The sequence below is a fragment of the Fusarium sambucinum genome, chromosome IV (genome assembly GCF_050947815.1).
Source record: "Fusarium sambucinum isolate potato_lamoka chromosome IV, whole genome shotgun sequence".
Taxonomy (NCBI): Eukaryota; Fungi; Ascomycota; class Sordariomycetes; order Hypocreales; family Nectriaceae; genus Fusarium; species Fusarium sambucinum.
This window is the reverse complement of record NC_139291.1, coordinates 4,047,167-4,988,951: the sequence shown is the minus strand read 5'-3', so window position 1 is coordinate 4,988,951 and position 941,785 is coordinate 4,047,167. Positions and strand designations below refer to the sequence as shown.

The window sequence follows — 941,785 nt, the reverse complement described above, 5'->3', positions numbered from 1 at the left end:
CAATCCAGGTTCCAGGGACGCCTTACCTTGACAACTATTAATTGAGGCGAGGTTTCTCGCCACATGCCTCTTGTTGACAGTTTGGGATACCTGTTCGTAGGCCGGCCTTCTCTCGTCTGATACCGTATTACCGGTTTCAACAGTTGGGTGACCGCGGTTGTGGCCCGTATGCAGGGTATATATCTATTGCATTGCCAGGATCCAGAGCGTCGGAATCACAGCAACAATAGGTTTGGTGTGAGAAAGTGCCGGTGGGGCTGAACCGTATACCGTCAAACCAGCGATGATCCGTTTAGTGAAGGATTCCAGTACAGTTCTCTGACAGAGTTCTGTCTATACTGACACTGTACAAAAGATATGGAAAAGGTTTCCCGAGCTGCTGAGGTGCAATGAGACATTAACAACCAACGACATAACAATCGACAGTGGCAGCACCAGTTAGCGACTTGTGCCAAGAAGTCAAGCGTAATGTTATGTTGTACTCCGTATTTGTGTTAATGTTGCACAAGACACAGCGTCGGAGCTCCGCTCGCTGTCAGAATGACAGGGTTCGGTCAGACTCCAGGCGGGCTGACTCGAACAAGCTTCTTTCTTGTCTGCTTCATTGTTGCTATTACGGTAGTTACTCTCTGATCTGCTCTGATCTGCTCTACCTGTTGTTCATCTTGGATACAGTTACCCGACGTTGCGGACTTTCACGAAATGCCGAGTAGCGCGCGCACGGAAACACACTAAGATAGTTAAGGTCTTGGGCCCGGCACCTCAATGCTTTTGACAGTCCAGTCCTTGTGGCTTTGTCGGTAGCTGAGACAAAGAGTCAGTGTCATTCATCACTTTGTCTCAGAGCGTACACACCTGCGCCACAGATCTCTCTTCGGTACATACATACGGTACCTGACCCAGCTTTACGTATTGTACGTGATTTCGGCCGCCCGACCCCAGACGTTCCAAAACCCTTGTCGCTCGCTTAACATCATCAAAGATGCAGGAAGAGCGGAAATATCTCCCGGGCGAGCCGCATAAGGGTTTCAATGTTTTGAGATGGAAACTAAGCTGGTTGCCATCTCTTTTGCGCTGATCAATTCTATATCATCATAACAGTGCAGCCAACATTGAACCGTCACTCAAGCCTGTTGGAAGATCCAGTGAGTATCACCACCGCAGTAGGTACGATGTAGCCAAGACCCCAGGATAGGTATTCTAACAGTGAGATCATAACCGGGGCCGAGAGCTGGATAACGGTAACCTGCACTCCCCGGCGTCATTCTCGGCCGTGTCAGAGTGATATTGCGTCTTACTAGGCCAGCGAGGCATGTCAAAAGGGCTGTAAATACTATAGGTGCGCCCGCCTGCTTGTCAATGTTTTGCCCCCAGCCGAGGGCCGCTACAACACTGGATTGATATGCATCAACCTCGAATCTCCAGCTTGTCCTTCCTCTTTTTCTTCCCAACGCTAGGCCTAGCCTGCTAGATAATGTCGTGTTTGTAAGTTGAGCGATATGCCGACGAACATTCGCCGAGTCAATGCGCATATCCAAACACGACTGCCAATGACTCAGTCAGCCTTAGGGGAATCAAAATGACCATCAGAGATAGAGAAAAAAGAAGAAAAAAATTGCGGCCCATTTAATAGTGGATTACGTACAGAGGGTCTGGAAGAATGGGCCTTCGTTGTATTAGAACGCCGGTACTTTGTCGCTGATCCAGATCGGGTGAAAGAGCCGGCGCTAGACTTGAATCTGTCGTAAATGATCCAGGATAGAGCATGCTATCACATGTGCGTCTATGCTTGGATTCTTCGTTGGCTTGGTTGTTGAGTAAAGCCTCACTCATGAACGATGACAAGCTAGAAGCCCGTAATCCAGGGTCATAGTTGTTGATCGACAGAGCTTTCAGTTCTAATAAACTCTAAAGATGTATCCGTTCTTCCGTGGTGCTGTTGAAGTTATTGTCACAGCTGTAGACACAGAGGCCCAGCAGGTTGTTGAGCAAAACAAATCAGAGTAACAACTGTGTCTCTGAATTTCAATTCGCATTGCTGATTCGGAACAATCATGTCCAGTGAACAAGTGACTACTGAGCGGCTTAAACCAGGTACGGCAACCTCTGTTTTGAAGGGATAACCGAATCAAGAAAGATTTAAGGCCATCAATCTCCGAACCAGGGATGAGATCACGAGTGACAGCGGGGAAGACGTAAGCGATTTTTGCAATATAACGAGCGCATATCGCTCTTGATGAGCCGCGATCCCTTGTCAAAGCTCGGTATAGCTCCGAACCATGTATAATTGGTCAAAAGAGAGATACACCCAGGAAACGACAAACTGCCATGACTGCTTCCTGGTTGTCAGTGCACCCCCTAGCTGGAATTACCCTCACTTATATTATTAGGCTCAGAGTGCCGAACTGAAGGATCGAAGTACATATGGTATTCACTTTGTCCTCCAATCAAGATTTGAATTGGGTGTCAGCAGTGTCCCTGCTTTTAGACAGTCGTATGAATTGTCTCAATTCGGATAACAATTCGGCAGACCAATACATACAAGGTTATTATCCTCTATGTATAGGATTCCGAGTTTTCTTTTCGAGAAGCCTGGTTGGCGGCAGTTGACTCGTGTGCATGGACCAAAAGTCAACCATGTTGATTGATGTATTCTCTTCAGTGTTTTCTCAATATTGACTACCTACCTAGGTATTCGAAAATAAAAACTGATCTCCTTTAGGGGATGAACTGGCTTGAACGCTAAGTCATAGGATGCTGCTCATCTCACCTTCCTCTCTGAATGACTGTGGGCCAGCCCCTGGAGCCTCCTCTAGCGTAGGATTATGGTCTGATGCTGAGAACTTTGGAGGAATGAGATATGTTTCCGCGGTTTCGGCTGCATGAGTACCTATCCTGTCGGATATCTAGGGTACAGTACCAAGCAACAGCAGAGCCTTAGTTACATACCCACAAGCATGGCATATCTACGAATCTCCGTAAGAAAACCCTGCTCCTGACAGAAAGAGCAATGACCGAATATTATCGGCATACTACCCTGCAGCCACATCCACATCCCAAGAAGTCTATCTTCAGCGCCTTGTGTAACGGCAATGGGGGAAGCGAAGGTTTCGCATCAGCGCCCAGACTCCTGGGATATCGATCTGCTCCAATTTCGACAGAAACAACCCTCAATTTGAAGACCAAAACGGAAATCCGTCTAATATAAACTTAGCCCGTTATTGGTACGTGGGGAGTTTATTATGTCCAACTAAAGATCTAGTAATAACCAATTTGGAAAACGGAGTGACTTTCGCGCGCTTGTGGTTTATTCCGCGGCTGGGCGTGCGTTAATTAATATACATGTACAGCACACCGTTGAATGCCGGCTGTTGTACGACATGTCGAAGCAATGACTCTACCTATAAAATCCTTCTGTTCATCAATGCCGATGATGATGTCGCTTCGAATCATGATCTGCATAGATTTGATGTACTCATCTTGAATACCTTTATAGAATTGGAATTTGATCGTTTCAAGCGTAGCCATGCTTCAAGGACAGATATACCCGGTTGTTTTCAACGGAGTGTTAATTCCGGACTTGGGGCTCTAGTCCCCGAACCGAAGATCGACATTTGCCGTCCGCGGCACATCCGTCTAATTCAGGTCCGCACCATCGAGCAATTGCCGGTTTACCTTTGGGTCTAATCCGTATAAAGTAAGTTCAAGCGAGTTCTATTTAGGCTCTTCAGGGGTCTTAACCATTGCGGTTTTATTGCGCGTTGGTTGCGAAAGATAGCAAGTTTTTCAGCTTGAAGAAAAAAATGCAGAAAGGCCTCAAGGTGCCTATCAGTTGGCTATGATCTCATCACTTGTACCCATAGGCTTTCGCACGTATGCTCTACCGTTGAGATTTCTTTCTGGCGCTGATAGCTCTGGGTTGTGTTTTGATATTGATATATGCAAATCTCCCCTGTATACAGAGTTGTACTTACAACAACATATTGTAATGCATCGAGATGGCGATGCGGAACGCAATGCCGTGTCTGCATATGCTATTTAACGTTTGTATGTATTTTGCGGGTCCACTGCAACCGTATCGCTCTGGTTTATGCAGTAATGTGGCCGTACGAGAGTTTGATTAACTCGGACGAATATCCCTGACTTGATAGGTGCCCCTCAAGAACGACGTGCTGGTGGGGCATTATGGCAGGGAAACAATGAGACCATGTCGTAAAAGACGTGATTAGAGGCTGTGCATACCACAACCGGCTAACATAAGGAAGAACTCGGGTTTCATGACGTGCTTTGGGTTGGCTGGCAGTAATGGACTGAGAACTTGCCTTGTTCCTGATGAGTTGTGGCCTGAAGAGCGTAAGCCGCATCTTACACGGCTCTGTAAGTGTTAGTTAATGGTAATACTTCGCTGGGACATTGAGTTTGGTCTAACTTGTTTCGGCCGAATAACCAGACGAACGTGAAATACGATTGGTGTGGCTGCGAAATGCCGAGTCAAGGCAGGTTCCTTTCGCTCCCGTCGGGACCGAGAGAAAGAAATAACAGCCGGGCTCAACGGTGTGGGGTGCAAAGTCGTTTTGGAGTGTTATTGTGCTCACACCCTTTTCGGTGGCTTGTGGAGGAACCGTTACTAATGAAGCCGCACCCCTCAAACCTAGCGCCCACGTTACTTGGTGTGAGCACTTGGCAGTCATCCCCCTCTAGCGGCAGTTGCCCTTGCAAAGCCGATGGGGCTGGTGGTGTAAGTCGAAAGAGAGTTGTGTCCCTGATCCTTATTACTGACTGGTAGAATTGCTTTGAAACGCACACGACTCAGTTTTAGAATATGGGTATTATGCTCTGGAAGGTTATGGTTGTAAGCGCCTATTATTCTAACGCCAAGCTTCCCAAGCTGGAACATCGTAGCCTCGAGTCAAGGGGATGGTTGATCTTGAACACCGCGTTACGGCATCTGAGCCAAGCCGCTGTCTCATGAATGGGACGGCAGTGGTGAGAGCCAACAGCCAAACAGTTACTCTCAGAAGGACCCTGCAACGCCGAATATTCGCGGGCGACAATGAATTTGACCAGAACGTTGCTGATCTCTCCCACAGACTGCCTCTGCCACCTGCAGCTGAAACGATTCAACCGAACAAGGCCATTCACATTGATACCGAGCGGTCGATGACAAGGTGTCCTCTGGGGACTCGGCCGAGCGAGTGGAGAAAGGGTTAGAGAAAGGAAGCAGGGGTGTTAGTGGTTCTTGCAGATAGCGACCCGGAGATGAAGCTGAATTGGGAAAATGAAGGATTAAAACCCTGTCAGCACCATGTGAGATCCGCGACGTGGTAGTGGATCCGGGGTAGAAGCCTCAGGGAAGCAGGAGGATTTGATTTTTTGATGAGTGATCAGAGTGATCTGACAGCTCGTTCTTGCAGGGTATTCGCCGTAGCCGAGATAGCACTGGGCATGCTTTTCTAGCATAGGTAGGCAGATTACCGAGGCCATATTGTTCCCTGTCACGGCCGTGCTCTCATTGAAGTCTCCAGCGGCCGACGCCAGCGGCCGTCAGGAGGCTGTTCCCTGTCTCGTTAGCATTGTGGACGGTGCGTGACAGTCGGCTTATGGTGTGGATGTTGACGGTTCTTGGCCGCCTGAGGGGTCAACTCAGTCCCAGACAGTTTCTGAAGTTGAATCAGGTCCATGTCTGGTAATTCCTCAGCCTAATGCGTACAGCAGCCAACAGCAGGCATGTGCCGCTTGGGTACTTGAGCTGTGTTTCTAGTTGATGTAATGCATCAAGTCTTGCTGAATTGAATCCACTTCGGTGTGAGGCCAATTCAACTGTACCTGGAGTGCAGTACGGCATTGGCATTGTACTGTAAATAAGTCGTCAATTCCACTCTGGCCGAGCTCCGAATAAATTACCTGTAAAAGTAGAGAAGAAAAAAAGAAATCGCGTTATCTTAATCTGCGGAGTTCGGGAGAGGTTTGCAGGCCGGCATCCGTCCTTCCATAATTAATCTCCGCTTGACGGGAGTTTAATGGTTAACGAGACTGTGCTGTGACACGTGCCCCCGAATGCTCATCATGTCTGTCGGCAGAGCAAATGTCAATGTGGAAGGTACCGAGAAGACTAGCCTTGCTTAGTAGGTACCTGCCATTACCTGTCATTGTGGCTTTCTTCCTAGGTATCAAGAGGGCAACTGCCAATAAACAGACACCCACAGCACCTGCCTATGTACATATTCATCTGTTGATTCTCCTTCGCACCTGCAGATTCTGGGAGGGGGGATGAGTTGGTGGCGTCCACCAAGACTTGAAACCACACACGTTGTATTCATCTCTATCCAAGCCTGTAATGTTTCGGTCATTGTCCAACCATTATCGAGACTGGGCTGGTGAATAGTCTGTGGAGAGCGGATATCGTCTCCTTATTTCCCCAAACACGACTTGTATTTCCGCGGAGGGGTACTATCGGGGTGGAGCGATGCGATCCGTCCTCTCGGGTCCGGCTCGTCATTGCTGACTCATGTTTCCCCTATCTCGTCACCCGTCGTGCTTCGGCGAACAACGTGTTTAGGCCTTTGGGCTAACAACGCGCTATGTAGATCAAAACTCTCATCATTGTCACTACGGCAAGGCTACCGGCAATACCAGAAATCTTTCTTGAAATTTCCGGGTTCACTATACGCTATAGCTATGAGAAAGGACGCCTACCTTTTCCCGAACTTACTCCACCACCGACTGAAATGATGGCGAAACGCGAGGCGTCGGTCAAGAGTTAGCGTCAAAAGATCGTACGACTGCCGCGACATGCCACTCCCTTTTTGGAACAATGTGCCGCACGCAGCCAAGACATCATACCGTGGATCCGGGGACCAACGATCTAGGGTCAGCCATATTTAGTCGGCACTGCGTGAAAAGCAAATCTCCCCCGGCACCTTCTCAATAGGACCACGGTGACATGGTAGTGTACATAGAGGCTCTGCAAGTCCACTAGGTAGGTAGGTGCTACTGTCCGCACAAAGTTTATCGTCCCGCCCTGGAGATCGACGTGAACTGTGATAGCCTTCTAAGGAAAACAAACGTAAATAAGGGGGTGGGCGCAAAATATTCAGCTTTCGAACAAAAACAAAATAGAATATCATACTTTCAGGGCGACCCCATTGAAAAGTTAACTGTTATTTCCCGTATCTAGACGGAATTTAGACCGGGCGTGATCTTCCGCATGCCAAGACATTTTGCTTACTGTATGTCACTGCCAACGGTTAACCAGCATGGGAGACTTTGTCACTAACTAATAAGGCCGTAGGTTATGTCCTGGAGATTCCAACTTTTGCCCACCGTTTTCTAACCTAGTAGTCGAACATGCAGCTCGCCAAATTTGGCAATGTCAAAAGTCAAGAGCCGTAAGGGCACCCCGTATTGCAATGCTTGGCAGTCATATTTCAGCATCATCTCACAATGGATCCCTCGATTGGGTATGCCGAGGGTCTCCGCTGAATGACAACAAACACTCAATTTCGAACCTGTGGCTGGCAAGCTTGGCCCCCCAGCCCTGTGAATCTGGGGCAGTAGATCGTCTGTAGACTAGGAAATTGCACTCTCCAGGACACACGCAGTAGTTATAGATCACCCTGTCACAAAGGATCACTGAAGGATACAGGAGATAACACCGGATTTTGTCTACAAATTAATTATAAACTTCTAATTGACAGACGTATAAGTCCGGTCAAGAACCTTTCGCGTATAGGATGCATATTCTTTGTGCCTTGACTGAGCTAACACCAAGAGTTTCATCAACAGGATAGGCCAAAACGTTGGCAGTCCACTCATATACAGCACCATTGATGAATAACTCTGCATTTGCATGTCCGCTAATATCATTGATTGAACGCTCACTGTGCCACCAACAGTTAGGCTTTTGGGGTCAAGCGACGTTGAGGGGTTGCTGATACCTCTGGTAATTTAGCCTAGTCTGCAGGCACGTCAGTTCGGATGAAGCCACCCGAGTGCAGCGTTTAGATTATCAACGATACCGCCTGTATATTGAGTTGAAGTAGAGTGCGAGAGGTCCATGCGCCGCCGTTTGTTAAGCGAATGCGAGTCGAAGACTGCTCTCAGCTGAGAGTGCCTTGAATAGGTAGAGACAACAGAAGCCATTGCGTCCATGCCTTCTCGCTTGGCGTAGCCAGCCTGGGCGTAAGCGGCAAAAGTGGCATTGAAAACGCCTCTGCCGTCGAGCTTATTAAACTAAGCGTCATGGCCACAGTACTTCCCCTTTCCAAAGATGCCCAGGTCGCAAGCATTTCTACTTTGATAATAGACCCTCGTTCTATTCTTGATAGTGACTACCACATGTCTACTCTGTATCAACCGATCCATTTTAGAATGGGTCCATATGCTGAGAGATTGATGGCCAACTATCTAGCAAGGTCGTATGGACTAGATTATTACCCTGATCTGCATAGCAGATTCTTCGCAGCATCTTCTAACGAGCCTGAGCCCAAAACTTGGGCAAAGGTTTCGCCTGTCAATATCACATATGCCTCTGCCGACATATTTATTGCCTGCCGGCACATGCCTGTTCGAGATGAAGCAGCCATTTGCTGACAGGAGGCATGTTTTCTGTGTGACATGCTCTAACACTTCTGCCGAGAGCGCCACAACATCCCAGTAATTAAAGTCTTTACACAAACGCCACCCAAGTTGGAGGGGCATTCCTCATGATGCCAAGACCAGCGGCCCTTCACTATGGCTGGCAAAGTTCAATACTTTGTCTTATTCGAGAAAGCGTTTTAAGCGTTTAAGCGCGGCTCTTAGCAGTGGCGGCCGCCTGCATGTGTTACCTGGCACATTGTTATTTAATTATTTTCTATCAAGGGAGGAGGAGGACTATCGAAAATTGACATGGTCTTATCTGACGTTGACAATTGCATGATCAAATGTTGATGCTGGTCCCGGTTACCTGACTCCTGCCGTGGAGCCTTTTCTATCGATCATGACAGTGCCCCCGTATTTTTTGAAGATTATCTTGTTTATCGCGCGCGGCTTTCTGGAGCTTTCATCCCACAACCCGTCGGTCGCCTGCCGTAACGCCGGCGCCTGCTATCTAGACTACCTAGAGTATGGATCCTGGGTTATGGGGAGCCATCAGCCGTCAGTCATCCACCCTACATCACTCAGCCACATACACCCCAGATGCCTGGCTTCCACGCCCACCCGGCCCCATCCCCCGGTGCCCGGCAATCCACGCCCCCATCTCATCCCTGAGCCCTGCGAGAGTCCAGAGTTCTGCATAGAGGATCATCATCAAGCACCGGTGCTGCAACGTAGGCTGTACCGGACCGGACTCGACCGTACGGAGCATCACTCTGTAAAGGTACATGCGCACAGGCCCAACAAGAGCCCGTTGGCTTGGCTCCAGCACCATCCTACACTGTACCCGCAATGCCGTTTGGTGTCGATGGCCAGTGGCCTGGGATCGCTCAATATCTGCACTAGTATCCGCAAGTCATACAGCTCATCGTGTCCCATGCAGATAGCAAGGCCAAGAATGTTCCACACGCCACACGTGCGGGTGACGGCACTCTAAAGAGGCGCTGGGACTCGCACTCTGCGAAGCGGGATTGGGGGAACTGGGATTGTTACTGGGACCGGGGATGCACAACTCCGTTGGACGTTCTTTGATCCGTCCTGTTCACAATGAGCCACGCCTATGAGTTATGTTCACGCCCATGCCTCGACAGAGGCGTTTCGGTTGTTGGTGAGGCGGTCCACGACCATCACCAGCCATGGAACAGTCAGTGCATCGTCAAAAAGTCTCCGACGAATTTCATTTGTTTTACTACATTGCTCTTCTTCGAGCTTGCCAGTCTTACTGGCTCTCGGATGGAAATTTTACAAACCCTGCAGACCAGACTTGAGCGTTATTATTATTATATGGTTCTTCTCCGAGGATCATCCCATTGCAGTACCGTACTGTACACAACGACACCCCCCTAACGCACAACCTTCCCGACAGTTTGGGTCATGTTAGGATTGGTACATCCCCTCCTTTCCCCTTCTTGGGCCAGCCTGTTCCTGGTCCTGGTCTATCCGTTTTAGGGTACCGCCGCGTCTTTTACGGTGGCCTGTCTTAGTAGCATTGGCCCAAAAAGAGCCGCGCCGCTGGTGTATGTAATTATTGTATCCGACTCGAGAGGGATAGATAATCGCTGACTCCCCCACCGGCCGTTAGCTGTGGTTTGCCTCAATCGACCTCTTGCTTTGTTCCACAGCAATATTTCTTCAACCTTAGTTATGCTTATTTGCTGCCACTCGAGCCATATCGAGTAGTTCTTTCAATGGGTGTCTTACCTAGCATAGATTCTCGTCCCCGTTTGGTTTTCCCAAATACCCCTCCAGAACTGGAAAGCCCAGGCGCATCATCCTACTGTACTAACTCAAACTCATCCGCGGATCGACCTTGGATCTCGCCTGCGCCTACTTCACCCTCAATGAACAACTATGATAAGTCTCTGACGACAGACCCTGAAGATCAGAAGATGAGTGGAGAGCAGACAAGGCCAAAGTCGGCCACTCAAACTGCTCCTCGGCAACAACAGCTTCCTTCATTAAGCAGTATCTTTGGACCACCAGCCACTGGTCGACCAGCACACTCACCTCTTTCCGAACATAACAACTCTTACTCTACATCAACCCCCCGAGAGCGTACCCATGCACCATCTGGTGACAGGAACCATTCGGTATCTTACTTTCCTCAGACAGTGTCGCCTTCTGTATCACAGCCTCGAAGCACATACGACAACAAGTTCGAAACAGACCGACAGCCACTCCATGCTCTTCCTCGATCTTACTCTGGCTCAGCATCGCCCAGGTATCGTGATGGAGAGCATTCTCGCCGTGAGTCAGTCGTTGAAGGACAGTCTGGCAGATGGCCAGTGCAACAGGAGAACCGAACTGAGTACTCTTTGGGATCTCGAGAAGGATCTTTCAGACCACCCCAGGATCAGTTTCGACTCCAGTTCCCCGACAACAAGGAACGTGTGGTCCCTACTTACAATGGCCAACGGTCACCTCAAGGGTCTTTAATCCCTCCGCCAACACCGAGCACTACGGCGACTGAAGGTCTTCCGTCAAAGGATGGGTTGGGTCCCAAGATCTGGACTGGAACACACTTTCTCCCTCGATTTGTGAGGGCTACCGAAGTGCCTGGAGAGGGGATGTGCTATTTCTACGATGATGGTAGTCACTGTAAAACAGTGATCGACGGAGAAGCAGTAAATGCCCATTGGGGTGTCACTAAGGCTGGCAAGCCCAGGAAGCGACTCGCTATTGCTTGTGTAACCTGCCGCGAAAAGAAGATCAAGTGCGATCCCGACTATCCCCGCTGTGTCCAGTGTGAGAAGTTTGGCAGAATATGCAAATTCAAAAATGCGTAAGTGCTGGTAAACCAGTTTTGATAACAGCTTTGCTCACTCTTTCTAGACCTCGAGGAGGGCACAACACATCTCCCTCAACACCACCAGCGGAGCTCGATGATGGGCCATCGAGACCTACTCAGAGTGAGAACAGCTCGCCAGTATCCCCACGCACCACTCTGCGACCAACTTCGCCTGACACCGGCTCACACAAGAGGCTTCGAGTGGGATACGATAATTATGTTGCTATGGGGGAGCCGGTGCATGCAATTCCTTCTGCTGAACCACCGAGACCTCAAATGCCGATACAGCCCCCAACTATCGAGCTGCCTCGAATCTCTGAAGAAGTCCTTAACCAAGCTTGGCGAACTGATCCCTGCCTGTCTGACCCACAGTCTATCCGTTCAGTCATCTCGCACTTCTTTGTTCATCTTGATAGCACCATGATTGTGCGCTTCATTCCCGAGAATGTTTTTAAGAACTGGGTCATGAACCCGGGACTTCGAAAGTCTCCTGAAGACTTGATGATCCTATACAGCATGCTCGCTGTGGGAGTGGCTCTATCCGGAGGACCCAAGGCCATTGCTTTCGAATACGCGTCCGTTGCTCACTATGCACAAAAGTCGACAACATCCAGCTGCATCCAGCTGGTCCAGACGAGAATTCTGCTCGCCCTTTACTACATCTCCATCTCGCGCTCTGCTGAGGCTAGTGAGATGATCTCTGCAGCTGTCGCGACAGCCGCTTGCCTCAAGCTCCATGTTGAGATTGAGGAGTCAAGGGAAGCCGGTCTCGCAATATTTCCCTTCGGCATGAACAAGGCAGGGTACTGTGAAGCCAGGAGGCGAACTTTCTGGTCTCTTTACATGCTAGAGCGACTTGACGGCCACTTCCCTGAACGCTTTGCCATGATCAATGCTGAAGACATCTATACTCGCTTACCTGTAGACTCTCACAACTTTGAGCGTGAATTGGATGGACACGCCCCGGTCTTCAACCCTTACGTCTCGAGCTTCACGACAGCCCATGATCGTGAGTTGGGCATTTCGGCTTACCTGATTGAGATGGTCCATTTGTGGTCCAGTGATGTGTGCCGGATTTACAGGATGGCTCGCCGTGCCAACTTGGCGGAAACAGACCTGAATGCATCTCAAAGAACTCTGAAACGTATACAAGAATGGCGTAATGGCTTGCCTTCTCGCCTGGCCTTTACCGCATCAAACCTTGAGTCTGCAGCTCTGGCGGGAGAACTCGGCCCTTTCCTGACCATGCATCTCTTATACAACCATGCCATCATCAAACTCAACCGACACACTGCCGCGGCTGGACGTTGTTCACCCCAGACCGCTTCACTTCACATCCAGACATGCTACGAACACGCAACACAGGTTTTGGACATGGCCAAGGCACTTGTGCGACTCCACCGTGGGGGCCAGACCGTCTTGAGCGCTCCGGCACCAGTTCTTGCAATGGTATTGACTGAAGCTGTCGATGTCTTCACCGCGAGCGGCCGTTTATCTCATGTGAACGATATAATTGAGAACGTGCACATGGTTCAGGGTGTCGTTCAGGCCATGTTCGCCATCTGGGACAATGTGCGTAGCGCACAGGAGGTGATTGATGGCCGTATTGGAATGCTGCACCGCATTCGAGACCGTGGCAGTCAACCAGTCAGCCCAGTCGAAGGCTACCGCGTCTTCTACAGTTCTGAGGGACGTGAGGATGAAAAGGTTCTTCGCTGGCAAATCAACAACCCAATGGAGAAGCTGTATCCCAGGGATATGGACACCATCTACTCTACACTTTTTTGATCGACTTTTAGCGAGTTGCATTACATTGCATCGCATGGAATGGCACTGACCATATGACATCTGTTTAAATATTTGAAGGACATTGGGTTGATTTTCATCATTTGCATTCATTGCATCTTTCGGCGCTGCAGGCATGATGATTTGGCATCAGCATCGGAGCATCTGGAGTTACCATAGCATATTTATATGTGGCAGACCGGAAGGACTGTCTTTTGTTTGTTGGGGGCAGCGGTGCATTTATTGTTTTTGTCCTGTTCACATTGTATGACATATCTATATCTATACCTATCTGCACATACTGGGAGGAGTTTCGGCGTTTTGCCTAAGGTCAAGGCCTTGCCTTTGACGGGGCTTAACTTTTTGTGTTCTGAAGCCAGGCAGGCACACGATGATGACCAGCATACGAGGCATCTGGGCCACACCAAAGTCTGTTAAAATATATTGATGCCCTTCAACTTGTAGGGCCTAAAGAGAAGATGAACTGAATTCGAATGATTTGTGATGTACCGTGAATGCTCGTTTACGATTCCAAGTACTTCAGCTTCGTCCATACATTATACCACGTATCTGTTGAAGTCGGCGAGCGATGTTCATGTAGGCTCATACCTTGTCTAGTCTGCGACGCAATGATGATCCCATGACATTTCGCTCTGCTATGCCACAGGCAGACTTGGACTCATTTGACGCTCCCACAAGTTTTTTTTTGGTGGCTAACAGTGCCTCGTTCCGATGCCATTGCATCACTCGTATACATGACTCCTTGTTAAACATGCCACAGACTTGACGACAAATGAGGGAACAAGAGTACGGTATTAGCCATAAGATAAAAAGTTGTAGCCGGTGAGCGTGGCCTGATGGAGGGTCGGTTGAAATGATAGGCTAAGAATGTGGGAGAGCATGGAAGGATTCGCAACCACGCACTCAGTCTGAAGGGAAAGGATTGTTGTTGAAGATTGGTAGGTGGTATGAGTCTTCACAGGTGGAATTTCGTTACTACTTGAGTACATGACCTCTGAATATTCGTGATGCTTGCTTGTTCGATTCTAGGTTTGACCAGAATCTTGACAGGCTCTCTAAACATACCCATCATCCGCTGGCTTCTGTTTGATGCCTAAACGAAGATTGATTCAATCCTTTCTATCGCCAACAAAGAAAGACCCTGTTTTGTTGTATGCAGCTTATTCCACCAAAAAGGGTTCCTACCAATTGGATGTCACCCACCACCAAATTGCTTTGTTTCTCGGCATTTGCCTGCATTTGCCTGCATTTTTATCCTTTTTTCTCTTTTCTTTCCTCAAATAACCTTGCAGAATTTCCATGTACATCATGACTATGCATCTACAGTCTGGATATGGATGGTTACACTGCAGAGACCTTTTTTTAAACACAAACGGCTGGGCAAGGGATTTGAGTTGATGGAGGGGGAGTGTGCTTAGTGTCTCTAGGTAATGATTCTTGGTACTGCAGATAGTCTTATACGCGGATATGCAACTAGCCTGATTAGGTAATACCCTGGAAACAGTCTTTGCCGCAGAAAACGTCAGAGCTTTCGTCTCCTTTGTTTGGACTCTCATGACACTTGAATATCCACCCACAACTTAAGTGAAGTGAAGTGAAGTGCAAGTGAAGTGCAAGTGCAAGTGCAAGTGCAAGCGCAAGTGCAAGTGCAAGTGAGAGAATGGACATGACAACTTGTTGATATGGGTTTTCCCGATAAACCTTCTGCTCATCTTTTGGGCGCTAATGGTAACGTTTCACCCCCTTTCTCTTATATTGTCTATCTCTTCTCCGTCTCTCCGTCTCCGTCCCCGTCCCCGTCCCCGTCCCCATCCCCATCCCCATCTCACTCGTACTCTCACTCTCACCCTCACCCGCACCCTCGTCGTTCCAGCTTTCAGCTTCACCTTCGCCTTCAGGCGTGGCGTCTTGCTCTCGGTAACATCACATCACATCATGCCATACCATGCCACACTATTCACCTACCAACTCGAGGCATATCCCGCGCTGATGCCCAATACTTGTCTGACATGACCAACAACTTAACTAACAAATAAAAACTCAAAGGCCCGGTCCATGCCCTTGCATACTCCGCTTCACCAGGCACCTACATCCTCACCGGTTCAGCGGACCGAACCATCCGCCTCTACAACCCATTTCCCAGCACATCCGCCCCAGGCGAGGACCGCCACAGCATACCTCAGGGTCGCCTCATCCAGAACTACGCTGCACACGGCTATGAGGTCCTGAGCCTTTCAGTTGCGGCTGATAACGAGCGCTTTGTATCGGCTGGCGGCGACCGCAGCGTCTTCCTCTGGGATGTGAGTACAGCTGTCACTACCAAGCGCTTTGGTGGCAACGCTCATGGCCATACTGCTCGGATTAATTGTGTGAGCTTTGCGGGTGAAGGTGATTCCATCATTGTGAGTGGTGGATTTGATACGACTGTCAGGCTGTGGGATACCAAGAGCAACAGCTCCAAGCCTATACAAGTTTTTGACGAGGCGAGCGATGCTATAACTTGCCTTGCGGTTCGAGGACCCGAAGTCATCGCAGGAAGTGTCGATGGTCGCGTTCGCAGCTACGATATTCGCATGGGACAGGCAACTACAGATGTTATCGGTGCATCCGTCACCAGTCTCAGTCTCACACGTGATGGACGTGCTATGCTCGTGGGCAGCCTGGACAACAAGCTGCGCCTCATGGATCGCGACAACGGCTCTTGCCTAAGGGCATACACAGACCCAGCATGGAAGAATGAGGACGTCAAATTGCAAGCGCTGCTGGGCGGTAAGGAGAAGTACGTCATGGTAGGCGATGCCATGGCTGGTGAAGCTACACCCAATGGCCAAGGAAGGATCTGGGCCTGGGATTTATTGACGGGCAAATTAGTTGCCAGGGTGACTGTTCCTTGGGGACCGCAGGGCTTTGAACTTAAGAAGAAAGCTGTTGGTCGCGACGGGAAAGAAAAGACAAGGAGTAACGTTGTCAGCTGCATGACATGGAGAGAGGATGGTTGGGGAGATCAGTTCTGCGTGGGTGGGACATCAGGCGTGGTGACGGTTTACGGAGCGTTGTAAATATCGGTTATACCCATCACTCTGAACAACGTTATGGAGTTGTGTATATAGCTTGATTTATTATTGAAATGAAAGCTACATCATCATCAAGGGCATTTTCAGATTCGTACATAGACAAGATGTTGTCCATCATGAGACTCCGTATAGATTGCTTGAACATTAATCGCTTTCCACCAGCGCCGAAACCGTGACCTAAACTGCCATGATTCAAAATATCGTACCCCTTTTTATGCATCAAATACTGGTTTTCGTACACTATCATGTGTTTGTTCTTCAACCCATACCGACATACTTGAACCAGTTGGGCCGACAATCTTCCCGATGTAACCAGGCTTCACCATCTGTAAGACGACCAGTGACGCAGCCCTTACACTTTGGAGAGTTGGGACAGTTGAAGAAGGGAATATGTTGATATCCAATATCACGAAACCTGGTTTCATTAGTCATGTTTATACCGGGAAATGGCGAGGGACTGACCAGTGAATCTTGCTTTGATCTTCAAACAGACCGAGAGCAATACTATGAACAGGAGCATCACCCCATCGTTCATAAAAGAAGCCACCAGCACGGTCAAGGTGGTTGAAGTAGTCTTCGTAGGTCTTACTCCGCCAGAATTCCATATCTCCAATCTCGAAATTGCTCCAGAAATGGCACGTCGAGTACCCCTGAGCCTTTCTATTCGATTGCGGTCGGCGAATATCATCAGTGACCCAGCCAACAGCACTGTTCTGATGAATGTAGCCTGGGTGCTCGGCGAGAAACTTGACTGTCTCGGGCCATAACGAAGGAAGAGTCTTGGGGTCGTCGTACAGGTTGATTGTGAACCCATATGTCTTGTTGTTGTCGTGCATGTAGCGGAACACATCGTAGTCGACGTCGCAGAAGAAGTGCACATTTGGCTCCACACGCCAGTAGTAGCGGATATCCTTGAGGGCTGGATGCTTGTAGAAGAGACCACTATTCCATCGGCACATTTGGTGGTATGAGAGCTTGCTTGCGTATTGAACGCCGTTTTTCTCCAGAATCTTGGCTGACTCTTCGAATATGTGTTCGTCGATCCAGGAAGGCATTTTCCAATGCTCGTCGGGAATGATTTCTGGCCATGGAATCAGTATATATGTTTTCCTTTCCTGTGGTTAACATCCTACCGTAGTTGATTTTTGCTTTCGTCGCCGCCCTCGTCTTCCGCTTGAATTCTTCCGTAAAAGGCTTGTCGTTGAAAAATGTCCAGGGATAGTTGAACTTGGAGTTCCATGTCCTTTCAAGGTCACGCATCGACGCAACCATGGCATCCACCTCCTCGTTCCTTACAAGGGCCAACAGCGTAGCATCTATACGCTCGGTATTTTTCGCGTCATGAGCATAGTTCGGACTCGTACGGTGCAATGTTCCTTCTGGTTCGTCGGTAGCTACAGGCTCCCCGTGGTTAGCAATGGAACAAACTGACTCTATGCACTTTGCGACTCACGATCTAGCATAGGATCTCGTTCAAAATTGGAGTACCGATCACCGGGACCTGTTAGACCCCATGAAGGAGCAAATATCTGCCACATAAAGAAACACCAGATGATGCATCCACCGGCGATCAACGCCCGGACAGGCCGCGCAACCGTCATGTTTTGAATTCAAGAAAAATACCAGGATCACTGTGAAGCCAAGAAGACGGAAAGTTGGGACTCAATTATCCATGAGATAGGTAGACGAAGATTAACTATATGAGAGGCTAAATGATGCAATTAGCCCTCATACAGCGAATCGTCTCTAAGTTGGAAGAATCGATCGAGTCTTGAGTATGATGAAAGGGGTTTCGAATGATTGAAGTTGATGTCACAGCAGATAGATAAGCCAATCGATAAGAGCTAGCTTTCGCTCCATTGTAGTGGACCTCGAACCTTGCATTGACGCGACGGACGCGCCATCAACCACTGAAACCCCGCCAAATCATCTAATCAAGTCATGATACAACCGCCATTTGGCATGATAATGTGCAAGACATGAGACAAGATCATGGCGTTTGCTGCAAGGTTGGGTTCTCTCACTGGAGAACTCGTTGAAGCGGTGACTGGTTCATCAGCCCAGGTATGATGCATGTAATCCAGCAACTTTAAACCATTCAACTCATGATAACATTCAGACAAACCCTCGATACAAAACCCTGTACAACTTCAGCTTACAAAGACTGAAAGCACATCCATATCTACGAACAAACCAATTCGAGGTCGAGCACCAACTTAACGGTCTAGAAGAGCGATTCCGTGTCAATGGCCGAGAGGCCCTCGCTGATGCCCTCGCCGAACGTCGGGAGCAGCTTCTCGAAAAACCCGACAAATTCCATCCCGAGATACTTTACTTGATACTAGAGCTCTCGGACCAGCCGACCTACTATGCAAAACTAAGTGATCTAGATGCGCTCAGAACAGGACCCAAAGACTCGGAGCTTGAGCTGCGCTGGGAGGATATCGCAAAAGAAGATGGATGGGATGATGATGATGATGAAGCTGCAATATGGAAGACGATCAAATACACCGATAGTTCAGACGATGAGCTGTACCAAGAGGGGTCCAAGAGTGAATCAGACGCTAGCACCGACCCATCAGAAGTACCAGCCCTTGGACGAACAGCCGAAGATCTTATTATCCATCCTGAGGATGCCGAACAGCTCAACGAAATTCGGGAGGCGCAAGAATGGCGGATCGAAAAGCCCACAGATGCATCGGGGCATGCCCGAAAAGTGCCAGTCACAGAGTTCCACATCGTGCGAGAAGCCTTGTTCATGTTACAAGGACTCAATACAACTCTTTTTGGACCCAACGGAGTCGTCGATCCCGCATTTCAAATAGCCCATCTGAAATGGGATACCCATAGAGCCCTCCTTAGCTACTTCTCCGAGGCCGGTCGTCAACTGGCCATCCTACGCAGCTTCGTCGACAAGCCACAGCGTGCTTCACATCTCCAAGTATTCCAGGATACAGTGGCTAAGCGCCTTGCCGAATTCGAAAAGAGAACAACAGCAATAGAGTCACGGCTCGTTGCACCCGAGAACAATGTGGTGGTGAGCTTGCTGTCCGTCAAAGGAGAATTAGCTGCCTCGCTTGAACCGCTGTACTCGCTTTCCAATATTATCGCTCAGGTACAGAATATCCCGAACCAAGGAACCTTTCGGTACCTTGAACTTTTGTTTGACGATGCTAGCATGGCTCAACTATCTGGCAAGCTAGACATTTATGAGTTCCTAGCACGCATTTTCGTTGAATGCTTCAACGTCTACCTTCGGCCCATTCGCTTGTGGATGGAGGAGGGTAAGCTTATCCCCAGCGACAAGATCTTTTTCATTTCAGAAGCACCGAGTCAAGTATCTCCCAGCAAGATTTGGCGTGAACAGTTCAGGCTTCGTCGGACGACTGATGGGAGGCTACATGCTCCTAACTTCCTCCAGCCAGCAGCAGCCAAGATTTTCAATGCTGGCAAGAACATCGTCATTCTCAAACGGCTGGGTCGTTGGGTCTCTTCGGGCTCGGAGTGGGCGGTGCAGGAACCCCCACTCAACTATGAGACTCTTTGTCCCAAGGGATTAGAGCTTGCACCCTTTTCAGAGCTCTTTGGCACTGCGTTTGACGGATGGTTACAGACCAAGTACAATACAACCTCAACTACGTTAAGAAACACTCTCTTTGAAGAATGCGGGCTCTGGTCTGCCCTCGAAGCCATGGAGTGTTTGTACTTCATGTCCGATGGAGCCGCAACAGAAGCCTGGACCAGCAGCCTTTTTGGAAAGCTGGACACGCTAGATACTAACTGGCATAATCGTTATACTCTTACTAGTGTGGCACAAGAAGCATTCACGTCCCTTGTTGATACGACAAGAGTGTCCATATTCGTCAAGCCTACAGGTCTTCGGATACCTGTTCTCGCAGCCCGGGATTCTGTCAAGGTGGCTCTACCAAGCACAAGAGTCAATTATCGGTTGACCTGGCCGATTCGCATGATTGTATCCGAAGATAGCAACGCACAATACGATACCATATTTGTATTACTCTTGCAGCTAAAAAGAGCCTTGCACATCCTACAGAAACGCAAGATTCTCGACAATGACTGGGCTGATAACGAAAACTGGGATGAACGAGCACTCTACTATTCTTTGCGAAACAATCTCCTCTGGTTCTGCACCACGCTTCAGACTTATTTTGCTACACTGGTATTGTCGCCCAATTGTGCTAAGATGAGACAGAACATGCGCGAAGCGCACGATGTAGATGCTATGATATCTGTTCATTCTGCATTTTTGAAACATGTCGTTGACGAGGCATGCCTTGGGAGTAGACTAACTCCCATAAGAGAATGCTTCCTCGACATGCTTGATTTGGCTATCAGACTTGAACAAGCACAAACCGTCAACGTTACAAAAGAGTCAGAACGTATACAACATGTCTCTCGTCTTTCAACTAGGAATCTCTCGCCTACACCCGGAACACCTGGGCTGAAATCGAGATACGTTGTCGATAGTAGCGACGAAGAGGATGAGGCCATGCATGAGTCAAAAACTTTGAAGATGGGGAAACCGTTTATGACTGTACTGAAGGAAATCAAGTCTGACTTTGATAGACATCTGCGGTTTGCATGCGGTGGTTTGCGTAGTGTCGCCAGAGCTACAAGCGACGTGCAATCAGCAAAATGGGACATACTAGCTGAGATGTTGCAGACAGGTTGCCGAGACAAAAACGCAGGGTTTGCTTAAGCATCTCTATTCTGGATATAAACACAATATGATACCCCTTATGAATCAACCGTCCTTTTTACATCCTAATTTGATGTTTGATACCGTATGTGCTGCTTAGTAGAATGGCATGCGATTATTAAAATTCGTTCCTAAGCTTATCGGCAAAGAATTGCATCAGAGGCAGAACCTCATCTCTGTCTATCGGCATGCTCAATTGGCGTCTCTTCCACTGCACCACCTTGACATCGTCAAACTCCTGCTTCACAGCGTCGACAGCGTCTTCGTCCAGCTGGCACACCAGCACGCTTGTGCGGCTCTTGCGACGGTTGGTAACAGTGGACACCATCGATTGTGGCAAAGGGCCACCGAGGGAGATGAGACCTTTGAAGGTCTTATTGCCTGCGGCTGTAGTGTTTTCGCCTTCGGTGACGTCCGTGACACGGGATGTAGTGTCAAGAGCAGCCGCGAGACCAAGGGCAAGCGAGCCACCTTGTCCGAAGCCAAAGAACATGATATCTCTCATCTCCCAGCCACACTTCTCGATGAGAACCTCAGTGATCAACTTCTCCATGACCAACTTGCGCGCCTTCTCGAAACCAGAATCATCAGCGATATCTCCCGTGTTGGGGTCAACTGTGAGATCATCGCCCCAATGGTAGCCAGGGACATCGGTGCCCATCAGCGCAGCAGGGAGGACAGAGGTACCACGGACGGAAATACCGAGGACGCCGGGAAGGTTGAGGTTCTTTGCGAAGCCTGCATAGGGGACATCATGGTCGCCGAGGCCGTGGAAGAGAATGAGGAATGTGGTTGTTGATTCCGGGGGGTCGGGGAAGTGAAGGGTATGAGGGAGGGTGGATGAGAGGGGGGAGAAGTCTTCTTCGGTGGGGACTCGAGGAGACATTTTGTTATGAGTTTTGTGAGAGTGGTGATATGTGGTGGTGTTGGTGTTGAGGTTGTGTTTACGAGGTTGAGAATTGTTGATGATATAAGAGCGGGGCTTAAGTGTTGATTTGGGGAGACGTCACATGGAATTGCTCTGAAACACTCGACAGTGCAGCATGTAAAACAAACAAATGCCTGCTTGGTTCACGCTACCACCAAACACTCTGGGATTGTCTGCACCTAGCAAAGAACCGATTCACGGAGGACGTACAATTCACGGCGCGGGATCGGAAGAAAGTGGGGGCCATCGGAGCCGACTCAATCGACTCAAATCATGTCTTGGAATATCTATATCTAGACCGCTAACATCGAAAATGACAGTATCAAGAAGCACATCGAATGTGGTTCTTTTGTATATACCCAAGCGTATCAAACAAAACCATCAAATCATTTTCGCTGAACCAAATCATCTTTATCTAAACTCCGGGCTTTGACCCGTGACGGGCCGGGCTTCATCTTGGTCCACTCGCCGTCCGGCGTCCAAATACCAGCCTTTGTATAATCCCCGCTTTCACTTCCATCCATGTATGCAAAACGGAAATATTCTGGCAGCTTCAAGCTGCTGTTTCTACTCCAGACAAATTCACGCTTGGCGTCTACATCGCCGAAATATGTGCGGAAACGTTCCACATCGTTGACAAGGATGCTAATGCCGTCGTACAACTGGGCCGGCGGCTCGTTCCAATTGAAAGTGATGTTTGACACAGCGTCGGCCCCAATGCCGAGATGGATTCCCGGAGTTGGAATTGTGGGCAGTCGCGAGCCTTTTTGAGCGTCGCCCTGTAAGGCTGCAGATGTTTGTAGCACTGGATCAAAGCCCCATCGAGCAATACCACTAATGAAAAGACCGACGAGGATTCCTTGGTATAGCAAGGATGGTCGTGTCTGCATGCTCGTGCCGGGGAGAAGCAAGAGAGCAATGATATAATGGTGTATCCGCAGACTGAGCCCTGGAATAGTAAGTGAGATAACAATGGCTCCTACGAAAAGCGCATAGAGCTTGAGGTACTTAATCAGGCGTCCTTCTTGCCTAAAGAACCACACCTGTGAGGTAATAATAGCTGCCAGCAGAATTATAATGATGGCCAGAGCAGCCCTAGCACCTGGCTGTTGGTCCAGATCGTGCTTGTTCAGTCGCTGGATGGGAATGAAACTGAGGGTATAGTTCTCCATACCCCCAACCCAGCAGCCGCCTAGCCACAAGATGGTCTTTTCGATCTGGGCTGTGAGACCACGAAGGGTACGACGGACACCCATCTTGTCGTACATGACCCATGCACAAAACATGGCAGGTAGAAATTTGCCGATCAAGTTGGAGAACAATGCCGCAACTGAGGCATGTGGGGGCGGATCAAGTGCCATGCCAACAGTCCAGAAAATGCCTGTAAATACAGAGAAAAAGAACAAGGCTGGCGAATTGGTGAAGAGAGATAGAACTCCCGTGAAGACGGTCGAGACAGCCAAAAGTTCCCATCGCGAATCGCTAGAGGAGCAAGTTACGTCGGGTGCGAAGCGGAAGGACAGGGGAAAGTATGAGTCGAACCCCACGCTTGAGATTCCATGATGCTTGGAGGCAGTGTATTCTTGATCGCGACCGATCAACTCAACCACACCACAGCCACCGTTCTCGTTGGAAATAACGCCAGCGTGAATAGCAGCCGCACATACGAACGAATCCCCACGATAAACCGGCTCGTCAGATCCGTTGGTTCCAGGACCACCTACGACCATGGGCGCATAGATAACTTCTTGATTCCCAACAGCTCGAGGGTTAAGAACATGGTAGCTCTCGCAGTTAGCTCTGCATCTGAAGGGAAATCCGCTACCGTTGAAAGGACGGCAATCGGTTCCATCCAAACCACATGTGTTGCCTCTACCCCAGTATGAAACGCCGCACCCAATGGTCTGAGGCATGCCCCATCCTTCAATCTCACTCGCGACTGAGTCTCGGCGCTTAACCAGGGCAAAAGTGACAATCCAGATGGACAGATAGAAAAATACAAGCCAAACGCGATGTTTTCGTCTAGGTAGAAAACGCTCGATGAGAAAGATGGGGTATTCTTGTACGATCGGGAAGAATGGCTTTATGCGATACGGCTGGGGACTTGTAGGCCCATGAGACCATTTGGCGATCCAGTTGACGCTTCTTCGAACAGGGTAGGGAACCCATTTCCATCGCTTCCACGAGCTCTCGTCCTGTATGAAGTGTGGGGTTGGAGGGTCGGTATCGTTGACTTCTAAGCGAGAATTGGACTCGAGAGGCGCATCTGGGTGCTCCGTATTATTTCTGTTGTGCTCAGTGTCGCTGTTGCTGTTGCTGCCACTGACGGGCACAACGCTGACGTCTATAGGATCGGAGCCTGCCATTAGAGGTTGAGATTCTTCCTCTTCATGGCTCACCATTATCGGAAGATAAAAGGTGTAAGAGGGGAAAGCGAAGAAGAAGATGTTAGGTAGGTATGTGAGAAAATCAATCAATTGCGTATCGACTTGGCTTTGGTGCCTCGGCGGATTTGCCTTCCCTGGGGGTGCCGGAAGACCCGGTGGAGGAGTGCAGTAAAGTGGAGACGAAGGATGCAAGAACCAACGGACGGAGTGAATGGATTCGTGTTTCGCAAGGATTATTTTGTGTCGCACTTAGAGTTGCTAGATCTTATAATAGGGAAAGGTGATAGGTGATAGAACCAAGACGTATCATGAGTGGGTTATCGTCGGCCATTAGATCTGGTTGCTTATTGCCTTGATACGACACAAGAAGACGCTGGGCTTCCACTGAATGGTTGCAGAATTGATTGGTTGAGCATCAGCCCTGCGGCCCGGAAATGGTTCCCGCCAGAAGTGCCTAGGGACGCTAAGAAGCAGGTACAGTCCTGAACCAATTGCAGGGTATCAGAGACACTTTCATCATGGAACCCAGAGAAACATCACTGCTCTTTGTTACTTACTTATCAAGCAACGAGCACAATAAATTCTTAGAATCTCAAACGAATCAATCATATTGATGGTGTGTACCTATCTATCGAAGAAGGCATCTTTGGTACCTATGTTGGAATGTTTGGCTTACGTTTCGGACTATCATAGAAGACGCCGAGCAACATTAGCTCAATTTGGGACGAGTAATGGAATTCTTGCGACATTTGTATTGGCATCGAGAGGCGATTCGTGTATTGAGGCTAATTATACATGTTTGTAGACTTGGGTTGTAGATAGAAGAGTATTGGCTCCCAGATGGAGAACTTTGGTAGCGAGTGCCATGCCATGAAGAAATACAAGCTGATCACCAGTGATCAGGTCTTGTACTTAGGCAACTCTGAGAGACGAGGTGTTTCCTCTGTATGGGGGACGTCGAAGTCCTTCCCATACTCTGACCTTGGAACCCGATATTTTATCTTATTCGACACCCAAAAAACGGCAAGAAAGAATAACGCTCCGGCTGCATATTTGGCGTACTTTTCTTATTCGGATATTAGCACAGTATATATAGAGAGTTGTTACTACTTACCGCCTTGTTCGTCCAAAAATGGTTCGTTCTTGTTGTGAGGGCCTGGCTGGCGAGGAGAGTTTCCTCCGACACTCCGGATCTGATGCTGCAATGGGGAGACCCGAGAGAGGATCGGCCGTTTTGACGAAAAGCGCGTAAAGGTTACGGTTCCAGATGAATAAAAAGGTGCAACCGGTATTCTAGCGAAAACTCTGGGGGCCTTGGAGATCATTGATGCCATGTTAGAATGGAGTGTCTTGTGGATTTTGTTAATGATGGGAGTGGTGAAGTTGCAGTCGAGTTGAAACAACATGAGAGAGTCATCCTTAAATAAGTTTGCTTCTAAAATGAACAGAGAAAAATAAGGTTACGTGGGAAAAACTTGAGAGTTTTCAAAGCCCCAATCACTTGCATCCTGAAAGGCTGTTGTGATCCGAGTTTGGGCGCACCAGTGGCCTGCACTCCCTATTGTAATGCCACTTGGAAGGACTTGCTGATATACTTCAATACCTATTTACAGCAAGACCCACAAGCTACCTATCTTTTCATTATCACATTTGTATCTGGACAAGTTTCTTTTGATTTGAGGTGGTGGGAACATTAGACTTGATTATTGACCACATAAAGTCTAAGGAAACAGCGTCCAAAAGAGATTCTCGCACATCGAAAGTTACCAGAGCTTAAAAGAACTTCCTTTACTTAAATTATAAAACCACAGGTTCTCTCTCACAATCACATCATATCCTCTCAACTCGGCTCATTACTTCTATCTGCACGCTTTCAACCACTAGCTCACCATGAACTCCTTATCACCTGGACTCTCTCGAGTCGCGCACTCTGTTACACAGTCCATTGCCATATCACAGAGCTCTCGGATTCTGTACCAAACCCGAACCTCTTGTACTTCCCATTCTATACTTCGGGGATTTGGGCGCGCTCCAACGCAACATCCATTACCTCCACCGATCTACCCACATCAGATCCGAACGAAGCATACCACTGAATGGACTCGCCAGTCTATGCCATACAATCTAGATCGCGAGATACAGAGGAACATTTCCGGGTATATGAGCCTCGAAAGAGAATGTCACCAAATAATAAATTACCGTGAGTAGCAGTGTTTTATATGTTAGCTCATGCTGTACTAACACTTTCGCAGCTGGTGAGGCAAACATTCGTGTGCTATGCTATGGGCTGGTTTTCTTTTCAGTCATCGGCATTATAGGACGATTCTTAGGCCTTCTGTCGGATGACTCGGATTCGGAAACTTCAAAAAAGGAAGACATTCCTTTGCCTGGTTTTCTCGGGAAAAGTGTACTGGAAGCGACCGATGCCGTAGCGAAAAACTTGGCAAAAGAGAAAGAAATCAGAGGGGCTCGTCGATATAGAGTCGCCAGAAGTAAAACGTCCAAGCCAAGTCCAAAGACGTCTGTAACGAAGGTCACTTCTTTATCTAGGGACAGTCGATCTTGGGTATTTGAGTTCGAGACGTTGATGTTTTTTTTTACCCTGGAGTGTTATGATCACTCTGGTTGGTAATGGTGCCGACATTGAGAGAGGTGTTTTTGTTTTTAGGACACCATCTAGAAGCATATGAAGTATTGACACAAGGAATTATAATTTTTTTCAGATATACAAAAGCTTTGATCGCTCACATTCTGACCATTATTTGAGTAGTGATGGTCAATGATGGTGGATGGATTGTTCATTGGATAGAGCCTGCAAACAAGCAAGCAAAACTAGATGTGGCTTCATATGAGAAGAGCATTAAGGAAGCAGGCCTCAATAACAGCTATGGAACACCTAAGAAAAATTACCAGTAAGAAATTTGACCTAGTGATCCTGTCTAGTATTGAAGCATCAACGACTTACATCGGCTTATCCTCGGAAAAGACAACACAGTATGGAAGGTGCGCACCCACACGTGCTTCCCACATCCACTAATCCTTGTTGCAAATACTCAAAGGGCTGGTTCATAAACAGCTTCACCGGTTGTATAAGGAGAACTGACGCCTTCTCTTCTAAAGATTTCGTTTCCTACACCAGAAGGCTTTGTATCTCATTATAAGATTGAAGCTATAACTTCTGGCAATTTGCTAGTCGTCATCTTTCCTTACTTCTACGTCGTCTTCTAAACTTTGCCATGTCAAGATGACCCAACCTACATCACAAGAATCGACACTCACGATGTTTGAGCTACTAAAACCCGCTACTGGCGAAACTGGAGTTGCTCGCTTGGGACGTCTGGCTTTTGCTAGTGGGCGTAGAACGATGCAGACGCCAAACTATATCGCTGTTGCATCACGAGGAGTCGTTCCTCATCTCACACCGGACAATGTCACAAAGCACACGACCTTTGATGCATCATACCTAGCGATAGAGGATTGTATGGCATGTAAACTTTGGTATAGTGGAACGTTCTGACTGGATATAGTTCTCGAAAAATCACAACCCCCTGTGCTGCAACTGCCATCCGGGACACCGAGAAATCTTCAAAGCTTCACGGCGTTCCCATCAGATCGAGCCTTGGTCCTCGGACCAAGACGGTTCCCTGCTGTTGTGACACCCGTTGGAAACACTGATCACCACGTCAGCATCTTTACCTCTACCGGATTCCGGAAACTCACAATCCCCGAATTTGCCAAGACTATTGAACTCACTCAACCAGATATCGCCATCCCTCCAGCTGATTTGTTCCATTCAAGCAACACCCCTTCATCTAAACGGCAGATTCGTATGGTTGAGAGAACAGAAGAATGGGTAGACAAGTTCTTCCACATTCTAGACCCTAAGGGACGCCTCAAAGAGATGGGAGTCTCTGTCTTTGCTCCTGTGCTTCCTGTTGAGTACCCTATACAATGGGACTACCTGCGATATCTCGCAGAGGACGTTCGAGACTCCCTCTCCGGTCTCGCTGTGTATGATGTCAACCTTTTGCCTGAACTGGTCAACTACCCCTCCCTCGGAGATCTACCACGACTGTCCTTTGGCCCTGCTAGAAGTCCCCAAGATCTGTTGCGCCAGGTTGCTCTAGGTATCGACGTATGCACGGTACCTTTCACCAACACCGCATCCGATGCAGGTATCGCCTTATCATTCACATTCGCCCCCCCTGAGTCACCCGATTTGCAACCGCTGGGTATCGACATGTGGTCCGAGGAGCACACGACATCCCTGCAGCCTCTAGTGGATGGCTGTCAATGCTACACTTGCACTAAGCACCACCGAGCATTCATCAAGCACTTGCTGAATGCCAAGGAGATGCTGGGTTGGAGCCTTCTCCAAATTCACAACCACGCCGTTCTCAGTGCGTTCTTCGCTGGTATTAGGGCAGCCCTTGGCGAGAGCACCGAGAAGTTTGAGGAAATTCATAAGAATTTCTTGACTGTGTATGAGCCAGAGATCCCCATCGGAACTGGAGAGAGGCCCCGGGCCAGGGGTTACCATTTCAAGAGCATCGCCGGCCAGACTAAGATTAACGAACCTAGCTGGCAATCATTTGATTCGGTCGATGCCAGTCCCCACCCCGAGGCTATTGCAGAACCTCTTGCAGCTGTCGAGGGTACGTTGCCCATCGATGGGGTTGCACCGAGCCCTGAAAAGTGACAGAACTAATGTACCCGGCCTTTCATGTCATGCCAGGTACGGTTCCTGTTAAGAAACCATTCCGACGATCTGGATAGGACCAACTTCGACTGCATGTTGATCAAATGCAGCTTTGGACTGGAACTGGAAAGCCAAATTGAGATCAGTTTCTGGTGTGTATGTCTAGATTTCATTAAATCACTGTGATGTGTGACTGTGTCACTGGGGTTCATCGTTTACGGTATTGCATCTATCACGCGATTCTCGAATTTGTCTTTAACGTTCGGCAGCATATATGAGCAGGGTCATCTGATGCATCATTTTCAATGCTGTGCTTAGGGACATATAGTCGGCACCAAATAAAAGCCAATTCTTTCAGCTTTTCTCTCTCCGAGTGATTCATTCCAAAGATGTTGAAGCTGACTACGATGGTTGAAACTGGGGAAATCCACCGGCCAAGGACTATTGGCAAACTGTTTGCCGACCGGACAATACTGAGCAGAAGGTCTTTCCTGGCAAAAAAAGAAGAAAAAAGGATTTAGACATATCCGCTATGGCAGACAATAAAAGTTATTTGTGGTTGAGATGGCGTATGCCTTCGACGTCAAACAGTCTTTGATAATGGGACTCAAAATCAACTAAAGAAAACGGCCGACAAGCCCCGATTGAGTTGAGCGAAAAAGAAAAGAAAACAAGCTTGACTATAAAGTTGGTCCCAAAAAAAGAAGCTATGATCTAAGCTCTTCTATCTGGAGATCTGTGGAGTTAAGGGAGCAGGGGTTACACAACCAATAGGAAGATTCAATCTGCCCACGAGCGGTATTTGAGCTACTCGTAAAGCCACAGCCGAAGGTCCTTGCCAAGCGGGCAAGCGAGAAGCTGTTGGTGGTCTCGGCTGACTGGGATATTATGAGCCGGTTGGTGTTCATACTCGGTCAACCACTTTGGAAGAGATGCATGCTAGGCATGTAAGCCAAGGATCGGCCATGAACCAGGGATGCTGATGTTGACAATGAATATCATGGATATCATGGCACCTGGGCTGGATGATGAGGTATGATTGACCTGTTTCCACTAGCACCTACGCCATGGGGACAACATCCCCGCTGCCGGCCCATGACAGGCAGAACAAGGTTAGCAAGCATCGGAACTAGTTGCAGGGTCCTTTTGCAGGGAACGGCCCTGGCACGCTTACACACGTGCTATCATCCACCATCATGAGGCGCCCATCGCTTCAGTGATGCAACGGTGTGGATGCACTTTTTTCATCCCAACATGATGGGACAGGCAGCATGTTGCTGTCGATCTAAACCAGCCTTGGACGTTGTCCTTATCGTCCCCAGAACTCAATTGGCTCGATGCAATGCACCGTTAGGCCAAGATCAGTTCATCATCAGTCTCCTCAGCTTGGCCTACTGAGGAAGGCGGATTGTTCATCCATGACATGGTATTGCTTCTCGAAAGAGAGCTTGTCTTCCGAACGGCAACAATTCACGTGGGATTGTCGCACCGAGGTGAGTTATGGTTATAAATAATGCTACCCTCGCCGAAAGTTTAAGTTGTTGAGCTCCCCTCAAGCTGCACCAGCTCGCCTCCTTTACGCCAACTACCAGCTTCCACCTCCCAAATTCTTGGAAACTGAGCAGAGCTTCGTCGCAATGGTCAAGCTCAATGCCATTGCCGCCTTTGCGGCCTCAATTGCCGCTGCCTCGGCGCAGACTTACCAGCGCCTGGGCACATGTCCTACGCTTGGCTGCGTTCTCCCCCCAGACCAGAGTGACTTCCTCCCCGGTCAGCTCTTTGATTTCCGCGTCGAGATTCACGCTCCCGTCAATGGCTCCGAGGCCGCTCACAATGGCAAGCCCGACCAGAAGTTCAAGGTGACCATTGCCAAGGAGGGCGAGAAGCCCAAGGACTTTGCAAAGGCGTTTGGCCTCAAGGAGCCCAAGGTCGAGACGTGGAAGTTTGACTGGTACGAGGACCTCTTTGCCGAGGACCAGGACAAGCCAAGCATTGTCAATGTTGCTTCAAAGATCTACCGCAAGATCTCCCTTTACGAGCCCGGCAAGTACACCGTTACTCTGCAATACTACAACGGCGAGAAGACCACTGCCGAGTGGACTGTTCGTGATCTCCAGCCTAAGCGAAAGGCCAAGAACGTCATCTTCTTCATTGGTGACGGCATGACCACCAACATGGTAAGTTTGCTTGCAAAGAGTAAGACTTGTGGAAGCTGATTGGCGTAATAGATCACCGCTGCTCGTCTCTTGGGACACAAGAGCATCAACGGAAAGTACCAGACTTTGATGAAGCTGGACGAGTTCCCCGTGCTTGGTCACCAAATGACCCACTCGATTGACAGCTACATCACCGACTCTGCCAACTCTGCTTCCGCTCTGTACAGTGGCCACAAGAGCACTGTTAATGCTATGGGGTAAGAAAACTTCTGAAAATGACGAACTCGAGCTAACAAGTGCAGTGTCTATGCCGACTCTTCTCCCGACCCCTTTGACGACCCCAAGGTTGAGACCATTGTCGAGATCTTCAAGCGTATTTGGGTAAGTTTTGATCCCAATCGAGTTTCAATTCATATTCTAACTTTACCAGGGCGGTGCCTGGGGTGCTGTTTCTACCGCTTACCTTGCCGATGCTACCCCCATTGCTCTCACTGGTCACACCCGTCTTCGAGGCCAGTATGGTCCTCTGATCGACCAGGCTCTCAACGGAAACAGCAACTACAGCTGGACCAAGCACGAGGGTCCTGATGTTTTCTTCGGTGGTGGTGCCGAGAACTTCATTGCTGGAAAGGGCTCCTACAAGGGCAAGGACTACTACAAGGAGTTCCAGAAGAAGGGTTACACTGTTTCCCATAACAAGACATCTCTCCTCAAGGCCGACAAGAGCAAGCGTGCTCTCGGTGTCTTCTGCCAGAGCAACCTTCCTGTCTGGCTCGACCGCAATGTCTTCACTGACAACCTTGAGGGTCTCGAGAATGACCCTACTGGCAAGGAGGCTGATGCTACTGACCTGCCCGGTCTTAAGGACATGACCCTCAAGGCCATTGATGTCCTTAGTACTCGTGGTAAGGATAAGGGTTTCTTCCTCATGTCCGAGGCTGCCTCTATCGACAAGCAGATGCACGCTCTCGACTACGATCGTGCCCTTGGTGACCTTCTCGAGCTCGACGACACTGTTCGCGCTACTATTGAGAAGCTCAAGAAGCTTGACATCCTCGATGAGACCCTTGTTATTGTCTCTGCTGATCATGGCCACGGTTTCGAGTAAGTTTCTTACCTGTCAAAGCCCATGATCTTCAAATGCTAACAACTGCAGTGTTTGGGGCTCTGCCGACACCGAGTACCTCTCTGAGCAGGAGGACGACCGTGCCAAGCGTCGTGCCATCGGTACCTACGAGAAGTCTGGCCAGTCTCAGTACACCAAGAAGGCCAAGGGAATTAACTACGGCACCGGCGCCAACTTCCCTACCAACTGGGAGCCTCGTTATGCTATCGCTGGTGGAGTTGGTGCTGCTCCCGACCGCCGCGAGAACTACAAGGTTCACAAGAGCCCCCGTGAGGCCGCCGTCGAGCTTAAGAACGGCGACTATTACGTCAACCCTGAGGACGCTCCCGATGGCTTTGTTATCAACGGCACCATCAGCACTGACAACAGCCAGGGTGTCCATTCGCTGACTGACGTTCCTGTCTACGCTCTTGGTCCTTGCCAAGATACCTTCGGCGGCACATACAGCAACATTGACATCTTTTACAAGATTGCCAACTGCCTTGGTCTTGCTCAAGGCCAGAAGCATGGCTACTAAAAGTCTGATAACCAGTGGATCGTGCATTTATGACGAGATGAACGAGCGATGTACATATAGTAAAAGATAAAGAAGAAAGTTCTGTGTGGCTTAATAAAAAGAAATAATTACGCAACAATAAATCAGCGTGGCTGTATACGCCTCTGTCTTCCATCTTGGCCATAAACGATTGCAATGACTCGGTATTCCACTTGGGACACAATGCTCTAACTCGCGGGCATTCGTCATCCTGTCGTTATTTACGATTTAGATACGTCTGGCTCATTACAACAAGCAGGCCAGATAGTAACGGAGATTTATGATAGTAGAGTTCATTGTGATAATAGTTAGGATGGATGTACCATTCCTATCTATCAGGTTCATGCGCAGTTACAAGCGCATATATGTATTCTTGTGTGTAGTTTTAATCCGAGAATGTCACGGATAGATGATCCTCCAGTCATTCCAGTTGTGATCCCTTGGCGTTCCCCAATGTGTAGCAAAATTCAAAATAATTCCGAACGCCCTTAAGTCGTCAATCGTAAGTTCGTGACCTTTCGTTCCGTTGAACGTGTGCCTCATACATCGAATGCTTTCTGGTAAGATCCTGGGTGAGTTTTTTAATAAAAGATCTGCCTGCCAATGTCGCGAGTGGACATCTAATCCGTCGTCTGAAGGCCGAGCAGATCCATCATACCCATGACGCTGCTCATGTCACAAGTCTCTGAATCCTCGTGACGCTCGGGACGAAGACACTCCCCATTAACCCAGACCGTATTGGTGTCGTATTCGTTCGCGTAGGCTCGAAGCTTCTTGATCTCAGGGCAGTGGAACCCACCAGCAACGATGAGCTGAATGTCACGAAGTTGTTGGCCCATGGCTCCAAGGAGTTCGATGTGACGATTAAACTTCCCTGGTCCTCCAGTTGTCATGACGCCCGTGAAGCCGATTTTGATGAGTTGAGGGATGATATTACTCCAGTCTCCGCCCTCGGCGAAGTGGTCGAAGGCACGATTAAAGACACACCCGAAAGGTTTAGCTATGTTGATGAGATAGCCACATTGATATCGGTCAAGAACGATCTTCTTCTTCAGACCCTCGGTTGTCCCTTCATGATATCGCTTCAGGCATCCAAAGACGAAAGAATCGCCGCGAAGAGGATTCATGACACCTGCCTCCTTGAGATGAAGGATCGAATCGCACATCTCGATGAACTCGTCATTTGAATAGATATAGTCTTGCGATTCGCCGACAAGAAAATGGTCAGGAGCTCCGCGGGGTCGAATGGCACAACTGATTGGGATATGAATATTGTCTCTCAGGTACTCGAGCTCTTCGATCTCAGGGGTGAGACCGCCCACGTAAGAGGAGTCTTTGCGGCAGAGGAGGAGACGCTTTGCACCAAAGTTGGCGGCCTTGATGGCATTGTAAGGGCCGTAAACTGTTACCTCTAGGGGCATGGGTTGGGGGGACTCGGCAAGTTGAGTGGACATCTTTAATGGTCTCAGGCTGGTCATTATGAACGTGAGGGTACTACTAGTTAAAAGAGTTCGTAGTGCTTATGCTTTGCCGCAGTGGAGTTTGCAGAAGATAGATGATTTGGGTAAAAGAATGCGGATGCAGGATTTGAGAGTAGGTACTATATATTCTTCTTATGGTCCGATGATAAGGTCATTGTGATTGATTCTATGAAACACTTATTCACTGCGCGTTACAAGCACTGGCGGTGACTTCCATTGTTGAAGGCATCAATACGGAAGCTGTATTGTTGTTAAATAATAAATTTGTCAAATATCCTAATTGGGTGTTAAAGCCCTTTGGTAGAAGCTAGAATCACTATCCATTTGCTGTTGTCTTTTCTTGGTGTTGAGACCAAAACCAGTTTGTTTGGCTTTGGCCATGGTATCACTTTATTCAGTAACTCTTGAATGGAGACGGTCGAGTATCTCTTTGTCACCGCTGATGCGGATTCGTCATGGCCAGTAGAATGCTTTGCTACTTATTGCCAGGCCAACTAGGTACCTATGTTATTGCGTGAAGATGTTCTTGGAGCTTCTGAAGTTATCCTTCTTGGCCCATGCTTCATTCGGACAATTTCGTATTGTTAGGTAGTTACGGCATGCATGGGTATGGATCTAGGAGGGAAAGTGCATGTACCATGTAGATATATGCATAGCAAGCTGGTGGCAATATATATTTTTATAAGTAATGCTATTCATGGTGGACGTTGAGTACCTTGGGACTACAGAGTGTTATTTTCCATTCCTTCTGATGAGATGTCTTCTTCCCCCTCCAAACCCAATAAATTAATTCAATTAAACACGTCCCTCTCTGTCAAGGATACCCCGCCTAAGAAAATCTCCACTACATTGAATCAACCACCCCCCTGTAAAGAATCACAAAGCTTCCATTTATAGTGGGGGTGGGTTAACACCTGGACCACTAAAGCCACGCGTTTCCGCAATGTTCTTAGGGGACCTGCAGAGGCAAAAAATGAACGTGAAAAAAAAGCAGGGGTCCATCGGCGCGGGGCTTGAAGGCGAACCAATGACATCAGTAGAACCCCACCAAAAAGAAAAAAAATGTTGATTTTCACCGCTGGGGAGGGAGCTTTTACTGCAAACCTAGAGACTGAGAGGCAAGTGCATGGAGCTTTTTGATGGGACGAGATGAGATTTTTTTTTCTCTCTCTTAAAACTGGATTAGGTGCGGGTAGTCCTCTTTAGTTAATCAAGTAAACAAATAAAAAAGCTTTCCTCCTCACCTTCACCGTTCTCCCACCCTTCTCTCTTCCCTCATACAATTTTTCCCTTCTTTTTGTGTACTTTTTCAACTACAAGATACCCCTCTCTCAAGTATTCTCTTGAGATTATATGCGTCCTGAAGCTTTCAGTTCTTCATTCAAAATGTCTGCCGGCGATATGCAAGACGAGCAGCTCAAGGAGGCTCTCATCACCTACGAGAAGCTCCAGGGCATCGAGGATGACTTTGAGGATGTCGAGCTCGAGATCCGTAGGTTACTTTGTTATCACATGGTCCAAAATGGTAGTTGCTAACAAAAAGCAGTCCGTCAGCAGGACAAGCTTACCAAGGACCTCTACGTCCGACGTGCTGAGGTCGTCTCCAAGATCCCCCAGTTCTGGCCCCTCGTCTTCGAGCAGTCCCCTCCCGAGGTTGACGAGTACATCCAGCCCAGCGACTCTGAGCTCCTCCTCAACGCCCTGACCGGCCTCTCCGTTGAGCGCTTCGAGCTCCCTAACGGCGACCCTCGCTCCATTTCCATCAAATGGGAGTTCAAGGAGAACGAATGGTTTGAGGACAAGGTTCTCGAGAAGAAGTTCTACTGGCGTTTCCACAAGGACGGCTGGGCTGGTCTCGTCTCTGAGCCCGTCGACATCAAGTGGAAGCAGGGCAAGGACCTGACCAACGGCATGCTCAGCCTCGCCAAGAAGGTCTACGACGAGGAGAAGGCCGGCCAGAAGCCCGGTGAGACCGAGAACTCCAAGAAGCTTCTTAAGCTCATGGAGGAGACCGGCATGGGAGGTGTCAGCTTCTTCTCCTGGTTCGGTTTCCGTGGCCGCAAAGTCACCCCCGAGGAGTCCGAGGAGGGCCGCAAGATCGACGAGCAGAAGAAGGCCGACCGCAAGGCTGGCAAGATCGAGGACGACGACGATGACATGGACGAGGACGATGAGGATGATGATGAGTACGAGTACGAGATCTTCCCTACTGCCGACGACCTCGCTGTCTTCATCGCTGAGGACCTTTGGCCCGGTGCTATCAAGTACTTCAGTATGTATATCCGTTCTCCAACATTAGACATGTCAGTTCTAACCATCAACAGCCAACGCTCAGGATGCCGATGACATCCCCAGCGACCTCGAGTTCGAGGAGATGGACGAGGATGACTCTGACGACGAGCCCCCTGCTCTGACCAAGGGTAAGTTTGAACCAATTCCTTTTATTGAAGTTTCCGCATACTAATTGATTTACAGCTTAAATTACCTATGCGTTACGGAAGACATGAAGACTACGACAAAACAAGGATACCGGTATAGAAAATTGGGACGGGTCTACCTGATCAGTATAGACAAGATCATTGGTAGTTAAAAAAGTTTAAATGGAAAATTTACCTCATATTGTTGATCTGATAAAAACAAAACGTGCTTGTGAGACACCAAAAATGTCAGCATTAAAAGCGTTATTCTTACTAGTCGGAAAAGTGGGACACAACAGCCTTCAATGATGTCAGTGCACTTGCAAATCCGGGGTAGTAACGAGTAACGACTGAGAGCTTCCTCTTTGTGGCTGTTGCCTTTTTAGTGAACGAGTAAGTTACCTTAGTAGTTCTCAGTCATGCATATAACCACGTCCATTCTCAGAATGATTCCACATCATTACAAACTCGGACTTCCTCAGCGGCCCAAAGCGGCACAACTCTAAAGTGCGAGATCCAAGAGAGTCGAAGTTGCTACTGCAACAGATCCTAGATTTGTCAGCCCATACTTTGTGATATCGTTGCCACTAAAGAACACATAATATCGTTCCTTTTTTTGTTGTCATACAAAAGAAACGGACGTTACTTCATGTCACCTAATTTCTCTTCCTATATAATTCGAGCCATCTCCTCATGTGGGCGCGGACAGCTCGAAAACTCTTTGTGAGACCTACTTCAAGAATTACAAGTCTGGCTAACAGATATTCAACAATGGCTACTTCTTTCCAAATCAAGGTAGAGCCTCGGAACTCAGGGCTGTTGGGGTTGAGAGTTGGCCAAAGTGAGGCCTCAAAAGTGACCGACTTGCTTCAAAAGGATCTTGAGGTACTTCAATTTAATACAGCTACAGTTCTCAGAGGCTAACGCTGTACAGAACCACCATGTATTCTTCAACGAGTCAGGTTTCCACGATCATGTGAATCTCATTGCCAATTCTTTCCATATACCTCACTAACAGCGTTCAGCTTGTGCATCAAATCCTCACCTTATATGGCACCGGCGCAACAACAGACATTATAGCCAAAGCCTATGACGCCAACACGACATATCAACTCAAAGCTATGAAACCAAAGTCTGATGTTATCGACAAACTAGAGCACGACTCAAATTGGTCCGAGTATCTTGGCAAAGGGCGCAACTATGCTACATTCTTTCGCTTCTTCCAGGATGAAATCGAGAGAATTGGTTGGCAAGATACTTTGAAGGAATATCTTTTTAAAGACGACGCGCGAGGTCGTGATATGCAGAGTCGTCTCTTCGCCGGTGTCCTCCATCCGCTGATCCAACTTCTTTATGGATTAGAGTGGGAGCAACCCATGATCATCGCTGCGGCTCTTGCGCAAACTGCTGTTCATCGAGATGATTATCATGAGTTTCTGACTTTGGCGGCTAAGAAAGCCGAAAGTGATAATGCTCCACCAAAGATGAAGACTATCCCCGGACTTTATGAGGATGCTTTAAAGAACGAGACGCTTGTGAAGAGTTCGCACTGGGAGGATTCGAATCGCGTATTCGATGGTGTTCTCGCCAGGGGAAAACAGGAGATGATTGACCTGGCGGCGAGGGTGCGAGTTGATGAGAATGAGTTGGATGAAAGGACAGCAGAGATGGTACATAACGCTGCCTTTGTTGTTGCAGGCGCTGCTTTCCATCCCCCTTACCATCCCAGATTTGACTTTATTCTCATGTAAGTACGCTTCCTGCTCTCAAAGATGCGTCCTAACCCCTGCAGGCATCATACAACATCCACACCATTCTTCCTTACTCTCAACAAACAATCGTGGATTCCAGCGTCTACTAAAGCGCGTTTGCTCGAGAACAAGATCCGTATGGATCTCCTACAATACATCGCTCGCGGCTCACCTGCTCTCCGAGGCGACATGATTCGGGATTATAAACCCAAGGACGGAGATAAGCTGGTGGACAAGCCAGAGGATTTGTTCCCAAGGTTCCACAAGATCGTAGATGATGGACATACTGTCAAGTTGGCGAGGGCGCTTATGCTGGCGCAGCGGGTGACAAAGCTTTATCAAGATAGAGATTGGGTGCGGATCAAGGATGATGAGTGGCTCATGGCAGTTTATGTTCTGATGGATGCCAACGAAGAAGCCGATAGTCAGGAAGGGACAATGTGGGTTAGGTCTGCAGGATTCGAGGAGGCGTGGGAAGAGATTCCCAAGGCAAAGATGTAAAATACCCAAGAGGAAGGAAATTGTATAATAGGTATGCATGGGTATTATCAATCGTATTTTACGGTCTATTCTAAGCCAATCCATTCATCAGATCCCGCATCGGACTCATCTCCATCAACAGCCATGAGCTTGACATCCACATCTTTTCCACTATCCAACGCCTTGACATTCTTCTTTTCGGTCTTGTCCTGCGCTTGGCCCAGCAAATAATCAACCATGTAAACGTTCTCATCAGCAAGCCTCCTGATCTCGTCCCTCATCTTGGCGACAGCTCGTGCGACAACTCTCAACTCAATATCGGCCTTGGCGCGGTTCGCAGAGAGCCAAGCTCCGTGCTTATCGACGATAGCCTTGATCCACACGAGGCAGAACTCGATGTGCGGTGACTCCTCGGTCTGGGCGGCGACGAATCGGAGGAGACGAGAGACGTAGATGGTAGGTAGGTCGGCAACAACAAGGGGAATTTCGTGAGAGGGGATAGCTTGGAAGACGCGCTTGATGAGTCCAGCTTCGTTGAGGCGGAAAGCCATGACCAAAGCCTTTAGGTAGTCTTGATCAGTCTCGAGAACAGCCAGGGTTGAGGCGGGGGTGATTTCCATGTTCAAGTCAAAAGGATCGAACTGGATATCCTGGTCCAGACTGTAAATCAGGAGACCCTCTGTTGAGGCAGCACAGAACGCAGTGCCAGCAGGGGAGAAACCAATTCCAGTCACACGCACCTCCGGTGCCTTCTTTCTCGCTGAAGGATCGCCCCGTTTTGATCCTGGCAGCGTGCTATCCACGCGGTCTTCGCGGTCTGAAGCCTCTTGGTCATCGAGCTCTCCAGCTGGGCCAGCTTCGGTCAGAAGCTTGCTGTTGAGGAATTCCTGAGTACCAGAAAGCGAGAGGTTCACACTGACGGTGAACTTCTTCAGTAGCACCATGGTGGTTACTGAGTACAGACAGATGTACTTGCTGTTACCACCGGCCAACAGGCAACTACCGTCGGTGCTATATCGGATAGTGTTGAAGCTCTTTGTTCCCGCCATGTTTGCTGCTGTTCGACGGTCTGTGAGCTTTCGGCCACCAGAGACATCTCTTCGACCATCAACTCCAGAGGTTTGCTCAGCGTCTGTCACAGACCAGAAGGTCAACTGCCCGTCCAGTGTGGAAATCGCTAATTGAAGCGAGTCTGGTCTAACAGCAATATCAAGAACATCAGCCTGGAGCTGAAGAGGTTCACTCGTTTGTGTTCTGCTGAAGATGGACCAGATACGGGCTGTGCGATCCCAAGAACCACTGATTAAAGAGTTACCGTTGGGTGTGAATGCCAAAGACGAGACTGGGCCTTCATGGCCTGACAACTGGTCAAGGAGCTGGCCGGTCTGAACAGACCAGATGTGAATATCGAAGGAATCGAGGGAACCAGCAGCTACAACTTCACCGCTGGGATCGACTGCCATGCAAGAAAATGACAGTCTTGTAGGTGCGGTAAACGTCCGGAAATTTCGGTACCGGATCAAATCCCAAGCTCGAATAGATCCGTCCAAACTGCTGGTAAAGAGCACATTTCCTTTCTTCGCAAACTCACAAGCAGTCACACCGCTCGTGTGCTCAGTGAAGGTGACGATACAGAAGCCGGACTGAATATCCCAGACCTTGATCTTGCCGTCGTCGGCACAGGTAATAATGCGCTGGCCATCGGGAGAGTAGACAAGGGAGTTCATCGCATCGAAATGGCCTTGTTGCTTAAGGATATAAGACTCAGATTGCCACTCCCACACAAGTAATTGCCCGAGTTTTGATGCGCCGAATGCCAGCCACTCGCCGCTCTTATTAATGGTGACAAAGTCAATATCGTTTTGAGAAATGCTGAGCTTGTGAATCATGTTGAAGTCTGGCATCTCGTACAAGCCGAATAGACCATTGGAGAAACCAGTTACCAGGAGGTTCGTCTCGGGGTGGAAAGCAGCGCATCGCACATGAGCGCTTCCCTGCATGAAGTAGTGTCTTTGCACAATGCGCCATCGCATATCCGAATCGTCATCGTCGTCTTGCATCTTGTCCTCGTCTTCGATACGGTTGATGGGCTTGACATACTGCCAATCGAATACCGCACCATCTTTGCTAACAGTGTAGATGGTCTCCTGATTCTCAGAGAACCAGGCCCCAATGACTGCCTGCTTGTGGCCTGAAAGCACTGTTGGGGTGAAACCCTCCTCGGGGGTCAAGCTCCATATCCGCGCTGTAAGATCCTTGGAAGTTGTGAGAAAAAATCGCGAGTCACCGGACCACTCAATGCTGCTGACGGTATCGAAATGGCCGGTATGGCTGTGGTATCGAACGAAGGGGGCGAATTCTAGCTCGCCCTCGGCAGAAGCATCGGGAGTCGAGGGAACATGCCAGACCTCGATCCTTCGACCGAGTCCAACGGCGAAATGTCGTCCAGAAGGAGAAAATGAGAGCGCTGTGACCGAAGACCGGAAAGAAAAGTGGTAGATGGATATCCTTCGAGGAACATTGGTCAAAATGGCATGGCCATCTTCGTCAATGGAGAGGAGGAGGTTGCCGCGGGGCGTGAGGCCGATACGAGCGATGTTTTTGCGATGAGCGAAAGGCAGGGTGTACGATTTGTTCCTGAAATGATAATTAGTTGTAATTCGAGAGAGGTATTGGTATGGAACTAGGACAAAGCACATACTCTACCAGATTGAACACAGTCACTCTGTTGCCGACTGGCGAGAAAAGATGGGTGCCATCTGGGCTGTAGAGCAGATTGCCCTGGCAGTAAACAGTGCCCAGCAAGTTCGAGAACTATTGTATAATGTCAGCACCTCTCTAATTGACGCACGGTAGTCCGGAATAATCTTTACCTTGAAATCGGTCTTCATTATTATCGACAGATCCTACTCATGATATTTCTAAACGTCGAGTTGCAAAGCTTCGGCCAAAAAATCATCGTTGCGCCTTATCGATAAGAGCCAAATTTTGCGATGGCTCGGGTTCAAGGTTAATCCGAGCCTGTCTAACTGTCGTAGGGAATTATTTGTGGCTGTAGGTGATTGTGGCTGCCGCTAGCCAGTGCTCAGGGATCATCCATTGCTAGGGATAGTGGTTGTTTATTTCGACTGGACCCCTTGGCGCTGCAAGACCCGTTTTGTTTGGCAGGTCATCTCGCTGCCCCGTGTCCACTAGCCACTGTCCACCCACGGACCGTGTCAACGCTAGCCTATCAGAAGCAAGCGTCCCTGGGAATTGCTTTAGGGGGGAAAGGGCAGGAAATTCGTTCCCCTGAAGTGAAGCACGAGCTGTCCTCCCTCTCCACCTTGACCTTTGCACTCGTTCGACCTTCATCGCGATATTGCATTGCAGTTGGTTGTTGACTCTTATTGATTGTCTCCTTTAACGTCGTCTTTATCGTCTTTAATCCTTTTCCACTTCACCGTTTCACCGTTGTACTCGAGTAATCAACCGACAAGATGGCTTCTGCAGCTGCCGAGAACGCTTCACCGATTGGTATTGCCAATCTGCCCAACCAGCGACACAAGATTGTCGCGAAGCGTGGCGCCGGCTTCACTATTATGGTATGTCCCTGGGCAATTACTCTTACTCATGTTGCTTTATGAAGCTGTCTCATGAGCTTCTCCCAGTTTCACGCTGACCGCATCATGTCTAGGTTGCTGGCGAGTCTGGTCTGGGCAAGACCACCTTCATCAACACTCTCTTCTCCACCACCATTAAGAACTACGCCGATCACAAGCGACGCCACCAGAAGCAGGTTGACAAGACCGTCGAGATTGAGATAACCAAGGCTGAGCTTGAGGAGAAGTTCTTCAAGGGTATATAGCTCTACACCGAACATCTCGACCCCCCGCTAACATCCCCTTTCAGTCCGATTGACCGTTATTGATACCCCCGGATTCGGCGACTATGTCAACAACCGCGACTCTTGGATGCCCATCATCGAGTTCCTCGACGACCAGCACGAGTCCTACATGCTTCAGGAGCAGCAGCCCCGCCGTCAGGACAAGATCGACCTCCGTGTCCATGCCTGCCTGTACTTCATCCGTCCTACCGGCCACACCCTCAAGCCTCTTGACATTGAGGTCATGAAGCGCCTCTGTTCGCGCGTTAACTTGATTCCTGTTATCGCCAAGGCTGATACTCTCAGCCCTGCTGATCTGGCCAAGTTCAAGCAGCGAGTGAGTAGCTAGAGATTACATATATTGCTGCAGGCACTAATTCTTCCAGATTGTTTCTGTCATCGAGGCCCAGAACATCAAGATCTACCAGCCCCCAATCGAGGAGGACGACGAGGCCGCTGCCCAGCATGCCCGCAGCCTTATGAACGCCATGCCTTTCGCCGTTATCGGTTCCGAGAAAGATGTCAAGACTGGCGATGGCCGCATCGTCAAGGGTCGCCAATACTCTTGGGGTGTCGCCGAGGTTGAGAACGAGGACCACTGCGACTTCAAGAAGCTCCGCTCCATTCTGATCCGAACACACATGCTCGACCTTATCCACACCACCGAGGAGTTGCATTACGAGGCCTACCGCGCCCAGCAGATGGAGACCCGCAAGTTCGGCGAGGCCCGTCCCCGCAAGCTCGACAACCCCAAGTTCAAGGAGGAGGAGGAGGCCCTCCGAAAGCGATTCACCGAGCAGGTCAAGATCGAGGAGCAGCGCTTCCGACAATGGGAGCAGAAGCTCATTTCCGAGCGCGACCGTCTCAACAAGGATCTCGAGCAAACCCACGCTCAGATCAAGCAGCTCGAGCAGGAGCTGGAGCAGATGCAGGGCAGTGCTGTCCGTAGTCATGGCCGCCGCTAAGCGACGTCAAGTGGACCGTAATGCGTGCATGCATGGCTGCAGTTGGACAGTCATTTCAAATTTCTTTTACCTGGAGCTCCATTTTGGGGTTTGGAGTTGAAAAATGAAAGGTCCGAGAAATACCACAAGAAGAGGACAGTTGGGGGATAAAGAGTCCCCGGGTATACCTGCTCGCTTTACCTGCTGAGGTCGTGAATGAGTTGCACTTTGTGTGACTCGATATCATGGCCACGGCATGCTGTGTAGGAGTTATGATTCCCTCCCCACGGTTTTGTGTTTGTTCTTGGTTGCTGTACCGGCAGCTCACACCTACACGTACGAGACGCCTTCGAAGCGAACAAGACGTATGGAGAAAGCCTTGATAGTCTTGCCCTTTTTTTTTATTACAACCTTTTACTAGAGCCCTTTCCCTCAGCTAGGCACATTTTAGTTCCGATGTAATTTCAATCACAACATTTTATGATACCAGCTTGGATTTTTGATTGTACTTCATCCTTTGTGGTAGAACTTTAATAATGGACACCCAACTATAAACCCGTGCTAATACTATCCCATTGTTTGTACAAATGTTGATCCAGGGAAACAATTACCAAACACCATGCTGCCAATCGACTAATTCGTATTCGAAAGAAAGAAAAGCCCTGTCCATTGACTTCTGGTGACTTCAGACTTTAATACAAGTCCAAACCCACTCTTGTCTTTCCAGCTAGGACATTACCCCGGACTCCAATTGCTATAAGGCATCCATACTGGCTCGAGTTGTCAGTTGTTCGTTCTTGTTTCCAAGTCGCGAAATCTGCAGAAACATATCTGTTCCATAACCCTCAAGACTATGTAAGTCAAGGTTTCCAGCCCAGTACTCAGCGTAGACGCGACTCAAGGGCAGGCCCATGCCGAGTCTCAGATTGGGCGGTCGACTTGTGAGAGATGAAAGAGAGCTTTGATACGGGGGCGCCTTTAAGTCTGCGCGACCAAGCTCCTCTTCTACGTGAAGCTCCTGCATTGTTGCTGCCATTTTGGGAACTTGAGCAAGGTTCTCAAGACGTCTTTGGCTTTGTGGTCCCTTACTGAAAGACCAGAGATGTGGTAGCTCAGCATGGGGAATTCCGCCACCTCGATCACATATCCGTATGATAACATGCTGTTGGTTCTCGCAGATAGTGATCTCGACAGGAGGGGGCTTCACATTGTTTGGATCCGGGTGCATTTTCTGATGACGGTCAATGACGGCTTGAACAGAATTCCGTAGCAGCTCGCCAATTATGTATTCAAGGTGGCTCAGAATGTAAGGGAACGAGGCATCGAGATGACCGTCAACTGTGATGTCAGGAATCTGAACATCTGGACCGTTAGTGGTGCGTGCAAGAGCAGTGATGGCTTTTGAACAACGCTCAACGACATCTTTGGCGTAGCATTTAATAAACACTTCGCCAATGAAGTCTGACTCTGAAAGTTTGGCACCGGGTGAGAAATTGGGCGAATTGTATGTTTCTGTCAGGGAGAGATGCTGCTCAGCAATGACTCGCCTCGAGATACGCTATTTCTTGTTAGCTAATAACAAATTTGCCGAGCATGGGCAACCTACCGATCTCAAAATGGTGTTCATGAATTTGTCAAGCTCGATGGGACTCATTAAACCACCGCACTCCAGGATTCCCATTGCAAGCTGTGGTATTACAGTCAGGTGACTTTTAAGGTTATGGCTGATGAGTTCACACAGCTTGTCGTTTTCCTCCAGCGTCTTGACTTCCTTCACTTTCCGAAATGTATCAAAGGCATGATAATATAAATCATAGACCTCTTTTATATGTTTGTTCGTGGTGACGACGTATGGTAGACGCTGCATGTCTCGAATGCGATGTGCAATACTAGAGGCAGAAGTTAATGTCTGTTTTTGTTGTAAAAGCTGCTCATGGCTTACCGCGTAGGTAATTCGGTGCGAACATAATTGGCAGAGCTGATCAGGCGCGATTCTGTGAGAGATCGGCCAAAGACCATGAGTTGGCGAAGGCTGATAGGGCGAGCTTCTTTTGCGACCCAGCTGAAGCATCATGAGTTAGCTTTTTCCATATTCAAGGGTTCTTAAAGGCAAAAAGGGAAAAAAAACTAAAATGACGTACTCGTCAAGAATAGAAACCGGACGCCATGATGCGTTTGTCGCAGCGCGAAACTGTATATTCGTATACGAAAATCGGGGAGTATTCGTCAAGTAAGCACGCGGATCTATCAATCTACATCGTCTGCTCTGTCGCAGGGCGATGGATGGCATGTCGTCACAGGCGCATGCGAGGGTATACTGTCTCAAATATGTTGTTGCTCGCGTTTTAACTTAATTCGGCTTGTTCGCGTGCTCAAAAGGCTCAGGCTATGTGGTGATGCTGTATGAAAGTGTAATGTGCAAAGATGAGGAGAGCAAAGTAGAAGAAGTCAAGCAAGTAGTATGCATGTGCCGCCTCGGTGGGAAGGAAGCAGCTTTGAGTGACTCGATACTGCTCAGAGACGAAATTGGAGTTTACCCCACATCTTCTGGCGATACCGGCCGGCCCAAAACGGTGGGTTACAGAAAGGAGGAAACACTTCCACTGCATTTATCCCGGTTGCGATTGGTTCCAAGGGTTGATTAACATAGTCGAAGCTGTAGATGGGGCTGTTTTTAGTGTATGACTGCTTATCATGAGCCTTTTCTCCATGATATATAACTGCTTCCAGTTTCTCATCATATGCACCGACCTACATAGGGTAGCTTCATGACTTATGTGGCGCCTACTCTCTTAGCTGGTTGTAGCTTACCATGGATGGCTCCGATACTCAGCTCAGATCCATTGTTATTGATAGAGTTCTAGTTGTGTAATAGCATGCTCCTAGTTTAGTATAATGGTGTTTTACTGGGCCATCATGTTGACGTACACATCCCAAAGATGTTGTCTTTGATGCAACTTGCTATTGGTATCACAAGCATCTTCCAAAGCTACCTGTCTAGTAGGTGCCTATTACCTACTAACCTAGTACCTACTTATACAATGGGCCCTAGGTATCTCTTCAATATCACAGTCCGATAACTTCTTAGATTTCATTTTTTCTTTTTGACGGATCGTGTTTCGCACTTCGTTAGAAACTCTTTCCGCAAAAGTATTTTAAATAAAACAATTGAATCTATTGAAGAGGAACGCATGAGACTCTGCAAAGAATTTTAAGCTTGAGATACTGACAACGTCATTGGCGGGGTGACCTGATGACGCCTGGTGTGGCTGCTTTCCGTTAGGGGGATACTACGTTCAACACCAAGTTTACTCGGCTGTACAAGTACCCGTATAGCAACAGCTGCCAGCTATCGCCTCACGAGTCTCATCAGTCTTAAGTCTCGCACAACTCTCTTGTTCCCGCTTGACGACTGATTACTACTGGCTCTCTCTGCCTGTTGATGCAAGGCGTTGGATCCCTCAACTCACACTCCTTTCCCAGTTTTGCAAATCTATCAAACCTCTCCCCTTTGTTTAGATATCAGACCTGGGAAACGAAAAGTCGAGGGGCTTATTTCAAAGGACTCAAGTTGTGGGTTTCAGCCATTGTCCTTCGCCCTTACTGACATAACCGACCGCTCTGCTCTCTTTTTTCTTTCGCCTAAACCTAGGTGGTCGTCATACCTAGTCTAGCATCCATACCCGGGCAGCATCTGATTGCATCGCATTCACTGCCTTGCGCTCCAGGATATTCTCTTTTGGAGTATATTTCTTTTTGTTTACCTACTCACAACAACAGAACCCTCCCTGCCACCTGTTTTTTTGCGCGACTCGACGCTGTCGAGCTCTAGTTAGCTGAAGCACTGCAATCGTACCCAGGGTGTTTGCTCTGCTCTGCTGCGACTGATTCCACGCTCGCGCATTTGTATCGTGAGAGCTGTCACCTGGACGACTTGCTTCTTTTTTTCCTACTCCAGAATTTAACGAGTCTGCCGTACCGGTAGTAAATTCCTCGCAATGGTGCGTTCCCGCCTGTTCCTGCCCCTTCCCGTTCTGTCTCGTTCCTTCCAGTCCATGCAACCTGCCGTGAGTTGGTAGATGCTCCTCGCACGCTAAGCTGCGTCATCCTTCGCCTTTGGCTCTGTCTTTGGTGTCTGCTGTACAAACCCGAATCGGCATTACTGCATTATACCTCTGGCATAGAAACATCGCGCAAATCTCTTTACCTTGGACATCGAAATCATCATCACCTCCAATAGCATACCATCTTTGCCCCTCTCCATCCGCACTAACCCCAGTCGTTCCGAATACCGACATCATGACCTTCCTTGCAAACCGGTTACCCCATCGTACAAAGCACTTTACTAACATGCACCATGCTCAACAGACTCATGATATCAACTCCCCCAACGACATGGTCATGGACACGGACGATTATATTGGCGTGGCCAACGAGCCTGAGAAGGTCGCTATCATTGACCCCGACAGTTTCGAACAAAGCGAAGGCGACCAGTTGCAAGACCTGCCCTTGGCCACCGACCGTGCGTATTCTTTCCACTATTCCTTCGACTACCTACGATTGTCGCATATCTCTCCTGAAATACACGCGGTCAGGCATTTTTGTATAGGAGACACCCCGGCTAACTGTGCCATGCCTTAGACGAAGCCATGAAAGAGATTTGTCTCCCCCCTCTTATCGACGAACCAAAGATTCTTGGAGACTACGATTACACATGGACTGTTGAGAACTGGCGTAGTTTGAATAAGAAGGAACACGGCCCTGTCTTCCAAGCAGGTGGTTTCCCATGGTTAGTCTGGTTTGACCCTATCGCCCACTCCTTTGCTGACACTGCTATCACTTCCACAGGCGAATTTTGCTCTTCCCGCATGGTAACAATATTGATCAATGCTCTATTTACCTTGAACATGGCTTCGAAGCCGATGAAGTCCCCGACAACTGGAGCTGTTGCGTTCAATTTGCGCTCGTCCTCTGGAACCCAAACGACCCCAGCCTATATATCCATCACACTGCTCATCATCGATTCACCAAAGAAGAAGGCGATTGGGGTTTTACTCGCTTTGTTGAGCACCGCCGCATGTTCAATGTACCCTGGGAAGGGAGCAGTCGACCCCTCTGCGAGAACGACACCGCCAATATTACCGCTTACGTACGCCTCGTCGAGGATGAGACGGGCGTACTGTGGCATAATTTTGCCAACTATGATTCCAAAAAGGAGACAGGATACGTCGGCTTGAAGAACCAAGGTGCAACATGCTATTTGAACTCTTTGATGCAATCGCTTTACTTTACAAACAAGTTCCGAAAGGCAAGGGTTATCTTTGTACCTCTCTTTTTTCGTGTTTTGCTAACTTATGTAGGCCATCTACGAAATTCCCACCGAGACCGATCCAAGCATGCACAATAGTGCTTACACATTGCAACGACTGTTTTATCAACTCCAAACCTCGGATCAGGCAGTTGGAACTACTGAGCTCACAAAGTCTTTCGGCTGGGATACACGACACATCTTTGAACAGCAGGATGTCCAAGAGTTTTCGCGCAAGCTCATGGAAAGAATGGAGGATAAGATGAAGGGAACACCTGCTCAGAACGTCCTACCAGAAATGTTCAGTGGCAAGATCAAGACATACATTTCATGTATCAACGTCGACTACGAATCTAGCCGAATTGAAGATTTCTGGGACATTCAGTTGAACGTCAGCGGAAACAAAAATGTTCTCGAAAGTTTTGAGGACTACATTCAGGTTGAGAAAATGGACGGAGAGAACCAGTACTTTGCTGGTGACCAGTACAAACTTCAAGATGCAAACAAGGGTGTCATTTTCAACAGTTTCCCAGATGTGCTGCATCTCCAACTGAAGCGCTTTGAGTACGACATCCAACGCGATACCATGATGAAGATCAATGATCGATACGAGTTCCCCGAATTTTTCGATGCCGCGCCATATCTGTCCGAGGATGCTGATAAGTCTGTTCCTTGGACGTATCAGCTTCATAGCGTTTTGGTTCACAGTGGTGATCTGAATGCTGGACATTACTATGCCTTCTTGAAGCCCGAGAAGGATGGCTGGTTCTACAAGTACGACGACGACAAGGTCACCAAAGCAACGATGCGCGAAGTTATGGAAGAGAACTTTGGTGGAGAATACCAGACAGCCAACGGCTACCCCCGTGCAACCGTGCAGAAGAAGGCCCCTATCATGCGCCAGAACAGCGCCTACATGCTGGTGTATATCCGTCAGTCGCGACTGGATGATATCCTTTGTCCAGTCACTAAGGACAATATCCCTCTACATCTCAGTAAGCCATGCTGATCAACTTCCATCTAATTATTTGCTGATTGTTACAGGGCAAAAATTCGACGAGGAGACAATTCAACGGGAAGCTCGCAAGAAAGAGGCGCGGGAAGCGCATCTCTACATGTGGGCAAAGGTGATCACTGACTATTCTTTCCAACAATTTGGCGGGACAGATTTGTGCCAATTCGATGCAAACCCTGAATCCGATCCGGCTGCGCCCAAATTTTATCGAGTCCGTCGTGCGATGACTATGGAAGAGTTTGTTGCACAGGTTGCAGCTGATATGAATGAGGATGCGCGAAGAGTGCGACTCTGGCTCATGGTCAACCGACAGAACAAGACGATTCGACCCGACCAACCAATCATGGATCTGCAGCCTACAGTCGACGAGACTTATTCTCGATCTGCCGCACACCGTGATACTAGTTTGCGGGTGTGGGCTGAAGTCGCCGAGGAGGTCAATGCTGATGGCGAGCCTATCTGGCCGTCTTACCAGAGCCAACCCAATGGCGTCATCGTTAAGAACGACACTATTCTCCTCCTTCTGAAGCATTTTGACATTGATGCCCAGACTCTACGTGGTGTTGGCCATGTCTACATTTCGAAGGAGAAGAAGGTTGAAGAACTGCTTCCCATGATCCTTAAGAAGATGGGCTGGGGTGAGAAGTTGCCGGCTGAGGAAAAACTATTGCTTTGGGAGGTGAGGAAATTGATGGTATTGAAATGTTTTGCAGATCTGACCCGCAATAGGAGATCAAACCTACGATGATCGAGCCACTAAAGCCTAAGCAGTCTTTAAAGATTGCAGAGCTTCAAGACGGCGACATCATTTGCTTTCAACGAACCAAGGCTAATGCTGAGAAACGCGCCGGTGACAAGGCTTCACAAGAATCGTGCGTCATTCTATTAATCCAATGGAGGTTGCTGCTAACACCACACTAGAAGCACCACATCTGATCACTTTGAAGATGCGCGCGAATACTACGATTTCCTGGAGCATAGGAAGACGGTGAAGTTCCACCCTCATCCTAACCGATGTGACCCAGCTCAGTACCCCCCATTTGAGCTGGTGCTTAACTCTAAGATAACATACGATGTTTTGTCGGAGCGCGTCGGGGCGTACCTTGATGTGCAGCCTACACACATTCGGTTCTGGACGGTACACACCTCGACAAATAATCCTAAGGCGCCTGTGAGAAGGGGTGCGAACCCAACTCTGCGACAGATCCTCAGCCCCATGGGCTCAACTGCTCTCAATTCTACTCAAAGGAGCGACGCTTTCTACTTTGAGGTGCTTGAGATTAGTCTTACGGAGCTTGACACCAAGAAGAGTATTAAGGTTACTTTGTTGAGTGAGGGTATAACTAAGGAGGTATGTAAGATTTCGAGAAAATCGAGCACTCGAGCTAATAGACACAGGATACGTACGACCTGCTCGTCCCGAAGACTGGAACCATGGATGACTTGGTTGAAGCTTTGATAAAGAAGGCACAAATTTCGGGTGAAGCCGAAAGCGGGAGAATTCGCATCTATGAGACGAGCTCAAACCGTTTCTATCGTGAACCCTCTCGCGACCATCCCGTTATTAACCTGAACGAGTACGCGACAGTCTACGCAGAACGAGTTCCTCAGGACGAGATCAACGCCGACGACAATCAATTCGTCCAAGTTTTCCACTACCAAAACGACGTCAGCCGCGTCCACGGCGTGCCCTTCAAGTTCTTGGTAATTGAGGTGAGACGCTTCGCTACTATACAAGATATATAAGATGTTAACAGGCGAATAGGGCGAGACTTTTGCAGACACCAAGAAGAGACTAGAAAAGCGGACCGGAATCAAAGGCAAGAGCTTCGAAAAGATTAAGATTGCTGTTGTGCGACGATCTAATTACTCGAAGCCGCAATATCTTAATGATGGTTAGTGATACCCGTTGACTTTTTGGTTCAGAAGTGACTAACAATTCCTAGACGATGTGCTGTCAACTTTGGTGCAGGGGGAGGATGATTACCTCGGCCTTGATCACGTAGATAGAACAAAGACACTGAGGAACGGCGTTGGGGACCTATTCCTTCGATAAAAGGTGTTAGCAGAGGAGGACTGTGTCATTCGAAGCATGTAAAGTTTGAAGGCAATGCGTGTCGTCAACGATATGACAGACACGAGTATACAACATTTGCCTATGGTGTGAGGGTGCCAAAAGCACCACACATCAAGAGTTCCAGGCATTGGCGTTATCGTTTGATCGGCGAACGCGTAGTTGTAAAGAGAACAAACGCAGGAATGGACTGCATGAATGTCTGCGCTTGTGTGACTTTTACCTGGTGACCGGAGAATAGGTCGAAAGACGACGAAAGGCAGCACAAACCAAGCAAGATAGTAGACGAATACGGTATAAAGTTTTATTTTTTACTCTTATTTGAGTATTCTATTTGTGCATGTTCCCCCCTGGCTTTAGCATATGTCAACCTACAAAGGGGCTGGAGACGCATGTTTAGTGATATGGGAAGCCAAACAAATCTTAGTTATTATTATTCATATTTGTCTCATGTGACTCAAAAACGTCGCTAGTACTTTTAGATATCCCATCTAAACTACAAACGCTCAATCTTGACGCATCATTCCTCCTTCTTTCGCTGAAATGGCTTCTTGATCATGTCGGCCAGCTTACCCAAAGCGCCAAATATCTTTCCAAAGCCGAAACTCCAGCCCTTGACACGGACTGTGTAGATAAAGAAGTATACGAGCATCCAATTAGATACACAAAATGTAAGGAATATGCCAAAATCTAGTGTATATTAGTATGTGTTCACAAAACGACCAGTCGCATAATGACTTACCTCTCCACTTGTCGCTCGCGCTGATGTTGAGCGAGGCAAGGTAGTCGTTACCAGAAGACATTGGACAATACTCGCAAGAGCTCGTATCACTGGGGTTAAGAAGGTAACCACCGGCAGAGCTTGTAAAAGTTCCTGCGTATTCTTGACAAGTTTGACCTGGCGGTGCATCGAACTTGGCAGTCTCCTCGGATGAACATTCTACAGGGGCGCCATCCAAAGTTGCTGCAAGAATGCCCCCAATCCAGTACGTTGAGGGGTTTGCATAGTACATCCAATATTTCCAGAAGACTGGGAGCGATGCATAAGGGCGGACGACGCCGTTGAAGAGGCCAAACATGACAAAGAAGAACGGCAAGACCTGATGTGTGTTAGTATTCTGATACTATAAAGTAAGAACATGGACAGTACTTACGTTGGAGATGACGGTAAAGCTAGGGGCAAATGCACAAATCCACTGGCCCCAGCTTGTCATGAAAAGGTACATAAGGAGTGTCATCAAGAACACATAACCAGAGACAGAACTCTCGGTCGGCAATCCAGTGGGCCAATACCACAATACAAAGTACAGTACTGCTGAGACGATAGCGGCAGGAATATCCGAAACAATGTTTGCCGTACAGAAGGCAACCCAGCCGTAGATACGAGAAGGATATTCACGGGCTTGCCAGAGCGCCATGTTGGTAAAGAACTTGGGCACAACACCGTTAACGACAGTGGGAGGAACTGTCACAATCAGGAAACATGTGAACATGCGGTTTTGCATGTCCTGCATTGTGTAGCCAAGTTTCCAGAATGTGAAGCCGTTGAAAATGCCAAAGATGACTGCAACAAAGAACTTGCCATAAATGTAAGAAGGATCACGCCAATGTTGTCTGAACATGCGCTTGGTCAACTCAACGGTCTGTAGCCAAGTCGACGCAGCGAATTCAGAGTGTTCCTTCTTATCGGATAGTGTTCCTTCTGTTGCAGAGCTTCGAACTCGCTTGAGACCGTCAATCTCTTCAAGAACCTGCTGAGCTTCCTCACTTTCGGCCCATTCTTGGTTCCAATCAACCTTGGTTCCATCTGGTCGCCTGTGAGGTCGAGCAGCGGTCTCCAGGATGAACTCGGCAACATTCTTGCTGGGAGGGCAGACAGCACCACGATCAGAGAAATACTTGACAACATCCTGTCCATTTTCTCCCATGGGGCCGAAGTAGAACGTGTTACCTCCAGGATTCAGAGCCAGGACCATGTCAAACTGCTGAATAAGGACAGAGCTTGGCTGATGGATAGTGCAAATGATTGCCTGACCAGCTCGGCTCAGCTTTCGAAGGAAGCGCACGATCGAGTAGGCGGATTGAGAATCCAAACCAGAAGTAGGCTCATCAAGAAAGAGAAGAAGTGATGGTTTGGCTGCCAGTTCGACGCCAATCGTCAATCTCTTGCGCTGTTCGACACCAAGACACATGATGACAGCGTCTTGCAAGTCGTTAAGCTCAAGGAGGTCAATGATTTTGTCCACATATGCAAGCTTGTCAGCACGGCTAACTGATGCATCCTGTCGCAAAATGGCAGAGAACTCGATGGCCTCTCTCACAGTTTGAGTCGTGTCATGGAGATCGCCTTGAAGACAGAAACCAGTGTTTCTCTGGAAATCGGCACCAAGAGATCGACCATCTACAAGCATTTCTCCTGTAACAACACCAACATTTGTACGCTGCGAGAGAATGTTGAGAAGCGTCGTCTTTCCGGCGCCTGATGCTCCCATCAGAGCAACCATGATGCCTGGTTTGGCATACCCGCTGACCTTGTTAAGGAGCTTCTTCTCGCCACCAAGATAAGGAACTGTGTACTCAATATCCCGCCATGTGAAGATGGACTCGCTGTCAGTAATTTGCTCAAGGGCCTCTTCTTCGCTGCCCGGGTTGGGATCGGACACAACTCCGGATGAGCCACTGGTGCCATTCCCAATGGCCTTCTCATCATCAGCAGGTGCCTCAGCTTCGCGCGCTTGCTCTTTAGCCCTGCGGCTTTTCTTGAAGATCAGGGCACCGCCGCCGCCTTCAGCAAAGTTAACCACCTCCGTTGCCAATACTGTGACGAGGATGTAGAGAATAGCAAAAGCAATGACAACACCAAAGTTTCGCCACAGATTTGAGCGGCTGTAGTTGTAGGCGGCTTCAAGATAGTCGCTTCCAGAAACAGACCGTGCGTTGACTGATGCACCACTGATAGCGCATCCCTGGTATCCTGGCTCAACTCCTGGACCCTGAGGAACAGTCTGAGACGGAGCACATTCCATATTCCTGTCAGACAGTTCATTGGTCAAGACAGCTTCGAAACTATAGCTAATAGGGTTGATCCAGTATATCCAACCAAACCAGATATAGTCCTTTAGCAGTTGAGTCTTTGGGATAACGTATCCAGTGTAAATGACGAGTAGATTCAGTGAGATTCCAGAGAATCGGACAGCAGTGTCGATTTCAGGGGACAAGCTGGCAAACATGCGGTACATTGCCGTAACCATGATAGTCGTGGTATAGACAAACAGCAAATAGATCCAGAACTTTGACACGTCAACATCAAGTCCGGTCATGAAGTACATGGTGATGCCAAAGATGCAAACCTGAACGCCTATAACAGGGAAGTCAAGTAGGACGCGAGCAAGAGAGACGGCAGATGGGCGATAGAAAGCATAGTCATGATGGCGAGCAACGACAGCACGTCCAGAAACAGCCTTCATAAGTTCAGATAGCTGAAGCCAACCAAGGAAGAGAATGGAAAAGAAAATGGTACCACCGCGGCTGAAAGTGCTTTCGGTGTCCTCTGATTGACCGTAGAAGAGAGATCCAACGATGAGACCGTTCGAGATAATGATAAAAAGCTTGGTCCAGAGTGTTGTGGTGTCACCAAATAGCAGCCAAGCCTCTCTCTTGGTGCATGCAAGAACCTGTCGAGGGAACGAGATTGTATAGGAAGACCTGTCAGAGACATGCTTCGACTTGGCTTCCTGAACGGCGCCCTGAAATCTCTTCGCATCTTCGTAGTTTGACTGGTGAAGAGACTCTTTGTAGGCTGCAACATCGGCCAAGAGCTCCTGGTAGTTTGGCGAGTTTCGGAAAGCCGATTCTAATTCCTCGGGCGTTCGAGGAGCGCGGTTCTCGAGTCCAGGTCGGAAGCGTCGTTCGGTCGGATCGGTGACGGCAGTTAAGAAATCGGCGGTTGTTTGACGTTCAGGACATTCGAATCCGAGGTCGATGAAGTACTGCTTGGCCTTATTGGCAGGTCCAGAGAAGATCTGCCGGCCCTGGTCAATGACCAAAACCTTGTCCATTAGCTCGTAGATGCCTTCGCCAGCCTGATATAAGGTGACAAGAGTGGTCCGATTGCTGATGTCTGTCATAATTCGAAGCGATCGCGCATAATCGAGGGCGGTCGACGCGTCCAATCCTCGGGTAGAGTTATCCCAAGCCATGACGGTAGACTTGGAGGCCAATGTCTCTGCGATAGAGACTCGCTTTCGTTCACCACCAGAAACACCCCGAGTGTATTCATCGCCGACGACAGTGCCTCTTGTGTGGCCAATACCAAACATCTTCATGAGAGCTTCCACAATAACAGGAATGTCGGCCTTCTCCTTGATCTTGGTCTTGTTCATCAGAGCAAAGGCAAGAGTCTTCCAGACGCTTAGAGAAGCGAAATGGATATCATCTTCACCGTTGTAGTTGACCTCGCCTCGGTAGTACTTCTTCTGATCAGTGGCAGAAATGCCACTATAGGATACGTCTCCCTCGACGGCAGCATACGACTCGCGCTTGTTGCTGATGGCCTTGAGGAACGTACTGCAGCCAGCACCAGGCCGTCCCAGGACAAGCATCATCTCACCATCCCTGACACAGCCGGTGAAGTCATTGATGAGTGTCCGGGTCGGAGCTTTTCCAAAACGAAGAGACGGGAAATAGCGAGTGAGTATTTTGTAAAGGTCCGGGCCGAATGTACCGAGAATGGCAGCGGGAACGGTTCGAACGAAAGATGTCGTGCTGCCAACACCTTTGACAGTCAGGTTTTCGTACACAACCCCGACTCGCTTCAGTGATCCGTCCTCCTCGGATCGCTTTTCGAAATGACCTTCTCGCATAAATTGGCCTAGTTCGAAACCTTCGCTCTCCTCGGGACCGGCTTCGACATCGGTTTTCGACTCGTCATCGTCAATATTCTGGCGATGTTTTGAAGGAACTCGAGCAACGTTGCTCGCCCTTCTACTTGCATTTGCTTTGCTGGCGTTTGTTTCTGTAGTTCTTGTTTTATGCAAGCTCATGAGGTTGTGTCTAAGAGACTCGAATTCTTGCATCGCCTCTTGCGCAGTGATATCTTCTTGCCCGCGCTCTCCCCATTTTCCTTCTTGGACAACACCTGTGTCGGAGGAGCTACTGCTTGTAGGGTTGTGATGTCCGCCCTCGACGGTTTGTTGTGAAATAGGTTGCATTGATGATTGGGTGCGACGGAGGCCATCACCGTCTACTGTATTTCCCAACATGTTGACGACGATGGTATGAAGTGAAGAGACAAAGAGGTAGGTATTAATCAGTAGGGAAGTTGAGGTGAATGACGCGCTGCAGAGGCCAATGCCTCGATATTTACTGGCAAAACAATTATCGCTAGAATTGCAGGAACTTATGAAAGGGGAAATACTGTCCAAGATAAGCTTCACCGAGGTTGCAGGGCAGGCAGGAGCGTTGCATGGACTGGTGATTGCTTTGCTTCCCCAACAGCCATGAGGATGTTTGTATTTATAATAACGTCTACTTTAGTTTGCTTTGCAGATGCACTTTTTTTTCCTTCCGTTATCCATGGTGACGTAAATGGTGCCTCCTATACGCTAAGGGGGGAGGAAGGGATCTAGACGAGTAATGGTCAAAATAAGTAGCTGACATTCCCCCCAAAAAGGGTAACAAAGTCAGCTATTCTTTTCTGTCACTTCTCCAGAAGCTTAGTTAATGGGTGGGTTCTAATGCACTCATCCGTGGACCCTCATTGCGTTTCCAGTTGCTGAGAAATGGAGATTAGCTCTTGTTTCCGGACCTCTTGAGACATTGGAAGTGCTAACGTTATGGAGTTTGTGGAGAGTGTTGATTCTGACTCGGATAACAAGATAACGCCCCGTAATTTTTGCTTTCACAGACTCAAGCACTCGTATCTTGCAGTGCCGATGCTCGCTACCCTAACCAGTCGGACATAGCGACCATTCATGCAGCGTAATCTGTCGGGGTTTAGCACATTCACCACCAATTGTTGTACGCCTAAATGTCGGGTTCCTGATTCTACAAGTGTCGCTATTGCCACTCAATCAGCAAGTTGCATATAATAGTGGGTGGGTGCTTACCCCGTGGGAGTCATCGCAATTTGCTTTGAGTTTGCCATTCGGTGAAATGTTGTTGAGAAATTTGTTTCGTATTGGTAAGCCAAACTGAATCAACATTTTCTATTCTGCATATAAGCAAAGAGCCTCCAACGTTATCCGTCACCGGGTAGTCAACGTTGTTTGGAGTTCTTAATAAAGAGTCCCTCCGTCTTTGGAGGGATAAGCAAGCCAAGATACCGCTTATATTGATTACAAAGTCTATGGACATTATTCACATGTTAACTTCTTTCCACGAAATGCTGGTCTTCAAGGGCTATATCGAAAGATTTGGCTACTAGAAGCATAGAAGACCCATCATATCGGGTCGTTCTGTTATTTCATACACCTTACGCTATTCATTCTCATATCCCAAAGCTTCGAGGTTAGCTTGCCTATCAATCAGCCCCCCTAGGTAATTGAAAACACATGAGTGCAACGTTGAATTTAGTTGAATAGTCTCATTTATGCATTCTCATTTCATCATCGTTAACCTACCGAAAACCACATCGACTTGCATCTGAGCTAGGAACACAAGAGACGAAATTAGTAGTTCAGCTTATGCTACTCAGATTAGACTTCTTAGGCTATTTATTTTTGTACCTTAAAGAATGCACCACTTGATTGGCAACACAGAAAAATCCCCATGCGATATTGCTTACCCTATATGATTCGTGCAATTGGGTCAAAGAAAGGATAAAAGGAGAAACATATGAGACGAGAAATTTTTCAAAGACTAGAAGTTGTTCTCTCTCAAGTCTTCTGGTATAAAACTTCTTTCAGTACCAGTGTTATAGTATTATTAACGTACCAACTAAAACGCGAATGATTCATATGCATGCCAGAGCACCAGGGAATGAAAGTGAATTGTGTATTATTCTTCTTCCTAAATACTTGCGTGAATCGTTTCGTACGATGTTAAATAGTGAACTTGCCTACTTTAGAGTTTCGAGAGAATGTTCTTTCATGCTACCCACAGTTGCGTTGAAGAAATTATTCTGGCATGTTACCGGTGATATTTGCAATGACGATTGCTTCCGCATGAGAGAAGGTCACATCGATCCAACTTTATTTTCGATATCGAATAACAACGAGACTTCCGTATGCGTTCATTTGTAGCGCTGGCAGTAAGCACGATAGCGAAGACGGAGAAGATGCATACAACCTCAATGAATCGGCGAGAAGCAGGAAGCTTGGGTTAATGGTAAGGAACAGAGAATGGCCACTCAAGCTCAAGTGGGTTAGAATGTGATTGAATAACTAAACATTCCGCTGTACATGTCCTCCAGCTATCTACTCCTTACCGTTACGACATTTATATCAAGGCTGATCAAGGCTGTGTTGTGCACTGCCAATGATCGACCCAATGGAATGGCGCAGCAGAAACAAGCAATTTCCTCTAGATCTAGAGATTGATAGCCCTCATAGTTTCCTCATCAGTAACACGATCTATTGGGCTTGGATTGTGCAACACTCTGGTTGGTCCCCGAATGGGGAAACGAAGCCAGAAAGAGGAGTTGACAGCCTTACAGGGCACCCTTACCCACGTCATAGCATGCCGCCAACACCGAGCTTGGTGGAGCTAAGACTGCAGCTTTGCCTCAGCGGCACTAAAAGGCTCGAAGGATTCGCCGATCCTTTCCTAAAGCAGTATCAATGCAGCGCTCTCCATCACTCAGTATCATATTGAGTAATATTGAGTATCACAGCTTCAAAGTATATAAGTAGGAGGAATTTCCAGTAATGAAAGCATATCATAGACATCACAACTATCAAGACAACTACCAAGATAACCATCACATCTCAGTCTTTCTTTCATTCAACTACAAACCACTCACAAATACTCCACATCACATCTTACACAATGGGCAACTCAAGTTCAAAATTCAACACCTCTCAGCTGTCAGCTGAAGAGCTTCAAGATATCCCAAACACCATCCGCATGTCATACCAAAACTCATGGAAGAAATATGCCTGCTTCACAAGCATGAACATAAGTCTTGGCCCACCCGACGCTGAGCCCATGTACACGATTAGCTTCACCAAGGGCTTATACGGCGATATCGTCCTTCACAAAGGCCCTACTCCTGAGTCGCCCGCCATCGCGACCTCATCACGAATCAAGCAATACCACGATGACTACCTCATCACGCTGCCTTCTGGAAAAGGTATCCACGAAGAAACTCTGCGCCGACCTAAGGGACTTAAGGGCCGTTTCTGGTTCGGATGCCTCGTCGGCGACGGTCCAGAGCAGCGTATCGAACGCTTCGAATGGCGCCGATCGCGCGGTGCTGAAGTCAAGAGTGTCGGACAGTCCAAATGGGGCGGCTACAAGCTCGTCCGTCTCGGTAGCACTAACACCAAGGAAGAATACTCATCTAGCGAAGAGGATTTCCCAGAGGGTAGCAGCAGCAGCAGCGGCGAGGGCTATACCAGCGACGGAAAGGAGATTGTGGGAGTTTGGGGAAATGCCAGCTGCTGGAAGACCATGTCGGGTGTTGGAGAGTTCCAGTTTCGGGGAAGTGGTGCCACAGGCGAGTTGGGCAACATGTGGGCTTTGATGGCTGTCATGAGCTGCATGTCTATCTGGCAGAAGGTCCAGAGGGATAACGCTACCGCTGGTGCTTCGGCTTCTTCAGCTTCTTCTAGCTCCGCTGCCGCCGCCGCTGCTGTAGCATAAGTGTTTCGATGGGGTGTAGTGTATAGAGTTAGCGACTTTTCTTTGACGGGGTTTGATGATATCCATATTTGTTTACCGTATAGAACTATTTACTTAAGATGATTTAATTCATACACAACCATGGACAATTTTGCCCTCCTGTTAGCTAGTCTAGTCCTTGTATGTGAAAGGACTACCACGCCATTGTAAGGCAAATGCGCATAACTTATATCAGATAACAGGGTGCGGGTAGAAAGCCACGAGCAATGGCAGACAATAAACCCAAAAAGGATTGAAGTACGGATATGTGTTTCTTTAACCACGTTCTCGAAGTATAACGGCAAAAAACATACAACAGCGGGGATTCGCTGGTCGTCACCGACCCAACTACTAATCCGCCGGTTAGTGGCTTGACTATGGGAGAGCGGACGGGATCCCGTATTTTCCACTACCTTTGGTCGTATGTACCAAAGTAATTGCAAAAATGAATTATATAGACAGTCTCGTCTTGCTCCCTCAGCATATGGTTATGACCAGTAGGAGTTTAAAGGATAAGCACTGGTGGTAAGGAGTGCTAAAGCCAGAATAGATTTTCAGCAGTTTCTCGAATATATTTAAAGAGCTTCGCTTATCTTAAAAATAAGCTAGGAGTTTTTTTCGTTTAATCAGTTACGACAGTAGAGAAAGACGTTGGATTCACAACGACGGCGTGGCGTATTTAAGCTTTCAACAACACCGTGGAGAAAACAGTAGAGCACAAAGACAGAGGGGGGAATAAAAGAACTCTGGAAGTTGTAACAAGTGCTTCTGATATCATTCAGTAGCTATAGTCTGCGCCTTAAAACCTGTTGAGTTATATTCTATATTACATCATTTCTTTTCTTATTGTTCAGCTCGAAAAAGCAAAAAAGAGGCGAGTTAAAGCTCACTTACACGCAGAATCCCCTTACGTCATTGGTTCATCGCTTATATGTAGGTCCACTATCGAAACTCTTAACACGACGCGTCCCCTTTCCTACCTGCATTCTAGTTCCTCTCTCAGGTACCAACGGTAAGAACCCAACGGTCGTGATACCTCTAACTTTGTCCAAAATGGCATCCTTTGGGACGGATGTCCCAGCCTTAGGACCACCCTCGGGCCTAGCCGACTTTGATGACAATTCAAGCGTTACCAGTGACTTGAGCACACTCGATTTCAACGATGACTTTCACACTGATCTCCTGGAAATCATCCAGAACATAAAACCTCCCGGGAAATTTGCCTTTGGGGCAGGAATCAAACCCCCTTCTGACTTCAGCATCTCTGTGAATGAAGTTGGTAATGTTGCCCTGCCGCTTGTTGAATCGCAGGCCCGTCAAATCATCACCAAAGCACGCCAGGCCCCCTTTGGCAAAGGGATCGATACTTTTGTCGACACTTCTGTCCGAGACACATGGGAACTTGATCCTTCACAATTCACGATAGGGTCGGCAGAATGGCCTGCCTATCTCGACAGTATAAGCCAGACGGCTGCTCACCAGATGGGAATTAACACACCTATTCGTGCCGAAATTTACAAGATGCTGCTTTACGAGGAGGGTGCCATGTTTAAACAACATACTGAGTGAGTATTCTTTAATATAACAATACCCACTGGCGGTTGACTCATACGGACGCAGTACTGAAAAGATTCCTGGCATGTTTGGTACTCTCGTCATTAGCCTCCCATCTAAGCACAGTGGTGGCGAAGTCGTTTTGAAGCATTGTGGCGAGAAAATGGTTTACAAGTCATCCGAGTATCCCATTTCTTGTGCTGGTTGGTACTCGGACGTATCACATGAAGTCCTTCCGGTTACTTCAGGTTACCGCTGGGTTCTGACTTATAATCTTGCCGTCGATCAATCGCTACCAGCACCATCTGCTGCCCTTAGACAATCTGCATTGCAGCCGCTCCGACACTGCATCAGAAGATGGCTCGCCCAAGACCAAGACTCCCGCCAGAGCCCATACGTGTACCACGTACTGGATCATGAGTACACAGAAGCCAACATATCCTACATAACACTAAAAGGAGCAGACATGACCCGTGTCACGGCCCTTCGGCAAGCGTGTAATGGGCTTCCAGTTGCAATATTTATTGCACTTGTAGAAAAGATGGAGAGTGGCAGTGGTGCCTTTGATCCTTATGATTTACAGTACGGCGAAGATTCCGATGCAGGATACCACTGCATCGACGAAGTCTTTGAATCAGAATTCAGTGTCAAGATCACCAAAGACTTGGGCGACAACGTCGTTTCGGGCAAGATGTGTATTGAAGAGGATCACCTTCTTGAGCCATCCGTCTTTGATGATATAAGTGCCGCCAAGGAAGATTATGAAGGACACACGGGCAATACTGTTCGTCTTGATCCTCACAGCAGATATCTCTGCATATTCTGATCTTGGCTGACTGTAACCTGCAGGGCGCCCAAGCAACCCATTGGTATCATATTGGTGTAAGTCTCGTACTTCATTAGCTGTCATTCAGCATATTTACACGAAGCAGGGTGCAATAATAGTTCCTTACGACTCAATCAGCGACTTCCTCTGCCAGTCCCAGAGTTATTCTGGCGGCCCAATGGAGAAAATACCCCAGACACAAATTAATTGGCTCGCACAGCTCTGTACAAAACCAGATGTTGAGGATTGTTTGCTTGCTACCCTGGTGAATTTCATTGAGTATGCGGTGCCTCATTTAGAAAGTCGAGGAACCCGTTCGACAGACAAATCAATGGTGTCAAATATGCTCAAAGCCGCCTTGCTACACAAGAAGCACATGCTAGTTGAGAATGTTCTCGCGAAGCTTAGTAGTGTCATACCATCTGAGTGGTACAGCTGGCTGAGGGAATGGCTCATCAGGGATGATGGTGAAGCGAAGACTTTGGAGCGGTTCAACATGGTCAAGAGAGGGTATGATATCGCGTTCCGGTGTGTCCCTGGCTAACTTTTTTCGAGATTATCGCTTGCCATGTCGTCGCATGATGGGCCAAGCCACAAACTTGAGGCTCTCAGTAACCTGACTCCTCTTCATAGGGACTTACCTCCTAATGCTCTACCTACTCCTGGGTCTATAATTGACTGGGCTCAACAGATGATTCGCAAGTTTCTCGACGGTCATGGCCTTAGGGATGCTACCGCTAAGGACGGGTTATCTGTTATCAACATGGCAATGTACTTTGAGGATCCCATCATTTTCTTAACTGAGTCGTATGTATTCTATTCTCTTATGTGTGTAACGCAGTTCTCGTTCATCAAGCTAAATCGAATTTCAGGGTGGTACCCGTTTTTGAAAAGCAGACATCAGCACCATCGTTCCGCTTCAAGGTTCTATCTCAACTAGTAGCTGTCACTGCTACCGAAACACTCCCTTCAACAGAATCTATGAACCTCTATAGAACTATGGCCCGCTCGTTCATTGCCTCACAGGATTTTACGTTACTGCGTAACCCAAGAGTCTTGAGTGCGCAAGAAAGGAAGAGGGTGCGTGACCCATGGCAGATGGGCGGAGTGGGCATAGACTTGTGTCGAGTTCGACGTGAGCTGGAAACTGCAATCACGCACGAGACTCTGGTCAAATTCTTCGTATCTCTCTCTAAAATTAGCACGGAGATGGACAACCTTACAGATCAGTTCATGACCAAGCTCATCAAGCAAGCCGACAAAATCCCACCGGTCGAACTCTTTACTATGTGGATACCTTTCTTGCAGTGCAGTATTGAGCACATGGGACAGGGAAGCATGCTACTTACCACACCATTGTATCAAAAATTCTTCTCCGTCCTCGTTTTGGCCATGCTCGAACGATATCTTGGACCCAAACCCTCGAGACCTGTGGATTGGTCTATGGCAGGCTCGAAGTGCCCGTGCAGTGATTGCGAACGCTTGAGCGCATTCCTTACACACCCAACCCAGATGACTGCAAGGTTTCCGATGAACAAGAATCGTCGCTACCATCTCCACAGGAATATTGAAGACGCCGGCGTTGGCTGTACCCACGTAACGGACCGGTCTACAAATCCGAACACAATGGTCGTAACAAAGACATGCCGACCTGAAGATGTTGCAATGCAGAGATGGCAGGAACGGCGGGACGAGTGCGCCGCAGAGTTTGGGAAGTTCAAAGTCGAGTATCTAAAGATACTACTCGGTCCAAACTATGTTAGTATTGAACGACTTGGCCCGGGACCGGACCAGACGACCACGTCACAGCCACCAGTGGTCGGAAAGAAGCGTACAGCTGCTACTGCTCTTGAAATTATTGATTTGACAGAGGATTAATGGAGTCTTGATCTCACTGTAATTTCAGTACACCTAATCAATGTAATCTTTTATAAGGGGAAGTCTCGCTTTGAACACTCGCTGAATATAGTTTTGGAGGCATTGTCAAGGAGTCGAACCAGAATGTGTTAGTTAAAGGGGTATAATACCTTTGAGATATAATAAAAAATACCTATGGAACATCTCTTTTGAACCCATAGTTTGTCTGTTCGGCCACCTTGCATAATTCTTATGCATATAGTAACCAGAACTAAATAAGGGTCATAAGTGTTAACTCGAACCTATCATAGCAGGAAAAGCAAAGAGTAGTGCAGCAGAAGAAGAGAGTTCAAGGTGCGTGTCTCTCTCTTTGAGAAAAAGTTTAGGTTCGAAGAATAGCACTGCGCCACTCGTCTTTGAATTATACGAATATTGAACAGATTACATACACCTCGCTGCAGTGAGTCAATAGGAAGTTAATGCATACACGTGATACATTTCTCCCGTAAGTACGGCAACATGCTCTGCTTTACTTTCTCTCTTCTCACCACTAACGGAGGCTTCCACAATGTCGCTTCGCAGATACTCAAGATCTCATGGCGCGACAGCACTGCCAAACTTTGAAGATTTGCAACACCAAATCCCAACATCGTTCAAACGGAGTCTAGTAGCTCTGGCAAAATCATCGTTTTAAACGGCTTTCCAGGCACAGGCAAATTTACGATTCTCAAACAGCTTCAAAAACACCTCCCTGACGACGGGTCCTCCTGTCTGCTTGATAACCATCTACTCATCGATCCGGTGGCTGCAGTCATTCCCGACCGAAGTGACAGACACCACGAGCTGCGTTGCTTGGTTCGAGCCCCTATCTTTGAGGAGCTGGGTAAACGTGCAAAAGACGGTGACACTATTCTTATGACAGCATGCCTAGCGGCGGATAACCAGAGAGATGATGACTTTCTTCACGAACATCTAGACATTGCTCGCAATAGTGGCGTCCCCATCTACTGGATCAACCTACGCTGCGATCCCGATATTCTTGAGCAGAGACTCTCGACTCCTGATCGTCAGAAGGGCAGCAAGTCAAAATTAACAGACGTGTCCGTTCTGCGTGACATCATTAAGAGCAACCAACTCATTAAGCTTCCCGGCAAAGAAAATAATGATACATGGGTGATTTATCGGGAATTGGATGTGAGCGGTTCCGTGGAATCGTCCGTCGGCTGTCTGAAGGAAATACTTGGCCAGGCGTCTTGAATAGCTCCAACAATTGCCATTTCTCTCCCAAACACCAGGAATCCCAGCACAATCAACCAATATTCAGAACGCCCATCATCAATCTCCTCCGCCGCAATCTCCTCCACCGCCGCCACTATCACCACTGCTACATCCTCCACTGCTGTGATCTCCACTATCATGATGAGAACCGCCTGCACCGTTTTCTACGCCTGACCATCCCCAATGGCCTCCATCCTTATGGCCATGGCCATGGTGAGCCCCAGTGGTTGAAGACCCTCCGTAAAGGTTCCCCAGGAGGCAGGTCCCTCCGTCGTTGGCAGTTTGGGGACTGGTATAAGTAGACCGAGGACGGGTAGACTTGGGTCTGTTTACAGGCCTCTTTTGAAGTTGTTCCACAACATCTGGTATGCTGTTTGGAGTGGATTTGACAGGTGTTGCGGCTGGTTTGGACTTGTCGGTTTCTTCTTGTTTCTTTTTCCGTTGAAAGTTCAAGTACTTTCTGAAGAAGCCTTTTGGAGACATTTTGTGCGTAGGTGATGATGAGAGCATATGTATCACTGTGAGTTTGAATCTAAGGGTTTATATATACATGTGAGAATAAGGTTGCTCTTTTAGCCCTACCTCTTGTGACTCGAAGCTACAAGGCGAGGGAAAAAGCTAGTATTGGACTTTGGTAATCGCGGAAAATCACCAAATATCCATGGCCTGTCTCCCAATGTAGTCGGGCGCTCCTAACCCAGCTGACTCGGCCAGGCCGGGCAGTCTTATGACCTTCGAACATTATAGCTAAATAGGGCAATGGGTTGTTGTTTTAATAGATCACTAGCGTCTAATGTGTTTACTTTCCAGTTTCCACTATCAGAAGACAGGAGGTATACGATAGAAATAGTCCACAAATATCAAGCTTCATTCACAGGGGTATCTATATCGTGTAAGTCAGATTACCTTTTGTCTTCAGAACAAAATCAGCAGAATTACAATGGTTGGACCAAGTTTCGATTGCAGCTGAATGTCTTGCTCCCACTTTATAAGCTGTTTTGACTCAGCCTCCAAATACGAAATGCCCTTTCCGGCCCTCGTCATCGTCACAAAATATGCCTTGCATCGCCCCATGCTAAATAGATGGTAAGCGCTACGTGACTTGAAAATGAGGTAAAATTTCCAGACTGAATATTTCTGACGCATCTCAGCCTCTTATTATTATCCGATCACCTTAGGCTAATTATTCCCCTTTACTGTTTTTTAATTGGACTCGTTCAGCGTTCCCAACCATGTCATATTCGGACACCTTCGTTTTATAGAGCTAGCAAACATAGAGAGCCCATACTCAAGTTCAACGAGAAACAATCATCACTACCTACTTAGGTAGGTATGCAAAACAGCAGCACCCTGCCATTGGCCATTGAGGACTTGAAAACTTCACTTGGTATACCAACCCAAGACCCTTTATATAACTCCAATCCCGATTCGCGTGGGATTTTTCAAACCGACCAAGAAACATGAGATTTGATTGTAGAAGATGGTCATGAGAGGCTGGCATGAAGCAACAGCGCCAGGCTTGCCCGACAATTTGCTGCAGGAGCATGAGAACGGCAACAGAGACACATCTTGCATCAACAAGATCAGGCCGCGTGGCCTAATGGCTAAGGCGCTAGATTTCGGTCCTCAGCAACTGATCCCTCTAGAGATTCCAGGTTCGACTCCTGGCGTGGTCGATGAATACAGCTGGTTTACTTTTTGTCTTTGCCGGTGTAATCTAGTAGTACCTGATATACCCTTTGTTATTATCTATACAAGGATTGGCCTAGCTGCATGATGCAGGGCCTAGTCTACTGTTAGCTCTAGATGTAAATATAATAGAACGGTTGAGTTGGATATTACTTCTCATAGATGCCATTCTATTTGATAAAACAAATATAGACAATTTTACTTTCTAAATCTAAACTTTAGAAGGACATCCACATAGATGCACCTATAACTCGTCATTCACGAACCAACTGACAGCTAGCATCACCAACACCCAGAGCCCAGCCATAGTGTAGTCATGAATGTTACACAGCATCAACAGAAAGCCAACAGACACTCAACGAGCAAAAAGTGTGGTTCCGCCCGGGATTGAACCGGGGACCTTTTCGGTGTGGAACGGGATGCCATAACCATACTAGACCACGAACCGATGCCTTCTTGGTGCTTGATGACAGCTCACTCATTACGTCGGAACAAGTTGCTGAACTATGGAAGTGTGGTGTATTGTTCCTAGTATTCCAATACGGTTATCTATCGATGAGAAGAGCGTCAGCACTAGTGTAATTACCTCTATTGAAGTAATATTTGGTTATCCTGAACCCGTAAGCAACCAGACGCCGCATGCCCCATAACTTAGTACCTCCGCCGTGATGGGCATTCTTTCACCTAGAATGTGTCGGTGATGTCCCAGTTAAAATTGTCCATGTCCTGTGTGTCAAACCCTTCAAACATAGCTGCATCGCCGGAAGGATCCAGATTCCCACCATCAGTGGCAGACCCGAGCCCCATGTCAGACGACACACCTCCCATACTAACATCGAGAGCCAGATTGTCAACCGACATGTTATCGCCCTGAACTCCTGAAGCTGCAGCAGCCATGGCATCCCCGAGAGCAGCAGTATCGTCGGCAAGGTTGAGTGACATGTCCGCTGGCTGAAGCATTCCTTGTGGCTGAGGAATAATCATCTGCGCCTCGACTCGACGGTGCAAGCGTACCACATGCTCAGCCAACACAGGGTCTTCCTTTTGAAGCTTCCTGCAACCTTCGACTTCCACCTTGAGAAGATCACGGAGGGTTCGCTGACGTTGAATTGGCGGAAGCATGTTGCCATTGGCATCAAGCATGCCCGTTACCGGGGTGTCTTTCACGGCGTCTGGCGCGCAAATCAACGACATAGCCACGTCGTAGATAATATTAGCGCTTCCAGCTGCCGTGTGTTGTCTTACTTCCTCCAGGATCACATGCAACAGTCGTCTGGGGCCCAAAATCTTGAGTCCAGCCAGGATTTGCCGATGAGTATAAGAAGTCGGCATACTGTTCATAGCAGGATGTATGCTCCAGTGAACGAGGCCTTGAATGGTGAGCTTGACGGCACTGGAGAGGCCACTCGGAGGTGTAGCCGTCCATGATTCAAGCTCGTTAAGATCTGTGCCCCCTGTTCGGCGTGATAGAGGAATGCTCTCCTTGAGAGTTCTCAGAAGAGGTTCAATGTCTTGGTTCTTAGGATCCCGGCGTTGATATGTTCGCAGAGCATGCTCCAAAGGCTTTGCAATAAGATTCTTCACAGACGAAAGCATTGTGCTTGCTTCCCCAGAAATTGAACTTGGAAGTAGAATAAGCTGTAGGATCTTGATGATGGACTTTTGTTCCTTCTGGTCGATCCATAGGTAATCTGCTAGAAACCGAATTGCTGGGACAAGGGATGGCAGCAAGAAGGTATCCACGAGGTCTATCCGAGTTAGCACATGCCTAATCATCCATGGTTAGAGTACTTACACTCTATTCCTCCCTTGAGGCTTTCATCGTTCAGATAGCCATACGTGTACGCAACCACGATGCTCTGGAAAAGGGGTGCCACTATGAGATAAAATTCCTGTGGCGGACAAGAAGACATCAACTCGTCACCGAGACCACCAGCCTCTGTGTCAAAGAGACCATGGACCCAGCCGTTGATGTGATCATTCTCCCGCTGTGTAAGCTCGTCACCTTGTCGTCCAATATGCCCGCGGCCGATTATCCTAGCTACCCATGAGTCTGGGGCTGTAATGCCAATGTCCACTGCGTTAAGGTTATATCGATACGTAAAGGCGAATACAAGAAGCAAGACTGCTCCAAACTCCTCGTACACAGGCTGATATTCGCCTTGGTCTTCCTCGTATCGCCAGTTGTCGAGTAGCTGACACAAAGGTTCGAGTATGTTTGGCAGTTTCTCAAAAAGGAGGATAACATCCAGTGACTGGGGCTTTGCTGCCAACTGACTACAGAGTAGTTTCAGAGACATTGTCTCTTTGTTGTGGCATGATTGCCGCAGCACCTATGGTCCGTTAGATACTGCCAATATGAGGACTTAAGAATACGTACCTCGACGAGGGCTTGACAAACAGCCCCAACATTGCCATCCGTCTTGTCAAGCTCCCGAACCAAACCCTGGATCTTGTCTATATCAGATAAACAATCCTGCACCAGCTTGTCCTTGGAGTGTTTCTGCAAAGACGGCTCATATGAAAGTGAAATCTCGCCCAGGATTCTCTCAACGTGCTCCCGTTGTACAAGCCCGTGAAGGACACAGGCGGCGCAAAATTCCTCTCTAATACTTTCAGTATAGGGGTTGTTATTCCTAGACTCATCAAACATGAGCGAGGCCGTAGGGAATAGGCTGGTGTCCACATGAGTGAGCGCTTCTGTGATGCAGAATTCAGCCGATGTGCCTGAGAAGCCAGGAGGCAGCAGTTGATATAATAGCAAGGGGAGTTTGTTGATCAGAAATGAGCGCAGGAGGTGGGCGTCCTTCTGTCCCTCATTACGGAACACAGCATTAGCCAGAATGTCGAATGATGCCAGAATTAAATCAATAGCACTTGACTGGATATCTGCTCCGTACTTATTACTCATGTAGGAAAACAGAGCATGATCGTCCAAGATGGGGCGTCCAATAAGCTAGGTCAGTTAGTATATGATATAGCCTAAGAAGTCGACATACTCACCGCAGCATTGAGATAAATATACAAACCTGCTCTCGTATTGCTGACAGAAATCGGTGCTACCACAAAGTTCTCCAGACCAACAGTAGAATCAAGAAGTTCATCCATGGCGGCGTTGGCGACCTGCTTCTTCTTGTCTGCAGGGTCAGAGCTGGTAAGAATTTCAGTGCGGAACAATTCGAGCTTGTCAGCTATCTCCGGCACGAGCTGCAGTGCAGGCAAAAAGCTTGCTAGGCTTGTGGACAGCGCTTTTCGAACATCTACAATTAATCAGTACAATAGGCCGCCAAGGATGGGTATCCGGATGCCATACTTTTCGCAAATGGTTTACCTATAGCGCTGACGAGAATGTTATTCTCGCACAAGCGCAGAAGTAGTGCAACTAGAGCTGCTCGCGATGACTCCATTTCGTCCCTCAGTTGGCCACTGGGGAACTGCTGCTCAAGCATATCAGCAGCGAAGGCGGTTGCGGGCAGGGCAGTGGTGAATAATTCCATGAATTTTGAGATGATCATGGCCACCTCCAAAGCCGTCCTCGAGTCCTGTATCGCTCTGCCCTCGACTACTGATTTAGTAAGTCTGTAGAAGAGAACCTCCTCAGCCCAGTAAGAGCTCTTCCACCGTATGATGTTCTTCTTGGGCTGCGTATCCCCCTTCTCTTCAACCTTCTCTTTGTCATCCCCGTTTTCCTTTTGTTTTTCCTTCTCCTTTACCTTTCCTTCTTCAGAGTTTGATTGCAGGTGTTCTTTTTGCGCTTGTGCGTGTGCGTGGGATGAAGAGTACTTGTACAAAGCCCTTAGTATTGATGGTGTGTCAACATAGCCCAATTTTGTGAGGACTTGGAGATATGGAGGTATTCTGGGGTCGAGGCTACTGTCGTCTGAAGGCTGAGGGCGAAGAAAGAAGTCGGCGACGAGAGTGGGAGGTAGAGGATGTTGATCGTGGACAATCTTGACGTAGGCCTCGAATTTGTCTGTCTCTAGTCGTTCGGAAACACAGCGAGCGACAAATTGGCACCAATACTCAATTGCTGCACGCATAACATCTCCAGCTGCCGCGGGGTTCTCCATAGTGAAGGGGGCTCGGAATCGATCGTCAAGGGGAGGTAGAGGATGGTAGTCGGTGTCGCGAAATGAATCAAGGATGGACAAAGAAGCTCTGAATCGCGTCCATAGAACGATGGCCTTGCAGAGAGGCTTTTTGAAATGCAATTCCGTCTACAAGTGCCTGGAAACACTAATAATGTCCAAAAAAGAGGTCCATTAGATCATAAACTCGTTGTTGAAGCCTGGGCGCATAGAGCTGTCGCGCACCCTAAGTGTATGGGTGGATGCTGGTTCTGGGTAATGCAAGGTGCAATGGTGGGACCTTAATTGGAGTGCGGATTAATTCCGCCGTCGACAAACAAAGGCAGGAGAGGTATTGATAAACTAACATTTTATTTGTCTAAATCTTCAAGTCAAAAATACTACAGAGACTGACTGATATTATATTAGTACATAATCACGCTCCATGTCTAGACATTATTCGTCACCCCAGGCTCGATCCCCTCGAGCAATTCCATCAGCTCCTCCCACACACGTCTATTCAACTTATCGCCTACGTCCCCTTGCATACATTTGGGAGGCTGGTGCTCCTCGCCATTGAACATGAACTTTCCATGTAGATCCTCTCCTGCAAAAGCTCCAGCCAACAACGCCCGAGATCCCATCTCGGGGGTCCGTCCAAGTATCGCTACAAGGGCAGAGAGAAACAGGGAGAACGGGAAAGATATGTGTTTGAAGAGCTGTGTGCAGCATAAGCCTGGGTGTACTGCATTGACGAGGACATGTCCCTTCCCAGAAGCGTCAATTTCTTGGGAGAGTCGAGACATGAACATGGCTTGTAAGAGCTTTGATTTGTTGTAGTGCTCTAGAATGTTGGTTTGAGCATCGAGAGCCTCAAATATGTTTGGCTCACCTATAGGGAGACGACACTAGTTCCTGTCAGTGATGAGCTGTCAGGCGTACTCGTAGTAACGTACATCAAAAGCTGCGTCGGAAGATACAATGACAAGGTGAGGAGCAATATTGAACCTCATCGCTGTTAGCCTTAGGGCAGGCAAGACAAGGAGCGAAAGCAGAGCCGTAGATATTACGTTGACAGCCAACATTGATTCATGGCCTTCAATCATCTCACGACTGAAATCGAGAAGGCCAGCGTTGTTGATGAAGGCATCGACACGCTCCAATTTGTTGACGCGAGAAGCGAATTCCCGAACGCTGTCATACGAAGCGAGATCTAGATGCCAAACTTGAACGACATTTCGCTTCCCAGTCGATACTTCAATGTCCTTCTTGGCTTGCTCGCCCTTTTCAATACTTCGACATGTCAAGATCACCTTGGCGGCTTTAAGTTCTGTAAGATGACGGACTGTTTCAAGGCCAATACCTGGTGAGAACGACATCAGTTCTAAGTAAGAGCGATCTATTGGGTTTAGAGTTACCGCTGTTTGACCCTGTCACAACGAATATTTTGCCTGTGCAGTCTTCTTCCTGTGGTGGTATCGTGATGAATCTGTCACGGATCATGTTTAGAAAGAGCGACATATTGACAGCTTGCTCCCAACCTTGAGCTAAGCGTAATCTCCAATTGGATGGTTAACCCCAGTATATGAGTTCGAAAATCGGTGTGTGAGATTGACTTGTTTACTATAAAGTATTGTCTGACAGGGTAAATAGGGCGTAGCACAACACTAGGCTGAATTACTAAAGCCGCATTGCCATTTCTTCCAAGTAAGCAATGCCTGGACCCAATTTTAACGGCGTGACTTTTAAAATGCAGACTGTGGTGCATTACTATATCTATATATTGGCTCTGACCGAAAACTAAGTGGCACTGATGGATATTGGGAGTTGGATATATGTTTTCAGAAACATGACGTTAAACCAGACTGGCTAGACATTCCTGGTATCCATGGGTTCAAGGAGATTCATGCCTACTGAAGAGCTGTCACATCGAATGACTAGCTTGGGCTGCATCGTAAGAATAAAGGGTTGATTAGCTATTAATGAAATTTATAGTCTATAATATTCGTAAAACACAGGGGAATCTTTACGCAGCCATCCAAGCTTAAGCCAAGCCCTGCAGCCTATTACTTCTCAAAAGTATGCATGATGGTTCTCTTTCCAGCTGCCCACGCCTCAGACTTGTCAGTGCCCAAGGCCCGGCCTTTGGCGAACCAGATCATGATACTAGGCAACTTCCAGGTACCGAACTGGCCTGTCGCTCTGCTTCGACCAAGCGTCACGCCGAACATAGTCTTGTTCGCAGGAACATACTCCGGGACCTCACCGCCTTCGAGATACGTAGGGAGACTTTTGAAGAGGTGTATCGACTGGTTCTCTGCCATTCCGAGCTGTGAGGCCTCGAGGTTGCCTACATCACCGACGACAAAGACGTTCTTGTGTCCTTCAACCTGGAGACGAGTGGTCTGCTTGATGAAGCCATTGTTGTCGAGGAGCGTCTTGGGGACGAACTCAGCGTTGGGAACAATTCCTGTTGCAGGAAGGTAGGCCTGGGCGGTGATTTGCTTGATCGTGCCATCAGAAGAGCGGACTTCGATGACAATGTCTGAGGATCCTGGCGTAGGTGTTGCGCTGATGACCTTTGTGTTTGGCATACTTTTGACTTTGAGGTTCTCGAGTTCCTTGACGATCGACTTGCGGACTGTGTCGGTGGCAGGGGGGGAAAGGGGTAGAGCGCCCGAGTAGATGAATATGACTTCCTTCTTTCCGTGCTGAGAATACTCAAAGCCAAGTTCACCAGCTGTCTCAGAGCCGGTCGTTCCACCACCAGATACAACGATGGTCTTGGCCTTGCTGATCTGGTCCTGCACATCGTGCAACTTGGTCTTGGTATCTTGTGTAGAGCCAGTACCCTTCCAAACCATACCGTCCCGTGTTCGGGAACCAGTAGCAATAATTAGAGTGTGGTAGTTGACCTCTCGGACAGTAGGAGTGTCGTTCAGCTCAACGCTGACGAGGTTAGAAGAAGTATCAAGAGCAACAGCCTTGCCCTGAATCCACTCGAACTTGTCGGAGGGATAGTCTGCGAAAGTAGGCTCAAGGGGAACAAAGGCCTTGTCATCTGGTACTTGGCCGGGGATAACGACACGAGGCATTGCAACGGGCCAGTGGAAGTGGGTGTTGGGAGAGACGACGACAATCTTGAGGTCGTCGCGCTTGAGGACTTGGTTGACCATTGTTTGACGGATGATGGGCATGGCAGCTGGGCCTGCGCCTAGGACCACGATGGTTTTCATGCCAGACATGTTAAGTGGAGTTTTGGATGTATCAATATGAGTATGTATCACTGTCGTTGTAATAATTGAAGATGCAATTGAAGATTCAATTGATTGCTGTGATATTGTTGTAATGTGGGTTGAGTTGAGAGAAGAGATTCTTGACCCAGAGCCGGACCCGACGAGATCTATATACAAAATTCATTTGACCTCCGGATACTTCTTCGGCATATTACAAACTCATCAATCCGTCCATGTCTTGCTGTAGCACAGCAAAGTGCGACTCTGCAATGCAATTTCTCAGCTTGTGCATGTTGGAGTTGTAGGCTGCTTACGAGACAAAATTTAAATTAGCTGCCACGCCGCGCGCGGCATGGTTTTAGCGGCGTCCTATAGATGATAGTTGGTTAAAACTGACCAATTACGCTGCTTGACGCTCTGAGGTTCCCTCTCGCGCGGGTTTCGGAGACTTTTGTTAGGCGGCTCTCTGAGATCCGCTCCGCTATAGTTTGGGGAGTTTGTAATGGCTGGTGTTGATTACATATTGTAAAGAGTTGGTCATGAGCTAGATGCGAAACCGAGAATTGGAAACATGTAGCTTACATTTGATTTATTATCTTTTCTATCCTCGAATACCGACATATCTCCCTTCAAGCTATTTCTGTTACATTTGTAAGTTGTCAAACTGCAGCCGCTTTCACATGCAGCCAAGGTCCGCAATGTTACCCTCTCAACTGCCGGGAGTCTGGACCCTGTATCTGTTTCTAGCTACCTGGCTAGCTCTCAGAAATCAGGTACTGGAAGATCAAAAAACTCTAAACAAGCTTGAAATGCGTAAAAGCAGGGAAAGAACTGGTCTATATGTGGGTAATTGGTTTAAATCATGCTATCTTTTATTTTTAATAACCAAGCTTTACAACAACACGCCCAAGTAATATCAGGAGGTCAAAGTCTTTAACAGCATTCGACTGAGTGAGAGACAGCTGAGCCAAGAAGAGTCATTACCGAGTTGTAGTCAAGTTGGCTTGGGAGCCCACCTCAAGCTGTCGACTTTAATTCAACATGCTTCTGCAAGATAACTGCAATACTTACAAGAACGAATGTGTTGAATATGAACAAAATATTTGTATATGATTAAAATGACACTCCTCTTTAATCAATTTGCTTTATCTCATCTCATAACTTCTTGGCTCACAAAAGCCGGAGTTCTCGGCTATGCTATAGGTTAAGCGATGCGACACCAAATCTCCATTCTTGATACAACCTTTCAACTACCAACTTAGCTTCACATTCCGAACGATAGCAAATTGTTATGATTGGAGTAGAATTACATACACATTGTGCAGGGGGTCTTATTGGTCAGTATCACGTGGTTATTTTTCGTCAACGAAGATATTGTTTCTTACTGGCCACTCAGACTGATTTCAGTCAAGCAACTTGCGAAGTAGTCTTGATCGAAGAAACAGTAGTAACTACAACATCAAACACTTTGCTTGTTAAACTATAAGAGGTTGTATTACTATGAAAAAAACTAACAGAGAAAAAACGATAACAAACAATGTATGGCATCGTCATAAGCTCCTGAATCATGAATTTCAATAATCTTGTCTTCGCACGTTTAAAGCTACACCCCAACACCATCATCAGTTATTGTAGATTAACATGAATGACGACAATGTTCGGATATTCTTAAGTAGCATATCATTAAATTACTCTCATTTATCATCACGCCCAGCTCCAGTCCGTTTCTAGAGACGTTGATGTACGTCAATCTCGATCTGGAACCGTTGCCTTCCATAATGCAGTGTTACCTATATACGGTATTAGATCGCAGTATCTCGATGAAGAATTAGGTGCAAATGCCTAATGGGGAAACCGTTATCGAGATCAAACACAATAAAGATGGAGACGGTGACGCTTACGGTGACGATGGACGGTTGCATGCTAGCATTGCCAGTCCAGTTATCCTGATGGAAAGACACCCGCGGTTTCATCTCAACTGGCGAAGACAACCTCTACGGTAAGAAAATACGTCCGAGTGTAGACCAGTATGTACTCGCAATGACATGATCAGTATCCATTTATTGTCATGAACACATAAAGGAGAAGGTTGAAAAACTGTCAAGTACGAGAGGCCCCTTATGTTGACGGTGTGGCTCAACGTCATATCCCAGAGAGGTGCTGTAATATGATGCAAAAGTTTGCCGCAAGGCAACCCTCCACCGTCACTTGTTACGGTCAGCAAAACCTCCCCTGAGTTGACAGGTCTTATCTGCAATATGGGAATTAGATCATCGCTGATTGTTATTGCGATTGCGTATGCGAGTAAGATCGGTTCAAGCCTTTTTTGCAGACGTGCAGCCTTTTTGATGAGAGAGCCTTATGTCATATCTCCAACGACGTCAAAACAAACATCAGAAGCAAGGATAAAGTTGACAGGATGGGGCTTCAATAGAGGATTCTTTGCAGCAAAGAGGCCCTGTCAAAGACCGGGGAAATGCCAAGCACATACACAGATGGGGCAGAGTCTAGAACGGTTTAAGCCAGACACAGAAGGTCCATGAGCCTCTTTCTGCTGCTGAGGCTATTTCGTAAGTGGCATTGGTGATTTTCGCATAGACAAACCGAGTTGGAAAGATCAGTGTCGTCATCACGTGTCACGACGGCTGATCTGAGAGGCGAGATGCTTCAGTTTTTTGACAAAGATGCATCATGCCTTTTTGAGCATCAGGCCGTCTAGGCGCTGCAAGGGGTTCACTGCTGAGATGGGGAGAATGCCGGCCAAACCTCGAGATCACGGGCCTCTGTTTGGTCGAGACGCTCAAGCTAGAAGCCGTTTTTGCACCACCAGCACTTTTGTGAAGAACAAGCTTGTGGGGCACGGTTGAGGCTCTAAGTAGGTTTGACGTGTGACGGCCGAGGATAGAGTCAGTGTTGGTAGAGGAGTCTGAGGTCTCAGACTGAGAGTCAATAGAGATACAGGATATGTTAGCCTCCCCGTCTAAGAAACTCATGTTCTTGTTTGACCAATGCAATGACGCAGACGGGAATGTCTTGTATGTAGTTACAGTAGCCTTGTGGGTTCAGGATGTGTATCCGTCTGCAAGATGTCCCCCCTACCCATGACGATTTTCCATCCTCCCCTTACCCCTTCTCCTTTTGATGTGCATCAAAAACGGTGGTGAGAGCCCAATGTGAGGCGAGATATGACGGTGTACGGTAGCATCTTGTGTCTGCCTCCTCCCGTCACAGAAACAGAGCAGCCTCCGTTTCCCCCACCCCCAGCAGTGACAGCACCTGTAAAACCCCCCTGAAAAAAGGTGACATCAGCAAACTAAACAGTGGAGATGTTTCTTAGCGTGGCGGATGAAGTGACCTCATTGGCGCTCTCGCTCCTCAACGAAGATCCATAGATGCCGTCATTGGCCCACTTGAATCTCGACTACCATTTCCAAATTCTTACTCGCTGAGCGGCACAGTAACTCACTTTGCCTGCCACAGAATTAGATAATTGGATTATGGTGGGTGAAGGCGTGAGGGTGAGATGGGAACTCGACGTAATTGCCATTCTCCGTTTCTACATGAGATTAGGCAGGCAATTAATCCCGCTTCTGTGGCGTTTATTTTTGTATTTTCTTTATCTCGGGCAAAAATTTAGAGATACACAGCTGTTAACGTCAGGGATGAGTTTTCTGGGGCACATCTGTTGCCATCCTTGAACATTCATTCGGGGTCTTTTTTTACAATGGAGAATCATATATCAAGAGATTCGGTGTAGCAGTCACCGAGGATATGGATGGATATGGGGAAAGTGGGAATAGCTTCGCTGTTCAAACTGTTATCCCAGTGTAGGTCAGTTCGATTCGTTAATAAAGTAGCGAGCATGATCCTGGGTTTTCGCTTTAGACAAGGATGGGAAATTAGTAGCCAAGATTAGAATTTAGGTTCGGGGCCATGGGAATCCTGCAACAATCCCATGGTGTTGGGTGCCCAAAATCCGAGACCTCACATTCAGGCTCGGTCACCATTCCATGAATGGGTCCAGTGATGCGCGCCCACCCGAGAAAGTATATCGGAATTCATCCACGCTGATGCGACATTTGAGCCGCAAGAAAAAAAAACATCTTCAATCAGAGAGATCCAATAAATTCTGAAACTTGTGGCTCTCGATATACGCTAACACTTGTCAACCTCGAGATCTCAGTAAAGATTATGCACTCTAATAAAACTTCGTCGTCAGTTTGGACTAATCCCGCTCCCGCTCTCTGTTTGATCTCTGGGCTAAATTACTAGATCTCGCAGGCGCCAGAATAGCCCAACGACTCAAAAGGCCCGGATGAATGCCACCCCGAGAAAACATAGCGATGATCCCTCCTCATATCGAAACGTCTCTGACAAACCTTGTCCCCTCTTTGTCGAGGTCTCAAGGGTCTATAGGCCGCGTCTTGGCAAATAGGCCCAGAACCTCAACGAACCGTTGTTTCCAAACAGCCGCGTGACCCGCCCCAGAGCTCAGAAAGTAAGCTCCTCGTGGTCCCTTGATCCCTTCCTACAGATCTCATGGCTTCGTAGCTGAAAAAAGTCATTAATCATTCAATGGATTTTTGCGCCATTGGCGGGCGCCCACAGGCAGCTGCGGTAAACTCTGTCATTCATCCTTTCTCGTGAGACTGTCCTGCCGGAAAAAGCTTTCCACTTCTCGTTATTGTCGTAAGAGGATATTATCTTCTCGGACCATACGTGATATAATCAAAACATTGATATGGCTCCGAATGCATCATTGCCCCGTTGTTTGGCTCGAGCTTCAAGACATGAGTTCCAATCGCCCACCTCCAAAGCAAAGAAATGATGCACGAGATGACTTCAATGCCGGGCCGGATCAGCAGGGTCTTTCTTTGTTTGTCTAGAGTCTCCATTCCGCTGCAGTCATCTAAGGTAAGATACTGCGTGCAGGGTTCTATTGATCAACACGAGCAAAGGCACAAATACAGTAAACGGTTGTACTGTAATTATCTCATTGTCGGCGTAGCCTCGCCTCTCACAAGCTCGTTGCTTCAGAGTTGACATACGTAAATTAGTGGTGGCGATGGAGTAGGAAGGACCCTGAAGAACTGGGGGTTGTTTGATTCGAACGAATCAAGAAACTTAGCGTCAGAGGGCAAGGATATACCGACGATCTCTCCGAAGGCTTACATAGTACGTACCGACTGTGTAGCAGTCTCGACTCGTCAAGCTACGCTATATGCAGACGCTAGACGACGACAATCTCTGCCGATCAGTCGCTCATGATGGCATAACATTGGCTTGAACTAGCTGTTGAGTCCCGGTTTTCCTCTTTCTCCTCTGCGTGTCTTCTGGAGGAAAAAGAGGGGAAACTTGTATGACACCCGCACACTGAGAGAGAGGAAGAGGGAGAAAAAAAGAAGGGTCCATCCACGACGACGATGATGTGCTACGGAACCACACACACCCACTCGAGGGAATATCGCACCCCCATTACACAACTAAACACTCCACTCTGACTGCATTTTCAAGGGACCTGGGGGTGGAGGCTAATCCCAAGCTTTGGAGCCTGTACCATGCCCGCTCCGCTCCTCTCCTCTGTCTTCATTCTTTCGAGTGTACGGTTTCTGGTATAATAAGACCCTGAGATCCCCCTTCGAAATCATTTCTCATCATCCAACCCAACAAACAACAATCACAATAACTACTCTTCAACCTCACTTTCAAGCCTTTTCATCTTTAAGCCGGCGTTTCAGCACAAGCCTATCAATCAATTCATCTCTACTCGACTCATCTTAAGAAGTCGATCGCCTTCAATTCAACTCATCCAAACAACTTACACTTACACAACTACACAAACAATACCTTCATCATGCCCGCTCGATCTGACTACGGTTCCGTCTCCATGTCCATGTCTCCTCCTCCCACCAACCTCTCAAGCTACGCTCGCTTCATGCATGACCACACAAAGCGACAGATGGAGGCTTCCGGTGCTAGCCCTTCTCCCTCCAACGCTACTGCTCAGCGCGCCCGTTCATCCATGACCAACGGCAACACCAGCCCCAACTACTCATAAGATCTTATGACATGAGACAAACAAATTCAATAACGACACCACATAATTAGAGACTTCATCATGACTTCTACTATTTTTTGTCGTTCTGCCTTGCTGATGGGGCTTGGAGATGGCATGACATCAAATGCGACGTCAATGGTGGCGAAGCCCATTAACCCAGCCTCCTGTCCTCACACAGCCAAGGCACTCTCATGAAACAACAACATTTACGGAGTGCTGGTGCCTAGAAAAGTTCATTTCTCATATGACTTACGGCCTGATTTTTATCAAGTTCTATTTTCTTTATAAACACGACATGCAAGGCGTTTTTGGTGACGGGATTTTAAAGTTGCGAAAGTAACTTCTGTACTACTAGCGAGAGAAAGATATGGGTACATAAGCATCAGAGGAGGAAACAGGGAATAGCTTTAGCTATAACTACAATAACGATAAATGATATTAACTTCATCTCTTGTTAAAAAAAAAACTCTTTAGTGACTTATGCCTTATGATTAATAAATAGAAATCTAAATAACAATAATAATAATAAACGCTTTTAAGACTTAAGTCTCAAATTATAGTATTAAGAAAAGTTTGAAGTCTTGTGCTATTATAAATGTATTGCGCTGCGATTCTTCAATTATTTATCATCAATATCTATAGATTTGTAAAATGCGTATCGCAATTTTTCCCATTTCGTGTTCTGCCCTGATTATGCCTTCTTTTTCAGTCCCAAAGCTGCCGAATGATCCTTTTTCTTTTTTATAACCCTCTTGAAACTGGGAGCTGGAGCGGGCATTATAGGTTCTGGCGCAGCTAATTCAACAGCCGGGTCGTCCTCAACTATAACCTCCATCTCCATTCGCGCTCGTGCAGCAGCGAAAGCCTTCTTGGCAGCCTCTTCATCTTCCTTCTCCTGTTTTTCCCTTTCCTCATCCTCTGTTCGTACTATGGTGTCCGCAAAATCGACTCCTTCTTTCTCAGAACGATTTATTCGTGCGTTTCGGTGTCGGATCTCGTCCAGCGCATCAGCGGCAGCCATTTCTCTCTGCGCATCCATGTTCTTGGCTTCGAGTTCCTCCATGGCGTTCTTTTCTTCCTCGCCTGCAGCTTCTGCCTCCTCGCGTTCGAGTCGGTTAAGTCGTTGCTCGTCGTCCTCGTTCTCGGTCTCGCGATTGCGCCATGGCTCGTTATTTCGTACAGCCCCAGCAAGCAAAATATAATCATTGTTTTTAGGGTCTGTCCGTAAGATTATCTCCCCAGAACATGCTGGACAACGGAAACTCAGGCGAATTAGCTGGATATTGAGGTACCGCTCTTCTTGACGAATTTCTTTGTTTGCGTTAAATTTTCTTCCGCGGTAAGTGAAGTTTCCGCATCGAGTGCAGCGTATGCTGAATGGAGCCACTGCAAAGGTTAGTTAAATAAATAGTCTATGAGGTTCATGAACTTACTGATTCGAACTTTTTGTGTTTTGGGTCCAGCGTCCTTGTTTCCGCGGCGGCGTGTGAGAGCCGAAGGATCGAAGTCAGGAGGGTAGTACTTCTGCAGGACCTTGCGTTCACTCATGTTAGCTGTGTGGTGTGTCGCGGTAGTTGGAGAAAGTTGTGTTGAGTTGGAGTTACGTCGAGGTTGTCGTTTGGTGTTGAGGCGAGAGCGGAATTAGGCTGGCTTGGAGAGCGGTGAGTTTGAGCAGAAATTCGCGTCTTAGTCAGCACAACTCAGTATCAAAAACTGCTTTGCGCTTTGCTTTGTACTGGTCAATAAATTTGAGGCAGAGGGAGGTATTTATAGTAAAGAGTGTCAAGCACGAGAAAAGATACTTTATGCACAAGCAAAAATTGAAACATTAAATCATCTTTCCGAAGTTAGATCTCATATCCTCTTATCCTATTATCATTTTTATCGCCATTACTGGGAGCATGTGGATACGCGCCGTAAACTTACATCACTGACCTGCATGTAGCCCCATAAAATCTTTGACATCTAGCGGCCCGCGTCTTGAACGTCGAACTTGACCAATTTACACAATACAACCACCACAGCACATCATGGGTAAAGCTGAAGTCGGATCTACGAAATTTGTCGCCAATCGTATGAAGGCCAAGGGTCTTCAGCGGTTGAGATGGTACTGTCAACCATGTGAGAAACAATGCAGAGATGCCAACGGATTCAAGCAGCATACAATGAGCGAAAGTCATGTGCGACAAATGCTTCTCGTTGGCGAAGACCCCAAGAAGTACATTAACGACTACACCAAACAATTCTTGAGTGACTTCCTTTTACTTCTAAGGACAGGTCATGGAGAGAAGCAAGTCCATATCAACCGTTTCTATCAAGAATATATTGCAAATAAGGTCAGTTTTATGCAACCTATCTTTTCTCTGCCGACTTACTAATGAAAAATAGGAGCACATTCATATGAACAGTACAAAGTTCGGCTCGCTTACCGAACTGGCGAAACACCTAGGCCGCGAGGGTGTTTGCCGAGTAGAAGAGACCGAGAAGGGCATACACATATCCTGGATCGACAAATCACCAGAGGCCTTGAGACGACAAGACGCACTGAGACGCAAGGAAGCGCAAGATCAGGGCAACGAGGAGTTGGAGCAGCGCATGATTCGAGAGCAAATCAAACGAGCGCAAGCCGCTGCCAGCACCAACGACGAAGAAAAGGAAGAAGATCCCGAAGCCCGCGAACTGAAACGTCAAGAAGGCGAGAAGATCAAGCTTTCATTCGGAGCGAAGCCAGCCGCTCCTGAAACGAAGGCGTCAGAGAGTCCTGTGCCAGGCACAACCACAACAGAAGCAGATCCCTCAAAGACGGAAGAGACAACTACAGAAAAAGGAAAGGAGCCTGATGCAGCACCAGTGAAGCCAAGCGGGTTTGGAGGCATCTCGATGAAGCTTGCTGGAAAGCCTCAGACCAAGAACGTGTTCGCTCAGGCCAAGAAGAACGCTCTCTCCTTAGGACCTAAGAAACCAGCAAAAATTGAACAGCCTAAGAAGATGAGCGAGGCCGAACGCATAATGAAAGAAGAAATGGAAAAGAAGCGGTCTAGGGACTCTGCCGGTTTCAGTTTTGGCATGGGCTCTAACAAGAAGCAGAAGAACAATTAGAAATGTTCAATTTTATTTTATGGCACGATCACAGATATTGGGACCATCATTATGGCAAACATGCAATGCATAAAGCATAGGAAATTGTTGGGGCGTTACTGGTTTGAATGTCCATCATAGATACCACTACAATACTTTTTAAACGAGAATTCTTGTCCATAATCACTGCTATTCTATTCCCTCAACGCCGGTTTCGCCAGAAATAGTGGAATTCATTGTTGCGCATCGGTCAAACGTCACGTATTTTAAGCATCGTTCTCCGCCTCTGTGCCGTCACGTCTACAAAACCAGCATGTCAGCTCGTTTCAACTTGCCGTATCTAGGTTCAACTTACGGAATGTACTGTATCCTATACTCGTCCTCCAACGTCGATCGAACATCATCAGGTAGTTGTCCCGAGACTTTAATGGCATACATGCCAGGTACGTAGCTATCGAGGCGCTGGTACTTTGCGATCCACGACTTGGTCGGGTTTGCGAGCGTGATAACACCCTCAAAGACCTGGGATGTACAGCTCTCGATCTGGTCCGGGGAATGCTGGAGATGCAGGAACTCCTCACAGTTGGGGCAGCCTTCGTTTTGGAAGCGCTAGATGTCGAGAAAACGTTAGTTCACTGGATTCGTGCGGAGGTTGGCAATGCTAGAAGGCCATACTTGGGAAGTCATGACGATCGAACAGATCATGCATGCGCGCAGGTTTCGCGCCTGACCCGTTGTGACATAATTGGAGGATGACATTTTTGGTGTTTCGTAGAAGGGATCGTCGACAAGTATTAGTAGAGGGGAGAATTGTTGGTCGTGGAGAGTGTTGTTCAAAAGTTCGCGACGGACAAAGGCGGCGATGAAGAGCTGTCATGCACATAAGCGAGGTATGCACCAAGTGCAATATCCACCTTAAACTTCAATCTCTAATTGAAGATGGATCTCAACGCCTACCTACCTAGTCATCAAAAGCCTACTGATTTTATCAAGTCAAAATGACACAAAATCCAATTCAGTCGAGTCAGAAGAACATCTTTCAAGAGAAAGGTCTTGAAAAATCTCATGACATTCTCACCTGCACAATCAAGGAACCGCCCTTCTCATATGCGCACCTAGAGCTTGTCACAAACGCTCCCAGCAACTCATCATCTGTCACTCTTGACGATCTTTCTCTCAAAAGCCACTGCACAGCTGCTCTTCGGCAATTCCTGGGAATCACAGGTGCTGCTATTTCTATCGATGTTCTCAAAGTGGAAAATAACCATGCGTGGGTTCGCATTCCAAGACCAGATCTCGGCTCCTTCGCAGCGGCCATCACAACATGGAGAGGCACAAGCGATAACGGAGAGCAAATGAGCCTTCAATTACGACAATGCTCAGACTGGCTGGGTGCCATGGTCGGAGCAGACGGACAAAACCGACTATGGAACGCCTGAAGAGTGGCATTTGTTATATTCATCATCATTGAACTGGACCTCGTTTTATCATCTAGATGGGGTATAAATGTATGAAAGTACATCGCCCATCGGCCTACTCTTGCAAATGCACCGTTTCCAGACGCCCGGGACCTGAATACACCCTGAAATCGCCGCCAATTTGCTTTCTAGAGGTTCTCCACCGTTTCTACATCAGAGAGGACATGAGAGAGCTTTGCGCATATGCCTGGAATCCGGTTAGCGTTGAGATATGGGTATATATGATTGTGTGGCAACTTACCATGGGCTTAATGTCAGGGTGGGGCACAGCATCGAATTGCTCGTACTGAAGCTTGTAGTCAGGGCCGATGTTGATATAGGCACCCCTATTCTCTGTCGAGTCACAGTATCGAGGAGCAGAGAAGACTGATAGGAATGTTAGCGATAAAGTCGTAATAAGATATCCATATCAACTCACCGGTAATACAGCGACCGTCGTGCTGCACCTCGTAACCATCCATGCGAACCTCGTGACTTCGGATAACAGCCTCGAGACCGTTCTTCTCGCAGAACTTCTTGGTAATGTCAGGACCAAATTGCATACCGACACCACGCTTGCTGGGTCCTCGGCCGTTCTCCTCCTGAGGGTCAGTCCAGAGCATCTCCATCATTAAGCCAGCCTGACCGGGTTGACGCTGGTTGTGTCGGTTCAGTTTTCGGATATCGTCAAGTGTAACCTTATCATCGGAGAAGAGTCCTCCGTGGAGGACTAGGTACTTCTTTCCAATGAGTGTAGCCAGAGCCAGAGCAGAGAAACTCTCAGAGAACAGCTTGAAGACTCGCTCGTTGTACTTGGCCTTGCATTCTCCCTCGAAACCATAGACTCGGTTCATGTCGTCTGTCTCGTGGTTTCCACGGTTCAGGAAGAACTGCTTAGGTCGCAGCCATTTGTATGCATACAAGAGCAGAGCGATCTCAGTTGACCAAGAACCTCGATCCACAAAGTCACCGTTGAAAAGATACCAGTGCTTCTCATCAGGAGTGCCATTACGGCGGAACAACTCCATAAGATCGAAATATTGACCTACAAGGATTAGTTGGTTGTACAAGACACTGGCTGGCACATTTCTTACCGTGCGTGTCACCACAGACAGTAAGCTTGACATCGCTAGGAATTTCCACCTCGACCATTGTAGGCTCATCGTAGACGATCTTCTTAACGGCAAGAACGATTTGATAGACGTATTTCCGGTGGATTTTCTTGCCATTCTTGAAACGCTCGATCATGTCGTCAATGAATTCTTGTGTCATCTCATTACCTAGTCGCACGCCATCATATCCTGGATCAACAGCCATTGAGTCTAAGTCAAGACCAACGGCTGCAGAGGGCTCATCGCCGACCTCGATAGCAGCAAAGAACGCCATCTGTCGGACGATTTTCTTGCAGTCTTCCAACTTGAGCCTGGCATCTTTGTTGTTGGGGTCGAGGGAAACACATGTCTTGAAGTCGTCGATAGCCTCTTTGGGTCGTAGAATCGCAGTCTTGGCTAGACCTCGTCGGTAGTATGCCTGCCCAGGTCAGAATTCGATCTTGGGTTTCCAAATTCTGTAGTTTCGTGGCGAACCTTGACAAGTTTTGGGTTAAGCTCAATAGCTTTCGTAGCGTCAGCGACAGCATAACCGTACGCTTCAGTCTTGATGTGTGCCTAGTCCTAAAGTCAATAGAATGTCCAATAGTAAAATCATGAATCATATTTATGACTTGCCTGAGCTCTGTTGGTGAAAAAGGTAGGCTCCTTGTCGTTCTTTTCGATAGCCTGCGTGTAAAAGTCGACTGCGCCGAGGTAGTCACCAGACTGGAAGGCCTTGTTGCCCTTGTTCTTGAGTTCAACGGCGTCCATTTTGTCAAAATTGAAGGTCGTCGAGTGGGCGTCACAGAAACAGGTCGAAGGTCAAAGGAGGGGGAGGGGTAGTATGGCAGTTTTGCGCCGAGCGCAGTATCAACCACTCAAGTCAGTCGCAAAAAGAGAGGGACTTGGTTTTGAAGTTTGCAGGTCAAGAATAAGCTCGTAGAATGGTGCAGAAGCGAGGCGGGTTCCAAGGCTCGGTTCCACAATGCGAGGAAGTGCAAAGAAGTTTTGGATCGAGGTTGATGGCGGGCGGCTTTTGGTGGAGTTGACTTGGCCCCCGCTGCCGGCGCGTCATGATGGAACCGAATCTGACGGCTCCATCGGGGGCTTAACGGGTGAGGCTCCAGGGCTTTCAGGCATTATGATAGGTTTAGAGCCCCTGTAAGTATTGCCTACCTGGCCCGGGGGTGTAAATCGTCGCGAGGTCGGGTGCCTCTGGAACGCCTAGCGTCTGAGCAAGGCGCCAAAAGACGGGGAATCTTTTATCAATCGCCACCTACTGACCAACAGCCATCCGTGCGGATGCCTTGCAACTAGAGCCTACCTGATTCAGTCATCACATAAAGAATCTCTGTTCTAAGCTTAGTAAAAAGCTTCAATGCTGTTTTAAATACAATTAAATTGAGGCATGTAGTCGGTTACTGCCTATTAACCAACAGGTAGGTACCTGTCGGTCACACGACCACTGTAGCAAATTATCAACTTGTAAGCATAAAGCTCTGAGTGGATATCGGTTAGTTGCATAGCTCGAAACACCTCCACTTGACGGTTCCTGCCTCAGGGTATTAGAAAAATTAACCGCTGGAAGCATAAGAGATGAAAATAGTAAGACACTTTATGTCCCTTAAGGTATAAAAATAAGTAATCTAAAAACTATAGCCTAAGACTTAGGAGGCTAATTTTTCTACTACCTAGTAGTCATCTTAACCCAACTCACTTTCATCAAATACATTTCACAGTCACCTACGTACATACGCCATGGAGTCAGGATCAGGGTCAAACGCGCTGGTGCGGAAGCGGACGGACACTTCTTTGATGCCCCCTCCCCCTCCAGCTAAAAAGATCAAACGACCAAAGAAGGTACTCGATGAGGATACCTACACAGAGACGCTGTCTCAAATTATAGCTCGTGACTTTTTTCCTGGTTTGTTACAGACGGAGACACAACAAGAATATCTCGACGCCTTGGAGTCAAAAGATGCCGCTTGGATATCGAGCGCAGGACGGAGACTCCAGCATGTTATGACACCAGGACGCCAGAACACACCAGTCCCTCCAAGATCAACAAACTCTTTCCGAGACCGCACGCCTTCGACATATGGAGGGGACACACCAGCTTCTGTCATCTCAAATGTTCCAGAGTTTCAGCCACGGCTCAAAACCAACATGAGTTTATCAAAGTTTCAGGAGACTTATACAAGCGAAGACAATGAAAGCTTTTATAAGCTTGTTGACAAGCAGAACCAGAAAAAGGCTGAAAAGTATGCTTGGCTTTGGCGTGGTAACAAATTACCATCAAAACAGATGGTCAAACAGAAGGAGGTTGAGGATCGAATCGGGCAAACACGAAGTCTCATGGACGACGGCTCTAAACGCGATCGTCTTGCCATTAAAGACAAAGACGACCGCCCGGCACGTCCAGACACATGGAATGCCAATCCCAAGAACAACTTGATGTTCAGACCCGATGGCGTTGAGGATATCGCTGTTAGCGTTTCTCAAAAGGCTGAGGAATCTTCAAAGATGGCGCCAAAATCGATTGTTTACGCAAACACGAGAATGCCAGAACCGCGCGTTATAGAACGGCCGTCATCCCCTACCACGTCTGCAATACGAGACGCCATCGTAGGCAGGCCCCGGAAGAGCGATCAAGACTCGAGTGTCAGTGGAGCAGAGACGCCAAGGGTGAATGGATACGCATTTGTTGACGACGAGGATGATGAAAACGAGCCGATGCTCCCTGCACCTATCATCAACCTGGGTCCAGGAGATGACTCGCCAAACCCTTTCCGCTTACAAGAGCAACGCGATAGAGAGACTCTGCACGAGCGCATGGTGGAGCGAATATCGCAATCGAAAAAAGAATCCACGAGGAACGGACTTACAGGGAGGGTAGATAAAACGCCAGTTCCCAAATTCCCGAGTAGCCCTCGTGTATCTGCTGGAGGTCTGACACCAGCAGCGCAGAGGTTGTGGAGCAAAATTGGCACACCTGGACGCGGGTCAAGCGGGAGCTCGTTTGGACAATCTAACAAACCCATGACTCCTAGGGGGTCTCTTTTGAGATCAGTCAAAAGATCCGGCTCGACGTCGGGGTCGGGGTCGGGGTTGAAGTGAAGACGAATATTTGGCATATACCTACTTTACAGCATGGCGTAGGCGTTTTTGTTATTACGGCCCAACGGGAGCGCAGTCGTTTTACAAGACAATTTTACGAAGCGAAGCGCTTTCTTAACTACAAATAGAAAAGTTGCATCTTCTTCAGAATCTCAGTTTATAATTACAGAGCTTTAACCTCCTCTACTAGGTAGCCAAAAAATTGGTCTCCTAAGTCTTAGTGTATAAAAATAAGTAGTCTAAGAACTATAGCCTAAGAGGCATAAAGTGACCTACTAATTTCATCTCTTATGCTTCTAGCGGTCAATTTTTCTGATGCCCTGAGGCTCCTTCTTTTATCTAAGCTCTTGTCTAGTATGGCCAGTCCACGCTCAGGTGACAAGGCCCTTGCTCTAATGACTACTTTTAATATAATACTATACTAAATTTCTTTTTTGGATATAATTTATACCTGGATTTCCGATATGATTTTACGTCCTAGACACCTTCGGCAGTTGATGTGGTTAACCCCCTTAGTTGCATGACCCATCAATTAAGTCATGGACTTTTTTGTCCGAACCTGGGAACCAGTAACCCACCTTGTTAAGCTGGCAGCCAACGCCAGTACGCCAGACACAATTAACCGCCTCCATTCAATGCGCTTCTGGACCTTCGAGGCCGTATTGACTCGATGAGGTTCGTCGACTTCGCCATCGACCTCGTTGCAGTGCTCAATGCCTCTCGTGGCATCGCCGCCAAGCATGTCGCTCTTCGAGGTCGTCAGATCGACACTTACAGCCGGACGTCGAGCGTTGTTGCGGCGTTGAGAGAACGGAATGCTCAGAAAAGCTCACCGACAGCAGACGCTGCACATAGTACTACGAAGCCGAATGATGATACCATCTATGAGCAGACCGCACCGGCTACACGGCAAACAGAACCTATCGTCGAGGCATCGGAAGACAGACAAAATATCCAACCAGAATTTACAAGAACCGACCGAGTTCCTTTTGGCAGTTCAATCTCGAACCTCAGGCCAATCCCACAGCAACGAGTTACGTCAGAGCCAGCCAATGATAATGATTTTGACCTACCACCCGGAGTCGACGTTAATATCTTCCATACGGCACGAGGTTCCAAGGTTTTAGATTCCCTAAGAAAGCAGGGCAGACCTGGTACAGCGCCTGTTAGGCCTGGGGCTGGAGGTCCTGTGGAAGAGCATCCCATGAGAAATTGGCCCCCTCGTCCACCTCCAGAGTTGAGCTTCGAAGCGCAACCCGAGACGCCCCAGGAGCCGATTACGAATCATGTGGAACCTACGGAGCCCGCAAAGCTCGTAGAAAATGAGGCTCATATTGCGCAAGAGAAAATTCAGGAAGAGAAATCCATAGAATCCCCTGCGCCTGAACCAGAAAAGGCCCCTCCGGTTGTTCCTGAAGCTGAGAAAAAGATCGACGAAAACGTCATCAAAGCCGCAAAAGAGATTGCTGGAGATGCAGTAGCACCGTCAGACACTCCACATGCTCTGAGAGAGTCCAGTGTTCCCTCATCGCGCATTAGCCGAATATGGAACTACGGTGGTCTTGCTGCTGGTATGCTGGGAGGAGCCATGACTGAGGGTTTCAGTCGTGCCTTTGGCGGCGGTGGTCAAGGATCTGTTCTCTTGAGCGAAAGGAACATGGAGCGCCTGGTTGCGAAGCTCTCACGCATGCGTGGCGCTGCTCTGAAACTTGGTCAGATGATGAGTTTCCAGGACACCAAGATGCTGCCAGCCCCTATCCAGCAGGTCCTTCAGCGCGTTCAGGATCGTGCTGACTACATGCCGGCTTGGCAGCGTGATCGCGTGCTCGTCGCAAACCTTGGCCCTGAGTGGAGAGAGCTGTTCAGCGAGTTTGAAGAAACGCCTATTGCTGCCGCTTCAATTGGACAGGTGCACAAAGCAGTTTTGAAGAATGGCAAGCGGGTGGCTGTCAAGATTCAGTTTCCTGGCGTTGCCGACTCCATCAATTCGGATCTCGATAACCTGAGCATTCTCCTCACAGCGACCAAGCTTCTCCCCAGGGGTTTATATCTTAATAAGACGATTGATAACGCGCGACTAGAGCTCGGCTGGGAATGTGACTATGAACGCGAGCTTCAATGCGCTCAGCGCTACAAGGAGCTTCTCGGCTCAAGCGAGAAAGACATCTTCGTGGTACCGAACGTATATCCCGAGGCATCGGGCAAGCAAGTTCTTACCATGGACTTTATGGATGGCATCGGCGTGACGCGCATCAAGTCATTTACTCAGGAGCAACGCGACTGGATCGGCACACAGCTTCTCCGACTCTGTCTCCGTGAGATCACCGAGTTTCGTTTCATGCAGACGGACCCTAACTGGACAAACTTCCTCTATAACGCGGACGTCAACAAGCTCGAGCTACTCGACTTTGGAGCTTCTCGCGAGTATCCCGACGAGTTTGTTACCCAATACGTACAGCTTCTTGCTGCAGCCTCTCGCTCTGACAAGGCCGCTGTCAAGGAGTTGTCCGAGAGCCTCGGCTACTTGACTGGCCATGAAAGCCGCACCATGGTTGAGGCACACACAGAGTCTGTTCTCACTCTCGCTGAACCCTTCCTTTCCAATGCACCTGATGTCTACGACTTCAAGGATCAGACTATTACAGAACGTGTAAAAGCACTCATCCCTGTGATGCTTCAAGAGCGACTTGCGCCTCCACCCGAGGAGACGTACAGTTTGCACCGCAAGCTCAGTGGTGCCTTTCTTCTGTGTGCAAAGCTGGGTAGTAAGGTCCCATGCAAGGCGATGTTTGAAGAGGCTCTCGCCAAAGGAGGCTATACTAGGTGAGAAGTGGAGGCATTGTATTAATGTATCATGTAACATATAATCTCATGTAAGACTATTTAGAATTAAAATGGTTGGCGGATGTAGAATAGAGAATACGAATTTCATGAAGACATGGCTTGTGTTATCTTGATTGAATTATATGAGGTTGATGTTCTCGGACAATCGGTATTCGGGTTTGGCAAGATATGGTGGGGCATCAATACTGGTTAGTCACTGTGAGATATTTGTATCATAACTTGGGTATTCAACTGAATTATGTGTGTACTGACTACGCCAAATTGGATCTCGGGATACACCAGATGTGTAATAATTTGATTGTTATTTCAATCTGCATTTACTTGGCCAGCTAAATACCAATGGCACGAAAACCTCAATGTTGATGTATAGGGCGTTGGAGGGCGCTGGTGCCGCTATCGCAAGCTTGTACCCCGCCCGAATACATAAATGGAAGGCCCACCCAGGTCTCTCTACGGGTAGTTACAGTCACCAATTTAAACCTACTACACCAAAGAGCTTCTCTGTCGACAGCATCTTCACTTCAAGATGGCCGACTTAATCACTTTGGCAACATGTTCTCTCAACCAGTGGGTGTTGGATTGGGCGGGAAACCTTGGGAGAATCCGTAAGAGTATCATCTTGGCCAAGGAAGCTGGAGCTACTTTGAGAACAGGCCCTGAGCTTGAGATTACAGGCTATGGATGGTGGGTGTATTAACAATTCTTTATGGAGAGAATAATCTGACAATATCTCAATAGTCTTGACCATTTCCTCGAGGCGGATGTCTATGAACACTCCTTGGAATCACTCCTCGCAATCTTGACTGACACCGAACTCCATGGTATCCTTATTGATGTCGGTCTTCCTCTCATGCACAGGGGTTGTCGATACAACTGCCGTGCTATTATCCTTGACGGAAAGCTTCTTTGTCTTCGACCCAAGATCTACCTTGCCAATGACGGGTGCGTAGTAGTTGCCCCGAAAGAGACACTCACTAACTAACTCGGCTGTATAGAAACTTCAGAGAGAACCGTTTCTTTACTCCTTGGAACAGACCTAGATATGTTGAGCAGTACAACCTTCCTCCTGCTCTGCAAAAACACCAGGGTGTTCGACAAGTTCCTATCGGTGATGTTATTTTGTCTCTCAACGACACAACTGTCGCTGCCGAGACATGTGAGGAGCTTTTTACCCCTCAGGCGCCTCATATCAACATGTATGCCTCCTTTGGAACTTTAATTCCCCTCTAAAGAGAGACGGTGCCGGTTTTCAAGAGCGTTCTAAAGACTAACCATCATCCAGGGCCCTCAATGGCGTCGAGATCTTCACCAACTCATCCGGCTCTCACCACACTTTGAGAAAGCTAAATGAGCGTCTCGCCCTCATCTCTGAAGCAACTCGTAAGAGCGGTGGTGTCTACTTATACGCCAACCAGTCCGGTAATTTATTTCAATTATCTAACACGAACTACCTTATCTCACACTGTCTCAGGTTCCGACGGAGATAGACTTCTCTACGACGGTTCATCGCTCATTATGGTGAACGGCAACATCGTGGCTCAAGGTTCCCAATTCAGCTTGGACGATGTTGAAGTTATCACCGCAACTGTGGACCTCGAAGAAGTTCGTGCCTACCGATTTGCCCCTTCCCGCAACTTTCAGGCTGTCCAAGCACCTGTGTACGAAAGAATCGAGGTCGATTTCAGCCTGGGTGTGGAAGATCTTGATCTCCTCCGGGCCCCAACGCCTCCCAGGCCAGCTAGGTACCATGTTCCAGAGGAAGAAATCGTATGTACTCACCTACTCTATCTGTCTTGGCTTTTTCTAGTAGCAGACAGGTTCTGTATGGGGAGTTTTGCTAATCTTATGTGCTGCTAAGGCCCTTGGTCCTGCTTGCTGGCTTTGGGATTACCGTGAGTTTCCTTTGTTGGTACTTTACAAGGTCAGCAACTAACTGGAAAACAGTGCGACGAAGCAAGGCATCCGGTTACCTTGTGCCCCTTTCTGGAGGTATTGACTCATGCGCAACTGCCACTATTGTCTTCAGCATGTGTCGACTTGTCGTTGCAGCCATCAAGGCAGGTAATGAGGATGTTATTGCTGATGTGAAGCGAATTGCCGTGTACTCAGACAAGTTACCCGAAACTGCTGAAGAGTTCTGTAATCAGATCTTCCACACTGTTTACATGGGTATGGAGAAGCAGAGCAGCAAGGAGACTCGCCAACGTGCTAAGGATCTGTCCGAACGTATTGGAAGCTACCATACTGACATGAACATTGACGATACTTTCCATGCCACCAAGAACCTGCTCACTCAAGGCACTGGATTTGAGCCCAAATTCAAGGTTCATGGAGGATCAGCAACTGAGAACCGTATGTTGATCTGCCTTTTCCCAGCCATAACTAGAAGCTCCATTTTGATTGATACTAATTTAAGGCAGTGGCTTTGCAAAATATCCAAGCCCGTAGCCGTATGGTTATTGCCTATTACTATGCCCAGATGCTTCCCACTGTACGACAACGGCCCGGTGGGGGAAGTCTGCTAGTTCTTGGATCCAGTAACGTTGATGAGTGTCTTCGAGGCTGTAAGTTGTAACTCTTAGGCTTCCATTGCGCCATCGACTGACAACGTGGCTGTCCAGATCTCACCAAGTACGACTGCAGTTCCGCTGATGTGAACCCCATCGGCTCTGTTAGTAAGACAGACTTGAAGAGGTTTATCGCTTGGTCTGCCAAGAGCTTTGATATGCCTATCCTAGAGGAATTTATCCATGCTATTCGTAGGTCAAGCCTTCAATTTTGCTTGATCACGCCATGCTAACAGATTACAGCTACGGCTGAGCTTGAGCCTATTACTGCAGACTACGTTCAGAGTGATGAAGGTAAGTTATGTTTGTCACAGAGATAGTAATCGACTAACAAATGTCTCAGCTGATATGGGTATGACATATGACGAGCTCTCTCGCTTCGGTGTAAGTAAACACAACCATGAGATAAGTTACAACTCAACTGACAATCGTCGAAGCGTCTACGAAAGGAGAGCAAGCTCGGTCCATACGGGATGTTCCTCCGGCTTCTTGAGGAATGGGGTGGTGAGGGCAAGATGGCACCACGAGAAGTTGCCACCAAAGTCAAGAGATTCCACGGATTCCACGTATGTTTCCTTTTGGCCAACGTCCTTGTCACATGAGCTAACAATACTTCTAAGTATATTAACAGACATAAACAAGCAGTGGCAACACCCGCTGTCCATGTTGAAAACTACTCCCCGGATGACCACAGGTTTGATCTTCGACCTCTTGTTTACCCCTCACCATGGAATAGCTGGTCTTTTGAGAAGATTGACAAGAGGGTGGAGGCTATCGAGAAGGCTTTGGAGAAGAAGGATGCGGCTTCGAAGTAAAATATCTTATGTGTCGTAATTGAGAACACGGGGTCATAGTGTGAATTCATGAAGACGTTCGAGACATCAGTAACGCTCGAGCTCTGCGGTTTGGTTCAATTCTCTGAGTAACAACATCAGATGGCAGTGTGGAGCAACCAAAACCGATCTATGCAAAATCTAGTGCTCCTGAACGAAAGGCCATTGGGGCATTCTCGATTCTTTATATTACAGGTGCCCTCCCTGTACGGTGTTCCAAGGAAGAAGCCTAAGTTATCCGATCATAGATCCACAACTGGAGATGATAATTCCTAACAATGCATATACTGTGTCACAGATTGAACTTGTCCTCCAACAAAAGCGTTATCGTTGGATACTACAACGTCTTAGTAGCCTGTTATATCTTATGTATCACAATATCAACGTCTTTCTATCCTAGAACGAGACGAAAATCTGTATGCAAAGATACGAATAATATCAAATTTGAGCATGAATTTAACGTTTCTCATTAATACACATCCATGTTCACCTTCGGTCGGCAGACTTTCGACATATTGACTCAGGGGGTTGTGGGAGTCATCATCAGTCATGCATTCGATGTTGGGTTTGTTCAACAAACTGACATCATCTGAGCCAAACAGTCTACGAACAGAGTTATACAACTGGCACAAGCATAACTTATCCATGCAGGCCTCACATAGCTAGTAACCAGTGCTTGTCTTGCGAAGGTGCTTGCGAGAGATGTTTTGTTATCTTTGTGGTGAGAATCTTGATCTAGATCACCCTCATCTTGAAGGACAGGCGGTACCTGTTTACCAATATTCACACAAACACAATCAATAGAACGATAATATCGTGTGATATTCTGTTAAAAACAGGCAACACTGCTGACCACGCCTACTTCGCTGCGGTTCTGGGAGATTGAATCCAGGGCCAGACTTCGAAAACAGATTGGTTTTGATTGCTGCTTACAACAAATTGTCTCAATCGAATTGAATACAGAACGGTTGCGTTTCTTATTAAATATCTACAAAAGCTTCCCGTAACCCCCTTCAATCGCAGACCTTTTCTTTCACTACTTAATTATACTGATACGTCAGACTACCCTCTTTACACTCCTGACACACAATTCTCTAAGCCCATACGCACCCTTGATCAATATTTTTTCTCCATTGGACTTTCTTGGGAGGTACATCGGCTTCGAGATAATCATCGAGCTCTATTTGTTCACGCTGTTGGGATATCTCAGCCAGGAGTAGAACGCTCATTTTACACTCTCACCAGATTCCAGAGGATGGACAAACTTGTGACTTGAACTAAATCCACTCCAACCAAACAGATTTATATAATCTTCGCAAAGCATACGAAGGCATCCTGGGTTCCTATAGAAAGATACCAGGGTCCGCATGATGATCTTCTTCTACCCGCCGGAGCCGGAGCCATTCGCCATGCCTTCCGGGCTGGCATTATCAGTACACCCAGCTTAACAGATTCGTCTGAGCTATACAGCATCAATTCGGCGTTGATCGACGGGCATGAGGCCACACTAGATGCAAGTCAAAACAACGGAATTCAGCATCATTGAGCAACAGTACCGAAGCGAGGATGTGAGTGACATACCATTTCCACCTTCAGAGCTTTGCTAAACTGAACACAGAACTCGGAACGATCCTGTAGTTGATACCTCCTTTGAGTACCCTAAATAACGAAACCAATTCCTCACTGAGGAAGGGGCGAAAATTTGTGAAAAATGGAAGTGTCTGGGACAATGCCAACGCTGCAAGGAGCTCGGTCTGAATTGCGATTCACAAAAACTCGCTGCTCAAAGGCAGTACGTTTTCAGAAAGAAAGAAAAACACCGAGACGTATGCATAGGCCAGTGTCAGAGGTGTGAAAAGAATAAGATGCTGACGAGCAATGCATCGGTGTTAACGCCATGGACACGATTGACTCTTGTTTCGAGCCCGTCTAAGTTGCATTTGCACACACTACTTTCACATACGACCATACCTATCAGAGAACTCGGGATCCCGTCCGCTCTCCCATAGATAAGCTGATAAGGGGCGAACTAGTAGTTGGGTCGGTGACGACCAGCGAATCCTCGCTGCTGTATGTTTTTATCTTTTTATGCTGTTCTGTTATGTTTACTTGTAGTGCCGAGATACGTCGAGCTTGTATGTACTTGGATGTGGTGCATTGGAAGTACAGAAGACAGGACTTGCGGAGTATTATACCATACCGCCTTGGATATATGAGCTTTCATCAGTAAACACAGTACTTGTATATAGCTGTATCCTTCCGAGGTGCATCAAATTTCTAATGGTAGGCTTGTTAAAGCAACACCATCGTAGACAACATTCCATGCAAAAACTGCATCAAGATTCATTCGCTTTATAACCTCTAAAATGCTAAGTTTACCCTCTCGGCTCTCGGCGCTGCAAAAAGTCGAGTTCCTTCTTCTCCTTACCAGCAACCTTCTTCCTCTTCCTCTCAATCGCCCTGTCAACTTGTCCCTTGCTCATGCCCTCGTACCTGTTCACGAGAAGCTGCTTCTTCTGTTCACTCCTCTTCAGGTAGAACGGGGTCTTGCCCTGCGCTACAAGCTCCTTCTCCTTCTTGCGGTGCTCCTTGAGCAGGCTCTCTTCCTCCTGTCTGCGCAGGTTAGCCTTCTTGCGAGACTCCATGGACTGCAACTGGCGCTTGAGGTTCTCCTTCTCGTCAAAATTCTTGGTCTTTTTGATCTGCGCGCGCAGGTCGGCCATCTCCTTGTCGCGGTACTCGTCCAGGAAGGCGTAGGCTTTGCTGGCCTTTTCTTCGTCGACGCGGCCGACTAAGGGGTCGAATCGCGGATCACGGTATTGGCGTTTATTGTCGGGAAGAATCTCGCGACGACGAGATACGGGCTTTTTAGATGTTTGTTCTTGGGGTGCATGTTTAGATGACCGTTTGGGTTTGGGGTCGTCCTTTGATCTAGTGGGTTTCCTGGGTGCTGGTGTTTCTGTCTTTGGTGTGTCGTCGTCGGTAGGTTTCTTTGTTTTTGACTTGCGCCCTGAGGGGAGTGATTCTTGCGCTTTTGCGAGGGCACCGAACGAGACAGATGAGAGGTTTATCTTGGGTCCTTTTTGCTCAGGCTATATCTGGTCAGAAACAATTGTCAAGCGCAAGAGCAGAAACCTCACCTCAGACTCATCTTCTGAGCCGTCTCCAGATTCTTGATCTTGGTCATCTTCCTCGTCTTCGTCGTCAGAATCTCCTCGAATACCCTCTTCCTCAACCTCATTGTCATCATCATCCTCGCTTGAGGAGTTCTGGCTCTCGGGCTCTTCTTCCCACTCGTCTTCTCTTCTCGGTCGTACTCTTCTTTCGAGTCCTAATGAGGACGACGATTTTCGCTTAATGGCCATATTGTGATGCTGCGTAAAGTGAGATACAACAGTCTTGGACGTGGTTATGATGCGACACTGTGATGCGACGGGAACTTTTTTTTTATCCAAAGCTTCGATAAGCCCCACACATGCTTATCGCCATCAGGGATCTCATAAAAAGGCTACTCAGATACAAAAATAAACGACGAAGAGTGCGCTACATAATCGTATAGACTGACTCGCTAATTTTGTCTCTGCTGCCTCGCAGCCAGGTTTTTCTGATACCCCGTGGAACTAACATACTGAGTCAGTTTATGCCATTTTAGACCAGATCCTTGAAACGTTTATTTTCCTTATGTCAAAGACCACCTAGGCGTCTCCGTCCCCTCCCCATGTTGCGCGCCTTTCGATCTCTGGTGTCGAGAATCTCGCAAGCTGTACAACCACCACCACCTTCGCAACATGCTCCTTTGGTTCACAAAGCTACAACAATGACAGGATACGCACCCTCGGGTGTCCCCAACGCAGCGCCCAAGTCGATGAATATACCTGGTCTCACACTGGCGCAACCAGGCGCTTTCTCGAATGCGCCCAGGGGCCCTCAGAATGGTCAAACAAACTCCCAACAGAAGTATGTTCTGCAATATGCGTTGGCTTCTCCATCAATACTCACAATTGTTTAAAGGGCTCCTAAGGGAATTAAAAGGAAGAGCAAGAGGCATCCCCCCGAGGCGCAAAAACCTCGTTCCCAATCCCCTCCAAAAGTTCCCAGCAAAATTTCTGGAGGCGTCCCAGAACCTACGCATAAATACCTAGCCCAGGCAAAACTCGCCCCAGAACGGCTACCTCAACCACGCCGTATACTTGTCGTCATCGATTTGAACGGCACGCTCCTCCACCGTCCTAATAAGAAGCGTCCGTTCGACTTCACCGAGCGACCCCATGCGAAGGCCTTTCTGGGCTACTGTATCGAGACCTTTCATGTTGCCATTTGGTCCTCAGCCCGTCCCGAAAACGTCGAGAAGATGGTAGAGAAGCTCCTCACACCTGAAGAGCGCGAGCAATGCCTTGTTACTTGGGGGCGTGATTCTTTCAATCTGTCAAAAGAAGACTACATGACAAAAGTCCAAGTCTACAAGCGTCTCACAAAGATATGGACTGATCCAAGAGTTATGGCCGCTCATCCTCGGGCTTCCGAAGGGGGTGTGTGGGATCAGACCAATACAATTCTCGTCGACGACTCGTTCGAGAAGGGCCGCAGCGAACCTTTCAACACCCTCACGCTTCCTGAATTCAGCGGATTGGCTGGAGAGATCCCTAACGTCTTACCTCAGGTGCACGACTACATCAACGAGCTATCCTATCAAGTGGATATCAGTCGCTTTGTACGACAATCACCATTTCAGCTTGATCCGAACTATATCCTGCCGGAAGAACCAACGGACTAAGGAGTTTACCAAAAATCTATAGAGCTTTGCATTCCTGCCAAGAGAGGCATATTCACCTACTCTTGATTTTTCATGGACCAGAGAACTGGTTAAGCGGGCGTTCTCACAGCCCATAAGCTGGGTGTTTTACGAATAAAATGGGAGTACGGATTAGAAGATTTTCTTCATAGATACCCAGTTACACGTCCTTGCAGCAACGTAAATAATCTACTTGTTATTTCGGAGCCTCTTTTTTCCCAATGGTGGCATGGAAATGTCATTGATTTTGCCTATAGTTTGGTCTTTTCAACAAAGTCTAACGACCGAAATCGCGTGACACATTGATAGAAAGGTTTAGTAGCTGGGTTTGTTTGTTCCCCATCTGACTACGCATAAAAAGAGCTGAGTTCTCGTTCACCAAAGGTATTATGCTAGACCAGTAAATGTTGTCATACGCAAGAAATGTCTATGTAACAGACACATTTTGTTCTCTTTTGGACTACCATAGGGAATCTGCCAGCTAGCGGGGCCTTCATGAGGCATAGAATATCATAAACTCATTTACCCTCCCAACCATTTAACCATAATCCATTATCATCATCGCTCTTAGTTTTCTTTTCCTTTTTGTTTTGTTTTGTTTACTTGAAGACCTTACCGTCAGCAAGCTTGTACACCTTGCCGTCGACGGTGATATCCTTCTCCCAGCCCCAGGCATCCTCGACGAACTGTCGGTCCTCAGGCTTGGAGGGGTCGAGCTTGACAAAGTCGTAGCTCTCCCAGTCGGGAGCGACGTCGAAAGCGGGAACGTGCTCCTGGCCTCGGATAACGAAAGCACCCTGGATGACGGAGTCGTTGTTCTCGCCGTAGACGGCAGCACATCCGAAGATGTACTTGCGGGAACCCTCAAGACGGTTGTTGAAGCCACCAATCAGGTTGTTGGACATGAAGGTGAGGGTAAGCTCATCGTTGTACTTGTAGTCAACCTTCCAGATCGACCACTCCTCAAAGTTGAGGTTCTCCCAGAAGTACTTCATGGCCTCGTTGTGGTCCTTGATGTTGGAGTACTGGCGCTTCCACTCATCGAGAGGGAAAGAGGGGCGGCCGAGAGCCTCGAGAGGGTGCTTGGCCTTGGGGGCAGCAGGGGCCTCATCAGCCTCGGGGGCAGCAGCGGGAGCGGCGGCGGGAGCGGCCTCCTTCTTAGCTTCCTTCTTAGCCTCCTTCTTGGCCTCCTTCTTAGGCTGGTCGGCCTTCTTGGGAGGGTTGGTCAGAGTAACGGTGTCGAGGAGGTCAACCTTCTCAGCAACCTCAGAGAAAATGGGCTGGCTGCGGACAGTCTCGAACCATCGGGTGACAGCAGGGTGCTCGGAGCGCCATTGCTTATCAAAGAAGTACTGGAAGCCACGGGTGGCGATGGCAACAGCGAAGAGATCGGCAAGAGTGATACGCTCGCTGACAAGGAAGGTGTTGTGGAGGAGGTACGCCTCGACAACGGCGAAGTTCTTCTCGGTAGCCTTGATGGCATCGTCGACGTTCTTCTTGTTGTAAGGAGACTCGCCCTTGAGGGGGCTGAACCAAGAAATGAGGTTGGGAAGGACCTCAGAGTTGAAGAAGGACATCCACTTCAGAATGGAAGCATAGTCCTGCTTGGTCTTGCCGAGAAGAGTGGTCTTCTCGTTCTGGGAGGTGACTGCATCAGGTTAGCGAAGCTCGCGATAAGCTGACAAGATAAACAAGATGAGTTGTGTTGCGAGGTCAGAAGTTAGACGGTATCCACAAATGAACTCTTGAGAGACATTTCAGACAGGGATAACTGTATAGAATAATGCTAGGTCATCATTCGCAAGGGAGGGAAAACAGAAAAAGTGGTACCACGTAGGCATCACACGCAGCTTCACTTACTGTAGATGGCAATGGCGATGCACTCAGAGAGGGCGAAGCCGTCCTCGCCAACAAAGGCGGGGATCTTGCCAAGGCCGTTGGCCTTGAGGTGCTCAGCGGTAGCGTTGCCCTTCTCGGCCTCGACGATGTTGAGCTCGATGTCGTTCGCCTTAGCCACAGCCTTGATGGCAGTAGAGCGGCAGTTGTTCTGAAAGAACAGACCAGTCAGTAACGACGCTCAGAAAAGCTTTGCAGACGCAAATGCAAAATGCAAATGCAGCATATTCAGATTCAGGGCTCGAGAGTATGTACCTCGCGGGTGAAGAGAGTTCCGAAAGCCATCTTGAATGCTTTGCTAGGCAGCTGAGAACAGGTTGACAAACAAAGAGACGAGTGAAGATGAGGAAGAGAAAAAGAAGGAGGGGAAAGTTTTTTTTAAAGGTGCGATAATTACGAAATTGCTTGCCCCGCGCTGGTGGGGTCCTCCCTTACTGCCCGAGCAACGCGAAATCACAAAAGAGGTGGCTGGGCAAGCTCAAAAGTGGCGGTTGATAAGAGATCTGTGGCTGCGATAAGCTTCCTCACACTCTTTTTCACGTGACCATCATGAGGAGCTAGCCGTTGATGGATCTCGAAATCCCGTGAAGTTTTTCTAGACAGACAGTGAACCTCGTCCGATACGCGATACCGACGGGGCCCTCCTCCGAATTGGTTATCATGTCGACATTTACACAAAGTCTACGGCAACTGCGGTGCCAGGGCAAGACTTTCCGGGCACCATGGCCCCAGCCCGCCAGGCAACATCCATCTTTTCCCCTCGCCGTTCGAACCATTGCTACCGAAACGTCAACACCAATTGTCGAGCCTAAACCCAACGGCCTCGCCTTGTCAACAGATGCCAGTTCCAAATTCACTATACCGTTCCAGGGAGTTGACCATGCCCGTGCTGTTCCGCTCTCGGCCTCGTACTTCTCCCGAGAGCCTCAATTCAATGAGATGTACCTCCGAATCGCTCGCCTTCTCACCAAATATCACGCCCTACCAATTGTACCAACAAGTCATGTTCCTCCAACAGCTTGGGTCAAACTCCAAGAAATGCGCTCAAAGCTTGGTGAACCAGTCAAGGCCTCCCACTACGCCAAGGTGATCCGAGTCGCGAAGCGTCTGAACCAGATTGAGCCCACACTTTTCCCTCAAGAGGTTCGATCTGCTCTTGAAGAGTTTAAGCGTGATATCAACCCGTTCATGAACGTGCCCCATGAGGTCACAATTGATAAGTACGGCCGAGCTGTTGGTGTTGGCAAGCGAAAGGAATCAACTGCTCGTGCGTGGGTTGTAGAGGGAACGGGAGAGGTCTTGATCAATGGTAAAACCTTGAGTCAGGCCTTTGGCCGTGTTCACGACCGTGAAAGTGCGGTTTGGGCTCTACAGGCCACAGAGCGATTGGACAAGTATAATGTCTGGGCATTGGTGGAGGGCGGTGGAACAACCGGCCAGGCCGAAGCCCTTACGTTGGCGGTTGCTAAAGCTCTGATCGTTCACGAGCCAGCACTCAAGACTGCTCTTCGAAAAGGTATGTGTTTGGTTATATCCTTCATAATCAATCATTTCGTAATGACTAACCTTGTGTTCACAGCTGGCTGTATCACAAGAGATCCAAGAACTGTGGAGAGAAAGAAGCACGGCCATGTCAAGGCTCGTAAGATGCCTGCCTGGGTCAAGCGATAAGCAGTTTCTACAAGTAATTGATTTTGCAGAACTTTGGGTCAAGTCTGCAACGGCGGATATGACGATGATGATGAGAAGGATGATGGGTGGGACTCTGCTCCCATTCCTATCCAATATCCATGTACAAACAACACTTTTTGTAGTTTTAGAAATGCTCATGGCATTCCGAGTTGGTGCCAAACACTGTAACCTTGGTTTGTGATTCTCCCGAGTAGCGTCTTGGCTGATATTGAAACACCGACTCTTGGTAACCCTATATAGCCATGTTGGCCGATATATCGCTGCCACGGACTCAAAACCCGATGGCCAATTCACAAGTATCTGCCTGTTTGGGCGTTCGGAAATTCCTAGGTAGCATGGGGCCCTTGATAGGGACGCCGAACTTTTTCCCGCTTTGTTCGTCTCGGTCTATGACGAACTGGAACAACAAACCAGGGATTGAAAACAGTACATTCCAGTATTTCGCTTGCCATGTAAGACATTTTCAGACGTGCTAGAGAAGTTAAACACTTACCGGCCGAACCGGATTGCAGCAAATGCGCTGACAAGCCATTTGAACCCTGTAAAGTGATCCTCTGCGGTAATTAACCAGCCGCTACCGAGTTGATGGCTCCCGTCAACCGGTCGTCCCATCATCAGTGGTCCTGTAACTGGTAATGGAGTCGTTCGATGATGATGGAGCGAATCATTGTACCGTTATGCAGGAATTGACCTGACTACCAACCCCAGACCTTGACTACTACGGTATGTATCGATATTAGATCGGGACGGGGCAGGTAGGTGGGACATGCTCATTACTGTCAACTCGGGACACTGAATAATAATTCATCATCTTTGGCAGAGTAGGCGGTGAAGAGCTTCGCGTCCGTCCGTTCGTACAATGTGATTGCGTCTACACGCCGGTGGTAGCAGCGTCTCCACGAGCGACGTACTATACTCTGATGTGAAGAGGCCGGTGTTTGCGCATTAGGCAATGGACATCAGTGATTCAGTACTTTCATATTATGAATCTCTGTTCTTGCGCAGCTCGATGGCATGAAACAACGGAAAAGCCGATATTAGTTGTATCTCGCGATAATGGTAATTCCGATCAACTGTCATCGCTAGAGTAGATTGTGGTAGAAGCAATGAAGAAGGTTTCTAGAACAGTTTCAGTGGGGTGGCTTGAAGGTGTTTCAGCCCAAACATGCTCTGGAAAAGAAGCGGTTGGTCTAAATTTCTAGATCCAACGGCACAACGGTGTGGCGTAATGGAGACTTTTCTCACCTATAGCAGGTACCTGATGGATGACGGAGGGAACCAACGTTGTCGGTCTAGTTGTCAACATCACGCGCGGAACTACCAAGGACTCAACGTTGAGGCCGTCGCGTCGGTGTCACTTTTGGACCGTGCCAACGCTGGTCCAGCTAAAGTTAGGCTTTGGTAGAGGTAGAGGTATCTTTTGGCAGTGGCTGAGGTGGAGTGTCGAGCATGGACAGACGGCGGTTTGAGGTCGGAAATTTTTAGGGCGGACGTAACCACGAGTGGACACAGATCCCTGCAATTACGACCGACGCCATTGCGGCACGCTGTGCTAGATACATGCGGTGTACGGATATCTCGAATCTTCCCAATCTTGTCCAAGGTGAGGAGAAAATAGAATTCAACGGCCAACGGTTTTTAGACGAGGCTTAGATCGTCTTGATCGTCGTTTTCTTGGTGACTCGATCTAACGAAAATGGGGTGCATATGCGTGTTGATCGAGAGCATAACCGGATTACACCAGCTCATGCACAACATTCATTAGAACGCTCCGCTTGGAGTTGTTGGATGCTATACAAGGCGGACAAGACCACAATCCATGGCATAGCTATTCTCTTTGGCCAATGGCTCAGCTGTGGGCAGGGCAATGATTGGGTATCGGGTCCTGTTCAGCACCTTGGATATCGTCGCCCCCAGTCAGGTTAGAAACAGCGTATCCTGCATAGCTGATGCGCGTTGCCTTTTACAGTGCTAGACGCGTGAAACATGATCCGATATGCGCGTCAGCTAGTGCACTTCAGCAATGACCCTGGTTTTTCGCAGTACCGGTACTTCCTGTGGGGAGATCTTGGTGCCAACCTTGCGGCGGACGGCTTTGTCAGAGCACTTGCAGCCGTTGAAGATGTTGGCCAATTCAGGGTAGCCAGTGATGTTTATGTTGCTGAACTTGAGTTTAATTATCAAGCACGGATAGGAGCTTGACTTGGAACCGAGATATTAACAATGAAATGATATTTTGTTTCTGTATTGAATGGGATATTGGTTTTTGAAACACTGTATATCTCGTAATCCATGACGTTGTGTTGCTAGAGATCAAGTTTTTGAATGTTGTCTTCAAGATTTGCATCGTGGAGTTTTAAAGTAGGTGTGGCGGTGAAAGCAACCTACCCTAACTTTGACTTTTTTTTCTTAATGGATGCCATACACAATAGGTACGTGCTGTAGAATTAGTGTTGAAAATAGCCACTACTAACCTGGAATTGAGCTCGCATTTGTTATTAAATTGATTTGTGTACGTGTGATAACGTTCTCTTCAATGCATTGAGATACTCCCAGATATCATGCATCCATCGACATCGTATTACTACTACCCATACGGCGTTCTGAGCCACTGATATCAAATGTGGCTGCAAGCCTCGCGACTATCTCGGTTGTGCCACAAATGATCATGGTAGTTGAATGACTGATTAGGTCGATCATCTGAACTGTCAGCTAATATAGGTACCTATAACTGTCTATTTCCGTGACAATTCGAATGAATGTGTGAGCATGCTGTTGACCGGTGTCCTGACTCGCACTTGTACTGCGCGTCCATAGCGTACCTACTACCTGGACCGAGAATTTCCTCATAGGGTAGGCATCTCGTTAGGGAATAACCGCCTTGACCAACCGCAGACTCCGTTCTGGCTGTCAACACCGTCCTTTCCTTCTCTCCCCCAACACACGCAAGTCAACCAGGTTCAAGGTCCCACGTACTCCTCGTTGACATGTGTCATCGAATACCCGGCCTAAGCCCGTCGTCTTGTTTACCACCCAAGTTATCAAGTATACACGTTCACCCACTGAGAGATCCCCTCCACTGCCATTGGCTCCATTGCGAGAATCAATCCAACTGACCGCCTGTCCCTGATCACAATACCACCATGAGGGTCCTGTACCTGCGGCTGAACATCCCGAATCACCCATAGAGTGAAGCAAAGAGTGAGCCAAGCTTCAGCATTGTTGCTGGCACGTCCCATACCAATATCGCCCTCTCCGGTTGACACGAGAGCCAGTCTATGTACCTCTAATCTAAGCACAAGCACCAAAACTTCAACAAGGGTGAGCTTCATCATTCATTGGCCAGCGATTATTTTCGGCTTGATTATATGGAACCACCTCCATATGTGGGCTGGGGAGCAACACTATGCCTCGATATGGTTCAGTGTTGCTTTTCCTTTCCTTTCTTTTCCTGCGACTTGAGCCATTGTATCGCATTGCTTTTCCTGTCACCCTCGAGATCCTCCCTAGTCTTTATGCTTCCCAGGCTTAGCCCTGAGTTATTATTGACATGCAAAAACATCATCCACTAGTCTCTCTTGATTGGGAACTGGGAGGGCGGAAATTGAAGAGAACCCGTCATTTGATAATGCTGGTGCATTCGTGAATGCCTTTGCCTATGTCTGGTAATTGTTGCGGACAGTTCCCTGCAGTGCGATTATCTTCGGTACCATCCAACACCACGATCGATAGTAACTCGACTAACAGTGGTAACCTTCCCCATGTTTCACTGGGGGCAGGGCTTGTTTTTGACAAGCGGGTTGCTCAACTTGGCCTTTTGACCATCACATTGGTCATTTCTCACACGATCTCGAGGTAACAGAATGTTCCGCTAACCAACTGACATAATGCGTTTTAGCATCTGATTACTCCGGCTCTACTGCAACTCGACATCTTGCCTTGCACGCATTTATCGCTTTATATGCTACGTGGTAGACTGCAGTATAGCAGTTTTCTTCAAGCACTACTTGCCTATAATAATACAGCCGGAAGACGATAAAAAGCTTTCGATCCAAATATGAATGCTTTGAAAGTCATGGATGAAACTCACGGATCGTGGGGTGCTTGCTCAGTAATGTGCTCTCTAGTCAAAGTTGAGTATGGCGGGTCTTTGTCTCAAGATTTTTTCCCTCGTCTTTTCGGCCGGCAGCCCACTTTACACTTTCGACAAAACATGAACCAAGACTGCACTTAAGCCCTGATCACCCCTTCGGTATTCATGATGGAGGACTGCAGCCCAAGTCCAAGGTTCAGGTTACTCAGAACATTATCTAGAGGGTCAATTGACTGCAAAAACTCAAGGTTCATCACTAGAGTCGGTACTTCTCAGGATGCACAGAAAATCAACATCCATGACAAAAAAAATAACAACACATGTGCAGCCCAAGAAACTGGCTCATCTTGAATCTAATGCATTGATACCCAGCTATTAAAAGAGAAAAGAAAAGAGCAGAATACGATCCCCGGAACAGTCACCAGTGGAAACGGCAGAGAAGACGCTGTTCAGCGCCCAGCACAAGTATAATTGCTGTTGGAGCAGAATGTATACTACATACACACCCTGCAAGCCTATTTGTGGTCCGGTACTTGTTGAAATCACCCATGACGCCCCAGGTTCCGAGGCGCGCCCACTCCACAGCTTTTGGGTTCACCCCATGGCAAGCCACGTCGATGAATGTCTCCCTCTAATTTTCCTGGTGCCTCTTACCAAGGCTTTGGGCCAGGGGTGTTTATTACGTGGTGGATGGAGATAGACAACGCCGATCCTTCTACAATCTCCAGAGCTGTTGCCAGGAGCTTTGCTTGATGCAGGCCAATTCTCTTGCATCTGGACCGCCTTCATGATCTTTTGGGCCACTCAAACTCGTCCTAGACCTTGCCTCACGTCTCTCTCATCCATTTTCTTTTTGGCCAAGCATGTTAAGCACATTCCGTACTCTGTTTTCCATTTATCCAAACCCAATGGCCCAGTTACACATGTATTTACGACTCTCGCCTCATGCCGACATTCTCCAAGGGTCATATAAGATGGACGTCGGGTGCCCTGACGCCATTCACACAGCGTCTTTAGCTGATAGTCTAAAACAATACGCCTCATCTTGCCCTGCCTGCCCTTCACATCTACACCCCCTCCTTCTTCTCATCACAAACCCCCTTCCCAATCCACTTCCATAGTCCACAGTCTCATCAGTCATATAGCCCCTGTCTTTGATGGTGGGCCCTTAGCATATCATAGTGCACATTCAATGAGTGTATGCTTCTTTTGCGAAGACGCTATATAGATCCCTTGGCTATCCATTGTTTGCCATTTATAGGTTTCGTCATTTGCGATTCACATCTATTCCCGCGGCCCACAGTCGATCCTTCGATATCATACTCTGGTCTCCCGGTAGTTATCGCCAATTGCACATTACGCAACGTGACCATAAGCCTGTCACGACACCGACTAGGCGGATTCAAACGCCCGTACCGGCTTAGTGAAAAGCTTTTCCCAAGAGCACCCATTCTGATCCCTCGTCAAGACCCTGTTGCGTGGTATTGGCCCCAGCAGATCGCAGTGGGCTCGAGCTTGTCATGCTCAAGGTCTCTTACATGGGGCCTTCACTAGGATCCTCCTTGTAGACGGCGAGACGACCGTTTGACAACTCATCCGCAATCAGCCCTGGCCCAAAGCCCCAGACCAAACTACTTAGGCCTAACGCCTTGCTCTTCGTCATCTTTTTCGGCATCCATTCTTTACCGGGCATGAACGCGCTAAGCTTTAGCTTACGATTGGGATTTGACTTGATAAACTACATTGCTACCCAGGTCCCCGGCTGAGCCATCAGCTCCCTTGCCTGATCAGTAAACAGCACAGAGCTTTGTTTGAGAATAATAGGCCGGCGGCACCCTGCTTGTAAAGACTTTTGTTCTTTCAACTTGGTTACCATTCCATCTAACTAGCCATCCATTCCCTGCCTCAACACACCCCCGACTATCGATCATCGCGACGACTCCCCGAGTGGGCTTTATCTGTTTAACGACCCCGCGGTGACCCCTCCAGCATCGTCAACAGCTCCATTGTACATCATCTGTTATATATCGAAACAAACACATCAAGCCCAAAGGACTTCCCACCCTTTCTTAGCAACCTAGCCTCTACTACCCAGCAGCTACTTCGGATCATTGAAACTGGCTACCTTACAGTCACCAGTGCTACCGACCACCCATCGGCTGGGAGCGACGGCAGGGTCGTATGCCATCCAAGGTCTTCGGGGCATGGACGACACGAGCCGATTAAGGAGGCAGAATGAGCCACCGGTTCATTCAAACCCCAACCAAAGATATTCGCTTCACGATCCGTCCCAGCAGCGCCGTTCAGTTGCCGGATCCTCAAGCGACAGATATCGCCCTGCATCCCTTGCAACTTCTTCGTCGTCAGGGCGTGGAATGGGAGCCGCGGGTAACTACAGCAGCTACTATTCGGAACCCAGTGCATCTTTCCCTGCAGCAAACATGCCTGGAACAGCAATCGCCTATGGCTCTGAGTATGGTCACGACTCACGCCAGCAGCAAGGTTTCGGCGGCTACGGTACCGCGGCCACAATGATGTACAACGTTGCCCAACCGAACCCGCAAAATCCCGTCTACGATGCGCAGCACTTTAGTTCACGGCAACCTGCAGGTCTGCAGCTGATGACACCTGACGTTGCCTCGACTTACTTTGCGTCGGAAACGGGGAGCGCAGCTGGCCCGAGCCTCCATCAGTCAGCACAGAGCTCAAGCGGATCCGCAAATGTTTATCAACAAAGCAATGCTATGAGCTATGCGAGTAATAATATGTCCAGCGTGAATGCCATGCCACAAGCGACAGCGAGCGCCGATGTTTCCATGACAGAAGACCACGAATACGCAGAAGGCGCTCTCGAAGAAAAATGGGTTAGCTACCAGCGGCAACTAGGGAGCATATTCCAGGACATATCTAATGGATCTCTTGAAAGTGCATCTGAGACATTACTTAGCGTCACTAGTTGGCTTTTGTCTCAAGTCGCCGATCTTGGTATGTACTATCGACAACCCTCCCTAGATTAGGGTGGAGACTTGAAAGAAGAAAGAACTAACCACTGCATATAGGCCTCAATCTTGATGACACCAACCTTCATGCTGATCGTATTCAGCTGTGGAACGACTTCAACCACGCCTGGCTAGGGTTGGGTCAACAGCAGATTGACCTTATGACCTCTTCCCAACAACTTTCAAGATCGCAGAGCCTTGTATCCAAAGCCATGATTAAGAAGATGGGAAACGAATTAATCCGGTTATGTGACGGTATCGAGCGTCACGGTCTGGTAGATTACCAGTATGGAGTGTGGGAAGATCAAATAACAGAAGGTATGAGCACACGCAGCTATGCTGTCGAGCTTGGGCAGGTGTGCTAACATAAATTCATAGTTCTCGAGGACATTTTAGATCTATACGAAGCTTCAGAAGAAGCCAGTGGAAGCAGCAATCGATAAAATGCCCTTTGAAACATATTACCGGGCTTTTTCACAGCAAATCGCCCCAAAGGTTCTCTGAAACTGACGGCTTTCTGAGAAAGGCATCATCACTCGACAACTGCATAGCATTGCCCTCCTGTGTAGTAGCCACAGCAGCAGGACTATTGCATATCAGTTCGACAGAGTGTCAGCCGAGAGAACAAAATGCTGATGAGTTCTTGATCTTGTACCAGGTCTTTGTTGCCTTGTATTACGCAACTATTCTGTTTTCACATCTCGGTATACGAACTATTTTGCTGCGCACGCATCATGCTTACCACCACTTCCATTTGAAGGATGGGAGCCCATTGGGCTGGTTTATGATTTTCATTGACATTACTGCGACGTGCGTTCTGCCAGCACCAACTGGTAGCGTATCAAGGCACGATAACTACGATTACATGGCGGGGTTCACAGGAAAAGAGGGTATGATTGATTCACCACTCTGTGCTATGGAAATGGATACATGGTTGGTCACGAGAAAGAGGACTGGAAGTGGAATAGGCACTATTGGGCGCGTGGTTAATGATTTTCGGGGACAAGGCGTTTTACCTACAGATGGAGTGCAGAAGTCAGGTTTTGGCTGGGCTGGGCAGGATCGGACTGGACTGGATTGGGTTGGGTTGGATTGGTCACTATTTTTTTCTCTTCCATTCTTGTCTTTTATCAGGCTCCAACATAGATTTGGATGCACTGTATTATTACTATTATTACCGCCCCTGCGTTAGAAGGGTCATGGTCATCAGGGTTTGGGTTTGGGTTTAGGAGGTTGATGAAAAGAGTGGACATGGAAGTCCTCGCGGGCTTGCCAGCTGGATGGGAAATACCAGGGGCACATGTTTGACATAGAAGCCATACATAGAAGCAAGTGTACTGTATCATTATTATCATTATTACCGCCGATGAACTCGCCTATCTCCGTGCCTTGAGCATAAATATGGAGGATTTCTGGAGTGCTGTATCCGTACCTGAACTTGGCTTTCCCCCCCGCAATGTAACTTGTTAGCCAAGGTATAGGCTGCCTGACAAAGGCGAAGATGGACAGCAGATCGGCCGGTTGATAGCGACAAGACATGGATTGTACATAGTCTGACCCATGTATGTTGGAGGAGCCTACGGTACCCCTGGTTTGGCCAAGACAGAGGAAAAACAAGGGCATTAATAAGTACAGTACCTGAGTACCAGCATCATCAGCTGCGCCAGGCCAGACCAGGCCAGGGGCAAGGGGGAATTAATTGACGGGAGCTGCCTTCGGGTTATTCCTCATCAAGGGTATTGCTTGCGAACAAAAGCGGGCTTTTCTCTAATCCCCGCGACAAAGCTGAGTAATTAATTATCTTTACCTCAATCCTATAGTGACAACATGAGAAGAAGACAACTCGAGTTAGGCGAATGTTTTAGTATCTGAGCTTTAACCTTGGTATGTGGGTTATCGAAAGATTTATTGACACTTTTATCTAAAGTAGCTTTTATAGCTCGTTTCTTTATTTCTCTAGTTGTTTTCTCTTTATTTTTTAAGTTAGCCTGATTCGTTTGTCGGCTGTCTATACTAACGGGAGTGGCTGGTTGTTGTCGTATATCGAGCGCCAGCAAGTTGACAGGCGAGATACCCAAAACTTGATGATTATAGCGGTCACTCTGTACATGGTAGGCGAACGAAGAGGACACGAATACATCTATGCCTTAAATTCGCCTCGCGTTATGCTTGTGAACAGCACACCGATAGACAGACATTCGGTGACCCTGTCGAGTTCACCGACTGTCCTGTGCGGTGTTCATAAACAAGAGGGCCACATTGGGAGGAGAGATTGGTTGGGACCAGTGGACAAGTCGCAGAATGCATCTATCTCTTGCATGCACGTAGCCATACAGAAATAGTAACTTGCCTTGAGTCTCCGAAACAAAAAGCCTCACAAATGATGGTACATCAAGCCCAATGGGTTTACCGCCTAAGAAGAGGAAAAAGAAATATATATTTACTGCATAACCTCTAACATGCCGAAAGATCGGCGGGCGCCTTGCTAAGCTGAGCTGAACTGCAAGAGAGAGGCGCATTTGCATCTGCATAAGTCTCTTTTTGTTTTTGCTTTGTAAGGGACAAAAGATACGTACCGAAACAGTAACAGAAGCAGAAACAGAAACAGAAACGAGTCCAATTGAGTCGAGTCGGTTGACTTCCCGCAGAGTGGCTTTCATGCAGGTACAAGCGGTCACTGATATCCAATGAATCGCGTGTGGCTTGGGGGTGTGTGATTTTATGAAAATACGCGAGTCAAGTCAGGGATTGGGCCATGTCTTATCCACAGTGGGTAATAGTTACATACGAAAAGACAAACAACATCAGACAAGACCAACAAAGACTCGATCCTCGGGACTTTATGGAATCATGCTCAGTTACATTCGGGAAAATCTAGTGGACCTAACTACGTAGTATACTTTTAGTCCTCGTCTTTGTCTTGAAGAGTTTGATTTCAAAGAGTTGACAAGCATATCCTTGCTTCGAAAAGAGGCGCGGATGTCACACAAGTTTCGGTTCTGGGCTGCAAGAGATGCACGATTGGCAACGGGATTTGGATACTTTGCTGATAGCTTTGTCTTGCATACATTTGAAATTAGACTTTTACGGTGCAGTGTAGTTGCAGAATACATAATGACACATGACTGGCTCGTCAGGTTTGTAGACTAGTATTTGATTGAGTTGAGTCTATAAAAGTGATGTAGCAGAGCTAACAATAGCAATACGTAAACCCAAGGCCGCAAAGCCACATGAATGAGTTCATTACTGACGTGTTTCTTCTTCTTGTAGTAGAGTTTATTAGATTGTAATGATAGTGAACGGACTCTTTACTCTCAGGCTCTCAGACTGTGATTGGTTGTGGCTGTTCAACTTTAGCTGGTTTAGTTGATGAAAAGAGCGAGGCGGGCGCCCTACTTAGCTATAGTTGCTGTATTATAGGCGAGGGTATTCTATTCTATTCTCCCGCTCAGGCTTCATCTTGACGTCCAACCTTTCTTCTTTTTCCATCAGCGTGACCAATTTTAGTCGATCAATTGACGTGGGGACGACACGACACGGACGGCCGCTTCATCCGTATAGAGAAGAGTACCAGTACCAGTACCCCGCCTGAACTACGGAACTACTGCACACTCTTTCTTTTACATTCATTCCTTCACTTGGCCGACGCCTAAACAAATAGAGACAGAAACGAAGCGAAATGAAAAGACTTGTCATGTCGCCCTACCCAATATCAGCCCAATTGATTCTTCCCAATTCTCACGCACTTGCCACAATCATGAATATGTATACTATATGAATTCCAACCAAGATCTGCAGTTCCTTGATGTCCAACGGCTGTGGGAGCCCTATCGTCGATCACGTTGCCACTCGCTGACGCGATCCAATGTGGTGCAGCCAAACGAGGCTGAAACAATTGACGAATAACAACTGATGCTTTTGATACAGCAACTTTCTTAAAACATCAACCATATCATATTTACAAGAATGCTCTCGACAAAAAAACGAGGAATTGAGGCACAGACACACACACGCGTCACATCAGAGCCCAACTACATCGAAGCCTGACTTGTAAACTCCGCCCTTTTGACATTGACCTTGAACAAGTGGTACTTCTGCCCCGAAATCGAGGCTGGGGGCGTGTAGTTCCATCCATCATCCAGACCCGGTTCAACATGTCAACCTTTATGCATCGGGCAGCAACTTGCCGCTGTCATCTGATCTGTCAACGTATCCATTCGAGCCTTGGCCAGGGTCCGGTCCAAATGCTCCCTTGTTAGAACCGAACTCCCAGTACTTGCTTTGTTTCCCAGCCATCACAACCATTCCTTCTGTCCGTGCCATACCTCGGGGCTTTCAGATAGCGGACTCAAGCGTGACCGACATCTCATGTCAATATCAACTCCACACTGCTACGCCTGACCGCTGAATCGTTGGGCATCAGTCCGCCCTCGTCTCCCTCGAGAAGCTGTCCTCGAGACGGACAATCTGAAGCTGGCTGAATCATCGGCAAGCGAAAGCTCCATATCCGCTACCCATGCAATATTCCGACTACATACGCCGTACTGTGCCGCTTACTGTGGATGTCTGGCGTTCCAGCTGAGCGGATGCTAGTAATCAATTGGTGAATCGAGCAGGCTGTTCATGCCTGCAATCCCGCATTTTTGGATCTTCATGACCCTTTCGAGAAGAGCTGAACGGATGGACGTACAATCTCGACATCCACCATCCTGAAAATGGAACCGCAAAGGTGTTGAAGGACATCGCTGAGATCCCTAGCCGATTCCACTGATAATGTCACCTAGTGTAGCGGGCCTATCGTCGCTTACGAGCCCTCTATCAGATCAGATCGGCAAACTACCTACACACCTGTCACGCCGCGCTCCCCCTCACGAATCAAATCCCAGGATTTATCTCCAACCATTCGTCTATCGGCTGTTTAAAGCCCCCCCTAACACAACCGACGACGTCTGTTCGCTGTCCCAAACTGCCGGGGCGCGCAAAATCTACGACACCATGATTCAAATATGACAGGTCGCTTCGACTACCAATACAAGGCGTACCCCCTTCAGTCGCCAGAAACAAAGAAGGGAGGAGGGATGAGAAGACAAAATATAACACCCCTAAGAAAATAACCTAACCTGTTTGAATATGTGAGATGAATCTCATCTGTCCACATCCCTACAGAGATGGGGTTACATCCTGATCGACAAGCGAGGCTAGGTCCTGGCCAACAATCTTGTTGCCTCAGCCTCACCTTCGTGACGCATGACTGCGTGGACTATGCGTGGCAGTGTGCGCTTTGCGCATTCAAAGCCAACCCAGCCTACGAAACATGCAACTGGTGTTTTGTGTAACCTTGACCCAGTTGCCGTGTCTCTCGTTTCTCTTCGCGTGCAGGCAGATGCATGTTAGGACAACCCTTCAGACATTGATTTCCATGTTCCGAATTTGATCGAGTGTGGCATTTTACCGACCCTCTGGAGACTGCCATCCCGGCATTAATTCCTCCCGTGTCATTTGTGGCGTTGTAAGACATGGAAGTCAAAGCCTTTGCTTCTTCCAAGGTTGCCATCACAACCCCTTTGTAGCATACTCAATGCTTTTGAAGCCACGCATATCTGCGAGTGAGACCCGATGGCCATCGGCATGACTGAAAGTTGGAGACAACATGGAAATATCGCTCGATCCAGTACAATAACCTGACCCGGAGCCCGGGGATCGACCGGCATTTCCCGCTCCCGACTTGGTCTCAAATGAGGGCCCTGAATGTCAACACAGTACATGGTGGCCATGGCAGGGTTTTGGTACGACATGCGCCTTGTCTCACTATGGGTAAGGTCCAGTGTGAACATCGTAACCGAGCCCCCTGCAAGTATACATCCCACCTGTTGGGTTACTGTGTTTTCATCTGGTGACATCAACGAGATTGTTGTCAAAAAGCAGGACGTTCATTACAACCAAGAAAGTGTATCCGCCATATATGTGCTATTTTAAAGCTACTGTAGGCCTTTTGCGTTTCGTGGCGGCCATGAGATAAACTAGATTGATGGGATACCCAGAATCTTGGATGGTCTATGGAGTATATAGCCCGCTGGAGCCGATAGAGATGAGTGTGGTATCACATTATCGCAAGCTGTCTGTAAGTGTTAGAAACGTTGGGCTGTAAGCTTCAAGATATAAAAATAAATAGCATAAGAAGTTTGATCTAATTTGCATAAAGTAACCTACCAATTTTGTCTCTTATGCTCCTAGTGGTTAATCCTTTTGATACTCCCGATGACTTGTAAGTCCGGCAGAGGGTCGGTCCTTGTTGATGAGACTGCATATCGGCAAATCGCAACATAGGTATTGTTTTTTCTTTGGGTTGATCTAACTTGAGGACGACAAGCTATTTATGCTTTGTGAGTTTATAAGGGATAGACTCTCTTCGAGGTGCTGATTTATTACAATACAGCACCTACTTTGCCAATGGTCGTACACGATGGTAGATCTAGCACCCTTTATCATGCAGCTAGATAATGGATGATGTTAATGACATGCCACTTTGGACCAGTCACTTAGTAGTTTATGTCCTTCTGCTTTTTGTAAAACAGACTTCTTCCTGACTCGAGTAAAGAAGCAAGCTATAAGCACAATTGTTCGAGATATTGTAAATTTGACAGACATCCGTATAGTCCAAAGCCGATGCTGTTCGGAATGAAACAATGCATAGCTTCACCTGTTGCAACAGTCGGAGGTATGTGATGCCAGACAACAGGTTATCCTTTCGTCCAAGTTCATAACGGATAACATGCACCAGAAAGATATCGGCTAGTCTTGGAAATTAAACAGAATCGGTGAAATGTTGCATTCAGAAGAGTCCCAGTTGTGAAGTCAATACTTACAAGGTTCGAAGGCTTCCAACATGTATGCTTCTCCCTCTAGTGGAGGTCAGCTATAATGACGAGTTTAAAACCACTACTTGGCACTCAAGAACCAGTCTTTGAAAGGAGCTATACATTTGATACACACTAGGCTACCCTGTCAACTGAACTGCAAATGTAGATATGCTGTCTCCAAATGCACAATACAGGCTCAGCAACCGCGGCATCGTGAATTCGATGGAGCGAACTCTATCTCGTACAAACCACAGTAGCTGTTTTCCCATCAGTAGGAAAGTTATGTATGCAACACCTCGTATAACTCCTGCCCAAATAGTAAATATTGGTCTGGATCTGAGCGCCTCTTGACTGGAATTAACTAGATGGTGTTTGGGAATCACGTCAAACACACAGGCCCATTCTGAGCATCGAGATTTCCATCTACTCTACACGTCAAAGTCACCAAGAACTCCATCGATTGTACACCTTAAAGCCACAAGGAACTCTGCCAATCCAACACATTCAAGTCAGGATGCCCGTAAGTACAGCTTAATGCCTAACAGATACAACTATATGTCAATGATATATATATACCATCGCCTACAACCTCACTGTCGGCCCTTTCAGTGGTTCCAGCGGCGGCTTCAGGGGCCGCTGTAGCTACGTAAGTTAATATATAATCTTCTGCCCCCTTTCTATCTTTTACACAAATACAGTACCGTATAATCAAATACAAATGTATATTGATAGTGTGGAAAATATGGCCATAAAGCAATCCAGTGCAGGTGTTTTCTCCGGGGGTGAGCGAAAGAAGAAGAGGATAGAGAAGGAGGAGGAAAGGAAGGATGAAGAGGATACTGCTACCCAACGCAGCAACATCAGCAAAAAACGCAACAAATAAAGCAGCAGCTGGCTGATCTTAAGGTCAGGATGAATAAAAGTGAGGCACGTCTCCCAGCCCCTGCCCCCAAAGAATAAATACGAAATCAAGGAGGTGAAAGACACCGGTTCCTTCAAATTTTTTTTTTACAAGACTACCTACACATACACAATACACGACAAGACATCATCCTTGTCTGAGCATGCACTGATATGGCGAATCTTTATAGTTCGCCATATAGGAATTGAGATAACGGCAAAACCCGAAACCACAGACATATGCTCAAATGCCGTAACAGTAGGCGTCAATTCATGATCGTAATTGTAATTGTGTTTGTAAATTCGCTAGGTGTTCCGATCCCATCGGACTATCCATGCCCACACGCCACCATGAACCTCAAGTCCATAATAATGTTGGACATTTATACCACAATCCCCCACGCATCCTTTGCAAATACTTGCTTAGAACTGGTCTGTCATATGTTGTTAGCTTTGATTGAACGTAGAAAATTCCCGATTTCGTCCGTAATGCATGTGGCATTGTAAACCGGTACAGCTCCAGATAACTTACCAACAGTCATGCTCATGCTAACATCGGTATTTTCCACCATCTTGGTGAACTCCTCAAAGCTTATCTTGCCATCCTTGTCGAGATCGGCCTCCATGATGGTCTTGTCCACGATCTGCTGCAGCTGCTGGTCCTTAAGGTTGCTGCCAACCATCATCTTGAGGACAATAAAAAGCTCTCCGTTGCTAATGTATCCATCGCGGTCAATGTCGTAGACCTTGAAGGCGAATTGGAGCTTCTGCTCCTTGTTTCCCTTGCTGCTGAACGCCGAAAGACCTGTAACGAACTCTTGGAAATCGACGTCACCACCGCCATCTTCATCAAAGATGGCAATCATTCTGAAGGAAGCTGGGTTAGCCTGTTGTAAATATTGGGAGAGGGATGTGGTAGACGGACCGTGTTGCCAGAGGGTTGGAAGAGATCTGAGGAAGACTGAGGAATTCATCGCGCTCGATCGTACCGGAATTGTCCTAGAGGTAAGATTTCGAGTTAGCCGGTTCCTATTCTTGAGTGCATTCTATGCTCCAGCCTTGCGCCACCATCGCCGAGCTTCATCATAAACCCAAAAGTCGGGAAGCTCGCGCACCTTGTCTAGTTTCATGAATCGCTTTCGCAGACGATCAACTTCGTCTCTGTCGACTAGAAACCGCACATCTCAGCATATGATATCACACCAAGACCCCTCCCCCAACCGTGCGTTGAGGTTGGTTCCCAAGGCAGGGTTTCCTCACAGTTGGATCCTTGGACGAGGTTGTCCAAGACTGCGCTGGTGGTGTTGCCCATGTTGGCAACGTGAAGCGAGTTCGAAAGGTAAGAAGGAAACTTTTGATTGGACCGAGATCGGTGCTTTTCGTCGTGGGACGCCGAGAAGATGGAAATAAGTTGTCCAGTTGGGTCGAGTTAATACAAAGTTTGGTTAAGGCTGTATTGCAAGTCTTACTGTCACTGTCACTTTCAGCCGCTAAGTTTGGGTAAGGTTAGTAATTCTAGACCGACCAACCAACCTTAGCATCTTTTGCCTGGGCTGCTCTTCTGCGCAAAGGGGCAGGTGCATAGAGGGGTAATTGACTAGCGGGGCGGGGAGCGAACAGGCCTCCAGGTCGGCTCCTGATGATTTTACGGTAGGCAAGTGTCCATGTGCCGTTTTGATGTTGGCAATAACAATCAGATTGAATCAAGAGGCAAAGACAATAGAGAGAACTTTAAAGGCAAACAACTTCTAGACTTTCGATAATAGAGCTTTTTGCAAATGATTAGACTTTTTAGGAACCACATAAGTACAAAAAAAAAAGCATTCACTTGCACATTAGTCTACCATTTGACCAAGATTCCGTTTTATACGTAGTCGCCTGGCCAGCGACAGACATTCCTGCGGTTCCAGCGCTTGTGTTCACTAAAAGTGTGCGCTGTTAGGCTGCTTTCACAACTGACGAGCGCCCGCTTGGAGAGGCGAACCATGAACCGCCGTATCTTACGGTAGCCCCAACCTGCCCCAAAAATAAGAGGGCAGTGGTCCAAGCGCCCAAAGTACTGCGTAGGCCAACCTACGCTGTAAAGTGACTTTGTCTCGTCTCAGCTGCACACTGTCAGCAAACCCAAATGTCCCGCTCTGCCAGTCAAAGGCCTATTCTCCCTTACCAAAAAACTCCGTGCAGCGAAAAATCTTTGCGCGCCAAAACAAATCCCCAACGTCACCCCATCGAGCCCGACTACGTTGCCATCGAAAAAAAGCTACAACATCACCTTTTACATCGAGTTTGGGCACGATTTCAACTTAATAGACCCCGTTTTATGACTTGATCGCTTTTTTTTGCGGTTTTTCCGCCGCCTAGACGCCCTTCCTCCGACCTCCCTTAACCCCCTGCCAACATGTCATCACGCAAGGTTCGCGTCAAGAAGTTGAATGTCAAAACGACACTTCCAGTCCTCCGCGAAGACCAGATCGATCCCAACGAATACGAAGCCCTTACAACTGATAACCAAATCGCGACAGGTGTCGAGCAGGCCGAGGAAAACGTAAGTGCTTTCTCATTATGCCACCTCTCGTGATATCACGTGTATATTCACGTGATGCAACTTGACTCATCTTTTTATCTGCTTTGATTGGATGGTACTATCATCCAATCAAATGCCACCATGCTCCACCCAAACCTCAATACTTACAATTGCAATAGGAATACCATCTTCAGACTATCCTCAAGGAGGCGGGAACCAGTAATGATCAAGAAATTCCCGTCCCTCCTCCCCAGGAAAGCGACATCAACTATGATGATCTCTATCCTGTTCCTTTCCACAAGCCCTCTTCTTACATTCGCTTCTCACAAACAGTCGAGGAATGCATAACATGCCTCTATGATATGACTACAGAGGACGATGAGTTCCTCAAGCAGTACAACAGTAAACCGCCCGCTACAGGGGCTCTCTCCGAAGATGATTTTGAACACATCATGGAGGTGTTTGAAGACACCGCCGCAGAACAAACCCCATTCGCAGCAGTCGATAATACCGTTGCCGCTTATGATATGATGTTGCCAGGCCTTACTCACCTCAACCAATCGGTTTCGACAGACGTACTCCAGCACGCCAAACCCGTGTACGAGTACTGGAAGTCAAGGCGGCAGGAAGCTGGGAATAAGCCATTGCACCCCAGCCTCAAGTTTGAGACGCACCAGGAGACTGACGACACAGACCCCTTTGTCTGCTTCAGGCGACGCGAGGCTCGCCAAACCCGAAAAACCAGAGCTCGTGACAACAAGATTGCAGAGACCCTCAAGAAGCTGCGCCGCGAACTCGAGGATGGCCGGCAATTGGTTCTTATGGCGTATGAACGTGAAGTGGTGAAACGAGAAGTCATGTCTATGGACCGTGCTATCTTTGAGGAAAGGGCAAGACTCAAAGACATGAAGCTTCGACTGGGGATCAAAGGCGAGGACGAGGATCTCGTCAACCAAAAGGTATGCTTGTCGTGTCCAAACCAGTTCCACTTGGTACTAACTCGCATTGCAGCCTCAAAAACGCAAGCCCGTGGAACCTCCCGTTGTGCGACAACCGACTGGTGCCCATTTGCGGCAACCTGTGCGGTCTGATGGTAGAACTCTTGATGCTGACCTTGTCCTACTCTCCGAAAAGTTGGCAGAGAAGGAGACTGAATTGCGACTCGATATAGAAATGAAGGTTCAGAACCACCGAAAGTGGAACCAGAACCATATTGACCTCACTCGAGAGCCACTGTCGCCAGTCAAGGAACAGGGCACAGAAGTCAAGTTCCGACAAGCTAAGACGCAGTATTTGATGACGCCTCCGGCGTCCACATCTTCGGAGATGGAAGTAGATGAGATTGCGCCTGACGCCATGCAGCTGGATAAACGCGAACCACCTGTGTTCCAGTTCACCGCTGGGTCAGGCGAACAGTCGAAGGGTAGCCAGCCAGCCTTCCGTCGCCGTATCGGTCGCTTGAATCGATTGTGGATTGACCGACGAGGCATGGTGACGCCACCACGGGAACTTGGTGATGATAGGTCGGATCGGTGGAAGTATGACTCTGACTCTGACGATGATGAACCGCCTGTGTACGAAGTGGATCCATTCGACACCCGAGCACTCAAGTTCAGAGCGACAATTCCGCTGAATCCTTACATGTTCAGAGGACGTCCAGCAGTTCCCCCAGAAGCTGTAGCAGCAGCGCAAGCACAGGCTGGCAATCGAGCACTACCATCGCCAGCAGTAGCAGCAGCGCATGCGCATGCTCAAGCACACGCTCAAGCAGCAGCACAAGCGCACCTGGCGGCGCAGGCCCAAGCCAAGGCCCAAGCGGTAGCACAACAACAGGCCCAAGCGGCCCAAGCTGTGCCATGAGCGGAGGGCGCGGAGAAGGATTGTATGAATATGGCGGTTGTTTGTTTTATACCCATTACTTGAAGAACAGAGCGGCGGACCGCTGGGCAAAGTCGACAAACCCCGGCGGTCATCAAATTCGCCGTGTATTATTTAGTCGTTGACGAGGGCATTGCAAGGAGTTTCGGAGCGGGTGGTCGGTTCTCGGGCTTGAACATGGGATAGCCTATTTGATGGCCCGGATCGAGAAAAATGAAAAAATAAGAACGGTATCATGACGACCGCAACAAGAACAGTTCCATAATGATCATCTTTTGAGACGTGTTCGTTCGTGACTGTAGTAAAAGAAGTTGTAGTGAGAGCGTGAGATGGTCATGTGGGTGCCATGCTGTAGGCTGAGGGGAAGCTAGGGTCGGGATATGATGTGCCGGCTCAGCGAAGACGAGTTCTTGGTGCTGGCAAAATAACGACAATCTGGCAAGTAGAAGAACGTAGATACATGGTTGTAGTAGGCTGTGCGTAGAACGAACTGAAGCTGAAGAGTCAGATTGCGAGGTTGTAAAAGGTGGTCAAGCTTGGCCAGGAACCTGGCTGATATCGTATCAACAAGGGTCTTGCAGCTGTGTAAGAAAGGAGGACACGGATAACAAGAATCACAGCGTGTATCGCAGAAACGAGATTTGTAAAATATATCTTCTAGAAGTGATATTGGAAGGCATAGAGTAGACAGGGAAAAGATCCTGGGCGCAGAATGAGAGTGATGGAGGAGGCTTTGAAGTGGAGGGTGGGCTGCGGGTGAAGGAAAAGTGGCCGGCGAACCGGACGTTGTGGATTTACACGAACTTGATTAGTAGCCACAGCAGTCTTTCCTGACAGGTTGTGGCTAGTGGGCCTCGGAAAACACAGAAAAAACCTCGATCTTTTTATTTATTTTCTGCATGATGGTTTTATATAGCTTGTAATTACAGCCGCTTCAGATATAGTACTGATAACCTCAAGAACGTACACCTATCAGTGACAGACCAGCTCGAGCGGAATGTATATACATTGCTTTCTAGTGATAAAGAATGTCTTGTGTCTTTATTCACAACCAATTCTAAAGATCTACCGTCATATATCTTTTTGTTCTTTTTTACCAACCATTCACGGTTTAGTTAGGACCCTGAAGATTGTAAAAAAGAAAAACGGAACCTTCCGCCCCCTCCAGGCACTTCCACTTTGATCCAAGGCAAATGTGGCTGGTGATGGCATGACGCCTGTCGAACTTGACTGTCTAAGCGAGGCGAGGGGTTTGTAACTGCTGCCCTTTTCAAACGACGAGAAAGAGGATCTGCCCCTCTATCGATTAGAGAGTCTTATCACATTCTTGACATCACTAACAAAAGATCAGATAGATATTCAAGTAGCATTTTAAAGATATCAAGTATAGTTCTTATTCAATTATTTTTTTATCTTTCTGATTTATGACAAAGCTATATGCATATGCAACTCACCTGTGCAGGTAGACCCTCATCAACGTCAACACCATCATCTCGACAACCCCCACCTTTTCATCCTCCCATCTTCAACTTCACTGCCACGCCGCATCACATCAAAAATGGCATTCACAAACAAATCCTCATATATCGCCCTCGGCTGCGAAGGCTCAGCCAACAAGCTCGGCATAGGCGTCATCCTCCACACACCAACCGAAACCAAGATTCTCTCCAACCTCCGCGACACATTCGTCTCCCCTCCAGGCACAGGATTCCTCCCCAAAGACACAGCCGCGCACCATCGCGCACACTTCGTCCGTCTCGCCCGCGAAGCCCTCGCCGAGGCGAAAATTACGCCCGCAGATGTCGACTGTATCTGTTACACAAAAGGACCCGGCATGGGTGCCCCGTTGAATTCGGTCGCTGTGGCCGCCAGAGCGTTAAGTCTGCTCTGGGATAGACCACTTGTAGGTGTGAATCACTGCGTGGGACACATTGAGATGGGAAGATATATCACCGGCGCAGAGAACCCAGTTGTGCTGTATGTTTCGGGTGGTAACTCGCAGGTTATTGCGTATGCGGAGCAGCGATACAGGATATTTGGCGAGACGCTGGATATAGCTGTTGGAAATTGTCTCGATCGATTTGCTCGTACGCTCGAGATCAGCAACGACCCTGCGCCAGGTTACAATATTGAACAGCTGGCCAAGAAGGGAAGCAAACTATTGGATATTCCTTACGCGGTCAAGGGCATGGACTGCTCGTTCTCCGGCATTCTAGCGTCTGCTGATGCCCTCGCTGCGCAGATGAAAGCTGGCGCAGACTTCACACCCGAAGACCTGTGCTTTTCACTACAAGAAACAGTATTTGCCATGTTGGTGGAGATCACAGAACGAGCTATGGCGCACGTTGGGTCCTCACAAGTTCTTATTGTTGGAGGCGTTGGTTGCAACGAGAGATTGCAGGAGATGATGGGACACATGGCGCGAGAGCGAGGAGGATCCGTATATGCGACTGACGAGAGATTTTGTATTGATAACGGTATCATGATTGCGCATGCTGGGTTATTGGCATATGAGACGGGATTCAGGACGTCATTGGAAGAGAGTACTTGCACGCAGAGATTTAGGACCGACGAGGTATTCATCAAATGGAGAGATTGATTCCCCCAATAACAAAATTATGATGGCTATTTTCTTGAATGTATTTGCAGGAATTGAGTTGTGAAATACCTCATATCCGCTCTATCGTGGTGGAGTATATTTGACATACCTCTTGGCGGCATTCCCGTCAGTCGTCTGATGTCCAGCTACAAGCTTAAGCCAAAACAACGTCCCAGCTTATCTAGAGCCTATTCCCTCATATATACTTCATACGCAGTAATCGTTCCAACATCATATCGTAGCTTTGCTGTCAGCATGTTTGAGCATGCAGTAGTCCGAAGCTTATGCATCCGTTCGATGCCCTCTAACATATGCTTCATTCATCCTCACTTAACTTTCGTCGGAAGCAGTGGGTTTGTAGACGATCGTGGTTACATACTAAACGATGTAAGCATCACTCTTTTTGTACTAATCATAATTAAACATACCTTATCCCTATATCGAGTAGTAGCAGAAACAGCAAGAATATTGTTCTTAATGCTACTAGTGGCAAGATGGTTCAGTATCGTGTGATTTGGCATGTTGAGAACACTGTTGTCGTCCTTCATAAGAGTCGCTGCGTTTAGTATCGGCTTGCTTAGGAAGCCTGGCAAAGCAGGGGGATTCGGTAGTCTCTCGATTGCATTAACTGCGTATTGGTACGCTTGCGAATCCTCAGCCTGGTCAAAGTCGACAAGGTATTTCGGAATTTGACTACGATACGCTTCTGGAGGGGGCACAGGCTTGCCCTTCGGTTGGGGCGGTGGCTTCGAACCTCCAGGGACTCCCCCCTGAGCTTGCTCAATCGCCTGAGCAGCAGCAGCAGCCTGAACTTCGGCGTGCGAAGCGGCCGGGGGTGCAGGAACCTTGTGGGCATCATCGGGGCTGACTTCGATGTAGTTGACGAGGTTGTTGCCAAAGTCTACAGTGGTGGGTAGATCAGGAGATGTCTGCATAATACCATCCACCAAAAAGCGGACATGATGAGTGCCTGGCAGAACATAAACTGTCGTTGAGAAACAGCCTGGGCGACCCTCGCTAGATGATACGTTAGCGACCGCATTTTGTAAACACATTCCTCACAAATCCTGAATCGCATGAGGGACGATCTTGTACAACGATGGCCCGAGACCACAAAGCAGCCACGGAAACACAGACGGCGCAGTGATCGCCTCATGTCTCAGAGAAGTCAATAAATAGCATCATGACACTTACATGGGATGCAACCGTTGCTTACGATTCCATTGAAAAATGGTTCCAGTCACATAAATCTTGTCGCCCCCACTAAGCCATTCCAGCTTGGTCTGGACAACAGGTCTAGTCTTGTCGACCCGCAACTCCTCACCGTCCTCTTCATCTACTGTCGTAGCGCTGAGGGCAGAACTCTTGCGGGTGATTCCGTCCAAAGAGTCGATGGGCTCGACATCAGCCTCTTGATCATTCTCTGGTGCTAGAATTGGAGATCCTGGTGTATGTACTTCCTCGTCGATAGGAAGAGGAAGACGAGGGGGTCGAGTCAGGTACATGTCTGTAATACTGCTGTTTGGGATCAACCCAGAGTCGTGGACGTGGGCGGATTGATGTGATCGTAGAGAAGAGGACTCCATAGGGACGTCGAGGGGCTTGGTCGGTTCGTCGCGATGGTGCAATTTGGATTCGGGCGTTGCAGCACCTTGTTTCTCGGCGATGGCCTTAGCATCAGAGGAAGAAGCAGTCTTGTGCACCGCGGTAAAGTTGCTGTGTGGGGAGCCGCTAAGAGAAGACACCGCCGTAGGAGGCAAACTCTTTGGCCGATTGATCACCGTTGAGCCCTGGGCCTGGGCCATAGAAGGCTCCGGCGGCGCGGCAGAGCGATGCGTGTGCCCGGTAATGATATTGCGGGCATCCTTGCGCAGATGATGGCGGGGAGATTCGTGGCCATGAAGATGACCGTGGGCCGAACCCGGAGCTGAAGTAGTCGGCGTGGTCGGTTTGGAGGACGAAGACGTGTTGTTACCCATATTTGCGACCTCCTGTCCCCTCAAAGGGATATCCTTTGTCTCTTGAAAGCGTTGGCGATCGTGGGGTTGTGTCTAAATTTTGTAACCGCGGTTGGGGAAATGTTCGGTTTGTCGATATCTTATCGGTACAATGACACAAGCATCAAGCCTGAATTGAATGACGCAGCAAAGTTGGCGACTAACGAAATGATTTGTTGGGAAATTCTGTACGTTGCGCGCCCAGCGCCAATTGGGCGTTTGTGTCAAGAAAAGAGGTGGACGAGCAGGAAACGGCCTGACCTGACACGGCAGGGTTGGTGTGTAAGAATCCGGGGGTGACAAGACGGGTCTTTTGTGTAGCGTGATGTGAGGATAAATGAATCAGATTTCGGATTTCTAATGCAAAGAAGGGTGTACGAATTTCGCTGTCCAAAAATAAGAATGTATTGTCTCGCTGTATGGTGATAATGCGATGAATAGCAAGAGAAAAAGATGTTGTTTATGCTGTTTTGTGGTATGTTCTGAGGCGTTTATTTCAATCCGTCGTCGCCAGTTTGTTCGTCGTCGGTCGCGGGGGTGGAGATGGAGGGAGATTGATGAAATGGAGGAAGGGAAAAGGAAGAGAACGGGTGGGATGTTTGAGTCGTGGTGGGGAGTCTGATAAGTGACGATTCAGAGGTACTTTGATCTACTCGCAGTGTTGCCCATCAACAAAGTCACTCAACAGCTCTCATTAACATGAGCTCCCATGCCCATGAGGTCTCCACTCAATCTCGATAGACATGAGCTCTCATCCACAACAGCTCAAGGGAGCTCCAGGGGAGGTCGATCTAGCCTCTACTCCATACATTATCTATAATCATAGATATTCTACACCTAGACAACATATTAAGCTTAGGTGTTTCCTGCCATCAGTATTGAACCTTTGACAACTCCTTCCTCTCTCAACACTGTATTTCATCGTCAACCTTGGCTTATGATGTAATTCTCCCTGTCTAGACAACACAACCTCACTCATTTCATACCAAACAACACAGCTTCTCACCACCGGCTCCAATATGCCCGATCACGCACTCCCGACCTCCATAGTCGTGGCAGCGACACATGCTGAACAAGCTTCACCGACAATCTCTCCGTTCATTCTCGCTTTTGATATCACTGTTGCTGTCTTCACCTGGATCTTCTCATTCGACTGGTCCGCTCTCTTCCTACGCATCTTTGCTATCGTTAGCTTTCCCTTTCGTCTTATTCTGTTTCCATTATCTTTAGTTGCCAATGTCCTTCTTACTGTTTTTGCTCCTGCTATATACTTGTTTTCTTATATGGTAGCTGGAGCGCGTTCTGTTTGGGCATTTTTGGCTGGCTTAGAGGTATGTTAACCAACCACAACTAGGTAGACATGGGATAACAAGCTAACATCCTGTAGCCATTGTACACATTTGTAAGACTATTCAGCTCTCCAAATATCTCTTCCTACCCTAATTTGATTTTAGTTTGGTGCAGCTGCTGGCGTTGGCATCATGGCCGGTGTCGCCATAGCCCTCTTCTCATCAATCATCACATCCTACCTTGGAATGCAGAATGACGACCTCGGTCCAAAGCGATCAGCTTCGAAGGAAAGCCTCCTCGAAACAAGCAGTCGGAGAGACTCGCTGTCCTCAGACACGGATCTTGGGTGGCAATGGCTAGACTCATCCAGCTCGAGACGCCGGCCAACTAGTGGTTTACTGTCACAGACGATTCACGAGGAGGACGATGACTCAGAGTATTGATCGTATATGAACGCTATGGTACACCAAAATAAAGCCACGAGCTTCCTGACCTAGGGATAATTTCATATCTCGTGTTTCTTAAAATCAAAGGGTTAAAGTGTGAGGACCTTTTGTGTACATCCCTGATGCGTCGCTTCACCCAAACGCCAGATATATGGCTGGCCTTGTCAAATATGTTCTCTCTCCTTATTTCATTCCGTTGCGCCGTCCGTGTTCCTGCTATGCCCGAAACGACAATGATTAGAATCCTGCCCGTTCCTCTATGAAACTCCATAAGGCAGTCTCGGTCGCCGCTGGGGTCCAGGCGTTTGTCGTCGCCCTTGATCCATGAGTCGTATGTATCCGTTAACATCTGCCGTTATGACCGTTGTCGATTGATTCTATCTCCGATACCCGTTGTGATCGGGCCTGTCTCGGTCTCTTGATCGGTCGTGCCTTGGTGATCTGCTACGGCTCACGGTGCCACGGTCCCTATCAAAACGACGATCCTCTCTGCTATTGCGGCGTCGACGGTCATCCCTGGGCGGCGGGCGATCATCTCGTGGCGGTGGGCGATCGTCCCTTCGCCGGCCTGGATCATCTCGGTTGTATGCGGGGATGTAAGTGTCGACGTCTGGTGCCCTTGGTCCAGGTGGCCCTCTAGGGCGAGGAGGCCCTCGCTCTCGAAAGTCCGCATCATCGTTATTGGGAGGTGGCCGTGGAGGCAATCCAGCACCTCGCTCTCGTTGCCAAGCAGGGCGACGATCGTCGGGTCCATTACGATACCTACCTCCGTTCACGCCGTTGCGGCCATTTCCATAAGGCTCATTGCTATTGAAGCCTGCTGTAGCGCCGTTGGCGTCGGGGCCAACGCCCACAGTTCCGCCCTTGGGGGCAGGAGGTAGAGCGGCCTTGCGATCGTGGAACTTTCTACGGTCCAACTCGTGACTCTCTTCGTAGGTGGGGATCTCATGAGGTTCAAGTGGCAGAGGCTGCATCTTGAACCATGGGTGTTGCAAAGCATCAACTGCATTGATTCGTGTCCGCCAATCAAGTCTGAGAAGTTCTTTAAGTAACGAGACTGCTCCCGAGCCGTACCTGAAGGCGATGTTAGTGATAGGGCATGACTTGATGTTTGATACGACTTACTGTTTGAAGCGGTTGTCGAGGTTCCCTGTTCGTAGCCGAGGAGTCAAGTGCTCGGCACCAGGCAGTGATTTCCATCGGGGCATGTTCTCTTCGTTGGGAGAGCCCATGAGGTCCCAGATGATATCGAGTTGTGCGGCATCGCTCTCACCCGCCAAGATGGGCTTTCCATGTAGCATTTCGCCAAAAACGCAGCTGTACCAGTCGTTAGTATCAACAAAGTATCAAAGCCGTCGGGCGGTACTCACCCTACTCCCCATACGTCAATAGCGGGGGTGTATTGCCGCAGTTGTAGCAAAAGCTCAGGTGGTCGGTACCATCTAGTGACAACTAGGCCGGTGTAATCTCGTTTACCTTCGCCCATGTGAACTCCAGACTGTGGCGTCTTTCCGTCGTAGTGTCGGGCAAGACCAAAATCAGCAATTTGCAGGATACCCTTGTTGTTGATCAGCAAATTGGCCGCCTTCATATCGCGGTGCAAGATGCGACTATCATGTAGGTATCGAAGACCCTCGAGGAGCTGCAACATGTAGCATTTGATCTGGGGCTCCTTGAACTGGACTGACGGGTTGTCGAGGAGGCCGGACAGATCGTGGTCCATGTAGGGAGTAGCCATGTATACGATAGGCTTTTTGCGCTTATCGGCTGAAGGGGTGGTCAGTCTGGAATGATGAGGTGCAGTCAAAACTGCTTACTTTGTCTGGTAGGGTGCTCGATAGCCATATCCTCTAGTCTGAGAATATTCTTGTGTGACAAAAGCTTGAGAAGCTTGATCTCGCGGAGGGCGGTAATAGGGAACTTGTCTTTGTCAGTGTGGCTATCTCGGTGGGGTGGTACAGGTACATACACCATCCTTCTCATGATGCATGATGATCTTCTTCAAAGCGACGAGGGCGCCAGTTCTGCGCAGTCGGGCACGATGAACCTCACTAGGAAAGGGTTAGTACAAACGATCGAGTTTTATTATTGTTGTAGTCATCGAAGTATGCCGCGATGGTGAAATCGTACCCAAAGGTTCCCTCTCCCAACTTGCCCAACAGCTCATAGTCGGAAATGCGCGAGCAGCCCTTGAAACTCGACCGTGGCCTCAAATGATTCAGGGCAAAAGTTCGAGGCGAAGTGCCATCAGGGGTTGTTTCTGATAGTTTCTCCATCTCGTCGAGTCGAGGTTGCGCGATGTTGAATTTGATGTCGGCTCGAGAGGTTGACGAAGGATGCGCGCGTCAAAGAGAGTGAGGCGAGGAGGCTTGCTATAGGATTCGCATCGCTTTTTAATCATGGATCATGGGTGAAAAATGGAAGAAACTTGGACGTTTTAGGATTAATAAATAGTAAAGAGTTGAACAATTGGCGCTGATAGAGGATCAATAGGGAGAGAGGGTGTTTTTTTTTTGCAGTAGGGATGTTTGTCGCCCCGTTGATTGATCCTATTGTCAATGCACTGCACCGACAATAAGGCCAAGGCGAGCGAGCTGGAGAGTTTAGAGAGGCGCATCAAGGCGGTGAGTGAAGACACACGGCAGAATAGTTGAAAGAGGACTAGCTTTTGCAGATAATGGGCAGGCATTCCAAGAATACGTATCTGCAAACCCTTGCGCATCTGGATCCATCCTGTCCATCATTTAATACAGGTTTAGCTGATCGCCATTATCAAGATTATCTCTCCTTTTTAGCGATTCTCTTGCAGTAGGGGACCGTTTGCGATCGTGTTGTTGGTACGTCACATGTAGTCACTGAGTAATTCTAGCATTCTATCAGTGTACATCAGTACATACTACCTCGAAGATTTGGGTATTGAACCAAAGACAATCAAGTGTTTGATTAGACTCGACCTGACGTAGCTATTAATGTTTGCAAGTGTTCGCATCTGTACCGTAAATGCATGCATCCCCCGTAATCGGAGGCATTGAGGGCAACCTACGGCAACAAGTTGACAGGCCAAGATTAGTAGACAAACAGCCCGAATGAATCCACTTTGTTCTAGGCTTTTGCCATGGAAAACCGTCTTGCCAGGCCTGCCTTGCCCACAGCCCAAAGTACGCACGTCCATTCAATCAGTAATTACCTATTAGTATCAGAATTCATTCTCCCCCACGTCTTTGGAGATTGTTTCTCTGGGGTAAAGAATAAGAGGTCCATACAGTTTATATTCAACTGCATCAGCTTCAGTATATATACTGAATAGTGTTCATAAGTCACGTAATAATTAAATATATCCATTTTCCATCCGAATCATCTCATTCACCGTCTTGTCGAAATTCGTCTGGTCACCTGCCAGTCCCAATCTCAAAACACCATGAACGAAAACGACTTGCAATAAACTGATCACCAACACAGCATTTGAATAAGTAGCCTTTTAAGCAACCAAGCCCTTGCAAGCAAATCCTGTACTGCCTTGTTTTCCCACACCGATCGATGCTTCGTTTTCCTTCTCTTATTGTTTTTTTAGCCTATTGCAGATTTGGCAATGTACACCATCTCTAACTCGCCAGTCCCCGCGAGATATCGAGTTTCTGTTACCCCTTCATAACCTCCAACGGATCCACTTGATGGTCTTCGTTCGTCTTTGTCCACAAGGTTTTTTTGCTTTAAATAAATCACCCGGACGTTGCGCGTGCCATAGATAAAATTTCTCTCTCCTCTTATCCTCAATTAAATATTGTCTCTCGTCAACGCTTGATTGATCTTTTGTGAATTGATATCAGAAAGTCCTGATCGACATAGACGCCATTATCTCGTCTTCCGCTCTTATCTAACTTGATCGATACAACAGATACACTCTCACCGTGTTACTTTCAGTCAATTAGCAGACTCCGAAGTCTGAATCTTCCCAGACTCTTTTACTATACACATACACATACTCTCAAAATGAGCAGAGCAGGCTCACCCGGCGTACCCGTCAAGGTGGTCCCCGAGACCAGCTACCCAGAGTCTCGGGTCTTGATTATCGGCACTGGAGGAACAATTTGTATGCAACAAGGCCCCGACGGTCTTCAGCCAACCGACAACTTTTTAGAGAATGCCATGGCCCCTCGCCCATCATTCAATGACTTCTCTAATCCAGGTAATTCTGACTATACCCTCACTCACTTACTCCACATTCTCACATCTCATAGGCACCCTGCCTGCCATTCGTGACGGAGCAAAGATTCAAATTGACAGTCTTCGCACTCCAGCCACAGCTTACAACCGCCATGTTCGCTATGGTATTATTGAGTTCAGCCCTCTGCTCGACTCGAGCTCCATCTCCGCCCATGACTGGGACGCCATGGCTTCCTGTGTTGAAGAGAACTACCACTTATTCGACGGCTTTGTAATTCTCCACGGAACAGACTCTCTCGCTTACACGGCATCTGCCCTCTCTTTCATGATGGAGAGTCTTGGAAAACCCGTCATTCTTACCGGCTCTCAGGCGCCCATCTTTGCTCTCCAATCCGATGGTGTCGATAACCTCTTGGGCTCGCTCATTATCGCAGGAACTTTCACCATTCCCGAAGTCTGCCTCTTCTTCCACCACCGTCTTTACCGCGGTAACCGCAGCGCAAAGGTCTCCGCGACAGAATTCGAGGCTTTCGCCAGTCCTAACAGCGAGCCTCTCGCCAAGGTGAACGGTCTCGGCATCAGTGTCAATTGGCCTCTCGTCCTTCGCCCTACCTCTATCGCGAAATTCCATGTTACAAAGGGTCTTGACACTACCCACGTTGCCTGCTTGCGTGTCTTCCCCGGTATCAAGCCTGAGATGATTGACGCTGTTCTTCACCTGCCTGATATTCGGGGTCTCATTCTGGAGACATTTGGAATGGGCAACATCCCTGGTGGTTCTGATGGCCCTCTTACACAAATTATTAAGGCCGCTGTTGAGCGAGGCATCGTCGTCGTGAATGTCAGCCAGTGTGTCAACGGCTTTGTCTCGCCCGTGTACGCACCTGGAACCGTCCTCGGTCGCGCAGGCGTCATTTTTGGTCTTGATCTTACTGCCGAGGCAGCCCTCACCAAAGTATCATACCTTCTCGCCCAGCCAAACCTATCAACCAAGGAGATCCAGGAGAAACTCTCCCGATCGCTGCGCGGTGAGATGACAGAGATTGCCCACCAGAGCTTCTCACACCCCGCGGGCTCACTTGACTTTGCCGCATCCCACCTCACGGCAAGCGAGAGAGCATTCTCGGCACTTGGCTACGCGATCGAGAACGGCGAACTCAAGGTTGTCAAGGAGCTTCTGCAGGGTGAAGGCGCGCAGTTGCTCAAGCAATCGGATTATGCGGGGAACACTGCCGCGCATCTTGCGGCGGTGGCTGGAAACACCGAAATCCTCCTGGAGCTGCTACAGCAGGGCGCGAGTGTACACGAACGTAACAAGGCTAACCTCTCGCCACTGTATGTCGCAGTCAAGTCAGGCCAGGAGCCTTGTGCACAGCTTCTGCGCATCGCGGGTGCGCACTTGGCGGTGGAAGAGAGGGAGACGATGCCTGGTTATGTGACACCCAAGTATAGTCACTTTGGCAAGCATGAATTGTGATTACATCAGACCATGTTTTCTCTTCTTTTTTCCTGGTTTGTCAGTTGCGGATCGCTTGTTTGGAACTTTTGGTTATGGTAAAAAGGGGGAACGATATAAGCGAAGTTTGGCCTACAATTATGATCATTTGATGAGTATTGTTATACTCGCGGCGCTTTGGACTCAAAATTATTGAATTGAGGACTGAATATAGATGATATATTGACCTACGAATTCTCTAGTGCAATAGTATATCCTGATATAAAGAACCAACACAACGGCACAAGTCATCTCTGTCCGCCAAGTTTAGATGAACTGACGTTGAATTTCTCTGACTAACAAGTACAAGGCCTCATAGGCTCTCGCCCAAAAGGTTCCCACTCGAAACGGACTTCAACCTCTGACAGGGCAATTGATCATCACGGGGTTGGACGACCGCCAAGTTAAATATAGCTTCTCCGCGGAATCCCTATAAAAAGAGTGCACCCATCGCTGAATTTTCAATGGTATGAGTCGAGGAGAAGGAGACATTCGGGGAGTCAGAAAAATATGACGACTCGTCGTGGGTCGAAAGTTGAGCCGAACTGCCGATTGCGCGACGTCACATAACGAGACTATTTCTTACAATGTTTGTTTAAATAAGGTTGATTGCGCTTCCTGGAGCAACGAAGGCGCAATAACACCATACCGTTAGAGGCAACGGGTTCAGAACTCTTCTCAATTCCTTCCTTTCTTCCTCGACATGACTCTCTCGATAACCCCAGAAAACCTAGCAGATCTAGACTCCAGCGAGGTCACATATTCAGGCTCCGATACATTACCACAAGAGGCTCCTACAAATCTACAAGAAATCAAACACGATAAATATGGCAAGAATCGACGAGGATGGAGGAGAATTGTTGTCAACTTTGGGCCTTCATGGTTCACTGTGACCATGGGCACTGGCATCACGTCTATTTTGCTGCATAACCTACCTTATCAAGGACAATGGTTATTCTACATATCTGTTATAATATTCTGTCTGAATATTACCCTTTTTGTCTTGTTCAGTTGTATATCTGTCGTGAGATATACCTATTTTAAAGGGACATGGTCTTCAACGTTGCGACACCCCGGCCAGGCTGTTTTCCTTGGCAAGTGTTTGCTATGTTCAATTGACGAGATATTAAACTAACAATTGATTAGGAACAATTCCTGTTGGACTCGCGACTATAATCAACATGATCGTCTTTGTATGTGTCCCGGCCTGGGGTGATAACGCAGCACACCTTGCCTGGGCTCTTTGGTGGATAGACATTGTAATGGCTATGTCCTGCAGCCTTTACATACCTCATTGCATCATGCGCACTGAGGGTGTAAGTTAAGATCTTCAGTATTTCCCGTATTAGTTCTGATTACTGACACTGTGACAACTTAGATTGCACTCGAACAAGCCAATCCCACATGGCTTTTCCCTATCATTGCTGACATTGTCGCGTCTGGCTCCGGGGCTATAGTGGCCAATGTTCTTCCCAACGATCAGCATGCGATATGGACTGTTGTAACTAGCTATGTTCTCTGGGGAACGAGTGTACCTATGGCAGTTCTTATCCTGGCCATGTACTACAATCGACTCATGATACACGATGTCCTTCCAAGCCAGGCTGCTGTAACATCTTTCATCGCCATCGGACCTCTTGGCCAAGGCGCAGCAGCCATTCAACTCCTGGGCAAAGTCGCTTTAAAAATCTTTGAAAGGAACGATTTCATTCCCATGGCGCCCATCGCAGGACAATTCTTTTATCTTAGTGGCATCCTCACAGCCCTCATAATGTGGGGGTTCGCCATTTCATGGTTATTCTTCGCCCTCGCCACCATTGTCAGACGCGAATTGAAGTTCAGTATTTCTTGGTGGGCGTTTACTTTCCCTCTTGGGGTCTTTACTGTTTCAACCACCACTTTGGCACAAGAGCTTCCTTCGCAATTTTTCAAGGTTCTTGGAACCATATTTTCGGTCGTTGAGACTTTGCTATGGATCATGGTGGCTTGTATGACTACCAGGGCGACTTTGACCGGTGAACTGTTTCAGCCGCCTCCGGTTGAGGCGTGGGAGAAAAAAATGAAGGAAACTGAGAAGGTTGAAAAGGTTGAAGATTCTCCTGCTTAGACGCAAGGTTGTACACACGAGTACATATTCTTAATTCCCTGTGATATATTTATTTACATCTACTATGGTAATCTTATCAACCTAACACTTCTCGTTTTATTGTCCTTGTATGTTCAAATACTAGGCGGTTGAATATTAACTTGAGTTCAATAAGGATAACAGATACCGACCCGGAGCGGGGCCGAATAATACGGGAGACAGAGCAGGGGAGACTCCGGAGATGTCCCACATTTCCCGTTGGTCATTTGGGAATGAACAGTCAAACTGTCATTGCATTAGAGCCTCAAAAGTAACAACAAATTGAGCAACTGGCTACTAATCATTAAACATGATTCAGTCGAAGTATCACAGCTTTGAGTCCCCGGCAAACACTTCCCCTCTCCAATTGATTTAAGCTTCCCTTAGCTCTCCCATTATAGAGTGACAAAGTCCCCTAATCCAAGCTCCAGCTCCAGCTCCAGCTCCAGGGCCATTCCCCGCTGAAATCTTCACTGAGCTTAGCTCGGTTGGCACTAAAGAAGCAATTCGAATCTCGGCCTAAGAATTGCTCCACAGTCGCCATAGCTAGGTAGTATCCCTGTTCCATGCATGTCTCTGTCGCCTCCCATATCCGGTCCTTATCCTTATGCTGAGGCCAGATTGTCACACCCACAGCTGGAACCTGATTTCCCCATATTCCGTCATCTCCACCAGCTTCTCTTTTTCCCTCTTCTCTTCCTTCCATCCCCCATCTCCTCGTCTGCTCTCTCTATAGGTTATATCCAACATGTTCTTCAAGGCTTCTCTCCTTGCCCTCGCGGCATCTCACATCTTTGGCGCCGTCGCCCAGGTACGTGTCGCGCGACAGCTCCAATCGCACCAGAAAAGAAAGAAAAGACTAACAATCTTCCCTCATCCAGGACGCCCCTGATGCCAATGCCGCCCCCAAGGCTCCCCTTAAGGCCGAGATCAAGACTACTTTCCCCGAAACCGACATTCTCGGCGTAAAGCTCGTCAACGGTCGCCCTACCAAGGCTGTCATTGAGGTCACCAACCAGGACGCCAACCCCATCCAGGTTTCCTTCATCTCGGGCTCTCTGAACACTCTTAAGGACCTTCCCGAGGACAGCCCTCGTTACGCTAGCATCGTCCGCAACTTGACGGCCGTCCAGTACAACATTGAGGTCCCCGCTGGCGAGAAGAAGGAGCTTCCCTTCTCTTTTGCTCAGGACATGCAGCCTCAGGAGGTTCGCATCGAGCTCCAGGCTCTCGTTTCTGACTCCAACGGTGCCCTCCACGAGGTCTTGGTCCACAATGGCTCTGCCTCCATTGTTGAGGCCCCCACCAGCTTCCTTGACCCTCAGATGTATGATTCCTTTTCCTCCCATGTCCCAAGAGCAAGCTAACAACACCTTCAGCATCTTCCTCTACCTCTTCCTCTCTGCTGCTTTCGCCGGCACTCTCTACTTCGTCTACAAGACCTGGATCGAGGCCCTCTTCCCTCAGGCTAAGCGCCCCCGCACCAACAAGAAGGCCAAGAAGACCGTCGATGTTGCCGAGCCCCTCTCCGGTTCCGAGGCCGTCCCCATTGCCGACGTCTCTGGCAAGGACTACGACGAGAGCTGGATTCCTGACCACCACATCAACCGCCCTGTTGCCCGACGTGTCAAGTCTGGCGCCAGCGCCAAGGTCAAGCGAGTTGACTAAAGAGATGGAACATCTTCTTTCCACCCACCGCGTTATAATGCGCGTGTATTGTGTAGCGAAGCCATGTATCAAGTTTCATGGACAGGAGACGCATTTACCTAGGTACCTAGACTGGGGACGGTGGTATCATCAGGGACGATCCAATGCGTCAAAAAGACCAGGGTATAGGCTAAAAGCATTTGTTGTATATTACATGTACTACAAGGAACATCAAATAAATGATAATGATGTTTTTCAATGTTTGATGACAAGCCTTTTAACTGATGGTTATCAATTCATATGGTACTTTGTGCAATGCCTGCAGCACCTGGAGAGTGTGTCTTCAAAATTAGGTAATTCACATCAGCATAATGGGATAGTTGTTAGATTACAAATGATATAAATCTTCCTCTACCTTGACAGTCATGTATATAACCTCTCTGAACTCATCATGTACATCTAAGCCCTATTTAAATACACGTTCATCAAATTTGTGTCTAGTTGGCAGTACTATTCCTTCCATCAGCTGCCTCTGCTGCCAGATACCCCATGACGGCCTTTTCCTGTGCCCTGGTATCCCTCTCAGGTCCATCGCTCTTTCGAGCGACATGCCCAAACAGGCACTCCCACAGATCATCCTCCTCTACATTCTCACCAGCTGTTTTGTCCTTGCTCATCAGGCGTGCAAGAGAGGCTTGCTCGAGCTCGAGCGTGTTAGCCGCCTCGATGTTCGCATCGAGTAGCTCTGGAGTTGACTCCTTCGATTTTCCCTTATTGATACGGCCCATATGTTCCATTCGCCTTTGTACCGAGAGGTTGTAAATTGACTCCTCAACTGTGCCGGATACCAGATAAAGCCACACAGTTGTCTCGTGCATCTGACCAATACGGTCTACACGTGCGATAGCTTGGAGCTCAAGGGCGGTATTAAGGAGGGGTTCACAGAGAAAGACATGACTTGCGTTAACGAGGTTGAGGCCACTGGAGTGCGCTCTAGCATGGAGGAGAAAGCACTCAACCGAAGCATCTTCTTTGAAACGTTTGATGCCACCCGAATTGTCGATGGACGTGTGCCCAATCCCGAATCGGGCGAAAGCATTCTGCAAAATGCCCAGAAATCCCTTGTACTGTGAGAAAACGATTGACTTTGCTCCGGGGTCTGATTCTCTTAGCCACATTAGATGCTTGACAAGGGTGTCAACCTTTGTAGTAAACGAAGGTCCGTCCAACTCAATATTCTGGATCTCGGCGAGCTTATCCGCGTTGAACTCTGAGTAAATCCCTGTCTTTTTTTTAAGTATATTTTGCTTTTGTTGCGGGCTGCTCTCGGTGCTGTCATGTACTTCGTCTGGATTGTCGCCATGTATTTTAAGCTGCTGGGGGTTGATGATGATGTCGTGTAAATTAGAAGACTTCAGCTTCTTTTTACACACAGGGCAGTTATGGTGCGATTTAAACCATAGCATCATGCATTCTTTGCAGAACTGATGACCACATACGGTAAGGACACCGATTGTGAATGAGGTCTGACAGATAACACACATCCGTGGCTCGTTAGACTTGTTTCCTGCTTCCTTGAGATGCAGAACTAACAGGGAAGTTAGCTAGTCAAATGGGAACGAGGGGCTTGTAAATCACTTACGGTATCTGTGTTTGGCTTCTGCTGCAGAAAGCTTCTGGTGAAAGTTATCCTCGGTCTCCTTCATCTTCTTCTCAATTGCATCGGTAACAGGAGGGCCCTCGTAAGGGAGAACGCTGTCGGAAACAACTTGCAACTGGCGATAGTACTCTAAGCGTAGGTTCATAATGGTCTTGAAGTTGTCAACCTCTGCTTCAAGAGCCAGCTTGCTTTGTGCATTCATGATTTCCTGTGTCGCTCTGAGCTGTCGATCTACAATTCTGCCCTCCATGATACCTCGTGTTGTATCTTTTGAGAGTTTTGAAGTCAAGGCCCGAAATTCGCCGATAACCTTTCTCATTGATGTTGAGTTCGGTTTCGTCTGGTCTCGTAATATCATTAGATTAATCAGTTTCTCTGGAGCTGGTCCGTTGCCGCTTTCTGCCAGTTTCAGCGATGTCTTTGTTTCGTGTTTGATCAGCTCATTCGTCTGTCCCGTCAGAGCATCCTGTCGATCAGCAATGACGGCTCCAAGAGTTTGAACATATACCATAAGCTCGTCTTGAATCTTAGCTGACTCGCCATATTCTTCGCCAGTTGTTTCAGCGTCGCCTTCTTCATCAACCAGGGGTTTCAGGAGTAGCCCAACAATATGTTCCCTCAACTCGTCGATCAGATTGGCTTGGTCATTCAATTCGCCGTACAGTGTCTCCAAGTCATCAAGGATGCGACCACTCTCGATGCCCCGTTCATCGCTGACTGTGAGGTCTGGGATCTCGACAAAAGATTGCTCGGATGCCTTTTGTGCTAGCTTGGCCATCGAACGAGTTGCTTTGCGGTGGGATTCGCGTAGAATTTCTCTACGGATGACTTTCGCTTCTTCGTATCCATCATCCTCGAACTTCTTCATCTGATGAAAACGTTCGGAATCCGGCTCAACCATTTCAGGGTTCTCTCGAATTTGAAAGTATGCATTCGCACAGAAAAAGACAGCTTTGTGTTCCATCTCCAATGCAGATCGAAGACGTCGTCGGCTTTCGTTTAACTGTCCCTTACCCTCAACTTCAACATCGTCATCATCGGTCTCTATACCTAGGTCATCGGCGTTGGCAACTGCATAACCTCCACCTCTCCGGTCTCTTAGCAATATCTCAAGCTCTGTTCGCGCATCAGAAACGAGCTTTCGAGTCTTGTCGCGAACTGATTTCCAAATCTCCAAAGCCTCTTGTACTCGTGGGCTATTTTCGTGCAGCTGGCCCCGTGTGAGTCGACTTGACAAATAAGCCCTTTCATCCGTTCGAATAGCGCTTTCGCTCTGTTCGAGCATTGCATCCAAGACCTCATCAATAGTTCTCATCGGCCGGTTCTTGTTATTACCGAGTGTTCGACGGTTATAGCTTCCAACTTCAGGGTGCAATGCAGTTTGTCTTAACCGCACCAGCCAAGTTCTCATGCTAGCTGTATGATCATCCGGATCCCAATCTTCCACAAGCGGTGCTCCGTCGAGGCTCAATGCGCAAGCTTCTGCCATATCCCGGTAAAGTGACTGATAGTGTTGCTCTTCGACAGCTGTGAACGGCATACTGATAACATACCGTTTTTGAGGAGGGATAACCAGCTCGTCTCTGACCATTGACTTCGTGTGTCGGAGAGTGACCTTGTTGAATAAACGCTGGAAACCAGACTTGTTCCAATGTAGTAGATGGTTCCAGGCGCTGTTCATCGAGCAGTATGGCTCATACTGCAAGAAAAGCAGTAAGCCTTGAAGGTCTTGAACACTGTTCTTCACAGGAGTACCGGTGATACCCCAAGCGTTGACTCTAGGGATAACACGAGCCACTTTGGCCGCCTGGCTGTAGCCATTTTCAATCATCTGTGCTTCATCTAGGCAAATACGCCACCATGAAATCTGGGTAAGGGGAGATATCGGTCGCTGGTACACTCGGGCATGTCGACGCGAGCGTTCCGAGGGCGCAGTTGTATAGTGAAGCTCGGAAGAAAGTACTGAGTAGGTAGTGATGACTACATCGTGACCAGCAAGCTCGTTAACAACATGCTCTTCGTCTTCGTCTGCGATACTCTTCCGGCCTTCATAAACCTCGACGCTCAAGCCAGGAGCATGGCGACTAATCTCAGATGCCCACTGATCTCTAAGTGATGGGGGTGTCACAATCAGCGTAGCTCCAGTTGGCGTGAGTTTGGCTTGGGCCTCATCGATGCTCTGTGTCAGGGGCCTTGATCTTGCATGAAGCATGATTAAGCCGAGAACCTCCAGGGTTTTGCCTAGTCCCATCTCTTCGGCCAGAATGCCGCCTTTGATCGAGGCTTCCGCTTCCCGAAATAGCGCCAGGTCTCTTGTGACGGTGTGAAGTGTTTCACTCAAGTAGTATTCTTGCCCATTCAGATCTGCAAATTTCTCGAAGTCGTATACGTTCTCTCGATCGCTGGCTGTGTATGGGACAATGCCGCCGCTTGCTTCGGACCACTGCACGCCTTCGCGCTGTAACAACCATTGTAACGACCTTTTTTGATACGGGAATAATATTGACTCCATGGCACTGATTTGAATAGTTTCCGCTACTTTATCATCCTTTGGAGGGACAAAAGCAGCATCATAAAAGTCCATGAGGGACCATCCTGGTTGATACGATGGACTAGCTGAGGGAGAGCCGCGTAATATGAAGTTGATGAGTTTCTGACTTTCCGTGCGATCCGTGGTTGATCTTTGGTGTGAGTGAAGTGACGGAGAATCGTTCCAGTAAAAGTTGTAGCAAAATGACAATTTAACCCGCTTTCCCTGCCATTCAAGTTTCATGTCGACTGTAGTCCATATTTCGTTAGGCCGAGATGGTCGATTAGAGTCTTGGGATAGGTGGTTCAGATTTTTTACATGGTTGTCTGATTCTAATCTTCGGAGACCGATGGTTGCGCGGAAAGGGTCAACTGGGCAGTCTTTAGATGAAGAAAAGAACAGCCGGCTGTCACGCAAAGAAACTCTCATAAGCTTCTCAACCTCCTTGCAGGAAACAGATGTTTGGGAAGACGCTGTGCATTGTCGGGTTACAGTGAAATTGGCCTTTGCGACCAAAAGAGAGGTATCTAGCTTGCGCCGCTTAGTAGGCGGCTCGGGGGTTTGCGCTGAAGGTTCATTCTCAGAGTTCGCAATCTTTACCAAGCGTTCCACAAGAGATTCTGGTATTAAATCTGTCGATCGAAGTGAGCAAGCGTGTTCAAGAACATAAATGAAGAAGAAAGAAGGATTCACAACTTGGCTATGATAACCCATAGATAGGTGTTTGAACATTTAAACAGAAATTTGATAAAAACAATATTAAAAAAAAAGGTTCCAACAATAAAAGTAAACTTATCCGTGGTTACAAAATAATACTTCGATAGTCGAGAGAAAGTATGCATGTATAAGAAGAACTCACCATCGATTCCAACATGTAAGTGAACGCCAGGTTGTGGGACAGGACGCCTGGCTGTTTGCTTTGCTCGAGCCATCACTAGAGTTTTTTGTTCCTGTCATTGACCTTCAAAGGGCTCTGGATGGAAAAGTAACACCGCCTTCAAATCTGGTGGTGTTTTTGATGGCAACTCCGGTTTGATGAAGTTGTAGAAAGGACAAAGAAGGTAGAGCAATGAAGGTCCTCGAGGGTGGAAGCCTAGCGCGTTCCCACACAGAGCCAATTGGAAACCTTGTTTGAGCGCGCCACACCTCAATGTGGCACTGTCAGCCACTTGCTGACATAAGGAGATACCTTGTCAAATTTCGAGATCAACGTTCATCGGCTTGTGAGACTTTGACGTTTACTCTGGAGAGGCGCTGAACTGGTTGCCATTCAACCCATTGGACACTGTGAGTTCGATCTTCATGTCCGGTTCGTTCTCAGTCTACGAATTCTAATATCATGTGTCTAGCAAAATGAAGGGCGAACGACTCAGGTCAACATTTGGCTTGCTTCTGCAGAGCGGCAGCGCCTTTTCAAGGACAGGACAAATCCGACAACTTCACAAGACACGTCCTGCGCACCCGATCCCTAAGCCAGTGCCATTCGTCCCCGATGTGCCGACTTTCCTCACCCTTATCGGCCGCGGCCTCAACAAATACGCCAACAAGTTCCCCTCATGGAACGCTCTCTTCTCCCTCACCTCGCCGGAACTCAAGGAGCTGGGCATCGAACCACCAAGAAACCGCCGCTACCTTCTACACTGGATGCAGAAATATAGAAAGGGCTCCCTGGGACCTGGTGGGGACTTCCAACATGTGAAGAACGGAGAAGCTGTTCTGAGGATTGCGACACCACCTCCACAGACCTTGAAAGACACGAAATGGGTTGTTAACGTGCCCCACGATATCGACCCTGCGGAGGGTGAAGCTGCCGAAACTTCTCCCAAGAAGAGAAAGAAGCCCGCAGCGCAGGCTGGGTCACAACTAGTGCGGCCAAACGGATACAAGGTCGTGGGCGCCCAGACGATCGCTGGGCCTTATGCCAAGCCTTTGCCTGGCGCTTCAGGAGTCGTTGTCAAGGTCACGGAGGGGATGTGGGAGGACCGCCAGGGTCGCAAGATTGACGGTGGTGAGCGCAGAAGGGCCGAGACCCGGTTCAAGAAGAGGTCTGCGGAGCGAAGAGCTGAGCGTGAAGCTGAGATGTTGGCCAAGATGTAATAGTTGCACAACGGCCAAAAGATACGGCATGTACATTTACTACTGTAGTTTTAGCAGATATGACTGGGGCTTATGGACAGCTGAGCAAAAGCATGTTTTACTCAAACATCGCTCTTGGGTTATCTGATGTCGTGAAACGAAACTTGACCAAGATGCAATGATATATGATATTATGTTCCTAAAACTACGTGCTACTGATGCCTCGTCTTGAAAAGACAACTCAGATACCGTATTGTGGCATCCATGCTGGAAAGGCTACCTCTCCCTGACATTCATTATGCTTTTGGTGCTACCATTGTGAACTAATGGATTTCAAATGCATGCCTGACCCTTATGACTCAGTATCCCCAGTATCCCAAACTTGCAGCCGAAAGTTATTCTGTCACGTTTTTAATTTATACATCGACTCGGTAGGAAAACGGGGCCATGAGTTCGTGGTTGTTGCTGTCACTGGTTATGAAACTGTACATTAGCCTTACCCTATACCCAGCCAGATGTTTTAAATCTACCGAATTACGATATATCAACGTTCATCTAGAGGTAGTTCATTAGTTGTGAATTTCACATTAGACAATTTTCTTTCTCTGTTCTCCCATCATGCATCTGTTCACATTTTCCACCCAATTGATCAGTTGACGAATCACTAGTGGTGGCCCCCAACCTATGGCCTTAGAGTTTCAGCCATCGAGGAACCTTTGTTTGGCATACCGAACATGGCGGATGAGGGCAAATAGAAAGCTCTGGCCCTCCAGTGTCAAGTTAAGGTGAAGTTTAACACGATGCAATATTGCAGAGGCTGCCTAAATTTGGCTTACAACAAGGTTGTATCACCAGAAGATGGACGTCGATCATCTGATATCACCGATACAACGTATGAACAAACCAAGACGAGCTGAAAGTCACTCATTTGATTGATAATCAACCCTGAATAAACCGACGTTTCCTGGGAGTTTTCTAGCGACGGCAGATCGCCATATTGCACTGGTCACGCACGCCCTTGGAGGGACATGCATGTACCTGGGCTACAGTACAGTCACCTTGTCATTTCCCACTGTACAGTATGACTCTTTTTTATGCTTGAGAGACTGAATATCTTTGTTTCATGTTAGTGACGCAGTGCATTGAACCCTCCACAGAGGTATGTCATTGAAGGATGCCGTGCGAATGCGAACTTGTAATGGTTGTTACTCCGGTAGGGCTGGAAAGTGACAGTGTCGGTGCTCGGCTCGGACTAGGAAGATAGGTTCAAACTTGACATCATCTAAATGACTGCCTAGCAATAATAATAGCGACGTGTCCTTATATCTTGTCTAATTATGCATGGATAAGACAGGTCATGATGTGGAAGCCTCAAGGCAGCGAGTTAGACTACGCAAGGCAACCCTTTCAGGAACTCCCCGATAATTCTAACGGCCGCATTGTGAAGCATTTTATTAGACGGTGTGCAAAATACTGATAATGTACAGTGTCTGCAGGTCCAGGAATGATCTTAGCTAATAAACGTGTCCAAATCCTCGGGACAGAGACCGTTCCTAATAACGTTTTAGTTGTACCGTGGTTCCTAAGTTAACGCGATGACTCTTAGAGACCCCTGTCCTTCTCGTCTATGTACCCTAGCACGCAAGATCCGGGAATTTCGGATCGACAGTGACATAATTACAAGGATTCAGTGAAACGAGTTCCCTAAATATTTAGTATTGGAATTGAGTTTTGAACTCACGAATTCACAAAATCAGAATTGGGTCACAAGGTAATTAAATCAACATGCCTCAAGTTAGTTATACTTGTTTGTACCGTATAAGCCATAGCATCCCATGCCCTCAATTGAGAAGGGCCCGTTCTCTAGCGCATTCATATCATTCAGTTCCCTCGTGGCAGGAAACTAAACTAGGCTCTGCGCTCCTCGTCTGTTTCCTCCGTCCCTGTCGTATATCTCGCTCTCGGCCCATGATACCCGTTTACTTCACTATTTCAGGGCGAGTGGCTTGGCAACGCGGCTTTTCTCATCACTAGTCACCCGGTACCAGAGTTGACAGCCAAGGTTGGTGGTGAATCCTGCATGACAGGGCATGGCAGGTTGCGAATGCAAAAGACAAGGGACCTTGCAGAGGATGCGCGTGCAGAAGATACATACGTATTCTCTTTCATTAAACAGCTCTTTGGCGCAGATGTTGTACGTGGGCACATACGTACTGTGCTTCCCAATTCGTCTTACTTGAATTAGCTGGACCCCAGACTATAGGTAGTCTAGGGAAGGCCAGGGAACGTTTGTAACTCAGGTACTGCAGGTGAGTGATTACAAGGTTTCTCGAGTATGACTCCTACGCCGTCATGGGTCTAAACATGTGCATGTATGTACATGACCTGACGTACAGCAGATAAACCAGCTCCACGACTCTTAGACTGTGATAGTATACGCATACGTATTCTGTGCACCACGGGACCTCATGGCCTCAGTCACCAAGGAGGATTTCGGATCTGATATCGTTTGCCAAACAACTTTTCTGTCACATCCTATACCCCCACACGCCCCTTTGCTCGCATCCTATTCGATACCCAACACCATCCTAGGCTTAGACTTTCTCGGGTGCTATACTCTAAGCATAAGTTGCTCCCCCTGTGGAGTGTTCCAGGGCTGATGTGAATCCTCCTTGTTAGTCAAGCGACTGCTACAGTCTAACCTATGAGACCAAGTGTAGACTTGCATCCACCAATGGCCAAATTTCCCATACGCATTTGCCTTGTGCCCTACTCGTAATCTCCATACGTCAATTCCGCCTACCTAACTCCGCCGTTCATCTTGACCCTCCATTACCTCACACCCAATTCTCGAGAAACAGTCAAGCCTCACCCCCGGTCCTGGCCGATTCCCCCGTCCCGCTGTCGCATGGGTCATAGTTACTGGGCTCCTAAGGTACAGCCTATAACTGTCCAGGGTGTGTTTTTCTAGGCTTCTTAAAAATGTTGTTGCCTTATAGATACATGTATGTGGCCTTGCCCTTAGTTTCAACTTTTGTTCATGTCCTATTGTAAGAGCCTCAAGTTGAATCGACTACAAGACAAGGCATAATCCTTTTACTTGATCATTGTTTATTATCATATCCCCATGATCCAAGAATTAGGTGTGTCCTGTATCAGCACTATTTGGACCACATCCTCTCTTGACAACACCAATCTCTTTAAACAACAACTCTAATTCATACATCAAAATTCTGTATCCTAGATGCTATCCTGTCACTGGCATCAACAGTACGATCTCTGGTTCCTGAACATTTCTCCTATATGAAGTTCTTGGAGTAGATGTCCGCGTCGGAGCAATCGCTATCAGACCTACAAACACCAGAAATTCACATCCAGAGTCCTTCACCTGAGGTTACAAATCAAGAGACTTCGACAAAGAAAAAGTCAAGCCACAAACACTCCTATTCTTCAAAGCTTGCAACACCACATCAGACAAGGTCAATTCCTTCGACTGCCAAGAACAAGGAAAAGGTGTCTTCAGCGAAGCATTCGCAACCCCCTGAAAAGAGCAAGATGGGTGGAAGCTCACGACACAGCTCGCATGGCCCTCATAGCTCACATAGCGCTCATAACGCACACAAGGGCAGCTCATCATCACATTCTTCTAAAAAGTCAAAGTCGACCCCAATAGATGATCTCGACTGGTCAGAAATCACAGATCCTGAAGAAAGACGAAGAGTCCAGAACCGAATCGCTCAGCGCAAATTCCGTAAGATTTCTGAAAGTATATGAGTATTCAAGACGCTAACAGAACTGTCTAGGAGAAAAGGCACGAGAAAACAAGGAGAGAACAGAACGAGATTCTCGAAACCAGGAATATGCTGGTAACAGCTATCGGATTCCTTCTGCCAATGACTTCAGCTCCTACTCGGAACCCTCAGGTCTTCCGTGGGGCAGTATGAACATTGGTCCCTTTGTAGGGAGAAGCCAAGAGGCTGAGAGTCGACACAGCAGCAGTAGGAGAGGAACACTCAGCGCAGACGATAGCTTTGCGACAGCTACATACGGGGCTTCACCGTCCTACAACGCGCAATGGACGCAACAAGCTTATGGCGAGAGCAATGGAGGAGATGAGATGTACTATGACGATTACTATATGTACAACCCGAGCCCAGAGCAATAAACTGGGATAAAACTACTGTAAGGCCATTCCCTGTTTCTTCAAAACGCCACCTAACAATGTGTACAGCGAACCAACTAACATACAAAGATTGATGTCTCACGATTAATGCTATTATACGAAATACTATACACACTCTTCTCCGGAGCTTCATTCGAAACACCCCGCTCTTTTATACACTTTCGGTGTTTTTTGGGACGGAATTCTATTATTGGAAGCGGCTGAGACTTGAGACGACTTAATACAAGACGGCCAGGGATGGCCATACAAGTCGAGGAATTAAACTTAATACTAAGATAAAAGGATTCACCTTCTCTCCTTCCTTTTATTTTTTCATTTATAGATCTTGTTGTAAAATACTGTTACTTATTGTACTTTGATACTGGAGTTGGGGACGGGGATGAAAGGAGGGTAAACTCCACACAATCAGACAAACACTTGATTCATTGACCTAATTATACCTCCAGTACTTATATGCAAGTTATCTTGTTATTTTCTCGGTAAACTTATGAATTGAAGGATACTATCTCACAAGAAGTGCATTGGTGAATAAGAACAAGCTGTCGAAAAGCTAAAAGCCATTCAACCAGGCTCATCACTGCCCGAGTCCCACCGCCATCTATATACGAGTTCCTTCCACTTAAATTGACTCACTCAAAAGATTTTTTTTGGCTCTCGAAGAAGTGCCTAGATATCTTGGTACCTACTATTCTTAAAACATGGAATTTTGGAATATGTATGGGCAGAAACTGACAGGCCCTCAGGGTACCAGAAAGGTTAGCCACCAGCATCATAAGAGACGAAATTAGCAGGTCAGTTTATGCTACTTAGACCATAGTTCTCAGACAACTTATTTTTGTACCGTAAGACTTAGGTGGCTAACTTTTCTGCAACCCACCAGCAGGCTAACAAGCTAACAGGATCAGGATGTTTGGCGTACTTATAGGTAAACCAGCGATTGCCTAATTGGGAAACCAGTGGTTCCTGCCTCCACCCATGCTTATATCCCTGTCACTTTCCCTACCGCCCGGCAGAAAAAGTGATTCTGACAGGAAAGCGCATTCCTTGAAGCTATCGTCAATTTCTTTGCGCCATTCATCATAACAAGACTTCACGATACATTGTGCCTTGCGGGAATCCTGTGAATAAAAGCTTCGCATCTGATTTTTTCAAATTCTCCGACACGCATCTTCTAAACTCTCAAGTCAGCATCATGGCGTCGCGCAACGACCCCGAGGCGAAGGCTCACAAGGGTATGTTGACTTGCCGTTTGAAACTTGCTCCTATCACACTTCTATCTGCCCACCGAATGTCTCAACCCGTATCTAACTTATGTGTCAATCAGCCAAGACCTTGAAGCCCAGAAAGGACAAGGCAGCCATGCTGGAGAAGCGTAAGGCCAAGCGAGCTGCCAAGGCAGAGAAGCGCGCTGAAAAGGCCAAAAAGGCCAAGGTTAATGCTGAGGCTAAGAAGGTCGTTGGTGGTAACCCTCGAAAGGAAAAGTACAGTGCAAAGAAGAAGGTTGTGAGTGATGAAAAGAGGAAGGCGAAGCTCAAGACTCGCGCCGAAAAGCTACAGAAGAAGGCAGACACCTTGTTCAACGAGGCAAAGAAGGCTGCTGCCCAGTACCAGGCTTTGCTCGATGCCGAGGTAAGGTAGTCCTTTGAAACTTACTGGCCTACATGCTGACAGCTCCATATAGAAAAACGCGACTGAGTCCAAGCCTGAACAGGATAGTGACAACGACGATTCCGATTCCGATTCCGACACTTCTTCGTCTGATGCTTCAGAGGCTTCTGACGCCTCCGAGGACAAGGGTGGTGTTCCTGTGAATCAGGAGCCCAACGAAGTTCCTCAAGACATCCCTGCCGACGAGATCGTTATGAAGCATCGTCGATTGAGTAACGCTGGTTCCGAGCGAAGCCGCGTCTCCGTCGCTGATGTTCCTTTGGAAGCAGAGGAGCCGAAGAGCTCCAAGAAGGATAAAAAGAACAAGAAGGAAAAGAAGGTGAGTGTTGTCGAGCCTGAGGAAGCCAAGGAGGAGGCCAACAAGTCTACATCCGAGCATGAGGAACCTGAGGTTTCGGACAAGAAGGCTAAGAAGGCCGAGAAGAAGCGCAAGCGAGAGGCCGAAGCCAAGGCCAAGGCAGAGAAGGGATCTGAAGAACCCACTGCTCAATCTGAGCAGTGGCAGGTTGATGGTCTCGAAGGCGGTTCTGCTCGACAGGCCAAGTTCCTACGACTCTTGGGAGGTAAGAAGGCGGGTGGTGCCGCCCCCGCGGCTCACAGTTCTGCCTCCAAGGGCGCATCTGATTCTACCAAGGCCGAAGCCGATATCCAAAAGCAATTCGAGGCTGGCATGAAGATGAAGAATGAGGCTGGAAGTAAGCGCCGCGGTCTTGGTGCTTAATTCTTTGAGGACTTGGAACTAGTCTAAGCTTGAGAGCGAAGCTCAAGACTTCAACAAACTCCCTTATACCAAGGGCTGGTATTTTGATCGCATGATTCATGGCATGGCGTCGGGTAGACAAAAAGGCAAAGAAAGAAACCCCTTGTTTTAATCTTCGAAAAGAAATTGATTTATATTAAATCCAGTTTGCGCCTATTCTCCTCAAGTCAAGTTCCATTTGATATCAAGACAGCTGCTCCAACAGTGAAATACAGTAAAGGCCCTGCCCCCTTTTGAGCTCCTTTGGATTGTGGACTGGTGACCCACGCTTGTATATAGACCGCACGGCGCCAAGGCCGTCAACACCTCTTATATCTCCAAAGAATTACAATGCCACCGCTTGATTGGGGTATTTGTGTTGTTTTTTTTTTGTTTTTTTTTGCGTTTTATAGTACGGAGAGGTTGCATCGAAGAATAGGTTTAACCGAAGAATCGGGAGAGACCCTCGAAGACAAGACCGCCGAAGATGACGAAGCCGAGGACACCTAAAGAATATTATTAATACGTTAAGCTTTATAACAAAGCTTTGTTAGCTCGAATACTTACTGAGCCAGAACATAGAGATGGGTGACTTCTGGACCTTCTCAACCCTCTTCTTGACTTGTTGCTCGGCCTTGCCCATCTTGTTCTCATTGCCCTTGGCAAAGGCCTCGTTGCGTCGTCGTTGCTGGGGAGTTTGCGCCTGCGAACAAAATATTATATTAGCTCCTTCTCCATCATGAGATCGACACTGTCGAGTCAGGGTCCCGCGAGTTAGCGACGTACCATTGTGTCTGAAGGGTTGAAGTGTTGACGATTGAAGGAATCGAAAAGACAGAAGTACAAAGATTGAGTGTATAGGAGTGAATAAGTCGCAGAAAATGAATTACTTCGGATATGGAAATTGCGCGTGTTCAAGTTCAAGTACTAGTTCGGAGATCGACTAGGGGACAGATTTCAGAGGCCCTGTAAGTTAAATGGGTTGCTAACAATTTTGGGGACATGTGTTCCTTTCCCCTTATTACGGGACGCGAGGTGGAAACTGGAGTGTCTCATTCCCCCACCGGCCCCGCCCCCACTCAACGCAACTCACGCCACAGCTTAAATGTGGCTGTGCTTCTGCGAATGAAGCTTATCGATTGCTTTGCGATTATTCAATGTTCAATTCACTGCGCATCAACAACATGATTTCCACGGCATTGACAAGGCTACGGCCTGCGATTGCGCCAAAGATCGCTTATAACAAGGGTCTCTATATCGTTAGCAGAAGAACGTACGCGAGCAAAAGTCAACCCAGCCCAACAGTACGCATACCAGTTCATACACTTGGAGCTTGTATTGACAACGTTGTAGTCTCAGTTCTATCGCACATTCACACGACCGATCGCAAAGACACTTCTCATCGCTGTTTTCACGTACCAGCTTGCTTATTGGTCATGGGTGAAGCTTGAGACAGACGAGGTCCGCGCCGAACGAGATGGTTCGTCTTAAAGGATGCTTGCGACAACAGGCCGGCTGACCTTTCTCTTGTAGCGACGATCGAGAAATTGGAAACAACGATCAAGGAGTACGATGCTGCAACAAAGGCAAACAAGGCTTAGACCCCGTGCTATGGTGAATGTGGTTGAATCATCAGATGATAAACGAATGATTTCCATGTATGGCTGTTCTTTGCAGTATCGATATACCAAATCGTTGAATAGAATTACAAAAGCCTATCTAAAACGACCTCATCTTACATATAACACTAACAAAGTCTATAAACCTCGAGAAAGGTACCTCCGAAATTGGTCAACCATAACATACCAATTCATCGCGGTACTTTCGCCAAGGGTTCAAGTTAACGCCATCTTAAACTCCAAGCATACCCAAGAAGCACATCTCTCACAGCAACCACATCATCAATGACACCGCACTGAGCATAAAAGTATCAGGACGAACAACCAACGCTGCGCTGATCTTTGTTCTTGCCTCGCCCGGGTAGTTGCATGTGATACTGGAAGTATCGGAATTCCGTTCTCCATAGCTTACGCTAAAACTTGGGAATCCAGGTTGCGGGCAGGTGAACCCCATGGCCGAGGGACAGGATTGGACAACGTCGTAGCAAATGTCTTCACATGGTAATAATTCCTTGTAAGGGCCGGGCTTGACCGTTTCGTCGATCCAGGCGTTACGCGAAGAGTTGTTTGCAGATGACCTGAGTCCTTTGCGGAAATTATCAGGGAGCGTGGTCCCGTTGGGGAAAGCTTGGAAAGCGTTGCGGACGACGCTGAACCTGCTACCGCCCATAACATCTTCACAGCGAGGGATGCTAACAGTGCAGAGCCAACGCTTGTAGGCTTCGCGGCACTGATCACAACTCCGCACAAGCGAGTAGCTGGACTCAGGGGGTGTTTCGCAGGGCATCTGCATCATAACCTTTTCAAAGTTGGCATACATCTTTCTGGCGTAGTCATCGTAGTGCTTTGCCAGGGCCGTGTTGTTGAACTTCTTGTCATTGCCTGGGACAGCATATTGTGTCTCATTACAAAAGTCAAGGTTAGTGACCATCTTGCAATTCGAACCTGGTAGAGTCAGTTTCATATAAGGAAACAAAATGATAGTTTTAACTTACTGGATGATGTTTGAAATGAGGTGGCCCGGTAGACTGTACCCCCACCACCTGTTGTTTCGGCCCTCTTGCTGTTCCCTTCTGGCATCTTGACAAGGATGCCCGAGTATGAGGAACTGTGATTAAGACCTGCAATCAAGAATTGCTGCTTAGGTAGTCGGCCTGGTCCTCGTGTTGTAACACCGGTGGTAACGAGATCATTGTGTCGCCCCGTCTTATTGCCATTTGCCCAAATTTCGGCGCTCCGTGCAAGGCCACAAGCTGAGTGTCGCAGGCCGTCAATGGATCTCAGTTTTTCGTCGCCAACGAATAGTTGGTAAGGGGGCGGCCTCTTCATGATTTGCTGGGTCTCACTTGAATCCTCAGTCAGATTGCTAGTGACAAGAAGTGCCGATGTTGAGTCGAAATCCATCAGTAGTAGCCGAGCGGTACCGTTCTGAGCGTCATAGTTATGATAGTACTCGTCAAAAGATATCGCGATCTGATATTCCCAGTCCCCGTCGTGCTTTTTTGTGATGTTAGGAGCAGCGACACTAATGTATATGGCGTCGGTAGCATTAACAGTAACCATGGCCGCGCCCTCATCGAATGGTATCCTTTGCAGGTCAGAGTTTGTCTTGTTGTAGTTAGATGAGTCTGGGCACTTGATCTTGCTAGAGGTTGAAGTGTAAAGACTGAGTTGTGGTGCTGTTTCAGGATTGTTGTCCTTATCCTTGGATTTCAAGCCTGGCCTCGAACAGGTATTTACAGATATGTAGACCGTTTTAGACTCGGCTCGACGAGGATTTTGATGGCCAGAATCGTCCTCGATGCTCCTCGGTTCATGGGCATCGTCATCCCTCTTATCCTTGCCGAACAATGTCTTCTTATCCACGACGTAGCAAACAGTTGCGCCGGGACTCAATTTTCGACTATCCGGGCCGTTGTTGGTCAAAAGTGACTGTTCTTCTGTCGCACGACCGACTATACTACGATCGAATACGCCGAAGTCAGGTTCGTATATGAGATTGGATGCATCGCTTCGCTCGAGAAGTGCTTCGGTGTCGAATATAGAGTCGTGCAACAGCTCTGATGCATCGGCATTTCCAAAAGCGCAGAGTAATAGACTCAGCGCTAGGGTAAGTATGTACGTTGTTCTTGATATCGGTAGTCGTGGTATGGATGCATTGGGTATCATGATGGTCGGCGTTCCCTCCAGGGGCCTTCGCCTTTTTGCTGAGTATGGCTTCAGTCTAGCGACGCGCGCAATCAGGAAACGAGTGTTCTTTTTCGTAGCATGAGGCTTGGTATCAGATGCAAAAGACCATTGTGAGATCTCCCGAAGTTGTATCTTGAGGAGAGTTCGTCTTGCTCGACAAAAGACGATTGGACAAGAATTAAAGATCGAAGTGGACGATTCAGCCCACGATGAGAATGGATGTTACTGCTGACATCGGCAATCACTAATTTGATACAGCTAGGGGAAGTGAGGCGCAGTCATCCATCCAGGACGCCAGGGTTGCTGTACCGCCACAAACGGTTCAGCGGTGCGGATAGTGGCTAGAGGTACCAAAATAAAATTGGCGTTCGAAAGTTGGGGTAAAAAAATAAAGAAGCTAAGAAATTGATTCTAAGTATGGTAAACTGACCTGTTAATTTCGTCACTATCCTATACTCCTAGTGGCCAATTTTTTTGATACGCTGAGGAATGGCGGGATTTTTTTGAGTCTGGGCGAACCCACGAACGGTTACAAAACGCTTGGGCCATGCTAAAAATAAGACCTTCCACGGACTAGCAACTTGAGCGCTACGTCAAGGTCACGCCAGATCGGATGAGATCGTCAGCCGTACAAGCTTGAGGTTGAACTACCAGTAAAAGATTAACGATTAGTGACCTACTGCACCACACATGGAGATATGTGCAAAAAGTCACGGTTTCAATAATTGGGCACGCGACAATCATAGATGGGCTGATGTCTGATAAATTAGGGGACCATTCTTCAGCGTTGTAGATCACAAAGTGAGGCGATGTGGGGTAAGCAAAAAACGACATAATCGCGAAACGTGTTCTCATGACGTTCAAAAGAGAGCGTCTTCAGTATAGTTCTAGTCAATATCTTTGGCATTCATTCGTCAGTCAAACAGGGCCATGACAAGAGTCACCCCTTCGCGTTCAAACAGCTGCAGCTGCCCAGTGCGTCTCTCTAGCTTGTATAGTTCCCAATCCTGATGTTGATCCTTCTCATCCGTTCACCTCCAAATCGAGCAGCATTATTTTGAAAGCTACTCTATTCCCAAAAGGCAACAATTTTCCGTTCATGTATAACCGAAAGTACTTGGTCCGGGTCACGCAGTGTACGCGAGATTTGGATTAGCGACCAAGCTACACAGCGGTGACCGTTTACTCGGTCTTGTCGAGGCCGTCAGCCTTGGCACGGAGACCTGAGGCGGTAGAGCCGGACTGCTGGAAGTATCGGCCGAGGGTAGGGACCAGGAAAGATCGGAAAATGAGCTCAGCACCCCTATCCAAGTCAGTTTTTGATCAAAATGCTACGTAGAGCGGGGCAGGTGCAGACCCGCATTAGAACTTACCGGAAGGCAGGGAGAGAGAGCCAGAGGAGGAAGATGAACTTGAAGACAAAGTAAAAGGGGAACCAGTAGACGACCTGGACGAAGCTCTCAATAACGGTAAAGAGAGCGAAAACGACCCAATACTAGACAGGTAGTTAGCAACCATGCTGCCACGTAGAACCCGGCGAATCTCGGGATCCGCTCCGGCGGTTAGGGAAAGAAGGCCACGTACAGTCAACCACTGAGTATCATCCTCCTTGTTGTGGGTGAAAAGAGCACCCAGCGAGTAGTAGCTGGGAATGACGAAACCAGCAAAGTTGGTGAGAAGCTGACCGCCGAGGTTGAAGATGATGAGGAAGAAGTAAAGAGCTCCGACACCAATGACGGCGTAGGCCTTGGGAACACCAGCCTGCTTCTCAAGGTTGTTGAGGGCGGGGTACTTGGAGAGCTGGATAACGACAGTTGTCAGCATTTGATCTGGATCAAGTGTTGCGCAATTTGTGTCGACTACGAAGGTGAAATCGCAGCGTTGTCAAGAACTTACCTCACGGTCGAGCTGACCAAGGTATTGTTGGGCCTTATCTTGAGCAGACATTGTTGATAATAATGTATCAATACAATAAGCAGATGTCGAAAAGTTGATTGATGGATGGTAGGAAGAAGGTAGGCAGAGTTGTAAAAAAAAAAGACGTTGGAGGGGTTGGTGTGAAATAGCTGACTTAGCGTCCAATACGTAAGAGGAGCACAGTTGGTTAAATGGAAGAAGTAGACTAATAGAGAGGCAGCCCTGAGCACCTTTTATCACTGCACTAGCTCCAGCTGAGATGGGGGGGAAGATAATGGAAAGCAGGAGCTATCTAGGTAGGTTGTTAGGTACCTTAGGTAGCCCATCTAGTGGGTAACAAAAAAGAGGGTTTCCTCAGTCTTATGATACAAAAATAAGTGGTCTAAGGATCATAATCTACGTGGCATAAACTGATCTGCTAATTTCGTCTCCTATTCTTCAAGCAGCCAACGTTTCTGATGCTGCCCGCCCGTGTAGCGAACCGAAGCGGGAACAAAATTGACGCGGAGTCAGTTGAACGCAACAGTGTGTCAGTGGCTTGTGACCCTGTAGACTCGGGGATTTTTTGTGAGATGCTAAAGTTGATCAGCAAGATGCTTTAGGGTGGGTGATGAACTGCATGTGATGCAGTAATCAATACTAAGATATGGAATTTTATTCCAATGATACTATGAATCTATCATAATGGACTTATAGCTCTCTTTCATGTCGTTCTATACAGTCCTGTAGGTTTGGTGGTCTCTCTGATTGATTGACTGACCGAAAAAGTCAGCTCATACTCGTCATATGTATGACGCAAGGTTCGTCGGTACTTTGTTATATGGCGCTAACACACACCATCACATGTATCTACACTAGCAAGAAAAACAAATAAAAACAATTACATCATTTCTAGATAGATTGAACCGAAGATACCGCTAAAAGGGGGCAATGAGGAGGTGCATACCCGTACGTAGCAAGTTCCCGGCAAACTCTCAAGTCGCTATTTGATGATTTTGATTTCAAAGTATGATGGCTTTTTCGGCGTGGTAAAAAAGGCGAAATGCCGTCTGTCACAACGTTTCTCATTAGTCAAAGCGGAATGCACCCGGGATATTGCATACAGTGTTTGTGTTATGTGTTTCTTATGTGAAGAGGACTGTGACTGTGATTGATCTCGTGAGCGTATCATATACTCGACCCGGCTGGTCTTATACAACAGCATGTGCTTTCTTGACATCTCACATCTCCCCAGACAACTGAACCGCTGTCAAATACATTTGTCTTGGCTGAATCAGTTCTGGCCCATCGCCATTCACGCTGCAATGCACAATAAACATTTGTTCAGGGCAACCGTCATGTCCTTCATAGCTGAGGAGACATCCAATTCTTGCAACGAGTACCTCTTGACCGGGAGTAGACTAGCAGTTCCAAGCCTTAAAGACACAGATCGAGACACGATCGTACAGAACAGGACGCGCAGCCAGTCAATGCTCGTATACCGTGATAGCAGGAATTTCGGCTAATTTACGGTCTCGAAATGAGCAACAGACATCCAATCCGATGAAGCTCTCGTGAGACACGCCAATAGAACGTGTGGATAGCATCCACTGTGATTATCTAATACAACAGCGGACTTCTATAGGCCCGTCAGCACAGACTCCATTTCTCGTTGACCTCGCAACGACAACACAGGCACAACAACGGCTCCAGCAAAGACACACTGCTACCTTCAGCACCGCGCCAGAGATAGCCCGCGCAGCCCCTTGCGCGGTATTATTGTGACTTGTTCTCATCAAATCAGCAATTGCTACATTTTTTATTTGTTTCGCGAGTCTGTGGCTGCGGTTTTCTCCCTCGAGTTTCATTGTTGTTGAAGCGGCGCATCCGAACCCCAGCCAATGTTTGTTGTTTAGTAGCCCACAAATTCCTCTCGACTCAACCCAAATCAACATTGTCCCCGTCTCTCATCTAAGTACCTAATAGTACCTACCTACCTATGGAGCAGGGTAAGTCAACTTTCTCCCTGTTTTTCCTTCGTCCCTCCGACCTCCGAAGTCACAAACTTAATCTTCGACATCCCAATCACGACGCGATAACACTCGGTCTTGACAAAACATAAAGCTTTCTTGCTTTCCAAACCCTGATCAAAACCTTACTGCCCCATTCATCTCTGCCTCTTGCTTCGCGATTGTTAACAAAATTTGCGTTCCTCAGTGGACAATATTTCAGCTGCTGGGCAAACCCAAGCTCTATCAGCTCGTTCCTCCGCCCGGCCAGCTAGACGTCCTCTGTCCCAAGCCTCAACAGCATCGCTTAACAGCCTCGAACCGTCAGGCTTTGCCGACACGTCGGACATGTACTCTGGACAATGGTTGCCCGGCGATCATGCCCATATACACGCGCATCCCCATGGCCATGTTAAAGACCTGAGCGGCACTCAGATGTCAACAGACGATATGCTGCTACAGGCTGCGACACACATGCAAGGTAGTCAAGATTTCCCAATGGATGCTTCCATGAGTGCTCCGATGGGTCATCACTTGCAATACCAACAAAGGCATCCTCCGCAAAGACACCCCCTTCCAGCCGAACAGTACAGCAACAACGCCAGTTTCACTGAAGGTGAAAGCCAATTGATGGAACGCGATGAAAACGACGACGGCGATTCCCGAATGGTTATGGGCGGAGCCCCTAAAAACACGTCAGGTCGATCGAGCGCCAACAACGAGCTTGAAATGAGGCAACTGTACAAGACCAACATGCACCGTGGGCTTGACGATGTGGCAAAGGAATTGCACGGTAATGATAGAGGTCCCAATTCGGAGCGAACGCGACAAGTTTTTGCCATGCTTTGGTATATCCTCTATACATCGCAATACGGTTGGACACGTGCTGACTGACCATGCTAGGATTAACTCGGTCTGTAGTGCCGGTAAAGGATCTGTCCCAAGAGGACGTGTGTACGCCAATTACGCATCGAAGTGTGCCAACGAAAGGATAACTGTACTTAATCCTGCCAGCTTTGGCAAGCTTGTTCGCGTTTTGTTCCCTGGTCTCAAGACAAGACGGCTAGGCGTTCGCGGAGAATCCAAATACCACTATGTCAACTTCACACTACATGAGGAATCACCAGAGACACATGAAGTTTCAGCTCAGATAGCTCACCCTCAGACTGAAGCTAGAAGCCTCACCCCAAACTTCAAGTATGTTGCTACCCCGTCTGATACCGTGTACTTCTGCTGAACAAAAACTAGCCAACTCCCCGCACCACCGAATATTAGTCTGAGTCAGGGGACACTTCCTTCACCTCACATCGGTACCGACGCGAAGCTCGATACAAACTCACGCCAATTCACTTCTCGATCCCATAGCTTATACAATGAGCATGAAGTTAGAAACTTGGAAAGTCTCAACTCTACGACAAAGACTCAAATCGAACACGCCTTCCCTCCCGTTAACGAAGAAGCTTTCGCACTGGCCGACCCTCTTCCTCTCCCATCCATCGATCGGTTCCTCCCTCAAGGAACTGATCCCGATGCTGCCAAATCTCTGTCGGCATTGTACCGGTCTCACTGCACATCACTCGTAGAATGTATAAGGTACTGCAAGGAGAAAAACTTCTTCCACCTGTACACCTCCTTCCAAGGAACACTGACAACACCTGTTCAAAAATTGTTTGCGAACCCAGCCTTGGCGCCTTGGGTTGAGGAATGTGATTTTGTCCTCTATCAACGCATGATGAGGATAGTATCGAGTCTCACACTCCAGGTTGTGCCGAAGCCTGTCTTAGATACCTTCAGGACCATTTCAGACAGACTTGTCACCCACATCCGGGAGTCGTTCCAAGGTCAGCCTCAGCATGTAATGCGAGCCAAAGAAGCCCCCGCGACACTTTTTGCTGGACTCCTTGACCGTGCACTCAGGGTAAACTTAACGGCTCACGCGGCCGCAAATATGCTTTCTTCCCAAGAAAATCGCAATCAGATGTTCTCGGATTGGGTTGTCATGATACGAGTGCGAAAGATTGCCGAGTGCGTACCCACTCGAGGCATGGACGACGTGGTACAACTTCTCCTTCGCGATATTCGATCACTTTTGGAAAATCCCGTGGTACCTTGGGAAATAGAAACCGTCACGGTCTACGGAGAAATTAGCCCCGGCAACAGTCGCACAGCGGACGACGACAATACAAGCGCGCCAGGTCAAAATGTTCTTGAGAGCTGGGTTGCGTTTCTCAGAGGCTTGCCTCAGAGGTTCCCTTACGCTTCGGCTACGGACATCGTGTGGTGTGTCGAGCGTCTTGGTACAGCAGTGATGCGAGACATCACGCTTGGCGGAGGAAAGAGCTTCGGTTCGTGGTGGGTGACAAAGACATGGCTAGACGAGATGTCATACTTTTTGGTGGAGACGGGAGGGTTCATGAAGCAGAGGAGTAGCCGCACCACGGGTACTAACACAACCATCCCTCCTCCACAGTCAGCGAAAGATACAAGCCGACAAACGTCTCGATACAGCAGCGGTAGCGACGAACTCAACCTAAACAATGCGTCTCAGAACCAAGGAGAACGGGCACCGTTCCCCCCCGCCTCGAACAAAGTGAGCCAAAACTCGATGAGCATGAGTGGTGGCGACATGCACGACGACAGTGGTATTGGGATCAGAACGCCCGAGGAAGAATTCAACTTGGACAAGTTCGACTACACAGGTGCAGAAAACCAGGAGCATGACATGTTGACAGGATCGGAGTTTGCCACAGGTGGACTATGAGTGTTGGGACACAGGGCCAGCAGGATGGCATGTGTTGTCGAGCTTGTACGGAGACTGGCGTTCCGGAGCTGGGATGATTTATACCCTTTGGTGATTTAATGGTGCCCAGCTGTTCTGTTCCGCCAAGGTCTTATTCTCGAATCAGAGACGATGGGATGACGGGACGAAGACATGATGATGGGTCTAGGGGACGATGTGCGACTGGTCGAGTTCCATTCTATTGGAAAGACAGGCCTGGGAGAAGTGCTTGGATTGATTGTCAGATTTTTAATGCTTGGGATTTGGAGTCGCAGCATAACAACTACTGGGTATTGGCGTTCAGGTGAACCGACGAATTCTAGGATTGGTTGGACAAGAAAGGACAGGGCTGACTGTTCGATTATGGTGTATGCTACTATTATTACGAAGAATCTTGAGTAATTGATCAATTCAACAATGGTTGTTTCGACACGGGATGCGTCATTCATGCAATCTCATTTTATAGTTGTCGAGCCGAAGTTTTGACTTTGATTGGTTGATCAGTGTTACTGGTGCTCTAACACGATCAGGAGAACAGGATGAGGGATAGAAGCCTCTTGATTATAGCCCTTCAACTTGCTATACATCCGCACTTTGCACTTCTAAGTTCCTGGAATATCAATTGAGTAGGTCGGTGATGGAAAGTTTCCTGGTCTTAGTATACTATAAGCTTGTAGAGACTGCAGGGACAGCTCGAGTTATAATGTGGGGGTGTACTACTAGCGCAGTGGGGTCAACTAACGGATGGAGTCGACAAACCCACCAAGGAAAAAGAGCCAGGCCAAAGCCGAAGACGGACCATGGAACCAAGGCCGAGTCATACAGAGGAAGAAAAATATACGGCAGTAGCTTGCTTACCCTTGTGAGTGAGCTGTTATTCGGGGCTTATGCCGGACATTTGTTTCTGATGACTGTGTACTGTACAGTGGCATGAAGGAGCAAGATGTCAACATGCTGTTGTATATAAGGATACTCTCTCGTCATCAATGAGTTTTCTTCTGAGCTTGTGATTATCGATATACTGTAAAGAGTGTCGAAGAGAAAACCACCAGGAATTGATATTGCTGGACGCATTCAAATATTTCGACACCTTGGCTCCGTTCCCGGACGGCTATATTCATATCCAGCTTTCGACATTGGATGCTATAACCTCGAAGAATTCGCCCAAACTGGTTCAGTGCATCTCTCTCTTCTGTTTCAACAAGTCTTCTCCAATTTGTTAAAGGATCTTATCCCAGACGTACAAACAAAACAAAAAGATTGAGAATACTACACCAGCTAGCTTTGTGTTTTATCAACTTATACAACCCAATTCGACTGCTCAGTCTACCCAGTGGGTTCGTTCTCGTTTGAAAAGTACGGAGGTGACTCGGCGCTTGTCCGTGGGTACTTCAACTCACTGACTGTGCTGTAGGTACAGACAGCACTGGCACCTTAACTTATTAGTGCCTCACTCAATTGAGAAACTTTTTTTCCCCTCGCTCGCTCTGTTACTCAGCCAGAAAAAAACGAACTCCACCACAAACCAACCGTTCAGTTCACCATCAGCAGTAACCAACGTAACAGCCATTGAACCGGATCCACGTTGAGAGACTTGTTTCCCCAAGTTCCTTTGTTTTATCCTTATATAATACTACACAGCAGTCATGGGAAGCCTCGCGTACAATAATTCGCCGGACCTTGGTTGGGTCGTCCAGAAATTCGGTGGTACCAGTGTGGGCAAGTTCCCGGACAAGGTTTGTTATTCCCTCCCCCGTTGATACAGACTTATGTTTATTCACCGTACTAACAAATATGGTCTAGATTGCAAAAGACATCGTCAGGTATGAAACAACCTCGTGAATTATGAGAATTGGAGAAGAGGAATGGATGATTGCGGGGAGATGATTCAGAATTGCCATGTCTGACTTTGCCAATAGAGCCACCTTGTCTCAGAACAGAGTCATCGTAGTATGCTCTGCGAGAAGTACGGGTAAGAAAGCAGAGGGTACCACCAGCCGGTAAGTCTTAATAGTATTCTCCTTCACACAACAACAGTGAGATTTGGTTAAAGACTGATCATAAATTAGCCTGCTGGCCGTCTATGGCAAGCTGAGAGGTGTCGGTGCTGCTATATGCTCTGATGAGGAGCAGCAGAACGAACTGGTTGAGCAAGCACGCGGATTGATGCTCGACATTTGCAACGACCATGTATTTGCCGCTGAATCATTCATCAAGGATCAATCTCTCCGTGAGACGCTCATCCAGACCGTCAAGGACGAGTGTCAGGAGCTGGTTGAGTATATCGTGGCCGCCAAGCGATTCAACCTCGAGATCAACTCAAGAGCAAAGGACCGTGTTATCAGCTTCGGTGAGAAGTTGAGTTGTCGATTCATGGCGGCTCTTTTGCAGGATGTGGTAAGTACTCGATTTTGAGTTAGTGCTGCGCGAATTTCCAAACCCCCTGGAACATATGCATCTTCACAATTTAACGATTGTGGCGAGAGCTTTTACTTCTTGTCTTTGCTTTATGACGTCGGCATGTTTGTTCCCTTGGAGAAAGAGATTTTGGGAATTCATGCACTTGCGCACTGTTCAAATACTAACACTTAACTCAGGGAGTCGAGTCTGAATACGTCGATCTCTGCGATGCATTCCACTATGATGCCACAGACCGTCTCGACGACAAGTTCTACAGTACAGCCTCCGAGGCTTTCACCCGCAAGATTTCTGCTTGTGGGAACCGCGTCCCAGTAGTCACTGGATTCTTTGGCAATGTGCCTGGCAGTCTCATTGATGGCGACATTGGTCGTGGATATACCGATCTTTGCGCAGCTCTTCTCTCTGTAGGTGTCAAGGCCGAGGAGTTGCAAGTCTGGAAGGAAGTCGACGGTATCTTCTCGGCCGATCCCTCAAAGGTTCCCACAGCGCGCCTCCTTTCATCCATCACTCCCTCGGAAGCAGCTGAGTTGACTTTCTACGGCTCAGAAGTCATCCATCATCTTACCATGGATCAAGTTATCCGCGCCGAGCCTCCTATCCCTATTCGTATCAAGAATGTTAAGAACCCACGGGGCAACGGCACCATTGTTGTTCCTGATCGCATGCGCTCTGCTAGCCATCAGCTTACACGCGATTCTCCTACTCCCAAGGCTGAGGCAGAACACCGAAAGCCCAAGCGTCCTACCGCCGTTACAATCAAGGACCATATCAGTGTCATCAACGTGCACTCAAATAAGCGATCGATCTCTCACGGCTTCTTCGCTCGTGTTTTCTCCATTCTCAACCATTACTCCATCTCGGTCGATCTCATCTCTACCTCTGAGGTGCATGTTTCCATGGCTATTCACGCGAGCAGCCAGCAGGTCGAGGCCTTTGGCAATGCGGCCGCGGAGCTTGCTGATTGCGGTGATGTAAGTATACTCACCGACATGGCAATTCTAAGTTTAGTTGGTGCCGAGATGAAGAACATGGTTGGTATTGCAGGACGCATGTTCTCTACTCTTGGTGAGCACAACGTCAACCTCGAGATGATCTCACAAGGTATGTATCTACTCAACAATGTATATTCCAAAACGACCTGCTAATTTGGCTCAACAGGTGCTAGCGAGATCAACATCTCTTGTGTGATTAGTGCACGAGATGCTACTCGCGCTATGAACGTGTTGCATACCCATCTTTTCACTTTTCTCGAGTAAATGTTAAACAAGGCGTGTAGAAAAGTTGGCATCTGCATGGGAGTTGTTACTATACCGTGCCTTTTGGAGCGGTTATTGGTTGTCACATTCTGTAGGCGTTGCTGGAGTTTTGCTGGTAGGAAAGGCATAAAATAGATAGTTGTACAGGTAGGGATAGCATCAACGGATGATACATGGTATTTCAACATTGAATAATTTTGGAGATGTTGCAATATGATGTATTGGGCAACAATAAACAAAGACAACAGTAGGAAATAATCTACTGCACCGTTGTTTGCGTAAAGAGGGTGGGAAAAGAGCCTGACGATACAGGGTAGGCCCATGGGTCTTGTTAGCGGAGGTTTCAGAGGTTCCGTTCTAGTTGCCCATTCTATTTGAATGTCGACAGTACCTACTCCAGTGCTGTTGATGCGGGGCATTTCCAGATTGCGATACCCCTGCCAGAGCCAGAAACACGGACCGAGCTGCAGCTTCTCTTGGTACATATAACATCACCCAACTTGAACCTGGCAAATTATCTCCCAAATAACTCATTACTTCGGGTCCTTGCAGCCCGATTCATCAATCCAAGCAAACAAACGGCGGGGACGACTCCTCACAAGCGACTCTTAAGCTCGATTGGTTGTCCAATGTCGGTGTCGCTTTATACGCTGAGCCCGGCTGCCACATGCTAGACTACATCTGGATGAATGGATTGAATGCCGGCTCATGACATTGAACAAAACGCGACCAACAAGAAACGACTACGAGGAGAAAAGCGCCAGGGAGACGTGATTGACGGCGTCACGCATCAGACGACACGAAGCTGCAGCACATACACCTCTCTCAATCATGTACAGGTCCAAAACGGGTGCTGCCAACCGGGGCAGCATCCTCAGCACTCTCAAAGCGACTGAGATGCTTGATACAAAAGCCAGTCTTCCTGCGGGTACGGAAAGCACCGTTACGATGAAAGCAAGTTCCTGCGACTGACATGATGGACAGAGATCTTGGTGGCTATTCTCGACTACCTCCCTGTCGCCGATCAAATGCGCTTTGCCCGAGTATCACACCGCATGCGAGATATGGTATACGACGACACACGATGGGTTTCTAGATTAAAGAGCATGGACTGTTGGGACGAAGTCGAGGCCCGACGTCGATTCGAAGAGGCGGTGCGACGGAGACGAGAATCTGTCAACATTGCGGCCAAGCAGGCAAAGGGAATCGCAGTCCCTGCGCAACCCACTGGAACAACACTGTTTGATGCGTCATTAGAAGAGGCCAAGAATCGTGCCGTGGCTGATATTCGTGATGGGTTCGAGACAATGGCGGTGGGGGCTTCATCCGACCCCACTGAAGACCCGGCGGCATATTTGGATGTCTTTAAGCAAGTGCGAAGTATTCGAGGCGGCGCAAGGCATGAGTATGGTAAGATTTATGGTGCATTGGCACCTTTCTACTTTGACCTTGCGCGGGCCAAGTCTCATGCCGACCCTATCATCTTCCAGGCCTTTCGCGACCCAGAGAAACAAGCGCAAATGCTTGCCAATCTCAAGAGGTTTTCTCATAGCGATTGGTCTCCTGGATGCCATGAGCGAGAGGAGAAACTTTCAAGCATGATGGGTATCTTCGAAAGTGCCGTCCTTCGAGAGTTTGAGCAAGGTTACGAATTCTGGGACGTGGATGGTCGAATGCGTCGCTATGCACATGTCCTGCATACCCTTGACGGTGCAACAGGGGGCGTAGATCTCTTCATCCATAAGCATCCTATTTTCAACGATAACGAAGTATTGGTGGTAAACTCTATGGACTGTCTTAACCAGGCAACGGAAGAGGAAAGCATCGTACTCGAACCCTCACGGCTGTTCTTCGAGATGATACTTGCCAAGGTCAACGAGCAGGCTTCAGTCATGGAACGCATCTTTCCCGAACCTGCAAACGTTTTTTGGAGCTTTGTAGAAAAGGTGAGGGAGGATGTTATTATGGAATACGCGACACCGTTATTCGATGAAGCCCATGAGCGGAGCATGGCAGCCTATCTCAAGGCCATGTCTGGCGTCTTCGAGCAGACATTGCTCTTCTTCCAATCCCTCACACCTCCTGAGGGATCAAAACGAGACGTCAAAGAGATGGCCAAGGAGTTCTCATTGCGCGTCTTCGAACCTCACCTCGACCTATATCTTCAAGCTGAGTTGGACTTTTTCACAAACCATGCTGAGACGGAAGTCGCAAGTTGGGAGAAGAAACTCTCTGAACAGGATTCGACTATTGAGTCCTTTTACATGTCAAACATCAACCGCTCGGCTGATAAGAAGGACTTTTTAAGTTCTTTCAAGAAAGTTGTCATGATGCCTGTTACTGTCCTCCCCAGCTTCCCTAAGGGTTCCCCTTTTGCAACAAACAAACCTTCCACGGCAAAGCCAGCACTGCCGGCTTCTAAAGAGTTAAACGGTGCTGGGGCGCTAAGCCCTCAACCCTCACGCCCCGAGACCCCTAGCTTAGGACTCGAAGGTCGAGGAAGCCCCTTGCCTGCTCAGGCGCCTACAGATGAGCTCGCAGCCAAGGCAGCCATCATGGCGTCGAAGCTTGAGGGCATCAAGTCACTGTTCAGCATCGAAGTGGCACTCAATTTGGTGCACGCTGCCAAAACCAGTCTTGGGCGTGCTTCAGTCTTTATTAGTCTTGGTGGACAAGCTGGAGGAGAAGCTCGAGAGCAATGCGCGACCATTTTCGTAGTGTTGCTCCGTATTCTAGGACAAAAACACGTCAAGACGGGTTTTGACATGGCCGTTGACCACCTGTCGCATTATAATCCAAGAGAGGTTAGCGACCATAACAAGGCGGGTGTGGCACCTCTCGTTACTTTTATAGAGCTCGTCAATGTAGGAGACCTGATCTCACAGATGATTGACGTTTTCTACGAGCAGCAGCTCGCAACCCCCAAGATTGCTGACCGCAACGACTTCTTGGATCCAGCAGGCCTGGCCAAGAAGAAGTTCGAGCAAATGCTCGACGAGAGTGTCGCTGCTGGCTTGAATAAGGGCATTGATGTCCTGATGGACGAGGTCGAATACCTCCAGGGCACAACTCAGCCGCCCACAGACTATAACCCGATTGACCCCTCCGCCCCATCATCGTCCTCTGCATTTGGATCTGGCTTTGGCGTTGGTTCTAGCACTGTCGAGAAACCAGCTGCGCCCGCTGCAGAGCCTGATATCGGTCCTACAGCCACAGCCAAACGTATCGTTGAGCTGGTATCATCTCACACGAAAATGCTGGTCGGTACGACGGATAAGTCCATGCTTGATGTGTTTAACGGCGAGGTCGGCTTGCGCCTCTTTACAGCCATCTGCAAACATCTGAAGCGTCAACGCATCAGTACCGAGGGCGCAATCACCCTCATTGCCGATATGAATGTCTATTATGAGTACATCAGAACTCTGCGCAACGCCGATCTGCTCGCTTACTTTGCCGCCCTGCGCGAGTTGAGCCAAATTTTCCTCATCGATCCTCGGCACGCACGCGAGATGGCCACTGTCATTGCGGATGGTGACCGTTTCGGCGGAGTGTTTCGTGCCGAGGAGGTCTACGAGTATGCGCAGAGAAGAGCGGATTGGTACCAGGTTAGAAAGAGCGTTGAGAGAGCCATGTATGGGCTTGAGTGTGTACTCATGTAAGAGTTGAAGTATATATTGTTTGCCTGGATATATTTACGAGGATAAAACTGTCGAAATTATGAAGATATGTCAGGGATAAAGCGTTTGGTTGGGATAGGATATCCATAGTCTTAAATTTATGAGTATGAACTGATCTGACTTGAAGTGTCTAATAATTTTTCTCATTTTGCATCACGATAACTGTACTGTTTTACTAGATGTGGCATATTGCTCTCCATCTACTTGTGCAAAACCAAACGCCAAAGAATGCCCAAAAAGTTCATGCCATATGCTCTTGCACCACCCATTATATCCATGCCAAATCTACCTGTATCTAGTTCATACCGCCAAAGTCAAGCTTGCGAGCAACCTTGGACCCTCTATCATCATCAATCACGCCTGGACGTCGCTTGAGATCAGCACCCATCTTGTCATCAGCTCCTGCCCCGCCTTTTCGAGGAAGGTCTTGCTTGCGTGTGGGCTTTGGCTCGGAGTGCCACCAGGGGTGCTCGAGCATACCGCGGGCGGTGATGCGCTTCTTGGGGTCAAGGATGAGTGTCTTCATGAGCAAGTCCACACCGTCAGAGCCGACCGTGCCGAAGCGCATCTCGTACCAGTCCTTGCCGCGCACAGGGTGTTGGCCGGGGACAGCATAACCAGAAAGCTTAGTGACACCAGGCCAATTATCGTCTGTTGGGGTGCCAACGAGCTCGCAGACGAGACGGACTTGGTCGAGGTCTGTATTGCCAGGAAGATAAGGAGCGCGCATGATAAGCTCGGCAAAGACGGTGCCGACGGACCAGACATCAACAGCGCCGCTGTAGTGCTTTGCGTCAAAGAGAAGCTCTGGAGGTCGGTACCACCGTGTGATAACGCGCGAGGACATGAGCTGGTGGGGATCGGCGAAGCTGCGCGCAAGACCAAAATCAGCAAGCTTGACCTCGCCGTCATCCGCGATCAACAAGTTGTTTGGCTTGATATCGCGATGGAGTACAAAGTTTTCGTGGCAGAACCAGACAGCTCTAGTGAGCATGCCCATCCAAGTCTTGATATCGGCAGCACCATAGCGGACGGATTCGGTATCGCGGATGAGCATTTCCAGGTCGCCTCGAGGCAGGTATTCGAGAACGAGGTTGAGGTTCTGGTCCTTGGAAGAGAAGACGGACAGGAGGGAGATGATGTTTGGATGGGAGAGCTCCTGAAGGTGTTTTAATTCACGGACGGCGTCGGGAGCCATGCCTTCGTCGTATTCTTTCTGGACCTTGATCTTCTTAATGGCGACGAGGGTGGTGGGTTTTGAGCGGAGGTGGCCCAGAAAGACAACAGCGTAGGTACCTTCACCTAGCTTCTTGCCTGAATGCTGTTAGAGTCAAGTTTCACAAAGCTGCCAAATATCCTATACCCTTTACATATTTGCGCTTCTCTTCGTCGTTCATCTGCTCAGCAAGATCGAGTGTGGTGGGAATGCTTGTTGGTGCAGGCGCAGAAGTAACAGGAGGCATGGGCGTTCCATTGGAAGAAGAGGTTTGCGAAGTAACGTTTTTAAGAGGCGAAGAGATGGCACGCCCAAGGGTTTGCGTCTGAGCGGCTTCGGCCGTATGTGTTAAGACTGGTGAAACCGCCATGTTGGATGAGGAACAAAGAACCAATCGAGAAGTTGGTGTGATGAGCTGGAATAGCCAGCTGCCGTACTGTAGGGAGACCCTTTCGAGGGTACCGATTGTGGGGCAGTCCTAAACGGTTGATTTGGTGGCTGCGCGTTGATGTGCACTAAATGTGAAGGTAATTCAATGTTTGACGTTGGTGTTGTTGAGTTGAGTTGAAGTTTAACTTCGATAGTAGGTACTAAGAGCTGAACCCAGGCTTATCGTTATCGGGAATTCGAGATCGGAATATCGGAGTTCGAATTGCCGACTCAGGTACGTACCTCAGCTCGACTTACACGTTCAACCTCAAGTCTACATCTTGTTCCTTGTCACCTCACCAACGTTGAAATCGCGAAAACGTGGGACTCGAGTCGCGTTCAGCTTCAAAATCCCATTCTGGCCCAGAGACCATTATGCCTAGCAACAGGTGGCGATATGCCACAGCCTCTTCGGCCTCTCTTCAAAGTTTATACTCATGTTATTGATAAAGCAAAGTTGCTCTCCACGAATTACGATAAGGGGATCCTGGGCATATGATCTGGCGTTTGTGCCTCGATACTTCTATGATGCTTCTCGGGCGCCTTTTTGATCATTAATACCTCAAAAAAGCCTCGACATGGAGGCGCCGTGAGGGGAATACTCAAAGGAGACCCTTAGAAGGTCCGTTGTTATAGAAACTCGAACCATGAAGTAATTCATACTTTGATATAGATGGACTTGTGCTCAAAAGGACACGTTGTAATCGATGGCACCACCGGGACTTTGTTCAAAGCACCAGGCCATCGCCTTCGCAAAGGCTGATCAAGGACCAAGTTCCGACCATTGAGGCTTCATGGGCATATGTCGATGATTCTTTGATGACAGCCCAGATGCACGGTTGATTGGAAGAGGAGACGATTACAGAGAAGATGAGTTTATTTAAGATTGCATTTGGGCCTTCATCTTGGTTTAATTCAAATCATCAGCATCATTCTTCATTTGATAGACCCTAATCACACATTCTTTGCATTAATTTGTTGTTCCCAAAGTCTTTTTTCGATGAGACTTTCACTCCCTTTCGTTGCGCTTTGCGCAATTCCTGCTGCTGTTGGCATTGCCATCCCTGACAGCTCAAAGGAGATTGGCAAAAGCGACTACGACAAACACCACGAGTACAAGCACCACGGAGAGCATTACCATGGAGTGCACAAGTACCATCATGGGGATCACAAGCATAAGCACAAGCATCTCCATCCCCATGAACACGTCCACCACGTCCACCATAAGCATCCTATCAAGCCTTGCCATATTCTTACCAAGGAAAGGGTTTGCAAGGACTTCCATGAACTCACCGACGAGGTTGAGAAGGTGATCCACGTTGCCCAGACCAAGGATTGCGGCAATGATGAATCTTGCTGGAGTGTACGTTCAGAGAATAGCTTGTATCAAGTGTTTGGCAATCCTAACATGTGAAATATAGGGAGTCGTCTATCACATCTACAAGCTCGAGCACCGTCTTGATGTATATGACAAGGAGATTGATTACACTACACTCAAGAAGTGTTTCGGCTGCGGCCAGGAGTCTTATATCATTGACTGCTACCTTGGCGTACGGTTTTATTCTCGACTGTTGAGAAGATTATGCTAATGGCTTGATAGTATGCCGACGCCCTGATCCGCCTTCTCAAGGTACTCAAGCACAAGACCAAGCATCTTGAGGGTGAGGTTGATCGTCCCGTCCTTACTTCTATCAACAGTCTTCGATCTGCCAACTACGTAAGTGATCTTTGCTTGGTCTTTGTTTTCATTTGCGCTTACACACTTGTTAGGCCCTGACTTATGAGGTTGGTCGCCGCATCAGCTGCAAGAAGACGCTCAAGATCATCATGGAGAAGCAGGGTGCCAACGACGGCAGCACCAAAGGCAGCGTCCAGCAAGCCTTTAGCAAGTTCATCTATACTCCTCTGATCACCGGCGAGGACTTTGAGAACAAGGGTTCCTACGGCGACCCTCGAGAGGAGAATTCGGGGAAGGAGTATAACAAGGAAGTCAAGGTCTTAAAGCACCACCACGAGCATCATCACGGTCACCATCACGGTCACAAGCACGGTCATGGTCATCTTCATGCTCACGAACATGGACACAAGCACGGCCACGTGTACCACAAGTACAAGCATGACGAGTACAAGGAATACGAGTATAAGCACGATGATGGCTACAAGCACGACAACAAGGACAAGAACGACGAGTACAAGCATGATTAGTCTCACTATAACCATCTTTCTGTTCGTAGCCGAGATTGGCAATTCGTGGACAAGGACAATTACTCACTAACAATCACTACGTCGATAACCCTTATGATGCCTATCGTAACCTACAGAGGGAGAAGGAGTGGAGAGAGAGAAGATAGGGAGAAGGAGAGGAAGAAGAAGAATGCAACGGATCGGGAGTGGTTTCGTCGAGAGCTATTGAAGGAGTATGCTTGGGACAGGGGATACGCACCAGAACCACCAAAGTGGCATTCACCACACCGCAGCCCTTACAACTACTACAACGGCAATCGTCGCTGGGAATATGGTTTTGAGGAGAAGGAGGAGGCTTGAAATTGATTCATAATGCTGTTGTAACTAGGTACTTACTTGTGCGGTTTGACTCTTACAGTAACTTGGCACTGGAGAGTTCAAGTCAAGGTTTTACTGTTTAAATGTTACAAGTTTATTATGATTGATATTGACTCAAGAGGCCCCTGTAACGTGCTGTTCATGATTCGTGCAGGCATTAGTTATGTATAGTGATTAGAAATAAGAGCTGAAAGGGGTGTAGGGAGACTCCACTTGTCGACGTCGTTGGCTAAGGCTTATTTTGGGCTGTGACGATGTCTCATGATGTAACTGTCAAGTGATGTCATTTTTTCTCTCTATTTTCTCTTTCTCTGCCGTTCTCGCTCTCTCTGACTGTCACTACCGACAGAGAGGACTTAACTAGACTCAAGCATCTAGTCTCAATGGAGAATTTATAATCATCTCATGTTCTTTTCTTCTGCGCCACAAGATCTGTAATAAGTAGTTATTAATTCAATTCACTGCCGCGTCACCCCTGTCACGCCGCGCCAATGCCAAGTAACACCATTAACAAGTCATCAAAACCACAGCCATTCTTGGCTTTTTCGTGACTACGCATGATGGCAAGGCTGAGGAAGGGTTTCCGGACTTATATCCCGGAGATTGGAAGAGGGAATCATCCGCGGACCACTCCGAGGACCCGAGATCTCTCAGTTATGTCACTACTATCCTCTCAGCCTCTCTGCAGTGGAGTTTTATGTATGACGATCATATAACTAGGGACTAAAACATCTAGTGCTGAAGCAAGGGGAGGGGAAAAAGCTTGGAATTAACAAGGGGACGTCCCCGAGTTGCGTAACAGGGACCCATAACATTGCCAAGTATTATAACACCATTAATACCCTTGCACGTACATTTATTTATTTCTTTTTTTTTATAATATTTCATTCCTCCTCTTTTATTCTTTGTTTCACTTCATTTTGGCTAGAAGTCGGTTGCTGTATATACGGGACTTGATTGACCATCACTTGCCCGTCCAGCCAACTTTCATCAAAACACCAAGAATTACATCACCACAACACACAACAACACAACACAACATATACTCGAAATGGCTGTGAAAGGCGTCTTTTCGTACTGGGTATGCTGAAACTACACTTCCCTCCAGACGAATATCTCTAACAAGAACAGTGGTTTCCAGTACTCTCAGGCCTAGTCTGGTGTGGGATGCTTCTGGGTCTCCTACTGGAATGGCAAATTAATCAACATGGTCGTCGCTATCCTACGCAGTCTCTCCACTCCGACGTCGCATACATTTCAAACGTCGGCGCTGACCGTCTGTGGCCGCTCTTCATCGCTGGATGCGTCCTCACTTCCATTTTCCTCGACGCCGCTTTTCTTTCCGAGCGATGGCTGCGACACAGGGGTCGTCTTGCGCCCAACACGACGCTTATGGAGAAGATCCTTACCTGGCTCTCGATCGCTTTTGCTGCAGTCGGTACTGTCGGGCTCATCTGCTTGTCCATCTTCCGCACTGGCAAATACACTAGGCTGCACCATACCTTTTTGGCTCTCTTTATTGGAGGTTACCTGATCTCTGCTGTCTTTATCTGCTGGGAGTATCAGCGTCTCGGAATTAGTAAGTCCAGCGTCTATCTGTCTTAACCTGGTGAAACAAGTCGCTGACCAGTCGACTCAAAAGACTACCGGGAGCATCGCGTCCTTCGCATCTCTTTCTGGGTGAAGCTCACCTTCATCTTGGTCGAAGTCGCTCTTATCATCGCCTTTGGTGTTACCAGCCGCATCAAGCAGCGAAATGCCGCCGCCATCCTTGAATGGGTCATTTCATTCATCTTCACCTTCTACGCCATCTCCTTCGTTATCGACCTGTACCCTGCTATCCGTACCAAGCCCCGTCACGCCAGGCACCAGAAGTACGTACCTTCTGCCGTTGTCGATTCCAGCAACCCAAGCTACGAAGGATCGCGCAGCAACGTTAACGACAGGCGGGACGTTGAGATGGCCCAGAATGCTCCTCCTCCCAGAGACTTCTAATTGAAGTTGCTACCCAAGAAATCGCACCAAAATCAGCGATCGCATGTCAAACTTGATGTTTGGGCAGCACTCAAGCTCACCTAAATTTGACCACTACATACACTACTTCTCATGTTATATGGACTTATGCCGGAATGATTCCCCCTTTTGCATGGCGTTTGGATTGGAAATTGGAATTGGCTTGCATCATTAGAAAGAGAGACTTGCATAATGTTTCTATTAGTTTTGCTTAGACAAGAATTAACAACATGTATCAACATTTTCATAAAAACTATTCATTTCACTTGTGCGAGACCTGGTAGATGTCCCAGTGGGTAGCAGAAAAGCTGGGCTCCTGAGGTATGGTACAAAAATCAGTATTGCAAGAAGTGTGGTCTAAGTAGTATAGACTGACTTGCTAATTTCATCTCTTATCTCGCATCTTTTACCAACCGTACACTCTCTTGCGGAAGCTTCGGCCTCAACGACATGAATATGACAACAATTTTGATGTATTTCACGATGAAATGCGTCATAGTTGGAACATCAACGAATAAAACAACTCCTTCAACTCAAGATGTCAAATACAATCCTTACTTGTAGTACAATATATTACCGTTAGTAGCGGCCAATTGTGAACCGTAACGCTTTGCTATTAACCGTTCCAACGTTCAAAGAAACAGGAATCCAGGGAACCCGATTTTTACGCCCAAACACTATCCTATCAACTTGCCCAACCCAATTCATTATCCGTAACTTTGTCTTGGCGTATTGTCTGCTCAATTATCCAAGTTCTCTCTAAACCTGGAATCTCTTGAGGGACTGTGACTTTGTCGTGCAACAGGGTCCTTAATCGCTGGGGGAGGAGTAATGGCAGGAACTTGTTCGTCATCATCTGAGTCACTACTTACAGGACTCACACCACGTGAATCATGTAGTATGTCACGGTCGCTCGACCTCGACTCGCCATTTGTGCCACGGCCGGCAAGTGCAACGTCTCGCATGCTTGTTGCCCGGTTGTCGAGACTTGTGGCACTGTGGTTGGTGTCGGGGTCTCTCAGAGCGGCGCCACCGACGAAGCTTCCTCTCTTATCGCCTTGGCTTTCGCGATCCTTCTCTCCGAGAGACTTGCCTCGCGAGAAGCGATTCTTGATCCACCCTTTGACCTTGGATGTCGGTGATGTCGCGTCACTGGGCTTTCTTCGGCCCCGCTCGGTGCTGCCCGTTTCTGTGTCAATAGCTGCTTGTGCATCCTCTTCAGTCGAACCAGGCGCGGCTGCTGTAATAGAGGACGAGGCGGCATCCTCACTTCGAGTGCTTTCGCCGTCGTCAATAGCTTCCTCGCCAGAAACCGCTGTGTCACCTTTAGCCTTTAGCTTCTCTTCCTTGGCCTGGCGCCTCTCCTCCGCTCTGGCAGCCTTCTCCTCAGCCTTCTTTGCCTTATGTTCCTGCTTTTCTTGATCTGTTCGATACGTTAGCAAAAATCATGAATGCTCACTTTAACAAACATACCCTTGAGCTTCTTGTTGATTTCTCTGACCTCGCGCTCACGCGCCTTTTGCTTCTCCTGTTCAGCTTTCCTAGCTTCCTCTTCCATCTTGAGCGTGGCAAGGCGCTCTCGCTCAATTTCGGCCTTCTCATTGATGTTATCCAAAATGGGCTGCATCCTCTTGGCTGCAATAGCGTCTACATCATGAGGATCCATGAACTTTCCACCTCCGATGTTAATTTTGCCCTTGTTCTCATTGCGAGCTTCGTGGCTAGCATTCGCCATCCGATGAGCCTTGACCTCCCACTCACTCATTAAAGCAGGATTCACTTGACCAGTCTCATTATACACCTTCTCATCCATACCCTGTAGTCGAGCCGTGACGTTGCGCTGCGCTGCAGCTAGCAGCGCGTTACGGTCATCTTGACGCTTCTTTTGGTCGACCTCTGTGAGCTTGTTAGAGAAAAGTGACATTTGTTGCCGGATTTTTTCGGACTGTTGACGGTCGTTGATGTCGCCGTCACTAGAAGATCGACGGCGCAGCTTTGTCAACGTGAACCGCCGCTTTGGAGATGCCGAGTCATTTCCATAGTAAGATTGAAAGTCTCGGTTTTTCTGGTGTTCCTGTTCCAGTTTGGCCAATCGTTCTTGGGCTTGCTTGTATGCAGCATCTTGGAGATTGACATATGGCTTCGGCTGTGCTATATCGGAGTCTCGTCCTTGATTTTCCTTAGCCTCGTCAATTATCTTTTGCTGCGAGAGGTACATCTTTCGAGCCATTGCAACCGCCGATGCATGAAGCTGCTCGTTATTCTGTCGTTCATCCACCTCTGGCTTAACCGGAGGGTTCGACGTGAACATGTTGCGAGTCATGGTAGTGACCGGCACAGCACCTGCGTTATCGGTTGCTGGCTTGGACTTCATGCTTGCCCTATGCGCAAGGGTAGCTCCGCTAAGAGCATCGGGTCGTCTATTGGGCTGTGGGGACGATGTGGCAACGCTGCCTGGAGCTGAAGGTGTAGATTTAGCTCGTCGTCTTGTAGTCGACATGGCTCCTTTCGCTGCAGCAAGAGACTTTTGCCCTTGCAGTGAAGTGTCGGGTGACGCTAGATTGGCCTGTCGCATAGAGTTTGTTCGGTTCGCGTTGAATGCTTGAGTAGCAGCCGAATTTCCCCATCCTTCATGGGCTTTCTGTTGGCTTGATGCTCGATTCAACGCAGCTGTAGCAGAACCCACGGCTTGAGTAGCAGCAGAACTTCCCCAACCTTCATGTGTCTTTTGATGGCTTGGTGTGTGGTTTAGTGCAGCGTTGGCTGAGCCAACAGCTAGAAGTGCGGCTTTGTGGCCGTCGGAGTTGGATGCTGGTTCCCATGATGGTGCCATCTTATAATTCTTTGCCAAAGCGGCAGCTGCGGATGCGGATGACGTCTTGTCGGGTTTCCAGAGTTCGATAGGCTTTTGATTAGACCATCCAAGAGAAGCGGCAGCACTCGCAGCAGCACCGTCGGGACGAAGGCCAGCAGATGGATAACTAGGAAGATCTCGGGGATCTGCGTATTTGAGACGACCCGAGTTGTTGGCTCCTATGTAGCATATAAGTGTCAGAATGTGTTAGGCCACGCCGCAGGTGGATGACGAGTGTCAGCCATAAGGGACTTGGGTACATACCTGGAGCCGCTGCCGGCTGCGAATGGATCATGGTTGGCTGCTGGGATGTGGTGGGCATTGTAGTGCGACTCAAAAGAGTGCTTGCTCAGCTACTCGTATTGGAGCAACGAGTGGATGCTGCACTGATGATCGCGATGCGCCCAGCGCGTGGGGAAGAGAGTCTTTGCAGGGCCGCGAGGCCTTGTGGCAGAGTTTTGGGATGTGTTTCCAAGGATCTTGGCCGATTTGATGTCGTTTGGTGTTTAATTGACTGTTGTATCTGTCTTATACATGGGTGTGCCGGATGTTCGTCTTGAGGTGGGAATTGCTTGACTTGTGGACCTGGTTGTCTTTTTACAGGGAATAATGATAAAGGGTACGAGGACTTAGTATAAAATACTTTGGTATTTGGTGGTGATGAATATGTATATCGGATGGTTGATTTCAAGTCGAAGCAGCGTGGAAGAGTTGGAGAAATAGAGCTAGACAGAGGAATACGGGTAAAAGCAAGATTTATTCAATTTACAAACATAAACGATGATGCTGTGAGACCCTCGTGGCGCTGGCGTTGGAGTCCTCACTCTAATGGCGTTGGCCCCGAGACGGTGCTTTCCTTCCTTTCCTTCAAAGGCAAGCATACCTACGTCAGGGTCACTTCCGTAGCTCTTTCCCTTCCCGGCCCTGCGATACGCTACCCCAGATAGTGCTAGTTATGACGTCACATCGACCTTGGCGATGATCTCAGGTGTCGGCGCTAGTTGTTAGCTTCGCACAGTGACAAAGCTATTCGTTCTTCGGCTTTGGGTGTAGGTGATGGAATCTGTTTGTCACGATGAGAAACAGTCTCGACAGTACTCGTCTATAATCTCTTCAGCTCCGCCAGGTTTCTAAATGTCTCAACATGGAGACATGTATCATCAGACAATACACATGGCTATTGTAGTACTATCAATCCGCACTGTACCAGAGTAGCCTATCATTTTTTTAGTCTCGTCTATTCATGGGAGACATCTTTCTTCATTGGCACTATTTTGACATCAACTAAATTAAGACATTGAACTACAGACCTTGGATACGAAGAGGCCCTAAACGGAAAAGGATTCAAAAAAAAAAAAGAGGCGTCTTATCCCCTTCAACCTCAATTGGATTGCAGAAGAGACCAAAGTCCTGTGCCTGAAACCTTGGTCCTCTCTCACCTGAGAACTAACGGTGCGTCTTGTCTTTCATTTGTCTTGGTTTCGGAATGGCTCCTCGGTGCTTTCGGTAGTGATATTGAGATCGTCGCTGTTTTTCGCTCTTTTAGTTTGTTTTAGCCCTCCTCTAGTGGTTGATTTGAGCCCTCCGATCTCTTGCGGTGCTTTTCGCTCCATTGATCGACTTGCAAAAACCCTGGTTTCAAGTCCGTGTTACACACTAACTATTCTCCCGTCCCTTTCTTTCTCTTCATTCGCACAGCCCAGAAAGCCACGACACGATTACTTGACTCCCCAGACCCTTAGATCAACCGTACTGATAGTCTTGGGAGAACAGGTTTCTTGGCATTACCATGACTTCTCACGCTGGTCTACAGAATGTCCTGAATTTTCGTGATGTCGGTAAGACGGTCAATGACTTCTTGGGTACAAGGTAACACACATTGACATCCCCGATATATTGCAAAAACTGACTCACACATGTCAGACGAATTCGTGAGGGCTTGGTCTACCGTTCAGCAAGACCAGGTATGGATGGACAGCACCTTTATGGACATATGCAGCATGCTAAGAACCTCTGAGATGATGCCACCCTTCTAGACAGACAACTCATCAGGGATGGTCTTGGCGTCAAGACAGTCATTGACCTAAGAACCAAGTAAGACCTTCAGGTTATACACATCACGATTGTATACTGACACGTGCAGAACTGAACACCTCAACCAAGCCAAGAGGCGCAAAGAGCAATCCAGTATTCCTGCACTCGTCAAGTCTAATGAAGCCCTTGCTGAGCCACTCCAAATCTCTGGTCTGAACTATCGAGACGTCAAGATCACAGGCCGCCCGTTCGAGCTGTTTCTTCTGAGTCAGTTATCATGGTGGGATTTTTTGTAAGCTATCAAGAAGCAATCACTTGTAGTACAGAAACACTGACCCCTTCCTACAGTCGCGTTGTTTTTCTCTTTCTATGTGGCTATCGTACTGAAGCCATAAATATCATCGGAGAGAAAGTTATGATCCCACGTGGGCTTATAGGGCTGGGTTTAGATACGCTCGACCAGTCCACCAAGGAGGTCCACGAGGCCTTGTCTCTCTATGCTGACCCATCAGCTCTCCCTTCCATTGTTCATTGCACCCAAGGCAAAGACCGAACAGGTAAGGGGAAGCGGTCTTTTCGTTTTGCACCGGGATTAACTTTTGCCTAGGCCTCATCTGTGCTTTGGTGCTCATGATCCTGGACGTGCCTATCTCCGCCATCGAGTACGACTATGGTCTCAGCGATGAGGCACTTGTTCCCGAGAGAGAACAGCGTCTTATTGAGATTCGAGAAATTGGCTTGACGGATGAATGGCTTCACACCGCTGATGATATGATTGTTGGCCTTCAAAAACACCTTGACGACAAGTATGGTGGGCTCAATGCGTACCTAGATGGCATCGGATTTGGTTCTGATGATCGAGCCAAGCTACGGGATGTCTTGCTTTACTGAGACCAAGGTTCAGTGCAGGGGACGTCATCACATGAGGGGGAATTGGATGTTCATCTCAGGGTGTTGTCTTCTATTTCTTTCTAAATCGACCCTGTAACCAGCATCTATACATCTTGAGCTTTGAGGCTCTGTTGACGAGCAATCGTCGATCAACAGCAAGGTTCTCCACCTCGAATCGGGATGATTCTTCTGTCTTAATTTCCTCTGCGTCTGTGCTTTGAACAGTATCAGTCTTTTCAGGGGTATCGCTGCCACCTTCTAGGGCTGCTGGGGTCTCGTCATTGGCATTCTTGCCTGTCCAGATATCCGAAAGTTGATCCTTGTCAAAGAAGTAGACACGGGTGCCATCGCCTCGAATGTAAAAGTTTTCATCCAGATATCGACCCTTGCGGAACCGAACCTGGGCCAGGTCTCCTCTTCCATAATCTCGGAAGCAGACCAGGCCACCGGGCTTGAGAACTCGGTAAACGTTATCAACGGCCTTGACCCATTGATCAGGCGACAATGCAGAGAAGATGAAAATAAGTACGGCGACATCTACGGAACCTTCTTCGAGTCCAGGTGGTAGGCTATCACTAGCGACGTCCCATACGTCAGCCTGGATGAAGTCGGTATTGTACGCTTCATTCTTGCGAATGACCTCTACGGCAGTCTTTGAGTAGTCGCAGGCATGGATCTTCAGTTGCGGGTTCTTATTCTCGGCCAAGACTGGGAAAGCCGTGTTACCAGCTCCTGCGCCAATCTCCAAGACGAGCTTGGGACCAGCATCCTCCTTGGTTACCTCGGCTAGAACAGGAAATTCCTGCTGAAGCCATTTGCGATTCTTGAAGAAATTGGCGGCATTGTTCTTGTAAAATAAATTCCACCATCTAGCGGGGTCCTGACTAAATTTTCCTGAGTTTTCATGTTAGCGACTCTTCATGTTTTGAGTTTGCAGAATTGAAAAAGAGTGTATTAGGTGTGAGTCAGATGGGAGCGAAAGAATAAGAAGGAATAGTTTGTCTTCAGTAGTATCAGATGAACTATGCATTGGTGTTGTATCATCAGGAAGCACCTGGAGTAAAAAAGATCGATGTGAAAGCTTGGGTGGTGACTTACTCTTCTCAAAGTCCGAGACAGGGTTTTGGCGCTGTTTGGCATATTGCTGCTCCGCATACTCCTTGTATGCATCGTCAGTCTCAACGTGATCCCAGGCATTGAACTCGAAAACATCGTCTGCTTCGCTCAGATACCGGCTACCAAACTGGAAGGGATCACTCCGCTTCAAGTTATTGGTGGGATCATGCGATCGGTGAGGCGGCATCTCATTAGCCTCGGTCTCGGGGGCGACGGCTTCGATGACGGCCTCGGCGACCGGATCCTTGACGTTCAACGCGGTCATTTCCTGAACAGGAGCAGGAATAGACTCGGGTGTCGGGCTCGCAACGGCCTCACCACTTAGCGTTGAAGACGCCATCTTGGACTTGCTATGTCCTTGAAGCATGCACTCGCAGGCGCAAGTAGTGTGCTTGTCACAGCACTTGTATTTGGCACTGTCGAAGTGAGGATGAAGGATGCTCGAAAATCAAGAAAAATTTCTGTGGAAAGATGGATTTTGTCTTCAAATATTTGATGTGGGACTTTGGCGTAGCCAATGAAAGAGCGCGCCGAGTCTATCGGAATTTATAATATTCCGACCCAGCAGCTCCATGACAGACAGCCAATCACGAGCGACCTGGCCCAGCTGGTGCACGTAGCATTAAGCCTCCTGTGTCCAATTGAGCTGTATCATTGTGAAGTCAATCATCAACCCGAACACTCTCGACGGCCATATTGAAGCGACACAACTCTATAACATCGAAATTCTTACTCACCACATCGACGCGATCAAGTTCATCCCACAACGGCAACATGGCTACTTTGCTCGCCCGACCGCAACCTCAGCTATCGCCAGCTGAAGCTCTCCATCTGGCGCAACAAGCACCCGCCATCCTGAAGAGCAACCCCAAGGCTTTCTCAGCATCGCCTCTTGTATCCCTCTTCTCAGCGGCTGAAACCGTGGAACTATGGACAATATATGAGAACCTCATTGTTACATGTCTCCAGACGGGGGACGACGATTCAGCGCATCTGTGCCTGGAAAGATTAATCCTGCGGTTTGGAGACGAGAACGAACGCGTGATGGCACTCAAGGGTCTTATTAAAGAGGCAGAGGCAACAAACAACAATGAACTGCAGACAGTTCTAAAGGAATACGAGGATATCCTGCAACAGGATGGCACAAACATTGTGAGCATATTGTTTTGTGGATACCAAGATGTTGTACTGACAGACACAAGTATATCGCCAAGCGACGAGTAGCCCTTTTGCGATCTATGGGAAAGACGCCTGAGGCGATCTCGTCATTAGTATCGTTGCTCGAGTTCAACCCCACTGACGCTGAAAGCTGGGCAGAGCTCTCGGATCTCTACCTCTCACAAGGCCTGTACTCCCAAGCTATTTATGCCCTAGAAGAGGTCATTGTACTAGCACCTAATGCGTGGAACGTATGTTACTCCCCTTTCCTCATGACCGACTACGGCTGACACTGCTCTATAGTTGCACGCAAAGCTGGGTGAGGTAACGTTGATGGCAGCCAACGAGACAAGCGATGGATCTCCTCAGAAGTATCTTGCAAGCTCAGTGAAGCGGTTCTGCCGAAGTATTGAACTTTGCGAGGACTACCTCCGAGGATATTACGGTCTGAAGAAGGTCACCGACAAAATCTTGACCGAAGCCACCAAGTTCAAGAAGCAGCAACCTGAAGACGACGGATTCTCTCTACCAGACCAAGATACTCTTCAAAAGCTGAACCAGGCGGCTACTCAGAAGTTAGCAGAGATTGTCCGCAGATACGGAGCTCGGGAACCTTTATGGCAGGGGTACAATGCAGATGAGATCGCTGCTGCTCGGGAGTTGCTTGACAAGTCGTCTTCAGAGGTTGTCCGGTGATCGATCATGTAAGCAAGGGCTTAGACCCAATGATATGGCTAGGATGCTGCATTGCAGATGCCGTGACTCCAAAACAGTGTGCACAAGGTGAAGATAAGCACCGCCAGTCTGCCAAGAGGGTTTCTCCCACCGGATGAGGTGCGCGATTAGCTCGCTTCCTAAAAGTCTAAGGCCTGCAAAGGTGGAAGTGGCAGAGCATGCACAACATGGGCTATGGCGGCCTTTCGAGGCCCCTAAAGACTTACAAGTGGAGGCAGCAACGCCGAGTTGGGCATTGCTGGGCATTCAGGACGTGGCGCCATACAAGGACATGCTGGTGGGGTCCACCCAGGTTCCAAACGGAAGATGATCGAGTTTATTCACAGGAGAGATAGGCTGAGTTTGCGGGATTGGGACTACTCAATACTTCTGCTGACTTCGTTGAACGTTTAGGCAGAAATTTACCTATCTTTATCAGCGAGCTTGTTTTCCTCCACACGTGATGTCTATGCGGCGTCAAGTTAGACCAGTATTGGACATCAAGACTACAGCATGATACCTCGGCTGGTTTTGCTGCATCGTGGTGAATAGCATTGGCATCGAGACTCCAAATCAAGAGTGGATTGTCTCCACGTTGAATGCGTAGCATCATGTTTGTTCCCCTGGCGGCTCATGATGGCCGCTTTTTATGGATCACCCACGAACAGCCGAGTCTTGCGGAAGAACCGACATGGTGCAAACGGGGACGATGATCAATACACCCCAGATCTCTCGGTTTTAATTTAGGGATTGCTACTCTGAACTGATTTCGAAGCATGCATCAATGCTAAGAACATGAATCGACCATGGCTGTTTGACCGATATTCAATGGCAGATGATAAAATACAAAGATATAGGGTGTCAAATCAAACTCGAAATGTCGTTAAATCTTGACGTGCCTTCGCCACTGTACACTTGGCCACCTCTGGATGGTGGAGGCTCTGCGGGAAGACGCAAGTGCTGATATTTGATGTCGAATACTCTTAGTTGGGTGGTATCAAGTTGAGGCAAGTATGTGTGAATGTGAGAAGCAGTTTATGGAAGGTCCATGCTACTCCCATTCTGTAATCGTCGGTTAGAGCTTGCACGTGTTATGATTCACTCTAGGTAGAGTGAAGACAACGACTACTGTCTGCAAACGGCTCACTGTTGCAGCGACCTATTTACCTTATTTGGTTGTCTCATGATGAGCTGGCTTTGGGTTCCTACTATCGGGCCTCAACACTGAAGATGGGGCGCAAATCTCTCTTGTCAGCCAGTCGCAGAATGGAGGGCAGCGGGTTAAAGAGGACTGTTGCAGGGCGAGGAGATCACTTCGTTCTGGTTGACGGAAGGAAGAAGGGCAAAAGAAAAACTAAAAATGACAGTAAATGGAGATATAAGGGTTGCAGTTTGCCAGTGCCTCAGGTTTCTTCCTCGTCCTTTCATCTGCCGCGTGTTTGCTTCAATGATTGAGTATCAAGCAGTATCCGGTATCACCGCCTATGAAAATTTAACTGCTCCGGGTAGCGACACCTGCGCCTCGGTCCGTTCCGATTTCTTCGTTTTACATATGATCAAAGACTGAAGGATAATTGGCCAATGCCGTTGCACAGCCTTTGTCGAACAGAACGACACATATTCATCCAAGTCACTCAGGCGGGACAGCAGGCGACCAGCTTGCCGACTTACACTGTTGTCAAAGATTTGGAAGTGTCTGATACCCAACTTAGAAGGCGGCATCAGCTTCAGACGGATACTGCCGACTACTACTCTGGTGTTTAGTTGTCAGTTCCGAAAGCCTCCTCCGGCGCTAACAGACAACGATATCATTCTAGCGGTCAGAGCAACAAAAGTCTATCATTCGACGACAATGAATCAACGGCTTAGCCACATCTCCACTGGAATTCAGTGTCTGCCTCCCCTAGCAACAGAAACGGCAACGCAACTGAATCTGTGCATCTTGACTGGAGGTTGCGTAACGTTGGGCTGCAGCACCGCCATGGATCCTTTCAGCCCAGCTGAAGAGTCAGAGTCAGTCCATCCAAACTGGCAAGTTCTGGCCCTAAACTGAAACGCCTGTTTACTTTTCTTGCCTTTGTTTGGCTGTTGTTTTCGATTTTGCTCGATTTCCTTCTTCCTTCTTCTTTCCAGCCTCTGCTCGTTTGTTGTGCGTGCGACTGGAAAGAAAACTTTTTCTATCGAAAGAAGTCCTTTCGTCTTGTGCCCTACCTTACTACCTGACTGGCCGATTCACTGCCCTACCTTGGTTATTAATCGTGGTTTTTATTTCGTCTGATTACCTATCCGTTGTTGAAACGATTCGTGTAAACAGAAAGTCACTGTTAACTTGCACTCTTCGGGCAACTTTGATTAAACCCACCCCACCACCTTCCCCAAATACCCGCTAAACAAGCTGGTAACTGTCCACTGCCGATTCACACAAAACATACTCTTTATGGGGATGACTTCTTGATATTAAAACGCTTTTATCAGATCTGTCAAGCATCAACATCTCAAGATACTCATATCGAAACGGTATGTAATGAATTCTTAACCGGCGTCTTCTTTCTCTTTCTAGCAATGGTCCCTTTTTCCACATGAACATCCCGTCCATCCCATCCCATCCTGTCTTGTCTTGTCTCGTCTAGGTTGCATCTGGGGGTGGGCTCAACTCCAAAAAAAGATGACCCATGTGATCACGACTGGTTGTGTCAAAACAGCAAGCAAACATGCCCCGGCAGTAGCTTAGCAGAAACAGGAAGCAAGTCAATGACTGCATGACATTCATGACGATGCCCGCTACCCTACGGCATACGCTACGCAATGCAATGCAATGGCAATGGCAATGGCAATGCTGCTAAGGCCTTTCGTACCTCGTTGCGGTCTGGTTCTCTCCCGGCGATGCCACGTCTACGTCCAGTCCAGTACCTACCTATTGTAACATCGCGACCACTCTCACAATAACCCTGGGTCCTTCATAGACGTCGATATCATTGGGCTCTGACGGCTCGCTCGTCTTTTTTTTTTTGGCCCCCACACAGGGTTGGGCAACCGCTTTCACAAAATTTTAACGCCCTAGCACCGACTTACAACAAAGACGAACGTGAACGGACACGGGGGGTAGCGACCTGACAGGCACAAATGGGTACGGGTGAGTTACGGAAGCCTGGGATAAACCGGGAGTTTGGCGAGCCAAGGACTACAACGGCTCCAAAACACAACCACTCAAATTAATGGACCACTGCAATGACTTAGCCCAAGCATCCCGCCAGCTCCAGCCCAACGAGCGCTAGAGCCCTAGCAGCACGCTTGAGCAGGGTCCCATTGACTCCATCAACAGGGCGACGAACCAGGGCTCCCTAGTCCAGCTTAGTCCAGGTCCAGGTCCAGGGCGGCTGACAAGACAAGAACGAGGTTTTGGTGCCCAGCAAATCCAGTTGAGAAACACATGGCTCGGGTTCACGATACAGAAACGTCGTTATTCGACTACTGTGCTGATGCCCACTCCATGCTGTCTTTTCTTTTCTAGGGCCAAGCCAAAGAACACGCACACAGCATGATGCCCAGACTGCTGTGCCAAATGGAGACTTGGGTTCGCAGAAAAAGATTTCTGTGCCGCTATGCTGCTCGGGGCTCATGCAAGGGAGAGATCCTAGCCAGTCAGGATATTGACTTTCATGATTTTCGTCTCAACAATGGTTTCACCTCGTGCCCAATTTTACTAACTTATTGCTGCGTTTAGTCGAAGACATCAGTTTCCTCTAGCCTACAAAGTGAAGTTCACATTGGCATCCTGTGACCACGAAAGTTGGCTCTCTTTTGAAATACTTAGACGGTACGGACACACCCAAAAGTAAGTATGTATATATACACACACCCACAGCTCCGGTTCAACAAGCTTTCACCGTTACGATACAACGGTCGTTCGTCGTTTCAGTTGAATCGCTGCTCGGAAAGTCTCTTGATCGTTCTTGTTACAACCGAAAACAACTGATTCTCCACGCTCAACATTTGGGAATAACGTCTGCATCCATTATCTAACGCCTATTCCAGATATCATCCGGAGTTTTGTCCAGTGACCCATAGGAAAACGATCTGGAACCCCTCACCGCCGATCGATTTCTGCCGCTCCCATCCTACCTTTGCTCGCAGCCGCCGCCTGAATCCACATCACCCCGCCCACACTACTCTGGGCTCTTTGCGCCTGATCCTAACGTGCGCCGTACAGCACTTCTATTTGTTTCGCTACGTTAGATACAACTTTGGTACCCTCCTCCATTAGCAACCATCACTCGATTCTTGTTCTGTCAAGTCCGCACCCAGTTTCACTTCACAAGCAGGCATTTCCCCCGTCTCACTACGCTTCTTTCGTGACCAGCCGACCTCTCGCCTGTCACGCCCTCGTCATCTTTAAGTGGCGCACTCACCAATTCAAATTTGACCCCTCACTCGACGCCTGTCGCGCAAGTCCAGTTCTTCCTCGCCCCTCGTACCAGACCAACGCTTTCCGTTGTGTGTATTTTTTCTGCCTACTGAGGTGCACCGCGGCTACAACAAACCTCGTCCTCCGTCTCCCGCATCGTTCCCTCTGTTGCTTTGGGGGCTGCTCGGCATTGTTTTCTGCCCTGTCAGCTGAACGCTTGCTTGTGTTTGCTGCCCTCTTTCTTTCTTACCTACGTACTTTCAGCGCCTTTGCTCCGGCTGTCTCTTACGGATTGTCGTGGGCAGAGGGCATCCCACCCAAGTATTTGCAATGTGAGTGTCCCTCCCTCCATTACTTACCATCCTTCCCATATCTTCATGCGTCTACGTTCCTCCCCTCCCTCCCCTCTTCACTTTCTCATATCCACCCTTCTTGTTGTCTCAACTGCGCCCCCTTTAGTTTTATTTACTTGTCTCTCTTACACCAACGCTTCGTTCCTTGCGCATTCTGCTCAGTCACTTGGCTTACATTTGTTTTGAACAGGCTCAAACAACGCCCCTCCTCCAGAGCCCCAACCTCAGCCAGTCGTCCTACTGAGACGTCCACTTCTTCACACACTTACAGCGACGACTCTTCTCAAGAAACAGGTAGCCAGGACTATAGTTCTGACGAACTGTACGACGACGAAGACGACTACGACGACGACGACGACGGTCTTGGCCCGTCCGACTCTGCTTCAACTAGCGACCACGATCAGCATTATCGTCATCACGTACCGGCTCAACGTCAGCACCAACTTCCTCCTCACCACCAATACCCACCACAACATCAATTTCCCCCTCACCAGCAGCAACAGCTAGCTCACCATCAACCGCCTTCTCGTCAACCACCGCCTCACCAGTCGCATCAGTTGCAGACTCGTCAACCAGGTCCTCCCCAGGATCTTTACTCACCTGAAGAGGAGCCTAGACAACCTCACCGTCGACAGCGCCGCGATCGTCAGGCGCCGCCCACCGCCAATCTGGAGGATCCTTATGGATATGGCGCGCCCCTTGGCCGTGGTGGATATGGACACCCACAGGCTGCGGCACGCCCCCCTCGTCCAGGCTCAATGTATGGCAGAGGCCAGCAGCCCGGTTACCAGAATCAAATGGCACCTTATATGGGAGGAGGGTACCCTGCGAATGGCCAAATGGTGCCATTCGGCGGTTACGGAGACCCAACCAGCCCCTATGGTGCTCCTGGCTATGGAGGAGAAGGGAGAGGCATGTACGACATGATGCCTTATCAACAACAACCACCACCACAAAACGGTTTCTATGGTGCCGTACAACCTCATCCATACAGCTTGCAGGCTCAAATTGCCGGGATGCAAATACAACATCGGTCGCCGCCACCACCCCCTGCCCCCACTGAGCCACCCGCCAAACCCGCCACGCCAGCTCCTCCCAAGGAGGACCCAGAAAAGATTCGATTGGAAGCCGAGATTGCTGCTTTCAAAGCTATGGAGGAGAAGGTAAAGGCTGCCGAGAAGCAAAAAGAGGCAGAGGCACAAATCCGAAAAGAAGCCGAGGAAGCTTTCCATCGAAGAATGGAAGATATGAGATTGGCTCAGGAGGAGGCCAAGAAAGAAATCGAGAAAGCTAGACTGGAGGCAGAGAAGGCAGCTCGGGAAAGAATGGAGGCTGAACGAAAGGCTGAGGAGAAGCGTGCGCAAGAGCATGCTCGAGCCATGGCAGAGGCTGAAGAGAAGGCACGACTCAGGTTCGAAGCCGAGATGAAGGCCGCTGAAGATAGAAGAAAGGCTGAAGCCGAGGCTCGAATTCAGGCCGAAGAAGACGCCAGGAAAAAGTTTGAAGCTGCTGCAAAGGCGGCCGAAGAACAACGGAAGGCAGAGGCTGAGGCTCGTGCGCAAGCCGAGAAGGATGCCCGTGAAAAGTACGAAGCTGAGATGAAGGCGGCTGCCGAACAGCGCAAGGCAGAGGCTGAAGCCAAAGCTAAGGCTGAAGAGGAAGCTCGCCTAAAGTATGAAGCAGAATTGAAGGCAGCCGAGGAACGTGGTAAGAGGGAAGCTGAAGAGCGAGTCAGAGCCGAACGTGAAGCTCGCTTGAGATTCGAAGCCGAGCTGAGGGCAGCTGAGGAGAGGAGAATTAAAGAGGAGGAAGAGCGTAAACAGGCCGAAGAGCTTGCGCGCGTGCGTTTCGAAAAGGCTTTGCAGGAGGAAGCGGCAGCCAAGGCCGCTGCTGCGCAGAAGGCACAGGAGGAAGCTGAGCGCCTCATGCGAGCTGAGCAACAAGCTAAAGAAGATGCTGCAAAGAAGGCCGCCGAAGAAGCCGAGAAGCTCAAGAAGCTGGAAGAGGACGCCCGCGCAAAGGCAGAAGCGGATACTCTCAAAAGGATCGAAGATGAAAAGAAAAAGGCCGAAGAAGCAGCCGCCGCAGAGGCGGCTGCAAAGAAGGCTGCCGAAGAGCTCAAGGCAAAGATCGAAGAGGAGACCAAGGCCAAGCTCGAGGAAAGCAACAAGACAGCGGAGAAGGCTCCAATTCGGTTCAAAGACGCCGTTGGTCGCAAGTTCAGCTTCCCTTTTCACCTATGCGCCACTTGGCAGGTAAGCAATGCAGATTCTGGTCAACTAAAAAAAACTCTGTTGCTAACGTTCGTCCAGGGTATGGAAGACCTCATCAAGCAAGCTTTTATGCAGGTTGATGTCTTGGGTCCTCACGTCATGGAAGGCCACTACGATCTCATCGCCCCTGATGGCGAGATCATCTTGCCCTCTGTATGGGAAAAGGTGGTTCAGCCTGATTGGTCAATTACCATGACGATGTGGCCGATGGATAAGTTGCCTCAGTTGGGACCAAAGATGCCTGGACCTCATCCTAAGCATCCCCACGCTATCCCTATCCCGCCTGGACGTCCCATGGGTATGGGTGTGCCCCCAGGTATGCGACCACCTGGTATGCCTCCACATGGCCGAATGCCAGGAGGAGGAGTTCCACCAGCTCCGGGATGGCCGCATGGAGACATGCGTCCTGGGCCAGTGCCTGATGTTGTTACCGTCAGCCCTGCGCCCGGCAAGCCAAGCAAGTCCAAGAAGCCATCCAAAGACCACGGTTCAGGCATGGCCGGGTTCTTATTCGGCAAGCCCCAGAAGAAGAGGTAAGTCCCTGGCTTTCCCATGATAAATCACACACAATACTAACATCCACTTTTTAGGTCTAGCAGGAAATGAAGAGCACACTTATGGCTTCATGAGAAGATGAATATGCAATTTTGTTTTGTCTTATTAAAGTTTTTACTTGTTAGCAGATACCTCACCGGCATCGGCTGCCGGCTTGATTTGGAAAACGATTTTTTGTTCTTGTTTTTGTTCTGTTTGTTTTGTTTTTCAAGTTGGAAAAAACGAGAGCGGATTTTTGGTCCTTTCCCAACTCATGATTAGCGTTTCATATCGCAAAGGCGTCGCAAATTGTCCTATATGCATGTGGATCGGAGTATGATGATACGATTCGAAAGGCGATACTATGGAAAGGGAACGAACGATCCAATGTTGGGAACTTGGTATTCTTCTGGCAGAAACAGGGCCGAAGTGATCAAAGTTCGGGTACTGGCGCAAAGATGACGCCTCTCTTTTTTACTTCATGTTTGATTTGAATATGGTGGACCAGCTCGTTGGATAGACACAGCTGTTCTAGACACGCGTTATGTAGAATGATTGGAGTATGCAGAATGTCGTTAACTTTAGAATTTTGACTTTGTTATTGTGATAGGATTGCGATTGCTCAGCTACCATGTCTATGTTTGAGTGAGATGTTATGCATATAAAAATACCTGAATACCGAGGTAGGTAACGGAAGAGGGGGTAGCAACGAAATAGTCTAGAGCTTTCGTTGCGAATTCAACTTTTCAAATGCTCGCTTTTCGAATGCCTCTATCATCATGCTTGCTATTTTGTCGGATACTGCAGCACTTACAGCGCCGTAGAGGGGGTTGGTAAACTGAAAGTCGATGGCGAGATGGACTTCTGTACGTGGTGAAGGTGGTTCAGCAATTGACCTTACGGACCAGCGTGTCACTAAGCTCCGGAAGACGGCTGATGCATCAGGCCCTGTACCTCCCGGGACAGTCTCTCCACTGATGGCTTCAACGGATTGACCTGGTACACAGCGCAGCCGACTGGTGAAAATTTCATCAAATCCTCCCCAGCCAACATGCAGGTCGGCGAGTGTAGGATACCGCTGGGCGGTGGTTGGGTCAGGATCAGACCAGCGAGTTACTCGAGAGCGGGAGCAGTATGGAACAAAAGAAGAGTAGGAGTCGACGTCGGCAATGAGATCGTAAAGAGGTTCAGAAGGATATGGCAGAATGCGGTGGGCAGTCAACCTTTGGGGTTCTGAGGAAGGGAGAGAGATGAAAGAGCGGCGCAGATGTGTTGAGGCGCAACTGAGGTTGGTGATGTTTGATATGGAAGCTAATGGGCGGGGGACAATCGCCCGGCGTGGAAGGAGACAAATAGCCATTGGAAACGGTTATAGTTTTGATTGGATTTTTAATATCGAAATGTCACCGTCCTGTAAAGGCCATGGTCCCGAAGTCAAGAATGAATCGTCGAGACAAGGAGGAAAATAGGTAAAGTAGAAAATCTATGATGGTGTTGAGGCTCTGTTGGTAGCCCCCACCTAACTCAGTATAACTCGCTAGGCTCTTAGGGGATTACACTGCTGTCGAGACTCCCCAGCTCGGGCCGTCCTGGTTGCCGAGTCAAGGGCGGTGGGTGGTCGGTGGTAGGGATTGATTCCGTCATGCTCAAACAGTAAAGGCGCTGCTACTGTACAGATACGTACTCAACACCAACCCATAACATAGCATCTTAGCAGCACGCGATATCCACCCCCTTCGCTGCTGACCAGAGCATCCTCCTCCTACCGACAATACTATATACGAGATGCGCCGCTCGATCGTTCCCTTGCGAAGCTCCTGAGACCACGTCCCTATCACCTAAATACCTTAGCACTTCCTCCTACGGTCGACCCCACGCTCGCGGGGCAGCTTCTCAACATGTAGGCCGAATTGAAGCTGTGAATATCAACATCTTGGACTGGCGCTGACTATGTTGCGCGCAGGTTTGAAAAGTCACTTTACGACCTCATCCGGGGGCTACGGAACCACAAGGGCAATGAGAAGGAGTATATTCAGAAGAGTCTCAAGGAGTGCCGCGCCGAAGTTCGCAGCCAGGATATGGGTACGTTTGATACCTTGGTAGAGCTACATTGATGAGGCTAGTTGCTGACGTTAAGTGGCCAGATCTTAAGGCGACGGCGCTTCTGAAGCTCATCTACTTGGAAATGGTTGGGCATGACATGTCGTGGGCATCGTTTCATGTGCTCGAGGTCATGTCGTCGCCCAAGTACCACCAGAAGCGAGTGGGATATCTGGGAGCTGTCCAGAGTTTTAGGCCCGACACCGAGGTTCTGATGCTGGCTACTAATCTGCTGAAGAAGGTTCGTTGACATCAGATTGTGCTCATCAGCATCAGTTTCGCTAATCATGATTGTTCAGGACCTTGGCACGACGACACCGACAGTTATATCTCTCCCCATTGCGACCCTTCCCCACGTCATTACTCCTTCACTGGCTCTCTCAACACTGCAAGACTTGCTACCACGCCTTAGCCATAGCCACTCGAATATTCGAAAGAAGACGCTGGTGACGCTTTATCGTCTCGCTTTAGTATACCCCGAAGCTCTTAGAGCGGCATGGCCCAAGATCAAGGAGCGGCTCATGGACCCTAATGAGGACCCAAGTGTCACGGCGGCCATCGTCAATGTGGTTTGCGAGCTTGGTTGGCGAAGACCGAATGACTTCCTGCCCTTGGCTCCTCGGCTCTTCGAGCTTTTGGTTGATGGTGGTAATAACTGGATGGCCATCAAACTCATCAAACTCGTACGTGCTTTGCTGTCGTTACTATCTCGCTACTCTACTGACTTCGATAGTTCGCTACTTTAACGCCCTTAGAACCGCGACTTGTAAGGAAACTATTGCCTCCTTTGACCAATATTATTAGAACGACACCCGCTATGTCTCTACTGTACGAGTGTATCAATGGAATCATCCAAGGTGGTATTCTAGGGAACTCTGACGACTCTGGCACTGATGAGATCGCTACACTCTGCGTCAACAAATTGCGAGGCATGATCATGATAGATGGCGACCCCAACCGTGAGTGCAATAGTGCAAATATCGGAACGAGAACTAACCATATCTAGTCAAATATGTTGCTCTCCTAGCGTTCAACAAGATTGTTACGACACATCCTTATCTAGTATCTCAGCAGGAGGATGTGATTCTGGAGTGCATTGACAGTCCCGATATCACGATCCGAATCCAGGCTCTTGACCTAGTACAGGGTATGGTGACTGGTGATAACTTGATGTCCATCGTCAGCCGCCTCATGAAGCAGCTCAAGCTATCTATGCCCGGCCGGGATAAGTCTCAACCAGGGACCCCCCCTAACGATTTCAATGAATCCGAGGATGAGTTCGCAGAGCCGATCCCGAAGCCCAAGACTGAATCGATTCCTTTGCCCGACGACTATCGAATCGACGTCATTGGAAGAATTCTTAGCATGTGCTCAAAGGATAACTACTCAAGTGTTTTGGATTTTGACTGGTACATCGACGTTCTTACACAACTTGTCCGCATGGCACCAGCACCTCGCAAGGTTGACGATGATTCAGGCCCCACGGATAAGGCAAGGGCTAATGTCTCGGAGAAAATTGGCGATGAGCTGCGCAACGTTGCTGTCAAGGTTCGAGTGATGAGGTCGACAGCTGTGAGAGCAGCAGAGATTATCCTTGGCCAGCTCAATACCGATACACCACCAGGATATAGCATTACTTCAGGTGCGCTGAAATCAGTAGCCTGGATAATGGGCGAATACGCCTCACAACTAGCTGTTGCAGACGAAGGTCTGAATGGCTTGTTACAACTTATCCCCCGGACAAATAGCCCTGAAGTTTTAACGACAACTCTGCAGGCCGTCACCAAGGTTTTTGCGACTATAGTTGGAGATGAGAGTGAGCCGTGGACAGCAGAGAGGAAGTCAAGGATATCACTGCTCATGGCACGCATCATCCATGTCTTTGAGCCTTTGGCATTGCACCCTAGTCTTGAGGTTCAAGAGCGAGCGGTCGAGTTCACAGAGCTACTGAAGCTCACGGCTGAGGCTGCTTCGTCTCAACCAGCCTCGACAGATGAAGTTGACCAAGACCCGCCTTTACTTCTGACCCAGGCTATCCCATCCTTGTTCAACGGCTGGGAACTTAACTCGGTGTCCAAGGATGCTCAATTAAACGTTCCAGTGCCGTCAGGACTTGATCTGGATGAACCAATTCATGCAAACTTGGCCAAGTTGCTATCGGAAGCCGACTCCATCACATTAGCCACCGATGAGTCGGACGAATTCGAGACATACTATCACCAAAGGCCCCCGCCTACAAGCATCGAGTCATCTGCGCCAGCCATTAGTAGGATAGCTGAACCCAAAGAGGATTACGTGAGCTCCTATCAACAAGCCGACGAGGAGACTTATCTGGACGCGGATATCGTTGCCCGGAGAAAGGCAGAACGTGTCGAGCGCAACAGAGACGATCCCTTTTATATCCCCAGCAACGAGACTCCCCGCACTTCGACTCCTATCCATAACATCCTCCAGAGCAGTAACGGCCCCGATCTGGACATAGACTCTATACCTATCATGCAATTGGATCTATCCAGAGCCGGGACTCCTGCTGCACAGCCTCCACGACCGGAGCCGAAACCAAGACAAAAGGTTGTTATCGCAGCCGATGAAACCCTCGAAGGCAGTGCAAGTGGAGGTCTCCGATCTTATGACTCGGAGAACAATTCAGACAGCCTTTCCAAGTCCAAGGCGCCCAGAACCAAGATAAAGCAGGGCTTACTCGGTGTGGACTCAAGTGGCATTGGGTCGTTCAGTTTGGAGGGACAACCATCAACTGGCCTGGACTACGAGCAGCAGCAGCGCGAAGATGCCGAGATGCAACGAGCTATGAAGGAAGTTGAACGACTCCGTCTCGAGATGCAGCGCGCAAACGAGCGCATTGACGTAGCGCAGGGTGTTGACGTTGAAGGTACTGTCGTCAAGAAGAAAAAGAAGAAGCCAAAGAAGGACGTCATTACCGAAGGAGCAGAGGGCGAAGAGGCCAAGCTCAAAAAGAAGAAAAAGAAGGCACCTCGTGCTGTGGCCCTAGATGAAGGTGGGGATGATAGTAGTGCTCGCGGCGTCGATTCACCCGCGTCTGGAGGCGATGTGGCTGTGACCAAAAAGAAGAAGAAGAAGAAGGCCCCGCGAGCTGCCGAGATTCAGGATGAGTAGGGAGACCCTGGGAGAGAAATGAGATGGATACAAGCCGGTTAGAAGACCGAACAAGCATTTGATAGCATAAAAGGGACATCCAGACACGAGAAGGAAGAGGGAAAGCAAGCTGAATAATAATAAGCATCAAAGCATTTTGACCTTATTTCACGTACCAAGTCATAATGTATTCGCTAACTGTCTCATACTGTAGAATGTCAAGACGTATTTGAAACAAGTCTCTTAACGAATAGGGAATCGCTGTCATATCATGATACAACATAAATACAAAAATAGACCAGATCCAGAAACCATAGATCAAAGAAAAAAGTACAATGACTGTTCTTTTTTACTCATGTTCCATTAACACATACACATGGGTAGGTCATGTGGCCGAGTCGTTCGACGTTGCCTTAAACCCGACCCTCTCCATTCTATAACTTCAGCCTCGCTATATACCAATTCCCAACTCCGTTCAAGATGAGGGCGTATCTGCGTCCGATTTGACCAACATATTTCCTTTCGATCATGGGCTGTAACTCGGTTCCGTGGCGTACATCTAGTCTTCCATCGGAGCATCCTCGAGTTGCACTCCACGAGTTGAGTCTGAAGGCGGAGTCGATGGAGTCGATGGCACCACAGGAACTCGCTTACCGCCAACAAACTTGGTCGGTGTTCGTCCTGTGCTATCGCGGCTATCACGCTTGTCTGAGTCGGCATCAGATTTGTCCTTCTCTGCCTCGCCGTTCACGGGAGCAGCGCCATCGGGCTCGGGGACCTCAAGACTCTGTCGCTTGATCACTCCACCAAGACTGGTACGGTGTCGGTCAACAGCCGACGCTGCTGTTGGGCTTGCGATGGGGAATCGGGTCTCCGGTCCACCAGTGCTACGATCCCGGCGGTGACCGCGCGGGCCTGGGGCAGGGCTCTTATCACGGCCTCGGCTTGCGCTGGCCTTTTCAAGCAGAGCCCTATTCCGCTCTTCCATGAGGGCCTTACGGTTGCTCTCGTCGGTACTAATGGCTCGAGGTCTGTTGTTGCTACCTACGGAAACTGCGTGGGGGTTCATGGACATGCGCTTGAGGGCGCTGAAGATCGCATCCTTGTGGGCAAACAGGTCTCGTACCAATCGGTACGCATGCTTCTCTTCCATAGTGAGAGAAGTCTCGGTTCGAGGTCGCAAGATGCAAGGTGCCAAGGCACTGGCAAGAGATGCAACATAGGTTTCATCAGCAGAGGTCAGGTCGATAAGACGAGTGAAGTGGTTCATGCAAGCATCAAGCGTTGCAATGTTTGTAAGGCGGAGTTGCGACAAAGTAGACTGGAGAGCAGCGATACGGGAAGACTCGTCAGCATCTGTCGAGGGGGTGGAATAAATAGTTCGGATAATTTCGTAAACATGAGAGGAGACCAGAGAATCTGACACAATGTTAGTCTACTTTACGATTCAAGTTTGTGGAAAGTCTTTCTTACCGGGAAGCTCCAGAAGGTAGATCTTGAGCAGACTAGCAATCGTGGGGATATCAAATTCATCAAAAACATCAGGAGAAACAGGCTTGCCGTCGTTGACCTTGGCACGTAAGCGGTGTGACTGTGACAGCGGGACTTCCAACAGCCACACGCCGCGCCTGGCTTCGTCGCCTTCAAGATCGGGGTAATGGTGATCCAGATAGGTCAAGATAGTTGTGACAATCATGGGCACTCGCTTCTTATCAGCCCTAGCACGAGCCTCGAGATCAATACCAAACGTCTGCTCATCCACCTTGTTGTAGTAGTTCTCGTACACCACGACTTTGGGCACAAAGCTTCCAGTGCGATAATTCTCAAGCAGGTACCGCAGGTCGTTTTGCGGTTGAATGGTCTCTTGAAAGAGCATCATCTGGTCCACAGTAGACTGCAGACTGGGGATGACATTTCCGATAGTGCCTGAAAAGTCGAGGATGACCGTCTTGACGGCCTTAAGGCGGTCAAGCTCACATCGCTCAAGGAACTTGAGATGGAGATGGATCGCCTCCTCAAGCTCGCATCGCAACTCATCAAGCTTACGAACGCCCTCGCGGTACTTCTCGTCAGCTTCACGTGCTTCCCGTTGCATGCGCTGGCTAGGGGTCTCGTTCGGGTGAGAGTTGTTGAGAACTTTCCAGTTGGCCAGGTACTCGCTGACTGTTCCAACAGGAGATTCGGCGCCTTCAGATCCGGTGGAAGCAAGCGAGAAAGTGCGGTTGATAGATTTCTTTTCGGGGACACCAGCCATTGTGAAAGCCTTGGATTGCCATTGGTAGAACATCTTGGAGCTGTTGGCAAATGTGCTGCCCACGTTGCCAATGAGTCGCAGGAAACCGTTGTTGACAAGATCTTGGCCAATGCGCTCGGCATAAGTGACATTGATGTTGCCCATGCTTCGCTGCAGATATTCGACAATATCGGAACCGGAAGAAGTGTTAAGATACGTCCCCAGAATCGGCACCTTGGTCTCGCCCATCTTGATGCTGGAGAGCATTTGGGAAATAATCTTCTTGACTTGTTCGGGCTGGTAAGTGTCGTCGCCAATCTCATAAAGCTCCTCTTCCTCGATCTCCTCTTCCTTGTGCGGCTGGACCTTGATTTCGGGGATGTTCTGGCCAGCTTTGGGGCTGGTTTCGGGATCCTGGAAAGCCAATTTATTTTCCTCCTCGAGATCCTCAACTAGTCGGCACTTGTTGAAGTATACGGATCGGAGCTTCTTGACAGCCTCGGCTTGACGGTCGTGAGCTTTGATTCGGACCTGCAACTCATCCTGGGAATCTTGGATGCGAGCCTCGTGAGAGTCGCACCAGCGGGAGAAAGGATTGACGACTAGATCGCGGATGCTCTGGGCGATGCGACGATGGTTACGAGCAGCATCTTGCATTTCATTTCGCATGCCATCAAATGCCTATAAACTCATTAGCTGGGATACTTGGTCAAAAAGGCGCTGATATCGCATAGCAAATCGGCGGCGCACGCAAAGAGCGCTTTCAGAAGTGAGATATGTCCACGCACCTTACGAACGGTAGCCCCATCATCGCGACTGAAGCCACCAGCGATCTTATCAGCAGCAGGAGCAATATCACCAAGGCGTTGGCCATAAGTATCCTCGGCCTCGGCACGTAGACGTGCGATAGTCAGAACTTGTCTATTCTCATGGACACCTTGTTGCAGCTTGGTGAACAGGACACCTAGTCCTGCAGCATAGTCGCTCGACCAGAAGGAATCAGCAAACCCCGGCATGATGGTCTGCCTTGTCCGGCCCCTTCGATTGATGTGGTGGTTATGCGGTTTCTGTTGTTGTTTTTGCCAGAGCAAGAATCAGAGCCCTAAGCTCTTTCGTTTTTAGCGGTGGGGGAGTTGCGAATGAGTGGTTCGCAATGTGACGGTTGAGGTAAGGGCGGCTGTGACAGTGAATGTCGTCGCGATCGTCGTGTATTTAGGGGGTAATGTCGGTCGAAGGAGGTGGCCGTAGGTGTGGTGTTGTGCAGACAGATGATCGTCGCCGTTTGTCGTATCCGCTGCGTGTCTCTGTCTTGCGTAGGCTAGGTTCGTGAGACGGCTACTGCCGATGCAGGGGCAGTAGAGTTGAGAAGTTGGATATTGTTGTGCGAGAATCAGGGATTCCGAATCGGGGGTAAGCATGAACAGCTGAACTAGACTGCGGCGTATGTATGGACAGGTAGAGAAAAAAATGCACGGTACAGTGCAGTGTTTTTGAGCTTGGTCTTTGGTTCGTCGAACTTTCTGTCCCTTGGCTTGGGCTGACACTGACACCGGCTGGTAAGGACGACAAGCAAGGCTGAATGGGGAGAAACGAGCAGGGCATTGACTGGACCGGAATCTTGCGAACTGGGGTCTGTGTGGGTGAAATTGGGATGATGGCTTGTCTTGTTAGCTTGAAGGTGGCTGGCGCTGGCTCGGGCTTTGGCGCTTGGTTGGCATTGGCATCCGCTGTAAGTATTGGTGGTGGTGACGTCTGGGGGCTAATGAGCAAGGGACTTTTGGTACATATCAACTCCTTTTGCATGCATATCACAGTAGGACGAAGGAATGGTGATAAGAAGTAGAAGACACAGTTGAAGAGCTTGGGTGACAATAGACAGAGTCTTGTGTGATATACCTAGAGTAGGTACTGGATAAGGCAGAATAGGTCATGATCGAATTGACAAGAGTAGGTGGATCTTGTCGCTCTTTCCTCCCTTCCAACAGCCGAGCTTAGCGAATCCACAGTGGACGGTTAGGAAGGAGCGATGGAACGGACAACGTTGAACACGATGATTGAGTCCATGCGGATTTCCGTATGAGTAACCCATTTAACCCATTTGACATGGATGAAAGTCAATGCACAATCTGAGCTTGTTCTCTATCATGTAGTGATTGGTATTGAACTGAATTCTAATAACCAAGTTTCTTTCCCTTGTCATCGCCAATCTCGAACGTCACAAGCCACAGCCAGAGACAGAAACAGACGGAAGCGGTATTTGTGCCAGTTTCAGAGGCCTCTTACTGGGCAGCTTGCCTTTGTTAGTGGATTTTAGACTCTTCCAACCAACTGGGTTATCGACTGCCCTGTACCCCTGAGCTCCCTCGTAAATGGTGGGGACGGGAACCTAATTTTAGAGGCACTGAACGTTTCAGAAAATTATTCCTGGGTTAATTCAGGGGTCTTGGACTATCAATCATCTCCCATGACAATAAGTACGGATACTCCGTTCCTAGGTGGCATTTGAATTTCCAATCGTTGGATACCGCTGTTTTGTTGTATAGATAAACAAAAAGCAAGTTGCCCCCTGAATTTAAATCTTTATGTCAACGAAAGTACCAGATGAGTCCTGCAGCAGGGGCTCGTCTGGATCCATCTCACCTCAGCACTTGTTCGGGGTCTGGTTCTTGGCCCTCAAGCACCCACGACTTTGGTTCATACATAAGAAAAAATGCAATACTGATTAAAGTTGAAACATGCCTCTATAAACCTGCGATTTGTGTTTCTATTGGGCTAAGTTCTTACTACAAATCATCATCGGATAATTCGCCTGGTAGTGGCATATAACCACATCTTTGAAACTCTTCCCGGTACTCATCAAGCAAAACCGAAAAAGGAATTCGATCGTAGCTCCAATCCGGCCTCGGGAACTCTTTGTAAACGAGACCAATCCCTACCTCGGACAGCACATTCTTAATGTAGTGTTCTTCAAATATCTTCTTGGTATCGCATGTTACTTGCTTGAGCTTGGAAAACCGACTCGGATCCCGTCTCTTCACATCTGCAAGACCGACCAGTCCTTTTTGTAGACGTTCAGAAGAGGAGGGAAGGTCAGGTTCCACGAGATAAAGTGACATGATGTTGGGAGGGAGAAATCGTGTGAGTGACACGTCATCAGGCAGCTGTAACTCGAGGCTTTGGGTGTTGTATATTGCGTCAGTATTGATAAACAGTTCCTGTAACGCTGTGAAGCCTTCCAGACTTGGCATTGGCCCAATCTTTGTATCTCGACTCATATGAATCCGGATACGGAGGTCAAGATGAAGCGACTCAAGACTTGCATTATATCTTTCAAGAACCTTGACAGCATCGCAAGCTTGTATCATGAAAGGGGAGTTTTCATCAACGTGGAAGGCGACTATCTCCGAAGCCTCGTATGTAAAGGTTCTCAGTTGACCAGTACAGGAAGAAATCATGGATTTAAGTTGATCGACACTCATTCGAAATCTCCGAAGATGAAGGGACTTGAGACTCGGTATGTCGGGCAGCGATGTCGCATGATAAAAACACAAAGTCTCGAGATCTGGTGAGCGGATGAGGATCTGTGACGAGAGCCATACTGTATAGAAAGCGCCGTTGATCTCCATGGCTTTCAGCGACAGACGAGAGACCCCCAGAGCTTTGAGCGCTTCTATCTGGTCGAATGTCTGATGGATCGAGACATCGAGAGCCAGATGCGGGAGGTCAGGTAACAGGACGATGAGAATGAACAACAACTCAGTCGCCAGAGTATTCATATGCCACTCTATTACCTCTGAAGTGCATCGAGAGTGGGCTTTGCCAAGTATCAGTTCCCGAAGAAAGTCATCGCGGTAAGGCGCCAGGTTCTTTCTTCGGTCCCAAATCTCTGATGGTTGCACTCCTGTGGCTTCAGCAACATGTTTAAATGCCTTTTGCGCGTCTTCAAGCCCAACGTTTGGCGCCTCCAGTGTATGGAAGAAGATCACCGCCTTGGTCGCCGTGACAAGATGAGGCTTTGAAGTGATGGTTCTTATAAAAGAAGCCAATGATGTCTCTACCGAAGGCTGTCGCACAAGACCAGGTTTTGAAGGCGCAATGAGGAACACATGATGGAGTATGTCCTGGCTAAAATCGCGAAAGCGTCTGCTGACAAGACATAGCGCCACAAGCACCTTGCGGTCCTTGCAGTAATTCTCCGCCAAGTCTACGGGGTCTTCGATGAGATAGTCCCTTCTTTTGCCGCAGCAGTGCAGACAAAAGTAGCCGAATATCTGACGAAATAGCTCTGGAGATAGGTCGGTGAATGAGTGACCCATGATGTGGTGAAGTGGGGAGGCGTCTTAGTAGTGTAGGTAGGTGACGGTGTAATTGCCCGAAAGACCCTAGGCTAGGTTGAACAAAGGCTGAGTCAAAGAGTCAAAGAGACTTTTCTTTATCGATTTTGATGAAAGCCAAGATTCTAATTTCAGTCAAAAGAAAACAAACAAGAATGAGATGTAGGAAGGAGAGTCTTTGTTGACATTATGGGCATGCATGGACCACCTGATGCATGTTGGTCGGTTTGAAAGTCTTGGTAGCTGAGCTGATCTGATCTCTTCGGGCGGCTATCATGGAAAATATTCAATATAATTGTGGCCTTGGTAGCTTCTACCCTAGGGAGTCTCATATTTATTGCACTGGAGACATAGTAACACCAGATGCCATCGAGTTCCATATTAACAACTTGGCTCAGCCTTATACTGCACGGGTACCACATAAATCTGATATTTTAACGTTGCAGATCATGATCTACATTGGCAACGTTTCAACAACATCTTCAGCTTCGGATCACCATTACAGCAGAGTAGTACCGACTTTTCTAATAAAGTCCATGTGACGTTAGCGCTGTACGATCCAACATGGTAAAAACAAAAGAGTCATTTATTTCCGGTACCCTCGGCCAAGACAGACAGACGAGTTTCCCTTGAAAGATAGTGCCCTTTGTTGGCGCCCTCTCCCTCTTTGAGAGTCAATAATTGGCCGTCTTTCTTTCAATATTTAGCTTTAGGGACCTGCGTCCCCCACTCTCGACGTGTGCCATGGCGCTAGGGAGTCAAGTTGTGTAAGTGGTTTCTTCGACCCATCGTTCAGATGGGGAACTTAATCTCTTTCCACCACAAAGGGACCGAGCTGAACAAGTTTGATGGATTGTTGGTTTCTAAACGGGGCGTTTATTGTATTCAATCTTGAGGGTTGTGTATCGGTAGTGGTAGTGGTAGTTCAAACTCCCTTTTAAAGGAGCCTGTATCCCCTCAAGGGCAATATCAATTCGTTTCTGCTTTTTGTTGTCAAACAAGTCGTTCATTCTTTATTACTATATAGAGACCCTCCAGTTCACTCTTTCACTGTTGGATATCTCATCATCATCATCCACCTGTTCATTCTATTCACTTCTATTCTATACTTTGCTTCACGTCTACTCTATTCACCATGCCTTCCATCAACACTATCATCACTGCCCTCGTGGCTGGTCTTACCATTGGAGCTCAAGCTGGCCCTTGTAGGCCTCATCTTCCTTCAAGCTCTGTTGTTCAGTCTCAGGTGACCACTGCCGCATATGCTCAACATACCGCTGAGACTTCTATCGTATACTCTGATGCTGCGAGCAAGTTTGAAACCGATGCTTCGCTTTCTACCTCAGCATACGCTCAACCTACCACCGAGGCTTCTATCGCATACTCCAGTGTTGTGAGCGAGTCTGAGACAGAGGCTTCTCTTTCTACTACTGCTGTACAAGCTACCAGCTCTGAAAAGACCAAGGCCATACCTGTCACCGCTGATGACGAGACCACTACAACTGGTTACCCTGCTGTAGAGACTACCTCTGTTGATTCAGATTCTCTATCCACCGAATCTGCCGTCGAATCTACCACTACTGCTCAGGATACCTCATCCTCTCCTCCTTCCACCACGCAAGAGAACAGCTCAACTCTTCTCACCACTACTTCGGCCCCCTCAACTACCTCGCAAGCTGAGGATGTTCCTTCAATCACTGCCGCTCCCACAACTACCTCCGAGCCTACTGCCACAACATCTCAAGCTTCCACCACAACATCCGAGGCCTCCACTTCCAGTTGTGCAAACAAGTCCAACCTCACCTGCGGCAAGACGGGATTCCTTACCAGGAGCGTCAGCAAGCTCCTCGATGTTGTCTACGACCAGGATCTCGAAGAATGCAAGGCTGATTGTGAAGCGAATGATGAGTGCGAGGCCATTGGTATTACTACAAGTGGCCAGTGTGAACTCTACGAAGCCGACATCTCTGACATGGGATTTGAGGGTCGGGATTCCTGGTACTACTCCGTCTATGATGCTTGCTGCTTTGAGGACGAGCAATAAACATATCACCTCTTACTGGTTAATAGGTATATATGGCAACTAGGTACATACTGGCGGGCATAAAAAGCGGCAAGCTCCATGTTGTAAAGGTGTTGCGTCGAGAGAAGGTCTCAAAAGACATTAATTTATAATTCCACAACTTTATTTCAATATATACTATCCATCTAGTTTCTGAGAAACAATTTGTCGACGCACTACGCCCTGAATGCCATCTCTGTGTCATTGCATGTATACAAACTTCTTAAAAGAAATCACCTCAAAGTTATCCTAAAGCCTAAAAGCTTTCGGTAATTTATCATCAATTAATCATAATCATTTCCCGTTTTATTTTATCTTTAGTCTATATTCTTGTTATCTTATGCGGTTGGGTTAGCCTGAGTCTCCTGTACATCCTTGATGGTAAGGTCCTCGGCCTTCTTAGTCACTTCGGCCGCTTCGCCCTTACCGCCCTTGGCGCCAGGGAATCGTGTTCCCAGGTTCTTGACCTTCTTCTCCTTCTTCACAGGCGGGGGATAGGCCTTGAGAGTGACCTCCTGCCACTCTTTTGAGGCTTGGTAATCAGCCTGGATGGGGCTCATCAGGGCAAGGATGCCTTCCGTGACCGCAGCCTTCAGGGTTTGAGGTGTCAGCACATCGTTTCGGTAGTCCTCATGGACCTGCTTGATGTCGCTGTAGACGAGAGGCTCGGCATCCCGTCTCTCGACCTTGAACTCCCGGGTTCCTGTTCTCAAGCCTGAAGCAGGTAGCAGGACATACTCCACAAGTGCTAGGACACCGTTGCCTTCAACCTCCTTGGGGACACACTCGGCCTTGCGAATCTTCTTGGCTACAGCCTCAGAGGAGTCTAGGAGATCAATCTTGCTGTCTAAGATAAAATTGTTAGTGCATGTCGTAATAGACTCATATAATACACATACTCTCATCACTGGAGCTCATCTTGTTACCGTTGAGTCCAGCAACCATGGGGTTCATGAGATGGGCGCGCTGGATTACATATTAGTAACAGACTATAGTCTCAAGATATTGAGGACGCACCTTTCGGTATCCGAGCTTGGGCAACCACTCGGTGGCAGCAGCGAAGAGCTTCCTCTGATCAACACCGCCGAATTGAACGTCGCAGTCGAGGTACTGCTCATCCAATACTTGCAGGAGAGGGTACATGAGACCGCTCAAAGGTGCATTGCCGGTTTGCTTGACAACCTCAGCGCCAGCCTTCTTGGCATCGTGCTCCGAAACGACTGAAGATAGCCTGTACAGGTCCATGACATAGTCGGAGGTCTTCTGGTAAGAGCTACCAAGGACAAAGCGCAGCTGCTCGGTAGAGACCCCGCAGGACTTGAGCATGGACTCAACGACAAACTTGTAGTACTCGGCGCGCTTCTCGACAAGCTCGATAGGTGCCTTCAGGTTGTCGAGGAAGCCATGAATATCGGCGAGGAGGACGGTGACTTCGCATCCGGCAGCTAGGTACTGCGCAATCTTGACAGCGGGGACGAGGTAACCGCAGTGAGGTCGACCGGTAGTCGCAGTGCCTTGGGTACCGATGTTAGCAGTCTGGCTTGGTTGGCGTGGGCGCTGGCGCGCAAGGGAGGATTGAACCTACCCCAGTAGATCTTGGGGTTACGGCCCTCGGCGAGGATGCCCTCGATTATTTCGGGGTTGAGTACCTCCGCAAGGTTCTCCTTAATGAGACTGAGTCTCTCCTCGTTTGAAAGAGCCATGGCGATTGTCCTGAGGATTTTGAGAAAAGAAGGTGTCTAAGGATGAATCATATGAATGCCCCGCGCTACCTACCGTATCTGCCCCTCGGTGGATTGAACCTTACCTAATTGGGAGACTTCATCGTCTAAGTCTTGGGGTACAAAAATAAACAGCCTAAGAAGTCTGGTCTAAATAGCAGAAGCTGCTGACCTACTAATTTCGTTTCTCATGCTTCTAACGGCTAATTTTTCTAATACTCGAAGGGAGACGTAAAAAAGTAGTTATCGTTTTACATTATTGGAGTGTTAATACATGACTTAAGACATCTTAAGCTTCATACAGGTAAGCTTAGGATAAAAAGTAACTAACTTTCCAACACTTGACAGCTCTTCCATAATAGAAGGCGCGTTTCTGTCGTGTTAGTGACCATCAGAGCCTAACTCCCCGCCGGAACTGAGCATACACGTTTTCCGAGGATCGGCGCTATGTGAAAACGGCCTTTGCTCTCCAAACGGTGTGACAAAACGGTAGCTCATGTACGGACTGCACAATATTTGTGCAACGTGGCTGAATATAACCCCTGTTAGATGGAAGGACCTGTGGCGCTGTTCCTGGGCTAGCGTCGACCCGACCTTAACAAACATCTCCAAGTAGGGAAGTCATCAAAGTAACGCTGAGCGTGAGGCCATCCCGTATCACCCGGCAGATGCGAATGAATGCGATGAAGAACTAGACCAATTGAATGATATACGTACTTTCTCTAAATTCGACTCCCATAACCTCGATTTATCTCCAAATACTTTCTTGAAAACCCCCAAGTTAAACCTTAACTGATGGAAGCATACCATATTTGTCAGCCCGAGGTTCCAGGGCGTCAACCTCTCGTCTCATCTCATCCCTGTCACGTCGCTATCTTTACTTCATTCAACATACATACCTACTTACTTAGGTAGCGAACACTACTAACTCACCTTTCTCATCAGTCCTGTTTATTGTATACTTCTCTTTCATTTGCCATATTCACAATGGGGCGGCAGGAACCTCTCCTATCATACAACACCACTCGGCCTTCGAGGTCTAGGGGCTCAAACCGATCAGTCAAGGGAGGACTGCTCTCTCAGCTTCATAACAATTCGTATCATGAGCCTCCATCTTCGCCGAAATTGACACCTCGGAGGGCTATCTTGGCCATCTTTCTTGCCCTCCTGGGACTCAGTCTATTACATCGGCCAGTTAGCAATCGCTACAATGGCGTTCCTCGCTATGGCAATGGTCTCCGATCTCCTGAAGAGCGAGCACGTCATATTCTCACAACCACTCCGCTGATAGGTATGACTTCATCTCTCACTTGACTGCCATTACAGTCGTATTAACGAGGTGCACTTAGACGGTCATGTCGATTTCCCAATAGTGTTGCGCTTCGCATACGGCAACCAAATTTATGATGAGAACTTTACTCAGCCTTTTGAGCAAGGTGAACTTCCTGGGCATGTAGATTTGCATCGCCTTCGTAAGGGCCAGAGTGGCGGCGCGTTCTGGAGTCTCTTCGCCCCTTGCCCATCAAATGACTCTGACTTCTCTGATGAGAATTATGCTTCCAGTTAGTCTCTCCAATTTTCTGTTAATGAAGATTTTTCTTACCAAATCATAGGCGTTCAGTTTACGTTGGACCAAATCGATGTCATGACTAGGCTGCAGGCAGCTTATCCCAGTCATTTCTCCGAGAAGGTCGACAGCTCCAACGCCTTTGAGGCCTTCAAGCAGGGCAAACTGATATCGCCATTCGGCATTGAGGGGCTACACCAGATTGGCAACAAAGCAGCCAACCTTCGCAAGTTCCATGAACTTGGTGTTCGCTATGCTACCCTGACTCATAATTGCCACAACAAGTTCGCTGATGCTGCAGTTTTGGAAAACCCAACTCGCAAGGCTGAGCCTCTGTGGGGAGGTGTTAGTCCTCTTGGTCGCAAGCTCGTTCATGAGATGAACCGCATTGGCATGATTGTCGATCTTTCACATGTCAGGTATGTCGCATCCATCTTACACATATAAATACTCTCTAATACATCTGAACAGTGAGGATACTATGCTGGATGTTCTCGGCGACGGAAAGGACTGGAGCGGCTCTGAAGCCCCCATCATCTTCTCTCACAGCTCAGCCTACAGCGTCTGTCCTCATCCACGAAACGTCAAGGACAATGTCTTACAGCTCGTCAAGGAACGTAACTCTCTTGTCATGGTCAACATTGCTCCTGACTTCATTTCTTGCGTCGACACTGGAAAGGACAATGGCATTCCTGACTTCTACCCTCAAAACTCTACTCTTGCACACGCAGCTCAGCATATCCTCTATATCGGCAACCTCATTGGATATGATCACGTCGGTATTGGTACCGACTTTGACGGCATTCCGTCAGTGCCTAAGGGTCTCGAAGACGTTACCAAGTACCCTGATTTGATCGCAGAATTGCTTCGACAGGGGGTCAGTAATATTGACGCAGCCAAGGTTGTTGGGGGTAATCTGCTGCGAGTATGGAAAGAAGTAGACACTGTTGCAGCTCGGCTACAGGCCAAGGGACAGCTGCCGCTAGAAGATGATCTGCCCAAGATGAAATTCGAGGAGGTAAAACAGGCTTCTGTGGAGGGTGTGTAAAACTTATAGTACCGCGATTAATGACACGGCTCCGGAGTTCGTTTCCATTTGATCGTACACTGTATATACAAGTCTTGTACAACAAGGAGATGGCCAGACTTTCTTGATCTCCTTGGGATATAGCATTTTTATATGCCAGTCTATTGTAATTTTGACATCCATGCCAGTTCTCAGACACAAAGCCAGAAGCCCATTCCTGCAATAATTCGTTTAACCTCGTCGCTCGACCCTGTTGAGCCTGTTGGCAGTTGCTGTCTGCGTCCTTGTTCGCTGACCACGCACTGGCAGACCCATTGCATGTCTTCTACCACGGTATGATCCCATATCCTTTAGTCGTCGAATGTTTTCTTGTACCAAGCGCCTGGCATCCGTTTCGATCGTCATTTGTGATAGCTCGGCTGTGATGGAAGTAACAGTTCTGGGAGCGAGGGATCCGACCTTGGCGAGCTTGTGAATTGAGTGTTTCGCCATAATTCGGGCAGATGTCGTGGGTCCAAGAGCGTAGAAGGACTCAAGGGCTTTCTGTCGGAGGATCGTGTGAGGATATGAAGAGCATTCGGTGGTGGTTGTTAAGGACTTACCTTGACGAGCTTCTGCTCGCCGAAGTTGACGCCAAGAAGGAAAACCTATGCGACGTTAATGATATTTGACCCAGAAAAGAAAAGACTCACGCAAACGTACCATGGTGACGGATTATCGTGGGTATCACAATCGCATGCCTCGATCTCGTTCAAGCGGACCTGACGTGCGATTGGAAAAAGATGGGCAATTCGGTAAAACTCGGGTTAATCTTTTATAATCTCCATGTCTTGGTGGAAGGTATAAGACGGAGAGAGTCCACTGGAACCTAGGTAGTACCTTAGCTCTAGTGGATGGGAGTGGGGTCAATTGGTGAAGTGAGTTCCATGAGACAGAAGACGTCGGACATAAAAGTTGATACACATTTCTATCACCAAGTACCTAGCTGTAGACGGGCATCTTATCATTTTCCGTGAATTCAATCACCAACAAAGAGCAGGGCACCAATGAACGAACTTGCTTCAGCGGTGGCTTTAGCCGCTGAAACATGCTGGAACGCTGGGTGAGCTCTCCACTCCCAGTCCGGTCATGGCGGGGGGGATTATCTGCACGCAGTTTAGGTAGGTCCCCCAATCCATACTGGATTGCGCGGGCCAGTGCAGCTCCCCCCCGGCCCCTGTCAGCGGTCTATGGTATAAGTGTCCCCTCCTCCGAGCTTCGACTTTCCAACCTTTCTTTGTTCCTGCTCTGTATTCTTTGCACCATCATCAATTGGCAGAGACACAGCAATCATGTTCAACCTTCGTCGCCTTTTTGCGTCGGCCCTGTTCCTTGGGCTCGGCCTCCTCTTCCTCGCTCAGACGGCCGAGGCTGCCAAGGGTCCCAAGATCACCCACAAGGTCTATTTCGACATTGAGCAGGGTGACAAGCCTCTCGGCCGCGTCGTCATGGGCCTCTATGGCAAGACTGTCCCCGAGACCACTGAGAACTTCCGCGCTCTGGCCACTGGTGAGAAGGGCTTCGGTTACGAGGGCTCTGCTTTCCACCGCGTCATCAAGAACTTTATGATCCAGGGCGGTGACTTCACCAAGGGTGACGGCACTGGTGGCAAGTCCAGTACGTGATGGCATCATCTTGATCCAATAGTCCAATGGCTAACAATAACTTCAGTCTATGGCGACCGCTTCAAGGATGAGAACTTCAAGCTCAAGCACACCAAGAAGGGTCTTCTCTCCATGGCCAACGCCGGTCGTGACACCAACGGTTCCCAGTTCTTCATCACCACCGTTATCACCTCGTAAGCGAAACCCATATCCAACGAATCAATTCCTATTATAATGCTAACAAACACTGCAGTTGGCTCGATGGCAAGCACGTCGTCTTCGGTGAAGTCCTCGAGGGCTACGAGATTATCGAGAAGATCGAGAACAGCAAGACTGGAGCGGCGGACCGACCCGTCGAGGCTGTCAAGATCGCCAAGAGCGGCGAGCTTGATGTCCCCCCTGAAGGTATTCACGTTGAGCTCTAAAGAGGCAACATTGCACTTGTCCAGTCCGTTCTCGCCACCGTTGATAAACTTCCAAAAAAGGCAGGATTTGCTGATGCGTAGCCTCTGTCCCGTTAGGCCTTGCCGGCACATCTGAGTTCGCTGCTGAAGAGGTTGCTTCCACTGGATGGTCTCCTATGCAGAAGGCTGGCCTCTTCGCCATCTTTGCTGGTGTCCTCTTTGTTGGTCTCCGTAGCGCCCGACAGCACTCTCGATTCTAAGCGACTCGAGACCCGGTCCTATATAAAGAACAAGACAAGACAATACAATACAATACCTGACATTCCAAACTCAAATAATCTTTGATGTCAATCGCCTCGTGTCTATCAATGTGATGAACCAATTCCAATTATACAGTAAACTCTAGCTCTCGTAGTATAACTCTACCACTACAGGACGGACCCCTGTCACGTGGGGCTGGTGGCTCAGCTCCAAGAGGCTCCCCCGCCATAGAAGAAAAAAAAGTTGTGTAAGTACAAGACAACGATAAACAAGGCTTTCCATATCTCATACGGCTCTTACCCATTTACACGATACCACCTGTTACAAGACGACAAAATGAAGGTCCTTAGCCTCAACTTCCTCACCTGCGCCGTCAAGGCCTGCAAGTCTTCTAAGGACTCATTTCCCCTTCACCCCAAGGATGCAGAACTCGTCCAGGACGACATTGAGTTGAACCCTGACATGATCATCAACGTGCTGCCCCGTCTAGACTGGGAGGCTCTTCGCACGACAGCTTCTGAGGTGAGTTTCCAGCTTTGACCCGGATGAAACTTGATTTCTATGTTTGAAACACATTCCTGACATTTTTATGTTACAGCTGGGTTTCCCTCAACTCCCTGAGCAGGCCCCTACCGCAGTTGAGCTCAAGGGTGATGACAAGACTCTCAAAGATCTTCACCATCTTCTCCTCGAGACGCAAATGTCTGAGGGCAGGCTTGTCTGTGGAAGCTGTGGGCATGAGTATGCTGTCAAGGAGGGCATCGCCAACTTCTTGCTGCCCAGCCACTTGGTGTAGAGACGAACAAGTTCTACTCTGGAAAAGTCTTTGGATGCATAACCGCTAGTTGAAGAATCTAGTGTTCATGACTGGAGGTGTCACGACGGAGTTTGGCGTTGAATCTTTATTACAGCTTCGAATCGCATCTAGAAAAGCACTCAATAAACTTGGATCGAGACCCATAAAGTTAGGTCCTCGTCCCTATGATCTGTCTACAATTCATGCTCGCAACGTTGTATGCCGATACTATTCCTCTCATCAAGTCACACCAAAGAAACCCGAACTCCATAATCTGATATACAAGCATCATCCCGCATGGAAGTTTGATACATGAACAGCGCTCATTGATCATGTACAAGTGATTACTGCTTCTTCTGGGCAGCGGGTCCCATGTCCTTCTCGAAGGAGCCGTAGGAGACCTCGAGACTAGCCAGAGCCCGGAGACCAACACCAAGGATAGAGAACAAAACAAGAGCAGTGATGATGGCCATGAAAATACCTTCGGACTGTCAGTACGTCGTGCAAGTCTATAATGAACAAATGGGTGCTTACCAGGAGTGAAGAACTGGTACTTCTCGAACAAGCCACGGGTGTCACGAGTAGCGTTGCCAGCCTTTGAGCCTTCTGAAACGTCGCGCTTCAAGTCCATGTGCAGAGGCTCGATAAATTCGGGCTCGTAAATTGTCGTCTCGGAGCCAGAGACCTTCTTCGATGCAGAGGCGGTCTTGGCCTGGGTGGAAGGGGTGCCAACGAACAGGACAGTGTATGAATCCTTCATCCACTTCTCATTCGACGTCCAATTCTCGGTAGCTTCTGCAAAGTTGTTAATGTTCGGTCTTGTACAGTGAGTTTCTTGGAACCGACCATTGTCCTCTTCCGCCTTAATAAGGGTGAAATGAGGCTCGACCTTCTTTGCCTGCTCATAACACACTGTCTGAATATAATCCTGGATCGCGTCCGCATCGATCGATTCGCCGACAACCTCAGATACAATGAACTTGCCCTGAATTTCCTTGCGCGCAATGGCCTGGTGAAGGTTGGACTTGGCGTTCGTTCGTCGAATGTCGGCAGCGTTGGCGCCTTCCTGAGCAATCAGGACATAGTTATCGGTCGGACATGAAGCCAAAAGGTCCTTGACTTGCTCAAGAGCCTGAGATCGCGTCTGGATTTGGTTGTTGCTGGTCACATCGGAGAACCTGTTATCGTCATCGTTCAGCAGGAAGCTCGAAGTATGGGACACGGGGGCGCGCGTCATACTTGGATGTAGAGAACATGACAAGAGGCCATGAATCGGAGAAAGCGGTGGCTGAACCGCTGAGCGCAAGAGCGCTGGCTAAAATCTGAAGACGCATCACGGATAGTATTTGCTTGATATTGGCCGTTGGATCTGCCTGTCGATACCAGCTTGTAATGATAACAGTAGCATCAAGAGAGCTTATGCAGTAACAACTGCCTTACGTAACCGTCCTGATAGACGCAAGGACCCGGTTTATGCACACCTCGGTGAGCATCCGCTGTGGGGCAACCCTGGGAAACTTTCGCGATGGCGGATTTTCTGTATGCTAAGGAAAAGATGCCAGCCGACAAAATAGTTCATTCGTTGTAAAATTCAAACTAGAATTGCACCAAACATCTCGTCTACACAAGCAACCATGTTCGCCAAGCCAAGACCCAAGAAGAATATTCTTCCTTTACCGCACAAGAAGCGGAAAGCGACATCTGGAGTTGAAGAAGTCAATTTCGATTTCGATGCGCGAGAGGAATATCTAACAGGTTTCCACAAGCGCAAGCAACAGCGTATCAAAAATGCGCAGGAGGAGAATGCAAAGAGAGCTCGTCAGGAGAAACTTGAATTGCGAAAGCAGGTATGTCACGAAGCAAGACGGTTTAATCGGTCACAAAAATTTAATCAACTAACATATATTATCTAGATACGAGAAGACCGAAAGCGCGACGTTGAAGAACACGTACAGACCGTGAACAGATTGCTACGAGAGTCAGAAGCTGCTGGTGCCGTCGAGCAAGAATCGGATGAAGAAGACGAAGAATGGGACGGTTTTGCTGATCAGCCTGAGCTTGACATTGTCGACCACGAAGAAGAGTACATCGACGAGGACCGTTATACAACAGTCAAGGTCGAGTCTGTTTCGGTAACAAGGGACGGATTCGAGAAACCACAGTTCGACAACGAAGACAAGAGCCAGGACCAAAAACAGGAAGAGAAGAAGGATGATACGAAAGAAAAGGCACGACGCGAACCCAAAAAGAAGAAGAAGAAGTTCCGATACGAGTCCAAGTTCGATAGACAGCTCACAGAAAGGAAGCTGAGGGCCAAAAAGGCGGCAAGAAGGTCGGGCTAAATTGGTTGGGGCCCTATGGATTTGGACAACAGAGAGGGATGCAAACAGGCGCACCATTTACAAAAGATACCCTTTAGAAATGAGAAAGGCCAGCTTCAATCAGCTAGTAGAAAAGTAACATGATATACGGAAACTGCTTCATTCGCTCATCTGGCCAACACTCAAAGATCCCTTCAACCAAAGCATCGTGCAGCTGAACGAGTATACTGATGGCTGAGGGACATGCTAATAAACATCTGCATCCGGCGCAAGTGTATAAAGGTCGGAGTTCGATTAGATGTTGCCAATCTCGGCCTGGAGCTCCTCCAACTCCTTCTGAAGAGCGTTGTACTTCTGCGACATCTCCTCGTACTTGGACTCCCACTGGTCACGCTCACTCTCAAGAGCTTGCACCTTGCGCTCAAAGTGTCCAGCCTTGACATCGGTCTGTCGAAGCCTATAGAATCGCGTTGTTAGTCGATATACCGTTTATTGTGCGGAAATTTGATGGTTGTCAAAATGGCGGTAAAGGATCTCGCTAAGGGGGTTGAGCGTACTTCTCGTTGGCCTCACGAAGAGTCTTGTCGGCGTCCTCGGCCTCCTCCTCAAGGAGCTGCAGCCTTCGCTGGAGGGTCTCGTTCTGAGTTCCGTGCTGCTGTCCCTCGTCGGCAGCCTTCTTGAAGTCCTTAACGGTGTTCTCGAGCTTCTCAACCTCACCCTCGAGGAGGTTGTTCTTGTGCTGCAGGGAGGTGATCTCTTGCTCCTTGGACAGGTTCTCCTGCTCGAGAGCCTTGACCTTGGTCTGGAGCTCTTCAACCTTGGAGCTGGCCTCGTCGGCCTCCAGGCGAAGCTGGTTCATTTTCTATCCACCATCACCACGTTAGCATGGGTCGACGATAAGTCTACCCCTCCACAACGGTCCCTTCCTTTTGGGGTTGCATGGCGGGGTAGGTAGCATAAGAGCTGTTTGGTGACTGACCTCCTTGATGCGATCCATTTTGATGAGCGACGAAAGTTTACGTTTTGTTGAAGAAAAAAGCGGAAGGGAAACTGGCGATGGGACAAAGGTCGTGTTGTTCGGATGTAAGATGAGGCGGTTAAGTACCTATCAAGAAAGGGGAGGAGTGATGTTCCTCCACAATTGAACTACGGTGGAGGTCACCGTCGTGTCCAGCCTCATTGGCTTGTGGCGGTCGCTCGTGTGTGGCGCTCGAAGCTCACATGCCGGCACTGTCCAGGGGAAAGCAACCAAAAGGTGGCTGTTGCCCTGCCAGCCAGCACAGGCCGACCAAAACATCCTGGTTCTTGACGTCCGGGTAGATGAGCAGAGGGCCCTTTCATCTTGCACGCGTAATTACCTCTTTGATTAAGTCAAATTCCAATGACGAGAGTAGCATCTGCCTAATCCCACTTACTCAAAGATAACGATATTCTGAATTCTTGATTCGCTTATTGCAGACATCATGTTGGCGGCGCATCGTGACCAAGAGAACTTGGTTCTGAGCCAGCAGGTTCCAACGAAGCAGGGACATAATTCACGGTTTCCAAAGACGCCTTCTCGATTTCCTCAGCGTGATGAGAATGCTGCCGCCTTTACAGGCAAGGGCGGGGTGAAGACCATCAACAAAGGCAATGGAACTCGACAGGCTATGGTCACTCCCATGGGTATTGATGACATCTCGAGAGTCAAGGAGCAGTGGGCTAATACAATTTCACATCACAGGAACCCGTGGTCGAGCTCCTCTAGGCAACAAAACCACCAACGCCAAAGCTAAGAATGGGCAGTTGGGTGGTGTTAAGAACCTTGTTAAGGACATCGAACAGACGCAGCTGAAGCCAACCGCACAGAAACCCAAGCAACAACCGGTGGACCTTGCGCCTCTTGAGATTCGACTTAAAGAAGAGCATAAGACCATTGAACCGCAGGAGGAGGAGCCTGAATACGCCCCGCCAAAGCCAAAGAACCTCGCATATGAATCAGATTGCTTCCCTAAAGATCTGTTGACGCTGGACGGATTAAAGAAGGGCAATCTCCTCAAGGGATACTACCAACACTTTTACAACCCAGTCGACGATGAGGGTGTTTCTCGACAGGATAGAGAGTTCGCAGAGACTTTGAAGAAGGTGGCAGCTAAGGCTGAGGAGAAGAATAAACGAGAGACAGACGCCTTGACTTTCAACATCAACGATTTATCAGACAACGAAGAACAGGTCAAGAAGCCTGCACCTAAGACCAGTCTTCTGGACCCTTCAGGACGTAAGGCCAACGGCATCCGAACCAAGCAGCCATCCAGCTTCTCTTCAAGGCGTGCTGCCTCTGCTTTGTCTATTCACTCGGATACCAGTAGCAACAGCAAGGGTCCTTCAGTGGCTCGAACAACAGGCCCTCGAAGGCCTCTATCTTCCTTGTATCAGGGTAAAAAGCCTGCTGCTCGAAATATCGTCCCCGTGAAGAGATCGCATGCGGAGAGCGCTACTGGCGAGGCTGCGTCACGAACCACTATTGGCTACAACCGTGGCCGGTCAGCATTATCTCTGGTCAGCGCTCAACGTCGTGGAACTGACGCCCGTGAGGTAACACAGCGTCCAGTCAAGCCTTCGGGTACGTTGAGCCCTACCCAGTCAGATCTCACTATTACACCGGCCCGTCTTCGTCAAGCCGTCCAGAAAGACCAAGAGACCAAGCCCCAACCTCAATTCATGTCAATCTTTGATGAGGATGGTGATGATGATGACCTTCCACCACTAAACCAGCCACTCCATATATCCGATGATGAAGATGAGGAGTTTGTGCTCAAATTGGACTTGTGAGCTTTATGTATTGCAGTGTTAAAAACGGTTGGCGTTCGGGAATATTCATCGCAATATTGATTTCGAGTCGATGAGATGGAGTTTTTGAGGATTGGTACAGGATCAAAGAGGCTATGATTTCAAGACTGTATGCTAATCGGATATTTTTAACTATCGAGTATAGCTGCATCCACAACGTCTCGTAGATGAAATAATTTTCTTTGTAACGACTTGTCATCTGACATTTAAGTCTATTTAATATTTTCTTTACCCGCCATGTGCTATAGGTTAGGAGGAATGCCCAAAATGTTTGTTAACAAAGACACTCTGCTGTAGATATTCATTCTATTTAGAGGAATATAGGTAAAAGAGAGGTGTTACGATGGTAACGTCTCTTTAATCTGAACATGTCAAACATCCTGCCTTTGTTGTCTCGTGACAACTGCGAGTTTTGAACAAAGCCCTGCTTTCATGCACGATGACATCGACATGTTTGCCGAGTAAGGCACATTACAGGCGAGTGGTTCTAAACAAAGGGACAAGACATGCACCACATATGTTTTTAATAGAATAACACGTCTTTTGAACACTAGGGTATTTGCAGGCAAAAAGATGAACAAACCTCGAATATATCTTGTCACCCGAACGGATTGGATGGTGGTTGCACTGTCAGTCGTCCTAAGACAAGAACCTTACCTCTTGAGTGGGACGCGTTAATTGGCAACCAACGATACCCCGTCAACCGTGTATTGACACCAAACTTCACTGCCAATCACAGCACTATTTATCCTCCAAGCCACCCAAATTGTGGCTCGTCGCTTCTCTCATTTTTGACTTGGCTTGGCCTTACCGCTAAAAGTTAACGCTATTCATCCCTGAACCAAAAGTCAAACCAAACCAAACTGGACGCCAGATCAATCGTCAACTTCCTTGGTCGTCAGCCATTTTTTCCCTTCTCCCACCAATTCCCCCCCTTCATTACATTCCAACGTTTGGGGATTGTTATCACTTATCGCCTCCACCTTTGTCGCGCGCATCAATACTTTGGCCAAGGCTACTAGTTTCGCTGTCGACGATCCTTTTCTTACTCCTTTACTGCGCCTAGAGTTGGTGAATACCGCCCCTCTGCCACATTCAACCTCACATTCGCTCTGTCGCGTGAAGCCTGTTTCAATACATCAATTCCGCCCACACAGCCGCTACCTCAATCCACATAACACGCCTGAAATCGCCGCCTGGTCAGGATTCTCACTGATCAGTGTGTTTTCGACGCTTCAACGCAAGTATATCATGGTAGGAGTACGGGGGAGGAAGTAGGAAGAGCGCATCGTCACGATGACTCGCCCGCCAGGCGCGAGCTTCGCGGAGTTCTTCCCCACTGCTCCCAAGGTAAAAGCTCAGGCTCAGACTCGCGCAGACCAGGTTAGGGACCGCGATCGCTTTAAAACAGCATCGACGCCAGCCTCTATCAACGGCACTATCGACTCCACAACAGGCACATCTGTGCTAGAAGCCGACGCGAATATCGGCCCCGACGGCATTGTTTCAGCGTCGGATACTATGCCAACACAACCTGACGACACCGAATCCCCATTCACAGATATCCCCAACACCGTCGACTCGGCCAGCTCATATAGTAGCGCCGCTTCATCGATATTCAGCACATCCACCCGCTACGGTGCCGCGGCGACTACAGCTTCGTCCCGTCTTCCCACCTCGAGCCTTACCCCAAGCGCTTTCAAAGACTCTCCCAACTCGGCACCAACCGCCACAAAGCCAGATATGTCTACGTACCAGACCCCCGATCGGGCCGTGAGACAGTCCTCTCGAAACTCACCGACCTCTGGTCCTAATGTCTCGATATCAAACGGACTTCCCTCCAATGAGCGCATTCCGGCTCGAGATCCGTTGCCCTCCGTCAAGGGCCTCAAGTGCACCTATGATCCGCTCCTCGATCGAGTACACAATAAGAGCGTCAGCAAAAGCGCCAAACCAACATATAAAGAGTTCGGTCGAGTACGTATAACTATAAAATCCCTCCCCAGGGGGGGCGTCATCTGTGGTGAACATGGCTAATGAATTGATTAGGAAGATGACGCCCCCCCTAAAGACCCCCGACTGGCCAGGTCGGATGGTCGCCTTGGTTATATCAACACCGACTACTATCTGCCTAAATCACGACTACGAACAGCGCCTGAGAATATCAAGTCCTATCCCTACGACCCCAAGACTTCCATTGGCCCTGGTCCACCCACCCAGATTGTCGTGACAAGATACAATCCGCTTATTCCCTTCAGCAAGGTGACGGCTATCTTTGCCAGTTTCGGTGAGATAGCAGAGAGCAGCAATAAGATGCATCCAGAGACAGGTAGCTATCTTGGGTTTGCGACAATTCGATATCGAGATTCTAAGCGACCTGATCGTCCACCTGTCTCTGCTATCGATGCAGCTCGCCGAGCTGTGCGAGCCCGTGGAATCAAGGTCGACGCTGACATTGTTCATGTAAATTACGATCCTGAAGGTCGCAGGAGCCGGCGGATGTTGGAAGAACATCTCAAGAGGGAGAAGGAAAAATTTGAGAAAATCGAACAGGAAAGACTTGCTCTTGCAGCCAAAGCACCACCGACCGGCCCAAAATCTGGAACAGTCCCAGGATTTACGAGACCTCCCCCAACCGCCCCGAAAGGTCCATCGGCTCAACGACAATCTATACCGCCTGGTATACCACAAATACCTTTGCTTGGCACACAAGTCAAAGCGCTCAACCTAGAACCGTCGAACCTTGCACAAAAACTCGCGAACGATCCATACATTTACGTGACAGGTGATAGCGTCCCAGTCCTACCCAGTATCCTCCCACATATGAAGAAACGACTTAAGAGTTACGGCTTCGAGGAGATTCGCGTCGACAAATCGGGTTATTTTATTGTTTTTCGCAATTCGTTTACTGGCAGCTCCGAAGCTGAACGATGTTTTCGTGCTGTAAATCATACCGAGTTCTTCAATTATGATATGACCATGCAGCTTTGTTTACCTCGTCCTCGTCGAGATGATGCCTCCGGTCGCCGGCGATCTAGTGCGAGCCCCGACCGACAGACACACGCCGAACCACGGTATCGTGACGAAAAGGATAGAAGAAGACGAGAGGAAGAAGCGGATCTTGAAGAGGAGAAAAAGCAGAGAGCTAAGAACTTTGACCCTGTGATCCAGGCGGTGGAGGTTGTCCGACGTGAGATGATGGAACATCTTATCCGACATATCCGCACCAAGGTCGCAGCGCCTGCTCTCTCCGATTTTCTGGATCCTGCCAATCATGCTGCCAAGCGACGGAAGTTGAACATTGAGCATCCCGACGACATACAAGAGATACCCAGTATCGAGGACGGCAATGACAGCTCTCGCGTGGGAACGCCCAACTCTCGCGCTGACCCAATTGAGCGCCGAACTGGTCGCCTCGAACCAAAGGCCCTTCCGAGAATTCGCAAGACCAAGGTTAAGGGCCAGGCGCAAAAGAGTGCCTTCGTTGATCCGTTTGCCAGGAAACGCCCACCTGTTGCCCGAAACGCCTTCCGTTCGCTCCACCACCGCTTGAGAAGCCTCGATAGCGATGCTGAATCCGACGACGACACGGATACCCGTGCACTATTGGCTCGAGAGACAGAGGAGGCCGAATCTCGCCCGCGCAGCCGAATGAGCACCGATGATGAAGCTTCGAAGGACGATTTCGTACCGTGGGAACAAGGTGAGGACGATTCAATGACCGAGGCCAGTTTCGCCATAGCAGACACAGCAAGCTCCAGAAAACGAAAGCTAGTCGCCTCACTTGAATCGGTCTTTAAGCGCCAGAAGAAATCGGACGAGGAACTGTTTGGTGTCAATCTTGAAACACTTGATTCAGAATTTAAGGGGCGTGAAGAATCTGTCGATATCATTCCCGAGCCAGGGACGGGTGACGATGTGGAAAGTAGAGTCTCCCGCTCTGAGACACCGGCCTCGGCCATTGGAAAACCTCTGAAGAAACGGCCTGGAAAGGTGAAAAAGACGAAGAAAACATCGTTTGAAGAACCCGAGACTTCGAAAACCCAACCAGAGACAGAGTCACAGGGCGACGATGGAGTTACAGAACCTTCCAAGGCTGTGCAAGAGAAGGCGGAGAAGTTGCCTATGGAAGAACTGATACCGGAGAAGTTTGACGACAAGCTCTTTGCCACAGAGCCCTTGACACCTGCCCTTAAGTTACCGGACGGCGTTAAGCCCGACTTACCAATATTCCAGGGCTTGATAGTCAGCACCCAAGACATACCTGATCTGGCCAAACTCGCCAGGAGGTTTAATACTAAGGACATAGGGAATGCGGAGTTGTGGTTATGGACTCGCAATCGCATCAGGGAGCTCAACTCTGCAAGACGCACATTGGACTCTCCTGTTACTATTGGAGGATATTATGTGCCCAACCCTACTGGCTGTGCCCGCACGGAGGGTGTCAAGAAGATCCTTAACTCTGAAAAGTCGAAGTACCTCCCTCACCATATCAAGGTGCAGAGGGCAAGACAAGAACGGGAAGCCCGCAACAAGTTGGGTAGGGATGCCGCCGCAGATGCTGCGGATGCCGCCAGAATCGCAGCCGAGAAGCTGGTCGCCAAGGGAAATTCACGAGCGAATCGCGCTACCAACCGTCGCTACGTTGCTGACCTCAACGACCAGAAGAAGACTCTCGGCCAGGACTCTGATGTCTTCAAATTCAACCAGCTCAAGAAGCGCAAGAAGCCCGTCAAGTTTGCTCGTTCGGCTATCCATAACTGGGGTCTATACGCCATGGAGAACATTGCAAAGGACGATATGATTATTGAGTATGTTGGTGAGCAGGTTCGACAGCAGATATCAGAAATCCGTGAGAACCGCTATCTCAAGAGTGGCATTGGAAGCAGCTATCTGTTCCGTATTGACGACAACACCGTCATCGACGCAACCAAGAAGGGTGGCATTGCGCGATTCATCAACCATAGTTGTATGCCCAACTGTACCGCCAAGATTATTAAAGTCGAGGGAAGCAAGCGCATTGTCATCTACGCGTTGCGCGATATTGCCCTGAGTACGTTACCCTCTGCCTTAACTTCGATCCAAGTATATACCACTAACAAATATCACAGACGAAGAGTTGACATACGACTACAAATTTGAGCGTGAAATCGGCAGCACCGACCGCATTCCTTGTCTCTGCGGTACTGCAGCTTGCAAGGGCTTCCTCAACTGATACTATTATAATACAGCATTTTCCTTTATATCTCTCCTCCCTCCTCTTTTCAACTCGAGCATCACCCTGGTACTTTACAACCGTCTTTGGGCATAGTCAGCATTTGTTTCGTAAGAGAAATGAAGAACATGGTTTGGGAACGGTCGTCGTATTTATCATCAAGGCGTTAGGGGAAAGAAAAGAGGTTGTGAAATTTGCGGCTTGGGAGGTTTATTTGGTCAACCCAGAGAATATTCGGGGATGAAGACGCTGGAGCGGGAAGAGAGTGCATCTTCGGCGAGACTCATTAGGTGGTCTAGTTTGACCTATGAAGTCGGCTGAAAATGGCGGCTAGGCTTTTGTTTTTTCTGTTTCGCTGCATAGGATCAAGGAGAAGGCGTGGGCATTTTAGTGAAGGGACGTTCAACCGGCCAGCGCTATACGTCCTTTTGTCTCTTCTGCCTCAAGATCGGTCAGGTGGAGGAATACCTGACAGATGCTCTGTATATATTGAAACAACCTCACACACGGATAGACACGGGCTATAGCTAGGGATTTGACGGCGACACTGGCGCAAGGAATAAAATCTGACAGTGGATGTCGGAAGATTGGTACAAGTGTCCAAACTACTAAGTGAATAGGCAACGCTACGCTGAAGAAGGTCCAAGTGCAAGGGCTGGTTCCCTGCTTCTCCCCTACTAGATTCAACTATTTATCTCTTTCATCCATTTCCAAGATCCAGTCCATATGTTGTTACACCAACTCATATTCGAACCTCTTGCTTTATGTGTCAAAAAAGTCTTGCCATCTTTCATCAACAACATATACCCATTTCCTTCCGAAGTCGTTTGTTGTATCAATCGTGCTCCTTCTTGATCCTCACAAAGCGATCATTAGGGTCGTCCGGAGCTCTCGGACCAAGCATCCAATCTTGCATAGCTAGCCACTCGCTCCAATTTGATTCAGCAGCTTGTATCTCGTCTTCAGTGACATTTTGCAGTGGTCTGAGGAAAGGGACTGTCTGTCCGTCATCCATGTCATACTGGGTCTTGACCCTCAGCCAGGTATCGCTCTTTGCAGCAAACAAGTAATTCCTGCGTTCACTTTCATGTATGCGCCCAATACCTTGTATCCAGTCGTCGCCAAAGAAACCGTGAAGAACAGCAGGCGTATCAAACCCGGTGACTATCAGACGGCGAATGTAGGGAATTAGAGTGATTGAAGAAGCTGCAGGAGCACTCAAGTGAAGATGACCAGACCCAGATGCTCGGGAGGATGACGAAGAAGGCGAAGGACCATTGCGTGTGGGCGTTACGGGTAATGAATTGCCTTTCTGAAAAGGGAGGTGGATGTTCACACAAGCAGCTACAGTTTGGACTGCAGGGCTATACTGAGCATGATCGATAAAATATCGAAGACATGACAGAAACTTAGGATGCCATTCGAATATATCGAACTGTTCTTGTTGAAATGGCTGTACTAATGTATTAGTCTAATACTAAACAAGTTTGGCAGGGTTGATAAGCCAGATTCAGGCCAGGAGATCATCAAGCGGGGTTGATGGGAAAAGACGTACGCTTTGAAATTGAAAAGACATGACGGTTACTCGATAAGTGGTTTAAGTCAATGTACTCGTTGTGCTGCAGATTCCCAAGACCGAGGCCGTTCAACAAGCTTATATCAGAAGTGGCTGCAAAAGATATACGTTAAAAGAAGAGAACGAGTAACTCTCATAACCTGGCTACCTCAGCCCGGCATATGTATCTAGGTAGGTATGGTATGTTGTCAAGCCCCAGTTTCCAGCCCTGACAAGAACTGGAAGTTAGGCTAGGGAAAGGATAAGTCGGATGGCGGGTACCTCAGCTCACTTGGCACCGACCGTTGAGTTGAAACAGCCGCGGCCGGCGACGAGAGGGTCGATGGGGAGCGAGCGTCGAGTTTTGTACAAGCCTGGCCTAGAAGGTACCAGAGATAGTTCCAGCTATGGAATCAATAGGACCAGGGCGAATACAATGGGGCTAACACTATAGTATAGGTGAAGAGTAAACAATGGGTTGCAGTTCTAGGGCTAGTGATTGGTTGAGACAAACAACCGGGTCGAAGTTGAGTGGGTGGTAGATGGAGTTTGGTGTAAGTCAAGCTGTGAAACAGCTGTAGATGTAGCGGAGGACGAGACAGATGAGCACTGTAGTGTAATACGTCAGGATAAACGTAGTTGTAGATCCAAAGTATATATAGTCAGAACAAGCTAGGCATAGAGAGGATCCTGACTCGAGGGGACAGCCTTTAGGTAATCAACAGCGATGTGAGCATCGACGATTGTCTTGCGAACGATAGGTGCTATGTTTTGTATAATTTTGTGACTCGCTGGAACGAGACACTTGAAGGTCGAGAGGTTGGAGTAAGATACTGGAAGTAATGCAAGCAAGAGACGGAATCAGAAGAATGGGAGTTTCGTCCTGACGATATGCAGACAGTCGGGTTTTGTTTGGTGTTGATATCAATGAAACTATAAGTACGGTATACTGAAAGAGGTCAGGTAAAGAAGTTATGGAGGAGCTGGGGTTTAAGCAGGTATCATATATTGGGGGAAGGAAGGCAAGGAAAGAAAGGTGTCTAGGGCGTGCTGATTTGCCTGAAAGAAGCAATAAAGGGGAAGGAAGTCATGAGCCAAGGCTGAGGCGAAAATGCAAGTTGTCAGGTACTCTGGGTAGTGGGTAGAAGGAGGTGAGTTGAGTTGAGGTGATGCAAGGTGAGGTGAAGAAGAAAGGAAGGCGGTACTTTGATTTGTTGCTCCTTCTATAGGTGTTTCCATGAACCCGCCGAACTCAATTTAAAGTCTGTACCCAGTAGTACCTGCCTCCTGCCTCCCTCCACTACCCTGTTCGAGAGGCAGGTACGTAGGTACCTGCCTCAATATCCATATCCGCCTGAAGTTATGTTTCTGTGCAGGTAAAAATTGGATACCGTTCGTCTCTTCTTCCTCTTTCTTGTCCATTTTGTCTGCGCCCAGTCGAGCCGAAACACAACTCCCCGGGGCGTGTAGAATTGAAGGTGACAATAGTGCTAAGAGAGGACCCTGGAGCGTACCCCTGTCATTGTCTCAACTTCCCTAGATGCCCTGCACAGTTAGTATGTACTGACAAACAAGACTACTTCTTAGGTCCTTCGTCAACAACAATATTTAGAATGGAGGGTAACCAAAATACCCGTCATCCATTCATTCAACTCGCCTCGTCTCGCCAATTCGAGAGTGGCACCCGTGCCGTGCCGTACCGTGCAATAACGCATAACCATATATACAATCCAATTCATCGCCATCAAAACCACCGATTCGATACCCTTCCTCTGGGGCAGACCCACGTCCGTTCTACTGGACTAGAGTACCTTAGCTCTACAGTAGTTATGACACTACTGTAGTTAGTATCTATCTACCACATAGGTATGTAAATGTACGGATAATACAAGCCTACAGACTCATCCTCATCTCTTCCAAATCGCGGCACAACCCACAGTCCGAAATTCAGAACATACAGTTAATAGCACAAAGTGCAACCCTTTATTCCCTTCTGGCCATCATTATAAGGAAACTTGTGAAGCCACATATCTCATTCAGTCTACAATTAGAAACCATCCGAGCCAGCCTCGTCCTGTCTGTCACACGCGACACACCTACATACATAGCTCCATCATGTACAAGCTTTCCAAGAACCCATCAAAGCACTCGTCATGCATGCAGTAGCACCGCATCGTATGCATATTTTGGTCTCGGCTGCCGCAGACTTCACCCAGGTCCCAGGTCCTCACATCCTGGTCGATCGTCTCCCGTGCTCGGGAGACTGGCGCCCACTCATGATAGCGCACCCTTGAAAGACCTGTCTTCTGCCAACTGCGTGTCATCAAAAATGTCAATCCTTTCTGTCTTCGACTTAGCCAGATTTGACGGCGTTACCGTTCGGTGCGCTTGAACATCAAAGTTACCCAGTCAGGCCATTAGTCCGTCTTGTTCAGCCTCCATGAACTGCGCTAAAGACAACACAGAGTGAATCCATAACCCACAACAACGGAGGGTTGTGCTAGCCTCGTGGCTCACAACCGAGTAGCGCCTATACTTAACGACCAACCTTTATCATGGCTCAGCAGTTAGTTCTCTTCCTCGAGCATGGTTAGATGCAACTCTACCAAATTCCAAGACATTCGACGGATATTCGGAAAGAAACATATTCGTTATGGGCTTCCCCCCTCAAGCTGAGATGCAACAGGGGTACATTCCTGAATCCGACAACACGGTTGATCAATTGTCATTTTTCAATGTTCTTTTAAGATTATTGTGAACCTATTAACAATGTTCTAGGAACTCGAGCTCCCACCACTCCATTGTACTTCGTTCAGTATGCACCAGTTGGTCTAACAGGAAAGGTTTAGTGGCTTGGCCCGCTTGTGCCGTTCTTAAACAACAGCATTGAACTCTGCATTTCCTATGCTTAAAATGCCCATTATTCACCCTTGCGATCGTGGAATTTACAATTGCTCAAGACAGGTGATGGAAGCAAACACTGACAACAGAGCACAGTAGCACAACGATATAGTATTCAACCATGCAATGAGGTATCACTCCATTGAAAAATCCGTACTCCACAGATGACGGCACGTATATTTCAAAGGAAGTTCTTATTTGGCATGACTGGTATTGAAATTGAAACCAAGCCAGCTGAAAAGACAATTTGCTGGCAACTTGCACAGCCATCGAATTCCAGGATCGCCATGGTGTTAGACACAATGGCAGGCCCACATGATCTCAGCGAGGAACACCCAGTGGATCCAGTTCAGCTCCTCTAGCCATACTGTAGTCACGATTTATTGTCAGGTTTCAGACCTCCGTTGACATTGACGAATTACATGGCAATTAGCTTGATTCATGAATTTGAGAGGCCTCAGACCCAAGAGCCGCAAGACAAACCAATATTAGCATGCTGCAACTGTGGTTCAACTACTCAAAACACGATTCACCTGCCCGTCGATCAAGTACAAGTTGACAAGATCCTGGTTTCTGGGCGGTTCACGCGACAAGGAGATATCCCAAACATAGAGCAGCTTGAGCCCGGGAAAAGAAGATGCATTCGATAAGTTACCCGAAATTATTGATTAGTGATAACGTTCATCAATGTCTGTGCGGAAAATTGAAGATGGGATCTACAGCCATCTGGTAGTCCAATTACCACCCCTTCGGATTTGAACAAAAGAGCATCCCCATTGATGCGCTTTTCAGCTCCATCGGATCTTGGTTCGCAAAAGCAACGATAGCCTTGTCACAACCCAGGACTGTATAAACCATGCTAGTCACAAGTACATAGTCGCCGCTACGATGTATTCCTTGTGTTGGGTCAATATCCTATCAAATCATGTACTTACACCATCTAGGCCACGTACTTGTGATCCACCGGATCTTCACAGCAGCTCACGATACGATTGTTTAATCCACTCGTGCCTTGCTTGCCTGGGCACAATACCAGCTGAAAAGTGGCAGGCAGGGCAGCGTTCCAATGCAACCAGTTGGTATCAGAGCTGCACTGTGAGTAGCTCTTTGGCCAACCTTTTAGCCGACATGCCTAATTGGGTGTGGGAGTCGGATATAATTTGTCAAACTACCGAAAAAAGGGTTTGGCATCCTCCCTTGCATGGTGCCAAGATGACCTGACGGTGTCATTTAAGCAGTTGAAAATGTTGCAGGACCAAGGAGTTCATTGACGGCAAACGACTGTCAACTACACTATGACAAGCCTCTATTGCTACTATTGTAAGAGATCACAAGAAACGATATAGATATGGCATATACCGACAAGAGTTGAGACCCAAACAAGTTTTCTCGCCTTGAAAACGAGTACGTTCTGGCCTCGGTCCATTGGATTGAGGTGAGCACGCTACCATTGCAATGTCATTGTAGCAATTACCCATGGATCAGAATATCGAATAACAGTAATCAACAGTCACCAAGAGCAGCATACCGCGGACGAGATCCTTTCCGAGACTCGCATTTGTTGACTAGCGAGTCAAAGAAGAGAATAGAATAAATAAGGCGGAATAAGGTTTTGGTTCCAGGGCGTCGGAATTTGACAAAAGCATCATGTTTGTGATATCACGACGTGCTGGATCGGGAGCACGCAGGATCTCATGTGCTACCACCCAACAGCACAAGTCGAGGTAATCTAAGACACTCGAGTGTGACACGAACCAATGTGAGATCTCAGCGGAATATAATGACAGAACGGAAACCAATTTGTCCAGCGTAAGGCTGGACTGATTTGTGCTATGTTGGTGGCTGCAGGGATGCTGTTTCTCATAGTGGCTGGCAAACATGACGGTAGATTGGTCTCTGTCGCAGCCAACGCCACAACGGTGACCCTTTTCTGTGTCACAAACGCCTGTTTCTGACCAAGATCTTCTACGACCCTGTTGAGATGATCTGCCACTATCACAATGTCTCAAATCGATATCGGATCCGGGGCCGAAGAATCGCGGACACGCCCAGTGTCTCTTCAAGTTGCGTGAACACCTACCTATTCAAGACGCAGGGCGCGGAAATCCACCGAGGCTCTTCACCCTTGGCATGACGAGATCTCTAGTCGTGCCCCCTTTCCTCGTCGACTCTTGTGAGACGACCAATCTGGTCCTGACTTGCCTCACCTCAAGATAGTCACGCAAGGGTTTTCCTGACTAACACGATGCAACAAGGTAAGTTGATTCAGCCTGCGAAATCGTTGAGTGTGTGACATGGCTTTGGCGAACCACAGTTGGGTCATGCACCGCCTACTCGATCTCCTTCGTGCAGGATCTCGACACGAATCTGGATTTTGTGTGATCCCCTGAGCACATGTTCGTCTTGGCAAAGTTTTCATGTTTCGAAACGCTACACACCACACATGATCGATTGACGGGTATTCAATTGTCGATGGAAATAGGTGTATAGTTCCATGTTAGATACGTAAATACTCGCTCAACCTGCAAGTGCCTTTCCTATCAGCTCCTTGGCACGGTCGCTATGGTTCATCTCGAGAGCCAACTGTCGCCCCTTTTCACCCATCTTGCCCCATGTCTTTTGAAGAATGCCTATCATCTTTGCTTCGTCAAGGTCTGACTTGCTCTCAAAGTCGTCGAACTGGTCATCAAGGAAGACCAGACATGCCGCGTCCTCGAGAACTTGAGTCTCCTCGTCTGCCTTGAGATTCTCCTTGCGAATCAAAGCAGCTACACGAGACCGGGCCTCCTCAGGGATCGGTGGTTGAATCTCTGGAGAAGCCAGGAGCTCTGCAACTTGAGAGGCGGCTTGGGCTTTGAGCTTTACTCGCCAAGTCAAATAGCCTGGGCGAGTCATAGGGTAGCTACTCCGAGGAATCTCCCACCTTTGCAAGTTGCGTAAGTTAATAGCTGGCCACGGGTAGGAATGGAGATAGCTACCTTCGAAAGTGCTGTGCTCGGCAGGCGAGTTGAAGAACAGGACTTGCTTCGGGGCATAGACGGGCGAGCCATTTGGTCATCTTCTGGGCGTACTTGAGCTCATAAGGAATTGTCGTTCCATCAGGACCCTCAGCTGTTCTGGAGTCTTCGGCATGAGCAGCGTCGATAAGCTCAAGGCCGCGGGCATACTCCGCTGGGAGAGTAGGTAGAACATCAGCCATTGTGTATCGTATGCGGTAACTCGAGTTATCCAGTGGTCGGAATGTTGATAGATAATCTTCTCTGAAAAACTGCGAGTCAACAGTGATATAGTAGAGAGTGACGATGAAAGCAATGGCTCGATGCTAAGTCTTGAATTGGTTGTGCGATGAGTCAGCAGGATTGTCAATGGTCCCATTGGGTCTGAACTGAAGTGCAGTTGGAGCTGGATAGACTACCTCCGCGGGCGATTGTAAATATCATGATACAGAGATGATAATAACAACGACTATGAAGATGAATACATGGTAATCAGTTGTGTTCTTTTTGGGTGTTGCACTCGGATTTTGTTATTAGTCCAAGTGTCAGTATTGTTCCGAGTGCCAGTGAACACTTGTGGACGAACATTGTGTGTTGTATTCAGATATTGTTCTATATCACAGTGATATTGTTCATCCTGATGCACGAAAAGCATCAAATAGCCAATGTTAGATTCTTCTACGCACTGATTTAGGCAATAAAAGTCCGCTGCTTCAGTCTAGTTACAGTACAATATATACCACTGTTCGCTCCCTCTAAACTCTTCCTCCCAAACCCAACCAGAACAAACCGTACCCCCCTGACTGTAGACCAAGATTTCTGTCACCTGCACTGGCACTGGCAGTGCCAACATACACGGTTTCCACGCCAGCGGTGCAACTCTGTGAATACTCGAACCCGCCCGCATTTTTGAGCAAACGCTAAGATTGTTTACATTTGACATCTCTCCTCCTCCGCTTTCCTTTCCTTTCCTTTTCCTCCTCCCACAAGCACCTCGTGCAGTTTCCTTGTCCCTTAACCTCCAAGGTTTTCTACATCCAACCTTGAATCGTCTTGCATAGCAGTAACAGAACGTATCTGCATTCCCTCTTCCCTAACTTTCTTCTTCGTCTTGTCTTCCTTTGATCTGATATCGCACATCAGACTAGTGTGGTAGCCTCCATCACTCTTGAGCTTTTGCATCTTGCATCTTGTTTTTGACTCGATAGTCTTTACCGATCCCCCCAAAGTGTAGGTCAGAGCCTCATCAAGGCTGACTGAGAATCAAAGATTAACGCGTCGTTGTAGTATCGACAGAACCATCGTCACCCTCGAGTAACCTCTTCGTCGCGGTCTCGTACTCTTGTCATGGTTACTCCCCTGTCCCCTGACAGTTTCCACCGATCCATCCACAAAGTCATCATGGGTTACAACTCTACTACCTCTGGCTTGGCCCAGGTGCCTGCCAAAGCTCCCGCACCCGCCAACGGCACCTCTACCTCATCAGCTGGCGATGCCTCTTCTGGATACGAGTCCGGCATGTCTTCTTTCGAGAACACATGTAACAAAAACCGTAGCCTGAAGTGCACCAAGGCCTGTTGCAAAGGCAAAGCCAAAGCTAAAGATCGGCGCGTGAAGATCGTAACGTCAAGCGAAGTTGCATCCTCCGAAAATGCAGAGGACGCCAAGTCAGCTGAAGATGAAACCACTGACCTCGACACCGCGGTCAAGTACACCAAACCTTCTATTGAAGACCCTAACTGGTCTATTTCTGAGGACTATCGCCTCCGAGCTATGAAGGAGGCGGGCGAGTCTTGGAAATTTATCACCGATTCTCTTTGCAAATCGAAGAATGATGTTCGAGCTCGCTGGAACATCCTTCAGAGCCAGACCATCGCTTCAAAGGCTGCATCTGAGCCCGAGACCGGCGAAGCTACAACTGAGCCTGAGACCTGTGAAGCTACCACCGAGCCCGAGACTGATGAAGCTACTACTGAGCCTGAAACTGGCGATGCTTCTACCGAATCCGTTCGTGCTGCTGCCAAGGTAGCCAGCGGTGACGAAATCACCTCCGGAGCCAAGACCAGTGACCGTGATGAAGATTCCGAGGAGTCTAGCGAGAATGAGGAGAGTGGAGATACCGACGGCGCTGATGAGCAAGTCCAAAACACCAAAAAACGCTCCAACTCCGTCCCAAACTCAAAGGGCAAGACTCACACCAAGACCATTGTCAACAACAAGTGGCATCGAGGTACTCGCAACCACAAGGTAGCCATCGAGAACAAGTGGGCAAAGGCCCGCGCCAAAGCAAAGGCCAATGACAACGATGAGTCTCCCATGGAGTCAGGCCAGGAAGCCTCTGACGGCTCATCTGAAGTATCCTCACGCCTCGAATATGTCGATCCGGAGAAACGCGAACAAATGAAGTATCTTCATGGCGAGATCTATCAGGAGATGTACCCCGCGGATATTCACCCTCAGCCAGATGCATATCTGAACGAGCGTGATTGTGCCCTGCTTTCAACCATCGATAGCAAGTACAAGCGATCTCGTTGGCTTGAGATGCAAGCTAATTTTTACAATGTCACTGGCCGGATGGTGCCCCTCGAGGCAATTCGAGACAGATGCGAGCGTGCAGAGGCCGAGAAGGAAGCGCGCTCCGAGGCTCGGAAGCTCCAGAGACGCATCGAGAAAGTAGAAAACTGGATGGATGGTCAGCTTAGCCGAGAGTGATCAAATCACACAAGGGATTGAGCAAATCATGCCACGAAAAGGTTTTGTTACATGGGTTTTCTTTGACCGAATTAGAGGGAGTAAGACTCAACTTGTTTCCGAGTCTCGATACGAGACAACTGGGTTTAGTCAAGGAAGTCATTCGACATGTGTCTTCGCTTGTTTTTTTCTTTTGACATTTTGGGGAGGTAAACAAGACGCGGGATGGATAGAGCATGGCTGAATTTCGTTTTGATAACTTAGACAAGGATCAAATCCGATAGGTAGTCACTCGACCATAGAATATTGCGAAACGGGCAGATAGAAATCAATGAACAGGGAAATTTTCCTGTATAATTGTTAAGAAAAGAGCACCATGCTACCTGAGTGATACCGATGATACATCTATTAGGCGCGACCCGGTAAATGCAACAGATTTCTTAACATCAAACTCCCTTCTATTTTTTCCCAGCCGTCAGTCGAATGTAAATTAGACGAGCACAACCATAAAAGTCAGTGTTCTTTATGTAAAAGCAGATGATAAAAGGCCGAATAAAGAGCCCGGTGCATATGCAGACAAGAATCCAAGAACAACAATGGGGTATCAAATAACAGGGCAGAAGTGAAATGACGAAATATGCCCTCAGCCAGTCTTGGCCGAGATGCGACGGATCTGACCAAGACTCGAAGCTGACCGACCAATCTGGGGAAAACTTAAGCATCAGGCGCCAGGCGATATCCTTCTCTGTTCTTGTGTAGATCCACTGATAGATGGCGCCGATGTCCTGTCGACAATGTAGCTTGTGTTGGAGTAAGCCAGACCAAATATGCTATGTTCTTGTCGATATCTAAGATCCCACAAGGAATGGGATTTAACGCGGCACGGTACGGAACGGGCCGCCAGGTATGAGTGTGCCCAGACCCTTCTTAGTGTATTTTGCGATTCGGGAAAAACAGCCTGTTTCTGCTTATTATATGAGTGGGCAACGCCGCCAAGGTCGTTCAAAATCAAACTCCAAGCGCCCACAACTTCTTAGCGTTGCCATCGGTATTACCGCTTTCGCATATGACAATTAAGTTCCATGCAGAAATCGTCGAGCCTCATCATATTGGGTTCTCCATCCCAGGAGGAGATACAGCTCGAGGTATCGGGTTCTGGTTCATAGCTGGGCCCTTGCGGGTGGTGCCACTGGTACCGAGTCCACGCTTCATCATCTTGCCCAGGACAGTGACCAGCTCGCAAGCATCACCAAACATGTCGTCATCCATCCCCTCCGTAGCTTCGTATACTTCGGCGATGGTATCTTTGGCGACTTTTCGACTGCCCTCAGCATCGTGTGCGCATTCATACAGGAATGCAGCATATTCGGTTTTGACTGACAAGCGAAGAGAATGGGATCCCCATAGCATCGAATCAGCTAGCTGCATGGCTTCTTGAAAGTGCTGCTTGGCCTCGGGCAGATAGTCTTTGGCCGGAATGAGGAAGTTTGGCGATAGCGGAATGTTCTCGAAGCCTGGAGGAGGTAGCACAGGGCCTCCTTCTAGGGGGTGAGTTGGTTGAACGGAGGAAGGTCTTGAGTCGGCTTCCATGTCGGCGGCGCGTCCCTTTCCCTTGTCCATGCGCGATGCCAATGCAGCCGTTACATCCGGCGTCTGTCTGCCAAGGTGAGAGACTGAGGGCAGGTTGCCGAAGAGAGCAAAGATATGAGAGAAAGAAGCACGGAGCTTGTAAGCAAGGACCTTGAGTTCGACATAGTTGCCAACCATTGGCAAGACATATTGCTCAAGCATGATCTTGCCTTCTCGGGAGAGCCATATGATTCGTAGTACACGCCGTATCGCGTTGGGCGATGGCTCATAATCAGGTCGACGTTGCTTCTTTGCAGCAACAAGTTGTTCGGCAAGATTCAGAGACAAGCCTAGAATCTTGAAGAGCATATTGGCCAAGAGAGGATTGTCATTCTCGACAGCTTTGGCCAGCTTGCCGAGAAACTTCTGGTCAACCTCAGAGGACGCCATGCAGCCTGACTGTTACTTTCAAGGTAGGGCTGAGATTCAGATGAGCGAGACGCAGTATGATCCACGAGTGAGACTAGGGACTTTGCTTTAGTTTCGATGTGGTTTACCGACTAGGGCAACAGAGGGGCCATGGGAGGGGAAGGAAATGGACTCGCATATGAATGTGAGCACGGGTGACAGGCGTCATAGACCAAAGCAAGACATGCGACGAAGGAGAAGCAGGGAGGTAAGAGATTATGGAGGCAAGTAGAAGGAGGTTGGTTGAACTAACCGTTACTGAGCTCCACAGCTGCAAGCGCAAATTGTTGCAGCAGCTCGCACGATGCAGAATGATGAGAGGCAGCCAGAGTAAACCAGGAACCGTAAGGCGAGGGCCTATCGCTTGGTCTGCAAATGTGCGACTCTACGGGGCCGGCGAGTCAAAGTGAATGCGCGCGCGACAGCTGGCAGACTGTGATTGGATCCGATGCGTGTTGGTGATGGCCGATTCGGATGGTAACGATGAGATGAGATTTGGAAGATCCAGAAGGACGGCGCTGGGACAGGAACGAGTGACGAATGACGGTTGAAAGTTGCAGTACCGAACAAGGAAACTGTTTGCAACCAATTGAGTTATTTCGAGTTCAGAGGCGAGCAACAAACGAAGGCGCATGCGCATGAACGACCAAGAAGCCAGTGGTGATCAACTGCTTCAGCGTGCAACGACGGCGAATAAGACGCAGGTGAAGAAACGCGAAATTGCAATTCTAGTGCCAAGGACCGCAAGACTACAGGCAGAACGCTCAATAGCAAACGAAAGACTAGCAGCAGGAAACAGACGCAATGCTGGCGACACCGAAGAGCATGACGGAGAAACGACAGGATGGCAGGCTCGTCTGAAAGTTGTTATACGGCCGGCCAGTCGCGCGCGCTGTCGAATATGGGACCGGATTGATGCACCTCCAGGTTCAGCGAATGACAAGGGCAGGCGGTGAGCGGAGAGGTCTAACAAGACGGTCAGTGGGCTATCGACTAGGGTTCTCTTCAAGAGCAGGTCTGTGAGATGGCCTACCAAGCTAGACCAGGGGACCCTGAACCCAAATCAGACACCTGGAGCTGACCAGGGTAGGGGATCTAGTCTGATCGGGGGACCTTGTTTGAAGATGGTGATGAGAGATGACTGACGGGTATTTGCAGCGTAAATAGTCGACTGTTTGTTGATTTGTTTAACAACGTAGTCAGTGTTTGGTGACTGGCCCAATTGACTCGATTGTGACGGTTTTTGTTGCGTTGCAGGGGTAAACAGAGCTCACTTGCGCCAAGTCGATTAATTTCAAGATATCGCAGTGCTATTTTTGTCTTTGAAGATTGAAGTCGCCGAAAGAATATTTGCTTAATATCAAATTAGTCGAGTCCAGTCCGTGGTAGCACGACTAAAGATTAATGAGTTCAAGTCTCTTGAGACTACATGAAAAGAAAAGAAAAAAAGAAAAAAAGAATAAGAGATACGCGCCTCACGAGGGTTAATCAACGCGGCACAACGCGAGCACGTTCCGGGAAGCTTGACCTTGATCGTGGGCAAATCTAAAAAGATGAAAAATAATAACACAGACCCAACCAATAAATCAATAGAATAATCGAAATGGGAAAAGGTGCAAAGAGGCGGCGGGGCAGGGATTTCGAGGAGGTTGGGTAATCTAAAGGGTGAGGAAGAAGAAAAGAAGGTCAAAGGGAAAAAGAAATATCAAGCAAGCATGACAACGTCAGGTGGAAATGAGTTGGGCTCTTTCTCATGGAAGCTGAAAGACATGCATAAGAAGTTTTCTTAAACACCTTCTTTCCTCTTGTCTTTTGAACTCGACATTTCCATACCTGGGATATTTCCTAATCAGGTCTTTTCATTGCGAGTTCTCGTTACCTATCCCTAGGTACTTGCGCAACATCCGCTTCATTTAGTATCACTTGCAAGTTATAGCAGTGTCCAAGGCCAACGTCGACATTTGTTAACAAACTTGACTACAATTCACAACGTCCCTACAGTTGAACTGTGTAATGCCTAACGGGCATCAACGGTCAGCCCGATCCAAGGAGTATGCTCGGCGACGAATGAACATGACCCTACAAGATAGACTGGTGCACACGAATAAGTTCAATAGTGAGACAGACACTTTTAGTCAGTCCTTCAAACCAGAGACATCTGGATGGAGACTTTCCCAAGACCAGACCCGCAGATTTTAATTGTCAGCGTCCCATCACTCGTCGAAGCCACCTAGAATGATTTCATGCATATCATTGACAAGCTTTCTACTTTGACAGCTTGCAACTATGAGGTAATGCGACCCTCTCATAACTTGCTTTACTATAGTGTCTATACAACTTTTGTGTCAGGCTTCAATGCAGCACAAAAACTCTTGTGCTTATTGCCCAACATGCAACACAGCCAGATTTCTGACTGCGCACTTTGGAAAAACTGAAAACTCATCCATTCACTGATGACACTAAATTCAACATTAACCATCATCCGATTACTCCAGTTCAAGGTCCTAGTTTGCGATAGTGTCTGATCCGCAGACCCCCAGTCGTCGTTTACCCTGGACTCCCCAGCCTCCTGGATTATCTCTCCCTCAACCATCAACCTCGTATCTTCCATTCAATCATCATCTGTCCAACATCGCGGGTGGCCTCTGTTCATGCGACCTCCCTCTTGAACACGTAGCTTCCACATAATCCAATAGTTCTACCTATTCATACCTCATCCTAGTGTGTCTCCGTTCAGCCCTGAATATTGGGACTTGACTTACACGCAATGTGCCCCATACTATGCTCGCCTGAAGCCCCAGCCTCTTCAGTTTTGGTGGTATCCTACTTCACGTCACTCCTTTACCTCTCTCTTTCTGCCCCGCCCCGACCAGCTTGACCAAGGCAGATGGTCGGACCAGCGGTGAGCTTCTTGGTTGGTTCTTCCAGATTCCCGGGTCACTCTCCATCTTTGGCGCACTAGAGTCTTTGGCATCATTACGTATTGTCATTTTCGTCTCAAGGTCTGTATCCAAATCGGAAGCTGATTTGAAACGAGTATGCCGCGTCTTGATGCTCCTGTGGAAGAATATGAAACCATAGCATGTTAGGACTAAAGTACTCCTTCTGCACCTTCCTAAGTACGTATTGTATGAATGCACATATTGAACAAACGATTCGATTTCCAACCATATATGCTGTGTACGCCGGCCTGTTTCTATACCGATGCCATTCACTCCCTTTAAATGTGCCCCCAGTCGAGAACCCCTGATACAGGTATACAAAAAAAGACACCATTTTGCGCCTCTACCCAAAACCCGTCAAGATGCATCCAGAACCTATATCATTGCATCGAGCTAAACGCCAAACATTCCCAGATAATGACGTTTCCTCGTCCAGTAATTAGCTCCAAGCCCTGGGTCGCACCAATGCCCCTGGCTTTCGACGTCTACTTCCAACGTTCAAGTGCTCGGAATCGTTGTCTGTCGTACTGCTGTCGAAACGTTCGTGCCCACCGACAGTAACCAGTTTCACCACGTTACCAAAACTGAAGGCGATTGACCGCTGGCCCACTCGCACCACAGGGCCGAGATCTGTCACGATCAAATGTCCTGCTCTTTCATCGGCTTGGAATAGTGGCCGTGTCTCGTCAGTTCTCAAGAGGCCACTCTGCGGAGCGCTCCAGATCTCCCAGCGTCCAAAGAGGTCTCGCCCTGGTTCTTTGCGTGGTGATCGGTGCCGAAGACCTTCTGTTTTCCGTCGCCCGTTGGTCTGGGCGTCGAGAGCCCTGTTTGACTTTTGTCGTATGCCCACAACACTACCATCAGACAAAACACTCCATGAGCCAGGGTTTTGTACATTCTTCTTCGTCTCCTTAGTAGATTCCCAGGCACACCATCCGCTACTGGATGGTGTCGCGGAATTTTGGTAATAGATCATGTCGTGATCATCAAGAGGGGCAAATGTCTGCACTACACAATCCCCTGTCTCTGCGCTAGTATAACACAAGGTCAACCAGGCGAGCCCATCGGTTCCTAGCCGTGACGACGAGTGACTAAAGAATGCACTCTGCAAGGAACGCGGCGCCATCCGCTCGGTCAAAAATGTATGTACGAGACTGTAATCTTCCATGTTGACAAGATGAACTCGGATGGCCCCAGCGATCAGGAACAGACCCAATGAAGCGAGAGGAACCACTTGATGAACTTCGTCATGTTCAGTTCCCTCCAGCTCAACACTTTGAGAGTTCCAAGATAGTGTTTCCTTGGTTGCCGCATGAACACAGCCTCGTCGAGATGCGGTAATGATGGCAAGTAATGGAGATGCCTGCTTGCTTCCTATTACAGTCATGGGATCAGTATTGCGGTCAAGATTCAATCGTAGGTGATCCTTACGCTTCCCTATCAAGGGCCGCACGCAGGTCAATGGGCTTCGACATATGCCATAGTCGGCTCCTTCTCCCGCGTCTGGTATGTATTCGGTCAATGTTCCATTGCGACGCACTAGTATTAGCCTAGGAATGTCGCGTCTTGGCTCGGAAGAGCCAAAGAAGAAGGCTTCTGTTTTCTGACCCTCAAGGTTAACAGACATCGAAGGCCCCCAGGTATTCTCTTTGAGATTCCACAGGGCTATTTTGTAACGAGACAATATAGCCAACCATTTTGAGTTGTCATTGATGGTCATGGCTAGAACCGGAAACAAGGCATCCTCGAACTCCTCGCCTTTGGCGATTGTGTAGTGCAGACTGGCAGATTTGGCGTCCCAGACCCGGATTGCACGGTCCAGGCCAACTGAGACAATTCGACCATCAGGCGTAGCTGTCAGCATCGTTATATCAAGGTCATGACCTCCATGGAAAGACTTGACGTCCAATGTAGGATCAGTATCTGAGTGTCGATCATCGTCGTCAGTTTCGTCTTCCCACAAAAGAAAGCTTGTCAATAATCGAAGACCGGCAATGACTACCATAATAATGACGACGAATCGGGTGAGTTGGTGGTTGATAAAGTCGTAAAGTGCTGGGAGTAGAGTTGGTTCCTTGTAGTGAGGCATACGATCGGAGCCCTTCATGACGAATACAACGGGCTCATAGACCCTCGCAACGTAGCTATGGGCTGTAGGTTTGATGATGCTGATAATCTCCTGAGCTGTCTCGTGATCTTGTAATCTCAGCCAGGATTTTGGGCTTCTCGCTTGGTGAATTGAGTCCAGTGATGTTTGTGGCGAGCTGCTATTCTCTAGCGCACCATGACCCTGATATAAGTGCTTAAAAAGGTTGACAATCGCGGCAGCTTCAAAGAAGTGCCACTGGGCGATGAATATAAAGCCAAGCATGATAACAGTGCCTGCTATTCGTGTTGACAGAGTCGCTTTGCCTTGGAGAACGAGCTCCCATGTTCCTCGTGGCTTGAAATCGGATTCTCCACGGTAATGGCGTATTGAAGCTTTTGCAAGCGCATCACTGAGCTCTGTACGTCGGACGTCAACGCTGAGGACGGACAAGAAGAAGGTTGAGAGGTAAAAAAGGTCAAAGCCAATCGCAACGGCTACAAACATGCAGAAAGCTGAAACACCGGGGGATACCCAGCGAGAGAGCAGCAACAGAAGAAAGACATTTTGCAGTGAGCTAGTGATGGCTGTATGAGCAGTCTCTCCAAAAGCCTGACCAATACGGTTGCTTGTCGAGTCTTCGGCGGGAGCAATGATAACGGCGTTGATGAGTCTAAAAATGTTCTCAAGGCTCATGGAGAGGACAACTAATGGATAAGCCGCTCTGGGAATCCGTGACAAATCCAGTCTGAAGATGGCGCAAACGGTGAAGCTGGACATGACGGAGAAAGCGATCTGGGATATAACAGTGATGATGAGACCAAACTTGGACTTGAAAGCCCGCAATTTAGACAAACTCATGAGGAAATAGATGGCGGTCAACCCATATGCGACAGCTAGAATGGCCGTATCTTGACTTGATATAGGACGAAACTGAAATTCGTAGAGTTGGCTCATGGTAGATCGGCCATCGGGTGGGTAGATATCCCATTTGCTGGACACCTTGTCTGGAAGCAATGCGGCTTTTCTCTCCCATTGTTTGCCCACTGGCGAGTCCCGTAGGTAGATCAATGTGATAACAAGAGCATCGGCAGCGACGATACGTCTTTCTTCGAACCTTTTCCCACTGAAAACGATGGAATGTCTAAGGGTGACGTTGACCGAGGTGGACTGAGTCTTTTTGTCGTTGACGGTTGTCAGGATAGCATGATCAGCCAGGATATTCTCCTCCATGCAATCCCAGTACTGTAGTGGTGAGTGAAAGAACCAGGACTGATTGTTCAAACCATTAATGGCATGGAAAGCATCTCGTTGACTTGTTGAAAGATCAGTACCGGATTCAGGTAAAGAGCGAGCAACGTTTCGGGCCCGGATGGGACTGAAGTTCTCAGTGGTCCCTAGTAGCTCATTCTGCAACTCGAGAGCAGAGACGAGTAAATCCTGCTTCAGTGCCTGCATGTAGCTACCGTGAACCCAGATAGAGCGCATCATGACATCTGGGCGGATGGTTGCGCCGTAAGGCAGCGGCTGAGCGACAGTCCAAGCATGGTGTGGTAGGTTGGATGCGCCATTGACGTAGTCACTTGTGAAGAGGTAGGGGATGGGATAGATTAGTATGGTAGCCACGACTACCGAGACAAGGAGAGTCGCGACAACATGGCTGGCAGCATATGATCCATATCGATATAGAGCACGACGGACAGGGTGAGTAGGTGCTAGGACCGGAGCTTCCGTTGTTCTGCGATGGGATGTGAGTTAAGATGGACGACGGGGCGGGGAGCGGAGCGGAGAGCGGGACGGAAGGACGGGGACGGGGACGGGGACGGGGACGGGGATAGGGACGGTATGAGTCGGGCAAATAAGACTGACCCTCGGAGTGGGTACAGGAAGTACCAAATCATGAGGACGGATGGTGAGATTTGAGTCGGTTATTGTTCCATATGCGAATATGTAAGAGCGAAAGTGAAGGGTTGAGTTGGTTGAAGGTGAAGCAAGAGAATGAGCTTAAGCTTTAGAATGTCTTGACTTGACTGGCGTGACATGGGCAAGAATGGCTTTTCGAAATATGGATATTACTGGCAGTGGTTCGACCAAGGCGGGCAGCGCCGCCCGAGAAGAACAGGCGATGCTGAACAGAGCAAGCAAGGTTGAAGTAAGTTCAGGACCTTAGCAGCGACCAGAGCGCGTTGAGGCTCGTGTTAGCGATTACCACAAGCGTATATTGTCGTCAGATCGGATCAGACAGGTTAGACCTGGCCAGATCAGATGCAACTCAGATCAGGTCACGAGACTTTGACCAAGCTGGGCGCTTGAAGTTGGGAGGACAAGGTCAAACCCCCGGAATTGGGACTAACGGTATGGCTTTCAAATGTTGACTCGTACTTTGTACAATGGAAGAGGTAAATACAATACAGACGAGGAAATAATATGTATGAGGCGATGAATGTTGGGGTTGATGAAGGACGTGGAAAAAAGAACCGACGCTACGGAAAGTGGGAAAGAAATGGCATGTAAAACCAGGTAAAACCACCTAAACCCAACCGTGTCTGTACCTACCTAAAATCGAAGCTATGACAACAAGGCGCGATTCTAGTTTACCAAGCAGATGCCCTGGATCTCAAGTCCAAATCCAGGTTAAAGTCAAAGTTTAAAGTCGAAAAATCTGACGGGCTGCCTTGATGTGGGGTTTTGAGGAATTGTACTGCAGTCGAAGAATGAATGCCTCTGGCAAGACAAAAGCAACGAGATCAGACACTCAATTGGGAATTGGTAAAATGAATGTCCCGACAAGTTTGGGTATGGGATGGGACAAGTATTCCGGGAATGGAAAGCAAAAGGGAGATCAGATCAACAAAGCCGCTAAGGGCTGCCTCTTACCGTTTCCATTAGCAGGAGAGGCCCGTGTACGAACGAGAACAAGGTCAAGGTTAACAACATGTTTCTTACTCTTACGTTTTAGGGAGGAGGGAACTCAATTCACCCGTAGAAGTACACAAGTCTCCTGACTTGAACAACATATTACCGAAGATATCACTCGCTGCTGCATATGCATCGGTAGTGGGTGAAAAGATCAGCTTCTTTGGAATGATCAAAAGAAAACATGGCCCAGGAACCTGGCACTGAACCAGGTTTGCAGCGTCTTCCGTCTCCCCCGAGTCCCCCCCCGAAGGGTTAGCTGCAGCTCCACTGTACATCCGTCCCATCTCAGATCGGCTCCCGTCCATCTCACTTCCTCCCAATTTAGCCTGTGATACTTTGTGGTTACACAATATCAATTTGGGCGTCAACCAGTCTTACCTTGCAGTGCAGAGCTCAGTATTGGTCACTCACCAGCTAAACGTTCGCATCCATCTCGAATCTTTTACGAACTGCGTTTGTGACCCCTTGAAGCAAGGAGCTGCACCCGATGCCACCCTTTCGTCCTGTTCTGGAAACCACTTCAAACCCATGTCCTTGCTATCCGTCTAAGCTTCGAAGCTCACAAAAGCAAGTCTTCATCATGAACGCCTCAATTTGTTTCAATCTCACATGTCATTAGCCTACAAATCACTGAAGCACTGACAAAAATGTCTTTCAACTCCTTGTTAGGCCATGCCGTTGCCATGTGGTTCCCATTCCAGATGTTCCAGCTCTTCCAGCCTTGGTCGGCAAGGGTTGAAAGTTGCAAGTACCACTGTGCATGATTAGTTCCCAGCGCAAGACATGGCGTTTATTTATCCAGCCTCAGCAGTCATTGTGTCTTACATCGTAGCTCAGTGCACTACCATCTTGGAGAGCACGCAGTCTGTGGTTCCGTGGCAGCAGCTATTGCTTATTGTTTCATTTTACCAAGTTGTGTGTTTAACACGAAGGAATGGCAAATGCTTTGCTAACTCCTGTCGTAGTTTATTGTACAGAGTAGATTTCTCAAGTTGAAGTTTTCGCAGTGCAAATGGTGTTCGTCAATTGCCATTTTCCAAAGTTGAAGAGAAAGCTAGATCTTCTTAAGCATTGGATCATAGCATGAACAAGGCGCTTCAGAAAGGATAAAATATCTTCAAGATATCTGCAAGACTGGATCTCTTGTTATTCTACATCGTTTTAATTCTAAAACTATGGCGTGAAACAATACGTTGAAACTCCTATTGCAGTATGTCTTTTGTTTCGATGGATAGGCCATTAATCTATGGGGTTTGTATGGTCAATTTTCTGTCCACTCACTATTAGGTATCGCCTCACTCCACTATCAAAACGCCCAATCCCAACTTCACTCAAAATACCGGCACATATTAACTGAGCAAAGCAACTTGCTATGCAACGCCAGATGTCTTGTACAAACCCAGAAAATAGTCTTGAAGACGAGACCTTCTCTGCAGACAAGGCGATCGAGAATCTCATCTCCACCTTCAACGAGCTCAACAGCAACGCAATCGATGAGTTTCACGATGAGCCAAGCCCGCTCGAATTTATGCGATATGTCGCTCGCAACACACCTTTTGTCGTAAGAGGTGGAGCTTCTTCTTGGAAAGCCTGTCGGGAATGGAACTCTGCCTATCTACTCTCTGCCTTGAAGGGTCAATATGTGAACGTTGCTGTCACACCACATGGGTATGTCTTACTATTTCGTGAAACATCGAGATATAATGAAACTGTCGTCACTAACTCGTAATAGTAATGCTGACATGCCTACCGTTCCTCCTGGAGAGGAGTCCCTGGTTTTTGCCAAGCCTCACTACGAGGACCAGCCTTTTGGAGAATTGCTCGAATACGTCGCTCGACAGGAGACTGACCCTGATTTTCCTGCTGACGCTGAAGTCCGATATGCACAAACTCGTAAGTTTACACATTTACTACGATAGCGATGTACTAATTAGTGTCACAGAGAACGACAACCTTCGTGAAGAATACATAAGTCTATTTTCAGATGTTCAGAAAGATGTTCCTTTTGCGAGAATAGCACTCGCCAAAGACCCCGATGCTGTCAACCTGTGGATCGGCAACTCGAAGTCAGTGACAGCTATGCACAAGGACAACTACGAAAACATATACGTCCAAGTATTGGGAAGAAAACACTTCGTTCTGTTGCCTTCACTCTGCCATCCTTGTGTCAATGAGCAGTCTCTCAAACCCGCGACATACAAACGGGGAGAAAATGGCATGCAACTTGAGATGGACTCCAATGCCGAGGCTGTCCCCTTTGCTATCTGGGACCCGGATAGGCCTGAGCAGAACGCTACCAAATTTTCGCATCTTGCTCGGCCTCTACGGGTAACACTGAACCCCGGAGATATGTTATATCTTCCAGCTATGTGGTAAGTCGAGCCTCATTCTTTTGTGTTAATGTTCAACATGTTCACATTTTCAAGGTATCATAAAGTTCTGCAATCATGCGCCGAAGAGGACGAAGGCTTCGTCCTAGCTGTCAATTACTGGTAATAAAAACTCAAGAATCTCTTTTACTTTTCCGTGTGATGCTGATATGAATCCTCCACAGGTACGACTTGGATTTCACAGGCCCCCTATATCCTACATCGACATTTGTTCGCGACGTAAGCCTGAGAAACAATATACAGACTAGACCAACTCCACGCAAAAAATAAAATCAAGATGCAATGTCTATTTCCACGCCCTAACCCGAAACAAGTGATTATTTTTTCTTCTTGGAGATCCTCTTCTGTGCTCGCAGCTCCTTCTTCATACGAGGATCGACAATTCTGTAGCGGCCCTTGACACCCTTGGGACGTCCCTTGATACCACGGTTGAGACCACGAGCCACGACAAGTTTGGCTGCCTGCTTTGTCGGTTTCTTCTTCTGTGCTCTGGCCATAAGTCGCCCAATGCTTTCTGCCTTTTCCTTCTCTGTCATGTTCTCGTCGTTGTTGAGCATGTCGGACTTCTTCTTGAGCTTCTCCAGCTGCTGCGCAGCCTTGAACTTCTTGCGAGCTTTTGCCTCGCGCACCTTCTTGATAGGACGAGCATTAAAGGCTCGCATCTTCTCCTTGATCGCTTGCGCCGCGGCCTTGGAGATGGGCTTCTGAAGCTTGTCGTGTCTTGTTTCATCCTCGACGAACCAGTCCGGTAGGCCATCACGGTCGCGGAAGGCGTACTTGTTGAATCCGTCGTCAATAGCATCATGTGTTGTTTTCTGTCCTGTAGCGAGTTGATGTGCAAGGGTCATGGCCTCTGCAGTGATGATGTCAATGTCAAGTCGACCATCAGCTCTTCGTTGATCCTTGTCCCAATCGTCCTCTTCATCTCGTTTCACAACCTCGAAGCCGTTCTCGTTGTCTTCCATGTCGGAATCAGAGTCAAGAGTGGTCTCCTTGATTTCGGAGGACTTGGCAGTGGGTGTTTCAACCTTGCGAACCTTGGATTGTTGAGCGACAACAGCGGCTGCATCTCGGTTGATCTCTTCATCCGCGCTGTCTTCGGCGGACTCCTCTTCAGGTACAATGCCTGTGATACCTTGGAAGACATCCTGGCTGAAGAAATTTGTCGCCCGCTTGGATAGTCCGTTGGCTCCCTTTGAGGAATCCAGATCGCGAATGAGTCCTTGTGTGGGGGCTGCACCTTCATCGTCGTCATCATCAGAAGAATCTTCTTCTTCAAAATCAGAAGAGTCGTTCTTTTCTTCGGCTTCTTCGCCAGACAGGCCTTCCCACTCATCATCACCGTGCTCCTTCCGGGCTTTCTTTGCTCGGTATTTTGCGTCAATCTCAGACTTGCGCTCCTTGTAATGGTCGTACATAGAATCGAGCTCTCGCTCCAAACGATCCTCTTCAGGATCACTCTCATCATCTGTTTCTCCAGACGAGCCAAGACCACTGTCTACTTGCTTCTGAGGCACCTGAGAAGGGACAATCATCTTGCCGCGATTCAGTCTCCGCATAGCGTCTGTCTTGTCAACTTTCTTGAGCGAGAACATTGCGCCTTCTCCAATGGGGCCGGCTTCTTCCATTCCGATGTCCATAGGGGCCGTCATATTGAGTTGCATGCGCACAATCTCACGTTGTTTGCGTTCGTTCTCTCTTCGCTTTTCTCGCCTTCTTTTGGAGTTTTCTCGGTCCTTCATGTCTTCAAGCTCCTGTTGGATCTTGAGTTCCTCGTCCATTGACTCGACTTCGGCAACTTCCTCAGTTTCCTCAGTGTTGAGAGCCTTCTTTGTTTCGAAGCCAAAAATATCTCGAACTTTCAATCTCCATCTCAGAAGCAGTTTGAAATCCTTTCTTCCCAGCACACGAAGATCAGAGCAGTTGTTTCGGATTTCGTCTGTTGTTTCAGGGAGTTTGTCAAGCGCAGCCAATGCTACATCTCCGTTGCGTGGTTGCTGGAAAGTGAGTTTGTTGTAAGAGCCCAGAACAGCAATGGGATCGGTGGTCTGGATAAACTCGCTGGCAGGCATTTCCTTGAACTGAAGGAAGTCTCCTTCCTCGTAACCATCTCGCTTGCGCTTCTTGACTTCGGGGTTGTAGACCTTGGCCTCGTTGTTGGGTGTTGGGCCAGCGAGTTCGGCAAAGACATATGTGGGATCCAAGAATCGAGGATCCATCTTCTTTGGTGCCTTATATCCACGACAGACGACAAAAATTTCACTTGACACGTTCCTAGAACTGGACGGCTTAGTTGCTTCCACCTTGTTGAAGAGTTGCTTGAAAACCCATAGGAGGGAGTTGTAGTCTTTGGATCTGAAGACTTTTGTTACGAATGTACCGTCCGGTTTCAAAAACTCCGTTGCGAGCTTCAACGACTGTAAAACAAGCCTAGTTACAACAGTTAGCACAAGCATTGGTAACAAAGAAAGAGCCCTACTTACGCATTCTGGTCAAAAGCGTCCTGAGTCCAAGCAGTACCGACATTAGGCGCTCCATCGTGTATGACGGAGTCGCATTTATAGCCCTTTAAGAGGTTTCGTAAGGTTGCCCGACAGTCTTCAGTTGTGATATCAGACTGAAAGGATGTGACTCGAGGAATTGGCTTGATAGGACTCAAATCACAACCAATAATAAGACTGCCTTGGGGCATCACCTCGGCCGCTACTTGAAGCCATGAGCCAGGTGCAGCACATAGATCCAGAAGGACCTTGCTCTTCTCCAAGAAGCCATACTTCTTGTTGAGCTGGATAAGTTTGAAGGCAGCTCGAGCACGATAGCCCTTCTCTTTCGCTAGTCGATACCACTTATCAAGACGTCCTTTCGCTTTCTGTAGGAACCGTTAGCTCTTTGAATCCATACAGTTCTCTGCTGGCTTACTTCTTTGGTGATCGCCATTGTGTCGGCGTTGGCGCAAAGATTTGATGTTGACACGGGAAAGTTGATACTTGAGAACTTCCTCGATATGCGCCCCTCTAGAAATTTTGCGACAGATAAGATAGTCACGTGGCGATAAGCTCAAACGCTAAAAGCTTAGTGGGGTCACTACCTCGCAACCTGGCTGCCTCAGGGTATTAGAAACATTGATCGCTGGAAGCACAAGAGACGAAATTAGTAGGTCACTTTATGCTCCTTAGACAATGGCTCTTAGACTACTTATTTCTATACCCTAAGATTTAGGAGGCTAACTTTTCTTTCACCCACTAGTCAGGGTTGTTGCAATTCGATGATTGGCGGCAGGTGGTCATGAAGCCAACACATCAAGACCCATGGACACAGTTGGATGAAAAGACTATTACAGTTTTACAGTCAAGTCACACTCCGTCTTCCTGTTACTACAGGAATGTAGCTCACTTTGCGTCGACTTTATGATCCACTTCAGCGGCAGAAATCATATCAAGAACTCATGAAAGCTATGATCCCAGCCGGACTAGAATACATGCTGTTTGTTAAGACACCAGCTGTGCATGAAGCTGAAAGATGCCTCTCTCATTCTTATGAAGAGTTTATTCCAGTTATTGAAAGAGGCCTTCGTGGGGGATCTTACGATTATTTGACCAATCGGGCCTGCGATCTAGGTGGGCTATGGAGGTCTCTGACGGAAGCCTTAGCATTGTGTATGTAGGTAGATCCCTTTGACAGGTTTCTGGTTAGGTAGCTGGTAGGTATAGGTGATTTAGGGTAATGTCTTATGGAATCTTAGAGTACCTATCTTAGAGTATTTTAGGTAAATTCCCCTAGTCTTACCTTAAGAGGTTCATTGCTGGACATACCTATGTCAAAGTTGTAAGTGGCCTAATCAGGCTTAGTGTCACATGCCCCGCCTTGTGTCTTGTTCAGGACCTAAAAAGCGGCTCAATATTCATAACCTACATCGAATGCTACTACCATCAACTTGGGCGAGCCGTCGGCCCTTATCATCGGGACCTTAAGCTTACATCACAGAAGACGTAAGGTCAGCATGAGTGGACTACTCGCCGCTGGGTTGCGACCTCTTCCACGCAGGGCTACGGTCCTTCCCGTCAGGCACTTGCATCGTCAATCTACGGGTGGCCTCCTCCAAGCTGATGCTGCGATTCGAGCGACACGAAAACGAATGTGGCAAGGCGGAAACAATGCTTTTCACAATGCCGTCACTACAAGGAATGCCTCCTTTGCTAGATTCTTACCTAAACTTATGGTCAAGTTTCTGAGGGTGCCGGCAATGTTTGGCGGTGTGGCCATCGGTGCTTTTGCCTGGGTTCAATACCAAGCAGCTCGTATGTCACAACTTCAATCCCACACACACAAACATATATCAAACAATGGCTAATTTTAATAGAGGCCGGCACATTCGCGGTGAACCTATTCAACACAACCACAGATACCGTTTCGAGCGCAGCTTCGAGCTTATTTGGCGGTGCCAAGGACATAGCTGATCAAGTAAATCGAGGATGGGAATCTACGAAAGAGAAAGCCGAACTACCAGATTGGGTCAAACAAATCCTAAAACTACAAGAAGATGTTGGTACTGGTGGTTCAGGCGGTTCAGGCGGTGGCGAGCCGAAGCAGAGCAAGGTTGGTGCCGCAGCTGCTGTGGGTGCTACAGCCGCTGCTTATGGCTACGACCAGTCGGACGATGAGGATCCTCGAAATGTCGAACAGGTGGCTAAGGACGACCAGATGATGCTTCTAACCAAGAAGATGATCGAGATTCGAACTATTCTCCAAAAGGTTGGACAGTCTAGCACCTTGACTCTTCCCTCCATTGTGGTTATAGGATCCCAGTCTTCTGGAAAGAGCTCCGTCTTGGAGGCCATCGTTGGTCACGAATTTCTCCCAAAGGGTTCCAACATGGTTACAAGGAGGCCAATTGAGCTGACTCTCGTCAACACGCCATCTGCCAAGGAGGAGTATGGCGAGTTTCCCGATCTTGGACTGAGACATATCACCGACTTTTCATCAATTCAGCGGACTCTGACCGAACTCAACCTTGCCGTCCCCGATAGCCAGTGTGTCTCTGACGACCCAATTCATCTAACCGTCTACTCCCCGAACGTGCCCGACCTGTCACTTATCGATCTTCCCGGATACATTCAGGTTGTAGGACAAAACCAGCCCCTGGAATTGAAGCAGAAAATTTCCGAGCTTTGTGATAAGTACATTCAACCTCCCAATGTCATCCTTGCCATCTCTGCTGCCGACGTAGATTTAGCAAACTCGACTGCTCTCCGCGCGTCTCGCAGGGTTGACCCTAGGGGTGAGCGAACAATCGGTGTGGTTACTAAGATGGACTTGGTCGATCCCGTCCGTGGGGCAAACATCTTGAATGATCAACAATACCCCTTGAGGCTGGGGTATGTGGGTGTGATTTCCAAGGCGCCTCAAAACCAAGGATTATTCAAGATGGGCAACACCAATCGACTTGCCCAAATTAACAAACAAGAGAAGACCTTCTTTGACGCCCACCCCAGGGAATTCGGTCCTGGAGCTGAAGTCAATGTTGGAACCAAGACGCTCCGCAAGAAGCTTATGCATGTCTTGGAGCAGACAATGTCTGGAAGCCTACAAAGCACCAGTGATGCTATTAGACAAGAGCTTGAGGAGGCCACATACGAGTTCAAGGTTCAATATAACGACCGCCCGCTTTCGGCCGAATCCTATCTTGCAGAGAGCTTGGATTCCTTCAAGCACTCTTTCAAGCAGTTTGCCGAGGAGTTTGGACGTCCTCAGATGCACGAGCTTCTGAAGCAGGAACTGGACCAGAAGGTCCTTGACTTGCTCGCGGCCAGGTATTGGAACAAGCCCATCGAAGATCTCTCGCCAGTAAACCCCGACTTGGACAGTCTAGCAGATCTACCCAAAGCTCCTGCCGATTCTCTTTACTGGCACCGACAGTTGGATGCTTCTACATCCGCGCTTACGAAGCTCGGTGTTGGGCGTTTGGCCACCACCGCAGTTGCATCTTCTATACAGGCTCACATCGACTCCCTTATCAGCAATTCCAGCTTCTCCAGTAACCCTACCACCCGTCAGGCTATCTTGGAAGCCGCCTCGAGCATTCTTAGCGATAAGTTTTACAGCACGAGCGACCAAGTGGAAAATTGTATCAAACCCTATAAATTCGAGATCGAATTGGAGAACCAGGAGTGGACTAAGGGACGTGATCACGTCGGTGCTGTGCTTAAGAAGGAGCTCCAGGACTGCGAGAGAGCCTTAAAATCCCTCGAGGATAGTGTTGGTGGAAGACGAAAAATCAAGGATGTCATGACCTACGTCGACAAGGCCCGTAAGGGCGAGGTTGTGGTCGAGGGCGATAACCGTAGCGGCGCCGGTGGCTTCAGCGCTGCTCTTCTGAGCAAGGGTAAGTCCAACACACACATAAAGATGGGTCTCAAACTCAAAAGCGGGCTAACATATATATATACAGGGCGAGAGGCTGTTTTCTTGCGTGACAGAGCCGACATTATCAAGATGCGACTGCTTGCAGTCAAATCCAAGCAGTGTGCTGACCCCAAGAACAAGTACTACTGCCCTGAGGTTTTCCTTGATGCCGCTGCGACGAAGATGGCCTCCACTGCTGTTCTTTTCCTAAACGTGGAGCTCCTCACAGAGTTTTATTATAGCTTTCCTAGGGAGCTGGATCGCCGTCTTGGTCGCCAGCATCTATCTGACGACGAGATCGAGAAATTCGCCAAGGAAGATCCCAAGATCCGTCGGCATCTGGAGGTTATTCGCCGTAAGGAATTGCTTGAGCTAGTTCTCGAGAAAATGGAGAGCCTGCGGCAGCTCGACGGTCGCGAACGAAAAAACGGTAACGCCAGAAGAGACCGTAAGCAAGGTCGTTGGGGCCTATTCTAAGCAGGCCAACGGGACCTGTTCTAAGCAAGGTCGGCGGGGCCTGCTCTAGGCAGCAGGTCTCTTGTTAAAATGAGACACATGATTCTTCACTGGAGTTGAAGGAGTTGTATGATTGTTGGAATTAGATTATCACCACTTTCTTAGTTATGGATAGATAAGCCGGTGAAGAGGCTTGAATAAGAGACGAAATTAGTATGTGAGTTTATGCTACTTAGATCAGGGCTTCTTAGGCTATTTATTTATATATCCTAAAGCTTAGAAAACCTTTATGTTACCCACTAGGGGGTCAAATGATGAAAGAGAATATGTGTAAAAGTACTTTATTCGGTAGTGGCATTTATATATGTGCAAAATTAAAGGTTAACATGTATGCTTCCACTATCCTGCTTCGAAGTGATGTTGTGCTCCTTATGTACTGCCCTCTGTACTCATTTGTAGCGTCACCTCCCATCTAATACTTCCGCCGTGGCCGTATCCTTCACCTAGTCTGTTCTGGATTAAGCCCGAGATACGCTGCCGTAGCTTGCTTATGGACATCTCATCATAACCTTTGACGACGCTTAACTTGAGGTTGGCCATGCAAAGACCATAGTGGACCTGCCAGAATTGCGCATCGTCAATAGCAACGACGCTTGGTTCAGTCTCAATCTCTCGAAGGACGGCACTGACGCCGTTGTTGCCATCACTGCCACCATAGGACATGAGTAGCATAAGGCCCTGTGCGACGGCTAGCCGCATACCAAGGGCAAACATGGCAAAGGCGATAACAGCACAAATAAGACGGTCGAGCCACGTGTAGAGTGAGATAGAGAGGAGTGGAAGAAGAGCAATGACAGCGGAGAATGAGAGCGTGAGGAAGTGGAAGGGGTTTGACAGTACACTTGGCAAAGCAGCAAGGTACGAGACACGCAGAAGTTTGGCAATACGAGCATGGTTTCGGAGACCGTATGCCGAGACTAGGGTGCTCACCATAGCAGCAGCAGACACAAGGTCAATAGAACCATCTGGACTGTCATGGCCGTGTTCATGATGAGCCTCATGGTTGCCAAGAGACTCGAGGAAATGCTTAAGTGTGTGTGACACCAAGTCAAACCCTCCAAAGAGAAGGAAAACGGACATGGCGAATCCAGCAAGGACCTCGGCTCTCTCGAGACCAAAGGGGTGCCGGATACTGCTGCGTCGCCAAACCTCAAAGTTACCAAGGACGTCAACCATGACACAGACAGCAGCACTGCCGGCATCGAAGAAGACAAGATGCGAGAGAGCCGTAGTAGCAAGAGAACCCTCGGAGCGGAAGAAGATATAAGTAGCCACAGTAAGGTGGCACATACTCCAGTAACAGTGAATACGCTGGTCCTTTGTCATGCTTTTCCATGCCTCGCGAGCGGTCGGGATAGGGAGAGAAGCGGGAAGGACTGGTGGGGGTCTCTGTGGTGGTTCTTTGAAGATTTGATGTTGAGACGAGATACTACTGTGCTTGTATCTGTGTCCGCGACGTTGTCCAATGTTCTACGAAAAGATATATCAGCGTATTGTTGGAGACATGTGAAGAAAGGCTACACACCGACTTGACAGGGCCTGCAGAGATCACCTGCGTCTGGAAATTGAAAGGGTTCTTAAATCCAGGGGACGAAGGAGAGTCCGCTGTCTCGTCTTCGGCGTTCATTGTCGGGAGTGATAGAGAGGAAGAGGACGTAGTTGTCGTGGAGGGTATCAGTAGATTCGCTGTCGAATTCTGAGCGACGGCGTTATGGTTGAGTTGGTGATTGATAGCGATAGAGTCGTTATTCCTATCAACACCACCGTCTGCAAAATTTTCGAGGTTCGTTATGTCAAAATCGTCGTCGCTGTCGCCCTGGAAAACCAGACTTGGCGGGCGGAGTTTCTGAGGAGGACAAGCACCTGGATAGTCCGACATGTGCTGCTGCTTTCGGATAACGCGCTTCTTTATTCAGTTAGATCGACAAGCCGATCGATTGATTCCAGGAACCCCGTTTTAGAGACTCGGAAACCGTGACATGGAGGTTCAAGGTTTTGGGCGCAAACTGGTTTCGTCGATAGCGCAAGCCTTGACGAAACGGAAGACAAGATGGAATGCGTAGGTTGACGTCGCGATCGATAACCATTAAGTTGTCCACTGTGGAGGCGGACGGACCGATGGGGTTTTTCAGGGGTACTCCGGAGGATGCAGGGGCTACACAAGCGCCCAAGCCACATCATCCATGTCTGTTCTAGCGGATAGAGTCCCTGGGCCCTTCTTTGTGGCTGACCTCTCTCGACGCCTCAAAGATATCGTCATTAGCTTCATGTCCTCTATCTGGCTTTAGCAGTCCTTGCAACTTCTACTTTTGCGACAGTTCAGATCATACGAAGGCTACGGAAGCCATGCAGCTATTCCCTTTACATCAATAATAATAGTTCGCGGCACATAACTGTGACCGTGAATGATTTTGCTCCCACTACCTACCGAATGCTGGCCCCAACTTCTTGGTTCTTCTCTCGACATTCTGAAAAGCGAATCTAAATAACCACTTTGCTTGGCGCTCCCACTTACAACCTCGCGATGGAGGGCACTTCAGAAAACAAACAGGACAATTTTCCTACACTCTCTTCACCCCGTCGACGAAACTCCTCAAATTCGAGCATCTTGTCCAAGTTCCCCTTTTTGAGGGCATCACCAGAAAAGCGACGTGAACAGACCGAAAATGCGATCGACGACGATGCCCCTGCGACAACCCCTCGGCCTGCTGCCCGACCATCTGCTAGCGTAATACAATATCAACGAACACGAAGACGCCGGGGATCTCTCAGGAAAGCTGCCCTGCTTGGTCGAGGAGCACAACGCGAGCGCAGAGAGAGCAGGTCCCTGGTTATCGACACTTCACATGCTGTTGCATATGGGCTCGATCCTACGGCTGTGCAGACCCAAAGTTCGTCGCCAATAGAATCTCTGGATCTAAATGCGGCACAAGGGGGTGCGCGACGCACGCATGTCGATGGGTTTGCGCCTTTGCCTGGGGGACTCGGCACGGCACCTGTACTTCCTACGAAGGTGGCATCCTTGCATGCCACAGCTCGTTCAACAGCACTAGCAGATCAAGATGGAGCATCTTATACGTCTACAGATGAGGAAGATATGCTCCAGATACCTGGTAGCTCATCAACAATCAGGCAGAGCCTGTCGATATCACCAGGACCAGACTCTTACTTCAACAGTGTAAAATCGACATCATCACAACGCAGACGGCTCACAAACAGAGCAAAATCCCCATTGTCGTTCAGTGGTCTGTCATCCAACACGTTGCCGGCACATGAAGACTGGGACTACGCGGACACGGAATGGTGGGGATGGGTTGTTCTGTGCGTGACATGGTTTGTGTTTGTCGTTGGAATGGGATCTTGTCTTGATCTCTGGAGCTGGGCGTGGGACGTGGGCAAGACTCCATATGCGCCGCCAGAGTTCGAAGATGATGATACTCTGCCAATTGTGGGATACTACCCTGCGTTGATCATTCTCACGGGTGTAATGGCATGGGTATGGGTTGTTGTAGCTTGGGTTGGGATGAAGTACTTCCGGCATGCTAAAATCAGCGGCGACTAGATAATGCGTCGGTTGGATGTTTCTGGCTTTGAGCTAGAATTAAGTTCTGACATCATTCACCCAAACTTGATACTATTAATGATTATTAACGAGGATTTGTTGACATGTTCTTCAACACTGCTTTTGTATTGGCATCAGGGTACCAGAAAAGCTGGCCGCCATAAGCAAAAGAGACGAAATTAGTAGGCCAGTTTATGCTACTTAGATCGTACTTCTTAGGCTATTTATTTTTGTAGTCTAAAGATCAACTTTTCTACTACCCATTAGATTCGGTTGGGATGTTGACAAACTTCATTTCATAATGCAACTCTGTCCTGATCTAGCTAGATCCTCCAAATCAGATGTTCATTGAATGCAGCCTCGGCGATCATTGACTGCTGTTCGCTTCCAATTCGTTGTCAAAGGATGTCTTGTTGGTGCTTACAAAAGTTAAGCGCCGATGCAGCGGCAACGTACGCCATGACAGCCAATCATGTCTGGCTTGATCCTGATCAATATTTAGGACATAGGATCGTGGCAGTCTCAGCGGAGTCTGTGCAAGCCTCTAACGCGGAAATGACGAGGAGGCTCGATAGAAGCGACTCAGCAAAGTTCAGGTCTGCAGTCAAAAAAAAATCACAATTGTGTCTATGGTTATGTTGGCTCTGCGACGAAAAAAAGCCCAAGTTTCTGGTGGGTGGCATTGTTTGTTGGTTGTCCCACCTAGACAAATGAGCGGCGACCTTGGTTCTCTGTCAGCAGACAGATGAAAAGAGGGATATGAGAATTGACACAAAATTCCATCAAGTTGCTGTAAGATATATGAAGCAGTATCTAGCATTAAGGGATATTGATATATAATGTGCTTCCCTTGTCAGAATGCGATCTTCTCGAGGGTCTAGGGTAGGGCAGATATCGGCGATTTTTACGATTGAAATGGTGGAAATTTTCCCGAAAGTATCAATCATTTCCTGATTCAGTTTGGGCGACAAAACCGTTGATTTGCATGAGAGGATCGGCAGTATATCATCCGAATACGTCGTGCCTGGGGAAGTCGAGAACACGCCCTCTGCCTAACCGGTTCTTGGCTCAGCATGATCCTTCATGATAGTTGGTATCTTGATAATGTATTGGGAATTATCAACGTTAATATAGTCGTCCATACCTTTTAATTTTGCAACAGACCGTACTTCTGAAAAATCGATAAAAATATTCGTATACTTTGTGATAGCCGCCAATGGCGATATGATAACACCCAATTACTAACAAATCGATGGAAGTGCGGTACGTGGGGGTTCAAAGCCGAACCGAAATGCTCCAAGCGCAACCGCTTTCAAGGTAATTAGCTTCCTTGGCTGACGGCCCGACGCAAGCTCATCTCGTGGACAAGGTTATAGTCATGGACATGATATGAGATGGCGGTCTCGTGATGGTTTTCCATAGAGAGATGACTCGGAATTTTAGACTAGCTAGTATTTAGCATGTCGATATTTGAATATTGACTCAGAAGAAATGCGGAGAGTGTCTGGCCATTATTTACTTTGCCATGCTACAACGTTGTGTGTTTCACCCGCATACAAAGCAAGCCACCCGCTGCATCAGAAATGGTCATGTTGGTTATTCTATGGGACTCAATCGTCATGCAAGAGCTTATTTGACAAGCTTGGCTCGTTTTAAAGAGTGGTACAATATCATACTGTCGGTCTGGACGGGATAGATGAGATATCGCATCACTGTGCTCGATTGTTTGTCCACACAGGTGTCCGTCAAGGTTATTTATTAATTATGCGTAGTGGGATGGATTCATGCTGTCCACCGATCCTCATATCAGTCATCGGCAGACTTGGCGTCAGCCAAAATAGCGGCCTGCCATGCCATCAATCCTTTGTTCCGTAGCCTGTCTAACTCTGGATCAAAGCTATGATGAACCCCTCAACAAAGAACCATGCCCTGGAGCATTCCCAGAAACCGGAGCCGAGTATTGTTATATTTTAATATTGCTAGGAAGAACAGACAAAAGTGAGCAATAATTGGAAATGGTGTGCAAGGGAGAATGTGCATGCCCCTGTCATCTCCAGCTACGCCTGAAACAATTCCACCAGTGGCCATATGTAATCAAAATCAAAGCTCCCAACCTCACCAAATGGCAATGCCAGCCTGCTGAAATATTAAGCAGGATCCAAGGCATTGCGTATTTCCTTCATTTCAGCTGTCATTTATTAGACCACTTTGAGCGCACGAGCTTCCTCAGCTTGCTTGAGCTTGAGTCACTTTAGTTTAGTTACGTAGGCAGAGGCTCACTCATCAGCTTCGCTTTTATTATAGCCTCGCTGTTGCCGAGCTTCGATTGCGTCTTTATTTTCTTTTTCGCCATCAGTTTCCGTTTTATTTTAGCCATCCATTCATATAATCTCGCATGCGATCCACTACCCATCCTCCTGCAGCAGATTCTAGGCCTTTGTGGTGGAAGAGGCGAATAATAATCACTCAGTACGAGAACGGAAAAATGATTTGGACAAGGGGACTTGACATTTGACCTACGACTCCAAGCTTACATAGCACTTTTAGTATTAGGTAGCTAGCTGTACGCGCTGTAACAGCAAGGCAATGAACCTACGTACGTTAGTAGTGGACATCTTATTTCCCGTCCTTTAAACGTTTTTGTTCCTGCTTTTATAATAAACATCTTCAACGTCCAGCGTATCTTATCAAACTTTGATATTGAGTGATTGATTACTCTGCAAATCAAGCACCGCATGGTATCTCAACTCAACATCATCATTCAAAGCAGCACACAGTACCTTGGCAATCAATACCCTTAATACAGTCAAGTTCCTTGCTGCAGCTCATCAGGTGTGTCGGGTCCCTCCACCGCCACAGACCTCACACCCACAGACCTCCCCCATTTCTCCCACTTCTAGGCCCCAAGACCCGCCAAAGAGAGCATCTCCCCCTGGTGCGCCCGCCTAATTCGGTCTCCCCTACTGTACAGTGCAGAGGGTGCTCTGTAGGTGGGCTACTGGGCTGCCATCGGCCGAATGCCTGGGTTTCGAAAACCCGCCTAAAACCAAACCAGCCCAGCCTCTTCACCTAACCTCACTCACTCCCTCAATCGACTCTCCACTTCACTCCCGTCTTTTCTCCCGTCCGTCTGTCTTGTCTCCCATCTATCTCATCTCATTCATCAACTCAAACTCACCTCCCGTCACCTCTTCAACCGCTCCAAAGCCATCTTCAGCATATCCTCCATTTCACCTTCCTGTTTTTTTCCATTACTGTTGCTGTACAAAACTCTTTGTCCGTATACCTTCGAAATCTTGTCTTTGGCCGTTGGAAACCGTTCCCCTGTCCCAAGGAATCCTGCATCAATCCGCTCCACCGCGTCACGAACCGTAACGATAACCTCAAAACTCTGCCCGACTCGCTCTTCCTTGGCCAGTCCCCCATCGAGGGGTTTGTCCTCATCATCATTCGACTTCGCATCCTTGTGTCATCACGTTGCGAATCTGGCCAGACTCTCTGTAATCAGGCTTCAGGTCGCCACACCACCTCGACAATTTGGGACCCTGAATAATCCCTCCCATACCATAACCCGAAAAACCTCTTCGATCCTTCGCCATCGCCATCAACCGCAATCATGAGGGAAGTCAACTTTAGTATCCCAAACGTCAATAAGGCGTCCGTCGGTATTACTACCGCCCTATATGATCGCCGTGCGCTCGATTGCACCTCGACACTCCCCCTCATCAACTCGCTCAACCATCTCGCCTATCTCACCACATCTTCTGCTCGTATCCGCGACATTCTCACCGTCGATGGAGGTATTGAGCGTCTTGTCTGCATTCTGAAACAAGGCCGTAGTAAGGACATGATGGGAATGTGGAAGTGGAACCTTGCTTTCCAGTGTGTCGTCAATATTGGCGTTCGAGGCACGGAAAACGTCCGCACTCGTGTTGTCGAGGCTGACATGGTTCCTGTCATCGCTACAATCCTCGATAATTATACCAAGGCTGTCGACAAATGCCGCGAGAAGGCCGAAGAAGCCAAACAAAAGCAGAACTACGATAACCATCGTCACCGAGGCCATGAGTACCGCCAAATCCCGAAGCCTTCTTCGTCCAATTCAGCATCGGCCACTGCTTCTGCATCATCTTCTTCATCGGCAGCTGTGGCTACTTCTGCATTTGGCCATCGCTCTAGCTCTCGTGTTGACAACACCGAACAGCGATCGCGCCGTCACGGTCCACCGCCCTCCATCGATGTTTCAGCCTCCTACGCAGGACCATCTACTGCCGCTCCTCAAACCCACCCTCAGCAGCAGTCCCTAGACACTGCTATGGGTGGTTCCCAATGGCCTCAGTCCGCTTCAGAGCGCTCTGCATCATGGGGTTCAACTCGTCACCAGCCCCTGAGAGTGAGAGGACTTGAAGATCGTCACGCCACGACTTCAGCCCCTCGTCAGACCATGCAGCCCCTTGCAACTGCAGTATCGAACACCGATACTGTCGAGGGGTTTGTGAGACCTGTTCGTGATATCGATCGCCTTGCTTCAATGGCCCCATTCGGCTCTACAGATTTGGTTTCCCAACCGACATCGCCAACGACGCCTCTGCCACCCCCTCAGATGCGCTCGCCGACTGTTCGCCCAGCATCCGCCCTTGGCCCATCTGGTCGATCTCGCCGACGCCCATCAATCCGCCACCAGAACTCGACTGCCGATGCCGATGACATTAACGGTGATAGCATGCCCTCAGACGAGTCACCCGAGACAGAGATGACAGGTACCGATAACCTGCAATCAGCTGTTGGTATTCAGGATATTACCATGGAGGACGGCGACACCATGCTTGGTGGTACAGCTCTCGATCTGGCTACGCCAACAGTCTCTGAGACCCATCAGGAAGCCAGCACCTTCAATATCAACCACCGCAGTCCCATGGATGGCAGTCTTACCAACAATAACGCCCCGACACCGGTTCCCGCGATTGGACTCTCACCTAACCGTCCTGCGATGACCACACCTCCACAGCCTCCTCTGGCTGCTACCACCGTCCCTCGATATCTCCTGGACCGCAACTTCGTCCCCAACCCTCAGATGGTTGCCGCTATGCCTCGGGAAGAAGACGTGCTCATGTCTCTGCAGCTTCTCGCATATGTCTCCAAGTACTGTGGGCTTCGGTCTTATTTCCAAAAGAGCCACCTTGTCCCACGCCTCAAGATCGGTAAAGAGCTTGCTGCCATCGATAAGGACATCACTGCCATGGATGAGGAAGAGGATGTTCCTGAGGTTTACGATGAAGATGCCGACGACGAAGAGTATATGCTTCCCAATGATTTCAACCTCTTTCCTCTTGTCGAGAAGTTCACTGTGCGCTATCACAGTACTGATATGCAGTACTGGGCCGGCGTTGTCATGAGAAATCTTTGCCGCAAGGATGACACTCGTGGTGGCATTCGTCAGTGTGCCTACTACCAATGCGGTAAATGGGAAGAGTACACCCGCCAGTTTGCGAAATGCCGCCGATGCCGACGCACCAAATACTGTAGTAAGGAGTGTCAGAAGAGTGCATGGGCTTTCCATCGCCACTGGTGCGTAGCGGCCACCCAGTAAGCTGGTCGCTTGACAACGATTTATACGACAACCAATTCACAACAGCATCTTCTCGGCGAATTCTGCGGCATCAATGCTTGATTCATACACATTCTTCTTTAAGGGTTGCGAATGCATTGCACAGCAAAGCGTGTCATGAGCGCATGGCGTTTCTTCTCGATACCACTGGTTTTGCTTTCTCTTTTCATGGGCGTCTTCGGGCTGGGCATTAACGGTCACTGACTTTTGGGTGCATATCACATGTCATTGCACTTCCAATGTTTCCTTTTCTATATTTTTTTTATCCTCTACCGCACTCCCCACAGCCTTGCAGGTTTTCTTTCTTTTAATTATTTCTTATTGTTGCGACTGGCAATCGCTCAGAGACCCCTCTCCTTTGGATGCAGGCGTTTTTCACAAGGAGCGGCCATATAGCAGACAAAAAACAATGCTCCCTTATGTATATAGATACCTCTGACTGCTGGAGGCTCTCGGATGTCGCTACTTCGGGTGTATGGACATCTGGATATGAATGATGACGGCGGAACAACGATGGAGACCCGCGAAGAAGCTTCGCGACAGACAGATTGAGCACAGTCGACCGCAAAAGTTGGATCAGTGGATACTGATGTGCATATTCAACAGAGTTAGATTGCGGCCTCTTGCTTGGTGATTGGGCCTCGAAAAGGGCATCATCACAACAGGTTTTAGGGCTGCAAGAACTCATATGCAGTTGTGACCAGAATCTGCTACTTAGTCCTTTGGGTATAGACGAAATGACCAAAAAACAATAAAATAAGCAACAGTCCCCTTGGTGAATGTAAAAAATGAAAATAATCTCTATCTAGATGTGCGTGAACCTACTGCGGCAACACGGTTGCGTTTCTTTCGTTCAGGCATAGCAAGCGCATTCACTTTGTAAAAAATTGTATGGAGAACATATTGTGGTGATAGGAAATATAAATATTGACCAAATTGTTTCGATTTACATGCAAGAGGACCCGAAACGCCAGCCCTTGTACTTCATCTCTAGCCTTTTCTTTCAACAGCAATACACCACACAGGTCAACCTCGTCAACAACAGGCATTAACACCGCTCTAGTCACCCCCTCTACCGAGAGCCCATTGACTTTCTTCTCGCCTTGCCAGGCCGCGGCTTTGATACTCTGCCGCCGGCCTTCATCTTCTTGGGGTCGAAACCGCTGAGATCGCCGGAGCTCATGGCGTCGCCTGATTTGGCGTGGCGCTTCTTGCCACCGAAGCCGTACTTCTCGTTCTTCTTGGTTCGCTTGGAATTGCCGGCTCCGGCACCACGGCCAGCGCCTGAGCGAGGGTTGTGGCTCTTCATTTCCTTCTCGACACCGACGTCGAAGATGTCGGCTTCCTTGGTGTCGAGACCAGCACCGCCGGTTTCTGAGCGCTCTGAGAAGGGATGTTAGCAACATGATAAACATGGCTTGATTGCGAAAGTACTTACTTCGCTTGAGGTTCTTGATCTTGTCGAGAGTCTCGCGCTTCTCCTTATGTCGCTCCTGGAGCTTGGCGACTTGAACCTGCTTTCCGAACTTCTTGAGGTCGCGCATCTTGCGAGCCTCCTGGGCAGCCTTCTTGTTGGATGCCTCCTCGACAAGCTTGGCCTTGACCTTCTCCATATGGGCATCCTCCTTGATCATCTCGGCGAAGTAATCCTTGGGGCGAGAGAAGGGGACACCCTCCTGTCGAAGGAGCTTGCGGGCCGCGCGGGTGGCCTCGAGACTCTGGGTGTAGAAGGCGAGCTCGCGCTGGAGATCGTCCTGGACGTCGGGGATAGATTCGGCTGTGGCGCTGCTGGAGACGAGGGACTGGTGTGTCGCGAAGGGAACAGACTTGTCCGTGGGAACAGAAATGCGGTTCAAGGCGGCGAGGAGGGCGGTTGTGTTGTTAATGGTGAGGCGCTGGTGTGGGATAATGTCCTCCTTATCTTCTTCGTCGAGATCCTCAAGGTCGGACATGGGGATATCGTCCGCCTCAGGATCCTCCTCCTCCTCGTCCTCTTCAGCTGCGGCTGCGGCTGCCTTCTCAGCTGCCAACTGTGCAAGCTCGGTCTTCTTGAGTGTATCTCTCTTTGGCTTGCGAACAATCTTCTCCTCAAGCTCGATTGAAGAGTCTGAGTCATCGCTGTCGTTGATACCTTGTAGGTCGTACTGGAGAAATTTGTCAGTGCAAGTTGTGAGTATGTGGTGAGACTAGTACAAACCTGGGGCTCATCGTCCTCCTCCTCATCCTCATCCTCTTCCTCGTCGTCTTCATCCTCAAAATCAGCCTCAATCTGGATTGTCCTCTTCTCCTTCTCCTCCTCCTCGTCTGAGTCCTTGTCGTCGGTTCCACGAGCGGCGGCGTTTCGCTTCGTAGCCTCCTTCTGTTTCTTCTGAAGCTTAAGCTTCTTGAAATCTGTGCCCTTTTCGGCGGCGAGAGCCATCTTTAGCTTGCTTTTTGTGACCATTTTTGCGGCTGTTTTGTTGATGCGACTTTGTAGTGATCTTGTGTCGGCGCAAGCTGCTGGGCAAATGTTACTGGTGCTCATAGGAAAAATCTCCAAATTCTGCCGCGGGACCACTTTCACCGCCTTGACTTTTTTTTAGTGGAGCTAGATTTTTTCGCTCCTTCAGTACCCACTTTGACTTTAGGGAATTACCAAATCGGGCTATCACAACATGAGAGTTCATGAAGACTGAATACAGGTAGACCATACTTCCTTCAATGCGAATTACTCTATTTAATCCATTTTGAAAATTGTCAGTACCAAGGAGCGTCTAGATGCTACAAGTAATTCTGTTATGGTCTCAGGTGATGTCTTTACAACCTAGATATATAGTTCACATATTCACATTCAAGAGCGCAAAAGATTTCAATCCAAAGACTTGTATTCAAGAAAGTTATAAAATCGTCCCCAATCTCCTAATAGGGCGTTCTTCTCTCATACCAACTGGAGTGAGAGTGAACAGCCAGTGTAAAATGGCGTCCTCATGTCGGCGTCCCGTCACTCAGAGCCAGGTAAAAACAAAAGTAAACAAGCCAATGAATCCTCTCCTTGCCATATCATCTCCATCTTCCTCCAATTTGTTGTTTGAAAGCGAACGCTTCGCCATGTGTTGTCGGTAGCTGGTTGTGCGTTGTTGGTTGTCAAGTCGCTCCCAAAAAAGAAAATCCAGAAGTGATCGGGAAAGCAAAACTAAAACTGCTTTACATGACAGTGCAGCTGAGAGGGTAGCCGGGCTTCTGAGCGGGCTGCTTCATGACGCTGCAGCTGAGAGGGTAACCGGGCTTCTGGTCAGCGGCAGTGGGCTTAGCCATGACAGTGCAGCTGAGAGGGTAGCCAGGCTTCTGGGAAGAGGTGGTCTTGGTGGAAGGCATTTTGAAAGTTGGGGTTGAAAGACTTAGAAAAGTCGGAGAGTATTCTGTGTTGAGAATGGTGAAAGAGTGTTGTGAGTGTGTGAAGTGAGTGATTGTTGTGGTTGATGAGATTTAGATTAGAGAGGAAGAAGCCATCATCTTTATACTCGAGCCTGGCCAACTTGCCAGAACCAAGATGCTCTCAATCTTGGCCAGTATAACACGTACCTCTCACCGAGTTGCTGTGTTGGCCGTGAAGCCCATGATCCGTGCAAAACCGCTTAATATTGTTCTCGAGATGGTGTTGCTGTCAGACAAAAGAATACCCGCCGCTAGTGCAGCCACCAACTTGTTGCAAGGCTTCTAGATTGCTTGGCTTGCCTTCTTTTAGATGCAGATAGGCTTTAGAAAATTTTGGGGTTTGGAAATGTACCGAGTTGTGCTGTCATGTGGTACACGGACGTCGAAGCGCTTGGATCGGATATTGATATTTCTTTGTAAATTGCTTAGTATTGTTCTCTCGCTTCATATTGTCTTCAAGCGCATTGCCACAACCTGCTCAGTTCGATTTACTCGAACTACATGTAATTAGGCTTGTGTGACCTCAACGATGCTCCAATTTGCAACCTCGTCGTGTAAATGCTTTTTGAGGAATCATTCATATACGTGCCACATCATGCAGTGTGATCATAACTCAGAGCCGTCAACCAATTACAGCAAAAGAACAATGCCTAAAAGCGACTGAAAGGAAGCCTGAACATGTTGGTTAGCCATGAATTTGTGCCAGGGATAGTAGGTGGCTTGCCATTTGCCCTTCAATGTGATAACGACCCATGGGGAGCCTGCCTCGTCCACCTCCTTGTCCACCGTGGTCGAGAAGCAAATGGCACTCATGATACCATCTCCAAACTTCTCATTGAGGATGGCCTTGTAAGCATAACCATAGTTCTGAACGATCTCGTATAAGCGGTAGATGAGAGGCTCAGTTGGGGGCATAGGTCCAGCCTGGCCACGGTTAGGAAATCCTGTTAGTTGAGCAGCCAACGCCTCCTTGGGAAGGTCAAGGATCTCTGATAGTTTCTCGACATCCTCAGACGAGGCGGTGGCCTGTCCGTAGAACAATGCTGCCACTGCAACTTCGCTCCGGCCCAAATGCTTTGCAATTGCCTCAAAGCTCAAGTCCTTGGCGGCCTTCCCGTCAAAGAGTGTCTTTGAGAAGGCAGGAAGCCTATCAGCGATGGTTGACTGTATTGGATGAGCATGATGCCGGTATACAGTTATGATTAATCAGTCTTACATCCAGAGTAGCGATGCGCCCTTCGTTTGCCATTGTGACGGTTTATTGGAATATGATATGTTGGTTTGTGGATGTAAGGGAGGAGTTTCATTCACTCACGCGCTTGAATGACATCAAGTCATGACGGAGATGCTTCCCATTCTGTTATCAGCTTGCGGGGTCATAGGCTCCATGACGTGTCAATGAGTTGCAGTCGCACTAGGTGAGATCAAGATTGTACTCGGTGATATACCGGAGACTCGGAAATTTGCTTATTTTGTATAGATGTCTGGTGGTTCTTTGAGGTAATCAGGGCATAATGATGGATATTTGGGCTGCGATATCTAGATAGTGTAGTGGGTCGACTACATGGATTGGTGTTGATACGACAACTATAATTCACTCAATCATATACCCTCTCTTGGAGAAAATTTCCCTTGCCTCCCACAGATCGTCCGCGTTGAGAACATCCACGCCCTCGTCAATCAACACTTCTCTGAGCCAATTTCGCACATGAAGTGGCCAATATGGCATACCCCAGTATCGCACTTTGAGACCTCGGCTATGGGCTTGAGAGATTTGATCCCGCAACTTTGCTAGTTGCTCTGGCTTGAGACCTTTTGAGCCAACTTTTCCAATCGACTTTTCGAATGATATGCTCGTGTAGTACGAGTTCAGATCGTTATAAAGACCCTCATCCAGTTGATCAAGCGGTGCATCTAGGAAGATGTCCCGAAAAGGGGTGGCTTCGTTCACCAGACGCAGTTCGGTCTCGCCAGTTCCCACTACTGTGATGGGCCTCGAGACAAACTTGCCGTCATGAACATGACTCAACCATCCCTTTTGGCGAAGGGGCTCAAGTCTTTCGAGCAAAAGCGGCCATGATGTGTTGGGATTTGACTTCAAGTCTACCAGTAACACTACTGTTTGATCAGGTTTGCGACCATATATACCTCGAGGCGGAAGATTAGAATCAGTGTCTAGATTTTGAGATTGTAGTAGCTTTATCAGCGGCTGGATATACATTGATGATAGAGTTCGGTCAGTCGACAGACCGCCTAGGTCATGGCCAACATAGAGCTCACTCTGGACAGCCCAGACATCAGCTTCTATACCGATGCAACCGGCATCTACAGCTGATTGGAAAGGCATGAGTCTCCAATAGTCGTTATGTGAATGGCATGGCGCAGGAAGTATCGAGTTGATTCCTGGACTGGATTTGACTTTATTATCGTTGGTCTGCAATTCTGACACATGAGGCCAAATAAAGGATGTGCTGGCAATGATAAGAGCAAACATGGCGACCATGGAGCTGCTTATAATAAGAATAAATCCATAAGAGAGGGAGAGATTGCGACTGACCTTATGGCTGCTCCTACTATACCAAAGGCAAATATATAGGGGCGAGTCTTGGTCGCTGATCGTGTTATTCCTTTGCTGACCCCGTCGAGGGGCACAGCGTTTGGAGAGGGCATGATTCGAATGGGAATTCCAGTGATAAAAAATGAAGTCTAGGTTGGCCTTGGAAAATGATTTGACTCATGTATCATCAGATGTTGGGCTCATGTTTCGTTCAATGAGTTGTGGAGTGGAAAGTCCGCCCGGAGTAAGTTATTTTGGTACGCCGGGCATGAATAAAAATGAGCCCCACACTCTTGTCCTTTCTAAGAAACCGTTTCATCGTGTAATGTAAGAATAAGCAGGATTTCATGATAGGGAAAACGTGAATCCAGTCTCTAGAAGCCATGTACAAGGTACAATGGCAAGCGAAGGCTCAGTGAAGGTGTTGTTATGCGAAGAAAACACCCATCTTCGATATCTCAATATAGTGGCTTCAAAAGCCGTAGCGCATGAAGTACGGTGGATGTATCGAACTACAGTGTCTGCTAGGCCTGGAAAGGGCCCGTCTTGAAAACTTAGCGGGGCCTTGGTTGTGATAAGCCCTGATAAGAGAATTTTTGGAGCCTTCCCAAAGTTTCCATCTTCGAGTTTGTCTGCAATACTACGATCGCATCAAAATCCATATTGACGCCTAAGGGTTACTATTTTCCTTTCAATTGACAGCTGCGCTACACTCGCTACTTGTATTTGAACTATACATCATGCCTCACAAGCATAAGAGAAAGAGAGGAGACGACGAGTCGGAGTAAGTCAACCTGCTACTCTCTTGCTATATGCACATCTGACTTGTTTCTTTAGGTTCAACCTCCCTCCTTCTCAAAAAGCACGATCTCTACAAGTTGGAAAGAAGAATGCGACAGTGAAGCCTGGAGCAGGAAAGAATTCAAAAACAGCCAAGGACGCTCCCGCAGATGCAAAGGTCAAGAAGAGTAAGAAGGCGCGCAAAGAGAACGACGCTCCACGAGCCTTTAGACGACTCATGTCTGTCGCACAGGGGAAGAAAGTGAGATCCGGACTCGACGATGGAGAAGACGCAAAGTCGACAAAACAGAAACCAGAAGAGCTCAAGATCCGACCAGGCGAAGACCTTAGGGCTTTTGCTCAACGAGTAGATGCATCGCTACCGGTCGCGGGCCTCACCAAAAAGACGACCATCAAAGATGGAAAGGACGAGCAGGGATTCAAAGTCTACCGCACACGAAAGGAGAGAAATATGCACAAGCTTTACGCTCAATGGCGAGAGGAGGAGCGAAAGATCCAGGAGCAGAAGGAGGACGAGGCGGACGAAGCGATTGGACAGGAACTTGACGAGGATCCTACGGGCGCTGCAGCAATTGCTCGAGCAACACTCAACGAAGCGACAGGCAAGAAGGCGCGACGAAAGGGAGCTAAGTTTGACGATCCTTGGGAAGAGTTAAAGAAGAAGAGAGCAGAAGGCAAGATCGCTGTGCACGACCAGGCACAAGCACCACCCGAGCTTAACAAGAACATGTCAAAACAGATCAAGATCAAAGGTGCTACTGCAAATGTCGCCGACATTCCCAAGGCTGCGGGCAGTCTGAAGCGAAGAGAAGAGCTGCAAGAGGCCCGGGCGGATGTTTTGGAGGCGTACAGGAAGATTCGAGAGCACGAGCAGGCCAAGTTGCTGCGGGCAGGTCATTGAGGATACCCAGCATGAGCGAGTTTACGTTTATGGAATTCAGAATTGCATATGAATCATACTACCATCTATGAAGTGGTCACAGTTTATGTGTGGGTATTTATCTTTTGTTTCTGCATGGCGAATAAAGGCCACGATGGCCCTACATGCCGTTTGATAGAGGTTGATTAGAAGAAGGGCATTACTAGTAATTCATATTTTTGATGGGGGGGCTTCGCAAAGTCTAATCGATGCAATGAGACGGTATGTCACGAAACATAGGGCTCTAAGAGCAACCTTATTCTCACACAATACAAAAGCACTGCTCACTACTAGTAATTCATATAACTTCTAAGAATTGTATTGTAACAAAACCCCGAAGAAGTGGGCTGCTGAGCAGGTATTGCTTTTGTATTGTGCTCTAAGAGCTCTACCTTTCTGCACGAATCACGCTATCAAACTTCGAGGACAACCCATGAAATTGTGAGAGAATAAGGTTGTTTCTTGAGCCCTACTTTTTGAAACTCAAAGCTTCAGAGCGAGGGAGCATCAAGTAACAAAACCCCAGTGATAGTGCACAAAAGCTTCATATTTAATGCTCAATTATACGTGATTATGTCATCATGTTTCTGACGTGCATGCGGCTCCTTCTCCCTCCACTCAGCTTACCCCCGCTATCCCCACTTCGCCTGCTTCGTACAGCAACCGAGAAAAATAATATTTAGCATAACTTCCGCTGGGGCTCGTCGGTTCAATTCGCCCCAGACGGCTTTCGTGAAGATTTTTTAAACGCGTCGCTTTCACTCAAGAATGATCCCTACGAAATCGCTGATGAAATGGCGTCAGAGCTCGAAGGCTTGATCGCGAGCCTTTTGGTGCATATCTCATGTTATGGAGAAGAAGGTAAGCTTTTTTTTGGTTCGAAGCAGCTAACCAGCTCCTATTGTAAGAGAACAAGCTACTAACTGGTTTTAAGGGTGTCTCGTACAAGACGTTTTGAAAGCAATTCATCATCCCTCAGATCACACAGAAGCACTACCAAAAGGCAACTCTACTGTACAAGACCGTACTGCTGCTATCATCTGGAGTTGGCTTGCTGCAAGACGGGATATTTCTGTTGGCGCTGATCGCGAGTTCAATCATCTTTCCTTAGATGAAGTTTTAGCGCTTTCATCTTCTGGTGGTGCCCCTGGACAAGATGCAGAGACTTCGGAATCGCAGCCAGAAAACTCGACATCGGCCAGCAATGTTCGTGTGCGCGCTTCCGAAGATACGATGTGGGAATCCCTCACTGGCCATGCCGTTGATTATAAGCGAGTTCCCAAGTCCGAGTGGATGTTACTTTTGGGCATAGCTTCAACAACCACACAGGGAATTCTCCAGGGAGATCTTGGACGCCTGACGGATCAAGACAAACGATCTGTGCCGAAAAGGACGGATTCCCTTCTCAAAAAGGGGTACATCGTCAAGAGAACAACTCTTGTTCGCGGAACTAAAACAAGCAAGATGTGGCTGAAGCTCTTCGCCCCCCCCTTGCCCAAAGACAGTGAAGGCACAGACGAAGTTCGACCAGACATGACACTGACTCGACAAGTACTCGTCGAGGATCTCGAGCCCGTTCCATGGCGCACCCGATGGATTGGCGAGTCTATCGACTACATCGCATTGGCCACCACCATCATGGCTATCGTCAAAGAGTGGGGAGTTCTTCAAATGAAAGACATGAAGTCGAAGCTTGGCGTTCTAGGAATGCGCTGGCAGATGAAGGTGCTGGCAAAAGTCTGCCGTTTTCTTAATCAGAGGGGCGTCATCCAGTACGTCGCCGCGAAGCTAGGCGATAAGGTGTTCAAGGATTGCGTCAAGTATGTCAGGGATCTCAATTCTGAAGATTGGTCGCTGTACCTCTCAACAGGCAAGAGAAAAAGCAAGACCCCTCGAAACCCAGATCTTGATGGTCTTGACGGAAACAAACAGCTCATAGGGCAGGCTTCCAACGTTCCCGAGATATCGAAGGCACCACCGTGGTCTCTGGATAAACCGGTTCCTGTTATAATTGCGGAAATGGCGAAACAACTAGGCGATACTGGGCTTACGAATCCCGATGTCTACGCCTTGACGCTGGGTCCTTCATACAGTCGACACCTCTCCTCAATGACTACTGCACTGTCTGTCCCGGAGTTGCAACCGTCTCATCTAGCTCACTTTCAGATCTATAGCGAGCACACAAGATCTGGAAAAGTAGCATCCTATCGATACTTTGCACCAAACGACCTACCAGACCCTCTCCCGACACCGATGGATACCGCAGATCAGTCGTCAGTTACTGATAGCTACGGTTTCCCGCCTGCTCAGCCCACAGTATTGTCATCTGAAGCTCCACCGACACTGGCTGAACTGTGCAATATGGGTATGGCCCGCCGTACAACTAAAGGTCGTCCTAAAAAGCCAAAGGCTAAAAAAGAAAAGCCTGTGTCTGCTCCAAAGAAAAAGGCAGGCCGGAAACGCCGTGAAGAGATGTCAGAAATCTCCACACAAACTGACGTTGTTGGAGAGGCTAGCAAGCCTCAGGAAGTCTCTGTTCCTCAAGAGATTGTTGTCCCCCAAGAAGCTGTTATGTCTCGAGAAGCTGCCCCAACACAGGCACAAGAAACAACCGCTAAAGAACCAAGAAATCCTCGTCAAGAGATTGCGAAACATGTTGAAGCTACTCAAACAGAAAATGACGGCACAAAACAGCAGAATGCAGCACCCGAGCCAGAAAAGGTCGACGAACTTATGGTGACACTCAAAGTATCCCCAGATGTCCTCAAAGAACCCCCAGAAACACCACAGGCAGCTCTAACAACCCCGATGCGGCCGAGTCGAACTAGGTCGACAAGGTCCTCAGCTAAGAAACCCGAAACAAGAGTCACAGAAACCACTGCCGAAAATGAGGAGTCGCAAACGCAGGAAAGCACCAGCAGTGAGCCGAAAGAAGATTGCTCTAACGAGCAGCTAGTAAGTGGGAGGAAACGGGGCCGTCCAAAGAAGGGCGAAGTAAGAAAAAAGAGACACGAAGAGCAACCCGATGGAAACCCGACTCCTTCAAAATCCTGGGTATGTGAAAAATGTGGGAAGGCATGGAAGAATGATAACGGGCTACTATATCATCTTACCAAATCCCGGACGGCGTGCAATCCATCATTTGAAGAGCCTATCGTAACGCCAGCTCGGCGTGGGAGGAAGAGAGCTGCTTCCGAAATTGAAGTAGAGGAACAGGTTAACGCAACCCCCATCGCGGACAAACCACAAGACGAAGTAGAAGAAGAAGCTGCGGCAGAGGACAACACAGAACTACCCAACGAAGAAGACAATGATCAAGAGAAAGGCTCGGACAAGCACCTGGAAAAGAAACAACAAGATAAAGAATCCAGCCTTGTACGTGAGGATGGACCAACACCGAAACGAGCATCAACGTTGCGCGGCCCTGTTGCTGCTCGACCAACGTGGTCCTCAAGACCAACAGTCAGCTTTAAAGTGCACGCGAACACAGAACTTCATCGACCCCCAGTTACCATGTTCGACTCGCCGAGGCGATCTTCGCTTTTGAACGGTACCAATGGGGCCCTTGTTCAAGGCGAAAATAGCCAACTACGGCCGATTTTAGGGTCTTTAAATCGGTTTAGTTTGCCTGGAGGTTCCCAAAAAACACATGGCCCCAAATCTGAAAGAAATGGATCTCAGCTAGCCACGACTTCTCACCCAGAACAACCCAAGTCTTTGCAGCCTGGGACTAATGAAACACCCGGCAAATCCGGCTGTGTGGCCAAGGCTAAAACACCAACAACTGTTGGCACCCCGCTCTCCAAGGCTGTCACGAACAGCCGTATCTCCCAGATCGTTCAAGGTATTCTGGAGGAGCAACAAGGTGTCTTCCCGGGTGGCAAATCCTTATGGACGGCCATTACTCTTCGATGGACAGAATCCTACTCGGAAGTAGCGCCGCAAATCCGCACATATCAGGCTGCTCTCCGAGAATTGTTGAAGAACAAGAGCGCAGCTGAGCATTGGCTCACTTTTCGCAGCAGAAAGGGTGTGACCGAGAAGTGTCATATCATCGTCCGACCTGGGATTGATCCATTTTCCCCAGAAGCTGATGAGGTAGTGCTAAAGATCAAAGATGCCCACCCAGATCCATATCTTCCCCCTCCATTTGATGCTCAAGTGGACAGCGACTTGCTAAAGCGTGGCCGTCGAGATCTCCCAGAAGAGGTTGAGATGCTCGATGCCCCTGTCTATGTTGCACGAGCTGCTCAGAAGCGGGCCGCCCAGGACGAGTATGACGACGACGGTGATGATTTCCCACCGCCCCAAAAACGAGGTCGAAAACGCAAGAGTACGTTTCTAGAAGGGCGCCCTTCGAAATCGAGGGCATACCAAAACGAAATGGGAGAGCCGATGCGTTATGAACACTTTGAGTCCTCCCAAGGCGCTCCTGAGGCCCTTCGGTTTCTCGACCCTAACACATTCCTGGATGAAAATGATGTTGAGGGATCAGAGCATTACTTCAGCAACAGATTCGGTACTGCCTGGCAACAAGGGCTCTCAGCTCATCCATCTGGCGAGATTGTTTTTGATAAACCGATTATAGTATCTGGCTATGATGGTATTTGGCCGTATATTACCCCTCAGGATTTTGAGATGCAGGGTGCCAGCTACACCTTGAAGGGATGGATGCCCGATAGCAACTGGTTCGCTTGGTCATCAATGATAGTAATGATTGACCGGAAAGCACACTCGCTCAATCGCCAGAGCCTCCAACGTCACGGCAGACTCAGCCAGTATCAGTCATTTGTGGCGCGGACATATATCTGTACTGACCTTGAGCGTGCATGGTCAGATTCTTTCATTCACGCGCCACCTGGAGCGGCAGGTCCTTATAACATTTTTGTCTCATTCTCTACTGAGGCCGGCGGCGAAACTATCGAAACCCTTACAGTTTCCTGGCCTTCAGAATGGCAGCTTACGCCGAAGTCATTCACCGAAAACGTTCCGGACCGTGCTTTGCTCGTGGACGCCTCTGATGAGGATGAGGAAGAGGAAGAGGAAGACGACAGTTTCGAATGGCCAAGGTTCCCCGCGTTTTTACAAAAACCAGGATACAGAATCCCTCGAGCTAACCGTAGAGGCCGAGGTGGTCGACCTCGAGGTTCCGGTAGCCGACTGCGAGCATCTGCTCGACAAACGCCACAGCAACCGAGAGTTAAACGTGTGCGCCTCGTCTCACGACCTTTGACGCCCCTTCCCGATAATACAAACCAACCACCCAGTCAAGTCGATCCCACGCCTTTGATCCGTGGGGAGGAGGCAGAGCGTCTCCTTGCTGCATTGGTTGCCGTACGCGTGTTGCTAGGCGGAGCCGACAAATCCATTGATTGGGGCCTCTTGCTCAAGCTTTTCCCCGATCTTTCTATCAAAAACATGCGCCGATTCTGGGTTGATGCTCGCAGAGATCAGGGTGCATATATCAGGAAGCTTACCAAGGATTTCCAGGATCGATTCATAATTGCTTATTCTAAGAACGAGCTGCCGGAAATCGATTTTGAGGACCCCATGGACTATGACTGGTACAGTTTAATTGACTGGACACTCGAGCTGCCCCGACGAAGAGGCATTGATCTTCCAGTAACGAGGGGTGCCCTAGAAAATGACTTTACCTTTCAGGACGTCACTCCCCATGATGAAGAAGACCCCCGGGAGAAATTCTACAACCCTCAGACATCTGTTTTCGCTCGCTTTGAGGCTGTCGCTACTCCATCTGTTGTTGTTGTCGAAAAGATGCTCAGTGGACCCAGTGTTGAGCACATCGAAATCACTGAAGATGACATTGCCAGGTCTTGGGTACGATCCTTGTGCTGCACAGACGAGAGCCGTTACACGGTTGAGCAGATCAAGCAGAAGTTCTCTACCTTGGCAGGTGGTGACCAAGATAAGATCAACTTATTACTGAAGGAGGCCATCGATGCCCTGACAAAGCAGCGCATCATCTGTAAAAGCAAGCGGCCGCCGCTTTCTGGGAGACCTTTCAGACTCAACGAACAATTTGGGCATGTGCTTTCGAAGCTTGCGCAACGGACCAAATACAAGGACGCTGCTGATTTCAAAACGCAGCTGGATGCCACTTTCCGCCGTGGTGAGGCCTATCGAATCCCTTTTACACTCAATGACGGGTCGGTAATGGCGTTGATAAATCTCAATGCGAGTGAAAGGATCAGACTGGTTCCAGTCAACGTGCCTCACATTCCCTTGGGTTTCAAGCCTGGCCAGTACGAGATGCGCAAGCTGAAGAAATCACTCTATTCCCATGATCTTGAAGCGGTCCCCACGGACTTGTACAAGTATGACGAACAGATCGATGTGCTCCGTAAGAGCGTCTTCGAAGGACCTCCAGCCGCAGGTAAAGACAAAAATAGCGTGCTTCCGCAATGGGTTGACTTCTTTGGACGCCGGGAAGCGGAACGGTGGATGGATGTGCTGGGTGCTTTCTGCTTTGTGTATGCGAACAGAGGTCTTTTGACGATCGAAGGTGTATGCAATGCTCTGAAACCAGTTCTCGAAGAGTTCGAGGCTAAGCTCATCATGGATTGGGGCGTAAAAACAGGCGTGCTCAAGTACTCGGAAGAAGGTCTGGGACTCATGGTAGGGGAGTGGTGGTGGCTGGCTGTCCCTTGGCAATGGGGGCGACAGTTTAAGCACACAGGCTATGACGAGAGTATGGATTAGGACGTACAGTGGTTCCGATGTCTGGATGGACATTAGTGTGGCACGATCTGGAGTCGCATGACTAGATGAGAGCTCGCTACGAGTTCGTTTAATCAAAATATAGTTTATAAACCAAAGGTTTGAAGATTTCTATCCTATTAGAGATAACAAACATCATGATTATGTCCTTGACTCACGTTACAACTTTTTTGGGTTACTCTGAAGAACATAGCCCCCATACATTCTTAGTGTCAGGAGGCGATCTAATATAAACAAGGGGTAAAAATACGGTAGCTCCCAGTCGTTATCATCCTCCTCTGGATAAATTAGGAAATACAAGACTGTAGCGATGACAGAAGCTTACAACGAAGAGAAGAAAGTATGATGTGTTTGAGTGATAGGATATGAATATGTAGACTGGCATTGTACCGTTAACCAACAATGCGGTCTGACGATGAAGCCCTTTCAAACATTACAGTTATCCCTGCTATAAAATACAGGATATTACAAATTCTACTATCCTATGCAAGTGTATCTTAGGTAGGGTTGAAGGTACTTACTTGTAGGCATGTAGAACAGTGGTCGGTCGGTTGTTTACCAGTAATTCCATCTATCTCAGCACTACCATGTATTCCTAAACACCCCCCTTCTCCCCGAAAAACATTATTCAAGTAGCAGAACTAGGTTCTTACAATGCGTGATGTATAAAAACGTTATACATATCGAATATAGATACGGTAAGTTAAAGTTAAACACGGGAGTAACAAGAATAACTGTGAACAAGGACCTCAATTCGAAAGCGGAAGTTTCCCGCCTTACATATAGATACTCGAATACATGTAACAAGATGGCTTGCCCAGGGAAGTGCAGCATCTCTCTAGAATAGATAAATATATTCGCAGGTTATAACAAGTGGTTAGAACAATGATAACAACTAACCCCTTTTATCTGGGGTAAGGAAAGTTCTTATAACTACCCCATCTATAGGTGTGCTTCTTCAAGTGTAACAAAAGCATTTCTCAAGTTGGTTGTGTGAATAAGAATACCTTACCTGGCTATTATATAATGATGTTAAGCCTAATCACTGTGCATTCGGTGCGACTTTCACTGCATCTTGAGGAAAGGAACATTTTCTATATAATCCACTTTATTACTTCTCTCTTTCACATACGACCATACCTACCAGAAAATACGGGATCCCGTCCGCTCTCCCATAGTCAAGCTGGTAAGGGGCGGATTAGTAGTTGGGTCGGTGACGACCAGCGAATCCCCGCTGTTGTATGTTTTTTTTTGGTGTTACCACTACCTAGCTGGGTATACACGATGCACATCCTCCCCTCATAGGCCACCTACTTGAGTCTTAACTCAGGACATTAGTATCGTAAATTAAGGGAGTATCTCTTCTGGTCTTGTGGATAGTCTAAGCCTGCCTATAAGTTCAGTTCCGAGGCAGGTTCTTTATATATACAGTCATGGATCGAAGCGCAATTCAACCACAGAATCTTGACATACCTGATAATTCTGGTACAGGTTATAATAAGTGGCTAAAATAATAATAACAACCTCTTTTATTTAGGACAAGGAAACTGCATTCTTACAACTACCTATCTACAAGTGTATCCTACCTACAGCAGTGCAAGCTCAAACCTTCGTCGCATTCTCATCAGTGCTTCTACTGCGAACACTGCCTTTCTCGTCAACGTGGCCAGTTGCTTTGCGTCTCTTGACGAGAACAAACGCAGCAGCTCCCACGGTGGCAACAACACCAAGAGTCACCATAGCGCCGATGACACCTGCAACAGCATTCGACATACCGCCTCTGTCATCCTCGCCGTCACTCTCATTCCTATTCTCATCATTCTTACCATTAGTACTGTCCTCGTAAGCAGCGCAAAAGTTTTCATCGGATCCGCACTGGGAGCACCAGTCTCCCACATCCGAAATAGCACGCTTCTCAATCTCGGTCACGAATTTCGACCAAGACAGAGAGTCCTCGCCGGTTCCAAAGAGAGGGAATGTTTCCAGCTCGCCGAAAGTGCTGTTACGGAAAAGCCAGCGCACACGGAGGTCCTTCTCTGTGTTTGAAGGGAACTCGTCCGTGTTGTCATTGGTGAAGAGCTCAAATGCCATGGTGGATGCGTAGTCTGGTAGACCATGGAAATCAGGAGACTTGTCGAGAAGTTCTGCGAGACCAAAGAAGGCGAGGAACGTATCATAACTACCAGAAAATAGAGAAAACTTGAGGCTCCCCTTGGAGCTCACAGTCTGGTTCAATTGAGCAAGAATAGCACCAGAAAGCGTCTGTGCACCAATGGCCCGAGCAGAATCGGACTCATTCCAGTTCTGGCCGAGTTCCGCAGAGTCGGCAAGCGAACGAAGCTGCAGGAGATCCTCATCTGACACATTGCGGGCGGGTGAAGTACTGTTGTGAATACGGGCAACGTTGACAAGATCAAAGATGTTGTAGGCATTTTTGTATGTCATGTTCTCTGGCTTGAGGTTGTACACGCCATCGGAGAGGACATCATAGAACTGCTCGTAAAACTGCCTTGTGTCTTGTTCGCGCTGGGCGAATAAATCGCTGTCCATGAAGGCCTTTGAAGCAGTTACATACTTAGGGCAGGCATCATCTCCCTTAATCCAGATAGTATCAGGTGAGTTGTCGTTGATGGTGCGAAGTCGGACGTACTGATAACCATCAAGAGGTGCCTGACTTTCTGAGCCGTTATTTAGGGTTTGGGATGCGATTTCAGGGTCGAGATCAGCAAGAGGAGGGTAGAATCCTTGAAGGAATGCCGTGGCTGTGTTCATGAGAATCCCCTGATCAGGAGCACTCGCGAAGATCTGAGAGGGCTTGTATTCAGTCTCGGAGATACCCAAGATGTGATGTTCCGAATCAGACAAGAGATAACGGTCACGATAGTCGCTTCCGACCTGGTAGTTTTGCTCTGCACCAAGACTGGTGAGGGATTGGGCGCCGTACCATTTGGTAGTTCCTGTTGTGGTGTAAGTGAGGTTGTAGTCAAATCAGAATTGATGAACATACGATCACCATGGCGTGTGAAAACTACCGCACCATGTATGACTTCACCGGCAGCATTGCTGATGAGCAAGCCCCATGGAATGGCAGCGAGTACCTTGGAGTACATATTGAAGTAATGGTCTTTGTATGAGTCAATTGATCATTGTCATGTCAATGTGGCGATGATGCTTCAATTTATGCTTAAACATAAACACTAACTTAGACCCCGCTGAAGGAAAGCGGAGAAGACAAGACAGCCGGTCAGCGCGTTATCGTTACTCAACCCCTCATACCTAACTCTCTTGGAAGCACCGAGGAGATGAATTGGTGCCAAGGCGTAGAAGTGGATGGTGGATGGGACCCTGTCAACGCTGCTCTGCACCTCAAATGGTTTGGTGAGTGGCTTGCAACTTGATGTGGTGTGTGAGAGACAAGGTTGATGGGAAAGGCCGATAGATTGATTTCCTCTGAGTCAGGGTTATAACATGACAGAAAACAAGATAATCGGTCTGGGTATCAGATAGAAGCGCTGGCCGCCGGAAGCACAAGAGACGAAGGTTATAAATCAGTTTATGTTAGAACAGACTTTAGGCTTCTTATTTAGGTAAGACGCTTAGGTTATTTATGTAGACCAGACTCTTAAACTATTTATTTCTTTAGTCTAAAGCTCAGATTCCAACGTTTCTGCTACTCGATGGTCAGAACAACCTCATCTCCTCTCTTTTCCGATTCGAATTGGCTGACTGTCAGGCGAAAGAATTGAATGAGTGGGATGCAGTGTCTTGGAAGGGTATTCCCCAATGCCTCCAATCTCTGTGGTATCAACAGTTAGCTAAGAAGCCTCGAGAAACATCTGGACTTTATCACGTACCCAGTAGCTTTCATTCCCTATAGAACAAGAACTCGTGGGTTTTGTTGAGCAGGGGAAACGACTGGAAAAGGCAGGGTCTCAGCAAGAACCTCCTGGAACTCGGTGTCCGGGGCTATATGCCCGTAGGCTACATAGGTGTTTCAATGGACTTTCATGGCATGCCTTGTCATTGATCGTTTTTTGACTGCGATTCGGCAGTTTTCCAGAGGGCAAGTGTAGAGCAGAGCTTCTGTGAAATCGTGCTCTTCGCCGAGATCATGCTCCAGTGCCTCATCCCATGTTTCGAATCTCTGGTTGCACCATAGTCTTGGACACACAAATTGATGTGTGTGTGACTTTTCGTGAACCCGCCGAATCTGAGGTCTGCTGAAATGCTGCCTGCAGTATTGACAGTCTGGCTGCTTGTCATCGTGCTTATCGGCATAGTGACTTTTCGCCCTCATGTATGCGTTTGACATGCTGTTCAACAGCTCTTAGTGACGTGAACGTGTCAGCACATTGATGCCATTTGTGCTTGATGTTTTTATGAGCCGGGTCGATGTGATACTTGAGGTCTTGTGGGTTGTTGCATTTATTATCACACCCTTCCTCTGGGTATGGATGGCGATAATCAGTCTATTCGTTTACAACCTTGACATGATGTATTAAACTGCCTCTCGATCTCGATACCAAACCACAACCGTTTGATGGGCGTTCGCACGGTGGTTATGTTCAACGTGGTTCTTCAGACTTCCGTTTGCACGGCAGTTGGTTATGCAATCCCCTGATATCGGGCACTCCATCGCTTCTTTCTCTTCAGCATGCACAGAGCTCAAGTGTGCCAATACATCGTTTAACGTGTAAAACGTTTCTTTGCAGCCGGACTCTCCGAAATTCTTTGAATAGTGGCAAAGGAGTTTCCCGTCCTGTCTCATATGGACGGGATCTGATCGGTGTTCTAATATTCGATGTCTTGACGCCTCTTCCTCGGACACAAACGTCTCCGTGCACGTCTCCCTTCCTTTTTCTCTTGAAGGGTCTTTTGAACACCTTAAAATCACATTGTTAGCACGCATGATATTTACCACTGCTCAGTAGGGTTTTACCGTTTGTCTCCATGATTGATAGACACATGGTAGATATTCTCGTATGGATGTAGATATATATATATATATATATAAATTAAAAGTAAAAGAGGGTTTTAAAGAGTAAGGAGAGGATTAAAAGAAGAAAAAGTCATAATTTTAAATTTCACCCGAGGTGCAATAATCCAGTGACTGCATATGCTTTTGCAGAGTTGCCGCCAGCTGCCAGTCACTGACAAGAGCCAGAGATTGACAGTCACTTCTAGCGTCCAGGCCCCTCTTTCTTCTGCCATATGTCATAATTCGAGTTAGTAATGCATAATATCAATAAAATAACAAGAGCAATACGTTCGTTGCCGCCCCTCATGTAGTGCTCGGGGTACTTCACGACGAGCTTTCCCAGTCGTTTGTTAGTCACTGAGGCACACGACAAGACAATCACTGGGTTATATACCATTAACAAATGCAAGCAATCCAATATCAGGTTAAATTCGCCGTACGAATTTTAGGTTTGTCCTACGACAACAATACAATCTGTATATATAAAGTATTGTTGACTACAATCCTGGTGGTGGATTGAGTCAACAATTATAGGCTGATTTCATGCGGGATGCGATGCTCAATTCGACTGGATATCTAATTCGCTCCCTAAGCTTACTGAAACCCGATAAATACACCGTACGCCAATCCGGACGCAAACGCAAACGCTCAGTGCCTACGCATAGGATGTTCACACAGCAAAGATAATCTTGAGCACGAGGGCCACTAGAAGCACAACCAACACAACAATGGCCCGATCTAACCACAATGGAACTCCATCGTCAGACGCCCTTCGTGCTTGTTGAGCCTGTGCTGCAACCGGTGCATGGACCGGTACTTGGGCCGCCGGAGCCGGGAGGGGAATTGTTCGGGTTGGAGTGGGGTTCCGGTTGTCAAATTGCGGTTGAGGGGCCGGAATGTTATCATCAGCAGGGCCAACATCCGGCGCAGTTTGGACAAACCCTTCTGCAAGTTGAGCTGTCTCGGCATCATCATTTGTCTGTTCAGTTTTTTTTTCGCCCTCTTTCTTGGCTCCCATTTCATCCCGCCATCCCATGTTCAGCTCTTTGGGCACTTCAACTTCTTGAGCGCTGGACGATGCTTCCTTTGCTCGCTCTTCGCATTCCTGTATGATTTCACTGTTTGTCTTGCCACATGCCAAACACTTGAATGTTGATGACTCGTTAGCAAGACGCTGGCGCACAGCATCAGTTGTCTCGAGACCACCTAATTGACCGCGGGCGTCTGTTTCCATGAAACTTCGAAGTCTATCCGTACATGTCAGCCTTTGCGACACACCACTGATATCTCAAGGGTCAAACATACGCTACCAGAGCTGTCCTAACTCCCCACGCGGGTTGCCACGTCTCCTCATGGTGGCCACTGATACTCAAGCAAATTTCACGATTGGCCTCGAAACGACCACTTGGAGTCATAAAACGAAAAGAAGGCGGTCGAAGGGGGTAAGTAGGAGGTAGAACTATACGGCCATGGTAGATTCCATTACTGTAAACCGAGTTGGGAGGCCCTCGGAGTGTAAAGTGCCATTCGAAGAGGTCGGACTCGAGAGGCTCGGCTGTGTAATCGGCGGATGGTGAATTAGATATTTCAGCTGCTTCACGAACTATAGGCTTGATCAGCTATGAGGTTCATCACAGAATGGACAGCATCTAATAGATGAAACGGAGTTGTGACACGTACGTATACGTCGAATCGTAGGTGACTTGGAGCTAAACTTTGGAGTCGCCATGGCGAACGTATTCGTCCACTTGAGCTATTGCGCAGTCACTGTTCACTGAGGCGTAGGTTTCTGTGAATGATATTCGTGATGTCTGGAGAGAGGTAGCTCAGAAGAGCATCGCTTGGCGAATGTGGGGGAGCTGTCGAACGGGAGCTAAATACGAAGCAACCACGGGCGCTGATGTAATACCAAAAAGGAGGACTCTCTTCAACAGAATAAAGATAATTGTGCAAAAGGTGTTATAGATAAAATAACAAGAGGCCAGCTTAGTCTAGGTTATTTCCAAAGTCTTGGTGAATGAATGCCAGGTGGTATCTTAACTAACTCGGAGTTGAGTCGAACTCGACCTGGATCGGGAGCCCCACCGATGATGCACGCAAGACTTCCCTATAACACTAAATGCTCTATATGCATATCCATGCACCAAAGCTTACCTAGGTACCTATCGAACGATATATCGGGTTCGCCCAATCATAAGCCATCCTTACCTAAGCAAGTCAATCGCCGAATTGGCTCGGTTCACGACTCCATCAAGACTGACGATTGCCGTTCACCATTCTCGTCGCCTCGTCCACGGCTCTCTCAATTCGGTCTCTACGTATGTCAATTCAGCTATACCGCCGACATCAATCTCGAGCCCACATTAAACATCCGCTAACATCACTACCATCTGCAGTCCGAACCACCGAGCGACATTTCCAACAACTTCATCATGGCTGGTCACGGTCACCATAGCTTTAACGGCCCTCCTAAGCCCCCTGTGGCTCACGTCCCCCGTATCTACCGATTCACCGCGACAGCTCTAGGCGCTGGCATGTGGTTCTTCGTAAGTCGCCCCTGCAGACGGCGATCTTGAGCTTGGATATAAAACATCGAAGCGAGACTTATGATCAATATGGACGAATTGCTAACAGATTATGATGTAGCTCATGTACCGGGCGAAGAAGGATGGTATGTAGCATACAAGCTACCATGCAAAATGTTGGTTCCTTGAGGCGCAATGGCTAACAATCTTCAGGTGCCGTTCTCCTCGGCCTCAAGCACCCTTGGGACCACTAAACGAATACCATCAACGATTACTTCTTTTTCCGCAATAGTTACAACATGGAAGGCGTCGGTCGCCGAACTCAAGGGATACGTGGGCTAGATGCAGTGTATATAGAGCAAAAGAGGCTCTAGAATTGATACGAATCTCCAATTGCGGTTACTATTGTGATCTTCATGATTTCTGGGTATGATCGGGCATTGGTATCGACCGTTATCTGCTTCACACTTCGATGGCGCCCGTTGTGCGATGCAGGGGGTTGTAACTCATCTGCGACCAATGCCTCTGTGCGCTTGAACTTATTTGTCATGATCATGGCTCGGCATGACCCTTTTCTGCAGCTTGCTATGCGTTATGGGGACCAAAACGTCTGCAGTAGTGGCAGAAATACCATATAGATGACGGTACAAGAATCGAAATGGCTTACATACGGTTTGGAGATCTCAGACTTGTGGCTTTCACCATGAAATTCGGATAATTATGCGATGAGGCATACCATACCGTGATTAATCTTTAACGGTATTCATCGCTTGATTTGATGGGGGCGCAGGAAAAAGTATTTCTAATTCAATTTCAGGCATCGGCGTACTATTCAACACTCATTATGCTCTTAATCCTTCCTGGAAAAGCTCATGGTACCTGGCGGCAATAACCATTCTATTCTAGCAATCCCCATTGATGTATTCGCAAACAATCCTTCATTTACAGCTATGCCACATACGTTGCTTTCGACATTTTAGATCCGAGATGCCTCGGCAATCACCTTGTACTCCTTCCGCTTCTTGCCCTTTCCTGTCACTGACTGCTGGATTGACCCAATAAGGCGAGCCAGCTTCAGTGCAAGGAAGTGCTCAAATGCCCAAGCAACAGCAAAATAGGCAGCGCCCAGCGCAATCAGGAACAGCTCATAGTCCCAGCTCATCTCTGTCAACTGCATCAGATCCGTAACCCACTTAGCAGGCGTCAAAATCATGTAAACAGTTATCAAGAGCGCAATGAAGATAGTCGTCGCAAAAGGCCCTATAACAATGTCAGCCTTGCTAATTAACTCAGACGATGGTGATAACTTACAGTTCTGTGTGGTTCTCTGTCGGAACGGGCGTCCGGCATTCATGATGATACCTGACAAGATGTATTCAAAGCAGGAGAACAGGAAAAGAGCAGTGTTTTGGGAGTTCTCAATGCTAGGCTCGTCCTTGTGCACTACTGGAGGAATGTACCAAGACTGTTCCTTGACAGTGACATACGCCACAGCCTGGAAAGCAATACAGATAAGCATAAATCCCAAGAGAGGCGTGAGGACCTTGCGTGACACCAAATCCGCGGTGGGACGCTTGCGGCAGAGTCTAGGTGCCGGCCCTGCCCAACCCATGAAGATGGCAATAGGGAGAATAAGAGCAAGGTCGATAAAGAGGAACTGGAAGTCTCCCAAGTTAGACGCTCGGGCATAAAGAAACGTGACTGATGTGAACTGAATCGCCGAGTACAGACTCATGTACTTGAAGCAACTGAAACTTGTTGTCAAAGCGGCACGACCCTCCCTGATAAATGGTTAGTTTAATCCAGGTTCGAAGCTTGTTCCAACTTACTTGATGACTTCCAATACACAGCGAATGTCGAATACCCTAGAAGTGAACGGAGCTGCGACGGAGGCCTCTGCCTCGGACAGAGAAATTCCGACATCTGCGGCCTTAAGAGCACCGCAATCGTTTGCTCCATCGCCACAGAAGCCACATGTGTAGTCGATACTCTGCAGCTTCTCAACCAACTCATGTTTCTCATCAGGAGACATTCTGGCAAATACCTTGCCATTAATGAGCATCTGAATATCGGTTAGCGACTGGAATGAACAATCAGAGTGCAAATACCAACCCGTTGAAGTGCTTGCGGCGAACCATAGTCGACCATCCATCGGAAAACGTCACCACTGACAGCTAGGGTGTAGTTACGAAGGTTGGCAATATCAAATGGCAGCGAAGCATCTGCCTCTGGGGGTGGTGGTAAAGGCTAATGGGTGTTAGTCTGGTTTGGTTAAGCTTATAGTGTGGCAAAAAGAGCTTACTAGCAAGGTCTTTTCGTTGAGATGATACAGACTGTTGTCGATACTCTCCCATTCGATCCTAGCTTCCGCGTCGCGGAAATCGCCTTTTTCTCCCAGTCAGCACACTTCTACATAAGCAAGTGAGTATATACATACCTTCAGTAAATCGCGGGACGAAGCAATGTGCCTTTCGATCCATAAGACCACACTCTCGTGCAACACTGATGGCTGTCAAGATGTTGTCACCCGTCACCATGACGGCGCCGATGTTGGAAGCCAAAAGTTCTTCCAAAACGGCTGCAGTTGTGGGCTTGAGCTTGTTCTCGAAAACGATAAAACCAACAAAGTCGAGGTCACTTTCGACTTCAGCTCGAGTCATCTTCTGAGCCTTGACCCAGCTAAGCTTCTTGAGATGACGACTAGCAACACCAATGACACGATAACCTTTATGCGTATACCACGAGAGTAGTTCATCGTAATCCTCAGGGACTGTAAAATTTCAATTAGTCAGATGCCATGGCAGTTTTTTGCAGACACTTACAGCTTTCGGGACGGCAGATTTCCTTCATCGCCTCCGGGGCTCCCTTTACAAAGATGTCACCACTCTTTTGGCCAAAAGGACGAACAATCACACTAGCGCGTCGAAGGTTGGAAACAAACTCAAAGGTTTTCTGTACACCGAGCTCAATGGTACCCTATCGGCGTGTCAGTCTTGTTCTCAAAACAGGTATCACGAGCATTTCTCACATTAGGGGGTCGCGCAATAGACGGCGCCAGACTGCCCTGTTCTTCGTCTTCTTCGGAAGTGTTTTGTTTACCCTCCTCGTATGACCAGCGGGTGAATTCAAACATCTTAAGGTCCAGCGGGTCACCGACCAGCTCATCGTCCACAGATCGGAGAGAGTGGCAGGTGGCCATAGTGTGCAGTGCGGCTCGGTAGGTATCCTGTGCGTTCTGTCGCGTGGCTTCAGCCAGAAGCATCTGGGGCTCAGTCACAATCTCGCTGAACTTGTTAGAATCGCGGTCAACAACGCGGACACCAAGAACGTCTAATCCTTCTTCTGTCAATGTTCCTGTCTTGTCGAAACACATGATGTCAATCTTGCCACCAACATTGACTCGCTGGGGACTGATACAGAAGATCTGCTTCTTCTTCAGACGATTCAGAGCAAAATTGGTTCCGATGGTCAGTGTTGCAGGCAAAGCAGGAGGCACAACGATGGTAATCAGATCGAGGGCTCGAACAATGATGAGATGCCATGCAAGGCCGAGTCTGACGAAGTTCACAAGCGAAGCGAGGAAACCAATAGCAGCAACGATGGCCATGACACTGATGTAACGGAACGAATCGCGGTAGAACTTGAACCCGGATGGCTTAGGGAACAGCATGGATCGTACCAGAGAACCTTTTGTGGTATTGAAACCAGTCCGGACAACGAGGGCGAGCGCAACGGCATCGTCCCCTTGGTCCTCCTGGGGCCTTCTGGCGCGGATGATTTTAGTACCACAGAAGAGGAAATGCCGCGCAGTCTCAGGGGTTACAGACGACGCAGCCAAGTCCATATTGCGCAGGGTTTCATCCGTTGCTGGCAGCTTCGAAACAGGAACAGACTCGCCTGTAAGCATGCTTTCGTTGACGATGCAGTCACCAGTGAGTAAAAGACTATCGCTGGGTAGCTGAGTCAAGCTGGGGTCGCTGAGTTCGTAAACGTCTCCAGGAACCAGATCACTTGAGCTGATGAATCGCCAGAAGCCGTTTCGGAGGACTCGTACATCGCATTCGAATCGTGAGATCTCGCGCAATCGCTTCATAGTAGCCCGGGTTTCGATAAGCGTGGCAGCAATACTGCCAACTGACATGAGGAAAATGGCCACTGCATAATAGTAGTAACTGTCCATTGACCAAAGGAACAGACTTGCAATCTGAAAAACGTAGAAAGGATGGAGAACCTCGTCCACCAAGAGCTGGCCGGTTGACTTTTGCTCGATATCGATGAGATTACTGCCAAAGACAACTTCACGAACACCCTTCTCGTCGGTATCCAGTCCAACACGCGTGAGTCCCACATCGGTCCAGTTGGGATCCTTCCAGCCACTGAAGAGCATGAACTTGTCCTTGAGCGGATGGAAGCATAGTCGAATATAACGATAGTCCAGAGTCCGGATGTCGTCAACAATCGGGTCAACGTCCTCATCTAGTGCATCGGAGTAGAGCTTTTCGGGCAAGCCAAAGATTGTCGATAGCGGTCTACCATAGAGCTCAGAGCGAACAGGCATGGTGATGAGCTCTCCCCACTGGTTTTCTATGACAACCCATTCACACTCCCCTAGAGGTGTCGCCTGTCCCAAAAGGCCAACATACCACCGAGGCAACCATCGGAATAGAAGGTATGCGAGGCCGCAAGTAAGGATGCACATCGAGGCATATATCGCGGATCCTATTTTGCTGGTTTTAAAACCTGCAATGACGATTGTGAGATCCTCGTTGACCAGGTAAACCTTTTGGCTGGTACGTCCGTGGCGGCGGAAACTTCCATGAGTAGCCGTACTATCCCGTCGTAAAAGATGTGCATTCACTGAATGGCGAGAGTATACTGAAGAGTGTCGTCGCAGAACATAATCGTCTTCGGAGATGCGGTAGTCGCGTTCCGGAGATTCGTCGTATTCTTCGGTATCGTCCACGCCAAACTCCAAGTCTCCAATATCCGAGACACTTCTTCGGATGTAATCGCCAGCAATGCTTTGTACTGCAACGCTCTCCGCATCGTCATCGTCGGGAAATCCTTGGTTTTCATCATCAAAGTAGGTAAAGCTGGCGGTCGAATCGGCGCGAGGTCTTCGGTGAGAGAAGGCTGATACACTGGTGGGAAGACTTTCGGCGACAGGTCCCGAGAAAAGCTGATTGAGAATTATAATTAGCATTGACTGTTGGATGTAATGCGCATCTATTCAAGCGCATGTTTCATCATTACCTCTTCTTGCGCCATCTCCACATCTTCGAAAATGCTCGATCTGCTCTGGTTAGAGCTCATGCGATAGAGCGAACGGCGCGCATTGCCATTGCCATTGGGATTGGAATTGGATCCACGATGATCACGGCGGTCATGATGGCCATGACCCGGGCCCGTATCCGGGCTTCGACGACCGTCTTCATCCATCAATTAATCTAGGAAAAGAAGTTGGGCATGGTATACGCAAATTCTCAAATTTTGGATAGAATTTTGCGTGCAAGTTGTAAGTCGCGCCCCGATTACGTCGTTGGCTAAGCACTCGTGCCCTGGCCAAGGCTGCAATACGGAGCCCATACCGGTATACCGAGCTAGTCCCGGCAGCAATCATTGGCCTGTACCTGCCTATCTAATCAGGTACCAAAGCGAGGCTGTGATAAGAATCACTTGACTCAATAAGAGACAATGCGTGTCATGGTGTTGGTAGTCTATGCTGTAATTTATGATAATACTATTATCCAAGACTTGGACATGGTTAAGAACAAGCTTGGCATGTCTTATGGGGTGCAAAGCTACTTCATGATCAGAAGCTCCTAGATGTCCGATGTCCTGGTCGGTCAGTCAACAAGTCCCGTCTACTACTAACTTTTAGTTAGATGGGGGACTGGAGTGGACTATGGGGTTGCCAACCACAATTTTATTTATTTATCTTTTTGTTGTCAACAGACAAAGCTGCTGGGCGAATAAGAGGCTGCATTACCTGCCCACTCGGACGATACAAGGGCGCGATTCGTGACGCATCCCTTGACTTTGTTGGTATCGGTCAACCATGAAGCTGCAGCCAATCGTGCAGGGTCCCATCACAGTGCGTACGAGCCGCATTTCATCACATTGAGTGAATGAGTTGAGTTGAGTTGTTGGATATGCTTTATCTTCAACCCTTCCATCCGAGCCAAAGAGGTCGTCCTGCATGCTGTGTCAGGTCTCGGCTGTTGGATCAATGACCTTTTGCGCTTTTGCCCACGGTTGGCTGGGTAGATACAGAGTACCACTACTACCTACTTGAGGCAACAACAACAACACGCAAATCATCAGTAGTTGCATAGTACATATTTATGGGTTCAACCTCGCTTGATTCATGCTCTTTCAATGTAACGCAGTTCCCCGAGATTATGAGCCAGTCTTTTAGGCACCTAGCTACAGACAGTATCAGTTCCGAGTTTCTCCTCGGGCGAGGCCGGGTATCTCCAGTCAACAAAACAGAGTCGTGCAGCGGGCAGTCAAAGACGGGTTTTTTGTTCCTGATTACCAAGAGACGCCACCATTCCAGAGCATCAAACTGAATTAAAAGAGCTAACAGTTGAAAGGCTCTAGGGGCTACAGTGTATACAGTCAGTATCTTGGTTTGCTGGACTACTGTACATGGGGCATCTGGGCATGACCATGGTATGGCCCGACGAGGAATATGCATGACAAGGGGATCCAGAAGTGTTGTGTTCTGGAATCCATCTAGAGTGTGGCGAGTGCTTCTGTGTACTGCAAATGGGCGACTCGGAGAGAATCACGCATGGATGGCAGTGCCACAAATGCACATACTAGGGGGTATCGGAAAGTTTGGTCTTGAGATTCTTGGGGTGTCAAAAATAGAGTGCAGGTAGATAGACTTTTCAAGGCATAAACTAACTTGTTGATTTTGCCTCTTTTTGTCTAATCGGTCCAATCTTTAGATGCAACGACCTACTATGTAGAAACACAAAGTCAATAGACCTCTATGGTGCATTTGTGTGGTAGTGTGTGAACTCACTCGGAGATGCACTGTGCTTCTGTGGCTGGTTCCTCCACTCCCTTTCTGTTGTCTCACTTCTCCGCTCTCCCACAGCGCCTCCACACTCCAAGCTACTAAGGCATCAGAGGATCCTCTCACACAGTCTAGGTTTTTTTTAGGCGATCGACCAGTTGAGCTTGGTGCTTGGTGGGCGGCCCAACAAGTTCAAAAGTCAGAGCGAACGAGAAGTCTTGTTGTTGCTTGCTGGTGCTCGCTGCTAAGGTGGTTACAAGCCCAGGCCCAGTGCCCGAATTTTTTTCAACTTATCGCCCCCCACCAGAATTTAGCAAACGTCAACGGCCACTGCTGCTTTCTCAACTTCCTTTCATCCCTCTCCTCTCAACCTCACCTCTTTCCCCCCCAAAGACGTTTATTCCAAGCGCTTCTTCGCATTCTTTTCATATCAGACACTATGGCCGAGCCTATCCGTGGAAAGCGTGCTCAGGACGCCGTGGCTCCGTAAGTCATTTCTTCACCTTTCGATATCTTTGACCTTTCTTTGCATTGCCCGCCGCTTCACGATCCACGATGCTAACTACCCCACCTTCTATCAGTACGCCTCAGAACACTCCCGCAACCGCGGCTCCTATCTCTTCTCACGCCCAGCAGCCTGGTGTCGCTAGCATCAAGGAGGGTATGTATTTTGATATGGTTCTTTTTTTTTTTTAATAAAAAAAAGACCGATCATGAACCAATCCATAAGTCTTGGAACCGTAATCTAACCCCGCTGTAGAGGATCTTGACCGTGCTGCCGCGGCCTCTGTTTTCGCCCAAAACCCCAAACTTATCCAGATGATTCAGGGTCGCCTCGGCTCCCTCGTGGGCCAATCTTCGGGCTACATCGAGTCCCTTCCCGCCCCTGTCCGCCGACGTGTCGCTGGTCTCAAGGGTATCCAGAAGGACCACTCCAAGCTCGAGGCCGAGTTCCAGGAGGAGGTTCTCCAGCTTGAGAAGAAGTACTTCGCCAAGTTCTCCCCTCTCTACGAGAAGCGTTCCGCCATCGTCAACGGAAAGTCCGAGCCCACTGAGGACGAGATCAAGGCCGGCGAGGAGGACGATGAGCCCGAGACTGAGGATGCCCCCAAGTCTGAGACAAAGTCCGATGTTCCCGACAATGTTTCCGGTATCCCCGAGTTCTGGCTTTCTGCCATGAAGAACCAGATCTCTCTCGCCGAGATGATCACTGACCGTGATGAGGCCGCTCTCAAGCACCTCACTGACATCCGCATGGAGTACCTTGACAAGCCCGGTTTCCGCCTCATCTTCGAGTTCGCACCCAACGACTTCTTCAGCAACACCACCGTCACCAAGACATACTACTACCAGAACGAGAGCGGCTACGGTGGTGACTTCATCTACGACCACGCCGAGGGTGACAAGATTGATTGGTCACCTGGCAAGGACTTGACTGTCCGTGTCGAGAGCAAGAAGCAGCGCAACAAGAGTATGTGATGACTTTCCAAGATGTCTTCTCTCTGTTTTTTGTAGTCGAATGACTAACTTAGGATCCAGACACAAAGCAAACTCGAATTGTCAAGAAGACAGTTCCTACTGAGTCTTTCTTCAACTTCTTCTCACCACCCAAGGCTCCCACCGATGACGATGACGAGGATGCCGAGTCCGACATCGAGGAGCGTCTTGAGCTCGACTACCAGCTCGGTGAGGACATCAAGGAGAAGCTCATTCCCCGTGCCATCGACTGGTTCACCGGTGAGGCTCTGGCTTTCGAGGAGCTCTCTGACGATGACCTCGACGGTGCCGACTTCGACGATGATGATGATGAGGACGAGGATGATTTGAGCGAGGAGAACGACGACGAGGAGGAGTCCGACGACGATGTATGCATGCCTCTCCTTTTTTATTTGAGAACAAAACTAACATTATTACCTAGGATGAGTCCGGCAAGCCTAAGCAGGAAGCTGCCGAGTGCAAACAGAGCTGAGCGAGGCGATAGAGCGCGACGCAACGCACATTTACACTCTCATGACATGATTGGCTTTTATCGGGTTTGAGGATTTTATCTGAGCCACCAGCCTTCCTCGGAAAAAAGGAGAGGCGGTGAACGACGGGAAGAAAAAGGCTACAAAAACGGGAAGCGGTCGAAGCAGGTCGGCGAATCAGCCGGTGCCGTTTTTCAGAACACAAAGGTAGCATCGTCATTTGATAGGCATCGTTTGCACAGACCAGATCTTTGGTTTTGCAGCAAGCTCTGGGACTGGAAACCTTTATTGATAGACACAGCCAGAGGGCAGAAGTCGGCCCGCGATATTATGTTGCCCTCCTTTTTTTGCAGCCTTTTTCTCTAACTTCGTTTTTGGGGTTCTTTGTCTTTGCTGTTCTGTTATAACTACGTTGATTTGATTCCTGGCATGGATGTAAGGTAGTGACTGACGGATAATTTCTTACAAGGGTGTAAGGGGATTCAAGGTGCATAATATATAGAGAATGAGATTTTGTCGTAATGCAATTACTACCGTTGCCATGACACTACTACCACTACTACTTTTGATGCGTGAAGTATCTTTAAATCGCGTGGCTTTGTGTATATTTCGAACTGGTGGCTTGCGTGGAAGGATGTCGTTGGTAACAAGCCGCGAAATGCGGTGAAATGAAAAAATTACAGCCAGAATAACGTGCAAGACATGTGTCAAGTCACCGCCACGTCGTCAGTATGTACACACAAAATCCGGGGATGTTTCAGTACGTCAGTGACACATGTAATAGGTCATCAGATATAGCTTAATTGAAATACCGATTGACCATTCGGCATGATTTGAATTCAATATAATGTGTATAGGGTAAGATCATCTCGACACATTCATAAAACCACCAAAGAATGGTATTGTTCCCAAGCTGAGGATACATAATATCCTGCCATTCACACTAGACCAGACAATCAAATTGTGAAATAAACTTGTCTGAATTCGTGCTGAGGGAACATAGCCTATGTATACAAAGCCAATAGTCTCAGAAACAAGATGCACGTTCAAGTAGTGCCCATCCAACCGCCGCTCAGCTCCGCTGCATCCCGCTGCTGGGCTGCATATGCTCCGACCATGCCGCATATTGATTCCAGCATCGCCGCCAGCGGGACTGCTTGAAGCGGTATAACACAAAACCCAGCGACCGGCCGCCGGTAGACGCAGAAATTGACGCCATTGTGTGACGGCATGGTGGCATTGCCGGTCTCGGTCAATGGCCAAATGAGTAAACAACCATTGTCGCAACTTTTTTTTTTTTAAGTGGTCCCTTTTCAGGGCTGTAATAGTTTTGTTAGCGGCAAAGTCGTCCAAGACGCCGAGTTTGGCTACTGGTTATATGCGGGCTTGCTGTGATTAATTCGCTGGTTTGTTACTCCTAATCCTCGAATGATTGAGATCCATGCCATTGATGGCCGAGAGCGGACTACCGTACGTAAAAAGTTTTGCTCTTTGGCTAGAAAGATGGAAAGGTAGCTTCACAACATGACGGAGCCGCAAGGGTACCCTGATTCCATATTAACCTGTAGATGCCCTCTGATTCGGCGGCAATTGTATAGATGATGGATGAGTCAGGTCCCGGAAGTCGGTAGAGGCCTTTATTGAGCCTGATTATGTAGGCTCTTATGCTGGATTCGGCTCGTCGCGGAGTGTCAGCTTTCGATGGATGCGCTGTGGACCATGGAGTCATCTCATCATAGCTTAAGTAACTTTGGTAGGTTCTTTGTAGATTTTGATCGCATCATAAAACCAATTGACGCCCCCCTCTAAAATCCAAGCCCATTTCCTGCATTTCTTCACACCCGCCGCCATTGAATATAATATAATTGCCTATCTTTGAATAGCTGGCATCTCATTCTCTACCATCTTGTCCATTCACCTCTAAAGCTGCTGTTTACGACCCCTCCACCTTCCTCCAACACCACACCGACCGACCATCACCACATTTCCATCATGACGCCTGCTCCTCAAAACATCGCTGGTGGCCTCTCTGCTGGCTCTCATCGCGAAGTCTCTCACAGCTGGGATCAAAATGCGGCCACCTCACCGCTCGCCTCTTTCCAGTCTCCCCCCAGCCTTGGCGCTGCCCTCCCTAACCGTGGCGCGCCGAAGAACCTGAAGCCCTTCAACACCAAGGACATCAAGATTCTACTTCTTGAGAATGTCAACGTCACTGGACAAGAGATCCTGAAGGCTCAGGGATACCAGGTGGAGGCTCTCAAGACCTCTCTTCCCGAGGACCAGCTCATTGAGAAGATTCGGTATGTTTGCGAAATACCCCGCCATCGTTCGACTTTTTTTCCTGCGAAACGGTGCCCCTCCATCATTGACCTCACGAATGCCCCTCGTTCATGAGCTATACATACCCCGCCACATATGCTAACAAATTAATCTCGACAGCGACGTACAAGTCATTGGTATCCGTTCCAAGACAAAGCTCACCGAGAAGGTCCTCCGTGAGGCCACAAACCTCCTCGTCATCGGTTGCTTCTGTATTGGTACTAACCAGGTCAACCTCGAGTTTGCCGCCAAGAATGGTATCGCCGTCTTCAACTCCCCCTTCGCCAACTCGCGCAGTGTCGCTGAGCTTGTCATTGCCGAGATCATCACCCTTGCCCGTCAACTCGGCGACCGATCCAACGAGATGCACCGTGGTACCTGGAACAAGGTCAGCTCCAAGTGCTGGGAGATTCGAGGCAAGACTCTGGGCATTGTCGGCTACGGTCACATTGGTTCTCAGCTGTCTGTCCTCGCTGAGGCTATGGGTATGAACGTCATCTACTACGACGTTGTTACTCTGATGGCTCTTGGTACCGCCAACCAGGTCCCTACTCTTGAGAAGCTCCTGGGCGAGGCCGACTTCGTCACCCTCCACGTTCCCGATCTTCCCGAGACTCGCAACATGATCTCTACCACTGAGTTTGAGCAGATGAAGACTGGCTCCTACCTTATCAACGCCAGCCGTGGTAGCGTTGTCGATATTCCCGCTCTCATCAAGGCTAGCCGCTCTGGCAAGGTCGCTGGTGCCGCTCTTGATGTCTTCCCCTCCGAGCCCGCCGCCAACGGTGACTACTTCACCAACGACCTCAACGTCTGGGGCGAGGACCTGCGAAGCTTGAAGAACCTTATTCTCACTCCCCACATCGGTGGCAGCACCGAGGAGGCCCAGCGTGCCATCGGTATTGAGGGTAAGTCAATATACGAGGTATCATATGTAACCCAACACTAACATCCACATAGTCAGCGAGGCTTTGGTCCGCTACATCAACCAGGGTATCACTTTGGGTAGTGTCAACATTCCTGAGGTCCAGCTGCGTTCGCTGACTTCGGACGAGCCCGACACCGCTCGTGTAAGTCTATTTCGAAAGCAAGTCGATCATGCATGCTAACTTTGACACCAGGTCATCTTCATTCACCGAAACGTCCCCGGTGTGCTCCGAAAGGTCAACGAGATTCTCGGAGACCACAACGTCGACAAGCAGATTTCCGACAGCAGAGGCGACAACGCCTACCTTATGGCTGATATTAGCAGCATCAAGTATGAGCAAATTAAGGATATCTACGACAGCCTTGAGGGTCTCAGCGGTAAGTCGAACCAAGATACACACCTCCAGAATTGAAATACTGACGGTTTATACAGCTCGCGTCATGACCCGTATCTTGTACTAAGTGACGATGCATGGGCCATTTGGTGACCATGAGGCTCAATCCTTACCCTTGAGCTGGTGAAGAAAAACGCGATGCGACCAACAACGCACAGGACATGACTACGGAGGAACATGAAATAAAGGGGGCGGCCCGTTCGTTTTTTTTATCGGGCCCGGATCCCCAGATACTTTACGCATTGATGCATTACACTACTGGATGAAAATATATGCAGTTCGTAACCATGGCACGACCTCAATGATCGTGCCTGAAGGAGGTTCTGCAGAGAGATGGAATTGTCAGGTACATAAGACCATGCCTGAGCGAGGATCAAAAGGGGGCTGGATTTTGTGGCTGGTGTTTTGAATAATTACTGGTTGAGTTAGTCGGTAACACTGTATGGAGTATTATGGCATGGATGAATTCAACGGACAGAAACAATTGAGCTTCAACACAACTTGAGTTAGAATACCGGAATGGGACCAATCCGGTTCGAATTGGTGGAGGGTCCAGGATGACCTATATCAGTCTGTTGGCTTCTCGAAGTACATATGTAGAGAAGAACAAATTGCGGTTTCTCGGCCCGCTCACGGGGAGGAAGATAAGCATTGATAGGGTTACTGTTGGTGGCTGGCGTAAGCTGGATACTGCCTTGACGTCAAATCATGGCTTGTCTACTAAATGTTGGGGATATGAGCCGCATCCTGCATAGACAGTTGGCCGTGGAATGCTGCTCAGTCGATGTATGGTTGGTAGCCAGCCTTTGTGCTCGGACTGAAGGTTGTGGTACCTGCCGAGAACAATTCGCCGAGCCAGGTACGGATACTATCTGGGAGGCTGGTACTCGGTTAACCAGTTCTTGAACCCTGGAGACTGGTGACTCTCCTTTGATGGACTGGACCCGAGGCTGGTAATATGTATTGGGGTTGTGGTGGGGATCGATTAATCGTCTACTTGGCGTGCTAGGGTTCAACCGTTCCCCAGTATTTTAGAATTGGCATCTCCTTTCTGTAGGAGGAATCTTGCAAATCAGTGTTAGTGGCGTGTTTCAAGCTTTGGGCCCTGCTACCTTGCCGCCTTGCTACCTATAGTAGTACTTGACTGAAAGAACACTGGCAGACTGGTTTCGGGGTTTAGAGAAATTGACTGTAGATACAGAGTACAGCGTAGCATACAAGGCAAAACATACGGATACTCATTCATCAGAGACCTGTTTTTAGATTAAACTTGTGCTCATCTGTTTCTTGTATCCTCGTAATGTGTCCAGTTGGCACACTAGATCGGCTCACATATAATGACTGGTCAATACCAACAATGCGATTCTTGGGCCGTGTAACGCATGCTGCAGTGTTCTTTATGCTGTTTAACCAATGGTTGTTCCATCTAAACTATGTTGATAGCGCTGTTCCTTATTAATCCTGCAAAGACCCGTTTTACTCACCTGAATTCATGCTTGAGCTCCTCTACACTGTAACTATATCGGATGTGAAGCTGTATCAGACAGTGTGACTATGATCTCGGAGTGTTTGATCGCCAATGCCAATTAATAAAGGGGGCTGCGGCAAAGTGCCTTTTCTCATGGTACGTCAGCTCTAGTGAGCCCCGAAAAGAAGCTTCTTTGTCCCCCCCAAATTGATAAAGGTAATTGTAAAATACCCTCGAGCCTTGAGAATGTCGAACCGGTTAGCATAACACAGTGTCGACTCAAAATCGAGAGGATTTGTCGGTCTCGCTTGTCCTCACCCCAGATCGAGCAAGGACAGGACAAGGCCAAAGTTGCGGACGGGTCGGCCCCTCATTGGTTCGCGGGATCATCCAGGTAGAGAGCCTAGAAAGCCCCTAATCGTTACGACGACAGCCAGGAGCATCCAGGAACTGAGGCTGGATGACTGTCGTAGGGTTGGATGTACCTCATGCGGTGAAGCACTGGCAAAAAGTAGGCGTGAATGAACCCCTAGGTACTCGATCGGTCTAACAGTCAGTGCCCCGCCCCCCCTGTTCTCCAACGTGCCCCGTGCGGCTGCAGTCTCCAGTATCCGTCCGGCCCTTTGAATCAAATCCAGGAGAGAGAGAAACGCGTGCTGGCATCACCGCATCCATAACTTTTGACTTTCTTCAAGGTCTCTCGTTTTGCCTTTAACTTTTTCAATCTTGCTCGACCTCTTTGTCGGCGAGTGTTTTTGTCTTGTGTGGAAAGAAAACTATCTTTCTTTCGCCCTTGCCTTGCCTTGCCTTGCCTTGCCTTGCCTTGCCTTGCCTTGTTTTGCCTTTGGGCTACCTTACTACAGGGTCCTTTCCCATCCAATAAATACTTCCAGCTGCTTGGATTACGGGGCACCGGTGTACCGTACCCAAAAGCTCATATCCATCCAGCGACTTGCGCAAAGCATCCAACAGCCATTCGACCGCACACTTCAACGAGCGTGCCGGTTGTTTGCATTGATTAACGCCCCTTTACGTTTATCAGAAGCGACGTTTCCAACGACTATATCCCTCTCCGGCAGGCCGTGTTTCTCTGCACCACTGTTGGCGAATATATGCATCCCACCGCCATTCAGCCCCTTGGTACCAATTACCCCGATACCGCTTCGACATAGTCGCCTTTATCTTTTACCTTAATACACGCCGGCCTTGCGCTCGGTAATACCGCCATCATGGCATCAGCCTACGAGGTTGGCACAAGGGCATGGCAGCCAGACGCTGCTGAAGGTTGGGTGGCTTCAGAGCTCGTCAACAAGACAGTTGATGGCTCCAAGGTCAAGCTGACCTTCCAGCTCGAAAATGGAGATGTGAGTTTACATTGGCTTCCTTTGGTTGTACCAGGTATCTCTTTGCAACATGTATACTGACTGTATCTCCCTGTTAGACCAAAGATATTGAGGTGTCTGCAGAGGCAGTCCAAAGCGGAAGCGACCCTTCTCTGCCACCCTTGATGAACCCGACAATGCTCGAAGCCAGCGACGATCTTACAAATCTGTCCCATCTTAATGAACCTGCTGGTATGTCCCTCGCTGAACCTTGATCCACCAGAAACCAGCATAACTGATGCTGACACCGTCCAGTCCTGCAGGCTATCAAGCTACGATACTTGCAGAAGGAAATTTACACTTACAGTGGTATCGTCCTTATTGCTACGAACCCGTTTGCGCGAGTCGATTCTCTCTATGTACCCGGCATGGTTCAGGTTTATGCTGGAAGACAGCGAGCGACACAAGCGCCCCATTTGTTTGCTATTGCTGAGGAGGCCTTTATGTAAGAGTGCGCTTCCGTCGTCTAGCTTCCTCTACTAACTTGCTCTAGTGACATGATTCGCGACAATAAAAACCAGACCGTTGTCGTTTCCGGAGAGTCTGGTGCTGGTAAAACTGTCAGCGCCAAGTACATCATGCGATACTTTGCCACTAGAGAGTCTCCCGACAACCCTGGCGGGCGATCCAAGCGAGGTTCCGAGTCTATGAGCGAGACAGAAGAGCAGATCCTTGCGACCAACCCTATCATGGAAGCGTTCGGTAACGCTAAGACGACTCGAAACGACAATTCCTCACGATTTGGAAAGTACATTGAGATCATGTTCGACGACGAGACGAATATTATCGGCGCAAAGATTAGAACATACCTTTTGGAGCGTTCTCGATTGGTTTTCCAGCCCCTCAAGGAGCGTAACTACCATATCTTCTACCAGCTCATTGCTGGTGCATCCGACCAGCAGCGAGAGGAGCTTGGTCTTCTACCCATTGAGGAGTTTGAATACTTGAACCAAGGAAACTGCCCGACAATTGATGGTGTCGACGATAAGGCTGAATTTGAGGCAACCCAAAAGTCGCTGTCAACCATTGGTGTGACGAACGAGCAGCAGGCAGACATCTTCAAATTGTTGGCAGGTCTTCTGCACCTTGGAAACGTCAAGATCACTGCCTCGCGCAACGACAGTGTATTGGCTCCCAACGAGCCTTCTTTGGAGAAGGCTTGTGATATTCTTGGTGTTAAGGCTGAAGAGTTCTCAAGATGGATTATCAAGAAGCAACTCATTACTCGTGGCGAAAAGATCACCTCGAATCTGAGTCAAGCACAGGCTATTGTTGTCCGAGATTCCGTCGCCAAGTTCATTTACTCGAGTATGTTCGACTGGCTTGTTGATATTATCAATACGAGTCTGGCTTCTGACGATGTGTTGAGTCGAGTCACATCCTTCATTGGTGTTTTGGATATTTATGGTTTCGAACACTTCGCCAAGAACTCTTTTGAGCAGTTCTGTATTAACTACGCCAACGAGAAGCTGCAGCAAGAGTTTAACCAGCACGTCTTCAAGCTAGAGCAGGAAGAATACCTTCGGGAACAGATTGACTGGACGTTCATTGACTTCTCCGATAACCAGCCCTGTATCGACTTGATCGAGGGTAAGTTAGGTATCCTGTCTCTGCTTGACGAGGAGTCTCGACTTCCCATGGGATCTGATGAGCAGTTTGTCACCAAGCTCCATCACAACTTCACCCCCGACAAGTCCAAGTTTTATAAGAAGCCTAGGTTCGGAAAATCAGCCTTCACTGTTTGCCATTATGCCATCGATGTTACCTACGAGTCCGAGGGCTTCATCGAGAAGAACCGAGATACTGTTCCTGATGAGCACATGGCTGTCTTGCGCGCCTCAAGCAACGAGTTCCTCAAGACTGTTTTGGACGCTGCAACCGCTGTACGAGAGAAGGATGCCGCCTCTTCCAGCTCCAACGCTGTTAAGCCCGCTGCTGGTAGGAAGATCGGCGTGGCTGTCAACAGAAAACCCACACTGGGAGGTATTTTCCGATCATCGCTCATTGAGCTTATGAGCACAATCAACAACACCGATGTTCACTATATCCGATGTATCAAGCCTAACGAGGCTAAGGAGGCTTGGAAGTTCGAGGGACCCATGGTTCTCAGCCAGCTGCGTGCTTGTGGTGTTCTCGAGACTGTCCGTATTAGTTGTGCTGGTTATCCTACTCGTTGGACATATGAAGAGTTTGCTCTTCGTTACTACATGTTGGTGAGGTCTGACGGATGGACTTCAGAGATCCGTGAGATGGCAGATGCTATCCTTAAGAAGGCTCTCGGAACAAGTACCGGTAAGGGCCTGGACAAGTACCAGCTTGGTCTCACCAAGATTTTCTTCCGGGCTGGTATGCTTGCCTTCTTGGAGAATCTACGCACAACCAGGCTCAATGAATGTGCTATCATGATTCAGAAGAACCTTAGAGCCAAGTACTACCGACAACGTTACCTCGAGGCTCGTGAAGCCATTATCCTTACACAGTCTGCAATCAGGTCATGGAAGGCCAGGAAGCAGGCTAACGAGCTCCGCACCGTTAAGGCTGCTATTTCCATCCAACGTGTATGGAGGGGATACAAGCAGCGCAAGTTCTACCTTGAGTTCCGAAGGGATATGGTCTTGTTCGAGTCAATTGCGAAGGGATACCTACGACGAAAGACCATCTTGGAGGAGCGTCTTGGTAATGCTGCTCTCAAGATCCAGCGTTCTTGGCGATCAAGGAGGCAGTTGAAGGAGTGGAGGCAGTACCGTAAGAAGGTCGTCCTTATTCAGAGCCTGTGGCGCGGAAGAAAGGCTCGAAAGGAATATAAGACAATTCGTGAAGAGGCTCGTGACTTGAAGCAGATCTCTTACAAGCTTGAAAACAAGGTTGTTGAGCTGACGCAGTCCCTCGGTTCTATGAAGGAAAGGAACAAGGGTCTTGCGTCTCAGGTTGAGAACTACGAAGGACAGATCAAGTCATGGAAGAAGAGACACAACGACCTTGAGGCACGAACAAAGGAGCTCCAAACGGAGGCTAACCAGGCTGGTATCGCTGTCGCACGACTACAAGCGATGGAGGACGAGATGAAGAAACTTCAAGTCGCCTTCGACGAGTCGACCGCCAACATCAAGAGAATGCAAGAGGAGGAGAGAGAGCTCCGAGAGTCTCTCAGGTTAACCAACACAGAATTGGAGACAGCGAAGAGATCAAGTACTCAACACGAGAAGGACAACATGAGTCTGAGACAGGAGTTGGAGTCTCTCAGAGACGCCCTCGAGCTGGCTCGAAGGAATGCGCCTATCAACGGAGAACTTGCCAACGGGACAACACCTGGAGCCACAGTGCCTTCTGGCCTCATCAATCTTGTCGCCTCAAAGAAGCCTAAGCGTCGCAGCGCAGGCGCAGAACCACGAGAGCTTGATCGTTTCAGCGGCACCTACAACCCCCGACCAGTTTCCATGGCTGTTACTGGCACAGCCCATCGTCAGAACCTTTCTGGTTCGACCTTCCTACCTGGCGTCGATAATATCGAAATGGAACTCGAGACGCTTCTCGCAGACGAGGATGGCCTTAACGAGGAGGTGACAATGGGACTCATCCGAAACCTCAAGATCCCCTCCCCTAGCACTACACCACCTCCTTCAGACAAGGAAGTATTGTTCCCTTCATACCTCATCAACTTGGTCACATCAGAAATGTGGAACAACGGCTTCGTGAAGGAGTCTGAGCGTTTCTTGGCCAACGTGATGCAGTCCATCCAGCAGGAGGTTATGCAGCATGATGGTGACGAGGCTATCAACCCCGGCGCCTTCTGGCTGTCAAACGTGCACGAGATGCTGTCCTTCGTGTTCCTTGCTGAGGATTGGTACGAGGCTCAGAAGTCGGACAACTATGAGTACGACCGACTTTTGGAGATCGTCAAGCACGATCTTGAGAGCTTGGAATTTAACATCTACCACACTTGGATGAAGGTGTTGAAGAAGAAGTTGCAGAAGATGATTATCCCTGCCATCATTGAGTCCCAGTCTCTCCCTGGTTTCGTTACCAACGAAAGCAGCCGATTCTTGGGCAAGCTTCTTCAGTCGAACTCAACCCCCGCTTACAGCATGGACAACCTCCTCAGCCTGCTCAACAGCGTCTTCCGTGCGATGAAGGCCTACTACCTGGAGGACTCCATCATTACGCAGACCATTACTGAACTCCTCAAGTTGGTTGGTGTGACAGCATTCAACGACTTGCTGATGCGAAGAAACTTCCTCTCCTGGAAGCGTGGTCTTCAGATTAACTACAACATCACTCGTATTGAGGAATGGTGCAAGAGCCACGACATGCCCGAGGGCACGCTCCAGCTGGAGCATCTGATGGTAAGTCACCCCGCCAAGTGTTTTAAGATTTGTGCTAACCATTATACAGCAAGCAACCAAGCTTCTTCAACTCAAGAAGGCCACCCTGAATGACATAGAAATCATTCAGGACATTTGCTGGATGTAAGTACTATGAGATGTTTGTTCTATACTTCATACTGACGACTACAGGCTTTCACCAAACCAGATCCAGAAGCTGCTCAACCAATACCTGGTTGCCGATTACGAGCAGCCCATCAACGGCGAGATCATGAAGGCAGTTGCCTCACGTGTAACTGAGAAGAGCGACGTTCTTCTCCTCCAAGCCGTCGATATGGACGACAGCGGCCCTTACGAGATCGCCGAGCCTCGAGTCATTACTGCGCTCGAGACTTATACACCTTCTTGTAAGTTGCTTCTCGGACGAGTCACTTTACATGTAATCTGAAACTAACACCTTCACAGGGCTCCAAACTCCTCGCCTAAAGAGGCTGGCCGAGATTGTCTCAGCACAAGCCATCGCACAGCAGGAGAAGCTGGACTACACAGATGGCGAAGAGTACGAGAACGGCCATCAGCATGAGCTCGAGGGTGTTGATGAGGTGGAAGTAGAGCAGTAAAGAGATAATGAAGCAGGTTTAGTCATTTCGAACGCACATAAGGGATAGAAGCCGCATTTTCAGGGTGTTTGATGTCGAATTTTCTAATGGCGGCGTGTAGTGTAACTGAAAACAGATCTGAGGTCATTCACATTGTATCTGGAAGGCGTCATGTATATAGAGCGGGACCTTGGCTCCCCCTTCTCCGCAAGTCGATGAGGGCGTTTGGGCTCGGCTCTATCTTTGTGAGACGAGATACGGCCGTATTGGAGAGACGATAGTACGAAGCGATATCGTGGTTATTTGTTCACTTACTTTTTGTCTCTATTCTTGTGATTGTTTGACGATGTTGAAAAAAGTTGGCTATGATGCAACTATCGAGACTTTTGGCCCCTTTAGTCGCATGCACGGGTCCGTACCTACAATTTGGAAATACATCTAAATGCTGTCCCGTCAATCTCTGCATCAATAAACGACATAAACAAAAGTTTACCAAAATGACATCTCGAAAATCGCCTAATATCATCATCACAGGCACGCCTGGTGTTGGAAAGACGACTCATTGCGAGAGTCTCGCTGAACAAACTGGCCTGCGTCACCTCTCAGTCAACCAGGTTGTGAAGGATAAGGAGTGCCATGAAGGATGGAGCGATGAGTTCCACAGCTGGATCGTGGATGAAGACAAGGCAAGTTGTTTGTTATTCTACTATTTTGATCAGACTCAGGATTTGTGAGTCACTGTTAAAACACAGACTAACATCATCACAGCTGCTTGATGCTATTGAGGACGATGTCAAGGCTGGTGGATGCATCATTGATTGGCACGCATGTGATCTTTTCCCTCAGAGCTGGATAGATCTAGTTGTGGTTCTACGAGTTGATTCTTCGACGCTCTATGACCGTCTCACAGCAAGGTACGTGGTGATCATCATGAAAGCTCTTTCAGGCTTTGGCTAATCACATTTTTTGCTTACAGAAACTATCCTGATTCCAAGCTTCAAGAGAACCTTGACTCTGAAATCATGGAGGTTCTTCTCCAGGAAGCGCATGAGGCATTCGATCAAGAGATTGTCATAGAGTTGACAAGCAACAATTCAGATGAAATGGACACAAACATTGATCGCATAGTTGCTTGGCTCGACCAATGGAAGAAGGACAACAGCGAATAAGAGGGTTCTTCTAAAAGCAAGTTTGAGGAGAAACAAATTCGCTTCAGGAGTTTATAACTACGTTGAGGCCTGGACTACGGTTACGGTATGGATGGATATGGGTTGGTGAAAATAGATTTTTGATAAAAGCCTAGGGCAGGCTACGTTATGAATTGACATGAATCGTTTAAGAAGGTTCATACCGGACAAGTGCATATTTTATCGCACAGTGGGGTGTGGCCCTTTGTTCAGCTTGGTGACTCTCAGCTTCTATCGCTATCTCTCTTGACTATCGTGCCTTTTCTCTTGTTTGGATCAGCAAAAATTTGTTATATCATTCACCTCCGATTCTAGGCTATTCGACTCTGCTAAAGCACTCAAAAATGGCGGCACACAAAGTCAACTTCATCACCGGCAACGCTAACAAGTTGACCGAGGTCAAGGCCATCCTTGAGCCTGAAATCGAGGTCCTCAGCCAGCCCATTGATCTCGAGGAGATGCAGGGCACGCTTGAGGAGGTCACAGAGTCAAAGTGCCGTAGAGCAGCTGAGTTGGTATGGAAATGTTTATTTTACAGTCACTGGAAAAAAAACCATGGCTAACAACTAGTGTACAGGTAAAAGGCCCAGTACTGGTTGAGGATACTGCCCTATGCTACAATGCCCTCAGTGGTCTTCCCGGAGTCTACATGTAAGATGAACTCGCTATGTAAAAAATCAAAATGTTAATACCCAAATAAGCAAGTGGTTCATGACTTCGATCGGTCACCAGGGCTTGAACAACCTACTGGCTGCTTACACTGATAAGTCCGCTGAAGCCGTCTGCACATTCGGTTACTGCGCTGGACCCGGCGAGAAGGTCATCCTTTTCCAGGGTCGATGTCCCGTATGATATCTCCAAGTTCTTCTACCACGGCTACGCTGACAATTTTCGCAGGGCAAGATTGTGCCTCCCCGAGGACCACCTGCTTTCGGATGGGATGCCGTCTTTGAATACGAGGGTCAAACGTGAGTAGAACACAGCAAAAGATTTTGTTCTCCGCTGACCTTTACAGATTTGCCGAAATGGAAAAGGCGGAGAAAAACAAGATCTCTCATCGAGGTCGCGCGTTGACCAAGCTTCAGGCTTGGTTCAAGGACCAGCAGTAAGCCGATCTTACAATGAACTATGCCACAGAAGCATATCTTGTGAGACTGTACGCCCATAAGTATGAATTATGAGATAAATACAAGGACGAGGCAACTTACTAGAGCACTTCGTATTCATTGTATTTACGGAAGTAGTGCGAACCGCGACGATATGGCTTCACAAGTCCGTCGACGGAAGAGGATTTTAGTCGAACTGTCTTCCCGACGAGGTTTTTGATCTTAGTAGAATCGTGAAAGCTGGGGTCGAATACCAAGAGGTTTGTGTGGCCGTCCATCTGCTTCTCAAACCCGACAATGGTCAAAGAATGTCCTGTTCCAACTACTTAGCACCTCACTTCTTTGCGGACGGCCCTGAACATCTTACCTGGATGCTGAAGATAGATCGGTGGCAGGTTGGTGCAATGAATGCGGTCCTCTACGCTGGTGATGCCTCCTTGAAAGTATCGCTCAATAGCCTCAAAGAGGTACTGCTTGGACTTGCCGCGTTCTGGATCCTTGAATGCTTGAACTGAGCAACTGCTCATGATTAGCTATATTGTAATGCCAGATGGAGTGTAGTTCCGACTCACGGTATCTTTAGGTTGAGGAATACAGCCTGCGCCTGTTATTTGTAAGTCAATCACATCTATAGATGTAGGGATGTGGGATACATACCTCTGGTGTGCCAATATATTTCCGTGTTCCCTTGATACCTCCTGTTTCTGCTCTGCCCTGAGCATTGATACCGTTGTCCCAAGCGTTCTCGATTAAGTCTTGGATCTGGAATATGCTAGGAAAGCTGCTGCCAAAGTGGTTTGAACCTTCGGATTTAGCAGAGATGATGTGGGATGTGAGCATCTGGATGTTTCGATAACCACAGAAACCACCTGGGCTTGTTAGATACCCTGACTCTGAAATTATGCACAGTCATGGACGGTAGAATCTCACCCTCTTGCCTTAGTTTGGAAACATGCTGCACAGCAGATTGGCAGAGGTAGGCATATTGGGTTGAAGGGCTCTGTTCGAGGAGTTGACTTAGAACAGGCAAAACATCTATCGTTCTTGTCAGATGTTGTTCTCAAGCCGCACTGAGGTATACTCACCATTATTAACAATGTGGCCCTCATCGTGCAGGAGATCTATGAGCCATAGCGGCATTTTTTTCTCGTGCGCAAATCTGCCGAGCTCAGATTTCTGCATCAAAGTTAGTTCACTGACGCCAAACCATCTATAACGAATTCACGTACTCCCAGCTGACCAGGCCTTCGACGTCGTTCTCCATTCTTAGACTGAGATGAAGAGCCTCTGTCGGGACTCTTACTTATGCCAGCGTCTTCCCTCTTGGTTTTGTGGCGAGTGCGACTACTGCTGCTGCTACTATCACGGCTGTGGCTCGACCTACTGTTGTTTCCTATGAACAAATCTTTCCATGCCTGGATAGTGCTAGCCTTCTTGTTCTTGCGAGAGCTTCCCCTAGTCGGCGTAGCAGGTTTTCGAGGTACAGCCGGAGCCTGTTCCGCGACAGGCTCACGCGCAGGCTCGGGCTCGGGCTCGGGCGTGGCACCCTGCGCTTCAAGCTCATGGAGCTCCAGGTGGTAAGCTAGCTCATCAGGTTGGAGGATCTCACCGCAACCGTCTTCAGGGCACGTGAAAGGGGCCTCGGTGTGGGTGGAAAGCTGATGTTCACCGTCTGGGTGATGTCTCTCGATATGCTGCTAGTCAAGGGGGATCTGTCTTAGTCTCAACTCCCAAGGAAATCAGCTGTTGGAGGATCGGCGAGGACACACTGAAACAATTTCATTTCCTCCTTGTTCGGGCACAAAGCCACAGAAGGGGCAAGGATCTGACACAGGCATTGAGAGGGCTGACTCTCTTATCCGGTTCGTATGGAGATTGATAGATAAAAAAAAGACTGACTATTTGTGTGAAGGAACGAAAGCAGAAACGGAGAATACAAAAGATAAGATATTCCGTCTACAATTTTAGGAGTGTGCAGTCGTTGTCGCAGTCTTTGTGTGTTCAATGTAAAGAACAAAGAACAAAGAAATGTGCTGTGTTTAGGCTTGGGCTTGAGCGCGGTGAGATGTCAAAGTTGAGGCTGTGAATGGTGGCACACGTACGCACTTTTCTCTGTCTAGGCCTTACAAGGCCTGAATCATTAGTTTCTGTAGACAGGAGAGATGCAAATCGCCCAACAATGACCATTACCGCTGACTTGTCCAGAAACTATTAACTTCCTATAGTACTTACTTACTGTTCCATTAAATTCATCACCGCCAACTGACAAAACCACATGGCTCAACGAGAATCCAACTAGTGCCTAGACTATGTCTAGACAGCTGGTGGTATTGTCCCTGTCCCTCTCGGATGTTACCCTGGGTCAACTAACGCACCTCCGATAGCGGGGCCGTCCGAATAGAGTCAAGAGTATTTTCTGTTTGAATCGTGCATTTCACTTTCACATGATGGACCAATGTTTTTAGTGACGCAGTGCAGACCGCTCGGAGAAGAGAAGACTAACAAGTTCAGAAACAAGGTATCGCAAATTGTTGGGAACCAATTGTCTAGCGAGCTGTCAATCTAACTTGGGCTGACCCGGCCTGACCTAGCCTGGCACCGAGAGGTTGGTGCCTCTAGATTCATTCTAGAAACCATGCCCAGGTACTCTGTACGTATCGGTAGTTGCACATCTTTGCATCCTTGCAAGTACCATTTTGCGCCAAGGTCAACATGTCAGTCAGTCATTCGAGGCTGGTCATGAATCAGTACACACACCATTAATACGAGTCAGACAACAGACACAAAAGAGACTGAGAGAGAGAGAGAGAGAGAGAGAGAGAGAGACAGAGACAGAAAATTTCCAAGAGTGAACCCAAAACCCTGACCCGTTGATTTGAACCATATATACTCTAGTTGCAAAGGCAAGCAAAACGTGAAAGCAAAGCAAAGCAAAGCAAGGATCCAAGCTGTACATAGTACTGTACTGTGCGTGCCACTTGCAACGGAGAATTTAACCAAAAGAGGGTGCTCATTCGCACATGGCATGGCATAGCCCGTGTCCTGTCCGTCCTGTCGTATCCTGTCTGTGTCTGCCCTATCCCCGACCCAAGTCGCCTTGTGCCCCTGTAACCTCGTGGAACGATAAGGTCTCAGTCATTGTCTGGCGCCGGCTGGATTGAACTGAACTGAACTTGATTTGTGGACCGCCCCGCGGCCCCAAATCAAGTTAACCATTGTGATCGTGATGATCTGGCAGAATGTGTGCATCTGGTGAAGCATTTTCGGTCCCTCTTTACATCAGAATGCAGTTGCTCTTGGCTGGTGCCTCGCCGGGGTTCTGCGACTTTTCGATCTGTCCGATCAAGAGCTCGAAGGCCTTGCCAACGTTCTCGTTGTATCGCGCGCTCGCCTCGGTCCAGCCGCATTGTATCTTTTCGGAGAGCTTCTGTCCATCTTCGGGAGTGACCTGTCGTTGCTCGGGTCGCAAATCGCTCTTGTTGCCGACAATGCAGATGGGAACGGAGTCAGTGCCCTAGACGACGAGGATTGTGGTTAGCTTGTTTGGGTACCTTGCTCGCATAAGCGAAAACACTCACCAAGTGGTTAAGAATCTTCTCACGGATGACCTGGACCATTTCGAAAGAGGGCAGTGATGACACTGAGTAGACGAGCATGTAGCCATGAATACCGATGAAATGCTTGGAGTTGAGAATGCTGTACTCGTCCTGGCCTGCTGTATCGACGATTTCGGTCGAGTAGTCCTGTCCCTTGTACTTGATCATTTTGCTGAAAGTGTTCTCGATCGTGGGATAGTAGCTGTCGACAAAGTGGCCATCAACGAATCGTACCGCTAGAGACGACTTGCCTGTTGATTCATCCCGTCAGCGAATTGAACCATGGTAGAAAACATGATTGTGTAAAGCCATCAATGGGCCAAATTACTCACCGACGGAGCGGCTGCCGACAATAGCGACCTTTCTTTGCTTGGGAGAAGGCATGGTGCAACAGCGTCAAGTTGTAGATGAAGGAGGAGTGAAACAAAGTTTAAACTGCTGTCTTGATTGTTAAACGTCGTGTGATGATGCAGACGTTGGGGGCGTACAGAAAGTCAGATCAACAGCGGAGTGACGGGACAAGAAAAAAGAAGACAGGATGAATTAGTAGAAACGAATGCTGTTGATGACGATGTGGAAAGAGAATGCGAGTGTATGATGTTGTAACTTGGTAGAAAGACCTGGAACTTGAGGTGCACGTTAAAGTCGAATGCAACTAACTACAAGTACTACTGGCTGTGCTAATAAATGCCAAACCATGGAAGGCCAAGCCTGAAGAGTGACGGAACTTCCTGAAAGTCATCCATTCCTGATGAGATCCAATCCAATCCAATAGCAGGACACACCCCCACCGGATCTGCTCCCTCCCCTCCAAAGTCGAGCCCCTCCCCCTCCCTTTTACATCATACCTTTTTAGGCGTGACGCCCTCTTCACTGTTACAATGCATAAAATCATAACTACATATGCATTCGGGGAAGCTATAACCGTACATCCGGAGGCACGGGTATAGCTTCCCCGAATTTTGACAAAAGATATCAGCAATAATACTGCAACCCTCCGGGTCTTGTCTAGATAGCGATTTTGATTTCATTTAGACCTTTTTTGTCTAAGAACTGTCCGAGCAGTGGTCCAGCCATATCCTATGATATAAGCTAAAAAAGAATCGTATTCAGAACATAGTCCCCAAGTCCTCATCCCTTATCCCTGTAGTCCATTAATGTCGTTGCCGTCGTTGTTGTAAGTCGTTGACAAGTCCTTCCAGCTCAGTCACCCTGTTATCCACCTCTCTGTACACGTCGATAAACTCTTTTATCGACCCAATAAGGCTCGTAAGCCCTTGGCTTCCTGCCTGCTCTGCAAATCGTTGCCGGGCCGCGTCTACCAGAGACAGATAGCCCAGCAAGATGGAAAGATAGCCAAAAGCCACGCCGAGCTTTGCTACACCTGGCTTCAAGTTTTCTTCTGAAGCAGCCTTGATCATATATGTTAGCTGTACATCCATCAAAACCATTGGGCTGTGTAGTTTTACCTTTTGCACCAGAGCCTGGTTTTGCAAGTATACTGCCACCAGGCCATCCAGTTGCTCACCATCCATATTCTCTCGTGCAGGTGCACATCGTTCTAGTACGTTGATGCCCACGCCAAGTACGAGCAAAAGTCCATCATAAGTTTCTTCCTTTAGGCGTTGGTTGCTCATAGTGTCCATGGCCGCAGTGAATCCAGAGAGGATAGCTTTTGAAAGACTCGACAAGAGAAGCCTATCGCTAAAGGCTGCTGCTCCATGTGTTGTGTTGGACATGTTGATTGACAATTTGAGGGTTGCTGTCTCGACATCGCCAGGTTTCTCTGGCCATTGCTGTAAACTGTTTTCTAGAATGCGAGCCACATGGTGCGTCTGCTGCGCAACCCAGGAGATCTCATTTCCGTCATTCATTGTCAGTCCCGACTGTGATGCCAAAATCGATACCGCAAGAGCCAACGTCGCGTCAGTTCTTGGATTTGCGCTCGCACAGTTTCCAATGATAACATCGAGATCATTTTCAACGTCCTTGACAACCACCGATGAATGCATCGCATCGATTTGTTGACATACAATGTTCAATAATTGCAGCGCAAGCGTTTGTGGCGAGAGCTTCTCAGAGCGCCGCCCATACCAAACGTTCAACTTTGTGAGATTATTTTTCACCTCGTGGAGTGAGTTTCTGGTTGTCTTGGAAAGCCTCATCTTGCCGGCAGCAATCTCGTCAATATCTTCGGGCACCCGCAGAAGTACACTGAGCAGCTCCCCAAGCCCGTCGCTGACGAGCTGCTGTAGTAAGTGGGCTGCAGGGCTGAAGTTGAGAAATGTGACGAGAACAGCTGACAGGGCGAATCCGCTTATAACGTCCTTTTCTTGTCCGATATTGGCGGCGACTTTATCGCGCGTTGCGTGGTCCCGAAATTGGCTGATGAATTCTTTGCGCTGTAGCCTCTGGGAAAGCTCCAACAGCGCGGTCCTCCTTAGGGAAGATGGAGTGCTGCTAGGGGTTCCTATCCGAGCAAGCAGATCCTCCATCTCATCGGCGAAGCGGTTGTTGGCCCCAGCTCGCCGTAGCTCATGCACGCTCTTAATGGCAGGTCGAATCATGTCATCTTCCATATCGTCGTCGTCGTCCATGGCGAAAGGATCAGGGTTGATAGGCTCTGGAGGTGTGGCCAAAAGCGCATCGAGCTCCTCTTCTGTAGTGGCCATTCCGATCCCCTGACTGGGCTCGCTGAGTTTTGAAGACGACTCGCTCAGAATTGACCGTGACTGGCCGTATGTATACTTGACTCGTCGCCCTTTGAGTGCTACTGCAGGGCGATTTCTCTGCCATATTGCGGAATCTTGTGAGTGATTTTGAGAGTTTTGCGATTGCGACTGTGATTGCGACTGTTGAGAAGGTGTTTCAACTTCGGTGCCTGTACCGCTGTTCGAACGTGAGAGAGGCCTGGCTTCCTCTGTTTCCTGGTCCGAATCTTCCGACTCCGTGTCTGCTCGTTGAGCCGCCAAAGCGTCGATCAATCGTGGACGTCGCTTTTTTGGTCTGGGCGGTTCATCGTCGCGATCTTTGAATACAGGTGGCGCAATTTTTGAGCTGACCTCAATCGTTGAAACATCAGATTTGCTTCGTGACAGAGGCCGAGATCGTGCAATCTTGTCTTTTGGGCTCTTTTTTGTGATCGGCGAGCGGCGGGCGGGCGCAGCAGCTTTCCCATCGTTCTCCGAGGTTCCTCCTAATGGCCGTGGCGCCAGCGTAGTCGTAGGATTCGTTTGTTTATGAATGATAGATGACGGTTCCTCGTCGATCGTTTCAGAAAGCGCAGCTTGTGGGCGCTTCCGTTTTCTCGTGTCCGTCGCTTCGCGCGTTTCTGCTTTGCGCTCTTCTCCAGATCTTGTACGGTTCGGTTCATCGAATCGACTATCAGCAGGTGATCGGGTTGATGGATCTGATACGGATCTCGGTAAAGATGGCTTTGATGGCTTTGTGGCAGATTCTGTTGCAGTTGACATAGAGAACGATTCGGCGGTTCGGAGGGGCATCGCGTCGCGCATAAAGCGCCTGCGGGAGGGTTTGCCATACGTCACAATCTTTCGCGGGATGGGCGCTGCTGGTCCATTTCGCGATGTCATAGCGGGCTTGATTTGGAGCGTGTGAGGAGAATGCGAATGAGGTTATGGTTGGATCGTGTCAGGTTATCTGACAAGGCCTATGATAGGTGATAGGACAATGTATGATGACGAAGAAAGGACCTTTGGCAGTACAAGGTCGACGGTTAGCTGCGTGAACCCTCCTTCGGTATTTGGCAACAGGCATGCAGCGTGTTGCTACAGGCGCAAGTACATTGAAAGAGATGAAAATGAGGAGACGTGAATAACACAAGAGGATGAATCGTTATAAATTCAGGGTCTTGTTAGTGATTCACAGCCAGGGAGGTTGCACATTTCCAATGTGGGCAGGTTTAGTGTAACCTCTACCTCTCCATTTAGCGGGTAGAGAGCTCGAGACACCTCCATAACAAAGATGATGCTAAAAGAGAGCTACATCTGAAACGGAATAAATAGAACAACAAAGGTCAATTGGTTGGACTTTGGTTACACAGCAGTATTCGATATATTCCCTCCGAAAAGCAACGGCATTACAACAATTGTTCTTCTTGCTTTATCTCCACTGTTATCAATGTATTTACTAACCTACTTGCTCTACTAACTAACATCAACCCTTGCAAACACTGGCGGTCTCCTCCGATATCCATTGTTCATGCTTGTAGGGTAGGGTCTTCCCCGCTGGCCGATTAACATCCCCGTTTTGCGCATACATACATGCTGCATGTGGCTTCGTTAAAGGGACCTACTGCCTTGGGTAAAGCTACGGATTCTCTTATCCTTGGGGCTTCTTATTGATAGGTAGAAAGCTAAGATCCTCTCTTACACATTCAATCTTGTACTCGACTCTTTCGTATCGGGCCCAACTGCCAGCAACAGCTTTGCTTTGATTCGATTGTGCTCCGCTTGCCCACTCATAAATATTTGATCTGTGCAGCAAACCAAACTTGACCTCCCCCGCCATCAATCAATCAGTCCATCACCAGAACCCTCCCCTCCAAACAACATAACAAACCTTGCAGCTAGCAAACATGGCGGATAAGACCCAAGACCCTCACACAACACCTGTCGGCCCTTCGTACCGTACTCAACAACAGAAGCCCAGTGCTACCGTCTCTGTCGACGTCAACCTAGACAATGTCCATGTTCTGCCCCAGACCCCTCAGCTCATTGCCCTATTGTCGTATGTCCGCTTCCCTAATCGGGTGTCTGCACCTTAAGTTATGTCGTGGAGCTGAGAATGTCCAGGATGATCCGTAGCAAAGAGACGGAGCGAGCAGACTTTATCTTCTACTCCAACCGAATTATTCGTCTGCTTGTCGAGGAAGGTCTTAACCATCTGCCCGTCATTGAGCATACTGTCACTACGCCTATTGGTCGTACCTACAATGGTCTCATGTTCCAGGGCAAGATTTGCGGTGTGTCTATCATGAGAGCTGGTGAGGCTATGGAGCAGGGTCTCCGCGACTGCTGCCGCTCTGTTCGTATCGGAAAGATCTTGATCCAGCGTGACGAGGAGACGGCCCAGCCTAAGCTTTTCTACGATAAGTTGCCCGAGGATATTGCTGACCGATGGGTGCTTCTCTTGGATCCCATGTTTGCTACTGGTATGACAACATCCCGCCTTGTTACACAGGCTGCACGTGTCGCAATCCATTCGTCTAACGCAATCGTACAGGTGGCTCCGCAACCATGGCTGTCCAAGTTCTCAAGGCCCGAGGTGTGCCTGAAGAGCATATTCTGTTCCTCAACTTGATTGCAAGCCCCGAAGGCGTCAAGAACTTTTCTGCCAAGTTCCCTCGCTTGAGGGTCGTAACGGCTTTCATCGATGAGGTTTGTTGCCTTGCCTGCCTGTATCGCTGTAGCCCTTTGACTGACCGATTTTCTCCAGGGCCTCGACGAGAAGAAGTATGGAGATTCATTTCACGTTATGCACATGCTGACCATTCAACAGTTATATCGTTCCTGGACTGGGAGACTTTGGAGACAGATTCTACACCATCTAAGGGCAGAATCATGGCGGCAGCCATGTATCATATCGAGTCGCGAGCGGAAGGAATGGACTTGTCGAGCAAAGGACGTAGCAAATCTTGGTATTGTTACATGGCGCGTAAAAGAAACGTTTAATAATCATCATCTCCGTATTGGTCGTCGTAGTCCTCTTCGACCGCCGTTCGGTTGCCTCGTCCAGATCCTCCTCGAGATGTGCCACCGTAGCCAGGCTCCGCGTTATCTTCCTTGGCGACAGCATCTGGTAAAAAATCAGTCGTTGTTGATGGATTCGTGTGTAGGATGTTGTAGACATACCGGCCGCGTCAACCCATTCACCATAAACATCAACTGCAGCGGATAGATCTGTCGCAATGTTAGTAAAGCGATGCGCCTAGCGTAAGATATATTGGTGGTTGCTGGGTCCGTACAGTTGACTGCGCACTGGAATTTTTGACCGCAAACACGGCAGTCTAGTTGACCGACACCAGCTTTCTTGTCGAGCTTGACCGAGACTGAGTTTTCATGGTTACAGAAGAGGCATGCGAAAGTAGTGGGAAGGGGATCTTTCTGGAATTAGTGTGAGCGCCAAAAGTTCTTTGGGGGAGAATGAGAAAAGGAATATGAAGAATGCGACGAACCTTCTTGGGCCCCATAGGCTTGCTTGAAGACTTGCGCTTGCCCATGATGTGATGTGTATTTCGCGATTCGTGCGCGACTGGAGACGTGACGAAACGAAACGAAGCGATGGATCGGATTTGCTGATGTCGAGCTTTAGGTAACTTGGGACAAGACAGCGCCAGTTCAAGTCGGGTCAGGGATGATAACGTCTTATCTTATCAGTTCAGCGCAATTCACGGTGACTCCTCCATTTGGGTTTGCTTGCTTGCACGTGCTCTCACTTTCGAAAACAACTTTGTTAGTGCACAAGCGCGCGGCAGTTTGGACGGTAGGTGTGTCTATAGGCGATGAGGTGTGTGTAGCGCGGGGAACTAGGCGGGCATTAAGCGGTATCAGGGTGTTGGAAAAGCTGCCCACTTAAGTCCAAGAGACGAAATCAGCAGGTCAGTATACGCCGATGTCAATCGTCCACCAGACTGTTTATTTTTGAATACTTTAATTTGGAGGCCAGCTTTTCTGTCACCCTTTAGAACGGCAAAGGAACCAAGTGCCCCGCCCCCGCCTCCCGGCGACCTCCGGAGGTCAACACTTTGAACGCCGGTTTCCGTGAAGTAAAGTGAAAGGGAAGGAGATAGTAGAGCATATCTCAGATTGCCATACATTAGTAGGTACTTATGTTTGGGGACAGCAGATCCTTTTTGTTCATATTTCAAGCAAACACCAAGTGCATTCTGATACAGTATCAAATTTGACAAGAGTCATGTCATACAAGACGGTGAGAGAGGTCAAACAGTCAACAACACATGTCGTCTTAGGCTTGCATCCGACTCAACAAGGCCTATCATGGTCTTCCTAATCCTAGGTCAGTCTCACTTGGGCACCAGTGCTTTGATGCAGGGGAGTTTCCCTTCTGATATGGCGGGGTAGCGTAGCTCTACTGTTAGTTAGTGGGGACCTATCGAGGTGAGGCTTGAGGACAATTGCTTTGAACCTGCATCCTTCCTTATCATGTGGCCTCTTATCAGCGAATCGTCAACTATCAATTGCCTGTCGAGTTAGATTACACGCGGACACTGTATGCGACTGACTGTGCCTATCATGACTTCTCCTTGTTGGGACAGCTCCCCTCTTCTCTAGCCCGGTTACGGTGTCCCGTTAAACAAAAGTTATGATCTTATAAGGGTCTTTCCCGCTGCCCTGCTGACCTTGGAGGTGACAGATGAGGTTAGGGTAGTACAGCTTGGACGGCATTATCTTGGTATCTACAAATTATGTATTATCTGAAGCTTTTGGAGGTTAGGCATGCTACAGCTCCCCTGCAGATGACGGTTGTTGAAGAGCTCGTGTCACCACGTCTTCCGCCGACCGCTCTTCCTGTTGTTCCGCACTCAAGTTTCCCCTTTATCTTTTCTTGTTCAGCAATAAACTCTCTTCTCTTTTCTTTTTTACATCTGTTTCCTTTCATTCCTGTCTTTTCTCTGCTGTCAGTTGTTCGCAATTGTATGCACTGAACCCCGATTACCCTAGAGACACGTACCCAACACGACACTTATAACAACATTTCCCAAGCCTAAGCCCGTCATCATGGCGGCCAACGATCAGCAATCCGACATGCTGGAAGCGCTGCAAGAGATTCAGCGCACTCAAGCCCTACTCGTGAATGCTGTCGAGTCGCTCTCTGGTAGATCGATCGACGAAGCTACTGGAGATCATGCCAAGAACAACGTTCTCGATATTGGTTCTAGTGAGGATGCCAATGAGGGTGAAACACCTTCAGTAGAGCTTCCTATTGCCTCCGGAGACAAATTGAAAGCTCCCGAGGCCCCTACAGCCGTCCAGCGCCAGCAAGGTTTCACTTCGCGCATCATCTTAACGTGAGGATTTCCTCAACACAAACTTGACTAACACGGCTCGCTCACACAAGGTAACCAGGACTTACCCAAAGCAGATTGGAATTAACCCTTTGCCTATGGACTGGGGTAACTCAGACCCTGTTAAGCGTGGCCCAATCGTAGTTTCAAGGGCTGCTACTACTATTCGACGTCGTAATGGTTCGTTTGTCCGTACCTGTAATGCATGTGTGAGTGCGTGTTACTGACACCCGTAATTTGTGTTTAGCTGTTGGAGGTTCGTTGAACATTCCATTCTACTAACTAGGCCTTTCGTTAACCGTGTTATTTAGCCCAGTAAGTTTCTACGTTACGTTGTTTGGAGCGAAACCATACTAAGCATAATCGCAGTGGTGGTTCTTACTCGATCTACTATGCACTTGCAGTCGCCAGCAAGGAGTTGGACAGCGATCACCGGTTTGTCTTTTGCCCGACTACACGTAAAGACACCACCTTACTAACGATATCACCAATAGACCCGACTTCACCAACACCGAGCCGGCCGCCAACATTGGCCCCTTCCCTCAATGGGGAGACCAAAAGAAGATTGTCGCGATGGACCCTTGGGGACATCTTGCTCCATGGCTGTTCAAGGACACAATTGAGAAGGACAATGGTATGAGCCACGACAACGGGCAAGAAGAGACGTACTGACAGGGCTTCTAGTTGACATTCGACCCACCATTGCCATCACTAAGGCTCATATGAAGGTTGGTGATGGAAGAACTGTTGGATGTCCGGGAAGAATACTGACAGAGTGTGCCAATAGCTGCCAGAACTTGCCGAGAGCGTCAAGGCTGGGCGACTGTGAGTCTAAATTGGAACTCATTGTTTTGCGCCAACAAACTGACAGCCTGTTTATAGGGTGCCCGATGGCAAAGTGTGTCTGAACGATCAGGGTGAATTGGCTGTCACCAAGTTTGCGGTCGAGCCGGTATGTTTTCCAGATGGAAATGGAGCAGAACGAAACTAATTGTCACAATAGGTCTGGTATCTGCCTGGCGTGGCAGAACGATTTGGTATCGGTAAGTGCACAACAGCTATTTGGTTTCGTCTCGTATAGGTGTTGATATCGCATAGATGAGGCCACTCTTCGACGTTCGCTGTTCGAACACACTGGTGGAAGTTACCCAGAGGTAAGTTGAACTTTGTCTTAAGAAAAAACATGTCAACTGACATAGCCAAGCTCATTACTCGTGGAGACATCAAAGTCTTCCTCCCACCTATCGGTACGTCTTGTTCCAGACCATACCAATGTACTGTGCTGACATGATTCTAGGTGGTCTCACCGTGTACTGTTTCGGAGACCCTGCAAAGATGTCGGACGAGTCGGTTCGATTGTCTCTGAGAATTCACGATGAGGTATGTTGCCAGCTTTAGATATTATGGCATGTCCAAGCCCGCTGACTAGCACCTAGTGCAACGGTAGCGACGTATTCGGATCCGATATTTGCACCTGCCGACCGTACCTGATCTTCGGTATTGAGGAGGCCGTTAAAGAGGCACAGAATGGTGGCAGTGGTGTTGTCATCTACTTTAGAAAGGAAGGACGAGCCTTGGGAGAGGTCACCAAGGTAAGTTTGCTGAAAACCGTACTTCACCAAAATGGAGTGGAGCTAACTATGTCGGCAGTATTGTAAGGATAAAATGCGACGTGCATGTTGATCTGGGGAACTAATTCTGGGGCAGTGGTCTACAACGCCCGTAAACGAGGAGCTGATCGCGCATCCGACTACTTCAAGAGAACTGAGAACATTGCTGGTGTCAAAGACATGCGATTCCAGGCTCTCATGCCTGATATCCTGCACTGGCTGGGCATAAAGAAGATTGACAGAATGCTTAGTATGAGCAAGTGAGTGGTTGAGGACCCAACACGTCGAGAAAACAGCCGGCTGACTATATCTTAGTATGAAGCATGATGCGATTGTCGGACAAGGGTAAGCTGATGAATCGGTCGAGTCATTGTCGATGCGAGATTATCTAACATGGTGCACAGAATCCCGATTCACGAGCGAGTCGAGCTCCCTGAAGAGCTTATTCCAGCCGATTCTCGAGTCGAGATTGACGCCAAGATTACAGCAGGTGAGTGAACGGACCCAAAGGTCTACGAGCAAGCAAGGCGGAAACTAACGGAGATTCAAGGCTACTTCACCACTGGTAAACGTATGACAACCGAAGAGCTGCAGGCGGTCCAAGGAAGAATATGGGAAGAGTGAGTGTTCCCATGCCATCTAGAGCAACAGTAGCATAATGACTGACGACTGTGGCAGCTTCGACCATTAAAGGATATCAAATCAAAGCCAAGGCGACCGACCGGATAGATACGGGCGGACAGTTGGACAAAACAGGAGAGACGTGGCGGGGTTGCGTCCGTCAGCTTGTTCCCAAGTTTGCATACTTCTGCAGGTCGGTCTGAGCCGTTTTGCGTGGAAGCATCTTGATTGATCCAAAGCCATACGATGATGCGATGTGATGGTGGCATCTCATCCATGGTGTTGGGGTCGAGTGTCCCGAACGAGGTACCCGGTCAAGATTTGGCGGTGCAGGGCAAATCGGAAGATTGCAGAGACCATTTTTTCGAACCACAACCGTCCTAAGCGTCAGTCTGTAGAGGTTGCGAGATTTGAAGATGGACGTTGCAGTGTAACTTGTAGAGGGTGGAAGTGGAACTCGGGATGGAAGCCTGCGAAACGAGATATTTGTTCCAACAGAGTTAGCACCGAATAAATTTATGGGCCGCGGCACCTTTTTAGTAGCATTGAGAGACCCGTTATTCTTAACCGGTGAGGCGGTCACAGGACACGAAATGGGTGAGCTGTACAAGAAGGACGGAGTCAGAAGGAAATACTTGTGTGTATGTAATTACACCCAACCTGAATGAATTGATTTGCCGACTACAAGGGCTTACCGTCCATGATAAGGCACTCTTGTAAGTGCCTAATCTAAGGCAACCATATCTATGGTCCATGGATGACCCATGGTACTGTATGTGATGTACAGTACACGTGTAAGGCCTGTCTTTTTCGGTCACGGGCATGATCATGTATGACAGCTGGATGAGTATGGAGTACATTAATTAGCAAGAGCATGGACCAAGGGGAACCCAATACACGAGGCGGAGGAGAAAGAGATTGATGATTTATCAAAATAAACAATTAATTAGTTAATTACATCTAGACCAGACAGCCTTGTCTTGCGCTGGCTAAATTGAACTGGCACCGACTGTCAGGTCACAGAGTCTATTATTAACCGTCACTATTACTCTGAGGGAAATACTCCGAAGGTTGGGTTGTCAACCCTGGCCTGTCTTGTCTTGACTGTATGTATGTACAGAATGGCCGATTCATCACAATGACAATAACCACGTCTATCCATGTTGGCATGCGATGCTATGCGGTGCAATGTCAGACTCAGACTGGGGCTGTTGAGTAAATTGGGGATATTAATTGATTAATTGACTGCGTCGGATAATTTACTACGTGGATTGATTGATTGACATGTACATGGTGATCCATCGTGCTTATCAGGTACGAGATGAATGAGGCCTTCTAGCGATATGAATGCAATGTAATGATTTGTCTAGTAAATTGACTGACACCTAAAAAAAAACAAAAAAAACAACTCCATTGTTTCCACTTTGAATTATCATCGCATCACCCACCCATCATGCTGCTTTTGTGTGTGTGTTTTTTGGTCATCTAGCCACTACACCACCAATTTACAGAGCCAATAAACGCTAGAGAGACTTCCTGGCCTAACCGTTAGGTTTGCTGACCATTCCATTTTCCCTCTTTTCTCTCCCTTTTCTCCTCAAAGCAAGGTTTTGACTAGTCGACACTGACATTCGATTGTGCGCGTCCATCGGTGCGATCCAAACAGAAGGATTGCCGGGTTTGTTTTCTTTTCCAAGGAAAAAACCAAAAACAAACATTCAACGTCGCTGCCCTTTAAGCGGTATGCACATTGACGACCTGTTGGGTAGCAATGCGACAGTAGCTTGACCACGATTCCCATAGTATTGCCTTACCGCCAGACGTTTCTGTGACCTCCGCTGGGTCCGAAAGTTAACGAGTGCCTCATCAGGGCGAGTCACCACTGGCTTTACAGGCTTTCTAGCTGCCCCAGACCCCTTTGCCCCCCTGCAAGCCTGGAAACCTGCACCTACGGGAAACCCGCCTGCGGTCCCCGGGGCCCGCGCAAGCCTAAAAAAGGGCCCAGGGGCAGAGAGTCAGAGGCCCAGGATGCTGGACTGGGTGGGGCCCAAGCCATACACCTCGAGACAACGCACCGCATCGCACAGCGCAGAAAGGGCACACGCACACACGTTCACTCAAATGCAGCCATAAGCCGACGACAAGTGGCAATCAGATGCCAACAACTGCAGACACTGGGCAGACATGCTTTTAATACATGATACCTACTCTGCCTGTGGTCACTGTAAACGTAGACGCAGACCTACCCCTGCTTGCTCGGTCCCAAGCCTTGATCAATGATGATTTTACAAGACTTGCGGTACACCACACACGTATGCAAGGCAATGCCACCACCTCACCCCAACCCTTGTCCATTGCCATGCCATGCCCTGCTCGTCTTTACTTTACCTTACTTAGCTTACCCGCTGTGGACTAACCGCAGCCGTGGTAGCTTAGCTCTGGTACCACGAGGAGGTTGATGTGGATGCCTTGATATTGGAGCCGGCCGGACCTTACTTTGGGAATATGTATTGAACCTACTGCCAGCACTTCCGACCCCATCCAAACCCTTTCTCACTTCTATTGTTATTCTTATTCAAATGTGAATTCATCCCTCTTCATTCACGAACCAACTCAATCACTCATCCTCACAATCAACAACTACTACAACCTCCACACAACAGCAACAATGGCCTCTTATACACACAGCCGAAGTGCGGTGAGAGCTCAGCGACGAGACTCGTCATCATCCTCATCTTCACACACAATGTCAAACCGCTCAAGACCACGCCTTCTACGTTCAAGTGCAACTGAGCCTTCAATCACTGTCTCCAATGCCACTGGAAACTCATTTGCTGGTCCCGAGTCGCCACATAGAGCAACTGATCTTCTCAACCGTGTTGCCGTCTATTCTCCGTCTCCCGAGCAAGCCTCCACCCCAGCGGCAATCCCACGCCATGCTGGACCCATGTCTATCTGCCGTGATCACCGCGAGCACTCTCCTTCCAGCAGCCCTGGAAGCCAATCCGCCGTCATGTCCGACTCTCCTTCTGGTATGCCTCATGCTTTGATTTCGGGTCCAACCCAAACTAACATCAATCAAGGTTACTACTTTAGCTTTCCCAGCTTTGAGGAGTGGAACAGGGACAACCAGGACGACATCACCAAGGACAATGATGATTGAGCGGTGACGGAACTAGATGGTGAGGGGATCAACAAGACCTCAAACCGAAAAACGCACACGACAACATCACTCCAACAACATTAATCAACCACCCAACACTGCTAAACTCATAACGAGATAGCATTTACTGGCTTTTCCCTGACGGCTCAAAGAAGAGCCAGCGACAGCGAAAGCCACAAAACCCCCGATGAAAGCAGCAAATGCGTCGCCTACCAACACCATCAACGCCAAACTCTTACTAAGAATTGAGATGAGCTGAGAATGATATTGTGGCGGGCTGAATGCGCTCTGGAACTAGGTTTATTGTTGGGTGGTCTGGATTCACAGCGAAACAGGGCTCCTCGGTAGAAGAGAAGCGACGACGACGCTTGAAGCCAAGCTATACACGATGAATGAGGAATAGCTGCACTACACTCCCCCTCAAAAGGTGGAGTGAAAGGAAGCCAACAAGAGTCTGGGTGAAGCTTAAAAGCCCATTGACTACAAAAAAACAGGACGCTTTAGATCCATCTGGACAAAGCCTACAAAAACAGAAAGAAAAAAAGAAGGAAAAGGAACAAGGAAAACACAAAAAAAAAAGAAAAAAAGAGAATCAGACAAATCGTGTGTATAGCATGGAAACCCACCAACTCATCAGTTCAATCTCATAATCTATATAAATCCTAGTTACCAAGACATAAAAATAGCATATGACATACCCAATCTTGAAAGAATTCTTGCACAATCTGAGAGTGATAAGTGACGACGTAGTAAGCGGCAATTCTTGTTTCCGTGCCATGTCTCACAACATGATAACACACTAAGCATTGATTGAATTCGCATGTCATAATGCATAAGCCGGGCTTCTCTGAAACGCGCTCATAGAGTCAAAAGTGAAAGTGTTTTATGCAATTATTCTCAGGTGGTCTGTGTCAACCATAACGTTCAATACCAAACACTCATCTTGTAGTTAGTCGGCCACATCCGCACGGGCAATGTTTCATGATCCTTTCAACGTCACTCATTAAAGTATGTTCTATCAATGACCATCCACCTTACGATAGTCTCTTTGCCTCGGCCCGCTTCTGTCTGATTGCCGTACTGCTGATCTTGGCTGCGAAATCGTCTGTCTTACTGGCCGCCTCCCCATTAACTTCCTCTGCATCAAGTACATCAATCTCAAACACCTCAAGCGGCTTCCAGCCCTTTTCTGTTCTGCGATCATTGATCGCCTTACCACCGCTGCGAGTCTCGGCAGAGACAACAATTGCATCGGCATCTTCCTCGTGAATAGGTGGGCCGAAGGGATCGCGAAGTACTATACACCGCACCTTGATTCTCCCATCACGAAGAGTAGCGATCGTCTCATCAGGTGTAGACTGTGTCGCAGGCGATGTAGCCGTTGTGTCATACTCGAGTAGCGTAGATAGGAACGACAGAACAGCCTGGGTGCGCTCTGTCCACGGCTGAAGCTCCTCTGCATATTTCTTTTTGGCGAGGAGCTCGTCGCTTGATATACCCACGACAAGTGTGCATGTCTTGTTAGAATCCTTCGGAGGAATGTTGAGAAGAATAGCACTCGTGTGGAGAAGAAGTTTGTGGCCGGGATGAAGATGGTCAAAAGTGCCTCCTAGGCAGACAGTGTTGAAGCCTTTTTGCAGCTCTTCGGTATTGAGTTTTTGCTCTGTTGTCAAGCTGATCCCACCCTCGATAGCGACGAGCTGGTTCTGTGTGAATGTCTGTTTTCTCTCCGCAAGTTGAAGAAATGCGGATAGTAACTCATAACCCTCTTCACAGCTGGGATGATATACCATGTCCCATGATCTAACCTTGGTTGCAAACGCAGCCAAGTCTAACACAGCTGTGCAATTAGCCTCATATTGGCCCTCAAAATTGGGCTCATAGCGTCGTCCCTTCTCATGGTCGATGAGGACAACTCTCACATCCACACTTCCATTTCCAGCGCCTACATCAACGGGAATGTCTTCATTTGCGCAGATGACTGATGTGAGGGTGTAAAGACTGGCGAGGAGAGATTGAGCGGTTGACCATGCGATTTGCTTTGAGTTGGCCGATGGACCCGTGAGAATAGGTAGAGCAACACCAACGACAAGAGTTTGAGGAGAAGACGCCGACTTTAGCTTTTGTAGGACAGATGTTAGAGGGGCGCTGTAGGCAGCGAAGAGAGTGGATGGCGATGAAGGTTGCGGAGGTGAAGGCAGTAGAAGAAGTGAGGGCGCCATGATGAGGTTTGTTTATTCGGAGAATTGAGTTGAACTTGAAATCTGATCTGAGTCGTAACTAGATATCTAAAAGATGCGTTGCATAGTAGCTATTTGCAATAAGCTCGAACTTTACAAGCATCATATCATGAGAACACACGATAAACCAATAGCTGCTGACGTAGATGGGGTACTGTAATGTGGCACATACAACTGTGGCTTTCCATCTGTGGCGCAGTTGCAAAAAAGTTGTTGGAGCTTACCTAGCTCAATAACGCACACATACCCTTTTCGCAAAAAGTATTGGAGACGTGGGCCTTAGGCCACCACATCTGACTTTACTCTTTTCCAAAAAAGGGTCTTGCCCTGCCCCGGTTTTCAGCCCCGGTTTTTTCAGCACACGAAATCAATCGTCGACCTAAGCTGCTCAAAGATTGCAACTATCTCGCCCCTCCACCACTCTTTCACCAGTACCATCTCTCCAACGGTTCACACATAAGCCAGCAAACATGGCGGTTGGAAAGTGAGCATCACCTACCTACGACGAGCAGTAATGAACATAATGGGCTTACGCGATATTTCAGGAACAAGAGACTCTCCAAGGGCAAGAAGGGCCTCAAGAAGAAGACGGTCGACCCCTTCTCCCGAAAGGACTGGTACTCGATCAAGGTTGGTTATCTCGAATTTCGACGCGCAGCGATTCATCATGGCTAACTCGAAATCTTCCAGGCCCCTAACCCTTTCAACGTTCGAGAGTGAGTTGCGACTACGAATCCGATTAAAATTGTCGACTTTTGTGTGGGACATGACGATTAACCAATTTACAGTGTCGGCAAGACCCTCGTGAACCGAACCACCGGTCTCAAGAACGCCAACGACGCTCTTAAGGGCCGTATCCTCGAGGTCTCTCTGGCCGATCTCCAGAAGGACGAGGACCACTCCTTCCGCAAGGTCCGCCTCCGTGTCGACGAGGTCCAGGGCAAGAACTGCTTGACTGCTTTCCACGGTCTCGACTTCACCTCCGACAAGCTCCGATCTCTCGTCCGCAAGTGGCAAACTCTGATTGAGGCCAACGTCACTGTCAAGACTACCGACGACTACCTCATCCGCCTCTTCGCCATTGGTTTCACCAAGCGACGAGGAAACCAGGTCAAGAAGACCACATACGCCGCCTCTTCTCAGATCCGAGCCATCCGACGCAAGATGACCGACATCATCCAGCGTGAGGCTTCAAGCTGCACTCTCACCCAGCTTACCTCCAAGCTCATTCCCGAGGTCATTGGCCGCGAGATTGAGAAGTCCACCCAGGGCATCTACCCTCTCCAGAACGTGAGTAGAGGCTTATGCCCCTTGATATGTCGAATCCTCCATACTAATATACCAATCACAGGTCCACATCCGAAAGGTCAAGCTTCTCAAGGCCCCCAAGTTCGACCTTGGTGCCTTGATGGCTCTGCACGGCGAGTCAGGTACCGACGACCAGGGTCAGAAGGTTGAGCGGGAGTTCAAGGAGCGTGTCCTTGAGGAGGTTTAAAAGGATTATTTTGGCAGGTTGGCGCGGGGTAGGCAATAGGGGCCTCGCGGCGAATAAACTCATCCCTACCAATTTTTTTCGGTCGTCCAAATGGCGTAGCATCACAAAAGGGAGCTCGGGGATTGGTTCATGTTCCTTTGAATGGTAAAAACAAACGTTCAGTTAACAAGCCGAATGATTTATGACATGTGACTCGTTGCGACTTGGGATTTTGTGGTGATTTGGCGCTGGTCGTGAAGGACGTTATGAGATGAGAGCCGTAGAAGAAATCCACCTTGATACCCCCGTTATACAATGCTGACTCGATTCCCACCATGTCGTTGAACTTGCATTCACAAATGGCAATTTGGTATATCTATCTATCTACACACGTTACAGGTAGGGCAAGTCTGCAGAGGCGACGGAAAATATTGTCTAGAACTCGCCTCAATTAGTGGGACATGATCCATGATATCCAGTTCGGTTGCGTCACTCAGGCTTCTGAAGAAACTCAACCACAGCTGTGGAATGTCTGTCAGTATGTGGTTCAAACCTTCTGCACGTCTCGCATGTTACTCACCTTGTCTGAACGCTTCAGGCTGTTCCGAGATGAGCCAGTGACCAGCATCGACATCGACGAGTCGGAACTTGGGGAAGAATTGCCCAATCAGAGGCAGCACATCATCGGGTACATACTTGCTTTGTGTGCCTCGAACGAACAGGGCGGGTTTCTCAAAACGAATCTCGTTGGGGTTCTTGTATGGGAAATCTCCAAGGTTGTCCAACGCCTTGCCAAGGGTGTGAAGAGGGATGCGGAACTTGCGCACCTTCTCACCTTCAGGCAGGTGCATGTTGCCGAGGAGGAACTGTCGGATAGGCAGAGACTCTTCAACCTCGCTGAGGATCTTGTCGGCTTCGGATTGACGTGTGACACCGGCTTCCTGGATCTTCTTCATGGCGCGGACGTACTTGGGGAAATCTCTGCTGAGTGAGACATCCACTGGCGCATTGTCGACGGCAATAATATCAGACACAAGGTCTGGAGAGCGAAGTGCCAAAGTCATGGAAGTTTTGGCTCCCCTGAACCATGTCAGCTCCTTCATCGAACAATATCAAGTGGTGGTGCCTTACATTGAGTGACCGATGAGAGTTGTTTCCTTGAGACCGTGGCCCTTAATGAACTGAGCTACATCCTCAGCCATGGCACTGTAGTCGTGACGAGTGTCATGGGGCGATTCGCCATGGTTTCTGAGATCCTATAAGCTGATTTTAGTTTTCTCTACTCGTTAACCGTTGAGTTTAGTACATACGAGTGCATATACATATCTTCCCAAATCGCGAGCCAGAGCTCTATTTTCTCATCAGTTCATCGGTATACGAATTGGAAGGCCTGACCTACTTGCTGATGGCTCTGTTATTCTTCTTTGATCCAAACAGACCGTGAAGGAAGAGAATGGGTGAGTTCTTCTTGTCTGTCTTTGGTTGGGCAGGCTCATGTAAGTCATATACCAAAGGGCCAATGGACTGAGAGTACAGCCTTGTGCTTGCAGGCACAGCCCGAAGAGCCTGGCGCCCAACCGAGGGGACCGCAGTCGTAACTACTCGTCGCAAAGAAAGCATATTTCTTATCACAGTAGATACTTGAAGACGTTGAGCAAAGCCAATTGTGTAGATCTCAAAATTGCCATTTCGGGTAAGGTCTCGCCGATTCGCATCGTTTTACTGCATACTTGCATATCTAATCTCTAAGCACCATGATGTCACTCCAACTTTTGATCTTCCAAAAGACAAACAATTCTGGTGAACAATTTCAATCGCGTTGAGCAATCTGTTCAGGCAACAAAGAAAAACAAAAGCATATTAAAAATGGATGAAAAGAGACAGAAAGAAACAACCAAGAACGCCAGTAACAAATCTGTCAAGTCAAGCTTGAAAAGTGTACGGAGAAACAACAGACAATGTACAACGGGACAGCTTAACTATCCCAGATGGCTCCAAAAGCCGGAATGCCGCGTGTCTCGAGACCGTACACGACCTTTTTGGTGATTTTTTCGTTTGCTATGATTATCACAGCTTCGGCATCGAAGTTCTTGGCCACGTTATAGCCCATTCGCACAAGATCTGGCCGACCCTGGGCTTTCGTATCCCAGATAATCGCGTCTGGAATCGCATCTCGGACCTGGCCGACAAGCTCTTTGCCGAATGTGCTTTCAGGTCGTGTCGTGGACCAGATCAGCTGCGTGGGACACGTCTGTTTAACTATATGTCCCAGTAGCGGCCCAATCCCGGAGCCTGTGGCGATAACCACGACACGGTTAAAGAGAGTCGAGATACGCATCACCCCACAAGTCGGCACACCACGCACCCAAATCGTACTCGGTGGGTTTTGGATACACGAACGTGTCCAATCGCCAGCATTAGAGACTACCAGCGAATGGCCTTTGGCGTGATGATTGGCCTCTGGGTTGGGGATGGTTGCAAATGAATGCCACTCGAGCAACGGGCGTTGAGAAATGCGTGTGAAACTACCGTTTACGGGAACGGTATAATCAAAATGTAGTCGGACTGCATGATCGGAAAGCACCTCGGCCTCGACGGGAACCTTACGCAAGAAGAACCATGAAGAGGCAATACTCAAAGTTGCCACAATCAAAAGCCAAAAGTCTGGACTTTTGACACAGGCAAGCCCAAGATCTTGGTCTTGAGGTCGAGAATCATTGATAGCAAGAATCGTACGGGCCCAAAACATACCCAGCGACGTCCAACCTGCGAAACGGTGGAAACGCTCAAAGACGTTGTGGTACTGCTTACGAAACGAAGGCCATGCAGTGGCAACCATGGAACACAGAAGTCCGCACAGAATCCACGATACGACCTGTGTCGCCAAGGAAACGGTCGCATGACCTTCGCAGAAACCTGCATTGCAGATTGTCCCACGAACTGTTGAGATGACTAGCCATGCAGTAGCACAAACACCCGCACCGGAGTGTAAACCACCCAGATGATAAATCTTGGCGCAGCGAACCCTGGCCCAGAGTGGTAAACTCTTTGGCACTGAGCAGAATACATTGTACAAGATGTTGATCACCGTCTCCTGTCGTACGAGCACTGCAACTGCGAGGTTGATGGCGGTAATGATACCCAACCATTCGGAATCAAGACGAAGAGCGATCACGCAGATTAATGCTGCCAAATTCAGTAATCCGATCAAACTGAACAGTGTACGATAGACAATGAAGATCCTGCGTCTTAGACCTCTAAGCGGTCGGGCCATTGTCTTATCAGGAATGCCGCGTTCGAGGTCCAACTTGTCTGTAAGAGTTGCCAAGGTGGACATAGAGGGTTGGACCTTGAGTTCAACACGAGGCTCTTGGACCTTCTCACTCTCGCATGCTTGTGTGGTAGTACTCTGCTCAACCAAGGCTAATACCCTGAGCCTGTTCTTGTCGATCTTGCCATTCGGCGTTGAGGGGAGCTCGTTCAGGGGGTGGAGGTGTGTTGGTACAGCATAGTAGGGCTGGTATCGACGCATATGCTTAATCGTCGTGGTTACATCGCAGTTTCGTGGGGTGGTAAATCCATGGATCTCTCCATCGATCAATAGCGCAGCCGCTTGAGACACGCCGGGGGCCGATGCAAGAGATGCGGTTACGCCATCTAGCTCTACACGAAAACCCTTGACGCAGGTTAGACTTGGACAGGAGTATACTTTGGAATTTGGACGTACCTTGACTTTGACTTGGTCGTCAACTCGACCGAGAATGTCGATTGATCCATCAGGTTGCCAACGGCCGAGGTCTCCCGTGTTGTATATTACCGATCTGATTTGTGTGTCAGAATTTGCACCAGGGGGTGCAGGAGGTTACTCACCCGTCTTTGGAAAATGGATCTGGCCTGTATCTCTCTGCTGTCTTGTCATCGAGACCAATATAGCCTCGAGATACTCCAAGCCCGCCAGCCCACATTACACCAACGGTGCCCATAGGTGTCGGCTTACCCTCGCCATCGAGCACATAGACTCTGTTATTCGGAGTCGGTCGACCGATTGATAGTTCCTTTCCAACAGTGTGCTTATGCATGGTGTTGACGATAGTTGTTTCGGTTGGTCCGCAACAGTTCCAATATGTGCCATACTCTGCCCACAAGTCGGCAAGCCTGCAACAGTCAGTAACGAATGGAGCTCATGGATTGAAAGATGAATACCTCTTTGTGGTGGGCTCTCCGGCTGTGGCAACAGTCTTTATTCTGGGAAACTGTGTTGGGTGGTATCTGGAAATGATCGTAGGCGTGCAGATGAGCACATCGATCTATTCTGGAGTAAGTCCCTGTCCGTGATTTAAGTGATTGGAGCACAAACCTGTTGAAGGGTTGACTCCCAATTGGAACCTCGAAGGACCAGTGTGCCTCCGTTACAGAGACAGGCAAAGATCTCCCACGCTGCTATTTCGGGTCAGAATTGGCAGCGAAATGCATCAAAGAAACTTACCCATGTCAAAGCTGATGTTGAGGACCGAGCCAACGCAAGTGCCAACTGCCACGCCTAGATTTCCAGGAGACAAGCACACGAGGTTGGCGACATTCTTGTGAGTGATATCGACTCCTTTTGGGTCCCCTGTTGTTCCTATAATATTGTTAGGAGATTCCACCGGATAACTCAAGCGGGAAATTCACTCACCGGATGTGTATATCACGTAGCAGCCGCTATCTGGTGATGCAAGATCGACGTGTGCGTTCTCTTCAAGGGAGGGAGTTGCTACTTGGTCAATAGGAACCACTGTATGGCCGAGGTAGGATGCAACGCGGTGCTTTGTTGAAGCCAAACAAAGAACTACACCACCCTTTGACTCTTCCAACACGCGACGAATAGTTTCGTCAGGAACAACACCGCCATCGAGGGGAACGTATTGGGCGCCACAGGAAAGGATCGCCAATATGCCGATGACCATGTCACTTCCCCTTTTAGCAACAAGGGGAACTCGCGATTCCGAGCAGACACCTTGAGTAATGAGATGTGCAGCCAAGGTTTGTGCCCTGTTTGCGAGTTCTTGATAAGTCAACTCCTTTGGTGAACCCGTGAGATCGCGGAGAGCTGTGGCGTCTGGATGGTTCTTTGCATGGTGATAAAACGCAGAAGTTACTGTTGAGAATGGAGTATCGATACAATCACCCTGGCCAAGTTCGAGGATAGAGTCGTACAGGATATGATCCTGCGCCAAATTCGCCATATCCATTGTGAAGAGAACCCCCGAAGAGTGAGGAAAAGGTGAGAAAAAGACAATGGGGATTGTTTGAAGTTGACCGTTGGGTTAAACCTGAGATAGCAGGAACAGCTTATATAGTCTTACATGGCGTAACGGCAGTGGCAATCTGCCCTGGGAAAGATGTTTCATCCTGTCTATTGCAATATCGATACTCATTACAACCAGTCTCTTGTCAATTGAGCGTTTTTTTCCCGTCTGGGACTGTCTCGACGGATTGACTACGTTGGGAGATATGAACACTGCCCTGATTTCCCCAGCAACTTCGGCTTGAGTTTACTGCGGATACTAACTTGTCATAATTGCTTCTGCATTCCTCGCACACCCGCCCGGGGGTTCTGGCTATACGGAGCCGGCCCCGGCGTACGGAGAATGTGGACGGAGCACCGCAGCCTCGTCAATCACTAAGGAATGTGACAGCGATGAGACATGATTTCAACCAGGGGGACTCGGGCCAAGGGACCGCTACTAACTATCGACGGATAGATCAGCTTTTCTCTAGGAAGGGCTTCTGGGGTATTTCCTCGATACGACCTTGCAAATCCAATAGGATGGATCTTCTCCAAGGCTTTACTGCACCCTGGAAACCGGAACCCGTCAATCTAAAGTGGCAGTGGACCCTTGTTTGAAACCATCGATTATGACGGGCCTTGTCTTGAAGATCAATCCTCGCCCTGCAATTCAGGGCGTGTGAAGATAACGACACGTACCCACAGCATGTGGCTTCTTGATGGAGCCAAGGGTGTCTCTGATGATTCTGCTACTGACTGACCTCAACTCAATATACTGAATGCGCGTCCTTTTGGATTTTACGAAGAACCTCGTCAGGCCACACTGACTCGCTTATCATTGCCTTCATTGATATTCTGCTCTGTGGCCCAGGCTTGCAGTTGGTCGCCCTTGCTATACGTAACACTTCCTTCATGACAGAAACCGTCCTCATCGCTGCCGGCTCTCAAATATTGGCAATGTATTGTAGGGATTGCCTTGCCTATCCAGGGAGTAGAAAGCATTTTCCAGAGAAATTTCTACTGAGTTGCTTGAAGCCGTTTCTCAAGCCTCGGCTGGCTCAATAGCTTAAAGTCATTATTGTGACAAGATGCAGCCGTTACTTTGAGGATCAGTTGAGTTTAAACCCACGTGTTCTCGACGCCTTCTAACGATTTTCGATACTGAACTAACACGGATCAAAGAGATTGGCGTTACAACACGGGAAACAAGATAACGCCGCCGTATGCAGCGCCCATGGCACGGCATGGCAGTAATTCAGAAGTTTATGTGGGTTCTAGTAGATGGTCCTGCGGTATACTCTCTTTGAGTCTCATGACAAGGATTATATTCAACTGACTGTGATAGTAAGGGGCCAGACTCAAGATGATGGTAAATCCCCACTCAAGGATCAGGTCAGTTTGCAGGAAGTCTTAAACTCAGAACTGCAACCTTGGTGCATCGCCACGTGCTGAGTCTACCCCAGAGATGAATCCTGGTTTCAACCCCAGAGCGGGAGGCCTTCAACGGTTCACGTTTGCCTTGCAAAAGTTCGATTAAGCTCATGTGAACGGTAAATGCATGCGTTCTGTACCGCATGCCTTCAAGACAGACTCCCTCGGCTGGCCACAAAATCTATACTGCGCATACCAATCCCGAACAAAGAAGCTTCGTGTTGCGGGCTGGTCTGCGACATATTCAAGGATGGATGAGTATTGGAGGAGACTATCGATACAGCTGCGTTGCTCGCGGTCCGGAAGGACAATTGCTGTTCGAGGAGGCTATATGCCGAGGTCCGTTGCCATGTTGGTCTTACCTCCCTTCTCTTCACTTTGCTTTGACTTGTTCACGGCTAGTTGCATAGTTAATGATTTGAGCTATGACGACGAATTTGAAAGAATTAGTTCTTGACGTCTTGGAAAAAGCAACAAGTGTTGAAGCATTTCTCCAACAGAACATAGATACTACATTCAAGATTAACAAACTGAATCATACCAAGGATCAACAAGCGCTCTTTGCTTTGCATTTTCTTGGCTAGTCTTTTCACCATATCGATTACTCAACATGATGCATACCAACATATGGCTATCAATTTTCAGTTCCGCGTCGTTCTCAACGGGTTCATACGAACCAAAGTCTAAACAGTGCATCCCTTCTGTTCTCGTTTACCAGACTGTCCTATCGGATAACTGCCCAGTACTCCGTACCAGGTCCAGTGAGACAAAGATCGTGTTGGTGTTTGGCGGACCGTCCTCCGCAGAGCCCTGATGGTGTACAGCAAGGTAGTTGCCAAGCTGATAGGTAGAGCGGCAATAATGTGAAAGTGACTACAGGCCACGCAGAACAGAAAATGGCTCCGAAACCCGTCACTTTTCGGCCTTTCTTTGCCACGCGCCGCGGCTTTCTGGCGTTTAGGAATGGGTAGATCCTGTCTCAGACTCGATACTATCTTTCTAGAAACAGAAGTGATGAATGGAACGCTGTCATCTTGGAAGAAGTGGACTGTACTACGCGTGCGTTCAAAGAAAGAAGCACTAGATGGGACCTTTTTCATCTCTAGAGACATGCTCGATGGGGCACATCAGGTTTGTCCAGGAACTCTTGAGTTGCTGTGAGCTAATCGCTAGTAGATGGTTCGATTTCCCAGCAATATGATATCATTGTCATGACAATGATCAAACTTTCAGGAATGACTCAACATCGAGATGTAGGCTTGCTTTTACCTGTCGAAAGCTGTGGCATGTCGAGTTGTCGTAACCTTGAGGTTTTTGATCTCAGATTTGATATCCACGTTCAGCTCTGCATGGGCTACAAGCATACCTTGGAAGGCACGTAAACTACGCCAAGTAATGGATATTTCCGCACTCAAAGGGTTGAGTGGCTTCTTTTCTCAACCCTCTTTTGGGCAGCTATCCGTCCTCGCACCGCAGCCCACGTTTGTCTTGCCCTGAAGGTCCATCCATCCGTTACGGGGTACATGACGAATTTCACACATGAGTATGAAGATTTCTTTCTGTAGGCAGAACAGGAATAAGAAATATCGACTAGGGAGCTCTGAGTCTCAGTCATGTCCCCACATCCTATTTATGTGGTCTCAGTTGACGACCTGAACTCCGGGACCATTTGATCATTCCTCCGCTCATGATTGATTTCCATTCTCCCTTTCGTCACTTATCAATATGACAGTCGCCCATGTCTTGCCTGTCATATCTGTCACCCAGCCAGTACCACGGTTACGGGTTCATGATTTACGTCGGCACCGCACATACCAGGATTACACACAACAAGGGCGAAGGATCTGCATATGAGCAAGGTACAAATCACCGGGCCTTCTACCGAGGGATGCGACATACCCTGTCAAGTCGACGAGCTATCGAAGCCATGTCAGGCTAGAGGTGTCAGTTGTACCGTACCGATACTGATTCACTGAGTGCAGGATCTGAGACTTTCAAAGCAAGATTTACAGCAAGGATGCACTGTTCAAGGATGCGATCGATGTACGTATGTGAGAGGGTGTAAAAAGCAAATTGTGGCTTGAGATGCTGATTTTAGCCGATCAGTCCAAGCAAAGAAAGAAACTTAAGACACTTCTCAGCTCAGGCAAAATGTGAGACATTCTCACATCTTCTACAGTTGGCAACATTGCATGCACTCGTGAATTGGTACCTGAATGTCTTTCTGCAAGTATGGAACCGGTTATTGGTTTTCCCACAAACATACCAGTTACCCTGCATCACAATATTTGTATTTTTTTTTGAGTTGAAAATGAGGGTGATGGCATGACCTGGAGTATATAAATTCATCAGTTCCCGCGACTGTACTAACATTAGCCGTGGCCCACGTAAAGTAGTCGTAGAAACCGCTCCTGTCCGGTGTGTTCAGATATTCAGCCTCTCTTTTAGATTGTGACAGTTCAACTTACACGTGTTGAAAGTATTGTTTGTTAGTGTGATGCCACTCTATAAAAGAGCGATAATATGTGCTTCTAATCGAAGTCGCATATTTTGTCAGGGAATATCTCTCAATTATAGAATACATATAGGGTATAGATGAAACCAATGCCTGCTTATTATATAATTAAATCACAATCTCAGTTTCCTCATGGCTGCCGCCAGGGTATCTGCCGATTTCCTCGCCATGTCAGACTTCTTACCTAGGATCCACAGTCCCTTTATACAATCTTGCGCTCGACGCATGTTCTCTTGGAAGTCAATGCTGGGGCTTGTTGATGCTGTTGAACCGTAATCTAAATAATCCTTTGCTTCTTGTAAGAAGACCATAGTTGCCTTGGCAAAGGCTCTGATGAGGAGTATAGTCCATGGCTCAGTAAGGATTGTTGCTTCGTTCACTGCATGATGGAAATGCGACATCTGAGGTGTTGCTAAACTGGTAAAATTTTGGCTGGGCGTTGACACCTTGGCCAACTCAGATAGCTCTTTGGCGCTCGATTCACGCATTCTCGTAACCGTTTTGCTGGATAGCCGGGCGTAAGACGCGTTTGCCTCTCCTATCTCGTTCTTGTCTACATACTCGATAAGATCGGCGAGCATGAGGGCGCCGAGGTTCCAGTGAGCTGAGATACAGACGAACCAGCTTTGGAGACGGCCTGGAACCGATTCGTAATCGCGGAGCAGCTCTTTGAAAAAGGCGCCATGTGTCATGTTCCAGTATCGGTACAATGAGGTAGTGTTTGCGATTGTTTCTTCAACTTTGTCCCCATGGCCACCTCTTCTCAGGATATTTTGAAGGTACGAGATATGCCGAAACAGAAGGACCTTGACAGGTGCCGACTTTGTGACAGCCTCAGCAGCTGATTCGTATGAGCAAGGCCAATGTACGGCATGATACATATGCGGTTGCTCCAGACTATCCTGGATGAATAGTGGTACGTTCCATCGCCCATTTGTTGTCGCGTCGAGATCATCATCTGCATCATCATGTTGACTGTCTGCATCGGCCACGACAACTGGACGCTCACTCATGGATGAGGAAACAGTATCCAGCATAACAGCAAGCCAGTACAGCAACCCAACAGTACCACGGTCTTCTGGATTCATCATGGACAAGGCGTCACTGTTTTTGGGGCTTGTAAAAGGCCCGGTGACACCACGTCGTCCTGAATCAAATCGGAACTTGAGAGCGTGCATCTTACGCGCGGCTCTTTCTATAAAGACTGGTAAGCCATCTCGTGAGATGATATCGCCAAGTTCTGTATTCAATGACTTCATATCAACCTCGGGCCGTGGGGTTGATAGCTGGTTAGGGTTTCTGGTCGCGCGGCTAGGTTCATCATCATGAGTCCACGGCTTTTGTGTCAGGCCAAATATCAATTCCGCTGTAGCCACTCGATACGATTCAACATCGGTGACATCTTGCAGTGCTCTTCTGGCCTGCTCCCAGATATTACGCTGAATGTTGCGGTCAAACTCCTCGGTGATGTCGTCAAGTATATCTTCTGGTGTCTCGTCATCAGCCGGAAAGCTTTGCCGTTGACGGCGACTGCCCTGGGCCCACTGCGTAGCAAAGGCCATGATTGCGAGCTGTAGCGCTTTGGCAGAAGCTTGGTTTTCGGAATGAGTTAGTCGAGTAAGTTTGGATGTCGATATCGCATGGTCAAGATTGATCGTGCGACGGTAGATGCGATTTGACCACGAAGACCCCCATTCAGTAGGAGCATAACTGCCACCCGTAATATAACCAGGTGCTCTGTAAGGGCATGTTACTTCAGTCAACCAACAAGAGAGATTGTGCTCGAGTACATCGTGATATATTTGTAGAAGATTGGTGGAAATGAATTGGTTGTTGGAACTTGTCATCATGGTCTGGTCAATTGAAAACGGCGACAGTGAGTTTGTGCGTCGATCCGTCCATGTTGATGATGTGCGTTGACGTTTTATTCTTGTCGACTCATTTCTACTCCAAGTATCGTCGACAGGGGACCGGGAGTCTCTTGTTCCCGGTTGTGATCCAGGCAAGGAGTTGTTATACTGGTTGGGTATTCGCGACCCTTGCATGGTGTATGTAGATACTGGCAAGTGATTCGCTAAGTGACCATGATGGTGGATGGGAAGTGTATCGCCTGGATTGTATATTGCTTGGATCAAAGTTGACGTAGAAGGGGTGGCCGTTACGGAAGAATGTGTTATTGTATGAGGGCCAGGGAACCCAGGCCTTGAGCCCGGCGCATTAGATTGTTGGAAGGTATATGGTGCCGCAGTATCTGTTTGCCCTGACACTGGCAATAAGTTCTTATCATCAAAAGGTTGTGCCGTTTCAGGCCTCTCCCGCTTCACTCGGACATCTGCGCTCTCGCCAAACGTACCTAACGCTTGTTGGGGAGGTGGGGGCGGAGGAGGAGCAGCAGCAACAGCGCTCACGATAGATGCAGTTTGTATCTGCGACCAAGCCCAGTCCATAGTGCACGTCTTGTTTGTTTTTGCGCAGTAGGAGCAAGACTCGTGACTACTTTCAGACGCTGATCCCAAAGAAGAGCCTGCCGTTAGTTGCCATGTACCAAGATGTGAAAAGCGCCCATGTATTGACTTACCGAACCCGTCGCGGTTGCTATTACATGCTGGTGAGCTAGGGCCGAGAAGGGGTGGCGCATCGCATCCTCGCTTCGACTTTCGGCATTGGTCGCAAGCATAATGACTGCGCTTCATGATACCATATGATTGATGGTTTAATGATTGATAGTCGATGTGATTCGTTACTCTTGTTGCGAGACAGGAGTAAGTGTAAAGGTAGAGAGTAGAGAGAGGGCTACTAAAAATCCCAACCTGGTACGACCTATGGATGGAACATTGGAGGGAAGGACCCCACCACGCTACATCCGCTTCCCCGGGGCTACCTAAGAGGGGCTAGAGCTGCAGGGCCTTATTAATGTAAAGCTTCTATTTATCAAGTAGACACTTCTTTGTAAGCTCAATTCGATATCTTGGTACTTGATGCAATGAATTTCAAATTGGTAAGAAAATGGGTATAATACAAAGAAAGGCAGGGTTGGATTCTCCGCTTTCACGCAAGCTTGGTTTGCCTCTCTCCCCTGCGTGTTGCCATTCCACCACTCCTATGTCCTGATATCAGTCTTTCCCTTGATCGCTGCAGAATAGGAAGCGCTCGAGCTACTGCCAAATCATCGTAGGCCATCACACTATCCTTCACTGATCGGCCATTGCACAACTGTTGTGCCAAATCCCATCCATCGCAAAGTGCCAGGTTGGCTCCAAACCCGGCAAACGGGCTAACAGCATGATTGCTGTCACCTATAAACACGACAGGAATGGAATCTATTTCCTCGTGATGGAAAGGCTTTTTGTCATGGGCGTTGATTGCAAAGACAGTCTTTGGATCCGTGTAGTGTACAATCGTCCTGAACGGCTCTTGAAGCTCTTTGCCAAGTTGAAGGCCTGTCTCAATAACTTGTTGCACCATCTCCTCATCGTGTAGGTCTAGTCTCGAGACCTGATCCGCCTCGAGATGACCAACACCCCATACCACGCTCTGTTTGTCGACTGGGGAGAAAAAGCACGACACGCCAGTTCCGGAGAGCATAAAACCCCAATCTTTGTTAATGGGAGCAGGAGGAAGGCCCTCGAATCGAGAGATACCTCCACGCAAGATAGCCCCAGCAAACTCCAGGCCATCTTCGGGTCGCAGGTTTGTCCGTAGCTTGCTATTTGCCCCATCAGCTGCGATGAGAACGTCGCAAGTTTCCTCCGAGACTACTTCGTTTTCGTTGTACCCTCTTGCTACTTGGACGCACACTCTGCCGTCTTCGAGTCGACGGGCTGAAAGGCAGCGGGAGTTCCACTGCACCGAATCGCTTGGTCGCAGGTTGTTATGTAGGACTTGGCGAAGATCTTTCCTTGCTATGCGGACACTAGATGAGGGTAACCCATCGATGGGTTTGTGTCGAAAGCTTGCGTACTCATTCCAGGCCGGTCCCCAAATCTTGAAAGCGCCTTCGTCGTTCAGACCAGAAACAGCATTGTCCAGTATCTCGTCAAGGAGACCTAGTTTCCTGAGGGCGAAGAGGCCACCCGAAGTGTCGTAGCCAGCTAACGATACTGTGTAGCCTTCTCGTTGAGCGCTCACATCAGGAGAATCGCGGTCGTAAAGGATGATGGTCGGCTCTTTCAGTCGAGGATCCCAGAGTTTGCGCAGAGAGATAACGAAGGTTGATCCTGCGACGCCTGCACCAGCGACAAAAATTGTCTTGCCCTCCAGACAGTGTTGTTGATGAGGTTCTGAATCCATGTTTTTGATGTGTGCATTAAGTCGTTGCAGGAAACGAATTTCGTCAGGATCGGCAGACAGACTTAAATACTCGCGACCAACGTCTAACCTCACATGATTTCGACCAGAGAAGCAATTCGTCTGTGACAGTTGAGGAGAGAAAAGTTCTCCTCTAGTGATGGATATTGCTAGACAAAAGTCGTGTAAGTCGAATCTTCGGCAGTGATGCATACACTGATTTCCTTTTTAGTGTATACGGATTGCCTAATCGAGGGTTGACAGGGGGTGGTTCGGCATCTTGAGGTGCTACTTTGTCTCGATATTGAACCACAAGTTAAAAAGCTTAAGTCAGCCGAGGATATGAAACCTGTCCGGCATTTGCCAGCTATTCATGCCCATAATATCTTACGAGGGACTTTGAAAAGATGTATTATTACCGATACCCTCATATCATATGGGGGAAGCGGTCTTTACCACGGTTCAACCCGTTATTCCGTCTCAGGTTACGGATAGCCACATATCAGTCCAAATGAAAGCTTGGACTTGCCTGCTACTGATTTCGACCGAATAGGCATCTCGTATACTACAAGGCCCAGCTGAACCAACAATGGCTTTAATGGCGTTAATGGCTTTACATGATAACTAATCATGGCTGTCTGATTGGTCTTGGTCGTCAAAAAGCTACCTACGTACCTGTTGGACCGTTGGATATACTATTATTGAAGCAATTGACAAACTTCTCTGCACAAATCTAACTAACTATCCAAAAATGCCCCTACATAAAGAAAACAAAATAATAAGAACACTGTATGTGGCTTTGAAAAGTCTCGTGTCTAGGTAGTGATAGTCCTTGTTAATGCTGAATGCAAATTCACACCATCACCCCGCATTAACACCCCCTCCCCTCCATCAAACCTCCAAACCCCACCAAAATATTCATTATTCTTCCAACTTTCCAAAAAGAAAACCTCCATTTCTATTTGCTACCGCCATGGCGTCCGAACTCTCGTCTGCTCCCGTGTTATCAACACCGGACGACCATATTCTCGAGGTCCCTGCCGCTGACTCTATCCCTACCTCGACCCTCTCCGACGATGCCCTTCGTACAACATACGAGATCGTTCGCACAGCCGATGAGATCCGCGCTGGAGGATGGAAGCGAATTGGTTTACAGTTCCCCGACTTTATGCTTGTCGATGCCCCGCGCGTAGTAGAGGCCTTGTCTAAGGAGATCAGCACCCATGATGCCCAAGAGGAGGCCAAACCGGAGAGGAGGATATACGTCCTCGCCGACAGCAGCTACAGCGCCTGCTGCGTCGATGAAATCGCTGCAGAGCACGTCTCGGCAGATGTTGTAGTCCACTACGGTCGAACCTGTCTCAGCCCTACAAGTCATCTTCCTGCGATATATGTCTACACTACTCACAATCTAGATTACGAGGTGACGGTCAACGAAATCAAGAAAGAGTTCAGCGATAATACTGTCAAGTTGGTTATCATGGCCGACTTGACATATCAGAACCATGTTGATAAGGTTGTGTCCCTGCTGAAGGAACAAGGTTATGACGACACCTTCTCTACCGCGGTGACTCGCGACCCTGCCGCTTTGATTCCCAACCGCAAGATCCTTTCAGACGATGCCCATGACGACGAACACTGGAAGGCCTACTCGATCGTCCACATCTCCGATCCGCCCTCGGCGCTCCTACTCGCTCTTTACACACGTTTCGCCTCGCTGCACGTCCTCTCTACACCCTCTCCGGCCCTCGAAAATCCAACAATGCGCACAGCAGGTCTTCTTCGTCGACGATTCGCCAAAGTGCTGTCTCTCGCTTCCGCAGGTGTGATCGGTATTCTGGTCAACACATTATCAGTTGCGAATTACCTGAGTTCCATCAACACCCTCCGCGAGAGGATTGCGCGTGCGGACAAGAAGAGTTACACCATGGTCGTGGGCAAACTTAACCCAGCTAAGCTGGCAAACTTTTCCGAAATTGAGGGCTGGGTTGTTGTGGGATGTTGGGAGAGTGGCTTGATTGAAGATGACGCTGGATACTGGAGACCGGTCATCACACCCTTTGAGCTTGAGGTCGCGCTGATGAGCGAGGAGGAGCGTGTCTGGGGTGGCGAGTGGTGGGGAGGTATCGAGAAACTCGGGCTCAACGACAAGCCTGAGGATGCGACTAAGAAATCCGAGGGTGCTGATGTGGAAGAGGAGGAGGAAGTCGACGATGTCGCTGGTGGTGTCGAAGGAGAAGAGTCTGCACCCCCTGAGTTTGACATGCGCACTGGAAAGTTGATTTCATCAAGTCGTCCCATGCGACTCCCAGTCCGCAAGAATCCCGCTACTTCAGACGCTGCCGAGGCGACCGGCGATGGTCAAGCCAGTTCAGCCCAGCAGAACGATTCCCTCATCAAGCGCAGCGTTGGCGAACTGGCAAGCATCAACGGCGTGGCAAGTCCAGGAGCTGAATTCCTTCGCTCCGGCCGAACGTGGCAAGGCCTGGGTACTGACTTTGATAACGAGGCCAGCACGTTGGTTGAAGAAGGTAGAAGTGGCGTCGCGAGGGGATATCAAGTTGGTGAATCAGGTCGGCATTGAGTACAAAACGAAAACAAAAGTGATACCATTTTTAGCATCATCAGGCGTTGGGATATAGACAAAAGTAGGCGAATATTGAATGGGTCAAGCCACATTTCTTGATAACAGGTTCATGGTTCTTTTCATTTATTTTTCGTCGGCTCGTTTAAAAGTGTAGTCATAGTGCTATATACAATAGAATCATCAACCAGCGCAGCCTCCAGGGCATGAGCTACGGCAACATCATTATCTAGCTCAAAAGTTCTTTTACTTTCATCTTCTGTTATTCTTCTCGAGAGATAAAGACATATTGAATCGTGTTTTGTTCATAAGTCCGTATAGATTCTCGCATAAAATGGAAAATATGTTCTAGGAGATTTCATAATGCATTAAGCCGCTTTCCTTGCGGCATTCGTCAGGATCTCTTGGCAGCTTGTGTCCTTGACGTGTTGATGAGGACTGGGGTCCCTGGCACGCGTCGTGATGCGTTGTATGCAGGCACCCATCCGAGGACAAGGGACAAGCTGGAGAGCTTGCGAAACTACCATCTGGCGGTCATTGGGTTGGGGTATTGTAGTATTTGGGTATGTGTATAAGTGGAGAGGCGGTAGACGCCCAAAAAGGCGGTATCCTCGACGTGTTGTTGTTCTGGTCCGTGCTTGCTGGGACTCGAGTCAAGCGCAGCGGCAGTCATACTTCCAGCTTAGACGTAGACACGGCGAGAGTGAGGGCGGCTACGGCTGCTGTGACGAGAGCCAGAGCGAGAGTGGCTTCGGTGGCTGTGACGGCTGGAGTGGTAAGATCGGCGAGAGTGGCTGCGGTTATAAGCACTCATGTGTCCACCATGCAAGAAAGCGACGACTGATGTGATGGCGAAAAAGATGATGTTCATGATACCAAAGGCCCAGCAAGCTTTGAGCATGGAGCAGGGCTTGTTGTTGACGAGGTCGTAGCTGGGGCCAATGACACGAACATTGCCAGCAGAGACATCCCAATCATCTGAACGGCGGATGCTGACGCAGTCGGTGTTTTGGACGTAGCGGAGGTAGTAAACGGCAGCGATGAAGGCACCGAAGAAGAGGGCATCAACAAAGGCGACAAAGTGGGCGTTTGTCGAGGAGCGGTGGTAGCTGAAGAGGGTGAAGATTGCCCAAGCGAGAGCAAGAACCGAGACGATGAAGAGAATGAGGATAGAGTCGGGTGTCAAGGCATTTTGCTTGACGAATCCATCAACGAACCAGGCGAGCATTCCCATACACGGGATCTAATTGATGAGTTAATTTGGATGTTCGCAAAAGTAGAAATAAATGGTGGTGTTTTGCTTACCAGAGTGATAATCTGAAGAACCCGGAAAAAGACGAAGAACATTGCGAAGAGCATCTTTGCGGTTTATAGCCTTGCGACTCGATAAATGTTGTATGTAGCACAAAGATCGATGCCTGGTTTATGGTGCGCCGGCCAAAGTAATAATGATGGGTGCGCAGTGACTTATAAGAGGGTGAGGATATAAGTGATGCTAGTGTAGTCAGTGACTAAAAATGAGTGATGATGACGAGAGAAAAAAGAAGGGATCAAGAGGTGAGGGAGAAAGAAGCTGAGGGTGTGTGGGAAGAAAGGCCTGGTTTTGTAGCAAAAAAAGAAGAAAAAAAAGGTTCGTTCAAGCTATTCAAAACTTGGTGTCAAGATTTCCTTGGTTTCGACATGACTTGAACAAGTCTTGAACTACTGCAAGATGCAATGCATTTGATTCGAATGAGGTGGTTGGTGCTTGGAAATAGATGGCGCAGGCCACGGGGGAGGTGGGATAACCCTTGTAAAACCACCTGTGCACCCCTGTAGCTTCAGCGTGTTAAGTTAGTGGTTGGGCTCTACTTTTTAGGGCCTTGGGCTCATCTTGTTGGGTTTATGCATGTTCATGTCGTGAAATGTCGACCTTGAAACTGGAGATGAGAGGTTATGCATCGGTTATCGTAATCGTCCATGTAAATTGAATTATATTGTTCTATAGTTTCCCCAAATTCTATTACTGTAAAGTTTTACCTGTTCAACGTTCTTCCTGAACGGTGATGCCGAAATTGGCAACATGACGTCGACTTACACTAGCAATGCAAGCACTTACAGCCAAATCAGCAAACATGTCAGACAACTAATATTAATTGAGGCAATTGAATCACAAATCAAGGCACCTTTTTCTTTTCTATTTAGCCAGAAAGGTCACTCTAAGGCCAAGACCATAATTCTAGACCTTTTGATGCAACGTCACAGGAACTCAAGAGGTTGGTCAGCAAAGTAGCTCACAGACCCTCCAAAAGAGGTAAAAACACCCACAAAACAAGTTGGCTGGGAGTGACAGAGAGAAGACGAAATATCTAAAACGAGACGGTCCCGCTAAATGATTCACCGTTAACTAGACTAGACCCTTGAACAAAACTACCCCTGGCTAAGTAGTCTATTTTCCATCATCTACAACGCTTTCATCGGTGGCTGGTAAATTGATGCAGATGCATGCACAAGCAAGATCCATCTTTACTCAGGAACATGATCCAAACTTGCATAAATGCGGTTCAACTACATGTTTCAGACCTGAAGAATACAGTAGTATTCGCCTATAAATCTTCCCATTTCGGCAGATCCGCATCGCAGCAGCACATCAATGGAGCCTTGTTGGAGATAGTATCCATTATTCTTTAAGCGGTGGCTGGGGGGGTTCGAGTCGAACAAAGATCAACAGGTACCATCGATAACTAGAATTCATCTAGTTTCACTATTACCGTTAAGCTAATTAGTTTTCAGTCATTGGATCAAGTATACAGATAATCCGTCACTACTGGACTCTCATTCTCTCGGTCTCTCCGGTTTCTCTTCTCTCTGAACCCTGGACGAAAACTTCTGTTCATGTCCGTGTCCGTGTCTGTGCTGATAGATCCACTCATCGGCCCCGTGCTCCGACCTCCGACCGCTCCTCCCGTGTTCATCTGTATTGGTAGATCAAGGTCATTAATGATACTCAAATCAACCTCATCGTCGTCATCATCTTCTTCTTTTCTTTCCGTCTCTTCTGTCCAGCAATGAGACCTTTCGTGCGCTCCCTCTCCAATGTTTTCACTCGGCCCCCGTTTCCATGGCGGTAACTTTACTCCCTCGAGCCTTGGACTCAAGTGATATTCGACCTTGTCGCTGTACTGTACTCTCCCATCATCCACAGACACAGAGGCCAGTGATTGAAGAATACCGTATATGAGAATCCAACGACTACGTCGTGCCGTCGCTGGACTCATGTTCTCGATATCATCCATCTTCTCGAATCGCTCGAATGCTTGAACGAGGCTGTTGGGACCGAACCCGCTATCAAACTCGTTTTCGTTGTAGCTTTCTGTGTAAGCGAGTCGTATCCTCTTTTCCAACGCGTTGATGTGATCGGCTCGTTTCTTCGCATCATTTCTTCGAGATGAACTCATCGACTCGGGCAATAAAGGATATGGATGTGGAATATGCGGGAAGCGATATTTCTTGTCAAACTCAATCATCATATCTGCTATCGGCAAATAGTCCGTATCCGATGTAATAGGCCTGTTGGTTTGTTTAGACACCAGCGCCACCATATTCCTTGATCTCAGTTCCAAGACACCCCAGATAATGTCTCGGTCCACCAGGCCATCATACAGCGCACCAAAGTCTTTTTGAAGCTTCATCACCAGTGCCCGAGTCAGCCATCTGTCATTCTCAGCGGTATTGACTGATCGGTTGTCTTGTTGTACCGATGCAGGAGGCCAAGATCCGTACTCGCGCTCGAAATGCTGTAGTAACATGTCCTTCAGTCTACCAATTGCTCTCATCTCTGAAACAGTTTCTGGGGTGAATATGTATATGTCCTGAAACCTGAAGCTAGTGAGACGGTCCTCAGCAGCCTGTACGCGGTCTGACATCTCCTTACTAGCCCTGTCCATCAATTGCCTCGTGCTTGAGGAGATGCGCTTGAAGTCCTTACACTTTTGCACAGCATTGTACATGCCCACGCAGTGCGTGAAGCATTCTCTCCAACCTTCTGCCCATCTGACGTCAGGTTCTTCGGCCCATATCAATAGTGATACTGCCCCTGAAGGGCTGTTTCGAACATCGTCGAGATCGCGGTTGTATATATAGCGTATTATCTGGCTGACATTGTCGTTATTTGGAGGCATATAACTGTCGAGCCGGACGTGAAGGTCGGATAAAGCTTCGTGCAAAGACAAGCCTACAAGCGAAGCGTTTAGTAGCAGTGCAAAGAAGTTGCGCGTAGTGATCTGGTGACGCAGTTGGTCGATACTTTTTGCGTTCTGCGGAGGAGGAAAATGCATCTTATACAAGACTTGTCCTCTCACATCCCCTATACTGGTACGTCCCGATGTAGGAGGTGTTAGTAGACCATCTCGAAGGTCTTGCCCGAGCGTTGCCTCGTAATATTCACCTCTGGGTGAAGGTGGTGGATTTGCCTGTCCTTCGAGTGAACCTTGATTCAGAAGCGAAGTCAAATATCGACTGTTGGTTGCCTCGATGATGTAAGAAGAGATACGCATCGTAGGCAAGCTTTGGCCGTTGCGTCCGAGATAGATCAAAACATCTCCATTGGGATCCCACAGCTCCGGGTCTTTTCGCATTTTGTTCCACTTGGTTATGGGTTTTCCTCCCCCGCACCAACGCTTCATCTGCGGTGCTGATGCAGGTGTCGTCTGAGGTATCGGCGGCAACTTGCCAGTTGGTGGTGGGCCGGCAAGTGGTATATTGCATGAGATCTGGGATCTTGGCGACGGCGAAAGAAGATACTGAGAAGGTGTCGATGAAGATACCGATGGTAAACGTAATTCTGTTGGCGCTGTAGATTGTATATCCCAACCACGGCTCTCAGTAGGACTGAGACCAGGACTAGGGATGATTCTGGGTTGTATAGTCTCGGCACTTGGTCGGCTGGATTCATCATCTTCGTCCAATGGTTCCTCGTCTTTTTCCTTCTTGCGAAAGGTAAACGTCTTTGCTATAGTCTTCCTCACATCGTCGCTTCGTTTGTCAATCATTGATCGCAGTCCGCTCTTCTCAATGGCGCTGTATTCTTCCGGCATGGTAGCTCTCCTTGTTCGTCCATGAACCCAATCCTCTGTTGGCGTAGTAAGTTGGTTGCTCAGATACGCATCCCTATTCCAATCTGGCGCTGTCATTGGGTTTCCTCTTCCCTGCCATTCGCCCCTATTTCCCATTGGCATAGTAGCATGTTGTGGTATTGGTGGAGGATATCGAGGAGACGATGTGAATGGGCTGGTCGGTGGGTACGAAGTGTCAACGTATATGCTTTCACCACTCGAAGACGTAGCGGCTATGGATTGAGCTCTTCCATGCTTGACTGGGTCTTTATTCTTTGCCTGCGTTGTTTTCTTGCGCGCATATGCGCTTCGTGCCGACATGATTTATAGGGTGGATATAGTTGTAAGTGGGTAGCTGTGCAGTGTAAAGAACAACCAGGACAGATAAAAGACAATGGCCCAAATGCTCCTATGATGAATCGAGTGGCGTTGACTGGGCTCATATGTAATAAAAAGGAGTCACTACTGAACTTGATGGTGTGCAGACTCGCAGAAAGCTGCCGCGTGGCAAGCAGTGCAGTTGAAGTAGTATATATGAGCTGCCAGATGACAAGACGACAAGGAGGCGCAGACTAAGAAATGACAGTCAAACTAACGATACGCTCCCCGGAAAATAATCAAGTTGAAGAGCACGAAAGCAGCATTAAACCCGTCGAGGCGAGACTCACGTCCCTCTCTTACAAGGGGACGACCGCAGAGCCGCGGTACAACGCTGCGAACTGACTGATAACGCCCGCAAGTCTTGGAGTTTAGCTAGGGCTGATGTGCTCAGGCTTGTCTAGCGTAAAGGCAGTTTAATGGGGGGCTTTACCTGTCTCGGTATCTGGTATCCGGAGCCAGAATGAAGAGTGGTTGATAAATGCTGTATCTGCTTATGAGTTACAAGTTGTGATGTGAAAAGAAAGGGTTGACATAGACTCATCACAACCACATGCAAACAATTCGAATAAACTACGAAATAAAACAATTCATGCATCCGTGATCTATCATTTAAAAAGCGTTTACAACTCTCATACCGGATTGAATTCCGTGTCGATTCATCATATCCCATAACCTCCTTGGCGTCCGGGCAGGTCTGTGCAACTGATAAGCATCCATGCCAAATAATCCCAGTAAAACTGACCATACGGCTGATAAGAAATATATTAGTAGTTGGAGATAAACCCCAACGCTGTAAGCTCACTCGTCCAGTTCGATCCATGTGCTGCTAAGTAAGCTCTAGGCTCCTTTATTGGGTTTAATTCACCTACTTATAAGAGGAAAGTCACATCGCTTGTACGGGGGAAGTGGTGACAGAGGCGAGCATCATTCTTTGCTTTTTGTATCTTGATTTAGTACTTCCGTCACTCAGCTTGATAAGAAGATAAGCCAACCAAAGTGCCAGTCAGCTCTTTATTAACTAAATCATCAATTAATGTTTATAATGGGTCCGACAAACAGATCCAGGGTCCAGTGTTGATTCACTTTATTTCCCCCGCGTTGACAAGGACCTTTAATTTTTTATTTATCAGATGGCAGATGGTGCACTAAGCCAAATACAATGTCAAACATGTCACAGGACTAATGCGATGAATGTCCTAAAAACTTGGGTACACATAATGATATAATGACGATTTCGACGCATCTAGCTATAGGAAGAATGACGCGAAGCCAAGAAATGGTGGCTTACTTTTCCATCATGACCTGCAACCATTTCAAAGCGTCAGTGCAGGGACATGCACTGATTTAAGGTTGGGTATACTTTCATTGGCTGGAACAATCTTTATGGTGTTGAGCTGTTCTCAGCAATGGAATTCAGCATTTCCGGTAATAAGAATGAATGATGCAACGGGATTGTAGGGTCGCATTATTGTCTGAACCAATATAACATTAATACAACGTATAATACAAAAAACGTAGACCTGTAACGGGCACTTCTGACAGAAGGGTATCTTGCGGCCGTTTCCATGACGCGACATGACATGACAATTAAAAGAAAGTCATCCAATAAAAAAAAACTCCGTCGCCATTTCTTTTCCTCCTCAGCTCGACATCACTTCATTACATCTCCGATGAATTATCTGATTGATTTAGGCACCGTAGTTGTGGCCGGGCTTGGTATCAGCGTGAGCAGTGTGGCCGCGTCCTCGCATGAAAGCAAGAGCCTCCATGATGGTCAAGCCAGTAAAGATGGCCCAGATGAAGTAACCAAATGCGACAGCAGCCTGAGTGGCTTGGCAGCGGGTGTTTCCATGACACTTAGGAACGCCGATGTGAGCAGCAACAGCGGTAGCGCCGGCAAACCAGAAGAGCGAGGTGAGGGCGAGAATACCGAGAGCGACCATGTTGTGGTAGATGCGGGGAGCAAAGAGAGGCGTCAGGGCGAGGTAGAGAAGCATGAGGATGGACCAGACGGAACAGAAGAGCAAGAAGGCGAATGAGGCAGGCGAGTTGCTCCACCAGCCGTCGGTGAAATCAACCACTGAAGATTTGTCAGTATATTGGATACATAGTACGATACCCATGCAGAGCAGAGAGTGTTGGGACTTACTGTAAGCTGTGAGGCCTAACTCGATGATGAGAAAGACAGCCAGAACGGCATGTACAATGGTGATGATTCCCATAGACATGATGATGATATGTGGTGGTGGTTTATGTTGGGTATCAGGTTTTGTCCAAGGTAGGGAAGACAAAAGACAAGAGAGGTCTGGGTGGTTGAGTAGGAATAGAGAGAGAAAAAGGGTCCAGCAGGGGGGAAGATATAGGTAGATATTAAATTTAAATAATTGACGGCAGCTTCGGAAAAGATGATGACAGTGACTTTTTGTCTTGTCTTGTCTTTTCCCTAGAACTAGAACAATGACGGGACAGCGTCAGTCATGTGGCTTAGCCCATCAGGGAACCGCTCTACCCTCCAGTAACAGGTACTACGGAGAATAATCGAGGCCAGTTAATGGGGACTACGTCAGTTATTCGGCAGTCAAGACCTCCAAGACCCAAGCCAAGCGCGAAGCTTTCCCCAAGCGAGGAATAACCCAGTGGTCAAAGCCAATCATGGCGGATCAGTGTCTCGAGATCTGCGCTGACGACGTCCTTGAGTGGCTGACGATTTCCTGCTTTCAGTGCTCCAAGGCGTTTAGAGGGCGTTGCACGAATGACGTGGTCGAGGCCCTAAAACGTCTGATGTTTGGGTGATGAGTGCTGAGTGATGTCATTTTGTGGCTCAACGTATCCAACACAGCCACTTGTATCTCCCGAATACGAACATCAAGCATTCCTTCATACTCTGGGCAAACACTTACAAGCAGGTACAGTACCTACAAGCATTCATCATCATCACAGGACAACAGCTCATAAGAAAAATAAACATATCTTCATGACGTGACGCGACAACTCTACAACATTCTATTAGTAGTCCAGTCTAGTCTAGTCTAGTCCAGCCTTGACTAGCAATCTCGTCGTTTTCTCGGCCCCATCCGAATCACTACCGATCAGTGATCACCACCAGTATTCCTCTGATCTACGCTACTACATTATTCTTGGCTGATGCTATGCCCAGAACTAACTATACTAACCAGGCCTTGGTTCGGCAACTGAAACCCGGATCCTAAGACAATCTTATTCATTCACGCATTCATTGTCTATGCCTACCAAGTTCATCATGTCTCGACAAACAGTCTCAGAAAACCATTACGCAAACCACTCTTGGCCCATTAACTGGACTTGGCTAGACTTGGAGGCCCCAGAGAGACGCCCAGGCATGTTTCGGCCTTGGCAGCTCCGTTTCGAATCGCCAAGTTCATCCGCAAATCATTGGCCCAGCATCATCCTCATCCATCAACCATGTTTGGGGTTTGAGGTCTAACACGAATAACAACAAAAAAAAGTATTCATTATCATTAATCGGCAAAGTTGCCGTCTATTCTAAATATGTCCTCCAATCAAGCCATGTCCTCGACTTTCTTAGGGGGCATGTAGCTTTCTCGGGGTCCGTATACCACTGTCACAGTCGTCGTCTGCACAATCGCCAGCTCCTCATCATCACTGCCGCCCTTGCATGCATCCCATGTTTGAGCCTCCACTGCGGAACTGCCAAACTTCTTAATTGACTCTTGCCTCCGCAATTGTCTGATTGTTTCATCTCTCTCCTCGTCCGGTGTATGTACCGTGACTTCGGTCCTCACTGGTTGCGCCCTAGCAATGGTTTTGAGGTCAAATCCGGAATCTACAGTTGGGCTATCGAGTTTTCCTCTTCTTGATTTCGTACCAACAGTTTCTATCGTCCGGAAGGGGTGTTTTCTCGTCCCTTTACTGCTTTCAATATCGTCAGATGGTCCTCGTTCGCCAATACATCTTGGTGCGACGCGATAAAAAAAGCATCGGAGAGTCGTCAGTGATGCACAGATAATCAGAAGGTTCGCTTCGATGAAACTGTTTCTAGAGTTAGCAACTGCTTTTCCAAGAACCGGAGTACACTTACACCCAGACTATCGCGCCGGAAATAATCCAACTGACGTCGACAGCGCCAAAGATTGGAACTAGGAGTACTAGCCGTATTACTGAAGTCACCAGTGTTCTATGCGAAATTGTCAGCACATATTCTATCATGGTTGTCCTAGCTTTACTTACGCGGAACCGATGGCAAACAGTACAACGAGGCCAGCCTTTTGTCGCCGAGGTATCTGCGAGCGCAGAACCACTGGCAAGGGCATTATCAGGAGGATAAGGTCTGACAAGATTCCAAGACCTGCGGTACAGATATATACCGCCGGTCTGTTCACACATTTCCCCTCAAGCATCATGTGGTCCCAGCTTTTCTCAAACGGAACGCAGCCGAAAAGGATAACGAGCATGATGGCAAGGTTATAGCCTGCAACAAGAAAGATAACGCCGTATACGCTCCACCGCCACCATCGCTGAGGTGAAAGTTTCCGATAAAACAGCGCCAACGTCATCTTGGAGAAGGCGGTGCATACCGCATACAGGATCGGGATGATGAAGGAGAGCTTGAGCATCTGTGTCAGCAAAGTCAAAGAATGTTCAATGAGTGTCCCTTACTAGGTTTCCAGTGTTGAACTTGGCGAGAGGAATCTCCCATGTATGTACACCTGTTATTCCAAGGAAAAATCCCTCTACCCATGGTCAGTATAAGTTGCGAGCTTAAACTCTTGGTGATAACTTACGAAGTGAGATAACTTGCACGCCGATGGAGAAAAACCACCCTATCAAAAGACATGCTGTTTTGTCTCAGCATACGATACAACCCGTGAGAATAGATGAAGTTCTTACCAGTCTCCAACTCCAACTTGCGTAATATCCATATTTTTACGTATAGATATTGGAGAACGAAAAAGAAAGCAACGCCCATGCCCACACTCGAAGCCACGTATGCTTCTATCTCGTGCCGTCTCTGGGGGTGATCAAAGTTGACCACATAGCCCTTTGGGGGCGGTATAGCGACCGGGACGCCATTGACAACTGGCATGACGGCTTCGATGGCCAGCGAGGCAGTCAGGGGTATTTTGTTAGGTCGAAGAAATCACAAATCTTTGGTGGCGTGTTCTTGAAAAGAATGAAGAAATTTTACACGTAAGTATATGTCATATGGCCCGTTTTGGTTGGTGAATAAGTGTCGAGAAAGTAGACGAATCGCTAAGATAAAAGGAATGTACTCTGTGCCTCGATCTCAGATCAGGTTATATAAAAAATAAACAGCGAAATGGTGTATCAAAAAGTATCGACCAGGCGCAAACAATACGCTCAAGAAAGAATAATAGCAGAATAGAAGAATAGAAAAAGAAAGAGAGATACAAGTCAAGTCAGTCAATGACGAAGAAAGGGTGGAAAGTGAAGACACAAGATGCGACATTTAGGCTTCTTTAAACATGAAGGTCAAACCGACACAACCCATTTAACGCTCCGACCAGTTCCTTTCGAAACAACGGCTTTCGTTCGGTCAAACCGTTTACCTTACATTCGCTCCACCAAACCACCCGGAGATTTGTAGACTCGGGCCACCTGGCGATCTGGCATCCTGCTGCAGAAAGCTTGCGGTACTGAATGCCGGTAACTAAACTATGCGTTTAAAACAGGATAACCAGGCGCCTAGGCCGGATCAAAGGAAACAATTAGATAGATCCACATAAGAAGGATTCACGGTTCGGATGGTCTGTCCGGAAGTAGACTTGAGAAACAAACTAAGTCACAAACTATTTTTGATGTGCCTGCCGGAGTCTGGTTGATAGGAGAAGATGCTAGTTACCCCTATAATAGAACATAGCAAATGTCTAGTTGTTATGGCACTGTATAATGATAGTAGAAGTATTCGAAATAGTCACAGTTGAGTGGTCTCATAACAGACTGATGGTATTGACAGTAACATCAGACGATGAGTAAGTTGCTCATTGTTCGACAACTGCCCTACAACAACGCGGCAGGCTAATCAATAGTGCAGGGCTGAAGTTGTGGCGGGGACACCTAAAGCTCAGTTCTTTGTAGTTTCCAACTGTCGTTGTTTCAACTAGAGTCTCCCGTAATGCAATGCAAATCTATCTTGCCTTGCCATTGGCTCAGCTGAACTTCGAATCAAGTTATGGAGTATCGAGTTATGAATATTTGATGCGATTGGTAGATCATTTCAATTTAGCGAGAAGCGCGGACGGGAGTTGTTCATCCTGTGCTGTAGGGATAACATGTTTTAATATCAACACGGAGCGTGCTTCTTCCTTTCTTCGTTGTTTATCCTTAATTCCCCCCTTGCTTTCTCTCTGAGGGGAGTCAAGTAGTTATAAGACTTGTTTGTACTTAATGCATACTATTTTCGGAAAGGAGCTTCTCGTCATCTCGGCTCCGCTGCGAGTTCTAGCTAGCCTTAATCTTCTCCGAAACTCTTTGATGCTCTACGACTCCGCGAAACATCTACCAATTTCACAAACAAGTTTCATGGGGAAGCTATACCAGTACATCCGGATCTGCATGCATAGGTTGATGGAGTAGATGACGAGTTCGATACCTGCACACAATGACAAGTCATCCACAAAGCGAAGGCAGCCAAAAAGCCATTCAACGGTATAGGGTAATATTACTTAAAAGTGATGGAGAAGACCTCAAAAGGAGAGGTCATGGCGTATTGAAAGATTGTAAATACGATTATTGATCTCACAAGCATTGTGCAAAGAAAGGTACAGGTGAGGTTTTGGTAAGGGAACCCAGAGTTGATTCTGATTACGAATTGTTGCGTTGAAATGCTTTTATGTTCCACGTTCTTCACTCAACTAATTTTGGTAAGAATATACATCAATTGACCCCTTGTACTCTTCCAGAACATATAAACGTTGGCGCATGGCCGTTTCTTTACCAAACCGTTGAATGGCGTATTTCCAACGTCGTAACATCAAACCGTCACAGAGGCCAACCCAAACTCAACGCTTTTTCATAAATCCTAAACTTAATTCTTTTACTTCAATCCTACAGCTTGAGACCGAAGCAGTTGGCGTAGTACGTAACTGTCGCACTCCAATCCGAGAAAACTCCAACAACCCCAATCTCACGGAATACGTCCAGCAACTTGAAAACGTCACCGTCGTTGTTCACGATCTTGGCAATGGTCGAGTAATAGTAGTCACCGTTGGTAGCAGCGTTCTTGAGAGGAGGGGATCGCTCCAGGCTCCAGGTGATGATCTTGAGCCCCAGCTCCTTGGCCTTCTTTGCATACGCGCTGGGCACAATCTTGCCACCCTTTCCAGGCTGGACGAGATAAGGCAGAGGAGGGGCGATGTAGCGCACTCCATCCTCGGCGTAGCGAGTAAGGTTGGCCACAGCCGTCTTGAAAGTCTCGGGTGTGTCGCCCGTCTCGTCGAGGTACATAGCCTGACGAGCAAATTCAGGCTCGGCCTCGAGCCAGTACAGGAGGTCATCGTACAAGAAGCTCTGGAGGTAGACGTCGCTTGGCTTGACTCCTGCCTCCCTGTGCTCGTCGATGAGCTGCTGCGCGTACTTCTTTTGCGTATAATCACCATCAAAGGGCATCTTGACCTCGGGTGTCTTGAGCTCGGGAGTATGCTTCAAGCCGAGTCGCTTGACAAGCTGAATGTGCTCCTTGTGGCTCAGGACAGTGCCACATGTAGAGTACAGGTCAGTTCGCCAGTCGGGTGTGCCCTTGAGGAAGTCGGCGGCGTTGGTGGCAGTGGCATTGAAGCCCTCCATCTTGGCGCACAGAGTCTTGTACTCTTTCAAGGTAATGTCGCTGGTGCAGCACTTTGCAGACGCAGGCTTACCATCCTTGGCAGGCTTGAAGGACTGAGTGCACTTCTTGTTGAGCTCGGGGATCGTGACGATGTTGGTCGTGTAGTGAAGATCGCACTGAGAGTGTCGGCAAACCAACTCGCGGTCCTTGGTGAAAGCAACATCGCACTCTAGGATTCCGGCACCCATACGAGCTCCAGCCAGGTTGGACTCGAGAGAATGCTCGGGGATCTGAAGAGTAGCACCACCACGGTGAGCAATTGACCACTCTGAAGACTTCTGGGGCTTTTCGGAGCACGACTGGAGCTTCTTCTTCAAAGAACCTTCGTCCATGTCATTGACGAGGTAGTAAGGCCGGGGGCCGAGCTCAATCTGTTTGATGGGCTTCACAGTCTTGAACAGTTCCTTGTCGCCATAGCTGGGCTTGGGTGCGGCCACGGCAGGGTTCACAACCGCAAGACCAGCAATGAGAGGAGTCGAGAAACGCATAGTGGGCGGGACAGGTTGATCAATTGACACGAGGGAAGCAGGTGCAAGGGGGAAAAGACACCAACAAGACTTGGCAAGAATCAAGGAATAACGACCGCAATTGACTCCAAAAGGCTGGATCAAGGACGAGAGACTTCACAACACCTGGGGGTTCAGCGGGCTTTATGGATGGACGGGCCTCACAACGATCCCCGACTCGATAAGCCTATCTGGGCGAGCTACTAGCATGACGTCTGGGATCCCCAGGAACAAGCTCATTCTAGTAGGTGCAGCTCCAACATGCAGTCGTTTGCCAACTCGTTGGTGTTATTCATCGGACTACGAGCCCCAAATTGAGAAATCACATCGTCGATCACTGCACTTGCAGACTAACCTCTGCATAAGCACGGGGGTTTAGGCGTCGGTGAATGGACAATCCATGCAATACAACCGTCTTGACAAGCACGTGTGGAGGAGATGTGGGTGTCGTTGGAGGTGTAAGCTAAGGATATGGCTTGGTAGCGTTGCACTCGAGGGTTCAGCTAGTTCAAAGCGTGTTTAGTCCAGAGCTTATGATTTGCCGAGCCAAGCTTAATCGAACCCTTGTACATGCCCATGCATGAGGGATTCCTTAACGAACTTAAGAACTTGGTGACGGTGCTGAAATCAATGGTTCAATTGAAAGACTGCATTTCATGCATGTGTTTGCATGGATAACCCAATGCGCCATAATGGTTGCTTTGTTGTTAGAATCAAAGCTCGTCCTTGACTCCATCACCTTCCCGAATCTTGCGAACTTCCTCGGCTGTCGCCAGAAAGTGCTCAAAACCAGGCGCATCTTCTCCGATGCCCCAAGCAAACACGCCTCCAAGTTTGAGTTGCGGCACGATACGCTCGAACTTGGTCTGAATGCTCATCTTCGTGTCAAACGACCACCATCGAAGCTCCTGCTCGTCCCAATAATAGTAACTTCCATCGACATCGTACTTGCCATCAGATCGCGCTCGACTGAACGATTGGGCTAAATCCTTAGGAACCTCGTCGTGCCAGCTGAAGCCACCGGTTTTGCCCAAGTCAGCCCCGGTTTCCGGATCCTCGAGGATGGGAGTCGGGCAGCCGACAGGCTTCGCCGGTTCGCACCTCTCGGTTATATACCATTTGACATAATACCCGAGGCCTAAATTGACGCGGCTAGGCGACGCGCCGCGGTCGATATATCTTTGAACGGCTTCCTGAGAGTTTTCAACACCGCTGTGGTGCATTGTGGCATTGTCTCGGCGGTTCATCATCTCGTAAGACATGATGTTGAGAAAGTCGACCTCTTTCATGATTCTAGGGACTGTTTCGGACGTAAACGCGATCAAATCGGGCTCCTTGCCCGGGACAGCAGCAGACAGGATTTTCTCGGGGCCAAGGGCAGCACGAAGCTCTTGTAGGAGGGAAACAAAAGCCTCGATCTCCCATTTGCGCTCAGAATTAGGGATCTCTTTGTAATCGTCACGATTTCCGCTGTTCTCATTCAGCACATCTTCAGTAGCATTATCAGGCTTGCTCACCCTGGGTATTCCCAGTCAACGTCGATGCCATCAGCCTCTGTCGCTGCTACCATAGCAGCGACTTGGCGTGCCCAACGCTTCCTTGAGAACTCGGTCCCGGCAGCTTCTTCAAAGCCTTGGGTATCACCCCATCCTCCAATAGCTATCATTACCTTGACATGCTGGGGAACGCGGGCGCGGACATCTGAGACTGAGGTAAACATTGGGTACACATCAGGCTGCTTATCCACATTGAAGAAATCGGAACGTATAAAAGCAATGACGAGGTGAGAAGCATCTTCAAATTTTTGTTTGGTTGGAAGGACATCGTGTTGCCTAGAGTACCATGTTGTGGTCAGTGGTTGTCTTCAGTCTTGATACAAAGCATCGACATACCCGGTAAGGTACATGATACAGCGAAATGGCTCCGCGCTGGACACCGCAGTTGCCATTGCTAAAAGAGCAAGAAGCCAAGCGATAGGATTCTTCAAGAAATGCATTTTGAGTTATGCCTTGTTACTTGAATGATGTTGAAGAGTTGACGTTGACAGTTGTTGGATGGAGTGATTAAGTTACGTCTGAGTGCACCTGCATTCATCTACATCTGCATATGCGGGTCAATTGGTAGGCAGGCACAATAACTGCAACGGCCCGCTGCTGCTTTCTAACAACTACCTACCTACTAGGTACTAACCTATAGAGGTACCTAGGTAACCTAGAAAAAAGAACATCCAGAAAGGTATCAAGGTACTACTAATCCTGTTGAATTCAATTACTCGCGAATTAACGTATATTTGATGTCATCTCTTGGACGACTTACCAAGCCATTGCGCCGTCTTTGTATCCATCCTGTCTAGTAACATATACCGAAAGACGCCCCTATTCATAGGTAATCTACACTCTATGGCAGCTAAAACTGCATCAAACGCTAGGCCTCCCAATTGTCTAAACAAGTAACAATGTCTCGTGGTATCGTGTTCGCCTCATGTTCATTATCCAAGTTTTCGAATCAAATAAGCTCCCGGCTCTTAAGAATTTGACCGAGTTCCTTCAACTGCACTGGCTTGGCAAGAAACAAGTCCATTCCGTTAGCATATGCGTCCTCCTGCGCATCTTTCGAGGCGAGACCAGATATGGCCACTATCTGTCTGTGCGGTAGACTTCTCTCCTTCTCAAACAATCGAATTAGTCGTGTTGCCTCGAAACCGTCCATTACTGGCATCGAAATATCCATTAGGACACATTGATACGTCCCCTCCTTGGCTTTGTATGACTCCACAGCTTGCTGCCCGTTGGATGCACAGTCATACACTACGCCTAACTTCTTCATATATGTCTGAAGAATTTTCATATTAATCGCGTTGTCTTCCACTAGGAGGAATCGGGATTCTGGTGGTGTAAGAGCCGGTCGTATGGCTGGCGTTGATGGTAGCGGGGTTTGGGACTCGTCGTCATCCGTTCGTGCCCGTTTCTTCTGTGGTGAAAACTTGGGAGCTAGGTCAAAGTACCCAGCGTTCTTGTTATCAAGTCCATCTTTAGACGAGCCTAGTTCTGCTGGTACGGTTGGTGGCTCATCAAGTGCTGTCGAAACACTGGCACGGTCAGCGGCTGTCGATTGCAGCCTAGTCCAGCGCCTGAAGCAAAGCACAAAGGCTTTTGCCAGTTTCCTTGGCCCTACACTATAGCAACCGCCATGTTAGTAATAAGTAGAGAGTCATGGTAATATATAAACTTACGGGCGAGATATGAAACTGAACAGCCCCCAATTCAACCTGCGACGCGATCTGTGGAAATGGTCGAGCTGGCGAGCAATTGCGGCGCTGCGACACACCACGACTACCGGAGACGAAAGTTCGCCTCGGGGCTGATTCGCCATCAACTCCAGGTGAGACTCGTCGCATAAAATCAGGTCGGGGTAAAAACTTTCGTTTCCTAGGGGGCCGACAACATCCATCTGTAACCAGCTTTGACAAAGCTTCTCCAATAATCTATACTCGTCAAACTCTCCAAAGCCCCATCGTTGACTCTCTGGACCCCCGCGAGGCGACGGAAAGCCATTAATAGAGACGCGTAGACGGGACAGTTCGACAATCTGGGATTTGAATTCGTCGCGCTCAGTAGCTGACTCGGTTGATTCAGGGCTAGCAATTTGTAGCGGAAGCTTCACGGCGACACGGGTTCCTGTGCCTACTTTACTTTGAACGTGTATGGAGCCGCCAAGCGCTCTCACAAATTTTCGCACAAGACTGAGCCCAAGCCCGGCACCTGAAGAGTGGACGTTTTCTTGAGAAAATGGAGAGAATATGCGGTGATTGAGGTAATCTTGTCCAATGCCACTCCCCGTATCCATAATTTCGATGTGGACAACTCTGTCTCTCGGTCTGCCCTGACCTGGGGGGTCTTGGTATGCCTTGACTTTCACGAAACCATGTGTGGTGTACTTGAGAGCGTTGCCACAAAGGTTCAGTATTATTCGCCGTAAAGCACCGGATTCGACGTGAAAGGCCCAGTCTTCAGTCGGATCAATGTCCAAGATCACAAGAACCTTGCTAAGGTCGACTCCATTGCTAGGCCTTTGGTTTTCTCTCTCGCTGCTTTCTGCCAAGTCCATGCCGTCGAGGCGGGTATAGGGACCACGGCTGAGCTCTTCCTCGGAGCTACGATCGCCCAGCAGTGAGACAGATTGTTGCTGATAGGTGTGGCCTGCGTGGATACATTCCACGACTTCTTCCACCAGCATATCAACGTCAAGATTCGAGGATATTCTCATCATACCATCCGTTGGCGAACTCGTCTTGTTAGATTGCGTTCCACGCCTTGGAGCCATGCCGAGACTAAGCGGTTGCTCGTTAGGCATCCTGGCGAAGTTGTTGATCCTCGTCCAATCAAGCAAGTGATTAATCGTGTCCAACAGAGTCCGCCCACAAACGTCAAGTGAGCGTAGCACATCGCCTTGGAAGACATCCAGCGAAGTATCACGCAAAAGCTCCGCACACAGCACAATTCCGTGCAGTGGAGAACGTAGCTCGTGAGATAGCGAGCTGAGCAAAGAGGTGGTAGCGATCGATACAAACGTGCTCTCCATCATTATAACATCAGCCATGATGACCGTGTTGAACGCCGTGAGATAGCTCAGCTCTCCTTGAACTGTGAAGATGCGAGTTGGTGTCATGGTGTAAACAAAGCATCCTGAAAACCATCGCTGACGGTTCGAGTCCCAGAGAGGTACAAAGGCGACGCTGCGTGCCCCTGGAAAAAGATCACGAATAGCCATGCCTTCATTTCTTCGCGAAAATGGATCTCTTGCGCTTCGTGTTTTTTTGTTCCCTCCAGTTGGGTCTTCTTGCAGATCTCGAGCTTTGTAGTCTTGGAAAGCGGCCATTGCGGAGTCCTCGCTGGTTGGGTCACTTGAGGCCATCACCCCTTGACCGTCAAAATTAAAGATCTTACCCTTCGGATATCGGCGGAGTAGCCTCTGGAGTTGTCTTTCAGGGACTAGTTGACTGCGCCCTGCTGGTGCTTCGCCGTTGATACTTGATGACATGGAAGTCGAAAAGCCTAGAATCGGACACGGGGTTCCTTTTGTTGGGGGTTCGCCGGAACCCCTGGGCGATAAGACAGAGACATGGCCTCGACTTGCAGATGAAGAGGATGACGAAGACGCAGAGCGTTCGTGAGTGTGGGACCCACGCCTGACCGAACCTGACCGAACCCTGCCGGCGAAAGTGCCTACACTTGCATCCAAAAACAGAACCCCTTCAACCTCTATCGACTCTCTGATGACATTGGCAGCTCTGGAGAATATATGTTTTAGCTGGCTGTGTCGCGATTCGTCTCCTGAAGCGTCTGAGTAGGTTTGCTTTTCTGTAAGACTAGGGCGATGGGGGCTTGAGGACCTCTTTTCCATTGGACTTTCAAGAATAAACGTGTCTGGTGTTGCCATTGGTTCTGAGCTTCCAACAGATGATGCATGCTCGCGTCGATTCTGTAAATTTTGCTGGGTCTGATTAAGTGCCCCTTCTTCGGTGCCAGCATCAGTGTCGAACGCATAAGTGAAACTCGACTGCCAACCAGACATGGTGGCCTTTCCTTCGACGTAACTTCCCAGGCCACGTACCATACGCTCCCCGGGCTGTCGCCCATCTCCAGATCGCGTTAGTTCCATTTGGCCCAGGATAGATGCTGAGATATCTCGCATAATCTGAATGGATGCTTCATCGAATGAGTCTCGTGGTTTGTTGTCTAAAATGCAGAATACACCAATATTGATCCCCCTAGGTGTTGTAATGGGAACGCCTGCATAGAAGCGGTGCTCAGGCCGTGTTTGATAATACCATGTATGTCGGAATTCTTCACTTGTGGCAAGGTCGCTTACAACTCTGATGGGATAGGCTGGAGACAGTGTGGTTTGCGACATGTCGTCAACCTCCGGGGGGGTCAATACAATGTCACAAACACCGTAACCCCGAGGTATCGAGGTTCCACAAAGCCAAAGACTATCGGGGCCAGTAACTGGGAGGGTGCTGTGAGCTGATATGGGCATTGCTGGAGTAGCCTCTGCGATGACATGCTGGTTCTCGCAATCGAACAAGGATATCATGGCACGAGTGGCACCGAGCCTCAATAAGGCGACTTGTGCCAAAGCTGTCATGGCAGGATCTGAGCATGGTCGTAATGAAGACGGAGGAATGAGGTTTGTAACATCATTGCGCACCGAGTTAGCAACAAGGACCGAGTCGTATCTGAAATCTGGTCAGACGTTACAGGCCACAATGGGTGAATGGTGACGAGAGTGCCCGACAAAGCCAGCGATGCGCACGTACTTGAATGTCTCTCGCTCTCGAGTCGACTCGGACACCTTGCTAGCCGTCATGATGCTTGTACGTGCACATGCACGAAAGGCACATACAAGCCGATGGAAGGTTTTGTCAACGTTTAGTTTGGTTGTGTTCAGAAGAAGGCCGTTGAAAATAGTGGCCTGGCAGAATTCCTCAACTAGACCAGACCAACCTTGGATCGGAAGGACTGGTCTGGGCCAGGGAGCCAGGCTGGGCTACTTAAGGACGAATTATTAGTAGATCGAGTGAGTCCACAGGCTCCCACCCGTATGGATATGTTCCGGAGCTACCTGTTGCCACCCCGCCCTGCCCAGCCTGTGGGAGCCCGGTTGTGTGGCCCTTAAAAAGCATGCTACAGTGCAGTGGAGCTTTCCGTACCTTAGTAGGTAGCAAGGGGATCTACCACGTAAAGGACGGGAGATCGATCGATGGAATTTAACTAAAAACTCCATTCTTACTGCATGGGCATTTTTACTGGGTCAGACAGCGGATTTGTATGGCTGAGAAAAGGCAAAAAATTAAAATCAGAAAGAAGAAGAAAAAAGAAAAAGAAAAAAAGGAATATGTAGAATGTTTGTAAAACATTCTACGGCTAGGTCAATTCTGATTGAGCAAGAGTTTTGTGATGATAGGAACTACCTATCTGATTAGAAATTAAGGCACCTTGGGTCGAGACCACTGCGGATACCTTCCAGCACGATGTTTTGCATAAAATCTCCATGGACATTACACAGTGCATTACGGTGTTATCGATAACGCGCGCACGGATGATATTTCGTCGCGACTTCTTTTTTTCTTCAATGTTACTCTGGCAGTGCTTGGGAAAAAACAGGAATCTAAGCACTTGTATTTTCTTTACCTGACACGTACAAGTTGCTATTGCTTTCCAAGGCCTTTTCAATCAACCTGTCTGGTTGACTTGATTTCCAATTGTTGAATTATATCTATTCCGTCAAACAAACCGTTCGAATACATACGATACCCAGCTTCAAGGCATACATAAAAAAGTCAGGTGCTAGAAAGAAAAGCGACAAAATCCGTAAGTCAATTTATGCTGTCTGCAATAGACTCTTTGTCTATCTGTTTTTGTATCCTAAGCTGAGAGAGGCTAACTTTTCTGCTACTTACCCGTTAGACATCGTCTGTACTTCGCATCAATCAACGCATACAATAAGCCTTCGTCATGTTCGAGAATACTTGTACTTTACCTCTTTCGGCGGATGTTTTCACGACCGCTCTACACCCTTCCGAACCCCTTCTCACGGTTGGCCTCTCAAGCGGCCATGTCGAAACTTTCCGGTTGCCGTCTGGCTCTTCCTCAGACGAAAGCGCTGATGGAGACACCAGCGTATTGAGCGATGGAAAAGGCATGATAGATTCGGTTTGGCGCACTCGACGTCACAAGGGGAGCTGTAGATCTTTGGTCTACGCTATGGACGGCTCAGGTAGGATTTATCGACCTTGATTAATATCTGCTGCAGATGTTTACTGACGCGCTATAGCTGTCTACTCTGCCGGAACCGATTACCTGGTTAAGCACTTCGAGCCCATGACTGGACAGGTCGTTTCCAAGTTTGCCGTCCCGAAACAAAGAGATATGGATGATGCGCCAACTTTACTCCACGTCCTGAATCCCCAGTGCCTTCTTCTAGCGACTGACTCTGGCGCCCTTCACATCTTTGACATTCGAGACGGTACCCCAGACAAGAAGCCTGTCTCATCACACCGTCCTCATTCCGATTATATCTCTTCGGTTACACCTCTGCCGCCGACGCAGATGAGCACTAGTGGATTTCCTAAACAGTTTATCAGCACTGGTGGTACTACCCTGGCTGTAACTGATTTCAGGAGAGGAGTGATGGTCCGTAGCGATGACCAGGAGGACGAGTTGTTGTCTTCGTGCTACATCGCTGGCATGGGCCCCAAGGGACACCGCGAAAATGGTGTCTTCGCGTGCGGCTCAGGTTCTGGAGTGTTGACTTTGTGGGACAAGGGAGCCTGGGATGATCAGCAGGAACGAATCATTGTCGATGGCGATAAGAGGGGTGGTGAGAGCATTGATGCCACGGTCTTGATCCCAGAAGAGATGGGACTTGGAAAGAAAGTCATTTGCGGTCTTGGTGACGGAAACCTACGTGTTGTCGATGTCGTCCGTAGGGAGGTTGACTTTGCGGCCAACCTTCGTCACGATCATATGGAGAGCGTCGTATCACTAGGCTTCGATTCTATGAACCGACTTATCAGTGCCGGTGGAAAGACTGTCAAGCTTTGGGAAGAGCTTTCTGCTCTTCAAGGCGATGGTAGCGACGATGATGATGATGATGACGACGACGTCGACGACGAAGAAGAAGAAGAAGAAGAGGGAGGCAATGGTAAACGACCTGCAGAGAGCGACAGCGACGAAGACAGCGAGGTAGACCAAATCGCAGAGATGAAGCAACGGGCTAAGCGACGCAAGGAGACCCAGAAGTCCAAGCTTGGGCAATGGGGACACCACGGTGTCATAGGGCTTGAAGGCTTGGACTGAACCCAACTTTCTATCTAGATAGTAAGTAGCAAAGAGGATAACCAAGCTATGCGATATAAGAATAAATATCCTTAGAGTATAGTTCAAATAGCCCAAGTCAACTACCAAACTTATTTCGTTTCCTGTACTTCGAGCGGCCAACTTTTCTGATACATACCTTGAGGCCTGTCTCCTAATGTGGTCCAGCCAAAGGTCAAGTGTGCATATTTTGGATGAAAACTACAAGTGTGTCCTAAAGGAGCGGGTTCAATGTTGACAACCTTTCACGTTTATAAATCTGGCTATCTGAATTTTTTTGAAGAAGCCCACCCTAGGAGGTGGACATCCAACGACTCATGTGCAGTTGGTAGTCTTCCGAAACGAAGCACGATCACATAGTGAAATAACCAACAAGAACCCATTCGTGTTTGAGTCGGTAGAGGGTATCGTCCTGGGCGATGCTACACGACCGAGAACGATACCTCATTGAGGCCCAGTGGCCTCATGTTTTGACTCGAGGCCCAGTAGCCCCTTATGATGAGTCTTCTCGAAGCCCAGTGGCTTCGGAATGCAAGTGCACTTTTTCTATCCCAGCGAGGAAGTAAATACCTCGCCAGCCATGACATGGTGACAAGGTTTACAGCTGAACTGGTGACTAGAGAAAGGACTTGAATCAGCATCCTCCCCGGGATTACTCTACAACAGAGAATCCTAGAAGATTCAGCCGTTGGTCGGCGTCTTGCAGAGAAGCGCCCCACGTCCTGTTGCCTTTGTAGAGAAGTGATACAGAGCTCTGTAGGGAGGAGGGCTGAGTGTCGTTCGTTCCCTGTGGTCCCTCAACGCTGGTGGGGTCGTTGGGGTAATCGGCGGCGTGCGTCCGTGTGAATATCGCATAAATCATCATGATCCCTGAAATCGTTATGCGGGAAATGGGATCTGGAAATAGAAAAGGAGGTTAAAGACTCCTCGAAGATTATGACGGTTTAGTGAAGAGAATGGTGAGTATGAAATTGTCGTATATGACAAGCTCCTGGTGGGTTTAAACGCCAGGAATATGGAGATAACTCCAGCACGCATCTTCAGACTTGGGCGATTCATCGGCTCGAGCAAAGTCCTCCATGACTTTCTCATCGCTGGGTGCCGAGAATCTGGTGGGAGAGCTCATGGTGAGGTTGTCGTCGTAAATAATAACGGCAGGAAGTGTCTTGACTTCGCTTGCAAGTTCCCTGGCTTCCTCTTCGGTTACAGAATCACCGGGCCTGGCACCGGCGTGTAGTTCACTTCCGCTGTAGGTCGCGGGGATGCAAATATGAGGAATCCCTTTTCGTAGGCTAACGGCTCGAGCCAGAGTAACAGCAGAGCCACCTCCAATACTAACGACGCAGTCTCTGCTGGAGATACGGGAGGATACGGAAGTGACCCCTGAGCTTAAAAGTCGACTATCGAGGTTCGGAACGATGGCCTGGATTTTGCGAGCGAGATTTGATCGTGAGGGACTTGAGATTATGAGGGGCGATGACAAATGCAATCGAGCCAGCTCAGATGGCAGTCGATGGATGGTACCGGGACCAACAACTATTCGCGGTTTAGAATGACGGTGTGTTCGTCGATGTCGAGATGATCGTGAGCGAGAGCGAGAGCGGTGGGTAGTGCCGGACGGACCCGGACCCTGATTCGGACCCGGATACGGACCGGCGTGGGAACACGGAGGAGACAAGTTGGTAGCTGGCGGCGTCACAAGAGCGGACGCCTTGACAGTAAAAGCATCAAATAGCTTCGCACGTATGGCGATAAGATCTGGGTCTGTGACTTTTTGCGGCGAGAGACGATGTATGGCGCTGGTGGAGCGTCGCATGAAGGGCCGACGCCGGCAGTCCAGTCCGGATAGTCGAGGGAGGAAGAGCAAAGTCCAGCGTGTGCAACATCAATCAAGTGTCCAAAATGACAGAAAACAGTTGAAGACGTTTGATGAAGAGAAGAGAAAAATGGGCAAGAAGATTTGATGAAAGATCAAAGATTCACAAGTCAGAAACATAGCACGGCGAGGTAAGCTAGGGCACATCCATTAATTATGGGCAAGCAAGATTGGCGTGACCTGGCTGGGCTACCTGGAGACAAGATTGAGTGAAAATCCCTTTTCCGTTGCACCAAACAACGACACAGACACGGTAGCAGCACCTATAGGAAGCGACCCTTTGCTGTGATTTTTTCGCCACCACGCTTGGTCACTTTGTCCGCTCGCTTGCCTGGTACTGTAGAGGGCACAGACACAGGGAAATTTGGTTTGGTTTGCTTTCCTTTCTCCTAATACAGTAGTAACAGTACAAAAAAAGGGTCCAATGACCAGAAAATAATGGGTGTCGGAGTGGCAGTGGCAGTGGCAGTAGCAGTGGCAACTGTTGACTATATGGACTTTGTGTGTTTCTTTGCTTTGTCGCTGGACCCTGAAAAAATGACAGTACTTCAAAAGGGAATTCACCCTCAATCCTTAGAAATTAGAGGTGGTTTTTCCGCGCCCGACGCGGAGCATGACTCCCGAATGTGGAGCACGATCGGGAGATGATCTCATCTAGCTCGGAGCAGGTCCGCCAATGAGAGACCCAAGTTTGATCATCCTTCTATGTCTGTGGCGAGGAGATTCATAGACAAGACCAAGTAGACAAGTTCAAAAACCGCATCCCTTCCTAATAAGAATTCACCATTATGAAAGTTGATCTCGAATGAGATATTCAATTATTGAATGCTTACGATTTCACTATTGGTCACTTTCCCCACGCCACCAGCCAGGTTAGGTTAATTGAGCTGCGAGGATCAAGAGCTAAGCTCTGTTCATTCTGATAGCCATAAACAGCCTTACTCCCCTTGCAAAACACCATAAAGTCCCTGACTACTGAAAGTCTAACGAGTATTCTTCCGACATCTAATGTTAGTAATCAGGAGGCATGCATGCTTGAACATATTTGATCTTCGGCTATATGGCTACTTTGTTTCGGTTCAATAAGTAATTAAAGCAACAGATCCTACTTCACCCTGGGTCTGCCAAGCACAGACAACTGGGGAATATACTAAAAAGGTGACTTTACCCCAGAGATTGTGGTCCGTGATGCCGATGCATCTCCACCATTGCGGAACCATCATGAATCAGTCTTGGACACATTGCTTCCCGAGTAGCATAGTTGAAACTTGACGCCTTTTGTGTACCAAAGACACAAATGAATTCAGGTGCTTTTACTGTCTTGGACTGGCTTTGGCCTGCTACAACTTGTACTAAGATATGGGAGCAAGATATTCGTGTATGCCAGACATATATCAGTAGTTAATTCTGTCACCAAGCTTAAGATTATGATTTATTTGTAATTGCCTGCTGGACAGTGGGTGACATGTGGTTTTGTACATATTTTGATGTTCTTTAACTAGACTCCTTTTTGGAACCTGTTGGTGTACTGACGATATCGGTGTATAGGGTATGCTGATTGCCATGGGTCACCCTTGTTTGTAACTAGGTACCTAGCGATAGTTCAATTCAAGTTAACGGCATACTACGATTGCGTCTTAATTATGCCAACTCTTCAAAATAGTATCCAGTAGGAATGTAGTTACGTTTTGTAACACCTTTGTAGACGTGGATTGGCAGGCAGACTGCGGCAGTTCCCAGTGCCCTCCCGTCCTTAGCTCCTGCCTCTCGCGGTTCTTCCCCTTGCTAGCCGTATAATAGGTATCTTTAACTCTTTTCCTTCCTCATCATCTTCACATCGTACCGTGCTTTACTCGTTCAAAACGTTTGATTGTTCTTACTACAATTGATGACTTTGTTTTTCTTTCTGCCGGGTTCATCTATCTTGCAGCTCCGATAACAACAACCTTTACGGACGACACCGTGCGATCTCGAGCACCTCTCTCTGCCGCTTAATTTCATCGTCAGAAGCTGCTGCGACTGCGCAGTCGCCCGATCCCGTTCCCAAGCACCCTAATAAAGGATTATATCACTGCCGGACGCTGCCGACAGCCGGAAACCCCTCGCATTTATCATATCTGATAAGCTCTGAGCTGGCCGACGGCCAAAAGCTGGGCACAAGGAAAAGGTGTGCTCCCTCAACCAGTGTGGCGTTCGCATGCCTGCATAGCGTGTACCGGAGACGGACATAATCGAAATGGACGACAGCAACTTTCCCGTCACGTCAAGACCAAGCCAGCCTTGTGCTCTTTAGAAAGCGGTTCATTTCTCCAACTGGCTGCATTGAGCTCGTGGGCTAATGGTCTGGAATGTGTTATTTAAGACACTGCTTGGAGACGATACCTAGTCAATTGTACCATGGGGGGACAATAAGCTCCTCAGACAATTACAATACTACAACCTCACCCGAATCCGCGGCGACGGGCGATACCACAACCCCAGACGAAGCGCCGATGCGCTATCTCATCCCCTCGATCCGACCCCAGCTCGATAGTCTAACTATTTCGTGACAGGCTGCATGCCTTCGTCCCTCCCCCACGCTTGGTACAATGTCCAATGACATTTTCCTGTGTTGATAACAGCTTCTAGCCTGTCCATCATGGGACTTCCTCAACCATTAAAAGGAAGCAATGGTGCACCCCTCAAAACCCTGGAGATGGACTCTCAGATTACCATCACATGTTTTGTTAACCGATCCCGTCGGTTGATATCCGTCTCGCCTCACCTGGGTTTCTTTAATCTTTGAGCTTGGGCCCGCAACTGCCCACTTTGTTCCGCTCCAACCATTCAGCAAGCATCCGGGGATCAGGAAGTGCTGATAAGCTATCTAAGCTATCTCTGGGATCCACGAGTTATCAATTACACATCTTTGAATAACTTAACACGAAAAATACCTCTAATCACAACCGACAACGGCCTCGTCTGGTTGACAGTCGAGTTTTGTGCTCAGAAGCGGATTTAATTGGAATTTATAATCATCAATTGACCACTCGAACTCCCCGTTTATCTTTGTCTGATACTTGACACAAGGCCATCTGACTTGAAGTTGATCGACATCAAGATACCTCATTAGCTTCGCTTGTTAATGATCGACACCCCAGACAACCTTTAACAAGTCAAAACGCTCCAACGTTGGCCCATTTCGGATTTCTTCACACAACTTCAATTCACCACTTCAACAATGGATGAGGATCAAGGACCACAATCCATTGCGCTTGAGCATGCACCGTCCAAGACAATTGCTCAGCGCTACAATGGCCTCGTTAAAGCGTTCACAACTAGACACGGTCTGATCGGCGATTACGACTATGGCTTCCTCTTTCGACCAAACCTGCCTTTCATGAAGAAGAGCGTTAACCCAAGCCCTTTCTTTGGACTCAACGACAAGATGCCAGTTCTTCTTGGTTTACTCTTGGGGTTCCAACATGCATTGGCCATGTTAGCAGGTGTCATTACACCACCCATTATCATCAGTGGCAGTGCCAACCTATTGCCTGAACAACAACAATACCTTGTCTCGACTGCCCTCATTGTCTCAGGCATCTTTTCCGCTGTCCAGATTACCCGGTTCAGACTTTTTGGCACACAGTAAGTCTGGCAATTTAGATAGCTTTACCGAATACCGTGCTGACAATTATCCTACAGATATTATCTCGGTACTGGAGTACTGTCAGTCGTGGGTGTCTCTTTTAGCGTAATCCCTGTAGCAACTGGCAGTCTCGCCCAGATGTACGCGAATGGATTTTGTCCTTCCGACTCTGACGGAAACCCTTTGCCCTGCCCTAAGGGATATGGAGCCATCCTGGGTACCTCGGCCGTATGTGCTCTTGTCAATATTCTCGTTTCTTTCATCCCTGCCAAGTTCCTATTACGAGTACTACCACCCATCGTTACCGGACCTACAGTTATGCTTATTGGCATCAAGCTCATTAAGTCGGGTTTCTCCAACTGGATGGGAGGCAGCGGAGGCTGTATGACAGCTACTGATGGATTGTTTGCCCTATGCCCTGATATCAACGCACCCCATCCTCTGCCCTGGGGATCTGCAGAATTCTTGGGTTTGGGATTCTCAGTATTTGTTACCATCATCCTGTGTGAACGGTTTGGTTCACCTATTATGAAATCCACGTCAGTCGTTATTGGACTACTGGTGGGATCGACGCTCGCTGCGGCCACCGGCTATTTTGACCGATCCGGTATCGACGTAGCTCCTGTTGTATCGTTCGCATGGGTGCACACCTTCCCACTTTCAGTTTATGGACCTCTAGTCCTTCCTCTTATTGCGGTTTACCTTGTCTGTGCTACTGAAGCCATCGGCGATGTCACGGCTACATGCGATGTTTCGAAACTCGAGGTCACTGGAAAGACTTATGAGTCTCGTATCCAGGGTGGTATCTTGTCTGATGGTCTTGCAGGTTGCATTGGTGCCCTGATGACAATGACCCCCATGTCCGTCTTTGCTCAGAACAATGGTGTCATTGTTCTTACCCGCTGTGCTAACCGTAAAGCTGGTCTTGCTTGCGCAATGTTTTTGGTTATTATGGGCATCTTCGCAAAGTTTGCTGCAGCTCTTATCGCCATCCCGTCAGCTGTTCTTGGCGGTATGACTACCTTCCTCTTCAGCGCCGTTGCTGTCTCTGGAATGTCAATCATCGTCCGTGGTGTGCCATTTACTCGACGCAACCGCTTCATTCTTACTGCTGGCTTTGCTTTGGGATACGGTGCTACACTTCTTCCAAATTACTTTGACAACGTCTTCACATACAAGGGAGACAATCGCTCCTTGCAGGGCTTCTTGGACGCCATTGTCCTTATTATGGAGACGGGATTTGCGATTGCCGCCATAGTTTGCATGGTATTGAACCTCACACTCCCTGAAGAGCTGGGAGATGATATTGATGCTGCACGATCGACGACCAACATTACGATGCACGAGGAGTCAGAGCAGAACAAGGCCATCGCGGGATCAAGTCGAGACCACATCATTGATCCGAAAAAGGAGGGTTGATGGTGGGAATGAAAAGCACATATGCCCGGCATCAAAATTAGCACGGTTCTTGTATTTATGTAAATGATTAGGAAAAGACGGATACCATGAAACACATGTATTTGTTCAAAATTGGATCAAACGAGTTCTATTTGTAACAGTGTTTCCACTATTAAATAACTCCCGTACCGAAATGATACCTGCTTGAGATACCCAAGAGGTTGACAAAAACAATGTCCCTAAAACTCCACGCCCGTCTAGATTGTTCATTCATTATATGACATTAGCCTACCCTCGTTCATGTTAAATTTGAACTTTATTGATCAACAACCACCTGTGCTGAGTTAATTCGTCACTCCATACACAACTTGTGATCTACCCTCATAACGCTGCTTGTGGAAGTTGTTCATCTGCTTCCTGTAGCTCTGTTGCACCTCGCCCCATAGCCCACGATGTCCATTTCGTATACATTCACGTGCATCAGCTTCCGTTTTGACCTTGCAGTGACAGATATTGGGCGTGCCACAAAAGTAGGCTCTGGCTCGAGGATTAGGGAACTTGATGCTGAGTCGTTTGAGATTTGGCCAATTGGCACTGCTGCTTGTCGAAGCTGGATTGTTGAGTGCCAACCGGGCTAGATTCCAGTCCATTTCGCCATCCGAACTCGACTGTTCATACCTTCTGGCCGAAACAGTTGAGTGCCCCTTCTTCTTCTCGATGGCCGCGATTTCACAAGATGCACCATCTCTTCCCGATTTACGGCAATCACAGCGTTCAGGATTCATACTCGTTTCGTCATCGATTTGAACCGTTACGAACGAGAACTTGTCGCCTTGAAGACTTTGTGTGAAAAGAACAAGCATTGGTTTTACTGGACGCTTGTGGAGGAGACCCGTGGAGTTGGTTCCGGTTGAAATGCTCACGCTACCAACGTCGCTGCTGGAGGAATTGCTGTTGTTTGATGTCCCACTAAAAATACTGAAAGAGCGCCCATTCCTAACCGTAGTTGTGGTTGTACTGTTGGACCGAACTGCAGCAAGAGACGCGGATCGAGCGGGCGATGCAGATGACCCGACAGGTTTTCGAGGGGGCGACTCGCGCGGCGGTCCTTGTGTTGGAAAGAAGTTCTGTCTTTGCATAAGGGGCGACCCGATAAGCTCCGGGGAACTTCTTGTTGGCCAAGCCTCATAGGGATCAAAGCCCACAGGTTGTCTTTGTGGGATTGTCACAAGACTTGGATGACGCCCGGAAGGGCTTGTTGGGAATCTATCCCTGTTGTTCGCACTGCTCACTCCAGGGGGAGAGCTCCGAATGGCAGCTGGAGCGAGTGACGCGCTGGGTTGAACCATTGGACTCGATGCAGGAAAGCTTTCACCCACTCTAATGGACGAGTCACGAGTGGTAGCTGAAGCAAGTGTCGATATGGAACTTTGTCGGCTAGCTACTGAGCCGTTGGTCGTACTGGCAGCGGCGTCACTATTTGTGATAAGCGAACCCGCGGTTTGTTTAGGTATCCAGAGTTGGAGTGAGGCGTTCTCCATAATGTTATCGACTCCATCAAGGACAAAGATGACTTGACAGTCGTATTGGGTGTAAGAGTCCCACGGCTTGAAGCCTGTCACTGCTTGCTGAAACTTTAGTATATCACCTCCATCAAGGAAGTCTAGCCTTGCTATTCTCTCATTCTGTCGCATGATGATTTCTTGCGTCATGTGAGTACCGATAGGCAAGGCGTATTGGGGGTTAAACACCATGGAGGTGACGTCGAAATCAATGGTTTCAGCTATCGGAGTTAGAAATTGTATATTATGTAAAAATCACAGATTGATTACCTTCTTGTCTTGGTCTTCCAGTCGCCGCTAGTTCTGAGCCTGACATGATGACTCTGAAGCGCCGCCCATCGGTATCTAGCCTACGAAGCAACTGGGCTTTCTTTTCAACACCTGCGCTATAGCTTCGTAAAGGCCTGAGGAAATTAGAGGCTGTGAAAAGGGAGGAGCACAGACGACTTACACCTCAAGGAGCTGCTCCATCATCTCATCCCTGGTTACCACGTCGACAAGAGGGGCAGGATCCTTCTCGGGCCAGATAGTAAACATGTCTCTCTTGAGCGTCGAAGTGATGATTCTGGGCGTCACCAGCTCTGTACCAAAACGGGAACATTGCGAAGAAAGATCCTACCAGAGTTAGTATCAGGTGTTTGTTTGCAACCATGATCTTACATCTTCTAGTTGTCGAGTATACGAAGGCCAGTGTGACGTGTCTTTGTTTGTTGCTTTTAGAGTGGGCGACGCCTGCATTCGTTTGAAAATCCACACGCACTTTAAGAGGTTGAGATACTGATCAACAGCTGGGACACGATCCTCAACCAACATTCCTGATTGGAAATTGATAGTGCTCCTGTGAAAGTTTAGTATGAATGCATCCGACAGTTCACCCAGCTCAAAATCGTCCTCAACACGGTATTTCGGGTGGCCAGTAAGAGCGGCAAAGCGAAACTGATCGTCCAAGTCAACGGGAACCTCTAAGAGAATGACGCTTCGCTGAGTCCGTTGGTCCAGTGCATCGTCAAGGTCAGGGATAAGAACTCCCATCAGGCGGCGAATGTCATGGTGCACGATAGTGATCCGTTCTGCGAGGTCTCGATGCATGAGCTCAATGTCTTGTCGCACGCGAAGAAGGAGGTCACTTTCCTGGTTAGCTTGCTGGATAATAAATCAACAACCTTGACTTACACCTCTAACGGTTTCAAAACATGAAGAATTTTGGAGTTGTGCAGCATAATTCTCTGGCGTAGTTGATCGGCCAAAGGTTGGACAAGTACGTTCCACTCTATGTTGCGTAGAGGCTTGCTCCCCTTGCCATACCGATCGTTGGATACAAGAAGTTGATGGCATTCTCGTAGTGTGATCTCATAATCTCCGATGATTTCGATGAGTGAAGTTCGGTCCCATCGTAACTTTGCTGGCACTCCTGGTCTCCGTTGGCTTTGAAGGGAGTCATCTGCCCATGTAATCACTCTGCTAAGAATATCGAGGTTTTCGGCCAAGCCTCTGACATCTCTTCCAAACTCCGAGTATTGACGTGCTAGGAGATAGTCAGATAATGAGAACCACATGGGATGAACTCACGGATGATCAAAAGACGCATATGCTTGTCTCATTTGCGTGATTTGTCGCTGACCGTTCGGCGTGGATAGGGAAAGCCTTGCAAGGCATAACATATGTATAGAAAGCTAAGGCACCGGGCTCTGCACTTACTCGCATTGTAATCTTCTTTCCAACCATAACGATAAATATCCCAGGCTAGGCGCCCAAGGTTGAGGATGTCTCCAACCTGTAAAGGACCTGCCATCGGACGCTGTTTTAACTATTCACACACAAAAGAACTTAAAACAATACGAGTCTGTAATAGGAAGCTGAAGACGATCACTTGGATAAATGCAGTCGTCGATGGAACCTCTAGTTAGTTGAAGACAGGTTAAGGGCAGCAGCACCATAAAGAAGTCTTCTCAACGGGGTTGTTCCTTGAAATGTGAAGGAAGAAAGGTGACACAGAATCTGAACCTGACCGGTTTGATTGGCATGAATGACACCCCCAAACCGACCTCAGGGTGAAAGATGCAAGGGCTAAATGAGGTGTAGCAAAACAAGATAAGAGGCGGATGTGCAAGTCCTGCATCCGTAAGGCACGTACACATACAGCGTGGCTGGCAGCAAGTAACTCAAAGTGAAGAGTCAGACTCTGCGACAAAGTAGAACGACCAGCTTCCACAGGTAGCTAGGCAGATTCACACGAATGCGTGGCTGATTCAAATCATAACTGGTCACCCAGGCGGGTGACCTGCGCAAGCAACAATCCGTACCTGGTAGTGGGGTAGAGAGAAGAAGGGCCGGGGATAATAGCTTGTAAACTCTTATCAAAAAGCACTTGCATGGGATTTCCGAGACTTTGGTCGTTGAGATAAATGGTTTCTCTCCCCTGCCTCTTGTTCGCACCCGAGACAGGGATCAGAAAATATGGGATGGCAGATTTCTTGTTTCCAAGGTACAGTCCAGACAGATTTCTCAAGAATGAGAATGAAAACCGGGCGTCTTTTCAGCTCATCTTGGCATTTCTGTAAGTATCATTGGGGCTATGCGATGCAAGGGTGATGGATTGGTTGTTTGAGTTATCTGCGTATCACCAAGACGCTAGAATCGCAACGGCTAGCGTTCATGTTTCTGTTGGAAGGTATGTGCAAGGCGTTTTTGGCAGATGGTAGATAACAAGGCTGTCGGGTTTCCAAAATGAGGGGAAAGTCTGCCTAGAGTGACAAGGGAACTGAAAAGGTCACACGATGGTGATGAGGCTTGAAACGCATTGGCTGCTTGGTCGGTCAACCATTCTGGACCAAGAGCTGAACGCCCGGCTTTGGTGTGATCGCCATGCCTTGCATAGAACGTCGAGGGCGTTACTTAACACCCATGGATCCCAGACAACCATGGTGAGTAACCAAGCTAGATCTGGCTATTTGCCTTTGCGCACATCGAGTACAAGACCTCGTCGGCTTGACTAGATCCAGATGTCAGGATTGGCTCAGGATTATCTTATCGCTCAAGCTGCCTCCAGATCAACCGAGTCAAGTCTTGTAAGTCCATCCCGAAGGGCTACTGACCTCTGAAAAGCACAATCATGGACGACTTTGCAGCATATCGGAAACAGAACCGTCAAGCCGAACCGCCACAGCGCGATGTTCGAGCTGCTGATAGCGACCTTGATTCCATTTTTGAAGACGATAACCCAGGCCGGGTCTACACATCAGCGCCTAAGGAGGCGTTCAAGCTTGGATACTTTGATGTCATGTGTCTGGTGCTTAATCGAATGATTGGTAAGTTTTCGACTTTTCGCAAGCTTTGGCTTCTTTATCATGATGCTGTGTCGAGGTTGGATTTAAGTTGAGTTGTAAGAGATGAGATGCCCCCCAAGTGGGGAAGCAGACGGGGATCTCCCCAGGATCAAGATCGATGAATCTCGTTCCTCGACCCAAGCTTGGATTTTTATGTGTCAGAAGAACCCTTGATTTCTGGGTTGGAAGGTGCTTCTTCTTCCAACTTTGAGGGTCAAATCTACAATCTCATCTTAATCGAGACGAGATGAATGGCTCACAGCTTGATAAACAATACATTCAACTATTTTAGTAGTTACTGATCTTGTTGAATAGGAACTGGCATCTTCAACTCGCCCCAAAGAGTAATGCAAGGGACTCGTTCAACCGGCGCAACACTTCTTCTCTGGCTTGCTGGAGTAGTTTACTGTCTATCAGGTGTTCACGTCTACATTGAGTACGGTCTAAATGTTCCTCGTTATACTATCAATGGAGTTGAGCAGAGTGTCCCACGCAGTGGTGGAGATCTCAATTACCTCCAATATGTCTATCGAAAGCCTGCATACAGAAAAGGAACCGTACTCCTGAGTACCTGTATGTTCGGCTTCTGCTTTATAGCACTTGGCAACATGGCAGGCAACTGCATCAACTTCGCTACCATGGTGCTTTCGGCGGCGGGAGATGATAACCCATCTTCTGGTGCCGTTAGAGGTATCGCCATTGGCATCGCGATCCTCACTTGCTTCATTCATACCTTCTCTCGAAGAGGAGGCATTCTTCTCAACAATATGCTGGCTATGATTAAAGTCATGATGCTTCTCCTCATCATCGTGACAGCTATTGTTGTTGGAGCTGGAGGTCTAAAAGATGCTGATGGTAACACAGTGAAAAAGGAGATCGAAAACAACACTCGACCTTCCAGTGCCTTCGCCGTGTCTGGCGACGCCAATGGATATGCTCATGCCTTTCTTGCCATCATCTTCAGTTTCTCGGGCTTTGAGCAGCCAAACTATGTCATGGGTGAGATCAGCCGACCAAGACGGAAACATCCGGTCGCCATGCTGCTTGGTGTCGGTACCGCCATCTTGCTTTATATGGCTGTTAATATCTCCTATGTAAGTCCCAATGATTACAATCCGAGTTGAGGACCAATTTTCTGATATCCATATAGATGGTGGTGGTTCCTAGCGATGACCAAATATACGACAACGTAGCACAGAGGTTCTTTGAGCTCACCCTCGGCAGTCTGAGTAACAGCGGAACCGGAAAGCGCATATTTCATGCCTTTTTGGCTATATCTAGTATGGGAAATATTATTGTCATGACTTATACCGCTGCCCGTGTCAAGCAAGAAATTGCAAAGGAGGGTATCATTCCTTATGCCAAGTTCTTTGCACGGGATGGCGACATCTCGTTAGGACGCCTCCTGCATTGGCTCAAGAAGAGAGGGATGTTCAGTTCACTTCTGAGTACACGTTGGCTCTCGCCTGAGGATCATATGGAGAGAACCCCCGTGGGCGCCTTTGTTCTGCACCTCGTTTCTTGTTTTGTTCTCATCTTTGCAACTTGGAGTATGGACCCAAAAAGCTCTTACACTTTGCTCACGAGCTTGAGTGCATATGTCATCAACGCTTTTTTCGGCACCTTCCTAGGATTGGGAATCCTTATCCTGCGCTTCAAGGGGCCTCCCAAGACTGACAAAGATGAAGTACAAAGCCCAGCAGCACCTCCTCAGACTTGGCGCCAGATGACAGGGAAGCACATAAACCCCACACTGAGCGTTATATGCGCTGTTGTTTATATCATCGGTGGCTTATGGCCCATCGTTACTATTTGGATCAAACCCAATGAACCTGAACAAAGACCTGGAAAAGCTGAAGAACAAAGACTCACATGGTGGCTTGTACCCACTATCACATGGTCTGTTATCGGCGGCAGCGTATTCTGGTTTCTCGGGTTTATTGCTTTCGCAATGCGGAGAAAGTACAAAAGAAACGAGATCTTTGTGGTTGAGAAGAAGCCCGAGTTTGAGAGCGCTGATGGGCCTGATGACTCAGATGGGAGAACAGGCGGATATGTGCTTGTGCACGAGACAGTCTATTTGAGTTGGATTGCGGGAGAGATTCATGATTCAAAAGGATCGGGAACGACTGGGTTTCAGGAGCGTCCAGATGCAATGTCAGCTGCTCCAGTGAATCGGTATGCTGGGACTGATTTTGAAGCCTTCTACCAGCAAGAGCGTGTTGCTGCACCAGCAAAAGCGTACTACTCAGAATATCGGCCATGAGCAGGAATATTGAATTCAGTATATATAGTTAATCAAAACACCAACCATTAATTATCTTCAATATCTGTCATTAGTAAAAGCTGTTCAATAACACCTTGACAATTATCCTAAATACGCAGATGTTCATAAGTATAACGGCTGAATGGGGACACATTCACTCTAAAGCAAATATTGGTAGGTTGTCCAACAACAAACTTTGTTTGTTAAGGATGACATAAAAAATTGTCTACTGTATGATTCAATTCATACTCTGCCCGGGATTTCCCACAGCACGACTCAATAAACCAATGGTATTCATAATAGCCCTTTTCACAACGCCAATTCACAAACTACTCCTTTATTATTGTTGTTCAAAATCCCGTGCCTTACGGGTGAGAACCCGTATATTATCGACGAGACCTTCCACCAGCTCTGGATAACGATGCGCCTCACCATTGGCAGCTTTTCGGCCTTGTTCGATGAGTAGTTTTGGATTAATTTCGATTTCGAGTTCATGCTTCTTTTCTTGGCGACCCTATGGCACAATTAGTAAGGATGAATCAATGGATGGATGAGAACATACCCCTGGGCCACCGTGAATGACCTGCGTGAGGTCAATCTGATATGGACCTTGCGTATAGCTTAGTCTGTCCTTGTTGCGATCAGGATTATCTCCGGGATTTGGAATCTGTTCCAACTCTTCCAATGTGCCATCCCAATCCATCTCCAGGTTGATACTGATGCGGCAGTCCATAGGCAGTAGTGGAAAATGAATGTCGAGGTCGGCAACGCGTGCCTTGATGATTTTGCCCAGAACCTCCTGCGTTTTCTGATCGTGGGTCACTCGCACGCGGATGCGTTTTCCTTTTCCTAGACGGTTTCTAACGCAGCCAGGGATTCTGTCCTGTAGGTCTGCGGGTAAATCGAAGAAACGGTCTCTTTCTCTTCGATGCTTATAAACAACAGGAACACGATGATTGGCGCCACCCGGACCACGAGGATGTGTGGATTTCACTATTTCGTTAAGAAAGTCGTTATTCTTCTTGTGGGCGGCCTAAACTCGTTAGCAATTAATCATGCACCAGCTAGAGGCACAAAAAACACAAAAGGCTTACCTCAGTCATACTACTTTCAAAGGCGACGCGACTACTATCCATCAAAATGCATTCAGAGGCTACACCCCGCTCAACCCGACGATGACCAGTGTCCTTGTCGATCAAAGTGCCGAGTTTTGCTTCCACTTCAAACTGAATACCTTTGCTGGAGATCTCCATCAAATCAGGTGCGTTGAGCACGTTGAGGAACAAGAAGTCCGCCACCTTTCTACTAATGTCCTCGAAAGGTTTGACTCCTGTGATGCTGGGTTCCCATGGGCCGAGAATCTCTTGTGGACCTGGTTCGGCGGGTGGCGCAGCATGAGCAGCATGAGCAGCAGGAGCTGCTCTGTTGGTCTCGGGCGAGGCATGGCGACTGGGACGAGTGTTTTGTTCTTGTTTTCCATTGATATGTGAGTGAAGTCTCTTTTGGAGAACGAAGTTGGCGTTCGATGGCATCGTGCCCATTCTTCGGGAGTCTTGTGCCCATACAGGCGGTTGCGAATAGCGTCGTCGCTTTTTAGTCAAAGGTGCGGAGGGTATACCTGACTCGGACTCGCGCTTCATAGGAACCTGGTCGCCATTTGTCTGGCTTGACTTGATTCGTTTCTCCTCTGGCTCTTGCTTGGGACTGCTATCGACGCGGTCTTCAAGTTTGCGCTTGGCAGGGGTTGCCGCGCGCTCGGTATCTATAGCCATCGGTTGCGGAAGAGAAAGCGGTTGCGACTGTTTATTTTTGGCGTCTGCTGCCGCCAACGCAGCGAGCGGATCGGGATTGCTGTGAAGCGAAGGGACTCGAGACTTGGGGCTGACGGATGGGCTTGGAGCGCGTTCACTATGCGATTGAGATCGTCGATGTACGTCTGGGGCCGGCGAGCCGTAACTGCTAGATATACGTTTGGCGGGCGGAGGAGGTGGAGGTGGTGAACTTTTTACTTGTGCTTGTACCTGTGTCTGTGCTTGCGCTACTGGAGTAGCTGCTGCGTATGAAAGTCTTTGTTGGTATGGACTCGAAGGCTGTGCGAACACCCCAGGGCCAGCTGTTTGTCTTGATGCAGAGGACAAAGGCGGAGCGACGGGCGTAGCGGGCTGGGATGGTTGGCGACTATGGCCGTATTCCCCAGGAGGTGGGCGTGAAGCGACAACAGGACTACTACCCTGAGCGAATCCGTAAGGGTGTTGAGGATGAGCAGATGTTGGAGTTGGAGTAGAATGTGTGGAGCGTGAAGCAGAGGGAGGGCGTTGATTTAGGTATTGCTGATTAACTGCAGCGCCGATAGGAGGTGTCTGCGGAATAGAGCTTTGATGGTGTTGTTGCTGTTGCTGAGTTGGAGGATAGTGGCCGTGTACATGACCAGGGGGAACGACTTGTGGGCCCTGTGAGAAGCTTTCCCGAGGAGGGTATTGAGCAGGTGAGTGTTGGTGTCGTTGGACTGGACTAGCTACTTCTGCAGGGGACTGGGTATGGGGAAAGGGATAGCCAGCAGATGCAGATGCAGTAGAAGGTGTTGTTGAAGCTCGATAAGGGGATTGACCTGGAGTTGGACCGCTTGGGGACCGCGCATTGTGAAAAGGACCTGCTGGTTGTAGCGGAGGAGGCACTGGGCGTCCTGGATATGGGCCGGGTGTCTGGTACGGAGATTGTGGTGGATACGCACCAGGCGGCGGTTGATGGGGAGATGGCTGATGATGCGACGGTGGCCGCGATTGAGGATGATGGGGATGAGCAGCGTGCTGAATGTATTCTTGTGGCATAGGTTTTCCGGGCGAGGGATGAGGAGGCGGTTGTTGGCGGTTATATTCGTGATAATAGGGGCGTGGAGCGGGTGCTTGGGCCGGACTCTGCGATGGTCGTTGCATCTGTTGCTGCTGTGGGTGAGGCTGTTGCTGAACATGCGGCGGTGGTTGCGGCTTCGGCGCAGGTTTGACGGGAGCGCGGTCGCCCCCTTCCGACGTGTTTAGAACGGATCGAAGATCCATGGTGAAGGTATTAAAGTGACAGAGGATGAAGATTTTGCGACAAAACGACGCCGCGGGAATCCGGCGCGAGAAGAGACCACAAATCAATTTGGACGCCAATCACTCGTCTGAAACCAAATTACAAACGCGAATAAAGCGCGGACAAATGGCGACGGGCGTCGTCCTCAATGGAACAGGATATTGAATGTCGTTGAAGCGATGGAGGACGGTCGTCGTCGCGCGAGGGGGAAAGCGCAAGTGGACATGGATGACTGGGTTGGATGTTTCTACGCCGCCATGGCGAGGCTGCCACGCTGTCGAATTGACGATTATCGATTGGCGAATTAACTTCGCGTTGGGGTCTTGGTCGATGGGGCGATATGGTTCTCGGACGTGCGGCGTAGTCGATATATGGTGTGCGCTGAAGGTTATTCGCGATACCAAAAGGTTACAGTCGATTTGATCATTTGGTGTTGGTGTCCTGTCATCGTTTTCTGGCGACAAACAAAGATGGGATAGGCGACAGCCTGACGCTAGAGGTCTCTCTCCAGGGATGTGGGATTGCCATGTACCAATGTACATGACGCGGGACAAATTTTGTTTGCAAACCCTTCCCTGTCTTTTTTTGGCAGCTTAGTAGTCGGTACATGTCCTGTGCCCTGAAAGCTATGGTTGTTCAAGTACCGACCCTTGAATCCTCATGAGGCTTAGCAGTGCCTAATCTCAAATCAGACAAGTTGTTTCAGATTGTATACGCTACTTGTCAGCTTCATATGCCTGAAATATCAAAGGTCAGGGATAATAGATCAAGCATTTCGCAACCAGGGGCACAACTTTGCACATCAGCCTTATGAATCGAACATTTGTAGCATTGGATATCCATTCTTTCAACAAGTTTCCCAATGCATACGATTTACATTTACATGGATGTTGAGCATTAACTTCCATGCGACGTCATAGTTCAATGGTCATTTGGACTCCAAAGTTCCTGTGCTCTAGCTGTCAATCGTGCATCTATCTACTTTTGTGGAGTGAGAGTTTCCGAACATAGTTGTTGTAATACCAAGACATTGTCCTGTTGCAGTTTTGTAAAAACCTGTCTCTAGGTTGTAACTGAACAGACAGCTAATGATAGTAGTACTTTACAGAGTACACTGATGCAAACAATCTAGCAGGTAGTCACGTGTTGACGTTTACATCCAGATGGCTTATGTAACTGCCTGGAGCTCTCGCTGGTCCGTGCACTCACTGCAAGGCAGAGCTGTGCCTGACGTGGACCATCTTCGAGTTACCCTCCTGGAGCAAAACACCAACCGATACATCGCCTCCATCTCTCTTAATCATCTTGTTAACTTCTTTGTTTCCGTATATTCACGACTCACTCTGTCTCAGGGCTCTGTATAAGCCCTTAGACTTGCCCCGAAATAGTTTCTATCAACCAATTCGACCATTTTTACCCCATACTGTTCGCTGTAAACGTCCTTCGCCCCCCGATCTTTCACAGCCCCTCAAGATGCCTGGTATCGTCTCGGCGACCGGCGTTCTCGCCTTCCTCACCGATGAGGAGCCTGAACTGAAGGTCTTTGCTTTGCAGACCCTCAACGACGACATAGATACTGTCTGGACCGAAGTTGCTGCTGTGCTGACCCAAATGTACGTCATGCTCGCGTTACTATTCTGATGCATTGAGTTGTGTTTACTAACAGTATACTCAAGCGAAGCGCTCTACGAAGATGAATCCTTTCCCGAACGCCAGCTTGCCGCGCTTGTTCTCGCAAAGGTCTACTACCACCTTCAGGCCTACAACGACAGTATGGTGTTTGCACTCGCCGCTGGTGATCTATTCAAGCTCGATTCCCCCGGAGAGTTTGAGGAGACCATCATCTCCAAATGCGTGGATCAATACATCGCCGTCACCGCTGCAAAGAAGGCGGCCCCTCCGGCTTCCGAGAATGACGATCTCCCTGAGCTAGCTACCACTTTCGCTAGTGGTGCTGAGGGAGCTGTCATGTCCCCTACCACTCCCTTTTCGCGAACGACTTTGCCTCCCAAATCTTTGCTCTCTCGTGATTCGATCGACAACACTATGCTTGAGGCTACCTTCCAGCCCTCGTTTAAGCAGTTTCGGTCTGGCTCCATTACTGAGCTTCCTGAACAGGCTACCGACTCTTTGCAGAGGGTCATTGACAGGCTCTTTGAGAGCTGCTTAGAGAAAGGTCAGTACCGACAAGTAGTCGGTATTGCCGTCGAGGCAAAGAATCTGGATGTCCTTCGAAGCGTCATTAAGCGAGCGAGCGATGACGAAAAAAAGGCCTTATCAAACCCCCTCGAAAGCTCCCCCGGTCCGGCCGAGGACTTGATTGAATACACGCTAGGTATCTGCATGGATATTGTTCAGGAGAGAGGTTTCCGAACCGAGATCCTGAAACTCATCCTTGGGCTCCTGAGTCAGATTCCCAACCCTGACTACTTTGCCATTGCCAAGTGTGTAGTCTACCTCAACCTTCATGAAAATGCCTTTTCCATGCTTGAAGAGCTCGTTACAAAGGCTGACCGATCTTCCATCGCCATTGCCTACCAAATCGCTTTCGACCTTTACGACAACGGTACACAAGAGTTCCTGGCTAACGTTTTGGATTCACTACCTGCCAGTGAGCCTGCCAAGAGCGCGCTCGACGAAAATGGGGAACAGGCCAACGAGAGCGAGTCCCTCCTTCAGAACCAGCAAGATTCTCCTAAGGATGATCTTCCCGAGCCTCTACTCAAGGCCTACAGAAATATTCGAGCTATCCTTGACGGAAGTAAGACCATCCGGTTGAACCTCGAGTTTCTCTACCGCAACAACCGAACCGACTTGAGCATTCTCAACAAGGTTCGCGACAGTCTTGAAGGTCGAAATTCGATTTTCCATACTGCTGTTACGTTCTGCAACGCTTTCATGAACCAGGGAACCACAAACGATAAATTCTTCCGCGATAATCTGGAATGGTTAGGTAAGGCGGTCAATTGGTCCAAGTTTACCGCTACTGCCGCGCTTGGTGTCATTCACCGTGGAAACCTTTCACAATCCAGAAAGCTTCTCGAGCCTTATCTCCCTAGGCAAGGGGGCCTTAGCAGTGGCTCTATCTTCAGCCAGGGCGGTGCCCTCTACGCTTATGGACTAATCCATGCCAACCATGGAACAGAGGCCTTGGACTACCTGAAGGAACAATTCGGTCAAGCTGAGGAGGAAGTTGTTCAACATGGTGGCGCTCTTGGCCTTGGTATCGCAGGAATGGCCACTGGTGATTCCAGTATCTACGAAAAACTCCGGGAGGTTCTCTTCCAAGATTCTGCCCTCAATGGTGAAGCTGTCGGCTTAGCCATGGGTCTCGTCATGCTTGGTACGGGCAATGCTAGGGCCCTGGAGGACATGATCACCTATGCACACGAGACTACCCACGAGAAGATCCTCCGTGGTCTTTCGATTGGTATGGCTCTCATCATGTTTGGTCGCCAAGAAGGAGCCGATGTCCTGATTGAGGGTCTCCTCAACGACCCTGACCCTACTCTCCGATACGGTGGTATCATGACTGTTGCTCTTGCCTACTGTGGTACTGGCAGCAACAAGGCCATCCGAAAGCTCCTTCATACTGCAGTCAGCGACGTCAACGACGATGTTCGTCGTATTGCCGTGATGAGTCTGGGTTTCATCCTTTTCCGTAAGCCTGGCAGTGTACCCCGAATGGTTGAGCTTCTATCTGAGTCTTACAACCCTCACGTTCGATATGGTTCCGCCATGGCCCTCGGTATCTCGTGTGCCGGCACTGGTCTTGATGAGGCCATCGATCTGCTCGAGCCTATGATGAAGGACCCTACAGACTTTGTACGACAGGGTGCTTTGATCTCCCTTGCTATGATCCTCGTTCAGCAAAATGAGGTCATGAACCCTAAGGTCGCATCAATCCGCAAGACTCTTAAGAAGGTGGTCGGTGACCGTCACGAAGATGCCATGACCAAGTTTGGTGCTGCCCTAGCGCTGGGTATCATTGATGCCGGTGGTCGCAACTGCACCATTGGTCTTCAGACCCAAACCGGTAACCTCAACATGGCCGGTATCGTTGGTATGGCTGTCTTTACTCAATATTGGTACTGGTTCCCTTTCACCCACTTCCTATCGCTGAGCTTCTCCCCCACCTCCATTATCGGACTAGACCACGACCTTGAGATTCCTGATATCAAGTTCCACTCTGCCACCCGGCCAAGTCTCTTTGACTATCCTCCTGAGCAAGAAGTCAAGACTGAGGAGGGGCCCGCGCTGATCGCTACCGCCATCTTGTCGACCACAGCGCAGGCAAAGCGACGAGCTCAGAAGAAGGAGCGTGCTCAACGACGAGAGAGCATGGATATCGACAGTGCCCCCATCAAGCCCAGTGTTGACAAAATGGACGTCGATGAGGACAAGAAGGCCGATGAAACCAATGACAAGAAGGAGGAGCAAGAGAAGGACGCCGCTACTTCTATGGAGACGAAGAAGAAGCCCGAGAAGGAGAGGGTTGGCTATGAGATTGAGAACATGACCCGAGTGCTCCCCGGCCAACTCAAGTACATCAGCTTCTCTGCTGACCGCTACAGGCCTGTGAAGAAGGTAGGCAACTTTTTTGGCATAAAATTTAAGAATCTGGACGCTAACTTATTACAGCCTACTGGCGGTCCCCTGCTACTCATTGATAACGACCCTGAGTCGCCAAAGGCGTTGTTGGAGGAAAAACTGAAGAAGGTTACAACAGAGCGAGCTCCTGTCGCGGGTCAGCAAAACGCTAGAGGTGGACGATCCGGCGGCCAAGGACGATCTCTACTTGATGGTATCGCCGAATCCCAGCGGGGAGGAGCCAACAGTGCTATGCTCGGACAGCTGTTGCGCAACTCAGGCCGGTCGCCGTTCGGTCTTCTCGATGCCGACCCCCAAACTCCTGGTGGTAATGCATCGGGTGCTGCAGCCGCTGCCGGTGTTTTGACTGCTGTTGACGAGGACTCTGACGACGAAGAGGCCAAGACACCTGGCGAGTTCGAGTACTTCACAGATGCCGAGGATGACGAAGACGACGACGAGTAGATAGAGCTTTAGCAGGGGACTAAGCTAAGATGGTCTTTTGTAGATGCAGGTCAGGAGGATCGTTGAAGAAAGGAAACTCTCTGGCTGGATTGCATGTATACTTAGAGATTTTGACCAATCAAGATAGAGCAGCGTTGGGCGAAGCTTAGGATGTGACACATCCTAAGATGTACCTGTATAATGGAGAATAGAAGTCAGCACATTGACATATGTGATACCGTATTTGGATTCCAACTTGAAGTTCAAGTGCTACAACAAAAGCCACATTCAATAATAATAAATCTATAAATTAATCGTACTTTGTCGTTGGCCTGTGTGAATCCGTGCCATTCATCGCTCGCTCAATATCAATGACCCCTTTCGCCTGTCCAGAACCTGATTAAGTACCCATGCTATTTACTCCCGAGAATCAACTTGTCCGTGACCCTCCTTGGTAGAGCTTTCATCACATATCTTGACGCGGTGCCACGCTGTAGCAAGGTTCCCGCGAATATTCCATGTTGCGGCGTAACTCTCTGGTTGCGTATTGTATGCTTCATCGGTGGCTTTCACAACAAAGGTAGCGTATCGCTTCCCTGACTCTGATGTCTCGAAAGCGCTCAGCGGTACAGGTCCATCGAACTTCCATCTTCGCCAAGCCCAGGCGGCGTGACCAAAGCAGGGAGATTGTTCGCCCTCTTTCGTCGAGCAGTCGGGAATAATGGAAGCCTGGGACCAAGTCTTGCCGTTGTCTGCAGAGATATCAACGCGGACTATGGCACGGCCGCCGCCCGAGTATGCATAGCCTGTCAATGAAGCAGGCTTGGCATAAGTATCATTGCTCTTCGCCCAGTCACCAAGTTTGCAAGTCGTTATAGCACTCTGGACAGGCATTTCCTGGATAGAAGGTGCGGTATCCCAGTCTACCTGTGTTTGGTTTGGTCCAAAGCACTTGTAATCGCGTCGCTGCCATTGAGATGTGCTCTCTTCATCACTGAGTGTGACATGGTTCAGCCATTTCACAGACCGCGCAGCAACATGTCCTGGAACAATCGCACGTAGTGGGAATCCATGATCGCGCGGAAGCGCCTGGCCGTTCATTCCGTAGGCGAGTATCACATCGCCTTGGGGGTCAATAGCTTTTTTGATAGGGATTGATGCACCGTAAGCTTCCAGGCCAGAGAATTGAACGTGTTTGGCTTCTGATTCTCCTGTCAATCCAGACTGCAAGTCAAAACCTGCGTCTGCCAGCACATCGGAAAGTAGGACGCCTTCCCAGCAAGCATTAGAGATGGCGCCAGTAGTCCATGGGAGGCCGCTGGTCTTTCTCCCCGATCCTTCATTCATGTGCCGGCGGCGATTGCCGGAACATTGAAGGGCAGCAGTAACTTTGTGGGGTTTAAAGCGTGACTTGAGGTCATCAAGGGTATATTCTTTTACAGTGCCATCGGGAAGCTCTATCGTAAGATTGTGGTTTTTGCCGCCTTGGGCAATTTTTGGCACCCACATGTGGTTGCGTACGTAGAATAGGTCGTTGGGAGTAAGAAACTCGTTCGTCATGGCATTCGCAGGAGTCTCTGCGTTCCTGGGCTTTTCCGTCATGGTCACCAGCGCTGGATGGCGATCTGGGTCATCAGAGAAGGGGTCTTCAATCTCGTCTTGGGAAGGACGTCCGTTAACCAGATCTTCTGGGTCGACATAACCGATCAAGTACTGATTTAGAATATCGTAGACGTAGTCGTTCTTGTGAATGGAAAAGATATCCCAGTACCGATCAATAGAACCGCCCGCAGCACGAAGGATAACATCGCCACCAGGATGCGCGCCTATCCATTCTGTGATATCGTACACTTTATCACGGTGAATAACCCAAGGATGGTCGGAGCGAGCGTCGTGTTTGCGCACTTCATCAATGCGATAACAAGGCAACGAAGCTCCCTGTAGGTCGGAAACGCTTTCGGCTTCAGAGTGGAAATCGCATCTTGTAGGAGACTGCTGCGACAACTGGTATGCGACACAAAAGGAGGCTGCTCCAGCGAGGAGCACCGCGAGGGAAGCACTTGGGTATCTCGGTGCAGGTGCTTCTTTAATAGAAGCAGAAGGCTTTGCAGGTGATGGTCTTGGTCGAGTCGTAACAAAGCAACGAGATTGTGCTCTCGCAGGGGCTTGTGAGACAGCAGGTAATGATGGTAGGGGCCGTAGTCGGCTAACCATACGTTGCGTTGATCGCGATAGCATGACTGGAAGAATTCCAGGTCAAGAGGAGAGATTACTGCGATGATGATAGGAAATAATGCATCGCCATCAAACTGCCTCTTGGGGCGATACTGTTGTAATTGATTTCGTGATATCAGTAAAACTGGAGTAGACAGGCGCCACTGTGGACTAGGTACCCTTAAAAAGTTGATGGATCCCGACTTAAACAAAGATGACGTCGGGGAATCTTTCGGAGAGTACAAGAACCCTGAGATGAAGAACCTCACCTCACTTTATATATAATTCATCATGGCTTAGTTTGTACTGATAAGCCAGCCAGCGGTGAGCTCAGGGGATGAACACGTGAATCAATTCGGAAGCTAGGAACGAGTCAGAGCGCAGAGTTGGCGATGCCGAGACAATTCCAGAGACACATCGTGACCTTGGTAGTCGTACAGTACACGGTAGAATTGATATTGCATGTTTAGCAAGGTTCGATCGGCGACCAGGTAGTCAACATTCGCCGATTCATTCACTGCTTTTAATTATTTTACGTCACTCCACATATCAAGTTGAAACACTATTGGCTGGCTCACCGAAATGAACCCCGAATGGGAGGTGTCATCCCCTGAAAGAGCCATGGATGCACTGAAAACCCAGTGAACAAGCCCCTGTATGCATCTGCAGCCACTGTTTATCGATTAGTAGGTACGGTGACATGGAAGTGCCGCCAGGTTGGTCATTTAAATGTTAGTCACTTTGATTCAACTGCCGACGACAGCAATACTCCACGACTTCTTCCCCAGTTAATACTACCACGTATCTCACTCATCGGTCTCTTCTGGATTTCCAAGGCTCCACGTTTGTGTTGAACAACAACCCTAGGTAGTAGGTATCAACTGCAGGGGGTAGGTACTGACAGTACCTTTGTGCAACACAAACAGCATGCATTGTTTATAAGACATGTGTATGCACCAAGTCCATACCATTTAGCTTAAGTGTATTACTGAAGGGAAGTAAAATCAAAACCAGACTCCGAAAAATACTCCGAGAATTCTACTTCTATAGGAAAGCGGTATTCTTCACGCACAATGTATAGGTTAACAGCTTGAGTTCTAGTCTAGGTGTAAACAGTATCCCGGAACTACAAAATAACTTGCCCACTTTTGGAGATCAGTTCAACAAAAGGATCCAAAGTCCAGTATTTGTATTCCTCCAGTTTCTTAAATTGGCGATAAAGGAGAAAAGATAGACAGACACCCAAAGGACAAAAAGATCAAAACATACAACAGCGGGGATTCGCTGGTCGTCACCGACCCAACTACTAATCCGCCCCTTACCAGCTTGACTATGGGAGAGCGGACGGGATCCCGTATTTTCTGGTAGGTATGGTCGTATGTACAAGAATAAGACATGATTCGTGTTATATACAGACATGGTCATAATGCAGCGCAATATCTGAACTTGATTATGTCGACGTGAGGAGCTCACCACCTGGAATATAAGCACATAGTAAGACGGATCTATAGTTCCTAAGATCTGGATATGATTTATCCCTATTGGATTTTAATTCGCTCTATTGGTGTGTTCTATCTCTTCCAATCCAGTCTTGATATAATGGACCAACATGACCTCCAGAGCCTAACGCAAATACAAATATGTCCAACATGTTCATATACACAATCGACTAGGAAAACTATAATCCTATGCGTCCAATCCGGCATTAAAAGACCTCACTCGGTACAACTATGTCCGGCAGAAGGGGAATCCAATACATCATCTTTGGCAACTGGATTCACCAGCTTTCTTGGTGCTCGAGTCCCCATGATCCTTGGGACTTGTCTCGCCCCCTCCATCGGCCCCCTTCTCGACACTGGTCCCCTTCTCACTGGCTTCACACATGCCTTCCTTGACACATATGTCCTTCTGGCCCTCGCTCAACCTGCCCTTGCCCTTCTCGACGGCAGTTGGACTTTTGTTCTGGTCCTTGACGTCCGGGAAGTTAAAAGTGGCCGTCAGTTTCGAGAGGCTATCAGGACCAGAACCAGAACCATGGACAGAAGCGGGTTGGAAACCATTGTCGTTTTGGTCCGTGTTTGATGGCAAGATCTCGGGAACCTCAAAGACGACAGAAAGCTTTTCGATCTTGGGTAGTCCAGTACCTGCCGCGGGGAGATCGGTGACTTTAGGGAGAAACTGCATCTCGATCTCCGTGTCCTGGCTGCCGCTTTCAAGGTCTGAACTGGACTTTTTGGGGGGCCAACCGCCGCCTAGTCGTGCAACAACAGCTCGGCTGTCGAACGGACCTCTGGCTACCTCCTTTTCTTCCTCCTCCTTTGTCTTCCAGTAGCGTTGGTTCTTTGGGGACCGGAAGATGTTGGTGAAGGAGTACCACACTGGCATGTAGTTGTCCTTGGTGCAGAGGATGCAGGGCAGGTTGATCAAGTGTTTGATGAGTGTGATGAAGGTCAACCTCTCATCTTGGAGCTCTCCGGTGCGTGACTTTTGCACCATGTCCCGCACAACAATACCGATAAAGAAGCCAAACATCAGACCCATGATGACCCAGGCGAAGATGCCAGCCTGGCGATCCTCGTGCAGAGACCAAGGGTCTGTGAACTCAAGGTGAGTTTGGTTGATCATTGTAGACTGAGGGGAAGGTATCAGTGGGGGTGCCATTGTATTCATATAATGGTAGTAGAAGGATGCAAATGGATACGTTTCCACAGAGACAGTGTGATATTCGTCTGAAAGTTGGAATTGAGCATTGGGTGGGAAGAAACAGAAGGTAAGGAAAGAAGAGAAATTGAGGGGGGTAAGAGGACGTGTTTTTATATGGTGGCAGTTATTACTACGAAGCCTTTCAAAGTTAAACATGAGGGAATTTCAAGAAGCATCGGTACATTTCGAGGGACTTTATCGACTGTAAAACTTCAGCCAGTTCGGTCCCAGACCACCGCCAGGGCCAAAGACGTTGAGGCGACTCAAGATGATGATTGCTCAAGGGCATCGGTTCCTGAGCAGCTGTCCCGTATATTTCCAACGAATCGGACACGCCTTCATTTTGATATATCAGCCATCAAGGCCACAACTGGGCAACGTCGAATGAGAAAAGACCAGCACGATAACTACGTTTGTCTCTATTGGAGGTCGAGAGCCATTGCATGTTTTAAGCTCTCTCGACAACATTCGATGAGGTGGTGTTGCCCTGTGATGATAGAGTTAAATAAACAAAGTCGATCAAAAGGCCCACGTTCAATAGTAGGTACCATGTGTAAGTCGGTTATCAAAGTTCGGGACCCGTGACTTTGAAGTTATTAGTGAGACTATTTCCATTTTAGACTTTCACGTCACTTTTGTCAAAAGTATAAATAGGAAGGACCCAAAAAAGTAGTGTCGCTGAATCAGGACGCTTGGGTTGTAACTTCCCGATCTAACAACACTCGAATAAACTGTGTTTAATAATCCCTCAAATTATTGTGAATATCTGTTTAATTGGGTGCCTATCATTCAATACTTGTATTTCTTGTGCGTGAAGAAATGGTTACCGCCGAAAAGGTACCTGCCAGTGCCAGTGCCAGTGCCAGTGCCACGCAAGTGACAAGAGTAACACCAGCGAAATGACCACTCCAATATCAACATCACCCAACCCATCGCCTTCGGCCTCAACTTCCTCCCTCCTCCGCCGCGTCGGCTCCTTCAAGACCAAAAATGACCTTTCCGAGCGTTTGGGATCTCTGAGGATGAGTGCGTCTCCTATACCTTCACTTCTGCTTCTGCTTATGCTTGCTCTCGTCATATCAACACTCCAAGGCTGACTTTAAAATGCCGTTTCAAGGCGGTGTCAGAGTGCGCACAAGAAGCACTTCTAATCCTGCGGCTCTCTTCAAGAACCGCTCTCAGCCTGTGACGCCTGTTACACCCAACACGCCAATATCGCCCAATTTTTCCAAGTTGCGTCCTCCAGCGAATCTTCCCCGTCAAAACCTTCCTGCATGGGATCGCGTTTATGATGCTGTTTGCCATAGCACTGTGGCTGAAAAAGCAAGCTTCGATAAAGTGCTTCTGGCCTTCTTCAAGGATCATGGCCGAAGAAAGTCGTCATTTGGATATTTCCGTCTTCCGGACTCGGTGCGGTTTCAAATCTGCCTGTACTTACTTCCTGACAACGATAAGCCTCTGCGCCTAAACAAATACCCATTCAACCGAGATGTCTGGCGCTCACAAGATTTCACATCACCTTATTCTACCCTAGGCCTACTCTCACCGTACTTGGAAGTTTCCTTCGCCTTTCGCGCAGATGTTCTCGTCACTTTTCTCCAGCAAACGAGACTACACGCCGTCCTCTCTCCATTCATAGGACCTAGGGTGAGCCCACTTGCAACAACATGGCTCAACACATATGGGCCATACGCAAGTAATATTGTTATAGAGCTAGAAATGTCGCATCTGGCCGGCGGCCCTACCCCCGACGCTGAAAGACTGCTGGCCAACTCCGAGAAGACCGGGCTGAGTTTTCAATACTTCGTCGTGTCGCAACTTAAGCGCAGCTATTCCTGCCCTCTGGAAAGTCTGATCCTTTTGTGTCGAAGGTTCTACGGAAAGCGGCCACCGAAAATAGAACCTGAGACAATGAACACCACAATGAGCGCCGCAAGCAGCCGGCCACCTTCGCGAGGCGTCAAAACACCCGAACCACACAGTCCAAGGGGTAAGCCTTTTCAACGGTGGGAATCCTTAACAAGCGATGAGCTATTGTTGAGTCCCGCCTCCTCTTATGGTATCGACCATTCAGGTGTACCAATGCCAACGACTGTCCGTCTTCGAGATGAATACTGTCCCGACTCGAACCTTGTGTTCTGTAACAACATACTTTACCTCAAGGGCCGCATCGGATCCATACGAATGTGCGGTTTCAGCGAGGACTACACGGCACGCCTGATAGGAAGCATGTTCTGCCATCAAAATAGTCTCGCCTATCGTGTTACGCCATCGACGATATGGCCTAAACTCGACGGCCAAAAGTCTTACCTCGACATGGGCCAAGGTATTATTGCGCTGGATGAACATGAGGTTCCTGCCTCAAACAACGTACCCGATGCTTTACGTAAGTGGGAAGGTTGTGTTCAGCTACCGCCGCCCCATATCGACGGAAACGGAAACCTTCTTCTCCCTGCCCTAGTGGCTGATTTGCAGCGATTGAGGGACAGTGTTCCACGGAGCGAGACAAGCTTATCGGAGCGTACATGCGAGGAATTGCGGAACGAGGTCAAGAAGAAGAAGAAGGGACTTGCTTGGCTCAAGGAACCTTTCAGTAAAGGAAAGCAAAGGATGAAGAAGAGAGAGTTGTCGAGAGATGCCGCTACGACGTATTAAAAGACATTTACCATCGCCAAAGGCGGGGCTATGATAGAAAGATGGCTCATGTATGTTCTCATTGGGCCTCAACGTAATGGGCCGGGTATATAGATTCATCAGGTCATAACAATGCACACACAATTCGTTCTTGTGCTTCCTAATGCCTAAAATGTCTAAATAAACTCTACTCTATAGCCTTTTATCACACAAACTCTCATTGTTTTTGCAAAGACTGTAGAAAGTTAGCGATTTGTTCCGAGTTTTTACGTGTAAAATGTTTAAAGTGCAGGGCTAAACTCACAATTGCGAACTTGCTTCTCGCTCGAATTTTGCTTCCGAAAATCATGAGGACCCACGGAACAAGCGTCAGTACAGACGCGATCCCTCCCAACACACATCCCGCAGCTCTCAGTCCAAGATTGTCAAACATTATGCCAGTCAAGACCGGGAATATGCCGCCCAGCACATTACGGCTAAAGCTCTGTGCAGCGAGTGCTGACGAGGCATACATGTGGTATGTGTCGGCAAGATAATTGAATGTGGCTAGATACACAGAGTAAATCCCCCAGTTCGCAAAGCCAATTCCGATAGCCTGCGTGTAGTGTCTCGTGCTGGCGGGACTCAGGAACGCAACGAACAAGCCGGCGGGTAGAAGAAGCGATGTCATACACGAAAAGTACAGTCGAGCCTCGGGGGAGTCTGCAGGAAAGTGCTTTCTCATGAATCGCCAGAATCGAGATACTTCTTTCTCGTGGTAAGGGCCAGACCAGAGGGGGTGCTTCATGAGATTCTCTTGAAGGATAGCCACTGTTGTTGCAACGATGGCCGAAATCATCATTGCGACGTAGATGCGCATGGACATGTTGTAGTTGTCGGCGTACAGGTATGGCACGACAGAGAAAGACAGGTAGAGTACGGCCCACGAGAATGCGGCCCAGAGCGAAAAGGAAAAGACGACGGGCTCAGTAAAGAGGAGATAGAAAGGCCTCTTGACTGAAGTGGCCATCATCTGAAGAAGAGGAGGTCGCTGCTCGTCGGCTTCTACAAGCCATCGAACCCTTCGTAGGCTGCTTCGCTGTTCGTAATTGGTTTTCGTATCGTGTTCTGCCAGCGTCTCGACGCTTGATGCAGATGAGCTGTTGCTGGTGGTTTCCTGGGCATCAGTAACCCAGACTCCGTAGACACCTGCGTCCTCCAGTTTCTGGTACCATTCGTTTAGTTCCTTAGCTTTCCGCGACAGTAGCACTGGACCCCGAGTCTCTTTAAAGAGCAACACGATAGCAATCAACAGTAACCCGTCCAAGATGACTTGATGCCAGAACGACCATTTCCAAGCCAAAGTATCATCGTCCAAGTCGTTGACGAGAGCAGCTGCCACCAAGGGTCCGAGTCCAGTACCGAAGAGTACAAAACCACTGAACAAGGCCATAGGTGTGTTTCTCTCTTCCTTTTCCCAGAGGTCAGCGATGACTCCGCCGACGACTGAACTAAAGACAGAACCGCCGACACCAACAAAGAAGCGGGCGATCAGCATGCCAACCAAGTTTGGCATGACAGAGCAGACGGCTTGGAATATTACAAAGACAAAGCCAGCCAGGATGAAGACTGGGCGTCGACCCCAGATCTCGGAAATGGGAGCGAGGGCCATTGGAGCAAAGGCGAAGCCCGCACAAAAGGTTGTGATTCCAACAAGTGTTGCTGTATGGCTTGCTCCTATATCCCTAGCCATTGCTCGAGAGGGGGGTGAATAAGTTCCAGCCGTATATGCCGTGAGCATAGTGGCAATACACGACAGCGCAAGCATGATATTCTTCCGTGCCCGCGGCATGGTAAAGGGGGATGCGTACGGTCGTAGATCTGGACATTGTGGTATACCAGTGGTGACAGCAGAGCTTGGTCCATGGTATGAAGGAACTGTTGGCAATGGAGTGTCAAGAGTTAGATACAAATATGATATAGGATCTTGGCTGCTAAGTTTCGATTGTGTCGTCGATGATGGGAGAGTGTTCTCAAGCCTTATCTCGAGATCACCAGCGTCTTCAGCGGAAGTACCTGTAGTCTGATGCAACTCAGGTTCCGTCATGTCAACAGGATATAAAAATATTGATAATAAGCACAATGGTATTCTGTGTTGGGTGGGTGAACGACATTCGCTTTGTTGATGTCTAAGTAAGAAGCGAAAGGGCGAGGACAGAACTTTCGGGGACACGGAATCAATAAGGGCGAGAAGGAGAACAAGAAAGCAGTAATCCACAAGAAATGTAATATCCGGGGGCACAAACCCGGGGTTATTGAGGCTGGGGTTCCAGGGCAGGAGATGAGATGAGGGCCAACAAGCGGGATCTCGACGGGAATAATGGTGTCTTGGCAGGGTATCCGCTTGTTTAACGTTGCGGGACCTTTGTTCTTGCGTGTGACTCGGCCATGAGGAAACGCTAAGGAATAGTACATTCTGACCGAAGGGTCACAACGGCGAGAGGCAGCATTGCATTTGCGGCACGGTCAAGGGTGGTTGCAGTTGGAGAGAGGTCAGAGCAGAGGTTAGCTCAATGAATGAGACTTTGATATGCACCTCAGCTTTGGGTGACTGGTCTCGAAGTCTGATTTGAGATACTTGATCGTTGGCCACCTCGAATTTGCAACCGGAGTCATTTCGTATTCCCTCAATCCGCCTTATAGTGACAAGCGGGTTTCTCGCCGGGGCACATTGCCTTAGTAGTATAAAAACCGGGCAAGGACTCGGGAATAACATGGGTATGATCTAAGCTGAACGCTAAACATTTAGCCAAGTCTAGGAACTCCACGTCACCTAAACATCTCGAAGATGCCGTTCGGCAAAGGCTCCTTTCGGACCGCCGACAATGCCCGGTAAGTTCTGTGATTGGCCACAATTCCGAAGAGTTCTTTCGGTACAGAAAGCCAAGCACTCCTGTGCATATGGAGGGGTCCGGTAATAGCAGGTCATATCTTGCTATTACGGTATACCCGGCTATCTTGTTTGCAGATCCGATATCTCCGCCATCTGGCCTTTGTCAAAATCGATGATGCATGCGCACGCAGTATACGTATTGGCGGACCCATTTGTGTGGCGCCTATTGTCCTCACCCCAAATGTCGGTAAATGTAACCAAGCACCTGACTGGTCACTGATGTTCTGTTGCTCCTCTCAAAGGGTCTGGGCCAATTCGTAATAATTCAAGATCCAGTTGGGACCAGCGAATTCCATAAAAGAGACCCTATTCTCATCTCTCTACCTTTGTAGAGTCCATCTCTCACATTCTCATCAAATTGCCGGAAATCATATCCGTGGCAACCGACTTGCATAAAAATGCTTAGTGCCACTTGGCATAACTAGCACAGCACCCAGGCGCATCGAGAACACAGTCTTGGAACATGGTCGAGAAAAGGGTTCGGGAATAACCAATATCGACAGAGTCGTGACATCTGCTTCGTAACTTGAGACGTCGTGGATCAACATGAGTCGGGCCTCAACCTCCAATGCAACCCTCTTGACTCAGTCAATATCATCCGCGCTAGTCTGTCCATTCCCTTTCTCATTAATCTTGGGGCCCAACTGTTCCGTCGCCTCCTTTAGTGCTTCTTCTCCGTCAAATGCATCGTCTTGCTGAGCGTCGACCTCGTCAGGCAGGTTCAACGAATCGTGAGCCCCTTCTTTCAAGGAACCGTCCTCATTCACGTAATCCTTATGGTATAGTGAGAACAAGATGACGAGATATGGCTCTTCCGTTTCTTTGTTGCGCAGGACATATCTGAGCTGATGTGAGCGTTTTGGGCCGGGCCTGTAGCGAGTGTAAACGAAAAGGGCTAGATGAAGAGATCGCTTATCCATCATTGGAGATAACGCGGTATAACAGGGGGATCTTCGTCCGACAAGAAAGGGGGGTGCTTACCTGAGGCCTTGACCATCCCAGTACTTCATGATGGGCAGCTGAAAGCCGGGAAGATTCAGAGCGAGATCTGAAAAGTTCAGATAGGGGTTGAAAAAGTCGAAACCGTATGTCTGGCCATACTCAAACACCCATTTCTCTTTGCTATCCGTCCTGAGAGCCCACTTCATTCGAGCCTTGCTGGTGAGAGGGGCGCCAACTTCTTCACGGGCCTCGAGACCATCCTCATCGCCACCTTCCTCGAACCAGAGTCCGCCCTTCTCTTCATCAAAATCACCCTTGCCAACGTGGATAGTGTTGAAGGAGCTCAATGCTGGGCCATACAAGTAGGGTTTATCGGCGTAAGCATCACCATCCAGACCAGGATCAATCCACCATCGAACTATGCCCATAGCAGTGTTGAAACCCGGTGGTAGGCGGTCTCGAATAGGGTGGTCGAAGTCATTGCCGAATTGTAGGTCGGTGGCCTTGATTCCAGAGGCGTCATCAGTGTCACCACTGGAGGGTTTCTTTGGTGTGAAACGAAATGAAATGCTGTACTGATCACGGTTATAGGCATGGGGCTCAGTTGAAAAGTAGGGAGATGTTGAAGGTGAGTTTCTTGGTAGACCCTTGTAGTCGTTAATGCGGATGTTGAGTTCAATGTCGGCGCGGTCGCTCTTGAAGGTGATGGGCTTGGCAGTGTTGACTGGGACCTCGACCTGTTGACTTGGGTCATAATCAGGACCAGCTGTAATGCGCAGGACATAATTCTCAGCCATTTCGTCTTTATATGTAAACTCTTTCTTTTCTTGAGGTTTTTATTTGTGTCGAACAATTGGTTTAGAAGGGAAGTTGAATGACGTAACTGGGTGTACTTAACCTACAGTCGTTACTAAAAACAAATAATGAAGAAGTTGAAGCAGAGCAACGCGGTTGTCTATTTATTGGCAATATCCCTGATAGTGGCGCTGATAGCAAGTAGCCTTACAATTATGACGTGAGTGTTTTTTAATCTCTACTTACATGTCAGTTCAAGTTTCTGTCACTAGAGGTAGATTATTACCTAGGTAGCGTAAGTAGTGGTAGTCCATGGGTTGAATGGTTACTTTCCCACTACGATATTATCTGATCAACAAGTTAAGGTATGAATTTTAGACATCAAGAAGGTAGTAAGAGTCAAATATTCGATGTTTATTGAATAATACTTGTATATTATTGTTGAGGTGTTGCCTACGAAGTAAGCAAGTACCTAAAGATAGAATGTCTCATCGATGCCTGAGGCACTAACATCATTGCTGCCTGCGTCTCTTATCCCTTCCCTCTTTCCCTCCCCAATTCCCCACAGTCCTTGCTTCAATCGAGTCACTTCTTGAACACTAACAAATGCGAATGAAGCAGGTACCAACATATATTCTCAGTGCATTCTTATTGACCGTCAAGAAAAATATATACTCGCAAGCTCTTGCAGACCTTTTTTATTTTTTATCTGGCTACGGATAAACCATCTTCACTATCAAGACATGCAACAGTCCAACTGTTTCGAAATAACAATTCAACAGGAGTTGGTGAAATGAGATAACCATCCGTTGTATGATTACACCCAGACTCGCATCAACAAAACAAAAAACCCCATCAGACTTTAATAATTCCATGCTCTACTGGAAACGTCTCTGAACAGCTGTTATCAGCATATCCATATTCAATCGTCAAACGCCTGCCAAGAACGCCAGTTCTTTTTAGATATACTATGCACGAATTCCATTGTTGCAGTATGCTATTTCAATGGCAGCTACCGGGTTTGCCCAGGGGTTGATCTGTTCTGGACAATGTGCGCCAGCGCATCAATCACTGCCTTCATTAGCAACTGCGCAAATACTGCCAAGCCCTTTGGCGAGGAGTGGTTCAACATACTCTGCATGTCCATCTTGGATCTTGTGGCCAAGTAAAAGTCTTCGTTGATCCTGTCCTGCCTGTGTTCGTCTGGAAGATGACATGGGCAGAACTCATAGTCTGTGGACAGCGGAGGGAGATCTGGCGTGGACAGTCGAGTGTCAATTGGTGTCCTTGGATACCAATCTTCACTCAAAACATCATGCTCAGAGCCATATATCTCCAACTGCCCTTCGCTAGGACCAATAGGAGTAGAGTGGCACCAGGAGCCAGTGTGGGCAAGACTTCTGTCACATGCGAGGTGTGAAGGTTGGCCATGTCTATCTGAAGGAACCAGAGTATTCTCAAGTGAGACCCGAAGACGCTTTCGAGGTGAAGTCGGATACAGCTCATACTCTGGCTCTAGTTTGGGAAGAGATGGCTGACTTGTGTATGAACACAAGTCCTGGTTTGACAGCTGATGCAAGCCACGTGATCGTGGTACCTGCCTTCGCAGTCGAGCATCGGCATCTCTGACCCGCTCAGCGCCATTGGGGATGCCGAATTGACCATAACTAGATACCTCGTCCAAGTGGAGAGGATGAGCTAGACTTCTGGGACTTGCTGATAGCCGTTGCCTCTCACTGGCCTTGCGGTGATTTGGTACAGAGGCTTGGCCGTTGACTCGCCTGAGTTCGTACGTTGGTGTAGAAGGGGCAGACATGGGGAAAGCACGATGGGAAGTCATCTTATTGTGAAAAGGAAAGTATGTCTTGTTTGTATAGAGATGTGATGCAATATATGGGCCTCAAGTGATGGCGACAGCAGGGCAGGGCAGATAAGAGTATGGAAGGAGTCTTACTGAGACTCATCGAACTCTTGAGTGTTATCAAGTGATGAAATCCAGAAGCAATGATGAGTTTGATGTGGTCTGGGGATGATTTTTGATGGCTCTGAAGAAAAGGTATAAAGAAGAGAGAGTGTAAGAGAAAAGAATCGAGGGGGGGAGGAGGACTTTAAGTCGGGAGGCCCAAGGACGACAGACCCCCGCACAAACCAATCAGAAGACGGCATCTCAACCTCACACAACCTCATCCTAGCACTTCCATCACACACACTTCATTACAAGCACTATCAACTTATTCCTTCTATCACTTGATTCTGTATACACACTGGATAACTCACGAGACTCCTCTTGGTGTTGTATACTCGTCTGTTTGTCTACGCTTCTGAACCTTGGGTTGTTCATGTTCCTTGTCATTTATGCCGTATGACAAGTGTACCGATGTTGTCGTTGGTGATTCAGTGCAAGTCTCGGGCTATTGTGCAACGCGCATGCAAAGACAGTTCCGCGAAAGGTGGTCCTACAGGGCCACTCACTGTGTACTGTCATTTTGGTAACTTGACTGCCATGCTGGTCGACCAATTCGTAATAAAATATACGTCCCAAGCCACGTACATCTGCTGTATTACCCCTCAATCTTGCGTTCCTGATTCACTGATTACACAATAGTTGGGACTTTGGGGGACGGTTGAAACGAACATTCTCTTGTGTCCCAGCATTGAAGCCATGTGTAGTTCGCAGGGACTCATTATGCAGCCTTGATGGACCAATAAGAAGTTGAGCGGGCAAATATCGGGAGTGTTGGAGCTGTAAAGTCACATACCCTGTCGTTGGAGTCAACATGTAAGACTTACATGACTTGGCGTTGGTAAATGCGTATAGAATGAAGTAGAGATACTTGTCTTCTCCCCCTGCTGTGCAATATGACATAGGTGATGGCGGCCGGTATAAACACTTTCAAGGCACATGCATTTTGCGAATACGGAGTGTGGCATTTATTCTATATATTTTGGCTAGCCACATGTCTTTGGTCAAATTAACAGATCGAGGTTTCAGATTTGATGAATAAACAGCGTCGCATTACACCTGCTTCATCTATGCATGTGGCGCCCAACGACACCCTATTTAAAAACTTCTCTATTTGAAGTTCCACAGTATCTTGTTTGAATTGGTTCCTGTACTACATGAGCGTATATCAGTAGATCTGGAGTCCCTGAGCCGCATCTTTGGCTCGGCTCGCATGCCTGCCTTTCCGCGACGGTTTGCTATCTACCAATTATAGATGTGTCATACATCAGGATCGAATCATTTCTTTACAAACTAAAACTCGAACACGAGTTCAAATTTTGGAGGAACTTGTCATACACTCTTGACGACATGTAACGGTTGAAGGACGTTACATGACAGGTTGACAAAACCCGAAACTCTTCTTGGAGTACCGAGATGTAGTCAGCCAGATAAGATGTGGCTGCAGTCGATCAGCCACAAGCCACAATCATTCAGTGCCTGAGACCCTTGTAAAGCTAGTCGATCAATGCCTATCATTCAGGCCTGCTGATGATGATTCAAATGGAGTGGTACGCCCCAACGAAACGACAGAAGGGATCCGTTCAACAAACACGTCACTGAAGATTTTCTTTACCAACAAAAAAAAATTCCTCATTGAATCATCTTCACTCTTTCATCTGTGCAAAGAATTAAAACACCAAGTCCGGCTCACGGGCGTCATATCATCGCATGATCGGTACATCTTTCGGTGAATGGGCCTTTATCCGCCTATCCATCGCCCTCTTTCGCTACACGCCATTAATCTACATATTCCTCATTTTGGTCCTGCCTCTTATACAGCCTATTTCGGTGGTATTCCCAGTTATCTGTGTTCTCCTAACAGCGTTGTTGGTAGAATGTGTGTTCTACCTGTTCATTTACAAACCGTTTCTTGGACGGCTCAAGCGGGATGCTGTTTACCCACCGGCACTATCGCGACAAGACCGAGAAGCGCTTTTTGAGCAATGCTTTGGGAATGTCTCGTCACCAGAGCTTTACCTGAGGTGGTGGTTTCTAGATGCGGATCCGAATGAGATTCGGCGGGACAACGTAAGAGAGTTTCTCTTGTGGGCTTTCTTTGAAAAGCCCGATGGGAGAGATCTGTCGGCAGAAGATGAGGAAACGGTGGAGTGCGAGGTTGAACACTATCTGGTTCTTCTTGAGAGACGACTTGGACGACCATTCGAAGATGGCTGGGGAAATGCGAAGAGCCTTCGTCTGACCCTCGATGGCATCACGACGACATATCGCAGTCTTCTCTGGTATATCATCATCTTCTTCATCGACCAGTTTACCCACTTGGCTTTCCGCTGGCATGGATTTGAGTTCTATCGACGACCTCGCTCCTCGGCGCTTTGTGTGTTCCCCCCGCGTCCGCAAGAGTTATTTCCAGGCCGGCAATCCCCTTCTTCACAATTAAGTTACTGGCACCGCCCACATACAGCCCACGACAAGCTTCCCGTGGTGTTCTTCCATGGTATTGGAGTTGGATTGTCGACATACATTCCTTTCTTGGCCAAACTCTGTGAAACTGGCGATGGGAGGGGAAGCGTCGGTGTAATTGCCGTCGAAATTCTGCCCATCTCATTCCGCCTCACCCCTGCCATTCCCGACAAGAGAGAGTTATTGACTCAAATGACAGCCATCCTGGAACACCATCATTGGGACAAATTTTCGCTGGTGTCGCACTCTTACGGCTCGGTACTGACAACACACATGCTCCACGACTCCAGTCTCAAACATCGCGTACCATCAGTTGTCCTCATCGATCCTGTTACCATCATGCTCCATCTTCCCAACGTGGCATACAACTTCACCCGCCGGAAGCCCAAGCATGCTAATGAATGGCAGTTATGGTATTACGCCAGCACTGACCCAGGTGTTGCGCTCTGTCTAGGAAGGTATTTCTTCTGGCGCGAGAATATTCTTTGGAAGGAGGATCTGCTGGGAACTCAGGATGACGGTCGCCATACGAGACATGTCGCAGTGACGCTGGCCGGTCGGGATCTCATAGTCGACACTGCCGCCGTTGCCGAATATCTGGGGGTTGATTTGGAGTCGCCAACCCGGAGACTAATAGCGGAATCACACAACGGTGTGGAGGTGGTCATGTTTCCGAAGTTGGACCATGCGCAAGTGTTTAGCGATCGGTCAAGTAGAGATTCGGTGATTCAGATGATTAAATCGCGATGCGAAAGTTAGTGGGTCACATCTGCAGAATGATCCAAGAATAGAACAAAGTCGAGATAGACAGTGACAAAAGAAAGGTCCTTGTTCGCTTTAATTCTTTGTTTTGATGACATCGCCACCCCATTCAGTCAAGTCTGCTTTAATAGGAGCTGGTCCGTTCTGAATCATGAGCAACTGGAAGTCCTCGTCGGAGTCATTCTTGATTTGATGTTCGATCCATGCAGGCACAAAGGCAAAGTCTCCAGGAGCCAGTTCGTGATGCTTGAGTTCTGAATTGACGGCCTCGCCGACAATGAGGGTACCGTTGCCAGAGACGGCGTAGATTATGGTATCTAGGCATGAATATGAGATTTGTTTTGTGATATTACAGGGTATCATGACCAACCTTGCTCACTGTTGTGTCTAATCGTAGACTTGCAGTGTGGTCGGGTTGTGATGACTTGATTGTGTCAGTAACGCAGAGCCGGGGGTTTGTATCCGAGACAATCTACTCACCAGAGACACACATATTGTCACACTTGCCCACAACGGCGGGACGTTCGATAACGGGACCCTCGACAGTTGGGTGCGTCGGTTCGAGCTGTTTAGCTTTGGTGATGTTGGCAGATGCAGGCATTATCATCGGAAGAATCTCCGAGAGGATGGGTAAAAAGGAGGTCATCATTGCAAATTGAAGTATTGATAAGAATAAAGTGTGATAAAATGGTTAAGGTGGTCTGGAATGAAAAGACGAGTATAATAAAGCAAATGTCGGTGCGTGACGTGAGAGGCAAAAGGTGAAGGTATTCGCAATGGTTGAATGACGTCGCTACACTAGTAAACGGGTGGTGTACGATCCGCCAGCGAAGCAGAGATAGGGAGAGACAAAGAGGTAGCCACAGTAGTACAGGTATGCAGTTTCGGTGACGGAAACAAGCGCGTGACTTGGTAATTTGGTGTTGAGAGATCGAACCGGATGAGAAGTATCAGGCCTCAAAAGACCCCGGCTGCAGATGCGACCTGGACCTGGACTTACCTAGACCGGGGCCTAGATTCCTCCCAACCACCGTTGTTAGTCCTAGCGGCGGCACAGTTTCGCTACAGTGCCCTTAAGAGGCCTAAAGGGATCACGGCTGATAAAGTACATTTGATTAGATTGATAATGCAAGGTGGATGGGGACTGGGGTTGAACAAGTGTGTACGAGATGCAGGGTCATTCTTTAACAAAGTATTCTTCTCTATCACTTTGCGTATATATATCTGTATTCTATATCAATCATCTGGGATGGATCAGCCAATACTTAATGGTGACAAACGACGATCCTCTCCACTTTCTAGGTAGTTATCGGCAATGGCTAAATGGATCCTCCAAAATGTGACAGATAAATAATTCGTTCGATATCTAAAACAATTAAACCCAAACTGATCTGCTACATAGTTCGAATAATTCAAGTACCCTAGTTAATTGAAAGCGGTAATTCAAGTCAGCCCATTCCTGTCTTTACGCCCTCTCTAGGGTCGGCAACTCACAACGGCTGAACTCCGCTTAGCTGCATCATTTGAAGCTCCCTTCTCAGCTCCCAAGTCCAGACCGTCTGAATCAATATCTAGCTCGCCACCCCTGCCCAAATCAAGTGATATAAACTAATTCAAGGCAGTCTGTCAGTCCATGAGCTTTTTAACTGTCCTCATCTTCATCATACAGGCTCTCACTCAATCTTTTCTCCTTCTCTTACAGAAACAATGTCCATCTCGAGTCAAGAACCCGAGTCACCGCTATCGGGGCCATTGTCGTCATCACCAGAGCATCAGTTACAGATACCATCAGATATCTCATTACTTCTAGACCTACCTCCTGAGCTCATCGATAACATTCTTTCTCATCTCTCACCCTACGATCTGTCGGCTATATCCGCCACCTGTCGAGATCTGCGCAAGCATGCCCTCTCCGACATTCTCTGGCAACCTCTTGTCCAAGAGAATGTTCCCGGCATGGCTCTCACCAGCCCTCACCCTTGCAATAGCTATCATGAGCTATACGCCTCACATGATCGTCTCTGGTTCCTTCCCCGTCAGAAGATCTGGTTCTGCGATCGGGACCTTACTGGCAGACTCATGCTTGTCCGTTACGACCCACGTCGAGGCTGCATTGAGGGCTACCAACTTCTTGCAAGCAGAGGTCGACCACTTCATCAGAGTTGGCTTGGCCAAGGCGATGTCTTGATCCAAGAGTTCGATCCAAAAGTCAGACTCCATCTCGACAAGCCTATTCTGCAGTTCCGCGTTGGAGAGGAAGCTCCCGTTGAATTCACAACGCGGCCTGGTGCCAATCGATTTGCTGATGAGATGCCCGTCACGCTTGATGATCGCATCGATGCTCTTTTCAGCAACTTCATGTTGACATGTGAGCTCGACCAAGAAGAAGCCCTGGACAACCTTAAGCGTTCATTTCCGTACGGCAATATATGGCCACCGCCTTCTGTACCTTCAGATCATCATGTCTCGGGCGGTAGCACCCAGATAACAGAGGAGGGTATCTTCGTCAACACACCAGCGACTCGGCCCCGACGACGTAGGGATGTTTCAGAGAGATTCTTCCGAGTCCGTCAATGGATGGAAATGGCGGGTGGTTTAGCTCGCATTGGTATGGCTGCCGGTATGACTGGGATATTTAACATGCTAAGATTGTCTCGTCCCGCAGCGGCCGGTGGCCTTCCTGGCGTCCACGTCGGCGAGGAACTCATCACCTATTCAACTCTCGATCCAGAATTGTATACTCCAACACCGTCGAAGCCCTGGAGAGGCATCTGGGTTGGCGATTACAGCACCCACGGGTGCGAATTCTTGCTCGTCCACCAGCCCGATGACGAGACACCGGCAACGGACGAAGAACTCGGGCTTATACGCGGAGAGACGGAAACCGAGGATGTATGGGTAGCGAGACGCGACGAAGGGCGCACGTATCAAGGGCGGCTCGAGGCTATCAAGCTGACGGGTGATCCTAATGTCCCGCGAGGAGAGATCACTTTTATGGCCAAAGACTTGGGTGACCTTGTTGATGGGCCTCCGGCAGATCCTCGCTTTCAAGGTATGAAAATGGTTCATAGCCAAGGCCATATCGCAGATACAGGTTTTATATCAGGTAAGCACGAATAAGAAGTGACAAGCACTGGAACTAACAAGTCAACAGACAGGTTTGTTAAAAGCCATCTTATTCTTGCCAGTCATGATCGCATAGCGCAGCACTGGGTTGAATTTGGTCATGTGAGCTTTTTCCAGAGGGTCAATATTGATGAGTTCCTGAAGGTTTAAGGGGAGAGGCTAGGGAAACTGTGTAATTGTATCGACTATACCACTATCATCTATCGTTATGTGATTAATATCTTTAGCTTAGGTAAACATCCTTGGTTCAGGGTCCCCTACAAACGAGTAAAGAGAATATTAGGATGCAGCCAGATGTCAATGCCATATATTTCTAAGGGTATCACGGAATGATCCAGTACATAAAACCCATGCGAAAATAATTCCCAAATTCCACCTGCCTGAAAAAAAAACATTCATCTCATGAGGTCTTTCGTTGTATTCAGTCTCCTCTGCCAAGGTCACAACTAGCAACTTTCTTTCATGTAACTAGACTCGTGTGGGCTCAAAGCCCGACGCTGTAGACGCATGGCTCGATATGGTAAATTCGCTTTTGTGTTATTTTTTGTTTTTATCGCAGTTTCCGTTTACTTGGACTTGGCCTTCTCAGCCTGAGCCTGCTCGTAGATCCAGTCGTTGAGACCTGCACGGTTTCTATAATCACTGGTCAGCTTCCGATAGTTTAAAATTTCAGAGATATAGTCTGTCACTCACCGTGCAATCTCGAAAGCGTAAAACTGCATGCGGGGAACAAAGATGGTGGTGTTCTCCTCGTACTCGACCTTGGCGCTGTCGCGAACCATGGTACCAAAGTTGTAGTCGTCGACCCTCTTCTCGTACTTCATCATGAAGTCGCGCCACCTGTTCTTTCCATCCTTGCTCTTCATCTCGTCCTCGTTGACCTTGGCGGTGGGGTCGAACTCAGGGAAAGCCTCCTTGAGGTGCTCCATGATCTCGTCGTCGATCTTGGTGAGGCGGAGGGAAGAGCCCTTGACACGCTCTAGGATGGACCAGTAGGTCTGCATGTGCTGGACGACCTTGACAGCGAATTGCTTCTCGATCTGTGGGTTGTTGGTTAGTGATTGGGTCTTGGACTGTATCCGGGGGCTCAGGTTGACGCACGTCTTCGTTGTTCTGGGCATTCTCGGCGTCAAAGTTCTTGGGCACGGGGGCGCCGGCCATGTTATCGAGGGGATCCATGATGACTGATTAATTGGTTGCGATCGTGGTGGAGGGGATTTTGGTGGTGTTTGGTGTATTGAAGCTGTGTTTGAGGTTGTCGACAGTTGGGCAAAAACCTTGAACGTGGGGCAATGATGGAGGGGCACAGAAGCCACAAATGATATCAGCGTATAGTGTTTGCGCTTATTAACACTGTAAGTTTAGATATTGATAAATGGATATGGTTGATGTAGGTGGATAGAAGCTGGCTTTATATATTTAGAATAATCATATCATATAGACCATCAGGACTTTACTTTATTCTCTATCTACATATTGTTTCTTCTAAAAAGCGGCAAAACGTAAAGCTGACCTATTTTCATTACGGATGCTTCTAGTGCTTGCTGGAACATTATAGACATTCTTTATAGATTGCACAGTGCACCAACTCTAATAGGTACATCCGTTACACTACGTACGGTGTGGCAAATGTACATCATTTCTTTCGCTATACAAACAGCAAAAAGGAATCACCACAACTGGCAAAAGGATGTAATTGCTAACTCCGGTACAGGGAATCGAACCCTGGGCTCCGCGGTACTGATCTCTCAGGTTATGAGAGCGCGAAATGTTAGCCACTACACCATACCGGAAATCGAGATTGGTGATTGTTGACAGGGGACCCTCTACTAGTGGATATGGAGCAAGTCACCTACGAGCCAGGCCGTATACACGTCGTGAGTCTCTGTTTGTGCCTACGATGTTTGTTGTTGTTGCAAGCAACTTTGCTTTTGATGTACCGTCCAATTTTCAGGGCACAAGCAACAGGTTAGAGCACAAGCCTTAAGAGAGTGTAAAGGGTACACCTTGCATCGAAATTCTTCGTTATTTTGTTGCCCTCAGGGTATCAGAAAAATTGGCTGCCAGAAGCATAAGGGACGAAATCAGTAGGTTGGCCTATGCTGCTTAGATCGGACTTCTTAAGTTATCTATACTTGTAACCTAAGGCTTAGGGGGTCAACTCTTCTGATACCTACAATGTTACGTGTCTATCATACTCCGACAAACTTTTGCCTAACAGATATTTGATCAAGCAGACTTGTATGCCTAACAATCACATTCACATCAGGCCGAAGAAAAGAGTGATGCTTTATCGCAAGCAATTGTGTAGGCATAGCTTCACGTAACCTCTCAAGAGCTAGACTGCTGCCAGACAAGTATAAATAACCGTACTCTCACCCGAGAGACATTTCCAGTTCTTCATCATTTCCAGTCTTTGGACTATATATATCAAAGGCAATGCATATATCATCAAGTCTCTAGACTCGTTGGTCGCCCCGTATGTAGTGACCTAACGATACGGACCTTTAAGCATTACCTCGAGAATGTCGATCGCCATACGGATCATTCCTCCCAAGTTCACTTCTGCCGCCATCTATCATAATAGCAAACCGCCTGGCCTCACAACATTGATCAAGCAGCCACTAGTCGCCTTCCTCTTTTGCTCCCTGGCAAAAGCTCATGCCTAAAATATATAAAAAGAAGCTCCCACAGCCCTGCCACCAGCACACTTGTTCATTAGATTCTTCATTACAGAGACGTGACAGCTCTGAAGGAAGCGATATCAGCATCAACTCTCAGTATGCCAGTACGTACATGTCCCCCACAGAATGAAATTCTCCCCAGCTAACCTCTTCAGATGCTCTTGACACTCTAGCTGAATTGGCTCGCAACAGTGGTGTCACTCCCGCAGAGCATAGCACTGTCGACACTATGGTCCCTGTAAATGACTGCCATATAACATAGAATTTGGCTCTTTGTTGCTTGATCTTCTCAATGAGCGTCGTCAATGTGCTGCAGACTGTCTTCTAGTTCAAGAAGTCGTTACTCATCAGTCCGCACAAAGAGGTGCTTCAGAATGGGTCTTGCCCGTCAGATCCAGACAGACTTGATCATTAGGTATGTTGAATAAAAGCTTTAATTGCATGCCCTGCTTACATGTTACTACCTAGAGATGACCGAAGCATAGCTGAAGTTGCGATGCTTGGATTTTGTGTTTACACGCATGTCCCACGAGGGAAGCTCGGATCACCAGTTGCAATGAAGGGCTCTGAGCATCTATATAGGGATGAGGTAACAAGCCTTCCATAAGATTGCTTCAATGGGGGTAGTTCTTTCAACCTGGGTAGTGATTGGTCGTATGATATAAATTAAATGTGTGCTGATCTGGCAAATAATGCATGTGGAATATATACTTATGGAATCAATATTATCTGTATGCATAGCAAAGTAAAATCAACATTAAGAGAATAATAATCAGTAGGGGGTACTAGCCAACCTGTTCATGAGTAGAATCTGACCCTGGAACAGCATTTGATGGGGGGGGGGGCTTCGCAAAGTCTAATCGATCTGGAACAGCATAATAATTTGATGCATGTGTACAACTGGCAAGCCAAGAATGGAATGGCACTTCTACAAGTTACTGCTCAATCTATCTTTGGAACCCAGTGGTATGTTCACAAATATCATGGACACCACCATCTCGCCATCACCGGCAACCACTTGCCCTGCTCTGAGTAACCCATCAAATGGGTCGCGTGCCTCGAGATTGGACAAGGGGAAGAAAAAGGCAACACCGTGACAAGAGTCCGGAACCAGCGGCACTAACAGAACATCATTTAGACCGTTACCAAGACAAGGCCTTGGTGTCATAGATACTGATTTATCTACCCACTGTTCAAGTCCTAGGACAAAGCCAGTCGAATGACGACCTCAAAGCGAAAGACGGAACTAGGCAGGTGACATGGGTAGTAAAAGAAGTGAGAGATTGATGCATCGAGATGAAGAAGAACAATTCGCATCAACCGGAAGTCCCAAGCAATCCTCTCGTTTAATGCGCCACTCACAAAATATCATGCCGTCAAGTTGGGCGGCATTTGGCAGTGGCAACACCGTCGGCGTCTCGGTCACCTCGAAAATCCCGACTCAAAAGGCTATCAAGAATGTCCGTTAGATGCAATCAATTTATCTTGCATTTTTGCCAATAATTTGCGTGCGGGGTTGCAGTTAGTTTACCAAGTTAATGGACAATATCAGCGAGAACAATACTAAGGCCCTTGACCTCACTCAGCCTCGTCTGTGCACCATCACCACTCGCCTTTCATATTGTTCTTTGTCACCACAAACGCTCTACCTCGTTTTTACCTTGTCGCCATCAAAAATCATGTATTCTCCTCAATATAATCTTTCTATCTCTTCCTTCTCCCTTAATCCAGATTGAATCACCACTTTCGTTAACCTTCAACTTCATTCGCTATGGAACAAGACGCAAAATCATCGTGGAGGCAACTCTTCGCCTTTACAAGAAAGTCACACACGGGAGCTCTAATAGCTGCTTTAATAGCAGCAGCCTTCTCAGCAGCTTTCAAAACCATCCTCGCAGTCATCCTTGGAAAGATCTTCGATATCATCGCTGGCTTTGGCAATGGCACTTACGACGGGGATGAAGCACTGGCCCTAGTTTCGGACTGGGCTTTTGTCCTTCTCGGAATGGGAATTGGAAATTGGATTGCTAGTACAGCCTTTCTAGCGCTTTGGGTCATATTCGGAGAGTTGCAGGCGTGCAGTGTCAGACGGGAAATCTTTACAAGTCTTCTCTCCAAAGATATGGCCTGGTTCGATGCCCAATCCGAAGGCATATCAAGTCTCCTCATCAGAATACAGACGTGAGTTCCTCATCCCTTATTCAATTCCCTACTAACTTTCCACAGGCAAACTCGTGAACTGCAGCTCGCATCCTCCCAAGTTCTCGGTCTTCTCGTCGGCGACATCATCACTTCTTTCGCATCTCTGGGTATCGCGCTTTATTACTCCTGGAAACTCACACTCGTCCTTCTAGCTACTCTTCCAATCTCAGCTATCGTCCTCTCACTTGCCACAAAACGTTTGGAGCCCGCTATCCAAACGCAAAAACGTGAACTGGCTGTGGCCTCCAAGTTCGCCGTCGCATCTATCACCGCTATTGATCTCGTCAAGGTCTTTAACGGATACGACCAGGAAGTTTGGCAGTACTACCCATCCGTCAAAGCCGCGGCAAAGCAGTACCTCATTCAAGCCCAGTGCAATGCCCTCCAGATGGGCTATGTCGCTTTCTGGGTTGTGGCCATGTTTGTCCTAGGATTCTGGTACGGCGTGGTACTTGTCAACAACGATGGTCTTGCTGCCGGAAGTGTCCTCACAACTTTCTATTCTACCCTTGCAGCTTTCCAGGGTATCGAAGCTCTCATGCCGCAGTGGCTGGTCCTCGCAAAGGGCATGTCGGCTGGTGGGTTTCTCTCCAGCATTACTCGTAACATGAGAAATGGTGGCCCAGTTAAGCCCATGTCCGGCGCCTTACGACCCCAGTTCTGCAGCGGCGACATCGAACTGAAGAATGTGAGTTATCCCCTGGCTAGCAAATATCAGTACTGACATGAATAGGTGAGCTTTGCATACCCTTCGAATCCGACAGTCAAAGTACTCAAACGTTCGAACTTCTTCTTTCCATCTGGCGAATTAACCTTTATTGTCGGAAGAAGCGGCTCTGGAAAGAGTACACTTGGTAACCTCATCGTCGGCTTCTACGAGCCCCTAAGCGGACAGGTTCATGTCGACAGCCGACCTTTACAGGTACTCGACAGACAATGGGTCCGCGAAAACATCACCCTGATCCAACAGTCGAGTATTTTATTCAACGAGTCGTTCTACAAGAATGTAGCATTTGGTCACCAATGCCCTGACGGAGCAACACGATCCGAAGTGATGGGTGCCTGTGATACAGCATTACTCCAATCAACGCTCGCAGCACTTCCCGAGGGACTTGAAACCAATGTTGGCGCAGACGGATACAACTTGAGTGGTGGCCAGAAGCAGAGGCTGGCACTCGCTAGAGCTAGACTTCGAGATCCTCCTGTGCTAATCCTTGACGAGATTACAAGCGGTCTTGATCAAGTTAGCAGAACTCTCATTATGGATGCAATCCGTGCATGGCGACGAGGCAAGACAACCATCATCATAACACACGACGTCGCTCAGATTGAGGATAATGACTTTATCTATGTGATGGACAATGCAGAACTTGTTCAAGAAGGCTTCAGGAAGGATCTTGCCAAGCAAAGTGGTAAAGTATTTGCCACGCTTGCATCAACAGCACAGGACACTCCAGAAATGCCTGTTGAAATCACCATCGACTCTCCAGTCTCTCCTATCTCGCCCCTTTCTCCATTGTTTCCTCCACCCTTGAGAGCATCTCGACTTTCCAAAATGCTCGTGGGAGAACTGGAGTCATTCAGCCCAGCCCCTGCGAGTGCATCACAACACATGACTCTTGGCACCAATGCAGCAGCGGCTTTTCGCATCCGAACAGCCCGGGCATGGGATATGGAATCATTTTATGAAGAACAGCGTCCAGCAACGGCCGTCTCCCACTTGCCTATGGGTGAATTTTATGATGAACAGCGTCCAGCAACGGCCGTCTCCCACTTGCCTATGGGTGAATTTTATGATGAAAAGCACAACAGCGGTCTCAGAAGTCCAAGCAGCCTAGACGGCTTTGAAACATCATGTACTCTAAGACCTCTCGATGAGCCGGAATACCTCTTTGGTGGATCAGAACGCCCAAAGAGCATCACAAGACTTCGAAAGGCAAGGCTGGCCGACAAAGTAGAGGATAAGGATGATGAGACTAAGGAACTCCCTCCACCCATGTCTTTGGTTGCAATCTTGAAGACTGTCTGGCCAGCTATCGGCCGGGGACATCGGTTTCTCCTTATCATTGGAGTAGTCACCTGCTTGATTGGTGCTGGTTCAATCCCTGCATTCGCATACTGTTTTGCACAACTGTTGGGCGCTATGTGGTCGCAAGGCGACAAGCTAGCAGAAGGCAAGAAATGGGCAATCTTCCTCAGTGTCATCGCCGTCGTTGATGGAGTTTGTACAGGTGGTGGCCGCTATCTGCTCGAAATGGTAGGCCAAGCATGGATCAATACTATCCGCGTGGAAGCCCTGAAACGAATCCTCCGACAGCCAAGGTCTTGGTTCGACCGATCGCGCAACTCTCCTGGTCGAATCAATGAATGCCTCGATCGAAATGCTGAAGAGATGCGCAACATTGTCGGACGATTTGTACCCATCCTCATCACAGTCACCGTCATGATCATTGCCGCCATTGCTTGGGCACTCGTCATATCGTGGAAGCTCACACTCGTCACCCTCGCACCGCTGCCTGTCGTTATGGGCGCAGTTAAAGGCTATACCATCATCAGCGGTAAGTGGGAGGCGCGTTGCAACGAAGGATCTGAGGAAGCTAGCGCTTCTCTGACTGAGATATTTCTCAACATCCGAGTGGTTCGGGCTCTCACACTTGAAAAGTACATGAGTGCAAAGTACCTCGCATCAGTAGCACATACTCTGGGCCTAGGCAAGAAAAGGGCTACACGTACAAGCCCCTTCTTTGGTCTCTATCAGTCTGTGAACTACCCCCTTACAGCGCTGGTGTTTTATTACGGAACTGTGCTTCTAGCTTCGGAGAATGCGATCACACCAACATCTGTCGTAGCAGTGGTCAATCTGCTTTTGTTCAGTATGGGTACAGCGACAAGTATTCTTAGTACGATACCTCAAGTCACCATGGCTCAGTCCACTGCTGCACAGATGTTGAAATATGCCAACATGCCGCTGACACCACCAAGCGAGGCTGGAGGAAAACAGAAGGCAAAATCACCGCTTCCAGTACGACTAGACGACCTCGGCTTCTCCTACAAGTCAAGTTCGCGCAGACCTGTTCTTAGAGGCGTGTCGTTTGAGGTTAATGCTGGAGATTGTCTGGCTGTTGTTGGTCGCTCTGGCTGTGGCAAGTCCACAGTTATCTCACTGATGCTGGGTCTTTATACTCCTTCTAGAGCTTCAATACTCAGCACGCAACCGCCACTCACCTTTGCTGGTATCGCTCACTCGGACATTGATATTGAGCATCTCCGTTCGATGATGGCATACGTTCCACAAACACCATTCCTGTTCCCAGCCACCATCGCAGAGAATATCACATATGGTCTCAAGGAACTATCACCTCTACGTCACTTCCCCAATGTCATGGACGCTGCCAAAGCAGCTGGTCTTCACGAGTTCATTTCATCTCTTCCAGATGGTTACAACACCCACGTCGGCGACGGAGGCCAAGCTCTCTCAGGCGGTCAAGCACAGCGTCTCAGTATTGCGCGCGCACTAGTCCGCAAGCCAAGACTTCTTGTTCTGGACGAACCAACAAGCGCTCTGGATGCAGAAAGCGCAGAGATGATCAGGCACACAATGCGACGAATCGCGGGCAAGTCAAAGAGGGATATGGCAATCGTTGTAGTGACGCATAGCAAGGAAATGATGGCGATTGCAGACCGTATTGTTGTGCTGGAGGATGGTATCAATGTTGAGGAGGGAACATATCATGAGTTGCTACAAGCGAGGGGTGCTTTTACGCAAGTAATTGGAGAAGGAGGATGGGAAGGAAAAGAGTATAATTAATCAAGCCTCAGATTGATTAATTAATTGACTTTGATAATAATTAACGGTTATTACACGCATATACCTGAGCACGAGTTGTTGTTGCTCTAATGGTGGATCGTTTAAGTAGACCCAGTCTCCCCCACGTATGTTTTTAAAGTTCACGATCCATCAATCTCATTGGGCAGAGGCCCCTGAGGATTACTAAGTCAGTGACGTTCAACAGGGGTCACGGGGTCAGGAATGGAAGAAGGAATCTAAAACAAACTGAAGTTGTTCCATTCATTTAAATCTCATCCATCGCCACCTTGAATGCCGCGGTAAACTACCGTTCACCTGTCAGACCATTTCGTTTTGATTTTTCATTCTTATTCCATCTTTTCATATTTCATCATCTATACATCCTGCATGAGATTTGTAATCAAATAACTGGATACACACATCGCTGAAAGATCGACATCGTACAGCTTGTCTCTCACTATCTCTCATCTCGTTTCTTGATTCATACACTCACATCACTCACTTATACAAACTCCCCACTACTCAATGACAGCACAATCACCCACCAAGCGAAGGGGTCGCTTATCTTCCAGCACCCAAGAGAACGACGATGTAGCTCTCAAGGTAACTAATTCACTCTCCTTATCCCCCAGTCCATGCATATACTTACAACCCGCACCTCAAAGGCCCGTCGCGAACGCAACCGCGAAGCCCAAAACATCTTTCGCCGTCGTCGCCAAGCCGCCGAAGCAGCACAGGCCCAGCGCGTCCGCCGTCTCGAGCAAGTCGTCGAGGAGATGAGCTCCGTCTTCATGTCCTTTGTCGACGAGATGCTCACCACTGAAGCCGTCGTGAGCGGCCAACCTAACCTTGTGGGGAGCTTGCGTCGCAGCATGGAGAGGATTCTGGAACTGGCTCACGAGGTCGTCGGCCCAGAGGAGGATCTCGTCGTGCTACCGGGATCGAATTCTCCAACTGAGGAGAATATGCTCACGGGCAAGTCGCACAGTCCCGATAGTGAGCGCAGTGAGACAACGTCGGATTCTGGTTCCTCCCTGGCTGTGACATTGAGACGAGTCCAGCCTGTTCAGCCACCGCAGACTTCAGCATTGACGAGCGCACTGTCGACGTCAAACTCAACGTCAGCAACGTCCATATCACCACCGACGCCACAATTCACAACGCTCCACAACTTCCAGCAACCGTCTCTCGGCAAACCCGTCTCAATCCCGTCTTTCAACCTTGCGCCCCAAATCTTTGGCAACGGCTGGCTCGGTACAACGCCCACTGCGCCCAGTGAAGTCGTCCCGACAGGACCACAGTACAGCTCGCCCTTCTCATTCCGCGTCGCCAACACTGCTCTAACAATAGCATGTCAACTTCTTGTAAATTCACCGCCTGAACACGCCATGACTCCACAACAAGCTCGTCTGTTCTGCAATACCCTCAAAGGTCGTGCCAAGGAGGAAATGCTTACACGTTTACGCTGGCTTATTGGTCCTGGAAAACACGAAATATACCGCGTTATTGATTTACCCTATGGACGATACGGACATCACGTTTATGCTCGTGGTGAGCTCAACCCTGCAACGATAGAGGACATTGAATGGCCATGGCCTACACGACCGGCTGGATCACATATCGATCACTTTACACGTTTCTTCAGTATTGTAGGTGTTGAGAAGCAGCTTCTTGCGCTGGGTGCCCGGATGATCGATAGCGACACTCTCGAACTCAATTTGAACAACTCGCCCATGCCCAATGTCGGAAATGCTATTCCCAAACAACCGGAGAGCTGGAGCTTTGTGAATTGCTTCTCATTCCCGACGCAGCCCAAGAATAGTCCCGTGACAGTGCGGTTGAGTGTGCCCGCTCTCGTCCTGTCGCTAGCTTCAAGATCTTGCTGTTTAATGCGAGGACCGGGAATACCCAGATCCGAGATTGGAAGTGCTATTGAAGAAGCCATTATCAAGGTGGGATGAGTATCGGTTAAAAGTTAACGATGTTTTGTTTTTTTGCTTGGATATATATGAAAAGGAGATTGGGCATCACATTTTTGAGGAATCTGGATTGGAAAACTTGTGGGATGGAAGCGTTGTTATTATGGCCTAGTAAAGCGACCTGTATATTGGTATCTTGAAACCCCTTCTCTGTCATAAGTCGTAATATGTCGTTTAAATCAAGAAAAACAGATCTGTACCTGTAAACCAAATGTCCTTCTCCTGTCTATTCTGATACAAAGTGCATTATCCGTTATCGCCTCTTAGATCTCAATAGTCCTTCCCATGAGATGTGGTGTCTCCATGAGCTTTTTTGCTCCTGCTGTTGTGACGGTCGCGTCTGGCCTCGAGGGTTTGCCCTTTTCGTCCGTCGCGGTCGGGCTGTATTCAAGGCAACAAATTTCATAAATCTTTCGTCTTGACTTGGTGGCAAGGTACTATCGGTACCGCCGCTTGTCCTCAGAATGGGGTCATCCTTGAGGGTTTTAGGGTGGATCTCAAAGATAGCGCCGTCGGAAGGCCTTCCCAGCTTGGCCGCCTCTACCAGGGCATGTAGATCAAGCTCTCTCTTCTGCTTTTCTCCCTCCTTCATCAACCTTCTCTGGTCCGATCGGGCCATAGCTTCTCTCTGTTCCTGTGTCATTGGTGTCTCGTCTTCCTCGGCGTCGGGGGTCAGGTGCATCATGTGAAGAATGTTTTCGACAGGACCCATCTCATGCTCTGATTGCTGTTGTTGTTCCTCCTTATCATCTGCCTTCTTGCGCTTGAAGCAACCAAAGGCTCTTGACATTGCTACACGGAACGGCCGCCATATCGTGTGCCAACAGGTAGCAACCAGTGTGAAGAGGTTCTCAACCCAGCTGTCTGGGATTTGCCGGATCAAAGCACCCAGAGGAATTGACATGACACCAAAGAGAAGACTCCACCCCCACTGGGCACCCGTAAGAGGAGTGGTGTCGAATGCTTCGCCTCCCTTGAAGACAATGATGAACTGGCCAGCAATAGTAATCAGTTGTACACCGATAAACCAAGGGTTTCGTAAGATGCCTTGATACCAAATATCAAGCTTGTTATCCACACGACGGCAGTTATGCTGGTTGAAGAATTGCATCCAGACGTAGATATTCAGCACCAGCGTCTGCAGCTTTTCGATCTCAAACTCGGTATCAGGGTTGAAAGTGTCCCAGCCGGCATAATGCACAACAAAGACGACTATCAGCTGATATATGGCCTGGCATATGATCATCTTCCACATCGTAATGGAGATGATAGGTGCGTTGCGAGGTTCGGGTTTGCGTTTTAGGAAGTCAGGAGACGGGTGATCAGTAGCATAACCGAGAGAAGCGAAGATATCCATGATCAAATTGATCCAAAGCAGCTGTACAACGGTGAAGATGGCGTCACCAACAAGCTCCGAAACAACGGTGATGATACCTGCAGTGATATTGATTGTGAATTGGAACTGTAATTCGTTAGCTCGTTATTTGTACATCCGACTCAGAACACTCACCTGACAAAACTTCTTGACTGAATCATTGACACTTCGACCCCAGCTCAGAGCTTTGACAATTGAGGCAAAATTATCGTCAAGAAGGATGATGGATGCGGCTTCTTTCGCCACCTCGGTACCTTGTATACCCATAGCAAACCCGACATCAGCTGCCTTGAGGGCAAGGCCGTCATTGGTGCCATCACCCGTCACTGCTACCGTTTCGTTCATTCGCTTTAGATGAGTTACGAGAAGAAGCTTGTCCTCTGGACTCGATCGGGCCAAGACCTGTAGTCTTGGGATAACAGCATCAAGTTGCTCGGGAGTCAAATCCCGAAAGGTTGGTCCATCCATGGCAATACCACCAGCTGTGTAGATACCACACTCTGCCGCAATAGCTTTGGCCGTCAGGAAATTATCGCCTGTGACCATGCGAACAAACACTCCAGCATCTTGGCATTGGCGAACAGACTCGATAACTTCGGGTCGCAACGGGTCGCGAATACCAAAGGCGCCGATGAAAATCATGCCAGATGCCAGCCATTCCAAGTTGATATTATCAGGATCGTCGTCGGGGCCCTCGAAAATCTCGTGTGCCGTAAAATCTCGGTAGGCCATGGCAACCGGCCGTAACATTCTGCCCGCGTAGTCTTCAATTGTGTTACGATAGCTCGTGCGATCATTCTCTGAGAGGCGAGCAACCGGAAGTCGAAAGGTTGGGTCCAAAACGACAAAAGCGCAATACTCAAACACGACTTCCGCAGCTCCCTTTACCAGAAGTCGATATCGGTCATCATCAACCTTTATCAAGACGGCCATCCACTTGCGGGATGAATCAAAGGGAAGAATAGCAACAATAGGACAGTTAGCTCTCTCCTCAGCCAAGTGACCCATACCCAGATGCTGACGACTAAATTGCAACAAGGCTGTTTCGGTGCTGGAGCCCATGAAGGGAGATGGTCCAGAGTCGTCAGTTTCGAAAGCGGTAGAATTGAGCGCGATGCTGTCTTTAAGTAGTCGCCGGCAATCTGGTGAGAGTGACTTTGCGAGATCGATGGAACTGTCGCACTTGATGGTGGAGGCACGAGACATGGATGAATCTGGGTCAGGAGTAGCAAGGTCAGTGTCATCAAAGTAAGATTCGAGTCCGACACGTCCAACCACCACAGTCATCTTATTCTGCGTCAAGGTACCTGTCTTGTCGGAGCAGACAGTTGTTGCATTTCCCATGATCTCGCACGATCGAATCAGCCGAACAAGATTATTGTCTCGAAGCATGCGTTTTGTAGCAAAAGCAAGAGCAATAGTCACATTAAGGGCCAGTCCCTCAGGTACAGTGATTACAACAACCGTGACAGCCAAGATCAGGATATGTAGAAAGTCTTCAGCTTTCTGGGATGGCCCGCCGGTAATGGTGTTGAGAGTGGTCAAGAATCGGATCAAGAGAACGAGGAAGAAGATGGAGCCAGCGACACCACCAATAATGATGAGCTGCTTGCCGAGACGGCCAAGTTTCACCTGGAGTGGTGTTGCTTTAACTTCATCTCTTAGCGACATAAGTATACGTCCATAGGTTGAGTTCACACCGACGGCCGTAACAATATAGGAGCCGACGCCGCGCGCAACGGTAGTTCCACTCAAAATGAAAGGGTCGATTCGAGATGAATGTACTGAGTGGTTGGGGTTTGGCACGCACTTGTGAACCAGATCAGCTTCTCCGGAAATGGAAGACTCGTTCATCTGCAGACTTGACGCTTGCACGATGACACCATCAACGGCAACGATATCACCAGCCTCAAGATGTAAAAGATCGCCAACAACAATTTCGTGGACAGAGATGCGCTGCAATTTACCAGATCGAACAACTGTCACGTCCCTCTGTTGCTTTCGCTCATTGACCTTCTTGAACTTGTAATTTTTCTGCCAGTCGGTCGCAGCGCTAGCTATGATGATGACAAGGATCGCAACTACAATAGTAACGCCATCTACCCACTCAACACGGGATGCGCCTATCGACTTATCGGCGGACTGGTAGATACCAATAGCAAGCGAGATGGTAGCAGATATGGTCAAAAGTATAATGAGCTTGTCATTGAAGGCAATCCATAGCAGCCTGAAGAAGGACTTTTGTGCAATTTGAGGAAGACGGTTGTCCCCGAAAACACGTTTGCGATCCACATAACGATTATCATGATGTTCGAAAAGACCGTTGTGGAGGAGCGGCGGCGATGGCGGAGGGGAAGCAGCGGAAACCAGTGGTGGTCGTTCAAGATTACCGGAAGCTACTGCTTCATCAAAGGTGACGGTTCCATCAAGAGTTGTCTCGTCGACGCTGAGTCCAGCCGAGATATCGGTTCGAAGGCCGGCGGCTAAGCCCAGCAAGCCGCCAAAGGCGCGTAGCGCTGTGAGACTCCTTGTGGTCAGGAGTTTGTGAAGTTGGGTCGGGGTAAAAGCAAAGTTGTTTCCCTGAACAGGTTCGCCGTCGTGCAAATCGAATGGCGGATCGTCGTTGTTGGGAGTTTGAGATGTCATATCGATCGGGGACTGGTGTTGACTACCAGAATTGGAGTTTGAGTTGGACCCTTCGCCAGAGCCGCCATAGCGTGGATCAGAGGTAGTCGTAATGTCGTCCATCAATGTAGAGCTGTAAGAGATGGAAGCAGCCGTGAGCTGGTACGGCTGAACTCTAGGAGCAGTCTGTCAAACAAAAGACAAGAAAACAAAACAAGAGGAAAGAAAAGGTTGGTAGATCGAAGGTGGTTTGGTCTCAACTAGGACGGGACCGTTGAGTGTGGATGTAGGTGGTTGAACGGTAGCGTGGGGGATGTTTTTACTGGCTTTTACCCCGAATGCGTTAGAACCAGTCATGAGGAGCAGGAAAATAAAGAACCTTATTGAGAAACTCGTCATACCTGGACAAGACGTCTCCACCGGGAAATGACCTGAATTTGGGAGATGGCTGTGAGTGGTTCTTGGCGGACAATCTTTATTCTGGCTGTCTGGGGGTCCATGGCAAAGACGGGCCGTATACAGCAACAATCGCCGACGACACGTCGCTAACCCACTGTAAGTGGTCCGCCTTACAGAGAGTGAAGGCCCCCGTAAGTTCATCGTCTCGGGAGGGCCGAGATTCTGCTCTGGAGGTCTTTGGGGATGCTGAAGATGCTACTATCGCGTCTTGGCAGTCGTCTTGGCTGCAACGTTGTGCGTGTGCTAGTGAGAGACTGAGGTTTTTGGCTGTTGGTGGATGAGTCGTCATCATCATCTTTATGGTGATAGTAGTGGTCATACTTGGCTTTTTGCATGTGAGGTTTTGTTATCTATCAATCAATGTCGTCGATTTAAGAATTTGTGTCAAGGGGAGGGAATAAGGAGATTCAAAACTGCACACAGTGTCAAGAGGCAGGTCAAGTTGGCTAGTGCAGCGTGCAGCGTGCAGCTAGGGACGGCACCTTCCCCGCCAGCATCTGCAGCCGAATTCCAGAATGTGAAAAAGGCAACAACGACATCTCGCTTGGCAATTGCCAACAATTTACACTTTTATGAGGCCAACGATCGCTAGAGCCAGTGCCAAGTTCTTAACCGATTAGGGGCCAGCGAGTCAGATGATACAAGTGTCATCACTACCAAACGTTATTCTCGATAATGTAAACAACAAAGTTTGACTACTGCGATCGATTAGATCTACAGCCAAGCTTGCAGGTATTGGAGTCCCTTTAACGTACCTAGGTATGCGGAGAATGTATATAACGGTCAGACATGGAACAATACATAGAAAGCCTTGCCTACCAACACAAGAAGCGAGATTACTTTGTCTCAGTTGTATCTATAGTGTAGACTATAATTCCTGGCTGTGTCTGATGAGCCTCAATCAAAGCCTCAACGTCAAAACGCTTTGACGGTTAGTAAGCGGAATAGCGGAATAAGCCTGAACCAAAAAAAAGCAAGAGATAACTCCACCAAAGCCAAACCCCAACTTGCCTTCAATGTTTCTCTGGTCCTCACATTTCACAAGTCTACAACCCGTGCCGTCCCTCATACCAAATCCATCAATTGAACCCAGGCGCACAAGAGTCACAATAGGACAAATGCTTGCTCGTGATGCTCTGCTCTACTCAAACTTCAATTCGCGTCACCCTCTTGCATTCTTATTTTGAACGTTCTGTCTGAAGCACTGCGATCAAGACATCACTTACAGATAGATCTATTGCAAAAAAAGAAAGAAAAAAAGCAGATCTCGTCTCCTCTAGCCAATTGTTACTCTCATCCCCTCCATCCGATCGCTTCGGTCACCTGCCGGCCGAGACATGCATTCCCAGAAGATACTAACTAGTCTAGTCTATAAGTTGCACAAGCCCACCAGTGAATGAACGATTGGGGACATCGACTCTTGCTCCCCCATCGAAGCGGGAATATTTGCACGACCCTGATTCCATGTCCAACCAGCTTCCCCATCCAGAATGTTTGTCTACAAGTGACACAAGCTTAGTATGTAGCAGTGATCAAGATGAATCAATAAAAGGTGGTAGAGACATAAGCCCCGATACAGTTCATGAGCCTACGTGCGATTGGAGGTGTCAAATGTTAAGCTTGAATCAAAACATGGCGCTGTCTCTCGCTTACATCTCCAAACATTGAGCACACATGGTGTCTTCTTGTCTTGTTTCGTTTCATTCCATTCCTAACGCTACTCTACCAACATATTGTTCTCTCATACCACCATCAATACTACCATCGATCAATGCCCCATCGGAGATGAATCTCTAAACAAACACAACCTTCCGTATCAAGATCCCGTTGTTGTCCTCCTCTTGACTTCCGATCTATCCACAGCCCTCGAGCTGACTCGCTGGCGGAACGGTACGGTTTGTCCAGAGAAGGGCGACATCCGATGCTCGATACCCGTTGGGAAATCCAATTAGGGCTTCTTTTCTTACCTCTGGGTCGTAGGGTTGGATTGGTCTGACAAAGACATTGAATCCCACATGGCGCCCCCTTAGATAGAATGTTTTTTGTGCAACAGGTTCAGTGTTGAAAGTCTCGAACCCATCCTTGGCCTTTGTTGTAAGTGTATGGGTTCGAAAGAGATAAAACTCTTTAGCTCCCCTGCTTCCTCAAAAACAATATATGCGAAGCAACTCGAGGCAGGTTATCAACCATGGAACTACTACAGTTGTTTCTGATGCTTCTTCCGATTAATTTCTTACCTCTGGCTTCTGCATTGCCTCATTTCCTGAACCGCAAAGATGATACAATTATTGCTCCAAAAGTCATGATCATATCAATGGTATGCCCCAGTATCATCTCTCAAAATTGAATCTCTAACACGGCGTAACAGTGGTCTCCTGAAGCGGAAATTTGGCATGATCGTCTTCCAGGCACCCACCTCGGAAACCTATCAGCCAAAGTCATTCACTCTCCCGGCCTCTCCATGTTATTCCCCTGTGTCACTTGCACAGACAATGGCGACATCTGCCATCTCACCGTTGGCGAAGGGGAAGTCAACTCAGCCGCCTCACTCATGGCTCTCGTCCTATCTCCCAAATTTGACCTGAGCAGCACATACTTCCTCATCGCTGGTATAGCCGGCGTCAATCCCAAGTACGGCACACTCGGTACGGTAGCCATTGCTCGCTACGCAGTTCAGGTTGCTCTCCAATATGAGATTGATCCAAGATCCCTCCCTCCCAACTTCCCCACGGGGTACATCTCATACGGTCGCGACCAACCCCACGAGTACCCATTTATCACGTATGGCACCGAAGTGTTCGAACTCAATGCTAAGCTTCAAGAGACTGCTCACAAGCTAGCTTCCAAAGTCGAGCTGGAAGATGCCACTGGACCAAAGGAATACCGCGCGCTATACGGCCGGATGGGCGAGTCGTATAGAAGTGCTTCCCAACCTCCTTCTGTTGTCAAATGTGACACTGCCACGAGTGATGTGTATTATTCGGGCAGCCGACTCTCCGAGTCTTTTGAGAACACCACCCGGGTATGGACAAATGGTACAGGAGTGTACTGCATGACTGCGCAGGAGGATAATGCGGTATTAGAAGTCCTGGTCAGGGCGGCAATCGAGAAGATCGTTGACTTTTCCAGAGTCATGGTTATAAGAACCGGTATACCCTCCCAATATTCATATCCTGAGATATTTTACTGATAGTTCAAGGCTCCAACTTTGATCGTCCTCCTCTCGGCCATTCAGACTTAAACCATCTCACAGCTCAACAAAATGGCTTCGGTATCGCAATAGCCAACATTTTCAATGCCGGTATCGAAATCGTCAAAGGCATTATTCATGATTGGGACGAAACATTCAAGGACGGCATCACTGCGGAGAACTACGTGGGAGACATCTTTGGCAGTCTAGGTGGTGAGCCGGACTTTGGTTTCGGTAGTTTGACTCTTGGGAAGCGCATAGCAAAGGGTTGCAGGACGAATGATCTAGCCGTAAGGGAGATGGATAGACGGAGGATCTTGACACAAAAGTCACTGAGAAAGGTTTAGAGTTTCTTGCAATATTGGTGGTGCGCTGTCTTTCGTTTCATATTTGGCGTCGATCAATATGAGTTTGGTATGGTGGTCAAATTTACTTTCTATTTCACCTGACTATATACTCCTAAGAGGCAACAGCCCTTTCTCGTTTCGCTACGTAACGTATATAATCTCTGTATGGCCAGTTAGCTTTGCTCGGCTTCAATTCATGGCCAAAGCATAAGCTGTCTGGATGCCAAGCTGTGCGCCAGAAGGCACAGTTCATTATCATAAATATCACAGCATCGTCTTGTATAATCTCAAAGCTTTTGACGCGGTTCACCACGGCCCTTCTGCCCAGATGTCAGGTTGTCTCTCAACACACAACGTCTCCCGCCCAGACGCAACCCACAGCACCGTGAAGTGAAGCACAAGGAGAACTAGGCTCATACCGAGTCCCCATGCGCGTGGTCCATTTGAAAAATAGTCCCCGTGGCCTTGTATCATCATTGGCGAATAGCTTGTTACTTGCGGTAGACCAAGGTCCAGAGCCGCTACGCCGATGAGAGGAATAGCCACGTTCAGCTCTGCCATCAGGGGCCAGCAAGGACGGACGAGGGTTGTCACTTTGATGCCAAATAGGCCCAGGCGGATGATATAACTTAATAATGGAGAGTGAGAGCCTGCGAGATTCATGAAATGGAGAATAAATACGGTCGCTCTTCGCCTCAATGCGTCAGCTGCTGTGGTGGGTGGTGGCATGAGAAGTGGGGGACTCTGTGAGCTTCGTCCCTCATGCAAATCTGCTGATTCAGATGCGTCACTGACGCTGACTGCTGGGGTCACAAGGGAACTACGACGACTTTCTTGGCTGCGAGAAACGACCATGGAGTGCGAACCACGATGTCGCGATAAGGACTGCCCATGAGGATCAAGCCGAGAACTTTGCCCGCTCTTGGTGGGCGACAAGTCTCTTGCGGTTGATCTAGCCAAAGCACTAAGCTCTTCAAACTTGTCTTGTGTTGATGTCTGGTTACGATGTCGTGGGCCTGCAAAACAGTAAGATCAAAGCGAATTAGAACAATGGATGAAGGGTCTTACCTGGAACTGGGGTGCTCGGGTGAGCAGGTGAGTCTAAGTTTTGGATTCGAGTGGCGATCCCGAGATTTGGTACAGGCTCTTGACTTGAACCATTTTCGAAGCTCATGGACTCGCCCCTCATAGCCTTGAGGACCTCGTTGGCGCTAGGTCTTTCGGCAGGGTCTAGTGACAGCAATTTCTTTAAAAGTTGATACAGTCTCGGTGGGAGGTCAGGGCGTTCACGACGCTCATCGTGGAAGCCAGTCCAGTGAGTGATCTCTTCTCGAAGCTCATCCACGTCCTCAAGTTCTTCTTGGAGAGCATTCGCATTTTGGTAAGGAAGTCGCCCGAAACACATGAAATACAGAATCATGCCAAGCGCAAAGATATCCGACTTGGTGGTAAAGTTTGCATATCGTCCCGAAGAAGTATCCATCTTGAGAACTTCCGGTGCGCAGTAGGAAATTGTTCCAGTGGTGCCGGAAGACTTGCGAACAACATTTTCCGGTTGCACCTCGCCAAAGTCGCTGATGAGGCAGATTGTTCTGCCACCCTCGCGGTGCATCAAACAGTTGCTTGGTTTGAGATCGCGATGGATGTAGTTGGCAGCATGAAGGTATGCTACACCTGAAGTAATGTCCTTGAACAGTGAATAAATTTCCTCAACTGCCAATACGCGATTGCCGTTTACCAAGTCCACAGGTGTTTCGAGTTGGCCTTTTGACCTGCGGCGCATCTGCGCTTTGAGCTCTTCTTTGGTCGCCTCACGGGGTGCACCTCCTATGATGTACTGGTGAAGGTCGCCACCATTGCAGTACTGCTGCAGAATGAAAGCGCACGCGACGCTGGGGCCGAAGCGGGTAAGTCGAACGTCTTCCAGCCAGACATGACGGTAAGACACAAGGTTTGGATGGGAAAGCTTCGCAAGTAGTTCGACTTCGATGAGGACCTTCTCAAGCCATGCGTGATCGTCTCCAACGGGCACTCGTTTGCAGGCGAATTGTCCCAAAGCACAACCATCGATTTCGTGTCGCACAAGAAGCACGACACCCTTGCCACCTTTTCCCAAGACTCTTTCTTCGACGAAAAACGTATTGAAGTAATTTGGGCTAAACGCATCGCGTCGTATCCTGCTACCTTCTGCTTGCGCAACACCAGGTGTACTCGACACAAACTCGGCCTCTTCAGGAGCTGGAGGCGGCGGCGACGTCTGGTGGGTTCCATCGGCTACACCAAGAGAAGGCCCAAATATCCTTCTCACAGGGCTTGGAGGTCCGTCGGTGGATGCATCATTGTTGGAGTTGACAGCGCGGAGCATACGAAAGTAATCGGGATCGACATAGGTTTCTTGGCGGGCGCCAAAGGAACGATCATATCCTCGGTCGGGGGTGTTTTCTGAACGGGTAAGAGGCTGATGGCATGTCGGACAAGTGGAAATGCCTCTGATCTCGAGTCGATGAGACTGGGAATCACGAACGACGATGGCGTTGTGGTGTCGGCTAAGTAAGTACCAGGATTAGCTTGTACTCGAGCTTGCGACAGAGCTAGATGAATGACGTACAGCACAATTTCTCTGCCCTCGTGGGGCTGGTATGGAATTAGCGACATGTCCTTGAAACGGAAACGTCGGATGCTGAAGCCAGCATCGCAGTCATGGTAAGATGATTGCGCGATGAAGTGTTGGTTATTAGTCTATTTGGAGTTGTTGGTCAGAGTGGAAATGGAATTGGAATGTAGGAAGTGGAAAGTTCTGCGGGGAAGCTTTCTTTAGTGGATCGACGTTATGTTGATCACTGAGGCTCCAGCTGACTGACATGGACAATAATCCCAACCAAACATCAACAACACGTGGTAGGTAACACGATAATTAACATGCAAGCCATATAAGATACTATCGGAGTATATACATGTGTACTTGAAGTTCAACCAACAAGAGAGTCCTCATTATAACTATTTGTTTGCCTTCAAAACTGTTGGTCATGGGTTCCAACAAAGGCACAGCTTTTGTAATTGAGGATTCACAACTTGCACAAAACCACGATATAGTTACCATAGTCACAGTTGGATTCAATAAACAAGAGAAATAAACTGGGATTTATCCACGTCAAGAGTTTCTAAGGATTTCCTATCATAATACAACTTTGTAGTATTCAAGAATGATTTGGGTTGCCAAGGTCCAGGGTATGTCAGCTCTAAACGCTACGCCTCCTAACTACTCCTGTCTCCACCATCCCCAAGGGTCTCTCAATTACAAACATTGAACCTCTCACCACCAAACTCCATCATCATGGCAGATCTTCGACAGGCTTGTGATCGCTGCCATAGCAAGAAATTAAGATGTACCAAGATACCAGGCTCAGTAGTCTGCGCTCGCTGTGTCAAGGCTGGAGTTACTTGCCTCTTCAGTCCTCCAGCCCGATCTCTGCGCCAACCTGATGTTGTTCACATGGACTGGAGTATACTTGGCCTAGACCAACCAGTGGCCGAACTTCAGAACACCGATCTGGATCAACTTATAGCAACACCGCCTATTAGCAATCATGCTAACCCGGCCCCATCTGCTCCAATCACTGTAGTATCTCAACTAACTGATCTCATGGCCACATTCGATCGTATGCAGAACAGCCCTCCTGCGTCTTTGACCCAACATCTCACCATACGCGAACTCAATGAGTTTATGAAAGTTTGCGAAATAAATCTCGGGGCATTCCTCGAAGAATTACTCCAGAGTTCCCAAAAGTTGGTCCACTTATACCCTCAAGTCCTCAAACAACTTGAACCCCACGACACAACACCATGCGAGATTCCAGATTGTGTTCACAACTCGCAGTTGTTTTCGCATTCTCGACCTCAAGTCTCGATTGACCAGTCGCTCATTCATCTTTTGTTGGCATGCCATCTCAGGCTGCTGGGCTTGTTCGACAACATCGTCCATCATGGAGGTATGTGTGCTCATGTAGTTCCTATGCTACCCCCAGAGTGCGAACCGAGACTCGACATACCAGAAATCAAGATCGGTTCATTTGTTGCACCAAAGATTTCTGCTGCATCGATGGTGATAGCAATGGTAATTGAGCTCCAGACAACCCTCAATACCAGAGCCCAGGACTTACACGACGTGATTTCATCAAATGTTGGCCACGATGCGAGGACAGCAAAGATTCTCGACCTGCAGTGTGAGTCCTTGAAAGAGCACGCTTCAAAAACTTGCTCCGACCTCTACTCTCTTCGGGAGCATCTCCAGAAATTGGGGGTCCTCGGATGAACGGCGATTTATTTCTCGGCGACTATTTTTTACCGTCAAGGATCATAAAGGTCCATCATTGACCGTCGCCCAACTTCAAAGTCGTCGCTCACGAGTCATCCAAATTGGAACCCCACTGCCCCAGTATCTCGCAAACTCGTGTTCAAAAACCAGCAAAGTTGCACGATACTCTAGAGCTGGAGAGAATACAACAAGATGATGACCGAGATATGGAGTCTGGATCTACAGACAACGGTCGATCTGCACACAGCTGAAAAGCAAGTGTCGATCCTGCAGTGCTTCTGGACAATGTTTCTAGAATCATGGGTTTCGTCTTGTTCCTAGCGCCAAGAGTGAATCGGGACTATTTAAGATTGCAGATGGGTCAAACCAGTCTATCGATTGTTCTAGCCCTACATTGTTAATCGCGTCCTCCCAGCTCCGCTCATACAGCTGTACCTGGATGTTTGTCGATTCATCTCTAGGCAAGCTCGCTCATTAGAAAATGTTTCCAAGCTGAAACAATCCCATGTCAAGCCACAATTGCGGGCGAGTGCCTACACCAAGAATGATCAGGAGAGTCAGAAGTAATGGGATAACTTTCCGCTTGTTTGTCGCCAAGATGAAGCATGTCCGAGTGCTACGATGTCTCTTGGCATCGGCCCAGATATAAGCCTCGAGCTGAAGTTGAGCCGTGCTCATTATATGACAAGCTCCTGGAGCAAACATTTTGCGGATTTGACATCACAGTCCCAAATAACGATATTTCAACTCGGACGAGTATCCTACGTCACTGAGGTTTCTTTATACACTACGTCACGATCCGTCAAGACAAATATCAATAGATATTCAATAGATCCGATCAAAGTCGATCTTGACAGAGGCAGAGGCGTCGCTTGTAGACAGCACTTTCCTTGGTTGAAGCTACGGCAAGCCACGGCGTTTTTCAGCTTTACTTGCAAGAGACGCTAATAGACTCGGGTCGAACTGGACCCGTTCTTCAGCTGGCGATCTCCTTTTCCTCTTCACATCGAAGAAAGCCCCACCCGGAGCACGTTAACTAGGACATCGGATGGTCGGCATCGGCCAAGATAGGTACTTAGGACATCAATTGTGTTGGTTGGCCGTTTTGAACATGGCCCATATCAACTTAACAAGCTACAGGGGGCACGATGCTGTTGGACATTTGTGGCGTTGAAGATATGCCGCTAAGAAAAATCTGGTCAAGGAGAATAGTTCCGAGTTGGAGCTGTTGACATCTCTCATCGGTATCAAGAGGTGATCTATTGACTGGATATTTCCTATTGAACCTCATCCTGTATCGCAACCAAAGTTTCACCGAAGACGGCTTATATCTCAACTTCAATATCTCGCTATACCCCCTCTCTGGTCTCTTAGAGATCCACCATCCGCTCTGACCTTAACGCCCCCATCTTATCTCCCCTTCAGAATGTTTCATCTTATTTCCTGTAGCTTGGCCCGGGCGTTACAAACTCAGTCTTCGCTAAGAAAGCACCCCTGACTATGGCAGGCTATCCGTCATGATGCCACTCTACCTGCCCAATGACAACTAAAAAGAGGACCACCACCGCAAGCTATCGATTTACCCAACCCAGGAATGGCGATAGCTTCAGTGCCAAGTCGAACTGCTCTTTTGTTTCCCCTGGCTAACATGAGCTGGGCTCCAGAATTAGAAAACTCCGAAGGATGAACCGTCAGTCACAACGGTGCGGTGTGGCTTTTGCGGTTACTACTGTTGGTCTGGATGAAATACGTCTTGTTAGTATCTCGCCAGTGGCGAAGCGAGGTGGATGAGTCGGTAATTGCCGTCAAGATTCCGTCTGATACTGACTGTATATATCTGAACCGTCCTGTTCACATCTTGAGTCTTGCTTCCTCAGTGGTAACACTTCATTCCTTTTTGCTGTTGCTGTGCAATTCCCTTGTCATTCGTTAGACATTTGATACTCCAACTACATTCACACTCTTTTACTATTGGGTCTATCTATATTCCCACTTACAATCGTTACCATAACAGTCTAATATCCCCTCCTTCCAAAATGCCTTCCACAAAGGTCATCACGGCCTTCTTGGCTGCCCTGGCTGTCCCCATGGTCAATGCGAGTAACTGCAAGCCCAAGCCCGTCACTACCACCGACGTAGCTCTGCCTGGCGTCACAACCTCCGGCATCGTTACTGCTATTACATCAGGAACCGAGACTGGTACTCCTACTACCGAGACTTCTGCTGCCACCACCACTGAGGCTGCTTGCTCCAAGTACACTCCTTACGAGGTCCAGCCTGCCGACTGTGGCAAGAAGGGCATTGCTCCCAACTGCGCCGACAAGATCATCGGAACCCCCTCCACTTGTGTAAACTGGTCCGAGTGTGGCAACACCTGCGGCAAGACACTTGGCTGCAAGTCTTTCTCTGTCAAGGGACGCACTTGCACCCTCTACAAGACAGTCGTCGAGGAGCTCGGCTGGACTGCCACTGAGGGTTCTGACGCTAGCGAGTTCTATGATCTTGAACTTTGCTTCACATGTGCCGAGGAGTCCAGCGCTACCTCTGGTACTGAGACTGCCACAGGTGCTCAGACCACCGAGACTGCTGCTGGCACTGAGACCACTGAGACCGCTGCTAGCGTCCATACCACCGAGACTGCTGCTGGCACTGAGACCACCGACACCGCTGCTGGTGTCCAGACTACCGAGACTGCTGCTGGCACCGAGACCACTGAGACTGCCGTCACTACTACTGACGCTGCCTCCACCACTGCTGCTGGCTGTACTGCTGCTTACACCACCATCAACAGCGCCCCTATTGAGTCTTGCGCCGTCCAGGGCCGATCTCAGGATGGTTCCCCCATTGCCAGATACCGAATGGTTGAGAGCGCCGACGATTGTGCTACCAAGTGCGCTGACTATGTCAGTGAGGAAAACGCTGAGGAGGTCTGCAGTACCTTCTCTTACCAGGATGATTCTTGGTATTGCGAACTATACGCCGCTTCGGTGAACGAACTGGACATCGACGATTCTGAGTGCGAAGTGGGCACCCTTTGCCAGGCGGACTCCTCCTTCTACGACCTCCACGCCTGCTATGCTAAGTGCGATGGATACACTGCCCCTACCACCACTGCAGCTGTCACTACTGAGGCTGCTACTACTGAGGCTGTCACTACCGATGCCGCTACTACCACCGATGCTGCTGTTACCACCGATGCTGCTGTTACCACCGATGCTGCTGTTACCACCGATGCTGCTGTTACCACCGATGCTGCTGTTACCACCGATGCTGCTACTACTGAGGCTGGCACCACTGAGGCTGCTGACACCACTGAGGCTGCTGACACCACTGAGGCTGCTGACACCACTGAGGCTGCTACTACTGAGGCTGGCACCACTGAGGCTGCTGTTACCACCGATGCTGCTACTACTGAGGCTGTCACTACCGATGCCGCTACTACCACCGATGCTGCTGTTACCACCGATGCTGCTGTTACCACCGATGCTGCTGTTACCACCGATGCTGCTGTTACCACCGATGCTGCTACTACTGAGGCTGGCACCACTGAGGCTGCTGACACCACTGAGGCTGCTGACACCACTGAGGCTGCTGACACCACTGAGGCTGCTACTACTGAGGCTGGCACCACTGAGGCTGCTGTTACCACCGATGCTGCTACTACTGAGGCTGGCACCACTGAGGCTGCTGACACCACTGAGGCTGCTACTACTGAGGCTGCTGGCACCACTGATGCTGCTACTACTGAGGCTGCCACTACCGAGGCCGCCACCACTACTGAGGCCGCCCCTGTTTGCACAAACTACATCCCCAAGCCTGACCGTCCCAGCACTTGCGGTCAGCAAGGCAAGGTCAGCTGCCGTTCTTCTCAGAAGCTCGGCCAGCCCGTCTGGGCTGCCAGCGCCGACAAGTGTGGCAAGATCTGCGGAACCACTGAGGGCTGCAAGACCTTCTCCTTCAAGTATAACGGCTCCAAGTGCCAGCTTTACAGCTCTGCTCTTGACCAGCTCACCTTTACTCCTTGCAACACTGGCGTCAAGTTCTACGACCTTGAGAAGTGCTACACTTGCCAGAACGAGGAGACTCCTGCTCCTCCTGCCACCTGCTCCAAGTATGTTGCCGACTTTGGCAGCTGCGGCAGCAACACCCACTGTGGTACGCGAGGCTCCATCTGTGAGGAGGTGCTCATCCCCAACGTTGGCGATGCCTCATGCCTTGAGAACTGTGCTAAGAGCTGCATTAACTTCGGCGCCGAGTGCGTGTACTTCAGCTACAAGCCTGCTACCCCCTGGGGTAATGCCAAGTGCAAGCTGTACAAGTCTGGCAAGATTACCAAGAACAAGAACTCCATCATCAAATTCTACCAGCAGCCTTGCTTCAAGTGCCAGAACCCTCCTGTCTTGTAAGCGGAGCATGAGCGTGAACAGTCACTTAAGTGATGCACATTTCGCGATAGGTCTAGAAAAAACCTTCTTTCATTTTTCGATGGCTATGCGATTTTGAGGGGGATTTTGTTAAATAGCATTTTACGTAATTATTTTCAGCTACATACCTTTAGACATGAATATATGATCTGGACAACCACTATCTTGTCCCTGATCGAAATATTGTGATTGCCAGATTCCAGAATGCTATAGAAGAGTAATCAATAGAGGGTAAGGTGTATAATATCGTTCATGTATCGTGGCATAACATTATAAGTATCTTTTTGCATCATGATGTCGTTTCGACAGTCGTGAGACTAATATTCTCGTTTCGCCATATATTAATATCGTACATGTTTGGTTGCACTGATACACGGCCTCATCAGATAATCACATGAGACTATATTTATGCCTCGAGAACTTTCATTTTGGAATAAAAAAGTAAGCAGCTCTTTTTTGCTTAAAGATGAAAATTCTCGCCGCATAAATATAATCTCATGTGCTTATTTAGAACTGGTGAATTTGTTCTGCCGTCTTAGATGAGGCGCAAGCCCACTATTCGGGCTTCTGTCACCTTGAAAGCCACTTTAGTCCGTCGAGAGCTCCTCACCATGTTGTTCTAGCTTTTCTCTTTGCTCCCTCTCCTCCTTCTCCTTCTCCTTGTTAATCTTGGCCTGCCGCCACGGAGGAACCTTGGGTTCTCTTTTCATAACCACTGAACCTGTTAGCATAATATCCCAACCACCGCATGAATAACTTACGTCTTTGGAAAAGATCATAACTAGTAACCAGGAAAATTGGCATTCCAACCATAAACTTGAGCCAATTCCTCTCTAGCTGTTTATACCTCCTCTTATAGTCATCCTTCTTTTTCTTTTCCTCCTCCTCTTTCGTCAACTCCTTCTTTTCGTCTTCTTCTGCCCGCCTGCTTTCCGCCCTCCCTTCCCTGATTCTGTCTAGTCGTCTTTGTCTCGCTTCTCGCAGTTTCTCCTCTCTGTCCCTGGCTAAACTGGCCGACTTTTCTTGTAATCGTTGCTGAAGCACAGCAGATTGCTCTGATGTCGTGGGAGTCACACGCACTTTCGTGGGTTTTTCGCTAGGTGCAGAGCCTTGCGTGTTGGGAATTTTGGCGCGACGATTTGTTGGTCTTGTTGAGAAAGCGCATGTTTGCAGGGATCGTATATTACAGCGCGTGGAAGGGCTTTCGAGACGGAATGATGGTGGGTGGGCTAAGGAGGCCACCCTCCGTGGCGTAAAGCGTAAAGACATTATAATATCGCTTCAGATCGAACGAGGGATTTGGGTATGATTAATGAATGTCGAAATAATATAGTTGCGGAGGGTTGGCTTGAAGATTCACTCAAGTCAGGAAAAGATGGCAAGTGCTTATCGATAAGAAAGACACTATCTGGACCTTCACGTCGCTGAGTTTCTTTCAGTTATTACTTATTAGACAGTCCTCAGGGCATTAGAAGTATTGGCCACGAGGAACATAAGAGATGGACGGAATTCGTAGGCCAGTTTATGCTATTTAGATCAGACTTCTTAGGCTACTTATCGTTGTACCATAAAGCTTACAGGCTAACTTTTCTTGTGCCCATTTGACAGTCAACAATTATACAAGATCAAGCGTCTAACGTTGATATATTTTTCAATGCTAATTGGCGTACTGCCAGAATATTTTAATTATACAATTACTGTCTTCCCAAACGCCTTTTGCATTCATCCACCATATACACACCCCAATATATGTTCAGTCTTGTACTACCTGTAATCAGTCATCATCAGTGTATCGAGGACCGGTAGCTGCAGGAGTCTCTGGTGGACCGTAACTTGCTCCAGGAGTAGGAGCAGCATAGTAGCCAGGCGTGGGAGCACCAGCAGCAGGAGTAGGTGCCGAATCTGCTCCCCATCCGCCTTGCCAGCCACCAGGTGTTGGTGCACTGATAGCAGCAGGCGTAGGCGCCGAGTAAGCGCCAGGTGTGGGAGCGTTCATGGCACCAGGAGTTGGGGCACCGAGTGCGCCGCCGGGAGTAGGGGCGTCATACGAGTTTGGACCCCATGAATCACCGCCACTGGCACCAGGAGTTGGCGCGGTAACTCCCCAAGCAGGTGTCTTAGATCCCGAGCCCCAGCTGTCGCCTCCACCGTAAGCTGGTGTACGTGATCCAGCACCAAATGCATCACCTGGAGCAGGGGTTCTTCCACCAGCCTGCCAGGCTGGCGTGCGCCCACCAGACCCGTAAGCCGTACGGCTGCCGTCGTATGGGTTGACAGTTCGTGAGCCATCGGCCCATGCAGGTGTTCGGGCGCCAGACATATCTTGGGCCTTCCAAGCAGGTGTTCTTCCACTTGCAGCAGGTGCTATGCCGTGTTAATAATATGAAATCAATCCAGTGATAAATAAACTTACTGCGTGATCCCCAGGCAGGCACTCTGTCAGAGTTACCACCTGCCATGGGTGTGCGGGAGCCGCTCTGCCATCCTGGCACACGATCGCCGCCGCCACGTCCAGCACCACCACCATAACCACCGCGACCTCCTCGGCTGGCGATATCAATGGTAGCACCAGTCATCCTGTTCTTGAAGGCTAAACTATCCTTGGGCACTGTGATTGTCTTGCTCTTCGTATGAAGCTCGACACGAGCATGAGTGTCTGTGGTGTCTTTCACAATACCCAGAAGACCTTTGTAGGCCCCCTTCTTGATAACGACGGTCTGTTCGATTGCCTTATCTCGTCCAAAAGACCTGGGTTGCTGCAGGGGCTTGTTCTCACTTCCGTTCTTGTGAAGCTTGAGGGCTGGGTTCATGGCTGTCAAATCAGGACCGGTAGAGGCGGCAGTATTGACGCGGCCACCCTTGGCAGCAATAGTGTTGACCATGTTGGCCTTGGTGACAAAAACACCGGCATGTTCCTTGTTGTCGTTGGAGTGTAGGAAGATGTACGAACGGTGAATGTGGATGATCTTGCCCTGGCGCTGCTGACCAGTATACTCCTTGACAACATCTTCCAGACGAATTTCAGAGCCATGTCGATCAACGGCAACGGCCGTCTTTCGCTTTGGAATTTTGTTGGAAATCTGCGACGGCATAACCTGGCGAGGAGTTCCGAACTGATCAAGGGCAACAAGCGACTCGCGATCAACCTTTACAACACAACCCACAGTCGTAGGATCAAGCTGCACAAGATCGTGTAGTGAGTACTGGCCCAGAGAGCCTTGACCACCGATATCACTGGCTTCGCGCAGATCTTTGCTAAACACGGTGACCTCTGAGTTTGTCTGATCTGTCAAGAGTGTAACCTTGTCGTCCTTGATGTTGACAACCATTCCGACCTCATCTCTAAACTTGCTACCGCCAATGACCTTGACGTGGTCACCGACATTGAAGCGCTTGCGGAGAGCTCTGATGGGGACATCAATCTCCTGTCCGACGAGTTCACCTCCAGTGACAGTAATCGAAACCACATCAGAGTGAACACGCATGGCCTTTCCAACAACACCCTTCTGTTCACCGGTGTAGACCTCGACAACATCACCAGGGAGGTACGTAGCCAGTGCGTTGCTGTCTTTAAGACTGTGTGCCAGCGCCTTGAGATCGAGGTTCTCAGTTCCATCCTCGGCCCCTGAAGCGAATCTGGTAACCTCCTCGAGAGATGGGTTTACGTCAGTGACGGTAAGTTGTTGGATCTTGACATCCCTGACTTGGAATCCGTTCTCGAACTCCTCGTTGTTGTATGTCCATGTGCCGGTGGAAGGGTTTCCTTGGATAGCACGGGGGTTACGCTTTCGAGCCTCGATCTCGCTGAACAGTCGCTGAGGTGGCTTGGGGCCATTGCCGAAGGGTCGCTTGCGCTTACCATCGGCGGACAAGGCATCGTCTCGTAAGCCATAGTCCAATCTGGGAATGAAGCGAACACGAGCTTCCAGGCCGTTCTCAGTAACATCAATGACTTGAGCAAGATCACCATTGTGCTTCGGGGGTTTTCGAAGACGGACCCAGGCACCCGGCTCCAGAGTAGGGGTTTTAGTGATGCGGAACAGCTCAGGCATATCCTTGATGTCGACAAGAATCATCTTGGAATGAGGATAAACGTTCATCATGCTGTCAAGTCCCTTGAGGATGTCGGTTTGACGCCGAGCTTCAACGTAGACAAAACCCTTCATGACGGATTCGATACCTCCGCGTTCAAACGCAGCAGTGATGGCAAGTTCGTCCTTGGTACCCGCTCGCTCTTCGATGCGCTTCATGATAGAGAAGACGACTTCTCGTTCCTTTCCTTCTTTACATCGGACAGCCCAGATGCTGGGATCATCCACACTGGGGAGGAGCAGTCGCTTGGGAACCACAGATACGTCTCTGAAGCCTTTGCCAGAGCGTCTGTTACCGTATCGTTGTCGCAGAATCTCTGCTTGTTTCTCGGCATCCATGCTAGAGTCCATGTCCCTGCGGCGATCGAGCTCACGATGTCGTCGGTCATCGTCGATACCGGTTTCCGCGATGTCGTCTGGGTGATCGTTGGTGATGAAGTCTCCTATCTCTTCACCTAGCATCTCGTCGTCTTCGCCTTCGTCTTCATCGTCGACCTCGGCTTCGATATCGAAGAAATTGGCACCTCGTTCCTTTCTGCGCTTTCTGCGATGGCCCTAAAAGGAGTCAGCACCGACCAAGACAAAGCAAGCAACAAACGCGCCGGGATAGACTAGAGTCCCCTTACCTGTTGAATGTCCTCATCTTCTTCGTCTTCTTCTTCTTCTTCGTCTTCCTCGTCATCATCGCCGCGACGTCTGCCAGTATCTTCCTCCTCGTCCTCTTCCTCTTCCTCCTCTTCATCGTCATCGGCATGTCGCGTTTTAGAGGGTTGCTCATCTTCGTCATCATCATCGTCGCGAGGAGCAGGACTGCTTCCACGCTTCACTTTTTGATTGTTGCCATCTTGCTCTTCATCGGATAGATCGGCGGGTGCAGGGTTAAAATCTTCCTCGTCCTCAGAATCGTCGAAGCGCGAAGGGTCGTGGGAAGACATGTCGGCGAGGGAGTCGCGACACGTAACGTGTCTTTGGTGATTGTCTGGGCGTTTGTCGCTCGAATATGAAAGAAAGAAAGAATGAACAAGTAGCAGCGATGTAAGAAGAGAATATTAAAGGATATTTTGATGGATGACAAAGATGAACAATGAAAGAAAGTCAAAGCAACACCGAGTAATGTTAGAGCTCCAGACGGCAAAATGCCGGACCTTGTGCAGTGCACTATTTCTTGAATAGTGGGTCGTTAATTGTGCACTATACATGCATTTACTTGGATTACCTACCTGGGTAACAAATGACTTAACACATTGAACTTTGATACTTTTCCAATACATTGACGTTTTTTAACAGGCCTGAAATTGATTATCTTCCACGGTATTTCCTTCACGAATGAAACTTAATCACCGCACGCTGAAACTATACGCTTAGCAACAACTGAAGAGATGAACGGGTACTGATAAAGTAACTATACACATTATCTATCACCAAACCCCTAAGACGAAAGTACTGTCTCTTGTCGCGCATCGACAAACCCCTATCAATGGTGTGCAACGGTTCAGTTTAGAAATAGTTAGCATGTTTTCTCATCATCTATATCTACTCCAACGCTAGCCTCTCGTAAAATATGCGTTCTATACTCCCCCCTTCCCTACCCGCCAGGCTTTTGAGATCTCATAACCCACGCCTTATCGTAGCGATGACACAGACTGTTTTCCAAACTCTTCCGCCGTTCATAACTCGAGTTATCTGCCTTGGGTGGGAGCGCAAATTTCAGTATACGGGTTTGTGTTTCTTTCATATCAATCAAGGCCCTTCAACTACCGCCACGTTTTGATCCCAGCAACTAGAGAATGTTGCAGATGCTCCAAGCCAACTTCCAAAACCGCCAAAACATTAACTCCAGGCTTTGCAGAATGCAATATACCGTACCCTCAAGTGGCCATTCTACGTGATTCGAGCAAGGTTTCTGGAGAACCGTCAGATACCGTGCTCCACGGATTAGAAATGACATCAGCCTGCCAATGACTATGCCTTTACATGACTCTTGTTCCCCAGATACCACGTCCTGCGCCAACACCGAGCCACTCGCCGTACTCGGAGTTGGGAAGTTGGGGTACCCAGCCCAAGTTGCCAACCTCGTAATCGCATTGCCAGCTAGCAACAGGGCTCCTGGGGTTATCTTGCTGAGGGGTGCCGTTTATGGGTTGACCAGAGTTGTAAAGATCCCACAAAAGGACCTGGCAGTCGTCACCGCCTGAAGCAAGCATTCCTCGTCGATGGGGCGACCACTCGATGGAGTTGATGTTTCCAGAATGTCCGCGCAGCTCGAGCAAGGCCTGACCCGGCTGTCGCACGTCCAAGATTCGAATGGCATTGGAGTCTTGAGCGAAAGTGGCAAGGAGGTGGGTATCGTGAGGTGAAGTCGCAAGACGAAGCAGCGGCGGAGGATTGGCCATCGTTTGCTGAGCCAGTGTTGGACTAACACGACCACCGTTGGGGTCTGTTTCAAGTCAATATAAAGTATAAATCAAATGTGTACATGGCTTACCTCGCTCTTCCTTGCCTGTAGGCTCGTAAATAATTGTCGAGTGCTCCAGACTTCGAAGATCAAACATGCGGACACTACCATCCTGACCACAACTGACAAAAACATCCACACTTTTGGCGCAGAATCTAACATCATAGACCTCTTTATCGTGAGCAATGAGCTGAGTCTTGGCCGTGAGTGAGGGAATATCCCAGATGGTACATGTCGTATCTATGCTGGACGTAATGATAAGACTGGGAGAGACGGTGTTCCAATCGAGCGATGTAAGAGGCGCAGTGTGATCGGGTGTCTTGGAGTTGGAGAGTAACGCGAGAGGAGTTAACTTGGTGGTGGCATTGTCGCGACGGCCGATTGTACCACTGGGCGTAGAAGGGTTCTCACTAGGAAGTGACCACAATCGCAAGTGGTCACCCGAAGTTGCGAGCAGGTCAGTAGACTGCTTCTGCGACGAAGGCGGCTCCCACAATAGGCGGGTCACAGGGTAAGAGTGGGTAGCTTCGGCAGCTTTGGTGAACTCCATGGTAAACTTGGATGAGCCAGGAGTGTAGACATCCTGAGGAGTCGGTGCGATATGACTATCAAGAATTTGAATCTATAACAGTCAGCAGTTGGACACGCGAATTTGTCGCCTTGTGTGACGCACAAAGTTATGTCCATCTTCCAAGTAGCTCCCTACAGCGAGTTTACCAGCGCCACCGCCCTGGGCCGGCCATTTGCACCAGTCAAAAGCGTAAATAGCCCAAGGCGCAAGATAATTGCTCGTTCCTGGTTGAGCATTGTTGGCGTCGTAGGCCATGGCAGCTCCAGTGCCATCCGACATGCTCGAATCGGCGCGGGGACGAATATCGGCTAGGCCAAGCGGGGTGTTGGAGATGTTGCGCTGAGATCCTGGAGCATTGTACCTGGTGGTATCGATTGGCGACATTAGATGCGACGAGGTAGAGCCGCCAGGCGTCGTGGGAGTATATGCGTGATAGCTAGAGGAGCCATCGTAGCCAGCAGCTGGGCTGGAGCGAGAGTAGCTGTGAGACATACTCAGCGGGGGTTTGCTCGCGACTGCAGCGGACGGAGAGCCTGAATATCCACGTGTAGGCTGGCCGTGCTGTGAGGGGATCTGCAGTGGTTGCTGGGAGTGATGAGGGATCTGTTGCAGCTGAACTTGCGACGGCGGCTGGTGAGGGACGGATGAAGCAGCGGGAGAAGACTGTTGCATCGGCGAGGGTAAGTTGGGCGAGGCTGGGGCGCCGCGAGCGGACAGGCCACCGGCGGGTTGGAGAACGTTGGGCACCGAAGTATTGGAGGGGTTCCTATAATGAGAGTTTGAGGGCGAAGACTCGAATTTGATCTGGGGAGGATTTTCGTATTCTTGAGGCGACATGGAGATTGGAGCACCAGTTTGGCTCAAGCCCGACATGTGCAATTCGTCGTGCTGGGGATGGGGTTGAGGGCCGGATCCAGAGCCTGAGCCAGAACCAGAGCCAGCGCCAGCGCGAGGAGCAGACATGGAGCCCACCTGCATTTGACGCAGTGAGGGAGGAAATTGATGTGATTGGCTCATGATTGGATGGTTTGGTTGTTTCTTGGCTGTTCAGTGACGGACCTGGCCTGGTCTTGCGTTAGGTTATCAGAAAACTTGACCTTTAGGCTTGGGACGCCAAAAATAAACAGCCAACCAGCTCGCCTGATTGGTACCACAAGTTGACACAATGATTTTGTCTTGTATGCTCTGAGTTGACCCGGTAAGCCGTACAGTGGCCTGGTGCCAGGGGCAGAGTGGAATGACTGAACTGCAACAGCAGCCGCAACGTTGGGACGAGTAAGAGAAGCAGTAGGATATGAAACAAGAAGGTTTGGGCGACAATTAAAATTGAATGTTGCAGTCAATTAAATCGCGGTGGAGTAAGCAACTCTCCCTTACAGTACAACTGGCCCGAGGATGATCGTCGGCACTTGGCCTTTGTAAAGTTAAAACGTCAGCAAACGCTCTGCTTCGAGTAGTGCCCAAAGAACAAGATCACGTTGCTAGCGTTTCTGGTGGTTGATGAAAAGACGAAGCGGAAGTTTTGGTAAGTAAGAAAAGAATGCGACGGGGATATTGCTTGCGCAGACAAGACAAGTCTGGGCTGATCCAGTCTGGCTTGGCTCGGCCTTGATCGAGTATGATTTGGAGAAGGGGGTTAACCGGTAGGCTGATGGCTGAGATGAGAGACGGGTTTCTTCCGTTTGAACACAGGATGTAAGACGAAGGGTTTGGAGAACAAAGATAAGATTGTGCTGTCTCTCAAGCTTTCTCATAGGAATTACCTATTATATGACAGAGCATGATGTTTTTAGTAAACAGCTTCAAGTAACAAACCATATTTACCCACCTGCCTACCTGCTACTTTCGAACTGGGACTCATGGCCTACATCCATCATAACAAATTCGAGAAGTGTGAAGTCTGAAACAGAAGGTTTCCTGCAACCAAACAGCGTTTGTTGAAGGGCAGATTTCAGTCGACAATGACTATACTGCAATTTAAATGTTTGGTCTCTTTCATGCGTAACTTCCATTGGAGCAGGTCTGTACTGTTATCTGAATCCAGTTCTGGAGTCTGATTTGACTATGAGATGAATCGCTTCACTAGTAAGTAATAATATGTACTTCTCTATATATTCCTAAGCACCCATTGGCCAATATAGACGTTATATACTACTTCAAGTGGTGCAGGCATCATGTATCATAAATGTTCCATCACATGAAGACAAGCCCGTGACGCTGTAGTGGTATAGATCCACTTCCCGCCCTGTGGATCTCAGCAGCTCATGGCAGGTGCACCCCATGTGGGCACATGCCAACCCCAGATCGTGTCCATACCTAGCTTCCCAAGACCAAGCTCTACCATTCCTATGACCTTGATACACTCTAATAACTTTACTTAACCCATCGCCAGTTGGATGGACCTTCGATACACTTGAATGAATGCAAAGGATCGACTTTGGACAGCTTCCGCCTTTTCTCGCATCACGCCGCGCCTAACCGACCTCCAACGAATGTTTCCGACAACCTCCAACATTGCGACTACACACACTCGCTCCCCAAGGCAGCCGTTCGCGGACAAAGATGTCTTCTCCTTCAATGTTCGATCGTATCTCTAGTCCCCGTCAGCGAATGTCCATTCCTTTGCGAAGCCCTCCGATTCGAGAAGTCAGCGAGTATGATTTAGATGAGCTGGAACCCAGGAGTGACGACGTTCTCTTCGACCAGGAAACTCCTCGCCCTAGACTTAGAAAGAACACGCAACCTGCATCAGCTACATCTACTCGTCGATCTTATTCACCTGCCTCATGGGATAGCAAACATCGCTATTCGAATTCCCCTCCTCATACCAGATCTAAACCAATCTTTACAGGACCACCGCCTCCGATCGCATCGTCTGTCATGATGAATCAACACACATCTCGGCAATCTACAGTGTCAAGTCACGGCGATAACGGAAGGGGCTATGGATTAATTTCAGCCAGTAGATTTGGGTCGAGTAGCCCGAGCCAGAAGCACGTGGATAATCGACCACGTCTCGATTCAATATGGAGAAGTTTACAGAGACGAGAAAAGGCCCTTGAACGAGATATCCAGCAACTCTTGGATCTTCAAGCGTCAGGCCTGATTGCTGGCAGTGGAGAGGGAGGATCCGAAAGTAATTTTGGAAGTGACACAGGGACAGGAGAGAGTACCTTTTATTCCACGGCTACATCCAAGTCTCGCATGATGAACTCGTTACATATGCCCACCCGGTCCACAGCAGATGGAAATGTTATCCCCGTGAGGCAGCCTGTGTCAAACAAGCCTCGTGGTCTCAAGTCGGCTCGAGTCGGCCTGCAACGTGCCATGGCTGCCTTGTCTGAGCTAAAGTCCGAGGAAGATTTACATTTGAACACTGCCCTCGAACAAAGAAAAGATGCGTTGGCTTATCTTGATAAGATGAGTAAGAGACGGGACGACATTTACTCCGAACTTCATGCGCTGGAAGACGATGAGGAGGAGCCTTTGGGTCAAGAACTCCGATCGCTGCAAGCAGAACAGCAAGAACTAGACCAGGATATTCTACGTCTCGAAGAAAAACTCGCTGGAGCAAAGAGACGCCGTAGATGGGTACGCGAAAAGATGGAAGATGTCAAAGGTCGACGAGAGGCAGGTTTGAGTGGATACAGGGCAGCTGGCAGAGACGTCGATATGGAGGTTAGAACATTGATGCAAACGCCTCCAGTCACGCCGTTGGATATCGATGCCCTTGGTCACGGCGAAAATTCGCGACAGAAAGAAAACATGGATATCTTGCGTGGTACCGAGTTTTTACAACTCCGCCCCGAACGCCGTACGGTGGAAATGGCAAGAACATGGTGGCAAGGAGAAATCACTGCCCTTGAGCGCCGCAAGGCGCAGATTTCAGAAGATCGTCAGGCTTTAGTTGAAGGCTCAGAAGTATGGTCTGATGTCACTGGGCTGGTCGCACAATTTGAGGCAAAACTACGAGAGGTTGTGAAGGCTAGCCAGGTTGGAGATGCCGATGAAGAGCCTCAACAAGCCGTCATGCAAAGTCAGCTGTCTGAAATGGATGATGTCGTTCAAGAGTTGCAGAAGCGATTGCAATTGGCAGAGTCAAAACACTGGAATCTTCTGATATGCGCAATCGGCGCTGAGCTGGAGGCATTTGTCGAAGCCAAGGCTCTCCTGAGAGACACCCTTGGGCTCCCTGGACCTACCGTTGCAGTCGATTTTCCCGGGCACAGTGATTGCGCAGACAAGGCAGAGGAAGTGAGTCAAGAGGAACGGGTGGAAAGTCACGATGAGAGCGATAACGAAGTTCCCGCCGACTTGCTAGTCTCTCGAATGGAGGACCATGATCATGATCCTCCAGAAAGTCCCCAGCAGCAGAGTGTGGTTTTGACACGAGACAGCACAGGAAATAACGAGGTACCAGCCGAGTTCTTAGCGGAGCTTCACGATTCGAACAAGATTGAATAGGATACTGAGGTTGCGGCGGTAACAAGGCTTATGAGTAAATAGCGCTTATGAATAATGACTTAGGTAAGAGGTAGCAGATGTGGATAATCGGTGCATGCTTAACAAAGCTTTCAGGAAGGTTCACACGGTGGCAGAATAGAAAGTAATGGCTTCGTTAATTCAGTATCGTTGATCCAATTCACATGCATAGTCATATATATCCGAACGCCTATGTGAAATCCAGCGCGCCATCTCTCGCGTCAGGCAGTCTTGGTCCATGCCTCGCGCTCATAAGTCAAGTCTTCAATCGCATCCCGCGGTCGAGTCCGAGTGAAGATTTTCATGGTATCAATATCTTTGAAGGTGGGAATGCGGCTCGTCGCTCATCGGGTTCGTTCGAAGTAACCGCTGGATCCGGCAATCGCAACGGACTGGTCCATAACCCATTCACCAACGCCGAGGTATCTGTCGATCCAGCCAGTGAACTCCTTGTTCTCGCCAGCGACTCTATCAGTCTTGAAGCTGTTTTTCTGATGATTAGAGATGATCGGGGGCTGCGCGGGCGTTGTAGCTTACGTCAAGCCAGTTGATCTCTTCATACCGGCGAGGAAAGCCGAGACTGGGAGATGTTAGCTCATAGAACACGCAAAGCTATCATTGTTGGACAGCGGCGATGTGAGTTCAACTTACAGAGAACAGCGTCAAAAGCATAGTGTGTTAACCGTCCGACCTTTGACCAGAGTCCGAAAGTCAGCAGGTTGAGGAGCTGTGAGGAGTCTTTAGCCACAAGGGCATAGCTCCGGGGGGGGTTGGGTGATTCAGAAGATACTTACCACCATGATGCAAGTCTTGTAAGATGAGTTATGGGAAATTAAAAATCGTCTGGTCTTTCGGTCTGGTCTCGGATTGTACTGTAGGATCTCGCGGTGTGCAAGCTCGTGAATGGAGTCGTTGATCGATCAACCTTGGCTTAGTCCAGTATCATGCGACACAGCCCGCCTCGGGAACCAGGCGGAAGTGGAGTCGTCCGGCAGCCCGGCGCAGAAAGCTCCGGGGAAGAGCCATATCACGTGTTGGAATTGGATCTGTTTTGATTGTGGATGTGAAGATGCAAGACATTTGAGATGCGAACATATGGTTCAGATGTTATTGGCATTAATCCGTCAAAGATAACTAGGCTGAAGATGGAATGGCTGATACTGGCATGATACTATTCCCAGATGGATGTTTATTGGAATCTGTCGTGTAAATAACTCAATATACTTCGCTTATACGGACTTGACACAGCGGAATATACTGATACGGAAATGCGCCTGAATAGAACTCAATTAGATCAATGGAGTTCAAATACCATGTTGCATCACAGCACGTTGCGACGTACAGCCGCCGCTAGTCTCGTAGTCGCCGAGAAGAAGCAACCGCTTGTTCGCTCGCATTCCGGCGTTATTACAGGAAATCCACTCACAACTTTTTTCATGTCAATGTCTGCGTACAGGTTGAGGTCCAGACACGAGAGGGGTTCAAGGGTCTAGAGAGACTTCGCCGAGTGCATCGCCGTGTCTATCCCAAGAAGAGCAAGGGGGTAGGTCGGAGTCAGAGTCAAAGGTCAGAGCCCAATGAGTAAAACAAAAAAATAATCCCTCATCCATGAGGCATAAGATAGCATGGCGGCATATAACAGCATGCTTGGGCATAGTTGGTATCCTCTTTTTGCGCGCCCCCCGCGCTGCCAATTTTTTGACAACCAGAGTTTACTCACCGAGCTTGGTATCTACCGATATCTGGAACGACATCGTTTCAATGCCGTTAGTCAATGCAATGAGCCGTGTCTGAAACCTCATTCGTGCCTAAAAGGGTGAGGGAGGGGCCGCTTCAAGGTGGGTTTTACATTGGTCTATTTTTCTGTTGAAAAGGCATGTCGGTCAGCCACTGGCCGTGTCAAGGTCAGAGACCTGAGATGCATTAGTCAGGAGATGGGGGTCTATCTCGAATAGCTGAACCCAATGGTGATTTCCGCGGCCATGATAGCTCTCCTGTAGGTTGATGGTTAGACTAACCTCTGAACTTAGGCTGAACCAAAGAAAGCCAAGACAGAAGAACGTTGAGGTTCAGTTTGATAGGTTAGATTGATAGATAAGAATGCGTTAATTCCCTCGCGTCATAGACATGACCTGTTGTTAGAAGTCTCTTATTAAAAAAGAACAAACGAAACACTTGTCATGACAGTCACACCAAAAATAATCCATCGCCTGCCTATACAGGAAGGGAGCTGGCCCCTTGGAGTTAAGGTGTATCTAGTCATGATGACTCTTTACTTATATGCAATAGTAACATAAACCTCGACCCAATCGTAGCAGCATGCCCTGTCAAACAACTGACTGATTGGATTCGAAGCCAAGCAAAGTTTCACAACAGTTGTTGAGGGCGTTGCGAAACAAGGTCAGGGCCAATGCTTAAAAAAGGAACGACTAAGTATCTCATCTCATTCGTTGAAGAGGGCGCTTCACGTCTCCAACTCGGGCTGTTGGCCATGCAATTGCCCTGCATAGGGTGACTCAACGATTTGTTAAAGAGACAGTCAGCATTTCAGCGGGGGATTGGCATGGTGTTGTTGCGCGTCTAGAGGCGAAAGAGTGTTGATCATGACTAGGAAGAGATACGCAGCCATTTAGGATTAACGGATTTTGTATGATAACCCACCCTTGAAATATTGGCTAATTTCATGGAAGTCAGTTTGGCAGATGTTTTTGCAGTTCGCCAAACAACAAGGAGCTGCAGTAGTGGGCGGGGTGCTTTGCCCCGAGAGGCCCAGCCACTACAACAATTACTCGATCCCTGCCCCTGCTTGTAAAAAGCCACCTAACGATAGCGGGGTCGAGTTTTGGTGGGGGAGAGCTGCGACGGAGGTATAGAGGGGGCGACACAGCAGCTTTACGACTGTAACAGAACTTGAGAAGCCATGATAATAATATCAAATAAGTTTCTATTTGGAAATTTGTTTCAAATTTGATGATAGAACTATATAGCCTCAGATGGTATAGGCTGTCTCCTAAATTTAGGCAATTTTACTGTTACAATCTGTATTTGACTTTCATCTTGCACGGGAGGCGGGGTGTCAGAGCTCCCCATAATTTTGAACCAGATCGCTAGAACGAGAAAAGAAAAAAAAAGAAAGAAAAAAAAGAGCTCCTCCCTATGGATCTCAACCACGGGCAAAAAAGAGAGCTCAGACTGTGTAATCCGCCATCCACATCCATGCTAAGTACATGTGAGGCAAGTACTCCGTAGCGCTACTCCTGGCTTGGCTTCTTACCCCTCCAGTCATGATGGCTGCAAATTTCTTGGGGAGGTACACATGTTTGTTGATTGGGGAGGAACGAGCCAAGTACCCTTCCCTTTTCGAATGCAAGCGGTAGGTACAGCGTGTAGGTAGGAATTTAGCCTTGCCTTGTCTCGGCCGTAGGTTTGCTATGGTTTTTTGTCTTTATTATCATCACCACACCAACTCTACTTTCTCTTCTCCTCTCCTCTCTCTCCTTCTCATCTCTCATCCTTTCTTGACCTTCGACGTCAAACAGCTTTACCTCCACTTACCCCTCTACGCCTCGACCTTTGCGAGCCCCCCTCCTTCGTCGAACCTATAATACCAGGAAGAGCGCACGTTCCTCTGCCTCTTCTGATCATATCATCCTTTTGGATTATTATCGTACGGTGCAACACTCGTACAACGATTTCCATATCCCTTTGTAAGTCGACATGCTACCGTTGCTTCTGTGCTGCACCTGGATGGAGACGGCTGCTGTGGCTTGGGCCCTGAGATCCCACTCTTCTGCGATTCTCTGGCAATGGCGATAGGGAATCCGTGGCAATACCGGTTTTGGCAGATGCACTTCTCGTCTCTTTTCTGGCTATGCTTCAGAAAGTCCTTCTCGAGACCCAGATATTATTAGCGGTCGGATTTGTTCTCGGTTCTTCTGGCCCGATTAGCGACAATCTGACGATTATCAACTCGGCCCATCTGTTGAGCTCATGGGTCATCCTGTGTCCTGTTCACTAGCCAAACCAGCCGTTTTGCATCGCGCCGAATGCCTCTGCCCACCAAAATACCACGCCCCATTCCTATCGCCTTTCCCACCACGTCACTTAACGTCAGATCCTACGTTAGCCCCATGTTTTTCCTACACACGAAAGAGTCTCCGTTGGCCTGCATGGCAAGTGTCCGCAGAACAACCTGATATCCCCTTTTATCAATAGTGCGATCTACAATCGCTGAGATATATATATATTTGGTGGTTGTCTGAACTGCACCACACTTGTTGTCTCTTCACATCTCCATTCCTTTTGCAGCCAGAGCTACCCCGCCAAGCTCTTCTCCCACCAACAACTTGCTAACCACGTTCACAATGCCTCAGAAGTCAGAAAACAAAAACAAAAGCGTCATGGCTACCACCGCTCAGGACCACCTCGAATTCGGTGGCAAGATCTCATGGCTTGCCTCGCTCGACACCGCTTTCCGACCTGAGCGCAACTACCGCCGCTCCTCCATCATCTGCACCATTGGCCCCAAGACCAACTCTGTCGAGGCCATCAACAAGCTCCGAGATTCCGGTCTTAACGTTGTCCGCATGAACTTTTCTCACGGATCATACGAGTACCACAAGTCCGTCATTGACCATGCTCGCGAGTCCGAGGCCACCCACCCCGGCCGCAACATCGCCATTGCCCTCGACACCAAGGGTCCCGAGATCCGAACTGGTAACACTCCTAATGATGAGGACATTCCCATCAGCGTCGGACATGAGATGAACATCACCACCGACGATGCTTATGCCACCGCTTGTGACGACAAGAACATGTTAGTTACCTAACAAAGACGTATTTCTCACCTGCTAACTCTTTCAGGTACGTCGACTACAAGAACATTACCAGCGTCATTGAGCCCGGCCGTATCATCTACGTCGACGATGGTGTCCTCGCTTTCGATGTGCTCAAGATTGTTGACGAGAAGACCATCCGTGTCAAGGCCCGCAACAACGGTGCTATCTGCTCCAAGAAGGGTGTCAACCTGCCCAACACTGATGTCGATCTGCCTGCTCTTTCCGAGAAGGACAAGGCCGACCTGAAGTTCGGTGTCGAGAACAACGTCGACATGGTCTTTGCTTCATTTATCCGCCGCGCTCAGGATATCCACGACATCCGTGAGGTCCTCGGCGAGCAGGGCAAGCGCATCCAGATTATCTCCAAGATCGAGAACCGACAAGGTCTCAACAACTTCCGCGAGATCCTTGAGGCCACAGATGGTGTCATGGTTGCCCGTGGTGATCTCGGTATCGAGATTCCCGCTGCTGAGGTCTTCGCCGCCCAGAAGAAGCTCATTGCCATGTGCAACCTTGCCGGCAAGCCCGTCATCTGCGCTACTCAGATGCTCGAGTCCATGATCAAGAACCCCCGCCCTACCCGCGCTGAGATCAGCGATGTCGGTAACGCCATTACTGACGGTGCCGACTGTGTCATGCTTTCCGGCGAGACGGCCAAGGGTAGCTACCCCTCTGAGGCCGTCAAGGAGATGCACGAGGCCTGTCTCAAGGCTGAGAACACCATCCCCTATGTCTCCCACTTCGAGGAGATGTGCACTCTCGTCAAGCGCCCCGTCAGCACTGTCGAGTCCTGTGCCATGGCCGCTGTCCGCGCCTCTCTCGACCTTGGTGCCGGTGGTATCATTGTCCTTTCCACCTCCGGCGAGTCGGCTCGCATGCTTTCCAAGTACCGACCCGTCTGCCCCATCTTCATGGTCACCCGAAGCCCCACAACATCTCGATTCGCTCACTTGTACCGTGGCGTCTACCCCTTCCTGTTCCCCGAGCAGAAGCCCGACTTTGCTCAGGTCAACTGGCAGGAGGATGTTGACCGCCGAATCAAGTGGGCTGTCAACAACGCTCTCGAGCTTAACGTCCTGACCCCCGGCGACACTGTCGTCGTTGTCCAGGGCTGGAAGGGCGGCATGGGTAACACTAACACCCTCCGAATTGTCAAGGCCGACCCCGAGCACCTCGGCATTGGTCAGCTTCAGTAAAGGAAAAAAGTCTTTTAAGATGGATCAGGAGTGACGGTGAATTGTTTAATGCGCAAATTAATGATAGACAGGGCAATGATTGTTTCCAAGGTCAGGGTACTGGATTACGAATAAGTCACGTAAAGAATAAACAGGGCAAGACCCTTTATACAATTCATTTTTGGAACCACTGTGATGTAATTTGTGCTTGGAATATGAAGATATAAAAGAGTTGGTGTTATCTGATGGTCTTCACGAGGGCCGGTTGTGAGTCTCATCTTTGTGGGTATCAGAACAACAGATGCATTTTAAAGAAAGACTCGCCGCCAGGCAGCATGTAACCAGGGATTGAAGGCCTAAGCTATAAAAAGACCCGTAACAGGACTGAACGTCTTGATTCAGAGGTGCGTCATGATACCCTGAACTCGGCATCTTCTTCCAAGTCGATAACTATTCATAAGTTTAGTTGATGAAATTGTCCATATCTATCGCCCAATACTGACGAGAAATGGCAGGGCGGGCCTGCATATTCTTTTCTGAGTTAAAAAAAAAGATGTCTTGACCGGCGTCTACTTGAAGATTGGCAAGGGCGGCGCTTCTAGAGGAGCTGGCGGAGGAGGAGATTGAGGGCATTCCCAATCCTCATCGGGAATAGCGACAGCGATGCCCATAGGATCAATAGAGAAGGCGGACATGATCTCAGTCGACAGTTTCTGGCATGGGAATCAAACAAAATATCACGGGAAAGAGTTTTGAACCACGTGGTAACCTGGGGCAGGGCGCGCGGAATCACGGGGTATAATGAGGTATGAGGCCAGACTTCCAGCACACTGTCGCCTTCGTGAATCGGCAGAGGGGTCTCCGGCATCTTTTGTCATTACTTGCATCTTAACGGTCTAACGGGTCGGGTCGAGCCGCGAACTTTGCGTTCTGTGGACGAACAACCAAGCTGGTACATGTTTGTTTGCGAACAGCTGTCAGTAACATATATGCTGTTACTCATCTATACGTTCCGTGCTCATATTTACTGTACTGTGGTTGAGTATCTCAAGATTTCTTAGTCATTTTATGTGTCAGTCCAGGCCTTTGGGCATAATTGGGTTGCTAGAGCTTACAGCCATACGAGGTTTTGGAGCAGGATGCGTGCCATTCACTGATAGCCTGAGAAGATAGCTACCTCGGGGTGTTAGGTTGACTACCTAGCGGTAAGAATAGATGATTGAGTAACTTGATCTCTTGTGTCGCCAGCACTCATATGCTCGGCAAAAGCAATACCTTCATAATCTCAATACTGACAGCCCAGAAAATGAGAACCGCAGGGAAAATACCCCCTTAGTAGATAGCAGAAACATTGGACTCCTAAGTCTTAGAGTATAAAACTAAATAATCTAAGAACCGTAGTCTAAGGAGCATAAAGTGCCCTAATGATTTCGTCTCTTATGCTTCCAGCCCTTCACAAGCCATCATGGAGTATCTCCGTATGCCCCAAAGCGACGGATATAACCAGGAAATGTCACGGACGACACATCATCGACTCGGCCGAGACAAAGTCCCTCTGCGACGTCGGATGCCCCTGTCCAATGAAATTAAACGGTCCCCATGCAAAAAAGACCCTTTGCGAGAAGCGAAGACCTCTTTAGTCTAGTGTGGATGGATAGTAAGACGGGTATATAGCCCAAATCGAGGAGAGGAAGTGCTTCGACCGAGGTTCGTTGCATTGGAAGAGGGGATCATCAACCGACTGAATCAGATAGAGACGAATTCCCTTCTTGTGGGCGAATTGGACCCTGGTTACATTGAATCAGTTCAGGCTATAGATTAGCCATGAATAATAGATGTTTTTGTCGTCTTCTCTCGCCATCATTTTTCTCCTTTCATATCACTCGGTTTCCACTTCCTTACCCGCATTGCATATTTTGACCGTTGTCTAAATGGGTTATTGAAACATCAGTCGATGAAAGGAACTATATCATCTTGCGAGTTGAAGTTTGGTCCAGCTATTATTATCTTGTCTTCAAATCGCCGGACGATATAATAGTCTTCCTACCCTGCCTACTGTGGACTTGAACCCTGATCTGCTTGAGTGGAGAGGGACCACTGAATTAACTACATTTTACGAATACTCGCGAAAACCTGGGGAAGTTGAAACTGCGCGTTCGGATACGCGGAGTTACCCAAAACGGAATTTCCAAAGCTACCTCAAAATGAGTAAAGACGACCAAGCTCATCCAGAGTCCCATAATCAACACCATCCCCTCACGCGTGAACCGACACGAGAAGAGAAAACCCGCGAGGCTATAGCCGAGGGCCACGATGCCGATATCCCTAGCAACATCGGCTTCATCCCCACCGAAGCGGACGAGCAGCGTCGAAGAAGTAGCCTCACTAGTCGCAGGCGCCCCAGCCATGCAAGTAGAAGGGCAGCATCTCTAGATCCAGACAAACAGAGCGGCGACGTAAGAGACGAGGAGGAGGGTGGTTCGCAGGCACAGAGTGAGAGTGACATTGTCTGGTGGGATGGTGACAAGGATCGACAGAACCCGTACAATTTTGCGACGTGGAAAAAGGTCCTCAATTGTGTTTTGGTGTCGGCTTTGACATTTGTTACACCCTTGGCTTCGTGTAAGTGAGCCCTATCCCATGTCTCAGTCATCGACTAATCCAGTCACTTAGCAATGTTTGCACCTGGAGTTCCGCAGCTCATGGTCGAATTTGGTAGCACAAGCCCCGAACTGGCTTCCTTCTGTGTATCAGTCTATGTATTGGGATTTGCAGCAGGTCCCATGCTCTTCGCGCCTCTTTCTGAACTTTATGGACGTCAAATAGTATATCACTGCTGTAACGTCGGCTTCATTGGTAAGTCGCAGGTATTCACATGATGAACCTTGCTGACAGCCCCAAGTCTTTATCATTGCTTCCGCCAAAGCTCCTACGTTGAGTAGCTTTATCGCATTCCGTTTCCTCAGCGGCACATTCGGGTCAACGCCCATCACGAATGGTGGTGGTACAATCGCCGATATGATCATCCAGGAGAAGCGCGGTGCAGCCATGGCCGTTTTCAGTATTGGACCTCTTCTGGGTCCCATCGTCGGCCCTGTGGTTGGCGGTGTTGTAACTGATGCTGTGGGCTGGCGCTGGGTGTTTTGGATCATTGCCATCACGTCTGGCGTTTTGTCGACTGTCTTTTTCTTTGCTTCTGAGGAAACCTACGCACCTGTGATTCTTGCTCGAAAAACGAAGAGACTCCAAAAAGAGACTGGTAATGAACGTCTACGATCTAAACTCGATGCTGGGTTGAGTCCAGCCGACTACTTCAAGCGCGGTATTCTGCGACCCTTCAAGATGCTCGCCTTTTCGCCCATCTGCATTATTTGTGGTGTATATGTTGGTCTTGCCTATGCATACCTGTATCTTCTCTTCACAAGTCTCACGCCGCTTTTCATGCGCATCTACCACTTCAACACGGTCAACGCCGGCCTCACGTTCCTTGGCTTAGGAGTCGGTAGTCTGATTGGTGTGGCCTACTTCTCTGTCTCAAGCGACAAGTATATGAAAAAGAAGGCAGCAGAAGCTAAAGAGCAGGGCATCGTTGAACTATCTGAGATAATGAAGCCTGAGTATCGACTTCCACCCCTCAGAATCGGAGCAATTCTGCTTCCTGTTGGGTTCTTCATCTATGGTTGGACTGCCGAGTACGAGACGCACTGGATTGCGCCTATTTTGGGAACCTGTGTCATCGGCGTCGGAAACCTTGTCATCTTTATGGTTAGTATACCGAAGAAATACATGTACATCAGAACGCTAACGTGATATAGTCCTTGCAAATGTATCTGATCGACACCTTCACTATCTACGCAGCCTCAGCCCTCGCCGCCAACGCTGTTATGCGATCCATCGCTGGAGCAGTACTCCCTCTTGCTGGACTGCCCATGTACAACAAGCTCGGTATGGGTTGGGGAAACAGTCTGCTGGGATTTATCGCCGCTGCGCTGATTCCTGCGCCATGGCTGTTCATTAAGTATGGTGAGCATTTGAGAAAGAAGTTTGAGATTAAAGATTTATAAGGTGAACATTGTCTTGCAATAAACATACAATACTCTGAGAATTTTCGGCCCGATAAATGCTTGAGGGAGTAGTTGGCGATGTGGGTTCGTAATACCCGTTTGTTTCAAAGCGGCCGTTGTTGTTGTTATCCAAACTAGCAATTGGATAATATTTAGACAAGTACTTTTGGGAGGCAATTAGGATGGTATTTATTTATACGGGAGTTTTTAAGGCCTGTTATTAGTGGAAACTCACACGACAAGGCATGCCATGGCAGTCAGTCACATAGGCACGGTGATCTTGGTTCATTCCACTTGTCATCAACATGAATCAATTAATCGCTAAACTGACATTAGATCGGCTACATCCAATCTTGGCCGTCAAACAGGACAACTCAAGTAACAAAATATCTCTTCCATCCTTCACAGGCGGTGACGGACCTCAAGCTCACCAGGTGCCTGGTAAGTAGGAACCTTCATCTCAAGAGCCTCGCCAGAGTATCCGAGGTCCTCAGCAACAAGCATAGCACACTTCTCACCAATGAGAAGAGCAGTAGAGTAAGTGTTGCAGCCTACGTTGTCGGGGCAGATGGAAAGATCAGCAACCTTGAGTCCCTTGACGCCGTGGACGTTGAGTCTCTCGTCGAGGACACCGTGCTTGACGATACTGTTACCCTCCCTGGGAGCCATGGAGCAGGTTCCGAGGGAGTGCCAGGTAGACTCAGTGTGGCGCTTGACCCATTCTGTGAATAGTTAGTGACTGCGACGGAGTAAATAATGGGATAGGTGGTGTGACTTACCCTCGACCGCCTTGATATCCTGCTCGCTGTACTTAAGCTCCTCTCGGATATGGGCCTTGTTGGAGTTGAGGATGTTGGCACCTGGCTTACGGTCTGCCTCGGGTAGAGGAGAAGACCAGCTTCCGTGCCCAATACCAGCTGTGAGGTTACCAGGAAGGGCATATGTCTTGGTGGTCTCGAGGTCCATATCATGAGCACGAGCAGGGCTATCGTAGTCAAAGAAAGGGTGCTAATAAAGTCAGTAAAGGTCGAATAGCAAATGAGAAATTGACTTACCATGTTCTCGACTTCACCGGCATAGGCGTCCATGCGACGAGCAGTCTCACGCGACTTGATGTATCCCCAGACCATAGGGACCATGTCTCGTTCATCGTTCATCTAGTCTTGTTAGGACACTACATAAATTAGGAGTGAAATTCGCTTACGAAACCAGTATCAAAGTCGGGAGTGTCATAAGGATCAGCACTCTTGATGTGAGTGAAACCACGAGAGAAGGGATACTCGAGGAAGTGGAACATGGAGAAGAACTTTCCAGGAGGCCTATGTCTTGTTAGTCTCTGTCAAGTTTGGCGCATCAAGGGGGCTTACATGAGCATGTGGTCGCCAAAGAAACCAGCAATCACAGAGTAGTGCATGACGGGCTTGTCAGGCTTGTTCTTGAAGTATGACTTCCATCCCTCAGTGAATCGGGGAGTGGGCCACCTCTCAAATTCCCTAAGTTCCTCATCAGTAGGTCGGATCTTGACACCAGCCTCGATACCGTTGGTGGCAAGTGGCCCTGCAGCAATCAAGTCAGCTACCAAACAAATCGACGCGCAAGAGTTAGAATCTAACCTGTTCCTTTGCTGTGCCATTCGTCAAATACTTTCTGTATTCATGGTTAGTGTCTGCCATTCTACTGTTGAGTCATCTTATCTTACCTTTTGAACCTCAGGGTCACCACGAACAAAGTCGTCGAAACTCTCAGTCTCAGGCTTTGCTCTGTAAACAGAGAAGGTCATGTAATGATCCTGGAAGTTCAGACCAACACCAGGAAGATCGACCTTGGGCTCGACACCGGCAGCGCGGAGCTTCTCGGGGTTACCGATACCAGAGCGCTGGAGGATCAAAGGCGAGGAAAGCGTACCGCCGCTAACAACAATCTGCTTCCTGGCACGGAAGGTTCTTGTCTGGAGCTGGTTCGGGTGGAGAGGCTTGGTGGGAACGGTCTGGACACCAACGGCACGGCCATTCTCCATGATGATCTTGTCGACCTTGGTGTTGCAAGCCAAGTACAAGTTACTGTGCTTGGCACGAGTGGAGTGAATGTAGGCATGAGCAGAGTCACTTCGACGGCCTGTGTCTCTGTTGATCCACTTGAGCCAGTGCTCTGCGCCATGACCGGTGCTGAGATCCTCAAGATCATCGACGAAGGGGATGCCCTGGGAGTCGGCGGCTCGGAGGAAGTCATCCTTAATAGGGTATGTGTAGTTTCCAAAAGAGACCTTAATTGGACCCTCGAAGCCGTGGACTTCGGGGTTGATGGCGTGACGCTGGTAAGTTTCATGCTTCTTCATGAGTGGGAGAAGCTCGTTGGTAGCTTAATGGTCAGCAAGACTGATATGATATTAGTTGTGAATAAAGAGACTTACTCCACCCCTTGGCCTGGAAATCATCGTCTGCATCCACATTAGTATTCCTTCCCTAAATAAGAATATTGTTACCTACAGTCTGAGGCACTAGCACGAGTGTACATCATAAAGTTAATAGACGAGCCGCCTCCAAGGATATGAGCACAGGGAACAGTCGCGGATCGGCCAGCGAGATGCTTGCTGGGACGCGACTTGTAAAATGAAGCAGTCTTTGAATCAAGCTTCATGTTACGAGGGTAGATACCAGGTCTGTACACCTATGAAAGCGTTAGCTACGTGCAGAGATTCGAAGGAACTCATCACCTACCCAAGGATTATTTAAATTACTCTCGCCAGCCTCAATGAGCAGGACTTTGAGGTTGTGGTCGAGATTGGCAAGTCTTCCAGCCACTACGCAGCCGCATGAGCCTAGGAAACGTAAGCTGGGTTTAGACCGTCGTGAGAGAGGTTAGCTTTACCACCACCGCATACGATGATGTCGAATTCCTCGGGCAGAGTGCCTACATGGCTCGCATATGAGTTTGAAGACGCCATGGTGAAAGTTTGTTGAAGAGATGGTTAGAGAGATACTACTCTGCTTGAGTGGCTGTTGAAGAAGTGGACGACATTAAGCTTATTTATACACACGTCAAGACATTGACTAGATCACTGAAACAGGGTATATCGATCTGAACGCAAGCTTAGATGCCGAAAGAACGCCGAAGTATGTCTACATGTCCAACGGATGCTGTCGGAAGCATCATCAACATCTGCGAACCCCTCTCGATGAAGATTGCGGGCACCAATAGGGAAATGCGTCATCAAGTCATCTGGGTTAATATCACTGTGGGTAATGGTTTCATTGTCTGTCAATCGGTTCTTGGGGGTATGCGACGTAGTTGTGATATCCATGGGAGGAGCTGTTGCTTGGCCTGCATGTCCAGGATATCATCTGCTTTGCCGCTTGGCTTTCGGGTTAACGATACCCGGGTGTTTGGTATCTTCTTCTATTAAAAGAAAGTTTACATAGAAACTAAAGGAGTTTACAGGTTTTAGTTTTCAATTGAATGAGTAACAGAACCAATTGATGTTGTCGAGTTCCGTGATATCCGGACTTCAAACTCTTGATATTCATCAACTCACAGACAATGCACAGACATTCTGCTGACTCGCAAATGGATATCCGATCTTCAGTCTGATCCCCCCCACCGGATAAGTAAAGAAAAACAAGGACTTTGTATGGTCTGGCTGCCTGCATGTGCATATACATACTGTATAATGTAGTCACCTTGATCAGGCAATTTCCAAACTTCCCTTGTCCCGAGGCAGACTAAACTGTTGATGATCAACAATCGACCAACCAAACTCTCAAAGCCAAGACTTTTTTGCTGTTACATGTCAGATTACGACGTTTCCCCAGCTTTTACGGGCGTCGACTTGTCAAAGCTACCCCAGAGAGACTAAACTAGACAGCTTCAGAAAAGTGCGGGGAAAGACCAGGCCAAGAAAAACGAAGAGGTCAAAGTCCTCATGAGGTTTCGGCGTTGACGTTTACGAGAAGACGATGAACAAAGAGAGACTAGTTTTGCAACTTCGCTTACAGGGACAGGGTTTGCATAAATAACTTCCCCGCAATCTAACCATCGTTCACAACTCTCATCGGTGTCTATTTCTGCCGTTATAACTGGTTGATACACATTCCAGGTGAGAAAGGGAATACTAGGTCAAAAAAGAGAAACTTTACACAAAAGACATACAACAGCGGGGATTCGCTGGTCGTCACCGACCCAACTACTAATCCGCCCCTTACCAGCTTATCTATGGGAGAGCGGACGGGATCCCGAGTTCTCTGATAGGTATGGTCGTATGTGAAAGCTGTGATCCCAAATGTTGATTATATACCCAAAGATCTAACACTGTCCCTATCGATGAGCTTCACCGGAGGAATGGTAACCGTAAGCTTTGAAGAACCCAGGTCGGTGTGTTGCCCTCTAGAATGATAGGTTTGTTTTTCAAATCCCAAATTGTACAGCTGCAATGCAACGCTGCACTGCGTCCGCGTCAGCAGCGGAAACGTTCCTCCCAAAGGGTATTGCCACATCATTTCATCTTCCAGTGAAATGGCTGCAAGTCAATAGAGAACTTGACATCTCAATTTGAGGTGCAGAGAAGAATGCCAAGAGTGGGTCTTAAACACCATCACGTTGCCGACCTACTTCGTCTCTCATAGTACAAGAGCGTGGTTTATTTGTTCCAGATGGATGGTGGAATGTCCCTTGGCTTTGCTCGGTTCCTGCGGATTGTCTCAGGTCTACAGGTCTCGTGTTGCTAATCAAAGTTTGGACCTTACAAAGTTAGTGGCAGTTGCGTGAGTCAAGTGATCAACAGCTTCAGGGTCTATCCCGACGTTCCCTTGTTCCCCCATGGGGTAAAGCAAGGGGTCCCTGGCATATCTGGTTATCAATCAATGGCAATCATATTCACACCGTGTGCGGCGCACTCATCCAACAAGTATTGGTGGACAAATAAAGACCGACTGCCGAGGTGCATGAAAAGTAGAGCAAGTTTAAATGACTTAAAGACCGCGGCTACATGGTGGAAATAGACATCCGAAACGAAGACCGACAACTTTGACAACATATCCATTGTCTAATCGAAATACCATGGTTATGCCAACAATTTAAGGAACTCTTGTTTGATACTTCAACCATGGGGTAATCACTATTTTCATTTCTCGAGACCAATTTCAACGGGTATAAGGAGGAGAATGGCCAGGCATCTCCTGATAGGTGACTTGGTTCATCTCAGAGCGTGGATACTGCCCTGTCCAAGATGAAACAGGGCTGCTTGGATTCTGTGCTGTGATTGTAGACTCACGCCACTCAGTTGTTGTGGGGGAGGCAACTCCTGGTTTCGGATAGTTCTGGTTCATTGGTAACACGCTATCCCCTGGAGGCTGGGGAGCGTTTGGATTCGGAGCCATAACTGGTTGGACTTGTTGAATAGAAGGGGGGTTGTCGTTTCTTTTACACTTTCGGAGAAACCAGACCAGTCCGAGGATTAGAAATGAGAGGACGAGGAAGCCGCCGATAGAACCACCGACTATGGCACCAATATTGTTTTTAGATCCGCCACTACCACCAGGAATGATCGTTTCTGTGGGCTCTGCGTCTACAGTTGCTGACGACTCTGACGAAAGTGCGGACGATCCGACAGTTGTCGGCTCTGAAGGCGTCACATCCGTCGGGTCGGCACCAAATGTTGTTGTTGAGAAAGTACGATCATTCTGGTTGTTGTAGATGAAAGATACACTTTGATATCTTGTCATCGTGCGGGATGAGCATTTGAATGCTCGTATGCCAGAAGGATAGGCATACGTTCCACAGTACGGGGCTGTTCTATCAGTGCTGTTGACCGCAGTTAGGTACTTCCAAATGACATGATCAACTTACCAGAGAAGGTTATAAGAATTTTTCTGGCAAACGTCATCGCAAAGTTCAGTATTGAGAGTATATTCCCTTTCCAAGCACTGGAGATGCGCAGTTGTGCCGCAGAATATGGCGGTAACATGAGCCAGTTCCCAGCTGCACTGGGCTCCGTTTGAACAGGTGATCGCATTCCCTGGTGAACCTGATAGGAAACCACATGTCGAATCAGGGCTGACAGCAACTGTGAAGGTCGTTTCTACTATAGTAGAAGCTTGTCTCTTTTCTAGGTCCAGATGCTTCAGGGCTTGAAATTCGAGCATGGGAGTTGGTGCAGGCTGATCGATATACCCAGCATCCCACCGCTTCGTGGCTTCAGATATGGCCAACGCATCAGTCAAAATAGCATAGAAGCAGAGGGCAATCCAGTAGTACAGAATTTGATTCATGATGGTATCTTACTCTGATCAAAGGCTTTTGTGAGTAACTACGGAAAGAAATATGGAAGGCACCTCGAGCGGGGTCTGTCAAGCCTTTTGCAGGTTCAGCTGAAAGAAGTCGTGTTGCTAACCACAGCTTGGACCCTTGTTGAATAAAAAAGTTGATTGGTGCCAAGAACAAGGCGTTTTGATAGTCATTTTTCAAAGACATGGGAGAAAGCCTGGTCTGATGTCTCGGCTGGGCAGCAACTTAGGAGCCCGGCTGCTATTACGATACACTTGATAAATGGTTTCATATTCATAAATTAGTATAAGAAGAATATCCTCTATCCAGACTGGTTGCTATATCTGTTGAAGGAAGAAAGTGAAGATAACATCAGATCAGCGATCGTCCAAAGTCTTGTAGTATCGCGGGAGTTGAGCTGAAAAGAACCCTGTCAGGCTTGTCCAACAGCCATGCACGGCGTACATATCATCTACTTAATGTGTCTTAGAGCTACGGCTGATACTCCAGCTTTGTATTTTGGGCAATTACTGTCCAGAAATGCGTGCGTGGTTTATCATTTGGGCCCTAGTGGGATAGAAAATTAGCCTCCCAAGTCTTAGGATATGAAAATAAGTAGTCTAAGAAGTATAGTCTACTAAGGAGCATAAACTGACCTACTAGTTTCGTCTCTTATGCTTCTAGTAAGTTTTCTGATACCCTGAGGGGGCCTCAAAAGTTGGCCCAGAACAGATGCTTTTCAATTTGAGAGTATCGAAAGTAAATAACCAAAGGGTCAAACCTAGAATATCAACATCAAGCTCAATAACCTCATATGCTATGATCCTAGTGACTGAACCTTTGGACAAGGACATTCTTCCAGGATAGTGAGCTCTCCAACTTCTAATTTTCCCCCGCCGTCTCTCGCGGATTCAAAACAGTCATGACAAAAGTCAGCAATCTGAGATATGTAGCTTGCATTAGACTAGTTTATCCAGATGTCGATCGCCCTTTATCCATACTCTCATAATTGTCGTCCCTTCGCTCGATATAGCTAACAGATATATCTGTAGTCGTCAAAATATCATCCTCCGAACCCAAGTTTTTTCTCTTGCTTATCTGATAACCCACAACCCTATTCATATTGCCATGCTCGCAGTCACTATTCCTTGAGAAATCTGCAGCACTTTCATAAGCTTCCAGCCGAAGACCGCGTAAAGTTTGATTTCCACGCTGCAAGTCAATTCCTTCATTGCCTTTTGCCACCTCAACGAGTCGATTGAGCAGGTGAAATTCGAGCTTCAACTTGATGCTGTAGACAATCGTTTTGTACGCTGTCTGAAAGTCGTAGAAGTCGGCAAACTCGAGGACCAAAATCGGTATATCGAGCAGTATTATCACGACATTGACAATAAGTAAATGCCTGCGCATTCTTTGGACTCCCTTTCCGTGGAGCAACTCCTCGGAGCTAAAGAACGAGAAACAGGCTTTGATATAAAGTGCCGAAATTATGAGTTCCTGTGAAAAAAAGACAGTGACTTGAATCTTCTCGTATATCTGATACGGGTGAACCCAAGGGTTGGTAGCGCTGCTGTTGGCACCAAACATGAGAATGATAATGGGAATATGCATAACCACGACATTTGTGATGATCATGGCCAACACGAGTCTGAGATAGAATTGGTTCCAGAATATAAGATGAAGTCGAGAGTATAAAACGAGGGAATGGCCTGTCACCATCAAGGCCCATCCTACAGAGATAAGCGAGATGTAGAGGATAAAGTTGTCCGATGAGCAAAGGTTTTTGAGCAAGAAACCGATGGTATGCGGCGCAATACCGTTCGTAGCGGCGACGAAACTCCAGAAGTAGAGGCTCTTTCGGGTTTTGAATGTCGTTAAAATGGCCAGATTGAGTTCCAGGACATTGTAGAGAGAAATGCCCATGCACACGGCAATGGGCAACAGGTGCGAGAGTTCATGATGGTCCTCGCGTCCAGAATAGCCCATGATGACTGTAAATAGGACGCCTTCAAGGCTTGAGGATCATGATGAGAACCTCGAAAGAGGTTGAAGAAACGGAAAAGAGGAGAAGATAGATCACATCACAGATGAACCGAGGAACCGTTTTACAAGCCTCGTTATTACCGGGATCATTTCCCCCAGACGCTTGTGCTAATGATGAAGTGGCTTGTTTGGTGAGAGTTGACTGGTCACTGTAATTAATCCTTCGCTTTAGGTGTGGTCAGTCCTGAGCCGTTGTCTTGGGTGTAATCTTGCCGTCAAGCCAAGACGGTCTAATTAAACCCAGTTGTTAATGTCTTTTTTACCTGGTGAACGTTGTTGATATTTCGCCATATTGTCTACTGGAAGCATACTAAGAATCACCTTGGGGCTTTTCTTATTTATTTCTTCACTTTTAAAGTTTATTCTTAAACAAAAAGACTAAATTAATGTTGCAAAGGGGCAGTACTTTGCAGACAACAGAAGTTTGACCCCTGTCGATGGATTCTGCTAATCTCGCTTGAGATTTGATCGCCTTGTCACTTGAGACTCAATGACTAAAACAAGGCGACAAACATGCCTTTCTTAATGGTGGAACTATTCTTGGCATTCATGAGGCTGATATATATCTGACGTGATATTCGGTTCAATGGAGGGTCCAAGCCCAAACTAATACAAAGTGATTTTGACTGCCGACAAGCCTGACTCTTTTCCAGCCCCCAAATTAGTAGGTCACTTTATGCTCCTTAGACTATGGTTCTTAGGCTACTTGTTTTTATACCTCAAGATTTACGAGGCCATTTTCTGCTACCCACTAGCCAGCAGACCTAACCCTCGGCTCAACTCATGACGACAAGCTTACAATGCCTTCTTGTCAATCCAGCTCACAAAACCAAACTTGCCCTCTGGTGTTTGGAACACGTCCTTGGGAGATTGATAAGGCTTTGCTTCCTTGTCAGTCAACACCTTTGTAATTCCACCGTCCTTCAAAGCCTTGACATTGTACCCAGGGCCGTAATCATTCCACGTAGCCATAAACGTATAGTTGTCCACACGGGGTGTGTCTGGGTTCCATTTGATATATCCCGCTGGAAGGATAACACTGTCAAAGTAGGATCGCATAAAGACAGACTTGTGCTGCGAATTCCATGGTCGTCCCAACGGACATTTTCCAACTAGATCTTTAGCAATGGTGGCATTTGAGGGAATGACCTGAGAGTTGTCGATATATACGCCGTATTTGTTAGTGAAAGTTGTATTTGTACCCTTCCAGGCTGTTATTCCTCCGTTGCAGTTTCGAAGAGATAGTGTCGAGCGATCAATCCATGCTGTCCCGAAACCGTACAGGAAGTCAGTCTGTCCAGCGATGATATTGTCATAGAAAAAGGCATTTCCAAGCTTGCCGACATAAACCTAGGTATTCAAAACGTGAGCCGTCTAGATCTCAGCCATCGACTTGAAAAGGAAAACTTACGGTATCTTGATAGCTGTAGAATCCACAAGAGTAAAACCCGGCATTCGCCCTACTGACGCCAACAGCGTGAGCAGGTCCAACCGATCTCGGAGCAAAGTCGTTCCTGAAATCGATATTGTACGCTCGGAAATCAGTGCAGCCGAAAGGAGTATTGGGTGGAACAGGCCAACCCGTTGGACCAGCTCCGGTCAAAGTAGCATCCAGGTTTGGTCCCACGGTCAGCACACTCGTGTAAACATTGTCACTCATGCTTCCATTGTTGGTGTTTGCCAAGTTCCACCAAATCTGCACATCATTCTGTGCTGTGGTGTTGACATCGATGTCTGCGTAGAGGTCTTTCGTCCAAGGTTTGTTAGAAGCGCCGATTAGGTGCAAGGGCCCTCTCCTGGTGACGTTCAGCTGTTCTGTATAATCACCAGGGGCGATTAGAATGTGCCCAGCTGTTGTGGTGTTTCCCAGAGAATCAATGGCGTCCTGGATAGAAGAAAAGTCGGCGCGGGGATCGTTCTTGGCGACGAAGAGAGTTCCCTTTGGACAACCTTCCGTGGCATGTTTTGTCTGACGTTGACATTTCTTATAAGTATCCACAGGACCTTTGGGGGAAGCATTGGCGGTGGAAAGAAGAGCTGCGGCAACAAAGGCCGTTTTTAGGATGAAGCCTTTCATCTCGGGTTAGGTGTCGATTCAAGAACACAGGTCTAACGTCCGTGGGATCATCTGAGATATATCAATCTTAAGTTCTATATGGATACATATTAAGAAGATGCACGTTCAGGGAAAGATAGTTAAGTTGTATAAATCCACAAATCATGATCAAGAGTTTCCATAACCAGCTTTCTCACAGATAGAAACCCGGATATGAGATGCCGTAGCGACTTGATAGTCGATGGAAGCCGGCAATGAACCATGACAAGGCTAGATCGGTCTCTGAAATTTCCACCAACGAAAATTACAGGTTAATCCTAGCAAAAGGAACATGACGCTATTCGGAAATTTGGGGATGCAGCTAGTTGGGGGTTAATAAGTTGGGGTTTGCGGGGAGAGATGATCCATCTTTTAAACCCCCACGGGGTAATTACTGTTGAACAAGGATTGATTTTAATTAGGTGAGCCATTGTCTGTTATACTTATAGCTGATCTATTCGCAGAGTAGGTGCATAGCTATGGTTATCTAGATGGTGGTTCTCAACTTATATTTGCATGATCCGCTTGCTACTACAAATATACCTACCTACCTAACATCTCTGACATGTACATTTGTTGCATAGTTCATTGTCTTCGTTATTCACACATCTCTCAATAGATATCCAAGCCTCTCCTTGTATTATAAATCTCTTGTCATGTTACAAATCTGCATACCAAGATAAAAAGAAAGGTTTTCGCTACTACACAACGTCATCTGCTAGTATCTCTGACACTTTCCACTTACAAGATACTTCGACTACAGCTCAATGACGAGGGTGATCAATGCAGTGTTGCATTAAGTGGCTCCGATGTATAACAAGATCAACTATTGTTTAAAAAGTGGTGCATGTCACTCTGTCAAGATCAACCACAGGGTATCAAAATGATAACCGCAGGAACCATAAGAGAAGAGACGAAATTAGTAGGTCATCTTATACTACTTAGACTGGAGTCTTAGGCAATTTATTTCTATACCCTAAACTTGTTATCTACCAGGTTAGCCCCGTCAGAAGGTATCATCTATGACACTTGACATGTGTGGAATTAAGTAGTAGATTTCCATATTATAACCTTTTTCAGTTGATTGATAAGCTTATCACATCTATCACGCCATTTTATCTTGATTCCATGTTGCCCAGCCCGTATCCTCTCCCACATCCCGATAGTTACGCATCTCGTTTTACCACTTTGAACATGTGTCAAACAAATCATTACGCAAATCAATATAACCCCCCTCGGATATAAAATCTGTTTTCTGTTCTGTTTTACTCTTTTGTGGCTGATGAAACGTGCTGGGCGATACTCCGCGACATGTTCTGAAACAAACCTCTTGGCTAAAGCATGCCCCTTCTCGCGAGTATTACCCAAGTTCGTCTTTTTCTTTCCGCATCGATTCGTTGAGATTTATTATATCGTAATCTGTTGCAATTGCGGCTCTGCAAAGGCTTGGTCTATGTGTCAACTTCAAAACACTCCACAAGTTTCGTCTTGTCACATAAGAGAAAATAAAAGAGAAATTTTCATGATAAGAAATGTAGTATAAAGATAGGCCCGCATGACTTTTGAGTAGAATGGTCTGACTTAGGAAAATCAGCCTTCTCTAGTTCCTCTTTCTCCATATTCTTCTCTTCTTTAGTGTCTTTCTTTTTGCCTCCCGGTGAGGTCTTATACTATTTGTTTTCAGTGGGCTGGACCTTATCAATTTTACTACTTCCCTAATTCTCCAATCTTCCTAACCTGCTGGTTCTTTTGTTTTATTCTTTATAAAAAATGATGATCAAAAGTTTCTTGTGGGCTGCAGCCGTGTCTGCTATGCCTCTTGTCGAGATGTCCCCTCGACAACTCCACACGATGGAACAGAACAAACCCTTGACGAGTAAGTCTACTTTAAGTCTCGCCAAAAGAATCGGGTCTGACACATTGGCAGTTCGAAAGAATCCATCTCTAGCGCCCCGAGCCAACCGTATTATACCTGTTGTGGTCGGAGGACCCCAAGATACTTTCGTTCCCAACATGATTCGAGCAGCAGTTGGTGATGTGATTCAGTTTCAGTTCAGCAATGGAAACCATACTGTCACACAAAGCTCTGAGGACTCTCCCTGTCAACCTCTTCAGGCAACTCAATCTGGTGCGATTCATTCAGGCCACATACCCTTTGGGGACGGGCAGACTACTGTTGGAACATTCAATGTTCCCCTTACCAGCGCGGATCCCTTATTCTTTTATTGCGCAACTGGGCCGCATTGTCAGCTTGGCCAAGTCATGGCCATCAATCCGTAAGTACACAAGCGGACATACCCTCGAAACAACTGCTAACTCTATCAAGTCCCAGTGAGGCAAACTTGGTCGAGTTCAACAAGAAGGCCAACGGTGCTCTGGCTAACATCGATGCCGGTGATGCTACAGGTGGAACGGTCGGAGAGATTCCTCTAGCTGAAGCTGCTTTCACTCCCGCCTCTCCTGAAGATGGTGCTCCTCCTGCACCTCCCGCTGAAAGCCCTCCTGCTCCCCCAGCTGATACTCCTGCTGTTGCTCCGACTCCTCCTGTAGTTGAGACTCCACCAGCTGCCCCCCCTGCTACCGAAGCCCCTGCTGAGCTTCCTCCTGCCCCTCCAGCTGAGGCTCCAGCTGCTGCACCTGAGGCAGTATCTATGGGAGAGCACTACTAGAGACTTGTGTCATGGAAAGGCTAGGATATTGGATATTTAGAGTAACTACTGAGAGTGTCATGATAAAGAAGGGGAGAGTTTTCTTCTCTCTTATGTCACTGAAATTATACCTATTGGGACAGGCAATGACTTGACTCTTTGCATCCATGACACTATTTGCAGGTTTGCTTTGATCTTTTCTCACTATTTCTCACATCTCGCCTGGTAAAGTAATCGTATTGAGGTAAAAATGAATGATCAGAAACTGTTCTCCTTCGAAACTAAGCATTTTATTTTTGTGAGGGACATAGCAAGACTAACAAGTAAGTTACCTGCCTAAATAAGATGCCATCACGGATATTCGGCACAGTGACTCATCCCTATAGATCCTTCTGAACTTTACATACTAGATATTTTAATAGTATGGGCCATCAGGAGACTTGGTAAGAAGCGTTGGATTGGTTCGTCTTACGCTATTTGCGAATACGGATACGAATTTTGCATAATTCTGGGGTATATATTGACATTTATCAAAACATCAACGGACAATCTGGATACTTTCTAGTTATCAATTCTGTTACAGCAGCTCAAAATGGAAATCTCTCAACAATTCATTCACGCAGAAAGCCTGGCAGACGTCGAAACCGCCGGCCAAGGTCTTGAATGCCTCGTCTACAAAGCAACAAGTCCAACCTACGGCTCAGTTGTTCTCAAGATACCACGAGTCAAAGTCTACCAAAACGCCAATGACTTCAACGTTGAGGCCAAAGATTTGATTCGGCAAGAAATGTACATATATCGTCTTCTTCAGGACGGGCCGGTTCCTGTGCCTAAGCCGTACAAGTACCTCGAACATGATGGATATCCCGCCATGCTGTGCGAGTATGTGGACGATGATGGAACAGACATCACTTTTGAGGAGATGGGTCGTGTGGCAGCACTGATACATTCTACACCCTTGGATGATCCAGTGTTCAATCCCGTGGCTTTGGAGACGTTGAATGTCTTTTCGACAATGGAACAAAGATTGCAACGGCGCTTCTCTGTTTTGTCAGCGTCGGTTCCCGAGGTTTCAACCTGGATACAAGACTGGAGTCATATCCACGCCATACTCAACGGCCTAAAACGGTTTCCGTTGAGTCTTTTGCACATGGACTTCCGCGACGTCAATCTTCGTCACAACAAAGGTAGCATTAGTGCTGTCATTGATTGGACCAATGCGCTCATCGGCCCAGCAGTTATTGGCATTTATCGCACTCTGGAGTTCAGCCAGCTTGGAGGGGGCTTCACCAAAGGATACTCCGAGGTGGCAACATTTCCTGAAGTGACTGCGCAAGAAGAGTGTTTGCTTCGACTAGATGCTGCGCTTGTGCTGGCGTTGGTATTTACGTGCGAAGCCCCGGATCCTGTGAGAGGAGAAGCTGCGGTGAATAGAGTGAAGGAGCTTTCGGAAAGTCTTTTCAAGTAATCTTTGACAAGTACCCATGAGAACGTTGGTGTTCAGTGGGTGAGAATAATAGCATCAAGATGAAAGATCCAACGGGTTTGTGTACCTTCCTGGTAGACACGTATTGCATTGATAGATTATGTGATATTCAACCTAGGTACTTGAGTGACGTAAAAGAATTTGTACAACTCAATGGGGTTACTCGAAAGTTGCAACTATCCGATTATCACAGACAGCTATTGATGGCACATATAGCTTAACTCTCAGCCTGAGGTCAGGGTCATGATGATAGCTCTAAGCTCATGTGGAGACCCTTGAAAGTGGAACTTTGAGCTTAACGCCGGCATCGGCGACCGATGGTCCGGAACCCCGCATTCGGAATTTAATTTACCTCATGTCGAGATTGAGGGGCTCATGACGATTAACTTATTATCATGTTCACTTTTGTTGGGGAAGTGCAAGTTTTGTTCATTTCTTCATTTATTCTTCATCTCAGAGCAATCGCAGATGGCTCAAGTAGAGAATGATCTATATAGGAAAACTGGTCTTTCCATCATGTTGTGTCTCAAATGTTGTACTAACCAACTTCCAATAGACCCTTCAATCTTTTCGCTCATCTGCAAGGTATCATAAAATTCTCATGCTTTTTTGCTGTATTCTTTGTAGTAGAGATATAATTAATTTACTGGGGGAGAACCTTCTCCTTGGCAAGAGGGGTGAATCGAAGGTAAGGCTTGACGATGCGGAACTCGGGGAACAGAGTCTTGGCCTCCTCGTTCTTGACGGAGGGGTGGACGATGACATCCTCACCAGGGACCCAGTTGATAGGTGTGGTGATGCGGTACTTGTCACCGGTCTGGAGGGAGTCGATGACACGGAGGACCTCGGCGGCGTTGCGGCCGGTGGAGGCAGGGTAGGAGAAGATGGTGCGGATGGTCTTCTTGGGGTCGATGATGAAGACGGATCGGATGGTGAAGGCAATACCCTTCTCATCGACGTTGGTAGCATCCTGCTGGTCGATCCTGTAGAGTGTTAGCTTTTTGTAGGGAGACGCTTGAATAGGTAGCAATCTTACATGTCGTAGAGGAGAGAAACCTGGCGCTCCTTGTCGCCAATGATGGGGAACTCGACGTTACCGCCGGTAACCTCACCAATGTCCTTGATCCATCCCTCGTGGGACTTGATGGTGTTGGCGGAGAGACCAATCAGCTTGACATTGCGCTTGGTGAACTCAGGCTGGAGCTTGGCAAAGGCACCGAGCTCAGTGGTGCAGACGGGAGTAAAGTCCTCGGGGTGGGAGAAGAGGATGACCCAGTTGTCACCGATGAACTCGTGGAAGTCAATGTTTCCCTTTGTGGTCTCGGCCTGGAAGTTGGGGGCGGTAGAGCCCAGACGAAGAGCAGGAGCAGACATTTTGTGTATGGGTGTGAAGTTTCTGGTGAAGAAAAGGTATGAAGAGAAAGAGAGATGAAAGAGTGAGAGACGGCGGGGGTCGGGGGAGAGGGATTATATAGACTGGTATGAGACGGGATGGAACGAAAAGGTGCCAGCTTGGCATCAATTGACGATTAGGGAGAGCTTACAGATGATACCTTGTTGGCGTGACTGGAGCTAGTGAATGACGATCTGGGCTCTATTGCCGCGCTGTTGAAAGACGCCACGAGGTCTGTGATATTGGTGATTGGGAGAGCCAAGCTTGGGGGATGCTGGCGTTGCAGCCGTGCCCCTCCATGACCTGAGGAATTATACTCCAACATTACTGTTTATTATTTTTAAACGCTTTACAAATGCACCTGTCTTTATGTATTCTATCCTTATAATCCCTTGATATATCTGTCCTTATACTCTTTATTGTTATACAGATATACAGCTCATAGATAGTTCCCCAGGTCCATCATGACAACCCCACCAAAATAAAAAGACGTCTATAGAAGGTCCCCCCACCAGATCCGTATCATTCTCCGCCCCTCACTTGAACCCCAGAGGGGCAAGGCTCAGTATTGCGTGCTGCAGACACGACATGATTGGTTGTTTCTCGCGCTGTCGCAATTGACTTGTTCCTGACGCAATTCCTAGGCGATGACCCGGCGAGATTTGTAAGACTCGGAAGTCGGGGATATCTTGAAGACGCCATGGCAACCAAGCCACCACACAATAATCACAAGGTGGCTTCTATGGTATTCCATCTGACATTTTAATCAACTCTTGACCCTTGTTTTGAAAGAGACAATATCAACCTACCCTCAAGAGAGGTATGTAGGTTGGTGTCTGTCTTGTTAATAGTAAGTCTAGGGTATTCCATACGAAAGACCACATCGCCTCTTTGAACAATGACTTCCGACTGTATACTTCAGAAAAGAGCAAAGGGAACCTCATTCACATAAATGCTAGTGTTAAGTAAATTGAATTGATCCATTCGCTACTAGTATGAATCATCCGGTTGTTGACTCATAGTACGTGGCATCCAACGTTTTGGTCAACTCAATCGCCCTGGACAGCCCACGCCAGATCCATCTGTTAATTGTGCAGAGCCTCAGCTCAAGTATCCTCTCCCGACGGAGAAATGAAGAAATATAGCTAAAGAATCGCAAAGCTTACGGCAAGCTACAGAACTACCACCACATTGGGATCATCCGGGCTTCATTTTGCGCAATCTTCACACTCGACATGCAGCAGTAGCACCCAGACTTAGACACAAACATGATCCTAATACCTAACAATAAGATCAGGCCGCGTGGCCTAATGGCTAAGGCGCTAGATTTCGGCTTTCGAGCAATTCGTGAAATCTCTAGAGATTCCAGGTTCGACTCCTGGCGTGGTCGATTTTTTTGTCTTTTGCCAGTGATATATATCTTCATCAAGTCTCGCTTCTTTTTGCCAAGCCGTGCGTCATATGTTTCATGGCTTTATTCATGTTCAGGTCATGTCCACGCATCAACGGAAATTTGTTTAAATTCGAGACTATTTCTGGCGCCATTTTTCTGTTTCACTTTCGCCTCATGCATGTACGGCTGAGGCGTACGCTATCACTAGTAAGCTTAAAATTAGAACCTAACTCAATCCTGCCTTCTGCATCACTTCATCTTTTGAGAAGGTCCAGAGTTAAGAGGCAATCTTGGCAATTTTGTTTGATGGAGCCCTGTAGAGTACAACGTGTCTGTACCAGTGACATTCTCCAAACTTCAATTGCGATCGTCTTGACCGTCTCGGCGTAAATCAAGGCTGTTGACATAATCTGAAACTTGGGACATTTAGAGATTAACTTAGCGCCAGAAGCTAATTAATCCTACCGCAGTCTGCGCAGCAAAATCTACAGTACAGTGACCAAAAGCACTGTAAATGTGACACGCGTCGGGGTAAACCTTTCCTGTTTCCAATCGTCACTCACGGTTCATCAACATCAAATCAAATACCGTCATGGATTAAGGGGTAGTGGGGAAAACCATCAACTACAGGCATGGATCTTCTAGTTTGGAACTGGGATATTTTTCGGTCAAGGAGATAATACAGTTAGACACCCCAGACCATTGTTAATTGATCTTTTCTTCTTCTTGAGTCTTTTGTTTTATTTTGTTTCTTCTTGGTGTCTTGGATTGTAACTGCAAGGGGACACAGTCATTCTTTTTTATCCTGGTAGAACATCCGTCTTGAGGATGATGTTCACCATGTCACGTCCATCAGTCTTGACGTGCGTTATCATCGCGGCCAGCGTCTCTCTTTTCCTGGTCGTCTTTACGTTCTTCCAAGAATCACTAGAAGTCCCTTGGACATACGTACACAGCAAAGCAGAAGAGTACATCAACCCTAACACAACAACAGCAATTACTACAACTCCAACATCTTCATTGTACGTCTTTTCTCAGTCAGTTGATGACCCCGCTGAAGACAAACTTGGCAACGTCTCTTGGCTTACGCTAACGATTAATCTTAAATTTTAAGACCAACACAACAAACCAATATTCCCGTATTGAACTGCAACGATCCTTATCGTCAACCTGGATATCTCTACATCCCAGCTGATATAAACGGAACCGACCAATACAAGAAGACACAATGGATTCCCTTCACCGACGACTTCCTCGAGGCTGAATCGCCCGATTACGCCGTCTATCCTGCCGCCGGCGAGGTCATCTTTAATGCGACCGAACCCGAGCCTGACTTTGCCAAGCACTCTTCCACGCCGCGACAATGGCTACCCGACGCCATCGCCGAGAGTGTTCGTCGAAAGAAGGCCATAAAAGCCAACGCCGACACCAAGGCTGACGCCTATGCTCCCATGAAGAACGACGGCGATTTCGGCTGGCTCTGGGGTCGTCGCATTGTCCTGTTTAGCGACTCTGTCGATCGATTCATGATGCAATTCTTCTGCAGCGAGTTCAAGCACAACATGAAGCAGCCCAAGGCCCACACCATCGCCAGCTGCAGCATCCCCGAGTTCAACCTGACCTTCGTCCACTGGCACTTTGCTGGTTCCATGACGTACCGCCCGGATTGGTGGTGGATGGACGACATGGAGGAAATCGCTTTTGAGGAGCGCTGGGACAAGTACTGGACACCCATGTACGACCAAGTTCGCGGTCCTAACAACAGGCCAGACCTGATTCTCTGGCAGAACGGCCTCTGGGACCAGCGCGCTTTCTGGGAGGCTGGTGAAGCGAACCACGAGAAGGATGTGTATCCCATGGGATCGCGCGAGCGCCAATTGGTCTGGCAAGAAGTGCGCTTTGCTGCCGCTCGTATCCGCGACTTTGTCAAGCGCATCTCCACCGAATTCGGCGACGCGCCGACCATGTTCCGCAGCATGACAATCCATCGTGTCAGTGACGCCAGGGATGGATCTATCTACGATCTCGAGCGATTATCCCGTGCGATTGCGGCCAAGGCTGGACATGAAGTGTTTGAATGGGGACGCATGATTGCTTCCCTCTCGATGCTATACAAGGATCAGACGCATCCTGGACGAGGACCGGCGAGTTGGCTTTGGGGCAACATGGTGCTCGAGTATCTTGCCCGTGTGGGCGAGGAGGGAGATGAGAAGAGAAAGCCTTACTTTGATGGATGGGACAAGTGCCATTCCGAGTTGGTAAGCTGGGGCGGACGATAGTTGTAACACATATATTATGAATAGAATAGACTAATTAGAAAGTTCAACGTCCGAACTCTATCTGTGTCTGTTACTGTAACCGTCTATCAAGGTTGCATATGATCGCTAAGCATACACTGACTGTTGAAGTCTGAGTTCTCAAGCAGTCAACGCATAACAGTTCATAACGCTAATCGCCTCAAAACACGAAGCAGCCTGTCGATAACTCAATTGCTGGTACGAGCTGCAATCACTTTCTGACATACTCGATCTTCCTTGCAAGCCAACATCCAATCGTCAAGCCAACAACAGCACCCTTATCATCACGACGGAATACAAGTGTCCAATCACCAGGCGGCTTTGCGTCCATACCTCGCGGGTTTGCAAGTGCCCACACATCATCACCTAGATATCTCATGAACTGAGCCGGGCTCTGGCCCAAGAAGCCATCGAACGTGCCAAATACTAGACCGCCTTGGTTGACGCAGTGGAAAGTCGAGTTGATCTCTGGGGAGTAAAAGTCACCTTCGAATGGCGAGCTATCGATAGCGATGGCTCCAAGAGTGAGACGCTTGGCGGTGATGGCTCGGTTCTCCTTTAGACGCTGAATGCGAAGAATGTCACCGTTGACTACAGCCGCCATACCCTTGGATTCGCCGCGCTCGGGGTCGGTTAGTTTGACAGGCTCGACGTAGTTAGCATATGTGACCAGGACCTGACCCTTCTGGCCGAGGGTCACAGTAATAGCCAACTGAGTACCCTCGTCGAGATAGATACCCGGCCAGGCAGGGGATGCTTCAACCAGAGCAGGCGCAAGTGGCTTTTGAAGACTCAAGATGTTCTGGATAATATACTCCGATAGCGTTGCTGCGTCGGCCTCGTGGTTGAACATGACCACGACTGACAATCGTTCCTCTGGTGCGTGAGCTCGATACAGTCTGTAGCCACGCAGAGCACCTCCGTGACCGATAGCCCCCACGCTTCCAATCTCGGTATGGGCTAAACCCTGTGCATATGTCGAAGGAACACCGTCACTGAACGTCGAGGGCTGGAAGATCTTGCGGTACCAGCTCTCAGGATCAAACAGGCTACGATCGAGGAATGACTCGTAGGCAATCATGTCCGTGAGAGAAGCGATGATACCGGCGTCACCGGCCCATTCGATGCGGTTTTCAGCGGGTATGTAGCCGCGCAGCTCATCCCCCTCATATCCGACACATGGTGGGGGTAGCTTTGCTGAATCTGCACACAACTCTGCAGTCTTCATGCCCGCAGGCGCAAAGATTCGCTCGTTGAATAAGGATACGAGTGACTCCCCAGTCGTAGCCTCGACTACTCGTCCTACAATGTTGAAGTTGGTATTGGAGTAAGAGTACTCAGTGCCCGGCTCAAAGTGGAATGACTTGAGGGTATCAAGCATGGGGCCATTGTGATCAGCCAAGGAGTACGGGTCCTCTGGCTTTGCACCCCAGAGCAAAGTGATAGCCCAGTAGTCGCGAATGCCAGATCGATTGTTGCACAGATCATCCAGCTTCAGCTTTCCAGTCTTGGCTAGCTCAGGTAGAAGCTCCTTTAGCTTAGTCTCAAACTGCTCCCTGACATCACCCTTGGCCTTGAGAGCTGGAGTTGGATTGCGCTCCAGATCCACGACCAAAGCGCAGAGCATCTGCTTGGATATGGAGCAGATGGGGATTCGAGTGTCTGGAGTCATGGGTATCCGGCGGTTGAAGTCTGCATAACCCCAAACGCGATGGTCCACGAGGGCGCCTTCTGAGAGGACAGCGATGGCACCGCCTGGACCGCGGATGCGGGAAGGGATGGCCTTCAAGACATCGTCTACTATTTGCTTTGATACTGGCATCTTCTTCCTTTTTGTTCTTGTCTTTTAGAAGTTGTTCAGTTGGTTGCTTGTGCGGGGTTGAAGTTCTGACAAGACGTAATTGGAAGGTGGGACAGTCAATTAGACTGCACTTTGAGGGTGCATTTGATAACTCAGCCGCCGACTAATCTACTATGTTATTCACTACAATACACCCGTCCTATCAAGTTTGTTGAGTACTCTCTTTGATGCAATTTCACTTCATTTTGCCATATCATCGCACTGCTTACTCAAGCTAGTTTAGAGGACAGAAGTTTGGATTTAGACACGACTTTCACAAGCAATAGCTCATCATTTGTTACTTGACGGGTCATTTTCAATTCTGAAGGCTTCTCAGGGGTCAGCATCTTGTACAACGTTGATCGGCATCCATATCTCATGATATACATCAGAGACCACACCATATCTGGCAGTATGCAGTCATCAGGGTTGGGAGCACAAGAGACGAAATTAGTAGGTCAGTTTATGCTCCGTAGACCATGGCTCTCAGGCTACTTATTTGTGTACCCTAAGAGTTAGGAGGCTAACTCTCAGGCAGTTTGGAATTCTGGCGGCCTAATCTCAGCTGACGAGGCTCAAGGGGCATCATATATCATGTTTAGTATGTGCTCAGATAAGTCCGTGTGCGTACGAGCTTCTTGACCTGTCAGCCTTGTTTTGCTGGTGACGACGCTTTGAGCCCTTGTTCTCTAACGTTAGTTTGTGCCACGACCGAGGGTCAGTTTGGGAATAAACAGATCTACATATCACTTGTCATTATTAAATTAATTGCTCTATGATAAGTTCCATAGGAGGTCGGATCACCAGATCAACCGCGTAAATGACTCGGTGATGTGGAGGGCCTGAGCTGTTAAGAAAAGAGTGGTGAATGCTCATGGGCCCGAAATACTTCAATATGAACTAGTCTACGTTGTTGGTAGAAGCAAGCATTGGTAATTTTATTCAAATCATTATAGAAAGATATGTATTTATGCTATACATATGACCGTTGCGAGCATAGGTAGCTAGCTATATCGCGCACTGAACTTCCTGGATTAGAGTAATTGTACAGAGTATATAGCCCTTGCATCTCTGGAGAACGGAGGTTGGGTGTTGTCTTTAGCTTCCATCTTGATGATTCGTTCATAGGAGACGTCGTATAGATTGGCCGTTGTACGGACCCGGGACCAGCGAACCCAGAAAGCTGGGTGACCCTTGTCTTCACTGAAGAAAAAAAGTGCCCAACTTCTTCTACCCGAGATTCTAGGGGCTCAAGGGCCAACATTACCGGTTTTTCCTTTGAATTAGGGGGTCCCATCGGTGAGCTAATATCCCTCTCCATCTGTCAGGTGGGGTTCGTCCGAAGAACTACCTATAGTGAGAGTATTTTAAGACTTCTCCATCGTCCTGGCTTTGCATTGCATATAGCAGGGATGGTAATAGCAACACCTAAATTAAATATCTTGGCTTATGAATAATTTGTTTAATGTTTTGTTAAATGTTTTGGTCTGTTCCTTTATGCTGGGATGTGCTATCCTTGACTGTTTCCCCTGTGGCTTAGTTAGCGCTTAGCAGGTTTGGGGGGTCAGCATTTGATCAATTGTGCCGCAGTTGACTCTTTTTGTCTTCAGGTAACTCAAATTGAGGAGATGTTACTGGTTATCAAGCACCATGCCAATATACGCTCAGTCTAGAGGTTATAGGTCGACTTTTTGTCATTTGGTTACTCTTGAGATGGAGTCAGTATCTCCTTTAACTACCGGATTTTTTTCTCCTTCATGGTTCCTGAAACACGAATAGTAGAACGGCCCCCTTTGTCGTCATAGCCTTAGTAGGCACGGTACTATACTCGATCTTACCCGGCTTCAGGGTCTGTTCCAGAAGCTTTGCAGTGCCCCTGCAGAGGCACTGTATCCGAAACCAAGCCGTCTTCCAGGGTAGACTAAAAGGTGTCAGAGCTAACAGATATCCATACTTTGACCATGCGGGTCTGCTCTATCGTTCACGTCCAAGGACCTAACGGACACGAGGACAAAAGTGAGTTACTTTGCAGGTGGATAGAAAGATGAAAACCATGGATACCATGCGTTCAACTTGGGTAGGATTATCTATATGGTACAATGAGTGTTTGATCAACAGGTAGGTTCTCATACAACTCCTTTATTGTTGGTGTCGCTTTGGCCCGTGCGTTCAGCTGCCAAACCTCTGCCCGCTGCCAAAACTAACCCTGTCAGATTGTCTTCACCTTGATGACCCTGACTAGAATATCCAATTACGTTGGTCCAATCCCTTGATCACAACTTCAGGACCCAACGGTGGTCCAGTCGTACGCCTTCGCTTCATTTGTTACCGTGTGCTGTGCTGTCCCGTGCCTGGCATATGTATGTCGGTCAGTAGTAGTCGTCAAGGGGTAAAAAAAAAAAAAGAAAGAAAAAAAGAACACAGCGGCGCTAACATTGGACGATACTGTGTCCCGCCTGCATTTGTTCTCCTCAGGAGTCGTCTGCCTCCTTAAACCTTGCATCGCAACAATTTACATAGTATTATTCCTCTCTGCGACGATCAATCTTGGCTGCTATTCTCCCTGGCAGCGATAACGTACGTGCTGCATACGCCATTTCATCTCAACACTGTTGCACTCCAGGCCCTGTCCTGTTTTGTTCTATCCACCGCGTGGCCCTTGGCCCTGGTCTTTCTCCGTCCCGCCCCGTCCCTGTCGTTCTTATCCTTCTTCGGGTCGCCCATCTCGGTCCTGTCTCCAGACGGAGCCTCTTCCCCCGCGACCATCGACTCTTCCGTTCCTCCGCCTCGTCTCTCTCTCCCTTGGCCGTTGAGTTTACGACTCCAGCTTCAGCCCTTCCACGTTTTCCATCAGCCTTGGAGCCTCTGTGAGTCTCCCCTCGCTAATTAACCCTACCTGACCCTGTCCTTCTGCCCTGTCCTGACCCATCTTTGGCGGTGACGCCCCTGTCTTCACCGGATCGCACTCACGATCTCCAGCGCAACCTCTCGGGCATATCCTTTGCCTTGGCTCCCGTCTTGCTGGTTATCTTGTTGCTTCTGCTTCCTATTTGGTTAGCCTTTGTGCAAGCTCCTTTACTCTTCCCCGCCCTTGCTATATGTCCTTTGTTCCTTTGTCCACATACGCATCGCCTCATGCTTTGCTATTCACTGCCACAAGCCAGACACAATGGGCGACGCTCCAGAACTAACGTCCCGCAAGGGTTCACTAGGCAACATCGAGCTTCCTCGCTTTTCTGAGATCAACGACGAGAAACCTTCCGGCCGATACACCCCCGATATCCTCGCTGGCGTTTATCGAGGCATTCGAAAGCTACCCTCTGTCAAGCTCTCTCGGAGCCCTTCGCGGTTGAACTTAAAGAACTCGTCCAATAGTCTGCACTCTGCGACTTCTTCCACCTCGAGTGTTCCGACAGCAAGCGAGATACAAAATCCTCAGCATGTTCGAAACTTGACACTTCAATACAGCCTCGCGAAACCTCTACCGAAATCACCTCCTTGTCGAGATTCAATATCCCCGCACGACTCGACCTCCCCTAATCTACCTAGCGTGCCAGAAGGGGAGATCACAGACTTGAAATTCCCCGACCCGTCACCTTCAACATCACCCTTACCAACACCACCTCCGAAGCCAGAAGGCTACAGCTATCTCGATAGCCGGCCCAGCACTATGGAATCAATGTCTGGTCAAGCGCAGTATCCGTACGGTGGCCATGAAACGAACAACAGCATGGGCAGCGTGTCAAGCGCCAGGTATGACTCTCAGGATCCGAACAATGACCTAAAGCCAAGAGGAACCGGGTCGGGTTCTGGAGGACCATCGCCAAATGTCGCGCAAGGCCGATCCAACACCGTGGGTGGACCGTCTAATGGCCCTTCTACGCATCTTTCTGGCCTTATGTGCAATGTTCACCGAACGACCGGACGCGAACCTCATGCTCTTGTTGGAGCGACGACCACCATTTTAGGAGATAAGCTTTATGTCTTTGGAGGCAGGATTCTGTCTAGGAGTCGTCCTGCTCCCCTGACATCAAACATGTACGAGCTGGACCTTATCCGACGACATTGGACAAAATTGGAAACGACTGGCGACGTGCCGCCACCACGATACTTCCACTCTATGTGCGCGCTGGGCGATACTAAGATGGTTTGCTACGGAGGCATGTCACCCGCTCCGAACCAACCTCCTGGCGCCGACCAGCAGCAGCCTGAAATTACTGTCATGTCGGATATTTATGTATACGATGTCAACACCAGAGCCTGGACGTTTATCCCGACACAGGATCCCCCACAGGGCCGATACGCCCATTGCGCGTGTATCCTGCCCTCGGCGGCCTCATTCTCTTCACACCGCGCGCCTCTTTCCGCTCTACAACACAATCCCTCAACCAGTAATCCTAACGAAGGACGAATCGGCATTAATATTGATGGGTCAGGAGGTGCAGAAATGGTGATTGTTGGTGGACAAGACGGCAGAAACAACTATATTGAACAGATTAGTGTCTTCAATTTGCGAAGCCTGAAATGGACGTCAACAGAGCCTCTGAATAAAAGCTGGGGCGCATACAGGAGTGTTACTGCCCCTCTGCCCCCTGCGGTGGCTTCCAAGCTTGGGCGACAACAGTCGAATGGAATGCAACGCCCCGACGGAGGTATCAGCCAAGAAGCCCGGGAGCCAGGCGCATCAATGCTGATCTACTGCAACTACAATTTCTTGGATGTCAAGCTGGAGTTACAAATTCGGTCACCGGATGGCACTCTCACAGAAAGGCCAATGACTGGCAACTACTCACCACCGGGATTGCGATTCCCGAACGGTGGAATTATTGATACGCATTTCGTTGTCAGCGGCACTTATCTCACTTCATCGCGACAAGAGTACGCGCTTTGGGCTCTCGATTTACGAACATTGACCTGGAGCCGAATTGATGCGGGAGGAAGTGTCTTTAGCCAGGGCAGCTGGAACCGTGGTGTTTTGTGGAACCGCCGAAACACTTTTGTGATCTTGGGCAATCGGAAAAGAAGTCTCGTCGACGACTATAATCATCGACGTATCAACTTTTCCAACGTATGCATGGTTGAGCTGGAAGCCTTCGGCTTCTACGATAACCCCCGCAAGACCAGCCCCCTTTCCGGTTTCATCTCAGCAAGCAGCCCCTACGCCGGGCCAGGCTTGAGCTTGGCACGCAAAGCCGGATACACTGCGGGCGGGCGATACCATTCGAGGGCGAGCGAGGAGCTTGGCGAGAAATCATTCGCCATGCGGGAACTCGCAGATATGGATATTCTTTGCATCGGCGGCGAACGAATCCCTGTCAATTCAAGAATTGTGGGACGACGATGGGGACCTTATTTCGTGCAACTTCTTCGCGAAGGAACAGCGACACAAGACGGAAGCGATGCCATGACTCTTCGGTCCGGTTTGTCCAGCAACCCCTTACGTGCGTCGGCTATAACAATCACGCCCAACTCAAGGGTAGCCGACAGTTCAGCATCAATGATCAGCACTATAGGTTCCTTGGGCTCTTCCGGTGTTCCACCAAGCACAGTAGCCTCCAGTCTCTCGACAGGTGCTATGGGCCACGAAGCCAACCCGACGAGCATCAACGCTGCGCCTACGCCTCATTCATTACCGCCAAATTCACGACCGCGATGTCTCTACCTCCCCCATACTTATCTCACGATCCAGGCATTGCTCCATTTCCTCTACACAAGCTCTCTACCCCCGCAAACCTCGCCTCTTTGCACACCTCAAATCCTTTGTTCGCTTTTGCAGATTGCTCGACCCTACCGTATAGATGGACTACTGGAATCTGTCGTTGAACGACTCCATTCTCTACTCGATAGCCGAAACGCTGCAGCAGTATTTAATGCGACGGCTATGGCGGCTGGTGGTGGCCGAGGCATTGATGGTTCCCTCAACCCCAACTTCTTTGTTGGAACCCTGGACCCCGTCGGCTCGCCTACAGCTACATCGGACTTTTCCTTAGGACAATCTGGAGGTGACAGCTTCTCATCGGACCTGCAGAATCGAACCGAGGGGTTGTCCCTAAACACAAATGTGCAGCAATTCAACCGACCTTCCAGTGATGAACTATCTGCTACAACAAGCCAGAGTGGTTCGGAATGGAGCTCATCCGAGGTTGGAGGTAGTGAGCGCGACACCTTTGTATGGAGCGGCGAACTCAGCAGTGTGATTGGACTTCAGAAGCGAGGACTCAGAGGGCTGATGGAGGGTAGAAGGATGCGAGAACGAACCGGCACAGCCCCTGGTGGAAACGGCCAGCAACGTGTTGGCTTGGGCATAGCAGGATCATAAGTTGATCAGACAAGACCATTTTCAGGTCATTCATTCATTGGTGGAGAGCATTGAGGAAGAAGATTTACCAAAATATTGTGACGTGTAATGAACCCACTCACGGACTGTGTAAGAGGAGGATTTGGTTCGAGCGTACATGATGCATCAATGGACATATCACATCATATTACATATTATATCAATACGTCTATAGATGAATACATCTGTCAATAGTCATTATTTAAACCAAGACTTGGCTGAAAGATCAAGGTCGTCATTTCAGCATTAATTATGCAATATAGGTATGTTGAAACAAGTTTAAACTATGCGATTATATTATTTTCATGGGTATCCTGTCAACATACATACTACATACTATATAGCCATTCTATAACTTTACCTTGCCGCCGTTCATCTCATTCCAGTCTTTCTCCGTAAATGGGACATAACTATCCCCCTTGAGCCAATATACGTCACCAAAACTCTTCTCAGCAGGATCGACGCCTGCTTCTCGCAAAGCGTGCTTCTGCTGCTTCATGGTTCCAGTGATTTGCCCGCCACCCAACTCAGTCGCGATTCGCAGGAATAAAGGTCTAGCATACTTGGGCAACTCTGTGTGCACATGTGTCGCTATGTCCTGCATGATCTTGGGCGTAGGATCGGAGGCGAGATGAACCGATGCACATCCCGCTCGTCCATCGTGATGAGGCAGGCTTACACCATAAACATTCGCTTCTTTGACGCTGGCGTGCTTACACATGACCTCGCTCACTTCAGCCGTAGAGACATTTTCACCCTTCCAGCGGAACGTGTCACCAATGCGATCGTGGAAGTAGACGCGGCCCTCGCCGTCCCATCGCAAGACATCGCCTGTTCGGAACCAAACGTCGCCCTTGCTGAACACGCCACGAAGAACCTTTGCTTCAGTGGCGGCGCGGTTGCCGTAGTATCCCTGGAATCGCTGGAAGGGGTTGCCGGAGGGCAGGCGGAAAAGCATCTCGCCTGGTTCGCCGGTGCGCGCTTTGTAGCATCTTCCTGTGCTGGGGTTGCGCTTTGGAAGATCGGTGTCCCAGTCTACTTCCACGAGAGCGACAGATTGACTCAAGATGAGATTGTAAATCCAGCCGTTTCGGCCAATGGCGCCCGCGGCGAAATCGTTTTTGCTCAGGTTGAAAGTCGCAAAAGTTCCTTCTGTAGCAGCATAGAATTCGCAGATTCCTTCGATACCGAACCGGTCCTTGAATTCGTTCCAGATATCCGGTCGCAGACCATTGCCGAAAGCGACTTTGACGTTGTGCTTCTTGTCAAGACATTCACCAGTTTCAGGGTCATATTGTGGTGGTGAAGAGAGTAGGTAACGAAGAGTCTCGCCAACGTATAGAATGGATGTTGCGCCTGAAGCGCGGACTTCGTTCCAAAAGTTTCTTGCGGAGAACTTGCGGCCGAGGGCCTGGGTGCTTCCTGAGAGAAGTGTCGCACTGAAAGAGAAGATTGTCGCAGAAGAGTGATAAAGAGGCATTGACTAGATAGTTAGCAGGGCATAGAGTCTAGAAAGGTTTGCACTTACGGAGTACATGATGTCGCCTTTGGAACGGTCGAGGAGTTGTTCGGCCATTGAACCAGCAACGATCAATTTCCCCCATGATACGATAGCTGCCTTGGGCATACCAGTAGTTCCAGAGGTGTAGATGAGAATTGCCATTGCCGAAAGGCTCTTTTCGGATCGCTCGGAGTCTGGTACGCGGACAGCTTCCATGGAAGCGACTTGCGCCTCAACCTCTGGAGTATAGACGACGAAGCGGATATCTTTCAACTGATCCCGAACATCCTTTCCGACATTCTCCTCAACGTTGGGATCCACGATACATAGCTTTGTTGTAGCAGCCTTTATACAATGCACCAGTGATGCACCAGAGAGGTTATAGTTCAAGAAAGCTGGCTTCGCACCAATGCTCCAGAGTCCCAACCAGAGAAAGATGTATGTATCCGAATTTTGAAAGTCCAGCGCTACGATATCGCCTTTCTTGACACCTTCTTTCTTGAGCCATTGTCCGTACTTTAGGACCTGTTCGTAAACATCTTTGTACGAGTGGCGCTTGCCTTCGAAGATGAGCAACGCGCGATCAGCCGTGGATTTGTTCGTGGCAATATTTTCGAGAAGGTAGTAGAGGTTCAGACGGTCGGTCCATTCGCGGTAGTACATGCGTGATGCGCCGAAGGTGACGCAGCGCAGGAGTAAGAGGTCGTACCATACTGAGGCGCGGACGCTCAGGTATGCTATAGAAGCCGCGATTGCGGGAATGGTTACCACAAGAGGGACTGAGAAGTGTTAGAGAGTTTATAAACGAAGGGCTTGGGTTTATACGTACGAGGCATTGTTGGTGGTTGAGGATTAGGAGGGGAGGAAGGGAGAGGGCGTAAAGATAAACAGTGACGTGGGTCTATGGATGGGCTGATATCGATAACAGGTTAAAGGTGACGACAGAGCTCTCCACAAAAGTGCCGACGTCGTGTAGGGTTCTAAGCGGGTAATCATGTAAGGTACCTAATTTAGGTCCGTTGATTCTAGGTACATCGATGAGGTTAGAGTTGGGAAAGGATGATGGTTATTAGGGCCGATATGCTTATATTCAGCGCCTTGCTTGATGCTGCACATGTCAAGCAAGTCAAATACATAGAAACTTGCTTGCTTTCACCTGCCTCGGTAGTCATGCTGATGTGATGCCAAGTGCCGAGCCTACGGGAATAAATACGGAGAGGGAGATAGAATGCCAAGAGATCCTTCTATGTAGTAGTAGTTGAGAGAAGGCGAAAAAAGAAAAGAAGAGAGTGCTGACAGTTCCTGGCGATCTTTGACCTGCATCAGATTAACCTTGAATGTAATCAGCACGGTCTTTTACAGGGCTGAACTAGATCAGATGGGGAGGTGATTCTCGAAAATTAGTTGGTCTGTAGGGTATCATCGTTTCAAGCACATGGTAGAAGAAGACTTGTCTCGCTACTATATTACGTCGTAATGAGACTATGCTTTTGTATCATAGTGCTACCTAGGTATCTCGAGGGTATCAGATGAGTTGACCTCCAAGCCTTAGGATATAGAAATAAACTGTCTAGGAAGTCTGACCCAGGTTGCATAAACTGACTTATTAATTTCGTCCCCGTTTCATTTTGAAGAGAGGAATAGCCTTTGAGAAGGTTCGTTACTTTGTAAAGTTCGGTCAATTGGCCTTTTGTTTAGATCCATCATTTTTCAGTGTTTTCCATGATAATACCTACGTTTAGTCCATTGAACAACAGACAAATAGATAAAATAATCGAGATCATTAACTAATTCAAGCAAGTTGAATGTCACCATCGGCATCGGCGCTTAGACTTACCGACCTCACGTGATATCGTGATGTCGTGTCTAAGCTAAGCTCCATCCCTCCACCAAGTACATCGAATCGACAGGGAGCTTTGATAAGAGCAATCGTTCAACCCCCCCCGCCTAAATCCTCAACATCTACCTCTCCCGGACGGCATAATGGCGCCCGGCGACGTCAAAGACACTTCCGCGGCGCCTGAGGCCCAAGAGCCACCCCCCGAGAAACCATCCGACGCTTCAAGGAGAACCCGCATTGTCATCTCCTTTTGGCTGCTTGTCCTCTGTCTTGGTGTGCCAATATGGTGGAAAACTACAACGATCTATCGCGCGAACCTTCCGCTCGATGGGATGATGCAATGGGCTGAGGGAAAGGTGAGTTTAGTTTTGGGTTTCTGGGGGTGAATTGTATAGGTGCTAATGGCACCAGGCTTGCCGCCCTGTATTTCCCCTTCAGATCTCTGTCAAGGCCGATGCGCTACAGGAAAACGAAGCGCAGAATCTTGTGCGACTGACACAGCACGCTCTCGACGATCACAATGATTTCTCCGGTCACCACCTCCGTCTTCAACTCGCTCCCAAAAGCGGCGCTTCACCATCACCTGCTGCCGACGACGACTCACACGTCGCTTTGACGATTCAGCTTGCGCCTGGTGAAAGCAACTCTGCTTCTCTCGACCCCGACTCAGCTATTCTCAATATCGCATATCCCTCCAACGCTGTACCGTCCGCTTCATCGTCCTCGTCCGCCCTTGCTACTTATATCGCCAACGAACTCCAATCTACCTTCCGGGAAGAACAATCCATTATTTCCTACCTCCTTTCGACGTCTTCAGCCCCCGATGCGAAACCACAAGGTCTGACTCCCGAGATCGTCGATATGCTTTCCAAGCGAACTACCCGATCGCTACGATACTCGCCTACCTACCACCTTACCTTTTCGCTCTTCACTGCCGGCGCTGCACCTGGTACATGGGATATCGAAAATGCGATCGAGGAATACATGAAGCCCATGCTTGATGTGCTGGGCCCTATCCACAACTTTACAATTGACACTCAGGTGCAGCTCTATGCTACACCAGGTGCTCAGTCCCAGGTATTGAGCAAGGAGGATCTGGCATCTTTCATCAATGCTGCCGAGTGGCCTTTGTCGCCTTCCATTGCTGGCGCCCCAACTGTCAACTTTGTTATCTACATTGGTGATCAGAAGATTGGCCTTGACTCGGAGGCTGAGACGGCTCAGTCATGGATGTTTCCCCAGTGGGGTAGCGTGTATCTTCTCAGTCTTCCCGAGACAACAGCCCATGTGTCGAGTGAGACGCTGAAGCAGCCAATGTTGACTTTCACTGGACATTTGCTCTCGCTCTTGGGTACCCCTCAATCGGGATCCCTGCCTCTTCGATTGTCTACACTATCTCGCATCCGTTCAGCAGATCTGCTGCTCCGTGCGTCATCCACATTGGGTTCATTGGCAAGACTGTCTCTTGCCCTCCCCTCCATTTCCATCCCTCATAGTGTTGCTGAAGGCGTTTCATCCAGCATGGAGCACCTTCAACAAGCATGCGCCAGTCTGGGTGCGCCTTCAGGACTCCTCCACGCTAGAATCGCCGAGGAAGAAGCAGAAAGGGCGTTTTTTGAGAAGAGCATGGTTGGTCAATTGTATTTCCCTGATGAGCATAAAATTGCAGTTTACCTGCCCCTCCTTGGACCAGTGGGTGTCCCGCTGGTGATGGGGCTGATTAACGAGCTTAGAGGATGGATTAAGAGGAGGAAGCAGAGGGCAAAGGATGCCGGAGAGAAGAAGGCACAATAAGAAATGATTTGAATTGTTATAGATGTATAGATATGAGTCCAATATTATGTTTCTTGTGTTTGAACTATCTAGAGCATTCGTGCCAACTCTACTCGAACCTACATAATAGTGAAGACTATGTTATCTGTTGATAATGTGTGTAACAAGTTGACGAAGTGTACTTTTAATTGACTTGTTACGATGATCTTTAAACTGATATCATTATGAATATATCCAATGACATCAATAATAATGACCTAATCATAATTACGTATTGAAGCTATTTTTGCTTGTGACTGTCGGCTGTATTGCCGTGTCCGTGCACCAGCTTTCCCCAGGATTTGACGTAGTTATTCCCTCCACAGTCCCATGTCATGTTTCCCATTTATTGTTCTCTTCTCCAATTTCTTTTGTCCATCTCAACTCAAACCAATTGACTTGTAACCAACATGTCATGACACGGTCACAATGCTTCCGGAACCAACAATCGCACTTACCTTTCCTAGCATAAACGATGGAACCCCTCTTGATTGCCGCATCTATCATCCTCTCTCGCTAGCTGCGAACCCAGAAGCGCCAACATGGCTGAAACATGCCGCTGTGGTGGCTCATCCGTATGCACCCATGGGAGGATGCTACGATGATCCTGTGGTAGGAGCTGTGGCTGCGCAATTGCTTCGGAAGGGTTTCTTGGTAGCGACTTTTAATTTCCGGTGCGTTGCTCTCAAAGCGATAACTTCCGGAATGCTAATAGACGCAGAGGTGCACATGGATCTGCCGGACGGACTTCATGGACCTCGAAACCCGAACGAGACGACTATGCGACCGTTGTGGCTTTTGTTTTACACTACGTCCACTATCTCGATCCCTTCAAACCACATCTAGAAAACGGTCTGCAGAGCGAGCCCTCGACGCCGACAAGTCCAGACATATCAATCAGTTTAGATGCGGTCATCACTCCAGCTCCTCGAGTACGACCAGTCTTGCTTATGGGTGGTTATTCATATGGTGCATTTGTAACGACTCGGATGCCCCCGCTCGATGCGATCCTCCAGCCATTCATTTCACCAATTGCAGGCTCTGATGCGGCAGAAGTTCGCCTTCGAGCTGAGCATTTAGCCGAACAGCAGAATGTCATCTTGTCGAGTACGCGGTTTGCTATGATGGAAGGATCGAGAGGGAGGAGTAAGCGTGGTGTCAGAGTTGGCGGTAATGAGAGTGGTAGTCGTAGTCCCCGACGAAGCCAATCAAGCGCAAGAAGAAGCTTTTCTTTGGACGATGAGAGATTTCGAAGGGGCGTTCATGATTTTATCGCAAAAGCGCGAGTAGGCAGGCATTCTCGCAATGTCTCGCAGACGTCTCCGCCAAAGGTTGCTGAACAGCCCCAACCAGGAGAGAGTCTACCGAGAATTACGGATCTTACCATACCGAGGCCGGCTTATCTCATGATCTCACCACCTCAAGGTATCGTCATGCATGCACTAAGCATGTCAATTCTTCCGTCGGCACTCACAAAGAATAAGGATCCGCACGATGCGGCGGCGGAGGAAAAGCTTATCAGGAATCCATCGTTGGTGATCTTTGGGGATCAGGATGGGTTCACAACTGCGTCAAGGTTCAGATCTTGGACGGTCAGGTTGCGCGAGAAGGCGGACTCTGGGTTCAGAGGAGTCGAGATTGAAACGGCGGGACATTTTTGGACTGAGGAGGGAGTTTTGAATCAGTTAAGAGACGTGGTTGGAAAGTTTGCTATTGATGTACTTGCAGGTTAGGAGTTTGACGTGAGTTTTTGTGTTTAAGCAGTGGTCAGAATGATTACCTTGAGACAGACAAGGGACAAGGCAAATGATATGATATATGAATGACAATTAGATACGAGTGTCGAACTAACTCCAGTGAGAATGGCGAGTATATTATTCGAAAGGCTAGAGTTAATGGCACAAACATTGGCATAATTTATTCTTGGTTAGGATTCATGACTTGCATCTAGACATCTATACCTTTGTTCCTTTCTAATTGATTAAAGACTGTCTACTGCTTCCACCGTAGCAGAGTGAAAGAGTGCTTGGGGAACTTGAACAAGCCCTCACCATTCCACTTAGACTCCTTAATACCAACCTCTTCTTTCTCCGCTGTGTTGACAACCTTGACATCTGTTCCACTAACACTGTGAACCTCGACGTCCTTTCCGCTCAAGCCCTTGAGCTCAGTCTCGAAATCCTTCTCCTTGTGGATGTTAACCACAGCAAGGTTGACGGTGCCATCCTTATCCAGCGCCGCACTAACATCCAACCAAGGCGTCTCGATAGTACCGCGAATCCACTGGGGATGCGTCTCACCAAGATACTCTCCTCCACGAAGGTTGACAGCGATAGTTGAACCGCGCATGTACTTGCTGTACAGAAGGAGAGGCCACCAGGTAGGCTGCTTAAGAAGACCGTCCTTGGTGGTCATGAGAGGCGAAATGACATTTACGCTCTGAGCAATGTTGGCCATGCCGACGTGCTTGCTCTGACGAATAAAGACGTTGAGCCAAATGGCAACGGCAAGGGCGTCGGAGAGGTTGTACTTTTCTTCGGCGCCTTCCTCACCGGGGGCGCGCTCAGGATCCCACACGTTCCACTCGTCGAAGCAGATCTTTTGACGAGGGACGGTGGGAGGGACACCGTTCTCGATGCGGGCAAGATCGATGAGGCTGGATGTGATTTCGATGGCACGCTCAGCAGAACGAGGGGCTGTGCTCGTTAGTATACTGTGATCGAGTGTATTGTCTTAAGCCAGACTCACCTGTGGCGTTCTTGTAATGATCTGAGCTGGCGGTGTAGATATGAATACTGTGCTGATCAATCAGACTAGCAGTGGTGCTGCCGCCCAAGCCGTGTATATCAAACTTGATGCACTCCTTGATAACGTATGAGTCCCAGGTGCTGTGTCCTGTCTCGCCGCACAGAATGAGGGTGACGCTGGGGTCTAGAAGCTTGATGGCCTTGGCCCATTGGTAGGCCTTCTTTGCGTAGTCTTCCTTTGTCATCTGGCCAACTTGCCATGCTCCCCACATCTCGTTTCCGAGAGCCCAGTACTTGACCTGTAAAGATGTGTCAGTGAGAGGTTTGGAGAAAATGACTGGATGGAAGTACGTTGTAAGGCTTCTCACGTCCGTTCTGACGACGGAGGTTGGCGTAGTAGCTTGGCCGGTCAGAGTTGCAGTACTCAACCCACGCGAGGGCTATAGAAGTTAGTATTTGTGCTTAAGGATCCAGTCCAAAATGAGACAAACCTTCATCGAGAGTGCCTGGGCAGTAATTAGCATATATACAATAGCGATTCGAAAGATGGGAAACTCACCAGTTCCAAAGTTGAGGCATAGATAAGGCTCGGTGCCGACAACCTCACACCACTTCATAAACTCATCTGTACCAAACTCGTTGCTCTCAGTACCGATCCAAGCAAGCTCGGGTCTTCCCAAACGTCAGTCCTCGTTCTGTTCAACTTCATACGGAGGAAAACTCACCTGGCAGGTCTCTTTTCGCGAGGACCAACACCATCTTGCCAATGGTATGTAGCAACAAAGTTGCCACCTGGGTATCGAACAACAGGGCAGTTGAGCTCCTTCATGGCCTCGATGACATCCTTTCGGAAGCCGTTCTCATCAGAGAGGGGGTTGCCTGGGTCGTAGATACCGCCGTAGATGCAGCGACCCATGTGCCTGAGGGATTCATGTCAGTATGAGTGAGACAAGAGTGAAAAATGCGAGACATACTCTGTGAAACCACCATAGATGTTATCGTCAATGGTGGAGATGACAGCACTGGGGTCAACCGAGATGCTGGGACGCTCATCGTCGGCAATTCGAGTAAATGTAGCCATATTGATCTATATACTTGCAATGACAACAATTACAAGAGTGAATGTTATAGAGAAAAAAGAAAAGAAAAGTCCTGATACAAGGAGGACAATTTATGTCTACTCTTAGCCCCTCATCTCCAGTATTAATTATCTGGCATGCGTGTCTACTTGGCTAGCTATCAGTCAGTCAGTCGACTTACAACTTCCCCTCACCTTTAAAGATGCCACTAAAACCTGTCAGTCGTCAGGTGTACCGTTTACTGTATCAAGCCTCGATCCCTGCTTAAAGGACCCTGGTTCGCGCGCTTCTTTGGTGTGGGTTGACATGTTGATTGGTGCGCTTGATTTCTCCCACAACACGAGACTAAGGAACTCAATTCCGAGGCTATTCAGATCCTTGTATTCTGTAGTTGTGGTTCAGTGATATGATATACAGTTCGGAGAAGGGTCCGGCTGTATCCATCTATTACATAGTCTGTACATGAAAGACGATGGCTGTTATGGTTATGCATATTTTATAGTTCCATTGCATTGATTGTAGAAGCTAGACTGCTTGTCTTTGACACGTGCAAGATAAATACGCTAATAATGGAGACTACAGGGATCCCATTCAACGGCCTCTCCACTAACTAAGATGAACCATGTAAGTCAGTCAACAAGCTCTCTTCGATTCCGCTCTCACTATCCTTCGCGCACCAACCAAACTTGCCTGCAACGAGATCATGTCCTAGTCTTGAACAGAAGAGCCGCAATTGTGCGCCCCAATCGGAATATACGGCACTGGAATCGCTTTAATTTCCGAGTGACAGGAACTCAACTACAGGACACTCCGCCATTTAGACCTATCACCAGATATCCATCCCCACGGGCAAAAGATCCTTCCCCATCATGGCTACTGTTATCAATCTCCACCTCCGTGGGGAAGTCGTTAGGCGAACTCCAATTTATCTTCTCCCCATGGGCAGGGACATACGATGTTTGCGTCAATCTTGTTATTCCCTTTCTCCGCTTGGGATTCTTTCATGGTCTTTGCTGAAAAGTTCCCTGCCTTAGTTCCATTTACTGCTGATGCCTTGTATCATGACCGCGGAAAGTCGGGTACTCGGATCATGCCCCTGTCTAGTCATGACTGTATCTCATTGTCTATGGAGCATGTCTAGGAGCACTATATATAAGAAGCATCCATCACCCTACGTTTCTAGCTCTTCATCACCTGCTTCAACAAAGCAGCACCATATTCATCATGGCTCTTCCACCAAAGTGGTACCAGTTCCTTGTCTCCGTCTTTGCATCGCTAGGTTCTTTGCTATACGGTTATGATCTTGGTGTCATTGCCGAAGTTATTGCATCTGGTAACTTTAAGAGCAAATTCGGCGATGATCCCAATGCGACGTATGTCTACCCTCTCATCCACAAATGCTCATCTAACAGGCTGTAGCGGCGCTGTAGTTTCGGTATTTACTGGCGGTGCATTTTTTGGTGCCATGTTTGCTGGCTATGCTGGAGATCGTTTGGGAAGAAAATGGACCATAATGATCGGTGCCCTCATTTTCATCCTCGGAGGAAGTCTGCAGACTGCCGCTGATCACATCAACTATCTCTACGCCGGTCGTTGTCTCGCTGGTCTTGGGTACGTGTCTTGCTTAGTCTCTTCTAACCAAAGCTAACATCCTCAGTGTCGGTTTCCTCGTCATGATCGTCCCAGTCTATCAAGGCGAGCTTTGCCATCCCGATATCCGAGGTCGTGTAACAGCACTTCAGCAATTCATGCTCGGTGTAGGCGCACTTATCGCTACAGCAATCGGCTACGGAACATACACAAGTATCGGCGACGAGAACTCAGGCCAATGGCGCATTCCCCTCGGCATTCAGAACCTTCCTGCCGTTATCTTGGCTGCTCTTATTCTCTTCTTCCCCGAATCGCCCCGTTGGCTGATCGATCACGGCCGTGAAGAGGAAGGTCTCAAGACTCTTGCGAAACTTCACGCCAACGGTGATGTGAACGATACATGGGTGAGAGCCGAGTTCGACCAGATCCAGGAGCGTCTTGCTCTTGAGCATGAAGCTTCTGCAAAGAGCTACAGTGAGCTTTTCACTGACAAGTCGTGCTTTCGACGACTTTGGCTTGCCATCTCTGTCCAGGTCGCTGCGCAAATGACTGGTGTCAGCGCCATCCAGTACTACTCGGTTGCCATCTACGCCAAGATCGGCATTCAAGGTGACGAGACCCTTCGATACCAGATGATTTCCTCCGTTATCGCTCTCGTGGCTCAATTCCTGTGTATGCTCTTCATCGACCGCACAGGACGACGCTGGCCTCTTATTAGCGGCAACATTCTCAACTGCATCACCTTCATTATTGCAACTATTCTTCTCGCCAGTTTCCCTCCTGGGTCCAACAATGGAGGTGGTGCTGCTGGATGGGGATTCATCGTTGTCACATGGATCTACAATTTCTCTTTCAGCGCTACTTGTGGACCCTTGTCTTGGATCATCCCTGCTGAGATCTTTGATATGAAGACTCGTGCCAAGGGAGTGTCGCTGGCTACTATGATGTCCTTTGCTTTCAACACCATGATTGGCCAAACCACATCTGTTGCTCTTGACGATAAGACTGGTATTGGCTGGAAATGGTATATCGTCTTTATTGTAAGATCCCTATTATACCTACCGAACCCGGAGTCCCAACTAACAAGTCTCAGGTCTGCAACTTTACCAACGCTGTTTACTTCTGGGCCATCCTCCCCGAGACCGCCAACCGCCCTCTTGAGGAAATGCGATATCTCTTTACCGAAGCGCCCTTGTTCGTTCCTCTTATGGACACGGCTAAATTCGCTGCTGGCCAGGATCTTGAGCGTCGCGTTGAGAAGGTAGAGCACAAGCAAGAGCTTGAACATCATGACTAGTTCAGGGGATCGATTGGTTCTGTTTTTGGACGCGTAACAACGTGTTCAATGCATTGAGGATATAATTTCCCATAGGAAGTCAACGTACATCTAAGGATTCCAAGTATCTCAGCTTGTCTCTAATCTTTTAAATTGTAGCATATAGGAATCTATGGAATTCCATCCCAATGTCCTCTCGCAAAGTGGTTGACTGGTATATAGTGTCTTTCTTTTGGTGATGTAACCCTGTCTAGTCTTTGTTCAACATTAAACATAGTTGTAAGGTACTCTCTAAATTTTAAATTGAAGGATCTAGATATGTTAAAATATATTAAGTTGAGGTTCTCAATAAGACGACGCTGTGGATACGGGCTGAAGCTCCAACCTAATGTCCTCACAGTTGTATTCCAAACTATCCCAATAGGCTATAAAGTCTCACATAGGAACATTGCCTTGTGGATGCAGAGCAAGGATTACATCTACTGGGTAGCAGAAAAAATGGCCTCCTAAGTCTTAGGGTATAAAAATAAGTAGTCTAAGAACTACAACCTAAGCATACAGTGACCTATGTACTAATTTCGTCTCTTATGCTTCCAGCGGTCAATTTTTCTGATACCCTGAGGCGCATATAGGCAGGCATCAGGGTACGCTTAGCCTGTTTATTATTGTAGCCCAAAGCTCAGAGGCTAACATTTCTGACAGCTTGAGTGACAGATATACTACGTAGTACTTACAATTGGTCCATATCCATCTCGAATGGCTGCCTTTTTGGGTCGCCTTGCAACTGCGAACCTGGTGCCGTTATTGGTGTGCAGTGGAATATGCAGGGAGAGACTTGCTTGGCAGCAGGCAGCCAAAGGTAATTCTTTGTTTGTTGGTAGCAGAGTTTGCCTGCACTATAAAGTAGCTTTTAGTTACTCTTTTGTGTTCATCCCACAATTCACCTGCAGTGCCAAAGAACTGGCACTGCCAACGGTTGTCACGGCATCAACTTGCAACCTTGAACATCTACAAAGAGGCCTCATCTTCTTTTCGTCTTTAATCTTATAGTTAAACTTTTATTACCCTAATCACCACCTTCTCAGCAACATTTCTATCCCATTAGTCCTTCAAGAAGACAACATCCTGGTCAGTCTACCTCTCTACCCTGAGGCTGTTCTTTTCTACTCTCCTTCATTTCGTACTAATACCCATGCTACAAGACTTGGCCAAGATGATGCCCTTAGCTGGACAGCCGCAGCGACTCGCAGGAGGAGCTATAAGTCCCCTCTTAGTGGCCCTCTTGCCCGGCGGCGGCGGCATATCTTCCATCGAATTCTTTGCCTACATTGCACCCTACCTCATTCGGATGGCTAGAGATACCTTGTGCAAGCAGTGTGTATCGACTATCGAAATTCGAGGACATGACGAGATCTTTACCTATGTTATGAGCTGGGTTGCTCGGAACAACAGGCTATCGCGCCATAATCATCACCTTCTTGCATCTAGCGGCACCAGTGACGAACTCTCTCGCACCATGCGCGGTCTTCCCAGAAGCAACGAAAATAACGAAGAAGAAGATTCAGATGATGATATCGACGCTTCGGCCAGTCTGGATGTTCTCCGTTCCAAGATCTCACTGTACAATGCGCGACCTCTGCACTGGACCCCGGCTGTCGGGACACACTGGTTCTGGTACGAGAACCGTCCCATTTCATTCATGAGAACTTCTAAAGCCGATTCACCGATGCCTTTTGGTATAAGTTCTGGGACCATCATTCTCTCTTGCCTAGGTAGAAACCCCGACATACTCAAGCGCATCGTCTACAACGCCCGCATCGAGTACCTGGAGAAACAACGTGGCCGTACAAGCATCTTCCGTTCTGTACAGTCTCATGGACAGCACTGCTGGGCTAAATCTATGTCCAAGCCCACCCGTCCTATGTCGACCATCGCCCTTGAGGAGCACATCAAACAGGGTCTTGTTAAGGATCTCACTCGCTATTTGAACCCGCGCACCAAGAAGTGGTATGCTACGCGAGGCATTCCTTATCGACGTGGCTATCTCTTTTCTGGCCCGCCCGGTACTGGTAAGACGAGCTTGGCGCTCGCAGCTGCTGGACTAATGGGTCTCAACATCTACATGATCAGTCTATCGTCTCCCAATCTATCAGAGGACACTCTTGTAAGCTTGTTCCAGGCTCTGCCCCGGACCTGCCTTGTCCTCCTTGAGGATATCGATGCAGCAGGTGTTGTAGCCAAGAGAGTAAAAGAGGAGAAGCCCAAGGCTGAGTCCACTGGAAAACTAAGGCTTGGCTACCTTTCAACTTCGAGAGAACCAATCACGCTATCAAGCTTGCTAAATGTTCTCGATGGCGTGGCCGCGCAGGAGGGTCGCGTGCTAGTCATGACATCCAACCACACCGATAACATCGACCCTGCTCTTCTACGACCCGGACGAGTCGACTATACCATCGAGTTTGGACTCGCATCCTTCGAGACCATTAAGCAGATATTCCAATTGATGTACGGGACACCATACGCCGAAACTGGCGTGGAACTCGACTCCGAGAAGATTGATGCCCTTTCTATTGAGTTTGCTCAGCTTATCCCAGAGCACACATTTACTCCCGCGGCACTTCAAGGCTATCTTCTCATACACCAGGATGACCCTATTAAAGCTTTAGCTGATGCTGGGGCGTGGGTTGAAGAGCAGAAGCGTCTCAAGGAAAGGGCCGAGGAGTCTGAGAAGACAGAGGACAAGGATGAGCCCGAGATAGCCGCCAACGAGAAGGCACACTATAAGGAAAAGTCAGAAGCAAAAGTCAAGGTAAACGGAGGCAAGCCTAACGGAGTGGTTACTGATATTGCGAATGGTGTGTAAACCGGTAAGACAGATGCAAGGAACTTGGGGCTTCAGTGAGCTCAGTCATATACGGTACAGGCGTGGTCATCTAACTACGACTCACTGGGACAGGGAGGATAGTCAGAAATAAGTGAAGAACTACTGCGAGTAGGTCGTCGCGCATGCCGAGCAGTGCAGGGTATCTCTATTCAATAACTTATGCATGCAAATGCTCTGATATCATTGGGCATGCTTGATAGTGTAGAAGAGTCGCCCATGAATAACAGCAAGTTGGTATGACTGACTGTCCACGTCCCGTCGCCAATTGCTCTTAGTATAATAGTCCCTTTCATGTCATCGTGAGTCTTTGTGAGGATGCAGGTTGTTTGGTCGATATATTATTCCGCTGCCTGTTTTTGCTGTCGCGTTCCATTATTCTTAAAGACACTATCCAGTGACGAAACAGCACGCTCTATCATGACTTCCTCAGCCATAGCAACTAGAGACACATTCTTTGTCTCTAGTCTAGCCAGCAAAGTTGCCATTCCCGACGGTCCCAGCTTCATCAACGTTTTCACAGCGGCGGAGTACTGCACTTCCTGAAGGAGCTCTCGCCCGCGAGACTTCAGCCGCTGCTCTTCAGCCCGTCGGTTAAAGTCGTTTTGCGCAATAACTTCTAGCTCCTCCAGCACGTCCGAGTCAGCTTGGGCGATCAAGCGGTCGCACTCTTCAAGTCTTGTTTTGTACTTGTGCGATGCTTTTTCGAGGTCATTGGCACTCATGGCCATATCCTCGTGGTGCTCCTCGACGAAGCGCATGCCTTTTATTATCTTCTCCCTTTCTATTTCGTATGCTTTGACGTCTGTGCATATCTTTTGAACTTTCTCGCTGCCTAATTTTGCTTCATTGGCCTCGCTATCTTCGATCGAGGTCCTGACTTCGTGAAGTGAATAAGTGACGACATCGAGCTCTTTCCGCTTTTCCGCCTCGATCACCTCAAACTCATCAACAAGATTCACAATAGTCTTTGAACGTCGTGCTGGTATTGTGCTAGTCTGTAACTGTTAAAGGTAAGCAGAGCGGTCGCAGAGGTGAAAGAAGCTCACTTACAGCTGTATTTCGGACCGCCGTGACATTCCTGTTATCATATGCATTGCTCGGTGGTGCTGGGTCTTGAAGTATTGCAGTTTCGGTGCCATGGTGTGGATTGTCTGGACCCGTTGTCCGTGGACGCTTCTCAAGCAAAGTAGTCAATGAGGGTGATCTGGAGCGTTTCACAGTCACAGTGGCCGTTCCGTTTTGATCTGTTGGTCCAATAACATCATCAACGTGTTGGCCGGTCCAATCTTCCGATTCATTTTGTGAATCGGGTATTTCAATAGCTTCGTCTTGATCATCATCGCTCTCATCACTTTCGCTTTCCTCATCAGACCCCCGCACTGTTATTTGCTCGGCCTGTCGCTGGACAGGCGGAGTATGGATGGGTGTTGTTGCTCCCCTTTTCGTATAAAAGTCTGAGCTGAAGTGGTTGATAGCGTTTAGCACGTCGCCATGTTGGAGATGTAGGCATTGTGCATCGCGCTTCTTTGCGCACCCTAGGAGAAAGTTTTGAACAATCTTGGTATGAGGTCCCGGACCGTTAATTCTGGCACTTTTACAGACGCTTCTCAACAGCCGTCTGATATCCTCCAACATGCTCATATCCCATTTTTTGGGTAAGAAACCGGCGGCAAACTCCCATGGCCACATGCCCGTAAGTTGCAGAACAGTTCGAGACACATCGCCTGGGCGTTTGTCCACTGTAGATCCACGCATACGCCAGTCTAGCCTGTTTGCAATCTGCATGTCGGAAAGGTCATGACTTTCGAGACCGCGAAGGCAGCTGAAGCGGCTGCAGATGGAGTTTGGTACTCTGACAGGGGCCTCCAAGGACTCGGACTTTGGTGTCCTTTCTTGACCATGATTTATGGCGTTGATGGTTGGTGGGATTTTAGTTTTGGGGTTCTCTATATTGTTGTGACGGGTTGTTTGCAGACGTGGAGAGGGCTGTATTGGAGGGGACATCGCGTTGTGAGGACGCGTTAATGAACACTGCCAGCTTTGACGCACGGGAAGCAAGCTATAATGGTAGCCTCTCCAGTGAACAATATTTCATTGCTTAGAGTATTGAAGGATTGGTAATGGAGAATGAGATCAAAATTGAAGCTTAATTGTCTTGTTTCTCGTCCGATAATTGAAACGGTCATTAACGATGTGATTGAACCTGCCCTGACTTGATCCCCTGAATTGTAGCCACAGTAGGAGCCACAGTTGACCTGACGGACGCTAAGAGCTACCTACCCCGGGGCCTACTAAGGCACCTACCCCAAAACATTCATACGGTCAGGTCTACAGACAGCAAGTCCAATGGACATGATCACATCTTTTATTTAAACTTATTGACAAAGATTAATCATTTTTGGGGAAAAAGTCATCATGTGTCATTGTAATTAAAACATGCCATTCTCTGCTTTGTTATACGCCTTGTGACCTGACCTGTTCCTAAGACCCATCGCATGGAAGCGCTCGTCATGAGAAGTAGCCTACTCTGTACCTTGTTCACCAATTATACAAGGGACGGTACTTGCCCAATTAAAGACCCGCCAAATATCTCAAAATAGACGAGCTAACTATTTCGGGAGTCGCCTAATTTGACTTAGACGCGCGCCTCCAGAACTAACGGTCCAATTAGTGGTCGCAGAGATCCACACTCTTCATCTAAACACCAAGAACCCTTTCTTTGATAGACCTCTCTCTTAGTGAATGACATTCGAGGTCATCAAGACATCTTTCCTTGTTTCATCTGCCGGTGCAACTATGATTCGCATCCTTGTTCTTCCCACCTTGTCTTAGTCTTCCCGCTCTTGCTTCCCTGTCACTCTCGCGCTTCTTCTTGTCTTGTCTTCACACCACATGCAATGCAGCGACCCTCTTCAATTTCCCCAGGCGCTCAAACTGTCATGGGCCTGACGGACATATGCAGATCGGCTGGCTGTCGAGATCCTGGCTTTTTTGCTCTTAGCTTTGTTTTTGTTATCCAGCTTTTTGACCTATACACTTTAACCAAGACAGTCCATAACCATAACCTTGACTGCTGGCGCTTGCTCAAACCTCGTAGTACCGGATGAACATCATCTCTTCTTGTGTTCAACCGTGGAGACACTATCCATAATTCTTTTTTCGTAACCGCCCATTGTCTTCCCTTTAACCGCCCACTGTTCAAATAAACGCCTTTCAGACCAATATCCTCAACCCGTTTGAGGAAAACCACTTCTTTCAGACACGAGTGTGTTGTTTCATTGCCTCTTTCAGCTCCTCTTCTAGTTTCAGTGCCAGAGCCGCCCACGTCAAGATTGGTCTTTGTCCTTTCCTGCCATGTCGTGACCCTCGTCTTGGGACATTAAAGCTGCTTCATATCCGGCCTTCACTTGGCCTCGTCTTTCCTTCTCCATTCTCATCACAACAACAACTCTTCCTTCGCTCAGGCAATATCCATTGTTTTTTCTTTATTTTCCTTTTTCCTACTCCTGTCACTTTGTGGACTTTCACTTGGCGCTTTTCCATCTGTCGCTTTATTGACCTATTGGGCTTGTTTCCTTGACCCGATCTCATCTTAGAAATCCATTCGCTACCACTTACACGACTAAAAAAAGGACTTCTCGCTTGGTCGAGTCTCCATTTCTTTTTGGGCCGCCTCTTCAAGACCGAACCAGACCAGACCAGACCGGTTGACCCGGACGATTTGGCCTCGCCCTATTTTACGCTTAATCCGTAATCTCGTTACAAGGATTCACTCTGAATCCCTTCACTACTCGTTACTACACCACCGTCTCCATGATGCCGAAACATACTCGAGCTCCTAGTTCCTCTCAGAATCGCTATAATGCGATCCCAGTGTCTCTGGCACCTTCTCCCATGTACAATCAGCAGCGTATGACTGTGCCTAACTACTACGGGATGGGTACCACAGCTGGCTCTTCACTCGCTCTCCAAGCACAAACACAACAACCTACATACGAGCCTTACCCCACATCTTCGGCCCCTCCTGTCTCTATTCCTGAGCCCGTTCAGGAGCCTGTCCAGCATCGAGCCAGCTCAGGAGCGTGGACACCCCAAGACGACCAGCAGTTGCTCACCGCACGTATGCAAGGCCTCAACTGGGGACAGATCCAAGCCAACTATTTCCCTTCCAAGACACCCAATGCCTGCCGTAAGCGTCATGAGCGATTACTGGAGCGTAAGGGTGCCGATGACTGGGACAGCCTCAAGCTTCAACGCTTGGCCAAGGAGTACATGGCCATGAGGAAAGAGATTTGGAGCGGTCTCGCAGCTCGCACAGGCGAGAAGTGGAACGTCGTCGAAGCCAAGGTAATTATGACTTTCTGGTCCTACACGAGTGATTGCTAATGTGTATTCTAGTGCATGTCGAATGGTCTCAAGAATCTGCAAAGCGCCGCCCGTGCCGCAGCCCGTCGTGACCGACTTGAGTCCGGCGTTTTCTCAGGGTATGACGACGACAGCGGCGTCTCAATGGGCCTGACACCGGTTGACGAACTAGACGCATCGTATAGCAATAGCAGCCCCGAGACGAGTGTTTCCTCCCTCGTGGCCCCGGCCAACAACTCGTTCCAGCAAATGCCGCCTCAACACATGCCAAACGCTGTTCAATACAACCTCGCCCCTACCTATGCTCCCGGCTATGGCGGTCACGGATACTCGTCGAGCGTGAGCTCAAACGCCAGCGTGGGACACGCTTATGGGCATCATCATGGTGGTCACAGCCAGGGGAACAGCCCTCAATACATGACGCAGCGACCTCAAAGTTCGGATATGGGCATTGGCAATCTTATCAACAGGCCAGGACGAGGTATCTAACACCTGACGCTCACTACATCTCCCCCCTTTGTTTTCCGACTTTACTACTTGGCGAATCTTTCTACAATTCCAGCCTCATCAAGGCTTCCTTCACCCCTTCTCGCCGTCCTTTCCTTCCGTCAGTCCTTATAATTCAGAACAAAACTCTCTCTACTGCATGGCGAGCAGCATGGGTCACACTGGTGTTTATGGCGCTCTGGGCGATTATAACGACAATAACGCATGGTTAATGTGTTTTGGGCATGTAATGTCTTTACTATCTTTTTTGTCTTTTTTTGTTTTAAAATGGTGGCGGCGAGAAATAGTCAACGTACATCTCCTTTGTATACTAGAGATATAGATACCACGACATGAGGATGCATGTGGATTTAGTAGCGCATCTTTTTTTTGCAATCAGTTGACTCGCTTGATTGTCAAGCAATATTATCCAAACAACTTGAAAATTTGGTCTTGAGATAATACGTTGCTGATATATTGAGCTGTGGAAATAGCAATGCAACAGCCAAAATGCTACGAAGATTTGCCTCCAAACACATACATACAATTGTTGTTACAGTATTCGTTCATTTATCCTACACATCATCGTACAGGTTTCTGGTTCTGCATATGGCTATTCGTGTTTGCCACGGCCATGCTCACCATCTCATCAAGCTCTTCCTCTTCCCACTCTCCTTCTTCCTCACCAAACACACTCCTCCAGACCCTGCTCCACATTCCCTTCTTGTGTAACAGAGCAAGGATCATGACACCGGGAAGATGCCAAACAGAGGCCCAGAAAAGACCTCTTGCGCTTCCTTTGTTGCCCTCGTACCGCCAAAAGCGCACGGACTCTCGAATGAGCCAGGCGTTGATTGGGAAGCTAGTTACGGCAAATGACCACTCCGTTACTCCTGCAGCGCAAAGAGACAGACAAAGTGGGATGAAAACGAGGCTGTAACGTAGAGCAACACGACCGTTGCGGGCGGGATTTGTCCATGCTAGCATGCGAAGACCGGCTTTCTTGTATTCCTCACGGATTGGCCAGCTGAGAGCCATGAAGTGGGGGAACTGCCATGCGAATAGGAGGCCAGCCATTACCCAACCGCCAATAGAGGATCCGTCGCTAGCAAATAGCAACTCACGCCATGAGCCGTCTTTGGTTGCTGTTTCACCAGCAGCCGCAGCCCAACCCATTAGAGGAGGAATACCACCAACCACAGCGCCAATCCAGGTATTGAAAGCTGTGACAGCCTTGAGAGGTGTATACATCCCGGCGTAAATTGCAATATTGGCAAAACCTAATCCGGAAACGGTGGGATTCACGCCAAAGTATAAAGCGCCTGTTCCAACAAATCCGGATAGAATGGCGAACAAAACTGCGCTTCGCTTGGAGATGAGATTTCGCACCAGAGGTCGGTTTCGAGTTCGAGTCATTTTGGCGTCTGTTGAGGGTTCGTAAAGCATGTTCAGGGCATTGGCGCTAGCTGAGCATAACGTGGTACCAATCGTGAGGAATAACAATGTTAAAGGACTCAAACTCGGCGTCTCGGTAGTGCTCGGCGCGAGCATTTCAGGTACTGGGTATAAAGCGTATGTCGCCATGGCGGTAAGAACAACAAGCATCGTCAATCGAGGTTTGGAGAGCGAGAGGCATGCGGAGAGGTGGCGGCGTAAAGGACTGGTTTGCGAAGCAGCATGTGCTGCAAGTAGAGAGGATGCATCGGGAGGAAGCGGCTTTTCGCCCTGAGCTGCGGCAGCTGCGGCTTCGGCAGCTACTTTTTCGCGACGTTGAGCCTGTCGTTTACGATGAGGAGCGACTTTATGTTCTGTATGCGTAGAGGTAGGATGATTCGCTATGGAGGAGGAAGATAATGTCGAGTCAGATGTGGTGGAAGCGGAAGCAGACGTCGAGCGAATGCCATTGGCGCGGCGCAGTACGACGGAATCGAGGCATGTTGATCGATCAAACAGTCTATTCGATAGAAAAAACGAAGAGCCCTTCCATGGTATGGCAGCGACTATTCTGGGCGGTTGGAAGGCTGCGGCAGAGGACATGCACCGTCTACTTGGGGGAGCCTTGAGGAGGATCTCCGCGGCGGGGAAGAGGCATCTTGGTGGTCGCATTATGGCCTGGCGGATGGGTTCATGGTCGTCCTGAGCTGGGAGGAGACTGGGACTCAGTCCATGAGCGACACGCCGAGTAGAGAATGGGCGTGAGCTGAGCTTGAGCTTAATGACGGAGTGGTTCGACTTCGCTTTGCTATGGATGGCAGATTTCTTGGATGGACCCAATCGGGAAATTCCTGGGGAAGGGAAACGTGATTTGTCACGTGTTCAATCAATTGGAGATGCCCCCCCAACTTCTGCACCTTCCTAATCCATGGATTCTCATTGATCGCCGCTAAACCCGATGTCTTCAGTCATTTTCAAGCACAAGAGACCCTTCTTGTCAGTGATAGCTGCAGAAACTGGCAATTGCCGATTCGACTCCAAGGTCTATCTTTCCACGAAAAGAAAGTTACAGTCGGACAGTACAGCGATGGAGTCTATCTTGACCCACCAATTCCCCGCATGACCACATCGTTATCTCGAGATTGGCCCAGGAAGTTGCTACTTTTCTGCTACCCACTAGCTGAGGGAAAAGAAGCCCTTCCTAATGCGATGTTTGTTGCGACAGCGACCCAGCAATAGTGGAAATGGAGGCGAAAGACCACCTAAGCTGATGGTCGTTTGGGAAGTCAAGCCGAGCGAATGACTGCTAAAGCTCCCAAAGATGCTGGCGTCTTGAGTGGGGGTTAGTTCAGCCCGTTGTCTACTTGAGTGAGACGACTCCATCAGCAAGCTCGCGATACAGTCAAATACCTCGACTGCCGGCTTGGATCGCATTTATAGCAAAATACATTATTCTATATTTTCAGAATCTTTACTATTATTGATTAATCTCTCAACCCTACAAAATGACGACACTGTTGGACGCCCTTCGACAGACCGCTCAGGTCGATTGCGATACCCTTGATGCTAATGGTACTGACCCAAGCGCTCATCTCCTATACACTGACTGGCTGACCTGGAGGCAGTCGCTCATCAATTGGGCCCTTTCGTGGATTGTACTTCCAATCAAGTAGGTTCTCAATCTGCTTCTTCAATACAATTTTAACATTTCTTTAGGCAATTGCGTTCTCCGAGATCTCCAGGCCGCTTGCAGGGGAGCCTCTTTTGCATCACGACGGTTTAGTCAAAGACGCCATCGAGAAGGCCCGAGGGTCTTTGAAAGATTTTCAAGGATCCGCTACCTCTGAGGAGTTCGTTGTTCAGATCTTGGTACGGCACCAAATACTCGAAACAGGTACACTGCTGACTAGGGAAGATGGCCAAATTGCAACTGCTAATTGTCCCAAACGTGACGGGCTACGTGCACATTCAAACCAACCCAAAGCTGTCTTATTCGATTGAGGGTACAATAAGTGATGCTCACAGTAAGCTGTGTTCCGTCCTTTACTATGGTACATACTTACGATTGTTCAGGAATCGTCGACATCTTCAAGGTGCTGGCACCCGAGTTTGATACGAAGAGGGTGTGCATCAAGATCCCTGCCACTTGGGAAGGCCTTCAAGCTTGTCGTGTGCTGGAAAAGAAAGGCATTGCTACACTTGCAACCACAATGTTTTGCATGGAACAAGCGACTTTGGCTGCTGATGCACAGTGCACCTATATTGCGCCCTACGTCAATGAGCTCAAGGTTCATTTCGAAGCAGGGTGAGTTGCTGTTTGTCACGTTGCTGTCACTGGCCTAACAATCCCAGATACGTTGACAAACACAAAGCCTTTGACTTTTGTCGTGAAGCGCAGGCCTACTACGTCAAACACTCGTTCCGTACGCAAGTTCTAGCTGCGTCGCTCACGTCAGTCGATGAAGTTATGCAGCTTGCAGGTATCCAACACATTACAATCTCCCCAAATCTGCTTAACGGACTTGCTTCTTCCAGCATGTCTGGATGGGACGGAAAGCTTGGAGACTACTTTGCGCAAGGTCCCGACAATAAGAGCTGGGAGACAAAAGACTACAATGCACTGGCTAAAAACGAAAGCAAATGGAGAATGGCTTTCACCAGAAGCGGGTTTGGCACAAGTGAAGGTAAGATCATCCAGGCTATCAATTATTTTTCCGATTGCCAGGAGAAACTGGAAGATCTGGTGCGACAGCATATGAAATGAGTCGGGCGCATTAGTCAAGCAATTTGGCATGGCAAGTACCCGATGTCAAGTGCGAAACAAAGGAACGTACAATACCATAATGAACGACTTCATTCACGACCTCGATCGTTGCCTTCTCGTGATGTCGAAATTCTCTGGGACTTTTCCCAACAAAGGCGGCGAGTCGCCAGATTGCTTCGCGTTATTGATGCTTCATTGAGGGTTGATTTCTTTGTTCACATTGGCTCAGCTTCCCCTCCTTTCCGGTCACCACGCCTGGAAAGGAAACAAAGAAACATACCCACCCTCAATCAGAACGAGGCACGAGAGGTTGGATTGTGGCTTGACCAAAAGACACTGGAAGCTTTGGCCTTGCTTGTTGCTAAATTTGTGTCCACAGACGCTATTGTGAACCCGTTTCGGGTTGAGCCAGGACCAATCTCAACGATACTCACATACCATAACACTCGTCGCTGTAATTCGATTGCACTTCTACAGATCGTGATGGCTCATTGCATTATCGACACTACCAAATGAGTTTCTGTTACTTGCCATGCTTGCGTTAATGTGCGACCCTACAGCATTCAGTTGTTAGATGTATGGACTTTGAAGGCAATTAACCAGAACCAACGGTGATGCCGGCCAAGGGCGACAGATACACAGACCACTTCAACAACTTGTCAAAGAGCCAAGTACTTCTCTTTGTCCTCGACACCACCAGAAACCACATTCGGTATGCGTCAGATACCAGCTTCGAGAACAATGGCATTTCACTCGGGCCTGTGCGGTCAAAGACACACATTCATGGCGTGGGACTTAACATACCGCACATCCCGTCATTCATTTTTCCTCGCTTCCGTTTATATTCTCGTTATTTTTATCCTTCCTCACTCTTTTCTTTCCTTACTTAATTGATCTCAGCGCATTCGTACACCCTCTTCCTTAAGTTTTGTTCCCTTGTGTCTGCTCTTTCATCTTTTGTTATACCCAAAGACACGCGACTTTCTGCCGAGCTTTCCTTTCGGCCAGTGATTTCTTTTGTCAACCATTACCTGATCAGTCCACCCGATGGAGAAGCTCACTGATGTCTCAAAGTCCTTGGCGGCAAAGGTATCGGACAGCTGGCTACAGCAACCCGATCCGCCTATAGAGCGTATCGACCTCATGATCGATCCGAAAAGCAAGCGATGGGCAAAGGTACACAGTTATTTTACCAAGGCCTTGATGACAGAAACCTCCATCGAGGATATTATAAGGAAATCCTTCACTCATCACCAGTATCGCATGTTGGCGCCCGCTGAACGTGTCGACGTTAAGGAGATACAAGTCGACAATACGAAGAGATACAACGCATTACTTGCTGGTCGCTTCAAGGGCATCGAAGACTCGCTGGCGACAAGGCTCACCATCATGTACTTTGGCCTACCTGCAGCCCCTGTCGATAATCCTCTCGAAGAAATTGCCAAGATGATGGCGATCGATGAAAAGGAGGTTCCCAGATATAATGTCAGGCCGCCATTGCATTTCCTTACGGCACATGAACGTCGCAACTGGGGAAAGGATTTCCTGAAATGTAAGTTGACTTGCCGATACACTTATGTTCATAACTGACAATATGGAGCCAACGAAGCCATCAACTACCCTTTGCCACTCCCGAGGGCTATGGAACCAACATTGGGTCTTCGCGGAGGAGGAGACGACGATGATCCCATGACCTGGAGCGATGATTACATCCCAGAAGACGAGACACCTGCGCTATTCTCCGACCGATGGACATACTTACATGGCCTCTACGGTCGCTTGCCTTTTGTTCCCCAAAAGTGGCGGTCGTTCTCGAAAGTTTTACGCCAGCTACTGCAAGCTGAGGATCACGAGGAGAAAGATTTTTCTCTGCTGTGGTACAGTCTGAAAGCATACAAGCCACAAGTGATTCATGATCAACTACCTCTGAAGAAGGACAGCCCTGTTGTAGCCTTTCTTCAACAGCACTTCGCCGACAGCACCATGTCTCACAACGATTGCTGCGCTCTTTTTGCCGATGACATACATACCGAAATCAACAAAGGCCCGCAGCATTGGGAGCCTATCGATGGCAATCTTGAAGTAGACACAATCAGAATTGGACGCTCTCTTGGTCTTGCTCCGAATGGCCCTGAGGAAGAAGTGGTTAGCTATGCCTACATGGCCTTCCCCAAAACCAAGACACAATCCTTTAAGATTGGTAAATATGGGTCTAATCAGTACAATGCTCACTTCACCAAAACCTTGAACGTTCTTTTCGGAGCGCCTGAGACCTCGGCGTATCACCATGCCTTGTTTCGACTTTTTGACAAGAACAAGCCCGAAACTGGTTGGTCTATCCCTATTGTCTACGGTTCCATGGGCCTTCCCCAATGGGTGTGGGAATTGCTACACCCACGGAACAGTCCTGGCGCCAGCTGGATGGTTCAATGTTGTTGGCTTAGTGCTGGTTTGGAAGCTATCCTCATGCCCAACTACTACCCGGATCCCAACCCGTACCTTATCTCGCGGCAATCACATGTTTATGCGGCGCCATTTGACCAGGCATACCGACAAATTTGTGAGATGACCGCTGAGGCCTTTGATGCATCTGTCTCTCGAAAGATCGACTCGGTATTCTTGATTGAAGGCCACAAGGGAAAAGCGACTGACGAGCTTCGCATTGAAGGCCTTCAGCTGAAGCCTCGACGCGATTTGAGATCGTGGAAGATGAGTATCCCAGGGATCCCTCATCAAGATGTCCCAAAGAGCCTTGGCAGCAAACTGGAACAATCTCCAAACTTCTACAGAACTGTCCATGTGAACTGGCGTCCCGGACACTGTCGTCTTTTCCCAGGTTGGTATAGCGGGGGGGATTTCTCTGTTGAGATGCCTCGGTTGACATCGACAATGGATCAGTTTCTTGACGCCATCAGGAAACTGTACCTGTTGGTGACACCTCCGGACTTCAAAGACGAAGATCCCAAAGACAGCTGCTTCTTGCTAACGGAGTCACCTTCGTTTGAGAGTATTCAGGTCCAAGACATGGACTCGCCATCTTATTTCATTGGAGCTGATGCGACAGATGACGATTGGCACGACGTCAGAAAGTCAATCACATCTCCTATCATAACGGTCTCCATTGTGAAGAAACCAAAGTATACGAACTGGTCTACCTCGATAGACAAGCGCAACCTTTGGGGTTTGAGACTCGACCATGAAGCCCTAAGGCAAGATGAGATGACAGGAGGTGGTTTTAGGCGAGACGCTCTCCATTTACATGATCTGGACGGCCATTCCATCGACACGCTTTCTGGATACCCTGAAGATCCAATGCCACTAAAGTCGATCGACCCGAAAGACGACCTTTCTGGCTCTGTGCGCGGCAAAATCCGGTCTCCCATGTCCAGACACCGGGCAGAAGCCTTCAAAGCACCTCGACTACTCAAGGTCAGGAACAAGTCGGTTGGCGGTCCAGACAGTCTTCGTTTGCCTTCCACCCTTGTCATGGAAGGTGCGACTACTCCTGACGGTGACCCGGTGTACGACATCGGTATCTTGGCAACTAGCCGGCCTCAATTTAAAGGATTCGCAGTTCGTCACACCGAACCTAAGGACCGCGAGGACTTTGTGCGTGATCCGGTTGAGGAAAATACACGTCGGCGCGATTCTATGTATGGGAGCTTGTTTGGCGACTCAACCGACGATGAACAAGCCAATGAAGAAGAAGGCGGCGGTGACGGAAACAAGGACGATGATGGGGATGAAAAAATGGAAGAGTTCGGACTCCCAAGTCCTCGTCAAGAGAGCGTCAGTGGCGGTGATGAAGATAAGGACGAGGATGAGCAATATTCAAGACTCCCTGAGACGACCTTTTTCGACGACATGGCTCAGGACATGCCTGAGAACGAGCCTGAGAACAAGTCTAAACAGGCCGTTCCCCCACCATCTGTTCCTACTTCCAAACCACCCTTACAGACCGGCAACATTGCTGTACCTGATGATCGAGCGCACACGTGGTCCACGCAGCCCAGCATCTTCACCACTGAAGATCAACGAGCCTGGCCAGCAGATATTGAAATCGGGTTTCCTCTCACCGCAGCCCCAGCTGAGAAGATCCATCGCCTCTCTGGAAACGTCCCCATGTTTTCAAAGGCTGTCCTGACACCCACGGAGCAAGCCGAACTACAGCGTGGCTTTTGGGATTTGCGCAACATGCTTTTGAAGCGCACAACCATGTGTCCCTACAAGGGTTGCAGTTTCACTTGGCGACTCGATGAGGATGAAGAACTGACCATACATTTTCTGACTGCCCATGCAAAGCGCAAGTGTCTTTTCTGCGATAACGCTCTATTTGGCTGGTGGAACAAGGATCAGCAGATCAAGCACCTGGGAGAAAAACACCCAGATGAAGTGAGTAAGATGAATGGTTATTGCAACCATAAAGGCAACAACATATCGGTGCCACTGAGAGCGAATGCAGCCTCGGCCAAAAAGCCGGTTGCTACAGACCATGTGTCCAAAACAGCTCCCGCCAATCTAATCAAAGAGGCGTTCGCGGAAGAGATCAGATCATGGGGACCACAGTACAAGCTCATGAAGCCCCCGCGCCTTCTTACATACCCTCTCCTTGACTGGTTTGACAACCCTGGGACCACTGCTGTTCAAGATCCTCCCGACAATTGTCCAATCCCGGGCTGCCTTATTCCTCATCTTGGACATCTCAGCTCCCATGGCGTATGGACGCACTTCAAGAACTACCACCCTGACTTCAAAATGGATGCGTGTCCGTTCTGCAAGCTGAGCTTCTATGAGTACGGCGAGAAGGACAAGGATGGTGTCCGGGCCCTCATTCCACACCCTGTTGGTGATTGTATCAAGCACATGGACTGCCATGTCTACCAGCTCTGGGATATCCTGGAGCCTATGCCAGAACAGCATGTTGTTGCTCATCCACCTGGTGCTACCAAGAGCGTCGCTGATCAATCCACACCTCCTCAGGTCAATCAGGAACAACCAGCTGATACCTCACAAATTCTCAAGAAGTGCGCCTATTTTGAAACGTGTGGTGCCTACGTCGGGTCCATGACTGACAAGCAGTATCGCCATCACTTCCGCGTCACTCATCCTAAGGAGGTTTCTCAATTCTCTTCTTCAGAAGAAGAGACTGACAAGGAAGATGAAGCGAGCAATGGCAATGACGATGACGATGAATCGGGGGATGATGGCGACGACAAGCGAGACGATGATGGTGAAGATGGTGGTGTTAAGACAGCCCCTATCAAGCTTCGTCGTCTGAAGCCTACCCCCAAGCCCACTCTAGAGCCTGCTTCTTCTAAGCCTAAGCGGAAGACAACTCCCAAAAAGTCTCCAGCTGTGGACTCAGAGGAGATGGATACCTCGGCTGATACCTCGGCTGATACCGATGACACCGATGCTGAGTCTAGTGGACCTAAGGAGGCTGCAGTGGTGGTATCTAAGAAGCCTCGGGAGAACACGAAGGGGGCTCCCCACACTCCACCGCCGGATGATGATTCAGGCACCGAAGAGCTAAGTGGTTCTAGCGTCTCTCGTGGCAGACGATCCGAGAAAACGCCTAAAAAGTCAAAGGTTAAAGCAGCGGCTAAGACTGCTGACCCCGATGATGACGACGGCAAGGACGATGACAAGAGCGAGGGCGGGGACGATGGCGACGACGAGTATGCTGATGAGGATGGCGAAGCCGGTGGTAGTGGGTCTAAGAGCTCCAACACCGTAGGCCGAGGCCGATCTACTAAAAAGGCTCGACGTGGACCTAGAGGGGACAACGATGGGGATTATGAGGACGAAGGCGACGAGGACGATGATTATGAAGAGAAGAAGGGAAAACGCGGGCGACGCTTCCGTCGTCGAGCGGAGTCCCCTGACTGGGTGAAGGTGCTTGGCCCTGAGGACCCCAACTTTGATCCCGACGATAAGATGTACTGTTCAAAGTGTCTCCGAAAGGCGCCTCTGAGGCGGCCAAAGAGTCCAAATCGGTCGCCTATCGGTCGCACGGGTGAGCTCCAGGTCAGTATCTTGCAGTTCCATACCACAAACTCTGACTAACATCTTGCAGGCTCACACAGATAAAACCAGATGCTGCCGCATTCGTAACGGCGTGGGCTCACCAGAGCATCTCCCGAATCGCAGCGGTTGGATTCATGTTTCCAAACTTCCTGGAACACTTAGTTCCATCAAGGAGACATTCCTTAACCGCTACCCATCCTACATGCGCACCATGTATCCCACACAATCCAGGGACCACCATGCTTCTGTCTGGCGCTCTGACCCCAACAACCCAGAAAATGATGCATGGTATGACGTCCCCTGGCCTCCGTACGAGGGCCTGCCACCTTTCCCAGGCGAATGGACAGCGCCTGGTCTCCCTTGGGATGACACCCCGGAAGGTCGCCAACGAAGAGCCATGTACATCGGCAACCGAACCGTCGATCAAACATATCAGTACCAGAGCGAAACCGACTCTGATGATGATCTGAAGCCGGATGTCAATGACATTCCAGAGTTCCAGAATGAGATGAACCCCTTGAAGAGGTCTGCTGACGATGGGGATGAGCCACCTGATGAGCCGGCTCCGAAGAAAGCCAAGAGCAGTAAGACTGGTAAGTCTCGTACGTCACTCTGGTGAATAGAAGAGATGACTGACTGAAGTGTACAGCAGCAACTAAGACGCCGAAAGCAAAGGGGACTAAGAAGCCCCGCGGCGGTAAGAAAGCCGCAGGGGCTTCAGTGACACCTTCGAAAGCAACATCTAAGGCGCCGTCTAAGACACCGTCAAAGGTAGCATCGAAGGCGTCGTCTAAGACACCGTCAAAGGTAGCATCGAAGGCGTCGTCTAAGACACCGTCAAAAGTAGCATCGAAGGCAACATCAAAGGCGTCGTCAAAGGTGTCGAGTACAAAAACTACTCCGTCGCAAACCCCATCCGGGCCTTCCACCCGGCCTCCTTCCAATGCTGGAGATGATTGATCTTGAGTTCATTCGATAGAATATGTATGAGTTTGGGTATTATCTTTGGGCTGGATTTGTCTTTTTATCTCATTATTTCTACTTGTACTCAATTGTATGTTGTGGGGTTTTGTCACGTTTAGATTGGAGGGAACGAGAGTCAATGGTCATGTTATTTACCGTAGAATAGATCTTATTGTATCTGAATCTCATCTGATCGCCCTGACATCAAAATGCTCGAAGGACTTCTTCGTCTTTGAATGACGAATACACTCCATTGCAACGCCTATTTATCCCTTTGACAACTCTAGCAGAGGTTGTCCCATTCTGATTACATGTTAAAACGACGCCAACACGCCTTGCAAAAATACCCCATATACCGTCTTAAACTTGCCCGGTCCAGTTTCTTGTTCCCTTTCCCCCAATTGATCTTTATATCTTATTACAATGCTTCTATAGCATTTAGGAGAACGTCAACTCCATCGTCACCCATCCCTCCCTTGTCACCAAGTAGTGCGCCTAGGTCACTGAGGATACCCAACGGGATATAACAACCCGTCTTGGCCTTCTCCAAACTGTCTTTGAGTCTACTGGTGTGCTCCCACTCCTTGGCAGCTACCTCTGCGCGATCGATTACGCGCGATGAGATGCCACACATAGCAGCGCAATGCATACCGAAGCTGCCCTCGGCAACACCATCCTCAAGCTTGTACAGGAAGGTGACACGTCGCTCGTCTTCATCAACGTGGATCTGCATCCTGCGTGCTCGAATCTCGGGGTGGTTCTCAAACTCTGTCGCAAGTGAGTGGTAGTGGGTGGCGAAGTATCCAACACAGCCGATATGAGTAGCAACGTGGTGAAGAACGGCTTGGGCGACCGCAACACCATCGTAGGAGCTGGTGCCGCGACCAAGTTCATCCAAAATGACCAACGACCTGGGAGTAGCCTCAGACAAGATTTTCTTAGTCTCAGACAATTCAACAAAGAAGGTAGACTGAGCAGCAAAAATGTTGTCATTGGCTCCAAGGCGAGACATGATTCGATCAACGGGGGTCAGACGAGCGAAAGTGGCAGGGACATAGCAGCCGATTTGAGCCATGATGACAGCGACGCAAGACTGTGGGGAATTGTTAGCTTGGTATAGTGTAAAGGAATATGATGGGTACCTACCATGCGAAGAACTGTAGACTTGCCGGCAGCGTTGGCTCCTGTCAATAGGTTGATCTTGGCCTGCTCACCACCAAGCTTGATGTCATTGGGAATGAAATCATCAACAGTGTTCATCATGCAAGGGTGTCGAAGTTCTTGGAAGTCGACAGTGCTGCGCTCTTCGTCCACAAACTGAGGGCGGCAGCTGGGCTGGCCTAAGGAAGCCGACGCCTTGGCCAAGCTTACCAAACAATCCAGCTGTGAAATAATCTTGATGGCAGACAGCCAGGTCTCATAGTCAACATCGAACTTCTGGAAGAACCGAGAAGCAACTTCTCTTACGAGTTGAGAATGAGTCTCCTCCGCCTCCTGGAGTTCGCGCACAAGTTGAGACAGCTCGGGAAAGTAATATCGCTTGACATCCTTTGTAGCGGACATCTGACGGAAACTAGAGGGGACCTTGACACTCTTGGGTGCCTCCAGCTGGTAGATCTCTTTGCCCACATCTGTGAACTTGAGAAGCTTGCACTTGAACTCCTTCTTTTTCTCTGCTAGTAGGTCCTCGAGTTGTTGCTTGATCTCCTCAATGCGATCCGAACTCTGATCGAAATCTTCTTCAATACCTCGTTCGGGAATGAGGATCTTCTCCTCGCGAGCCTTGTTTCGGTCAAAGGCTGTCCTCCAGTAGCTTAGAGGCTCATCAAGGTCTGGCATTGACGAGATAAGACGGTCAACAAGGCCATTACCACCCTTATAGGCTCCCAAAAGACCCATGGTGTATTCAATCTGCTCGAAGCCTTCCAGAACCTTGACAAAGTCCTCAGGTTTGCAGGCGCCAGCGTGAATACGCGAGATGAGTCGCTCCAAATCGGGCATCTTGACAAGCTGCGAAGCGAATTGTTCACGGACTGTCTGATCGGCGTTGAGCATCTCCACAGCGTCAAGACGTTCGTTGATGCGATCAATGTTGCAGAGTGGGTGGGCCACCCATGATCGGAAAAGACGCTTTCCGAAGGGTGTAACACACTTGTTAAGAAGACTGAACAGAGTACCTTCGGAACCGCCATTAACGGAGTTGGAAAAGACCTCAAGGTTGATGAGGGTCTGTCCATCTAGGATAAGAGTCCCGTTCTTCTGAATGGGGTTGTAGAGTTCAAAGTTGCCTTGCGAAAGCAGAGGTCCTTCGACCTTGAGGAAACGAAGATATGAGATCAATGCTCCCGTCGCTGACATGATTACGTCGTCATCTCGCAGTGTTTGAAGGGCCTCGGGCCAGACCTCCTCGTCAGCATCATCAGTCTTGAAGTACTTTGCGCAGGCAAGTTCGCGACGGGTTGTATCCGCATCCCAAAACTCGGTACCTGGCTTGAGATGTGTCCAAATGGTCGTGGGGCTAGTGTTGTTCTTGAGGATGCGCAATGCCTTGGTGGACAGATGTGACTTTTCGAGGAGTAGTTCTCTGGGACCAGTCTGAGCAATCAGCGTTTCGAACTTGGTCAAGTCGACATCATCCACGAAACTGGCAAGGTAAAAACGACCAGTGGCGGTGTCTGCAAAGGCAATGCCGAAGGCAGGGAGATCATCCACAACAGATTCCTTGATGGCTACACAGTAAGAGGCCATGTCGTCTTGCAGCATACCACCATCGACGAGTGTACCGGCTGTGAGGATGCATGCAAGCTCACGAGTGATGACCTTGTCGGCCTTCTTGCTCTTGTCTTGTCGCTCACGCATCTCTTTGCCCAAGTTGGTCTCCATTTGGTCCACACGAGCGACCTTGTACTGCTTCGCGATAAACTGGTTCACCCAGTAATCAAGCGAGCTCTCAGGCACTCCTACCATACGCATGTTGACTCGATCAGTCATCTTGAAGTCGAACTCCTGGTGTCCCACGGTGGCGTCATTTTCATAAAGCTCGTAGAATTTGCCCTTCTTGAAAAAGACAATAGTATCCCACAGATTCTGTTTGATCTTCCAGTACTGGGTTTCAAATGGAGAGAACTTGTTCCAAGCTGCGGGAGGGATGTAGATAGTTCGCTTGTCATACTCTGAGTCGTCGGGCTTCCTCTTCTCCTTGTCCATAATGTTGGCAAGCCAAGGATATCTTTGATCGGGATCTCTTGTATGTGCCTTTTCTTTGAACTTTGGATCCTTGCTCGCAATCCTTTCAGCAGGTTTGACAACTGCTTGCTTATCGCCCGAGTTGGGATTGTAGTTCCATTGAGACGCAGTTGAAGGCTCAGCATCGTCCATCAGCTCATCCTCCTCGGGGATGCTGTCCTTGATTTTAAGCTCGGGCATAGGGATAGGCGACGACTTGTTGGATCGTTTGCGTGGGGCTGACGATTTCGAGGGCCGCTTTCTTTTCTTGGATTGGGAGGTATCTTCGTCTGATTCTGATGCGATAAAGTCATCAATAGTGTCTGCAGAAGTTAGAACTGTTTGTAATACGAGCACCGGACAGGGCATTCTTACCACTATCTTCATCCTGGACAACTTGGTCCTCTTCTTCGTCGTAGTCATCTTCGTCCTTGACAACTTGTCGAACTCTTGCTCGTCGTCGTGAGCTTGAAGCGCCGCCGAATTGGAAAGGCTCATCTTCGTCGGAGGACTCGGCATAATTAACAGCCTTTTTCACCTTTGGAGTATTAGTGACTGGCTTAAGGAGATGAGGCTGCGGATGTCTCACCTTTCGAGTTGGACTGCTGGGCAGAGCGTCAAGATCCATTTTAGAGGCGGTCTTCTAGTAATCATTTAGTTCATGGCTCTATAGAGAGAGGTAGGTGTTTTACCTTGACAGCTGTATCAAGATTCTCTTGAGAGCTTGAGGGGTCGACAGCGTCACTGCCGGGGACGGGTGTGGTTTGCTTGGCAGATTTGGTTGGGGCCGGCTTGGACTTGGATGAAGGTGTGGTTTTTGGAAGGGTGTTGGCTTTTGTAGTTTCTTTCAAGCATGAGGACTCCTTGGGGGTGGGAGAAGGCTTTGCCAAAGGGGAAGATGCGGCAGCGGGGGACGAAGGCGGAGCTTTCGAGAAGAAGGAAACGATTGTGCGCTGCTTGGCTGAGGAAGTAGGGGCAGTGGCCTTTGCCGATTTTGCAGGCGTTCGGGCCACATTTGATCGTTGGCTCGTCATGATGGGTTCCAAGATGGTGTATCGCTCCAGCACGATGCTTCGGTTGAGGGTGCTGGACACTGAGGCAACGGACTCGACAATGGTGAATCACCCAAAAGTGATCAAGAACTGTATTTTACGAAGCTTGCGACTTTATTGGGAAACAATTAAAAACAATCGAGAATGGAATAAAAGTCAAGATGTAATAGAATGATAGGTAAGTCAGGGTGAAGTGAGGAAGGTTGAAGATGGAAGACCCATTGTCGCTTCACTAAATTGACATTTGGCTGTCGCGTCCTGTCGCGGCAAAGTTTAGGGACAAGGCAGGGGTGCGCGTCCTCACGCGTTAATTGGAAAGTGACAGCCCGGCAACCACGGCAGGTACAACGGTTCCACTCCACTTTCCTCAGAGCCTTATCAGTCAGTACAGATACTGGCTATCTAATCTGATAAGCATACCGAGGCTTCGATATTACCCTACAGTTAAAGTATTCGGATGTGTTTTCTAGAGTCATCAATTGATTGATAGAGAAGGCACGATTCGATTGAAAGATATCTTCAATTGACTTACATCTCATGATATTCCCTCTATAGTTTTTTCATGTCCATTGTCAATACATACTCTAGGGTGTCATCTTTTGGATGAGCTCTACGTTTGTTATCGTTCTTTTTGTCTCCTGTTGCAAAACACTCTTGGCACTGGTTCTCAGCTAGCTTACCTCTTTCAAGACTTAAAAAATCGACAGAAATTCTTTTGTCTGAGTCAGATTACTTTACGTATCTGTCACAAATAACTGAAAAGGAGGAAAAGTCACAAGTGGCCATGTCGGACTCTCAAATGTCCACCCACTCCTGCCCGGGGATAAGAGATCCCAGTTGGTTTAAGCTTATTCGTTGGTTCGTGGAAAACTGCCATTCTGGGACTAGCTGAGTCCGAAAGCCCGAATGTCCAGGAACACACTTTGAAGACTTCTTCGAGTCATAGTTGCTTAGATGGCTTGCAGATAAGATGAGGATTTGTAATTCTTTGAGGATATATAATGAAACTCGGAATCGATGAGGGATGCTGAGTTCCGACTTTATTCATCATTTGTCAAGGTTGAGTTATCCAACTCCAGAACAGAACAACCACCTCCTTCTGTCTGAGAGCGGATCTAAATCCCACAAGACCCACAACAAATTCGCTATAACTTGACGCAATAAGACATTTCTTCATCTTTGTCAAAAGTTTTCGCTTCACCGAAATATGACTGAGAAAGACGAAACGCTGTCTGGCGTTCTCGATCAAGAGCAGAATGACTCTCAATCACGTGAACCTTCCCTCTACGACCAAAAAGAACTCGATCGTCTAGGCCGAGAGCGTCCAGCATGCTTCTCTTCACTTTGGTCTGAGCTAGGCTTCATATTTGCTGTCGTGGGATCAATGATGGTCAGCGAATATTTTGTTTCGGGCTTTAATATCATTTTACCTTCACTTGCCATCACGCTCGAGATACCGGATTCTGCGAGGACATGGCCTGCTGCCGTGATCAATCTCACCACAGCAGCTTTGTTGCTTCCCTTTGCACGGCTGGCTGAAATTCATGGTGGACGCTTCATCTTTCTGGGCGGACATACCTGGTTGATCATCTGGTCTATCATCGGTGGTTTCAGCCAGAATCCCACTATGCTCATCGCCGTTCGAGCAATGCAGGGTTTAGGGCCTTCAGCATTCTTGCCATCTAGCGTGGCCATCATGTCTCGAATCTATCGCCCTGGCCCTCGCAAAAATCTCGTCTTCAGTATGTTTGGCGCCTTCTCTTGCATAGGCTTCTACTCTGGGATTTTCTTCGGTGCTCTCTCTGCCCAAGTCCTCGGGTGGAAGTGGTACTTCTTCATTGGAGCCTTTGTCTGCGCCAGTATTTTCATTACAGGTGTTTTGACTATTCCAAAGAACCATGGAGACCCTACGCCTGGTTTAAAGATGGACTGGCTTGGTAGTGCTACTATCGTATCAGGCCTTTCACTTACCGTCTTTGCATTGACAGACGGCGGAAATGCTCCTCAGGGTTGGCGGACACCTTATGTCTACGTTACTTTGATCCTTGGGATCGTGTGCTTGGCATTGTTTGTCTACATTGAAGGTTGGTGGGCTAGTCAGCCTCTTATGCCAGCAGAAGTGTTCAAGACGAAATACATGGGTCGCTTGATTCTTGCATTGTTTATGTGTTACGGTTGCTTTGGACTTTGGTTATTCTACGCGTCCTTCTAGTAAGTTCCTTTCCCGAAACCCCTCGAGCACAGGCTGACCCATCGGGCAGTATTGAGTCCGTCTTGCATATCGGACCCTTACTCACTGCTGCTTGGTTCATCCCTCTTGCAGCGGGTGGGTTCATCCTTGCCGTTGTTGGCGGCTTTGTCCTTCACATTCTCAGTGGACGACTGCTCTTGATAATTTCAGGACTAGGATTCCTTGGATCAACCATTCTTTTTGCAATGATCCCCGACAGTGGAAAGTCTAACAGTTTCCTTTACTGGGCCTTTGTATTCCCAGCCATGATTCTTGCCACAGTTGGAGTTGACATTGCTTTCAACGTCACCAATGTCTTTATCACAACATCTCTACCTGGTCATCTCCAAGCAGTTGCAGGCGCTCTCATCACTAGCTTGCTGTACCTCGGTATGGCCTTTTGGTTGGGCGTTGGCGAGATGGCCGTTTCTGTGAGAAAAGATATCAAAGGAGCAGAGAACATTGATGCACGAAGTCAGTATCAGATTGGATTTTGGACAGGGGCTGGTTTGGCTGTTGCTTCATTGCTTATCTTTATGACGGTAAAGATGGAATCAGCAAAGAGTGATCTCACAGCAGATGAGAAAGCCCGGAGAGAGCAAGGCAAGGTTACTGAGCAGACCTAAAGTTGGTGTGCAAGTTGGATATGATAATGAACTAACTTGACGAATTACAATGCGGCCTATAGAGAAGGAATAATTTAAACTTGTCAATTTCAGGATAGTAGAACATAGACTTAAGAATAGAGTGCATCAGTTAAATTGCATTTCGAATTTATCCACCTGACCTTGTCTGTTTCACAAGGATCCTCTCGGCATCCAGACCGCCAGAGACCATCCCATCTCTAATCTTTCGTCCCCTAGGCGATCCGGCAACTTTCCGCCGGCGATGCCCCCCTCATAAGTTGGGGTTCTCTTTGCGGGGGAGACTAGGATTTGAGAGCAATGGGGGCGGGCAGCCAGTGAAATGAACAAATGATCGACAACTAAGGATGGGGAAATCGATTCCCACGGGTATCCTGAGCCGCGGATAATTAAGTCTCCACCAATCATACAATCGTCTCCAACAAGCTTATACCTTATTGCGCAACAGTTACAGAGTACTCCTGGAGGATATTTCGAAGAATCGTTCATCTGGGGTATAACCATGCAATGCAACAGAACTACTCATCTCAACATGCATGAGGCAACTTTGATAGAATGGGGGTGGATATCACGATGGATTGAGACCGTGCTCCGAAATGACCCAAGCAATCAACTATATAATACATCCCATAATCCGCACAACTCTTACTACAGTTCTCATCAAGCTCTTTCTTCGTCTCTCATTCTTTCAAGATCAAAATGAAGGTCTCAAGCTTCCTCACTACCCTCTCGCTCTTTGCAGGCGCCATCGCCGAGGCAATTGATCTTCCAGCTGGCGTGCCCCGTAGCGTTGAGGAGTTCCGCGCAAAGCATCCCTACGAGAGCCCCGTCAAGAGGAACCACCGCAAGGTTGTTACTATCCGCCACAGCAAGAACGACCGTGATGACATCTCAACCGAGTTCTACAAGGGTCTGAAGAAGGCCAACAACGGAGGTACTCTTCACTTGCCCAAGGGAAAGACCTTTGTCATTGGAAAGCCTCTTGATCTTACTTTCTTGAACGATGTGCACGTTCATCTTGACGGAGAGATCAAGTTTACCAATGACACTGCTTACTGGCAGAAGAATGCCTTTACACATCCTTTCCAGGTATGTTTTATCGTGAACGATAATAGACGCGAGCTAACAGCTATAGAACTCTATCATGTTCTGGAAGTGGGGTGGCAAGAGCATCAAGATCTACGGAAAGGGTGTTCTGAACGGCAACGGTCAGAGATGGTGGAACGAGTTCGCCGGCAAGGAGATTCTAGACAAGGATAATGCTTATCTGCGACCTATTCTCTTCTACGCCCAGAATGCGACTGGTCTTGATATCCAGGGCATTCACTTCAAGGATTCTCCCTGCTGGACCAACTTTGTTGTTACTTGTAAGCAACACCAAAACCAACGAGAAAAGATTCGTATACTAACAGTAATTAGCCAAGGATATTTCTTTCAAGGATGTCGTTTGCACTGCTGTCTCCAACAACGCTACGTCTCTTCCCAAGAACACTGACTTTTTCGACTCTCTCAACGTCGAGCATGTCAAGGTTGAGCGCGCTTGGGTTGATATTGGTGATGATTGCTTCTCCCCCAAGAGCAATGCCACTGATGTTCACGTTGACACTATGTACTGCAATGGTACTCACGGCCAATCTATTGGATCTCTTGGCCAGTACAAGGGCGAGATGTCTTTCGTCAAGGACGTTGTAATTGAGAACCTCTGGATGCTCAACGGCCAGCATGCTTCTCGTCTCAAGACCTGGGCTGGACCTGATGTCGGCTATGGCTTCATCGACAACGTCACCTTCCGTAACTTCTACGGTGGAAACAACGAGTACAACGCTTTCATTGACTCGTGCTACTTCAACATCAACGCCACCACCTGCAACCAATACCCTTCAAAGATGAACATTACCAACATTCTTTTTGGTAAAAATTTCTCACTTGTTCATTACTTATCACATTGGCTAACCCTTGCATAGAAAACTTCTCAGGCTACAGCTCTGGAAAGTACGGTGACGCTGTTGCCAGGTTGACCTGCTCGTCCAGCAAGGACGCCGTCTGCGAGAACATCAAGTTCAAGAACTACGATATCAAGACTCCCTGCGGTGGAAAGCCTGTTTTCCTGTGTGACGGTGTCAAGGATATTGGTGTCGATTGTGTTAGTGCTACCAGCGCTGAGGGCAAGGCTGCTTTGGCCAACAAGTGCCAGGCTCCCCAAGCTTCTGCTAGCCCTTTCAAGGTTAGAAAGTTTGATTAAGCGGGTTTGAGAGACAAGACTTGATTCAATAACCAAGAGAGTTAATTTAACGTATTATTTATGGAGTGAGAGATCTACAATGGCGGCCTTGATGATGATAGTGATGAATATAAGAACGGAAAGAGATAAGAGCACCAAAAGCACTTATACAATCCTCAATATATCGAATTAATTGCCGTTGTAAGTATAAGGGACGGGATTAGCGAGCCAGCCTATGTGGCTTAGACCAGACTCTTAGGTTGTTTATTCCTGTACTCTAAGATTTAAGACAGCAGCGTTTCTGCTACTCCCTATCCCATTTCATTTTAATATTTTAATATATATTTAAAGAATAATACCAAATCTATCCCTCATTCTGCAACTATGGGTTAATTGATGGTTCTACACGATTTCTGAAGTCTAGTACTGACTTTCTCCCCGCTCTGAAACTTCAAATTTCAAAGCAACTATGAGTTATAGCAGGCAAAGCTTTTCTTATTTAAATTTTACCTAGTATGATTCTTAGCTGCAGAATAAGGGACTAAATCAGTGTCAGGTTTTGCAAATCATGTAGAACGACCAAATAGTCCTTATTGTCAAACATATAAGAGCTTTGCTTCGTGGCTGGCCTCTACTCCTTCTTCTTTTTAGATAAATAACCATTTGTTTGAACTTCAGAGTATTCATTGGAAGCCAGAAGTAAATTCCAATAGCCAAGTGCACACCAACCATTTACTGTCTGTCAACTGGAGTTTCGTCTCTGTGATATTAAGATCAATTTCAATGACAGTGCAGCCTAATCCAACCCCACTTAACCCACACGGCAGACGAATCAAACAACCGACTGAAGCTCAGTCAGCATCTACGCTAACCTCTCTTCAACTTCGACTTGAGCACCTCGATAACTTCAAACCTCTCTTTCGTCTTGGTCACGTATCAACGAACCTACTTACCTCAAAAGTTAGTACCAACAGGACTGAACAGGTATGCTCAGTGGATGACTGCAGTATCTTGGTATCAGGAAAAACGGACCAAGTGTGGTAACCATTGGTTAGAAAACGCTCTTGGCTTACACGCAGCTCGTTGCCTACTGGTGGCCTGAGGACACCACATCCTTTCACTATAGTAGGTAGGTATATATATCCTACCCTGCCTCCCCTTAGTCCTTCCACCCTCCTTCTTTCCTATAAACTTTTTCATCTTCCGAAACCAATACTCCATCTCTTATAATTGGTGGCCAGTATCAAACTAACAAGAAGAAGGTCTCTTTCCTCAGTCATCCATCCACTTACATCATGGAGTCTTCTGGTAGTGTCTTCTCCAAGACCCTTCAGGAGATCACCAACACCAAACTCCAAGAGCTGTCAAAGCGTCGCTCTCGTTTTGAAGAAGCAAAAATATCTATCTTGTCTTCAATCGACACAGAGCATGATGCCGTCAAACGTCTTGTCGCCCTGAGCGACGGTGTCAAGAAATCATTTGCCATCAAGCTTGACAAAGACAACAAGGTCATTCTTGGTCGTACCAAGTTCAAGCATCTCGAGATTGACCTCAAGAACCTTGATCGTTTCATTGGTCAAGCCAAGACCGATCCCTCTGTTTCCCCCAAGATGCTGGCAGACTGGGAGAAGTTGCTTGTTCGTCAGCTAGACATGCAGGCTCTTCAGTACCAGTATGCCTGGCTTTATGGAGAGCTCGTGACTGAGTGGTTGTCTGGCGACAAGGAGAAAGACCAAGAAGCAGACATCGAAATGGGCGAGGCATTCGAGGATGTTGGTGAACAAGCTAAGCTGCAATCCAAGATCGAATGGGAGAACATTGTATTTGAACCAGCTAGCGTTGACACCAACGCCATCACTAAATATCTGGACCACCTATTCGGCGTCAGCGTCAAAGAGAAAAAGAGCATTGCTAGTAGTCTGCAGCGGCTTCGACAGTCTGTCTTGAACCACGAAGCACGCATCTCAACCCCGGACCAGTTCACTGTTTACTCGCTGAAATGGGTCATTGCAGGTCTCCAATCGTCTGACCTCCTATCAAACGAGAAACGAGAGGTTCTCAAGGATTTCGAAACAAATGAGATGATTCTCAAGGAGATTGCTGACGTTCTCAACATGCGAATCAACGCTTTGGAGTCTTGGACCTGGAACTCGGAATCCCCAGTTCCTTTGGAAATGACGCGCAAGATCAGCGGCATCTATAATATTCATATGCACGAAGATCTGCTCCAGGCGATATTCCTACAGTATATTGGCGTCAAGTGGAGCGTTTTCTTTAAGTCCGCATTCAACACGTTCCGCAACTCTGGATCCTGGAAATCGATGCGTCAGAACATTACTACCGAGGAGGAGAGACGCCTTGGTTACTACTTGGGCCCACTGGCGACCGAACCCTCCCTACAGAGCCAGCGAGACAAGGTTAATGAGGAAAGATACTTCATGGCCCAGCTCATGAATTATGAACACGAAGTCCTTAATACGGCTGATGGCGAGGAAGAGGCCGAGTATGAGCAATTTAGCACCGCGCAGCCATTGAAACGGAGAGGGCGAACGAAGCAAACAGCCCGAAAGTCCACAGGAGGGAAAGCACCCCGTAAGCAACTGGCTAGTAGGGCATGTCGAAGATCTGCTCCTTCAGTGGGGCTTATGATGTCTGCTGAAGTTGATGAGGCTGAGGAGGAAGAGGATGAGGACGAGGACCGCGATGACGATGGCGAAGATGAAGGCGATATTCGGAGCCCAATGGCACTGAAGCAAACATTGCTCCACCTTCTATCGTCCGAGATCACAATCAACACTCATCTTCACGGTGAAATGACGGCTTTCCACTCCGTATTTGAGGATTGGAACCCAAGGCTACCACATGACACCGTCTTAACAATTTTGAAGTACCTCGGTGTGTCAGACACTTGGCTCAGCTTCTTCAAGAAATTCCTCGAAGCTCCCCTCAAGTTTGTCGACGAGGATGACTCGACTGCACGTAAACGTTGCAGAGGAACACCCGCTTCCCATGTGCTCAGTGATGTTTTTGGCGAAACTACTCTGTTTTGTCTAGATTTCTCTGTCAACCAATCCACTTCAAGCAACTTGTGGAGGATGCAAGACAACTTCTGGTTCTGGTCCAATGATCACAATGTCGCAGTCAGGGCATGGGAAACTGTTGATGAGTTCATCACTCTGACGGGAGTTGAAATCAATCCCGCAAAGAGTGGATCGGTCCGGATCTCGAAAGACAGCAACAAGACATTGGCTATTGACGAGTCACTGCCTGAGGGTGATATCCGCTGGGGCTTCCTACGCTTGTCGCCAAAGACGGGCCGTTTCGAGATTGACCAGGCCATGGTCGACTCTCACATCAAAGAACTGCACAAGCAGTTGCTTGACAAGCGCAAGAGTATTCTTGGCTTCATCCAGGCGTGGAACAGTTACGCTGCGACCTTTTTTACGTCCAACTTTGGTAAAGCAGCAAACTGCTTTGGGCGTGAGCATGTCGACAACATGCTTTCGACGCACAGAAAGATCGAGCGTGACGTATTCATCAAGATTTCGGGAGGTGAAGTTACAAGTGTTGCCGAGTACCTAAAGAAAGAACTTGGTGAACGTTTCGGTATTAAGGACATTCCCGATGGCTATCTCTACTTCCCTATGGAGCTAGGTGGCCTCGACTTGCAGTCCCCATTCATCCCTCTCATGCAAATCAAAGACCAACTCATCGACGACCCTGCCAAACTCATGTCTGATTTCGAGGAGTCTGAGCGCAACGCATACGAGAAGTACAAGGAGCTCTTTGCCAAAGGATGGCACAGGCGGGAGAAACACTCCCTGGACGAACCTGACTGGGAACCTGAATCACAGTATGATAAAGACAACTTTATGCCTTTCCAAGAGTTTACTCGCTACAGAGAATCATACTTCTTCGACCACTTCAAGGGATCTGGAAGACTGCACCGCGTCTTTCGCAACCTTCTCAAGAGACCAAAAGAGTGCAAGGTTGATACTGATGAAACTCAGTCAGGTGCACTGGAGCGGCTGCGCACGGAGCCGAACCTTCGGGGTATCACGGGGTGGTGGAATAACATGGACGCTTATTGGACTTGGGTTACTATGTTCTACGGAAGAGATATCGTGGACCGCTTTGGAAGGCTCAATATTGTGAACACTGAGTTGTTGCCCATTGCAATGGTGACTTTGTTCAGGGACAAGCGTGTCAACTGGCAGGGTTGATTCAGAACGGCAATGGGAGCGCAAGATTGTTATGGATGTTTTCTTTAGTTATGATGAAGATAATGAAATTGTTTGCTTAAGCTTGATCTTTTGAAGGAACAAAGCCTCAAATGATCCTTACAGTACTAAAAATCCTGACTCTAGAAGTACATGATGTGATGGGGACTCCGTATATATTATAGCTACCGTTTGGCCCCATTCGATAACCTCCACTGGTAGAGTATTAGAAAAGTTGGCCGCCAGGAGCATAAGAGACTAAGTTCGTAGGCCACTTTATGCTACTTAGACTACACTTCTTAGCCTATTTATTTTTATCGCCTAAAGCTTCGAGGTTAATTCTTCTGCTACCCACTAGCCTGCCACTGAACGGTGAGAATCCCTGCCGCTACGGGCATCTCCCCTCGCCCTGAGGTGCAACGCCATGGTGTTGCGAAGGCCTCATGGAACCCCCCTTATGGTTTGAGCGCAACGGCCAAAACGCCAACATGGATATAATTTACGTGCTGGCTATGACAGTTTTCACTCAGTAAACCCCTTCCCGCTCGTGTGACAGCTGGCGCCATGACTGTGTTGAGTACTACTGGGTGTTATATGGGGTAGATCCAGGATTCGTGCACGTGTTTACAGAATGCTTTTTTGTGTGAGTGATAGATAATTGGGCAGCTTTCATTACTTGTAATTCACTAAAACTCTCATCTCGTAACTCCATTAAAAGTCCTATTGCTCCATCATGATCCACAACTCAAGACTTTTTGCCCTCTTTGGGAAGCATGGACACGCAAACTAAACGTCCTCCCTCCATACCATACATTCTTGCTCAATCATTCTTTCCATACCGACTGGCTCGGTTTCGTGTAGCAACCACCATCAAGGTGAAGCTGAAAATATTGGGATATCGTGACGGATGCGGACAAGCCACACGGTCGCGATCGAAATTCTTAAAGACGCGTTTAAGCACCCTCGTCATCGTCGCCTACACGGATGGTACCCTCAGCACCGGCACCGTGGGCCCAGTAGCCACCAATCTCAGGGGCGATGTCGCGGTTTCGTCGAGTAGCGGTGATGATCCAGAGGCCGAGGACAGCCTTGGTAAAAACATCGAGGACAGCGTAGATGACGACCTCGGTGCCGACCTTGACCTGCCAAGCGCCACCAGCAGCACCCCAGACGCTGTTGTGCTATTAGTATGAGTTCAATTGACACGAGTACAAAGAGGACTTACACAATGTAGACGATCCAAAGGATGAGAGCAGCGACAGAGATAGAGCCAAAGAGTCGCGAAATGTTGGTACCGCGAGCTCGAGAGGTTCGCGAGCCGTGGACGGCGACGTGCCAAATGGTGAAGACAAAGCCGATGATGCTGATAGCATACCATCCCCACTTCTGAGCAGTGTTGGCATGTCCGACAGCAGAGAAAGCACCAGCGAGGACAAAGATGACATTGGCGATGACGGCCATGATGGTGTGGCCACCATCAACACCAGCCAACAAGCAAAGCTCAACAACCAGAATGGGTGTGGAGAGAGCCCAGTCAACGTAGCGCGCCCAGAAGACCTGGCGACAGACATCGTGGTGGGTGTCGGGGACGTGCTTGTGGTGGTCGCGCACGCTGGCGCAGTTGAAGTACGAGGTTTGACCGGAAGCCATGGCGAAGTAGGCTAGGGCTGAGATGATGGTGGTCAAGGTGGACAAGAAGTAGAAGATGCGACGCTGGACGGCGACGTTCCATGACAGAATTGCGAAGATGGCGGAGACGACAGTCATGGCGACGAAGAGAACCCATAGAGCGCGAACGCCATTGTGGCCAATGGTTTGGTAGTGAGTTGGCTCAGCTATTGTGTGAGTGTTAGTATGGGTTCATGGTGAAGCTGATAATAGTGGTGGACAACATACGGATGACAGTGGGAATGGGGCTGACGCCTCCGTGAGTCTTGAAAGCCTCCATGATTGACAATGTACTGTTGAGTCAAGTCTTCTTCTTCAATATAGTCAAGGTCAATTTGATATGAAGCTAAGAAGTGTAGAAAGACGTGGAGAAGAGCTGGGACCCAAGAGCTTTAAAGAGGAGAGGAGGAAAGAAGAGGTAGCAAGATGAGGCGGAAGCTTACGCCGCATTCGTCGCCTGAGGCGTTCCTTTCGTTTCCGGTTACTTGAGGAGGAAGTAAAAGAAAACAAAGCAAATGCTACACAACGTCATCAATGACATGTCGATTGCGGGTGTTTGACACAGAAAAGCAGGTATTTTTTTGATGCGGGGGGAAGACGAACTACATTCGCATGCTGCAATTATCGTGTGTAAGAGGCGTCACTACTACGTAATTTTGTGTGTGTGTAACACGAAGAGGGGAAGAGGCAAGACGCGTTTCGGTTTGTTTTAATTGCATCAAGGTACAGTTAATTAATACCATGATCTGCAATTCTGTTTAGAGTACTTTTGGCGCATCAATTATTTGTAATTGGGGTTAAAGACCGCTGAAGTTATCATGCTTTCAGTGATCTACCTGCTGGAGCTATAGCTTGAGCTTTGACATAAGGCTCCTCTGTTATTGTGTACCCGCCGTACCTGGTTCAATAACAGTAACACAGAAGATATCTTGGTATGCAAGCAACGCGTAACAAGAATAAGACGAACCCAGCCAATGTCAAGCAAAAGGATAGCTACAGCCACAGGTTTTGCGTCACACACAGCTCCTACAAAGGTTAGATTGAAGACTATCCAGTCTAGACTCTGGAGCTTCCATGTCAGGCTAGAACCTCTTAGACCAGTTGTAGCCACAGATACCCGCCACGATAGTTCATCAAGGTCCCAGGTCTCGGAGAGATTGCCAGTGTATGTCTGTTGAGTAATCTCACTGGCTAAAGTCTCTCGGGGGGTCGTTCATTTTCATCCGACAGATTATCCATGTATTCCGGAGTGTTTGCTCAGTAAAAGACACGGAATATTATTATACCGCTCGTCGAGTTTAGCTGCCTGGAAAGTTAAGTGCAGATCTGGACTGACCCAAATCTCGATCGTTTAAAGATCATCACGTCCAATACAGGGAGGGGAACCTCGGACGGGAAACATATGCACATGATCCAGTGTCAACCACTCGAATACGGACGGGCCAGCCAGATGTCTCAAATCTATTCAGCTGAATGCAAATGAACAAGATGGACAAAGTAAAAAAAAGGTGTTGAATCTCGGAACGCGAAAAATGATGTGCGGGCAAGTGCATGAACTGGGCTGGTCACGTTGAAGACATTGTCAGCCATATCAGCCGCCATTGCCGTGTCATCATTCCATGAACTCTTTCTGTTCAATAACCCGTCAATTTAATAGCACAGTCATTCTTACCTCGTCTCTCCCCCGCAAGTTCCCCAGAGTTTTTGATTGTAATCAGCTGCCGACCATCGGCTTTGTCTATAAAACGTGGAGAGTCCAATAAAGACGCAGAAAACAGTCTTGACATGTGAAATGAGAAATGCAGATGCAAAACCATGACGCATTTGGTAGCCACACTGCATCAGCGTACCACGTGCCGCTGTAAGGGCTGCTGTGCATAGCGCTGTGATTGGGTTTTGTGGCCCTCTTGTTTAGCGGTGAGCATACCTTGAAATGTATGTTTTATTTTCTTTTTGGCTGGCAAGAGGTCAGATGTGTTACTGAGGCTGAAAGACAGACAGTACATGACAACAGCAGTGATATCTGTATCTTTGCTTGGTTTTTGTTGGGAAAAGCAATTTCAGCTGTCAAAGAACCCTGCTGAACAAATCAGCAATTACAGGGTGTTTAGTGGACAACTGTCGCTGATCAACCCTGTTTCCCCACGTTGAAGGTCGGTAGTCTAGCCTAACTTTCGGAAAGTGGACTCTCGCTGGAAGATTGGATTCCATGGATGTTTTCAATCTGCTTCGCAAACTCAAGGAATTCCTTCTCTAAACTCTGATTCTGTGTCAATATCCAACATTCTTAACGCTTACTACCTACTATTACGGCCTCAAAGATCATTCTTATTCATTACCTGTACATTTATTAGCCATTATTACTCTCCATTTGTCTCAGCGCCCCCTGCTCTCTTCACCCCCACCACTTCCGCGACCGCTACGCACCTCCAATTGTTTGTTGGCTTGTGACCCCGATTCTTAATACCCGACGACTGTTAGAATAACGCTCATAACTCGACGGCTTCTCACGACTTTCCTTTCTCACTGTATACCATACATACGGAATCACTCAACGAACCTGCTATGCTATAACATCGTCCTCTTCCCACTTCCGAAACGACCGCCGAACCTGCGCTTCTCGCGCGTAGGCTGTCGCCATGTCTGACCTACTACTACAAACCCGTGCGGTTCCCTCTCTATACAACAAATCTACAAAACCTCCTACAAAGTCAAATACGAAAGCGAAAAGACCTCCAGTATCTTCGGTACCTGTGGTCAACACCCTACAAAAAGCCATTAGACAGGCGAACGATACATGGCAGTGGTGCAAAGATGGCTTGACAGAAGATCAGCGCTTGAAGATCAAGCAGTTAGAAGAGAGAAAGCAAAATCTGTGCTTGTGCATGCAGAATGTACGTTATTCGTGTCCCTAGTTTGTATTCTTGACTGACCATCAGGCTGAGTCCCATGCGCAATGGGAATCTGCAGCGAAAGAACTAGACAGCCTCGAAGGCAACGACGAATGGAAGCGAGATGCCTCCACAGGCGACTATAACCCGGAACTGATTCAAGAGCGGCTCGATGCTCTGGACGATGCCCGAACGAAATGCGACGTCCACACGATGATGCACTTGATCCGTACGGCTTTGTCTCGCGATCTCGGCGGCATGGACAACGTTGATCTGTACCGACACTCCTACACGGGAACGAAACGTCTTATCGAACGATACGTCGAGTCAACAATTAAAACAATTGACGCCGTCGTGACACAAAGCCGGCTCGACCAAAGCATTGAAAACAGAGACCTCCTCGAAGGCATTCTGTTCGCCCGACAAAGCTACGGCCGAAGCGCATTACTCCTATCCGGGGGCGGTACCTTTGGTATGTCGCATATTGGTGTTCTAAAGGCCCTCTTTGAAGCGAAATTGCTGCCAAGAATCATTTCAGGCGCAAGCGCGGGGAGCATTGTTTGCGCCGCCATGTGCACACGAACCGACGAAGAGATTCCGCTCCTTATTGAAGAGTTTCCATACGGAGATCTTGCCGTGTTCGAGGATCCTAGTGGCCAAGATGGTGTTTGGAGTAACTTGCGCAGATTGTTGACAGAGGGAAGTTGGTCCGACATCAAGCATCTCACCCGGGTGATGCGAGGGTTGATGGGCGACATGACGTTTCAGGAAGCCTACAACCGAACACGCCGCATTCTCAATATTTGTGTGTCGACTGCATCCATGTACGAACTGCCGCGCCTGCTCAATTATGTGACAGCTCCAAATGTCATGATTTGGTCTGCGGTCGCAGCTTCATGTTCTGTTCCGCTTGTCTTCAACGCTGCACCTCTACTTGTCAAGGATCCGATTACAGGCGAGCATCAACCCTGGAACCCCACGCCCCAGCGATGGATTGATGGGTCTGTGGACAATGACTTGCCAATGACTCGATTGTCCGAAATGTTCAACGTCAACCATTTTATTGTTTCTCAGGTCAATCCTCATGTTGTGCCTTTTCTCTCCAAGGATGACCACTTGTCGCCTGTCAGAAAGCCCGACCATACACAACAGACCACTGGCGATAACTACGATTGGGTGTATAAAATGACATCGCTTGCGCGCGATGAAGCATTGCATCGACTTCATTTTCTGGCCGAGCTGGGTATAATGCCCAACCTTACCACAAAGTTCCAGAGTGTCCTCAGTCAAAAGTACTCTGGCGATATCAACATTCTTCCTGATATGGGCATCAATGATCTGCCTCGGTTACTACGCAATCCCAGCCCTGAGTTCATGATGCGAGCTTGCCTCATGGGTGAGCGTGCGACATGGCCCAAATTGAGCCGAGTACGCGACCGTTGTGCGATTGAGTTGGCGTTAGATCGAGCTGTACATAGACTTCGCGCTCGAGTGGTCTTCTCAGAAAGTCAACGTGATCTTCGACGTTTGAACGTCACCGCTGGAAACATTCCGCTTAAACTACCTGTTAGAATCAAGGAGGGGCAGACTGTCATTGAGCCTCCCGCTGAGGTGAAGGACCAGAAGCGACATCGTCGCAAGTCTGGAAGCAGCTTACATGTCGCGCCCAGGCAATGGCTATTGCTGGATACAAGCACCATTACAGATGACGAGACAGAACAGGAAGAGCGTATTGAGATGGAGTCTCGTCGCCGATCTGGGTCACCGGTCGCACAACGCAAGCCCTCTCGCCTCAAACGCGCATCGCGCTCTCAAGTTCATCTCCATACTCGAGCTACGCTATCAGCTGTTGTTGATGCAGAAGAAGTAAACCCGACATTTAACTTTTCAAAACCTATTACACCGCCATTAAAAAGCCCCAAGGAGAGCATCTCTGATGGGTCAGAACAGGCGACACCAGAACCTATGGAACACACACTACAAGATCACACTACCTCTGCTACAGAAAAAGCAGACATGAGCGAGAACCTTGCCTCGAGCGATCACCGAGAGGATACAGACACGAGTGACGTTGAAGCATACAAAGTTTATCAATTGGAGGACACTTCAAACAAAGCAATGGCTGTAGAGGAACCTCATCCTGGACCAGCAGCGCGTGCGGGCTGGATACTATGGGACTAGGAGTTCGATAGAGAAAGAGGTGAAGAGACAAGGGTAAATAATGACAGGATGTTGAGCATATAGTAGGATTACTCACGAAGGCATGTCTCTGCAGGGTAGCATTGTTGATGAAGCGTGTTAATTAATTTCTGGTGTTTGGATGCATGGGTACGGTATGGCATGGTTGCATATTACTGCAGTGATTAGATATACCAATTATACTAGCATTTATTTTATTCAGAGACTCTTGGTTGATGTAGGCGTTGAAGTGCAGGTCTAGTTGTGTCTGGTAACTCTGGTTACCTATGAGCGCCTTGTCTAATCGCAGAGGTCACTTGGGATACAGACGAGGCCCTCGAGGGACTGTTTCTATGACGAGGAAACAACTGGGAAACAGTTTCTATAGAAATGCCAAGTTGGAATGAGTGAAACATTTCATTGTCTGAGAGGCTTATAGTTTGACACTGGCTTGTGCTGTATTTTCGGCAAGACTATTGACGCCGCTAGTCTGGCACTTGAAGTCCATGAGCAACCATGGCGGTACTTTGTGGAGTCGGAGCATGTTTCGACACAAGTGCAAATCTATTATAGTATTGTTATTTACATCTGTACAATGAACTAAGCCATCACGATCTGAGAGATATGAGCTATTCGCTATTTAGACAATACATTCCATACTATTATTCTCTTCCGTCATGGTTGACTGGTCAAAAGATCAACGTTGCATGGATCAAAGAACCCAAGACAAAAAGTGTCGATCGTATCTTGACTTTTGGAGTTTTCTAGCGTAAAATGTCTTGGTTGATTCAATACCTCGCACTCGGTCTGCAGAGTAACTGATCAAAAGGTCCGAGTACCATGCAGTCAAGCCCTGTAAGCGCTATCGATGCAGTGTTCAACTTTAGTTCAAGTTTAGACGAAAATGAGGCTCCCTTTTCTCTCATTACAGAGTTTTGAGAGTGCATTGACTTTACTCTATCTACTGTTTTGCAGTAGCGCAAAGCGGAGATGCCGCTCCTCCATCTCATCTTGATTAAGAGGAAGGACAGATGGGATGGGATGGGATGGGATGTAACATTGCGTGAACCCCCCAGTAATGGCATCTTGCAGGGAAAAGATGGCGTTGGACAACGGAGCTACCCACTGTCACCCACTATCACATACGGCTAGACTCATGCTGTGCGAGCAAGCTGAGAGTGAGACACGGCATACCAGGGGCCCTGTTCAGCTAAGAGGCCCGTCCCATCCCCGCTTGGTTGCATTGGCGATCACAACTTACAACTGCCGTAATGAGAGATTGTGTGAGAGATGCCATTACCTGAATCAGCTTAATTAGACATACGAGCCTTTATTCTCTATATATATATACTCTACTATGCCCTACTCTCATCTCATCTGAGTATCCAAAGCATCAATTACTTCATCCTTCACAATGCGCTTCTTCCAGACTCTTTCGCTTTCGGCGCTTCTTACTCTCGGCAATGCTGCTGCCATTGCCAAAGACTCAAAAGTCCCAGAGCTACCAAAGACAGACTACGATGCCGTTGTCATTGGAGGTGGTCCAGCTGGTCTTTCAGCCTTGAGTGGTCTTGCTCGTGTACGAAGAAATGTCCTTCTTCTTGACAATGGACTGTACCGAAATGGACCTACTCGACACATGCACGATGTTATCGGCTTTGATGGTGAGTAACATGCCCGATCTCAACAAGATCAAAACTAATGGAATAGGTGTTCAACCTGCATACTACCGCTATGAGGCGAGAAGATTGCTGTCCTACTACGACACTGTCAAGATGGAGAATGCCACCGTCACAGACATCAAGAGCCAAAAGGGTGACTACACTTCCTTTTCCCTCTCAGTTGACTACCCCGGTCAACCCACCAAGAAGATCACAGCCCGCAAGGTTGTTCTCGCAACTGGTATCAAGGACCTTCTTCCTGGCACACCCGGCATCGCTGAAAACTGGGGCAAGGGCATCTTTTGGTGTCCCTGGTGCGACGGTCACGAGCACGCCGACCAACCCCTCGGTCTCATCGCACCTTTGAACAAGGTCGCCGGCCTTGTTAGAGAGATGGCCACACTGAACTCCAACGTGTACGCCTTTGTCAACGGAACCGACAACAGTACCACACAAGCCCTCGCAGACCAGGATCTTCCTCAGTGGAGGGAGTACCTGAAGCTGCACAATGTTACAGTCGACAACAGAACTATCACAGAGGTCAAGCGTCTTAAGAACGGTGACACACACAACGCTGACCCCAGCCTTCCTTCTGTCCCCGAGTTTGATCTCTTCAGCGTTGAGTTCACCGAGGGTAAGCCCGTTGAGCGCGCCGCGTTCTTGACAAGCTTCCCTGACGAGCAGCGCTCCGACGTCGGAGAGAAGGCTGGCGTTACACTGTACGGTGGACGACTTCAAGCCAACGGCAGTGCCGGTTTGATCACCAACGTCCCTGGTATCTACGCCATTGGTGATGCCAACACTGACAACACTACTAATGTTCCCCATGCTCTCTTCTCTGGCAAGAGGGCTGCTGTCTTTTTGCACGGTAAGTTCTACACTCTGCTTAATCATGGGTTATGCTAATTGTTCTAGTCCAACTCGAGAGAGAGACACAGGCTGTTGAGCTCGCTGGATTGCCCAAGCGAGAGGCTGAACTCCAAGAGCGGGATCTTTGGGAGACCATGAACGAAAAGCGTGGTGAGATGCTCTACGCTGGTGAATTTGACCAATAGACTTGACAAAAGTCGAGAAAAAGAGAAGCCTGTGCTGAGGATATTAATATTGGAGTATGGATACTTAATTATGGTACATAAAGCATTATGAGTTACGGAATTGTTATCAATGATAATAAATTGCTTCCAAGAACGTTGAAGATAAAGAGTGAAATAACTGTGTAGAGCAAAGTAATAATACCTGCGCCAATGTCATTTCATAACTCCGATCTCTCATCAACCAGTTCTGAAGTACGTATTGTGTTCTGATAAAGTAAGATGCCTAATGTTGTAACATGAGATAGGAGTAAAAATACACTTATTCTGTGTGTCTATCCTATGTCCGACCATTGAACTACAGCTTTAGGCACAAATCACTGAGACTTCTCGGCATCCCACTGCTTGAGCATCCCCTCAAGCTGTTCGTGTCTCTTCAAAGCCTCACCAAACGAAACCAGACCCTCTCCTCTACCGTTGGCAAATTGTTCATAAATCGCTGCAATACTCCTTCCAATGACCGGGATATCGTTTTCTTCCTGCCATTCTTGCCACTTCCACTTAACCTCTTCAACAGTATCTGTCTCAAAATCATGGATCTCGATGGTGACAGGTTTGGAATACCCTGCCGCATTGAGAGCAGTACCTCCAAAGCTTCGGAGTCTGATCTCGCCCTTTTCGCCGTTGATGGTGATGGTCAGAGGAGGTTCACCAGGGAATGGCTGGCCACGGCGGAAGCGGATCGATACAGCAGCGTCTTTCTGGACGGTTTGGGATTCTTGAAGGGTTCCTGTGGCGAAGGTAATATCTGGGACATCGGTTGTAACACTGTTGATAATCTCGTTGGTCGTCGGATCGCGGATTCGGACGTTGGGTCTCTGCGAGTGAAGACGGCTTTTAATATTTGTAACATCTCCAAGAACGGACTGGAACGAATCAAATACTAGACTCATTAGCTTTATATGTTTTGTCGTCTTCGTCGCATTACTTACTGTGCGCCAACCCGATGGTAAAAACGTTGCCACCTACAGCACGCTGGGTGAAGTACTGCAACGTCGATGGTAGAATTTCTCTATCATTCGTCCCACCACTAGCATAAAGCTCGCTGCTCAGAACCTTTCCAATCCGACCCTCATTCAGTAGCTCGCGAATTTTGACAACAGGTGGTGAAAACCGCCCCTGAAGCCCAACAAGAGTCTTGATGTCGGTCTCCTTGGCCGCATCTACGAGCTCCTTCGCATGCTCAACATCGTGCGCTAAAGGCCACTCAACGAAAACTGTCTTTCCAGCTTTTACGCTAGGAAGAGCGCTTGAGTGATGGACGTCTACTCGTGTGGCCACAACGACGAGCTCAACGTTTTTGTCAGCTGCGAGATCGTCGGATGTGCCATAAGCTTTGGTGTCGGAGGGGAGATTATAGTGCGCGATTGCATTCCGAGCAGCTTCGACACTGCTATTCTGGAGGGCAACTATTTGGTATTTTGAACGACCAAGAGGAGAGAGGAGATAAGGGAGATGCGCGTTTGAGGCCCAGCTTGTCTTTGCGGAAGATGAGAGGCCAACAATGGCGGTGCGAATGGGGGCCATGATGATATTTTACTGTGGTATGTTTTCCTGAATCGAGTGATGTTATATAGTACTTTCCAATTCAACTACTCTAGTCGGCTTTTATATAGTCCAAGAGTGGTGATGAAATGCTGTTATGGTGCAATCGTGATTTCTAATCATGGATTTGTAAGTTAAAATGTAGTGAGATTGTGATGTAACGGCAAACTCCTTAACCTATCTTTTTGGCTATATTGAGAGCTTGGCAACTTGTAAGCACTTTATCCAAAAGTAGAAAATAGTAATTACTATATTAGGCTTGTGGTGAAGTTGTGTCCGTCAAATGCCAGGAACTCGGAGGCAGGATTGTCCGACAATATTAGACCTCTTGGTAATCCACCTGCTATCACTCAACGTTATGGAGTCTGACGATACTCAATTCCCATTGCTTGTATCTGATTACTGTCAGTTGCATCTTCTCAAGTCTCATCATCCCGTACCAAATTGCTGAATTGAAGTATGTGTAGAGGTGGTAACTATCCCATGCAACTATTTAGTGCCTTGAAGTATACGTCTTGTTTTATAGATAGATACAGTATAAAAAGTCTTAGAATCCCGTGCTGTAAGTCCGCATGCGTTTGGCGGTCACCTGAACTGCTTCAAAAAGGTATATTCAAAACCAAGGCCTCCTATCCCATTGTTTTCTCGATCAAAGTTGAAGAGAAAACAACGTCAGGAAATTGCCGTATCTAACCAGAATATAGCAGTCGCACTCCTCTTTTGCCCTTAGTTCCAGCTGGATGATACGTACTTAGTAGTCATGTCTCTGAGACATTATGCAGTCATGGTTACATCGATTGAGATAATATTGACCGACCTTGACCGATGTCTTTCCATAACATCAAAACTTTTAACTGTGGCCAATAAATGGCACAGCCTGCATGCAGGAACATTCCAATTGGACCTTACGAAGGAATAACATGGAAGAACTGAGTTCAATCTTAGGCACGGGCCGTGGTGGATTCTACGGAAGCAAGACTTATTCTGACGACGCGCATATTTAGGTGAGGGGATCCAAGACAGTTCGCAACGATCTGGGAAACTTTACATGTCAATCAGCAGATTAATGGGAGCTGAATGCAAGTCTATTACTCTTTTTGATCAATATTGGACTGAGCATGCTGAAATCATAGAGGCGTATGTGGTTGGGTGACCCCTATGCTTTTGAAACCTTAATCAGAGTACTCGCAATAGTCCGGCCTCGCAGTGAGAGAATGAGCGACCGATTCTTGTATTCTTAAAGTGAAAAGTCTATCAAGATATGATGAAATGGCAATGTTTCATTCTCCTTGACTTAGTAAATACGAAGAAGTAACTCCACGGTCTGGATGGCAACTTGGATTCGTGGGTTCATCCTCCGATATTGTCGGATAGAGATGGTTGTCACTTGTGAGACTCTACCCCGCACAATTCGGTCAACCGTGGAACATGCATTCATCAGCGAATAGATATGTTACTGTCTTACATATCTGCAGTGAGACGGAACTCTCTATTGGTAGGTTACCATCGAATAGCAACATCTTGTGGTATCGGGGCACGGTGACTATGGGTGCGTTTTGTGTTGTTAGTAAGTAAGTGAGGGAATGAAACTCCTGATTTATGCTGTACCGTTGCAAAATACACTCAATCAACTTGTAGATGAGTTGTCCGCAAGACACAGCCAGCCACATTTCCATCGTCTGCCTCTAACGCACCACACTTCATGATGTTGCATTTCCCACTGCATAGCTTCGTATATCACCGTTTAACCAATAGATTATCGGGCTAACCATTGGTATTCAATGCAGAGGTAGAATGTGAGACACGGCATAACGATTGACCATTGAAGTATGCCTCCACCGCAAGACACCAGAGAAATGAAGTGGTGCAAGACGGAGCATCTCAAGGCCGAGTAGAAAGAGATGATAATTAGCTCTCAGTTGATTCCGATGGACATAAAAGGCGACTTCTCCCCAGCTGATCCCGTATTTTCTCATCCTAACCTCACAACCTCAACAACTTCAGCCTGAACTCAAACAAACCCAACTTGAAGACTCACATCTTGCAAGTCAGTGCACCCTTTTCTTCTTCTCTGAAACCTGCTAACCTAATCAGCATGTCCTACACCATCAAAGTCCGTGTCTTCCAAACCAACCCCGACGCTTTTTTCCACATCGTTGAAAAGGCCTGTTGGCACTATGGAAATGGCTGCCAGTGGACCGAGCAGAACGGCGTTCTGACTCTCACTATGGGCAGCAGTGGTACTTCCGGTATGCTGCGCTTCAAGACTGAGCAAAATAAGGAGGCTTTCTTTGTCGCCCTGGGCGTGCATAACTACAAGCCCTGGGTCGACACAGTGACTGGTCTGGGTGACGACATCACCTGTGTCAAGGCTCTGCCTGAATACTACGGCAATGCGTCAGACCGTACCCGATCTCGCGAGTCTCAGCGTACTAAGCAGACGATTCTGAACATTGATCGCAGGAACATTTCGACCAATTACAAGGTTAAGGAGGGTAACAACCTTGAGCTTGATATTATTATTGGATAGAGGGCTTAGTCAAATGGTTTAGTTAAACTAAGATTCTTTAGCTTAGCAAATTAAACACTCATTCTTGTTGTGACAACCCATAGACTGCGGGTATTTTCATATCCTCATTGAAAGTTGAAGCTTATGTTCGAACTTAGGTGGAACATTGGGATCAGAAGCAGTCAATAGACTTTATCAAACTATCCATGGATTCTATTGCTTGAAAGATGAGTCACTAAAGCTTTAAGTTCTTCTGAACGAGGGTTCAAAAAACAATATGCCACATGAACATGCTAAACTTTTGCTTGACAATATTCTAACTTTCGCAGTCATTTACTTAGACTCGGCCTTCCTGATAAAGTTTTATTGAAATATAAAAGAACGCTTTATTCCTGTCAAGTCGAATCACAAACTTCAATTAAAAAAATCAACAACAATGTCAACTTCATCACAACCCCCAGAGTGGCATTTCAGATGCGCCAGAACCCATCGCGATATCCTTCGGGGCACCTCCCCATGCGTCTTTTGCCGATCAAGCTATGCGAAGAGCAACTTCTGCGTAAGCGCACCGGACCGCACGACTATTGCAGGTTCACAAAATGGATTCGTATGGGCAGCCTGCCGCGCATACAACGAGGGCAAGCCCCTGATCGTCCGCCCTGATGATGTCTGGCTGGCCATCCTCCAGAACATCGGCCGTTACAGTCTCCCTCGCACAGACGAATCCCTGTTGGAAGCAAAATTCGACGTTCCGACCTTGGACGAGGAAGACTTTCGGAACTTCTCTACCTTGGCCGAGGAAATGGAGTATCTCGTCAACAGGAAATGTTTATCGAGGGAACGTACGAACTCCTTGATGCCAGACTTTAGCACGACGTGTCCAGAAGATATTACGGCTGCTTGTGTTTTGCTCCTCGGTCGGGAGTTTAAAGAGAAGGTTCTCGGCGACTTCCGCTTCAGAAAGGGAGGCATTCCTTTCACGACTCTCTCTGGGAGGCCTCTAGATTGGGGTAGCCTTCTGTATAAATTGAGGGATTTCGGAAACGAGGGTGAAGAAGTGCAGCTCTTCATCAAAAACATACGGCCCATTTTGAGCCTTCTTCACTATACTGCTCGTGAACCAGATAGCGTGATAGCGCGCGAGTTTATCGAGACCATGGTTAGGAAAACACCCCCAAATGGCGAAGACGCTCATTTGGTAACTGGATGGATCACTGCCTTCTGCCATGTCAGCCCAAAACGCCAAAATCGGCAATCTGACAAGGATGGAGACAAACCATCTAATCAAGATGTTAAGTCTAAAGTCTCGGAAACCAGAGACGCGTCTGAAGAAGATAAGGAAGACGATATATTCTATCAAACCATCAACCTCTCGGATATTCCTGTCGGAACAGCGAGAATGCCTGTGCGGGTGATGAGTCAACACAGGACAGTGGATTGCATCATGGTAGGAGGGTCAATTGCTACGACATATGGACGCCATGAGAGTAATGGATGGGTGTATAGGCCGATGTCAGGATGGATTTTAAGCATCAACGAGAACACTGAAATGGCGCGCAAGAGACAAGAGATCCTGGATGATGTAAAGCAGGAGATTCGGCATCAGGTGAATGAGGCGGCAAAAGAGTTTAAGGACTGCCTTTGGAGCAATACTGCGAGCGCTTTGGTGTTGAGTAGGCTCGAGAAACGTTTAGACAAATTGTGATTCATCGATTTCTAGACTAGGTAATTATAATGCTAGAAGGATTAAGACAGGAAAGCTGTGGTATGTCTAGTTGGTGTTATTTACTTGCAACTATATATGTACAAGAATAGAGGATACCCTTTTTACTAAGCTTGGGGGGTCGCGCCAGTGAGGCTAAGAGTGTAATCAAGCCCCTTAGAGACCTCGGGAGTCAACTCGAAGCCATTGTACATGATAGGCTTGGCTGGAGCATTGGCAACAATAACACTGACATCGTCTCCAGCCTGGACACTGACGGTGGCAGCACCATTGACAAGAGTAGTATAAGAAGTCTCCCCACCTTCACGGTAAATAGCGACAGTCGCCACAAACTCGCCATCCGAAGCGACCTTGACACCAACCTGGTTACCAGTCACTTGTAGAGGAATGATGTTGGCTCCCATGTATCGAGGGGCGCGGTCCGCTGTAGGCTTGTAGCCGTCGCCAGAAGGTTCGACATTTGCAAAACCAATCTCTGCACGTTGCTGGAAGAAGACTTCTTGAGCGGAAGAATGGCCAATATCGACATAGGCCATGCGCGCCCAGTATCGACCAACGATATCGCCGACTGTGGCATTCGCAGACACACGGCTCAGTGTATGGAGAGGAGTTTCGTTGCTTCCCTTTTCATACTGAATTTGCAACTGACGAACAGTGTCTTGGCCCAAACCTGCAAAGTTATCGGGGTTGTTGGTCAAGTAAGCCAGGAAAGGCCAGGCCTGGTAGTAGTTGCCAGACTCTGGGGTACCGTCCACGATAACCTGGTGAGAGTCACCGAGAAGCTTCTTGAGCTCTATCTCGGTAGGAGAAGCCTCTTGGTTATGGGCTTTGCGAGCGCTGGCGCATATATCCGATGTTTTGTACGTGTCAGCTACCCAGTTGGCCAGAGTCTCCCACCAAGCACCAGTATTCGCCTGGTCGACCCAGGTCTGCTGGTGGTAATGTAGCCCATGACCGTATTCGTGAACGGTGACGCCGGGAACAGCAAGATACTCGTCGACAACCTCCAACCAAGCTAATCCGCTCTCAGCATCAGAGTGCATTACACCAGCCGCTCCGCTTAGAGTTCCGACGGTGTAAACATTGGTCTTGTACAAGGGGCCGCTATCGGTTTGTTCGTTGAAAGAGAGTCCAGAAGAGCGCCACTTGAGTGTTCCAACAAAGCAGTCAAATGCGCCTTCAAGCATGTCCAGGGTCTTGTCGGTCGCTTCGGCAGATCCCGCGTAGACTCGGAAATGGGCTGAGTCTTTGAAGTTGTTGCCTCCTGGGCCAACGTTTGGGTTCGCGGTATAAGATGCCTCCGCTTCTGCCGCCGGGGCAGAAGATGATGGGATACTCTGGGGGAGAGCGTTGGCCCCGACGGCGAGGAGGCCGATTACTGTGTTGATGTTGACGAGACCCATTGTAGCGAACGGAGGCGGTATAAACGAATGAATGTGAAGAAATGAATGGATGAATAGAAATGAATGACAATTGAACTCGGAACAGGAGGATTACAGTCTATTTAAGGTGTTTATGCTTGTAATGTACCTGCTATTAGCCGATGGCCTTAAGTTAAATAAACATGCTACCAAGTCCATCTTGATTGGTGGATTATTAGATTTCTAGATAAACGGTTTCATCACAAGGTTAAAATGTTTTGGAAAATAGTCCGATGGGTTCAATTATCAGTGCCGTGTCGACTTGTGAGAATAACCTTGTAATACGATGTCAGGAGTTTGAGAACAGGGATCATGTTTAATTGCAAAGGGCAGTTGACACTGTTTCATATCCATATCGAACAGCGATCGACATAAGAACAATTTCTTCAATGAGATGATTAATCTTGAAAAAATACGATACTTGTAGCGGAGCATTAGACCCGATAATAGGTAACGAAGAGAATAAGACAAGATGAAAGATTACTTGGTTGTTGTTATATCATCGGAAGATGCCGTCACGTCATAGTCTACCGACAATTAACCGCCTTGTCACGCAACTACGCTAGTAACGACATTAGTAGGTAACGTTAGTTGATGACTCCATCTTACAGACCACTTCAATCTACCTTGTTTCAACATCTCCCAATCCTGGTTGATAATCTCCCATCCGAGATATCGACTTCAAAATGCCACCAGACCAGTCTGAGGATGTTGCTGTCCAACAGCCTCTCCTCTCGGAGCGTGACGAGAATGTCTCATCCGACGCGTCGCGAGAGACTCGGACCCGAGGAACCTTCACTCGCAATCTCGGCGCCGCTGAAGCCTTTGGTATCGTTGTGAGCATCGTCATTGGAAGTGGTGTATTCACGTCTCCTGGCTCAATCGACACAAACGTTCCATCACCCGGTATCGCTCTGGCGATTTGGCTCATTGGAGGTATCTTGGCTTGGACTGGAGCTACCACTTTTGCTGAGCTCGGCACCGCTATCCCAGGAGAAGGTCAGATATCTGTTACTTGCTGCGGTAGTCATGTAATCTAACGTGATACAGGCGGAGTCCAGCCATACCTACAGCATATTTATGGCGACATATGGGGCTTTCTAGCAGCCTGGACATGGATCGTCGCCGTCATGCCCGCGACTCTCGCAATCCTCAGTATTGTCTTTGTCGAGAGCGCTTACTCGGCTGCAGGCGTCATCAACGAAGACGGCCGACTAGAACATAAGCTTCTTTCTATCCTTGTGCTAGTTGTCATGAGCGTTGCAAACTCCATCAGCACAAAAGCCAGCACGCGTCTCAACGGCTTTTTTGTTGTCCTCAAGTTCCTGAGTATCCTTGTTGTGGTAGTCGCTGCCATTGCTGTAGTGGGCGTTCATATTGCGCATCCTAGCAGGGAAGTTGGTGGAGGTGATTGGTACAAGAAATCGTGGTTCAAGTATCGTGACACATACAATCCTAATGGGCCGGACACGGACTGGAGTCAGTTGAGCCAGTGGGAGATCTTTGGGCACTACTCTGCGGCTTTATATGCAGCTTTGTGGGCTTACTCGGGTTGGGACAAGGTTGGTTTTGGCTCCTCTTTGCAAGTCCATATACTAATGTTATCAGGCGATTTATGTATCCGCTGAGCTTTCACAGCCTGCTAAGCAACTTCCTCTCGCCATCAATACATCCATTCCAACAGCTATTATCTGCTTCCTGGCCGCCAACGCTGGTTACTACATCCTTCTCCCATGGAACGTCGTCAGCACCACAGATAGCGTAGCAGTGACCGCCATAACACGTCTTTTGGGCCAAGGCTTTGGTATTGTTACCGCTATACTCATATGTTTAGTCGTGGCAGGTTCTCTGTTGGGCAACTCGTTCGTCGCCAGTCGAATGTGTGTTGCTGCAGCGAGGAAGGACTGGATTCCGAGTCTATTCACCATCGTTGGAAGGGTCGGCCTGAAACCCGCCGAGGAAGAAACTACTGCACCTGATGAGCCAGGCAAAGATGCTGGAGATGCGCCGATCAACGCCGTTATCCTTTCAGTTATTCTTGCCAGCTTCTATATCCTCTTTGGCAGTTTTAGAGCACTCTTGACTCTCAATGGTCTTGGAGAATACTCTTTCTTCTTCCTCACTGTTCTCGGAGCAATCATTCTCCGATACCGTGAGCCTGATTTGGAGCGTCCGTACAAGACCTTTTCCGTCAACCCCATCGTGTTTGTAATCGTTAGCGGGTTCGTCGTTGTTAGGGGTGCTATCTTTGCGCCCGTGCAAGCCCTCGTTATCATGGCCATCTGGGTCTTGGGTCTGGTTTTCTACAAGGCGCGTCAGTATTGGGTTTCAAGGTAGAGTGAGATGTGAAGAGTGCTTTCCGTCTCTTGCTTTGCTTTTATGACTGTCAAAAGATCGAAACATTGTACTTGAAACATACTGCAGTGATAATGAAATTGGATGAGGAGCAGGGGTATGGTTGGATAATTACTAGAATAATATGGTTTACATCTACCTAGATCGATCAAGAATTTCTGCTTTGATTATAGATACACAAATACACGATTTTTACACGATCTCTGGGAAATGGCTGATGATGCACTATTGTTGCACTATTGTTGCACTAGCTGAAGCTTGGATATCAATGCGTTTTGGATAGCGTGTTTTATGTCTCACCGATGGCCACTCTGACCGAAAATCAGGGTCCACCACTAGGTACTTAAATAGCTGTAACAGGAGGATCAACTTAGGTCATTCAACTGCCTTCTAGCCTCGCGCCGTTTCAAGATTTTCACAGCTCCCGCAGTTCGAAACAAAACTCATACCTAGTCCAGTCACATAGTGGATCGACATAGAGAGGAACCAATCTGTGCAATATGTGGATATTCAATCTATGCAAGTATGATACCCGATATGTGGCTGCAAGATGCCGTTGTAATCAAAGGACCTCGGTGCTTGGGCGAACGTCCAGAGGCAACTAGTCATCCTGACGAGCTGCTAACATGGCTTGCGGCCACTGGTTGGAGAGATGGTGAAGACCAAGGCTGGGGAGACTTGACTGCTTCCTAGCGACGAGGGGGCGAGAACGAATAAAGTAGATGAGAGTGGCCATATTCTTTATGGTTTTCACAGAACTTGCACCTCGCTCGCTCGTCGATTTATCCAACTATCACCAATCACAACCTTGGAGTATTTCTACGACATTTGGGTCATTATAAACGCGCGTTACTCAAATGATCTAGTACGTCACCTATACACAAGCTATGCTCACTCCATACCACAAAAGACCGGAAAGGGAACATACATTTGGCCCAAATTCAAAGACTATGCTCCATATTATCTTACAGGTTGTTCCAGTCTCATTGCACATGAATGGGTAAGCACCAAGCTCTATAGCTCTGTTTATAAGTTACCTGACAGTTTTTTAGTGGAAACATGATCCTCTCAATATTTTCAACCTAACAGGTCGTCTACTTGAGAATATACAATGTCGGTCGGCCTGTGTCACAATTAATTCGAGACTCCCAGTTCCAGAAAAATCTGTTAATCTGCCACAAGAACTTCTAGAAGAAATCACAGAATATCTTCGGTACGGATCCACAGACTTACATCCTACATACCTGCTGTCTCAGTCTTTTTGGAAGAAGCAGGCAAAAAATGGGACTGTGAGCATTTAGTCCGGCAGATCATGGCTCGTCCTGTCGAATTGTAGAGGCCAATATACAGCGAGTGTCATGACTTTTCGCTTCAACTTTGGGACTATGGTCAAGTTGGATTGGACGTGCCTCTCGGCTTGACGAATCGCCGACGAATCTGGCAGATTTTGGAAGATATGGACCTCGAAGAGCTCGATGCCTGTGATGGACACGACTTTTTCCTCGATCACGACATGATACTTTGCAAGGATCTAGACGATTTAAACAATACTACAGCACTGGGAGAGGGCGAACTTGATTGGGATGCAATTCAAGATTCCTCGTGGTGATCTGGAAAATGGCTAACGGGGACGACGGAAACCTTGAGACCCAACAGGTCTATGCAGGATAAAGTAAATGGATGACCCAAGACCGACGTCTACCAAGGCATGAAAGATAGATTATTTTATCCGTTAGGCATTTAGTATCAAGTCTTTCGCAAATCCAAGTAATCTCCATAATAGCTCCGATGTTGGGGTGTCTAGACTAGCTTTTACATACAATACAGGTTATCGTCAGCTAAGATCTTGTGTGCTAGGCTATCTCAACAGAAATAGAATAACGCAAGGCACTACCCGGCGTTGCCGGCCCAGATCAACAAACTAATTCCGCGGAGCTGGATCCGAATTGCGTTTGAGCATCACAATTTACAGCGTAGCGTTCGGCAGTCAAACTTTCTCTCTCAGCTACATGAAAACGATTCCTCCTTTTCCTCAAGGGTCTCGTATTGTCGAATAGCAAGCCACTAGAAGACCACTAGAATACAAGCGAGTGCCGATCCCAACGTCTGGGTCCAACGGTTCTGGATATTGGCAAGGGTATGAACCTTGTGTCGAACCACGACTGGACACCTGGGGTAACATCACTAGTTAATCGAGTTGCACTGCAGCGAGTGTATGTGCATATGTTAGGCCTTAGGATAGGAGGTCCAGAAACTAATAAAAAATCATCAGAATTCCCTCTCGCTTCTCTTTCTCTTCTTCTGTTTCATCTATATTGTCAAAATGGGTTTCAAAGTCCTCATCGTCGGCGCTGGCCCAACTGGCCTCCTCGCGGCCCTAGCTCTCCAGCGAGCTGGAATTGAGTACAAGATTCTGGAGCGCCGAAAAGAAGCCGATCTCAACTGGGGCGCCTCAGTTTGTATCTGGCCTCACAGCTCTCGCATCTTGGATCAGCTCGGTCTTCTCAAGGATGCTTATGACCGCCATCTGCCTATGGCCAAGAAGTGCAATCTCCGACGTGATGGCTCTGTTATGAGTTGGAGTGACATGATTAAGAATATTGGTGAATAGTAAGTTCATCCCTTTGATGGCCACAGTGATAATACTAACTTACTTAGCCATGGCCATGAATGGATGCTGTTTCAGCGTGGTGATTTGGTCAACTTACTCAAGGACAACCTCTCTGACATAAACAATCAACTTTTACTCGACAAACAAGTCACATCCATATCATCCAAGCCCATGGGAGTCGAAGTCACCTGCTCAGATGGCAGCACATACGACGCAGATATCCTCATCGGCGCCGACGGCATCAACAGCATCACCCGAGACTTTGTCAACGAAGAGACCAAAGAAAGCGAGACCAAGAACGAAGACTTTACGACTACATTCTATGGCTTCTACGGCCACGGCGAAGAGCTCTCAAAAGATCTTGCAGAGGGAACAGACTATGAGTGCCACTCGGAAGGATTCAGTACCCAGCTTATCATGCCCTCACACAAAAAATACTTCTTTACAATTTATCTCAAGCTCGACAAGCCGACCACGGGAAGACACTGGATCACCAATGAGCAGGCTGATGAACTGGCCAAGAAGTACGAGCATTTTTACATGGCACCTGGCGTCACATTCAAGCAGGTCTGGGAGTCAAAGAAGTGGTTCTACACCGCTCCATTCGAAGAAGGTGTTGCAAAGACCTGGTCTAGAGACCGCGTTGTTCTTCTCGGTGATGCGGTGCACAAGATGACACCCAACATCGGATTCGGTCTCAACACAGGGTGGCAGTCCACTGTTGTGCTAATCAACCTCCTCCGCACACTTCTCCTTGAAAACCAGAACCCGGATGTGAAGGACCTAACGAAAGCCTTTGATGAGTACCAAAATATTCGTCTTGCGCACGTCACCAACGATGTCAAGTTGGCTGGCACGTCGACACGAGCTGTCATGTGGGACAACATCCTCTGGAAGTTGCTGGACCAGTATCTTTTGCCGTACATCAACGGTGATACCATTTTGGCCAAGCACATGTGTTGTCCAACGATTCTAAAGGCCTTTACGCTAAATTGGTTGCCCGAGCCGAGCTTTAAGGAAGGAGAGTTGAAGTGGCATAATAGACCAGTTGTTATTCAGGAGTGAATAAATTCTGACATTGATTTCTTAGCACAGCATACATAGCATAGAGTTCTTTTTTTGTTGAGTAGTAATTGTAATACATTTCAAGCCCATCCTTGAATTGATCTATTAGATATAGGCTGAATCGTCTTTCTCCGCTTACAACCGGAAGCGCCCCATCTCAAAGACAATGTCCATCATTGAGGCTTCTTGTGCCTTTTTTCGGATTTATCATGCTGAAGCCAGCGATGAAAATGATCTTCAATCGGCTTGCCCGCTATTTTTTGGTTAAAATCGTTTGATCGAATGTCGAACTTGGATGCGCGATTGCCGAGAGCTTTTCTCAGCTCGTCGAACGTCTTAGGCACCATCCGTATCATCTTGGCCTCAAGGTCTTCAAGACCGCGAAGAAGTTCAACATTGACCATTGATGCACCTTCTCGCGCTGCCTCTTGCTGGTAGAACCACGTGTCATCCAATGTTTCGTAAAAAGGTAAAAAATCTTCGGGGGTGAGAGGTGAAACATAGTTCGTCTTGGGATCTAGAAAGGTAAACGTATCGAATGAGCGCGCAACCTCAAGACATTCTTTAGTGGACAAGATTGAGGAGGTGAGGCTAACTTCAGACTTGTCTTGAAGCGGTCTGGTATCTATTTTGTACCTTACAAAGATGTTGTCGGAATATTGCAAAGCCTTTTTGTTTTGGTTTCCAACGGTTAGTTAAACGCATACTTGGTCTCGAGTATGGCACGACGCAGGACATACCCTGAAGTTATACATTCTAGACTTAACATGCTTCATTAGAGGTTGATCCTTGGAGGGGGAAATCATGTCGGCCCATTTCTGGTGCTTCAGACCTCTGCCCGTGTTCCTCAGCCAGTTTATATGGGCTAAATGGAGAAAACCGTACAGCGATTGCATGCTGACATCACCTGGAACTGTTTCAGTTTGATTCTTGCTGCACTGGAGAAAGCAATCGTACCCTGGAACAAGGTTAGCTGCGGAAAGAATTAATGCTTTCATGGTAACTTACTGAGTAGTCCTGCAACATCATAGTTAACCAAGTGCCCGTGTCATATCTCTATGTACGGAAGTGAGGGAGAAACGTACTACATCACTGGGTCGAATTGATACCCGATCCTCGCGAAGGTCAGGGGATAGGTATCCGCGCGTTCGGAAGAACATCCGAGGCCAATATCTCACAAAGTAGTCCCACAATTGGTCGAACTGTTCCTCCGTGGCGGCTGCGTAAGGTTTGTCTTGTTTTCTTGCGTCTCTGATTGCCTCAAAGCGCAGCCCTGCTTCACGGGGCCAAAATTTGTTTTTAAGAAACATGTTTTCCGAAGAGTCTCGTTCGACAAGATCTTGGTCGAGCTCGGTCAACTCAGGTTCTTGTCTTTGGGGCAATCTCATGTCTTCTGTATTCATTGAAATAGGCGGTGTTTTGCGTCGAATTGTATGGCTGACATGGCTATCAAGGGTTTGTCGATACGCTTGGCGCGCCGATTGTCTTTGATTGCTCAAGGTCATCTTTTTGACGAATTGCTCTTGTGTGAGCGGTTTGGCTGCGGAGTGGGACGAAAAACGTGGCAGAGCTGGCGTTGTTCGCAGACTAACGCAATGGCTCAGAGGCCTGATTGACCGCAATAGATCTGACATGGCTGTTGGTGTGGTGTCATGCGACTTGTGAAGTGTTGTGGTGTTGACAGATAAAGAAAAGTAGGTGGCGCTAAAATCATTTGATAGGTACCTAGGTAGCTATCGATAATGCGCCACGCGTGGCTGGTGATCCAGAACTCCATTTCATGATACTTACAACTATTAGGCATCTAGATGTTTGTTAACTTTTGTTCAAGATGGAGATGGAGATATGCGCATATGTTGTACAAGTTCTGCTTACCTCTAAGATGATTGGCCTGTTGTTCAATTGTTTATGTTGGTTGTGTTGCTTTTTTTTTACTGAGACATCCATCCCAGTCGGTGGTCCCATATTTGTGATTTGTGAGGCGTCAAATGTGATGACAGCTCTTTGGCGCAGATAAAAGACGGCGTGGAAAAAAAGTGCAATAACAGTCCAACGAACCATGATTTTAAAAGGTAGTAACCGCTGCCGCCTTGGTGGACTTTTTCGTCCTCATCTTTCCATATATAGTGTCAACATTAATGAAGAGGTTTAGGTTAGTTACAATTGCCGCATCACCATAAACGGCAGTAAAGTTTGTGACGATATCACGTGAATTCTCAGGTAAAAGGCGTCTAGTATTACATATTGCTCTGCAAATATGTTTAATAATTAGTTGCAGTGCTATTTCTGGTATTTAATAGCGAGTTACTATTACATCTAGCATTATTTATGCCGGGATCAACACATTTGAGATATACTCTTTTCAATAATTATACAGTGAGGTTTCCCAGCCTCCCATTTTTCTAATAGACTCTTTCAATTGCTCCAGCCTAAGCTTTCTATTGAGTAATACTCAATGCATGTCTATGGCTCTTTCATTTAATTCACATGAAGCATGTTAAAACTATCAAAGTGTACAGTTGTGAATATCTTTTGACGATGTCAGTGGCTTAACTATGACGTCACAAATGATCTGCACTAAACATGGAGTAAACAGGGCTAAATGCCACCTTATTTAACCTGTTTTATCAGGTCCAGTCGGAAGAAGAGGAAAATCTCAACACCAAAACTTAACTTCTCGTGATAGAATCAGAAGATTTTTCACAAGATTTGTTATAAAATCTCCACTAGAATAGGCAGCGACATAAAGCCCTGGTACCCCATGGCTGAGGCTCCGCTTGGTCAAAATCCCCATGGAGTAGACGACCGAGAATTTGACCGATTGAAACTAAACAAGATAATAATTCGGGTCGTTTTTGAGAGTGTTTGTGTTTAATAATATTGATTTCATGTCATGGAAATTAATTATTATCGTAATTTCCAATGGAGGCTCTGCAGAACATAGACGGGCAGAGAGTAGATTAATAGAGAGTATGCTTATTTCTCCCTGGCAAACAGACATTGTTACCGCCAAGTAAACGCCTAGAATTCAGCTGCGATCGCCCAGGACGGCACGTTTTACCTTGGCATCTTGGCATTCCGAGTTGTAGACATTAAATCCTTTTACAAAAAGACCTGACCATCAGGGGAGGGTTACAAATATGACGCAATGATATGCTAAAGGAAAGGGAATAAGCAGGCCTTAGTCAATTTGGTTTTCAAGAGTTCATCAAGTCATGTCATTGTGGAGTTTTGAGAGAGAAAAGAATTCTGCTGCCTGGAAACATGTCGCTTTGACCGATTGGAAGAGTTTTTATTTCTACAGTTAGTAATAGAAATATTTAGAAAAATGAAAAATGAAAATTGCTGGTTGTATCCGTCACTAATTTCTCATACGTCATTTTAGAAATCCAAACTTCATGACTCGGCCGAGTCTTATGTTCCCATATCTCTACAATCTCTACCGTTAGACAGCAAAAGACAGATGCACCCCAGTCTTTCGATCAGTGGCGTTGAATTACCTAACAATCACAACCAACAAGCTTGTCCACTCTGGGTAACCCGTCACTCGCTTCTTGTAAATCTTACCATTGACCGTTGATCTCCCATGTCCCTTTCTGAGTACTCCGGATAGAGCGGCACAACCAATCCTCAACTCCACACACTGACTAACTAACTCCACGTCAACGACGCCATTTCCGGGGTATGATCTTTTCTTCTGTGAATGATGTCAAGAGTGGATATGTCACCCAACTACCTGGGTACTGCTCACAGCATCTTGTCTTGTAAGATGCTGTCTGATCCCCAGCTTTTAAACAAGCTGCTCCCCCGTCCCCAGCTAATTAACCTTAATAACAATATCCCATTATCTCTTCTCGTCTGGTAGACAGCCCAATTGTCTTGTCCAAAATGCCAACTCACTTCTCTGATGATCCACCTCAGGTCATCAACCAAAACGATCTACACGTTGCCAACTCGCGTCTAGAGGAACACAACGGTGCTCTCGAGGGCTCAACAGACCACAGCAGTGACGAACGTAGCCCACGCAACAACACAAACACCAACGGTGCCCACCTTGAAAAGCTCGGCACCTACGACAAGTACGAGATAACAGAAGATGACTGCTACGATGAGCTTGGCTTCTCCTTTCCCAAGTGGAAGAAGTGGTATATCCTCACCGTCGTCTTCTGGGTCCAAGTCTCGATGAACTTCAACACTTCACTCTACTCGAATGCCATCCCTGGAATTTCCGAAGAGTTTGGTGTGAGCGCTCAAGCAGCTAGATGTGGTGCTATGATCTTTTTGGTCTTGTATGCTTTTGGCTGTGAACTCTGGGCGCCTTGGTCCGAAGAGTTTGGAAGATGGCCTATTATGCAGGCTTCGCTGTTCCTTGTCAACATCTGGCAGCTCCCTGTCGCATTGGCACCCAACTTTGCTTCCATTTTGGTTGGTCGTGCACTGGGTGGTCTCTCATCGGCTGGTGGCTCAGTCACTCTCGGTATGATCGCCGACATGTGGGAGTCGGACAACCAGCAGTACGCTGTTGCATATGTTGTCTTTTCTTCCGTCGGTGGTTCCGTTCTGGGTCCTATTGTTGGTGGTTTCTGTGAGCAGTATCTCGCGTGGCGTTGGTCCATCTGGATCCAGCTCATCCTTGGCGGCTTTGTTCAAATCGTCCACTTTCTGACTGTTCCCGAAACACGAAGTACCATTCTCATGAACCGCATCGCTAAGAAGAGAAGAAAGGAGACCGGTGCCAACGTCTGGGGCCCTGACGAGCTTGTCCCCTTCCGCGAGCGCTTTTCTGCCAAGGAGGTTCTTATCACCTGGACCCGCCCCTTCAAAATGTTCCTCACCGAGCCCATCGTGCTTGTTCTGTCTCTTCTGTCTGGTTTCTCCGACGCTCTGATCTTCATGTTTATTCAGTCCTTTGCCCTTGTGTATGGACAATGGGGCTTTGATGCTGTCCAGGTCGGTCTGAGCTTCTGCGCCATCGGTGTTGGCTATGTCATCGCTTGGTTGTTGTTCATTCCATCCATCAAGAAAAATGTTAAAGAGCGACGAGAAAAGCCAGACGATGAGCGTGCTCAGTACGAGTCGCGATTATGGTTCTTGCTGTACACTGCTCCTTGCTTGCCCATCGGTCTTATTGGATTTGCTTGGACCATTCAAGGTCCTCCTATCCACTGGATTGGCTCCATGATCTTTGCTGCCATTGTCGGTATTGCCAACTATGCTATTTACATGGCTACTATTGATTACATGATTTGTGCTTGTAAGTGTTTCTCGATGAAGTTAATCGGGTTTCATTCGCTAACAATACCTAGACGGCCCCTACTCTGCTTCGGCCACTGGTGGTAACGGCTGGGCTCGAGATTTTCTCGCTGGTGTTCTCACACTTCCTGCCATTCCATTCTTCTCTAACATCGGCGCATCCTCTGGCAAGAACTTGGAATACGCCTCAACAATCCTCTTCTGCATCTCTTTCGTTCTTGTCGTGGCCGTCTATGTTATTTACTGGAAAGGACCCGCTCTGCGAGCACGATCACCCTTCGCCCAGCGCCTGGCTGGTGAGAAGAAGGACAATGCTGAGCAGGGACGCCGTGGAAGTGTCGCTTACGATGCCCGACGAAGAAGTAAGTTATCTCGGTCTGATGCAGGGTACACAGACACTAACACCATATCAGGTTCTGCTGGCACCGTTGAGGATCCTGAACGTCCTCCTGTCGCTGCTCGTCCTAGTTACGGTGCACGACAGTACAGCAACTCGAACCGTTTCTTTGGAGAGAGCCGTGTTACACCCCGTGGAACTCCTCGTGGTACACCATCTGCAAGCCGTCGCGCGAGTGCTGCCAATATTCACAGGCACCAGTAGAATATGTTGTGGAGTAGAAGATACTGAATGATACCCTGGTTTGAGGCGATTTTTGTAGTAACTTGTTATGAAAGTACACGAATAATGAATAATTATCAACTCATATTCTTTGATCAAACTACCAAGTACAAATGATCACAGTCGTGCCTTTGCCATGAGTGAGCAGTCGTTGTGGATATTGCCCCAGCCATTGTTGAGCATTAATTGTTAACAGTTTCTTCAACAAAATCTGGGCGAATGGTTTAGTGGTATAATACTCCCTTAGCATAATTCGACCGAATAATCTGGGAGTGGTCCAGGGTTCGATTCCCTGTTCGTCCAACACAGGTGGTTAAAATCCACTAAATATCCTCTTTTTTGCGTTTCTGTCAACTGGAATGTTTTTTTTTGTAGGGACCAACAAGTTGACATTTCATGGGTGGAAGATGGAGGAAAACAGCACTGTGGACTTAAACTCACGAAGAACAGTACTCGTCCTGCATTAATAACACAGAGCTCGTATGATAACCTCGATATGTCAAACAACTGAAACATACATAAACGATTTACATGCAACTCTATAACTTTCGGATCCCGAACCACGTCCAGCGACAGCTCACTGAGCAGCCACACCAACAGCAACACCCACCGCAGGAGCCGCATCCAATGCCTTCACCTCGCTGCTGTTGTCAATCTCCATCTGCAAAGTAACCTTCTCCCAAACAGCAGAATTGGACAACTCGGCAAAAGTATCCTCGACCACTCGCGCAGTTCGCTCAACAATGTCATCAACATCAGCCTTGGTGACAATGAAAGGCGGGCAGATGAGAAAATGGTCGCCGCTGTACCCGTCGTAGCCACCGTTGGCGTTGAACAGAGCAATCTCGTAGCCTGCGCTCATTCCCCTAGAGTGAAGCATGCTGTTCAGACCCAGGCTGTAGGGAAAGGGCATCTTGGTCTGTTTGTCGGTGACGAACTCGATGGCCCAGAAGAGACCCCTTCCTCGAATGTCGCCGACGTATGGCATCGGAAGGAAACGTTCCTTCAGGCGCGAACCGAGGTACTCGCCCATGGTGTGAACGTGAGCCAGTAAGTTCTCATCGCGAATGATCTGTTGGACCTTGAGTCCTGCTGCCGCTGCCTGGGGATGGGCCATGTAAGTCTGCCCGTGAGCAAAGCCTTTGCCGGACTTCTGGAAGGACTCGACGAGATTGGTGTTCAGGAGGACTGCTGAGACAGGCGCGTATCCGGCACCGAGACCCTTGCCGACCACGAGGATATCGGGGACAACATCTTCCTGCTCCCACGCGTGAAGGGTGCCTGTGCGACCCATACCACACATTACTTCGTCGAGGATAAGAAGAGCGTTGTACTTTTCGCAAACGGCTTTCATGGCTGGGAAATAACCTTTGATCGGCATGGCGCACCCGCTAGCCTGTCAGATGTTAGTCAAGGCACAGCGCATATAACGAACAAATAAACTCACACTACCGCCAACAGTTTCGGCCACAAAGGCGCAAACCTTTTCAGGACCGATCTTCTGGAACTCATCGTCAAGTTCCTGAGCCAGTCGCTTCACATATGCCTCGTCATCTTCACCTTCCTTTCGGCCACGATATTCGCTGCAAGCTGACACTTGGGACGAATTCTGTGAGATCAACTGTACGAATGGGTCCTTTCGAACTTTGAAGTCGCCTAGAGTCAGGGCGCCCAATGTTGCGCCGTGCCATGCTCCTACACGAGCGATGAAGTGGCTTCGCTCTGTCTGGGGGATAGCGAGGTGTGAGAAGTGAGTTTTGGCGAGTTTGAGGGCAACTTCGACAGCCTCGGAGCCTGTATATCGTAAGTAATGGTTGTGAAACTTGACAACTGTGTACCCCCAACTCACCTGATCCGCACAAGACCGCCTTGGACATCAAACCATTCGTTGACTCAACCAGGAAATCAGCAAGATCCTCGGCTGCCTTGGTTTTGTAGAAGCCGGGATGACAGTACGGAACGTTGATCAGTTGCTCAACAACGGCCTGCTGAACATCCTTGTTGTTGTAGCCTAGACAGGCGACGGCCGCGCCGCTGGTAGCGTCGAGAATACGACGGCCATCGCTCGTGTTGAGGTAGATGCCCGAAGTGGATTCGATGAGAGCTGCAGGGTGTTTTTGAAAGTTTTTGTAGAGAAGGCTGTTTGTCGGCTTGGAAGTAGAGGAGGCCATGATGATTGCTGTTGTACTACCACACAGGTGAGGAAATAAATGATGAGTTGATTCGAGAAAGTGGTCGTGTGCTCTTTCGTTCTTATATAGCTGATCTCCTTGATAGCTCGTATCCCTCCATTTTCCAACAAACACGGTGCTTAGCGTTCAGCAGCTGGTAGATCAGATCCAGAGTTGCTTCTCTCTATGCTGGCCAACTGTGGCTTCAGGCAATGCAATTGTTGCAAAGCATGCAGTGTAATCATGGACATATGTCGTCACACGTAAATGTGACGAGGGAGAGAGGTCTTTGCGTATCCGCTATGATCGCCATGGCGTGCATTAGTTTTTGATAGTTTGAAAATTGCAAGACACGGAGGTTGGAAATGCCGGTCAAAAGAAACATTGCCGAGGGAAGATTGATAGCAATCATTTTGGTAGATTGCTTATTTTAATTGATATCGGGTCGGACCTTGTTGGATGATGTGCCGTGTTTTGGTGCTACCCAAAAAAAGCCTAGAGGTGCTCTCCAATCATCAGCTGAAATGTCTTGGAGAAATGTAGGCGCCTCCCTGCTTTTGGTTACACAGCGGGAAGGAATGTGCCCGTAGTGGCAGGCTAGGCACTAGGTAGGCTACGGGCGGGCAGGCAATATGGAGAGTAATCAACCCCTATAACTCCCCTAACTTCATGCTGTCTCAGAGGCTCCCCCTTGCCTAAAAGAACAGGTCTCCTCATTGGACCTAGATCTAGATCGGGCTTCAAGGCAGGAAAGCCGGCCTTCCCCGTCTCACCTCTAGCAAAGCTGTGGCTACTTTAAGCCGCCTGCTTTTCTCTCGTCGTTTCTTTTCTCTCTCTTATCTACCTTGTTAACCTACTGCACTGCATCTATATCCCAATCAAGACGAGATGGAGATCCCGTTCCTAGACCATGTCTTTGATGGTTCCGATGCCTCTAATGCATCTATCCTACCCTTTGTTCCCTATCTTTTCCCTCATGTTGCCGAGGCTGGCATAGATTTGCGTATTCAGCCTCTGGCCCAAGGAACCACAAACAGTGTGAGAACCCTTATTTCTCACTCAGCCTTTTCTTTTTGGGCTTGTCTCATCGTCATTACACATGCTAAAATTTGACAGTTGTTCAAAGTCACCAATCAGTCCCTCAACCAAGACTCTGTGTTAGTCAAGGTCTACGGAGATGGCACCGACATTACGATTGATCGAAACAGTACGTTTTATGTCCCACCTTCTCGTCTGGAACTTCCCTTCTTTGACCCATGTCTAACACAACCTGCGACAAAAAGAGGAGCTATGGGTACACAAGCTTTTGGCCGATCGCGGCCTCTCGTCCATGCCACTTTGCCGCTTCACCAATGGCCATGCATACCAGTTCATTCCTGGCAGTGTCTGTTCTGAGGGCGATGTGTCTAAGACAGAAATCTTCCGCGCGGTTGCAAGGGAGCTGGCAAGGTGGCACACCCTGCTTCAACCTGTTGATCTTCAAGGAGCAAGGAAAGAGCTTGACTATGAGGCGAGTGTATGGTCGACTGCGAAGAAATGGCTTAATGCAATCTCCAATAGTCCCAAGCGGTCAAAGGCCGAGATCGAAGACCTGCAGGAAAAGTTTCAGTACCTAACCGACAAGCTGCTGCCCACTGATGTTATGCCGGAGCCCTTGGTACGTCGTTGCATTTGCTTTTTCTTTCATCATGTTTGCTCTAATCTGGATATCTTCTAACATGTGAGTGAGTTCAGGTGCTTGGCCACGGTGACCTTTTGTGTGGCAACATCATTGTACAAGAGTCGGCTGATGGCATGGAGGCTGCGAATGGGGCTACAGATGTCGCAACAGTGCGCTTCATAGATTACGAGTAAGTCGGCACCCATCCAGAGTCTGTCAAGCTCGGCCGAACACGGAGTAACCATTTTGTGCTCTGTGTTACAGACATGCCACTTACTGCCCTCGGGCGTTTGAGCTTGCGAATCATTTCGCCGAATGGACTGGCTTCGAGTGTGACTACAACAAGCTGCCAAGCACGTCAACCCGCCGAGACTTTGTTCGTGAGTACCTCAAGATGCACGCCGATCTTCATCGGCAACACCAACACCAACAAGACTGCCATGTCACCGACTGCCACTTGGCGAGAAAGACAAAATCAGATCTGCCGGCTGCCAATGACGCCCAGGTGGAGAAGCTCATGCGTCAGGTTGATGATTACAGGGGATTCCCTGGGTTTTACTGGTAAGTTCTGTTACACCAAGCTGTGTTACGATGTGTTGTGCATCGGTACACAGCCAGGCAAGACACACATCCATCCAAGACATTTTGCATATCTTACTAACCCGCCTCCGCGGCAGGGGTCTATGCGCTCTCATCCAGGCTGAGACAGCGACCGGAACTATCGACTTTGACTACGCAGGATATGCTCAGAAACGCTTTGCTGAATACGAGGCATGGCGCAGGGTCCAGGATGGAAACGTCGGATCTGGTGAGGAGATGCCCTTGCGTGAGAAGAATTGGGCGCTATTGTGAGGGCATTCGCAGCAGGGAAGCGAGACAGACAGGGCCTTTTGTTTTCTCAATGCGCTCGTGTGGAGGAGCCGCAGAGCCGTCATATCCTTTTGAATCGATACCTTTGATACAACATGCGCTGTGCCATGTATGACTTGCTCTGCCGTAGCGGTCCTAGTCCGTCCTGCAGTCCCAGCCAAGGAGATCACCTTAAAATCACACAGAGACCAAATTTGGAACATCATTCGCCTGTGTCAGCTGTCGGTTTAGCTTGTTTAAGACAGCCACTGTGGAGTCCTCCTCTTAGCTGACGACACCGCCCCTTGACATGTTTGTAACCCTGAGTACCTTGGTTAGGCTTAGCAGCCGCGGGCTTTCCAGAATACATGATTCAACACACACATGTACTCTACTGTACTTTACCGCGCGTGCCGTCCGTGGCGGAGATGGAGTTGGTCTAATCCAGTTAGTCCAGTCGACGGATTGGCCGCTTGACTCGATCGATGAAGATGCCAGAAAACTCTGTTGAAGGGTTTGAATTGAGTATTTATCTCGAGCGTGGCTTGCAAGAGGAGGATTGGCGGAGTTACTCTGTTGTTCATCCATTTGTTTGTACATAGCTGGGCTTCACAGAGCCATCCTCCCCCCGAATTCCCTCAGCTGCTCACACCAAGAGTAGTCTTTCTTATCCTCCCTTCCCTTATTCCCACTCACAATGGCCGGATGGAAACCCGCTAGAGGCTTTCTCTCTTCCATCGGTGCCGACGTCCTTTGGCAATCGAGCCGGGACCTGAAGATCCTCATACTTTTGCGTTTCGTCCGTCTGCTAGGCTATGGTGGCACCACCCTCATCCTAGCGCTGTATCTCAACGCGCTGGGTTTTCATGATAACCAAATCGGACTTTTCATGACACTGACTCTCGTGGGAGACCTTGCTATTAGCTTTGTCCTCACTTGGGTTGGTGATCGTGTTGGTGTTCGACTGACTGCTGCCGTCGGCGCATTGCTGATGTGTCTTGGTGGTGCGGCGTTTGCGTATTTGGAGAATTTCTGGCTATTATTGCTGGCCAGTATTGTAGCTGTCATCAATCCGAGGTACGTTTTTCACTCAATGCTCAATCACACTTGAACGTTTGCTCTTGTGTTCGCGTTTATGTTACCGTGCTTAACTAACTGTCCAGTGCCAACGAGATTGATCCCTTCAAAGCGATTGAGGAATCAGCAATTGCTCGTCTCAGCACGTCTCACACATGCAACGAAATGTTTGCCTGGTGGTCCATGCTAGGCATGTTTGGCACCGCCGCAAGCAACCTCCTCACCGGTTGGGTCATCAACGCTCTTCAGGATGCGGGTCTGGAAAAGGTCTCGTGTCACCGCGTGGTGTTCCTCGCTTATGCTGCCATTGGTCTCATCAAATTGATATGCTCTCTGTTTTTGAGCGCAGATGTTGAGCGAATTGTTGAACAAAAGGAGCATTGTGCTACGCCTCCGTCCGGGTTTCATCCTGTGGAGGCCGACGAGGAAGAGGATGCACCACTGTTGACGGAGAATATCCCCAATTACGGTGGTGTTGTCAATGATTTGCAGAGTCCTGAGTCTCAAGCAAATGTTGTTGCTGATGTGCAGGAAAAACGTCTATTCACACGAGAGTCATTCGATTTCATGTGGAAGCTCTCCATTGCCATGGGTCTGGACTTTGTTGGTTCCGGTCTTGCGCAGATCTCTTGGATGATCTATTTCTTCAAACGCGAGTACGACATGCCTGAAGGCGCTTTGGGATCTGCAACCTTTACAGCGGGCATTATCTCATCGATTCTCAATCTCGCGTCATCCCCTCTCTCACGGGCCATTGGTCAAGTACAGACCATGGTGTTATGCCACACTATCAACTCTGCTTCCTTACTTATGGTCAGCGTCCCCGGGAACAAGTACGTCGCGCTCGTCATTTTTATCTTTCGCATTGTTACTCGAGAAATCGACAATGCGCCTCGTCAAGCATTCATCTCTGCTGGGGTTTTGGATCATGAACGCACGTCGGCCATGGGTGTCGTGAATATCGTCAAGACGATAGGAAGTTGTCTGGGATTATATGTCACTGGCTTGTTTGCAGGGCTGGATCAGTTTTGGCTTGCATTTATTGTTGCGGGCGCGTTGAAGCTTTCATACAATGTCTTGATTCTTGTGTTTTTCTGGAAGAGGCGTTGAAAAGTCTGTCTTTTACGATCATGATGTTGGTTTTGTCTTGGTTAGGGTTTTCTCCGGTCGTTTGGTTAGAATGAGTTAGTCTAGCATTGGGTGTGATGAAACAGGAGATGTTTTCAGCCTCAATTGTTCTTTTTGTGCAGGTTTGAGCCCGAGCTTGTGTGTTATTCACAAAGAGTTATCAGAGTTCTTTCTAGTATTGTATTTTGGTAAACAAATTTGTTACGTCAGTAATACTTTGAGATTATCTTTCGTTGTTGATACAACCTAACACTTTGCACTGCTGCAGTGTAGCTTGCCTGTCTTGTGAAAAGAAGGACAGGAAATACATAGTATGCTGTTCGAGGCATGGGTTGACCCATTCCAAGTGATGTGCTCAGATATTCCAAGATGTGTGTCTTCACATGAACACATAAAGTTCATAGATAACAATTGTCTAATCAGTTGTCAATTTTACAGTAGATATAGTTATATATTGTCGTACAATTGCTGTGAAATATCTCAGTACCTAAGAATCTATTGCGTTGGAACCAATGTTGTAAGCAATGAGCTATGATGAAAGTGCAGTATTGCTATGTATTCTATTCTTTTTCCATTCGTACCCTCAATCATTACCCCAAGATACTTATCTCGTGAACGAGACTCTGATCTCGTATGTCAGGGCTGTAATTATTTATTTTCATATGTAGAATGATGAGCAAAGATTGAAGGAGAATAGAACGCGTTGGGCAATTTGCCATTTATAATAAACTGCACCCACCTCATCGGACCTTGGTTGTGGGTCTTCAACATCAATATGACTTTTTGTGGCTTTTATCACTTATTATCGTATGTTCTCTTAGTCTCTTAAAATGTACCTGAATTGTATCATTGATATTTTCAAGTTTATTTGTTCTTTACATTTTTTTATAATATTTCTTATAAAGCAATATTGACCATACCAAGGTCGAAGACCTACCGCAATGGTCAGGTCAACCTTATGTGGGGTAGTCAGTTGAGCTGTAGCCTACAAAGAACATGAAGGACCTTCCCCCTTATTGTTCCGACATTGCTGGGACAACGGGATATTATTAGCATGATAAAACACCAAATCTCAGGGGTTGTCTTCTCTTTATTTTTTCATCTCTTCCAATCTCCAAGAAAAAAGCGACGACGGATCCGCAACCCTCTCACATGCTTGACAATCCTCTGTAACCACCCAGGAATGACAAGCAATTAAATCATGGATCGATCAAATGATGTCAGGGGCCTCGAGCGTAGAAAGGTTCGTCAATATAATGCATTAACAATGCATTATAGTTCAATGAGTTAACTTGCGCAGGGCTGCGACTTTTGTATTGAGAAAAAGTACAAGTGTGATACAAGGAAGCCCAAATGTTCCAACTGTGTATTTCACATGGTCTCATGTATATGGACATCAAGCACACCGTCCGTTCGAGAAGTATCAAGTGATAGGTGAGTGAAGGCTGGCGGGAAAATAATCATGGATCTGACAACGATAGAGTCACTAGCATTGAACGTCGCCTCAAGGCTGTTGAAGAACAAATACGACGAACCACATCGGCCTACCCTATCGCCACTCACAGCACTAAACTTATCAAGGTAGAGCCCGATCAAGAGGCCATGACTTCTAATCAAATAGATCCGTTTCCTCTACCTCCTTCCGAAGAAGTAAAGAAATATGTTGACGACTACTTTGGCATGTTCAACACAGGCATGCCACTGTTTCCCCCTTCCGAATTCATGTCAATGGTCGAAAGATGGTACAATATACCCGAGAAACGCAACCACGATGACTGGGCCGCTATCAACGTTGTGATTGCGTTGGCTATTAGATATACTTCTTGGGAAGATGCTAATAACCTCATCAAAGAAACGGAATCACCTGCATTGCGAATGTCAAGTCGGCCATATCCAAGTTTGTTTGTCAAGACCCGATCTTACTCAATCTCCGCACTACTCTTGGTCTGGTTTTGGTGCTCATGGCTGGGCAAGACCCTCAATCCGCCAGTAACTTGATGGGTTTAGCTGTGAAGATGGTTCATGGGCTGATTCTCCATATTCCATTGCCGTACAGTTTGCCCTCCGTACTGCGTCACAACAGGGAACGGCTCTTCTGGATCGCCTATATTATTGATCGCGATCTATCATTGATTACATGTGAGACGTATCTTCTTCAAGACCATGACATCGGCTACGATGTCGAAGAGATGCCTTGCAGCGAGGGTGCAGGGATTGTTGCCATGAATTACCCTTTCGAAAAGTCAATACTCCAGCCAAGGGCAGAGCTAGCCAGGATTCAGGGCAAATTATACGACCTCACGAGTTCCGTCAGGGCCGTGAAGGTTTCTTACAGCCAGAAAGAAGCGGCGCAAGAGCGTCTCTACCGAATGCTCGAGCTGTGGCACATACACTTGGAGCGGCCTGACTTTGACAAGGCTGAATTAGGTCGGGAGATACCAGTCGGGGTTGAGACGAGGTCCTGCCTACTACATGAGATGCTGTTGCAGCTTGCGTACTATCGTTGTCTTTACTCTGTTGCGCGCCTCAGTATTGGCAATGAGCGTTGGCTAAGACAACTGAAAGACTTCAGCAACAAGTTTAATCATGGGAAGGATACGCGCATCTTGAGTTCAGCCTCACCATTGCTGCCATCAAACTGGCGGCATTTGGCAGACGCCGCTCGAGAGTGCAACGAAATTGTGCTGATTAAAATGTTAACACGCAATTCAGCCTTGAAATGGTAAGCCACTATCTAGACTAGAGATTCGTCTTCAATGAATCTAACGATACCTAGGATTTCCGCTCCTGTAAGCGAGGCTACTACCACTATCCTGGCGGCTCATCTCATCGCCCTCCCGGAACGCGACCTTGATGAAACCATCCCTGACACTGATTATCTTGAGCGTGATGAGATCGAAACCGACGAATGTAGGATGGAAGGCGCCCTAAATTACTATGTGGATTGCGTATTTGATGCTGTAGACTCTGAGCTTTTGGCGAATCTCCATTCGTGCAAAGAACTAGTTTCAGATGCTAGGAGGACGATGAAGAGATTTTTCGATACTGCATCCATAGAGTTTTGGGACGCCAGGAACGGTGGATTTACCGAAGGTATAGGTGATGAGGTCTATTTAAGGTCGTAGTTTTGTAATGTTATCCATCAAGAGATATCTTTACCATGTCGATTCATTGTTTTTTACTTTCAACAGCCATATAAACCTGTCACGTGATTAGAAAACTCGAATCATCTCGTGAGTAAACTCGAACCACAGTCTGGTAATCTCACTTAACAAAACCATTTTACAACAATAATGGAACTTGATCAGTTATAGCACTTGTTAAAATGGAGGAACTACCGATCACACCTTCAGGCATATTCATGCAACAAGACTTCATCACACCTGAACATGAAGAAAAGCTTGTGCAAATCTTTGAGAATGAGTTGGATTGGCCAACTCGTCCAGGACGACTATCACTACACTATGGCTATACTTTCAGCTATAAGACATTCGGAATCGATGAGGAAACACCTTTTAAATCTTTTCCGGATTGGCTAGTGCCTCTACTACCCACCACTGAAGGCCGTCCACCTGATCAAGTCTGTCTTCAACAGTATGCTCCGGGCACTGGGATACCACCTCACGTCGACACCCATGGCCCATTCGATCAACTGTACTCTTTATCTCTTGGCTCACCACTTATGATGCAATTTGCCAATAAAGAGACAGGAGAAAAGATCGAGGTAGACTTGTTACCACGGAGCATGATGCAAATGAGCGGCGACTCACGATTACACTGGACCCATGGCATCAAATCCCGCAAGACAGATACTCTGCCTGATGGTACTGTTAGACTACGACAGCTTCGGTGGAGTCTTACATATCGATGGCTTCGCCCTGGTGCAGAATGCGAGTGCGGAAACGAGAAACTCTGCGATACCGCACAGCGACGAAATGGGGTCGAGAGAGAATACCGATGGAAGCAATACGAAGAAGACGCAAAGAAAACCGAAACAAAAGAGGCTATGTAGTTCATCATACATTCATGAGCTAGTATAGCAATAAATATACATTATCAAAAGGCCGTAGCGTCATACGATCTACCGGCAAGATTAAGAAGCGAAGATCCATCATGTATCAGCAGCATCTCTTATCAAGGCTTCTCGGAGAACCAAGTCTCCAGGTCAACAGCCCAATCAACAACACCACCAAAGTTGAGTCCTTGAGCCCACTGGGTACGTTTCTGCTTGGTCGTGGGACCCATGTATGCAACCCAATCAGTCATACCCTTGCCCTTTGTTCCATATGTCATGATATCAGAGTCAGAGTCCTTGTCGTACCAGGTCTTTGCAGTGACACCAGCCTTGCCCTGCTTGGCATCGTAAGCGATAAGGCGAATTTCAGCGTCGGAGAGGTATCCGGGCTCGCCAGTGCAAACACCAGGCTCGGCCTCGGAGACGCTGAAGCTGCCGGTGAACTGACATGTTACGCCAGTGCACTTGGGGTCCTTCATTCGGAAGCTGCGGCCGTAGCTGGAGATTCCGACGACTACCTTTGCGGGGTCGACGCCGGCCTTGGTGATCATGGCGAGGGAGTCGAGAGTCTCGGTCTTGTTAACGTGAGAGCGGAGACAGTTGCCGTTGGGGCAGCCAGAGTTGATAGTGGGGTTACCATAGTCTGTGTCAAGTTAGTAAAAGTTACAAGATGAGAACATAAAAGGACTTACCCCATTGACCGTGAAGATCATAAGTCATGTAGACCATGTAATCAACAAGGGGTGCGATTTGAGTCACAGGGAAAGGCTTCAGGTACCAGTACGCAGCAGGAAGAGCAACAGACATGGTCTTTCCACTTTTGCCAATCTTGGATCTCATGATCTTGAGGAACTCAACATAGTTGGTAGTGTCAGTAGAAGATCCAGCAGAGCTGGCAGAACCGGGGTACTCCCAGTCAAAGTCAACACCATCGAGCTTATGGTTGTTGAGAACAGTCATAATATTGTACGCAAACTTGTTACGGTTGGCGGGCTTGATGGCGTCGCGGTAGAGCTGGAAGGATGAGGCATCGGTAGAGCCGGCCCAGCCTCCAAAGGAGATGATCTTCTTCCAGCTTCCCTTGACCTCCTTGAACTTGATGAACTGCTCGCGGGTAGCAGGTTCGATAAGAACTGAAAAGTCGGAAGTCAGACCGGCAAAGGCAAAGTGAATATGTGTATAAGCGGTCTTGATCTCAGGAAGCTTGGTGACGTCCATGTTCAGGCAAGGTCTACCAAGGTTGTAGCCCTGGAAGTACCCTACGTTAAGGAACTTGGCAGGCTTCTTGGTGTTACCAACGATGTTGGTTCCACAGTTACCAATGCAACCAGGAGTGTTGGCTTGGCTAGTACCAGGCGCGGCACCCTTGACTGTAGTATTAGTACAGAAGTCAGAAGTGACACCGCAGAATCCATAGCCAGAGCAGCAAGCGTTGAGAGGGCAAGGGTTCATGCCAGCAAGGTCCCAACCAGTCTTGGCATTGGAAGGCTTCTTGGAGCCAGGCTTCTGAGGACCGCAGACGGCACCGGCGATAGCCATAGGCATAGGGCTCTTGCCCTTGCTGAGACAGATAGGCTGACCCAGTTGAAGACGGTTGCAACCGTTGAAGCCCCAAGTGTTCTTGTTGACATCCTCGATGAACTTTTGCGTGATGCCAAAGTTCTGACCCAGAGAGTAGCAGCCATCACCAGACTTGATCTTGTAGATGAAGCATGTTCCATCCTTGGTAGGCTGGGGGGTCTTGTCGGGAAGGGTACCAGCACTGCAGCAAACCCACTGCTTAGGAGCGAGAGTGGAGCAGAAGTTCTTCTTGTTGTTATACTTGTTGAAGTTGGTGGTAGAGACCTTGCACTTCTTGGCCAGAGAAGCACAGCTGTCGCCGGAAGCAACTTGGATGGCTCGGCAGTCAGCACGAGGAGCAAGGAGGTTATCCACACCGGCGAAACGAGACTGAAGTTCGACGCTGCGGGCCTTGACGATGTTGGTGGTGAGAATACCAAGGTTGATGGATGACTTGGAAGCTCCGGCGATGGTGATGCACTTGCCGTTAGACCAGGTCTTAGCAGCGGCCTGGGCAGACTCTAGATCGGTTACAGCGTTGGCAGCAAAGAAACCTAGAGTCTGGGCAGTCTTGTCATTGGTATCGCAGACCTGGAATGACTGGACACCCTGCTGCAGACGAGCCTGGGACTGACGGAGGGTGCTTGAAGCGCTACCCTTCTGAACCTCGGCTCCGACGTAGAGGCCAGCGATAGAAGAACCAGACTTGGCAAAAATGATAGTAGTTCCACAGTCAGCACCGTTGTCGAGATAGTCAGCGAGAAGACCAGCAGCAGCAGCGACATCCTTTCCAGATCGAAGAGCACCGCTTCGACCAAAGGCAGAAGTAGTCTTGACAGTAGCCTTCTCAGCACCACAGTTACTAGCCAGAGAAACAGACGTCGTGGCAGCACGCGCCTCGACACGGCTTCCCAACTCGCGACGGGTGTTTGTAGAGGTGGATGTAACACATGTGTAAAGAGTAGCAGAGTCGCTGTAGTCGTTCTCGACGTTGAAAGCGAAGAGCATGGGGAGATCGCAGCCATCAAGCTCTTCCAAGCTGTGAAGCTGTGTCCAGTTGACGGGATCACTGCCAGCTTCGCTGCATGGTCGAGGACATCCTTCGGTGAGGGGACTAGAGATGGGATCTTCGGTCTTGATTTCGCCGACGGGTGGGACGGGGTTTACATCTCCGGGGTTAGTGGAGTTATCCTGAGCAGAAACGACAGAAGAAAGGAATGTAAGAAGGAGAAAAGAAAAGAGTGACTGGTTTCGAGCCATGTTTGGCTAGCAAAGAATTCCGCAACGGAATTCGTTTGCTTGGTAAAGAACGTGAGGGTGATAAGGGAAGAAAGAAGGGAGTGAGTGAGCGGTTGAGACACAGCAAAGAATCGATGGGGTATCGTGGTTTTAACCGGCTGCGTGAGTGACAGACAGAGAGTGCGGCGCAATCTCAGCCATTATCGAAAGAGGCGTAGTCTGGCATGTGTCTGCCTGCATCTGTGTCTCTGTGTGTGGTCAGAGAGGAGTCCAATGTTGGTCTAGTCATATCGAGTTGCCCGATTCTGCTGTTACCCCTGGCTAGTGCAGGTCCGGTTCTCTGTAAGGCTGCTGCTGACCCATGTCCGAGAGACCCTGGAACTGTCTCTGTTTTCCAAGGGAGAGGGAAAGGTATTGCCTAGGATGTTGATAATGGTTGTACAGAGCCGCATATTGAGTTTGAGAAGTGATTGATCGCCGTTGTCGTTGAAGATGATCAAGTTCAGTAATTGCCAGTATTTCTTGTCTCCTTGGTTACAATGGGATTCGGCCGACAGACAGACTTTCTTGCCCCTGCATGGCTCGTTAACTCCGGTGATTTCCTCTTTAGCGCAAGTCGTTTTCTCTCGCATTTTGAGTCTAGATCTTTATGAGTTAATCAGGCTGTTTGTGTGGTGATCCTTCGACGCTCTGTTAGTGTGCTGACCACTTTTGTATGCTGTAACTAACAGGCTAATCTGTCAATCTAACCGCTAGTCTCAGGAAAAGCGGCCCTTTTGTCGCGCTTTTTCACGAGTAAAAAGGGACAGGGATCCTTTGCTTCATTCTTAGCGAGGCACGAACTAGTTAACCCCCTGGCCTAAGTTGGAGTGAATTCATCACAGGACATGCCCATCTTAGGATGCACGTGTTTTCTTCCTTCTCGCATCACTTGATGAGATGGGTAATTTTAAAAATGACACTTGTTTTCGTGACACGAAAGCCACCATCTGGGGAATATTGACGCGTCTTGTTTAGTTTAGGTTTGACCGTTTTCAGCCACTGACATCAATTGCCATATCTTAACAAGGTATCTATCTGTAGCAATCTCATCCCATTGAATCCTTTCGGCTGAGCGGCCGATTCCTTTGCCAAGAGATAGTTCATCAACCGACGACCCGTTTCTTTTGATTTGTTTCCTGAGTCATCTTTCGATATTTCCAACTACTAGACCATTTCTGGAAACTCAGCCCTTTCGAGTGTCCAACCGCGAAATGACTTGGCGAACACTTCACCGGCCCGAGGCTTATTAATTCTGTTGGTTTGATGGTTGTTGGTTCTAACAAGTTATAACGTAACATCGCTCGCTTTGCTGAATAGGCGAGTCAAGTTGGGCAAGGCAGCAGCGACGTTTTGGCAAGGACTGAATCAGTTACCCAAAAGAGTGACATTAAGACCTTCATTGATCTCCGTCTAGGGAGGGGAATACCGGTGATACTCTGAAGAAAAGAGCTGATCGTTATTTTGTTTCTTTTGAGCTTGTTTCTTAGCATGCTTGGTGGGTGGATGATCAGTGGAGCGTCTGCCTTGTCAAGACCCGTCAAGATAACAGTTTAGTGTCGTTTTGAGGCTATTCGCGCTCATGTTTTAGGCAATTTCCGTGGGTAGCTCGGCGATCCACAGTTGCAATGGGGCCGAGCTTACCCTAGACGACATGCATCGATATAGAAAGCATGTGAGGGTAACAAATGACAAGAAGGACTGAAACAATAGAGAACTATCTTGGATGGGATAGAGAGTTTCGTTATAGAGGTCAAGACACAGTTGTAACTCAAGTTCTCATTATACTCGCAGGTTTTCCACATCTTCATCGTTGACGCATTGACAAACACTGATGTGTTGTTTCAAAGGAATGTGTACAACGAACCATTTATGGTAGTATGATTGCAACAACTAACCCATTCACAACTCCAGAATTTGCTTCACATTCATTACGTCTGTTGAACAAATCATGATGTCATCTGTAACAATACTCCCTTATCTGCATCTTTGTTAACGTCACCATGACTCACTTCAAGTCGACTGCATGAAACAAAGAATATTTAAAAACAAAAACAAATCTGCAACTGATCTCTTCTAATCTAAACTCAAACACATACAATATGCAGTCCATCCTCCAAAACGCAACAGGTATCGGCCCGCAGGTCGTCAAACCCGAGAACCTGCAAGGTCGCGTCGCCATCGTAACAGGTGGCGCCTTGGGTATTGGCTATGAAGTCAGCCGTGCTCTCGCCCACGCTGGCTGTAAAGTCATAATGGTGAACCGCAAAGAAGAACAAGGAACAAGCGCCATCGAAGCAGTCAAGAACGAGAAGCACGACGCCGACATTGACTGGAAGGAATGTGACATGGGTAACCTGTCTCAGATTAAAGAAGTCTTTGGCGGTTTCCGCGAATCTCTTGATCGACTTGACTTTTTGGTACTCTCGGCCGGTATCAACACCAATCAGTTTGGTTTAGACTCTGATGGAATTGAGAGACACTTTGGTGTCAATTTTCTTGGTCATTTCTATGTTTGCAATCAGTTGTGGCCTCTGCTGAGAAAGACGAGCAAGATGAACAACACGCCACCTCCTAGAGTTGTCTTTGAGGCCAGTGAGATGCATCGTCTTGCCCAGCTGTCGAATGTACAATTCAGGACAAAGGAAGAGATCAATGACCCGGATCTCGACCCAACTGCGCGATACAACCGAACCAAGCTGGCCATGATCTTGTTTGCAAAATATGGCTTGGCTGGCAAGGTCATTGCCGAAAACAAAGACAAAATCTATGCTCTCTCCGTCCATCCCGGAGCAGTAAGTCCCTCTTGCACTGTTACTACAAACCAAATTCTGATGTCACATAGGTCAACACTGCGATGCAGCAGCAGTGGAAGGATGCTTACCCGGGCCTTACAGGAAAGCTTCTTTCCTGGGCCATGCTGGCCATTGGTCGTGACGTCGAACAGGGTTCTTATAGTGCCCTCTGGGCATTGACTTCGTCCAAGATTGAGGAGGAGGACTTGAACGGCTACTATTTTATTGATCCTGACAAGGAGGGTCAAGAGACTAGTCAGGCTTCTAACCCTGAGTTGGCGAACAATCTTTGGGATCTCAGCACAAGTCTCATCAAGGAAAAGCTTGGAGATGATGCTTTGGTGGATTGGAACAGCTCGTAGATGTTTTACCATAGATGGAATTAATAATATGTACGTATAATAACAGCCGAAATTATCGAGAGATAAAATTATTATTGGCACTCCGTTTCATTACTATCATGCAGATTTATTATGTTTTATGTCTGAGCATTTGTATCAGCAACAGACTGCACATCAGAAGCAGTTGAACCCTTTCCAGGTGGTCCACCCTTTGCTCGAGCCTGATACAAGGTTAGACATTGATTTCGTTATTACTCGATCAGGTCAACCTACCTCAGCCCTTTGCACCTCAGCGGCATCCTCCTTGGTCACCTCAGTGGGATCCTTCCTCACAACCTCGCCAGCTTTTTCCAAAAAGTTCTTTTGTCTATCGTGCATACTTTGAGCAGTCGCAGCAGCGCCGCCCTTGATGGGACCACCACCTGTTAAGCTAGACTCTTCTGAAGCGATGGCTGCGGCCTTAGTTTGGGTGATGGGGCGGCCATCGACGGCTTGGGCTTTGATATCGTCCTTGGTGGGAAGGTTTGACATTTTGCAGATTATAATTAGACTTTTGGAGTGAGAATCGAGATGATTATCGATGAAAATGAAGATGAATAGCTAATACTTGTTCAGGATTCTTGTCGTTTTATCAATGTGGAATTACTTATGATATCATACCATGGCATCGTCACAGCTCCATAAAACAGCACAAGCATTTGGCCAGGATCATCGTAACCATGATCTCATAAGACTTGAATGGAAATGTTAAAGAGAAAGCTGTCGAAACATTATGAATTGTTCTGATGTCGTATTGAATCGAGAGTGTAACTTAATTGCAAGTTGAATTCTATAGTCATATCGCAACGGACAGGATAGTCAATACACAAATGAGAAACTCCAAGGCTATATATGTATAAACTTCAATAATGGCGAGAATGAAACTATTGCAAGGCGGGCGACAGCTAGCGAATGCGAAGAATCCCGTTGCCATCTAAATATTCCGTAGGATATCGGAAAGTTATTCCGGATCGGAGGAATGTTGGTACGCTTTGCTGACATTGGCCATGCCTCGTGGCCTGACTTCGGAGACTTTTCTTACGCGTTGATTGTCAGGACCAGCCCAACCGCACGGAATAGGATAGTTATTTTGCCGAGCCATACGATATGCCTTGTCTCTCCTTTAATATTTGGCCGGGGTATTTGTAGTATAAATAAACACTCCAAGTCTCTTCACTGATGCTGTCAAACATCCACAGTGTTCTCAGTCTTCTATTCTATCAACAAAACAGCCATCATGTCTGGGCTTACCTCAACCCAGTTTACACCAATCATACTTAAAGGCATCTCAGCTGTTTTTCTTTACCAAGGTGGCGACCATGCCGCCCAAGGTGTCAAGAAATATCTGTCACCAGACGAACGAGTTAAACTCCCATCAGACGTCGTCACTCTCATGGATTCACAATACCGTTTCTTGGGAGCAATGTACATGGGTTTTGGGGCTGTAGTTGGTTGGACATCCTTTCAAATTTCCGAAAGACATGTCCCACTGGCTATCATTATGGGAACAATGGTGCTGGCTGGTATTGCGAGGGCTGTATCAGGTGCGGTATTTGGATGGGCTGTTCCATGGCTTCGACGAGCTACTATCACTGAGATTGTTGTGCCGCCTTTGATCTATTGGTTTGGCATTCGGAAGTACATTTGATATAACCAAGTATGGGGCTGAGATAAGCTCTGAAGGCTAAATCATAATGGAAGAAATTCGAGGTTAAACTTACATATGTTGCGAACATAAATGGCTCCAAAATTAGGTTGAATTGTAAATTTGTATTCAATTTAGAAAAAGGCTTCATAAGGCAGCAGGCCATGTTACCATAAGTGCATTGTAGAGAAACCTTAATATCAGTTTATTACCTCAAGGTTTGAAGAATATCCTCCTTTTCACGAGAATTAACTTCAAATAGGGCATAAAGAAATCAATTTAATAAATCTTATTGTGGAAAGAAGTTGTCGCAAATCTTGCATCCTCACGCATATATAAATCTTCGGATCCCCCTACTTGAGAATGGAAATTTCATCCAGACACAACCTCATCACCTGAACATCAACTTCAAATTGACTGAACAACACAATCAAAAACAATCATGGGTTACTTAAACTTACCAAACATTGAAGCGCTGCATGGCGACCTTGCGCTCAAGTATGAGAAACACTTCCCCAGAATCCAAAAGATCTGGCGGGTATCCAACCAAGCCAAGCGTGAACAGTACTTGAGAGTCAACGAATCATCTCTCTTTAATATCCCCAAGGATTCATCAATCAATAGACCGTGCTCATCCATGAGTCTCTGCCCTGACTGGAATGTCCTCGATATCACAGAGGCAAAGTCAGATTATCTTCTTGACATGCTCACGCATCGAGCTACTAAGTCTCTGGAAGAGCAGTTCTGGGAAGACGTCAATGGATACCCCATCACAGAAGCTACGAATGATGAACTATGGCAACCGTGGCCCTGGGACGCGTTTACTTACTTCTGCCAAGACCTTTACGGAGAGACGATTCTGATCTCAAAGGAAAGTGATGAGGAGATCTTAAACAGGTTTGACGACGATATTGAAGCTGGAATTCTCTTGCCGGTACATATAGGGAGGCTCATACTTTCGAGACAAGATCAAATGCTTCGAAATCTCCATACAATCGTCGACGCGATACTAGATGGTACGTCTCAGCGCAAATGTCGAAACAGGGGATCAAGCAAAAAGAGAAACGCCCATGATACGGAAGAAGCAACCCCAGCGTCTAGGATGCAGGGCTTGATTGACGACGCTGTAAGACACAAAGAAGGATGTAAAGCACAACTGTCACTTCTTCGCACACAACCTACTGTGCTCTACAATACCGCGGAGGCTCGATTCATTAGTCGACCCGAGCATGTCCCTGAGGATTACGTATACGGAGATATGAAACCAAGTACATATCTTAAAGCCACTGGGAGGGACGTCTTTGATGTGGTCCATGCCAAGGTACGCGGTATCGCATTTTGGGAATCTACAGAGAGCTTGCTTCGCATCATTGAAAAGTTCTCGAACGAAGAGCTACGCAAACGAAAAGCCATCAACGAAGTGTTGCAGATGTGCAAAAGACAATTTTCCCGCGCACAAAAGTCTGCCCAACACCATGTTGCTACTGGTATGGGTTGGGGATGGTTCACTTGTGAGCGTTTCCGGGACTTGACCTATCTCAGGATGAAAATGTCCAGAGCAGAACTGATCTTGTCAGATCTGCATCTCCACTATCTCCTAAAACTTTTTCATACTCCTAATATATTCGACGCTATATGCCAGTTGAAGAAGCTTGGCAGCATTTACAAGTCGAATTCCTGGGAACTCGAGCGGTTGTCGGAGAGAGAGTTTCGCAGTTTGTATGAAGTATGCTCAATTGTAGCTTTCTTTCAAAAGCTGCGCGCAATTTTCCCTTCAATTAATGAGGGTCAGGACCTGTCCCCAGGCCTAGGAAAGGATCTTTTTGTGTCAGGTCTGGAGGAGGTAAATTTGGAGTTGAAGGAAGTCAAACATGAGGCTTTCTTATCAGCATCTTTCTCCAATCTCGACGATCCCTTGAATCCGGAGATGATAGGAAAAACGCTCGAGGAACTTGACGACCTTGTCAAGGAAAAGACTGGTACAACTATGGATGTCTTGTATCAAGAGCAAGTCAAGGAGATGGTTCGGACCTTGGAAATTCCCAAAAGAGTCGGTCATGCCATAGAAATGTTCTGGTTGGGTCATTCCGAGGGTCGAGATCCTGCAAAGAGAGCCGAGAGTAGGAAGAAGAGGGAAGAGAGGCGTGCATCGCAGTTTCCGAGTGATTCGAGCCCATTATTTTCTGAGCGTTTTGATACAGACTCTAAATCTGTAGTTCAAGAGGCTGACCCGATAACTGCCGGAGGACTCTTGGCTTTGCTTGAGAAGCTGTAAGTACACATAGAGTTTTGAACAGCAGTGGCATGCCATCTGAAGGTCTTCTACCTTTACCTTTCTTTCTGTCTAATCTTTCCGGATATCGCGCCTCTCATCACGTACTTGGTAGTTTTGTTGTTGGTATTCTTTTTTCTATATATAAATTACATCAATTTTAGTTCATATTTAGATAATGGCCTTTCCTTATCAACTGACATTTTTCTCTCTGTAGTTGGTGAATGTAGGTTGATTACGGCCAATATCAAAACCTAGATAACGATCGTATACAATACTATCAGATCGTGTTTATTATTGAATCAATCACATGTTTCCAGTCAAAGCCATCGGCAATTGATAGTTAGTTTAATACGCTAAAGCTCCAACATCCCTGTTCGCATTATCTCGTCTATGCTCGCTTCGCCACGACACGAGCCAAAGTTAGTCAGCATGCGAACAAACAAGCGGTAAGGCCTCCAGCCTTTTGTCTCTGCAAATTTCATCAGCCCCTTTTGTCTTTATCGTGGGAAACCATTGTAACATTGAACCTCGAAACCAAGCCAGCATCATGACAGACACCTATGACGTACGTAAATTGTGCTAAACTCTCTATTATGCTAACACGGTTTGATTACAGCTTCGTTGGAAAGGTGATACCTCCCAAATATCTTGCTTATCGTCAGCTCTTACTAAACATCAACAGTTCTTCTCCTCGGCGACTCTGCAGTAGGCAAGACAAACATCGTCAACCAATTCACACAAGCCCAATTCGATGCAGAGTCTAAGCCAACCCTGGGTATCAAGCCCACCAATAAAATCGTCCAAGTGGGCTCCAACGCAGTCAAGGCTAGCATCTGGGATACCGCTGGTCTGGAACGATACCGTGCCACTGTGAACTACTACTATGATGCTATCGCCGTGTTGCTCGTCTATGATGTTACGAACCGCAAGAGCTTTGAAAATGCTTCTCGTTGGCTTCAAGAGATCCGGACACACGGCGAGCCTGGCATTGTCGTCATGCTTGTAGGCAACAAGAGTGATTTGGGCAACTTGAGAGTTGTAGAGACCCAGAGGGCTGTTAGGACCGAGGAAGCTGCTGTGTTTGCTCGTATGTTCCTTATTATGATCTCCGAGTTGTTGAGTGATCAAAGCTTATCCATCGCAGGTGAAAACAAGATACCCTTTGCTGAGATATCCGCCCGGTATGCAAGCCAGGTTGAAACTACCTTTCAGACTCTTTTCAACAGTAAGTTGTCGCTGATTCCCATGTTGCATTCTTGGCAGCTAATTTGGTTCGCTTTAGGTATCAACAAGAAGATTTCTGCCGGCTCGTCGTAATGACGGGTGAATCTAGAGAATTCAGTCCCAGGACTCAGTTTTATGTTGTGTTTATTTGGGTTCCATTTTGTTTGGTAAGAGGTAACGGTGGGAATTCTATTCAAAGCCAATTATTGGCAGTTTTAATACATTAGACCTGTTTTCAGCCGGTGATCATATTCCCTATAGTCAATATTTAGACTCGCTCTTATCTATGCTGATTTGAATTACCAACCAAGAATTAGTGACTTTGCTACTGCACATCGGAAACTGCAGGGATATGGAACTCAGTGAGTTAGTTGGTGATCATCTGTCTGCCTAGGGCTGAATGGTTGCAATCTTTTCAAGATACTAATTTCCGACTCACCAATTAAAAAACAAAAAAATGGTTGGCATTGCTTACTATGGGTCACATTTGGGGGCTGAAGTCTAGACTAATCGCTGCGGCTCGTACCTAGAGCGAATCCTTTCTGATGCAGGCTCCAGGGGTCTAAAGATCAAATGATTACAAAATCTAGTTGAATCCCCTCTTTCATCTTCTCTTGTATCTGTCTATACGCTTTCAAAATGCCTGAACGAAAGTTTCAACTAATTAGCGACTACGACATATCGCGAAAATATCACGGTATCAACATTCCAAAACAATGGCAGGCCTGGGAGACAGCACACTTGTTTCGCGTTAAATCCATCGCTGAACAGCCTGAAATACCCGCACGACTAATTTCTTACGGCTGTAACAATGGTGATGCGGATGCTCTGAACTGCACCACGACTTGTGCCAACGCGACGCTCATGTACAGCAAACCAGAGAACCTGTGGAATTGTATGACTCTTGCGACACTCGGTATGCTGGTTGGTCCTGGAGATGATACGATTGATCGAGAGAACGAGAAAAAGATGGACGAAATCTTTCACTTTGGCACCGTGGAAAAGTTTAACACTCTGAATGTCTTCACAAAAGTGAGAAACTGTGCTTGGGCGTCGTGCTCCGATTCAACCTACGGACATTGCACAGGAAGTCTACATGACTTTAGATGTTCTCCAATAGAGCCTAGAAATATTGAAAGGTTTGGAAGAGTCATGGCGAAGCCTTACTGTCAAGCTGCCAGTGCGGGTATTGATCTGGATATTGCAGGCCAAGGAGTGAGTAATTCTCTTTGATACCAAAAGAGTCAAATTTCTGACAATGGTTGATAGATTGTGACGGCTTATATCATCCAACTCGTCCTCGTCCTGTTCCTCTGTCTTTGCTTCAAACTCGCGACATCATGGATACGGACGTTTGGCCGAGTAACCACCTCATTCCAAAAGGGTTCTTCACTACGCGATTCATGCCACCAAATACAAACAAGAGCAAAGAAAACTCGATTCGCCTACGCTGCATCATCCGCTATGCGCGACTTCCAAGAGTCCCAGGCTCTTTTCGCTGCCACCATTTCCATCACAGCCATCATCACCTTTGACGGCAGTAACAAAGCTGGTTTGGCAAACATGCTCACTCTCTTTTCTTGGATGTTTAACCATCGCATTCTTCAGGGACTCATCACAGCTGGTATGTATCCCGTACTGATGGCGCAGTTGGTTATGCATCGAGCTGGAGAGCGTCGCTTCTACACACTATTCTTCGTTATCCTCTCATGGATATTCATGACTGTCATCACTGAGTTTCAGGACTTTAACGCTGAAGCATTTGAGCAACACCTTAAGCAAGTTTCTGCGGTAGAAGCTTGTGGAAATATGCCTGGGCCGATGAGCTTCTGCCAGGGTATCAAGGAGAAGAAGAGCTATGAGTTCTTTGCAACCACACTGGCTTGTCGATATGTTGTTCATGTCATCATTTCTTGCCTCATTATCGACTACATCCTCTACTTTATCAAGACGCGTTTCTCTAAAGATGAGGTCAAGTATACGCAACTTGGTGGGACTTCGCCGTCGTTCCTTTCTTTCACAGAGACGAGAGGCGCCAGACGCGGGTTGGGTATCTTCTGGGCAATGATGGAAATTCTCACTATTGTCATGATTTTCATCAGCCTGCAAGAGATGGTGCAGCTACTTGATATGCACACAGCAGAAGGTGGCATTTCCACATGGGGCTTCGGTCAACTTGTTGCTGTGGCTATTTGGTTCCCTGTCATGATCAAGTTTCTCTGCTTGAATATTGGTAAGTCTACAGCGTCTATGAAGTTACTTGACGTATCACTAACCTGCGCAGTGGGACCAAGAAAAGAAGTGAAACAGACTGATAACAAGCCAAATGGGACACAAGTCTTGGAGCTGGTTAGCCACCCGTACGACAAGGCAGACCACCCAGTCCAGGGACATGTGTAGTGTTCTGTATAATAGACTTTGTTAATATCCAAACTGTCCTTCTTTATTATCTACTCATAAGAATCCCATGCAACCCAGTCGAACATGACGTCAAACGGGCGCTTCGTACCACGTGAGCCTTCTTGCTCGCCCATTAGGAAACTGTTCATTGTCTCGCTGGTGACATTTCCAGTCGATATGTGTCCAAGTGGTATAGATTGAAGGGGGGATAGATCTGCCGGGAGCCACTCTAGATATTGTTTCAAGTCAACCCCAATCTCGTCGCCCAACTCAACTTGAATTTCTTCGACAGTCATGGCGGCATTACTATTCAAGGTGCCGATGCTCGATACATCCCCATCGGAGATAGGCTGAAACAATTCTTTGTCCTGCTCTGAAGTGCAGTAACCACCAAGTAGAACGACAGCTAAACGATGGAACACATTTGCAACGTTCTTAAGGCGTTCACAAAGAGGGGCTAGTAGTTGGAACTGATTGCGCATACTAGAGTAATACGAAACAGTCGACGACAGAAGCTCGATGTCATGCTGTTTGGTAGTCTTCAAGGAAAAGGCATGGTCATGTACTAGATTCTCAAATATGACGAAGAAGGGTATAAATGGAAAGTAGAGTAAATGCCTGTGGTCCAAGGCGTTAGCTCATTGATCGAGAGCACTCTGTTATGGGGACTCACCAAGTCATGGGGTTATATATGGACGTCCAATTAGACACCAACGTGGGAAGAAGAGAAATAGCCTCTCGCGCGGCTTCATGTCTTGGGCCGACGCAAGATGGATCAGCTCTAGTGAGGACCATAAAGACGTGTAGATACTCAAAAGTCATGGTGCATATGCCTAGTGACATTTCTCGCAACTGATTCGGACTAGATGAAGTCCTTTCGCCTTCCAAGATACCGTCCAACAACTGGTCATCATTAGCACCTCAATGCGTACTGAAAATATTGCGTTCTAAGTCAAGGACTTATTCTCACTTGTTTGGTTTGATTCTGCCACTCGGTCAGGTCCGTCTTCAACTGGTCTCTCTTTGAGATTATGTCTGCGTTGCTGGCCAGATCTAGAATATCCCCTGTCAAGCGAGCAAGTTTCATCCGCGCAATAAACATATGGGCTCCAAAGACAGATGATTGTCCTTGCCCATCTGCTGATTCAGATCGAGGTTGGAAACGTGTCAAGTGTCCCAGATCTGGGAGTGTAACCGTGTATTTGTTAGATGGAAGGAAACATGGCCGGCCAAATGCTAACGAACAAGACTTGTCGACAGCAAAAAGCATCCAGAATAAACTTAGTCGTCTCTGATGAGTCTCAAAGTCTGGGCTATTAGACAAGTGAAGTCCTAGTACCTCAGCCTGACGACACGCATGACCAACAAGCATCCACGAAAGACTTGGAGACGCATAATCTTCACCATGTATGGCTAGCAATATGAGCGTCTGCAGGTGTACCAAGTGCGGCTCGAGGAATATTCTGCTGTCATTAAGGGCTAGCTTCACGTTGTTTCGGAATCCTTTGGTTTCGGCTTTCTGATCCTCAGACAGCATTGCGAGGATCATATAGTCGATGTATACGACCCAAGACTTTCGTACAACTAGTCCCGGATTGAATATAACTTGGAGGAGGAGCTCTTCTGATGGTGCCACGAAGAATGCATCGCCTAGGCAGACGCTTTCGAGAAATTCTGCAAATATGTTATCAAACTGCGTTTCCTGAGTATTTTGATGTCGTCCTTACTTCCTATCAACTGGTAACCCTGAGCTTTTGAGGGAACATAGAAGGAGTTTCCTCCTATTTGGTTATCAGCTACTGCTGTTGTCAATGAAGTCGATAAGAACTGTAATTCGCTAGCAGCGCTCTGTTGGAGTGATAAAGACAAGCTTCCAGTCGCTTCATGAACAGAATTGGTTGCATCATCTAATACCGCGAACGAGTTCTGCTTGCCAACATACAATCTCGAAGCCTGATCGTCAGCTGAAGTAGTGTGAAGAATGGTGTTACCTTTCAGCGAAGTCGAGGAGATCTCATTGATGGCCACTACCGCTTTATTGACGACATCGGTTAAGTCTTGAATTGCATTTTCAATATTTTGCAACCGAATCTGTACACCATCGGGCTTCTGGTCATGTGCCAAAGTAGCTGTAGTCGTCAAACTGGTACCGCCATTCGGAATATCCCGGGAATAGTTGCATGGACCAGGCCATGGCTTGCAGGCTCCGCATTTGGGAAACTCCCTTGTACATCTGAAGTAATCAGGTACAGTGTCATAGGGCCAGGAATGGATCATACCTGAACTTCTTTTGCCTGCAATAGTCGCACTAAAGGCCGTATTAGTACAATGTTGGCAACTGCGCGCTCATTAACCTACGGCGTAGCGAGCTAAATCAGTGCCAGTCATCGTAGAGAAAACAAAGAATTCAATATTGCTATGTGTATGGATCTGGATGGAGAACAGAAGATGGAAACGATGATGTAGGAGGGACAACGGTTTCTGTCATCAACGTCGAAGACGAGAAACTTGATTGGACAGCCTCGGGAATGTAAGTGCTTACCCTCCGAGATCAGCCAATCAAATGTTTTCATGTCGGAGATCAGATGGTAACGCACTCGAGAGGTTCGCCCGAGTCAAACTTATTCGGCAGGATGGTTGCTTCAACTGTGGACAGGAGCAAAGGTATAAGACGTTGTGAGCATTCCTATTGTCCCATCGAAGTAATTGTTTCAATTTGTGTTTATTCGGCCATTTACACCTACATCTACTCCATCAAATCAAACTAGAATCACCTCCCATCATGTCCAACATGGCTTCACATATCAGCAAACAGGCACCTATTGCCATCATCGGAGCTGGACCAGGAGGTCTCACACTAGCACGTTTACTCCATGTCAATGACATACAATTCGTCGTCTACGAGCGGGATGCTGACCCTAAACCCCGATTCATCAACCAAGGTGGCACTCTGGATATCCATGCCTCGTCAGGTCAACTTGCACTCAAGGAAGGGGGACTCTTTGACAAGTTCAAGAGCATTGCCCGCTGGGAAGGATCCAGAGTTTGCATGCAGAATCCATCGGGAACTGTAAAGTCCGTGTTTGGAGAGGACCGCGATGCGCCTGAGATCGATCGTCTACATCTTCGCAAGATGTTGCTCGGTTCTATTCCAAATGACAAGATCATGTGGGGACATGGAATCAGAAGTGTCAGTAAGGGTACTACTCCTACAGAAAACGTTGTTCTCTTTGAGAATGGCAACTCCTCTTCTGGTTTTCGTCTCATTGTTGGCTGTGATGGAGCATGGAGCAAGGTTCGATCTCTTGTGAGTATAGTTTCCTGTCGTGTGTGTACCTAAACTAACCCTTGGTAAGGCCACGTCGACGAAGCCTGAATACTCTGGTAAAGTCTTTATCGAGGGAAGCATATCTCACGATAATCCTACTTACACAACTGCTGTCAAAGACGCTGGACCTGGAACAATGTTAGCAATGGGACAGAAAAAGATGTTAGCAGTCCAGCAGCTAGCTGATCATTCCTATCGCTTTTATATCGGAATGGATGCCCCAGAAGGTGAATATCAGAAACACATGACCGCCACGGATACCGATAACATACGCAGCAAGTTTCTATCATCATCCGACTTCTTTGAAAATTGGACTCCAGAGCTCAAGGACTATCTTAGTCACGCCGAAGGCCCATTTCACGCGTGGCCTCTGTATCGATTGCCGGTTTCCTCCCTGGCGTGGCAGCGTATTCCAGGTATTACACTTTTGGGAGACGCGGCTCATCTTTCTACTCCTCTTGTTGGTGAGGGCGTAAACATGGCAATGTTTGATGCGTTGATGTTGTCAAAAGCCATCGTCAAATGCAAGAATAGACCTGAGTTTGGAGAGTCTGAAGAGACTCAACTAGAAAACGCTCTGGAGGAATACGAGATAGAAATGTTGGAGCGTGGTCGAGATCATATCTCGCGTTGCATCGCCCGGGAAAAGGAATTCTTTTCTGAGAATGCAGCTGAAGACTTTATCGACACGGTTAACAGTGTGATAGACCGAGGCAAAAACGAGACAACAAATCACATTTGAATAAGATTCCGGGGTCAATGAAAGGCCAGCTTCATGAATGAGTTAGCTTTTACAGTGCCATTTAATTAAAATGTTGTAGCAGTCACAATGCAAAGAGATATAAGATTGGATAAATATCCTTGTTTGTATAATTGAATAGAATGCAAAACCGTGGATGCTGAGTGATTTATCATCTCGTTCTCAGACCCGGTATCATGTTGCGTAAAAACAGACCAAGGGTGTTAATAAACCCAGATCCAACAAATATGCCCATATAGTTTTTGGGTAATGTCCATTGATGTTGTCCCCAAATATTCGTATGCTCCCATAATATCAGAATTTTGCTTTCATGCTACAATGCAATTATTGGCTCTGGACAGTGACGGCCTTGGCGACCTGGTTCTGAAGACCGGCAGCCTTTTCCTTAAGGTCGTTCAAGATACCATTATCCTGGTGTCCGTTGGTCTTGGAGTTTCCGAGGACGTAATCCTCGTCACTGCTGCTGGAATCCTGCTGAAGACCGTCAACACCCTCGGGGCCGGAGGCATGGAGCTTGCTGTTCTCAACCCCGTTCATGGCAACCTGGTGAGCGTTGGCCTGACCGTTCTCAACGGGGGCACCGTTGAGGGTGTAGCCGGTATCGCTAGAGTCGACAAAGGCCTCAATACCTGCACCCTCGCGGGGGTAGGACTTCATGATCCTCTTGTGCTCCTCAAGAGCAGCGACCATGTCCTTGTGGCTGACGTCGTTGAGGAAGACGCAATCGCCCATGGGGTTGACGGGGACAGCAGCACGGAGCTTACCATCACGAGTCTTGAGGATGGCAGCAGTGGCCTTCTCTAGAAGATCGGCATCGAAATCAGGGTGGTCCATGGAGAGACCAGCGCGGGAGAAGAGGTTTAGGAGACGCTTGTGCTCTTCAGAAGAGAGAAGACCACGGATGTTGGCCAGAGTGGCAGAGTAGGCCATGTCAATAGAGATGGCATGACCGTGGCGGAGAGGAGTCTCGGGAACGAGCTCATGGAGAGGAGACCAGGTGTGACCGTAGGCAATAACACGGTCGAGCATAATCTCGTGAAGGTTGGGGGTCTCGAGCTTGAGCATCTCGTGGATACCAGCACGGCAGATCTTGTCAGCGACGACCTTGATCTCAGGAGACGCATCGTCAGATCGACCAAAGCCAGTGTCGATGAGCTGCTCGCAGTACTTCTCAAGAAGGTCATAAGTCTCCTTGTGAGCACAGGTGGAGATCTTGATCAGCTCAGCGAATCCATTTCGGATCTGAGCCACAGGGAGACTGCGAAGGAATGTGAAGTCAAGGAATGTGTGGGAAGGAGCATGGTAGGCACCAAGACGGTTCTTGTAGCGGCCATAGTTGACAGCGACCTTGATAGAAACGGAAGCATCAATGAGGCCAATGACCGTGGTGGGAATACGGACGTAGTTGGTGTTGCGGCGGTAAGCAGCACAAGCAAAGCCAGCAACGTCGGTGACAAGGCCACCACCAACAACAAGGACGGGCTCCTTGCGGTAGATTCCAAAGTCGGTCATGGAGTCGACAATGGACAGGAGAGTATCCATGGACTTGGCTTTCTCACCAATCATGGTCTTGTGGATAGTGAGGGGAATACCATAGTGGTCAAAGTAACGCTGCATTTGCTGGCCATACAGGTTGAAGATGTTCAGATCCATGACGGCCAAGCAGCGGCCCCAAGGAGAGTAAAGCTGGTACAGCTGAGGGTTGACGGGGTTGAAGACGCCATCGAGAAACTCGAAGTCATACTCGATCTTCTCGTAGCCACAGACAGCAAAACCCTTGGCTGTGGGCTCGACGGTAGCATTCATGTCGGACATGGTGGGCAGATATAAGAGGGAGGTAACACAAGGTGAGAGAAATAGGTAAAAAGGTGGTAGGGTGTAGAAGAGGTGAGATGAGGTAGTATTAGGAGAGTGTGCAGGTTGAACTGTGATTGTAGAAGAGACAAGTTGTAATGGGAGCTGGGATAAGCAGCTTTTTATGTATCTGAAAACCCCTCAGTTGTAAGAAGTCCTAGGTAGTAAGGCCGTCGAAAGAGGGTCTTGACGGGTGGTTTCGCAACAGACAATGTTCGATCGGTTGCAGAGAGTGAATATCCAACTGCCGACAGCGGAAAGAAGATTCAAGCCAGGGTCTTGACCAGAACAAGTCAGAGGTACTTGGATTTGACGCAAAGGGATGGTTGTGATGGATGTATAGAGACATTATAGACATTGTAAAATGTCTCATTGGTCATGGATAATATCCAAGGGATCACTTTTGAGGCCAGAATGAGGTGATAGACTAGGTAGCAGGTACTAGACCTGTAGACTAGACTTGGAAATTTGGGGGTTGAGAGGTGCATTATTTTCAACTTTACACACCACAGCCAACAGCAACAGGAGGAGACAAAATGAAACACACAAATGAATAGAACAAACCAGGATGTCGTACATCGAATGTTGGTGTCATTATGGTGTTGCTATGATGGGGCTCAAAGGTTTTAGTTTCTGGGGCGGTGCTCCATGGAATGGCATTGGACGGCTACGGGTAGAAGTGGCTGGATAGGTACCCGCCGTGCAAGTGTAGTGGATTATAGTTAGTGGCTGGACCCTTTGAGTCGTTTGAGCACGGCATTTTGTATCCTAGCATGATTCGTCGAGGTTGTTGCGCATCCCACGTTTCGAGGTGTCATATACTGAGAAACAGAGGGGCAGTATTACGCCAAGGGAAAGTACCGTGGACATGGCTGCTGTAGAATAACCGCAACTTAGACCGAGTTCAGTTGACTGAGTGAATAGAAGTTGTTGGAGTCGACACGTTGAGAGCTAGCTGTCTAGGGGTGTGATTTAGAACCTCTAGGGGTGATCTAGAGAGGGGGGTTTCTATTTTTCCCTTTGGTCTGGACTCGGGTATCGATAATCTGACGAGATCCTAGCTTGGTGCATCTTTGGGCTTAGACTGGGGGAGGGAAAGATCCGCGGGCGTGGGGCGATTTAGATAGATGTTGTATGCGTGCCTGGATTGTACTGTCTAGACTGTATTCTCGTAAAGACGGGTCAGTTTGAAAAAGGAGCCGCTTCAATTACACTTAGAAAAGGTACCTCTGGACAGCTCCTCTTGCATGTGCGCGTCATCCATAAGTGAGCTAACCCCACGTTGTCTCGGTCCAACGTTTTGGTGAGAGACTAAGGACATGTGAGAAGTGAGGAACTAGAGAGATTAGAATTGGCCATTCTAGACCCTGAAGTGAAGATGGGGAATTTATTTTAGTAGATGAAAGAGAAATGGGAATGTTGTGATATATGATCTGCAACTGTCCATATTCTATTATCTCTCTCTATTTTCAGGGACCATTCAATGTTGTACAAGAGTTTGTGCAACACACACAACTCATTTTGACCGGTTGAAGAGAACACCCTTTTGTTTTGTTTGTATTAATTCTCTCAAATATTATTGCTTTCGGTCTCTTGCATCCTTGGTTGAAAGAATTGACATCCACTCTTACCCCCCAGGTCTCTTTGAAACTTTGCTGTAGAATCGATACGTCATAGAAGTAAGCGAGGTGCGCAACAGAAAGAGGAGAAGAGACAAGAACCTCGTCAACCGGTGTAAACAAAACAAACAGATCAAATCAAACCCCTCTTCCTACGGGCTGTTGACGATTCCGGGCGTCTACTCTTAGAGATGCAACAATCTCGACCCATCCTATCGGTATTTGGCACTGCACACAGTCTATTCACAAAATCTCTCACACATGGTGGTGATACATAATACTACCCGGGAGCAACTTGTGCAACCACAAGAAAACATCGTGGGTGTTGCAATTGGTGCATGTACGTTCTCTACTGCACATGAGACTTGAAGTAGAAGCTCGTTGTGCTTTACCGGTGTGGAAACCCGCATGTGGGATCATATGCAGAAAAGGACAGAACAAGAATGGGCATTAATATGAATGTGAACGGAAAAGACAGAGAGAAATGCAATGTCAATCACAAAGTCTCAAACAATATCCGCTTTGGATCGAGGGCGGAGCTTATATTCCTGACGATCAAGCTAAGATCTATCCCCTCTTTCCGTCTTGTTTCTAGCTCTTTCTAATGTTCATATTCGATCTAGATCGGTTTTAGTAGAGGGAGTGTCTTCTGGAGGGACCCCGCTAGTGGGTAACAGAAAAAATGGCAACCCAAGTCTTGGGATATAAAAATAAGTCGTCTAAGAACCATAGTCTAAAGAGCATAAAGTGGCCTACTAATTTAGTCTCTTCTGATTCGAGCAGTCAATTTTTCTGATACCCTGAGGCCCCGGAATGCGTTGCGTCGTGATTTGCGCCACTGAACGCCGAGAAAGGCGGCGTTTAATGAAACAAGAACTCCAAAATCATGACGTCTTGCAATTGACTTTGTTTGTTCGTTGAGCTTCTGTTCCCCCCGCCATAGCTAGAGCTCCAAGCTTGTCAAGCTCTCTACCATGTTCAAGCAAAGCCAAAGTGAAGCTCGAAATAAACACAATTTACCGTTGCATCTCCAAGTCTACTCACAATGGCAAACCCCGAAACTTCCCGGGTGACCCAATTCACCAAGAACCTTTCTCTGTTTCTTCTCAGCTTCATCTTCTTACCGACAAACCTCTTGTTCGCGTTGATTGCTTTCATATGGAACCGCTTAACCTCGAAACCTCCTACTCCGACATCCCGTAACCAAAATGATCAAGATAATTTGGACAAGACCACGATCCTCGTCACGGGCGTCAACATGGCAAAGGGATTGTCCTTAGCACGAATGTTCCACCGTCGCGGCCATCGCGTCATCGGCGCAGACTGCTACTCCCTCTCTCCCGGTCGCGTTTCCCGTGCTGTTGATGTCTACTACTGTCTACCTGTTCCCTTGGACCCTTCAAAGATGTCGTTGAATGACACCTACCTGAACCGAATCACGGAAATCATCAACTACGAGGATGTTGATCTTTGGGTGTCAGTCTCTGACGTCAATGCCGCGATTGAAGATGCTGCCGTCAAAGAGATCATTGAAGCCCGCACAAGCGCCAAAGCGATCCAATTCGGTATCCAAGATATTCGCAGGCTACACGAAAAGGATGCTTTCATTGAGCACACAAAGTCTTTAGGTCTGACGGTGCCGCATACTGAGGCTGTACAAGACAAGGAGGATATCATCAACTTCCTACGACGCAATGGCGGTCTTGAACTAAAGCCTGGCGCGAGACAATATATTGTTAAGCCTGTTGGTGTAGACGACGTTGCCCGCTTCACGATGCCTCTCCTTCCTCTATCCTCAGAAGACGCTACCCTGGCGCGCATCGACACCATCCCATTCGATACGGCCAAATGCTCCTTCATCATCCAAGAATACATTACCGGTCCAGAATTCTGCACGCACGCACTTATTATCCGAGGTCGCGTGTGCGCTTTTGTCGCGTGCCGCTCTGCAGATGTTCTCATGCATTACTCTGCTCTCCCTGCCGACTCTCCGCTTAGCAAGGCTATGCTCGACTTTACCCTAAAGCAGGCTGAGGATGGTGGCGAGAACTTTACTGGGCACATGAGCTTTGACTTCTTGATTAATAAGGAAGATGAAGATGGTACTCGATCTGGCGCCGAGAAAGACGTTACGATATACCCCATTGAGTGCAACCCCAGAGTCCACACAGCGACAGTTTTGTTTAACAATACCCCCGAGATTGTCGACGAGTACCTTTCTGTCCTGTCACCTTCTTCTGAGCGTAGATCGCTTTCAAAGCCCCCTCTGTACCCTGTCAATCCTCAAGATTACTACTGGGTCAGTCAAGATCTGATCGAGCTTGTTCTCTGTCCATTCTACCACACTCTTTTCCGGGGAACTACGGGACTGTCCCATGTTTCAAAATCGATTCATGCCTTTGCACAGCATCTAATATACTGGAAGGATGGCACCTTTGAGTCTTGGGATCCTATGCCTTGGTTGTGGATGATGCATGTCTACTGGCCTGCGCAGTTTGCCTGGTACATGTCGACTGGGTCTGTTTGGACAAAGCTTAATGTTAGTACTGGAAAGGCGTTCAAGGGTTGAATGTTTCGTATGCCATTGATGGTTTAGTAAGTAGTAATGCAGTTCTTGTACGGTGTATTCCCTTGGAAAGGTCAGGTAGATACCACCAGTAATGGAAGAGGAATTACTTGATGATAACCCATGTAATTAAGTACCTGCTTGTCGATCGTTTCTCCAAATGTACTGTAACTATCCCGTGATCCTGTACGTCACTGCACCACCTTTGAGTAAGAACTCCAAACCATAAACAACGACACTATTCACAAGTTCCACTCTTCGAGCCCATCAACAACCTGGATATCATCAATTATGCACCAATTTATTCCTTTCAAGCCCATTGAACTTCTCCAATGTCTTTTTGAATCAGTCGCTACCACCCAGGCCAGATACGCAGGGATATCCCACCCCACCATATCTGATAAGCCCAAAGGTGTATATACACGCCAGAGTGGTATCCCTATCGTGAGATTGCTCACAGGCCACATCGACCGCCGCCCCCGATTTAGGCTGTTGTCCCAAAACGTCTAACCCTGTGCAACCATTAATTCCAGCCTCCTTCAATCCATGTCATGTGTTTCCTTTTTGCAAAGTAGTGCCCCCCTTCTGCTAGGCCCAGGGGTAAATCTGCACTTGGCCTCATCACTTGTCACCTGCACCCCGTACATGACAGTACTACACCCTCTGCACCCCCGCGTTTAACATATTTCTCCAGGAACCCGGTTAAGAGGCTTGCTTGATGTTGCAACGTCTCTGGTGGCAGGACTGACACGGCAGTTCCTAGCGTCTCGGGCTGTAAGGGAGGGACGGGAGATTGTAACACGTGGCGAGGTACGTTATTTACTTATTCCCGTGTCATGCGAGGCTCATGCTTGATGTATGATGGCACAGAAGTCTTGACACTGTGTGCTCTTCTCTTGTCGTACGGAATCCGTCTTTGATGGTGTGCCAGGGTAGGCGGGCTGTTCTTCTGTAAAGGTCCAAGGTATTTCCCGTTTAGATAGGGCTGTTCTACATTTCTTATCATGACTGCCTACTATCCTTCGGTCTTATGACGTCTTTCTTCAGCACAATTAATAGTCCGTAATTGATGAGCCCAACTATGCCTTCGCAAACGTAATTAGGTAGATGTCCCCGATCACTTCAATACCGTGTTTATTTAACCTCATAAGATAAACGTATTGAACTAACTTAACTAAAGATTGAACAGTAAGGTTAGTATGGACTTTCTCTTTCATTCGTTTGTTTACAAAAAAACAACGGCTGAGCTAAATTACAAGATCACCCCGACCAAGCTAGTCGCAGAGCTGCATATCCCACCAACATGTAAGAATGAGATTTCCACAAGAGTCAAGTATTTTAAAATAATCTCCGCATAAAATTATCGTGAAAATCGATAGGAAATTCAAAGAATGGGTTTTACAGGTGATACAACAGACCGAGATTACACGAGAATCTATCGATCACAGGACTGCACAGTCGATGATTGGTTGAGGTTCGTCAAACCTCTCTTCATTATGAGCATGTTGGCAAAGGAAGATTCCCTATTTTGATAGATTTATCTTTATCGAGCAAGAAGCCAACAAATGCAAAGGTGCCTCGACCCAGTCATGTCCGGCAGCATATACCGAGGCTTCAAACTAAACATACTATCAACCTTGAGTCGGACATAACTGAAATACGCTTTGATTGCTGAGATATGTTATCCTTGACAGCCAAGGTTAGGTAACCTGTAATTTAGGGGCAAGCCTCTTCACAAAGCGTCACATATCCCTATACCCCGTCATTAACATCGGGCAAATCTGCAAGGAAAGATACAACTTACCAAGTCCTTGCCCGGCTGATCCTTACAATCGCTTGACAAGGGAAAGTAGCGCTTGACGGACCACAGAAACGTGAGAGGATTGTAGTTAAAGACATACTTGGCATCCGGAGCTTCTTTGCGGAAGATATCGATAGTCTCTGTGTCACATTAATACTACCACCCCTGTTCAACGTCAGGTCATTACCTTCAAAAAGTCCGATGACATCTGGGATTTGTGATCCCCTCACACCAAAGCCTATACCAGCGGCGTGCCAGTGAACGTCCTTCATCTGATCAACGAATTCATTTGGTGGCATCTCGGGTCCTCGCCAAACAGCTAAATAAGTTCGTCAGCAGGTCTATCCCTCTTGCGTATTACTGTTCTTACCCCGAACATTATATCCAGCCTCCCGGAGTTCACGTGTGTGGTTAAAGATTTGCTCCTCTACCAGCTTGGCGTCGTAGCCTTGCTGAGTAACATATTGATGACGACCTGGCAAACCACTAAACAAAAACAAATCATTAAATACTGCAGTAGTAATAAAGACGGATCTCCTTACGTGTAAAAGACGTTTACTTCACCACAACCAAACAGTGTTGTGGCCGCGCCAAATAGAGAGTTGAAGGCGAGGATGGTTTGTTCAGCACGCATAATGGCTCCCTTTTAGTATGGATGCGAAATTGATTTTCTGCTTTTGAGGAGGGAAATGAGAGATTTATACCAGTATGAGTGTCGCGCTAATGCCGACGCCACTGCTTAAGCTGAAGTCAATTCTGGCTAATCGCGAAGAGCTTCAGCTCAGCCAGAGACTACCGATTGTGATTTCTCAATGTTTCACTTCTGCATTACAGCTTCTACGCCACTGGAAGCACGGGCGTCATCTGATGCGCTGACTGTGGGTAGTGTCGAGGATCACAACAGTAAATGGACGGGATTCCATATGTACTAAACTACCTACGAAATGTTGACTAACAAAGAATCCGAAAAGAACTGATCCAAAAATGGCTCGCCATAAATATCTTCCAAATCAAACAAGTTATGCTCAGGGTCTGGCACTGGCGCGCTCTCAACTTCGTTGTTGATGGGATGTACAAACTTGGTGGCAACTCGTATCGTAGCACTCGTCGTCGCGTGAGAGCCTTTCTCCTTTGCCGCACTACACAAATTGGCCCAATCAACGCCCGATATAGCAGGATCAAGCAGTTCCCACATCATGTCGGGTTCAAACTTGATAGTTGAGCTGGTCGATTCGTCCTCTTGGGGTGTTTGTTGCTGCTTTGCTACTTTGACGTTGAGGGTTCGTAGAATTTCGAGCTATAATTTGGTCCTGTTAGAAAAGAATATCGACGAGGGATAAGGAATTACCTTTTCAGCGATATGAGGCCACTTCCTTGCCAAGTGTCCCAAGAATGTCTCGCAAGTTATCAAATTCTCTTTTGCCTTCTCTGAAACTTTGCGATCCCTTGCGAATTGGAAGATCCACAATATTGACACACAGCCAGCAACAGCTTGTCCGATCAAAGGGTCATTGACTTCGAACTGGCGATCTGCGCACATTTGAACCAGTCGGGAAACCCATTCTGCGTGGAACAGCGCTTGGTCAACTGTGTTTTGTAGGAATGATCGTGGTTGGAAGTTTCGGCCTGCTCTTCGAAGAGCGACAAGTTGAACGAAGGGATTGTTGAGGACGGCTTGGGTCGCGTGCATCATTATTTGGAACGATACCCATGGTGCCCAGTATTCTCGATGTTCGCTCAGATCTTCCGAGGGTTGATCGGGGAAAGGCGCGTTGCGGATGAGATGTCTGTGCGACGTGATGTTCTCAAGTTCGTACAACTTGACGGTGAGTTGGCTGTGCCTCGAAGTTGCTAACCATGGATACTCGTTGGCTCCGTTTCGGATGTCTCTCAGATAAGATATTATGCTCCCCCAAACCGAGACGTACCCCAGGCATGTCGCGTTAACCCCTACATCTTGAATGTTTCCCTCATACGCGTCAGTCAAGTCGGCGCAGTAGCTCTTCATGCCGTGGGAAGAATGCAACGGCGTTGGACGCGACACGCTTTTCGGATACGCTGGGGCGCCTGTGATTTCAGACAAGGTGTTGCAGTTGGGAATGAAGGTGCTCTCCAGGATGGCGATACTCCAATGGCACCTTGAGATTGTGTCGTCGGAGTGTCGAGAGTTGACATCAGTCTTTGAGTGGGATAGTCGAAGAGCTTCGAGTTTTGCTGCCATTCCAACCATCATCCAGGCTCGAGATGTCTTTCCGGCTAGGTTCCGTCGTGTCAAAAGCTGTGTGCATACAATGCGCGGAAGCGACTTACCGATATGATCACAAAGAGCGAGCAGACACAGAGTTTGCATCACCTCAAGTTGCGCAAGTCCCTCAGCTGCCATGTCAACGACTATGCTCCGCGCGGAAGTAGTATAGTACTCAATCGCCTTTGCCTCAAGACCATAGTAGAAGTTATGACTCGTAAAATTCAGGGTGAGGGCCAGGAAACTCCATCGGAGATAATGCGGTAATGTGCCAATCTTCAATTGGAGACGTCGTGGATCGAAGAGTGGAAGTGGTTGAAAGTAGAGCTTTTCGCGGTAAGCGCCTACGAAATCACTAAGTAGATCTACTGGCGGTTCTGGATTCGCTGGTGACCTGTTCTTTTGTTAGTAATGGATGGAGTATGAGGCTAGGTGTCTTACCATGATGGAGAATCAGACAGCATGGCTGTTATCGGAGGTAGCTGCTGGTGAATGCTATTTGATGAGCCGGCTCTACTATGCCAGCTGTTGACATCTTCTCCCTCGCCTCTTTTCGTCAAAGATCTGGAATGTGATCAGTCATGGGTTTCCACAGGAGATCGGGCAGCATACTCGGGTTCGCGACTATAAGATTCACCCGATGTACTTGGTGAGATACCATTCTGTTGCGCTTTGAGGGGTCTGCTAGAAGATCTTCAGCCCCCATGGAATCAATGCTGTTCTGATAAAAATAATTACAAAAATGGTCTTGGGTTGCTGTTGTTGACATGATTGCGAGGAAGATAAGTGCAAATCTCATTCGCAATACGACAATGCGAACAACCCGGCTTTTCGGCAGGACATTTGATCTTTTTCTGACTAACAATCATCAGTTATCATGTCCTCCCTCACATTAATGTTTTTAGTGCCTTACCGGCAGCGCTCGCAGGAACGTCTCACACGTGGTTCGCGCGTCTTTGTTCGTGGCATGGGTGTTTATAGTTCGGAATTCCGGGACATGAAAAGTAAAATAAATTCCGGGCGTGAGCTGAAGATGATGTACTTGATGTCAGCCGAGAAGTTCGGTCATTGATCGGGATCAGGTTAGTTCAGAGGACTGTAGAGGGATATGATTCGTTAGATAACCAGATAAGCGAGATAAGATTATGGATATTGAATACCGAGTCACTTGATCGGCTTCGATCCCGACATAAACAACTTACCCTGACTACCTGAGCCGAACAATCACACCCATATTACGAGAGTCAATACGAATGTTTAACTATGTCTTTAATACTTTATTTTAAAATTCGATCAATACTTTGCAAGTCCCATAATGTGTTTTATAACTGCATAGGTCTGTATTCCTTGAACTATTCTATTTTCAGGTAATTGTTGATTTGCTGTCAAACCCGCTGCCAATACCCATCATCATTTATCTTTTTTACAATTTTTGCACTGCGAGGGGTTGACTTGTTCATCGATACTCCCCGCTTTGATATCACCGCTACACTTTCCATTTTTCTTCAAAGATGGGCATGCGCGTTTGATGGATTTCTTGGTTAAAATGAGGCGATCGCAACGATCGCAAAGAAGATTGGTTTGGACTACCCAACACATGGCTTGTTTTGTTTTGTAGATGTATGTTTTAGGAGAGAATTAGGAATATTGAGTTGACTTTTTATACCTAAATCTCGATGATATGTGAATCATTTAATGGCGGTCTGCTGGCTTCATTTTTTTCGCGTAATTAAGACCCCATCATCACGCAGAGCTTGGTGAAAATCACCAACAGTATAATAAAACCATGAAGATTGGAGCAAAAGTGTCTTTTTATTCAAAAACCAGCTAGATGCTCATGTTGTTGTTTGACGATCCTGCATCAACAACAACTAATCACTTCGAGTACCCATCTAAGGTCTCTCTCCTAAATTCATGACTTTTCCTTCTCGTTCTTATCCTTATTGAAATTCTTGCAAATCTCGCAATCGGGATCGTCCACATACTTGTGTTCCACCAGGGTTGTTGTCGCCTCTGTGCAGATCCCTTTCTTCTTGTATGTATTGCAAGGACGTTTGATCGAGCTCCTGTCCATAATGGACTTGGAACATCCCGCGCACATCCATCTGGTTTCGACGGTTTGACACATATTGAACGATTTGGATGTTGGATTCTTGGCAACGCGTTGGAACGAGTGGTTGGAGATTTTTGGTGTTTTAGAACTGGTTTTGGTGGAAGCTGGGATATAACGTGCAAATGACAGGGCAGGGGTAATGTGTTTTATAGTCACTTTGGTAGAGTTTGTTGTTCACAAAGTTCACAGAACAAGAGTTTAAACAACTACTGAATCTTATTGTCTTTCAGAAACTATTCACGCTTCGACATCCAAGGTCTAATTTCATCGTCTAAATCTGTCGGTGGCCTTTTTCGCGGCTGATCACAGAACGTACACCAAGGATGATACATGTCAATCGTCTCATATTCTGTAGTTCTCTGTTCCCGGCAGATGCCTATTTCCGACTGGCTTTTGCATTTCTTGATCAAGTACGTGTGTTCCTTGATGGGCTTTTGGCAATATTTGCAAACCCATTTCTCTGTTCTTTGTTTGCACATATTGGGTTGTTCTGAGATCTTGTGTCTTTGTTGTGTTGGCAGATGGCTGTTCGATAGTGGTAATTTGGTGTAGACTGACTAGACACGGGAATCAAGCTGTATTTATACGCTATAAGTTCTGCAATGAGAGAAAGATTCAGCGCATTTGTGAACTTCAAAGTGACAACTGAAATATATCCTGAGCATGAACGTTAAGATAATGATAGTTATTCATGTTGTGTTATACCTCGAAAGTGTTAAACATGCAGTGTATGACTACATATGCTCGACCTTGGTTGAACCTTTTTCAGCATCAAAAGCCAGCTTTTACATTTTGAAACCTTGAAACATCTGTCTAACAATTACTAAGCACGGTAATACCTATTTTTAATCAGGGTAGAGGTATGTTCAATGAACGTCACAATGAACACTTTACAATCTCACAGGACAGTTGGCCCAGGCACTTCGTTCCTTGTTCACCGATTGTTTCCTTTCTTGTCCGTCTCCTTTGTCCTAGCACCACAAGCACAAATTTACCATATTAGTGTTGGGCATCGCATCGCGCTGCTCGTAACTATCTATGTCTCTATTTGCACTCCTGGCGAATCAGCAATGTCGTGCCGTTCAGATGTAGTGCCCGGCAACTGGCACTACAAACATGTCTTGGAGTTTTTGTACAGTGTTCAGAGAATGGGGTATTGGTGATAGTCAACCTTTGCTATTATAGTAACAGATCTCTAACGGTACTGTTTGAGCTTATATCGGTGACTATTCCCTCATTCATTTATGACTCTCCCTGCTTCCTTGCCCCCATTTCACGCTTGCCCCCCGGGTTGAACGTCTTAGTGATATCGCTATCAAACATATCAAGCTCAGAGGCTGGCAGCTGAGACGGAACTCATGTGTTGGCGATACTACTCGAGAAATGATGCGAATGTTCGATGATCTTTGCAGATATTAGCAGACATTCAATTGGAAGACATGACGAAGAACAGACTCACAGATATCATGCGTCGACAGTATTACTTAATGGCACATGTCGCATCGCTTGCAGGGCTGTGCAGGGCTGTGCAGCCCCTCATTAGTTACCACGTCGGCCGCGACCACGACCACGAGCGCGACCACGTCCACGTCCACGACCTCGTCCACGGCCACTTGAAGTTTCCTCCTCGATGATGTCCTCCTCAACCTCGTCAAACCATTCACCAGCTTTAACGTTGGGATGTCCGTCAAGCCAGTTCTCGACACGACCATGCTTCTCCATGTTCACCCGGTTGTCGACATCGTCGATGAGCTGCTTCATGATGAGTGTATCATCGCTCTCGGTCTTGGGCGGAGGCTGCTCTACCATCTCCTTCGCTTCCTGGTCGATGGTGGCCTGGATTCGGTCATCAAGCATACCTCGCTTGATAGTGCAGGGGAGACAGTGAGTCCAGTCAACCCATTCGACGTTCATGTTGACGGGGTAAATGATGCTGCAGTAGGGCAAGCCGCGGTTCTTGTTCTTGCAATTTTGATCAACCTTGAGGCAGTGATCGATGTCCTGCTTGCAAGTCTCGCAACGGGTGAAGTATGCGGACGTTTTGCACATGGTGGTGGTTTTTCGTACGCTATGATGCTGCAGATTCGATAGAGGATACTTGGGAGGAAGCTTGGATGATGTTCGGAGTCTTGTGAAGGGGAAAGAATTCCGGCATCTCGAAAGAAGTTTTATAATGTTTCCTAGAAGGGCAGTGAAGAGCGCATCTTTTGTGACCCTGAGGGCACGATGACCATTGTTTCTGCATCGTCAATAGTTTTAGAGGGAGTGATTAGCAGACTGGGCCCGCCTTTGGCCTGTTCCATAATCAGTTCCATTGTCTGAACAGCGGGGAATTTCGAACATGGTGAATAGGCCAGGCTTGTTGCATTGAGAGCAGAAGCTGGAGGTAATGGCTCCGCCACTGCCAACTACCGCCAAGTAACCCAGACTGTCATTAAGAACAATAGTGGCTATGAGAAAGCTGTGCTCACACATTATTTTGACAGTGATCGAAAATTACCGGAGGTAAGAATTATGTATCTTTGGAAAGGCGAGATAGAGGATGCTGCCAGTGCCCATTATCTGTCTAGGTTGGCCTACTGTGGTTCATTACAGTACGAATGAGCTTTTACATGCATCGCAAATACTTCGGAGACCTTTAAATGTGTACATTATTTGTTGATGGTATTTCATGGGTCGGTAAGTGCTATACAATCTGAAACTTGTCATCGGACTCATTCATCGTCATCATCTAGTTTCATTATAATCCCTCTACTCGCGGTGAGAAGCTCCAGCATTCTCCTCTTTCCTGTGCCCGTGGCCACCATCAGTGACACCCGAAGGACGTGCCAGAGTCTCATCATCACTCGAGCCACCGTGAACAGCAGTCTCGATGTCCGTACCAGCCTGCTTTCGAATCCTCGACATCTCCTCGGGAGGAGGCGGCACCCACTTGGCACTCTTGATGGGGTTCACTTTTTCAAGATACATAGTATCAATCTCCTCAAGCGTGCGACCCTGGCCCTCGATGACGAAGAAGTAGACGATAAATCCACCGAGAAGGTTGCATCCAGCAAAGACGTATCCATAGCGGAAGTCAATGTCTTTTGTGATGAACGGTGTGAAAAATGCCAGCAGGAAATTCCAGAGCCAGTTGCTGGCAGTAGCAAGAGCCATGCCCTTTGCTCTGTAGCGCGAAGGGAAGATCTCAGCCATGATGGTCCAGATCATAGGTCCCCAAGTCGTCGCGAATCCGAGAATGAAGAGACAGGCAAAGACTATCATGGCAACACCTGCGCCCTGGGTTGTGGAAGGATCTTCGCGATCGAGCGAGAAATGGCCAACCGAGGCAAAGATGAGGAAACAGATAAACATCCAAGTACTTCCTGCGATAAGAGACTTGCGACGACCAAAGTGCTCGACAATGTACAAACCGATGAATGTAACCAAGAAGTTGATGGTGTTGAGAATAATCTGTGTCTTGTAACTGTCAATGGAGACAGAGGCAAAGATGGTAGTACCGTAGTAGAAGAAGTAATTGGCACCCGTAAGCTGTTGAAACATCTGGAGGGCCATGCCGAGGAAGATGCGGTACGCCATTCGCGGCGCCTTGAACATTTGTACAAACTCCTTGACGGGGTTTCCCTTGATCTGGCTCTCTGCACGAAGCTTGGATTCGATCTCTTCCATCTGCGTGTGGATTGCCCAGTGGTTGGGTGTGGCGCCGTAGACTTTGCAGAGGGTGTCGCGAGCGCGGTCGACTTTGCCCTTGCGGTAGTCGAATCGAGGTGTGTCGGGGAGGAAGAGAATTCCGATGCCCAGAATGAGGGTGAAGACCCAGCCGAGGCCTATGACGATGCGCCAGCTTGCTGAGTTGTTGCGCTGGTGGGTGACTGTGCCGTAGTTGAAGCATGCGGCTAGGAAGATGCCCATTGTCTGTCTTTGTTAGTCAATGTTGGTTGTTCGGGATGGAAAAACTCACGATGAACAACTGGTAACAACAAACCATGGCACCTCGAATCCATGGAGGAGCAGTCTCGGCTTGGAACATGGGTACCAAAAGCGACAAAGCGCCAACTCCCAATCCAGCGACCCATCTACCCATCATAATCTGCACCCAGTCTCGATTGGACGAGATCTGGATGATAAAGCCAATAGCGATGATCCAGGTCCAGCCAGAAATACTGTACTTGCGACCGATGCGATCGGATACAGGTGCAGCGACGAGAGCGCCGATGAGAGTACCGATGGAGAGAAGAGCGACGATCAAACCTGAGCGTACGGTGCTGAACGCCTTGGTTCCATCGCTGTTGGTTTGAGCAAAGCGGTCGAGAAAGTCGGGCATCTCGAGGAAGCCAGAGATTTGGCCGGTATCATAGCCAAAGCTGCAGTGTGTTAGCTTGTGGGTGTGGATTGTGGAATGGGACAACGCGACTCACAGGAGACCACCCATAGAGACAAAGGTCGCGAGAAGAAAAGATCTTCCAGTGATACGAGGCAAGGGCGAATAGTCGAGTCCAGCTAGGGACCGACGAGCACCAGCTTCCTTGCCCTTTTCTGAGTTGGGATTCTGGTCATCGAAATGAACAGTCATGAAAGATGGCGCCATGATGGGCAGTAGTTAGGCTTGTTAAGCCAGTATATTCTTGATGAGCAAAGTTAGTGATATTCAAATGGGTAGAATGGAGCAGGAGGTCGAGAATAAATAAATAAACAAATACATACTCAAGTCGTGCTCATGACGTTGTGCATCGTCTGTAGGGATGACGGTGATGTCAGGCCATCAAGAGACTGTCCAATAAGGAATAACTGGAGTGTAGATGGTCTCGAGACCATCAAATCGGTCCGTCCCATTTTGGTTTGTAGGGGTTGCCCTCCGACACCCACGGGGGATTGCAAAAGCTGGGGAAATATCCGAGCTAACATCGAAGCATTGCAATGGTATGTAGTTATTAGAGATATTGTTGGTAGATATGACGATGGAATGTGATGCAATTCGACTCTGAATTAATTCTATGGCGCATTATAAAGACAGTGATAGGTTAACAAGTGCCCGGTTTGGGCTGTTTTTGGTGCCTTGAGGCTTGGGAGTGACAGGCTGGGGGGTTTGTAGGTTGCAGCAGCGTTGGTACAGGACCTGGGGATCCCTGCCAGACTAGACTAGAGCCTTATGGACCTTTTTTTTAATGACGACACCCGAGAGATCCGGTCAAAGAAATGGTTTTGTTCAAGACGAGATTTACATTGACAGTCATACACAAGGCATGTCGTTTATTAGTATCTTGTTCTTCAGTATAATAAATAATTAATATGTAGTAACTGCTATATCCTTAGTACCGGTTGGTTCATTCATTATTCTACGTCTTTTAATTACCCCAGACTTTTTCATCGTCAAATCTCTTGGTACTCGTGCCAAGTCATGTTTGCCGATCACGCCGTTCAAATCTTGGCATGAGTAGCAATGACGCCAAGTCTTGTTTCTCCAATTTCTGCTGATCCTTGACCAAAATATATCTTTACCCGTCTTGGATATTCATCTTTTCTTCTTGACATGTCAAGGCCAAGATCCGAACGGTCCTGCCTCGGCCGAAATATGTTTCTGTTCCATTTTTTCTCCATTTCTCCACGACTCTCTCCGCTATTCCCCAGACCCCCCCCAGACACTCCGTCTCGTGTTGTCAGCATCAAGAATGAACAGACCATCGAGTGCATGTTTCCTTCAGCCGCTTCCCCAATGCCCGGTATTCCCACAGCCACGGCGTCATCGGCGTTTATTAATCTCTTTGGCCCTAGAGCTGACCTGCCACCACCCTCTTCATTCCAGCCCTTTACAAACCAGTTTTGTCTGAGACATTAAATTCTGCAATTGGTTCTATTGTATCTCACGTGCTCAATCATTTCTTCCAATCATAAAAACTCGAATTAACCATATTTTAAACTGTTCAGATGTGAATCAACACTAGAGTTCATGAATGGTGTGTGCTGTGGCATGTCATCTATCGGGCTTCGGAGAATTCCAATCCCCTAGTCCAACACCTTGTATCAACCCACATCATGAGTCTTTGCCTTTGCTAAAGAAGTTTACCTCGGATGTCACTGCCGAGTCTTCCGTTTGTCTACCAAAACTTGTCGTTAATCTGCGAACACGCGTAACAAGTATCACTTGACGATGAGGATGATCAATTAATTAAGAAAGGGCCGATAGACTGACAACTCAACCTTTTATTTGCTCAGGTTGATAGACACGAGATAGCCGAACTGACAAATCAATCTATGCTTGGAGTAACCGAGCTTCAACTTCCACATGAGATGGAGTCGCAGGACCTTCTGTTTGGGAGTCATCGCTGTCAGACTTTCTGTAACCCACTCTCAGATTCTGCAAGAATCGCATGATACATGCCCATGTTGGCCGATTGCTGGGGTATGGATTTTTTATCTGTTCTTCATAATTCTTTCGAAAGCTATGGCCTTCCAGACCATCTTGACAATTCTCACCTCCCACGCTCTTGAACAATCTTGGCAATGTCATCACCAGCTTCAGTTCCCAAACTCTCAAAACCCTTAATAACTCCATCTTGATCGCCCTTTCCCATCTCCTGACTCATCTTGAACTTGCCCTCCAACTTGGTCACCTCAATCTCAATCCCAATGATATTCCTCTTGAGCAACTCAACATACTTCTCAGGCGCATCCGTAACCTTCCACTGTGTAGGTCTATTACCACCTGTGTACCCCATTATTTTTGTCTCGCTGTTGTCTGTGAGATCTGAAATAGCCTTGCCGAGAAAGTTTGAAGTCTCCTCGTTATTCTCGTAGTAGATTCGCGCTTTCCCGTAGACCTGCACTGCAGCGTAATTCCATGTAGGCACAACTTTGCCTGTAGCAGGTTTCGTCTCGGTATAGAATTTTGGCGTCAAGTAATGATGTGTGGGCTTGGTAAAAATGACGAGAATTTCGTCCTCGAGAAAGCTTTTGAGTCCCGGGTTTGAGGTACAGTGCTCTATCATGGCTTTGCTCTGTGGGTTCTGTCGCGCCAGATGACCTCTTAAACGGCCAAGTTCGGTTTCGCTTGATTCATCTTGAACGTCGAGGAGGAATGGAATATGGCTGCTTTGTAGAAACGAATGTGTTGGGGATTTGATTCCGGTTGTAAGCATTCCGAGTGGGTTTTCGTGGATGAGACGACGAAGGACACGGAGGTCTGTCTCGGCGTGAGTGGCGCGGATATACATGATTGGCTTCAATCGAAGTAATGCCGTTTTTAAGCTTAATTGATGAATGAGTGATTGGATATCTTTTGTAAAGAGGTTGTTGCCAGTGGAAATCGTGGATAATAAAGTCCTGGCGGAGACAGCGGGCCGCCACTCTAAATGACTCCCCGGAAATCTAGAAAGTCTGGACCGGGCCGGTTGTGACCAACGAATCAAGGTTGGAGTCATTCTCAGCAACACCAGCGACGAATCAGGTGCAACATGTTGATCATTTGCTATTTGACCGACGCCCTACCGGAGACACTTCATGTTCTTCTCTCGGGTGTTTTTCCGAAGACCTTTATGGAAGTCCGAGCAACAATGGGGTCTAACTTTTATTATATTTTATGCTTTGCATCTTTCTCTCGAGCAACAGGTAGCTCCGTCTGTTGTACGTGATGCGACCGAAGATCAACGTTCACCATTACCATTAAACTATATGGAAGACCATTCTCAGTATCACCAGAGTAGCACTTTTGAGAAAGAGACCAGATGGCCGTCTTCTGGGAGTTGGGTAGATATCTCTATATCGTCATGGGCAAAACAAAAGAGTAATAACAAAACAAACCGAGAAACCGGTAGCCGTCAGTAACATTGACTCACGCAATTGTCTTGGCTTACAAACCTTGTACTGACGAGATTGGATCTCATGACATGCTGCATGCATATTAAGATATTCATCTTGTAATACCACCATGATCACCATCTTCGATGTCTTCACGGCAAGTAAGGGTTCGCCTAACATCGGAGTGAAGTCCGGTTTGTGAATATCGGAAAACTCATCGTCAGCCAACACCTGCATATGTTCATTGACATATAACTATCAAATCCCGAAGCCTCCACTTTCCGAGATCCTGGCTATGTTTTGCCATTTCATGGTGTTGTTGAAGCACATCAGCTTCGATGGTCTTGATACTATCTAGCCTCTTCTGTGATAATCATCATATTAACTTTGTTTCCAGAAGACTAAATTCAAAACACCAAACATGGAAGGTTGTTCCGGACCTTTATTCTGAACCTGAAACAACAATCACAATGGCCGACCCTCGTTTGGAAAAGAGACAACCTGGAATGTCAAGGTGATCAATCTTCTATTTCTTAGGGTAAATTCTCGTTAAGAATCGATTCAAGTCCAGACACGTCAACCACGGTTCCATCCTGCCAATCCCGTTCCCGTATATCCGTATCTGTCTAACAATTACCCAGCTCGGACTAACCTCTTGGCCAGCTAATTTAGGCTGTTTTATATGTACGGTCACCAACAATGTTAGCAGTCACCTGCAATAGGCACCTGTACAAGCATTAGCATTCACAGCGATACTTGGATGCCGTGGCGCAAGCGAGCCCTGATTTTGCATGTACATAGAAACTATCCAGATGGCTTTGTCGCAGAGTTTGGTGAATTAGTCTACCTGCCCACAAGGACCACTCGGATGTGAATTCGAACAAATGCTAATAGCAAAAGAACATACGTAAACGAACAATAACAGGATTCGAACTACGGCTTATTGTGGCGAACCATAATGCCTTGACACTACTGTAAGTCAACCACCATCGCGTACTGTAGTCTCTAGAGTTTTCATCCCTTCCAATGTCATTTGAACACCCGTTTGAGTCCTCATCAAACAACGAATCCGAACTACCATCACTCTAAATCCATTTAGAATGCTTTAGACTTTCCACCTTCATCATCTTCCATCTCACCACTGCCAATGACTGTCTTATGGAACATGCGATGCTTGACACCGTTCTCAAAGAGGTAGTCAATCTCCGAAAAGGTCCTGCCTTTGGTCTCGGGAATAGCAAACCATGCCATGACAAAGGATATGGACCCTAGCCCGAAGAAGAAGAATCCAATCTTGCCGCCCCAGTTCAGTTGATCTGTATTGTACATGTACGGAGTAAAGAAGTTGAAAGCCCACATGCTAAGGGACTGCCAGGTAAAGGCAATACCGAACGTCTTGGAACGTAGCCGCACAGATGAGACTTCGGATCGGAGCACTGGTACGGGGCTAGCGACTCCGAAACTGTTGAAGAAGCCGACTAGGACGAGGCCTACGCCAACCATCCTGCATTAAATGGTCAGCACATATGATTAATCGCGGATAGTAGTACAACCCATTTTGCAGCCTCAGTCGAGAAACAACCGGCGATAGCCATGGCCAACCAGGCAGCGTTGTCAAGGAAGTGACTAATGAGAATCATCATCCTCCGACCGTAACGGGGAATTGTGTACCACGAGATCACACTTGCGACCATGGTTGACGAGATGCCAACCAAGTTGGCCATGAGAGAGTAGCGAGATGACATGCCAGCCATTGTGAGGAAGTAGGCAGCGTTGACGATGAGAGACATGCCGATACTTTGTTGGATACTTGTGAGGAATCTGGCAAGAAACGTACGACGACGGTCAGTGTTGCGGAAGCACTCGCGGTAGGTAGGGAAGCCCTCATTCAAGGCATTCTGTCCACGCTCTTCCTCGAGTGTCCGCATGATCTGTGCGAGCATTTCGGGCACGCCGAGCCTCTGAAGAGAACGCTGTGCCTTATCAATCTGATTGCGGGATGCGAGCCATGCGGGGCTCTCTGGGAGGACCAATGCGACGAGCATGGCCCAATCGCCGAAGGCCCATTGAGTAGCAAATGGGTTCTGATATGAGTCGCGAGTGACACCATTGGATCCACCAAAGACAACCGCGATGTCGATCAAGTGGCCGAAGCACTAGCAGCAGAGTATTAGCAGGACGGTCTCCAGTTTCTTGTAGTTGCACTTATCACATTGAAGCCATAGAAACTAAGAAAGACTCCACGAAGATGCTTGGGGGTTATCTCAGAAATCCAGGTCTGGCAAGCTGACATGAGAAGACCGCAAGAGGCACCTAACACGAACTTGGCCATCAAGCACGTGTGGAAATTTGCTGATTTCCAGACATCAGTCATGATCATCAGGGTTGATGGAAACAAGAAGGGTATCTTTACCAGGGATCGCAGACCCAAGAGTGCAGGCCATGCGCTTCGTGCTCGGTGGACAAGGCCTGTTCAACGTCGCAAGATAGAGGCGACTGACCGCCAAGGTTAAAACTAAAACAAATTATCAGGTACATGCGTCTTTAAACTGAGTACAAAATAAATATATAAACCCAATACATTTTATAAATAATTGTTAAATGAAAGTTATCTATGTTGTCTTGATTTGGTTCGCACCTCAAAGTTGTAGTCTCATGCAACCCTCTAAATCCTTAATATCCATGCTACAACGACTTGACCAGGATATGGTCCCTCTGCACCACAGACCCAATCGTAAAATCATGGTCTCCAACCTGTTTATAGCCCCATTTCTCATACGCCTTGATCGCCCTGGGATTCTCTTCCCATACCCCGAGCCAGAGGTGTTTGAACCCTTGATCCCTCGCCATACTTTCAATGGTTTTCTCTAACACTTTTCCAACGCCAGTACCGTGCAAGTCGAGGTCAACATATATCCTCTGTAGCTCGACAGTCATGTCCAAGTCCTCTACACAAGGCTCAGTGCTTCCCCGGGTAAGATACGCGAAACCGACAAGCTCATCGTCGGAGTTGGTAGCGACAATGACGTCTTTATCAGGGCTATTGATGTCATTTGTGATTGCTTCTGTTGTGTATGATTCTTCGAGGAAAGCTGCTAGTTCGTGAGGCTCAACCGAGTGGCCGAATGTGACAGAGAAGACACGTGCGCCGAGTTCTGAGATGTGGCTGGCATCTGAGAGAGTGGCTAGGCGGATGCCGACAGGTTTTGATGATTGAACGGCCATTTTTTTGTGTGGTTGGAGTGTTTTCAAAGGGAGGATCTGCAGTAACTGGTATGAATATGTCAACTTGACCAGCAGTCAATATGCGGAGGAGGCCCTGAAAAAGTTTACGGCACAGTGACAAAGAAAACTTGGCTAGTGCGGGGGATCGAGTATTTTAATGATCTAGCCTTGAAGTCCAATTAAAGCCAGGGAATGCAAGAGAGAGATCTTGTCAAAGCCTGGATGTTCTAGAAGGATCTTGCCACATTCTCTCGGCCCCGCTACCGGAGGTTAGTGCGCGCCCTTAATGTCAAATCTGAGAGACAATCGTTCGCCTCTGGATTGACTATTTCCGGGACCGGCAATGTGACCGGGTGCTTTGAAGCTTGTTTATTATCATCATCCACCTGTATCTATACATTTGGCTCTAAGGGCGCGCAGAATGACAACCATCTGCTCAATGCTTGACCCTGGAAACGCCCACCTTTCACAGATCCTGATTCCTTTGTCCTGCAATTGGTTCAGATCTGGGACCCTCAGTGCATCCAGTCTAGAGAAGGCGGCGAATGATAGGAGTAATACCACAGCCATTGTTCTATCGGTCTTATTAGTGGGAGGTTCAAATAATGGCAAGATCTACGTACCCATGCAACAGATTTTCCAACGAGGCTGTGGGCGCGTGGACTGCGTGTTCCACAGCGTTGAGATACCTACGACAATGCACAAGACATTGTCTAGCATTCTCAAGAGTTGCTGGGTTCGGCGACATCCCTGGCGCTAGCGCACAAACCTGGTACAGAAACGGTCTGTAGATAATGTCTCCAGTAGTGTGGTACCGTATAGACACCATGGTATCATCAATACCGATCGGTGGACTGTCCAAATTTGGTCGGATACTATGAGGAAGGAGATGATACCACGCTCCCAGCTGACGGTTTAACTCGTGAGCTAGGTTCGGAAGGCTTGAAAGTGTTTCTTCGGAACTGTCCGCTGGATCTCCTGTCCCTGGCTCGGCTTCGGCGTAAAGAACGTAGTGGATTCGATTCAGGAGGCGGCGGGATGAGAGGTCGGCCAGCCAGCGGTGCATGTAGGGTTCGGAAGGGCCATCAGACCATGGGTAGGGAAGTTTATCGACGATTTTCTCTATGCCGCTACGAGGGAGATGATGTTCTGCTAGGATATCACTGTGCCGGTTAGAGAGACGTTGATATGGAATGATGAGGCGATGGCTCACCATTCAAGTACAAGGATAGCCCAAAAGACACGCAGGATGGACTGGTCTTGGGACCCGCTTTGGCCGTCTCGTAATAGTTTCTCGGATCTGGATCTTAATCAGCATCGCTGTTGGTTGTCGGAAGAGTTAATTCACCTGATCCAATAGTGCTGCACGTCAGTAGAAGCCATATGTACCAACCGCCATGCGAGTAAAGGCCGTGACAAGTAACTGTAATACAGAGCAGCTAGGTACAGAGCCTGGGGTAGAAGAGGATCACCACCAAAGGAACTCAAAGACTCGGTCAGCAGTAGTCGCACAGCTGGTGTGAAGAATCGTATTCCAGGACTCCAGCACGCATCCATGCGATTCGGTGTCTCGGCCGCGACAGTACCAAGAGCTAACACGACAAGCACCAAAGCTGAAGGAAGGTCCGGCTGTGGTCCCCCATCAAGAACGCGATCATACAGCTCATAGAAAGCTCGTTGATCGAGGATAGGATTGAATCGATGGACCAGTTGGAAATAGTTGCGGACGAGATGATCTGTCTCATTCGGAGACAGTGAAGGGATATCGATCTGACTAGCCGGTGTCGCATTCAATCTTAATCCTTCAGGAACCGGGCGTCTCAACTCGATATGAAGAAACAAATCAGGAGGATAGTGACCTAGCAATGCCTTTGCGGGAGCTGAGCGTAGTAGATTCCCTGTCGTCGATGAATGGGACAGGGGTATGTCCATTGTGGTGTTGAAGACATTGTTATTGGCGAATTGCGATAATGATGTTTGCGTCCCAGGGCCTGCTGAATGAACTGACGATGCTGCGACAATGCCATCTTCTGGGCTGATGGCCTCGGCAGGTCTCGGGATGGAATATGGTGTTGGGACTGGACTTTTCTCTCGTTGTCTTGCCAAGGCGGATTGGAATGTCGACTCGAGAGATTCAAGGCGGTCAAAGATTTCATCGACTCTGTCTACCGAGATTGCAATGCGTCTATGTCATTTAGCATAGATCTTCCATCTCAATGGCAATTCGATGTAAACAACATACTTGCTCTCATTGCCTTCATCACGATACTCGCATTCCGAGTTGTTTGCTTCTTCGCATAGCGTACAGACTGGTTGTCGTCCATCACATTTCCTCTTTCTACAAGAGCATCAGTATAAACGACATCATCCAATGATCAAAAGAAGCCAATACCTCTTTCTGCAGTAATTGCAAGCTTTGGCGGCTCGCTTCCGCTTTGCAGAGTCCATCCCTCGTTGGGGTGAGTGTGTCACACTCATGGTAAAATCTCTTGCGGATGGCGGGCGGAAGTTACGGCGGAGACTAGCGGATCTTTCCCGCCTGGAACGAGACCCGCTGCGATTGTTTATCGATAACGGAAGAATTTGAGGCCCGGAGCCGTCATTTCGGAAGGTCGGACCGGCATTCTCGGGGCAAGCTCCGGAGAAGCATCTTGAGCCGGATGTCGCGACGAGCGCGTCACTCACGTGTCTGCCACCAGTGAACCTGTCATGTTATCTTATCTCGATCCCAACAGGTAGTGAGTGAGATTAGATTGGTCACTTGCTGTCGATCAGGCATTTTGCCTACCCCATACCTATTGTGTCGTGAATTTTATGTGACATTTTCAAAATAAAGGCCACAGCAATTGTATCAACAGCAGTTACATCATGTCAACACTTTCACTCTAATTGATTCTACTTAGATCTTGTTTGTCCCTGATGTTGCACTCATACTTGACTACGGCATAAATTATTTTCGATGAAAAACAAGGATTCTTTTCGAACGTGTCTACCTCCATTGAACACACAACAAAGCCAGACGAATAAGTCGAAAACACGATGTGCATTCTTTGAATGCCCTCCACATAATATTACGTGGTTTTAATGATTCCCCCCGGATTTCGCAACAAAAGCACGGGGTGACAAAGTGGATAGCATCTAATCTTGGGGTATTCGCACGCCATTGTTAGTTATGCAGTTCAACCAATGCGAGGTCGACTTGACCGAGAGACCGACGATACCGAACATACGAAACTAATTAATCAGATGCCCGATATAGTTTAGAAGTAGGAATCCATGATTAAAACCGAGCGACGCGCGGAAAGTCAATTGTTATCGCCCAAAGACGTACGAGCGTCAACAAGGCCCCATTCTCTTCATCCAATAGTCTCAAGACTTGATGGTGCCAGAACCTACAACAATGCGCAAGGAAGATCGCGTCATGGCTCTTCACCGTTGTCGGATCTCGTCGGCCTTGATGTGGTTTAACTGGTTGCTGCTGCATGTCGCAACAGATATGACAGATTGTGCCATCATTCCCCCAGGGAATCGAAACTAGCAAGTACTATAAATTATAGCGGTTCAGGCATAGATTCCTTTGAACTGGGCATCACAACTAAGCAACTCTTGTTTGTAATCGGCTAACCAGCATGTCGACTACCACTACTACAGAGACACAGGCACAACGCACTGTCCCGATCAGCCTTCAAGCAAACAAATACCCAGAGCCTTTGAAGGCTTCGGGGGCACTTGACAAGTTTAACTTTGAAGAGTCCACACCCGTCATCGGACGTGAATACCCTACTGTCAACCTTGTTGACGATATCATCAATGCAAAGAATGCAGATGAACTGATCCGTGACCTTGCCATCACCAGTGAGTCATAGGCGCCGTAAATCCCACTGTCGTCCCTTGCCTAACCATATACTAGTTTCCGAAAGAGGAGTCGTCTTCTTCCGTGCCCAAGATAATCTCACGGATGACCTCCACAAGGAACTCGTCCACCGTCTTGGTCAACTCACCAACAAGCCGTCAGAATCAAGCCTTCACATTCACCCTCTTCTCAACGGCAGCAATGAGTTTGGTGTAGAAGACAATGAAATCAGCGTCATCTCATCCCAATCCCACTTCTTCCATGACAAAAAAGACAGAGATGACCGCAAGCAAGGCGCTGCCAGCTGGCACAGCGACATTCAGTTTGAGGAGTACCCAGCGGACTACACAAGTCTGCGCCTAACTACGCTTCCATCCGGTGGTGGTGATACGCTCTGGGCTTCGGGATACGAGCTATATGATCGATACAGCGATCCTTACCAAAAGTTCTTTGAAGGCTTGACTGCGACATTCTCGGGTGAAGGATTTCTCAAGGCCCGGGATGCTCGTCCTGATCATTTCAAGATTTACGAGGAGCCACGTGGTCATCCTGAGAACATCGGCGATGCGCTCCAGACTTCCCATCCCGTGGTCCGTACAAACCCTGTTACAGGCTGGAAGTCGCTCTTCGCAGTGGGCAACTTTCCCAAGCGTATCAACGAGTTGAGTGCTCGGGAGAGTAGAGAGATACTTGAGTCTTTCTACAGACGAATTGAAGAGAATCACGACTTGCAGGTGCGCTTTAGATGGAGAAGCCCTAACGATATTGGTGAGTAATCAAACGTGACAAGTTTTGAAGCAGAAGCTGATCGTTGTGTAGCATTCTGGGATAATCGCAGCGCATTCCATAGCGCCACTAATGATTATGATGGTCTTGGTCCGCGAGAGGGTCATCGTGCTGTTGGTATTGGTGAGAAGCCTTACTTGGACCCCAACAGCCTTTCCAGAACCAAGGCTTTGAGGAAGAAGGATTAAGAATAGATAGGACAGATATAATGATTAGTCGATACATAGCATGTTTATAAAATAGCATATAGACGCTGAAATGGAAGTTCAAGCATTTGTACAGGTTCCTTCACATCCACTAAACATTCTAAGAATAGCATTCTAAGCGCTTGCTTGCGACCCCAGCCTTGCGAGCCAATCCTTCAATCATAGCTGGTATTCCAATAGGCGATGTTAACGGTGGATCAAGTTCGCCATACTCAGACTCGCCATCAGAGTTATAGCAACAGTCAGATCCATCTTCGCCCGTATCCATTGCTGCTAGCGCATGCATCTCAGCCACGTCGTTACTATCAAAGATTCCTTCTCTATGATCCAGCTTTTGGAGCAGATCTAGGGCTCGTCTTCTTGTAGCGTCGTCTGTCGCAAATGCTGCAAATGAAAGACCTGACACGAGGCATCCGTCCAGGGAATATGTAGGTTGTCTCATGTCTATCAAAGGCGCTGCCACTATTTCTGCAGTTTCCAAGAAAGGTAAGAATGGTCGGTTCGTTGGATTTATCCATTCCTCATCCTCATAAGAATATAGGTGCATCTGAAGATCAAATTGGCGAAGTCGAAGCTTCTGGAATTGCCACATTTCTTCATCCGTCCAATGCAGTATACCGTTCAGCGCCAAAGCTTGCAACCGTGCTTCCCATTGTTCAAGTATCTGTTGGAAAGCTTGATCATTCGTCCTGCCGTTTTCCCTGTCGGGGTCATGAGGTGCGAAATCGTGAAGGAACCGCAGCTGATGCAATGCATATGAAGCTTCATCGAGGGTTTCGAAGGGGTCCATATTGTTGGCGCTATGCTTTACATCTTTGGAACACCATTTCTGTATACCAGATAGAGTGGGATCTTTCATGAAGCCAGATGACTCAGGGCAAAGTTGAGAAAACATAACGACTAGCTTCTCCGTCATGGTGGACTCCTCTGGTGTGCTAGGATCTTGAAGTGATTGCAGTATCATGTCACCCGCTGCAAGATGCTTCAGGAGCTCATCGTAACGGCCAGTTAGTCCCTCGCAGGTCATGAAGAGCATGCAACAGATTAAGATGCAGTGCATGTTCCACTGTGTCGGAGATGACATGATGGGGATAATAGACGATATGGCTCTGTTGTAATGTTGTATGACGGGGCGTTGCAGATAATCAGGACGTCCAAAGCCAAGGGAATGAGACATAAATGCTCGATGCGAAGCACCTACTGCAATCATGCTATACCTGATAGCATCGAACTGATATGACATCGGAAGTGCGTAACGCAGCCAGAAGTTGGTAGCGGCAGATGAAGCTGAGAGTTGTTTGGCGGTCCAATGGAGGAAGTGTTGAAGGTATAGTCTCTCCGGGTCCGTCAACAGCGGCGTTTGATCGAAATGATGCAAGGTTGGGTTGACAATTGCGACAGCCTGTGATTGGGGCTCCTGCTTTTTCTTGGGCCCTTTAGAAGCTCTAGGCTTTGGAGGAAGGTAACCGTCGCACTTCATCTTGTCGTCTTGACACCTTTGACAAACAGGTTTGGCTTCGTCACATTTTAAATGTCGGAATCTATCGAAGACGTTATGAGTCTTATAGGAAACTTGTTTCGCAAATTGTTTATACTTACTTGCTATAGAATATGGTGGTCAGTAAGTCTTTTTACGAGAAATAAGACGACAACCTATCAAACTTACCAGGTGAGACATCCTTTTCTGCTTTTAGGTGCTGAGGCACGCTTGAATTTGCCTCCGACTCGAATCGCGAGAGGTTTATTGGCTGCCATTGTGGTAGTATACTCAGAGACTCAGTTGAACACGAGACTACCAATTGGAAATCAAGAATTGAGGTGGGATGGAGAGTAGAACGTTGATATAGCCAGTTCTCCAGGGCTTGAGCCGTTCGTTTTAGCAGCCAATAAGCACAGGTCTCTATGAGTTTCAGTTCAATATGGTAAGAGAATCGTCTCTTGTTAACCTTTTCAATTCCGCTATAGCAAGAAACACCAATCAAATCGCGGAAATTGACCTCTTCAACCCCTGCCAAATGTACCGACACAGCCACGACAGCCTTGATACCGCCGGAGAGTGCGAGGAGTGGAGTATAAAGATATTTATGGAGAATGGCAGTTGAATACGAGAAAACCAATCACATCTCTGCACTATAGACAATATAGTAAATAGTGGACGACGTGGCTTCTCCTTGACTCGAGAAAAATTAATTGTTAGCGACAACTCTTGTGTCGGAGGTTTCATTAACTCCCAAGGCCCAAGCACTCTTCCAAAAGCCAAGACCATATCTTTCGGCATTGAGAAGCCGGCCAAGTAAACCACATCATCATATTAATGCCAACTAGACTCCATTGTCCTGTACTGATCGAATAGTCTTACAGAACAGCTGCTTGGCGCCAAGATGGTTAACAAAAGCTGGAGCCATATGCTGACGACAACGTGTTCGAGAAGAATGGCCCATGCACAGAAGTTGAGTATATCTAGACCTAAAACCCTACACTCTGCACTTGTAGAATCATACAGAAATCATCAGCACAATGAGCGGAAATTATTATCATCAGCAGTCAGATTACCAAGGTGGTGGTTACCACCAGGGTGGCTATCCGGGTGGCCATCCCCAGGGTGATTACCAACAGAGACCAGCCGACTACCAACAACAAAACTACCCACAAGACAATTACCAAAACTATCAATCTGGACCTCCTCAATACCAAGATTCTCACAGCCCTTATCCACCACAAGAGAGAGGATTCCAACCTTCTCCAAGCCCACACCCAAGCTACCGTCAACAAGACTCTTCTCCTTATCAACAACCCCCTCCCCCTCAGAACTTCAGCCCTCAAGGAGAAGCTTCATCTTACTATGCCATGTCAAACTCGCAGTATCAAGACCAGAGCCAGACAAATACCTGGACACCTCAAACCCAACCCGGAAACCAGTTCGACGATCAAGGTCCCGATGAGACGGGTGAGCGAGGTCTTGCCGGTGCCTTAGCTGGAGGTACCGCTGGTGCGTTCGGTGGCAATAAGTTTGGAGGAAGTAAAACCGCTGCGGTAGCCGGTGCTCTCATCGGTGCATTCCTGGGCCACAAGGGTCAAGAATGGAGACGTGATCATAAAGAGGAGAAGGAAGAGAGAGAACGTGAAGAAGAGGAGGAGATGAAGAGGAAGCACACTGCCGAAATGGCGAGTTGGGATAACCGCTCGCGGTCGTCTTCTCGTCATCGTTCTCGTCGTGATCGTTCTCGCTCTCGCTCTCGTTCACGAACACGATCATCTGACTACCGTCGTCGTCGCCACAGTCGCTCACGATCGCGATCATCTGGTCACCATCACCACCACCATCGAAGTCGTTCAAGGTCAAGATCATCTAGCCGCCATCGATATTGCCACTAGTCGAGAGAAAGCTCTTAAGAAGATCATGAGTGAGCATGTTCTGCGGTACCAAAACTTGTTACTCAGGTAATGACTCTCTTGGGGATTACACAGTTGCAGATTTATATAGAAACATCATTACAAACCAACACCAAGCATTATAGTTAGCAACTCTGTTAACTTGGAGACTTAACCATGCCGTGTTTCTTTCTCGGTGATATGTAGTAAGCTGCACGCAAGGGCACAGAGGAATATCTAGAAATCCTCTCCTTGGGCAAGGAAGCACACTCTTATACTAGATTTGGGGCTGAGAAAGACCCGTGTAGATCTTTTCGGGGTCCACTAAGTATATCATTAGTGCCGGCAGTGACCCCGATGAAATATGCCAGAAGCTCACTTTCATTATAGTAAGTTCCGGGACAGATCCTAAAAGTTAGAGTGCCACATACGCATGCCATACCAAAAGCGTGCCTCAAGTTACCCCAATGGAAATATATCTATTGGCCTTCGCAAATACATTGCATGTCTATTTATACCCACTATATAAGCTATTAACTATTAGCAGATTTGCTTGTATGTACGTTGTGTTAAGCCGCAAAGGAAACGTTGGCAAAGTCAATGTGAGCAAGACTCAATTTCACAAAGACATGTTAACGATGTTTCAGAAACGTTTCAAGATAGCTGAAATGATCGCTTCTTTGTAGATGGTTTTTAATAGAGGTAGATTTGCTAAAATGAATATGCGCCACTCGTTATGGGACTCGTGTATGCTATTTTGGTCTTGAAGGAATAAAATCTGAATAATACAGTGGCCAAAGACATTATCAAGGTTACTTCCATTCAGCTATTATTTAATTTATGACAAGTTACTCGCATTGTAAAACAATCTTTTTACTTCTAAAGCTCTAGTCTAAATTGAACATATTCACAGTCATGAATAAACAGGTAATGTAAAAGAGTTGTATTTGCAAACTAGACTCCTTGGAGTCATGTGGTATCTAAAGAAATCATCGCTACGAAACCGTAGCTTATAAAGATCCGTTACATCATAAATGGTATGCAATGCAAAAGTCTATAATGCAAAAATTCCAGTCATACTGGACATGCGAGAAAGGTTGAATCTGCTTTGAGTTGCTTAAACAACAACACCGTTCTCACGCTCAGAGGCCTCAGCCTTCTCGTCGTCACTGCCGAAGCCGTACTCACGAGCCTTGTCGGCAACCTCGTGGTCAGCCATGCGAGGCAGCTGCTTGGCAGCGGTGACATAGCTAATCTTCTCAGTGTAACCCTTGGCGAAGATAAGGTCAATCTCCTCGAGAGAGCGGCCGGAAGTCTCAGGGTAGAAGAAGTAGATGATGGGGAAGAAGATGGCGTTCATGGCTGCAAAGAAGGCGTAGGTGCCCCAGCCGTTGGTACCAGTTCCGTGAATCATAACAGGGGTGATCATGACAATGAAGAAGTTCCAGAGCCAGTTGGAAACGGTGGAGGTAGCGTTGGCCTTCGCGCGGGTCTTGAGGGGGTTGATCTCGGCGGGGTACAACCAGGGGAGAGGCAGCCAGGTAGCACCGAAGAAAGCGATGTAAGTGAAGAGACCGACAGCAGCACCCTTGGAGGCAGCAGCAGTACCGGGAATCAAAGCGCCGAAGGAAAGGACCATAGACAGACACTGGCCGACGGTACCGATGAGGAAGAGCTTGCGGCGACCGATACGCTCGACGGCGAACCAAGAGGTAGTGGCGAAGATGGAGTAGATGATCATGTTGACACCGCCGAGGAGGAGAGCCATGTTGTGGTCGGTACCAATAGACTTCTGGAAGAGAATGGGGAAGTAGTAGATGACAGCGTTGCAACCGGAAAGCTGCTGCATCATCTGAGAAGAGGCACCGAGAATGAGACGTCGGAAGTGCTGAGTCTTTCCACCAGTGAAGAGAGCAGAGAAGGGAGTCTTGCCACCCTTGTTACCAGTAGCAGCAATAGCCTTCTCAATGGTCTCGATCTGAGCGACAACCTCGGGGGAGTTGCGGGGAGAACCGTTAAGACCAGCAAGGATTGTCTCAGCCTCCTCACGACGACCATGTGTGAGGAGCCATCGAGGAGACTCGGGAAGCTTAATCATCATGACGAGTACGATGGCAGCAAAGACACACTGGAAAGCGATAGGGAATCGCCAGACGAAGGCGTGAGGACCATAGGTACAGCCATAGTCGATCCAGTAGGCGATCAACGTTCCGATGGCGACGTTACCACCCTCGATGCAGATGAGCTTTCCACGGTTGTGAGACTCACTGCACTCGGCCTGGTAGGTAGGAATGGTAGATGTGTTGATACCGTTTCCAATACCCGTGATTGCTCTGCCGATGATGAATTGAGCTGTGGCACCGCCGCCGGGAGGAACAGCAGCGATCTGAACAACGACACCGATAATCATGACGATAGCACCGAGGAAGATGGAGTTGCGACGACCGAGACGGTCACCAAAGTTGAGAATGAAGAGAGCACCGAGGAAGCAGCCGACAGCGTAGATGGACACAACGAAACCTTCGTATGTCTCGTCGAGCACCTGGGGGAAGTCTTCTGTGAAAGCGGGAGCGGAGATGATACCGGACATGACACCTTGATCTGCATGAAACATTCAACGGTCAGCACAATAGACTCATAGATTAGGTTTTCCCTGACAGGTGGGACACGGGACGTTGGAAACTTACCATAACCGAAAAGAAGAAAGTCAGTGGTAGCGACAATGGTAATGAGTCTTTGCAGACCCTTACCAGTCTTGCCCCAGTAGTGAGGGATACCCTCTTCGTTGTCGACGTGAACCATATTGAACAACCTTTATAGTGGTTCTGTTTTTTATGGTTTTTTATGGACTGAATGGTCTGGACTGGAGAGGAGAAGACGGATTCTGGAGCGGGAGATTTACATTTCTTATAAGCTCGAGGAGTCTCCGGAGAATGACGCCAAGCAAAACTTCTGGAGTCGTGCGTGGATATGGGGGGTGTCCCACAGAATGAGAGACCCGATGTTTTTGGGACTCTCCATGTACGTATGTCACAGCACAGTGGAACCGATAAGACAAAGGTGTACCAGGGTTAATGACTCGGGAAACTTGGAAACTGTTGGTACTGTTTTTGCTGTCTGGGTCCCTGGAGCAGAGATTTCAGATAACCTTAGATAAAGTAGATCGCCACGGACTTGGAGAGTGAAGAGTTTTAGACAGTTGAACCAATAGCAAGAAACAAACGTCACTTTGGTAAAGAGAACAAACGCTAATTCAGGGGACCCGCATGACGTACTGTAGAAACACTGTCTAGTACTAGTGACGGTAGAAGCGATGGAAGAAGGTGAAGTCTCGGGACGTCTAACCCAACAAGCACTGTATCACGATAATCCAACAAGAGACTAACTAATGGCTCACTGTGTAAAAAATTTAAACTGGGTATAAATGACGTCTCATTTTAGAGTTGGTTATAAAGAGATACCCGGGGTTGGCGGACTTGTATACGTCATAGTCTCCGCGATCTTCAAAAATCTCCTAAAAGAGTACAAGACCCTTGAATCAAGATGCCCCATTTTCTCGGTTCTCTACCCTTGTCTGTTCACGATTATTGCATGACTAGAGAGTTTGCTAAACAGTTGGAGAATGACTCCTTGGCATGCGGTTCCCTTTTTTTCACCGTTTGTCTTTGGAGATGTATCAGAAATATCTGTTGATATGCAGTTGGGTTATCAAGGTGATCGTCAAGATCGGCATCACTGCATACACCTGATAATGTAGGTGCTGTAGAGACAAGAATACAATACAACATTCGTATTATCATTCCTTACAATTACCAGAACCAGAAAAAAAACAATTTGTAATTTGTCGGTTAAAACCCGAGAATACCCATTCAATTACTCCAAGTTTTCTCTATTCCTTTTCCCCTCATTGATCCCTCGCCGAGAAATAATTGGGGAATAATGCCGAGGTGCGGACGAGGAATTATGGAGAGCCGCAGGGTTTTGGTTAAGATTTTGACTAAAATCTTGCGTCCAACGTCATAGCATCATCCGCTGCAATCTCGGACCTTTGTTTTGGGAGACACCCGTTCAAGGAATCCCGTGGGTCTTTTGAACTGTCTTTTACGGGTCCTCTTTTGTTTAATCCGGAGGTAAGCGTGGCAATTGGGAGTCAAAATGGTATCGGGTAGGTTGATGAGTTTTGAAGTTTGATCCAAAATCAAGGCAACAATTTGCCATCACGCATTCATCAATGGATTGTATTTTCTCTCGGGAATAATTGTGTAGAATTCTGCAACTAAATCTTGCAACAATCTTATCGTCAATACTGTGCTTGTTCCGTGGTGTGATTCAACTGCTCAACATGCATCTGCCCTTGTCCTGTGGGACAGATCATGAGAGACATATCATCAAGACCCTCCAAATAACATCTTGTCATTTTCCCATGGGGTCAAGGTATTTCCCCATATCAACTCCTCAATGGTTTCAGAAACCCACGAGGATTCCCAAAAATTAAAAGTGAAATTAACCTCTACAATAAGCAACGCTGATCTTGTTGCCATCGTCAAGTGTCACCAGCAACACAGCAATGGAGGAGACTCGGAAATACTAATTGGGTAATCCGGTGGATTCCTTGGCGGACATTGTCTTTTTCGATCATCATTATTCCCCAGTCTTTATTACCCTCCCACGAAAATGAAAAAGTGGTCTCTACAAGGACGTATTACCGTTTGTTGTTCTCCATGTGCTTAGCGAGACCTGTAGACCCGCTGTAAGAGCACCACAGAATCAGTGCTTTTAGTGGGTTGTTCCCTATGAGCGGACCTGGAGTCCCGCATTCAACTTTGTCACCTTATTGTGACGACAGCATCAGATGTGCTGTAGATGCAGGGTCTTTTTACACAACACTCGATGAATCTGGGGTATCAGACTTACAATCAACACAAAGAACACTCTTGATGCTTCATTGTTAAAGATATCATCCATTATCTTCTCCTCTGACACGGCTTGCACCACTAGTCAGGGGTGTCGAGGCAACCGTCTTGGCTTTTACCCTCATGATACTCCATTCCATCTTGGCAGACAGGAATGCCGAAACTTACAGCCATTTCTACTCATGCGCGTCAGCCATATCATTCCGAAATGACTGGTTTATGTGAAGTTACAAGATCGATATCTGTCCTTCCTCATCAGGAAATGTCTCCAAGTTGCTGCATCCCTATCAAAGGTTCTTTTTAAGCTTAACGTTAGAACTGATCTTTTCCTCTACTGGGCCGCTTCACTTGATCGTCTCCCTGCACTTACAGGCGCTAGTATAATTCTCGGGGAGCCACCTCGGTAGAGCATTGATACGGGTATCCGTTCTATAGCAACATGTGTGTGCGTATAAAACAAAACAGACCGGAAATTAATGCGGTGTAGGATCAAGATAATACATAGATTGTCTTCACCACCTACATCTTGGCGTTGGCTCCAACATCCAGCCAAGCCAACATCCTATCCCACACTCGCCCCACAGCTACTCTTCATCGGCTGCAGATGGTTGTTATGTCTCTGCTTACTCTCGACCATAACGAGACATATTACTTGCCGCGAGTAATGGCAACAACGTTCTCTTGGCGTAAATTGAAGGACTTCGGGATCCTTTTTTTGACATGTTCTCGCCAAGACGGGAAGTTCTTCGTCGTCGCCTCCGCGGACCTCAAGATTAACGATATTGGCTGAGAGCACGCGCTCTGTTTCGGAAGTCTTTATTTGGCACTGGTCCGAGCAGCACTATACCCTTGCTAGGACATGGACTCTAGAGGATTACGACGATCCTAATCACGAGGTTGAGTCTTAGGCTAAACGATGTATGTTGCGACAAAGAAGTTTATCTCCTTCAGCAAACCCGTCGTCTGACGACCTTATTGAATCGACCTTTCTCAAAGACGGAGACGCCAATTATTCGGTTAATTGAGGACTTCAACCTTTCCTGGACAATGCCAATGTACTCTACATTGTACGCGCACAACTTCTATTTGTTTGCCGCTGAGCGAGATTGCTAGACGAAGGTATATTCTTCCCAAAACAGCTAACATTGCCAAGATAGATCGAAAAGTCTTGGACAGTTTCAACCTACCTACAGCCGCCGGGTGCTACAGCCAATTGATCATGAACAGGTTATGCTTTCCATTAATACCGTTTCTACAGAGTACCAATTGCCAAATTCCAGGCGATACCTTTCGAAACTCGTCCATTCTTCAATCCTGGACTCTCGCCGAATCCCTTGCGAAAGCTTATTCAGCCAAGCTGAGTTGGGGTAATTGATGCTTGCCTGCTTGGCCATGAGCTACAGTAGCTCCCGCACCGCCCAGGAAAATAGTGCCATTCAACGGCAGAGCTCCGCCAAGTCGATTTCCAAGACGGCTTCTGTTTACTGGTCTTGCTTGGCAGCCCATACAATAGCCCGGCTAATTGTTTCCATATACCACGAATTGCGATATGCTTCATCAAAATGACCAAGCGCTGTGTAATAAACCCTTCCCTTTCCAACGGTTTGAGTCCACGATAGCGGAAAACTCTGCCTTTCATCGTTCTCGATGGTCGTCTGGTGCACAGAAAGAAGAATTTCGCGGTTTTTATCGGGGACACGGGGGTGAGATTTGAAAGTGTACACTTCATCAAACCATGGGAATTGGTTCGCTGAAAGTGAATCGATATTGAATGGACATGTTTGAGCTGAGTCGGGTGCGGCGTCCGCCTCAGGGAGGTTGTCGCATTTATTAATGAAATGACCAGTACTCTCAACCTCGAGAGTTATCCATTCCGGCGGCGGATGTCCGTTGAAGACTTGCCCAAGAATATTGGAATATTTGGTACACGAGGACATACCGCTTGTCGCAGCGTGAATACCAACAACACCACCGCCATTGTGAACAAACTCGGTCAGAGAGTTGACTTCTTCTTCGCTTAGATATTCACCCGTGTTATGACCGAGAGCAATAACATCATAGTTCGAGAGTGAGAATAGCTCGGCTGTGTCTTCGGTGGCTGTCACAGTGAATGAAAGTTCTTTCAAGGCAGAGACAGTGCTGGGGATGCAATCATGTCGGTAGCCCCGCGTTTTGGTGACTAGCAAAACTCTAATTGAGGATAGACTTGTCATTTTGTCTGTATCTTTGTAGATCTGCTTTGCTTTGCGATCGGATGTAAAATGCTGGGGCAAGAAATTGGAGATCTACTTCTTCTTGACTCGTAGTTGTATGAGTCGAGATGACGCCGTTAAAGTACCTATTCCGTCATTAATTTTTCCCTTGACCCGGACAAACTGGTACTCCGATCGCCACTCAATATGGCCAACATCACCATAAGTCTGACACGAACCATCATATAGGCTAATTACATTAAGCGGAAAAGATATCCATGACCTGCAAAAGTTCTTCCCATCGTCCATCTGTCTCGATCCCAATCGTCCCTTGTGGCTGCATCACTTTATACTCTGTAGCTTGTGAAGTGCCGTAATCATGTCCATCCTCGTCATTGACAAACGCTCGTAGATCACTGATCCACTCATCCATGAGTTGCCTTTCCTCTGGTGTTGGGTTGTGAGTGATCGAATAACTGTATCGTTAGCATGAATATTCCCCGAATTGGACGAGAGCATGAAAACTTACTTCCAGATGGGACGGTCCATCGCATGGCTCACACCGAATGATTCTGGCGCGACATTGTTGTTTATAAACGACAACCGATAAGCGATGAGATATCTCCAGACATTCTTTATGTCCACGCCGTTCCGCACAAGATTGTCCACTAGGTATCGTGATGGCGCTCTGACCTGACCGTCTGCGACGATACGCCCAAAGATCTTCTGCCAAGCCTCCTTTTCTTTAGTTTGGGGCAGTGCGTAATGCTTAAGAAGACGATCTGTGACGTGCGGGGGATAATAGTTTGATATTTGCACACGCAACGAAGCAACATTAGGGTCTGGGGGATTTGTGACAGCATAGAGCGTGTCTTCGTCAAGAACCTCGCCTATCAATAACTTCAGACCGCGTTTCTTGAACTCGCGTGCAAATGAACCGTCGCGGTAGTAGTCAAAGATCCCAGCGTGGATAAAGAGATCGTCTGTAACTGGACGGAATGTATGATTCTTCAACTCCATGATGGCTGAAGAGAGATCATCCGAGCTGATGTTTCGCAAACGATCCAGCTTTTCTGACCCGTTGAGATCGCTGGGTATGTCGAAGTACTCGCAGAGCTCATCAAACTGCTCCTCGCAGTTTTGGACACTCTTGGGTTGTGTTGGGATGGCATTCGAGTACATAATCATCCGCGTAAAGCGGCTTTGAGAGTCTGTACCTCGGAAGTCGTAAAGAGTCTGGGCAAGAACCGAGTAGGCTCCTGCACTTCGACCAGCTAGGATGATATTTTCTGGGTCACCTCCAAAAGCCGAGATGTTGTCGTACACCCAATCCATGGCAAGGCGCTGGTCCCAGAGACCATAGTTTCCCACAGCTTCACCTCTCGATTCCTCAAAAAGGGCTTCGCCAGCGAGGAAGCCAAAGACATTAAGTCTGTGTCCCACAGCTACAAAAATAGCTTGTAGCTTGCCAGTCGAAATAAGCTCAGTGGGATCCATGCTTTCTTCCTGGCTAGGATCGCCAACCTGGAACCAACCACCATGGAACCAAACCATGACGGGCCATTTGGGATTAGGAATGTTTGGGTCAGGTACAGGTGTCCAGATGTTGAGTCTTAGACAATCCTCGCTGTATGCGTGCTTGGGGATGTGCTCGCTGACATTTTTGGAATAATTCGCCTGAGGGCAAACTGGTCCAAATTGTGTCGCGTCAAAAGGAGCACCGTAGACATAATCTTTGGGGAAAGGCTGTGGTTTGCGCCATCGCAGGGTTTGTGATGGTGGTTGAGCGTAAGGAACGCCTGCGAATCTGCGAGACTTGGAATCGAACTGAAGACCTTTGAGTGAACCAGCGTTATCGGGAAGATTGACCTCGCATTCAGAGGCGGTATATGAGATGTGATTGCCCATGGTGATAGTAAAAATGACAAGAAGTGAACAGGAGAAAGATGAGAAGGAGAGACAATTCAGCAAAAGTGAAGCGGGATATCAAGGAATTGTTGTTTATGCTCTCCTATCTCGTCGTATCTTTAGCTTCGATAGCTCTATCTAGCTGATTGGTCAGTTTAATCGACGGGCTCCTAGCTCGAGACGCAAGGAGGCGAGATCGGCCCCAAGTCTTGTCTGCCGAGGACCCGGAATCTGGGGCATCAATCCATCGATTAAATTGAGCCTCGATCATTCGAGTCTCTGAGAGTCCATATCGCCAATCAATGGAATGCATCACAAATGACCAGCCGAAAAAGCGTCGTCGAGTAGAGCGGGGAAGGTCAAAGAATGGTGAGTCTACTTTGAATCCCTGCAAGTGCTCTCACTGACGCGTCTAGGTTGTCTAACGTGCTTGTCTAAAAAGGTCAAATGCGATGAGAAACGTCCCCAGTGCACAAGATGTGTGCGACTGGGTCTAGGTTGCGAATGGGCGGCCCAACACTTACCTTTGGCGTCAAGAAGACGAGGCTTTGGGCTCATGAAGGAACGATCGAGTTGGACACCTAAGGCTATTACTCCAAAGGTGTCTAATGACGAGCTTGATATTTCGTCTGGTACCGATACTGTGGCTACTCAAGAGTCACCAGTAGAGCCGGCCTTCACAGATACATCAAGTGATATTTTACAGCTAACCGACAGCATGAATGCACACACGACATTTGCTCTGCCGGATACCGTGGAAGGTGCACCAGCCATTCAGAACCTTCCCAACTTACCATCAGAAGATATCGATTCACTCACTCTGCCCGAGTTTGATGAAGACATCTCCTTCGATACTGCTCAACTCATCCTCTTCCCAACTCCGTCCTTCAACCTTCTTTCCATCTTCCCGTCATTCTCCTTCACAAACCCAGCCGAGCCAGCACCATCCATCGGTAGCGACGATGTTCAAGCTATGACATTTCACTCCACCGTCCTGGCGCCCATGAAATCCACTCGCAAAGCAGCATTGTCATCACATTCTATCTTCCTCAACTTTGCCGTACAGAATCCCATGGCGCTACATTTTCTCCTTGCCTTTTCGCACAGCGAATTGGCCATCCACCACGGCTTCAGCGACAAGCCACCTCTCGAGTCGCATCTTCACTTTCAACACGGATCGCAGCTACTCAATCAGGTGTTAGTGGACTTGACACCGACTGACCATATCGCCATGATGCTTTCATTCCTGTATCTTTACATGTTCTGGATGAGAAGAGATCCATTCGACATTTCAAAACTACGAGAGCTGAGCAGCTCCATTCTGGCTTATGTCACGACCTTCTCACTCGATGAAATGTGCGCCACTTCCACAAATAGCGGCGGCACGTCAGAACCTGTGACGTTATCACGAATATTGACGTACATCTATGACAGAGACGTGTTTTGTGGCTTCTTTGGCTGTGGAGAGAAGTTCGCGGGCTATGTTACCGAAAAGCATGACACGAGACAACGGATATGGCAGTTGTCGCGAATGCCAATCTTATCAGAGGAACAGACGGGGACATGGTTTAGACCAGAGCAGCTGCCTGAGACGAGCCAAAGAAAAATAGTGGATGTTTATTTTAGTTTGATTACCGTTCAGTATGAGATTAATCAGTATAGCCAAAGTAGTGATCCAGAACCATCGGGTAAAAAGTTGGAAATAAAAAGAAAGCTGGACAAGATAAAAGAGGTAAGTAACTGTGACGGCTTTGCAGGTGGGAATGCTAACATTGCATAGGAGCACGGCTTTCTCTTCACGATATCTAAACAATGTACGGGACAATCTACGAAACCACCTTTGATGGCCCTTGTAACAGCCACTATCTTCTACGCCCTCCAGATCTATCTCTATCGCAGTCGCAATAATGTGTTTGGACAAACGCCAATACCACAAGATATGGACACAGCTCTGAAGGAGTTGGTGGCTGCAGCATACCAGACTATTGCTACTGGACCAGTGCAATTACTCGAGAGGTTTCAATGGGCGCTCCTGATTGCAGGGATAGAAACAAATGATCCCGTGCACAGAGATTGGATTTCGGCGAATATTTCAGACCCCGTTATCAAGAGCGTCTTCAATCTTGTGTTGTCGGCTAAGGGACGGTCGGATGAGGGAGTCTCAATGGAGGCGGTTCGAGACTTGGTTAGTAGAAGATCGATGGGTGCTACCCGTGATAGAGCATAATTCAAGGTGATTATCGACATGTTGTTCAATAATTATAGCTAGGTTCAGCCACTTTGCATAGCTGGAGGCGAAATGAGTCGGGTTGCTCATGTGCTCTTATCTCGTCGATTAATCTGACCAATCAAAGACTTGGCCTTCCTGGATCCAGAAATCCGGGGTAATGACCCCGTATCTAGACCAGGTGGTGATCAAAGCCCCAAGCTTGAGACTAACTTAGCGGGTGCAACGATAAGAAATGAATATAACTGGACCTTGAGACCCCGTTAACAACTCGAAACTTTGCTCACAACATCTTCATACACTTTGAACACAATACATCATGACGGAAAAGGTGCATCAAGACGCAAAGGAACCCTCGCCTTCTTGCGAGATGGACGACAGAAATGACGGGACTGTTGATACCTTGTCTCTAGAAGATGAGAAGAAACTTGTTCGCAAGATTGATCTTCGGTATGTATCTTTGGCAGTAGAGAGATATCGGCTAGCTGACTAGAGACCAGCCTTATGCCATTGCTCATCATCAGCTATGGTTTGCAGTACCTGGACAGTGAGTCTACGAATCCAATTTCACGACTGTCACTAACAACCGACAGAGACCAGCCTGGCATACAGTGCTATTCTTGGACTTAGAGAGGACCTGGTATTTTGAGCCATTGCCTTTGTAGTAATGTCAGACACTAACATACAAATTAGGAACTCGTTGGCCAACAATTCAGCTGGGCTTCTAGTGTCTTCTACATCGGCTACCTCGTCGCTTCATACCCCATCTCCCTCGGCTTCGTCAAGTTCCCTCTTGGCAAATATCTCAGTGTTTTAATGTATGCCATTTCCAAACACAGCGTGTGTGTACAGCACTAATCTCAAGCCCATAGGTTCATCTGGGGTATCGTCCTCACCCTTCACTCGGTCGCACACAATTTCGCTAGTCTCATGGTCCTTCGATTCTTCCTCGGCGTCTTTGAGAGTGCCATCAGTCCCGGTTTCTCGCTCATCACTGGCATGTGGTACACTCCTAACGAGCACGTTTCTCGCCACTCGTTCTGGTTCGCTGGCAATGCCTCGGCCAGCATGGTGGGCGCCATGATTGCCTATGGTATTTTGGGGTACACTGGTCCAATTTCTCAGTGGAAGGTGAGTTTAAAAGTTTCCATAGACATGTTTATTTTACTGACAATCTTAGATGCTCTTCCTCATCTTTGGTCTCATCACGATCGCATGGTCTATCTTCACATTCTTCATGCTGCCCGACTCTCCCTCGACTGCCAAGTTCCTGACTACTTCTGAAAGGGAATTCGCTTCTCTCCGACCCAAGAAGTTCCAGCGCACAACACAGACCAAGAAGTGGGATCGCAGTCAATTTATTGAGACTATGAAAGACATCAAGTCTTGGTGGTTCTTCATATTTTCTTTCGTCATCTGTGTTCCCAATGGAGGAACTACCAGCGTATGTTTATCTTTATGCACCTCTTACATAGCAACTGACAACTTTGGCCACAGTTTAGTACAATCGTTATCAAGAGCTTCGGTTACGATGAGCACCAGACTATCCTGATGGGCCTTCCCGCATCCGCCTTCCAACTCACCACTGTCATCTTGGTAGCCGTCTTTACCACCTATGTCCGCAAGTCGCGCCACATCGCCCTTGTTTTAACTTACATCATGGCCATCGCTGGTATCCTTATGATCAAGCTGCTTCCCAACGCCGAGAAACTCGCCCGTCTGGCAGGTTTCTGGCTTATCATGGCTGTCGCCCCAGCATTCCCACTCATGCTCTCACTCTCGGCTAGTAACATTGCCGGCTTTACTAAGAAGTCTACTGTTATGGCCATGATCTTCCTTGGCTACTGCGCAGGAAACTTGTCCGGGCCTCAGTTCTTTATCAGCACCGAAGCGCCCAATTATCATGTGAGTATACCCAACTTGAGAGTGGCATGTGCATAGCTAACCTTTATAGACTGCTTATACAACCATTCTGGCATGCTTTGCAATTACGATTGCACTTGTTGTTGGAATGTACTTGTACTTGAACTGGGAGAATCGTCGTCGAGACCAGGAGCAGGGAGTGAAGAGGGATCCAGAGGAGTCTCGACGCGTGGATCTTAGCGCTGATGGCACGCTTCTTCAAGTGGATGAGACTGATAAAGAGAATAGGAACTTCAGATACATTTTGTAAGTTGAATGAGTTGTACAAAATAGAAAGATTTAGGGGGTTTGAATATGGATAGCATGTTGGGAAGCCATCGAATGTAACAAGCACATAAGAGTTGACTTTCTGTAAAATGTCTTTTCTATCAAGAATGAGTAAACGAGATCAATGGAAATGTTATAATCCGCCCCATCAGTGACTCGTCGTTTTTTCTCTGGCTCTTTAAGATAGACATTTGGTATTGAGTAAAGGTTTTCCCGAGAATCTGGTTCTCAGTGCCTTGTTACCCGCTTTCGCAGTCTTCTAGGACATCGTTACCGACATTAATGAGAAATAAAATTGCTTGCATGATTCTTGCAATGGGTTGTATTTGCATTTGAAACGAACGCCTGCTCCAAAAGCAGGCCTGTCAACTCTAGGCCTAACCTAGGAAGACATGGCCAACGGTAGATCCGAACCGTCATTGTTTAGAACCTTGAAATCTATACATGGGAGATATTCTTCAGGTTCTCAAAGGTGAACGCCTCCAAAACAAATTCTTCATTTATTTCCTGCGTATTATCGATAGGGCTTTCATATTTACTAGGCAGAACACGGTGTATGAAGCAATGGTATGGTGGCGTCTCAGAACATAGGCCAGGTCTACCGTGGTGGGTAGTTTAAAGTTTGACGCGTCACGAAAAAGCACCTTCCCACGGCTCCGCAGCAAAAACGCCAGCAGATATGACTGATATCATCGATGATTGACATGAGGCATTCCTCTCCGGATACAGGGAAACGATCATCTTACTATTGAATACGCATCGATTAGACTTTGAGAAGCCCCCCCATCAAATTACTATTGAATACCTTGGGCCGTTGTTCATTTCCTGTTTGGATATAGCAGCCAAGCTTTGGATCATCGGCTGTATAGTTTCAGCGGGACAGCTTCAGTTTCGTCCTGTAAGTCGAAAACGGCGAAAATATATGATCTGATAATTATCAGAGTTCCTATTGTATTCAAGAACCACGCCATATACTGTCCAAGTATTGTCAACCAACAAGGGTGAGAGTCTCGGCACACGTAGAATCACAATGTAGTGTTGGTGATATCAGCTCAGCTGAAGAAAAAGTGTCAGCCACTGCACGAATACAGTAGGTGAACGTAGTTCTAGGCTTGGCTCCATGTCCATAACCTGTTATGGCCAAAAGTCTAATTCAGATGGCGATTGTTACCACGGATGAGAAAGGCCAGACCGTCTTTTCCGGAGGTGTCAGGTACCCGACCAACAACTTATTTTTATGTAAGATACAGAAATGGTCCCTGACTAAGCCGACCAACTTGGGTGTGGGCGAAGGGCGTTCGTTGACTGGAATGCGATATAGCCCAACCCGGTAGGATCAGACGATGAATTTCCGGATACGCTAACAATGGAATGGATGTGAAAACCTAGATGGTTTGTGACATTTGTCTGAAGACGGACGGTAAGGTAACTTGTGTTTTAATAAATGAGATCTCAGCCGGTTTGATCACCCACCCTTACGGATTTGCTCTCTTTCGCATCCATGTTACCACAACCTACCCGCATCGATACATTATCGACTGCAGCTAATCCCAAGCACAAACCACCCTGCCTAACTAATATCGGATCTATCGACTCTCTGACTCGGCTCGACTTCATCCAAAGCACCGTCTACGACTAAAGTCCATAGACAACATGGCTCCAGGCGCTTCAGACCTTCTTGTCCGTACCCAACGACGACACCTCGAAACACCTGCTGACAGGTTTCTTGACAGATTATGGAATGGACTCTCATTTCCTTGTCGACGTTAGTAATCGCTGCCCGCATATGGCTACGATTAGTCCTACAAAAGCAACGCCTGCTTGGAAGTGATGTGTGGATGACGAGTGCATGGGCGATGGGCATCGTCATCGCCTCGTTTTGCATCACGTATGTTCACATGGGTGTCATGGAAGAAGGCATACGTCCGGACCTGCAGAATTTCAATGCATCGGAAGAAAGAAAAGAGTTGATTCGCAAGGTAGATATTACTGCTACTGATAGCTGAGGGTGATCGGAGCTGACATATCGATAGCTTTTCTGGATAAGCGCTCTTCCCTTTGTAATGTCGTTTTACCTCTGCAAGGCTGCCCTGCTTTGTGTTTATCACCAGGTCATTCCGAGATTCATGACAAAGCGAAGAACCTTTCTCTGGGCGACCGTGTGTTACGTTGCCGCCTCTTTCGTTGTTACAACCATTCTTCTGTTCACGATTTGCACACCTGTCAGCCGGTGGTGGTTAGTTCATTCATTTACTTCGCCTGAGAATCATGTATACTGAGACATAAACAGGGCCAATGATCACAACGACATATGCGAAAGGGATTCAGTTATGTCGTTCTTTAGAGTCTTGTGGGCCCTCAACTTCTCTAGCGATGTCTTGAGTAAGCTTTGACTCCTTCCACACTCGCACGAGATATGAACATGAGCTGACAGACCAGTCTTTGTGCTCCCTTGGCTAATTGTTCCTGATCTAATGATCAAGGGATGGCTTCGTGTCGGTGTATATTTCACCTTCCTTCTTGGTCTAATCAACATGTCTCTCAGTATAGTTCGTTACGTCAAGGTCTATACTGGTGGACAAGTATCAATAATTACCCTCCGTAAGTTCAGGAACCTCTTTCGTCGATCTCCTCATACTTATATGTTCCCAGACTTTTGGAATTCTCTTGATCTGTATATCGGTCTTGTCATCTCCTGCCTGCCTGCGTTGAGGCCCTACTTCAAGTATGCGGCCGAGTCGCGAGCCTTCAGCTACGTGAAAAGTAGGACAGGAGGTACTCGTGGTGATAGCCAGTACACGGCAAATACTACTACTGCGTCGTCCCGTGCTGTCAAGCTTTCGCACGTACAACCCAAGGGATCTTTTGACGTATCGACAGATCGTGTCTCCCAATTATCCTTGGTTCATGTGAGACCGGAAGATGAAGAAAGATACTACTAGATGTGGACAAGAATGTAGGGGTTTTGTTTGTTCGGGGAAGTAAAGGACATGCATGTAATGCGATACGTAATGTTGCTTCTTGGGTTCATAGATTGGCGCGAGGTTTGGATATGGATAATAATCAACCCAATGAAGATCTGCTCACAAATAAAACTACACAATAATATTGATGAGACATCTTCAGCCATGCATCATGGTAAAAATGAAATATTGCTTTGAAGAAATGGTCTATCCTAATCTATATGGCGCAACAAAATAAACCCTTCAACTCCCCAAACTACAAAACAAAACGAACATTATTCCCAAGAATCCAGTCTATCCAAACACCTCCATGATCATGCGCTCTTTGGGTACATTCTGTTTCCAGACGTCAACTCCATCTACGGTTGTTATCCCCGTCCTCTTCTCCTCAGCAAAGAGTATAGGACTCAGAACATCCATCACTCCATCAGACACCTTCTTTCCACTGCATACCATGACAACAGCACCTTGAGCCCACTGTTTGGCCAAGGTCTCGCCATGCTTTTTCGCCAAGCCCTGCACATACTTGCACTCGGCGTCTGGATCTCGACTGTAGGCTCGGTGAACCGAGACAACACCTGCGCGAGAGTAATCGTCAAGTTGATCGCGGCAGATGTCATCCATCTTTGGGCCTCTGCAACCAAAGAGGAGAGTGCAGTGTGGAAGCTCAGTGCGCTGGTTCTGCTGTGTTTGTAGGAAAAGCTTCTGCAAGTAACCAAGGAATGGTGCCAACCCAGCACCCACAGCGATCATGATGATGGGAACCTTGGGCTCAGGAATCATCATCGTCGTACGCAGTTCCGGCCTGCAAGGTCGCGGCTCCACTAGCACATAATCACCGCGTCTCAATTGAGCCATGTAGTTTGTCGCAAGACCGCCCAGTCGAGGAACTGGCCCCTCTTCAGCTTCGACAACAGAGAATAAAAGCATGCCGTGTCCTTGCTTCCACTCCGGCGCCGAGGCGAAGGAATACGTTCGGGGACGCATTTGAGGCAGCATGGACAAGAACGTCGACAAAGGCATGTTGATGGATGGGTACTTGCGTAGGATGTCAAGAATGGACAACCGCTGCTCCTCGACTTCACTGGTGTAGGCATCGCCAGCGAGACGCTCAACGCATGCCTTTGTCTTATCATCGCCAGCAAAATCAGCCAGTCGCTTAAGACTTGTCCGACTAACAGTCTGAGACAACTCAACAAGGGAACTGAGAAGACTAGAAGTAAGAACCGGGGTATCGGTCGGCAAGAACGTCGGCCTCTTAGAGGAGATTGTCAAAGCAGTGTCGCTATCCACCCCAAAGCACGACATAGCCTTCTCCACCAAATGAGGTGGGTTCTTGGGAAGAACCAGAACATGATCGCCAGGTGTGTACTCCATATCTTTGGGTAGTTTAAGCAACAGACTGTGCTTTCTGGAGACCCCAGGATGTGTGAGGAGTGTGTTCTCAATAACCTCGGCACGCCTGAAGTTACCGCCCATATCATTGTTTTGAGGCTTGATGACAGTGACGTTCAGTTCAAGATGAGAGTCGTCGACTTGTGTGACACCTTGGCGCTTTGAGAGTTCGGCGAAGAGCTTCTGGTTCTCCCAGTCGTCAAAGTCGGAATACAAACGGCCGTTGCTTGCATCTGTAAGACCCATCTCGACAAGTCGGTCTGCGCCTGCGTCTGCCAAACACTTGTCCAGGATCTTGGGTATCTTGAAGTACGTGGAAACCCAATCTTTGTGGCCACATCCAAAAACTGCAAATTGGATACCCTCCAACTGTCCGGGCTTGAGCGACTCGGCCCACTTCGTAAACTCTTGAGCGTTGTCGGAAGGTCTTCCGTCATACGAAGCAGCAAGCAAGATGTTTGGTCCGTCTTTGGAAAGATTGTTCGTGGCCATGTCTAGAGGCAATGGCTTTGAAGGCATGAATCCAGAAGCAACGCAATCGGCAGAGAGCTTTTGAGCCAGTGTTTCGCAGGTTCCGGTGTTGGATCCATAAAAGATGGAGATGGGCTTCAAGTCCTTGGCGTTGATTGGGTTGATACTTTGACGGCTGGACAAGCTGGGCTGCTGGCTTGATAGACTAGGAGCCTTGAATAGACCGGAAACCTTTCGGTCGTTGCGGAGCTTGGCATTCATGTTGAAACCGTCAGGCTTGATAGTGAGCGACTGCTTGATCTTGAGCTTGTAGCTAGGATCAGCCTTGGAGAGGTCAAAGTTTTGGAGAATCATGACGGTTATCTGTAGGCTCGAATGTTAGCAACAGATGTCAAAAAGACTCAAGAGTAAGACTTACCAGCTTGGCTTCTTGCCAGGCAAACTCGCGACCGATGCAACCTCGCATTCCGTTACCGAAAGGCTTCCAAGCATTTTTGGGCAATGCCTCAAAGACCTCATCCGCCATGCGCTCAGGTTTGAACTCCTCGGCATCAGGGCCCCAGACTTTAGGGTCGCGATGAACGAGATGTAGGAAACAGAACAATGGCTCGTTAGCAGCGACAGAGTACTGGCCACCAATAACCTCGTCTTTTTCGGGTGTAACATAGAAACCTGGGGCAGTGGGCATCAGGCGAAGAGTCTCTCTGAGGACCATATTGACGTATGGCATCTTTGCAAGATGATCAACGTTCAAGCTCTGATCGCCAACAACTTCATCGACTTCCGCCCTCGCCTTCTCAAGAGTACGAGGATTTTCAAGAAGATAGTAAAATGCAAATGACAAAAGACCAGAGGTGGTCTCATGTCCAGCAATGAGGAAAGTGATGAGATTCTGAATGATCAAATCGTCGCTCATGCCTTCCCCTGTCTTGGGGTCTTTGCCTTCCATCATGGCAGTGAGCAGGTCGGTTCCCTGGACAGGGTTTCTGCGTCGTGCCTGAATGAGATCATTGCATGTGTCCTTCATAACGGCGGTGTGTTTCCGGAATGCAGCCAGTGCCTTTACTCTGCATGCACCAATGAAATCGGGAAACATGGCTTGCTTGTCGGCGTCGATGAGGGCGGCGACCATACTGTCCACAAATGGATGCATCTTCTCGTTGCTGTAAAAGCTGTTGAAACGGTAACCCATTGTGCATAGGGCGATGGTGTCTAATGTGAGGCGGGTGAAGTCGTTGGCTACGTCGATGGTTGCTGAAGGTCCTAAACGAGCCCTGGAATTGTTAGTCGCTGAAACATTGGATGTATTGTATCTTACGTACCATTTGAGACATAGTTGCTCTGAAACATCCTGCATGTCATCAAACATATCCCGAATTTTAAGAGGGCCAAAAAGCGGCATGAGAATGCGATGTGCAATTCCCCATTCGTGGTTGCCATGTTGTGCTGTGAAGAGACCATCTCCAGCCAAAGGACGCAGCTTATGAACACCTCCTGTTACGAGTTTGTGGAATCTTGTTTCGTCGCATAGTTCATCGAGAAGGTCGCGACTGCATACCATGATCTCTCTGTGGCCGGCGAGTTCTAGGGAGAAGATGGGGGCTGGGACAAGTCAGCTTGTTCACCTCGTGACGTGGGGGTAAGCGAATGACGAACCGTATTTTTGACCCATGTTTATTAAAGATGTGAGGGAGTCATTAAGGTCGAGATCGAAAAGGTTACCGAGTACAGGAAGGCCTTGGGTGGTTAGTGGTGTGGTACTTTGGCATTGAATTGATGTACTACCTTTGGGGCCTGGGATTTGGCCGTGTTTCTTTCCACCGTCTTTGATCGCCATCTTGTCGAGTTCTGTAGTATATTTTTGTCTTGAAGGGGGGTATTAGGATTCAATTATTGTACTAAAAGGTTGATTAATTGTGTTGTATGTTGTAATGTGTTGGTAGTTGAGTTGGATGTGTTGTTGATGATGGCAATCAAGTCACGAACTTGGTCATGATATAAGCAAAAAATGTTTCAATGAACTTGTAAGAATTAAAGTGTGTAACCCATTTCTCGGCCGTCAAAACTACGCTCCCCGAGAACAAGTGGTAACTCTGTCGGATTTGCGGACACTCCATTACCGTCAGCTCGCATTGACATGTCATCACTACCAAATATGAACGCCCGCGGCGTCCGCTCTGAGCGAGTTCAATGTGTCGTGTCTCAGGCCAACGTATGCTAAAAATGGACTGGGATTAGGCAAGGATCAACCGCTAAGCCTTGGGAAATCCTAGCCCGCGGGGCCCATGTCGGCACCCCGCGGGCATCCGAAGCTTAGGTCAATGCTTGGCTTTCAGGGTAGATGATGAATCTTTTACAATCTATTGGCTCTTTGATGGGAGCCCATGTGTTGATGATGGGCCGCTAGAGGATCTCTCAGATGCTTGGCTTTGTGACTATTGATTCCTTAATGTTGACATCGTATGACATGGCTTCAATGGTTGACTCGGGCTCAAATATCAGTAGTTATTTGCGTTTTAAAGAAATGCAATCTGTAAAGAGATATGTCATGAGATATCGTGCGAAATCCACAAGTCAAGACGTGGCCAATATAATATCCTCCATCTCGCCAAACCTCAATCCATCCTTGACTCACAAGTCCCAGAAAGGGACCCCAGTTCCTGCTCTTCCCTTACGTCTCTTTTCTTCCACAACCTTACCACCCTCCACATTCTAACTCCAGCCGCAGGCCCCGCAGAAACAGGTTCTGGTCTCGCCCTCCGCACAAGAAACCACTGGGCTGTCATCAGCACCATAGCACTATTCCACACAAACGCCGCAATCATGCCCAGTGAAACTGCCCAGGCTGTAGAAATCTGTATATAGCACAGCCCCATAACTGAGAGATCATCGAAGCCATCTGTGAGTACAAATCCAGATAACATAAGAATCACTTGACAGACAAACATGTCGAAGTAGTGAACATTCTGAAGCAGGCGCATTCCGCGTGTAGTTCGACGCATATGTTTATCAAAAAAGAAACCAAGGAAGAAGAGAATTGACACGAAGCCTGCGAAAACCACCGTGATAACTCCGATTACCTGCCTCTTCGTTAGTTGTTTACTCTTTTTGCAGATTGGTGATCTTACCCCGTGCTCTGTTCTGAAATGATCCGAGGAACCCATCGCAAGTATCCCTGTCACCAAGCCGGCGATGACAAGTGGTGTAAAGACGACGACTCGTAGGGCTGACTCCCACTTCTGGACTGTTTTCTTCGCCACGGGTCGATTGATAAGATCGCAAAGAACCGTACTCGATTCCATCAGCAGGATAATAGGGTAAATCAAGAAAAATGCAAGAATCATGCTCAACGCTGCAAAACGGTTAACCAAGATCAAAGAAGTGAGGAGTCCAACCTACCATGGACATAAGACAGGGTGATATATGTATCCTGATCCACGCCATTGACAATAAACTCTTTGTTCGCAAAGTCCACGGAGTATGTGTTTCCAGTGCTGTTGAAATGGTACGGTCCTTGTTCTATAAAACTGTTGTTCCACGATTGCGTCTCAGATAGGTTCGCGCGCAACAAGTATAGAAGGCCCGAGACACCTGACTGTGGCCAACATGTCTCCCTCGAATGGAGTTTCGATACTTGATGTTTAAGGAAGTCGGCGACGTATTCCTCTCTGGAGATATTGGCCACCATTTCGGCCATATCAGTTAGCGTTATTGCGCTCATCGTTGAGATAAGGGGGCGATAGAATAAGAATGATCCAGCCGACCACAGTAAGAAAAGCGGAGGTAGGAATGTCAAATACGGAAGAGGAAGCCAACAGTTTGCAAATTGTAGAAAAACGATAGATCTATGTTTAAATTTTGATAGGAACCGTCTACAAATTAACATGAATCGTCTCACCGGGAGATCAAACAATGCTGGTAAACTCTCTTTTCGCGATGCAACGCAGCGCAACGCAATTCGTCACTTTTCGTTCCGGAAGCTCGGACAATTTAAAGGCATTAAGCTTGATAAGTCCTGTTTCACCATCTGGCATCAAAATAGAAGCTATTGTAAGCGGCACTTGGTCACAGCTCGAAAAGGCTATACAGACTTAACTGCCGAACTAGGCCCACTTGGGGCTTTATATCAACACCCTTGCCTGTTGCAACGCCTCGACTCGTCATGGCCCGACATGCCGAGTATCCGAATAATAGTACCTAGTCTGGGAACATGGGTCAAGTAAAGTTCACTCGGGTGGCCGACCGAATCCGAGAATGTGTCCGCGGAACTTGGGGGTAAATTGAGGAGACTAAGCAAGACGTGAAACAACACGATATCTGTGTAAACATGGGAATTGAAGTATTGCAAAGAATGATATATAATAATATAGATACCACGGGTTTGTCGACCAGTCTTCATTCACACACACTAACCTGTTCGGCATCGAAAGCAACAACAGCCATGTCTCCAAAGCCAAAATCCTATCTCCGCCGTCTAGGGTACATGTAAGTATCGAATGCAATTTCGTGCTTTTCGTCGCGGCTGACATCAAGTTTAGTGAGTTGTACCAGTCTGGAATGCACCACCTCGACCACTACTGCAGCACCATCACCACATTCCGATTCAGACTACCGCAGTCATTAGCGAACTTTCGGAATCACGAACGGCTCGTTACAAGATTTGATCAGGCCGTGGCACTGACTGTCGCTCAATTCCCTCTCCTTCAAGTTGGTCTCGTGGGCGAAGGTTCAAAAAAGCCTGTCTGGGTTGCTCTTGATACAGTCGACTTATCTGATCATATAACCTGGGTCGTGAAACCCGACGCAACAGGTTACGAACAGGAGTTTGAGGCGAATTTACAGTATCAGCTTGATGCCAAGTTTGAGCATCTTGAGACCAGACCGGGATGGAGATTGGTCTTGATGCGCACACAAGCAGAACACTTCGTGGATGTCATGTTTGTGTGGAACCATTCTAACATAGACGGTATGGGTGCAAAGATCTTTCTTCGCACACTACTCAACAACCTTTCCCAACCATCCCCGGCTTCACCTCTCATCCAAGGCTCAAGGGTCATGGCCACAGCTATCTCAAGAGACCACTTTCCTCAACCGCAGGAGAAGCTGATTAAGCACAAGGTAACCATGGGTTTTGCTGTTTCTGAAATCTGGCACAGCTTTGGTCCTTCTTCTCTTGCTTCCTCGACTGCAAAGGCACGATGGGCACCTATCAAAACAGCACCTTACGTCACGCGCAACAAACGCATCGACATTGACGCCATCACACTAAAGTCTCTGCTCGGTCTTTGTCGGCAGAATGAAACAACCCTCACCGGTCTTCTCCATGGCACTGTACTGGCATGTCTATCAGTCAACCTCTCGGAAGGCAAAGCCGACGCCTTTAACGTCGCCACGTCAATAGATCAGCGTCGCTTCGTGACGAAAGAAGACCGTAGGGCGAAGTACGCTCATCTCGACCCAGCGACCAGTGTACAGAACTGCGTGTCTTCTGTATACCACAGTTTCGGTCGCGAAATGGTCAGCGACATTCGTGCTGAGGCGCGCGTTCACAACTGGCCTGCTCAACCAATCCCTGCCCTCGAGCCGCACATCTGGCGCGCAGCTGGGATGATCCGGGACGATGTTAATGAGCGTGTCAGCCAAGGTCTGACTAATACTATCGTCGGCCTAATGAAACTCGTGACAGATTGGCAAGACTACCATAAGACTACCGTGAAGAAGCCACGCGAACTATCATGGGATGTGACCAATCTCGGTGTGGTTGATAACAAGCCTAGTAACGGTTCGGAAGATGGTTGGGCGGTTCAGAAGGCGAGGTTTAGTGTTTGTGCTGACGTGGCTGGGCCTGCAATGATGATCAATGTGGTTTCGGTCAAGGATGGGGACTTGACAATTGAGATTTCGTGGCAGGACTTGGAGGAGTTGAATAGGGTTGGGGAGAGGCTGGCGGACGATGTGAGAGCCTGGTTGATGCATCTGGGTGCTTGATACCTTGGGTAGACAAAGCTGCCGACATGAGACGATGTTTACTTGTACAGTGTGTCATAGAGAAGGATAGAAAGATTTCTTAGATATAGAAGTATACACTGGTATAGAAATAGATTAGAATTTGCTGTTCACACCCAACTCTTTCCTTTATCGTAGAGTTACTGAGACCTTCGGGATACGGGATCTGAATTGACGGATGAGCCTTGCGATGCAGGAGTGATGGTTGTGTCCTGTAATAGATTATCAGTTTGTAACGGATACTTGTTGAATCGTTCGGAAACAGTTGGTCTGACCCAGCGTAACCCAGATGGTTGGATTGTTCATGTTGAGTCAGCCTTGTAGATTGGCTTTTAATAATGTTGCAAGATAAGAAAATACCCTGTGACAGATGTATTTCTGCTAGCTGAGATTAAAAATCTAGGTAACAGACCGCTAGATTGAGTGGCCCATTGTATCTAGTGACTAGTGGATTCGTAGCCAATGAGCCAGCAACTCAAAGTCTTACCTGCTCTCATTTTTATCTCATCCGTTCGTCTTTCTCTCGAAATCTGCAGACAAATAAACAATGAGTCAGTTCAAAGAAATAACTTCTCCTCCATGGGGCTCATTGCCCGTCGAGTGTTACCTGCTTGTAAGTAGTCTCATGACCTAGGTATTTGCAAAAGTGAATCATTTGCTGACAGATTCCTGTACTTCGTAGAGCAAATGGGACTCTTCCTTGAGTCTGTCAGTCCAAAAACAGCGAGAGGCGCTTGTAAAAGCTTTTGTCCAAGAAAACGACATCTCAGACTTCACTTCGATCTCAGGAGAAGCACTGGCAGTGGACAGGCAAGAGCTGATCCAAACAGTACTAGTACCCTGGCGTTCGCAGAAGCTTCGCCGCATAGCTGAGAAATACTATCCTCGAAAGTCTCTGTTTGACGCAATTATCGTCCTACGCACTCACTATGGCGGTGACAGTGACAATAAGTTCAGTCGCTGGATTAAGGATGCGTCCGACACATTCGACGATATGGACCCATCTGGCGATCTGTTTGGGCCATTTGATGAACGCTGGTGGCGCGTCCTCGATGACCCTTTTCTATTCGACATGGGCTCTCAAGAATGGCAGGCTGTATATACAGTCCTCCCAGAATTAGCCACACCAGAACTACGGCGAGAGTTTAACGATCAAAACATACGAGAGGCGAAGGAATTGGCATCATGCGTTTGCGACTCTCGAAACCCAGAAGAAGATGACTACGAAGATGCCATTTGTGCAACAGCTAAGATTGGATTCTGGTTGATCGTAGCTGACGAAGAGGCTTTCAATGACGAGCAATTACTTCTAGTCTTTATGGATAAGAAGGGCAATGTTGTCAGACAAGCAGCTATCAATCTAAACGATTTACCAAATCTACCTCATTATGCTCTACGCGGATCAATAACTGAATCTACATTTTGGAGTGATGCAGAGGTTGGAAAGAAGTACAAGACACGAGGGCAGATTATGCGCGCAGTGCTACCATTTGTCATGGCTGAGTCAAAGTGATCCCACCCTGTATTGATAGGCTCTCATGAGACATATATAGAAAGTACTATAGAGTCATTCTATACTGAACAAATTGACTCTCAGCCAAAGTATCATAAAGCTTTCGTGCAGTGGCATTGTCATGCTTGGTAACCCACTGAACCCTCGTACATCCCATCTCTCTCCCAACATCCGCCACCGCTTCAGTCAACTTCCTACCAAGTCCTTCACCACGTACCGAAGGGTCGACAAATAGATCTATATCTTGTCAGAAAGTGTTCATAGAAGGGCAGTTGAGGAAATACCATTCAGTAAGAGAATCTGCTTCTCGCTCCATGGTGTCTGCTCAGGGAAGAAGTGCGCGATTCCAACAAGGGATTTCTCCTCTCCGCACACTTTCCTGACAACTAATGCTTGCAATCCATTCTTTTGTTCAATGATGCGGTCAAATGTTCTCGCGTACTGATCGTCTTCAATCTTGGAGTTATAGAAGTCGATGTAAGCGCGAAACAGCCTTGACCATTCGTCATAGTCACTGCGAAGTGGTTTTTCAATCTGATATGTTGCTGAAGCCATTTTTTCCTAGTTATGAACAAGAAGACAAGAGTAGTCGTGTTGAGAGATGCGATGTTGAAATGGAATTCCTTGTGAGTCAGCTTGAGGAGACGGCAATGTCATCAAAGCCTCGGCTGTCGGCTCCGATCATTCAGCCGGTTCCGAAACTGATAGGGTTGGTCCGCCTGTCGGGAGCCGTCCGGAAGTGTCGCCGAGATGAGAAGCGAAAGTCGATCGGGTCTGAATCGAGTCAGTCGTTGCATAGTTCGCAATTGGTTTGTACTATGTAGAGATTTGATCTTGTTTAGATTGTCAAGAATGTTTAATAGCACAATGTTACTGATACTTCTAGGAACGATGTTATTTGAGTGCTTCTCTACTCAACCCATTGTCACAAATGACTGACAAATGTTCTTTTTGCTAGATGAACAAAAGTTCTTATCTGGCAACAGACTGCTCATTCTGACAGGCGGTCACTTAATCACTGAACCCAAATAGAATTGTGAACCAATTCGTCGTCGTTGGTGCACAACTGGGTTTTGGTCATCGAGTAATTTCTTTGATATTCTTTATAATCCGTCTCGCACCCACATATGTAAATATAAATGGCACGAAATCACACCAACAAAGTCCTGCAACTCGGATAACTACCAATATGTAGTACTATGTACAATGTGCAGATATATGCGCGCAAAATCAACCCCGGAAGTGTATCTCGTATAGTTAGCGGCGGCCGGCTCCCGGGTACTCCCCCGAAAGGTGTATTCCCCGAGCCGCCCCATAAGAACTTGAGGATCCCATGGGAGCGCATCAGCCAAACACAATGCTCAAAATCAAGAGCACGAAAATAAGGAAACGGCCCGGCAAGGGTTTGATGCACCAGAATCCTTCCTCAGGCGACCCTATTCTAAAACCGGCAGGTCAAGATTCTCATTACTTGTCATCCTGAATCCTTGAGGTTGTCATACGAATCATGGAGCTTACAAGACCGTATAACCCGACAAATTGTTGGGAATAGGAATGTGAAGATGTCGAAGGATCCAATCCTTGGAATTGGTATGTCAGATATTCCTTCGGAGGCTGTATAAAAAGACCCGACGACCCGAATTCTAGGAAATACTCTCGAAATAATTCCAACAACTTATCCAATTATCAAAATGCAGTTCTCTATTGTCAGCATCTTGGCTATCGCCACTGTCGCCCTTGCGGCTCCCAAGGCGTAAGTTTACCTACCTAATCAAGGACTTGGGAGTTACTCAACACTAACACGATATAGCGCTTGCAACAACGGCGGTCTTTACTACTCCGACCCCAAGACTCTCGAGCCTTGCAAGTCCGAATGTGTCGGTGGCACCTGCGCCCTTTTCGGAACTTGCGCTCAAGACCCCAACATCCCTCTGCTCTGCCTGGCCAAGTGCACATGCTAGATGTGTGTCTAAATATTACTAGATGGTGACACGAGGTCTATGATAATCGAAAGTTATGAAAGGGTTTCTCTACGACTAGCTAAGGAATGAAATATATATGGAAAATTCATAAGTTCCCACGTCCGTTCTCGCTAGCTATTTGTGATACAATTAAGGGACAGGGGCCACGAGCGATCCAACATGTGCATATTTTTGTTCGTCTATGATTATAAGTTCTGGAATGGCTATAAGCAAGGCTTCATTGTGTCATGTGCTGTTAACTAAGCTGCCATGTCTGTATTTAGTCCTGGATCAGTAGGGTGCGACTTGACAGATCAGAAACGGGACTGAAAGCATCTAGGATTCTTAGTGAAATCTACGAAAAAGAACGTCCAGAGTGTTAAAAAGATATGCAGCCAACGTAAACAGAAACGCCTATCCATACCATAATCTACATGAAAGATGGCACCAACTCTCGACTTAGGAACATGATACCACTCAACACATGTGACGAAGGAGGGCGTGCTTAATGCAGGACAATACTAGATCTGAGTCAAAAGAGATGTAATTATATTTAACGAAAGCCTTCTTATCTTATCCAGTTTGGATGAAGGGGAGATAATGAAGGATCTTGCGAACTATGAAGCTTTTGTATGAGCGGACTTTACACACTAGCAACGATCAACCTACCAAAATTATAGACAAGAAAACATATTACAATCAATATTTATTCGGTAACATATATAAATAGCTTGGTGTTATGGAAAGTATTAAGAATGGCATGATAACCAAAGTCGAGAGCGCATACAATCAGTACTATTATATCTAGATGGCTTGAATTTGACCACAACACACAAGCTAACTTACATCATGTAAACGTTGTCTAAACAATGTAATACGTTCCGCTTCTACCGTGATATCATAAATCTCAAACAGACCTCGAGAAGGTCCTTTGAGTCGATGACAAGGTAGACCTGCAAATGATAGACTCTCCAGGCCAACAACAGTAGGTCACACAGCCGTCATGTTCAAGATTGAAATCTGCATCAAAATGGTATGAGCAGTCGTCGGATGCATCACACCGCAACGTGAAGGATCTTGAATATCATGAAGTCCTCGGATTGTGAGGCGGGTGCTAGTACCGCGCTTGTATGGCCTTGTTAGTCGCATAAGTCGCCAGAAGTACACCTCCGATTTGATCATCAGCCAAAGTGATTCTGACGTGGGTAGCTTATATATGCGATGATAGTGATCGACTCCTCGGTTCGTATCTGTATGTAGTCTGTGTGCTCATCTGACCAACCGATAATCCACATATTCGAGTTCCCTCAGTTTGATTGAATCTAGACTGCCAACCTCTAGCAAGGGATACTGAACGTAGTTGAGCCAGCTTGGTGGGTTGGAGCATACGCTCGGATATTCTTCAAGGATATCCTGAAGACGAACCGGGACGCACGGAAGACGCTTCTAGGAAGATATCTGCTGTAGATTGTTTGTCCGGGTGCTACGTTTGGAGAACAGCTGAAAGCCCAGGCCCTGAAAGTGCGCCTAGCCCGTACCTGTGCCGTGTTTCCTATGATCGACATTGGAACCGCATCTGGCGGCTCATAGGCATGGACGCTGTGACCATGTCAAATTGGATAGATAAGGAAACATAAGTCAAAGAGCGGCTGATCATGATTATACAATGTCGCATCTATGCCAGGGCGAACATCCCTTGTCTTGCGCTGGCGACAGCTTCACTTCTCAGAAATGAAGTTTTTCTGGATCGGCGACTGCGCCGATCTGATAGAATACCAAGCATTGACAAAAAAATTAATGACAGTTCAATTGGGTGGCGTCCGGCCCAAACTGTTGGTTGTGAACTTTTGACTTGTCACTTGTTGGTTCGTCTTGATCGATGTGTCTCAGATACAGACAGCGTTTGGGATGCTCGTAATTGCCTCCAATAGGAAGGGAAGGCTCTACGTATGGAGTCCAATGGTTGTGATTGATAAGAAAGCACACCACAATTTCAGACCAACTACGGATACCGGGGTATGCAAACCTAAATTGAGATAGCCTAATGTCGGCTCATTCACTGGCGCAATTTGGATAGCGAGGCATTGCGCCGGATCGTCTGGAACAGCGACTAAATAACTAGGATTAAGCATTAATTAAGCGCGTTTCTTGGCTTCCTAGACTGATGTCCCATTCTGTCGACCTGCCGTTCACGAGCAACAAGCCGAAACATTCCATGGGTGCGGATGCTACTGTGACGATCAAGCTAAAGCTAGGCTGGGCTACTAAATGATGCGGCACATTCCGCATCAACTGCCACGCTACTTTTCTGCAGCGGCAGAAGCACGCCTTGGCGAGTCCCCAACTGCCGTGCTACATTACCCCACTGACTGATCTTCATCCCCTGGATCGTCGGACAGTACGAGTAGAGACCGTACGATACTGACTCAGAACAGAGTAGGATAGACCCATCAAGCATGGATTCATTTGGTTTGACGAACCATTCTCTGTGGAGAAGGAACGTGGATGCAAACTTGTAGATGATACTGAAGCTTCTGAGACAGGATGTGTCTACACATTAAATCGTTCTAATTCTAGTTTTACAAAATAGTTCATCGCTTTACTCCGCTTGCTTTCTTTCATACACCTGTTTCCATGTTGTTCTTCTGTTTGATCATTGTTTTGTAACGTGCACCGTCGTCTCGTTCTTGACCAATATACCGCCAAAGTTAGATCCGTAGTCTCCGCCTCCAGAGTTGGTGCGATGTCCCGTGATAGTAGAAGAGTATTGGTTTCCACCTGGCGCAAAACGATCCATAGCGTGAGCCTCAAAGTCGTCGGTAGAACCACCTCTAACACCGTTGCCATTGCCGTCGTCAGACTCGGCCAGTTGGTGTGTTGAACTGGACTCATCATTTGGTTTTGTCTTGTTGATCGTGTCGAGACGGATGGATTGCTTGGTTTGACTTCGGCCATATGTGTTTGGGTAACTGCCTGAGCTGGCGCCTGTTCGGGTTCGCGGGTTCTGGCACATGAAGATGAATGTGCAGGCTGGTCGGATCGTAGGGAGTGATGCTATGGCTATGTTAGAATATCTGAGACCGAAATAGATACGAAAGGTTTGCGTACCAGAAACGTTGATGAGGTTGACTTCCACTGTTGCCCAAATGACAATGTCGCAGATATTCCAAGTAACGTCGTATGATTTGTCGTCAAAAACGCGAGCGGCAACGATCAGTCGGATAGCAGCAGCACAAATGCTAGATTTGTTAGTATATAGAGTTGTCATCTCGAAAAAGTAACTCACAAGAAGCCAAAGGTAAACATGACCATGATACCAGCCTTCTGTATCATAGGGAGCTGTAGACGTCCAATCTGCCACATGGGAAGGATCAGGATGGAGATATCAATCATGGCGTGCACTAGAGTAGTTCCGAAGAAGAACTTTTTGTCCTCAATCGCGCAGTACCCGGCAACACTATCATCCCAGAACTTTTCCACTGGAACGCAATGCCAAATTCCCATAAAGATCTACCCGATTGTTAGATATATAACCTGATATGCGACGACGAGGTACCCACTCGGAATGTAATCCAGACAAGAGAGCATCCAAAGAGAATCTGAATCGGCAGTCGAATGTTTGTAACGCGGAACATGCGCCAGTAAAGACTGAGGATAGAGATCTTGGCGAAGAATAGACCAAAGGCGTAGAAAAGCTCGGCGATAAAGAGAAGTAGTTTTGCGTCGTATAATTCCTCCACCAGCGTCGATTTGTGCATTTTGACGACATCGTCCATGTGTAGTCCAAGACCGCGGTTGAGCCCTTGTAAGTTGAGTCAGCATGTTGGTCGAGTCGCGTCTAATTGTTGGTCGGTGATATAAAAAGAACGGATACCTACAGTAAGGCACGATGATGACCCAAGCAATCGAAATAGCCTGGAATAGGGTTAGCAAGGATAGTAAGACGGGAATAGCAAAGAAGTTCAATCAATCGCAAACTTACAAATCCACAAAGCGCAAAGTAGTCATCCCACGAGAGTGGGATATGCTTAAGGCGACGACTCAAAAGCCGCATAGCCGTGATGATGACGGCTGCGGCGAATGTGACAAAGGTCACGACCCAGAGGTCGGTTTGTCGGGACTCCATTTTGATAGACAGGCGTAATAGAACAAAAAACAACAGAAACAAGACCCGAGTCGCAGGTGCCAAGCAAGCCACTTACATATGCCGCTCACTCGCTCGGGAACTGGAGGGGGTGAGCAGCAGCGATCGATTGGAGAGCGAGAAAAGAAAAGGAATAAAAAGCTGGGATCCCAACCCGAGAGGATGGAACGGGAATACTAGATATGTGTAATTTCGCAAGGGGAACCCATTCCTTGTCTACAGTACAGTACAGTGCAATGCAGGGCAGCAATGATAAACACTTTTCCTTGCTCTTTCTGAAATAGTTAATAACCTTCATGGTTAAGCTGATTCTTTGAAACGAGTCCGAATCCCTCCAAGCGTTGTAACTTGGGCTAGGTTCCGTGTGGAACCGGAGGAGTTAGAAGCAAGACAGACCAAGATCATTAATTAGTCGGGCTTAGCCGAATGTGAAGCAGGCAGGACTGAACCTCGTAACAGTGAAATTCAATAGCGATTCTAAAAGAGATGAGACAGGGCTACTTGGTGTCGTGCGGTAGAGCTGCCGAACTTACTTGACCAATATCCCCAACTGCTCCACAAGAGGCCGGGAGTCCCCTGGATAGAAGAAGCGAGCTAGTGCTCACTTGAGTCCTAGTTTCCGTTCGTCCAGTCCTTTGGTCACTTTGGGAGGGGGTTACTTGAATTACAGAGTAGAAATGGTCGCAGAAATGTCACGGCTTAAAACTCAATTTTGTGGCGCTCTATGGAGTTTTCCCTCACACGGTAATCTAGTCGCGCTGTTCCATGTTGATAATGAAGAGGAAGGGATGAATCCTAGAATCTCTTCAAGATCTCGGATCTTGGTAATAAGAATCTGACAATATGCATGAAATATAATTTATGGTATCGCGCCAGGATTCATAAACTTTGCTTTGGCAGTCTGCAGGTTTAAAGAAGCCTTCCCTTCTTCCTCATGCCAGACTGCGTTGATGCTCGGAATGTGGGAGAGGAAAAAGCAATACTTGGCTGTACTTTTACTTTGGCCTAGCTCTCTACGCAACCCATGTGACGCAGCGGTAGACTAATTTGTTCATCAGCGCGCGCTATCAACAGCTCGCAAGCACTAAACTAGCCCAATAGTGCGTTATACCAGAGCGGTTGACAGAGCACGCAAAGTTAAGTTGTCATTAATGAGGCTGCCGCCGTACGCTAGAAGCTTTCTTTCAATTGAACATTGCACTAGACCTTGAACAAATAATTATTTGCTTTTTTTTCACCGTCAACACTCTTTACCCGATTCTCCTACTTTACCCTTAGAACTAGGCACACACTCATTCCGAGCCTACGGTATTTCCGGCAAGCGCACAGGCGAGAAGCAAAGCATCAAACGCAATCCCAGTGGCGACATGATACTGGATAAACGAGCCCCTGTAGATTATTCCCTCCTTGTATCACTGAGTCCCGTCGGGGGACGGCTCTGTCTAACCGAATAGCCACCGGAGCCAAGTTTGCCGTTGCGGCCCAACCAGCAAAAAGCTCTACTAGCTGGATGATCCCGTTCTTCGCGCCATAAATTCTAATTCTCCGTTGATCAGCCCTAGGTACGGGTGATGATGTGGACGGAACTTCCCAGTGTGCGTTACGGCAGCTGAACAGGTCAAGTGGAGGGGAAAGCCTAGTCTAGTTCGTGGCAGGTAAAACAAGGCGTAAAAAGGACCTTGGAACACGCTAACGGACTCTAACAGCTTCTAATATTTCGTGGGTCCGCTTCCTTCTTGCGTAAATAAACGGTGTATGAAGTCGTCACTAACCAACAATCTGAGATCTGAAAGCCGAGTCATGTAGTCTGCTCCAGACAGCAAGCAATAACTAACTACCAACAGCCGGCTTGGCCATCCAATCACTATGCAACTAAAAAATGATCGGTCGAGAATGATGTTTTCCGGTAAAACGGTTGTCAGAATCTTGGCGCATTGGTACATTCCCAACGTGTTCATACCTTCAACGTCGCATTGAATCTGGGGTCCCCCCTTATATTGGCATAAGCGGTGGATCCGGAAGATGTCATGTCTGCTTCCCCGTTTTCGAGTCTACTCTAGTCTAATTCTTGTCGTGGTGGAGTATTCCGCGAATTGGATTAATCCTTCGACCCTTCACTGTGACTGTTTGTAGGGATACATACTATGTACATAACAAGGGCAGGGGGAGCACATATGCCTGTGCACGTTATAACAAATTGTTTATGCCATTGTGACAACCAACACAGGATCTGTATTATCTGAGACATTCCCTTTGGTGACCAAGTTCTCGAACCATTAGCACTGTCGATCACATCTCAGTCAGAACTTAGGCATCGCATATCTTCAGCAGAACCCAACCATGGACCCCTAACGGTACAACGGTTGAGCCTGTCAGAAGAGACTTGTGGGCTATCAGGCGGTATTTTGTGGAGTGACATTCTGGCAGCCATGTCCCAAGTGCCGGGGTATCTAGAAGCGAATAACCGACCTAACCCTCGAAATGGCGGTATGCCCGAGGCTACAATAATTATCATAGCGGCGATCGCGCCTTACTACCATGCTGAAACTAACCAATCGTTCCATCATGAATTGTAATTCCCCCTCCTCGGCTCCGCTCTTCTTTGCCCCCAGGGTCTTTTAATATCTAAGCTACCAAGCCACGGGACGATACAATCTAGCTTGGCAATCTGTTTTTACGCCTTCTTCCAACTTTTATCCTCATACACAAACAACACCACTCTTGCACAAACAATACACACAAAGTCTTTCATAATGGCTCCTTCTACTACTACTGAGGATCTCGTCCCCGAGCCCGTCGCCGCCAAGGAGACCACCCTTCCTGAGCGCCCTGGCACCGCCCTCAACACCGCCGAGCTCCAGGAGCTTGCCTTCACCGACAAGTACAGCGCCCCCGATGTCTACATCAATGAAAAGACCGATACTCTCTGGTTCCCTTGGATCGGACCCATTGAGTTGAAGCCCCTTCGCATGGAGAACAGAACCGGTACCTTTGTCGTCGGTCTGCGATCAAAGGTTGCTGCCAGCCTGGGCAGACACCGACACCGAGGCACGGTTACAGCCATCACCATGTCTGGTGAATGGGGTTACAAAGAGTAAGTTTTCGTCTGTGTCTATCCCTGGCAGGCTGCAAGGTTGCTCATACTACATCAATAGATACGACTGGGTTGCCCGTCCTGGCGATTGGGTTTGCGAGAACCCTGGTGTCATCCACACCCTGTCCGTTGAGGACAACACTGATATCGTCTTCACTATTTCCGGCACCATCGAGTTCCTTAACGACGACGATAGCTTGAAGTTCACCCTCGATATCTTTAGCTTCGCCAAGATGTACTACGACTACTGCAAGGAGAAGGGTATCAAGCCCAACGATGCTCTCTGGCACTAAATTTATTATAATATGACTTATGACCAATGGAAAAAGGGTTGGCTGGCGACAAAATCACTAGTACTTGTGCAAAGCAATATATCACAAAATACCCTTAGAAAGAAAATAAATAAATAAATAAATAAATACATCACATTGCATTGTCTTTCGCAAAATGAATCGAACCTAAGCCAAGGCGATGTTAAGCACTATCTTAGTGTACATCATCTAAAGCTCAGGAAGATCCAACCGAATGATATACACATTAACCTCCTCTATCGCACCACATCCAATACCCGAGCAATCATTTCATCAAAGCTCCCTACCTCGCCAAGCCCGAGAACCTTCTTCCAGTATTCCGCCTTGTCAGGAAAATAGGTGACTTCAGCATCGCTATAAACAGTCGAAGAAGCCAGCTCGTAGTAACCAGTGATCCAGTTACCCTGTTCAACGTGCTTGGTTGCTCGCGCATACAAGTCCACATTACTCAATTCTCCAAGCGTAAACTTGGCGCTGGAGATTCTTTCGAGAGCTTCGATTACTTGTTCCTGGCAAACATTGTACGACGAAACATGCACGTACTGATTTTTGGTCTTGTCGGAATGTATCAATGCTGCTGCGGTGGCTTCGCCGACTTGAGATACAGTGGTCGTGGTAAACTTTGGTTTCCCTCCGTCTACAAGCTCACCGGCCTTGGACTTTGTGTCCAAGCAAAGAAGACCTTTTCCCTCGATCAGCATCTGTGTATTGTCAGCATACCGAAGCCTTAACGGAGAAATAAATCAGCAGTCTTACCCAGTCGATCCAAGGTCCAGTGAAAAGCGCTGTCCAAGTCAACCCTTCCACTTCCTTAGCCTTGACATAGTCCATGACGTCTTGTTTTCCTTTCAGAAACGGTGCCATCTTTTCGAGTCCTTCGATGGAAGTGTCACTACCGAATTCACTGGGCATGAAGCGATTGACCTTTGCAGCTGCAACTGCATCGATGACCGTCTTTTGTTCGTTGATATTGGCTGTCGAAAGAGTAGAGATGACGGCATCTTGGCCAGTGAAGACTTGGACAAGCGATTCAATGGTGTAATCAGACTTGACAATGGTGGCACCATGGAATGTTTTGTCTGTGGTGACAGAAGTTGTACGGCTGAGAACGGAGACGTTGAAGCCGGCTTTAATCAGGGAGGCAACAAGGTATGGTCCAAGATTTCCTCGACCCTAGCAGTTATTTGAGTTAATTCTCTATCGTTAGGTACAATAAGATGATACATACCCCAAGGATCATCACATTCTTGATTTGAGTGGCCATGCTGAAGTAAGAAAGCAGGAAGTGTCCGTTTGTATGTGTCGAATACCTAGGGTAAGTGATGTTGTTTTGGTACGATGTTAGAATCCGACAGAGAATGAGGGGGAACTGCCTAATTATAGTCCTGATTACCACTACAACTACTCTCTCTCTCTCTCTTTCATTGACAAGTTCTCTTGAATTTATCAGCATCTCAGTTGTTGCATCATTATCACAACGTAACAATATCAAGCATCAAACTCATTGCTCTATCAGCTGGTGGAGTCTAAACCTCTTTCAGATTAATCCATCGTGGAGACTAGTCCTCTTCTGGAGCGTCGCATAACCGGGGCTGACTTAGCTGTTGACAGAAATATCAGACTACTCTTGGTATATGTATATAGACAGAAGGAGCAGGTATTTTAGTCACGTCTCCATCCGGCTCCTGTATCTTTGTGCGCCGCTTATCCTCTTCGGGTTCCAGCGTCTGCAGCTAACTGATAAGATAAAGTGTTGGGCGATATTGCAGCATCGCTTGATCGCAGAATATTTCCTTCATCAAACAATACCCATTCTTCCAACCTGAAATACTAGTGATCTTTAGGCAAAAGATGACAGTCCTTCAAAGATCCTGTCAAGCTTGCGTCAAAGCCAGGCGCCGCTGCAATCTCGCCACCCCTTGCTGCGAAAGATGCTCCACCAAACGTCTCAAATGCTGCTACATCAACCAACCAGCCCCTGCAACCGCTGATATACGCCATAGCCATACAAGCATGATCAAGTCCATCAAACAGTCGAAAAGATTGAGTGATCTCTCAGATGAATACAATTTATCCTTCCTTGTTCTTAGTGGGGAACTGGACACTGGCTTACAAATGCGCATTCGACAAGTTCTCCGTGATGGGTATTATCGAGGATCTCGACCTCCACTCACAGCACTACAACCCTACGAGTCAAGTATCGTCAGCAAGCGCATGAATAATGGTGTCTACATATTCAATCCTTTGCACCTCGAAGTCGTGCGTGTTTTTGATTTAGCCACAATTCACCAGTTATCAGACATTCTGCGAAGCTTCCCAGCCGAGTTTGCAGAAGACAATAAAACAGCCTTCATCCATCCTGGTATCTATGCATCATGTCTACCACATCAACTCCAGCAGGTCCGGGACCTATGCTTTAGTTATCAGGTCGGAGGCGAGTATCTTGCAGGATATCGACTCGATACTCTACGATCTACAATTCGTCGATTACTTCGCTCCGCAACACGCACTTCCTCGTTCGGAGATACACTAGCCTACACTCAAGCAATAAGTCTCGCACAAATCATCCGTCTTCTAGTCTGCAACGATACATCTGAAGATCAAATGGAGCGCGATAACGAAGACATGTGGGCGCTCACACACCAACTCTGGCAACATGCGCCCACCCAATTGCCCAGCACCTTGAGACCTTGGCAAGCATGGCTATTCTCCGAAAGTGTTCGTCGAACTATCATGGTTTGCAACATACTTCTTGCGGTTTATAGCTCGTTAAATAGAGGCTATGCGATGCACTCGCTTTGTGTTGAGGCTTTGCCGTTTGATGTACGGACACACCTTTGGGATGCTGAAACCGAGGAAGAGTGGGAAGTTGGCGCGTCGAGGACCACGGGCTTGTCATTGGTAACGCTAAGCCAGTTCACAGCTTCGCAACTAGTCTTTAGTCATGGTTCGAGGTTCGAGGATCTTTTGGTGCAAGCATTCAAAGATTGAAGAGAGCAACGCTAGGTCAAATCTCTGACTAGAACGTTCAATGCGGACGTATCTATAAAACAACGCTATCGTGCAAGTTAAGAACGGATATATTTTGTCTCTATATTCTGCTAAAGTTTAAGACATATCAGTTTACGTATTAAGTTTGACAAGGGTTAAATATATTTGTGCATATTAAATACTCAATGAATCACAAGAATAAGGTTACGCCGTGATGACTGTTACACGATAGAACTCTAAGGTACACGCCGGTGACTCAGAACTTGACTGCTCTAATGCATAAACGTTTTCGTCCTTCACCTTTCCGCTATATTAATACCACGAGTACACCCGTGAATCGTCCCTCACAATTTCTCGTTCGAACAATTTCAATTAAATTTACTCACCAGTCTCATTTTCTTGTAACCACAAGTTAATAAACATTCACAACAATCAAGTTCAAGTACAAAACGCTTACGCTTGATCAGGATGGGCGATTCAGAACCGGCGACATTGAATGTGGCGGATCGCCTATACCCCATTGGAAAGATCCTCACCTTGGATGCTAGGCTCGACGCGACTTCCAATCACCAGCAGAAGACAATACAAGTCAAGATCAAACAACAACAGCTCCCATACACCTATTCCAATGGATCGATAGTGGAAGAAGTTTCAGACTTTCTGGATAAGACTGATGGCAATCAGTTTTTTCTCAAGATGTGCGATCGCAGAGGTGCGGTGGAACTCCGCAAAGAGTATAGAATAGATCCATGGACCGACGATATCAAGAACGCGTACGTGAACGGCGTCCAATCTGGAGCAGTGGAGGCAGTTCTCAAAGGTTTACACGATGAGCCAAATTTCTTAGACGACAACGGGTCAGACTGGGACGAAGGTGAAGACGAGGCCTTTCTTGATGACTGGCAAAGAAAACTTTATGAAGCCGAAGTTGAAACATACGAGCGTCTTAAGGAATATCAAGGAAAGTGTATTCCTCGGCTTTTGGCCACCGTCAAACTCGACATATCTCCTCCCAACATGACAATCAATGCGCAACAGCGCGAGCTCCACAAACAAAATGGACTTGTATTGGAGTATCTGGATGGTTTCACACTTGAGGATGTGATGGACAAGACACCTGCATCGGCATGGCAAGACATCGCCGATCAAGCCGTCAAGATAGGTGTCATGCTTGGAGACTATGATATCTGCAATCAAGACGTCCGGCCCGAAAACTTTATGGTTGTTCCCAAGAATGATACATATCAGGTTTTTATGATAGACTTTGGACTATGCAGGTTTCGCCGCCCAGACGAATCTGTTGCGGAATGGGGGATGAAGAAGTGGAATTCAGGTGAAGACTGGATAGGAGGAGCACGCTTGAAAACGTTGGCAAATAAGGTTGGGGTTGAGCTTCACTTTGAACTTTCATTGAGGTATATCGAATGGGCTGAAAAGGAGGAATAGTCCTATCGAATGCGACGAACACGCATTGTCCATCTATCAAAGATTAATCAATGACCTGGCTACTACAATGAAAAGGATACATTGAGCAACCAGTTTTGCCAGCCAATACACACAGTGATGTCATTCGCTGCGCCCTTCAGGTGACAACGCGCTTGGCAGTAAGAGTTTATGCAATCATGTCAATCCTTCTGCTCCTTCGGTGAACTTGATAATATACAAAAAGCCCCCGCAATCCTGCACAAAAAATAGAATGTAAAGAGACATACCGCAATAAAACCATCGTTAAGTGATAATGACGACGCTACACGCAAACCTATCTACCAGAGGCGAAGTATTCGCTTCACCAGCCTACAGACAACCGCTGCTGGATATCCTCTGTGACTTATGGCATCCCGAGACGAACCGCAGTGGTTATGTTAGTCTCGGTATAGCCGAGAATGTAACTACCAATATGGCAGATTCAGTACAGTGAATCCACTAACAGCCAACAGACTCTTATGCACCAAGAGCTGATGCAATACATGAAAGATAATGTATAAATACCGGATCTCCAATGTGAAATGGATGCTGATATCCCTCAAGTTCACTATCAACAGCCACTCACTTACTTGCGGAGATGGTTTCTCTGGCTCCCATCGCCTGCGTGATGTCCTTGCACGATTCATCGATCGGAACTTCAACCCACACGAAGCCGTGACTAAAGACCAGCTTATTGTTACTTCAGGTGTAGGTCAGGCGATTGAACTCAGCGGCTTCTCACTCTGCGATAAAGGTGATGGTGTTTTGCTTGGTAGGCCTCATTACGGAAACTTCCCAATCGACTTTGGCTATCGGGCTGAGTAAGTCACCAAACCCTCCAAGATGTCCATTTCTCATGGAAAATAGGGCAAAAATCGTTGGTGTATCTTTCGGAGACGTAGATCCGTTCAGTCTTGAGGCCGTGGAATGCTATGAGAAGGCTCTCATCGACGCGCAAGAACAAGGAACTCGCGTCAAGGTTTTGCTCTTATGCAACCCACATAACCCCTTAGGTCAAGGCAATCAACTCTACAATAGAACATGACCTAATTCATGACAGGTCGTTGTTATACTTACAAGGTCCTGGAAGCATACATGAGACTCTGCCAAAAGCACAGTCTTCATCTCCTCTGCGACGAAATCTATGCTTTGTCAGTTTGGAAAAACGACAGTGTTCCAAATGCACCTGAGTTCACGTCGGTACTTTCAATCGACACCAATGGATTGATCGATGTGAATCTTGTCCATGCTCTGTGGGGAATGAGCAAGGTTTGTATCAGGACCCCAGACGAGAGAATTGCAAAATCTGACACAGCTCCAGGATTTTGGTGCGAACGGCATAAGAATCGGTTGTCTGGTCACTCGCAATGAAGATTTCATGCGTGCTTGCGTAGCGAATTCCGAATTCTCGGGTCCTTCATCATTATCGGACCTTGCCGCCACGAGTATTCTCTCAGACGATGCATTTCTCAAAAGCTTCATCAAGACAAATCGGCTGCGGTTGGCACAGAACTACAAGATAGTAACCGAGTTCTTGTTCAGCCACAATATGCCTTATAAAGAGGGTTCCAACTCGGGTCTCTTTGTATGGGCTGATTTGTTTGAACCCAATAGAACATTGATAGACAGGTTCGTGATGAAACAAACAGACGCAGAAGCCACTCTGAGGACTATGGAGGCGAAGATGACACAGGCGTTGTCGAAGGAAAGGATCTTTGTTGCGTCTGGCGGCGACTTTGGGACTGATGTGCCTGGTTGGTATCGAATCGTCTTTGCCCATGAAAGAACGTATCTGCTTGAGGGACTTGAACGGATGGTGAGGGCTGTCAAAGAATTCGGCCGTGACTCGGAGATTAATCCGGTTTAACTTTATGGATGGCCTCTCCATAATGACAGACCTATTAAGATGCAGTTTGTGACTCCTCACGCCGAAGACTGATCATAGTTGCGTAGATACAAACACAAATTTGATGTCGAGCTTAACAAAGGTTGTAATGGGGAAACGCCCACGCCGATGAGTAACCCGGCATGGATAATTCATCGTCTCGGGGGGAAGTTTCTTTTAGTCACACAAGAAGAGAAGTGATATGGTTTACACCAAAAAACCTTCTACCATAAAATGAGTTCCTATGGTTACAGTCAACTTCAAGTTACGCTAAACCCACGGCCCTCTCCTCTGCGAGCATTGACTTGTAAGCATCATGCCACCACTTATGGATTTCCTGCCCACCAGCCCACGAGCCATCAGCCTCCAACTCATCCCAAGGCTTAGGACTCAAAATGTAGTGAACATTCTTCACTCGATCATCACGCCAGATTGTTCCATGCACACTAGGCTCGCGCATGGTTTTCAAGGCGTTATAGATGTATGGCAATGCCACCCAGCGGCCCTTGAACACATCTGCAAGTAGATCTTGATCAGGGAACTTGTACTCCGAACAGCTTGGATTATCCATCCTGGCGAGGATCTGAGTGTACAGACTTTGGGAAGGGTTGATGACGAGAAGTCCGCTGTTCAGTTTGCCTAAACCAGTGGATAGACTTGCTCCATGACTCTGAGCGACCTCGGGCTTGTCGTGCTGTGCTGTGAACGAACAGTTTGCTGGTATCCAGTCTGGTGGATAATGCGCCTTTCTGAGTGGGTTGCAAGTGCACGCATGGGAAGCAGCAAAGAGCCTGTTGCCCCGAACCAGAGCACCATCTTGGTCAGAGGGAGCATCCAACTCAACGTCCATCAGCTCATCCATGTTTCGGAGTACCAACATATCAGAATCCAAAAGGACAATTCGCGAGAAGTCGGTAAGCGAAAATGCGATTAGTTTAGTCCAGCACTCTGAGAATCGCACATCTTCAAGGTAGTCTTGCGAAGTGGTTGGTGATATGCGTTGCACTTCTAGTGTTCTAATGTTGCGTTTCTTGAGAATGTCGAGACTAGCCTCAGATAGCGCATTGGTGTAGAGGACTAGCAATGGGTACTTTGATTTGACACAACGGAGACGGTGGTTGAGCGTCAAGACACCTTTCAGATAATTGGTGTCTGTCACCAGAGTCGCCCATACTGCCGAGAATAGTCAGTGGTGGTAGCTTATAACCTCGAAATGGAAGTGTAGACCTTTGGTTTGCTTTGGAGGTTCTGTTTTGGAAACCATTTCGTTGTAACTATACAGAAAGTCATTGAAGTTGCAAGTTTGCTATCTTTGTAGTCAAAAGAAAGCAGAGGCTGATCTTCCGAGCATGCCGTAGGTGGCTGGGGACGGCATATGCGTCAAGGTTTACTGAGTGGGCACGAACTTGCCGATCACGATGATGCATTACGCTATCGAACTTTGAACCTGTTGCAGCTCTTGTTAAGCGCCATTCCGACGCTTTGACCTGTAGTCTGTTCCGAAGGCGGTATTCATGTCTCAGATGTTTTGGTGAGTGGGCAAAATATAGCGCAGCTGAAAGACCCCTCCCTTCTTGGCATCAAGATTTGCTATCTGTCTTCATGACTATTGGATACAGCAAAAACATTGCGTACTAGGTATGAATGGTATGGTATAATCATTCAATAGTCTAGCTTCTCTCTCTGAACTAATGTATGTTCGTTTATACACACATCATACTTTCTATCAAAGCACTCTGAACAAATCAGGACCTCGTCCCAAAACTCTTCCCAGCACTTGTTGCATCCATAACCCTTGTCGTTCTCCACAGTCAGTGTGCAAACATCGCAGTATCCAAAGTCGGCATTACAGACAACAGTCGCAGCATCGTCCCGTGGAGCTTCCCTGCGAAAGTATCTGAATGGGCCGAGAGAGTCTTCAGTCAGTCCAATTGACTGAAGTAGCTCTACCATCTCAGGATTTCCTGTGCGTCCTGCCCACCATAGCAAATTTTGACCTACTGTCGGCCAGGCAATGATGGGGGCGCCATGCTCAATAAGGAGTTTTGCAATCTCGACATGGCCGTTGGCTACTGCTGCGTGTAAGGGTGTAAGATACTTCCAGTTTTCGCAGTCTAGTTCGATATCTGGACTAGAAAGTAGGATCTTTACCGTTTCGATATGACCAAAACGAGCGGCGGAGAAAAGTGGCGTAACACCATAATTATTAGCATGGTTGACCGAAACTTCAGGGACGGATAGAAGAAGTGTGACAACGTCGACATGGCCGTTATGTGCGGCAACGGATAAAGGAGTGTCTCCAGACTTTGCGGGGAGCGATATATGCTGCTCCAGTCCACAATCAAGAAGCTCTCTTACAATCCCAGCGCTACCTCCCCTTGATGCGGCAAAAAGAATACTCTTGTTATAGTCGTCCACGATCATCAGAGTTGGCTCAGCTTCCTCATACTCGAGCAGTCTTTGAAAAACCTCCAAGCTACCACTCTCGGCTGCGGCGAAAATTGTTGATCTGTTGTCAACTGTCAAAGTTGCAATGTCCGACTCAGCTCCGTGTTGAAGCAGTTTATCAACTGGCCCGATGTCTCCTCTCGCTGCTGCAACATATAAGGGGCAGTCACCATTCTTATCCAAAGCTCTAATGGTCAGTTCGGCGCCGTGGTCGAATAACAGATTTATCATCTCAACATGACCGTTGTATAACGCTTTATGAAGTGGCGTTTTGCCCTTGTCGTTCGCAACGACAACGGTCGCCTCGGCACCATGATTGAGTAGTTGCTTGACAATATCAAGCTTACCACTTTCACATGCAGCATATAGTGGACTATTGCCAAATGCAGTTATGGTTGTAACAGTGGACTTAGCGCCATGGGCCAGTAGTTCTCTGACGATTTCCACATGCCCCGTATCGGAGGCAGCGTAGAGCGCTGTCTCAAAATGGACGTCGACAGATTCAATGGTTGACTCGGCTCCATGGCCTAGAAGTAACTTGACAGTCTCAAGATGCCCCCCGCGCGATGCAGTGCATAAAGGTGTCTCGCCATTTATATCAGCGACTGCTATGGTAGATTCGGCACCATGCTCGAGTAAGAGCCTAACGACATCTACATGGCCGTAGCTCGAGGCGACCCATAGCGGTGTATCTCCGTCAACTGAAGCCACATCAATCGTTCCTGCAGCTCCTCGATTGAGTAGTTGTTGAACAGTACTGGTATGGCCATGCCGTGATGCAATCCACAAAGCAGTTTTTCCATTCACGTCGGTCGCGGTAACAGTTTCGGCAGCCCCATGGTCCAACAGAACTGTGACAACTTCCGAATGGTCATTCCGCGCTGCACGCCATAATGGAGTGTGAAGATTCGTGGTCCTAGCTTCAAGCAAAGCTCGTACGTTTTCTTGTTTGTACGCAAGGATTGATTTTACCGCGTGGGCCCTCCCATGATATGAGGCAGAGTGTAGCGGCGTGCGCCCCTCGCTGTCCACTATGAACATCAAATTTTCAGCGCCTTGGCGAAGTATTGCTTTGATCAACTCTTCTGAATTCTCCATATTACACGCTAAGTGTAGCAGTGTCAATCCACCATTCTTTGTCGCAGTGGACAGCGTGGTGTCTGCCCCATGGTCTAGGAGTAGTTTGACTAGGTCAGTGTGACCTTGGACAGCAGCCAACATGATCGCTGTAGCACCGTTGGGATTCACAACAGTAAACGATGAGGCGCAGCCATGATCAATCAAGACTTTTGCCATCTCGATATCGCCGATGTGGCAGACAAAGTGCAACGGAGGGCCCGCCGAGCACTGTTCCAGTACCATACCATCAGGTCCGTTCTGCAATATTAGTCTGACTACCTCACTGTGGCCAGTTTGACAACACGCCATATGCAAGGCAGTCATACCCTGAAATTCCTTTCTAGTCAAATCTGCGCCGCCTCTGATAAGATGTTCGCAACACTTCAAGTTTCCTTTGAGTGAAGCTACATGAAGCGGTGTCTTCCCAGAATTGTCTTGCGCAGATGGGTCTGCTCCATGGCTCAATAATATTTTGACTATTTCTTCATACTCACCCCAAACTGCTAGATGCAGGGGAGTGTGTGTTTTTTCCCATGCAAACATCACATCGGCACCAGCTTGGAGGAGCTTTTCCACCGTTTCAGGCATATTGGCCTTGCAAGCTTGCGTAAGTGGAGTATCTCCGTTGGACCCCAGTCTGTTCACATTGGTCTTGGTTATGAGGCGATCAGCCATGTCCTTCCACTCGTAGTTCAAGGCATACTCAAGAGGGCTTGGTGGTATGTGGTTTTCTGGCTCCCCGTCTCTCTTGCACTCCGCATTCATGGCCTCGGACAAATACTCAGAAAAGAGCTTCCAAACTGGGCTCTCCTCTCTCATCAGTTCTGTAGCAAGTTCCCAAACTGATTCATCCCAAGAGGCGTCCTTCACATGCTCAACCCATGTTCCAGCGGCATACCGTCGAAGACTTCTGCCAGCTGGATTGGTATTGCATGACTTTTGCCATACTTGAGACTGATTGAAATACTGAAGACAAGCCCTGGCGATGACTGTGTGGTGGTAAGCTTCATAGGAACTTTGCAGCTGGCCATTGTGATGAATCCAGCTTGGCAGTGGGAGATGCTGTCCAAGGTACTGGCGTACAGAAAAGTGAGGTATGTAAACGAACATGTTCTTCACCTCCAACAAAGGGCCGCACAGTCCGACGATTTCTGTCCTAATGTACTCGTTGTCAAACTCGTCAGGATACTCATCCGGATCTAGTTCCTCGAACTGAGTTATTATGGCAGCCTCTGTGATTTCGTACACTGAAAGAGCCCGCCTTGCAAATGCAGCCCAGCGTAGCGTTGCAAAAACTCGGTCTTGCTCCCACTGCGACATCTCGAGGATTCTCTTCCAATTATGGTCGTAAAGACGATCGAGTCCTGGGGGCGTATTCTACACAGCCTCGTGCAAGCGTTTCTTACTCATGCCTTTCCTGAGTGTTTCTTCTTGCATCCGGATCCACAGGAACTGGCCTTCACATCTTCTCGTCATTGCATCTGAAATGGCGGTTCTGATATCTTCGCTCTTGTTCGAAAGTTTCTTGTCCACGATGAACTGTGAGAAGGCTGCAGTGTCTGATTGTACGTCATCTGGGATGATCCTGTACTCTGTGAAGAGCTCCGGTGCGTTTTCTTCTAAAGCTGTTCTGATTTCTGGCTCATCTCGACTGATAAATAAAAGTTTGGCGCTACTATCTGTGACTGTCTGTATCACATCAGCAAGAAATTGAGCCAGCGAAGAATCGTTAATTCCAATCTGTGAACACTCATCCAACCCATCAGCAATAAATGTGCATCCAGGTACAGCATCGACAATCTCGTTAAATAGATCAATCAAGTTCCTCCGAGAAGCCTTTTCGGTAGGGAAAGTCTCCCAAGCCCGACGGACGCATTCGAAAGCATCTTCGTGGACGTCAGCCACCTGGTGTATCCAGGATCGTAACGCTAGGTAGGGAGCATCTCGAGTGCCAAGATCGGATGCGAAGAAGAAGTAAGAAACGGGTGAAGTAAGAGTTCTCGAAAGATGTTGCACGATGCGAGCGCAAAGGACTGTTTTTCCAAATCCTGCGGGGCCATTGATCCAAAGTAGACCTGGAGAGGTTGGGGTTTCGGGAGACAGCCAAGTCTCAAACTCTGGTCGATCAAAGATCCAACTACATGTGTTTTCTACTCGCTTGTCCAAAGAGTCTCGATACGTATCATTGGAAGAGGGTATTCCCAACCACGAGTAGATATCGCGTCGCATCTCATCTACAGCGTGTTAGTTCACGAACTATCATATACAAAGTCACTTACTCTTCATTCCTTGCTCCATGTTGAGTAAGATTTGCCGTACATCAGACCAACCGTCCTCCTTTTTCTCTTCATAGTGCTTGTGGTCTTTGTTGTCGATTGACACCAGATTGTGCAGATGTTCCACCAGCTTTTCAAATATTTCGACCTGTTCCGTACGATCTTCTTTGCCTCCAAGAGCCCACCTGAGTCTCTTTCGCCTCGATTGTAAAATCCCAGCAAACCGCTCATTGTGGTGCAAATTCTGCTGTGTATTTCCATTGTCACAAATGGTTTTGGAAATGATTTGAAGAATATCCTGAATCACATCGGCTGTATTCTCGTCATTCAATCCATGATGATGATCTGGCAAAAGACTTCCCTCCGATATTCCTACGCTGGTGCCCCATTGCTCGAATCTTGTTCTAGCAGCGCGGAACCGCGTATCGAGAACGTGAGAATCGGCATAGGAAGACTTGTACGATTGAAACCTTGCCAATGAATCTAGACATGTATTAAAAAGACCAGCGATGCCTACAATTCCTATCGCAAGTCCCGCTGCCTCCATCGAGGCGATATTTTGTCCTGTTGGAGTAGATGAGGGGTTTGTTTGAAGTTGCTTATTTCTTGTGTTAACGCTTATTTCGTAGGTGTCTTAGGGGCACAGCAGGGCTGCTTGCAAGGCTCACAGGGCTTAGATCCAGCTGAGTCTTGGCAGGTTGGCCACCGACTGGGTCTATGGAGGTCAGAAAGATTGTCAACTGAAAATTGTCATGACAGAAATAGTGAGCCGGCTTGTGGCATTTTTGACCGTAGTCTCTGATTCATTTATTTTTGCAGAGTGATGATAAGACGTCATCTTTTCTGTTCGGCTCACAGCTTGCACTAAAATCGTTTACCACTGAAGATCCTCACTCAACAAACATCTCCTCCTCCTCATCACTATCCTCATCCTTCTCGACAAGATCAATAACAAGTGCTGACTTGTCATTGACCTTGTCAAGTTGAAACCCAGCTGCCAGAGAATCCGTCGCATCGTTTATGCAGCCTGCCACGTCCAATCCGATATCCAGTTCCTTCAGCCCAAGACAGATAGTGCGGAAGTGTTCATGATGCACATCTTCATTTCCACTCGCGTCGAATATAAGGACAGCGTTTCGGTGAAATAAGCAGAAGTCGTCCTTCACTCCAGCGTGACTTTTGAGGGCGGCAAGCTTCTCAGGAGTGGTGCTTGCGCTGGTAACAAGGCGGGTGAAAATGCCTGCTCCAAGGAGCGAGTTGATGGATAAGGAGTTTTGGGGGGAGAAGATGACCACGTTAGTTGGGAGTCCAGAAGCTGTAGTTGCGTCCATTTTGGTCAAAAAATATGATCGTTACTGTGATTTCGTGACGATTGAAAAGTTTGAAGACTAATATCCGCTGGTGACTGGAGCTTTCGTGATTAGTCATCGTGTATAGGGTAAACCATTTAAAAAGAGGTCTTAATCGCCAAACTTATTGCAATAAATGCATTTCTCTTTTTGTGAGGCTCAAAAACTTCTAAAGATGAACATATATCTATCGATTGTAATATTATTGAATCTTTTGAATGGTTTTTGCACCTACTATCTCAACGCTTTGCGTGCCACTTTTCAACATAACGTTCCATATTACAAATGGTAAGACACAACCTTTATGAAACTGCCTTTCCAGACATGGAACAAGGATTGCTCCGATAGAAAAGGGAACAAAGGCATGTATAATAAAACAAAATTCTATTGCATGGTGAAAGTACGTTCGGAGGCCTGGAGACACGGGTTATCTTTCTTCCATGCGCAAGGCTAGCTGGTCCTTTTCAAGCCGCGTAACCGATAAGCTCTGGCGATCCCAACCAAAACCCCGCCTTTGCAGAACGATAAAGAGATAACAGTAGTTTAAAGTTATGACACTAACTCTTTGTGGCCAACTCCAGGAGGCATGTAGATAAGGGTATATCGCTTGTCTAACATGATCATCCACCAACCATCTCCCCTAGAGCTCACATCCCAACATGACCTTACCCACGTTTGGAAGGAGAGCACGCGAGCTTTAGATACAGAGTGAAATAATAGGGAACTTTTGAAGTCTTGGCAGTTGTGATAACGGACATTGCCGTACTCCGCCTATGTTGTCTATAGATAAAAGATCGTTAGTTCTCTCAATTACCTCGTTCTCTGGATGTCCCCCTTTGATCTTGTCCAAATAAGCTCAATTTTATCACACCATAAAGGTGCAGAGTCAAGATGCGACTGTCAACTATCCTCACCGGAGCAGCCCTGTTCTCGTCCTCACAGGCTCTGAACATCCTTCTCAACAATGATGATGGATTCGGATCTGCGAACTTGCGTGAGATGTATCGCCTCTTCAAGGAAAAAGGCCACAATGGTACCTAGCCTCCTTCATCTTTCCAGGAACCAACAACTGACATACCTTGACCAGTCTGGCTCGTTGCACCAGCCACCAAGCAAAGTGGCAAGGGCGGTACCTCTGATTTCACCACTGAGGGAAATTTGACTGGACCTTCTCAATACGATCTAATTCCCAAGGGCGCACCATCAGTATGATCACCAAGTACACGAGCTCCAATGATATGAGACTAACAGACCTTGGTTAGGTCGGAAGTGATCCCAAGGATAGCCAGATCTGGTACTACAATGGCACTCCTGCTGCGTGCACATTTGTTGCTCTCGACTATGTTCTCCCCCGATACGCCAACTTTAGCGTTCCTGACCTTGTCGTACGTTTTGATCCTTTGACAGACTAATATCGATACTTACCTCATTAGGTGACTGGTCCTAACTATGGCACCAACTTGGGCGGTTTCGTATGGACTCTATCTGGAACTGCTGGTGCTGCGTAAGTTCAACAAATCCACAATCAAAAAGTGTTAAGTACTGACAGGACTGTAGATACGCCGCCACAAACCGTGGACTGCCCGCAATTGCCATCTCAGCGAGCAACCAGGAAGTTCCCTACTTCGAACTGACAAACCGCACTAACCCGGCTACGTGGGCTGCTCAAGCCTCTGTCAAGTTCGTCGAGAATTTTATCTCGACAGCAGGCAAGAACGGTCCCCTTGTACCCATCGGTTACGGCGTCAGTGTCAATCTTCCCGTGTTGACGGAGAAGGACCACGATCCCGAATTCGTGCAGACGAGGTTCACGGGCAACGCACATGTTAACGAAGCAGTGCTTGACCCGAAGAAGGGAACGTTTACGTGGGCGAACATCAAGCCTTATGCTGTGGGTGTGAATGCCTGCATCAATGGCAACTGCTCGCTGCCCGGTGAGACGTATGTTGTAGAGAACGGAAAGGCGTCTGTATCGTTTTATACAGTGGATTATAGTGCTCCCGAAACAGAGTACACCGAATCACTCATCGATCGAGTGGCGTCGTTCATTGGGAAATAAACAAAAAAGGACCAGCTCCAAAGTTGATTGGTTAACAATGTCATAGATCATAACAGATAATGATAGTATATATGTTGTTACATGACATGATGCGCCTGCTTTCCCATATACAATTAAAAAATAGCAAGTTCAATATTTCTTTCCCGCGCCACCTTCTCGATGTCGAACGTCGATGTCCCGTCTTCCCACGCCGCGTCGATCAAGTCAAACATCACCTTAATCAGCTCAACAGTGTCAGTCGAGAAGGATTTTTTGACATCTTCCACAGTCCTTTTCCACGTAGGATGTAGTTTGAGTAGCGGAACCTCCAGACCGGCGTTGATGACGGGATACGTCAAACCGTTATGTACTAACAAGTGCTGGTTACGAGGCTCTTGATAGGCCTTCAGAAGAGCATCTATTGCTGCAATGAGACGGCAAAGTACAACTTCTGTGCTAGGAAAGTTCTTGGGTGTTTCGTCGTACAGGTCAATAATGCCCCTTGATTTTCGCTCCATTCTCTGACGGCGACGCACTTCAAGAATGCCAGCTAGCCTCCAGGATTCCCAGAGGTGCACGCGTAGCGACTCACCTATGTCACCCGGCCATGCCCAAAAGCGACTCTCAGTATACTCCGGATCGTTATCGACGAGTCCTGCAAATATGTCTAGTAATGATCGCGGGACACCCGACACGACTTCGATGCCGTCGACTCGACCGCTCTGAGTGTCAGCCTGGAGACGACGAAGGAGCTTCCAGACACCGATGGGTGGTTTGGCTCTACCGATGACCATGGAGGGAAGGTCCATGACACCTAGGACTTCAAGAATGTGCTGATGATAGAGATTGTCAATGGGGATTTGACCTGGGGTTTTCAACTTGTTTCGCAAGTCGTAGATGTTGACCATGAGTTCGAGGTACATGGTCCATTCTTTTGCTTGAAGCAACTACACCAGAGTCAGCAAGTACACAATAATAGTCGTGTCAGGTACTGTCGGCATAAAGGGACAAACAGGTAAAAGTGAGATGTAAGAGTGAAAAATTGCAGACATACACATAAGGAGCAGACGAGCAACCCGGCACACACGGTCGCGACATGGAACCTCTCGTACCGGGTATCAAGCTCCTGACGAAACGCCTGTAGAGCCAAGTCGACGTACTCCATCGATTTGACCGACATGCCATCATCCATGTAGCCCTGTATGGCGCCAGCGATCATGACGAGGGCCGGACTCTGGAGCGCCATCTCCTCGAAGAAGGGCTTGATCCAAGAACTCGCTTCCGTCGTGTACAGGTGATTGAGCCCATTGTGCATGACTAGACCAAGATTTAGTGACTATCCGTTTCATTACCGAGGTCGGCAACACAAAAAGAGGAGAAGGAGTAATGACATCTCTTGAAGATCCGATCTGATGGATCTGGTACGCCTGTCGCGCTTCGGGGCGAAAATGCCGACGACTCTGTGCTTGAGGGGTCGTGATTCGATGTAACGCCAGAGAGAGAATTCTCAGAGTCAATTGACAAATCTGGATTGCTACCAGCAGCACTAGGAGGATACTGGGGTTGCTGTTGTTGCTGAGGATAAGGAAGTGTGGGAGGCTGAACGAATGACGCGTCGGGGATGGAGGCTCCAGCAAAGCGTCCCCTAGACGCAACACCATTCACCCATCTCAAAGGCGTAGAGTAGCCCTGGCATATCATGCCTCTTTGGGAGCAAGCCTGACACTCTGGACGTCCTTGGTCACATTTTCGCTTCCGCGCTTTACAATTCAGGCATCCTCCCCGTGAGCGGGCCATGGCCAAAGTCTCTTCTACCTAGCGATAACCCGGGTGGCAACCTATGGCCCTGAACCCTTCCTTTAGCCCCGAGAGGGTGGTTCGGACAGCTAGCTTCGGGTACAAGATCTGCGGGGGAGATTTAGAAAAGAAATGGGCTCGAATGGGATAGCTCGAATGAAGGACAAGAATAGTATCGGCTCGTAATGGTAGGTTTGTCTATCGATCGGTTGGACGCGTCTCGGCAATTCAGGGATATGGATTGATTACCCAAAAAGAGGGGAGAGTGGGAAAATCAAAGCGAACTTGCTGGTTGCGGGGGCGCGCATGAAGTTTATAGACCGAAAAGGGGTGAAAGAGGCGCCGCGCAACGAAGTACCCAAACGAGTTTAGTCTATCGATATCATCTTATCAGCCACCCACCAGGTTGTGTCCTGTTGTTGGCTTGGCCATGTCGAAACGTGGAGAGTAGCCAGAGAAAGTGGGAAAGCAGCAGAAGCGAAGCGAGTGACTTGTCTAGCCAGGGTCAGTTAGTGACAATTTGCTGGACTAGGGCTATCAAGACAAGTACCGACAAGGGTCAGGCAGCAGATTACTGCTGTAGTGCTCTCACTAGTCCGAAGCTAATTTCTGCGTACAGACCACTTCTTGTTGCTTTGATCTCTGCTTCTTCTTCATCCCTCCATGTTGGACGCGACTCCACGTCAGGCTACGAATGTATCAAGTTTGTCTCGTGCCTTGAACTGCACCAAGAAGCACTCATGCATGCACGCACGAACATCAATATTCCACATGTGTGTGTGTGTATGTGTGGCTGTAATCTAACTAGATAGGTGATCTCTCCTACTTTTGGGCATCTTGTCGGCAATCGATTGACTCGTATCCCACGCTATCCCATTATTCCAAACCTCCAACTGCATGTTATATAACCTAGCCGCCTTGCGCATGAGCAGCAGATCAATTCAACATATTTAATCTCTATATTGACTGACATTTTTCTTCTGCTATTCATTTGATCTACCGTCATTGCCATCATCATCATCGACATGGCATCTCCCGACCCTGTGGTTATCCCCGGCGAGGTTCGGTTGATCCTGGGTACGTTACCACAACAATACGATACCCCTACGATTGATCATAACCATCGTCAATTACATACTGACTCAGCATAGCAGAAGCATCAACCGACGCGTCAACTTTCGTCCTCCAACCAACACCTTCCTCAGATCCCAATGAGCCGTTGGTTAGATCTCCCAGCTTGAGTGTTCTTGTCTCAATAAGTTAACGGGCTCCATTCTAGAACTGGTCCTCTTGGCGCAAATGTCTCAACTTCGGTTTCACTATCGCCGTTACGGTGGCCGCTTTCACCAACCTTTCCATCCAAACCGTCTTTTGGCAGCAGATGACTGTTGATATGGGCGTTACCATTACACAGCTTACCTACTCTTCCTCGGCTCAGCTAGCTGGTCTAGCACTGGGATGTTTGTTCTTTATTCCGTTCACCATCAAGTATGGACGACGACCTACTTATGTTTTGTCTTGTATTGCTCTTGCGGCTGTCACTTGGTGGAGTGCTAGGATGGAGAGCTATGCGGAGTTGATCATTACACAGATCATCACTGGTCTTGCTGGAGCTATCAATGAGACTGCTGTGCAGATGACGGTAAGGACATATCCGTTCGAACGTATTGTATATACACTAATGTCCCTTCAAGATTGCCGACCTCTTCTTTGTCCACCGTCGTGGCTCTGCAAATGCAATCTACTTCACTGCCGTCATGGTTGGCGCCTTCCTTGCCCCTATGGCTGCGGGTACTCAAGCTGCTCATCAAGGCTGGCGATGGTCTTACTACAGCCTGGCCATCTGCTTAAGTATCCTCTCTGTCATGTTCCTCGTCGCCTTTGAAGAGACAAAGTATATCCCCGTTACTCTGGGCCAGACTAACGTCATTGATGATGCATCTGAAGAGCGTCCCGAATCCAAGGATGACATGGACGAAAAGACCAAAATGGAAAGGGTCATAAGTGTCGCTACGCAGATTGATACCACCATCCCTATGAACTCATGGCGTCAACGTCTTCGTCTTGTCACCACTACACCTGAGTCACTTCCCAAGCTGTTAATGATGCCACTCTACGTTATCACTCTACCCCACGTCATGTTTACAGCTCTGCAGTTCGCCTCTGGAGTTTGTTGGCTTGTTGTCTTTATGCAAGTCACGTCTATCGTATTCTCTGCGCCTCCATATCTGTTTACCACTGCTGGTGTCGGATACATGGCTCTTGGTCCGTTTGTTGGCAATATCTTTGGAAGTATCTACGGAGGTCCATTTGCTGACTGGACCATTGTTCGGCTGGCACGAAGAAACGGGGGCCTCTTTGAGCCTGAGATGAGACTTTATCCTCTAGTGGTTACCACTATTTTTATGGCTGGCGGCATCATCATGTTTGGTGTAACTGCTGACCGAGTAAGTAAACTCATGCATAGCACAACTGATTCGTTTACTAACACTTTTAGGGCATGCATTGGATATATCCCTCTATCGGCGGCGCCTTCTTCGCCTTTGGTCTAGGTGCAAATGGCGACATCACCTTTACTCTTGTCATCGACACATATCGTGAGCTTACAGCCGAAGCCTTTATCGGAATCGCCTTTATGCGCAACGCCGTCTCAGTCGCTGTCCCCTTCGCCATCGTTCCCTGGATGAACACGATGGGATTATCCAACATGTATATCCTTTCAGGCATGATCGCCTTTGCTATTGGGTGCCTCTTTATTCCTATGGTTATTTGGGGCAAGAAGATCCGTACGTCTTTGGCGCCGCGATACTGGAAGTTGGTTGCGAAGAGATCAGAGATTTGATGATGTGTCACATTTTACACGGGTCCGGTTCGGAGTTGGGAATATTGTTATTGGGAATGGTGTCATGGTCTTGGCTTTGTTTTATTTATTGATGGCAAACTAGTTCCAAAAATCACTTGGCTTCATCCATTTACTACAAATTTGCTGCAACTCTACCAGGAAAGTTGGTCAAACGGTAGCAGTCAATAACGGGTTTGCCTTGCCACATAATCATGACACCGATGGCAAAAACCCCGTTCATCCACCCGTAACTACTCTTTCCTGGTGCCTCAAACGTGATATGCGTAAAATACTCCACATCATCTTGCGAAGCCATATCTTCCCCGCCGGCCTTATCTTCCAGCCCCGGACCGGTCCTGTATACCCCCTGTGCTTTGACTAGGATGTGCACGTTATCATCCGTCTTGAGCATGTACATGGCGTTCAACCGAGCAAAAGACTAGACAATTATCTATCAGTCTTGTTTGGAACCTGTGACAATGATGAAGAAGGGGGATATTGACCTTTTTGGGATTGATCACCTCGGCCCAGTCTGCGCCGCTCTTGTGTACGATTACACCCTTGATCTGAGGACCATGCACCGTTCCTCCTTGAATGGGGAGATAGAGCCGAGTCTTGTCGGTACTATCTACACCTTCAATCGCTTCGATCCCGCCCTTGTCCATCTCGGCAACGATGCGGTAGATGAATTCAAGATGGGGCATTCGCATCCGAGGTATGGAAGGGTCGGAATGAGAATAGTCATTTCCGGGAGAGGGCACATGGGCGTTAGCTTCGGAAAGAACACTCTTGGATGACATCTTGGGCAAGTTGATAGCATCTGCAACACAGGATGTATCAACTACATTTGGAGAGTCTAGACCATCTTTTATCTTGATATCAAGGGTTGTTCTTACATGCATCTGCATCCTGTCGATCGTTGACCCAGTCTATGCCGTTGAGATATGCCGATTACCGGGCGCATTTAATACCCGAAAGTAGAAGGTAAACGCGCTTCGCCTAGTCTAGATCGTTAGTTTCGCCATAGTAGTGTCGTACTGTTTCGTAGTGCTAATGTGTCGTCGGTATGTACTCTAACATCTATGGAACGTTTCGTGCGGGGAAGATTGACGGGTTCTGGACTCGGATATTTCTTCTGCCAAGGTTCTAGCCAAAACCACGCATATCTGCCACTCCATCATTCTTGATAAACATATCTTGCAACTACCATCCTTCCTTCTTTCATACTCCACCCCGTATCTTGTTATCAAAATGCCTGCTACTACCAGTTGGAAAACCATTGCCGCTCTCCATCGCGAGAAGCAGGTTGAAGCGGTACCCAAAGAATGGCTGCTCCCAGAGAAGCAACTCGAAACTCTGAAGGAGGGCGATCGCCTGATAGAGTCCAAGGCTGTTCATAGATCTGGACTACTTTCTGATAAGGAGATCAATATTACTGAGCGATTCACCGCTTCTGAGTTGCTCAGCAAGATACACCGCCAGGAAATAACTTCAGAGGAGGTTGTCGTTGCCTTCTCTAAGCGCGCCAGTCTGGCTCAACAATTGGTCCGTTGCACTCTACACTCAACCCACATGATGGCTAACATCTCCTAGACATCTTCTTTGACTGAGATCTTTTTCGAAGAGGGAATTGAGAGAGCTAGACAGCTTGATAAGCAGTTGAAAGAGACTGGCAAGTTGGCAGGCCCACTCCATGGACTCCCCATTAGCCTCAAAGTAAGCAGAGTCTGCTCGACAGAATGTAACAATGCTGACTATTCAGGATTCGTATGTCGTCAAAGGTCATCATGCCACAGTTGGATACGTCGAATTTCTTCGTCAACCTATTCCGGATACAAACTCTGCACTAGTTGATCTCCTTCTTGATGCAGGAGCAGTTCTGTACTGCAAGACCAACCTCCCCCAAACAATGATGGTATATATCGTGTATCCTACTCTTGGATCTTTCTGACAGTTTTATAGACGGCAGATTCCGAGAACAACGTTTTTGGCCGTGCCCTCAACCCTCATAGAACAACTCTGACAGCAGGCGGCTCAACTGGTGGCGAAGGTTCCCTTGTCGCTTTCAGAGGCTCTGTACTTGGAGTTGGCAGTGATATTGCGGGTTCCATCCGCATCCCATCTCTTTGCTGTGGAATTTATGGCTTTAAACCAACAGCAGACCGTGTGCCTTTCGGTGGACAATCAGAATACCCTTTCCGAAGGCCTCACATGCCCGGTGTGACGCCAGTTGGAGGACCCATGGCGAACTCTGTGGAAGATCTGGAGTTATTCATGAAGATCACTATGGGTCAAAGACCTTGGAACTATGACCCCTCCGTCGCCGATATCCCATGGAGAGATCTCAATGGAGCTGCTGATAAGAGGCTGACCATCGGTGTCATGGCTGAAGACCCTGATTATCCTCTGAGTCCACCTGTCCGCCGCTCTCTAGCCAAAGCCGCATCAGCTCTTGAACGTGCAGGTCATAAAGTCGTTCAAATCCAAGCCGACCCCAAGCGCAACGCAGGACACGGCGCAAGAATCGGCTTTCAGTACTTCTCTCTGGTTGGCCCTGACCCAGACACTATCTCTCGAGAATGTGGTGAGCCGCTCGTTGCTTCGGTAGCCAGAATGGTCCATCCATTCTCTAAGGGAGAGTTCCCTGTTCGTCCGGACCTTGAGTTAGCTGATAAGCTGTTCAGCTTAGGTGAGGTCAAGTTGGAGTATGGTAAGGCGTGGCAAGAGGTTTGGCGCGACAATAGCCTCGATGTTGTTCTCGCACCGGGAGCTTCGTCGACGGCTGTCCCACATGATACATATGGTAACCCGGTGTATACATTGATGTGGAATGTTTTGGATGTGAGTAAACCCTGTCAATATTCAAATAGCCTGTACTAAACCTCTTACAGTTTCCTGCTGGAATTATTCCTTTCGGCACGTCTTCCAAGCTTATTGATGGCGAAGTCATCAAAGCCACAACCGCTTTCGAGCCAGACTGTGAGTGATGTCAACTTCCAATTCTTTGATAACCTCACTAACTTGAATAGATGTACCAGAGGAAACAGACGGTGCACCTTGCGCAATCCAGATTGTGGCACCTCGGTTTAGAGATGAGGAGTGTCTACAAGCAATGCAAATAATCGATAGAGATATCAGACTCTCCCTGTCACAGAAGCTTTAGAGCATTGATTCACAGTAGATAGGTTCATGGTAGAAAGACCATGGTAATTAAACAGACATCAATATTCATCCATCTCGAATTCGTTCCTCACAACACACGCAACAGTCTAGAAGCAGGCCTACTCTCCACCCTGTTGTTTCTGTGTCTCAAAAGCCCCAAAATTACCATCTTGAACTGCTGCCCCAAGTCATCCCACTCAAAATCAGGGTTCAAAGCTTTGATGAAGACCCTCATGGTAGAAACGGGTACATTCAGAATGTCGCACACATCCTCAGAAGAAAGATCCATCTCCATGGTGGAAATAAAACTGGGGACGACAGAACCCTCAAACTCTGAGAATTCTCCTTCGTCGACAGGAGCCGGCCCAACGACTGCCTGAGAAGTGTCATTCTCTTCTGTGCCCGACTTCTTTCCAGTGAGGACTAATTCGAGGAAGGCTTCGTCAAGGGGCTCAATGCCATTCTTTTCTGCATCCTTGCCAACCTGCCAAGCGACCCTCGTTTTCTCTGCGTCATCCAGGATCCTCTGGACGGTCTTCCTTGTCTTGACCTTTGTCGCCTGGTCTGCATCCTCTGACACGTTTGCACTGATCAAGTCGTGGTAAGTGTGCATGTTCTGAACCTTCAGCTTTTTAGGATCAACCTGCCAGAACAAGGCAATCTCGTTGTGCTCGCCCAGAAGGGCCTGACAGTTTGTCTTTGCCTTGTCCCAGTCCTTTTCCCCGCATGCTTCAGCAACTGTAGTCTTGAGATCCTTGAATGCTGCAGATCGTTTTGTGTACACACTAGCATAGACGAGATCGTCCGCGGAACGCCTTTCACCACCCTTAGACAAATGTCTCAGATATTTTATCATCTTTGTAAACCCTGAAGTCTGCTTCTCCAGCTTGGTGGGGACATTCTCTAGCAGTCGCTCAGCAATAACCGCGACATCTGCCTTGTCGTTGGCAAACATTCTCTCGAACACGGTAACAATGGTGCGACAGTGCTCAAGCTGGATGTTTCGAAGCTTACAGTACTGAACCATACTTAGAGCGGCACTCATCTTGATTTGAGCGGTGTCTTCGTTCTTGGTGATGACTCGCAGGATGATCTTGTCAAGAAGCTTGGCGAGATTGTCGCTGAACTGCTTCAATGGCCATCCGGTGTAAGGATACAGCTTGACGACGTTCTCATACCATACCCAATCGGTGGAAGAGGCAGGAATATCGTACTGTGGAGTAAGACCAAAGAGCTGCCAGACCATGCTCAAAGGCCGCACTCCAGATCCAGCTGTAGTCATGAGATTACCGAACAAACCTCTCATTAATCTCGTAACAGTATCTTCCGCTGTATCCAGAACAACAGGGGCTGAAGTTTTCATTCCTGCCAGCTTCTCCATAGCAGCCATGAGGAGTGAACTCATCAACTGGCCGATCTGAGGAGAACCAGGCTGGAAATCAAAGTCTCGTGAGACCACGGCCTGGCTCAAGGTGCTTCGCATTATTATTCGTAGCGCAGCAATGTGAGGCTCGTTGCACTTTTCCATCCAACGCACAGTATACGGACTCTTCAGGTTAACAAACTCATCCCAACATACCCACGCGAGCATGGAACCTTGTCCACGGGTCTTGTTCAGGTAAGGGACAGCAAGTATGGGATGCTTTGGACCAGACTGGCTTCGTAGAGGGCCGCGGTGATCGCTCTGAGACTGTTCCATGATGATGCCTGCATCGAAGCCGTCGAGGTGGAGGATCCGATCATCGAGAGCACAAACCTGTCTGAGAAAATGTTAGCCGTTTTGAACCAATTAAATAAAAAACGAATCCACTCACTTGGCATCTATGGTAGTAGTCTGCAGGTTCCTCAAAAGCTCCTTGTATGGTGTTGTCTCGATGTTGAGAAACATGACGCCCATATCCTGGGCATGGCTCTCCAACAAATCCGTTAGACTTTCAAAAGTCATCGACTTGGTGGCCTCGACATTGTTGCTGATCTGGGTCTTTCGAACCAGCCTCTTCATATCATGTGTTCTCTTCGAAGTCGTCTGAGACGACATCATATTCGTCAAGCTCGATATCACCGTCTCCAGAGAACTCTGGGTTTGCTTGCTAGCCTTTCGCAACTCGCCCAGCATCTTGTTCTTCTTGAGTACAGATTCCTTGTCGCTGATGTCGAATTCTGTGCGTAGATATGCGACATACTCGTTTCGCATAGGGCCCATCAGTTTGCCGACCTTGGTAGAGAGCGTATCGACGAGCTCCTTGGACAAGCGCTGTAGCTCCTTCTCGCCAAGAAGAGCCTGAAGCTGGGGGACGACCACTGCCATATCATCATGCATGGCCTTGACCTGGTCGATAGTCATTTTCTCGAACATGTTCGCCAGCTCATGAGTCTTGACGACCTGGGAAGAATAGGGCAGAACAACACTGTTGTCCTTTTCAAGGTCAAGTAGTCTCGAGAGATTGGCAACCAACAGAGCAGACAGATCAGCGCCCTTGATAATGTCCGTGACATCAACTCCAAATTCGAGCTTGGATGTATCTAGAACCTTTGGGTTCGCTAGACCGCGGTAGAAGTAAAACTTGTCGCCAACCTGAACCAAAATGAGGGACTGTGGTCCTGCCAGTGCCGTCACAGCGTTGATGTTCGCTGCACTCAACGCATCTGATATCTGAGTTGCGGTTTCAAGCTTTTCCTTGGTCTCCAGCTGTACAATGAACAGGGCGTTGATTCGCAAACTAGGGGACAAGTTTCGTGCATTGTCGGTCATCTTCTCATCGACGACAACGACTACGTTATCGAGTTGTTCGTAGTAAGCGCATAGAGCCTTGGATTCGGTAAATGGGACATTGATTGGAGCCTTTCCGGTGGCGAGAAGTACTGGCCCTTCTAGTTGAGAGCCGAAGATGCAGGGAAGAACGACAGCGGACTTGTTCTCGTCTTCTTCGGCGGTATCTTCTGAATGAACGAATTCAAGGCCCGTACCGAATCGAATTATCTGCACGTCAGAGTAACTGACCAGATCAGGGAGTGTATCAGGATTAGTTGTGATGATAGCATTGCGCTTCTTCAAAGGTTCACCCTTGATCTCTACTGGAGTCGACTCTGGAATCTTCTCCTCCGCCCCTGCTTAACGTCAGCTGATGATCTGTACAATGACATATGGTTCAACTTACTCTGTGCAGGGTCTTCCTGGGGGGCAGTGATGGTGAACTCGGCGCTAGAAATGGCCTCGGAGAAGCAAGTGGTCTCGGTACGTCGTCCTTCACATGTGTTTGTTGAATCTATCATGGCTCGAGGCAGTATTGAGCACACTAGTGAGTCCCGATCGCGCTTTACCACCAAAGGACAGCAGAGGATTGCGTCGCCGATAGTTGCCTTGTCTAAAGGGACTGGGACGATGTACAATGTCTGTAAATGTTAGTATGTTGGTCTGTGTAGGTGGATAGATACTGGAGCGCCCTCAGGGTATGAGAAACGTTAGCCTCCCAAGTCTTGGGGTATACAAATAAGCGAGTGGTCTAAGAACCATAGTCTAAGGAGCATAAGAGACAGAATCAGTGGGTCAGTTTGTGCTCCTTAGACTACCCTAAGAATCAAGAGTCCAACGTTCCTGTTACCCGAGAGGATAAACATACCTTTTCCTCATAGTCTGCCACCATCAGTGCTGGATGGGTGCCTAGGAAGCGTGTGATCTGGGTCTTCCTAAAACCAGAAATGAAAACGCAGACAGGATCTTCCGTTAACTTGTCCTTATCCAAGGAAGCGTACTGAAGAAGGTCATTTCCGGTGGTGCGATCGCCGCTGTGTGTGATACCTGCAATGACCGACTGAGAACACCAGCAAGAAGTATTGCGTTTTTCGTCGCCGAAACACAAGTCGTAGTAGGTGGGATATCGTTCCGAGATTGCTAGGATAGAGATTCCTGATTTGATGGGGACCTTGAACGTGGTGGAAGGAGCCTGCATGATCTGAAAGTCGTTAAATATACCTGCAAAGGTTAGTTAGTACCTACGAAATAGACTGTAAAATGCCCTCATCTGATTGAGACGAACGGCGCCTAAAATACTTAAGGTCTTGCCTAATTAGTCTACCTTTAGTGCTAATTTGACACAAAGGTTGCCGCCAATTGTCAAAATATGCGTCGTTCATATCGATCAGATGTCAGGTGATATTATTTACGTACCTAGGTTACTTTTGAACCCTTCCATCCGCCGTAGCAGGATCTCGCCCATCTCTCCTAGATCCACAGCATTGTAGAAGAAATCTTCGCTGTGACCTGAGATGGGGATCTCTTCAATCCCGTCCTTCGTGCGGCATAACAAGATGCCTTCGGGGCTGAAAGGATGTGCTGAACCTTCAGGAAGGTCCTTCAGAATGTTGTGTATCTGACCCTTGGTTGTAGCCAAAGGGTCGAAGTAGGTCTTGCGTACCTTTTCCATGATGATAATGTTGTTACGTTAATGGAATGAAATCTCTTTTGGTTGGGGATTGCGGTTGCTTTATAAGGCAGCTAAGTATGTTGGTTCTGGGATGCTGCCGGGGTGAGTCACATTGCATATGGCAGTGCAATAAGCTCTAGTCGAATGCAAATAATCTTTACGAAAATAATTTAATCTTTGCTGAGCCAACATGCATTTGGAAATCTCCGAATATTCTTTGAGGACCGGGTGAGTCACTTGTTAGAAAATTGTCCGAGTATCGCAGGAATTGTCAACGACTCAAATGTTTGATGAATACATGCTTGGTAGTTAACCTTGCATGACATGCAGACTTTCGGCCTCTGCGTAAGTATGGGTCATTTCGGTCTTTTCTTTTAAATGCATTAGCTTTTAAGTTTGAATGTCTCGAAAGCTTGATGGATTTGAGTTTGTGGTAACATCTGAAGAGAACATAATGAAGTCAATCCTGCTAGAGGCATCCTGTGAGAAGGGAACCTGGACGGGTACGTACCGATTTAGTGGTTGAAGGGAATATTAGGCTAACTTTAGTGATTCTATAGCCTAAGAGAGCACTAATATTTTCACTTGACAGAAAACTCTCTTTTCAACTCTCATTCTGCATCATCAACTCGATCGATCGATCATACTCCATGCGTTTAAAGTGGCACATTTGATAGTCGACTGGACTTCCCTTGATCAATTCGACTGGTGTTCCTTTACGAGGCACACTAGACAATGATAATTCAGCCTTACAGAACCAACAACTAAGCCCCTGTCCACCCTCCACTCCTCACCAACACAGCCCCAGAAGCGCGACTGTCCATAACAGACCCATTTCCATTCAGCCGGTGTGCATCAGTTTGCGCCCACGCGAGGATATCAGGAATACGAGATCTACTGCATGATGTGGGCTTTTCTTTATTCAATGAATTTTTTGCAATGAGATCTTTTTGCCTGTTCAACAGTAGATAAGGATCAGTAAGAGCCTTGAAATGTTGAAGAATTCAATTTCATATAATTCAAGCAATTAATCCTAAAGCTAAATAACTAGTGATCATCCCAATTAAACCGGCTCAATCCCAGAGACAAAAGTCACCCTCAAGTACACTAATTATTAGTTACAATGATGCGCGGTCCAGACTTGGAAGGGTTCCAATAAATAGCATCGGTATCGTAAACCCCAACAAGCTCGAGTCCGACCTTTGTTCCAGGCTTCTCGCAGTTGGTCTTGCTCGTCATGTACGTCCCATAAGTAGCATCCCATGTCGCGAAATCTCCCTTCTTGACATCCAAACGCCCCAAGTGCACATTGCGCTGGTTTCCAGGGCCCCAACCTGCTCGTGGACCGGGGGCTGGTTTGAGGCTGGAAAACAAGTCTAGCTTGCCGCTACCAATGACGTTTTCGCCGTTGGCGAGATAGAATGCGAAGCGACATTTCTTGTTCCTCGCAAATTCAGGGTATGTGAATGTAAAGAGGGCAGTATTGTCGTTACCGCCGTTGTTGGGGCTCTTGGTAACACGTCCCTCAGAGGTAGAGGAGATGGCGCCGTTGGCAACGTTGTATGTCCAGAGTGCAGATGGGGTGAAGTAGTCATTTGCTCGGGGCTCAAGGGGAGCAGCGAGGCCGACAGTAGCAGCGATGAGAGCTGTGAAGACTGTTTGAAGAAGCATCTTGATAGCTGGTTGATGCTTTGAATAGTTGATCTTCTTTGATGATCTTGAGTAGTGATGGGGATGAAAGTGAAGATGATGAAAAGGATATCCATGGTCGACAGAGCACAGCACTTTATACTTGTTTCCTTTACTAAAAGCACTGCAATAGATCGACTTCGAATCCAAGGCACTGTTCATTATGTTGAATAGATTCAGCCTCGCGAACCCTCAAAATAGTACAAAGTTGTAGGGCATTGCCAATCTACCTGCTGAGCACAGCCTTGACAGTTAGCTCGCCGCTAACTAGTATTATCTTATTTGGCATCCATCATCCATCAGCCAGAGATAAATTGGCGATTGATGAACCAATAAGGAAACTGGTGCGTTGTAGCTAACAATCCGATCAATGACGGAGCTGGAGCTATGGTTTGGCCTAGCTGCCCGTTAAGAAACGGATGTCTCTGGGCAAGGCTGAACTCGAAAACCACATGGGACGCTAAACTTGATAAGACTCACGTGGCTTACAACGATCCGTATGGAGACGGAGATCAAGATAGAGGAACTGACAGCCGAGTGGGTGGGCTATATTGATAATGGCTGGAGTTTCTATTAACCGGATTATACTGCATACTACGAGGCTTATTGACATGTAGCTAAAATTAGTGTTCTGATGTCAGATCTCGGTCATTAGTTAAATACATGAATTTCGCAACCAGCGGAAGGCTTGGTGCTCATTTTCACTTGGAGTTGTTGTCGGTTACACTGCAGTTTTATGATGTCTGGCTCAAATTAACTTGTCGTATGGTATCAATAAGAACGTTTTCAATCTTGTACCAGTTACTATCAATATTATCTTTTGACTGCAAATTAACTATGTAAATCACTGTATACTTGTCAATATTCGAGTACTTTCTCCAGGTCCCACCGATGTTAGTAGCGACATCAACACCACTAGCACATGTGTCAAACCTTTCGATCAATATCCTCCTGCTCGATAGTAGTGGGTATTTCACCACTAAAGGCTTGCGACTTTTCATTGACATCCCTGGTTACATCCGCAGAATCTCCGTCAAAGATAACAGCGATTTCTTCCAAGGCTTTCCCCTTGGTCTCAAGGAACCAGCCATATGCGATGAAACTTTCAACGATTAAAACAGCAACATAGACGATGTAGTACCTCCATCCGATGTTCTGAAGGCCAACTGGGTTTACGTATTGATTGACAAATACAGCACATTTCGTTGCCAATACGTAAACACCCATTCCTTTGGCACGGATTGAGTATGGAAGAATCTCGACCGAGTACGCAACGGGTAGAGGAGAAAAGGCCATGCAGTAGAAGATTTCGTAGACGAAGATTAGTGCCATCACGGCGACACCAGCAGACTTGGCTTCTGTTTCTGCAAACCGTGCCGAGGCAATGGTCCATCCTGTGAAGACCAAGAGCATACCGATCGTGGAAATTCGGAAGAGTGGACGGCGGCCGACACGATCGACGAAGAGGGCGCTGGTCAATGCGAGGGCCCAATTCCATATGTTGATGAGGCCGTTGACGAGAGCTTGAGTTTTCTTATCCGTAATTCCGACCGTATCCATGACTCGAGACAGATCTAAAGAGTCAAATTGTCAGCTACTTTCCCTTTTATTAGTGGCGGAAGATATAACTCACAGTAAGAGATGAGTCCGTTACCAGACCATTGAGACATGAGACCCATACAGGCGACAAGGAACATTCGATAGCGGTTACCACTGGTACTAACCATAGACTTCCAAGTCGTATTACCAGAAACTTTATGATGTCAGCAACATTATAGCCAATGGTTCGACAAAATACTCACGCTTCTCTTGTTCAATAGCTGCCCGAATTTCTTCATACTCCAACTCTACCAATTCAGTTCTTACACCTTCTCCATGGTATCGTGTAAGGGCTTCAAGAGCCTCGTCGCCGCGGTCGTTCGAGATGAGCCATCGAGGTGACTCAGGGAGGAACCAAACAGTCGAAAGCTGTATGATGCTGGGAGCCATCTGCAGAAGGGAAGGGATTCGCCATGACCAAGTGCTTGGAATGACTCGGGTTCCGTAGGTAATCCACGCCGCAGCAATCGCACCGAGAAACCAACTAAATTGTCAGCTGGGAGTTTATGGAATGGAGCGTCGAGGATTCTTACCAGGTGTTACAGATGGCAGTGACCGTGACTCTATCCCTTGGGTGGGAGAGCTCGCTAACCATACTCGGAGACGCAGTCGTGGCGAACGAGAGCCCGAACCCCAAGATGAACCGACTAATGACAAACATGGCAAAGTTGACACTCTCACACTGAAGAATGGCACCTGCAATCATGATGATACTCCCAACAGTGATTCCCCATCGTCTACCGAATTTATCGGCGACCCAAGGGGCAATGGGTGTGGAGCAAATACTTCCGAGGGCCATAATGGCGCTCATGAGGCCGAGTTGGGAACCTCGTGGGTTGTCGAAGAAATCATCCCAGTACGAGACAGTCTGCAAAGAATTCATCATACTTCCATCGTATCCAGATGTTGCATATGATACAACACAAGCTGGGAAGAGCAGAAAGTAGAGCCGTCGTCGCGCCGCCGACGTGTACCAAGGAGGAGACTCTTTAGAGAGCTCGGAGATTCGCGAGGGTTGAAAGGCTGAGTCTGTGGCCCCCTGCTGGCGGGCCTGCTTCGACAGCAAGTCTTGCCTAGGTGCCGGCAGACGGTTCCGAAGGACGTTCATTGTACTGAAGAAAGACCAAATGTAATGGTGTAAACGGCGGTTGAGATGTTCAGGGGAGAGATGGAATCATTCCAGATGAAGAATCGTCTTATATATGTATCGGATATACTTGATGAAAATAGGGAATTGAGTTCTTGTTCTTACCTCTGCACCGGGACAGCCTAAATGAATCTAGTTAGTATACGCGAGCGTGTAGACCACCCACCCCATGATTTCGACAGCGTGATGGCCAACTTTTTGCGGGGTTTATCAGAGTTTCTGGGGAACTCCGCACAGAGATCATGGAGGATTCTCCATTCATCGGTTCATGTAACGGTAAGTTTCCGGGGCGATTTGTGAAGTCTTTGCGACAACGGATATTAAACTCGACTCGTGCTTGTATCTTGCGGAGACAACACTAAGAAACGAACCAATCATATATTCTCGGGGGAGCTAAATCTTATCCCCTCATCATACATGCCAAGGGCTTAACTTTCGACGGGTTAGGGGCAGCTAAAGGCTTGCCCCGATGGCTCGCAATTGGACAGACTACCATACAAGTCGACCAGGGGCATCTAAATCCCTCCCCCGAAACTGTGGTGTCATGACCACATTGTTCCTTACTCGGAAACACACATCCACTGTTTCCTCATGCGACAACATTATTGGCATGATGATACGAAATCAAAGGTGGGACTGTTCCGGGAGTATTTCTTGTCATGGGCTATTTAGAAGGAGAAGGCCATCTTGCCCGATCTCTAGTTTCCTACACTGTCTTTGTATCCTAATCCCAAACACTGAGAACAACAATATCCTAAGACCATGAGTACTGGAATTCTCAAGACCGACAATGAGCGTATTGTCGACGTCAACGGCAACGCCGTTCTACTACGAGGCGTAAGTCATCATGGCTCTACTATGTCCTGTGGCAACACTATCTAACCTCGAATTTACAGACTGCGTTAGGTGGATGGATGCTCATGGAGAACTTCATGAACGGTTTCCCCGGACGAGAACATCAGATCCGAGCCGCCCTTCTCAAAGTCCTCGGCCAAGAAAAACACGACTTCTTTTTCGACAAGTTCCTGGAATATTTCTTTGCCGAGAACGATGCTGAATTTCTTGCTTCCCTCAAGTTCAATTGTCTGCGTCTATGTCTCAACTATAGACATTTCGAAGATGACATGAACCCTTTTGTCATCAAGGAAGAGGGTTTCAAGCACGTTGATAGAGTCATCAATCTTGTAAGTCTTTTATGAAGCCATCATATTCCAGTGTCCATGACTGATTTTGTGTTACCAGTGTGCCAAATATGGCATCTATACCATTCTCGATCTCCACGCGCTTCCTGGTGGCCAAAACCAGGACTGGCACTGCGACAACCCTACCGGATACGCTGCTTTCTGGGACCACAAGCACTTTCAAGATCGAGCTATCAACCTTTGGGAGCATATAGCACGACGGTACAAAGGCAATCCGTGGGTTGCTGGCTATAACCCTATGAATGAGCCTGCTGATTCCGAATGGACGCGTCTGCTCGCATTCTACGATCGCATCGTGCCAGCAATCAGGGCTATTGATCCTGATCACATTCTCTTCTTGGAGGGTAACACGTAAGATGGCTCCCAAAGCCCAATTTAATTAGCAAAAACTAACAAATATTTCAATACAGCTTCAGCATGGACTTTACTGGATTTGACAAGGTCTGGGAAAATTCCGTATATGCAATCCACGATTACTGCGGCTTTGGGTTCCCCAACCGAATCGGTCGATTCCAGGGTACGAAAGAACAAGAAAGCTACATTCGCAGAATGTACGACAGAAAAGTCGAATTTATGAAGAAGCACAACGTACCTATCTGGAACGGTAGGTCATTTTGCCGAAGCCACCTCTGGGTCTTTGCTAACCATCTTCAGGTGAATTTGGACCCATTTACGAACGAAAGGAATACAACCCGGATTGGGAGGTACAGAACGAAGAACGATACGATATGCTTGACCGTCAAATGGCCATCTACACTTCAGAAAGCATTGGTAAGTCGCCCAGCCTTGGTTACAACGGACATTAGCTCACATCTCCTTAGCTTGGTCAATTTGGGCATATAAAGACGTCAACGTCATGGGAATGACCTATGTTTCTCCAGACTCGCCATGGCTGAAGCTACTCGGGCCAATGATCAAGAAGAAGCGCGATCTTGCGGTTGACTCTTGGGCTTATGACGACGCACACCTTCAAGATGGTCTTTTCGGTCCGTTGCACAAGTGGTTCGAAGACAACGTCCCAGCACAATATTCCAAGAAGTACCCTTGGCAATGGCGTATGCACATGCATGTATTCCGCGGTATTCGTGGAATCACGATGGCTGAGTACATGATTCCTGAGTGGGCAGATTACTTCAAGGACAAGTCATTCGAAGAATTGGATGAGCTCGCCGCAAGCTGGAAATATGAGAACTGCATGCAGAGAGGGAGACTGAACGAGCTGCTGAAGCAGTATGCTCCAATGACAGCAGATGATGAACATTTGCAAGGCAAGGTCATTGAATCGGAGCAGACCTCAAACGACGGTTCAATGTCCAAAGAACAATCTGTTTCTGGAGTCGGCATCTTTGAGCTATCGCCTGAAGAAAAGGCCAAGGCTGAGCTCAAGAAGCAGCAGCAGCAGCAGCAACAAACTCAGGCTGTATCTGTTGCAGCATAAACTGTCTCAATATGTATTACCAAATAGAAGAAACTAATCACATGAAATATTATTATTCGTAAAGAACAACCTTGAGTGCAATTTACCTACCCAAAGTGTGCTAGACTATCACAAGATGAACCCTTATTCTTTATGCCGATACATCCATTGCGTCTCTGATACTCCGATAATACTGAGACCCGATTATTCAGTAATATTAGTTCAAATTCTGCACGACTATTCATCTAGTTAGCCCAAAGTTTACTGTTTCCTAATTCCGATCTTTCATTGTTGATCTCATAGTTCCAATGAAGTGTCACTTCTCGACATTCTAGCTCGTCGAGCTACTTCAAGATTTTCCAACACTTTAATATGCCACTCAAACTGGGTCACGCTTTGGCTGAATTGCAAGAGGTTTTTCTTTCCAGTTGTAATACCTTCTTCAATGTCTGCAGGTAGAAGATCATGTAGAACTGGGAGTGTCGTTGCTATCATCAAGATGATTGTCATGGTAAACGTCCTGGGAAGAGACATTTTTGTCAGCGATTGTCAAAGCAGAGTCACAATTCAGACTTACACCATGCCAGTCGGAAACAAACAAGTCAAGGCATTGGCTGTTTCCACGTCGAATACGTTTATGAAGCCCATGCACCCATCCAAACAAGACTTGGATTTCTTTAGGACGGCGTGCTTGCAAGGGTGCGTCTCGAAATTATCCATGTTTAGAACGATGAACTCGATAAATGGTCGGTGAATGATGTACTGTCCTGCGTAGTATCTTCCCTTGAGTCTCAGAATGTTCCACGAGTTGTTTCCTGTCTGTAGATTTTGGATGCGCGCAGTTGGGGACTGGAGACTTGTAGGAGAAGCTGACTCTGTTCCTGTCATAGGCACGTCTTGTGACGAGGCGGTCAAGAGAAATTCGGGCAGGTTACGATAGATGGCCGAATGATGTGACCAGAGATCTTCTGAGATTCTAAGAAGCCAGCTTGCGTAATTTGATTGTCTTGTCCTAAATTGTTCTTTATCATCGTATACCACGCTGTTGACAGTGTTCAGGAAGCGTCTGATGGCAGAGTTTGTTGTTATCTGGAAAGCTACCAGTTCTTCCTGACTTCGAGTTGAACGCATTTCAGACGACTGTGGTGCTGAAGGGGAGACTGGATTATTTTCTGTTGTAAAATCTGGGTATGGGATTTTATTCTCGAATCTTGCTATACCAGAGGGGGAGACAACTGATATCTCGGATATGAAATCACACTCGTATATAAAGGAGATCCAGTAAAGTCGCCGAAATGCGTCCGGGATGGTCTCATTCTTTGCGTACGATCGAGCCATACTCTCACATTTGACAGCAGTAGCATGTGCCCAGTGAAAGGCTTCTGCTACTTGACCGCAAGCACCCATGAATATGCTATAGGAGAGGTTAATATGTTTTCCTCAAGGCTGAGACGGCGACCTGCCTTGCTAGCATACTGCTCTGCGCAGCGGCGAGGGACATGTCAGTCGAGATGTATCCCAACACAAGTCTCGCTTTTCCCCAAAGATGGTGCATGAGTTGACCCTGTTTTTTGATAGTATTGTCGGAATCTGATGAAGCTTGATGGCTCCCACCTTGCCCGTTCAGGCGAATATTCGATTGGCCACTATAATTCAGTAGGGAGAGGCAAATAACAACGAGAAGTAGTCCATAATGAGGCATATCAACGATACTAGCCCCTTCGTCACCATAGACCTCTCTGTCTGCTACAGCTTCGAAATTCTCAGTCATGTCGCTTTTCAGTAGGAGTGGAAAGAAAATGTTGACATCAGTAAAGTAAAGGTGAACCAATTCACGAAGTCGGAAGACTGGGTTATTCGCCGGAACGTAGAATGATTCTGTTTTCTTGTCGAAAATTTTCCATGAGATTGGTGGATATGACGTTGAAGGAGAAGAATTATTTGGTCGATGGTGAAAAAAGACATCGGTTGCATCACTGTAGGGTTGGATGCTATGCCCGTCTTCACTCGTCTCTGATAGAAGCTCTTGTACGAGTGGCCACGAGAAGACATGATTTGCGTTTGCCGTATGTGACAGAGGTATTTGAACTTCGAATACGGGCTCTTGTGTCATGTCATGCAACATGTCTGACTGTCTTTCAACTGGCTCGGCGGAGTCTGGCTGGTCTATGCCCGGAACCCGAGCTTCTACAGGGTTGTTTCTGGCTGGCGAAGATGAAGTAGAAAGAATACGATCTTCAAGAAGTTGCATACGCTCTAGGAGAACTTGAGTATTGTAATCGATTTTTGGTTGCCTCGCGTCGCGATAGACACAATCAACGTTCTGCATGGTGCAAAGCCCACATTTAGGCTGGGCAGCATCGCAACGAGTCTTGCGCATACGACAGTTGACGCATGCTTGTATGACCCGCCGGCGGTTGGGGAACGAGCTGTATGACATGTTTTTTAATGTGAAGAGGTCTGGGGGTTCAAAGCACAAAACGCTACGAGTCTCAACCTAGAGTGGCGTGGATTTTCAGTAGTCTGGGTGGTGAAGCGTGGCAAAGTCCCAATAAAGTCTAGCAGGCTGTGTCAATAATTGCTGAATGTGTTGACAACAATGTTGACTTCACTACAACATGTTATGGTTCACTCATGAATTGAAGGACAATCTATCTCTGTTCATAGACTATTTTACGTATATAAAATAGATCACTACGGCTGATCTCATCATGCTAATTCGTTACTCCACCACTAACCGAGATGTACTGTCCTGTAATCCATCGTGCTTTCTCAGATACCAGCAAAAGTACAGCATCAGCAATATCCTCTGGTGTACCAGACCTATCAGCAGCTCTTGTAATGTCGATAGAAGGTTTTTGGAATTCTTCATAAGGATTCGAGTCGGTAGTGACTGGCCCAGGAGCAACAGAGTTGACAGTGATCTTCTTACTTCGCCCCCACTAAACACACACATCATTAGCCCTGCAATATGGCTGGTCTTTGGGATCGACTTACTTCTTTAGCCCATGACCATGTCAGACTGTCAATGGCAGCTTTAGATGCACCGTAGATTGGAATGCTATCATCTCCCATCTTGGATGCTATAGAGCTGATGTTGACAATTCGACCACCTGGTGGCATCACAGGCACAACAGCTTGGGCGACAAAGATTGGCCCTTTGACGTTAACGTCGAATGTCTGCGTTATATCGCTGTGGCTGACTGTCAATGTCTCCCCAAATACGCCTACTCCCGCGTTGTTGACTATCAATCGGAGTCAGTATCACCATTGTAGGAAATGCAATAGCAACTAACCTAGGATATCGATATGATCAGCATCAAAGCCTTTCAGAGTCTCGTTGACCAAGTACTGAGCTCCCTGTGGGGTTTCGATTGATCCTTGGATCACGATGGCTTTGCCTCCGTCTTCTTTGATCCTGTCGGCCACTGCATGAGCTCGGTGTGTCACAGAGTCATTAACATAGTGGATTGTAACAGCTGCTCCGTTTCTCGCCAAGGCGATAGCAATACCAGCACCAATGCCGTTTTCTCTACCGGAGCCGGTGACTATGGCAACTTTTCCTTGAAGAGAGAGTGTGTCGATAGCCATGATGCTTGCTCAGTAGTAGAGGATGTTGAATGATATTGATCAGAATACTCAGGGAATATTGATCTTATATTCACATACCTGATTAGTTGTTTAACAACCTGCCTTTGTGAAGATTACATGAAGGAAAACCACCACCTACTTCCTAATGAGGAAACAGGTGGTCCCCTGGTGTTGTCAAGATCCCTATCCACTTAATACTACCTCCAAGCATCAAGATTGGGTACGATGTCTCGAGTAAGATGATTTTCAGACTATACTGGAATAGGAAACAGGTATCCCTGCCTCTGTGGACGCGTTGAGCGTATGATCCACTGTGCTGCCCAAACCAGACTACTCCCAGCTTACTACCACTCAGCCCAGAGTAACATCGACTCTATTGACTTCTGCCACCTTTTCCCACTCTTCCTCTAGCACAAAACCAGAAGACTTCCTGTAAGCCACCCCATCCTTCCATTCGATCCAAAGTACATGATAGCAGTCTTGCTTGTCCGTTTTGGCATCGTTCCACGTTTCTATCCACAGAATAGGGTCCTGGTTTAGTATCCGCGGAACATCACATTCTTCCATCTGTAGATTATCTAAGGATTCTGTCACTGTTTCTTCATCTTCAGATCCTGACTCGGTTTCAGTCTCATTTTCCATAGAGTTACAGGCACCATAGCAACTCAGAACGACTGTCCAGCCTTTGGCAATTGCTATAAGCTCGACCCGCGTTTCTTGCTGGAACAATTTGCTATCATCTTCGTCATGGAGAAGCAATGCTCCCACAGCAATGCCACTCTGGTCTTTGAGTAGGTAGAACTTTTGATCTACTTTATTTGCAATGATATCATGAGTGAGTGTGAGATATGCGCGAAATGTTTGGCACCATAGGTACTGAAACCCGCTGTGTAGCCCTACTCTTGCCTCGCCTGATTCTTCTAAGTTCAAAGGTATGGGATACCATCGCGATGTCGATACGGGAGTATCACCCAGAGAAAAATGGTATATATGATGCGGTATCTCCTTTGGCATCGACTCAGGCTCGATAGAATAATCATCTTCGACTCGCAGTTTGTTGTAGTCCAACTCTGGGGGCTTGTATTCTTCACATCTCCATACTCCATTCATCGATCCAGGAGGTGCTTTCCTACAATGGCTCCATTGAGAATGTATGGGTTGTTTTTGGGATGATCCAGGATATTCCATAGCATACCAATCGGTAACAGCTTCGGTGAAACCGGTTTCGCCGAGAATATTTATTTCACCTTCACCATCGTCGGGAAACTGTATTTGCCCTTCCCAACCCATCCACGACCAGCTAGGTAGTCCAGTTCGTAGCGGGTCCCCGGTATATCGTGCTGAGACTGTTCTTCTTTGGACAGAACCGCTTGGTTTCCAGCATAACGAAATGTCAAAGAATAGTTCGGGGTGGCCGTATACCAGACCGTGTGGAAATATACTGTTTAGATACGTGTTGTATCCTGAGAAGGCGTTATACACATCTTCTCCAAAACGCAAAGTCCTCCAGTTAAATGTTCCGACGAGTTCGCTTAGACGATCTAAGCTTGGCACTTTCAAATAGGATTCGTGTCCAATGTAATTTTCAGTCGGTTTCTTCCGTAGTACTTCATGTTCTGGGTTATAGAGGTGGTTCTCGGTCCACTCGGCATGATTACACTGCCAAGTGGCCTGTCCGTCTTCGAAGATTAGTCGTCTTTTGGAAAAGTGGTATTCTTGAGACGTCCACATGCGATGGTGATACATGAGCCCTTTCGTACCCTCTTTGGCGCTCCATTCCTTCGGCCAGTAGACAAGTCTTTCTCCTTGAGCAAGTGGCTCGACCCTTTGGTCAATGAATCTCGGTTTTGAGATTCCCCGTAAGCCTCTCAGACCATACTCTGCATCTTCGCCATCAGCAGCTATGATGGTGAGGAACGAAGTAGCATAGATAAGATGCATAGCTGCTAGCTCACGCTGCAGACTTATATCGTCGTCTTGTAGAACGCACAAACTGTCAACCCACAACCACCTGACATCCAGAGCTCTTGTAAGTTCAATAGCGTCCAGGATGGTTGCGGCCAGCTGCATGGCTATTCTTTTGGATCTTAACGCGCCCGGTTTTTGAAGTTCTTCGAGATTAGATTTCGTAACGCAAAGATTCTTGCTTTCCCCCCAAGTATACGATAAAGTAATAAACCTAGGTCTTGCCTCCTGGCACTCTGCGATACAGCCTTGGATTACATCGATCAGGAGTCCAGGTTTGAAAGGCGGAACATCCCCAACAGTCTTGTTACACCTCTCTTCATGGATTTGGATGCACCGGGAGGGCCATTTTTTGACCAGATTTATGTCGATCCAGCTCTCATCCAGAATCCGAACAGTCCCGGGATGCTTAGGTATCTCAGGTCGAAACACCAACTCAGAAGAATGAGTTATGTTCCAATTTGGACAATCGTCTCTTCGGTAGGAAACGCCGAAAAAGCCCTGAGAATGTCGTGCCCACCTATGGAAAAGTAGATCATGCGTTTCGTAATGAGGAACAGGGCCATTTACAAAATCTTTATCTCTGAGCCAAGTTGTATGCGGACACTTGACATCGAGAAGCAGGCCAATTTTTCCTAACTTGATGACTTGAACATCCTCATCTTCTTTACCCAGATATGCAGGGCCACGGAAGACTTGGAGGATTTTCGCGCACATGTCGCACTCATTCGCAGGAAAAGGCTGTTCATCGTCTTGAGTGTTTTTGACGCTTGTGACTGCGACAAGCTCGGCAGGTGACGACATGGCTTCGGAAATTCTCCCGATGCTTCATTGACGACTGGTGTATTCGTTCATGAATAGTATTACGAGGTAATTTTGGGAGAATTAAGTTGAGAATTAATCCGGCACTGCCCCTCTCAGGCTGAATCAGTGCAGGGATTAGATTACGCAGGAAATTTTATAAAGTACGCGAACATGAATCAATTAATTCTACTTGCTACTTGAAGTCTATATCATACAAGAAGAGATTCTTATAGTAAGCAATTATATGTTCTATCTTGTAGATATGTCTCCGGGCTAGGCCAATCGCTGGTTGCATCCCTGATTGAGACTAAGATACCAAGCCACATAATAAGACTCCGATAAGTGTCCGGGCTACATATAACAACGCTCGTTTAGCCTCGAATTGTCAAGAAGCATTTTACTAATTACATTTTCCCCACTAAAACTTTACCCAACATGACGCGAGATATCCTCATTGTTGGCGCAACAGGTCAACAGGGAAAGGCCACCATTAATGCCCTGTTCAATACCCCCAATCAATCTCCTCAACACAATACCCGCATTCTAGCATTGACCAGATCCATTACATCACCTAAATCCCAAGCCCTTGTCTCAAAATACCCCAGTATCGTCCTTGTTGAAGGCAACACGCAAACACCAAAACCAATTTTCGAAAAGTTTCCTTCCATCGCGTCCATATTTATCGTCACGGTCCCGCCCGACGACGAGGCGCAAGCTATCCCGCTCATTGAAGAAGCTACTTCCGAGGCCTCACAAGTTGATCACATTGTCTTCTCAAGCGTTGATCGAGGAGGTCATGAAGCCAGTTGGTCTCATCCAACAGAGATTCCTCAGTTCGCCGCCAAACATCGCATTGAGCATAGACTACGGGAATTGTGCGAACAGACTGGAAAGCGATGGACTATCCTCAGACCGACTGGGTTCATGGATAGCTACAACCCGGGATTCTTCGGTAAGATGATGGCTTCCCTATGGGCAGAGGGTATGCCCAAGAACAGGAAGATGCAATTAATCAGCACCCATGACATTGGTCTCTTTGCAGCGAAAGCACTTTTAGATCCAGACCGTTGGGCTGGAAAGGCACTTGCTCTGGCAGGTGATGATCTGTGCTTTTCAGATGTTGAACGAATTTTTAGAGAAGTGGTTGGAGAAGAACTTCCACAAACGTACAAGGCAGTGTCTTGGCCGATTTTGTGGTTAGTGAAGGATGCATCTCAAAGTTTCGAGTGGTTCAGGACGGCTGGATGGAAGGCAGATATAGATGATCTTCGACGGCAAGAGCCTGGTTTACAGGATTTCAAGACTTGGCTACGAGAGTCTAGTGCGTGGAATGTACAAGATAGTTTGCAAAAATGAATGATTTATTGCAACAGATCGTTTACTCGCTTGTGTGTTCATAATGCCTAAAAGACTGACTATGCCTATGATAATTCCAGACAGGTGCATATGCAAAGACAAACGCTGAACAGGTCTATACTGATACTCAAAATATTACTCGGAGGGCTTGCGTCCATAGACATAACGCACTTTCATGTACGTATGGATCTTGGGGTTTCTCATGGCCTTTCGGATGCTCAGAAGGAACATTTGGTACTCATCCTTTGGCCACTTCAGCACATCTTGCCACATCATAAGAGTGTAACCTTGATCTAGATGTTAGGAGACGCTGGTATTATAGACAAAAGCGGGGATAAACTTGCCTTCGATATCGTTTTCCAGACAAGCCCGAACAAACTTTCCGACTTCTCTAAGTTTGGGGTCCTTGGCCCAGTCACCAACGGGAATCTGATGTTGCCTCATTAGTAAAAGTATAGCGGTAGGACAGAACTCGACACATACCTTGTAGTCAATAGTGCGGATCTCCTCAAAACCAGCGTCTTTGAATCCCTGGACCTGCATATCGTTTACAAAGAAGGGAGTGTTGAGCACCTTTCCACCCTCCTCAAAGAGCTTCTTATACATCTTCAAGTTAGGCTCCAGGTCAATACTTCCATCGTCGCAACGGAACTCGACATCAGCCTCGGCAGATTGAACCCAGCCTCCAGGTATAACGCAGCGGTAAGCTTCCTTGAAGAGAGCGGACCAATCTTTGACGGCGCCAAAGAGGTAGCGGATATGGATAAAGTCGAACTCATTCGGCTCCCAAGTCCAGTTCATTACTGCATCGTCGATTTCGAAACGCACATTCGGAGGTACCCACTCAGGTTGGCAGGGGGAGAGGTCGGTGCCTACGATTTCAACAGTGGGATAACGGTCGGCAAACTCACTACATCTTGGTAAGTACAATTGTTGGGACAAGTTGCAGACGGACTCACATCGCCCAGATACCTAAAGAAACATGTTAATAGCAGCTCATCAAAGGGCTATAGGATGACTTACCAGTTCCAGTACCGACATCAAGTACTTTCTATTGCAGCGCATGTGTGTTAGAGATATTCGATGCGTCGCTGCGCCGGTGAAGCGGACTTACTTTCAATTTCTCCGCCTCAAAAGGAGGGAGATATAACTGATCATCCAACAGGATCATCAAGTAATGGTGACTATGTAGATTAGAAGCCGCACATAGGCCATACTAAAGCAGTATACTCACGTCAAGTCAACAGACTCCAGCTGCTGATCATCGTTTGGTAGAAAGTAGTTTGTAGTGAACTTGTCACTGTGGTATGTACGACCCTGACTGCGACGGTACTCAAGAATACTCTCTGAAACTGAGGCAGTCGAACTCTCACTGTGCACCCCGTGTAAGTTGAAAGACTATTCAAATGTGGCTTGCAAGGGTATTACTAACGCATCTAAACCCAGTGCCGAATCAGCATCATCATCGTCAGCCGCATTCTAACAGTTTTTGTGATTAGCCAATGATCCAATTTCAGTGAGGTCATTTAATTCATCAACTTACATGCTCATCATCTGCAACAATAAAGTCATTCTGCGTGATCTGTGGCGTTTCAGGTGAGACATCACGTCTCGGCACGGCAGTCTCCGAGGAGGGGCTGACAGAAGCTGCAGGTGCAGCAGGTGTGTCCGACATGTTTGTTTGCTATGTGTGTACCGTACTTATGTTTGGGAAGTCTGTCGTGAACCAACAGTCAGCCTCCTTTAAGGGGGAAGATCAGTCCAAAATTGAGGGGAAGAAAATGGATCTTTACACGTGATAGCCATGATTACATTATCGGCTAAAGTGAGAGTTGCAACGATTTATTCACTCATATTGGTCCATATCCTCGGCAAGTCCACTAATTAGCGAAATATGGTTAATTCGCCTCTGTTAGCGTGGTGCTAAAGAAGTTGACTTGAAGCCTATCATTTCTACATTTTCGAAAAGACAATTAAAGGTTCGTGGATTAGGATAGACGATGCCAGATATTGTACTAGTTAATTTGTATCTATTTTCGTAAGGTCATGCACATAATATCATTTCTACTTTTTGTTCTGTTATATCCCTCACTGCAAAGAACTCAACCACTTGGACAAATCCTTCGTTCCATCTGCAGTCCTAAACTTTTGTCCATCGTCCCATGGCGCCACCTCGGCCGGTCTAACGATATGCGCCAGCTGCAGATGTGCAACTGCCATGGTTGAGTTGGAAGCGATTCTCACGCCCGAACTCAACGACACACTCGTCAGCAAATCAATCTCGTGTTTTCGCACCGTATCCGTAGAAGTGTCCTTCTCTTGGTCAAAGATGGCAAGCCAGTGTCCAGTGCGACGCAGCTGCGAGCGAATCTCCTGCTCTTCCTCATACACAGCATCCTCGAGAGTGTTGGCGCTAAAGGCTGATGAAGATTCTTGAATGCCTCGGATCTTGCAGAACCATTCTACCTTGGAGCCTTGGACTTCCACGCCAAAGACCAGCGTGGCGATGAAGACGGATGCGCGACGGTCGTTCTTCTTGATGCTTTGCATGCCTTGAATGGCGAGGACACAGCCGTAGTGGCCTGATTGATCCCACTGTTGCATGCTGAGAGTACTTGAGTCGAGGCGTGGGGATGAGTTGATGCTATCGTAGGGAATTGTGCCACTGTCGAGAGTGACGAGAATTTCGTAGGTGCCGTGACCGTGGAAGTCGGGTTGGATAGAGGCACGCTCGCGACTGCCAGCGATGTACATCTGTTCCTCGCGCAGCTTGGTGGAGGTTGTCAATATAGGTACGGGGCAGGGTGGTGTGCAGTTACGAGTACAGCGGTCCTTTCCGGGTAGTCTGTTCAGAAGAAGTGCGACTTGCTGGTTCTCGTTTCCCCTTCGGGCGTTAAGGAGTACGAGCCATTGCTCGACGGTCTCGGTGATGGTGTTCATGATGGGAAGCTTGATGGAAAGGCCAGCGTTGGTCATGGTGTAGGTCTTTGCATCGTGGACAGGCCACTCGGTGTATATGCTTGAGTCAAGGAAGGTCCTGGGAGAGGGAGACAGAATGCTGGCCCAGTCGTGTGGCACGTAACGCTCGTCCCAGTTCCAGCAAAACAGGGTTTGATCGTTGGAAACACGGATGATCTCTTCTTGTAATCGGATAAAGGCTCTCATTCCCTCGCCATAAACAATTTGCATGTTGATGTCAAAGATGCCCAACATACAATAGGCAATATCCTCTGTTCGCTCGGTCTCTCGGTTGGCCAACCATGACATACGCTCTCCAATACTGGCCTTGTAAAAGGTGCAGTCGAGATACTGCTGATCAATCTTGGTGACGAAAGAGATAGTGTTGGCAAGAGTCTTCCTTGTGCCGATGGTGGTCCAGTCCTGGGCAAAGAAAACGACACTAGTCGGTGCCAGAAGTTCGGGCAAAGTCCATCCTCTGGTGAACCACCTTGACTTTCTGAAATTCTCCATGGGGTCAAAAGCACCGGTATCGAGAGGCGGCACATCGGAAAGGTAGACGTAACAGACTTGGGCATTCTTGTACCAGGTGAACATGGCGTTTAAGGCCTCAGACACCTCTGAAGAACTGCTCTTGTCGATGCAGTTTGTGTCGCACCATAGGTACATGTGGCCATCTCTGCGAGCCTGTTCACAGACTCGACGAATCTTCTGGTGACCCTTTTTAAGCTTCATGAGCTCCAAGTTGCCCTGCCAGTCTTGGAAAGTGGCCTCGTCGGGGCCCCATGTGTGTGATAAGATTGCATATTCTGGTGGCTGGCCGTAGAATTCCTCTAGCTGGAAGGTTTTGGTGTGGAGGAGACGCATATTATGGATGAATGATGGTCAGTAGATGTGATTGAGGTATTATCAAAAGCAAAGAGATATTGACTTGTGAAATATAAGTCTAGAAGCTGGCGTAAGTGACCCATATCTGGCGGTGAAGCCCCACCGAGAAGTGGCATCCCTCTGATGTGGCATGCATATTCTGGAGGTAACAGTATAGTCTGTGCTTGTTGGCAGTTTTGAGTTGAATAGATTTGTTGTCATGAGTCATGGGGTGAGTTGTGAGATGATTTGGTGTAATTGATGCCCAAGACGTAGGTAGTGAGTGGCCCATGTGTTGTACCACGGAGGAGTTTGGGAGCATCTCAGGTGGTCAGTCTTGGGAGACGGAGTTATCGCAAGACAAGGGATACCATGTCATTTCCTTGTATTGTTCGTCTAGAGTGGTTGCGTGATCTACCACTAACGGTGTCTCGCATACCAAGGTGTCGGGATGTGGTTGTTCTCGGGTACCTGATCAGGAGCTGAATGATGTACTGCACGCGACGGGGTACTAGACTATAGTATTTGCTTATTCCAGAAGAGGGAAGAATGCATTTGTTATCGATAGTATGCATAGAGCTCTGTTTGTTGTTTTTGGTCTGATCAAGCCACGCCTGTTACAGACCAAATTTAGCCAATGTCAGCCCAGCGACCGTCAGGCCTGCATGCGCTGTGAGACTACAACTTGGCTGCTGTATAGTAATCAATCATGTCATGCCCCATGCCAACGGTTATTTCTTAATTTGGCTCTACATGTTATTCATCATTTTTGTCGTGTCCATTCAACTTGAATTATATCCAAAAGCCTCAAGATCATTTTGTGTTTACAATTAATTACCCCTCACACAACAAAATGAGTCTCGATCTCGATCGCCATAGTTATGACGCTAGTTTTTGTCAGCAGAAAATTGCTCTTGTTCTCGATCGATTTAACGAGTCACGTCTTTCGGTAGGTAGTGACAGGCCCCCAGTTCCTTTCCCTTCCATCTCCGCTCTATTCAGCTCTGTTCTCTCTGCTCTTCCTTGTCCGTTCTGTATCCGTCTTTAATCACCTCTGGCATTTTGGTTATACAACAATTATGAAATGAAACGACAATAAATTACCATCTAATATCATTAGTCACCTCCGCCGCTCATTTTAACCGCCGCCGATCACTAAATGTATTTCTTCCCAACAGCTGACTCAACGCTACTCTCCTCCACCGTCGATCACAATGACCTCCCTCCTCGCCCCAAGGCCGTCGGTCCCATTTTCGATCCAAACAACTTCAAAACCCCCGTAGAGCCTTGGGACCTCGACCTCGGAACCAACCTGTACCCTCCCAAGGAGCACCCTTTCGCGCCATCCGCCATACCCGCTAAACCGTCATGTCCCTCATCCCGATACCTACGAACGCGATTAGCCAAGAATGAACGATTGAGATTGTCCATGCTATGGTACTACACAAGAGACCTAGACCAACATCCTGAACTACTCGCCGGTCTACAGGAGAAGGCCTGTCTTGCACAGGAAAATTCTGGGTGGGAATATGCTGTCGTTGGACTCCTCGACGCCAATGTCTACATTCGCCTGGCAACTGTCGGCCTACAACTAGCTATTCTCCCACGAGGGGAGACTCTTTGTGCACACACGGTGACACAACCTCCGGGCGTACGAACACTCGTCAAAACATGACATCACATTCGAACATATGCTGAACTCTTTTTTTCTGTCTACTTAGAATGTCTTTCTCCTCCCCAACATGCTAGAGGATTGGAGATTTCGCGAATCTCCCTATGTCGAACACGGCGGCCTTACAGCGTATGCGGGCGTCCCACTTCGAATCCAACACGAATCCGGCGAGTCGGTAGGCCTCGGTTCGCTTTGTGTCGCATCAGCTACAAGCCAACCCCCGTTGTCCAAGCACCAGCAGCTCGCGCTCGCTCGTCTCGGCGATTGGATTGTTGCCGACATAGTACAATGCGCACGAGCCCGACGTCAACGAGAACGACACCGGCTTACAGACCTCATTACGACACTGCTGAGAGAACCCGAAGGCGACGATGTCCAAGAGCCGATCCTGCGAATACTTCGAGAAGCGTATCCAGATGAATCCGTTAGTCTACAATCAACCGGTGCCGATTCATTCGACACCAACGTTGCATACTTCGACACCAACGTTGCATACGACGCGGCAGATCCGAAGCATGGATTATGGGAGGACGACGAATACATCGATAACTTTATCGTGACATCGAATTGCAACGAGCCGCCTAAAGACAGGGTCGTTCGCTTCATCTCTGCACAATGCGAGTCCAAGCTTGGCCCGTCCGTACTGGTCGTGGCAACCAAAGACTTCCGACGAATATTCGACGATGTAGACTCTGGGTTCGTGCAGACGTGCGCTACAATGCTCACGCAACGATGGCAGAAACGCCTCCTGTCCGAAGTCATGCGCGCTAAAGAAAAGTTCCTCCGTGGTGTATCCCACCAACTCCGAACGCCCATCCACGGCATTCTCGGCGCCGCCGAACTGCTCACTGAGCATCTCAAGGCGTTGGCATTACCTGGAAGCTCAAAACTACCGCCAGATATCGAGGAATTGATGAAGCCACTTGCTGAGCTGGGCAAGTCGTCTGTCTATCTGGATACCATCTCGACTGCGGGCCGCGAACTCATGTCGACTGTCAACAGCATGATTACGCTCAATCGATGGGCCGACATCGCTTCCGCCGAGCGTCAATATGCCACGCACAGCATTCAAGAACTAGAAGACGTACTAGTCAAGGGTTCGTCGGATGTCACCCTTCGAGACACGAGCACACGAGCACCCATCTTCTTCCATCACGATCTGCCCCTCGGTGGCCAAAATCTACACATCGATCTCGAACTTTTCCGCGACAGTGTCCTGCCACTGATCATCAACGCCATACAAAATACATTTGAAGGTGTGATCACGGTCACGATATCCTACACACAAGATACCAAAACGCTCGTGGTTGATGTCCAAGACACGGGATGTGGCATAGATGAAAATGACCAAGGTCGCATCTTCCAATTATACGAGAAGGTGGGCGAACACTCGACGGGCCCTGGTTTGGGCTTGACGCTCGCTTCCAAGTTCTCGGCTTTGCTTCATGGCTCGGTCGAGCTGGTCTCGTCCGTGGTTGATCGCGGGTCTCATTTCAGGTGCATATTTGGTGACATCCGTCCGATAATGTCACCCATGCCGCCTCTTACAATAGCTTCTCAACTTAAGCATTTACCACTGAGTTTCCATCACTTAACGTCAGACTCCCCCGAGAAACACCTGAATTCGCACATATCGAAGTACCTCACCTGCAATGGCTTCGTTCAGTCAAACGACTCGACCGGTTGTCTAATTGTTATGGACTACATTCGTGATTCGGATGAGCGACAAAAGTATCACGCCATCTTGCCAGAAGGCCAAGTTGCAATCTGCCCCGTCCCAGATATGGAAGACATGGAGACTTCTCAATCAACATCAAGTATTGTCTTTGTCAAAGGGCCCTTTTGCACCTCGTCGCTTGATGACGCCCTTGGAAAAGCTGACGAGTTGTACGCGACGGCGCGCATGTCAATAACAAAGCTCCCTCCCTCGGCGTCACCTTCTCTTACAAAAGACGGCCGGGGCATTCTACCCAGTCGTCCACCGCCAAGAGGCTCCAGCTCTATAGACGAAGGCTATGGCTCCAACACCACTCCTTCCAACAACGGCTCACCGGTGCCACAGGCTCCAATTGAAGGGCCACCCCTAACCTCCGGTGACTCGGTCCCAGCAATAGTCGGGGCTGAAAAGATGACACCTCTTGATCTCCCTATCCGAACCCTCCCAAACACCTCCAAGCCCATGACCCTTCTTGTCGACGACAACGCCGTCAACCTCCGCATCCTAGAAATGTACTGCAAAAAACGTGGCCTTCCTTACCGCAGCGCCATAGACGGACAGCAAGCGGTCGATCTGGTTATTCAACAACAATCCTCCTCCTCATCAGATCCTCCCTTCGACCTCATCCTGATGGACCTCCAAATGCCAATTTGTGACGGAATTAGTGCTACTCAGCAAATACGCTCGCTGGAGAAGAGGGGCAACAAACCGTCGGTGCTGTTCATCGTTACTGGACAGGATAGCCAGAAGGACCGCGAAGCGGCGAGTGCGGCGGGGGCGGATAACTATCTAGTGAAACCGGTTGGAATCAAGATGTTGGACGGGAGTCTTAGAAGGTACTTCCCTGACTTGATGATATAGATTGAATTGGTTCGACGAAGATTCGGATCAGGAGTTTTGAGTGAATGACCCTTGTATACGTTCTCTGGGGGCGTTTTCATGGCAGTAACGATTTGGTGTTTAGCATATAATTTCAACAGGACTTTGGCTTTAGTGCTTTAGGGTATAAAAATAAATAGCACGAATTACATCTAAAAAGCATGAACTGATCTACTAATTTCGCTTCTTCAGCTTCAGGCAGTCGACTTCAATTGTGGCCCGAGGCCATTACAGTGCTAAAGAAGTACACAAACTGCCAGTTCAGACCAATGAAGTTCGTTTTGCGAACGAGCCTGCTTTCCCAATTGCGCCAACATTACTAGCTAGCAGAAGAGAGTTTGTGCTTATGTGCAAGCGGCGGTATTGCTTTCATTATGTGAACCTTGGATGGGTACTAGCTAGAGGCTACAGCGGCTCACAGGCCCCCTCTCCAACTCATTCTTCTCAGCCGCCCCCTAATTCACACTTCCATAGGTAACCAGGTAGGTATGAGAAAGCTATAGGGAAAATGGCTGTACGAAGTAAACCTTTGCCTATAAACCTTCTGGGGTGCGCAACGCCTTTTTTTTCTCGTAGGGGCGAAGTTCCTTTTGTCTCAGATCTTTCTCTCTTAGTCATTAACATAATAACAAAACATGGAGCCACAAGACCTTATACTGAAAACAATCGACGATTTTCACAAGTCAAAGATTACGCTGGTGGAATGAGAGACTCTTCTGCTTGCGCGCCTGGGATACCCCCTTGCACCTGAACATGTATGTTCACCACATAATATGCCCCAGCTCATGTTTTATACTGAGATTTCTTGACAGGACTTCATTTTCTTGATCCCAGACGAACAGATCCGACAAGCGAATGGCATCGCTAGTTTTAATGGCCTCTTAGACAAGAAGCAGCCTATATCCTACCTCTCCGAACATGCGAAGCGCGGTACTCGTTACGTTTCCGGCGAGTCAGCTCGCCGCCTGGTTCTTGTCCCTCTCTCTTAGACTGGTATTCAGAAGAACGAGCTCACTTCTATTCCATTATCAAGTCCAAGAAGGCAATTCATTACGAAGCGTAGGTACTTAGTGGGTATAGAAGTTCTTTCTGGCTTTGCCTCTCTATAATGAGGCCGATCTCCTCTTGGTATCAATGCCTAATTGGCCAGAACGTGAAATTCGACGCACTATTGGCTAGTCAAAAGGGCATGAAAATAAGGTTAGTGGAAGGTGCCCTATAAGCTACTGAGGAAAAGAGACTGCACCTTGAGAAATCAGCATCTCTTTTGACCTCCTTTCTAAAGTCGTAGGCGACAGATTAGGCTACCCTCCGCTTAAGGAGCCCCCCTGGAGGATATAAGTTCAATTCCCTCTGAAGATCGAAAAATGCAAAAGCTAGAGACCTAGAAGGAAGAAGACCTATGCCTAGGACGACGGAGTCGGCATCACGGTCTTGTACTAAAATATACACTTTCAGATCCTAAAGAGATCCTCGTCACTTCACTTCAATCAGACGTTAAGCGAGGTGTCCACGTAAGACAAGCCCGGAGATTTACGTCCATGACCACCACAGGATTATGCTGATCGTCGATGTCTAGCTGGGGTTAAAGGTCTTGGCTTTGTTCAATATGCACCTTTCTGTCACTCAAGTTACATCGGGGCTGAGCACTCTTATAACAACCATGACAAGAATGACGATTACTGTCAATTCTTCTCGTGTCGAATCCTTTCTTCTGCGACGTGCAATGCATAACCCATCGCTCAATTTTAAACTCTTTTGTCCTGAGTAATACCCGAACCGGCGACAAAAGAAAAGTCTAGATACCAAGACCACCCAATCCTGTTTGAACTCGCTTGGCATACGCTTATCCTGCATCGCCGCCAAGCAAAAATAGCATCATCACTCGCGCGGATCAGCCCCCAATCTGCTTCCTGCTTATTGACATAATTACATACCCGTCTCGCCACTGACGTACGTTTTCTACTAAGGAGAATGAACGAGTATCAGCTGGAATAAAACTGCGCCAGCGCCAGTTGTTTTAGTTAGCTGGGTTTCCTTTTTCCCTCTCCTCTATGTTGTTGTACTAATTAAGCTTATTTTTAAGCTTATGCAAGTCTCCCACAAGTCTTCACAATGTCTTCAACTACTACGAATATAAACAACAATCCCTCTTCCACAGCAGAGAATGTCACTCTATCTTCTGCACCTACTTCACCTTCAATGCCTCCCAAACACGAGGCCGAACCACCAGACGACGATGTCGCCGCCGTTCGAGGTCCTCCGCCGCTGCCGTACAACCTTCGAGAACATAAACTCATGATCTTCCTGTTCTGGATGCTCATCCTGACAGAGTGCACTCTCATCCCCATCATCTTTTACTTCTGCATCGCCAACTTGACCGACATGCGACCGGGCGCTATGTTCGCCATCATCACGGCCATGTTTGGCTTCATCTCGGGCGGCGAGTATGGACTAAGAGGATTGAGGCTGGCGTTGAAGAAGGATACATATCGGCCGCTGTTTGGGGCAGGACGTTGGAACTTTGATACGGTGCACCTGGTCCTCGGACAGCCTTACTTTGTCATGACGGCGCTCATGATCGGCTTCAGTATTCCTGATCCACCAATAATGAGAGGACTGAGTATCATCATGCCGGTCGGTATCCTCATGGTGACGATATACATGATGTGGACTGGCATCGCGCATCACTTTGGCTGGCATCTTCGCCATCATCGTCTCAGCTCCCACGTCGTAGGCCAAGTCTATCCGCCTTTGACGTTCTGCATCATGGAAGATATCACAGCATGCGACGGCGGTGGTGGTAAGGAATATCGCGAAGCAGCATTGAAACGATACAACGCGTCACCCCGTTTTCGACGAATGTTGGTCGAGATGCTCTGGGGTTGGGCCATTACAGGGTCGCTTTTGAGTATTGTGCTTATTGCATTGGCGTGGACTTTGCCAGTCGAAATCGCGTACACGCTTGGATGGGCTGTTCCGAGTGTTTGGGGTGCAATTGGGGCATGGGTTACAATTAAATGGGGGCAGAGGAGTATCAGAATAGAGAATAAGAACTGGGAGAAAGATCACAAGGTTGGCGCGTAAAGAGAATAAGATAGATGTAAAGTAGTCTAGCCTGAGAATGGAATAGAATGTATTTTTAGAATATTCTCGAACATTATTGGCCTTAACCAGGAGACGAACTTTTGTTCTGATGTCTAGGTTCTGTGATGAGATTGGATTGTTTGTGACAATACGCATTCACCATCTTCAAGCAATCACAACAAGGACACAAATATGCCATGACAATAAAAGTCAATATAATCCAAATAATACTTTACATATTATGAAACATCTATAATATCTGGTAATCAGATAGCAACTTGATATACTTCTTATATCATTGAGAAAACTATATTTTGCTTCTGGTATAGGGTGAGTTGGTGATGCAATCTTATCGGAACTTATCTTATCGTTCTGTCGATTAGATAAACACTTTGCTCTTAGATAAGGTCTCTGCTTTAGTCACATCTCGCCTAATATAGGTAATTACCATTTGTTTCAAGGGTGAAGTTGATAGAGACTTGTCAGATTGTCAGACTACAGTCTACCCACTTCTTCCATCGACATTCTATATAAAACATGCCATATCTATGCCGAGTTCCGTGGACTTGAGCAGGTTGAAGCAAGTTAAACGCATCATATCGAACGTATTGAAGTACCCCTGTTACTCTTTTTTTTCAACAATAGGAGACTTTCCACGGGTATTAAACTCTAAGAGTATCACGGACCTTTTTTTTACTGTTGGACCGCTTGGATAATTACAAAGTACACAGTGTACACCGCCATACATGTCAAAACTACTGTAAATAGTCAATTTCATGAGTATGTCATGAACCCCTCTTCTTGGCAGGCAAAACACTCGGCAACTAAAACAATTCATCTAAACTCGCCTTCTTTGTTTGCCTTCTAGAACTGGTATATTAGATCTGTTTTAATCTCTCTAATTCGCCCGCTTGTATCGATCTGGATAAAAGCCCGTAATCATATAAATCGTGTCCTTGATAGGCGGGATAAAACCATCTTTTGAAACAATTGATACTTTACCATTCCCAAAACAAGGTTGTCAAGTCCCGTAACAACTGACAAAGCACGGGCTGAGCGATTCAACCAATCGCTCTGCTCCTTTTTAGCCTAATGAGGCCTCACTTTCCGGGGGACGGTTCAAAGGTACTGCAGCTTCGAATCTGGGGTGCTTGAGAGGCTGCAGGCTTCCCAATTGCAGTGCCGACGGCAATTGCGCCGCCTTTATTGCCTACTTGGAGATAAGTGGCGATTTGTTTTCCATTTCCGTGTGGACTAGGACGGATTAGACAATCTGTATATCGCTGACACGGCGCATGTTGCTTTACGCGCGCCAATCTGTTTAATTTTGGATATTTATATGTCTATAATTCAGTTGAGCTGTGAGCTGCGTGTAACAGAGACGACAATTGGTGTGCTCAAACTCAATAATGTCAAATAGCCTGAAAAGATAGTCATGTGGTGGTCAGGCTGTGACCTGATCATGGCTTTGACTCTCGTATTTTCTTCTGTTGACCGAGCCAGAAGAGATGGACCGAAAGGAGTGGAGGCTGAAACGGGACACCGCCAGGATGAAACTGTCTATGATTCAGGCTTGGCATGTTTGTTTATCGAGCTGAGAAACATTTCCACTGCTTGGTGACGTCTACACACGACCCAGGACCGATTCGACTTACAACTCCAATATCTTTGAACACTATCAAGATATCTTGTAACGATTCAACGTTGATTATTGGATAAGAGTGTTCCCGTCAATCCTTCCCGTGGGAGTCAAAGTCACTGTCTAACAGGGATACTTGTCTGTCCGGCCGAGATTAGCGTAACATCGAGGTATTTGATCAACTTAGTGACCCGATGACGCTAGCCTCATATCGCAAGCTCGGATCCGCCTCCGTGGTCCTGCAAAAGGAAGAATGCAGGACGTGAGCAATGCCATCCTTGTTTGGATATTTTGCTATGATCTAGACCAAGGAACACCCGTCCCTGGTCTAAGTACGATACTACACTAGTAGAGCACGGCAAAAAGGTCAAAGACATGGGGTTGTATTCAGTGGAGAACTAGTCTCCTCCAATATCCAAGTGAGGTCGTTGGGAAGGGGCAAGACAATGGAGATGAAGTTATACTATGAGATGGGTCTGAGGATTTACATATATATAATCTAGTGATCGTCCGCCAAAACATTGGATTTTCTTTCCTTATCAGCTCCAACACCTTCAAGATGAAGTTCCTCAACAACGACATCCTCGCCAGCACTCTGCTATTGCTCGCCGCTGTTGGCGATGTCTCAGCCCAGTGTGCCCTCCCCACCAGCTACAAATGGACATCAAGCGGTCCTGTTGCTCAGCCCAAGTCCCCCTTCAAGAACTTGAAGGACTTCACTGTTGCTCCCTACAACGGTCAGCAGCTCGTCTACGCCACTGCCTTCAGCACCGCCTGGAAGTCTGTTGGCTTCAGCCCCGTCTCCGACCTCAGCCAGCTCGGCTCTGCTACTCAGACTGAGATGACTGGTGGCAGCGCTGTTGCTCCTACCCTCTTCTACTTCAAGCCCAAGGGTATCTGGATCTTGGCTCACCAGTGGGGCCCTCACAAGTTCTCCTACCGAACTTCCAACAACCCCACCAACGCCAATGGCTGGTCGCAGCCCCAGGCTCTCTTCACTGGCAATATCGCCGACTCCAAGACTGGCCCTATCGACCAGACTGTCATCGGTGACAGCAAGAACATGTACCTGTTCTTCGCTGGAGACAACGGCAAGATCTACCGTTCCAGCATGCCCAAGGGCAACTTCCCCGGCAGCTTCGGCGCCAGCTCTCAGATCATCATGAGCGACACCGTCGAGAACCTCTTCGAGGCCGTCCAAGTTTACTCCCTCAAGGGACTGAACAAGTACCTCATGATTGTTGAGGCCCAGGGCAAGAACGGCCGCTACTTCCGTTCTTTCACTGCCAACACCCTCGATGGCCAGTGGACTCCCAACGCTGCCAGCGAGTCCAACCCCTTCGCCGGCAAGGCCAACTCTGGAGCCATCTGGACCAACGATATCAGCCACGGTGAGCTTGTCCGTACCGACAACGACGAGACCTTCCCCGTCGACCCTTGCAACCTGAAGCTGCTGTACCAGGGCCGCAACCCCAGTGCCACAGCTCCCGACTACGACAGCTGGCCATACCGCCCTGGTGTTTTGACCCTCAAGCGATAAATCGTCCGACTCTTGTCATGAGCAGTGCTTTGTGAGCACGGGTTGACTTACCTTTCTTCTGGCGGCTTACACTTGTGTGGATCATGAATGTGGCCACCGGTCTTTGCTTTTGCACATGGGCGGTATATGGTGTTTTACCTACAACCCTCATTCACTTGTATATAGTTGATTCTGATGGTAAATTCTTATTACGTAGCCGAAATGAAGTCATTCATTCTCAATGGAAGTTCATACGCATATAAATCTGCGTTAAAGCTCGTGACCTTGCTGTGAAATTCTGTCCCAACATTATAAGAAATGTACAGTGTCTACTCTATCCACACTATCCTAGGATCAAAGAGATAGGTTCCAAATCCAACTCATCCCATTTGTCGACCTGTACATGTCCACTAGCAAGACGATATGCAATCCCATCTACCCACTCCACCCATAAAACCAGATACATCTCCTTCGTGGTTAACGTCTTGTCCCAGATCTCGGTGTCTTCATCCTGAGTCCTGCCATATGTCCTGACTTTGCATACAGCCACCAGGTCCACCTGAAGGCCACCCTCTCCATCAGTCCTCGTCTTAGGGAAGCGAGCCAGATAGTCAGTGTTGACTAAATTGAGCAATCCAACCTCCTGTTCCTGGTTATTATAGAGCAAGGCATCTTTCTGTTCTCCCCCGTTTTGAATCCCCTGTAGTTGAGCCTTCTTTGTCTCACAAAACAGATAATCTGTCTGTTCAGGCATATCGGGTAATGTTGATTCAGTCACCTCAATAACAGGGAAAGGATAATACCATGCCTGTCCTTCCTCCACATCCTCCTCATCAACTGGCATATCCTCATGTCTAAAAACGTATTCATTGCATCCATCTGGGAACAAATGAGGCCCGTCATTCCACGTTGACTTGTCTGGAGCTCTGTGGCGTGTCCATCCTGGCAGTAGCGGCTTGGTAAAGTCCTTGTAGCTATTCCGGTCCTTATACCATGTTGACGTTATCCTTCGCCGCAGCTGAGGCGGATCTGTTGGAGAGTGGCCAGTGTACCATTCGGTGATGGGTGTTGTTTCTTCTAGTGCATCATAACCTCTTGCCAGCAATGTTGCTTCATTATATCCTGGATCCACGCTGCCGCTCCACCCTATCCATGACCAGGAAGGAAGTCCAGAAGGTTTGAGCTGGATTTCCTGAGGCCTGGATGATTGAACGCGTCTTTCAAGGTTTATGGAGTAAAGCCACGGTTTCCAACCAAGTCCGCGCTCAAACATCATTTCTGGTATTCCGTACAAGAAGCCACCTTTGAAGCGTCGACTGAGAACAGAAAAGAATCCTGAAATTGCAGGGAGAGCATCCTCGTCGTATCGAAATGTCATGTCGTTGTACCGTGATACAAGCAGGCTGAATACAGACCAGTCAAAGAACCCAGCAAAGAGAATCCTCATGGACGAGTCTATTGTTCCCAGACTGTATGGGCCCTTTTCAATTTGACGTTTCTGTGCTGATTCTTCATGCCAGACAGCACACTGACACATCCAGTGTAGCTGCTGACCATGGAAGACTATCTTTCGAGCGGACATCCTCATTTCCTGGTATACCCAGCCTCTTTCGTAGTAAGGTAGCCAATATTCAGCTTCCAGTCCAAAGTTGTCTTTTCTCAGCAGATTTTGGTCACCAAACGGAATGATGCCCTGTTTGAGTTGTCGTGCAGCTGAGAGACCCTTGATACCTGCCAGTCCGGTGAGGGAATCACCATCAGCTGCTATGATCGTGACGGTTGCGTTGGCGTAGATGGCACCCATTAATGTCAGTTGCCGAGCAGTTGACTCTCGATCTTCGTAGGTAATACATATTGCATCTGCCCAGAGATATCTTTCCCCAATGGCTGCGGCCAAGAACATGGCATTTCGTATAATGGGGGAAACATATCCTGAGAGGGTAGGGCTTTCTAGAGCATCTGGCTCTTGAAGCATGGCGAGAACGCTGGCATCAACTGGACGGCCCATATGATTTCCATAAGTGTAGCTAAGGGCAACGTAGTTCCCCTCAACGTTCCCTGGAACGAGGCATTTTAAATCAACATCAATTAGCCAAGCAGGTCGTGTATGCCATATCTTAAGGGGATTTTGACACAAAGCGCCATGAGACGACAGGCAATTGCCCTTCCATGTATTCAAAACAGACAGATCTGCCCACTCGGGGTCCAGTATTCGGGCAATACCAGGATGATGAGGGACAGAGTCTTCCTCAGCTAGAGCAAGAGTCCAGCGGTATCCATAATGATCGACAGTTTCATCAAGATCGATAGTGTATCCTTGGGTACCGAATTCGATCCGAACCTCTCTGGACATAGCATTTCCGTTTTCATCTTTACTGTATTTGTAGAGTGCTTCCACTATCGGTTTGAAATGAGGACATTGAGCGGGGAGTGCATCTTTGTAACTTCCAAGGTTGATTGTGTGCTTAAATGTATCGCCACTCGTCAGTCGCTGCCATACAGCCTTGCAAGTTTCGCAACTGGTTACCCAGCCTGGAGTTTCATAGAAGACATCAGGTGCGTTTGCCATCGTTCAGGTCTTGAATACCCTTTCCATGTATGAGAGGTTTAATGGGCTGTAGTGGTACTAGCGGTGGTCAGATTATTGTGCAGTGATACAAGATGTACCCACCAATTAGCTTAAGAACAGTTAGTATAAAAGCGGGGAAAATGCATGAATATCTTATTGAATACAGAGGTGACCATAAGCTCTTAGTTATAGATCTCGGCAACAACTAACTCGTCTAGTGAATAGGAGACATAACTCAAGCTTCAACGATCCCGTTCTCCTCCCCAGCAAACACGAGTCTCGGTACACTATGCTTAAATACATTTCCAGGATCATACTTCCTCTTTAACGCCGCCAGTGTATCATAATGTTTCCCATAGATCTTTTTGACATCAACATCTTCATGAGACCCGAGAGAGATGTACGAACCCTCCAGGATATTATCAGCGTCTTCTGCCTGAAGATTAGCTTTGACCTCGGCAGCCCACTGAACCCGCTCTTCTGCGATACCCTTGTCTACAAGAATGGCGTAGATCTCAAGCATATGATGGCGTGCCCGTGTTCCAAAAACAGACTTCTGTTCTGGCTCTTGTGCCGAGAGTAGTGTATGATACGAGAAAATGAGACTTCCGCCTGGTGCATTGACACAATGCTTTCCCACGATCTTGATGGCATCTTCTGTCATTCTCTTGACATTAAGGGTATAGACTCGACCGAAAGATGGCCACGTAACGAGCTTTTCGTTATTCTCAAGCATTTCCGCGAGTGTAATCTCCTGCGTGTTTTCCATGAGGCAATTCGCTGCTCCAGCAATGTTCTTGATCCAAGAGCGGCCTTCGTCTTTGTCTTTGCCGTGCCATGTCGCGATGATCATCAGACCTGCAGGCTGGCCTGGCATCTGGGCAATCATGGGCTGGAGCTGAAGATACACGGGAAGCTGTTCTGACTCGATGAGTCTTTCATAGTGTTGGGTGTAGGAAGCAAGAGCGGCAGATAGGTCGGTTGAGTCATAGACGATAGTAGACGAGAGAATCTTCCGAGGTAAGCGAGAGGCTGGCATGAGGGTTACGATACTCACCTTGTCAATGGAATAAACTTTGACGGACAGTTCAACGATTATGCCGAGTGATCCGCCACCGCCTCGGATACCAACAAGCAGTTCTTCATTAGCATCCTGGTATTCTCCACGAGCGTTTACGACCTTGGCCCCGATGATCTGGTCAACGCCGAGACCATAATGAGATGTCAAGGGGCCATAGCCACCAAGAGTCGCCCATCCGGTGTATCCTACACTTGCAACTGTGCCACTTGGATGATATAAGCATCAAGGTTCCTGGAAGTTTGGGTCATGGCACTTACGTGGGTGTTGCCAACCTATCTTTGCCCAAAGCCTTGGCCAAGTCACCACTGAGGATGCCACCACCAACTCTTGCGCTTTTCTGGTCTTGAGCCACGACGACATGTTTGATATCTCGCATGTCTATAACAAGCGCCCCATCGACCAATGTTCGACTAGCGCAATCATGGCCTCCTCCACGTATAGTAAACTCGACGTTGCGTTCTAAACAGAAACGGACCACTGATGCGACTTCATCCCCGTTCTGAGGTCTGACCACACCAAGAGTTTGGACAGGTTTCTCAACAAAACATTGCTCAATTTGCTTAAAGTCTGGTGCATCAGGTGCATAAGTCTTGGCTTTGGTGTCCGCGAGGTGAGCTTTCAGCTCCGAAAATAGAGACGTTGTTACAGTCATCGTGAACGGTTCTTTTGTTCTTAGAGGGAACAAGTAGGTTCACAAGAGGTGGCTTCTGTCCAATTTATATTCGAAGCTACCGCCTCGCCAAGCATGTTTACTTCACAGTAATCTGAGGCTGTAACGAGCTATGGGGTATGCATGTTTCTCAATGGATTGATAAACCAATCACCGCGGAAGTAGATATTACGCTGACAGCTCAGAACCATTTCTTATTCGTCAATGAAAGAGCTAATGCAAGCCCGGCTTACTCTCGATTTCCGCGATGCATCTGCTACTAAGACTGAGTAAGAACTAAGAAACAAGGATTAACCCCTCTTTTCTCCGACTTCATGCTGGAGCAGGAAAGGTTTCGGATAGTTAGGAAGGAACAGGCGAAGAATCAGTAGTAAGCCCTTGCATCTCACTAATGCTAGCTAGCGGATCATGAGCGTATAGAGCATGCAGCGTATTACAAATTGCGTCATTGACGATCAACATACGATTTGAATTGATATCTAAGCGCCCAATCCCGGCATTAGCCTTCCGTAGGCAGGGCTTATGCTGCTGATCCGTAAGGCGTAGCAACTTGTTAATAAGACACTGTGCCACTGCTAAAATCCGTCAGCAACGCTCGACCCACGATTAACTTGGCAATGACTTTAAAGGTTGGAATCATTGGTGCAGGCATCGGTGGGCTCAGTGCCGCTATTGCACTTCGACGAACGGGAGCCCAAGTTGAGGTCAGTATAAGAGACATGTAACAATTGAGCTCATCTGATATCGTGTAGATATTCGAGAGATCCAACTTCAAGGATGAGATAGGTGCTGCTATCACCATCACTCCAAATGGAATGCGCGTCCTTCGTCGTTTCGACTTTGATCCCAAAATAGCTCAGGGTGTAAAGAGTAAGCAAATGCGTATGGTAGACCCTAACACACTTGAAGATGCGATCGTCGAAAACTTCAGTCAGGTTGAAAATGATTATGGCGCGCCCTTCATGTTCTTTCATCGTGTGGACCTTCATACTGCTCTGAAGGAAATGGCTATGTCGGCTGATGAGGTATATCCCGGCTCGCCGGTGGTAGTCCGCAATGGTCACTCTGTCACCAGCCTTGATTGTGACAGCGGGACGATTGTTTTGGACAACGGGGAGACTTTCGAGAAAGATCTTGTTGTAGTGGCCGACGGAGTTCGAGTAAGTCTAGTATACCTAGGACATTCCAGGTCTAGCCAGCTAAATTTGTTCCAAGACTAAGCTCATCAACGAGATTACGCAAAAAGACGTACTTCTTGAAGACATCGGCTCCTCTTTCTACCGCTGTCTGATTCCCTTCTCCGAGGTAAATAAATACCCTGACCTCGAAGCCATTTTTAAAGACCAAGATCCAGGATTCTGGGTCCCCTTCGATTTATCAACCGGAACGTTTCTTGTTACCTATCCCTGCCGAGATATGAAAATGCTCAACGTTGCGTTCCGGCACAAGACAAAGGCGGAGAACGACCATGCGCTCGACTGGAACACTGGTACCGACGTGCAAGATATCATATCCATGGTAGGGGCGTACAACCCGTTGGTAGCCAAGTTGTTTGGTTTGTCAGCAAGTGTTTCTGTTCACAAGTTATTTCGGAGGGAGCCTCTTGAGACGTATACTCGGGAGAGGGCTGTTATAATTGGCGATGCTGCACATCCCATCCAACCAACGCACGGTACGTCGAATGTTTCTTAGAGCATCAAACTACTAACAAAAAGCACAGCTCAAGGTGCAGTTCTTGCGATCGAGGAAGCAGCTGCACTAGGAGTTCTCTTCAAAGACGTGGAGAACCCAGAACAAGTTCCGGAGCGTCTAGGCTTATACAATGGCATTTTGAAGCGCCGGATCCATGTCACACAGCTTCTGTCGGATGCTCAACCTGGGATATCTAGTGTACTGCGGAAGCAAGCTGAGGATATTTGGGGAGAGGGGATTTTCCCTCCAGAGGCTATGAACTACACGAAGCCGATCAGAGACTTTTTCTACGCGTGGGATATCATGGAAGAGGTAGAGAATGACTTGGCTCGTGCCGCACGCTGAAATATTAAAGTTGAGCGTGTAATTTCACTAAGCCGGATATAGTATATACCGTCAATTTTACAACTGAGGCCAGAATGCATCCAGATTGAAGTCTTAGGTCTTAGTTGGGTCGACAATCACGCTACGCCTAATAGAGTATGCACTATTGATTCCACAACTGAGGTTGGCGTGCATTTAGATCGAAGAAAAAACAACGAGACTCAATAGACCCCTCTTTGGAGCGACTGAGCCTTTTATTTTTCGTTTTTTGCCAATTTCTACTTATATACCATCTTGGCCTATTCTGTTTATCACGTACTCAACATCACTCATTTACTGTACTCGCTCAGGATGGTTCCACAGACATACGTTGCCGCTTTTATAACAGCTTATTTGGCGGCTATCTCCTAAGCTGGCCCATGTAAGCCCGACTCCAGGATCACCGAAGGCTTCATCACGAGTGATATCTCGACTACAATCGGCTCCACGACTGGATTCAGCTCCGCCGAAACAACTACCGTCGCAAGCTCCTCCACTTACCTCTCAAATGAAGAGTCAAGCGTCATCATCACGGAGTCTATAAGCATAGAGACATCTCTGCACCCCGAGGAAACATCCACCACCGCCCTGTCGATTACCGTAGGCATAACGTCCGAGATCGCCACGACTGAAGCTGCTACCGTTACCGCCGCGACGACTACGTCGGCAGCACCGTCAACCATACCCTTCATCAGAAATACTGGGTTCGACGATGACTCTTCATCTCTTGCGCCCTGGGAACTCTACAACGGCGAGGATACTGTATCCATCGACACTAACGTCAAACATGATGGGCCTAATTCTGCTCGCATCAACAGAGGACAGGGAGTCGTACACGACTATATTAGGCAGCCGCTCCAGGGTTCCATCACTGCTGGTGTTACGTATACCATGTCTGCTTGGGTTAACGCAAACCTGTACTGCGCTTATGCTTCGCTGATATGCTCATACCAAAATAACAATTGGGCGGAACCTGGGATTTTTGATATCACTGCCAAGACAGACGAGTGGACGTATGTTTCTACAACGTGCACTTACACGCAAGACTAAATTAATTCTGGGGGCTTGTATTTTATGATAGGGCTTGGTTGTATCGGTGCCCAAGGTATAGGCTATGTGGATACTGTAGATTTCTCAGCTTAAGACGATGAGTGAGACTAATTGAATTTGATTGAAGTGAAGCCTAAGTTGCTGAGAGTAACTTAAGGATCTATCGGGTTCAGCCCGTGTGTACACCTAGAGGAATGTAAGCCTTCATATATGTCCTCCTGCGGGAAGACAGGGTACCTGGATTTTTGATGCGGCGTATGAGGATTGTATTCGTAGGTTGAATTTAGGCCCCCTTTGGGATTGTTTCTGGATTCTGTCATACACATTCACCGAGGCTTGAGTGATATTGGATAAGCCATGTGGAGATCATACTGCGTCTGTGTCTGTGGGTACAACTGTCAACTCCAAGAACGTTACATGAATGATAAAGATTAGAAAGTGATACCATTGGGATACATTTAAGAGTGCAGATTTCACATTTATAGATCGAGTTCGGTTGTTAAAATTTCTCATTCATTGCTAGGCATACAACGCTTCGTTAAACGCTTCGTCAAGACATGTGTATCTAGTTGCCCTTGACACGTCCATCGGGCTTTCCATCCTTGCGAAGACCATCGTGCTCAGTGGGCTTGTAGTCGCCGCTGTCGTCGCTGGTGCTCTCGAGTCCTCCGCTGCTGCCGCTGTCAGAGGTCTTTCCTCCCTGAGTACCAGCCTCATGGGGGTCAACCTTGCCGTGAGCGAACTCGCCAGTACCGACGCGGCCGTCGGGCTGGCCATCCTTGCGGAGACCGTCGTGCTCTGTTATAGGTGTTAGTAAAGAGTGATTGATGGGGGAATGACGCGGGTATCGTACCAGTGGGCTTGTAGTCAGACATGATGATGTTTGGAAGTTGTGGAAAGTGAGTTGAAGTTGATAGTTATTGTAGTAGTAGATTGATGAGAATGTGAGTGAGATGATGAGTTAGATTCACAATTATCAGCGAAAAAGACGGCCTTTTGTACACAATTCTACTCATCAACTCTCATACGTAATCGCTGATTGCATGAGTTCATTGACGTCACGATTCAAGTCGCGGTACGCGTGAGAACAAAGACTGCAACGAGCAATCAACAGATCTGCTCTTGTCTCACTCGAAGATCAACATATCGACATATCGACGTCATGAATCGAATCGATTGTGGTGTTGGTTCCTATTGTCGATGGATATGATGCGGTTACAGTGGTCATTGACTTTTGCTTTTGTTAATTTCCAAGCCTTAAACGGCCCTGAAAATTAACGCTCAGGTACCATCGATCGTCGCAGATCTAGTGCCATCTCCGCATACCATTAGCAGACATAGGCCTATAACTGGTTAGGCTTAGATCGCAATATGTTGAGAGGTCAGATCGGCGGAGACCATGCTCCGGTTTCTCAGATATCGGATTCAACTCGTTTCATTGTTTGTGCAAGCCACGCTATCATCAACGTCATGACTGAATGTCGGTGAAGGAATAGAGCATGTCATAGAAGTCGGATTGTCTCACGGAAAAAGCCATTGCAGAAGTTTGCTACATGATTGCGAGGCAGAAGCTGTCAATTGACAAGAGTCAAAGAGCAAATCAGCGAGCTAATGTCAACTCCACGTGCCATATCCGTCTGATTGTTAGCCCGGAGGGGGCCGATTGCCCTTACTGGTCAGGTTTGAGTCTTCTGCAATCATTCGATGCCTCTTTTGGTCGGACGTAGAGGGCATCTGGAATAGAACAATACAACGACAAAAAACAAAAGGAATGAACCAACCTCTTCTTATGGTCTGTTGTTGCTTAGTTACCAGCTGAGCATTCGATCTCAGCAATTTCGACGGTTGTGTGCTTGCATAACTGGCAGGGGCGCAAAGAATTCCTAGGCTGGGCACTGAGTTCTTATAGAACACCATATCTATGGCCATCGTTCGAAGCTGATATCAAATACAACATCGATCAAGAGAAATGAATTGAAGATGCCACTGCCTAAAGTGTTGATGGCTTGTCAAGTGTACCCGGGAGGACGTGTTATCATGGCGCTGAACTGTCGACCGGTTCTTGTCAAAGGCATTGCCAACGGATGGGGATGGAGCGAGTCTAATGAAACAGGCTGTGTTTGATGCAAGCTGTATACAGTATTTCCAATAAAATCAGGTTTACTTTATCCTGTATTGCTTGCTGTCTCATAGGTTGGTGGTAATGGAGTAGTCTTGGGGTGTCTGAAGACAGGCTGATGTATAATTACTAGAAGTTTAATGCGTCTCAAAGAGGGTAGACTTATCCAGCGACTAGAATAAGATCTGTGTGAAGTTGGAAAAAAGAAGAATGGAGGGGGTGAGTAAGAGTTCGAGGCAACGGAAGAATGAGGATAAAAATACCTATTAGGCACGTGTACCATGCTGATGGGACCATGGGAAAGTACAAAAGTAGTAATAGCCGACAATTTAACCCACGCTAAGACTTTGACAGCTTACCTTGTGGTTAATATAACAACCCGTGGGTGACACGGCGGGGAACTTACTCCAATGTGGAGTGTCAGATCACATGTAGTATATTGTGTTCCAGGCCTTCAATTATCATCTGGTGGTGCATTGTATTGCTTTAAAAGAACTAGAATAATGAAAACACATCACTAGAATGCATCCCTTTAATAAATTGGAGCGTTTTCTCCAATTCCTGCAATTCCTGTTCAAGATTTGGAAGAGTACCAAGAGAAACTCGAGTGGCTTTCTTAGTTACCCTGGAGCATCGTCTCCCAGCCTCCTGGCAAGATCAATGGCATTGTGGCTAGTAATGGTGACATTATGCGATAGCCACATGCATATTGTACCGTATTTCGTGTAAGCGTCGGGCTGACTGTATGTTCTATCGCATTGGAATGGTACCGTGCCATCCAGTCTGGTTTCATCGTAACATCGCTCATGTGTTCCTTTCCGCCAACAGCAGTATTAATAGAAGTGGTCTGATCTGATGAACAAAAGACATTATCATTGGTTCCGACAGACTGTGGAAACTCGTGAAAAATCGCCCCATGAAATTCCAGCATGAGCTAGACATACAGGCTGCGGCTCCAGCCCCGGTAGTTTCTGGCCGACTCTCCGCCATTTGCCATTTGCTAAACAGAGAACAGATGATCTGAGTAGAGTCAGATTTAGCTTGAACACAGTATCTTGTGGGTGGCTTGCAGCTTGCAGTTTGACAGAACCATCGGGCCTTTTGGACTTGATGGGTTTCTATGGTAAATGGATGGTCCATTCGGCAGATACTTGCCGAGAGTTTAGCAATGTCTTGGCTCGTCGCAACGATCAACCTCAGCTCCGTGGCCTCGTGGCTATTGTTACCGTAAGCTCTTTCGGGTGGCGTGCCGTTTGTGCCACTGGGTTAGGTGAGTTGGACGGGAATGGCTTCTTAGGCAAATTGAAGAGGTAATAAGAAGGGTATTTCGTTAGGTCTGGGTAAAGCCGAGCTTAAATGAGGCTGTTATTTTACAGGTATCACTAAGAACCTTCTGTTGGGACTAAACTAGGCTTGGTTAGTGCTCTTGGTACCCTTATTCGGAAATCCTCGTTATGTCTCTGAGGGTTCTTTATACAATTGCTCGAACAATGAACCGTTTTTGGAAGAAATCCATGTGTCTGGGCGAATCTGCATTAGCTGCTTACCCACCCAGCATTCGACTGTCGACTCATTTGAACGTGTCTTCTCTTCGGCTAATTGTACCACGAGGAAGATGGTTTCGGCTGTCCGGGCCGTCAAATCTTACAATTCTCACTTTACCTCTACTGGGAATGAGCAGCGAGAGTGGAGATACCCCCGCCCCCATGGGGAAATAGGGAAACCACCCGGAGTCGTGGAAAGTAACAGGCTAGGACTTTTAGGCTATATACCTTTATCTGTCGGGGGGTAAATACAGGGAGCCTCGGTTAATAGGTTAATATAGACCCTTAGTAGATCATATTTAAATCTTCTGCTTGGCACTCCATCTTGGCGGTCTTGGACTTTCTGCATTGCATTGCGACTTATCCGAATTGGACTCAATCGCAGCAACTCCCTGTCACTGTATAGTCGAAATCGACAAGGTACTCCACGATGCCTTTCGCTGTCGGTTCATCTGTTACTAAACAAGACCTCGCCGTCGCTCAGGCTGAGGCGCCTCAGCTCGCCAAGGTCAAATGGTGGGCTGACCCTGGAATGCGCGTGCTGTATTTTTACGCCGGAATTCTTTGTGTCTGTTCAGCTACGACCGGATACGATGGGTAAGCTATCATGGTTTCGAATAACGAATGGCTGAAGCTAATTGAGAGTGTCCAGCTCCATGTTGAACACTTCCCAGGCCATGGACGACTGGCAGGATTACTTTGGTCAACCCAAGGGCTCCAAGCTCGGTATCCTCAATTCTATCTACCAAATTGGCAGTATCGCCAGTTTCCCCTTCGCGTAAGTTTCTCCTGTCTTGGCGACCTGCATACTTGGCGAAATCTAATAATGGTTGCTTGGCATAGTCCTTACATGGCCGATCACTTTGGCCGAAAGCTTCCCATTGTCGTGGGATGTCTTATTATGATCCTTGGCGCTTTCTTGTCGGCATTTACCAATGGCTACGGCAGTAAGTTTCCAATTGACTGTTTCAGACATTGACTAATCAACCCTTGATAGTGTACCTTGGCGGTCGATTCCTTGTCGGTTTCGGAAACTCCCTGGCTCAGTTGTCCTGCCCTGTCCTCCTCACCGAGATCTGCCATCCCCAGCACCGTGCCATTGTCTCCGCCATTTACAACTGTCTCTGGAACTTGGGAGCCACGCGTAAGTAAACATACGAGAATTTGGCTATGACAAGTTTCTGATATTCAATCTTTTAGTCTGCGCTTTCATCGGTCTCGGTACGATCAATATCAACAGCGATTGGTCATGGCGAACCATCACCCTGATCCAGGCCGTCCCATCCCTCATCCAGATCAGCTTTATCTGGTGGATTCCCGAATCACCTCGTTGGCTCATGGCTAACGAGCGCCATGAGGAAGCCCTCACCATCCTTGCGAAATACCACGCCAACGGCGATTCCAACAATGCGACCGTGCAGTTCGAATACACTGAGATCAAGGATACCCTTGCCCTTGAATACCAAGCCCAGAAGACCGGTAGCTACCTTGACTTCATCCGAACTAAGGGCAACCGCTACCGTCTTATGCTCTTGGTCTCTTTGGGTATCATCTCGCAGTACTCTGGTAATGCCTTGATCAGCAATTACTCCAACATTATTTACGAGGGTGCTGGAATTAAGGATCAGGCTCAAAAGACTGGATTGAACGCTGGAGAGAACATGCTCAAGCTTTTCGTTGCTATTGGATGCTCATTGGGAATTGATCGCTTCGGTCGTCGCCCACTCTTCCTTACTGCCACTGTCGGTAAGTAGACTCTCGTTCCATAACCGTTCTCAAGGAGACGCGTAACTAACATTGAGTCTCTAGGTATGCTGTTGTTTTTCTTGGCCTGGACAATCGTTGCCGCCCGCTTTGAAGCCACTGGCGAGACAGAGATTAAGCGTCTCGGATACCCCCAGATTGCTCTTATCTGGCTCTTCGACGTCTGTTACTCCATCGCTTGGTCTGGTCTGATTGTAGCCTATGCTCTGGAAATCTGCCCCTTCAGACTCCGTGCCCGAGGTCTCATGATCATGAACTTCTTCATCCAGGTTGCTCTCACCATCGGCAACCAGACCAACCCCATCGCTCTCGAGAACCTTCCCAACAACTGGAACTTCTGGTGCTTCTATACTGTAAGGACCACTTCATTACTCCATTCCAATATTTCAAAGACTAACAGACAAATAGGTTTGGATCGCTGTCGAGCTTGTCTTTGTCTTCTTCTTCTACGTTGAAACCAAGGGCCCTACTCTGGAGGAGATCGCAAGAATTTTTGATGGCGATGATGCGAATGTCGCACAGGTCAACTACCACGATAGTGAGAAGCAGGCTGTTATCGAGACCTCGGAGCCAGTGCATCATGAGCGCAAGGATCTGTAACTGCACTTTGAGAACTTGGAGACCTAGTTTATAGTAATGGGGGTTAAGAGCTCCTGGAAATTTGTTTCTTCGATTAGATAAGATACTATTAATCTGAAATAAGACTGTTCTTTTCTTATCAGATCTCAGCCATTTCTGCAACCAGATGCTTGCATACTAAAGTACTTGGCGACGTGTCTTTGCAGGGATACAACCAATTAAACGTAATGTCAACAGTGTCGATAGTGCGCCCTTCTGAAGACGATGACGTCGAATCTGACATGAGGCAACAAGTCTGGGATATAAATTGTCACCCATCTCTTGCTTAACCTCACGCTAATCGTCGTTAATTAAATAAGATGGATCGCAGTTTCGACATCGCAAGTACCGCGTCAATCCATGGCGGAATTATTCCCCTGGAACCAGTGAAGGAGACTAAGCTGAGAGCAGCTAACCTCAATCAAACATCTCCCAAAGTTAACAGTGAACCCGATATCCCTGTTGCAGAAAACAGCAATAACAATGTCTCCGGTCAAGGCCAAACGAGCGACCTGGGTATATCCAAGACCAGAGGAGTCATCGTTATCATAACTCTTGCTGGTATCAGCTTTCTCAATACCATGGGCTCAGGTATTCTCATCGCTGCTCTCCCCAAAATTGCCCAAGATGTCGGTCTATCTGAAAACCTTATCCTTTGGCCCGCAGCAGTGTACGCGCTAGCAGCTGGTTGTCTTCTACTCATCTTTGGCGCAATTGCAGATGTTGTCGGTGCCAAATTGATGTGGGTTACTGGAAGCTTCCTCTTTGTCGTCTTCACATTGGCTGTTGGACTCGCTCAGACAGGCATCCAGATTATTCTCTTCAGGACATTGCTCGGGGCTTCCATTTCAATGTGTCTTCCCACAGCGGTTAGCTTAATAGCAAACACCTTCCCCAAAGGGCCCTGGAGGAACGTGGCTTTTGCCATCAATGGTATGGGCAGTCCTCTGGGTTATGCAATGGGTCTCGTTCTCGGAGGTATCTTCACCGATACCATTGGTTGGAGATGGGCTTATTACATGATGGCCATCATCAATTTCTGTTTGTCGACAGGTTCCATATGGTCTTTACCTTCTGTTTACACTGCCTCGGAAAGAAAATGGACGACAAGGCTGAAAGATGAGATTGATTGGGTTGGTGCAGCGACCATGAGTGTGGCACTCGGCATGCTTCTCTATGTTCTAGCCATGATCTCTTCGTCTTACAAGAGACTTGACGATCCTGCCAATATCGCGCTTCTGACAACAGCCATTGTCTTATTAGCAGCATTCCCATTCTGGATGGACTATCAAGTCAAGCATGGAAGACCAGCTCTCATCCCCAACAGTTTATGGAGGAACCGATCTTTTACTTCTGTCTGTATCGCTGTCTTCCTCTGCTGGGCTTCACTTAATGGCATCGAGTACTTCACCACCCTTTAGTAAGTGTCCATGATCTTACAGTACTGATTCATATGCTAACTGTTACAGCTTCCAAAAAGTAGAAGGCCTCTCAGCCTTGCAAAGCTCTCTCCGGTTTCTCCCCCACGTCATAATGGGTGTGGCAGCAAATATCATCACTGGTATTCTCATTGCCAAAGTGAAAGTGAGAACGCTGGCTGTTGTATCAGCTCTTGTAACAATGGTGGCAGCACCACTCATGGCGACTGTTGACGTAGGTGAGAATTACTGGCTTGCACCCTTTTGGGCCATGTTCCTTTCACCCGTCAACCCAGATGGTAAGTGGCAAAGTCCGACTAACTTGAAGGAAAAGACTAACCCAAATAGTTCTCTTCACCGTATCAAATCTTGTCATTTCCGACGCTTATCCCCCTGAGATGCAGTCCCTTGCTGGTGGTGTTTTCAATGAAGTAGCGCAGTTTGGAAACTCCGTTGGACTGGCGATCACTGCTGCTATCGCTGCATCTGTTACGGAACACTCCGGGATTACGACGCGCGAAGAGGCTTTGATGAAGGGCTACAGAGCCGCTTTTTGGACCATCTTTGCTAGTTGCACTACTGTCACTATTGTGGTTTGGCTTGGTTTGAAGAAAGGGGGCATTGTTGGCAAGAAGCAAGATTAGATGAGACCCATATTTGATACATTTTTGAACTTTTCGAGAAGTGGGTTGTTATCTTTGACTAGCAGGACTATTCTTAGATAAGAACGAAGCGTTTGTGACTCGGTATCGCCCTGGAAAATGGAAGAGACGCGCTTTCATAGAAACGGTTAACGATAACCCTATGCTTTGACTGCCCCAAGATGAGCCTCCATGTGATTGCCGTTAATGATATTTAACCTAGACCTGGCACACCCGCCACCATAGCACGTGATCCAAATTGCTAATGTAGGGCTCATAATTCTCAACACAAACAGGGTCTGGAACATCATCTCGGCCTTGTCGATCAACGGGGCATTTGCGCTTCATCCCCGGGATCGTAAGAAACCGTAGACAGATTTTCGAGAATCTCCCACCAATGTCTAAGTTACCGAGTGTCTCATACAGCCTATCGGGATCCTCGAATATGAAAATAAACTTCACTAGATCATCCCCTCAGGGCTGAAAGGGATCCACCGCGGAGCCGAAGTCAAGCTTCATTCAGCTTGGACCATGCACGTGGAAGCCACTTACACCAAGGGAACACGCCATTGCCATGTGTCCGGGAATGAGATGTTCTTCTGCAAGTGACCATCACAACGCCAAGTATCATATTATATTGACAAGAGTAGCCACCCCTTTGCTTAGCTGCCGCCACTGAAGAATCTTTCTGTTTTGTGGGGGGATATTCTCTGCAGGTTGGGTTCGTAATCCCAACATGATACAGCGCTAGAGAGGTGCGGAACCGCAGTTGCAGATTTGGGTCTGGGGTTCGTCTAGATCTTTGGTAATGACATCGTATTCAGACCATGTTCAATGACTCGTTTTAGAGGAGATCTATTAGCTGTTGCCGGCAATCAGGAGAATTATCACCATTAAACGTTGAGAGGCTTCACGTAGACCAACATGAAAGATAAGCACTAGAACTGGTATCTCCCAGGCAAAAACGAAGCAACATCAAAGCGGCCTGCTCCATTCCTCCGGGCTCGAATCATGCTTCAGCCACCATGTAGTATTCTGGGGTACCTTGTTCTATTGTAGTGGTATTCCAAAAAGAGATGAGCTGACGTCTCAGAATTCCGGACGACTGGGAGCCGATATGACTAGTGAAAGATCTTCGACGGTCTGAAATCAGATGCATAAGCGTTAGGCGTAAATCACCCTACTGCAGGAGCAAAGGTTCCCCGAAGCCCCTGGACCCTGTTCATGGCGCCTCTCTGCCTCTAATATACAACGCATTGTTCCCTCTCAAACTCTTCTGGTCCCTGCATTCCTCACCTTCTTTTCCACTCTTTCACAAATACCATCATTCCTTGCACACATCAGCCAGGATGGGTGGACTACTGTTGGCAGACGACTATGAGTTCCACAAGCCCGGGAACACTGACATGAACATTGCCAGTATCGCATGGGGGTTCTCTTTGGGGGTGTCCATCTTCAGTGGAACCAAGGCTATGCGACAAACCATCCGGTCTTGGAAAAGAGGAACAAGGACAAATGTCTACCTTGCCTTGCTGTGGATGGAGTGGGCGAGTAGTGTCCTTATGAGTGCTATCACATGGTGCTACCTTCGTCAATACATACCACCTGGCTTTCCCGTCTTCTTTGTCATCGGTATGTAGTCAATATTCAGTTATGGGCGAAGGGTTGCTAACGTTATGGGGTAGTACTCCTTTGGGCTTTTCAGATTCAAACACTTCTCCAGATTATCATCAACCGAATCTCCATTTTGATGGTCAACCGTCGAAACGCGTGGAAACTAAAGATCACAACCTTCCTTATCCTTCTCGTCATCAATATCAGTGTTTTCTGTATCTGGATTCCCGCTCGTCTCCAAATCAGTAAAGAACTCATCAAGGTCAACGCTGTCTGGGATAGAGTGGAGAAAGGCATCTTTCTCCTCGTTGATGCAGGATTAAACCTTTATTTCATCCACCTCGTCCGGTCTCGACTTGTTGCTAATGGCTTGACGAAATATACCCGTCTTTACCGTGTGAACCTGGCCATGATTGGTATCTCGATGACAATGGATGTAAGTATTGCCCCTTTGATGATCAGTGCTCTTGACTAAAACATGATAGGTTCTACTCATCGCGATGATGTCCCTTCCCAATGACATCGTCTACTTGCAATTTCATCCGCTAGCATACCTTGTCAAACTCCATATTGAGATGAACATGGCCGAGCTCATCACCAAGGTCGTCAAAGCAAGTAACCCTAGTGGCTACGACTACTCTGGCTCACGATCCGGTGGAAAGAGTGGTGCGAAGACGGCAACCAATAAGAGAACCACTTCTGTCTTTCCCGCTGGTAATCAGACTTACATCGAAGCTGGTGATAATATTGAGTTGCCACAGCGGACAGAAGACGGCATCAAAGTGTCCAGGACGTTTCAGACTACACAGATTGAGACTGCCAAGCCAAACTGTGATCGTACGGATTATGATGATTTACAGAGTGAATCGAGCTCTACAAGAAACTTGAAGGACGAACATTTCATTGTTTAGTCCTACTTAATCAAAAGCCTTCAGCTAGGATAGCTGCCTCACCTCGACAAATCTCCGATGGACGGGGGCTAGAAAGATGTTAATACCATTCACGCCAGTCTTTTAGTTATTTTATACCATTCTTAGAAACTTTAGACAGTACACTACATTGAGATTAAAATTCTTGCAGCGCAATTTCAGGTTTTTATTTCTAGTGACATGATCCCCTGCAGACACCAAGAGCTAAGGTGCGGCTCCGCTCGACCGGTGAGAATGTGGCCGAACCACCTCTGTAACCAGTAAGAGTCTACTTATCATTCGTCCAAAGATCACTTACTGTCTAGTGAGTAATCCATTATTCCTTCAGCACTATTGATACGGTACAAAAATCTACCTGTTTTTTCGCATCATGGAGTTGGACCTGCGGAACCCTGAATAGGTAGAGCACCCGGGATAGCATCTTGCTTTGTCACTTGGGATCCGCAGTGTGCAAGGTTGGAAATGCACTCCAGACTTCCGTAGAGCCTTGGCATGTTGATTTGATCGGACAATACTTGTGGGACAACTAGCATCATGACATCAAACAACCTTGTCCAAAAGAGAGCCAAGCAAATGATTCCCTGCTTCTTGTTGTATTGACTACAAGGCCCACCTCTATTCTCTCCTATCCATTAGATCTTGTCAACCCAAGTCAATCTACTCTTCCTTTTCTCCATGTCAACCTCATTGATAGACTGTTCATCATCCGACCAATAGTGCAGCCCCTTTTGAACTGGTAGCTGAGGGGCTTCAGAGCCCACCTGACGACTGAAGCGGTTAAATGCGATAAATGTATCGTTGTCACCAGAAATTGCATTGTTGGGTGTAGCAACACAAACTGAGGCACGATGGATTTCGACTGCATCTTCTTTAATCATCTCCTTACCAGTGAAGTGATAGATCAGATTGAGGGCAGGAATGGAAAGACCGTGAATGACGATGGAGAAAAGGACGAGCCAGTAAACAGTAGGTGCCATGGCGCGAACCAGATTGGTCTCTTCTTCATCACCCGCGCCATCTTGTGGGAACAATTGGAGTGCTTGCTCAACATAAAAGACAGCTCCAGCACCAATAGGACCGAAGTACCCCATGAAGAGAGCCTCCTTCCAATTTTTGCAGACATTAGGCATGGCATTGTGATAGGTAAGAATGGCTGGTAGGCGACGGAAGACAAGAACAAGAAACCCGAGACCAAAGAGGCGAGGAAGAGTGATACCAGTTCCAGTGGGGTCATGAAAGCTCTCCCAAGGCAAGATAGCACCGATGTACATGAAACCACTAAAGTTGAGGAGGATTGCTATGCAGGCATTGACTTGATCATGACGGGTCTCGGTTTCGCGAAGGTAGTTGCCGTCCCAGTTGAGCGCACAACCAGCGACGAAACATGCGAGAAGATCGTCAGTACCAATGGCTCCGCAGCTGCCGACAATGAAGAGACCAAAGGTGGTGGGGAACAGGACGTATGACTCGTCGTCAATGTACTTGCTGGAGAAAGATTAGTTTAGTAGACAGATAAACGAGATTTGGTGACACAGGGGCACGTACTGCTTAAGACCAAGCTTGATTACTTTGCATGCTCCATATCCAACAATGAATCCATAGGCAATGGACAAAGCAAAGACATATAGCCAAGTCTCGACAAACCAGGTCTCAAGGGCATGGGAAACACCTCCACCAAGACGACCAACCTCATCGCTACGTGCCATCAGGGCATGGGTTGCAGCATGGACTGCCTCAGCAGTAGAATTAGCAGCCGCTGTACTGACACCAGCACCAGCGCCGGACACATCGGCATGTCGAATCAGGTACGTAGCGAGCATGAGGAAGAGGAAACCAAAGCCTTCATTTGTACCAGCCTCCGCCGAGATTATTTCTCTCAGAGGACGAGGAACAAATTTATCGGCAAAAGGACTTTTGGCTATTTCCTGAGAAAGGATCGGATCGATGGAGGTAACGCACGAGGCAATAACGAGGGCAGCTAGGAATGTGATATTGGGGATGGTAAGCATGATACAGGCTGACGTGCAGAGCCACATGACGGTCATAACGGGCAAAAGACACAGTGCCATCTCCTTCCACCTCTTGATGCAGTACTTTTCCGGGAGTTGATAGCCTGCGATGACAAGCTGGACACCAATCATGACACGAGTGACGCCCTGTGTGATGCCCAGTTAGTACGTATATGACTGATGTCAGGTCTCATTCGATGACTGAGGACATACCAGAGTGATGGCACTTGTCTGGCCTGGTTCTGCCGAACCCCATTTCTCACTTTCTATGAACTGTGCAGCTATAGGGCCTAAAGCAACTCCAAATGCGACAGCAGGCACTGGATGATATTAGACAAACGTCAAGATGGATGAGGGGTGGGTGTACTAACAAGCTTCGCCAAGATACCAAGCCTGCTTGATTTTGACGGAGATGATGGCGTAGAAAAGAATAAAGGTGCCTAGAGGGATACATGTAAGCCAAGGGCGCATACCTAGGCGATGATAACCGGGCAGCAGGCAAGAAATAGCTTGAGCGGATACATACCAAGCACGCCGAGCACAATGTTCAGCTCGCTGAGACTCAGGACAGGCATTTTGGTACTGGAATATTTGGTAATTTGGACTAAACAAAAAAAAAGAAGAAAGGAAAGAACAACAAGTAAAATTAAAACAAATAACAGAGGTCCAGCCTACAAAGAGAAGAGAACAGAATAGAGTAGAGGAGAAGACGAGAGTGGAAAAGGATGCTGGGCAAAGCCTCTTTTCTATGGGATCTTAGACATTCTTTTTTTTGAACAAGAGTACCGTTTTAGTGGACTCGAATCGCAAACAAGATTAGCGTTATTGCCAAGATGTCCAGCTTGGTCTTTTTGTGTGTCTTTGTGTTGAAGGAAGAATAAGTGGGCTGCTGAGCAGTGCTTTTGTGTTGTGTGAGAATAAGGTTGCTCTTAGAGCCCTATGTTTCGTGACATACCGTCTCATTGCATCGATTAGACTTTGCGAAGCCCCCCCATCAAATTGCCAAGATGTCAAGGCAAATAGAGAATCACGCATCTTGAAACGATTCAAACAACAAATAGTGGCTAAATTAAGGTACATAAACAGAATAATGATCGATATCTCCCAGTAAAAAAGAAGAAGACGGGAGAGACAGAGGAAGCCAAGAACAATAAGCCCAAAACGCCGAGCACTGCGCCAATGATTCAATAAATGTATCAAGGGTTTGTCCAGAACCTATAAATACAGATACGAATGCTGGTTGAAACCCTTGGCAGGATATTGTATTCGAGTTATCACAGTTTACTACTGTCTTGGCGTATGAGATGGCCTTGGCGATCGGCATTTCCCAACATTGTGACCACTACGGGCAACCCGAGAGATAGTGAACTAAGCAAGAAAATAACATAGAGGCAAATGAACATGGAGAAAAGCCGCAATTGGGAAGTGTTATAGTACTCAAGCATGGGATATAGTGAGGATGAAGACGCGTTGTTGATATCAGGGTAGAGTTGTCAGTTTAAGCTTAAAAAGAAGAATGCCAAGCATAAACCCTGCTTCACGGGGGTTAACTCGCCGCACGATATTACAATTGAGTTTTATTTTAGTAGATAAGATAGAAGAAGCCGGCTCCTGCTTACAGGATTCCAAATCAAGGTGGCTGTTCTGTGCTGCGCTCTTGCTTGGACCTCCTTTGTCAGCATTCCCACAATCGTAGAAGAACCAACGGGATACTCGGCCCAAGTATCACAGCGTAGCATTTATCTTATTGCTTGTTGTACTACACTCTCTCGAACAGGCAGGTAATGGGCAGATCCATCAGCATATCTCACTGTGGCATTGTCTGTACTAGCCAATAATGTTTACAATTATGCTCACACGCAACTCCATGTGGATTTTAGGATCAAAGCGGCCGCAATTTCTTACAATGCATTTTGACCAGGACTATCCGGCCCGGGGCTGATTCTGGGGGTGAAACGTGCTGTGTCGATGTAAAACAGACCATGTATGATCGGCGCCCTCAACTTGAAAAAATCACGAATCGGACCAATCGATTTAATGCCGCTATGATAAATTACAGGTCGTATCTATAGAGGCTCTGTTGTCATCATAGACCCGCGTTGGGGGCTACAACCGCATATCGGCATAGATCTAACATTATATGGCATTACAGACGGGGTTAGTCCTCGGATAAGGCAACTCTGATAGTGTTGAATTATTTCTCGTAATTGTTTCACGTCGTCTCTGATGGGGTAGCCATCAAAGTTAATTCTTCGTGTAACTCGCCCCAGATATATTCAACGACAGAGTGTCTCTAGAGGGACACGACGCATGCCGAGCCTTCTTCTCTACGATTGAGGTCTCTATTCCCATATATAATTTCTATGTTCGTTTGTTTACTTATTATAAAAGTTCCCGTGAAACATCTATATGTAGATATGTGCAGAGTTCTAACAGACTTGGCTCCGACAAGGTGGATAGAAGATTGGGGACGGGTGTTGGGGAATTCGGCTTATCTTGGCAAGAGACATATTGTCGCATTATTGTCAAATTAATTCCATGCGGATACGGATATTCAGATCACTTTATAGATTCACCATGTCACAGGGTTGAGACTGCCCAAGTAAAGCTCCTTACAAATTGGTATTATACATACAGCTGATCAGCCAAGGGATAGCGAAACGAAACTACAGATACGTTTGAGCCCACAAACATCCACCCATCGCTTGCATCGTCACATAATTCTAGACCTTCTTCTTCATCCCCACCTCTTGTACTTCTACTCCCTGAATCTTACCCCAGCTCTCCTCCTTCTCCATAAACTCTTCCACCAGACCCTTAAAGTCAGCCGGCAAATAAGGCGACGTGAGTTCCGCGTAACGGCTTCCCTTGCGGTGGGTGTTGAGTCCGAGATCCTTCATCAACATGTTACAGTAGGGCAAGCCTTCAAACACCATATCCGGTAGATCAGCGCCGTAGCCACAAGGAAAGCGCCACTTTCCCCATTGTGTGTGCAGCATGATCTCATCTGTAATCTCCTTGTCGGATGAAGGGATGGATCGGATCTTTCCTGCCATGAAGGCAGCGATCCAGTGGCCTTGAATGGTGGCACATGTCGCGGTGCTGACTGTTGATATCATGCCTGAAAAGGCGAGGTCGCGAGTCTTAACCATTTGCGAAGGAACCATGAAGCGATAGTATCGAAGAGGGTTGGCTTCTTTGGCCTTGACGTTGAGTTCGGGTTGTGACTTCAGACCGGGATACAGCGACAGAACTTGTGCATCGGCTGCTTTGCTGAGGGCACGCTTCTTGTCCGGCGAGTAAGGAAGACCGAGCTCGTCTTCCGCGAACTTGATAGTTGATTCCTTCTTCCAGCCTGTTGAGCAGATAATAGCGTCTGTTTCAATGACCTTGCCGGAAGTAAGGATTGCTCGTTTGGGCTCAAGACGGTCGATATCGTCAATGTGTACCCTAATCTTGCCCTGCTTGACAAGATCGAACAGAGGTGTATCGTAGTTCAGGATACTTAATCCACTGCCGATCCAATAAGCAGAGTGCCAAGGCTTCAACTTCTGTAGCTCGGGGTGTGAATCGTAGCCATTGGCAGAAATAACATCGCCACTAAGAGCCTTCCAGAATCTATTGACGATAAGTCTTCCTAAGGCAGTGCCGTGAAGAAACTCCCTAACGCCAGGGTAACCATCAGCCTCACCCCATGGGCAAGGGCTGAACCATGTCATCCAGCGAATGTTCAGAAGTTGGTCCAGACGCTTCTTCAAAGGTGTGACAAAAGGCGGTGCGATCCAGACAGGGCCGTTACCTGTTGGGCGTACTATCAGATCGACTTCTGCGCCATCATGCACCAGGGCGTATGCGACGTCAAAGGCGGACTTGGCACCACCAACGACGATTGCTTTCTTGACTTTCAGGTTGGGTGCTTCTTTACAGAACTCCTTTGCGTGGAAGAGTGGAGCGTCGAACAATTCTGCATCTTTATAAGAGGGCATGTTTGGTGTCGAAGTCAGACCTGTTGCGAGAACAAGTTTTGCAGCGTTGATGAAACGGCTTCCAGCAGGTGAAGTGACGGTTAAACGCCAGCCCGCGTCTTCATTACGTTCCACAAGATCAACAGCAGTATGGAACTGTACCTTGTCGTAAATGTCGAAATGTTTGGCAAAGTCGGTAAGATATCGGTGGAGTATGGCACCAGGGATATGATTGTTGGGTCCAACGCCATATGTCTCGACGTCCATTGGAAAGTCGGGGTATTCGTATGTTCCTTTCATGTTGTTTGACTTGAGACCTGGGTACAGTCTGTTCTTGGACCATGTACCACCGCATGACTCGGCCGATTCGAGAATGGCGAGAGAAGCGGAGGGCAGGATTTGATGGATGGCTTTTGCGGCGGCGAGACCAAACCATCCTGGACAACATTAGCTTTTTGGTAAGAACGATAGGTTTAGTGAGGACGTACCAGCGCCTACCACTACTACATCGTATGATTCAGTCATTGTGATAAGGTTGAGGATGATGAATGGGACTATTCAAGATCGTGTATCCTCAGTTGTGATGAAAAGATAGTTTATGATGTCGTGTATCGAGAGGCGAATCAGGGCTCTATATCTGTCTCGTGTCACAACCCATGCGGATATTTCCAAACACAGCTGTTTCGCCCATTGCCGAATGGCACCCCTGGGTATGCCTACCCTGAGAGGCTGAGTACGACGCATGAATCTAGTTCGGAAGCTTCAAATGCCACGCGATAACAAGCAAATTCCAACCTAACAACGTTAAGACTAGCTGTTACCCCGGGTTTTGAGGTTCCGTAGTAATGATGATCTCCATTCCGACCCCACGTTCTATTGAAATTAATCGCCTATCTCGAGTAACGGAACGCTAGAGATAACGGGATGTAGAAGACATAGGCAATTTGAGGTTCCGTACCAAGCTGGATTGACTGTCTAATGGAACTCACATTGTCTCTCGGTCTAATTAGCGCTCAACCAGCATGGTTGTGCAGGGTACGGCCTTTCCGAACGGAAGTTCCGAAGGCACGGAACTCACAGTTCGTCCCCTTCAACCAAAGCCAACTACGAGAGATAGTGCCCTTCACTAAAGTTGCAATTGGCGGATAAGGAAGATACCCCAAGTCTTCAGCTCGGGGTAGCTCTTTGGAGAAGGCTTGCGCATGGATAGTTTTGTCTATATATCCCACAACAAGATACCATCTACACACTGATTCCCCATCATTGACCAACCAAACAACACGCCAATCATCATCATGTATGCAGATATCTCCAAGCCTCCCGCTCCTCTTCCCCAAGCCAAGCCTCAAACGGTAACTGAAGGCATCACACTTTTGTCTCCCCTGTCAAGGCTCGGACAGGGTCCCGGCCTTGTAATTCTTCATCCTGACTCAGACAAACACTTGGAAATTATTGATGGCGTTCCTTCGGCGCTGATCAAGTGGGCTGAAGAGGGGTATGCTGTTGTTGAGTTACAGACGAAGGCTTTGAAAGGAGATGCTGGTGAGGTTTTGAAGAAGGCAATGCAAGCGTTGAGAAGTTGTGACAGGTTCATGAATGACAGTAAGATTGGACTTATTGGTAAGTTTCCCTTTTCTATTAGCATGCGAATCTATCTAATACATTGGTAGCATATGATCCACAACTGTGGAACAAACTTGCTCCTGTTATCACCGACAACGACATAACAGGTGCAATAATTTACGCCAATTCAGGTGATTTGGCAACGCTACAAGACGCCACGATCCCTACACTCAAGCACATAGCATCACGCACTGAGACGCTCCAGAGAAATGGTGCATCATCAACATATTCCTACCCGTCGGCCAAGTCTCACTTGGTAGCGGTCCCCTTCACCGAAGACTTTGACTACTCGACCGAGTCCGTCTCTCATACAAGGAATCTCACCTTTCTTAAGCCGTTGACGAACGGTCCATATTTTGATCTCGAAGCTATATGGGATGAGCATACATATTATGAGTTTGCGGACCGGTCGGTTGAACATACCATGAGTACAATGGTTGATCAACCATATGTTAATCACGTTCCCACTGTGAGTAGTTCTGTATATGGGTATACTGAAGGGATGAGTGCTGACTAGGCAATAGCTAACGGGCGGAGTTGGTCGCACGTCGTTGTCAAACTTTTATCGAGACAACTTCATCTTCCAGAATCCCGATGACACAGAGCTTGAACTGATCAGTCGCACTATCGGTATTGACCGTGTTATTGATGAGTTTCTTTATAAATTTACACATAGCAAGCCTATTGACTGGCTGTATGTTTCTCCCTCACATTGAACGATTGAATCATATCACTAACATGCAACAGTCTTCCCGGCGTTCCACCAACCTCCAAAAAAGTGGAAGTTCCCTTCACAGCAGTGGTCAATATTCGCGGCGACCGCTTATATCATGAACATATAGCATGGGATCAAGGAACTGTTCTGGCCCAAATTGGTTTGATGCCACAATATTTACCATTTCCTTATCTTGTTGACGGACAGAAGGAGGGTGCCAAGTATGAATATCGCGTTCCAGTCACGGGCATTGATACAGCGTTGAAAATGAGGGATCGGAACTCTGTGGCCTCAAACGAGATGTTTGGGTACAAAGTTAGGGAGGTTTAGTTATTGAATAGGGTATCTTGTACATCATTTTTTGTAACAGCACGTTGCATATCTTGTCGGTTGACAATGTGTAATACATTTTACAAAATAACTCGAGATACCAAGACTATTCCTATGTGAATGACAATTACCGTTACCTGTTACAGTGTAGGGTGACAGCCCTCAGGGTATCAGAAAAATTGACCGCTGGAAGCCTAAGAGACGAAATTAGTAGGTCACTTTATGCCCCTTAGGCCATAGTTCGTAGACCACTTGTTTTTATACCCTAAGACTTGGGAGGCCGTTTTTTCTGCTCGCCAGTAGACAGCTTCTCGCTTATCTCGCTAGTGCAATTGGTGATAAGGATTTTGTGGAAAAGATTACGACTCGTAGCTCCACAGTCCTTTACATTCTATCATCAGGATGCGGCTCAGATTGAGCACGATAGAGGTACAAATCAGACTAATCGGCTACGGGACCGAAGTTTTAAGAAACAAAAGATACATAAAGTCTGAACATGATTACGATGTAGTCTCTATAAGTATTGTCAAGAGCTGTAGGTAAACTCGTACGGTAATTGATGTCTCGCCAAGGTGGCTTTGCAGGTAGGCAACCCTGTAGTCAACTCAACTTTGACCATATACACACAATAATTTACCTTATTTCCCATCATCAACACGGTCCTTCGTCCGAAACCGGGCCGCCGCTATCAAGACCCTTCGAAACACTTCCTCCCTGATTGGCCACTTGTCCCAAGATCACCTCCTAGATTCTTACTAGTCTCGGGGCGTATGAATCGCAAAGCCTATTTCCTAGTGTCAAAGAGATAACAAGTTACGTATCCCTGGTACCCCAGTGACATTCTTGGTTTAGTTTACCCCGCATGGGTCCCAAGATCAAAGCCACCGCTCAAAGGAGAAAGGAGGGATAATAAATAATTCTAACACCGCGTATCCTGTTTGCCAACTTCTTCCTTTGACTTGTCCACCTCCACGACACGGTGACCCTCAATCCACGCCTGAGTAACCGAACTGTACATATAACTGCGGCAGAATGTCTCAGGCTAGAGGCGTCAAAAAGTCAAGCAACCCAGAACCCAGCAAACGCCGGACTCCTTATGCTCTCCGCGCTTGCGAAGCCTGTCGTCGTCGCAAAGGCAAATGCGATGGACGTCAACCGTGTCGCCATTGCGCAAGCCGTCACCAGAATTGCAGCTACAACGGCAGTTTAGAAAACAATGAAGATTGGCAATCAACAGCAACAACTTTAGTTGCACCAAACACCGCTGCACCCGATCAATATCCTCCATCGAATCAATCAGGGCCACGTCAGACAGATCAGAACGCCATTGTGGATATGCTTTCAAGTCTACAAGCGCAATTGAACAGTCTTGCTGCGCAGGTCAACTCCAATCATCACCAAGAGACAAATTTGCCATCACCTGTTACTATTATTGAGAACGCGACAGCTACCATCAAGCGAATTGACGCCGAAAACGCAAACTCCAACTATAACGAGGATTCAGTAGAATCGCCCAGATCTTCAAAAACAGTTACTTCTCAAAACTTTTACGGCCCAACATGTCCGGACTACGCACTCAACGTCGGCCAACTAAAGCTACGCCATAGTCTTCATCAGCGCCAAGTACAACTGGCGAGCATTCACGAAGACGGCGATCCAGATGAAGACGAACCCGAAACACAGGATGGCCAATTTTCCATGTCACCACATACCATCGACAAAGGCGACCCAGCAATGCTCCTCACATTCCGCTCAGTTATCGGCCTACAAGAAGCTATTCAGCTGCTATATGTATACCAAGAAGTTGTCGGAGAGCTTCATCCTGTTGTCGATATTGATGGGCTTGTGATGCAGACTAGATCGTGGTACGCCGATGCGGGAGCTGGGGTATGGGATGTCGTGGCTGCGAGCACAGGAGCGGAAGCATATGAGTTGCTCTTGATCATGAACCTCTGCCTTGCTATCGCGTTACGAGCGGATTCGAAGGCGGGAAGTATGAACACAGAGAGTTTGCTCAGAGACAGTTTCCAAGATGCTGTCAACGCAAAGCTTGCGGCGCCCGCGAATAGCATCAAACATGCTACCATCATATTTCTCAAGGGCTGGTATGACTTTTTCCAGGATATGCCTCGTTCGGCTTGGCGTATGTGTGGTATCGCAGGGCGGATGCTAATGGAGCTTGGACTTCATAATGCTGCGGTCTTCAAACATACATTAAAATCAGAAGCTCAACGTACAGAAGCTTGTACTTTGATTAGCAGTATTGTTATCCTTGATCGACAGTGGAGTTATGCAACTGGGTTACCGATACATTTTCACGAAACAAGCTTCAGCTCAATTTCGACCTCATCAGTGAGTACATCAGCTGTATTATATGTCATGTTTACTTACACCCCTAGGTCAAACACCCGTACTTGAAAGCTATGCTGTCATTAATACTTATAAGTGACCGCTTCAGTGAACCGATTTCCAGCGCAGCGAAAGGCGAAGGCTATAATGATGAAAGCTCTTTTGAACTGATGACCTTTCAAATTGAGCAATGGCGCAAGAAAGCTGTCGGTGAATATTCAATAGCGCAATGCCATACATGGCAAACAGATCCGTCTACAAGGCCACCGACATGGGCCATACTGCTGAATCTTCGCGCCGAATCGGTCCGAAGCCAACTCCTCAAACCGTTCTTCTTTTCGGAATCGGATATCGAAAGCACGAAGAAGCATGTCAGAGCAGCCACCGAACGAGTTTACGATATCATCAATGTCTTACACACGCTTGATCTTACGACGGATATTTATAGGAAACAACATCCATGCTATCAACATATTCTCGCTTGCACATCTGGACTCGCATTTCTTCTCATGGCGTTCATCAAACAGAACAGAAGTACCATAGTTCCAAGTCTGACACCGGACCTGGTAGAATCTCTAGGTGGGAGCTTCAGCATGGCAGTCAGTCTCACAACGAAATACACCAATCGCTCGTGGTCAGCGCGCAGACTAGCAAAGCGACTCGTCGAGATGCGACGTAATCTTCTCAGTCTAGGCATTCTGAATGCTGCGAGTCCTGGAAGCCATGAGGGACTGGACGGAGTCACGGAGTCTGTGAGACGAGCGAGTCTTGCGCAGACTGGATTTGAGGGTGGCTATACTGAGTATTCGCCGCCTTTTAATACTGATGCTGTGTTCGGAAGCGGAATCGGAATGCCAGGGGTGGATACAGATATGCAGATTGGGTGGGATGATCCGATGAGGTTACAGTGGCCTCTTGGAGATGTGAATCACATGTTTTCGGAAAGCATATTCTAGTAAGAATTGCACATCATAACTTAGGATAATATATTACGAAGTGAGCTCATATGCTTTCAGTAAATAACAACGAATTTTAATACGTAGATTTATTTGTTACGAGTACGATCTTGGATGCATAAGGATGTAAAGTATATGTGTAAGCTTTAGTTGGAATACGAAGTAATTTAGTGTTAATTAATTGCTTTAGCCGTAGTGAACTATCATGTCGAATCTTCAGCAATGATCTAGGCCTTAACAAAAACTCCATGATCGATCTCTTGCGCTTTTCCTTCATACTTCCACTGCTGCACATAAACCTCGCCTCCTTTGGGACACTCAAGTCCCTTTCCTTGACCGTTGCAAGTCGCGTAGGCACCTAACAAGCTTCCCACAAACTGACCTGCGCCGAAACTGACAAGCCTCGCTTCGGCAGTTGCAACATTGACCTTCTTTCCACCATGCTCCGCTCCAAGGTTATAGTGAGTTGCATTGGCGGTTTCGATGAAAAGCCGAAGTGATCCGTGCTCCCATCCCCTGGGAACAGGGACTGTCTTAGGAGCGGGCGCTTGTGGGCCAGTGGCACGGAAACGAAGCGACAGTTCGGACTTCTTGTTACGGATTATGCCGAGATCGATGTGGTCAACTTGTGTACGGAAGACAGTGATGCCCACTTCTTGATCCTCCTTCTGGGGCTTGAAGTCAACATCGATGCTGAACTTGAACAGGGTGTGTGTTTGGCGGCGACCAATAAAGGCCATTCCGCGCTGGCCGGATAACTCGATCTCATTGCCGCCAATAACGCCGGTGACATTGTTCCTGCTGGGGACAATTCGCATGCCCTTCGGTGAGAGGCTGAAAGTGCCCTCTCTGGGTACTCGATGGTGAACAAAGTGGGGAGGAATCGACTTGGTCTTTTTCAAGTCGTAGTTATCGGGGTCACCGTTGAATGGTCCATTTCCAGGGACATTGCGGGTTGGCTTTGGAAGAAGGTGTCCTGGCATGCGGCCTCGCACAGGCTGGAGGACAGGCCATTCGCCCTTATTCCAAGTCGCGTTGAAAAGAACAGCTTCGCGACCCATGGGAGAAACGCCCTGCTGTGTAATCCTGGTAGCCAAGCAAAGGCCCCACCAGTTTCCCTTCGCATCCTGGAACAAGTCACCATGTCCGACAGTCTGAAAGTACTCATCTGTTCCTCGGTTTGTCAGGATGGGGTTGTTCTTGTAGGCCTCATATGGACCGGTGATCTTTTTCGCGCGTGCGATTGTGATGGCGTGGTCTTCTGCCGTTCCGCCTTCGGCGATCATCAAATAGTAGTACCCATCTCGCTTGTAAATATGTGGTCCTTCGGGCCAAACACCGCCCGTGCCATTCCAGATGTTCAATTCGGGAGTAAGTGCTCCAGTTTCGAGGTTGAGTTCTTGAAGTGTAATTCCATGTGTCGCTGAGTAAACCTTTCCATCATCATCCCAAAACAGATCGGGATCGATATGGGTAGGCTTGAACGTGACAGGATCACTCCAGCTCGCCTCATTCCAAGGGTCTTTGGTCTTGAAAATGACACCAATGATATCTCCAACTCCGAGGTACTCGCAGATGACGTAGTATTCGCCCTTGTGGTATCGAATTGTTGGTGCGTACATACCCTCTTGTTGTCCCTCTGTCTTCCAGCTTACACCGGGGAGTTGTTTCTCACGGTTCCAGACATGACTGATGAGACGCCAGTTGACCAAATCTTTAGACGCATAGACGGGAAGACCGGGGAAAGAGATGAAGGTTGACGTGACGCAGAGAAAGATGCCGTCTTTTTGGATACATGAAGGGTCAGAGTGCCACCCTGGAAGAACTGGGTTGGTGAATGTGGAAACGTCTGTGTTTGGCTTGTCTCGGAGGGCACTTCCCAACGCCAGAAGCGGGAATAGCAGAGATGTGAGGAGCATCTTGGCGATTGAACAACAAGCGCTGGTCCATACAACGCTCCAAGTTACTTATGGGTCCCTACACTGAGCTTATATGTAAAGAAGAATTTAGCCACATTGCGGGGAACAATGTGATTGCATCGAAAATGGAAGTAAGTCGTTGCAATTGACGATGCCGATTTGGCCGCTAATAATTTGATCCTTGTTGCAGCGTCATAGTTGGATGGTGATCTTGTCGAGAATCATGCTGGTTTGAGGGGTCTTTGCATATGGGACCATGTTGATGCTACTCTATACAAATAGGCTGATTCAAAACTCAAGATGTCAGTGTAGAGAATTACTCAATGGGTGGAATTGAGACGTTAGTATTTTAGCCTAAATTATATGCGCAGATCTACCCCAGACGAAACCCATGATCCATTTAGGTCATCAGCAAACAAGATTCTGTGTAACAAATAAATTGAATGCCGAATCTAGTTATCGTAGCTAATTAAACCATCAATAGTACCCGCATGCAAACCTCCAGTAATTTGGATATCCGCTGCTGTAGTATGTCTCGCCGCATCACTCAGCAAATAAACAACCGCTCCCGTGAGATCGTTCTGGGTACTCAATCTTTGATTGGGCGGTGACAACCACATTTGTTCACCTTCTCTCTTACTCTTATGCTCGCGCACGTTTCTTGTCATATCCGAGTCCACAAAACCAGGGGAAATGGTGTTTACCCTGATCTTCTTTGGCGCAAGTTCCACAGCGAGTGCCTTGGAGAGCATCAGAATACCTCCCTTTGAGGCGTTGTAGGCGGCCATCCGGTAGCCTGGAAGACCAATGTGGGCCGACTGTGAGGCAAGCAGAACCATACTTCCGGCAGTGCCTTGCTTAATTATTTGACGCGCCACCTTTTGAACGACGAAGAATGTTCCTCGAACCTGTAATCGTTAGTAACTATCATGAATGGACGTTCCCTTGGCCTGCTAACATTAATCTCTTGAATACGCGTAAACTCATCCCATGTCTGGTCCAAAAAAGGCTTGTCAATCGCGATACCCGCCGCAGGGACAACGCCATCAATGGTTCCAAACTCGCTCAGAACCTTGTCAAAAGCGGCATCAATGCTCTCTTCTGATGTGACGTCCGTCTTGATATATACAGTCTTGGCAGAGAACTTCTCTTTGAGCGTGTTAAACTCAGGAACGGGTTGGTCCTGGATGTCTAGCACTGCTACATTGCCGCCCATCTCGCAAATGGCCCGTGTACAGGCGAAACCAATACCTTGGGCACCACCTGTCACGATGTAGTTGCGGCCACGGAGCTCAAACATGGGACGGACATCTTGGAGAGGTTCGGGAGACATTGTAGAGGTATTTGGTATGGAGTAGAGGGGGCTGAATAGTTGAGTTGATGGGATGGACTCTGATTATTGTTAATTCTTGCTAGTATAAGAAGATAATGAGGATCAATACGATATGAGTTTGTATTATCGTCTGTTTTCTTATCGTGTCTCGAGTCAGTACCGCCGTGTCGGCAAACGGAACTAGACCCACTTTCCGCCGTTCCGATACCAGCCCGGCAGTTCCGCATTGAGAGTTTGGGCCTCTTGACTGCCGAACAATGAAACAATATCCGATCCGATCATAAAGTTTGGTCAATCAGAAAATTATAGTTTGTAACGCTTATCGGTATTTATGCGAGGCTTCACTACAGTGTGATATCAGGATACTAAACTTGAACAGATTCATTCGACCCACAACAACCATGGCATCTCATCCTCCTGCTGCGTGTTGCACTGTTGCCAGTCTTCATGAGTAAGTGCATACGCAGAAATCCATTATGTACTCGAGTGCGGCGTATTGACTTGTGTAGAGGCGAGCCTACAGGCTCGATAATCCAGATTGATAACAAGATCAGTGGCTATGTAGCCAAGCCTTCTTCTGGTCAACCAAAAAAGGCCATTCTATATCTTCCAGACATTTTTGGAATATGGCAAAACAGTAAACTCATGGCGGATGCCTTTGCTGCTCAGGGTTACCTCTGTCTTGTAATTGATACCTACAATGATGACCCTGTACCACTGCAGATGCCTGATGGTTTCGACATCATGAAATGGCTTAACGAGGGATCTGATGGAAAGAATCCCCATACTACGCAAGCAACAGACCAAATTGTTGTCGCCGGTATCAAGTATCTCAAAAGTATTGGTGTTGCGAAGATCGCTGCCGTGGGATACTGTATAGGTGCCAAGGTTCGTGTCATCCACCGTGGTGAACCATTCCAGCAAGACTAACATCATTTTAGCATCTCATTCGCCACTTCAAGAGTGGCATCGACGTGGGATTTATTGCACATCCGTCCTTTGTGGAATCAGAAGAGCTGGCCATTATCACCGGACCTCTCTCCATTGCTGCCGCCGAGCTAGATGATCTGTTTACTGTGGAAAAACGTCACGAGAGTGAGAGCATCCTCTCAAAGTCAAAGCAAGACTTTCAGATTAATCTTTTCTCCGGTGTTCACCATGGATTTGCAGTGAAGGGAGATATGAGCGACGAGAGACAATTGTTTGCGAAGGAGCAAGCTTTTAGTCAAGCGGTGGCTTGGTTCAAGAGATTTATACAGTAGTCGATTAGGTAGTTGATACATGTATAGAAAAAGCCGCATTCCTAAAGATCGAAGTGACCACCAGTAGATTTTTGTCTTCCATTGTAACAAGTTCCTATTGAGTGATGTTACAAGTTCTTTTTCCTTCTAGCCAAGTGTTGGTTTGAGCAAGACACGTGTTCCTTTACGCATTCAATCCAATGGTTAGGTTCTCTTTTCCCACCTAACAAATGTCAGCAATGTCAATATCTGTGTAGAAAGGCACTCACAAATCAAGGAACAGTTTCCAAAGAATAGAGAAAAGAATGCCCTGTAGGCCGTTTGCCAAGATGCGAGTTTTGAGTCCACGACCAAGAAGACCCAAGATGCCATCTTGAACGACAACGGCACGCGCAGCTTCAGCTGATATTGTTGTGAGTAACTTATATGACTACATACGTGAGACATTGGCATGGGAGACTTACAGTATGATATCTTGGTGTCGTTGACTTGGCGATACGTCTTGACTACCCTCAGTGAATTAGAGATAGAGTCAGACACGATTGAAGCACAGAAGCCAATGAATGCTAGTCGGAGTAACCACCACACAAGAGGATGTCTGGGTGGTTCTGTTATAGCCTCGGATAAGAAGTTGTACTGCCGATAATTAGTATCGTGCCGGTCACTGCATCGAACAGACATACCGTGGCGAACCATGGGTAATGCCCGACAAAGGTGGCAGCGGCGGTAGCAAAGGCTCCCCACCAAAGGCTACCGATTCCGTTGGACTTGATGCGTCGTCGTAGAAGGGCTGTTCCCCTCGCTCCTTGTGCTTGAAGTGTCGTCTTGAGAGTATCAACGGGGGTGAGGATCATGCGGAAAGCCGCGGCACTGCATGAAGCATCAGCATCTCTTCCACCTTGTAGTAATATCATGGAGACTTACCAGAGAGATGCGAATATGGTTTTGATAGGTGAGGGAAGGTCTTTGAGATACGGGTTTGACTGTAGGAGAGCAAGAATTCCCGCGTTGGCTGCCGTATCCCCAAATCGTGAGATGGGACCTTGAAACAGCGCAGGCGCAATTCCTTGGTAGTATCGCCGGATGCCTCCTTCGGTGTAAAGAGTTTTGGTGGCAATGGTGAAAGACGTTCCGTGTCGGTACTGATAGTTCATAATAGTTCGCAGAGGCTGTTTTCAACAGTCAGTGGCACGTTCATTTTGTCATAGTGACAGGTCGTCTCACCATCAGTAGTAAGACCTGCAACACCATGGCGGCAGCACCACTGAGACCCCCGCCAAGTGCTCGCTTGAGGGCTTTCTTCAGGTCGAACTGTACTCGTTAGTGATTAGCTTGGTGGGCGCACGTTTCAAAGTACCTCAGTTTCATCCGAATCAATCCATCCTTTGATAAAAACAGACAGGACTACTATCGCCAGAACAGCCCAAAAGATCCTCCAGACATACCAGCTCTTGGGTCTTTTCTCTGGCGTTGGCTCTACCTCGGGCCCGATATCGGCTTGTTCCGTTTCGGCACGTTGGTCTGTAAGCAACGGCGTTTGCTCGTCACTCCTGACATGAGCTTCTGGGTCATTTTGAGGTGGCATATCGTTAATATCAATGTAAAAAGATGTTTTTCATGATGAAAGGAAGAAAGAGAGCACGCGGATGGGGTTATGAATGACGCGATACCCCCCAAGGGTCATTGATTACTTAGCGGTTTGCTACTAAAATCATGGTATTTAGTGGGGAAAGATAAGAACATTATTAATCATCTGCCTACCTACTATGGACCTATTTAGGACCATACTGTCGTCGACTTCATCCATCAGAGTACAACAGGTGGAGAAATTTGCTATTATCCTAGGTTATATTAACTGCCTAGGTAGTGAATGTCTCTGGTTTGTCCTAGGTTGCCGTTATCGGCAGTGAATATTTTTATTATTTCTCTATATACCCTGTCGATCCTAATTGCCCTAGACAATTCGTCAACGCCGCCAAACGACATAAAAGCTATTATAAGAAAGATGGTAACTAAATCGGTTGTGAAATTAGACAAAGACGTAATAAGTAACAAAGCATCGCTTTTAGGAGTGCCGTTTGTCATGCAGTGACATGTACATACCCCTGCCCTATGTGATCGCAGACAAGGTGAAGATTTAGGCAGTTTTACCGCTGTAAAATCTGTTGTCAGTGCTAGACACAGCAAACACTTGGCAGGCAAATTGCACCAATACCTATCCGCCTAGCAGATATCTGAACGAAATCGGACGAGCACCAAAACGAGCATCGCTTTTACGATTACGCAGAATCATTCACCCACTTCTCAAATCATTTCCTCTACATCCCTCACAGTCCACATCAACTCAGCCAACAGCGAATATGGCTCCGGATTCGCGCAGCAAGAGCACTCGATCCCTGCGCTCTGGGAACAAGAACATGAGGACTAGATATCGTGAGTAATCCCGGTCTCCATGTCAGCTGTGCCATGAGGCCGCCACGTACTGATATGTCTACAGTCAATGATCTGCCACCCGAGACTGTCCAGGCTCTATCTCGAATGGCGCGTGATGCCAAAGACGACAAAGATCTTGCTCCTCCCCGAAAGAAGACCCCCAAGGGATCACCGAAGCGTGGTGCGCCTGTGAATAGTAGCAAGCCCATCGCCAAAAAATGCGACAAAAGACTTCAATCACCCAAGACAACTAGTATGTATGCTCTCTTTGACACAACAGTCATTTAACCTAATGAAAAGGCCCTAAATCAACCCCGTCTGAATCCCCTCTCGATAAAGCCGACACGCTCAAGGCCAAGATTGCCACAGAGCACGAGTACTCCAAGATTCTAACCGAAGAGCGACGAAGTCTATGGGATGAAATGGAGTCTCACGAGTCTCGCATTCGAGAGCATCAAAGCAGAATTTCTGATGGAGACGAGAAGCATGACTTGATCAACAAGAGGCTTCGTGTTTGCGAAATGCTGGAGAATAAAATCGGCGATATATGCAAGCGCCTATGGACTCTTGGGGGGCAGCTGGATGAGAGCGCTGCAAAAGCTACAGAGCTATTGACTGAGCTGGTACAAGCTGAGTGAAGCCGTACAAAATCACGCTTGGTATCGGTGCGACGAGGACGGAGGACAGTCCAGGGAAGGTGCATTTTCCCAATTTGATGAATTGGCGTTTGTTTTCTTTTGTCACTTAGATACGTCCCCAATGAGTCTGCACATGCACAAACATGGTTCAAGGGCTTTGCCATTCCATCCTACTGAAGTCTACACAAGCAGGGCAGAGAAGATAAAGATTTACTAGCTCTTTAGTTTCTTAATTCATGAAATCATTCACTGGGATGCATCAAAGGGATGGGCATCTACCACCCAAATACAGGCCAATCATGATTAGCAACCATGACTCTAAACAATATACATGGAGCAAAGTCCTTTACACAGACATAATAAGCATGTTCAATGCTGACAGAGGCAACACTACAAGGACTGGGTTGTTATTATCTTATTGTCCACATTGTCAACACCAAGAACTGGGGATTACCGCCAATGCCACCAATGCATGCATTGTGTCCTTTTGACGCGAACTCTGTGAATTACGAATCGACCACGATCGGCCGGAGTTTTAAACTTACTCTAAGTCGTATCCTTTCATGTTAGTAACTTGCCATTGTTCTGGTTGCAAAGATACTGTTCTGGCTCATATGACCGTCTGGCAAAGGCTTTGAACAAAGGCCCTTGTGTCTGCTATAACCTATCCATTCGGCCACAGCCATCGAATCACCATATCACAGAAGCCTATATAAAGTGCACCTCATGAACCAAAATTTATTCTCTAAAATTTCATCTACGCTTTCAAAACACATACCAAACCAAAAGGTAAGATTCAGCACACACACACACTCAGAAACGAAACGCAAAACCTACCTGTTTTCACAATCAACATGGATTCTTCGGACTACAGCGGCGCTGCAAAGGCGGAACTCAGAGAAGACGTGAACAAGGAAATTGCTGTCTTTTTGCAACGTCTTCAGGGCATGGGCGCCGATGACGAGATCGATGATTTTGAAGTTCAAAACATCGGGGAAGAAGCATACAAACTGCACACTCCCAAGGCTTGTGGCAGGTCATCCTCTGTCAATGGATCTGGTGCTACCAAAGACAGCATTGCCAAGCAGATCACCGACAACAATGATGAGCCACATAGGCAGATCCTAAGCCACCTCAAAAAGAAGGAGCTGTCCAAATTGAAGCGTGACAAGAAGGCTCAGATGGGCAAGCTCCGAGAAAGCATGGTGGAGAGTAAGGTGGAGAGTCGCGGTCTTCTTTGGGATGCTGAACTCCAGAGCCTTATTCATATCCCTGGGGATATTTCGACCGACGTCGAGATGAACAGGATTCTTGACCAGTACAGGGTCAATGAAACGGAATTCCATCAGTTGGATGCCAAGTACCAAAGACTCGAAAAGGAGCTTCGAAAGATCCAAAGGGAGAAGCGCAAAAGAAGAAAATCATGTCAGTAATTTTGGTCTGCCTTTGACCGTTGCTCGTCATAGGGGGGATAGGGTGAAGTTGAAGTAAAGGTGAACGGCGTTGTGTGGTTAGCCTAGTAGCGATTGCACGTCTCATTTAGTTATCAAAGCTTGTATTAAATACTATATAAGTTTTATTACACCTCTAATTTCTTGAAATATGTTACCTGTACCATCTTCTATTATACATAATAAAAGAAAGTGGCATCGTATGGTTCGTAATGCCTTTCCTCTCCACAACTCATGTCGACAATCAACTCAAAATTCCTTCACATTGAGTGGCCGTATGTCCATCAATTCAGTAGACTTGTGCGATCTAGCTGCTATACAGACCAAGGGTATGGGGAATTCCCATGTTTTAATTAAAACTTGAGCAACGTGAAGCTGTATCTGCGATATGCGAGGTTTTCATCATGAGTCACACGGCCAGCGTAAGTAGCCTAGTGCGGAGAACGCTTTCTAGTATTGCATCGTATCAACAGAGTAAAGTCGGTCATGGCATCCAGCAGTTTCAACTCTAGTCTTTTGAAACCCTTAATTCAGAGAACCGAATACATACACCCAATACAAGATATTTACAATTCCTTTCAAGCAACAACAACCCTGATCTACAGCTATGTTACCTGAACCTATGAGCGGTCCGCTGTGCACCAGGTCCTCCCTTGCTAAAGACATTCACAATCTCGGCCTTAACATGGGGGACAATGTTCTTGTTCATTGTTCTCTCAGCACTATAGGCTGGATCAATGGAGGACCTGAGACTCTCACTCATTCACTGCTGGATGTTCTCACCCCCGAAGGGACGTTGGTTGTGCCCACCCAAACAAGCAGCAACTCAGATCCATCAGCATGGGTCAATCCTCCCGTTCCTCAAGCTTGGTGGCAAGAGATCCGAGATACGATGCCTGTGTTTAACCCGCAGACAAGTGGCACCCAGAGGATGGGTGTATTGGCAGAAACTGTGAGAAATTGGCCTGGTGCTATGAGAAGCTCTCATCCTCAAACTTCCTTCAGCGCTGTCGGTGCAAACGCGACGCTCATCACTGAGGGACATGCCTTGGACTGTATGTTTGGTGAGCGTAGTCCTCTCGCACGCTTGGAAGAGCTGGGGGCAAAGATTTTACTTCTTGGCGTTGATTTCGACAAATGTACGTGTTTTCATCTTGCCGAGTATAGGATTGGGCCACAAACGTTCGATAATTCGTTTGCAGCATCAGTGAACGGAGCCCGAGAGTGGACGACAGTTTCGGATGTGGCTATAAATGATGACGACTTTTTGGAGTTGGGAAATGAGTTTTTGAAGGGGAGCGATGTGATGAGGGGACACATTGGAGCAGCATCATGTTATCTTTTCTCCTTGAAGAAGGCAGTCCAGTTTGCGCAGAAGTGGATGGCTTTGCATAGGACTCCCTCTACACAAGGCTGTTCAACAGTCACAAGTGTTAGTTAGTCACCAGACGTATACTTTTATTTAGATACCTTGAGTCAACATCATCTCTCGTCGCTCTCAAGTTTATCATCGCTCTTGTATGATGCGAGTGCAATTAATTTTGCATTTTTCCTCTACTTTGGCAGAAGCCAAATGAGTTGTCTTGATGGTGATCCCTGCGGGCTATATCCCGTATAGAGATGGACCAGAAAGATTAAAGCTGCATCCAGAGACGATAGGGACTACTTGAGGCAATTCCAAACATCTAAGCAACCAAAGTGCCAGCCAGAGATGTTGCAAGCCTTTATCCCAAATACCTCAAGAGCGTAGCGGGTTGGCGAAGCAGATCATGACCAGTAATCGGGCTGAACATTCTTGTCAAGCATCCCTGCCGAATTTCTGTTTTGCATTGATGGGTCTTATCAATCTTATGTAGACTGGTACATCTGTCTTGGCCGAACCTATCACCGTGAGGACTATCCAGCCTTCGGGAACCGTGCCTGGGGCTGTAATTACTGAGACCCCTCCGCTCCCGACCTTTGACTGTGACAAAGGTGGACCGATGAACTTCTTCTTTGGTATTGTTCGTTGCGTGTTGCAACTTGCAGTTGGCTCAAAGGAGTAATCAGTTCCGAGGGAACACTCCACACGCATCGGATCGACCTCCGGCGAGCCGAGAAAATAATCCTTGTGATATTAATAGCCTTAGTATGTATAGTTGTCCTTTCCCACCTATTAAATGTGCTTGACAACCAGCCAACGTAACCAATATAGGCAATCATGGAAGACGTTCCGATGCAGGAACTCAGGGATATTATCTGCTATTGCATCTTGGTATGTATATATCTACAAACGTGCCGAAAGGAAATTCCGCATAATTGTCTCACCTAGTCTCAAATTCCACATGCTTATCTACTCTAACGGGTACCTACTTGCAAATGTAGCTCTTTGGTGTGTTCGTTTGAATTTATCCCCTTTTTGTTTCCACGTCCCCTTCGCGTTTTAGTGCGACTTAATCATGCAGATTTCTCCTCGTTTCTTCGCCGGACTGCTTACTGTTATTATCTCACGTCTTAAACCTACCAATGCAGCTGTACCCGGCCAGGTTGGCGAGGCTGTTGAGGGTAGATATCTGGCCGAAGAGAAGTTTCAACTAACGGCCTCGTCAGCCAGGGACCTCAAGAACCTGGATTCCCAACACGCACCGCTGTTCTACCCTGAAATTGAATCCAACGGACAGAGTCTTGGTCTTCACGCACGGAATAAATGCAAAACCTTTCCCGGAGACTCTCTTTGGCCTAGTGATTCAGTTTGGAAGTTGCTTAACCTCATTACTGGAGGTGCTTTGATCAAGACTATTCCCGTTGGGGCAACATGCTACAACAGCATTGGAGTTTACGATGAGGCTCGGTGCAATCATATCATTAATCAATGGAGCAAGTCGTCGCTTCAGTCAGTAGACTGATGTCCATCTCAAGTTCACCACTAACTAAAACCAGTATCGCTGACCCGACTTCTGTCATGTGGCCGATGTATCAAGGCCGAACATGTATGCCCAGCGATAAACCTGATGGGAAATGTACCCTGGGTGGTTACCCTTCCTACGTTGTCGACGCTCACAACGTGGCACACATACAACTTGCTATCAACCTAGCTCGATCTCTCAACATTCGACTCGTTATCAAAAACACTGGTCATGACTTCAATGGTCGTTCTGCTGGCGCGGGTGCTTTATCTCTCTGGATGCATCGCTTCAAGAGCATTCAGTATATCGACAATTACAAGACCACGTCTTATAGTGGACCAGCAATGAAGGTTGCTGCCGGTGTGATTAGTTCTGAACTTTATGAGGCAGCTGATAAATATGATGTTACTGTCGTAGGAGGTGAAGGTATGAGTGTGGGCTACGCTGGTGGATATCTGGCCGGTGGTGGTCATTCACCTCTGTCGTCTATCTACGGTCTAGGGGCGGATCAGGTGAGGAGATGAGCAATACAAGCTACTTCCTTAAATACTGACTCAAGTTCAGGTCATGAGTATTCAAGTGGTGACTGCCGATGGCCGCTTTCTTATCGCCAACGAGTTCCAGAATACTGACCTTTTCTGGGCCCTTCGAGGTGGTGGCGGCAGCACATTCGGAGTTGTGACTTCATACACAGTTAAAGTCTTTCCCAAGCTCAAAGCATCCGTCATGAGTTTTGCATTTGGTACTAGCGCGACTGTCTCTCGAGAAACATTCTGGAAAGCTATTCTAGCATTTTGGGAACGTATTCCAACTTTTGACAAAGTTGGCAACTACGAATACTGGGGCATTATGCATGGTGAGGGTGATACACTGATCTTTGCCATGTTTCCTTGGTTTGCGCCAAATCATACCCTTACTGAGTTGAAGACTCTGGTAGCACCTCTCTTTCAAGTCTGGAAGGATCTTGGTATCGAACCTCAAGTCACAGAGTCAGAACATGATTCTTTCCTTGGTGCTTGGTCTGCTGGATTCGCACGCGAAGCTGTCGGAGGTGCTAGTGGCAAGACAGCGGGCCGTCTCTTCCCCAGGTAAGCACTCTCCGAATCGTATGCAGTATCTTGGATTAATCACGGCCCATACAGTGAGAACTTCGAAGATCCCATCAAATTCAACAAAACCTTTGCTGCGCTCAAAGGCCTGTCCGACAAAGGTGGGAACATCATCGGATTTGGCATCACTGGCGGTCCGGGTCCCCATCCTGATAACGCCGTAAACCCTGCTTGGCGAAACGCAGCCATGTGGGCGATCTCAGTCATTGACTTCCCTGAAGGTAGTCCATGGGATGTTGTTTCTGAAAGGAGCAAGACACTGACGAATGACTGGATGAAACCTTGGAGGGATGCCACTCCCGGTGGTGGCGCGTATGCTTCTGAGGCCGATGTCACGGAGCCTGACTTTCAGCAGTCTTTCTATGGCTCTTCGAAGTACCAGAGGCTTCTCCATATCAAGGACCAGGTTGATTCTAAAGGGGTTTTCTATGCTTTCCAGGGCGTGGGAAGTGAGAAATGGTATGTCACAGATCAAGTTGATGGAGTGCCTACTCAAAACGGAAGACTTTGCAAGGCGTAAGCTGTTGCACGCACTGGGTTGTCAGAATGATGGAATTTAAACTAGATAAATATATGTATTAAAAAAGTAATATCTAAGCATAGTTGTCTAAACACGCTTGCATCAAAGCACAAAACCTAAACAAGCCAGTCTAGTTGCGCTGGGTGAGCTCGAAGCTTGTAGGTCCGTCATAGACCTCGACCTGAGCGTTGTTCTCCATAGGAATCAAGTAGTCTCCGATAGTCTCGCTCTTGGGGGTGATAGGCTGAGAGATAATGACACCCAAGCCCTTGCCCATACGGGTGATGGAAAAGGTTCGAGAAGAATCCTTGGACTTGGCATCCTTGATGTCGGGGAGAGAGTAATCGGTGGACTGAGCTCATATCTGTGCTTCTAGTCTCATTTTCGAACACGTCCTTACCGCTTCACTAGTACTGCAATGTCGATCCATTCTTTCCCTACAATGGTGTATTAATAGTAATTACAACATTTTCTTTATTGATCGTCACTCAGAACAAATTTACGTGAGATTCAAAGCTCGTGATTTGTTTCCATGGACGACATGTAGGTGTTTATGGTTTGAAATGTTTTGAAACACAATTTCAACGCCTAAAATGAACAGTCGTAAAAATAAGATTTAATCAACCGCGAAAAGACGGGCTGGGTAGCAAATGGAAATCTCAACTGAGTGATAGTATCCTATATTAAAATGTTTTAGACGGCCCTAGACATTGAGTACTAACTCATGGAGTCAATATGTATTGTCACAAGACTTTAAACTTACCCTAAACACTGCAAGATGTGTACCACGAATAAGGCTACCTAACCTTCTCTGTGCATTGAGATGACAGCAGTGGGCAAAGAGGTACCCTGATTGGGCTTAGTCTTCTTACCCTTGCATAGGTACATCAAAAGTTATCTAGCTACTGAGTAGCAGAAAAAGAGCCTCCTAAGTCTTGGGGTATAAAAATAAGTAGCCTAAGGTCAATTTTTCTGATACCCTGAGGTCTAGGTACTGGAAGGACCCACAAGTTGATCAAAGTGGTAAATTGAGATAAGATAGAGATAAGATAAGATAAACGATGATGAAATGAGTCTGTACATAACGGCGTTTTTCAGAACATGTCTCTTGGTAGAGTCTTATATGTCATGGCCAGGATTCAATCTCTGTGTTGAATGAATAAAAACTAGACAGATTTTAACTTGCTGATAGGCATCTAGCGGAATCAAAGCCAAATAAGGTAACACTCCCCGAACTTACGGACCCTCTCTGCCTTGCCTATTACACAGAAGGATGAGGCACAGCAGTCTACTCGGATTGAGATTGCCAAGAATAACGAGCTCGCTACTAATATATGAATTTCAACGAGGCACGACATTAAATGGGATACAAGTAGATATTGACAAGAGTGGAAGCACTAATATATGCTTTCCAGACATAGAAGAGAAAAAAATAACCTTGATCACTGTCGACCCGCTGTTATCGTCATAGAATGACTGTGCCTCGTCAGTTCAAATCCTTTGATCCTTGGGGTTTCCACTTCTCGAATATCTTTCAAGAAATCGTAAGATGGCAAGAACTATTTGAGCCAGTCATAGTCGACAATCTACTAAAGTACCAAATATGCACAATTGGCACATGAAATGGTGGGCATGTCTTGCAGTTCTATAGCTTCTTGGGAAATTAGTTACTCCTGGAGGATTAACTTCAGGTCTAAATCTCGGAAAACGTTTACCGCAGATAGATAGATCAAGGAACGGAGTAGTATTGAGAATTATTGCGGTTTCTATAAGAAAGGCTGCTCTTACCTGTAGAAGGATGATCTATCGTCATTTGTTGTTACCCCAAAGAAAGCGCGACAACCTCTTATACTCTTAATCACTTTTCAAAATGTCCCTTAAATGGAGGCAAACGTCTTCGACTGTGTTCGAGAACAGCCGAGGTACCTTTGAACAGTTATACTATTACACTCAAGGAGAATTCGGCAAACCAGCTCCATCCATCCTGTTCACTACAGTCAAGTTCAAGAACCATGATGCTCTTGCCTCCGACCTAGTTGAGGCCTCCTTGAGAAGCGCATGGTCACAGACTAGAGCCAAGGAGCCTCAAATGGCAGCGCGTCACGGTGAAACAGGCAAGATTATTGAGGTTTTTCAAGGCAAAAGTCTCGATGATTGGTTTTCTGAGACCTTCATCGTGTCACGAGAAAAGACTCCTGACGACATCTTTCGTGAAAGCGTCTCACGGCGATATCCAACCTTGTTTTATTTTCCGGCCACGATGGAGTTGACACTTCAGATCAACCATGCCTGGGCTGATGGTCGAGGCGCTCTTTTCTTCTGGGACACTTTCTTTTCTACCCTGATAAACCCAAGTGGCGTCCCTGTCACTGCTGAGACCATCAAGAAGAACTTGCCACTCACGATGGATACCATTCTCGACGTTCCTCAGGAAATCTCACCCGATGTGTTGGAATACGCTCAAAAGATTCTTCAGCGTATTTCCACAGACAATGCTATCTTTACACCTGCTGATGATCCGAACGCATCACTCAAGGGCTTCTTCCGTCGCCAGTACAAGCTCAGTCCCGAGGTCAGCAGCAAAGTCATTGCCACTTGCAAGCAGCGAGGAATGACAGTCACAGCTGCAGTGCAAGTTGCTTTTGGTATGGCGGTCCAAGAATATCAACAAGAGAAACAAGGCAAAGCAGGTGAAGTGTGGGCCAGCTTTGCCAACATTGATGCTCGTCGGTTCTTTGCTAAGGAGTATTCCGAAGAGCTTCGAAGGGTTGCATGTCACTGCACTGTCATTCCACTATACATCCCCATCAAGCCAGACACGTTTGACAAGACAACAGTTGAGCTCTCGGAGTACTACAGAAAGGCTCTTGATCACCCTAACGCAGAGGGTGCTCTTTGCATCCCGGCGGCTATGCCTTTTTACATGCAAAAGGTGGCTGAGGGTGCAGCCTTCTTCCGAACACCTCTGTTGACATCCTTGGGTATTGTTGAGGATTTCATGAGCCGCCAGTTTGGGCAGTGGGAGATTGAGGACTTTTGGCTTGCCAATACCATGATGCCCCCATCTATGCAACTTTTCCTTTGGACTTGGAGGGGCCAGATTGTGTTTGGTGGGTCGTGGAATGAGGCTATGTATGGCGCGGATGTGACGGAAAGGCTATTAAAAAGAACTAGGGAAATTCTTTTGGGGGCTCTGGGAGTGCTGGGTAGTGTTTAAGTCGCCTCGTTATTTGCCCTCGACCTTTTCCGAGGCTAAATATTTAGTGAAGTATATCTTGTCTGTATAAATCCGCATAATTCCATTCATAGCTTTAAACTTGAAGATGCTGCCTCGCTCATGTTTGACGGGACAATTAGAGCCCACCAATGAGAGACCTACGGACGGGACCTTGCATAAATAGATAACGTAATACACAATTTACTTATCCACGGCAGATCCCAAATATTGTTCTGAAACATAATGTCCAACCCATTGCCGCTTAAACAAGTATTCTACCTCAGCTGATGGAATATCCCCCTGATAGCTGCTCCGAAATCTTTTTGGCAAGGATTTGATGGAATGCTTGTGTTGGATGTGCTCCATCGATGTACATGTATTCCAACGCGCTGAATTCACAAGTCTCTGACTTGAAATCTGGTACAGTTGTTCCTCTGTAGGAATTGTTAGCTTTGGTTGTCAAATATGAAACGTTTTTACCTACGCTTTATAGTCGGCGCAAAAGGCGTTGCTCTTGTAAATGGCTGTTTCAGGAAACTGTGAAGGGTCCTCTGTAACAGCTGTGATCAGAGGAACAATATCAAAGAAGAAAAAGGTACTATGCTTGAGCTTATGGTCCAAGTCATGCACGAGCTTCTTGAGTTTCTTGTTCCAGCTTTGGCTAGCAGCTTCGAGTTTGGGTACGATGTCTTTGGGCCTGTTGTTTGGGAATAGAGATTGCGGGGGCGTTGAGACGAAGAGAAATTGCCTAGCACCATAGCTATACAAATCAAGAGTGAGCTGGCGAATGCGCGCAATAATTGCGACAATAGTCTCTTCTTGATTATCCTCATTTATGGTCCTGTAGATGTCGTTGATGCCTATGAAGATGGTCCAAAGTGTTTGGGTGGGTGGGAAAAGGCTTGGATGCTGGTTTACATAGGCCTGTAGCTTGTCATGGACTTGCGTATCCACGTCGTTCGGGCCAGTCGTGACGATATCTCTGTCGACCACTGCACCGCCTACAGCCATGTTGTAGAGTAGAATGGAGGACGCATTATACTGTGTGGTCAGGTACATAGGCCACATTTTGCCATTGGAGCTTGTCTTTCCCGTGTTTCCTATCGGGTTGGAAGAAGAGGGTTGTTGGCCCAATATGTCGAAGCGAGTATCTGTCCATGAGTCGCCACTAGAACATAGTCAGATGGTAGCAAGCCGACGGATCTGCTAGAGTATAGACTGACAAGGATACAATCTTGGTAATTTTAGAAAAACTGAAAGCCTTTTTGGGAGGACGGCCTGGCGATGGCGCTGCTTCGAGACATGATAGCAAGCTTAGTAGGGGGATTAATCTGGACACCTTCATCTTTAAAATCGGAGAATGCTGTGGTTGGGAACAGCCGAGGGAAGAGGTTTTGGGACAATAAATGGTATTTTCAACCTCGGTCGAAGATGTACCGAGCATGCGAGCTAACGCTGTTCAGGAAGTTAGGCTAATCAGCCTAAGCTGTGTGGGGAGGGGTCCCCTTGATATTCGGGGCCTTTTTCATCTTGTTCATCGATTGGGTTGATACACATGGCTGGCAATACCTAGAGGTCACATAAGAAACACAAAAATAGACTTCAAGCCGACGTGGGTAACACATCCACCACGGCTGAACTTCTGCAAATGAAAGGGCCCTAAAATGTTGCTTTGCTGTCTGGACCTGTCTTTTGCTTTTCTTGAAACTTCCTTCTCAGATGCAGCATTGGCTGTGCTCCAATGACTTTCTGCTCAGACATCCGATACTTCATTTCCTTTTTATGATTTGAGGCACTCAACAATACCGGAAGTAGAGATAAAACGCCCCCTCATGAACACCTTCACCTGATTTGTTTATGCCATTCGCGTATATCCGTTACAAACGCATCGGGCTGCTCCCAAGCCGCAAAGTGGCCACCTCTCGGCAACTCATTCCAATGCACAATGTTTTTGTAATAACGCTCACACCATTCTTTCGGCGCAAAGCTATTATCACCACCGAACCAGCTCACACCAACTGGGACATGTATCTCCCACGCAGTCGTGCTGGATCCGCACTCCCAGTAGTAGCGAGCAGATGACGTTGCAGAGTTGGTGAGCCAGTAAAGCATGATTGTGTCGAGCATCTCATCTTTGCTAAACAAAGCTTCTACATCGCCATCATGATGGGTCCAGTCTCGGTACTTTTCATATATCCAGGCAGCCTGACCGACAGGAGAGTCTGCGAGTCCATATCCGACAGTTTGAGGTTTTGTTGACTGCTCCAGGGAATAACCTTTGAAACCACTGTCCCGAAACTCATCCAGGCGCTTGGCTCGTTCTTCAGCCTGCTTATCCTTGATTGGAACTTGAGCTTCTTTCTACAAAATAATTAGCTTACTCTCTTTCAAGAGAGAGAAAAATAGATGTTACCTTGCTTTCGAAGTATATGGAATTGAAGTGAACACTCTTTAGTCCTTTGGGAGCTTGATGGCCAAGACTCGCGACGACAAAAGCTCCCCAATCTCCGCCTTGAGCCATCCATTCACGATCTTGGTAGCCCAGACGCCCCATCAATTCGGCCCATGCGCGAGCAGTGCGTCCATGTCCCCAGCCAGTCTCCTTTGGCTTTTCGGAAAATCCGTAGCCCGGAAGTGCTGGTATAACGAGGTGAAATGCGTCTTCGGGAGAACCTCCGTGTGATTCAGGATCAACAAGTTTATCGATCACATGCCTGAACTCAAGGACGGAGCCCGGCCAACCGTGTGTTAGTAAGAGAGCTGTAGCCTTTTGATGCTTTGACTGTATATGGAGGAAGTATATCTCCACCCCATCGATTGTCGTTGTAAACTGAGGATATGAATTAAGTAAGGTTTCACATCGTCGCCAGTCGTATTCTGTTTGCCAGTATCTGCAAAGGTCTTGAATGACGGCAAGCGGGACACCTTGGGACCAGTCGTTAACAGGCTCCTTATCTGGCCATCTGGTCAGTCGAAGGCGGGTCTGTAGGTCATTGAGATCCGACTGTGGGATAGAGACCTCGAAAGCCCGGATAGAGTCGTTGTTGAGTTGCGCCATTGTTGGACTGCGTCAGTAGGAGAATCGGAAGTTGACAGGATAGGCTGATGCGAAATAGACACAAATATTCAGGGCTTTATGTTAGCGATATTGTTATTTAGGAATCAACAAGGTAAGTAAGTGCCAGCCTTGAAGCTACACGCTGTTGAATGGAAACATCTCACTTGGTGAACAATTTCACTGCCAATTGGCCCGTCTCTAGAAGCTTAATTGACGTCACTGTTTTGGACGATTTGTAATCACTGATGTGAATTATCTCACTAGTAACGATACCCTACCTCATTGAGCTTCACCAAGCCCAACCTCGCGAACTAAAACTTGGACAAATGAACATAGACAAATGAACAAACAACCTCCTCATCCTTGTGATCCCGAATAAATAATTCCTTGGTCCTAGCAACCCAATCATTAAGAAGTTTCTTTTCCTCTTCTTCACTGTAGCGCCCTTCATTACCGACTTTGAGAGCCTTGAGAAAGTAACCAGAGCAAACAGCCATCATCCAATCAATAACGATGCTAGCATACTCTCGACTGGCATCTTCATCCTTGACTTGCTTCTCATTTAAATCGTGAATGGCTGGATGAGTAATGTCGGCCTCAAATAGATCATGAACGTCCCAAACGTTGCTCATCTCGTCCAAGACCTTTCTCACATCTTCCAAGGTTCGGTTGTACGTCGGGACGCGAAAAGACCCGGCTACTGGAACAGGAATAATTCCTTGCTGGACCATTTCGATCATTGCGTTGCGGCACGCATCGACAGGTCCACTGTAGTTCTCGTATCCAGCAGATGCTTGACCAACGAATGAGAGAACAAGTGATCCACGCGAGATGATTTCCTGCGCACGAAGTTCCAGAAAGGCAGAGAGATCGAGATGAGCCTGTTTCTGGAGGAGCTGATCATCTTCCGACTGAACCCCAGTAGGAGAAGGAACATGGTCAAGATGGTGCAGGGCAGCGAGGGAAAAGCCTAGGTGTGCTGATTGAGGGGGAACGACTTTCTGGTAAAAGTTGCGAGGTATCATGCTCAGAAACAAGGGGTGGGGAAATTCGTTCTTGTCCAATGCGTCGGCCCATGATGTGATTGTGGTAGACAGAGTACTAAAGTCGTTCTCTGGGCGGTCGCTGAAGAGCAGTTCCACTTGACGGGGAGGAGTTGCTTCGAGAATCGCTTGCATAGGTTCCAATCTGAAGAATGTTTAATATGCGAACATGAGCTGATGTAGTGTCACTTACGAATTGTTGCCATGGGCGGACCCATACTCGATAACGACTGTGTGAGGACCGCCGTGGTCCGCTACAGCTTTAGCCGCTTTCTGAAAGAGAGGCAGGGCTTTGAGCATCGCCTGGTGCTGGAGTGCAGCATGTGAGCTGTAAGCACCTTGCCCTTGCATGGGTACATCGTTTTGGTTGGCCTTGTCCGACATGATTAGTAAGGGGGGAAGACTGATTGCAAGAATGAGTGAGTTGGAAAGTTCAAGACAGAGGGGGAAGCCGAGTTTATATAGGTACTTGTTGCTCTATCTGACTACTTGGAAGGATTGGTGGACCTAGACAGGCTGTGCATACTCTAACTCACTGGACAAATACTGCCATTAACACAAGTTATTAGATGAACCATCCGCATGAATGGGATTCAATTCAAACAGGAATCGATTCTTCCCTTGTGGGAGGGTTTTTATTGCGTCAAAAAAATACACCCGTATTCACCGTGTTATTTACAGGCCTAAATATAAACTAACCACACCATACAAAAAAGTATCATCCACCCATCATGGTAGTCTTCTATGTTCGGGGACAATCCTACTCAAACCTCCTCTTTACTTTGACATCATAAGAATTCGCTTGCAACTGCTGCGCGATGCGAAAAACAGTTGTCTCATCTTGCCCCGGAACGTACTCAAAGCTGAACTTGCGTAGAAGTGTCGTCAGAGAAATGTGCATCTCCTGAAAAGCAAAGTGTTTCCCAACACAGACGCGGCTACCGGCGGAGAATGGCCAGTAAGGCACAGATGATGTCTGGTTTTGCGAGTAGACATCGAACCAACGCTCCGGAATGAATTCGTCGGGGTTCTTCCAGTTATCAGGGTTGAGGTGCGCCTCTTGAGTGTTGGGAAACACGGTTGTACCCTTTGGGATGCGGTATCCAAGCACAGTTTCTTGCTTAGACGCGTCGCGTGGACTTCCCGTGGCTTGGCCTGGAATGAGACGCATGGTCTCATCGATGCAAGCTTGCAGATAGGTCATTCCAGCTTGAGAGTGGCCACATTCCGTTTCGCGGTCAGGCTCACTAGGAGGGTACCATTTGTCGACTTCTTCAACCAGCTTCTTCATAACCTTGGGGTGCTTGAGAAGTTGCATGATGGTAAAGAGTTCGGCATTGGCAGTTGTCTCGCTACCGGCTGCCAAAAGAATCACACTTTCATCCTGTACGTCTGAAGTGCGGAACTCAGAGCCAGGAGAGTCGTCGCTGACATCTACAAGATGCTGAAGTAGGTCTTGATGCTTGACATCTCCCGATTCCTTACGACGTTTGTCGACAATGTTGAATGTGAACTCTTCGATATAAGGATCCCGCTTTGGGAGGAAAGGAATGTACTTGATCCATGAGATGAGTTGCATCACGGCAGAGATCTTCATGCCAGCTTTCAGCCGAGATGGAAGAGGATGACTTCCATTCTCGACGACGTTGAAGCTACCACCAAAGGTAGTAGCACCGATGGTATCAATGGCCAAACCATGGATGAAGTGTTGGAGATTGATGACAGTGCTGTTGTTGGAGTTCTCGCAGAGTTTGTCAAGATGGGCAACACCAGCATCGACGCACGACTTCATGAGAGGCTCAAGACTACGAATGTAGCGCATACCGAACATGGAAGATAGCATACGCTTTCGTCGAGAGTAGGCCTTCTTCTCGGTAAAGGCTAGAAGTGTTGGACGGTGCGGGTCTTGTCTGAAATTGCCATAGATGGCTTCAGATTTGACCCAGTCCTCATTCTGGATGATACGCTTGATCTCACTGGCGTCACCAATAGAGATCATGTTGGGAGCGAGAACAACAATTGGCCCATACTTTTCGTGAAGAGCACGAGCAAAACGATGGCTTTGGTGGATGTTAGAGTTTCCATTATAGATTTGACGATTTATCTGAATGCTTACCTTTTTCCTTTGAATGTGGCAATTTCCAGGGGCCAAGGGCTAAGTTTGTTGATGAGAGGACCGGGAATACGGCTGACAGGGGAAAAGATATTTCGTAGAAGCTTGAAATCGTCAACCAATTGTCAATGAGATGCACTGGCAGCGTTATTTACCTCAAATACCCTGGGTACTATGATGAACAAGACAATGAATGCGGCAAAGCCTTGAGTGAGAGTCAAGTTGCTCAAAGTCTTGGAGACCTCTGGTGGTAAGGAACTGGCCACTTGGGCCAGATGATCGTTGAGTGGTTTGGACCACATAATGAAATGAGCGCGGTACTATGAAAGCTACTCTGGCCCAGAAACGTTAAGACTCTACAACAAATAGCAGTGACAATGAATGAATTATACGTGGCATATAAGCCGCAACTCATAGGTCCGCCATGTTAGTGATCAACACCGCCTTGTCAGAGCATGTCCTTATCGAATACCAAGTTGGAACAGACCGTGCCACTTGGCTAGCCGGCATCCCCCGGAACAAACCATTTAGTAACTGACATTTGCATGCGTGAGCTGACAGGCACATTTGGTAACTGGACTCCGTCGTATGACGGATGAAACCCTCCGATCGAAAGGAGAATGAAGCAAGCACAGAGTTAGTAAGTGGAGCACAGTAATACGGAATGTTTCCCGGTAGTTGCAGTAGGATCTTGTTCTCCACCTTTGCTGATCCTTTGGCCCCAGATCCACCACTCTTATGTGAGGATTTAGTTCGCCTAGGTGCGAGATGAGATGGGAGTGTGCATTTTAGAAACTAACTCTAAATGGACATTCGTGTGATTTCTTGGAAGATTGTGGGTGAAACACTGTGCCATGAGATGTGCCAAGTTTCTCCATTTGAAGGATCGTGCATTCGGCTGAGGGGTGTGACATCTCATCTCAAGATGGAAACAAAGATGGAAGGAACAGGCGTAGGTCTATCTCTACTTGTACAGGTACGTAGACTTCGTCTGACAGAAGGATAGCAAACCCTGCAATCCATACTCAACGCCCAGTCCACTCTGCTTATGACCACCAAACGGCACATGAGGATCAGGGCGGGGCGGTCCGTTAATGTAGACATTACCAGCCTCAAGAGAAGACGCCACCCGTTTTGCGGCAGATATATCCCTGCTCCACACACTGGCAGCTAGACCACTGTTGCTGCTATTGGCCATGGACACAGCCTCATCGATGGATGAGAACTTGATGCACGAAACGATAGGGCCTGGTGAGACTGTGTTAGCCATTTCATAATTGGTCTTGGATGAGAAATCTTGATAGTCATCAAACATGGTTCCTGATGGGCCCATCGATGGCGTGTCTGACGTACCAAAGTTTTCTTGTTGAACGATGTCAGCCTCTGGTGGTGGGCTCTTGACGATGGTCGGCTGGATAAAGAATCCTTCCTCCGGTTCCGTCCGACCCGATGATAGCAGTGTACAGCCGGCTTGTCTTGCATCTACCAGCGTCTGTTTGATCTTGTCATACTGCACCTGGTTCTGAATTGGACCGATGCCTGACACAAGATCCTTGGCTGCCTCCGCTGTGGCCTCTTCGAGCTGAGCCACCGCCTCGTCGAAGATATCTTGATGAATGTACAAACGGCGTGTGGCGGCGCAGACTTGTCCGGCGTTGAACCATAGCCCTCCTGCGATCTGAGGGATAATGGCCTTGAGATCAACATCGGGAAGGACGACGGAAGCATTATTGCCGGCGCTTGTCCAATTAGTCTTGAGTATCGATGTTTGAAGAAGTACTCACGTTTCAAGAGTGATACGCTTCATGGTATCGGCACCATCTTTGAGAATCTGCTTTCCTGTAGCCGTAGACCCAGTGAATGAGATCTTGCAAATATCAGGGTGCTTGACAAGGAGAGGACCCAGATCATTGTCGCCGTGGAGAACTTGTAGAACTGATGGAGGAAACACTTGCTGAGCCAGCTCTACCAATTTGAGAGACGTGTATGGAGTGAATGGCCTTTGTTCAAGTCAGTGAGTTGGAAAGTATACGATTAAAAGGTTGATGTACGATGGTTTTAGAACAACGCAGTTTCCTGTAGCTAGAGCTGGTGCAATTTTCCCGATTGCTAAAGAATCGTTAGCCGATATAACCTCCAATGTAGTAGAGCTTCTTATGTGTACCAAGCATCAATGGAACTAGCAATTCGTATGATCAGCAAGCATTTTGTTACGAGGCCGCGAATATAACTCACAGTTCCAAGGACAGATCGCTGCGACCACCCCAAGAGGCTCGTGGGTAACGATGGCGGTTTTCTCACTATCTTCAATATTCTCTTCGGGAAGTTGGTATTTCGCTATCCAGGTCAGATTAATGAGTACATCGTCAAGATCAATTTTTGAACGAACATGGGTATCGCAGCCATTGTGCAGAAAAATAAACTTCGATTGCCGCTTTTTCGGCCTATACACTGTCAATATCCTAGCAAAAACGGAAAGAAATGGCTACTTACAGATCTACCACACTCCGTAGCAAGTAATTGACAAAAGTCACTCGCATGCGAAAGATAGAGGTCGGCAAAGCGCTCCAACAGATCTGTTCGCTGCTTGTAAGACGTCTGAGACCACTGGGGGAATGCTTCTTTGGCAGCGTGCACAGCATCTTCAACGTCGCTCGCAGTAGCTACAGGAGCAGGCCAAAGAGGAGCTTGATTGAGAGGGTTTGTACCCGACGTGGTAACATCAGAACCACGACGGTTACCGGCGATGATATTTCGGAAAGTAGTGAAGTTCATCTTTGACATTACACAGTTATAAAATCGAGTTGTTGGAAGACAAATATTGCAACGATCGAATGGGAAGTGTTTTATAGCCGAGACCGGTGCGCTGTGCTGACGACTTATAGTGGCAAAGTGCACTGAAGCGACATTTGTCTGGGCCTGAACGAGCCCTAAGTCTACTGGAAGTTACTGGGTCAAATGACAATATGAATCGCATGCTTCCTGGAATTGCCACAGCAATCATGATAAAAAATGGTAGTTGACGATACAAAGAAGATATAAACAAGTTTAATTAAACACTCATGAGATATACAGAAATACTATGTGCTGTTCTTATTCCATTACTCTCTGACGACGCCCTCTTCACTCGACTTGATCTGACCAGACTCCTTGTCCTCCTGCAGTCCAAACTCGGTGTTCAGTTCATCGCGAAGCGCCAGTGAACGAACAAAGAAACAAAGCAAGAATCCTAGCAAACAGAAAGCGATGGAGGTCTGCCAGACAACCTTGAGTCCATTCAAATACACCTGTACCACTTCGTCCTTGAGCCGCGGGGTAGACTGAAGGGTCTTGAGAAAGTATTGAGTGGCATGTTCATAAGCACCACCATCTACAAGAAGGCTTCTGACTCCTTCATCAGAAATATTGGATGCTGCGTGATTGACGTGATTGTTGAACACAGCAGCTGGAATTGCAACACCCCAGATCGATCCAAAGTTGCGGATAAAGGTCCATGCTCCAGTGGCTGTAGCCACATCTGAGTCAGGAAGACTAGCCAGAATTGGAGGCAAAGTACTGGTAAAGACAAAACCAGTGCCGAATCCAAACAGAATCTGGAATCCAACCCATCTTCCGGTGGAGGAATTTTCATCGAGAAGAGTGAAAAGGCCACATGCAATTGACATGAGGACAAACCCGGAGAAATGCCAGATGCGATACTTGCCAGTCTTGGTTATGGTAATACCAGCAGCGACACCTCCAGGAGCACTAGTGCAGGCAATAGGGAATAGCATGACTGCCGAACGGGTAGGACTAGCTTCTTTGACAGCCTGGAAATAGACTGGGAGAAAATAGCAGATCCAAAAAAGAAGCAAGCTGTGAATGAAGCTGATGATGAGCAACGTTGATGATGTCCGATTGCCAAACAGCCTGAGAGGCATGGTAGGTTCCTTCAGCCATGGCGCACCTTGGTAAGCGAAAAAGGCAGCCAGAGCAACAAGGCCTATGACAAGAGGAACAATAGTCTCCCAGTCTGACCAAGCATGCTCAGAACCACCCCAGCTTAGCGCAAGAACAATGGAGGTGACAGATCCGATCAATAGGACACTTCCTCCCCAGTCAATTCTGGCCATCTGCTCCTTGAAGGTGCCAGATGGTGGGCGAGTCAACTTCAGGAACAGACCCAGTGCGACGAGGGCAACGCCAGCGATGGGAAGATTGATGTAAAATATCCATCTCCAAGAGATATTCTGAGCAAAGGCACCTCCCATGACGGGAGCGACAACTGCGGCGATTGCCCAAACACCACCGATGATGCCAGCGTACATGCCTCGCTCTCTAATGGAGACCATGTCGCAAACGACAATTTCCGACATGGTGAGAACGCCTCCACCGCCGATGCCCTGAACAGCGCGACCGCCAACCATCATGGCAGTGTTGTGCGCACCACCACAAAGACCGCTGCCGAGAGTAAAGATACAAACAGCAATCAGAGTGAGGCTACGACGTCCATAGATGTTGGCTGCCTGGGCAAAGATGGGGATAGTGGCTGTCGAAGCCAGGAGGTATGAGTCAATGATCCATACGTAGAGAGAGTCGGAGCCAAGGTCAGCCGCGATAGTGGGCAAGGCGGTAGAAATGATGGATGTGTCAAGGGCGGCGAGGAATGTAGTCAACGCAATGGCGACAAAGATGAGCCAAAACCGAGCACCTTTTTTACCCGATGCAGCGCCTGCTGGTGATGTTGATGGCGGTTTCTCTGGCATCGGGCTCTCTACTACAGGCGAGGAAGTAGCCATATTGGAGTATGGAAATACTATGCAGTACCAAAGAATTGAAGTCAGAAACAATGAGATCTTCTCTTGATCTTGGTTAAAGTAAAATAAAACAGTATAGTGGTAAATGAGTTCTATAATTGGATTGCTGTAATGTCCTCTCCGTGATCGTCCGGTAGAAGAGTGTACAATAAGTCAAGAACACAACGCCGATCACTACCAACACTAACCACAGCCTTCTCCAACATAATCTGAGCCATAATTAAGTGGCACGATTTTCTGACACGATCATCGGATGGTTCCACGTAGAAATCCTCTACATCAAAAAAAGAAACATGGCAGTAAAAAATGTAGAGGGTATTCGGAAGCTTTTAGAAGGAATCACTGCCACCTCGCAAGGGTGTGTTGACCATTGGCTATCAACATCTTGTCAGCAATCCTACAGATCCTTCGGCAGATTTTTAGCTAAATCCTCCGAAATGATGCCATTCAAAACCATCCGGACCTGCATATCCACATCGAAATTACCGATCTTGTCTTACATGACACGAGTTACCCAAAACGGCTTCTCGTTGATCCAGCAGGGGAGAGTGTCTGCTCCTACCACATATCCCTACCACATATCGAGGCCTACAATGTTACCCAAATCCATTCAGAAAGCTCTGGAATGACAAGATGGCACCACAATAATGCACTCACCTTGATCTGTTTTGGCCATCAAGGTGTGTACATGATCTTACCCCACAAGCATGAAGATCCTTTTCCAACCCCAAGTGCAGTCGCCCATCGTACCATGACTGTCAAACTCGAAACACCTTGAGGCTCAACTGTTTAACCGTATGCAAGTTCAATCCTTTGACTTGTGGTGCGATGCTGTTCCAAAGATTGTCTTGTATCAATTTGGTCGCTTGCATTCGTTGATGAGGACGTTTGTTGATGTCCTCGTACGAGAGTGTGAATATTTTTGTTTAATTCCGTGGAGATTAGCGACAACTACTACAGTGATACGATGCTCGAGGGGCTCTCTTAGATATTGTTTCTGATATGGCTAAAGCGCTTAGATAGCAAGTCGTAGTGTTTGTTTATCATAAAAATTTCAAAGACCTTTTCTGAGAATTAATGATCGTCTATTGAAATCCTGCCACTGTTCAAACCATCATCTTTGTGACTTCAGAAACTACCTCAGTATCTCTAAGTAAAATGGTAATTCTACCTCCTACTAAATCATGATGGTAACTAATAATGATTCCAGGAGCAGTCAATTATTGCCAAACCTGTGTTCAGCAAGAGCAGTGCAAAACTTGCGAATGCTCTTTTTGCAAAAGATGATGTATCCAAACAACTTGGACTCCTTCTTCCTGCACCAGCAGGTCTTCAAATTGAGAGCTTCGAAGACATCGATCTCTACTGTGACCGCAAGACACTTGTCGTTGCAATGTGCAGTGGAGGGTTGGACAGTACATATCTCATCTATCGCCTTCACAAACTCGGCTTCTCAAACATCCACATCGTCGTTGTCGATGTCGGTGGGGAAATCGATATGATGACACTGGAGACACTTGCCTCGAAGTACAATACAACCTTCAAGTGTCTTTCTGGTATCAAGCCATTCGTCCAGAATGTCGAAATGGCTGTTCGTGCTCATGCCATGGCGTATGATCTGTACCCCATTAGCAGTTCTTTGAGTCGTCCTGTCATTGCTGGTCTTATCACCAACTATGCGAACAGGGTCGGTGCTGGACTACTGCTTCATACAGCCAACCTTTCTCAGAATAGTCTGCCGAGGCTGAATCAATCTATTCAAAGAAATGGATTTCAAGGACCTTTCGGAAGTCCCTATGTGAAGTCGACGATTTCAAGGGATGACAAGGCATGGGAACTGGCCAATGCAGGTTTTCCCAACATGGCACATAGAAAGCTCAGTGGCGATGAGAACCTCTGGTGTCGTGAGTTTGAGAACGGTTCAGCAGATGATCCCGAGGACTTCTCGGTCCCTGACAATGTCTGGGATTGGACCCGAGATGGCAAAGCTTACAGCCCTGAGAAGATCACACTTGAGTTCGTGGATGGTCTTCCCCTCGCCGTTAATGGTATCACATACTCCACGGAAGACATGATCCCTCTACTTAACCATATGGTTGGGAAATTTGGTCACGGACGGTCTGTCGGCCTCGAGGCTATAGCCACTGGCCAAAAAGTCTTGGAGTTGAGAGAAGCTCCCGCGGCGACCATTATCATGAATGCACGACGTCATATCGAGACAGCTACATTGTCAACCGAAACCTTGAGACACAAACGTAATCTTGAGGAGCAGTGGGTTGATGAAGTCATTGCTGGACGTTGGCAAAGCAAGATTCATCAAATGTGCGAAGCTGCTATCGTAGCTGTATCGGTAGGCGTGACTGGTACCGTCACTTACGATATCAGTCATACACGACTGTTCCCTTGTTCTTTCAAGGCAGCAAAACCCTTGTATATCTGTGATCGTGATGCATGGGAGCACGAAGCGGCCCTTGAGAGTTGCGCCAAGACTACCGATGTCATTCGCTTTTTGAGAAATATTGCTTAACAGGCTTCAGACAAATATTATTAGCACATAATACAAGTATCTTCACTATTCCTACCTATCATTGTCATCTCTGCGTGTGAATATGTTATAACTACTCTCAAAGCCTTCCCTAATCATCTTATATATGATACTGCAACATTAAACGAACTTCCTTAGAAGGAATCATTTGACGATACTAATGTTGAACTTTACACGTACTGGCGCCTTGAAAAGGACTACTGTTTTTATAGTGAACTGCTTCATTCTGTCTATGGTAGCTATCTAGATAAATGCATTCCCAAACTTAAATCTCAATCGCGGTCGCGTTTGAAATTGGTCGCTTCAGTTTCCAAAGATTCGACACCTTTTTCCTGTTGGTCCCTCTGTATACCATTGAAATGACATCTGCAATCTGCTGTGTCACACCAAGGCTTGTGGGCATATGATGGCCACCATCGAACTTTATCACTCTCCTAACACTCTGTTTTGTGCAATGACTCAACAACATCTCGCTCTCCTCGAGATATGGATCTGAGAGACCCTGGATATGTACAGTAGGGATCTTGATCTCTGGAGTCTCAGAAACGAAAGGGGGAAATGTGCCACAGAAGAAGACACCAAATAGGTTATCATGTGTGAAGGGGTGTTGCTGTTGCTCAAGCAGAATGCTGGCAGTCGCACGTGCACCTTGTGAGAAGCCAAGGATACCGGCGAAAGGCCCATGTTGCATCATGAAGCTCTTGATGTAAGCAATGGCATTGTCTTCTTCGAGTCTCTTGTCCTTTGATGACAGTGTCTTGTCATCGCTGACCCAACAAGAGTATGGTCCGCAGTTCTGAAAGTAGGGAAGGATGCCTGGGCCGGGGGCACTGTCTAGAGGAGCTTCAAGATAGACAAGCTGGAAACGGTTGCTCAAGGCGCATTCTAACTTGGCAAATTGGGCACGCATGATACGAGATGATGCGCCGCCGCCGTGTAGGCAGAGTAGCCGTGGGTAATGAGACATTTCTGGGTGTGATGAAGAGTGATGGGACGTTGGGTGACGGAAATGGTGTAAAGCCAGAAGAGAAACTTAGGTATTGATACGAAGGGCAGATTAAGAGATGGATATTTCATTTGGGTCTTGCTTATGTGCAATGATTAACCAGTCTCAGTAAGGGCCCTCTTACGCTACTGCCTAAGACAGGCTTCACTGCAAACAAGGTAGCCGAGATATTATCGTGCCGTTGAGAAATTCCTGATTTAGATTATGGTCCACGGACTAAACCGCGGCAGCTACCTGAAACGTAACACCCGTCGGCCAAGACGTTCGATGGCAAATCATTCGAAGGATCTAGTATGGTTCGAAAAACATGTTGGCTCTCTTGTCAGGGCGCCCAGTTTCGCTTTTTCCAGTTTAGACGAAGCGCGAGAATGGGCGAGGTAGAAACATCCATCATGTTCGTTATGCTACGTAAGGCTGAGCCCCCCTCCCCCTGCAAGCGTCATTCCACTTTCTAAGATAAGATCAAAAGTAAAAGTTATTGGGGGGTGTAGGTAGGCTCAAGATCCCGAAGGATTGCCTTGCATCGAAGGATGATATCGTTCGATCGAAATTTCCCACTCATTAGCCAGTGGGCTAGTACTGTCTCGAAGTAGAAACAAACTTGTTGAGAGAGTCCTTTCATATCGGAGACCTCCATTGACCTGTCGTAAGAAAACGAAATAAAGTGTGCATGACCGCCCTGCTCATGCAATCGCAACAGATCATCAAGCCTGACACTTGCCCCTCAATCTACTCCTTTTGGATCTTTCTTCGTTCATCTTTTACCCAAACGAGTCTGCAGCTATGCTTGCTGATGCAACCATCTTGGCCGTGTTGCTCGGGGCTCTTGTTCCGGCACATGCAGCCGCTTTGACGTTGGAACACCGCTCCCCTACCTCTGGTAACTCGGTTACAGTACCTGCCTATTGGGACGTGTACGGCTATCTGTTCAATGTCACTGTCGGTTCGCCTCCCCAGGAACTTACGATGCTGAGCGACATGACATGGATGGCACTCTTTGTGCGATCTGGGAGATGTCTCGGCCAATTCAATCCTGATCTCTGTGCGGGGCAAGAACAGCCATTCTTCAACGAGCATGACTCGGAATCGTTTAGCAATGCCTCCTTTGCTCAGACGACGTGGCCCATTACAGCCTTTTCGCCCAACTTCACCGTAGACTACGGGCGAGATGAGGTGTGCATTGGACATCTCTGCAACGGCGATACACTTATGCAGGTTTCCAACTTTCCGTATCCTGCGAGTGTCGTGCCTGCAGTCCCGTTCGGTGGCATCTTCGGCTTGGCTCCTCCGCCATCCAAGCGGGCCGAAACATCAGAACCTGCCAACTACCAAGCATGGCAGGAGGGCAACATGGGACCCTTGGTTGGCTGGCACACGTGCGCCACGTTGGCCTCAACGTCGAGCTGCCAAGGAGGTGATGCTCAGCTCGTCTTTGGGGGTACAGATACTACCATGTACGATACCAAGCAGTTGCATTCCTATGGGATCCGGAACCCAGAATGGCTCAGCGACGCGTTCTACCCGGTTACGCCCCCGCGCAGTAACTACTGGAGTACTCCGCTTACGGGCATGTGGGTCAAAAGCGATGGAAAGAAGTCAAAGAACTTTGCTGTTCCTTTCAAGGCTGTCAAGGGTGGTAAAACGACACCCCCCCTGGCTGTTGTGGACGAAGGATCTGAAGGACTGGGTGCTCCACTCTCCCTCAACGGTTACAAGTACCTCGTCAGTAAGACGGGTGCCAAGCCGGCCTCCACCGCTGTCATCGAAAAGATCCTAAGCCAGGGATCAACTGGATACAACACCGACATGCAGGACTGGTACACTCTATCGTGCGACGATCTGGGCAAATATCCTGATCTCGTCTATGAGCTTGATGGAGGGAAGAAGTACACGATCCCTCCAAAGGATTACGTAACGCGTTTGGAGAACATGCCTGGCTCTGTCTGTTATCTCAATGTTAATGTGTGGAAGTATGGGCGCACGAGCGCTGGAGACGCCAAGGTTGTTCTCTTAGGTAGGGCCTTTCTGAAGAGGCAGTATCTTGTGCTTGATTTTGAGGATCGCAGTTTTGGTCTTGCGCCGCTTCGTAGGAAGTAATGTTTTTCTCTGATTCTTGTCTTATAATTACTGTTTGTACATAGTTGATCAGTTTTGTTGTCCATCTTACATCATATACTACCGAGTCATATCTTCTCTTGAATATTTGGTTCACACTTTTAATTGCTATTAATCGAATTGTTATGCTATTGCAGAAGAAATCTGTACATCTTTTGTGTACCTAGGTAGTTATAAGCAAGACTTATTCACCGCCAAGACGCCTCTTCTCAATCAGGTTAGGCTCTCCAAATACCTCCTTGACGTCATCATTCTCAATCGTGCTCAAATACCAAGTCAAAACATTTGGGAATTGCTTCCTCATAGGCTCATCGACAACATGCATGAACCCCCACAGAAGGGATGAAGCGCCAGTCAAGTCAGCAAGCGTCAATTGGCTCCCGACAAGTCGAGTGCCAGACGACAAGTGCCTTTCCAGCACAGTCAGCGCGTATTCCAGACGCGTCAGTGCCCTAGTCTCAGTAGATTGGTCAAAGGGGGCTATTCCTACTCTCCACATAACAAGGTCCAGAATAGCTGGGTAAACCTCATCAGCGAAGAAGGAAATCCACTGCTGAATCTTTGCTGATGTCACAGCGTCCTCTCCAAGGAGTTGACCAGCACAAGGTCCGGATTGGGAAACATATCTGGCGATCGCGTCTGACTCAGCGAGACAGAAACCGTCAGCTCCCTCGAAGGCTGGGACTTTACCAGCTGGGAATTTAGTGAGAAACTCAGTAGACTTGTTAGTCACAAAGTGCTGGTAAGGAGGAACTTCGATGTCGAGGTCGTTGAGCTTAGCCGCGGCCAGAATCTGTATAGGGTAACCTCAGGTTAAACGAGAACAGTAGGAAAATAGGAAGGGAGATTCACCTTGAAGACTCTGCCATTTGGCATAAAAGAATAAATTGTTCCAAATGGTGCCATAGTGTCTGAAGTGTGTAATATGTTAATTGTTTGTGAACATTCGGAATGCTCGAGAAGTAACTAAATGACTTGAAGACTCAACTATTCCAGAGTGCTTTAACTTGAATTGCATCCTCACAGTCTTGGCATTTCTAAAACCCTCCGACCTGGATCCACCATCAGATGATTAACAGTGCTTGTCCTCAGCCCTGCAGCGGTATCCCTGAGCCTCTATTCATGATTCACCCCCTGTAATGTAGACACCCATGTTCATCTACACCCAGTCACTAGACTAGTCACTAACTACCCGCTGTGAAGATCCTACGAACCAACACCCACGTACCTGCATGGCACGCCATTTCCATCCTTCGAATAATTGGGCCGTATGGCTGAATCTGGTCTTCCGTATCTGTATCTATCCTGTGCTTAACCAAACAGATTGTTTCTGATCCCCTTACCCCAGCATGCTTCCATACCAGCGGCAGGTAGATATCTCGCTAAGTCTCCACTTGTCTCGGATGTGCGGGTTCCATGACAGATTCAATCTCGGATACACGTGGCTACAATTGAAAGTCAGCATTGGCGGTCGCTTTTGTCGTAAGATAATCAAGGGATGTGGGATCAATTTAGCCGGCGCGTTTAGGTAAACATCATTATTGACAAGGTAATTCATTCCTCAAGCGCATAATTCTATACTATTTGGGAAGAAGGATGAGACAGACCCAAAGTGTATGGGCCTAAGACATCATATCTTACAGTCTGCATGGGTACTTAGTGTCTGAGAACAAGTTCAGGCTAAACATAGAGTAAGATTGAAAATTTCTAAAATAGGTAACTCGTCACAACAACTGCCGATCAGCTTTCATAGCGCGTCCCGCTTGATCCTAAAAGTGCCGTCCAGCCAGGAGAACATTTTCTGGTGAACCACAGCCAGAGCCCCAATCTTAGCCTGCAAACCACCGCCCTCCACTCCCTTGCCAATCCACAAGTGCTTATCATTGGGTCCCAAGGAGGTTAGCTCCTCGAAAATAGGGTTCGAGTTCAAGTCGGGCGTGAAGTAGAACGAATCTGCTGCGCCAGTGATCAAAGTGGGACACTTGATCTTGGAGAGGTAACCGCCCTTGAGTGATATCTGCTGCATCACGCGGAGGACATCAGCGGGGGTATCTACCCCAAAGACCCATTTTCCGTGACCGAATTCCCATGCAATCTGGAAATTGACGGCAGTGAGGCGGTCGACGACCCAATTGAAGACGCCATCGCTTAGCCAGCCGGATACCCACCCGTTGATGAACCAGGGTGGCATACGACTACGAGTGATCTCAAACAGATCGTAGGGCCCATCACAAGAGACGCATGCCTTGATACGGGGATCGATGGCAGCACGTAGTGACAGATAGCCGCCCAATGAGGCTCCAAAGATCGCGAGACGATCAAGATCCAGATCGTAGTCAGCAGCGACTTCATCTGTGACGAAGTCCAAGACCTGGCTGACTACCGATTCCCAGTCTGGTCGAAGGCTCAGCTTTCCCACTCGCAGAGGAAGACCTTGGCCAGGACCATCGAAGCTGAAGACAGCATAGCCTCGAGGCAGGGCACCAGCAGCACCGTAAAAGTAAAGTTCTTCTTGGGTAGAGTCAAAACCACCCGTCTGAAGAACGAGCGGGATCTTGCCAGGTAGTCTGTGCTGGGGAGCAGGGACGTATAATCTTCCCGGTAGTTTGATGTCTTTGTCATAAGGAATGTCGAAGTTCTTGACAGTGGCATCTAGCAATACCCATCCTTTGTCGAAGGCCTCAACACTGGCCTTTGACGAAGATAGGATTCGTGGATCATTGGGAGTGCAATGCAGAAGGAACTCGCTAGCACGCCAGTAGTTGGCTGAGCGGATGTAAGCCCAGCATGCTCCTGTCTTGTCACCGACAGCAGCAGCTTCCTCAGCTAGAGCCTGTGCCTTTTCGGCTTGTTCTCTCCAGGCCTTGTACCAACTCTCTGGGTCGCCATCTTTGATGCGACTAGCAGTTGTGAGGCATTCTCCAACTTCGGCACCCTGAAAGGGAACAGTGCCAAGGAGACGTAGGAACTCGAAATTGAAAAAGTCAGAGGGAAAAACTTTGTGCATGATGGGCAGTTGCGAGAGACAGCGAATTCGAGATAAACTGTGAGGTATCGTGAATCTGAGGGCGAATGCAAAGTCGTCAACAACTCCATGAGTACGGTACGTAGATGTAGTCAAACATCGATGATGAGCCGCAAACACGAATAGACTGTTTCGGCATATTACACGGCAAGCTAGCATCTGATGATAATGCCGGCTTGTCAGATCCTACGGTCAGCGCCGCCACCCGGTGTGTGCCAGTAAAGTACGATCTTTGCTTACGGTGTGAGGATTTCATCGCCCCATTCAGAATATGTATGGAAAAGAAAGAGGAATAGGCCAGAAATCAAGTAAAAGAAGAAGGTGTTCATGGGTGTTGCGAATCCTTCAGACGTGCAGGATCCCCACCCCTGTCTGACCCAAGAATCCACAGAAATACGGAACAAAGACTACGTACTGTCAGAGTTACTGATTGGTGACGGCCGGTGATGCTTCGAATTACACTTATACGATCGAGCCTGGAGTCAATCATCAGAGAAGCTCTTCAGCATTCATCGTTATCCCTCTATTCAACATTCAGTGAAGACTATCTTCAACATTTTCTGACTATAAGACTCAACCATAATGTCTAGTCAATCTTTAACAAAAGAACCTATTGCCATTATTGGCACTTCCTGTCGCTTTCCAGGCGGCGCCAACACTCCCTCCAAACTATGGGATCTTCTCACTGAGAAGAGAGACGTTCAATCACACATCCCTCCTGAACGTTTCAACGTTGATGCTTTTTACAGCAGCAATGGAGACAAAAACGGATGCACCGACGTAAAGAAGGCGTATCTGTTGTCCGAGGATATTCGTTTGTTCGATGCCTCGTTCTTCAAGATCAACCCTCGTGAGGCTGAGGCCATGGACCCTCAGCAGAGGCTCCTGCTTGAGGCTGTATACGAGGCGACAGAGACAGCTGGATTGCCCATGGAGGATCTGAAAGGAACTGACACTGCTGTCTACGTTGGATGTATGACCGGAGATTACCATGAGATGCTCATGCGAGATCCTCAGGATATGCCCAAGTACATGGCCACTGGCACAGCTCGCAGCATCCTCTCCAACCGAATTTCTTATCTGTTCGACTGGAAGGGTCCTTCGATGACTATCGATACAGCCTGCTCTTCCAGTCTTGTCGCGGTCTATGATGCAGTCACGGCCCTCCGTAACGGCGTCTCTCGCATCGCCTGTGCAGGAGGTGTTAACCTTATTCTCGGTCCTGAAATGATGATTTCAGAATCCAAACTGCACATGCTTTCCCCAACAGGCCGAAGCAAGATGTGGGATGAATCAGCCAATGGCTACGCTCGAGGAGAGGGTGTAGCAGCCCTCATGATGAAGACATTGTCGCAGGCTTTAGCCGATGGCGACCATATTGAGGGGATCATCCGAGAAATCGGAGTCAACTCAGACGGACGTGAGTAGTCTGACCATGAAGATCTTGAGATAAGACTAACCGCTTTGTAGGCACCAACGGAATTACCCTTCCCAGTCCTGATGCCCAAAAGACACTGATCAGGCAAACCTACAGAAATGCTGGTCTTGACGTCTTCAAAGATCGATGTCAGTTCTTTGAGGCTCATGGGACTGGTACTCCCGCAGGAGACCCTCTTGAAGCTCGCGCAATCCAAGAAGCCTTTTTCAGCAGTGGCGATATCGTCAATGAGCCCATGTATGTAGGCTCTGTCAAGACAGCCATTGGCCATCTTGAGGGATGCGCCGGTCTTGCAGGTATGATCAAGGCTCTTGAAGCTGTCAAGAGAGGCATCATCCCACCAAACCAGCTCTTTGAGAACTTGAACCCAGCCGTCAAGCCTTATACGTCTAACCTGAAGCTTCCCGTTGAGTCACAGCCGTGGCCCAAATTGGCTGTGGGGTCTTCCAGACGCGCCAGTGTCAACTCCTTCGGATTTGGTGGTACAAATGTTCATGCCATCATCGAGAATTACGATAATGCATCTTCACAAACATCAGTCAACGGTGTTGTCTCTACTCCGCTCGTTCTGTCAGCGAACAGCGACCTTTCATTGCGCGCTCAGATCTCTCAGCTTTCTCAGGTCCTTGAGAATGCGGAAAGCCACCAAGTTGAGAGTATCTTATACACTTTGGCTCACAGACGCTCGCAACTTCCCATCAGGACTTTCTTTTCCGGGTACGACTTGGAGAGTCTCCAAGAGAAGTTGAAGAGTGCTACGGCAGAGGATGCTGTTTTGCCAACCGCCAAGCATGACGTCCCACTAGGCCCAACTCCGCGCATCCTGGGTGTCTTCACCGGCCAAGGTGCTCAGTGGCCTGCTATGGGAAGGGAGCTCTTGAAGTCCTCGCCCTTTGCCAGGAGTCTGATGGACACTCTTGAAGAGTCTCTAGCCAGTCTACCCGAGCCTCCTTCCTGGACGCTTACCGAGCAGATCATGGCCGACAAAGACACCTCCCGTCTAAGCGAAGCCGCCATCTCACAACCTCTTTGCACCGCTGTTCAACTCATGCTTGTCGAGTTATTGCGCAAAGTCGGCGTCAACTTCGATTGTGTCATCGGTCACTCCTCTGGCGAGATTAGTGCTGCTTATGCTGCTGGATTTCTTTCTCTCCATGACGCTATCAGGGTCGCGTACTTCCGTGGTGTCTGTGCAAAGCTTGCCAGTGGAACAAATGGAGCTCCAGGATCTATGATGGCTGTCGGTCTCTCTTACGAGGAAGCTTCAATCTTCTGCGAAGAGAACTTCAATGGGCTCGTTGACGTTGCTGCGAGTAACGCCCCGGCTAGCACCACACTCTCGGGAGACAAGGCAAGCATCGAGGAGGCCAAGGCGTTGCTGGACCAACGAGGCACCTTTGCTCGTGTTCTTCGGGTTGATACTGCCTATCACTCTCACCACATGCACCCTTGTGCTGAGCCATATCTTAATCTGCTTCAGTCTGCGAAGGTCAAATCTCTCTCTGGCAATGACGCTTGCGAGTGGTACTCAAGTGTACTGGGTGAGCGCATCGATGCCTCGCTTCATGGTGAAGCATTGGCTGGCGAGTACTGGGTTGAGAACATGATCAACCCTGTCCTCTTCTCCATGGCTTCAGAACTTGTCGCAGGCGCTACATTGCCTTGCAATATCGCTCTGGAAGTTGGACCTCATCCTGCGCTCAAGGGTCCTTTCAACCAGACCTACAAACGTGCCACGGGATCTCAACTGCCGTACCAGGCTACTTTGTCTCGAAACATCCACGATGTTGCTGCCTTGAGCGATACTCTCGGCTTCCTCTGGTCTCACCTCGGCAAGAGCTCTGTCAATTTTACTTCTTACGTTCAAGCTTTTACTGTTTCTACCAACAGAACTCTTACAACGAGTCTTCCTCCTTATCCTTGGGATCACACACAGTCGTTCTGGAGGGAATCCAGAAAGTCCCTCAAGTACCGACAACGTGCTCACCCACCTCATCCTCTACTAGGAGTGCGATCTGTGGAGGATCCAGGCGATAGCTTGCGATGGCTGAACCATCTACGCCTCGAAGACGTGCCCTGGCTAGATGGCCACAAGGTCGAGGGTCAGGTTGTGTTACCAGCCGCTGCCTATTTGGTCATGGCTATGGAGTCCGCCCCTGCTATAGATGAGACTAAGGAGGTTCAGCTTGTGGAATTGACTGAAGTCCACATCATGAGTGCCATTCAATTGGGCCAGGACTCACAGGCCATTGAGACTGTCTTTAACCTTGAGGTTGGAGACCATCAGTCTAGCTACGCGACCGCTACATGGTCGTTGTCCACGCCGTTGCGCGATGGCAACTGGAAGTGCAACGCGAAAGGCCAACTTCGTGTCGAGTTTGGCTCTACTCAAGGTGCTTCTCTTCTTCCTACACGAGTTAAGCCTATCGCATCTTTGACATCCGTGGATGTTGAGAGGTTCTATAGCTCATTGACAAGCATTGGTCTTGAGTACACCGGCGAGTTCAAGCACCTCGACAGCATTGAGCGACAATTGAGTTTCGCATCAGCTCGCGCACGACAGATCGCTCCCGACTTTGCAGCAATGATCCATCCTGCGCTTTTGGACTCAGCGTTCCAATCCATCTTTGCTGCTTACTGCTGGCCTGACGATGGAAGCCTTCAAGCACCATTTGTCCCCACCTACTTCCGCAGTCTTCGCATTGTCAACGCAAGTCAACTGCGACATGGCGATGAGTTGGTTATTGACTCTTTCTTGACTAACACGAATGACCGCGAGCTTACTGCAGACATGGATGTATTTGAGGCTAGCAATGACAAGCCGGTGTTGCAACTCGAGGGATTGACTTGTACATCCCTCCTCCGACCTGGTCCCAGCAATGCGAAGGAGCTCTACACCAAGACCGAATGGGAAGTCGACATCTCCAGTGCAATTGCAAGTGCGGAAACAGAGGAGGCGGACACGGTATCTGACCTGGAACTTGTCGATCTCTGCGAGCGTCTTTCTTACTTTTACCTGCGAGAACTCAACAACGCTGTCGGCCGCGATGAAGTTCCCAAGTTTGATTGGCACTACCAGCGCATCTTTGAGTGGATTGACCACCTCTTCCCTTCGATCCAATCCGGCAACCATCCCACAATCAAGAAGGAGTGGTCGTCTGACTCTCGCGATTGGCTCATGCAGCAATTCTCCAAGTTCCCCGGTCGCATTGATCTTCAGCTTATCCAAGCTGTGGGCGAGAACCTTCCTGCGGTCGTCCGCAAGCAGACTACTATGTTGGAACACATGGTGAAGGACGATATGCTAAACCGTATCTACAAGTATGGTCTTGGTTTCGAGAGGGCCAATGTCTACCTTGGTCGCCTATCTAAGCAGCTTGCTCATCGTTATCCCCGAATGAACATTCTGGAGATTGGCGCAGGTACTGGAGGTGCCACGAAGGGTATTCTCGAATCTCTTGGTACGACCTTTGAGAGTTACACATTCACCGATATCTCCACTGGCTTCTTTGAGGCAGCTGCCGAGACCTTTGACCACTGGGCTGCCAAGATGATCTTCAAGCCTCTGAACATCGAGAATGAGCCTACAGAGCAAGGATTCCCAGAGGGACACTACGACTTCATCATCGCGTCCAACGTTCTTCATGCCACCAAGTCCCTTGAAGTGACCATGAAGAACACCCGCAAGCTTCTGAAGCCTGGTGGTCAGCTCCTTCTGTTGGAGGTCACAAGTGACATTGTGCGAGTCAAGCTCATGATGTCCGGCCTTTCGGGATGGTGGCTTGGAGGTGACGATGGACGTCGCTATGGACCGACAATCCCCGTATCTCAGTGGGATTCCTTGTTGAAGCAAACCGGCTTTTCGGGAGTTGACAAGACCGTCAATGACTTTGTGGACGACAAGAAGTACATGACCTCTGTTATGCTGTCGCAGGCTGTCGATGACAGAACGCAGCTTTTGAGGCAGCCTCTTGCTACTTCTGGAGACTGGCTCTCCTCCCACTCCATCACCATCGTCGGTGGCAAGTACAAGGATATGTCAACCGAGATGATGAAGCTTCTCACCCAGATCAGCGGTATCCCCGAGAATCTGATCAACTGGGTTGAGAGCTTTGAGCAGCTCGCGTCATCTGACATCCTTGTTCGTTCAGCTTTGGTACTGGAAGACCTTGACGAGCCCATCCTTAAAAACCTGACCGATGACAAGCTCCGAGGAGTTCAGAGGCTCATCAATGAGTGTCGCCAAGTGCTTTGGGTCTCAAAGGGATGTCAGCGAGAAGATCCATATGCCAACATGTCTGTCGGCATGTGTCGTAGCTTGGCTTCTGAGTACCCCCACATCAATTTGCAGCACGTCGACATGGAAGGTGATGTCACCGAGCATACTTCATCCCGTCTTGTGGAAGCATTCCTTCAATTGATGTACCGAGGATCTCTCAAATCTGATGACATTGTCTGGTCTATCGAAGCCGAGTTGATCCTCCGGGATGATTTATGGTTCATACCACGCGTCAAGTCCGATCGGGCACTCAATGATCAACTCAACGCGAGTAAGATGACTCTTCAAACAAAGAAGACTCTTACTGGCGACACAATTGAGATCCAGCAGAGACGTAATCAGTTTGTCCTCGTCGAGCCAGTTCCTTGCCTTTCTCTTTCCAGCTCTTCATCGCCGGTTGACATCACTGTCACACACTCTCTTCTTTACCCGTTCAAGCTCGGCCAGAAGTCTTCAGGATATCTCTGCCATGGCTACACAGATAGCGAACCCAGAACGCGAGTTCTAGCTGTATCTGGAACCAACCGGTCTAGAATCTCTGTCCCTCCGTTCTTTGTATGGGATCTTTCTGCCAGCGATGGTGAGCCCTCTAGCCTTTTGCACAAGGCGGCGTTTACTATCGCTGCTGAGAGGGTCTTGGGAGACGTGGAAAGTGGCTCAACCGTACTGATTCACGAGGCGGATGGTTTCATTGGAGCCGCTCTTCGGCGGAAGGCTGCGGATCTTGGCCTTGAAGTCGTGCTGACCACATCTGACTTTAGCAAGGCCAAGTCGGGCGATGTGACCTTTGTACACGCTCTAGCACCTGAGCGCGTGATGAAGCAGGTCATCCCCAAAAGTACCAAGATGATTGTAGATCTCTCTGGTAGAGATTGCGATACTACCGGGTCTCATTTCAGTAGATTCGTTTCGCCCTATTCCAAGGTTGTTCAGCTGCAAGATATGCTTGATAGCCAACCCCAAGGCATTGAAGACCCAATCATTCACGGCGTTCGTGACGCAATTCGCTCTACCCTCAACGTGGATGAAGTTGCGCCAGTCACTACGATCACCGATGTGGCCAATAAGCCGGTATCTATCAAGGACTACGCCACTGTGGTTGACTTCTCCACGGACTCTGCGATTCCCGCTGTGATTCAACCTCTTGAGGGTGCTTGCCTCTTCCGATCAGACAAGACTTACCTTCTGATCGGCTTCACTGGAGGTCTTGGAAAGGCTCTCTGTCGATGGATGGTCTTCTGCGGCGTTCGTCATATTGCTTTGACTACTCGTAACGTTGATGCCATCGACAAGGTTTGGCTCGAGGAGTTGCGATTGCAGGGCGCCCAAGTCAAGCTGTTCCAAGCTGATGTCAGCGAGAGGGACGCATTGACAAAGGTCTACCAGCAGATTGTCGAGCAGATGCCTCCCATCTGCGGTGCTGCCAATGCTGCTTTGCTTCTGTCTGATCGAACTTTCAGCGAGCTCAAGGTCCAGGACTTCCTTAAGGTCTTTGGACCAAAGGTCAAGGCTACCCAGAACCTTCACGACCTACTCAAGGACCAGAAGCTCGACTTCTTCATCATGTTCTCTTCTTTGGCTAGTGTCGTCGGTAACCGTGGTCAGGTCAATTATGCTGCCTCAAACCTGTTCATGAGCGCTATCGCCAAACAGCGTCGTGCTCAAGGTCTTGCTGCCTCTGTGATGCATATCGGCATGGTTCTCGGTGTTGGCTATGTGTCTTCCACGGGTGCATATGAAGCCACTCTCCGAAGCTCCAACTACATGGCCATCTCAGAGACTGACCTCCGCAACATGTTTTCGCAAGCCATCCTCGTTGGTCAGCCTGACTCCGTCCGTGGCCCTGAGCTCATTACTGGTCTCAATCGATACAGTCTCGAACCCGATGCCCAGAAGTACTTCTGGCGGGACAACATGCGCTTCTCACACCACACACTCGAGGAGGAACGTCAAGAGCGTTCTTCCTCGACCAAGGTGTCTATGTCTCAACGTCTTGAGGAAGCCAAGGATGCAGCCGAGATCTTGTCAATTGTTGAGGAAGAGTTTTGCACCAAACTCGAACGTATGCTTCAGGCCGAGGCGGGGTCCATCAAGACTTCTCAGTCTCTCTTAGGTCTGGGCGTCGATTCTCTCATCGCAGCTGAAATCCGATCGTGGTTCTTCAAGGAGCTCGACATTGACACTCCAGTCCTGGAGATTCTCAATACTGCTTCTATCTCGGAGCTTTGCTCTACAGCTGTCTCTAATTTACCGTCTGTTTCTGGACAGCCCATCGAGTCCAAGACTGAGGTCACAAAAGAGGCTATAAAGTCCCTCGATACCGTCCACGCTTCCACGACGGTCTCATCAGCACTGCCCACCGAGCATGAGCCTTTCACCCGGCCCAATTCCACTCAAGTCACCACGAGTGAGGCTGACTCTGAAGAGAAGGCTTTGTTTAAGCCTACTGTCATCCGAAGTGGTCCTCTGTCTTTCGCCCAAGAACGTCTCTGGTTCCTCCAGCAATTCTTGCAGGATACCACAACCTACAATGTCACCATGCACTACCGCATCAGTGGCCCTCTACGCTTGAAGGACCTCGGTGAGGCTTTCCAACAGGTCATTCAGCGCCACGAGACTCTTCGAACGGCTTTCTTCATTGACACAGAGACCGATCTTCCTAGGCAGGCCGTGCTGAAGCATTCCCCCTTCAGCTTGGACGTCAAGCACAACACTACCGCCAAGGCTGAGTATGAGGGTATGCAAAAGATGACTTATGACCTCGAGAAGGGTGACGTGGTAAGAGTCGTCATTGTTCCCAACTCGGACGACGAGCACGACCTCATCTTTGGCTTTCATCACATTGCGCTCGACGGTTTTAGTGCACATATCATGGTGCGGGACTTAGCCATGGCTTACTCTGGACAAACACTCAAGCCCAAGGAGCTTGGCTATCTCGACTTTGCTATCGCACAGAAGGCGGCCAAGCTTCCAACCGACATTATCGACTACTGGAAGGCTGAGTTTGAGGATCTCCCACCGACACTACCCGTGTTCGACTTTGCAGAGACGAAGATGCGTATTCCTCTGACTGACTACACCACACGCGCGTATGAGAGGACGCTTCCTGCCGAGGCGGGCGCTAAGACGAAAGCAGCTGCCAGAGATCTCGGAGTGACTCCCTTCCACATCCATCTCGCGGCTCTTCAAGTTGTACTTTCCGATCTCGCTTCTACTAATGATGTATGCATTGGTATCACCGACGCCAACAAGAATGATGCTGCTTTTATGGATGCAGTCGGCTTCTTTGTCAACCTGTTACCCTTACGTCTTCAGTCACGAGCATCGCAGACACTAGCTGGATTGGCCTGTGACGCGAAGACCAAGGCCAACCATGCCCTTGCCCGTTCGCAGATCCCCTTCGATGTCCTTCTTGACGAGCTCAAACTTCCCCGATCCACAATGCACAGTCCTTTGTTCCAAGTTGTCCTCAACTTCAAGATGGGTTCCACTCAAAAGGTACCCCTCGCAGACTGTCAGGCACAGCTTGTCACTTTCAAGGACGCGAATAATCCGTACGATCTGACATTCGATATCGAGACTTACAATGATGGATCTACCTCTATTGTTGTCAAGACTCAAGAGTACCTCTACACTCAGAGTGAGCTTGGGTTCATTCTCGATCGGTACACGGATGTCCTATCTCTCTTTGCCAGTGAGTCTTCGCAGACTCTTGGTCAGGTTTGCAAGCCTTCCACCTCCCAGATCCAAAAGGCTCTGAGCCTCGGAAAGGGTGAGAGGATTCCATCTCCTCGCTTTGGGACGCTGTCTCACTACTTTGATGATTGGGTTGAGAAGCAGCCCGACGCTACTGCACTCAAGACCGATGGTGGTAAGGCGTTGACCTATCGTCAATTGAAGGGATTGGTTAACCAGATTGCGGCTACCTTGGTCGAAGATGGCGTCGCCCAGGGCTCCAAGGTTGGTGTTTACTGCGAACCGAGCTTGTACATCTTCGCTCTTCTTATGGCTATCTCTGAGGTCGGCGGTGTCTACGTGCCACTTGACGCTCAAAACCCGATCAAGCGTCTTCAGCTCATCATTAACGACTGTCAGCCTGACGTAGTCGTGATTGACGACTCGACCAAGGACTCAGCACTTGAACTGGAGACGGCTGCCAAGTTCGTTAACATCTATGCGATTGACCCGACTTCTTCAGACACACCCGAGATTGAAAACCGTTCTCAAGGCTCAGGTATGGGTTACATCTACTACACCAGTGGAACAACCGGCGTGCCCAAGGGTGTCGCACTCACTCACACCAACTTGGTACATCACATCGAGAGTTTTATCCACTACACCAGCTTGAGGAAATGCACCATGCTTCAACAAGCTCCTCTTGGCTTCGACATGTCGCTCACCCAAATGTCGCTTGTTACCATGCTTGGAGGAACTCTTATTGTTGCTTCAAGTGATACCCGCAAGGATCCCATGCAGATCGCCCAATTGATGCTCGCTGAGAAGGTCACGCACACTTTCATGACACCTACGCTGGCTTTGGCAGTTATTCATCATGGGTATGAGTATCTGAGAAAGTGTGTCGATTGGGAGTTTGCCTTGCTCTCTGGCGAGGCAGTTCGCGCTCACGTCCCTCCCGAATTCAAGCGCCTTAGGCTCAAGAACCTCAGCCTGCACGATGGCTATGGACCTACTGAGATTACAATCATCAGTAGTTGTGGGCTAAACGAGCTCAGCGACAACACCCCTCATGACACACGAAATCCAAGCATTGGTCTCGCTCTTCCCAACTATTCTTGCTACATCTTGGATGAGAACATGCAACCTGTCCGACCTGGGTTCGCCGGCGAATTGGTCGTTGGTGGTTGCGGTATCGCCATTGGATACCTGAACAGGGAGGATCTCACCCAAGCCAGGTTCCTTCGTGATCCATTTGCTTCGCCCGACGATGTCTCTCGTGGCTGGACTCGAATGTACCGCACTGGAGACAAAGCAAGGTTCCTTCCTGATGGACGCATTGCTTTCCTTGGTCGCATCGCTGGCGATTCTCAGATCAAACTTAGAGGGTTCCGTATCGAGCTTGAGGATGTCGCCAACACCATCGTCAAAGCCTCGAAGGGTGTCATTCCCGAGGCAGCAGTATCCTTAAGACAGGGCGAGAACGGTGATGGGGACAGTGCATTCCTAGTTGCTTTCGCCATCATTTCTGAGGCCCATTGTCCTGCCGATACCAAGGCCTACCTCAAGCAACTGCTCAAGGAGTTGTCTCTTCCTCGATACATGATCCCCGCTAGGATTGTCCCCACCGACAAGCTGCCCATGAACGCCTCTGGAAAGCTGGATCAGTACGCGCTCGATGCTCTTCCCGTACCTCTTGATGACGATGGCATTACAGAACCACTCTCTGAGACTCAAGAGAGACTCAAGTTGGGATGGCTCAAGGCATTACCACCTGTAGCTGCAGATGCTACTATTGGACCTGATACCGACTTTTTCGCTGCTGGTGGTAACTCCCTTCGCATCGTCACGCTGAGAGAGCACATCTCTCGCGAATTTGGTGTTGCTGTTTCTGTGTTCGATCTCTTTCAGGCGAGCACGTTAAGCGAGATGGCTTCCAAGATCGACGGGTCCTCTGAGATCATCGATACGAAGCCCATTGACTGGGTCGAGGAAACTCACATCGACTCAACTGCCTCACTCATGGAGTCGCCAGTATCTCAGAAGTCAGACGAATTGCACGTCGCTCTGACTGGATCCACTGGCTTCTTGGGTCTCTCCATCCTCAAGTCACTCCTCGCCGATAAGCATGTAGCGAAGGTGCACTGCCTCGCCATTCGTTCCTCGGCCAAACTAGACTCTATCCTCTCTTCTCCGCGAGTCGCATGCTACCAGGGTGACCTATCTCTTCCTCGCCTTGGATTGTCTGAGGGACAATTTGACACGCTTGCCCAGTCTGTCGATCGTATTATCCATAATGGTGCTGATGTTTCGTTCCTCAAGACATACCAGTCCCTTCAACGTCCCAACGTCGAGGCAACGCGGGAACTTGCACGCATGGCAGTCCAGAGAGGAATTCCGTTCCATTTCGTCTCTACTGGTGGTGTTGTCAACCTCACTGGACAGGACGGCCTCGCCGAGGTTTCTGTTTCCGACTTCAAGCCACCCGTTGATGGATCATACGGTTATGTCGCTTCAAAGTGGGCTTCAGAACACATTCTAGAGTCTTATGCAAAGCAGGGTCTTCCAGTCTTCATCCACCGTCCAGCCAACATCACGGGAATGAATGCGCCAACCCATGACTTGATGCAGAACATTTTCCGCTACTCGGCTGAGACAAGCTCTCTCCCAGAACTGTCAGGCTGGAAGGGCTACTTTGACTTTGTACCTGTCGAGAATGTGGCTGAGGGCATTGTCACCACAGTCAGGGAAACTAGAGACGATAAGTTGGTTTATCGTCACCACTGCGGTACAAAGAAGATTGCCGTTGATGATCTGAAAGGTTATTTTGAGACGCAGCAGGGCAAAGCAATGGATACAGTCAGCGTCGAGGAGTGGCTGGATCGTGCTAAAAATGCCGGTCTTGATCCTTTGATTGGTACTTTAGTGCAGAAGACGCTAAGCCAGGGCAAGGGTATTGTCCCCTGGCTTCGAACAGGTAGTTCATAGATGCTTTTCTTTTTGGTACTGGCGTGAGGCTTGTAGTTTAGGGTTATCCATTAGTTCAGCACTATGCATTTGTTGCGTTCGGCGTATGATCATTACTCCCGTCTCTTTTTCGCTAGACCAGATGCATGTCTCGTCTGGTGTTTTTATTTTGGTGTCTGTGGAGGGATTACATCAAAGAGTACTAAGACCTGCTCAGTTTGTCTCTCTTGACTCCAAATATTCATGTTATGCAACATCATTTGGTTTTGTTTTTAAATCGTATGCCTATAATTGTATTGGATAGTAAGCAGCAAGTGCATTTTTATCCCCTAATGGCAGAAGCGCAAGGCAGAATTCTCACAATATGAGTTCCCAGGCTGGACAAATAGCACAAGGGACAAACTAACGAAGTAGCCCATATGAAGGATCATTATGCATAGAGGTGATTCATGAGGTCAAAGGCGAACTTTATTGTTCAATGGTAGGCAGTGAATTTTCCTTCTAATGATCATGGTAGCGGTATCTCGTATCAACCTGCCTAGTTGGATTATCGCCGTGACTATGCAACCTCACTAGGTGCGGCACAGCGATGAAAATAAAGTCAGAGGAGGCTGTGCCATTTAGACCACAGCTCTTTAGTACGGACACGGAGTTCATCTATCTTCATTTGGACCCCAATGTAAGCCAGCAACATGATATTCTCTCGAGTCCGAGATGCATATAAAACCCGCATTGATTCCTTTGTCATTTAGTTCCTCAAACTCGCTCTGATATCCAGTTTACAACACAAGATTCCTCTTTACAACACCACTCCCATCCCACTACAAAAATGCAAATCAACTTACTCAAAATCGCTTTCTTTGCCTCCATGGCTTCAGCTCAACAAGTGAAATTCACTTTGTACGAGCACTCCAATTTTGGCGGAGCGTCTCATTCCGAGACCAAAAATCTCGGCAGCGATTGCTGTATGTGACACTACATCTCAAACATGGAAGAATCTGAAGCTAACAACAACATAGGGAACCTCAATGGTAAAGGAGACACAGCTAGCTCGGTTAAGAACTTGGGAACGTGCACTACGTTCTTCCGGTAAGACTGTGTCAACTATATCTCCAGATGTTTTACTCACTCGGCAATAGTGAACGTGACTGTCAGGGTGCAAACTGGCAACAGGTTGGTGATGCAGCCACTGTTCCGGACTTCCTCAATGATCACATCTGGTCATTCCGCAACCAATGCTGTAATAGCGACGCAAGGGCCAGATGCAACCTGGCTTGTGGAACTTCTTGCGTCGCTGCAGGACCACAAGGTATTGAAGCTTGCCTCGACGGATGCAGTAAGTTCTTTTTACCTTGACATATGTCGTCGACGCTAATCTGTTTAGTTGGTGGATGCACTCGTGCCTACGACTGTGCTTAAGATGGGGGACTGATATCTTGCAATCGTTTTTGGGTCCGATTGATTACGACTCACAAGTTCACTCCAGCCTATCCTCCTTCAATTCTTGTAAATAGAAATAGGTAGAGATCTCTACACTTTTCATACCATTGGACTTTCCCTCTAGACTCTTTCGTAAGCGTTGTATGATCCATAAGCTGTCCACACAAGTAATCAAGGTAACAGTATCACCGGAACGCGGAACATCTTTGCGACACTTGCATACAGTATGACCGGATATGTCAGCCTTGTCTTGGCATTAGTTTAGGTTGTCCAATGCAATTAATTGAATGCTGACAGACACATCTTGAGCCCAGGACAGCGCGCAGGCTGTGTCGGAATATTATTTCCAAATGTGGTTAGACTTTGCGACGCCTACAGCAGATGGAATGTCACAGCACGATCGTCGTCATCGGATACGACGTTTACTTCTAGTTGTACCAACATGTCATACGCCGATGAAATGTTCAACAAGTTCAGAGATGAGAGCGGAAGGTGTTTTGCTGTATGAACTGTAGAGTATATAAATATCGAGGCATTCCCTCCCAAGAAGCTAATCATAAACAACATCAATTTACCAATCTTCCTTACTGAGCATCATTTCAGAATGAAATCAAGCTTCTTCTTCGCTCTTTGTGCGGCTTCTGGCCTTGCTCGGGCCAAATCAGCAGAGAACAGTAGTACAGAAAGCCCCATCCTCCATCTCAATGAAGATGACAATTTCAACTTCGACATTCTCACTGGTCTGGGTCAGACCCATAACGACGGCGCAGACATCAATCCCGTTCTTTCTGTTGCAAAGGATATAATCCCAGGCGACTTTGAAAGCTACAGCAAGGCCTGGTTCGAACTTGCCAATCTGACCAAGACCCAAGCCCTTGATCCTGAAATCGCGTATGACCCTCTCAACGTGAGGGCTACGTGGTTCTCCATTGCCAATTATTTTCGCCGAGCCGATGTGTACAATCGGGCTGACTGGGATGACCCACGTATCAACGACTATTGGGATGAGCAGCGGTCTGCTTTTGACAAAGCTATCGCTGCATTGCCCGTTCCAGGTGAAAGAGTCGAACTTCCTTCCGATTCCTTCAACATCTCGGGCATCTGGTACTCGCAGCCTCAAGCAAATAACAACACGAAGAAACACCCCACGCTTATCCTGACTCAAGGCTTTGATGCTGCTCAAGAGGATCTGTACTCTACAATTGTCGCTCCTGGACTTGCCCGCGGCTACAACATCTTCTCGTTTGAAGGTCCTGGTCAGCCAACTCCCCGCAGAGAGCAAGGTGTGGGATTTATTCCTGACTGGGAACGCACCGTAACACCTGCGGTGGACTACCTTCTCACAGAGAAGGCCGCTTTCGTTGACCCCGAGAAGCTGTCATTGTATGGTCATTCTTTTGGCGGTTATCTTGCGGCTCGTGCAGCTGTTTTTGAACCGCGTCTTTCGGCACTGATGCTCAATGGTGGAGTCCTGGATGGATATGAGGCATACACCAACTTTCTGCCCCCAAAGCTACTTAAGATACTCGAGTCCGGTCAAAGGGAAGCTTTTGATAAGGCTATGGACGACTTGCTACGTGACCCAGATGCGTCCACCGATCTCAAATGGGGTATGCTTCAGGCCAAGTGGGCTTTCAAGACCACGTCAATCTACGAGTTTTTCCAGATGACAAAAGAGTTCACTCTGAAGGGTGGCTTACTGGATCGCATCAAGATCCCTGTCTGGCTTGCCGATGGCGAATACGAAACTCTTATGGCTGGTCAGTCTCAGCTCGTCAAGGACAATCTGGGAGACAACGCGGAACTGCACTTCTTTAACGGTACTTCTGGATTCCATTGTCAGACTGGAGCCACCCAGGAACTGGCCAGAGTTCTGTTCGCCTGGTTGGATAAAGTCTTGGGCTCTTGATTGACAGTCAGTCCTTGACCATCTGGGCACACTCGTACAGTCAAGCAGACATGGTAGGACAATCAGCTTGCCCAGTGCATTCATTTTGGTTCAATAAGTTATCCATCTTGGCAGTCGAGTTGTGGCGTCTTTTTATCTTTGTCGCCTGACATTGATTATCTGAGGGGGTTCGGTTTTGTGCTTTTCAATTGGTCATTGGTATGTTTGTTTGTCGGTGGCTTTTACAAACATTGGCCCTCCGATGTTGGTGAAATCACGCCGAGCTCACCATGGGAACTCGCTCTTTGCAAATTTCGTTGATTGTCCTGGCGATCGACAAATCACTCGTTTAGTTTATTTAGCTTAATTTTGACTTTGGTTTCCGAGACCTCAGAACTGCGCTTTGCGTCCTATGTGTGAAATCTGCGTATGTCATTTCTGTTTGATATTCTCGCTTCTGATGAACTAGAAAACCTGAAGCACTCTTAAATGATGTTCTTGCTCTAACACTTGGCTAGCCACCAGATGGTACAACATCACTGCGCACAGATACTAGAGATCCTTGCATGTGATTGAATCACTGCCTTTTACTATCAAACTGCATCACTACGTCCTTGGCATGCCCAATCAACAGATGTTTGCTATTAGCTCAAACACCAGTCTGTGAGTTACATATCTGTTTGATCAGTGCTGCTTGGCTGTTTATAGATATCATGTTCTCCTTGAGTCAGGGTGATAAGTCGAGGGTCATTGACAAATCTGTGGTCACTCATAGGTCTACTGTCATGAGAGTCGCAGTTATCGGCGGAGGCCCATCAGGTCTAGTGACTCTAAAGTACCTTCTGAAGGCCCATCTCAATCTAGATTGCGGTCCGATCGAGGCGAGGCTCTTTGAGCTTGATAATACGATTGGTGGTGCGTTTGCCACAAGGGTCTATGAAGATGCTGAGGTAAGTCATACGGCTACAAGATTTCGCTCCATGTTTGCAGAAAAGAGGCTAAGGACAACTTTTGCCAGCTTGTATCTTCTAAGCAACTGACAACATTCTCTGACTTTCGTTGCCGCCAAGAGAAGGACTTCCTCAGCGCCACTGACTACCTTCAGTATCTCAAGGACTACTGTTCCCACTTCAATCTTTGGCCCCATATCAACCTCGGAGTAGAGGTCCGGCGTGTGACATCTCCTTCCCCAAAGGTCTATTCTCTTTTGTGTACAGGGAAAGATGGCAAAGTCTTCACATGGGATTGTGATGCTGTCGCAGTGTGCTCAGGGCTACATAGGGAGCCAAACCTTCCTTCCATCGCAGGCCTTCATCATGTCTCTGAAGTCATCCACTCGTCTGAATTCAAGACTAAGAGCCAATTTGGGACCAACAAGACCGTCATGGTCATCGGATCGGGTGAGACTGGTGCTGATATAGCTTATCTCGCTATCAACTCCCCAACGAAGCAGGTTCTCATGTGTCATAAAGATGGCTTCCACTTTGCACCAAAGGTATTTACATCAGGTGCCCACGTTAGAGAGGCTCAATGCTAATTAAGATTCACCAGCGAAACCCCGGGCCGGTTTTGCTACCCATTCTTGGACGGAAACCTGATCCCAACGAACCAGGTATCCCCATTGACGTAAGCCGAGCAAATTTATTCGACACAACTTATGTCCATCCTGTGCTCCGTAGTAGCATGATACTATGGGACTATTACAATTACTACATCAAGTCACTGCTATGGATTTGCTCCGGTACGACGTTTGGTATGGATCAGTGGGTTGGGGAAATCAGCAAGGCCCGTCATCATCCCTCCAAGAGTATGTCACTCCTTCTATCCCTACTGCGTGCGGTTCACTCTCATTAACTCTGCAGTCTTCTTTAACAAGTCAATGAAAGTCTGTCCGTACCTAAGCCTTCCATATCGTCCAAAGCAGCCAGGCCCAAAACTCTGGCTCTACGCTCTACGATCAGCAATCGTGCAGACACCAATTCCTGATACAGATGGAAAGCAGGTAGATCTTGCACCTTTACCAAGAAAGATCAACAAAGATGGGACAGTTGAGTTTTTTGATAACGGGAAACCCGAGTATGAGCGGCTAAAGTGTCAAGTCGTTCGACCTGATATGATTATTCTTTGCACCGGCTACAAACAAACATTTCCTTTTCTTCACGAGTTACTCCAAGGCGACAAGAAACACCCTTCGTCATTTGTACGTGGAATTTGGGAGGATAGTCGACCAGAACTTGGCTTTATAGGCTTCATGAGACCATCCTTGGGAGCCATCCCGCCCTTGGCAGAGATGCAGGCCCAGCTATGGGTGCTTAATCTCGTGTCACCTCAAAAAGTCGCTCAACTTAAAGCAGAAGATGAGAAACATTACAAGCTTCACACAAAGTCGACTGACCGTGTCACGTATGGAGTCGATCATGAAAGCTACGCCTACCAGCTAGCCTTGGACATGAACTCTGCGCCTGCATTCATCGATATTTTGCAAAGAGCATCGCTCACCAACCTCGCGACAACATTCCGCCTTTTGGTCATATGGGCTCTCGGCGCCCATTTCAATACTAAGTTTCGCCTCATTGGACCGTGGGCGTGGGAGGGAGCAGAAGAACTTCTTGTATCTAACGAGTTTTGGCAGACCATAACAAGACGACCGATATTGTTTGGTAAGTCCCTAACAACTTCTGGCGCTACAAGACTAACAGTTTAGGGCATGTCCTTGTCTCGTTGGTACCAATGGCAATTTTCGGTCCTCTGAGCATGCTGTACTATCTCTTCTATTCTGTACTTGGATTCCTCAATTGAGTCTCATGGCAGACAAAGGGCATTATTAGATCACATCTCGCTATATATCAGGTACCCTGACCCCAGTCAGATGGAATTGCAGCATTTTGTTCATTTAGGCACCAATGTCCGGAATCATACGCTTCTGCCTAGCAGTGGACCAGTTGGACCCAGAAAAGCTTGGTCGCACGAGAAACGCAGAACCAACAGCTTTTACTGTAATGCGTGCACTGTTGGCTACACAATTCGGTTGTTGTCTCACCCATTCCCAGACAATTTGGAAATAAGGTCAACAGAAAAGAAAGTCTTGTGCCAGATGATACCTTCTGGATTTCGAAATCTCATATCGCGTGTAGATGTTGAATGGAAATTGTGTTTTTGGGACCTTAGCAAAGATCTGCCTCGTGCAAGATCATCGAGAAGTACGCCATGATTTAATTAATGTCAATGCGTCAAGGCTTGCCTTCTAATTGGCTGATACGCCATTTACTATGGATACCTTTATCTAGGTAGTCTAGTCGAGACATTGGTTCATCAACGTGTTGGGTCTAACCAACACCAAGGAACATGACTTGTCTATAATGATGCCTCAGGCGACATACTAAAATAACTTATAAGCGGCATGTTCTGCACCTTTTTTTGCCGAAACATCGTTCATAATCACCATTTCTCATTTCTTGTCTTAAACAATCACAGCAGCCTTTGACAAACATTCCTCGGCTTGGAAAAATGACTTCACGCGGGCCGAAGCCACCTATATTTCTACCTCCAATAGATCCAACTCTTCAAACCCGTCCAGTGCCGCGGGAACGCCACTTTGCCGTGCGGTCCTTTGGTCCAGGAAGTCTGCCTGAAGCTCAACAGGATTTCCTGTCCTACGAGGGATTGATTAAACAGCCAGCAGATACCGGAGAAGATGAGTGGGTTAAACACATCTACCAAGAGCTTATGCAGGACAGCAGCATGGAATGGCGTGAAGATGGTCTCGATACAGGTGAGCCGACTTGGGGTCCTGTCATCATCGTTACTGCGTACTCCGAGAAGGCTAGCGAAATTCTCGATCGAGCTATTATCAACCTAGTTGAGACTATTAACCGTTATTTCCTTCGATGTTCTGGCACCGGACCATTCGCCCGTGAGGCATATAAACGTCTTGAACTCAAGGTTCTTGAGGATAGAGAATTATTGGAACATGCCTCCGACGATCGAGTCAGGGAAGAATTCAATGCCTACGTCCGTACTCTGCGGCTCTTTCCTGCTGATTTGCGCTGGGAAGAAGAAGATCGCAAATCGTACAAAGATGATCTTAACAGACCACATGGTCCCCTACGCTATGGCTTCTGCATTGTACTAGATGAGGAAACGATCGAAAACCTTGCAACAATTACTTTCCCTAAGGATCTGAACAAAGACAAGAAACTCTTCAAGGATAGTTTTATTAAATTGGTTGAACGTCGCTGGAGATACCCGAAGGAAGCGCACAACAAATATGGGCTAGATCCGGCAGTAGCAGAAGTCTATGGAGGGACAGACATGTGTCCTCTTCTTGACCTACCGTTGATTTGCGCCGATTATCACTATTTTCAAAATCTTGATGATATGTTTCCCCTACGTAAGTGGGTTGATATACACGGGTAGCATATACAAGATTTTTCAATTGACGACATGGGGGGAGTTTCCTGCATTTTGTGTGAATATTATCTCCGAAGCGCTATTACGTTTGTGGAGTCGATTTCACTCAATATATCGTTGAAACCTTGTGAATATGCCTTTACTAAAGCTTGGATATAGCTGACATGGATCATGCCTAAATACCTGGATCGAGAGACAGCCTGAGTGCATCATTCTATGCTGAGTCTGGTTCAAAGACGGTACTGATGCTTCGTTGAATGTTGATGCTAGAATTCAAATAGACTACAGAACATATGTTCAGCTTGTACAAAGACGATGGTCTCGCTTCAATTATAGTATAGTCCCATAGCTAGCTATGTGCCCCCGAATAATCGTTTACAGAATTCTTCCAATACCAGCACCAAGCTTGACTACAGCAGGCACAAGTGGGAGGGGTGTCAACTTGAACTTGTAGTCAGCCTTGTAGAAGTTGCCCTTCTGTGTAATGTTGACTCCAGCTTTACCCCAGTCGTTCTCTGTTTCATTGTTAGTTTCCATACTTGATCAAGGGATTTCGTGGATACATACTGGCTCCAAGGTTGGCAAAGCCATCAAGTTCCTCATCACCGCAGACACAGGTGTTGGGAGAGTCCATAGGAATGACAAGACCGTAAGTGCTGAGAGCCTCGCTGGTGTTACCTCGGAAAACGTTGCCCTCGACAAGGACCTGCTCATGTTAGCTCATCAGTACAACTTTCTAGGTATTGGGAGATCCTACCTGGTTGTCGGATCGGCTGTGGATAGCCTGGTACAGGAAATCCTCGTAAAGGTTGTTGTAAATGTGCTGGTGTCCGAATCGTCCAGCGGGTCCACGAGTACCCATGTGTCGCCAGTAGTTGTGGTGGTATGTGACGTGAAGGTGGCCGAGGTCGAGGTCGCGGAAGGTAGCATCGTTTCCGACGAGAGAGGATTTCCAGTGGTCGTGGAAGTAGTTCCATGAGACGGTGATAAAGTCAGAGGCTCGGATGATATCGACTTGTCCGTCCTATGCACACGATTAGCCATCTTTCACAATCTGATGGTTAACAGATTTTAACTTACATATTTATCTGGGCCGCCATTAATGTCGGAAGAGAACTCGTTGTGGTCAACCCAGACACGGGTGCTGTTGCGGATGGTGATGCAGTCGTTGTCAAGGATCTCGGTGATCTTAAGGTTCTGGATGATGACATTGTCACCATTGTAGATATTCAATCCCTTTCCGGTGATGTGAGCGGAAATACCAACACCAATGAGTGAAGTGTTGGATCCGATAGCAAGACGAGCGGGCAGCTCGACCTTGCCCTTGAGCCTGACAATCTTTGGCGCATTGCCCTTGACAGCCTCGACAAGTTGCTCAGCAGTCGTAACTGTGACAGTTTTGCCACCCTTGCCACCAATGGTGACTCCAATGGGGTTGCTCTTTGCGTAACCCTCGACACCCCAAGTAGCAATCTTGAGGTAGTCAGAAGGGAAAGCAACGGTGAGGGTCGCGAAAACGCAGCAAATGGCCGACGACAGCTTCATCTTGGCGGAGGAGAGAAAGACGAGGGAGAGGATGAGGGTGAAAGGTGCCAATGGCTCAAAGCTGTGTTCATGCTCATGGTTATATACTCAGAGTCTTTGCGTTGTTTTTCTCTATGTCCGTCCATGCATTGAAGCTCATGTCTGGGGTTCTTGGCGAGCGGGAGCTGTAGCTTGTTTGGATGATCGCGGGGAATCCCTGCTCCGGACCACTAGATAGCACCAATGATACTGTCTCAGTCCTTGGGGCTTGTGGAATAGAATCTTGTAATTGGTGGAAACAGATGTACCGCCATTACGGTTAAATTTAGAGGTTGGCTAAGAGCAAGGTACTTTCCTAATCGGTATGCCAAGTCGGGGTTAACCACACCAAATTATTTCCTGGCTGGGAAGACTTGGCAAATTCTGATTCTCATGCTTACGAACAATGGGAGATGGTATTGAAGATACAAGTAGTGATAAGATGTCTTGACTCAAGAGACAAATCCATCATGCCAGTACTCAATGGTTCTACCCTACGCTTTGTCCAATTCCATAGCATTAGACTCTGATATTTCACATAGGTCCTTTCATATAATTCGAGAGTTCTATTGGAAGTTCCAGGCCTTTGTTGGTTCATGTTCAAGGTACCTTTGGGGGTCGAGGTAAGTGGGGGCAGTGACAGCTCGTGACTCAAGTTCATAAACCAAGGTCCCGAAATGTTAACTTGTCCCCATTCTTCGATGAGCTAGATACATATTCGGCTGCGGCTGAACAATTCATCATTTAGATATCATCCGAGTGTGGGGGATGTCACAAGATATTGTCTCTTGAGGTTCCGTGCATATTGGCTAGGATCCGGGCCGAATGTAAACCGATGTGAATGTCTTCGATGCATGTGCCGCGGATCACGGTACCGCAATATTCCATTAAGTTGGTTGAGGGGAGTAAGCCGACTAAGGCACGTCACAGGGCCTTGCCATGCTAATCACTTCTATATATTATCTAGCCCGGATGACAAAGGAAAGAGAGGATATTATTGATTTGCTCAAGTCTCAAGTTGCCTTACCTATACCCCGCTGTAGCTGCCTTAGTCGTCTTACTTTTCTCGACCAATTTGACGGAATATTTCGGTAGTCATTTCTTATACTAAGCGCTTGTCTATTATTCCTTTCGTACTATGACTACCACCTGTAGATATGATCACGAACTATAAATTGTCTTTCTGATAATGTGTGTGGTACCTAGCGTTCCACCATATACCTGAGATTAACAAGTATTTGTCTGATATGAAGGTTCATGTTATGGGGATTAGTCACTGTTCAACATTGTGTTAACAGCAATGATATCTGATTGCTAATATGAAGCCTCTTTAAGATTCTAGTTACACTTTAGTTAAGTTTAGCTTTTTATATGCTATGTTTAATCATGGTAAAGTAGGAATGTTCTAAATAAATATAAATTCTTGAAAATACCCTGTACTCAACTGAAGCTTATCTTATCTAGTTCTTTATCGCAATATCTTATCTGGATAGCTGTTATCAATTGTCGGCTTATCACTTGTCTAATTAAGTTTAATCCACATTCATTTAAATAGAATTTTCTACGGCTCCTCAGGAATGCAATTAACAGTCTATCGCCAAGCATAGTTGCATTTATCCGGGTTAGACATTTTACTGCCCAAGACATCATTTCATTAGTGCCCGATAATGATGCTTCTACTTTTAACTCCAAGATTGACGTGACGCTGTGGCACCTAATGTGTACATATTTACTCTGCTTCCTTGTATGATTATCGTAATTTATTAATCCTTTACTTGGGCAGATCAGAATGTCAATTTGAGGCAAAGCGCCGTGATGTGTGAGATGAATGATATGGTTAAAATGACGGGAAATACATTGTAACCGTTGAGATTATTAATCCGTGACAGGCCAATACGAGTTCAACCTCAGATAAAAATTAGCTATAGTCATCCGATGTCATTAATAAAAATAGACAATATTGACCCAGTCGACACGAGTCATAAAGACATATTAGAGTCTTTTATTACCTTTGCATCGCGTCCTGCTATTGGTGCTGATTTCCATATAGTCAATATGCGCTCGGACTGGGGCCAACAGATCGATTCTGCAAATCAACGGGCCGTAAGGCATAGTATCGTCAGCCGCCGTCAGTGCATACGAGAAGTGGCTTTCAGATCTCGCTAAGACTTGTTCAACGCCATTTGAGGCAAAGTGAAAAACGACGGGGAGACGGGACAGGTGTTTGACAGACATAGTGCAGAATCGATCTTCGGCGTCAGGCGCTATCACGTGATTGTTGGGAGCAGGCGTTGATGTGAGGTGCAGTATATTACGATTAAAATTAGATATCTACTCTTGCTCCAACAGCTCAACCGGGTTGTGGTCTTCCATAGCCGGCACCAACCGCGACACGATAGCCCATACTCTCTCCTTGGTCTGCATACCATAGGGGCACAGAACCCAAGAATAACCTGCCATCAGAGACTTGCGGTACTCGGTCATGACTTCGGGATCGTCCCTGGAAAGCTTTGGTCCACCGAATTCGTGCAGCTTGGCAAGGTAGTGGTCCAAGACTTCCATCTCATGGGCGCGACGGTCCTCGACTGTTAGAGCCGTCATGGTGAAGTAGGCAATGTCAGTAAAGCATGATCCAATATGGATAACTTGCCAATCGACAAGCATGGGAGTATCTTGCTCCTCAGACCAGGCCATGTTGCCCAGATGAGCATCGCCATGAAGGACGCATTGGAACTTGGGGTTTCTGGAAGCAAACCACTTGGTGATGACGGAAGTCATGCGCTTCTGGTCTTTCATGTAATCGGGAACCGGAGGTCGGTCTTCAGCAAGCACAATGGCATCCCACATACTACAGAGACCAAGGACCGATGTCTCATAGTGGCTATCCAGCCAAGGAACGGTAGATGCTTCGACGCCCCATGTTGCGGCATGTAAAGCGGCAAAGTGCTCCACAGTCTTTTTAACGCGATCGACAGACCAGGTATCGACAGGGTCGGCGAAGGAAAAGTTAGCGGCAGCAAGGTCCTCCATAATAAGGATGGCGTTGTTGTCACTTTTCTCGGCCCACAATTTGCGTGGAATGTTGAGATGGGGCACCTGAGGGGCCAAATTATTGTAAAAGTCGACCTCACGGTTGTAAAGTGACAGTATGAATGGGAACTGAGCCAGTATGGCAGGATTGAATCCACCCTTGATGCAGATGCGCATGGGCTTGCTGGCCTCGTCACCTTCTCCTTTCTCAGGCGTGGCTGTCATGAGGACCAGCGTGGCTGTTCCGCCAATGGTATTGTTCAACTCGAGCGTGGCATTCTTAACGCCGATCTTGGGGGAGAGCCAATCGGTGGTGATGTCCTGGGGAAGACTGGGGAGGACTTGGATAGTAGCCATTGTATGTATGTATGTATGTATGTATGTATGTGTGATGTGATGGCGGTTAGACAATGGGTATAGATGAAATCGTATGCTGCAACTGACGTATCATGCAGAAAGTTGGAAAAAAAGAAAGAAGAAGACACGACATATGTGGGTTTTGGGGGTAAAGGGGAAAGGGGTTACTTGTTATACTCTACATGCGTCTGTAACGTAACCAACAAGAAATCATCCATGATTGAGATCCTGTCTCAACGGTTCTGTTTTCCTATCATGGTCAGCATTTAGACTAGTTGATTCTGGGGAGGCCTGTAAAAGCAAATTATTTGGTGTTTGGCCCTGTATTTGTGGATTTGTCTATCTCGGTTATGCATGTGCCTGACGAAAGAACTCCCTTGTTGCGACATTCTCTCCACATTCAATGCTTCGCACCGTTGGGTCTAACCAAATAACCCTCCGGAGGGGTCAAGGATCTTCCCGCGTCCGTCGACATGATTTGCGTGCTAGTTATCTCTCGGACCACAATGGGATCCCGTTCACGAACGAGTCTTGTCTTGTCTTAGCTGATTGTCATGCCAGGGCAGGCAGTGACCATCAGACCCCAACTTTTGTCATGTTTCAACTGTCAATCCTCTCATAAGACAAGAAAAAAGTGACCGCTGGGAAACCTCCGGATCCAATGACAAAGGCACGGCTAAAATGGACCTAAGAAAGAAAAAGCAAAATAAAAATGATAGTTAAATGCAGTCACTGCCACAATGACAAACATGACAAGTAAAATAAAGATGCATAAAGAATCATCAGTTTTGAAGACGGCTGAAGACGCAAACAAATGATCATCACTTTTTGAACAGGGAAAACCTTGCGAGCGGCCGAGTCTCATCCGAGTCTTGGTATGTTTGCTTTTGCGAGGGGCGACGCTGACTATTCTATTTCCCGTGCGTTTTGCCTTGTGGGACTGTTTGGCAAACTTGTGGCTGTCAGTCAGCAGTGCATGAAAATGAACGATAAGCTCATTCAACCCTTCTGTTTTAGACGCGTCAAGCGACACAACTGTTGTTTTATGCACAAGGCGGCATATTGACCAAAGGGTTAAACGCGTAGTACTCCCAAACGAGTAAATGTTTTGCTCTCTCAACCAACAACTTGGCACCCATCGGTAGACGAGAATGAGCCCCTCCAGTACACAGTCGGGGATTGTAGACGCAACAGATTTCGCAAAACCTCTTCTGCAACCTCTCCTGACCTGACAAGGGGGGTCCAGTTGATTACGAGACATGATTCATCGAAATGCCTTGCTGACCTCGGCCCCGAGTATTATATCATATTTCACAATGTGAGAAGTGAAAGCCCCAGGCCTACAAGTCGCTGACAATGCCTTAGACTAACGAATCGTTTCAACGGAAACCAGTTTCCTCGGTGGACTCGACAGGGAGACAACAAGCATCATTATCCAATCATTCTGCTAATCAAACTCGTCAAGCCCACAAACGGGCAACTAGTCTAGTTCTCCCGGCAAGGACCTTGTTCGCCCCGCCGCGGATTGTTGACCCCTGCCATCCGCCCGCTCGCCGTTGCGGCAGACGAGACAAGGGTCAAGGTTGAAAACAAAAATCTTCAAGACCAACGTTAAATCCGTCTCGAATTTAATCTACAAATGTCTTAGAACCAAATTCGTTCCTGGCCATATGGAGTCTAAATAAGGTCGACTATCCCGTTCGAACTAGTTTAGTTGCCGTCCTTAGTTGTTTTCAACAAGCTACTCCTACCAACTATCGTCCATCATTTGTAAGTACAAGTACTGATCATTTATTTGTAAATGCTAATAATTTAATTGCAGTACAGACATACCATGGCTGTCCGTGATAGTCTCGGCCCCGTCATGGCCGCTTTCATCGCCATCGACGGCGTCATCGTCCTAGCCCGTCTCGGTGTACGAACCAAGTTGACGACTCTCGGATATGACGATTATGTCATCGCAGTAGCCATGGTCGCATTCACTCTCATGTGCGCCTTCACATTCGTTTCTCTTCACTACGGCTTCGGCGTATCGGACCCCGAAGTTATTGCAGGAATGGCCAACTACAATGTTATGGAAGCCCAGCGATACTTCACCATCGCTCAAATTACATACGTCGCCGGATTCCCCATCGTTCGTATTAGTGTCGCACTGGTTCTTCATAGAATTGTTCAAGGCTGGCCTCGTACGCAAAAACTACTCGTGGGAACTATGGTTGTCATCGGCATCTACGCCCTTGGCTGTCTTTTGGTTGATGTGTTCCAGTGCATCCCACTCAAGGCTGTTTGGGGAGACGGTACTGGCAAGTGTCTCAGCTCAAAGCAACTGGCAGGTTTGGGCTTTGCCGTGGCCGCGTTGGACATTGCGTCAGCTCTGTTCTACGCTGTCCTTCCCATCTTTCTACTCAAGGGACTGCAGATGGGTAGAAGGACCAAGGTTGCCATCATCATTCTACTTGGTCTTGGTGCTTCGACTGTCGTCATTAGTATCATTCGAATGCAGAGTCTGATTCAGATTGTCAATGCCAAGAACATTGTCGAGGCATTGGATAAGCAGCTGGAGTCCTTCATCTAGTATGTCCACATTATTTTCACATTCAACCTAATTTAGATTACAATTTTACTAACTGATATTTTTCTACAGCTCCGTCCTTGAGTTTGGTATTTCCATCCTGACAGCTTCCTTGGTTGCTTTCCGCCCGCTCATCAAGTACCTACCATTTGGTAGCATGGGACGCAGTTCTCGCCCCAAGGGTCCTTCTGCCGACAGTAGTGGTCAAGGAATCACTGGTAAGAATGATTTTGAGATGGGTCGCCGGAAATATGTCAATATGCCTGACCCAACTCCATTGGATTCTGATGATGGGGAAAGTCAGCGCAACATCTTGCATGATACAGACCACCCCCATGACTGGAAGCAATCGGCTACCACTGTTACATCTACATCTAAATAGATAGAATCAAAATTCCTTTTGTACGTAATAACTTTCGAATCGCACAAACTAGGTGAAAATTCGGTGGCATTGCAGAATACAAAGATATTAGTGTGTGCCATCGTATTTTTAGACGTCGTATTCATCCTTGAATTCCAATTTCGGGTAATGCAGTAACTTGCCGAATGGACCCCCAGCGAAACGAATCAGAGGGCAACTGCCGAAACTTATTTTCCTACCGAGAATGCCGCCGCCTTGAAGCCAACACTTCTGTTGGTTGGTCGTCATTTACAGTTATTACGAAGCTGCCCACTCCATGACAGGGAATGCGGTAAGGCTGTTTCCATTTCAGGCCTACATCATTAGTACAGTTCCGTGCAAAAGTCCCGACACAACCCCCAAATTACTACCAAAAACCACTACTTTTAGCCTTTAATTAAAAATACTTATAAAATAGCTAGATTTATATAGTATTTTTTCTTAACTTAATATACTACTCAAATCTACTATATATAAGATTTAATAACTTAAGGCTTATTAATCTCTTATAGTAAATTTTTAAAAATAGAGGGTTAGATTTTTATCCTAGATTTATGCTAGATTTATAGCTAAAAGAAATCTAGATTTTAAACCCCTTTATTTTAAGCTAATTAAGCTTTTATAAAATATTTAGAAAATCTTATATAAAATTTTAATAGTTAAATAATATTATAGAGGTTTTTCTATATTCCTAGCTATTTTATAAGTATTTTTAATTAAATAATAAAAATAGTGGTTCTTGGTGGAGATTTAGGGGTTGTGTCGGGACTTTTGCACGGCCACTGTAGCAAATAAATAAGTCAAGTTAAAGTTAATCCCCTCTTCTCTGGAACACGGGCATTGGAAGCCACAACAACATCCCCCCATGTAATCAGCTCCCTCCTACAATCATCTTGCTCATGATAGCTGATTTATCACTTCCCTCATTAGATGGGCATTTCAAGGCCAGTAAAGTTCGATTTGATACCTTTACTCTGTTTTAGGAAACCAGCCGCTGACTCGATCCACCATACAGCCACATGTCTTCTGCGCCAACATTGGTAGGCTGTGCAGTTACAGAAACATTTTCAAGCAATACTGACATTTTTAAGCTCATTATTTATGGCTTGAAATTGTACTTCGTCTTTCAAATCACAATTCGTGTCATGGTTAGGCTGTTTAATGACTGAGCGCTTACCTTTTCTCCCCCATTTCAATATGGACAATTGTGAAAATCTCAAGTTGTACTATAAGACATCCCCTATTGCTATCGCCCACTCTTGGGCATCTCTGAAATACCTAATTGCAATCGTTGGGGGCGTCAACATAGCCCGTCAGATCAATCATGATTACTCATCAACATCTCTCGGCTCAACATCTTTTGTCAAGCTCTTATACTCATCAAGGCTCATCGGCACGAAACGTGTAGGTCTCGTAATCGGCGTGAACCCCTCCCCATGGTCATTAAACTCCATCAGCCTCTTCCTGGTCGCTTCCTTCTTCACATTCACGCTATACACTTTCACATGATGGCAACTGCTCGTCACATGGAGACCCCAGTTCCAACTGTGCCTGACTTCCATGGGCTGTGTGTTGAGACTGTTGTCCCAACATCTGACGACAAGCTCGGTCCAGCCTTCGTGGTCACAAGGTACCTTTCCCTTGAAGGTGCGCCATGCGAACTTGTGCTTGGGAGAGAGGTTTTCAATGGGTACTGCATACCACACGTAGCCGCCGTCGGAGGAGATTTCTACGCGTTCTGGCCATCGGCCTCCACCTGAGTATGCCCAACCTGATCATGTTAGATACAAAGCAAGAAGTCAAGGTTGATATTCTCACCTGTAACCTCTATTTCTCCGTCGTGCACCACGACCTCCTTGTTCCAAGGGGATATGATGGCACTGCTAACAGGCATCTCCTGGATTTGAATACCCACTGCAAAACATTAACCATGCAGCATACCGCCTAATCAATGGCCAAAGACTTACTGGTAGGCAATTGATTATGTTTGCCGGTCTGTTGTTGGAAGTACAGATATTCCCTGCTCTGTACTGGCGCGAGACTTGGTGTCTCAATCGCTTTAATCCTGTACAGCCACTTGCAACTTCTGGCTCCAATGTACCCCATCACAACAGCTCGAACCGGCGCACCATGGATCTTGGGCAATGGCTCACCATTCATCTCCCACGCCAAAAGAACCTCATGAATTTTTACCTTGGACCATGGTACCGAAACAACATAATTCATGAGCTGCCCACCCTTGAAATATGTATCCGCGCCATAAAGCTCAATATGCTTTGCGCCTTCTTTTAAACCGCCACAGTGCTTGATTACCTTCTTCAGACTCACGCCTGTCCATTTCGCAGTACCGATGGCGCCTTCGGCCCAAGGTGCATTGATCATCTCGTCGCCTTCGCCAGGGTACTCGACAATCTGTTCGAAACGGCGAGTACCACTGCATTGAATCGTGACGAGCTTGGTGACCCGTGGGAAGCGGGTTTCGTCTTGTAGGTCCTTGAGTGTGAGGGTTTGGGGTTTGTTGACAAGGCCGTCAAGACGAAGATCCCAAGCCGCGTGGTCAATTTCAGGAATACCACCGTGGTTTCGAACAAAGTGAAGTTCATTTGGCATGATGTAGTTCTTTGTAAGGAGTCTCTTTGGAGCCTCACCATTGTATGGAAATTCAAGAAGGTGAAGCATCTCGGGATGCTTTTCCTACAATAGGTAGTTAGCATTCATGATTCCTTGTCAGCTTGAGGAAATTTACCTTGAGAACCGTCTCCCAGCTAATTTCAGGCAACATTGTCAAGGATCCTCCAATAGCTTTGTGCCATAACTTCCATCTTTTCCCTTCGAGAACAGGATTCGTAGCCGGAAGAGGTTCGAGCTGAAACTCAGGTGGTGGTGGAAACTTGAAGCGTTGGAAACGCTGATGGGCCTTCGCCTTCTTCTCGGGGTAATCCTCCCACTCTACATAGCCCTTCCATCCCTCTCTCTCATCCTGAACGTCTAGATCGTTGTCATCGAAGCTTATGATATTCTCTAAATCAGATGGCTTCAACTCGTGTGGGTCAGTGTTGATTTGGAAGTTGCTTTGATTGCGTATACCGAGACGGGCTGCCTCAAGGCCTTGCTCGAGCTTCCACTCATCTGGTTGCTGTAGTCATTTATTACGATATTGAAAGCCTTACTATGGACGTTACTTACCTGTCCGTGGGCTTGAGATCCACGGCGATAGGGAGTGTCTGCCTGCATTTTGTCAATTTCGTGATATTAACCATAAAAAGCAATATTTTCGGTTTCAATTCAATGGCTTATCGGCTCGATTGAGGTATATATTTCATTTGGTACAATGTCGCCATCATGACGAGTACGTCCGTTGCAGATTATGTCAGTTACAACAACATCTTGATCATATTGACGCCAAGACACAGCGACAAAGTCGTCATCTACTACCGATAAAACCCACAACCACATAGAAAACCTATTTTACTGGTGGAAAATGGTCTTTTTTTGTGAATTCATCAAGCGATGTAACGATTGGTAACTTGTTGATAAGCAATATCTTGGCTTACAAAGTTGTGCTTTGGCTGACAGAAGAGTTGGCTATGAGCTTGAGGGTCATTAAGGTACCAGAAAAGTTGGCCGCTGGAAGCATAAGAGACGAAATTAGCAGGTCACTTTATTCTCCTCAGGCTATAGTCTTTAGACTAATTATTTGTGTACCCTAAGACTTGGGGGCCAACGTTTCTGCTACCCACTAGAGGGGGTAAAGAATAAATATCGACCCAAGATGTGGTAGACTGACTCCTAAATTTGGTCCCTCATGCTTAGTTATCCAATTTGATCCACTGAAGGTCATTAACATGGCGTCCATTTGTTTAACCAGCTGGGGACCCCATTCTGCTGCAGCATCTCTGACGTCTTCGATATGCCGAAGATGCCGTGGGTCGGCAATTTTATTTAACACAAACATGTTTGAACACATGCAATGTTACCTGATACATTCGCTGACTCGAAGAGCGTGTAGCTTGTGCTAGCCAATTACACAATCATAATAGGTAAAAGTTCCCGACGTGACGGCGAATGGAGACGTAGTTATTGTGGTACTGTAACAATATGACCCTAGTTCCCGCATTCGGTGCACGAATCACACAACTTCAGTTCGTTGTGTGGCGCACAGCATGTCTAACCCTAGGTGGAACTAAGTAAGTGACCATTCACGTGGTCATTGTTGCGTAGGGATAACCTAGCTGGATTGGCTTGAACCTTACCTGGTTGTATCTGGTTAAGGTTACGGATCAAGGTTGTAGAAAAGATTATTATTATCAAAGAGCTTTGTTGAAAACCTAGAGGAAATGGATAAGGCCTGGGTGCAAGCTTAAGTGATCGTAAAAAACATTATTATCAAAGAGACTTTTGGCAAACATGGCGCAGCACGAGAACTAACTACGACGAGACGCAACAAATTGCTTGGAATACTTCCGGCAACCCAAGACTGGGATTGGAGTCTACTGGGTCTGTATTCAACTATAGGAAATCCCGCCAACGCGAGGGTTGAGCGATGGTTTATACCCTGTTGTGGCTCGACGAAGTCCAGAATAATGATGCACATGTTGTGAGGGTTAAAGGATCTTAGTGCTTTGCAGAGACCAGGATAGGCGAGTTCGTAGAGAATTGAAGAGAACACAGAGTACCCATCTTACTATATGGTTTGCCTTTGAACATCTCACTTTGACTTTGAGGTTGGGTGGTCAAGCATGGATACAACAACACATTATCAAGGCTTGACATGATGTTAAATTCAGAATTTAAAGTATAAGTGAAACCTAGTAATTTTCGAGGGTTATAAAAAACCTCTGTCGGACTGTCTTGTAAGATTTCAGAACTATTACCTCTGATACACATCAACCTCACCTTGAATTGTTGGTTCTCCACCAAAACAACCTGGCTAACAGATTCCATCATGAAGGCAAACTTCCTAGCTCTAGTTGGTCTCTGGGCCATCCCATCAGCCGGTGAGATCCTTAAACCTCTCCCCGAAGCCGCGACCAGAAAAGAGCTCCGCTTCCAACCCTACATCGACTTCGACAAGGACGGATGCTACAACACGGCGGCTATCGATGCGAATGGTCGCAGAAACCCCGGAATCATGAAGAGCTTTTCGCCAAGCCGTCATTGCCGTAACAAGAAACAGCTCCTCAACAGCAATGTTTACTCCCGCAAGCGATGTAACCACGGCTACTGCGCCATCATGTACGAGTACTACTTTGAGAAGGATCAAGCTACTGGCTTGAGCGGACACAGGCATGATTGGGAGAATATCGTTGTGTTTACCAAGGGTGACACCCAGGTTGTCCGCGTCGCTGCGACTGAAGAACACGTAAGTAAACGTTACTCTTTGTGACTGAGTTCTCTAACACAATATCATTTTGTAGGACAAGTACCGGTACTCTAAAGACTGTGTGGATTGGGAGGATTGCCCTATCCCATTCGAGGGAGAAAGACATCCTCTACTTGTCTACCACAAAGTCCACGGAGACATGCACAGCTTCCGCTTCGCCAAGGAGGACGAGGAAGGTGAGATTGAGAAAGCTGAAAATCACTTTCACCGCTTCTACAAGAGTCCTCTTGTGGGGTGGAATGACTGGCCCAGTGACGAGCTGCGAGACAAAGTGGTCCATTGGCATGATTCTACCAAGCCCAGTATTGGAGGAAAGAGGTTCGGCAGGGCCCTTAAGAAGGCTGCTGGTAGCTTCAGGATGGTTCCAGAATTCAATCCTTTCCAGGAGATTGATGGCGAAGAAGGGGTGTCCGACTAGTCTCGTGGTATTCGATGGTCATGCCGCATCTTGTAGATTAAAGTCAAGATGAAGTGCGCTTTATCTTGTAGCCGGTACATCTCGATGGACCGGGATTGCCAAAGAACGAGTAGGCGTTAAAGAACCAATACACGCAATGTCACGGGATGAATGATCACAAGATTGAGACAGAAGTTAGTCGTTGATATACCGACATGCTAATGGACTGAGTAAAAGAGAAAGGTTCCAGTCGGCTTGCTATCTATCTATTAAATCTTTTCTGAATGACAACGTTTGAAATAACCAATTTCCATTAGCCATACTGAATGAGTCCAAAACACCTATTTTAATTCAACCCAAGAGTCAGAGGTAAGAAAAAGGCACTGCAGACCTGGATGGCAAGAGGCACGATGGCTACCACAGCAGTCGAATGAGGTCCAGGAGTGATAGTATAGCCCCAAGGTGCACCGACAGCAAAGTAGATCATCATGGCTGATAACGCAATGCAGATGATCCAGGTGTACTTGAAGCTCTCAATCATCTTGTCGAGACCAATGAAGAATCCACTAGGTCCGGGTTCCTTGGCAGTGGAAGCCCACTCGATGTTGATACTGAAAGCATGGCACAGCAAAGCCTTTGCGCAGTTGAGACTGATACCGCCGAAATATATGACCAAGAATGGGAGCCACTTCATGGACTGGAGGAAAGCTCGCCAAAATACTTCTTCCTTCAATTGATGGCGAGCCATGCTGAAAGCGACCGATCCAAGGCCGTTGAAGACAACAACAAGAGATAGCCAGATACCCCAAGATGGCATGTAGAGGTGATCGAGCTTGTCGGGGAACAGTCCGATGATGATGTAGTTGGCGACAGTCAAGGCAAGACCAGAAGCAATTGCGTAGTCTATTGTTGTTAGTAATATGAAGCAAGAACGATTGGTTGGACCTACAAGTAAAGATGTAGGCTGTGATCGTGATCTTGCTGGTGATGGGCATGTTGCTCCAGAGGAAGCGAAGGAATAACCTCGTGACAGGACCCTTGTAAGGCCATTGGTAGCTAGTCCATGTATTAGTGGTGTGCCATAGTATACTCAATATGGTATACTCACAAAGGATGGAAGACAAGTTCGTTACAGCCATAAGCGTATTTTTCCCAGCGAGTCAATTCATCGTAAAGTGTGAGCGAGACACCCTCTTTGAACCCACCGTTGTGGTAGGTTGCAAGACGAACGATGCTTCCTGCCATCTGGACACGGAGACTGATGTCAAAGTCTTCAGAAACATGGGCATCGGACCACCACTTCTCCTGGCCATCACTAGGATCGACAAAGGCGATGTCTTGCATGGCTTTCCAACGGAGGAAGGCATTGTGGCCAACAAAGGGAGACACGTCGCCAGAGCCGACACCATATTTAATGGCTGTATAAACGACATTGGTGAAGTAGGTAACTTTGAGTGTCAGTGGACGGACCTGATTGTAGAAAAGATGTGTAACTTACTGCCGTTCTCAAAAGTATTGTGAACAACCTGCATAACACCGGATCCGTGCTGAAGGATAGCAACCTCTGGGCTCTCGTGCATCTCCAGGGCACCATAGTACAGGCAGTCAACAGGAACTCGCGTGTCACAATCGATGATCAGGATAAGCTCTCCAATACGGATGTTGCCCTCGGCCCCTGCGTTCGTTAGTAAAAATGAAGACTCAAGTTTCTCGATGCACTTACAGGTACGACCATTGTCTTCAGCCAGCATGTTAGTCAAGGCTTGCTGGTAGAGGAGGTCATCGTCGTCGACAGTCAGATCATCCTCGCTGCATTCGCGCCGCTGACACTCGATTTGGGTCAAGCGAACCAGTTCATCCTCAACACGGTTGGAGAAAGAAAGGCCGTAGTTCATGTTACTGGCCTTTTTGAACTTGCCCTTTCGCAGGAACCCAATCTTGTTGGAAAGTTCTTGCGGCGACATCTCCGACTCGTCCTTGTCAGCATTGTTTCCAGCATTCTTGTCCGACTTTTTGAACCACGACAGAAAGCCGCCTTTCTTGGCAACTTTGCAGTTGGGAAGACGGGCAGTGTAACCGATGCCGTTCTCGCGGTAATAAACCTTGCGTGCCTCAGCGAGATCGTGTTGGATGATCTGCATACCATCATCGTTGATGAACACAGAGGCACTGCCGCCCTGCTGTTCGTAGTACTCAATGGCAGCCATAACACTGATCATTGTGGGAACAATGACACCCTTGAGACCTTCCTTGTAGACTGGCATTTGGATGGTGATGTGGGGTAGTTCGTAGTCTCGATGACGCTTGGGGTTGGGCTTAATCGCCGAGTGGAATCGGGAGTTTTTGAGACAGGCGCTGACAGGCAGAAGCAATTGGAAGACACTGGTGACCAGCACGATGAAGAAAAAGAGGGAGAAAAGAGTCAAAGGCGGAATGGTGGCAAGGAGACCAAAACGAGCTAAGCCGCCGTCCCAATAGTATTCGTTGAGGAGCTATTCAGTGTTAGTCGGGGCAATCAACGAGGAAGAGTGATTTGATGTACCTTGGTGACACCCAGAGACTGAGTAACGATTACCAGCATGATGGCAAGGCTGATTTTGAAGGCATGCATCTTCAGTCTTGGTCGAACAGGGGCGGCCATCTCGACATCGTCGTTCTCATCCTCATTCTCTTCGAGAGCGACAGCACGCGAGAATATCTCATTCTTCTCATCAAGTCCACCCCGAACGACAGCAGGAGTCGCTACAGGTGCGGTATCGGAACTGAGTTGTGTAAGGGTCGATCGAGCACGGCCGGGTTGGTCAAAGTCTTCTTTAGAGGGTGTTTGCGTCTGTTAGAACTGGGTTAGTATAGCTCGACGGTATACGGGAAAGGTTCTGCACACCATCTCAAAAACTTCTTGTTGCACATGATCAGCGACATGGATAATAGCCTTGGGGTCTTGGGACCACACCAAGACAACGCGCTCCTCCAGTGCGATGCATGCACGAGAATAGTGGCACAAGTCTGAAGTAACAACATCCAAGTTGGGTACAACAGGAATTCGGGCACCAGTTGACTCAGAAACTAGTGAGCGTTGTGTGGGGGGGATATCTCCGATGATCTTTGTCAACGTCTCGGATGAGATGGAGATCAACGCTTCTGCATCAAGCTTTGAGACAGCAGATTGCAAAATAGGGTCGACGTCAGAAGGCTGAAAGACATGACCTTCCGTTCCTTTGATGGCAACTCCAGTGAGAGAGACACCGCTTAGAACAGCTCTCTCGGCTGGCTCTTCAAACCATCCAAGTAGAGTTGCACGTCGAGATGCATACTTGGCAAGCTAAAAGGGTCAATAAGAAAGAAATATTAGATGAAAGGTTTAAACATACCATGGAAGGATCATTGATATCCAAGTCTCCAATGAAGGAGTGTCGTGATGGTGCAATGGAAGCAGGGCGAGATCGTGAACCATTCCCATGGAAATCGGAAGTGGCACGCCGAGACATGCGAGGCTTGAAAGGGGTTGAGACACTGGAAGGGTTTGTGCTACCGCGGTTGGGAGTACTAGAGCCGGAATTGGTTCCGGAGTTAGGTGGCAGAGCTGCCAAGGTAGTTCCATCAAACATCTTGCTGAAGCTCTGCTCCTTGGCTTTGTGAGAAACTGGTCGATTCATCTTGGGTGATTGTCAGATGGTGTCTTAGTGTGATGAAGACTGGTCATCAACAGCGAGCTTCAATCTGGAGTTATATGACTGCACCAAAGCTCGCCACGGACTGATTATACGGCTGAGGGCTCTGGGAGTTTGATAAGAGACGGCATCAAACTTTTGTTCTAGATTGCCAGGAATAGGATAACACCGTAAACTATTGACATCTCGAACGACCGATGAGGATCCAGGTTAGAGAAGCTGGGATCTCATATTGGACTTTCAGCTCGGTGGTCATTGCCACCTCATTCATGATGAAGGCCACTCGCCTAGTCGACCGCTGGCTAGACCGCGCAATATCGTAATTTATCGACCATTGATGCAATATTACTTAATCTAGTCAGGTAAATATGATTTCTGCAGTACGTGGTAGGGATTCTAGATGATCCAGGCCACAACAAGAGTAATGTTGGTCCTTGTGCAGCAAGTGGAGATTAACCAGAGAGCTGGTTTTCTTTATCTGGTACAGCTGGCGTAAGAAATAATCAATAGCTTCGTATTGTCCAGATTCTTTTGAAATGGATCTAGACCTGACCGTTATCTTTTTTTGTTTGTGTACATTGATCCATCATTCTATCGTCGCTCAAGACACTGAACTACGCAGCCACCAGCGCAAATAAGCGATACGGACCCTTGGCAAGTCATTAATCCCCTGACAGCTGAGAAAGTCCCAGTAAACGCCAAGGATAGACAAAACGTTGGGACGTTTGATACTTTGACGCCACCCACGAATGTGAATGAGACAGCTTGGGCCTCGACTAAGTCCAAGCTTGAGCACAGTGGGAGTTTTGATCCGGACGTACAAAAGACGCTTAAGTGAGCTGTCAATGTATGAATTATCTGTTACAAGGGGCCAGAAATAGACAAAAAAGTTGGAAAGGATCTGATCCTGTCCATTAACTAGCCGCTTTCGAAGTTGAAATCAGGGGTTGATGTCTAGGTCCTTCTTTTACCAATAGTCAGGCCAGGTAATGTTACACTGCACCATCAAGTGGGCAGCAGAAAAGTTGGCCACCAATTGTGAGCGTACAAAATAAACAACTTCTGATCCGAGTAGCATAATCTGGCCTACATCTCATCCCTTGTGTTGAGAGCGGCCAATTGTTCTGACTCCCTGAGGGTCCGTGGAATCTGGCTGGACTGTTGCGTCAATGAACGCAACGGTACTTGTGGCAAGGCTTTGTACGATGTGAGGTTCCAGAATTGGCAAACAACTATTCATGGCTTGACCGGGTTCCTGGTACTATGGCAGATAACTGATAGCAAATGTTGGTGGCTGATGGTCTTTATCAGAGAGTTGATATAGTGGATAGGTCTATTGGCTTGGCGCAATCAGGGTTCCTGGACTGTTGGTTGTTCATCACCTCTGTCAATTGGCAGTATGGCGTTTAGCTCAATACGATACATGACTCAGTACCAAAGAAAAAACAGAGAACATACACGTAGAATTATTTTCTATCATGTAACAATCAAAATTGGCAATAACGTCGAAAGAGACGCTGATTTAGTATAGAATCAATATCGCTTACAATTTAATCTACGAAGTAGCTCCCGCCACTAATCAATCACGACTGAACACTGTGAGACCTGGGAAAGGTTAGTCTAACGTTTGAACACTGTGACTAGGTAGGGCTGCAAGGCGTTTGCAGGGTGGCCGTGCAGTATTCGATACCCCTAGTAGTCGCTCCACAAGCCACTTAGCCGGAAAACGCTGTACAAACACCCCTCAACGGTCAATGATGAGACACTGTGGCTGGCGGACTCCTCAGCTAAGTCGCTATCCGCCACTAGCGCTAATTTCATCTTGAATTCAGTACTTTGTACTGATAAGAAGTCCAGAACAGGGAGTTGCAAGTGGATTTGCCCGGGTTCTGCGAAGATGGGCTTAGACGACTGAGTCTCAATCAATAGTTTTGCTAGGCACAGACACAGAATTGAGATATCGCCTGAAGCTGAATTCCACAGCAAGTATTGGAAGGCGATGGCGAAAACTTAGTTGGGATCTATAACATCGACACTCTCATCGCACATGACACTAGATTTTCCAAAATTCCCATTCTCTGAGTTTGTCGTACCCAAGTGTTTCGCCATGTCCACACGTACTCAAGATCAGATCCAAGAATTTTCAACCCTGGCACAAAGAGTCTCTCCTGAAGCTGGGCAAGTTTCTGTCGCTGGCTCCAGACGATCCACCCCTACACCTGTTTTGGGAAGTCGCATGTCTTCCTACCATTGTCAAGGGCACTCTTCCACTTTTACAGTTGCCGAAGGTTAGTGGGAGAATGCACTGATAACCTCCAGTGCATATACTGATATCCTTCCCAGATAAACGCCAACGACGATTCAAAAGTTCACGTCTTGTTGGAGAGTATGTTTACATATTATCTTCTCTTGAGACCATCCAACTGACTGTTTAGATATGAGAAACCGTGGCTCAAAGAGTGGAAGCGCGAGATCAATTGGGACAGCATCATCTTCTACACAGGTGTGGTGATTGCATTGTGTAAGTCGCTTCTCTGTCAGTTGCCATTCAAACTGACATTTCCAAGGCCTCTCAACATTTATTGCATGGAACACAGTCCGCAAGATCCCTCACAATGAATACTGTCTTATCGTGGACGACCAATTCTCCAAGTTTGACACGAATATTTGGAGCCATGAAATACAAATGAATGGATTCGGGTTCGTATGTCCTTAATCTATCCTTCGGCTTCATGGCTAACTTAAAATCTTCAGCACTGGATCTTTCGACTGGACAACTGATGACAAGGCCAACTCCTACGTTGACGATCAAGGCCTTCACATCGTTCCAACCTTGACTCTTGATCATACAAAGATCACACTCGATCAGATGTTGGACAAGCATGTCGTCAACCTGACTCGCGAAGGGACCTGCACCTCAATGGATCAACGTCTCTCCAATCTCACCTACAACAATCCTTGCTGGGCACGTGCTAATGCCACCAGCCGCGCCATGATCAATCCAGTTCGTTCCGCAAGACTTACAACTTCAGGCAAGAAAGCGATCAAATATGGCCGTATTGAAGTTGAAGCAAAGCTACCTTCTGGCGATTGGATGTGGCCAGCCATCTGGATGATGCCGCAAGACAACGTCTATGGTGAATGGCCCCGCAGCGGAGAGATCGACATCATGGAGTCCCGTGGCAACGATGCTGAGAAGTACCCTCTTGGCAACAATATCGTCAGTTCTGCCATGCATTGGGGTACACTGTACGACACGGATGCTTTTAGACTCAGCAAGGGTGAATGGGGTTCCAAACGCACCAAGATGTCGGACGACTTTCACACATACGGGCTTGAGTGGAATGAGAAGTACCTCTTCACTTGGCTGGACGGAAGACTTCGCGTAAGTAGAAGGAAAAGAGCTGATCCCATATATCATTCAATTGCTAACAGTTCTCTTCTACAGCAAATCGTGTTTTTTGACTTTACCAAGAACAAAAACATGTGGGAATACGGTAAATTCGCTGGTGTCACAGTCAACAAGACCGTCCACAAAGACACTTGGAGTCAAACTGGACGCTCCAACACACCTTTTGACCAACCATTTTACCTTATTCTCAATGTTGCAGTTGGCTCCACCAATGGATGGTTCCCGTACGTTTTCTCCAACAACACAAGTTGCCAAGGCTGACAATAAGGTGTAGTGACAAACTAGGTGCGAAGCCCTGGTCCGATGAGAGCTCAGCGCCCATGCGTGACTTTTGGGATGCCAAAGATACCTGGTTGCCCAGTTGGGGTGAGGAGAAGGACCGTGGCATGATTGTTCGATCAGTTAGAATGTGGCAAGAGGGAGCTTGTAAAAATTAGACGGCTGAAACGGATTATACACTGGCTATCTTTGGTGATTCAGCTCTGGGCAGGGGGGCTGGTTAACATACCGATTAATGTTGGGATTAATACTGGATACGGTAATGGGATAAATCAAGGGGTCAATCAATAGACACGCTGTGCAAAATGGTAATTAAATTTTAGCTACGTTCAGTACGTAACTTGGGCAATTTTGCAAACAAAAATCACTGTTCTTTGTTGTGAGTGCCACGCTTACCAACTGTGTAGCTTGTCCAGGTGTTTTCTTCTCCTTTCTTTGTCAAGTACCACGTGTCTTTTTGTTTGCCAAACTACAGGACCAAACATCGAACTACTGGGTTTGGTATACAGCGCCAAGATGTCCATTGACTGGTTGGTATCTATAAATGGCGCCACTATGTTGGTACACGCCCTAAGCTGCATTATGTTCACGCTAATTGAACTGGGACCCGTCATAGACCGCTCAGGATATTCGGTCACTGTGCGATGCTGAAAACATCACACGGTATTCTCTAGAATGGCGATAACCCCCTATTCGTAGATAACGCCTGCTGGTCCTCAGGCTGATGAATTGATAAGATATCTACTTACAGTGAACACTTTAACAGAGGAAACGGCGGTCATATGAAGAGCAATCTCCACAAGGTATGTTAATAGTCTCCTTTGTCAATGTAAACTTGATCTCGCTCCTGTGAGATACCGACCACGAGGGTTGAATAAAGGTGGCAAAGCTGAGAATGCCAGGTCACTGTTCAATAGTTTGTGTGGCTTCTTCAAAGAGACCCCAGCCATCCACTTATGCTTGCGGTTTACATCTCAGCTGAAAATTAAGACGAGAAAGTCATTATTGTTTGGACCAGCCAACGACCCGATCCCTCTCAAGCCAGCTGTTCAAATGGACCTGAGTACGCCACAGCTGAGTGAAGACATACCAAAACAGATGACGTTCCGAAAGTGAGGCTGATGCAGCGGTGAATGCTCTCAAGATGGCTGGACCCTTCTCCATCACCTTTGAATGGTCTGCAAAGCTATCGACAGCCTTCACTTACTATTGAAGCCTGCCATCTGGTTTGACTCTAGCTCTTACTCACATCGTGAGTCTTGTTGAGTCCAGAACACTTGCTTAATTCTCAATATGGACTATAAAGAGATGTTTCTATCTCATTATGATAAGGCGTCATTACCGGTATCTCATCAGCTCCTGTTCCATCTCCACCAGCTTCCACACCATTCTTTTTGACGATCCAATTCTCAACAGCAAACATGATTGCCAACACCTTCGCCATTCTCTCCGCTGTCGTTGTTGTCAGTGCGGTTCCAGCCCAATCCTTTGTAAGCTACACGCCACCACTCCATATCCACCAGTCAACTAACGCTGATCTACAGGGAGCCGAGATGCTCCAGGTTCGAGCTATCCCCACTTCCAATGATGGCATCTGCGGTGCTTTCAACGGATCGAGTTCTTGCCTTGGCACCGGCTACGGTAACTGCTGCTCCCAGTTTGGCTACTGTGGAAAGTCTGAACTCCACTGTGGTACAGGCTGCCAGACTGGTTTCGGCTCTTGTGGTACTCAGCAAGGCCCCCAGTTCAAGGATCTTGGCTGCTTCGCCGACAGCACCAATTCTCGCGTCCTCCCCACTTCAATCAACCACGGCGGAAACACACCCGACAAGTGTAAGGCTGCCTGCGCAGATGGTGGTTTCACTTATGCTGGTGTCGAATTTGGCAGCCAATGCTTCTGTGGTTCTTCGCTTCAGCGGGAGCTTGTCCAGTCCACTGACTGCACCATGAACTGCCCTGGTGACGCTTCCATCAAGTGCGGCGGCATCAACGCGATCCAGATCTTCTCTACTATTCCTACCTGGCTCAACCTAGGATGCTACTCTGATGCTACTCTTTCCCGCACTCTGAGCAAGTCTATCAACGTCGCTGGCAACACCAACAAGAAGTGTCAGAGTGCTTGTGCTGATGCAGGCTACAAGTACGCCGGAACTGAGTTTGGGAACCAGTGCTTCTGTGGTAACACGATCGACAACTCTGGTGCTCCTATCGCCCAGAGCACATGTAACAAGGCCTGTGCTGGTGACTCTGCTACCAACTGTGGTGGCCCCAACGCCCTCAGCCTGTTTTACCTCCTTTAATCGGGCTTTGCTTAGGCATGCCCTGGCATATGTATGGACCATGGATTGTTGATGAAGGATTGAGATAGTTATGGATTTTTTGTGTGATACTGTGGTTGAAGCTGTTTATCGGATCGCAGGGCTTTAATTCGTCATATTTAATGTATTATTCTTTCCAGATTGAACTATGTACCATCAAATCGTGGGCACCTCGTGTTGAACACATATTTTTATTTATTGATTCCAAATTTAGTATGAGCTTGACCCTATCGTTCCAATGCATTCATGTTCTATTCCAACAATGTGTTAGCCCATCTTATTAAACACAACCAATGTGTTCGCGTCCATGCACTTGTTTCTGTGCTCCACACTACCCTAGAGACTTGATTGACAAGTATTGAAGTTCTTCACTTTAGACTTTGCTGCAATGGACTACAATTGCTTACATGGACACTTCAATTCAGACTCGGGGCAAATTATCAGAGAAGCATTGTGTGGTTGACTTGGTGTGGTCAGACGCGGAAGATAACCATATCAATCAACTTAACGATGGTCAATGTGAGGACTAGGAATGAGTTGAATAATTCTAGCCTAATTTAACAATTATGCAATTTATTAGCAAATCTAAGACATGACATGACGTTAATGAAATACACAAATGACATGGCTGTGTAACGATTGGTCAATTGCAAACTTCTTGGAAATAAGCAGGACCTGAATTAGCGACGTCAATGACAAGCTAGGCTTATCTTAGTGGCTTTACAGGCCTTGATTCTTATCTTTGCTACTCCATAAACGTCTCTAGCTTCCACCATATTCCCTGTACGTCATCGATTCCTTCTTCATATTGTTGGAGTACCTACCTTTACCCCAGTTATTCCAGGAACCTAGATCTGCAGCTTCTTGTTTCTACTCCATCTTTCATACAACATCATCATTTCATCTTCAAAGACTCGCGATGCCTCACAGTCTGCGCGCCATTGCGGCCGCAGCTCTACCTTCAATCGTTCTCGCATCCGTCATTCAGCAGCCCATTGACTCGTTCGATCATACCCAAGGCTACCAATTCGATCCCCTTCTTCACCTCCCCGGTATCTCGCCCTATTTCGACGCTGTAGGCTTCGGTCTTTCACACGCTGCGCCAGATGGATGTACCGTCACGTCTGCATCGTACCTCATTCGTCACGCCGCCATCTACGCCAATGATGCCGAATACGAAGACTACATCCAGCCATTTCTCTACAAGCTTGAGAAGCATCGCGGCGACTTCTCAGGTCCGCTCGAGTTCTTGAACAAGTGGTATTCTCCAATTGAAGAGGATCATCTCGAAGATGTCACGCCCTCGGGCAAGAAGGATGCCAAAAAGGTCGGAAACCATCTCTTCAAGCGATACAAGCACCTTGCTTCTTCAGTCAAGCGCGTCATTGCGGATACAAAGTCTCGAACGTATGATACCGCCAAGGCTTTCCTACAGGCTTTCCCCGAGGATGGAAACATTGAGATTACGAGATTCGACAAGAAGGAATTGAATGACGGGACGCGTGCTCTTCTTCCTCATAAGGCATGCTCAAAGTTCTCAAAGTCTCCTGGCACAGATGAGCAGAATGAATTTGTCGAGAACTACGCGTCATCAGTGTCGCGTCGCCTGCGCCCTTATACACCCGATGACTACGAGCTAGCTCCCAAGGACGTCTTTGCTCTCCAGTCCATCTGTGGTTACGAATCTGCCATCAGAGGAAAGAAGTCACCCATCTGCGGACTCTTCTCCGATGCTGAGTGGCTGTCGTATGAGTACGCTTGGGACATGAAGTACGCCCACATGGTTGGCCCGTTCAATCCTCTGTCCAACTACCTTGGCTTCCCTTGGTTGCACTCCCAGTCAAAACTCTTTGAAAATATCGATAAGAACTCTGACACAATCAATGATGAATCAACTGGTTCCGGCTGGCCCAAGGAGCAACGTCTTTTCTTCTACTTCACCCATCGCGAAGTCCCTCCCTTTGTAGCCACAGCGCTCGGCATCTTCAACTCTTCGTCTCACGAGGGCTATGACGAATTTCCCACTACGCATGTGAACCACGTTCGCGCTTGGAAGATGTCTGATCTAATTCCCTTCCTGGGTCACGTCGGCATGGAGAAGATGACGTGTAAGCGACCCGACACCAAGGATGGTTTCGGCGAGGGAGAAGACTTTATCAGATTTATTGCCAATACTGCACCTCGACCTCTGCCGCTCTGTCAGAATGGACCAGGTGCCAGCTGTCCATTCAAGGAGTTTAAGAAGATTGTTAGTGCTGGTATGGAGAAGTATGGAGACTTCGATGGTGTTTGCGAGAATGAGAAGGAGGATGAGTTGTAATGTGGTAATTCCAATAATGATGGGGCTGTATAATAGCAAATTGTAAAAGTAATGGATTTGAGCGAATACGAATTGTCTACCTATTAAGTAAAGGTAACCTTGATGATGCGGATCCAGTTATTGTTTGTGAAACCAATTGTCAACGTCTCACCCGACTCGTCTAGATGAGGGTACGCTAATCCAGCGTATACCAGTCCACCATCAATAGGCTCATCCTTGTAAATCTCTTTTCCTTCCGTCCAGGGACCTTCAGGGCTGGGAGCAGTCTTTAAGAGTACCGTTCCACCTAGATTCATCAGTAAAATTCCACGATACGGGCACAAGATTGGCGAAACTTACCGAGATCAAGATGAACGTAAAAGTATGTTTCAAAATGCTTGTTGTAAACAATTTGCCCTTGTCCAACACCCCACATGACAGCTGTTTCACAATTGCATTCTGTGAGCGGCTCGCTCTTCCATCCTTGCTCCCTTCCCCACCAGTACTCGTACTTGTCCAGGTCAAACGCGTCGCAGGCGGGTACGCGAGCTATGTAGACGTACTTGCTATCCGGGAAATCCTGAATGTTGTTTGGTGGATTACCAAAGATGTAGATGTATTCACTGTTGACATCTCGATAGGTTGCTACGTCTCCATACTTGGGAAGTTCATCTCCATTCCACCAGATACCGTTGTCGCCATATCGATCTGTAACTGTAGGAAGGTCGTCGACTAATTCGATCTTGGCTACACCAGCGCCTTTGTAATGCTCGTTGTCGTTCTGTCACGTTAGTGGGTATTTCTTCCAGTTTGATGAATATTTATGCTCACCACAAGATAGTAAAGAACGCCAGTCGCACTATCGGCATCTGTCTCGGCAATTCCGGTGCCTCCGAAACCAAAAGTATTGGTTTCTCCCCACTCTTCGTTGAACGGCATGAACTGCTTTTGGTGGGGAACAGGCTCATCATCGTTGAGATGCAAGTCTTCAACAACCAACGGGTCATCGGTCAAAGCAGACACGGCATTCCTGACCATTCCATGGAATCCTTCAGTGTCTTCTGATGGATCAGTAACGCCAGAGTCACACCATAATACATCGCCGTATACAGCATACCATTTCCCGCCGAGTTGGCCTGTGAAGCCTAGATCACGACGACTGGCGCTGTTGCTGGACGATTGAGTACCGAGGAATTCAACAGTGAAATCACCGATTGGGTTTTCGCCTTCTGGCTGAGTGTTATCGACGACCATATTTGCTGATCAGTTTTAACGACACAGAGTTGATGTTGGTCAGTTGATCAAGCTTGCATGTCCATGGTCCTCCTCCAAAATATATCATGTTATTTTCCTAAAGAGGGGTTCACATTCAATTGACTTCTACCGAGGTTCATGTGCAAATACCAACCCAGGATCTATTGAGGGGAACTCACATGCATTATAGAATCTTGGCACGATGTTGCAGGATTGAGGCACAGAATAAAGGACTGATACCCTGGAGTGATGTCTTCGGCGATGAACAAATGTCTGATAAGATAAGATAAGCAGCTACGATAAGAAACGAATAGTTTTGTTTTCGATCGGCAGTCTGACAGAACGACTGTCGTCATCGGTTGTGGCGAGCTAAAAATCTTCATTTTCTTTCGTTTCCAGTTTTTCATCGGCCATGTCGGTTAATGTTTGATCGATATCACTTTTACTCACGCGAAAAATTGGTCAATGAGCACGAGGTCAAGACATATTGATGCCAAAATATCAGTCTTATCTGAAGCAACTTTATCACTTGTAGAATTAGTTTACAGCTTGAATAAGGGTCCTGCTCCTAATCCGTCAAACATGAGTAATTTCTTAACCATCCACACACTAACCCGCATCACTCTGAGGACCCAATCATTCCCATTAATGTTAGGTAATGCCCCGTGGGATACTCGTCCGGTTCGGCGGTTCTCGGTGGGTTATTGAATCCAAGCTCAAGTCACTTTTGAGAATAGAAACAACATTCATGTTGTTTGTAAAGACGAATCGTGAGAGAATGGAACACCTTTTGCAGGAAACCAGACATCAAGGATGCGGCCAGGGACCCCGGTTAACTAGCGACGCCAGAAACATATCACACATAAACACTATTCCCATCGTCCCAAGGCCTTGTATGCGGGATTACTGCAGGTACATCCTCGATTATGGGTCCTAGCTCTTATAGTAAACCCCATCAATAACCCCTTTTAGTTTGGTTTCAACGTTGATCGGAGAGGTCAAACTACGAGTTTTGCAAGCACGCAATCGCACGCAATGGGAAAGCGTCCCTGCACGGGTCATCTCGAATAGAATAGAATAGATAAATACCAACTCATCCTGAGACCCGTTTCTAAACTTTTGATCCTGTTGTCTCGAATCCAGTCCATCATGGCGTCCTCACGCGGTGCATCCCTCGACGCCCCAGCGGCAGTCGTCTCTTCACAGGGAAAACCCTCATTCTTCCGCTCAATCCCCTTTCAGATCGCCATAGCATGCGGTGTCTCTTTCACTGCGCCGGGCATGTGGGATGCCCTCGGTGGCCTAGGTGCTGGAGGAGCAGCTGAGCCATATGCAGTGTCAGCAGCCAATGCGCTTGTATACGGACTTTTCGCTGCTGTGTGTATTCTGGCTGGTGCCATCAACAACAGAATTGGACTACGATACGGTCTTGCTCTCGGAGCCATTGGATACCCCATCTACGGAGCAGGTCTTTACACGAACAACGTTGCGCCCAAGACTTGGTTTTTGTTGTTTGGAAGTGCTCTTTGTGGTATCTCGGCTGGTTTCTTCTGGGCAGCTGAAGCAGCCATTATCATCGGATATCCCAGTCCCCAAGATCGTGCTTTTTACCTTGGTATGTTTCTCTATCACTCGAACCTCTGATAGCTATAACAATGAACTAACTGTGCCTAGCTATCTGGCAATCTGCCAAAGCAGCAGGCCCCATCGTCGGAGGCGCCATCAACCTCGGTCTCAACGCCCAATCATCCTCTAAAGGCTCCGTCAGCTCCGCAACATACATCGTCTTTATTGTGATCATGTGTCTCGGTCTCCCAATCTCCCTCTTTCTCAGCCCTGCCGAAAAGGTCCAGCGAAAGGACCAAACGCTCGTCGTCGTACAGAAGCAGCCTACTTGGGCCGCTGAGTTCAAGGCAGTCTTCTCTCTGCTTCTCACCAAGCGCATGCTTCTTCTGATTCCTGCCTTCTTCATCAGCTACTTTTACAACGGCTTCATGAGCACCTGGTTGACGACCTACTTCACCGTTCGATCGCGCGCGTTTTCGTCCTTCTTCACCAACTTTTCTGGAATTATCAGCTCGTTCCTCATCGCAGGCTTGTTGGACCGACAGTCGATCTACATCAAGACACGAGCCCGAATTGCCTTCGTGTCCATTATCACTATCCTCACTGGTACCTGGATTTGGGCAACGATTCTCCAGAAGCAGTTCTACGATGCTGCTGAGCCACCTGTCTTTGACTGGTTCAAGGGTGGTTTCGGCAAGTCCTATGCTCTGATCTTCTTCTGGCAATTTGGTGGTCAGGCTTTCCAACAGTTCCTGTACTGGCTCATCGGACAGTATACCACTGACATCTCATCTTTGTCTTACCACTGTGGTATTCTCCGAGGATTTGAGGCTTTGGGACAGACTGTTGCTTGGGCGATGCAATCTGAAGGCAATGCCAACCACTTTGTCAGCATTGGTCTTAACTTCGGTATCACTCTTCTCTGCGTTGTGCCCACCTGGATTGTTTTGTCCGGACTGGAACACAGTCACGAGATCAAGGTCACCGCGGCACCTGATGTGTCAAGCAAAGACCAAGAAGTCGATACAAAGGCATAAAGCCTCTATATGCGAAGGACTTGTTTAACCAAATATTAATAGCGATCATAATTCAACATTGTCTAACAAAATATCCCTCCATTTACAAATTCTATGATGATTGGTGATTAAAAGATGCTAGTCTAGTTCTGGGTCCTGTATTTGATCTTGATCTCGATCTCGTTCTTATTATTGCGGCTGGTGGCGCGACTGGTAGTGATGCACATCTCTCAACGTTGGGTGAAGAGACTTCGCTTACGCGAAAACTGCTGGATCTTGATCTCATTGAGGCAACTTCCTCTTCATGATCCTCTTGTAAATCTCTCTCCCTTTCAACCGCTGATACTCGCAAATTGCGATACCGCTCTCCTGGAATCATTGGCAGGTCGACATGATCTGGTTTTCGAACCTTGGGCTCTGTAATGAAGTCGCGAGGTGGAGTCCCGATTATCTCACCAAATCGGAAGAATGTATTCTCAATCTTTTGTCTGTAGGGATTTCTTGCCGGGATGTCAATGGTCTGGTGTCCGTCTAGTGATGGTTCTCGATTTTGCAATGATATTGATGACCGAGGACGAGTAAAATCTGTGTTGGGAGACAGTTGACTGGTTGTCACTGTGGGGTGGGTGTCTGTGACTGAAAGACTAGGACCAGCTTGTCGACTGTTCAACGAAGACATGCTGTCGTGATGCGAAATCTGACTGTGCCGTGCGCTATTGTAGATATGGCAGTGAGGACAATTGCATTTATGTGGTGTGTATGGATCCCCTGCTTCTCCTGCATGTCGGGCTAGTAGAAGATACAACGATCCGATCATAGCCATTGCAGTACCTGTGACAGGAGCCCATTGTCCTTGGAAACATTAGCCTACGTATAATCGATTTGTTGCAGAAATAACTCACCAATATTGGCCATGGGTTCCGTTTGATAATCCACCTGAGGACTGAAGAAGTTGATCTCCCCCACAATCAAGATGGCCAACCCAGCGCCCCCAAAGACAGGAACAGCCAGTATCCTCAAGAAGAAGCCAATTGTATCATTGACCGTTTTCATGACACCCTTGTTAGCATCTTCTTCTTCATTCGCATCATTTTCTTCCTGTTGTCGTCCGAATCGTCGCCGCCAGTTGATTTCTAATACTCTGTCCCACATGGACACCAGGCAAAGAACGGCGTGCACGCAGCAGGCAGCAGCGAGAAGAGTTGCAGCACTGAAAGTAAGTGTGTGCGGTGCGGGAACGACGTATATGTTGTCAGCTGATCCACCTCTCATGGGCGATGTAGGACCATTTTGGGTAGAGCAGATGAGACCGCAATTGTTTCCATCGATATAGTTAAAGTCTGAGGCGATGTTCGAAACGTGATTTCCCGAGGCATCTTTGGTGCAATCGTGTGTTTCTATGCGATAGAATTCGATAGTCATACTCAAGAGACCTGGGATAGTTAGAATCTGCTGGATACCTGATGAGTGGTTTACACATACCGATCAAAAGTAGGAATGTCCATAGAAAGATGGTGTTTCTTCCAGGGTCATTGAAGTATGTTTTTGACATCATAACTGTCACAGGAGCGGCGAGAATGCCAATTGCGCACAGCTGAAAAGCTCCATAGATGTCCATATCCACAGCATCTGAGACAATTAGCGCTCTGTTTTGGTCATGTGTGAGGCATTGAACTCACTGGGATTATGCATCGCTGTCAAGACGATGCCATGAATTGCAGCAACAGCCGGAAGTACCAAAGCTGCAGCTAAACAGGGATTTACTAGCCATTCTTCCCTCCGCGCAACAAGACACGCGGCGATAAGGACGTAGTATCTGTAAATCAAGATTAGTGCTTGCCACGATTGACCTTTTCTCTTGAGCTACTCACAGAACGCGTGTTCCAGTACCGTATTGGCCAGAGACGGGCCAGGCACAAATAACTTGTAGTGGACTACCAGTTTCGTTCCCAAGCCCCGTCACAGCCTTGGCATCGATAAAGACATTAGGAACCGTAGGCATGGCGCTTTCAGTAGCATGGTCTTGGCAGGGCAGACACCGAGTACATGGTTAAAAGTCACATAATGCGGGGGAAGTTAAATGGCTTATGTATTGAGGTTGTTGTGAATGAGGCGCACTCATTAATACCCGGTAGGGAATAAAACCTCAATAACCTGACATCAGAAATGCTGTAAGCGTCACTCACTTCTCAGCAAATGGTCAATGCTTTTGTAGGCATCCTCTTTCGACTGGCCTCTGTCGTTTGGTGTGCCTCAGCTGACTGTACAGCCACTTGTTCATGGCCTAGCAGCCGGGCGAGAGCTAACCTGATCTGCGACAAGAAGAGCTTGATTTGATAGGTAGACCAAATCTCAGTCAGCTAATGCCAGAAACTGGCTGATCAACGGGGTTATCTAGGCATCAGCATTCTTTTCTTTATCCTTGTCAATGAACCATGATCGGAAGATTATTCTTCTAGAAAACATCTTTTCTTCTTCCATGACTTGGCAAGAGATTTAAAGTTGTTGTTTCATATCTTGTCGTTGCACTTTTGTTATATCACACACCAAAATGCTTCTTCTTTAGGCTCTTTTGCATCGATTGTGATGACATGCTTAAAGATTACGTTTCCCCACTCGAGAAAAAGACTCCACTAAATTGCTATTGAGGGTTTTCTCCCTTTTTTCTCTTCACCTTCTTTCTACCGATTAATTTAATTCGAGGCTGTCTGCCACTTTTCTTACGAAACGAAAAAGGGCAGCCTTTTGTTAATCATCCTCCATAATGGCTGGTGTTGATACCAGCGAGATCCGCCAATGGAGATCAATAGTTACACTCATCGCCTTTGTAATTGCTAGTACGTTCCAACTTACACAACGTTCAACACATTACATGTATCACTAACACTTGTCCTATTGTTGCGCAACAGATATCCTTGTTCTTTGGCCATTTCACATTCCTGTCTACGTCCCGAAACCCTTCGTGGACGTGACATGGCGATGTTTTGTCCACCTTCGCATCATACCAGCAACCACACATCATGCCATTCTTCACAACAAAGAGCGGTGCACAAAACATTTTGTGCGCTTCAATTTTCCTGTCAACTTCATTACTGCACCTCTAATTGCTGATTTGTTCCTCTTGGCTATCTCTGCGATTGGTCGTCGGGAAGTACACGATGGAACCGTCGGCGCGAACCATATCCATCCTCTTGACATCATGGCCTTCTTCATCACTCTGGCTTATATTGCCATATCTATCGACGCGTCTGGTATCATTAGATGGTTGGCTTTCAAGGTGCTGTCCTGGGGAGGAAAAGTCGGCCATCGACTCTTCTTCTACCTCTATGCTTTCTTCTTCCTGCTTGGCAGTTTCATCGGCAACGATCCCATTATTCTCTCTGGAACAGCTTTCCTCGCCTACATGACGCGAGTTTCGAAAAACATCGCAAGTCCAAGAGCTTGGATCTTCACGCAGTTCTCCGTCGCCAATATCGCTTCAGCTATCCTTGTCTCATCCAACCCCACCAATCTTGTCCTGGCTGGCGCGTTCGATATCAAGTTCATCGTCTACACCGCCAATATGATCGTTCCGGTTGTGGTTACAGCCATCGTTCTCTTTCCTTTCCTCCTCTATGTCGTCTTTGCCGATGAAAAGCTCATTCCTTCCGAAATCGAGATGCACACCCTACCTCAAGCAGCGAGAGAAAAAGAACCGGTCAACCCAAACATCCCCTACGTGCAGCACCAGGCCGAAGAATCTGCCGAATCAGGCGAGGGCCGACAAGAAATGACTCTCTCGCTGGCTTACATCATGAATCCTTTCCTCGACCGCAAAGGCGCAGCATTTGGCGCTCTAATCATGTCAGCCACCCTCATCACCGTTCTAGCTATCAACGCTGCGAGTACAGGCACTGGCGAGATCCCTGTCTTTTGGGTGACTGTTCCAGCCGCATTTGTCATGTTTTGCTGGGATTTAGGATCTGGCTGGATTCATCGACACGATACGCGTGAAACAGCTGCCAAGTACAAGGAGGAAATGGTAACCGCAAGAGCCGAAAGAGCTCTTCAAAGATCTGCAATTTCGCAGGATGAATCAGAACCCAGGCTGGATGCCACGTTTGGCATCTCCGATGGTGGTGCCACTGCAAACGGCGAGCAAGCAGAAGGCATTGCACTCAAGAATCTCCCAGACACCAACGACCATACTAATCCTCAATTCGAAATCCCAAAGCTGGTAGTTTCAAACACTGCAGGAAATAGCCCCATTATCATATCAGGATCGGAGCCACAGACGCCAGCGCAAAAGTTCAATACTCCCCCGGGCGACGAGGACACTCTTCACGCCCAGAACATGTCAACATTACCCTCAGCGCAGATGGATGCAGAGAAACTCGAAGCTGGTAATTTTCAAGAAACATCAAAACAGCCGATTGATAAACCCAACCTGGTTTCAAAGTCGCGAGAGGCATATGAGTGGCTCCAAGAGACCTTTCCAACTGTTATGGCTGTAGCGGCTCATCTTCCATTTGCCTTGGTACCATTTGCGTTTGCCATGTTTGTGCTCGTTCAAGCACTTGTGAGCACGGGCTGGGTCAACGTTTTTGCGTGGGGATGGTATCACTGGTCCAAGAGGACCGGTACTATTGGAAGTATTGGTGGAATGGCATTTCTTTCAGTCGTTTTGTCCAATGTAAGTCGTCTCCCCCAAGTAGAGACTATACAGCATTCTAACTAATTCTAGTTCTCGGGTACTAACATTGGCACCACGATTCTTTTATCACGTATCATCCAAGCCTGGAAGGAAATCAACTGCGCGGTAGACACCAGTCTCATCACTGATCGAACATACTGGGCCACAATCTACAGCATGGCTCTTGGCGTCAACTATGGCGCGTTCAGCACGGCTTTCAGCGCATCTTTAGCTGGTCTTCTCTGGAGGGACATTCTGGCTCGGAAGCACATTCATGTAAAAAGCCATGAGTTTGCACGAGTAAACTTTCCTATAATTGCTATCTCTATGGCGGTTGGATGCTTGGTTTTGGTGGGAGAAGTGTATATCGTGAGGGATAACTCTCCGTATGCATCTTGGGAAAAGGCTTGTCCTAATCGTTGATAAAGCGGGCTGATAGATATACTCTAATAGGCTGTACATATTTTCCATTCTCGTTTTAGTTGATAATAAACTTGGTGTGCCTCAACATATTAAGTATGACTTAGATTTGATCGATGGCATGATTTTCCTAAGGGGTAGTTTCCTGCTGCGGGAGCTGTTCAATATGGATAAACATGTTGACTTGTATAGGAAGAAGTTGCTGTTCTCTGTACAGCGTGATAGAAGATTCCATTCTAAGTCATAGCCGACATTATAGAGTTTAAGCCGTATGAGTCACGTCTATATTAGAAATTCTAGTCTTTTGAAAGAAAACCTAGATCTGAGAATTATAGTGATAATTTGATCTGCGCGGACAGATTAACGTTCGTTGAAAACCTGGAGGAAATTGAGAAGGCCTGGGCGAAAGCTACAGTGACCATAAAAAACAGTATTTGCATTTTATTGATCTTGACCACTTGAGCTTTCGTGTAAGCTTTCTCAGTTCCCTTCAAGTCCCCAATAAAGCTTCAAATCAGAGGCTCTCTCAAGAAAAATCTATTTGCATAAATTAAATATTTTATAAGCTTTAAAATTGAGGCTCTTCTCAAAACTAGGTTTCAACACTGAATAATATGTAAAGAAGCATATATCCTCCCTTTAAGACTTGCGACACCAAACCAATTCGCTTTCTGTCTTCTCTCTGCTCTAACCCTCCAGTACCATCTTCACGATGCCTTCTCTCAACGCTCTTCTGACTGCCTCTCTGGCCTTTACTTCCATTGCGCTCGGTGCCCCTGCCGCCGTTCTGGACAAGCACTCCTCCATTGAACAAGTCAAGAACCCCAACTTCATCAAGAGCGGTCCTCTAGCCCTTGCCCACGCTTATACCAAGTACGGCGTCCCTCTCCCTAAGGGTCTCGAAAAGGCCGTCAAGGCCGTCAAGTCTTCTTCTTCTCATTCTGTCTTTAAGCGCCAGAATGGCAAGGGTTCAGCAATCCCCACACTCTCTGATGATGGTGTTCAGTGGCTGACTCCTGTCGAGGTCGGTACACCTGGCCAGACTCTCAACCTAAACCTTGACACTGGCTCTTCTGACCTTTGGGTCTACAGCAATAAGGCTAGCCGTGGACAAAACGAGTATAATCCTGACAAGAGCAGCACTTCCAAGAAGCTCGCTGGTGCTACTTGGTCTATCGAATACCTAGATGGTGACAGCGCATCTGGAGACGTTTACAAGGACAAGGTCTCCGTCGGTGGCCTCGTTGTCGCCTCGCAAGCTGTCGAGTCTGCTCAGCGCGTCTCTGATGGGCTTGCGCAGAGAAATGGTTGCGATGGAATCCTCGGTCTAGATTCCAGCATCCTGAACACTGTGAAGCCCAGCAAACAGAAGACTTTTTTCTACAATGCCATCCCGACTCTCCAGTCACCTGTGTTCACCGCCGACCTGAAGCACCACAAGCCTGGAACCTACAACTTTGGCTACATTGACAGTTCTGCTTACACTGGAAAGATTGGTTACGCTCCTCGTGGTCCCCCTATCGGCAAGTTGTGGGCGTTCAAGTCCTCCGGGTACGCCGTCGGCTCAGCTGCCCTCAACGAGAGCCCAATTTCTGGCGTTGTTGACACCGGCACTAGCCTGCTCTTACTCCCCAAGGCTGTCACCTCGGCCTACTACGCCCAGGTCAGCGGTGCTCGATACATCTCGTCTTATGACATCTGGATCTTCAGATGCTCCGCTACTCTGCCCGACTTCAGCTTCGCAGCTGGTGATATAACCATTACCATCCCCGGCTCTTACATCAACTATGCTCCCGTCGCTCATGACCCATCGACTTGCGCTGGTGGTATTCAGACCAGTGACAAGATTGGTATCGCCATATTTGGGGGCATTGCGTTGAAGGCTGCTTTTGTTGTCTTTGACGGTGGTAAAAAGCAGGTTGGCTGGGCCAAGAAGACTCTGTAAGTGTCACCGGACTAGCTCCTTGTCATATCTCTTCTACAAACACAGCCATTCATCTCTTAGTTAAACTAGTCCATTTGTACTCAAAGACCTGCCAGGTAACCTTTCTAATTCCCACTAGTGAGCTTTAGTCCACCAATATTCGATTGTACACCTCCCTAGCATCATCTTGAGCATGTGGTGGCTGCATCATGATTTCAATAATTGGCGGGAGGCTGGCTGAAAGTGAGACATGACGACGATGATCCTTTCAGACTAATCGTGTTGGGGTGGCTTCACCAGCAGTCATTAGAACGCCAATTGGCTGCTGATGAGAGATAAAAAATTACTCTGTGCCATTGGCCTGTAAGTCGCTTGACAAGTGATTGTGTGACAATGTTTCAAGGGTCATATTGCATATAAACCACACACCCTCGATTACAAAAACAAGGAACATCCCCCGACAACCCAACCACGTCGAGACCTTGCAAGCAAGACATTCCAAATTATTCTCATCAGCTCGATTTCCTCAACATGGCTTCCTCTAGTGATGTCGACGACAGTCTCCTCAAGGCTCTTGCCCAATATGTCACCACTGGTACGGATACGGGCAGCACCACCAAGCAGGATATCCAGGAACTTGCTACCGAGACCATGTCCAGGCCCCGCGGTCGAGCCCCCTTGGAAGCACTAGTTACTTCCAATCGCCCCGACCACCAGCTCTGGAAGATACATGCTGTTGCTGACGGTACTATCACCATCACAAAGACTCATAATGCATTTGTGAGTCGCTATAGAGTCGTGTGTGAGTGAGCATGGCTCATAGTCTCGAGTCGAAGCTCAGGGGCCAGTTGCTGAAAGGATCCACCTTTTCAATGTCTGGTGCCGAAATGCAAGAAGAAATACTGGCGTCAAGAAGCTGCAAAGTGAGCGGGTATTCGGTTGCTATTTGTGTGTGTTCATTTCTAACTTTGAGATGAAGCTTGATGCCTTCAAACCTAACGACGATTATTATGAACAAGGTAAATGTGTGACTAAATGAGAAACGTAATATATTGCGATCTGCCTTTTTATAGTTGTGTTTTTAGTCTGTAAGAACTTCTTTGTCTACTCTAAAATCAGTTATATATCTCATAGTAACTAAGTTTATCAGTATAAACATGCACATCCTAGTTAATAATATTACAAATCTCTTACAATAGAAGCAGTATTATTTAGTTAATTAACTAGATAATCTGCACTAAGCCTTTAGCTTTAGGCTTCTTTATCTAGACTTTTTTTAGTAGCTATAATTTAAAGGCTTTAGCTGCTATTATTATTTGCCTTTTTAATTAATTAAATTACTTATTATATAAGATAATTAGCTTATTAAATGCCTTAAGGAATTTATTTTATTATTTAAATAGTTTAATTTTTTCCTTTAAAATAACCTTTTTAAGCTATTATATTTTCTTTAGCCTTTTTCTTATTTTAATTCTTTCTTTTTTCTCTTTTTATTTATTCTTTTTATATAAAATTAAAAAATTTAATTTATAAGTAAAAGCTATTAACTTAACCTTTATAAAGATATTTCTCTTTTTTATTATATAGAGGTTTATTATCTCTATATATAGCTTAATATCTCTATTATAATTAATTATAGTCTTAATTATATTAAAATATAAGCTATTAAAATAATAACTAGGATTAATAGCCTTTAGCTTAATAATAATAATTAATATTATATATAAGAATTATAATAAATTAATTATATATAATAAGAGACTAGGATTAATTAATTTAATTAATTTTATTTAATTAAATAATAATAAGTAAATATCTTTAACTTTTAGCTTATTAGTTAATTAAGGTTATAAGAAAAAGAAATTATTATTATTTTTAATATAATAAAAGCTTCTTTTATAAGTTATCTTTATTATAAGGTTTATATTAAAAGAGTTATATTATAAAAGAAACCTTATTTTAAGAAAACCTTAGATTTAATTATTATTAAAAATTTAATTTATATAAATAGATTAACCTTTATTAAAAACCTAAAGGAAATTAAGAAAGCCTAGGTAAAAGCTTAAGGATTATAAAAAAAAAATAAACATGCATATAAATAAGTAATAGAGAAGTTAACTAGCGGCGTATCGAGTAATAATGTAGCTTTGAGATAGACGGTATATGAACTATAATTGATAGGAGAAGTATTTGTTTAGTTGTGTATGTGGTAGCTGTGTCTTTCTCCGTTGATTTGCTAGACTAATGAAGTAATGTCATAGGAGTCGTTTTCGTAGAACAGTCGTTCATCAGGTATACATTCTCCCCCATTAAACCAGACTATAACCTATCAAAAGGTTTACTTGATCCCGACTTAGCACGATCTGTTTACCGTTCCCATCCACGACAGGGCCATAGAAGCCGCAAGTTCCCAGTCTACATACAAGATGCAGGCCCCCGGGTTGTTTACTGTTGCAGCCTGCTGCCTGAAGTTTGCTGGACTTGCCGCATTCGCATGGTGGGTTGTTTGGATCGTTGCCTCTTTGATCTGCAAAACAAAGGAACTGGCAACAGTTGGTACACTTATCATATGGGCGAGAGGCGTTCCCGTTGGGGTTTGAGAAACTAGTGATATGTCTTCGGCTAGGGCTGTTACATCGGTAGCAAGCTGGTGGAAGTTCTGGCGCTGCAGCGAGGGAAATGGATGAAGGATGGGAAGATGATTGAATCTATGCGTTAGATTGCATATTAGCCCTGGCAACAAATCCTTGGGCATCGAGCGACTGTGGTCTTCCATACCATGGTTAGATAGCTATAATTATGCTGTATTTGATGACTTGTTTTCGGCTTCTTCAAATATATTTAACAATGCTCGGGTGTTGTGGCCCTATCAACTCTTCAAAAGCCAAACTGAAAGGGAGATTAATGCTCTTGGATAACCTTTTACGATTATCGTTATGTAAGTAGTCTGACAATCTATGGACGAAGCCTTGTCTACCTATATATTGCAATGATGATGGTCGGCCTCCCTGGAATGTACAATTGCACAGTGTGTCACATCTTAGATGACCAATAATAATCTACCACGTAAACATCCCATTCACAATTTCGAAACAATGAATGCCAATAGCTCTACTCCATCCTGGCACAGCCACCTGAACTGCTGTTGACATACTCTGTCAGATGAAGTGGCTTGCATTTCCCGCATCACATGTTTTCTACTCTAATTCAGTGACGTGATACCTGATCTGCTATCCAAGTGGGGTTACAACCAACCTGATGCTTTTGACGTGGATGCAACTAGGAGGCTGGTTTGCATCAGGCTGAAGCAAAGACATCCGAAAAGTCTTTTCGGACTACTCCGCTAATCACATTCCATCATCCTGCAATAATTAGAATATCCTAATGAACATTTGAAGCATTTTGTTTCTTGTCTAGAAATGCTATGGCTTACAGTAAAGGCCAGCCTATTGACTTTAAACTACAAAACTAAATAGCATAAATCAGCATGTTAGTTTTGTCTCTTATGCTTCTGACGGGTAATGGCCATCAAGATATAGAAAGCTTGCAGCATTTAGTTCCATTTTCATGCTATCAGAAATTAATGTCTACGCAGCCTTGAGGTTGGTTTGTTAGTTGTGATAACGACAACGTAAGCGAGGTGATAGACCTGCATGCATCGCATCAGATAGCATGATATGACAATTACCCCGCCAAAAAAGGCGGCCCCATCACTTGCAGCTTGTTCGAAGTTGGTTTTTGTGACAAGCCAAAGTTTGACGCGCTTTCATACATGTGGGGAACTGGGAAGGCTGAGCAAAATATCATTCTCAACGGCCACAACTTCAGCGTCCGGCAAAATCTTTGGGATGCTTTACATTACCTCCGAAAGCACTGCCATGGCACCGATTACTGGATCGACGCATTATGCATCGATCAGAATGACATCGGTGAGCGGAATAGACAAGTTCACATAATGCACCACATCTACTTCAGGGCTCAAACGGTGGTTGTATGGCTAGGCAAAACGTATTCAAAGTACAAAGAAGCTTTGTCTTACCTGCGTCGCCTTGGGCATAAAAACACCTCAAACGAAGAAACGACTTCAGAATTGATACAAGAGCCCAACCAGACCAACGATTCTGTTCGCGAGTTGGCAATAGAGTTGTACAGAGATGCATATTGGAAACGTCTTTGGATAATCCAGGAGATTGGGTTAGCCAGGGAAATCAAAGTATGCTTTTGGAACTGTGCGGTAGAATGGAAACTGGTTACACAGTTGCTTGTTACGAATGGCGTCGGATTAGAGGGACACATGAAGTTGGAGAAGCAGAGGCAGGACAAATATACTGGGTCAAATACTTTACTTCGTCTTCTGTATTCCCACCAGGAAGCCGAGTGTCAAGACAGAAAAGACAAAGTATATGGCCTTCTGGGGTTGGCCTCAGATGCTCGCGGCTTTGTTATAGATTATAACAAGTCCCTATTCGAAATCTGGACAGATGTGATGGAATTCATGAACGCACACGATCTGTTTTCCAATTCAGACATCATGTCGGTTGGGTACCTCGTTAAATTCCTGCTGACGGGGCCGGAATGCGACCCTTTGCAACAAATTCTACGATCATACGAACCTCGAAATGAAGATGACATAATCATTACTGACGAGAAACGTCACAAATCATTCGAATTGCCTAGTGCTATAGTAGGGTGTGTCATACATGTTGGTCCCCAGCCTCACGAAATCATCGGAAAACTGAACGTGGTCGACAACTGGATACAGCATGTTCAGGTGAACTATAGTGACAGTGACAACGTCGGCAATGCTCATAAAGAGAGCGATGAGCTTATTTCTACGATTCTAGACTTGGATGGCAGCAGCTTCTCAAAGAAATGCATCGACTGCAGGAGTACCATACAATGGAATTAAAAGGATGTGAACAACGCAGCGCAAATCGCTAGAGGTTGGCATTGGAAGACTCGGGGCATCACCAGGAAAGACAACCCATGCACAGCACAGATTTCTGCCGATAGCCCTCGTCTATTCCAAATGTCTGTTCGAAGCGAGAGATTGGCACCGTGGAGACTGGGTCTGTCATCTAGCGATATATGCGTTGGCGATATTGTCTGCTGGTTGGAATTCCCACGGAGGGCCGTCGTCGTCCGGCCTCATGGCGATTCGTATCACAGAAGATTACAGGTAGTGGGTACAGCAGTCATCACAGCAGATTTGAAAGAGGCATCACTGGGCCATTCACAACGCCATAACTGGCAAGAAAACAGGTTGAAAATAAATGTTTATCTGGATACAAGGACTGTTTTTATACTCCTGTGTCATTAGTTTTAGCAGACCTTGATTCTAATATTCTACAAATATCGTCTTCGAAAGTAGAGTTTTGAACTATGGTATGTAATCCGTCACTTCAATATCAAGACAGATTTTCACGATAAGAGTATTTAGATGCCATTGAATTGAACTGATGGTTATTGCACTTATATAATCTCCTTTAAGCTCACTTCTAATGATAGATACACATATATCATTAGTAGTAGATAGTAGATAGCAGACAGCAATAGTACAAAGTCATTTCAACATATCAATCACTTAAACACGAGCAGCAATCCACTCAGCGGCAGCAGGAGCATCTTGCTGGTACTGGCTGTGTGCTGGGGTGATAATGATGCCACCATCGCAAATGTTGTCTCCGGCGCGACAGAAGACGCGAGTGCGAGCAGAAGGAATGGTGCCGAAAGCCTGGTTGCGCTTGGGGTCACCAAAGGTAACAGCTGCACAGACATCAAGTTAATCAAGAGCTCGAGTTGAAGGATGTAGGTACTCACCAGCAGTGACTCGGTTGGTCACGGAAGCGGACAGCATACCAGCAGCGTTGTGAACGAGCTGGGCGCCCTGGCTGTAGCCGCTGATGATGATCTTTGTGCTGGGGCACTTGCTAGCGGCCTGCGAATTGTATTAGTAAACGGATCCAGCCACCTTTATTTTTGTTGACGAACATACCTGGGCAATCAAAGTAGCCATAGTCCTGCTACCAGCAGCGTCACCTCCCGCGAGATATCCAGCAATATTGGCAGGGTATGTGACACCTTGGACAGCCAGGTTGTTCAAGCCAATGCGGGAGGCAAGGTTGTTGAACAGGACAGGCCCAACGGCAGCTGAGTCTCCAACGTTACCAGCCTGGGTGGTACCTCGAGCGTAAATCATTGTGACTGGACGGCAGGGTGTTCCGTCAGACAGCTGGTTGTAGGTGCTGGAGCTAAACTGCCGAGCATGAAGAGAGTTGGCCTCAGAGTCTTCGCTGTTCATGTGTGCCTCAAAGTAAGCTTCGAGTTCAGCGAGAGGAAAGTCATCGTCAATCTCCAAAGCATTGGCCGTAGTGCCCTCTGTCACGGGGGCGGCATAGGCAATAGCCGCAAGGGCAATGAGGACTTGAGTGGGCTTCATGCTGAAGTTTTCTTGAACGAATGTAGTGGGCTTGTCCTGTATTGGCTTGATGAGTAGGAATAGCTATCAGGAGGATCTTTCCTGCTTCTTATACTTTTGCTATCACCATTGTTGCCAAAATACCACCCAAGACAGTATCAACGAGACTGCAACACCACCTATCGATTCATACAGCAATCCTACATATTACCAGATAACCTTCTCTTTTTAGCGTCGCAGTCCGTTCTTGCAGTATCACGTACATCGGCAATATGATCATGAGTCCTCAATGCAGATCGCAATGCAGCACACGTGGATGCATCTCTTGGCCTTGAGCTTCACGATACCGTAACCCCACCTATAATGAACTTGATTCATATAGAAAGTAACAAATCGTCTACCAAGGGTCTGTCACTCGAATCGTTACATAGTTCCAGATTCGAGAAGCAGACCTGCTGAATTGAGTCAAAGTCTCACCAGGGGTAAGAGACCGATCAAGTTTAAATTTGTCCATCCCTGCATCCGCCAAGGTTTGGCGCCAGTTACCTGCCTATTTTAGTAATTATCGCCCGGCATTCACGATACGCGGCGGGATTCTCGGAGTGTCATCTTCCTTTCCCCAGATTATGAGAAATCCCCGATCATAAGAAAAGCACGTTGTGCGTCGGTTCAATGAATGATTGATATACATGAAATCAGCATATTCTATGACTGTCAGCTCTTTGAAAAGTGCCAAAGGATTATCTCGAAGTATCACATCGAATCTTCTCTTCGAAAGCATCGGCTGTATCGAGTTTTGAATGACTTCTATACTCACGAAGTTCGTAGTTGAGGAAGGCCAATAGCCTCTCCACACTTTCAACGCTGACTAACAACACCACTATCTCATAGTTGCAGGTTTTTCATATTTATGAATGTTGAACTATTGAACTGTCGATTGACTTGTCTTAGTTTCTATCAATACTGCCGTATCGAGGACGCTTGACCAGGAGAGCCAGCAAGCGACTTCAGCAACATCAGACTCTGTCGCGATTCATCAAGTATAATATATTTAACTAATGGACACAATAAAAAGCACGACGCTAAGTAATTGAGAAACATTTTGCCAGGAATAAAAAGACCACAATCCTACAGCAAGAACAAAAAGTGAAGGAACAATGGCGGAATTCAACCGCCTACGATGGACGAACAGGGAATCGAACCCTGGACCACTCCCAGATTATTCAGTCGAATTATGCTAAGGGAGTATTATACCACTAAACCATTCGCCCGATTTTAGATGAATTTCAATGTCGTAAACAAATTCCATGTTGCTGCGCGCATTCGGCTCGCGGGGTGCATGAGTTGGAGGAGCAAAGTATCACATGGTGAGACAACCAAGGCTGGGCAGATATGTTACCGTGTCCACTAACACAATTTCAAGCTCTGTTACCGTCACTACTAAACTGTTGATGATGTTTTCTAATTGCCAAGGTAGTAAGTCTATAATATAAATCTAGCAATAGACCTATCTTATTAGTTAAGTTATTATTATTATTTTTATAATCCTTAAGCTTTTACCTAGGCTTTTTTAATTTCCTTTAGGTTTTTAATAAAGATTAATTTATTTATATAAATTAAATTTTTAATAATAATTAAATTTTTAGTAATAATTAAATCTAAGATTCTTTTAAAATAAGGTTTTTTTTATAGTATAACTCTTTTAATATAAACCTTATAATAAAGGCTATAACTTATAAAGAAAGCTTTTATTACATTAAAGATAATAATAACTTCTTTTTCTTATAACTTTAATTAATTAATAAATTAAATATAAATTAAAGATATTATTACTTAATTAAATAAGATTAAAGTTAATTAATCTTAGTCTCTTATTATATATAGCTAACCTATTATAATTCTTATATATAATATTAATTATTAAGCTAAAGGCTATTAATCTTAGTTATTACATTAATAGCTTATATTTTAATATAATTAAGATTATAATTAATTATAATAGAGATATTAAGCTATATATAAAGGTAATAAACCTTTATATAATAAAAAAAAGAGATATTTTTATAAAGGTTAAGCTAATAGCCTTTACTTATAAGTTAAATTTCTTAATTTTATGTAAAAAAAATAAGTAAAAAAAGAAAAAAAACATTTAAAATAGGAAAAAGGCTAAAAGAAATATAATAGCTTAAAAAGGTTATTTTAAAGGAAAAGGTTAAATTATTTAAATAATAAAATAAATTCCTTAAAGTACTTAATAAGACTATTTTATATAATAAGTAGTTTAAATAATTAAAGAGGTAAATAATAATAGCAGTTAAAGCCTTTAAGTTATAGCTAGCTATTAAAAGAAGTCTAGATAAAAAAGCTTAAAGCTAAAGGCTATCTTAGTGCAGATTATCTAGTTAATTAATTAAATAATATTGCTTTTATTATAAGAGATTTATAATATTATTAACTAAGGACTAGTTAAGTTATATATTAACTTTAATCTCCCTTCTTAATATATAAATATTATATCTTAGTTAATAATATTATAAATCTCTTATAATAGAAGTAATATTATTTAATTAATTAACTAGATAATTTATATTAAGCCTTTAACTTTAAGCTTCTTTATTTAAACATTTTCTAATAGCTATAACTTAAAGGCTTTAGCTACTACTATTATCTGCCTCTTTAATTAATTAAATTACTTATTATATAAAATAGTCTTATTAAATACCTTCAGGAATTTATTTTATTATTTAAATAATTTAACCTTTTCCTTTAAAATAACTTTTTTAAGCTATTATATTTCTTTTAGCCTTTTCTTTTTATTATTTTTATATAAAATTAAGAGATTTAACTTATAAATAAAGGCTATTAGCTTAATTTTTATAAAGATATCCCTTTTTTTTATTATACAAAGGTTTATTACTTTTATATATAGCTTAATATTTTTATTATATTTAATTGCAGTCTTTTTTTTATTTTTTTATTTTTTTTATAATCCTTAAGCTTTTACCTAGGCTTTTTTAATTTCTTTTAGGTTTTTAATAAAGGTTAATCTATCTATATAAATTAAATTTTTAATAATAATTAAATTTAAAGTTCTCTTAAGATAAGGTTTCTTTTATAGTATAACTCTTTTAATATAAACCTTATAATAGAGATTATAAAGAAAGCTTTTATTATATTAAAGATAATAATAACTTTTTTCTCTTATAACCTTAGTTAATTAATAAGCTAAATATAAATTAAAGATATTATTACTTAATTAAATAAGATTAAAGTTAATTAATTTTAATCTCTTATTATATATAATTAACTTATTATAGTTCTTATATATTTATTTATATCTTTAAGACTTTTAATTATTTTATAAAGAAATAAAATAGCTTAAATAGTAAATATTTAATAATTTAATAATATTATATGGCTATAAGGCTATACTTTTAAATAAGCTTTTAATAAAACTCTATATTAAAATAAAGCTATATAAAATAATAAAATAATAATAAATACTTTCTTTTTCCTTATATAATAAAACTATTAATAAAAAAAGTAAAAATAGTAATAAAAAAGTAAATTATTTTACCTTTAATATTTAATATATTAAGCTAATCTAGATTATAATTATAATATTAATACTATATTATTATATTATTTAACCTTATAACTATAGCCTTATAACTAAGTAATATATAAGGTAATTTTACTATATATATAGTAAGATTATTAAGATATTATATATTAGCCTAGCTTTATTTTAAAATCTATATAATTTTATAATAATAAAGCTAAGATATATTTCTATAGGCTAAAGACTTTTAATTAAAGATAATATAATATTAACTATATTTAGCTATAAAATCTTATAATTCCTTAGTATTTTTATCCTTTAGAAAGACTTATAGTAAATTTAATAAAAAAGATAATAGCTTTATATATTATATTATAAGATTAAGAAAAGAAACACCCTTATAATAAAAGAGATTATATTCTATAATATAATAAGTTAATATAAGCTATAGTTAATAAAACTAGGCATATTTATTTAAACTATTAAAGATAAATATAAGTATTTTAAGTAATAGGAAACTCTATTTAAGTTAAAGTTTATAGAGGAAGAAATTTATATATATAGTTAAGAGTTTTCTAATATAGAGTTTTATTAAAAGCTTATTTAAAAGTATAGCCTTATAGCCTTATAATATTATTAAATTATTAGATATTTACTATTTAGGCTATTTTATTTCTTTATAAAATAATTAAAAGTCTTAAAGATATAAATAGTTAAGAGTTTAATATAAAGTTAAAATGTTAAAGCGAAACTTAATTAATACTATAGTTAATTAAATTAAGTTATATAACTAGACCTCTTACTATATTATATAATTATTTTAATCCTTATATAATTATACTATTAATAATTTTAATAAAGATAGTTTTTATATATAATATTAACTATTATTAAGCTAAAGGCCATTAGTCTTAGTTATTACCTTAATAGCTTATATTTTAATATAATTAAAACTATAGTTAATTATAATAGAGATATTAAATTATATATAAAGATAATAAACCTCTATATAATAAAAAAGAGAGATATTTTTATAAAGGTTAAGCTAATAGCTTTTATTTATAAGTTAAATCTTTTAATTTTATATAAAAAGAATAAATAAAAAAAGAAAATAAAAAGAATTAAAATAAGAAAAAGGCTAAAGGAAATATAATAGCTTAAAAAGGTTATTTTAAAGGAAAAAGTGAAACTATTTAAATAGTAAAATAAGTTCTTTAAGGCATTTAATAAGCTAATTATCTTATATAATAAGTAATTTAATTAATTAAAGAGGCAGGTAATAATAATAGCTAAAGCCTTTAAGTTATAAAGACTATACTAATTATAGCCTAAGACTATAAGTATATAACTAGAAGAAGTCTAGATAAAAAAGCCTAAAGCTAAAGGCTATCTTAATGCAGATTATCTAGTTAATTAATTAAATAACACTGCTTTTATTATAAGAGATTTATAATATTATTAACTAGGTAACTGCAGTCTTAATTATATTAAAATATAAGCTATTAAGGTAATAACTAAGATTAATAGCCTTTAGCTTAATAATAGTAATTAGTATTATATATAAAAACTATAATAAGTTAACTATATATAATAAGGTATAAACTAGGATTAATTAACTTAATTAATCTTATTTAATTAAGTAATAGTAAATATCTTTAATTTACTTATTAATTAATTAAAATTATAAAAGAAAAAAGTTATTATTATGTTTAATATAATAAAAGCTTCTTTTATAAGTTATTTTTATTATAAGGTTTATATTAAAAGAGTTATATTATAAAAAAAACCTTATTTTAAGAGAAATTTAAATTTAATTATTATTAAAAATTTAATTTATATAAATAGATTAACCTTTATTAAAAACCTAGAGGAAATTAAAAAGGCCTAGGCAAAAGCTTAAGGATTATAAAAATAATAAATATTATATCTTTATTATTATACAAGGTATCTATATGCTAGATATATACAACTCTATAAGTAAGGTATCAATGAAAGCCGCTATTGTCCCAACATTATGATCCATCTGTCTATCACTCAACTGATGTGACTTGACAGAAACATCAGTCTTACCCCAACCCAACGGTTGTAACTCAATCGCCTTTGCTGTTGGTAGTCCAGGCTGGTGAGACTCAATCTCATACGGTGGCTCAGCCACCGTGTCATGACTCCACGAAGGTGCCAAGTCATCGCGAGGAGGCTCAAGCTTTTTTGATTCAACCTGAACTGTCACCTCTTGAAACACCACTATTCCACCATTCAAGAATGATTGCTGGTAACCCGTGTAATGGCGTTCCGGAGGGGGTTGAATGTCCATCGTTTCTGGCATTTGAGGGGTGTCCTCACTACCTCCAGGAGGACATAAGTTGACTGTTGACGACGATCGTCCGGAGTCTTTTGATTCAGCTCTGGCCCGCATTACTGTCATCTCAGACTTGCTGGCCTTGGGCTCTGTTGTTATCACAGCACTCCTAAGCCGGCGCATTGTTGAAACAGGCCCAGATGTGAGCTTGTTATTCGCCCGACTTGCAGGCAACTTTAAGGGGTCAAACTCGTCATGGATAACTCGGATGAACTCTTGACGGGACTGAACCAAAGTTTGCCGCATCTTGAAGAAGCTGAGCGGCATCCATTGGCAGTTGGGGCTGGTGGAAAATACGGGATTTGTGATTTTGAGCCGCAGCGCCATAATGACTGTTTCGTCTACCTGATCGCCGTCGAGGCCGAATGGAAGTCGCACCATTGACGTCGTCAGCACCGCATCTTGGAAAGAAGGTTCATCCACCATTTTCCGTAGTGAATGTATTGCATTGGAGAGGTGCTTGGCGAAGGCTTCTTCATCAGGAGACCTTGGTGTGGCACCTCTAGTCCTCAACCTTTGGAGGGCTTCTGGCACCGGCAAGCCAGCTATCCTTTCCAAAAGCCCTATTTGGGACTTCTCGATAGTGTTCATGGGTAAGGGTATTGAAGGGAGCAAATGGCGAGCATCCTTTCGGACCAGGACTTGGGGTTTGTTGACTCCTGTATCCTGGATGGCAAAGAAGCCAAGATGAACTCCGGCCTTGATCCGGATTTGCTGATCGACAAAGATTCTCATATCGCGAAGCTTTGTCTTGAACTCGGTTGACTGAATCTGCTGGTGGAACCTCGAGTTGTTGCTCACTTGAACAGGATCGACAAAGCGGTATCCAGCTGATACTAGTCTTTGCATCTCTTCGTCTGACGTAAGGCGGCGAACCAAAAACATCAGCGCACCTCGTCCATCTATCTCTTCCTCGAGTCCGACTTCTTTCTCCATGTTGTGATGCTCAGATGCGCCCTTGGAACTTGTCTCGCTAGAGTCGCCAGCGGCCCTGTACTTCTCGAGTGCCTGGAGGTATGCTTGGTTGGATGCTGTTTCCTTGGGCAATACCTCGTCCCATAGAACGCCGACGTTGATAAGAGGTTCATTGAGCTGGTCGCTGAGCTCGGCAGCGGCGACACAGAAGAGTTCGCGGAAGATTACATCGTATCCCTCGATAAGTTTTCCATCATCGGTAATGAGCTGGATACCCTTCTTGGCATCCTTGTGGCGGCTCTTGTGAGGCAACTGTTCAAGATGTCGTCTCATGCCATTGATTAGTCCTGAAATACCGATCCAATTACGTGAGGCCTGGAACATCCAAGCAAATTGAGAATGCGAAGTGTTGAATCGTTCCTTTTTGTTCTACAGGAGGAGAAGATGAATTAGTATTTCGCATTAAGGTGAAGCAGAGTTAGTCTTGGTCTTACCTCGCCAATGAAGAAATCAGTGACGACAGTACTAGGGAACGCTCCATTGGAATCAATAAGTAGGCGGCCGTTCTTATCAAACACAATAGCGCCCAGTTCGATTTGCTGAGCGCGACGAGCTGCTTGCTTGAGAGTACGGGCCCGAAGGATAGCTGATCCAGCAATGATGATACAAGCGCCAAAAGACTGCTCGAGTTAGCTCAGCTGACCTGTGGACGGATGTCCTCAAACACTTACCAAACAGATAACTGCTACTACAGTTGCAGTACGTGAGTTTTCCTGGATTCTTCGAAGCCGAACAAGTCGATACTCGGTACCAACAGATGCACACCAGTGCATACTGGATACTGCACCAGCCAGTACAAAAGCGGATATTGTTCGCTTCCACCAAGTACCACCCGATAGAGATTGCAAGATAAAGAACATTGCCAATGCGACAGTACTGGCAACGACGGCGATGATAGCAGCCCCGACGATGTAAATCTTATTGTAGATGCATTCATAGTTTTTGATTGACGCGTTACCCAGGTAGTGCATTCCGCAGATGGCGGAACCACACAAGATGCCGGCTGTGATGACTCTCCACCAAGAAATTCGACTTGAGATTCCGATCGCGTAAAAGGCGGCGAGGAGAAAGACGACAGGCATGCAAAAAGATAGTACTGTGATGCCAATGGAATAGTCGACTTGCATCTCTGCCTCCCCTCGGCCAAGAGTGAGGGCTTGGTTACCGATAAAATGCTAAACCGTGGATAAGTATAAGAACAAGATGTTGTGAATTAATTACTGTCCCAACTTACCATAGACCATATTGATATACCTCCCATGGTAATCGCTGAGGACACGAGCACCAAGCTAAAGCACGTGTAAGCAAGTTGTCTTGAAAAGATCTACATCTTGGGATATCGCGTACTGATTCGAAATACCGTTGAACCATGATCTCCGATTGATCAATTCTAGAGTGGAAGCAGCGCCCACGAGACTGATGAGATAGCTCAGGGCGACGTATCCCGCATTGTATTCCTTAGGGACGACATGGCCCCGATACAATTCGAGGAGACCATCAATAGGCATTTTTTCCAGATCGCAAATGCAGATCAGGAAAAGCCAGAGGGGCCTCGCCAAGGGTATATATTGGAGCAATTAGTCTTTTCTTTGCGAAACGGATCAAGGAATGAAGATTGACCCCAGAGGCGTTAGAGGCGTTGGATGGATGATCTACTAAGCGATATTCGTAGTGGAACTGGTGACCAGACCCCCGGATGCGTTAGTGGCGTAAAAATAGTTTCCACTGGACGGCAGGCACGGATGCCTTAGTAGAGAACCGGTAGTAGTCCCTGGCTAGGATGTCTTACCCTTGGGATTTTAAACTTTACAGGCGACAACCTGGAATGTAGCGATAAAGCTAAGCAAGGAAATTGCGTTTGACCAGGTTCGTGGCGCACGATCTTTGTTATCTAGAGCGAACTGTTTCTTGAATGTCACTGATGGGGGACGACGGGAGGCTACGGGCATCTCATCTATACGCGACAACTCCAGATGCGATCTATAGACTTATTTGTTAGTGATCAAGTACATAGATTTCAGTGTTCTGGTGGAGATGTTGGCGCCACACTACCGCTAGTAAAACGACCGTCTCGTAAATGTAACCTGGTAAGGCTGGTCAGTGTGTAGATAGCGTGTGTTAGTACCATATTCCGGGCTGAACTAAGAGCACGACCCCGAGTTTCAAGGCTACCCACAGGTAATTGCTCAATTCATCCTCATCTTATTATTGTCGGGATGAAGGATAAAGAAGTGGATGGTTCCCAAGTCATCGTGCGACAGAGCTTAGGAAACAGCCCGAGTCCTACTCATATCTTTTTGTCCGTTTGTGATGGTATGGCTTCAACTAAAATAACTTGACACACCCATCTTATCCCTTGGTTGTCTGCCATGCGAGACACGACTCAATGTTCCCATGTTTATCCGTAGCGTTTCTCTGCCCTACCAGGTAATCTGTAGTGGTTGCGGAAGTGACTTTAGCAACCTATCGGATCTTGCCCTAGAGAACACTTAATTATGTGGAGTCAATGCGTATTACGTATGCATGTATATCCGGAATCATTTATAACTCCGAGCATGAATCTCTCAAACATGATGCGTTGAGGTGACTGGCTTTTACTCGTTTATACTTGTGGTGTTCGGAGTTGTTTTTGTCTTGGGCGCAGACTTTTAGGATCGGTTGCAGTAGATTCAGCGGTGGCAAGCTCAGTGGTAATATCGGTTTCGATAAGATCTTCAGTGGCTGTCCTAGCTTCAACCGCGGCAGCGAAGGTTTCCGTGCGGTCTGTGTTGGTGATGGTGGCTGGAGCTGAGGCCGCCATCTCGGCGCTCGTCTTGTGCGCCACGTCGCAGGTCGCTGACATTCCTGTCTGTTGACTGGAGAATGTTCGCCTAAAGGAAAGCTACGATGTCGAACTAACATTGAGTTTCTCGGATGAGGTTTTCCTAAGGGGTAGAGAGAATATATAAGAAAGTGACGTGTGAAGTTGTACCTTTTCCTTTACCTACATATCCCAGATCCAGAGGCCAAAATATTCAGCTGAGACCAGATCCCAGTCACATATTGTCAGGGTTGCCGCGTGATTGATACGTTACCCCGCAGGATGGGCCTGAATCAAGTCAGGGGCTGCTACCCTGTGATTGTCTTTTAATTAATTCTGACGCAACACGCATGGAGAATGGTGACTTCGTACTCAGTGGATTCTCCCCAAAGCTTATCAGTTTCACCTACTGAGATAAATGTAATTTCCATTTATATCACCCTCCTGATAATATGAATGCGAAGGCTGTGGTGGCTGCGTCCACTTAAACTTTTTACACGACTGTGGCTGTCTGAACTAATGGTAGCTAGATCTCACAAGCCCATCTGCCTAACTACGAACAACGCTTGTTATCTAGCCCCGGATCGTCATGTTACGCTTTCCTCAAAGGGTCTTTTAAGTCATGCGTAGGAGGCTCTGACCAACGGTATTCAATAACAGGCAATAATGTGGCTTTAAATAACGGCTAACAAAAACTTGGACAAGTCGACTTTTCGCACATTATCCACACTCATGAGGTCCAAGCAACATCATGTAGGGTAAGTAGCTTGTCAATATGTTATTCCCTACTCAATAATGGGCTGCTAGTCATTTTCCTCTTCTTCCTATGTGACATTGCTTTAGCTATCGGCCACCATGTTTTCTACCAGTCTATGTCAGGCGCAGTTACGCGATCTACCGAATCCCAGCAATGGAATATCCGGGTTGGGTGGCTATTTGCATTAATGGCAACTGTTTGTTTCCGAGCCTCCGTCACTACGGCTTCCAAGCAAGTGATATGGCGCACGTTCAGATGTCACGATATTGAAATATCCGTGATTGATAAGATATTCACTCTCACATTGGATCCCTTGTCATTTTTGAGCCTTCGGATTCTTTAAACTGCTCACTTGGGCACCCTATTAGCTATCATAGCGTGGTAAGTCCTATCAGGATAGCAATGGTTTGACAAAGCCGACAGCTCAAATTGCAGGTGTCTTCCTTTAGTGTCTATTAATATTGCACCCCCGGCAACGCTGTCGGTCGGACTTGACGATAGTACAACAAACAGAAATATCTCAATGCCTGACTTCAACTGGACTGCCAAGTAGTTACTAGGACGAAACACAAATGGCACAGTTTATAATTACTAAATCCCTTCGTCCAACGTTTACCTATATGCGAAACTTGTTGCATACAGAGGTTCCCGCTGCTCCCGCCCCGAACTCAACTTTCCCATATAGCTTCTACGGCCCACCGGTGAATTGTCGCCGGAGCACAAAAAGTGAAGACAGAGAGTTTGCAATTGTTTCTGAGGATGTATTTGGTTATAAAAATCCTGCAGTCGTAAATCCTGAGGCTATCCGCCCTCCGAACGAAACATTTAACCAAGATGGGCTACTTGTATACGCTGCCTTCTCGCCAACTATCGATAAACACGTCATAGGTGAAAGCCCATTGAATCACATTGAGTTGTGGAAGCGTCCTAGACTGGGAAAAAATAGAACGCAACACCTTTGGGTACAAACCTCGGATCAAAGTATCGTTTGTTCCTTGGTCAATGCCAGTTTCGTGGTACGATACTCCTACCTCAACTCAAGGCCGATTGATGTATACTCAAATACAAAGAGAAACAAGGTGCAAGATTCTGTGTATATGAAACCATTCTCTAGCGAAAACGGCATATTACTCCGTCTTCCGTGCCTTTTTATCAACACTAGGCGGGATAATCAGCGCTAAGTACGACGTCCCACACGAAGAACTCCGCCAGGGCGGGAATAGCCCAGTGCTTGCGACAGGCCTGACAGCCTGTGGGAAGTTCACAAATACCAGCTGGATAAGGTCAAACTTCTACAATCACAAAACTCTCACTCAGTCACCTTTTCCAGAAGAGGAATGGTTGTGTCGAAATCGGACGTTAGGTAGTCCGCGCACTCGAGGATTTGATGAATTTGATGGGGGCTTCTCAAAGTCTAATCGATGCAATGAGACGGTATGTCACGAAACATAGGGCTCTAAGAGCAACCTTATTCTCACACAATATAAAAGCACTAAAATTAATGCCTAAAAGAATCTAATTACCTTACCCTGTATTAACTAGCTATATTTAACTATAATAACTTTATATATATAATTTATTATTAATTAAAATCTAATTAAAATATTTTATATACTATTTTATAGTATAAATTTTTCTCTTTAATACTTAATATATTAACCTCTTGCCTAAATATAAGTATTAAGTTATTAAGATATAGAATTAATTAAGGTATTAATTTAAAAAGTTATAATCTCTGCTTATATTAACTTAATATATTTAATTAACTTTATCTTATTAATCTTATTATTTTTTAAGAGATTTAATTAAAGATATATCTTTTTAATATTTAACTTTAATTACTTTTAGATATATTTAATTAAATTTAAATCTAATAAATATATTAGCTAATTAATTTATTTAATTTTATAAGAAAATAGCTATTTTATTATAAACTTAAAAGTATAAATTTAAGTATTATTTTATTAGAAATTCCTTATATTATTATATATAAGAAATAATCCCTTTAATAATACTTTTTAATATAATTTTAAAGTATGTCCTTTTCTTTTAGCTATTTAATTATAAATTATAATAATAATATTAAATTTTCTTTTTCTTTAAATTACCCCTTAAATTATAATAAATAACTTAAATTTCTTATAAATTATAATATTAACTAATTTCTTTATAAACTTCTTATAAAGCTTATAAAATACCTAGCCTTATTTATAATTTAATTATAATTAAATTAATAATTTATTAAAGAAAATAATTTAAAGATATCTTAAAATTAATAGTAAATTCCTAAGTATAAACTTTATATTATCTTTAAAATAATATACCTATAATAATTCTTTAATATTTTCCCTTTAATTTTAATATTATAAAAGTCTTTAATAAGCAGTTTCTTTTAATAATAAAATCCTTTATATTACTTTTTATTTATAATTATAATAATACTTTATAATATAGCAAATAGTTATTTATAAAACTATAATACTTATAAGATTAATAAGTAATTTATATATAATATATTAATTATATTTTAAAAATATTAATATATATTAAATCTATTAATTTATAAGTTTTTTAAAATATTTAAATTTTAATATTTTATTTAAGGTTTATTAAGATTTCTAATATAAAAAGATATTATAAATATTAATAAATAAATAATAAGCCTTAGCTATAATAGTCCTAAGTATTTTACCTATCTTTATATAATTAATAATAAGTATATACTTAATCTTACTAAAGTCCTAATTAGGCCTATATTTAGCTAATATAATAAATAAAATCCTATTATTTTTTAATATATTATTATTATTTAATAGATATTTAAAAATATTAATATATTATAATATAATATAGTAGATAACTAGTTAGCGGGGCAGCGATTAGATTCTTTTAAATACTAATTTTACTAAGCAGCCTACTTATTCTCCTTCAACACAAAGACAAGACAAGTCTTCGATCCATTGACCACAAAAAGACCAAGTTGTTAGTTAACTTGCCTAGACCCTGATCCCTGTGAGGATTTGATGAATAATATCACTATCAGTTTACATAGTACTAACTGTACCTGCACTAACGTGAGACACTACCAACACAAGACCATTACCATATGCTAATTGGTCACTAGAACTCACACTGTCTCTAATATTTCGGCAAATGTATCGACGACTAAAGTACATTATAAATACTCTCCCCGTCGCCTGGCCCTTTCTTACGCACTGGCTTCTTTCGCCACCCTCCTAAGTCTTTTTTAACTGGATTTTGGGCTACTTATTCGAATGTCGTTGTCCATATTAGCTCGTTTTCCAGTCTTCTCTACACAACACGCAATACCGAATTGGACACCGCAGTCATCTGGGAGCTGAGACGAACGACGGTACACTAGATGATATGCAACTCCGGTTCGGCTTACTCCATGACATGCCCAAAAGTACAGGAGAAGAGAACAGCGCGAAGCATGTTAAATTCGGCTTCAAAGACTCGGCCACGCCGTTGGAAAAAAGGAGACAGTTGTTACTGAGCGAGACTTGATGGAGCAGTAGGTTTCGAAGACGCAAGCCGCATTCGCTTACGCAGGCGTGTGGCTCGTTTTCTGTCTTCCTATACGTAGTATTTTCAAACATGCCTGTCCATGAGAAAAAAGATTTCTCAGTAAAACCATTCGACGGGATAAAAGAAGATGCAAGGGAACCTCGTGTATGCATAATCGTGTGCTCAATGTAATCTCGGCAGCCCGGGCCGCACCTAGTTATAGTGGGATCAGCGAAAATTGCCCAGGTACCGCCCAATTGAAACCAATAGTAAGTGAAACCCTAGACTGGATGGAGCGCTGTACATGAACTCGACCAAAGATCTTGTTTTTTTACGCGGTGAATAACCGACCAGACTATATCCGGAAGGTCACGAAAGAACTGGGAAGGATTCTCGAAGGATTCCCGGGTCTAGGTTTCTATTCTCCATTGGCGCCATACCACTTCGGGATGGTTGGGACGGACATGCCTACCACATCTATAATGAGGTATAATATTGACTACAAGGTATCAGATCTGGAACGATAGGCAGGAATACTATCCTCGAATTCAAGCTGGTCTGATGTTCTTTGGACCCCCAAACTGACCACAAATATGTTCATGCATGCAGAGAGAAGGATCTGGGCCGGTCGAAGGATTGCAGTTGCGTTTTTCAGTCATCAGATTAATGGTCGCATTGTTCGGACCAAGGCGAGGAAAACGTCTGCTATACGAACAGATACTCCACGATCCGAACACTGCGGCTGTATATAAGACTCATGTTAGATGCCGTTCAAAGTTCCAGTAACTCAGACGCAACTACTTCGCCATGTTCCGAAACACAGTTCTCGCTCTTCTCCTTGCTGCCGAGGCCACTCAAGGCCAGGCTGCCTTTACACTGAGGAAGACATATGACTCCAGTAACTTCCTGGACTCGTTCAACTTCAGAGACGTAAGACCAACCTTTGACCAATTGCACGCTAAGTTCCATCGCTGACTTCGTGTAGCGTGCCTACTTTGATAGTATCGACCCAGGTTACGAGGGCGATCCAACTGGTGGCTCTGTCAACTACTTGAGCAGAAACCAAGCAGTGAGCTCAGGTATTGTTCACACCAACAATGGTAAAATTCATCTTGGAGTGAACTCTGCAGACAAAGCAGCGCTCCTCACGCCTGGAGGATCCAAGCATGGACGTGGAAGCGTTCGTCTTGAGTCTAAGGAGTCCTACAGCTCGGGCATCCTGATCGCTGATATTGAGCACATGCCGGGAGTTGCCTGTGGTGTCTGGCCTGCCTAGTAAGTTTCGTGTGGTTTTTGAAAGATACAGGGTTTTTTCTGACAATTACAGCTGGTCTTATAACTTCGACGAGGATCCTGTTGGTGAGATTGATATCATCGAGGGTATCAATGCCAACCAGAACGGCAACTATGTCTCTCTGCACACATGTGGAGCATGCATCTTCAACCGTCCCGGAGGTCTTGAGCCTAGGAACAACTGCAACAAAGGCGGCTCTGATACCCGCTACTGCTCTGATGGAGTCAACTAGTCAGTGCATCGATATTCTCCATAATCAAGCTGAGCTAACCTGAATAGTTCCGGATGTGGCAACACCATGCCGTCTGGCTCCTACGGCAAGACCTTCAATACCAACAAGGGTGGTGTGTACGCCACATGGCTGACAACCGAGGCTGTCAAGATCTGGTGGTTCCCTCGTAACAGTATTCCCGCTGATATCAAGAACGGCAAGCCAGAGCCCAACACCTGGGGTCAGCCTGCTACGACTCAGTTTGTCAATGCTAATGGCAACTGTGATGTTGGAAAATACTTCAAGAAGCAGACTATTGTAAGATAGCCCTACACAGTGATATTGAAGAACTATGCTGATTATTACAGATCTTCAACACGGCGTTCTGCGGAAGCAACATTGATCAAGGAATCTGGAACCAAGAGTGCAGAGCCTCGACTGGCTATGCCACCTGCGACGACTATGTCACCAACCAGCCTGGTGCTTTCAAGGAAGTTTACTGGACCATCAACTCTCTGAAGCTCTACCAGTGATGCATCATTTTGGAAGGACATGTAAAGAATTTCTGTGGGAGTTGGACGTTGATGTTTGATCGTGTTGGTTCAATTCTGTCCAAGTACTCTTAGTGGAACTTGGATAGCCTGGACCAGATCTGCGCAGGATATAGCAAATAGTCTATGTTGAGGTGTTATAAATAAGATATGCAAACCATGGGAAGATTTTTCCATCTTCTGGAATGTCTAGAAAAACATGACTATTGTGAGGAATGGCAGCTATTTAGAAGGTGAAGCGAAAGCTTGGGTGGTCGTCGCCTAGATTGTTCTTCTCGTCATCCGGTAAGTTATATCTGTCATCTCGTTTGCCTTCCTCTCTTAATTTGTTCTCTCGTCGAATATAGAACAAGAACGTGAGAGAGCTGAGGACACAGAGCCACACAAGGCCAAGTCCCAGTCCAAAGCCCAGAGGGTACGTTGGAGCCTCGGTCGTGATGAACATATTGCTATTGCATGATTAGCGACGGCTAATTAAAGAAAACAGTGGGTATTTACGAACCTAGCAATGATCCCGCCCACATTGCCTATGCCAACTTGCATAGCAGAAGCGACTCCAACCTTGTAGTGGCCAGACATATTGTTACTCAGCCAGACCAGAACAATTGGCTGGGCAATGTAGCCACCGCCAACAATACAAAAAAGTGAGAAATATCGAACGCCTACAGTGACAGACATCATGTTGAGCAAGATGACATATCCAATAGTTGAGAAACAGCAACCCCCAATAATGAAACCTGAGCGATGCTTCAACTTATCACTTGCAATTGCAGAGACAAGTGCGCAAACAGTTGCAAAGATGAAAATGGGGATCGACATAATCTGAGCGCGGATTGATGTCCAGCCCAGCTGTTTGAGGATGGTCGGGGTGAAAAAAGAGCCAGCGTAACTGGTAGTAACAATGCCCATGTACATAAGGACACTTTAAATGTTAGTAAGAGCTCGATTCGGGGAGGAAATGCTATTAGTAGCTTACCCAAGGTATATTTTGACATCTGAAAATATTCGCTTGACCGTCTTGGCATTCCAAGTGTTCATATGTGTATCCTTTCTATCCTCAGCAAGGCGATGAATGAGAAGTGCTCGCTCATCGTCGGAAAGGAACTTTGCAGTCTCGGGCCAGTCTGGAATGAACCAATAACTGACAATAGCAATGATAACAGTGGCGATACCTTCAAGGATGAAGATCCATCTCCAACCACCGTATCCAGCGATTCCATCCATGTGAGCGATAGCATAAGCTAGAAGACCACTAAAGGCACCTGCAATAATACTGGCCGAGAAGAAGAGGTTGAAACGCCACTGAAGTTCATGGCGGCAGTAGTACATGCTGAGGAGATACACACAAGCTGGGAAAAACCCTGCCTCGAGCCCACCAATAATGACACGGCAGACGATCAATCCGGCGAAGGACTTTGTGAGACCTTGGCAGATGGTGACAATGCCCCATCCTGTCATTATGGCTGAGAGGAAGAGGGATGGTCGCGTATTCTTGAGAAGAATGTTACACGGGACTTCGAGTATGATATAAAGAATGAAGAAGGTAAAAAGAGCGATGTTGTAATCCTGGCCGGTCATGTTAAGATCGGCTTCGAGGCCCTGGATTCGAGCATTGCCGATGTTGATACTGAGCGTATTAGAGAGTGTAGGCTCGTGTGATGGCTCAGAGATAGCTTACCGATCGATAAAGGCGCAGAGGAAAAGCAAAAAGAGGATGGGGACAAGATTTAGGTCGACCTTTCTTATGAGTTTCTTCTCAAGGATGGGATCAATTAGCTGACTTTCAGCTTTGGGGTTTTCATCTTGGCTGATTCTCGCCTCGGTGGCTAGTTCGTCGATTTTATCTGACATTTTGATTGCGTAACGGGAAAGAATAGCAGATCAGACTTGGTGTTGTTGAAGTTACTGATCTTCGCTGTTAGCCACACCATAAGGTAAATGACGAGGGACAGATTCTCAAAAGAGCAGGAGACTCCATGGTTTAAATCATGCCTGTAATTGCATCTCCCTCGTTGAACATGCAGTTCGGAAATCGGAATCGGGAATGCAACGGATATCAGTTACCCCGCGATTTCATAGGAGATTATCTTCAAGTCTCTGGGAGATCCGGGGAAGTTTGGGATAGCTCGTTGACAGTTGTGCGGGGTTAATCCATGGCGTGTTGGGTGCGGAATCAAAGTTGGCCTACCATTTCACACGTTAAACCAAGCAGATAAGCTTAACCGGTTTACGATTCAGAATCCATCGGCCTGATTCCGAATCCGTGACCAATATTCGGAAATGGGTGTGTGCCAAGAATGCAAGAGTGCCTTTAAAGTGTCCAATTACCTCTTTGCTGTTACACTAAATGTGGTATCTTGAGCATGATTGAACCAAGTAAATAGAGGCAGCTTCCTTGTAGAATTGGTCTACTGCCACATGATCTTCGAAACATCACTCGGTTGTAATGCTAAAGTCCTTGAACTGGACTGCCAACGATCCGCCGTTCAGTGTCCCATCTCCCTTGGGCATGCAAGCAGCTACGCCAACCCAAACATCCCGCTGAGGTTTCATATCAAAAACCCATGTCAACTTCCTCAACGGTGTCCTCTGTCCATCAGACCCAGTAACGTAAACCCAAAGAGATCCATTCGTCTTTTCCAACTCAAACGTAGCAGTACTTTCGCCTACTCTCGTCAAACTCCAGTCGGAGTATGGTTTGCCTGCCGCTACAGAGGCGAAATGTTGATCATCGATGAGTTCAATTCCAGCTTTGATCCATGTACTTGGCGATGTGTGAAGGCGCGATGACTGCCCATTGGTATCGACAGTTGGATGAGACTCGGGCATAAACAGAATAAGACCGCCCTGAGAGTACGGAGATTGGAAGTTGGCTGATACCGTGACCTTGGCCTTTTTAAAGGAATCTAGCGCAAGAGGAGTTGCATAGATTGGACCATTGAAATCGTCTCGCCCTCCAGCACAAGAAGGGGTCCGCCAGATATCGGGTCCTGCGACGGCCCTGAGTTCAAAAGACTCAGTTGACGGGTCATGTGGTAAACGAAGCTGTTCAGGAACACCCGAGAACAAGGTAAAGTTCATGTTTGTAGATGTGTGTCTTGAGGAGAGATAGATGGATTGAGTCTTCAGGTTGTTGATGTCAGGGAATGCCACCAAGCTTTATTCTTTTGAGAGGCTGGTGCGGGGTATATGAAGGCGACTCTGTATCATCAGTCAATCAGAACATGGACCTGGCAGCGGAGCAGGCCTCGATTAGAGGCCATGCCATTATAGATAATCATGGATCAGAATACGTCGGTGGAGTTTATAAGAAAGGAATTGTTGGGTCGCTGGCCAGATCTGGCAGAAGTCGACACCCATAAGACCCATTGCTGACAAGACTGCCTAATCTGGAATCGTGGCAATAGACCATGCTGAGCAGCAGCTTTGGTGGAGGACGTAAAAAGCCCTGGGCTATATAAACTAACTATATGTAATGCACGATATATTCTTGATGATTTTCTACATCTTGATGTCACTGATTCTACAGTTGTCTTTGTCGTCAGTAATATGCGTTTAAACACAGTGTTCACTATTAGTCTCCTGCCATGCAATTCGACCTATACCCAAGTTCAAACTTGGGGAGAAACCCTCTAGATACTGTTCTGGATGCTAAAGAACTCTATCTAGTTTCCCTTCTCCTTGTTATTTCCTCAGGCGATATCCTGACAATGAGGATATCTATCTCACCAGGAGCAAGCACTCATGCCGATGCCCCGAGGTTTATATTAGATTTATGCAGCATAAAGATAAATTACTGTTCAGTAGACATTAACTGGTAAATTATTAGTAGAATGAGTCACTCATGTATAATACTCGCAACTCTGTAGTTGACCTTTCATAATGAATTAGTTCCCCTTGCTTAATTATCCTAAGATAGACACAGACCATCGCCGCTGAGACTAATAGCCGAATCAGAGTCATCTCATTCCGGGATGGAAGTATGTAAGACGCTATGGAATTAAGCTTGAGAGTGGATCTTTCACTAAAGGATTCCACAATCTATTCTCATTATTGCACAGAGATGGGGGGATTGTTTTGATCGCTGCCTTGGACAGATCATTTGGACAAATGCAACTATTAGAGAGATAATACCTGCTACTTGCAAGAGGAGAAATTCAGAAATAGATTCTGAGGCACGAGTCGTGCGTGCAGGCAATTTTAATTGTTTGTTGGTCGTGTGCATGTATTGTTATGGAGCCCTCTATCTATCTGCAAAGTCTTGGCTCATTTATTATCGGCTGATATTTCCGAACTCCCAATTAAAGCTCCATCAAATTTTCGACATCCCTGCACGTATATGTTTTTTCTGTTACCGCTTCTTGAGACTTGCACTTGTATTTACTATCAAATTACCAAGTTTTGTTCATCATGTCTTTAGTCACAACTACTTCACTTCTTCTTCCATCATATTACGGCCACTTCCTCGCCGAGGTCGTCGGTGCCGATCCCACGGCCACTACTTTCGTTCTCGATTGTGACTGGGACAAGTACCCTTGGGAAGGCGAAGATGATTGCTACGTTACCAAACAAACCGTCGTTGTCGGGCCGTGGGCTGACAAGACACCTACACCTGGAGCTCCTACAAAAGGAATCTACAAAGAATCTTATGTCGACAAAGGCATTGAAGAAGGAGAAGAAGGGTACTCTTTCTCTGCCGAATGCCAAATGAGCAAAACATGGGCTGAGACATGTACCACTATCAACATTGGCGGAAATGCCAATTTCGGTCCTACAGCGACTTTCCCGCGTTCCACCGGTACGGCTTTCGACGGATTTTACTACTTTGCTGGCTATGGAGCTTTCAACTGGGTTGCTGTGACAGTCACGGCTGGCGAGAAGTATCTTTCGGCAGCCAAGACTGCAGTTGCTGCTTCTATTGAGGCATCCGCCACGAGCGATGCTCAATCCGCAAAGGCGACAACTGCAAGTGATGAAGCGACAAGAACCGATGATCAAGATATAGTTGTTATGAGTGTTGAAGCCTCACCAACAGAGACAGAGACTTCTACTAGTGGGGCTTGCGCGAAACGTGTGTTGAGTGTTTGGGCTCTAGTCGGATTGGTTGCTACTGTCGGTCTCTTATAAAAGATCAGCTGGGTTTTTATTTTGGGGTTTAAAAGTTTAATGCAACATCAAATGAGTTTCTACAACTGATGATATTGTTAACTGTCGACTCGTCCAACCTACAGTGAGAGTTGGAGTTGATCAAGGCTCTTATTGCATGTGTTGAACTTATCTGTCATGGAAAAAGAACTGCAGCACTAACAGATACTGCGCTAACAATAGCGGCAAAGTGTTTGAATCCCTGTATCGCTCCCACATACCTGCTTGAGCAGAGGAGAGAAAGGTGCCTCAAAGAGCAAGATGCAGAAATAAAAATAAAAGACTAATAAATGAATCAAAGACTCAAGTCATTTATATAAACTGCACGGATGACATGAATTATTCCAAAATTTGGGTACATCAATCGCTGCTGTCATGTTACGAGATTGTTACTGCCTGAGGCCAATTTCATTGACCAATCACAAGAATGATCATGCTGATCCACCTTGGATCACCTGACATTCTGTCTTGTTTCCACTCCGCCTTGTCATTTCAATTATGCCTCTATCATCGACATCACAACGCCATCACCAACCGCCATCACAACGTCGCAATATAGCACATCGCGTCAAGATCCCGCAAATCGTCGCTGCAGTCCGTATAAAATTCCGACTTGTACCCATCGAACGAGCGACTCCGCATCTGCGCCAGTCTGCCCCTTCGTTGGAACAACCGGGGACTGTAGAAGGGTCCTGGTTCAGTCCTGCCAGCTATGCTCTGGAGGGCTGATGCTTGGTCTGCCAGCTATGCTCTGGAGATCAACGGGTCACCTGTCGACGAAACCGGGTTTCCGTCTGTTTTGCGCTGTATTGTTTCCGAGTGATCTGGTAAGTCTGGACTTTGACTAACTAACCCCCTCTTTCTTCTGCGTATATAGATATGTCGAATATAAACATCGATAAATCGACACCTGCTGTCATCGAATGGAAGTCCAGCGACGCAACCCGTTTCTTAATCGAACCTGATCCCAAATACGCCAGCATAACCTTCACGACACGCTTCGATGCCACTACCTCATTCTTCGAACTGAGCATACCGATCAAGATAAAGAATACCAGACTGAAGGATGATAAGGATGGAGACAACGGCGTTTCAGCGCTCCTCATGCGTATTTGCTCTTCCGCCGTCAACACCTTGTCCTTCACCTCCACCACAGAGGCTCCCGACATAATACAAAAGAAGCTCACATCTCGTACGACGCGCCTTGACTTTGAACTGAACCAAAATTTTGATACCCTTGTCCCTAAAAATGCCGACGAGTCTCTTGTACCAGCTCGTGTGCAGTCGAGGATAGTTCTTGATGCTATCCGTCAGATCTCCAATACAACTACATTATCCGTTTATATTCAAGATGGTGTCTTGTCCAACAGCCAGCTGCAATCCATCAGTGACGCGTGCGGCCAAAATTGTTCCAAATCAGTTCGTAGCGACGATTACGATCTCTCCAGTCTCTACGGTGGCGATGGAGCCAAGATCATCCATCTCTCGGCCCAGACTGGACAACTGCCTCCATCATATAACGAAATCGGGTCTCCACCACCGAGCGCCCCAATCAATCCATTAAAGCGGCGGCGCCAAGACTCTGGGGCTGAGCGCAGTGATGCCACGACCGAATTACAAGCTATACTCGGAAAGATGGAAGCGCGAATGCTGGCAAAGATGGAGGAGCGGCTGAAGGGGCTGGAAACCTTGAAACAAACCCCGAGAGAAGACTTGAACAAGCGCATTGAAGAGCTGGAGAACGAGAATCAACGCTTGAAAGAAAGCATGGAAGAGCGCATCAAGGGATTGGAAAACGAGAACCGGCATCTAAGAGAAGGCATAGTCAAGCTGCGTGCACTCTTTGAGAACCAGACTGACGACATTGATCGCGTGGGGGAGCAGACCTCCGAGAATACTGCAGAGTTGGTAACCATCGACGACGAATTGACGCACGTCAGGCACGATGTCGACGAGTTGGTGGTCAAGACCGATTCTCTCGAAAGAGGCGACCTGGTAGAGATGGTTAAGAACGATGTTCTCGAATACATAAGGATACGTCTATGGGGGAACGATTGAAGGACATATCATCGACTTGTAACCCAACTTCTACCGTCTCCCATCCAAGTGATTTGACCTCGGCCATCTTTTTCCGCGACGTTACCCATCTCCGTCCCTAGCTCCGTGTCGCACAGCGCGCGCCCAGCCAGCCTCATCCGGCCGTCCATCCTCCGTACTATGCAGAACAGGGTCAGAAGCGATGTGCAAGTACCGTCTACACTCTGGCTCTTACCCATCTCGTCGACAGTCGCCTTCCTAGGTGGGATTCTCCCGGCGTTGAATAATACGACAGCAGCACCCTTCTCTAGCACGTCGGGTCGGAGTCGATGGCCATGCCGGACGAGCTACATATTGTTCAGTCTGCCAGAGCTCACGTTGACGGTGGCCAACACCGACCGTCCTAGCTCCACCTACAAGCTCTTTGCACTCTAGGGGATTGCTTCGATGCCCCTCGCCAATAACGTTGCCGCCAACCCGCGTGCTGTATGTTTTCGGGTGGTTGACCATTTCTGCCGCGTTGCCAACAAAATCCGAATGGCCGAGCGATGTATGATGTCTGTCGCGTGCCAGCCACACATTTGCTGGCCCCTACAGCTAGGGTTAAGACGATGAAAGCAGCAAGGTACGACGCCTCGATATCTTCTGTCCCCACTGTCACTAATGATGGCACTAGCCTTCAAATATTCTCCATCACCGCCGACCCTACCACCTCTTCAATCGACGAAGAGACCGAGACCACATAATCCTATACAAATTACTGCCCGGGGTGTACCTTAATACACGGATGGGCTGGGCGTCATTACTTGGTAGATAAAGAAAGCACGTCTCGTGTGGGCAGAGGTCATTGGCCACGACCACACATGAGATCCCTCAATCACGAGCGTGTCGTGCCAATTGTTTAAAGCTTGTCAAGCCCATTACCACGTTCTGGTGACCCTCCCTCTTGTCTAAGTTCTATGCGATGTTTTTCTCGCAAGACTGGAACAGATGGGTGGGACAGTCCGGTTCCCTGTGGTTCCTGGCCACAAGTGCATGCGGGTTGCCAATCCCGATACAGTGAATAAAGATGAGACTACGTCAAGTCTGCTCAATCGCAACTCGACATCGGCTTTATTATCCACTAGATCAATGTATGAGGTTTAATCATAAGACATCGTAAACATTGTGCATCTGATCTCCCTAACTGCCGTCCTTTTGCTTGTACAATGCGTGCAAAGAACTTTATTTGTAAAAGTTACTAGACAAGTTCTGCTTTCCCCGTGGCTTAAAGGCCGCACGATGAAATCATTCAATTCGAGGCAATGCGAAGAAGGAATAGGATAATTCTTGCTTAACATCAATAGATCCTTTAATATTTCTCGGTGGGCAGCACATGATAGGCGAGGGCAACCAACATGGCTGACCTCTAGGGTAATAACCAGTTTATGTATATTCACCCACCTGGAGTTGCAGTAACAAGACATGATAATAGCTAGACTCTGCTTTCGTTCAATTGAATAGCTCAAAGAGAGTTCTTTTTCAGTCAAGATGTATCTAGAATGAAATGTTGGTGTTACTGGTGCCGAGGTATGTACGGTCGCGTGTTTGTACTATCTACCGAAAACTTAACAGTTAAAGACCCAACATACTGGGCAGCACATGAAAGAAACACTGCTAACCATAAAGTTAACACATAGCACTAGGCTAGTCTCTTTACCTTTACCAAGTTAACATCACGGTGCTAACTATCATCATCTATCACTTCGAGTTTAGGGATGGCTGATGGTCAACGACTGAGCGTGTAAACAACGCGAAAATGTAATCTGATTCCTCCCTTGTCTATACTAAAAAGACTGTTAATCAGGACTGTAAGACCTAATGTCCCTTTCAGAAATCCAGCGTGTTTCAAATTTCTTCAAGGTTGCCTAAGCCTCGTTTAAGTTTTTGACGTGCCCAACCAGCGATCAAAGTAAGCTCGGAAAAGACCCACCTCGTGAATGACCCATAGGGAAAGGAAAGGGCCCGGGGATTGTGGGAATAGAATTTCCCATTGACATGAAACTTGTGGACTCAGGCCTGTTGCATTAACCATGATAGCCGCTGTATCTTAATAAGCATCGATCTTGATAGGCTCGATAGCCTTACACAGCCTTACCCGCCAGGAACAAACAGATGACCCCAGCGACAATGCTCTTGGCAACGAATCCTTCAGACGCTTTTGACTACCTGGCGGCAGTTCATATTATAATATTCAACACCACCAGGAATTCTACTATGCCAAGTCTCATCTCGGCAAACGTCTGAGAATTCTCACTGTCAGCCAAGCTCAGCATGATGCCAAGATAGTTGAGCCACAACAATGAGTATATATAGGCTGTCTGACTCCATCAAAGGGTTAGAGGAACAAGCCTTGAACAGTCGTCTTCACAATACCAACAAAGTCAAGATACGTCTCTCGCTACTTCACCACAATGAAGACCACCACTGCTCTTTTGGCTCTTGCTGTCACGACAGAGGGCTCTCCTCTATTCTCCAAGCGTGACATCGATGGTGTCTTCTCAGACAAGGGAAAGATGTGCAAATGTTGGAATCTGAGGACTGCTGAGGGTGTCGATGACCTTTGGACCAAGACCGAGGCCGGCATCGATCTCGAGCTGTTCATCAAAGGCCATCCAGGTAAGCATCTTCCTCATGATATTGTTTCCAAATACTAATTATCATTAAGAGCACCAGAACAACTGGCTCAAGAACCTTGAGGATCGTGTCATGGATGGTACTGACGGCAAATCTGGTGCCAGCGGTTGTGGCCTTATCGGAACTTCTTGCAATCCCATGGGCGGCATCGGTTGCGAACAGCAATTCGAGAAGTATGGCACAACATTTATCAACAAAAACTCGTACTGGATCTTCCAGTCTGTCAAGGGCATGCATGGCAAATTCGCCGAGCTGCACCGCCAACTGACCACTGAGACTCTTATCAATGGCCTCAAGATCCCCAAGATGATGGAGGACTTTGGAGGAAATGATAACAGCCCTGATAACATGAAGGGTTGGATTTCTGCGGCGGCGACTATGGGCAACGCCCTTGGAGGTCTTATCCCTGGAGTGGTATGTTATCTCTTGTTTCAACTTTTGTCAACTATTTCTAACCACCAATGTGCAGGGCTCTGGCATCTCTGCTGGCCTGGGTCTCATGGCTGGTCTCATGTCTGGTATGTCGCTGGGAGATGACGAGGACAACGGAGCCGCCACCGTATCCGCTGGTCTTGCCGAAGTCTTCAAAGCGGCTTCGGTCAGACTGGAGGACACCCTCAGAATCGCCACCGGTGGCGGTAGAAACGAAGATGAGTACAACTCTCTTCCTGCTCCCAAATGGGATACATACCAGACCAAGATCGCCAAGTTATTCAATGGCGGCTGGTTCCTGCTCGATGACGACGTCGAGACTGTCCGTGTTACTTTGGGTTCCATCACCAACAACATCCAAAAGAAGGTTGCCAATGACGTTATGAAGGCCTCTAAATTGTCCCTTGTTGCAGACAACCTTGGCGGCAAGGATACCCGAGAGAAATGTGGTTTCTCCACTGGTCGTCAATGGTTGCCTCTGCGTGATGGTGAGGAGTACTGCTGGTACATCATGCGAAACGACCCCAACCCTATTGGTGAAGGTCAGTGGCATGAGGTTGGTGCAGATATCTACGAGAAGATGGCTTCTTATGGCCTTGGCAACCGCGAGACTTACTACAAAGCTCTTATCGACTGCGCTCTGAACAAGGGAGATAGTAATCAGGTCGACACAAGCAACCTTGTCCAGGGAGAGATTTTCCTCGCTGTTTCTTCAACATGCCTGCTGTGTTTGTTGAGCATGACAGCTCCCACGGTTGCGGAAGTCCTTTTGATAGCCATAATTGTGATTACCGCAAAGGAACTCCTCTCAAGTAAAGCACTTGTGATATCACTCACTAATAAGTTTCTATTGTCTATATATCAATTGTTTTTACCTCTTTTTATTACTATCAGATTAGAACCTTCACATATACAATTCAGTCTCATACACCTACGATTCCATGTTTCATGCTCCACTTCACAATACGACGTCTAGATGCAGAATAATACATAGGAAACCTTGATCCTGGGGATAGTTAAGAATATTGCCATGCAATGTAACGTCAGTATTTGTCTCGGGCCCGTGGAGGATACCGATTTCTTGATCTACGACGGTTATGTATCATCCTGGATGTTGTCGGATGGTCATGCTCCGTTTTGTTTCTGCATAATGCATCTCGTATATGCTTAATATGGGGCATAAACCTCCTGTTGAAAATCTCATGTGACAAATCACGGCAGTTGTTTTGGAGGGCTTGTCATTAGCCAAGTGGGGTTTCAGGTTATCCCGGTCACAAGCCGTGCAAAGAGTCTTGAAAGTGGCATAGATATTTCTGTATTCGAGAAGAAGGCTGGTAGTATTGCAGTGTCTAGATTCGGAATTGAGCATGTGGCCCTCCAATAACCAAGTTGTAAAACCTGTGCTGTAGCAAGTTCAATAGAGTAGCAACTTCATACATAGAAGAAGAGGTTCGTATGCTACCCCATGCCCACCGGCCCGTCCGGTTTGGGATCCGGTCCAATCGGCAGCAGGATATTGGTCGTATCTTAGCTAACCGGATTGATATATATATTTCCGAGCGCTAAACTGTATCTTCATACAACCTTAGATGCATCGATCACACATGGTATCAGTTCATGATGATGTCAAATGTGAGAATCTCTACCTGGTGGATGCTATTTCAAAATTGAGGAGACCCAATGTGCTACTGTAACACAAATGCTTCCCCTGGAGTTGCAGTACATAACTCCAAACAGATAAAGTTCGACACTAATCTGGTAACTATATTCCACGAAAATGATCACCAGTGGTGTCAAGCCTAAGGCTCGCTCGCCACTGGACCTTATATCGATCACTTCTATTTATCATACAAGGCAGATAACAATGAAGGCAGGCCTGCATTGATTTGCTCACCTTGAGTTACGTTACCCATAACCCTCTCTGGCAGACGCTACAAGTGATCTGTTTCGTGCAAAGTTTAATTAATTGGATACTTTTCGCATGATATGATACACGAATCATGCACACTATATCCACCCACGGGGTTTTGCTCGGACCCGAGTATCAGAGAAACTGCAATGCTCGATGAGGCGCCATGTTTGTAGACCAAGAGGCGTTCCATTGCCTCTATCTCATGTATCGAGAGAATAGTCTATATAAGCTTCGTCATGTCGTCTGAGATTCCATTCAGAAAGTTGTGGCTCATCAATAAAATCTACATTCAAACTTGCAACAAATTCCTTCAACAATAACCATGGCTTTACTCTCCCTCCTCGAAGATGGAGCAATCATATGCCCATTGGCATTACTGCCAGTTTTCGCTCTAGTCTCGGTAAGCCTCTTGTCCTGGTATCATGCTTCTATATTGTACGTATGACAACTAAAACCCTCAAGGTGATCGGATATCTCCTCTTCGAAGCTGTCTACAACCTCTTCTTCAATCCACTGCGCAAATTCCCCGGTCCGAAGCTCTGGGCCATATCCAACATTCCCTACACGCGGTCATTTCTTTCTGGCGGAGGCCATTTCAAGATGCTTCAGCTACATCAGCAGTATGGTCCCATTGTAAGAATAGGTCCAAAAGACCTTTCTATCAACCATCCTGATGGAATGAAGGATCTTCGTGGTCATCGCAAGGGTGGGACCGGGGAGAACTCCAAGGACCCAGTCGTTGCTCAATTTAATCATGACAACATCATCGGCGGCAACCGTCAAGATCATCAGCGTTTCCGTCGTGCTGTTGCTCACGGGTTCTCTCATCAATCTATGGTGGATCAAGAGCCCATTATACTAGGTTATATTGACAAGTTCATCAACGGGCTTCGTGAGGTATGCGAAAACGGCACAAAACCTGTTGATTTAGCTGCATGGTACAACTTTGCCACATTTGACATCATTGGCGACTTGGCATTTGGAGAGCCTTTTGGCTGTCTCGAAAACAAGGAGCTTCATCCTTGGGTCTCCCTCATTTTTGCCGGTATCAAGGATGCTGCGTACCTGGGATGTCTTGCCCGAATGCCTTGGCTGAGAAAGTTCATCACGGCCCTGACGCCAAACAAATCAGGCTCAAAATGGGCGGAGCACATGGATACGTCAAGAGAGAAGGTGCGCAGGAGACTTGAGATAAAGGAGAGTCGCCCTGACTTTATCAATGCCATGATAAAAAGGACGGGAGCATCTGGGAATGTAAGTGATGCAGCTCTCACATGTCATGAACGATATTGACCTGTATTCCAACGAACAGGAAATGACTTTTGAGGAACTCGCTTCCAACGCACAAGTCCTTACCATTGCTGGGTCTGAAACCACCGCGACGTTACTCACAGCCACCACGTACTTCTTGGCCAGTAACCCGGAGAAGTTGAAGAAAATCTGCGATGAGGTTCGATCATCCTTCAAGTCGGAAAGTGAAATTGACATGATTAGCGCACAACGCTTAACTTACATGCTGGCTGCTCTGAACGAGGGTCTTCGTATTTTCCCACCTGTCATTAATGGAGTTCAGCGCAAGATCCGTGATGAAGGAGATGTCATCATCGATCAGTTTGTTCCTGGCGGAGTATGTACTTTAGTGAATCACATCATTGATCGTGGCTAACAATTTCTCAGGCCTCAATGGACGTTTGGCAATGGGCTGTCTATCACAACCCCGACCACTTTGCGCTCCCTGACGAATATCACCCTGAACGCTGGCTAGATGATCCACGATTTGCGAACGACGCAAAAAGGGCACTAACCCCCTTTTCAGTTGGCCCCAGAGACTGCGTTGGAAAGAAGTAAGACAGTTATTTCTCTTTCGCTTCATTCTTGTGATCCCGTCTGATTTTGGAACACAATGATGACTAACTGATTTATAGTCTGGCATATGCTGAAATGAGAGTGATGCTGGCTCGAGTACTCTGGAACTTTGACATTCGCCTGGACCCCAGCACCATTGGATGGGAACACAGGACCAAGTCATACTTTATTTGGGAGAGAGAACCTCTTAATGTGATCCTCACGCCACGAAGCATTCCTGACCAATTGTAGGAAGACAATAGTCAATAGTCTGTGGAATATTGACAAAAGACACTGGTGTATCTGTGGAATTGTTCTGGGTCACAATTCTGAACAGGAGAAGTGTATCAGCGCCGATGTCATAGCTATATAGCCTATAATAAATTGCCACCCAAGTTCCATACAGCTCTTTAGGTCTCTTATGCACAATGATTCGTCTCGATCTTGCAGGAACTGCACGTGATGAAGTCAGGCTGCAATCTTGGTAAATAAAAGGTTGTCGTCATGCTTACTGTCTTCCTATCCTCAATTTTTCTCCTCTACCCCGCCTCATCACAACTTTCATTGTACGGCCTAGCCAGACGATAGATTGATTTTCACGCATCCAACTTGCCTGTGGTACTTGTCCCCGTGCCGCAAGGTCTAACATACACGATGGACTTTCTTCGAGGGTTTTTCCAGCCACAACAGCACCTGGATGACCCCATTTCCCAAGTCAAGCAACTCAATCTACTTGCAGAAAAATCATATACCAGGTATTTATACACTCAGTCTCTGGGTGACCTGGACAGAAGCATCGGTTACTATCGACAAGCGGTTGAGCGTATTCCAAGTTCATATCCTTCTGATCATGCCGGGCTGTTGAATAACATGGCTTTCCGCCTGCGCGATAAATACGACCGAACAACAATGATAGCAGACTTGGATGCTGCTTGCCAGTCATTTCGCAAGGCTATCGAGTTGGCACCTCCTACTTATTCTCAGCGTGGGGCTCTTCTTAGCAACCTAGGCATCCAACTTGGTGAAAAATACAGCCAGACAGGTCAGATAAAGCACTTAGAAGAGGCTATTAGGGTTTCCCGAGAAGCCATTGCGTGCACTCCTGAGTCGGACCCTGATCGGTCTACATTTCTATGCAACCTTGGACATCGTCTTGGGCAATATTATTCCGCCGCTGGTAAAAGTGAAGCCCTAGACGAAGCTGTCAAGACTTTCCGAACTGCCAATTCATCCGCACCTGAAGGTTATATAAACCGGCACGCGATATTGATTAGCCTGGCATTACAACTGGGAGAGCGTTACACGGCGGGAGGAAATGTGGAGGACCTCAATGAGGCAATCGTAGCTGCAAGAAAAGCTGTTGATCACACAGAGGTGACACAATCCGGGCGAGGCGACAGACTAGGTACCCTTGCAGACCTACTCTATTACAGATTCAATCGGACCGGAGGTATTTCTGACTTGGATGAAGCGATTCAGATGAGGAGAGATGTCATTAGTTCCACCTCAAAATCCCAAAATGGCAGAGCTGGACATCTTAACAATCTCGCCAATCTACTTCTTGCAAGAAACACTAGGTCAGGGGCACTATCGGATTTGATAGAAGCCAGAGACCTCATTAAACAGGGCATCAAAGACACACCAAAAACCAACGTTTATAGGGGAGCAATGCTGGCTACACTTGCTACAATACTCGGGACCAAAGCTGTCCAGACCGAAAAGAGCAAAGACCTAGACGAGGCTATACAGGTCGCACGCCAGGTTCTCCAAGTTGTACTAACTTCTGATCCTGAGCGAGTCAAATATCTACACAACTTGGCAAAGTTACTGAGGATGAGATACTCTCAGTCGATGACAGCCACAGACCTCAAAGAAGCTACCAAAATGGCCGAGCAGGCTATTGAGGCAGCTCCGGCTGAATTTCCTGACCGAGCGTCATTGTTGAGTAACCTCGGTACACATTTGGCAGAAAGCTACTCCCAGACCAAGATTCCGAATGAGTTGGAAGAGGCAAAGAGATGCTTTACTTCTGCTATCTATCACAAAGCATCACCAACACAGAGTCGTGTCACCGCCGGTCGCTACTTCTTGCTACTGCCAGATATACTTGCAGACTTAGACCAAGCCTACGATATCGCCAAATTCACTGTCGAATTGATCCCTCTTTTAAATTCGCGTTCTATACAAAACAATGATAGGCAGACTTTGCTAATGCAAGCTGTGGCTATTGCATCTGATGCAGCGGCTATTGCATTGCTGAACAATCGAAGCACAATTGATGCTGTTCAGTTGCTCGAAACTGGACGCAATATCATTGCAAGTTCGTTACAGGATCTGCGGACTGACTTATCCATGCTTCAGAAAGAGCACCCAGACCTAGCCAGACGCTTTGTTCAACTTCGTGGACAACTTGACGTACCTGTTGCTAAGAACAATATCGCAGACAACGACAAGTCTAGGCAACCTTCGCGCGAGGCAGAAGGAATGCGTGGCAAAGAAGAGGAACTGAAAATTCTTCTGGAATATATTCGAGCTCAACATGGCTTTGAGGCCTTCTTGCTTGCCCCATCTGCTGCAGATTTGTTGGCAGCGGCAAGGGATGGACCAGTTGTGATTATAAACGTTAGCCAATTCGGTTGCCACGCATTGATTATCGAACCATCGGGTGCACGTACTGTGCATTTACCTGCTCTGTCCTGGGATGACATCCACCGTCGCGACCGCGGCTCACTCGAGACTCTGGAGTGGCTCTGGAATGTTATCGTGTCACCTGTGCTCAATGTCATGGGCGTTACCAAGACACCTGCAGATAACAATTGGTCTCACGTATGGTGGACCCCGACAGGACGACTTGTGGGATTTCCACTTCATGCCGCTGGATACCATTTGAGTAAAGATGAAAAGACGGCTCTTGATAGAGTAGTTTCATCTTACAGTCCATCCGTGAAGACGCTTATTCACAGCCGACGCCAGCACGTTCCGATACGCCAGGAACAAAAGGTTAAGGAAGACCTTGTTCTAGTGGCAATGGAGAGTACACCAGAACAGGATCATCTCGAACACGCAGCTAAAGAGATCCAGGCTATCCGCGATGTCACAAAGGGTTCGGACATACTATCACCCAAAGAGCCATCCACTTACAAGGAAGATCTTTTGTCAGCTTTAAGATGTTGTTCCATTTTCCATTTCGCAGGGCACGGAGGGACCGACTCCCTGAACCCATTGGAAAGTCGTATTTTGCTTTCAGATTGGAAAGCTGATCCTTTATCGGTAGAAAACATTCTTGAAATGAATCTTGGCAGAGAGATGCCATTTCTTGCTTACCTATCTGCATGTGGAACAAGCAGAATTCGGACTGCAGGCTTCGTTGATGAGGCTATCCACATGACAAGTGCTTTCCAGCTAGCGGGGTTTCAGCATGTGATCGGAACACTTTGGGATGTGAATGATCGGATGTGTGTTGACATGGCTAGGATCACTTATGATGGGCTACTGAAGGAGCACACGAGCAATGAGTCTGTGAGCAGGAGTCTTCACCGGGCGACACGTGAGCTACGGAGTCGATGGATTGAAGCTGAAATGGCACAAGATGGAGATGGAGGAGCACGGGATATCGTCGCAGTGGACGATGAATCGGATATTAGGCCCTTGTGGGTGCCCTACGTTCATTACGGTATATGACGGATCTTTCAATTAGGGGTCATATTAACATCATCCTTTCCTTGCAATATCATGGGATAGTTGAAGCAGTCTGGTTCTCACAGTCTAGAAAATATTAATAATAGGCTAAATACTTTTACAGTATCAGTAGCCACGTGTTAAATAAATGTCCAAATAATTAGGTGAATAGGAGGTGATTCAAGAGCTGGTATTGAATGCTCCAGTCTGGTACGCTCCAAATTAAATAGCCAACAAGGATGCCATTCCGGCTAAAGCCAGAGCAGCGAACGCACGAACCAGAGGTTGAGATCCGGCTGAATTCGTCTCCGTGGGAACAGCCGAGCCAGACGATTCCGTGGCAGTGGCTGCTTTGTTTGGAATATCCGTATCAGTTGAGCTGCTGGGCTCATCTGTTACGCTATCAAGGCTGGTCTCGGTGGCAGTCGAAGCCTCGGTAGTTGAGGAAGCTTTATCAGTAGATGAAGCCTTGCTGGCTGGAGTGGCGTCCGAAACAGAGGAAAATTTCTCGAATCCGCGGGTGAGAGTGACAGCGTGGTATGAAAGGGTGAAATCTGCACCCGTCTCACCCTTTGTCCTGGTTGTTGTATACTCTGTCGAATCGCCGATCCCGGATTTCATCGAGACTGTGCACTTCTCGATCACAGACCGGCTCATTTCGCAGACGCTGGAGTATACAGTTCCATCAACAGTTCCGTGCACATCGTAGACGCCTGTCTCGGCAGCGCCTTTCGGTAGAGTCTCGCTGGCCCATGGGCCGAGATTGACAAATGCTGTCTGGTAATCGCACTCGATGCCCTTGCAACCTCGTAGCATGTATCGTGTTTCGGTGGGTTCAGCCTCGAAAACCTCGCCTGTGACAGCTACACTGCTGCCTGCGGGCCAAAGAAGCGATGTAATGGTTGTAGAAGGCATGTTGAATATGAAAAGTGCGCAGAAAGAATTGGTACATTACAAGGATTACATTCCGACGGCTGGCTTCCTTTAATAACCCCACGATAAAATAAAATTACGGGTCAACCAACAGAGTCTTGGCCTGGTTTCATATTGGCTGACAGCATCTGGGCAATTCAAATCCCTCAGCGTACCCTTGTAATAGTAGTCATCACGTAAAGAGTCTATCCTAAAGTGGGAGCTAATACCAGTTCATAAATAATATTAGATTATTTATTGACCGATTAATTACGATGCATAAATAATATCTAAGGAAACAAAAGTTACTATATGTAAATACTCTGTAAACTTGCCAGCATTAACTATATGCCCGGTGGGTAGCAGAATGAATAGCCTTCTAAGTCTTAGGGTATAAAAATAAGTAGTCTAAGATCTATAGTATAAAAGTTATAAAGTGACCTACTAATTCCGTCTCTTATGCTCCCAGCGGTCAATTCCTTAACAGTTAGCATGCCCGGAATAGCTATTCCACTATCTAGACTAGATAGGTATACTCTGTAGTAAGACGCAAATCATTGCCAGCATAGCCTCCACAGTTGGCCCAAAAACATAAAAAGGAATAGCATTATCCTTTTCCAAATGAATATGGCATGATCCCCCCACGGGTTTCAGTTAGCTGAGAAAGGTCTGAGCACACTCTCGCGAAAGAAGTCATTCTATAACGCCACATTATTCAAATTATGGATACTGTGGCTACTGTGGCTACTGTGGCGTAACTGCCTAGAGTGGATTCACGAACAAACAAACGATTATGACACAAGTTCGTTCACTCCTTCTTGCCCGTGAAATTACTCTTCTTCTTTCTTCTCTTCATCAACCTTTCCTCATTTCCTCCCCCAACAATTGCCTCCATCGATCTGACGCGACCCAACATCGACAACGCGACCGAGAGGACCGTGAACGCGCACTACAGCCGTTGTAAATTCCGAATTATACCCATCAAATGAATCACACCAACATTTGATGGAATAATCGGGGCTGTAGAAGAGGCCTGCTCTAATCTCGCAGTTCTACTGGAGGTAAACAGGCTGGACCTGCTCAGGTCTCGCAGTCCTACTGGAGCCTGAGGCGACCTCGCAGTTCTACTGGAGGTCAACGAGTCGCCGTGCGTGAGTGCCGTTCTTCTTGGTCTGTGTTGTCCAGTGTTTGGGTCTCTCGGTAAGCCTATCTCCATGTATCTGATGCCGATCACTCCCCTGCTGTGTTAGCTATGATGGCTGTAAATATGCCCCACACGATCGAAAATAACAGCTGTGGTTGAAGGACACTGGGATGGCTCTTTGCTCTATAGCTACTCCAGATCCAACCATAGCGACATGTGGAACAACCAAGATACCAAGGTTGACAATGAACATCGTCAGTGAGATGAGACGCTTGGAGGTGTCGGTGCTGTTTTTGAGAACAAGACCTCTGGTTTTCGTTCACTTCACATTACCATGCACGTATTCGTGCTATTATACAGATGGAATTATTCGCGAGTAATTCTTGTTTTCACGAATATCTCAAAACATCATACAACGTTAGTTCAATACCCAACATTCATTTCATGGTGGATAAGATTAAGCTACCTGCTAATGTCACTCCCAAAGCCTGAGATACATTGTGCTTGCTGATGCTGAACCATTGTCGGTGGTATTACTGCGTTTATGTAACAAGGGTATGCATTTTAAACAAATTTCAAGAGAACATTCTACGTAACCGTAATGTCATCAACATACGCGTTGCCAAGATGATGGGAATTCAAAACGCGACTACACTCCACAAACTCTGGTGATCTTAATTCAAAAGCGAGCCGACACTATCAGTATCTTAGATAGTTTATAGCGCCCCATGCTGTATTGAAATTTGCTGCAGACCCATGTGCAAGGCAATCTTCAAGATGAACAGTGGAAATTGTCCGATGGAGCCACCGAAGAATGGGTTGCACTATGCACCGAAGTCTTTGACAAAGAAAAGGCCGGCGATAAACAAAGCTTTACCACTGGATGCAAAGATTGGTCTTTTTTCTGGGAAGATGGTGCGGTAGATGGGGGACGCTTTATCGCCGTCGAGAACGACGATACTGGAAAGTATTACCAATATTTTGTAGAAAAGTGCAAGGACACTGAGTTCTCTTGGGACCCCTACCAGTGCGCAGCTATTGGTGGCGGATGTGACGCTAAGGTCTCTGGACCTGGTGACGGAAAGTAGGTTTTGAGCCTCATTCAGCCGATGGGTTTTTTGTTGGATCTACATCTACTCAGTTTCTTGTATCAAGGTTCATGTATTTTGAACATGATTCTTGTCGTTTTTCTTACATGACGAGCGGTGATACAATGTCCTGTATACCACATATTGCACAAACTGAAACTCTCCAACCTAAAGAATAAGTGGCTGGACAGTCTTTGTAGGAATATTTGAGATAATAGAAAATTTAGCATCTTCTAGGGGTCTGTGTATCTTTGCGAGGCTCTTCTGCCTTTACTCCTCATTGTTCTGGGATAACACAAAGAAAGAACAATGTTAATATGGAGCAGTAGACACGTTGAACATGTATGGCATACACCTGGTACAGATCATCCATATTACCTTGAGGTAAGCCAGCCATATTTCTCATATACCTACGAATATCGAACTAGTCCTCAGCAGTGAAGGTCGTCGCTCTATGAGTTCATTTAGTACACATACACAAAGGGACTGTGTACGTATTGTGTACTACTGTGTTCTCAAAGAGTCTAGTGGCGTTCATTCGACTTACATTACCAAAGCCTACCTTCAATTAAAGCGGCACAATTGCTTATTTAGTTAGAATGCTCTGCTCTGCAATTAAACAATACATAGCCAACGACCCATTCCACACAACAACCTGCTGCTCCATTGCACGATACACCTGGTCATGTACACAAGCCGCCATATGGCAGGAACAGAATAAATATAAAATCGGAAACATACATTGAACTAGCGAACAGGACGTAAATAAGAAGCCAGTGAACACGAAATCTAGACATATAAATACCTGGTCCGTGCCCACTCTACGAAATCCGTCTTCTTTCCAACTCATAGCAACCACAAGTTGACTCTTCCACACCTAGAGACACTTCACCAATCAGAAGCAACATCACCTTTGGAACTTCTAGCAACACCACCAGTACCCGGAATACCGCAAATATGCCTTCTTCCCGTACTCAGTCCGGTCTCAAGGCCGCCAGTGAAAAGTCCTCCAAGTTTCTGTCGAATCTGAAGGAGGCGGTTCGTTCAACATTCTCCAGTAGCTCCGAGAGCAGCAACGAGGAGAAAGGTAGGGAGAAGCACAGGTACAAGCTGCGAGAACGTCCTGACTCCAGGTCCAGTCAGGAAGAGGCAGATTGGACCTACGTCCACCAAGAAGTCTTGGCCGACTGTGTACCTAACAAGAGCCCAGGCAAGTATTGGGCTGACCAAGGTATGACTCTGGAGAGGTACAGAGCCATTGCAGATCAGGACCGGCTTTTTTGTGGCCCTCATCGTCCTCCACTGGATAGCCCCGCGGCCGCTGCTTATGGGGTCCAGCTTCGTGATGACACTAGTCATCATGGTATGAGCGAGCGTGAAGTCGCCGCTCGTGTGCGTCAGTTTCGTGCTGAGGCTGCCGAGCTTGAGCGTCAGTGTCGTGCCGAATCTCGTCGCCATGCTATGGAAAAGCGCGAAAAAGCTGCTTACAGACCCCAACCTCATGATGAGATCGCTGTTAATGAGCAACAGGTGGATGCTGAATCACGTCGTTATACGATGGATGAACGTCAGGGATCTGCTCCACGTTCTTCTAGCGAGTACGAGAGCGAGGCTGAGGCTCGCGAGGGCCAGCTTCGTGCCGAGGCCCAGCTCCGCGTCGAGGCCCAGCTTCGTGCTGACTCCGCTCGTAGGAGGCGTATTCATGCCGAGGCCGTTGCTCGTGTCGATGCTGCTACTCACAGGGGAAGGATGCGTGCTGAGGCCGCTGCTCGCGATGATGAGCTTCGCCCTGAAACTCGTCGCTTTATAAACTAAGCGACCTAGCCAGAGAGAGGGGAGTGGAGGAGGGGGACGAGAATCGCGACCAAAACGTGTTTACTCCAATACGTTCCCACGTCGTAGGTAAGTCGTAGTATCAGTGTCGTTTTCCAGGAAGGCTAGCACTTTCTGAGGTAGAATCTGCTATGTAGTTTTACTCTGAGTTACTGAAGATGGTCCAGAGTCCAAGTAGCAGAAAGAGGTAGCCCCAACAATACATATTAATTTACATGCAGACTAGACTAGTACATCAGAATCGTGATAACTAATGTTACCTTGTAGCTATTTTAATCTCTTCTCAGTGTTGTTAGAGTCATGCCCAGCACGATCTCGAGAGACGGCCATGTGGACAGACCTCAAATAGGGGCTGTCATGACGTATTTAGCAATACTCACGTGCGGAATCAGAGACTCAAAACTTTTGAAAGGCCCTTCTGCTGCTTCACCGCTTATGCCCCTTTTGTGACAACTTGTCCCAAAGTGGCTACAAGGTTCAGAGGTGGTCCAAAGAGATCAACAACCACGTGCTGCTTTTGGCAATGAGGGAAGACGCCTTGTGGATTCAACGTTGAAATAACTGGTTTGTGGTAATAAAGTTTGTCCCACCACCTGTCATACGCTGTGTTTAGTCGCTGGGCCGTGGTGCCGCTGTTTATCATTGGATGATGATGACCGTTGGCCGCAGAAGGCGTTTTCAGAGTTTGCTGGTGTGAAACTGTCCCCGCTCTGGTTAGTTGATAATCAGAATTGTACAAAAGGCAGAGAGGTGCGCTAGAAGAAAAGAATTCCAGAGTCAGTTGTTGTCAATTCCTCGCTCGCTCACTCACCTTTCTCCAGAACAAAAACTACCCTTGAGGTGATTCCGTGAAACTCTTGGTGACCCTTTGTGTAAGTAAGTCTGTCCATCCTGGAGTTCTACAAGGGATGTGAATGTTCATGACAATGATCTTTGTTACACGTTGTTCTTTGTAACACTTCCATGTTCTTTAACCACCCGTTGGTGTTTGTTCCTCTTGTTGCTTTGAAATTTCACTCCTCGACAAAGGCTGTATGTGCATAACTGACCAAAATTCCAGGCTTCAGTACAACATATGCAGTTGTTTGAACGTTTTATTTAAACAGAAGCTGTATTCAATTCAAAACCTGAGTGACGACATTGAAAGTTCACATCGTCCTTTCAGTACTCTCTAAGCAGTATAAATCGTTTCGTCACGATTTTTGGAACCTCGTCATCTCACAACCACCCGGACGAGCAAAGCGCCCAACTATCTCAGACAATTGCATCTCAGTATTATCATCAACATCACAATATGGCTCGTATCGCTTGGGACGACGATGGAGATGTGTCAAGCATTTCCAGTGGTGACTCTGTTGACACGTTGTCCCCTTCTGACTTTGAAGGTAAGAGCCCAGATATTTTGAAGCCAAAGTAATTATCTTAATACTTTCCAGTACTCGACATAGACGAGCCAATGTCCTCGTTTGAGACGGGTATAATGACTCCAACCGACTCGTCCTTCTCGTTTACTCCCCCTGCGACACCTTCCACTCAATCAGACTTCTCTGCACAAGACAGATGGGATGAACTTGTCGTCACATACCGTCAAGCCGTCAATCATGTCCGACAACTTGAAGATGAAATGATCGACCTCCGCTATCACAGCCTCCAGCCACACATTAGCGTGGACTTTGAAGGATCTGATGTCCACCGGCAGTCCCAGCCACTGCTTGCTATGCAAAGTCAATATGACATCAATGACGACATGCAACCCTCTCGGATGTGGAACGGCACTCATGTCACGCCTAACCTTTTGCCGGGAGCCCACCAACTCAAACTGGAGCTGAGCGAGGCGGTGGAACTCTCTATCGTGCAACTCGATACTCTAAGTGGGAAGAAGACTATGGTCAGTCTGACTACTAAGTCCAAAGGAGCGAACATTAAACAATTATTGGGATTCTGGGAGTTCAATATGCCGTTGAAGATGTAGTACATGTATGGAGAGGCTACTGGAAGAAGCAAGCCGAAAGTACTGGCAAATCAACAGGGGTTATTCTGAAAATAGTATTCTGGGAAATATATTCTGCAACGCTTTATATTGCGCATTTGTTCGTCGTTGAATAACTTAGAGGACTGGGAGTGTGATATGAATGGCGTTGGTGTACTTTGCGACTTCATGTATACATATGATCACTATGAGAATGGAATTTAATAATGGGCAGTGTAACAAAACCGCGTCCCCTAAATTAGCACTTAACCGTCCGGCCGCTTATACTAATTTACGCGATCGAGGCGCTAAAATGCGTCCTGCAAATTCGCGCCGTATCTTTGGGGAAAATTTAACATTCAACAATTTAAACCAAAAGAGAACAAGAAAAATAAAAAAGTAAACATCATAAAAAATAGGTCATTATTCCTAGATATCTTGCCTCGACACGGGATCGAACCGTGGACCTTGTCATTACTAGTGACACGCTCTACCACTGAGCCATCGAGGCGAGTTCTTATTGGTTATTATTTTTCAGCGTGAATTAGCATTATGTTTATGTGCTTGCTAAACAGCCCTCGCCAGCAAATCTCCAATTACCCGGTACTGAGAAAGAATACCATATAAAAAGAATAATAATACCTTGACAATGCAATTCTATATTTATATAGTCTCTATAAAGCTTTATCTCTTGTTTTATTTATAACCTAAGTAATAGATTGTCTTCCTCCTGTATTGAGCAAGGGATGCCATGATGTTATTTATTATCCGGGAAAGTCTTTTATCTACGTTGTGCAATTTTCGCCAAGATAACAATGCAATCCATCACAATTATTAAGCTAACAACCAAGACAAAGCTCAACTGTTACTTAATTGAGTAATTCTCAAGTATTAAACTCGGACTAGTACGAGTCACAAAGTAGCTGCCTATTCGATATACCTAGGCTAACTCCCGTTATTGAATACGAGCACCGGTGTCACGGACGTGGATATCTGGTTTTGTTGCTTATTAGCCACACCTAGCTGTGACGCATCAGAAAGACAGTCACTCGGCTTTAAAGAGATAGGAAGTGTCTGTGGCGTAAAAATGTCCAAGATTATAGACAATCAGTTGAACACTGGACTTCTTCAGGTTGTCTGACAACAAGCAAACAGGGTCTCATAAGAATCTTGGAACTGACGTGCTGATTGATCTCCTGTTTACCGGCAAGTAAGTTTCCGGGTACAGGCTGGTTGTTGAGGTGTCGGGGCTTTGTCCATCTCCGCGACTTATGTGTGACAAGGTCTTGGTCGTGTTCTACGGACGGCACAGCTGCAACCCTCAGCCTCGTCACGAAAATGGCGATCTCTTAATTTATTATCCGCATTGGCTGGTGATATCTTACTCGCAGCTTCTTTTCCCATGCCAAGTAAGTACCACGGGACTTTTGTAATGCAACATGGGTAGCTAGTCTGAGAGGGGAGAAAGATATGTAGAGGGATAACAAAGACCGGATAGCATCTCCGCAATCCTCTCAATAGTTTCATGCAGCCACAAGACTTAATTCACATTCAGATGACCATCAAGGTCAAGATTTCTGTTTACGATTATCCCCCACTTCGTATGTTTCTGCTATGTCTTTCGGTTTTCCAGCCTCTGCGCAACTCCTCCCAACATTTTGTTGAGTTCCAAAATTTGATTACTGATGTGTGTCACCTGAGGAGGGTTTAGCTCGGATGATCTGCGTACGAAGCAATGTTGACAAAAACATGTCTCAAACGAAACCCCTGTAGCCTTGAGACAACTTATTGAGCCAGTATTCCGCCATTCTCCGTGATGAAGAAGATGTCGGGTTTTCAATCCCATTTCAGATTCGAAATGCCACCGAGGCCTTCCAAGTCTCTCATTTCTCGTCTTGCTCCTCGAACCTGACAGGTGGCCTTGCGTTCTGACGTGTGTCCGTCCTGACGATATCATTGTGAGACAGTTGCATTTTATTTGTGGACAGGTAGGAGGAACAGTCAAAGCTGAGAGTCAGGCGGTTCAGGTGTTCAAGGACTGGAATGACTCCCACCTTGGCCAAAGGAGCATATGTCTCAGATCATCAGTACCCAACTGGGTGGTTCAAATCCCGGACCTATAGCGGCTGATCCATGATCTACGTCCTAGCAGGGTTCAAATCACTAACCGAACTGAAACCCCGTCGGACATATCGATTTCTCGGCTGCCGATCAGCAATAGGTTGGACCACGGTATCGCTAAGTATTAGGCAGAAGTCTCGAAATTCTCCCACGACATTGATGCTCTGCATTTCCCTGCACAGGGATTCATGCAAGGAGACAATGTGATCTACCAGCCTCATACCAAGTACCCGTCATGGAAGTGTGAATGCAATCGAATAATATGTGTGTAACCATTCAGTGCTACCGTATAACTCTACTATGTAGCCAAGTAATCAAGGAGGACGGATTGATGCCATAAATAGTCATTAAGTCAGATCTCCTCTTCACCATCTTCAAATTAAACCAGCATATTGACCATACTGCAATATCGACTTAACCAAAGAAACACGACTCACACCTCAATCATGGCAGAAATCCATTATGATGAATGCCCTACACAAAAAATCCAAGCCACCCAAGTTGTGACGGAGACAACGCCTCTTTTGAACAAGTTAGACGATGATGCCCTTTGTGCAAGCCATGGAGATGAGGAGACCATCGTCTTCGTCAAGGAACCCCCCCTGGGAAGGCTGATACTTATCATGGCTACTGCATGGTTTGGTGTCTTCCTGGGTGCTTTGGACTCGACAATCATCGCAACCTTGTCAGGTCCTATCTCAAGCGAATTCAATTCGCTCAGCTTGCTGTCCTGGCTTGCAACTGCATACCTTATCTCCAATGCAGCTTGTCAACCTATTGCAGGCCGACTTACTGACATCTTCGGACGTCGTTCCGGCCTGATGCTGAGCAATTTTCTATTCGCCCTGGGAAACCTGGTCTGCGGCGTGGCAACTGATCATTACACTATGATCGTCGGTCGCGTTATAGCCGGGTTCGGTGGAGGCGGAATGATAAGCATCGCAACGTTCCTGACTTCTGATCTGACACCACTTCGAAAAAGAGGCATCATGCAAGGTATTGCCAACTTGTGGTTTGGAGCAGGTGCAATGCTTGGAGCTGTCATAGGAGGCCTCTTTCACGACCGCACCGAATTTGGCTGGAGGCTTGCATTTCTGGTTCAAGTACCACCTGCATTACTACTTATTCCTGTCATCGGATGGTTAGTCAAGGTGCCGGCCAAGGTATCAGAGAAGACGTATCTCGCACGAATTGATTTTCTGGGCGTCTTGCTGACCTCTTCATTCCTGGTCCTTTTGCTTCTTGGCCTCAACACAGGTGGCAACACAGTACCATGGACCCATCCTCTTCCTTTGACAACCATACCTCTCTCCATTGTTTGTTTTGCTGGTTTCATATGGTGGGAAAGCAAGGTCAAGCAACCTATCATCCCTGTGGGACGTCTTCGCGACCGCACAATCCTGTCTGCCTGTGCTGCCAGTCTTTTTATCTCCATGCTCTTGATGGCTACCACATTCTATGTACCCCTCTACCTCCAGGTTCTCGGCGACTCTACTACGACTGCTGGCCTCAAGTTTCTACCCTCGCCTCTTGGTGGGTCAATCGGAGCTCTTGGAACAGGATATGCTATGGCATGGACTGGGAGGTACAGACGATTTGGTATCCTGGGTGCCTTGTCATTGACATTGGGCACTATGCTGTTTACATTCCAAAATGATAACAGTCCGCCTTACCTTACCTGTATCGGGCTGTTATTTGTTGGTGGAGGCTTCAGCGCGGTGTTGACAATCGCTACTGTTTCATGCCTCGCTGCAGTCGACCACTCTCAGCAAGCACTTGTGACATCAGCAATCTGTAAGTATCAACATGTTTATTGATTAATGTCGGCAATGACACTAACATCAGATGCAGTTCTAGCTAGGAGTGTGGGAGGTACGGTTGGAATAACCATGGCGTCTGCAGCCTACCAGAATACGCTGAAAGACAAGTTGTGGAATTTGCTTGGCGATAAGGCTGGTGGTCCTGAGGAGATCCGTCGGCTTCTGGATGGTTTGGAAGAACTGCAGCACCTTCCTCAAGGCTGGCTAAGCGGGGTCATGGAGTCATTCATTGAGTCATTCAGAGTTGTGTGGGTGATGATGGCGGGTTGGGCGGTGCTGGCACTTCTTAGTATCTCGTTGGTCAAAGAACATAAGCTACATTCAAAGTTGGACAGGACATAGTGGGCGAGATCAGATGCTGCCATGCAATGGCCTAGTATAGAAGTTTGAACAGTGCTACGCAATGAGCCAAGGTAGAAATCACTGGTGCGGCCGGACAATTCAATGAGCGAACAAACAAATTCAAGTTTATTGAAACAATCCTGCAGGTTATAGTGTTGGCGAAACAAAGGAACATGAGGGCAACGGGCCAGTACGTCTGCGATGAATGGTAATGCATGGATTTGTTAATCGAACATCAGTTCTTCGTATATGAAAAACAGATCAATTTATGATAGCTTATGATCGTTAACCGAAACCACTAATTATTAGAATAATGAGGCAGATCATCATCCCGAACCTCATGTAACCATCCAAAAGGATCATCTCTGGTACCATTTTGTATTCCCAGTAACTCCAACCTGAGCTTCTTGGTCAAGTCGCCCATTTCGCCGTCCCCGATTAAGAACTCGCCGCAGGTTTCTCCACTGGTTCCATTGCTTGCTTTTGTTTTGCCAAGCGGGCAGTAGAACGAACCAACAGCGATAAGACCACCAGCAGTACCACAGGCAAATACTTCAAGCACTTCGCCACTCATCGCGTCGGTATGAAAGTCATTGAAGTAATAGTCGCGCTCTTCTACTTTGATACCTCGTCCCTTGGCCAGTTCCATGACTGATGCTCGTGTTACACCGTCCAGAATGGTGTCATTCAGACAAGGTGTCCGGATCGTACCATTTTTCATGACGAAGAAGATGTTGGTCACTTCAAGTTCCTGGATTTTGCCGTCATCTTCCAAGAAGAGCGCCTGGTCACACCCATACTTAGCAGCTTCTTGGTGTGATCGAAGAGCCGCTGCGTAATTGCCACCGCATTTGGAGCTGCCTGTGCCACCTGGCGATGCTCGTCTCAAGTGCGGCTCGACGTAGACATTGAGTACAGTTCGATTGAAGAATGAGCGTGCTGGCGAAACAAGAACACAAAAGATATACTCTTTGGCTACTGCGAACCGAACAGAGTTTCCTGCAGCGAACATGAAGGGACGTAGGTAAAGTCTGCCACCTTCACCAGAAGGGAACCAGTCGCGCTCAACCCAGACCAGTGCCTTGACCATATCGAGAAAAAGCTTCTCTGGTAGCTCTGGCATGGCGACGCGGTCGGCAGAGACGTTGAGGCGTTTTGCATTTTTGTCAGGTCGAAAGAGAACAATCCTCCCATCAGGTGTCTTGTATGCCTGCATGCCTTCAAATAGTGTTTGTCCATACTGGAAGCACTTCGATCCAGGATGCAGTGTTAGGGGAGAAAATGGTTGGATAGTTGCAGTCTGCCACTGACCATCGGCGTATTTAGCGATGGCCATATGATCAGTGTCAGAGATACCCAGCTCAGGATTCTCCAAACGCTTCTGACGTTCGACGTCGGGAACTGGATTTCCATTACGAATAAAAGTAACCGAAGGGAAAAGAGGTGCCATTGCTGTGTTGCGAGTTTAACTAAGCAGTAGACACGCCGGTAAAGTCCTTGGTATAAAATGAGGAAAATAGGCTGGGGTGGCGTTTTTGTAGTGGGATGGTTGGGGTGCGAAGTGTTTCTTATATGCTATTGCAGCCAAAAAATGGCCCATAGATGACCAGCCAACCTTGTCGTCAGTGGTCATGCTAGTACCTAGCTGTCTTTGCTTTGGAGCGCCAACCTGCTATTTGCGACATCTGTTAATATGCGTCATGACCGCAAGATATTTAAGTAGTCTTCAAGTCATGCTGTTCTGTGAGGAAATCGATTTGAGCATTATAAAACGGTCAATCTGCCACAATAATTTTGCATCTGCAGTTCTAGGACTGAATGCATGTTGCAACATCTACCATATTTGTCGCTATCTAGGACATAGTGTTCTTCAAAGCCTCTCCCTTTGACCATCTTTCCAATTCTGCAACCTGATGCTCGTAAAACTCGTTCATGACGCGTTCTTCTACGTACGCAATATGAGGTGTCAAAATAACCTGGCTTTTGCCTTCAGTACCCCAACTCGTGTCTCTCCACTCACTATCTACTGGCAAAGGCTCCAAGTTGAATACATCCAACGCTGCTCCTCGGATCTTCCCTGCCTTCAGAATCTCAAGCAGATCTTTTTCAACTACTAAGGGACCACGGGAAGTATTGACAAAAAATGAAGATGGTTTCATTTTTGACAAGTCCTCGGACGTGATCAGTCCCCTTGTTCGATCGGACAATAATAAATGCAGACTGATTACATCGGAGGTAGAGAAGAGCTCATCGCGACTAACATACTTGAATGTCTTTTCTCCATCTGGGCGTTCAATTGACAACCCCTGGGCTTTCGCCTGCTCGTCTGCAGTGCTCTGGGTCAAATTTGAGCTCCAGCAGATGATTCTCATGCCGAAAGCTGAACTCATGATTCGAGCAACAGAGCTACCCAGACGTCCCAAGCCAAGAATGCCGAGGGTTTTCCCAGTGACACCAGTAACCATACTAGTCTGCCATTTCCCACTCTTGACAGCTGCATCGTTGTGTGCAATGTCACGGCAGATCGCTAGTATCATGGTAATGATGTGTTCCAAGGTAGCCACCGTGGCCATTTGGGCATCAGAGCCTGTCACCGGGATACCCCTTTCGTGGCAAGCTTGCATGTCAATGGCCTTGTTGTGACGACCATTGCTCAGAATGAGTTTGAGTTGAGGAAGACGCTCAATCAACTGCTTAGGGAAAGGCGTTCTTTCTCTCATGGTACCTGAAGGCGGTTATTAGCAAAGTTTGATTGGTGTGACGGTGCAGGGTATCTCTCACCAATAACTTCGAATGGTTCCAATCGTTGAACTAATTCATCCCTCTCAGCCTGGGGTGTGTCGTCATCGTGATACGGACGCAATGTAGCTGGAAAGTACTCGAAAGAATACTTTGAAGGGTCCAATTTGGAAAAGTGTGAAGATGACAAGCCGTGATAGTCGTCGAGGATAGCTACGCGAGTAACCATTGTGTAGACAGAGCTTGCGTGAGAAACTTGGAGAGACAACAAAGATTCTCGAGCATTGTACGTCAACCAGATACTATAGGGTACAGCTCAGTCGGAGAGAACGTGTAATCTCCCTTGGCGGTTACATGAAATGGCGGTCTGTGTTGCTGGACATGAACGGTGCTGCTGTTCCTGGTTCTGCAACATCAACCACATCAAGGATAGTTGCAAGAGTGCCGGAATCAAATATGCAGATAGGCGTTCCGAGTGAGATGAGATTTCTCTCGATATGGTAGAGATCAACAAACTCAAAGTAAGCTGAAAACATGGATCGGGGAGGCGGGAGGTGACATGTAAGACACAATCTGCAGTGAGACGAGAAAGAGACCTAACCGTGGTAGTTAATTGATCCATCGGATGCATGTCTTGCTTCTGTTGTAACAAGATTGAGTCTAATGCAAGTAAGCAACCGACTGTGGAGTGAATTAGCTTTACTTAATAACCGCCTGTTAGACTACTTTTCCTTTTCCCCCGCCCAGACTTGGAATGCACCAAACAGCGGGCCGTGGACCGACTCCGCAACTAGTCTAGGGATGCAGGTTCTGGCAATGTACGTGTATGCAGGACTATCAGGCTAGTGTCCCAGTAGCCTATCGCGATGACATATGTATACACATGGGAGGAACTTTGCAGCACCAGGAACATTTAAGCCATGGAAAGAGACACATGCGTCAATGCGGGAGAGACATACATTCATTAACATTTTCCTTATGCAATAGTTGGCGGGGTAATTGACTTCCAAGCTTACCTAGTCTCAAAGCCACCGGCGGGCTCTAGTCGGACTCCTCAAAGATTACCGCATATTGACGTTGAACAACATGAGAGACACACATACTCAAAATTTGCATGTGTTAATCTTAACAGATAAAATTAAGTTGAACTACTATGTCGATCAGAACGGGATAGTCCGTTTCACTGCCGTGGCATAAGAAATTAGTCGTTATCGTTGCATTAGTCCATGTTGAACACCAGCTCACCTCTGATCTGCGTTGTTTGCAGTGGCGCATCTAACCGGGAATGTGGTTCCGGACCAGTGAATACGACAGATGCCCTGCTGGCCACGAAAAATACCTATGCAAATATCCGCGGGAACGAAATCTCCCCTCTCCTGCATCCGTACCTCGACTAACGACCCTGTTTTCACTGAACATTGTCAGCCGCTCTCATCGTTGTCCCTCGGCAGGCACCAGGATCAACCAAAATGTCATCATCACTTGATGGGTTCATTAAGGGGTGTCGCTAGACGACGCAGGACGGCGAAGACATGGCACTCTACACCGTGATTAAGACATCATGTACGACGCTAATTGCAGCTGTCCTGATAATGCGTATTGCAAACCTCAACTTTCAAGCCACTGAGATGCAATCAAATCACACCGCTTTCTACTACGTAGTAGTTGTTACTACCCCTGGAGTCCTCATTTGAAGGGTCATGAACAAAAGTGCAAGGACAAATCTTGACTGTTGCCTAACAAACAACTACACTACAGCACACAAGGAATCTCATTATTCGCTTTGACATCAATCAACCAACATGGATCGTTTTCGAGCTCTCTCCCTTTTCCAGCCTTCCAACTTGAACGGCGCAATCGGTGCTGCTGATTATGAAGGAGACCATGAGCGACCACAACATATCTTCGGTTGCATGTTGGGAATTCCTCATACCCAAATGGCCCGGCTTGTAGCTGTCCTTGGGTTTGATTTTATCTTTGTCGACACTTTGCATGTGTATGTTGCTACAGCAAGTTTCTAGTATCAGTATCTAACGAGGATAGGCCGACTAATCCAGAGACTCTTGTGTCTCTTATTCAGACGATTAACTTTGCCAGCGAAGGCAAGACTGTTGCTCTTGTACGAGTTCCCAGTCCTGACTCTGACTTGCTAGCTTATGCCTTGGACGCAGGTGAGTATCTGATATTAACATCGATGACCGAGGTAGCTAACCTGAAAAGGTGCGGGTGGTATCGTTTTCCCCCAGATTGATACACCTGAGCAGGCAGCAGCGGCTGTTTACAAGGTCAGACATGCCTACAATGGCGGAATGAGATCCATCTCTCCAATTGCATTGTATGATGGAATCACAAACATTGCTCCTGAGGGATGGACGTCAGAGACTATTGCAGATAGAAATGTCTCAGTAATTTGCCAGATTGAAAGCGATGTAAGAGTTATCCATCATGAAATCTTTAATATCAATGCTGACCGTCACAAAAGGTGGGCGTTGAGAATGTCGATGCCATTGCAAGAACCCCCGGAGTCAACGTGCTCATGGTTGGTGTTACAGACCTGAAGGCCACCCTGGGCATTCCAGTCCGTAACCCCAATGGTCTTGTTGATGAGTCCAAGTTTCAAGAGGCTATCTCCAAAATGATAGCTACTTCCAAGGAAACTGGAATTCAACTCATGATTCCTGCTTTCAGACTGAAGACTGAAGATGTGAACTGGCTGAAGAATTTCAAAATGGTTGTTACCAGTGTTGATATTTTGTCTGTTATGAAGACTCATCGGAGTGACCTAGCTCAGATGAAGGAAGCTCTGGGGGTGGCAGACGGGTCGTCAAACGGTGCCTCCAATGGGAAGCTCAATGGAAAGGCCAATGGAAAAGCTAACGGCAAAGCAAACGGCATCACTAATGGGGTGAACAACGGCGTCGGCAATGGGATAACCAATGGGCATCATTAAACTAGGCTCTATGTAGATGCCGCCTGCGGTGGGTACAGAGTGGCTTCTTACCAAGCTTGGCATAATACCAGTTTTATTTTACCTACATCCGAGCTACTGATTCTGCAATAGCTGGGTATTTTTCATTGTACATAGTGAAAGTGTTGAATCGTTTCACACTTGTAAGAATAACCATATTTGTGTGACTGCTACCAGGGTCGAGTCTTGTTATGAAATGTCTGGTTACAACCACTTGTTTGAAAGAGCAATAGTTACAGTCGTTACAGTACCTCACTTTTACTGTAAATTGTACGTGGCCTGGGAAAATATATGGCATTGTTCCAAATCATGACATTACTCAACACCTAAACACTGACTAACCCTTGCGCTGTAGCTTATGATAGTTGAGCTCAGCGCGTGCCTGGCCAAGTGTGGTCCCGCTAGCGATCATCTCCCGAATACGCTCCTCACTTTCGTCAATATGACGCGCTATCTCAGCCACTTCGCGAGCGCGATCCCTTGGAACAATAACAACACCATTGGCGTCCGCAATAACAATATCGCGGGGCTTCACATGTACATGTCCAATCCCAACAGGCTCATTCACAGCTGCCACCTCAATTCTATCCTTTGCAGTCCTCATGAATCGACCAGCCGTGAACATGGGGTAGTCATCAGTAATGGCACGGTTCACATCGCGACAAACACCGTCAATAACTGTCCCGGCAATGTCTCTGATGCCAGCGTACTGAGTCATGATATCACCCCAGACAGTACAGTCTGTGCGACCGCCATTGTCGATGAGAATGACATCGCCTTGAGCGACGTTGTCGATCCAGTCGCCGACACCTTTCGGTGGGCCACTACTGGAGATGGGTACGTATCGCACAGTAAATGCTGGTCCGACAGTGACCTTTTGATAGTTGGCCAAGGGCATGATGTTCATAACCTGGCCTGGTATACCCAGCTTGTCGAGAGCATCGGAGACTGCAGGGGTGTCTGATGCGGCGAAAAGTGCAACAAGTTCTTGGTCTTCAGGTTGCTGTTGTTTTGGGTTCTGGTTGCCATTGGACGATGGCTTATCTGGAGTCTCAGATACGTGATGTCCGTTTTGAATGATTTGAGCCATTGCTTTATTTTATTGTTGCTTAGATTGGTGTGGTGTTCTGAACAGACTATAATACAGAGACAAAGGCTAAAGTTAAATAGACCACGAAGATAAGAAGAGCAGTTGAACTGGGCGACGTGTCTCTGGTTCAACTGAGGGGGGATTCCCGGAAACATTCTTGGCACGGGCGCAATAGATTCAGATTACGTGTACGTACCGTACGTACTCCGAGACCTATCGTGGAGACTATGCAGCTGCATTCACCCATTCAGCAAGCCACTTATTCCATACTCCACCGGCGTACATCACCAAGTGATCTCACATGCTGGACGTCGTCCCTGGTAAGCCTGGTCAAAGTCAATTCGCGGAACGGGTCGCTCGATCTATTCTCGGTCATTACACCTAGGGGCGTGTGATGGAACAGCAGACGACACCGCCAGTTGCGCACGCAGGAGAAACATGACTACTGATGCATTCTGCTAGTGTTATATGCCTCTAGTATCAGTTATCCTTTTTCTAGACAAATGAATGACGCACATGGTTTCGCAAAGTCCCGAACAAGATGGGACAATAGGTGAACGCAGTCGCTCTAACAACCTGTGCTGATCGTTGTACAGAACAGACGGAAGAAGACAATGGATTAAAAGTCGCTGTGTTTGTCGTCATTAATCCTGAGAATCTGACTCAAACACCTCATCATTACACTGCAAAGTTATTTCACCTTGTAAAGCATAGCATCTTCATCTTCAACCATCTTGAAAGCGACATATTCTTCACCAAAAGCTCCTTCCACAATTCACAGGCAATACAACAGAACAAAATGGTAAGCAACTTACTGCAATACGTACAAAGAACAGTATTTAATGACCTAGATAGACTCAAGCATCTGAAGTCCTGTTCATGGATCATGGCAAAGCTAATGCCTTCCATGTTGACCATGACCCAGCATTTAAGCCTAATGAGAGAGCTGTGCTGAATGTCAAGCAATCCAAGCCCGAAGAGCCCATGGTCCAACTACTTCGCGAGGAAAGTAGTCGGATTGAAAGTTTTGAGCATATTGCTGAAAGGTTCGAGAACCGAGATGCTCCTGTTGTCACCATGTTCAGTGGTGGCTTGGATAGCACATATCTTCTCATGAGACTTCACCATCTTGGTTTCACCAACATTCATGCCGTAGCTGTGGATGTTGGAGAACCCATCGACAAGGAGGAACTCACCAAGAACGCTGCCCATTTTGGTGCGTCTTTCAGATGCCTCGACGGTCGAGAGCGATTGGTCAAGGAAGGTGTCATACCAGCCATCCGTGCCCATGCAAAGTACATGGGAATGTACCCCGTCAGCAGCTCTCTCAGCCGCCCTGTTATCGCTCGTCTAGTTACCGACTACGCCAAAAGCCTCAACGCGAAGCTTCTTCTTCATACGGCCAACTTGTCGCAGAACAGCTTGCCCCGACTCAACAACAGCATCAAACGCTATGCCTTTTCTGGAGACTTTGGCAGTCCGTATGTGCGTTCGGCCATCTCTCGAGAGGACAAGGCCAAAGAGCTGTCTGCAGTTGGGTTAACCTTCCTATCAGACCGAAAGCTCAGCGGTGATGAGAATTTGTGGTGTCGAGAGTTCGAAAGTGGCCCTCTGGATGACCCTGAGAGCTTCACCATCCCAGAAGCTGCATACCAGTGGACACAGCGAAACATGGACTGCTCTCCCCAGAAGCTTACGCTTAATTTCAAGGATGGAAACCTCATCTCGATCAACGGAAACAAGCTGCCTCTTATCGAAGCCATCGCCCTCCTCAACGTCGAGGTAGGAAAGTTTGGACATGGCCGATTTGTTGGACTTGAGCCGATTCGAACCGATGCCAAGGTTCTTGAAGTACGCGAGGCTCCGGCCGCAGCCATCATTATGGATGCACTGCGACATCTTGAAGTTGCTACTCTAGAGAGCAAAGCACTCGACTTGAAGCAGGATCTGGAACAGAAATGGGTCAGGGAAGCAATCGCTGGTCGATGGGGAAGCACGTGCCATACCATGTGTGATGCTGCACTTGCTTCCTCCTTGGTTGGTGTCAGTGGAAGTGTGACGTACAACATCAACCACGCGCACTACCTGCCCTGCTCCATCATCGCTCAGAACCCTCGTTATATCAGGGATCGAGACCATTGGGAGATCAAGGCTTCAATGAGCAGAATTAGTGCATAGGTGATTTCGGCATAATTAGGTAGATGAAACAGTGTAGCTAGGGATTGACCAGAACACACCTCATCAGTTGTGCTAATGTTGAGATTATCCTGATGAGGCTGTGATTCAAAACTTCATAAAATTTATACTTCAATAACCTCAACTGTCCTGGACTATTTCGTGTTTTCTGTTTTCTCTTATGAAATTCCTAAGCTTAGCTTCCGTGGGTACGTCCCGGATTATTTCGGGCCGTAGCGCTAATCGATTTGTATTTCCACTATTTCTTAGGCAGAGTAGTTCCACTTCATTCTTCATTTAACGGAATCCTTTTCGGCCCACGCTTTGAACTCAGTCCATTTGAATGACATGTCGAACTCACACGGAGAGCCTTCAGATCCAAATAGGGGCGTGTCTGAACCATCAACATCTGGACAGTCTCTCCGCAAATCCGTTGGTAAATCCGCAACCCAGAGCATGTAACCTGCTAACAAGCACATGCATAGTGTGAACAATGCCGCTCACGCAAAGTAAGATATATGCATTAAACTGATCACGACTGTTTGATCTTTCGTTCTGACATCTATCTCCAAGATCCGATGTGACGGCAATTGCCCATGCACACAATGTCTCCAGGCGTATATTACTTGCACCAAAGCAGAGAGGCAACCAAGAGCAAAGACCCAAAGTCTTACAACAATTTCTGATAAGTAGTTCGTATCTCCTCAAGCTCCTAGTCATCTTAGATTTGGCACATCTCTTGTCGGTCTGACTTGATCTGGATTCAAGATCTGACCACGGCACTATAGCAAAGAAAAGATCGATGTCATTAATCACAGACTTGATGATATCACTCGACTCGTGGACGAAATTAATAGTAGTATCCCAGTGTCGAACAGCCAATCAACCAAATCAACACCTAAACATCCCAATCAAACGAATAATGTTGACCAATCTTTGTCATCCGGGAATTGGTCTACGGCCTCCCGTGTGAACAACATGGGCTCGGAAATTGAGCGCTCGCTGACTGCCCGACATGACTTCGGGAATGAGTTTCTCCATAGGAATTCTGGCATCAATTCAGCGACAGAGTCTAACTACAATCTCAAAGAAGCATTAGAGTCGCTTCGCTGTGTTATCGAAGCAATGAAACGTGGTTTACTGAAGCCCCAGGAGTCATTTCCTGTCGCAAAACAAGTCACTAAACCTTCTTCACAGAAGTGTGATCTACCACCAATTGAAGAGGTTGTAGAGCTTATACGCACCGCAAAGGGTGAGTTGTCATGCCACACATTTGTCCCTATGCAGTGTGCTCATCATTGCCGTCGCAGACAACCACTCGTCAAACCCTCTCAACTCAGTTGCGTGGGTTAGCGACTTCTTTCCCCTAGAGTCCTTTTCATACATGTGCCTAAGGGTCTACTTTTCTGGAGATGCCTCGGTGACTGATCATATCATTGTCCACTATGGCCTGCTCGAGCTGTTCATCGAAAAATCCCAGCTTGAAACGGAAGATGAAGGTCAAAGCAAGCGGTATTGTTCCATGTGTCGTACTAATCTTGAGTCGGCTCTAGCTGATTTGCCACTTTATCTCCCTACAACGATAGAAATGGCTACTGCTTTGTTGTTAGGCGTAGGTCTTTATATGAGTTTGGAATTATGTCTAGTATTAACTAACAGTGAGTAAAGGCTATCTATACAATGGAAATTCACAAACCGGTTCTGGCATGGAATCTAGTCTCCAGGACATTAGACCTTTGTCGAACGCTTGGCTATCACCGACTATCCCCTCCACAGGATGGCAAAGTCTCAGATGACATGAAAACAAAACAATTGTTGTTTTGGATGGCATATCTCATGGGACAAAGTCTGTCGTTACGTGTTGGTCGTTCGTCGGTCATCCAAGATTGGGAGATCACTACGCCCATGCTCGCCTTACATGAGGGCCCGTCGTCTCTGAATGCATCAGTAGCACTTTGGATCGAAACTGCTCGTTGTCAAGGCAATATCTATAAGCGATTGTACAGCCCTGAAGCCATGGCCGCACCCCCTCATGTTCGACAATCTCGGGTCGAGGCTCTTGCAAATGAGCTCTATGACCTCGACAAACGATCTCGAGAAATAAGTGTATGAGCATCAATGAGGAAAAGGAAAAGTTTACAAATCTGACATCCAGCTTTAGGACCAGCATTTACAGCATGCCAGAGACAAGTACGGCCAAAGAATGGTCGAATACCTTACACTTTCTGACGATGTGTCGCGTGCCTCGCTTCTCACTCTTGTTTATCGGGCCAGCTCCTCACCCGGGGATCCTCCATCCGCATTGTCTCCCTTATGTGTTGAAGCAGCCAGGATGGCGATGCAACGACACCATGATTTCCTCGCGACTTTCAGGGATATAAAGCCACAGTATTTGTCAACTTATGTTCACTGGTATGTAAGGTCACTGTCACTTATTGCAAATAGTTGACAAATAACTTTGAAATTTAACCTCACAATTGTTTCTAGGACGCTCAACTATTCCCCCTTTATTCCTTTCATTGTTCTGGTTTGTAACGTCATCGAGTCCCGTGACAAGCAAGACCTTGAGCGGTTACAGGACTATATAACGTCGATGGAATCGAATCCGGTCCTTGTGGAGGCTGCAGGACGGATGCATCCCCTGTTCAAAGCACTTTATGAAGTTGCTTTACGCTACGCTGAATGCTCCGCAGTTTTGCAAGAAGCAACCCACCCGACCCTTGGTCAGCTGGCGAGTTTGAGCCTCCCATTCTCAGGCCAAGTCAATCCATATGAGTGGGACCTCGGCCTTGGCTTACAGTCTGGACATGTTGATGGCAGTAGTGGAGCATTCGCACAAGAAGAAGAAGGTGTCTATCCGCCGTTTTTGTCATACAATATTCACGATTTGGAGTCTTGGTTCGGGGGAAATGGGCATAACTCGGAGATGTTCGACGATCCTCATTCCGGGCCATTTTAGAACTTTGAATATAAGAACTGCAAATTGTTATTCTAATGAGATTTCATCATATATCATTAAAATTTATGTTCTAGAGCTTGAAGCAGCTTCTGGTCACAATCCAACCAATACCCTAACTGGCTGCCGTAGTCAATTTCCTGTAATCCATGATAATTTGTTTGGTTTGCCGCCGTGCTTATCAAACCTGCTTTCTGCCCCGCCGTCCTGTCATCTGGGCTTACGTTGAAATCCTGCTGCATCTGCGTCTCGCAACCTGGTACAGGCATGCCGACTTGTGAGAACAGAAGATTGAAAGGAGTTTCAAAAGAAGGCTCCATATATGCTGCTGACATAGCATCAGAATGAGAGCTGAGATACTTGCTCGCAACGTCGTACATAATTCCCAACAGTCGCAACTGTTTCTTGTAAGACGTTGGCAAAATACTTTCAATGAGCTTCAAAGGCTCTATGACACTCCAAAGTTCAGCTAGTCCACTTGAATCAAGATTCTCAATTGTATTGCAGAACACAACCACGAAAGGTACGAATGGCCATCCCATGACGGCCCTAAAGCATTGTCAGAATAATTCCCAAACTGTGAAACGTAAATAATTACCATTCAATATATACGTCGAGAGAAAAGGGCGAAGCACTGCCAAGCTGGGCCAAGCAAATACGGTGCTTTTTGAGGCACTCTCTGGCCGTTGTGAGGCATTCTTCTGAGAAGGCTGAGCCGGAGGCTTGTGTAGGCTGGATAGTTCGGTATATTAAAGTGAGGCACGACAAATGAGAGACTAGGTCGACACTTCGCTGAATATCCACTGCGGCGGTTCCCAGCTTTTGGCCTACGCTCTCGAAAAGTTGATCCTAGTACGAGTTAGCATCCATCCAAGCTCTATGTCACGCTTTTCCGGTACAGTGTCTCTGTGTCCTCATGGAGCACCTCATCGACTTACTTCCACTTGATCCCTTGAGTAGAACACGGCTTCTAGTTCATCTGCCAGACTTCGAGCCCGCGCTTCTCGCGCATCTTGTGTATCAAGCAAAGCCTTGGCTGAGTGCAAATCAAGGTATACTTTACCATAGATCATTGAAATTTTGATCCACTTTGGCACGACAGCACAAAGCCGTTTCCTGGGAAGCGCCTCAATGCAATCCAATCCTATTGACACATTTCTGTCGTCAATGCAAAACGGCCTATTGAGTCGCAGGGACACAACCTTGTCGATCATGTAAATCAACCAGAACAGCCTTACTCTAGATGAGCGAGTGTCTTCTAGCCGATGTCCTAAATGTGTATTAGTATGAAGGCCAAGTCTGAAACAAAGTTGAGCAGCAGCTGCAATATGGCTCCATGCGAGAGAGATTTCGCACTCGCCCAAATGATAATATACCTTAAGACAGTCAGCGCCATGTAGTTATTGAGCTTATTGATCCCTCTTACCGTCATCAGCAGAGCTCTGATGGTATGGATATTGCAGGGCAGGTTAAGGGGAAGATTTGCTAGTAGTTTCCCAAGATTATGACGACACATTGGAATGGCAGCGAGAAGCGCCTCTTTCAATGCTGAGTCTGTTTCGATATATTCGTAGTGAATGAAGATTTCATAAAGTCCGCAATTTAGGATGATCAAATCTATCAGGGAAGCCTTTTCGGAATAACCATTCAATAGATAGTTAATGAAATGGCTGACATCATTGAAGGCGAGCAGGCATGAGATATCCAAGGCAGGAGTATCTGTAGACATTTTAATGAACTGGCTTGTCTGTTCGTCTGTTCCTTACTTACCTTTTACCTTCTGGATAGCCAGCATTGTCAACCATGCAGGCGGCAGCTTCAAGTCGTCCTTACTAACGCCGATTTGTGAGAAGGCAGGCTTGGAGTTGGCAGTCTGCTCATCATGTCTTCCCACGATCCTCTTTAGGGCATCCAGGCTTGATTTGACCTCCTCAGGAACCTTGAGGAGGTTGTTCGAGACATTCAATTGCACATGGCCAGTAACAAAACGTGCTTGACATACCAAGTGGTCATCATCTTCAAGGCAAGATTCAGAAGATGTTTCACTGTCTTGGGAGTCCCCTATGCGCGAAGAATCTTGTGGTGAAGGTATCACTTGATCAATTGCTTCTGTAGATGGAGACGCATCGATTAGCGGAATGGGGAAAGCATTATTGGGAGATCGTGAGGTGGAAGCTGAGATAGGGTGGACGTTTCCAATGGTTGCAACAATGCGGTCAATCTTTTCCGACAATTCATCGATTTTCCTGTGACTGAGGGATATACAGTTAGAAGCCTATTGTGCCAACCGAAGCTTGATGAGTCTTACACTTCTTCGGTGGGAGGGAGGGTACGCTTCCGTTTCGAACGAGGCATGCGAGCTGCAGGGTATGTGCACTGAATATTTCGGTCTGAGCATTGGCGACACGGTTTGACACGCTCGCAACGAATCTAATTGTTATCAGCAACAGGATCATAAGTATTTCTACACCTAACGACTCAAGTGAGGCATGGGATACCTTTCGTTGTCGACACTGGATACACTGAAGTCGCATTACGTGTTAGCAGGAGCTTGACGGTTTGAGCGATGGACTGTTATCTCACAGAATGCTTTTCCACCGTAAGGGAATGGTCCTGAGCTGGAGAAAGCTCCGCATCAGTACCGGACCTAAGCATATCAGGTTCATTCATTGAAAAAATAGTCAATAATTATTCTCAACCTGGGATGTGTAGGTGAAGCGTTAATGAGAAAAAGCCAACAATAAAAGCATTCGTTGACTGGACGAATATATGTCAGCTTGCTTTATTTAAGACTAATTCGCCGCTATTCATTGTTAACAGGAAACCTGACTCCTGTTCTCATGGACCATGTGGCCTGAGCTGAAGGACAATGAGTCTTCCAAAGGCCGGATTCCGCGGAGTTTCAGGGCGGCAAGCCAAGAACGGCGGAAGCATTAACGGCAAACAGGTACAGTTTTTAACGGAGCCTACTACCAAAATGAGGTACTGCTATGCTGTGGCTTATGCCAAGACAGACCAGGGATCCTAGACATCCACATTTCCGTTAGCGTCTGTAATTGCCACGTACATTCAGGACATGGGCTATCGCTATGCTCGATGAATGTAAGCAAGTACCTGACTACTAGCCTGCTGGGTAGCAGAAAAAATGACATCCTTAGTCCTAGGGTATAAAAATAAGTAGTCTAAGTTCTACGGCTTAAGAGGCACAAAGTCACCTACTAATTTTGTCATTTATGCTCACAGCGGTCAATGTTTCTGATACCCTGAGGCTAGCTTCCCGGCGTAGGGTACAGGAGCTATAAGTCATCACACTATTCGACATCCTCCATTTGTGGTTTGACGATATAATGGAAATAAAACGCATGGCCTCCTCTGTGCCAAAAGCGGGACTAGAAACAAAAGGAGGAAATTGTCACGCGAAATAACAGTTTGGACAGAACACAAGCATGTGCAGATCAATTCAATCTAAAGAGTGTAACACTATCTCCAATGCCCAATATATACTCTAAAGATCAAGCAAATCAATCTCAGGTTCACTACGTCGCTGAATGAGTATCTTCAGCTTGGGGTCAGTTGCCATACTAAATCCACTCTTCATAGTATTGGGCACAACGCCCTCTGGCAACTTCCAGTTGTAGTTCATCAGTAGATGGCAAAGCGCGACCTTGACTTCGTTGGATGCGAAAAAGCGGCCCGGGCAAGAGTGCTGACCGTGACCAAAACCCAGATGAGAAGGGCCTGTGCTTACAAGATGCGACTTGGAGTCAAGGCCAGGCTGTCCTCGCATGCGGGTGAACCGATATGGGTCGAAAGTCTGTGGGTTGTCGTAGTGTTCGCTAGACATCATGCCACCATGGCCATTGAGATCGACAGCACAACGCTGGCCCTTGGGTAAGAAAGAGCCATCGGGTAGCCTGGTGTCTCGAAGGGCGATGCGTTGCATAGAAACTGTGGATGGTGTATGAGCGTCATGTCAAACAGTACCATGACCAGTGGGAGGGTATTGTGCAGCTTACCGATACCTCCAGGCCTTAGCCTCTGAGATTCCTTCAAGACACTGTCAAGCAGTTTGAGATTATACAGCGAAGTCTTCTTCCAGCCATCCGCACCCAGCACTTTGCTGATCTCGTCGCGGAGGGCAACAAACAACTCTGGGTGTAACATGATTTGCACCATCGTCTCAGTCAGTAGGTCCGTCGTGGTATGGATAGCAGCCATAGACAATCCGAGCTGGCAGTAAGCCTCTTTGTAGGGCTCTCCTTTCGCTTCCTGGTCGAACCAATCAATAGCATCGTTGAAATCTGGGACATTTCCTCCCTCCTCTCTCATGCGCTGGCGGAGCTCTCTACGGCTCCTATATACAGGCTCGATAAGTTTCTTTGAATCCGCAATTTGGCCTCGAATTCGTTTACACTGGGGTAGAAACCAGTGGATAATCCATCGAAGCGGCTTTGGGAAAAGTCGCAGAATGAATGCGGCGATGAAACTGTCGACGGTATAGTTCTTCGTGATATCGAGCCACTCCTGGTTACGACAAAGTTCGGGTCCAAGAAAGACCCGGGAAGAGATTCTCGCCACGATATCAAGGATACCGTCGTAAAAATCAAATTCTGTCCAATCTTCAATAGAATCAGTATCATGAATATAGTATTTCGGACGCATATTCTCACCTGTAGAAGTTCCAAAATAGTTTCGGATAGCAAAGTCGGTCTCGACAGATAGAGGTTCCGTAATCTGGTCTAATGATTACTCTGTCAGTAATTATTCGTAGAGTAATGGGTCATAGATTGTTTTGTACTTAGCATCTTTGTTAACTGCTTTTTTACCACAATCTTGGAGAGGTCATCCTCGCGGCCAGGGGCGAATGTCTCAAATCCGGGGAGGTAGGCATGAAACTCTTCCGTGATACTCTCGGAGAAATTCAGGTCGGGATTGTTCCGAATTCCTTCAACAAACTTGGGCGGTAGAATGAGAAGATTGCAGGTGTCAGTGATCATATGGTAAGGCTGTTCGGGAAACATTTGTCGGCCTTTCTCGAGCAGTTTGCCGGCAATATCGGCAAACTCAACTCGTCGTTTGAATCCCATGATCTCGAATCCAGTCGGGTTGAGTACGGGCCATTTGTCCACCGGCTTAGTGTAGCCACGAAAGACGACAAAAGCCGATATCAAGAGTGCAAAGACAAGATAAACTGATCCATGGTTTCCCAACTTGATGAAGGAATCTTTCTGGGTCCACACCTCAGAACTCGTCCAAGTCGTAGTATTGTCCACTGCGTGCAGTGCCATTTGCTAATATCAATAGGCGTGTTGTTTGGATGTTTGAATTGAATTGCCCTGGGATATGTAAAATGAAGTGATTGAGTATCCATGTGGGATGGGAGGAAACCGAATTGCTGATGTGTTGGCTTTTGATAAATCCTACAAACGAGATATCTGATAGACGAGCCATCGCGGCGCTTTTTCGACAAACACCGGTCCGAAGTAGACCTTTGCCACGGAGTCCTTGATTTCCGGCAACGGTGGTTCGCGCGGTGTTATGATGTCGTATCGAGGCTGGGCTCAGCGCTCTCTATGCCACCTTGCGTGTACCAAAATGTCTAAAAAGGCCGTTTAATGATAAGATCAGCCTGTGACTACCACGGATGGTGGGGACGGAGTGCATTAAGTTCTCCACATAGCCCGCCCTGTACTAGATCGGTCGATGAGGTCTAGTCAGCACCTTACGGAGTTATGGCGTCTGCGGAATCCGCAGACTGCAGCCGTGTCAAGCCGATGGATCATCAATTTATGTGGGCCGAACTGACTGATTGGTCTAGGGCTGACTATTTGTAGATTTGGCAGGGTTCTGATGAGATTGATTAGTTCGTCCATAACGTATTCAGTGGAGAATGAGATACAACAATGTCTCTGGTGTAAATTGGTGTTTCGGAAACCTCGTTAAGCAGTCAACGAGCCTCTTAAGGCCCGTAGCTACTGCATCATTTGTGTTGGTCACCTTGTATAGACTAGGTACTACGACCATGCTGCAAGGACACCTGGCTCCGCAAGTCGGACGGCCCTTACGTTGACTCTGATCCCCTTCCAACGCATTTAGTGTGTCAAACTACGAATACGAAAAAAGGGAAACGAGCGGCGAGACTGATGTTTTTACACTACCTTCGCATTGAGGATATCAGACTCAATCCGAATACGCGACGTTGAGCCAAGTTGCATTGAAATTATAGGACACAGTCTGAAGGATAAGAGTTCCATATGAATGATGACGCTCACTGGAATCAGCGGGTTAATGCCAGACAACTACTCTGCGGGCTTTTGGGGACCATACGATGGCGATTCATGATTTTGAGTCAAAAAAGGAATTCTTTTGTGATTTGGTCAATCATGCCCATTACCAGATTCGATCTATGGAGACAACCATAGGTCGCAAGTATTAATTGTGTACGGGTAGCTAACTAAACTAAAATGGTTGCATTCTTTGACCCTGCCGAGTCGTGGTTTGCGAACCAAACAATCTAAAGAAAAGGTTCAATGAATAGAAAGGTAAAAAATAACTGCAGTGCAGGTAGCCTCAATAACTAGTTTCCGAGGTTCTGAGCCTCACACATTTTCTGGTACATATCGCTCTTGGCCAGTAGCTCGTCGTGAGTTCCTGTCACTAAGATCTTGCCATTGTGAAAGACGCAAATCATATCAGCATGGCGAACAGTCGAGAGTCGGTGGGCAACCGCAATAGTGATCCTATCACCGGTTTTGGCAGCTTCGTTGAGCGCATCTTGGACTACGCGTTCTGATTGCGTGTCCAAAGCACTAGTTGCCTCGTCAAGAAGTAGCATCTTGGGGTTTCGAATAAGAGCTCTGGCAATAGCGATACGCTGACGCTGACCGCCTGACAGTTGAAGACCGTTCGACCCACAGGGCGTGTTCAGGCCCTCAGGCAGGGAACAGATGAAATCCCAAGCGTTAGCAGAGTGGCAAGCCTTGACGATGTCTGCGTCTGGCACGTTGGAGGTGTCATCGGTGGGAACACCCATGGCGATATTCTCACGGATGGTACCAGGATACAGCTTTGGCTCTTGCTGGACGAGGGCAACTTCTTCCCGAAATGCCCAAGGGTTCATATCGTCTAGGTTCTGGCCATCCAGGACAAGGTGACCACGTACGGGGTCATAGAAGCGCTCCAGCATGGCAATCATGGTACTCTTACCGCAACCTGAGGCACCGACGAAGGCCACGAACTGGCCCTTACTGATCTCAAGATTGAGGCCTCTCAAGACCTGGGTGTCTGGTCGTAGAGGATATGAAAAGTGTGCGTCCGCAACATTGAGAGACTTGAAACCTTCGGGAACGATGTTTCGGTTCTCGTCTGTCTCCCGGATGGCTGGGTTCAGTTGCTCAAGCCAGAAGATGTAGTTGGCAGCATTGGTTGCTTTCGTCATACTACCAGCAAATCCAAACAGTATGGATGCCTGTTGGCCCGAGAGGAACACCCCAAGAAATGCAATAAAGAAATTGACCATGGAAAGGTCCCCATAGGAGACTAGTCGGCATCCATACCAGAAGCCCAGTGCTTGAAAAGCATACTCAACGCTTTGAGTAAAAGCAAATGGAAGCATGATCAGACATATCGGCTTGACTGAGTCAGTGATAGCGTGTTGAAGTTCCTCGTTGTAGTCATAAAGCACCGAGTTCTCGATAGCTAAGGAGGAGACTGTTCGGATGGAATTGATGGCCTCCGATGCAATAGAAGCGCTTTGCGAGAACCGCTTAGAGATCTTGACATCCATCATAGCCTCCATCTTGAGGCGAGCATAACCTGATAGCAACATGGGTGGAAGACCGGCAAATATGATGACAACTCCCAATCTCCACCCGTAGGCCAAGGCCACAATGCAGCACGCCAGCACACTGAGCGTTGACACCAACATTAGCGCAATATTAAAACCCATAAGCTCAAATATCGCCTGAGGGTATGAATCTACCCGGCTTGACAGTGCACCAGTGGTATTCTCAGGACGGTCGTAGAAACGAATGTCTTGTCGGAGGATGTCATTGAGAACTGCTTTTCGGTACTTGTGGTTCATCGTCTAAAGGAATCTTAGCGGTTGTATCGAACCAGATCTGTTCATGGGAGTCTCTTACCTGAGCAACGACATTGGACATCCATCCCAGAACGAAATAAATAACAAGACAGCCACAAGCCATGGCAAAAAGCATAAGAGCATAGAAACTGCCCTTATTCTCCATTGCATTACCGGTAAGTTTGAAGACATCGATGAAACGTGACATCAATATGGCTTGACCAGGGTAAGCGGCAGCTATCGATCAATTAGCGACGTTACTACGTAAGTAGCGATCTGTCTTACATGCAAACATGCAGGACAATACCAGCCATAGGTATGTCCACTTCAGCTCTGGGCTTGATCTTACGAGTCTCCAGATAGTCGTCAGGAGCCCAACTCGCTTGAACTTCTCGTAATCATCACGGTCGAGATCAGACTCGAGTTGTCGTTTGGTCGTGGTCGAATATCGTGTCAAAGGCCTTGCTAGCCCACTCAACTCATGGTCAGTGTCATCTTGACCAGCTTCAGTGACGGAATCGCTGTCGACCTCTGGAGTTGCCGCTGCTGTGAGGTCCTGGGCCTTGACCAGACTGCAATAGGCGCCGCCAGCCTCTAGTAAGGAATGATGTGTCCCCTGCTCAATGATGCGACCCTTTTCCATGACGACGATGTTATCCGCATTGCGTATAGTTGCCAACTTATGTGCGATTGTGATAGTAGTGCGGCCCTTGGATACGTTGTCGAGAGCTTGCTGCACAATGTGTTCGGCCTGGGGGTCTAAAGCGCTAGTGGCCTCGTCAAGAAGCAAAATCTTTGGCTGTGAAATGACGCTTCGAGCGATAGCTACTCGTTGCTTCTGACCCCCAGAAAGCAGACCGCCACGTTCACCAATAACTGTATCGTAACCGTTCGGGAGAGCGCTGATAAAGTCATGAGCAAAGGCAATCTTGGCTGCTTCTTCAACTTTGGCCATCTTCTCCTCCCGTGTGCAATTTTCCCACGACGTACCGACAAGACCGTTGATGATATTATCGTAGACTGTGCCAGAAAAAAGGACGGGCTCCTGTTGAACAAGGCGAACATGCTTCCTGAGCCATTGGACGTTGAGTTTCTCGATTGGCTTTCCATCTAGCCTGACACAGCCCGAATCTGGATTGTACCATCGCTCAATAAGACCGATAATAGTGCTCTTGCCAGAACCGCTGGCCCCAACAAGAGCTGTCACCTTGCCGGCAGGGATATGTAGAGAGAAGTTCTCGAGGACCTTGGCCCCAGGACGCATAGGATAGCTGAAGGTAATGTTTTCGCACTCAATAGTACCCTGAATATCGGTAGGCTCTTCTCCTTGAGAGGAAAACGGATCAATGGCTGATACCCGGTCGATTAGTCGGAATAGCTCGGAGGCGGCGGAAGCAGCTCGGCTGAAATCGATCAAGTAGGGAGCGATGGATGTTAGGCTTGTAGAGGCAACGATAACTGACATGAGGACGATAAAGACGTCGCCAGGGTCTTTTACCTCTCCTCTAGCAATCATCTTGATGGATTGCCAGAAACACAGACCCATACCAGCGAATATGATGAAGTACTCGACAGAAAACATGCAGCCGAGAAGCAAGTTCTTCTTGTTTCCAAGATCATGAGCGTCGGTCAAATACTTGTCAAAATCTCGGACAAGCCGTTTTCGAAGAGCAAAGGCTTGCACATTGCGAGCGCTCGACAGGATACTCTCAATAAAGGAGCCACCCTGAGCATGGACTTGGAGGATCTTCGTCTCGATGTGGGCTTCCAGGGCAGAGCTGATGCCCATGGTGAGAAGAGTAGCTGGAGCAATGCAGCAACAGATCAAGGTCAACTTCCACTGAGTGACAAAGGCCAAGATGAAAGCGGCAACAAAGCAAGATAGTCCTTGGATGACAAGACCCAGCTTCTCCGAAATACCAGCCTGGATGAGTTTGCCGTTAGACGTAGCTTGCATTGCAATAGACCCGCCAACCCCAGAGTCGAAGTAGGCTATTTCTTGACTGAGACCAGCCTTGACGTAGATGTAGCGGATGTTACGGGTGATGCGATAGGCGGCGAGCGTGAAGAGAACACTGAAACCGTAACTGGCAACGAACCGGGCTATTCCAATGACAAAGAAGTACAACCTAACTTGGTGTCAGCGCAATCTCATAGTCGTATCAATCTTACTCACGCCAGTCTCGCTGCGTCGCCACGGAGCTGCGAGGGAGACTTTTCGCCTGTCGCATAATTGGTGATGACAGTGACAAACTGGCCAAATACCAGGTTCACCATGGCCATGGCGACCCCAGAGCCAAGAGCTAGAACAGAAGCTCCAGCTTGTAGTGAAAGTTCGGTCGAGGTTGCATATTTGAAAATCCTCTGTAGTGGAAAATTCGTCAGCATATGAATGTTGGCCATCAACTAGAGACAGCTTAGAACACTCCAGTTGCACATACCAGATAGCCGTTTTCTGCGGCAACATCCTCATCGGTATCTTGTTTGGGATCTGGCGACGGAGACGAACCCGGTGTCTGTGGCTTCTCTGAGATAACCATGTTGGCAAGATGCTTCAACACCGTGTGCGTGACAACGTAAGGAGTGGCAAGGTCAGTTATGATCAAGATAAAGCAGAAGAAAAAAAGATTGTTAATGATAGAGAAGAAGATGTATGGATTGTAGGAATGGAACCTTGTGCTTCACTTAAAGAGATTATTATTGTGACGCTCAACCTTGAGACAGGGGACGAGTTGGCTACAAATTAGCTCTGACTAATTTACTTTAAATTCTACGTAGTAGAAGAATATACACGGCATTCCGGAACGTGCTCAATATCTCCCAGTCCGAGAGGCACGGCCGATGACCACAGACCCTCTATTCTGCAGAATCGCCAAGACTATTTTCTCGAATGCCCAAGCGCTTGGGCTTCCTACGGACAATCGCACCTTAATTGGAGCCGGAGTCCGATCAATGTTACGCACCGGCCTGAAATGCGGTAGAAAAACCAGATGAATGTATTGTCAAGGGCAGAGCATCACATCTTTGTGGCGTTTCTGTAAAAAAGCGGACCGGCCCCCGTGTTTTCCGGTTCTCCGGATATGGAGTTAGTATATCCCGCTTGGCTTTGCTCACTACTGTGATTGACGCCTACTAATTTCGCTGACCCCAGTGATGGATAATTGCTGCAAAGTCCGACCGCGTTCCTTGGATTCCGATACAGGCTGGCCGCGATCTGACGCATTGCTCAGCCACGCGAGTCAGACAGAATGTGACATTGTCCCCTCCAGTGCTTGTGAAGTCCTACAACCTGTGTCTTGACCTTGGTACTCTCCAAACGAAATGACATTTTAAACACGTTGTACATGGGACCGCACATGAGGTGCAAGTGGTCAACACCGTGAGAGAAGTCAAGTATCGAAGAGGGGAGAAGCATAATTCAGATTGACTTCTACGACCGACATTGCAATAGACATACAGAAGAGCGGTTTGGAGAGAAGTTTATAACCTATATCGCAATAAACTAAACTTCAAATATGCTTCGTCTGTTCCACCGTATTAACTCATGAAATTCGATAAAGTCTGTGGATACCCCCTCGTGACCTTCTGTAGCTTTAAGATGCCAGATAAAGTAGACTGACTATCTGCTAAGTCAGCGAGAAACTGTCTCTATTGCCGCTTTATATCCCAACCAGTCAATAAATAGTTGGCTGGACTCCACAGGCTTTACCGAATTTCATAAGTTAATATGGTAATTGTATTAATGAAGTTTATCCTTACAACAAGGTTAAGGTTCTGCAATTCCTTTTTTTTTTTTTTTTTTTTTTTTTTTTTTAACTTTTCATGTGTTCAACTTTGGCTACACAGGGTACAGTAGAAGATTAATACTTCCTTCACAGCGAAGCAAACAGCCCTTTAGCTTTCATAGTTAAACTTCTTAGCAATTAAGTCTTTTTTTTTATCTTTCAAATATTATATATACTCAATAAGGCTTCTGCTATAATAATAAACTTTTAGTAAACTTTTTACTCTTATATATAAGTAAATAGTTCACTTACTTCTTCACCCTTGGTTCGTAGACAAGATTACCTGTATTGTCACTAACAGTCTTCACATCGCACAGAACGAGCATCATGGCCACTGCATCATTTCACTTATTCTCGCGCCTCCCTACTGAGCTGCAGCTTATAATTTGGGAAGAAGCCTGTGCTACTCAACAACCCCATCAACGAGCCATACACCACGTTGACATCGTCGTCCATTCTCAAGACCTCCTACTCGAAGTCATTCATCCTGGGTTCGGCAATGACCCATTCGGATCCGCGTGCTTGGTGAACTTCGGTCTATGGAAAGCCTGTAGAGAGTCCCGATGGGTCATAACCCGACACTTCAACCATGATAGGTATAATGGTTGGACAAAAATGAAGATCAGAGGGACTGCCGGTAGCCCTAACAGCTATTGCCTCGTTGATCGGAATGAGGATATCTTTTGCATCAGAGCAAATGATTGGGAGGATGACCCTGCAGAGTGCAGGCTTTGGTTCGTCGGAATTACTAGAGCTCTGAATGTCAAAAACGTCGCGTTTGAATTCGATCCCACTTGGCTCATCGACCTTCCAGAGGATGGATTCGTCCTTAAGCGAGAGAGCTCTCCTCGGGGACTCTTGACTCATCTGCTTGAGGACTATGCCTTCATCTCGCGGTCACCACATGTCTGGCTGATTGACAGAGAAACAATCTGGTTGACCCCAAAATTACCAAAGCCGATATGTGTTTATGGTGATGAAGGATATGTCAAAGGAACTTTTGACCAGATTTGCTCAGCAAATACCATGGACAAAAGATCCGACGCTTTGCCAAAATTCTTAGAGGACCTCCGGATAACAATTTTACGGGGCTATTGCAAACGTTGGGGGATTCAGCCTGGTCAGATCGCCAACTTTAGGAACATGGACAACGTTCCTAAAATCAAGGTTCTTTTACGTGGCTGCAAAAGAAAGTGTCAATCCTGCTGAGAAGACTGCAAACCTGTTACTGGTACCGATTTGGTGGACTGCTTTCCAAATGGGTTAAAGCGGTGGTGACACAGCGACCACTGCAGCAGTTGATTAATTAGGACATCATGTGTTCAGGTAAGTTGAACTTGGAACCTCCCAGTTGTTACCTGGATCATGAACTAGGAGGTCCTAAAGATGAGTATCGTTGGTTACCGTCCGAGGAGCTTACTCCTCCCAGCACAGCATCATTCGAGTCGCGTTCCTGCATTCTGCTGGAGCGAACATGTCTCTTTCTTTCTTTCTCCTTTAGTAACAATAACTTGCCTTTCTAAACTTGCATTTCAAGAAGCCAATTTTTCCAAGCACTACTCAAACGAAATATACATCAATACAACAGTAAAAAAGAACTCTCAAGGCTACTACCAGAACGATTTCGATTAAGGTTAAAGATTCAATTCTTACGCATCAGCTTTTTACTCTATAACTAGCAAAACAGTAAATACATTAATAGTATTAGCTACTATGAAGCAAGCTTCTATCTATTCCACTCATTGGCATTTATTTTATTACAGCTAGGGAATTCCAGTAACTAATAGTCAATTATTTAGCTTAACACTTTATTTATTTACACTAGAAAGTTTTATACAAGTAGAAATTGCAATTAGTAGCATAGTTTATTAATCTCAGCATACTTATTTCAACTAATCTAACTAGCTGCCTACAGCCTTTCAGTTAGTTAACAGACCTCCATATCTTACATCTTACATCTTACATCATCTACAGTCTCCTTAATCCTCACTAAGCAGAAGAGACTAAAAAACTATATTTAAACAATCCTCTGCCTCTCCAAGCTCAACCAGAGTCTCATCCAGGCGCACTAGGTCCAGCTTCAACACCTTTCTATAGATGTCTTCGAAAGCAGACTCGACTAATTCGAGCTGCTATACCAGATCGTCCCTCAATTTCCGATGCTCTTCATGCCAGCATCATTCAAGTCGCGTTCCTGCATTCTGCTAGAGCAAACATGTCTCTTTCTTTCTTTCTCCTTTAATAACAATAACTTGCCTTTCTAAACTTGCATTTCAAAAAGCCAATTTTTCCAAGCACTACTCAAACAAAGCATACATCAATACAACAGTAAAAAAGAATTCTCAAGGCTACTACCAGAACGATTTCAATTAAGGTTAAAGATTCAATTCTTACGCATCAGCTCTTTACTCTACAACTAGCAAAACAGTGAATACATCAATAGTATTAGCTACTATAAAGCAAGCTTCTATCCATTCCGCTCATTAGCATTTATTTTATTACAGCTAGGGAATTCCAGTAACTAATAATCAATTATTTAGCTCAACACTTTATTTATTCACACTAGAAAGTTTTATACAAGTAGAAATTGCAATTAGTAGCATAGTTTATTAATCTCAGCATACTTATTTCAACTAATCTAACTAGCTGCCTACAGCCTTTCAGTTAATTAACAGACCTCCATATCTTACATCTTACATCTTACATCATCTACAGTCTCCTTAGTCCTCACTAAGCAGAAGAGACTAAAAAACTGTATTTAAACAATCCTCTGCCTCTCCAAGCTCAACCAGAGTCTCATCCAGGCGCACTAGGTCCAGCTTCGACACCTTTCTATGGATATCTTCGAAAGCAGACTCGACTGATTCGAGCTGCTATACCAGATCGTCCCTCAATTTCCGATGCTCTTCATGCGATGACTGAGAAAAGAACATCTCCACTTCATTTGCTACCTCAGATAGATCTTCATCCAAAGATTGCATGAAGTTTCTGCTGGGAAGATTGAAAGGAAACATTACTAATCCCATTTCGATCTGAGCGCGATCGAGAACTGGGAAGTCGTGATACATGTGGTACACAACGTCACTCAGACGGTGTATCTCAGTGACAAAACTTTGCACGGAGCCTGAGTACTCGGTGCCGGAAGAAGTGTAGTTAGACATTTTGACAAATGTGCAGGAGATGATGTTGGTGTTGTGTTTCGCTTAAAGTACTGTTTGAGCTTTACTGTAAGAAAACAATGTGACTGAAGAGTTGTGTCTGTGTAATTGAGTTTTGTGGTGATCTAGTGGTCTTTTTATACTCCTTATTGGAAAGAAATGAAAATGAAGTGTTTAAAGGCACTAACATCATGTACACTGCACATAATCGAGCATTGACCACGAACAATCGAGATGTACGACGGGAAGAAAAACAGAGACAGTCCTCCTTCGACTTTTAGAGCAACTGAACAAGAGGTTTAAAAGAAAATTATGTTCAAACTGAGATACGTTCCATTGTTCTGCAACTGTTCTGTCAATCTGAAATTCATTTCAGATAACAAAGGCATTGTTTGTCTTGTTTGTTTATGTGTTGCCACCTAAAGTAAACCCGAATAACGTGATCGATAGTTCGAGTGGAATTGATCCAACCCGATTCTAAAGAAGGGTGGCATATCTTTGGGATACTTCAATACTTCTCTAGCAGTCAGACTGCCTTAGACATTATGCGAAATACTATGAATATCTCTTGGTGCAAACTGTAGCTATAATTCTCGGCCATAAGCTGTAACTAAGTTGATCCTTGAATAAGTGCACTTCTGAGGCTTCTGAGACACAAGCGGTAGAGATACATGGAAATCACAACTTCATCATTCCATTCAAGTATGATTTATTAAACTAAATATTTTACCAAAAGTCTCAAGAATGACCCTACGATGAGTACAATAACGATAAATTAAACCCCTCTAATCCCCTAAGCAAATAGCCTCGACAGTGAAGAATCCAAGCGTCTTGGCAGACTCCATTCTAGAGCATAATACCTTTCTACCAAAGGTCCTGCGGAATATTACAGTGAAATGCCTCGTCTTTTGTGAGCTTGTGGAAGGGAATGAAGCACTTGGGGTACTGAATGGGGTTCTTGATGTTGAAATCCTTCTCGCTGGGAATTGAAGGCTCGCCATTGTCGCACTCGTAGTTGTTGATGAGGGCAGCCTCGTAGTCATCGACAATCTTCTTCATCTCTTCGACATCGGTTCGGGACAGCGGGTCATACTGTCGTTTGGAACCAGGGTATCGGAGAGTGCTCTTTCCGAAGCAAACACAGTTCTGTAAGGATGCATATGTCAGTACGAGTGCATAATCAAGAGGTTCCAACATACGTTATCATGCCAAATGCATCCGGGGAGTTTGTTACGACAGACATCTTCTGTCAACTTTTGCGTTTTGCCGACTGGGTCTGTTGCTTTCGTTCTTATCTGTCACCGAAGAGTGTTAGAATAGTGTCAAGAAGATAGTGTTGTCATTCAAACGTACCAGCTGACAGTCAACGTCACTGTTAGGCTGTTGTGAAAGATAAAGTTAGTGATGAGTTCCAAAAGAATAAGACAAGAGAGAACATACGCCGCTCCACATCAAAGAATAGTAATATCCCTTATGACCAGGCAATAGACATCTCGTCTTGGCGAATTCCAACTGTAATGTAAGTCAGCATGACGCTCAGTGAATAATCCATCAAGGGACTTACCCATTTCTTGTGTGTGGCAGTAACATAAGTCTGCATAGCCTTGCTGATCAAAGGTTCCGATAACCAATCGCCCTTGATGAAACGGGTCAAAACAAAGGTCTCGGCGGATGCGTCTTCGTCTTTCTTGTCCACCTCCCAGTTGCCGGGGATCCTTCCAGACATGACGTCCTCAACGTAGCCAGTAGTAGCATTGAGCACGGCAGAAAAGGCAGTACCGTATGCGTTCTCAAGGTCGTCATTGAGATCATCAACCGTAACCTTGTCGCCGAAAAGGTCGCCATTTGCAGCGATGGAGGCGACGGCACCCGAAAAGAAAGTGATACCGCCCGCAAGACCTGCACTTCCAGCGCTGAGACCAGCACCCGAGGTGAGGATACCAACCATCATGTTGAGAAGTATGCCGCGATCATCCTTGGGAGGATCACCATACTCTTTGACAATCTCCTTGATGCCGCTCGACAACTGCTTGATGCTGAAGTTGATGTTCTTCATCCATAGCTTGTGGAATGCACTGAACATGTTGGCGATCTGGACGTGAACATAAAAGGCCATGGGCGGCGTATAAGTTTTACAAGGCGTGGCACCAGGGCCCGTGCAAGTTGTCGAGCCGAGGTCCTTGCAATCAAAGGTAGAACTACCTTGCTTGCCACCAGCAATAACGTCCTTGAAGAACTTATCCGTCCAGTTCTTGGCACCATTCTTCTTCAGCCACGCTGTGAACCAGTTGAGTGCGCCACTCTGGAACCATGCCTTGAACACCTCGCCTTCATCCTCGTAGTCGTATTTGTACTTGCAAATGTCCTCCTTGAGAGCTTCAGGCCAGTCACTTCCTTGATCGCCGGAAGATCCCGCCGTCGTACCCTTTTGAGCCAATGCAGGGATCTTAGGATTGTTATCCTCGTCGTCGTCTTTACTGTCATCGTCCTTGTCGCAACCGCTTTGGCATCCATCGCCGCAGTGGCCATCGGAACTACCGCACCAGCCTTCACGCGAACAGCAGTCGCCATAGGAAGTTCCCTTGCAAGTAGCTCCGAGGAAGCCGACACCGCATCGGCCATTGGTTGACTTTCCATTCTTGATACACTTGCCACTGACACATCCTGTGCCGCAGTGCAACGATGAGGATCCGCAAGAGCCGTACTCGGAGCAACAGTCGCCATAGCTGGTGCCCTCACAGATGGTACCCTTGTGCTTGGGTCCGCAAGAACCGTCCGTGGACTTTTCAGGCTCCATGTCACTGTTATGTCCGGTACCAGGCTCAAAGTCAACACTCCAGGCCATCAGACCACCGAAACACAGGTTGTTGGCAAACTTGCGCTTGAGCTCGATTGTCTCCTCGTCATCGTAGCCAATCCACTGGTCTTCATAGATAAGCTCTTTCATGGCCGAGTCCTTGAGAAGACGAGTCTTGCCTCCGTTCTTTGCCTTGTCTTGGATTTCCAATAGAGACATAACGCCCGCACTGTTTGTGCACTTAGCTGGGTTACTGGGGCCGGAGAAGGGACAACCGAGGGTCTGACACTTGGGATCGGTCAAGGTATATCCACGACCATACCACGCAACACCAAAGTTGATCTTGTTGAAGTCGACACCAGCATAGGCCAGTGGGATGGTGTTGTTCATGATCTCGCGGATATCAGCCTGGCCTCGGACGATGGGATCCAAGGTCTTGACATCAGCATCCCAGAAACCGTGCAGGTCATAGGCCATGAATCCGAAATGGTCCACGTATGGAGCAAGTCCGGCAACATCGAAGTATCGAAGGTACCAGTAGTCAGGCGCCAAAGTCAAACTGATACCATATTTGTTACCCCATGCTTTCTTCATGTCCCTCAGCAAGTAGACAAAGTTGGCAATATCGGCACGGCTGCCTCCACGCTTCGGCTCACCAGGGTACTCCCAGTCAAGGTCAATACCCTGGAAGCCGTACTTGTCCATGAATGCAGCGGCCGACTTAATAAAGTTGGCTCGGTTTCCAGCATCGGCGCAAAGGTCAGCCCAAGTCTTGTGGGTTGGCTTATCTTCATCGCTGAAGTCGTAACCACCGACAGCCACCCAGGTCTGAAGGTTTCTGCCTTGACCCTTGAGAGCAGTGAAGTCGCGGACGTTGTCCTCATCCTCAGCCTCGGCAAGCTTGACAGCGTAAGATTTGGGGTCGATGGTAGCAAAGGCCCAGTAGAGGTGAGTGTAGCTGTCGGTCTTGATGTCCTTGGGGTAAATCCTGTTGCAAGCGCGGTTACGCATATTGTTGGCCTGGTAGTAGCCGATCATACGCTTGTCGGCAGTGCCAGAACCCTCGCCACATGTCTTGGGTTTCAGCATCTCGCAAGTACCATAGCCTTGCTGGCAGAGGGACCACTTATTGGGACCAACACAGTGAACCTCTGTAGTACCACACCAGCCACCAGAACTGCAACAAAGATTGAGGCCACATGGGATGTCACCTCCTTCAGACAGCTCACCGCACATAGCCGTGGCATCACAGTTACTCTGGCAGCCTTCATCGCAGAAGCCTTTGCCATAGCCGCAGACACCTTTGGCCGAACAGCAACTAAAAGCAATAATGGTCAGTATCACAATAATGGCACTGCAATTTGGCGAACTTACCTCTTGTCAGCACACTCGCCGTTGGGGCATAAGAGCGCACCCTCACCCGGAGGCTCATCAGCGCGCTTTCCAAAGAGCTGCGCAGGTGATGCCGATACGTAGTTTCGGCTGGTGAGGTTGCTGGTTGTGTCATTCTCGGGTGATCGCATATCAAGCCATCGCGACAAAACATCAGGACCATCCACGGCTGGGTTCTGATGGGTGATACTAGCAGAGGCTAGTGAGGCCAAAAGGCCTTGGAGGAATAAACCCTGCATTTTGCTTAGGTTGAAAAGGAGTGACAGCCTGCTGAATTCATTCTACTAGAGCAACCATAGTCCTATTTGTACAATCCCACTACCTAAACTGTCTCTTCACTTGTTGTCTAACTAGGCCTAGTCGTTCAATCCAATGCCTGTTGATGACATTTTTCAATTCAATCTTGCCGAGGAAACTAAGCCTAATTATGATGCCTCCGGAGCAATACAGAGCTTTGGAGGTGATTCCGAGGTTGACGGTGGCGGAGTCTCACTATAGCCTCACGCGAAGGATCAATCCCCTTGGGTCTCTATGGAGTGAATCAAGCTTCAGAACACGCGATTACGGAGCCTCATTTTCTTAGTCAGGGGTAGGATCAGTTCCCCTGCTTGAAAATTCTGCATATGGAAGGATGGCAATTGAGAAAATAAGTTTCCAGTAAGCCGATTGACCAGTACAGGATCGCACTAAGAGTGGTTCGCCGTTGTGATCCGACGGGTGGCGCCGTGTTTAATGAGACGCTCTTTTTAAGCTTGTCCTAAAGTGGTCTTCCGTCACATTACATTTGGAACTCAAAGTTATGGTTATCAAACAATCTCGATTCGGTGGAAACTTTGAGTAGTATATCGATCTTATTATATCCCATCTGGTTGGTTTCCTTTGCTGTTTCTCATCATATGCAGCATGATCTTTAGACTAGGACGAAAGATAACTCGAACTTTACTTCTTGTCCATGTGCCTGAAAACCCCAGGCGACCTTGGCACTTGGCAGACCTGCCGATTTCCGAGAACCACAATATTCCTCCTGTTAGCGTCTGACAACCCACTTTCTTTAACTTACACGATGCCAAGTTACGCTACGCTTGAACAAATACCGATTTACCCTCTGAGTCAAATAAAGCAGTTACTTTGCATGTACAGAACAATGCTAGTCATTATATCTGTATATACAGCATTTCGTTATACAACAATTTGCGCATCCTGGGTAAGACCGGTTGTCTTGACTAGGCTAGTGGGTGACAGAATAGTTTGCCCCCCACAGCGGTCAGTTTTTCTGGTACCCCGAGGCTAGGGACTACCTCTCTAGAGAAGTGGATTTTTAAATCTTCCGAGGCTCAGTCGTTAGTTACTCTTTACTAACATCCGGTGAACCCGAAGATTAATATTGTTAGGCGAGTAAGCATACATAACTATTCCCCATCTGCATGAACACATGTATTAAGCATAAACTGATCGAAAAGCCACTCTTATTGGTAACGACAAGTTCATATGGTAGGCGAGTAATAGAATTACCAGTAATTTAATATGATAAACCAACTCAAAACTTTACTACTATTTTCTCACCGCCGGTTCCTCCACGAACCATATCCAGCCCTTGGGCAATCTTATCCAAACCTCCCTCGAGTACTTGAGCTTCAGAGCTCAACTCATACTCTCCAAGCTCTAATGCTTCACTCAAAAATGAGGCCATCTTTCCCTCAGCATCCCATTCAATTATGTCTGTACCAAAAACAAATTTGCTTTGAACTCCACTGCTCGCAACCTTCAGTCGATCAGTTCCCGCCATCCAGAAATACTTTGCGACAAACGGAATCATGGACAGCTTGGTTGTTGGCTGTGACTCAGGCATTGAAAGGGTAACTTGCGCAACATTCTTGGTGGCCCCGGGGACGCTTTTGACAATGTCGACACATTTTGCCAGTGACCCTTGACCAATGGCTACAGCACCTGCGCATTTCTTGTCCTTGAAAGCAGATATCACGTCGTTTGTGGCCGATGAGCTGTGATAGTCAAAAACTGCACAAGCGCCGAGACTGCGTACGATATCCCAGTTCTTAGGTGATGCTGTCGCGACAACATCATAACCGGCCGCGACAGCAAGCTGTACAGCATTTCTTCCAACACTTGTACTCGCTCCCCAGATCAAGATTGTCTGACCTGTCGCACTGCGCTTTGTCTTGGTTTGAGGTAGTTGTAGTGCCAGTTGATCCTTTTGGAACAAGGCACATGCAGCCGTGACGAAAGTCAGAGGCAAAACGCTGGCATCGGTGGACGTAACACGCTCTGGAATTCGAGCAGCCAAATGGTCCCGCATGATACATATTTCTTGAAATGCGCCTTCGTCGGGGCTTCTTCCTCGCTTGTCCATGCCTGCTGTAACACCCACAACTCTATCGCCTTCTTTAAATCGACTAACACCAGGTCCCGTCTTGATGACCTCGCCAGCGACATCGTAGCCAAGGATGAGAGGATACTTGAGCCATTCGAACATCATGTTGCCCATGGACTGCTTCACTCCGTCGACTGGGTTGATGGCGACAGCATGTGTTTTGATGAGCAACTCTCCTGGACCTGGTGTTGGAACAGGTGCAGATCTGACTTCGATGGTGGGTTCATTGGGACTGACAAGGTAGGCAGCTTTGTTGGACAGATCCATTGTGTTGGTGTTGAAGGAGTATGTCCCGTTTAAGTTTGTTGTGTGATGTTGAAATAGAATATTGTCCACGTATTGTTTCTAATTTGATCATATTGACAGCCATGTCTTTATATCTTATATATTCAAGATACAAGCTGTCATCATCATTTTTCTTCGCACAACAAAGTCTGATAATTCTTACACCAAAAGCGAATCCGAAGAAGCGCGAGCTACTTACTGTTTAGGGACTAGTTCAAGCTGGCTCGGATAGTTCTAACCCTTGTCCCATTCCTCGCATATCTTATCTATACTTCTGTTCATTGGACGAATGGTCTTTTCGGAGACGCCAGCCAATTATAGTGTTCGATCGATGTATCCTTGTCAATTATTCCGACTTCCTTTGTTACCCTGTAGATCTCAATTTTTGGCTCGATCGAACACAGCAAGCATGTGAAAGCTGACAACGTGAGATAATAGTCAAGATATTAGTTCTGATGTGCAAAATCTGACATTTGCCAGTGTTCTGCTTACTATTTGCCCCGAATGGGAAAAAATAAAAAGTCAAAGACGTCATTAATAATTACAGAACTCCATCGATTGTTCCGTCGCGACAACTAAGACTAATCCGTGCTTTACACAAAAGAATTGAGACCCTCAAACGTTTTGAACACTTCCTCCAACAAATGTTCCACTCTCTTCCTACCAAATAATTGCGTCTTCGCGATTACAGTAACCTTCAGTCCTGTTCCATCTGGTTCAACTTCACCCGCAATTGCCAAATCATACAATGGCTCGTCCATCTCAATGTTGACAAATTTTGTCAATACACCCATCTCAACTCTCTGCTGTTCGAACTGACTCTCAGGATGATACTCAAAGTTGTGGTATGTGATGCAGCATGAGAAGTTGGTGACTTCTTCCGGCCAATCCGTGCAGTTGCGCTTGAGATCTGAAAAGCCAATTGTTTCGTGTTGTAAGCTAAGAAGGTATTGGTCTTGGATGTCGTGCAGCAGTTGGTTGTGATCTGATGACTCTATATGAGCACGAACAGGAACTGCGTTGGTGCAAGGTCCGACAATATCCTGATGCTCAACAGGCAAGCCTTGACGACCCGAGACGATGCGTCCAAAGACAACGTCCTTCGAGCCAGATTCCCGAGATAAGACTAACGCGCAGGCTGCGTTAAACACCGTAGCTTGAGTGATGATGTTGTTGCCGCCTCGGAGTACTTGTGAGGGAATATTGACAATCTTTGATAGGTGCAACGCCTTGCAAGTTGCATCATTTCCATCAACAATCGTGTCATCACTCAATATTGTCATGGGCGTGTTTTGAATCACATCACGCCAAAACTGGTGTCCACTATCGCGACCGTCAGCAGTATACTGCATGTACCGCGAGAATTGGTGTGGTGGCAAAAGCGATCTCCCGTTGTAGAGCATGTGAAGTTTGCGCACGACATGCTCTAGACTCAGACCATCATACAGGGCATGCGATATTCTCATTATCACACGCAGCGACTTGGTCTGTTTCATGATGGTAAAGCGAATCAACGGCTGTCCCAGACGAACTGGCTCTTTCGCAAACTCATCGAGAAACTCGTTTGTCGCCGTGTTGATGTTGTCTTTTGTCTCAATCACTTGGATTTGTAGATCAAGATGTGATAAGACCACTTGGTATAGTTCTCCAGATGCCTCTACAAAGACTGTTCTGAAGATGTCAAGGTGATTTACCAGAGACTCGCAAGCCTTGATTAGACCTGCAGCATCAGGCTCGGAAGTGCTGGGGAAGTCGATGTAGAACGGCACGAAAGGTCTCGGGCGCCCAGTTGTGGGATCAAAGAGGAAAGCCTTCTGCATCTGAGTAGACGGATAGACATCTTGAATGGTTTCCTGTAACTCAAGTTGTGGCTTGATCTCGCTCGCCATGAACTCCCCTGGGACTTCTGTAGAGAGGAGTTGAAAAGGTGAGTATTCAGCCATTTCTCTACCGCCAACTCTCTCATTGGTCTTGGATTGAACCAAATTATCCAATGCAATTGCAAGTTGGAAGAGTACAGGATGATCGAAAACATCCTTCACAGAAACAGTCGTGTCAAGTCGATGTCCGATGCGCACAGCGAGTTTAGTAGCCATGAGTGAATGACCACCAAGATCAAAGAAATTGTCTGTGATTCCGACTTGGAACCCAAGAACCTTTGCAAACTCATCGCAGAGTATAGATTCAGTCTCGGTACGAGGTGCCACGTGGGCAGATCTGTCTTGTCCCTGGCTATCATAAACGGGTTGTTGTAAACCCAGCCCTTGACGGACGACGGATGCTAGATCCGCAAATACAGGATGGTCAAAGACATCCTTCACAGTGACACGGACCTTAAGACGTTGATCGATACGAGAAATGAGCTTCGTGGCCAAGAGGGAGTGTCCACCGAGATTGAAGAAGTGATCGGTAATGTCAACCTTCATGCCAAACACCTCAGTGGCTTCTTCGCAAAGAATGACTTCGACCTCACTGATGGGAAACGTCGGTAACGGCGCTGCTGTCTGCTGCTTCGGTACAACCTTTGCCCTACGAGAGAGTTCCTTCCGGTCAACTTTACCATTGGCATTGAGAGGCATCTTGTCCAGAACGACGATGTTCGATGGGATCATGTACGATGGAAGTAAGGACCGAAGCCTCTCGAGGACTTCAATGACAATACGACGGTTTTGAAGTCGCTGAAGGGGTCGGTTGGTGAGGAGATCTGACCCTCGAAGGTGATGGTCTGTAGGAAAGTTGACCAGAGTACGCCCTTGGGAGTAACAATGGTGGAAAACGGCGTCCAAAGCACCATTCTGAGACCACTGTCGTGCAGCACTGACCTCGACACGGAACCCGGCTTCCCCAGCAATTCGAAAGATGTCGGGAACAGAGAGTGATGGACAGCCATCAGCGCTGGACCGAATAGCTGATAGCTGCCACTCATTGATGTCGCTGTCGAGGGAAGCGACCACCTGTCTTTCAAAGGTCGTGATTTCGAAAGGAATGTTGCACACTGCCATGATAGCAGCGTCTGAAGACTTGAGAAGGTCACCCAGTGACTTCTGGTTCAATTGCTTCGTTTGAAAGTCGATCCAGTCATCTTTCTCAACCGATAGCACAGGCCTATCTCCAAGTGAACCCCGAACGTGCACAACGGCGGTATATCGATACGCACTGAGCTCATTCACAGCCTTCATGTTCTTGGGTAGAATCTCGACATGTTCCACGAGACCCGGAAACCTATCTTTCAACGAAGTGAAGAAAGCAGGTTCAACGAGCAATTCCTCCTCCACGTCCCCCAATTCTGCCATTTTCTGTCGAATGTCATCCTTCGTTGCATTCTCCCCGAGTGTGCGGACAGCTCTGGCAGCAAGGAAGTGCTCATTGGTAGCTTGCGACCGGACGTCGCCGAAGAAAATTCGCTTCACGTCAGGCAGATGAACCAAGGTATCTGCGACTTCTGCAAGGTACTCTGAAGACGGGAAATACTGAACGACGGAGTTGAGAATCACAAGATCAGGATGTAAGTCATCGACTTGACCGATATCTGTAGCTGTTCCAACGTGAACCTTGGCTTTTCCAGCAAGCGATGGTATAGACTCGGTAGCTTTGTTGACGAATGCTGCTGCTGATCTGGATGGTTCAAGACCAACGTAACTCTCAAGCCTGCTGTCAAGGTTAAAGAGGATCATGCCGCTGCCCGTTCCAATCTCAAGAACATTGCCTGGAGAGCGATTGTCATGAAGTGTCCTGGTAGTGTCACCAAGCCACTCGTGCATCTCATCAAAGTCGATTTGACTACCATCATACATAGATGTCCAACCCTTGAAGTCGCTTCCAATAGTCGACGGGTCGATTTCGCCAATGTCAGAATACATGCCACTCTCGAAATGGTCTTGCCATCCTTCGACTTGATTGGCAGATTGTCCCTTGTCATTCTCAGAATGATCATGATCAGCGACAACAAACCCAAAGATCTCGGGCGCTTGATCTTCATTCTGCTGAAGGACAACAGCAGCATCTCGGACGGAGGAGTCGCGCAGAAGGGCCGCTTCAACTTCAGCTGACTCGATACGATTGCCACGAATCTTGAACTGGGTGTCCATACGACCGAAGAACTCGATGAGGCCATCTCCAATCCTGTACCGCACTCGATCGCCAGTGCGATACGCCTTCACTGTCTGGCCATTGACAGTAATGTGCACAAAACGGTTCTCGTCAAGAGATTTGTCAGTGTAGCCCCGCGCAAGACCATCGCCAGTGACAACAAGTTCTCCCATCACACCGATGCCGATAAGCTGTTGCTGAGGATCCATGACATACGCTCCTGAGTTGTTGAGAGCTCGTCCAATCGGGACCCCATTGATAAAAGACTCCGTCGAATCGATGGGATAGATGGTACTCATGACTCCGTTCTCAGTTGGACCGTATCCATTGTAACACTGTCCCTTGATAAGACCCTGCGCATCGAGAGCATCTGGGCCGTCGAATCTGTCACCACCAAGAAGAAGAACATCAAGGTTCTCGAGAGCCTCCCGCGACTCGGAGAGATACATCTTGAGAAGAGCTGGGGACATGACTGCCGCATTGACATGCTCCCGGAAAAACACATCCTTGAGTGCTCTGGCATCGAGAGTTGTCATGTAGTCAACACAAACAAGCGTCCTTCCAAACAAAAGGGTGCTGTAGATCTCATACGATGCGCCGTCAAACGCAATGGTCGCCATGTGAGCCATCCTCGTTTCTGAAGGATAGTTGGGTATACAGCCACTTGTGACTGTTCGAATAATGACACGATGCTCAATCATGACGCCTTTTGGTCGGCCAGTCGATCCTGAGGTATACAACACGTATGCGAGACTCGTGGCTGAGGGCTTTGTGCTGTCGTGCTCAATGACTCCAAAGCCATCTGCATTGCTGTCTTTCAGCGCATCTTGTATACGAACAAACTCGACGTTGGTAACCTCGATATCGGGACTTGCTGTATCATGGCCAAGCAAAACAATGGTAGGCCCAGAAAGTCCAGAAAGGATATCCTGAACTCTCGCCGAGGGCGATCGTACATCGAGAGGAAGATATGCCAAGTTCGCCTTCAACACACCAAAGAACGCGACAATTGTTTCACAAGACCGTGGGGCAAATACTGCGACAAGGGTCTCTGCAGGCATTGACCGTCGACGAAGCCATCCAGCGAGAGCATCGGATTGTTCATCCAACTCGGTGTAAGTCAATCGACACGAGGAGTCCACCACAGCCAGACTATCGGGGTAAGCAGAGACTTGGGTCTGGAAGACATCAACCAAGCTCGATTCTCGGGGATAGTCGACATGTTTGACGCTGAGAACATCCAATTCTTCAAGAGTCGCAATACCGTCTGTCAAAGGAAGTATTGAGACTGGTGTCTGCGAACTTTGAAGTCCGTTTCTCAGAATCTCGAAGAATACTCTCACAACGTTCTCAACAGTCTCAATCTTGAACAGCTCATCGGCAAAGTTGACACTGCCTTTGAGGCTGTCGGTTTCTTGGAACAGATGGAACTCCATGTCGAAGCGAGTGTACGCTTTGCTAGGCACAGGCACAGACTCGAGACCCTGAAGCTTGAATCTGCCAAGGTCCTTCTGCGAGTGCACTGCAAAAATGAGTTGTGCGAGGGGTGTGCTTGACAGGTCTCTGGACCCAGGCTGTAGTGCTGACACAACGCGCTCAAATGGAACATCCTCGTTCTCAAATGATGATGTCGTCGTAGCCTTGACTTGGTTCACCAAAGTCCCGAAGGTGTCGTGATCATCGATGTTGATGCGCATACACTGCGTATTGACAAAGCAGCCGATGATATCTTCCAACTCGGGTCTGTTGCGATTCGCAATTGGTGTACCAATGACAGCGTCTTCAACAGCTGTAAGACGATAATGTGCGGCACGGAACGCAGCTAGGAGAACGACGAAAGAGGTTGTGTTTTGTTCGTTGCAGAAGGCTCGAAGGGACTGGTAGAGCTCGCCGTCGATAGTAACAGGCACGCAACCTGCGTCTCCAGACAGAAGTGCAGGGCGGGCAAAGTCGGTCGGTATCTTGGCTGGGGAAGAGTCTTTGAGTTGCTTCTTCCAGTAGTTGAGCTGCTTCTCCTGCTCAATGAACTGATCCTTCTGCCACTTTGCAAAGTCGCTGTATTGGATAGGTAGTGGAGTGAGTGCTGACAGCGGATCTTTTGAGTCATTGAGCGCAGCTGAGTAGAGCTGGTTGAGATCGCGTCGCAAGACATCAATTGACCAACCATCTGAGATGATGTGATGCATGACAATAGTGAGGATGTGGTCATCTTCACCAAGTCGCAAGAGTGTCGCTCTCCATCCAGCTTCAGATGAGAGGTTGAAGGGAGTAGTCTGTTCTTGGTTCAACACCTCAAACGGGTCAAGGTCTGAACCACAGAGATCAATGACCTTCATCTCCTTGGAAAGCTTCTCGTGAACAATTTGTACACCGACACCGTCCTGGTCTTCAAATGTCGTTCGAAGAGTCTCGTGTCGCTGTTCGAGTGCTGCAAGAGCCCGTCGCAGGGCATCGACATTGACAGGCCCGCGCATTCTCACAGCATATGGAATCAGATACCACAGACTACCAACGTCCAATTGATCCAGGAACCATAGTCGGCCTTGTGAATAAGACTGCTCAACGGGGCCATCATAAGGTGACTTGGGGATGAGTGTGTAAGACAGAGGGTCACCCTTGATGACCGCGGAAAGTCCCGCAAGCGTCGGGTGCTGGTAGATGTCAGAGACTTTAAGGTCCATACCAACAGACCTCGCCATGTTCACCATCTTGATGGCAGTGATGGAGTTTCCTCCAAGTTCAAAGAAAGTCGCCCCAATATTGACGGCGACTGGATCGATGCCTAAACTCTGTACCCAAATGCTGTGGAGCTTGGCTGCTGTATCTGCGACAATAGGGATAGGAGTGGGTGCTTTTTGGACAATAGTCCCTTGGGTCTGCTTGTCCAAGATGTCGTTGCCCATGATTCGAAGTCGCCTCCGATCAATCTTGCCGGTGGCAGTACGTGGAAGCTCCAGCATACAGATGTAGAAAGAGGGGATAGAGTGTCGAGGCAGCACTTGCTCTAGTTTCATATTGATAGCTTTGGTAGCAACATGGTCCAGAATGTGGGCATCCGAGGGTCTACTGTCGAAGTAAGAAGACCCTATCAGGAATGCAATTAAGGCTGTGCTATTGGCAGACTGGGATCGCTTGGTAGCTTCTACCACGATAGTCAAGTCGTCTGGCATCTGCTGTCGGAGATGAGTCTCAATAGCACCAAGCTCAACACGCTGTCCCCGGATCTTGACCTGCGAGTCCATGCGCCCAAGACAAACGATGGACCCGTCGGAGGCATATCTTGCAAGATCTCCCGTCCTGTAGAACTTGACTCCATCAGGAAGTGTGGCTGCGGGATACCAGGTCGGAATGTCTGTGAAGAATGGCGACTTCTCTGGAGGAGGAGGAACGATATAGTCACGGGCAATACCAGGACTCTCAATAACAAGCTCTCCCACCGCTCCAATCGGAACTAGTCGGTTGATATCTTTTGGATCAATTACCCACGAATGAGCTCCCACTGCTCTGCCCATGTTGTTGGGCTCAGTTGACATCTTGGAGGCAAAACAAATTGAAGAACTTTCGCTCTGTCCGTACCCGTTCAAGAGGTGGAGCTTGGGGGCCCAGATTGCGTTGACTGAAGATGACATCTGCTCTCCAACAAGTACCAATGTCGCAAGGCCAGGAACGTCTTCAGGTGCAAAAGTTCCCATGTACGAAGGTGTCGCCATCATCCAATTGACGTTGTGTCGGTTGATGAAGGAAGGAATATCGTTCATACGATCATCGTCAGAGGGAATACAAACACAGCCACCGTTGATGAGAGTGGTCATGATCTCGAGAAGGCATGCACCAAAGGCATGGGTTCCAAATTGCAGGGCACGGGTATTAGAGTTGATGCCAAGCGACGCACCGAACTTGAGTGCACAAGATGAGAAGGCTCGGTGCTCAATCATGATGCCTTTCGGGTCGCCCGTACTACCAGAAGTGAAGATCACGTAGGCCAAGTCCTGTGATTTGGTCAGACTTGAACAATCGTCGCTGGCAGAAACTGATTGTAGAAGCTCGTCATCGACCACAATGCAACGGCCGACAAGCTTCTGTACAGTCTCACGGTGTAGCTTCGAGGTAAGCGCTATTGTCGCCCGAGTCTGTGTGACGACCTGGGCAGTTCGAGCTGGCGGATCATTGGGATCAATTAGAGTGAAAGCATTGCCAGACTTGAGAACAGCCAACATTGAGGCGATGACCCATTTCGACTTCTCAAAGTAGACTGGAATGATGGTTTGCTGAGACCCAAGATCAAGTGACTTGATATGGGTAGCGAGTCTTGACGAAGCATTGTCAAGCTCGGAATAGGTCCAATCTCCATCCCATGCTTGGATGGCCATTTTGGTGGGGGAATGAGAAACAGCTTTCAACATCTCATGGTGGATCAGGGTATCTTGTACCTCCAACGGCTGTGAGTTCCAGTTTTCGATCTCTGCTCGGTCATGCTCAGTCATCAAGTTGACTCTAGACACAGAATCCATGTCTGAAGAACTTTGCAAACATTCGATCAAGTGGCCAAGCTGCTGTAGTAGACGCGTTGTTTGAAGTGAATCGATAACATTGCGGTCATAGTGGGCAACCAACAGAGCTCCGTTACTTTCCATCTGACAGTGCAGAAGGAGAGCACGGTTGTTGCAAGGCATGAGCTGGCTTGGCTCCGTTGTCTGTTGGAGGAAACTGCTGGTGCTATTGTTTACACTGCTACCATTGGTTACAAGTAAAACAGTTTGAAAATCGCAGGCGGCAGAGCCATTATCTCCAGTGTTGCGGATGTCGCGAAGACCAAACGGAGCGAGATGACCAAGGCGATCATCGTAGCAAGAGATTGCATCCATGACATCTGATACACGAAGACCTGACTCGCAGTGTACACGAAGGGGTGCAACTGTTTGGTACATACCACCTGCAAGATAGTGTCTGTCAAATGGTAGACATTTCTCAGTCACCACACCAAACAAGGCCTCGTCGGAGTGAGTGTAGCGTGAGAGGAGGATTGAGAGTGCAGTACGGCAGATGGCAGAATTGGATAGTGCTTTCTGTGAAAGAGGGAATGTGATATGATGCTCTGCTGTTGTAGTTGGGTTGGGCACCATCAAGTGGTCAGCCAAGTGAGGGAAGACAGACGCATTGAGATTGTTAAGGTGAGTTTGCCAAAATTGAGTCGCCGATATGGCATTGTCCTCGTAGCTCATAGACACCACAGAGACTGACTGAGAGTCAGTGTCAGTGGCATCAGATGACTCGGGTGTCTCTGGCCGATGTGTATCCTTCTCATGCTTGTAAGCCGCGAAAACACGGCTCAGGACGCGTTTTTGAAAGGCGACGTCCACCAATGCATGACTGAAGGTCCAAACCAGCTGACGTTTCTTCGTCTGCATGTCTTCGAGTAGAACGAAGCGGTTGCAGCGTGGCCCGGATGCAGCAGCGGCAGCTTCATCTCGAACCACTTCATTCGGGAAGGTCGAAGAAGACCAGCACATCCATGAGAAGACAAAGCTATCTTTCAGGATGACTTGAGACGACTCTCCAGAGTCCGAGGTGAAGACAAAGGCTCGCAGTGCCGGGGTTTGGTTGACGATCTCCTTCCACGCAAGCGCGAAACGAGAGATTTCGATGTCGGTTGGGACATCGTACACCGTATGACCGATAGCAGACTTCTTATCAAAAGTAGTACAGTCGACCATGTCAAGTTGGAAAGGTGTGCATGGTTTCATAGCTTCGATGCGACTCAAATCCAGACCATAGAGATGGGAGAGTTGCTCGTAAGAGCTATTGAGGGGACTATCTCCATCGCTGCAAAACGAAGCTGGGGTAGGCCTGCCATCAACAGCAGTAAGGTATTCCATATTGAATGTAACGATTTGATAATAGAGTATAGGAACGTTAATGCTACCGGGCAATGTTTATTCGACAGATGCAGTAAATATATCTTATCTGAGCCAAGGGACGCATTCATCTCACTACCTTCTCGAGGGAGAGATTTAAAGAAAGATCTACAAAGCATGGAATATGCCGTATCTCTTATTTTTGGATACATGAGACAGGATCGCCATTGCTAATGGATTCTTCATATCTTGGCCTTGATTCTGCAATGGCGTATTAGTGGAACATAATTTTTCTACTTCCACACACACCCAATCCCTAGATACCTTGTTGCAGTAAATCCTACACCATGCACCGATCATGTCATTACTGGTGCTTGGATCCAGGTTCGAGCTCCCTCAGCTCCTTGGTCTTTGTGTAAATCCTGGATTACCCACAATTCAGCATGGCCAGCATAAGGAATATCAGGAATCGCAAAATCCTTCTCATCCTACAAAAGTTTTTTATGCATTAGCTCATTGCTACCTTCCTAAAAAGCCCCGCAATTCATGATTGAAAACATCAGCAGATTCCAAGACTTGAAAAGAGATTGTGACAATCTCGTCAAGGGCATAGTTGAATGCCGAGACATTGCTATACGGTGTAGTAAACGGTAAGAGATTTGCATTGTGTCTCAGTGACAAGTATGAAGCAGTCATCCAAGACATTGCTTTGCGTTGCAGGAAATAGGCAAGAGATTTGCGACGTGTTGAGTTCTCAACTGAAAGCTAATGAATTATACTGGGATATTAAGACATGGCGGAACTCTCTGAATTGTGACGTACGCATTTTTGTTATGTCCAAGGCACAGTCTCTCTATGAATGGTTGTTAAATTGGTGGATTTATCCACACGGCAAAGTCCTAAGCGTCTACACTATTGGCGGATCATGGGAACCTAATTTCTGACATGGGCAGGTGTCAAGGATTCCAGGCGATATCTAGTTAGACTGTTGGGGGTAGTCAGAAAACAAGCTGCATCAAGATCCTGTTTACTATGGTGAAAGTGGATCTTCATCCCTATTGTTTTCTGTCCCCCGAGGTGTTGCTAACCCTTGCAGATATCATCCCGTCCGTCCCGTTCTACATGGTTGAACACGGCAGTAGGGTTCGTCCGAAGGAAGACTCATGCGGCCGAGAGTTTGCAAGCTTGACATCTCCAATAGGATTGCATTCCTATATCCTAGTACATGGTACCCCTGGGATTTCCTCTTTAAAAGATGTGCAGCAAAAACAGTCAGGCATCACGTTATCATAGGCCCAGCATAATGATCTGTGAATCGAAACTATCCTGACCAGGACATTTTACTAGTTGACAGGGGGAGGTCCTGCCACACGGAATATGCAGACTAGTCAGCACTTCCGACTCATATCGGACGATCATCCTTTTCGAAAGTCAGGCCTACGTCGCGTTACATACCATGGGATTTGAGATAACCGAAAGAAGTAGGATCGTCGCATCCTTCGTCCTTACAGCTTGTTGAGCCTTGTTTTGAATAATAATCAATAACATGGCATCATTATTCCAATCCAAGGGCGAATGTCTCTGGGCGTACCTTTCTGATCCAATGATCGGCTCTGGTAGATTTTGAGAACCCACGTATTGTAAATTTCTTTTTCGTCTTTCTATTCTTTCCAGATTTGAACCTTGAGAACAACCAAAGCAGCAACACCATGGCCGTCCAAGAATATCCACGCTGGCTCGCTAGCATTTTGGCTGATACAAGTCCTCCTCCAAAGTTATACGCCTGGTCATCTGCAAACCTCGACTTTGACAGTGGCCGAATCGACAAAATCCCCAAACACCAACTAAAGGTTGGATTTCAAGATGATTCCCCGAGCCAAAGAAATCGTATATACATCGTTGGGCCAGGTAACATTGGAAGACTCTACGCTTGCCACATGGCCCAGCATACCAGCCCATTACCAATCACCCTAGTGGTGCATAGGAAAGAGCTCCTCTCTTCTTGGGTGATGAGTGAGGGCCTGGGCATCATAGATCCAGTCAAAGGCACAGTCTTGAAGAACAAAGACTTTGATGTTGAATGGTGGACAGAAACTCAGCCTGACCATGGTCCAATAAGAGAGGTTGCAGACGGAAAGAAGTTGCGAAACGTCTTTGTATCAACAAAAGCTGCAGATGGTTTGGCTGAAGTCGATCGAATGCGTCGCTACCTCGGAAGGTCGAGTTCGGTCGTGTTCGCTCAGAATGGGATGTGCAAGCTCTGGCCTCCTCATGGGCCGTTGTATGTTGCCAGTCGGTACAGTCTTGGCGATGAACCGACCTTTTCGGCTTGTGTGGTGAAACATGGCGTATCGTCAGCGGGACCGTTTCTCAGTGTCCATGCAGCTCCGGCAGATGCATACATTGGGACTGTCTTTTGCTCAAAGCGAATCAAGCGACATATCGATGATCCTTTCGTCAGATATATCGTCACATCTCCTTGTTTGAACACCCACCGGGTATCTTCGGGCGAGCTCTGGCTTCTACAGTTAGAGAAGTTGGTTATCAACGCTGCGATCAATCCACTTACGGCGATCTTACGCTGCAAGACAGGATTTCTTTTCTCATCGCACGATTCTCACAATCCTCTGACCCGAGTTCTTGATAAGTTGCTCTGGCAGACCAGCGCCGTGATCCAGGAACTTATTTATCACGATTCAAGTCTGGACATGATCATCTCTTACGTGCGAGAAAGCCAGCCGCACATCACCAGCAAACAGCATTTCTACAGAAGCTTTAAGAACACACGGCACAAAATAGCACAAAGATTCTCACAGCCCATGCTCAGATCCAGTCTGTTCGCGTTCGGACGCAAGATAAGTGAGCATCGAAGTTCTATGCTCCAGGATATAGAAGCAGGTAGAAAGACGGAGATAAGGGATTTTAATGGCTGGATTATTGATATGGCGCGATTCTTGGATACAGGATTGGATGTGAGCATTCATTCTGGTCTAATTACTCTCATCGAGCGCGAAGAAGTTATTGTTAAGGATGAGCTGGCAAATAGGCTGTCAGTCTAAGATGTAGTGTATTTCACAGTCTTTCGTAATTACCTCGAGAAATTCTATTTACTACCAAAACAATGGTACTATGTGTCCAACCCATGTGGTTTAGAAAGTATCATTGTGTGACAGGAAGCAAAATATTCCGACCGCCAACACATTTCATCAACATTCTTCTTGTGTCACCCCACATACGTTTGACGTGTACGTTCCACCGTTTTGCTGAAAGAGTCAGTGACTGATATGGAGACACTCCCTTGTACAGCTCAAAATAAACTTTGGTCTTCACACAGGATGGGTCACCATCGGCATAAACATCCTTGACTTCTGCAGATCAGTGGAAGTAGGGCTCATGTATGCCAAGAACACACGGACGTAGTCTTGCCAGATAAAGTTCACGAACGGAGAACGGGAGCTGGACCAAGCTGGGTTAATGATGTGCACGGATTGGTGGAGACAGATGTGATGGTGTTCAAAAGCCGAAACTGACTTTTCCGTGTTGCACTCAAATGCAGCATGATCGCATTCATAGATCAAGGACAGCTTTACTATGAGAAGCGTGACACCTCCGGGAAGCAATTATATTGTTGCAATTGAGAATTACTAGCATCTAAGCCTCTTGTAACATCTCCTTGTGTCAACACTGCAGATCAACGCTTGGGCTTTGGTGATGGATCCCTCTTACGCCATGCGGTCGCTGCGGTAGATCCCGTGCGGGCAATATTATGGGGATAATAAATGGTTGGGCATGCGTTGATCACATCTCATAAATAACCTTGATGCCATTAATCCAAATGGGGTCAACTCTGCATCCAGTGATGGGGTCTTGTCTCTCAGTGCGATATACATTATAAGGCCATACACCTACCTCACAAACGAAAAGATCGGTGTGCGGTGATTCTTGTCAAGGGTCAGTTGAGCTACGGGTAACCACATTCGCAAAAAAGTGTGACGAGCGTAGTTGTTGCGTTAGATTGGTCGAAATTAATACGGGAATATGGGATATATCATCTGTCGTATTTCTTTCAGAACAACGGATTGGCTATTAAAGTTCCTCCAACTATTATACGGGAAACAGAGGTGGATAGCGTGCAAAAAGATGGCCATTCTGAGACCTTAAGGGCCAAAGGTTCCTATGAGAAGCGTTATGGTAAGACATTGGACTACGACATGTAGTCTTGTCACATTTTTCCCACTGTTGTCTCATCACACCTTACTCTACCCAACACCATCCCAACTTCAACTCTATTGATATCGCGTCGTCTTGATTACACCTGTCTTTTCTGTCCACTACTATATCCCACGATGCCACCATGGTTACAATGCTCTGCGGCTTAGTTCATCGCCAAAAGGTACTGGGAAACATGAAGTAGTCAGCCACTTTTCTTCCTTTCTACAGACGTCGCTATGACGTACCCAAGCGCTATCCCTTTTTGGGCGCGAATTCTCGCGTTTCTTTCTCGCGTTTCTTCGTCATCCCACCAGTCAAGCCTCTCACAACGCCACATTCATTCACTATGTACTTTGCGTGAATAGCAATATCAAGATTCTACCATTTGTTTTTGATATATTATCTTCAGAACTGCGATAGATTGTTCTCAACCCAAGTGCCTCAGTTCAGCAACAGGAGCAATCCGACACAATAGCCCAATGTTGTTGACAGATCTTGTTCTGTCTTCCACAATTAATCTGCAGTCTCATATCAGCTAAGATATTTATTAGTGGATTGTTATCCTTGTGATAGATATGGCCTAAAAGTCCATTGAATGTTGAAGAGGATAACATCAACAACTGCATCGGACATGGTTATGGTTTTCCGAACCACCTTAACCCTATGCCAGTTGATATTGGTGTAAGCGACATCGGAAATGGATTTCGCGTACTAAAAATAACGAGTTTTACATGGTCCTGTCGTGAAAAAACATGGACACAAAATGGGTTGACCCTGTTGGGTTTAAATCTCAAAAATGAACATGTGAAAAGGGTACAGTCAAGGAATTGACTGAGGTACAAATTGAAGAACGTACAATAACTTCACATTTCTCTTTGTGAATTAAGGAATTAAGTACTTAGTCTCTGCAATTTGTTTTTGTTGCACATCTGATATTTACTGTTGACATGGCAGCTTCTTTGAGTTGATGGCGAAGCACTTACCCTAGATTATATCCCTTGTCTAGCCCGCCCCTGAATGTGTCAACAGGCCTCCGTGGCTACCATGTGGCTACCTTGTGACAGGTGGATCTCAAATAGCCAGAATTGTGGCCGTGCTAACTCACCTTATCTCACTTGGCTGTATCACAACAGTTGAAGTGGGACAAGTTGTTGCTATGCATCTGTTCTTTGAAATTTTGAATACTCAGTTGTTATAGCGGAAGCTTTGATATTCCTGACCCATCATGTTGACTTAGCATTGTTATTTTAGCCTGACCTACCTTATAGCATGGTTAAATATCTTCCGTCAGGCCACTTGCCCATGGCGGATCTATTCCGGGTTTCCAGTTCAAACTGAAACATCGACTGTTCACAGTCCACTGATAGCGGTTCAAACGTTTCGAAAGAAAATGTACTACATCTTGATACGACTGAGCTATTTGAATACTGTCTCTGAGAGTCGCGGAGAACATCATCTACATCCAAAAGTAGGGACGCCCTGACTTTTCCATACTCCACGCGGCATTTTTAGACACATCGATCAATCTTGAAAACCAGATGATAAGAACTGGCTGTCATAGCATAGCCAGGTCGACGGGTCCAGATCCCGGCTAGCCCCTAGTTGAGGATTAGAGGTGGTTCTTCAAACCCCCTGTCAGGGATGCACCCCGGACTGTAGTTGAGCATATGAAGATCAACAGAAAACGAAAAGAGATTTGAAGCTTAATTGAGTATATTGAGATTGCAAGAATACAATAATCGTCTTTGACAGATTACAAGTTTAATTGAGGGCTTGATAAGCTTTGAGCTCACCTGATCAAGACAAACAACTCGCCTGCCTAAGAAAGTGCTGTGGTCCGATTGATATGTGGGTAGTATTGGATAGATGTTGTTTACTATAGACTTGCTCACTAAAACAAGACATGTTTCCCGTCAAGTCAGATCTTATCTCATGACATAACGGTGGTAACGTGGAGCTTCCAACGGCCTCGCCATATATTTTGCCATGCTGGTTAAGTTTCTAATTCCGGGACATGAGAGAGAAGCAAAGTGGAATATCCACGCATACCGGGTCTAGCCTTTCTATCTCTGGTTAGCAAGTATGTCGACAGATTCTTTAGGTACCGCGCCAAGCAAGAACTCGAATATCGGCAAATAAGCAGACAAAATATTCCTTGGAGATCTTCTTTCAGTTGCGCTAAACGGTTAGCCTATACGTCAAACGTGATATAAGGGGCAAGATGTGGAAGGTGTTGCTTAAAGTGTCCGACTTGCGTAGGGTTTTATCGGACAATCACCTCAACGAGACTAGTCAAAACGTTGGGCGTAGGGTAGGGTCGTAGTGGCAGGGGTCTCGAGAGGGGAAATTCCCCTGACCTGAATACACCAAGCCGGATTTATCTGTCTGATCCCTGTCACAACGCCCGTGCAAGAGCGGATGAACATGCTCAACAGAGCAATCAATTAAAACAAAAGATATGCATGATGCAGGTCTCTTACCCATCTTGTGTCTATGGTACGCTGACGGTTGCAGTCGGCGGGCGATACTCGAAGGAAAATAGTTTATAGCGCAATGTCTATTATAGTGTGCTTGGCTGAAAATCATGCTGGGTGACCACCTTTCAAAGTTTCATATAAATTCCCCCCATCCCATGTCTCCTTCCCTCTTCAGGATCGAGATCCTGACAAACTTTGTTTCCTCGAGAAGCATCCTTTCACCTGTCCCAGAATGGCGGAAGCAATTCAGAACAGGGGCGCCGAGCTCATGGGAGTAAACATTTCTTTTTACTCTATAGCTCTGATAACATGCCTACTGCGATGTTATGTCCGCAGCTTCGTGGTTGATGCGTTTCGAACAGATGACTGGCTTATGGTTTTATCAACGGTATGCTTACGTGTGTCGCCACGTATTGTCTCGACTAACTTTCGATCAACAGGTATTCTTCACTCTATATGCCACCTTCTCAACTGTCGGTGTCACATTCGGTACAGGCCGCCACCACGATGATCTCGAGACCGACCAAATCTCCAACGCCATGATGGTGAGAAAGCCCAATTGTCAACCAAAGTGTTTCTTTTCTAACAGTATCGACAGTGTTGGTGGTTCTGTTATCTCTGGTACTGCCTCGCTATGATTACCTGCAAGCTATCCATTGGATACTTTCTACTTCGAGTCGCCACCGAAAAAGTCCAAAAATGGATCATCCATCTCGCCATGTTCTCTACTGCCTTGTCCGGCATCATCTTTTTCTTTGTCACTGTTTTTCAATGCCATCCTATATCGTACTTTTGGAACAGGGAACAGGATGGCACATGCATTAACCCCACCGTTGTCATCGCGCTGGCCGTCCTGTACAGTGTTTTCGCCGTGGGTTCCGACCTTGTATTCGCGATTCTCCCAGGCTTCATCGTTTGGAACCTGCAACTACACAAGAGAACGAAATATTCACTAATCCCGCTACTTGCAATGGGTTGCGTGTAAGTTGACCTTTGCTTGGCCACGAGAACGACGGACTAATTATAAAAATAGTGCAAGTGCTGCCGTCATCACCCGCTTCCCTTACTTGCACCTGATCAGGTCGCCTGATTTTCTCTGTAAGAACTCCACCTTTACCTCAAAATCGACAAAGCTAATACAGAGTTTCTAGGGGACACGACAGATATTGCAATCTGGTCGACAATCGAGCAAGGTTTGGCAATCACTGCCAGTAGCATGGCGACCCTGCGACCTCTGCTCAAGCAATTTGCGTTCCGTCTCGGCTTGACAAGCAAGCCTGTATCGGTTGGCCCCTCGGGCTACAAGAACAACTCACGAACTGCTGGCGCTGCAACTCCCAAGGGATTTTCAGGGCGCGACGCCTACACGTTATCATCCGTTAGTCGCAATGCCCCCGAGAAGAGAGGGACAAACTTCTTTTCTGGCGACGTTGAAGTCGGCATCAAGAAGGAAATAAAGTGGGAGGTCAAGATATCAAGAACGGCGGCGAGTGAAAGCCAAGAAGAGCTTCACTCGCCCATGCATGCCAGGCCTAGAAATGTCATTTAATAAGCTCCCACGAGCATACATAATCTAATGTATATTCCCATCTAATGCAAATAAAAAGTAAAAAAATATCTAAATTCAGGTCTCGCTGTTCATGCTGATCAATTACGTCGTGATTGCCAAGTAAGATATACTGCAGATTATGACACACCCTGGTTCTTCAGTTATCCAAGTTATGACGACCCAGTAGTGGCCGTCACAAGAACCAGGTTACTCTTGCTAGCAGCATTATGCTTGCAAACATCCTTCCCTCTGAACGCCAACTCAAAGAACGAGTATAGCTCTACAAAGCTGTAGGCAAGGATAGTCGGCAGCATCAAGATCCAATGCAACAGGCCTCTTGTGACACCCTTGAGACCCTTGTTGTAATTGCTGCTGCTATCGCCGGGCACAGGTAGGTTCCATCGAACAAGTACGGTGGCAACCAATAGGAAAACATATTGTGACCCCAGAAAGATAAGACAGACGGTCTGGAAAAGGGTATCGTTAATCAAGAGTCGTTCATGCTCGGGAGCAGCCATGTTGATCAGCTGAACAAAGATGGGAGAGAAGATAGAGAAGATGGCGCTAGCGCAGAGAACAAGCCCGTAGTAGATGAAGAATCGACTGGCCCAGCTGATAGAGAGAAAGATCCCAGGCATGCGGTAGGTCTTGACGATGAAGTAGTGGAAGACTTCGCCAGCGCCAATAGTCCATCGCCAAATCTGAAGAGCCCATTCGCGAATTTCGTCGACGTAGTTACTTCCAGAAGTCGGACCATTGATGGAAATAAGGTTCAGAGGCCTGATGCGTATCTCTCGTTTTGTCATGATTGTATATCGAATCAAGGCAATAATGTCCTCCATCTGATAGGCTGGGTGGGTAAATGCACCCTCCTCCAATAGCTTGACACTAAGAGAGTAATGCGACATGGGGTTGATGTTCCAGGGGATCAAAACACCCATGAAGAAAAAGGTGCGCAAGACTCCAGTGATGTCAACGAAAAAAGGCATAGAATCTCGCTTGTAGACAATGATGGATTGCCAGATGGATGAGTGACGGTCAGCAGTATCCAACTTGCAGTATTCAGCCTCCAGCTCCATCATGTATTCGGCATCGAAAACAGCGTCGCAATCGCAGTTGGTGAATATGTGTTCGTATGTCTCGTAGTCGTAGTCGACATCTTGACGGAGGATCTGTAGCCCTTGACGACAGGCATAGTTCATGTTTGAACATTTGCCACTGATCTCTCCAGGAACACCTGATGGATGGAAGGTGACGATGAGCCGAAGAAACTTGCTCTTGTACTTTGCGTAGACTTCATCACGTTTCTCTTCTTTGTCTGGTGTGCGTGATTCCATGCCGATGATGACAGAGACGCGTGACTTGGCATCTTTTTGCCGCACAAGAGAGTCCAAGGTAGTTTCCAGTACACTCATCGGTTCTTTGTACAAGGTCATGGCAACTATATGACGGACCGTTGAGTATTCGTCAGACGTGGAGTCGGAAGCCTCAGCATCTTGAGCTTTCGTTGTCTTGCGTTTGTTTCGACTGTTGATGGCGATGGTTCGACGAATAGCGCAGACGGTAGCTACTAGCCAGATGAGTTGAAATAGGCCGATTAGTATTATGATGACAATATTTGTTGCCTGGTTCATGTAAGGAACAAAAGGCATCCATATGGGGAAATGGAGGAAAATAAAGATCATTAGCAGGAAGAGTAAGTTCCAGCGGAAATATCGGTTGGCTGCTTCAAGCTTCGCAGCATCGACGCCAGCGTCCAGGCTGTTGACGGATGATGTAACAAGTATTTCACCCATGTTGAAAGTAACTTGTCTTGTGAATAACGAAAGTTTTTGTTATAAAAGCCAGAACACAAACATATTTCACGTGGAATCTAGCTTAGTATTAATACTTTGCACGGATCGTGCTTTTAAATATTTATCGGCTCTGATTCCCTTCCTTCCCTATCTCCTATTAGGCAAAGCCGGCTATACAGAAAATGATAAAAATAAAGTGAATAAAAGTTCCTTACGCTTTACCTCTTTCAAATAAGGCCAAGCAATAGCGCTAAAATCTTACCAGGTAGGTAGTTTATCTTGGTATCAGCCAGAGGCCCCATCTTGAACTGCATGTTTATCTAAACGCCAACCAATAGGGTATTGCCGTTTAAAGTAGAGTCAAGAGCCGCATGTGAGGGATTAAGATTATCCCTCGGAGCATACTCATAGGATTCCGTCACTGAATGTCAAAAAGTCCTTTGAATGAGGCCCAGAAGGGAGAGACTCAGAAGCAAGAAGCTCAGAAAGGGGCCTGGTAGGAGGAGGTGCAGGAAGAACACGTATGCTCAGACTAAACTTTACCTTGTCTAGGATGACGAAGTCTGCATCAAAGTCTTGGTCACTGCTAGTGCTGTACGATTCAGCCAGCCAACGTCTAGTAGCGAGATTAACGAAGATAACTGATGATTCTAGACCTTTGTTTACTTCCATTACTTACTAGTCTTGGTTGGCTTCTCCCGGTATTATGGATTCGCTTACCCAGTGTATTGGGTCCAGCTGCAAGAGTTGGAGCTATTGGCTTTGTTGTGACATTCGTGGCGCTGCAAGGAGTCTCAACGTTTCTCGCTTGTGAATTCAATAGGACAATGGCAGAGTATTAGACTGTGCTAGTAAAAAGCTGAACCCTGCTTATCTAACGGTAGTTGCCCTCAGCCGCAAATTCTATGACAGACTAGGACAACGCTAGCAGATGCCATTTCCAATTCTCTGGTACAGAAATGTGGGAATTCCATCGATAAAGCTTTGATCATATTGCAGTAGTTTAAATAGTCTTCAGCTGTGGCGCAATACAAGTCAATTGAGACCCTCAGACCCGCACCGTCTTTTGCAAAATGTTCATATGTTGACTAAATCGACGATCAAATGCCCCTTGCTTTTGACCTTGTTCAGCCGTGGCGTAATAACATTGCAGCTGAATATAATACGCGACTGGCTCAACG

At 47.6% G+C, this 941,785-nt stretch overlaps 346 protein-coding genes across 346 annotated transcripts; 179 read left to right on the top strand and 167 right to left on the bottom strand.

Moving 5' to 3' along the window:
• Positions 1-10,325: 10,325 nt before the first annotated feature.
• On the top strand, positions 10,326-13,213 carry FSST1_001687 (uncharacterized protein; the record flags this gene model as incomplete). The annotated part of the gene is made up of 2 exons (XM_083227604.1): positions 10,326-11,419; positions 11,470-13,213. The coding sequence occupies 2 exons, from the start codon at positions 10,326-10,328 to the stop codon at positions 13,211-13,213; spliced, it is 2,838 nt and encodes a 945-aa protein (XP_083091869.1).
• Positions 13,214-14,913: 1,700 nt separating this feature from the next.
• FSST1_001686 (WD40-repeat-containing domain protein) lies at positions 14,914-16,290 on the top strand (the record flags this gene model as incomplete). The annotated part of the gene is made up of 2 exons (XM_083227603.1): positions 14,914-14,959; positions 15,278-16,290. 2 exons carry the CDS (start codon positions 14,914-14,916, stop codon positions 16,288-16,290), a joined length of 1,059 nt encoding a protein of 352 aa, XP_083091868.1.
• Positions 16,291-16,563: 273 nt separating this feature from the next.
• FSST1_001685 (glycolipid 2-alpha-mannosyltransferase-domain-containing protein) lies at positions 16,564-17,906 on the bottom strand (the record flags this gene model as incomplete). Its single annotated transcript, XM_083227602.1, has 4 exons — positions 16,564-16,720; positions 16,768-17,386; positions 17,439-17,699; positions 17,759-17,906. 4 exons carry the CDS (start codon positions 17,904-17,906, stop codon positions 16,564-16,566), a joined length of 1,185 nt encoding a protein of 394 aa, XP_083091867.1.
• A 391-nt stretch (positions 17,907-18,297) lies between these two features.
• Positions 18,298-21,025, top strand: FSST1_001684 (Spc98 family-domain-containing protein; the record flags this gene model as incomplete). The annotated part of the gene is made up of 2 exons (XM_083227600.1): positions 18,298-18,369; positions 18,425-21,025. The coding sequence occupies 2 exons, from the start codon at positions 18,298-18,300 to the stop codon at positions 21,023-21,025; spliced, it is 2,673 nt and encodes an 890-aa protein (XP_083091866.1).
• A 118-nt stretch (positions 21,026-21,143) lies between these two features.
• Positions 21,144-21,911, bottom strand: FSST1_001683 (uncharacterized protein; the record flags this gene model as incomplete). The annotated part of the gene is made up of 1 exon (XM_083227599.1): positions 21,144-21,911. One exon carries the CDS (start codon positions 21,909-21,911, stop codon positions 21,144-21,146), a length of 768 nt encoding a protein of 255 aa, XP_083091865.1.
• A 428-nt stretch (positions 21,912-22,339) lies between these two features.
• Positions 22,340-24,355, bottom strand: FSST1_001682 (uncharacterized protein; the record flags this gene model as incomplete). The annotated part of the gene is made up of 1 exon (XM_083227598.1): positions 22,340-24,355. One exon carries the CDS (start codon positions 24,353-24,355, stop codon positions 22,340-22,342), a length of 2,016 nt encoding a protein of 671 aa, XP_083091864.1.
• A 3,229-nt stretch (positions 24,356-27,584) lies between these two features.
• On the top strand, positions 27,585-29,039 carry FSST1_001681 (tRNA-guanine(15) transglycosylase-like protein; the record flags this gene model as incomplete). The annotated part of the gene is made up of 2 exons (XM_083227597.1): positions 27,585-27,819; positions 27,868-29,039. 2 exons carry the CDS (start codon positions 27,585-27,587, stop codon positions 29,037-29,039), a joined length of 1,407 nt encoding a protein of 468 aa, XP_083091863.1.
• A 1,637-nt stretch (positions 29,040-30,676) lies between these two features.
• Positions 30,677-32,838, top strand: FSST1_001680 (alkaline-phosphatase-like protein; the record flags this gene model as incomplete). The annotated part of the gene is made up of 5 exons (XM_083227596.1): positions 30,677-31,216; positions 31,268-31,452; positions 31,498-31,576; positions 31,626-32,299; positions 32,352-32,838. 5 exons carry the CDS (start codon positions 30,677-30,679, stop codon positions 32,836-32,838), a joined length of 1,965 nt encoding a protein of 654 aa, XP_083091862.1.
• A 638-nt stretch (positions 32,839-33,476) lies between these two features.
• FSST1_001679 (copper homeostasis CutC domain-containing protein) lies at positions 33,477-34,334 on the bottom strand (the record flags this gene model as incomplete). The annotated part of the gene is made up of 1 exon (XM_083227595.1): positions 33,477-34,334. The coding sequence occupies one exon, from the start codon at positions 34,332-34,334 to the stop codon at positions 33,477-33,479; it is 858 nt and encodes a 285-aa protein (XP_083091861.1).
• A 1,356-nt stretch (positions 34,335-35,690) lies between these two features.
• On the top strand, positions 35,691-36,817 carry FSST1_001678 (nucleosome assembly protein; the record flags this gene model as incomplete). The annotated part of the gene is made up of 4 exons (XM_083227594.1): positions 35,691-35,829; positions 35,884-36,609; positions 36,662-36,757; positions 36,813-36,817. The coding sequence occupies 4 exons, from the start codon at positions 35,691-35,693 to the stop codon at positions 36,815-36,817; spliced, it is 966 nt and encodes a 321-aa protein (XP_083091860.1).
• Positions 36,818-37,447: 630 nt separating this feature from the next.
• FSST1_001677 (questin oxidase family protein) lies at positions 37,448-39,006 on the top strand (the record flags this gene model as incomplete). The annotated part of the gene is made up of 4 exons (XM_083227593.1): positions 37,448-37,639; positions 37,689-37,730; positions 37,780-38,501; positions 38,547-39,006. 4 exons carry the CDS (start codon positions 37,448-37,450, stop codon positions 39,004-39,006), a joined length of 1,416 nt encoding a protein of 471 aa, XP_083091859.1.
• A 65-nt stretch (positions 39,007-39,071) lies between these two features.
• FSST1_001676 (snoRNA-binding rRNA-processing protein PWP2) lies at positions 39,072-41,876 on the bottom strand (the record flags this gene model as incomplete). Its single annotated transcript, XM_083227592.1, has 3 exons — positions 39,072-41,622; positions 41,687-41,799; positions 41,859-41,876. 3 exons carry the CDS (start codon positions 41,874-41,876, stop codon positions 39,072-39,074), a joined length of 2,682 nt encoding a protein of 893 aa, XP_083091858.1.
• Positions 41,877-42,464: 588 nt separating this feature from the next.
• FSST1_001675 (septin CDC12) lies at positions 42,465-43,815 on the top strand (the record flags this gene model as incomplete). The annotated part of the gene is made up of 4 exons (XM_083227591.1): positions 42,465-42,569; positions 42,662-42,824; positions 42,877-43,187; positions 43,237-43,815. The coding sequence occupies 4 exons, from the start codon at positions 42,465-42,467 to the stop codon at positions 43,813-43,815; spliced, it is 1,158 nt and encodes a 385-aa protein (XP_083091857.1).
• Positions 43,816-44,548: 733 nt separating this feature from the next.
• On the bottom strand, positions 44,549-46,084 carry FSST1_001674 (protein kinase PKP2; the record flags this gene model as incomplete). The annotated part of the gene is made up of 4 exons (XM_083227589.1): positions 44,549-45,352; positions 45,401-45,683; positions 45,737-45,856; positions 45,936-46,084. The coding sequence occupies 4 exons, from the start codon at positions 46,082-46,084 to the stop codon at positions 44,549-44,551; spliced, it is 1,356 nt and encodes a 451-aa protein (XP_083091856.1).
• Positions 46,085-48,093: 2,009 nt separating this feature from the next.
• Positions 48,094-52,173, top strand: FSST1_001673 (ubiquitin-specific protease UBP15; the record flags this gene model as incomplete). The annotated part of the gene is made up of 10 exons (XM_083227588.1): positions 48,094-48,316; positions 48,436-48,583; positions 48,643-49,108; positions 49,155-50,097; positions 50,147-50,796; positions 50,847-50,989; positions 51,039-51,468; positions 51,516-51,830; positions 51,883-52,012; positions 52,064-52,173. The coding sequence occupies 10 exons, from the start codon at positions 48,094-48,096 to the stop codon at positions 52,171-52,173; spliced, it is 3,558 nt and encodes a 1,185-aa protein (XP_083091855.1).
• Positions 52,174-52,711: 538 nt separating this feature from the next.
• Positions 52,712-57,452, bottom strand: FSST1_001672 (ABC-2 type transporter-domain-containing protein; the record flags this gene model as incomplete). The annotated part of the gene is made up of 3 exons (XM_083227587.1): positions 52,712-52,881; positions 52,934-53,291; positions 53,346-57,452. The coding sequence occupies 3 exons, from the start codon at positions 57,450-57,452 to the stop codon at positions 52,712-52,714; spliced, it is 4,635 nt and encodes a 1,544-aa protein (XP_083091854.1).
• A 2,725-nt stretch (positions 57,453-60,177) lies between these two features.
• Positions 60,178-60,993, top strand: FSST1_001671 (uncharacterized protein; the record flags this gene model as incomplete). The annotated part of the gene is made up of 1 exon (XM_083227586.1): positions 60,178-60,993. The coding sequence occupies one exon, from the start codon at positions 60,178-60,180 to the stop codon at positions 60,991-60,993; it is 816 nt and encodes a 271-aa protein (XP_083091853.1).
• A 1,071-nt stretch (positions 60,994-62,064) lies between these two features.
• Positions 62,065-63,391, top strand: FSST1_001670 (2OG-Fe(II) oxygenase; the record flags this gene model as incomplete). Its single annotated transcript, XM_083227585.1, has 2 exons — positions 62,065-62,576; positions 62,632-63,391. 2 exons carry the CDS (start codon positions 62,065-62,067, stop codon positions 63,389-63,391), a joined length of 1,272 nt encoding a protein of 423 aa, XP_083091852.1.
• A 343-nt stretch (positions 63,392-63,734) lies between these two features.
• FSST1_001669 (uncharacterized protein) lies at positions 63,735-65,269 on the top strand (the record flags this gene model as incomplete). Its single annotated transcript, XM_083227584.1, has 3 exons — positions 63,735-63,901; positions 63,947-64,198; positions 64,264-65,269. The coding sequence occupies 3 exons, from the start codon at positions 63,735-63,737 to the stop codon at positions 65,267-65,269; spliced, it is 1,425 nt and encodes a 474-aa protein (XP_083091851.1).
• Positions 65,270-65,816: 547 nt separating this feature from the next.
• FSST1_001668 (uncharacterized protein) lies at positions 65,817-66,505 on the top strand (the record flags this gene model as incomplete). Its single annotated transcript, XM_083227583.1, has 2 exons — positions 65,817-65,915; positions 65,984-66,505. 2 exons carry the CDS (start codon positions 65,817-65,819, stop codon positions 66,503-66,505), a joined length of 621 nt encoding a protein of 206 aa, XP_083091850.1.
• A 78-nt stretch (positions 66,506-66,583) lies between these two features.
• On the bottom strand, positions 66,584-67,009 carry FSST1_001667 (uncharacterized protein; the record flags this gene model as incomplete). Its single annotated transcript, XM_083227582.1, has 1 exon — positions 66,584-67,009. The coding sequence occupies one exon, from the start codon at positions 67,007-67,009 to the stop codon at positions 66,584-66,586; it is 426 nt and encodes a 141-aa protein (XP_083091849.1).
• Positions 67,010-68,899: 1,890 nt separating this feature from the next.
• FSST1_001666 (mediator complex, subunit Med5) lies at positions 68,900-72,285 on the bottom strand (the record flags this gene model as incomplete). Its single annotated transcript, XM_083227581.1, has 5 exons — positions 68,900-69,963; positions 70,011-70,548; positions 70,596-71,171; positions 71,219-71,475; positions 71,529-72,285. 5 exons carry the CDS (start codon positions 72,283-72,285, stop codon positions 68,900-68,902), a joined length of 3,192 nt encoding a protein of 1,063 aa, XP_083091848.1.
• A 446-nt stretch (positions 72,286-72,731) lies between these two features.
• On the bottom strand, positions 72,732-73,803 carry FSST1_001665 (uncharacterized protein; the record flags this gene model as incomplete). Its single annotated transcript, XM_083227580.1, has 3 exons — positions 72,732-73,190; positions 73,239-73,645; positions 73,701-73,803. The coding sequence occupies 3 exons, from the start codon at positions 73,801-73,803 to the stop codon at positions 72,732-72,734; spliced, it is 969 nt and encodes a 322-aa protein (XP_083091847.1).
• Positions 73,804-74,348: 545 nt separating this feature from the next.
• FSST1_001664 (NAD(P)/FAD-dependent oxidoreductase) lies at positions 74,349-75,527 on the bottom strand (the record flags this gene model as incomplete). Its single annotated transcript, XM_083227578.1, has 1 exon — positions 74,349-75,527. One exon carries the CDS (start codon positions 75,525-75,527, stop codon positions 74,349-74,351), a length of 1,179 nt encoding a protein of 392 aa, XP_083091846.1.
• A 5,845-nt stretch (positions 75,528-81,372) lies between these two features.
• On the top strand, positions 81,373-81,576 carry FSST1_001663 (uncharacterized protein; the record flags this gene model as incomplete). The annotated part of the gene is made up of 1 exon (XM_083227577.1): positions 81,373-81,576. One exon carries the CDS (start codon positions 81,373-81,375, stop codon positions 81,574-81,576), a length of 204 nt encoding a protein of 67 aa, XP_083091845.1.
• A 691-nt stretch (positions 81,577-82,267) lies between these two features.
• Positions 82,268-83,124, bottom strand: FSST1_001662 (mRNA splicing protein YJU2; the record flags this gene model as incomplete). Its single annotated transcript, XM_083227576.1, has 2 exons — positions 82,268-82,962; positions 83,010-83,124. The coding sequence occupies 2 exons, from the start codon at positions 83,122-83,124 to the stop codon at positions 82,268-82,270; spliced, it is 810 nt and encodes a 269-aa protein (XP_083091844.1).
• A 482-nt stretch (positions 83,125-83,606) lies between these two features.
• Positions 83,607-84,675, top strand: FSST1_001661 (domain of Kin17 curved DNA-binding protein-domain-containing protein; the record flags this gene model as incomplete). Its single annotated transcript, XM_083227575.1, has 2 exons — positions 83,607-83,912; positions 83,965-84,675. 2 exons carry the CDS (start codon positions 83,607-83,609, stop codon positions 84,673-84,675), a joined length of 1,017 nt encoding a protein of 338 aa, XP_083091843.1.
• Positions 84,676-84,920: 245 nt separating this feature from the next.
• On the bottom strand, positions 84,921-85,413 carry FSST1_001660 (transcription elongation factor SPT4; the record flags this gene model as incomplete). Its single annotated transcript, XM_083227574.1, has 3 exons — positions 84,921-84,954; positions 85,010-85,263; positions 85,330-85,413. The coding sequence occupies 3 exons, from the start codon at positions 85,411-85,413 to the stop codon at positions 84,921-84,923; spliced, it is 372 nt and encodes a 123-aa protein (XP_083091842.1).
• Positions 85,414-85,652: 239 nt separating this feature from the next.
• Positions 85,653-86,093, top strand: FSST1_001659 (uncharacterized protein; the record flags this gene model as incomplete). Its single annotated transcript, XM_083227573.1, has 1 exon — positions 85,653-86,093. The coding sequence occupies one exon, from the start codon at positions 85,653-85,655 to the stop codon at positions 86,091-86,093; it is 441 nt and encodes a 146-aa protein (XP_083091841.1).
• A 187-nt stretch (positions 86,094-86,280) lies between these two features.
• Positions 86,281-87,973, bottom strand: FSST1_001658 (protein serine/threonine phosphatase; the record flags this gene model as incomplete). The annotated part of the gene is made up of 6 exons (XM_083227572.1): positions 86,281-86,319; positions 86,374-86,498; positions 86,551-87,156; positions 87,206-87,641; positions 87,698-87,778; positions 87,839-87,973. 6 exons carry the CDS (start codon positions 87,971-87,973, stop codon positions 86,281-86,283), a joined length of 1,422 nt encoding a protein of 473 aa, XP_083091840.1.
• A 987-nt stretch (positions 87,974-88,960) lies between these two features.
• Positions 88,961-90,319, top strand: FSST1_001657 (splicing factor ESS-2 family protein; the record flags this gene model as incomplete). Its single annotated transcript, XM_083227571.1, has 1 exon — positions 88,961-90,319. The coding sequence occupies one exon, from the start codon at positions 88,961-88,963 to the stop codon at positions 90,317-90,319; it is 1,359 nt and encodes a 452-aa protein (XP_083091839.1).
• Positions 90,320-90,989: 670 nt separating this feature from the next.
• Positions 90,990-93,146, top strand: FSST1_001656 (nuclear protein Es2-domain-containing protein; the record flags this gene model as incomplete). Its single annotated transcript, XM_083227570.1, has 1 exon — positions 90,990-93,146. The coding sequence occupies one exon, from the start codon at positions 90,990-90,992 to the stop codon at positions 93,144-93,146; it is 2,157 nt and encodes a 718-aa protein (XP_083091838.1).
• A 543-nt stretch (positions 93,147-93,689) lies between these two features.
• FSST1_001655 (glutamine-dependent NAD(+) synthetase) lies at positions 93,690-96,545 on the top strand (the record flags this gene model as incomplete). Its single annotated transcript, XM_083227569.1, has 13 exons — positions 93,690-93,847; positions 93,902-94,105; positions 94,159-94,359; positions 94,446-94,582; positions 94,635-94,930; positions 95,022-95,055; positions 95,108-95,515; positions 95,584-95,727; positions 95,785-95,922; positions 95,974-96,024; positions 96,074-96,114; positions 96,168-96,296; positions 96,351-96,545. The coding sequence occupies 13 exons, from the start codon at positions 93,690-93,692 to the stop codon at positions 96,543-96,545; spliced, it is 2,136 nt and encodes a 711-aa protein (XP_083091837.1).
• A 2,393-nt stretch (positions 96,546-98,938) lies between these two features.
• Positions 98,939-99,928, bottom strand: FSST1_001654 (uncharacterized protein; the record flags this gene model as incomplete). Its single annotated transcript, XM_083227567.1, has 2 exons — positions 98,939-99,655; positions 99,704-99,928. The coding sequence occupies 2 exons, from the start codon at positions 99,926-99,928 to the stop codon at positions 98,939-98,941; spliced, it is 942 nt and encodes a 313-aa protein (XP_083091836.1).
• A 353-nt stretch (positions 99,929-100,281) lies between these two features.
• FSST1_001653 (HAD-like domain-containing protein) lies at positions 100,282-101,337 on the top strand (the record flags this gene model as incomplete). Its single annotated transcript, XM_083227566.1, has 2 exons — positions 100,282-100,520; positions 100,575-101,337. 2 exons carry the CDS (start codon positions 100,282-100,284, stop codon positions 101,335-101,337), a joined length of 1,002 nt encoding a protein of 333 aa, XP_083091835.1.
• A 617-nt stretch (positions 101,338-101,954) lies between these two features.
• On the bottom strand, positions 101,955-103,536 carry FSST1_001652 (uncharacterized protein; the record flags this gene model as incomplete). The annotated part of the gene is made up of 3 exons (XM_083227565.1): positions 101,955-103,003; positions 103,216-103,402; positions 103,507-103,536. The coding sequence occupies 3 exons, from the start codon at positions 103,534-103,536 to the stop codon at positions 101,955-101,957; spliced, it is 1,266 nt and encodes a 421-aa protein (XP_083091834.1).
• Positions 103,537-103,911: 375 nt separating this feature from the next.
• FSST1_001651 (mitochondrial 37S ribosomal protein uS9m) lies at positions 103,912-104,922 on the top strand (the record flags this gene model as incomplete). Its single annotated transcript, XM_083227564.1, has 2 exons — positions 103,912-104,767; positions 104,831-104,922. The coding sequence occupies 2 exons, from the start codon at positions 103,912-103,914 to the stop codon at positions 104,920-104,922; spliced, it is 948 nt and encodes a 315-aa protein (XP_083091833.1).
• Positions 104,923-111,240: 6,318 nt separating this feature from the next.
• FSST1_001650 (uncharacterized protein) lies at positions 111,241-112,478 on the top strand (the record flags this gene model as incomplete). The annotated part of the gene is made up of 3 exons (XM_083227563.1): positions 111,241-112,021; positions 112,096-112,353; positions 112,414-112,478. The coding sequence occupies 3 exons, from the start codon at positions 111,241-111,243 to the stop codon at positions 112,476-112,478; spliced, it is 1,104 nt and encodes a 367-aa protein (XP_083091832.1).
• A 7,740-nt stretch (positions 112,479-120,218) lies between these two features.
• Positions 120,219-121,107, bottom strand: FSST1_001649 (calcineurin regulatory subunit B; the record flags this gene model as incomplete). Its single annotated transcript, XM_083227562.1, has 5 exons — positions 120,219-120,229; positions 120,328-120,662; positions 120,721-120,794; positions 120,911-120,963; positions 121,056-121,107. The coding sequence occupies 5 exons, from the start codon at positions 121,105-121,107 to the stop codon at positions 120,219-120,221; spliced, it is 525 nt and encodes a 174-aa protein (XP_083091831.1).
• Positions 121,108-122,193: 1,086 nt separating this feature from the next.
• On the top strand, positions 122,194-124,179 carry FSST1_001648 (enhancer of polycomb-like-domain-containing protein; the record flags this gene model as incomplete). Its single annotated transcript, XM_083227561.1, has 3 exons — positions 122,194-122,340; positions 122,499-123,278; positions 123,331-124,179. 3 exons carry the CDS (start codon positions 122,194-122,196, stop codon positions 124,177-124,179), a joined length of 1,776 nt encoding a protein of 591 aa, XP_083091830.1.
• Positions 124,180-125,755: 1,576 nt separating this feature from the next.
• On the top strand, positions 125,756-126,796 carry FSST1_001647 (tRNA N6-adenosine threonylcarbamoyltransferase; the record flags this gene model as incomplete). Its single annotated transcript, XM_083227560.1, has 1 exon — positions 125,756-126,796. One exon carries the CDS (start codon positions 125,756-125,758, stop codon positions 126,794-126,796), a length of 1,041 nt encoding a protein of 346 aa, XP_083091829.1.
• Positions 126,797-127,126: 330 nt separating this feature from the next.
• Positions 127,127-128,775, bottom strand: FSST1_001646 (5'-AMP-activated protein kinase beta subunit, interation domain-containing protein; the record flags this gene model as incomplete). The annotated part of the gene is made up of 3 exons (XM_083227559.1): positions 127,127-127,174; positions 127,225-127,813; positions 127,991-128,775. 3 exons carry the CDS (start codon positions 128,773-128,775, stop codon positions 127,127-127,129), a joined length of 1,422 nt encoding a protein of 473 aa, XP_083091828.1.
• A 1,037-nt stretch (positions 128,776-129,812) lies between these two features.
• On the top strand, positions 129,813-130,526 carry FSST1_001645 (uncharacterized protein; the record flags this gene model as incomplete). Its single annotated transcript, XM_083227558.1, has 3 exons — positions 129,813-130,124; positions 130,181-130,195; positions 130,248-130,526. 3 exons carry the CDS (start codon positions 129,813-129,815, stop codon positions 130,524-130,526), a joined length of 606 nt encoding a protein of 201 aa, XP_083091827.1.
• Positions 130,527-130,906: 380 nt separating this feature from the next.
• Positions 130,907-132,805, bottom strand: FSST1_001644 (kinase-like domain-containing protein; the record flags this gene model as incomplete). Its single annotated transcript, XM_083227556.1, has 6 exons — positions 130,907-131,603; positions 131,655-131,846; positions 131,900-132,296; positions 132,347-132,449; positions 132,499-132,580; positions 132,660-132,805. The coding sequence occupies 6 exons, from the start codon at positions 132,803-132,805 to the stop codon at positions 130,907-130,909; spliced, it is 1,617 nt and encodes a 538-aa protein (XP_083091826.1).
• A 1,714-nt stretch (positions 132,806-134,519) lies between these two features.
• On the top strand, positions 134,520-136,170 carry FSST1_001643 (asparaginase-domain-containing protein; the record flags this gene model as incomplete). The annotated part of the gene is made up of 2 exons (XM_083227555.1): positions 134,520-134,715; positions 134,768-136,170. The coding sequence occupies 2 exons, from the start codon at positions 134,520-134,522 to the stop codon at positions 136,168-136,170; spliced, it is 1,599 nt and encodes a 532-aa protein (XP_083091825.1).
• Positions 136,171-136,891: 721 nt separating this feature from the next.
• On the top strand, positions 136,892-138,295 carry FSST1_001642 (voltage-dependent anion channel-domain-containing protein; the record flags this gene model as incomplete). Its single annotated transcript, XM_083227554.1, has 3 exons — positions 136,892-137,139; positions 137,468-137,504; positions 137,567-138,295. The coding sequence occupies 3 exons, from the start codon at positions 136,892-136,894 to the stop codon at positions 138,293-138,295; spliced, it is 1,014 nt and encodes a 337-aa protein (XP_083091824.1).
• Positions 138,296-139,061: 766 nt separating this feature from the next.
• FSST1_001641 (uncharacterized protein) lies at positions 139,062-139,981 on the top strand (the record flags this gene model as incomplete). Its single annotated transcript, XM_083227553.1, has 3 exons — positions 139,062-139,124; positions 139,195-139,640; positions 139,693-139,981. 3 exons carry the CDS (start codon positions 139,062-139,064, stop codon positions 139,979-139,981), a joined length of 798 nt encoding a protein of 265 aa, XP_083091823.1.
• Positions 139,982-140,457: 476 nt separating this feature from the next.
• Positions 140,458-145,082, bottom strand: FSST1_001640 (E3 ubiquitin-protein ligase IRC20; the record flags this gene model as incomplete). Its single annotated transcript, XM_083223842.1, has 2 exons — positions 140,458-141,548; positions 141,603-144,864. The coding sequence occupies 2 exons, from the start codon at positions 144,862-144,864 to the stop codon at positions 140,458-140,460; spliced, it is 4,353 nt and encodes a 1,450-aa protein (XP_083091822.1).
• Positions 145,083-145,503: 421 nt separating this feature from the next.
• Positions 145,504-146,247, top strand: FSST1_001639 (mitochondrial 37S ribosomal protein mS41; the record flags this gene model as incomplete). Its single annotated transcript, XM_083227552.1, has 1 exon — positions 145,504-146,247. The coding sequence occupies one exon, from the start codon at positions 145,504-145,506 to the stop codon at positions 146,245-146,247; it is 744 nt and encodes a 247-aa protein (XP_083091821.1).
• A 3,300-nt stretch (positions 146,248-149,547) lies between these two features.
• FSST1_001638 (bZIP transcription factor) lies at positions 149,548-150,391 on the top strand (the record flags this gene model as incomplete). The annotated part of the gene is made up of 2 exons (XM_083227551.1): positions 149,548-149,977; positions 150,030-150,391. 2 exons carry the CDS (start codon positions 149,548-149,550, stop codon positions 150,389-150,391), a joined length of 792 nt encoding a protein of 263 aa, XP_083091820.1.
• A 1,210-nt stretch (positions 150,392-151,601) lies between these two features.
• Positions 151,602-152,798, top strand: FSST1_001637 (small acidic protein family-domain-containing protein; the record flags this gene model as incomplete). The annotated part of the gene is made up of 3 exons (XM_083227550.1): positions 151,602-151,641; positions 151,734-152,038; positions 152,091-152,798. The coding sequence occupies 3 exons, from the start codon at positions 151,602-151,604 to the stop codon at positions 152,796-152,798; spliced, it is 1,053 nt and encodes a 350-aa protein (XP_083091819.1).
• A 459-nt stretch (positions 152,799-153,257) lies between these two features.
• On the bottom strand, positions 153,258-153,605 carry FSST1_001636 (RAMP4 family protein; the record flags this gene model as incomplete). The annotated part of the gene is made up of 3 exons (XM_083227549.1): positions 153,258-153,322; positions 153,384-153,519; positions 153,603-153,605. 3 exons carry the CDS (start codon positions 153,603-153,605, stop codon positions 153,258-153,260), a joined length of 204 nt encoding a protein of 67 aa, XP_083091818.1.
• A 395-nt stretch (positions 153,606-154,000) lies between these two features.
• Positions 154,001-154,417, top strand: FSST1_001635 (uncharacterized protein; the record flags this gene model as incomplete). Its single annotated transcript, XM_083227548.1, has 3 exons — positions 154,001-154,120; positions 154,170-154,296; positions 154,350-154,417. The coding sequence occupies 3 exons, from the start codon at positions 154,001-154,003 to the stop codon at positions 154,415-154,417; spliced, it is 315 nt and encodes a 104-aa protein (XP_083091817.1).
• Positions 154,418-154,700: 283 nt separating this feature from the next.
• FSST1_001634 (stretch-activated Ca2+-permeable channel component-domain-containing protein) lies at positions 154,701-156,604 on the bottom strand (the record flags this gene model as incomplete). The annotated part of the gene is made up of 2 exons (XM_083227546.1): positions 154,701-155,380; positions 155,431-156,604. 2 exons carry the CDS (start codon positions 156,602-156,604, stop codon positions 154,701-154,703), a joined length of 1,854 nt encoding a protein of 617 aa, XP_083091816.1.
• Positions 156,605-157,807: 1,203 nt separating this feature from the next.
• On the bottom strand, positions 157,808-158,572 carry FSST1_001633 (TB2/DP1, HVA22 family-domain-containing protein; the record flags this gene model as incomplete). The annotated part of the gene is made up of 4 exons (XM_083227545.1): positions 157,808-157,928; positions 157,999-158,120; positions 158,210-158,425; positions 158,522-158,572. 4 exons carry the CDS (start codon positions 158,570-158,572, stop codon positions 157,808-157,810), a joined length of 510 nt encoding a protein of 169 aa, XP_083091815.1.
• Positions 158,573-160,878: 2,306 nt separating this feature from the next.
• On the top strand, positions 160,879-163,291 carry FSST1_001632 (RFX DNA-binding domain-containing protein; the record flags this gene model as incomplete). Its single annotated transcript, XM_083227544.1, has 3 exons — positions 160,879-161,378; positions 161,434-161,727; positions 161,779-163,291. The coding sequence occupies 3 exons, from the start codon at positions 160,879-160,881 to the stop codon at positions 163,289-163,291; spliced, it is 2,307 nt and encodes a 768-aa protein (XP_083091814.1).
• Positions 163,292-164,955: 1,664 nt separating this feature from the next.
• FSST1_001631 (aspartate kinase) lies at positions 164,956-166,986 on the top strand (the record flags this gene model as incomplete). The annotated part of the gene is made up of 6 exons (XM_083227543.1): positions 164,956-165,045; positions 165,113-165,132; positions 165,229-165,309; positions 165,379-165,706; positions 165,907-166,831; positions 166,889-166,986. 6 exons carry the CDS (start codon positions 164,956-164,958, stop codon positions 166,984-166,986), a joined length of 1,542 nt encoding a protein of 513 aa, XP_083091813.1.
• An 831-nt stretch (positions 166,987-167,817) lies between these two features.
• FSST1_001630 (exocyst complex component Sec10-like protein) lies at positions 167,818-170,645 on the top strand (the record flags this gene model as incomplete). The annotated part of the gene is made up of 2 exons (XM_083227542.1): positions 167,818-167,914; positions 167,971-170,645. 2 exons carry the CDS (start codon positions 167,818-167,820, stop codon positions 170,643-170,645), a joined length of 2,772 nt encoding a protein of 923 aa, XP_083091812.1.
• Positions 170,646-170,958: 313 nt separating this feature from the next.
• On the bottom strand, positions 170,959-172,249 carry FSST1_001629 (kinase-like domain-containing protein; the record flags this gene model as incomplete). The annotated part of the gene is made up of 2 exons (XM_083227541.1): positions 170,959-171,977; positions 172,027-172,249. The coding sequence occupies 2 exons, from the start codon at positions 172,247-172,249 to the stop codon at positions 170,959-170,961; spliced, it is 1,242 nt and encodes a 413-aa protein (XP_083091811.1).
• Positions 172,250-173,308: 1,059 nt separating this feature from the next.
• On the top strand, positions 173,309-174,852 carry FSST1_001628 (uncharacterized protein; the record flags this gene model as incomplete). The annotated part of the gene is made up of 5 exons (XM_083227540.1): positions 173,309-173,671; positions 173,730-173,858; positions 173,909-174,025; positions 174,079-174,497; positions 174,543-174,852. 5 exons carry the CDS (start codon positions 173,309-173,311, stop codon positions 174,850-174,852), a joined length of 1,338 nt encoding a protein of 445 aa, XP_083091810.1.
• Positions 174,853-175,921: 1,069 nt separating this feature from the next.
• Positions 175,922-176,865, top strand: FSST1_001627 (Frag1/DRAM/Sfk1 family-domain-containing protein; the record flags this gene model as incomplete). Its single annotated transcript, XM_083227539.1, has 3 exons — positions 175,922-175,951; positions 176,002-176,449; positions 176,513-176,865. 3 exons carry the CDS (start codon positions 175,922-175,924, stop codon positions 176,863-176,865), a joined length of 831 nt encoding a protein of 276 aa, XP_083091809.1.
• A 758-nt stretch (positions 176,866-177,623) lies between these two features.
• On the bottom strand, positions 177,624-180,059 carry FSST1_001626 (uncharacterized protein; the record flags this gene model as incomplete). Its single annotated transcript, XM_083227538.1, has 3 exons — positions 177,624-178,306; positions 178,357-179,916; positions 180,002-180,059. The coding sequence occupies 3 exons, from the start codon at positions 180,057-180,059 to the stop codon at positions 177,624-177,626; spliced, it is 2,301 nt and encodes a 766-aa protein (XP_083091808.1).
• Positions 180,060-181,526: 1,467 nt separating this feature from the next.
• FSST1_001625 (protein-tyrosine phosphatase-like protein) lies at positions 181,527-182,662 on the top strand (the record flags this gene model as incomplete). The annotated part of the gene is made up of 6 exons (XM_083227537.1): positions 181,527-181,606; positions 181,661-181,701; positions 181,756-181,831; positions 181,881-182,063; positions 182,120-182,328; positions 182,379-182,662. 6 exons carry the CDS (start codon positions 181,527-181,529, stop codon positions 182,660-182,662), a joined length of 873 nt encoding a protein of 290 aa, XP_083091807.1.
• Positions 182,663-182,732: 70 nt separating this feature from the next.
• On the bottom strand, positions 182,733-184,118 carry FSST1_001624 (tRNA(Thr) (cytosine(32)-N(3))-methyltransferase; the record flags this gene model as incomplete). Its single annotated transcript, XM_083227535.1, has 2 exons — positions 182,733-183,556; positions 183,761-184,118. 2 exons carry the CDS (start codon positions 184,116-184,118, stop codon positions 182,733-182,735), a joined length of 1,182 nt encoding a protein of 393 aa, XP_083091806.1.
• Positions 184,119-184,552: 434 nt separating this feature from the next.
• Positions 184,553-185,632, top strand: FSST1_001623 (uncharacterized protein; the record flags this gene model as incomplete). The annotated part of the gene is made up of 3 exons (XM_083227534.1): positions 184,553-184,930; positions 184,981-185,187; positions 185,240-185,632. 3 exons carry the CDS (start codon positions 184,553-184,555, stop codon positions 185,630-185,632), a joined length of 978 nt encoding a protein of 325 aa, XP_083091805.1.
• Positions 185,633-189,188: 3,556 nt separating this feature from the next.
• FSST1_001622 (uncharacterized protein) lies at positions 189,189-193,218 on the top strand (the record flags this gene model as incomplete). Its single annotated transcript, XM_083227533.1, has 5 exons — positions 189,189-189,224; positions 189,719-189,847; positions 189,973-190,387; positions 190,571-192,663; positions 192,721-193,218. 5 exons carry the CDS (start codon positions 189,189-189,191, stop codon positions 193,216-193,218), a joined length of 3,171 nt encoding a protein of 1,056 aa, XP_083091804.1.
• Positions 193,219-193,933: 715 nt separating this feature from the next.
• Positions 193,934-194,575, bottom strand: FSST1_001621 (ubiquinone-binding protein COQ10; the record flags this gene model as incomplete). Its single annotated transcript, XM_083227532.1, has 1 exon — positions 193,934-194,575. The coding sequence occupies one exon, from the start codon at positions 194,573-194,575 to the stop codon at positions 193,934-193,936; it is 642 nt and encodes a 213-aa protein (XP_083091803.1).
• A 282-nt stretch (positions 194,576-194,857) lies between these two features.
• Positions 194,858-198,450, top strand: FSST1_001620 (adaptin N terminal region-domain-containing protein; the record flags this gene model as incomplete). The annotated part of the gene is made up of 7 exons (XM_083227531.1): positions 194,858-194,868; positions 194,930-195,115; positions 195,179-195,297; positions 195,360-195,556; positions 195,615-195,998; positions 196,049-196,274; positions 196,322-198,450. 7 exons carry the CDS (start codon positions 194,858-194,860, stop codon positions 198,448-198,450), a joined length of 3,252 nt encoding a protein of 1,083 aa, XP_083091802.1.
• A 538-nt stretch (positions 198,451-198,988) lies between these two features.
• Positions 198,989-201,678, bottom strand: FSST1_001619 (GTPase-activating protein RGD2; the record flags this gene model as incomplete). The annotated part of the gene is made up of 3 exons (XM_083227530.1): positions 198,989-199,848; positions 199,903-201,343; positions 201,451-201,678. The coding sequence occupies 3 exons, from the start codon at positions 201,676-201,678 to the stop codon at positions 198,989-198,991; spliced, it is 2,529 nt and encodes an 842-aa protein (XP_083091801.1).
• Positions 201,679-203,445: 1,767 nt separating this feature from the next.
• On the bottom strand, positions 203,446-204,978 carry FSST1_001618 (uncharacterized protein; the record flags this gene model as incomplete). The annotated part of the gene is made up of 1 exon (XM_083227529.1): positions 203,446-204,978. One exon carries the CDS (start codon positions 204,976-204,978, stop codon positions 203,446-203,448), a length of 1,533 nt encoding a protein of 510 aa, XP_083091800.1.
• Positions 204,979-206,131: 1,153 nt separating this feature from the next.
• FSST1_001617 (uncharacterized protein) lies at positions 206,132-207,040 on the top strand (the record flags this gene model as incomplete). The annotated part of the gene is made up of 1 exon (XM_083227528.1): positions 206,132-207,040. The coding sequence occupies one exon, from the start codon at positions 206,132-206,134 to the stop codon at positions 207,038-207,040; it is 909 nt and encodes a 302-aa protein (XP_083091799.1).
• Positions 207,041-207,396: 356 nt separating this feature from the next.
• On the bottom strand, positions 207,397-208,761 carry FSST1_001616 (tyrosine--tRNA ligase TYS1; the record flags this gene model as incomplete). Its single annotated transcript, XM_083227527.1, has 4 exons — positions 207,397-207,905; positions 207,958-208,024; positions 208,076-208,572; positions 208,644-208,761. The coding sequence occupies 4 exons, from the start codon at positions 208,759-208,761 to the stop codon at positions 207,397-207,399; spliced, it is 1,191 nt and encodes a 396-aa protein (XP_083091798.1).
• A 1,005-nt stretch (positions 208,762-209,766) lies between these two features.
• On the top strand, positions 209,767-211,394 carry FSST1_001615 (membrane dipeptidase-domain-containing protein; the record flags this gene model as incomplete). The annotated part of the gene is made up of 4 exons (XM_083227526.1): positions 209,767-210,070; positions 210,129-210,341; positions 210,393-210,765; positions 210,818-211,394. 4 exons carry the CDS (start codon positions 209,767-209,769, stop codon positions 211,392-211,394), a joined length of 1,467 nt encoding a protein of 488 aa, XP_083091797.1.
• A 210-nt stretch (positions 211,395-211,604) lies between these two features.
• Positions 211,605-212,078, bottom strand: FSST1_001614 (mitochondrial 37S ribosomal protein uS13m; the record flags this gene model as incomplete). Its single annotated transcript, XM_083227524.1, has 3 exons — positions 211,605-211,916; positions 211,976-212,020; positions 212,076-212,078. 3 exons carry the CDS (start codon positions 212,076-212,078, stop codon positions 211,605-211,607), a joined length of 360 nt encoding a protein of 119 aa, XP_083091796.1.
• Positions 212,079-212,704: 626 nt separating this feature from the next.
• FSST1_001613 (cyclophilin-like domain-containing protein) lies at positions 212,705-213,680 on the top strand (the record flags this gene model as incomplete). The annotated part of the gene is made up of 4 exons (XM_083227523.1): positions 212,705-213,029; positions 213,084-213,210; positions 213,270-213,421; positions 213,523-213,680. The coding sequence occupies 4 exons, from the start codon at positions 212,705-212,707 to the stop codon at positions 213,678-213,680; spliced, it is 762 nt and encodes a 253-aa protein (XP_083091795.1).
• Positions 213,681-214,017: 337 nt separating this feature from the next.
• Positions 214,018-214,477, top strand: FSST1_001612 (RNA methylation protein TRM112; the record flags this gene model as incomplete). The annotated part of the gene is made up of 2 exons (XM_083227522.1): positions 214,018-214,203; positions 214,280-214,477. 2 exons carry the CDS (start codon positions 214,018-214,020, stop codon positions 214,475-214,477), a joined length of 384 nt encoding a protein of 127 aa, XP_083091794.1.
• Positions 214,478-214,821: 344 nt separating this feature from the next.
• On the bottom strand, positions 214,822-215,811 carry FSST1_001611 (Ac45/VOA1 transmembrane domain-containing protein; the record flags this gene model as incomplete). Its single annotated transcript, XM_083227521.1, has 3 exons — positions 214,822-214,958; positions 215,012-215,655; positions 215,717-215,811. 3 exons carry the CDS (start codon positions 215,809-215,811, stop codon positions 214,822-214,824), a joined length of 876 nt encoding a protein of 291 aa, XP_083091793.1.
• Positions 215,812-216,111: 300 nt separating this feature from the next.
• FSST1_001610 (rRNA-processing protein RRP17) lies at positions 216,112-216,819 on the top strand (the record flags this gene model as incomplete). The annotated part of the gene is made up of 2 exons (XM_083227520.1): positions 216,112-216,324; positions 216,391-216,819. The coding sequence occupies 2 exons, from the start codon at positions 216,112-216,114 to the stop codon at positions 216,817-216,819; spliced, it is 642 nt and encodes a 213-aa protein (XP_083091792.1).
• A 273-nt stretch (positions 216,820-217,092) lies between these two features.
• On the bottom strand, positions 217,093-217,657 carry FSST1_001609 (tropomyosin; the record flags this gene model as incomplete). The annotated part of the gene is made up of 2 exons (XM_083227519.1): positions 217,093-217,255; positions 217,356-217,657. The coding sequence occupies 2 exons, from the start codon at positions 217,655-217,657 to the stop codon at positions 217,093-217,095; spliced, it is 465 nt and encodes a 154-aa protein (XP_083091791.1).
• Positions 217,658-218,261: 604 nt separating this feature from the next.
• Positions 218,262-219,609, top strand: FSST1_001608 (uncharacterized protein; the record flags this gene model as incomplete). Its single annotated transcript, XM_083227518.1, has 2 exons — positions 218,262-218,463; positions 218,522-219,609. 2 exons carry the CDS (start codon positions 218,262-218,264, stop codon positions 219,607-219,609), a joined length of 1,290 nt encoding a protein of 429 aa, XP_083091790.1.
• Positions 219,610-220,923: 1,314 nt separating this feature from the next.
• Positions 220,924-224,842, top strand: FSST1_001607 (histone methyltransferase SET1; the record flags this gene model as incomplete). Its single annotated transcript, XM_083227517.1, has 3 exons — positions 220,924-221,604; positions 221,677-224,680; positions 224,739-224,842. The coding sequence occupies 3 exons, from the start codon at positions 220,924-220,926 to the stop codon at positions 224,840-224,842; spliced, it is 3,789 nt and encodes a 1,262-aa protein (XP_083091789.1).
• Positions 224,843-225,677: 835 nt separating this feature from the next.
• Positions 225,678-226,418, bottom strand: FSST1_001606 (uncharacterized protein; the record flags this gene model as incomplete). Its single annotated transcript, XM_083227516.1, has 2 exons — positions 225,678-226,295; positions 226,398-226,418. 2 exons carry the CDS (start codon positions 226,416-226,418, stop codon positions 225,678-225,680), a joined length of 639 nt encoding a protein of 212 aa, XP_083091788.1.
• A 5,397-nt stretch (positions 226,419-231,815) lies between these two features.
• Positions 231,816-232,497, bottom strand: FSST1_001605 (DUF4202 domain-containing protein; the record flags this gene model as incomplete). The annotated part of the gene is made up of 2 exons (XM_083227515.1): positions 231,816-232,221; positions 232,277-232,497. 2 exons carry the CDS (start codon positions 232,495-232,497, stop codon positions 231,816-231,818), a joined length of 627 nt encoding a protein of 208 aa, XP_083091787.1.
• Positions 232,498-233,695: 1,198 nt separating this feature from the next.
• FSST1_001604 (uncharacterized protein) lies at positions 233,696-235,006 on the top strand (the record flags this gene model as incomplete). Its single annotated transcript, XM_083227512.1, has 1 exon — positions 233,696-235,006. The coding sequence occupies one exon, from the start codon at positions 233,696-233,698 to the stop codon at positions 235,004-235,006; it is 1,311 nt and encodes a 436-aa protein (XP_083091786.1).
• A 1,083-nt stretch (positions 235,007-236,089) lies between these two features.
• Positions 236,090-237,004, bottom strand: FSST1_001603 (uncharacterized protein; the record flags this gene model as incomplete). The annotated part of the gene is made up of 1 exon (XM_083227511.1): positions 236,090-237,004. The coding sequence occupies one exon, from the start codon at positions 237,002-237,004 to the stop codon at positions 236,090-236,092; it is 915 nt and encodes a 304-aa protein (XP_083091785.1).
• A 3,399-nt stretch (positions 237,005-240,403) lies between these two features.
• FSST1_001602 (sterol-sensing domain of SREBP cleavage-activation-domain-containing protein) lies at positions 240,404-243,951 on the bottom strand (the record flags this gene model as incomplete). The annotated part of the gene is made up of 2 exons (XM_083227510.1): positions 240,404-243,788; positions 243,920-243,951. The coding sequence occupies 2 exons, from the start codon at positions 243,949-243,951 to the stop codon at positions 240,404-240,406; spliced, it is 3,417 nt and encodes a 1,138-aa protein (XP_083091784.1).
• Positions 243,952-246,353: 2,402 nt separating this feature from the next.
• On the top strand, positions 246,354-247,629 carry FSST1_001601 (cupin-like domain-containing protein; the record flags this gene model as incomplete). The annotated part of the gene is made up of 5 exons (XM_083227509.1): positions 246,354-246,637; positions 246,702-246,862; positions 246,912-247,341; positions 247,396-247,461; positions 247,524-247,629. The coding sequence occupies 5 exons, from the start codon at positions 246,354-246,356 to the stop codon at positions 247,627-247,629; spliced, it is 1,047 nt and encodes a 348-aa protein (XP_083091783.1).
• Positions 247,630-247,676: 47 nt separating this feature from the next.
• Positions 247,677-250,296, bottom strand: FSST1_001600 (27S pre-rRNA (guanosine2922-2'-O)-methyltransferase; the record flags this gene model as incomplete). The annotated part of the gene is made up of 3 exons (XM_083227508.1): positions 247,677-249,789; positions 249,843-250,228; positions 250,279-250,296. The coding sequence occupies 3 exons, from the start codon at positions 250,294-250,296 to the stop codon at positions 247,677-247,679; spliced, it is 2,517 nt and encodes an 838-aa protein (XP_083091782.1).
• A 1,063-nt stretch (positions 250,297-251,359) lies between these two features.
• On the top strand, positions 251,360-254,238 carry FSST1_001599 (dynamin-related GTPase MGM1; the record flags this gene model as incomplete). Its single annotated transcript, XM_083227507.1, has 3 exons — positions 251,360-251,657; positions 251,720-253,741; positions 253,808-254,238. 3 exons carry the CDS (start codon positions 251,360-251,362, stop codon positions 254,236-254,238), a joined length of 2,751 nt encoding a protein of 916 aa, XP_083091781.1.
• A 408-nt stretch (positions 254,239-254,646) lies between these two features.
• Positions 254,647-256,156, bottom strand: FSST1_001598 (Zn(2+) transporter ZRG17; the record flags this gene model as incomplete). The annotated part of the gene is made up of 2 exons (XM_083227506.1): positions 254,647-255,747; positions 255,803-256,156. The coding sequence occupies 2 exons, from the start codon at positions 256,154-256,156 to the stop codon at positions 254,647-254,649; spliced, it is 1,455 nt and encodes a 484-aa protein (XP_083091780.1).
• Positions 256,157-256,801: 645 nt separating this feature from the next.
• FSST1_001597 (PIG-Y family protein) lies at positions 256,802-257,839 on the top strand (the record flags this gene model as incomplete). The annotated part of the gene is made up of 1 exon (XM_083227505.1): positions 256,802-257,839. The coding sequence occupies one exon, from the start codon at positions 256,802-256,804 to the stop codon at positions 257,837-257,839; it is 1,038 nt and encodes a 345-aa protein (XP_083091779.1).
• Positions 257,840-261,455: 3,616 nt separating this feature from the next.
• On the top strand, positions 261,456-263,429 carry FSST1_001596 (zinc finger MYND domain-containing protein; the record flags this gene model as incomplete). The annotated part of the gene is made up of 1 exon (XM_083227504.1): positions 261,456-263,429. One exon carries the CDS (start codon positions 261,456-261,458, stop codon positions 263,427-263,429), a length of 1,974 nt encoding a protein of 657 aa, XP_083091778.1.
• A 1,090-nt stretch (positions 263,430-264,519) lies between these two features.
• On the bottom strand, positions 264,520-265,890 carry FSST1_001595 (eukaryotic rRNA processing protein EBP2-domain-containing protein; the record flags this gene model as incomplete). The annotated part of the gene is made up of 3 exons (XM_083227503.1): positions 264,520-264,830; positions 264,886-265,591; positions 265,645-265,890. 3 exons carry the CDS (start codon positions 265,888-265,890, stop codon positions 264,520-264,522), a joined length of 1,263 nt encoding a protein of 420 aa, XP_083091777.1.
• Positions 265,891-266,431: 541 nt separating this feature from the next.
• FSST1_001594 (uncharacterized protein) lies at positions 266,432-266,801 on the bottom strand (the record flags this gene model as incomplete). The annotated part of the gene is made up of 2 exons (XM_083227501.1): positions 266,432-266,549; positions 266,635-266,801. The coding sequence occupies 2 exons, from the start codon at positions 266,799-266,801 to the stop codon at positions 266,432-266,434; spliced, it is 285 nt and encodes a 94-aa protein (XP_083091776.1).
• Positions 266,802-267,491: 690 nt separating this feature from the next.
• Positions 267,492-268,110, bottom strand: FSST1_001593 (cyanate lyase C-terminal domain-containing protein; the record flags this gene model as incomplete). The annotated part of the gene is made up of 2 exons (XM_083227500.1): positions 267,492-268,025; positions 268,078-268,110. 2 exons carry the CDS (start codon positions 268,108-268,110, stop codon positions 267,492-267,494), a joined length of 567 nt encoding a protein of 188 aa, XP_083091775.1.
• A 345-nt stretch (positions 268,111-268,455) lies between these two features.
• Positions 268,456-269,531, bottom strand: FSST1_001592 (uncharacterized protein; the record flags this gene model as incomplete). Its single annotated transcript, XM_083227499.1, has 2 exons — positions 268,456-269,368; positions 269,419-269,531. 2 exons carry the CDS (start codon positions 269,529-269,531, stop codon positions 268,456-268,458), a joined length of 1,026 nt encoding a protein of 341 aa, XP_083091774.1.
• Positions 269,532-270,158: 627 nt separating this feature from the next.
• Positions 270,159-271,120, top strand: FSST1_001591 (uncharacterized protein; the record flags this gene model as incomplete). The annotated part of the gene is made up of 2 exons (XM_083227498.1): positions 270,159-270,202; positions 270,256-271,120. The coding sequence occupies 2 exons, from the start codon at positions 270,159-270,161 to the stop codon at positions 271,118-271,120; spliced, it is 909 nt and encodes a 302-aa protein (XP_083091773.1).
• An 812-nt stretch (positions 271,121-271,932) lies between these two features.
• Positions 271,933-277,858, top strand: FSST1_001590 (uncharacterized protein; the record flags this gene model as incomplete). Its single annotated transcript, XM_083227497.1, has 2 exons — positions 271,933-271,999; positions 272,073-277,858. 2 exons carry the CDS (start codon positions 271,933-271,935, stop codon positions 277,856-277,858), a joined length of 5,853 nt encoding a protein of 1,950 aa, XP_083091772.1.
• A 1,620-nt stretch (positions 277,859-279,478) lies between these two features.
• On the bottom strand, positions 279,479-280,986 carry FSST1_001589 (histidine phosphatase superfamily; the record flags this gene model as incomplete). The annotated part of the gene is made up of 2 exons (XM_083227496.1): positions 279,479-280,833; positions 280,884-280,986. The coding sequence occupies 2 exons, from the start codon at positions 280,984-280,986 to the stop codon at positions 279,479-279,481; spliced, it is 1,458 nt and encodes a 485-aa protein (XP_083091771.1).
• A 2,538-nt stretch (positions 280,987-283,524) lies between these two features.
• On the bottom strand, positions 283,525-284,583 carry FSST1_001588 (ubiquitin-conjugating enzyme/RWD-like protein; the record flags this gene model as incomplete). The annotated part of the gene is made up of 3 exons (XM_083227495.1): positions 283,525-284,101; positions 284,160-284,457; positions 284,535-284,583. The coding sequence occupies 3 exons, from the start codon at positions 284,581-284,583 to the stop codon at positions 283,525-283,527; spliced, it is 924 nt and encodes a 307-aa protein (XP_083091770.1).
• A 703-nt stretch (positions 284,584-285,286) lies between these two features.
• On the top strand, positions 285,287-285,633 carry FSST1_001587 (uncharacterized protein; the record flags this gene model as incomplete). Its single annotated transcript, XM_083223841.1, has 3 exons — positions 285,287-285,400; positions 285,501-285,525; positions 285,593-285,633. The coding sequence occupies 3 exons, from the start codon at positions 285,287-285,289 to the stop codon at positions 285,631-285,633; spliced, it is 180 nt and encodes a 59-aa protein (XP_083091769.1).
• Positions 285,634-286,355: 722 nt separating this feature from the next.
• FSST1_001586 (putative acid anhydride hydrolase) lies at positions 286,356-290,818 on the bottom strand (the record flags this gene model as incomplete). Its single annotated transcript, XM_083227494.1, has 9 exons — positions 286,356-286,639; positions 286,691-287,160; positions 287,209-287,441; positions 287,492-287,626; positions 287,682-287,764; positions 287,817-288,149; positions 288,202-288,355; positions 288,408-290,558; positions 290,633-290,818. 9 exons carry the CDS (start codon positions 290,816-290,818, stop codon positions 286,356-286,358), a joined length of 4,029 nt encoding a protein of 1,342 aa, XP_083091768.1.
• A 2,027-nt stretch (positions 290,819-292,845) lies between these two features.
• Positions 292,846-294,375, top strand: FSST1_001585 (histone chaperone NAP1; the record flags this gene model as incomplete). Its single annotated transcript, XM_083227493.1, has 5 exons — positions 292,846-292,892; positions 292,988-293,067; positions 293,167-293,877; positions 293,946-294,271; positions 294,325-294,375. 5 exons carry the CDS (start codon positions 292,846-292,848, stop codon positions 294,373-294,375), a joined length of 1,215 nt encoding a protein of 404 aa, XP_083091767.1.
• Positions 294,376-296,365: 1,990 nt separating this feature from the next.
• On the top strand, positions 296,366-298,081 carry FSST1_001584 (uncharacterized protein; the record flags this gene model as incomplete). Its single annotated transcript, XM_083227492.1, has 5 exons — positions 296,366-296,673; positions 296,813-297,600; positions 297,653-297,762; positions 297,814-297,997; positions 298,053-298,081. 5 exons carry the CDS (start codon positions 296,366-296,368, stop codon positions 298,079-298,081), a joined length of 1,419 nt encoding a protein of 472 aa, XP_083091766.1.
• Positions 298,082-300,711: 2,630 nt separating this feature from the next.
• On the top strand, positions 300,712-305,806 carry FSST1_001583 (myosin 2; the record flags this gene model as incomplete). Its single annotated transcript, XM_083227490.1, has 7 exons — positions 300,712-300,846; positions 300,924-301,056; positions 301,120-301,309; positions 301,358-305,207; positions 305,257-305,330; positions 305,379-305,593; positions 305,652-305,806. The coding sequence occupies 7 exons, from the start codon at positions 300,712-300,714 to the stop codon at positions 305,804-305,806; spliced, it is 4,752 nt and encodes a 1,583-aa protein (XP_083091765.1).
• A 476-nt stretch (positions 305,807-306,282) lies between these two features.
• On the top strand, positions 306,283-306,954 carry FSST1_001582 (nucleoside-triphosphatase; the record flags this gene model as incomplete). Its single annotated transcript, XM_083227489.1, has 3 exons — positions 306,283-306,471; positions 306,554-306,699; positions 306,762-306,954. 3 exons carry the CDS (start codon positions 306,283-306,285, stop codon positions 306,952-306,954), a joined length of 528 nt encoding a protein of 175 aa, XP_083091764.1.
• A 362-nt stretch (positions 306,955-307,316) lies between these two features.
• Positions 307,317-308,081, top strand: FSST1_001581 (inosine triphosphate pyrophosphatase-like protein; the record flags this gene model as incomplete). Its single annotated transcript, XM_083227488.1, has 5 exons — positions 307,317-307,487; positions 307,550-307,623; positions 307,674-307,818; positions 307,870-307,940; positions 307,988-308,081. 5 exons carry the CDS (start codon positions 307,317-307,319, stop codon positions 308,079-308,081), a joined length of 555 nt encoding a protein of 184 aa, XP_083091763.1.
• Positions 308,082-308,098: 17 nt separating this feature from the next.
• Positions 308,099-309,916, bottom strand: FSST1_001580 (peptidase family C78-domain-containing protein; the record flags this gene model as incomplete). The annotated part of the gene is made up of 9 exons (XM_083227487.1): positions 308,099-308,126; positions 308,181-308,391; positions 308,446-308,597; positions 308,651-308,682; positions 308,736-308,947; positions 309,009-309,113; positions 309,164-309,254; positions 309,308-309,775; positions 309,848-309,916. The coding sequence occupies 9 exons, from the start codon at positions 309,914-309,916 to the stop codon at positions 308,099-308,101; spliced, it is 1,368 nt and encodes a 455-aa protein (XP_083091762.1).
• A 1,436-nt stretch (positions 309,917-311,352) lies between these two features.
• FSST1_001579 (protein RHB1) lies at positions 311,353-312,058 on the bottom strand (the record flags this gene model as incomplete). The annotated part of the gene is made up of 3 exons (XM_083227486.1): positions 311,353-311,592; positions 311,657-311,925; positions 312,007-312,058. 3 exons carry the CDS (start codon positions 312,056-312,058, stop codon positions 311,353-311,355), a joined length of 561 nt encoding a protein of 186 aa, XP_083091761.1.
• Positions 312,059-312,828: 770 nt separating this feature from the next.
• Positions 312,829-315,267, bottom strand: FSST1_001578 (WAPL family protein; the record flags this gene model as incomplete). Its single annotated transcript, XM_083227485.1, has 2 exons — positions 312,829-313,086; positions 313,144-315,267. The coding sequence occupies 2 exons, from the start codon at positions 315,265-315,267 to the stop codon at positions 312,829-312,831; spliced, it is 2,382 nt and encodes a 793-aa protein (XP_083091760.1).
• A 1,004-nt stretch (positions 315,268-316,271) lies between these two features.
• Positions 316,272-317,246, top strand: FSST1_001577 (uracil phosphoribosyltransferase; the record flags this gene model as incomplete). The annotated part of the gene is made up of 5 exons (XM_083227484.1): positions 316,272-316,423; positions 316,489-316,847; positions 316,919-317,073; positions 317,132-317,148; positions 317,195-317,246. The coding sequence occupies 5 exons, from the start codon at positions 316,272-316,274 to the stop codon at positions 317,244-317,246; spliced, it is 735 nt and encodes a 244-aa protein (XP_083091759.1).
• A 117-nt stretch (positions 317,247-317,363) lies between these two features.
• On the bottom strand, positions 317,364-317,915 carry FSST1_001576 (transcription elongation factor Elf1 like-domain-containing protein; the record flags this gene model as incomplete). Its single annotated transcript, XM_083227483.1, has 4 exons — positions 317,364-317,491; positions 317,548-317,595; positions 317,661-317,799; positions 317,871-317,915. 4 exons carry the CDS (start codon positions 317,913-317,915, stop codon positions 317,364-317,366), a joined length of 360 nt encoding a protein of 119 aa, XP_083091758.1.
• Positions 317,916-319,434: 1,519 nt separating this feature from the next.
• On the top strand, positions 319,435-322,155 carry FSST1_001575 (GTP cyclohydrolase N terminal-domain-containing protein; the record flags this gene model as incomplete). Its single annotated transcript, XM_083227482.1, has 19 exons — positions 319,435-319,724; positions 319,783-319,901; positions 320,033-320,036; positions 320,091-320,156; positions 320,216-320,355; positions 320,406-320,449; positions 320,509-320,546; positions 320,604-320,673; positions 320,725-320,764; positions 320,820-320,875; positions 320,926-320,968; positions 321,019-321,101; positions 321,158-321,313; positions 321,372-321,375; positions 321,429-321,591; positions 321,647-321,676; positions 321,736-321,821; positions 321,882-321,902; positions 322,010-322,155. The coding sequence occupies 19 exons, from the start codon at positions 319,435-319,437 to the stop codon at positions 322,153-322,155; spliced, it is 1,599 nt and encodes a 532-aa protein (XP_083091757.1).
• A 2,465-nt stretch (positions 322,156-324,620) lies between these two features.
• Positions 324,621-325,115, top strand: FSST1_001574 (uncharacterized protein; the record flags this gene model as incomplete). The annotated part of the gene is made up of 2 exons (XM_083227481.1): positions 324,621-324,984; positions 325,036-325,115. The coding sequence occupies 2 exons, from the start codon at positions 324,621-324,623 to the stop codon at positions 325,113-325,115; spliced, it is 444 nt and encodes a 147-aa protein (XP_083091756.1).
• Positions 325,116-326,149: 1,034 nt separating this feature from the next.
• FSST1_001573 (uncharacterized protein) lies at positions 326,150-327,337 on the bottom strand (the record flags this gene model as incomplete). Its single annotated transcript, XM_083227479.1, has 1 exon — positions 326,150-327,337. The coding sequence occupies one exon, from the start codon at positions 327,335-327,337 to the stop codon at positions 326,150-326,152; it is 1,188 nt and encodes a 395-aa protein (XP_083091755.1).
• A 488-nt stretch (positions 327,338-327,825) lies between these two features.
• On the top strand, positions 327,826-328,850 carry FSST1_001572 (40S ribosomal protein eS1; the record flags this gene model as incomplete). The annotated part of the gene is made up of 5 exons (XM_083227478.1): positions 327,826-327,839; positions 327,901-327,985; positions 328,046-328,071; positions 328,144-328,645; positions 328,707-328,850. The coding sequence occupies 5 exons, from the start codon at positions 327,826-327,828 to the stop codon at positions 328,848-328,850; spliced, it is 771 nt and encodes a 256-aa protein (XP_083091754.1).
• Positions 328,851-329,318: 468 nt separating this feature from the next.
• FSST1_001571 (uncharacterized protein) lies at positions 329,319-330,449 on the bottom strand (the record flags this gene model as incomplete). The annotated part of the gene is made up of 5 exons (XM_083227477.1): positions 329,319-329,350; positions 329,410-329,909; positions 329,961-330,085; positions 330,140-330,179; positions 330,229-330,449. 5 exons carry the CDS (start codon positions 330,447-330,449, stop codon positions 329,319-329,321), a joined length of 918 nt encoding a protein of 305 aa, XP_083091753.1.
• A 355-nt stretch (positions 330,450-330,804) lies between these two features.
• Positions 330,805-334,060, bottom strand: FSST1_001570 (uncharacterized protein; the record flags this gene model as incomplete). Its single annotated transcript, XM_083227476.1, has 7 exons — positions 330,805-332,505; positions 332,557-332,650; positions 332,700-332,984; positions 333,033-333,136; positions 333,187-333,269; positions 333,316-333,450; positions 333,505-334,060. The coding sequence occupies 7 exons, from the start codon at positions 334,058-334,060 to the stop codon at positions 330,805-330,807; spliced, it is 2,958 nt and encodes a 985-aa protein (XP_083091752.1).
• A 4,097-nt stretch (positions 334,061-338,157) lies between these two features.
• On the bottom strand, positions 338,158-340,737 carry FSST1_001569 (uncharacterized protein; the record flags this gene model as incomplete). The annotated part of the gene is made up of 2 exons (XM_083227475.1): positions 338,158-340,568; positions 340,623-340,737. 2 exons carry the CDS (start codon positions 340,735-340,737, stop codon positions 338,158-338,160), a joined length of 2,526 nt encoding a protein of 841 aa, XP_083091751.1.
• A 355-nt stretch (positions 340,738-341,092) lies between these two features.
• FSST1_001568 (FAD-dependent oxidoreductase) lies at positions 341,093-342,334 on the bottom strand (the record flags this gene model as incomplete). The annotated part of the gene is made up of 1 exon (XM_083227474.1): positions 341,093-342,334. The coding sequence occupies one exon, from the start codon at positions 342,332-342,334 to the stop codon at positions 341,093-341,095; it is 1,242 nt and encodes a 413-aa protein (XP_083091750.1).
• Positions 342,335-343,304: 970 nt separating this feature from the next.
• Positions 343,305-344,915, top strand: FSST1_001567 (2-(3-amino-3-carboxypropyl)histidine synthase; the record flags this gene model as incomplete). The annotated part of the gene is made up of 1 exon (XM_083227473.1): positions 343,305-344,915. The coding sequence occupies one exon, from the start codon at positions 343,305-343,307 to the stop codon at positions 344,913-344,915; it is 1,611 nt and encodes a 536-aa protein (XP_083091749.1).
• A 682-nt stretch (positions 344,916-345,597) lies between these two features.
• Positions 345,598-346,274, bottom strand: FSST1_001566 (uncharacterized protein; the record flags this gene model as incomplete). Its single annotated transcript, XM_083227472.1, has 2 exons — positions 345,598-346,158; positions 346,221-346,274. The coding sequence occupies 2 exons, from the start codon at positions 346,272-346,274 to the stop codon at positions 345,598-345,600; spliced, it is 615 nt and encodes a 204-aa protein (XP_083091748.1).
• Positions 346,275-347,695: 1,421 nt separating this feature from the next.
• On the bottom strand, positions 347,696-350,329 carry FSST1_001565 (uncharacterized protein; the record flags this gene model as incomplete). The annotated part of the gene is made up of 1 exon (XM_083227471.1): positions 347,696-350,329. The coding sequence occupies one exon, from the start codon at positions 350,327-350,329 to the stop codon at positions 347,696-347,698; it is 2,634 nt and encodes an 877-aa protein (XP_083091747.1).
• Positions 350,330-352,077: 1,748 nt separating this feature from the next.
• Positions 352,078-352,617, bottom strand: FSST1_001564 (MARVEL domain-containing protein; the record flags this gene model as incomplete). The annotated part of the gene is made up of 2 exons (XM_083227470.1): positions 352,078-352,469; positions 352,539-352,617. The coding sequence occupies 2 exons, from the start codon at positions 352,615-352,617 to the stop codon at positions 352,078-352,080; spliced, it is 471 nt and encodes a 156-aa protein (XP_083091746.1).
• A 1,311-nt stretch (positions 352,618-353,928) lies between these two features.
• Positions 353,929-355,472, bottom strand: FSST1_001563 (uncharacterized protein; the record flags this gene model as incomplete). Its single annotated transcript, XM_083227468.1, has 6 exons — positions 353,929-354,418; positions 354,468-354,563; positions 354,617-355,002; positions 355,046-355,119; positions 355,171-355,224; positions 355,277-355,472. 6 exons carry the CDS (start codon positions 355,470-355,472, stop codon positions 353,929-353,931), a joined length of 1,296 nt encoding a protein of 431 aa, XP_083091745.1.
• Positions 355,473-357,454: 1,982 nt separating this feature from the next.
• FSST1_001562 (PLC-like phosphodiesterase) lies at positions 357,455-358,720 on the bottom strand (the record flags this gene model as incomplete). Its single annotated transcript, XM_083227467.1, has 1 exon — positions 357,455-358,720. The coding sequence occupies one exon, from the start codon at positions 358,718-358,720 to the stop codon at positions 357,455-357,457; it is 1,266 nt and encodes a 421-aa protein (XP_083091744.1).
• A 731-nt stretch (positions 358,721-359,451) lies between these two features.
• On the bottom strand, positions 359,452-360,734 carry FSST1_001561 (glycoside hydrolase superfamily; the record flags this gene model as incomplete). Its single annotated transcript, XM_083227466.1, has 3 exons — positions 359,452-360,208; positions 360,256-360,570; positions 360,631-360,734. 3 exons carry the CDS (start codon positions 360,732-360,734, stop codon positions 359,452-359,454), a joined length of 1,176 nt encoding a protein of 391 aa, XP_083091743.1.
• Positions 360,735-361,243: 509 nt separating this feature from the next.
• FSST1_001560 (hybrid sensor histidine kinase/response regulator) lies at positions 361,244-365,107 on the bottom strand (the record flags this gene model as incomplete). Its single annotated transcript, XM_083227465.1, has 3 exons — positions 361,244-361,913; positions 361,971-364,976; positions 365,058-365,107. The coding sequence occupies 3 exons, from the start codon at positions 365,105-365,107 to the stop codon at positions 361,244-361,246; spliced, it is 3,726 nt and encodes a 1,241-aa protein (XP_083091742.1).
• A 1,148-nt stretch (positions 365,108-366,255) lies between these two features.
• On the top strand, positions 366,256-367,599 carry FSST1_001559 (WD40-repeat-containing domain protein; the record flags this gene model as incomplete). Its single annotated transcript, XM_083227464.1, has 2 exons — positions 366,256-366,517; positions 366,575-367,599. 2 exons carry the CDS (start codon positions 366,256-366,258, stop codon positions 367,597-367,599), a joined length of 1,287 nt encoding a protein of 428 aa, XP_083091741.1.
• A 1,018-nt stretch (positions 367,600-368,617) lies between these two features.
• Positions 368,618-369,433, bottom strand: FSST1_001558 (uncharacterized protein; the record flags this gene model as incomplete). Its single annotated transcript, XM_083227463.1, has 1 exon — positions 368,618-369,433. One exon carries the CDS (start codon positions 369,431-369,433, stop codon positions 368,618-368,620), a length of 816 nt encoding a protein of 271 aa, XP_083091740.1.
• Positions 369,434-372,713: 3,280 nt separating this feature from the next.
• Positions 372,714-374,540, top strand: FSST1_001557 (permease family-domain-containing protein; the record flags this gene model as incomplete). The annotated part of the gene is made up of 2 exons (XM_083227462.1): positions 372,714-373,120; positions 373,178-374,540. The coding sequence occupies 2 exons, from the start codon at positions 372,714-372,716 to the stop codon at positions 374,538-374,540; spliced, it is 1,770 nt and encodes a 589-aa protein (XP_083091739.1).
• A 323-nt stretch (positions 374,541-374,863) lies between these two features.
• FSST1_001556 (uncharacterized protein) lies at positions 374,864-377,873 on the bottom strand (the record flags this gene model as incomplete). The annotated part of the gene is made up of 6 exons (XM_083227461.1): positions 374,864-376,302; positions 376,352-376,485; positions 376,533-376,696; positions 376,742-377,207; positions 377,255-377,606; positions 377,780-377,873. 6 exons carry the CDS (start codon positions 377,871-377,873, stop codon positions 374,864-374,866), a joined length of 2,649 nt encoding a protein of 882 aa, XP_083091738.1.
• Positions 377,874-379,193: 1,320 nt separating this feature from the next.
• On the top strand, positions 379,194-381,673 carry FSST1_001555 (amino acid permease-domain-containing protein; the record flags this gene model as incomplete). The annotated part of the gene is made up of 3 exons (XM_083227460.1): positions 379,194-379,389; positions 379,723-380,501; positions 380,558-381,673. 3 exons carry the CDS (start codon positions 379,194-379,196, stop codon positions 381,671-381,673), a joined length of 2,091 nt encoding a protein of 696 aa, XP_083091737.1.
• A 340-nt stretch (positions 381,674-382,013) lies between these two features.
• Positions 382,014-384,726, bottom strand: FSST1_001554 (CYTH-like domain-containing protein; the record flags this gene model as incomplete). The annotated part of the gene is made up of 3 exons (XM_083227459.1): positions 382,014-382,187; positions 382,236-382,706; positions 382,768-384,726. The coding sequence occupies 3 exons, from the start codon at positions 384,724-384,726 to the stop codon at positions 382,014-382,016; spliced, it is 2,604 nt and encodes an 867-aa protein (XP_083091736.1).
• Positions 384,727-386,218: 1,492 nt separating this feature from the next.
• On the top strand, positions 386,219-389,800 carry FSST1_001553 (proteasome regulatory particle base subunit RPN2 domain-containing protein; the record flags this gene model as incomplete). Its single annotated transcript, XM_083227457.1, has 3 exons — positions 386,219-386,358; positions 386,422-389,332; positions 389,387-389,800. 3 exons carry the CDS (start codon positions 386,219-386,221, stop codon positions 389,798-389,800), a joined length of 3,465 nt encoding a protein of 1,154 aa, XP_083091735.1.
• Positions 389,801-390,196: 396 nt separating this feature from the next.
• On the bottom strand, positions 390,197-392,017 carry FSST1_001552 (Oxidoreductase, molybdopterin-binding domain-containing protein; the record flags this gene model as incomplete). The annotated part of the gene is made up of 1 exon (XM_083227456.1): positions 390,197-392,017. One exon carries the CDS (start codon positions 392,015-392,017, stop codon positions 390,197-390,199), a length of 1,821 nt encoding a protein of 606 aa, XP_083091734.1.
• A 1,734-nt stretch (positions 392,018-393,751) lies between these two features.
• FSST1_001551 (uncharacterized protein) lies at positions 393,752-394,654 on the bottom strand (the record flags this gene model as incomplete). The annotated part of the gene is made up of 1 exon (XM_083227455.1): positions 393,752-394,654. One exon carries the CDS (start codon positions 394,652-394,654, stop codon positions 393,752-393,754), a length of 903 nt encoding a protein of 300 aa, XP_083091733.1.
• A 941-nt stretch (positions 394,655-395,595) lies between these two features.
• FSST1_001550 (uncharacterized protein) lies at positions 395,596-397,351 on the top strand (the record flags this gene model as incomplete). The annotated part of the gene is made up of 2 exons (XM_083227454.1): positions 395,596-395,722; positions 395,814-397,351. 2 exons carry the CDS (start codon positions 395,596-395,598, stop codon positions 397,349-397,351), a joined length of 1,665 nt encoding a protein of 554 aa, XP_083091732.1.
• A 196-nt stretch (positions 397,352-397,547) lies between these two features.
• On the bottom strand, positions 397,548-399,416 carry FSST1_001549 (major facilitator superfamily domain-containing protein; the record flags this gene model as incomplete). Its single annotated transcript, XM_083227453.1, has 2 exons — positions 397,548-397,565; positions 397,635-399,416. The coding sequence occupies 2 exons, from the start codon at positions 399,414-399,416 to the stop codon at positions 397,548-397,550; spliced, it is 1,800 nt and encodes a 599-aa protein (XP_083091731.1).
• Positions 399,417-400,846: 1,430 nt separating this feature from the next.
• Positions 400,847-402,001, bottom strand: FSST1_001548 (DUF1769 domain-containing protein; the record flags this gene model as incomplete). The annotated part of the gene is made up of 2 exons (XM_083227452.1): positions 400,847-401,132; positions 401,244-402,001. The coding sequence occupies 2 exons, from the start codon at positions 401,999-402,001 to the stop codon at positions 400,847-400,849; spliced, it is 1,044 nt and encodes a 347-aa protein (XP_083091730.1).
• A 1,010-nt stretch (positions 402,002-403,011) lies between these two features.
• Positions 403,012-403,815, bottom strand: FSST1_001547 (uncharacterized protein; the record flags this gene model as incomplete). The annotated part of the gene is made up of 1 exon (XM_083227451.1): positions 403,012-403,815. The coding sequence occupies one exon, from the start codon at positions 403,813-403,815 to the stop codon at positions 403,012-403,014; it is 804 nt and encodes a 267-aa protein (XP_083091729.1).
• Positions 403,816-405,672: 1,857 nt separating this feature from the next.
• Positions 405,673-407,184, top strand: FSST1_001546 (uncharacterized protein; the record flags this gene model as incomplete). The annotated part of the gene is made up of 1 exon (XM_083227450.1): positions 405,673-407,184. The coding sequence occupies one exon, from the start codon at positions 405,673-405,675 to the stop codon at positions 407,182-407,184; it is 1,512 nt and encodes a 503-aa protein (XP_083091728.1).
• A 78-nt stretch (positions 407,185-407,262) lies between these two features.
• On the bottom strand, positions 407,263-407,833 carry FSST1_001545 (RmlC-like cupin domain-containing protein; the record flags this gene model as incomplete). Its single annotated transcript, XM_083227449.1, has 3 exons — positions 407,263-407,504; positions 407,558-407,611; positions 407,668-407,833. The coding sequence occupies 3 exons, from the start codon at positions 407,831-407,833 to the stop codon at positions 407,263-407,265; spliced, it is 462 nt and encodes a 153-aa protein (XP_083091727.1).
• A 1,061-nt stretch (positions 407,834-408,894) lies between these two features.
• FSST1_001544 (F-box protein) lies at positions 408,895-410,463 on the top strand (the record flags this gene model as incomplete). The annotated part of the gene is made up of 2 exons (XM_083227448.1): positions 408,895-410,293; positions 410,342-410,463. The coding sequence occupies 2 exons, from the start codon at positions 408,895-408,897 to the stop codon at positions 410,461-410,463; spliced, it is 1,521 nt and encodes a 506-aa protein (XP_083091726.1).
• A 416-nt stretch (positions 410,464-410,879) lies between these two features.
• Positions 410,880-411,492, bottom strand: FSST1_001543 (polysaccharide biosynthesis-domain-containing protein; the record flags this gene model as incomplete). The annotated part of the gene is made up of 3 exons (XM_083227446.1): positions 410,880-410,946; positions 411,007-411,353; positions 411,415-411,492. The coding sequence occupies 3 exons, from the start codon at positions 411,490-411,492 to the stop codon at positions 410,880-410,882; spliced, it is 492 nt and encodes a 163-aa protein (XP_083091725.1).
• Positions 411,493-414,768: 3,276 nt separating this feature from the next.
• On the top strand, positions 414,769-419,007 carry FSST1_001542 (P-loop containing nucleoside triphosphate hydrolase protein; the record flags this gene model as incomplete). Its single annotated transcript, XM_083227445.1, has 3 exons — positions 414,769-415,178; positions 415,224-415,887; positions 415,933-419,007. 3 exons carry the CDS (start codon positions 414,769-414,771, stop codon positions 419,005-419,007), a joined length of 4,149 nt encoding a protein of 1,382 aa, XP_083091724.1.
• A 525-nt stretch (positions 419,008-419,532) lies between these two features.
• On the top strand, positions 419,533-420,968 carry FSST1_001541 (uncharacterized protein; the record flags this gene model as incomplete). The annotated part of the gene is made up of 2 exons (XM_083227444.1): positions 419,533-419,610; positions 419,673-420,968. 2 exons carry the CDS (start codon positions 419,533-419,535, stop codon positions 420,966-420,968), a joined length of 1,374 nt encoding a protein of 457 aa, XP_083091723.1.
• Positions 420,969-421,239: 271 nt separating this feature from the next.
• FSST1_001540 (uncharacterized protein) lies at positions 421,240-425,486 on the bottom strand (the record flags this gene model as incomplete). Its single annotated transcript, XM_083227443.1, has 3 exons — positions 421,240-422,448; positions 422,497-425,172; positions 425,418-425,486. 3 exons carry the CDS (start codon positions 425,484-425,486, stop codon positions 421,240-421,242), a joined length of 3,954 nt encoding a protein of 1,317 aa, XP_083091722.1.
• A 2,147-nt stretch (positions 425,487-427,633) lies between these two features.
• Positions 427,634-428,982, top strand: FSST1_001539 (purine nucleoside permease-domain-containing protein; the record flags this gene model as incomplete). The annotated part of the gene is made up of 3 exons (XM_083223840.1): positions 427,634-427,762; positions 427,814-428,594; positions 428,645-428,982. 3 exons carry the CDS (start codon positions 427,634-427,636, stop codon positions 428,980-428,982), a joined length of 1,248 nt encoding a protein of 415 aa, XP_083091721.1.
• A 306-nt stretch (positions 428,983-429,288) lies between these two features.
• Positions 429,289-431,637, bottom strand: FSST1_001538 (protein kinase IKS1; the record flags this gene model as incomplete). The annotated part of the gene is made up of 3 exons (XM_083227442.1): positions 429,289-429,998; positions 430,051-431,528; positions 431,591-431,637. The coding sequence occupies 3 exons, from the start codon at positions 431,635-431,637 to the stop codon at positions 429,289-429,291; spliced, it is 2,235 nt and encodes a 744-aa protein (XP_083091720.1).
• A 679-nt stretch (positions 431,638-432,316) lies between these two features.
• Positions 432,317-433,294, top strand: FSST1_001537 (Zn(II)2Cys6 transcription factor domain-containing protein; the record flags this gene model as incomplete). The annotated part of the gene is made up of 1 exon (XM_083227441.1): positions 432,317-433,294. The coding sequence occupies one exon, from the start codon at positions 432,317-432,319 to the stop codon at positions 433,292-433,294; it is 978 nt and encodes a 325-aa protein (XP_083091719.1).
• Positions 433,295-435,333: 2,039 nt separating this feature from the next.
• FSST1_001536 (uncharacterized protein) lies at positions 435,334-437,703 on the top strand (the record flags this gene model as incomplete). Its single annotated transcript, XM_083227440.1, has 1 exon — positions 435,334-437,703. The coding sequence occupies one exon, from the start codon at positions 435,334-435,336 to the stop codon at positions 437,701-437,703; it is 2,370 nt and encodes a 789-aa protein (XP_083091718.1).
• A 605-nt stretch (positions 437,704-438,308) lies between these two features.
• On the bottom strand, positions 438,309-438,990 carry FSST1_001535 (DNA-directed RNA polymerase I subunit RPA34; the record flags this gene model as incomplete). Its single annotated transcript, XM_083227439.1, has 2 exons — positions 438,309-438,436; positions 438,483-438,990. The coding sequence occupies 2 exons, from the start codon at positions 438,988-438,990 to the stop codon at positions 438,309-438,311; spliced, it is 636 nt and encodes a 211-aa protein (XP_083091717.1).
• A 505-nt stretch (positions 438,991-439,495) lies between these two features.
• On the bottom strand, positions 439,496-442,747 carry FSST1_001534 (Spt5 C-terminal nonapeptide repeat binding Spt4-domain-containing protein; the record flags this gene model as incomplete). The annotated part of the gene is made up of 3 exons (XM_083227438.1): positions 439,496-440,085; positions 440,135-442,367; positions 442,439-442,747. The coding sequence occupies 3 exons, from the start codon at positions 442,745-442,747 to the stop codon at positions 439,496-439,498; spliced, it is 3,132 nt and encodes a 1,043-aa protein (XP_083091716.1).
• Positions 442,748-443,782: 1,035 nt separating this feature from the next.
• FSST1_001533 (WD40-repeat-containing domain protein) lies at positions 443,783-445,855 on the bottom strand (the record flags this gene model as incomplete). Its single annotated transcript, XM_083227436.1, has 3 exons — positions 443,783-444,249; positions 444,298-444,889; positions 444,941-445,855. The coding sequence occupies 3 exons, from the start codon at positions 445,853-445,855 to the stop codon at positions 443,783-443,785; spliced, it is 1,974 nt and encodes a 657-aa protein (XP_083091715.1).
• A 1,545-nt stretch (positions 445,856-447,400) lies between these two features.
• FSST1_001532 (uncharacterized protein) lies at positions 447,401-449,302 on the top strand (the record flags this gene model as incomplete). Its single annotated transcript, XM_083223839.1, has 1 exon — positions 447,401-449,302. The coding sequence occupies one exon, from the start codon at positions 447,401-447,403 to the stop codon at positions 449,300-449,302; it is 1,902 nt and encodes a 633-aa protein (XP_083091714.1).
• Positions 449,303-449,664: 362 nt separating this feature from the next.
• FSST1_001531 (mitofissin) lies at positions 449,665-450,120 on the bottom strand (the record flags this gene model as incomplete). The annotated part of the gene is made up of 4 exons (XM_083227435.1): positions 449,665-449,803; positions 449,858-449,900; positions 449,972-450,047; positions 450,115-450,120. 4 exons carry the CDS (start codon positions 450,118-450,120, stop codon positions 449,665-449,667), a joined length of 264 nt encoding a protein of 87 aa, XP_083091713.1.
• A 3,564-nt stretch (positions 450,121-453,684) lies between these two features.
• Positions 453,685-455,354, top strand: FSST1_001530 (pyruvate kinase CDC19; the record flags this gene model as incomplete). Its single annotated transcript, XM_083227434.1, has 2 exons — positions 453,685-454,136; positions 454,184-455,354. 2 exons carry the CDS (start codon positions 453,685-453,687, stop codon positions 455,352-455,354), a joined length of 1,623 nt encoding a protein of 540 aa, XP_083091712.1.
• A 2,183-nt stretch (positions 455,355-457,537) lies between these two features.
• Positions 457,538-459,397, top strand: FSST1_001529 (major facilitator superfamily domain-containing protein; the record flags this gene model as incomplete). The annotated part of the gene is made up of 4 exons (XM_083227433.1): positions 457,538-457,955; positions 458,007-458,189; positions 458,236-459,098; positions 459,149-459,397. The coding sequence occupies 4 exons, from the start codon at positions 457,538-457,540 to the stop codon at positions 459,395-459,397; spliced, it is 1,713 nt and encodes a 570-aa protein (XP_083091711.1).
• Positions 459,398-459,799: 402 nt separating this feature from the next.
• Positions 459,800-462,341, bottom strand: FSST1_001528 (GMC oxidoreductase-domain-containing protein; the record flags this gene model as incomplete). Its single annotated transcript, XM_083227432.1, has 11 exons — positions 459,800-460,119; positions 460,177-460,405; positions 460,453-460,554; positions 460,602-460,716; positions 460,765-460,954; positions 461,011-461,044; positions 461,097-461,755; positions 461,808-461,834; positions 461,884-462,064; positions 462,115-462,215; positions 462,266-462,341. 11 exons carry the CDS (start codon positions 462,339-462,341, stop codon positions 459,800-459,802), a joined length of 2,034 nt encoding a protein of 677 aa, XP_083091710.1.
• A 2,191-nt stretch (positions 462,342-464,532) lies between these two features.
• Positions 464,533-465,660, bottom strand: FSST1_001527 (uncharacterized protein; the record flags this gene model as incomplete). Its single annotated transcript, XM_083227431.1, has 2 exons — positions 464,533-465,193; positions 465,239-465,660. The coding sequence occupies 2 exons, from the start codon at positions 465,658-465,660 to the stop codon at positions 464,533-464,535; spliced, it is 1,083 nt and encodes a 360-aa protein (XP_083091709.1).
• Positions 465,661-466,624: 964 nt separating this feature from the next.
• FSST1_001526 (uncharacterized protein) lies at positions 466,625-467,641 on the bottom strand (the record flags this gene model as incomplete). Its single annotated transcript, XM_083227430.1, has 1 exon — positions 466,625-467,641. One exon carries the CDS (start codon positions 467,639-467,641, stop codon positions 466,625-466,627), a length of 1,017 nt encoding a protein of 338 aa, XP_083091708.1.
• Positions 467,642-468,493: 852 nt separating this feature from the next.
• On the bottom strand, positions 468,494-469,775 carry FSST1_001525 (pectin lyase fold/virulence factor; the record flags this gene model as incomplete). The annotated part of the gene is made up of 2 exons (XM_083227429.1): positions 468,494-469,048; positions 469,110-469,775. The coding sequence occupies 2 exons, from the start codon at positions 469,773-469,775 to the stop codon at positions 468,494-468,496; spliced, it is 1,221 nt and encodes a 406-aa protein (XP_083091707.1).
• A 1,788-nt stretch (positions 469,776-471,563) lies between these two features.
• Positions 471,564-472,462, top strand: FSST1_001524 (uncharacterized protein; the record flags this gene model as incomplete). The annotated part of the gene is made up of 3 exons (XM_083227428.1): positions 471,564-471,669; positions 471,721-472,069; positions 472,120-472,462. The coding sequence occupies 3 exons, from the start codon at positions 471,564-471,566 to the stop codon at positions 472,460-472,462; spliced, it is 798 nt and encodes a 265-aa protein (XP_083091706.1).
• Positions 472,463-473,033: 571 nt separating this feature from the next.
• Positions 473,034-473,909, top strand: FSST1_001523 (kinase-like domain-containing protein; the record flags this gene model as incomplete). The annotated part of the gene is made up of 1 exon (XM_083227426.1): positions 473,034-473,909. One exon carries the CDS (start codon positions 473,034-473,036, stop codon positions 473,907-473,909), a length of 876 nt encoding a protein of 291 aa, XP_083091705.1.
• A 661-nt stretch (positions 473,910-474,570) lies between these two features.
• Positions 474,571-475,301, bottom strand: FSST1_001522 (thioredoxin-like protein; the record flags this gene model as incomplete). Its single annotated transcript, XM_083227425.1, has 2 exons — positions 474,571-474,910; positions 474,964-475,301. The coding sequence occupies 2 exons, from the start codon at positions 475,299-475,301 to the stop codon at positions 474,571-474,573; spliced, it is 678 nt and encodes a 225-aa protein (XP_083091704.1).
• Positions 475,302-477,553: 2,252 nt separating this feature from the next.
• Positions 477,554-478,992, top strand: FSST1_001521 (uncharacterized protein; the record flags this gene model as incomplete). Its single annotated transcript, XM_083227424.1, has 2 exons — positions 477,554-477,735; positions 477,828-478,992. The coding sequence occupies 2 exons, from the start codon at positions 477,554-477,556 to the stop codon at positions 478,990-478,992; spliced, it is 1,347 nt and encodes a 448-aa protein (XP_083091703.1).
• Positions 478,993-479,221: 229 nt separating this feature from the next.
• On the bottom strand, positions 479,222-480,832 carry FSST1_001520 (beta-lactamase/transpeptidase-like protein; the record flags this gene model as incomplete). The annotated part of the gene is made up of 1 exon (XM_083227423.1): positions 479,222-480,832. One exon carries the CDS (start codon positions 480,830-480,832, stop codon positions 479,222-479,224), a length of 1,611 nt encoding a protein of 536 aa, XP_083091702.1.
• Positions 480,833-484,019: 3,187 nt separating this feature from the next.
• Positions 484,020-487,169, top strand: FSST1_001519 (uncharacterized protein; the record flags this gene model as incomplete). Its single annotated transcript, XM_083227422.1, has 1 exon — positions 484,020-487,169. One exon carries the CDS (start codon positions 484,020-484,022, stop codon positions 487,167-487,169), a length of 3,150 nt encoding a protein of 1,049 aa, XP_083091701.1.
• Positions 487,170-487,536: 367 nt separating this feature from the next.
• On the bottom strand, positions 487,537-489,524 carry FSST1_001518 (uncharacterized protein; the record flags this gene model as incomplete). The annotated part of the gene is made up of 3 exons (XM_083227421.1): positions 487,537-488,670; positions 488,716-489,467; positions 489,518-489,524. The coding sequence occupies 3 exons, from the start codon at positions 489,522-489,524 to the stop codon at positions 487,537-487,539; spliced, it is 1,893 nt and encodes a 630-aa protein (XP_083091700.1).
• Positions 489,525-490,671: 1,147 nt separating this feature from the next.
• Positions 490,672-492,322, top strand: FSST1_001517 (GPI-anchor transamidase GPI17; the record flags this gene model as incomplete). The annotated part of the gene is made up of 2 exons (XM_083227420.1): positions 490,672-490,884; positions 490,940-492,322. The coding sequence occupies 2 exons, from the start codon at positions 490,672-490,674 to the stop codon at positions 492,320-492,322; spliced, it is 1,596 nt and encodes a 531-aa protein (XP_083091699.1).
• Positions 492,323-492,769: 447 nt separating this feature from the next.
• Positions 492,770-494,073, top strand: FSST1_001516 (Alpha/Beta hydrolase protein; the record flags this gene model as incomplete). The annotated part of the gene is made up of 2 exons (XM_083227419.1): positions 492,770-493,014; positions 493,062-494,073. The coding sequence occupies 2 exons, from the start codon at positions 492,770-492,772 to the stop codon at positions 494,071-494,073; spliced, it is 1,257 nt and encodes a 418-aa protein (XP_083091698.1).
• Positions 494,074-494,332: 259 nt separating this feature from the next.
• FSST1_001515 (glycoside hydrolase superfamily) lies at positions 494,333-496,168 on the bottom strand (the record flags this gene model as incomplete). Its single annotated transcript, XM_083227418.1, has 7 exons — positions 494,333-495,036; positions 495,089-495,386; positions 495,439-495,527; positions 495,579-495,593; positions 495,647-495,759; positions 495,813-496,007; positions 496,062-496,168. 7 exons carry the CDS (start codon positions 496,166-496,168, stop codon positions 494,333-494,335), a joined length of 1,521 nt encoding a protein of 506 aa, XP_083091697.1.
• Positions 496,169-497,390: 1,222 nt separating this feature from the next.
• FSST1_001514 (general substrate transporter) lies at positions 497,391-499,053 on the top strand (the record flags this gene model as incomplete). Its single annotated transcript, XM_083227417.1, has 4 exons — positions 497,391-497,539; positions 497,586-497,777; positions 497,824-498,796; positions 498,850-499,053. The coding sequence occupies 4 exons, from the start codon at positions 497,391-497,393 to the stop codon at positions 499,051-499,053; spliced, it is 1,518 nt and encodes a 505-aa protein (XP_083091696.1).
• A 1,192-nt stretch (positions 499,054-500,245) lies between these two features.
• Positions 500,246-501,895, top strand: FSST1_001513 (BCS1 N terminal-domain-containing protein; the record flags this gene model as incomplete). Its single annotated transcript, XM_083227415.1, has 1 exon — positions 500,246-501,895. The coding sequence occupies one exon, from the start codon at positions 500,246-500,248 to the stop codon at positions 501,893-501,895; it is 1,650 nt and encodes a 549-aa protein (XP_083091695.1).
• Positions 501,896-502,254: 359 nt separating this feature from the next.
• On the bottom strand, positions 502,255-503,920 carry FSST1_001512 (uncharacterized protein; the record flags this gene model as incomplete). The annotated part of the gene is made up of 2 exons (XM_083227414.1): positions 502,255-502,917; positions 502,967-503,920. 2 exons carry the CDS (start codon positions 503,918-503,920, stop codon positions 502,255-502,257), a joined length of 1,617 nt encoding a protein of 538 aa, XP_083091694.1.
• Positions 503,921-505,729: 1,809 nt separating this feature from the next.
• FSST1_001511 (uncharacterized protein) lies at positions 505,730-506,770 on the top strand (the record flags this gene model as incomplete). Its single annotated transcript, XM_083227413.1, has 2 exons — positions 505,730-506,263; positions 506,315-506,770. 2 exons carry the CDS (start codon positions 505,730-505,732, stop codon positions 506,768-506,770), a joined length of 990 nt encoding a protein of 329 aa, XP_083091693.1.
• A 579-nt stretch (positions 506,771-507,349) lies between these two features.
• On the bottom strand, positions 507,350-508,873 carry FSST1_001510 (protoheme IX farnesyltransferase; the record flags this gene model as incomplete). The annotated part of the gene is made up of 1 exon (XM_083227412.1): positions 507,350-508,873. The coding sequence occupies one exon, from the start codon at positions 508,871-508,873 to the stop codon at positions 507,350-507,352; it is 1,524 nt and encodes a 507-aa protein (XP_083091692.1).
• An 833-nt stretch (positions 508,874-509,706) lies between these two features.
• Positions 509,707-510,965, top strand: FSST1_001509 (transaldolase family protein; the record flags this gene model as incomplete). Its single annotated transcript, XM_083227411.1, has 6 exons — positions 509,707-509,773; positions 509,827-509,870; positions 509,918-510,070; positions 510,117-510,225; positions 510,275-510,506; positions 510,554-510,965. 6 exons carry the CDS (start codon positions 509,707-509,709, stop codon positions 510,963-510,965), a joined length of 1,017 nt encoding a protein of 338 aa, XP_083091691.1.
• Positions 510,966-512,012: 1,047 nt separating this feature from the next.
• FSST1_001508 (uncharacterized protein) lies at positions 512,013-517,952 on the top strand (the record flags this gene model as incomplete). The annotated part of the gene is made up of 4 exons (XM_083223838.1): positions 512,013-512,517; positions 512,566-516,992; positions 517,042-517,585; positions 517,642-517,952. The coding sequence occupies 4 exons, from the start codon at positions 512,013-512,015 to the stop codon at positions 517,950-517,952; spliced, it is 5,787 nt and encodes a 1,928-aa protein (XP_083091690.1).
• A 421-nt stretch (positions 517,953-518,373) lies between these two features.
• FSST1_001507 (mismatch repair ATPase MSH6) lies at positions 518,374-522,214 on the bottom strand (the record flags this gene model as incomplete). The annotated part of the gene is made up of 5 exons (XM_083227410.1): positions 518,374-519,048; positions 519,102-521,503; positions 521,556-521,718; positions 521,770-521,823; positions 521,873-522,214. The coding sequence occupies 5 exons, from the start codon at positions 522,212-522,214 to the stop codon at positions 518,374-518,376; spliced, it is 3,636 nt and encodes a 1,211-aa protein (XP_083091689.1).
• Positions 522,215-523,439: 1,225 nt separating this feature from the next.
• Positions 523,440-525,088, top strand: FSST1_001506 (major facilitator superfamily domain-containing protein; the record flags this gene model as incomplete). The annotated part of the gene is made up of 2 exons (XM_083227409.1): positions 523,440-524,443; positions 524,494-525,088. 2 exons carry the CDS (start codon positions 523,440-523,442, stop codon positions 525,086-525,088), a joined length of 1,599 nt encoding a protein of 532 aa, XP_083091688.1.
• A 717-nt stretch (positions 525,089-525,805) lies between these two features.
• Positions 525,806-527,348, top strand: FSST1_001505 (exopolygalacturonase; the record flags this gene model as incomplete). The annotated part of the gene is made up of 4 exons (XM_083227408.1): positions 525,806-526,195; positions 526,242-526,473; positions 526,526-527,017; positions 527,071-527,348. 4 exons carry the CDS (start codon positions 525,806-525,808, stop codon positions 527,346-527,348), a joined length of 1,392 nt encoding a protein of 463 aa, XP_083091687.1.
• Positions 527,349-528,622: 1,274 nt separating this feature from the next.
• Positions 528,623-531,550, top strand: FSST1_001504 (uncharacterized protein; the record flags this gene model as incomplete). The annotated part of the gene is made up of 1 exon (XM_083227407.1): positions 528,623-531,550. The coding sequence occupies one exon, from the start codon at positions 528,623-528,625 to the stop codon at positions 531,548-531,550; it is 2,928 nt and encodes a 975-aa protein (XP_083091686.1).
• A 950-nt stretch (positions 531,551-532,500) lies between these two features.
• FSST1_001503 (opsin family protein) lies at positions 532,501-533,495 on the bottom strand (the record flags this gene model as incomplete). Its single annotated transcript, XM_083227404.1, has 3 exons — positions 532,501-532,720; positions 532,773-533,382; positions 533,444-533,495. 3 exons carry the CDS (start codon positions 533,493-533,495, stop codon positions 532,501-532,503), a joined length of 882 nt encoding a protein of 293 aa, XP_083091685.1.
• A 2,359-nt stretch (positions 533,496-535,854) lies between these two features.
• FSST1_001502 (acyl transferase/acyl hydrolase/lysophospholipase) lies at positions 535,855-538,287 on the top strand (the record flags this gene model as incomplete). Its single annotated transcript, XM_083227403.1, has 2 exons — positions 535,855-536,109; positions 536,155-538,287. 2 exons carry the CDS (start codon positions 535,855-535,857, stop codon positions 538,285-538,287), a joined length of 2,388 nt encoding a protein of 795 aa, XP_083091684.1.
• A 1,411-nt stretch (positions 538,288-539,698) lies between these two features.
• FSST1_001501 (NAD(P)/FAD-dependent oxidoreductase) lies at positions 539,699-541,000 on the top strand (the record flags this gene model as incomplete). Its single annotated transcript, XM_083227402.1, has 3 exons — positions 539,699-539,948; positions 539,995-540,813; positions 540,861-541,000. The coding sequence occupies 3 exons, from the start codon at positions 539,699-539,701 to the stop codon at positions 540,998-541,000; spliced, it is 1,209 nt and encodes a 402-aa protein (XP_083091683.1).
• A 353-nt stretch (positions 541,001-541,353) lies between these two features.
• Positions 541,354-542,563, bottom strand: FSST1_001500 (Gfo/Idh/MocA family protein; the record flags this gene model as incomplete). Its single annotated transcript, XM_083227401.1, has 2 exons — positions 541,354-541,919; positions 541,969-542,563. The coding sequence occupies 2 exons, from the start codon at positions 542,561-542,563 to the stop codon at positions 541,354-541,356; spliced, it is 1,161 nt and encodes a 386-aa protein (XP_083091682.1).
• A 2,113-nt stretch (positions 542,564-544,676) lies between these two features.
• On the top strand, positions 544,677-545,111 carry FSST1_001499 (fungal fruit body lectin; the record flags this gene model as incomplete). Its single annotated transcript, XM_083227400.1, has 1 exon — positions 544,677-545,111. The coding sequence occupies one exon, from the start codon at positions 544,677-544,679 to the stop codon at positions 545,109-545,111; it is 435 nt and encodes a 144-aa protein (XP_083091681.1).
• A 415-nt stretch (positions 545,112-545,526) lies between these two features.
• FSST1_001498 (uncharacterized protein) lies at positions 545,527-546,795 on the top strand (the record flags this gene model as incomplete). The annotated part of the gene is made up of 1 exon (XM_083227399.1): positions 545,527-546,795. One exon carries the CDS (start codon positions 545,527-545,529, stop codon positions 546,793-546,795), a length of 1,269 nt encoding a protein of 422 aa, XP_083091680.1.
• Positions 546,796-546,920: 125 nt separating this feature from the next.
• FSST1_001497 (uncharacterized protein) lies at positions 546,921-548,216 on the bottom strand (the record flags this gene model as incomplete). Its single annotated transcript, XM_083227398.1, has 1 exon — positions 546,921-548,216. One exon carries the CDS (start codon positions 548,214-548,216, stop codon positions 546,921-546,923), a length of 1,296 nt encoding a protein of 431 aa, XP_083091679.1.
• A 704-nt stretch (positions 548,217-548,920) lies between these two features.
• FSST1_001496 (amino acid/polyamine transporter I) lies at positions 548,921-550,571 on the top strand (the record flags this gene model as incomplete). The annotated part of the gene is made up of 3 exons (XM_083227397.1): positions 548,921-549,233; positions 549,285-549,796; positions 549,843-550,571. The coding sequence occupies 3 exons, from the start codon at positions 548,921-548,923 to the stop codon at positions 550,569-550,571; spliced, it is 1,554 nt and encodes a 517-aa protein (XP_083091678.1).
• A 2,341-nt stretch (positions 550,572-552,912) lies between these two features.
• FSST1_001495 (FAD-dependent oxidoreductase) lies at positions 552,913-554,265 on the top strand (the record flags this gene model as incomplete). Its single annotated transcript, XM_083227396.1, has 2 exons — positions 552,913-553,199; positions 553,248-554,265. 2 exons carry the CDS (start codon positions 552,913-552,915, stop codon positions 554,263-554,265), a joined length of 1,305 nt encoding a protein of 434 aa, XP_083091677.1.
• Positions 554,266-554,438: 173 nt separating this feature from the next.
• FSST1_001494 (uncharacterized protein) lies at positions 554,439-555,770 on the bottom strand (the record flags this gene model as incomplete). The annotated part of the gene is made up of 3 exons (XM_083227395.1): positions 554,439-554,933; positions 554,973-555,203; positions 555,351-555,770. The coding sequence occupies 3 exons, from the start codon at positions 555,768-555,770 to the stop codon at positions 554,439-554,441; spliced, it is 1,146 nt and encodes a 381-aa protein (XP_083091676.1).
• A 2,383-nt stretch (positions 555,771-558,153) lies between these two features.
• FSST1_001493 (major facilitator superfamily domain-containing protein) lies at positions 558,154-560,119 on the top strand (the record flags this gene model as incomplete). The annotated part of the gene is made up of 3 exons (XM_083227393.1): positions 558,154-559,519; positions 559,572-559,880; positions 559,932-560,119. 3 exons carry the CDS (start codon positions 558,154-558,156, stop codon positions 560,117-560,119), a joined length of 1,863 nt encoding a protein of 620 aa, XP_083091675.1.
• Positions 560,120-560,714: 595 nt separating this feature from the next.
• On the bottom strand, positions 560,715-562,308 carry FSST1_001492 (pyridoxal phosphate-dependent transferase; the record flags this gene model as incomplete). The annotated part of the gene is made up of 3 exons (XM_083227392.1): positions 560,715-561,533; positions 561,585-561,931; positions 561,987-562,308. 3 exons carry the CDS (start codon positions 562,306-562,308, stop codon positions 560,715-560,717), a joined length of 1,488 nt encoding a protein of 495 aa, XP_083091674.1.
• An 888-nt stretch (positions 562,309-563,196) lies between these two features.
• Positions 563,197-564,820, top strand: FSST1_001491 (kinase-like domain-containing protein; the record flags this gene model as incomplete). Its single annotated transcript, XM_083227391.1, has 6 exons — positions 563,197-563,346; positions 563,425-563,515; positions 563,592-563,965; positions 564,043-564,158; positions 564,233-564,529; positions 564,646-564,820. The coding sequence occupies 6 exons, from the start codon at positions 563,197-563,199 to the stop codon at positions 564,818-564,820; spliced, it is 1,203 nt and encodes a 400-aa protein (XP_083091673.1).
• A 694-nt stretch (positions 564,821-565,514) lies between these two features.
• On the top strand, positions 565,515-567,004 carry FSST1_001490 (major facilitator superfamily domain-containing protein; the record flags this gene model as incomplete). The annotated part of the gene is made up of 2 exons (XM_083227390.1): positions 565,515-565,894; positions 565,981-567,004. 2 exons carry the CDS (start codon positions 565,515-565,517, stop codon positions 567,002-567,004), a joined length of 1,404 nt encoding a protein of 467 aa, XP_083091672.1.
• A 1,393-nt stretch (positions 567,005-568,397) lies between these two features.
• On the top strand, positions 568,398-570,147 carry FSST1_001489 (fungal specific transcription factor domain-containing protein; the record flags this gene model as incomplete). Its single annotated transcript, XM_083227389.1, has 4 exons — positions 568,398-568,456; positions 568,504-568,824; positions 568,875-569,744; positions 569,799-570,147. 4 exons carry the CDS (start codon positions 568,398-568,400, stop codon positions 570,145-570,147), a joined length of 1,599 nt encoding a protein of 532 aa, XP_083091671.1.
• Positions 570,148-570,347: 200 nt separating this feature from the next.
• Positions 570,348-571,034, top strand: FSST1_001488 (uncharacterized protein; the record flags this gene model as incomplete). The annotated part of the gene is made up of 1 exon (XM_083227388.1): positions 570,348-571,034. The coding sequence occupies one exon, from the start codon at positions 570,348-570,350 to the stop codon at positions 571,032-571,034; it is 687 nt and encodes a 228-aa protein (XP_083091670.1).
• Positions 571,035-571,156: 122 nt separating this feature from the next.
• Positions 571,157-573,857, bottom strand: FSST1_001487 (glycoside hydrolase superfamily; the record flags this gene model as incomplete). The annotated part of the gene is made up of 2 exons (XM_083227387.1): positions 571,157-571,680; positions 571,730-573,857. 2 exons carry the CDS (start codon positions 573,855-573,857, stop codon positions 571,157-571,159), a joined length of 2,652 nt encoding a protein of 883 aa, XP_083091669.1.
• Positions 573,858-575,977: 2,120 nt separating this feature from the next.
• FSST1_001486 (uncharacterized protein) lies at positions 575,978-577,032 on the top strand (the record flags this gene model as incomplete). Its single annotated transcript, XM_083227386.1, has 2 exons — positions 575,978-576,670; positions 576,721-577,032. 2 exons carry the CDS (start codon positions 575,978-575,980, stop codon positions 577,030-577,032), a joined length of 1,005 nt encoding a protein of 334 aa, XP_083091668.1.
• A 116-nt stretch (positions 577,033-577,148) lies between these two features.
• Positions 577,149-577,542, bottom strand: FSST1_001485 (uncharacterized protein; the record flags this gene model as incomplete). The annotated part of the gene is made up of 2 exons (XM_083227385.1): positions 577,149-577,232; positions 577,285-577,542. 2 exons carry the CDS (start codon positions 577,540-577,542, stop codon positions 577,149-577,151), a joined length of 342 nt encoding a protein of 113 aa, XP_083091667.1.
• Positions 577,543-578,287: 745 nt separating this feature from the next.
• FSST1_001484 (DUF4345 domain-containing protein) lies at positions 578,288-578,698 on the top strand (the record flags this gene model as incomplete). The annotated part of the gene is made up of 1 exon (XM_083227384.1): positions 578,288-578,698. One exon carries the CDS (start codon positions 578,288-578,290, stop codon positions 578,696-578,698), a length of 411 nt encoding a protein of 136 aa, XP_083091666.1.
• A 439-nt stretch (positions 578,699-579,137) lies between these two features.
• Positions 579,138-580,970, top strand: FSST1_001483 (uncharacterized protein; the record flags this gene model as incomplete). The annotated part of the gene is made up of 2 exons (XM_083227382.1): positions 579,138-579,629; positions 579,723-580,970. The coding sequence occupies 2 exons, from the start codon at positions 579,138-579,140 to the stop codon at positions 580,968-580,970; spliced, it is 1,740 nt and encodes a 579-aa protein (XP_083091665.1).
• Positions 580,971-581,517: 547 nt separating this feature from the next.
• Positions 581,518-582,287, top strand: FSST1_001482 (small GTPase superfamily; the record flags this gene model as incomplete). The annotated part of the gene is made up of 5 exons (XM_083227381.1): positions 581,518-581,535; positions 581,587-581,599; positions 581,653-582,057; positions 582,115-582,195; positions 582,253-582,287. 5 exons carry the CDS (start codon positions 581,518-581,520, stop codon positions 582,285-582,287), a joined length of 552 nt encoding a protein of 183 aa, XP_083091664.1.
• Positions 582,288-582,833: 546 nt separating this feature from the next.
• FSST1_001481 (uncharacterized protein) lies at positions 582,834-584,594 on the top strand (the record flags this gene model as incomplete). Its single annotated transcript, XM_083227380.1, has 3 exons — positions 582,834-583,409; positions 583,464-584,427; positions 584,479-584,594. The coding sequence occupies 3 exons, from the start codon at positions 582,834-582,836 to the stop codon at positions 584,592-584,594; spliced, it is 1,656 nt and encodes a 551-aa protein (XP_083091663.1).
• A 50-nt stretch (positions 584,595-584,644) lies between these two features.
• On the bottom strand, positions 584,645-586,982 carry FSST1_001480 (uncharacterized protein; the record flags this gene model as incomplete). The annotated part of the gene is made up of 6 exons (XM_083227379.1): positions 584,645-585,212; positions 585,268-585,497; positions 585,565-586,268; positions 586,322-586,827; positions 586,874-586,902; positions 586,953-586,982. 6 exons carry the CDS (start codon positions 586,980-586,982, stop codon positions 584,645-584,647), a joined length of 2,067 nt encoding a protein of 688 aa, XP_083091662.1.
• Positions 586,983-587,376: 394 nt separating this feature from the next.
• Positions 587,377-588,664, top strand: FSST1_001479 (FAD-dependent oxidoreductase; the record flags this gene model as incomplete). The annotated part of the gene is made up of 2 exons (XM_083227378.1): positions 587,377-587,901; positions 587,951-588,664. The coding sequence occupies 2 exons, from the start codon at positions 587,377-587,379 to the stop codon at positions 588,662-588,664; spliced, it is 1,239 nt and encodes a 412-aa protein (XP_083091661.1).
• A 342-nt stretch (positions 588,665-589,006) lies between these two features.
• On the bottom strand, positions 589,007-590,497 carry FSST1_001478 (sedoheptulose 7-phosphate cyclase; the record flags this gene model as incomplete). Its single annotated transcript, XM_083227377.1, has 1 exon — positions 589,007-590,497. One exon carries the CDS (start codon positions 590,495-590,497, stop codon positions 589,007-589,009), a length of 1,491 nt encoding a protein of 496 aa, XP_083091660.1.
• Positions 590,498-593,200: 2,703 nt separating this feature from the next.
• Positions 593,201-594,724, top strand: FSST1_001477 (uncharacterized protein; the record flags this gene model as incomplete). Its single annotated transcript, XM_083227376.1, has 1 exon — positions 593,201-594,724. One exon carries the CDS (start codon positions 593,201-593,203, stop codon positions 594,722-594,724), a length of 1,524 nt encoding a protein of 507 aa, XP_083091659.1.
• Positions 594,725-596,437: 1,713 nt separating this feature from the next.
• Positions 596,438-597,156, bottom strand: FSST1_001476 (uncharacterized protein; the record flags this gene model as incomplete). The annotated part of the gene is made up of 5 exons (XM_083227375.1): positions 596,438-596,473; positions 596,526-596,662; positions 596,710-596,841; positions 596,893-597,008; positions 597,065-597,156. 5 exons carry the CDS (start codon positions 597,154-597,156, stop codon positions 596,438-596,440), a joined length of 513 nt encoding a protein of 170 aa, XP_083091658.1.
• A 303-nt stretch (positions 597,157-597,459) lies between these two features.
• Positions 597,460-599,736, bottom strand: FSST1_001475 (uncharacterized protein; the record flags this gene model as incomplete). Its single annotated transcript, XM_083227374.1, has 7 exons — positions 597,460-597,819; positions 597,871-598,778; positions 598,833-599,161; positions 599,209-599,331; positions 599,380-599,451; positions 599,506-599,625; positions 599,681-599,736. 7 exons carry the CDS (start codon positions 599,734-599,736, stop codon positions 597,460-597,462), a joined length of 1,968 nt encoding a protein of 655 aa, XP_083091657.1.
• A 2,683-nt stretch (positions 599,737-602,419) lies between these two features.
• Positions 602,420-602,929, bottom strand: FSST1_001474 (uncharacterized protein; the record flags this gene model as incomplete). Its single annotated transcript, XM_083227373.1, has 1 exon — positions 602,420-602,929. One exon carries the CDS (start codon positions 602,927-602,929, stop codon positions 602,420-602,422), a length of 510 nt encoding a protein of 169 aa, XP_083091656.1.
• A 702-nt stretch (positions 602,930-603,631) lies between these two features.
• On the bottom strand, positions 603,632-605,468 carry FSST1_001473 (and other transporter-domain-containing protein; the record flags this gene model as incomplete). The annotated part of the gene is made up of 3 exons (XM_083227371.1): positions 603,632-604,795; positions 604,842-605,244; positions 605,299-605,468. The coding sequence occupies 3 exons, from the start codon at positions 605,466-605,468 to the stop codon at positions 603,632-603,634; spliced, it is 1,737 nt and encodes a 578-aa protein (XP_083091655.1).
• Positions 605,469-607,350: 1,882 nt separating this feature from the next.
• FSST1_001472 (transcriptional regulator PAI 2-type) lies at positions 607,351-608,091 on the bottom strand (the record flags this gene model as incomplete). The annotated part of the gene is made up of 1 exon (XM_083227370.1): positions 607,351-608,091. One exon carries the CDS (start codon positions 608,089-608,091, stop codon positions 607,351-607,353), a length of 741 nt encoding a protein of 246 aa, XP_083091654.1.
• Positions 608,092-609,769: 1,678 nt separating this feature from the next.
• Positions 609,770-610,177, bottom strand: FSST1_001471 (uncharacterized protein; the record flags this gene model as incomplete). Its single annotated transcript, XM_083227369.1, has 1 exon — positions 609,770-610,177. One exon carries the CDS (start codon positions 610,175-610,177, stop codon positions 609,770-609,772), a length of 408 nt encoding a protein of 135 aa, XP_083091653.1.
• A 14-nt stretch (positions 610,178-610,191) lies between these two features.
• Positions 610,192-611,048, bottom strand: FSST1_001470 (uncharacterized protein; the record flags this gene model as incomplete). The annotated part of the gene is made up of 2 exons (XM_083227368.1): positions 610,192-610,830; positions 610,887-611,048. 2 exons carry the CDS (start codon positions 611,046-611,048, stop codon positions 610,192-610,194), a joined length of 801 nt encoding a protein of 266 aa, XP_083091652.1.
• A 311-nt stretch (positions 611,049-611,359) lies between these two features.
• On the bottom strand, positions 611,360-611,899 carry FSST1_001469 (acyl-CoA N-acyltransferase; the record flags this gene model as incomplete). The annotated part of the gene is made up of 1 exon (XM_083227367.1): positions 611,360-611,899. One exon carries the CDS (start codon positions 611,897-611,899, stop codon positions 611,360-611,362), a length of 540 nt encoding a protein of 179 aa, XP_083091651.1.
• A 378-nt stretch (positions 611,900-612,277) lies between these two features.
• Positions 612,278-614,377, bottom strand: FSST1_001468 (Zn(II)2Cys6 transcription factor; the record flags this gene model as incomplete). Its single annotated transcript, XM_083227366.1, has 6 exons — positions 612,278-612,473; positions 612,523-613,062; positions 613,113-613,199; positions 613,248-614,084; positions 614,142-614,237; positions 614,292-614,377. 6 exons carry the CDS (start codon positions 614,375-614,377, stop codon positions 612,278-612,280), a joined length of 1,842 nt encoding a protein of 613 aa, XP_083091650.1.
• A 1,151-nt stretch (positions 614,378-615,528) lies between these two features.
• FSST1_001467 (TauD/TfdA dioxygenase family protein) lies at positions 615,529-616,726 on the top strand (the record flags this gene model as incomplete). The annotated part of the gene is made up of 3 exons (XM_083227365.1): positions 615,529-615,754; positions 615,810-616,520; positions 616,572-616,726. The coding sequence occupies 3 exons, from the start codon at positions 615,529-615,531 to the stop codon at positions 616,724-616,726; spliced, it is 1,092 nt and encodes a 363-aa protein (XP_083091649.1).
• A 118-nt stretch (positions 616,727-616,844) lies between these two features.
• FSST1_001466 (Zn(II)2Cys6 transcription factor) lies at positions 616,845-618,499 on the bottom strand (the record flags this gene model as incomplete). The annotated part of the gene is made up of 2 exons (XM_083227364.1): positions 616,845-618,342; positions 618,411-618,499. 2 exons carry the CDS (start codon positions 618,497-618,499, stop codon positions 616,845-616,847), a joined length of 1,587 nt encoding a protein of 528 aa, XP_083091648.1.
• Positions 618,500-619,261: 762 nt separating this feature from the next.
• FSST1_001465 (uncharacterized protein) lies at positions 619,262-620,119 on the top strand (the record flags this gene model as incomplete). Its single annotated transcript, XM_083227363.1, has 1 exon — positions 619,262-620,119. The coding sequence occupies one exon, from the start codon at positions 619,262-619,264 to the stop codon at positions 620,117-620,119; it is 858 nt and encodes a 285-aa protein (XP_083091647.1).
• Positions 620,120-621,233: 1,114 nt separating this feature from the next.
• FSST1_001464 (general substrate transporter) lies at positions 621,234-622,918 on the bottom strand (the record flags this gene model as incomplete). Its single annotated transcript, XM_083227362.1, has 2 exons — positions 621,234-622,717; positions 622,804-622,918. The coding sequence occupies 2 exons, from the start codon at positions 622,916-622,918 to the stop codon at positions 621,234-621,236; spliced, it is 1,599 nt and encodes a 532-aa protein (XP_083091646.1).
• Positions 622,919-626,510: 3,592 nt separating this feature from the next.
• On the bottom strand, positions 626,511-629,129 carry FSST1_001463 (Alpha/Beta hydrolase protein; the record flags this gene model as incomplete). Its single annotated transcript, XM_083227360.1, has 4 exons — positions 626,511-627,208; positions 627,368-627,471; positions 627,575-627,697; positions 627,751-629,129. The coding sequence occupies 4 exons, from the start codon at positions 629,127-629,129 to the stop codon at positions 626,511-626,513; spliced, it is 2,304 nt and encodes a 767-aa protein (XP_083091645.1).
• A 556-nt stretch (positions 629,130-629,685) lies between these two features.
• FSST1_001462 (uncharacterized protein) lies at positions 629,686-631,356 on the top strand (the record flags this gene model as incomplete). Its single annotated transcript, XM_083223837.1, has 2 exons — positions 629,686-630,861; positions 630,910-631,356. The coding sequence occupies 2 exons, from the start codon at positions 629,686-629,688 to the stop codon at positions 631,354-631,356; spliced, it is 1,623 nt and encodes a 540-aa protein (XP_083091644.1).
• Positions 631,357-631,675: 319 nt separating this feature from the next.
• Positions 631,676-633,529, top strand: FSST1_001461 (major facilitator superfamily domain-containing protein; the record flags this gene model as incomplete). Its single annotated transcript, XM_083227359.1, has 8 exons — positions 631,676-631,806; positions 631,857-631,903; positions 631,950-631,996; positions 632,050-632,174; positions 632,229-632,487; positions 632,537-632,800; positions 632,854-633,261; positions 633,311-633,529. 8 exons carry the CDS (start codon positions 631,676-631,678, stop codon positions 633,527-633,529), a joined length of 1,500 nt encoding a protein of 499 aa, XP_083091643.1.
• A 1,670-nt stretch (positions 633,530-635,199) lies between these two features.
• Positions 635,200-636,488, top strand: FSST1_001460 (uncharacterized protein; the record flags this gene model as incomplete). The annotated part of the gene is made up of 6 exons (XM_083227358.1): positions 635,200-635,226; positions 635,280-635,525; positions 635,580-635,782; positions 635,837-635,928; positions 635,986-636,147; positions 636,199-636,488. 6 exons carry the CDS (start codon positions 635,200-635,202, stop codon positions 636,486-636,488), a joined length of 1,020 nt encoding a protein of 339 aa, XP_083091642.1.
• A 315-nt stretch (positions 636,489-636,803) lies between these two features.
• Positions 636,804-640,212, bottom strand: FSST1_001459 (cytochrome P450; the record flags this gene model as incomplete). The annotated part of the gene is made up of 4 exons (XM_083227357.1): positions 636,804-638,738; positions 638,794-639,649; positions 639,698-639,977; positions 640,032-640,212. The coding sequence occupies 4 exons, from the start codon at positions 640,210-640,212 to the stop codon at positions 636,804-636,806; spliced, it is 3,252 nt and encodes a 1,083-aa protein (XP_083091641.1).
• A 778-nt stretch (positions 640,213-640,990) lies between these two features.
• Positions 640,991-642,096, bottom strand: FSST1_001458 (uncharacterized protein; the record flags this gene model as incomplete). Its single annotated transcript, XM_083227356.1, has 3 exons — positions 640,991-641,455; positions 641,504-641,727; positions 641,775-642,096. The coding sequence occupies 3 exons, from the start codon at positions 642,094-642,096 to the stop codon at positions 640,991-640,993; spliced, it is 1,011 nt and encodes a 336-aa protein (XP_083091640.1).
• A 720-nt stretch (positions 642,097-642,816) lies between these two features.
• FSST1_001457 (alcohol acetyltransferase-domain-containing protein) lies at positions 642,817-644,363 on the top strand (the record flags this gene model as incomplete). Its single annotated transcript, XM_083227355.1, has 2 exons — positions 642,817-642,860; positions 642,914-644,363. 2 exons carry the CDS (start codon positions 642,817-642,819, stop codon positions 644,361-644,363), a joined length of 1,494 nt encoding a protein of 497 aa, XP_083091639.1.
• A 565-nt stretch (positions 644,364-644,928) lies between these two features.
• Positions 644,929-645,894, top strand: FSST1_001456 (uncharacterized protein; the record flags this gene model as incomplete). The annotated part of the gene is made up of 2 exons (XM_083227354.1): positions 644,929-644,994; positions 645,064-645,894. 2 exons carry the CDS (start codon positions 644,929-644,931, stop codon positions 645,892-645,894), a joined length of 897 nt encoding a protein of 298 aa, XP_083091638.1.
• Positions 645,895-645,940: 46 nt separating this feature from the next.
• On the bottom strand, positions 645,941-646,449 carry FSST1_001455 (acyl-CoA N-acyltransferase; the record flags this gene model as incomplete). Its single annotated transcript, XM_083227353.1, has 2 exons — positions 645,941-646,131; positions 646,179-646,449. 2 exons carry the CDS (start codon positions 646,447-646,449, stop codon positions 645,941-645,943), a joined length of 462 nt encoding a protein of 153 aa, XP_083091637.1.
• A 1,136-nt stretch (positions 646,450-647,585) lies between these two features.
• FSST1_001454 (uncharacterized protein) lies at positions 647,586-647,855 on the top strand (the record flags this gene model as incomplete). Its single annotated transcript, XM_083227352.1, has 2 exons — positions 647,586-647,647; positions 647,705-647,855. 2 exons carry the CDS (start codon positions 647,586-647,588, stop codon positions 647,853-647,855), a joined length of 213 nt encoding a protein of 70 aa, XP_083091636.1.
• A 2,653-nt stretch (positions 647,856-650,508) lies between these two features.
• Positions 650,509-651,981, bottom strand: FSST1_001453 (uncharacterized protein; the record flags this gene model as incomplete). Its single annotated transcript, XM_083227350.1, has 6 exons — positions 650,509-650,915; positions 650,964-651,094; positions 651,142-651,365; positions 651,416-651,657; positions 651,734-651,770; positions 651,838-651,981. The coding sequence occupies 6 exons, from the start codon at positions 651,979-651,981 to the stop codon at positions 650,509-650,511; spliced, it is 1,185 nt and encodes a 394-aa protein (XP_083091635.1).
• A 2,771-nt stretch (positions 651,982-654,752) lies between these two features.
• FSST1_001452 (2,4'-dihydroxyacetophenone dioxygenase family protein) lies at positions 654,753-655,386 on the top strand (the record flags this gene model as incomplete). Its single annotated transcript, XM_083227349.1, has 2 exons — positions 654,753-655,093; positions 655,155-655,386. 2 exons carry the CDS (start codon positions 654,753-654,755, stop codon positions 655,384-655,386), a joined length of 573 nt encoding a protein of 190 aa, XP_083091634.1.
• A 254-nt stretch (positions 655,387-655,640) lies between these two features.
• FSST1_001451 (aromatic alcohol reductase) lies at positions 655,641-656,668 on the bottom strand (the record flags this gene model as incomplete). The annotated part of the gene is made up of 3 exons (XM_083227348.1): positions 655,641-656,105; positions 656,161-656,577; positions 656,633-656,668. 3 exons carry the CDS (start codon positions 656,666-656,668, stop codon positions 655,641-655,643), a joined length of 918 nt encoding a protein of 305 aa, XP_083091633.1.
• A 749-nt stretch (positions 656,669-657,417) lies between these two features.
• Positions 657,418-658,395, top strand: FSST1_001450 (uncharacterized protein; the record flags this gene model as incomplete). Its single annotated transcript, XM_083227347.1, has 1 exon — positions 657,418-658,395. The coding sequence occupies one exon, from the start codon at positions 657,418-657,420 to the stop codon at positions 658,393-658,395; it is 978 nt and encodes a 325-aa protein (XP_083091632.1).
• A 468-nt stretch (positions 658,396-658,863) lies between these two features.
• On the top strand, positions 658,864-659,841 carry FSST1_001449 (uncharacterized protein; the record flags this gene model as incomplete). The annotated part of the gene is made up of 1 exon (XM_083227346.1): positions 658,864-659,841. One exon carries the CDS (start codon positions 658,864-658,866, stop codon positions 659,839-659,841), a length of 978 nt encoding a protein of 325 aa, XP_083091631.1.
• A 292-nt stretch (positions 659,842-660,133) lies between these two features.
• On the top strand, positions 660,134-661,726 carry FSST1_001448 (pyridoxal phosphate-dependent transferase; the record flags this gene model as incomplete). Its single annotated transcript, XM_083227345.1, has 6 exons — positions 660,134-660,280; positions 660,333-660,374; positions 660,424-660,680; positions 660,727-660,872; positions 660,920-661,128; positions 661,181-661,726. 6 exons carry the CDS (start codon positions 660,134-660,136, stop codon positions 661,724-661,726), a joined length of 1,347 nt encoding a protein of 448 aa, XP_083091630.1.
• A 283-nt stretch (positions 661,727-662,009) lies between these two features.
• FSST1_001447 (nucleotide-diphospho-sugar transferase) lies at positions 662,010-663,008 on the bottom strand (the record flags this gene model as incomplete). The annotated part of the gene is made up of 2 exons (XM_083227344.1): positions 662,010-662,917; positions 662,972-663,008. 2 exons carry the CDS (start codon positions 663,006-663,008, stop codon positions 662,010-662,012), a joined length of 945 nt encoding a protein of 314 aa, XP_083091629.1.
• A 398-nt stretch (positions 663,009-663,406) lies between these two features.
• FSST1_001446 (uncharacterized protein) lies at positions 663,407-668,918 on the bottom strand (the record flags this gene model as incomplete). The annotated part of the gene is made up of 4 exons (XM_083227343.1): positions 663,407-666,675; positions 666,718-667,545; positions 667,591-668,057; positions 668,482-668,918. The coding sequence occupies 4 exons, from the start codon at positions 668,916-668,918 to the stop codon at positions 663,407-663,409; spliced, it is 5,001 nt and encodes a 1,666-aa protein (XP_083091628.1).
• A 909-nt stretch (positions 668,919-669,827) lies between these two features.
• FSST1_001445 (SurE domain-containing protein) lies at positions 669,828-670,995 on the top strand (the record flags this gene model as incomplete). The annotated part of the gene is made up of 5 exons (XM_083227342.1): positions 669,828-669,969; positions 670,024-670,142; positions 670,199-670,321; positions 670,370-670,440; positions 670,494-670,995. The coding sequence occupies 5 exons, from the start codon at positions 669,828-669,830 to the stop codon at positions 670,993-670,995; spliced, it is 957 nt and encodes a 318-aa protein (XP_083091627.1).
• Positions 670,996-671,108: 113 nt separating this feature from the next.
• On the bottom strand, positions 671,109-672,771 carry FSST1_001444 (Zn(II)2Cys6 transcription factor; the record flags this gene model as incomplete). The annotated part of the gene is made up of 3 exons (XM_083223836.1): positions 671,109-671,921; positions 672,029-672,291; positions 672,327-672,771. The coding sequence occupies 3 exons, from the start codon at positions 672,769-672,771 to the stop codon at positions 671,109-671,111; spliced, it is 1,521 nt and encodes a 506-aa protein (XP_083091626.1).
• Positions 672,772-673,796: 1,025 nt separating this feature from the next.
• On the top strand, positions 673,797-675,613 carry FSST1_001443 (major facilitator superfamily domain-containing protein; the record flags this gene model as incomplete). Its single annotated transcript, XM_083227340.1, has 5 exons — positions 673,797-673,848; positions 673,923-673,993; positions 674,051-674,413; positions 674,466-675,218; positions 675,269-675,613. 5 exons carry the CDS (start codon positions 673,797-673,799, stop codon positions 675,611-675,613), a joined length of 1,584 nt encoding a protein of 527 aa, XP_083091625.1.
• Positions 675,614-675,746: 133 nt separating this feature from the next.
• On the bottom strand, positions 675,747-676,413 carry FSST1_001442 (DUF3237 domain-containing protein; the record flags this gene model as incomplete). The annotated part of the gene is made up of 2 exons (XM_083223835.1): positions 675,747-676,052; positions 676,117-676,413. 2 exons carry the CDS (start codon positions 676,411-676,413, stop codon positions 675,747-675,749), a joined length of 603 nt encoding a protein of 200 aa, XP_083091624.1.
• A 451-nt stretch (positions 676,414-676,864) lies between these two features.
• On the top strand, positions 676,865-678,776 carry FSST1_001441 (amidase signature domain-containing protein; the record flags this gene model as incomplete). The annotated part of the gene is made up of 6 exons (XM_083227339.1): positions 676,865-677,158; positions 677,207-677,329; positions 677,376-677,528; positions 677,576-678,454; positions 678,505-678,592; positions 678,643-678,776. The coding sequence occupies 6 exons, from the start codon at positions 676,865-676,867 to the stop codon at positions 678,774-678,776; spliced, it is 1,671 nt and encodes a 556-aa protein (XP_083091623.1).
• Positions 678,777-678,863: 87 nt separating this feature from the next.
• FSST1_001440 (uncharacterized protein) lies at positions 678,864-683,199 on the bottom strand (the record flags this gene model as incomplete). Its single annotated transcript, XM_083227338.1, has 5 exons — positions 678,864-680,535; positions 680,590-681,883; positions 681,934-682,168; positions 682,396-682,748; positions 682,944-683,199. 5 exons carry the CDS (start codon positions 683,197-683,199, stop codon positions 678,864-678,866), a joined length of 3,810 nt encoding a protein of 1,269 aa, XP_083091622.1.
• A 1,107-nt stretch (positions 683,200-684,306) lies between these two features.
• On the bottom strand, positions 684,307-684,870 carry FSST1_001439 (uncharacterized protein; the record flags this gene model as incomplete). The annotated part of the gene is made up of 1 exon (XM_083227337.1): positions 684,307-684,870. One exon carries the CDS (start codon positions 684,868-684,870, stop codon positions 684,307-684,309), a length of 564 nt encoding a protein of 187 aa, XP_083091621.1.
• Positions 684,871-685,815: 945 nt separating this feature from the next.
• FSST1_001438 (general substrate transporter) lies at positions 685,816-687,595 on the bottom strand (the record flags this gene model as incomplete). Its single annotated transcript, XM_083227336.1, has 4 exons — positions 685,816-686,462; positions 686,522-686,641; positions 686,691-686,971; positions 687,021-687,595. 4 exons carry the CDS (start codon positions 687,593-687,595, stop codon positions 685,816-685,818), a joined length of 1,623 nt encoding a protein of 540 aa, XP_083091620.1.
• An 801-nt stretch (positions 687,596-688,396) lies between these two features.
• Positions 688,397-690,274, top strand: FSST1_001437 (glycoside hydrolase superfamily; the record flags this gene model as incomplete). The annotated part of the gene is made up of 6 exons (XM_083227335.1): positions 688,397-688,471; positions 688,531-688,818; positions 688,877-689,187; positions 689,247-689,440; positions 689,491-689,607; positions 689,658-690,274. 6 exons carry the CDS (start codon positions 688,397-688,399, stop codon positions 690,272-690,274), a joined length of 1,602 nt encoding a protein of 533 aa, XP_083091619.1.
• A 276-nt stretch (positions 690,275-690,550) lies between these two features.
• Positions 690,551-693,844, bottom strand: FSST1_001436 (uncharacterized protein; the record flags this gene model as incomplete). Its single annotated transcript, XM_083227334.1, has 5 exons — positions 690,827-691,667; positions 691,717-692,750; positions 692,992-693,195; positions 693,251-693,498; positions 693,550-693,844. The coding sequence occupies 5 exons, from the start codon at positions 693,842-693,844 to the stop codon at positions 690,827-690,829; spliced, it is 2,622 nt and encodes an 873-aa protein (XP_083091618.1).
• A 351-nt stretch (positions 693,845-694,195) lies between these two features.
• Positions 694,196-696,613, bottom strand: FSST1_001435 (HET domain-containing protein; the record flags this gene model as incomplete). Its single annotated transcript, XM_083227333.1, has 1 exon — positions 694,196-696,613. The coding sequence occupies one exon, from the start codon at positions 696,611-696,613 to the stop codon at positions 694,196-694,198; it is 2,418 nt and encodes an 805-aa protein (XP_083091617.1).
• A 435-nt stretch (positions 696,614-697,048) lies between these two features.
• Positions 697,049-697,969, top strand: FSST1_001434 (uncharacterized protein; the record flags this gene model as incomplete). The annotated part of the gene is made up of 1 exon (XM_083227332.1): positions 697,049-697,969. The coding sequence occupies one exon, from the start codon at positions 697,049-697,051 to the stop codon at positions 697,967-697,969; it is 921 nt and encodes a 306-aa protein (XP_083091616.1).
• A 135-nt stretch (positions 697,970-698,104) lies between these two features.
• FSST1_001433 (S-adenosyl-L-methionine-dependent methyltransferase) lies at positions 698,105-699,644 on the bottom strand (the record flags this gene model as incomplete). The annotated part of the gene is made up of 9 exons (XM_083227330.1): positions 698,105-698,262; positions 698,314-698,398; positions 698,453-698,879; positions 698,929-698,941; positions 698,993-699,020; positions 699,084-699,153; positions 699,204-699,341; positions 699,402-699,448; positions 699,513-699,644. The coding sequence occupies 9 exons, from the start codon at positions 699,642-699,644 to the stop codon at positions 698,105-698,107; spliced, it is 1,098 nt and encodes a 365-aa protein (XP_083091615.1).
• Positions 699,645-700,057: 413 nt separating this feature from the next.
• FSST1_001432 (glycosyl hydrolases family 31-domain-containing protein) lies at positions 700,058-701,794 on the bottom strand (the record flags this gene model as incomplete). The annotated part of the gene is made up of 1 exon (XM_083227329.1): positions 700,058-701,794. One exon carries the CDS (start codon positions 701,792-701,794, stop codon positions 700,058-700,060), a length of 1,737 nt encoding a protein of 578 aa, XP_083091614.1.
• Positions 701,795-702,953: 1,159 nt separating this feature from the next.
• Positions 702,954-706,044, top strand: FSST1_001431 (hybrid sensor histidine kinase/response regulator; the record flags this gene model as incomplete). Its single annotated transcript, XM_083227328.1, has 2 exons — positions 702,954-703,445; positions 703,516-706,044. 2 exons carry the CDS (start codon positions 702,954-702,956, stop codon positions 706,042-706,044), a joined length of 3,021 nt encoding a protein of 1,006 aa, XP_083091613.1.
• A 2,133-nt stretch (positions 706,045-708,177) lies between these two features.
• On the top strand, positions 708,178-709,149 carry FSST1_001430 (uncharacterized protein; the record flags this gene model as incomplete). Its single annotated transcript, XM_083227327.1, has 1 exon — positions 708,178-709,149. One exon carries the CDS (start codon positions 708,178-708,180, stop codon positions 709,147-709,149), a length of 972 nt encoding a protein of 323 aa, XP_083091612.1.
• A 2,198-nt stretch (positions 709,150-711,347) lies between these two features.
• On the top strand, positions 711,348-712,328 carry FSST1_001429 (glycosyl hydrolase family 62-domain-containing protein; the record flags this gene model as incomplete). Its single annotated transcript, XM_083227326.1, has 1 exon — positions 711,348-712,328. The coding sequence occupies one exon, from the start codon at positions 711,348-711,350 to the stop codon at positions 712,326-712,328; it is 981 nt and encodes a 326-aa protein (XP_083091611.1).
• A 322-nt stretch (positions 712,329-712,650) lies between these two features.
• On the bottom strand, positions 712,651-714,876 carry FSST1_001428 (uncharacterized protein; the record flags this gene model as incomplete). The annotated part of the gene is made up of 1 exon (XM_083227325.1): positions 712,651-714,876. The coding sequence occupies one exon, from the start codon at positions 714,874-714,876 to the stop codon at positions 712,651-712,653; it is 2,226 nt and encodes a 741-aa protein (XP_083091610.1).
• A 235-nt stretch (positions 714,877-715,111) lies between these two features.
• Positions 715,112-716,609, bottom strand: FSST1_001427 (FAD-dependent oxidoreductase; the record flags this gene model as incomplete). Its single annotated transcript, XM_083227324.1, has 3 exons — positions 715,112-715,888; positions 715,934-716,162; positions 716,215-716,609. 3 exons carry the CDS (start codon positions 716,607-716,609, stop codon positions 715,112-715,114), a joined length of 1,401 nt encoding a protein of 466 aa, XP_083091609.1.
• A 635-nt stretch (positions 716,610-717,244) lies between these two features.
• Positions 717,245-718,664, top strand: FSST1_001426 (FAD-dependent oxidoreductase; the record flags this gene model as incomplete). The annotated part of the gene is made up of 4 exons (XM_083227323.1): positions 717,245-717,331; positions 717,380-717,787; positions 717,843-718,299; positions 718,348-718,664. The coding sequence occupies 4 exons, from the start codon at positions 717,245-717,247 to the stop codon at positions 718,662-718,664; spliced, it is 1,269 nt and encodes a 422-aa protein (XP_083091608.1).
• Positions 718,665-718,994: 330 nt separating this feature from the next.
• FSST1_001425 (uncharacterized protein) lies at positions 718,995-719,732 on the top strand (the record flags this gene model as incomplete). Its single annotated transcript, XM_083227322.1, has 2 exons — positions 718,995-719,012; positions 719,070-719,732. 2 exons carry the CDS (start codon positions 718,995-718,997, stop codon positions 719,730-719,732), a joined length of 681 nt encoding a protein of 226 aa, XP_083091607.1.
• Positions 719,733-720,297: 565 nt separating this feature from the next.
• FSST1_001424 (uncharacterized protein) lies at positions 720,298-720,607 on the bottom strand (the record flags this gene model as incomplete). Its single annotated transcript, XM_083227321.1, has 2 exons — positions 720,298-720,530; positions 720,586-720,607. 2 exons carry the CDS (start codon positions 720,605-720,607, stop codon positions 720,298-720,300), a joined length of 255 nt encoding a protein of 84 aa, XP_083091606.1.
• A 3,218-nt stretch (positions 720,608-723,825) lies between these two features.
• FSST1_001423 (putative sugar transporter) lies at positions 723,826-725,759 on the top strand (the record flags this gene model as incomplete). The annotated part of the gene is made up of 7 exons (XM_083227319.1): positions 723,826-723,992; positions 724,048-724,173; positions 724,239-724,342; positions 724,393-724,539; positions 724,596-725,141; positions 725,205-725,512; positions 725,568-725,759. 7 exons carry the CDS (start codon positions 723,826-723,828, stop codon positions 725,757-725,759), a joined length of 1,590 nt encoding a protein of 529 aa, XP_083091605.1.
• A 338-nt stretch (positions 725,760-726,097) lies between these two features.
• FSST1_001422 (major facilitator superfamily domain-containing protein) lies at positions 726,098-727,839 on the top strand (the record flags this gene model as incomplete). The annotated part of the gene is made up of 3 exons (XM_083227318.1): positions 726,098-727,197; positions 727,247-727,494; positions 727,544-727,839. 3 exons carry the CDS (start codon positions 726,098-726,100, stop codon positions 727,837-727,839), a joined length of 1,644 nt encoding a protein of 547 aa, XP_083091604.1.
• Positions 727,840-729,185: 1,346 nt separating this feature from the next.
• On the top strand, positions 729,186-730,361 carry FSST1_001421 (uncharacterized protein; the record flags this gene model as incomplete). The annotated part of the gene is made up of 3 exons (XM_083227317.1): positions 729,186-729,468; positions 729,522-729,886; positions 729,936-730,361. The coding sequence occupies 3 exons, from the start codon at positions 729,186-729,188 to the stop codon at positions 730,359-730,361; spliced, it is 1,074 nt and encodes a 357-aa protein (XP_083091603.1).
• Positions 730,362-731,011: 650 nt separating this feature from the next.
• On the bottom strand, positions 731,012-732,963 carry FSST1_001420 (Cation/H+ exchanger; the record flags this gene model as incomplete). The annotated part of the gene is made up of 5 exons (XM_083227316.1): positions 731,012-731,864; positions 731,925-732,535; positions 732,602-732,708; positions 732,760-732,828; positions 732,915-732,963. The coding sequence occupies 5 exons, from the start codon at positions 732,961-732,963 to the stop codon at positions 731,012-731,014; spliced, it is 1,689 nt and encodes a 562-aa protein (XP_083091602.1).
• Positions 732,964-735,111: 2,148 nt separating this feature from the next.
• FSST1_001419 (flavin-containing monooxygenase) lies at positions 735,112-736,878 on the bottom strand (the record flags this gene model as incomplete). The annotated part of the gene is made up of 2 exons (XM_083227315.1): positions 735,112-736,790; positions 736,842-736,878. The coding sequence occupies 2 exons, from the start codon at positions 736,876-736,878 to the stop codon at positions 735,112-735,114; spliced, it is 1,716 nt and encodes a 571-aa protein (XP_083091601.1).
• A 770-nt stretch (positions 736,879-737,648) lies between these two features.
• On the top strand, positions 737,649-739,021 carry FSST1_001418 (uncharacterized protein; the record flags this gene model as incomplete). The annotated part of the gene is made up of 4 exons (XM_083227314.1): positions 737,649-737,973; positions 738,024-738,445; positions 738,501-738,670; positions 738,724-739,021. 4 exons carry the CDS (start codon positions 737,649-737,651, stop codon positions 739,019-739,021), a joined length of 1,215 nt encoding a protein of 404 aa, XP_083091600.1.
• A 1,032-nt stretch (positions 739,022-740,053) lies between these two features.
• On the top strand, positions 740,054-742,326 carry FSST1_001417 (Zn(II)2Cys6 transcription factor; the record flags this gene model as incomplete). The annotated part of the gene is made up of 2 exons (XM_083227313.1): positions 740,054-741,373; positions 741,421-742,326. The coding sequence occupies 2 exons, from the start codon at positions 740,054-740,056 to the stop codon at positions 742,324-742,326; spliced, it is 2,226 nt and encodes a 741-aa protein (XP_083091599.1).
• A 227-nt stretch (positions 742,327-742,553) lies between these two features.
• Positions 742,554-744,245, bottom strand: FSST1_001416 (glycosyl hydrolase; the record flags this gene model as incomplete). The annotated part of the gene is made up of 1 exon (XM_083227312.1): positions 742,554-744,245. One exon carries the CDS (start codon positions 744,243-744,245, stop codon positions 742,554-742,556), a length of 1,692 nt encoding a protein of 563 aa, XP_083091598.1.
• A 452-nt stretch (positions 744,246-744,697) lies between these two features.
• Positions 744,698-745,578, bottom strand: FSST1_001415 (uncharacterized protein; the record flags this gene model as incomplete). Its single annotated transcript, XM_083227311.1, has 2 exons — positions 744,698-745,153; positions 745,204-745,578. 2 exons carry the CDS (start codon positions 745,576-745,578, stop codon positions 744,698-744,700), a joined length of 831 nt encoding a protein of 276 aa, XP_083091597.1.
• Positions 745,579-745,979: 401 nt separating this feature from the next.
• Positions 745,980-746,840, top strand: FSST1_001414 (dienelactone hydrolase; the record flags this gene model as incomplete). Its single annotated transcript, XM_083227310.1, has 3 exons — positions 745,980-746,029; positions 746,088-746,466; positions 746,520-746,840. 3 exons carry the CDS (start codon positions 745,980-745,982, stop codon positions 746,838-746,840), a joined length of 750 nt encoding a protein of 249 aa, XP_083091596.1.
• A 183-nt stretch (positions 746,841-747,023) lies between these two features.
• Positions 747,024-748,404, bottom strand: FSST1_001413 (mitochondrial carrier domain-containing protein; the record flags this gene model as incomplete). Its single annotated transcript, XM_083227308.1, has 7 exons — positions 747,024-747,042; positions 747,089-747,221; positions 747,284-747,455; positions 747,503-747,689; positions 747,744-747,988; positions 748,044-748,130; positions 748,177-748,404. The coding sequence occupies 7 exons, from the start codon at positions 748,402-748,404 to the stop codon at positions 747,024-747,026; spliced, it is 1,071 nt and encodes a 356-aa protein (XP_083091595.1).
• Positions 748,405-749,285: 881 nt separating this feature from the next.
• On the top strand, positions 749,286-749,890 carry FSST1_001412 (uncharacterized protein; the record flags this gene model as incomplete). The annotated part of the gene is made up of 2 exons (XM_083227307.1): positions 749,286-749,505; positions 749,553-749,890. The coding sequence occupies 2 exons, from the start codon at positions 749,286-749,288 to the stop codon at positions 749,888-749,890; spliced, it is 558 nt and encodes a 185-aa protein (XP_083091594.1).
• An 854-nt stretch (positions 749,891-750,744) lies between these two features.
• Positions 750,745-751,323, top strand: FSST1_001411 (uncharacterized protein; the record flags this gene model as incomplete). Its single annotated transcript, XM_083227306.1, has 1 exon — positions 750,745-751,323. The coding sequence occupies one exon, from the start codon at positions 750,745-750,747 to the stop codon at positions 751,321-751,323; it is 579 nt and encodes a 192-aa protein (XP_083091593.1).
• A 625-nt stretch (positions 751,324-751,948) lies between these two features.
• FSST1_001410 (AAC(3) family N-acetyltransferase) lies at positions 751,949-752,782 on the top strand (the record flags this gene model as incomplete). The annotated part of the gene is made up of 1 exon (XM_083227305.1): positions 751,949-752,782. The coding sequence occupies one exon, from the start codon at positions 751,949-751,951 to the stop codon at positions 752,780-752,782; it is 834 nt and encodes a 277-aa protein (XP_083091592.1).
• Positions 752,783-753,779: 997 nt separating this feature from the next.
• FSST1_001409 (FAD-binding oxidoreductase) lies at positions 753,780-755,855 on the top strand (the record flags this gene model as incomplete). The annotated part of the gene is made up of 4 exons (XM_083227304.1): positions 753,780-754,213; positions 754,261-754,738; positions 754,791-755,314; positions 755,369-755,855. 4 exons carry the CDS (start codon positions 753,780-753,782, stop codon positions 755,853-755,855), a joined length of 1,923 nt encoding a protein of 640 aa, XP_083091591.1.
• Positions 755,856-755,985: 130 nt separating this feature from the next.
• On the bottom strand, positions 755,986-756,285 carry FSST1_001408 (uncharacterized protein; the record flags this gene model as incomplete). The annotated part of the gene is made up of 2 exons (XM_083227303.1): positions 755,986-756,207; positions 756,256-756,285. 2 exons carry the CDS (start codon positions 756,283-756,285, stop codon positions 755,986-755,988), a joined length of 252 nt encoding a protein of 83 aa, XP_083091590.1.
• A 1,440-nt stretch (positions 756,286-757,725) lies between these two features.
• FSST1_001407 (uncharacterized protein) lies at positions 757,726-759,072 on the top strand (the record flags this gene model as incomplete). The annotated part of the gene is made up of 1 exon (XM_083227302.1): positions 757,726-759,072. The coding sequence occupies one exon, from the start codon at positions 757,726-757,728 to the stop codon at positions 759,070-759,072; it is 1,347 nt and encodes a 448-aa protein (XP_083091589.1).
• Positions 759,073-759,352: 280 nt separating this feature from the next.
• FSST1_001406 (GDSL lipase/esterase) lies at positions 759,353-760,417 on the bottom strand (the record flags this gene model as incomplete). The annotated part of the gene is made up of 3 exons (XM_083227301.1): positions 759,353-759,506; positions 759,557-760,240; positions 760,296-760,417. 3 exons carry the CDS (start codon positions 760,415-760,417, stop codon positions 759,353-759,355), a joined length of 960 nt encoding a protein of 319 aa, XP_083091588.1.
• A 497-nt stretch (positions 760,418-760,914) lies between these two features.
• On the bottom strand, positions 760,915-762,130 carry FSST1_001405 (epoxide hydrolase family protein; the record flags this gene model as incomplete). The annotated part of the gene is made up of 2 exons (XM_083227300.1): positions 760,915-761,433; positions 761,486-762,130. The coding sequence occupies 2 exons, from the start codon at positions 762,128-762,130 to the stop codon at positions 760,915-760,917; spliced, it is 1,164 nt and encodes a 387-aa protein (XP_083091587.1).
• A 311-nt stretch (positions 762,131-762,441) lies between these two features.
• On the bottom strand, positions 762,442-763,557 carry FSST1_001404 (S-adenosyl-L-methionine-dependent methyltransferase; the record flags this gene model as incomplete). Its single annotated transcript, XM_083227299.1, has 2 exons — positions 762,442-763,318; positions 763,367-763,557. The coding sequence occupies 2 exons, from the start codon at positions 763,555-763,557 to the stop codon at positions 762,442-762,444; spliced, it is 1,068 nt and encodes a 355-aa protein (XP_083091586.1).
• Positions 763,558-763,933: 376 nt separating this feature from the next.
• FSST1_001403 (cytochrome P450) lies at positions 763,934-765,588 on the bottom strand (the record flags this gene model as incomplete). The annotated part of the gene is made up of 3 exons (XM_083227296.1): positions 763,934-765,233; positions 765,290-765,390; positions 765,442-765,588. 3 exons carry the CDS (start codon positions 765,586-765,588, stop codon positions 763,934-763,936), a joined length of 1,548 nt encoding a protein of 515 aa, XP_083091585.1.
• A 662-nt stretch (positions 765,589-766,250) lies between these two features.
• Positions 766,251-768,061, bottom strand: FSST1_001402 (aldehyde dehydrogenase family protein; the record flags this gene model as incomplete). The annotated part of the gene is made up of 7 exons (XM_083227295.1): positions 766,251-766,534; positions 766,640-767,025; positions 767,071-767,286; positions 767,338-767,395; positions 767,522-767,623; positions 767,676-767,730; positions 767,780-768,061. The coding sequence occupies 7 exons, from the start codon at positions 768,059-768,061 to the stop codon at positions 766,251-766,253; spliced, it is 1,383 nt and encodes a 460-aa protein (XP_083091584.1).
• A 326-nt stretch (positions 768,062-768,387) lies between these two features.
• On the bottom strand, positions 768,388-770,064 carry FSST1_001401 (MDR family MFS transporter; the record flags this gene model as incomplete). The annotated part of the gene is made up of 1 exon (XM_083227294.1): positions 768,388-770,064. The coding sequence occupies one exon, from the start codon at positions 770,062-770,064 to the stop codon at positions 768,388-768,390; it is 1,677 nt and encodes a 558-aa protein (XP_083091583.1).
• Positions 770,065-771,475: 1,411 nt separating this feature from the next.
• On the top strand, positions 771,476-772,609 carry FSST1_001400 (uncharacterized protein; the record flags this gene model as incomplete). Its single annotated transcript, XM_083227293.1, has 1 exon — positions 771,476-772,609. The coding sequence occupies one exon, from the start codon at positions 771,476-771,478 to the stop codon at positions 772,607-772,609; it is 1,134 nt and encodes a 377-aa protein (XP_083091582.1).
• A 283-nt stretch (positions 772,610-772,892) lies between these two features.
• Positions 772,893-773,594, bottom strand: FSST1_001399 (serine hydrolase FSH; the record flags this gene model as incomplete). Its single annotated transcript, XM_083227292.1, has 1 exon — positions 772,893-773,594. One exon carries the CDS (start codon positions 773,592-773,594, stop codon positions 772,893-772,895), a length of 702 nt encoding a protein of 233 aa, XP_083091581.1.
• An 822-nt stretch (positions 773,595-774,416) lies between these two features.
• On the top strand, positions 774,417-775,730 carry FSST1_001398 (pepsin-like aspartic protease; the record flags this gene model as incomplete). Its single annotated transcript, XM_083227291.1, has 1 exon — positions 774,417-775,730. The coding sequence occupies one exon, from the start codon at positions 774,417-774,419 to the stop codon at positions 775,728-775,730; it is 1,314 nt and encodes a 437-aa protein (XP_083091580.1).
• Positions 775,731-775,932: 202 nt separating this feature from the next.
• On the bottom strand, positions 775,933-776,654 carry FSST1_001397 (glutathione S-transferase family protein; the record flags this gene model as incomplete). The annotated part of the gene is made up of 2 exons (XM_083227290.1): positions 775,933-776,541; positions 776,601-776,654. The coding sequence occupies 2 exons, from the start codon at positions 776,652-776,654 to the stop codon at positions 775,933-775,935; spliced, it is 663 nt and encodes a 220-aa protein (XP_083091579.1).
• An 841-nt stretch (positions 776,655-777,495) lies between these two features.
• FSST1_001396 (alpha/beta hydrolase family protein) lies at positions 777,496-778,755 on the bottom strand (the record flags this gene model as incomplete). The annotated part of the gene is made up of 1 exon (XM_083227289.1): positions 777,496-778,755. One exon carries the CDS (start codon positions 778,753-778,755, stop codon positions 777,496-777,498), a length of 1,260 nt encoding a protein of 419 aa, XP_083091578.1.
• A 600-nt stretch (positions 778,756-779,355) lies between these two features.
• On the top strand, positions 779,356-791,153 carry FSST1_001395 (putative hybrid PKS-NRPS enzyme; the record flags this gene model as incomplete). Its single annotated transcript, XM_083227288.1, has 2 exons — positions 779,356-780,193; positions 780,244-791,153. The coding sequence occupies 2 exons, from the start codon at positions 779,356-779,358 to the stop codon at positions 791,151-791,153; spliced, it is 11,748 nt and encodes a 3,915-aa protein (XP_083091577.1).
• Positions 791,154-791,961: 808 nt separating this feature from the next.
• On the top strand, positions 791,962-792,551 carry FSST1_001394 (uncharacterized protein; the record flags this gene model as incomplete). The annotated part of the gene is made up of 4 exons (XM_083227287.1): positions 791,962-792,097; positions 792,152-792,221; positions 792,272-792,468; positions 792,517-792,551. 4 exons carry the CDS (start codon positions 791,962-791,964, stop codon positions 792,549-792,551), a joined length of 438 nt encoding a protein of 145 aa, XP_083091576.1.
• A 463-nt stretch (positions 792,552-793,014) lies between these two features.
• On the top strand, positions 793,015-794,481 carry FSST1_001393 (Alpha/Beta hydrolase protein; the record flags this gene model as incomplete). The annotated part of the gene is made up of 2 exons (XM_083227285.1): positions 793,015-793,064; positions 793,176-794,481. The coding sequence occupies 2 exons, from the start codon at positions 793,015-793,017 to the stop codon at positions 794,479-794,481; spliced, it is 1,356 nt and encodes a 451-aa protein (XP_083091575.1).
• Positions 794,482-795,245: 764 nt separating this feature from the next.
• FSST1_001392 (dimethylaniline monooxygenase) lies at positions 795,246-797,259 on the top strand (the record flags this gene model as incomplete). The annotated part of the gene is made up of 5 exons (XM_083223834.1): positions 795,246-795,410; positions 795,479-795,955; positions 796,012-796,267; positions 796,323-797,120; positions 797,165-797,259. The coding sequence occupies 5 exons, from the start codon at positions 795,246-795,248 to the stop codon at positions 797,257-797,259; spliced, it is 1,791 nt and encodes a 596-aa protein (XP_083091574.1).
• Positions 797,260-797,967: 708 nt separating this feature from the next.
• On the top strand, positions 797,968-798,876 carry FSST1_001391 (uncharacterized protein; the record flags this gene model as incomplete). Its single annotated transcript, XM_083227284.1, has 1 exon — positions 797,968-798,876. The coding sequence occupies one exon, from the start codon at positions 797,968-797,970 to the stop codon at positions 798,874-798,876; it is 909 nt and encodes a 302-aa protein (XP_083091573.1).
• Positions 798,877-799,245: 369 nt separating this feature from the next.
• Positions 799,246-800,415, bottom strand: FSST1_001390 (pectin lyase fold/virulence factor; the record flags this gene model as incomplete). Its single annotated transcript, XM_083227283.1, has 4 exons — positions 799,246-799,385; positions 799,438-799,576; positions 799,628-799,894; positions 799,951-800,415. The coding sequence occupies 4 exons, from the start codon at positions 800,413-800,415 to the stop codon at positions 799,246-799,248; spliced, it is 1,011 nt and encodes a 336-aa protein (XP_083091572.1).
• Positions 800,416-802,764: 2,349 nt separating this feature from the next.
• FSST1_001389 (uncharacterized protein) lies at positions 802,765-803,820 on the bottom strand (the record flags this gene model as incomplete). Its single annotated transcript, XM_083227282.1, has 1 exon — positions 802,765-803,820. The coding sequence occupies one exon, from the start codon at positions 803,818-803,820 to the stop codon at positions 802,765-802,767; it is 1,056 nt and encodes a 351-aa protein (XP_083091571.1).
• Positions 803,821-805,654: 1,834 nt separating this feature from the next.
• Positions 805,655-806,774, top strand: FSST1_001388 (uncharacterized protein; the record flags this gene model as incomplete). Its single annotated transcript, XM_083227281.1, has 2 exons — positions 805,655-806,394; positions 806,465-806,774. 2 exons carry the CDS (start codon positions 805,655-805,657, stop codon positions 806,772-806,774), a joined length of 1,050 nt encoding a protein of 349 aa, XP_083091570.1.
• Positions 806,775-808,120: 1,346 nt separating this feature from the next.
• Positions 808,121-810,026, bottom strand: FSST1_001387 (sulfite oxidase; the record flags this gene model as incomplete). Its single annotated transcript, XM_083227280.1, has 5 exons — positions 808,121-808,563; positions 808,611-808,706; positions 808,760-809,486; positions 809,539-809,928; positions 809,979-810,026. The coding sequence occupies 5 exons, from the start codon at positions 810,024-810,026 to the stop codon at positions 808,121-808,123; spliced, it is 1,704 nt and encodes a 567-aa protein (XP_083091569.1).
• Positions 810,027-811,737: 1,711 nt separating this feature from the next.
• On the top strand, positions 811,738-812,593 carry FSST1_001386 (NPP1 family protein; the record flags this gene model as incomplete). The annotated part of the gene is made up of 2 exons (XM_083227279.1): positions 811,738-812,154; positions 812,210-812,593. 2 exons carry the CDS (start codon positions 811,738-811,740, stop codon positions 812,591-812,593), a joined length of 801 nt encoding a protein of 266 aa, XP_083091568.1.
• Positions 812,594-812,918: 325 nt separating this feature from the next.
• FSST1_001385 (glycosyltransferase family 2 protein) lies at positions 812,919-816,228 on the bottom strand (the record flags this gene model as incomplete). The annotated part of the gene is made up of 8 exons (XM_083227278.1): positions 812,919-813,475; positions 813,522-813,628; positions 813,681-814,020; positions 814,071-814,247; positions 814,296-815,064; positions 815,115-815,402; positions 815,457-815,894; positions 815,944-816,228. The coding sequence occupies 8 exons, from the start codon at positions 816,226-816,228 to the stop codon at positions 812,919-812,921; spliced, it is 2,961 nt and encodes a 986-aa protein (XP_083091567.1).
• Positions 816,229-818,350: 2,122 nt separating this feature from the next.
• FSST1_001384 (glycoside hydrolase family 16 protein) lies at positions 818,351-820,092 on the top strand (the record flags this gene model as incomplete). The annotated part of the gene is made up of 7 exons (XM_083227277.1): positions 818,351-818,531; positions 818,587-818,629; positions 818,679-818,764; positions 818,811-818,943; positions 818,998-819,628; positions 819,692-819,879; positions 819,930-820,092. 7 exons carry the CDS (start codon positions 818,351-818,353, stop codon positions 820,090-820,092), a joined length of 1,425 nt encoding a protein of 474 aa, XP_083091566.1.
• A 1,263-nt stretch (positions 820,093-821,355) lies between these two features.
• On the top strand, positions 821,356-822,234 carry FSST1_001383 (uncharacterized protein; the record flags this gene model as incomplete). The annotated part of the gene is made up of 2 exons (XM_083227275.1): positions 821,356-821,424; positions 821,479-822,234. 2 exons carry the CDS (start codon positions 821,356-821,358, stop codon positions 822,232-822,234), a joined length of 825 nt encoding a protein of 274 aa, XP_083091565.1.
• Positions 822,235-823,171: 937 nt separating this feature from the next.
• Positions 823,172-824,572, top strand: FSST1_001382 (histidine phosphatase superfamily; the record flags this gene model as incomplete). The annotated part of the gene is made up of 1 exon (XM_083227274.1): positions 823,172-824,572. The coding sequence occupies one exon, from the start codon at positions 823,172-823,174 to the stop codon at positions 824,570-824,572; it is 1,401 nt and encodes a 466-aa protein (XP_083091564.1).
• Positions 824,573-824,655: 83 nt separating this feature from the next.
• Positions 824,656-825,805, bottom strand: FSST1_001381 (uncharacterized protein; the record flags this gene model as incomplete). The annotated part of the gene is made up of 3 exons (XM_083227273.1): positions 824,656-824,858; positions 824,912-825,332; positions 825,383-825,805. The coding sequence occupies 3 exons, from the start codon at positions 825,803-825,805 to the stop codon at positions 824,656-824,658; spliced, it is 1,047 nt and encodes a 348-aa protein (XP_083091563.1).
• A 1,149-nt stretch (positions 825,806-826,954) lies between these two features.
• Positions 826,955-828,408, top strand: FSST1_001380 (major facilitator superfamily domain-containing protein; the record flags this gene model as incomplete). The annotated part of the gene is made up of 2 exons (XM_083227272.1): positions 826,955-827,420; positions 827,480-828,408. The coding sequence occupies 2 exons, from the start codon at positions 826,955-826,957 to the stop codon at positions 828,406-828,408; spliced, it is 1,395 nt and encodes a 464-aa protein (XP_083091562.1).
• A 91-nt stretch (positions 828,409-828,499) lies between these two features.
• Positions 828,500-830,389, bottom strand: FSST1_001379 (uncharacterized protein; the record flags this gene model as incomplete). Its single annotated transcript, XM_083227271.1, has 5 exons — positions 828,500-829,239; positions 829,290-829,820; positions 829,870-830,016; positions 830,067-830,203; positions 830,259-830,389. 5 exons carry the CDS (start codon positions 830,387-830,389, stop codon positions 828,500-828,502), a joined length of 1,686 nt encoding a protein of 561 aa, XP_083091561.1.
• Positions 830,390-831,151: 762 nt separating this feature from the next.
• On the top strand, positions 831,152-833,482 carry FSST1_001378 (uncharacterized protein; the record flags this gene model as incomplete). Its single annotated transcript, XM_083227270.1, has 3 exons — positions 831,152-831,224; positions 831,297-833,059; positions 833,111-833,482. 3 exons carry the CDS (start codon positions 831,152-831,154, stop codon positions 833,480-833,482), a joined length of 2,208 nt encoding a protein of 735 aa, XP_083091560.1.
• A 709-nt stretch (positions 833,483-834,191) lies between these two features.
• On the top strand, positions 834,192-835,424 carry FSST1_001377 (aspartic peptidase domain-containing protein; the record flags this gene model as incomplete). The annotated part of the gene is made up of 1 exon (XM_083227269.1): positions 834,192-835,424. The coding sequence occupies one exon, from the start codon at positions 834,192-834,194 to the stop codon at positions 835,422-835,424; it is 1,233 nt and encodes a 410-aa protein (XP_083091559.1).
• A 510-nt stretch (positions 835,425-835,934) lies between these two features.
• FSST1_001376 (uncharacterized protein) lies at positions 835,935-836,213 on the top strand (the record flags this gene model as incomplete). Its single annotated transcript, XM_083227268.1, has 1 exon — positions 835,935-836,213. One exon carries the CDS (start codon positions 835,935-835,937, stop codon positions 836,211-836,213), a length of 279 nt encoding a protein of 92 aa, XP_083091558.1.
• Positions 836,214-839,175: 2,962 nt separating this feature from the next.
• On the top strand, positions 839,176-840,312 carry FSST1_001375 (uncharacterized protein; the record flags this gene model as incomplete). The annotated part of the gene is made up of 1 exon (XM_083227267.1): positions 839,176-840,312. One exon carries the CDS (start codon positions 839,176-839,178, stop codon positions 840,310-840,312), a length of 1,137 nt encoding a protein of 378 aa, XP_083091557.1.
• A 675-nt stretch (positions 840,313-840,987) lies between these two features.
• FSST1_001374 (cutinase-domain-containing protein) lies at positions 840,988-841,842 on the bottom strand (the record flags this gene model as incomplete). The annotated part of the gene is made up of 3 exons (XM_083227266.1): positions 840,988-841,169; positions 841,224-841,341; positions 841,399-841,842. 3 exons carry the CDS (start codon positions 841,840-841,842, stop codon positions 840,988-840,990), a joined length of 744 nt encoding a protein of 247 aa, XP_083091556.1.
• A 5,489-nt stretch (positions 841,843-847,331) lies between these two features.
• Positions 847,332-850,225, bottom strand: FSST1_001373 (uncharacterized protein; the record flags this gene model as incomplete). The annotated part of the gene is made up of 5 exons (XM_083227264.1): positions 847,332-849,086; positions 849,152-849,337; positions 849,389-849,892; positions 849,952-850,006; positions 850,065-850,225. The coding sequence occupies 5 exons, from the start codon at positions 850,223-850,225 to the stop codon at positions 847,332-847,334; spliced, it is 2,661 nt and encodes an 886-aa protein (XP_083091555.1).
• A 1,094-nt stretch (positions 850,226-851,319) lies between these two features.
• FSST1_001372 (uncharacterized protein) lies at positions 851,320-851,559 on the bottom strand (the record flags this gene model as incomplete). The annotated part of the gene is made up of 1 exon (XM_083227263.1): positions 851,320-851,559. The coding sequence occupies one exon, from the start codon at positions 851,557-851,559 to the stop codon at positions 851,320-851,322; it is 240 nt and encodes a 79-aa protein (XP_083091554.1).
• Positions 851,560-856,609: 5,050 nt separating this feature from the next.
• On the top strand, positions 856,610-857,840 carry FSST1_001371 (concanavalin A-like lectin/glucanase domain-containing protein; the record flags this gene model as incomplete). Its single annotated transcript, XM_083227262.1, has 5 exons — positions 856,610-856,732; positions 856,788-857,077; positions 857,130-857,327; positions 857,376-857,625; positions 857,676-857,840. The coding sequence occupies 5 exons, from the start codon at positions 856,610-856,612 to the stop codon at positions 857,838-857,840; spliced, it is 1,026 nt and encodes a 341-aa protein (XP_083091553.1).
• A 244-nt stretch (positions 857,841-858,084) lies between these two features.
• On the bottom strand, positions 858,085-859,709 carry FSST1_001370 (major facilitator superfamily domain-containing protein; the record flags this gene model as incomplete). The annotated part of the gene is made up of 4 exons (XM_083227261.1): positions 858,085-858,307; positions 858,361-858,780; positions 858,835-859,485; positions 859,537-859,709. 4 exons carry the CDS (start codon positions 859,707-859,709, stop codon positions 858,085-858,087), a joined length of 1,467 nt encoding a protein of 488 aa, XP_083091552.1.
• Positions 859,710-860,291: 582 nt separating this feature from the next.
• Positions 860,292-860,939, bottom strand: FSST1_001369 (uncharacterized protein; the record flags this gene model as incomplete). The annotated part of the gene is made up of 1 exon (XM_083227260.1): positions 860,292-860,939. One exon carries the CDS (start codon positions 860,937-860,939, stop codon positions 860,292-860,294), a length of 648 nt encoding a protein of 215 aa, XP_083091551.1.
• A 1,329-nt stretch (positions 860,940-862,268) lies between these two features.
• Positions 862,269-862,985, top strand: FSST1_001368 (uncharacterized protein; the record flags this gene model as incomplete). Its single annotated transcript, XM_083227259.1, has 1 exon — positions 862,269-862,985. One exon carries the CDS (start codon positions 862,269-862,271, stop codon positions 862,983-862,985), a length of 717 nt encoding a protein of 238 aa, XP_083091550.1.
• Positions 862,986-863,882: 897 nt separating this feature from the next.
• FSST1_001367 (uncharacterized protein) lies at positions 863,883-865,061 on the top strand (the record flags this gene model as incomplete). Its single annotated transcript, XM_083227258.1, has 1 exon — positions 863,883-865,061. The coding sequence occupies one exon, from the start codon at positions 863,883-863,885 to the stop codon at positions 865,059-865,061; it is 1,179 nt and encodes a 392-aa protein (XP_083091549.1).
• Positions 865,062-867,493: 2,432 nt separating this feature from the next.
• Positions 867,494-868,964, top strand: FSST1_001366 (uncharacterized protein; the record flags this gene model as incomplete). The annotated part of the gene is made up of 4 exons (XM_083227257.1): positions 867,494-867,698; positions 867,748-868,130; positions 868,186-868,874; positions 868,925-868,964. The coding sequence occupies 4 exons, from the start codon at positions 867,494-867,496 to the stop codon at positions 868,962-868,964; spliced, it is 1,317 nt and encodes a 438-aa protein (XP_083091548.1).
• Positions 868,965-870,382: 1,418 nt separating this feature from the next.
• Positions 870,383-872,157, top strand: FSST1_001365 (cytochrome P450; the record flags this gene model as incomplete). The annotated part of the gene is made up of 5 exons (XM_083227256.1): positions 870,383-870,460; positions 870,523-871,314; positions 871,373-871,687; positions 871,738-871,904; positions 871,986-872,157. 5 exons carry the CDS (start codon positions 870,383-870,385, stop codon positions 872,155-872,157), a joined length of 1,524 nt encoding a protein of 507 aa, XP_083091547.1.
• A 402-nt stretch (positions 872,158-872,559) lies between these two features.
• On the top strand, positions 872,560-875,586 carry FSST1_001364 (CHAT domain-containing protein; the record flags this gene model as incomplete). The annotated part of the gene is made up of 1 exon (XM_083227255.1): positions 872,560-875,586. One exon carries the CDS (start codon positions 872,560-872,562, stop codon positions 875,584-875,586), a length of 3,027 nt encoding a protein of 1,008 aa, XP_083091546.1.
• Positions 875,587-875,805: 219 nt separating this feature from the next.
• Positions 875,806-876,498, bottom strand: FSST1_001363 (uncharacterized protein; the record flags this gene model as incomplete). Its single annotated transcript, XM_083227253.1, has 1 exon — positions 875,806-876,498. One exon carries the CDS (start codon positions 876,496-876,498, stop codon positions 875,806-875,808), a length of 693 nt encoding a protein of 230 aa, XP_083091545.1.
• Positions 876,499-877,973: 1,475 nt separating this feature from the next.
• Positions 877,974-878,727, top strand: FSST1_001362 (uncharacterized protein; the record flags this gene model as incomplete). Its single annotated transcript, XM_083227252.1, has 2 exons — positions 877,974-877,979; positions 878,392-878,727. The coding sequence occupies 2 exons, from the start codon at positions 877,974-877,976 to the stop codon at positions 878,725-878,727; spliced, it is 342 nt and encodes a 113-aa protein (XP_083091544.1).
• A 957-nt stretch (positions 878,728-879,684) lies between these two features.
• On the top strand, positions 879,685-880,542 carry FSST1_001361 (uncharacterized protein; the record flags this gene model as incomplete). The annotated part of the gene is made up of 1 exon (XM_083227251.1): positions 879,685-880,542. One exon carries the CDS (start codon positions 879,685-879,687, stop codon positions 880,540-880,542), a length of 858 nt encoding a protein of 285 aa, XP_083091543.1.
• Positions 880,543-881,854: 1,312 nt separating this feature from the next.
• FSST1_001360 (uncharacterized protein) lies at positions 881,855-882,532 on the top strand (the record flags this gene model as incomplete). Its single annotated transcript, XM_083227250.1, has 2 exons — positions 881,855-881,945; positions 881,997-882,532. 2 exons carry the CDS (start codon positions 881,855-881,857, stop codon positions 882,530-882,532), a joined length of 627 nt encoding a protein of 208 aa, XP_083091542.1.
• A 2,564-nt stretch (positions 882,533-885,096) lies between these two features.
• FSST1_001359 (uncharacterized protein) lies at positions 885,097-886,812 on the top strand (the record flags this gene model as incomplete). The annotated part of the gene is made up of 2 exons (XM_083227249.1): positions 885,097-886,444; positions 886,502-886,812. The coding sequence occupies 2 exons, from the start codon at positions 885,097-885,099 to the stop codon at positions 886,810-886,812; spliced, it is 1,659 nt and encodes a 552-aa protein (XP_083091541.1).
• A 298-nt stretch (positions 886,813-887,110) lies between these two features.
• FSST1_001358 (branched-chain amino acid transaminase) lies at positions 887,111-888,262 on the bottom strand (the record flags this gene model as incomplete). Its single annotated transcript, XM_083227248.1, has 1 exon — positions 887,111-888,262. One exon carries the CDS (start codon positions 888,260-888,262, stop codon positions 887,111-887,113), a length of 1,152 nt encoding a protein of 383 aa, XP_083091540.1.
• Positions 888,263-888,665: 403 nt separating this feature from the next.
• FSST1_001357 (D-2-hydroxyacid dehydrogenase family protein) lies at positions 888,666-889,780 on the bottom strand (the record flags this gene model as incomplete). The annotated part of the gene is made up of 2 exons (XM_083227247.1): positions 888,666-889,537; positions 889,594-889,780. The coding sequence occupies 2 exons, from the start codon at positions 889,778-889,780 to the stop codon at positions 888,666-888,668; spliced, it is 1,059 nt and encodes a 352-aa protein (XP_083091539.1).
• A 1,573-nt stretch (positions 889,781-891,353) lies between these two features.
• FSST1_001356 (HpcH/HpaI aldolase family protein) lies at positions 891,354-892,501 on the top strand (the record flags this gene model as incomplete). Its single annotated transcript, XM_083227246.1, has 4 exons — positions 891,354-891,547; positions 891,595-891,722; positions 891,772-891,980; positions 892,034-892,501. 4 exons carry the CDS (start codon positions 891,354-891,356, stop codon positions 892,499-892,501), a joined length of 999 nt encoding a protein of 332 aa, XP_083091538.1.
• Positions 892,502-892,856: 355 nt separating this feature from the next.
• On the bottom strand, positions 892,857-893,609 carry FSST1_001355 (RraA family protein; the record flags this gene model as incomplete). Its single annotated transcript, XM_083227245.1, has 1 exon — positions 892,857-893,609. The coding sequence occupies one exon, from the start codon at positions 893,607-893,609 to the stop codon at positions 892,857-892,859; it is 753 nt and encodes a 250-aa protein (XP_083091537.1).
• Positions 893,610-894,488: 879 nt separating this feature from the next.
• Positions 894,489-895,787, top strand: FSST1_001354 (uncharacterized protein; the record flags this gene model as incomplete). Its single annotated transcript, XM_083227244.1, has 1 exon — positions 894,489-895,787. One exon carries the CDS (start codon positions 894,489-894,491, stop codon positions 895,785-895,787), a length of 1,299 nt encoding a protein of 432 aa, XP_083091536.1.
• A 602-nt stretch (positions 895,788-896,389) lies between these two features.
• Positions 896,390-898,743, top strand: FSST1_001353 (fungal specific transcription factor domain-containing protein; the record flags this gene model as incomplete). Its single annotated transcript, XM_083227242.1, has 6 exons — positions 896,390-896,451; positions 896,573-897,036; positions 897,095-897,396; positions 897,453-897,890; positions 897,946-898,196; positions 898,272-898,743. The coding sequence occupies 6 exons, from the start codon at positions 896,390-896,392 to the stop codon at positions 898,741-898,743; spliced, it is 1,989 nt and encodes a 662-aa protein (XP_083091535.1).
• Positions 898,744-898,799: 56 nt separating this feature from the next.
• On the bottom strand, positions 898,800-901,274 carry FSST1_001352 (transcription factor domain-containing protein; the record flags this gene model as incomplete). The annotated part of the gene is made up of 7 exons (XM_083227241.1): positions 898,800-899,289; positions 899,339-899,589; positions 899,679-900,116; positions 900,167-900,459; positions 900,511-900,992; positions 901,049-901,170; positions 901,239-901,274. 7 exons carry the CDS (start codon positions 901,272-901,274, stop codon positions 898,800-898,802), a joined length of 2,112 nt encoding a protein of 703 aa, XP_083091534.1.
• A 971-nt stretch (positions 901,275-902,245) lies between these two features.
• FSST1_001351 (cytochrome P450) lies at positions 902,246-904,028 on the bottom strand (the record flags this gene model as incomplete). The annotated part of the gene is made up of 4 exons (XM_083227240.1): positions 902,246-902,688; positions 902,757-903,359; positions 903,411-903,479; positions 903,539-904,028. The coding sequence occupies 4 exons, from the start codon at positions 904,026-904,028 to the stop codon at positions 902,246-902,248; spliced, it is 1,605 nt and encodes a 534-aa protein (XP_083091533.1).
• A 1,289-nt stretch (positions 904,029-905,317) lies between these two features.
• FSST1_001350 (ABC transporter ATP-binding protein) lies at positions 905,318-909,208 on the bottom strand (the record flags this gene model as incomplete). Its single annotated transcript, XM_083227239.1, has 4 exons — positions 905,318-906,826; positions 906,882-907,057; positions 907,106-908,949; positions 908,997-909,208. 4 exons carry the CDS (start codon positions 909,206-909,208, stop codon positions 905,318-905,320), a joined length of 3,741 nt encoding a protein of 1,246 aa, XP_083091532.1.
• Positions 909,209-910,932: 1,724 nt separating this feature from the next.
• Positions 910,933-911,814, top strand: FSST1_001349 (2EXR domain-containing protein; the record flags this gene model as incomplete). The annotated part of the gene is made up of 1 exon (XM_083227238.1): positions 910,933-911,814. The coding sequence occupies one exon, from the start codon at positions 910,933-910,935 to the stop codon at positions 911,812-911,814; it is 882 nt and encodes a 293-aa protein (XP_083091531.1).
• Positions 911,815-913,478: 1,664 nt separating this feature from the next.
• FSST1_001348 (uncharacterized protein) lies at positions 913,479-913,766 on the bottom strand (the record flags this gene model as incomplete). Its single annotated transcript, XM_083227237.1, has 1 exon — positions 913,479-913,766. One exon carries the CDS (start codon positions 913,764-913,766, stop codon positions 913,479-913,481), a length of 288 nt encoding a protein of 95 aa, XP_083091530.1.
• An 861-nt stretch (positions 913,767-914,627) lies between these two features.
• On the bottom strand, positions 914,628-918,191 carry FSST1_001347 (uncharacterized protein; the record flags this gene model as incomplete). The annotated part of the gene is made up of 6 exons (XM_083227236.1): positions 914,628-914,909; positions 914,963-915,058; positions 915,117-915,143; positions 915,204-915,275; positions 915,328-917,878; positions 917,935-918,191. The coding sequence occupies 6 exons, from the start codon at positions 918,189-918,191 to the stop codon at positions 914,628-914,630; spliced, it is 3,285 nt and encodes a 1,094-aa protein (XP_083091529.1).
• Positions 918,192-919,489: 1,298 nt separating this feature from the next.
• On the bottom strand, positions 919,490-920,608 carry FSST1_001346 (chaperonin 10-like protein; the record flags this gene model as incomplete). Its single annotated transcript, XM_083227235.1, has 1 exon — positions 919,490-920,608. One exon carries the CDS (start codon positions 920,606-920,608, stop codon positions 919,490-919,492), a length of 1,119 nt encoding a protein of 372 aa, XP_083091528.1.
• Positions 920,609-921,219: 611 nt separating this feature from the next.
• Positions 921,220-930,591, bottom strand: FSST1_001345 (uncharacterized protein; the record flags this gene model as incomplete). Its single annotated transcript, XM_083227234.1, has 1 exon — positions 921,220-930,591. One exon carries the CDS (start codon positions 930,589-930,591, stop codon positions 921,220-921,222), a length of 9,372 nt encoding a protein of 3,123 aa, XP_083091527.1.
• Positions 930,592-932,279: 1,688 nt separating this feature from the next.
• Positions 932,280-933,629, top strand: FSST1_001344 (ketopantoate reductase PanE/ApbA C terminal-domain-containing protein; the record flags this gene model as incomplete). Its single annotated transcript, XM_083227233.1, has 1 exon — positions 932,280-933,629. The coding sequence occupies one exon, from the start codon at positions 932,280-932,282 to the stop codon at positions 933,627-933,629; it is 1,350 nt and encodes a 449-aa protein (XP_083091526.1).
• Positions 933,630-937,491: 3,862 nt separating this feature from the next.
• FSST1_001343 (uncharacterized protein) lies at positions 937,492-938,808 on the top strand (the record flags this gene model as incomplete). Its single annotated transcript, XM_083227231.1, has 5 exons — positions 937,492-937,647; positions 937,700-937,804; positions 937,849-938,240; positions 938,293-938,357; positions 938,411-938,808. The coding sequence occupies 5 exons, from the start codon at positions 937,492-937,494 to the stop codon at positions 938,806-938,808; spliced, it is 1,116 nt and encodes a 371-aa protein (XP_083091525.1).
• Positions 938,809-938,978: 170 nt separating this feature from the next.
• On the bottom strand, positions 938,979-940,604 carry FSST1_001342 (uncharacterized protein; the record flags this gene model as incomplete). The annotated part of the gene is made up of 1 exon (XM_083227230.1): positions 938,979-940,604. One exon carries the CDS (start codon positions 940,602-940,604, stop codon positions 938,979-938,981), a length of 1,626 nt encoding a protein of 541 aa, XP_083091524.1.
• Positions 940,605-941,785: the final 1,181 nt, after the last annotated feature.